Source organism: Scyliorhinus torazame, chromosome 6 (assembly GCF_047496885.1).
Source record: "Scyliorhinus torazame isolate Kashiwa2021f chromosome 6, sScyTor2.1, whole genome shotgun sequence".
Classification (NCBI taxonomy): Eukaryota; Metazoa; Chordata; class Chondrichthyes; order Carcharhiniformes; family Scyliorhinidae; genus Scyliorhinus; species Scyliorhinus torazame.
Window position 1 is genome coordinate 214,747,273 of NC_092712.1, and position 1,153,433 is coordinate 215,900,705.

At 48.3% G+C, this 1,153,433-nt stretch overlaps 2 protein-coding genes and 1 long non-coding RNA gene across 5 annotated transcripts in view; 2 read left to right on the plus strand and 1 right to left on the minus strand.

Annotated features, from left to right (window-relative positions):
- Nucleotides 1–54,852: 54,852 nt before the first annotated feature.
- creb5b (cAMP responsive element binding protein 5b) lies at nt 54,853–700,054 on the minus strand. Of its 3 annotated transcripts, XM_072509395.1 has the most exons (14): nt 699,956–700,026; nt 626,722–626,850; nt 611,262–611,333; nt 586,562–586,655; nt 573,941–574,062; nt 552,508–552,630; nt 538,144–538,316; nt 275,511–275,637; nt 219,435–219,545; nt 86,247–86,546; nt 81,722–81,949; nt 77,967–78,075; nt 67,758–67,891; nt 64,827–64,957 (listed from the first exon to the last, which is right to left on the minus strand). In XM_072509395.1, the coding sequence occupies exons 3-13, from the start codon at nt 611,313–611,315 to the stop codon at nt 67,806–67,808; spliced, it is 1,527 nt and encodes a 508-aa protein (XP_072365496.1). In that variant the 5' UTR covers nt 611,316–611,333; nt 626,722–626,850; nt 699,956–700,026; the 3' UTR covers nt 64,827–64,957; nt 67,758–67,805. The 3 variants fall into 3 exon arrangements, with proteins under 3 accessions (XP_072365495.1, XP_072365494.1, XP_072365496.1); XM_072509394.1 differs by lacking the exon at nt 67,758–67,891 and having other exon boundaries at nt 54,853–64,957; nt 626,722–626,831; nt 699,956–700,054; XM_072509393.1 differs by lacking the exon at nt 67,758–67,891 and having other exon boundaries at nt 54,853–64,957.
- Nucleotides 700,055–700,208: 154 nt separating this feature from the next.
- LOC140425268 (uncharacterized) lies at nt 700,209–731,018 on the plus strand. The gene is made up of 2 exons (XR_011947804.1): nt 700,209–700,290; nt 728,156–731,018. It is a non-coding gene; the product is annotated as an uncharacterized lncRNA (long non-coding RNA).
- Nucleotides 731,019–805,791: 74,773 nt separating this feature from the next.
- The window catches only part of jazf1b (JAZF zinc finger 1b), a 397,554-nt gene continuing 49,912 nt past the window's right edge, over nt 805,792–1,153,433 (plus strand). The window contains exons 1-3 of the mRNA XM_072509396.1: nt 805,792–805,958; nt 988,916–988,988; nt 1,107,978–1,108,174. Coding sequence (XP_072365497.1) covers nt 805,844–805,958; nt 988,916–988,988; nt 1,107,978–1,108,174 — 385 coding nt within the window. The 5' untranslated portion in view covers nt 805,792–805,843. The remainder of the gene's footprint in view (nt 805,959–988,915; nt 988,989–1,107,977; nt 1,108,175–1,153,433) is intronic.

Consider the following 1,153,433-nt stretch of genomic DNA (forward strand, 5'->3'; position numbering starts at 1 on the left):
GCAGCGGGTTTATTCAACGACATCCTCCAACGTGGATCTTCAAGCTGGCATTGACGACATCCTCACTCAGTATCCAGATGTGTTTGACGGGATGGGCACTTTGCCATCTCGGTACAAGATCCTACTGCGATCTGATGCCAAGTTAGTGGTCCATGCACCACGCCGGGTCCCGGCTCTGCTGAAGGAGCGCCTGAAGGAACAGCTCAAGGAGCTGCAGCAGCAGGGGATCATTTCCAGGGTAACCGAACCGACTGACTGGGTCAGCTCGATGGTGGTGGTTAAAAAGCCCTCTGGGGACCTGCACATCTGCATTGATCCCAAGGATCTCAACCAGAATATAATGCGTGAACACGACCCCATCTCGAAGCGGGAGGAACTCACCAGTGAGATGGCACATGCACGGTTTTTCACAAAGTTAGATGCGTCACATGGATTCTGGCAAATCCAGCTGGATGAGTCCAGCAGAAGACTCTGCACCTTCAACACACAGTTTGGCAGGTATTGCTATAACTGTATGCCGTTGGGCATCGTCTCGGCGTCGGAGATATTTCATCGCATCATGGAACAGATGATGGAGGACATTGAAGGGGTTCATGGGTACATGGACGATGTCATCATATGGTCCACACCCCTGAGATGTTTCCCATCTCCAGCAGGTATTCCGCCGTGTCCACGCCAATGGCCTAAAGCTGAACAGGGCCAAATGTTGCTTTGGCATGACGACACTCAAGTTCCTCGGAGACCAGATCTCTCAGCAGGGTGTGTGCCCCGACACAGACAAGGTCAAGGCCATCGCAGCCATGAAGGTCCTGGAAGACAAGAAGGCGGTATTGAGCTTCCTGGGCATGGTCAATTTTCTGGGCAAGTTCATCTCAAACACGGTCTCACACACCACAGCCCTACGAAACCGAGTGAAGAAGTCCACTGCCTTCGAGTGGAAGGCAGCCCATCAGGCAGAGTGGTTGGAGGTGAAAGCCAAGCTCACCACTGCACCCGTATTGGCATTTTTCAAACCAAACAGGGAAATGAAAATCTCGACAGATGTGAGCTAGGATGGCATCGGTGCGGTCCTGCTGCAACGCGATGACGCTCCATCCTGGGCACCGCTTGCCTAAGCATCAAGGGCAATGACGCCCACCGAACAAAGGTATGCACAAATCGAGAAGGAATGCCTGGGCCTTCTCACTGGCATTCTCAAGTTTCACGACTATGTCTACGGCCTGCCAACATTCACAGTCGAGACGGATCACAGGCCCCTGGTCCACATTATCCACAAGAACCTTAATGACATGATGCCTCGGTTGCAGCGCATCCTCCTCAAACTCAGAAGGTACGACTTTGACCTGGTCTACACGCCTGGCAAGGAGCTCATCATTGCCGATACACTGTCCCGCTCCATCTTCATCACCGTGCCTAGTGAACCACTGAACGTCATCCGGCAAATTGAGTCACAGGTCGAGTCACAGGTGCAGCTGTGTGCTAGCACCCTCCCGACATCTGATGAGAAGGTGATTTGTATCCGTGAGGAGACAGCCAAAGACCCCCTCTTGCAGCGTGTTATGCAACACCTAGCCAATGGCTGGCAAAAAGGGCAGTGCCCTCAATTTTTCAATGTAAAGTACGACCTGACGGTGGTTGACAGTCCCCTCCTCAAACTGGACGGGATTGCAATTCCACACAGTCTCCAGAGCTTGGTGCTCCGTCAAATCCATGAGGGCCACCTGGGTGTGGAAAAGTGCAGACGCAGAGCCAGGCAGGCTGTCTACTGGCCCGGGATCAGCCAGGACATCGCGAACATGGTCCTTAACTGTGCGACCTGTCAACGCTTCCAGCCAGCGCAGAGTAAGGAGACACTTCAGCAGCATGAAATCGAAACCTCTCCGTGGTCCAAGGTTGGCATCGACCTCTTTCATGCAGATGGTTGTGATTACATGTTAATCATTGATTACTTTTCCAATTACCCTGAAGTCGTGAAGCTCTCAGACCTCACATCTCGGACCGTCATCAAGGCCTGTAAGGAGACGTTCTCCAGGCATGATATCCCATTCACTGTCATGAGTGACAATGGCCCGTGCTTCAGCAGCCATGAATGGTCTCTGTTTGCCCAGTCGTATCAGTTCAAACACGTCACTTCCAGCCCACACTATCCGCAGTCAAACGGTAAAGTTGAGAAAGGGGTGCATATAGTGAAGCAGCTCATCTGCAAGGCCGCGGAATCTGCGTCTGACATTCACCTTGCGCTGCTCGCGTACACTGTCCACTGGCATGTCGCCGCTCAACTCCTGATGAACAGGGACCTGCGAACGACACTTCCAGCCATACACATGTCCAACCTGGATCACCTCCCGGTGCTGCAGAAGGTGCAGCATCTCCGAGACCGGCAAAAACAGGGCTATGGTGCTCATGCCACCAATTTGCCCATGTTATCCCCGTCAGACACTGTTCGGGTCAAGATCCCTGATGGAGGCTTGTCAGCTCCAGCTGTTGTTCGACAGGCTGCCCCCCGTTCGTATGTTGTGCGTCTGGCTGATGGTACTGTTGTGCGACAAAACAGATGGGCACTGCGCAAAGTTGCCTGCCCGCAACCACATTCTTCTCCGTTTCCTTCTGTTGTTTTGCCACCTCCTGATACCTTGATCACGAGGCCACCAGTCAGGCTTCAATCCCGCCCATCAAGGCACTGTCGTCCCCACCACCACCTCTCCGGCGGTCAACCAGGATCAGACGCAAGCCACAGAGACTGGACTTCTGAACATTTGTTCTGTTTGCTATGTTCTGTGTTCTCGCATTAAACAGCTGTTTTCACTTGTACGTATGTTCACATCCACTGCATGTATACATGTTAATATTGGTCTATTCTTGTAAATACGTTCACATATGTCATCCAAACATTAAAAAAAAAGGGGCGATGTCATGATATGCGGACACACACATAATAATATACAGACAAGCAGCTAATGGACCCAGAGAACAGGACATGACCAATAAGCAGGCAGGACATTCAGGGGTGGGATCTGACTATAAAAGACACGAGGCACTCACACTCCGCCTCTTTCCACTGATGAACATCTAGAGAGTCAGTCAAGGGTGTTGTTACAATCTCACACCTCCAGCACGTGGCTAAGAGCTAGTCTGGTTCAGTCAGACCAGTGTTAGACGAGTGCACCTAACACGACATACCCCAGGGGCTTGGGCCCCAGAGGATGCCCACAAGGGGCATCGAAGGCCATGGGACATAGTAGGCAGCAGGCTGCCTCCGCCTCTAATGTGCATCCTGGGGACACACCTAGACGCAGCAGTAGAGCACGGAAGGCTAAGCAAGTTGGGGATCGCTGAGAGGGCGCGGGGGGGAGGGGGTTGCTAAGGAGGGGAGGATGGGGTGGGGAGGGAGGAGTGGGGATGGTGGTTAGGGACAGTTGGGGACACATATGTACAGCCCTCAAAAACGTTGCAACTGAGAAATATAACTCCTCTGGCATTCCCTTCCGCATTTCAGGCCGATCACTAATTCCCTGCCCCAGCCTCCCAATATTGGAGATCCTGGACTCTCCGTGCTGGTGATGGGTGTGAGTGAGCACTCAACAGACAGGCAGGAGTCAGGGGGAGGGTGGGTGAAATGGGTGAGGGAAAAGAGGAGGGGAGTTGCAAGGGAGGGAAGCGAGCAGTGGAAGGGGGCTGAAATGGGTGCAGGGGAAGGAGGAGGTAGAAGGGGAGGGGGAACGGAAAGGGAGGGGGAAGGGGAAGGAGGATGAGGAGTAGGGGGTATGATGATGGGTAAGGCTGCGTCCGATGTGAAGCGGGCAAAGATGAGGGCTGCCCTGGCCATTGGGGCTTGCTGGACGCTTGCTGCTGCCGCCTATCCTCCAGCCCCTATTGGTCTGGTGCCTCCTTGCATTCCTCCTCGGAGGTGGCCCTTGTTCCTCCCCCTCCACCTCCAGCACGTTGTCCCACTGCTGTACCAGGTTATGGAGGGCGCAGCAGGCCACCACAAAGCTGGCAACTCTCTGTCAGGTGTACTGCAGGGCACCACCACAGGCATCAGAACCTCATCTTAAGGAGGCCGGTGCACCGCACAATGACCTCCCGGGCGGCAGCTTGGGCCTCGTTGTGTCTCGTTTCCACATTGGTCACCGGCGTCCACACCGGCATCATTTGGCAGGTCCTCAGACTGGTTCACGCCCAGTGAGAGTGTGGACCAGATCGTGTCGGGCAGAGCAGGTCGCCCGGCGCAAAATCCATTCAGGTGCTCTCCTGCTAGCAGGACTGGTGCTGGGTGCAACACAGCCAGAGAACTGTGCCCTTAGTGTTTCCAATTCACCCTAATGCAAATACGGTGCTACAAACCATACATTAAATTGAAGTAATTTAAGATCATTTATCTTTTTATTTTGATGTTAGCTGTTTTAGAACAGCTACCAAAACAGCATTGTGAAACAAATACTACAACTGATATATAAATGTGTGTCAGAAGATAGTATACAATTCTGAAAAGATTGGCAAGAAGTAGCACCATTTCAAAATTTAGTAGCTATGAAGATATTCACAGCTGTTTTTTGTGCATTACTGTTGGTTTCAAAAATATTTTTATTTGAAAGACAAGTGCAGACAATACTATCACAGATGCTGATTTAAAGGGGTTAACTGTTTCTGGAAGATATTGGAGTTAAATGAGCATATATGGGCAATACTGAATCATTCTGGTGTTGACTGTTGCTCCATTGATGCTAATTCAGTTCCTTTACAGTTTGAGTTAGTAATATTTTCCAAGCAGTACCAATGTGATGTCACAGTACTCAAAATGTCTCAAAATAAAATGAAAATTAACAACTGGACTGAAAAAAGGTCCATCATAATTCCTTAAAACAGATTGATTTTTTTTTAAGGACCCTCATGATGAGATTCACTTAACATTTAATATATTTCCTTTAAATATTCAGAATTGTTTTCCTGTTAATTACATTGGACTTTACATCCTCCAGTCCTTAATAAAAGGTTATTTACAACATCTCATATTTTACAAGTAACTACTACATGTTTCATTTTTGACTTACTACCAGTGCTATTATTTTTGTTGTATTTAATTTTTAAAAAATCAATATCCAGAGCTGGCAACCTTGGGACTTTCCATCAGTGGCATTTACGAGATCAAAGAGATGAATTACAAGCCCACTTAAATACAACACATATATATTTATCTCCAAACAATGAGTCATACACAAGCATGTTATATTTCTTGACAAAAATACTGCCACTATAAAAATCAGGAAGCCTGAATGACAAACTACAGCTACCAGCTGCTCAACAGATGAATAACATTTGCTTCTAAGAAAAGGACACTGACCCTCATGAACACTGCATACATACACTCAATCAACTTTTTCCCCCTCATAAGAACATAGAACATAGCGCAGTACAGGCCCTTCGGCCCTCGATGTTGCTCCGACCTGTGAAACCACTCTAAAGCCCATCTACACTATTCCCTTATCGTCCATATGTAAGTGTAAGTGTTAAAGTCTGGCTTTAAACCCCCCAATGTATGTTGATTCAGAACCAGAGTATGCCAATTAAGAGACAATCTTCAAACTAAAGAGGTAAAGCTGATTAATTACATGTCTTCATGACATGTCTGGTCTAGGGTAATGGATAAAGTATTCCTCCTTTAATCTATTAGCCTATCTTCAGTTCCTTTCAGACACATTCATAGATCATTATTCAAGTACAATGCGGGGTTTTGCTCCTCCTCTCTGTAGCTTACCCCACTACAAGTATGCCCTTTTTCTCCTACACACAAAGCCCATGAAAGTCAGATCACTTACCGGAAGTGGGCAACTCTATTCTGTTAAACTTGAGATAAACACGAGGGAATTATTTCAAGTTATTAAAGCTGTTTGTTTGTTTAACAATGCGGGGGGAGGGGGAACCTTTCACCTGGCAACCGCAATGCAAATATCACAGGTCATCATGATTGGGGGCGGGGGGGGGAGTGGAGGAAGATATCCACATATTCCAATCCTATACCATTTCACCACTTAATTGTAACAACAAATTTCTTGAAAGACTGTTGCAGCTGGCGCAGTCTTAGCTGAAAGCACCCACTTGTTCCCACAGCACAGTCTCCAATATGTGCCACAACCCATTGGGTGGAGCTGGAAAAACAAATGAGAAAAGAAACTCCATGGCAACATCACAAACTGACACTTTTCACATGCAAATGTTGGCTGCGCTGAAAAAGGATAACAAGGAATGATCCTCTGAGGTTAGCCCAAACCAAAACATTCCGAGAGAAAAGTTCTGGTTCCGATTCATTGGAGGGTTTCACACTGGCCTAAACGCATTGAAGTTCCAGTGTGCGGTACCAACTGATTGGAGAGAGGAATCTTCAAGGCATAATTCTGCTGGTTTAGGAATTTCAGCCATGCCACTGTCAAAAATGGAATGGGTACCTCTGCAGAAAGAGTGAAAATTAACAGAAAATAAGGCCAGGGAACTGTGGTGTTGGGTGCTCTGGTGCACAGATGAGCCAACACAGTTGTATGTGGTACAACTCTATTTTATTATAACTCTTATAATACAGTTCGTTCTGGATACTCTGCACGTGCTGTCTCCCTGAGTGTGTTTGGCAATAGATGTGTCCTGGTTCTCCTCTGCAGCTAATACTGACCACCGGGGGTCGTGTCTGTGCTTTTATATCTTTCTGTCATTGGTTGTGGTGTTGTGTGTTCTGATTTGTCTGTTGGTGTGTCTATCATGATGTGTGTGTTTGAATATCATGACATCCCCCCTTTTTACAAAGATATGTGCCTACGTGGTTATAAATATAATTGTGTCGTGAGTGCATCGAAGAGTGTGTGTGTGTGTTATGTACAGGGTGTGTATATGACGTAACTATTTACATGTGGCGATGTCGGGTGCGTCACACTAACAAGGTTGTACCATAACAAAACTTGGATGCGAGAGAAAAAAAAAACTTGAACATTGGTCTGGTCAGACGATATCTGGAACAATAAACAACAACAGGTTATAATACAGAAGTGTTTGACTTTTTGAACGTATGAACAGCGTTATAAGTCCAGTCTAATGGGTGACCGCCTCAAGAATGGGCTGGTCCTCAAGCCGGTTCAGCTGTGGAGATTTGGTTCTGGTGGCGATGGAAGGGGCATGATCCGTGGCATCTCCACGAAGTCATCCTTGGGAACCAGTGGAGGATCCGGCGTGTGCGTACGGTTCAGTTGCGAGCGTGGAAGGCGGCGCAAAGCTCGCTGATTGCGCCTACGCACCAATCCATCCGCCCTGCATGCCAGGAACAAGGTGGAGTCTTTTTCTTTTTATGTTTGTGGTGGACAGCATCTTGTAGCCGATGGGTCGTTGCCATCGAAGTAGCACCATCACTAATATCATGCAAGGCGATGACTGTGCCAGATGTGGAAGTTGGCCGAGACCGTGTACGCTGGTTCCGGCCACCTGCTGTGCCGGAAGGGCGACTCCGCAGAGAAACGTCGAAGCATGTCGCCTTGGAGAGAGAATTGTTGCTCGCATCAACGTCTGGCGATGGCGCGAATTGGTGTGTCCATCTTGGACCGCCGGTGCTGGTTGCCACTGCCGACCCAGTGGGACTGCCACGCGATCCATTCCCTGTCGCCGTGGCATCCGCCGTCACCCTGAGCGTGCCATCACCGAGGCCGCGACACCGCCCGTCCGGAGCAAGGTCTGGCGTGCGCGAATCAGAGTCGGCGCTTGGCTGCTCCCCATCTGGAGTCCGGTCTGCCTTCCGTCAATGCCCCCCGTCCGGAGTCCCAACAGGTTCACTGGAGGCAGCCGAGATTCCCTGAAGCTGCACTTCTGGAGTCGGAACATGCAGGAATGCACCAACCAGTGGAGAGGGTCGAGCCATCGAGGGTGGAAGCGGTGCGCTGCCACGGCAGTCGTCAGTGGTCCCACCGTGATCGTCGAGTGCCTCGGTACGCACTAGGCGAGGTCTGTCACCTTGCACCTTTTGCATGGGAAGTGGGATGCTGTCGTCACTCGTCTCACACCCCGTGGATAGATCCTCATTAGCAGCTTGCTGTTCACTAGGGTTGGGTAAATTGTCAGAGTTTTCATCTGGTGGTGCACACCATGTCGGTGGACTGTCATTGTCTTGCCGTTGTCCTTCATTTGGGCTTTTCTTCTTTGGAATTTTAAATCTTCCCCCAGACATTGCAGAACCTTGTTTATTACCCCCAAATTCTCCCATAGGTATGGTCTCGAATATAGGATCCAATGTTTCTATCGACATTGTACTATTTTCCAAAGAACATTCCGTTTCACTTTTCTTCTCAGGTGCCTCATGTGTATCTTTGTCTAATGTACATGCCTTCATGGTCTCTGGGTCTGATTTTGCTGGGACTGGCATGGTCACAGTCTCTCTTTTACTGTTCTCAATTGCCCACCTTATACTCCCCATACATAACTGCTTAATCACTGGGGTTAGTGTGGTACAATGGATAATCGGGTCGACCTTATCTGCATCTTCACCATTAGTGGAAAGCACACTTGGTTCACTTGACACTGCTGTGGGTTTTAAATTCGTTATCTGGCTACTCGATGTCGGTGTCCTCAGGATTCTTGCTCCAATGTTCTGCTCAATAATCAGTGGAGCGTGTATAGGTTCAATGCAATTAATGTTCCCCTCAAGGTTTGAAGAGTCATTACTGACTAACTGCTGGTCTCCGAAGTTGGGATTTTGCGGTGTTGTGTTGAAGGGAGACATTTGTCCCTGCTGTAGATATGATTCAGGTTGTGTTATTTCCATTACCTGAGGATCAATGTCTTGTCCATTTTTTCGATCCGTACTAAAACACTGGCAATTCTCAGTCTGCTCCTTGCAAGTTAAACATTCAATTAATTTCGTTAGCAAATCCTCAGCATCCTTCTGTGGCCGTGCAGCATTATTAATCTCTGTTCGGCTATAATGATCCTGAAGGTCAGCGCATAAACCTTTTTTCTTCGGGCTTGGACGAGGCGATTCCTTTGGCTTGTCTTCAGTTGGGCTTGAACAGTCTTCAGCGCTGTGCCCTTCATTGTAGCATGAGAGACCGTCATGTTCATGCTGCTGTGTAGTGGAGCATGGTAGGCTGTTATAGCCTTCTTGCTGTTCACGTGAGCATGGCAGACTTGCATCGTCTGCCGCTGGTTGGTCAGGAGAGGTTGCTAGACCCTCATGGTCTTGTTCCTGCAAGGACTGCGCTCTGGAGTCTTGCGTTCCTTCCATCGTGGAGTCCGTCCACGAGCTCTCTGTGGAGGCTTGTGACACTGGAGTCACTTCTTGTTCGTGCAAGGACTGCGCTCTGGAGTCTTGCGTTGCTTCTATCGTGGAGGCTGTCCACGAGCTCTCTGTGGAGGCTTGTGACACTGGAGTCACTTCTTGTTCGTGCAAGGACTGCGCTCTGGAGTCTTGCGTTGCTTCTATCGTGGAGGCTGTCCACGAGCTCTCTGTGGAGGCTTGTGACACTGGAGTCACTTCTTGTTCGTGCAAGGACTGCGCTCTGGAGTCTTGCATTTCTGCAATTGTGGAGTCTGTCCACGAGCTTGCTGTGGAAGCTTGTGACACTGGAGTCACTTCTGGTTCATGCGAGGACTGCACTCTGGAGTCTTGCATGTCTTCTTTCATAGAGTCGGGAACGTTGAGCGGGACGTGGACCACGCTCTGTGTGGCAGCAGGGCACTCTCCGTGTGCTTGCACCGCTCCCTGTCTGTTAATGTCAGGCTGCAGCATCATCCGGTACTGATAAGTTGGAACGTCATATCTGCTGGATTGAAGATCCTCAAATCCGAAAAATGAATCCGAATCTGCGTCGGATTCAATGTGGGGGCCGCCAATGTGCAACACGAAAGGTTCGTCCGAGTCATAGTCATATAGGACCACGGAGCTATCATTGGGCTCGCGAGGTCCGGAAACACTGTAAAGATCGTCATCGAAGTATTCAAGGTCAGAATCATCGGCTTGTGCGTAGGTAACTGCTTGTCGGAGGGTTCTTCGGAGGTCAAATTCATCTCCTGGGTCAATTTGCGGCACTGTGCTGTCATTCCAGGTGAGGGAAGGTTGTTTTACAGCTTTAACAGATTTTTGTTTTTTTGATTTGGGACGTTTCCCTTTTAAATTGGATTTGGGACATTTCCCTTTTAAATTGGTGCAGTCTGGGGCCTCTGACATCCTGACGCTCGGTATGTAGCACGTAGGAAGCGACTGCGCATGCTCAGATCGCTGTTCCTTTACCGATGGCCGTTTTCTTGACTGCGCATGCGCAGCATCTCGCGCATGCGCAAACGAACTTCCGGTTCTGCGCACTTCTCGCGCAACTGTGCTAGCGTTATACCTTTAGCAAGATGGCCGCCGACCTCGACCCAGCCTTCTCTCAGGCCCGGGATTTCGGCCTCTGGGAATTCGGGCTCCGGGATCCCAGCCACGAGGTGAGTACTGCAGCTTTTCTTACCTTTATGTGCCGATTGGATTGCGTTTCTTCACAGTACTTGGAGAATTTGCCCAGGACTGCCTGGTAATCGTACCTTTGCTGCCTCCTGAAGAACCTGAACCTTCTGAATATTTTTCTTGCCCTTGCACCGGCGATGGTGAGGAGAAATTCAATTTTTTCCCTATCATCCAGGTCTTTGAGTTCAGCTGCCACCAGGAACAATTCGAACATTTGCCGGAATCGCCGCCAGTTTTCGCGGAGGTCGCCGTGGCACTGGAGCGCCTGCGGAACCGGGAGCTCGTACATCATGCCTGGGCACTGCTGGTTGTCTGTGTACACGGAGGTATGCCGGCAGGTATCGATCCACTCCTGTACCATGTGGTGTTGGGTGCTCTGGTGCACAGATGAGCCAACACAGTTGTATGTGGTACAACTCTATTTTATTATAACTCTTATAATACAGTTCGTTCTGGATACTCTGCACGTGCTGTCTCCCTGAGTGTGTTTGGCAATAGATGTGTCCTGGTTCTCCTCTGCAGCTAATACTGACCACCGGGGGTCGTGTCTGTGCTTTTATATCTTTCTGTCATTGGTTGTGGTGTTGTGTGTTCTGATTTGTCTGTTGGTGTGTCTATCATGATGTGTGTGTTTGAATATCATGACAGGAACATTAATTAAAATTAGGAAAGAAAGAGAAATGCAAAACGAGAAAAAAAGAGAGATCCTGCATTCATATAGAAGTTGAATAATGTAGTAATGAGGTTCACATAACAATAGTATGCACTCAAACACAATTTATTGTATGTGAATTACAGTAGAAACTGGCAGGTTAATTGTCTCAGTATGTGGAAGCTGCATTGCATCGTTTTTTAATTTTTTAATTATTACCCATCTCTAATTGCCCTTGAGAAGGTGATGGTGAGCCATCTTCTTGGACCGCTGCAGGCCATGTTCTGTAGGTGCATCCACAGTGCTGTTAGGAAAGAAACTCCAGGATTTTGACCCAACGATAATGGAGGAACGGCAATAATAATCTTTATTAGAGTCACAAGTAGGCTTACATTACACTGCAATGAAGTTATTGTGAAAATCCCCTTGTCGCCACACTACGGCGCCTGTTCGGGTACACAGAGGGAGAATTCAGAATGTCAAATTCACTTAACAAGCACATATTTTGGGACTTGTGGGGGGAAGCCTGAGCACCCGGAGGAAACCCACGCAGACACAGGGCAAATGTATAGACTCCGCAGAGACAGTGACCCAAGCCAGGAATTGAACCTGGGACCCTGGTGCTGTGAAGCCATAGTGCTAACCACTGTGCTACCGTGCTGCCCATATCATTCCAAGTCAGGAAGGTTTCTGGCTTGGAATGGAATTTGCAGGTGGTGGTGTTTGCATGAAACTTATTACCCTTGACCTCTTAGATGGTAGAGATTGCAGGTTTGGAAGATACTGCTGAAGGAGTTTTAATAAGTTCTTGCAGTGCTTCTTGTAGATGACACACACTGCAGTGTTGGGTGTCGATGGTGGATGGAGTGAATGTTGAAATGTGGTGGATGGAGTACTAATCAAGCAAGCTGCTTTGTCTTGGATGGCATTAGGCTTATTAAGGGTTGTTGGAGCTGAAAACATCCAGGAAAGTGAAGAGTATTCCAGTATTCCATCACACTCCTCACTTGTGCCTTGTGGATGGTAGACAAGCATTGGGGAGTCAGGAGGCAAGTTATTCTCTTCAGAATTCCCAGCCTCTGACCTGCTCTTATAGTCACAGTATTTATATGGCTGTTCAATTCAGTTTCTGGTCAATGGTAAACCCCAGGATGTTGATAGTGAATAATTCAGCAATTGGATTGCCATTTAATGTCAAGGGAAGATGGATGGATTTCATTTTCTTGGAGATGTTCATAGTTTGGCACTTGTCTGACACAAATGCAATTTGCTACTTAAGGACCCATGCCTGAATGCTGCCCAGGTTTTCCTGCATATGGACACAAATTGCTTCAGCATTTGAGTCATTGCAAATGGTGTTGAACATAGTGCAATCATCGGCCAACATCCCTACATCTGACTTCTAGTGGCGGGTATGAGGGGAGCAATCGCATGCTTGGTGGCTCCCGCCTGGGGATTTGTTTTTCTGGCCCTTTCTGCCCAGTTAACGGGTGATGTTTGGGAAGAACTTGGTACAGTACGATAGAGTAGGATTCCCTCTTGCGAGTGATGTTTGGTGCTACAACACAAGGCACAAGTCAGGTAAGGGATCCTCATTGGATTCAGAAGGTCCTTGAGCCTTAGACGAGGAGAAAATGGCGGAGGTCTGGGTGGCGTTGATGCTTCCTCAATGGATGACCGAGAAGTTGCTGAACTGTTTAACAAGTGAATTTAAGAAGCAGCAACAGGCGGTCGCTGAGGATCTGCCGAAGATGATTGAGAGGGCTGCGGCACCTATTCGGGCATCCTTGGACAGGATGGATAGAGGTATAGGGGGCAATAATCAAGAAGGAAGAGGCACTCACTGACCACAGCTATCGGATTGTCTTGCTGGAGGCAGAGGTGGCGTTGCTGGTGGAGGAGCAGAAGATGTTAAACGCCAAGGTCGATGACCTGGAGAATCACTCAAAACGGCAGATGGTGTACCTCGTTCGTCTTTGGGTTATCTTCAAAGACTATTATTTGACTGCGCTGAAGGAAGTAAATTACTTTGTTAAGAGACGCAGATTGTGGCGGGGAAGGGGCAACTAAAGTGCTTGAGGACTATGGTCTTTGCTGTTTGCTCATTGTTAAGTTCTTCTGTATCTGTATTTTTGTGTGGGATTGTTGAAAGATGGCGGAGAGCACGGTTTTGTTGTGGGACTTGCTGGTGGGGGTTGGTGCGTACAGGAGGCTGCTAAATAAGATAAGAACTCATGGTGTTAGGAGCAAGGTACTGGCATGGATAGAGGATTGGCTGACTGGCAGAAGGCAGAGAGTGGGGATAAAAGTGTCCTTTTCAGGTTGGCAGCCAGTGACTAGTGGTGTGCCTCAGGGGTCGGTGTTGGGCCACAACTTTTCACAATACACATTAACGATCTGGAAGAAGGAACTGAGAGCATTGTTGCTAAGTTTGCAGATGATACAAAGATATGTAGAGGGATAGGGTGTGTTGATGAAGCAGAAAGGCTACTGAAGGACCTGGACAGGCTAGGAGATTGGGCAAAGAAGTGGCAGATGGTAGAAAAGTGTGAGGTTGTGCACTTTGGTAGGAGGAATAGAGGCATAAATTATTTTCGAAATGGGAACAGGCTTCGGAAATCAGAAGCACAAAGGAACTTAGGAGTCCTAGTTCAGGATTCCCTTCAGGTTATAATGCAGGTTCAGCCGGCAGTTAGGAAGGCAAATGCAATGTTTGCATTCATGTCGAGAGGGCTAGAATACAAGAGCAGGGATGTACTGTTGAGGCTGTATAAGTCTCTGGTCAGACCCCATTTGGAATATTGTGAGCAATTTTGGGCCTTGTATTGAAGGAAGGAAGTTCTGGCATTGGAGAGGGTCCAGAGGAGGTTCACAAGAATGATCCCGGAATGAAGGACTTGTCATATGAAGAATGGTTGAGGATTCTGGGACTGTACTCGATGGAGTTTATAAGGATATGGGGGGATCTTATTGAAACTTACAGAATACTGAGAGGCCTGGACAGAGTGGACGTGGAGAGGATGTTTCCACTAGTAGGAGAAACTAGAATCCGAGGAAGAGGCTGGTGGATTCCATCCTTGATGTGGACCGTCAATACTCAATTGCCCCAACACCGGCGCTTTGGCAGTGAGCCAGCTATGTCGCTCGAGGGGGACGTTTTATGAGTATAGGGAAAAATCCAGTTGTCTGTTAGCTCACCAGCTGAGGCGGCAGATTAGGGCCTCGGGTGGCAGGTTGGATTTTGCCCCAGAGAAGGTTAATGAGGTGCTTGAGGCCTTTTGTCGTGGGTTATATAAGTCGGAGCCTCAGGAGGAGGATTCGACAATGTTACAATTTTTGGATAGCTTGACATTTCCGAAAGTTGAACATGAGAGAAGGCAGGAGCTGGAGGCGCTGATTGAACAGGTGGAGATCATGAATTGTATTTGTTTAATGCAGATAGGCAAAACATCGGGTCCGGACGGATTTCCTATTAAATTTTATAAACAGTTTACTGGTCTATTGGTTCCACTTCTGCAGGATATGTTCAATGATTCTCTGTCCTTGAGAGGGGTGTTCCAGCCGTGCTGGTGCAGGCATCGATTTCCTTGATTCTGAAAAAAGACAAGGATCCCACAAAGTGTGGGTCGCACTGACCTATTTCTCTATTAAATGGTGGTGTGAGGTTGTTGGCTAAGGCGTTGGGAACTCATATGGAGCCGTGCCTGCGGCGGTGATTTCAGAGGACCAGACAGAATTTGTTGAGTCCTGCAGTTGTCGGCCAATATTAGGAGATTGGTGAGTGTGGTGTTGTCACCCTCCGCAGTGACCGAGCCAGAGGTCATTATTTCGATGGATGCGGAAAAGGTGTTTGACAGGGTTCAATGGGGTATCTCGGTTTGGCTATGGGCCAAAATTTATATCTTGGATTAGGCTTTTGTACAGGGCCCCTGCTACGAGAGTACTATTGCCCTGAGCTCGGGGTACTTTCAACTGAACAGGGGTATAAGGCAGGGGTACCCATTATCTCCATCGTTGTTTGCCTTAGCAATTGTGCCGCGAGCCATTGCGCTGAGGCCATCTATCAGTTGGAGGGGGATAGAGCGTGGAGGGAGGGAACAAGGGTTTCCCTCTATGTGGATGATTTGTGTTATACATCATGGACCCACTCTCCAATGTGGGGGTGATAATGGAGGGGCTCAGGGAGTTTGGCTACTTTTCAGGTATAAGCGAAACCTGGGGAAGAGTAACTTTTTTCCATTGAACCCCTCCGGGGAGGGGAACAGATCTGGGGAAGCTACCATTAGCCTGGTCAGAACTAATTTCCAGTATCTGGGAATTTGGGTAGCCCATGATTGAGCCACATTCTATAAACTTAACTTGGCCAGTTGGTGGATGGGTGAAGGCTGATTTGAAGAGGTGGGATGCCCTTCCTCTGACCTTGATAGGATGAGTACTGATGTGTTGGGTATGCTGGGTCTGCGAGGACTGCGTTTACCAGTTTAGCGGCACAATTGCTAAGGCAAACAACGATGGAGACAGGCTACCAACACTTGTAGAAGTACAACTCTATTTTATTTAGCTATGAGCTGTTAAACATACTTGCACTGTGGATTGATACTATGTTAGGTTGACTGGAGACCTGAGACTAACCTGACCAGACTATACTGCTAGCAAATGGTAGATGTTTGTGTTACTGACCACGGGCTCTGGCTGTCTCAGAGGCTGCATCCCGAATGAGCGGGACAACTCGTGCCCTCTAGCTATATAGTGACCGTGTCCTGTCTGGTGATTGGCTGCTGTGTTCTGTGTGTTGATTGGTCTTTCAGTGTGTCAGTCAGTGTCTGTCTCTGCACCATCATATACTTGTGTCTATATTATGACAAGTACAGATGGTGAAAATGAATATTCTCCCAAGGATTTTGTTTCTGTTCCAATTTCTCCCAATCTTCCTTTCTAAGGCTTTCTTTGGTGGTTAAAAAGTTAGTATCTACTTTTGTTTGGGTGGGTAAGGCCCTTCGGATTCGCAGGGCAGTTTTGCTAAACAATTGGGGTGGTTGGCACTACCTAATCTGCTATGTTATTACTGGGTGACAAATATTGAAAGATGCGGGGATGGTTTAAGGATCCAAATACTATATGGGGATGGATGGAGGAGGCTTCGTGCTTAGGATCAAGTCTGAGGGCCCTTGTTACTGCTCCACTCCAGTTTACTCCGGTAAAACATTTGGCGAGCCCAGTGGTAATAGCCTCTTTGAGGATTTGGAATCAAATTAGGCAGAATTTTAATGTCGCTGTTGCCGCCGATTTGCAGGGACCATAGGTTTGTACCGTCTGATTTAGATCCTAAGTTCAAGGCATGGGAGAGGGAGTGGTTGGAGAGATTTAGGGATATGTTTTAGGAGGGCAGGCTTGTCGGTCTCAATGAGATTTTGGAAAAGTTCCAGCTCCCGAGAGGGAATGTATTCAGACACTTTCAGGTGTGCAATTTTATACGTAAGGAGCTTTCTTCGTTTCCCCTGGTGCCAGTGCTCTCGCTTATTGATAGGGGCCTATCCTTGGATAAGCTTGGGGAGGGAAGGATCTCAGACATTTATGGGCGGATGTTGGTGACGGAGCCGGCATCACTGGAGGTAGTAAAGAGGAAGTGGGAGGGTGAGCTGGGTTTAGTCTTTGAGGGTGTGTGTGCAGTGAAGCACTTCATAGGGTTAACTCCACCTCCTCATGTGCAATGTTAAGTCTGATACGTTCAAGATGGTGCGCAGGGCACACCTGACCAGGACTCATATGAGTGGGTTTTTCTCGGGAGTGGAGGACAGGTGTGAGCGGTGCTTTAGGGGGTTGGTGAGTCACACACCCATCTTCTGGTTCTGCCCCAAGCTTGTTAATTTTTGGGTCTCCTTTTTTGAAACAATGCCAGGGATCTTGGGTGTTAAGCTGGAGTCGTGCCTGTTGGTGGCCATTTCTGGAGTTTCGGACTCACCGGCGTGGACAAAGGCGGATGTCTTGACCTTCACCTCGCTAAGAGCCCAGAAGTGAGTCTTGGTCAGGTGGAGATCTCCGGTGCCGTCTCAGGCTTCAGCCTGGTTTGGGAGCCTGATGGAATTTCTGTACCTTGAGAAGATCAAGTATGCCATGAGGGGGTCGGTGGATGGGTTTTACTCATGGTGCAGCCGTTCATTGTCTTTTTAAAGGGAGTTGGTTACTTCCAGCTGTTATGAGGGGGTGGGAGATTGGTCAGTCTATTTGGGTCTTCTTTGTCGGGGGGAGATCTTCGGGAGTGGGGAGGGGGGGCAGTCTTGGTATAAAACAAGGTTGGAATAGGTTACGTTGTATTGGGGATATTTTGGTAATGAAAATTTTGTTTGAATAAAAATATATATTTTTTAAAATCCCTACTTCTGACTTTATGATTGAGGGAAACAGCTGAAGATGATTGGGCCTTGGACACTGCCCTGAGAAACACCTGCGGTGATGTCCTGGGATTGAGATGATTGAGCTCCAACAACCATAGCAATCTTCCTTTGTGCCACATATGATTCGGGTCAGTTTTTCCCCTTGCTTTCCATCTACTCCAGCTTTGCTGGGGCTCCTTGATGCCACAATCAATCAAATGCTGTCTTGATGTCAAGGCAGTCACTTTGACCTCATCTCTTGAGTTCAGCTCTTTTGTCAATGTTTAGACTAAGGCTTTAATGAAGTCAGGAGCTGAGTGGCCCTGGTGGAACCCAAAATGTGTGAAAGTGAGCAAATTGTTGTTGAGTAAGTGCTACTTGATAGCTCTGTCAACAACACTTTCCATCACTTTGCTAATGATCGCCAGTAGACTGATGGGGTGGGAATTGGCTGGGTTGGATTTGTCCTGATTTTTGTGGACAGGGCATACCTGTGCAATTTCCCATATTGTTAGTTAGATGCCAGTGTTGCACTGAAACAGCTTGGCTAGGGGCGCGTCTAGTTCTGAAGCACAAGACTTCAGTGCTATAACTGGAATGTTGCCAGGAGTCATCGCCTTTGTAGTGTGCTGTACCTTCAGCCTGTTCCATATGGGAATGCCAGGACATTTCCAGTATCCTGGATAACCATTTGTGCAGGAAATGTTGTCAGTTTCAGCAGCTGGAGCTCCAGAATTCACAGATTGAGCAGTAACTGATGTCACTACAATGCATACAGGAGATTGAGAACTTTGTGGGTTGCACGTCTATAGATGTGGTCACCCTGCAGCTTAAGAGTGTGCAGGGGGTGAGGGAATGGGTGACAACCAGACAGTCAACAAAACATCAGCATGTAGTGCAGCAGTGCGCTGGGTGCATCTCACTTTCCAAACATACTCAGTTGCAAATAGTGATGGCTCATCTGGGGTGTGTAGCCAAAGCCAAGTCCACCATGGCTAGCTCAGATGTACAGGGGGACACAAAGTAGACTGGAAGAACAAGACTGATAGGATTTCAATAGTACCGGGCACAGCCAGGCTTTTCTGTGGCTGCAGATGTGAATCCAGGATTATATGTTTCCACCCTGAAGCTAGGGTCAAATCGTCACTAAATGGGTGCTGAGGGATTAGGGCTAAACAACCTGTGCTTGTGGCCCATGTTGGTACTGACGACATCGGTGGAAAGAGGGATGTGGTCCTGCACTTAGAAGTTCGGGAGACAGGTAGGAAATCAGCATCCAGAAACACAAAAGTAGTCATCTCCGGATTAATCCCAGGATAGATACTACACTCCTTACCTGGCACCCCAATATCCAGGAGGACCCGAAAACCGACTACACACGAAGTGGAAGCCCTGGGTAAAAATTTGAATAAAGCCCTTCTATTCTTTGGGGGCGATTTTATACCTGCATCCGTCGCTGGAAACAGATTCTCAATGGCAATGTAAACAGGGTTCACACCTACAAAACTTCATTTTAATAGATTTACATATATTTTAATCTCAAGACCAAGCCACATGATCCCTCTCACTAAATAAAGAGGTTTACAATAGGTTAGGGAAAATGGGAATCAGTCAAGGGATGCCCCGGTGGCACAGGGGAAGTGAGGGGGTGGGGGAGAGAAAGGGACATGCCTGTGCAGTTCCCTCGCACTTCCCCATGGCACAGGTTGGCACTGTCAGGTTGGCAGTGCCAATCTGGTGGTGCCAGCCTGGTAGTGCCAACACAGCAGTGCCAACCTGTGCCAGGGCAGTGCCAGAGTTGGGCCCTCTGGGGAGCCCCATTGGGATGTTATGTATATTGGGGGGAAGAACCCCCAATGCTGAAGCTTGTGGTTGGAGGGGGAAACACCTTGTCCATTGAGGGGCCACGGGGGCATTATTTTCTGTACTGATCGGGGGTCTTTATTTTCAGAAGGGCTCAAGATCTGAACTAAAAATGTGGCTGTGCAGCTGGAGTGCTAGACACTGGGATTCAGTCAGAGCCGGACACTCTGAAAAAATCCGGGAAGCTCCGTCCGTTATTTTTCAAACTTAATTTTATGTATTATAAGTACATGCTAGACCTAGGGCCCAAAATCCATAAAATTCCCAAATCTGGCATACATATGGTCCTGAGTTTCCTGGATGCAGAGGCCGGTACCTGCGCCACATGCAAATGAGTATAGAAATAGGAGAACAGAGCAGTTCAATGCGGGACTGGAGACTTGGTGTAGGACGGAGGGTTAAAGATTCCTGGGAATTTGGGATCAGATCTGGTGGAGATGGAGTGTATACAGGGTTGACAGTTTGTACCATCTTATATGGAGTTGGGTCCATTTTCCTCGTGGGGAGATTTGCTAGTGTTATTGGGAAGGTTTTAAACTAACATGGTGGGAACTAGTGAGTAAATCTAGAGAGGAATACCAAGGTGCATATTGAGAGATAGATAGTAGTAGAGTAAGAAATAGTATGGTATTAAGTGGATTCAATAAATAGATAGCCACATGGAAATATGGCCATAACAAAGACATAGCACAAAGAAGGGCAGGACTTGGTATTGAATACTCCTGGATGTAATGGGCTGGATTCACTGTTTTGAGACTAAGTGCGAAGGAACTGTGGCGTTTTATGTGAAACAAATCAGTGGCGCCCTCACCGATCCTCTGACCGGTAAAGGGCTAGGAGCCGTGCCGCATAAAATTCCCGGCTCCCACGATATAAATGGCGGGAGAATGGCAGGGTCTGTGGCTGCTCATGCGCACGGGAACGACCTGCAGCAGTCGCGCTGTAAAACATGGCGCTGGCCGTGCGCGGACCCGACCTGCCCGATAGTGGCCTCTTGGCCACCCCCTGGCCACCCCTCACAAGTCCCCTCAGCCCATTGCAGAAGCACTCCCCGGACAGCGGCATGGCTCCTGCCTGACTGTGGCGGCGCTGAGACCACACGTCAACCATGTGGTCGGGAACTCGGCCCATCGGTGGCGGAGCATTGGGAGAGGGACTTTAAGTGACGTGCTAAGGCCGTCCCAATGGAGCGCCGCATGCGACGCGTGATGCCATTTAGGAGGTGGTGGAGCATGCAAAACCTGCGTCAAACAGGCACCGCCCTGATTTTGCAGTCAATGGGGATTCTCCGCCCAATCGGTGATTACGACATCGACGTCGGGGAACGGTGAATCCCACCCAATGTATTCAAGGAAGATAGAAAAGTTCTGAAAGGAAGAGGGTTGATTAAGAAGAACGCTACAGTGCTGGGGAAAGAGGATGTCCCAGTAGGGTTAAGGACAGAATCTATTTGGTTAGAGCTAAGGAACAAAAAATGTACAATTACATTGTTCAGAGTGGTCGGGCCACCAATTAATGGGAAGAATGGAGAGAATCAAATTTAAAAGGAAATTATAGAGAAGTCCAAAAATTATAAAGTAGTTGTTATAGGGGGATGTAATTATCCAAATCTAGACTATGTCATGTGAGAGTACCTTTAAGAAATGGGTGTTTAAGAAATGTACCTTTAAGAAATGGGTGTTTATCAGTGATGTCAGAGTGTGGGTGGAGCTGGGCTATCTGTCAGCTTTTTACTTTCGTTTTAGGCTGTTTGCTGCAGGGTGTGTTTTAGTTTGTTTTCAGTGTTGGAGCTGAAGCCAGACCAAGCAGCTATACTGCTGTTCTCTCTGCCATAAAAAGACTATCTCTTGATCATTTGGTGAATTCAGAATTATAAATGTTCTCAGTAGTGAATGTAAACCTAATGTGCTTCTGTTAAAAGGTGTTTCTTTTGTCTTCTGGATGATGTTTGGGAAGTTATTAAGCATTACTTAATGTTTTATTCTTTGTGGGTTGTATTTGAATTAATGGTTGCTATGTTGTTCACTGTATGTTTTAAAAAGGTTAACTTGAGTTCATAGAATAAACATTGTTTTGCTTTAAAAAAATACTTTTCCATTTCTGCTCTACCATACCTGTAGAGTGGGCCGTGTGCTCCCCATACCACAATCTATTAAAAGTTGTGGGTCAGGTGAACTCCATGATACACTTTGGGGTTCTCTAAACCCTGGCCCATAACAACTGGGATGGTAGTAATGTAAAGAGTTTAGAGGGGCGAGATTTCCTAGAGCGTGTTCAGGAGAATTTTTTACAGCAGTATGTTTCCAATCCCATGGGAAAGGAGACATTGCTGAACATAGTTCTTGGGTGGCTCAAAGAAGACCTGCCCCCTGATTTCGGGAGTCCAAGGTGGACTCACTGCTTGATGCCAATGAGGAGAGCAGGGACATCTTCTTCCCCAGAGTAGGCCGCAAATTCAAGCCTGCTCTCCTGAACAGCCCCTGGGAGGTGGTGGCAGAGGCAGTCAGTGCTGCCAGTTTTACAGTAGTAGACAGCTCTTGATCCTGTGGGGTGGGGGTCTCTGGTGAGACCTCTGCCCTGAGTGGGGAAGTGTTCCAGTGAGGGTTTCAAAGGCCACGATGCAAGTGTCCTTTGTTTGGTTTGACCGTTGCTAATCCCCTGCTTCCTCTGCAGTCGCGCAGTGCTTCTGAGGAGTGCCAATACCTGGTGGGCCTCTGATTGAACTTGGCCACACCCATTCCCTTGCTGATATCGCTGGGCTATGAGGGTTTCCAGAGGGACGGCCTGGGTGGGCTCCTACATCACGAGAGGCTCTCTGAAAATCTACAGGATACAGTGAGCAATCAGCATGTGTGGGCAACCAGGAGCCTGTAAGTAGCACCAGAGGGGTGCATTTCAATCATATACTCCAGCAAAGGTGGTCTGAGCCACATCTCCCTGATCCCGAGGGGGGACACCCCGAGTCCACGGACATGACACCAAGTCATTTCCTGCTACTGCCCTGGCTCGGGCAACCACCCCCCAGCAAGCCTGATAATCTTTGAGATGTTCTGACAGTTTCTTTAGTCTCCCACTGCCCTCAACAGCCCTGGCGCCCAGGCCCGCTTGTAAATACTTACACCATTTCATGCCTGCGAGACTGCCGCCGAAGAGGGGGAAGCATCATGGAAGGGTCCAACTCGCTAATGATATTTAACTCCGTGCAAATGACTGTTTTGCATGGACCCGCTGACACAGGGCGCAAACTTTGATAACGGCGCCAGCGAGAGGCTGGAACACAGCAACGGAATCAATGCCAGGCACAAATCGTGATTTTTCCATTGTGTGCTATTCTCTGCCAGATCACAATTCTCTATGCCGATGGCAGAAAGCGGAGAATTCAGCCCAATATAAAATGAAGGTTATAATTCCACAAGGTGGGTGAACAGAAGGACCCAGGTGGAGATGTGCATAAATGATTGAAGGTGGCAGGACAATTTGAGAGAGCAGTTAATAAAGCATGTGGCATCATAAGAGCATAGAGTACAAATGCAAGGAACATAAGAACATAAGAATTAGGAGCATGAGTAGGCAATTCTGTCCCTTGAGGTTGCTCTGTCATTCAGTACGATCATGGCTGACCTCATCGTGGTCTCAACTCCACTTTCCTGCCTGTTCTCCATCACCCTTCAACCCATTACTGATTAAAAATCTGTTTATTGCCTCTTTAAATTTATTCAATGTCCTGGCATCCACCATACTCTGCACTAGTGAATTCCGCAGACTCACGACCCTTTGAAGGAACTAGGGCTGAATTCTGCGATTTTGAGACTAAGTTCTGACGCTGGCATGGGAACAGTGATGTTTTACTCCCGAAAAAACGTTGCAAAACCTCCATGGAGCCACGCAGCGTTAATCCCCCGGCTTTAGCTGCGGATATGGCCGGTGAATTACCGGGTCCATGTCCGTGGCCACGCAAGCGTACGGCAGTGGCCTGCAGCGGCAGCACCGTGCAACATGGCTCTGGCCGCGAGCGGACCGGCCCTGCTAAATAGTGCCCCTTTGGCCAGGCTCACCACCCCCGAGCCACCCCCTACCAGTGCCCCCAGACCCAACAAAGCCCCCCCTGCCTGCGGATCAGCTCCCCCCCCTGACTGTGGGGCCGCTGGACTCAGTCTGCAGTCGCCACACTGGGTTCCCGAAACAAAATAGCATGAGTGACCCACGCCGTCGGGAACTCGGCCGGTCGGGGGCGGAGTATTGGGGGGTGGGCCTCAGGTAATGTCCTGAGGTCGTCCCGACGGCGTGCGGCGTACTCTAGTTTTGGCGGGGGCTGTGCATCGCGAAAGCGGCGTCGCCCCCGACTTCGGGCCCAACGGGGATTCTCCGGCCGATTGCCGAACGCGATTTCGCCATCGGAGACCGGAGAATCCCACCCTTAATTTCGCCTCATCTCTGTTTTAAATCAGGGGCTGGTTTAGCTCACTGGGCTAAATAGCTGGCTTTTAAAGCAGACCAAGGCAGGCCAGCAGCACGGTTTAATTCCTGTACCAGCCTCCCCGAACAGGCGCCGGAATGTGGCGACTAGGGGCTTTTCACAGTAACTTCATTGAAGCCTACTCGTGACAATAAGCGATTTTCAATTCATTTTATTTTCAGTTGCCCCTTATCTTAAAACTGTGACCTCTCATTCTAGATTGCCCCACAAGGGGAAAAATCCACTCTACCTCTACCCTGTCAATCCCATTTAGCATTTTATATAGTTCAATTAGATCTCTTCTCATTCTTCTAAACTCCAGCTGTATCGGCCTAAACTGCTCAATCTTTCTTCATAAGATAAGTGCCTGATCTCCAGAACTGTCTCTAACGCAACAACATCCCTCCTCATGTCAGGGGGCCAAAACTATACACAGTACTCCCAGAGTGGTCTCATTAGTGCCTTGTACAGTTGCAGCAACACTTCCCTACTTTATTGTTCAATTCCTTTAGCAATAAATGCCAAAATTCCATTTGCCTTCCTTATTACCTGCAGCGCCTGCATACTAACTTTCTGCGATTCATGCACAAGGACACCCAGATCCCTCTGCACCAAAGCTCTCTGAAGTTTCTTTCCATTTCAATAATAAGTTGTCTTTCTATTTTTCCAACCAGAATAACCTCTTACTTATCCACGATAAACTCCATCTGCCAAATTTTGGCCCACTCACATAACCTAGTCATATCCATTTGTAAATTTCTTATTTCCTCATTGCAACTTGCTTTCCCACCTATTTTAGTGTCATTTACAAATTTGGCTGCAGTACCTTCTATCCCTGCATCCCAGTAATTATTATAGATTGTAAATAGGTGGGGCCAGAGGACTGAACCCTGTGGCACCCACTAGTTACATCTTGCCACCCAGAAAAAGACCCAATTATCCTGACTCTCTGCTTTCTGTTGGTTAGTCAGTCCTCTATCCAAGCTAATAAATTAACCCTAACTCCATGTGATCTGATCGTGTGTGCTCACCTTTTGTGCGGCACCTTATCAAATGCTTTCTGGAAGGCCTGATACACTACATCTACAGGATATCCATTATCCACTTGGCTTGTTACATCTTCAAAGAACTGTAGCAAATTAATCAAACACAATTTATCCTTCATAAAACCATGCTGACTCTGAAGAATTGTGTTTTCAAATGTCCTTTCTTACTTCCTTCATAATGGATTCTAACAATTTCCCATTGAAAAATTCCTACTTTCTACCTCCCATCTTTTTTGAATGAGGGCATTATATTCACATTTTTCCAATCACTGGAATCTTTCCCACATCCAGCGAATTTTGGAATATTATAACCAATGGATCTACTATCTCCACTGCCACTTCTTTTAAGACCCTAGGATGTAGGCCATCAGGTGCTGGGGACTCTTCTGCCTTCAATCCCAATAGTTTGCTCAGTACTTTTCCCCTATTCATGATGATAGCTCTCGGTTCCACCCTTTCTATTACCTCTGCATTACCTGTTACTATAGGGATGATACTAGTGTCCTCCACCATGAAAGCTGAGGCAAAATACTGATTTGGAATCTCCTCTATTTCTGTGTTCCGCACTATTAACTCCCCAGCCTCATCCTCCAAGGCCAACATTCACTTTAGCTACTCTCTTCCCTTTCATATACCGATAGAGGTTTTTGCTATCCTTTTCTCTATTTTACGTCAGGACTCTTCCATAATTTACCTTTGCTCTTTTTATTACTTGTTTAGTAACCTTTTGTTGACCCTTAAAATGTCCCAATCTTCCAGCCTGCCACTAGCCTTTGCAAAATGACATGCCTAAGTTTTGTCTTTACGCTATCTTTAACTTACTTGCTTAGCCATGTTAAACTACATAAAACTGGTTTGGCATCAATCAAAGTATTGTTTCCAGTTCTGAGCACCACACTACAGGGAGGATGTGAACATATTAGAGAGGGTGCAGAAAAGATTCACAAGAATGGTCCCAGAGATGTACAACTTCGCTTGCATAAAGAGATTGTGGAAAAGAAGGGTTTTTTTTAACAAACAATTTTATTGAGGTATTTTAGGCATAAAGAAAAAGTGACATTGTACAGTACAAAAAAAAGTCAAGACACAAATTAAACATAGTGCAAACCACGGCTCTGTTCACGCAAGGACCTGCCCCAATATCCCCGTGGAAAAGAAGGTTGAGAGACGATTTGATCAAGATATTTAAAATCATGAGGGGTTTGAGCAGAGCGCATAGGGAGAAATTCTTCCCAGTGATGGAAAAGTCAAGAACCAGAAGGTACAGATTTAAGGTAATTGGCAAAAAGAAACAAATGATTTGAGTAAAATTATTTTAACACAGTGATTGGTTAGGATCTGAAATGCACTGTCTGAGAGTCTGTTGGAGACAGGGTCAACTGAGGCTTTCAGACAGTAAATTGGATTATTATGTGAAGAAACAAATGACAGGGCTATTGGGAAAAGGCAAGGGAATGGCATTAGGTGAATGGCTCATTCATCGGGAAAGCACAGATGCAATAGGCTGAATAATAATCTCCTTCTGTGTCATGAGCCTCCTGCTCTGGGAATACAGAGCAGCTCTCCTCCCATCCAGTTCCTTCACCAAGACCTCCAATGCACAGGTTGAAAACCAAAGGCCCACACATTCTCATAATCAGCCATACTTCATTCTTTCTGAGGTCAGATTCATTTGTAGAACAGATTTGCATCAAGAACTTCATTCAACAGATCTGGTTTAGTTGCTTATTGTGACTCTCATGCCCATTTTGGGGGGCTAACCAAATGAATCCTCATTAGCATCAAATAATTGAATAATTGGAAACCTTTGGACTTGGGTTTACTAGTTACTGCATTGAGAATTCACCAGATTAATTTAATTCAAGGCACTTAGACACTTTAAAGATGTATTTAATCCTCTCAGACTGAATTGGATTCCAGTCCAAGTCCTTCTTGATACACAACTAGACCCTGAGAACCCACCCCAATACTGCCAGCTCACAGGATCCCTTCCCAGTCACCTTATTTCCAAGTATGCTTCCCCACTGCTGTTATGGGCAGCACGGTAGCACAGTGGTTGGCAATGTCACTTCACAGCACCAGGGATCCAGGTTCAATTCCCGGCTTGGGACACTGTCTGTGCGGAGTTTGCACGTTCTTCCCGTGTCTGCCTGCGTTTCATCCGGATGCTCCGGCCTCCTCCAACAAGTCCCGAAAGTCGTGCTGTTAGGTGAATTGGACATGCTGAATTCACCCTCTGTATACCCGGATAGGCGCCGTAGCGTGGCGACTAGGGGATTTTCACAGTAACTTCATTGCAGTGTAAATGTAAGCCTACTTGTGATGATAAAGATTATTATTATACCATTTGTGACATATTCATGGCTCATGGTGATTAACACCATGGGCTAGTATATTTTTAGGTATATGCTGTTTGATTAAATACTCTGATGAAAAGGCAGCATGGTGGCACAGCGGTTAGCACTGCTGCCTCATGATGCCGAGGTCCCAGGTTCGATCCTAGCCCTGGGTCACTGTCTGTGTGGAGTTTGTACATTCTCCATGTGTTTGCGTGAGTTTCGGCCCCACAACCCAAAGATGTGCAGGATAGGTGGATTGGCCACGCTAAATTGTCCCTTAATTGGGAAAAATGAATTGATACTCTAAATTTTTTTTTAAAGACTCTGATGAAACATTGGCATGAGCAAGGGCTGAGCGTAGTAAATTCAAAGAAGAGTGTGCATGCTAAAAATGTGTTGGAAGTTCAGGGAGCTCACATGAAGTCTTATTTGAATGATATGCCAAATAAGTAATATAGGACATGATTTAACCTCCCTGTTACGCCCAACGCAGATTTCAACACGTAGGTTAAATAGCGGGAAAGGCCAAAATCGAGATTCATGCTGGACGCAAATCAGTTTGCCATCTAACTGGCACGCTCCTGATGATGGGTTCTGGATCTCGCCCAAATATAGCGTGCATTTCATTGACCCCAATTAGCACCAATTTCCAGCTCATTAGTGAGATTCTAAGGTGGGGGTTGCTGCTGGGCTGGGGGTGTGGGGTGAGTGACTTCTCCTCTGTGAGGCCTAACAGCCATCTTTAAATAGTGTGAATAGTCATTACCAGGGGCAACTACAGCTGCTGCCTGACTGTCCTACCAAACACTTCAGAACAGAGCCCTGTTATTGGTACTATGCTGAAGATCGCATTCACTTCCTTTGACTGTGAGCAGCCTCAGGCTTCACAGCTTAAGGCTATTGCTAATAAGGAATTGGCCTTGTTAGTTGTAAGAGCACTTCACAAGCTGCAGGTTGTGTTTGCTGCTTGTTCCTGTTGGTGACTTGCAAATACCTGGAGGCTGCTGTAGCTGAGAGTGAGTTTGCTGCTTGTTGCTGCCTTTTCTGCTTACCTGCTGTCTCTTCCCCTTGGGTTTACTTGTTGCTTTCTGGATGAAGCGAAGGAAGAAAGAGGCTAGTTGCCTTTCAGTCTTTTTACCAGGACTACGGAGAGGGAGGGATTTTGGCAGGCCTACTGCCAGGCTGAGGATGCAGAAAGGTTTGCTCGAGCAGTCTGTGGATGTTTTTAATGGCCTGTTGGTGTTGACTGTGTATTCTGTTCTGGACCTCTGAGTCCCTGTTAATGCCTTCTGTGCTCCTGTGGCCCGGTCCTCGGACAGGGTGGTGATGGGAGATCAAACACTGATACTGCAGGAGAGGAGGGGTAGGGGTGACCGGGCTCGACTGCACAGCCCGGAGGTTGAGCTGGGACACTTTCATGGACTACTGGTGACTTTTTATGTTTAGTGGCCATCTGCTGCTCTTGTTATGGGTGGTGAGTGTGTGTTCTGGGTGCCAAATGATTGGTGTCCTCATTGCATTGTCTTTTGTATTTTGATACTGTCAGTAAACTAAAATATTTGCAGGTTGTGTTTGTTGCTTTCTTCTGCTGTTGGCTGCAGATGCCTGGAGGCTGCAGTTGCTGTTTCCTTCCTTTTCTGTAGCCAGAAAGAAGGACAATGTTTTCTAAGATACCTGGTTCCTGGAACAACGGGTTCAGGGGGACTTATGGGTCCAAAACGCAATCAGTTTGAAGCAAGAAGACACTGTGGGACCTGGTGAGTGCTATTGATCCAAATGGGCCACCTGATTACGACATTGAAGAAATGCTTTCCCAGATTGCTGATGCTTTTGTTGCTGGAGTGGTGAGTGCTGCCTGTAACTGGCACGGCACTGCGGGTTAAACACGCTGGAAGTCAAGAATGTTCAACTGCACCTTGAGCGCCAGTGGAATATGTGGATGCCAGGATTTGGTTCCAGTGAGATTGATCTGTGTGGGAGGGCCTGCACAGCTGCTGCTCCTGGATGGAAAATGGCACCGATACATGGGACAAGTAACATATTGATGGACAGATCATTTCTACGACTATGTTCTGGACATGATTACCCATTCTTAGGCTTGTCCTCCAATTCTGTTGGGTAACCTGTGAGCGTGCTTGTTTTCCTTTGTGAAAATGAGCTAATCTAGCTTTGTATTGGTACCAATATGGAACGGCAATGTCTCCTTGCTGTATAATGGTCAGTGTGATATGTGAAATGTTACGTCGTGGATTTTCATATCTTTGTTACTGTTGACCATTTAATTAATAAAATATTCCAAGTGCATTCTCATGGGTACACATGGCATGTCCCAAATGATGATAATTGCATTGCATTTCAATCAAACTTGAAAGCCTGAACAGTTTGCCTGACCTCTCGATGCGTCACGCCATAGAGGCAGCAGCCAACAATCAAACACCCAAGAGCTAGGCTTCAGCATTGGGGATATCCTCACAACCAAAGGGTGAGTGTGTGGATCAGGGGAGGGCACCTGAGCATGGTCTCCATAATATTTCCAGCAGGGGTCTGGGGTCCCAGGGCTGCTGCTGAGGCCGGGGGTGAACGAGGTTTTCCAGCACAACTGGCTCAGTGGATGGCACTCGGAGTGAAGGCAGTGTCATGATATTCAAACACACACATCATGATAGACACACCAACAGACAAATCAGAACACACAACACCACAACCAATGACAGAAAGATATAAAAGCACAGACACGACCCCCGGTGGTCAGTATTAGCTGCAGAGGAGAACCAGGACACATCTATTGCCAAACACACTCAGGGAGACAGCACGTGCAGAGTATCCAGAACGAACTGTATTATAAGAGTTATAATAAAATAGAGTTGTACCACATACAACTGTGTTGGCTCATCTGTGCACCAGAGCACCCAACACCACATGGTACAGGAGTGGATCGATACCTGCCGGCATACCTCAGTGTACACAGACAACCAGCAGTGCCCAGGCATGATGTACGAGCTCCCGGTTCCGCAGGCGCTCCAGTGCCACGGCGACCTCCGCGAAAACTGGCGGCGATTCCGGCAAATGTTCGAATTGTTCCTGGTGGCAGCTGAACTCAAAGACCTGGATGATAAGGAAAAAATTGAATTTCTCCTCACCATCGCCGGTGCAAGGGCAAGAGAAATATTCAGAAGGTTCAGGTTCTTCAGGAGGCAGCAAAGGTACGATTACCAGGCAGTCCTGGGCAAATTCTCCAAGTACTGTGAAGAAAACGCAATCCAATCGGCACATAAAGGTAAGAAAAGCTGCAGTACTCACCTCGTGGCTGGGATCCCGGAGCCCGAATTCCCAGAGGCCGAAATCCCGGGCCTGAGAGAGGGCTGGGTCGAGATCGGCGGCCATCTTGCTAAAGGTATCACGCTAGCACAGTTGCGCGAGCAGTGCGCAGAACCGGAAGTTCGTTTGCGCATGCGCGAGATGCTGCGCATGCGCAGTCAAGAAAACGGCCATCGGTAAAGGAACAGCGATCTGAGCATGCGCAGTCGCTTCCTACGTGCTACATACCGAGCGTCAGGATGTCAGAGGCCCCAGACTGCACCAATTTAAAAGGGAAATGTCCCAAATCCAATTTAAAAGGGAAACGTCCCAAATCAAAAAAACAAAAATCTGTTAAAGCTGTAAAACAACCTTCCCTCACCTGGAATGACAGCACAGTGCCGCAAATTGACCCAGGAGATGAATTTGACCTCCGAAGAACCCTCCGACAAGCAGTTACCTACGCACAAGCCGATGATTCCGACCTTGAATACTTCGATGACGATCTTTACAGTGTTTCCGGACCTCGCGAGCCCAATGATAGCTCCGTGGTCCTATATGACTATGACTCGGACGAACCTTTCGTGTTGCACATTGGCGGCCCCCACATTGAATCCGACCTTGAATACTTCGATGACGATCTTTACAGTGTTTCCGGACCTCGCGAGCCCAATGATAGCTCCGTGGTCCTATATGACTATGATTCGGAAGAACCTTTCGTGTTGCACATTGGCGGCCCCCACATTGAATCCGACGCAGATGCGGATTCATTTTTCGGATTTGAGGATCTTCAATCCAGCAGATATGACGTTCCAACTTATCAGTACCGGATGATGCTGCAGCCTGACATTAACAGACAGGGAGCGGTGCAAGCACACGGAGAGTGCCCTGCTGCCACACAGAGCGTGGTCCACGTCCCGCTCAACGTTCCCGACTCTATGAAAGAAGACATGCAAGACTCCAGAGTGCAGTCCTCGCATGAACCAGAAGTGACTCCAGTGTCACAAGCTTCCACAGCAAGCTCGTGGACAGACTCCACAATTGCAGAAATGCAAGACTCCAGAGCGCAGTCCTTGCATGAACAAGAAGTGACTCCAGTGTCACAAGCCTCCACAGAGAGCTCGTGGACAGCCTCCACGATAGAAGCAACGCAAGACTCCAGAGCGCAGTCCTTGCACGAACAAGAAGTGACTCCAGTGTCACAAGCCTCCACAGAGAGCTCGTGGACAGCCTCCACGATAGAAGCAACGCAAGACTCCAGAGCGCAGTCCTTGCACGAACAAGAAGTGACTCCAGTGTCACAAGCCTCCACAGAGAGCTCGTGGACGGACTCCACGATGGAAGGAACGCAAGACTCCAGAGCGCAGTCCTTGCAGGAACAAGACCATGAGGGTCTAGCAACCTCTCCTGACCAACCAGCGGCAGACGATGCAAGTCTACCATGCTCCACTACACAGCAGCATGAACATGACGGTCTCTCATGCTACAATGAAGGGCACAGCGCTGAAGACTGTTCAAGCCCAACTGAAGACAAGCCAAAGGAATCGCCTCGTCCAAGCCCGAAGAAAAAAGGTTTATGCGCTGACCTTCAGGATCATTATAGCCGAACAGAGATTAATAATGCTGCACGGCCACAGAAGGATGCTGAGGATTTGCTAACGAAATTAATTGAATGTTTAACTTGCAAGGAGCAGACTGAGAATTGCCAGTGTTTTAGTACGGATCGAAAAAATGGACAAGACATTGATCCTCAGGTAATGGAAATAACACAACCTGAATCATATCTACAGCAGGGACAAATGTCTCCCTTCAACACAACACCGCAAAATCCCAACTTCGGAGACCAGCAGTTAGTCAGTAATGACTCTTCAAACCTTGAGGGGAACATTAATTGCATTGAACCTATACACGCTCCACTGATTATTGAGCAGAACATTGGAGCAAGAATCCTGAGGACACCGACATCGAGTAGCCAGATAACGAATTTAAAACCCACAACAGTGTCAAGTGAACCAAGTGTGCTTTCCACTAATGGTGAAGATGCAGATAAGGTCGACCCGATTATCCATTGTACCACACTAACCCCAGTGATTAAGCAGTTATGTATGGGGAGTATAAGGTGGGCAATTGAGAACAGTAAAAGAGAGACTGTGACCATGCCAGTCCCAGCAAAATCAGACCCAGAGACCATGAAGGCATGTACATTAGACAAAGATACACATGAGGCACCTGAGAAGAAAAGTGAAACGGAATGTTCTTTGGAAAATAGTACAATGTCGATAGAAACATTGGATCCTATATTCGAGACCATACCTATGGGAGAATTTGGGGGTAATAAACAAGGTTCTGCAATGTCTGGGGGAAGATTTAAAATTCCAAAGAAGAAAAGCCCAAATGAAGGACAACGGCAAGACAATGACAGTCCACCGACATGGTGTGCACCACCAGATGAAAACTCTGACAATTTACCCAACCCTAGTGAACAGCAAGCTGCTAATGAGGATCTATCCACGGGATGTGAGACGAGTGACGACAGCATCCCACTTCCCATGCAAAAGGTGCAAGGTGACAGACCTCGCCTAGTGCGTACCGAGGCACTCGACGATCACGGTGGGACCACTGACGACTGCGGTGGCAGCGCACCGCTTCCACCCTCGATGGCTCGACCCTCTCCACTGGTTGGTGCATTCCTGCATGTTCCGACTCCAGAAGTGCAGCTTCAGGGAATCTCGGCTGCCTCCAGTGAACCTGTTGGGACTCCGGACGGGGGGCATCGACGGAAGGCAGACCGGACTCCAGATGGGGAGCAGCCAAGCGCCGACTCTGATTCGCGCACGCCAGACCTTGCTCCGGACGGGCGGTGTCGCAGCCTCGGTGATGACACGCTCAGGGTGACGGCGGATGCCACGGCGACAGGGAATGGATCGCGTGGCAGTCCCACTGGATCGGCAGTGGCAACCAGCACCGGCGGTCCAAGATGGACACACCAATTCGCGCCATCGCCAGACGTTGATGCGAGCAACAATTCTCTCTCCAAGGCGACATGCTTCGACGTTTCTCTGCGGAGTCGCCCTTCCGGCACAGCAGGTGGCCGGAACCAGCGTACACGGTCTCGGCCAACTTTCACATCTGGCACAGTCATCGCCTTGCATGATATTAGTGATGGTGCTACTTCGATGGCAACGACCCATCGGCTACAAGATGCCGTCCACCACAAACATAAAAAGAAAAAGACTCCACCTTGTTCCTGGCATGCAGGGCGGATGGATTGGTGCGTAGGCGCAATCAGCGAGCTTTGCGCCGCCTTCCACGCTCGCAACTGAACCGTACGCACACGCCGGATCCTCCACTGGTTTCCAAGGATGACTTCGTGGAGATGCCACGGATCATGCCCCTTCCATCGCCACCAGAACCAAATCTCCACAGCTGAACCGGCTTGAGGACCAGCCCATTCTTGAGGCGGTCACCCATTAGACTGGACTTATAACGCTGTTCATACGTTCAAAAAGTCAAACACTTCTGTATTATAACCTGTTGTTGTTTATTGTTCCAGATATCGTCTGACCAGACCAATGTTCAAGTTTTTTTTTTTTTTCTCTCGCATCCAAGTTTTGTTATGGTACAACCTTGTTAGTGTGACGCACCCGACATCGCCCCATGTAAATAGTTACGTCATATACACACGCTGTACATAACACACACACACACTCTTCGATGCACTCACGACACAATTATATTTATAACCACGTAGGCACATATCTTTGTAAAAAGGGGGGATGTCATGATATTCAAACACACACATCATGATAGACACACCAACAGACAAATCAGAACACACAACACCACAACCAATGACAGAAAGATATAAAAGCACAGACACGACCCCCGGTGGTCAGTATTAGCTGCAGAGGAGAACCAGGACACATCTATTGCCAAACACACTCAGGGAGACAGCACGTGCAGAGTATCCAGAACGAACTGTATTATAAGAGTTATAATAAAATAGAGTTGTACCACATACAACTGTGTTGGCTCATCTGTGCACCAGAGCACCCAACACCACAGGCAGGACCCGTAAGTGTGGGGGAGGCCTGGGGGATTTGAGGGTCCTGGGGTGGAAGCCCTAACTGATTGTCGGTCTCTATCGTTTTCCAATTCCTTACAGATACCAAAATGGATGACAGTATTAATCCCGCAGAGGATGCCCTCGCGATGCTGGTGGCAGCCCACGCGGCCAGATGCCAGAGAAGGCAGCAGCGTCAACGCAGGCTTGAGGCGGCACCCTATGTGCAGGGCGCCACCACATACCATGAAGACCCAGCCGCACATCAAGCCGAGGAGGAATCCAGAGCGGGACACAAGGTGTACATGCGTTGTTGGTCTTTTGAGGAGATGGCAGACTGCATGTGCCACAGGTGACTCCATCTCAACAAGGAGACAATGCGGCACTTGTGCCACACCCTCACAGCCTTTGACGCTGTGAAAGGGGACACCTGTTCCCAGTGGCTGTGAAGGTCACCGGAGCTCTGAACTTTTATGCAACGGGTTCATCCCAGGGCTCAAGTGGGACTTATGCGGCATTTCACAAGCTATAGCCCACAAGTGCCTCCAAGAGATCATGGATGCCCTGTGTGCCCCGCAGCTGACTACATCAACGTTGAGCTAGACCAAACCCACCGAAATGCCTGGGCATCAGGATTCTCCGCCATCGCGGGAATGCCCCAGGTCCAGGAGGTAATTGGTGGCATGCATGTTGACTTGCGCGCAGCAGGGTATCAGGTAGTGCCTTTCATTAACAGGAAGGGGTTCCACTCCCTGAATGTTCAACTCATGTGTGATCGCCACCTCCGGGTCATGCATGCTTCCCAGGAAGCGTGCATGACAGCTACATCCTGGGGAAGTCGGAGATCCCTGGAGTTTTTGAGGGACACCCCAGGATGATTAGTTGGCTCTTGGGGGGTAAGTGGTACCGCTGGAGGCCGTGGCTGAGACCCAATATAACGAGGCCCATGCTGCGATCTGTGCTGTAATTGACCGGTGCATCGGACTGCTGAAAATGCAGCTCTGGTGCCTGGACTGCTCTGGTGTGCACTGCAGTACACCTCCCTCAGAGGGCGTCGCACTTTGTGGTGGTCTGCTGTGCCCTCCACAACCTGACACAGCAGCAAGGCGACTTGCCTCCCGTCTTTCTGCTGACAGCACGCTCACACCCATTCTCTGAACGGAGTCTGCATCGGACGTTTGGTCTTGGACCACTGTGCCTGGGTAACAAGGGATGTCAGGGGAGCGGAGGGACGGTGGTGGAGGCAGACCCGCTGTGAATATTAATGTGACAGTGGCTTCACATGTATCAGCTTTAACATGTTTTAATTGTGAACATTTGTCATTTCTATTCCCCCAGCTACAGATAGTGAGACCCCCCTCCCCCCCAGTACCCACTCAGTGGTCCTCAATCTTCTTGATCTTACGTGCTACGCCTAGGTGTGTCTCCAGGATTCACACCAGAGGTGGAGGCAGTCTGCTGTTTTTCATGTCCTGTAGTCTTTGATGCCTTTGGCAGACATCCTCTGGAAGGCCTGGAGCGGGTGTCCTGGCCTGCGTACAGATGTCACTGGCATCGCCATGCCACCCTGTTCTATCCGCTGCCCCCGAGATGCGCCGGGAGCAGGAGGGGGGTAGCGTGAGAACTGGAGACTGCCATCATCTCCTTGGTGGCAGGGCACTGGTTGGCCTCCAGCGCTTCCTCCTCCATGATGGTGCCCATTGGACCCTGAGGGATTCCATGGGATGGAGGGGCAGCTGATATTTCGAATTCTTTTTGGAAGTTTTATAAAGGCTGAACCAATACTTGTTCTCATATGCAGCCAAACTTTAAAAATGTCCATATCCATTTAAATTTGATCAGCAGGATAGATTTTCCACACCCCTCATTAAGTCAGTTCCTTGCATAAGGCCAAAGCAGCTATGAATGATCATACAAATCAGCTGACAATGGGAAATTCAGTGCATTCAGCTCACTATCATACTGACAAACTTTGCATCAGCAACTAGGCAGAAATGTCCAAACTTGGTTTGGAACAGAAAATCAGCCTCTTAATTCTTAGAATTCTGGTTAGTGATTAGAAGCAGTGTTCTAGGATTGCATGGGTATTACAATGGACTTGTGCCCAAATAATCATTTCATTGTACAGCTTCACTGTGTTATTCTGTTCTTACATCAGTAAACCTGGTGTCAAACCACTTTTTAATGGATAAAATTAAATAAACGGCAAATCATGAAAATCTCAAATAAAAGCAGAAAATGCTGTAGATACATCAAGTATCCATCAATGGGTGAAAAAGAGAAAAGTTGGTTTAATATTTCACATTTGACCCTAGAATCTGTTGAAAATTCATCCGATATTTTTCCCCCAGGTGTTCATGCACCTGTCATATATTTCTATTATTTTCTGTTTCTTACCAGGGGATAAACTGATACCAAGCAAAAAATAACTGGGACATAGGTATACACTGCAATATTTTTTTTAATATGGTTCAAGACGTGACTGAGTTTTACAATTCACATGTCACTTCATATAGATACAGTCAATCACGTCAAGAATTACAGAATCAGTCTATAATTTGTTCACTACTGTTCGATCTGCCAGAACGTGTAACTGAGTAATCCTCCATTAGATGATTTAGGCTCAGAACTTGTACTGTACGTGTCATTAAACTAGTTGCAATGACTATTATGGTATTGCAGCAGACAGCCTCTGGGGGTCAGTGGCTGAATGTCAAGTGCTTGCACAAGAAAAGTATTTTTCCAGAATACATCTGATAATATGTGACCAAAATTTGCATGCAATGTTTCCTTTAGCAAGAAGATTCGGTATGGATAAATTTTCTGTGAACTTCTCAAAGGGGACTTCTTTTAAATGTGTCACCACATAGCAACGCACAAACATTCTTTAGAATCTAATTTGATTTGTAAAGCAATAACTCAACAAATACAAGGACAGGAATGTCATTTGAGCTGTGACTCCTATCAGTCAAATACTAAACAAGGCTAAAGAAAGTGAATTGAGGGTGGGGAACAAAAGCAGATACAAATTATTATTAAATGAGGGCTTAAATATAAGGAAAGGTAACACCTGAAGTCACCGTCAGTAAGGTAAGGTAAAGTCGCCATAGTCCCAGATGACCACAGGCTGCTTTCCCCTTTGAGGGAGAGAGCTGACTGGTGGTGATTTAACCTGAGGATCACCACACCTCAGGCGAGGGGTAAGGTTGAGAATGTGGGCCTTCATGAATAACCTCAGCCGGCATGGGGATTGAACCCGTGCTGTTGGCCTTGCTCTGCATCATGTCCAGCCCAAGTGAGCTAAACCAGCCCCCATATCCACAAATATGTAAAAAATATTAAAATCACATTTGCATTTGAATATTGCTCCTCCTCACCAAACCTCACCTCACACACCCCACCCCATCGATAAGTTGGATAAAATAAATAATCCTGTATAGGTGAAGAATTGGAATGGAGAAAAATCCTTTTTTCTATCAAGTACTGGAAGTTTAACTTAGGAGAAGAAAGCTAGGATACACAGAATTAGATAATGACACGAGCCCCTGAACTTGGAACGGGAATATGATGACACAGGACCTCAGCCATCTCCTCCACTAACTGTACATTATTATTATACAGCGTCATGTGTTTCAGTATTTTAAGAGATAGTGGGGTGAAGTTCAACTTGCTGCATGAGCATAAAACTGGTATCACTCAACACCCCCCTCAGCACATCACCCCCCTTCCCCCCACTACCCAACATCCCTCCCCCTCCTAGACACTTATAGAAGCCACCTCATTTAACTTCCAATAATTCCAATGGAAATGAAACTCAGCTGGTTTCTATAATGGACAACCACAAGATCAATTTTATACCCACTTGACAAATTGAAAATCTGCCCCAATATTGCAAGCAACCTGAAATCAGAGCAGTTAAAATGCCAAACAACAGTTTGGGGTTTGGAATCAGTGCTGCCGACACTCGTCTCAATCAACCACATACTTCCTCACAGAAACAGAACAACTCACCACAAGAGAATGTTGGAGATTGGAGGGAGAAAACACTTAACCTCTGGGAAATATGCAACTGCACTGGAGATATACACCCTTCAATAAGATCTAGCCCCATTAGGAATTATTGGTTTTACTCAAATGATTTCAGTGCAATGCTGAGTAGATTATAATTGAAAGCCTAATACAGTAATGATTAGTTCCAGCATAGTGCTTCTGACAACTAGCCAAATTGCACCACAGCTTTGTTCCTTTCTTCATAATAGGATAAAGCAAACTGAGGAGTGATGAATTACAAAAATCCAGTACTTTGTAACAGAATTTTCTCATGTTTGTCATATGTTACTGCCGTGGTTAATCATCTCATTGCTCCATCTGACTTTCATATCACAAATCTGAATCAAATAAAAACATAGTTAGTGTGCAGACACCTAACTGAAAATGATGAAAATGAAATGAAATGAAAATCGCTTATTGTCACAAGTAGGCTTCAAATGAAGTTACTGTGAAAAGCCCCTCGTCGCCACATTCCGGCACCTGTTTGGGGAAGCTGGTACGGGAATTGAATTGTGCTGCTGGCCTGCCTTGGTCTGCTTTCGATTTAGCCCTGTGCTAAACCAAATCCTGATAGAAGGCGAATGGATACAACTGGTTATTGTCATAATATACACCAGTATATCATGGTGCAGACACACACACACACTGATGGACATGCAGTGGGACCAATCAGCATACACAACACCGCAGCCAATCACCAGTGAGAGCACACGCACTATCATGACAGGGGACAGGAGAGTTCCCGCTCATTCTAGTAGCAGCCAGCTCGGAGCACAGAGCTCACAGCCTGCAACACAGACATTCACCATGTGCTGAGTGCATCACCTGGTTAGGACTAGGCAAGGGTCAACAGTTAAAGCTGGTATTGCATTTACCCACAGTTCAAGTATGTTAATATAGTTAACCGTATAATAAAATAGAGTTGCACCACTTCCAGTGTTGGTGACCTGTTTGTGATCCAGAACACCCAACACATCAGTTATGAGGGCTAAAAATAATTTGTGCGGGAGAGGAGGACAATATTCTTTTTGTCGATTTGTCTAGACTGGATTTTAAAACTGTCTGAATAATAGCTTTGTAGGATTTTTAAAAATACTTCGGGCAAACTTGTTAAAGAGATGATGTAGTTCTTCCAAATAAGGATACAAATGTTTCCACATGAGGCAACAGAGTCACATTTGGATGCTGGTGTTTGTAGATCTTTGCACTTGCAAATTTTTTTTAACGTTATTGTGTACTTTTTTAAAAACAGTACTGTGCTTTGGAACATGCCGGAAATTGGGATGTTTTTAAAAGATGTTGATGGGAAGCCCTAAATCCTAGCACTTTAAAAAATGTTTAAGCTGTTAAAACAGGTATTGTCCTTCTGATAATTAAAAAACTGCACAGAAATTACTAGAAGTATGTAACTCCTATAATGCTTCCTCCACGTGTCTGAAGATCGTGGACGTCATGTGATGTTTTAACAGTTGACTTGTAACTATTTATAAATCCGTGACCATCACCGCAGCAATTTGATGATTGTCACAATGCTTGTCAGGTTTGTATGGAGCGGGATTGGAAAAAGCAGCTTCTGGGGAAATCACTCACTCTACGTGGGACTTCATTGCACAGCAATTTGGTTGCCTCTTACCTGCCCTCTGAAATTACCTAGAAAGCCACTCAGTTGTTGGAAATCATTATGAAAAGTCAAATAAGAATAAAAGACGGAACAGCTGACATCGAACTACAAAGGCACATCCAGCCCAGTCGACACTGACAATAATAAAAATAATAAATAAATAAATAAATAATCTTTATTGTCACAAGTAGGCTTACATTAACACTGCAATGAAGTTACTGTGACAAGCCCCTAGTCGCCACATTCCGGCGCCTGTTCGGGTACACAAAGGGAGAATCTCCTTGCTAACAGCTATGGACTCATGTCAAAATTGGGAGAGCTACCCCACAGACTAGTCAAGCAACAGCCTGACATAGTCATACTCACTTAATCAGATCTTTCATCCAACATCCCAGACTCCTGCATCACCATCCATGTTTGTCCTGTTTCACCGACATTACAGACACACCAGAGGTGGTGGCAGAGTAGTTTATCATCAGGAGGAGGAGGTGGCCCTGAAATGCCACAACATTGACTCTCGATTCCATGAAGTCTCATAGAATGGTCAGATATGGACATGGAAACCTTCTGTTGATTACTACCTACCACTCTCCCTCTGCTAATGATTCAGTGTTCCTCCATGTTGAACACCAATCTGGAAAAGCACTGAGGGTACGAAAGGCACAGAATTTACTCGGTCCATCACCAAGAGTGACTGGAAAGCAGCATTATTGGCTATGCTGGTCGAGACCTTAAAGACAAATCTGCCAGACTGGGCCTGGGGAGGTGGTGGGAGAACCAGCAAGAGGGAAAAACCTACCTGACCTCTTCTTCACAAATCTAACTGTTGCAAATGCATCTATCCACGATACTTTCAGTCGGAGACAAAATCCTATCTTGACACTGAGGAGACACCATCCATGGTGTTGTGTGGAACTCCCATTGTGTTAAATTGGATGGATTCAAAACTGATGTAACCACTCAGAACTTGGCATCTGTGAGATGCTGTGGGCCATCAGCAGCAGCAGAATTTTACTCAATTAGAATCTGTAGCCTCATGGCCTGGCATATCCCTGATTCTAACCAGGAGATCAACCTTGGTTCAATGAAGAGTGCAGGAGGGCATGCCAGGGGCAGCACCAGGCATACCAAAAAATGAGGTGCCAACCTGGTCAAGCTGCAACACAAGACTACATGCATGTTAGACAGTGGACAGAACATGCTATAGATAAACCTAAACAATCCCACAACCAACTGAGCCAATCAGAAATGAACGGTCCATCTTGGCCACCTCCCGTGATCCCCACTACTACAGGTGTCAGTCTTCAGTCAATTTTATTCATCTCACATGGTACCAAGAAATGGTGGAATGTACTCTTGACCACATCCCGACTGTAGTGTTAAAGACCTGCGGCGAGATTCTCCGTTTCTGTGACTAAGGGCTGGCGTCTTCGATCGCTGACGCCAAAATTGTGTTCGGCGATTGGCCGGAGAATCCATTTTTAAGCCGGAATCGGGGACTGTGCCGTTTTCCGATGCTCCACCCCTCAAAAATGGTGTGCTTGAGCACGCTGTCGGGATGGCCTCAGGACGTCACCTGAGGCCCTCCCCGATGCTCCGCCCCCGATGGCGTGGGGCGCATGTCCTCTCACTTTTTGGGGACCTCGCGTGGCAGGTGCGGATTGTGTCCAGCACTTCCACAGTGGGGGGGGGGAGCCATTCTGCTGGCAGGGGGGCTTCGGTGGGGACTGGGGAGACTGGTGGGGGGTCATCTGGGGGTGGTGAGGGGGGATAACAGGGGGCAGTTGTTGGAAGGTCGGGTCCACGTGCGGCCGGCGCCATGTTGTACGGCGTGGCCGCCACAGTGTGCCGCCATGCGCATGCGCGGAAAAGGGCGTGGCTATTCTGCATCCGTATCGGCAGGTAAAGCCTACGTGGCGCGACTGTTAGCCCCCCCACCGGATGGAGCATTGGTGCGGGTGTGGCGCCGAACTTTTGGTCAATAGAACAGATGGATCCTGCAGACATAGCTGCAGAATCAGAGAACCCAGCCCTAAGTATTGACGCCAACACAGAATTTGTGGACTTTTATGACAGCAAAACTGGTGCCAAACCTGGATCGATTCCGCTACTGTTGAGGAGCTAACACTGGTGCCCCATGGAACACAATCGATTCTAATGGAAACGGTGCCGGATTCATTGGTTTTGCAATTGACACTCTGGAGGCTGACAAGTTGCAGCCACATATACATACTGCACTCCCCATACACACACCATCCCAGTCAACAAGATGGGAGTGCGGAGAGCAGCTTCAGGCTTCAACGATGCCGAGCTGGAGACCCTCCTGGACGTGGTGGAGGAGAGGCGGATTACCCTGTACCCCAGCCTGGAAGGGAAGCTGCCAACTGCCGGCATTCGTCGTGCCTGGGCACACGTAGCAATGCCGGTCAGTGCCACCAGCAACACCGTCCGGACCGGCCAGCAGTGCTGGAAGAAATTTCATGACCTCCTCAGGGTGGCCAGGGTGAGTAGGCAGCACTGTACTCCTGGAACTAACCCACGTCCCACACCCATAACCCTACTGCCCCCCCCCCCAACGAGGAGGACAGCTGAACCCCCACCCTGCCCCACATGCCGGTACCCAGACCGGCTGCCATGGCCGGGTGCCCTGGCCACTGAGGTCACCAGCTACCCACCCCCTGGGCTGCATGACTTGGACTGCCTAACACTGTTGTTTTCTGTTTCTGTTTCTCTCCGCTCCTCGCCCCCGGAGAAGGCTGGACACAACTGCCGGGAGCGGGCAAAGAGAGGGGGGGGGGACCGCTAGAGCTGCAGCCCCTCACCATGGCCAAGCAGAAGGCCCTGGATATGGTTAGTGGCCCGGAGGCAAAGGAGGTTGCCCAGGTGGAGCGGGAGTGAGAACCCGCTGAGTTGTGGTTTCCCACGACACATGTGCCAATCTCCACCCCCCCCCCCAACACCACCCTCACCCCCACACCACCACCCCTCACCCACACGCCCACCCCCACTCCCCCCCGGCCGTGGTCTAATCATATGCCTTGTCTTGTGTCTTACAGGACCTGCTGGGGATGGGGCGGGCCAGTGCCACAGCCAGAGGGCCCCCCCTCCCCCCCGCCGTGAGCTGGGCACCAATGCTGAGAGCAGCTCAGACACCAGCCCTTTGCCCGAGACTCAGCAGATCGCGGAGCTTGGGTCGAAGAATGCCAGTGATTTCCCATCACTGCCCTACCAAGGTGAATGTCTCCAACACTCTCCACCAGCCGAGACACTCACCTCGGTAGGGCATGTTAGCGAAGAGGCCCCCGGGACACTATCTGGTGCTCACCCAGTACAGCAAGTGGAGATGGGAACACCCGAGGGGGTGGACGGTCGGAGGGTGGGCTGACCCCAAGGACTAGTTGCCATCCAGACGGGTTTCGAACAAACAGTCCCATGCATAGTGGAGATGCAGTTGCAGAGCCAGGGGCTCCATGAGGGGTTGTCGGCGAGCATCCAGTACCTGCAAGCACAGATAGACGAGTCCAGCTGCGTGCAGGAGCAGGAGGTGGTGCCTGCCATGTGTGCCACCCAGGCCAACACCGCATGGGTGACTTCTGCGGTGGAGGCTTTGGGGATGATGGTTTGACCATGGATCAGCATATCGAAGGCCTGGAGCATTCTGTGCAGACGCTGGCCGAAGCTCAGGACAGGGTTGCCGCCTCACAGGTGACCATATCCCAGAGCCACCTGGAAATTGCAATGGCGCTCTTGAGAGTGGCCCACTCACAGCAGGCCATGGGAACATCAGTGGTATTGCTCAGGCGCTGGCTGACGTGGGCACAGACGCAGAGGGAGGTGGCGCAATCTCAGACGGAGATGGTCCACTCCCTATGCTCCATGGCCGCGAACGTGCAGAACATGGTCAAGCCCAGAGCTGGCCTCCAGAACTGGCAGCGCCAGGTGGTGGGGGAGCCTCAGGGGATGGCTCCGCTCACACCCCTGTCCCATGGAGTAGCCCGGGGCCATCAGGCACCCCGAAGGAGGAGGAGGTGATGGGGCCCGTGCCAGTGACTCCCGCAGGAGAGGTCCCGGAATACCGCAGCACCTCGGAGTCCCCCCCCCACTCCTGTCCCGGTGCGTCTGGTGGGCAGCGGGCAGAATGGGGCACCACCAGGGCACCTGGGACCCGAGCAGCAGCCAGGCCCATCCAGGTCGGGTCGCCCCAGAAGACGCCCGCCAACAGGAACCCAGGTCGCAGGGCTGGAGTCACAGCAGGCCGCCTCTACTCCTGATGTACTGTCTGAGGAACCATCTAGATGGAGTGTTAGGACCCGGACGTTAGATACCAGTTATTTTGCCATAGGTGCAGGGCACAGTTTATTTATAGGGGCTAGGTCACAAATCTGTATATACTCGTTCACATTAAACACCTGTTGACACCGTTACAACCTGCCTCGGTGCTCTGTCTGATGGGTGTGAGCGGTTGGCTGGTCTGGGCTTGCCAGATCTGTGTCCCCGAATCTTGGGGTTGGTCTTCCAGGTGGAATTATTGTGAGCTGGATGGGGTTGTCTGAGCAAGTGCAGCTCAAGTGCTGCTCGACCTTGTTAGCGGCGGGGGGGGGGGGGGGGGGGGGGGGGGGGGGGGGGGGGGCTGGCGAGCCTTAATTTGCAGCGAGAAGCCCATGAGGCCTCGTTAAGTGGACCAATAACATTGAATTGCGTTGCTGCCCTCGCTGGGCCGAGCACCGGGAAGCTCGCAGCAATTCCCGCTCGCTACCACACCTCGTAAGTTTTCTAGATAATCGCGCCCAGCATTTCAAGTCCATATGACTCTTCTATAGAACTTTTACTTTTCTGATGAGTGATAAGGACTCGAAACATTAGCTCTGTTTCTCTCTCCACAGAGGCTGCCTGACCTGCTGAGTTTATCCAACATTTTCTGTTTCTATGACATCAAGCAGATGTAGTGAAACTGAAGCCAATGGGAATCAGTGGAAAACTTTCCACAGGTTGGTGTCTTACCTAGCACGAAAGAAGATGGCTCTGGTTGTTTGCGGCTATTCAACTTGGTTGCAGGACATAATTTTGGGGGTTTCTCAGGGCAGTGTCGCAGTCCCAACCATCTTCATCTGTTTCATCAGTGTTATAATGTTAGAAATGGGGAAGTTTGCTGGTGATTGCAGTGTACAATTCCATTCACAGCTCAACCAAGTCAGTCCATGGCCACGTGCAGCTAGACTTGAATATCATTCAGGCTTGAGTTACTAAGTGGCAGGTAACATTGCACCACTCAAGTGTCAGGCACTGACCATCTCCAAGAGGAAAGGGTCTAACCATATCGTCTTTACATTCAGCGGCATTGTCATTGCCTAATCCCCCACTTTCAACATACTGACCAGAAACTTTCCTGGACCAGCTATATAAATACTCTGCTTTATTGTGAGGGGCAAGGATGAGAAGTCCGGGCCTTCATGGATCATCTCAGCCGGTACAGGGATTGATCTCTCGCTGTTGGCATCACTCTGCATCAAGAAGGTGTCTCGTCACCACCTCCTCAAGGGTAATTAGGCATGGGCAATAAATATTGGCATTTCTAGCAATTCCATCCCATTCCACAATGAATTTTTAAAAAGATGGCCTCAAGGTCGACTGATTGAACTGTCGCACACTTTCCTTCCAATTAAGTCACTTTTTAAACATTCTTTATACATTCAACTAAAATATTTAAACTCCTATAATTGATAAAATATATGGGATACTGATTAATCTTCTAATCTTCAGAAAATAACCCAGTCAAATATGATGGCTCCAGATGGGTTATTCTGATCTGGCACGAATGAAATTAATTGTGTACAATCAATGAAATACTCAGCAATGCTGCTTCTATAAAGGTGACTGGGCTGGATTTTACCGCCGGCCGGATGCTCCGTTTTGCCGGCAGCCTGGAGGTTTCTCAACGGCGTGGGGCTGCCCCACAATGGGAAATCCCATTGACCAGCCGGCGAAATGGAGCATCCCACCGGCGGGGTGAACCTGAAATTTGCCGCAGCGGGGCGGAGACTCCAGGCCACTATCTTTAAATTTGTTTTTCTACATCAATGTTGATCCTTAGTGGAAAATTACTACTTCCACAGAAATTCATACGATGAGCTCTGAACACATCTCTGTGTTATTCCACAGTTTTCACTGTAGTTTCCAGACAATGATGTGTTATGTACTCTGGGATAACACAGGCTGCAACTCGATGCAGCTTTGACCAAAAGATACTCCAGACTTTGAAGTCAGATCAATGTGATTTATTGAACCATTAGCACAGTTCTCTATGAGTTTGACTCTCCTGCTAATCTTGCTATAGTAACTCAGTCTAACTAACCAGTCTGCTCTAAGCCATGTGGTGGGTATGATGCTTCTGATCTGCCCCTGTCCTTCTCTCTAAGTGTCGCCTGTGGAAAGAGAAAGAGCATGTGTGCCCTGTCCTTTTATATGGGTTGCCCCCTTGTGGTAGTGTCACCTCTGGGTGTCTTGACTGCCCATTGGTCATGTCCTATTCTATGTGTTCATTAGCTGTACGTCTGCATATCATGACATCGCCGGTGCTCCCTTGAGTGTTTACTTAGTTGTCGTGTATTTACATTAACCCCTTGTGTATATACAATAATGCATATCACCACAGACAATACTCGAGATATGAATGGAGTGGCAGACAGTTAGCATGGGGGTGGCAGTCCTTTTTTTCCTGGTCCACAAGCGGTGCTGTAAAGTCACTTAACCGTCTCCCCGAAGCTTTCCTCAAATCCGTTGAGCTGCTGGATTTTCTGATGCCTGGAAAACCCGGTTTTTACGCAGTAAAATATAACTCAAGCAACGATGTTCCCTCAGATTATAAATGAAGTCAGAAAAACCATTAATTTGCATTTATGTAGCACCATTAATATAATGAAATACCCCAGGGTATTCACAGGAGCTTTATCAAACATAGGGTGGGATTCTCCGCTTCCCCAGCCGTGTGTTTCCCGGCAGCGCACCATTCGCTGGTGGCGCGATTCTATCCTCCCGCCCGCTTGTCATTGGCATTTCCCATTGGAATCACCCCAAGCAGCCGCTGGCGGGGGTGCGCTGCCCACGGGAAAATTGAATCCCGATGACCGGGTAATTCCAGACATACTATTACTCTGAGTCATGCAAGAAAATATTGGATCGGTGACAAAATACCTGATCAAAGGGGTAGGTTTTATGGAGAACCTAAAAGGAGGAGAGGTTTGGGCAGTGGGGGAGGGTGGGGAGGAGTTCCACAGTTTGAGGGCAATAGGCATGGCTGTCAATGGTAGAGCACATAAAATTGTGGAAGTGCAGGAGACTAGATTTGGAGGCACGCAGAGCTGGTGGGGTTTCAGAGACAGGGTGGAATGAGGCCATGAAGAGATTTGAGAACACGGGGACAATTTTAAGCAAGGCAGTGATACAATGTTGAAGTCAGATGTTTGCCAATAAAAGTTAAGTCATTTGTGCTATTCCTTAATGTTATGCAGATTTCGTCCCAATAAGATCACAACTTACAGGTCAATGTAATGAAATGGTATTCGTACAAAGTTTCAAAGAAAACTGTTGAACCAGTTTTAAATCACCAGGGATGCCAATCACTTGTCACCACTGCTCATGCTCCCTTCTCAGTTTTTCGTTGGTTTTACAACACGGATGTGAATCAGTAATTAATACTAGTTTTGGGCCTGCGGTTCCTCAACAAGTCGGCTCTGCAGGGAGCTCACTGTACCTTCTGCCCAGGCTGTTTCACAAGGATCTATATTTTTAGATGCAGCATAAATGTCACAGTTTGTTTGGTAAAACAAAACAGATCTAAATGCTCCCAGTATCCCACTAACGTGACAGTCAAAGACTGACTGAACTCCCTTGCAATTGCAAGGTGCTCCATTCCATTTATTAAAGAGGTGTTCCAATGCCTGCCGATTTTCCTGCCCAAGGCATTTTTTAGCGAGATTTAAGGGATGATCACCTCGTTCATATGGGGAGGGAAGGTGGCCAGTGTTAGAAAGGTGCTACTACGGAGAGGAAGGCAGGCAGGAGGTTTGTGTCTTCCGAACCTGATATATTATTCCTGGGCGGTGAATGTGGAGAAGGTACGGAGCTGGGTCAGAGAGGTTGACTCCCAATGGGTCAAAATGGAGGAGAGTTTGTGTAGGGGGTCGGGATTGAAGGCGCTTGCAACAGCGCCGCTCCCGGCGGCCCCGGGGGAAATACTCAGGGAGTCTGGTAGTAATAGCTTTGTTGAGAATTTGGAGGCAGTTTCGCCAACACTTTGGGTTGGGGGCAGGGTCAAGGGAAATGCCGATTCGGGAGAACCATAGATTTGAGCCAGGGAAGTGGGATGACATTTTTTGGTGATGGGAGAAGAAAGTAATGAGGACACAAAAAGATTTGTTTCTTGGGGGTCGGGTTGTGGGATTGAAGGAGCTGGGAGCGAAGTATGGGCTGGAGCAGGGGGAAATATTTAGATACATGCAGGTTTGAGGCTTTGCCAGATAGGAGATACAGAGCTTCCCAGTAGAGCCGGCTTCCACATTGCTGGAGGAGGTGCTGACGACAGGGGGACTGGAGAAGCAGATAGTGTTGGCTATTTTGGAAGAGGAGAAGGTACCGGTGGAAGGGATCTAGGCAAAATGGGAGGAAGAGTTGGGAGAGGGTATAGAGGAGGGGTTCTGGCGTGAATTGCTCCGGAGGGTGAACGCCTCCACCTCATGGGTGAAGTCGGGGCCGATACAGCTGAAGGTGGTATATAGAGCACACCTTACAAGGGCAAGGATGAGCCTGCTCTTTGAGGGGGTAGAAGATGTGTGTGAATGTTGCGGGCGGTGGGGGGGGGGGGGGGGGGGGGGGGGGCTCGCAAATCACGTTCAGATGTTTTGGATCTGTCCAAAGCTGGAGGACTACTGGAAGGAGGTTTTTAGGGTAATTTCTAAAGTGGTGCATGTGAAACTGGACCCGGGCCCCTGGGAGGCCATATTCGGGGTGTCGGACCAGCCGGGGTTGGAAACGGGTGCGGAGGCACCCTTCGTCTCATTGATCGCCCAAAGGCGTGGAGATCAACCTCTCCATCCTGTGCCTTGGCGTGGTGGGGGACCTGCTGGAATTCGTGACTCTTGAGAAGGTCAAATTTGAACTGAGAGGAAGGATGGAGAGGTTCTACAATTCATGGGCGTTATTCACTGTGCACTTTCAAGAATTGGATCACATCGAACATTAGGGGGGTTGGGGGCTGGGAGGGTTGGGGGGAGGGGGACTGCGTGTGTTAATGGTGGCTATTGGTGATTCCTGATTCCTTTTTGTTATTTATTTATGTCAACATACGGGATGCCGTTTGCGGATTTCGTGGAAGGATAGGATTGTTGTTATTGATATGGGGATTGACGTTACATTTGTTACTGATTATTGTTTATTGTTGGGTGTAAATTTAGGAGAAACTGTGAAAAAGGAGAATAAAAATATTTTTTTTAAAAATTAAATTAAGGGGACGATTTTGAGCCTGCACTAGCCTTGCGTGCGACCAGCAGCGCAGACTCAAGATGCGGAGAGAATCGGATAATGCGAATATATCCGGCGAGATCATGAATTCCGATTTTCAACTCCCCTGGGCTGGTGGAGTAACGCGAAACAGGTCGCGGGAGCCAGGAGTTGGGATTCTCCAAAAACGCGGCTAAGTGTCGACGCCGGCGTAAACACCGGAGTGTTTCACGCTGGCGTCAACGGGACTCTTGGCACAGCGATTCCGTGGCCCACAGGGGTCCAGCATGGCGCCGGAGTGCTCCGAGCTGCTCCAGCTGCTGTACGAGGCCCTGCACTGCCGGCCACGGGTCCGCACATGCACGCGGCGGCCGCTTCTGCGCCGGCACCGCGCAACATGGCAGAGCCACACAGCAGGCCGGTGCGAAAGAAGGTAGGCCCCCCTCCAGATCGCACGTGCCCGCCGATCGGTGGCCCCTAATGGCGGGCCTGGCCGTCGTGGAGGCCCTCCCCGGAGACTGATCCCCCTGTCCCCCACCAGGACGGCCACCACAGCCGCGACGCCGAGCTCCTGCCGGGTGAACCATAGGTGAACCAAGCTGGCAGGAACTCAGCTGGTCAACCATGGGGAATCGCCGCGGGGGCCTCTTTCAATGCCCCCCCCAACCAGCGCCACGTTGACCGATTCTCCGGTCGCCGGAGAATCGTGCCCTGGCATCGGACCCGATCGCGGGTCTGAGGCCCCATTCTCCACCACCGTGCCGAGCACCTTTTTGTTGCGGAGGCTCGGAGGATCCTGGCTCATTTTAGCGAGCATTCACTTTGCGCCCGCATAATGCCTCACTGGTGCCATTTAAAACAGCTTTACATAAACTTCAACCTGCCAACCTCACCTCAGAGGGGGATTTTGGAGGTGAGCACTCAGCCATTACCCTCCAGGGTGTTGAAAGCTCAGGGGGTACCGGAGGGGATGTGGGAGGCATAGATAAATTCAACTCAGGGCCTGGGGTGGGGCTCAGTATTGGAAACTCAGAGACAGAGATCATTTGCAGGCCTTCTCTACCATTCCTGTTGGGACGACCTTTGCTGGAAAGTGGTTTGAAGACTGGAATGCAGACAACGATCCTGTGTCCTCTTTGCTGAGCTTGTGTCCAAATCGCCACTGAGGGAATACCCTTCCATAGTGGGAGCTGGAAAGTGGGTGGACGGAGGTGAATACAGAGGGTCAGCATTGGGGGCGACTATGAGGTTCTTGGGTGGGGTTCCATGAGAGGCCAAGCTGCAAGGGCAAAGTGCGACACTCATGAGTGGGTTACATGCCTGCCTCATGAGGCACAAAGACCCTCTCACTGGACGGAACATGACCGCAGTGTGAATTGAACCCTGCACTCAGGCAGTTCTGTGAGGACAAAGGGGTAAGCTGCATGGACGTTTAAGCCCACTTGTCAATGACGTTTGACTCCCAGGAATTAGTGTTCGTGTAGATGGCTGTGGCTGATGGAAAGATTGTCAACTCGGCAGCCCTTGTGCCCTTGGAGAATAATGGTGCCCTCTTGGGATGTGCTTGTCATCCCACTCAGAGCTTCCCTTGATTCAGCTGTGCCTCATCAACACAAGAGGCAATTTTTGCCTGAAATGCTACCTCACCATTCCTTGACTAATCGATTGTGCCAATGCAATCTACAGAGCTAAACAGCACCACTGATTGGAACCAAGTTCTTGGCCCTTTGGAAGCTTTGGCCCCAAGCATTTAACTCCAATGCTCATACATGTGATAACATTACACATATAACATTGATGTGTACACTTATACAAGGTGATGTCTATCACCCCATCCAAGGTCAGGACAGAGGGTGTCTTTGAGGTCCCGGGTGAGGGTGCCTCCCACCGCCGAGAAACATGCTGCTGGGAGACCAGAAAATCTTGCCCGTTGAATTCAAATTGAGACATTTGCAAACGCTCATTATATGGAGGGGTTGCAGGGGCTGTTACAACTGGGTTCACACCAAATAGCAAGCGTTGTCACAATCTCTGTACCGGATTACCTTAAAAATAGTCTCATGTTAGTTCATCTGTTATTAATCATGAAACCAAATCTAACTTCAATACGGACTTAAGGCAATACAGTTCTTCTCTTTTCCTGGTGCCAGTTTACTGAATTAGCTATCCATGGACAGCAGACATTTCTCATCTTTATCAGTATTTTAACAGTTCATGGAAGTGAAGTTTTAACTTAGGAATTAAACGTAGCAGCAATATTAGGTTATTGTTATTTTGTGTAGCTTTCATGTTTGTATCCTGTTTGATTGCTGTATTTGAGGCTTGTTTATTCTTCCCTTCTTAAAACTATGCTAGCATTTATTTGATTTACTCTATTTTCAACAATGCTTGTTTGAATTTTGTTGCCTCTGGTTCTAATTGTAAACCAGCTGTTTTCAGCAAAGTTAAGCTAGCCTCCTTAAAGATTTCATAATAAATCCCAGATTTAATTATCAAGCAGAAAATAAGCAATTGCAAATAAACCACAATCCCACAGATCATAACCCACAGCACAATTTTAACATGGTGATAGTGTGAGTTGAGCTATGTGACCTTGTTCCATCCCTACCTCAGCTCATTTGCTGCTGAAACCCGTATCATTATTTGCTACCTCGATACTTGACTATTTCATTGTTCTCCTGGCTGACTGCCCAACTCCCACTTTCCATCAACTTAAACTTATCCAAAGCTTTGCTGCGCATATTCTAAATCGCACCAAAGCCTGAATTTTATGTTCGGGGTGCACCTGAAGTTGGTGTGAGTGGAAAGCTCCCAGCTGAGATCATGTTGTTCACGTGATGTTACATTGGCTGGCCAATTAACAGACATCCAACATAAGAGTATCATAGAATCCCTACTGTGCAGAAGGAGGCCATTCGGCCCATCGGGTCTGCACCACCCTTGGAAAGAGCACCCTACTGAAGCCCACGCCTCCATCCCGTACCTGCCTCCCTGAACAGGTGCCGGAATGTGGCGACTAGGGGCTTTTCACAGTAACTGCATTTGAAGCCTACTTGTGACAATAAGTGATTTTCATTTCATTTCATTTTCATCCTAACGCCATAACCCAGTAACCCTACCCTACCTTTTGGACACTAAGGGGCAATTTAACATGGCCAATCTACCTAACCTGCACATCTTTGAATTGTGGGAAGAAACAGGAGCACCTGGAGGAAACCCACGCAGACACGGGGAGAAAGTGCAAACTCCACACAGTCTCCCGAGGCCGAAATTGAACCCGGGTCCCTGGAGTTGTGAGGCAGAAGTGCTAACCACTGTACCGTCCTCGAAACGTGAAAGGTTGAGGGCTGATGGAAAGGGCAGGATCTGGGAAAAGAGAGCATGCAGGTTGGTGCTTCCAATGTGCTCCCTCAGGGAGGAAGCTGCTGCAGAGCTGTCTGAAGGAGCTGCTTACCTGTGAAAAATAAATATCAGCAGAACATCTATGCCATGAGTGTCTGGGCAGTATAATCATGTGCGGACATCAGTCTCCAGAAACCTTTGTTAATTTTATTTGAACGCTGACTTTCAGCCTGCCCTGGATTGAGGTTGCAACTATAAAGGCAGATGGGCAATGTAAAATCCCGGTCAATTGCTGTTTAATTAATTAAAATCAGCTTCTTGATTGTCAGCAAATGCACTTCCAAGTTGTGCCCATGCTCAACAACCAAAATATCGCGTGAGGGTGTAATGATGTTAGGACACATGCCAAAGTCTTCTCGCATGATTTTCTGCCCTTTCGGGTCAGGCACGCGCTTGCCTGACCAACGTTTGTATGTTAGAGTAGATTTTCTGATTGGTCATCCTAACTAACAGGCATCAAAGTGGCCCGAAACAATTGGAAAATTAGATAAAACTCACGAACTGGATTCCACCCATTTTGAGCCCATTCCCAATTCTTGCTCAGCATTTACATTAGCGGCTGAAGTGCCTGATCAAGTAATCTACCTTCCTATGTCTAATGAAATACTTGATAATTTCATTCTATCCTCATAATCGTCAATTTAATGCTCAGCCAGTTATTCATCCATCTCCTTTATGAAGATAGTAACTTAGAATTACTTCTTTTACTCATTTTGTGACTTTGCTGTTTCAAAGATCATTGGTTCTCAAGGCTATTTTTCAGCTTTTCATTCACAGACTCAAATGCCTTTCATGAATTTAGTATATTGGAATCATCCTTTTATTCATGCTGTTTCATCAGTAATCAGTTAGTCACTTTCTCCAAAAATGTCAAACAAAGCTGATACAGTTTTCTCCAAATTGTGTCTCTTAAATACTGAAGACAAACCAAAATATTCTGAAGCATGATTATTTGTATCTATTCAAGAAGTTGCCATTTAATGATATCCTGTTTCGAAGAATTGCTTACTGACAAAAAACTATTTAAAATTTAAAATCAAACTAAATATTTGTTTTGCATGTGGACCATCTCAACACAGATATAAATCTCATACAAAAAACTACTTACCCTGAAGACGTTTGTAAAAGTAGTCCTTTTTTGGCAGATTGCTTAGCTAGCTGCTCTATAGAGTGTTTATGTTGTGTGAAGGTTGACGAAGACAAGACAAAGAGATTTCAATTCTTCCGTTTAGCTTATGCCTCCATCAATGTGTTTTAGGGAAGCTGCCATTTAACTTGCCATCATTTTTGTGGCAATATCCGTGATGCTCTGATGTGCAAAATGAGCTGTTAGCCAACAATCAGGAGTGCGCAGATATACCACCATTACAAGAATGAACTTTACCAAGAATAAATTTCCTATCAACTGTAAGAAGCCACTGATGTGATGAGGTTCAAAGTTGGAGGGTAAAGTGAAGGCTTTACACTTGCAGCACTTAAAACTGACAAGAAGCAAAAATTACTGCTCACCTATTTCATTCTTTACCATCCAACAGAAAGAGCACAAGGATGCAGCTAAGAGCAATGCTGCCCCACAGATATCAAACCTTGCTAGCATTACAAATGATAAAAATAAATGTATGCAAAGAAATAGGATTCCAAAAATGGTGGGGCTGCATGAGTAGAGAATAAATAGGAACAATAACAGATACCCTGAATCATTAGAACTGCAATTGGGTACAAATAATCATTCTGAAGTAATTATTTATTGTATTATCTGCATTGCCAGAGTGCTTTATTAATTACATTGCAGTGATATTTAACATTTTTACAAATACACATCTTTTCTAACCGGATGAGGAAAAAAATGTAAAATTGTCTCTTGTTGGTAGTACAGAACTTGAATATTGCTAAAAAAAAGAGAGACATGTTGCCAAAGCTTTTTGCCTTGCATTCTTCAAGACAAAATCAAGAAAACTAAATTTCAAAAAATCGTGATAATTTATACTACAGTACGAAGCGGTGGTGATTGGTTGGCAAGTCAACTCTGATTAGCTGAGGTATTGCAATGGAGAAAGCAACAGGGTGCTATTGCATCCCCAAGCTCTTTGTAATTCAAAAAGGCTCAAGGTTTAAGCCGCTTCTTTTTGTTTGCAGAGAATGGGTCCCTCCCTTAGAACGTATGCCACTTCCAGCAAGTGTAAATGTATTGAGCTCGACTCATTATCTTAAATTAGTTGTTAGTGTAGATATTAGCACACTCAGGATTGTTCAGCAATTGCTACCCAATCGCAGAATCACATCTAACAGTGGACATTATATTTTGGATTTTGTAGATGTGGGTTGGTTGAGTACATTCTGTATTTTGTCTATTGCAAACACGCAAAGGAATGTGCTACTTGATTCGATTAGCCAATTGTTCGAACATATGGCCGACCTGCTTGGCATTGGACTGACATTGAAACTCATACACATCGTTGCTCAATTGTGTAATAGGCAGAATGAAGTTTTGAACTGACAGCAACTCCCTTTTAGTTGAAAATACCACTTCTACCCAACACTGCTGTTATGCAATGGCTATGCCAGTGGTATTTTCCTTGAACAGGATCTGCCATCAATCAAAAAAGACATTCTGCCATCTCACAGTTCTCATAGTGAATGCATTTACACATGTCCATATGGAAACAGGTATTGAGAAAAGAACAATCTCCCAGCTTTTGTGTGTGTGTTTATTGATAATTTGCCTGAAGTGCAGCTTCTTGCAGGGCCTGTCCAGGTCGTGGCCTATCATATATTCCAGCTTGGGCCGTGATCACAGAATTTCTAATGTTGTGTATTTATTTCAGTGTCGGTGCAATGCTGGGGAATGTAGGCCTTATGTCCCAATGATTGGCTGCTTGAATCTGGTTGTTCATAATAGGCACAGACAGTACACAATCTCATTTGCAAAATCCAAAACAAAGCATCCACTGTTAGATATGATTCTGCAATTGGGCAGCACTTGCTTAACATTTCTGAGCACGCTAATAGCGACACTAACACCAAATTAAGATCACCAGTCAAGCTCGTAACCTGGCTCATTTACACTTGCTAGAAGCGACAATCAAGCACAGGGATTCGTTCTCTGCAAACAAAAGGAATATGTTCAAGACTTGCACCTTTTTTGAAATGTGTAGGAGCAAGAGGAGCCTATAATTCTACATTGCTTTCTTCATAATAATGCCTTGGCTAATCAGAGCTGAATAATCAACCAATCAGCATTCTTGTAGAATAAATTGTTGTGGCTAATTGGGAAATTGTAATTCTTCTGTCTTTCCTGACGAGTGCAAGACAACATTTTGGCAACATACCTCTCTTTTCAGCATTATTGAAATATAAAATTTTAAAATAGCTCAACAGACTTAATGGTCATTACTCTCAAATATGAATATGCTCATGAAGCATAAGCTTAAAATACAATAACAAAAAAATAAGTGCTGCAAAACAAGTATTTACATGTATGTACCAAATATGTATTCCTTGTGCCAAGGAAAGTGGTTAACAAACATCTTCAGAAGGATACAAGATGAATGTTGTCCACACTGTGATACCAATGAGTACCAAAGCTTAAAGAGACAGAATGCAATTTGCTGGCATAGACAGAATGTATTTTGTCACAATGTTGATTTGGGTAGGATTTGAAGCAATTGAATTGAATTATTGAACAAACAGTATGGGAATTCTAACAAAGTGGAAGCAGCTTCAACAGCATGTGGATCCACATCTGTGCATTCGAAAATACATCCCAGATGGGTTAAAAGAAGGGAATACTGTCTCCATGATTAGCTGATGTGCTGGGAGATTAAACTATTATTTCACAACTTAGACTCCAAACACATGGCCCTGTTTAATTCTGTGATTTTTAAAGTGTATTCAGGTGCATTGACGTGACTTTAGAGAAATTAGGTTATGATGGATTTCCCTTTCAAACCACATTGCTATTATACATCATTGATTCCAATTAGCTGAGCTACAAGTGTGGGGTGGTCCACCTCTAACGGTGCTTTTTGACAAAGGCAAAGCACCATTTAAATTAACAACAAAAAGTAAGTTTCACCGCTCTCTTACTACCTACAATCTGCACTTTTAACAGTGGTGGTATTGTCTAACTACCTTCATTGCAGGATAGGGGAGCTTATATGTATAATTCAGGAAAGTGTCTCAAAAACCAAAATGTGTGGTGAAACCTCCATGCTCCCTAAAGTGCCCACATGCCTCTAATCATGTTGCTAATTTTCCATCGGCAAAGAAAATATATCACTTCTCCAATCTGATATATGTTTGTCAAGCTTTCTAGTCATAACCATTCCAAGGAAAAATGGAGAACTGATTGTGATTGTTCAACACAAAAAGAAAACACCCTTTCTATTTCTAAACAGCTTTATCTACATAACTGTGTTTATAGTGCTTTCCATGAAATGCTTTCCATACTAAAGGAACCTATTTGAAAACTTTTATTTCAGAATGTAAGAACTGGAGAAATTCTAAAATATGTGATTTGGATTTTTAACATTGCACTTAGAACAAAGATTCACTTGGATTGAAATTGATCCATTTTATGGCTGGTATTATATGTTAGTTAAAACATTTTTGAAAAGAAAATGGATAATCTTGCTCCAGAGAGTTAGCAAGAACGTCAAGTAATAATTTTCCCAACAACTTGCAGTTTAAAAACTTCAAGTTCAAAACTATTAAATCTATTTTCTCTGGAATGTTAACCACTTTACAAATTCAGATAGCATAAACTGTGCCTACCTTGACTACTTTTTATTTGGTCCCCAATAGTGAAAGACACAGTCCTCTATTTGTATTCCATGATGTGTTTTGCATAAACTGATGCTTTATCAAAAAGTAATGAAGATGCCAAGACTCCCAACCAATACTGGTGACACAATGGACAGTTAATCATAGATACATCTGAAGATTAGGAGCGGTGTGCATTAGTAATGGGGAGATAAAAATTATTACTGGATATTAATCAATACACACTTGTTAAGTTTTGAAATTTTGTACTGAACTAGGTGAAATATGATCTTACAGAAAATGTTTTATGTTATCCAGCACCTGCGCTCCAAAGTACAATGTGGTTTTGTGGTTTCAAAGCAGATTATACTCAAACTCAGGTAGATAAGAAATTGATTTTTTTACATGCTGCACTATATTGCGCTGAGGTATTATAAATAAACCAATTCTTGCAGCAAAATAATTAAAGTTTGATCTTGATGCAGTCTCGGTTTCAATAGAATATTTTTGTCCATACTTTTTGAATTCATTATAATCGGTGGTTGTGCTTGGTTTTAGAAATGCAGCCTCGGAGTGCACGATTCCTGTTCCATCTTCTCTTTTTAAAATTATATCCATAATTGCAGGGAAATCATTATTCTAGAATTGTGACCCTACAAACTAAGTTTTGCAGATGAAGGAATGTGTTCAGGGTTAATTTATGTAGTTGCAAGATTGCAGTGTAAAAGATTAATACAACATGAATTAAATGGGAGGCATTGTAAACACTGTTTCTGCAATGTAGATATACATGAGATAGTCTCATTTTGCTGAATACTGTGCAACTTAGTTTGGGTATTTTAGTGCAACCAAAATCGGGAAGGTTGAAGGCTCCACTGAAGCCCAGTGTATCAGTTGTAGATCCTTGTAGTCCAAGGCTACAGGTCCATCATTCACTATTATACAGGAAACTAACAAAGTGCACAAATACAATGCATGTCAAAGTTGAGCACAGTATGCTCTTTCTCTTAGCTTATTAGCAAACCGCTTCGTCCAATAATATTAAACATCAATAATGCATGCCTTCTCTTTCATTAGATTTAAATCTGTTACAGATTCAGAAGAACAATTGTCACATGTAACACTTAGAATGATGGACCCCAGCTAATCTAGACTGAAGAAGGTAACAGGAAAATTGTTAAACATGCTAACTATTAAAAGAAATAGTACAAAAGAAAAAAGTCAGGGGAAAAGTTCAACTCAGTAAAGTGCTGCTCAAGACATAAAGAAATGATTTCCCTTTGCATTCTTTTAAGTTGACAGGTTTTTTGAAACCTCGACAAATCCTTCAGGCAGTATTTGTAAAAGGAAGCAAGCAAATTTTGTTATAGTTTAATATACCACATGAAAATGGTTCATTTTTTGAAGGTAATGTGATGCAAAGAATCAACCATACGTGGGGTCAAATCCAATTAATGCAGCTTTGAAACTTAACAAAGACAAGATGTTATCAATAGCAAAATGAATTCAATGGCAAAAGTTACATTTAGAACCATTCTTAAATTTAACACATGTTTATTCTAATGTTGAAGATTTCTTCTGAAATGTGTGAGTTATATTTTTGTGATGTTTACAGACTGTTAATTAATGAACAGAATTATTTGCTGATTATATTAAAAGGGAATGGGAACAGTAAATGGGTACTATTTTCAATACAAGATCCTTTACTCCTTTTCTTTCACACAGTTATGTTTGACATTGCTTTCACAAGAACAGCAGTTGTTTTTAGTGAAACCTTACTCTATAGCCTTGAGTACATTTCCTTAATGCTGTGATTTGTCAAGATGGACATGACTCACATCAGCTACAAAGATCCTCAATGACGTTAATATAAATGATTTAGATATGAATGTAGAAGGGTTGATCAGTAAGTTTGCAGATGATAGGAAAATTGGCGGGGTGGTAAATAGTGAGAAGGATAGCCTTAGATTACAGGAGGATATAGACAGGCTCGTCAGATGGGCTGATCATTGGCAAATGGAATTCTATCTGGATGTGTGAAGTGATGCACTTGGGCAGGAAAACAAGGCAAGAGAATACATGATAAACAGCAGGACCGTGGGAAGCTCCGAGGATCAGAACACCTTGGTGTGCATGTACACTGGTCCTTTAAGGTAGTAGAGCAGGTGGATGCAATGATTAAGAAAGCATATGGTATACTTGCCTTTATTAGCTGAGGCAGAGAGTTTAAGAGTAGGGAGATTTTTTTGGAACTTGGTAAAATGTTGGTTAGGCCACAGCTGGAGTATTGTGTGCAGTTCTGGAATTCACATTATAGGAGGGATGTGATAGCAATGGAAAGGGTGCAGAGAAGATTTGCCAGGATGTTGCCTGGGCAGGAGAGAATGGATAGTCTTAGATTGTTTTCCTTGGAGCAGAGGTGACTGAGGGAGAGATGATTGAGATGTATAAAATTATGAGGGGCATAGATGGAGTAGGCAGGAACAAACCTTTCCCCATGGTGGACAAATCAATGACCAGAGGGCATAGATTTAAGAGGGGATGTGAGGTTTAGAGGGGATAGGAGGAAAAACCTTTTTACCCAGAGGGTGATGGGAGTTTGGAGCACGCCGCCTCAAAGGATGGTGGAGACAGAGACCCTCATAACATTTCAGAAGTATTTTGATGTGTACTTGCGATCCCAGGACATACAAAACTATGGGCCAAGTGTTGGAAAATGGGATTAGAATAGTTAGGTGGTTGTTTTTGACTGGTGAAGCCAAGATGGGCTGAAGGGCCTTTTCTGTTCTGTATACCTCTATGACCTTGTATGCTACACAGAATGGAGTTGGGCATAATTTCCTAAAGTGGCTTGGGCTGAAATTGCCTGCAAACATGAAAATAATTGTTCAAATGACTTTAGAAGACAAGTTATAACTCTTGATTGCTACCTAGTCATAAAACTGTGCAAATCTTCATTGATGTATTCACCAAAAATAACTTTAATTGGCTTCATCCTAAAACACATCCTTCGCTCCCTATAGGCTTAGTCATATTGGGGTAGAAATTGACATACATTGGGAAATTTGTGGGACCTTTGTTATAGACATCCAGCGGATACCTAAGAACAGGCTTTAGATCATTTAAAATGATAAGAACTCCATCAAGAAATTAATTGTTGATGAGTGGGGCAGGCATCGGGATCTTAACTGAGGGCTGCTACATATGAAGCATTGATGTTTTCCCTCGGGCAAACTGCCTGTGGAATCGTGACTAGTGCTGAGAACATTGATGAGGACCAAGGACCAAATTACATCGATCTTCAGATCTCACAGCTTGGGTATTCATTGGTTGAAAACAGGCCCAACCCAATTTCGTGGCCATTATTTTGTTTCAATTGATTTGCATTTTGGGTTACCGCAGGGAGAAACGTCATGTAACATTTCCTTAGGAGATTTAATGGAGCTGCACAGAGTCCCTGTCAAAGTGGATTGTTCATGGTCTGAGGAAGGAAGGGACTTTAGAGGGCAAATTACCTTTTCTCATTCCATACAATATACTGAGATAGCAATCTGCCCAGGGTGCAGAGTAGCCTTTCACTAAATGTTTCAGACTTACACATAAGCTAAAGACAAAACACAACCTTTAGGGTCATAAGTGGATATGTGATTCTATTGTAAGCATTCCTGCTGACATTTGACTCGCCCTTTTAAAAGGCATCTCAAACAACCTGGAGTTAAGTCCTGTGGAGTTTGCTCATGTAAAATATCTGCAACTTACAGATGACAAAGTTTCATTTCGAAGATATTGTTGTTGCCCTTGGTTGCCTCTAGCAATTGTGCACCGAGTGAGTCCCACATACCTTGCTCGTTCTCTGTTTGCCTGCTTGCTAATAAGTGTGGTTTCTTTACACACTTTGAAAACATAGTCAATAATTAATTGATGAAAATATGTTTTCTTTCTTTCATTGGCTAGTGAATTGGTCAAAGATGTGATATTATGGTCACCTATCCCCTGTATCCTTCACTCCAGTGTGATAATGGTTAAGTGATCTTTTCAAAATACCCCATTCCCCAAAGAGAAGAAATCTAATTTAAAGCAGCTAAGGATGACTCTAATCTGATTGGAAGGATCAATTACCAGCATGATCATTTGCAAAATTCTTTAACAGTGTCAGTGTTTTTGTTGAAGAATGAATATCAGATCAAGATTATAATATAGTACTTTGGGTAATTACTTTCCAGTGCGTCAGAGCTTCAAAATTCCTGACTAATATATCAAATTAAAACTAGGTTAATACTAAAACCTCCCCCCTCCCCCAAGAGGTTACATTGGATCAGGATCATTTAGACTGAATTCAATCCCAACGGGATTGCATTTAGGTTTAGCCTGATTCACTCCATGTGACAGATGGTATTAAATTACCAGTTCAGTGCATGTGCGGAGCTTTCCCCTGTAGGGAATGGGTGGAAATTTGCATCACGGCTGATGTGAGTCTCCTGGTTTGCAATGTCGTTTCAAATGCCACGAAGTGGACATTTTACTCTAGTCTGTTGACAATGCATTGCCTATACTTGAATATTTACTGTAAATTAGCTGGAGAGTCAAAAATGCAAATTTGTAGCTAGATTTTAACTTTGCAGACTTCTATTGACTAATTGGCACGGTAACAATTTTTAACAACCAAGGGAAAATATTTTGGTGAAGGAGGTCAATGGAAATATGCCAAAGAGCTCATGTGCATACTCCACGAGACACAGTACTCTCATCCAAATGTTATAGAGGGAAGTGTAAGACTCATTCAGTGGGGAAAATTTAACTTTCTCTGTTTTGTGGACTGGAGCAGGGGAAAAGTTAAAGTGGAGTAGTTCCATTTCATGCTTGTTTCCCTCCAATATCCAACTTTGATTCTGCCCCTTTTGGCGGTGGACAAGGCATTCGCTGAGCTCTGCAACAATTAGATAATCAGCATTCAAATGAGGCATGTGAGTTAAGATACCCTTGGTGTGAAACGTAGGCCAGTCATTACATTTCTCTTCTGCTTGCCCACCCACTCTTGGGTAAAATTGACCCCTGTGATTGGGGACTCACAGTAAGTCCAAACAAGGAGATTACACAATCACAGCCCAAGGCTATAGACACAATTTTCTGAACTGCACTACCTGCCATTGCAGTTGCTTGGCAGCAGTGCCAGACTGCAGGATCAGCCACTGTTTCTTCAATTTTGTGCTATAATTGGTCCACATCCCAATAGTATCCAAAATAGGCTTTACTAACTCACTTCCAACGTTGCTACAGGTTAGGCCATGGAAGGCGATTCCAACCTACAAGTCACAAAACCGACTATTACTGAGGCCACCAAGATAAATTAAACATCAGCGGGCTGGAATATCAAGCTGTGACTTGGAATCAAAAGTGCATTTTACAGTCCACTCACTAAGCCATACAGATTATTCAATTATTGTCTGTTCTCACTATGTTTCAACTATTATTAAAATGCCAAAATACTCAAACTACTTAAAAAATATTAATGATCAGCCTTTCGTCTCAAAGAGCAATAGTATTTGTCAAGACATTACAACTATTTTCAATTGTTTTGTGTTGCTTCAAATAAATAGGGCTGTCTGGTTCTTAAGAGGGATTATAACTAGTTCATAGAATTTACAGTGCAGAAGGAGGCCATTCGGCCCATCGAGTCTGCACCGGCTCTTGGAAAGAGCACCCTACCCAAGCCCATACCCCCACCCTATCCCCATAACCCAGTAACCCCACCTAACACGAAGGGCAATTTTGGACACTAAGGGCAATTTAGCATGGCCAATCCACCTAACCTGCACATCTTTGGACTGTGGGAGGAAACCGGAGCACCCGGAGGAAACCCACGCGCACACGGGGAGAACGTGCAGACTCCGCACAGACAGTGACCCAAGCCGGGAATCGAACCTGGGACCCTGGAACTGTGAAGCAATTGTGCTAACCACTATGCTACCGTACTGCCAGTTTTTCAGTTTGAAGGAAAAGCAGATGTACAACAGGCTCATATTTAGGTAACAGATTTTGCCCAGACAAATGTGTGTTTGTGTGAACACTACTGTTGTAGCCTGAACGTATGATTTACAGGGCAGATGTCACAACCTTGTGTCAATAGGATGTATCTAAGTACATTGCAGAGCTGTTTCGTAGATCATTCTTATTGTGAATCTTAAAAGGTGGTAGATAACCTAAAACTCATATAAATGGGGGAAGTGTGACTGAAAGATAGATTCTTAAGATGTGATACACACCATGAAAATTATAACCTATAATATATTCATCAAAATGGCTCATATTGAGAATGGAGTTCAAATGACAGCCTGTTTCTCAGATTGAAATAATGTAAATTTCAATATATTGTGTTGATCTTACTCTTCTTTAATTTCAATTCATAAAGTTTGATTTTCAGTGCAAATAAACAATTTTAAGAAATAGATGCTGCATTATGTGATATGTCGATAGTATAGGTGTGAGGCTTCCCTTTACTGATGGCCATACTGTTTGGTGCCTCAATTTAGTTGTTAATTTCCAGGTCATGTTAGATATCTAGATCTTGCCGGTGATAATAGATGGAGACTATATACAAATATATTGTAATAAAATTCAGAAAGTTCAAAAATTCTTAGCAGAACCTTCAAATTGGTACCAGCAAGTTATGAGAGAAGCAATAAAGCATTCCCAAGCTATTAGCACATTAATTGCATATTTCCCTTTTTTTCGTAACTAAAGTAAAAAAAAAACATAGCTTTTTGATAACTATTAAAATGAAAAGCAATTGTCTTTTTTTCCTGAAATTGTATCTAATTCCAGGGTCATGTTGACATTCCAAAAGTCCTGAATGGAGCAGAAGATTTGTTTCCCCTCTGCCAGCACAAGCCTGACGGAAGACGGTATTTAGAGGATAGGGTTCAGGTCTGTTCTTTGATTGGACAGCTGGGTGAGGGTGGAGCTTCCTACAACCTCATTGACGGCAGTCGAAGTGCTAATTGAATTGTGCTGGATGACCTGTTGTTGAGAGCAAGCAGGGATAGGACTTCCTGGCTGACTGTTCTCAGGACCTGAGGGGGAAAAAAATAACATTCAAAATTAATATTGTTCAAGTCGTGGTTTGAATGGTTTTCTAAAAAAACATTATTTTTCAAAAACATATTCCCAACTGGAAAGTTTGTAGTGTATGACACAAAATGGAATGTTTCAATATATTCCACCCATCTATTCTCTTAACGCTATTTTCTTTTCACAAAATGTTTTGTTTGCCTGTAGTGAATTTATTTCCTATTAAATTTGAAACAGCTATTATTTCCTATTTAATTTAAACAGCCATTAATTCAAGTGTGCAAATAGAAGGGAAAGAAAATGTCAAATACTGGAATATTAGAATAAAGCAAAGTGCTGGAAATACACAGCATGCTGATCAGCAGCTGAAAGAGAAATAGGTTCACATTTCTCATCCAAAATATTAACCTACTTCATCTTTTCATAGACACTTCGACCTGCTGTGCATTGTGGCTGCAATATTTGTTTGTGTAGTTCCCATATCTTTAGCGATACAGATGTTCTTTCCATTCAAAAACAAAGGGCAGAATCTTGTGGAGGTGATGGGCATCTTGGCTGCCAGCTGGAGAGCTGGCAAACTCCATGTCGTCTCCTCTTGAGAAGGTCCATCGCATTGTGTGTGACTCAGGCACTTAATAGGTCTTCCACTTGATCAAGGACCCCAGGACTAGAGGCCTCAATTGCCAAGTGCTATTGGTCAACCATCGGCAGCAGCTCTCCTGTATACTCATCAGCCCCTCCCAGGGAGGTAGTGCCTGCTGCTAGTCCTATACCTAACCAAGGCCTTGGATAAGGAAGGGACCTAGGCAAATGTGAGTGATGGTGGAAAGGGGGTTGTGGGATGGGGTTTGCAGAGGACAGGGTGGAAGGCAGTCGGCAAGAAGGGGAGTACCCTTCGAACAGACATACTCTCTGCATGGTGAAACCCCCTGCCCATTGCTGGGTTAATCCCAGCAGCAGCAGGGTGAGGTTCTGAAGTGGCCAGTAATTGTCAACCTAAGGGTCTCAATTGGTGGCAGGGTGGGACAGACTTAAATGAAATGGAAGCGGGAAGGTGCCACTCTCACCACTCTCCCATCTGATTAAATGCCACCTTACCATCAAAGGTGCCACAGGGGAAGGTGCAAGATTCACCCAGAAGTCAGTGGTGAGGACGCACACTTATGGTGCGAGCTGTGCTGGATGTTGTCTTGGGTCAAATGTTCGCACGGATGGAAGAAGCCAATTGATCTGATGGGGCATTGCCATTTTGGAGCTCAACGCTCCAGCCAGTGGGCCACCGCCCACAGCTGAACATGCATTCAGCAGCAGGATGGATCCACATCAGTTCTATTTGAAGGTATCAACTACTCTCGGGTTAACTGCTGTTTGAGTTCCATTGCTATTGCTAGCAGAAGTTTTTGGTGGCTCTAATGCTATTTAAAGTTACTGACGTTTACCAGCGGTGAAATCCAGGTTCTAAATTATTTGGGCCTCACTTCAAGGATTCTGCTCAGGCTACCTGTTTCATGCAACGATGCAGTAGTTTGTATCCCCCTTGGCCTGCAGTATGACAGGGAGAATAAGTAGTGGCAATACTGAGAAGGAGAGGTTGCTCAAAGTGGGTGGAGGAAAATGGGAAGATGGGATTTTACACATTGCTGCCCCAGTGCTGCTGCACGGCTGGTAGAAGGCTGCTGACTTTCAGTGGAGGAGATGGTACGTGGACAGCCAACAGCAAGGGCACTAGTAGAATGGGAATTGTGGGAGGATGAATGCTGTCATCCTGTGCTTCACAGTGCCAGGGTCCCAGGTTCGATTCCCTGCTGGGTCACTGTCTGTGCGGAGTCTGCACGTTCTCCCCGTGTGTGCGTGGGTTTCCTCCGGGTGCTCCGGTTTCCTCCCACAGTCCAAAGACTTGCAGGTTAGGTGGATTGGCCATGATAAATTGCCCTTAGTGACCAAAAAGGTTAGGAGGGGTTATTGGGTTACGGGGATAGGGTGGAAGGGAGGGCTTAAGTGGGGCGGTGCAGACTCGATGGGCCAAATGGCCTCCTTCTGCATTATATGTCCTATGTTCTCACAGTACAACTGCCTCTTCCCAGAGCAGCCTCTCAGTAATCCTCAGCAATCATTGGCTGCTGACGGCCACCGTCCACTGCGGGTGTCCCGGCGGTGGCGAACAAAGGGAAAACCTGTTGACAGCGGTGGGACTGGAAAAACCCACCCCAGCCAATGGCAGGCTGCCTCCACCGCTACAAACCATGCTGTGGGGGAGGGGGCTGGAAAATCCCATCTTCTGTGTTTGTATTAGCTTCAAACAACAGCAGGTAAGACTTCCACAGAGCGGTGCTGTCTGGATATTTCCATTCCAGGAGCAGATCTCCCATCCAGGTAAATTCAATTAGAACTTTCTGGAAGCTTGATAGTCCGTGTTGAATAAGCAAATGTCGCCTGATACCATGGCAGCCATTTTAACAGTTCAACATTTTAAATCAATAAAAGACAGTTTTAAAAGCTTTCATGTGAGCACAATTCATGTTTAAAGTTATGAATATGACATGCCTTTACTGGGCATGACCCTACAATTATTTAAATGAACAGGCAGCATAATGTTTGTGTTCTGCCTACATCAGAAGAACCTAGTGCAGGTTAATTGAGAATTGCAATTCCGGATTTGCCTCATTTGTTCCAATGAATTGTAATCTTGGCCAAGCGCCTAACACCGTCTTGTGTTTTTGGGGCTATCAAATTTAGCCCCAATATGTTTTTATATCAAGTAAAAATAGGCTTGATAATAAATACAAAGGGTGAAATTCCTACCTTCACCTCCCAAATTCACAGAACTGAACATTTATTGGGGTCCCAAATTCAACAAAGGATATGTTCCCTGGGAACCCCATCTTTATGTGCACCAGATTGAGTATTTCTTCCTTGTGCATGGATTTTTTTGTTTTCTTTAAGAAAAGAGAACACGTGCTTATATTTTGTGTAGTTAATGTACAGCTTTGCTACAAGGTACATACAAGAGAATACATTGGTATATGAAGAACTGTTGATAATTGTGCACATAATGGGATTTTCATATAACTTGGGGCTGGGGATAATTTGATGAGTTTCCCTGGAGTTCTGCTGAGTCAAGGGGACATCACACGTGCGATCTACCAGCTGCGTTGGGCTCGAAAGGCAGCGTGGCTGGTAGATGTCGTGAGATCCCTCTTTCGAGATCTAACCAGCTTGCCACACCTCACAAGATCTAAAGGGACCTAACAAGACGTCGCAACCTGAATCCCGCCCATTGTGGGTAGTTCGGGGGTTCGAAAGATCGATGGCATCCCGATCGCCTCCTGCAGAGGAGTTCCAGTGGGTGGACGAGGAAACGGACTAAGTGCGACCTCTTCGGGGAGTTCCTGCTGAGGCCCCGAATTGAATCAGAGTCCCAATGGAAAGCGGGGTGTTTCTTGGCGCTGCGAAACACCTGGCTAAATGTGCTCGTCAGGGGGCTCTGTTTCAATTTGGTTAGATCATGCCCCAAGGGTTTTGCCTACTTGTAGGGCAGCTTCCTGGCCTTTGAGAGGCACTGGCAGAGTAATGTTAGTTTATGGTTCCATTTAATCTGGAAAGTTGTTAACGTATTTGAGGGAGGTATCTGAATAATATGGTCTGCTGGAAAAGAGGACCATGCCATCTGACTACCCAGTAGAGTGTATGGAAGGAATTTTCTGGTCCTTCTTGCTGACAGGATCTTCCGGTCCCACTGAAGGTGACAGGTGAGCCATACAAATTGCCATTGGCTCCGGCAGGGCCAGAAGATCCTGGCAGTGGCCAATGGTGAGCCATCTCTTCCGCGGGAACATCGGCCGTGGGAGGACTGCTGGATAATTCTGCCTATGTATCTGACTAATATATGACCCACTGATGTTGTGGGGAGAATTGCATTTCATCACAGTGGGACAAATGTAGGGCGTGATTTAACCACCGCATTGCGCCCGGCAGGAATCTGAACACGTAGTTAAATAGCAGGAAAGGCTAAAATCAAGATTTGCGTCAGGTGCAAATCAGTTTGCCATCAAACCAGCGTTGGAGAAGGGGAAGGGAGCTCCTTCTCCCTTCTGATGTGTTCTGCATTGGTATGAGTTTTTACTTGTTGAGGTGTCTCGTGCTGGAAGCTGCAGGAGGGGGAAAGAGAGAGGCAGACCGGTTCAACTGAGGAACTTCAAAAATAATAAAAAATAAAATAAATTACGAGTACCCAATTCAAGGGCAATTTAGCATGGCCAATCCTCGTACCCTGCACATCTTTTTGAGTTGCGGGAGTGAGACCCTCGCAGACACAGGGAAAATGTGCAAACTCCACATGGACAGTGACCCGGGGCCAGTATCAAACCCGGGTCCTTGGCGCAGCCGTACAAACCACTGCGCCACCGTTCTGCCCTTTGACTGAGGAGCTTGATGAAGCTGTTGAAGAAATACTTTTGCAGTTTGCTGGCGACTTTATTGTACTGTTGGTTGTTTAATATTTAATGTCTGGAGGCTGTGTGTTTGTTTACTGCCACCCTTTTGCTTTTGTGGCCTGGAGAAAGGAAAGGGAGGATATCAGATTACCTGCTGCTAGTGCTGGACAAGGGGAGGAGCTCTTCCTCTCTTCTGGTGCGCTCTGCGTCGGTGTGATTTTCCAGTGTTAGTTACGCACCCCCAAGTGACTTTCCACTATTGTGAGTCTACTGCTGGGAGTTGCGGGAGGCGGACAAACAGGCAGTTTGATCTGAATGTGTAACTTGTTGCTGGTGTTGGATAAATGCTTTTGCAGATGGATGGTGATTTTATTGTGCTGTTGATTGTTTAATGTTTATATGAACTGCTGTATATTTGTGCTTGTACCAATATTCTGTAGCGAAAAGGTGCTTGTGTGCATGGCATGGTGCCTTTTCCCTGTTGGTTAATGGTTCATGTGATGTATGGACTGTTCAGTAGTTTGTTTTCATCTTTTTGTATAAAGGTACTGTTGACCATTTAAGAAACAAAATATTCTCAAGTGGATTCTCGTGGATACACGTGCCAAGTCTCAGACGATGATTATCGCATCATATTTAAATCAAACTTTGAAGCCTGAACAGTTTCCCTGACCTCTAGAAGCATCAGCACCATATTAGCAGTGGCCAACAATCAAACACCCAAGAGCTGGGCTTCAGCACTGGAGAAATCCTCACGACCAAAGGGTGAGTGTGTCGATCAGAGGATGGCACCTGAGCACGGTCTCCCTAATGTTCCCGGCAGGGGTCTGGGGTCTAGGGTCTCCGCTGTGGCCGGAAATGAGTGCGCTGAGCGAGGTTTTCCAGCATGACTGGCTCGCTGGATGGCACTCTGAGAGAAGGCGGGGCACATAAGGGTAGGGGCGACCTGGGAGCTTTGAGGGTGCCGGGGTGGAAGCACTAAATGATTGTCGGTTCCTTACAGATACCAAAATGGATGGTGGTGTTGATCCTGCAGAGGATGCCCTCGCAGTGCTGGTGGCAGCCCAGGCGGCCAGATGCCGGAGAAGGCAGTATAAGAACATAACATAAGAAGTAGGCCATCTGGCCCCTCAATGAGATTATGGCTGATCTTTTTTGGACTCAGCTCCACTTTCCGGCCCGAACACCATAATATGTGTCGATGCAAGCTGGAGGCGGCATCCCATGTGCAGGGACCACCGCACATCCCGAAGACCGAGGCAGCCATCAGTTTCATCAAAGAGAGTGCGGAACCTGCGTCATGTCCTCGCGGACTTGGCATTCCGTGGAGGAAGAGGATACCAGCTCCCAGTGGCCGTTAAGTTTACTGCAGCGCTGAACGTTTATACCACCAGTTCATTCCAGGGGGCTTGAGCAGCATTTCACAAGTTACAGACCACAAGTGCTTCCATGAGATCACGAATGCCCTGTATGTCCGGGCAGCTGACTATATCAATTTTGAGCTGGACCAAGCCCACCAAGATGCCTGGGCTGCAGTATTCTCCGCCATCGCCGAGATACGCCAGGACCATGGGGTAATTGATGGCCGCATGTTGCCTTGCGTGCACCGGGGCATCAGAGAGTACCCTTCATTGACAGGAAGGGGTTCCACTCCCTGAACATTCAAATAGTGTGCGACCACCAACTCCGGATCATGCATGTGTCTGCACGCTTCCATGGGGTTTGCGTGACAGCTACATCCTGGGACTCTCGGAGAACCCCGGCTTCTTCGAGGACCACCCCAGGATGATTTTAGAAAAGCGGTACCCACTGAGGTCCTGGCTGATGATGCCAGTGAGGAGGCCATAGACCCAATATAACTGTTGCCACCAGTACTGCCATTGAGTGCGGTTCATTGGAGTGCTCAAAATGCTGGTCTGATGCCTGGACCGCCCTGGTGGTGCACTGCAGTACACCCCACAGGGTGTATCACGCTTTGTGGTGGTCTGCCATACCCTCCATAACCTGGCACAGCAGCGGGGCAACATGCTGGAGGAGGAGGGACATGCGGCCTCACCCGAGGGGGAGGGGGAGGAGGTGGACCAGGAGGGGTGATGGTGGCAAGGGAGCAGAATATACTCTGGCTGGGGGACTTCAATGTCCATCACCAAGAGTGGCTCGGTAGTACCACCACAGACCGAGCTGGTGGGGTCCTAAAGGACATAGTTGCTAAACTGGGACTGCAGCACATGGTGAGAGAACCAACAAGAGGAAAAAACATCCTCACCAACTTGCCTGCTCCATGACAGTATCGGTAGAAATGACCAACTTCATATTAAGGATACCCTCCATCGTGCTAAGTGGCGCTATCTCCGTGCTAAATGGGATAGACTTTGAATAGATCTAGCAACTCAAGACTGGGCATCCATGAGGCGCTGTGGGTCATCAGCAGGCAAGTTCTGGAGCACAAGTCTTCAGTGCTATTCAACCACAATCTGCAACCTCATGGCCTGGCATATCCTCTACCATTACCATCAACCCAGAGGATCAATCCTGGTTCAATGAAGAGTGCAAGAGTGCATGCCAGGAGCAACATCAGGCATATTGAAAAATGAGGTGTCGACCTGGTGAAGCTACAACACAGGACTACTTGTGTGCCAAACAGCATAAGCAGCAAGTAATAGACAGAGCTAAGCAATTCCACAACGAATGAATCAGATCAAAGTTCTGCAGTCCTGCCACATCCAGCCGTGAATGGTGGTGGACAATTAAACAACTCACTGGAGGAGGAGGCTCCACAAATATCCCCATCCTCAATGATGGAAGGAGCCTAGCACATACGTGCAAAAGACAAGGCTGAGGATTCGCAACAATCTTCAGCCAGAAGTGCCGAGTGGACGATCTATCTCCGTCTCCTCCGGAGGTCCCCAGCATCACAGATTCACTCCACGTGATATCAAGAAATGGCTGAAGGCACTGGATACCGCAAAGATTATGGGCACTGACAATATCCCGGCAATAGTACTGAAGACTTGTGCTCCAAAACTTGCCGCACCCCTAGCCAAGCTGTTCCAGTACAGCTACAGCACTGGCATCTACCCAGAATGTGGAAAATTGCCCAGGTGTGTCCTGTACACAAGAAACAGGACAAATCCAACCTAGCTAATTACTGCCCTATCAGTCTACTCTCCATCAGCAAAGTGATGGACAGAGTCATCAACAGTGCTATCAAGTGGCACTTACTCAGCAATAACCTGCTCACGGACACTCAGCTTGATTCTGTCAGGGTCACTCAGCGCTGACCTCATTACAGCCTTAGTTCAAACATGGACTAAAGAGCTGAATGCCAGGGGTGAGGTGAGAGTGACTGCCCTTAACATCAAGGCAGTATTTGACTGATTCTGGCATCAAGGGGCCACAGCTAAACTGGAGTCAATGGGAATCAGGGGGAAAACTCTCCGCTGGTTGGAGTCATACCTACCACAAAGGAAGATGGTTGTGGTGGTAGGATCATCTCAGCACCAGGACATCACTGCAGGAGTTCCTCAGGGTAGTGTCCTAGGCCCTACCATCTTCAGCTGCTGCATCAATGACGTTCGTTCCATCATGAGGTCAGAAGTGGGGATGTTTGCGAATGACTGCACAATGTTCAGCACCATTCGCGACTCCTCAGATAATGAAACAGTCGATGTCCAAATGCAGCAAGACCTGGACAACATCCAGGTTTGGGCTGACAAGTGGCAAGTTATATTTGCGACACACAAGTGCCATGCAATGATTATCTCCTACAAGAGAGGATCGAACCACCGCCCCATGACATTCAATGGCATTACTATCGCAAAATCGCCCACAATCAACGTCCTGAGGGTTACCTTTGATCAGAAACTGAACTGAACTAGCTACATTAATACTGTGATTACCAGGGCAGGTGAAAGGCTAGGAATCCCACGGCGAGTAACCCACCTTCTGATGCCCCAAAGCCTGTCTACCATCTACATGGCACAAGTCAGGAGTGTAATAGAATAATCTTCACTTGTCTGAATGAGTGCAGCTCCAATAACACTCAAGCTCAACACCATCTAGGACAAAGCAGCCCACTTGATTGCTCGCCCTTCCACAAAAAAGATTCAAACCCTCCACCTCCGACGAACAGTGGCAGCCATGTGTATCATCTACAAGAAGCACATTAATAACTCACCAAGGTTCCATAGATAGCACCTTCCAAACCCACGACCACTACCATCTAGATTCTAGAAGGACACGAGCAGCAAATACCTGGGAACCCCATCACCCGGAGCTTTCCCTCCAAGTCATTCACCACCCTGACTTGAAATTATATCACCATTCCTGCACTGTCGTTGGGGAAAACATCCTTGAACTCCCTCCCTAATAGCACAGTGGGTGTACCTACACCTCAAGGACTGCAGCGGTTCAAGAATGGCAACCCCTCTCTCCATAAAGAGTTTTGGCCATTCCGAAACCCCAAAGACCGCCACTATTGGGCATCGCTCCACCTTCACCCCCACAACCTTGGACATAGCCTCAAAAAGGTGGTCCAATACCTGACTAGTATGGGACAGGACCAGAACATGTGGGTGTGGTTAGCTGGTCCTATTTTGCACCGTTCACAAAATTCTTCTATCCCTGGGAAGAACCCGCTCATTCATGTTCTGGTCAAGTGTGCCATCTGCACTACCTTTAGCTGCGTTAGACTCAGTCGTGCACATGAGGTGAAGTTCGCCCTATGCAGTGCTTCGATCTAGTGTCCTCCCCCTATCTCATGCCCAGTTCCCTCTCCCACTATTCCCATGTCTCGACCAGTGGGGTCCTTACCTCCTCTAGCAGTCGTCCGTACATATCAGCAGTTACTGTCCTCAGTTCGTCCGATGTTAGATATCTGTTCAGCAGGGCAGTGTTTTACGAACCTTTTTTCCGGGGACCCTTTTTTACCAATCAGTCAACCTTCGGGACCCATGCTGGCCGACTTTCGTGACTCACGCTGCCCAAACTTTTTCGCTCACCTTTAATGCGACAGGTGAGCCTGCTTGGTCCTCATGATCTCACTTACTTTATAATTCAATGTTACATTTCTGTATGGGTTGTTCATCAGAGATCTTGGAGCTCACACCAGCACTGCTTTGTCCTGTTGTGGATTCTCCTGAACAGCTCTCACCGCCACAGCTTTGTCCTGCTGTGGATTCTCCTGAGCCACCATCTCCAGCAGGGTTAGTTGTGATATTCTGGCCTGTTTGTGTCTCTTGCCCTTTCTTTCTTATTACAAAACAATCCATTTTAAATTTTTCAGTCCTGTTGCTTGTTTGCTGCTGACATAATGGAGGAATCCCAATTGCACCCATAGCACGTAACGTCCGTGTTTGCTCTCTGCCTCGCTTGAGGCAAGAAAATTGCATCGCATTTATAAAAAAATCTTCTCCTGGGTCAGCGTGCTGATGGCAGGAGGAGGCGGTGTTTCTTGCTAGGCTCTGGGCATTCGCACTGATGAGCGGGCATGCATGTGCAGCGCACCCGCATTCTGAAATTAATTTGCGCCTTCATTTATAAAAGCCGGCCGCTGCAGCCGTTGCACATCGTGGAGAAGATTTTGCTCTTGTTCAGGTTGAGGTTGTAACCTGAGAAGGCTACGACTCCCTTAGGAGTTCCATTATTCCCCCCATGCTGGCTACGGGGTTTGAGGCGTAGAAGAGCAGGTCATCCGTATAGAGTGAGACTCTATGCTCTATGTCTCCCCTTTGAAAGCCTCTCCACCCCAGAAGTATTCAGAGTTGGTGGTGTTTTTCCATATGCTCGCCATGGGAGCGCTGTAAAGTAGCTTCACCCAGGAGGTGAATCCTGGCCGAAACCCAAACGTTCCAGTAGGTCCATTCAACTCTGTCGAAGGCCTTCTCTGCATTTAGGGAGATGGTCACTTCTTGTGCCTCCTTCCCGGGTGGGGTAATAATCACGTTTAGCGATGTCTGATGTTCGCTATTAGCTGTCTGCCCTTGACAAAGTCCGTCTGATCTTCCGGGACTACCTCTGGCACGCAAGTCTCCAGTTGCCTCACCAGTGCCTTCACCAGGACTTTGGCGCCAGTGTTTAGGGGTTGGATAGTTCTGTATGACCCCACTCCTTCGGTTCATTATCTTTTTTAGGGATCAGCGATGTTGAAGCCTGTGCCAGTGTGGGTGGCAGGGTCCCTCTCGACAGCGAATCATTGAACATCTCTCGCAGGTGCAGGGCCAGTGCTGCCGTGTATTGCTTATAGAAGTCCACCGGGAATCCGTCTGGACCCGGTGCCCTCTCCGATTGCATGGAGTTGATGCTCTCCATGACTTCCCCAAGTTCTAGCGGTGCTTCCAGTCCCTGCCTCTTTTCCTTCCCCACAGCTGGTATGTTCAGCCAGTCTAGAAACTGCTTAATCTTCGAGTCCACCTCTGGGGGCTCAGAGGTGTACAGCTCCGGGTAGAAAGTCACAAAGGCTTCATTGATCTTGTCTGGCGCTGTGACTAGCTTACTGTTCTTGTGCATTGTCAACCCTCTTCGATCCGCCATGCTCCACACCTCGTGACCCCTTGGTCTAAGCTTGGGGGTCTTCCTCTTCCGGCTTTTACAATCTTTTCAGCTCCGTGGCTGGTCCGATGGAATTTATTTGGTTGGTTGTTAGTTTGGGGTGGAGGTGGGGGGGGGGGTTGTTACTTTTTGCATCCAATTGATGTTAAAAGGTTGAAGTTCCTAAGAGAGAGCCACCTTTCATACAACCGCTCAGCTGATGGCCACCAGGAGTCTCAGGACGTTCATTATTGAGATCTGTATGAAGTCGGCCGACAGAGCAAAGTCAGCTGTGATCTGACCTGCTTTGTAAATATAATTGCTTTACAATAAACCAAGTTTTCTTTTGACAATCTCGGTTCAGACTTGTTTGTGGCCTACTAAACAGTAGGACAACATCAGTCCCTCAGTCCTAGCAGTGCCAGAACTCAGTAGTGGCACTGTTGGGACTGCAAGGAGGCCCTGGAATGAAGACAACACCGGTCCCAGAGAAAGAATAAGTCCAGCAATATTGGATGGAGAGGGATTGGGAGCCAAGGGTGGGTGTAGAGGAGGTGGCAGTTTTTGTGACCAGGCAGGAAGTTACAGGGGGCGGGGATGTGGTTGACATCTTGGGGGGACTCCCCGCCCTTCCGCCTCCCAAATGCGCACAGAGTTGAAAACCTTTCTTCCTTCCTTTTAATCAGTTGGGTTTATAAAAACAGCCTACTCCCACCCACCTGCCCACACCAACCTTATTACAGTGTGAGTAGCATAATATTGGGGCAATTGGTTTGTTAACAAACTCAATTGCCTGTTAATTATTCATTTACAAATAGTGGGTAGTCTGCCCATTTCAGCACCCGCGTGCCTACTGTTCTATGGGGAATGGGCCAGGGTGGGTGGAAGGTATTGGGGCTCGCCTCCTGTCATTTATTACAGGTCCCTCACCCCCACGCTGCTGAAAATACACCCAGCAGAGTCCGTAAAATCCAGTCCATTATTACAGAGATTTGCCGACTTGTATTGTCACTTCAGTTCATGTATACTAGAATCTTGGAATGTAAAATTTACAAAACTGACAACCATACATTACAAAAATTACTGAATTGTCTTAAAAATTATACATTAGCAAAATTATAGACTATCTGGCTCATGTTGTAATAATCACATTATTTATAAGCACTCTAATCTATTATTAAAATATTCAAATATTTCACAAAGAACCCCCATTCAGAATCAATGGGGATAATTTTCAACTTAACACGTGAGCATGGACTAATATTGCAGGTCAGGTGCTCATCACAGACACCTCCCAATTTTCCTTTCCACTGATTTCAATGGAAAATTGGGGCATCAGAAATCTGGGGCTGGATTCTCCGCAGCCCCATGCCAAAATCACGTTTGGCACGGGGGCGGAGAATCAACGTTTGCTCCGGTGATTATCCGGGACCCGAGAATCGTCCGTTTCGCAAATTACTCTGCGCGGCTGTGGGGCCATTGCTAGAGGCCCGCCCAGCGATTCTCCACTCGCAGCTGGTCGAGTTCCTGACGGTGTGGTTCTAACCACCTATTGCCGTTCGGGAACCTTGCATGGCGGCTGCGGACTCAGTTCGCGGCCGCCCTGGTGGGGGCATCGGGTACCGGCCGGGGGGGGCTTATGGGCATCCGGTGGACATATCAGGCTGGTCCGATGCAAGGGCGCGCAGCCGATCGGGGGGCCCTACATTTCGGAGCTGCCTCCGTGGTCCGAGTCCGCCATGGCGCTCAGCGCGGTTGCTGGAGGCCACCGCTGTGCGCATGCGCGGACTCCAGACCGGATGTACAGGGGCCCGTATCCGCAGCTAAAGCTGCGTGAATCACTCCGAATCCCTGCTAGCCCCCTGCAGGGCATTGAATCGGTTTATCTTTTTTTGAGAAAACTCGGGAGTGCAACGCCAATGTTTTTACGCCGGCGTGGGGCCATAGCCCCATTTTGGGAGAATCCAGCCCCTGGTTTTGTGCTCCAGCAGTAAGGTGAAGATTTCTTTCAGTACATTTAATGTTGTATCTTTTTGGCTGAGGTACTTACTCAGGTAACTTTGTGACTCTTCTTGCAGTGTTGTGATTGGACAGTCTTTATGTGTCAACAACAGTTGCTTCAGCTGTGCCACCTCATTTTTCAAGAGGGAGACCTCATTCTGTGGACACATTTTACAAAGGTGAGAATCACTCAGACTTTTCCACTCCAAAAACATAGGGCACGGTTTAATGAAAAAAAAAAAGGTCCTGTTTTGGGTACATTTAACAAGGTGTTTCCCCGCTAAACAAGCTTAGCTCCTCAGTTCAGGAAGAGATCGGAGTGCTATTTTTAAATCTCTCAACCCTCCACCGAGGCCTTGGGACCCTCCCAACCTTTCCCAACCACAAAACAAAAATGCTACAAGAATGCATATGGAAGTACATATGGAGCCACCAGCTGTGGCTCAGTAGGTAGCACTCCTGTCTCGCCATCACAGGGTCCAATCCTGGACAGGAACACAAAACTCAAGACTGACCTTTTAATGCAGTACTCAGGGTACACTGGGGGTGCTGTTGTTTGATGAGGTTGTAAACAAGGGCCCATTTGCCTGCTCTGGTGGATTTAAAAGTTTCCATGGTACGATCTTAAGAAGAGCAGGGGAGTTACCCCTAGTGTCCTCACAAACATTGATCCTTCAATGAACATCATAAAAACAGATTATCTGGTCATTATCACATTGCTGTTCGTGGGACTACGCTTTGTGCAATATTGGCTGTTATGTTTTCTACATCACAACAGTGACTACACTTCAAAAGCACTTCACTTTGACATGCCTGATGGTTGTGAAGAACACTATATAAATTCAAGCCTTTCTTTCTTTTTACATATAAAAGGGCCTTGATTCGTGCAGAGTCATGGATACTCCACGGTCTGTCTAAATTAGCATTGGCAACCTGGATCTGGAAGTGTCAATTGTGATGGATCCTATTTTTGCCAGAAGGGGAATTGGGGATGGACATGACTCATAAATGGAGCCCTTAGCAGGGCCATGTGAACTCAGTGCTCAGTTCAAATAGGCCCCATTTTCACTACAGCAAGGGCTGTATCCTGCAGTGTGTGAGTTACCATTTTTAGAGTAGATGTCAATGCTTGTGAAGGGTGGATAAGGTCTGTGGAACTGTCAAGTTAACTCCCTTGCCTTTTAAATTTTGGGGAGGAGAAACAGCCTTCCTATGTCCCTCAGTTGAACAAAATCTCAACTTGCAGTTTTAATAGATGTTTGTTGATACAACTCTAAGTGCTATCGTTATAGAATTATTATTGCATGACTGCTTCCACAATTTATCATCATCATAGTGCAGAGCTGTAAGTTCACAGTTTCATTGACAGCTCCCAGTAATTATTAAAGGATTAGCTTTCTTAGAACACAAATGTTTGTTTTATAAGGGATTGAGTACTTGAGGGTATTTAAATGTATTGAATGGGCTTTTATGAATGGAAGTATTTTTTTATATTGTGAATTCTGTAGTAGATACTTAGAACTTTATTTTTTTCCATCTCTGTATGACTCCTACGTGAATACCATGAAAATTGGATGGGATGGCATGAAGGGAAAGAGGGTGGGTGGACAGATATGGGTTGGTATTAAGTTGATTTAGGGACGATGAGGAGCCATGGGGATGAGTGGGAGGTGTCATGGGCGGGATTCTCCGATGGCGAGTCAGAGTGTCCGCGCCGTCGTGAACGCCGAACGGGTCGCCGGCAACATCAATTCAGGCCCCGAAAAGGCAGCGGGGCCGCAAGAAATGCGGTGGGCATGGCACCAGAGCGGCGCCGTCATCGCGCGACGCCCGGATGACGCGGCCCCACATCATTTTATGTGCGCGATCCGCACACAGGTCCCAACACAGAGAGATGGCTGTGCCCCGCCGTGCCGCTCCCAGGTCCCGGGACAATGACCTGGAGACACTGCTGGACGCACTTGTTATTTTGTACTTAGGTTTTTCAGCCTTTTCTGCTTCACCACCCGGTACAGCTGTAGAGAGCATGAATGAATGACATATGTTCTGCTCAATTGTAATGCAAAATTGTTTCTAATACACGTCATAAGACATCAAGTTAGGTGTAGAGGTGCTCACTTGATTCAGCTGTGTTCTGGGCATGAGGCCTTGGTCAATCAAGCAGCAAGGAGCATCAGAACATGTACTGGGTGACATGTGCAGCACAGCTATTTTAAAGCTAATACTGCAGAGTTCTTGCCAGATGGCTGAGTTAAAATTGGCCCTCTAGATTTTACAGTCTCAATGTTGACAAGGTGCGTGGGAGGGAAGGGGAGCTGGGAAGACGTTAAGGACAGGAAATCCAGAAGTATGGTTTTCCCAAACATCCTAACTGCTCAAACTTTTTTCTCCAGGTTGCATGTCTGACAGCCAGCCTGATTGAATGTGTGGCTGTCTGTTGCCTGGGAAAACGTGCAACAGAAGGAAGCAGTGTAGAGCAGACAGGGAGGCAGGGAGAGATGATGGTTGGATAGTCAGGAGCTGGGGTGAAACAGATAGATTGTGGCAGGAGATTTACGGGTAGCTTGATGAGTTGGCAGAAATACTCCCGCCCAGCCTGGTCCAAAAGCAGTAATGTAAAGGCATTTAGCCCTTCTAATATCTCACCTGTCAAGTTTCCCAAAGGAGACCCAGACAGCATGGTTTAAAAATAAAGGTACTTACAATGAAGGCCGCAGTTGCCTTAAATGGTGTCGATTACTGACTCACCCTAACAGAAAATTGGTTGCTCAAATTTCCTTTCCAACCTTCGTTAAAATTGGAAGTGGGTGGATTCGAGATGAGTTGGGTTCTTGTTTCAGACTTATTATTTTTTAACCTCAACTGATCCAAATATACCAATTTTGAGGGTTTAAAATTACCTCATGTATATTCAGGTCAATATGACTAAACTGGCCTTTAGTTCTTTCACTTGAACGACTCCATTACTTATTACACCGTACCTCCTTTTTGAGTACATAAATAGAACCTACTCTGAAATCTAAGCTGACAAAACCAAACCTAAATGTTCTCTTTATCTCAGCCCCTGAATTTCAAGAGCAAGCAGCTATTTAATAAAAAAACTGTTATATTGTAGTGGTAAGAATCCACTTAATCAAGAGGGCACATTTAAATAAATACAATTCAGGTGATACACTGAACAAGATTAGAGGTTTTACATAGATGTTAACGTTGGTGGGTTTTTTTCCCTGAACGCCACTTGTGGCCTTGTGAAGCAGCAGAATACATTTTGAGTTAATTCAAGTGTCACCAAAAGATTCAGCAATATCTTTGCTCTCTCTTCAGCTAAAGCCGTGTCATATTATTAACAAATCTGTTGAGGCGTTTCTATGAAAATCTTCTGTCCACTACTTTCACAAAGGTGTCAATTCATCATTTGAAATCAGGTGATGTTTTCAGTAAATAGCAGGTGGAAGAATTTCATATGAATAGGATTGTTTGTAATATTGCACAGTGCAATTTTACCAATCGTGTGCAGTTTAGTAATTCAGTTTGGGAATGGAAGAAGTAACGAGAGATCTAAACTGTTTGTTTGGTAATAAAAAAGCGATAAATGCAGTAATGTTATGCTGTGTTTCCGGTGAATATATATATTTAAGTTATGTGCGATCATGGTGATAGATATATCTTGAGGAGCAATAAAGATTCATGCTATACCTGCCATATGTACGATTAGAAGAGAGCATGAAAGCTTTCAATTCAAATAATATGAAAAGTCTTTTTCAGGAAGATGCTGCCAATATGACTTCTAAGAAAACATCATACCTGAAGTTGCATATTGGTTTGTGTGAGTTCCTCTGCTTTCTTTTCCAGTGATATCACCCACACTTTTCTCTTCTGCCTGCAACGTGTTGCAGCTGCGCGATTTCTTTCCAGAAACTTCCTCCGTCTTTCATCAGGATCTTCATCCACAACCCTTCTCCTACGGCCCCCACTGGTTGGAGTTGGGTGCCCTGACTGAGGAGACTGCATCTGTTGTGTTCCAGGTGAGACCTGCAAGGGAACATCAAATATATTTTGCTTTATTTTTAAAAAGGCTCAGCATAAAGTTTCAGTCAAATAAAGTTTAACTAACCAGACCTACAGTTATCCTACAGGATTGAATTCTCAAACTTGGGAACTTCTATCTCATGTTCATGGTGGCCCCCTATTTTCTACAATATGCAACAGAACAGAAAAGGCCCCAACTGTAAAGATGCCAATCTGCACCTTCTGTGGGAAATCATCAGGACTTATAACATTCTTGGATTTTGGGACCATTTCCAGATCCTGACACCACTTGTGTCAGCAGTGTGGCCTCTGCCACGATCTCATGGAAGGGGGCACAATTAACATAATGCGTCCCCATTCACTGTTCAATTAGAGATGGCGAGTGGGAGACTGGACTGGGCAACGTGATTGAGAGCTTTGAATTTAAAGGGCCAGCCTATGGAGTAATAATTGATTCCCTCACAAATCAACATCAATGCTTCACATATCTGCTCCCTTGTCTGTCTCATTACTCCCTCAGAAATAACCTATTTATGGAGAATACATTGTTTTGAACCATTTTAGTCTGTCTCGGGCTTCCAACTGATTTATGTTGAAGTTAGTTCTACTTGGATTGTTGCTAGTGAGGGACAGCATGTGGGTGCTCATTATTTCCTCCGAGGTAAGGAATTATTGATTAGACTAATTATCTTGGGTTCATCTTCTTTGATTCTGCTTTGTTTATATCTCTTCATCTACCTTCTTATTGTTGTACCTCTAAAATATTAATTTACTGTTATGTTTTCTATCTCTAGTTCTAACTTTTTACAGGTCCTTTTTTTACTTTGTTTATTCTCTTCTCCTGTTTCTCCATGTCCTGTACAGAACCTATATATGTTATTATTTCCTCGGATTAATTTGTTAATTTATTTAAATTTGCCCTGAGCCTTATCGTTTTGCTCCTTTGCTGACCCGAATGCTTGTCAGTTGCAGGTAAAAATGACTCCCCTCTGAGATTTTGCCTCCATTGAGATGATGAGCTCCAGACACTGCATATGATCTGTGAAATATTTGGAAAATTCCTTTGCAGTGGTGAAATAGGGGCTAATTTTACACTTAATTACCTGAAGCTGCCAGGCAAGGTGCAGCACGGAGCGTGCCTCTGATAAAAGCACATTGAGATGGGAACATGTAGGGGATGTTGCCCAATGCTTCTCTTTTAGACTTTCCATGCACCTACCCCCAACTCCCCCTCATCACCCAGCCTCTACAGTGCAGGGGAAAATCCGGTTACATATGCCTGGATCCCACGGTTGGAGGTGCTCATGTAGTGAAACCGTTTCAAGAGACAGTTGGCACATTCCGTGTCTCTTTCACTAGCCCCCCCCCCCCCCCCCCCCCCCATCTAAATCCAGGAAACAATATCATTCGAATACTCCAAGCTCAATGGTTAGGGATTTCCACTTTATAATCTTCAACAATGTAAATACTGTTGGTAGATACACTACACATTCCCTCACCTCCCCTCCCACCCCTTCCCAGACAGTAACAAAAATTACAATAGAGGGGGCGTTGGGGATGGAGGACTTTTAAACTCTAGCGGATAGCTAGCAACAAATGTTTTTCTTTGGAAAGATAGCCCATTGCATTTTAATGTGTCTTCCCCATTGTCAAAGCAACCCTACATGTAATTTGCATTGAGTTTGAATATATCTGTTCATATTAAGATGGATATACTTTACATCCACATCGCTTCTGCTGGAAAAACCTACACTTGGTGGCGATCCAGTGGAGCTGCTCCCAGACACATTTCCTACCCTGTCTACTGGAGCTATGCCAGAGAGTTAGTGTAACTCCAAAAAAAATTATGCCCAATGTCTGTGTTTGTTTAAGGACCGTAGGAGGACCATGATTGCAGTAGAATGTCAACTCTTTTCCATCCTTTGAAACTAATAAGCATGAGTAGTGAAAGGTGAGAAATGTATGAATCATTTATTTCCTTCCAAGCTAGATTCAATCCTGGTATGGATCGGCTCTTTACATTTTAAGAGTAGCATGCCTGCAATGAAAGTCAAGCTGCATCAGGAGGAATGGTTGCAGACGTGCAAAATCATGCATTTATTTTTATTCTCTTTTGCTGACTCCATAATTGGACAAAATATATCTTTGTCAATTTTAAGTGCTGGAGAAGCTTGAAAACAGTATTATTTACCATGAGCCAAGACTGCTTGGTTTTCTGCCATTTCCACCATTAAATTTGTATTTCAGTAAATTCTTGGGTGGAAAATGGCTGTAAAATGCCATTTTGATTGGTGGATGTTAAAATACAAAATAATCATGTCAGGAAATTTATTTCTAAAACAGGAATATCGACCTATTGTTATAGACAGTTAAACTTCTCGGTGTATTGCTTGTACAAAAGCACAAAGTGATGAACACAAATCAAAATGGGAATACAGATGAGATAATGAGTTGTAATGTGTAGTCCTATCTTTGATTTTGCACTCACTTGCCTTGCTTCACCAAATCTTTGCTTCCAAAAGAATTAACTCCTGCATCAGCAGAAAGAGAAATTTCTCTGCATACTAAGGGCGAAATCAAATGCCCATGCCACGCCTGACTCAGGCCGCGATACGGCCGGTAAATCTCTGGAGAGGCCTCTTGCGAAATTTACCCTGCTCGCTATGCTTCGCGTGATCTAACGGGATTTTGTGTGATGTCAGGGTCTGGATCCCACCACAGTGGGTGGGACCTAAATTTACATATTTAAGTGTGCAGTTAGGAACACTTGACTATGCACTCACCAGATTTAGCCAACGCCTGGGATAGGATCCCCTTGCTGGGGAGAAACCAGCTGGGCACTATTTAGCACTGTTCTTCACAAACGGAGAAGTTGGAACAGCACTGGGGGGTTCTCCCAGGTGATCGGAGGCCCCCGGGTGATCGGCCTCCGGGGAGGGTGGCACCCTGGCACTGCTGATGCCACCCAGGCACCGTGGCACTGCCAGGCACCAGCCTGGAACTGCCAGGGTGCCCAGGTGGCATTTTGACTGCGTCGGGGATAAGGCCCGATGGTGCCCTGCCCTTATGAGGTAGGGTGCAGTTAATTGACAATTTTATTAAAGTATTAATAGATTTTTATTCATCAAGGTTATTAAGGGTAACAGAACCAATGATGATGGATGGAGTTAAGATACAAATCAACCATGATCCAACTGGATGGCTCAAGAACAGACTCAAGGGGTTGAATTGCTACCCCTGTTTCTAAACTAGACTGTATGTCCTGGAATGTATTAATTAATGGCTTAATACCCATTAGAGGACCCCAATGCAAAATTTGTTACTGATGAGTGGCAGGTGTTGGGCTTGCCCTGCTCAGGCTACTCCATTGGCTGCAGCAGCCACCAACTCTAGATAAGATTTTCCACTGTTTTCTGTGCAGACATGAGTAACAGGAATACGCCTCCTGACTCTACAGTCCTGGTAATTTTCTCCTTCCCGCCATGGATTGCTCCACCACCACCTCCCCCCACAAAAACATTCCTGAGGACTATTGTTGCTGATGCACACAGCCTAAATTTTTGCTGTTGGGTGACCTGTACAGGATCAATTTCTGATGCACCACTTGGTTCAAACACAGAGTCTGGAACCAGATATAAATCAGGGCAGCACAGTAGCATTGTGGATAGCACAATTGCTTCACAGCTCCAGGGTCCCAGGTTCGAGTCCGGCTTGGGTCACTGTCTGTGCGGACTCTGCACATCCTCCCAGTGTGTGCGTGGGTTTCCTCCGGGTGCTCCGGTTTCCTCCCACAGTCCAAAGATGTGCAGGTTAGGTGGATTGGCCATGATAAATTGCCCTTAGTGTCCAAAATTGCCCCTAGTGTTGGGTGGCGTTGCTGGGTTATGGGGATAGGGTGGAGGTGTTGACCTCTTTCCAAGAGCTGGTGCAGACTCGATGGGCCGAAAGGCCTCCTTCTGCACTGTAAATTCTATGACATTAATTCTACCCCATAAGTATCTTTAGAAAGCATGCTTTTAAAACTTTTCAAGAATCACTAACTACAGGAAATCTTCATGAACTTCCCTCTGGATTTATTAGGACATATCTCCATGTACAAAATTATTGATCAAGTGCACCACAAAATACATGTTATACTTTTCTTTCATTGCTAAAGATCATCCTAATTGCAATGCTACTGACATCAGTGATAGAAAATAGACAATATGATCATTATTTGTTTCTGCACCAGTTTCCATTTCACTCAGAGGCATGGCCATTTACCAGTAATACAGTCTCTAATTGTCCTTAATTGATTTACCTGTGCTCCTGTGGGGAGAGATTGCAGCGGAGGGGTCTGGTGTTGTGGTGGGTGTGTGTGTAGGTGTGGATGAGAATGGGGGTGGTTTTGCTGGTGATGGTGAGGATGATGTTGGTGTGGGTGCGGCTGATGTGTGAAAGGATGGTGAGGGGGATGATGGTGCTGATGTGAGTGCATGTGATGGTGTGGCTGTGGTGCCTGCTCCTGCCTCGATGTCATCATCTCCATTACTTGACCCATCATGTTCATATTTCCATTTGATAGAGCCGTAGGGTGCTGACTCAGTGCTGCTTTAAGCCTCTGAAAGGAAAACAAAGCAAAGAATGCTAATTAAAACCTCATTGCCGTCCAAATTTTCCATATTGAAGATGTTATACACATTCTCCCCTCAGTATCCAAAACCCCCAGATGTCAAAGTAAATGGTAGAAGTTATGCTGGTATTAAAACGTGTGTAATCATACTTCATCACAAGATTAATGTTCTGCATTTAATTGGCTGACATCTGCGGGTTTGTTTTTAAAATGCCCCTTCTCAAAGATTTTCTTTATTTTAAAGATACCGAGCCGAACATTTTCTTTTTAATGTCTCTACAGAAACGATCATTAGATTCTCTCAACAAAACAAAAATATAACCTTTCAAATGTATTCATATTGCCTTCTTGAGCATCAAATTATAAACAGGAACTATCCAAATGTATTCAAAATGGTTTGTGGTGATGAAAGCAAAGATAATAGCATCATTTTGAGTTTCGATATCTAATGCAAGGATACTGCTTTTAGAGGGCAATAAACCTATCTTCCTGCTGCTTGCTGCACTTTGGTTACCAGCACATTATTCAGATAACTGCCCAGCAGTGGTCTGGCATGGATTAGGTTATAACAGAACAAAGCTTTACTAAAGAGATGGCAGGAAGTGAATATTATCCAAGTTGAAACAAAGAAAATTACTTGGTTGCCATCCCTCTCCCCCAGGAAAGCAATTTGAATGCGCAGCTGGAATTAGGCCTCTTGAGGACAGAGCTCTAACTGAGGGGAAGAAATGACTAGGCTTATATCTAAGGTAGTTCAAGCTGGACTAACGATGGGAGTGTCACAACCAATGTGATACCACACTGAATAGTCTATTATAGATAAGAGGAAAAAACAGCAATCCAGTAAAGGGGTGAGGTTGGTATCCAAAACGCTCCAATAAAGGCGGGGAACAGAGGGAAGTAGATCCTTGGAAAATAGGTGACAGGTTTAGATAAAAGATCAGGGGCGAAATTCTCCAGAAACGGCGCGATGTCCGCCGACTGGCGCCCAAAACGGCGCAAATCAGACGGGCATCGCGCCGCCCCAAAGGTGCGGAATGCTCTGCATCTTTGGGGGCCGAGCCCCAACATTGAGGGGCTAGGTCGGCGCCGGACGAATTTCCGCCCCGCCAGCTGGCGGAAAAGGCCTTTGGTGCCCCGCCAGCTGGCGTGGAAATGACATCGCCGGGCGGCGCATGCGCAGGAGCGTCAGCGGCCGCTGACAGTTTCCCGCGCATACGCAGTGGAGGGAGTCTCTTCCGCCTCCGCCATCGTGGAGACCGTTGCGGAGGCGGAAGGGAAAGAGTGCCCCCACGGCACAGGCCCGCCCGCGGATCGGTGGGCCCCGATCGCGGGCCAGGCCACCGTGGGGGCACCCCCCGGGGCCAGATCGCCCCGCGCCCCCCCCAGGACCCCGGAGCCCACCTGCGCCGCCTTGTCCCGCCGGTAAGGTAGGTGGTTTAATTTACGCCGGCGGGACAGGCATTTTAGCGGCGGGACTTCGGTCCATCCGGGCTGGAGAATCAAGCGGGGGGGCCCGCCAACCGGTGCGCCGCGATTCCCGCCCCCGCCGAATATCCGGTGCCGGAGACTTCGGCAACCGGCGGGAGCGGGATTCACGCCAGCCCCCGGCGATTCTCCGACCCGGCGGGGCTGGGAGGGCCGAATGGCCTGTTCCTGTGCTGTAATTTTCTTTGTTTGTCCTAAAGACAGAAAGTCGAGAAAGAGAACAAAAACAGACAAAGAGGAAAAGAAACAGCAAAATTGTATATCTTAAAAACTAAAATGACAATGAGTGTAAATTTACTGGGGAATAATAATGAAAGACATCTTACTGAACAAAATTTTGCACATTTTCAATAATATGATGATATATGTACATCTATCCAAGAAACACAAGTGTAAGGTGAACAAACATTCACCAAAATGCTCATTCACAATTACTTAAAGTAGAACGATAAAAAGGGCATAAAATGTGTGCATGAACCAAAGAGAGAAAACTAGTGGGGGGAATGTAAACATTTGCCAAAACGAGAGAAAAACTTTATTGGAAATTCAACAAAAATTCTAGAAATCAGTTCAGAGCAATTAGTGAGAAAATGCAAAATATCAATTACAAAATGTAGTAGGAAAATTGAAGATAAAATAGTTAGAATATTAAATGAATGTATATTTTACAAGTATTCACTAGAGATGACAACACTTCTGTAACATTTTATTCAAGTACTGGAGTGTACCCTGCATCCCAGAGTATTTTGAAATCAGCATTGCAGGAGTGCTGCATTAAGTATGAGCATTTCAGCTCAATCATTGCGCCGGAGGCAACAATGGAACATTTTGTGGGATTGGCTATCATCCTGGGAGCTCCTTAAGTACCCATGAGACTGCAAAGGGCTGAAAGTAGACAAAGGTGACATCTGTATTCCAAAACGATGATTCAACTGTGTCAGGAATCTACAAGCTCATTAATTTAACATCAATAACAGATAAAATAATGGAATGTGCTCTAAGATGAAGACTTGTATATTGACACAATTGAATCATATTTTAAATATTCCCAATCAGCTGGCTGGGCGCCTCCTCAGCCAACCCAGCAAAATGGCCATGACCACCACAACATCAGCAGTGGGTTGTGAGTTCTTGAACTTTCAGGTTGCTACCATACTGTTTCAGCTGTGCAGGGATACTGAAAATTCAGCCCAACCTCTTCTTTTATACTCCATAGGTTTTACACTCCATATTATATAGCTGTTGCTACTTTCAGACTGAAAATTACACAGCATTTACTTCTAAAAATCTTATCACAGAGTCACCTACTAAAGTTACAGGTATTGCAATGAAATGTTAACATTTATATAATACTCGGGACACAACAAGGCCGGTAAATCTCACGAGAGGCCTTTTGCGAGATTTATCGGCCATGTCACGCCTCGTGGGTCATGATCTGCATCCCTCCCATTGATGTCAAGACCCAGGTTTGCATATTCAAGTGGGCAGTTAGTCTGACTTGAATATGGCTACACTGGATCTATCCAGCACAGTGGCCCTAACAGCCTTGCCTCAGAGACCTTGGGCGAAATTCTCCCCCAACGGCGGGATGTCCGCCGACTGGCGCCAAAGACGGCGCCAATCAGACGGGCATCGCGCCGGCCCAAAGGTGCGGAAGGCTCCGCATCTTTGGCGGCCTAGCCCCAACATTGAGGGGCGAGGCCGACGCCGGAGGGATTTCCGCCCCGCCAGCTGGCGGAAATGGCGTTTGTTTCCCTGCCAGCTGGCGCGGAAATGCGGCGCATGCGCGGGAGTGTCAGCGTCCGCTGTCAGTTTCCCAGCACATGCGCGGGAGCGTCAGCGGCCGCTGTCAGTTTCCCGCGCATGCGCAGTGGGGAGAGTCTCTTCCGCCTCCGCCATGGTGGAGGCCTTAGCGGAGGCGGAAGGGAAAGAGTGCCCCCACGGCACAGGCCCGCCTGCGGATCGGTGGGCCCCGATCGCGGCCCCCCGGGGTCAGATCGCCCCGCGCCCCCCCCAGGACCCCGGAGCCCGCCCACGCCGCCTGGTCCCGCCGGTAAATACCAGGTTTGATTTACGTCGGCGGGACAGGCAATTCCTGGGCGGGACTTCGGCCCATCCGGGCCGGAGAATCCAGCGGGGGGTCCCGCCAACCGGCGCGGCCGGATTCCCGCCCCCACCCAATCTCCGGGAGCGGAGACTTCGACGGGGGCGGGAGCGGGATTCACGGCGGCCAACGGCCATTCTCCGACCCGGCGGGGGGTCGGAGAATGACGCCCCTGGAGTGGGTGCCATTTAGCACTGGTTTCAACAAACATGGACTAGGCTTACCAGGTCTTTGTGGGGGGAGGGGGTCTCCCAGATGGTCAGGGACCCCCTATGTGGTCGGGCTTCAGATTGAGTGGTACCCTGGCACCACCGATGCCAAGAATGATCCAGGTTTTAAATGGGACTCTGCTTCATTTCTGGGCTTTGGCGAGGAACGCTCCGCAAGGCCACATTTATTCCAGGGTTCTACGACCAAGGTGCCTAGGTGGCATCATGCCAGTGCAGGGGTCAGGCCCTGGGGTGCCTTTCCCTTATGAGGTGGGGTGCAGGGGGTTCGATGACCACCTTATTGGTGAGTTGGGGCATTGGGGGGCTCTGGGGGCCACGGTGGGGGGGGGGGGGGGGGGGGGTCTAGAGATTGGGCCGCATTCTCTTCCTGCACTGGTGATCGGAGCTCAGTAGTGCAGGAAACAGAACCAAGTGTGGTCTTGGCAGAGCATTCCTCACCAAGGCCCAGAAATGAAGCAGAGTCCTGTTTAAAAGCTGGGTCATTCTTGGTGCTGTCAGTGCCGGGAAACACCCGGCTAAATGCGCTTGATACTTGACTCTGTTCCATGTCTGTTAAATCCCATCCAACATGTTACAGCCCAGTGAGTGATTTTAATAAACAATAAATATATAGAATATTTGTATGCAGCTGCTCTTCAATCAAGTAATTTCAAAAGATACACAAGATTTTGCAAGCTTTTCATTCATCAGGCCCCCATGTAAAAATCAAGCAGCTGCCCTGGCTCACTGTACTAACATAAAGCTAAGCGACCTGAAGCAGTATGATCCAAGCCATCATTGATCAGACTCTGGTGCCTCATTAATTTCTGCTGAAATGCTTGACGAGACTGAAAAACATGTTCTTGGCCAGCTTCATTGCTCATTAGAGCTGAAAGTCAGCTCTGTCTGCTCAGCTCACGTAGTTAACAGAAGTGCAACATTCATTATGTCAATCAACAATCATCCCCATCAAGCCCAGGTCAACACACACCTGACCAAGTAAAATTCTGGCCTGATACACAATACCCAATACAAGCCGTTTTTGAAAAAAATCCATTTCATGTGAAATAATGGTAAAATAATTAAAAGTATTTTCCAATAAATAAAGATGAAGAACATCTATTCCAAATATTTTTAAATGCCATTTTGACCAGGACTTAACCTTGGGATTCAAGCATAATGCCACCAGATGAATGGCATCGCTCAGCAGTTACCTAAAGGATAACCATATTATCTGTGAAACATTTACAGGTGTACCTGCAAATAATTTTCCGTCAGCACCAGGCTGCCAATTAAGGGGTAATTTTACCAGTTCCTTTCCCAATTTATAGCGTTAGACATTGGATTTCATTGTGGGGGTTGGGATAGAGAGCAGTGTGTTCCTATGGATTTTCTGTCTAATAAAATGAATAAACAGAAGATTCAGACTAACCTGGAAGGCCGAATTCCCAACATGTGACTCTGGAGATTGAAATGTACCCCCTAACACTGGTTAAGTCATGCAGATGTATGATGTTAACTCAGAAATATTTTTTCAAGATCCTTTTATTTAAATCATAAGCTGCTTAACAATCAAGGTGAAGTCTTTACAAATAACGCTATCAATGACCAACTCTAAATACTAAGCATCCAGGTCAACATTCTCTTACTCGGCAGCATTTTGTTGTTTCACGCAACTTTCTTTAACACATAGCTAAAATAAGGAGATTGGCCAAATGCCTTTCATTGGGATAAGGAGATAGCAAACAATAAATATTACTGAAAAGATTTTATCAAAGTTATTGGTCATTTCAAAAAAAAATTCACATCAGCTAACAATAACAAAATACTGAAAATGAAATTACATATTGGATTATTGTTTTCACTCTTCTACAATCCACATCAAAATCTATGCCAAGGAATTTAAGTAATGACAGCTATTCATGGTTTATAACTGTTAAGAGCCTCCAGAGAACCTAAATCACTGTATTCAAAGTCTTCTCTCAACTGACAAGGAATAGAAATGAAAAGGAATGGAAACAGAATAGGAATTTAACACAAAATCTACTTTACACAGGTCAATGGAATAATACCAGAATTACAGAATTTGATCAATATTCTTTGTTGGAAAATACTGAAACATGGTTATATTGCTGCCTAATACATTTAACAGACACTGGTCTCACTAAAAGCTCTTCACCTCTACCGACCCAGGATTGAGTTTGATCTACAACAGGGTGACTCAACACACATGTAATCTGTGTACGATGGTCTGCAGTTACAATGAGATAGGTTCAAACAGTAGGCTAATCTCCTTATACCCAGAGGACTCAACTGCATTTCATAAAAGTATCACAAATGTCAAAACGTCAAACTTGAATAACCCAGATTGGAAGCAGGCATAATTGAAGAATCGCATGATGCTTGTGAAGTTAGAATGGGATATGTTTCACAACAATCCAGTACACGTATGTGCATCAGAACTGCATATGGATGTGTAACATTTTGAAGTGCGCAGAATGTTATGAGTTTGTATGGGTTTTACATTTTACTCACAAAATACTTCATCACAATTTACTCCTGTGGGTGACAATTTGGATTGAAATAGACAAGCAAAATTATTGTCAGTAAGGTACAAATAATACTTCCACCACACTAGGTTAAGCTTTCAGAAGATAAGTTTTCTTTATCTTCACGACCACAATGAATAAACTTTCTCTTATTACAAATGGAAAAGATTTTTTAAACGCTTGAGAAATGCATCAGAACACAACTGCTGAGAGAAAGCCTTTCTATACTTTGAGGAATTGAGGCTTAAAAATGTATGTTTGGAAGCTTTATGATTGATTTTGAAGACATTTTAGTTTCTCCCCTGTAATTTTCTTTCCTGACTGGTGTAGCATGCATGAGGCATTGGAGTTGGCATCATTTTCTGTACTGTTCACGGGTACTTTTTTGCCGCTTGCAAATATTTCCTCATGGAGTAATCAGTTCTGAAGAGTGGAAATAAAGGGGTATTCCCCAAAACATTATATGGCAAATTTATTACTACTTTGAAGGAAGAAGAGGCAGAAAAGTCAAATGTTTGCTGGATTTTACACCCCCTCCACATTGGGTGTGTTTTCAGGGAGGGAGGTGGGGCACTACTGAGACTGTAAACAGGCCCACGCAGAACTTTGATGGATCCCAGAGCCAAGTTAAATCCCTTGCATTGAGAGAAGGGAGTGATAGGGCAGCTTAGGACGTTGGCGAGGGGCTAGGGGCACAGGCTATGGAGGCATCAATTTTGAAGCATCAAATGATCAAAATATAGGAATGTTTTTTTCTCAGCTTGGGGAGGGCATCCCCCGATGTGCACGGGCCAGCCCCGGAAGGATATTTCTCTTTTCCTTCCTGCTCTTTAAACATGAGTCTATAAGAATTGCCTGTCCACACCTGCCAACACCACCCGTGTTATGCCGTGGGCAGCATAATATTTGGGTCAATTGGCTTGGTAACAAGCTCAGTTGGCCATTAATTAATTATTTAAAATTGGCAGGTGGGCTACCAATTTCAGTGCTCAGTGTGTTATGGGGAACAGCTTAGGGGTGGATGGGAAGGTGTGTGAGCCCATCAGTTGGCATGATTGGCACTAAGTTGGCATAGGGGCTTTAAAGGGGTGTGGGGACTATGTGATATGAGAGCCAATGAAGGTGAGTAGCACGGCATATGTTGACATATTGGGTATGAGAGGATATGGGAGTAGATGGGGGAATGAGGTAGCATAGATTGGCATGGATGGGGCTTAAGGAGCGTGTGGGGGATAGAGGGAGGGACGAGACTGGAGGGATGATTTTCGTTCAATACTATGCCGGAACACAGAAGTAGGCCTCCACACTCATTCTGGGGCTTTGGGCCTGACTTCCAATCCAGCTCGCAGTTCGCAACCCCCCCCCCCCCCCCCCCCCCCCCCCGGAAGGAATATTCGACCATCAGACTGTGCACAGAACAATACTTTTCCCTGTACCTCAGTACATGTGACAACAAACCAAATCCAATCCAGGCAGTCATTTTTAAAGGCCGGGTTCATAGAATTCTCCTGGCTCTGTGCACCCAACCAGAGAGTGAAAATCTGAGCCAGAATTTCAGGTGAAGCTGCTGGTGTTTAAAGAGCTGTTTTTCAGATTTTCCCACTCCATCAGTTTAAATTAATTCCCCTCCACAGGCCATCAAGATAGAGGGGATGAATTTGAAGTCTCCTGTGCCTTTTCTGCACATTAGTCTACATGTGTTCTGAGGAGTTTGCATATCATGGCCAGATCAGGCAAGGTGCCCAATGGAGTTATTCTAACTGCTCAATGAGCAGGATGAGCCATGCAATAAAGACAGGAAGGATGCTCAGTACAGTAATATTTGCAAACTGTGAGCAAATGTCACATGGTCAAATGTCATGTGGTCAAACCTTCAGGAATATGTTTCACCAGAATTGACAATCCTGCATCATTTGTAAAGCAGCACTGAATCCTTTTTCATTCTTTTAAACGGAAGCACATGCAACCATGAACAGGGAACTGGGAGGCCTGGGGAGGATTGTCAACAGTTTCTGTTGTTCTAATGTTCCTACTCAAGGACCATTGGAATCCATGGGCGGGTTCTCCGCCTCGCGCCGCTGGTAGCGGGGTTACCGATCAGTAGGAGAATCCGGCGTCATGAAGAAAATAGGATCAGCACGCTTTCCGATGCTCTGAGCCCTCAATGGCGTTGGGATGGACGTTCACCCTCCCGTGTCAGTAGGGGGATGAAAAAAATGGGTCATAAGACCCATTTGCATCCACCTAATGTGCCGGGCACCATATTCCCTGGGCCCGCATGATTCTCTGGTCCTCTGATCCCCATACTGAAAGGGACCCAGAAAATCCAGGATGGGAGGCTGTATTGCGCTGCGGGTGGGAGGGTGGGGGCCGGCGACGACTGAATTGCATTATAGGGGAAAGGGAGTGACAGTAGGACCTCATTATTGGGCTGAGCAGGATTCCCTCGGAAATCCCTCGCAATCCTTGTCTTGCAAAATTTTGCATGGCTAAGGATTGGGAATGTCTTCCTGATTTTCACTCCCAGCAGGTGCAATCGAGCTTAGGCGGTATAACATAGTCTTCCAAATGGAGAATCCCGGCCCATATTCCCATAAATAAAATGGATAAAAATCTGGCTCGATGGATTTGCTTTCCAATAGTAATTCAGTAGCAGCTCAGGAAACATCAGCATCTGTTTGCATTGACATAGATGGCTTTAACCCATTACACTGCGGAGTGATTCAGTTGTGGCCATCCTGCATGCTTGCCTTTGGTGGCTCTTCCTCAATACAAAAGTGTTTTGGAATCTTTGCATGAGCTGAACTGATACAATAATGAACATTTAGACGAGAAATGCTAACTAAAAAGTCAGGCGATTGAAAAGGGTAGAGGATAAAACCATGAGTTATCCCTGAACATAGGAGCAGAAATGTGAGGAAATGAACGAAACATGACAGATGCTGAAGTAACAGGTTGTAAATGATAGAAAGCATCTGAAGACCAGCTAAAGAAAGGAATAGAGATAGTTTTAACAAGTGAGATATGTCATGACTGATTTATTTAAGAGTGCGCGAGCCATGATTAATTCTTTGTAAATAGCTGAATCATCTCTTCCTCATGTTCTCATACTCTGAAGTGTCAGTAACTATTCTTCAAGTGACTGAGTCATGATCTCATCATCCTTTATGGAGGAAAGTTGGAAATAGCAAAAAATGCACGTAGAAGGTAGCAAATGATACAAGAGAGAAATGATACAAAAGTATCAAATCGAAAAGAATAAAGAATCAAAACAGTATAACTTGCAATAAACTCAGCATATAAATGTGGGGAAACTGGTGCAAATATCAACATATACCCAGTCCAAATTTTTTTTAAATATCTGAAAAAGACAGTGCTAGAATTGCAGAAAGCACTTTTTGAAAACTCAGTAAACAGCAACTGAAATAATAACTAATGACTCAACAAATGCAGACAAAGGGTCTGCTGATGAAGGAGCAGATATTTTATGACTGACATCCTCCTGAGCTCTGAGATTGCAGTTTAAAAGCTGGAAAAGCAAAAACAATAAATGAAATGAAATGAAAATCGCTTATTGTCACAATTAGGCTTCAAATGAAGTTACTGTGAAAAGCCCCTAGTCACCACATCCGGCACCTGTTCGGGGAGGCTGGTGACCAAAAATGTAACAAAAAAATTAGAATTATAGAGGTAATGAATGATAAGGTAATTGAAGAAAGTTATAGGAAATTATGGTCTGGATTGAACCACCCCGGGAGTAAGTTGGAGGTTGCACTGTGGCTGGCGGGCTGCGGGGCAGCCTATGAGAGGAATAATTTTTCTTCCATTGGTCTCAGTTATGCCACTGTAAAGTTTAATCAATCACCGTGCAATCAGATCAACACCTTTCAGGAGATTTGAAAATGGCACATCATTGTTCACCATAGGCTGGACTTGACTCGGAAGTCCATTCAAAATGGTGGTTGGGTCCCAATTCCAGGATTCCCGACCTTATTCCTGGGCTGTCTGATTTTCAGGAGTTTCTTTATCGGGTGTGGGCAGGTCCCTGTCAAAGGCTTGCACCCAGCACTCTGCTCCATTGTGAAGAAAGGCATGTTCTACTCCCCTGCAATTTTCAAGGAGTCAGGCCAGGTTTTTAAATCGTCGTGGTTCATGGTCTCTCCAAAGATATGTGTAACCTAGCATGCATGAGGTGACCTTTTTTTTATTCTACATTTTCACATTTTCCTTCAAAAATTTACACCCCACCCACAAACAGTTAATGGTAACAAATACAAAATCAATCCCCTTAACAATACCAACGATCCCATCCTCCCACCACCCCAAACAACAGCCCACCTGTCAATATATGCATCCAATAAACCAAACCCTCCCACGGTGGAAACAGAAAACAAAAGAGAAAAAGAAAAAGGAGGAGTAGTCCGGGACCGCCCATGGTCACCATTTACCTATATAGTCCACTCCCCCTCCCCCCCCTACACTCAACGCCATCCAGCATCTGAAAGAGTACCGTACATGATACCCAAGAGTTGTACACCGCCGCCACCACCCCCTCCCCACCCCAAAGTCTCCAGCTCCTCCCGTCCACTGCCTCTTGTAAAACTCCTCCTCCCAACCTCTGTTCCTTCCCCCCAACTTTCCACCCCGGCTAGACCACTCGGACCCTGTTCTGTCAGGCTCCGATGGCCGCAGCCCCTCCCCCACCTCACTCCCATTCACTGGCCGGCTTAAACCGACCAGCGAGGAGGCCCCCGCCCGGGTCCCTTTCCCCCTTGCCCGGCCCTAGGAAAGCCCAAAGATCCCCTTTTAGCACACAAACCCCGCATATCCACCTACACCCCAAAGAGCCCTCCTTTCAAGTGAAAGTCCCGTCCCTTCCCTTGTCCAAATATATGCAACATTGGCTCCTTTAGCCTCTCCACCCGCGCGCAGTGATACAAAATAAAATAAGAAAATACAGTCATGAGGTTACATCGGCACATGGCCATTTCTCAATTTGTCAGTTCTGCCACAGTCCTTCTGCCTTCGCAAACTCCTCCGCTGCTTCCGCCGTTCCAAAATAAAAGTCCCTGAGCTTATAAGTCACTCTCAGCTTCGCTGGATATACAATGCTGCACTGCACCTTGCTAATGTACAGTGCCCTCTTCACCCGGTTGAAGGCAGCCCGCCTCCTCGCCAGCTCCACCGTAAAGTCCTGGTATACACATATACCAGCTGCAGCCCACTGCACCACCCGCTTCTGCTTGGCCCAGCTCAGGACCTTCTCATTCACCCTGTACCTACGGAAGCACAGAGTCACTGCCCTTGGCGGCTCACTCGCCTTTGGTACAGGCCTCCACGACCGATGAGCCCGATCCAGTTCATATCGGGAGGGATCCTCCCCCTCCCGCAATAGTTTTGCCAACATCGCGGCAAAATATTCAGTCAGCTTCGGTCCTTCAACTTCTTCAGGCAGCCCCACAATCATCAAATTCTGTCGCCTGGATCTGTTTTCCAGGTCTTCCATTTTTCCTCGCAGATCCTGGTTAATGTCCATCACTTTCCGCATTTCCTTCCCCATCGAGGCAAGTTGATCACCGTGCTGCAATAACGTCTCCTCCACTTCCTTCAGCGCCTCCCCTTGCTCTTGCACCTCCGCCACTGCGCTCGCCACCGCCGTCATCACCGGGGAAATCGCCTCCTCCACCAGCACATTCAAAACCTCCCTCATCTCCTTCCTCACCGTCTCCATGCATTTTGCAAACTGCGCAAACTGCTTTTCGAATTCCGCAGCCATCACCTTAGTTATTCCTTCAGCCGTAAGCACTGCGGCCTCCCCTGGTGCTCCAGCCTCCATTTTCTTTACTGACCCCACGGTGACCTTTCCATTCCCCAACGGACTTTCAGCCACTTTTTTCACGGCCGTTTTTTTGGTCTTCGACATTCGTCTCCTCTGTGCTGTCTCCCGACTTTTACTGCCTTCGCTGGCCCTAGGACCGGGCGTTAACCCCTGACAATGCCGTTCCCAAACGGGAGCCCTCCAACGCGCGGCTGCCTCCCGCCCGCCAGAAGTCGAGGTGACCTATTTAATGGTGAGTCCAAAAGGTCTTCCTCATGCCCCATACGCCAAGGTAAGGCCTCCTCTACCAAAACCCATCATGCCTCCTATGTCAGGCTATGGCACTTCCATGCCCATCGATCCACAATGCACTGTATACAACCAATGAACCCTGTAGTTTACTTTTTCTTTATTCTTTCACTGGACCTGGGCCAGCATTTGTTGCATATCCCTAATTGTCCTTGAACTCGACATTTCAGAGGACAGTTAAGGCCAACCACATTGCTGTGGGTCTGGAGTCATATGTAGGCCTGACCAGAGTAAAGAAGGCAGATTTCCTTCCCTAAAGGACATCAATGAACTAGATGAATCGTTAATGTCACAGTCGCTATTACTGCGACCAAGTTTAATGTTCCAGATTTATGAATTGAATTTATATCCCACCAGCTGCCATGGTGGGGTATGAACCCATGTCCCCAGACCATTTGCCTGGGCCTCTGGATTACTAGTCCAGTGACGTTACCATTATGTCACTGTCTCCTTGTGCAGGACAGCAGGATGTGTATAAAAATCTTTAAACAAATGTCATTCATTTATTCATTACCTTCCACAAAAAAAGCTATTTCACTACAAGGCAATAAAAGTGTCAATCATCCAGACCCTTTAATGTATCAATAATAGAAACTGTAAACCTTTTAAACCACTTAATCTTGTGTAAATAAACATTGTGGAATTGACCACAGAGATCAGGGTGCCAGAACTGTCAATCAAGCAATATTTTCTCTGGGGTACAGCTGTCACAACAAGAGTAATTGATGTCTGGGCTCTCAGCCAAGCATACATAATGAGGCTTGGCTTCCCACCTGATTAAATGCCGCCTGCTACCAAGCTGGTGGGCGGGGACGGACGTTAAATTCCACACTCACTGTGTCCCTCTCTTTTTGAACTCTAGATGTGGCCCACCAGTTCCTGTGATTGAGCAAGATTTTAGTCCCTTAAATGTATCCACTCCGTTTTCTCTGCTGATATTAATTACCTTAATTTCATCACTTACTAGTCACTGGGTTACCCTCAATTCTGGTGTGTAATCTGTGTCTTCAACTGCGAAGATAGACAGACGCAAAATATGTTTTCATTCCCCATATTTCTCAATTTTCTGCCTCTACGGGGCCAATGTTTACTTTAGCTACTCTCTACTCCATTCTATATACTTGCAGAAGATCTTGCTTTTTTAATATTCCTGGTTAGTTTTCTCATTCTGTCCATTTCCATTTTTAATCAACCTTTTGGTGGCACTTTGCTGGTTTCTAAACTCCCAATCCTCAGGCTTACTATCATTCTTTGCAATATTATACATCTCTTTTTTTAATCTAATACCATCCTTAACCTCATTAGTAAGCCACAAAGATCTCTTTTGCTGAGTTTTTGTTTTGCAATGATTGTATTTCTGTTGACCATTTTGAATATTTCCCAGTGTCACCACTATCCCTTTTTGTCTATTTCCAATCAACCTTAGTAGTTCTCCCCTCACATCTATGTAATGGCTTTGCATAAGGCTCAGATTCTTGCTTGTGACTGGAATATTTCACTTACACACTTAATATGTCATTCAATTGTATTATTATGGCAAATTCCCAGCAAATCTTTTACAATGAAATTACTAATTAACCCTGCCTCACTGCATAAAACCAGAACTAAGTGAGTTTTATCCCTCATTGGTACCAGAACATGTTATGCCAGGAAACAGTTACAAAAGCATTCTACAAACTCAACTTTCAGATCACCTTTACGATTTGTCCAATCCATATGAAGTATAAGTCCCCACAATTTATATTGCCTTGTCACAAAATTTAATAATTTGTTTCTTGCTCGAATGACTAGAGAAGGGGTCCCATGAACTACCCCTTCCACTTTATGATCCTTCTGAACCAGATTCTTTCTTACTAATTTCCTTATGGAGTCGTATACGATTAGGGCTATCACTCCTCATTTGCCATTCTGTATATTTTCAAAATGTTGTATACACTGCAATATTTATTTCCTAACCTTGGACATCTTGCAACCACACCTGTAATGGTGATTAGATCTAAACCATTTAACTCTGTGGCCGTGACTTTGAGCCCGCACTCGGCATCCGCCGGATTGGCGGTGCAGGTGGAAAATTGGGAAATGGAATTCTCGCTGGAGAGATTGTGTTTCCTGATTTTCTCTCCACCTCTCTGGCGATGTCACTAGGTTTGCGTCCACAACCTCATTTTAATGCATTTGCATGGATTTAAATATTCTTAGCAGCCTTGCCACAAAATGAATCCCCCACAGTAAATATTCGTACCTCACCATGCCAGGGATAGGCCCTCGTGGGAGCCCCATTGCAGGGAGTGTATTGATGTGTGGTCCGGGGGGGGGTGCTGGCTATACTTCCGCAGTATTGGTGGGGATAGGGGGTGGTTAAAGGCTGGCTGTGGACGAGTGGAGGGAGCGGTATGCCAATGAGGATTGTCAGGGAAGCACCTGATACCTCCACAATGGGGGCCATTCGCAACAGTGCTGATCGGTGTGCCAATAAAGATGCCGCCCAATCTCCTTGGAGCAGTTGCCGGCTCTATCAGGCCCGGCCCCACCATAGAGACGGCATAAACTACGCTATTTCATTTTATTGGCATAAAAGGTTCAAGATTTCAGGAGAAAACTGATCTGTGTAACTGGAGAGTTACACGCCAGTTTTCATTCTGAGGCTAACACTTTGCCAAATTCTGGTAAGATTCCGCCCTATTTGTGCCACTAGTTCATCCATTTTATTGCAGACGTTTTATGCATTCAAATCAAGAGCCTTTGGACGCGATCGGACCGATTTGGAACAGGGACACTTGTCGAGTGCGCTTAGCCAGTTGTTTCCTGGTGCTCACAGCACCAAGAAACACCATGATATCTTTCGGGACGCTGGGTCAATTTGGTCCTCAGCGAGGAACTCCCCGACAAGGCCATACTTAGTACTGTTTCCTGCACTGAGGAGCTCCACTTGCCAGAACTCCTCAGTGCAGGTGGAGATCAGGATGCCATTTTTAATTTAAATGGCGTCCCCGATCTCATGACCTCCTGACACAACCCCTGACCCCCCCCCCCCCGCCCCCCACCCAAAGCACCAACTCACCTAAAAGGGGGTCCTTGGGGCCCCACATCCCGTGCACAGGACCTGATCCCTGTGGAGGCTTGTATCGCTCTCTCTGTGGAGTCTGGCATCGTTCCCTGTGTGGAGTCGTGCAGTGGTCTCGCTGTGGAGTCGATCTGTGCGCTCTCAACAGAGTCGTGTAGTGGTCTCGCTGTGGAGTCTTCCATCGCTTTCTGAGCGGACTCTTTGTGGTGCGTGGACCACGCTCTGTGTGGAGTCGGGGGTGCTGGAGGTGTGATACTGTATATACACCCTGACTCACTCTGTAAATGTTCATCAGTGGAAAGTGACAGAGCATGCCCCATGGTTGGCTGGGGGGATTTTTAAAGCAAAAAGGGGGCGGCAGGCAGGAAAGGCAGCATCCACAGCCCCAACAATATCCCCAGCGTGGATCTCCTCCAGCACACTGCCCTTTACTATTCTTAAAGATATATTTTGCCTATCTTCTTTAGGCTGCATGGCCCTGCCTTCGTCAACAGTGGCTATCACTCCTGATAACTTTGCTGAGGCTGATGAACTGCCAGCTCTGATTAGGCCAGTAGCTCTTGGGAGCAAGCTGCCATCCTGAATAAGATGGTTACCCTAGCCGCAACTTAATTGGCTGCCACCCATACAATTCAGGCAAAGTCCTGCAGATTACACGTATTTCCTCCTGATAGTGGGCCAATTCAGTAAAATTTTGCCCCAAGGTTCAATTTCCCAATCTGTTATAATTTTCAATCTCAGGCATCCCCTGTGGCGGGAAACTGTGTTGAGGGCAGGTATCATAGATTATCATAGAAGTTACAGTGCAGAAGGAGGCCATTCGGCCCATCGAGTCTGCACCGGCTCTTGGAAAGAGCACCCTACCCAAGGTCAACACCTCCACCCTATCCCCATAACCCAGTAACCCCACCCAACACTAAGGGTAATTTTGGACACTAAGGGCAATTTATCATGGCCAATCCACCTAACCTGCACATCTTTGGACTACCAGAGCACCCGGAGGAAACCCACGCACACACGGGGAGGATGTGCAGGCTCCGCACAGACAGTGACCCAAGCTAGAATCGAACCTGGGACCCTGGAGCTGTGAAGCAATTGTCTATCCACAATGCTACCGTGCTGCCCACGTAGCATTCCCACGTGGTACCATGCTATCAAACGGAGAGAATGAAGAGAGAAAAGAGAAGTTATCACTCTTCTTGGCAGCTGAATAGAGCAGCCTGGTCTAAAACTCGCAGTAGGTAAGATCTGGTCCTATTGCCAAAAAAGAACTAGACAATAGATAACTTAACCAAACAGCCACAAATTTCATAAAGCAGAAATAAGAAAAAGGGGGCAATTTTTACCAAATGCTTCAGGTATTAAAGAGCCTCAAACGTGGCCAAGGTGGGGTCCTAAGCTGCCATGCTGGTTTAACTCAAGATTTGCCCAAGACACCGTTTTGGTAAATGAAAAAAGGAAACGAGCAAGAGGTGGTGTCCTTCCTCCCCTGCAGATAGTGAACATAACTCAGTGTTGAATCTGAGATCCTGCGTGCCCTCTCTCTCAATTCCTGAATCATTTGCCATGGTGTGCCAGCCAGAGCACTTATCATAGAATTTACAGTATCTGTTTCCATTCTTTGGCCCAAATTTTATTTTTTAATTAGAGAACCCAATTCATTTTTTCCAATTAAGGGGCAATTTAGTGTGACTAATCCACCTACCCTGCACATGTTGGGTTGTGGGGGCGAAACCCATGCAAGCACGGGGAGAATGTGCAAACTCCACACAGACAGTGACCCAGAGCCGGGATCGAACATGGGACCTCGGCACCATGAGGCAGCATTGCTAACCACTACGCCACAGTGCTGCCCTCCCCTTGACCAAAATAATCCCCAAAACCTTTTCAGGTATTCAGTGAAGCCAAACCTAAAATTTTCTAATAAGCTTTCATGAGAACACCTAGTGGTATTTAAATAGTTCACGTAAAATGTTGGACTGAAACATATATCCAAGTGTTTACAGTGCATGCAAATTCTATCTAATTCTGACCCCCCTCCCCCACCTTGGCCTTAAATACACTGTCCCTTTCTAGTTTCTTTTCCTTCTTAAGCTTTTTGAATTCATCTCATTCACTATCATCTCCCTTGACCCCATTTTCACCAAATTGCTGCTGACCACTCAACCTCCCTTCTTGGCCCCAGTGATAGCTGACACTGTAAATAGTTCTCCTGAACTTCTCATAAGCATTATTACTACTCCTTCCTCAAAAATCCCACCCTTGAGACTCTTCCCTTGCCAATTATCACCTCACCACCAATCTCCTTGTGCACTCCAAATCCTTGGGTGGGATTCTCCCATCCCGCGGCAGAGTGTTCACGCCGTTGTAAGCGCCGTCGCGTTTTACGACGGCGTGAACGGCCGCTCCCACGACTAATTCTGGCCCCTACAGGGGGCCAGCACGGCGCTGGAGCGGTTTGCGCCGCTCCAGCTGCAGATCCCGGCGTGGACTGTGCGCCGCGGGATCCACGCATGCGCAGTTGCGCCGGTGCCAACGAGGACATGCACAGTAGCGCTGGCACCAATGCGTGCATTCACAGTGGCCTCCTTCAGCGCGCCGGCCCCCGACGCAACATGGCGCAGGGCTACAGGAGGCGGCGTGTAGGAAAGGAGGCTCCCAGCCACAGAGGCCGGTCAGCCAATGGGTGGGTCCCGATCGCGGGCCAGGCCACATCGGAGGCCCCCCCCGGGGTCGGACCCCCCTCCCTCCCCAAAGGGAATCGCGCCGTGCCGGTCGGCGGCCGCTAGCAGTGGTCCCCCCGGCGATTCTCCGGCTCGCGATGGGCCGAGCAGCCGCCTGTTTTAGGCCGGTCCCAAAGGTTAGAATGGCGCCGGCGGGACTCGGCTCTTTTCGTACGGCCACTTGGCCCACCCGGGCCGGAGAATTGGCGGGCCAGCCGCGTAGAGCAGCCCACGACCGGCGCCGCACCAACCATACCGGTGGCAATGGCGCCGATTCTCCGCTCTGCAGAGAATCGCGTGCCGGTGTCGGGGCGGCGTGGCGCGATTCACGCGGCCCGCCGGCGATTCTCCGACCCGGCGCGGGGTCGGAGAATCCCGTCCATGGAATGTCCTTGAAACATCATCCATCGCTCCTACAATTTCTGCAACGAAGTTTCCACACTACCAAAATATCGAAGCCGGCCAAACCGGATACAAACAATATTCTCTATGACTGTGACCGTGGTGCAATACTCTTTATGCTCCGCAACTCTCTGCAGCCTTTGACACCTTTGACCACTTCATCCTCCAATGCCTCTCATCTGTTCTTAAGGTTAGTGGTGCTACCTTGCTTGATCTAACTCAGATCTATCCGATTGCTATTACAGCATCTCCAGCAATGACTTTTTTTCCATCCCTTGACTGTCAACTCCGTAATCTCCCAAGAATCCACCCGTGGACTTTCCTCTCTCTAATCTGCACACTGCTTTTGATGACATCATTCACAGACATAGGATTACCATTCCACATATACATAGATGCAAACCATCTCTACCTCTTTATCAAGTCCCTGAGCCCTTTCACTGTGTCTACTGTAATATTATATTGCTACACCTGGTAGCATGTTGTATTACTTGATTAAAGCAATATCTGTCGTTACTGCTTGCAGATGATCTTGAAGAATACACGAGTCTTTGATGTAAAGTAAACAAATTTATTAAGTAACGATAAAACTAATAAATGAGTTTGACACTCTACTGAACTAACTCCAGAAATAAAGTAATGAGATGTAACTGTACAAACTGTATCTGAACTACACGTGGTGGCTAGGCTGTGATCTAAATCTGCTACACTACTGCTGTCGAGCTATTCCTGCATGGAAAGAGACCAAAAGCCATTGGGAGCTCGGTTATATAGTGTGGTTTAGTGGTGCCCTCTAGTGGTAGTGTCACAGCTAAGTGTTGTGATTAACCCTTTAGTTAAACGTCTACTATCAGCCTACTTTCCAGAATCTGGGGTGAAATTCTCTGGTATCGGCGTGATGTCCGCCGACCGGCGCCAAAACCGGCGCAAATCAGTCGGGCATCGCGCCGCCCCAAAGGTGCGGAATCCTCCACATCTTGGGGGGCCGAGCCCTAACGTTGAGGGGCTAGGCCCACGCCGGACTGATTTCCGCCCCGCCAGCTGGCGGAAGTGCCTCGCCAGCTGGCGCGGGAATGACTGGGCGGCGCATGCGCAAGAGCGTTAGCGGCCGCTCATGGCATGCGCAGTGGAGGGAATCTCTTCTGCCTCCGCCATGGTGGAGACCGTGGCGAAGGCGGAAGAAAAAGAGTGCCCCCACGGCACAGGCCCGCCCGCGGATTGGTGGGCCCCGATCGCGGGCCAGGCCACCGTGGGGGCACCCCCCAGGGCCAGATCGCCCCGTGCCCCCCCCCAGGACCCCGGAGCCCGCCCGCGCCGCCTTGTCCTGCCGGTAAGAGAGGTGGTTTAATCCACGCCGGCGGGACAGGCATCCTAGCGGCGGGACTTCCGCCAATCCGGGCCGGAGAATCGGGGGGGGGGGGGGCGCCAACCGGCACGGCGCGATTCCCACCCCCACCGAATATCCGGTGCCGGAGAATTCGGCAACCGGCGGGGGCGGGATTCACACCAGCCCCCGGCGGGTCGGTGAATCTCGCCCAGGTCTTGGATAAGACAAATTCCTCAAGTTAAAAATTGAAAAATTCAATCCATTGGCTTTAGTCCCTGCCACACACTTTGTAGCCTAAGAATGACATTTTCCACTCCTTCATTACTATTCGAGCATTATGTTCAATCCCATGTTAGACTTCCATCCTATATCCTTGGCATCACAAAGACCGTCTACTTTCACCTTCATAACATAACCTGCCTTGGTCTGACACTATGTCAATCCTTCTTCTGCTGAAAATTTAATGCATGTCTTAATCAACTCCAGACTGGACTTTTCAGTGGTCTCCGGTCTCGTATCGGGGGCGGGATGCTCCAACCCCCCGCCGGGCCGGAGAATCGCCGAGGGGGGTGGTGTGAATCCCGCCCCTGCCGGCTGCCGAATTCTCTGCCGCCGGGGTTTTGGCAGGGGTGGGAATCGCGCCGGTCGGCGACTGCTGGCATCGGCCCCCCCGGCGATTCTCCGGCCCGCGATGGGCTGAGCGGCTGCCTGTTTTAGGCGGGTCCCGTCGGCGTAAAATAGACCTGGTACTTACCGGCGTGACCTGGCTCTGCAGGCGGTCTCCAGGGGGGCACGGGGGGATCTGGGGGTTGCCCTCCCGGTGCCTGCGATTGGGGCCCACCGATCCGTGGGCGGGCCTGTGCCGTGCGGGCATTCCTTCCCTCCACACTGGCTGCTGTGAACCTCCGTCATGGCCGGTGCAGAGACGAACCCCCCTGCACCTGCGCTGGGGTGACGCCAGCACACGCTGGTGCTCCCGCGCATGCACCAACTCGCGCCGGCCAGCGGAGGCCCTTCGGTGCCGGTTGGCGTGGCGCCAAGGCTTTCCGTGCTGGTTGGCGCGGTGCCAACCCCGCCGCTGCCGGCCTAGCCCCTGAAGCTACGGAGGATTCTGCACCTTCCGGGCGACCCGATGCTGGAGTAGTTCACGCCACTCCTCGGCGCTGGGACTGCCCGTCCCGCCGGGTAGGGGAGAATCCCGCCCCTTATCTCTACCTTCAATAAAATTCAACGCACACAAAATTCTGTTACTCATAACATATTCTGCACCAGTCCCAAACAAACACCCATCTTTCCTGCCAATACTGATAAATGTATGTCCTAAAGTTTACTTCCCCTCATGGCCTCTCTTAACGCTAACTTTAATCTGCTCAGTGGCAGCACAATGGCGCAGTGGTTCGCACTCCTGCCTCAGGCCACCAAGGTCCCAGGTTCAATCCCAGCTCTGGGTCACTGGCCGTGTGGAGTTTGCACATTCTCCCCGTGCTTGCGTGGGTTTTGCCCCCACAATTCAAAGGTGTGCAGGGTAGGTGGATTGGGCACAATGAATTGCCCCTTTTTTGGAAATTAGGTACTTCAAAATTTATTTGTTAGAAACTCTCATCTCCTCCACCCTGGCAATCTTCTGCCACCTCAACTGAATACTCTGAAATTTGTTCCCTGAACCTCTCTATCTTTCTCTGCTCCTTCAAGAACCTCCTTATAACCCAGCTTTTCATCGTCCCTCCTAATATCTCCTTCTTCAGCTTGGTGTCCATTTCTGTGTAAACATTTTTCTATACTAAAGGCATTGTATGACTGTGACTTGTTGTTTTTAAACAACTGCGTAACTAGTTAAAAATTTAGTTATACATAAATTTAGCTTTGAGGGATATCGGAGCATGCATATTCAGCTTTGTATTGATACTAATGTCAGGAAAAAGGATAGCTAAACACTCAGGGAATATATTCATTCCAACAACAGTCTCCAAGACGCAAACTGGCATGAGCATATAAATTCATGATAACAGTAAGCAATAACTAAAGTCCTTATGTTATCAGGTCAGGCTATAATAAAACCGCTCAACAAGTAACATGTCAATATATACAATTTACTGGCACATTCAGGATAGGACATGCTTCAGCAGCCAAACAGATTTTCCCTACAGAATGTTATGGAACTGCATGATCACTACAGTCTAGAAACTTAATAATACATTATCGAAATGGCAAATAAGACTGTCTCATGGCTGGTTAGTTGGAACATCTCCAAGAAAAAAAGAGGAGACACTTAATTTTTCCACTTGCAAGGTTACAACAGTGGGTGATAATTTATCGCACATTCTGATAGTGTGCCAGCTGGCCCCAGTCAAAGCTGTTTATTAATTGAATCATACAACTTGTTTATCAGCAGAGGCTACATTCTCCAGTCACAGGCCAAGCCCTGCTAGTTCCAGTCTGTCTGCTGCTGTGCTCTGATGATTTACATGAAAACTGTAAAGACCCCAGTCTACAGGCTGGATTCGATAAAACCTCATACATTTACCACCTTATCAGGTGCTATCAGAAAACACTGACATAGCTAGATATTTATATTGTGGACACTTACTGTGTGTATAAGGATGAATATCCAAAGTTCAGCTTTGACTTTTGAATACAATTTTGATGATCCAAAAATAAATTCCAACATACTACTGAGGTTTTAGTTATTCAAAGCTGAAAGCTTGTGTCATGAGGGAGGGTCAATTTCCTCAGAATATCTCTTGCCCTGCCTTCACAAGTTCAGCAAAGTTTCAGCAGAAACCTTGGGCGTCATTCTCCGACCCCCCCGCCGGGTCGGAGAATGGCCGTTGGCTGCCGTGAATCCCGCCCCCACCGAAGTCTCCGGTACCGGAGATTGGGCGGGGGTGGGAATCGGGCCACACCGGTTGGCGGGACCCCCCGCTCAATTCTCCGGCCCGGATGGGCCGAGGTCCCACCCAGAAATTGCCTGTCCCGCCGGCGTAAATCAAAGCTGGTATTTACCGGCGGGACCAGGCGGCATGGGCGGGCTCCGGGGTCCTGGGGGGGGCGCGGGGCGATCTGACCCCGGGGGGTGCCCCCACGGTGGCCTGGCCCGCGATCGGGGCCCACCGATCCTTGGGCTGGCCTGTGCCGTGGGGGCACTCTTTCCCTTCCGCCTCCGCCACGGCCCCCACCATGACGGAGGCGGAAGAGACTCTCCCTACTGCGCATGCGCGGGAAACTGTCGGCCGCCGCTGACGCTTCCGCACATGCGCCGCATTTCCGCGCCAGCTGGCGGGGCAACAAACGTCATTTCCGCCAGCTGACGGGGCGGAAATCCCTCCGGCGTCGGCCTAGCCCCTCAATGTTGGGGCTCGGCCCCCAAAGATGCGGAGCATTCCGCACCTTTGGGCCGGCGCGATGCCCGTCTGATTGGCGCCGTTTTTGGCGCCAGTCGGCGGACATCGCGCCGTTGGGGGAGAATTTCGCCCCTTGTTTCCGGGTGTCAGCTGCATCTTGCTGACCCCCTGGCAAAATTGCAGCAGGGTGATTCTAAGGAAATTCATCCACAAGGAGTCAGAATAATTTTACTTCAACAGCATGAGATAAAGAAGACGGATTCACATTGATTTTCTTATTTTTTCCAATGGGACAAATTGTTAGAATAATCCCTAATTCTGACAGAAATGAAGCATGATTGTTGATGATGGGTCATTTAATGAATTGTGTTAACCAGAATGCACAATGTTTTAATTGGTCACTGCTTGCAGTTTCTGTAGGTTCCAGAAAAATTTGTGACATAATTTCTTTCAGTTAATGATCTCTCCCTAAATGGTAACAGTGGGCTGGATTTTTCAGCTGCGTCCACCGCAAGATCACCATGGATGGGACAGGGACCATATAAAGGGCCGTTGACTCAGACGGGAATTTCCGGTTGTCAGGCAGGCATGGCCGAAAAATCCCGCCCACCATATTTTATTCAGATCACCTCGCAATCTTCTAAACCCAATTTACTCTGCCTCTCACCATTGGACAACTCTTCTTCCAGGAATTAATCTAATGAATTTAGTGATTAAAGATGCTGGTGTAGTGACAATGTCACTGGACTCCTGCTGACTGACTAACCGGGATTGGAGTTCTTCCCAAAGCTCCACATTTTCCTCACCCCCATTGCCATTCATACACCACTATTTGGGGTATGCAGTCACATGACCGATTTTAGGCATAACCATGGGATATATCTGTGCTGCGGAGGGCACATGAAATCCTAATACTCTATTCATGATTTTCTATCTCTACCCTATCTTGGTGGTGATGTTGGCGCTGCACTGTTATTATATTGCCAATGTAATTTTTTCTTTGATTCATTTGGTTATGCATAAACAGTTGTACCTGGAGTGAATTTCCATAAGGCTAATAAAAGCACATTGAGAGAGTGGAGTGTATTTGAATTATTCATTCTCTCCTTTCACGACCAGTGCACAGTGATGTACCATTTACATTGCAGAAAATTGTCAAGGTTCCTTTGACACCACTTTCCAAATCCTTGACCTCTACCATCAAAAAGGGCAAGGGCAGCAGGCACATGCAACCACCATCATCTCCAAATTTCCCTCCAAGTCACGAGCCATCCTGACTCTGAAATATGTCACTATTGCTTAATGGACTGGGAGACAAAATCCTGGAAATCCCTTCCTAACAGCACTGTGGTAGTACCTTCACCACATAGACTGCAGCAGTTCAAGAGGCAACTACCCACCATCTCCCCAAGGACAATTACTGATTGGCACCAAATGCTACCTTTGCCCCGTGGCCCATATCCTGTGAATGAATAAAAAAATACAAAAGTTGGAGCATGGCACAGATTTAGCTTAGTTTACAAAGGACGTGATACGCATCGATAAGTAACTGCATTGTCCTTGAATTGAGTGCTTGAAACTATTGAAGGGGCAGGTGCATTTATGTGGGACTGGGATCAAATATAGGTCCATTTAGGTAAACATAAAGGGTATCAAAAATCATAATTGGAATATATGACAATATAACAACTTCACAAATAAAATCAGAAAATACATTTCTCAAACTGCTGAAGTATGATTTAAACTCACATCATCTGCATTATTTGTTCAGGGCTCTGGATTAGTATCCAAAAAGATAATGACTGTGCTGCCGCATGCACTATTTAATCTTGTGCAGCACTGAATGAAGGTAATAATCTCTGTCAGTAGTAGGCACCAGGGACCAGTGTTTTCCTGGTAGTAGATGTTCACAAAAGAGTTAAAGGTCATGCCCTTTGCTCAACATGTGGCCTTGGATGAACAGAAACATTCATCAATAAATTCGGGGACTACTGAAGCTGTGTTTTCTGTCCCTGACACAAAGAGCTTTCCCTAGCCACTGATTCCATCCCTCTCCCTTGTCCTTGCCTTGGGTTAAACTATATTGTTTGCAATCCTGGCTTGATATTTGACTGTGACCAACGACATACCCACTCCAACAAGATCACTTACTTCTACCCCCATAATATTGCCGAACTCCACCCTTGCCTCAGCTCATCTGCAGTTTGAAAGCCTCAGCCATGTTGCGAGAAGAATGTCCAAAGACCACTGGTCACTGAATAATCGCCAAATGTGAGGGCATTAAATTCTGCCCAGTTTCTTTATTTGTTTCGCTTATAATCAACAGCAGGTTCCTGGTATAAACCAAACAGGCCAGGGTTTGTGCCTTTCCTCACTAACTGAACCCAGTTGTTTCACTACATTTTAGGCCATCTCCCCCCCCCCCCCACCCTCCCCCCACTCACCCAGACCCCGAGCCTCCTCCACGTCCCCCTGCCAATTTAATGCCAACCATATCCCACTCATTCCCATGCCGCCTTATAGCCTCATGCCAAATTAACGTCAATCAACCCTTGATCCTTAACACCCTCCATTCTAACTTACCCAGTATCCGCTAAGGGCCGGATAGCAGGAGCCATGCTGAGATGAGGTAAAATAAATACATATTACAGCATTCACTATATTAAAAAAACACTCCGATTCATGAAAGCCTATTCAAAATTTTAAAATCTACCAAGTTCTTTATCCCTTATCGAATCAAAAAAACCTCAATTCATAAATCAACATCAAAGATCAAAGATAACCTCCCAGGACTGTCAAACTGTGAACTTAGGACACCCTGCTGAGATAATTATATCTTATGGGAAATCAGTTAAGCATTCTTAATGATATGCGAATAGCCCTTGGGGAAATGTAATCAAACATTTGTAAGCTGCTAGAAAGGAGTCTTTTCAACTCTCACTGATGCAGGCAGCCTGATTTAATTTAATTTTTAAAGCGCTGGGGATTTAGTTAACTTCATAACAAGGCAGATCGACAGGCGTCATCTTCCCTTCAAAAGCATTTACATCTACTCTAAATATTTGTGACTTTAACACTCTTCTATTCGAGAGAGGGAGACAGAAGGTAGAAAACTACAGATCAGTTAGCTTAACAAACAAGGGAGTGAAAAGGTATTGGGGTAGGCAGGAAAGTGGCATTGAGGCCACAATCAGGTCAGCCATGATCTTATTGAATGGGGCAGCAAAGTGACACAGTGGTTAGCACTGCTGCATCATGGTGCTGATAGCCCCTGGTCATTCTCCGTGTGGTTTTCACAATCTCCCCGTGTCTGTATGGGCCTCAGTCCCATAATCCAAAGACATGTAGGGTATGTGGATTGGCCACGCTAAATTGCCCCCTTAATTGAAAAAAAAAAAATGAATTGGGTGCTTTAAATGTAATTTTTTTCAAAATTATCTTATCGAATGGCGCAGCAGGCAAAAGGGGCTGACTGGCGTATTGCTGCTCCTAATTCATATGTACATACATCTGTATTGCAGGTAAAGCCTCTTGCTACAATGAAAATGGTGTCTGTTTCAATTCAGCACTGAATTCAAATTGCCCTGCTGAGTTTCAGTTTTGCTCCCGTGTATGTCACATCCCAACCCCATTCCCCGACCGGTGAAATTGGGATTTTGGAAATGAGGGCTGCGCTTTCACATCAAGGTTCCACCCGCCATTTTAAAATGTTCATGGATTCTCCATAACTCTGTGAAAATCGGGGCCTTTGTTCAGCTTGGATTAATCAAGGAATGCAGCACAATCCAAGTGGAAACCTTCAGCCACTGTTTGAGCAATGACCTCTTCGATATTTAATAAATTAGTCTTGTGCTATACAGTTCAGCTACAGTCTGACAGGGTGGGGGTGGTTTCTAGCAACCCACAAAGATAAGGCAATTATGGTATTTATTAGTGAAAAATGTGTCTCTTTCACATTTAGGTCTTGATAGATTTACCTTGGTATTGGCTAAGTAAAGGCAAACTCTGGTTCACAGGAGTTTAAATATGAGAGTAGTTAGTGACAAAGAACCCAGGAAATGTCTCTTGTAAAATCTCAAAACTGTAATATAATCTATTTATGGATAGCGACCTGATGCCATAGCATATTGGTGCTGTGTCATGCACTGGAGGAATGCAGATTTGCATTTCCATTTCTCAACATAATCAAAACACTGATCTTGGCAATAATGTCAGAAGGATGAATAGAAATTTCTGTACTTCTACTGCCTCTTTATGCAGTGACATTACTTATGGAACCGTGTTGTCAAAGGTGTGGGTTGTGATGCTGCTGAAGGGCTGAGAAGGGGAGATAGACGTTATATTTATCAAAGCATACATGCAGAATTATAATACAACAATACATCTTCCATATTTATTACTTGTTGCCTGCAACAAATTGTTTTTATAGTGTTTTTATAGTTGTCTCTCCCAACATGTTGTTAACTAATCCACAATTGTTATAATTTAATAGAATGTTACAGCACAGAAATGGGCTTTTTGGTCCATCAAGTTTCTATGCCATGGAAAAATAATAATTAAAAAATAAATTGAATCCAACATATCTGAATGAGTAAGCTTTTGAAATGTGCCTGATGGGACATAATTCTCTTTAACGAACATATACAATTTTACGAAGACATTAATTAAAACTAATCAAAATCAAATCTCAAAACATATTTTTTGCATTAAAATTTGCAAAGCTTCCCTTCTTGTTTTTGTTTTAAGGACATAAAAGTGGATTTGTTTATCCACTCCTAAATCCACAAAATATAGTAGCAAAAAATGATGTACAGAAAGAAGTGTGACTATGGGAGCAGCATGAACCACTCCAATCATTTTTAGGTCAGCCACTGTAGCTTTGGGACATTGCCTCCATATCACTTCTTGGAGCCACCAACACCCACCTGCAGCCTCCTGGTACAGCCTGCAGTGTGTGTGGCTCACAATTCAGTTTTTGGTCTGGGTATCCCAGAACTCCCCAGTTTCCAGCTAGAGTTTGGTCTTTGTATATCGTAACTCCCCAAAGAACAAAGAACAAAGAACAAAGAAATGTACAGCACAGGAACAGGCCCTTCGGCCCTCCAAGCCCGTGCCGACCATACTGCCCGACTAAACTACAATCTTCTACACTTCCTGGGTCCGTATCCTTCTATTCCCATCCTATTCATATATTTGTCAAGATGCCCCTTAAATGTCCCTATCGTCCCTGCCTCCACTACCACCTCCGGTAGTGAGTTCCAGGCACCCACTACCCTCTGTGTAAAAAACTTGCCTCGTACATCTACTCTAAACTTTGCCCCTCTCACCTTAAACCTATGCCCCCTAGTAATTGACCCCTCTACCCTGGGGAAAAGCCTCTGACTATCCACTCTGTCTATGCCCCTCATAATTTTGTATACCTCTATCAGGTCGCCCCTCAACCTCCTTCGTTCCAGTGAGAACAAACCGAGTTTATTCAATCGCTCCTCATAGCTTATGCCCTCCATACCAGGCAACATTCTGGTAAATCTCTTCTGCACCCTCTCTAAAGCCTCCACATCCTTCTGGTAGTGTGGCGACCAGAATTGAACACTATACTCCAAGTGTGGCCTAACTAAGGTTCTATACAGCTGCAACATGACTTGCCAATTCTTATACTCAATGCCCCGGCCAATGAAGGCAAGCATGCCGTATGCCTTCTTGACTACCTTCTCCACCTGTGTAGCCCCTTTCAGTGATCTGTGGACCTGTACTCCTAGATCTCTTTGACTTTCAATACTCTTGAGGGTTCTACCATTCACTGTATATTCCCTACCTGCATTAGCCCTTCCAAAATGCATTACCTCACATTTGTCCAGGTTAAACTCCATCTGCCATCTCTCCGCCCAAGTCTCCAGACAATCTAAATCCTGCTGTATCCTCAGACAGTCCTCATCGCTATCCGCAATTCCACCAACCTTTGTGTCGTCTGCAAACTTACTAATCAGACCAGTTACATTTTCCTCCAAATCATTTATATATACTACAAAGAGCAAAGGTCCCAGCACTGATCCCTGTGGAACACCACTGGTCACAGCCCTCCAATTAGAAAAGCATCCCTCCATTGCTACCCTCTGCCTTCTATGGCCTAGCCAGTTCTGTATCCACCTTGCCAGTTCACCCCTGATCCCGTGTGACTTCACCTTTTGTACTAGTCTACCATGAGGGACCTTGTCAAAGGCCTTACTGAAGTCCATATAGACAACATCTACTGCCCTACCTGCATCAATCATCTTAGTGACCTCCTCGAAAAACTCTATCAAGTTAGTGAGACACGACCTCCCCTTCACAAAACCGTGCTGCCTCTCACTAATACGTCCATTTGCTTCCAAATGGGAGTAGATCCTGTCTCGAAGAATTCTCTCCAGTAATTTCCCTACCACTGAAGTAAGGCTCACCGGCCTGTAGTTCCCGGGATTATCCCTGCCACCCTTCTTAAACAGAGGAACAACATTGGCTATTCTCCAGTCCTCCGGGACATCCCCTGAAGACAGCGAGGATCCAAAGATTTCTGTCAAGGCCTCAGCAATTTCCTCTCCAGCCTCCTTCAGTATTCTGGGGTAGATCCCATCCGGCCCTGGGGACTTATCTACCTTAATATTTTTTAAGACACCCAACACCTCGTCTTTTTGGATCACAATGTGACCCAGGCTATCTACACCCCCTTCTCCAGACTCAACATCTACCAATTCCTTCTCTTTGGTGAATACTGATGCAAAGTATTCATTTAGTACCTCGCCCATTTCCTCTGGCTCCACACATAGATTCCCTTGCCTATCCTTCAGTGGGCCAACCCTTTCCCTGGCTACCCTCTTACTTTTTATGTAAGTGTAAAAAGCCTTGGGATTTTCCTTAACCCTATTTGCCAATGCCTTTTCATGACCCCTTCTAGCCCTCCTGACTCCTTGCTTAAGTTCCTTCCTACTTTCCTTATATGCCACACAGGCTTCGTCTGTTCCCAGCCTTTTAGCCCTGACAAATGCCTCCTTTTTCTTTTTGACGAGGCCTACAATATCACTCGTCATCCAAGGTTCCCGAAAATTGCCGTATTTATCTTTCTTCCTCACAGGAACATGCCTGTCCTGTATTCCTTTCAACTGACACTTGAAAGCCTCCCACATGTCAGATGTTGATTTGCCCTCAAACATCCGCCCCCAATCTATGTTCTTCAGTTCCCGCCTAATATTGTTATAATTAGCCTTCCCCCAATTTAGCACATTCATCCTCGGACCACTCTTATCCTTGTCCACCAGTACTTTAAAACTTACTGAATTGTGGTCACTGTTACCGAAATGCTCCCCTACTGAAACATCTACCACCTGGCCGGGCTCATTCCCCAATACCAGGTCCAGTACCGCCCCTTCCCTAGTTGGACTGTTTACATATTGTTTTAAGAAGCCCTCCTGGATGCTCCTTACAAACTCTGCCCCGTCTAAGCCCCTGGCACTAAGTGAGTCCCAGTCAATATTGGGGAAGTTGAAGTCTCCCATCACCACAACCCTGTTGTTTTTACTCTTTTCCAAAATCTGTCTACCTATCTGCTCCTCTATCTCCCGCTGGCTGTTGGGAGGCCTGTAGTATACCCCCAACATTGTGACTGCACCCTTCTTATTCCTGATCTCTACCCATATAGCCTCACTGCCCTCTGAGGTGTCCTCTCGCTGTATAGCTGTGATACTCTCCTGAACAAGTAGCGCAACTCCGCCTCCCCTTTTACATCCCCCTCTATCCCGCCTGAAACATCTAAATCCTGGAACGTTTAGCTGCCAATCCTGCCCTTCCCTCAACCAGGTCTCTGTAATGGCAACAACATCATAGTTCCAAGTAGTAATCCAAGCTCTAAGTTCATCTGCCTTACCCGTAATGCTCCTTGCATTAAAACATATGCACTTCAGGCCACCAGACCCGCTGTGTTCAGCAACTTCTCCCCGTCTGCGCTGCCTCAGAGCCACACTGTCCCTATTCCCTAGTTCTCCCTCAATGCTCTCACCTTCTGACCTATTGCTCCCATGCCCACCCCCCTGCCATACTAGTTTAAACCCTCCCGTGTGACACTAGCAAACCTCGCGGCCAGGATATTTATGCCTCTCCGGTTTAGATGCAACCCGTCCATCTTATACAGGTCACACCTGCCCCGGAAGAGCTCCCAGTGGTCCAGATAACAGAAACCCTCCCTCCTACACCAGCTGTTTAGCCACGTGTTTGTCTGCTCTATCTTCCTATTTCTAGCCTCACTGGCACGTGGCACAGGGAGTAATCCCGAGATTACAACCCTCGAGGTCCTGTCTTTTAACTTTCTGCCTAGCTCCCTGAACTCCTGCTGCAGGACCTCATGCCCCTTCCTGCCTATGTCGTTAGTACCAATATGTACAACAATAATCGCTTGTCACAAGTAGGCTTCAATGAAGGTACTGTGAGAAGCCCCTAGTCACCACATTCCGGCGCCTGATCGGGGAGGCCGGTATGGGAATTGAACCCACGCTGCTGGCATTGTTCTGCATTACAAGCCAGCTATTTAGCCCACTGTGCTAAACCAGCCATTATAATAATCGCTTATTGTCACAAATAGGCTTCAATGAAGTTACTGTGAAAAGCCCCTAGTCGCCACATTCCGGCGCCTGTTTGGGGAGGCCGTTACGGGAATTGAACCCGCACTGCTGGCATTGTTCTGCATTGCAAACCAGCTATTTAGCCCACTGTGCTAAACCAGCCCCTAAATAATAATCGCTTATTGTCACGAGTAGACTTCAGTGAAGTTACTGTGAAAAGCCCCTAGTCGCCACATTCCAGCGCCTGTTTGGGGAGGCTGGTACAGGAATTGAACCCATGCTGCTGGCATTGTTCTGTATTACAAGCCAGCGATTTAGCCCACTGTGCTAAACCAGCCCCAGTTCCCACTTCAGTCCTTGTTCTGCCAAGTCAACTAAATCTGCAATTTGCCCCATCCCTCGCTCCACTCTGCCACATTTTAGATGGCATATCATTTGCATTACTATTACAAAGATGCACATGCTTTTGGGCACACAATATAACCCTAAACCCTATTTAAGCTTATAATTATGAAAGAAATAGCATATTGCAAATTCTGCTTTTGACCAATATTAACATAAGAATTTACAGGACCTGAAAAGTCATTTCACTGCATCCGAATGATCCCAGATTTGAAAAACAGAGGGCGCTATTCCCCCCCCCCCCCCCCCCCACACACACCGGGTGAATCGCGAGGGCGCGAATCTCACCTTGCTGCCCCGACCCCGCACGCGATTCTCCCACCCCCCGGAAACCAGCGGCGCGCGATTCGCACCGGGCCGCTCGGAGAACCGGCGGGCGGCGATTCTCCGGCCGGATGGGCCGAGCGGCCGCTACGACGAGAAAGGTTCCCGCCAGCGCAGTCCACCCCTGGTCGTTGCCGGTGGGAATTCTGTGGGAACGCTGGGGGGGTGGCCTGTGGGGGGGGGGGTCTCCTTCACCGGGGTGGCCTCCGATGGGGTCTGGCCCACGATCGGGGCCCACCGATCGGCGGGCCGGCCTCTCTCCCCCTCCCTCCCCCCCCGGGCCTACCTCTTTCCGCGGCCCCAGAACACTGGCTCCATGTTGGTGAGGGGCCACGTGCGTAAGACGTTGCCCGCGCATGAGCAGGATTGGGCTGCCCCAACTGCGCATGCGCGGGTTGGCGCGGCGCCCATTTGGTGCCGCGTAAGGACGCTGGAGAGGCGTGAACCGCTCCATCGTCGTGCTGGCCCCCTGTGGAGGCCAGAATAGGTCATATCCGGGCCCTGTTTGCGCCATCGTGAAACGCGACGGCGCGAACACTTGGCCTCAATATCGGAGAATCGCCCCCACAGTGCATAGTTCAATCCGATATATCCTCAATTTATCTTCTCGTCAAATGCTTCTTCAACTCTCTTCAAATCAATGTTATCAACCTCAATCACCTTGTGGCAGTGCATTGCAATCATTTGTAACTCTCAGTGTTAAATTCTTACATGTGATCTTGTTTTTACCCATTCCTCTGATCTTCATCCCACAGACCCCGGCTATATTTGAGCAACCTTTGTATAGCGACGCATTTGTGGAGAAAAATCAATAACTTGCTGATGAACAGTGAACGAATGCAAACTCATTGGAATATGATGATAAAGAATCATTGCATTATTAATGACATGCCTCCATTATTGGCAGTAGTGTATCTTATGTATTCATTCCCCTTACACTACTTAATAAATATGATGTTGCTAATTCTACACCCTGTGGTTGAATTCTTACAATTAAAGGTGGCTAGCAGAGTGTGTGATGGGAATCAGAACAAATTGATTGGTGACATAAAAATATATGACACTGGAGTTTAAAAAAAATCTGTCAATCTCAAAGTCATATCCTACAGATTACCTTCATAAGATTTACTATTTTGCTTCAATTTAAATGATTTTGGAGCTTTGCTATATTCTATTCGGGGGCCTCTTTCCCAAGCTGCTAAAAATAGTTCAAAGAAATCTTATCAGGCCATGAATAACAAAGCTGGTTCCTTTTATACAAAAAAGAAAGAAGCTGCAGTTATATTCAAGGTTACAAGATGGGTATTTGGGTATGATAATGCACATATAATGATAAGGTGCACTGAAAATTTCAGTGAGTAGGAATAGGTCATTACCAGACGCGTAATTGAAATGAACATGAACTCCCCTGGATTACAATCCAAATTATTTATTTGAGAGTGCAGCCTTACTGTCTGGAAGAAGAACATTTTGAAAAAAAAATACAACGCAGAAACATATAATGAATTAAAAACAAAATGCTGCTTTTTATCAAGGAAGAATATTTTCACCTCGTCTAAATTTGTTGCAACAGCCAGTCTACAGTTTTCTTACTCAAAAATAAAACATAGATATTAAGTAAGCTTATGTAACTGGTCCTGAAATTGCGACAATAAATCAGTCTCATTGCTTTTCCCTGGTTGAGATTTTCATTGAAACAATCTCCTGAGTGTGGACATGCCATCTGCCGTGTTTCTACTATTCTCCACCCCGAGGCTAATTATAAGCATTAACTTTCAAATTCAATGCATTAATTACTCTTATCAGATCCTTTGCTGCTTTGGGTGAGGTGATATTTAGCTCCCCTGAGGCTATAATTTGGTTTACCAGAGACTGTAAATGTTATTAATTTTACTGTCAGGCAGATGCATTGACAGTGGTTTGTGGCAGTGCCTTGGTAGGATTAATAGAAAGAAGCACCTGCATTGCACTAAATAATACAGCAAGGCTAGTAAATATTCAAACTAGCCCCGTCTGGCTTTCAAACTGCTCAGAAACTTCAAGCTCCGGATTTTGGGTCATTCTATCCAAGATTTCTAATGCAACCTCCACTGCTGATTTTATTTCTACTGTTTATACTCCCTGTCCTGTATCCTTTTATTTGTAAAATGTCTATCTATAAAGCTAAAATAAGCCAAAGATAAAGAATAGGTCTTATATTGTTGATTTTTGAAGGGGAGATGCAGATGGCAACCACTGCAAAAAATTGGAAGAAGTGGGTTATTTTCCAAGAAGGATGTTTCCAATAGCACAAAAAATAACTTTGGGGTGAATCAGCAGCTGTATGATTAAAACCGTGCTGTACAGTGGAGCATTTTTAGTTCAACAAAAGCAGCTTTATACATTGCAGGCCATCACAAATAATTATTTTGCTTGATCTTGAGGTCTGATTGAGATTTTGTACCAACGGTAACTGGGGATGGTGAGTAGCCAGTCCTTAAATCATTGAATCAGCTGCCAGAAGGTTCATAAAACAGACAAATGACAACTCCCATTTGGGGTATTTTCTGCTCTCCATGGGGATGAATCGAGCCTCTAGTTGGAACCTCCTCATGGAAGAACTAAAAGCCGAAACTCAGTTATCATAGATCATAGAATTTACAGTGCAGAAGGAGGCCATTCGGCCCATCGAGTCTGTACCGGCTCTTGGGAAGAGCACCCCACCCAAGGTCAACACCTCCACCCTATCCCCATAACCCAGTAACCCCACCCAACACCAAGGGCAATTTTGGACACAAAGGGCAATTTATCATGGCCAATCCACCTAATCTGCACATCTTTGGACTGTGGGAGGAAACCGGAGCACCCGGAGGAAAGCCACGCACACGCGGGGAGGATGTGCAGACTCCGCACAGACAGTGACCCAAGCCGGAATTGAACCTGGGACCCTGGAGCTGTGAAGCAATTGTGCTATCCACAATGCTACCGTGCTACCGTTAGTTGCATGGAAGCTCAATGATGTAAATGCAAGCCCAACACACTGTGAAGTTGTGCATTATAGTTCCAATATACCCTCTACAGTGCTAAATATGTTTGATAGAGTATTTTAATCCTCAGTCACAAACAGAAGAGTTACATTTGTCTCATTGAATAGGCTTGAGGGTCTAAATGTCCTATTCTGGTTCCAACTTACTACTATTCATAGAATTTACAGTGCAGAAGGAGGCCACTCGGCCCATCGGGTCTGCACCGGCCCTTGGAAAGAGCACCGCACCCAAACCCACACTTCCACTCTAACCCCATAACCCAGTAACCCCACTTAACCTTTTTGGACACTAAGGGCAATTTAGCATGGCCAATCCACCTAACCCGCACATCTTTAGACTGTGGGAGGAAGCCGGGGCACCCGGAGGAAACCCACGCACACACGGGGAGAACGTGCAGGCTCCGCACAGACAGTGACCCAAGCCGGGAATTGAACCTGGGACCCTGGAGCTGTGAAGCAACTGTGCTAACCACTGTGCTACCGTGCTACCCATGCTATTGATGGCACCATTCACCAAATTAACTGCGGAGTTTTAATAAAACATCAATCTGGTCATTACATGGGTGGAAAACAACTATCCGCATTGTTGATCCATCTATGTCACTGATTATGCTCACTATGGATTAAAATACCTTTGCGTCAAGATAACAGTTAATCTGCTCCAAGAACTAGGGAATTCTAAAATTCCTGGCTTCTGGCTCAGGGTTACAAAACAATAAGTATCTGACAACCAATAAGCTGGACTAAAGCCAAACCACAGGGAGGCCTGTTATGAAGCGGCAATTATAGGTCTTTCCCGAATGCGAAGCTAATTTTCACATAAAAAGCTTGGTTTTTGAATCTCTAAACCAGTAACAAACAGACTAAGCACTAAAGTAAGTAAAACATCTTAATTCATTCACAGATCTTGGTTGCACAGCCCTGAACAGGCAGATAGCATAACACTGAGTCTTTTTGGTCTTGACTAAATATAATACAACTTTCTTTTAAACTGGCCAAATAACACTGATGGCAATAAGAGACCAAGGCAGCAATGCAAAGGAGAGGCATCAATATGAACAAAATGTTCACGATTTGAAACTGTAAAGCTGAATATAGTGTAAGTGCCTGAACCCTGCCTCTTCCGACTGCCCAAAGAAACACATGGGGCACCATTCGATTTACTGACCTCATCGTGCCCGACCTGATGACGCAACGTGAGAAGCTTCTTGTGCGATTCATGACAATCAAAAGATCTCGTGAGAGGGTGTGATCCAGATTAGCATATTTGAGTGAGCCATTAGCCTCATTTAAATGTGTGTGTGCCGGATTCTCCCAGCGGCCGGGACCTAACGGCCCCATATGGGAGACCTTGCCAGGGTGCCATTTAGCACTGGTCCACACAAACATGGACCAGGCGTAACGGCCCCTGGAGGGGTCTCCTAAGCCATTCTCCGGGTGGTCTGGCTCTGAACAGGGTGTCACCCTGGTATTCCTGCTGGCACCTTGGTACTTTGGCACTGCCAGCCTGGCACCTTGGTACTGCCACTGGACACTCTGGCAGTGCCACCCTGGCATTGCCAGTGTACCCGGGTGACACTGCCAGACTGAAATGGGCACTTCCAGGGTGCCAAGTTGCCAGTGCCAGGGGTTAGGTCCAGGATGCCTTGCTCATCAGAGTTGAGGTGAGGGGGAGATGGTGCTCGAGGACCCCATAAGAAGTATGGTGGATGTGGTGGGGGGAATCGGAGGCTGCGGTGGGGTAACTGAGGAGGGTCAAAAGATCAGGTTGGCCTTTAAAATTGGCACCCGATCCACGAGTACTTTTGAAATGATGAAAGTGCTGCCGTTGCACAGCAGGGTCCAATAGGCCCAAAATGGGACTCTGTTTTTGTCCGTTGAATCATGCCCATGTAGTGTTATACAGGAAATCCTAAATAGAAAGAGGGAAAACTGTTGACCTCGACTGAACTAAAGATGCAGCACAGCTATTTTACTAATGTGATATCATGAATAAAATATGAAGGCTATAAATTATAGTTTACGGAGGAAAAATAATCAAAATGTGCGTGTTTGGTTAATTATGGGAGGCCACAAAGATGTTCCATTTAATTCCTGGCATCATCCTTGGCAATCAAGTTGGGAGAGAATACCAAAGATCAGGTTTTGGGAGAAGGGGAACAGAGAAGCAATTGAGGAGGGAGAAGACCGGGTATTTGGATTTAGTGGTGGGAAGGTAGAAAAGAAAGATGCAATTATGACATGGAGAAAAGAGCAGTGGTTAGCACGGTTGCTTCACAGCGCCAGTGTCCCAGGTTCGATTCCCGCTTGGGTCACCGTGCTGAGTCTGTACTTTCTCTCCGTGTTTCCTCCGGGTGCTCTGGTTTCCCCCCACAAGTGCTTGTTAGGTGAATTGGACATTCTGAATTCTCCCTCAGTGTACCCGAACAGGCGCCGGAGTGTGGCGACTAGGGGATTTTTACAGTAACTTCATTGCAGTGTTTATGTAAGCCTACTTGTGACAATAATAAAGATTATTAGTACATGTCATCAGGCCTTCCTCGCCATGGAATATGCCGCAAAACCCCTGAGTGCATAATTAATTAGGTCAGGGATGAAGGATTTGACGTGTCTTCCCACCAGCCACTGCAATGGAAAACACACCATTTCCTCACCTGGTCCCAGGATGGAAGAATTCTGCCCTCACACTCCAGAATGAGTCATGCCCCTTGTCAACCTGTTCCAGTACAGCTACACCACATATATCTACCCGTCAATTACCAAGGTATATACTGTTCACAAAAAGCAGGACAAATCCATTCCAGCCGATTGCTGCCCCACCAGTCTACTTTTGATTATCAGCAAGGACGATGTCATTTGATAGTGGCAAGTAACAGTAAGATCAAGCGGCAGTAACTCAGCAATAACCCACTCAATGATGCTAAGTTTAGGTTCTTTCAGGGCCACTTGGCTCCATACCCCATTATAGCCTTGGTCCAAACATGGACAAGAGAGCTGAATTCAAATGTGGAGATAAAAGTGACTGCCCTTGACATCAAGGCACATTTGAGAAAGCGTGGCCCAGGCAAAATTAAAGTCAATGGGAATCAGGAAGAAAACTCTTCAAAAGTTGAAGGCATAACCAGCACAAAAGGAGATAGCTTATAGTGTTGACAAGAAGCGTATAAATCCTGAAATAAAATTAAAGAGGTAGGCTGTGTTGGAATTGTTAAGTCGAGAGATAACAAAAGCATGGATGAGGTTTTTGTAGAATCCATACAGTGCATAAGAAGGCCATTCGGCCCATCGAGTCTGCATTACCCCTTGGAAAGAGCACCTTACTCAAGCCCACGTCTCCACCCTATCCCCGTAACTCCACTCAACCTTTTGGACACTAAGGAACAATTTAACATAGCCAATCCACCCAACCTGCACACCTTGGACCATGGTGGGAAACCGGAGCACCCGGAAGAAACCCACACAGACACGGGAGAAAGTGCAAACTCCCCACAGAGAGGCCAGAATGACCTGAGGCAGGGGCAAAGTTGGTTAATGTTACAGTGATGTGTTCGGAAGCTCATCTTGGTTCAGCCTGAGCTCAGCTGTGTTATCCTTCACAAACTAGCACAGTATCAATTCTCTCTTCCAGTTTACCCACAAAGACTGACCATTTGGATAAGGGGCCACAGCAGTGTGTCTGTGAAAGTCTACCCTTGCAGGAGCCAGTCGCTTCAGAAGAGGGAAGGGAGAAAGATATTGGATAGCTGAAGAGAGAATTTTTGAAAAATTCTGATGTGAATTTGCTGCACTGCAACATGGTTGTTGGCATCGTGTTCTGTTTTAGGAAGCAAACTAATTGTGAAATTTAATAAAATGTTTCTACCACAATTAATCAAGTAGATTTCTAATTTAGATTTTGGCCAATAGAAAAAGATATTTTGTGCTTCCGTCTACTCTCATTCTGGTTTACTATATTCAGCATTTGTATACGTCTCTGTGCATTTGAAAGCTCTTGATGAAACACTGTTGAGATAAACAGCCCAACATTAATATAATGCCTCCGTCCTGCAGTTCCATCATTCATTTAAATGGTAATCACTGAATTGAAAAACATGCTTATTTTGCAGAAAACCTCCCCTGCCATCTTGAGACAATTAAGAGAGAAGTACTGTTACTGGCCTGAACCTACCTAATTCAATTGTGTCTTTAACCAGTGTAAACACCCAGTAATTACTACTGCCATCATTTTTCTGAAGGCTTATACTGTTGACAAGAAGCCATCAAATTCTGAAATCAAATCTTCCCAATAAAAAAGCACTCTTCCATTAAATCTGCCGTCGCTTTCAAAACGCGTTGTCCCATGAAATATGAATTCAGTCAGTGATATACAACTTACTTCATAACTAGAAGACAGAATTGTAAATTAATTGAAGACTATGGAAGCACTGAATAAAAGTAAAAATGATAACGTGATTAGAAAGTGAATTGCCAAATGATATTTAACTGACAGTTTTTCTTTTTGACGTTCTCAACTTAGTTTTGTATACAATCTTTCCTTTTTTAAAAAAAAATATACAAGTTTTACACACCAGGAGCAATCTTCCCTGTCCTGCAGAGGAAAGTCTGGAGGTAGTATTAGGAGCAAAATCAGAAACTAGAACTTCCGCTCAGTGGCATGACATGGTTCTGCCTCCTGATGCAGCCCCACAGCAATATGCAGCCACATAGGCCAATTAATTGCTGAATGAGGGGGATGATGATGACTCCGCTGGGATCTTCCTGGCACTGAACTGGACCCTCGCTGAGGTCGGAGCCCAGCAGTTCCATGAAGGCAGCCTCCCGGTGGCAGGTCATGGGGGCTGGAGGCTTCAGGTCACAACGACAGGCCCACAGAAATTAACAGTTGCGCGCCTCCACTCTGATGTCCCTACCGGTTTTGACATTTTCATTTTCAGAATTTGTTTCTCATTTCCAAGGGTCACACTCGCCTCCCTGCTTCAGTAGCACCCACCTTGCTATTTAGGTCTGACAGTTGTCCTAAGCTTCAAACCCTCTGATTGGGTCTGGAGCCCTTCCCGCAATCCTTCATTGGACAGCGGATGTAAAGGTGGCCAACGAGGAGGCAGTCTTCCACACAATCGAGCAATACAGCTGTGGGTGGTGTGGAGACGCAAAAATGGTCCACATCCTTGAGCAAACCTACCATCGTAAGATGTCACCCTTTTTGTTTCTCTCACTATTCTCCTTTCCTAGTTCTTTCTGTAACATGTAACTTCCCTCATAAATAGAATGGATATGCAGCCGTTGCCCAACCGTTCACTGATTGTACGCTAGTTGAAACTGGCCAACGAACACTGCATACAAGGATTCTAGGATAGTTCCTCCCATTTATTTTCTCCAAAATTTGCCATGACTTGTTCCTGGGATGTGGGGATTGTCCTAGAAAGAAAGATTGAGTCAACTTGGCCTATTTTCCATGGGGTTTAGATGAATGAAAGATGATCTAATTACAACGTAAGGGGTTTGACAGGGTAGATGCGGAGAAAATGTTTCCCTGGGTTGGGAAATCTAGAACATGGGGGGGTCAGAATAAGGAGTTGGCTCTTTAGGACTTATGTAAGGAGATATTTCTTGATTCAAAGGGTTGTGAATGTTTGGAATTTTGTACCCCAGAGGGTTGTGGATGCTCAGCTGTTGAGTAAATTCATGGCTGAGATTAATATATTTTTGGAAGGTGAAGGAGGGTGGATTGAGGTAGAAAACCAGTCATGATCGTATTGAATGGTAAACCAGACTCAAAGGGCCAAAGCCTAGTCCAGCTGCTATGATTTATATCTTTATGCTGTTTGAATCCATTTCTGACAGAGGAGAAACTGATTTTTGAATTCACACACTATACTCAGTATATTGTGAGCTTCAGTATTTTGAACTTGTGCACCGCCCTTGAACTGGTTATTTACAGAGAATATATATGCCCTGTGTGTGAAAGGATTCCCAATCAAGCCACAATTCGAGCCTCACACTATGCATATAGCACTTTTCTGTCAATATAACTGTTAGGTTTCCAGTTGCGAAAGCATCCCTGCTGTTAATTGTTGTCAAGAAATTAATTTATAAAGAAAGTGAATCATTTTCTGCCTCTCAGCCTTTTTCTGTTCTTTTTACAGATTGTAAACAACTTTTACTGGCATTTTGGCAACCTTTACCACAGTCTTAATTGTTGTGCAATAATTGCAAATTACATATGTGCATTTATCAGAACAACTATTCAAATAATAAATACTATTTTTTGTTATTCCTTTTCCTCATTTTAATCCCTTTGCACATGTCTCTGAAATAGGAGCTCAAGGAAGGATTAGGAAGTGCTGCAATCCAGAAATGCACGGTGAATTGCATGGTGGCACAGTGATTAACAATGCTGCCTCACAGCGCCAGGGACTTGGGTTCAATTCTGACCTTGGGTGACTGTGTGGAGTTTGCACATTATCCCAGTGTCTGTATGGGCTTCCGCCGGGTGCTCTGGTTTCCTCCCACATTCCAAAGATATGGTTAGGTAGATTGGCCTGATAAATTGTCCCTTAGTGTCCAAAGATGTGTAGATTAGGTGGGATTATGGAGATAGGGCGGGAGTGTGGGCCTAGAAAGGATGCTCTTTGGGAGGTGCAAACCCGATGGGCCGAATGGTCTCCTTCTGCACTGTAGGGATTCTATGGTAATTCTCTGGGGACCCAGGTTTGAATCCAACCATGGCAAATGGTGGATTTTGAACACAACTTTTAAAAAACATCTGGAATTAAAAGTCTAATGGTGACCATGAAACGATCATCATAAAAACCCAAGTCCACAAAAGCACAAAAAAGACAAACACTCCAGTGCATTATCGAGGGCATGCTACAATATCAGCCATGTTGGGCGGGATTCTTTGTTTCAACACTAAGTGCTGATGCCGGGACAAAATCGGTGGACTTCTATGACAGCAAAATTAGCGTCAGTCCTGGAGCAATTCTGGAACCGTTAATGGCCTCGGTGGGTGTGGAACACTAGTGACTCCAATGAAAAACAGTGTCCCATTGGCACTCAAGAGGCTGACAGGCTGCAGCCACGAATTAGCACTCCACTCCCCACACACACATTCCAACCAACAAGATAGCACTGGTTGCGCTGGAGCACACCTATCCCATTGATGGGTTGGCTGGAGCCAGAGGATACCTAGGGGTGTGGGGGTGGCTTGGGGAGGAAGCGGGTAACACCCATACGACCATGGCACTAAGTTCACAGTGGCAGTCAGCGGCGTGCGCAGTTGCAGGCTGCCTTGCAGGCTGCGCCAATAGTGTTCCATGCCCTTCCACCCCGACCCCATGGCCCACCTTCTGGCTGCCCCCGCTACTTCCCCTGGCCCTGGCAGAAGCCCCCGGCCAGCGGCACAATTGTCAACACACTATAGCGATATGGAAACGTTCCGTACCCCGTCTCTCTCCCTCAGCAGCTACGGAGCCTGTTTCCCAATTTCTAAAATCATAAGTGATATTCGTCGTTGGTAATTCCTCCTGGCACAGGTGAAGCATTGTGGGAGCCCTGGAGAATACCAGTGCAGGCCTGTTAATGGTATGCCAATGGCGTTTACTATATGTGCGGAGTAGAATGCATTGGTGCCGCAGTCGAGGCACCAGAGCGTGGCATTCTGTCGGGCGCCTGTAGCCGACCACGATTTTCAACTCACGCGCGATTCTCCACCTAATTGCATTTTGCTAAAACATTTAAAAGACATGAAACCGGACATATCATTTGGTATCGACCGAGCGCTGGAGACAACAATGGCAAACACAGCCCTGTCAACCCTTAAAAGTCCGCCTTACTAACATGTGGGGCTGTACCAAAATTGGGAGACACAAATCAAACAACAATCTGACATAGTCATACCTTACAGATAATGCCCTGGACACCACTATCACCATCCCTGGGCATGTCCTCTCCCACTGTCAGGCAGACCAGCAGAGGTGGCGGCACAGCGAGTCCTCAACATCGACTCCGAACCCCATGATGTCTCATGGCATCAGGGCAAGCATGGACAGGAAACTTTCTGCTGATTACCACGCACTGTCCCTCCTCAGCCAATGAATTAGTACTCCTCCATGTTGAACACCACTTGGAGGAAGCACTAAGGGTGACAAGTGCACAGAACGTACTCTAGGTGGGGAACTTCCATCAGCAGCAGCAGAATTGCACTCAACCATGATCTGTAACTCATGGGCAGGCATATACCCCAGTCTACCATTTACCACCAAGCCAGAGGATCAACCTAGGTTAAATGAAGAGTGGCAGGAGGGTATACCAGGAGCAGCACACCTAAAAATGAGGTGTCAACCTGGTGAAGCTACAAGAAAGGACTACTTGCATGCCAAGCAACTTAAGCAGATAGTGAAAGACAGGGATAAGCGATTCCACAAACAATGGATCAGACCTAAGATCAGCAGCACTGCCACATCCAGTTGCGAATGGTGGTGGACAATTAAACAACTCACTGGAGGAAGAGGCTCCACAAATATTCCCACTTCAGTGGTGTTGGAGCCCAGAACGTCAGTGCAAAACACACGTCTGAAGCATTTGGAACAATCGACCCTGACAATATTCCAGCAATAGTACTGAAGACTTGTCCTCCAGAATGCGCTGTGCATGCCCCTAGCCGAGCTGATTCAGTACAGCTACAACACTGGCATCTATCCAGCAGTATGGAAAATTGCCCAGGTATGTCCTGTACACAAAAAGCAGGACAAATCCAACCCGACCAATTATTCTCCCATCAGTCGACTCTTGTTCAGCAGTTAAGTGATGGAAGGGGTTATCAAGTGGCACTTGTTTAGCAATAACCTGTTCACGGACGCTCAGTTTGGGTTCTGCCAGGGTCACTCAGCTTCTGACCTCATTACAACCTTGGTTCCAACATGGGAAAAAAGAGCTGAACTCAAGGAGGTGAGGTGAGAGTGACTGCCCTTCACATCAAAGCAGAATTTGACTGTGTGGGGCATCATCAAGCCGTAGTAAAATTGAAGCTAATGGGAACGGAGGATATCTCTCTATCTGGTTGGAGTCACACCTGACACAAAGGAAGATGGTTGTGGTTATTGGGGGGTAAATCATCACAGTTCCAGGACATCACTGCAGGAGTTCCTCAGGGAGTGTCCTCGGCCCAACCTCTTCAGCTGTTTCATCAATGGCCTTCCTTCCATCATAAGGTCAGAAGTGGGAATGTTTGTTGATGATTGCACAATGTTCAGCACCATTTACAATTCTTCAGATTGTAAGCTGTCCATGTCCAACTGCAGCAAGACCTGGACAATATCCAGGCTTAGGCGGACAAGTGGCAAGTTACATTCGCGCCACACAGGTGCCAGGCAATGACTATCTCCTACAAGTGAGAATCCAACTTTCACCCCATGACATTCAATGGCATTACCATCACTGAATCCCCCACCACCAACATCCTGGGGATTACCATTGACAGAAACTGAACTGGACTAGCCATATAAATACTGTGGCCACAGTGCAAGTCAGAGGCTAGGAATCCTGTGGCGAGTAACTCACCTCCTGACTCCCAAAGCCTGTCCATCACCTACGAGGCGCAAGGTTTTTAAAAAAAAATTTAGACTACCCAATTATTTATTTTTCAAATTAAGGGGCAATTTAGCACAGCCAGTCCTCCTACACTGCACATCTTTGGATTATGGGGGTGAGACGCACGCAGACACGGGGAGAATGTGCAAACTCCACACGGACAGTGACCCGGGGCTGGGATCGGCCCCGGTTCCTCGGCGCCGTGAGGCAGCAATGCTAACTACTGTGCCACCGTGCCGCCCGCAAGTTAGGATTGCGATGGAATTCTCCCTACTTTCCTGGGTGAGTATAGCTCCAACAGCACTCAAGAAGCTTGACACCACCCAGAACAGAGCAGCCCGTTTGATTGGTATCCCTTCCACAAACATTCATTCCTTCCACCACCGACGCACAGTAGCAGCAGTGTGTACCATCTGCAAGATGCACTGCAGGAACTCACTGAGGTTCCTTCGACAGCACCATCAAAATCCATGACCTCTGCCATCTGGAAGGACAAGAGCAGCAGATACATATGAACACAACCACCTGCAGGTTCCCCTCCAAGACACTCACCATCCTGACTTGGAAACATACCACCGTTCTTTCACCATCACTGGGTTAAGATCCTGAAACTCCCTTGCTAACAGCTCTGTGGGACTGAAGAAGTGGTTGAAGAAGTCAGAATGCCGCCACTTTTTAAGGGCGATTAGGGACGGACATTGAATGCTGGTCAGCCAGGGCAGGCCACATCCGATAAATTTAAAAAATGGAATACAGAAATTCAAATTGAAACAGGAAATAAATTTAAGCAATTTAAATAGATTTTAATACAGTAAATAATAACACAACTTTAGGATTCTTAATTCGATATACAATTTGATATACACATTTGAAATTAATCACATCGCTAGGGGTAATTAATAACTTAATTCACTGCGCTAAGAAAACAGTCATTCATCAAATGGTAAACTCTCCCTTTTGCTAATTTTTATTTGATTTATTCATCTTTATATTTATTTCCGTATTAACAGATAATTAAGGATTAACGGCTATGTGCCAGTTTAATAATAAAATCTGTGCAATTAGTCCCTGTAACATTCGATATTCTGCCTATATTGTCAGAGAATATGCTTACAATTGAAAGCCGTTGTAGTTTACCAGTGAAAACAATCTTTGCAGTTCAGCCACAATACCTGAGTTAGAGATTACTGCAAAAAAGGATATTTCCACTCTGGCTCATACAATATAATGAGCAAAACAATTCTTTATATTTTCCTGTTGTAACACAGGACTGATTTCTGTGGATTCATCAACCAACCATCAACAGTGTGTAGTAGCACATCCGACCACTAGATGATGCTATTGGAGATAGTTAGAAAACTAAGCAACTTTTACTAAACTCCCTCAATATGAAACTAGTCAAATCATACAATATACATATATTGACGTCTTTGTTTCTCTTTGAGGATAATAGTTTACTATTATTTGATAAATCTATCCCTTTTATCTACGTCACTAATCATCTATGGCCAAGCAGGGCTAGAGTAAGGGCGCGGTCTACAGGACACGTTGCACCCCAAGGGAGCGTGGCATGGCCTGAAGATGCCAGGAGAAGTCTCCCGCGGGCTTTATGGCAGCCAGTACACCTTGCGAGATCTACCCGCACCTCGCAAGACGTTGCGATCAGGATCCTGTCCACAAGTGAGTGTGACCTAGCCTCGCACGCCTAAGTAGGGTTTAAACCTGCTTAGGCGTACTCACCCAGAATCTAAGGCCTCCTGACATCTACCGGCCCCCGCAGGGAGTCCCCAGCCGGTTCAGTACTGGTCCACACAAACGTGGCGGAACGGCACCTGGGAAGGTCCCGGGCCATTGGAAGACCCTGGGTGGTCAGAAACAGTGCATAGTGACCTCCTGGCCCTCTCCCTGGAATACCTTGGAACTGTCACCCTGGCAACTTGGCACTGCCCAGGTGGCACTGTAAAGCTGGCAGGAGCACTTCCAGGTTGACAGTGCCAGGTTGGCACTACCAAGAATCAGGGCCTGAGGGGAGCGATGCCCATGAAAAGAGGGTTGGGGAGGGGTATGAAGGGGTCTTGGAAGATTGAGGGAGTAGAAGGGTGGGTGTCCTGGAATGGGAGGGCCTAAAAGGGGGGCTGGGAAGCCTGCAAAGGGGGAACCCTCAGCAACCCCATAGTGTGGGGGGGGTAACATTGTCCATGGGTTGGGGGGATATGGGGGACCCCCAAGCTCACTTAGAGATCGAGAAACTCTTTCAAAATTGCAGCCTGATTGAGGAGTCGGTCTGGCCAGTGAGTTCAGCTCCCCAGTGATGAAAAGTGTGGGCTAGCCCGGTCAGAAACTCCCCAGGACCAAACAAAAGTGACTAAATGTGGTTAGATAGCGGTAGGAACTCACCGACAGAGCAGGCGGGAAACCCCCAACAAAATCCGTCACAAATGACGCTTAGAGGGCGCGAATTAACGGAAAACGTTCTGAATGTGTTAGCAAGGGGGAACTGCCGCAAGTTTCCCAATGTGCGACCTGGCGAGAACATCATCATTATCAAATGATAAATGTACCACTTAACAAGGCTCCACGGGCTTCACAACACAAATGATGGCACTGCTGATTTGCCAGAACCATGCCTGCTAACAAAGGGGAGCAGCACTTAAACCGATCCCCCACAGCAAGCCCCACGCAGCACACAGCCATGTCCCCGAGGAGACCAGCCCCACAATTCAGGGATGCTGACCTGACCAGAATGTTGGATGTGGTCGAGTCCAGACAGGACCAGCGACACCTTGGGCAATCACCATCCTCCCCCTCTGGCTCCCTGCCTGGCCTGCCGGCAGCCGACTCCCCAGGGTGTGGACAGGGCCGTGCACATGGGCCACCGCCCGCGCCTCTGTTGAAGCTGCTGCTGTTGCCTTCTGGCAGACTGGGCACTGGACAATATCCAGGCTTGGGCTGACAAGTGGCAAGTTACATTTGCGCCACACAAGTGCCTGGCAATGACCATCTCCTACAAGAAGGGATCTAACCAGCACCCGTTAACATTCAATGGCATTACCGTCGCTGAATCCCCCACAATCAATATCCTGGTGGTTACCATTGATCAGAAACTGAACTGGACTAGCCATATTAATACTGTGGCTACCAAGGCAGGTCAAAGGCTAGGAATCCTACGGTGTGTAATTCACCTCCTGACCCCCCAAAGCCTGCCCACCATCTACAAGGCACAAATACTCTCCACTTGCCTGGATGAGTGCAGCACCAACAACACTCAATAAGCTCAACACCATCCAGGACAAAGCAGCTCTTTTGATTGCTCCTCTTTCGACAAACATTCAAACCCTCCACCACCGACGAACAATGGAAGCCGTGTGTGCCATTTACAAGATAAACTACAGTAATGCACCAAGATTCCTTAGACAGCACCTTCCAAACCCACAACCACTACCATCTAGAAGGACAAGAGCAGCAGATACCTGCAAACCCCACCACTTGGAGGTTCCCCTCCAAGTCACTCTTCATCCTGACTTGGAAATATTTCACCGTTCCTATGCTGTCGCTGGGCCAAAACCCTGGACCTCCCTCCCTAACAGCACAGTGGGTGTAGCTACACCTCAAGGACTGCAGCAGTTCAAGGAGGCAACCACCATCTTCTGAAGGGCAACTAGGGATGGCCTAACCAGCGACACCCACATCCCGTAAATTAGTTCTTTTTAAAATTGGTGATTATTGGTTTCTCACCACAGCAGAATTCGGTACTTGCCTAAAGGGACGGGATGGTTAGATAGTAAACTGATCGCTGCCCAAAACGTTTCTCGATTTTGCAGTGGCAAAAATGTGTAGCTTTCACAAGCCAATCTGTCTTTCATCCACCAGTTTTAATTCAACCAAACTGCGTGTTCCAAACAATGAAAGGATAAAAAGGTGGGCTTTATTGACTCAAATATGTAAAGAGATTACAGATAGCTGCCGGAAAAATAGGGTGGTAATAGTTAAGGACTTTAACTTTCCCAACATTAACTGAGACAGCCATAGCACTAGGGTTTGGATGGAGAGAGATTTGTCGAGTGTAATCAGGAAGAATTCCTCATTCAATATGTGGATGGCCCGACCAGAGAGGCGGCAAAACCTGACCTCCTCTTGGGGAATAAGGAAGGGCAGATGAGGGCAGTGAGGGATCACTTTGGGGCCAATGACCATAATTCCATTAGTTTTAAGATCGCTATGGAGAATGATAGTTCTGGCCCAAAAGTTAAAATTCCAAATTGAAGCAAGGCCAATTTTGAGGGTATTTGGTGGGAAATTTCAAGCGTTGATTGGGGGTGCCTATTTGCAGGCAAGGGGACAGCTGGTAAGTGGGAGTCTTTCAAAAAGCTGTTAACTAAGATTCAGGATAGCACATTCCTCTTAGAGTGAAGGGTAAGGCTGGTAGCAGCAGGGAAACCTGGATGAATCGGGATATTGAGGCCATGGTCAAAAGGAAGAGGGAGGCATATGACATGCATAGGCAGCTGGGATCAAGTGGATCCCTTGAAGAGTATGGGGCTTGTCGGAGTAGAGTTAAGAAGGAAATCAGGAGGCCAAAAAGGGGACATGAGATTGTCTTGGTAGATAAGGCAAAGGAAAATCCAAAGAGCTTTTACAGATACATAAAGGGTAAAAAGGTGACTAGGGAGAGGGTAGGGCCTCTATGTGCAGATCCACAAGGTTTGGGATAGGTCCTAAATGAATATTTCTAGTCATTTACTGTTGAGAAAGGCACGAATGTTAGGGAAATTAGGGAAATAAAAAAATGATGTCTTGAGGAGTGTACATATTACAGAGAAGGAAGTGCTGGAGGTATTAAAGCGCATCAAGATGGATAAATCCCCGGGACCTGATGGAATGTATCCCAGGACATTGTGGGAGGCTAGGCATGAAATTGCCGGCCCCCTAGCTGAGATATTTGAATCATCAACAGCCACAGGAGAGGTGCCTGAAGATTGGAGGGTAGCAAAAGTTGTGTCCTTGTTTAAGAAGGGCTGTAGGGATAAGCCTGGGAACTCAGACCAGTTAACCTTACTTCTGTGGTGGGTAAGTTGTTAGAACGTATTCTGAGGGACAGGATCGATAGGCATTTAGTCAGGCAAGAGCTAATTAGGGAATGTCAGCATGGCTTTGTAAGGGGAAAGTCATGTCTCACGAATTTGATTGAGTTTTTTGAAGGGGTAACCAAGAAGGTAGATGAGGGCAGTGCAGTCGACGTTGTCTACATGGACTTTAGTGAGGCCTTTGACAAGGTACCACATGGTAGGTTGTTGCCAAATATCACGCAAGAGTGCCTTTAAGAACTGGATGTTTAAGCAATGTACCTTTAAGAAAACAGTGATGTCAGAGTGGGTGGAGCTCAGGTCAGCCATTTTGCAGTTTTGTTTTGTAGTTTAGTTTTGCAGTTTAGTTTTGCAGTTTGCAGGAAGAAAGCAAGGTGCTGGAGCTGAAGTCAACCAAGCATATATATCTCTGCCATTCTGCAGAAAATATATATATCCTTTAACCTGATGTGATACTGTTTAAAGGTGTTAAGTCTCTTGGAAGTTTGAAGGAACAGTTTAAGGAGTTATTTACTGTTGCAATATTTTCTGAGTTATCTTTGAAGTAAGGGGTGTTAAGAGATCCAATGTTTATTTAAGATGTTAAGTGGAGTTCATGGAATAAACAGTGTTTTGTGTTTAAAAACCCACGTGTCCATAATTGTAATCCCACACCTAGGGAAAAAGCCGGGTGCTAGGAAAAGCAACAAATACATTAAAGGGTGAAGTTGGTTGAACTCCAGGATACATTTTGGGGTTCTGAAAACGCCTCACCCATAACACCAAAAGGTTAAATCTCACAGAATCCAGGGTGAGGTACCAATTGGATACAAAATTGGCTTGGCAACTGAACCCAAAGGATGGTTGTGGAGGGTTGTTTTACAAACTGGAGGCCTGTGACCAGCGGTGTGCCTCAGGGATCCGTGCTGGATCCACTGTTATTTGTTATATATATTAGTGATTTGGATGAGAATGTAGGAGGCATGGTTAGTAAGTTTGCAGATGACACCAAGATTGGTGGCATAGTGGATAGTGAAGAAGGTTATATAAGATTGCAATAGGATCTTGACCAATTGGGCCAATGGGCCGATGAATGGCAGATGGAGTTTAATTTGGATAATTGTGAGGTGATGCATTTTGGTAGATCAAATCAGGACAGGGCCTACTCAGTTAATGGTAAGGAGTTGGGGACAGTTACAGAACAAAGTGATCTAGGAATACAGGTTCATAGCTCCTTGAAGGTGGAGTTGCAGGTGGACAGGGTGGTGAAGAAGGCATTCAGCATGCAAGGTTTTATTGGTCAGAATATTGAATACAGGAGTTGGGACGTCTTGTTGAAGTTGTACAAGACATTGGTAAGACCACACATGGAATACTGTGTTCAGTTCTGGTCACCCTATTATAGGAAGGATATTGTTAAACTAGAAAGAATGCAGAAGAGATTTCCAAGGATGCTACCAGGACTTGATGGTCTGAGCTATAAGGAGAGGCTGGGACTTTTTTTCCCTGGAACGTAGGAGGCTTAGGGGTGATCTTATAGAAGTCTATAAAATAATGAGGAGCATCGATTAGGTAGATAGTCAACATCTTTTTCCAAAAGTAGAGGAGTCTAGAACTAGAGGGTATAGGTTTAAGGTGAGAGGGGAGAGATACAAAAGAGAGCAGAGGGGAAATGTTTTCACACAGAGGGTGGTGAGCATCTGGAATGGGCTGCCAGAGGCAGTGATAGAGGCGGGTACAATTTTTTTCCTTTAAAAATCAGTTAGACAGTTACATGGGCAGGGTGGGTATAGAGGGATATGGGCCAAATGCGGGCAAGTGGGACTAGCTTAGTGGTAGAAACTGGGTGGCATGGACCAGCTGGGCCAAAGGGCCAGTTTCTATGCTGTAAACATCGATTACTCTGACTCAGAATCCTCCAATATCCTCGCTAATGCTATAATTCTCACTAAATTTGCTCATCGTAATTTAGCATTGAAAGAATTTTGGAGCATCCAAACAATAGTTCAACTCAGTTGTTCTACCTTCCATAAAATGAAAGTCGTCAACTCTGGTTGGGAAGTATTTCTGGAGGGCTGAGTGACATCTGACCATGTGACATTTATCCAGAGTTTGCAACGGTGATTATATTTTCCATATAAAGGCTGAATTTCCGATAGCTAAGAGACTTTGGAGAGGTGAAGAACTTTGCGCATGTTTTTTTCTTGACAATTGTCATATGAGACGTTCCAAAAGTCATGAGGCCACCCATGGAGACGGCACAGAAAATGTACTTGAACAAGCATAGGTGCAAACTGTGACTGTGAAATGTGAGCTCTACTTTTCTTCTGAGTTGTTAGATCTGGAAGATTAATCTACCATTTTTAAAAGTTCCCAGATAATCCGGGATGATCGGCAACCTGAACCAAACCTTAATCCTTACCCAAGAGAACATGAACCTGTGCTCCTGATCAATAACCAGTGTCCCTGAGATAGGAGGGAATACCATGCATGATTCCTGTTCTTTTTTAGTGATGATCAAGTCCAAAGCCATTTGTGGTGAAACACCCATGGTCGAATAGCTCACGTTGTGAGAACCTTCCTTTTTCTTGTCCCTGTGGTTCTTCTAGTAAGAATAATCAATCTCTGAATCCTTGTTCCTCATTCGCCCAACACTAGAAAAATTATTTTGTTATTCAACTAGGTAAGCTATCATGGGCCGGACTTTATGGTTCCCACCAACGTGTTTGAAGGCTGGGGGGGGATCTTGTAAACGTAGTGCGTGACCATCCCACTGCCTTCCTGCCTACCTCCAACCTGTCTCCTATTTTACAGTGGGCAGGGAGGCATCAGACAGCCCTCCCACCCTATGGGCCACTGAGGCCCTTAATGGCCACTTAAGTGCCTCATTCCGCCTCTGCCGCTACTTTACTTCCAGCAGGAAAAAGCCCATGCACCCGGCAGCTTTTACTGCACAGGCTAGTGTCGCAAAGGGGGAACCTCCTTTAGGGATCCACTGTGCCCCACAGAGGCACACTCCTCATTGTCATATCCCCGTAAACCCTCCGTCCCATGCTCTCAAACACAGCCCACCACATCCTCACCCCTGTTGCTGGGGTCTACCAGCTAGGCCCCGCCAATCCCCCCTGCCTGAGCCCAAATTCCCCTGATCTCAAGTCCCTAATTTTCTTCTCACCCCACTCCAAAACCCAATTCCTTTCCTTCATTTTCTGACAAAGTCATCCAGACTCGAAACATTAGCTCTGTTCTCGCCACAGATGCTGTCAGACCTGCTGAGATTTTCCAGCATTTTCTGGTTTTTGTATCAGATTCCAGCATCTGCTGTAATTTGGTTTTATCCTTTCCATCATTCCCCACTTCATTATTCCCCAGTCTTCCTCTCCCCAAGTCACCATTCCTCAGCTCAATTCGTCCACTTCTCTCCCAAGCTTCAAGTCTCTGACCTATGTCCCCATCACATTTTCCCTCTCTTGCCCCATCCCTAACCCCAACCAATACCCCCCCCCCCCACCCCACCCATCACCTACCTCCCTCTCCACTGTCTTCAACTTTTTCCTCAGAACAGAGGTTAAGAGGGGATTTGATAGAGGTGAACAGTGTTGAAGGAATAGCCAAGAAGACATTTCTTCCATTGGCAGAAGGGTCATTAACCAGGAGACACAGGGTGATAGGCAATCGAATTAGAGGTGAGATTAGGATTTCTCTTCTGCAGTGAGTTGTGATCTGGAAAACACTGTCTGGAAGAGTGACAGAAGCAGATTCATTGGAAACTTTCAAAAGAAAATTGGAGCAATACTGGAATTTGAGACATTTACAGGGTATTGGGTAAAGAGAAAGGAGTAGGATTAATTGGGTAGTTATTTCAAAGAACTGGCAAGGGTGTGACCGGCAAATGGCATTCTTTGTTGTTTTGTTTTAGATTTGTACAAATTACCCTACAGTGAGTTCCGAGCCACCCTCTGTCCTCCTGTCAGTTGTCCCAAATACATACACCCCCCCTCCAAGTTACCCTTTCTCCCCTCCTCCAAATCTTAATTGCCTGTTCCTTGCTCCTGTTTACTCCCCTCCCCGGTCCAGCGCTTCAGTCCACCTCCCTAGCCGACTCTCCACCCAGCAGTCCATTTCCAGAAGTTATCTCTACAAACCAGAAATAAGCTAATTAACCCCAACTCCCCCACCCCCGCCCCCTCCTCATTTGGGCCCTGGCAGAGTAACATCACCAAGTGACCCCTCCCCCACCCCGATTGCTGTGGTGGAAATTTAAAGGGTCCCATTATTTGGTGCATGGGTCACATTTGCAAGTAAGTTCTGTTTTTCTCTTGGGTTGTAAGCAGCATTGCCGGAGAGATTCCTCTTCCATTCGAGAGACTCAAGAGCATTCTAGCAATTGTAAATTAAACACATTAAATAGATAGCTTGATACTGGAGTAGCAATGTGCTAGTTACTGCATTACAACTGGAGGCCACATGAGGTGCAGTAATATCACCTCTGTGCCGGATCCAAGGGCTGGTGAATTTCTACTCTCCTGCCTAAGACAACCATTGCCATTCCTGACCTCCTAACATCCAAAGACATTCATTTATCTGTCAGAATACTGTTGCAACATGAAAATGGCAGCACGGTAGCATTGTGGATAGCACAATTGCTTCACAGCTCCAGGGTCCCAGGTTAGATTCTGGCTTGGGTCACTGTCTGTGCGGAGTTTGCACATCCTCCCAGTGTGTGCGTGGGTTTCCTCCGGGTGCTCCGGTTTCCTCCCACAGTCCAAAGATGTGCAGGTTAGGTGGATTGGCCATGATAAATTGCCCTTAGTGTCCAAAATTGCCCTTAGTGTTGGGTGGGGTTACTGGGGTAGGGGGATAGGGTGGAGGTGTTGACCTTGGGTAGGGTGCTCTTTCCAAGAGCCGGTGCAGACTCGATGGGCCGAATGGCCTCCTTCTGCACTGTAAATTCTATGAGTATGTCGTGCCCACAATAAGAATTTATAACACAGCTGAAATGACTGAATTTCAATCCTTGCTACTTCAATATTTAACATTTTCAACACTGCTTTTTAATCTGGGTAGAGTACTGCAGTGGTTCTGTTAATAGACTTGTAAATCAGAGGTCTGCACTAATTTATTGGAGTACAATTTCTAAATCCCATTTCAGCCTACTGAGAGTTTGAATTCTGTTTCAACCAAAAGGCTGGTATCATGAAAAATAACACACCCATGAAGCTACTGCATTGTGTTACAAAAAATCTTTCCACCACATTGCCTTTATCTGATTCCAGTCCTACAACTAGATGGCTGCCTTCTGAGCTGGTCTAGCAAGCCACTTATTTATTAGCAATGGATAAACAAACGCCAGCCGTATCAGTGTGGCCCATATCCAGGGAATGTCTTTTTGTAAAATCCCAACTCCTACAATTTACTCACTATTTTTCCTGTTAAACAACATTGCAAAATAGGAATAATTTGTTTGAAGTGCCATATTTATTTGAGCCTTTTATGCAACATTTATGCATGTCTGGAACTATCAAACAAAAATTATGAACATTTTCTTCTTATAATTTCCTGCGATACTAAAATCTATTTATGCAAATCATGACTAAAGTGTGAAAACAGCATCCTCAATTCAAGGTTGAGTGAACTGAAAAGTCTATGGTCTGTTCATAACTGTAATTTATTAACCCTCTCTCACCTATTGATTTTTCATGTATAATCTCACTAGTTGCAAGAATATTACATACAGTGAGCTCAACTCAGCCTCACTGCTAACTTCAATTAACAAGTGAAAACTCCAGAATTGTTTTATTTAGAAATCCCATTACATTGGTGAATCTTAGAAAGATGTGGGGATCTAAATTCAATATCTCTGAAAAGGAATGCAGAAATAGAGATGCGTGATTACCCTGCCTACTGACTGCTATGTAGGCAGCAAGCCAACGTCATGCTTCTTGTTCATCTCAATAATTTCAGCAGCATCCCAGCACTAACTGCACTGTTGATTGGCTGGGCATATCAGGAGGAGGTCAATATCTAATGGCTAGCACCACTTAAAACTAACCTGATTACTTCAACGTAACCTGCACCTCTGACAGCTGAGATACAGTATAGCTGAAGCACGTTCTGGCAGTCCCTCAGGAAGTGACTGATTTGGAAAACATTGAAGCCTCACACCCACACATCTTGCAGGTTGCACACCCTGCCAACTATTCAACCATGTCAGCCACATCACAGAAACAGATTGCACAACATTCACTGACCAACTTCCTTCTCTCTTGAAGGACGAGATGGCGCATAATCAAACAGAACAGGAGCTAAACAGTGACTGCCTTGGATAAATCAGTGTCAGCCATTATCAGGACAGCCATTTGTGAGGCTGTGGTCACATCAGAGGTAGGGATGAAACCATTGAATGGTGGAACGTACATACCTAATCCTTCTCACATCCCATCTTCTGCCCGTTCTTTACTCTCTTCTCATTTGCAAGCTGCCAATGGCATAAGCAAGCATCTCTTATTTTCCAACCCATCTCCCAACAACTTACTAATGTACCTTTTTCCTTACAGATATCAAGAACGTGCAACCCACCCAGGCAGAGGAGGATATTAATGCTGAAGACATTCCATCACTAGATTTCACATTTTCAGCCAGCAGCCCAGAAACTGACATTGCACTTAATATAAAGATAGTACAAAGCCAGGATCCACATATGGTGAGACTGGCTGGCAGCCAAGGCACACAGCAAGGATGGCGCAGGTGGCTGCTCACCAGAGGTTGAGATCCTTCATGAACACCACTGCAGAGGACTCAGATGAGCACCTTGATGGGGCAACCTATAGAACTACAGAACACTCCTGGGAGAGAAGTGGCAGTAACGGAAATCCTGTCGGAGAGAAGAGTACTACAACGACAGAATACCGATGGGTATACACAACAAAATACTTGATGCATTGGAAAACTTGCTGGAAAGCCTGCAGTCAATGTTAATGAGCAGGGAGGAGGGCAGCACCAACCTGGCACAGAGATTGGCACAGAGCTTGGACTTCATCCTTTCCAGCATGGAATTGGTGGCCAACTTGTGGACCCAATCAGGATTCAGCATCCAATGCTAATGTTGCAGCTTTCATTGCATGCAAGAGTAGCTTTCAGCCATAAAAACTCACACTGCTGCTATCATGGTTGTAGTTATTTGCATGATGTCACAGCAGTCTAGCAATCAATGTTCCAACAGATTACTAGGATTGCGGAGGCACCATCCTGGGGGAATGGTAGTGGCTCCATGAAGCACAAACCTGCAGTCTTCTTCAGGAAGACAGCATTTATCCTCCCACCTATGCCACTCTACCAGTGCCCTTGTTGTTGCCGTCAGCCAGCCCAGACTGCTGACGCCCATGCCAAGATCATGCAATCAGCAGGGTGACTTCTCGGCCTAGCGTTGGTCCAGGTTGTTCTTGGTCCAGGTTGTTCTGCAAGGCTATCTGCAAGTTTCCCGCACTGAAAGTCATCAGTCTTTCACCAGCCATGCTGCAACCACTGTTGGACTACTGCATCGGAGGACAAGGCCAAGCTGTACACAAATGATCGACTCAAGGCTTTAATTGTGTACGCAGTGTGGCATGAATTTATACACAACTTCTGTTCAATTTTTTTGTGGTAAATTCTACTTTTTCATTGTGGCCAAGAGGGCAATAAATTGATTATTGACAGAGGGAAGATCAGAAGTCTGGGACCATCGGTGAATGGGGAATTAAGGTTGCAATTACTAGTTCTTCATGGACAGTCTGGACAATCTGGTTTTCCCTCTCCCTTCCACCTCTGCAATATGTCCCTGCTGCTCAGTTATTTGTTTGGTGGCTCGTTGCAAGGGAATCCCCTCACAATGGTGAGGTTATGCCACGTGCCACAAATCTTGACACATGCTCAGCTGAGTTCTGCAGGGCTCCCCTACAGCAATCTAGGCAGAAGTGTTGGTTCAGCATGCCAATGGCCTGCTCTAATCACATTTAGTGTGGCAGCATGGCTTTCATTATATGCATGCTGAGCAAGTGTAATGGGAGTCATTAACCATGTCATCAGCAGATAACCCTCCTGCCAAGTAGCTACCCTTTATTTTGCTGTGATGGTTAGAATGCAGCTGGCACAGCAGATTGTCACAGAAGGAAGGCATGCCAACTGTAGCTGGGATACTCGGCGCTGACCCTCATGATTCACTGCTTAAGGTCACATCAGCTGGATGTTGAGGTTGTAAAATCCCTTTTAATTTCAGTACTGGGCAGAGATGACCTGCGACTCTGCAGTCAATGGCATCCTGCACCTTAGGGAACCAGTAAACCGTAACAACTGAAGCTGTGCTGCCTGATTCTTTCTGTCAAGAGAGGCTGATATGTAGTTCAGTTCTCACTAAGTAGAGAACCTCAGTGACCTCTCTTATTCGACATGGATGGCAAACTGGGATTTGCGGAAATATCTGCTGCCCCAGCCGAGAGGAGGTGCTAAGTGTTCAAGCCCATGGAGGGCCTTCATAGCCACTGGTAATGAGGGCCGTGCCCAATTCTGAGGTTGAGTTGTGGCTACAGCAGCTGGCTGTAAACAGTTTTTATTTATTTGTTCATGGGATTTGAGCATTGCTGGCAAGTCCATCATTTGTTGTCCATAACAAATTGTCGTTGAGGAGGTGAAGGTGAGTTGTCTTCTTGAACCGCTGTAGTCAGTCTGGTCTAGATACACCCATAGTGTGGTTAGGCAGGCAATTCCAGTTTTTTCACCCAGCGAGCATGAAGGAACAGAGATATAGCACAGTGGTTAGCACTGCTACCTCACAGTGCCAGAGATCCAGGTTCAATTCTGGCCTTGGGTGACTGTGTAGAGTTTGCACATTCTCCCTGTGTCTGCGTGGGTTTCCTCCGGGTGCTCCGGTTTCCTCCCACGGTCCAAAGATGTGCTGGTTAGGTAGATTACCCATGCTAAATTTGCCCCTTAGTGTCCAGGAATGTGCAGGTTAGGTTAAGGGGTTATTGAGATAGGGTGGGGAAGCGGTCTTGGGCTGAGTGTTCTTATCGAGAGTCGATACAGACTCAGTGGACCGAAGGCCTCCTTCTGGATTCTATGATTCTATGAATTTTTAATTCCGGGGAATTTTCTGGGCCCGTTTGCTGTAGGTGCAAATCCCATTCTGGTCGCTAACTCTCACAAGAGGGCCATAACAAGATTTGCGCCAGCGAGACCTCAGAATGAGATCTTCCCTGCCCTCCGCCGGTGATTACCATTCATTTGTGGTACTAAAGCCTGACAGCATTGGTGGCAGTAGGGTCTTTACTTCCATAGAAACACAGAATCATAGAATCCCTACAGTGCAGAAGGAGGCCATTCAGCCCATCGAGTTGAAAGTTAGAGAGATCTAGGAGTACAGGTCCACAGGTCACTGAAAGGGACAACACAGGTGGAGAAGGTAGTCAAGAAGGCATACGGCATATTTGCCTTCATTGGCCGGGGCATTGAGTATAAGAATTGGCAAGTCATGTTGCAGCTGTATAGAACCTTGGCTAGGCCACACTTGGAGTATAGTGTTTAATTCTGGTCGCCACACTACCAGAAGGATGTGGAAGCTTTAGAGAGGGTGCAGAAGAGATTTACCAGGATGTTGCCTGGTATGGAGGGCATTAGTTATGAGGAGCGGTTGAATAAACTCGGTTTGTTCTCACTGGAACGTCGGAGGTTGAGAGGCAACCCGATAGAGGTCTACAAAATTATGAGGGGCATAGACAGAGTGGATAATCAGAGGCTTTTCCCCAGGGTAGAGGGGTCAATTACTAGGGGGCATAGGTTTAAGGTGCGAGGGGCAAGCTTTAGAGTAGATGTACGAGGCAAGTTTTTTTTACACAGAGGGTAGTGGGTGCCTGGAACTCGCTGCCGGAAGAAGTGGTGGAAGCAGGGACGATAGTGACATTTAAGGGGCATCTTGACAAATATATGAATAGTATGGGGATAGAGGGATACGGACCCAGGAAGTGTAGAAGATTGTCGTTTAGTAGGGCAGCATGGTCGGCACGGGCTTGGAGGGCCGAAGGGCCTGTTCCGGTGCTGTACTTTTCTTTGTTCTTTGTTCTTTGAGTCTACACCTACCCTCCGAAAGAGCACTTATCTGGACACACGCCCCACCCTATCCCTGCAACACAGTAACCCCACCTAACCTTCTGGACACTAACGAGCAATTTATCATGGCCAATCAACCTAACCTGTAGATCTTTGGACTGTGGGAGGAAACCGGAGGACCAAGAGGAAACCCACGCAGAGATGGGAGAACGTATAAACTCCACACAGTCACCCAAGGCTGGAATTGAACCCAGTCCATGGCGCTGTGAGGCAGCAGTGCTAACCACAGAGATCGGGGCACCATTTCTGATCTCTGTAGGCTTACCGACTTGCTGCCCCTGCAAAATGACGGCGCAAAACACGCCCCTCTGCTTTTTTCTGACAAAAGTGTCTGAAGATCTAGAGAGAAAACCTCACTGTTTCCCTGGAGAGAAACAGGTCGGTTTTCATCAGGACCCGACACTGTGGGCGCGATTCTCTGGAAAGATTTCTAAGTATTGTGGTGAGCGGGTATTGCCGCGAGCTTCCCAGTGCGCGGCCCAGCGAGGCCAGTCAAGCTATTCAATGTTAGCTGGTCCACTTCACGAGGCCTCACGGGCTTCTCGCCTCAAATGAAGGCTCGCCAGCCCCCCCGCTAACAAGGCCGAGTAGCACTTGAGCTGCACTTGCTCAGCCAACCCCAGCCAGCTCGCAATAATGGCGTCGAGCAGACCAGACCAAGATTCAGGTACGCTGACCTGGGGAGGCTGCTGGGCTCTGTGGAGGCCAGGAGGAATGTCTTGTTCCCCCAGGGTCCAGGAGAGTTAGCCATAGGACAGCCATGGCTGCCTAGGATGAGGTGGTGGCAGCTGTGAGCCCAGGGAGTGTGACCAGAAGGATTGGCCTCCAGTGCAAGAAGAAGGTCAATGACCTACACCGGGCAGAACGAGTGTGTAGACATTAACGCTCTCCAAACCCCCCAGACCTGTCTGCCCCCACGGAAGCATCCACCCCCCAACTTTCCATGCGACCCCCCCCAACCCTCCCTCCACCCCCTACACCTTCAACCCCCCCTTCATAACTCCCCTCCCATCACTGTGAACCATGCGTGTGGATAACGATGCCTTCTCGGAGTCTCCTCAGGAAAAGCTCTCTCATAATTGCCGGGAGAGGGCTCAAACTGGCGGAGGGATGCCAGACATCAGGATCCTCAGGAGCGGGCCCTGGAGGTGACCGCTGTGGCCAAGGACAGAGCAGTCACCCACGTGGAGGCTGGCAGATGTCGCAGAGGTGAGGGACCACCGGGTTCCACCCGGGAGACCTGTCAAATGTGAGTTGTTAGTGCTTTACTGACTAGGACCCATCCTAATGCTGAACCTGTGAAACAGGGCTACTCAGAGCTGATGGAGACGTTAGGGAGCGGGCTGGACATTCAGAGGGAGCTGTCATCGACACTCCAGCAGATTCATAGCTGGTTGGAGGATTCTCAGAGGCTACGAATTCAGAAGATGTAGCCAACAATGCTTGGCACTGAGGCCAACACTGCTCGAGTGGTGACCACAGTGGAGAGCCTGGTGCACAACGTCGACACCATTAGTGAAGGTGTCCAAGGTGACGGCCATGGTTGAGGGTCTCGCAAAATGTTCGACTCGCTGGGGGATGTGACCCAGTGCCAGGATGACCTTGATGAGGTTCTGTGGGACATGTCCTGATCTCAGATGGGCATGGCCGTGGCGCTGTGGAGCTTGTCCCAGTCACAGGTGGGCATTGCCAAGGCACTGCAGAGCATATCTCAGTCACTGAGGAGCATCGCTGGGGGTGTCGACACGATGGGGAACCGCCAGGGCTGGCAGAGCCAGATGATGCAGTGACAGCCGGGACTCAAACCAGCTGCCCCTCCATCCCAAAGTGAACTCCAGGGCCCTATGGGCACCGAGCGAGAGGAGGCAGCGCTGAGTGCCAACCCGAACCTGTGCCATGGAGTGATGATGGTGGCCACTAACTCCCCAGAGTGCCACCCCTCTGATGGGGCTGCGTCTCGCAGCCAGCACACAGGACAGGGCGGCACCACTGGGCATGTGCCGCCAACAAGTGAACCGGGCCCTCCGGCCTCAGAGACCGCAGAAGACACCCACCAGGGACATCGAAGGCCACGGGACGAGGTAAGCAGCTGGCTGCCTCCACGTCAGATGTGCATCCTGGGGACACATCTAGACACAATGATAGCGCTAGGAGGGCCAAGCACACCGAGGATCACTGAGGGCACCGGCAAAGGGGAGTGGGGGAGAGGATGTGGGGGGGGGGGGGGGGGGGGGGGGGAGAGGGGGCAGCACTATCAAGAGGGTGGGGAATTGTCCAACACAATAAACACCTTGGTGCACAACCAGTATGATGCTTCTGTCACTTTCTTCTGCAATGCAGCTGACCTCTGAACCCTTGGCCCATCTCTCAAGGCATCTCCCCCTCCTCGTGGCATCCACACACCCTCCGGCCGTGAACATGTCCCTGGAGCTGTGTCCCATTCCCTGGGTGTTCGGATGCTGCCGGCTGCATGTGTGCTGTTGTCTTCTGCAGTGTTCAAGCAGTGTCCGGGCAACAAGGTGTGATTGGGGTGCTAGGCAATAACTCCCACATGCTACATGGCCCGCCCACCCAGGGAAATCCACTTGGGTTGTGTGAACTGCTCACTTATCCACGATTGCCAATTCCCTATTAGCAATAGCCTACAGCCGCACGTCCAGAGACCTCGGCAATCGGTAGGGGTTGTGTGGTCAGTGGGGCAGACAAGCAGGGACAAGGGCTGCCCTAGAGATGGGTATGCATTATCCAGGGGTTGGCATGATGGTGCCACGAGTGGTTGCCCCAACCCCATCCTCCCATGGTGGCCCACCCCTGCGGAGGGTCCCCCAGGGAGCACAGGGATGGAAAGCCCAGCACCCCAGGGCACTTTGCCTGTGAGCAAAGATTGCTACTCACCTCCTTGGCTCCCCACAGAAGCCCTTATGCCAAGTTCATATTTTTCAAAAGGAGTACTATTCAGCGCCAGTGTGACCACTTGCTGGGCAGGCCGCTGAATGCCATTGGATATGGGGTGGTTCTCGTTAATTGTATGGAAATGGGTCTCAAGTGGTGATAATTGGTTTCTCGCCACGCTACTGCGAGATCCTGATTTCGCCCACGGGAACGGGCCGGTTGCATTGCAAACTGTTTGGCGCCTGCCGCAGTTCTCGTTTACGGCCGCTATTCAATAGCCTCGTTTTGCTTGAGCGAGAGCGTAACAAGGTTGGAGAATCGCGTCCTTTGCCATTTTGGGGGCAAATCCCACCCATAATTCAAAGTCAGTCTGGTGTGGAGGGAAACAGAGGTGGTGATGTTCCCACAGGTCTGCTGCCCTTGTTCTTCTAGGTGGTAGAGGTCATGGGTTTGGAAGGTGCTGTCAAAGAGGTCTTGGCAAGTAGCCTTGTATATTGTACACACTGCTGACGCTATGTGTTAATGGTGGAGGGATTGTATGGGATGCCAATCAAGCAGGGTGCTTTATCCTGGATAGTATTAAGCTTCCTGAGTGCTGTTGGTGCCGCAATTATCCATGCAAATGGAGAGTATTCCATCACACTCCTGTCCTATGCCTTGTAGATGTTAGACAGGCTTCAGTGAGTCAGCAGGTGAGTTACCCGCCACCGAATTCCCACCTTCTGACCTGCTCTTGTAGCCCCAGTATTTATACTGTTGATCCAGTTAAGCTCCTGGTCAAAAGTAAGCCCTCGGATGTTGATGGTGGAGAATATAATGATCGTAATGACATTGGACATCAAGAGGATTACTAGCCCAGTAACATTACCATTATGCTACTGTATCCTATAAGTTGATTTAAATAGCACTTATAAGGAATCCTTCTGGAGCATCACAAAACAACATTACAGGGGTCAAATCAATGTTGCACTTTGAGTGATGTCATGATTTGATGGCTCCGCATACTTCCAGTGGACCTTCACTGCGCACATGCTAATAATCATATCAAAATGGTGTTCAGTGAGAGTCGTTCAGCGAGAGTCTCACCACAAGAGCAGACACGCATCTGCAGATGACATTTTGGAGCTCTAAGGGCACTCATGACGTCCAAGAAATGTGTGCAAACAATCACAGTTTCTCTGCTGCGGCGATCATGCTGAATATTAGACAAAAGCAAATTCCTGCGGATGCTGGATAGAGAAAATGCTGGAAAATCTCAGCAGGTCTGGCAGCATCGTTAGCTCTTTTCTCTCCCCACAGATGCTGCCAGACCTGCTGAGATTTTCCAGCATTTTCTCTTTCGATGCAGAATATTAGGATTTAAAAAAAACTTAATGTCATTTTTTTCCTGTTTTCAACAACCAAGCAGGCTGCTGGGAGCTGGAAACCATGTGTGGCTGCTTTGACGGATTTGTGTGTAAGGTTATATTTGGGTCACTTAAAGTCCAAGAGTATCTTTTTCAAAGTAATTTTACACCTACACAGAGTAAGTGGACCTTCTGATCCTAATTTCACTGATATGGAGCTTTGTAAAAACTGACAGAAGAACTTGGGGGGGGGGGGGGGGGGGGAAATCAAACCAGTTAGGTCTTTTTCAAAAGGAACACCGAATAAAGATGCAAGTGGAAAGGTGCATTTATATGTGAGAAAGGTATAAGTAATAAAGTAATATTAATTAGAAAACTGGCTCAGCCTGGGAAAAATACATTTGCACAGAATATCTACTAAACCTGAATCCTTGACCTCTATATTTTTTTATACTTTAGTCAAAGTGGAAAGTTGAAACAGAGTGCCCGTAATGTTGTGTAGCAGACATTTTGAATGTCATATAACCGAACTACGAATGAAATGTGTTATTACTGACCCATGCACTGAATATTCCCATTGAGTACAGTTGAGACTAAAAGACCATTAACAAGTTTCCGCCACAAAACGCAACATGCATCCAGCACAAGTCTATTAAATTGTGTGCTTTTGAGCTTGTTCTCAACAGGCACAGCGAGATATCACGGACTCAGAGCAGATGACAGTAATATGTTCGGAGATTTCCAAATAATCTCTTCAATAAGGCATTTCAATGTAACATTTGCACTGCGAATGCAGATATTAAGAAGTTATAATTGCCAGAGCTCACAAACAAAAGACTGTTTAAGACACAAGTTGTAGGGATCCAATTGAAATATAAAATTAAACACTATAAGTTATTTCACCAATTATTTTTTAAAACTATACTTTTCCAGTTGCTGGCTTCACATTTTAAACTGGAAACATCTTAAAGTAGTTAGTATAGTTACAGCCACTGAAAATCTATCTGAGATATTGTCTTATATAGAAAATCTCCTTGACCACTTGTTTGGGAGAGAACCTGAAAACTTTTGGGAGCAGTGAAGAATGAAAATGAAAATCGCTTATTGTCACAAGTAGGCTTCAATGAAGTTACTGTGAAAAGCCCCGATGCGGAATATTAGGATTTTAAAAATGAAACATCAATTAGTCAGTGAAGGTGCAACATAATTTCAATTTTTGTTACGTGGTAATGTTTTCATGATAGCTTTAACTAATTAAAGAGCACAATCACGATACACATATGAGAAATACTTTTAAATGTTCCAACGATACATCACACTGAGCTAATGTTTGGTTTGCAAATTTAATACACAACTTAATGCAGAGGCTGTTCTACCTGAATTATATTTTCAGTGAATGTCAGTGGTGAGACTGTCTTGCACTGTTTAAGAAACACCAGCTAGTTGTATTAATAAGCCCCTGCCTGTACTCTGTAGATTCAGCTGTGTGCAGTTACCTCACCTTCCTTCTCCAGTGACCTCACCCTCTGACAATGCTTCTATTCAGACAGATGTTGTGGAAAAATTTGCTTACAAAAGCTTCATTTTTTGCCAGATTAATGAGCAAGTTCTACCATTCTGATTCAGAAAAAATGAGATTAAATAAAATACATTTTATGCACATCTGTCAGAATTTACGAACTACATCCTAATGCGTACATTCATTCATCTTTTGAATAACAGAGTATTTAAATTCTTGCCAACACAAGGACCCAGGAAGTGTTTGGAGGGAGGACCCTGACCAACATTATAAACATTGGAGCAAAAAGTTAAATTTGGTCAGTATTGATAGGATTAGTCATTATATGTGCTCAAATCCTCTTGCTATTAATTTATAAATACATGTGTGTGATTTGTCCAAATGTATTAGCATTTAGCAATGCCATATTCTATGTAAATTTGCACTTGTAAAATTGATGTCATGGAAAATTACAGTGCAAATTTCATACATCCTTTTCATAATATAGTTAGAAAAACAAAAACCAGTTCAGAAATTACCTGATGTTTTCACTCTTGTGATTAATGAGTACGTCACGAGGGTCTACTGATTGAGATTTAAAATGCTAAGATTTCTCATGTAACACATGCCATTATTTGCCCAGAAAGTAAAATTACATTAGTCTCCGAGGTAATAATCCCCATAGGATGGCACACAAAGAATAAACTTCATTCCAATTAATACAAAAAACAAGGGAGTGAACAGTAGACAGTCAACTATTTGAGAGACACAAATAATTTGGGCGCGATTTACGGGAAAAGAGTCCCGTTTTGGGCGCGTTTAGTGGGGTGTTTCTCGGCACTGCGACCCCATTATCAAACGGAACTCTGTTTCTTTGGCCTTGAAGAGGAAGAGATTGGTGTGCCATTTTTAAATGCCGCCCCGATCTCTGCATCCCCCACCGCGGCCTCCATACCCCCACACAATGTCCCAACTTACTTGTTAGGGGGTCCTTGAGCCCCCCCTCATCCCAACCTATAAGGCCAGGGCATCCCTGGGCCCGATCCCTGGCAATGTCAACATGGTACCCGGGCACCTAGGCACTGCCAGCCTGACAGTGCCCATGCCAGTGCCAGGGTGACAGTGCCAATGATCCAGGCTGGCAGTTCCAAAGTGCCCGGGTGGCAGCGGGAGTTCCAGGGTACCATCCTGCCCACAGCCCGACCACCCTGGGGCCTCAGATGGCCTGGGAGACCTCCCTCCCCAGCTGTCGTTAATCCTGCTCCACTTTGGTGTGGATTAGTGCTAAATGGTGCCATGGCAATGTCTTCCAGGCCTGGGCGTTCGATCCTGGACCTTGGGAGAAACCGGCGCAGACATATTTAAGTGAGCCTAACTGCTCACTTAAATATGGAAATCTCGATCCCGCCCAGTAAGGGCGAGATATGGATTGCGCCGTCAGGCGTCTCACGAGATTTAACAGCCTCGTCGCGATCAGAGTCGGACGCGACCAAGCCGTTTGATCGGGCTCAATGTCATAAAGTTTAGGATCAAAGCTTGAATATTTTAGAACTGTTATCTGGAACAAATGTGATACATCTTATAATTCTCAAGGAATTAAAGGAGAAAATTAGTGAAACTTAGTTTGAAATTTTATTAAGAGTTCACTACTCTTGGAGAATTCCCAAGAAATTAAGATAGTAAATGTAATTCCAATATTCAACAATGAATGAGACATAAACCTCTAAATTTCAGAATCATTGGCCGAAGATCCATCATGGGAAACTGCTCAAGAGATTTCTACAAAATGCTCTCAAGAAGCATTCAGGGAACACATAGGGAGTAATAGCATAGTGTTAGAGATAATAGGCCACAGTATACAAAACTGTGACAATTCTAAGGGAATAAGCAAGCTAGTGGATGAGGCTATTCAAATAGATATTGTTTCCTTGGATATGACCAAAGTTCCTCATGTGAAGATGCTGATGGAATAGTTGAAAAATTCTCTAGGAAGATTGAGAACTGGTTTGCATAAAGAAAATAGAGGGTAAATGGAAACTGCTTAATCTTGGGATAATGTAACCAAGTGGGGTTCCAAGGAGAACTGCAGTGGGATTCTCCGCAATCGACGCAATGGCCCGACGCCGACGTCAAAAATGGCTCGAACCACTCCACCGTCGGGCCGACCGGAAGTAGCGAAATTTTCCACACTTCCGGGGGCTAGGTGGACAGCGGAGGGGTTGCCGCCGCACCAACATGCGAGTCCGCGCATGCGCTAATGTGTGGAACCGCCGGCGTATTCTGCACATGCGCGTGTCTTCTCCCCGCCGGCCATGGTTGATCCCTACAGGGGCCAGCACGGAAGGAAGAAGTGCCCCCACGGCACAGGCCCGCCTGCAGATCGGTGGGCCCCGATCGCGGGCCAGGCCACCGTAGCCTCCCCACCCCCTCCCGGGGTCAGATCCCCCCGCGCTCCCCGAGAACCGTCCCAGCCGACTTACCTGCCAGGTCCCGCCGTGTGGGACCATGTCTAATCCACGCCGGCAGGCCTGGCCAGAAACCGACGGCTGCTCAGGCCATCGGGGCTCAGAGAATTGCTGGGGTAGCTGCTGCCAACAGCCCTTGACCGGTGTGGCGTGAACCCCGCCCCCGACCGAAAACTGGCACTGGAGAATACGGCAGTCGGTGTCGGGGCGGGATTCGCGCCGCCCCCCCCGAGGATTCTCCGACACGGCGGGGGGGTCGGAGAATCCCGCCTCTGATCTGAGACTCTTGCTAGTTAACTGTGTGAATAATATGGAACAGTAGGTCTGTAGTAGCGTCTTTAAAATTTGCTGATGGGTAGCACGGTGGCGCCGTGGGTTAGCCCTGCAGCCTCACGGCGCAGAGGTCCCAGGTTCGATCCCGGCTCTGGGTCACTGTCCGTGTGGAGTTTGCACATTCTCCCGTGTTTGCGTGGGTTTCGCCCCCACCACCCAAAAGATGTGCAAGCTAGGTGGATTGGTCATGCTAAAATTGCCCCTTAATTGGAAAAAATGAATTGGGTACTGTAAATCTATATAAATTTAAAGATTTGCTGATGACACAAAACTCTTTGGCAGGTAATGATTAGAAAGGAGATTAATCATCCCCAGGGTGATTTTGAATCGATTCTGTAAGTATGCTGAAAAATGGCAAATATATATTAACGTGATTAAATATAAGGTAGCATTCTCACCTCTATGATAGAAGTTGGTGGGTTCAAGTCCCACTCCAGAGGTTTGACCCCCTAATCTCGGCTGGCATTCCAGTTTAGTACTGAAGGAGAGTTGCATTGTCTTTCGGATGAAATGTCAAACTGACCTATTGCTCTCTTGGGCAGATCTAAAAGATGCCATTCACTATTAAAAGAAGTGCAGGGAGGCTTTTTGCAGTGTCCTGGTCAACATTAACCCCTTCAATTAATACATAAAATAGATGATCCCGTTATTTATTTCAATGCTCTTCCTGGGACCTTATTGTTTGCAAGTTGACTGCTAGTAGAGCGACTATAATTCAAAAGTACTTCATTGGCTGTGAAGAGCTTTGGGACAGACTGAGGTCATGAAGGGCACTATATAAGTGCAAATTTTTTCTTAGCTTGGAAGATCTAGTGACACAGCCCAGCAATAGTGGGCTGAACTCCATGGGGTCATATTCAAGAATCCATCAAAATCATGACAAGCATGTTGCTGTGGTTCCATATCTACTGGAATCCATTGTATCGAGACTCACAAACTCATACATAGTTGGATCGGACTCAAACCAAAGTATAATTGTCCGAATGCATTACACTACAATAAACAGTTCCAGCCCTTTCCTTCACACAAATACCTTTCAGAACCTGTTTTTGTAAACCATGTTTCAAAATGTTGCTTCTCCATAATTCCACAAAATTACTGTTAAAAGTTTACATTCTTTCAAAACTTTGGAAGGCAACAACATGTTATGAGATCTGCAGCTGTTCTTAAAGGTGGAACAATCTACTAGACTTATTTTGGATGCAGTATGCTAACATGAGGTTTTATTACAAAGAATCATTAAATATGTACTAAAATCCTAACTACCTCATGAACTATTTAGCTGTATACTGCCAATGAGGGCTTTTACCACAGCTGATGCTCCCTGTGGGCTCAAGTAATCAATTACCTGTCATTAGATCCAATAGTAGTACACAGACAACATTATTGCACCCTTGGGTTGACATTTGGAAAGGTCACTGGCTGAAGTGTAGTTACATGAATTAGGACAATTTATACCACTGTCTGAAACTAATTTCCAGAGGGTAATATCCTCCAATGGTGACACCCAGGTCTGGAAAAAACAAAGGGCTGTTTGTTTTAACATTATACCTGCCAATCAATCAGTAATTTTCCTGAAGCCTCCAGTCATTTTTCCACAATATCTTTTCAAAAAGTACAATAAGTTTTCCCAAATGTTGTCCACAGCGTCCTAGCAAAGAAATCAGCATTTATTTTAATTACTCTTTTTTTGGGGATAAGGCCAGCACTTTTTGTCCACCCTTAATCACCCTTGAAATGAGCCTTGCGTAGTCATTTCAGGGGTCAGTTAAGAATCAACCAGTGATTGTGGATCTGGAGTCACATGTAGGCCCGACCAGGTAAGGACAGCAGAAAAGAAAAGACATGAGTGAACCAAATGGGTTTTTAAGACAATCAATAATAGTTTCACGGGCAGCACGGTGGCACAGTGGTTAGCATTGCTGCTCACTGCGCCGAGGTCCCAGGTTCGATCCCAGCTCTGGGTCACTGTCCGTGTGGAGTTTGCGCATTCTCCCCATGTTTGCGTGGGTTTTGCCCCCACAACCCAAATATGTGCAAGATAGGTGGATTGGCCATGCTAAATTGCCCCTTAATTGGAAAAAATGAATTGGGTACTCTAAATTTATAGTTTCACAGTCACCATTGGTCATTGAGACTAGCTTTTAATTCCAGGCATTTTTATTAATTTAATTTTAAATAATTGGTAATGGAAACAGGTTTGATCAAGGCATTCAGAAGGGAATTGGATCGCTATCTGAAAAGATAGAATGCACAAGGTTATGGGATAAGGCAGGGGAATGGGGTTACGTTGAATGTTCTTTCAGCAAGCCAGTACAGACTCGATGGGCGGAATCGCCTCTTTCTGCACTGTAAAGATCCTGAATTTAAATTCCACCATCTGCCATGGTGGGATTTGAACCTGTGGCTCCAGAGCATTAGCCTCGGCCTCTAGATTACTAACACAATGACCATACCACTACTCTACTATCCCTCCGGTCTCAAACTTATAGGTCCCATGTTTTCTTGAAGAAGCTTGTCAGGTGTCTAACATTACTGCATACTCATGTAATAGGTAGACAATCTTGTTAAAGTTATTAAGCCATTTGCTAACAGTAGAATACAACTGGAGTGAACTTGTCAATGCAATGGCCAAACATAAAAAATAATCACAAATTCAAAAAAGAACAGAAATGAACAATCTCGATTATATTAGTATGTCATACACTTCATTGAGAATTCTGAGGAAATTCTAATACAAAGTGTGGTGATGTGCATCAATGTAAATACATGTAGGCTAGCTAGACACTAGAGGGAGCACAAGAGACATCACACACACACACACTCAACCAATAGATCAAGTAGATAGGACACGACCAATAGACATTCACGATACAGAAGGAGGTGACACGACCACAGGGGGGCATTACACCAACCCATATATAAAGGACACCACACACATGATCTGCCTCTTTCCAGTGGAGACAGTCAGTGAGTACAGACACCGGGTTGATTCAATATTACACCCACCACATGGATTGCAGCAACTGGTTAGTCAGTCTGGGTAGCGAGAGTAGGATTAGCAGTAGTGTCGAACCAGAGTAATAGAAGTGTAAATAGTTTAATAAACGTGTTGATGTTATCTCCACGTCTGAACCTTCCTTTGTCAAGTGCATCACAAGGAAGCCGCTTATGTTACACCTACAACATAACAAATCACAAAGTTCCAGAATTCATCCTAATTATGGGAACAGTGTGAAATGATGTGTTTCTTTGTATTGGCTTTTCAGTATAAAAAGTGGGTATTCCCTTGTCATCCCTGCACTTTCAGAAAACACAATCCAGAAATTCCAGAGAATTTCTCCGCTCTCCTGCCATAACTTTGGTGGGAATTGGTGCAAGCCTATGAAATATCGCATAAATAACCGTTTATAACATGTCTACCTGCAATTTATTCCTTCCGCATCCTGATTAGTATTCAATATTCCAAGAGAACTAGGGATGAGCAATAAATGTTGGCTTAGCCAGCAACACCCACGTCTTGGAAATTAATTTTAAAAAGCCTTTTGACTCTGGCGTTTTCTATAGTTGAATAGATTGGTGATATTTAGAATCAAACATAAAAATAACCTTCATACCTGAAGTTTTACTATTGCTGTAACACTCTTCAAAACAAATGTCAATGTACTGTGCCGTTGTTTATATCCTCTGTTGCTCGTAGTGGCACCCGGTGAACTAAATGGGATGTTATCCAAACCTGGTCTTCTGCCAGCCTCACCTTCTCCTCCTTGTTTTGCCTTGTTGTCCTTTCTGCATCTGCCATTCATGGGCTCGATTTTAAGTCTACTTGGATTGGTTTTTAAGTGAGTTAAAATCTCACCTGAAATTTGACAAGCCACCCCTTTCTTCCTCGTCCTTGTATGCTATTACTTCTCCCAATCTCATCCTCAATGCCGCATAGTTTCCGCCATTCTTGTTGGTCAGGCTTACAGCTTCTCACTGCTTCAACCTAGGCATCCTTTGTTGCATCCACTGTGACTCCCACTTGCACCAGCAACCACTTGTGTTCCTCCTTTGTTCCATTTTCCCTTCCTAAAGCATTCTCTGAATTAGTTTCTTCAAGCTTGTCTCCATTCCCTGCCATTCAGTCTCTTAAGCTCCCTAATAAGTATCTGCATGCTTTTCCATCACACTCCTCTAGTTTTCATTTCCATTTTTCGGTGTCACTTTCATGGTTTCGCATTCCACCAGTCCCATAACCTACCTGCTGGTGGCAGCATAACATTCCTTCTTGAACAGTGTCCACTTTCACCTCTCCTGCACGATCCTGTATTGTCCCTCACTGAATTGTCTGTAAACTCTCATCCACCGTCTCCTCCATTTGACAGCTTCAGAGACTTGCTTAATAATCTGTGTAATAAAGCTGCAATGACCGTTGAAATGTGGATGCTTTCTTCAAGATCAGCTAAAGGGAGAATTCTAACACAAGCTGCAAAGCTGCCTGCTGCACATTCATTGCTCAATTTTGCGAGACTGTTTTTCTGGTGACTTCTAGGAACATGGTATTGGTATGAAGAGTGATTGTTACAGTCTGTGTTCCATCCAGACCGGTAAACCAAAATCCCAAAGCGGTCTGCCAATCGTTTTGAAGAACACCAACAAAAAAGCCTGCACGTGTTCTCTGAATATGTAGCTTGCTCACAAAATTCTTTGATTTTTATTGAACCTATTTAATTGATATTCCCTTAATGTTACCTGCTATGAACAAGCTGAGTGGCTACAATTTCCCCATTCATTGTTCCATCAATTTAATACTACCCTGTGAAACTTTAATAAGTGATTTTATAAGACCGTGTTGCCCGAAAGGATCCTTAGCCACCAAGAGCGTGATTTCATTTAGTGCCAGCTTAATTCAGTTGGTAGCATTCTTGCTTCTGATTTAGAAGTTACAAGCCCATTTTATAACAAGAGCACGTAATCTAGGATGACACTTACATGCCACACTGAGGACTTGCTCCTTCAGTCAACGCAACCAAAAACAGATTAACTGGTCATTGATCTCACTTGTTTGAGTGGAAATTGATTGTTATATTTACCTATATAATAGAGTCAGATCTTCAAAAGTAATTCACTGTTGGTAAAGTCCAGAGGGTGGGAAAAGTTACTTCTTTCTTCCTGCATTTCAATGCAAGTTGATGATGATAAATCTCATTCTTTTCATCTGTTTTAATGTTATCTGACAATTTCTGCATCATGGGGCGTGTAGTGCAGATGATTTTTTTTCAGCTCTAAGTGAATTCATACTTATCCTTTCTAGAAGCACAATCTCATAAAATTACCTATGAAAGTTCCACAGGGTGGTGTTAAATTGCTAATGATGCCAGAAAGAAAGCTTGATGTGGTATGGCAAAGTGACAGAAATTGAAAATGTGTTTTGCTGGTCTCGCTCTGTAAGAAACAGGATCCCCAGAAAAGGCCTCACTTTTCTGAAAAGGGCTGAAACTATTTCAATGAGGTGTTTGTTTTTCAATTCAGCAAATGTAGGTTGACAAAATAAACTGGCAGATTTAACTGTGCCCAAACATAAACGGATTTGCCTGGGCCACAATCAAGTGTCTGAAAACCAATCTGCACATGTAGAATTTGGTGAAATAAGGAGTGTACATTATCTACAGCAGTTAACAAAGGTGATAGTATAACTGCAAGACCCCATACAGCAGTTGATTTTTGTTGTCCTACAAGGAGTTCAGTGAAGTAGAAGCCAGGAGCACCAGCTAAATGGAAGTTCAGGTTCCTGATCTTCAGGTACGGCGAGACAAAGAGGAGGGAGATTTGACAGCTGCCATTGTTCAATGCAGCAGGGCATTGGTTGCGGTTGTAGATCAATTCCACACTTAATGGATTGGCTTGTATAGCTGAGCGGTTGATGCTTCCACCTTCCTGGCTGGCAGCACCATCCTGCACTTTAACCTTACAGTTTTGGGAACATTGCTAGCTGCATAACCAGGCTGCATGATGCAGCTGACCACCTCAATTCTACCAGCAACATTCCTGCTCTAGTAGTTAATGGTGGCAAGAGTCAGTGAAGCAGAGGACTATGGCTCATCAGACAGTCATCCTTCCACACATTTTGCGCCAATAACATTTAATGCCTTCTCCAGTTTACTCATGGAACCTTTGTAAGATGCAAATGTTCTTTGGCACCTCTGAACTCTGTTTTCAAATTCAACAGCTGAATAACCAAGGGCGGGGTTCCCCGGTCTGGCAGCCGCGTTTTCCTGGGCGGCGCACACTCCCCAGCAGGGGGGTTCTCCATTCCCGCTACCTGCCAATGGGATTTCCTATTGTAGCCACCCCACGCCACCGGGAAGTCCACGGACGTGGGTGCGCTGCTGGTGCAACAGAGAAACCCGCCAACAGAGAATCCAGCCCCATGTTTCCCACTTAGCTCACAATGCAAATTTTAGATCCAACCTATTTACTCTGTAACTCAAGCTCACCATAATGGATGGTGGGGGGGAAGAAACCAGGCTGCAGATGATATTGCTACCACTTGTTTGATAGTATTGGAATCAAGCTAGGACAGTTTATCTGAGCCAGTCACTGAAGGACAGGTCTTGAAGGTGGATGGTAACTGCAGAGGGAAGGGCGTGGCTGAAAAATGTACCACAGTCACAATCGCAAAAGATAGGCATGGATTTCAATGGTGTAAAATGTTCAAAAAAGCAGGGGCGCGATCTTACCAGAAAATCGAGTGAATCATGCCATGCTCTTGGTAGGCCCCCCCATTGATTTGTTCGCCCCGGAGAAACTTAATCACTACAATCACTGGAGAGCTCCATATAAACACCTTCCCAGCACTTATTCCATATACATTGGAGGTGAGTTGGCAGCCAAGACGTCTGCTCAAAGGTTCTCAGAGGGAGGCCTGGCCAGACTTTTGGATGGAGTCCAGCAGAGGAGGGATGTCCTGTACCCGCACTGCAGAAAGTGTCCCACCAGCAAGGTGACCACCCCTGCCTGGGAGACTTTCGCGGCATTAGTGAGTGCGAGCTCACTCCAGAAGAGGTCAGGACAGCAGTGCAGGAAGAAAATGAATGAACTTCTTCGCGTGGCCAGGGCTGCCCGTTCCAGTCTCTCGCTGCAACCCCTCATCCAGCCTCGCACCTCCAAGGTGATCGCTCACCCAGCCACCTCACAGGTTGCCCACCTGTCACAAGGCCCTCTTTCCCCAACCCCCGAATCCTCAGAGTGCCCCCCAATCTCAACTCAGCTCTTCACATCGCTGCTCCCACTCAAGTCTTTCGCATGCCACTCCTCAACTATCTGAACTGCTGGACTCCTCCTTACAATCTCTCCCACCTGTATCCACAAAGAAGAAAAATCGAGCACAACCTGAATGAGAAGGCACGGAGTCATGCGAGAGCTACCCAACCTCAACCCACATGAGGAAAGAGGCCTTGAGCTGGCCTGGTAGGAATATGATCGTATCTGTGCTGATGGCAAAGTGGGGTCAGTGAGCAAAAGTGGGAACACTAAGGGCACACAGTCTTTCCTCAAACCTCACGTGAGTAAACATCTCGTGCCATTTATTCCCCGTGATGGACTAACCCTTTCATCCTTTCCTTGCAGGGCAATCCAACATCCTTCCCTTGCAGGGCAATCCAATGAGCAGCCTGGACCATCCTCAAACCCCTCTCAAAACAATTGTTCAGAGCAACTCAAAGGGTGATTTCTCAGGCAACAGCATAGAACAGGCCTCACATCTGTCACCCGCACGCTCCACCAGCACAAATATTCGCAATCCGGTGGGATTTACTAGTAGGAAGGCTTCTAGGTCACTCACTGGTGAGCACCAGGTTCCAATGATCATGGCCCCTCCCCCCACCACACTCCCGTTCAGGAGCCAACCTTCGCCTGCTAGTGTGGAGACCCCTGGAACTGGACATTAAATTCTAAAAACCAGAGCCTTGAGCAGGAACCACCCAATGTGCAACTTCCACCTCCATGTCGCCACCATAAGTCCCAGATTCACGCTTATGTTAACCTGTTGTAAATGCCACCAGCGTGACGTCATGCTGGCACCTGGGTAATATTCCGTGATTGGGGGGGGGGGGGGGGGGGAGGGGGAGACAGAGAGAATTGCGTTTTTCAATTTTCTCCTCAACTTGAGCCCGTGCCACATTTCTCGGCACGGAGTGGGGGCTCAAAATCGCCCCCCAGGTGTTTAAAGGGACAATTTAAAGGGACAAGGTAAGTTTGAAAGATAAGTGGGGGTTAAGACATCAGGCGGGGGAGGGGGTGGGGAAGTGGAGTGTAATCAGACAGTGGGTGGAGACCCGGAGTGGCAGAGGGGGTGGGAGAATCAGACCGGGGGGTGGGTAGGGGAAGTGGGTCGGTGCCAGACTAGGAGATGGGATGTGTCAGGTTAGGACCAAGAGACTGGGGGGAAAGTGGTGGGGGTGAGTTGAGTCGGATCAGGAGAAGCGGCAGGGGCGTTCACTGCTGTGTCATGGCAGGGTGGGGTGTGTGTGTGTGAATGTGTGTGACAGTTACCCTGGGATGTCAGGACTGCGGGATTCACGGAGGGGTCGTGTGTGTGTTGGGGTGCCCCGCGTTGCTCAGTCTGAGCGTTTCAAATAGTTACTCTGGAGTTAGAAGTGCTTTTCTTTCTTGTAACCTTTTCAGAGCAGCTATGAGGGTAAAACTGCCAATTAAAATCACTTTATTGGATCATTCCCAGCCCAGCACAATTGTCCAGAGGAAATTAGCCCCAGAGGAAATTAGCCCTTCTGGAAAACTGCCTGGTAAACCCTTACATGGGAACTTCCTACAGGGATTCCCAGTGCATCATTAGGGTGCCCCCTAAACGTTCAGTGGAAAACCAGGATGTTATGGCCCATAATCTCCCTACTCAGCATGCATCCGGCACACACTCCTAATGCCCAGACAAACACTCAGCAAAACTATCCAGAGAAAGTCTGCACACGTGGCTTAGATACCATTTTGTACGCAAAACAGCACAGCACCCGGAGCACCAGAAATACAGGCGTTTCAGAGCCAGGTTTCTTTGGCCAGAATCAGTTATTACAAGCTTTGCAACTGCATATCGTCACATTAATCAGGTAAGACAGTCATCAGTTCTTCACATGCTGTTACCATTACCATCTCCTTTGTTTAACCCCTCTTGAAACTTGATCTTTCAGGCTGCTATCAGTCAATACACATTCAGATAGTGCCAACAGTGATTCAGAACAAATCCTTTAATCAAATTCATTCCTTTGTCTCATAGGTTTAAGAGGTTGCAAACAATTTTAATTAATGAAAGCACAGCACAGTCAAACATTTATAGCCACATTGTCCACATTGACTCTTACCAACTTTTACAGATGCACCATAGAAAGCATCCTATCGGGCTGCATCACAGCCTGGTATGGCAACTGCTCGGCCCAGGACCGCAAGAAACTTCAGAGTCGTGAACACCGCCCAGTCCATCACACGAACATGCCTCCCATCCATTGACTCCATCTACACCTCCCGCTGCCTGGGGAAAGCGGGAAGCATAATCAAAGATCCCTCCCACCCGGCTTACTCACTCTTCCAATTTCTTCCATCGGGCAGGAAATACAGAAGTCTGAGAACACGCACGAACAGACTCAAAAACAGCTTCTTCCCCACTGTCACCAGACTCCTAAATGACCCTCTTATGGACTGACTTCATTAACACTACACCCTGTATGCTTCATGCTTATGTAGTTACATTGTATATGTTGTGTTGCCCTATTATGTATTTTCTTTTATTCCCTCTTCTTCCCATGTACCTAATGATCTGTTGAGCTGCTCGCAGAAAAATACTTTTCACTGTACCTCGGTACACGTGACAATAAACCAATCCAATCCAATCCAATAGTTGCATTTATATGGTGCTTGATCACATCTTTAGAAACACCTCAAAGTTCTTCACATACAATGAATTACACTCAAATATAGTCATTGTTATATAAGTGAACAGGCTAGCCATTTGGTTACAAAGCATTTATCCCTCTAACAGCAATAAGGTGCCTGAGCACTATTGCACTAGTTTTGGTGGTGTTGGCCAGGATACCAGAAATATTTCCTGTAATTCTACAGCAACTTTAACTTCAGTTGAGCATGCAGACCGCATGTTGCTTTGACATTCGATCCGTAGGAGGAGACTTCTAGTGCTACATAACCTGAAGTCTTAGCTAGGCTCAACTCATGACCTGGAATGGGACTTGAAACCAAAGATTTCTGATTGAAGACAAGGGCATTACCACGGAACCAACCTTTTAATAGCAATTCCTTATAATTGTCACGGAGTAACTCATTCAGTATATTTTGACATTGGCTGGTCATTTGCCATAATCTCAACCCACTCTGTCAACAACAACTTGTATTCATACCGTAATTTTAACATAATAAAATATCCCATGGTGCTTCACAGGAATGTTAGGAAATAAAATTTGACACCAAGCCAAATGAGGAAATATTTGGTCAGATTGTCAAAAGCTTGGTCAAGGAGGGCATGGTCGAATGGCCTCACCCCGCCTTCTGCAATTGCATGGGAAGTTGCCATGGGGGGTGATGGAGGAGTGGACCAGGGTGTCCCGGATGGAATGGTCCCTGCGGAATGCTGACAGGGGGAGTGAGGGGAAGATGTGGTGGCATCATGCTGAAATTGGCAGAAGATGATTTTGAATGCGGATGTTGGTGGGGTGAAAAGTGATGACAAAGGGGACGCTATCCTGGTTCTGGGAAGGAGGGGAAGGGGTGCGGGCAGAGGTGCGGGTGACGGGTCGGGCACAGTTGTGTGCCCTGTCAACCACAGTGAGTGGGAAACCACAATTAAAGGAAAAATTAAGACAGGTCAGCAGCACCGTTTAGGGAAGTGGAATCATCTTTCAAAAGGTTCCCTCATGCAGACTATGGTCAATGACAACTGAGGCGCCATGAACCATGATTATTTGAAAAGCTGGCCTGACTCCATGAAAATTGAGGACTAGGACATGCCGATCCCCACAATGGAGTCAGTCAGGTTGGAAATACAGGTTGCCAGCTCACCACCCAAACAAACCTTCACCCTTAAAAGGCACTGTGAAAAATCAGAAACCCTGGGAATGGGTCAGGAATCCCAGAATTGGTTCCCAGGTGCCATTTTAAAAAATCTGCCATGTCTCCCTGACTCCATGAAAATCCAGCCCAATAATCTGGGACAAAGTTAAGTGGCACGTGGAAAATTTGTCTAATGAATGAAAGTCAGCATGTATTTTTGAAGGCAAATATGAGTTCTTTGATGCAATGAAATTTTGGATAATGTGACAGATGCTGTGTATTTGGACTTTCAAAAGGCATTTAATAAAATACCACATAATGGACTTGTTGGAAAATGAAAATTAATGGGATTAAAGGGACAGTGACAGTAGAGATACAAAATTGATTAAAAGACAGAAAACAGTAGGAATGAATGGTTATCACTTCCATTTCCCGCCACCTTTATTTATTTAATTTATCTTTGTCCCTCCTAGGTTCCTCCCAGTGTCATCAAACCTCCTTTCATCTCTACTCTCTTGGTGCTCCACCCCATGCAAATTTATACCCTAACTTTTTATGCTCTCTCCCAGTGTTCTTGGCTCAACTCCCTCATAGGTAAGCTTGCAGCTTCCCTCTCTTTGCATCCTCCTAAGGTATCAGTAAGATACTCGTTACTGCCTTATGAGCAGCAAGCCCAAATTAACCATTGAACTTGTGCAGTGCCCCTGCAAGAGGCTAATCTTGCCAATCTCCTTCCCATTCAACACACTGATCCTGGTGATGACCCTATGATTCGGCTAGGAGATCAGCTCTCGTCGTCCTCCCTGCATTTATTCCTTAGCTCATGAATAAAGCCCCCACCATCCATGAGCTTATTGTGAATTATTGCAACAACATTACAGACTTCATAGAAATCTGGCTGACTGATGATGGCACCTATAGTGATATGCATCACTGTATATACACAAGGGGTTAATCAAGGGGTTAATGTCAATACACTACAATTAAGTAACCACTAGAGGGAGCACCAGACATGCCATGACATGCAGACACGCAACCAATGGGTCATTAGAACAGGACACAACCAATGGGCAATCAGGACACCCAGAGGTGGCATTACCACAAGGGGGCACTACACGACCCATATAAAAAGGACAAGGCACACAGGCTCTGCCTCTTCCACCGGCAGAAACCAAGAGAGCAGGACAGGGTTGATTATCAGCAACATCACACCCTAGCACATGGTCGAGAGCAAGCTTGTATAGTTAGCAGAATAGACGGAGTTACTAGAGGCAGATTAGTAGAGTGTCGAACTCATTTAAGAGCATTGTTAATCGTTCAATAAATACGGTAAACTTATCTCCGAGTCTGGAACATCTTTCAACAGAGCCTACATCAAGTGGCAGCTTATGTTACGAGCAATGACATAACACAACATGGTACAGGAGTGACTGCTCAATTGCCCTAGTTCAACTCAGCAAAGTTAGAGAGAACCAGCAACCAAATCCAGGCACGATGAACAAGATTCAGGCTCCTCATCAACACAGGGCCATTGGTAATCTTAGTGCTAACTGGCATTCGTTCAAACAAAAATTGCAACTATACATGGTACATGGAAGCATCCGACCTGAATGGCGTGACCAATGCTCGGAAGATAGCTCTTCTACTCACCATTGTGGGTGAACATGCGATAGAGATCTTCAACTTGTTTCAATACTCAGAAGGGCAGGACAAAACAAAATACCAGACCATCCTGGACAAATTCGACAGCCACTGCAAGGTGGACACGAATGAAATTGGTACAAATGGCGCGAATACTCACCATGAGGCAGCGGTAGGGTTGAAACAGAAGAAGACGGCAGTTTTGAATGGCAGCCATCTTGCGTGTGTGCAGTCTGACTAGTCCGCACATGCGCACTTCCCTACAAGACGCAAACCGGTGTTTTGCGCTTGCGCGAGAAGCCGCGCATGCGCAGTTGTGAAAAGAGCACAGTAAAGGAACCTCGGCGTGCGCATGCGCAATTGAGTCCTACGCCTGACGTCACAAGCGTCATGATGTCAGAGGCCCTGGACCACGCCCACTTAAAGGGGAAATGTCTGAAAATTAAAAAGAGGAGTTTTAAAGCCGCAAAACACAATTCTTTCACCTCGAAAGTCAGAACAATGCCTGAACTTCTGTGGAAGGATGTAGCAGGTTACAGAGGGATATAGATAAGCTGCAGAGCTGGGTGAGAGGTGGCAAATGGAGTTTAATGTAGAGAAGTGTGAGGTGATTCACTTTGGAAGGAATAACAGGAATGCAGAATATTTGGCTAATGGTAAAGTTCTTGAAAGTGTGGATGAGCAGAGGGATCTAGGTGTCCATGTACATAGATCCCTGAAAGTTGCCACCCAGGTTGATAGGGTTGTGAAGAAGGCCTATGGAGTGTTGACCTTTATTGGTAGAGGGATTGAGTTCCGGAGTCAGGAGGTCATGTTGCAGCTGTACAGAACTCTGGTACGGCCGCATTTGGAGTATTGCGTACAGTTCTGGTCACCGCATTATAGGAAGGACGTGGAGGCTTTGGAACGGGTGCAGAGGAGATTTACCAGGATGTTGCCTGGTATGGAGGGAAAATCTTATGAGGAAAGGCTGATGGACTTGAGGTTGTTTTCGTTGGAGAGAAGAAGGTTAAGAGGAGACTTAATAGAGGCATACAAAATGATCAGGGGGTTGGATAGGATGGACAGTGAGAGCCTTCTCCCGCGGATGGAAATGGCTGGCACGAGGGGACATAACTTTAAACTGAGGGGTAATAGATATAGGACAGAGGTCAGAGGTAGGTTCTTTACGCAAAGAGTAGTGAGGCCGTGGAATGCCCTACCTGCTACAGTAGTGAACTCGCCAACATGGAGGGCATTTAAAAGTTTATTGGATAAACATATGGATGATAATGGCATAGTGTAGGTTAGATGGCTTTTGTTTTGGTGCAACATCGTGGGCCGAAGGGCCTGTACTGCGCTGTATTGTTCTATGTTCTATGTTCTATGTTCTACAAGATGTTGAAAATAACCTCTGCAGCACCCTGGAACAAGGAGTTTGCACTACCCGAAGTGAAGAGCACAATGACAAATCCGAAACTAAAGAAGATGATTTGTTCATTGAACAAGAAGAAAGTGATGTCACACAGCGAGTACTGAACGACTCCGTTGGCATCAGGAGTGTGCAACACCAAACGCATGATTCTGATCAAGGCAGTGCTACAGATCCAGACGATGACTACCTGGATAACGCATACCGAGTATGCACCATCACGAAGTGTGAATACGCCACACCGGGCACATTGCAAGTCCCGTCAATCCTTGCTGTGGATTTGGAGGATGAATGGAACGCAGTGATAGATGTCAACCAATGTCCCATCCAGTTCAAACTGCACACAGGTGCCTCTGCCAACCTGATCTCGCAGTCGGACTTCACGAGAATCAAGAAGGCTCCCAAGCTCCTTCCAGCGGCCTGCAAACTCCAGGACTACACTGGCAATGCAATTAAGGCACTGGGGTCCTGCCACCTGACAGTGTCCAACAGACACACACAGACATGCCTACGCTTCGAGATTGTTCAGCCAAACAGGGCGCCCCTGCTAGGTGCTCATGCCTGCAAGCAACTGAACCTCATCCGATGGGTCTACACCATGACGCCATCTCATCCGGATCTGCAGGCCAGTATCGACGACATCCTGAACCGGTACCCAGATGTCTTCAGTGGGATGGGAACACTTCCTTACGAGTACAGGATTCTACTGCAGCCTGACGCCAAGACAGTGGTCCACGCAGAACGAAGAGTCCCCGACTCCACACAGAGAGCAATACAAGCCTCCACAGAGAGCTCGTTGACAGACTCCACAGTGGAAGCAACTCAAGACTCCATAGTGAAGTCCATGCATGAACAAGACCATGAAAGTCTATCAACCTTATCTGAGCAACCAGCAGCAGACTATGAAAGTCTACCCAGCTCATTTAACCAACAAGAAGACACTGAATGTCTACCCACTGTATGTGAGACAAGTGACGAAGAAATCACAATTCCCATACAGGATGTGCAAGATCACAGCGAGACTAACAGATCTCAGCTCGTATGTACAGAGGCACTCAATATTCAAAGTGAATCTACTCGAGTCCAGTGAGACCACGTCAATTAAAACCTCATCCACGCAAGCCTATCCACAAGAAAATGAAATCTTGAAGATTTTGACTCCAGACGAGGAGCATCAAGAAACTAAAGATGATTCAGGTGAACCAGAAATGACTCCAGAAGAGGAGCACCAAGGAATCAAAGAGGAATCAACCACAAAGGAGTGATGTCACCATGATCAATGTAACATCCGGTCATTCTCGCAATCCTCAAGAAGAAACGCTCAATGAAGCATCAGATACCACAAAGGACACTGACACAAGTAACTTTGAGAATGACTCTAATTATCCACACGCAACAGTCATTGAGCGCGACAAGCATGACAAAAACAACAATAAAACAACAACTTGTACGACATGGTACAACTCTGCACATGAAGGACAATGTAACAGCACAGCTCAAAACAATGGCAAGAGTACAAACATACCATGGCATGACAACGAATCTCACCAATTCACGTTTGCTCCACTACAAACAAGCAAACCAGCTTTCAAGAAAGATGACATACAGAATCGCTACCACAAGCATAGAAAAAAAAAAGTCTAAATCAGACAACAAAGTGATTCGACCATTCGAACACCCCATGATGACTTCTTGGTTACTTAAACACAAGAACACTGACGACGTTCACAACGAAATGGCAACATCACATCACCACTTCAACAACAGAAGAAGAAAGCAACTCAACTGTACAAATTCATAAGATTGGACTCATAGATATTAATTGGCTTTGTATAATCATCAATATCATCACAACTTGTACATGTCATCATTCATCTACCTGTTTTCTACAATTTTCTTTCACGAAGTACAGAAAATATGTAACATGAAAAAAAGGGGGTGTAGTGATATGCATCACTGTATATACACAAGGGGTTAATGTAAATACACTACAACTAAGTAACAACTAGAAGGAGCACCAGAGATGTCATGACATGCAGACACGCAACCAATGGGTCATTAGAACAGGACACAACCAATGGGCAATCAGGACACCCAGAGGTGGCATTACCACAAGGGGGCACTACATGACCCATATAAAAAGGACAAGGCACATAGGCTCCGCCTCTTCCACCGGTAGAAACCAAGAGAGCAGGACAGGGTTGATTATCAGCAACATCACCCCCTAGCACATGGTCGAGAGCAAGCTTGTATAGTTAGCAGAATAGACGGAGTTACTAGAGGCAGATTAGCAGAGTGTCAAACTCATTTAAGAGCATTGTTAATCGTTCAATAAATACGTTAAACTTATCTCCGAGTCTGGAGCATCTTTCAGCAGAGCCTACATCAAGCGGCAACTTATCTTACTAGCAATAACATAACACAACAGCACCTTCCCCAAAATAAAGCCTTTCTTCCTGGTGATATCTTTTAACTTTGCCCCACTCAGCCGGTCACGGAGGGGTGACTTCTGTCACCAAACCCCATCTTGACCTGTCCCCTCACTCCTCCTTTGAGCAGCTCATATTGTTCCATCCCTCTTACCTCACATTCAATGTCCACATTCTCTACTGCCCACTCAAGTACTAAGTCAATTTCCTCACCGAGCTACCTTACCTGCTTTGCTTCTTCAGTCTACATATCTGCGGTCCTCTAGTTCTGGTCCCCTTGGCACCCCTGATTTGAACTGCTCCACCATTAAAGGCCATGCCTTCAGCAGCGTATGCCCTGACATTCCCTCCCTAGTGCTCTCAACCTCTCTACTTCACTTTCGTCCTTTATGGCACCCTTTAAAATCCATCTCTTTGATCAAACTTTTTGACACCTGTCCTAGTATTTCAGTATGCTGTTTTATATCATGATTTGTTTGATAACATTCCTGTCAAACACTTTGGGACATTTTATTATTTTAAAGGCATTATATAAACACAAGGTGGTGGTGTTGTTATGAGAGGTCCTGAAATTCTGTTCTTTTGTACAAATACTCATTTGAAAATTCTCCACTATTTTCTCGGAAGTTAATATGCATGGGTTAACATGGGACTGGAGAACAGTACCGCCCACAGTGTGATATAAATGGTCACATGGCAAGGGACCTGGGTCAGTCTAAGAGTAGTAGAGACCAGTGCATGCAGCTAGCTCATAGCTTGGGCAGGGCTTCAACATGTGTAAGCAGTTATGTGTTCCCAATAAACTCTACTGTTGAATCTTACAAGCCTCCGGACCTCTTTGTGAGGCCCACTGAACAAACCCAGAAGTGAAGAAGCTGGTGTAGGAGCCTAGAGCCTGAAAAGCTAAAGGAACAGTTTTTGAGGTCAGGTCCGCAATCACTGCAGGATCCCACCAAAAGGGAGAAGAAGCAGTGAAAAAACAGTTACTGCAGTGCCATCTTTGAAAGTGAAACAGCATTTAAAGCTGTACTCCCCGGAGCTGAAATGCAGCAATGGATAAGAAATCAACCCAACCAGATCAATTTGGCTGATACATGACTAGGTGCAGAATTGGGGGCTTTGGCGAAATAAGAAGACAGCGGCTGAACAAGTGAATACACTGCTGTAGAATCATAGAATTTACAGTGCATAAGGAGGCCATTCGGGCCATCGAGTCTGCACTGGCTCTTGGAAAGAGTACCCTACCTAAGGCCACACCTCCACCCTATCCCCGTAACCCAATAACCCCACTTTCCCTTTTTTTTGGACAGTAAGGGCAATTTAGCATGGCCAATCCACCTAACCTGCACATCTTTGGACTGGGAGAGGAAACCGGAGCTTCCGGAGGAAACCCACGCAGACATAGGGAGGGCGTGCAGACTCCGCACAGACAGTGACCCATCCTGGAGCTGTGAAGCAACTGTGCTAACCACGGTGTTACCTGCCTCCAACACATCAACTCAACAAACAACCACACCCTCCCTGTACTCAATAGATCCAATAGCAAATGACACAATTGTGAGGCAAGGAATAAATGAATCTTCAGATAAGTTTGAAGATGTTCTGCAATCTATGATACCTACTTTAATTTAAGAAGCAATAAAATTTTAGAGTGAACAAAGTTCAACAAGCGAGTCCAACAGTCTGGAGAACGTCGTGACTCAATCATATACAAATTATATAGGTTGGCAAAGGCTTTGGCTATGGCGATCTTAAAGCAGAGCTCATAAAAGACTGACTAGTCGTCAGAGTAGATGATGATGATGCCATTTTGGATATACTCCAGGCAAAAGAAGATCAGACTTAGAAAAGGCCATCTAAATAGGCAGTCTGAAATCTGCCAGTAACACTGGTTTATTTTATGCTGCCGGGGTTAAGACAGGGCATAGAGCAAATCCAACTGTCCAATTCATAAAGCAATAAATGCCAGGGAGACGCCACACCAAGAAAGACAATACCCAAACAGACCAGATGATGGTGGGAAACCATGTCAACCTGTGGAGCCAAAGACCTCACAGGCAAGAGCAATGTCCAGAAACCTTTTCCATGTTTCAACTGCAACCAGCAGGGACACTGTGGAAAGTTGTACATGTCCAAGGCATTAAGACATGAGAAGGATCCCAAAACAGTCCACTAGATTGAGGCACCACACCAGGAAGAAGTTCAACCGTACTTCTTGGGTAAGCTCAATGATCCTGGATCCTTTGGATTTCTGTAACAGTCACCGTACCAATTTCAAATTAAACATAAGAGCTAAGTTACCGGTCATCTTGGATCAGGAATCATGGCTGAAAGACCTCTGGCAATGAATGTTTTTTAAAATATTTTTGTTCAAGGCATTTTCACATATGTACACAAAATATTAGAAGAACACATCAACACAATGAACAACCACACCCTCCCTCCACTCTGACACCAACACCACGCCACATCCCGCCTTCCCCGTTTTCATAGAATCATAGAATTTACAGTGCCGAAGGAGGCCATTTGGCCCATCAAGTCTGCACGGGCCTTGGAAAGGGCACCCTACAGAAGCCCACACCCCACCCTATCCCTGTAACCCAGTAACTCCACCATTATCCTCCCCTCCCAACCCCCCCACCCCTTGCTGACCCCTTAATCCTCCTTAAAGAAATCGATAAATGGCTTCCACCTCTGGGTGAACCCCTCTACTGACCTGTTGTACAAATGTTAATCATTGTCGCTGCACTGCTGAAGTAAAGGGGGAGGGGTGCTGTCTATCAGAGAATAGGTTCCTACTGCATGCGTCACATGATGTGTAGCGATGTCAGCAGAATGTTTGCAAGGCCTTTGGGTAGATCACCATCTTTGATTGTGTTCGGATCCCAAAGAGACCCAATTATTTTCAATTTGGAAAACTGTGAGTAAATGTTACTGCACCACAGGAGTGATAACACTGACCAGTAGATATATTTTATGTTCAAACAAACTTTAATATTGATCACAGAATTATTCACATTAGCAACAAGGAAGTAGTTTTACAGTTAACAGTTACGACAGTTCTTAAGTAAAAGAAGAAACCCTAACTTACTTCCCACACCTGTCACTATATTCCAGCTAAGCAAACCAATATATATTAAATTCCACTGGTGAATAAAGTTAACAACCAGGTTTCTCCTTGCTTTTCTCTGTGCAGAATCTTTGGAGAGAGAACCTTTCAGGACCAAACTGAAATATCTCTGTTCAGAGGAGAGTTCTAGGACCTACTGACTCTTCAGACAGAACTGGCTCCTCTCATTAACTACATCATCTGTACCTAATTTTAAGGTATTCTTTTGTCTCTTCTTACAGGAGGTCCCTTGACTTGTCCAGTCAGGATCAAACACAATACCCCTCATAAATTATCTACACCCCAGGGGTCATTCAAACCTAAATAATATTCCATTAGCTAGCTATCTGTAAACAAGTAAATGGTTCGCAATATCCATTAGCAAAACACTTCACCTGCAAATCAATGATTATCTCACTTTTACAACACCTTAATCACCACTCGAGCAGTTATTCTGTCTGTACACATCTTAACTCAGGGTTTATTGATATTACTGCAAAAAAACATAAAATATGACAATTTCTTACATTCATTACAATTGTCTGTGAAACAGCTCTAAATAAACCTCTCATTCTGTTTTACAATAATCCAGAGTGTGGGCACCTCCATATATTTTCTTTTTGTGGCAACAAAGAAATGTAACAATCATGGCAACAAATCTGTAATTTCCAACAGAGCGCAGCAGTAAGGCATGTTGGAGTAGGAGAGTAGCAACCACCAACTCACCAGAGCACGCCTCATTGAGGTACAAGGGTGCAAGAAAGAACACAGTCTGTTGATGAAAGCCCAACTGCAAGTTGAGCTCATGGGTGAGGAACATTCAAATGGAATGGAGATACACCATCAACTCCAAAATAAGATTATGGCAGACCCCACGGAAAAAGAAAATCTGTCTTTATGCTATGAAGGAACAGAGTGAACACTCTCTCCAGAGGAACAGTACAAGCCTATGGTGTCCAAACAAAGCAGATGAGTGGTTGAGAAAGAAATGTTCACCTCCAAGGAGCGTAAAAAGTGAATAAAATGGAATAACCAAGTGCTGGAAGCACGGAATACTCAATCCAAAATCAACAAAGCTTTCCCAAAGCAACTGAGCCTACCACTCCTACAAATATGATCAGAATGCAATCTGGAAGAATTGTCAAGCCCCCAACCCCAAGCCATGGTGCCCAGTGCACATTTGTAAATACTTATAGTAATTCACGTCGCCGAGACTTCCACTGGAGAGGAGTGGAGCGTCGCAGAAGGGTGGAGCAAACTGTGTCCAACCCGCTAATCCCATTTAAATACATGCAAATACCAGTTATGCATGCCCCTGCCGGTGCGGGCGTAAACTTTGTTTTCGTTGCCAGGGAGGGACCGGAGCAAAGCACCCGAATCAGCGGGGGACACAAACCTCGATTTTGGCTGGGTGCCTGATTCCCGGCCCGATCGCGGTTCGTGTTTGCTGCGTCGCGAGGTGGGGAACTTATCCCATGGTGTTGAAAAGTAGAAACGCTCAAGTGAATATATATGATAATTTAAAAATCAAGTCACACTATTGCAGCTTTTACATCCATCAAGTATGTGAGAGTAACATGGCTTTTCTTTAAAGAGTAATCTTAAAGAAAACAAGATTGCACCCCAGTGCATTTTATAATTGGCATTTTGATTCTAAGTGGAAATGTTCCTCCTCCACCTTCTTCCAAAAATACTTGGCACTTTGTTTTGCAAATTTTCTGCACAGGGAACAAAAGTGCTATACTCTAACAGCAATCAAATCACAATTAATAACCATTGCTTTTTAATAACTTTGGGTTTTACAAGATCCACTGGGAGCCCACGCTTGCACGCAACCGGATCTAATGTGTATAAGCTTGGTGGATAGTCTAGGAATGCTTCAAGACTAGGACTGGGTGGAAGGTGGAAGATGTGCCAATTTCTATCCCCTTATCAGAATTGGTGGCTAGGGGTAAATGAGGTGTATCTAGATTTTCCCCCAATTATCGGACTTTGGCAGAGAAACCGATGATATCTACCCACCCACTGGGAGCACATGTCCAGAATTCAGGCATGCACTCACATAGTTTCCAAAATAAACGGGAGAGTTGAGGTGGGTGGGAGTTATGCACCTGAATTCCCGATAAATACTTCAGGCAGTTGCAATATTCCGTTTGTAATATTATTGGCATAGCATAAATTGAACATTATATCTGGTACACTTAGTAAGAAACAGACTATGCTATTCTCAAAATATTGACTATGGGGACACTCCACAAACATCTCAGCGAGTGAAGCCAGAGACGCTCTGAAATTTGAGCCTTGATTGCATTCAATTAGCTCTGACCAACTGTGGCAGTGGTGAGATACTAAATTGATTGCAGGTGGTGACACCACTAGTCGCAGCCAAAGTGGAGATGATTGGCTAATTCCTCCATCAATCATACCTGGAGTATCTGACTGGGTTTGATTTTATGCAACAACTCACATCTAACTATCTTCCACTCACTGCATTTTATTGGAGAAATCATCCTACTTTTATTGAGAAATCTGGGCCCTGATATTTATGTGAAGGTGATTTCCGGGTGGAGGTAGGATTGGAGATAAAATCCAAAAGTCAAATCAGCCCTGTTAGATTCTCTGATTTCAGCTTGATTGCGGGAATAAATCTTTACTTTTGGGTTTCATCATGTCTCCAAGCTACACAATCTCAACCCTATTTAAAGGAGCAGTGTAGAAATGGAATTTGGAGGAACAAGGAAGTGTTTGGGATGGAACCTCAGAGAGCAGTGCAAGCAGCACCCAGATTTAATATGTCTGGAATTACTGCTGGCTGGAGCTGACAGGATATAGTTTTCCCAGCATTGGGAGGAAGAAATCTGTGGTTTTCACCAATAAGTTGTGTTTAGAGGTAGTAGCAGGAGTAGTTAGTTTTGGATGTAATGTAGTAAGTGGTTTAATGTCCTAACCAGGTCAGAAAAAGTGAGTGCATTTGATAATTTACCTACAGTATGTAAGTACCAGCTCCAGGCTTTCCATTTCACTGTCTTACCAAGGGTCACATCACCCCTAACTCACTTAAATTTCTGCAACGCCCAGCCTTCACCATGCACTTCATCCCTTCCTAGTCACTCACTTTCACTGAAAGCACCATACGCATTGGACAGATGCCTCACCTACATTCAATCCTTCTGCACTGTAATTTCATAGAATTTACAGTGCAGAAGGAGGCCATTCGGCCCATCGAGTCTGCACTGGCTCTTGGAAAGAGCACCCTACCCAAGCCCACACCACCCTATCCCCATAACCCAGTAACCCCACCCAACACTAAGGGCAATTTTTGGACACTAAGGGCAATTTAGCATGGCCAATCCACCTAACCCGCACATCTTTGGACTGTGGGAGGAAACTGAAGCACCCGGAGGAAACCCACGCACACAGGGGGAGAACGTGCAGACTCCACACAGACAGTGACCCAGCCGGGAATCGAACCTGGGACCCTGGAGCTGTGAAGCAATTGCGCTATCCACTATGCTACCGTGCTGCCCCCGGTAGAGCACCCTACCCAAGGTCCATACCTCCACCCTATCCTCATAACCCAGTAACCCCACCCAACACTAAGGGCAATTTTGGACACTAAGGGCAATTTAGCATGGCCAATCCACCTAACCTGCACATCTTTGGACTGTGGGAGGAAACCGGAGCACCCAGAGGAAACCCACGCACACACGGGGGGGGGGGGGGGGGGGGATGTGCAGACTCCGCACAGACAGTGACCCAAGCCGGAATCGAACCTGGGACCCTGGAGCTGTGAAGCAATTATGCTATCCACAATGCTACCGTGCTGCCCTAAATGAAATGTTATGTTGTTAAGTTTCCTTTTCTTACAGCAGCACAATTAATAATAATAACTTATTGTCACAAGTAGGCTTCAATGAAGTTACTGTGAAAAGCCCCTAGTCGCCACATTCCGGCGCCTGTTCGGGGAGGCTGGTACGGGAATTGAACCCGCGCTGCTGGCATTACAAGCCAGCTGTTTAGCCAACCGTGCTAAACCAGCCCAATTAACTCATTGCTTCGCACTACCTCCGCATCTTGACCATTATTGTGTCCCAAGTGTCAACTCAACTTTAGAAATCCCTGATGGGACCACTGGGTCGATGTGCAGTGGGTGAATGCATGATTGTAGGACCTTTTAATGCAAAATGGTGGAGGAGGTCAGGGTGGTAGTTGTAGAAGCAAGTCAGGAAATTTCATTTGTGTTAATTTTCCTATGTGAGTCACCACTAGCTGAACTGTGGGCATCCGGAGCAACAGTTTATTTGGCTGGTCTGATAATAGGTGCCCGATATTCATATTCCTCCTCCTCCTCCTTTTTGTGTGCTCCCCATTTGAAGATACTTTCTGAGGTTGCAATCGTCCCAGTGCCACAATGTTGTGCAGCTGTCAGTCCATCACCAGTAGAGATTGCTGGTGAGCATTGAGGGACATCTCCATACCTATCTGGACACCTGAAGAGCATCTTCAACATTCCAACAGCTTGCTCGATGACATCCCTGGTGGTCAGGTGACCCTGGTTGTAGTGTTCCTGCTCCTCATTGGTGGTATTCCTCTCAGGTACCGTGAGCCAAATTTGAAGGGGGTCTCAGGTGTCTCCTACAGGAGAGCTTGGAAGTCTGCTTTCTAGGGAGGCAGGATCTTGAATATTGGACCCAGGAAATGTGGTACAAAACTGGATGAACCACCTGTTGTGGATGCACACCTGTTGAGTATTGATGGAATAATTTGTTACGGTTGATGCTCAGATTTCCACATGTGTACAACCAATGTTGCATTGCATCTGTGGGGAGCAAACCAGAGAGACAACTCCTAGTGCCCGCTCATTTCCACTATTGTCATCACAAGGGGATTTTACATAGTCCCCAGCTCTGGAAAACAATCCATCTGTCACTTACCTGATGCATTTTGTTCAGCAAACAGAGAAATCCTCAAGATATCTCAGGGAGGAGCCAGAGACAAATAAATTAAGTGGGATGGTGACTTTCACAGCCATTAGCCACCAGAGATCGGCAGTGCATATCTGCCAACACCTGGCATGAAAATCTCAGCCTGTGGGAACACTGAAGAAGCTGAGCATCTGCCTATACACCCTGTTATGTGGGTATGGTTATGCCCTTCAGCCTCCACACCTTCGTTGTGCACCTCTATACTGTGCACCTGCTGATCCCACCAATGCATCTTTTTGCAAGGTGTCTCCCACATCCTGCTGGTATTTTGTTTGAAAGTTTTTCAATCCCTCTCTACTAAACACTTACCAAAGAGAAACTAAAAATGCAGCTGTAAGAAATCAGTCAGGTTATCTAATGTTGGCAGATGCACCTACAGCTTGCTTCCCTTTTTTATCAGTCTGTGCTGGAGGTCATATCCAAAGGAAAGTTCAATTCCTGTGAAAAGGCCCAAATTTGCAACCCAATTATCATCTTAAATTATCTTCATTTCCCACTTGCTTGTGGTTATGATCATATCAGTTTCAATGAGCAGGTTACTCACACAGAAACTTGTTTTGCACTTGGAGCTGGGTTGTACTTACGATTTGCAAAAGAAGCAAATGTGATCTGAGAAAATACTTTTCCACAGTGAGTTGTTTGGGTCTGGAATGCACTGTTTGGAATTGTGGTGGAGGCAGAGTCAATCGAGGCATTCAACATGACATAGGTGATTATTTGAACAGAAACAATGTGCAGGGGTGCAGAGAAAAGACATGGAATGGCACTGAGTCATAATGTCCACTTGGTGAGCTGGCGCAGTCACCACGGGCTGAATGGCCTCCGACTGCACTGTAACAAATCTGCGTTTCTATGCTTTCTTTTTGCCAGATTTAACTACTCACCCACTCCCAAGTCATCTGTTCATCTCTGAAAATTCCCATTATCGTGGTTTTGATCATCAGTTCTGTTTTTAAAATAAATTTAGAGTGTCCAATTCTTTTTTTTCCCCAATTACGAGGTAATCTAGCATATCCATTCCGCCTACCCTGCATATCTGGTTGTGGAGGTGAGACCCACGCAGACACGGGGAGGATGTGCAAATTCCAGATGGACAGTAACCTGGCCGCGTCACCGGGGAACCCGGCGTAGGAAGGTCTCCTTCAGCGGGACCAGGAGATCCAGCTGGCAGGGAGGGCCGGAAAATGCCGGAACCAATTATACTTTTGTCTCCCCAGCTTTGTCTCTTTTTCTTATGAAGCCAATCGCTCACATCAAGGTATGATTCTACAAACAATGATGACCTCTGGTATCTTTCCCTCCCCAGCAGCTGGATCCTCTGGTCCCGCTGAAGGAGACCCTCCTAAGGCGGGTTCCCCGGTGACGCAGCTGGCGAGCGATATAAATGGCCATTGACTCCGGCAGGAACGTAAAATCCCACCAACGGCCAATGGAGTCATCTCTGCCGGTGATGGGGGCAGCCAGAGAATCCTGGCCTAGGACAATAAATTGAAGGCTGTGAAATGTGTTGCCAGAGGCCAGGGTGCTAGTGGGGCAAAAACATCATCAACTCTTCTGAAAGCAGTTGTTCTAAGTCGATGTTGTGCAAATGCATTTTGGGGCACATCACTTACATTAGAATTGAGAGCCTATGGGGTTTAGCACATTATGTGCAGTTTCCAGCCACCTGCGAACTTGCTACTCACACTGGCTTGTGTGGACATTTCAGACAAATTGTAAGCACCAGCCCTCCGTAACCCATGCACATCAGTGGCCACAAGCTGTACTCCTGGCTCATAGCTTTAAACCATAATAGAGGTTTAAATTCAAAGCAGTTCGTCAGACAAGCTGACACATCCCTTATTCTGAATTTAAACTGCTAAAGTACAAAAAGGAACAGCAGCTTGCAAGTCTGCACCAGTCATAGATTATCATAGAATTTACAGTGCAGAAGGAGGCCATTCGGCCCATCGAGTCTGCACCGGCTCTTGGAAAGAGCACCCTACCCAAGGTCAACACCTCCACCCTACCCCCATAACCCAGTAACTCCGCCCAACACTAAGGGCAATTTTGGACACTAAGGGCAATTTATCATGGCCAATCCACCTAACCTGCACATCTTTGGACTGTGGGAGGAAACCGGAGCACCCGGAGGAAACCCACGCACACACGGGGAGGATGTGTAGACTCCGCACAGACAGTGACCCAAGCAGGAATCGAACCCGGGACCCTGGTGCTGTGAAGCAATTGTGCTATCCACAATGCTACCGTGCTGCCCCAAAGTCATTGTATGCTAATTACACTGGTAGTTTCATAAAAGACAATGTGATAATCAAACTGAGCTTTAATAAGCCTAATAGTATCTTTAGAATATGTCTGTGTAGGTCTCACCTCCACAACCCAAAGATGTGCAGGGTAGGTGGATTGGCCATGTTAAATTGCCCCCGAGTTGGAATTTAAAAAAAAAAATTCTTTAGAATAAACATGTAAAACATACCTTTTGTTAAAGATGGGGGATAGTCATTAAAATGATAGTAAAAAAAAAAAAAGAAAGCGGACAAACATTCAAAACAACAAAACTAACCACAGCACTGCTGTGAACATTTTCCACACTGTAACCTTGGATTATTGCTTAATGAAAACAAGTTTCACTTTTTGGCTTTGGTTCAAGTGGTAGAAGTTAAAAAAGAAGTACTGTGGCCTGGTCAGTCTGTTTCCATGGAAATAAATAGTATCATTGGGTAGTGGGCACAGAAGACGATGAATCTTAATAAATAACAAAAACTATTTCCACCACTTACTAAGTATATGCACTGGCTTTATTGCACTGAACACTGTCACAGGTAATACGATTAAAATCTTCCCACTCAGACCATGCATATATTAAATTAAGCCAAGTTAAAGGTTTCAGTAAATGTTTCTACAGACTTTTATTTTCTTTGTATGCATGTCTGTAACACCAAATTGCCACAGAAATGACTAGAATTAGTCTACAAAATTATGAGGGGCATAGACAGAGTGGATAGTCAGAGACTTTTTCCCAGGGTAGAGGGGTCAATTACTAGGTGGCAGAGGCTTAAGGTGCGAGGGGCAAGGTTTAGAGATGTATGAGGGAAGTCTTTTACACAGAGGGTTATGGGTGCCTGAACAAAATGCCTGGAACTTGCTGCCGGAGGGGGTGGTGGAAGCAGGGACGATAGTACAATACATGAATAGGATCGGAATAGAGGGATACGCACCCCGGAAGTGTAGAAGATTTTAGTTTAGACGGGCAGCATGGTCGGCGCAGGCTTGGAGGGTCGAAGGGCCTGTTCCTGTGCTGTACTTTTCTTTGTTCTTTGTTCTAATCATAGAATTTACAGTGCAGGAGGCCATTAAGCCCATCGAGCTTGCACTGGCCCTTGAAAAGAGCATCCTACTTAAGCCCGCACTTCCACCCTATCCCCGTAATCCCACTGAACATTTTTGGACACTAAGAGCAATTTAGAATGGCCAATCTTTGGATTGTGGGAGAAAACCGGAGCACCCGGGGGAAACCCATGCAGACACAGGAAGAACGTGCAGACTCTGCACAGACAGTGACCCAAGCTGGGAATCGAACCCAGGTCCCTGGCACTGTGAAGCAACAGTGCTAACCACTGTGCTACCATGCCGCCTGTACAAATTTGCACATTCTTTTTGAAAATTACAGAATGTGGTTCAGTAAGTTTCCATTTTAAGTGGCCCGTCTTTAAATCGCTTTGCTTTAAAGCCATGCAGTATTTAGGGCTGCTATTCCAGTTTTGCATCTTCACTTTTGACTTGAGTGTCATTTTGTGTTTTTTGCGCCATTGCGTGTCATTTCACATTGTTGCACATTGTTGCCTTTCATTGATGTGACACTGGGTCCATGAACCCAACAGCATTCTGAAGTGAGTGTATCCAGAGGCGTTCGTTCACACATGAGAGGACCATGATTTGTTTTTTCGAAAAACAATTATTTTTTTTCGAAACAAAATTCTCAATGAAGTGTATCCAAACCAACAGGTTTTTTTTGTCACAAGGGTGAAGTTGAAGACTTGGGCTTCTCATTTCTGCACAAAAAAGGCCCATTTCATGTCACCGGGAGAGACATTTGCTGAAGGTGGCAAACAAACATGCCTGGCATCGAGACTATTAACTCAAAGTCACCTCGACTGAAACACTTTGATGTGAGGGTATCACAAAAGGAAGGTAACTTGGAATTCTGGTACAAACCAGGGAGGAACAGTCCAGTCGTTTTGTGATCAATTAATAAGGAATATTTATTAACTTAAAAGAAAACACACTGCAAGAAGGACTATAATACACCACACACACACACAATGTTGCCTTTTTCCCAACTACCTACGTATCCTGAACTCTGAAAAACGTCCTTTTTACCCCAAACAACATCCAATATTATATAACTATATGAGCTAAATCCAGCAGCTAGTTACCACACACAGGTTATTTGTCCAGGTTTAGGAAAGCCATCTTCAGTTTCAGCAAAGGAATAATCTTCTCTGTCCGAGTTTTGAAATTTTAAACAGCAGCCTCTTAACAATAACTTGTTTTTGGGAGGCTGCTCTCTGCAGCTGGGTGTGACTGTGATGGTGGCTGCTTCTACTGTGACTCTTCCTCCAGTTCTCTCTATGGATATATCATTTTTCCCTTCAATGTTACCCACCTGTGGATCCAGCTTTTAGCATACAAATGTCAATTCCCTTATATCTCCACTTTGAAGTCACTTCTTCTGTATCTCATTGTTTTTCCCCTAATCACATAGGTAAGTACTTATTTTCCCATTGGTATGCTAATTTGCATATCAAAACACCCCTTCAGACAGCTGAACTTATTATTCCTCTTTTATTTTATCCCAATTTCAGTTTTTAATCTTCATTTATTTTCATCAATTCTTAACATTAGGTGTGTCCTTAAAGCATCCACATAGAACTCAAATATCTCCGCTGATTAATCCCATGGCAACAGATGGGAGAAGGCTCAGTCGAGGAGGCACTGCAGACCGATAAACTTTGTTTGGAACATTTGGAAAGCGAAATCAAGACAGCGGAGACAGTGCAAAAATCTCCACATTACTCATCTAACTGCCCTCCAAGCAACACCCGCCCCACATGTGGCAGAGTCTGCAGATTTAGCATTGGAATTACTAGCTTCAAGAGCCCATTGAATTGGAGTGGAAGCAAGTCATCCCTGAACCCGAGGGACTGCCTAACAAGAAAGAGAGACTGGTGAACATAATCTAATTTGAATTTATACAGTATTTCTTTCATATTTAGTGATTTATTTTATGTTGCAAGTTGTTTCGGCAGGAATGCAGAGTGATAAATTCTCCCATTGCCTTGCTGGATGAGTGTTTAGCAAGTTTAAAAAAAGGGCAGTTTTCAGTCTATGTTCATGTTGTCTCATGTGTGGCTTTGGGCCAAGTCTCGATTTGCATAACCGACTGCAAATATTGCAGATGAGATCAGTGTTGGAGGGATCGATGGAGACATTGACTTTCCGCCATACTCGCTTACCCTGAAGACACTTGCCTCTGTTCTCCTCAAATGTCGAAATTACTTGAGAGCAAAACTTCTGCACTGAATCGAGTGGTGCGTTGTTGACTTTGGGGTCTTTGAACAAGTGGTCAGGGTGGGTAGATACAAGATCGCTATCTTTTTTAGACGTATTGAAAGGCCACAGAGTTAAGCTTGGGCAAAGCAATCAACAAGCAACTGAATGTCCTCCTGACTATGTGCTATGAACTGCAGTTGTCCATGAACAAGAGTTCAATTAGTAGCTGTTCAGTAACCTTTGTACAAGCCTTGAGCCGTTACAAGTTGAGCAGGTTGCCGTCAGTCCTGATATGAATCTGTTCTCCTGTGCCAAAGTTCTTGAGTGCATATTGGAACATGGCTGAGAAGTATATGGCAAACAGAGCTGGAGTCAACACACAGCCTTGCTGTGTGCCAAATACACAGAACTGCACAGGTATGGTAGTGTTTCAACTTGTACATTTTTCTGGGTGTGAAATGGGAACCTAACCCCAATTTTAGCATTGATTCTTAGGAGAACCTACCATTCACTTAAAGTTGTAGTGAGGGCTTACTGCACAAAAAGAATAAGTCAAGGTCCAAGGCGATACACATAAACATTCTGGTCTAGTAGTCTAACTGAACAGCTAAAACAGGATGATGAACAATTGGTCCAAATGTTAGCTTTAGTGAAATCTAATACATTAGCTTCAGAGCCTTTGAGCTTGACAACGAGAAGAGAGGTTGGAGGAGGATAGTATAGTTTATTGTGTTGAAGGTAGTAAAGAGGTCAAAGATGATGAGGAAGGTTAATGCGCCATGATCACAGTGACAGAGATTTTTCTTTATTTCAGTGCTGTGGCAAGGATGAAAGCCTGGAACGTCCGGTGGAGACTATGAGGGAGTAGGTCGCACATTTGGTGGCTCCCGCTCTGGCTAGACATTCGGACCTTTCCCCCCAACTTTTTTTTTTGCGTTTTTAAGCGCTGGATTTGAAGAAACAGTGAACAAGTGTCTGTTGTATATATTGGTTTATGGAACAGAGAGCCCGAAGGGAAGAAACAAAAAGTCAGGCTCGAGCTGGGTGTTGGCTGCAGCAGCGGACAAGATGGCCGGTGTCCAGACCCCTGGGGCTTCGGCCCAACCATCAACGGAGGAGCTGATGCAGATCATCCGGGAAGGCTTCGCCAGACAGAAACGGGAATGTCTGGACACGATTAAGGAAAGGGTGGAGAGGATGGAGCGGAGGCTAGATGCCCAGGGCTGGACGATCCAGAAACTGGAGAAGGCGCTAGCTGAACAGGAGGAACACCAGACGGCGGTGGGGATGCTGAGGGACCGGCAAAAAAGACCGCTGGAACAGGATTTGGAGAACAGGTCCCATAGGCAGAACCTAAGGATTGTTGGCCTCCTGGAGGGGCGAAGGGGGCTCATCCCGGGGAGTTTGTGGTGAACATGTTCCAGAAGCTGCTGGCAGATGGGGCTTTCCCCCGACCGTTGGAGGTGGATCGGGCATACAGAGCGCTGGCGAGGAAGCCACGACAGGGAGACCCCCCTCGGGCGATGGTGGTCAGGTTCCACAGGTACCTGGATCAGGAGCGCGTTCTCCAGTGGGCCAAGCGCACGCGGAGCTGTAAGTGGGACAACAGCATTTTGCGTGGGTACCAAGATTTAAGCGTGGAGGTGGCCAAGAGGAGGGCAAGCTTTAATCAAGTCAAGTCGATCCTGTTCAAGAAGCAGGTTAAGTTTAGACTGTTGTACCCAGCGCGACTTTGGGTTACGCATGAGGACCAACATCATTACTTTGAGTCGCCCGAGAACGCTATGGAGTTTGCCAGGAGGAAAGGGCTGGTGCCAACTCTGCTCTAAGTTTGAGAAACTGTTTTTCCTGTTTGTTTTAAATGCTGTTAGCACGGATTTACTCGTTCGTTCGTTGTCATTCTTGGCTTTTTCTCTTCGATAATTGAGTTCTGTTTAAGAAGGGGAAAGTAGGTTTTTTTTAATTATTCGATTTCGGTGGGTTTACTGTGTTGTGAGGGGGATGGTGGTGGGGACTTTTGACTATGTATTATTTTGAGTAGTATTACTTCAATCTGTATTATGGCGAGAGTTTGGCTTTGTTCTTCTTTATACTGACTTTGGTTGGCGTCTGTTTCTTAAAGTGGGCGGTTGTCGGGGCTGGGTTGATGAGGGCGATGGTTTCAATGGGCGGGGGTGGGCAGGTAGGTAACAATAGGTGGGAGACATGCTAGCGCCGGAGCCGTGGGCCACCAGGATAGCTGGGTGAGCTGGTCTGCAGAAGCACAGTGGGGGTGTGTATACAATCAGATTAGGGATGGGGTTAGGTTACAGAGTGTTGTTGCTGGGGGGGGGGGGGGGGGGGGGGGGGGAGGAGAGAGAGTGTTCGGCTGATGAGGGAGTAATTTGATTTAAGTGGAGAAGAGTCGGGGATGGGCGCTGCCAGGAGGCGGGGCTACAGAGGCGCGGGGCAGAGGCTGATGGTGGGGGGGGGGGGGGGGAGGAGGGGGGCACAGTGCCCCCCAACTAGGCTAGTCATGTGGAATGTTAGAGGGCTAAATGGGCCGGTGAAGAGGGCAAAAGTGTTAGCGCATCTTAGGGCTCTAAAGGCGGACGTGATAATGTTGCAGGAGACGGACCTGAAGGTAGTGGACCAGATTGGATTGAGGAAGAGCTGGGTTAGTCAGGTATTCCACTCAGGGCTAGATACTGAGACCAGGGGGGTCGCGATTCTGGTGAACCAGCGGCTGCAGTTTGAGGTGGGGAGTATTGTTTCGGACGGGGGAGGTCGCTACGTTATGGTTAGCAGTAAGCTGGAAGGGAGGAAGGTGATCCTGGTCAACATATACGCGCCAAACTGGGATGATGCGGATTTCATAAAGAGGGTGCTGGGGAAGATACCCGACCTGGATTCCCACAAGCTGGTTATGGGAGGGTACTTCAATACAGATATTGATCCAGGCCTGGACCGGTTGTGCTCAAAAACAGGCAGAGTGTCAGCAATGGGAAAAGAGCTGAGGGAGTTCATGGAGCAGATGGGGGGTGGGGGGGGGGGGGGGGGGGGGTGGGGGGGTCGACCCGTGGAGGTTTAGAAGGCCATTTGCTTCCTGCTCTGCCCAAGACCTCAGGATACCACCTTTTTCTCGCACGTCCATAGGGTCTACTCCCGGATCGATTTTTTAATACTGAGTAGGGATCTACTGACAGGGGTGGTGGATGCGCAGTATTCGGCAATCGCCATTTCCAACCATGCCCCGTACTGGGTCAAGCTACAGGTGAGTGAAGAGAGCTTCCAGCGCCCGCAGTGGAGGCTGGATGTGGGACTGCTGGTGGACGAAGAGGTGTGCGAGAAGGTGAGGAAGTGTTTACAAAACTATCTTCAGGTCAACGATACGGGGGAAGTCTCAGCAGCGGTGGTGTGGGAGGCGCTCAAGGCAGTGGTGAGAGGGGAGCGGATTTCACTCCGGGCTCATAGGGACAAGACGGACAGGGCAGAAACGGACTGACTGTTAGCGGAGAACCTGCAGATTGACAGGAGGTATGTGGGGACCCCAAGTGCGTAGCTCTTGAGGGATGGAGGAGGCTGCAGGCGGAGTTTGGGGTGGTGTCCACAGGTAAGGCAGTAGAGCAGCTCAGAAAAGCGAAGGGTGCAGTATATGAACATGGAGAGATGCTGGCTCAGCAGCTCAGAAAGAGGGAGGTGGCTAGGGCAATAGGTAAAGTGGTGGATGGAGGCGGTAACTTGGAAGGGGATGCGGCGGGTGTGAACAGGGCTTTCAAGGACTTTTATAGCAGACTCTATAGCTCGGAGTCCCCTGCGGGGCCGGAGGGGATAAGAGGCTTCTTAGACCGCCTGATATTCCCAAAAGTGGATAGGGAGCTAGTAGAAGGGCTGGGCGCCCCGATCAGAGTGGAGGAGATATTTGAGGGCTTAAAGGCCATGCAGTCAGGTAAAGCCCCAGGGCCGGATGGGTACCCGGTAGAATTGTATAAAACGTTCTCCGGGGACTTCCGGGTGCGGCGATGACCAGCTGAGTCGCACGTTTCGGCAGCTCCCTGTGAAACGGACTTTTGGGCTCTTGATAGGAGCCCCAACGGCAATTTTGACGGCTAAAAACACTGTGCGGTAAACCAGAAGGGAATCCCCCCTGGATACGGATGGAAAAAGGAGGAGAGAGTGGCCAGATTGCAGTGGATCCTTTAGAACAGCGGCAAGGAAGGCAAGCAAAAACCAAGATGGCGTCGGAAGGTGGCAGTTTAACATGGGGCCCTGAACAACAAGAGTTCTTGAAATGCTGTGTGGAAGAGATCAAAAAGGAAATGAAGAAAGAGCTGTTGGCCCCGATACTACAGGCGATCGAAGGGCTAAAGGAGGAACAAAAGACCCAGGAGCGGGAGCTTCGGGTCGTGAAGGCAAAGGCAGCCGAGAATGAGGACGATATACAGGGCCTGGTGGTGAAGACGGAGACGCAGGAGGCACATCAGAAACGATGTGTGGAAAGGTTGGAGGCACTGGAAAACAACGCAAGGAGGAACAACCTGAGGATTCTTGGTCTTCCTGAAGGTGTGGAGGGAGCGGACGTCGGGGCATATGTGAGCACGATGCTGCACTCGTTAATGGGAGCGGAGGCCCCGGCGGGTCCGTTGGAGGTGGAGGGAGCATACCGAGTGATGGCGCGAGGACCGAGAGCAGGAGAAATTCCCAGAGCCATAGTGGTGAGATTCCTCCGTTTTAAGGATAGAGAAATGGTCCTTAGATGGGCGAAGAAAACTCGGAGCAGTAAATGGGAGAACGCGGTGATCCGCGTTTATCAAGACTGGAGTGCGGAGGTGGCGAGAAGGAGGGCGAGCTTTAATCGGGCCAAGGCGGTGCTTCATAAAAAGAAGATAAAATTTGGAATGCTGCAACCGGCAAGACTGTGGGTCACATATCGAGGGAGGCACCACTACTTTGAGACGGCGGATGAAGCGTGGACTTTTATTGTGGAAGAAAAACTGGAATGAGCGGGTTATTAAAAAGAACGTTCAAACAAAGTGGTGGGGCGAATGTGGGGGGCAAAGAGGGGTTTTATGTACTAATCCTGCGATGTGGTAACTTTTCTCTCTCCCACAGGTGGTGATGGGGGGAGGAGGGGAGGTGGAGGAGATGGGGCATTGGCCATTGGGGGCGGGGCCAAGAGAGAAGCGCGGGCTTGGTTCCCGCGCTATGATAATCATGGCGGGAATAGAGAAGCAGGAAGGAGGGGGCGTCGCACGGTGCGTCGCACGGTGCGAGCCGAGGTCACGGGGGGAAGCCAAGGTCAGCCAGAGTTTGCTGACTTCTGGGAGCAACATGGGGGGAGTAATTACGCTAGCGGGGGATCTAGCGGGGGGGGTGGGAGGGGGGAATTACTGGGTTGCTGCTGCTGGGGAGAGGGGGGAGCTGGTATGGGAGAGGATGGGCGGGGGGGCACCGCCTGGGGGAGATACAGCTGCGTGGGAACCGGGTGAGGAGCTGGAAAAAGGTGATGGCTAATCGACAAGGGGGGGGGGGGGGGGTAGGAAGCCCCCCAACTCGGCTGATCACGTGGAACGTGAGAGGGCTGAACGGGCCGATAAAGAGGGCACGGGTACTCGCACACCTTAAGAAACTTAAGGCAGATGTGGTTATGTTACAGGAAACGCACCTGAAACTGATAGACCAGGTTAGGCTACGCAAAGGATGGGTGGGGCAGGTGTTCCATTCGGGGCTAGATGCGAAAAACAGGGGGGTGGCTATATTAGTGGGGAAGCGGGTAATGTTCGAGGCAAAGACTATAGTGGCGGATAACGGGGGCAGATACGTGATGGTGAGTGGCAAACTACAGGGGGAGACGGTGCTTTTGGTAAACGTATATGCCCCGAACTGGGATGATGCCAATTTTATGAGGCGGATGCTAGGACGCATTCCGGACCTAGAGATGGGAAAGCTGATAATGGGGGGAGATTTTAATACGGTGTTGGAACCAGGGCTGGATAGGTCGAAGTCCAGGACTGGAAGGAGGCCGGCAGCAGCCAAGGTACTTAAAGATTTTATGGAGCAGATGGGAGGTGTAGACCCGTGGAGATTTAGCAGACCTAGGAGTAAGGAGTTCTCGTTTTTCTCCTATGTCCATAAAGTCTACTCGCGAATAGACTTTTTTGTGCTGGGTAGGGCATTGATCCCGAAGGTGAGGGGAACGGAGTATACGGCTATAGCCATTTCGGATCACGCTCCACACTGGGTGGACTTGGAGATAGGGGAGGAAACAGGAGGGCGCCCACCCTGGAGAATGGACATGGGACTAATGGCAGATGAGGGTGTGTGTCTAAGGGTGAGGGGGTGCATTGAAAAGTACTTGGAACTCAATGATAATGGGGAGGTCCAGGTGGGAGTGGTCTGGGAGGCGTTGAAGGCGGTGGTTAGAGGGGAGCTGATATCAATAAGGGCACATAAAGGGAAGCAGGAGAGTAAGGAACGGGAGCGGTTGCTGCAAGAACTTTTGAGGGTGGACAGACAATATGCGGAAGCACCGGAGGAGGGACTGTACAGGGAAAGGCAAAGGCTACATGTAGAATTTGACTTGCTGACTACAGGCACTGCAGAGGCACAATGGAGGAAGGCACAGGGTGTACAGTACGAATATGGGGAGAAGGCGAGCAGGTTGCTGGCACACCAATTGAGGAAAAGGGGAGCAGCGAGGGAAATAGGGGGAGTGAGGGATGAGGAAGGCGAGATGGAGCGGGGAGCGGAGAGAGTGAATGGAGTGTTCAAGACATTTTATAAAAAATTATATGAAGCTCAACCCCCGGATGGGAGGGAGAGAATGATGGGCTTCTTGGATCGGCTGGAATTTCCCAAGGTGGAAGAGCAGGAAAGGGTGGGACTGGGAGCACAGATCGAGGTAGAAGAAGTGGTGAAAGGAATTAGGAGCATGCAGGCGGGAAAGGCCCCGGGACCGGATGGATTCCCAGTCGAATTCTAGAGAAAATATGTGGACTTGCTCGCCCCGGTACTGACGAGGACCTTTAATGAGGCCAAGGAAAGGGGACAACTGCCCCCGACTATGTCTGAAGCAACGATATCGCTTCTCTTAAAGAAGGAAAAGGACCCGCTACAATGCGGGTCCTATAGACCTATTTCCCTCCTAAATGTAGATGCCAAGGTCCTGGCCAAGGTAATGGCAATGAGAATAGAGGAATGTGTCCCGCGGTGGTCCACGAGGACCAAACTGGGTTTGTGAAGGGGAGACAGCTGAACACGAATATACGGAGGTTGTTAGGGGTAATGATAATGGCCCCACCAGAGGGAGAAACGGAGATATTAGTGGCGATGGATGCCGAGAAAGCATTTGATAGAGTGGAGTGGGATTATTTGTGGGAGGTGTTGAGGAGATTTGGTATTGGAGAGGGGTATGTTAGATGGGTGCAGCTGTTGTATAGGGCCCCAGTGGCGAGCGTGGTCACGAATGGACGGGGATCTGCATATTTTCGGCTCCATAGAGGGACAAGGCAGGGATGCCCTCTGTCCCCATTATTGTTTGCACTGGCGATTGAGCCCCTGCCGATAGCGTTGAGGGGTTCCAAGAAGTGGAGGGGAGTACTTAGGGGAGGAGAAGAGCACCGGGTATCTTTGTATGCGGACGATTTGCTACTATACGTGGCGGACCCGGCGGAGGGGATGCCAGAAATAATGCGGATACTTGGGGAGTTTGGGGATTTTTCAGGGTATAAATTGAACATGGGGAAAAGTGAGTTGTTTGTGGTGCATCCAGGGGAGCAGAGTAGAGAAATAGAGGACCTACCGTTGAGGAAGGTAACAAGGGACTTTCGTTACCTGGGGATCCAGATAGCTAAGAATTGGGGCACATTGCATAGGTTAAATTTAACGCGGTTGGTGGAACAGATGGAGGAGGATTTCAAGAGATGGGATATGGTATCCCTGTCAATGGCAGGGAGGGTGCAGGCGGTTAAGATGGTGGTCCTCCCGAGATTCCTCTTTGTGTTTCAGTGCCTCCCGGTGGTGATCACGAAGGCTTTTTTTAAAAGGATTGAAAAGAGCATCATGGGTTTTGTGTGGGCCGGGAAGACCCCGAGAGTGAGGAAGGGATTCTTACAGCGTAGCAGGGATAGGGGGGGGCTGGCACTTCCGAGCCTAAGTGAGTATTATTGGGCCGCTAATATTTCAATGGTGAGTAAGTGGATGGGAGAGGAGGAGGGAGCGGCGTGGAAGAGATTAGAGAGGGCGTCCTGTAGGGGGACTAGCCTACAGGCTATGGTGACAGCCCCATTGCCGTTCTCACCGAGGAACTACACCACAAGCCCGGTGGTGGTGGCTACACTGAAGATTTGGGGACAGTGGAGACGGCATAGGGGAAAGACTGGAGCCTTGGGGGGGTCCCCGATAAGAAACAACCATAGGTTTGCCCCGGGGGGAATGGATGGGGGATATGGAATGTGGCAAAGAGCAGGAATAACGCAACTGAAAGATCTGTTTGTGGATGGGAAGTTCGCGAGTCTGGGAGCGCTGACCGAGAAATATGGGTTGCCCCAAGGGAATGCATTCAGGTATATGCAACTGAGGGCTTTTGCGAGGCAACAGGTGAGGGAATTCCCGCAGCTCCCGACACAAGAGGTGCAGGACAGAGTGATCTCAAAGACATGGGTGGGGGATGGTAAGGTGTCAGATATATATAGGGAAATGAGGGACGAAGGGGAGACTATGGTAGATGAACTAAAAGGGAAATGGGAAGAAGAGCTGGGGGAGGAGATCGAGGAGGGGCTGTGGGCAGATGCCCTAAGCAGGGTAAACTCGTCGTCCTCGTGTGCCAGGCTAAGCCTGATTCAGTTTAAGGTATTACACAGGGCACATATGACTGGAGCACGGCTCAGTAAATTTTTTGGGGTGGAGGATAGGTGTGCGAGGTGCTCGAGAAGCCCAGCGAATCATACCCATATGTTTTGGTCATGCCCGGCACTACAGAGGTTTTGGATGGGGGTGACAAAGGTGCTTTCAAAAGTAGTAGGAGTCCGGGTCGAACCAAGCTGGGGGTTGGCTATATTTGGGGTTGCACAAGAGCCGGGAGTGCAGGAGGCGAGAGAGGCCGATGTTTTGGCCTTTGTGTCCCTAGTAGCCCGGCGCAGGATATTGCTAATGTGGAAAGAAGCCAAGCCCCCGGGGGTGGAGACCTGGATAAATGACATGGCGGGGTTTATAAAGCTAGAGCGGATTAAGTTCGTCCTAAGGGGGTCGGCTCAAGGGTTCACCAGGCGGTGGCAACCGTTCGTCGAATACCTCGCAGAAAGATAGACGGAATGGGAAAAAGAGGGCAGCAGCAGCAGCCCAGGATCGGGGGGGGGGGGGGGGGGGGGGGGGGGCGGAGGAGGAACCAGAAGGACTCTCAGGGTTGTTAATATATACTGTATAGTATGTATAGGTCGTTGCTACAGATAATTATATATTGGACTGTTAAATTATATTTTTGGAGAGGGTTACTTGTGACAAGGCAGTTGCCAATTAGGGCTAGTTTTCATTTTTGTTATTTATTATTTATTCATTTTTTGTTTATAAAATAGGTCATTGTTATTTGTGTTGTTATAATATTGTGTAAAGGATGCACAATGTACTGTGTTGGTTGACCAAAAATTTTCAATAAAATATTTAATAAAAAAAAAAAACGTTCTCCGGGATATTGGGGCATCTGCTGGTCAAGGTTTTTAATGAGGCAAGGGACAGAGGAGTGCTGCCCCAGACAATGTTGCAGGCTACCATCTCCTTTATTTTCAAACGGGACCAGAACCTGGAGTTGTGTGGTCTTATAGGCCGATCTCCCTTAACGTGGATGCTAAACTGCTGGCAAAGCTTTTGGCCACTAGGATTGAGGATTGTGTGCCGAGTGTTATTAGGGAGGACCAAACAGGGTTCGTTAAAGGTGGCGAATATAAGAAGATTGCTCAATGTGATCATGATGCCCCCAGAGGGAAAGGAGGTGGAGGTAGTGGTGGCAATGGACGCGGAGAAGGCGTTTGACCGGGTAGAGTGGGAATACTTATGGGAGGTGCTGTGACGGTTTGGATTTGGGATAGGTTTCATCGATTGGGTCAGGCTGCTATATCAGGCCCCGGAGGTGAGTTTGAGGACAAACAAGACGACTTCCGACTATTTTAGACTGCACCGTGGGGCAAGACCGGGGTGCCCCCTCTCCCCATTGCTGTTTGCGCTAGCTATAGAGCTGCTGGCAATTGCTCCGAGGGCTTCAGTGGGTTGGAAGGGGCTGGTTCGGGGGTGGGGGAGGGTGGAGCATAGAGTTTCATTGTGCGCAGATGACCTGCTCTAGTATGTTTCGGACCCGATGGCGGGGATGGACGGAATCATGGCGACCCTGGGGGAATTCGGCCGGTTTTCGGGGTACAAATTGAATATGACAAAAAGTGAAATGTTTGTAGTTCAGGAGAGGGGCCAAGGGGACCGGCTGAGGGAGCTGCCATTCCGGTTAGTTGGGGACAGTTTCATGTACCTGGGAATACAAGTGGCGCGGGATTGGGGTCGCCTACACAAGCTGAACCTGTCCCGGCTGGTAGATGAAGTGTGAGGGGAGTTCCAGAGGTGGCATGCGCTCCCGCTGTCGTTAGCTGGGAGAATACACAGTTAAAATGACGGTCCTCCCGAGGTTCTTATTCGTGTTCCAGTGTCTCCCCATTTTCATTCCACTTTCCTTTTTTAAGAGGGTAAGCAAGATCATTTGGGGCTTTGTATGGGCGGGCAGGTCCCCACGAGTGTAGAGGGTGATGCTCGAGCAGAATCGAGGGGAAGGGGGCTTGCACTGCCGAATTTCAGCAACTATTATTGGGCGGCTAACATAGCCATGATAAGGAAGTGGGTGGTGGGGGGAGGGTCGGCTTGGGAACGGGTTGAGGCAGCCTCATGTAGGGGTACCAGTCGGGGGTGTTGGTGACGGCACCACTGCCGTTCCCGCCGGCGCGCTTCTCCACCAGTCCTGTAGTGGTGACGGCCCTTCGGATCTGGGGACAGTGGAGGAGGCACATGGGAGCAACGGGAACATCGGTTTGGTTCCCGATATGTGATAATTATCGGTATGCCCCGGGGAGGTTGGACAGGGGGGGGGGGGTTTCGGGTATGGCGGAGGGCAGGGATTGAACGGATGGGAGATTTGTTTTTGGAAGGGAACTTCCCTAGCTTGAGGGCGCTGGAGGCCAAGTTTGGGTTGACGAGGGAGAATGAATTCCGGTATATTCAGGTACGGGACTTTTTGTGCAGGCAGGTGCCATCTTTTCCACTCTTGCCACTAAGGGGGACCCAAGATAGGATAGTGTCTCGAGGATGGGTGGGGGAGGGAAGTGTCTCGGATATTTACAAGGAGCTCATGGGGGCGGTGGAGACGCAGACCGAGGAGCTGAGGCATAAATGGGAGGAGGGTTAGGGGAATGCAGTATAGGGGGTCAATTAGGCAGATCTGGGTGGGACGGGCTACGGCAATTGCACCATGTACTTTGTTTACTGTACAGTCGTTTCATTTTCTCGTTCTGTAATTCTACTGTTTACAATGCCAAAAAGTACCTCATTAAAATTGTTTATTAAAAAAAAAGGATGGAAGCCTGATTAAAGAGATTGAAATAGGTGGACGACACTGGTGCAGTGGTTAGCACTGCTGCCTCACGGCGGCGAGGACCCGGGTTCGATCCCGGCGCCAGGTCACTGTCCGTGTGGAGTTTGCACATCCTCCCAGTGTCTGCGTGGGTCTCACCCCCAACCCCCACAACCCAAAGTTGTGCAGCACAGGTGGATTGGCCACGCTAAATTGCCCCTTAATTGGAAAACAAATGTATTTTTTAAACAGAGATTGAGTATGGAGTTGTGAGAAAGATGGATTTGGGAGGTGACAATATGATCGAGGAAAGGGAGACTGAAGGACAGAGTGATGAGGGCAGTGATCTCATGGGGAGGGATAGGTGGACTAGACAACTGGAATTTTAAAGAAGAGATGAAAAGACAAAACAAGGTAAGGCACGCAAAAGAGAAAGTGCCAAGGAACAGGAGTAGCCAAGGGCCATACAGTCACAGCAGAGGTATGGATGGGGCAAGTGGTTAAATGTATTGCTAGGTGGGGAGGTTTCAACAAGTTTACCGCTCACAAGCCAGATTTTAGTTAAAGCCAACATGTCAATGCAATCATCCACAATAAGTTCCCGGATGGCAAGAGAACTTGCGAGAGAATAGATATTCAGAGGGAAGTGCAGAGAGAGGTGCTGATTATTGATCCACCAGTGAAGTTCAAGCAGCTTGTGGTGGATGGGGTGAGTGGGAAGGGAAAGAAGCTTGCTGGGCTCGCACCCAGAAGGCACTTTGGACACGTAGGTCAACAAGAGAGGAGGATGGTGCATTGGCTTTGCTGTTCATACGAAGTTAGTGACAAGTGCTTGATGTGGCCTTCAGAAAATGCAAAGGCACAGATGGTGGCCATGGTTATACTCAAGGGGGAATTCAAAACTGAGATGGGAACATGGCAGTAGGAAAGCAGAGGAGTATTAATGGGCTGGGATTGAGATGGGAAGGACAGAATACCAGTTCTAAGCTTCATTAGTGACAAATGCAATTGGCAGCTGGAATCAACTCAATGAAAAGTTCCAATACATTTAATCATCTCCCTTTGTCACCACCACCATTACTCTATTGTTTTACACCTCCAGAGGAAAGGACTGTTTAAATGCCTTTAAGGGATATCACTGGAAGACTGAAAGTCGTCGTTTAACTCAGAGCACACAGCTCTGGGCCGGGATTCTCCGACCCCACACCGGGTCGGAGAATCACCGGGGGGGGGGCGCGAGAATCACGCCACGCTGCCCGACACCGGGCCGCCGATTCTCGGCCCCCCCGGCGATTCTCCGAGCCTCGACGGGCCGAGTGCCCACCGAGTTCTGCCGGCGTGGGTTACGTATGGTTCCACCCGGCGGGATCTCGGAGTTGTGGCTGCGGGGGCCGTCCTGGTGAGAGGACGGGGGATCCGACTCCAGGGGGGGGGTCTCCACGGTGGCCTCTACCGATCGGCAGGTGGGCTAGTTCCGTGGGGGGCCTATGTTCCTCTGCGCCGGGCCCCTTTAGGGCTCCGCCATATTGCCCGGGGGCGGCCGCGGAGATGGGAACCCACGCGCATGCATGGACTCGCGCCGGCCGTGGCGCGCATGCGTGGACTCACGCCGGCCGTGGCGCGCCGGCTTTCGGGCGCCGGAGCAGCGGACACCACTCCGGCGCCTAGGAAGGGGTGAATACTAGCCACTTGAGGCCGGTTGTTGCCGGAGTGACTTGCGCCGCTTTTCACGCCAGCGTCAGAACTTGGGTCGCGGGATTGGAGAATCCCAGGCCTGATGTCTTCACGATTTATAGCTATGTATAACTGTTCCCAAAAAGGTCTTGTGGAGCAGTCGGTAGTGTCCCTACCTCTGAGCTAGAAGCTCTGGGTTGGAGTCCCACCCTGGACTTGATGGCCAAGGAAGATGTGTTCATGACATGGTCAACAGGTTGAGTATTAACCTGGAAAATCCTTCCAATATGTCAATGGCAGGCAATAAGAATGGGAGAAACTCAAGCATCCCTTAAGCTATAAGCCTCTGGCAACAGGCTGGCAACCTGTTCCAGATAAAACTCGGGAACAGATGAAAGTCGGCCATGTGCACTATTAGATGTGGGAAGAGATACAACAATAGCTGTTCTCATGTGCCTAGTTTTAACAAATGACCCCACAGTGTGTTTCCCAAATCTCTTGTGAGAAATTGGTGCCATGTGTCTTGTATAGTAAGTAAGCCCAAGGTGTCATTATAATAACACGGCAAAGATATCTCCTTCAATGCAGAAAATATCAGACAACTGCTGACTTCTTTGCACCTGGAAGTAATTATAATTTCCATAAATAAGGCAGAGAGTGGCATAATGGTAATGTCACTGTGCTTGTAATCCAGAGGCCCAGTCTCTGGGGACATGGGTTCAAATCTTGCCACGGCAGCTGGTAGAATTTAAATTCAGTTAATAAAGGCCTGAAATTTTTGGATGGCGAGATCTCCTTTCCCGCCATCTGAAGAGTCGGCGCAGAACACATTCCAGCCGACTCTGAGTGCCCTCCTGCCACTTCACACCGAAAGGGCATTAAGTAGCTGGAGGCAGGACTTCCGCTCCTCACTTGGGAGCATCAGAGGCTGCATTGCACAGACGAGGGAGTTCTTGAAGATGCCTGAGTGAGCCAAAGTCCCAGGAATGGAGGACAAGATCAGTTTAAAGGATAACAGGGCAGGAAGGGTAGGGAAGGCCTCGCGTGATACAAAGGGTGTGTTTGAGATGTTGGCAGAAGGCTGGGGGAAGGAGGTGTGCGCCCAGAGTTAGAAGGGGGCTTCAGATGGAAGCATGCCCCAACCCACCCTTCCCACCCGAGACCTCGGCTGGTCTTTTACAGGCTTTCCTCATACTAGGTAAATCCTCCTGCCAGCCTAAAATTGATGCTTGGCAGGAAACAGCCATCAGGTGGCCATTAATTGGCCACGCAAAGGCCTCAACTGAGGAAAGGGTGGGCTGAGGCCTTACCCAATCAGAGTAAAATCACTGTGTTTTCAGGGGTGGCCAGGAACTCGTTGGGAATCCGGGGTGAAATTCTCCTACCCGCCCCGCCACATTTCTGCCCCGACCGGCTGGCGGGAGTCTCCGTAACACCGGCCGGTCAATGGGGTTTCCCATTGTGGGGCAGCCCCACGCCATCGGGAAACCCCCGGGCGCCGGCAAAACGGAGACTCCCGCCGGCGGAGAATGACGCCCCCGGTTCCTTCAATTTCATGCTCCCACCCCTGTCTCAGAACCCACCAGCAGGGGAATGTAAAATTCAGCCCAAAATCTGGAAAGGTGACCATGAACCTATCTTCCATTATCATAAAAACCCAAGTGGTTCACTAATGCCTTTAGGAAAAGAAGTCTGACACCTTACCTGGACCTACATGTGATTCTAGATCCACAGCAATGTGGTTGACTCTTAACTACCCTCTGAAATGTACCAGTAAGTCCCTCAATTCAAGGGAAATTGGGGATGGGCAACAAATGCTGGCCTTGCCAGAATGCCCAAATCTCACCAAAGATGAAAACAAAATACATGGGCATAAGCTCCTGTTGAACTACGTCACAGGTCAATCTCCAGGCTTCTACTCCTTTGCACTATGTTTGCTCACAGTGCCTTTCTATATTCTTTGTTAGTTATTCTCCTTGGTGAACAGTAAATGTCAGTATCACAAGAAGTGTTTAGCTGCTCTTCTGGTGTGAAACATTCATGGGGCTGCGGTGAGGTGCTTTCATAGCAGCTTGATCCTGGGTAAGATCTACAGCGAACCACATCTCTGAAGCATCTGTGTAGACAGCCTATTCTTGTTTGTTGCATCTGTATAATCCTCTGACTTAAAAAGAGGAGACAGGGCTGGAGTGGATTGGTGAGCACAAGTTTGGCTCAGCATCGCAATGCCAGGCCTTGTGGAACTCAGTGGTGTTTATAATTCACAACAAAAAATATGAACAGTGCTTAAATCTACAAATGCTGAAGGGAATCATACCTTTCAACCAATGTCCCAGGCTCCAGAAGCACCCTCTCGGTGTCCCGTCCCACCGGCAGGACGGAACCACCAGAGCTGATGGCACAGCCATAGGAGGAAGATTTCCCAGGATGTCCTCAACATTGGCTTCAGACTCAGAATGTCACATGGCATCAGGTCAAACACGAGCAAGGAAATCTCCTGCTGAATATCACTGACCACCCTCTGTCAGCTGATGAATCAGTGCTCATATTGAACACCACATGGAAGAAGCACTGCTGGTAACAAGGACATAGAATTTACTCTTGGTGGTGGGCATCAATGTCCAAGACCAAAATGGTTCGATAGCCAGGTTGGTCAGTAGTGGTGCTATGTCCTGAAGGGAATGGCTGCCAGACTGGGCCTGCAGAAGGTAGTGAGAGCACCAACAAGGGAGAAAAACCTACTTGGTCTTGCCTTACCAGCCTACTTGTCATTGATGAATCTATCCATGATATTTCAAACACAAAGCTGTGACCTCTATTGCCTAGTAGAACAAGGGCAACAGGCATATGGGAACACCACTACCTGCAGGCCACCTCCAACTCCTACACCATCCTGACTTGGAAATGTATTGGAACTTCTTCACTGTTGTTGGATCAAAATCCTGGAAATCCTCGCCTATACAGCACTGAGTATGGACTGCAGCTGTTCAAGAAGGCAGCTCACCACTGTCTTCTTAAGGGCAATTGGGGATGGGCAATACATGCTGGCCTTGTCTGGTGCAAGGTGACTAAGTTAACTTTTTTAAAAAACTTTGTTTCAGGCCATGAAAGATCTAAAAAATAACAATGTACATTAGTGAGGAGAAGAATAAAAGGAGAGATGCTGCACAGAGACTTTACTGCCTAAACAGTTAATGGATCTCTTTTCTGAGCATATGCATACTTACAACAAATGAAGTGATTATCGCATTCTTCGTATGTGAATTATGCCCAGAACAGCAACCTCAATATATTAATTTATAGATACTGTGCCCAACGACTTGTGTGTCATGCTTGCTTATAATGAACACCTCTAGTGGGAGAACTAAAGGGCAGTAATTTCCAAAATTTATAATAAAGTAAGAACACAAATTGTGCCTAGGAACTTCTATAGCAACTCTGTAACAAAAATACATTTACTAATATTTGCTTTTTAACTCACCAGTTAGCATAGTGAACTTTATTGGCAAATTATGCAGCTAGTTAGCTCTGTGCATCCTTAGCTAGGCAATTCCACACAGTAATTGAATGCATTCTTACAGATAGGTGGTATGAGCGAGGGTACACTTTTATATATGAGCTGAAATCTGATTATTATAATGAGGGAGGTTTATTTTTGAATAATTTTTAATTTTCTTTACCTTGCAGGCCAGTGTTCTCTACGCACAGATGCTGAAAAGATGAACTCCCCAAAAAGTGTAATTGATTTCAGACAGGGATTTTGATAATGAAGGGAGTCTGGAGTAAACAGATTCCTGGTTGTTAATTTGTTAGTGAGCCTCATTGTAGCACTTCTACTTGTTTACTTGGTTGTAGATTCAGTTTGCATCAGTATGATGCACATAAGACTAACAACTGAATGATAGTTTGGTGGCAGAGAGATTTTTTTTTTTTTTTTAAAGTAGGTAGACTGTCAGCTCAGAATCCAGGCAAAAGACTGGCCACATTGTGGGGTACATAATTTGACCCCCTAGCATTTAGTTACTTTATACAGCCATGAATCAACCAGATCTGCCACAGAGCAGGCCAAATCTTCACCCAAGGGGTGTGGTTCATTCTCCAACAAAAATCACCATTTGAGGTTGTCCTGGTTCGGAACATCTGCTCGGATGCTGCAAAAATTCAATGAGCAGTTTTCTTGTAAATTAGCTTCTTTTAAAAACTGAATTACATTCTGAAGAGTTTTTGCAGAGGCTTATCTATGGCAATGGTGCATTACAACGATGCTGAGGGACACCTCACCACTTTTACTGAAAGATGTGCAAAGGTGAATTCCATGCCTTCACGTATTATGGAACCTGGTGCAATGCGATTTGAAGGTAAATAGTTTCAGAATAAGAATTAATTACCTAATTTGACTTGGATTTCTCAGTGAATTCTAGAGGCAGTTGAAAAACAATACGCAGTACAATTTCCAAAGCTATTTCCAATTTTTGTTAAGAGAATTTCGACCCATATATTAATTATGGCTCAGATTTTGTTGTACTAACAACAGTGAGTCTGTCAGCATTTGCCATTATTACAGTGACAGAGTTCACACTTCTGGTGCCTACACATGCGCAGTTTAAAGGAGAAATCTGGTGACTTCCGGTGGCGGCTATGAAGGAGTAAGTCGCACATTTGGTGGCTCCCGCTCGGGTCAGACTTTTGGACCTTTTCCCCCCGATTTTCTTTTTTTTAAAAAAATATTTTTTTATTCCCCCGATTTTCTACCGGACTTGAACTGTAAAACTGAAGACAGAAGCAATTGTGTACTGAATTCCCACATCGGTGCATGGAGAGAAGGACTAGAAGTGTTCGTAAAGGCAGAAACAGAAAGACAGAGAAGGCTTGGGCTGAAGCTGCAGCGGGAGACAGCATGGCGGAGGACCGGACCTCTGGTTTGTCGACCCAGCGGTCAACGGAGCAGCCGATGCAAGTTATTCAGGAAGGCTTCGCTAATCAGAAACGGGACTGCTTGGACCCGATAAAAGAGTCAATTGAGCGGCTGAAGCTTAGATTGGGCACCCAAGATCGGGCGATCCAGAAGGTGGAGAAGGCGTTGGCTGAGCAGGAGGAACATCAAGCTGCGGTGGAGCTGGAGGTGGGGAGGCTGAGAGACCAGCAAAAGAAGCTCCTGGAGAAGGTGGAGGACCTGGAGAATAGGTCCCGCCGGCAGAACCTAAGAATCGTCGGGCTCCCGGAGGGGTCCGAAGGAACGGACGCTGGGGCATACATCGCAGGTATGTTTGAGAAGCTGCTGGGGGATGGGGCATTCTCCCGACCCTTGTAGGTGGACAAGGCTCACAGAGCACCCGTGAGGAAGCTGCGAACGGGAGACCCCCCGTCATGGGCAATGGTGGTGAGATTCCACAGGTACTTGGATAAGGAGCGCATTCTACAGTGGGCCAAACAGACAAGGAGCTCTAAGTGAGACAATAGTATCCTGCGGGTCTACCAAGACCTGAGTGTGGAGGTGGCCAGGAGAAGAGCAGGCTTCAACCAGATTAAGTCGATCCTTTTTAAGAAAAAGGTGAAGTTTGGACTGTTGTATCCGCCCCGTCTCTGGGTCACGTACGAGGAACAGCACTTTTATTTCGAGTTGCCTGAGGACGCGCTGGACCTCTTGAAAAGGAAGGGACTGGTGGTGGACTGAGAACTTTTGAACTTTGCTGCAACGTTCATGTTTTTAAAATTCTTTTTGTTTCTTTGTTCTTTAAAAAAAAGTTTCTCGTTTTTCGATTTGTGGAAGCTGTTTGTAATGCCTTTTGTATTGATTTGGGACCAGTGGCAGAGCTGAGTGAGTTAAGGTTTTCATTTGCACTGTTGGCGAATGGAGGTGTGCTCGTTTAGACTTTGGTGTTTTCTGTCGGGCAATTGTGTGGGGATTGTTTGATGTTGGAGTATGTTTGTATGAGCGGGGGGGGGGGGGGGGGGGGGGGGGAACAATAGGTGGGAGACTATCCGGCACCAGGGATGGGGGCCACCAAGCTAGCTGGGTGGGCTAGCTCACGGAAGCGCAGTGGGGGGTGTGAATATGTTCGGTTTATCAAAGGGGTTGTGTTACAGAGTGTTGTTACGGGGGGAAATGATCTGCTGACGAGGGAGGGACTTGGGCCAAGGGACAGAGAGGAGGTTGGGGGCGGAGGCTGCCTCAGGGCGGGCCGGTGGAGGCGCGGAGCATGGGCTCGAGGCAGGCCCAAAAAAGGGGGTGGCTGATCGGCGAAGGTGGGGGGGGGACAATGAGCCCCCCAACCAGGACCGATCACCTGGAATGTTCGAGGGTTAAATGGGCCGGTCAAGAGGGCACGTGTGTTCGCGCATCTTAGGGGACTGAAGGCTGACGTGATAATGTTGGAGGAGTCACACCTGAGAGTAACTGACCAGATTAGATTGAGGAAAGGCTGGGTCAGTCAGGTCTTTCACTCGGGACTGGATTCAAAGACTAGAGGGGTCGCGATCCTGGTCAATAAACGGGTGGTGTTTGAGGCGGGTAGAATAGTTTCGGATGTGGGAGGTCGGTACATTATGGTCAGTGGGAAACTGGAGGGGGTGCAGGTGGTATTAGTAAATGTGTATGTGCCAAATTGGGATGATGTGGAGTTTATAAAGAGGATGCTGGGGAAGATACCAGACCTGGACTCGCACAGGTTGGTCATGGGAGGGGACTTCAACACAGTTATGGACCCTGGCTTGGACCGGTCAAGCTCGAAAACGGGCAGGGTGCCAGCAATGACAAAAGAACTAAAAGGGTTCATGGAGCAGATGGGGGGGTCCATGGGGATTTGGGCAGCCGAGGGTGAAGGAGTTCTCCTTCTACTCACACGTGCATAAAGTGTACTCCCGGATCGATTTCTTCATTTTGATCAGGGCCTTACTGACAGGGGTGGTGGGCACGGGGTACTCGGCGATCACAATCTCAGACCATGCGCCGCACTGGGTTGACCTGCAGGTTAGTAAAGACAGTAACCAGTGCCCGCACTGGAGGTTGGATGTGGGACTTTTGGCAGATGAAGGGGTGTGCGAGCAGCTGAGGAAATGTATTCAGAACTACCTGCAGGTCAACGACACGGGGGAAATTTCAGCAGCGATGGTCTGGGTAGCACTGAAGGCGGTGTCAGAAGGGAGCGGATCTCGATACGGGCCCATAGGGAGAAGGTAGACAGGCAGAGACGGACCGATTGGTAAAGGAGCTACTACAGATCGATAGGAGGTATGCGGAGACACCAGAGGCAGGGCTTTTAAGGGAAAGGCGGAGACTGCAGGCCGAGTTCGGCTTGTTAACCACAGGGAAGGCGGTGGAGCAGCTGAGAAAGGCGAGGGGGGCGATCTATGAGTATGGAGAGAAGGCCAGCAGAATGCTTGCACAGCAGCTTAGAAAGAGGGAGGCAGCCAGGGAGACAGGGAAAGTAAATGACGGAGATGGGAACCTGGTTGGAGATTCAGCAGGGGTGAATAAGGTGTTTAGGGATTTCTACAATAGGCTGTATAGGGCGGAACCCCCTACGGGGCCGGGGTGGATGAGACACTTCATGGGGGCGTGAATTTCCCAAAAGGTGGACGTGGAGCTGGTAGAAGGGCTGGGGGCCCGGATCGGGTTGGAAGAGATAGTGGAGGGTCTGAAGGACATGCAGGCGGGTAAAGCCCCGGGGCCGGACGGGTACCCAGTGGAGTTTTATAAAAAGTTCTCTGGGATATTGGGGCCGGTGTTGATGAGAATGTTCAATGAGGCAAGAGAAAGAGGGGTGCTGCCCCCGACGATGTCACAGGCCACGATTTTGCGGATTCTGAAGCGGGACAAAAATACGGAGCTGTGTGGGCCCTACAGGCCGATATCACTGTTGAAAGTGGATGCCAAACTGCTGGCCAAAATTTTCTCCTCCAGGATTGTGGATCGAGTTCCGGACGTTATTGGGGAGGATCAGACGGGGTTTGTTAAGGGTAGGCAGTTGGTGGCCAATGTAAGAAGGTTGCTAAATGCGATCATGATGCCTCCGGAAGGTAGGGAGGTGGAGGTAGTGATCGCAATAGATGCAGATAAGGCTTTTGATCGGGTAGAATGGGAATATCTGTGGGAGATACTGGGACAGTTCTGATTTGGGCGGGGCTTTATTGACTGGGTCAGGTTGCTGTATCAGGCGAATCGGCGAATAGGACAACATTGGACTATTTTAGACTCCACACGGGGACGAGACAGGGATGCCCCATCTCCTCACTGTTGTTCACGCTAGCTATTGGCAATTGATCTGAGAGCCTCAAGGGGCTGGAAGGGGCTGGACAGAGTCTCGCTCTATGCAGATGACCTGCTTCTGTATGTATCGGACCCATTAGACGGGATGGGAGAAATCAAGAGGACTCTCGGGGAATTTGGCCGGTTTTCGGGGTATAAGCTAAATATGGGGAAAAGCGAGATGTTTGCGGTCCAGGCGAGGGGACAGGAGAGGCGATTGGGGGGAGCTGCCTTTTTGATTAGTAGGGGGAAGCTTTAGGTACCTAGGCAATCAAGTGGCGCGGGAATGGGACCGGCTGCACAAATTAAATCTGGCCCGGCTAGTAGACAAAATGAAGGACGATTTTCGGAGATGGGACGCGCTCCCGTTGTCATTAGCTGGGAGGGTGCAGACGGTGAAGATGACGGTCCTCCCGAGATTCCTGTTCGTGTTTCAATGTCTCCCCATCTTTATTCCGCGGTCCTTTTTTAAACGGGTCAACAAAGTGATCTCTAGCTTTGTTTGGGCAGGCAAGACCCCACGGGTAAGGAAGGTAATGCTTGAGTGGAGTCGGGAGAGGGCGGGCTGGCGCTGCCAAATTTTAGTAACTATTACTGGGCGACGAATATAGCCATGATCAGGAAGTGAGTGGTGGGGGAGGGGTCGGCATGGGAGCGTATGGAGGCGGCTTCATGCAAGGGCACCAGTTTGGGGGCATTGGTAACTGCACCTCTGCCGTTCCCGCCGGCACGGTACTCCGCCAGCCCTGTGGTGTTGGCAGCACAGAGTCTGGGGGCAATGGAGGAGACATGTGGGAGCAGAGGGAGCATCGGTCTGGTCCCCAATCTGTAATAATCACCGGTTTGCCCCAGGAAGAATGGATGGGGGGTTCCAGATATGGCAGAGAGCAGGGATTGAGAGGATGGGGGATATGTTTATAGAGGGGAGCTTTCCAAGTACGAGGGCACTGGAGGAGAAATTTGGGATGGCGAGGGGGAAATAAATTCAGGTATCTGCAGTTGCAGGACTTCCTACTTAAACAGGTGTCAACCTTCCCGCTCCTACTGCTAAGGGGGATTCAGGATTTGGTAGTTTCCAGAGGGTGGGTAGGAGAAGGGAGCGTCTCAGACATTTACAAGGAACCTATAGGGTCAGAGGAGACACAGACCGAGGAGCTGAAGCGTGAGTGGGGGGAGGAGCTGGGAGGATAGATAGAGGATGGTCTATGGGCGGACACGTTGAGTAGAGTCAACACGTCCGCAACATGTGCCAGGCTCAGCCTGATACAATATAAGATTGTTCACCGGGCTCACATGACAGTGGCCCAGATGAGCAGATTCTTTGGGGTGGAAGACAAGTGTGCAAAATGTGCGGGAGGACCAGCGAACCATTTCCACATGTTCTGGGCATGTCCGAAGCATAGCGGATTTTGGCAGGGGTTTGCAGATGTTATGTCCATGGTGTTAAAAACAAGGATGGCGCCGAGTCCAGAGGTGGCGATTTTCAGGATTCGGTAGACCCGGGAATCCAGGAGGAGAAAGAGGCAGACGTTCTGGCCTTTGCTTCCCTGGTAGCCCGGAGATGGATAATATTAGCTTGGAGGGACTCAAAGCCCCCGAAGTCGGAGACCTGGCTATCGGACATGGTTAGCTTTCTCTGTCAGGAGAAAATCAAGTTCGCCTTGAGAGGGTCACTGTTAGGGTTCGCCCGGAGGTAGCAACCGTTCGTCAACTTCTTCGTGGAAAATTAATCATCAGCAGAAGTGCGGGGGGGGGGGGGGGGGGTTAGTTTAGCTTAGAGTAGGGGGTTAATAAAGGTGGGACCTGTAAGGGAGGGAGACGGCTTTTACATTATGTTTGTAGCTTCATGTACATTGTTTATTGTGTTGCTGTTATAACACTAAAAAATATCTCAATAAAATGGAGATTTAAAAAAAAAAGTAGAAATCTGGAAGCTGTTGTCGGTAACACCCAGCCTCTCCACAGGCTGTGCAGTTGCAGTGTTTGTTAATGGAACCTTTCAGAAATCATTGTAATGGCATGAACATAGGCTGATTACCCATTACTATCACAGTAAAGACCAATAAAATACTTAGCCTTGTTCAACCAAGATTAGATAGGGTTTACTAGTGTATTAAGTCCCAATTAATTATAAACACCTTCTCTGGACCTATAACATTAGTTTCCCAGGAATGGGGCTGGATTCTCCGCATCCCGATGCCGAAATCGCATTCGGCGACGGGGCAGTGATTCCAGTTTCCCGCATGAAATCAGGACCGGCGCGGGTTCCGCGATTCTCCGCTCCCTGAAAAGCTGCATACTCGGGGAGTATGCCGTGCCGGGTATCCACCACCTGAGGCCATTGCCTGAGGCCCGCCCCGCTATTTTCCGTCCACGACCGGCCGAATACCCGATGGCGTATTTCTAATGTGATCCTGCCATTTGGGAAACTCGCGTGGCAGCTGCGGACTCAGTCCGCGACCACCACAGTCGGGGGCGTTTTTTTTTTGGGGGGGGGGGGGGTTTGGGGCGGGCGAGCGTCCGATTGGGGGCACTATTTCCATGGTCAAGGTCTGCAGACTGAGTCCACCATGGGGCATAGCGCGGTCGCTGGAGGCTGTCGCCGTGCGCATGTGCAGCCTCTGACCCGGAGGTTCGGGGGGCCATTTCAGCAGCTGGAACTGCGAGCCCCACGGCAACTGCCTGCTAGCCCCCTGCAAGGCTGTGAATCTGTGGCCTTTTGGCGCCAGTTTTCCTGGCGCAAAAGACCACAATTTTCACGACAGCGTGGGGACATAGTCCCGAAAACAGAGAATCCAGCCCATGGAGTTTGATTTCCTAAGAAGAAAGTTAATGTTGCAGCTTTTTTTAAAGTTTAAAAACTTGTATATTGTTTTTGTGTTTACTCCCATGTATATGAGCCAATCTTTATTTTGCTTCCTGGACATTGATTCACATATTATTTAAATTCCCTGCTTTTTAGTTTCTGGTGTTTCTTCAGTCTTACTGCTTGAACAGTTGCCCTCCTCACAGATGCTACCGATCTCTTATGCGTGCACCAAATTCAAACTGCCTCCGGAAGACTGGAAATCTACATTGACAAGCCTGCTAAACATCTGAAATCCTCATCACTCACAGCAAAATCTGGACCCATATATCTAATGATCTAGATCTTGCTGTGCAGGGAACAATTTTAAAGCTTGGGGATCACACAAAACTTGCAAGTATTGTAAACTCTGAAGAGGCCAGTGTAGAACCTCAAAAAGAGCATGGGGAGCGATCTAACGAAAATAAAATCAGAATCCGTTCTGCCAGGATTAGACAGGACGTTCTCGCCGCTGGTAGTGCCGGGGATAACACTGCTATCTAATGACACTCTGGTTCTTTTTTCCGGCCTCAACGGGGAATGCCGCACCGAGGTTGCACTCAGTCGCGTTTCCTGAACTGAGGTGCTCCGATGGGTGGAGTTCCTCAATGCAGGAAGAGATCTGGGTGCCATATGATCTCTCGACCTCCCAACGTGACCCCCAGACCCCCCAATGCTCCAACTCACCTGTTGGGGTGCCCTCAAACTCCCTGCACAGCACCTCATATGGGCAGTGCACCCCTGGGCCCAATCCGCAGTGTGAACAAAATGCCACCTGGGCACCTTGACACTGCCAGAATGGCACTCAGGCAGTGCCACCTAGACACCCAGGCAGTGCCAGGATGCAGTTGGCACGACCAGGGTTCCAGGCTGGCAGTGCCAAGGTGCCCTTGTGGCATCAGCAGTGCCATGATACCACCCTGCCCAGATACCAACCACCTGGGAGCCTCTGAAATCCTGGGAGATCCCCCAAGTGCTGTTCCGTCTGGTCCCAGTTTGTGGGGACCAGTGCTACATGGTGCCTGGCTGGGATCTCCTTGGTGAGTCCGGTCGATTCCAGGAGCCGGTTTGACCTGGCATCAGCAGAGTTTTAAAAAACAATAAATTTTAGAGTACCCAATCCGGGTTTTTTCCAATTAAGGGGCAATTTAGAGTGGCCAACTCACCCATCCTGCATATATGTTTGGGGTGTAGGGCTGAGGCACAGACAGACACTGGGAGAATGCGCAAACTTCACACGGACGGTGACCCGGGGCAGGGATCAAACCCAGGTCCTTGGCACCCTGAGGCAGCAGTGTAAGCTTTTAATCCCACTTAACTCTGCAAGTCTGGGTCTCGCCCATTGTGGATGGTATCCAGATCACGACATCTCCAAGATCTCATTAGATCTCACAAGGCATAACGACAGTCAGGGATTCCGGAAGAGGCCTCTCCTGAATCTACCGGCCACGTCCCCTTCCTATTCCGGCAGGACGCAGCCAGTAAATCAAGCCCATAGACAAGTTGGTGGAGTAGGCAGATAAGTGGCAGATGAAGTTCAATGCGGAGAAGTGAGAGGTGATGCATTTTGCTGGGAAGAACATGGAGAAACTATATAAAATAAGGCATAAAATTCTTAAAGGGGTGCAGGACAGTTGGAGAGAGCAGTTAATAAAGCATATAATATTCTGAGGTATAGTGTACAAGAGCAAGGAGGCTATGTGGAACTTATACAAGACACGAGTGTCGTGTTAGGTACACTGGTATAACACTGGCTGCAACTGGATGCAGCATAGATCAAAAAGATACTCCAGACCTTGAAGTTAGTTCAATCTGGTTTATTGAACTAATAGCACAGTTGGCAGAGTTCTCTGTGAGTTCGACTCTCTGCTAACTTAAGTGTTGTTACTCTGTCTGACTGAACCAGACTAGCTCTTAGCCACGTGGTGGGGTTGTGAGATTGTAACAACACCCTTGACTGACTCTCTAGATGTTCATCAGTGGAAAGAGGTGGAGTGTGAGTGCCCAGTGTCTTTTATAGTCAGATACCACCCCTGAGTGTCCTGCCTGCTTATTGGTCATGTCCTGTTCTCTGTTTCCATTAGCTGCTTGTCTGCATATCATTGTGTGTGTGTCCGCATATCATGACAACTAGCTAGACGTCAGCTGGAATACTGTGCACAGTTCTAGGCACCACACTGTAGGAAGGATGTGAGCACATTAGAGAGAGTGCTGGACAGGTTTACAAGAATGGTTCCAGGAACTTCAGTTGTAAGGATAGATTGGACTAAGAGGAGATTTGATTGATACGTTCATGATCATGAGGGGAATGGACAAAGTAGATAGGGAGAGACCGTTTCAGCTCGTAAAAGGATCAAGAACGAGAAGGCACACATTTAAAGTGATTTGTAAAAGAAGCAAATATGATGTGAGAAAAAACTTTCGGGTCTGGAACGCACTGCCTGAAATTGAACCCCCCCCATACACATGAGTCTAAAATGGCTATGAGGTGCAATGCACAGCGTACAGCATAAACAGGATCAGAACAGTAAGGGCTAAAATGTGTGCTGGGGCATTGCCACTGATGTAAAAGTTGTTGCGAGCCCTGCCCTACTTGGTTACATGACGCACAGCTATCAGCCTGTAAATTAGATCAGGGCAAGAGTCAGGCTGCTACAAAGAGGAAATCTTGCCTCCTAAAGGTGCAAGCTAATCAAATGGCCGGGAGCACTACTTGGAAGCAATGGACATTACAGGTACTGCAACAGTCCCGAAGAAAGAGACACCGATGGAACCTGGATGAAGGAAGGGAAGCCCAGGGGCTCACTGGGCTGGCAGGAGAAACCCTGGTCATCGACCGGTCTGCCAGGTTTCATCTGGCAGGCTTGACATTTAGCATCAGCTCATCCTCAGTGAGTGAAATCCCAGCAGTGGAGGAGAAGGCCCTTAAGTGAAAGGGCTTCAATTGGCCCATCGGCGAGCGGGCCGCCTGACACCTCTCAGGTGTGAATGAGCAGATAGCGCTCAACTGGCCACCCCCACCACTCCTGCCATCCCCGGGGGGGATAGAATTCTGGCTTAAATCATTCCCGATCACTTTCCATCTGAAATTAAGCCTCAGAAATCTCTCCCATTATCTTCTTCAAAAAACATCTTTCCTTCCTCGGAGTCCTCGGCAGGGTGCGGGGGGGATCTGGCCCTGGGGGGGCCCCATGGTGGCCTGGGCCGCGATCGAGGCCCACCGATCTGTGGGCGGGCCTGTGCCTTGGGGGGCACTCTTTCCCTCCGCACCGGCCGCTGTAAACTTCCACCATGGCCGGTGCGGAGAAGAACCCCCCTGTGCATGCACTGGGATCACGCCAGCACACGCTGGCGCTCCCACGCATGCACCAACTCGCGCCGGCCGGTGGAGGCCCTTCGGCGCCAGTTTGCGCGGCGCCAACCCCGCCGGCCTAGCCCCTGAAGGTGCGGAGGATTCTGCACCTTCCCGGCGGCCCGACGCCGGAGTGGTTCACGCCACTCCTCGGCGCCGGTACGGCCCACCCCACCAGTTAGGGGAGAATCCCGGCCATTGTCTTTCAACCACCATTCTTCAAACTGGTATGCTTAACATTCAAAGTAAATAGAAAACAAATTCCTTCAGAAAACAATAGACTCCATTTTAAACTCATGGTACCATGGCTGGGTACAGTAATATTTGCTGTGTCAAGTTACACTGACCATTTGCAGCACCGTATGAGATTCTAGAGCTTCATGCAGTATCACAAAGTATACATGATCAGATTACTATTCTTACAGCCATTATGCTTTGTTCTGATTAGAAAGGCTGTGCAGAAGAAGTTGATTTGGCATCTGCAGCAGTGCACTGAACCTTTGAAGCTGGCATAAGGAAAGCTGCAGTGTGGCCCCAGCATCATTGAACAGTAATGGCACTTTCGGACAGTTGAATAGTCCATTGTTGTAGCTATGAGACCGGTTGTAACAAGCTACCATTTAAAAATGAAAAATATTGCAGAGCTGGAAGGTTGAGCAGATACCGAAAATAAAGTCTAAATTTAATTTGCTATTTTAATGCTTACTCTATAATTCAAAACACAAAATACTCTTTTACTGAGTTTTACAGAACCTTAGTATTTGCTTTGTGGGAAATATAAATACACTCCCTAAATATCATTTAACAAATAAGTCACCTAGGCCCTGAAATCCACGTGATTGCCCCCACAGTTCTCTATAACACTCGACCCAATCACAATATTTGCATTGATGCACCTAATCTCCACTTCCTGCTTGTATTTGTGGAGTTGCCTCGTCAACCTTAAAAAAGAGCTGGGGCGAAATTCTCCCCCAACGGCGGGATGCCCGCCGACTGGCGCCAAAGCCGGCGCCAATCAGACGGGCATCGCGCCGGCCCAAAGGTGCGGAAGTCTCCGCATCTTTGGCGGCCTAGCCCCAACATTGAGGGGCTAGGCCGACGCCGGAGGGATTTCCGCCCCGCCAGCTGGCGGAAATGGCGTTTGTTGCCCCGCCAGCTGGCGCGGAAATGCGGCGCATGCGCGGGAGCGTCAGCGGCCGCTGTCAGTTTCCCAGCGCATGCACGGGAGCGTCAGCGGCCGCTGTCAGTTTCCCGCGCATGCGCAGTGGGGAGAGTCTCTTCCGCCTCCGCCATGGTGGAGGCCGTAGCGGAGGCGGAAGGGAAAGAGTGCCCCCACGGCACAGGCCCGCCCGCGAATCGGTGGGCCCCGATCGCGGGCCAGGCCACCGTGGGGGCACCCCCCAGGGTCAGATCGCCCCGCGCCCCCCCCCAGGACCCCGGAGCCCGCCCACGCCGCCTGGTCCCGCCGGTAAATACCAGGTTTGATTTACGTCGGCGGGACAGGCAATTCCTGGGCGGGACTTCGGCTCATCCGGGCCGGAGAATCCAGCGGGGGGTCCCGCCAACCGGCGCGGCCGGTTTCCCGGCCCCGCCCAATCTCCGGGAGCGGAGACTTCGGCGGGGCGGGATTCACGGCGGCCTACGGCCATTCTCCGACCCGGCGGGGGGTCGGAGAATGACGCCCCTGTTCTCTCCAGCTTTGACAATGATTCATCCAGACTCGAAACGTTAGCTCTCTTCTCTCTCCACAGATGCTGTCAGATCTTTGGGTTTCCTCCGGGTGCTCCGGTTTCCTCCCACAATCCAAAGATGTGCAGGTTAGGTGAATTGGCCAATGATAAATTGCCCTTAATGTCCAAATTGCCCTTGGTGTTGGGTGAAGGTGTTGAGTTTGGGTAGGGTGCTCTTTCCAGGGGCCGGTGCAGACTCGGGGGGCCGGGTGGCCTCCTTCTGCACTGTAGATTCAATGATAATCTATGATTAATCTAGGACAAAGGTTCGGCACAACATCGTGGGCCGAAGGGCCTGTTCTGTGCTGTATTTTCTATGTTCTATGTTCTATGATCTGCTGAGATTGTCCAGCATGTTGTATTACTCTTTGGTAATATATCGTTACACTTTGCTTCGTAATCCAGAATGGTCTGATGGTGTGATTATAAAGAAACCACCAATCTCTAACTTAAAGAAAAACTATTTGATTGAATAACGATTGATTAATATCGAGTTCGCACACTCCACAGAACTATAACTAGTAATCAAGTAATCTATATTCAAATAATAACTAATTTAAACTGCATGTGCTGCTTCTATCTAATCTTAACTATGCTGTGATCTATCTCTCTCTCTCTGCTTACACTCTACTGACAAGTATCCCAAGATTCCCTGAGTTATTGGGCAGGATTCTGCGCAAATCGTCGGGGCGGGAAAAAACAGCGCAACCCCTGATGGGAACCACTCCGGCATCGAGCCGCCCCAAAGGTGCAGAATCCTCCGGCCGGCGCGAGTGCGCCAGCGTCTGCTGGCGTCATCCCCGCGCATGCGCAGGGGGGTTCATCTCCGCGTCGGCCATCGCGGATCAGTACAAGGCTGACGCGGGGGAATAGAGTGCCCCCACGGCACAGGCCCGCCCGCGGATTGGTGGACCACGATCGCGGGCCAGGCCACCGTGGGGGCATCCCCCGGGGCCAGATTGCCCCGCGCCGCCCCCCTCCCCCCGAGGACCCCGGAGGCCGCCCACGGAGCTGGGTCCCGCCGGTAGGGACCAACATTGATTTACGCCGGCGGGACCCTCGCTAAACGGGCGGGACTTTGGCCCATCGCGGCCCGGAGAATTCGGGCGGTCCCGGGGCCCATTGCGTCGCACCAGTCCCCGCCATTCTCCGAGGCGGGCAGCGCAATTCACGCCGGGGCGATTTTTGGGGGGGCCGGAGAATTCGGAGGACGGCGGGGGCGGGATTCATGCCGACCCTGAGCGATTCTCCGACCCGGTGGGGGGTAATTACTGAGATGTAATAATTAACCCTTTGTATGTACATATACACATCATTACACAGTATTTTCTATTTTTGTTAAAAAAAAACACGTTGTTGCTTCCAGTTTCCCCCAACCACTTGGTAGCCAGCCTCCAGTCTCACATCATACCCTGATTGAGGCAGGGAAGCAGAACACCTGATGCAGTGACTTCCCATCAATGTGACGATCCTCTAACTCAAAGGATAGAGGACCCATTCCAGAAAGTTCTGGAATCATGCAGCAGCTGGTGCAACTGAGTCCCTGCCATTTCTAGTGTAAGATGTTATTGACCCAAAATCATTCTTGATACCCTGATAATATTTTGGAGGGCAAGATATGGGGGAGGAGGGAGGGGGAGAGGCGGGGGGGGGGGGGGGGGGAAGAGATGTGTTGTGAGGGAGAAACTCAGAAGAACAAGTTAAATGCAGTTATCACTTTCTGTCTGCGTATCTCAGCCACACCAAGCCACACAGAGAGACTAGCTATCTGTCGAGCACGCAAGTCTTTGACACCAGACCACAACTAGGAACGGGAGAGGAGGGAGGGAAGATCAGAAAGGCTGGAGAAGAGGGTGCATTGTGGGGAGAAAAGATTGGAGGCCAGAGGTGAGATCAGAGGCCAGGACGGAGTGATTGGAAAGGTTTGAGGTGGGGGTGCATGGGTTAATGGCAAGCAGAAAGGTCTGTGTGGGGAAATATTGAAATTCTAATTTTAATTTGTAGTACATGACCAAAATGAGGTGGTACCAGTGTCAAGATAGTTGTGCCGCCCTGATAATCCATTCACCTTGAACATGTCGCTATTGTCCTGAAAACGGGTTGCTAGAGTGCCCGCCTGTTCCAGGCTGTAGATCTTTTTAACATGCGAATCAGGGCCCTATGACATACATCAGACTCTAGTTGCTATTTCCAGACTCGGTTGTGCAGAATGTGAAGCTTTCACGTTTTGTCCTATTTTACATGCTGTACTGTTGCAGAGGGCTCAGAAAGATCAGTTTAAAACTAAAACTAAAAGCAGGGCGCTCTTTCAGGCCTCACAAACATAATCTGGAACAGTTGCTGCCCTCAGCTCCCACAGCGTCTACCCCTGCCTGGCCCCGGATTTTTACTGCACTGCCAACCAGACAGTTGGCTGTTTGATTACTTGCTGGCCCAATTCAGTGAGATCCATCAAGTTACCCATTTGATGCTCAGATGCCACAGTTCTACTTAAATGAGGACCAGGCCTCAAGATGAACTTTGCAAGCAGGTGGTTAGTCTATTGCACTGACTGTCCGAAAGTTAGAATCTAATCTGTAAAGTTTGTAAAGAGAACACAGACTAGGGGCTGGGGGAGCATGAATTCCCCAACAATGGCTCTGAGAGTCACGGTGAAAGGTTGCAGGTGATAAAAATAATAGTTAATCTGATACCGACCACTGCATCTGCGCCTACTGCCATTTTCACGATGGTGGATTTTGAGCTCTGACTGCATCCTTGAGAAGTAGGATACCTTATTTGAATATTTGAATGAGGCTCCTGGAATGCAGTTGGGAGTTTGATTTAAATTAAATGGTTGTGAGTTGGTTTTCCCAAGACTTAGAAAATAGGATAGTTAAAAGAAGGTGGCAGCAAGTGGATCAAGCAACTAAGTACTTTTTTGAGAATTCCAGATGAGGCAATAAGAGCAGGAATGCTCTGCCCAGCCACTCAAACAAATCTTCTGGCCTCCTCTACCCCCTCTCCAATCCCTAACCTGTACCTGGTCTATCATTTTTGTTGCTAATACGTTTCTGTCCCAAGATCTCTCCTGGTCCCCTTCCCTCCCGATTGATGGTCTGACCACCCCCCACCCGACCCCACCCCATCCCCACTTAATCTCTCTTGATACTCCCTGTCTATTCGATTTCTCCTGATGCGCCCCCCCCCCCACTACACACACACTTTGCTAATTGCAGCCTTCTACTGCTGACATTCTAACCTGACCAGTTTGTCAATTTGACCAGGTAGACAGTGGATTAAAAAATGGTGATCATATTCTGCCGTTAAATTCCAGCATTGCCAGGTTTCCCCGATATACGTCCCTGCCCCCTCCCCTCTATAAATATCGGGATTCAAATAAATGAACTGTTCTGTGCAATTTGCCTGCAGTAATACACTAACGTGGATTATACCAATTCACCTACATATAACTAAGGACATCGGCACCTTGTAAGGGAGTGTTCTTCATTGGAGCTGTAACATGCACAGCACAAAGACATATGAATACCTCAGTCTGTCCATGCAATGCTTTGAAACTGGATAATATAACAATACAATTATATATTCCTTCATCTTGCGTGATGTACTCTATCACGGCCTACATTAACAACAAAGTAATTCATGTTTGGAATTCAGCTTTGATTTTAAGTCAGTTAAATTTGAAGTCAATTTTCAAGTGCTCCTTTGCAATTATGGGACAGTTTTCTAAAAACATAAAGGCAAAAGTTAAATCTGAAAAATCCACTTGGTCCAAATGAAATCAAAGACCTCAATTGATCATTTGACAAGTAAAGAATCCTATAAGTGTCCGACTTCATAGATGGTAAAGTCAGAAATCACTCATCATTTTCAAGCCAGACATTAAACAATCATTTTAAAGAAGCTCTTGTAAAATAATGATAGCAGCCATTACTGACACTTTTAGATTATTTTTATAGTCCTGGAAACGGAGCAATACTTTTACAACAACATTAAGTGCTAAGGTTTAGTCATGACTATCAAAAACAAAAACCTTCAAGGAGCCCCAGAGACCACAGTAAACAAGTTGTTCAATAGATCCACTCTAGAAACATATTATGATACAAGATTTTATTTTACTTTTTTAATGTTCCATAAACATTAATTTTATAGGAAGTTAAATGGACTTAAAACCTTGAGGTTCATGGAAACTACAGATAATACCCCGCCCTTCCACCCACTTGTACATCCACACAGGCAAAGAATGTTTTGTTGTTTCTTACCATTTTGGCTTCTGAGTGCATTTGTTGAACTTGAGGAGGAGTGCATGGATTATTTAGAGGAGGGCCTGGCATTCCCATGATATTAGAACTCATGGATAATTGCCGATCCATCTTTAAAGAAGAAGAAAATGTTTCAGACGACAATTTTAAATAATGACATTTAACAGGTTAACGGTTGATTAAAAATACATAAAATCACATTTTGAAAGATATATTCTGAGCTGTATTTATTTGCCATTGAATATTAACTAAAGGCTAAATTAGGAACACTTAAATATTTACATTTTTTCATCCAAAGTGCTGAACTTGTTGTTGACAACCATTGAAGAATCAGCAATAATTATTCATTTTCAGAACTGCATTATTTGCTAATCCTTTAGCGTGCTTTAACAAAGGGAAATTAGTGTCTGTCTGTGTTATCTGATTTCAGTCGATGCAGTGGTAGAAAACAAGTCAGTATTAAATAATAATTCTGATAGCCAATGTTCCCTACCCTTGGCACCTTCCATTACAAGCACAATAATACCTCCTTTTATATCTCCTCATGCTCCAGCATTGAGGCCCCAAACATTCCTTTCAGGTGAAACAGTGATTTACCTGTAAAGTATTTCTCACCAAGAACAAGCATTTAACAAATGGAAGTGGCTCCAGCTGAGCATCAAAAAGGAGGGAAAGGACCTTCCATATGCAGTGTGCCTGCTCTTTGTAATACTATCGGTACCATGGGCTAGCAAGAGATTAATATACCCTGGATGCCCCCGGGGTACCACGATTCACTGAATTAATGTATTCACCTGTATTATTCAGCACTACCCATACATTTACGGAATGAAAGCCTTTCCAGTTCATCAGCAGAATTTAACGTCCTTCTCGGCAGTGTGCTTAGTGGCGGGGGTAATTAATAATGCAAATCCTGCCGCCTGCCCACCATTGTTCCTATTGAGTCCATCGAAAGAAGGCCTGTGGTCGACCTTCCCTCTCTGCTGCCAACTGAGGCCCTTAAGTGGGCAAACAATGGCCACTCAAGGGCCTCATCCGCCCATCGCTGGTATTCATCCAACAGTGACGGGGGACTCGCCATGCAGGAAACCCGAAAAACAAACCTTGGTGCATTTTCTTGGGGGCAACCAGAGCGGTCACTTGTTCAAAGTGCCTGGTCAAGGGTTCTGGGGCCGACTGAGAGCCAGGGTGGCTCCAAGGTTTGTTTTTCGCGTTTCCTGCATGGCGAGTCCCCTGTCACTGTTGGATGAATACCAGCGATTCCCGCCGAGCCCCCTCCCCCGTGACTCGCATCCCACAAGCCCCTCTCCTGCCATCGCTCACCTGTGCTTCGTCAATGCAATCACAGGCATCAGGTGGGTTAGTACTGTCATGATATCCACATCAGCATATCATGGTCCAATCACACACACACTGATGGACAGGTAGTTGGACCAACCAGCACACACAACATCGCAGCCAATCACCAGTGAGAGCACACGCACTATAAAACAGGGAACAGCACAGTTCCCGTTCATTCTACCAGGAGATAGCTCAGAGCACAGAGCTCACAGCGTGCCACTCAGACATAGACCATGTGCGGAGTGCCTCACTAAGATAGTGATAGGGCTGGGTCCACATGTTAGCTGGTGAAGCACATACCCAAACCAGCAGTTAGTAGTTGTCGTTGTTTAAGACAATAAAACAGAGTTGTACCATCTACAGCCGTGTTGGATCATTTGTGCATCGGAACACCCAACACGACAAGTACCAGCGGAATTCATTGCTTGTCTGGTGGCACTGCCAAGCAATGAAGAGTTGTCAGCCTTTAATTGGCTGGTACCCCTTGGTGGGCAAGACCTGCTTGATCCCAGGAAAGGCCCACTGCTGTCCAATTAAGTGCACGACTGGCACTTTGAAACAGGATTTCCTAAAGAAAGGTGTTGCAGGCTTTCCCCAGCTGTAACCTCAATACAACTACCACTGGATCACAATTAACTAGTCCACAAGCAATAGATTGAAACATATTTATTTATTTATGGGGTATGGGTGTTGCAGGCTCGGGCAGTATTTATCGCCCATCCAGAATTGCCCTTGTGAAGATAGTGGTGAGCTGGCTTCTTGAACCGCCGCAGCCCATGAGGCGTAGGTACATCCACAGTGCTGTTTGGCCCATCAACAAGTGAAGGAACGGCGATATATTTCCAAGTCAGGATGAGTGACTTGGAGGGGCACTATGAATGACTTGGAGGAGATCTTCCAGATGGTAGCAGTCGTTGGTTTGGATGGTGCTGCCCAAAAAGCCTTGGTGAGCTCCTGCAGTTCACCTAATAGATGATACAGACTGCTGCTACTGTGCGTTAGTGATGGAGGGATCATTTTTTGTGGAAGGGGTGCCAATCAAGTGGGTTGCTTTGTCCTGGATGGTGCCAAGCTTCTCGACTGTTGTTGGAGCGACTCTCATCCAGGCAAGTGGAGAGAATTCCATCACAGCCTTGTAGATGGCACACAGGCTTTGGCAAATCAGGAGGCGAGTTACTCACTACAGGATTCCTAGCCTCTGAACTGCTCTTGTAGCCACAGTATTTATATGGGTAGACCAGTTCAGTTTCTGGTCAATGGTAACCCCCCAGGATGTTGATAGTGGGGGATTTAGCAATCGTAATGCCATTGAATGTCAAGTGTGACCTTATATTTGACCTGCAGGTGGCAGAGGTTGAACAGATTCCCATTTGTCCTGTAGTTTAGCTCCACTACAGCGGTGGGCGTGCTGAGGGCGAGATGGAGCATTGCAGCAAGGAAGATTGAGAAGAACGTTGGAGTAATGACCCAGCCTTGCTTGACCCCAGTCTGAATGTGTCATTGTGGAGCAGACAGAGGATGGCGAGAAACCTTAGGGGGCAGCCAAAACGGAGGTTGAAACTTCATAATTCCTCGTGGTTAACAGTGTTGAAACTCTTTGTGAGGTCAAAGAAAGCCATACAAGGGTTGGTGCTGTTCATTGCATTTCCCTTGCAGTTGCTGCTCAATGAAGATCCATTGTGCCCCTTAGTGGGCAGAATCCACACTGGGATTCTGGGAGGAGGTCTTCAGCCCCTGGGAGAAGGCAATTAAGGAGGACTCTTGTGATGACCTTCCTGATGACAACAGGGAAGCTACTGCAATCAGACTTGTCACCTTTCTTGTAGATGGTCACGATTATGGCGTCTCCGCGATCTCCTGGCATATTCTCCTCCTTCCAGATAGGGAAATTAGGCCAATAGTGCTTCTCTGCCATGTTTCAGTACTTCGGCAGGGATTCCATCTACTACTGATGACTTGTTCTTTAGCTGTCAGGTGGCCTTTTCTACCTTGTGCCGGGGTGGGGTTGTGCTGAGATGGTGGCAGGTATCATCCTACGGGATGGATTTGAGGACACTGTCATTGAGATAGAGTCTTCGCGAAGGAGGCTTTAGAAGTGCTCCTTCCAGCGGGCACTGACTATCTCTCTGTTCTTGATGAGCACATCTTCGTTCTTGGCCAGAAGTGGGGAGGAGGTTTGGTTGCTTCGTCCATTGGTGGTCTTGACTGCGCTAAAGAAACCTCATGTATCATGGCTGTCTGTTAATTGCTGGATCTCCTGTGCTTTCACCTCCCACCATCTGTTCTTTATGTCATGGGATTTTTTGCTGGACATCAGCCTCCAGCCGTCTGTGGCATTGATTACTTGCTCTCGAGTTGTGTTGCCCTGTTAGGCTGAGAAAGGCCTTGCGCTTGAGACTGATCAGCTCCAGGATCTCCTGGTCATTCTCATCGTACCAGCCTTGGTGTTTCCTGGTAGAGTGACCAATCAGGTGTTGATTGTGGAGGCCCTGTGTGCAGATCAGGCATTGTAGACACTCTGTGTCTCTGGATCACTGGGAGTTGGCAGCATGGCAGTGAGGCACTGGCTGATAGGCCTCAGCATTGATTTCCCTCCGGTATTTCCGCTGCTTTGGGGCTACATTAGTGTCGATCACAGAGCGAATTAGGCTGTTGGCTGCAGCGCAGTCATCGGCTCCTGTCATAGCGTACACGGGTAATCGGACGGTGATGTAGTGAAGCAGGTGCTAGTGCTTGGAGCAAGGGTGTTGCCCTGAGGTCTTTCATATGTCTGTCTAATGGAACAAGGTGTTGGTTATGACAAGGCTGTGTTCTAGGAATTTTGTCGGCGGCAAGATACTGTTAGTGTTGGATATCCCTACCCCTGCCCGTCTGCCTATCACACCTCCCCAGAGGTCTGTGTCTTTTCCAACTCTGGCATTGAAGTCGCCAAGGAGGATCAGCTTATCATCCATTTGGTCTCCAGCCAAGGCTTGTTCAAGGCTGAGGCTGGGGTAAAATTCCTCTTTGGACTCATCCAGTGTTGGGGTGCAACCACTGAAGACTGTAGTGCACTGGTTCAGGGCTAGGGTGTGCCGAAGGGTCATGAGGCATTTGTTTATCCTGCAAGGGGTGTCTCTGAGATGGCCAAGTGGTTTGTTTTTAATGGCGAATCTAACTCCGGAATAATTTCACACAGATCTGACATTTTTACAAGTGAAGGTAATCAAACAAACAGAGCAGCTAGCACAGTAATTCCTCAAGATGTAGCAAACAGAATTTCCTTTATAAATATGACAATTAAAAAACAAATCTTTGCAGCAGTAAATCATATTTAACAAAGCTTGAGGTGTGGAAAAGACTTTACTCAAAAATATTTAGCCTATAATGTAACCAGAATTATCCAACTTCACTCGATGAAAATCTGGGGCGAAATTCTCCGGTATTGGCGCGATGTCCGCCGACTGGCGCCAAAAATGGCGCAAATCAGTCGGGCATTGTGCCGCCCCAAAGGTGCGGAATCCTCCGCATCTTGGGGAGCCGAGCCATAACCTTGAGGGGCTAGGCCCGCGCCGGACTGAGTTCCGCCCCGGCAGCTGGCGGAAAAGGCCTTTGGTGCCCCGCCAGCTGGCGCGGAAATGACATTGCCGGGCAGCGCATGTGCGGGAGCGTTAGCGGCCACTCACGGCATCCCCGCGCATGCGCTGTGGAGGGAGTCTCTTCCACCTCCGCCATGGTGGAGGCCGTAGCGGAGGCGGAAGGGAAAGAGTGCCCCCACGGCACAGGCCCGGCCGCGGATCGGTGGGCCCCGATCGCGGGCCAGGCCACCGTGGAGGCACCCCCCGGGGCCAGATCGCCCCGCGCTCCCCCCCCCCCCCCCCAGGACCCCAGAGCCCGCCCGCGCCGCCTTGTCCCGCCGGTAAGAGAGGTGGTTTAATCCACGCCGGCGGGACAGGTATCCTAGCAGCGGGACTTCGGCCCATCCGGGCCAGAGAATCGCCGGAGGGGGGGGGGGCAACCGGCGCGGCACGATTCCCGCCCCCGCCGAATCTCCGGTGCCGGAGAATTCGGCAACCAGCGGGGGCGGTATTCACGCCAGCCCCCGGCGATTCTCCGACCCGGCGGGGGGTCGGAGAATCTCGCCCCTGCTGTTTGAAAGATTAATTTCCGAAAGCAAGAGAAACAAAGTTCTAGATCAGAAATCTCTGAATTTGGGAAAGAATTTTTTTTGTAAATAAGACTTCTCTTCTTAGTCATCCTGAAACTAAGGCAGGAAACTGCATGGTAATGGAAACATCCACTGTGACCGCTTCACATCCGTTCATAGCAGTGTGCCCCTGCATAATTTATCTGAGAATGCAAATTGTTGGAATCATCAGATGAATTATATGACCTATGAGCACTGGATCTGCTACAGAAGTACAGTTCTTGTGCTTGATTTCAGTTTCCAAGTACAGCTTTGGGACTTTTCTGGGCATTTCAAATGTCGTACAATTACAGTCAAATCTTTCAGTTTTAACATATAGGCCTGGATATTGTGTGGGATTCTCCGGAAAGTTTTCGAAGTGTTGTAGTGAGCGGGAATTGCCACAAGCTTGCCGACGCTCGGCCCAGCGAGGTCAGCAACGCTGACAGTGTTAATTAGTCCATTTAACAAGGCCTGATGGGCTTCTCGCTGCTCGGCTCGGCAGCTAAACCGCCGGTACCATGCACGCCAGCCCCCCGCTAACAAAGCCGAGCAGCACTTAAGCTGCACTTGCTCACCAACCCCAGCCAGTTCACAATGGTGCTCAGGAGACCAGCCCCAAGATTCGGGGACGCTGACTTGGGGAGGCTGCTAGGCCAATGATTCCCCCCCCCCCCACCCCCGTCCCCTCCCCCCCCATCCCCGCGAGACCTTTCCGCCCCGCACGGGAGCATCAACCCCCCAACTCTCCATGCAACTCTAATCCTCCCCTCACCCCTCCAACCCGCCCAACCTTTCCTCCACCCCCTCCCCCTTCACCAACTCCCCCCAATCCTCCCTTCACCCCCTCCCCCTCCCCGCCCACCACTGTGAACCAAGGGTGTGGCTAACGATGCCCTCTGTGTCTCCTCAGGAAATGTTCTCCCACAATCGCCGGGAGAGGGTCCAGACTGGCTGTGGTGTGCCAGACATCGGAATCCTCACCACCTTGGAGGGGCGTGCCCTGGAGGTGACCGTTGTGGCCAAGGACAGGGAGGTCACCAACACAGAGGCTGGCGGATGCCGCAGAGGTGAGGAACCACTGGGCTCCACCCGGAGAACCTATCAAACACAAGTTGTTATTGCCTTACTGACTGACCCATCCCTCCCACTCACCACACGTCCAGTCTCCCGTCGTCCTCCAGCCGACGGCCCATCCCGAGGGGCACCCTCTCTAGTCTCCCATGAGACTACTTCAGAGGAGAGCTCCGAGGATGTCACCATAATAGTTACGTCACAGCTGTCATCCCCACCCTCCACCAGCGCAGATACACGCGCCTCGGTGGGAAATGTCAGTGGACAGGCATCCGGGGCACAATCTGATGAGCACCACACTCATCCGGGGCACCTTTGAGAGAGGGGGAAATTGTAAAACAATAAACACCCTTGTGCACAACCATGATGACGCTTCTGTCACCTTCTTTTGCAATGCAGGCCGACCTCCAAAACCATGGCCCATCTTCAGGCTTTCTCCCCTCCCTGGGTACACCGCGTGCAGGTGATGGGTGTGAGCAAGCACTCAGCAGACAGGCAGGGGGCAGTCTATGACATAGATCGAAGAGCACTGGCGCTCAGCTCTCTGCGGGTTATCGTCACTTCCTTGCCCTCAAAAAGTGACCCACTGATGGTGCTGACGCAGTCCAAGCACCCTGGAGTGATGTGACACACACCCTGGGAGGGTGGAAAGTGGGAGTGGGGGGAGGATGACGGATCAGGCCACGTCTTAAATGAAGAGGGCGAGTAGGAGGGCCTCCCTGGTCCTCCGTGCTTGTCGGGCCCTCGCCGCTGCCACTTGTCCTGCTGCCCTTGCTGGTCCGACGCCACCTCTTTGCCGTCCTCCTCCTCCTCGGTGGCCACATGTTCCTCATCACCAACCTCCAGCACATTGCCCCGCTGCTGTGCGGAGATTGTGGAGGGCACAACAGACCACCACAAAGCAGGCAATCCTTTGGCTGGTGTACCAGAGTGCACCACTGGAGTGGTCAAGGCATCGGAACCGAGTCTTGGGGAGTCCAATGCATCGCTCAATCGTAGCCCAGGTGGCAACATGGGCCTTGTTGTACTGGGTCTCCACTTCGGTCTCCATATGGTGGGATGTGGCCTGTGAGATACCACACACGTCCCCACTCGAGCCCTGGAATGATCCCGATGGGTAAAAGCTCAGGGCTGCGAGCAGGTGTTCTCCTCCATGTGGTGCCAAGTCTCCTTGTTGAGGCAGAGCCTCCTGTGGCACATGCTGTCTGTCATCTGCTCGAATGACCAGCGACACCTGTGCACCCTGGGCCATTTTGGGATACCCCCTCTGGGTCTCTCCCTGGCCTGATTGGCGGCCTGGTCCTCAGGGTGTGGGGCAGGGTCCGGCACATGGGCCACCGCCTCGAGCATCTGCTGCCATCTCCGGTGTCTGGCCACCCGAACTACCAGCAGCAAGTTCTGGGTCTAATAACCTTGCCATAGCATTCAATTTCTATAAGGAATTGGGAGAGGATGTTAGACTGACAAACAGCGGTGGCTCCCAGCCTGGACTTCCATTTCCCCATGGATACCCCCTCCCCTGCCGCCCCCACCCAGAACGCCCTGCCCATACACACCAGCCACAGCCCCACACCCCCTCACTGTACCCCAGACCCTGTACCCCAGACATCTGCTCACAACGTCACCTGGACCTGGCGCTGTTTCCCTATTCGTGGCACTGACGCACCCTCTGGCCATGGACATCTCCCCGGAGCTGTGCCCCATCCTCTGGGTGTTCGGATGTTGGCTGCTGCGTGTGTGGTGTTGCGTCCTGCAGTGTTCAGGCACAGGGTCACGATTTGATTGGGATGCTAGGCAATGACTCCCACATGCTTCATGACCCACCCACGTGGAAATCCACTTGGGTTTTATGAAGTGCTCACTTAACCACGATTGCCAATTCTCTATTAGCAATAGCCTTCAGCTGCAAGCCCAGAGGCCTCAGCAGTCAGTGGGTCAGACGGGCAGGAACAAGGGTTGCCCCTGGTATGTGTAAATATGATCTAGGGGTTGCCATGGTGGTGCCACGAACGATTGCTCCCCAGCGCCTCCCCCCTCCCATGGCGGCCCACCCCAGCCGGGGCTGTCTCTCCCCAACCTCCCAGCCGACGGTCCCCCACACCCCGTCGAGCAGCCCGTGGGCTCTTTGCCCGTGAGCAAAGATGGCTACTCACCTCCCCGGCTCTCCACAGAGGCTTCCGCCAGGTTCACGTTTTTAAAAAGGAATGCTAATCGCCTAAAAGTGACCACTTTCTGGGGAGGCCAATGAATGACAGGAGGCCGGTGTATAAGGGTAAAATTTATACCTTCATGAATGAGGTATAACTGAGTTTTTTTATGCACTACTGCATAATTCCACTTCGGCCATGCAAATCTGCATTTGTGGAATGTTAAAATTGTTCTTTTTAAAAAAAGCTTCCATAGATTTTAATTTTAAAAAGTTACTTTCTGATCTTTCAACTTCTATCTTAAAGTGTATGTTCCAATCCTTCTTTCTTTGTCTGCAAAGTTTACAAAGTGAAGGCTAATCAATGCTTTTTACTTTCTAATTCGTTGTAGGTGAGAAATCTTTTTTTTTTTTTAAATATAAATTTAGAGTACCCGATTCATTTTTTTTTTACAATTAAAGGCGCAATTTAGCGTGGCCAATCTACCTAGCCTGCACATCTTTGGGTTTTGGAGCGAGACCCACGCAAACACGGGGAGAATGTGCAAACTCCACACGGACAGTGACCCAGAGCCGGGGATCGAACCTGGGACCTTGGTGCCATGAAGCTGCTGGGCTAATCCACTGCGCCACAGTGCTGCCCCCATGTGAGAAATCTTGGGCGGGATTCTCCGACCCCCCGCCGGGGGGTGCCCCCATGGTGGCCTGGCCCGCGATCGCGGCCTACCGATCCGCGGGCGGGGCTGTGCCGTGGGGGCATTCTTTTCCTTCCGCCTTCGCCATGGTCTCCACTATGGCGGAGGTGGAAGAGACCCCCTCCACTGCGCATGCGCAGGGATGCAGTGAGTGGCTGCTGCCGCTCCCGCGCATGCGCCGCACTGCAAAGTGATTTCCGCGCCAGCTGGCGGGGCACCAAAGGCCTTTCCCACCAGCTGGCGGGGCGGAAATCAGTGCGGCGCGGGAGAATTCCGCACCTTTGGGGCGGCGCGATGCCAGACTGATTCGCGCCGTTTTTGGCGCCGGTCGGCAGACATCGCGCCGATTGCAGAGAATCCCGCCCCTTAAATGTAATTGGGTGTTTAGTCTATTTTATTAACAATAGCTTCTCAGATTGAGGTGGAGTGAATGTCATAACTGTGGAGGAAACACAAACAGAAGTTGAAAAGTCTTGGAAACAGCCACCAACAAGATCATGTTCCGTTACAAATCTGCAAAAATTGATGGCACTCCTTGTTAAATTCTCCTTAAACTTCATTCCAGGAATGATCAATCTAAAATGCCCCATGTTTCAGTGAGCTAGAACAGAATGTACTCACTGCCTTGCTGCACCTTGCTCAAACCAATCAATCGCTTCATCAGGCCAAGTTTCCGGATTCCCCTAACGATTTCCATTTCACTGCATCTTTGTTAATATGTTACATTTTCCTGTCCCTAACAAAAACTTGTCTACAGCCACTGGACTCAACCAGTCCAGGACAATCTAGTTTTGTTAAGGTTGTGATGGGTGTAGTGCGCCATCATGTACTATTTTGTTGTTAAATTATTTTTGTTGATGTGATTTAGATTGAAGTTAATTTAATTTAAAAGATTTGCTTCAGAAAGTTATATTTCTTTTAAAGAGTATCCTGCCCATGTGTGTGTGGGTTTCCTCCGGGTGCTCAGGTTTCCTCCCACAGTCCAAAGATGTGTAGGTTAGGAGGATTGGCCATGCTAAATTACCCTTATTGTCCAAAAGGTTAGGTGGGATAACTGGGTTATGGGGATAGGGTGGAGGTGTGGGCTTAAGTTGGGTGCTCTTTCCAAGGGCCAGTGCAGACTCGATGGGCCGAATGGCCTCCTTCTGCACTGTAAATTCTATGATCTATGATCTATGAAGTAAATAACACAGGAGACATTGGCAGTTTCATGAGTAGAGATGCAGTATCTCATTCAGCTAGTTTTCTTTATATGATTGTTGGCAGTATCCATAAGCTAGTTTCATCGGAAACTACCTCAGGCTTTTGAAATCCTAGTAGATACTGCGATTCCCAGCAGTTCAAAATAAACAGTTTTATACAGAAAATGCTGCAGTTTTCTCTGGGTTTATTACTTTGGATACTTATGTTGTTATGAGCCCCATGGGAATCCGTTATCCATAAGATTCAGATTGACCAATCAACACCTAAATGAAGGAGCTAGCAAACAAGATTTCACTTTTTGTAACTTTTACTTAAACATGAATCAAAATCAACATCAATTAAACATAAATTAACAGATAAATCACAGTTGGTAGAACTATAAATTACACATGGAATGTGCCACTGCACTTTATGAATGATCCGGGAGTGAGTTTCTGTGGGAAGGAAAAATGAGGACAGTAGGAGGGTGTGTGCTTGTGTGCCCTCGGCCCATACAGCGGAGTCTGGTCTCCAGTCGTCTTGCCCCCTTTGCCACTAGACCAAGACTCTGCTCTGTGAAGTCCTTGGGTAACTGGTGTGCAATGGCAACCCCATGTTAAAATAACTCACGCACAGGTACCTACCACTGCTTAGAATAAAGTTCCAGACCTGGAACCTCATGACAACTCAATCTGCAACAGACTAGAACGGAGTTCTGCTATCATTGCTTGGCAGCTCAGGCATTTCGGCATTGATATTGCCGGCCTAAGAGAGACCCATGGGCAGGGGAAGGCCTGCTCAAGGAACAAGTTAGTGGTTTCACCTTCTTCTGTAAATGTAAACCAGAAGAAGATCGTTGCCTCCAAGGGTTGACTTCGCCATGAAAAATGAACTAGTTGGCCATCTCCGAGACTTCCCTTGTGGATAAATGAATGCCTCATGACCGTTCAGCTCATCCTCACCCTCGAAGCTTTGACAAAGAGTCATCCAGATTCGAAGCATTAGCTCCCTTCTCTCTCCACAGATGCTGTCAGACCTGTTGAGATTGTCCAGCATTTTTTGTATTTGTTTGAGGCAATAATCTATTCCTCCATGGTGACTTCAACGCCAGTGTTGGAAAGGACACAGGGGAGGTCAACGCAAGAGTTCATCTTAAATGCCTTCCCCCTGTGGCTGAAGAGCTCGTCCCAGAGTCGCAATGCAGATTCCACCCACTAAGGGGGACAATGGACATGACCTTAACCACACAGCAACCAAAAGAGTAATGCAGGGTACAGCATCTACTCACATACATGACCTTCTTTGACCTCACAAAGGCCTTCAACACGGTCAACCACAAGCAATTGTGGAAAGTCCTCCTCCGTTTCGGCTGTCCAAGGTTGTCCCATCCTCTGTATTGGATCCAAGCCGTTTTCAATACCTTCAACGATGCGTACAGGAGCATGGGCCTTACACTAAATATCTATAAGACCGAGGCCCTCTGTGAAGCTGCCCCCACCACAGAGTACTGCCCATCCCCCTCCAGGTTATCAAAACCCATGATGAGGACTTGGATAATGTGGACCGCTTTCCATATGTTGGGAGCCTATTGTCAACAAGGGCAGTCATTGCCAAAGAGGTTTAACACCTCCTTCAGTGTGCCAGTGCAGCCTTCAGTCACCTGAAGAAAAGAGTGTTTGAAGGCCAAGACTTCAGACCCGGAACCAGGCTCATGGTCTACAGAGCAGTAGTGATGCCAACCCTCCTGTATGGCTCAGAGATATGGACTATGTACAGCAGGCACCTCAAAACCCTGGAGAAGTACCACCAGCACTATCTTCGCAAGATCCTGCAAGTCCATTAGCAGGATAGGCACCTCAATATCAGTGTCTCACTCAGGCCAACATCCCAGCATCAAAGCATTAACTATGCACCATCAGCTCTGCTGGATGGGCCACATAGTCTGCATGCTGACACGAGACTCCCAAAACAAGCGCTCTACTTGGAGCTTCAACAGGGCAAGAGAGTGTTGGAGGACAGAGGAAATACTTCAAGGGCACCCTCAAAGCCTCCTTGAAAAAGTGCAACATCCCCACCGACATGTGGGAATCCCTGGCCCAAGACCGCCCGAAGTGGAGAAAAGTCATTCGGGAAGGAACTGAACACCTTGAGTTTCATTTAAATAAGTTCCTTTTAAACATTTTTGAAACAATTAGATACCCCAAAATGCTTTAAGTAATTATAAATTTTCCTTATTGTTACTGCTTCCAGGTCAAAGGCCACTACAACATATACATGTACATGTAATTCCTTTTTTTCCCTAAATTTAGAGTACCCAATTGTTTTTTTTTTCCAATTAGGGGGTATTTTAGCATGGTCAATCCATCTACTCTACACTTCTTTTTTGGGTTGTGGGGGGAGACCCACGCAGACACGGGGACAATTTGCAAACTTCACACAGACAGTGACCCAGGGCCGGGATTGAAGCCGGGTCCTTGGCGCCATGAGGCAGCAGTGCTAATCACTGTGCCACCGTGCCGCCCATAAATATATTGGATCATTTAAATATGTTAGCTGGATCTCACCCAGCGAGGGTGAAATTCAGATCGCAACGTCTCACGAGGTCCCATTAGATCACACAAAGCGTTCCAAGCATTGCCAAGCTCAAGCGAGATTTAATGGCCCCATCGTGTCATCAAGTTGGGCATGACGAGGCCGTTCGATCGTGCCTAAATGTTTTGATTACAGAGACATCAACAAAATTTTAAGCCACTGATAATTCTAATCAGTGTTGTTTTATGTCCTGACCAAGCTACTTTGCACTTTTAATGTCACAAGATGTCTCAATCCATTTGACATAGGCTAACATAAGTAGAACCCTAAGAAGAAGGAAGGAAGGAAGTTTGGGACGATGACCAGAAGAAAGAATATGTTATCAGCTTAATGGCAGAAATTATAAATTTTCTGACAATTATTACAATACATTGCGATGGGTTTTAACTCTGGGGAGGCCCGTCAGCAAAACAGACCAATTGTCCAATCCTCTCCATGGCAGTCCTGGGGCGAAATTCTCCGTTATCGGCGGAAGGTCCGCCGATTGGCGCAAAAAACGGCGCAAATCCGACTTGCGTCACGTCGGAAAAATGGGTCGAAAGTCTCCGGCCCGAAATGGGCTAGCAGCGACGTAACGGGATCCGCGCTTGCGCAGTGGTTCACGCCGTGCAGCGTCATACGCGCCGCACGGCGTGACGGCTCATAAGGCCGCGCTGCTCCCCCCCACCCGACCGGAACACCCGACCAGATGGCTGGCCGCCGCTCAGCCCCAAGGTTCAAGTCACGGGATATGGAGGCGCTCCTGGACACGGTGGAGCAGAGGAGGGACGCCCTGTATCCCGGGCACGGCCGCAGAGTTGCCCCACGCCACAGCCGGCGTCTGTGGAGGGAAGTGGCAGAGGCCGTCACCGCTGCGGCCCTGACACCACGGACAGGCACCCAGTGCCACAAGAAGGTGGACGACCTCGTCAGAGCAGGCATGGTGAGTCCCCCCCCCCATATCCCCCCCCCATAATCCCCCCCCCATAATCCCCCCCCCATATATCCCCCCCCCCATATATCCCCCCCCACATCCCAAAGTGAGTCCAGCCCTAACCTTAACCTCTGCAATGCACGCGCAACCGATGGCGTGCATTCATATACCTGCCTAACAGTGTTGCCTTTTACCCCTGCCACACCCCCCCCCCCCCCCCCCCCCCCCACAGGAGAAGCGCGCACACAACAACAGGGAGCATGTGAGGACTGGAGGAGGCCCCGCTGATGAGAGGCCACTGACCGAACACGAGGAAAGGGCCCTGGAACTGGCTGGCGGACCTGAGGACCGGGAGGTTGCTGATGCAGAGGTCGGGGGCGTACTAGCAAGTGAGCCACCGACAGCCCGTCCCCATATCCCCCCTCCCCTATATCCCCCTCCCCCATATCACCTGATCACTGCCTGCGTGTCTAACCATGCATGCTTCATTGTGTATCGCAGGACCAAACGTCCAGGCACCCATCCCCGCAGATGCAGACCGCCCGCAGGATGCCCCTCGGAGGCCACGGGAGACAGAGACCCGGACCCTCCAGCATGCGACTCCCGCAGGATGCGACTCCCGCAGGATGCCCCTCGCACACCACGGGAGACGGAGAGACCCGGACCCTCCAGCATGCGACGCCCGCAGGATGCCCCACGGAGGCCACGGGAGACGGAGACCTGCGGACCCTCCAGCATGCGACGCCCGCAGGATGCCCCTCGGAGACCACGGGAGACGGAGACCCGCGGACCCTCCAGCATGCGACGCCCGCAGGATGCCCCTCGGAGACCACGGGAGACGGAGAGACCCGGACCCTCCAGCATGCGACGCCCGCAGGATGCCCCTCGGAGGCCACGGGAGACGGAGAGACCCGGACCCTCCAGCATGCGACGCCCGCAGAATGCCCCTCGGAGGCCACGGGAGATGGAGAGACCCGGTCCCTCCAGCATGCGACGCCCGCAGGATGCCCCTCGCACACCACGGGAGACGGAGAACCTGGAGCAACAGAGAGATGACACTCCCGTCACGTGCGGGAGCGACCACCCAGCGACGAGGGGGGCAGCCACAGGCCCCCGTCACATCCGAGCCGGGACAGCACTACCCGGGACACCACTACCCGGGACGACGAAATACCGGACAGTGACTCAGAGTGGATGGGTGGAGACGAACCCCCACCCCAAAGTGCCATGGACTCAGAGTGGGACGAAGAGCACGACACAAAGCCACTGCTGTCACCAACACCCTCCACCATCGCAGAAACACTCACCTCAGTTGGGCACTTTAGTGATGAGGCGTCTGCTACACTCACTGGTGCGCACAACACAGCCGTCCCGGTACAGCAGGTGGAGGTAGGAGCAGCAGAGGGGCTGGGCGGTCGGAGGGCAGCCCAGCCCAAGCGAACATCTGCCGCCCAGATGGATCCCGGGTTCCTGGAGTTACCACACCCACACATAGATCCGATGCAACCACTGACCCGGAGACGAGCGAAGAGGGTGACGGCCGGCTTGCGGCGGCTGCAGTCACAGGTGGAGAAGTCCACCCGCGTCCAGGAGCTGGGAGTGGTGCCGGTCATGCGTGCCACCCAGGCTGACACCACACGGGTGGCGTCCGCGGTGGAGGCAATGGGTGCCAGACGGTGTCAGACATGGGGAACGGTTTGCGAGGCCTGGGGCTTTCCGTGCAGGCAGCGCCTGTGGCCCAGGACATGGCTGCCCTCTCACAGGAGGCCATGAGCCAGTGCCAGCGCCAGATGGCAGAGGCGCTCAAAGCCACAGCCCAGTCTCTGCAGGCCATGGCCCAGTCTCTGCAGGCCATGGCCCAGTCTCTGCAGGCCATGGCTGAGGGCATCGGCGCCAGTGGCCATGTGCGAGCCGGCGTCGCACTGTCACAGACAGGGTTTGCCAACCCGCTGGGCTCCATGGCTGCAAACCCCTGTCGATACCAGCACGGGCCTCCAGGACTGGCAGCGCCAGATGTCGGGGGAGCGTCGGATGGCCAGTCCGTTCGCATCCCCTACCCATGTAGAGGCCTGGGGGCCATCGGGCACCCCGAGGGAGGAGGAGGTGGTGTGGTCCGTCCCGGCTCCCCCTCTAGGAGAGGTCCCGGTACACTGAGACACCTCAGACTCCCCCCCCCCCCCTTCCGTCCCAGGTGCATCGGGTGGGCAACGGGCAGAACAGGCTGGCAGCTCGCCATCCCAGTCGCCCGGGCCGCAGCCTGGCACATCTAGGCCAGGACGCCCCAGGAAACAGCCGCCAAAGGGATCCAGTATCAGAGGGCAGGAATCACAGGAGTCCACCTCCAGTTCTGCTGTACCGTTTGGGGAACCACGTAGACGTAGTCAAAGGGCCCGTAAGGCCAAACAATTAGACACCGAGTAAGTTGGCACGGGTGCAGGGCACAGATGAGTTTTAGGGGCTAGGGCACGTGCATGAACTCGTTTGGTTATTAAAGTCAATGTTACACCTACAGAAGCTGCCTTTGTGCTCTGTCCAAAGCGTGCGGGGGTGTCATGTACGTTGAGCGCAAGTGTGTGTGTGAGGGGTGGTCTTACCTCAGCCCCAGGTGAGTCTGCCCCCTTCCCCCTGGGCCGCCATCAACATCCCCCGGGCAGAGGACGTGACCGTGCGCTGCAGTGTCACAGCCGCATGCAGGGATGGTCCGGGTGGATGGTGGTACTGTGGCCATGGGTCAGACATAGTCCAACGATGTGGAGCCAGGAGCTCACCGCAGGGCAGGTTGTCATCATCCTCCATGGCCTGCAATAGACACGCGTCCACCCGCAACTGTGTGAGCCCGGCCCGTTGTGCCGCAGGTGGATCGGCAATGGGAGGGGGGGGGGGATGCGGTGGGTGGATGGGTGGGGGGTGTGGGTGGTCGGCTGTTGCCATGGTGTGCGGTCTGTGGCCATACTACCCGATTCCCACGCCCATCTAGTCAGTGAAGCGGGCGGCTATCAGTCTGTCCCGTGCCCCCTGGGCCAGCCGGTAACGGTGGACAGCCACCCGCCTGTGTCTACCCCGTCTGCCCTGACCATTACCCCTATCCCCCTCAGCCGGGGATGGCGTCCCTCGTACATGCCAGGGATGGATGACCGCGACAACACGTAGGAGTCGTGTACACTGCCTGGGTAACGGGCGCAGACGTGCAGGATCATCATGCGGTGGTCGCAGACCACCTGTATGTTCATCGAATAGGTCCCCTTCCTATTGGTGAACACGGCCCTGTGATCTGCAGGTGGCCGCACGGCGACGTGCATCCCATCAATCGCGCCCTGGACCATGGGGAACCCGGCAACGGCAGAGAAGCCCACGGCCCGGGCATCTTGGCTGGCCCGGTCCACAGGAAAGCGGATGTAGCGGTGCGCCATGGCATATAGGGCATCTGTCACTGCCCGGATGCACCGATGTCTGCGATATGCCGGACAGGTCCCCACTCGGTGCCTGGAATGAGCCCGTTGCATAAAAGTTCAGGGCCACCGTAACCTTGACGGACACGGGGAGCGGGTGTCCCCCGCCAGTGCCACGCGGTGACAGGTGTGCCAGCAGGTGGCAGATGTGTGCCACGGTTTCCCACCTCATCCGGAGTCTCCTCCTGCATTCCCGGTCCGTGAGGTCCTGGTATGACTGCTGGGGCCGGTACACACGGGGCGTCCTCGGGTGCCTCCGTTGCCATGGGGCCGCGACGTCCTCTTCCCCCTCCTTGTCCTGTCGGTCAGGTGTCCCTCCAGCCTGGGCGGCTGCCGCCTGTCCCTCTCGCATCCCGCGCACGCGCGCACACACGCACACAGCCAACCCCCAGGCCGTCACTCACCTCCACGCTGGTCGGCGTGAACCTGGAGCACAGGGTCACGCCAATGCAGAGGAGGTTTAACTTACGTCGACGTGAACGGTCATCACGTCGACGGGACTTCGGCCCATCCGGAAGGGAGAATATCGGCAGGCCGAAAATCGGCTGCCTTGCGCAGACCCGTGACATTCTCCGCAGCAGCGGCGACATTAACGTCCCGCCGACTTTTCTCCCTTCGGAGACTTCGGCAACCGGCGGGGGCGGGATTCACAGCGGCCAACGGCCATTCTCCGACCCGCTGGGGGGTCAGAGAATGACGCCCCTGGTCTGTTTCAAAAGTTGGGCCTGATTGTGTCCCGGTTCAATACAAGTACCTAATGGGTTTCCGGCCATAGCTCATTGACCCCTGACCACTGCAATACTGAAGAGAAAAGAGGCTGACTGGCCACAGGAAGGTGGATCAGTGGAGATGGGAGAGCAAAACCAAGGCTTAAGCCACTCACATCAGTCTGAAGGAGTTTGGACAAGCAGTCCTGCTCCTCTAGGATGCACAAAAATAACTTTCACTTCTATTTTGGAGGCCTCATCCTCTTTCTCACCAAATACAAATTGGGCTGGGTTTATGGTTGGGGTTTTTTTTCTCTTCAAGGGCAGGGTTTGTAAATGGTAATTCATTTGTGTGGATTTGTTTATTTTGTGTTTTATAAAATGAAAACTTCAATGAAAATATTTTTTGAAAAAAGAGATCGAGGATCAGCCATGATCATGTTGAATGGCAGAGCAGACTCGAGGGGCCGAATAACCTACTCCTATTTTCTATGTTTATTTATCCAATATACTTCCATAGAATTATATGTTCATTCAGCAAATTGTATGACTGAAAAAGGCTAAGAGTAGACCTAGCTAGCATAAAGGCAAAGTTAGAGAAGAGAGATCTTGAAGATACGACAGTTTGAAGCAAGTCACCAATTAACGTACAGTTTTACAAAAAGGAATGCCTGCTCCAAGAAATTGCTAGATGTGTTGGAAGAGCGGCATTTTATGTTATGATGACAAAACGGGAAGTCAGGCCGAATTCTCCGGCTGTTTGGATTCTCTTTTCCTGCCAGCACTGCATCCCAGCGGCATGGGGTGGCTACAATGGGAAATCCCATTGACAAGCACCTGATGAAGGAGCTACGCTCCGAAAGCTAGTGACTCCAAATAAACCTGTTGGACTTTAACCTGGTGTTGTAAGGCTTTTTACTGTGCCCACCCAAGTCCAGTGCCGGCATCGCCACATCATAGAAACATGTATACAGTGAAGAAAAATTTGCTTAAATAAGGGAAAAACGTCTTAGTAATTACATTGTTAAGGTCCAATGGCAATCACTTTGTTAAACAGATGATAGGTATTGGACCATCTATAAATGGGGCCAGTTTGTTTAAGTGGTTTAACCCCAAAATAGTATAAATGGGACAGCTGGAACACTGAGGGGTTTTGGAACTGGGAGAGCAGGCACAGGGGCAGGCACGGGCACGGGCACGCCTAGCTTTGGCTCAGTCTTCCTCAACATATTGTTATTGGACCTAGCACCCTGTGTGAAGCTGCTTAGAAGTCCTTCATTGACCCCATTCTTACTTTTTCTGCCCTTTTGCTATTTATATGCCTATAGAAAACTTTAGGATTCTCTTTTATGTTAGCTGCATTTTTTTTCATAGTCACTCATTGCGAAGGGGATCAGGGGTTATGGGGAGAAGGCAGGAGAATGGGGATGAGAAAAATATTAGGCATGATTGAACAGTGGAGCAGACTCGATGGGCCGAGTGGCCTAATTCTGCTCCTCTGTCTTATGGCCTTCTCTTATTCGTTTTTCATTTCACATTTGAACTTTCTATATTCAGCCTGGTTCTCAATTGTGCAATCCACCTGCCATTTTTAAACACATACTTTGTCTTCTTCATCTTAATATCTATCTATTTTGTCATTCAAGAAGCACTGGACTCGTTTGCCCTATCTTTGGCCTTCATGGAACTAGACCTTGACTAGGTGTGAGCTAGCTCTTATTTAAAGGTAGACCATTATTTAGGTATCATTTTTCCTGCCAACCTGATTACAATTTATGTGGCCCAAACCCATTTGTACCCCATTGAAGTTGGCTCTCCCTCAGTTAATTCTTCTTAATTTTGATTGTTCGGGGTGCTCTTCCAGAGCCTACCTCAACCAAAGCAGTGCATTTTTTGAATTTTTTAGATATGAGAGGTGAAAAACACTTACTGCCAAAACTAAAAAATATGTAGCAGTATGGAATCTGTGGGCTGTTGATCTCGGTCTGTGGTTGGTGAATGCATGAGATTATGTAGAATTACACAGAATATGCAGCAGTGAAATTGACAATTTGGCATAATTAATCCACGCAACTGTTTACCCTCAAATCCATCCTCCCCCCCCCCCCCCCACCTTACCCCAACTCCCTCCTCCCCTCCACCCTACCCCAACCCACTCCTCCCCCACCCTACCCCAACTCCCCCCACCCGACCTCAACTCCCCCCTCCCCCACCCTACCCCAACTCCCTCCTCCCCCCCCACCCTACCCCAACTCCCTCCTCCCCCCCCCACTCTACCCCAACTCCCTCCTCCCCCCACTCTACCCCAACCCACTCCTCCCCCCCACCCTACCCCAACTCCCCCCTCCCCCACCCTACCCCAATTCCCTCCTCCCCCCCACCCTACCCCAACTCCCCCCTCCCCACCCTACCCCAACTCCCCCTCCCCTACCCTACCCCAATTCCCTCCTCCCCCCACCCTACCCCAACTCCCTCCTCCCCCCCACCCTACCCCAACCCACTCCTCCCCCCACCCGACCCCAACTCCCCCCTCCCCCACACTACCCCAACACCCCCCTCCCCCACCCTACCCCAACTCCCTCCTCTCCCCACCCTACCCCAACTCCCCCCTCCCCAACTTCCTCCTCCCCTCCACCCTACCCCAACTTCCTCCTCCCCTCCACCCTACCCCAACTCCCTCCTCCACCCTACCCCAACTCCCTCCTCCCCCCCCACCCTACCCCAACTCCCTCCTCCCCCCACCCGACCCCAACTCCCTCCTCCCCCACCCCAACTTCCTCCTCCCCCCACCCTACCCCAACTCCCTCCTCCCCCACCCCAACTTCCTCCTCCCCTCCACCCTACCCCAACTCCCTCCCCCCCCACCCTACCCCAACTCCCTCCTCCCCCCACCCGACCCCAACTCCCTCCTCCACCCTACCCCAACTCCGTCCTCCACCCTACCCCAACTCCCTCCTCCTCCCCACCCTACCCAAACCCACTCCTCCCCCCCACCCTACCCCAACTCCGCCCACCCTACCCCAACTCCCTCCTCCCCCCACCCTACCCCAACTCCGCCCTCCCCACCCCAACTTCCTCCTCCCCTCCACCCTACCCCAACTTCCTCCTCCCCTCCACCCTACCCCAACTCCCTCCTCCCCCCCCACCCTACCCCAACTCCCTCCCCCCCCCAGCCTACCCCAACTCCCTCCTCCCCCCACCCTACCCCAACTCCCTCCTCCCCTCCACCCTACCCCAACTCCCTCCTCCACCCTACCCCAACTCCCTCCTCCCACCCCACCCTACCCCAACTCCCTCCTCCCACCCCACCCTACCCCAACTCCCTCCTCCCCCCCCACCCTACCCCCAACTCCCTCCTCCCCCCCACCCTACCCCAACTCCCTCCTCCCCCCCACCCTACCCCAACTCCCTCCTCCCCCCCACCCCACCCTACCCTACCCCAACTCCCTCCTCCCCTACCCCAACTCCCTCCACCCCCCCCACCCCACCCTACCCTACCCCAACTCCCTCCTCCCCCACCCCAACTTCCTCCTCCCCTCCACCCTACCCCAACTCCCTCCTCCCCCCACCCTACCCCAACTCCCTCCCCCCCTACCCCAACCCCCTCCTCCCCCCCAGCCTACCCCAACTCCCTCCTCCCCCCCACCCTACCCCAACTCCCTCCTCCCCCCCACCCTACCCGAACTCCCTCCTCCACCCTACCCCAACTCCCTCCTCCCCCCCACCCTACCCCAACTCCCTCCTCCCCCCCCACCCTACCCCAACTCCCTCTTACCCTCCACCCTACCCCAACTCCCTCACCCTACCCCAACTCCCTCCTCCCCCCCTCCCTACCCCAACTCCCTCCCCCCCCTACCCTACCCCAACTCCCTCCTCCCCCCCACCCTACCCCAACTCCCTCCTCCCCCCCCACCCTACCCCAACTCCCTCTTACCCTCCACCCTACCCCAACTCCCTCACCCTACCCCAACTCCCTCCTCCCCCCCTCCCTACCCCAACTCCCTCCCCCCCCTACCCTACCCCAACTCCCTCCTCCCCCCCGACCCTACCCCAACTCCCTCCTCCCCCACCCTACCCCAACTCCCTCCTCCCCCCCCACCCTATCCCAACTCCCTCCTCCCCCACCCTACCCCAACTCCCTCCTCCCCCCCACCCTACCCCAACTCCCTCCTCCCCCACACCCTACCCCAACTCCCTCCTCCCCCACACCCTACCCCAACTCCCTCCTCCCCCCCACCCTACCCCAACTCCCTCCTCCCCCCCACCCTACCCCAACTCCCTCCTCCCCCCCACCCTACCCCAACTCCCTCCTCCCCCCCACTCTACCCCAACTCCATCCTCCCCCCTCCCTCCTCCCGCCCTACCCTACCCCAACTCCCTCCTCCCCTACCCTACCCCAACTCCCTCCTCCCCCCCCACCCTACCCCAACTCCCTCCTCCCCCCCCCACCCTACCCCAACTCCCTCCTCCTCCCCCACCCTACCCCAACTCCCTCTTCCCCCCCACCCTACTCCAACTCCCTCCTCCCCCCCACCCTACCCCAACTCCCTCCTCCCCCCACCCTACCCCAACTCCCTCCTCCCCCCCCACCCTACCCCAACTCCCTCCTCCTCCCCACCCTACCCCAACTCCCTCCTCCTCCCCACCCTACCCCAACTCCCTCCTCCTCCCCACCCGACCCCAACTTCCTCCTCCCCTCCACCCTACCTCAACTTCCTCCTCCCCTCCACCCTACCTCAACTGCCTCCTCCCTCCACACTACCCCAACTCCCTCCTCCCCTCCACCCTACCTGAACTCCCTCCTCGCTACCCCAACTCCCTCCTCCCTACCCCAACTCCCTTCTCCCCTCCACCCTACCCCAACTCCCTCCTCCCCTCCACCCTACCCCATCTCCCTCCTCCCCTCCACCCTACCCCAACTCACTCCTCGCTACCCCAACTCCCTCCTCCCTACCCCAACTCCCTCCTCCCCTTCACCCTACCCCAACTCCCTCCTCCCCTCCACCCTACCCCAACTCCCTCCTCCCCTCCACCCTACCCCAACTCCCTCCTCAACTCCCCCCCACCCTACCCCAACTCCCTCCTCCCCTACACCAGCTCCCTCCACCCTACCCCAACTCCCTCCTCCCCCCACCCTACCCCAACTCCCTCCTCCCCCCACCCTACCCCAACTCCCTCCTCCCCCACCCTACCCCAACTCCCTCCTCCCCCACCCTACCCCAACTCCCTCTTACCCTCCACCCTACCCCAACTCCCTCACCCTACCCCAACTCCCTCCTCCCCCCCTCCCTACCCCAACTCCCTCCCCCCCCTACCCTACCCCAACTCCCTCCTCCCCCCCGACCCTACCCCAACTCCCTCCTCCCCCACCCTACCCCAACTCCCTCCTCCCCCCCACCCTATCCCAACTCCCTCCTCCCCCACCCTACCCCAACTCCCTCCTCCCCCCCACCCTACCCCAACTCCCTCCTCCCCCACACCCTACCCCAACTCCCTCCTCCCCCCCACCCTACCCCAACTCCCTCCTCCCCCCCACCCTACCCCAACTCCCTCCTCCCCCCCACCCTACCCCAACTCCCTCCTCCCCCCCACCCTACCCCAACTCCCTCCTCCCCCCCCACTCTACCCCAACTCCATCCTCCCCCCTCCCTCCTCCCGCCCTACCCTACCCCAACTCCCTCCTCCCCTACCCTACCCCAACTCCCTCCTCCCCCCCACCCTACCCCAACTCCCTCCTCCCCCCCCACCCTACCCCAACTCCCTCCTCCTCCCCCACCCTACCCCAACTCCCTCTTCCCCCCCACCCTACTCCAACTCCCTCCTCCCCCCCCACCCTACCCCAACTCCCTCCTCCCCCCACCCTACCCCAACTCCCTCCTCCCCCCCCACCCTACCCCAACTCCCTCCTCCTCCCCACCCTACCCCAACTCCCTCCTCCTCCCCACCCTACCCCAACTCCCTCCTCCTCCCCACCCGACCCCAACTTCCTCCTCCCCTCCACCCTACCTCAACTTCCTCCTCCCCTCCACCCTACCTCAACTGCCTCCTCCCTCCACACTACCCCAACTCCCTCCTCCCCTCCACCCTACCTGAACTCCCTCCTCGCTACCCCAACTCCCTCCTCCCTACCCCAACTCCCTTCTCCCCTCCACCCTACCCCAACTCCCTCCTCCCCTCCACCCTACACCATCTCCCTCCTCCCCTCCACCCTACCCCAACTCACTCCTCGCTACCCCAACTCCCTCCTCCCTACCCCAACTCCCTCCTCCCCTTCACCCTACCCCAACTCCCTCCTCCCCTCCACCCTACCCCAACTCCCTCCTCCCCTCCACCCTACCCCAACTCCCTCCTCAACTCCCCCCCACCCTACCCCAACTCCCTCCTCCCCTACACCAGCTCCCTCCACCCTACCCCAACTCCCTCCTCCCCCCACCCTACCCCAACTCCCTCCTCCCCCCACCCTACCCCAACTCCCTCCTCCCCCACCCTACCCCAACTCCCTCCTCCCCCACCCTACCCCAACTCCCTCCTCCCCCACCCTACCTCCTCCCCCCCCCACCCTACCTCCTCCCCCCCAACCTACCCCCTCCCCCACCACCTCCTCCCCCCACCCTACCCCCTCCCCCACCACCTCCTCCCCCCACCCTACCCCCTCCCCCACCACCTCCTCCCCCCACCCTACCCCCTCCCCCACCACCTCCTCCCCCCACCCTACCCCCTCCCCCACCACCTCCTCCCCCCACCCTACCCCCTCCCCCACCACCTCCTCCCCCCACCCTACCCCCTCCCCCACCACCTCCTCCCCCCACCCTACCCCCTACCCCACCACCTCCTCCCCCCACCCTACCCCCTCCCCCACCACCTCCTCCCCCCACACTACCCCCTCCCACACCCTACCCCAACTTCCTCCCCCCCTCCACCCTACCCCAACTCCCTCCCCACCCCAACTCCCTCCTCCCCCCCACCCTACCCCAACTTCCTCCTCCCCTCCACCCTACCCCAACTTCCTCCTCCCCTCCACCCTACCCCAACTCCCTCCCCACCCCAACTCCCTCCTCCCCCCCACCCTACCCCAACTTCCTCCTCCCCTCCACCCTACCCCAACTTCCTCCTCCCCTCCACCCTACCCCAACTCCCTCCACCCTACCGCAACTCCCCCCACCCTACCCCAACTCTCTCCTCCCCCCACCCTACCCCAACTCCCTCCTCCCCCCACCCTACCCTACCCTACCCCAACTCCTCCTTCCTCCCCCCACCCTACCCCAACTCCCTCCTCCCCCACCCTACCCCAACTCCCTCCTCCCCCCACCCTACCCCAACTCCCTCCTCCCCCCACCCTACCCCAACTCCCTCCTCCCCCCACCCTACCCAACTCCCTCCTCCCCCCACCCTACCCCAACTCCCTCCTCCCCCCCACCCTACCCCAACTCCCTCCTCCCCCCACCCTACCCTACCCCAACTCCCCCCTCCCTCCCCCCACCCTACCCCAACTCCCCCGTCCCTCCCCCCACCCTACCCCAACTCCCTCCTCCCTCCCCCCACCCTACCCCAACTCTCTCCTCCCCCCACCCTACCCCAACTCCCCTCCTCCCCCCACCCTACCCTACCCTACCCCAACTCCCTCCTTCCTCCCCCCACCCTACCCCAACTCCCTCCTCCCCCACCCCAACTCCCTCCTCCCCCCACCCTACCCCAACTCCCTCCTCCCCCCACCCTACCCCAACTCCCTCCTCCCCCCACCCTACCCCAACTCCCTCCTCCCCCCACCCTACCCCAACTCCCTCCTCCCCCCACCCTACCCTACCCCAACTCCCCCCTCCCTCCCCCCACCCTACCCCAACTCCCCCCTCCCTCCCCCCACCCTACCCCAACTCCCTCCTCCCCCCACCCTACCCCAACTCCCTCCTCCCCCCACCCTACCCCAACTCCCTCCTCCCCCCACCCTACCCTACCCCAACTCCCCCCTCCCTCCCCCCACCCTACCCCAACTCCCCCCTCCCTCCCCCCACCCTACCCCAACTCCCTCCTCCCTCCCCCCACCCTACCCCAACTCCCTCCTCCCTCCTCCCCCCACCCTACCCCAACTCCCTCCTCCCTCCTCCCCCCACCCTACCCCAACTCCCTCCTCCCCCCACCCTACCCCAACTCCCTCCTCCCCCCACCCTACCCCAACTCCCTCCTCCCCCCACCCTACCCCAACTCCCTCCTCCCCCCACCCTACCCCCTCCTCCCCCCACCCTGCCCCAACTCCCTCCTCCCCCCACCCTACCCCAACTCCCTCCTCCCCCCACCCTACCCCAACTCCCTCCTCCCCCCACCCTACCCCAACTCCCTCCTCCCCCCACCCTACCCCAACTCCCTCCTCCTCCCACCCTACCCCAACTCCCTCCTCCTCCCACCCTACCCCAACTCCCTCCTCCTCCCACCCTACCCCAACTCCCTCCTCCTCCCACCCTACCCCCCTCCTCCTCCCACCCTACCCCAACTCCCTCCTCCTCCTCCCACCCTACCCCAACTCCCTCCTCCTCCCACCCTACCCCAACTCCCTCCTCCTCCCACCCTACCCCAACTCCCTCCTCCTCCCACCCTACCCCAACTCCCTCCTCCTCCCACCCTACCCCAACTCCCTCCTCCTCCCACCCTACCCCAACTCCCTCCTCCTCCCACCCTGTCCGTAGCCATACGATTTTGCCATCCTGTTAGTAGTGTATCTTCCATATTCTGCCTTATTGCAGGCTGACCTATTTGGGTCATCGGAGCCATTGGAATCAAATGTTTCCCCAGAAACTTTTGTAAAGCTTTTGTCATCTGTTCGAATAAGGTATCCTTATCAGTAAACTGAACTCCTATCAAAACCAGGAGCCTATCCATGTTGCTCACTCTAACACAGTCAAGTAATTTAAAGGCCAACACAGACTATGGAAATTCCAGGTTGTGTTCTGCAGTCTGTTATATAGTCTGTCAAATTCCATTATATAGTCTTCCATGGAGATGTCCTCCATTTTCCAGAACTTATCAAAATCCGACCATGCTTCATACGCACTTAATAAGTCATCTTTCTTATAAATATAATGTAATAAAGTCTCCAGATCTTCTTCTGAGTCTAACTCTTCCAATTCCAGCTCAGAAAGCACTTTGTTTCGGATTTTACTGCCGTATGGTAGAGAAAGAGCCAATGCCATACCTTGTTTTCTCTTTCCCAAAGCAGTTACCTTAGTCCACATAACTAATGCACTTCTCCATTGGTCGTACGATTCCCTTTCAGAAAATAAGGGAGGATAGTCATATCCAGCCATCTTTATCCCCGGTTCAGCCATATATCACTTTTTTTTTCTCACTCACTCCTTGATTTGATCTCGAAAAGTTGTATCTTTTAACCCTTCACATTTACACAGCAACCATCCTCTGCTACCAATTGTTAGAAGTTTTAGTTGCTGTGATATGAAGAGTCTAAAGTTCTGTTATTTTTTCACAAACACACATTTATTTCCTTCCAACAGCCTTTGCACAAAACTCTCACTATACATCACCTGACAGAAGCCACCTGAAGCCCCTTTACATATCAGTGTCAATTAATGGATACTTAACATAAATGAGACAACTAATTGCAATGTCTCTTAACCCATTACTTAACAACCCCAACTCCCTTCCCTCCACCCTACCCCAACTCCCTTCCCCCCCCACCTTACCCCAACTCCCTCCTCCTCTCCACTATTTAGTTCACAATTTCTTTCTAAACTTTGGCTTTCTCTTAAATGTATCTGTACTATTCCTCTCAACTACTCACTGTGGTAGTGAATTCCACATTCTCACCAGTCTCTGGGTAAAGAAGATTCTTGTGTCTGAAATTCCTATTTGATTGACTGATGACTATTTTATATTGATGTTGTGTAGTTTTGTTCCAGCACAGATGTGAGAACACTGGGTGTTGAATTGCAAATCCCCCAAAAATTGGTGCAGCAAACATGATTCACAATTATCCCACATCAATGCAAGCAACATACCGCTTTCATGCCACTGCTCCTTTCCATCACTTCCATAACGGGTGCCGGACCTCATGTTCCTCACGCCCCATGAGGAATGGGCCCTGGAGGTCGCGGGAGGTGGCTGAAGACAGATCAGTCACTGACATCGAGCTTGGCCTGCACCGTAGAGGTGAGGGTCCATCGTCCACCAAACCAGATGACTTGTCACATGCCAGGATGATAATCCTTCCCTCCAACTCGTGTAGCAAGTTAAAATGGCTAACTCCCGATTAGAATGGCTAAACCCTGATTTAAAATGGCAAACGGAAGAGGCTGATGGGAAAATCAGCCAACAGGACTCAAACAGGCAGCTGCAGGCAAAATTGTGTATTCGCCTCTGGGGAGGCCAGACAGAATCGATACCTGCAGCCATCAACATAACACACTAGCCATCTGAATATAAATTAGCAATCCCCGGGAACAATGTGCAACAAATTAGACACACAAAGCCAACCCAGACTTTTCGGCGCCAGCAGGAGCCTACACAATGAGAGGTAAACGACCACCCCAAAACCACCCATCGATCAAGGAATCACTCCAGCATTAGAGAATATCGAACCAAGTGATTGGCACGAAGTCCAATCACTTGGAACCAGGTACAGGGTCCGCCCCGAAAGGCGGGAAGCCCCTGGGGACTATAAGAATAGAGTCCAAGGTCAAATCGATCTCTCCCTCTCCATCCTTCCACACCCTTCGAGACCCTTCTGCTGGCCTACTGCAACAGCCGCTGAAATCGTAAGTCTTACTCCAATGCTCGCTACGAGATAGGCACTCCTGACTATCGACCTATACCCGCTTTGAATCCCGCAGGTTCAGAACCCATTCGAAAGGCCATTCGTTTCCCTGACCTGGTGGGCCATTTCCAAAGTTAAGTATTGGCCTGTTAGTTGTAGGAAGTAGCTTAGAAGTAAAATTAATGTATAAGTATTGATTACTGTATATAATAAATGTGCGTTGATTTAACTCTTACTAAGCGGTGTGTTGGATTATTGATCATTACTCGGACTTGAACCACATGGCGGTATCAGAAAGATACCTGGCGACTCAAGAGCAAAGGTGATAGAACAAGAGCAATTAAACTAAGGCTAAAACGAGCAACACTTGCAACATGTCCATTATCCCGCAGGATCTCCATCTTATGGTGCCAGCCTATCTGGGGTAGCGTCCCCCCTGCCGTCCAAGAGAACAGCTCAGAGGATGCCACCGTGGGCGTATCACGGTTGTCATCACCACCTTCCACTAATGCAGAGACACACACCTCGGTGGGCGCAATATTTTTCTGGGGCACAATCTGATGAGCGCCACACAGTGGCACATGCACATCAGGTAGAGGCAGGAATGTCCAGGGCAGACAGCAGTCAGAGGTCTGCTGGATCCCAGGACCTAGGTGAGTCCCAGTCAGATGCCGAGCCTCTGGGCAAGGCGATCCCAGAGCTGATGCAGTCAATAGGGCGCGGCCATGAGATTCAGAGGGGGATGTCAGCGATACTGCAGCGGGAACATAGCTAATTGGAGGAGTCCCAAAGGTTATGCATGCAGGAGTTAGCGCCAGCAATGCGTGGCACTGAGACCAACACCGCTCGGGTGGCAGCCACAGTGGAGAGTCTGGAGCACAATGTCAGCACCATGAGTGGTGGTGTCCAAGGCGTTGCTCAGTCAGTGACGTCCATGGATGACTGCCTCAAAAGCATATCCAAGTCGTGGGGGGACGTGTCCCTGATGCAGGTGGACATTGGCGAGGCGCTGCAGAGCACGGCCACGCTAAATTGCCCCTTAATTGGAAAAAATGAATTGAGTACTCTAAATTTTAATCAAAAGGAACAGGGTGGCACGACAAGGCATATGTCACTGCCAAGTCGGACGGGACCCTCGAGCCCCAAACCCTTCAGAGAACTACTGCCAGGGGCATCAAATACCATGGGATGCGGTAAACGGAGGCTGTCCCCCCCCCCCCCCCCCCACCCCCCCGGTGTGCATCCTGGGGACACAGCTGGACGAAGCAGTAGAGCACGGAGGGCTAAACAGATGGAGTTTCACTGAAAAGGTATTGGGATGGGAGGGGGCCACGATTGTACACCATTAAATTGTACACCTGAGACATGTGAAGCTTTTGTGACATTATTCTGCACTATGGACTGTTCTACACCCCTCTCCCCCAGTAGCCCTGGGACATGCCGCACAAGTCCCTGCTCGAGCCCTGGAATGATCCTGAGGCATAAATGCTCAGGCGTGCGGTGACCTCGATGGGCACTTGCAGTAGGTATCCTCCTGCAAGGGTGGCTTCCGCGGGGTCCAAGGTATCATCCATAGTGTAATATCTGTTAAGAATTGGAGAGGGTGTGAGACTGACAATCAGCTACTGCTTCCACCCCGGTAACCTTGGATCCCCCAAGCATCCCCCACCCTCTTCCCCTGCCATCCCTCAGGGTGCCATCCAACATGCCCTGCACACGCACCCCAGCTGCAACGGTGGACCCTGGGTATCTGACCCCAGACCCTGTACCTCAGACACCCGCTGGAAATGTTACCTGGACAGGCACTGATTCCCTCCCCGGTCCACATACCCATCCTCTGGTCACAGGGATGTGTTTCCAGTGCTGAGGCCCAGCTCTTGGGTGTTCTAATGTTGCCTGATGCCTCTGTGGTGTTGATGCCTCCGGGGTTCAGGACAAGTGTCCAGGCCTCACAGCCTGATCGGGGTGCTAGACAGTAACAACTGCCTGCGACATGGCATGTGGATCCACGGGAATCCACTCGTGAGCTGTGAAGTGCTCGCATTACTAAAATTGCCAATTCCCCATTTACCATAGTCTTCAGCTGTGTGGCCAGCGGCCGACGCGGTCGGTGGGAGTTAAAGTGGCCATCACCATATTACCATGGACGGGGCTCTGTCACAGGCGTGTTTGGTGGGATGGACAGGCAGCAGCTGGAGCTGCCCCCGTTATGGGTATATGCGATCCGGGGATGGCATGGAGGACCCGCAGGTGCTGCACCCCCTCACCCCCCCAGACCAAGGGGGAATCCTCCCAACGATGGCGCCCCCCCCCCCCCCCTCCCAACCGAGCCCAACCCCCTTGGGTCTCCCCCACTCCCCTCTGAGCAATGGGCAGTGGCCCCAGTGCTCTAGGTGACTGGCCAAGACCTAAGATGGATACTCACCTCCTCAGATCCGTACAGCAGCCATTGCGCTAGTTTCACATTTTTAAGTAGGTGTACTGAACGGCATCCACATGACCGCACGCTGGAGAGGCGGTTCGATCACGTGAAGGCACTCGATAGGGAGTCCTTCCCGTTAATGGGGTTGAGATTGGTCTTAATTGGTGATTATTGGTTTCTCGCCACGTTGCGGCGGGATATGGATCTCGCCAATGGGAGCCGGCCAGTCAGAGAGGAAACTGATTGGCGGCCGGTGTGGTTCCCGATTTCGGTCTCTCCCGCTATCTAACCGGCCCGCTCGTTATCACGCCCAGAGCAAAGTAGCCGGTAGATCGTGCCCCGTAATGTGGAAGCAGGCGTATTGTGAACTGAATCTGAATCTGGGGAAAAGAGAAAAAAGATCAAACATGAGAGAGAAAGCAAACAGGTTTACCGACAATGGACTGGATATTTTGAGGCATTGGAAAGGAGGAGAGACATATCTGCAGGTGGCCAGGAGGGCCTTCAGATACATGCGAGAAGGCAGTGGGAGCAGATAGTCAGAGAGGACAATGTTAGGAATGTTGCTCCAAGAGCCTAACGATACCTGAAGTTCAATAACCTCACATGAGTGGTCAAGGTCAGTGAATCCTTCTTCAAATGTAATTTTCAATCATACCCCCATCACTCGCCTACCGACATTGCTTTTTTATTTGTTCACAGGACGAGGGCATCACTGGCTAGGCCAGCATTTATTGCCCACCCTTAATGACTCTTGAGAAGGTGGTGGTGAGCTGACGTTTTGACTGCTGCAGTCCAGATGGTGCAGGCACATCCACAGTGCTGGTAGGAATCCAGTGCTGGGCCTCAGCACTGGAAACACATCCCTGCGACCAGAGGGTGGGTATATGGACCGGGGAGGGAATCGGTGCCTGTCCAGGTAACATTTCCAGCGGGTGTCTGAGGTACCCAGTAACAATGTAGGAATGGTGCTATATTTCCAAGTCAGTGTGTGTGGATTGCAAATTGGATTCATGAGCCATTCCACCCTTATTGCCAAGTCAGCACCCTTTGATTTGCAGTGGTAGCTGAAATACATCTGGCACAGCAGACTGCACAGAGCTGGGTTAGCGATCTGTTGTGCCCAATGCTTGCATATTCAGAAGAGCCTAACACCTGATATAGACATGGGTCCTAGATTTCTCTGTTGATGCATTCAGCAAGATGACGGGTGGCACACTTACAACTCAGGGTATACTCGCCTGCCATTTTGGATGGTTTTTGCAGCCAATTTAAGCTGGTATTTAAGGCATCATCGAGTTTCAGGCTCATAACTTGCACCAGAAATGCATAATTAATGATGTTTTCTTCTCAAAATAGTGGACATGAAATACTTAGGGATATAGCTTCTCGTTTTTAGCCAGTTGGAAGCACGAGCTACCTAACCTACCGATCTCTGCCAGTTCAAATTCTCTCATCAGTAGGGATCTGCTAGTCAGAAAATCTGCATCGTAATGTGCCATTTGAAGCTTTGTTTTAAGTAATGATATAATTACTATAAGTGTTTTAAGTGTTAAAGTGGAACGATTACATCACTGGTTGTCCCAGTTACAGATTAATCATGAGAACCTGGCAAGCTGCCAGTCTACGTAACTTTCTAGGGAGCCTGTTTTTTTCAATGTTTAGAAAGCAACATTTTGGGAAGTACCTTTAGTGGACCACATCCCCCATTTCTGCAGGAAGGGAATTTTTGTTGTTATCGGAGGGCTTGGTTTAGATCTGATGCTGTAATATTCTTGATCTGCAAATGGACAAAGGTTTGCCAAGAGGAATATGGATAAACGTCCGCCGGACAGTTGATTATTTTCTCCATATGCTATCAAGGCATGACCCCCGGACTTCCGGTTGCGGCGATGCACTGCTAAGCCGCACGGTTTCGGCAGCTCCCGTTCTAACGGACTTTTGGGCTCTTTTCGGGAGCCCAACGGAATTTTTTTCAGACCAAACCCAGTGTGGGGTGACGAAGGAAGGTCCCCCCGCCCCCCCCCCCCCCCCCCCCCCCCCCCCCCCCCCCCCCGGGTATATGGAAAGGACCAGTGGCAGTGGCCAGATTGCGAAGGATCCTTTGGAGCAGGCAGCAGAGAAGAAGGGAGAAGCAAGATGACGGCGGATGGAGCCCAGACGACATGGGGCCCGGACCAGCAGGAATTCCTCCGACGGTGTGTGGAGGAACTAAAGAAGGAGGTGCTGGCGCCATGCTATTGGCAATCACTGGACAGAAGGAAACACAAAAGGTCCAGGCGATAGAGCTCCGTGTAGTGAAGGCAAAGGCAGCCGAAAATGAGGATGAGATACAGGGCCTGGTGGTAAAACGGAGACGCATGAGGCGCTACATAAGAGGTGTATCGAAAGGTTGGAAGCCCTGGAGAATAGCTCGAGGAGAAGAACCTACGGATTCTAGGTCTCCCCGAAGGAACAGAGGGAGCTGATGTTGGGGCTTATGTGAGCACGATGCTCCATACGCTAATGGGAGCTGAGGCCCCAACGGGCCCCCTGGAGGTGGAAGGAGCGCACCTGGTCCTTGTGAGAAGACCAAAGGCGGGTGAAATACCAAGGGCGATAGTGGTGAGATTTCACCCGCTTCATGGACAGAGAGACTGTTCTGAGCTGGGCCTAGAAGGTACGAGATAGCAAGTGGGAGAATGCGGTGATACGAGTGTATCAGGACTGGAGTGCGGAGGTGGCGAGAAGGAGTGCGAGCTTTAATCGGGCCAAGGCGGTGCTTCACAGGAAGAAAATAAAATTTGGGATGCTGCAGCCAGCGTGATTGTGGGCCACGCATCAGGGCAAGCACTACTACTTCGAAACGGCGGATGAGGCATGGACCTTCATCCAAGAAGAGAAACTGGACTAGAACTGAGAGTTTGATGTTGGGGGGAACAACGAGGTTGTGGTACAGAAATGTAAATTGGGAAATGGGACGTATTATTATATAGTACGTTGGATGGGGAATTTCTCTCCCCTTGATGGGGGGACACGAAGAAATGTGGGCGCCGGTGGAAAAAGGGACAGAGAGGGGGGATGGGGAATGAGGGAGCTGCGCCATAGGGGGGCGGGGCCGATAGGAAACGCAGGGTTTTTCCCACGCTATGGAGATGATGGCGGGAAGATAGGCGCAGGAAGGGAGCCCCACACGCAGGGGGGTACAAAGAGAGAACGGGGGAAGTCAGTGTCAGCTAGAGTTAGCTGACTTTCGGAAGCATTATGGGGGGGAGTAACCATGCTAGATGGGGATCTTGCGGGGGGGGGGGTGGGGACTAACTGGGTTGCTGCTGCTGAGTGCAAGGGGGAGCTGGCAAGAGAAGATGTGGTCGGGACGGGAAGGCGCCGCCTGGGGACAGGTGGGTGGGCGGGGACCTGGACGGAGGGCTGGCCCAGAAAAGGGGATGGCTAGTCGGCGGGTGGGGGGGGGGGGGGGGGGGGGGGGGGGGGCAGATCCGGCCGATCACGTGGAATGTGAGAAGCCTAAATGGGCCAATTAAGAGGGCCCCGGGTGTTCGTGCACTTAAAAAGACTGAAGGCGGACGTAGTCATGCTCCAGGAGACGCATCTGAAGGTGGCTGATCAGGTTAGGTTAAGGAAAGGATGGGTGGGACAGGTATTCCACTCAGGGCTGGACGCGAAAAACAGGGGGGCGGCGATACTGGTGGGAAACGGGTGTCGTTTGAGGCTAAGAATATAGTGGTGGATAACGGGGGCAGATATGTGATGGTGAATGGTAGATTGCAGGGAGCGGCGGTTGTGCTGGTAAATGTATATGCCCCGAACTGGGATGACGCGGGAGTTATGAAGCGGACGTATCCCTGACCTGGAGGTGGGAAGCCTGGTAATGGGGGGGGGGACTTTAATACTGTGCTGGATCCAGGGCTAGACCGGTCTAGATCCAGGACCGGAAGAAGGCCGGCAGCGGCCACGGTGCTTAGGGATTTATGGAACAAATGGGGGGAGGGGATCCGTGGAGGTTTGCTAGGCCGTTGGCCAAAGAGTTCTCCTTTTTCTCCCATGTCCACAAGGTATATTCCCGAATAGACTTCTTTGTTATGAGTAGGGCACTGATCTCGAAGGTGGCAGGAATGGAGTATTCGGTCATAGCCGTTTCAGACCATGCCCGCACTGGGTGGAATCTGGAACTAGGAGAGAGAGGGAGCAGCGCCTACTCTGGCGTCTGGATGTGGGATTATTGGCGGATGAAGGGGTCTGTGGAAAGGTGCGGGGATGCACTGAGAGATACCTGGAGGTCAATGACGATGGTGAGGTCCAGGTGGGGGTAGTATGGGAAGCGCTGAAGGCGGTGGTTAGAGGAGAGCTGATCTCCATTAGAGCCCACAAGGAGAAACAAGAGGGCAAAGAAAGGGAGAGATTAGTGGGGGAGATTTTGAGTGTGGATAAAAGATGTGCAGAGGCCCCAGACGAAAGGCGAAGACTTCAGAGGGAGTTTGACCTGCTGACCACAGGAAAGGCAGAGGCACAGTGGAGGAAGGCACAGGGGATGAGATATGAGTATGGGGAAAAGGCGAGCCGGCTGCTGGCCCACCAACTTCGTAAGAGGATAGCGGCGAGAGAGATTGGGGGAGTTAGGGATGAAACGGAAACTATGGAGCAGAGAGCAGGGAAGGTAAATGAGGTGTTTATGAGAGTCTATATAAGTCCCAACCCCGGAGGGAAAAGAGGGAATCCTACATTTTCTGGACCAACTAAGGTTCCCGAGGTGGAGGAGCAGGAGGGTGGCAGGTCTGGGGGCGCCAATCGAGGTGGACGAGGTGACTAAGGGACTGGGGAACATGCAGGCAGGGAAGGCCCCGGGACCAGGCGGGTTTCCGGTGGAATACTACAGGAAATATGTGGACCTGTTGGCCCCGCTGTTGGCGAGAACCTTTAACGAGGCCAGGGAAGGGGGGATACTACCCCCGACAATGTCGGAGGCGCCGATATCATTAATCCTGAAGCGGGATAAAGACCCGCTGCAATGCGGGTCATACAGGCCTATCTCACTCCTAAATGTAGACCGCCAAACTGCTGGCAAAAGTGCTGGCGACAAGGATAGAGGATTGCATCCCGGGGGTGGTGCATTGAAGATCAGACAGGCTTTGTAAAGGGGAGACAACTGAATGTCAACATTCGACGGCTGCTGGGGTGATGATGACGACCCCAGCGGAGGGGGAGGCAGAGATAGTGGCGGCGATGGATGTGGAGAAGGCATTCGACAGGGTGGAGTGGGAGTATTTGTGGGAGGTACTGAGGAGGTTTGGGTTCGGGGAGGGGTTTGTCAGATGGGTCAGACTCCTATATGGTGCCCCAGTGGCAAGTGTAGTCACAAACCGGCAAAGATCGGAATATTTTCGGCTACACAGGGGAACAAGACAGGGGTGTCCCCTGTCCCCATTACTGTTCGCAATTGGCACTTGAACCACTGGCCATAGTGTTGAGGGACTCTAAGAAATGGAGGGGGTGGTTAGAGGGGGAGAGGAGCATCGAGTGTCACTCTACGCCGATGACTTACTGCTATATGTTGCGGACCCGGTAGAGGGATGCCAGAGGTTATGCAGATATTGAGGGAGTTTGGAGATTTCTCGGGATACGGGCTAAATATGGGGATGAGCGAGCTTTTTGTTATACACCCCGGGGACCAGGGAAGAGAAATAGACGCTCTGCCGTTAAGGAGATTGGAAAGGAGCTTCCGATACTTGGGGATCCAGGTAGCTAGGAACTGGGAACTCTACACAGACTTAATCTGACGCGACTGGTGGAACAGATGGAGGAGGATTTCAAGAGGTGGGATATGCTGCCGCTCTCATTGGCGGGCAGAGTGCAGGCCGGGTAAAAATGATGGTCCTCCCGAGGTTTCTTTTCGTGTTTCAATGTCTCCCCATTCTGATCACAAAGGCCTTTTTCAAAAAAATAGACAGGAGCATTATGAGCTTTGTGTGGGCAGGGAAGACCCCGAGGGTAAAGAGGGGGTTCCTGCAGCGCAGTAGAGACAGAGGGGGACTGGCGCTGCCGAGCCTGAATGACTACTACTGGCCCACTTCATTCACACACACATTAACATACACACTACTAATGTGGCGATGGTTTGTAAGTGGATGAGGGAGGGAGAGGGGGCGCGTAGAAGAGGCTGGAGATGGCGTCCTGTAAAGGAACGAGCCTAAAGGCGCTGGTGACGGTGCCACTGCCGTTCTCCCCAAAAAGGTATCCCACAAACCCAGTGGTGGTGGCAACCTTGAGGATCTGGGGGCAGTGGAGGCGACACAGCGGGGTGATGGGTGCCTCGGTGTGGTCCCCGATCAGAAATAACCACAGGTTTGTCCCAGGAAGGATGGACGGGGGGTTCCAGAGTTGGCAACGAGCAGGATTTAGGAGACTGAGGGACCTGTTTATAGACGGGACGTTTGCGAGCCTGGGAGCGCTGGAGGAAAAATATGAGTTGCCTCCGGGTAATATCTTCAGATACATGCAAGTGAGGGCGTTTACGAGGCAACAGGTGAGGGAATTTCCGCAGCTCCCGGCACAGGGGATCCAGGATAGAGTGATTTTGGGGGTATGGGTCGGGGAGGGCAAAGTGTTCGAAATATATCAGGAGATGAGAGATGAGGGGGAGGCGCTGGTAGAGGAGCTGAAGGGAAAATGGGAAGAAGATCTGGGGGAGGAGATTGAGGAGGGGCTGTGGGCTGATGCCCCAAGTAGGGTAAATTCCTCGTCTCCGTGTGCCAGGCTTAGCCTGATTCAATTTAAGGTTCTACATAGAGCACATATGACAGGAGCAAGAATGATGCAGGTTCTTTGGAGTGGAGGACAGGTGCGGGAGGTGCTTGGGAAGCCCGGCGAACCACACACACATGTTCTGGTCGTGTCCGGCACTGGATGAGTACTGGACGGGAGTGGCAAAGGTGATCTCAAAGGTGGTGAAGGTCCGGGTCAAGCCAGGCTGGGGGTTAGCTATATTTGGGGTAGCGGAAGAGCCGGGAGTGCAGGAGGCGAAAGAGGCCGATACTCTGGCCTTTGCGTCCCTGATAGCCCGGCGAAGGATCCTACTTGTGTGGAAGGAAGCAAAACCCCTCGGCGTGGAGGCCTGGATAAACGACATGGTAGGGTTCATAAAGCTGGAACGAATGAAATTTGCGCTGAGAGGATCGGCTCAGAGGTTCTCCAGGTGGTGGCAACCGTTCCTTGAACTATCTCGCGGAACGTTAAGGGAAAATAGATTGACAGCAGCAGCTGGGGGGGGGGGGGGGGGGGGGGGAAAGGGGGGAGCACTATTTTTTGTCACTTTGATAGTTCACTATATTATTTAAATAATGTTATTTATCAGTTATTGTATTATTTTTACATTGATTTGTAAAAACGGAATCATTTTGTTTGAAAACTTTAATAAAATATATATTTTTTAAAAGGCATGACCCCCCTACAGGCTTAATTCCTATGTAGGCGCCAGGTTCAGAGGCTCCGCAAGAGATATCAGGACTCTTTGCTTTGTTGCTGTGTTTTCTTGGCAGTAATTTACTGGCAGAAAATGGTGGAAATTCTATACCATCATGGACAACATCAAGGACAATTAGGGATGAGCAATAAATGTTGGCCCAGCCATTGACGTCCATGTCCTGTAAATTAATTTAATAAATCACATGAATTGAGAAAGGGATCATGGTGTGTAAATCAAACCATCACGATAGGAATAAAACCAGCTTCTAAATGCACCTAGTTCATGAAAAAGGAATGTGAGATGCAAGGTTTGGGCAAATTCAGCCTGAGCCTGACTGCTTTTTCCTGATACTCTTGAGGAGTTAGTAAATTGGTAAACCTTTTCTTGTGCATATGTAAGACTATAGATTATTAGGTCACTGATGGTCATAACTCTCGATAACATTATTGAAAAATATCTCATGTTTATAGTGTTAAATTTATATTTGTTGGCAGATCCAAAGCCAGTTCAGACTGCCAAAATCTACATTTCATCCAAGGCTAATTCCCTAATCACTAGATCCGGACGGTGTTACTTACATGCCAAGCAAAGATCAGTTTATATCAGTGATTAAAATAATGAATTCAATTAGCAAGGAGTTTGAGAGAAAAAAATGTTCATTTTCTTCTTCATCAAGTTAAAAAAAAACCTCAAGGAGGTAAACTTATTGAAGGATCAAATTAAAACTCTTGATCCAGAATTTTGCCTTCCATACCAACACAAATCCCAGCAAATGCGGTATTTGAACTCACCAGTGTTCCACTGCATTAGTTCGAATAATGCTGCTAGTATTATGTATGAACAAACCATGCATTGAAATCACCAGAAAAATCACCAGAAATAAATGTAAATTAGAAGTCCTTGTCATTTAGTTTTAATGCCACAGAATGCTTTGTACAGAGAGAAATTCCCACACAAATGTAATCACGAAGTGGCATTCAGGGGAATATCCCTTTTGGGAATGTGTGCTGGCACAGTGAAAACATGCAATACCCAATATTGGTTCCTGTATTAGGTGCAAACAAGCTCATTTGGTAATCTTATTTCTGAGCTACAATGCTTTGTGTTTAACCCACACTGGGAAACTTAAAAGCAGTTGGAAATACTGGCTCAGAAATGCTGTAGTGATTTAAGGGGCGGGATTCTCCGACCCCCCCCGCCGGGTCGGAGAATCGCCGGGGGCTGGCGTGAATCCTGCCCCCGCCGGTTGCCGAATTCTCCGGCACCGGATATTCGGCGAGGGTGGGAATCGCGCCGCGCCGGTTGGCGGGCCCCCCCCCGGCACCGATGGGCCGAAGTCCCGCTGCTGGAATGCCTGTCCCGCCGGCGAGAATCAAACCACCTCTCTTACCGGTGGGACAAGGCGGCGCGGGCGGGCTCCGGGGTCCTGGGGGGGCGCGGGGCGATCTGGCCCCAGGGGGTGCCCCCACGATGGCCTGGCCCGCGATCGGGGCCCACCGATCCGCGGGCGGGCCTGTGCCGTGGGGGCACTCTTTTCCTTCCGCCTTCGCCATGGTCTCCACTATGGCGAAGGCGGAAGAGACCCCCTCCACTGCGCATGCGCAGGGATGCCGTGAGCGGCCGCTGACGCTCCCACACATGCGCCGCACGGCAAAGTCATTTCCGCGCCAGCTGGCGGGGCACCAAAGGCCTTTCCCGCCAGCTGGCGGGGCGGAAACCAGTCCGGTGCGGGCCTAGCCCCTCATGGTTAGGGCTCGGCCCCTCAAGATGCGGAGGATTCCGCACCTTTGGGGCGGCGTGATGCCGGACTGATTTGCGCCATTTTTGCGCCAGTCAGCGGACGTCGCGCCGATATCAGAGAATCCCGCCCCTGGTTTCCCATTGTGTCCTTGGGAGTGGGGGGAGTTCCACTAGCCTCCCATTTAGGTTATAGCAGAAAATGATGAGAACCTATGCAGAATTTAAGGGCCACCTTTATTGTGGTACCTAGCTATTCCTTTCTTACAACAACTTTCTTCCATCTGCATTAAACTACCTTCATTACCTCAAGATCATGGGATGTAGCCTTGAGCATAACTGGTGCACTACTAGTTTACTCATCTATTGACAAATCTGGTTATGTCTTACCAAACACTATTAGGTGTTACAGACAGGAGAGAGAAAGGCAAATGGTACTTATTTCCTCTCACCACTTGCCTGTAAGCAGATGGTGTTTTGATTTATTTTTAAATTATGCAGTTGAGTATTTTCCCAAATTCTTGACTTGTGTGATCCAATTTTCTTCTAAAGAGCAGCAAACACACAATATGATTAACTCAGAAGGTTAGAGTGCTCGAAACGTCCTGCTCCACTTCATTCACACACACATTAACATACACACTTAAACACACACCAAAGGAGGGGATAGGAATAGGAGTTTTACAACTATGGACTTTAACAGTAAAAGAACCACAGAAATGAACATTAGTTCATGTGATTTCAAGAGACCACAGTCAGTGTCCAATGAAGAATTATTTCACATTGGGCTTCAGGTTCAGCTGGCTGAAGACCAGAGTTATAGAATTCGCTTTATATTTGGTGCTCCTACCACAAGATGAGACTGGGCTGTTTCTGCAGGCAATGGTAGGAAATCTTGCAGCAGAGACAGGTGTGAAGAGCAGGCTGTTGTTCTGCCCAGAGGGCTGCTTCTCGGTTATTCACCAATTGGATCTTAAACAGTAAACTGCTTCTGAGGCTAAAGATTTAAGGTTAAAAATTGTCCCAAAAGGCTAGAGGCTTGGGTCATGTGACATATCGCAGTAATAGTTACTTGTAGCTGAACAATCAGGTCCTGTGCTTCTGGCCCGAATTCCTTTATTCTCCTTAGTAGGGATAAAGTGGTTATTAGCATCTCTTCCAGTATAAGCAGTTCCAATCTCTCTCTTGTGATAATTCCAGGAGAGGATTCTCCACCGCTAGGAGGGGAGTTCCTGTTGCGGCGGAGAATCCCGTGTGAGGGGGAAAAACAGGATCAGTGCCACCGTTTGTGATGCTCTGGTCCCCCGCTGGAGGCAACATCCGAGGTTCATACCCCACGCTAGCCCTAGCGGGAGGATGCAAATAGGACAAAATGACCCATTTGCATCCTATTAACGGGCGGAGCACCGTATTCTCCATACCTCTGTGATGCTCTAGCCCTCTGGGCCATGAGTGTGGATTGGTGCAAGTATTTTCCAGTGTGACCCTGATACGGTGGACCTCGCTGTGAGCCAAGGGGTACGTATTTAAGGTAGGTGCCCCCCAAAGTCCACTGGAGGACCCCCTCCTTCCAATAAATCCTGTAACCCCCCCCATATCAGAGAACCTCCCCCATAGCAGAGAGCATCCTTCCATAGCAGAGCCCACCCCCCTTTTCAGTCACCCCTGCCAGGAAGCTAAAGAGCAGTCCAGACAGAAACAGTGAAAAGCATCACTTTCCACTCGCCTGTGCCTTACACCGGCTGCCTCAGACAGATGTCTAGAAAGCAGCAGCTGTTACTTCATAGAAATCCAAACCACATCACAAGGCTTTAAACACAGATCCTTTCATCTGCAAGGTTTCTATTCATTTGTGTATAGACATCTAGGAATTACTTGTTTATAAACATCGAGGAGTTAAGTGCTTTCACTTCCTCTTTGTCTCAGCAGAAAGCATTTAACTGCTTTTGATGTGGTGATGACCTCTCTATAATATCTACATGTTTATAAACATCACGGTTAGGTTCAAAGCAGGCTGCTTGAGATGCATTCAAGCATGAAGTGAAATTAAAATAAACAATCCAGATATCTAGCTGAATGGAAGCTGTCAATTACAGCATACTAAAACCTGTTTCTCTTTGAAGTGAACAAAACATCCCAGACAACAGTTTAGTTGCAAAAACTATTCTGTCTTCACTATCTCTTTCCACATCAGGCCTAATATAAGGAAAATCTTCAGTCTAACTGACTTACTGTGATTAATTATTTTCCAAAATATAGTCCCCTGTTCATTGTAAGATTCCAGTGCAAGATTATTACAGGTGTGGCCTGACTCGAGGCATGATGAAGTTTCACCGAAGACCTATAGGGCAGGACTTTCCGAATGCCCCTGCAGCGTGTTTTGCAGTGGCAGAGGCAGCCCGCCATTGGCAGGTGGAGGGATGTCAATGGGAATTCCTGTTCTATGCATCTTCGCCCCGGAAAACCCGCGGCAGGGATTCAGTGTCGGCGGGACCACAAGATCTCACCAGCAAGAATGACCGAAAAATTCCGGCCATAGTCCATTATTCTGGCTATGAATCCTAATATCCTATTGGCTTTCTCATTTCAGAGCCAAGATGTCCAAACACTACACCCACTCTCAATTCCCACGTAACCTACCGACTTTTATGAAGTTTGATTGACTAATAGCAGTGATAATTCGTTGAGCAGCAAATACATCCTGAAATGTACCATAATAAGTTTATTAAAAACAGATTTGCCAGACCTGCAGAGTCTATCCAGCATTTTCTGTTTTTATTATTAATAAGTTTACTAATTGGTACAAAATTTATACATGTAAATGACAGTGAAAAACAAAATGGAAAATTCCGTATTGCTCAAAGCTCCAATGCTGCCTACACCCTAAGTTAGACAGAAAAATTAGATTGAGTTGATGTAAACAGCATTACTGGCTCCCTGAAAATTGCTATCCACATGGTGTCCTGCCAAGAGGTGGGAAGTGGCTGGAATACAGTTACAGTTTCTAATACTTTAGCTACTTGTTAGTACAGGGATGATTAAGATAGTGATTAAAGTAAAAACTGATCCACTATAGAAAACTTTCTTTTCTATAAAGCCTTCATATCAATACTTTTTTTTAATAACTTCCTATTCTTTCATTGACTTCTTACTGAAGTTCAGTCCCAAACACAGTTTACTACTTTGGCCAAACAAACATTCTTTATAAATCAGTCTTGCAAAGAGGTTATTCAACCATGATTCTTTCCCTCGCCACACATGCACACTGCAGTATGGGCCACAGAATAGTGATTAGGATTGAGAACCCTGGCCATTTTTTTCCATTCCTTATCCCAAGGACAGTGAAACTGATTATGGTGCCTCTTTGGCAATTCCGACTGATCCAAAGTAACTGAACAGAGATCAAGGTTGACCCTCTGAGTTTCTGTACACATCACAGGGGATGAAATTGGTCTCTGACCCCAGCACAATGGGCAATAACCAACCGGCAGCCCATTTGTACCACGCTTAATTTTGTTTTCCAACAACTTCAGTGGGTTGACAATTTTCCATCACTGATTTTCACTCCAAGCAATTTTGTTAATTCTCTGAAAACATTATCCTTAGCGGCTGACCCTCAACTTGGCTTCTTGTTAGTTATAAGGGGCGTCATTCTCCGACCCCCCAGAGGGTCGGAGAATGGCCGTTGGCCGCCGTGAATCCCACCCCCGCCGGTTGCCGAAGTCTCCGAAGGGAGAAAAGTCGGCGGGCCGTTAATGGCGCCGCTGCCGTCGGAGAATGGCACGGGTCTGCGCAAGGCAGCCGATTTTCGGCCTGCCGATATTCTCCCTTCCGGATGGGCCGAAGTCCCGTCGACGTGATGACCGTTCACGTCGACGTAAATTAAACCTCCTTTTCATCGCCGTGAGCCTGTGCTCCAGGTTCACGCCGACCAGCGTGGAGGTGAGTGACGGCCTGGGGGGTTGGCTCTGGGCAGGCGATGGCGTGGCCGCAGTCTGAATGTGTGAGGAGAGGTGGGTCTCGGGTTGTGTGTGTGTGTGTGTGTGTGCGGCGGGGGGTGGTTAGAGTGGGCTGGGCTCCGGTGGAGTGCCGGGAGGGGGGGTCCGTGCCGGGGAGGGGGATGGGGGGTCCGTGCCGGGGAGGAGGTTGGGGTCCGTGCCGGGGGGGAGGTTGGGGAGGTCCGGCCCGGGGAGGGGGATGGGGGGTCCGTGCCGGGGAGGAGGTTGGGGTCCGTGCCGGGGAGGAGGTTGGGGGGGGGGGTCCGTGCCGGGGAGGGGGATGAGTGGTCCGTGCCGGGGAGGAGGTTGGGGTCCGTGCCGGGGAGGAGGTTGGGGGGGTCCGTGCCGGGGAGCAGGTTGGGGGGGGGGGTCCGTGCCGGGGAGGGGGATGGGGGGTCCGTGCCAGGGAGGAGGTTGGGGTCCATGCCGGGGAGGAGGTTGGGGGGGTCCGTGCCGGGAAGGAGGTTGGGGGGGGGGGTCCGTGCCGGGGAGGGGGATGGGGGGTCCGTGCCGGGGAGGAGGTTGGGGTCCGTGCCGGGGAGGAGGTTGGGGGGGTCCGTCCTGGGGAGGGGGATGGGGTGTCCGTGCCGGGGAGGAGGATGGGGTCCGTGCCGGGGAGGGGGATGCGAGGGCAAGTGAGTTGGTCCACCTGGCCAGGTGCCAGCCTCCAACAGTTGGACCCATGCGGTCCATGCCACCTGGCTGGGGGAAGGAGGGGATATGGGCAATGATGACATGTCATCGTTCCCCTCCCCCCCACCAGGCCGTCATGTTTTCCGATCATCCAGCGATGTTGGCCGCCGTGGCGGCAGCCGCTAATGTCTATGTTGCCCTGGATGAGGAGGAGGAGCGTGCCAGAGAGGCGGCGCAGGCTGCCGCAGAGGGACAGGCGGCGGCCGCCCAGGCTGGAGGGACACCTGACCGACAGGACGAGGAGGGGGAGGAGTACGTTGCGGCCCCACGGCAACGGAGGCACCCGAGGGCGCCCCGTGTGTACCGGCCCCGGCAGTCATACCAGGACCTCACGGACATGGAATGCAGGAGGAGACTCCGGATGAGGCGGGAAACCGTGGCACACATCTGCCATCTGCTGGCACACCTGTCACCGCGTGGCACTGGCGGGGGACACCCTCTCCCGTGTCCGTTACGGTTACGGTGGCCCTGAACTTTTATGCAACGGGGTCATTCCAGGCACCGAGTCGGGACCTGTTCGGCATATCGCAGACATCGGTGCATCGGTGCATCCGGGCAGTGACAGATGCCCTATATGCCATGGCGCACCGCTACATCCGCTTTCCTGTGGACCGGGCCAGCCAAGATGCCCGGGCCGTGGGCTTCTCTGCCGTGGCCGGGTTCCCCATGGTCCAGGGCGCGATTGATGGGATGCACGTCGCCGTGCGGCCACCTGCAGATCACAGGGCCGTGTTCACCAATAGGAAGGGGACCTATTCGATGAACATACAGGTGGTCTGCGATCACCGCATGATGATCCTGCACGTCTGCGCCCGTTACCCAGGCAGTGTACACGACTCATACGTGTTGTCGCGGTCATCCATCCCCGGCATGTACGAGGGACGCCATCCCCGGCTGCGGGGCTGGTTGCTGGGCGACAGGGGCTACCCATTGCAATCGTGGCTGATGACGCCTATACGGAGGCCACGCAATGAGGCGGAGAACCACTACAATGATGCCCATGTAGAGACAAGGGGAGTGATAGAGAGGTGCTTTGGCGTGCTGAAGATGCGTTTCAGGTGCCTGGACCTCTCTGGAGGCGCCCTCCAGTATCGGTCAGATAGGGTCGGCCACATCATTGTGGTGTGCTGCGTCCTGCACAACATAGCCCAGCAGAGGGGCGATGTGCCGCAGGCAGAGGAGGGCGGGGTGGAGGAGCAGCAGGAAGAGGCGCAGTCCTCCCCAGATGAGGGGGATGGGGGTAATGGTCAGGGCAGACGGGGTAGACACAGGCGGGTGGCTGTCCACCGTTACAGGCTGGCCCAGCGGGCACGGGCCAGACTGATAGCCGCCCGCTTCACTGACTAGATGGGCGTGGGAATCGGGTAGTATGGCCACAGACCGCACACCATGGCAACAGCCGACCACCCACAACCCCCACTCATCCACCCACCCAGCACCCTCACCCCCCTCCCCAACCCCACCCACCCCACCCGCATGCACACCACCCCCCCCATTGCCGATCCACCTGCGGCACGGCTCACACAGTTGCGGGTGGACGCGTGTCTATTGCAGCCCACGGAGGATGATGACAACCCGCCCTGCGGTGAGCTCCTGGCTCCACATCGTTGGACTATGTCTGACCCATGGCCACAGTACCACCATCCACCCAGACCATCCCTGCATGCGGCTGTGACACTGCAGCGCACGGTCCCGCCCTCTGCCCGGGGGGATGTTGATGGTGGCCCAGGGGGAACGGGGCAGACTCACCTGGGGCTGAGGTAAGACCACCCCTCACACACACACTTGCGCTCAACGTACATGACACCCCCGCACGCTTTGGACAGAGCACAAAGGCAGCTTCTGTAGGTGTAACATTGACTTTAACAACCAAAGGAGTTCATGCACGTGCCCTAGCCCCTAAAACTCATCTGTTCTCTGCACCCGTGCCAACTTACTCAGTGTCTAATTGTTTGGCCTTACGGGCCCTTTGACTACGTCTACGTGGTTCCCCAGACGGTACAGCAGAACTGGAGGTGGACTCCTGTGATTCCTGCCCTCTGACACTGGATCCCTTTGGCGGCCGTTTCCTGGGGCGTCCTGGCCTAGATGGGCCAGGTTGCGGCCCGGGCGACTGGGATGGCGAGCTGCCAGCCTGTCCTGCCCGTTGCCCACCCGATGCACCTGGGACGGAAGGGGGGGAGTCCGAGGTGTTGCGGTGTTCCGGGACCTTCCCTACAGGGGGAGCCGGGACGGACCACATCACCTCCTCCTCCCTCGGGGTGCCCGATGGCCCCCAGGCCTCTACATGGGTGGGGGATGCGAACGGACTGGCCATCCGACGCTCCCCCGACATCTGGCACTGCCAGTCCTGGAAGCCCGTGATGGTATCGACAGGGGTCTGCAGGTTTGCAGCCATGGAGCCCAGGGGGTTGGCAAACCCTGTCTGTGACAGTGCGACGCCGGCTCGCACATGGCTACTGGCGCGGATGCCCTCAGCGATGGCCTGCAGAGACTGGGCCATGGCCTGCAGAGACTGGGCCATGGCCTGCTGAGACTGGGCTATGGTGTTGAGCGCCTCTGCCATCTGGCGCTGGCAATGGCTCATGGCCTCCTGTGAGAGGGCAGCCATGTCCTGGGCCACAGACGCCGCCTGCACGGAAAGCCCCAGGCCTCGCAAACCGTTCCCCATGTCTGACACCGTCGCACCCATTGCCTCCACCGCGGACGCCACCCGTGCGGTGTCGGCCTGGGTGGCACGTATGACCGGCACCACTTCCAGCTCCTGGACGCAGGTGGACTCCTCCACCTGCGACTGCAGCCGCCGCAAGCCGCCCGTCACCCTCTTCGCTCGTCTCCGGGTCGGTGGTTGCATTGGATCTATGTGTGGGTGTGGTAACTCCAGGAACCCGGGATCCATCTGGGCGGCAGATGTTCGCTTGGGCTGGGCTGCCCTCCGACCGCCCGGCCCCTCTGCTGCTCCTACCTCCACCTGCTGTACCGGGACGGCTGTGTTGTGCACACCAGTGAGTGTACCAGATGCCTCATCACTAAAGTGCCCAACCGAGGTGGAGGGTGTTGGTGACAGCAGTGGCGTTGTGTCGTGCTCTTCGTCCCACTCTGAGTCCATGGCACTTTGGGGTGGGGGTTCGTCTCCACCCATCCACTCTGAGTCACTGTCCGGTATTTCGTCTTCCTGGGTAGTGCTGTCCCGGGTAGGGGTGTCCTGGGTAGGGGTGCCCTGGGTAGTGGTGTCCTGGGTAGTGGTGTCCTGGGTAGTGGTGTCCTGGCTCGGATGTGACGGGGGCCTGTGGCTGTCCCCCTCGTCGCTGGGTGGTCGCTCCCGCAAGTGACGGGGGTGTCGTCTCCCTGTTGCTCCAGGTCTCTCCGTCTCCCGTGGTGTGCGAGGGGCATCCTGCGGGCGTCGCATGCTGGAGGGTCCGGGTCTCTCCGTCTCCCGTGGCCTCCGAGGGGCATCCTGCGGGCGTCGCATGCTGGAGGGCCCGGGTCTCTCTGTCTCCCATGGCCTCCGAGGGGCATCCTGCGGGCGTCGCATGCTGGAGGGCCCGGGTCTCTCTGTCTCCCATGGCCTCCGAGGGGCATCCTGCGGGCGTCGCATGCTGGAGGGTCCGGGTCTCTCCGTCTCCCGTGGCCTCCGAGGGGCATCCTGCGGGCGGTCTGCATCTGCGGGGATGGGTGCCTGGACGTTTGCTCCTGCGATACACAATGAAGCATGCATGGTTAGACACTCAGGCAGTGATCAGGTGATATGGGGGAGGGGGATATAGGGGAGGGGGGATATGGGGACGGGCTGTCGGTGGCTCACTTGCTAGTACGCCCCCGACCTCTGCATCAGCAACCTCCCGGTCCTCAGGTCTGCCAGCCAGTTCCAGGGCCCTTTCCTCGAGTTCGGTCAGTGGCCTCTCATCAGCGGGGCCTCCTCCAGCCCTCACATGCTCCCTATTGTTGTGTGCGCGCTTCTCCTGTGGGGGGGGGGGGGGGGGCGGTGGTGGCAGGGGTAAAAGGCAACACTGTTAGGCAGGTATATGAATGCATGCCATCGGTTGCGCGTGCATTGCAGAGGTTAAGGTTAGGGCTGGATTCACTTGGGGATATGGGGGAGGGGGGATATGGGGGAGGGGGGATATGGGGGAGGGGGGATATGGAGGAGGGGGGATATGGGGAGGGGGGAGATATGGGGGAGGGGGAATAGGGGGGATATGGGGGAGGGGAGATATGGGGGAGGGGGGATATTGGGGAGGGGGGATATTGGGGAGGGGGGATATGGGGAGGGGGGATATGGGGGAGGGGGATGTGGGGGAGGGGGGATATGGGGAGGGGGGATATGGGGGATATGGGGGAGGGGGGATATGGGGGAGGGGGGATATGGGGGAGGGGGGATATGGGGGAGGGGGGATATGGGGGAGGGGGGATGTGGGGGAGGGGGGATATGGGGGAGGGGGATATGGGGAAGGGGGGATATGGGGGAGGGGGGATATGGGGGATATGGGGCAGGGGGATATGGGGAGGCTCACCCTGCCTGCTCTGACGAGGTCGTTCACCTTCTTGTGGCACTGGGTGCCTGTCCGTGGTGTCAGGGCCGCAGCGGTGACGGCCTCTGCCACTTCCCTCCATAGACGCCGGCTGTGGCGTGGGGCAACTCTGCGGCCGTGCCCGGGATACAGGGTGTCCCTCCTCTGCTCCACTGCATCCAGGAGCGCCTCCACATCCCGTGACTCGAACCTCGGGGCTGAGCGGCGGCCAGCCATCCAGTCGGTTGTTCCGGTCGGTTGTTCCGGTTGGGTGGGGGGGGAGCAGCGCGGCCTTATGAGCCGTCACGCCGTGCGGCGCGTATGACGCACTAGCTGCTAGCCCATTTCGGCCCGGAGACTTTCGACCCATTTTTCCGACGTGACGCAAGTCGGATTTGCGCCGATCGGCGGACTTTGCGCCGATAACGGAGAATTTTGCCCAAGATGTTTGGCAGGCAGAAAATCAAATTATCAAACTGTTTTCAATCTCTCATCTCATCATTTTACATCATTTAACTATTTCCATTGAAATTGATTTTACTTTCTTTGGTGTTGAATCACGTATGCACTTGAATAGGAAGAAGAATTTACCAACAGCTGAAAACGTGTTGATGTGTTCTGAGACAATTGCAAATGTGACTCTAAAACAACTTGTGTGTACATTAATCTTGTGTATGAGTAATTAGTCCGAATTTGGGGGAATCTAAACAGAAACTTTCTCAAAGGTGGGAGAAGTTGCCTTCCAGCCAATATGGTCCAAAAAAACTTTCAAAATAAGGGTTGGGAGGCTAGCATTATATCAATCAGCTTAAAATCCAAACCCAGCGTCAAAAACACTGCCTGGAACATTCCAACTAGTTTTTACTCGTTACCCAGTGAGATCGCACAAGTGGAAGTTTTTGGTGCCTCTGACGTAATTCATGTCAAGTCCCTAAACTATCACAGTTGCCTCTTATGGCATTTGTGAAAGCAGAGGCATTCTGATCAAAAATTCCTAGATTCTTCAACCCTCCAGTTTTTCAGTTACTACACCATTTGAAAGTATTTTTAAAATGTGTGGAGAATAATCAGTCAACATGTAAAAGCCGGCCTTTGTTCTTTATAAATGCTGATTCACATACCAAGGCCAGGATTCTCCGAGCCCGCGGCGGCACGGAGAATCGGAGTTGACGCCGAGACGACCCGTGACACCGGTCCGATGCCGGGACGGGATTCTCCGGTGACCGGAGAATCGCCGACAGCCGCGCGCGCGCAGTTGATGCGCACCGGTCGGGGACGGTTGAAAGAGGCCCCTACGGCGATTCTCCGCGGTCGACCGGCCGAGTTCCCACCGGCGTGGTTCTAACATGGTTCCACCTGGCGGGAACTCGGACCCGCGGCCGCGATGGCCATCCTGGTGGGGGGGCAAGGGGATCAGACTGCTAGGGGGGCCTCCACGATGGGCAGGCCCGTGATCAGGGGCCACCGATCGGTGGGCGCGGGCGATCCGGGGGGGCCTACCCTCTTCCGCGCCCGCCCGCTGTGTGGCTCCGCCATGTTGCGCGGGCCAGGTGCAGAAGCAGCCGCCATCTATATGCGCGTCCCGCGGCCGGCAGTGCTGAGCCGCGTATCGGCGCTGGCGCTAGGTGCAGCACTCTAGCGCCGTGCTGGCCCCCTGTGGGCCATGGAATTGCCAGGCCAGGAGGCCTGTTGACACCGGCGTGAAACACTCAGGTGTTTAATCCGGCGTCAACACTTAGCGGCGATTTGAGAGAATCCCGGCCCATGTATTTCCAATACTTTTTATTTTTATTTTCAGATTTCCAGCATTTGCAGTTTTTCCTTTTTGTTTTAAAAATATTCTATTTGCATGTTACATTTCTTACAATTCCCGGAGTGATCAAGAACTTTTAAAAAGAGATTTGTACTTCCAGTTACTAGCTGAAACAATGACACAGCAAGATTTCACTTTTTAAAACTTTTGTTGTAACAAACAACAAAGAAACACTTGGCGAGCCACTATTTTTTTGTAGACATCTTATACGTTAAACTACAGAAAGTGATGTTTCCCTTATATATTTACCACCGATCACACTCCATGATACTACAGGCCTTTTAGCAAACAGCCCACAGTTGCTTCCAATGGGTTTCTGTGTGCCCACTGCATCAAGTGGTAACTTGTGACTGGCTCCAGGCTCTTTCTTCACCTTTGGAGAATCCCTTAAATCTACCACCAGGAGTAAAGCCTGCTCCGGTGATTCTTCTTTCCCCCAGCCAACCAGGATGAAACTCCGGGAATCTTTAGATGGTTGCAGGATGCATCGCTTTGACAGAGTGCACACTCCTGCCACATCTGGTTGTGGTAGTTCACAAAGTCAAGCATCCTTTTTCCTCTGCTAACCATGCAGGACCTCTACTGTCTGTGATATTCAATGATTTATAGAGAATCCTGTATCCTGATCTGAAAAATGGCTTCCTCTGCTCCCTTCCTCAATGAAACACATTACGTCCAGGTATAAATGCCAATTAACTATCTTTGATCTCAACTCCTTTTCATCATAGAAGTTAATGGAAAATTTAAAGCACAGCTGTTTATAACTCAATTCCAACAACACCTTTCTGGGACTTTGGGATTGTCTACTCATGGTAAGCTCAGAGACTGTTTGCATTGTCTCCAAGCGTAAACATCTTGCCTTCCTTCTCAGTAAAACAATTTAAGCCTTCCTTTGATCTCTAGCAATCAAACCAACAAGCTCACTGTTTGGAAGACTGCACAACAGGTCACATGACCCCCTACATTTCCTTAAATTTAAAGCTACAGTCGCAAAATGTAATAATATTATAAACCTCATTCTTGTAGCACACATTGTTGATCTGGTTTGTATTTAAGGCTGGATATTATTTTCAGCTGTTTCTTCAAGGATTCCACACATTTCTTTCTGCCAAAGTTACAACAGGGGATCACAAGAAATTCCAGAGAATTTCTGCGGCAACATGTTCAACATATGTTTTTGAAAATTGTCAGTTTGCAAAACCTTTTTTTGAAATCTCTTTAATTACTTTTAAACGATTAAGTAGAGTAATTTAGCAAATCCATCCTTGGCCAACATCTGCTTTCCAAAATGCATTAAAAAAAGTCCAGAACACCAGACAGAATTATTGAAATTAACGGACTCTATCATAAATAAAAGACCACAAGATCAAGTTTGAAGTAATCACTTCCATTGGGCAGGAGGCATTTTTTTTAGTTAAACCTCATCTGAACTCTGATGGCTGAGCTAGAGAGATTATTTAGAAATTATTTTGATTAAGAAACGCAACTCATTGATGACAGGAGGCACAGCACGTTCATTATTTTCTATTATTATACAACGACACATTAAGAACATAAGAACTAGGAGCAGGAGTAGGCCATCTGGCCCCTCAAGCCTGCTCCGCCATTCAATAAGATCATGGCTGATCGTTTGTGGACTCAGCTCCACTATCCGCCCGAACACCATAACCCTTTATTCTTCAAAAAACTATCTATCTTTATCTTGAAAACATTTAATGAAGGAACCTCAACTGCTTCACTGGGCAGGGAATTCCATAGATTCACAACCTTTTGGGTGAAGAGGTTCCTCCTAAACTCAATCCTAAATCTATTTCCCCTTATTTTGAGGCTATGCCCCCCTAGTTCTGCTTTCACCCGCCAGTGGAAACAACCTCCCGCATCTATCCTATCTATACCCTTCAAAATTTTATATGTTTCTATAAGATCCCCCCTCATCCTTCGAAATTCCAACGCGTACAGTCCCAGTCTACTCAACCTCTCCTCGTAATCCAACCCCTTCAGCTCTGGGATTAACCTAGTGAATCTCCTCTGCACACCCTCCAGTGCCAGTACGTCTTTTCTCAGAGAAGGAGACCAAAACTGAACATAATACTTCAGGTGTGGCCTCATTAACACTCACAGTTGCAGCATAACCTCCCGAGTCTTAAACTCCATCCCTCTAGCAATGAAGGACAAAACTCCATTCGCCATCTTAATCACCTGTTGTACCTGTAAACCAACTTTTAGCGACTCATGCACCAGCACACCCAGGTCTCTCTGCACAGCAGCATGTTTTAATATTTTATCATTTAAATAATAATCCCTTTTGCTGTTATTCCTACCAAAATGGATAACCTCACATTTGTCAACATTGTATTCCATCTGCCAGACCCTAGCCCATTCACTTAACCTATCCAAATCCCTCTGCAGACTTCCAGTATCCTCTGCACTTTTTGCTTTACCACTCGGGGCTGGTTTAGCACAGGGCTAAATCGCTGGCTTTGAAAGCAGACCAAGGCAGGCCAGCACGGTTCAATTCCAGTACCAGCCTCCCCGAACAGGCGCCGGAATGTGGTGACTAGCGGCTTTTCACAGTAACTTCATTTGAAGCCTACTTGTGACAATAAGCGATTTTCATTTCATTTCATTTTTCATCTTAGTGTCGTCTGCAAACTTGGACACATTGCACTTGGTCCCCGACTCTAAATCATCTATGTAAATTGTGAACAGTTGTGGGCCCAACACTGATCCCTGAGGGTCACCACTAGCTACTGATTGCCAACCAGAGAAACACCCATTGATCCCCACTATTTGCTTTCTATTAATTAACCAATCCTCTATCCATGCTACTACTTTATCCTTAACATCACGCATCATTATCTTATGCAGCAACCTTTTGTGTGGCACCTTGTCAAAAGCTTTCTGGAAATCCAGATATACCACATCCACCATTGGCTCCCCGTTGTCTACCGCACTGGTAATGTCCTCAAATCCAGATGCCGTGCTATTTCTTCCTGTTGATAGATTCCAGCATCTTACCTACTACAGAAGTTAAGCTAACTGGCCTATAATTACCCGCTTTCTGCCCACCTCCTTTTTTAAACAGTGGTGTCACGTTTGCTAATTTCCAATTCGCCGGGACCACTCTAGAGTCTGGTGAATTTTGGTAAATTATCACGAGTGCATTTGCAATTTCCCCAGCCATCTCTTTTAGTACCCTGGGATGCATTCCATCAGGGCCAAGAGACTTGTCTACCTTTAGCCCCATTAGCTTGCCCATCACTACCTCCTTAGTGATAACAATCGTCTCAAGGTCCTCACCTGTCATAGCCTCATTTCCATCAGTCACTGGCATGTTATTTGTGTCTTCCACTGTGAAGACCGACCCAAAAAACCTGTTCAGTTTCTCAGCCATTTCCTCATCTCTCATTATTAAATCTCCCTTCTCATCCTCTAAAGGACCAATATTTACCTGAGCCACTCTTTTTTTGTTTTATATATTGGTAGAAACTTTTACTATCTGTTTTTATATTCTGAGCAAGTTTACTCTCATAATCTATCTTACTCTTCTTTCTAGCTTTTTTAGTAGCTTTCTGTTGCCTCCTAAATATTTCCCAATCCTCTAGATTCCCACTAATCTTTGCCACTTTGTATGCTTTTTCCTTCAATTTGATACTCTCCCTTATTTCCTTAGATATCCACGGTCGATTTTCCCTCTTTCTACCATCCTTCCTTTTTGTTGGTATAAACCTTTGCTGAGCACTGTGAAAAATCGCTTGGAACGTTCTCCACTGTTCCTCAACTGTTTCACCATAAAGTCTTTGCTCCCAGTCTACCTTAGCCAGCTCTTCTCTCATCCCATTATAATCTCCTTTGTTTAAGCACAAAACATTAGTGTTTGATTTTACCTTCTCACCCTCCATCTGTATTTTAAATTCCATCATATTGTGATTGCTCCTTCCGAGAGGATCCCTAACTATGAGATCATTAATTAATCCTGTCTCATTCCACAGGACCAGATCTAGGATCATATTGTATGGATTGAACTAAATGAATCTACACTAACTGTTTCCTGATATATTCATTAGCTGTGAGTAAAGCAGCTTAAGGATTTGTATCAAGTCTTGTCTCATCAAATCTACCTTTGGAGAGATTGAAGAAACACCAAAGCAAAAACCATGAACAACTAATTCTAGTCATAAGCAGATACCATTGTTACCTACTTAATTACACTGCCGTATAAAGCAATGAAAGTAACTTCCAGAAAGGCTAAATTACTCACACTTGCAAGAGCTGCTGATGCCACTGAAATGAGAAGATAGCTCGGGAAGACTTAAATTTATAACAAACATTTGCCATGTTAGAATGACTTGAATTTACATTTGAATAGTCAGATGATGGAAAACTCAATGTTAAAGTCACAAAAATCACAGAGACTTACAGGCATCAATACTGCAGAAGATACTGGCATTGCTGAATTGGGAAGGTTGCCAGGCATGGACCCTGGCATGGGCTGCCTTTGTCTGTTGTGGAGATGCAGTAATGACGATAGAGACCCTGGGACAGGCCTGAGGGAATAAAAAGAGATAAAGGACATCAGAAAACAATTTTACATGTCAGGCTGGCAAGTGGAAAACATAAAATATTTTAACGAAAAGCACAGTGGCCTTAATATTCACCCTTTCACAATGATGGCAGGGGATTAACGACTTAAATATGTGACATGGATTTTGGGCACATTGCACAGGCGCCCCACCAGCATCATGGCTCCTGAGTGTCCTACTGATGGTTTGTTCCGTTTCCTGTGCAGCAGTGTGACAAATTGGCAGTTTGGCTCACAACCCAGAGGGCAGGGAGATGCCACAATCAGCCAGGAGAGGCTGAAGAGTCCCTTGATGAGCCAGAGAACGTACTCCTGCTCATTCCTGCCTCGCTTTCTTTTTTTTACATTTTTTATGCCTCTCTTTCACTGCTGGGTTTTGCAGCAGCAATTAATTTGAAATTGGGCTTCCAATTATATTGTGTGGGCCCTAATTAAACATATCAATTAAGGTTTGATGGCCTTTCATCAGAAATGGGTCCTCCACCTGAAATGTCAACTCTGTTTTTCTCTCCACAGATGCTGCCATATCTGTGATACATCCATTTTCTGTTTCGATTTCAGATTTCCAGCATCCACAGTATTTTGCTTTCGCACTAACATTGCCATGGGCAGGAATCGAGTGGTAAGCACACCGTTTCTATTTTAACTCCTGCTTTCAGTCATCTTTTGCTGGATAGAATAAAATTTCCTAATTTATGTTGGCTTTGTAACAATACCCTAAACTGCAATGTATACCACGAATAAATCTGTTAAATCTAACTGAAGAACAGTTAGAAAACTATGAAAAATCAAACCTTTTATTCATCACATCAAAGGTACATATCGCAATATAACATTGCCTTTCAAATACCATGGGCAACTTGAGCACCTGCTTCATTCCAGCACTGTACATTTTATAAGGCTTGAATTAAGCTTTAAATAAAATGAAGCTAAGATTTAAAACTGGAAGTTGTGAGTAAATCAAAGAAGGTGGACCTTTTATTTGATTATTTATTTGCAAATATCTCTCTCTCGCTCTCTCTCTCTCTCTCTCATACCTGCACACAATTCTAGTGCGGGGCTTGTTTAATCTTGATCTTGATCTCATTTCAGCCTTCTTGACAACTTTTTTTCTGCCTGTCCTGAGGATGTTGGGTGCGATAATAATAATAATCTTTGATTGTCACAAGTATGAAGTTACTGTGAAAAGCCCCTAGTCGCCACATTCCAGCGCCTGTTCAACCTAACCAAAATAAAATGTAGAATCCATTCTGGGCGGGATTAGCGAGGTTATTCCCAGCACTTATAGTGCCAGCAACGACCCCACTAATGTCTTGTGTTTGTGGCCCGGCGGGGAGGGTCCCCAAGGCCGCAGTTAGCTTCATTTCCTGCTTTGAGGAGCTCTGAAAGAGATCAGGGACGCCATTTTTAAATGCCTGACTCTGATCCACTCTCTGACCTTGACTGAAAATTCAGCTTAATTCCTTAACATCAAAGTCGTCTTCTATAAGTTGTTATCAAGGTTCACACGTGGATAATTGATAGTTGAATGAACATAGAACATACAGTGCAGAAGGAGGCCATTTGGCCCATCGCGTCTGCACCGACCCACTGAAGCCCTCACTTTCACCCTATCCCCGTAACAAAATAACCCCTCCTACCTTTTTTTGCTCATGAAGGACAATTTATCATGGCCAATCCACCTAACCTGCACACCTTTGGACTGTGGGAGGAAACCAGAGCACCCAGAGGAACCCCACGCAGACACAGGGAGAACGTGCAGACTCCGCACAGACAGTGACCCAGTGGGGAATCGAACCTGGGACCCTGGCGCTGTGAAGCCAAAGTGCTATCCACTTGTGCTACCATGCTGCCCTAGAAGATCTAGAGAGTAACCACTGCCATTACAACTGAAACTCAGTGAGGAAGTCAACACACCAAGGTAGGGAATGAAATTGAAGAGAAAAAGTGAGCAAAAAAAAAGTCTTTATGCACAGCATGCTTCATCTGCACATAAAAATGTAATGCCAAAATATTTACAATTATTACTTTTCCTTTTAAAAAAAAGTTTCTTATTTCCATTCATTAAGGTTTCAATTTTATTAGTTGATCTTTTTTCCTCCAAACTTTCTTTGTCCTTCTCGCCAAGAGATGACTCATCTTGGGGAGAGGGTCTAATAGGGAATGTGTCATTTCTTGTTTGCAGTTCTGGAGTAAGTTTTAGTGACCTGAGCAGTTTCCATGCAACTTCCAGTTTAGGTCAAATTTTATAAAGAGATTTCCCCTCCACCCATCTCCACCTTAGATAAAGAAAAATAAATTCTCCTTTGTGTCAAGCAGAGCCAGTGGCTCCGAGTGAGGGCCTTTCCAACTATTAAGAGACAAGTAAAACATACCCGCAGTGACTCATGCATTGAATTCTTTGTGGAAAAACATTCTGGATTACAAGTCAGAGATCATGAAGGTGCGATTCCCCCTGTGAGTTACAGCATAGTTGCCCAATTTCCACATTTGGAATGAATAGCTCCTGCTTCGGATTCCTCAAATCTGTTCATATAGAGGTTTCTCAAACACCCTTGATTTCTTCACTGATTTACCTCTTTTGTGGGGGAACTCCCGACTCAGCTTTGAATCCCTGAGAAGCAGCAGAAACGGTAGCAAATTCCCATCCTCTCACATGAGGTATGCCCCAACTTCAGATTCTGGAAATCCTCCAGCTGATCTTTACTGTGTTACAAGACCCTGGGTTAGTGCGCGGTCAATTCCAGCTCCACAGACCCCAGAATCCCAACACAAGTGAATTAACCAATCCACAGACCCCAGAATCCCAACACAAGTGAATTAACCAATAATTTCTATAAAGTTTCTGAGATCTTTGGCCCTTGACTGCTGTAATGACTTACATGCACCAGATTTGTACGTGAAACAGCACAATTGTTTATTTATCTATAAGAAAAATAGAGATCCACCACGCAATAATTATAATAGAATGATGGTCAGCCAATCTACTACACTGAGTGCTGAATTTGGTGCATTTGAATGCTATAGTAAGAGTTTGGTGACCGAGGGAGTTAGATGAGGAGGGAGTAAGGTGCTCCTTTCATTTTGTTTCCGACATTTCCGCAAAGAGCGCGAAGAGAGCCAGGAGTTTACAGAAAGTGTAGCTGACTGGGAGCAGAGTCGGAGGGCGGAGATCTAGTTAGTCCACAGAGCAGCTATATTCTGTAAGGTAAAAGGGGATGGAGGCTAGGCCAGTTGCATGCTCCTCCTGTAGGATGTGGGTGGTGAGGGATACCACTGGTGTCCCCGCTGACTATACCTGCGGGAAGTGCACCCTACTTCAGCTCCTCAAAGACCGTGTTAGGGAACTGGAGCTGAAGCTGGATGAACTTCGGATCATCCGGGAGGCAGAGGGGGTGATTGTAAAGAGTTACAGGGAGGTAACCACACCCAAGGTACAGGACAAGAATAGCTGGGTTACAGTCAGGGGGAAAAAAACAAACAGGCAGACAGTGCAGGGATCCCTCGTGGCCGTTCCCCTTCAAAACAAGTATACCGTTTTGGATGCTGTTGGGGGGGGATGACCTACCGGGGGAAGGCCCTAGCGGCCAGGTCTCTGGCACTGAGTCTGGCTCTGGGGCTCAGAAGGGAAGGGGGGAGAATAGAAAAGCAATAGTTGTAGAAGATTCAATGATTAGGGGAATAGATAGGAGATTCTGTGGTCGCGAGCGAGACTCCCGGAAGGTATGTTGCCTCCCGGGTGCCAGGGCCAGGGATGTCTCGGATCGGGTCTTCAGGATCCTTAAGGGGGAGGGTGAGCAGCCAGAAGTCGTGGTGCACATTGGTACCAACGACATAGGTAGGAAAAGGGGTGTGGAGGTAATAAACAAGTTTAGGGAGTTAGACTGGAAGTTAAAAGCCAGGACAGACAGAGTTGTCATCTCTGGTTTGTTGCCGGTGCCACGTGATAGCGAGGCTAAGAATAGGGAGAGAGTGCAGTTGAACACGTGGCTGCAGGAATGGTGTAGGAGGGAGGGCTCCAGGTATTTGGATAATTGGAGCGCATTCTGGGGAAGGTGGGACCTGTACAAGCAGGACGGGTTGCATCTGAACCAGAGGGGCACCAATATCCTGGGAGGGAGGTTTTCTAGTACTCTTCGGGAGGGTTTAAACTAATTTGGCAGGGGAATGGGAACCGGATTTGTAGTCCAGCAACTAAGGTAGCCGATATTCAGGACGCCAAAGCGTGTAGTGAGGCAGTGGGAAGGGAACACTGACAAAGGAGAGTACTTGCAGGCACGGAGATGGGTTGAAGTGTGTATACTTCAATGCAAGAAGCATCAGGAATAAGGTGGGTGAACTTAAGGCATGGATCGGTACTTGGGACTACGATGTGGTGGTCATCACGGAAACTTGGATAGGAGAGGGGCAGAAATGGTTGTTGGAGGTCCCTGGTTATAGATATTTCAATAAGATTAGGGAGGGTGGTAAAAGAGGTGGGGGGTGGCATTATTAATTAGAGATAGTATAACAGCTGCAGAAAGGCAGTTCGAGGAGTATCACCCTATTGAGGTAGTATGGGTTGAAGTCAGAAATAGGAAAGGAGCAGTCACCTTGTTAGGAGTTTTCTATAGGCCCCCCAATAGTAGCAGAGATGTGGAGGAACAGATTGGGAAACAGATTTTGGAAAGGTGCAGAAGTCATAGGGTAGTAGTCATGGGCGACTTTAACTTCCCAAATATTGAGTGGAAACTCTTTAGATCAAATAGTTTGGATGGGGTGGTGTTTGTGCAGTGTGTCCAGGAAGCTTTTCTTTTGTTTTTTAAATAATATTTTATTGAAAATTTTTGGTCAACCAACACAGTACATTGTGCATCCTTTACACAACATTGTAACAATACAGATAATGACCTTTTTTAAATTTAAACAAAAACAACAAATAAATAAATATTAAATAACAAAAAATAAAAACTAGCCCTAATTGGCAACTGCCTTGTCTCAGGCCACACCCCCCCCCCATCCCCCCCCATCCCTCCCCCCCCCCCCCCCCTCTCAAGTCCTGGGCCGCTGCTGCTGCCTTCTTTGTTCTCCCCTATCTATCTTTCCGCAAGATATTCGACGAACGGTTGCCACCGCCTAGTAAACCCTTGAGCCGACCCCCTTAGGACGAACTTAATCCGCTCTAACTTTATGAACCCCGCCATATCATTTATCCAGGTCTCCACCCCCGGGGGCTTGGCTTCTTTCCACATTAGCAATATTCTGCGCCGGGCTACTAGGGACGCAAAGGCCAAAACATCGGCCTCTTTCGCCTCCTGCACTCCCGGCTCTTGTGCAACCCCAAATATAGCCAACCCCCAGCTTGGTTCGACCCGGACTCCTACTACTTTCGAAAGCACCTTTGTCACCCCCATCCAAAACCCCTGTAGTGCCGGGCATGACCAAAACATATGGGTATGATTCGCTGGGCTTCTCGAGCACCTCGCACACCTATCCTCCACCCCAAAAAATTTACTGAGCCGTGTTCCAGTCATATGTGCCCTGTGTAATACCTTAAACTGAATCAGGCTTAGCCTGGCGCACGAGGACGACGAGTTTACCCTGTTTAGGGCATCAGCCCACATCCCCTCCTCAATCTCCTCCCCTAGCTCTTCTTCCCATTTCCCTTTTAGTTCGTCCATCATAGTCTCCCCTTCGTCTCTCATTTCCCTATATATATCCGACACCTTACCGTCCCCCACCCATTTCTTTGAGATGACTCTGTCCTGCACCTCTTGTGTCGGGAGCTGCGGGAATTCCCTCACCTGCTGCCTCGCAAAAGCCCTCAATTGCATGTACCTGAATGCATTCCCTTGGGGCAACCCATATTTCTCGGTCAGCGCTCCCAGACTCGCAAACTTCCCATCCACAAATAGATCTTTCAATTGCGTTATACCTGCTCTTTGCCACATTCCATATCCCCCATCCATTCCCCCCGGGGCAAACCTATGGTTGTTTCTTATCGGGGACCCCTCCAGTGCTCCGGTCTTTCCCCTATGTCGTCTCCACTGTCCCCAAATCTTCAGTGTAGCTACCACCACCGGACTCGTGGTATAGTTCCTTGGTGAGAACGGCAATGGGGCTGTCACCATAGCCTGCAGGCTGGTCCCCCTACAGGACGCCCTCTCTAATCTCTTCCACGCCGCTCCTTCCTCCTCTCCCATCCACTTACTCACCATTGAAATATTAGCGGCCCAATAATACTCACTTAGGCTCGGTAGTGCCAGCCCCCCCCTATCCCTACTACGCTGTAAAAATCCCTTCCTCACTCTCGGAGTCTTCCCGGCCCAAACAAAACCCATGATACTCTTTTCTATCCTTTTGAAAAAAGCCTTCGTGATCACCACCGGGAGACACTGAAACACAAAAAGGAATCTCGGGAGGACCACCATCTTAACTGCCTGCACCCTCCCTGCCATTGACAATGCTACCATATCCCATCTCTTGAAATCTTCCTCCATCTGTTCCACCAACCGCGTCAAATTTAGCCTGTGCAATGTGCCCCAATTCTTAGCTATCTGGATCCCCAGGTAACGAAAGTCTCCTGTTACCTTCCTCAACGGTAGGTCTTCTATTTCTCTACTCTGCTCCCCTGGATGCACCACAAACAGCTCACTCTTTCCCATGTTCAATTTATACCCTGAAAAATCCCCAAACTCCCCAAGTATCCGCATTATTTCTGGCATCCCCTCCGCTGGATCCGCCACATATAGTAGCAGATCATCCGCATATAAAGATACCCGGTGTTCTTCTCCTCCCCTAAGTATTCCCCTCCATCCCTTGGAACCTCTCAGCGCTATCGCCAGGGGCTCAATCGCCAGTGCAAACAGTAATGGGGACAGAGGACATCCCTGCCTTGTCCCTCTATGGAGCCGAAAATATGCCGATCCCCGTCCATTCGTGACCACACTCGCCACTGGGGCCCTATACAACAGCTGCACCCATCTAACATACCCCTCTCCGAGCCCAAATCTCCTCAACACCTCCCACAGATAATCCCACTCCACTCTATCAAATGCTTTCTCGGCATCCATCGCCACTACTATCTCCGTTTCACCCTCTGGTGGGGCCATCATCATTACCCCTAACAACCTCCGTATGTTCGTGTTCAGCTGTCTCCCCTTCACAAACCCAGTTTGGTCCTCATGAACCACCCCCGGGACACATTCCTCTATTCTCATTGCCATTACCTTGGCCAAGACCTTGGCATCTACATTGAGGAGGGAGATTGGTCTTTAGGACCCGCATTGTAGCGGATCCTTTTCCTTCTTTAAAAGAAGCGATATCGTTGCTTCTGACATAGTCGGGGGCAGTTGTCCCCTTTCCTTTGCCTCGTTGAAGGTCCTCGTCAGTAGCGGGGCGAGCAAGTCCAAATATTTTCTGTAAAATTCAACTGGGAATCCGTCCGGTCCCGGGGCCTTTCCCGTCTGCATGTTCCTAATTCCTTTCACCACTTCTTCTACCGTGATCTGTGCTCCCAATCCCATCCTTTCCTGCTCTTCCACCTTGGGAATTTCCAGCCGATCCAAAAACTCCATCATTCTCTCCCTCCCATCCGGGGGTTGAGCTTCATACAATTTTTTATAAAATGTCTTAAACACTTCATTCACTCTCTCCGCACCCCGCTCCGTCTCTCCATCTTCGTCTCTCACCCCCCCTATTTCCGTCGCTGCTCCCCTTTTCCTCAATTGGTGTGCCAGCAATCTGCTCGCCTTCTCTCCATATTCATACTGTACACCCTGCGCCTTCCTCCATTGTGCCTCTGCAGTGCCTGTGGTCAGCAAGTCAAATTCCACATGCAGCCTTTGCCTTTCCCTATACAGTCCCTCCTCCGGTGCTTCCGCATACTGTCTGTCCACCCTCAAAAGTTCTTGCAACAACCGCTCCCGTTCCTTACTCTCCTGCTTCCCTTTATGTGTCCTTATTGATATCAGCTCCCCCCTAACCACTGCCTTCAACGCCTCCCAGACCACTCCCACCTGAACCTCCCCATTGTCATTGAGTTCCAAGTACTTTTCAATGCATCCCCTCACCCTTAAGCACACCCCCTCATCCGCCATTAGTCCCATATCCATTCTCCAGGGTGGACGCCCTCTTGTTTCCTCCCCTATCTCCAAGTCTACCCAGTGTGGGGCATGATCCGAAATGGCTATAGCCGTATATTCCGTTCCCCTCACCCTTGGGATTAATGCCCTACCCAACACAAAAATGTCTATGCGTGAATAGACTTTATGGACATAGGAGAAAAACGAGAACTCCTTACTCCTAGGTCTACTGAATCTCCACGGGTCCACCCCTCCCATCTGCTCCATAAAATCCTTAAGCACCTTGGCTGCTGCCGGCCTCCTACCAGTCCTGGACTTCGACCTATCCAGCCTTGGTTCCAACACCGTGTTAAAGTCTCCCCCCATTATCAGCTTTCCGGTCTCTAGGTCTGGGATGCGTCCTAGCATTCGCCTCATAAAATTGGCATCGTCCCAATTCGGGGCATACACGTTTACCAACACCACCATCTCTCCCTGTAATTTGCCACTCACCATCACGTATCTGCCCCCGTTATCCGCCACTATAGTCTTTGCCTCGAACATTACCCGCTTCCCCACTAATATAGCCACCCCCCTGTTTTTCGCATCCAGCCCCGAATGGAACACCTGCCCTACCCATCCTTTGCGCAACCTAACCTGATCTATCAGTTTCAGGTGCGTTTCCTGTAACATGACCACATCTGCTTTAAGTTTCTTAAGGTGTGCGAGTACTCGTGCCCTCTTTATCGGCCCGTTAAGCCCCCTCACGTTCCATGTGATCAGCCGAGTTGGGGGGCTTCCCACCCCCCCCCCTTGCCGGTTAGCCATCATCTTTTTCCAGCTTCTCGCCCAGTTCCCACGCGGCTGTATTTCTCCCAGACGGTGCCCCCCCGCCCATCCTTTCCCGCACCCACTCCCCCCTTTCCCCAGCAGCAGCAACCCAGTAATTCCCCCCTCCCCCCCCCCCCCCACTAGACCCCCCGCTAGCGTAATTACTCCCCCCATGTTGCTCCCAGAAGTCAGCAAACTCTGGCTGACCTCGGCTTCCCCCCGTGATCACGGCTCGCCCCGTGCGGCGCCCCCTCCTTCCTGCTTCTCTATTCCCGCCATAATTATCATAGCGCGGGAACCAAGCCCGCGCCTCTCCCTCGGCCCCGCCTCCCATGGCCAACGCCCCATCTCCTCTCCCTCCCCACCTCCCCCCATCACCACCTGTGGGTGAAAGAAAAGTTACCATACCGCAGGATTAATCATACAATCCCTCTTCGCCCCCCCCCCACTCGTCCCACCATTTTGTCCAAACGTTCATTTTCGTAGTCCAATCGTTCCAATTTTTCTTCTACAATAAAAGTCCACGCTTCATCCGCCGTCTCAAAGTAGTGGTGCCTCCCTTGATATGTGACCCACAGTCTTGCCGGTTGCAGCATTCCAAACTTTATCTTTTTTTTGTGAAGTACCGCTTTGGCCCGATTAAAGCTCGCCCTCCTTCTCGCCACCTCCGCACTCCAATCTTGATAGACGCGGATCACCGCGTTCTCCCATTAACTACACCGAGTTTTCTTCGCCCATCTAAGGACCATTTCTCTATCCTTAAAACGGAGAAATCTCACCACTATGGCTCTGGGAGCTTCTCCTGCTCTCGGTCCTCGCACCATAACTCGGTATGCTCCCTCCACCTCCAACGGACCCGTCGGGGCCTCCACTCCCATTAACGAGTGCAGCATCGTGCTCACATATGCCCCGACGTCCGCCCCCTCCACACCTTCAGGAAGGCCAAGAATCCTCAAGTTGTTCCTCCTTGCGTTATTTTCCAGTGCCTCCAACCTCTCCACAGATCGTTTCTGGTGTGCCTCCTGCATCTCCGACTTCACCACCAGGCCCTGTATGTCGTTTTCATTCTCTGCTGCTTTCGCCTTCACGACCCGAAGCTCCTGCTCCTGGGTCTTTTGTTCCTCTTTCAGCCCTTCAATCGCCTGTAATATCGGGGCCAACAACTCTTTCTTCATTTCCTTTTTTATCTCCTCCACGCAGCGTTTCAAAACCTCTTGTTGTTCAGTGCCCCATATGAAACTGCCACCTTCCGACGCCATCTTGGTTTCTGCTTGCCTTCCTTGCCGTTGTTCCAAAGGATCCGCTGCAATCCGGCCACTTTCCTCTCCTTTTTCCATCCGTGTCCAGGGGGAACACCCTTCTGGTTTACCGCACGGTGTTTTCAGCCGTTAAAATTGCCGTTGGGGCTCCTATCAAGAGCCCAAAAGTCCGTTTCACAGGGAGCTGCCGAAACGTGCGACTCAGCTGGTCATCGCCGCACCCGGAACCAGGAAGCTTTTCTAACACAGTATGTAGATTGTCCGACCAGAGGAGGGGCAATATTGGATTTAGTACTTGGTAATGAACCAGGGCAAGTGATAGATTTGTTAGTGGGGGAGCATTTTGGAGATAGTGACCACAATTCTGTGACTTTCACTTTAGTAATGGAGAGGGATAGGTACGTGCAACAGGGCAAAGTTTACAATTGGGGGAAGGGTAAATACGATGTTGTCAGACAAGAATTGAAGTGCATAAGTTGGGAACATAGGCTGGCAGGGAAGGACACAAGTGAAATGTGGAACTTGTTCAAGGAACAGGTGCTACGTGTCCTTGATATGTATATCCCTGTCAGACAGGGAAGAGATGGTCGAGTGAGGGAACCATGGTTGACAAGAGAGGTTGAATGCCTTGTTAAGAGGAAAAAGGAGACTTATGTAAGGCTGAGGAAACAAGGTTCAGACAGGGCATTGGAGGGATACAAGGTAGCCAGGAGGGAACTGAAGAAAGGGATTAGGAGAGCTAAGAGAGGGCATGAACAATCTTTGGCGGGTAGGATCAAGGAAAACCCCAAGGCCTTTTACACATATGTGAGAAATATGAGAATGACGAGAGCGAGGGTAGGTCCGATCAAGGACAGTAGCGGGAGATTGTGTATTGAGTCTGAAGAGATAGGAGAGGTCTTGAACGAGTACTTTTCTTCTGTATTTACAAATGAGAGGGGCGATATTGTTGGAGAGGACAGTGTGAAACAGATTGTAAGCTCGAGGAAATACTTGTTGGGAAGGAAGATGTGTTGGGCATTTTGAAAAACTTGAGGATAGACAAGTCCCCCGGGCCTGACGGGATATATCCAAGGATTCTATGGGAAGCAAGAGATGAAATTGCAGAGCCGTTGGCAATGATCTTTTCATCCTCACTGTCAACAGGGGTGGTACCAGGGGATTGGAGAGTGGCGAATGTCGTGCCCCTGTTCAAAAAAGGGACTAGGGATAACCCTGGGAATTACAGGCCAGTTAGTCTTACTTCGGTGGTAGGCAAAGTAATGGAAAGGGTATTGAAGGATAGGATTTCTGAGCATCTGGAAAGACACTGCTTGATTAGGGATAGTCAGCACGGATTTGTGAGGGGTACGTCTTGCCTTACAAGTCTTATTGAATTCTTTGAGGAGGTGACCAAGCATGTGGATGAAGGTAAAGCAGTGGATGTAGTGTACATGGATTTTAGTAAGGCATTTGATAAGGTTCCCCATGGTAGGCTAATGCAGAAAGTAAGGAGGCATGGGATAGTGGGAAATTTGGCCAGTTGGATAACGAACTGGCTAACCGATAGAAGTCAGAGAGTGGTGGTGGATGGCAAATATTCAGCCTGGATCCCAGTTACCAGTGGCGTACCGCAGGGATCAGTTCTGGGTCCTCTGCTGTTTGTGATTTTCATTAATGACTTGGATGAGGGAGTTGAAGGGTGGGTCAGTAAATTTGCAGACGATACGAAGATTGGTGAAGTTGTGGATAGTAAGGAGGGCTGTTGTCGGCTGCAAAGAGACATAGATAGGATGCAGAGCTGGGCTGAGAAGTGGCAGATGGAGTTTAACCCTGAAAAGTGTGAGGTTGTCCATTTTGGAAGGACAAATATGAATGCGGAATACAGGGTTAACGGTAGAGTTCTTGGCAATGTGGAGGAGCAGAGAGATCTTGGGGTCTATGTTCATACATCTTTGAAAGTTGCCACTCAAGTGGATAGAGCTGTGAAGAAGGCCTATGGTGTGCTCGCGTTCATTAACAGAGGGATTGGATTTAAGAGCCGTGAGGTGATGATGCAGCTGTACAAAACTTTGGTAAGGCCACATTTGGAGTACTGTGTACAGTTCTGGTCGCCTCATTTTAGGAAGGATGTGGAAGCTTTGGAAAAGGTGCAAAGAAGATTTACCAGGATGTTGCCTGGAATGGAGAGTAGGTCTTACGAGGAAAGGTTGAGGGTGCTAGGCCTTTTCTCATTAGAACGGAGAAGGATGAGGGGCGACTTGATAGAGGTTTATAAAATGATCAGGGGAATAGATAGAGTAGACAGTCAGAGACTTTTTCCCCGGGTGGAACAAACCATTACAAGGGGCCATAAATTTAAGGTGAAAGGTGGAAGACATAGGAGGGATATCAGAGGTAGGTTCTTTACCCAGAGAGTATTGGGGGCATGGAATGCACTGCCTGTGGAAGTAGTTGAGTCGGAAACATTAGGGACCTTCAAGCAGCTATTGGATAGGTACATGGATTACGGTAAAATGATATAGTGTAGATTTATTTGTTCTTAAGGGCAGCACGGTAGCATTGTGGATAGCACAATTGCTTCACAGCTCCAGGGTCCCAGGTTCGATTCCGGCTTGGGTCACTGTCTGTGCGGAGTCTGCACGTCCTCCCCGTGTCTGCGTGGGTTTCCTCCGGGTGCTCCGGTTTCCTCCCACAGTCCAAAAGATGTGCAGGTTAGGTGAATTGGCCAATGATAAATTGCCCTTAATGTCCAAAATTGCCCTTGGTGTTGGGTGGAGGTGTTGAGTTTGGGTAGGGTGCTCTTTCCAAGAGCTGGTGCAGACTCAAAGGGCTGAATGGCCTCCTTCTGCACTGTAAATTCAATGATAATCTATGATTAATCTAGGACAAAGGTTCGGCACAACATCGTGGGCCGAAGGGCCTGTTCTTTGCTGTATTTTCTATGTTCTATGTTCTATGTATTCCCCCCCCCCCTTTTTTACCATCGCACCCTCTAGCCAAACACACACAAGACAGACACACAAACTGAAGGAGGGAAATGGATAAAAATAATAGGAATTAAAATATGCGATGGAAGATGAGTGTCCTTGCTTTTGATGTTGAAGTTATTGCAACAGCAGGCTGTCCTCCCCAGACTCTGAGTGATTGGAACCAGCGGTTGGATCGTTAACGAGGATCCTCTGGTAGAAGCATTCAGTCAGAACCCCCAGGCTGTAGGATTCACCCTGGGCTGTCACTTTAACTTTTATTAACCTTGGCCTTCGCTCCAAAAAAGCAGCATCAGGCCTGTTAATTGCTATTTGTGTCCAATTCCACTAGAATGTCTAACAGCCTTTCTGATAATAGCAGAGTTCTCCACCTGAGAATTCAAAAAAGGTTTTTAAACAGCCGACCCTGCCTGCAGCTGGTGCTGGACTGGATTTTCTTTGCAGCTCAAACTGGCTGTACAGAGAGAAAGGTCTTTACTCAGGACCTTCAGAAAGAATCCATCAGGTAAGAGCGAGAAATCAGAGCTGTAACCCTCCAGCTTCTTTTCAAAATGAAACTAAAAGCAAAACACAGTCCGCAGAGGAAGAAACATTCCGGAACAGTCAGCACTAATCAGCATTGAACAGCAGCTAGGGCCTGGTAATATTTTCACAGTATCTTCATTGCAGTGTTAATGTAAGCCTACTTGTGACACTAATAAAGATTATTATTATTGTGAAACAGCTCATTGGTCATCAGCCAAGTCCATCAAGAGGTGTCATCACTGATGTCAGACCAAATAGGACATCCTGCTGGAGTGCCAGTTTTTTTAAATTAAAGGGGAAGTCTATTTTACAGGCATAGGTCCCATTAATTGTCAGGTAGAAAAATTGAAATAGCAGAATAACAGAAATTAAAAGGAAAAACAAGGGACAGACAGGGATTAACAGTAGGATCCTTACAACTGACTCAGACTTCAAAGTAACTATTATAACAATACATATCTCTGACTGCTGCCACTCCCTGGTCTTACTACCTGATTATTGACAGTGAGAAAACACTGTTCAATTCTTGAAGTGTTTATAGTGCATACATTGGACTGGACTTTGAGTCTCTGCAGGCAGGAGCCTAGAATGGAGGCAAGAAGGCACAAACATTTGGTTTCTTGGCTCCAATGTTTCCCCATTCCCGAGTCATTTTCCTGGAGCCGGGAATATGGGGTACGGGGGTGGGTGGGGCATGCCTACCTGCCTGCTTGTGGCAGGTAGCCAATTGTCCCAATCACTGTTCTTTAAGGACTGTAAACAGAGGCTGCTGGGATTTTCCATTTGGCCTCCAGGTTCCCGCAGGTAACGAGGGCCACTTTAATTGCCTGGAGGTGGCCTCCCAGTGGCAGTGCTCCATATAGTCTTAAAGGCCTGCCTGCCTAGGTGTAGGAGCAGCCACAGGCCATTCTGTGGAATGATAAGCATCCACCACAGTGGTGGCCTGGTTCCAAAGGCCTTTTTTTATTTACATTTTTACAACATTGGAGAGAGGGCTCCTCCATTTTGGAGTGTCCTTTCCCTCACTTTCCTTCCATTGCCCCTTTCAAGCTGGAATTAATGGCCTTTGGTTGACCATTAGTCCTTAACTGGACAACAACCCTGAGACCTCTGGCCATTAATTGGCTGCTTCAGAGAAATTTACAATGTTTTCTACACAGTGCTGGCTTCTGACCCCATCTGAGCCTGAGAACAGAGTTGAGGAACAGACAGAGAAAATCCTGCCCAATATGTTTGCTGAGTAATCTTGAATCATCTGACACAAGTCTTATTTAAAAAGTGGATGACAGGTTTCCCAGCTGTCACCAGAGAATACAGGGGTAATATCCACAAGATGGAAGTTTGATGGGAGAGAGGGGAAAGCTGAGGGTAAGGTGCAAGGACAGGGTAGGAAGTAGGCTGAGAGGAGAGAGAGTTCCCACAGAGAATTTGAGACCCTCACTGAAAGTCACTAAATTTTTGCAGACAATTATTGGCAAAGCCCTGATTGAAAGACGCGGTGCGGAATTTTCCATTCTGGAGACCAAGTCCGATGACAGATGGGAAAGTCAGCGTGATTCCTGCTGCTGGTGGGAGTAGAAGATTCACCCTTCAGAAAATTTACTGACCTAATCCTGAGGGAGCAGCAGGTAGTGACATCCACAGCAACAGATACGTCTAGACCAGGGATGGGAGCGAGGGACAACCAGGGACAGGGATGTCAACAAGGAGGAGGGAGGGGGTTATGGTTAGAGAGTGGATCAGTGGGGGCTGATTGGGGGCAAGGGGTTTGATCAGGGGGGTACCGAGGGGAGGGTGGTTAATTGGGGGCATGATTAGGATATGGGGTTTCATTCAGAAGGGGTGCTCAATCAGGTTTTCGATAAGAGGGGAGGATCAGGGTCTTTGGGTGAGCGGGGTTCAAAAAAATGTGGGATCAATCAGGGGGGTTTAATCGGAAGCAGGGAGGAAGGGGAGGTCGATGGGGGAGGGGTTAATGGCCACGGTGGCAGGGATTGGAGGCCTGGGGATGGAAACGCATCAAGGCCTGGTGATGGTGGGTGGGTCAGGGCTTTATTGTGGTGAAGGGGTGCAGTGGAGAACTCGGAGCCTTCTGGTGGATTCGGAAGCCTTGGGTGAAGGTCGGGAGGTATAGGAGGAGCGATGGGTACTCGATCATAGAGACTTAAAACAGACAATAGGATCCAGAAGGTAGGGAAAAAGGGCCCTCAAAGTCCTTACTTAGATGAAGCTGCTGGGCTACCTGTCACCTAGGAAACCCAAATGACCAGTTGCAAAGTTTAATATTTGACCTGAAAGATAGCAATTGATGCATGCCTTCTACATTTTAATATATTGTATTCACAGTCAATGTAGAGCTTCCTCTAAATTGGGTGGATCAAAGGCAGGCTATACGTGACTATTTTTCCAAATCCATATTTTCTCCACAAGTATGATCTTGACGATCACGTGCCTCCTCTTTTAACCTCAAACTGAATTTTACACGGAGGTAATGGCCCAGAGCACCAGCTGAGGCGTGTCACAAACAAATGTTACCGTCATCCGGCAGGTAGCTGCCTGAGGTTATGGGTTCCAGCCCCATGTGGAAAGCTGACCTGCCTGCAAGAGCTGCCAGTCCGTCAGATGGCCAGCAGCTCTCAACACCCAGCAGCTCCACTTGGAGTGGCTATTTCCATTGGTAAGGGTCTCCATTGGGAACAGGATGCTTGAGCAGAGTATAAATCAGGAAATTAGAGGTGCATATAACAAGGCTAATACAGAAATTGGCAGTAAACTCATCATAAAGACTGGTTAAGATAGTTTTTGAGATCGGTATGTCAAGGAAACAACCAGGAAACAGGTTATTTTAGACCTAGCTTTATGCATTGAATCAGAGGTAATTAATAAGCTTGTACTAAAGGAACCTCTGAGGAACAGTAATCATAAAATAGTTGAACTATATATTTCAGACTTAGTTAAGTCTGAAACTAGGGTCTTGTGCCTACACAAAGCAAACTGCACAGAAATGAGGGGCAAGCTGGCTGTGTTAACTTGAAAAACTAGTTTAAAATATCTAGCAGTAGATAGGCAACGGTAAATGTTTAAATAATTAATCCATAATTTGCAATATTTATAATTCCCTTAGGGAATTAAGTTCCCAAAGGAAAGATGAAACAAATGTGGCTAAAAAGAGGAATTAAAGATCATGGGCGGGATTCTCCGACGCCCCCCGCCGGGTCGGATAATCGCCGGGGGGGGGGGGGGGGGGGAGGGGATTGCGCCGCGCCAGTCGGCGGCTGCTGGCAGCGGCTCCCCTGGCGATTCTCCGGCCCTCGATGGGCCGAGTGGCCGCCCGTTTTTTTTGCCGGTCCTGCTGGCGTAAATTAGAGTAGGTCCTTATCGGCTGGACCTGGCAGCGCGGGAGGCCTCCGGGGTCCTCAGTGGGATCTGGCCCCGGGAGGTGCCCCCACGGTGGCCAGGCCCACGATCGGGGCCAACCGATCCGCGGGCGGGCCTGTGCCGTGGGGGCACTCTATACTTCCGCGTCGGCTGCTGTGCTCCTCCGCTAGGGCCGATGCGGAGATGAACCCCCCTGCACATGCGCTGGGATGACGCCAGCACACGCTGGCGCTCCCGCGCATGCGCCAACTCACGCCGGCCGGCGGAGGCCCTTCGGCGGCGGTTGACATGGCGCCAAGACCCTTCCCCGCCGGCCGGCACGGCTCAAACCACTCCAGGGCCGGCCTAGTCCCTGAAGGTGTGGAGGATTCCGCACCTTTGAGGCGGCCCGACGCAGGAGTGGTTCACGCCACTCTTCGGCGCCGGGACCCCCCACCCCGCCGGGTCGGGGAGAATCCCGCCCCATATTAGAATGAGACCATGAACTGGAAATCAGTCAGGCTTCGAATTTAAAGGCCCTGTGCTCTCTCAATCTCTCTCTATTTCCCAGGCTCAAAACAGAAAATAAATGGAATCAAAAAACATACCTATGTTTACATCTTCAACAGAATCTGCTGCTAATTTTTTGTAATCCATCTATGGGAGGTGGACTTCGCTGACTAGGCCAGCATTTATTGCCCATCAGTAATTGCCCTCGTTCAGAAGGAACTTAAGAGTCAACCACATTGCTGTAGGTCTGGACTCACATGTAGGCCAGACCAGATGAGGACGGCAGATTTCCTTCCCTAAAGGACATTAGTGAACCAGATGGATTTTTACGACAACGGATACATGGTCATCATTAGGCTTTTAATTCAAGATATCTTTTTTCATTTAATTCAAATTTCACCATCAGCCGTGGTGGGATTTGAAACCGGGGTCCCCAGAGCAGTCCCCTGGGTTTTTGGATTACCGGTCTAGTGACAATACCACTATGCCACCATCTCCCATGTAGCCATGGTTACGATGGCCAGCCTTTTCCTCCGTTCCTTTGCCACCTTGTCATACCTGCCGTAAAGCATTTTGAGTGTTTACCCATCCGATACCTGTAAAATGTAGCAGGAAACAAACTATTGCATACAATTAGCTCTTTAAAAAGCTCACTTGATTGTTAATTCAATATTTCAAAATAGAGGGCGGGTTTCTGATTTTGGTGCCCGCTCTCCTTCCGTAACATCTGAGACCGGCATGATGATATATTGTCAACCCAGCGTTATCATGCCCTTTTTTACTGTTGCGTGGGGGGACGTCCAATTTGCTGCGATAAAATCTAGCCCACAGAATCACCATCATTCGAAGTACTCCTCTAAAACATCCTGAGTTGGAACTAAATCACCGTTCCTTCACTGTTGCCAGGTCAAAATCCTGGAACTACCTCCCTAACAGCATTGTGGGTGCATCAACACCATATGAACTGCAGCAGTTCAAGAAGGCAGCTCACCAACATCATCTCAAGGGCAAAGAGGGATGGGTAACAAAATGCTTTTATAAAGATGATCCAACGCGGTCTCCCACTATTTGCTGGGCTCCTAGCCTCCAAGCCTGTTTCTGAGTGGTGGGAAATATCCAGCCAATAATAATAATAATCGTTATTGTCACAAGTAAGCTTACATGAACACTGCAATGGTGTTACTGTGAAAAGCCCCTAGTCGCCACATTCCGGTGCCTATTTGGGTACACGGGGAGAATTCAAAATGTCCAAATTACCTAACAGCACGTCTTTCGGGACTTGTGGGAGGAAACTGGAGCACCCGGAGGAAACCCACGAAGACACTGGGAGAATGTGCAGACTCCACACAGACAGGGAATTGAACCTGGGACCCTGGAGCTGTGAAGCAACGGTTCTAACCACTGTGATATAAGCAGATGGTAACCACTTCTGCAAGTATGTGAAAAGGAAGAGTTTAGCAAGAGTATATCTCTTAGGGCCAGAGACATCAGAAATTATAATAGGGAATAAAGAAATGGAAAAGCATTAAATTAATACTTTGGGAAGATATTAACCCATTCAAAACCCACGCAATAACAGCATTAAAATTGGGCCCTCTTTATCTGTCTTCACAGTAAAAGACACAAAACACACTCAGGAGATAATTGGGAAACCAAGGGTCTTGTGAAACTGACTGACTTAATAATATTGGTGAAGAAATAGCACTGGAGAAAAAATAGGACTAAACGCTGACAAATCACATGTTCTTGACTGCCGTCAATCAGGGTTTTAGAGATGATTACACAGATAGGGGATGCATTTGTTTTGGTCTCCGAGAATTCCTTGGATCCTAGAACAGATCCTGTGGATTGGAAGATAGCAAACATAATCTTGCTATTGAAGAACGGAACAGGAGAGACAAAACAGAGAACTATAGACCAGTTAGCCTGACATCAGCAGCAAGGGAAATGCTAGAAACTATTGTTAGGAACGTGATTCACAATAATGGAAGTGAAATAACGTCAGACAAATCTATTTGAATTATTTGAAGGTGTAACTAGTAAACAGGATAAGATGAAACCAGTGGATATAGTGAGTGGGATTTTCCAGCCGGTCCCACCGAAGGTGATCCCCCGCGACAGGTACCCCAGGGGCCGGATGGGTGAGCAACGAAAAACGCTGTAGACATGGACAGGACCAGAAGATCCTGCCAACGGTCAATTGCAAGCCGCTTCTACTGCCAGAAAACACACTGCGTGGGGGGTGGAAAATCCTGCCCAGTGTGTTTGGATTTGCTAATAATCTAAAGTTAGGTGGGAAGGTAAGCAGTAAGAAAGATGCAAAGAAGTTGAAAAAAGATTTAGGCATGTTAAATGAATGGACAGGTAGGTGTTAAATGGAATATAAGAAGGATACGCCATCCGTGGTTAACTAATGAAGTTTAAGGATGGTATCAAATTGAAAGGTGTACAATGTTGATAGATTAGCAGGCTAAAAGACAGGGGAAGATTTAGAAACCTGGAAAAGATCACTAAAAAAACATAAAATTAGAGTATGAGAGAAAACTAGCAAGGAATATAAAAACAGGCAATAAAAGCTACAAACATGTAAAAAGAAAACAGTAGCTAATGTAAGCCTCAGTTCCATTAAGGATGCACTGGGAACTAATATAGAAAACAAGGAAATGGCAGAGATTAGGAAGAAGTATTTTGTATCTGTCTTCACAGAAGACCCAAAAAACAATCACAATAAAGTAAAAAATCAAGACGCAAAAGGGAGGGAGGAACTTAAAACAGTTACGATCATGAGACAAAAAGTACGACGAAAACTAATGGGACTGGAGGCTGACAAGTCCCCTAGACCTGATGGCAAGGAAGTAAAATAGCAGGATATTTAGAAAATCATAATGTAGTCAGGCAGGGTCAGTATGATTTTGTGGAGGTCCTTTGAGGCTGTAACCAGCAGTGTGGACCACAGAATTGATGCAGCACAGAACATGGCCATTCTGCCCGTCATGTAAGTTCTCTGAATGAACATTGCACATAGTGCCATTCCCCACCTTCTCCGTGTAATCCTGTATATTTTTCCTTTTCATATAATAATCCAGTTCCCTCTTGAGTGCCTCAATTGAACAGGCCTCAAGCACACTCTCACGCGGTGCATTCCAGATCTTAAGCACTCACTGCATGGAAAGGTTTCTCCTCAGGTCTCCATTGTTTCTTTTGCCAATTACCGTAAGTCTATGCCGTCTCGCTCTCAACCTTTCCACCAATGGGAACAGTTCACCCTAGCTACTCTGTCCAGATCCCATATGATTTTGAACACCACGATCAAGTCTCTTTTTAACCTTCCCTCTCCAAAGGAAAACAGTCCCAACGTCTCCTATCTAGCTACATAATCAAAGTTCTTCATCTATGGGCCATTCCTATGAATCTTTTCTGCACTCTCTCTAGCCTTCTCTTCATAAACTGTGGTGCCCAGACCTGGACGCAATACTCCAGCTGAGGCAGAACCAGTGCTTTCTACAGGTTTAACATTACCTCTTTGCTCTTGTACTCTACGCCCCTATTAGTAGAACCTAGTTTGCTTTATTACCCACTCTCTCATCCCGTCCTGCCACCTTCAATGCCTCATGTACATATACACTCAGGTATTCCTGCACACCCTTTAAATTGTATCCTTTATTTTATACTGTCTATCCATGTTCTTCCGACCAAAAAAAGAATCACTTCATACTTCTCTGCATTCTCTGCTTGTCCGCTTATTCCACCAACTTCTCTTGTCTTTTTGAAGTTCTACACTATCCCCCTTGTAGTTCACAACACGTCCATGTTTTTGAAATTTGAAATTGTGACCTGGAGACCAAGGTCTAAATCATTAATATATACCAGGAAAAGCTTCCATTAGAAATCTCCCTCCAGTCTGAAAAACAACTATTAACCACTATCCTGTGTTTCCCGTCACTTCGCCAATTTAACGTCCATGATGCTGCTGTCCTTTTTTATTCCATAAGTAATAACTTTGTTGTGCAAGAATGGACGCAATCGAATGGCTTCGTCATGCCCAACTCGGTACCCGACATGAATTTGCCTTAAGAAATCCATGTTGACTCTCTTTAATCAACTCAGTTTTGCCTTTGGCTATTAATTTTGTTGCAAATTATTAGTCTGAGTTTTTGGCTGCCCACCCGGTAGGTTTTGAAGCGGGGTAAGAGTATGAAATTGCATGGAAAGAATTCCATCCAGGATCCCACCTGCCCTGAATTGTAAGTCATTTTATGGGAGGGCGGCAGGGCCTTTGGACAGAAGCCCGCCTTTGCCCCAATTAAGGCCCTTAAGTGATCAGTTAATGGTTGAGCCCCGTCATCCTAAAAATTCAGTTTATTGTTTCTAGAAGTTAACTGACTGCCCAATAGTTGCTGGGCTTATCCTTACACCCTTTTTTGAACAAGAGTGTGCCATTTGCAATTCGCCAGTCCTCTGTCACCATCCCTGAGTTGAAGGTAGTCTGCAACTTTTGCCCAGTGCCTCCACAATTTCCATTCTCACTTCCCTCAGAATCCTTAGATGAATTTCAACTGGTCCTGGTGCCTTTGCAACTTTAAATGCAGACAGCCTATCCAATACCCCCTCTTTATCAATTTGAAACTCTACAAGTGTCTGAATTTCCTCCTCTTTCTCCATGAGTGGAGTGTAAAAATAATGTTTTATTGCATGTATATAGTGCGCAGATATGTGCTGGAATCTGGTGTACAATGTTCAGTTCTTTACCCAAGATAAAATATGCTTGTCTTGGAAGAAATGCCCAAAGGTTCACCAGTGACTAGATTTATTCCTGGGATGACTGGTTAGTCCTGTGAGGAGTGATCGACTGGACTAGGCCTATATTATTTAGAAGAATGAGAGATTATCTTAGTCATTGAGTTTTACAGCACACAATGAGACCCATCAGCCCATCATGTCTGCGCCAGCCATCAAACTCCCATCTATTCTAATCTCATTTTCCAACACTTGGTCCGTAGACCTGTATGCTAGGGCGTTTCACGTGCTCATGTAAATGCTACCTAAGTACTGTGAGAGTGCCTGTCTCTACCACTCTTCTGGGCAGTGAGTTCCTGATATCCACCACCCTTTGGGTGAAAAGGTTTTTCCTCAAATCCTCTCTAAATCTCCCTGTCCTTACCGTAAATCTATCCCCCGCCCCTCCCCCCAACCCCCGCCTGGTTATTAACCCCTCTACTATGGGGATAGATTTCTTCCCATCTATAACCCTCAGAATTTTGTACACCTCGATGAGGTCTCCCATCAGCCTTCTGTCCTCTAAGGAAAATCAACCCCAGTCTACTCAGCCCCTTTTCATAGCTGAGACGCTCTTACTGAAACGTAAGGGTTTGACGGGATAGATGTTTTATCTGACTGAGTTTAGAGCAAGGTTTCAAAGTTACAGAATAAAGGGTTGGGCATTTAGGATGGATAATAGACAGCGGGGTTCACAGTCAATGTGGATGCTAAGAAAACTGGATCTGGTTTCACTGCTGCCTTGCTGTGATGTCAAAGGGGATTAATTCCTCATGTCTCGTGTAAAATTCAATTTTCCTGATGGATGTACTCCTGCACTGAACCCTAGCTGATATTTCAATGATGACTTGTGGCTACCTGAAATGACATTGTCTGAAAGTAAAATGCGGTTATAAGCATCACAATTACAGAGTGGCAGCTGCAAAATCCTCCCTGGTGCTTATCTGGTGAAATGAATGTTTCTTGTACATATTTGAGCAAGGTCCTCATATTAACTGTGCTGTCTACATATGTTACAATTCCCTTGGGGGAATTATAAACCAAGATAATAAAATTTGAATATCGTTGAAAAGAGAGCCATGTTGCCAAAGTTATTTGTCTTGCACTCATGAGGACAAATGCAAGAATGCGCAGTTTCAAAAGATCGCAACAATTTATGCTACAGGGGAAAAAGGATACGGATTGGTTGGCAAGTTGATGCTGATTGTCAGAGGCTTGGCATTCTGGTGTTCGTCCTGGTAAGTGCCAGATGAAAAGCTTCAGCAACATGTCTCTCTTTTCAGCAATATGTTCTGTACGACAAAGTGAATATTTGATAATCAAATTTACTGAAAAAGCCCCAACAGAAAAAGAATTATCAACAAGGTTCCATTTTTCATTGCTTTTACTTTAACAAGAATCAGAAGCAATGCAAATTTACCTGCATTAAAAGACATATGATAATTCATATAAAAATGTAAATTCACTTTAAATAGTTGTACAATATGGATACATTATGGATACATCTTCATCAACTACAAGCAACCACATCACTCCTTTCAGACTACGGCACTACCTAGATATACGGTTCCAAAATATGCTGGTCTTTATTTATACAAGGTAGGACAGGTGTCCTGCCTGGCAACAGTTCCCAATTCCTGAGTTTCATGAATACAATATCTTCAGCAAGGCACAGTTCTAAAATAGTTTTCCAGAGTTTATTTTTTAACTGACCAACCAATAAAACGTTTGGCCACTTCTGGGAACACACCCGATTCTTTAGCAACTTTGAGCTGTTCACATCACAAGGATAACCCTAAAGCTTTCTATAGATATGTCAGGAATAAAAGAATGACTAGGGTAAGAGTAGGGCCAGTCAAGGACAGTAGTGGGAAGTTGTGCTTGGAGTCCAAGGAGATAGGAGAGGTGCTAAATGAATATTTTTCGTCAGTATTCACACAGGAAAAGACAATGTTGTCGAGGAGAATACTGAGATTCAGGCTACTAGACTAGAAGGGCTTGAGGTTCATAAGGAGAAGGTGTTACCAATTCTGGAAAGTGTGAAAATAGATAAGTCACCTGGGCCGGATGGGATTTATCCTAGGATTCTCTGGGAAGCTAGGGAGGAGATTGCTGAGCCTTTGGCCTTGATCTTTAAGTCATGTTTGTCTACAGGAATAGTGCCAGAAGACTGGAGGATAGCAAATGTTGTCCCCTTGTTCAAGAAGGGGAGTGGAGATAACCCCGGTAACTATAGACCAGTGAGCCTTACTTCTGTTGTGGGAAAAATCTTGGAAAGGTTTAAAAGAGATAGGATGTATAATCATCTGGAAAGGAATAATTGGATTAGAGATAGTCAACACGGTTTTGTGAAGGGTAGGTCGTGCCTCACAAACCTTATAGAGTTCTTTGAGAAGGTGACCAAACAGGTGGATGAGGGTAAAGCAGTTGATGTGGTGTATATGGATATCTGTAAAGCGTTTGATAAGGTTCCCCATGGTAGGCTACTGCAGAAAATACGGAGGCATGGGATTCAGGGTGATTTAGCAGTTTGGATCAGAAATTGGCTAGCTGGAAGAAGACAAAGGGTGGTGGTTGATGGGAAATGTTCAGACTGGAGTCCAGTTACTAGTGGTGTACCACAAGGATCTGTTTTGGGGCCACTGCTGTTTGTCATTTTTATAAATGACCTGGAGGAGGGCGTAGAAGGATGGGTGAGTAAATTTGCAGATGACACTAAAGTCGGTGGAGTTGTGGACAGTGCGGAAGGATGTCACAAGTTACAGAGGGACATAGATAAGCTGCAGCGCTGGGCTGAGAGTGGCAAATGGAGTTTAATGCAGAAAAGTGTGAGGTGATTCATTTTGGAAGGAATAACAGGAAGACTGAGTACTGGGCTAATGATAAGATTCTTGGCAGTGTGGATGAGCAGAGAGATCTCGGTGTCCATGTACATAGATCCCTGAAAGTTGCCACCCAGGTTGAGAGGGTTGTGAAGAAGGCGTACGGTGTGTTAGCTTTTTTGGTAGAGGGATTGAGTTTAGGAGCCATGAGGTCATGTTGCAGCTATACCACACTCTGGTGCGGCCGCATTTGGAGTATTGCGTGCAATTCTGGTCGCCGCATTATAGGAAGGATGTGGAAGCATTGGAAAGGGTGCAGAGGACATTTATCAGAATGTTGCCTGGTATGGAGGGAAGATCTTATGAGGAAAGGCTGAGGGACTTGAGGCTGTTTTCGTTAGAGAGAAGAAGATTAAGAGGTGACTTAATTGAGGCATACAAGATGATCAGTGGATGGGATAGGGTGGACAGTGAGAGCCTTTTTCCTCGGATGGTGATGTCTAGCACGAGGGGGCATACCTTTAAATTGAGGGGAGATAGATATAAGACAGATGTCAGAGGTAGGTTCTTTACTCAGAGAGTAGTAAGGGCGTGGAATGCCCTGCCTGCAACAGTAGTGGACTCGCCAACACTAAGGACATTCAAATGGTCATTGGATAGACATATGGACAATAAGGGAATAGTGTTGATGGGCTTTAGAGTGGTTTCACAGGTCGGCGCAACATCGAGGGCCGAAGGGCCTGTACTGCGCTGTAATGTTCTATGTTCTATGTTCTACATAACCTTTCAGATCTTAGACCTTTTTAGCCAGCTTGCATGACTTTTAAGGGGCATCTTGACAAATACATGAATAGGATGGGAATAGAGGGATACAGACCCCGGAAGTGTAGAAGATTTTAGTTTAGACGGGCAGCATGGTCAGCGCAGGCTTGGAGGGCCGAAGGGCCTGTTCCTGTGCTGTACTTTTCTTTGTTCTTTGTTCTTAGTACCTCCAAGAACTGGAGGTGATTTTAACATGCACATAGATGGGATTAATCAAATTGGCATGGGTAGCCTCGAGAGAGAGTTCATTAAATGTATTAGAGATTGTTTCTTGGAACAATATTTTGTGGAACCAACCAGGGATCAGGCTCCTTTGGATTTGGTATTGTATACTGAGGAGGGATTAATTGATAAAAGTAAATTACTGCGGATGCTGGAATCTGAAACCAAAAAGAAAATGCTGAAAAATCTCAGCAGGTCTGGATTAATTGATGACCTCATAGTTAAGGATCCTCCAGGGAATGGTGTTCTTAGTATGATAGAATTCAAAATTCAGTTTCATGGTGAGAAAGTGGAGTCCCACACTAGTGAATGGAATTAAACAAAGGTAGTTACGTAGGAATGAGGACAGATTTGGCCGGAGTGGAGTGAAGGCAAAAAGATAGGACAGCTGATGAGCTATTTAAGCACATACTCAATTCCTCACAAGTAAAATATATTCCAGAGATGAAGAAAGATGGTAAGAAGGGTAAACAAAACACAGATGGCTAAGCGAGGAGGTTAAGGACAACGTAAAGACTAAAACTAAGGTATACCATGTTGCAAAGGGCAGTGGCAGGCTGGAAGATTGGAAAAATTTCAAACATAAACAAAAGGTTACTAAAATCGTTGTCTCTTTATTTCTTACTCCAGGTATAATTCTGGAATTGTTGTTGGACTTTTTCCAATTTTAATAGATTCTTCCCACAGCATACATAGCATTCTCGAGTACAACTGTGTGAACTCAATGAGGCTGTATCCTTGTACAGAGCCTTGCTCAACGGGAGTGCAGACCAAAAAATCAGAACACTGAGGTGTAACCAATTTGCACCTTCCTAATTTCAGTCATTAATTCTCTGGGCCCAGTTCTCCGATCTGCACTTCTGTCAAGTTAGTCTCCATACCATGAATGTAGGCTCACCCAATTTAAATGTCATATTCCTTGCTTTATTCTCTTTCTTTTGTGATGAAGCCCAGTGTCCCATTATAAAGTCTATATTGGACAACAGATACTTTTCACAAGAGCATGCTGCCTCCCCCTATAACTTTACATCTTTTGCTTACTCTGTATGATAATGGGCACAAACAATTTTCCTGAAATTGCTGTTAAACTTACTCGCTTGTAGTTACTGGTTTGTCCCTTCCCCTTATTGAATAATTGTGTAACATTTGTCACTTTCAATTCTCCAATGTTTTGTTTTATTTTTTAATATGTTTATTAAGAATTTTTTAACAAAATTTTCAACCATACAAACAAATCCCCCCCCCCCCCCGTAACAAAAAGAAAAGAAAGCTTGCATAGCAAGACATAAACGTGGCAAGTCAATATGATACAGAACTTTGTACATTGGATTCCTCCCGTACATATCAGTTTTCCGGATCATTAATGTATTTTCTTGCTCAGATGCCCCCCAGAAAAAAAAACCTTCCCCATCCCTCCCTCTTCCCGCCCCCCCCAAAGAAAGATATCCGCCCCTCCCCTCCCCCTCCCCCCCCTGGGTTGCTGCTGCTGACCGAACTTCATTTAACACTCCACGAGATAGTCTAGGAACGGTTGCCACCGCCTGTACAACCTCAGCGCAGACCCTCTCAAGGCAAACTTTATCCTCTCCAACTTGATAAACCCTGCCATGTCGTTTATCAAGGCTTCCACACTGGGGGGCTTCGCATCTTTCCACACTAACAAGATCCTCCGCCGGGCTACCAGGGACGCAAAGGCCAGAATGCCGGCCTCTTACGCCTCCTGCATTCCCGGCTCGTCTGCTACTCCAAATAATGCTAGCCCCCAACTTGGCTTGACCTGGACTTTCACCACCTTAGATATAGTTCTCGCAACTCCCCTCCAGAACCCATCCAGTGCCGGGCACGACCAAAACATATGGACATGGTTCGCCGAGCTTCCTGAGCACCTCCCACATCTGTCCTCCACCCCAAAGAACCTACTCAACCCCGCCCCCGTCATGTGCGCTCTGTGAACCACCTTAAATTGTATCAGGCTAAGCCTGGCACACGAGGAGGAGGAATTAACCCTCCCTAGGGCATCAGCCCACAGACCTTCCTAAAATCTCCTCCCCAGCTCCACGTCCCATTTACCCTTCAGCTCCTCTACCAAAGCCTCCCCCTCTTCTTTCATCTCCTGGTATATCGCCGACACTTTGCCCTCTCCGACCCATATGCCCAAAATCACCCTGTCTTGAATCCCCTGTGCCGGGAGCAGCGGGAATTCCCTCACCTGCCACCTCACAAACGCCCTCACTTGCATGTACCGGAAAGCATTTCCCAGGGATAGTCCAAACTTCTCCTCCAGCGCCCCTAAGCTCGCAAATGTCCCATCGATGAACAGGTCCCCCATTCCTCTAATCCCTGCCCGATGCCAGCTCTGAAACTCCCCGTCCATCCTTCCTGGGATAAACCGATGGTTATCTCTGATCGGGGACCACACTGAGGCTCCCATCGCACCCCTGTGCCGTCTCCACTGCCCCCAGATCTTGAGCGTTGCCGCCACCACCGGATTTGTGGTGTACCTTGTCGGCGAGAGTGGCAGCGGTGCCATCACCAGTGCCCCCAGGCTCGTTCCTTTGCAGGATGCGATCTCCAACCTCTTCCATACCGCCCCTCTCCCTCCATCACCCACTTACGGATCATCGCCACATTGGCTGCCCAGTAGTAGCCACCCAGATTCGGCAACGCCAGCCCTCCTCTATCTCTACTATGCTCCAGGAACCCCCTCCTTACCCTCGGGGTCTTACTCGCCCACACAAAACCCATAATGCTCCTGCCTACCCTCTTAAAAAAGGCCTTGGGTGATCACAATTGGAAGGCATTGGAATACAAAATGAAACCTTGGGAGGACCGCCATTTTAATCGACTGTACCCTGCCCGCTAGCGAGAGTGGAAACATGTCCCACCGTTTAAAGTCCTCCTCCATCTGCTCCACCAGCCGTGTCAAATTAAGTTTGTGCAGGGTCGCCCAACTCCTAGCTACCTGGATCCCCAAGTATCGAAAACTTCTTTCCGCCCTCCTCAACGGTAGGTCATCTATCCCTCTTCCCTGATCCTCCGGATGCACCACAAAGAGCTCACTTTTCCCTACATTAAGCTTGTAGCCCGAGAAGTCCCCAAACTCCCTTAGGATCTGCATGACCTCTACCATCCCCTCCACTGGGTCCGCCACATACAGCAACAGGTCATCTGCGTACAGCGACACTTGATGCTCCTCTCCCCCTCGAACCACCCCCCTCCATTTCCTGGACTCCCTTAATGCCATGGCCAAAGGTTCAATTGCGAATGCAAACAACAGGGGGGACATGGGGCACCCCTGCCTCGTCCCTCGGTACAGCCGAAAATACTCCGACCTCCGCCGATTCGTAACCACACTCGCCACCGGGGCTCTATATAGGTTCTTAACCCAACTGATAAACCCCTCCCCAAACCCAAACCTCCGCAACACTTCCCAGAGATACTCCCACTCTACTCGGTCAAAGGCCTTCTCCGCGTCCATAGCTGCCACTATCTCCGCCTCTCCCTCCACCGATGGCATCATTATCACATTTAGGAGCCTTCGCACATTGGTATTTAGCTGCCTGCCCTTTACAAATCCCATCTGGTCCTCGTGAATCACCCCCGGGACACAGTCCTCAAACCTCGTAGCCAACATTTATGCCAGCAATTTAGCATCTACATTGAGGAGCGAGATCGGCCTATACGACCCGGATTGCAGTGTGTCCTTATCCCGCTTCAGGATCAAAGAGATCGTCGCCTCCGACATTGTCGGGGGCAGGGTCCTCCGCCCCAATTGGCGCCCCCAAACCAGCCACCTCCTGCTCCTCCACCCTCGGGGACATCAGTTGGTCCAAGAATCGTCGCATCCCCTCTTTTCCCCCTGTGGGCTGGGACCTATACAGCTCCTCGTAGAAGGCCTTGAATGCCTCATTCACTTTCACCGCACTCCGCACCGTAGTTCCCCTGCCATCCTTGACTGGGAGTAGGCTTTGTGTACATGGGAGAAAAAAGAAAATTCTCTGGCCAAAGGCCTGGCAAATCTCCACGGATCTACTCCCCCCATCTTATCAAAAAAAACCCTGAGCACCTTGGCCACAGCCGGCCTCTTTCCGGTCCTAGATCTGGAGAGATCCAGTGCTGGGTCCAACACCGTGTTGAAATCCCCACCCATTATCAAGCTACCTACCTCCAAGTCCGGAATACGCCCCAACATCCATTTCATGAATCCAGCATCGTCCCAATTCGGGGCGTATACATTTACCAATACCGCCCCCGTCCCTTGCAACCTACCGCTCACCATCACGTATCGGCCTCCATTGTCCGCTACTATGTTCTTGGCCTCAAACGACACCCGCTTCCCCACCAGTATTGCCACCCCTCTATTCTTCGCATCCAGCCCCGAATGGAACACCTGTCCTACCCATCCCTTCCTTAACCTGACCTGATCTGCCACCTTCAGATGTGTCTCCTGAAGCATGACCATGTCTGCCTTCAGTCCCTTTAAGTGCGCGAACACTCGGGCCCTCTTAAACGGCCCATTGAGGCCTCTCACATTCCACGTGATCAGCCGGATTGGGGGGCTTCCCCCCCCCCCCCCCCCCCCCCCCGCCGACTAGCCATCTCCTATCTTAGGCCAGTCCCGTGCCGCGTCTCCCGCACCCTCCAGTCCCCCAGACGGGGGACCCCCGCCCCGACCACCTCTTCCATTTTCAGTTCCCCCTCGGCCAGTGCAGCAGCAACCCAATTGTCCCCCCCCTCTCCCCCCTCCCCTCCCCCCCTCCCCGCTAGATCCAAATCTCGCTCTTTTGCTCCCCCCATAATACTTCCGTAAGTCAGCTGACTCCTGCTGACCCCGCCTTCCCGTTGACCCCCCCGTGTGGAAATACCTCCTCCTTGCGCTCCTCCATCCCCCCCCTCCCTAACGCGGGAAAAAGCCCGCGCTTTCCTGAGCCAGCCCCGCCCCCTGTGGCGCATCTCCTGTTGCGGCCTTATCCCAATTCCCCCATCCCCGAGTCTCACCTCCCTCCAGCACCGACGCCCACATTCCCCACTGTCCCATCAAAAAAAACTCTTCCCCCATCCCCATCCATCGTCCCACCCGTGAAACATTCTTTCCCCATATTTACAACCCTGAATACAGTCAACATCTCCCCCACAACCACAGTCCCTCAGTTCGAGTCCAATTTTTCCGTTTGGATAAAGGTCCAAACCTCTTCTGGCATTTCGAAATAGTGGTGTCGGTCCTGATAAGTGACCCACAGTCGCGCTGGCTGCAGCATTCCGAATCTCACCCTTTTTTTATGCAGCACCGCCTTGGCCCGGTTGAAGCCAGCTCTCCTCTTGCCAGCACACCCCCTCACTCACCCGTACACCCTCCATGCCCCACCCATGCCAATTCTTGCTGGCTCAGGTCTCCTACAGGCCATTCTGCTAACCTATTCCCATGCCCATCCTCAATGGCCCCTTATAGCCATTTATAGGACCCCTTATAGGACAGAGGATTTAAATCACTTGACACCTTGACAATTCCACAGACTTTATCCACATTTTAGACACATTCATGCCCAATCTTAACAATTCCAAAGGGGTATCTGACCTCTTAGAAGAACTCTGATAGGTTTAGATCTTTCCTCAAATTTGTAAAATATGCAAGTCGTGTTCCAGGAACCTTGGTGACAGAAATTGCTTATGATTGAAAGCAGTTGTTAGTTTATATATGACTTCAGTCAAAATGCACTGAAGAATCATAGAATTGTTATGGAGCAGAAGGAGGCTATTTGGCCCATTGTTTTTGCACTTGTTCTCCAAATGAGTATTGTGACCTAGTGCCAATCCCTGCCTTTTCCCAACATCCCTGCACATTGTTTCTATTGAAGTCATCATCTAATGCCCTCTTGGGTGCCTCGATTCAACCTGCCTCCACCACAATTCCAGACAGTGCGTTCCAGTTTTCCTCACATAACCTTTGCAAATCACTTTCAATCTGTGCCCTCTAACTCTTGATCCTTTTCAGAGCAGGAACAGTTTCTCTCTATCTACTCTGTCCAGCCTCCTCATGATTTGGAACATCAAATTTCCTCTTAGCCTTCTTCTCTCCAAGGAGAGCATTCCCCAACCTTCCCAATCTATCCTCATAACTGAAGTACTGAGCACAGTTCTAGTTTCCATACTGTAGCATAAAAAAGACATTGAAACACCGGAGAAAGCATAAAAAAGATTTTCAAAGATGGTATCAGAACTGGAGAGATTACAGCTATTTGGAAAAATTGAGCAGGCTGGGGCTTTCTTTCTTTTGGACAGAGAAGACTTGGAGATGACCGGCAAAAGGCTTTAAAATTATAAACAGCTTGGACTGGATAAATGTGGAGAGAAAGTTTCTGCTTGAGAGAGGATCCAAAACAAAGTGACACAAACACAAGATAATCTCTAATAAACCCAAGGAGAACTCTCTTTACTCAGAGAGTGGTTAGAATGTGAAGCTCTCCACCGCCGGATGTAATTGAGACAAATAGTTTAGATGCTGTGTCAAATCTGCTTCCCCTTAAATGGTGCACAATACCAATGTAAGAACATAAGAACCAGGATTGGGAGTAGCAGTCTAGTCTGCTCCACCATTCAATAATATCATGGCTGATCTTGGGCTTCAATTCCACCTTCTTGCAATCCTCATATCCTTGATTCCCTGAGAGACCAAAAATCTGTCTATCCCAGCTTTAAATGTATTCAATGATGGGGCATGCACAATCCTCTCAGATAGCGATTTCCAAAGACTCACAACCCTTTGAAAGCAGAAATCTCTCCATATCTCAGACCTAAATGCTCAGCCCATATCCTGCAACTGTGCACGTATGTTCCCCAACCAGCGAACACAACATCGCAATGTCGACCCTGTCAATTCCCTTCAGAATCTTACACATTTCAAAGAGATCGCCTCTCATTCTTGTAAACTCCAGAGAATATAAATGCACGATGTGATACCAAGGGTAATCCTAAAGTCACTAAGCTTGAGGGCCTGCTTATTTACAGCTCTTAATTTATTCAACTACTTTTGTAAGAATTGATCCTACATTTTTTGATAAATTATTGTCCAAATAAATTGTAACTTCCAGCTGTTGTTCTTGCCTTTCAATTAGTCATTCCATCTGCTTTGTTATATTCCTTACCCTGGGACCAAAAATGTAGCTCAATATTTTGAGTCTTAGCTGAAAAAACGGTTGACTTTTTAAAATATTCATTCATAAGATGTGGGTGTCGCTGGATCCATCAGTATTTATTGCTAATCCTTAATTGCCCTTGCGAAGATAGTGGTGTGCTGCTTTCTTGAAATGATACAGTACATGTGTACATGTGGTGTAGGAACACCCACGATACTGTTCCAGGATTTTGGGCCAGTGATATTAGTGGATGGGGTGCCAATTAAGTGGCTGCTATGTCCTGGATGGTGTTGAGCTTCTCGAGTCTTGTTGGAACTACATTCATCTCGGGAAGTGGAGAGTTTTCCATCACAATCCTGACTTGTGCCTTGTAGATGGTGGGCAAGCTTTGGGGAGTCTGGAGATGAGTTACTCTCCATAGAATTCCCAGCCTTTGACCTGCCCTTGTAGCCACAGCATTTATATGGCTAGTAGAATTGGTTCTGATCAATGGTAACTCATAGGGTGTTGATAGTGAGGGATTCAGCGATGGTAATGCCATTGAATGTCAAGAGAAGATGGTTAGATTCTCTCCTGTTGGAGATGGTCATTGCCTGGGACTTGTGTGGCACAAATGTTACTTGCCAGTAGCATTCAGAGGAAGGTAAACTCATAAAAGACTCCAAACAACCCAATCTTTCTAATTGGAGTGAGCACAGATGTGCCAACTCTTGTAAATTGTACAATGAGATTGGATTAATTAGTGACTGATCCTCTGGGAAAGAGTGATCGCAATATGATAGAAAATGCTGGATAAATTCGGCAGGCCGCATCTATGGAGAGAAGTAGAGTTATTCCTGATCAAAATGATTCTTCTACAGATCAGAAATCATGGGCGGGATTCTCCGATACCCCGCCGGGTCGGAGAATCGCCGGCGGGCCACGCGAATCGCGCCACGCCGCCCGATGCAGAGAAGCGATTCTCCACAGAGCGGAGAATTGGCGCCTTGGGGCTGGCGTGGTAGGCGCGGCGCCGGTTGGGGTATGCGATGACTCTCCGGCCCAGGCCGGCATGGACCGACACGCCGATTCTCCGGTCCAGATGGGCCGAGCGGCCGTCATCAAAAAGCCGAGACCCGCCGGCGCCATTCTAACATCCTCTGAGCTGGTGGGACCTCGGCGTTCAAGGGTCCAGGGGCGGCCTCCGTAGTGGCCTGGCCCGCGATCGAGGCCCACCGATCAGCGGGCCAGCCTTTCTGTCCCCCCGGCCTCCTTTCCTCCGCACCGGCTCCTGTCGCCCTGCGCCATCTGGCCTCGGGTCCGGAGGGAGGAAGGCCACTCCAGCGCCAAGCTAGCCCCCTGTGGGCCGCAGAATGGGGTCCCGGAACAGGAGCCAACACCGGCATAAAACATTCCTGTTTTTACGCCGACGTCGGCACTCTGCTGCCCGATGGGAGAATCCCGCCCATTAACTCTGTTTCTCTCTATAGATGCTAACCTGACTTGCTGAGTTTATCGAGCATTTTCTATTTTTATTTCAGATTTCCAGCATCCTCAGTATTTTTATTTTATTATTAGTATGACAGGATTTCACACTGACTTTGAAAGTACTGTACATAAATCTGAAATTAGAGCTCTGAATCTAAATAAAGCCAATTACAGTGGAATGAGGGGTGAATTGACTGAGGTATATTGGGAAATTGTGTGTGCAGACTCCACATGGACAATGACCCGGGGCAGGGATCGAACCCGGGTCTTCAGTGCCGCCACAAGAAGTTTAATTGGCCTGAAAATTGGTGCGGGCCAATTCCAAGGCAAACCCTTCCTGAAGAAAATAAAAGAGGGTGGGAAACAGTGGCAGGATGTTTGGCAGCACAAAAATGGCCAAGGCCATTTCTTTTACAGGCTGGCTTCTGTATGAGCCTGATTCATATCTGGAAACTCCAATCCAAGAACTCTGCAAAGGGATATCGGCAAGTTAAGTCTGCGTACGGAGTGATGGAAGGTCAAGAGGTCTGAGGTTATTCACTTTGGTAGGAAGAATAGAAAAATTGAATGAGCAAAAAATTGGTCAATGGCACTGTTTAATTAGACATGGGAGATGAGATTCATGACTACTTGTGCCATTGATTTGTAAGTAGGTAGCATGCAAATGTCATGTTGCCACCGCCTTTACCTGAGCACAGAGCCAAGCATACGTATGCTGCTGGCTGTTTTTTGCTCAGCACAGAGGCAAAGCGTGTGCAAATGGCATGTGGTGCAGCCAGTTTACTGTTCTGAAAGACAGTTCTCCTGAAAGGAAAGCTGCATTGAATTACAGGATGCTGCTGAATACTGTTGTTGCAATTGTTACAAAAATGGATCACAGAGAGGGGTCCAGGATCATAGATGCGGTGTCACAGACATCAGTGGTGGTAGTGAATAGGAGGAAAGATACTATGTCTCTGGAGGGAGCCAGGAGGCCATCAAGGACAACCTTCAGAAGACACTGAAAAGTAGTTGGCCAAGAAGATCAATTCCTGGTGTCTGACCTTGAGAAATTGTGCCACAAAATGTGTATTGACTTCACATGGATGGTGAAAGTAGGTGAAAGGAGCTATACATGACATCTTCCAATCATTGCTCCACCAGCCTCTCAACTCTTTAATGCACTACGTCACAATCACTCACCCTGCTTCAGTCCCTGGCAATCAGGACATAACATCCAGATACTCCATCTCACAAAGCTGCCAATCTCACACATACCTCTGGCTGCCTTCACATTCCTCCAGTTATTTGGTTATAGCAGGCATACCACTCAAATGCAGTGTAAACAATTCCCTCTTGGAGGACAGGTTAGTAAATAATAGAACAAGCAGAGCAGAACTATCAGGGGGCAAGGAATACCTGTAGCTCCCGAGCACTATGCAGGAGACGGTATGCAGAATCATGGGCCTGCACCCTGATTTCAAACACCAAAGAACTGCCAGCTGTCCTACTAATATAGAGGTCCAGCCACTTGATCCGAAATACTCAACCACTGGCTCAGATACTGGCACGGCATGTACCTTGGAAGATAGAGGTTTAGGATCAAAATACGATGAGCCACAAGCATGGGCTGGAGCCAGGCCAGGAAAAGAATGTTTTTTTCAATTTACCAGAGGGCAAGGTTTCAGAGGAGTTCTGCTACCGGGGACTCAGATGAGGATTTCAATGAGGCAGCATTGAGGAGAACGCTGATAAGGAGCATTGCGCTGGTCAAGGAGACACAGCCTGAGTGAGTAAAACACAGACAGAGTGAGAACTTGGTAACTTAGTGCAGTGAGGTAACCAGGAAAGGTAAGTGGTTAATCTAATTGTGCTGTTTTTCAGTTAAAAGTGCAGTGTAGATTAGTGTCTGATTGGCTGAAGCTGCCCCCACACTAATTGCTGAGAGGCAGTTATCTGGCAGTCACCTGAGGCCTGTTAAGAGGCACAAAGGTACACATTGTATTCTTCTCTTTGAAGTTTTAGTGTGAGTCATCCTAAAGTCTGTATGAAAGACAGACAGAAAGCGCACTTAGTAAGCATTGCACTGGTCAAGGAGACACAGCCTGAGTGAGTGAGACTCAGACAGAGTGAGAATTTGGTAATTTGGTGCAGTGAGGTGTAGCCACCTAAAATGGCTGATTCCCTATTAATTTGGCCAAAACCCGATATAAAATGGCTAACCGAAAAGGCTGATGGGAAAAGCAGCCAACAGGACACAAACGGACAGCTGCAGACAGAATAGCGTATTCGGCTCTGGGGAAGTCGGCCCAGATCGATACCTACGACTATTAGCAGCACATCAGCACAGACATCTGCAGTTTAATCGGCTATCCCCGGGAACAATTGCAACATATTAGCAATTGAATGCCGGGCCAGACCTCTCGGCGTCTGCAGTGGCCGAAACAAAGACAGGTGAACGACCACCCCCCGATCGAGGAATCGCCCCATTATTGGAGCATATCGAACCCAGTGATTGGGAACAAGTCCAATCACTTGGGACTCAGGGTCAACGGCCGCCCTGAGAGGCGGGAAGCCCCTGGGCCCTATAAATTGAGGGATCAAGTTCAGATCTCTATCTCTCTCCCTTCTTCTCCTGCTCGCAACCTTCGCAAGAACATCGACCAGAAACAGTAAGTTTGACTCCAGCGATCGCTACCTGATAGAGACTCCTAGCCATCGACCCGTATCAGCCTTTTGAATCCCGCAGGCCAGATCCAATTCGATAAACCATTCGTTTCCCTGACCTGGTGGGCCATCCCCAAAAGTTAAGTATTGGCCAGTAGTGGTAGGTTTTGATATAGATAGTAGGATTATTGTGTAAGTATTTGTTGCTGTACATAATAAATGACCGTTAATTTCAATCTTACTTAGCGGTGTGCTGACTTATTAATCATAACTCGAGCTTGAACCATGTGGCGGTATCAGAAAGGTACCTGGCGACTCGTGAGCAAAGGTGACATAATCAGAGCTAATAAAACTAAGGCTAAAAAGAGCAACAGAGGTAACCAGGAAAGGTAAGTGGTTAATCTAATTGTGCTGTTTTTTAGTTAAAAGTGCAGTGTAGATTAGTGTCTGACTGGCTGAAGCTGCCCCCACCCTAATTGCTGAGAGGCCGTTATCTGGCAGTCACCTGAGGCCTGTTAAGGGGCACAAAGGTACACATTGTATTCTTCTCTTTGAAGTTTTAGTGTGAGTCATCCTAAAGTCTGTATAAAAGACAGACAGAAAGCGCACTTAGTAAGCATTGCGCTGGTCAAGGAGACACAGCCTGAGTGAGAATTTGGTAATTTGGTGCAGTGAGGTAACCAGGAAAGGTAAGTGGTTAATCTAATTGTGCTGTTTTTCAGTTAAAAGTGCAGTGTAGATTAGTGTCTGATTGGCTGAAGCTGCCCCCACCCTAATTGCTGAGAGGCAGTTATCTGGCAGTCACCTGAGGCCTGTTGAGGGGCACAAAGGTACACATTGTATTTTTATCTTTGACGTTTTAGTGTGAGTCATCCTAAAGTCTGTATAAAAGACAGTCAGAAAGCGCACTTAGTAAGCATTGCACTGGTAAAGGAGACACAGCCTGAGTGAGTGAGACACAGACAGAGTGAGAATTTGGTAATTTGGTGCAGCGAGGTAATTCGGTGAAGAGTGGGAGAAGGTGCTTTTTCCCAACTGTTTTGTTCTCTCTCTTTCTTCAGGCCGAATTTTGGGAGCCGTTCGGAGGAGGAGGAGCAGTCTCTGAGAGTATAAAAACCTAACAGTAACTTCCTGTTTTCCAGTTTTTCCCCCCCAAAAGTGACGTCAGAGGGAAGCTGTGATCTGATTGGTTGATAGCAACTCTGCCCCAAATTTTTTTAAAAATACAGCTAAACTCGTAAACTTAAATTTAATTAATTAATTAGTGATGGCTGGTCAGGTGATGTGCTTGAGCTGCTTGATGTGGGAGCTGGCAGATCCCATTGCGAGCTGCAGCGACCACATCTGCAGTAAGTGTTGGCTGCTCGAAGAGCTCCGGCTCAGAGTTGATGAGCTGGAGTCTGAGCTTCAAACACTGAGGCACATCCGGGAGGGGGAGATTTACCTGGACACTGTGTTTCAGGAGGCAGTCACACCTGTCAGAGTAAGTAGTTTAAATCCTGCCAGTGGCCAGGGACAGCAGGGTGTGACTGCAAGTCAGGCAGGTAAAGGCAACCAGCAGTCAGGAACTCAGGAGCGTCAGCCCTTGACCCTGTCCAACAGGTATGAGGCACTTGCTCCCTGTGTGGGTGGCGAACAGGGCTGCAGGAAGGATGAGTCAGCTGACCAAGGCACCATGGTTCAGCAGGCCATTCAAGGGGAGGGAGTAAATAGGCAAGTTGTAGTTGTAGGGGATTCTATTATCAGGGGGATAGATAGTATCCTTTGTGAGCAGGATAAAGAGTCCCGCATGGTATGTTGCCTAGGATGCGCGACATCTCTGACCGGCTTGAAAGGATACTGGAGAGGGAGGGGGAGGATCCAGTTGTTGTGGTCCATGTCGGTACCAACAACATAGGCAAGTCTAGAAAAGAGGACCTGTTTAGAGATTATAAAGAGCCAGGATTCAAATTAAAAAACAGGTCCTCAAGGGTCATAATCTCCGGATTACTGCCGGAGCCACGTGCAAATTGGCATAGGGAGGCAAGAATAAGGGAAGTTAACATGTGGCTGAAAGAGTGGTGTGGGAAAGAGGAGTTCCTTTTCATGGGACACTGGCATCAGTTTTGGGACAGGGGGGACCTATACCGTTGGGATGGTCTCCACCTGAACCGAGCTGGGACCAGTATTCTGGCGAAAAGAGTAAATAGGGTGGTCAATAGGACTTTAAACTAGAGACTGGGGGAGAAGGGAAAGTCAGGGAACCAAGAGGTGAAGTAATCAGTGGGAAGCGTAGCTGCTTAGAAATACAAAAAAGCACGAAAAGACAGAACTCAGGAGAGGTTACGATAGTCCCCATCCCACAAAATATGACACAGTGTATGGAAAGGCTCAGTAAACCAAGGTCCACCACACTAAGAAAACAAAAAGGGGACTTCCGGGTGCGGCGATGACCAGCTGAGTCGCACGTTTCGGCAGCTCCCGGTGTAACGGACTTTTGGGCTCTTAATAAGAGCCCCAACGGCAATTTTAACGGCTAAAAGTACTGTGCGGTGAACCAGAAGGGAATCCCCCCTGGATACGGATGGAGAAAGGAGAGGAAGGTGGCCGGATTGCGGTGGATCCTTTAGAGCAGCGGCAAGGAAGGCAAGCAAAAACCAAGATGGCGTCGGAAGGTGGCAGTTTAATATGGGGCCCTGAACAACACGAGTTTTTGAAACGCTGCGTGGAAGAACTCAAAAAGGAAATGAAGAAGGAGCTGTTGGCCCCGATATTACAGGTGATCGAAGGGCTAAAGGAGGAGCAAAAGACCCAGGAGCAGGAGCTTCGGGTCGTGAAGGCAAAGGCTGCCGAGAATGAGGACGACATACAGGGCCTGGTGGTGAAGACGGAGATGCACGAGGCACACCATAAACGATGTGTGGAAAGGCTGGAGGCGCTGGAGAACAACGCGAGGAGGAACAACCTAAGGATTCTTGGCCTTCCTGAAGGTGCGGAGGGAGCGGACGTCGGGGCATATGTGAGCACAATGCTGCACTCGTTAATGGGAGCGGAGGCCCCGGCGGGTCCGCTGGAGGTGAAGGGAGCATACCGAGTGATGGCGCGAGGACCGAGAGCAGGAGAAATTCCTAGAGCCATAGTGGTGAGATTCCTCCGTTTTAAGGACAGAGAGATGGTCCTTAGATGGGCAAAGAAAACTCGGAGCAGTAAGTGGGAGAACGCGGTGATCCGCGTATACCAAGACTGGAGTGCGGAGGTGGCGAGAAGGAGGGCGAGCTTTAATCGGGCCAAGGCGGTGCTTCACAAAAAGAAGATAAAATTCGGAATGCTGCAACCGGCAAGACTGTGGGTCACATATCAAGGGAGGCACCACTACTTTGAGACGGCGGATGAGGCGTGGACTTTTATCGTGGAAGAAAAATTGGAATGAGCGGGTTATTAAAAAAAAGAACGTTTGAAACAAAGTGGTGGGGCGAGTATGGGGGGCGAAGAAGGGGGGAAAGAGGAGTTTTATGTTATTAATCCTGCGATGTGGTAACTTTTCTCTCTTCCACAGGAGGTGGTGGGGGGAGGAAAGGAGGTGGAAGAGATGGGGCGTTGGCCATTGGGTGCGGGGCCAAGGGGGAAGCGCACGCTCGGTTCCCGCGCTATGATAATCATGGCGGGAATAGGGAAGCAGGAAGGAGGGGGCATCGCACGGTGCGAGCCGAGGTCACGGGGGGAAGCCGAGGTCGGCCAGAGTTTGCTGACTTCTGGGAGCAACATGGGGGGTGTAACTACGCTAGTGGGGGATCTAGCGGGGGGGGGTGGGAGGGGGGAATTAATGGGCTGCTGCTGCTGGGGAGAGGGGGGAGCTGGTATGGGGTGGGATGGGCGTGGGGGCACCGCCTGGGGGGGACACAGCTGCGTGGGAACCGGGTGAGGAGCTGGAAAAAGGGGATGGCTAATCGACCGGGGGGGGGGGGTAAAAAGCCCCCCAACCCGGCTGATCACGTGGAACGTGAGAGGGCTGAACGGGCCGATAAAGAGGGCACGGGTACTCGCACACCTTAAGAAACTTAAGGCAGACGTGGTTATGTTACAGGAAACGCACTTGAAACTGATAGACCAGGTGAGACTACGCAAAGGTTGGGTGGGGCAGGTGTTCCATTCGGGGCTAGATGCGAAAAACAGGGGGGTGGCTATATTAGTGGAGAAGCGGGTAATGTTTGAGGCAAAGACTATAGTGGCGGATAGCGGGGGAAGATACGTGATGGTGAGTGGCAAACTACAGGGGGAGACGGTGGTTTTGGTAAACGTATATGCCCCGAACTGGGATGATGCCAATTTTATGAGGCGTATGCTAGGACGCATCCCGGACCTAGAGGTGGGAAAGTTGGTAATGGGGGGAGATTTCAATACGGTGTTGGAATCAGGGCTGGACAGGTCGAGGTCCAGGACTGGAAGGAGGCCGGCAGCAGCCAAGGTGCTTAAAGATTTTATGGAGCAGATGGGAGGAGTAGACCCGTGGAGATTTAGCAGACCTAGGAGTAAGGAGTTTTCGTTTTTCTCCTATGTCCACAAAGTCTATTCGCGAATAGACTTTTTTGTTTTGGGAAGGGCGTTGATCCCAAAGGTGAGGGGAACGGAGTATGCGGCTATAGCCATTTCGGATCACGCTCCACATTGGGTGGACTTAGAGATAGGGGAGGAAACAGAAGGGCGCCCACGCTGGAGAATGGACATGGGACTAATGGCAGATGAGGGGGTGTGTCTAAGGGTGAGGGGGTGCATTGAAAAGTACTTGGAGCTCAATGACAATGGGGAGGTCCAGGTGGGAGTGGTCTGGGAGGCGCTGAAGGCAGTGGTTAGAGGGGAGCTGATATCAATAAGGGCACATAAAGGAAAGCAGGAGAGTAGGGAACGGGAGCGGTTGCTGCAAGAACTTCTGAGGGTGGACAGGCAATATGCGGAGGCACCGGAGGAGGGACTGTACAGGGAAAGGCAAAGGCTACACGTAGAATTTGACTTGCTGACAACGGGTACTGCAGAGGCACAGTGGAGGAAGGCATAGGGTCTACAGTACGAATATGGGGAGAAGGCGAGCAGGTTGCTGGCCCACCAATTGAGGAAAAGGGGAGCAGCGAGGGAAATAGGGGGAGTGAGGGATGAGGAAGGAGAGATGGAGCGGGGAGCGGAGAGAGTGAATGGAGTGTTCAAGGCATTTTATAAAAAATTATACGAAGCTCAACCCCCGGATGGGAGGGAGAGAATGATGGGCTTTCTGGACCGGCTGGAATTTCCCACGGTGGAAGAGCAGGAAAGGGTGGGACTGGGAGCACAGATTGAAATAGAGGAAGTAGTGAAAGGAATTAGGAGCATGCAGGCGGGGAAGGCTCCGGGACCGGATGGATTCCCAGTTGAATTTTACAGGAAATATGTGGACTTGCTCGCCCCGCTACTGATGAGGACCTTTAATGAGGCAAAGGAAAGGGGACAGCTGCCCCCGACTATGTCTGAGGCAACGATATCGCTTCTCCTAAAGAAGGAAAAGGACCCGCTGCAATGCGGGTCCTATAGACCAATTTCCCTCCTAAATGTAGACGCTAAGATTCTGGCCAAGGTAATGGCAATGAGGATAGAGGATTGTGTCCCGAGGGTGGTCCATGAGGACCAAACTGGGTTTGTGAAGGGGAGACAGCTGAATATGAATATATGGAGGCTGCTAGGGGTAATGATGATGCCCCCACCAGAGGGGGAAGCGGAGATAGTGGTGGCGATGGATGCCGAGAAAGCATTTGATAGAGTGGAGTGGAATTATTTGTGGGAGGTGCTGAGGAGATTTGGTTTTGGAGATGAGTCTGTTGGATGGGTGCAGCTGTTGGATAGGGCCCCAGTGGCGAGTGTGGTCACGAATGGACGGGGATCTGCATACTTTCGGCTCCATAGAGGGACAAGGCAGGGATGCCCTCTGTCCCCATTACTGTTTGCACTGGCGATTGAGCCCCTGGCAATAGCATTGAGGGGTGCCAAGAAGTGGAGGGGAGTACTTAGAGGAGGAGAAGAACACCGGGTATCTCTGTATGCGGATGATTTGTTGTTATATGTAGCGGACCCGGCGGAGGGGATGCCAGAGATAATGCGGACACTTCGGGAGTTTGGAGAATTCTCAGGATATAAACTGAACATGGGGAAAAGTGAGTTGTTTGTGGTGCATCCAGGGGAGCAGAGCAGAGAAATAGAGGACTTTCCGCTGAGGAAGGTAACAAGGGGCTTTCGTTACTTGGGGATCCAGATAGCCAAGAATTGGGGTACATTGCAGAGGTTAAATTTAACGTGATTGGTGGAACAAATGGAGGAGGACTTCAAGAGATGGGACATGGTATCCCTGTCACTGGCAGGGAGGGTGCAGGCAGTTAAAATGGTAGTCCTCCCGAGATTCCGCTTTGTGTTTCAGTGCCTCCGGGTGGTGATCACGAAGGCTTTTTTCAAAAGGATCGAAAAGAGTATCATGAGTTTTGTGTGGGCCGGGAAGACCCCGAGAGTGAGGAAGGGATTCTTACAGCGTAGTAGGGATAGGGGGGGGCTGGCACTACCGAGCCTAAGTGAGTACTACTGGGCCGCCAATATCTCAATGGTGAGTAAGTGGATGGGGGAAGAGGAGGGAGCGGCGTGGAAGAGATTGGAGAGGGCGACCTGTAGGGGGACTAGCCTACAAGCTATGGTGACGGCCCCATTGCCGTTCTCACCGAAGAAATACACCACAAGCCCGGTGGTGGTGGCGAATTTGAAAATTTGGGGACAGTGGAGACGGCATAGGGGAAAGACGGGAGCCTTGGTGGGGTCCCCGATAAGAAACAACCATAGGTTTGCCCCGGGGAGAATGGATGGGGGATTTGGAACATGGCAAAGAGCAGGAGTAACGCAACTGAAAGATCTGTTTGTGGATGGGAATTTCGCAAGTCTGGGAGCGCTGACCGAGAAATATGGGTTGCCCCAAGGGAATGCATTCCGGTATATGCAACTGAGGGCTTTTGCGAGGCAGCAGATGAGGGAATTCCCGCAGCTCCCGATGCATGAGGTGCAGGACAGAGTAATCTCAAAGACATGGGTGGGGGACGGTAAGGTGTCAGATATATATAGGGAAATGAGGGACGAGGGGGAGATTATGGTAGATGAGCTGAAAGGGAAATGGGAAGAAGAGCTGGGGGAGGAGATTGAGGAGGAGCTGTGGGCGGATGCCCTAAGTAGGGTAAACTCATCGTCCTCGTGTGCCAGGCTAAGCCTGATTCAATTTAAGGTGTTACACAGGGCGCATATGACTGGAGCACGGCTCAGTAAATTTTTTGGGGTAGAGGATAGGTGTGCGAGATGGTCGAGAAGCCCAGCGAATCACACCCACATGTTCTGGTCATGTCCGGCACTACAGGGGTTCTGGGTGGGGGTGACAAAGGTGCTTTCGAAAGTAGTGGGGGTCCAGGTCGAACCAAGCTGGGGGTTGGCTATATTTGGGGTTGCACAAGAGCCGGGAGTGCAGGAGGCGAGAGAGGCCGATGTTTTGGCCTTTGCGTCCCTAGTAGCCCGGCGCAGGATACTGTTAATGTGGAAGGAAGCCAAGCCCCCGGGGGTGGAGACCTGGATAAATGACATGGCAGGGTTTATAAAGCTGGAACGGATTAAGTTCGTCCTAAGGGGATCGGCTCAAGGGTTCACCAGGCAGTGGCAACCGTTCGTCAAATACCTCACAGAAAGATAGAGGGAATGGAAAAGAAGAAGGCAGCAGCAGCAGCCCAGGGGGGAGGGGGGGGGGGGGGGGGGAGGAACCAGAAGGAGTCTCAGGGTTATTAATATATATGTATAATATGTATAGGTCGTTGCTATAAATAATTGTATATTGGATTGTTAAACCATATTTTTGGGAGTGTTTATCTGAGACAAGGCAATTGCCATTTAGTTTTAGTTTTCGTTTTTGTTATATATTATTTATTCTTTGTTTATAAAACGGGTCATTGTTATTTATACTGTTATATTATTGTGTAAAGGATACACAATGTACTGTGATGGTTGACCAAAAATTTTCAATAAAATATTCTTAAAAAAAAAGAAAACAAAAAGGGACGGTCAATAGAGAATTAAAGGTGCTATATTTAAATGCGCGTAGTGTACACAACAAGGTAGATGAGCTTGTGGCCCAGATTGTGACTGGGAGGTATGATGTGGTAGGCATCACAGAGACGTGGTTGCAGGGGGTTCAGGACTGGCATTTAAACTTCCAGGGATTCACAACCTATCGAAAAGACAGAGAGGTGGGCAGAGGGGGCGGGGTTGCCTTGTTAATTAGGAATGAAATTAAATCAATAGCACTAAACGGCACAGGGTCAGATGATGTGGAGTCTGTGTGGGTAGAGTTGAGGAACCACAAAGGCAAAAAAACCATAATGGGAGTTATGTACAGGCCTCCTAACAGTGGTCAGGACCAGGGGCACAAAATGCACCACAAAATAGAAAGTGCATGTCAGAAAGGCAAGGTCACATGGGGGATCATGGGGGACTTCAATATGCAGGTGGACTGGGTAAATAATGCTGCCAGTGGACCCAAGGAAAGGGAATTCATTGAATGTTTACAGGAGGGTTTTTTGGAACAGCTTGTGATGGAGCCCACGAGGGGACAGGCCATTCTGGACTTAGTGTTATGTAATGAGCCAGACTTAATTAAAGATCTTAAAGTAAGGGAACACTTAGGAGGCAGTGATCATAATATGGTAGAATTCAATCTCCAATTTGAAAGAAAGGTAGAATCAGATGTAAAGGTGTTACAGTTAAATAAAAGTAACTACAGGGGCATGAGGGGGGAACTGACGAAAATCGACTGGGAGCAGAGCCTAGTGGGAAAGACAGTAGAACAGCAATGGCAGGAGTTTCTGGGAGTAATTGAGGACACAGCACAGAGGTTCATCCCAAAGAAAAGAAAGGTTATCAGAGGGGGGATTAGGCAGCCATGGCTGACAAAGGAAGTTAGGGAATGCATCAAAGCAAAAGAGAAAGCCTATAATGTGGCAAAGAGTAGTGGGAAGTCAGAAGATTGGGAAGGCTACAAAAACACACAGAGGATAACAAAGAAAGAAATAAGGAAAGAGAGGATCAATTATGAAGGTAGGCTAGCCAGTAACATTAGGAATGATACTAAAAGTTTCTTTAAATACATTAAAAACAAACGGGAGGCAAAAATAGACATTGGGCCGCTCCAAAATGACGCTGGTAATCTAGTGATGGGAGACAAGGAAATAGCTGAGGAATTAAATAAGTACTTTGCGTCAGTCTTCACAGTAGAAGACATGAGTAATATCCCAACAATTCAGGAGAGTCAGGGGGCAGAATTGAATATGGTAGCCATCACAAAGGAGAAAGTGCTAGAGAAACTAAGAGGTCTAAAAATTGATAAATCTCCGGGCCCAGATGGGCTACATCCTAGAGTTCTAAAGGAGATAGCTAAAGAAATAGTGGAGGCGTTAGTTATGATCTTTCAAAAGTCACTGGAGTCAGGGAAAGTCCCAGAGGATTGGAAAATCGCTGTTGTAACCCCCCTGTTCAAGAAGGGAACAAGGAAAAAGATGGAAAATTATAGGCCAATTAGCCTAACCTCGGTTGTTGGCAAGATTCTAGAATTCATTGTTAAGGATGAGATTTCTAAATTCTTGGAAGTGCAGGGTCGGATTAGGAGAAGTCAGCATGGATTTAGTAAGGGGAGGTCGTGCCTGACAAACCTGTTAGAGTTCTTTGAAGAGATAACAAATAGGTTAGACCAAGGAGAGCCAATGGATGTTATCTATCTTGACTTCCAAAAGGCCTTTGATAAGGTGCCTCACGGGAGACTGCTGAGTAAAATAAGGGCCCATGGTATTCGAGGCAAGGTACTCACATGGATTGACGATTGGCTGTCAGGCAGAAGGCAGAGAGTTGGGATAAAAGGTTCTTTTTCGGAATGGCAACCGGTGACGAGTGGTGTCCCGCAGGGTTCAGTGTTGGGGCCACAGCTGTTCTCTTTATATATTAACGATCTAGATGACGGGACTGGGGGCATTCTGGCTAAGTTTGCCGATGATACAAAGATAGGTGGAGGGGCAGGTAGTATGGAGGAGGTGGGGAGGCTGCAGAAAGATTTAGACACGTTTCGGAGAGTGGTCCAAGAAATGGCTGATGAAATTCAACGTGGGCAAGTGCGAGGTCTTGCACTTTGGAAAAAAGAATAGAGGCATGGACTATTTTCTAAACGGTGACAAAATTCATAATGCTGAGGTGCCAAGGGACTTGGGAGTCCTAGTCCAGGATTCTCTAAAGGTAAACTTGCAGGTTGAGTCCGTAATTAAGAAAGCAAATGCAATGTTGTCATTTATCTCAAGAGGCTTGGAATATAAAAGCAGGGATGTACTTCTGTAGCTTTATAAAGCATTAGTTAGGCCCCATTTAGAATACTGTGAGCAATTTTGGGCCCCATACCTCAGGAAGGGCATACTGGCACTGGAGCGGGTCCAGCGGAGATTCACACGGATGATCCCAGGAATGGTAGGCCTAACATACGATGAACGTCTGAGTGTCCTGGATTATATTCATTGGAGTTTAGGCGGTTGAGGGGAGATCTAATAGAAACTTACAAGATAATGAATGGCTTAGATAGGGTGGACGAAGGGAAGTTGTTTCCATTAGCAGGGGAGACTAGGACCCGGGGGCACAGCCTTAGAATAAAAGGGAGTCACTTTAGAACAGAGATGAGGAGAACTTTCTTCAGCCAGAGAGTGGTGGGTCTGTGGAATTCATTGCCACAGAGGGCGGTGGAGGCCGGGACATTGAGTGTCTTTAAGACAGAAGTTGATAAATTCTTGATTTCTCGAGGAATTAAGGGCTATGGAGAGAGAGCGGGTAAATGGAGTTGAAATCAGCCATGATTGAATGGTGGAGTGGACTCGATGGGCCGAATGGCCTTACTTCCGCTCCTATGTCTTATGGTCTTAAGGGAGCACACCAGGATGCTGGGTACATTGGTTGACCTGCAAAACAGTCTCCTGTCACTGTCAAGGAGCATGGAGAAATCCAAAGTTGACAACGGGTATTTTATAGAGCTCCCCTCTCCATAGCCTCTTTTCCATCTCCCTGTCTTTTACAGCCCCAGAGGCACTGCCACTGATGCTCCCTGTCTGTTGCATCTTTTGCGTGATCATCAATAGAGCACCAGATCCTCTGCCTTCCTTGTGAGGATACAGTAGCACTCTCGGCTAAACTCACTCAGGAACTCACATAACACCTCCAAAAATACCCCGTAGTACTCCAGAGATCTTGCATTAGTAGAAGTTAACCTGAATTACCTTGCCAGCATGTTTGGTACCTGACCCTTTAAGTAACATTTGTTTGGGTTCCTCTTGTAGGAAATGCTTGTTCTTTGACGAGTTACAAGTGAATTTTTCTAATGAACCCACGTGGTCCAAATGGTCGGGCAGTCCATCAACTTGTAGATTTCATGACTCTTTGTAACTCTCTATCCCAGAGGTAAGAGGGTGCTCAGAAATTGAGTATGTTCAAGCTGACACTGATGGATTCTTTGACTCTCAGGCAGTCAAGGAAGATGGTGTTTGGGCAAGAAAGTTGAGTTCAGATCAAGGGTTAACCACAATGTCACAATGGTGGAAGAGGTTGAGGAGCTGTATGACTTACTCTTGGCCCTATTTATTATATTGTTATGAGGGATATGGAGTCCCGGGTTCATTCATAGAAAGATTCAGGGTAACTCTAGTAGTGAGTGACCATGTGCCGCTCTTTGTGGCCTGGGATTGAGAAAAGTGGGAGGGGATGAGGCACCCTGAGTAAGAAAGGGGGGACCCTATTCAAACGTCCCATTCATAGATCCCCACTCAAACTGACCTTGCTCATCGTGCCAAATTGCCAGCTTGCAATTCTGAAATCTGTAGCACAAATGTCAGACCCCAAACAAGTACCTCTGAAGTGCAATGTGTGAAGGCTAATTAAAAGTTTTGAGGCTCAAATACATTTTTTGAATAACTAAACAACATTTCTTGAACAAATTCTGTTGAGGCACTGGATTAGAACTGCTTGTTGTATTCAACTGCACATCATTGCAAAATGTCATGTTGGGGGTAAAAAACATTCAAAAAGGATTATGGGCTGGATTTAGTTGGCCTGAGGGAGGGTCTCACCCAACAGTCAGAAAATCAGTGGGGAACTCCATTTAGTTCAATGTGGTGACCCAGCCAGTGGCCATTGTTGGACCTTCCGAGAATTTAGACCACTGACGGTGGACGTCTTGCTGACCATGAGCTGCCAGATAACCAGAGACTGGCAACTCTTTATTACTCGTTCGTGCCACCAAGAATGGTGGCAACTATCGGCAATGTACCCACCAGAGGTCCAGTGTCATTGAGGGACCACAGACCAAAGATGAATGGAGGCCGGATTGGGATCACAAGGTAGTGGTTAGGGGAAAGTGGTCAGGGAGTCTGAGGCAACAGCAAATACTGAGTGCCTGATAATGAGGGATTCCCCACTCCCAACCCCTGGGAGACTGCTGGCAAATCCAATAGGGTTTTCTGTGTGGCTGTCGGGAATGTGGGAAAATCTTGCAGCTTCCATTTAATCCCTGAGCCACCACTGAATTACAGTGGGTTTAGAGATAATGGTGCTAATTAACTCTTTAATGAGCCTATTTGACATCCTGTCATTGGCAGACAGGAATCCCATATCAGCCCCTTCCACCCGCTGATTTATCATAGAATTTACAGCGCAGAAGGAGGCCATTCGGCCCATCGAGTCTGCACCGGCTCTTGGAAAGAGCACCCTACCCAAGGTCAACACCTCCACCCTATCCCGACAACCCAGCAACCCCACCCAACACTAAGGGCAATTTTGGACACTAAGGGCAATTTATCACGGCCAATCCACCTAACTTGCACATCTTTGGACTGTGGGAGGAAACCGGAGCACCCGGAGGAAACCCAAGCACACACGGGGAGGACATGCAGACTCCGCACAGACAGTGACCCAAGCCGGAATCGAACCTGGGACCCTGGAGCTGTGAAGCAATTGTGCTATCCACAATGCTACCGTGCTGCCCTCAGCATCAGGCAAATTATGTCCCCTCTGCGACCCTGATGTGGGACCTCTCCCATGAATAAGTGGGCCTGGCCACCATGATTCCCATTGTGACAGGCTGCATTAATCCAGCCCTATATTTTTGACGATGCCAAGTCCAGCTGATTACAAAAGTATTACTCAGAATGGAGTGGAATTGTGAATGTTGATAAGTAGTAATAATGCATTCATTCATTATTTCTGTGGTTGTCTCCGACAACCTAGGCAGATTGACAGAAACTGATATTATCTTTTTAACTATGTTGAATATTGACAAGTGTTTTGAATCTTATTCATAATTGCTGGTTTTAATTAAAGCTTTGCCATGTAACCTATGTTGTCAGAAAAGTAACTGGAACTCTTTATCAGCCCATTAAAACATGTTGTCTTACTGGAGGTTTTCTTTCACATAACTTCATCAATTTCATAGCATACAAACAAAACTAGACCCTACCTGTAAATATTGAGTAAGAAAGAGACGGGAATTTCTTTGAACCTCAACTGCCTTTGATCTGATCAGATTTTGATGACTCTCATAGTAAACACACTCTCAGGGCAACCAGGTTACGGAAAATGACTGGAATCCAAACCTGAATCTAAATTCCACCTTCGAGTTTGATTTAGATTTTATAAACATGGAACTTCAAATCTAAATCTCAGAATTGAATCTTCATCTGCACAGTTAAACAAGACAGATCATCTTCCCGCTGGCAGCCTGTGCAAAATAATCATTCTTACTTTGTCAACAGCTATTGTGTCGCTTTTAAACTTCCATTGGTCAGGCAGATCTGACTCTCGTCTCATTAAAGGGAAAAGCTTTCATTTACATAGCATCTTTCATGACCACCAGATGTCTGAAAGCAGTGACAGCCAATGGAGCCTTTTGACACATAGTCATTGTTGTAGTGTTGGAAATGCAGTAGTTAGTTTGTGCACAGCAAGCTCCTACAAACAGCCATATGATCATGACAAAATAATCTGTTTATGTAATGTTGATTGAGGAATAAATATTGGCCAGGACACCAGGATTAATTATGTCGCTCTTCTTTGAAATACTGCCATGGGATCTTGAATGTACACCTGAGAGGGTAGATGGGGCCTCAAATTAAAACCTGACCTGAAAGATGGCACCTCTGACAATGCAGCTCAGTATTGCACTGGAGTGTCAGCTTAGATCGTTGTGTTTAAGTCCTGCAGTGGAACTTGAAGCAAGAACCTTCAGGCTGAGAGGCGCGAGTGCTACCAACTGAGCTATGGCTGACACCAGAATTAGCGACTCTGTGACTGAATAACATGGCAAAAAATTAAAGTTCCATCTGCCTTTCAGTGCACACACGGTTGCTACACATATTGGCATTGCTAACAATACCAGAAATTGAATTTATAGAATAAAGATTATGGGTGGTTCTCCCATCTGGGACGAAGTCCCATGGGGGGAGTCGGGATGGAAATGTTTTCCGCTATGGAGGTTGACCGGAATCCACACCATATCTTGCAGCCCTGACCTCATTAATTATATATCAGGGGGTTTTGCACTGTCTTCTATGGCGGGGTGGATTTGATAGCTCGTTTATCATCATTGTATCTGGGCACCATATTTAAAAGGTGCCCGGAATCCTTATTGTCAGCAATTTCCCTTTGAGAGTCGTTGGAAAGGGGAGGTGAACGTCTGTCACACAAGTTTAGTGATGCCTCCTCGACCATGGTGAGTTCAGGAGGGATATTCTCTACCCGGCAGATGGTAGGAGGAGGCCCAGCAGGGAAACCAACGCGGTATATCGGTAGGTGGATGATGCTGTCAGTGTGCAGGGGTGCACAGGAGGTTGGCAACCAGTGCCGCAAGAGGATGGACAACCTTATTTGCTCAGCCAGGGTAAGTCTCATTGATGTTTGCAGAATCCAAAAAGACTCCTAAATGCCAGGGTACAAGCACCAGTGACAACGGTATGTCCTGCCACACAGCCCCATTTCAGTGCATCCACGCTGCAGTGGAGTGACCACTGTGCCTCCTTCATCCTTCAGCAGACATGGGACACTGCATGGAGTGGGGCTGGGGGGAGGAGGTGGTTCGACCTGCGTATGCACAATGGGAACTAGCAGCCTCCACAAAATACAAGCATGTATGAGCGTTTCCCTCGCATGTTGGTGTGCTCAGCACTCTGGAGGGAACTGGCCCACAACACCTCTGCCCAAGTCACACCAGTGACGACTTGTCGCACTGAAGTGGACAATCTTACAAGCAGAAGATTGAGGAATGAGCCAAATTCCAATGTTCCAACCAACGCAACATGCAACTCCTCTCAAGTGTTCTCTTCTTTGAACAAGAGAAGCTTCAACACAATTGTGCGGAATTGGGAGAAGACCGGAGTGTGAGAGGAGTGACTATCTGAAGGCTCTCACAGAGTTCGCGGACAGGGCACCAGAGTGCACAGGAGTTGAGCGGGAAAGAGCCAGTGGCAATGGGGAGCTCAGCCTTGGCCGTGGTAAGGATTCTCCATTCAATACAAAATATGTCAAATCGCAGCCCTAGCCCAGGATGGAGCCAAGAGGGAGCGGCAGAGGAGAGCTCCATATCATTCGAAGCATCAGAATGCTCACTTGCACCCTCCACCAGCTAAGGTACACAGATATCAGTGGGTATTCATGGTAGTTCTGGAAACGTCACACAATTTGGTGGTCACTGCATGGGCATGTGTCCGCAACTGGAGGAGGCTCAGCTGAACTCCCTGGCTCTTGGAGTACTTCTGGAAAAGAGGCACGAAGAGGCCCCAGTCTGGTGACAAGCCTTTAGAATCAGCCTTCCAACTCATGGTGGAGCGTCAGCAAGAAGAGGGAGAATATCAGGCAGAGCTGTTAGAAACCCGTGGCAGAATGGCACATGAGGGCGAGGAGTCCATTTGCCTGCTCTCTGATGAAATGGTGCCCACATGTGTGCACATTGAGATCTCCATGGGGAAGGTGGCAGGCACCATGGAGACCCTTGTCCAGCAGAACTCCCAGTTTCTGCCAGAGACATGCTCAGACCTGCACTCCATCACTGCTATCACGGGTGAGTTCATGGAGTGGCAACTCTTGAGGAGAAGGGGGTGCATCAACATCTCTCTGGGTGCCCCTTCACCTCAAGGAGTCAGGCTGAGGCCCTCGGGCACCCAATGGGATGCGGAGCAGAAACTACACATCGCTAGGTCATCCATTCAGGACTCTCAGGAGTTGGCCACTCCTTCAGAATCCCCTCAGCCTGTGGTCCCTTCAATCTTGTCCTCTGTCACCACAGAGGGAACAGCTGGCCCACCGGTGGAAAGCCAAAGTCAGCCAGGGTCCTGCAATCCTCCGCTCCCCAGAGGACGGCTACCAAAGTCATCAAAGGCAACAGGGCCGACAACTCCACACACTGCCTTCTCCCCTGCTGTGGATGTCCCGACAACACTTTGTAGTAGGCCGAGAAACGTTATGTAATTTTGATCACAAGTGGTTGTACAGATGAACATTGTCACTGTAAAATATGTAAATATATTCACTCTGTCGCTAAATAATCTGTCCAGTGTTTTCTTTCAGTGTCACTATATTAGCTTCACGAGGCCTCCCTCCGTCCCCCACCAACACTCACAGTTCAGCTACATGCAGCTGCACCATCAGTGATTCTGGAGGGAGAGGTGTGTGGCAGGGCCTTTCACAGCCTTGTGCAAGCACCCTGCCCCCCCTCCCCGCGCACGCAGATCCTCCAATCATCACGCTCATCCAACTGTCCCCGAGCTTTTCTAATGCTCTCTGCTGGGGTTTTCTTTCAGTTGTCCATCTAAACTGACAAGCGCCTCCAGCCACTCCCATGCAACACTTGTGTCCGTCCAATATGAGGCTCCGTTCACTTTCCATTTGCAACAATGATGACAATCAGCTTTGCTCTCAGCTCCCTCCTCCTTTCCCCTCGTCCCGTCTGCTCCCTGGTCCCCACCAACCACCCTTGCTGCCCCATCTACAAGTACAGACGCATCCCCACCCTCCCACTCTACTGGCTCCCTCTGCCCCCTCTCACACTCACCATTTCTTGCTTCCACGCCCACACTCAGGACGCTTCCAAAGAGGCAGTCATTTACTACACAAACCCCTCCCTTACCTATTCATCTGGACATTCCCCTCAAGGTGTCAAGGTTGGGGCCCTCGAGACTCTTACTATTTTCTCACACCCTTACTCCTTCACCCCTCTGAACTCCCTCCCTGAGTCACACATCCCCATTACCCCTTTGTCTCCCAAAACACTTTCAGCCCTCTGAACCCCCTCCCTTAACTCCTTCCTCTCCAGTACCACCAACCTCCCCACTTACATCTTTCTCGCACATTACCCCTTCAACCCCCCCATACACCTTCACTCCTCCAAACTCCTTGCTCCCCCCAACCAGCTTCACCCCACCTACACTTTCACTCCCTCCAGCCTCAGCCCCCTCCCTAAGACCTTCCTCTCCCATCCACACCTAATCTTCCACCCCCATCCCCTCGCTGCATCCTTACCAGCGCATTGCAAAGACCCCGAGGTTCTGAAGGAAGCCCGAGAAGTCAGCCAAGACATGCAAGATGCTGTCAGCGCATTGCAAAGACCCTGAAGTTCTAAAGCAAGTCCAACATCAGTGAAGCAAAGCTTCTGCATGGAGATGTCCCATCTTCTGAGAGCTGCTTCACAGCTGCACCATTCACATGATGATTCACCCACTATTCCAGACAATATCTTCCTCCAGCGTCTAGTAGCTATGACGAATGTGATATAAAATAGTTACTTTAGAGATATTAGTTACTGTAATGTAGAGATAGGCCAGTCTCATTCTGGTGAGTTCACAGACAAAGGATTTCAGACCGCATGGCAAAGCAAGGAGGAGGTGTGTCCACCAAAGGAGGAGAAAAGGATGCTGGGTAATAGGGGCCAGAGGAAGGGATTGGAAGTGAGCCAATCAGAATGTCTGACTAGGTCAGGAGGGGTATAGGATGACCTATGGGAATCGTGTATGTGAAACTTAATACCATTTGAATTGATTTGCAGAGATCCCTTTGTCTCTTTGTTCATTCGCTTTCCGGGGTGTAGGAGACTGGATGTGTCTTATGCCTCTGAGATGAATCAGGCTTGCAAGCCAAATAAAATAACTAATGCTGTATCTGCAAATCCATCTCGACTTTTATTGAGGCCAGACTGACGGGTAAAGAAATTTGGGATTTGTCAGCTACATGCCCTCAGAATCATCTTCTATTCGGATGTCCATGCTATGAGCAAGACAAGCCCTGACTTTTGCACTCCACCTTGGTCCAGGCATGTTCTGGACCGGTGTGTTTTCCTGCGGGTGTCAGAAAGAATTGGAGGGGGGTGGGGGGAGAGATTCTGGTTGGGCTATTAGTTGCATTCCATTAGCAGGATGCAAATCAGTTTCACGCTGGCCTACAGCAGGATTCCCGACTTGCTATGGGAGAAGGGCAGCACAATAGCATTGTGGATAGCACAAATGCTTCACAGCTCCAGGGTCCCAGGTTCGATTCCGGCTTGGGTCACTGTCTGTGCGGAGTCTGCACATCCTCCCCGTGTGTGTGTGGGTTTCCTCCGGGTGCTCCGGTTTCCTCCCACAGTCCAAAGATGTGCGGGTTAGGTGGATTGGCCATGCTAAATTGCCCATAGTGTCCAAAATTGCCCTTAGTGTTGGGTGGGGTTACTGGGTTATGGGGATAGGGTGGAGGTGTGGACCTTGGGTAGGGTGCTCTTTCCAAGAGCCGGTGCAGACACGATGGGCCGAATGGCCTCCTTCTGCACTGTAAATTCTATGAAAGCTATGAAACGAGTGGAAGATCCCATGGTAAAATTCCACCCCATGTTCTTGTTACCCACTAAGTGTCTTCCTTTTAACAGGCATATATTACAGGATTTTTGAATCTTTTAAGACACATTTATTTGTAAATCCTTTATAACCAATTTTGACCATTGATGAAATTAGAGACTTCAGGAAAATTTCAGATGTTAGTCTTATGATGGAATTTAAAGCGATCAACTCTCTCAGGGAGCAGGAATTTTTCACCATTAGGGAAAAATAAATGATGGCAATGCAAAGCACGTCTTCATTTTAATCAAATTCAAAAAATCTACAATTTTATGAATCTGTGGGAGCGTCGCTGGAGGAGGGATTGTGGTGGAAGGAGCTGTGGAGGGGTGAACATCTCGACGTTGTGTGCGAGGCTGGGGCTGATACAGCTGAAGGTAGTGTACAGGGCGCACCTCGCAAAGTCTAGGATGAGCCGGCTGTTCGAGGGGGTGGAGGATGCCTGTGAGCGATGTGGGAGGGGCCCTGCAAACCATATGTTTTGGGCCTGGACGAAGCTGGAAAGGTTTTGGAGGACAGTTTTCAGCACCATTTCAAGGGTTCTGAATGTCGATGTGGAGCCCGATCCCCTAGAAGCCACATTCGGGGTGTCGGACTGACCGTGGCTGCAGGCGGGAGGGGGGCCAGATGTCTTAACCTTAGACTCACTGATTGCCCTATGGCGGGTCTTGGTGGGGTGGAGGTCAGCTCCTCCACCCTGTGCCTCGGAGTGGCGAGGGGACCTGTTGGAGTTTTTGGCCCTGGAGAAAGTGAAATTTGCTCTAAGTGGGGGGTGAGTGATGAGTTTTACAATAGCTGGGGTTGTTCATTTTGCATTTTGGGGAGTTGGCTACCGTTGACTGCTGAGGGAGAGGCGGGGGGGCGGTGAGGGAGGTGCTTCTTGGGTTGGTGTTGTTCTGCGCTTGTTTTAAATTTGGAATAAAAATACTTTTTTTTAATAAAAACTTTATGAATCTTGATTTTCTTAAAAAAAATTAAAACATGCAAATGTATGCTGGATTGAAAATTTCTCTGAATTGCTCTGCTTAATTCATCTTGATAAACCTTCAGTAATAAATAGGACTACAGTAGCAATAACTCGCATTTACATAGCACCGTGAATATAGTCAATCATTCCAAGGTGCTACACAGGAGTCTCATCAAACAAAATTTGACACCAAGCTACATAAAGAGTTATTTGGACAGGTGAGTGCTAAATTAGAAGAAACATCGTAAATGTGGTGAGGGTGGGAAGCAAAAGGTAGAGAATTCCAGAACCTAGAGTCCCGGCAGCGAAGGATCTGCCGCCAATGATGGAGACTCTACAATCGGGCATGTAAATAAAAGCAAAATACTGCAAATACTGGAAATCTGAAATAAAAACAAAAAAACTCAGCAGGTCTGGCAATATCTGTGGAGAGATGCTGCCTGACAAGCTGAGCTTTTGCATAAATTTGTTTTTCATTAAACAATTACACTTCTCCCCGTGTCTGCGTGGGGTTCCTCTAGGTGCTCCGGTTTCCTCCCATAGCCCAAAGGTGTGCAGGTTAGGTGGATTGGCCATGCTAAATTGCCCCTTAGTGTCCAAAAGGTTAGGTGGGGTTACGAGGGATTGGGCATAGTTAGGGTGGGTGCTGACTTGATGGACCAAATGCATCCTTCTGCACCGTTGGGATTCTATGAGTCTTTGAAAATCAGGCATGCACTAGAGGCCACAGAAATTGGGAGGGTTGTAGACTTTTGAGGGGACCCCAGAGGTAATGGTAAATGAGCAGAAAGAGAAGACATTGCAGGCAATTACCAGCTATGACTAGATAGATAAACATGAAACGAGGTGAGGGAAGCCCCATCCAGTTGAATGACAGAAGGGAGGTGTTGTCGGAAACTGGTGTGCTCAACTCTGTCAAAGACAGCCGAAAGGTCAACAAAGATAAGGAGGAATAGTTTACATTGGTCACAGTCACAAAGGATACAATTCAGTGCATGTGATAGGGTCAAAAACCTGAGGAATTCAAAACGGAGTTAGAAGAAAGATGGGCACAAATTTGGGGAGCAACAATACTTTCAAGAACTTTGGAGAGGAAAGGAAGGTTGTGATAAGACATCGCTTTACAAGGACATAGGGATAAAGGATGGCTTTTTTGAAAGGGAGTTTGGTGACATAAGATCTGAAGGGGAGGGCTACAATATTGAAGGAGAGAAATAGTTAACACTATCAGCTACTATAGAAGTCAGGAAGTGAAGTTTGGTAGGTATAGAGTTGAAGAAGCAGAAGTGGGTATCGTGCAAATTTCACACTTTGGAGAGGATAAAAGTGGAACCCCAGTACTGGTGAGTTTAATAGTGTATTAATAATGAAGTTTTGTTTTAAAATACCAAATCCCTATTTCTTCATGCAATCACTCCTGGGGCGAAGTATTCTTACAAAATAAATCAAAAAAATTGGGGTTTCGATCCAATATCCTAGCCACGGTTGGGGTGTGGTCTGGCATCGTAATGCTGGTTTTCTATATTCCTATAATGTCTCTCTGAGTATCGTACACCAGCAATTCAGCCAGTGACTGGCTTTCATCCTCAACCATCTTCAGATGGTAGGTCCATTTTTAAAAACTCACAGGTCTTATTCAAAGGGTGAGATCTTCCTGCTCGTCACGCTGGCGGGATCGTCTGGTCCTGCCACGGGTTTCCTGGCGACATGGGGTGGATTCAATGGGAAATCCCATTGACATTGGTGGGACCAGAAGATCCCGCCACCAGCCAATGGCGGGCCTCCTCTTGCCGCTGAGAAACACGCCATGGGTAGGCCAGAGTATCGCACCCAAAGTTAATTATTTCCAGGTGTAATTCAGTGTTTTTCCTTCATTACTATGATGCAGTAAACTGACAATATTAGCTTAATCATTGTTCTCATTGTTTATAAATCTCTGCACTGATCAACTTTAAAGGAAATCCCAAGACATCATAGTGAGAGTGCTCAAAAGGACATTAATGAATTATGCCATGGATTATTTCCATCCCAGTTTTCATTGGATCGCCAGCTCCTGATTTATAGTGTCCATCTGAGTAGGCTAAACCTCTATATTTTAGTCTGCGGTGCACAATATTGTTATTATCTTGTGCTGCATCGATTTACTGCTTTGAAATCAATCTGTTCGGTTATCTGTTTCTTTCACTGTTGCTAATCATTTTGGTGCACCCTACATCAGGCACTTACAATAAGAATAGATGAAATGTACAACATTTATCACAGGAAAGCATTCCTTAATATGTCATGGTAGAAGAAAGTGGAATAATGCCTGAAAGACAGTGAGCAGGATTCTCCGGTCTCCCAGCCGCATCTTTCTCGATGGCATGCCATTCGCTAGTGGCAGGATTCTCTCTTCCCCCTGCTGGTCAATGGCATTTCCCATTGAAGCAGCCCTACGCCGCTGCCAGCGGGGAAAGAGAATCCCAACAGCTGGAAAATTCCAGCCAGTAAATCATAATACTGGCCTGGATTCTCTATTCTCGAGACTAAGTGCTCCAGCCAGCGGAAAATCGCGACTGGTCTCCGTTGGCGTTGGGAGTGGGACCCAGGTGCGAGTCTCTCTCCTTAACCATGCAAATATATGCATGGTGGAGACCTTGCCAGATTCCATCGGAATTCTGGTGTTGTGCCATCATTTTGGGCTGAGTTTATCCTGAGTTGTATACCCCGAGTCAGAAAATTTCCAGGCTCATTGTAAGTGCCTCAGGAAAATTTACCCAAGTGGTGTGATGTTTGCTCCAAGGAGGCGGGTGTGGGATAGTATCAAGCCTTCCACCTCAAACTTAGAAAGGAGGTGGCCACAGGTGCCAAGTGCCAAGATGGGTTGTATAAAAGGCCCACTTCGGTTCTCTGGTACTTTCTTCCAGTTATTTTGTTAAATATTAGACTCTCTAGCCCTCATTCCCCACCTCCCATCAACTCCACCCTATTCCCATGTCCGTTCATGTTTACCTATGCCATCCCACCCATCCCCAACGTCTCTCATACCCTCTCTGCCTCCCCACCCATCCTTCATGGGCCGTAACAGTCCCTATGCTAACCTAATGCCAACTAAGGACAACCCACATTCCTCCAACGCACCACCCTCTGCCCATACAACCTTCATGCCAACTCACCCATATCCGTGATCGGCAGTATCAAGAGCCTTGTTGAGATGAAATAAAATAAAGATGTAAATAGGTATTACAGCCCTTACATAGTAAATACAAACTCCAATTCATGAAAGCCCACAATTACTTGATCTCCAATCAAAACAAACAGGAGTGTATTCATAACCCCACATCAAAATCAGCTAACGCTTTAATAAGCTTTTTGAGCTGTCAATCAAACTGTGAATTTAGGACCCTTCCTGTGGGATAACTGTAGGTTATCTGCACTATGTTCCTATTGTGGTAATACCAGGTATTGCGGTACCTGAGAGGTGGATGACCATTGGCCAGACCCAGGAGTCTACCATTGGCTAACGTACATAGCTCCGCCCTGAGAGGCGGAGTATAAGAACCAATGCCAGTACACTGCCTTCGAAGCAGATGGGCGGCTCCATCACTTTTTAAGGGTTCCCTTCGGTGTCACAAATGGGGTCTCGGTCTCCCAGCGAGAGATGGACCGAATGGTTGACCGGTACGGCTTACGCGCAACGTTCCCGTATCTGGGTAACGTCACCATCTGCGGCCATGACCAGCAGGACCACGACACCAACCTCCGAAAATGTCTCCAGACCGCAAATATCCTTAATCTGACCTACAATAAGGATAAATGCATGTTTAGCACCGACCGTCTAGCCATCCTAGGCTACGTAGTGCGAAGTGGAGTCATAGGCCCCGACCCCGAACGCATGCGCCCCCTCATGGAGTTCCCCCTCCCTCACTGTCCCAAGGCCCTAAAGCACTGCCTCGGCTTCTTCAGCTATTATGCACAGTGGGTCCCCAATTACGCAGACAAGGCTCGACCACTAATCCAGTCCACAACCTTCCCCCTGTCGACGGAGGCCCGCCAGGCCTTTTGCCGCATCAAAGCAGACATTGCAAGAGCCACGATGCGTGCCATCGATGAATCCCTCCCCTTCCAGGTCGAGAGCAATGCGTCTGACGTAGCTCTGGCGGCCACCCTCAACCAAGTGGGCAGGCCCGTGGCTTTCTTCTCCCGCACTCTCCATGCTTCCGAAATTCGCCACTCCTCAGTCGAAAAGGAGGCCCAGGCCATAGTAGAAGCTGTGCGACACTGGAGGCATTACCTGGCTGGCAGGAGGTTCACTCTCCTCACGGACCAACGGTCGGTTGCTTTCATGTTCGATAATGCACAGCGGGGCAAGATTAAGAACGACAAGATCGTGCGGTGGAGGATAGAACTCTCCACCTACAATTATGAGATCTTGTACCGTCCCGGGAAGCTGAATGAGCCTCCTGATGCCCTGTCCCGCGGCACTTGTGCCACCGCACAAGTGGACCGCCTCCGAGCCCTCCACGAGGACCTCTGCCACCCGGGGGTCACTCGTTTCTATAATTTTATCAAGACCCGCAACCTGCCCTACTCCATCGAGGAGGTCAAGACAGTCACCAGGGACTGCCAAATCTGCGCGGAGTGCAAACTGCACTTCTACCGGCCAGAGAGGTCGCACCTGATAAAGGCTTCCCGTACCTTTGAACGCCTCAGCATGGATTTCAAGGGCCCCCTCCCCTCCACCGACCGCAACACGTACTTCCTGAACGTGATTGACGAGTACTCCCGGTTCCCATTCGCCATCCCCTGCCCAGACATGACCACAACTATGGTCATCAATGCCCTCCAGGGGATCTTTACATTGTTCAGTTTCCCCGCATACATCCACAGTGATAGGGGGTCCTCCTTTATGAGCGACGAACTGCGTCAATTCCTGCTGAGCAAAGGCATCGCCTCCAGCAGGACGACCAGTTACAACCCCCGGGGAAATGGGCAGGTTGAGAGGGAGAACCGTACGGTCTGGAAGACCGTCCTGCTGGCCCTACGGTCCAGGAATCTCCCAGTCTCCCGCTGGCAGGAAGTCCTCCCGGTCGCCCTCCACTCCATCCGGTCGCTGTTCTGTACTACCACAAATCAGACACCTCATGAACGTCTCCTTGTTTTCCCCAGGAAGTCCTCCTCCGGGGCCTCGCTCCCAATCTGGCTAGTGACACCCGGACCCATCCTGCTTCAGAGACATGTGAGGGCGCACAAGTCGGACCCGTTAGTCGAAAGGGTCCACCTGCTGCACGCCAACCCCCAATACGCCTATGTAGCGTTCCCTGATGGCTGCCAAGACACGGTCTCCCTTCGGGATCTGGCGCCCGCCAGAGCCCCACACGCACCCGCACCCCCACCCCCCACCCCCACTCTCCCCGCAGCACCTGACCGGAGGGTCAGTACTGCCGCTGCCCCTACCCAGGCCCGGACAAGCACCGACGCCCCCTGCAGGCGCCCCTCCCCCTGCCCACTTTTCGCTCCAACAGCGCCGCCTAGGGGTGACGAAGCTGCATTGGAGGACGACACCACGTTCCCGGAGTCGCAACCGCCGGGGCCCCCATCAGGATCAGCGCCGAAGCTCAGACGCTCCAGAAGGACGACCTGGCCACCCGATCGACTGATTGCTGCACCATGAACACTTTTCTATTACCCTCAACATCACGGTACCTCAATACCTGTTCCTACCATGTGAAAGGCGACATTTAGGCTGGCCATCACCCCGCCGGATTCCTTTTTAACAGGGGGTGAATGTGGTAATACCAGGTATTGCGGTACCTGAGAGGTGGATGACCATTGGCCAGACCCAAGAGTCTACCATTGGCTAACGTACATAGCTCCGCCCTGAGAGGAGGGGTATAAGAACCGATGCCGTCCCAGGGGCCTTCACGTTCTGTATCGAAGCTGCTGGGAACAGTTCTAGCTGATTAAAGCCTATTAGTTATGACTCACCTTGTCTCGAGAGTAATTGATTGCGCATCACCTATCGCCTCTCTACTTACTGACTTGCATTGAATTTATAATCATTCTCGCCTTTAAAATGAGATGTTGCTGTATCAGTAGCCAATGTAAGGCAGGGGTGATGGATGGATGATACTTGGTTCAAGTTAGTAAATGGAAGGTGCAAAGTTTATTTTATACCTTCACTGCTCCAGATGTGTTCTTCACCACTCTAAATCTCCATCCTGTGATTAGAGGATTTCCAATCAGAGGATCTGCCCTTTAATGATGACTGCCCCTACATTTACACAAGGCAGCATGTGTGCCATTCTGATCAGAGGAACTCAGTGCCCTGGCTCATTGATCAGCAGTATATTGTGGCAGAAGACTGTCGGGAGGAGCTGGAGGGAGCATGTTGATTAGTCTCTGGGTAGGGGGGGCAGGTTTCCTGAGGGGGAGTTTGAAATGTTGAGTGGAGATAGGTTTGCATGCAGGCCAGGGTGATCTAAAGCTCAAAAAGGTTGAGTCAGGTCAGCAACCCTACTTCTCGGTTTAAACCAGATGAACAGGAAACATATTTGGAGCTGTCAGTAAGTGATTTCAATATTTAAATCCACAATTAAATGAGGATTTAACTCAGCATTTTAGCTTTAATATCCATTGCTTGGGTTTCCCAAGCTGTGTGGTACTCACCAGGGTCAACCGGGTAAGAACACAAATAACAGAAGAGATAGGTGGAATAGGCCATTCAGCCCCTCGAGCCTGTTCCTCTGTTGAATAAAAGAATGGCTGAACTGTTTGTGATTTCAACTCCACTTTCCTGCCCGTCCCCGTTACATTCAACTCCCTTGTAAATAAAAAATCTGCCTCATTCAACCTTGAATATATTCAGTGTCAACCACTACTGCTCTCTAAGGTGGAGTATTCCGAAGATTAATTCCACTTCTGAGAGAAGAAATTCCTTCTCATATTCATCTTAGATACGAGGCCCCTTATTCTAAAGCTATGCCCCCTCATTCTAGATTCCCTGATGAGGGGAAACATTCTTTAGGCATCTACCCTGTCAAGCCTCCTCAGAATCATACACATTTCAACAAAGTCACTTCTCATTCTTCTAAACTTCAATAAATATAGATCCAACCTGCTTATCCTTTCCTCACAAGGCAACCCCTTCACCCCAGGAATAAACCTAGTAAAGTTTCTCTGTACTGCCTCTAATGGAAGTATATCCCTCCTTAAATAAGGAGACCTACGCTGAATGTAGTATCCTAGGTATGGTCTGACAAACATCCTGTACAAGTGTAACACAGTAAGGAGAGCTTTTTCAGTGAAATGGACAGGCTGGGAAGCCTACACAGAGTGAACTGAATAGCTGCAGCCCTGCCTAGATGTCAGGCTATTGGAGCAAATAGGAATAGGCAATAAATGCTGGCCTTGCTAGCAATGCAAGCATCCCATGAGTGAATAACAAAGAAATGGATTGTCTGGAGGGAAGAACAACTTTGTGGAGGGAGACTGGGAAGCACAGTTTTGGGAAGGTAATAAGACGAATAAGATGAGGTTGAGTGTAAGTGCTGTCTGCTCAACAGGGGATGAGAGGACATAGCTGGAGCGGGAGAAACAAATGTGTTATGCAAGTAAATGATGTGAAAGTCTGGGGGCTTGGCAACCGAGTGTATTATGTTACTCACCTTTCCTGTCCTCCTGAGGCCCCTGAACCTCTTGGACCACTGTAGCCAAGTTTAAGGAGCCACACACCCACTGCGCTCACTTTCTTAACCTTTCCCATCCATACCTGGATGGTTTGCAAGGCCCCTCTTTTGTAAACCTTACCTCACTCGTTCCCTCAGATTCCACAACAGGATCTCCGGGTACGAGTAGGCGTCTTGAAAAATATTAAGGTAGATAAGTCCCCAGGGCCTGATGGGATCTACCCCAGAATACTGAAGGAGGCTAGAGAGGAAATTGCTGAGGCCTTGACAGAAATCTTTGGAACCTCACTGTCTTCAGGTGATAGCCTGGAGGACTGGAGAATAGCCAATGTTGTTCCTTTGTTTAAGAAGGGTAGCAAGGATAATCCAGGGAACTACAGGCCGGTGAGCCTTACGTCAGTGGTAGGGAAATTACTGGAGAGAATTCTTCGAGACAGGATCTACTCCCATTTGGAAGCAAATGGACGTATTAGCGAGAGGCAGCACGGTTTTGTGAAGGGGAGGTCGTGTCTCACTAACTTGATAGAGTTTTTCGAAGAGGTCACAAAGATGATTGATGCAGGTAGGGCAGTGGATGTTGTCTACATGGACTTCAGTAAGGCCTTTGACAAGGTCCCTCATGGCAGACTTGTACAAAAGGTGAAGTCATACGGAATCAGGGGTGAGCTGGCAAGATGGATATAGAAATGGCTAGGTCATAGAAGGCAGAGAGTAGCAATGGAAGGGTGCTTTTCTGATTGGAGGGCTGTGACTAGTGGTGTTCCACAGGGATCAGTGCTGGGACCTTTGCTGTTCGTAGTATATATAAATGATTTGGAGGAAAATGTACCTGGTCTGATTAGTAAGTTTGCAGACGACACAAAGGTTGGTGGAATTGCAGATAGCGATGAGGACTGTCAGAGGGTACAGCAGGATTTTAATCGTTTGGAGACTTGGGCGGAGAGATGGCAGATGGAGTTTAATCCGGACAAATGTGAGGCAATGCATTTTGGGAGGTCTAATGCAGGTAGGGAATATACAGTGAATGGTAGAACCCTCAAGAGTATTGACAGTCAGAGAGATCTTGGTGTACAGGTCCACAGGTCACTGAAAGGGGCAAGACAGGTGGAGAAGGTAGACAAGAAGGCATACGGCATGCTTGCCTTCATTGGCCGGGACATTGAGTATAAGAATTGGCAAGTCATGTTGCAGCTGTATAGAACCTTAGTTAGGCCACACTTGGAGTATAGTGTTCAATTCTGGTCGCCACACTACCAGAAGGATGTGGAGGCTTTAGAGAGGGTGCAGAAGAGATTTACCAGGATGTTTACCTGATATGGAGGGCATTAGCTATGAGGAGAGGTTGAATAAACTTGGTTTGTTCTCACTGGAACGACGGACGTTGAGGGGCGACCTGATAGAGGTCTACAAAATTATGAGGGGCATAGACAGAGTGGATAGTCAGAGGCTTTTTCCCAGGGTAGAGGAGTCAATTACTAGGGGGCATAGGTTTAAGGTGCGAGGGGCAAGGTTTAGAGGAGATGTACAAGGCAAGTTTTTTTTACACAGAGGCTAGTGGGTGCCTGGAACTCGCTGCCGGAGGAGGTGGTGGAGCAGAGACGATAGTGACATTTAAGGGGCATCTTGAAAAATACATGAATAGGATGAGAATTGAGGGATACGGATCCAGGAAGTGCAGAAGATTTTAGTTTAGACGGGCAGCATGGTCGGCACAGGCTTGGAGGGCTGAAGGGCCTGTTCCTGTGCTGTACTTTTCTTTGTTCTTTATGGTAAGGGGGCAGAGGGCTGGAAACCATCCCAGGTTTTTCCATTCCTGTGATTGTTGAAGCTTTAGGAATCAATGTATAAGGTCAGCCAATCTGACTTCAGCCAGGATCTCTTTAACTAATCCTTCCTTTAACTGATTTGGTGTATCATTCCACTTGCGCTCCCTGATTTGTCGAGAATCCTGAAAGTGGGATGTTAATACTATGATGAGTTAACAGACAGTGCAAAGCTTGCTGACAGGATAAACAGGTTCCCGACCAGCCTCCCCTCTGCCTGAGGGTCTGTTAGGATATAATTCCAACCTGAGTGTGACCCTGACCAGAATATAAAACAATAAATGTCTACATGACTCACCTACCCCGCACCCACTACTACCCGTCAGCTCCTTCTATTTTGTTCTACTCATTTTCAATTTAAATTCACTCAGGCAATTTATTTAATGAAGGCAAACTAAGGGTTGAATGTTGGGGCCCAGCAGGAATACATTGCAGAAGGTAAATCTAAAGGTAACAAAAGCATCAATAAGGATTTCAGCATCAGATGAGCTCAGTCGGAGGCAAAGTTGGGTGACATTATAGAGGTGGAATAGACGGTCTTAGTTATGGCAAGAACATGAGGTTGGAAACTTATCTTGAGGTTAGATAACACCAAGGTGTGAACAGACTGGCTTAATTTCAAACTGTTACCAGGGAGAGGGCTGCAGTCAGCAAGTAGGGAAAGGATTTTTGAACAGAGACCAAAAATGATTGTTTCAATCTCCCCAATATTTAACTGGATGACATTTCTGCCTACTCAGTTCTGGATATCGAATAAGCACTCTGGTGCTGTACCTAATTTAGTTTCTCCCTAAGGAAAACTAATCACATTTACCTTTCTTCAGCATGTCTTTTACATTATTAGGAAAGCAAGTTATTGCTATTCGTTTTAGTGAATTTGATAAATAAATAACATTCTATGTATTATTCCTAATTATCTGCGGTAATTCTGTTACCGACTATAGCTCAATATTTTTCTTATTACCGAACAATTTATAGATATACATATATATATAAATAAAAGATATATTATGTATGTATTTATTGTGTGTTACCATGGTCTCACAGTTTAAGGTAGTTTTTGTCTTGACTGGGATTCCCTGCATGTTTTCTTTTCCAGAAATAATAAGGTGGTGCCTTTTAACTGGCTGGAAAGCAAACCTTTTTTTTCTGAGACACCCATAAAATGACTCTACCTCACAACGAGCTTTGAAACAAAGAACCAACAGTGTCTGTCCTGTGCAGACATGCAGTGTAATCAAGTGATTCATGAGAAAAGGAAGACTGAACCTCTTTTACAGAAACAATAATCTCCCCTTAGGCACAATTCCTACTCCAGGTGATGAGAGCGACCCAGTCAGTTTAGGTGTGTAAGCTAATGTGAGGCATCTTTGTTTTTCCTTATTTTCAGTAATATTGAATTAAAATGCATCTGTCAATTCAAAAGGAAGTCTGTATTGGTTCCACGCGGTTTGGACAATGTCAAAATTTTAACAAATTTGATCCAGTTTTGTGCAGAAGCTACACAGCCAGGTAATTCCAGTTCCAATTGATTCAGATTAGGTTTATTTTGAGCCCTGCAGCTCAGACAAATTAAATTCAGTCAATCAGTTCTGAAACAGCTGGATTTGATTGGCTAATAAACTAAGTTAAACTTGGGTGAATGATTAAATTTAAAAGAAATGACATTAAATAGATATTTTGTTCTTTGCCATTCCAGCTTTCCATGTTTACTGTTCTCAATTATTTTATTGGCATGGAACCTCCTAATTTTGGGTTAATTCTATATGTCTGTAAAAATATTACCACTGATTAAACCAAAAGTAAAACTTCATGCCTGCACTGAAAGCATTTTTTCTGATACATCTACCTCTATGAATGTGATTTTACATGATTGAGTAGCTTCTTTAGGTCTCAGTTGCTATGGGCTGTGTAAATGTGTACTAACCTACTGCTAAGATTGGCATAAGCACCAAAACCACAAAGATAGCAAGCCCTTCTTTTCAAAATCTGAATTATGATCAAAATAATTTCTGCCACCCAAAAGAGAACATGCAGTGTATCTGTTCCTGCTTGTACTGCCGAAGGAGAAAAAAACAGGTATGATTTTGTTCAGCCACATCTTTGACAATCACACCTATTAATGGGACAAATAGCCAGAAAAAAATAATGTAAAATACTGAAAAATATTCTGCAACTCCATGCTTTAACCACTTATTTGGCTCACAATTGAGCCACTCGGAGCAGGAAGGTTCCAAATTTGATTCTCTGTATGTGCTGAAACATCCAGGGCGAGTTCCTCTGGCTGTTTACGCCGGCAGAACCTTCTGGTCCCGCTGACGGAATCTTCCGGTCCCGTTGGCAGGATCTTCCACTCCCGCCGCAGCGCACTCCCGCCATGGATTTCCAGTGGCATGGGGTGGATTCAACGGGAAATTCCATTGACAGCAGCAGAACAGAACATCCCACCACCAGCCAACTGCGGGCTGCCGAAAAGCATGCTGGGCAGGGGGGGGGGGGGGGGGGGGTGGGGGGGTCAGAGAATCCCACCCCCAATCCCAGCAGGATGGGAGTTAAGGAATTACAATTGGCTGCAACAAAGCTAGGTTACGGAAGAAGATAAAATTAACACAGTCACCTGCTCCTGATAGTCATGGAGTGACCCCCATTGAAAGCACACACCTGGGAGTGCAGACAGCATTTGGTTCATCTTGGATGCACCCCCATCTCCTGTCACTCAGATTTCACATGAGAAGAATGGCTGTTTGGTCATGGTCAAACCCAGCTGGAAGTCAAAGCTTTAGGAGAAAAGAAAATAGACGCTTCCATCCATCTCAAGAGGTTAAAGCAGATAGCACTGTTAAAAATAAAGGAAGGCTTGATGCGTACATAATAGAGAAAATAGAGATAAGTGCAGCAGGGTGGGAAGACAAAATTAGAATTGGAGATAGCTCATTTGGATTATAAACATTCATATAGACCAGTTGGAATAAGTAGGCTGTTCTGCTCAACAGTGCAGCATGTAATATCAGTTTTATAGTATAATTGTGGGATACTGATTATGGTCCTGATGTGGTTCCAACCCTTGGTGGTCAACTGAATTTTCCTTTTTTCTAAATTTTTCCAATTAAGGGACAATTTAGCATGGCTAGTCCACCTACCTTACACATCTTTGGGTTGTGGGGGTGAGGCCCACGCAGCCACGGGTAAAATGAGCAAACTCCAGCACGGGAGCACAGCGGGCAACACGGTAGCACAGTGGTTAGCACCATGGCTTCACAGCGCCAGGGTCCCAGGTTCGGTTCCCTGCTGGGTCACTCTGCGGAGTCGGCACGTTCTCCCCGTGTCTGCGTGGGTTTCCTCCGGGTGCTCCGGTTTCTTCCCACAGTCCAAAGACGTGCAGGTTAGGTGGATTGGACATGGTGAATTGCCTTTAGTGTCCAAAAAGGTTGGGAGGGGTTATTGGTTTAGGGGGATAGGGTCGAAGTGAGGGCTTAAAATGGGTTGGTGCAGACTCGATGGGCCAAATGGCCTCCTTCTGCACTGTATGTTCTATGTTCCACACAGACAATGACCCGGGGTAGGGATGGAAGGCGCCATGAGGCAGCAGTGTCACCATGCCGCCCGGTCAACTGAATTTTCACTCCATTGTCCTGAACAAATGTTATGTTGTAGATTTACTGGGTAATTCCTGTTAAGTGCGTGTGTATTAAGATGCGGAAAGAAAGGAACAGTACACATGATAATGATCCAATTCATGTTTGTTGCACATTACAAGTCCAGATATATCACTGGCTGACAATCGATAACTGGTAAATTCTCAAGTCCCTTAAACATTGTGTCACTACCTGCCCCTGTCAAAATAGAAACATTTTGAGATATTCATATCCACCCTTTGAGTTCACTATATATTGTATATATCAATACACTCAAGGCTAGATTTTGCTAGTGATCAAAAGTCTGCTAATATCAGCTTTTAAAACAGCACATATATTATTCGGACAGCTATATTTTAAATTAATTGTAAATCACAAGAATTCCGGAAGCTACTTACATCATTCAAGCTGCCATCTAGGGTGTTAAAACAAGGTGAAAAAGCTGGCTTGGCAATATGCTTGGCTAGTGCACCAAAGCTCTGTGCCCCATCGTAGAAGGTACAGGGTCACCCTTAAAATTAAGTGCATGGCAATTTACGCAGTATATCAGGATGATGTACTTATATTTCTTCACAGGCGCAAAAGTAAATTGATCAGGGAAGCAGGCGTGAGGAGTGGGGGGGGGGGGCGGTTACTGGTGTCATCCCACTTATTTGGGCCTACTAAGAGAGTGCCATCACCAGAAGTGTAGCAACAAACTGTCTGCCTGAATCCCAAATAAAGAATAGGATGGTTGTCATTTCAAAGTTTATTTAAAAGATTAACTGCAAAATATAGTGCAAATTGGAAGTCTCACAAAACAGCTGGTTTCTAGTTTTACTGGAAACCAGCAATAGAATGCTTGGAATTTTTCCTTGCCGGCTGCCTTTTTATTTTGGAATTAAATTTCAGTTTCCTTCCTAGGTTGTTATTATCTCTGATTTTTGGTCGTCTTAATGAAAACAGGCCAAGAAAGAACTGAGAGTGTCTTGAGTTGTATAATAGTTTCTCACTCACTCTAACCCAAAGGTAAAGCATTGCAAAACAATAAGATGTGTGCAGAAGGGCCAGTAGTATTTAGATTAAGTCAGATGACAGCAAATTAACATTGTGGCATGTTGTACTTTGACTGTTTTCCAACAATGTTATAAAGAATTTCCAGAGCAAAACTGAATGAGGGAAAAGGACTAACAGAAATCAGAAATAAACTGTTCAAGTTGCTTTGCAATGGATAGAAATTGAAAAGCCTCTTTGTGTCTTACTGCTCGAGAATAACTTAAATAAAATTATGCTTCTTGTTGGGCTTGCCCCACTGAGACTTCTTAAGTAGGACGGCTCAGATCATTATCTTGGCAGTTCTCAAATTAAATTATTGCAGAATTGCTTCCAGCCACCTTGAACCAACAAGTTTTTCCTACAGTAAGCTTCATTTGCATTACTTCTAGTATGGGTGTATTTATGTCAGCAGTAAGTTGAAAAAAACTGCACAGCCCCAGTTTTTATCTTTTTTATGCAGTTCTACTTCAGAATAAGCATTTTAATTTCTGTGAACATTTGAACCAAATTAATCCCACATGTGCACTGAATGAGACAAAAAAATTGAACCATTTTAAAACGGTTAACAAACCAGATCAGTTTTCATCAGTTTACATTTTTTAATGCACTACAGTTTGTAAGGTCTTTTGTTACAAACAAGGCTGCCAAACTCCTCGATAAGTGCACTAACACTTTACGGCTAAAGAACTACAAAGATTGACTGACTCGGATAAGTGACTGGTCACAGCCAGCTGTTAGCCACTAACAAGTGTCAGGCTAATCCTCCAGAGACCAGGTGAATACTTTGAAACCCTACCCTTTACTCTTAGATTACTGAGCTAACTCAGAGTTTAGGCATTACATCATTGTATATAGGATTGTTCACCGGACCTTTACTCTGTCAACCCACATGCAGGCAAATCTCTAGTACTAACTTAGTCGAATACTAAGACAAACCCAAAACTCAATGCGTTGGGATAACCACAACAAAGTTACTACACCAAATTAAATTATCCAAAAGATGATATTTGTAAAGATTAAAAATCTGCTTAATAATTAACAAATAAAAGTTGAAAATTGATAACAAACCTCATGGACATCACTGAGCTTGAATTCCCTGCTGATATTCAGAACATGAGAGCACAGTGTACATGAAGGATAAGAGCCAAGGCTTAACTAGCCCGTGTGAGTCATATCCTTCCCATCTGACTCTCTGCCAGGCAATGATGTAATGCACTGGCCACTCTCCCCAGCTCAGCACTATGAAGTCACCACTATATCTGGCAAGCCCGAAGTAAACTTAATGTAACCAAAACAACCCCAGGCCAAGTTCCAGACATACAGAGACTTGGTGGTGCTATTACCATTGGAAACGGGATAAACAGACAGAGAAACAGTGCCGCCTCAAAGAAGCAGCAGCTGTTTAAAGTTCAGAATAAACACTTCGAGCAGCGCAAGTGATTTATTGGTTTTAATCAGAATCAAGATCGAGTGAACAGAAATGTAATGTGCGCAGTACCCCTATTTCACTTCAAGAAAATTCAGATAAAATAAATCATGACAAGCTTTAACAGCCAGTTTGAGGTTAAGTAGAATGTAGTGTTGCGAGTTTAGTTGCGTCAAGTTTGTTGTTATGAATTAAAGCTAGATTTTGTGCTGTGGAATTCATTACACAGTCACTGAAAAAGTTAACAGAAGAGAAATATAATGACTTAACCACTTCATCAAGGGAAAGAAAATAGCAATTTCAGTGTGATCCCCATCATAAATGGTCAAGCATTTTCATTTTTTTAAATAAACTGAGCTGATTTTATTTATTTACATAAAGTTACACAGACAGCCCTCTCAAAGGTTATTTACAATCCATACCTCTGTGCAATTAAGCATGCAATAAGAATTAAATAATAATTGGCTGCAACCTATTGTCAATATTAGCGATTAAATGCTTCATGTATTTATATAGTGTGGTAATACCAGGTATTGCAGTACCTGAGAGGTGGATGACCATTGGTTAGACCCAGGAGTCTACCATTGGCTGATGTACATAGCTCCGCCCTGAGAGGCGGGGTATAAGAACCAATGCCATCCCAGCAGCCTTCACTTTCTGTATCGAAGCAGCTGGGGAAGAGTTCTAGCAGATTAAAGCCTATTAGTTATGCCTCACCTTGTCTTGAGAGTAATTGATTGCGCATCAATTTAATCTGCTACAACTCCAGTTGAAAGGATGGATCTCTGTATCAAACCGGAGTGCCTTCAGCTCAGCCCCCACGCGGACAACTCTGCTGCTATTTTCAAACATTGGCTGGCGTGCTTTAAGGGCTACCTCGACATGGCCGCTGACACCCCCACGGAAGGATGAAAGATGCATCTCCTACACTCACGGGTCAGCCCTGGGATCTACTCTTTTATCAAGGAGGCGGCGAATTATGCTGCCACGATCGAGCTGCTAGAAGGACATTATATCCGCCCTGTGAACCAGGTCTACGCTCGTCACCTGCTGGCGACTAGGAGGCAAAGCCCCGAGGAAACATTGGAAGACTTCTGCCGGGCGCTGCTGGTGCTGGGCCGAAACTGTGGCTGCCCGCCAGTTTCGGGGAACGAGCACACGGAACATTTGACCAGGGATGCTTTCGTGGCAGGTATGATCTCCCCCGATATCCGCCGAAGGCTCCTAGAAATGGACACCCTGGGACTTGCAGAGGCATGGACCCTGGCAGATAAAAACGCGCTGTCCTTTGCTCCCGATCGCGCGGCGGCCCCCTGGGCTGCGTGGCACCCCAGAGCGGCAGCCCCTCAGACCTTTCCCCTGACCCCGCAAGCCTGCGCGGCGAGACAGCCTGCTAACGCCGCCGGACACCGCTGTTTCTTCTGCGGGCAGGTGAATCATTCCCGCCCGTGCTGCCCGGCCCGCACCGCCACCTGCAAAGGGTGCGGCAAGAAGGGCCACTTTGTGGGGGTCTGCCAGGCCCGCGCCGTGGCCGTGGTCTCCAGCGACATAGGATGGTCATTGACTACAGTCAGACCATCAACAGGTTTACGCAGCTGGATGCGTACCCTCTACCCCGTATAGCCGACCTGGTGAACAGGATCGCGCAACACAAGGTTTTCTCCACGGTGGATCTCAAGTCTGCCTACCACCAGCTACCCCTCCGTAATGGTGACCGCCAGTACACTACCTTCGAAGCAGACGGGCGGCTCTATCACTTTTTAAGGGTTCCCTTCGGTGTCACGAACGGGGTCTCGGTCTTCCAGCGAGAGATGGACTGAATGGTTGACCGGTACGGCTTACGCGCAACGTTCCCGTATCTGGATAACGTCACCATCTGCGGCCACGACCAGCAGGACCACGACACCAACCTCCGAAAATTTCTCCAGACCGTGAAAATCCTTAATCTGACCTACAATAAGGATAAATGCGTGTTTAGCACCGACCGTCTAGCCATTCTAGGCTATGTAGTGCGAAGTAGAGTCATAGGCCCCAACCCTGAGCAAATGCGCCCCCTCATGGAGTTCCCCCTCCCTCACTGCCCCAAGGCCCTAAAGCGCTGCCTCGGGTTCTTCAGCTATTATGCACAGTGGGTCCCCAATTACGCAAACAAGGCTCGACCCCTGATCCAATCCACAACCTTCCGCCTGTCGACGGAGGCCCGCCAGGCCTTCAGCCGCATCAAAGCAGACATTGCAAAAGCCACGATGTGCGCCATTGACGAGTCCCTCCCCTTCCAGGTCGAGAGCGATGCGTCCGACGTAGCTCTGGCAGCCACCCTCAACCAAGCGGGCAGGCCTGTGGCTTTCTTCTCCCGTACTCTCCATGATTCCGAAATCCGCCACTCCTCGGTCGAAAAGGAGGCCCAGGCCATAGTAGAAGCTGTGCGACACTGTAGGCATTACCTGGCCGGCAGGAGATTCACTCTCCTCACGGACCAACGGCCTTCATGTTCGATAATGCACAGCGGGGCAAGATTAAGAACGACAAGATCTTGCGGTGGAGGATAGAAATCTCCACCTACAATTACGAGATCTTGTACCGTCCCGGGAAGCTGAATGAGCCTCCTGATGCCCTGTCCCATGGCACTTGTGCCACTGCAAAAGTGGACCGCCTCTGATCCCTCCACGAGGACCTCTGCCACCCGGGGGTCACTCTTTTTAAAATTTTATCAAGACCCGCAACCTGCCCTACTCCATCGAGGTCAGGACCATCACCAGGGACTGCCAAATCTGCGCGGAGTGCAAACCGCACTTCTACCGGCCAGAGAGGGTGCACCTGATAAAGGCTTCCCGTCCCTTTGAACGCCTCAGCATGGATTTCAAAGGCCCCCTCCCCTCCACTGACCGCAACACATACTTCCTTAACGTGATTGACGAGTACTCCCGGTTCCCATTCGCCATCCCCTGCCCAGACATGACCACAACCACCGTCATCAAGGCCCTACAGGGTATCTTTACACTGTTCGGTTTCCCCGCATACATTCACAGTGATAGGGGGTCCTCCTTTATGAGCGACGAACTGCGTCAATTCCTGCTCAGCAAGGGCATCGCCTCGAGCAGGACGACCAGTTACAACCCCCGGGGAAACGGGCAGGTAGAGAGGGAGAACGGAATGGTCTGGAAGACTGTCCTGCTGGCCCTACGGTCCAGGAATCTCCCAGTCTCCCGCTGGCAGGAAGTCCTCCCGGTGGCCCTTCACTCCATCCGGTCGCTGCTCTGTACTACCACAAATCAGACACCTCACGAACGTCTCCTTGTTTTCCCCAGGAAGTCCTCCTCCGGGACCTCGCTCCCAACCTGGCTAGCGTCACCCGGACCCATCCTGCTTCGGAAACATGTGAGGGCGCACAAGTCGGACCCGTTGGTCGAGAGGGTCCACCTGCTGTACGCCAACCCCCAGTACGCGTGCGTAGCGTTCCCTAACGGCTGCCAAGACACGGTCTCCCTTCGGGACCTGGTGCCCGCCGGAGCCCCACGCACACCCACACCATTGCCCCCACCCCCACCCTCCCCACACACCTAATTGGAGGATCAGTACTCCCACCGCTCCTGCCGAGGCCCGAACACACACCGACGCCCCCTACAGGTGCCTTCCCCCCCGTCCACCTTTGCCCCAACAGCACCGCCTAGCGGTGAAGAAGCTGCCTGGGAGGACGACATCACGTTCCCGGAGTCGCAACCGCCGGGACCCCCATCAGAATCACCGCCGAAGCCCAGACGCTCCAGAAGGACGACCAGGCCACCTGATCCACTGATTGCTGCACTATGAACACTTTGTTATTACGCTCGACATCACTGTACCTCCATACCTGGTCATACCATGCGAAAGACGACTATTAACGCTGGCCAGCACCCCGCCGGGCTCTTTTTTAACAGGGGGTGAATGTGGTAATACCAGGTATTGCGGTACCTGAGAGGTGGATGACCATTGGTTAGACCCAGGAGTCTACCATTGGCTGATGTACATAGCTCCGCCCTGAGAGGCGGAGTATAAGAACCGATGCTGTCCCAGCAGCCTTCACTTTCTGTATCGAAGCAGCTGGGGAAGAGTTCTAGCAGATTAAAACCTATTAGTTATGCCTCACCTTGTCTTGAGAGTAATTGATTGCGCATCATCTCTTTATTATTTTAACCAAGGTGTGTTCTCATCTAAAATAAATGGGTAATAATCTCTGCTAAATTAATGGGAACAGAGTGCCATACAAATGCTTAAGATCGATAACAGTAACATCCAGCCATCCAATGTAAATACTGTGGGTGGGATTCTACCTCCCTGTTGGCGCCATTTCCAGAGAATAGCAGGAGAGTCCCTAAATGGGATGTGGGTCGCGGCGGGCGCTGAGCGGCACCCAATGCAATCTCATTCACGCCCTTGCTGGACGTGAACCAGACTTGCATATGTAAATCAGTCTTTACATCAATTTAAATATGCTCAGCCCATTCAAAGCCAGAGTTTCCTGACTTCCGGGATTTACCTCCCGCCCCCTCCCGGCACAGCCTGAGGCTGGCGGGAATCACTATTGTTTACCAAACATGATGGCCACACTGGGAGGCCCGCAAGCCATTGGAGCCCCCGGCTGGTCAGGGAGAGTGCAGGGCAGTGTCCTGGCATTGCCTGGGGGCACAGCCATGGGACAAGGCCTGCGATAGGTCATGGCCAAGAGGAGGGGGGGGGGGGGGGAGTGGGGGGGACATGAGGTGAGGGGCATAAAGGAGGGCATGAAGGGGGGAGAATGTGTAGGGGGAACTTGAGGGGAGATACGGAGAGAGGCCTGTAACGATGGGGTGTGCTGAAAGTGGGGGTGTCCTTAAAGGGGGTGCCCTCAGCGACCCCATAGCCTCAAGCCTGCATGGTGGGGGGAGGGGGGGGGGGGGTGACGTGAAAATTTAGTGATGGGGAGAGTTTGCCCCAAAGGTTGCTGATGTTTTCTCGCCTAAAATGACACTTGGGCCGGAATTCGCAGGCCGTTCACGCTTGCGGGATTCTCTGGTCCCACTGGCAGCGCATCTCCGATGCAGAGTGGCTTCAATGGGAACACTCACTGACGGCAGCGGGACCAGAGAATGCTGCCGCCAGCGAACAGCACGCTGCCTCCCATCGCGATAAACACCCGCTGGGAGGCCGCAGAGTCCTGCTCGTAGTCATTTATTGGCAGAATCGCTCCCTGTATTTTAAATTTATACAGTCCTTATCACTGTCAATGTAAATATGTTCATAAATAAATGAGTTTTGTGAAATAGCACAATTTTGGGGGGAAATTGCATAACTCTCCTGCCAATTCAGAGCATCACTAGATGCAAAAAAGAATCATAGAATAGAGGCTACCATCCTGCCACTCTATCTCAAACCCACTTTCAAATCTAGGGAAGCTGCAACTCAACAGCAGCTTTCCATTTTCTAATATTTATATCTAATCCTTCAAAAATTATAAAATGTGTGATGATCCTATTCAAAAACTATTTGCATTATTAATAGCCTCGTAGTGGGTGAACTTTATTAACATTTGGCTGTAACAAAAGCCGAGCTTACGAGTTGCATCTCTTGCCCTTTCACCAAAGCCTCTGCATCTAACTGTAGATTATATTATAATATATAATATGGTTACAGATTACATTGCTTGCTCCACCCAAATTGCTGGTTCAATTTTTATTGTCTAATCCAATTTGAGACTCTCCCCGTGTCACAACCCAAAGATGTGCAGGGTAGGTGGACTGACCATGCTAAATTGCCCCTTAATTGGAAATTTTAAAAAAAAATAATCCCATTTGAGTCTCTTCTCCAACTCATCTTGTACCTTCTCCTCCTCAAGTAATCACCCTGTTAGCTCTTCATATTTCAGTCAAAATCATCAAATGCCACCCTCCAAAACTCCTTCCTTACCCACTATACTGAGCAACTCTTCTTCAGCGATTCTAACCTAAATCTAAACTCCCCTAGCCTCTTCTTCTCTGACTTCCCAGACTCCTACTCTCACAAAATCTCACCCTTCACATAACATTAACCACTCACATCCGCAGCCCACTTTTTCACTCTCTCCATCCCTGCCAGCTCTCCACTGGCAAAATTGAAGTCAGTGAGAATCAGGGTGAAAACTCTCCACTGGCTGGAGTCATACCTAGCACAAAGAAAGATGGCTGTGGTTGTTGGAGGCCAATCATCTCAGTCCCAGGACATCACTGCAGGACTTTCTCAGGATGGTGTCCTATACCCAACCGTCTTCAGCAGCTTCATCAATGACCTCCCCTCTACCTAACAGTTAAAAGTGAGAATATTGTCTGATGATTGCACAATGTTCAACATCGTTTGAAAATAGAAGAGATGGTGGCACAATGGTAAGGTCTCTGGACTAGTAATCCAGAGGCCTGGGTTAACTCTCTGGAGGCACAGGTTCAAATCCGATCACGGGATTTAAATTAAATTAATAAATCTGGAAGTAAAAGATGGTTTCAGTAATGATGACCGTGAAACCATGTTGTAAAAACCCATCTGGTTGACTAATGGCTTTGGGAAAGGAAGTCTGCCATCCTTACCTCAGCTGGCCTATGTGCGAATCCAAACTCACGATAATGTGGGTCACTCTTAACTGCCTTCTGCAATCGCCTAGGAAACAACTCGGTTTAAGGGTGATTAGGGATGGGCAACAAATGCTGGCCTTTCTGGTGATGCCCACATTCCATGAAAAAAGAATAAAAGGAAAACTCCTCAGATACCGAAGCCGTCATGTCCATATGCAGCAAGACCTGGACAACATTCAGGCTTGGGCTAGTAACATTTCTGCTGCACAGGTGCCAGTCCACCTCCAACAAGAGAAAAACCAATCATCTCCCCATGACATTCAATGGCTCAATGGAGTTACCATTGTTGAATAGCCTTCTATCAACATCCATTGACCAGAAACTGAACTGGATCAGCCACATAAATACTTTGGGAAGTCTGAGGCAAGTAACTCTCCAAATACTGTCCACCTTCTACAAGGCACAAGTCAGGACTGCGACAGACTACTCTCCGTTTACCTGGCTGAGAGCAGCTCCAACAAGTTTCAAGATGCTCAACACCATACAGGACACAGTACACCAATTGCTGGCAGTCTTCCTACCAACTCAACCATTTACTTCCTTCACCACCACGTATGGCTGCAGTTGTGTGTACTATATATAAGATATATTGGAGCAACTCACCAAACTTCCTTCAATAGCACCTTTCAAACCAGCAACCTCTACCATCTAGAAGGACAAGGCCATCAGGCGCATGGGAACACCACCACCATTATGTCCCTCTCCAAGCCACACACTATCCTGATTTGGAACAATATCACTGTTCCTTCACTGTCGCTGGATCAAAATCCGAAAACTCCCTTCCTACCAGCATTCTAGGTGTACCTACAGCAGATGGGCAGCAGCAGTTCAAGAAAGGAGCTCACCAACATCTTCTCGAGGGCAATTAGGGATAGGCAACAGATAGGCCTTGTCAGCCACACCTGCATTCTATGGAAGAATTTTTAAAAATACTTCCACAATTTTGATCTCTGGTAGGCCTTTCCTCGACTTCTTTATCAGGCATTTGCATTTGACTTCCTCAACCACGGGTCTCGCAAATTTTACTCAAAACACCCTCTCTTGTAATATTGTGTTGACCTCCTCATCTCAGCTTTCCCAACCACACAGGACCTCTCATTCCTGCAAAGCTCCCACTTTAACACCCTTAAATCTGATTATACAAATTTGAAAGCAACTGGCAAGACCAGATCATTCATCACGAGAACTGATTGAACCATATTAAGATGGATCCTGAAGAATAAGGACAACAGCTCAAGATTTAGAAATGATTTGGGTTGCGTATCGTGAGCATGATATTAAATTTGTCAAAGACATAAGATAGGAGGTTTTGCAAAGAGTAAGGGTGACTTTAAAAGATCACCGGAGGACATTCACGGGTTATTAGAACTGGCAGATAGTGGACAGTTGCAATTTCATGCAGAATAATATGAGGTAATGTATTTTGTGAAGGAAATCAACAGCTTGATTTATATAGTGTCTTTAATGTAGTAAAATATTCCAAGGCGCTGCACAGGAATGTAATCCGCCAAAAATTAGCTCCTAGCAAAAGAAGGAAACATTAAGACAGCTTGGTCAAAGGCGTAGGATTTAAGAGCGAGGTGGAAAATTTTAAGGAATTCCAGAGTTTAGGCCCAAGACGGTTGGAGGCACATCTAGAAAAACAAAAATTGTGGGATATAGTCAAAGAGAAAGTGTTGAATATAATGAAGGAACACAGCGACCTCGAAATGCAAACACATAACTATTGAAAGTTTACACTATATAGGATAATAAGCACAGAAACTGGCCGTTTAGGCTAACCAGGACATGCTGGTATTTATGGTCCACTTGAGCCCCCGCCTTTTTTCTTCCTCATCTGTCAGCAATCCTCCAGTCCCTTTCCAGCTTCCACCTAAATGCATCTATGTTATTTACGTCAACTACTCCCGTTACATAGCCCGCATCCCGTCCGTGAAGATCTTGTGGTGGGCGGGGTGGAAGAATCCAGTCCTTTATATTCACATGTAAGAGTACCTTTAAGAAATGGGTGTTTATAAATGGGTATGTATATAAATATCTGCAGTGAGAGTACCTTTAAGAAATGGGTGTTTGCTACTGCAGTGATGTCAGAGAGTGGGTGGAGCTGGGCTGTCTGTCAGCTTTTTACTTTCGTTTTTGAGCAGGCTGCAGGGTGTGTTTTAGTTTTGTTTTCAGTGTTGGAGCTGAAGCCAGACCACGGAGGTGTACTGCTGTTCTCTCTGCCATCAAAAGACTATTTCTTGATCATTTGGTGAATTCAGAATTATAAACGAATAACAGTAGTGACTTTAACATGATGTGCTTCTGGTTTTAAGTCTTATGGATGTAAAAAGGAAAGCTTAAAGGATTACTTAGTGTTGTATTCTTTGGTGGTTATATTTGAATTGATGGTTGCTAAGATGTTTACTGTATATTTAAAAAGGTTAACTTGAGTTCATAGAATAAACATTGTTTTGCTTTAAAAAATACTTGACTATTTCTGCTGTACCACACCTGTAGAGTGGGCCGTGTGCTCCCAATACCACAATGCATTAAATGTTGTGGGTCAGGTGAACTCTATGATACACTTTGGGGTTCTCTAAACCCTGGCCCATAACAATATTGATAGCCTCCAGTTTTGGGTTGCAATTCTCCCAAAAAATGTTTAAGTGTGGTCTCCAGCAGGAAATTAGGTGCAATTCTCAATGGGTGGTTCGGTGCGATTCAGAATTTTTGGAGATTGGGATGAACTGCTCCCTGAATGAGGTGTGCGGGACCTAATGAAACCGGCAGGTTCGGCTTCTCTGAGATCGGGCACTGTTTTTAAAGGGTGTCCAGATCTCAGACTAATGCTCCAGCACATCCCTTCTCGCTGGCAAAGACCACCCCATCTCATTGGCATCAGGTCCCTCCCCCATCGCTGGCACAGGCCCCTCCCCTATCATTGGTACCAGCGGTTTCTCCCCACCGCCTAGGTGATCAACATCCTGCCAGGAGGCCACCAAATGCCCCCTTCCAGCCCCACCCCTGGGCAGTGCCAACATGGCAGTGTGATGGGTAATGCCAGGGCACTACCGTGCCATGCACCCGACCTATCAGGGTTGTAATGGCAGTATTGAAGGAGAGACCCAAATCAAGCCTCACACGAGTCACCCAACCCACAATGCCCGGTGCGATCTGGATCACGCCCTCGCTGGTAATGATATTTAAATAAGCCACTTGGCTCACTCGTTTGACTCTCATTTAAATATGCAAAGTGCCATTAAATAGCGGTGCCATTCTTGGCGCTGCAGGTGCCCGGAACTGGACTCTGTTTCTGTCCCATTAAATCACGCCCTTATTCATTTTTTGGGTGAATTGCACTCATCATGTCGGCTGTCTGTTTGTGGAGACTAGTAGAGATTAGCGCCGTCTTCACGTTGTGACGGTGGGTGGGAGGATTGCAGGAGCTGGGAAAATCCGTCTTAAAACCGATCCTGCATATTTAAATGATGATTTAAATATGCTGACCTGGTTCATGCCGATCACGCCTGCTGGAGCGGGCTGCAAGCATCGGAAACTGACCGGTGCCCTATGCAAATCACCTTTCGGTCCTCTCCTGGGATTCTCCTGCTATAGTGGTCCTTGTGCCAGGTGCAACACAGCTGGACATTCTCCCCCATACCCATAGAACATTGAAAATACAGCACAGAACAGGCCCTTCGGCCCACGATGTTGTGCCAAACGTTTGTCCTAGATTAAGAACAAATTAATCTACACCCCATCATTCTACCGTAATCCATGTACCTATCCAATAGCCGCTAAAATGTTTCCGACTCAACTACTTCCACAGGCAGTGCATTCCATGCCCCCACTACTCTCTGGGTAAAGAACCTACCTCTGACATCCCCCCTATATCTTCCACCATTCACCTTAAATTTATGTCCCCTTGTAATGGTTTGTTCTACCCGGGGGAAAAGTATCTGACTGTCTACTCTATCTATTCCCCTGATCATCTTGTAAATCTCTATCAAGTCTCCCCTCCCCTCATCCTTCTCCATTCTAATGAGAAAAGTTCATTCACCTGAGGAAGGAGCAGCACTCCGAAAGCTAGTGACATCGAAACAAACCTGTTGGACTTTAACCTGGTGTTGTAAGACTTCGTACTGTGCTCACCCCAGTCCAACGCCGGCATCTCCACATCATGGCTAATGAGAAAAGGCCTAGCACCCTCAACCTTTCCTCGTAAGACTTACTCTCCATTCCAGGCAACATCCTGGTAAATCTCCTTTGCACCTTTTCCAAAGCTTCCACATCCTTCCTAAAATGAGGCGACCACAAGTGGAAACAGTCTCTCCATGTTTACTCTACCAAACTATTTCACAAATTTAAGACTTCTGGAAATCACCCCTCAGCCAAAGAGATCCAGAGTATTCACCCTTTCCTAATAGGTATAAGCTTGCATTTCTGGTATCACCTTTATAGATCTTTTTTGAACACTCTCTAGTATCCAGAGCTGTAGACACGACAACAAGGACAGAATTGTAAGGGTTTGCAGGTCGGGGACCTGTAAGATTCCCTGGATGGTTTTCCTGCTGCCTTTCCACCCGCACCCAACAAAAGAACAAAGAAAAGTACAGCACAGGAACAGGCCCTCCAAGCCTGCGCCGACCATGCTGCCCGTCTAAACTAAAATCTTCTACACTTCCGGGGTCTGTATCCCTCTATTCCCATCCTATTCATGTATTTGTCAAGACGCCCTCGCTGGGCGAGATCCAGATCTGCATATTAAAATGATCCATTAAGCGCCTGTGAGTCAACGGCTGTGCCTGCAAGACCTCACCAGGGCAGAGTTTAGCACTAGTTTCCACAAACGTGGGCCATGCGGAATGGCACCTCGGGAGGGCCTCGCAGGCTGTTAAAGACACCCGGTTGCTCAGGGGCAGGGCAAGGCGGTACCCTGACGCTCCCCCTGGCACATTGGCAGTGCCATCCTGGTACCCTGGGAGGCTGGCACTGCCAGGGTGCCAGGGGCATTGCCATCGTGCCTGGGTGTCAAGTTGGTAGTGCTAGGAGGCCATACCCATCAGAGCCGGCAATTTGAGGACCCCAGAAAAGTTGGGGGGTGCAGGGGTTGTCCTGAAAGCTGCGGATGGGGTGGGGGCCTGAAAGAGGGGGGGTCTAGAGACCGGGGCAACCTTCCAAAATGGCGCCCCAATCTGCAAGTAGTCGGTCCTGCTGGCAAGATCAGCTCGCCAGTGCAGTTCGACTGCCGAAGTATGACCTCGATGACGAGGTCTAAAAAACAGGCAAAGTGCTGGTGTATAGCAGGGTGAATCTTGACACTACAGCCGCTGAGAAACACCCCGCCAAATGGGCCCAAAAGCAGACTTCAACCGTTGTACGCTGAATCGCGCCCAAACTTTCCAAATTGCTCTACGTTCTGCAACTTAACTATAAAGTATTATTTACCAGTTTAAAAAGCAAACTGAGTTAAATCAATGTGTACTGTTTCAAATACACACTGTTCTGCTGTAGTTGGCACTTGACCGTGATTCCTTGATATCACCACAGGTGACTGACTGGCTAATATCTGTATTAAAATCGAGGATGCCTTTTCTATGCGCATTCGTCTTATTTTTCATTTCACAATTCAAATATCAATATTTATAAAGTAACATTTAAACGGTGTTGATATTTTATCAGCACTTGGTGATTGACCGAAAGTAAATGATAACAAATCAGAACTCCAGTGAATATACAAAGCAAAAACAAGGTTAAAGGTTAGAAACTACTGAAGATTTATGAAAGCAACCAATTCTAAATGACCACTCAGAAGAATCTACTCATATTTTAAAATAATAGAAATATAAATCAATTGAATCAATAAATACATTTAAATAAAGTCTGATCCTTTTTCTCAGTAAGTAAAATAGGATTTTGAACAAATCGAAACATTCTATGGGTGTGATTCAGCCACCGCGTTGCGGTCGGTGCGGAGCCAGGTGTAACGCGTGAACCCCGTGGGATTCCCGTGAGAGCCCCAAATCAGACTCCGCAGGCCAATCGCCCGACTCACTCCGTCCGGCGCAATCTGGGTCTCGCCCTCGCTGGGAGTGATCCAGATACCTGGACGCTGCATTCTCCCAGCACCAGGGAGCCAATGGCCGCGCCTGCGAAACCTCAAGAGGGTCCCGTTCAGCATTAGTTTCCACAAACGTGGACCAGTGATGACACATTTCGGGGATTTTGCATGCCATTAGAGACCCAGGGACATTGGGGATAGGGCACGGTAGTACACTGGAATTCCCCAAGCACCTGGGCACCATGGTACTGTTAGGGTGCCTGGGGTACTGCCAGGGTGCCAGACTGGTAGTGCCAAGGTGCCCAGATGGCAGGGGTTGTGCGGTGGGGCATTGCCCATTAGAGGGCAGTGAGGGAGGGGGGGCGGGTTCTCGGGACCACTACAAGGTTGGGGGTGGGGTGAAGGGTGGGTTCCAGAGAGCGGGAGTGGGGGGCAGGGTTACAAAGATCAGGCTGCCGGCTCAAATGGTACCCCGGTCTGTGAGGAGCCGGTCCTGCCGGCGAGATCAGCTCGCCAGTGCAGGAAATCGACTCAAGTATTGCCTCGGTGGGGAGAAACTCCCCGAGGCCCAAAAAACCGTCCATGTGCCAGTGAATAGAGGGGTGAATCTCAGCACTGCAGCTGCAGAGAAATACCTGTCCGAACGCTGCTGAAACCGGATTAAGTTTCAAGTCCACTGAATCACGTCCTATATTTCATTATTATCTTGGTTAAATTTACTCACGAAATTTTGTCTCCATTAATGCCATTTAAAAGGCTTTTCTTGACTGCCTCAGCCTGTCTCAAAACCCCAGGGCTTTGACTGGAGACTTTTGGTGAATTGCCAATCATACCTGAATTTGTGAAGTTTGAAGAATTTCACAGCATGTAACAAAAGCTGTCTAAATTGGAGTAAAGAAATCCTCTATCCTCTGTGGATTTGTGAGTCTACCTGTCTTTCCAAAAGGACTTTGAATCATTAGGGGAGGCAGTGGTGTAGTAGTATTATCACTGGACTCATAATCCAGTGACCCAGGGCAAGACCCGGGGACCCGGCTCCAAATCCCACCATGGCAGCTAGTGAAAGTTGAATTCATTAAAAATCTGAAACCTATCTGTCTCACTAATGACCTCGAGGGAAGGAAACCTGCTGTCCTTACCTGGTACAGCCTACTGGTGATACCAGATCCTCAGCAATGTGGTTGACTCTCAAAAACCCTCTGAAATGGAGGGCAGTTAGGGATGGGCAATAAATGGTGGCCTAGCCATCAATGCCCGTAAACTTTAAAAATAAGATTGATGCCTCAAAGCTTTCTATCAGGCAAGTTTAAAAATTAAAATATTGACGACAGCAGTCCTTCACTTAAGCTATGCTCGTGATTAAGTACCTCTGATTTCTTTGTTGACAGTTGAAATGCAAACAAAGATTGTCTATTCTATTTCTCAGTGGGAAGGCTGGGAGGAGTTCAGTTTCTTAAATCAATTTGAATCATTGCATTTTTCGCCCCATCGACTACTTGGGTTGAAACTTCAATTCAGTTCAAAAATGTATTTCTTTTGAAGCATTTTTGGGGCTAAATGTCTCATATAAAAGCTTGATAATTGATTAACTTTTGAATGTTTTACAAGGATATTTTATTCGGTTATGAAAATGTATGTGTGTTAAAGATGCCTGAGGCAGGTCTAGGGGTGTTTAATATTTTCTGTAATGTCTTTGCGCTTCCTCTGTAATTGTCTTTCAGTATAGTTAAGGTAGCAGGATTTGTTGCTGCATAGTATTTTAGACAATTTAGATGATGTGGTAGAACGCTGAGTTCAGAGATCAAGTGATCAAGCTATTATACATTGGCTTTTCCTTTTAGCAATTAGCAGTGACACACTGTAGCAGTGGATCCTCTCCAGATGGAAGACAGATCAGGTCTTCAAACGTGACAATCAGAATGCCCAATTCATGAACCTCCTGATGCTTTGGTAATAAAAGTAAAATGAATATTTGGAAAATTGTGAACGTTGCAGAACTTGACATATTGTCCTCTGTGTCGATTGATCTGCCCGTCAGGCTTCACAGGGAAAGAGGCAACTTGTGACATTTTTTCCGTAAGTGGTGGGTCTGACAATACTGCGAAGAACTTACTGATTTCTTGCTAAGACATCGTTCTCGACATGATGCATAGAAATGTTTCCTCAGCAGTAGATCTGTTGACATCTGTGAAACATTTTAGTCATAGTTAAATCAACTATTAAGACGGTAGCTATTTATTAAGACCCAGAACAAATGAACTTTGGACCACGTAGATCCGATTAATCAATAATTGATATATTTTTCAAAAGAACACAAGTAACATTCTCTTGCTTACTTTTTCAGAACTCTTGTACTAGATCACTGTAGTAAATCTTTAACCTTTATGTTACCTCTTCAGCTTTCACAGGGTATACTATATAAAGTGTGAAAATCAATAATAGTGTTTTGTGCTGTTGTTATGCTGCCTGTAACTAACGGAATTAACAACAAGGTTAGGATGGTGCTTCTGTAGCCACCTAAAGTGGCCAACTCCCGATTTAAAATGGCGAACGGCAAAGGCTGATGGGAAAGTCAGCCAACAAGACAGAACCCAGCTGTGTATTTACCTCTACAAAAACCAGACAACATCGATACCAGCGACCATCAGCATAACAATGTAGCAGCCATCTGCATACTGATGAGCAATCCCCGGGAACAATAAGTAACATTTTGACACACAAAGCAAAGCCAGACTCCTCGGCGCCAGCAGGAGCCAAAACAAAGGAGGTGAACGAGCACCTCAAGACCGCCCATCGACCAGGGAACCGCTCCAGTATTGGAGAAAATCGAACCAAGCGATTGGGACCAAGCGATCACTTGGGATCAGGTACAGGGTCCGCCCGACAGGCGGGAAGCCCCTGGGGACTATAAGAGTTGAGCCCCAAGTTCAAATCGCTCTCTTCACCGTTCTCTTCTTCCTGCCCGGGTCACCCAGCAAAAGGAACCAACATTGACCGTGACCGGTGCAGTGACTCCAGTGATCATCGAAATCATAAGTCTTAATTCAACGCTCGCTACGAGATAGGCGCTCCTAGCTACCAATACGTACCAACTTCGAATCCCGCAGACTCAGAACCCGAACGAAAGGCCATTTGTTCCCTGACCTGGTGGGCCAGTTCCAAAGTTAAGTATAGGCCTGTTAGTTGTAGAAGTAGCTTAGACGTAGAATTTGTGCATGAGTAGCGATTACTGTGTATAATAAATGTGCTTTGATTTAAATCTTACTAATCGGTGTATTGGGTTATTGATCATTACTCGGACTTGAACCTCGTGGCGGTATCATAAAGATACCTGGCGACTTGAGAGCAAAGGTAATAAAACAGAGCAATTGAACCAAGGAGAAAATCAGCAACACTTCTTAGGAAATGGTTGTATTAATTTGATTGAAACACTAATTAAACTATAGCTTTCACAGTGGGCCCACCTGAAGTCCCTGTGACTAAATGTGATGGAGATAATATTTTTATCACAAAATATACCCCTGTGAGCCAAATAATATACCAAAGCTTCAGACCGCTCTCCCTCAGATCCCAGAGCACAGGAAATTACCTACATTCTCAGGACCTCTCTCTAAAGTGCTCCTTGGACTCTGGCACTTCCCTCCGAACTATTACTTTAGACCCTGAAACTCCAATCCTTCATTGTACTGTGGAATGGTAACAGCACATAAGGGCTTCCTGTTTCCTGCTGTCTCTCTGCAAGATCATCTCAGCTAGTCCTATTCCCCAGCCTTTTCCCCCAACCCTGCAATTTATTTCTCTTCAGGTACTTATCCAATGTCGTTTTGAAAGTCTGATTTGAATCTGCCTCCACCACATGCTCAGGCAGTGCTAGTCAGATCCTCGCCGCTCACTGTATGAAACCTTTTCCTCATGTCATCATTGGTTCTTTTGCTAATCAATCATTGTCCTCTGATTCTGGTCACTTCCACCAATGGGAACAATTTTTCTTGATCAACTCTATCTTATGATTTTGCACACTTCTCTCAAACCTCTTCTCAACCTTCCCTTTGCTAAGAAGAACATGCACAGCTTCTCCAATCTATCCATGTAACTGAAGTCCCTCATCCCTGGAACCATTCTTCTAAGTATTTTCAGCACTCTCTCTAAAGCCTTCACATCCTTCCAACAGTGAGGTGCCCAGAATTGGGCACAATGCTCAAGTTGAGGCTGAACCAGAGAAAGCCCAGGATCCCACACAGCCTTTTAACCACTTTCTCAACCTGCCTGCCGCATCAGCGATTTGTGCACATATACCCCTAAGCCACTCCATTCCTGCACTTACTTTAGAATTATGCCCAATATTTTATATTGCCGTTCCTTGTTTTCCTGCCAAAATGTACCATTTCCCATTTCTCCGCATTAAATTTCATCTGCCATGTGTTCACCTGTTCCACCAACTTGTCCTGGTCCTCTTGGAGTCACTATCCTGCTCACAGTTTACAAAACATAGCGACAAATTTTAAAATTGTGCCCTGTGCACTCACGTTTACTGCAGGTCAACAAAAGCAATGGTCTTAATACTGACCCGAGGAATGTCACTCTGGACCTTCCTCCAGTCCAGAAAATGACTGTTCATCAGTACTGTTTCTTGTCACTTCAGATCCAGGCTGTCACTTGGCTTCATTTTGTACACAAGTCTATTCAAACGTATCTTAGAAATCCATTCACATTAACTGCATTACTCCAATCAAACATTACTCTGTCAAAAAACTCAATCAAGTTAGTTAAACATAATTTGCCTTTAATTAATCTGTGCTGGCATTCCTTAATTAATCCGCACTTGTCCAAGTAACTGTTAATTTTGTTCCAGAGTATCGTCTCTGAAAGTTTTTTAACACCAAATTAAAACAGATGAGACTATACCTGCTGGATTTACCTTAACTTTGTTTTCTAAATGTGATGACTCTCACAAGGACCATGGGGATCACTAATCAATCTCCCCATGGGCCTCGTAGAGTACAAGTTCCCTTGGTAGCGGACAGAGGCCGTCCCACATGGGATTCGGTAGTGAGCCCTTTAAATGCTGCTCTCAGGCTTTTGAATGCCATGGCAGCAACTTTACTGTTTGAGTTAAAATAAGCCTGTTTAGCCTTCTTTTTGTATCTCCTGGATTATTATATAGGCGATGAGAATCAAGTACGAGATGCTGGACAGCTTTCCTTGAAACCCCAGGAAGGACCAAGGTGCGAGGATAACCCAGAAATACCTCTATTTGGAAAATTCGAGCCATATGATGCAGGCATAGAAGGCAGGCCTGAATATGCCGAAAGAATGTGCTATTGTTTTCAAGCCAACAGCATAAAAGGTGATGATCGACACCAGGTAATCCTTCTGACTACTTATGGAACCCTGGCGTTCGGCATTATTCAGAGTTTGGTCTACCAGCAGCCCTGGACTCAAGCACCTTTAACAAACTTTTTGAGTTAGTGGCAAACCACTATGACCCAAGACCATTGATAATTCTCCAGCATTACAGATTTAACACAACTGGAAGGACCCCTGGAGAATCCATGGCAAAATTCCTGACCAGGCTCAGGAAACTGGCGGAACACTGAGTATGGGCCACCCCTATTGGGATGCTACAGGACTAATTGGTATGCAGGATAAACAAAGTAGTGATGCAGGGAAAGCCAGGAGCAGAACCCACCCTAGACCTTAAAAGTGTCATAGAATTGGCATTGTCCCTGGAGAATGTGAAGAAAGGAGCCCAGGAACCTTAAGGGTCAATGGACGATAGCGTGCTCAGTGTAGGGTGAGCACCATATAGAACGATCAGTTTCCCCACCGAGAGCACTCATGTGCCCCATCCATCACCTGTTCGCCACTCAGTCACGGCACTCAAGAATATGGATGGATGGCTGAGAAATCCTAGAAATATTAGGGAACCTTCCTCCGAAGACTTCAGGGAACTGTCACAAGTCTGCTGTACCTGTGGTCGAAGGACACCCCCAAAGCAAAGCTACCAGAATCGACAGTATGCATGCTGCACAGACTGGAAGCCAAAGTGAACTCAGGCCAAGACCTTATAAATCCACCAGCTCAAACAGGATGAAATTATGCAGTTGAACTGTATTCCGCTCCCAACGTTTCCACAATTAAAATCAAACTCCAGGTCCACAGTCATTGTCTGTAAATGGAGATGGACACAGAAACCGCCAGCTCCATTATTGGGGAACAGACTTTTAGGCGCCTCCCCTGGGCACCGGGCACCATGCCCCAGGCCTGTGAGACACCAGGGCCAGGTTGGTTACGTATACACGGGAATTCTACCGACTGAAGGAATCACTGTGACCTCAGTTACCCATGGGGAGTAGACAGTACAACTCCCTCTGATAGTCGTACGAGGACCAGGGTCTTTTCTTCTGGGCAGAGACTGGTTCCAATGATCCGTTTGGACTGGCTGCAAATTTTCAAAATGGGAATTGGCAGTCTATACGACTATATGGAAAATACCCCGAGGTATTTCAGGATGGCCTCGATAAAATCAAAGGAGCAAGGGCAAAAATCTATGCAGACCCCGATGCCCTACATGAGTATTTCAGGGCATGACCGGTCCCCTCCAGGGATCCTCCCATTTGAGACCAGCTTTGGTCTCAAGCTGGAGACCAAACTTGAACAATTGGATAGTCTTAGCACCATTCTTAGCCTGGCGCAATTCGCAGAATGGGACACATCAGCAGTCCAGGTCCACAAGCCAGACAACTTGGTCCATCTTTGTGGGGACTATAAACAAAATGTGAACAGAGCCTCCTGTCTAGACCGGTACCCCATGCCACTCATCAAGGACCTCAATGCAAAACTGGCAGGAGGCCACTCTTTTACCAAGTTTGATATGAGAAACGCATACCTCCAGCTAGAGATCGATACAGCATCCAAAAAATACGTAACTATCAATACCGATGAGGGCTTGTATGGATATACCCACCTTGCCTTTTGGGAGTCTTGTTGGCATGTGCCATTTTCTAGCACATAATGGAAAATATTGTTCAAGGGTAGCCTAAGGTAGCCGTGTGCCCAGATCTGCCCAAAGAACATCTGGCAAACCTGGATATGTCCTACGTCGATTGTCTAGTTCAGGTGTCCGCCTCAAGCAATTAAAGTGCATGTTACAGGGCAAGGTAACATTCCTCAGGTACCACGTAGATGAAGACAGCCTGCACCCTGTAGTGGGCAAAAGGGGCAACGACACCGCGCAACATGACCAAAATTAAGTTATTCCTAGCCCACCTAAATTATTATGGGAAATTTACCCCCAACTTGGCTACTTTACTGGCACCCCTACATATACTGTTGAAGAAGCACCTCAAGAGGGCATGGCAGGCAACACAGGACGAAGCATTCACGGAAGTGAAACAATAGCGGCTGTCGTCCAACATCTTGGGACACTACGATCTCACAAGACAACTAGAACTAACATGTGCTGCCTCTCTGTACGGCGTAGGGGCAGTCCTATCCCATAGATGGGCCGATGGCACTGAGTAACCCATCGCATATGCATCATGAACCTTGGCAAATGCGGAACGACTCTATGCCCAAGTTGAAAAAGCGGAACTGTCCATGATATTTGGAGTAAAGAAATTCAATCCGTATGCCTACGGCCAGCACTTTACAATAATCATAGACCATAAACCCCTGCTAGACCTTTTAAGGAGAACAAAGCAATACCCCCATCACCTTGGCTCCAATCCAATGTTAGGCATTATTGCTGGCAGGCTGTGAGTACTCCTTTGAGCACTGCCCTGGCACACACATTGCCAATGCTGACATCCTGAGTCACTGACCACTGCCCACAAGCTTTGCCCCTCCACCAGTAATGGAAGAAGTCATAATACCATAGAATCCCCACATAGCAGAGCACCCTACCTAGGCCCACTCCCCCTCCCTATCCCCGTAACCCCATATCTTTGGACACTGAGGGGCAAATTTTTTAATTTTATTTAACAAACAATTTTATTGAGGTATTTTTTGGCATTGTAAACAGTTACAGATTACATAAATATGCAAACATCAACAGAAAACCACCATTTCAACCAAACCATAATGCACGTACCCGCTCCTCTCCCATAGACACTACCCACCTATTTATCCCTCCTACTCTACTCTAATATGCCCCCCACGCCCCCCCCCCCCCCCCCCCCCCTGCTGATGTTCACTCTCCCGCGAAGAAGTCGATGAATGGTTGCCACCTTCGGGCAAACCCCAATACAGAGCCCCTCAAGGCAAACTTGATTTTTTTTTCCATACCCAGAAAACGTGACATGTCCAAAAGCCATAGTTCGGTCTTCGGGGGTTTTGAGTCCCTCCATGCCAGCAGTATTTGCCGCCGGGCTATCAGGGAAGCAAAGGCCAGAACAGCGGCCTCTTTCTCCCCCTGGACTCCCGGGTCTCCCGAAACCCCGAAAATTGCCACCTCTGGACTCATCACCACCCTTGTTTTCAGCACCCGGGAGATGACCCCCACAAATCCCTCCCAGTACCCCCTAAGCTTAGGGCATGCCCAAAACACGTGAACGTGGTTCGCTGGTCCTCCCGCGCATCTAGCGCACTTGTTCTCTACCCCAAAGAATTTGCTCATCCGAGCCACCGTCATGTGGGCCCGGTGAACGACCTTAAACAGAATCAGGCTGAGCCTGGCACATGTTGCAGTTGAGTTTACCCTACTCAGGGCTTCCACCCATACCCCGTCCTCCATCTCCCCTCCGAGCTCCTCCTCCCATTTGAGTTTCAGTTCCTCCGTCTGGGACTCTTCTCCCTTCATGAGCACCTTGTAAATATCCGAGACTCTACCCTCTCCTCCTTCTCCTCTCGAGACTATTCTGCCTGGATCCCTATTGGCGGGAGGCGTGGGAAGGATGGGACCTGTCTGCGTACTAAGTCCCTGTAAGTACCTAAAATCATTTCCCCTTTCCAGCCCAGCTTTCTCCTCCAACTCCCTCAAACTCGCAAAGTTCACCTCCAGGAATATATTGCTCACCCTCCTCACCCCCACCTGCCGCCATGCTCAAAACCCTCCATCCATGTTCCCGGGGGCGAATTGATGGTTATCACAAATTGGAGCCCAGACCGATGCACCCACCACCCCTGCATGCTTTCTCCACTGGCCCCAAATCCGCAGGGCCGCCCCCACTACGGGGCTGGTGGAGTACCTGGCCGGTGACAGCGGTAGGGGAGCCGTGACCAGGGCTGCCAAACTGGTGCCCCTGCACGGAGCAGCCTCCACCCGCACCCAGATAGACCACGTACCCACCATCCACTTCCTTACCATGGCTATGTTAGCCGCATAGTATTTGTTCATCAGATTCGGCAATGACAGTCCCCCCTCGCTGCGGCTCCTTTCAAGCATCGCCTTCCTCGCCCGCGGGGATTTTCCAGCCCAGACAAAGCCCATGATGATTTTGCCGGTTCTTTTGAAGAAGGGCCGTAGGATAAAGATCGGGAGGCACTGGAAGATGAACAGGAATCTAGGGAGGATTGTCATCTTTACAGTCTGCACCCTCCCAGCAAGTGACAGCGGGAGTGCATCCCATCTCCAAAACTCCCGCTTCATTTGTTCCACCACTCTAGTCAAATTTAACTTATGCAACCTGCCCCAGTCTCGTGCCACCTGTATCCCCAAGTACCGGAAACTTTCCTCCACCAGCCTAAATGGCAGCTCCTTCAGTCTATTCTCCTGGCCCCTTGCCTGCACCACAAATATCTCATTCTTGGTCATATTTAATTTGTACCCTGAGAACCGGCCAAACTTCCTCAATGCTTTCAGTATATTTTCCATCCCGGCCAGTGGGTCCGACACGTACAGGAGCAGGTCATCCGCATAGAGAGAGAACCTGTGCTCCCCCCCCACCCCGAATCATTCCCTTTGCAGCTCTCAGCGCCATCGCCAACGGTTCTATGGCCATCGCGAACAGCAACGGGGAGAGTGGGCATCCCGGTCTGGTCCCGCGATGTAGTCTGAAGTAATCTGACATTATCCTGTTCATCCTTATGCTAGCCTTTGGGGCCTGGTACAATAGTCTGACCCAATTAACCAGTCCCTCCCCGAACCCAAACCATCCGAGTACCTCCCACAAATAGCCCCACTCCACCCGGTCAAAGGCCTTCTCAGCGTCCATTGCCACCACTACCTCCACCTCCTTGCCCGTCGGGGGCACCATAATCACATTAAGCAATCTTCTCAAGTTGGCTGTCAGCTGCCTGCCTTTCACAAACCCTGTCTGATCGTCCCCAATCACCTCCACAGTCCTCAATTCTAATCACCAGGACCTTGGCCAGGAGCCTGGCGTCCACATTAATCTGGGAGATTGGCCTGTATGACCCGCAGGATTCCGGGTCCTTGTCCCGCTTTAATATCATCGAGATGGTGGCTTGCGACATCGACGGAGGCAGGGTCCCTCTGTCCCTTGCCTTATTAAAAACCCTAGTCAGGACCAGTCCCACTATCTCCGAGAACCTTTTGTAAAACTCTACTGGGTATCCATCCGGTCCCGGGGCTTTCCCAGACTGCATGGCCTTTAGGCCCCCAGTACCTCCTCTGCTCTAATCGGGGCCCCCAGCCCGTCCACTAGTCCCCCGCCTACTTTTGGGAAGGTTAGTCCGTTCAGGAACCGTTTCATCTCCTCCGGCTCCTCCAGGGGTTCTGAAGTGTAAAGCTTATTATAAAAGTCCTGAAATACCTTATTCAGTCCTGACGGGTCCTCCACTCTGCTCCCCTTCCCGTCCACCAGTCTACTTATTTCCCTGGCCGCCTCCCTCTTCCTGAGTTGCTGTGCTAGCAATCTACTGGCTTTCTCCCCATGCTCATACACCACTCCACTTGCCTTCCTAAGTTGTTCCACGGCTCTACTCGTGGATAGCACCCCCAGTTCCGCCTGCAGTCTCCGTCTTTCCCTGAGTAGGTCCTCCCCCAGGGACCCCGCATGCTCCTCGTCTATCCGGTGAATCTCTTTAACCAATCTATCCATTTCTGCTCTGTCCGCCCTGACCCTGTGAGCCTGAATTGAGATCAGCTCCCCCCTCACTACTGCCTACAGCGCCTCCCACAGGGTCGCTGCTGAAACCTCCCCCATATCGTTCACCTGCAAGTAATTTTGCATACACCTCCGAAGTCTCTCACATATCCCCTCCTCCGACAACAGTCCTACGTCTAACCTCCATTGCGGGCATTGGTAATTCGCCCCACTGACCTGCAGGTCCACCCAATGTGGGGCATGGACCAAAATAGTGATTGCCAAGTATTCCGTATTCTTTACCTCCCCTACACAATCCCTGCTCAAGATAAAGAAATCAATCCTAGAGTATACTCTGTGAACATGCGAGTAGAATGAGTAGCCCCTTCCCATCGGCTATCTGGCTCTCCATAGGTCCACTGCCCCCATTTGCTCCATGAACCCTTTCAGCTCCCTTGCCATTGCTGGGAGTCTACCCGTTCTGGGACATGACCGGTCCAGCCCCAGGTCGACGACCGTATTAAAGTCCCCCCCATCATCAACTTGCGTGAGTCTAGGTCTGGGATCTTCCCCAGCACTATTTTAGTAAAGTCAGCGTCGTCCCAATTCGGCGCATATTTGTTCACCAGCACCACTCTTCTCCCCTCCAGCTTGCCCCTTACCATGAGGAATCTGCGATTGCGCCCTCCGCCTCAAATTGAACCCGCTTATTGATCATAATTGCTACCCCCCTGTAGTTAGAATCCAAGTCCGAGTGGAAGACCTGGCTAATCCAGCCCTTCCTTAGCCTAGTCTGGTCAGACACTTTCAAATGTGTCTCCTGCAACATGATTATGTCCGCCTTTAGAGCCCGCAAGTGCGCGAATACACGTGCCCTTTTGACTGGCCCATTTAGTCCTCTGACATTCCAGGTGATCAGCCTGGTTGGGGGGCACACCGCCCCCCCCCCCCCCCACCCCCCCCCCGCCCCCCACACCAGTCAGCTATAACCTTTCTTGGGCCCGCAGTAATTTGCGTTCATCTATCCTCCAATGGCCTGGCCGAATGGGTGGTCCGAACGTTTAAAAACGGCATAAAAAGAAACAGACCGCTGGTTCTCCAGGCACCAGATTGGCTCGGTTCCTTTTCAATTGCAGGACCATCCCACATTACATTGGGAGTCGCACTAATGGAGTTGATCATGGGCTGTCGACTCCAGACCAGATTATTGTTCCCCAATTATAGGGGGAAAGGTGGGATCAAGATAAGAAGCCCAGAAAATAGTTATTTATACCCGAGGCCCGACAGGACCTTCAAGACAGGAGACACAGTCTATGTACTTAACTTTGGAAACATATCTCCTTGGATCCCATGAGTCATAGTGGAAAAGACAGGCCAAGTTTCATACATGGTCAAGACTAAAGAGAACACCGTAAGGAAACACACAGACCATCTTAGGAGCAGGGAATCCTCCCCTTTTGAAAGGACTCCGGATTGGAATTGACCTCAACGTCCTTTGCGCTCACCTCCAGGCAGGGGATTCAGTCCATGGGAAACCCAAGAGTCATTCCTCTTGAGGACGGAGACTCAGGATCAGAAATGGAGACTGAGGCAACTGACCCTCAGCAGGAGTGCAGCGTTGAAGAGGGGCCCCCTTCTGTGGCCCTTCCATGCTCTGCCAGTAAGCGACGATCTCCTCTCTGCTTCAGACCCCTCGATCCGGCTCGACTGGTGGTTGACCAGAGGCTGTATGTGAAGAAACGAAGGGGTCCTCATTGTTGTGGTAGTGGGGATGATCTGGTCTTACTGGGGGAGGGATATGATAACCCTCAAGAGGACTATGGAGGATCACTAATCAAGGTCCCCATGGGGCTCGTCGAGTACGATTTCCCATGGTAAGGGCGAAGGCCAGCCCAGATAGGACTCTTTAATGAGCCCTTTAAATTCTGCTCCCAGACCCGAATCGGGAGTGACGACAGTCCAAGGCTGGGACATTTGTGTTGCATGCCGCAACAACGGCTTTATCTATTGAGTTAAAATAAATCTGTTTAGCTGCCTTCTTCAAGTCTCCTGAACAAGGGTGTAAGAATTGCAATTCTCCAGTCTTCTAGCATAAATCCTTACCTATGGAGAAATGGAAGGTAATGACCAATACCTCCGTCATTATAAATCTTAATATCCTCAGCATCCCCAGACCCATCTGGTCCTGGTGCGTTAATAGCAGAGATCTTTGTGGAATTGTGGAGACTCCATGGCTTATCCAAAATGGCACAGGGAACTCGGATCCAGAATTCCCATGCCCATTTTCAACTATTCGATTTTCACTAATAGGGGAATGGGGTTGGGATATGACCCAAGCTTGGGGAAACTCAGATGGGCCATTTGAAATTAGTGCTGAATTCAAACAGGCCCCTTTAGTGCAGGAGCGAGGGCTTTATCCCATAGTGCGTGAGTTACAATTTTTTTAGAGCAGACGGAAATGTTTGGAAAGGGTAGATGAGGTCTCTTGAACTGTCAAGCTGGCAAGTTATTTAAATCACCTGCCTGTTAAATTTTGAGGAAAAAAACAGTCTGCCCATGCCTTATTGAAAGAAAATGTGCTTGTCGTTTCAGTATGTATTTGTTGACATAACTAAGTGCTATCATTATAATCACTTGACTGTTTCCACAACCTGTCATCATTACTGTGGGAGACTGTAAGCATGACTGACAGCTCCAAGAAGCTATTAAACTATTAGCTGTCTTTGATGTGGGGTTATGGATACAAATGATGTTTTATAAGGACGTTGAGGGTATTTAAGTGTATTGAATGGGCTGCCATGAATGAGATGAGAGGTTTTATTTAACTGGGAGTGTAATAAATTACTAGAACTTTATTGTGTTTCATCATGGCTCCTCAGCTTTGCCCATGGTGTGAAACTGGTGAGTTGGCGAGGAGGGCGTAAGTGAAAAGGAGTTAGGTCGGGGTCGTGGGTCAGCATGAGTTGGCACGGAGTTGCTATAGGGGCTATTAACGAACATAGGGCGAACATGAGTAGGGTCTTATGTGTTGGTTCTAAGTTGGCATGAGGCTATAAGGAGCCTTGGAGCTGAATGGGGGGGGTCAAGATTTGGCATTAATTTGGTACAGAGACAGAAGGGGCTCCCATGGGGATCAATGGGAGTCATGGGTTTGAACCAAGTTGGGGGGTGGATGGAGGTGTGAGTGCTAGGGGTGTGAGTGCTAGAGAGCCCAAGATCACAACACAACTCAGAAGAAGTCCCAGAGATCCAAGTTAGGTTTTTAACTAGCCTGCCTCAGTACACACCAGCCGCTGTGGCCAGGGATCCCGGGCCAACTCCACCACGCACCCACCCCAGGAAAAAGATCCTGTAATTTCTGTAACTTTTTCCCAAGGGGGGCGCAACAAGCTGGAACATTTCGCGGCAATGACCACCTGCCTCAGGAGAGGTAACCCAGGCCATTCACCTTAAGTACAACCAGACTTTCCAATTTCATCCACCATGTAAATTTTTCACCCATCCAATATCTCAACTACTTCCTCTTTCAGTATGACAGGAGTTGGAAATCAATTTGCAAAGTTAAGTCATTTTTTAATGTATTTGCAATTCACGTACCCCATACAGTTTAAGTACCTCTGATTCGTAACTAGACATCCTCGGGGTTACCATTGTCTACAAACTGAACTGGACAAGCCATATAAATACTATGGCCACACGAAGCTGGGAATCCTATGGAGAGTAACTCGCCTCCTGACTCCCCATATCGGGCTGCTTTGGCCTGGATGGTGTTGAAAACCATCTACAAGGCACAAGTCAGGAGTGCGATGGAATACTCTCCATCTACCTGGAGGAGTACAGCTCCAACTGCATGTTAATATTAACGTTTAAATAACATTCGTCGAGCTAATGCTTTGATTAATTATTTCTTCTTCTCCTACAGAAACAGAGCTGGATTTGGGTAGAGTTTGATTTTCGCTAATTAATGAGCGTTTTCTGAGGGTTTGTCTCATTTATTAACTCTCACAGTTCTCCTCTTATCAGAAATGTGTTTATTAGTTTTGCTTGTCAAAACCCTAGCAATCTGGACATTTATCATTTTCAATCTTTAAATTTATCCTCCAGATGCAGGAGGATAGAAATCTTCTCACCTGACAATGCAGAGTTCTTTTTAATCCTTGTAGTAACAGGGCAGATTTTCTCATTAACGGCGGTTCGCTTTTTATTCAGTTTACTGGGGTGGAGGTGAACCTTATGTTGACTGAGGCCCCTCATGGTTTTGAGGCGTTTTTCATACAGATTACTGGAAACTCCATTAAGTCACACCAGCCGAGTCAGCCATATGGACTCTGCTACATTAAGCTCATTGGCACTCTGAGATGAAATTGGCCACTTTTTTCTGGTTTTCACCACCGTACAGGCCAAAGTAGCACATTTGATTGGCAACCCATCCACAAACATTCACTCCCTCCACCACCGAAGCACAGTAGCCGAAGAGTGTACTATCTATAAGGTGCACTGCAGGCACTCACTAAGGCTCATTAGGCAGCACCTTCCAAACCCAAGCCTGCAATCGTCTAGAAGGGCAAGGGCAGCAAATAAATGGGAACACCACCACCTGAAGTTCCCCTCCAAGCCTTACACCATCCTGACTTGGAAATACATCGTCGTTCCTTCACTAGCTTTGGGTCAAAATCCTGGAACTCCCTCCGCAACAGCACTGTGGTGTGCCTACACCGCATGGACTGCAGCAGTTCAAGAAGGCATCTCACTACCATCTTCTCAAGATTAATTTGGGATGGGAAATAAATGCTGGCCTAGGCAGCAATGCTCAATCCCACGAACGAATGTTTTTTAAAAAATCACATTTTCATGAAAGTAGTCTATATGTGTGGCAAAAATTTACAAGCTTCTATTGACAATGAATTGGTTCAGTTGGTTCAGGGGAGGTGGTGGTAATGTCACCAGACTAATAATCCAGAGACCCAGGCAAATGCTCTGGGGACATGGGTATAAATTCCACTATGGTAACTGGTGGAATTTAAATTAAATTAATAAATCTTGAATTAAAAGCTGGTCTCAGTACGGGTGACCATGAAACCATTGTTGATTGTTGTAAAACGCAAGTGGTTCAGTCGTGTCCTTCAGGGAAGTAAATCTGTCATCCCTACCTAGTCAGGCCTACATGTAACTCCAGACCCACAGCAATGTTGTTGACTCTTACCCGAACTCCAAAATGGTCAAGCAAGTCACTTAGTTGTATCAAACCGCTACAAAAAGGACATACTGGGTGGACCACCTGGGTGGACCTAGGCACTAGAAACAAAAAAGGCAAACCCAGCCCTGTCAACCCTGCAAAGCCCTCCTTATTAATATCTGGGGCTTATGCCAAAATTGGGAGAGATATCTCACTGCCTAATTAAGCAATAGCCAGACATAGTCATACTGATGGTACCATACCTTAGTGACAATGTTCCAGGCACCACCATTATCATCCCATCTTCAGGACAGACCCACCAAAGTTGGGGCACAGTGGTATTCCTTTGTCCCTTTGTGCTCTTTTCCTTTATCCACCTATCTATCCTGATCTTGAAAGCTGCATTTTGTGCAAATAAAATGTGCGATTTAAGTTCTCCACTCCCATGTGGAAGTTTGTTAGTTTGAATCTCACAAATACATAAATCAAAGTTTGCAGAATTCTAGGCTGCTGAACATTGGTTGGCAGGGATGTTAGATTGGAGGAAAGAAAGGCTTTCTTTTTGCAAAACAACAAATATTAATATCCATTATTTTAACTTCCAGAAAAAGCAAATACCTGAGTCTGCAAGTTAAATTTCTATGCTGCCTTATTAAAAATTATTTATTTTTTAAAGTCACTTGTAATCATTTTAGTCTATATTTAGTATTACTTATACTTCTGATTAATTGATGATGTAGTGTAATTTTACATCATGTGCAACATAATTGGATTCAGCTTAAATAAAATTATGAGCCTTCCAATTTTGAGTTTATCAAGATTATGTTAACATAGCTCAAAATTTACGAAACTAAACTTTGCACAAAGGACATTTAACTCCTTTTCACACAGAGCCTGTGAAGTAAACTGAGTCTGCCCATTGTGTATATTGAAATGGTTTTAGTACAAAACCAAAATCCTGAGCTGGGTGCTGCAGAGAAAATATGTGGCGGGTGTTACTGATTACATGCTCCCATTGAACCTCATAAGGTTCAATGTGCTTTTGTAAGGTCACATTGTTACAGGTCATATGCTCCCACAGTGCACATATTCTGTATAGTGAAAATCAACAAGTCTTCATTATGTTTGTTTGATTTGTGTATAATATACTGACTATGGAATGTTAAATTCAACATTACTGCAAATCTCTGTTATTAATAGTTAAAGAGACTTAGAAAGATAAATCTTAGATGAGTAAAGTTATTGTTGCTACATTTGAATCATTTACTGAAAAAGAAAACATATTGTTTCACTTAATCACAATGATCAAATTTTAAGTTCAAACCTGCATTATATCCCCTTTGATTTAATTGAGCAGTTATGAAATTCTAAGTGATCTGAAATGAAATTTAGAAATTCAGCAATTAGCTTTCATTGAATACGTTAAAAAAACTTTGCAATATTAAGACCACATTTAGAGCTCAGTACTATTTTCTTCTGGGAGCTGGAGTCTGGTCCTATATAAAGTAAGCTCTTTCCAAGTAAATAATGGTTAAAATTTATGAATGAGAAGCTGCCTAAATAAATTAACTATGAGGTAAAGTTCATCATCATTTTACAATCACAACTTTGACTACAAGGAAAAGTATTTGAAACGGCTGATGTAATCTGTGACTACAATGTGCTATAAACTACGATCTGAGGACATTTGTGCCTGGTTTCCCCACGACGGCGAGTTAGTAAAGAAAAGAGAAATACTTGAGAAAAAAAGTGGAATGAATCATGAGTGAATAAGAAGGGAGGTCTAGCAATAGCCAACCAATATATTTTTCAAATGTATTTTTTTTCTTTCTAAAGAGTACCCTGCCAAGTTTGAGTTGTTAACAATGCGAATTAGCGCTGAATCCAAATTGGTCTAAACTAGGAAATTTAGAAGTGGAGAAATTTGTCTGAATACATCAATAAAGAATCAGAATTTTGATCATAATCAGGCAACTGTGATTTGTGCATTTCAAAGACATGCAGTTTTCCTTTTGGTGTTGTCATGATATTCAAACACACACATCATGATAGACACACCAACAGACAAATCAGAACACACAACACCACAACCAATGACAGAAAGATATAAAAGCACAGACACGACCCCCGGTGGTCAGTATTAGCTGCAGAGGAGAACCAGGACACATCTATTGCCAAACACACTCAGGGAGACAGCACGTGCAGAGTATCCAGAACGAACTGTATTATAAGAGTTATAATAAAATAGAGTTGTACCACATACAACTGTGTTGGCTCATCTGTGCACCAGAGCACCCAACACCACATGGTACAGGAGTGGATCGATACCTGCCGGCATACCTCAGTGTACAGAGACAACCAGCAGTGCCCAGGCATGATGTACGAGCTCCCGGTTCTGCAGGCGCTCCAGTGCGACGGCGACCTCCACGAAAACTGGCGGCGATTCCGGCAAAATTTCGAATTGTTCCTGGTGGCAACTGAACTCAAAGACCTGGATGATAAGGAAAAAATTGAATTTCTCCTCACCGTCGCCGGTGCAAGGGCAAGAGAAATATTCAGAAGGTTCAGGTTCTTCAGGAGGCAGCAAAGGTACGATTACCAGGCAGTCCTGGACAAATTCTCCAAGTACTGTGAAGAATACGCAATCCAATGGGCACTTAAAGGTAAGAAAAGCTGCAGTACTCACCTCGTGGCTGGGATCCCGGAGCCCGAAATCCCGGGCCTGAGAAAAGGCTGGGTCGAGGTCGGCGGCCATCTTGCTAAAGGTATAACACTAGCACAGTTGCGCGAGAAGTGCGCAGAACCGGAAGTTTTGTTTGCGCATGCGCGAGATGCTGCGCATGCGCAGTCAAGAAAACAGACTCCACCTTGTTCCTGGCATGCAGGGCGGATGGATTGGTGCGTAGGCGCAATCAGCGGGCTTTGTGCCGCCTTCCACGCTCGCAACTGCACCGTACGCACACGCCGGATCCTCCACTGGTTCCCAAGGATGACTTTGTGGAGATGCCACGGATCATGCCCTTCCATCGCCACCAGAACCAAACCACAGCCAGGGCACCACTAACAAAGATGTTGAATGTTATATTTGCACGAATGAAAAAACCAAGCACTGCACGAAGTACAACAAATGGTAAAGTAGAGACTTCGGCAACAGCATCACCTCCAACAGTCCAAGGTGAACCAGTGTGACCCCAAATCTCCACAGCTGAACCGGCTTGAGGACCAGCCCATTCTTGAGGCGGTCACCCATTAGACTGGACTTATAACGCTGTTCATACGTTCAAAAAGTCAAACACTTCTGTATTATAACCTGTTGTTGTTTATTGTTCCAGATATCGTCTGACCGGACCAATGTTCAAGTTTTTTTTTTCTCTCGCATCCAAGTTTTGTTATGGTACAACCTTGTTAGTGTGACGCACCCGACATCGCCCCATGTAAATAGTTACGTCATAAACACACGCTGTACACAACACAAACACACACTCTTAGATGCACTCACGGCACAATTATATTTATAACCACGTAGGCACTTATCTTTGTAAAAAGGGGGGATGTCATGATATTCAAACACACACATCATGATAGACACACCAACAGACAAATCAGAACACACAACACCACAACCAATGACAGAAAGATATAAAAGCACAGACACGACCCCCGGTGGTCAGTATTAGCTGCAGAGGAGAACCAGGACACATCTATTGCCAAACACACTCAGGGAGACAGCACGTGCAGAGTATCCAGAACGAACTGTTTTATAAGAGTTATAATAAAATAGAGTTGTACCACATACAACTGTGTTGGCTCATCTGTGCACCAGAGCACCCAACACCACAGGTGTCACCTGTATCTTAGCAATATTACTATATCAATCTGGTATATTCGGCTGCCAACAAGTTTAGATATCATCCATTAAAAATAAGTCTCCCAAATGTTTTTTCCAATGTACTTGCTTCTTGAGTCCATTATTTGATTCTCTCATAGCTTAACAGCAGGAATGAAATTACTTGGTAATCCTGTTTTACTTATGTGCCTGGTTCCTGAGTGGCCTAATGACATAAATAATTATTTGATAATTTGGTGTGTAACAGCAGGCCAGCTTAACCTGCTGTCTAATTTTCCTCATCTAATGGGAACCATCTTACCTGCAATTTTTCCTTCCCTGAGAATTGACCCAGATCAGGACCTTATATGGTTAACACGAAGGATAAATGAATGTTTTCCTGCTCTAATGTCACAGAAACATGCTAATATCACATCATTGATAGCACTAATGTTTGGACAGCTGCAATTGCTCAAATGTTGGATTGCTTCGGACTAGCACAAAAATCAGTGGTAATGCCCACCGATTTGAGATTGCACCTTCGTAACTTATGGCAAATGAAGACATATTTTTATTTTTTGTCAATCATATTGGTGCAGGGGGCTGTTTAGCACAGGGCTAAATCGCTGGCTTTGAAAGCAGACCAAGGCAGGCCAGCAGCACGGTTCGATTCCCGTAATAGCCTCCCCGAACAGGCGCCGGAATGTGGCGACTAAGGGCTTTTCACAGTAACTTCATTTGAAGCCTGCTTGTGACAATAAGCGATTTTCATTTCATTTTCAGTTTCCTGTTCACAATACCTTGGGCGGGATTCTCCGAGCCTCCATGCCGAAATCATGATCGGCGTGGGGCCGGAGAATGGGCGTCAAACCCGAAGTCGGGTCCTACGCCACTCCCGCGACGCCGGTGAGGCCCCCGATGCGATTCACCGAGTGCAGCTGGCCGAGTTCCCGACGGCCTAGGTTCTCTCTGGTTCCACCCATCGGGAACTCGGCGTGGCAGCTGCGGACTCAGTCCATGGCCGTCCTGGTGTGGGGGGGGGGGGGGGGGGGGGGGGGGGGGCGATCATTCATGGGGGGGGGCGGGGGGTCCAGGATGACCAGGCTACCGATTGGGGGCGCGCAATCTGGGGGGGGGCTATGTTTTTGGTGCCGGTCCGCGGTGTGGGTCGCCCATGTCACGCAGGGCGGCCGACGCAGGCCGCCGCCATGCGCATGCGCGGACCCCTGACCGGAAATGCAGGGCCCCGTAGCTGCGAGGACTACTCTGGTGCCCTACTAGCCCCCTGCAAATCGGAGAATCACCCTGGACTTTCTCCAGGTAAGTCCAGAGTGATTTGTGCATGTTTTTTCGCGGCGTGGGGACATAGCCCCATCATTGGAGAATTCAACCCCCTATGTGCACCAAAGTGGTGTAACAGAAGGAAATAGGAATAGAGAATCATAAAACTAGGCACTGTTCCTTTTACACCTGATGTGCATTTTTCTGGGTGAAACAAGTGGAGATGTGAAAAGTATGCTGAGACATTTAAGTAAGGTTTAAATGTGTATTTAGACCATTTCTAACATTAAGATGGGTAAGGCAATTGTTTGCAGGTTTACTCATCTAAACTGGTTAGTAGAAGTTACTGACCTGCACCTTCAGATCAGAGGATTCTCAAAAGAGCAGTCAACCAAATAACATATACATTATTTACCTTGTCAAATGTTTTTTTTTAAATGATGCATTTTTTGCTGTGGGGAGAGCTGCATTGTCTGGGTCCTGTGCTTTCATTTATGGCACAAAACCTAACCACAATGGCCAAACAGCCTTTCCTTATTTGTCTATTCCCACTTTGGAATCTGAGGCTGAGCATTTACCCACAATTTGAAAAACAGCTGAATCCAAAATTTCAGATTGCCTTAGTGAAGTTCAAATTGGATCTATTGTAATGGGATCGACAGCAAGTGAGAAATGCCATTTATATTATGTCAATTAAGTTAAAAATCTGAAGAACTTTGCTAATAGTGGCAGCCTTCATAGAGGTCACAGCCAGACTCTGAGCTTAAACAATACATTGAGTACGTGCACATCTGAACCTTCACATCATTTATTCACACTTACAGAGGAGCTCAACAATAATATATTCATAATAGGTCAATTCTATGATTTGTTTTATCAACTGCTTCAGCTTGATCTTGTGGCCATGAATAGCAGATACTTCGATCCCGGCTCTGGGTCACTGTCCGTGTGGAGTTTGCACATTCTCCTCGTGTTTGCGTGGGTTTTGCCCCCCACAACCCAAAGATGTGCAGGGTAGGTGGATTGCTCCTTAATTGGAAAAAATTAACTGGGTACTCTAAATTTAAAAAAAAAGATTAATGTGCCATGTTCCATTATATTATGGACTTTCTAGTCCCACAGCCACCCAAAGTCAATGGGCATTTGCTGGCCGTCAGATATTCTGTCCTGTATGTGATGATTCCCGTGGTGGGTGGGACTGGAAAATCCCATCCAAAGATACTAGCTGTCTGAAATTCTCAAGGTGAAAGGTCATCCCACATGATGTAAAATCAACCCAGCTACCCACCTTATTTGGAAAAGGACTTTGAACTCATAATAGGTCACATGTAAGACAACCAAGTTTGTTGCCTGCATTTATGGAGAGTCAGACAGCCATCAAACCAGTTGTTTATCAACTAAGCAGCCTAGTTAATAAACAGCCATACCCTGAAAGTAGATATAGATATAGATATAGAACACACAGTGCAGAAGGAGGCCATTCAGCCCATCGAGTCTGCACCGACCCACTTAAGCCCTCATTTCCACCCTATCCCCGTAACCCAATAACTCCTCCTAACCTTTTTGGACACTATGGGCAATTTATCATGGCCAATCCACCTAACCTGCACGTCTTTGGACTGTGGGAGGAAACCGGAGCGCCCGGAGGAAACCCACGCAGACACGGGGAGAACGTGCAGACTCCGCACAGACAGTGACCCAGCGGGGAATCGAACCTGGGACCCTGGAGCTGTGAAGTCACAGTGCTATACACTTGTGCTACCGTGCTGCCCACAAAGTAGGAGAATGGATCTCCCCAATCGGTTCCAACTTCAAGTTCACTTGAGAACGAACTCCTGGAAAGACCTGGGGCAGGATTCTCCGATCCCCGCCGGGTCGGAGAATCACCTGGGGGGGGGGGGGGGGGGGGGGGCGTGAATCCTGCCCCCGCCGGCTGCCGAATTCTCCGGCACCGGGGATTTGGCGGGGGCAGGAATCGCGGCGCGCTGGTCGGCGGCCACTGGCAGCAGCCCCCCGGCCATTCTCCGGCCTGCAATGGGCCGAGTGGCCGCCCATTTTCGGCCGGTTCCGCCGGCGTAAATTAGAGTAGGTACTTACCGGCAGGACCTGGCTGCGCAGGCGGCCTCCCCCACGGTGGCCTGGCCCGCTATCGGGGCCCACCGATCCACGGGCGGGCCTGTGCAGTGGGGGCACTCTATTCCTCCGCGTCAGCTGCTGTGGTCCCCCGCGATGGCCGACGCGGAGATGATCCCGCCCTAAGCATGCGCTGGGATGACGCCAGCACACGCTGGCGCTCCCGCGCATGCGGCAACTCGCGCCGGCCGGCGGAGGCCCTTCGGCGCCGGTTGGCGTGGCGCCAAGCCCCTTCTGCGCCGGCCGGCCGGGGCGCAAACCACTCCGGGGCCAGCCTAGCCCCTGAAGGTGCGGAGGATTCCACACCTTCGGGGTGGCCCGGCGCCGGAGTGGTTCACACCGCTCCTTCGCGCCGGAGTTGCCCACCCTGCCGGTTCGCGGAGAATCCCGCCCCTTGATTTTAACCATAGCATCAACATTTAAAGACAGAATATATCTTGTAAAAGAAACAAAATACAGAAACTTCAGGAGGAAGTATTAGGGCAGAAGAGAAAGAAAGAACCATAGAACCCCTACAGTGCAGATGATACCGAAATATCCGTGTAGGCGTGTTATCAATGAGTACAACAGGCATGGTGCCTGCTATATTGAGGCACTTGTGTCATGCCTATGAAGTAAACACAGCGCCATTCAATTTCTTGACCACACTTTCCACTGGGGGGGTGGTGGTATGTGGTGGAGGTTGGGTCAATAAATAATGACCAGGCTAATTTTTCCTGCTGTGCCCTGGAATATTGAAGCCAGGACTGGAACCAAGATAAAAACAGAAAATGCTGGAAATACTCAGCAGATCAGTCAGCATCTGTCGAGAGAGAAACAAAGTTAACATTTCAGGTATGTGATTTTCTGTTTTTATTTCAGATCTGCAGTATTGTGCTTTTGCAGGTGTAGATGTCTCAAGGTTGCACTAACTCAGAAAAACTGGGAATAAAATCTGGTACTCCGCAAAATAAAACAGCAGCTTCAAAACCATAAAATGAACAGATTTTGGAGCTCATATAGTACATCACTGGTAAGGAATGGGCGGACATCTCAGGGATGCCTGGATCTGGCGGTAGCTCAGGATGAGTGAAAGCGAATTGTCAGTCCATCATTCTACTGTGTATCTAACTTCCAAACCCTTGGGTTTGAGGTGTTGAAAAAATAATATATGGTACACAAGTTCAGTATGGGAGGAGCAATTGAAGAGCATAGAACAGGAGCAATAGAACTGGAAAGATCACATCAAATTAGGAGAGATTAGCACTGAATAAAAAAAACGCAGCTGAAGTGTCAGCTCTCACCCACCAGTCACGGTCTGTCATTGAGATTTCTAGCAGCCCAACACTTAATATCCATGAAGCCATCAGCAGCAGCAGAATTATATTCTGTCGCAATCTGTAACCTCATGGCCTGGCATATCTCCCAGTCTAGCATTAACATCAAACCAGAGACCAAAGCTTCTTCAATGAAGAGTATGGGAGAGTATGCTAGAGAGAGCACCTAAAACCTGATGAAAATACAACACAGGAGTAAATACATACTGAACAGCAGAAGCAAGATGCTATAGACAGAGCTAAGCAATCCGACAACCAAAGGATAGATCAAAGCACTGCATCCTGCAACATCCAGTCATGAATGATGGTGGACAAATAAAAACTAACAGGAAGCGGAGGCTCCAAAAGCATCCCCATCCTCAATGATAGGAGATTCCATCACATCAGTGCAAAAGAGATGGATGAAGCATTTGCAACCACCTTCAGCCAGAAGTTCCAAGAAGATGGTCCATCTGGCCTCCTCCTGAAGTCCTCACTAGAGATTCCAGTCTTCAGGCATTTTTGCTTCACTCCACGAACTGTCATGACATGTTAGCCAATGCGCCCAGCTACTTGGTGAATCTGCCCATTCGGTTCCCTCCTATATGCTGCCCCATCATGACCTTAACTGAGTCCTCTGCAGCAGAACCCATTTGCGACCTCAACCTTCAGTGAGATAGTAAGAAGTCTTACAACACCAGGTTAAAGTCCAACAGGTTTGTTTCAAATCACTAGCTTTCGGAGCACTGCTCCTTCCTCAGGTGAATGAAGAGGTAGGCTCCAGAAACATTTATGTAGACAAAGTCAAAGATGCAAGACAATACTTTGAATGCGAGCATTTGCATGTAATTAAGTCTTTACAGAGCCAGAGAGAGGGGTTATCACAGGGTAAAGAGGTGTGAATTGTCTCAAGCCAGGACAACTCCTCGATTCCCTGAGCAGAAACTTATAACCAAGTTCCGCACACATGAGTACAGCCTCAACCGGGTCCTTGGATTCATGTCGCATTGCATTCACCCCCAACCATCTGGGCTTGTAAAATCCTACCACCTGTCCTGGCTTGTCACAATTCACACCTCTCTCTGGCTCTGGTGAGATAGCAAACAAAAAATATTTTTCCACGGAAATTAAACAAAACAGAAAATGCTGGAAAGGTCACAGACCTGAAACAATGGCTGGACTCCATCTGAGGGGTGATAAGTGCAGCAGGGCATAAATCGGATTAGATGGCAGGGATGGGGGTGCTGTGCCTGTGACCCTACCACCTACCAGTAGCCATTTGGTGGCCAATTAAGTACCTCTTCCTGCCACCCCTAGTATTTTACCAGCAGCATAGGCACATCACAACCTGTGAGGCCACCCAGAAAGGTCTGGTGGTCTCCAATGGGCTTGGTGGAGGCTCCTTCCGGAACAGACGCTCTGCAGCCCATGGGGGGTACTCTCATCTGCAAAGGCCATCTCTGCTGGAAGACACTCCCATCCTTATCATCGATTGGTAATGGCAAGCCCTGACCCCACTTGCCCTACTTTGTGGCAACTGGTCTAGAATCTGCTGCAGTCCCAACAGTGGCCACCACTCCCAGTGGCACTGCAGGGCCTTAAGAGCAGCTGGCCAATTTGATGGCAGCAGCCCCAGGATGTGGGACATCGTGCCTCAGAGGAGTGGAAGCCACGATCGCCTGCATCTAATTGCCTGTTCAATGTAAAATGGAGTCATGGCTTCCAGAACCAGTGGAGGCTGGCTCGACCCCGACTTTCCAGCTAGTGGACAGGGTGGGTCATTGCATTCAAGTAAAATCACGGTCAAAAACTCTGCTTATCTATTCACAAATCGTGGGCAAAACTCTGCTCATTATTCCACAAATGCTGCCAGTTATGCTGGGTGTTTTCAGCATTTTCCGTTTTTATTTCAGATTTCCAGCATCTGCAGTATTTTGCTTCTGTTTCCATTCCCCTGGCCTGGCCGCAGCTCTCTCATGTCTGGATAACTTAGCATATTCTGAGGTCCGTTTTACATTAATCTCCAAGACAGTATCTGAGCTGGCAGGTGAAAGTGCCAGACCCAGTAATGGGCAATCTTCATCAGTGCGTGTGCTGATATTCTCTCTCTTCCTCCTGAGACAGATGTGTAAGTACAGGTGGCAGCTCTGCGATGCCTGATAGCAGGAAATCAGAAGGGTGGTGTGAGTGATGGGATAGTTTTGGTGTTAAGCAAGAGGCCCCCAGTCATGCCATTTACAGCTTGTTCATCATGTCTGATAGCAAGATGAAGCTGGCTGGGAGTTGAGGTTGGTCACTCTTCAATGCTCTCGGTGACGCCAGATGCCACAGGCCTATCACAGTCAGCCCCATGAAGCTGAGAGCCATCCCCTCCAAAGGTCTAGGTATGCTTTTCACCAGCTTGTTCTATTCTGCTCACTTCCATTGTGTGTCACCTTACAAGAGAGAGGACAGAACGTCTGTGCTTGTGTAGCACTCTGATTGGGGAACATGCCTGCCACAGATGAAAAGTTGGGTGTACTGTAGGCAACAAGAGATGATGTGAGGCTAGAAACATAGAGAGACATGGAAAACCTGGATGTGAGCTTGAGTGCCAAGGACTGAATTGGGTGGGTTTTGTGGGTTTGCTGCATTGAGCAGAATTAGATGCTGGTATAGTGACAGGGAGAAGATATCATGTGAGATGCATTCACCTACATTGACCACCCTGTGATGACCTACCAGAGCCAGCTTTAAGGCCAATTAAATTGGATATCCTAAATGAAAGAATTGGGCAATTTAAAATTGTACTGCAGTCAAACCTCAGTCATTGACAGTGCAAATCCTGCAGCACAGTCTGATTGCAGATAGCTTCCAGGGGAGAGCATAACTTTGTCAGTGCTTCTAAAAAGAAGCACAGCCTGTAAAGATAATTTTCTGCAGCCACACCAAAGCCTTTAGAAAGGGGTCCATGGTGCAGACGCAGCTTGTCCATGTCAGGTGTATCCTTTCTTACCTTTCTCTCTCTAAAGCAGTGAAAAAGTGCAATTTATTTGAATGCCCAAAGTGTAAATTATAATTGGAGCAATTGAAAATATCCCAACCTGCAGGGTTGGGCAAAATGTTCAAAATAGCCTTGCAGAATAAAAAGCTGCAAAATGATCTGTGCCAAAAATATCTATTGAAGTAGTAGTTTCAGTATTCAGTTATAGAAAATCACCAGTATCCCTTTAAATACTGACTTCCTGTCAGTGCAGAATGGCCCTCCCTGCGACAACTGTTTCATCTTGCTACAGTATCCGGAGCATAGTACCAATGAAAATGAAGCTCTGGCCTATTTGCAATGAGACCTTCACCCACCCACCCACCTTACACCTTCCCAAGGGCCTCCGTGGGTTTTCCACCTGATTTCTTAACATGTCCACGGCACATTCATAGTTGGGTGAGAGATTTCCTTAACTGAAATTGTACGAATTCCCCACCCTCTCCTCAGCTGAAAGGATAATGGGAGCTGACATAGGTTAAATTTTAATGCTGTGGCGTTGTCAGGCTTGGTAAAGATTTTGTCCCTTTAGCATTATTCCTAAATTAAATGTGACAGATCAGCAAGCCCCTCAAGTTTACAGACTGAAATATGGTTCATTTACTTAAATATTCCCCTTTGTTAATGAGCTTCATTGAATTTTCTGACAGTTTTGGCAGCCTAAATACAGTGCCAGAAAGATGTGTAACCCCCATCCCAATGGATAAGCCCTATGTTGATCCAAGCAGTACAACAGTTTCCAGGTTCCATCTCACTATCAGAGAAAAAATATTATTATACGGAATCCCCCTCCCTGAATTAAAGCACACTTTGGAGCAATAAGAAAAAAAATCTAGAGATTATAGATTAGGAAGCAGAGCTAGAAACAGAATAAAACTGGATTTTGTTTTGCTACTTTTTAAGTTTTGAAAGGTGGTAAATCCCAAGAAGCAAAACAAAAATACTAAAACCACAACAACTCAGAGAGGAGGGCAAAAAAATCCAATTGTCTAAACATTATTTTAAAAAATTACAAGGGTGTGTTCGGCTGGGACCTGCTGACAAATAGGTGAATGACAGTGGCATCAACAGATAGGCCGAGGAAAGCATGATGGTAGATAATATTGCAGAGGTAGAAGTAGGCAGTCTTTGTGAGCAAGAGGGTATGGCAAATTCACCACAATTGTATTGGGGCTTCAAGGGTTAGACAGAATAGAATCCATAGACGGGCGGCACGGTGATGCAGTGGGTAGCACTGCTGCCTCACGGTGCTGAAGACCCGGGTTCAATTCCGGCACCAGGTCATTGTCTGTGTGGAGTTTGCACATTCTCCCCGTGTTTGCGTGGCTCTCACCCCCACAACCCAAAAGATGTGCAGTCGAGGTGGATTGGCCACATTAAATTGGCCCTTAATTGGAAAAAAAAATTATTGGGTACTCTAAATTAAAAGAATAGAATCCATAGAATCCCTACAGTGCAGAAGGAGGCCATTCGACCCATCGAGACTGCACCAACCCTTCAAAAGAGCACTCTACCTAGGCCCACTTCTCCTCTCTATCCCTATAATCCCACGTATTGATCATGCCTAATCCACCTACCCAGCACATCCAGCACTTCTTTGGACTGTGGGAGGAAATCGGAGCACCCAGAGGAAACCCACGCAGACAGGGGGAGAATGTACAAACTCCACGCAGGCAGTCACCCAAGGCCAGAATCGAACTTGGGTCCCTGGCGCGGTGAGGTAGCAGTGCTAACCACTACACCACCATGCTGTTGCATACATTTTGGTGACAGGTTGTGAAGGGCATTAACATCTAATTGAGATGTTAAAATGATAAATTAATTTTATAAGCTATTTTCTTGGTGGGGAATCCAGAATAACTAGACTGTCATGTGTAGTTTGCACTTTCTCCCGTGTCTGCGTGGGTTTCCTCCGGGTGGCACCAAGGCAGGGCAGTCTTGCTGATTTGAAAAAGGGAGGAACAACTTTGGAATAGTGCACCATGTTTACAGTCACGGAAGATGTAGGGCGGATTTAACCAAAAAGTATCATTTTGGACTTGTTTGGCGGGTGTTTCTCACCGGCTTTTTGGGTGAGATCCATAACGCTATTCAACCATTTTTGGGCCTTGGGGAGTTTCTACACAGTCAAGTCCATATTTAGTGTGCGATTTAACGGAAAAAAAGTCCAGTTGTGGGCGGGTTTAGCGGGGTGGTTAAAGCGGCGGGAATAACACCGCTATCGAACGGGACTCTTATTTTTTTGGGCTTCAGTGGGGAAGGCCCGCCGAGCTACCCTTACATTCGTTTCCTCGACTGAGGAGCTCAGCTTGACCAGTGTGACCAGTGTGACCGCTGGACCCCCCCCCCCCCCCAATACCCTAACTTACCATTGGGGAGGGTCCTCGAGGACCCTGCACCCCACTCATAAGGGCAGGGCATCTCTAGGCCCGATCCCCAGTGTGGGCAAAATGCCACATGGCACCTTGGCACTGCTAGCCTGACCTCTGGCATGGCTCCTGCCGCCCAGGCTGGCACCTCCTGCTGCCCAGGCTGGCACCCAGGTGGCACTGCCAAGGTGCCCAGGTGGCACAGCCCAGGTGCCAGCCTGACAATGCCAAAATGCGTGGGTTCCCAGCAGCCGACCACCCGTGGGCCTACAATCGCCTGGGAGAAACCCCCGTGCTGATCAGTACAGTCTGTATAGTCGGGCAAGTGCATATTCAACTGTGCCTAACTGCACACTTAAAATATGCAATTTTAGGTCCCGCCTCGTGAGATTCGATTGGATCTCGCGAGGCGCGGCGAGTTGGGTAAATTTCACAAGAGGCCTCTCACGAGATTTACCGGCTGCACAAATCCCGACCCGGGCACGATCCATCCGTTAGATTGAATCCTTAAAAATGTTTTCAATACTGGGGATCTGAACTTGCCGGAGAGACCGGCTCCTCAGAGATCAGGCCGCCATTTTGAAAGGGGGCCTCGATCTGTAAGTGAGCTTGAGGGCCCATAAAACCCACCACCCACAGGCAATGTCACCTCTTGCAAACGTGGACATTCCCCCCCCCCCCACCCCCCGCACCCCCCCCCCCCCCCCCCAAGTGAGGACACCCAGTTCTGAGGTCGCTGAGGGCCCCCCTTTTCAGGCATCCCCAGTCCCATTATGGCCCCCCCTCTCAGGACCCCCACCCTTAACCCCCCCCAATCTATATGAGGCCCCTTCATTCCGCCCATCCCCCACCCTTAATACAACCCCTCAACCCCCCTTTCATGGGCATGGCTCCCTCAAGCTTAGACCCTTGGCAGTGTCACCCTGGCACGTGGGCACTGTCACCTGGGAACCCTGCCAGTCTGGCAATGCCACCCGGACACCTTGGCAGTGCCAGGGTGGCCATGCCAAGGTGCCAGGCTGTCAGAGCCAAGGTGCCCAGATGCCAGCAGGAGTGCCAGGTGGCCATCCTGCCCTGGTCCCCAACTATCCAGGGTCTCCATTGGCCTGGGAAACTATGTTTATGTGGACCAGTACTAAACGGCCTGGCCTCGCTGAGGAGGTTATTACATCCCGGACACTGGGAGAATCCGGCACAGACATAATGGCTCATTAATATGCTAATCTGGAACTTGCCCAGTGAGGCAGTGATCTAGATCACAACAGTCTCGCAAGAAGCCTCTCATGAGATTCACCGGCCTTGTTACGTCACCAAGTCGGCCGCGACGAGACCGGTAAATCGCACCCATAACTTGTGATTTTAGTTAGTTAGTGACAGGGCCAGCAATCTGATAGCAGGTCTTACTGCATTTGGACATATACTGCTTCAGTATCTGAGGAGTCATGTGTGGTGCTGAACATTGTGCAGTCATGTCCAGTCATGGAAACAGAGAGTTGAGGTGGTTGGTTGATTCCCCCTTTGGCTTTACGTATCTTGGAAATTTTCCTGGCTTGGAATTACATTGCACTTCCTTCACTGTCGCTGGTCAAAATCCTGGAATTTCCTCTCTAACAGCATTGTGGCTGTACTTACCTCCCATGGACTGCAGTTGTTCAAGAAGCCAACTTATCACCACCTTCTCAAGGACAACTAGGGATGAGCAATAAATGCTGGCCTAACCAGCGACACCCACATCCGTAAGTTAATATAAGAAAAAATTAGGTAGTCCTCTATCTATGCTAATATATCACCCCCAACACAATAAGCTCTTGTCTTGTGTAATACCTTATCAAGTGACTTTTGGAAATCCAAATACACTACATCTACTGGTCCCCTTTATCTACCCTGCTTGTTACATCCTCAAAGAACTGTAAGAAATTTGTTAAACACATTTCCCTTTCACAAACCTTGTTGATTCTAGAAACAAAACTAGAACTTGAGGACACCATCATAGACTAAAGGGACGATCCTTTAAAACAGAGATGAGGAGGAATTTCTTCAGCCAGACGGTGGTGAATCTGTGGAACTCTTTGCCGCAGAAGGCTGTGGAGGCCAAATCACCGAGTGTCTTTAAGACAGAGATAGATAGGTTCTTGATTAATAAGCAGATCAGGGGTTATGGGGAGAAGGCAGGAGAATGGGATGAGAAAAATATCAGCCATGATTGAATGGCGGAGAAACTCGATGGGCTGAGTGGCCTAATTCTGCTCCTATGTATTCAGTCTTATGGATTTTTCTTGATAGCATTATGATTTTTTAACTGTCCTGATACTACCTCTTTAATAATGGATTCTCGTGTTTTCCCAAAGACAGATATTAGGCTAATTGGCCTATACGTTTCCTGCTTTCTGTCTCCCTCCTTTCTTGAATAAAGGTGTTACATTTGAGGTTTTCCAATCTGCTGGGATGTTTCATGAATAGAGTGAATTTTGGAAGATTATAATCAATGCCTCCATTATCTATGTCGCCACTTCTTTTAAGACCCTGGGATGCAAGCCGTTGTGTCCAGGGGACAAGCCTTTAGTCCCATTACTTTTCCCATTATTTTTTCTCTCCCGCTAGTGATTGTTTCAAGTTCCTCCCTCCTGATTTTCTACTATTCTTGCCATTATTCTGCATCTTCTACTATAAAAAGGGATACAAAATACTTGTTCAAAACCTCTGCCTTCTCCGTATTTCACATTATTAATTTCCCCAGTCTCACCCTCTAAGGGACCAACACTCATTTTAGCTATTCTTTTCCTTTTTATATACATGTAGCAGCTTTTGCTGTCTGTTTTTATACATCCTGCTAGTTTCCTCTCATACTCCAATTTCTGCCTCTTTATTTATTGTTAGTCATCCTTTGCTGGTTTCTAAAATATTCCTAATCTTCCAGCCTACCACTAATGTTTTACAACATTCTACATTTCTTTTTCAATTTGAAACCACCCTGTTATAACCTGCCTGCTTACCATTGGCTGGGGACTAATGACAATCCCACAATCCTGTGGGAGTATGAGCTTCCCCAATGAGGGGGGCGGAGAAACCATTAGTACACTCCAAGTATAAATAAAGCTGGCCAGTTGGAACCAGCAGGAAGGAGTGTGCAGCAAGGGAAGTTACTGCTACTGTTGTATATATATATATATATATATATATATGTTATTATAAATAAATGTTATTACTTTGTATCCTTAAAACTCGTGCTGGATTCTTCGTGGCCCTCACAAAACTGGCGACGAGGGTTAAAGTGAATAGCTGTCAACACTGCTGAAGCCACCTCCCTGGATTTTTGTTGGATACAGGTTGGAAGTTGTTTTCTATTAAAGCATGCCTCTGTACGGACATTTGGATGTTTTGATGCTGCGCTGGAAAGCTGGAACCAGTACATACAATGGATGCGTTACTATTTCCGGGCAAACAATATCACCGAAAACGAGCGCCAGGTGGTCATATTGCTCACCGCCTGCGGCCCGCATACGTTTGGGGTGTTTAGGAGCCTTACGTACCCAGCTGCGCCGGACACCAAAACGTTTGATGAACTTGTGAATATAGTGGGGCAACATTTTAACCCAACCCCATCCACGATAGTCCAGCGTTACCGGTTTAATACCGCTAAGAGGACCCCTGGAGAATCCCTTGCCGATTTTCGATCCAGGCTACGCAGGATTGCGGAGTACTGTGACTATGGTGAGACCATGTCAGAAATGTTATGCAACCATTTGGTTTGCGGTATTAACAATGCGGCCACCCAGAGAAAGTTGTTAGCTGAGCCAACATTGACTTTTCAACAGGCCATTCAAATAGTATTGTCCCGAGAGAGCGCAGAACGAGGAGTGCAGGAGCTACAGGGAATGGAAACGCATGCCTTGGGGCGCAACCCCTTCCGTCCGAAAATGTCCCCCCGCACTCCTGCGGTACCTTGGGCGAGGCGACGTCCGGACTGACGCCAGTGGCCGTCGGACATTCCTCCCCGAAGGGAGCCTACTCCAGAACCAATGGATGAGGAGCCATGTCCGTGTCAGACTTGTAGGCGCCGACCCCGTCGCGGACGCCGGTCCTGGGGGCGCCAGAGGCGCCGTCGTTCCGACCGAAACTGGGACCAGCCCAGGGGTCGTACCTTCCAGGTGGATGAACCTGCGGCGACGACTCCTGAGGACATGGAGACGGAGGACGACTGCCTGCAGCTGCATTGTGTGGCAGCTCCCCGTGTGGCCCCCATTAGGTGACAGTACGGGTCAATGGGCACCCGCTTGAGATGGAGTTGGACACTGGCGCAGCGGTCTCCGTGATCGCCCAGAGGACATTCGACCGCATCAAGCAGGGTATACAGACCCTTACATTAACTGACTCACAGGCCAGGTTGGCCACCTACACGGGTGAACCACTGGACATTGCAGGAACTACAATGACCCCTGTTGTTTATGGACGCCAGGAGGGGCGTTTCCCACTTATCGTGGTGCGCGGCCATGGGCCCAGCCTGTTGGGTCGGGACTGGTTGCGCCATTTGCGGTTGCAATGGCAGCACATCCTCCAAACAGTTTCTGAAGGGTTGACTGAGGTGCTAGGACGATACCCAGATGTATTCCAGCCTGGTTTGGGGAAAATAAAGGGGCCATAACCCGTATCCAAGTCGAACCAGGAGCCACGCCGCGCTATTTCCGGGCGAGCCCGGTGCCTTACGCCTTGCTCGAGAAGGTAGAAGGGGAGCTTACTCGTTTGGAGAGTTTGGGTATTATCAGGCCCGTCCGTTTTGCTGACTGGGCAGCACCAATTGTACCTGTAATGAAGCCAGATGCCACAGTGTGCTTGTGTGGCGACTAAACTTTACAGTGAATACGGCTTCCCGACTCGACCGATATCCAATGCCTCGCATAGAGGATCTCTATGCGAAGCTTGCAGGTGGTCTCTCGTTCACAAAATTAGATATGAGTCACGCCTACCTGCAGTTGGAGCTGGACCCTGCCTCCCGACCATATGTAATGATTAATACACACCGGGGCCTGTATGAATATACACGGTTGCCCTTTGGAGTATCCTCTGCCGCGCAATTTTTCAACGTGTTATGGAGGGCATTTTGAGAGGTTTACCACGTGTTGCTGTCTACTTAGATGACGTTTTGATTACAGGGACGTCGGAGCAGGAACATTTGGAAAATCTGGAGGCGGTCCTTAGACGCTTTTCGGAGGCTGGAGTCCGTTTACGTCGCACAAAGTGCACATTTCAGGCTAAGGAAGTAGTCTACCTAGGTTATCGGGTGGACCACAAAGGTTTGCACCCCGTCGCAGAGAAGGTGCGTGCGATTCAAAAGGCCCTCGCCCCGACTGACACTTCGCATCTTCGTTCTTTTCTCGGTCTCGTAAACTATTCCGGGAAGTTCCTCCCCAATCTGGCAACTACGCTGATCCCGTTGCACTTTCTGCTCAAGAAAAATCACACCTGGGTTTGGGGTCAGCCGCAAGAAACCGCTTTCCGGCGGGTAAAGCAACAATTGTCGTCGTCTGGGTTACTAACCCACTATGATCCTGGAAAGACTTTGCTCGTCACATGTGATGCATCCCCGTATGGTATTGGGGCCATCCTGTCCCACAAGATGGAGAACGGGGCCGAGCGCCCGATAGCTTTCACCTCCCGCACATTGACTGCAGCGGAGAAAAAGTACGCGCAGATCGAGAAGGAGGGCCTGGCAGTGGTTTTTACGGTGAAAAGCTTCCACCAGTACGTGTATGGCCACCATTTCACTATTGTGACTGATCATAAGCCTCTGCTGGGACTTTTCAGAGCAGATAAGCCAATACCGCCCATTGCTTCCGCACGGATCCAGCGCTGGGCTCTGTTGCTTGCTGCATACGAGTATTCTCTGGAGCACAAACCAGGAACGCAGATAGCAAATGCCGACGCGCTGAGCCGATTGCCTTTATCGACCGGCCCCATGTCGACCCCCACGACCGGTGAGGTGGTTGCAACCCTAAATTTTATGGACACCTTGTCTGTCATGGCATCACAGATCCGTGAGTGGACCCAGACGGAGCCAGTCCTGTCAAAGGTTCGGCACATAGTCCTGTATGGTGGGCAGCATAGACAGCTCCCAGGCGAGTTGAGGGCATTTTCCTCCAAGCTGTCAGAATTCAGCATGGAAGACGGCATCCTCTTGTGGGGGACGCGTGTGATTTAACCGGAAAAAGGCCAGGAGCTGATACTAAGAGACTTGCACAATGGGCATCCAGGTGTGACCAAAATGAAAATGTTGGCCCGGAGTTATGTCTGGTGGCCAGGCCTCGACACTGACATTGAGAAGGTGGCCCAAAACTGCTCCATTTGCCAGGAGCATCAGAAGCTTCCGCCGGCCGCGCCCCTACATCACTGGGAATGGCCAGGACGGCCTTGGGCACGCTTGCATGCAGATTTCGCAGGCCCTTTTCAAGGATCCATGTTCCTTATATTAATTGACGCCCATTCTAAATGGCTCGAGGTGCATAGGATGCAGGGGACAACGTCCTGCGCAACAATTGAAAAAATGCGTTTATCATTTAGCACGCATGGCCTCCCCGAGGTGCTGGTCACGGATAATGGCACTCCATTCACGAGTGAGGAGTTTGCGAGGTTCACGAAGATGAACGGCATACGCCATATCCGCACTGCCCCTTACCACCCGGCTTCAAATGGGTTGGCAGAGCGCGCAGTGCAGACATTCAAAAGAGGCCTAAAGAAGCAGTCTTCCGGATCAATGGACACGAGACTAGCTCGCTTTTTGTTTACGTATAGGACCACCCCCCATGCGGTGACTGGGTTAGCTCCTGCAGAACTCCAAATGGCCGGAGACTTCGCACCCGCCTTAGTATGGTTTTCCCGGACATTGGCACAAAAGTACGCCACACACAAGAACGGCAGGGACAGGGATTTTCTCGGCATCGGCCGATTCGGCAGTTTGCGCCCGGTGACCCAGTGTTCGTTCGGAATTTTGCTGGTGGTGCCCAGTGGGTTCCTGGCGTAATCTTTCGCCAAACGGGCCCTATATCTTACCAGGTGCAAGCCCAGGGTCGTCTCCAGCGCAAACATGTAGACCACGTTCAGTCCAGAAGACTACCCCCTCAAAAGATTCCCCGCCCCCGGAGCTCATTTCTACAGCCGCAGAGACCAGAGACAAGGGAAGGTAGTCCTCACAATCTTCCACTGGTGCCTCACTTGAAGCCTGCGCAGGTCGTTACAGAACCGATTGGAGATAGAGACGCTGACATGACGGAGGCAGCAGACTCTGACTCCGAGAAGGAGACACAGGACGCATCAGAGGGGGAATCCTCGGGTCCACGGGCCGTGGATGTACAACCGTTGCGCCGTTCATCACGGAATCGCCGGTCTCCGTCTCGTTACACGCCACCTGATCCAGCGCCGCGTGCAAATGGTGTCCGGCCTGCGGCAAAACGAGTCTGACGCCCTCCTTCGCCAGGGTCTTCGATGGATTCCTTGGACTTTGGGGAGGAGGGATGTTATAACCTGCCTGCTTACCATTGGCTGGGGACTAATGACAATCCCACAATCCTGTGGGAGTATGAGCTTCCCCAATGAGGGGGACGGAGAAACCATTAGTAAACTCCAAGTATAAATAAAGCCGGCCAGTTGGAACCAGCAGGAAGGAGTGTGCAGCAAGGGAAGTTGCTGCTGCTGCTGTTTTATATATATTTATACATATATATATATATATATATATATATATATATATATGTTATTGTAAATAAATGTTATTACTTTGTATCCTTAAAACTCGTGCTGGATTCTTCGTGGCCCTCACAAAACACCTCTAACTTTCTTAATTAGCCAGGATTGATGCATCCTTCTAGGATATTCTATCTTCCTCAATTTAATATATCTTTGTTGAGAGTTATGAAATAACTCCTTAAATGTATGCCACTACATCTCTACCATATTTCTTAACCTAGTTTCCTGATCCACTTTTGCCAGCTCTGTCTTCTTACATTTATTTAAATTTAAATTTAAGCCATGGACCCACATTTTTCACTCAAACTGAATGTGAAATTGTATCATGTTCATAAACAGAAGGCCTCAGCTGAGCTCTGGGTCTTCAGTGTGGAAATTAACACATTAATACAATTCTGACCATTAACCAATAATCTTTGCCTGGAACATGAGTCTTTGCTGATGAAAACAACTTTCAGCTTTGTTGTGACAGACCCTTTATAGACCCTTGCTAGACCTATGGTCAAAATCCATTCACACCTGGGAGTCAATTTTAACTGGACTCCCCTCCCCCTATGCCCTGGAAACCAGGCAAGTGGATAGTTAAAATTACCTAGATTAGTTACGCAACCTTGAGATGCTACTGATCTGAGTCCAGCAAGGATGCAGTACACATTTTGGATCCCAATGATATAATTGGGACTTAATTTCAATTTTAACTCAGTGACCGGAGCAAGGTGCCGAAATGAGCTATTCACAAGGCCAAGATAGCTGCAAAGTGAATTGGTGTCAGAAGCTCCTTTAAAAAAAATCTTGCCTTGTAATGAAATGGATATGAAGCAGGCTTTGTAAATTCCCTCTTACGGATTAGGGAAAAGTCAGAAACCTACTTCAGCATAAATCCATGACAACCTCCTGCAACCTAAACATTGAAGGCATGGTTCTCCACAAACCCAACTCGATGTGGTTTGATTTGGAGATTCAACTCTTAAGGTGAATACAAGGGAACGCCTGTGACCAATCACTGAATCCGCCCCATCGTAAGAAAAGGCAATATCAAAGCTTCTTGTAACAAGAATCAATAAAGCATCAAGATGAATAACAACTAGTTATCCATAATAATGTTCCGAGCCAGCCTGTTCACCAGATACAGGAACCAAGTTCATGACAGCAACAGCCGAGGGCCTCCCCAGTAAATCACCTCTGCCAGAACCAGCCCTTTATATTGCATGGAAATAACTGCCAAAGCCAATCAAAAGGAAACGATGTGAGGCATCCCCCTCCATGGAGTTTCACACTTTTCTCTGGATTCCTGATTTACTCTAGTAACTTTCGTATTAGGTGTGAGCTTCACAACAATAACAGCATTTTATCGTAAATGTACTTAGATTCATAGAATAGTATCCATAGAATCCCTATAGTGCAGAAGGAGGTCATTCGACCCATCGAGTCTGCACCGACCCTTCGAAAGAACACTCTATCCATGCCCACTCCCCCGTCCCCGTCCCCCCCCACCTTATCCACGTAGCTCCATTACCTAACCTGCACATCCCTGGACACTAAGGGGCAATTTATCATGACCAATCCACCTAACCCGCACATCTTTGGACTGTGGGAGGAAAACAAGAGCACCCAGAGGAAACCCACACAGACACGGGGAGAATGTACAAACTCCACACAGACAGTGACCCAAGGCCGTAATTGAACCCGGGTCCCCGGCGCCGTGAGGCAGCAGTGCTAGCCACCGTGCTGCCCCTTAAGTGTACAATTTAAGTGTACAAAACTCAAATTAAGCGGACGATCAGGAGAATGCCCTAGAAATGCAAAGCTCAGAATCAAAATCATCCTTAAACCAGGATAATCATTTGTGTTTATCATTAGAACTAATGTTGGTTGTCCCAAGCCATCCACCTCCTCATAAAGCAGGTTTGTTGCAGCTGCTTTTTCTTCAGCAGCGATGAGCTGGGATTGCCTTTTCTAGGTTAAATTCTGGGTTCTCTTCTTGTTTCTGCAGACTCTCACATCGGTTTTGCACCTGTGCATGTGACACTGATCATTCTACTACCCACTTCCTCCCAGCAGTGCTTTTCTCGGATTAATTAGAACCTTTTTCTAAGGTTTAAGGTTTTTTTTACCCACTTTGAATTTGAAGAGCTCATTAGCCCATCCTCTACATCAGTAAATGGTTTACTTTTGTCATTCTGCCTTCTTTCCATTTTGACTTTTTTTCTGGCTACTATTTTTCCAGTCTGAAGAGCACAAGTACGACCACTAACATTTTGGTTCTATTTTCTGACTGGCAAAGGTAGCGTTGCGACATGAGAATTTATAACAATACCTACAGCACTTTAGTAGGCCAAGCCAGTATAAAGTTGGCCAACTTTACAAATGCGTCAGTTAAATGGAGTTTGCTATACCTTCAAAGTTGGAAATTACATATTATTACTATCATAATGTTGAGATTTATTTTAATTGTACAAAAGAATGCCAGCAATATCAAATCAAGCCTAGATATCAAGGTACACTTTTACAGTGAAACATTCTGATACAATTTACCAAACCTCAAAGGAAAATCCATTTACATGATTTAAGTGTTTATTATTATGCAGTGTAGCTGTATTTTCAACGCCCTACTTCTTTGACCTACAATCTATGTCATTCTAAGCCTGGCATTTTTGTCATTGAATTTTTTGAGATAATTAAGTGTAAATGCATAACCTCAAAGGATAAGAAAGTTACACATGTGTGATATGGCTTCAAAACACACAGGCATCGAATTACATACACAGTTTCCTTCTATTCAATAGCCAAAAAGCCAGTATATTGAAATTTATTGTTCACTTTTTCAGATTGAGCAACTTTCCCAAGTACTCAAGGGTGGAGCTAGTTTGGTGCAAACTGTAGCGAGAAAGTAATGAGCTGGAGCGATGCTTTACTGACTTTTTCCAGGGCTAGAAAATGTGTTTTAAACATCACTCAGCACTTTACAATCATTTGCATTTCAGCAATATGATTCATTTACATGTTTTGGATTCACATTCAGTCATTGCCACCTGCTACCTTGTTATAACCTGCCTGCTTACCATTGGCTGGGGACTAATGACAATCCCACAATCCTGTGGGAGTATGAGCTTCCCCAATGAGGGGGGCGGAGAAACCATTAGTAAACTCCAAGTATAAATAAAGCTGGCCAGTTTGGAACCAGCAGGAAATGGTGTGCAGCAAGGGAAGTTGCTGCTGCTGTTATATATATGTTATTGTAAATAAATGTTATTACTTTGTATCCTTAAAACTCATGCTGGATTCTTCGTGGCCCTCACAAAATACCTAAACTTTAAGAGAAAAAAAAATTCTAAAAATAATAAAATGAATCTTGAGTATTGATGAGGAATTCTTTCTTGAGGTATGAAACATGTCATGATTAATCCAAAAATGATATATTAAGGCTGATAAGGCGGGATATATACACTGGGGAGAAAAATCATCAATGCTTTAATCATAAATTAGGTCAAGACTGGGAAAAAGACCGACTCTCATATCGCTGGGGAGACAGTGAGAATGCAGAGGAACAGGGAAATACGCGGTAAACACAGCAAGGATGGGGGCACAAAAGGTGCCGATGCAACCCCCAAACCCCAACTCACCTATAAGGGCCCCTGCACCACACCACACAGGCACAAGGCACCACCAGGCATGATCCCTGTTGCGGGGAAAATGCCAACCTAGCACTTTGGCACTGCAGTCTGGCACCCTGGCAGTGTCCCTGCCAGCTGGCAGTGCCACCCAGGCACCTTGGCAGTGCAAGGCTGACAGCCAGGTGGCACTGCCAGGCTGGTAGTGCAAAGGTGGCACCAGCAGTGCCAGGGTGTCACTCTGACCAGGGGGCAAGCAACTCGGAGTCTCAGATCCGTGGGAGACCCCCACAAGTGCCGTTCCATCTGGTCCCTGCTTGTGGAGACCAGCATGGAACAGTACTCGTCTGAGGTCTCTGAGGCAAAGGGAATAGATCCCAAATCATTGGATAGATTAGGGCAGTCCATATTAGAATGAGACTAGCTGTCTCAGTCTAATATGCAGATTTGCCAAATACTGATCTCGCTGATAATGGGCGGGATTCAGATCACGAGATCGTGTTAAATCTCACAAGGCATGGCAAGCCGGGTAGATCCCGGAAGGGAGATCTCCCGGCCACGCCACCGTTCGGGGCAACGCGGCTGGTAGATCATGTCCAACATGTGTGTAATTAATAATCTCCCGCATGAGGGTGCAGTTAGTCATTGCTGCAAATCAGTGAGCTCTTGCTAGCTGACTGTAAAGGAAAATGAGGACAGTGATGTATTGGTCAACCAAGGTGTGGTGGTATGTATTAGGGGTAGTACGGTACCTGTGATACCGAGAGGCTATTGGTAGACAGACACTGGGTCCTGATTGGATCTGCCGTCTGCTGGCTCCACCCAGTAAGGCGGTGTATAAGAACCCGGGTTCTCCCAGCAGCCGCATTCTGTAACTGAGCTGCTGGGGAACAAGTCTGCTTAATAAAGCCTTTGATTGACCTCATCTCTTCTCGTCTCGTGAGTAATTAATTGTGCTACAATTTATTAAGCAGACTTAAAAAGACTATGGAGCTCCGGATCGCCCCGGAGTGTCTGCGAATCAGCCCCCATGCTGCAAACTCAGCAGCCGTATTTAAACACTGGCTAGCGTGCTTCGAGGGATACCTCCGAACGGCCCCCGGCCGGATCACAGAAGACCAGAAAATGCAGGTCCTGCATTCCAGGGTGAGTCCGGTGATCTACACGCTCATCGAAGACGCGGAGGATTTCCCGACGGCGCTCACCATGCTGAAAGGAGTCTACATTCGGCCCGTAAACCAAGTCTACGCACGCCACCAACTCGCAATGAGACGGCAAATCCCCGGAGAATCGCTGGACGAGTTCTACAGCGCGCTGCTAATATTGGGAAGGAACTGCAACTGCCCATCGGTGACGGCTAACGAACATACAGAGCTCCTAATCAGGGATGCTTTTGTGGCAGGTATGACCTCATCCCAAATCCGCCAGCGACTGCTGGAGAGAGACTCACTAGGGCTCACAGAGGCACGGGCCCTTGCGGCCTCCCTTGATGTGGCCTCACAAAATACCTGCGCTTATGGCCCCGACCGCGTGGCAGCCCCTTGGGCTCCGTGGACCCCCGCTGCAACCGACTCCCCGGCACCTCCCATCCCCCCGCAAGCCTGCGCGACCAGAACACCAGACCATCCGGGGGGGCCCCGCTGCTATTTTTGCTGGCAGTCGAAACACCCCCGGCAGCGCTGCCCGGCCCGCTCGGCCATCTGTAAAAGTTGCGGCAAGAAGGGGCACTTTTCTGCATGTGCCAGTCCCGGGGGGTCGCTGCAATCGCCGGGGGAGAACGGGGACAGCAGACTCAACTCCCACAACAATCCATGTGCGGCCAACGGGCGCCGCCATTTTGGGTCCCGGACTCCACGCGGGGAGGATGGGCGCCGCCATCTTGTGACCCTCCAGACACATGCGATCCATGGGCGCGACCATTTTGTCCGCCCCCGACCGCGTGCGATCCATGGACGCCGCCATCTTGGCTGATAGCCAAGGACCCCAGCATGGACGGCTCCACGGGGTCTGAAGAAAACGCCCCGATGCAGCAACCACGACTGGCGTCAGTGACCCTGGACCAGTCGCGGCCTCGGACGCTCCAAACGGCAACAACGACGGTGCTGGTCAACGGGTACGAAACGCCATGCCTGATCGACTCTGGGAGCACGGAAAGTTTTATCCATCTGGATACGGTAAGACGCTGTTTTCTTTCAGTCCATCCAAGGACCCAAAAGATTTTCCTGGCAGCGGGATCCCATTCCGCAGAAATCAAAGAGTTCTGCATCGCGAACCTCACAGTGCAAGGGAGAGAGTTTAAGAATTATCGGCTTTATGTCCTCCCCCACCTCTGTGCTCCCACTCTCCTTGGGTTAGATTTCCAATGTAACCTCCAGAGCTTAACGTTCCAATTCGGCGGCCCTATACTCCCACTCACTATCTGCAGCCTCGCAACCCTCAAGGTTGAACCGCCTTCCTTGTTTGTGAACTCACCCCGGATTGAAAACCCGTCGCTACTAGGAGCAGACGGTACAGCGCCCAGGACAGAACGTTTATCCGGTCTGAAGTCCAGCGGCTGCTGAAGGAAGGCATAATCCAGGCCAGCAATAGTCCCTGGAGAGCCCAGGTGGTAGTTGTAAAGACCGGGGAGAAGCAGAGGATGGTCGTAGACTATAGTCAAACCATCAATAGGTACACGCAGCTAGATGCGTACCCTCTACCCCGCATATCCGACATGGTCAATCGGATTGCACAATACAAGGTCTTTTCCACCGTGGACCTTAAGTCCGCATACCATCAGCTCCCCATCCGCCCGAGTAACCACAAGTACACTGCCTTCGAGGCAGACGGGCGGCTCTACCACTTTTTAAAGGTCCCATTTGGCGTCACTAACGAAGTCTCGGTCTTCCAACGGGAGATGGACCAAATGGTTGACCTGCACGGTTTGCGGGCCACGTTCCCATACCTCGACAATGTAACCATCTGCGGCCATGACCAGCAGGACCACGATGCCAACCTCCGCACATTCCTCCAGACCGCTAACGCACTGAACCTCACCTATAACGAGGAAAAATGCGTGTTTAGCACCGACCGTCTAGCCATCCTGGGCTACGTGGTGCGTAATGGAGTGATAGGCCCCGACCCTGAACGCATGCGCCCCCTTATGGAGTTCCCCCTCCCTCACTGCTCCAAAGCCCTGAAATGCTGCCTGGGCTTCTTCTCTTATTACGCCCAGTGGGTCCCCCACTACGCGGACAAGGCCCGCCCGTTAATTCAGTACACTACCTTCCCCCTGTCGACAGAGGCCCGCCAGGCCTTCAGCCGCATCAAAGCGGATATCGCAAAGGCCACGATGCACGCAATCGACGAGTCCCTCCCCTTCCAAGTCGATAGCGACGCATCCGACGTAGCTCTGGCGGCCACTCTCAACCAAGCGGGCAGACCCGTGGACTTTTCTCCCGGACCCTCCGCGCTTCAGAGATCCGCCACTCCTCAGTGGAAAAGGAAGCCCAAGCCATAGTGGAAGCTGTGCGACATTGGAGGCATTACCTGGCCGGTAGGAGATTCACTCTCCTCATGACCAACGGTCGGTAGCCTTTATGTTCGATAATGCACAGCGGGGCAAAATCAAGAACGACAAGATCTTGAGGTGGAAGATTGAGCTCTCCACCTATAACTATGAGATCTTGTACCGTCCGGGAAAGCTGAACGAACCGTCCGATGCCCTATCCCGCGGCACATGTGCAAACGCACAAGTAGACCGCCTCCAAGCCCTCCACGAGGACCTCTGCCACCCGGGGGTCACTCGGTTCTACCACTTTGTGACGACCCGCAACCTCCCCTACTCTGTTGAGGAGGTCTGAACAGCCACCAGCAGCTGCCAAATCTGCGCAGTGTGCAAGCAGCACTTTTTCAGGCCAGATAGAGCGCACCTGATAAAGGCTTCCCGACCCTTTGAGCGCCTCAGTCTGGATTTCAAAGGCCCCCTCCCCTCCACCGACCGCAACACGTACTTCCTAAACGTGGTGGATGAATACTCCCATTTCCCTTTCGCCATCCCCTGTCCTGACATGACTGCGGCCACGGTCATTAAAGCCCTCTGCACCATCTTTACACTGTTCGGTTTCCCACATACATCCATAGCGATAGGGGGTCCTCCTTCATGAGTGACGAACTGCGTCAGTTCCTGCTCAGCAAGGGCATTGCCTCGAGCAGGACGACCAGTTACAACCCCCGGGGAAACGGTCAGGTAGAGAGGGAGAACGGTACGGTCTGGAAGACCGTCCTACTGGCCCTACGGTCCAGAAGTCTCCCAGTTTCCCGTTGGCAGGAAGTCCTCCCGGATGCCCTCCACCCCATCCGGTTGCTGCTGTGTACCACAACTAACCAAACGCCTCACGAGCGCCTCGTTGTCTTCCCTAGGAAGTCCTTCTCCGGAACGTCACTTCCGACCTGGCTGGCACCCCAGGACCCATCTTGCTCCGAAAGCATGTGCGGGCGCACAAATCGGACCCGTTGGTCGAGAGGGTTCATCTTCTCCATGCAAACCCCCAATACGCCTACGTGGCATACCCAGATGGCCGACAGGGCACGGTCTCCCTGCGGGACCTGGCGCCCACCGGAACCACACCCCCCCCCCCAACACCAATCACCCCCTCCCTCCCGCCGGCGCACCCCACGGCCGCTCCCTTCCCGAATGCCCGCCCAGGAGTAGTGAAACAGCTCCCAGAGACGACAGTGCCCGAGCCAGCACCTGCACCACCACCGGGGCTGAGACGATCGACAAGGACGACCAGGGCACCCACTCGACTCGTGGAATCCGCGTGACAAAGCAAAACCTGTAAATAATTCAATAGCCCAGTAAAGCGGCAGTGTAAATAGTTCCCCGTTGAGATCGATGCACAGCACTGTGTTAAGATAATTCCAGTACCAGCTTTGTAAACCCCTACCACCATGCGACCCACCACCCCGCCGTGTTCTTTTTTAACAAGGGGTGAATGTGGTGGTATGTATTAGGGGTAGTACGGTACCTGTGATGCCGAGAGGCTATTGGTAGACAGACACTGGGTCCTGATTGGATCTGCCGCCTGCTGGCTCCACCCAGTAAGGTGGAGTATAAGAACCCGGGTTCTCCCAGCAGCCGCATTCTGTAACTGAGCTGCTGGGGAACAAGTCTGCTTCATAAAACCTTTGATTGACCTCATCTCTTCTCGTCGCGTGAGTAATTAATTGTGCTACACAAGGCAAAGAGTGCAATGGCTACCTGTTTAGTACAGCTGCACACTGCAGACAGAAAAATGAAAACAATGTCCCTTGGAGCAGAGTGGAAAGAGCTATTGGTGAAAGGGTTGAGTGTGTGTTGACTTTGAGAACCATTGGCAAAGCACAGTCCCAGGTACGTTAGTCCGAAGAGCCAATATCTTACTGTACTGCAGCTTTGTGCCCATTTTTAAAATAAATGTTTTCATTGGGTTTTTGAACAAAGTATATTTACCGTTATGTACACAGATTAAGAAATATATAAAGAAGAGAAGGGCACACCCAAACATACAAAAAAAAAGTAATAATAAAAAATAAAATAAAAAATAAAATTGAATAACTGGTAGGGTATTGTGCACCAGCTCAACAGCAGCAACTCTGTACAACTGGCAAAATTATTTACAACACATAAATAGGCGACTGTGGGGAGTGAGAGAGGCGGGGGGTGGAGACTGGGAGGTAAATATACATTTGGGTGCCGGAGAAACAATTACAGAGGCCAATACGCAAATCGGTTTGGTGTTGGTGTTGTCACTTGCTTCTCCCGGACGGATCTCGCTGCCGTTGTCTCGCGTTCACCTCCGTTTCAGCCGTTCGTCCCGTCTTTCGCCTGTATTCTCCTTGTTCTCTGTTCCTGGAGATGCCAAGTTTATTATCGTATCCCGTGCCCTCCTTCCAGCTGTCATTTCCCTGCCTTCCACCCACCTCCCTGGTTCTCCTCTCTTGTTCCGTCCCTTCCCTCTCCCCCCCACTCCCCCCCCCTCCTGTGGTTCGCCTTTCTTTCCTCTAAGGTTTAGCTGTCCCCCCCACACCCCCACCCCCCACCCCCGGTCTATCTCTCCCTCTCATGCTTTGGCTACTTTCCCCTGATTCTTGGCTACCTGGGTATTCTTCTGCTTGTTTGTTGGCCACAAACAGGTCCCGGAACAATTGAGTGAATGGCTCCCACGTTCTGTGGAAGCCGTCGTCTGACCCTCGGGTGGTGAATTTGGAGAGATTCTGAGAGGTCGGACAGCCAGTCTGCAGCTTTGGGTGGTGCTGCTGACCACCAGCCGAACAGGATTCTACGGCAGGCGATCAGGGAGGCAAAGGCAAAGGCACCTGCCCTCCTCCCCAGGAATAGATCTGGCTGATCTGAAACCCCGAAGACCGCCACTTTCGGGCATGGCTCCACCCTCATCCCCACCACTTTGAACATTGCCTCGAAGAAGGCTGTCCAGTACCCCGCAAGTCAGGGGCAAGACCAGAATATGTGGGCGTGTTTGGCCGGGCCTCCTTGGCACCGTTCACATCTATCCTCCACCTCCGGGAAGAACCTACTCATACGGGTTCTTGTTAAGTGGGCTCTATGTACCACTTCTAGGTGCGTCAGGCTGAGCCTTGCGCACGTGGAGGTGGTGTTGACCCTGTGCAGTGCTTCGCTCCAGAGTCCCCACTCTATTTCAATCCCCAGGTCCTCCTCCCATTTCTTTCTTGTTGCGTCCAGTATCAGCCCCTTCTACCAGTCGGTCATACATGTCGCTACAGTTTCCTTTATCTAGTATGGTTACGTCTAGTAACACTTCCAGTAGTGTCTGTCGTGGTGGTTGTGGGTATGTCCCTGTCTCCTTTCGTAGGACGTTTTTGAGTTGTAGATACCTTAGCTCGTTCCCCCTGGCTAGCTGGAATTTCTCTGTCAGTTCGTCCAGTGTTGCGAACCTGCCGTCCGTGTATAGGTCCCTGACTGTCAGTGTCCCTCCGTCCTACCCCCACCTTTTGAAGGTGGCGTCAGTCAGTGCTGGTGTGAACCTATGGTTGTTGCAGATGGGAGCTTTGTCCGACATTTTGCTCAGGCCAAATTGCTGCCGTAGTTGGTTCCAGGATTGGAGGGTGGCCATCACCACCGGGCTGCTGGAGTGTTTTTTGTGTGGGGATGGGAGTGCTGCCGTGGCGGGGGCCCGGAGGGAGGTCCCCATGCAGGAGGCCTCTTCCGCGTGCACCCACTCGGCTTCTGGCTCCTTGATCCATCCCCTTATTCGCTCGGCCGTCGCTGCCTAGTGGTATAATTGTAGGTTTGGGAGGGCTAGTCCCCCCTGGATTTTGTTTTTTGTAGGACCTTCTTTGGGATCCGAGCATTCTTCCCCCCACCATACAAACACCATGATTAGTTTGTCCAGTGCTTTAAAAAAGGTCTTGGGGATGTAGATCGGAATGGATCTAAGCAGGAAGAGGTACCTGGGCAGTACGTTCATTTTAATCGTCTGGACTCTCCCCGCGAGGGAGAGTGGGAGTGTGTTCCATCTTTGCAGGTCCATTTTTACTTCCTCCGTCAGACTGGTGAGGTTCCAGTTGTGGATCCCTTTCCAGTCATGGGCTATTTGGATCCCCAGGTAGCGGAATTTGTGTCGGGCTTGTTTAAATGGCAGTCCCGTTAGTGCTGCCCCCCCCCCCCCTCCTTGTGGGTGTACCGGGAAGATCTCATTTTGCTCATGTTGGGTTTGTAGCCCGAGAAGGCGCCAAACTCTTTCAGGAGCGCGATGATTCCATCCATGCTGCTTTGTGGATCCGAAATGTAGAGGAGCAGGTCATCTGCATAGAGTGAGACTCTGTGCTCTCTGCCTCCCCTTCGGATCCCCCTCCAGCTTTTTGATGCTCTGAGCGCGATTGCTAATGGCTCGATCGCTTGAGCGAACAGCAGCGGGGACAGTGGGAATCCTTGTCTGGTGCCCCTGTGCAGCTGGAAGTATCGGGAGTTGGTGTTGTTGGTCTGTACGCTCGTCATGGGAGGGTTGTATAGGAGCTTTACCCAGGAGGTGAACCCTGTTCCAAGCCCGAACCGCTCCAGTACCTCTATGAGGTATTTCCATTCGACTCTGTCGAAGGCCTTTTCTGCTTCTAGGGAGACGATCACCTCTGGTATTCTCTCCCCGGAGGGGGTCATTATCACGATCAGCAGGCGCCTGATGTTCGAGGTAAGCTATCTACCTTTGACAAAGCCCATCTGGTCCTCTGCGACCACCTCAGGTACACAGTCTTCTAACCTTTTGGCTAGGATTTTGACCAGTATTTTGGCATCTGCGATCTGTAATGAGATGGGTCTGTTTGACCCACATTCCGTTGGGTCTTTGTCTTTCTTAGGTATCAGCGAGATTGAGGCCTGTGCTAGCGTGGGCGGCAGTGTGCCCCTCGCTAGCGAGTCTGTGAACATCTCCCGCAGGTGCGGGGCCAGTGCTGTTGCAAATTCTTTGTAGAAGTCCGCTGGGAACCCGTCTGGTCCCGGCGCCTTCCCCACCTGCATGGAGCTAATGCTGTCCATGATTTCTCCCAGTGCTAGTGGTGCTTCCAGGTCCCGTTTTCTACCCTCCCCCACAACTGGAATGTCCAGTCCATCAAGGAACCATTTCATCCTGGACTCCCCCATTGGGGGCTCTGAGGTGTACAGCCCTTGGTAGAAGGCCTTGAAGGTTTTGTTGATCTTTTCTGGTTCTGCTTCTAATGCGCCTCTGGTATCCCTGATTTGTGCAATTTCTCTGGTGGCTGCCAGTTTTCTCAGCTTTATCTCTGTGTTCGTATAGGGTCCCACGTGCCTGGCGGAGTTGGTGCACTGCTTTCCTGGTGGAGAGCAGATCAAAGTTCCTTTGTACCTCTTTCCTCTCCGCGAGGAGCTCTACGGTCGGGGCCTTGGAGTATTTACGGTCTACCTCCAGTATGGAGTCGCCCAGCTGCAGTCTAGCCGCCCTTTCCTCCCTATCTCTTTGTGCTTTGAAAGCGACGGTTTTCCGTCTTAGTACGGCCTTTAGCGCTTCCCAGAACGTGGAGGGTGGACCTCCCCATTCTGGTTGTTCTCCGTGTATTCTGCTATGGCCCGCGATATCTTTTCATTGAAGGCCTTGTCAGCTAGTAGGGCAACGCCCAACCTCCATGTGGGGCGTTGGGCCCTGTCCGTCTCCAGCCTCACGTCCATGTAGTGTGGAGCGTGGTTTGATATCACAATTGCGGAGTATTCCACTTTGTCTATCCCCAGAAGCACCGTTTTCCCTACCACAAGAAGTCAATTCTGGTGTATATGTTGTGTATTGGGAGAAGAAGGAGAACTCCTTCTCCCCTTGGTGGGTGAACCTCCAGGGGTCCACAGCCCCCATCTGTTCCATAAAGTGACTGAGTTCCCTTGCCATGTTTGAGGTTTTCCCCGTTTTGGGGTTTGATATGTCAGTCGTTGGATCCTGTACACAGTTGAAGTCCCCCCCATGATTAGTCGGTGCGTCGCTGTGTCGGGGATTTCTGCCATGGTCTTCTTGATGAAGCTCGTGTCGTCCCAGTTGGGTGCGTACACATAACTAGTACCACCGGTGCCCATCCAGGGCCCTGCTGCCCATGACGTACCGTCCCCCTGGGTCCGTAACCATCTTTGTTGCCCTAAACAACGTCCTCTTTCTGATCAGTATTGCCACCCCCCTGGCCCTTGTCCCATAGCAGGAATGGTAAGTCTGTCCCACCCAGCCCTTTCTTACCCGCAGTCGGTCCTGCTCTCTCAGGTGTGTCTCTTGGAGGAAGACTATGTCGGTCCTCATATTTCTTAGGTGGGTGAGGACTTTGGATCTTTTCACTGGGCCGTTGAGTCCCCTTACGTTTCAGGTGACTATCCTGGTGGGGGGCTTCTGGCCCCTCGCTCCTGTGGGATTAACCATACTTACCTGGTGGACACGCCCCTGCCCTCCGGGGTTTCCCTTTGTCAGGGGGCCGACCAGGATGGCCGCTGTCACTGCTCTCTCCCTGCGCTCCGGGGTTTCCCTTTGTCTAGGGGGCACCCGATATGGCCGCACACTGTGCGTCCACCACGCGGGTAGACCCCTGCACTCTGGGGTCTCCCTTCGCCCAGAGACCGTACTGGGTGGATGCTCGCAGCGATTCCTTGTTTCAAGCCCTTGGTTGTGGCACTTTGTAGCCCTATTGCTATTCCTTTTCTAGCCTTGTTTGTCCCTCCTTCTCTGTCTCCCCCCCCCCCGCCCCCGTCTCTCCCTCCCTGTGTCTCCCCCCCCCCAGTCTCTCCCTTTCCCCCCCTTTTTCTCCCTTCTCCCGTACACCCCGCCTTTGTCCCTCTTTCCCCTGTTCTTACCCCCCGTTTGCTTCTCCGCTACTGTTCTTCCCTTGTGCTGGGGCCTGGTCTCCCACCTGAAGCTGTCCCTTGGGTAGTGGTTTGCTTTTAATTCAGGGTGTGCTCGCCGTGGCGGGGGCGGGGGTGGGGGTGGGCTGGCATTGCCTCACCCCTCCCCCCGTCGGCTTGTTGGTGCCCCTTGCCAGGGGCCCCTTATTTCTACCCTAGCTGCTGGTTTTCCAGCCCGTGTTCCTCGACAAACTTGTTTGCTTCGCCGGGGGCTCTGAAGAAGTATTCTCTCTCTTGGTATGGGACCCAGAGATTCGCTGGGTACAGCATACCAAAACGCACGTCGTTCTTGTGAAGAGCTGCTTTCGCTCTATTGTATTCAGCCCGTCTCCTGGCTAGGTCTGTCCCAATGTCCTCGTAAATTCTAATGAAGTGTCCTTCCCATTTGCAGGTTCTGTTTTTCCTGGCCCAGCGCAGGATTGTTTCCCTATCTTGGTACCGGTGCAGTTTAGCTATAACTGCTCTCGGGGGCCCCTGCTTTGGGCTTTGGGCGCAGCGACCGGTGTGCTCTGTCCATTTCTGGTGGGTTGGGAAACGTTTTCCTCCCCACTAAGTTGCCCAGCATCTCGGCCACGTATGTCGTGGGGTTTCTACCCTCGATCACCTCTGGTAGGCCCACTATCCTGACATTTTGCCGACTCGAGCAGTTTTCCTGATCGTCCACTCTGCCCTTCAGGCTCCCCTGTGTTGTGCCCAGTCTCGCCACCTCCTTCTCCAGGGCTGTGATCTGGTCGCTCATGTCAGTCGCGGCTTTCTCCAGCTCCTTAACAGTCGCTTCTTGGGCTTCCAGTTTCTCCTCTTGGGCTTCCAGTTTCTCCTCTGCTCTGCCCAGGGCATGCTGCACCTCCGCCAGGGCCTTGGCCATTGCTGCCTGCACTGCGGCCTCTATGTCTGCCCTCGCCTCTGCCTTGTTTTCCTGCTGATGTTCCCTCAGCGCCTCGGCAAAGGCTGCCTTCCAGTATCTGTTCCCCCCTCGCCCAGGGGGAAAATGCTCCTGTCCGCCGCTTTGTGCGCTGATTAGCTCATCTGAACTGGCTCGCCCATTGCCCCGTCTGCTTTTGGTGCCCCTTCTCCCTCTGCTTTGGCACCCTTCTGGCATTTTTTCATCCCCTTTATTTTCCCCTCCCTTTTTTCTCCCCTTTCTTTTCCCCCTTTTTTCCCCGGTGGGGGGTGCCGCCCCATCGCTCCACTCCTGAGCGCCCAGTTCTCCCGCTCTACTGAGCTTTGGAGTCCGGGTTTTTCTTCGTCCCCACTCTCTTGTTGCAGGGAGGCCCAAAAGGGTGAATTTGCACGCTTGGCTGCAAGTTCTCGGTAAGGAGCGGGAAGCAACTTTGTTCCCCTCCAGCAGCTCCTCCACCTGCGACCGCTCTCTTCGCCCGCCGGAAGCCGAATCTTGCTTTGTGCCCTTTAGATACAGATCAGTGCGCCTGTGAGCCATTCGTTTTGCCACATTTTTCTTTAAAGTTGGGGAAGTCTTGTATTCAGTTAAACTCACATTGCTGTGCCAATCACATTGTCGCAACAAAGCATTTATATGTAAAGGATGAAGCTGCTTGCCTGGCCATCGTGGAGGCCCCCCCCCCCCCCCCCCCCCGCCCCCGGAGACTGCCCCCCCTGCCCCCCACCAGGACGGCCACTGCAACCACGACGCCGAGCTCCCGCCGGGTGGAACCATATGGGAACCACGCCGGCGGGAACGCGGCTGGTCGACCGTGGAGAATCGCCGCGGGGGCCTCTTTCAACAGCCCCCAAACGGCTCCGTGTCGACCGCGCGCGTGCGACTGGCACCAATTCTCCGGTCGCCGCAGGTTCCCGTCCCGGCGTCAGATCCGATCATGGGTCTGACGTCCCATTCTCCGCCCCCGCACCGAGCACGATTTCGGCGCGGAGGCTCGGACAATCCCGGCCTTGCTATTTGACTCTTTCTATTGTCTCAATTGTCTCTTATTCTCCCGCCTTGTCTCTACCTTCTCTCTGGCTCTTGCTCTCCAGCTGCACTCCTTTCCTATCCTTCTGTTATATAGATATTTTGGTTCATACTGAATGTTGCAGTACCTCAGGACCAGTATGTTCATAATTTCATCATTGTCATCCTTAAGGGTCCTGGGATTCTTTGCAATAAAGGAATTTTGGCAAAGCCAGAAAAACATTCTATGTGACACCACTGTATTGGCAGAGATTTGGTGTGGGATTTCTGCATGCCTATCTGAGGATATAGGTTTATTTTATTATTAGGGATCAATGCCCACGGGCAGCACGGTGGCAAAGTGGGTTAGCCCTGCTGCCTCACGGCGCCAAGGTCCCAGGTTCAATCCCGTCTCTGGGTCACTGTCCGTGTGGAGTTTGCACATTCTCCCCCTGTTTGCGTGGGTTTCGCCCCCACAACCCAAAGATGGTGGATTGGCCACGCTAAATTGCCCCTTAATTGGAAAAAATGAGTTGGGCACTCTAAATTTATTTTTTTTAAATATGGATCAATGCCCATAACATTAGCAATGCTCCTGATTCCTCTGCAATCCTCCCATGGAGCAAGTAGAACTGCAGAACAGCAACTTGCCATTCAGGGTGGAGAATGCGGCCCTTAGACCAATCTGATCAACGGGTTAAGGCACTTCAATCTCCTCTCTGATGCCCCCTGATGACAAGCTTGATATTCAAATGTCAATCAATCTGCATTTGTACAATTGCCATTTCAATCTGACACTGCCTTGCACAGCAATATTAGCACCTTAATGCAATCTTATTTAACAGTCACCGTACAGATTGTGTAACTGGCTGAATTTCTGACAGGATCCCACCCATTCTGCCCTCAAAAGTGACATGAGGCAGGTGGAATAGATGAAATGAATGAAAATGAAAATCGCTTATTGTCACAAGTAGGCTTCAATGAAGTTACTGTGAAAATCCCCTAGTCGCCACATTCCGGCTCCTGTTCGGGGAGGCTGGTACGGGAATTGAAACGTACTGCTGGCCTGCCTTGGTCTGCTTTCAAAGCCAGCGATTTAGCCCTGTGCTAAACAGCCCCTCTTTCCAGCCGCCTCCTCCCCTCTCACCCATCAATGTCAGCACTGGAATTCTCTTTTTTGAGCCACAGGAGCAGAAACTCAGTGAAAAGGGATTTTTCTCTAATTTCTTTCCCCGTTGCTCCCAGCAAGACAAATCATTGCTACCCACTCCCCACCACCACCACCACCACTCTGCCCCTCAACAATTTCTAAGCTATGGTATATTAATACATCATTAAAATGTTCTTTGTGTTTTCTATCTTTAATCTTTCTTCAGAATAACACAATATCGCGGTGATAAGATCAATTCTGTCTGCCAAAGGAAAATTTGATGTTAACTACTGCCCTTAAATCAGAGGCTCTTGAAGCCATGTGGCACCAATTTACATGAAACCAAATTAATATAAAAGTTACGTCTATGGCCTTCTCCGTGTCAGGGGATGGATTGATGTCCACTTTCCAACTCTTAAGTTGGAACACTGAGAAATATGAGATGCAGTTTTTGAATCAAGCTGTACTTTTAAAACCATTTAAATGCTTGGATTCTGTGCACCCCTTGTTCTGGGGAAGTTTGTAAAGAGGTTGGCACCACACAAGATTTTATCCTGACTATTGTAAGTAATTATGTAATAAAATCCTTACATAACTATCAGGTATGTTTTAAAATAAACAATTCACAGGAATTGTTTTCAAATAAACCAGTGTTCTGCTAAAATTCATGGCAATTTCAGTGGACACAGCAGGGTCAAATTGCACTGAAAGCATAAAATAGGATGTGGGATTTGAGTACAGTGCAGCACCTGTCTGAAGGAGTGAGTGGTGGGTCTGAACCATTTTCAGAGGTATTTTGTGGCTCCAGGTTGTCAACGTGCTCTTCTGATATTGATGCTGAGGAACTTTCATTTAGGAAGCATATACTTTTTAAAAACAAATTTAGAGTACCCAACTCATTTTTTCCAATTAAATGGCAATTTTAGCGTGGCCAATCCACCTAACCTGAAGGGCTCTTTGGCACATCTTTGGGTTGTGGGGGCGAAACCCACGCAAACACGGGAAGAATGTGCAAACTCCGCACAGATAGTGACCCAGAGCCGGAATCGAACCTGGGACCTTGGCGCCGTGAGGCAGCAGCGCTAACCACTGCGCCATCGTGCTGCCCCTGAAAGCAGATACTTTTAAGGATAAAGTGAAGGGCAGTCATGTAAATTTCCCAAGGGAACAAAGGAGATAGGGAGCCTAGCAAGAAGATTTTTTTTTAAAGGTGTATGAACAAGAGCAGCTGAAAAGTTTTTAACCTTTATTTTCCGGTTGTGGGAAAACCTAACAAGGCCGGCACTTATTTCCGATCTCTAGTTGTCCTTGTGAATGTGGCGACGAGCTTCATTCTTGAACCGTTCCAATCCTGATGATGTCATGATATTCAAACACACATCACAACACACACATCATGATAGACAGACCAACAGACCAATTAGCACACATAACACGACAGCCAATCACAGACAAGAGCAGACACAGTATAAGACAAGAAACACGACACCTCCTAGTCAGTCCATCTGGAGACAGGACAAGGCCAGGACCTCATTAACAAGACACTCACACAGTCACCATGTGCTGAGTACCAAGTCAGATGTGTAGATAACTAGTTGGAATAAAACTGCGTTGTACCAATCGCAACCATGTTGGTTCGTCTGTACCTCAGAGCACCCAACACCACAGATGTGTGTGCATGAAGATGTCCAAACTGGAACGAGAATTAGCTGTGAACTCATTAGGGAGGGACAGGTGTCTGGGGAGGTGGAAAGGAAAATATAAAGGAGCGATTGCAGCTGGAGTCCAGATGAGATTTTAGAGAACGAACAGGAGAAGAGGAGTATAACAGGAGAATGAAGAGGAAGGTCAGAAGGAAGGGAATAGCAGATCAGGGGAGCAGTTTACATATTGAGGTGGAACAGGAGTAAATAAGTTAAATTAGACCCTGGGACAAAAAATGAAAAGGCTGGACAAAACCAGTGGGGGGGGAATCTTATCGGAATTTGGCAAAGCATCAAGTTCAGAGAGAAAACTGGCGTGGAACTCTCCAGTTGCACAGACCAGTTTCTCACAGAATCTTGAGCCTCTTTGCCAAAACAAAAGAATGGGCGTGTGTTACGGTATCACACTGGTGGGGCAGGGCCTGTTAGAGCCAGGAACTAACTCCAAACAACCACGACCAGCACTGCAGCTGAACGGCCCCCATCCCCTCTCACCACACATCAATGCACAACTCCCCTCCCCATGGGGCTCCCACTTAAGTTCACCCTGGCACAGCCAAGCTGGCAGTGCTAACCTGTGCCTCAGATGCCTCGGCACTGCTCGAGCATGTCCTTCTACCGCACTGAGGGCTCTCCTTACCTCTGCGTTCCTGGAGGGATCCCCTCGAATGCATAAAACCTGGCCCGACCTGTTGTGAACGCGACATCACTTCTGCGAAGTATGAATATTTAAGTTGTGGGGGGGGTCATTTGCCAGAGAGGCAGCATTTAAACAGAGAGCAGGGTTTAAAATTCAAAAATCAATACTGACTGCATCTTGTCCCTTGCACACACATTTCTGGTTTTAAAAGAGGGGGCTGAGAGGCAGGCAACTAACCTGCTCTCCAGATGGTGGTTCTCCAACTAAATATTTTAATGAGGCTTCACATTTAACCGTAGTTTTACTTTTAACACCTGCGAGCCAGATTTCCCAGCGCTCAGGAAACCCAGCAGTTTAAAGGAGAGAAGGGTGGGGTCACCACCTTAATGTCTTTCCAGCACATCTTGTGAGCTAGGAAGAGGAGTGCTAGCTCCCTGCAAGCAAACCTGTATCCTTCCTCACAATCCACTAAACACCCCACACCCTCAACCCCTGTGACCATACACTGACAATCTACTTACAGGCTGCAAACTCCTCGCCACTCTCTCAAAGAAAACCCTGCCCCGGAAGGGCTTTTTGGCACACTTGATTTCCTTACCAACCCCCACCCTGCCCCCATTATGATGAACCCCACTCCTGATCTCTTCCTTCTTCCTTTCTCCTCTCTGCACCTCAGCTGCCACCTGGCACCGAGGCCTTCATGCCCAAGAAAAGCCTATCACTCAATCTGGCTGGCTGCCACCCATAAAATAAAGTCGACGGCGTCAACATGGCCTCAGGATCAGCAATTCTGTCCCCTACAGGGGGCCAGCACATGAGCAGTGGCACCAGCGCCAAGGCGCACATGGGCAGTGGCTCCCTTCTCCGCGCCGGCCCCGACGCAACATGGCAAAGGGCTACAGGAGCCGGCACGGAAGAAAGGAGGCCCCTAGCCCGAGAGGCTGCCCCGCCGATCGGTGGGCCCCGATCGTGGGCCAGGCCACAACGGAGGACCCCCCCCCCCCCAGGTCGGACCCCCCTCCCTCCCCACAGGCCGCCCCCGGACCCCTCCACGCCGAGGTCCTGCCGGCTAGGAGCAGGTTAGAACGGCGCCGGCGGTACTCGGGTTTTGTGGTACGGCCACTCAGACCATCCCGGGCGGAGAATCGCCGGGGGGGGCCCCGTAGAGCGGCCCCCGGCCGGCGCTCTGTGGAGAGTCGCGTCCCGGCTTTGTGGCGGCGTGGCGCGATTCACGCCAGTCGCAGCGATTCTCCGGCCCGGCCCAGGGCTGGGAGAATCCCGCCCCACATTCCCAGGTTTCGCAGCTGCTAAACCTTGCACCTTTCCTTTCTCGTAAATATTGAGGCTCATGTATCAGCAGAGCTGGTCATATAAAATTCAGCTGAGATCAATGAGGTTGAAGAAAATTGAGTTGTTTTTTCAAATGAATATGTTTCCCGGGATGGCATGGTAGCACAGTGGTTAGCACTGTTGTTTCACAGCACCAGGGACCCGGGTTAGATTCCCGGCTTGGGTCACTGTCTGTGCGGAGTTTGCACGTTCTCCCCAGGCCTGCTTGGGTTTCCTCCCCAGTTTCCTCCCACAGTCCAAAGATCTGCAGGTTAGGTGGATTGGCAACGCTAAATTACCCATAGAGTCCAAAGGATAGTTGGGGTTACTGGGTTACGGGGATAGGGTGGAGGTGTGGACTTAAGTAGGTTGCTCTTTCCAGGGCTGGTGTAGACTCGATGGGCCAAAGGGCCTTCTTCTGCACTGTAAAGTCTATGATTCTATGAGTTTTAACCCAAATGTGCTTTTCTATTCTGGATGCCATGCCTATAAATAATTTACACAGCACCAAAACAGAAAAATATAAGAATGTGCATACTCAGTTTTTGATCTGTGTTTGAAGTGGCCAGAAATCCACTGCTTGGAATTCTCCCATGGTAACTCAGGCAGGAATGTGCTGGAACAGCTCCAAATATCTTGGATGGTGTGTTGGCAGAAGGAAAATCTTCCTGCACCAAACAAAGCCATCAATATGTGAAAGGTGTGGAGCGTGCAGCTGAGAGTCTCTATACAGAAATTTAGATGTCTCAGGCCCTCAGAGGGAAATACTGTGTGTAGTAAGACCTTGTGCACTAGACCAATAAATGGCGGTAGTGGGCTCCACCTAGGGTTTGTGGCTTGGATGCCCAAAGATTGAGGAACACATTTATTTTTTGAGTGGCTTCAGGAATTACTTGTCTCTCCTTTTAGAGGAGGAATGTCTCCTTCAAACATTGCAACTAGTGTTGGACATCAAAGCTTTTCCACCACTGTGGGTACCCCATATTTGTCCAATGTGCATACAACGTTTGCCAAGGGCCCCCCCTCCCAACCTTAGAACTTTGCAGGGTCAACAAAGGAAGTCTCTGGTAAGCTCATCGCAACTCTTATGGGGGAGCCCCACCCACAATCAATTTTTCAGCCCCTAAAAAAGTCAAAATGTACACTGAATTAATTTTAATATATTTATATAGGGCACCAGCTGTAACGTCTGAGCTCCCCAACGTTGGATTTGGGAGGTATTTGGGGAATCCCTGGCAGAACATCCCAGCTATTTGCACAGCAATTGTCCAGAAGCTTTAACTTCCCCAGGGCAATTGTGCTGCACTGAGAAATGCAATTTAAATCGTTATCTTCAGATAGTACCACCAGGGTTATGCTAATAGTTACTCAGAAAAGGTTAAAAGAATGAAATCTTCGTCTAACTTCCACATAACTATTTTAAACACCTAGACTGATCCCAGCATGGGACTCCCTCCTCATAGAACTTTCCCAACCCCCAACGAACCCCACCCCACGGTATTCCCAACCCCCGTATGGGATTCCACGCGGGCGGGACTGCGACACCCCGCCACCCCCCCCCCCCGCCATGGTATTCCAGCTGAATGGGTCTCCTTCATGCGTTGCACAAGGCGTGGATCTAGACGCACCTGTTAAATAGTGAGAAAGGCCCAGGGCGGCACGTGGCGCAGTGGTTAGCACTGGGACTGTGGCGCTGAGGACCCGGGTTCAAATCCCGGCCCTGGGTCACTGGCCGCGTGGAGTTTGCACATTCTGCCCATGTCTGCATGAGTTTCACCCCCACAACCCAAAAGATGTGCCGGTTAGGTGGATTGGCCACACTAAATTGCCCCTTAATTGGGGGGGGAAAAAAATTGGGTACTCTAAATTTGAAAAAAGAATAGTGAGAAAAGCCCAAATCGAGATTTGTGCCAGGCACAAATCAGTTTGCCATCTAACTGGCCCGCACCTGATGGCAAATTCTGAATGAAACCCAAACATGGCGAGCATATAATTAACCCCAATTAGCACCAATTTCCATCTCATAGGGTGGCACGGTGGCACAGTGGTTAGCACTTCTGCATCATAGCTCCAGGATCCCGGGTACAATTCTGGCCTTGGGTCACTATCTGTGTGGAGTCTCCATGTTCTCCCCATGTCTGCGTGGGTTTCCTCCGGGAGCAGCAGTTTCCTCCCACAGTCTAAAGATGTGCGGGTTAGGTGGATTGGCCATGCTAAATTGCCCCATAGTGTCAAAAAAAAAGTTGGCTGGGATAGGGTGGAGGTGTACGCTTAAGTAGGGTGCTCTTTCCAAGGGCCGGTGCAGACTCGATTTACATGAATGGCCTCCTTCTGCACTGCAAATTCTATGCTTCTATGAGTAGCGAGATTGAGGTTGAAGTTAACAGTCTCCTGGGAATCAACCGGCTCCCCAGCAAGAGTTAAAGTGACGTTCAACATATAACCAAGAACAGGCTGCGGAATTCTCCCCCCCCCCCACGCTGGTTGGGAGAATCGCCGGGGCAGCGCGCGTGTCCCGCCATGCCACCCCGACACCCGCACGCGATTCTCCCCCCCCCCCCCAAACCGGCGCGGCGAGAATCACAGCTGGCCGCTCGGATAATCGGCGTTTGCAACGGGCGAGCGGCGATTCTCCGGCGGCCTGCCCAACACGATGGGTTCCCGCTGGCGCCGTCCACACCTGGTCGCTGCCGGCGGGAACAGCGTGGGAACGCTGGGGGGGCGGCCTGTGGGGGGGGGAGGGGGGTTCCTGCACTGGGGGGGGGGGGCTCAAATGGGGTCTGACGCGTGATCGGTGGCCACCGATCGGCAGGCCGGCATCTCTGAAGGAGGACCTCCTTTCCTCCGCCGCCCCGCAAGATCCATCCGACGCCTTCTTGCAGGGCGACCTCGGGGAGGACGGCAACCGCGCATGCGCAGGTGACGTCATTTACGCAGCGCCGGCCGCATCATTTACGCGGCGCCAAGGTCCGGCGTGCATAAATGACACGATGCCGCCCTAGCCCCCTGGGGGCGGGAGAATAGGGGGCTGGGAGCGGGCTCCGACGCCTGAGTGAAACACTCCAGTTTTCACTCCGGTGTCGGCACTTAAGACTCCCGATGGGAGAATTGCACCCAGGGTACTGCCCTGATGGTTTTTGGTAGGACGCGGAAGACATTTAGTACTCCTTTTCAAAAACATGAGGCTGGCGCAAGGGCTGCTGAGGGGATCTACGGAGGTGAGTAGCCATTTCCATTTTCTGATATGCACTGCCAGGCACTTCTAAGGAGTCTGCTGCTGGGAGAGAGGGAGGCAGATTGATCCGAATAAATGGTGTTTGCTGCTCATTGCTGCTTGCAGCTGCAGCTGCCTGGAGGCTGTGTGTTTGTTTGCTTTCGCTGCTTTGCTTTTGTGGCCTGAAGTAAGGAAAGGGAGGATGGGAAAATGGCCTGCTGCCTGGGCTGGAGATGGGTAAGGGGAGCTCTTTCTCTCTTCTGGTACGCTCTGCGTCGGTGTGACTGCCCTGCTGAAGAGTCGACAGCTGGAGCTGTAGGAGGAAGCGAGAGAAGTGGATTGATCTCAATGAGCAACTTGATGAAGGTGTTGAAGAAATGCTTTTGCAGATTGCTGGTGCATTTATTGTAAGTGTGGCGAGTGCTGCATATTGACTGGCACATCGCTGTGAGTCAAACAGGCTGGACGTCGAGGCTGTTTTATTGCACCTGAATACCAGTGGAACATGTGCATCCAGAACTTTGTTCCCATGAAATTAGGCCGTATAGGAAGAGCTGTACAACAGAGACTCATGGACAGAGGAACCCCCCTCCCCCCCCACAGGCCGCCCCCCCAGTGTTCCCACGCTGTTCCCGCCGGCAGCGACCAGGTGTGGACGGCGCCAGCGGGAACCCGTTGTGTTGGGCAGGCCGCCAGAGAATCGCCGCTCGCCCGTTGCAAACGCCGATTCTCCGAGCGGCCAGCTGTGATTCACGCCGCGCCGGTTTGGTGGGGGGGGGGGGGGAGAATCGCGTGCGGGTGTCGGGGTGGCGTGGCGGGACACGCGCGCTGCCCCGGCGATTCTCCCAACCAGCGTGGGGGGGGAGAATTCCGCCCCCTGTTCTTGGTTATAGAAGTAAAACAACTGTACAGCAACAGCAAGTGTCCTCCATTCTGCTGAGGAGCTTCAAGGGGTGATACATTGGGCAGGATTCTCCGACTCCCTGATGGGCCGGAGAATTGGCGGGGGATGGCATGAATCCCGGCCCGCCGCCCTGCGCCAGCTGCCGAATTCTCTGGCACCGTTTTTTTGGCGGGACGGGAGTAGCGACGCGCTGGTCGGGGGCCGTTGGCAGCGGCCCCCACGGCGATTCTCCGCTCCGCGAAGGGCCGAGTGGCCGCCCGTTTTCGGCCAGTCCCGCCCGCGTAAATTACATAAGGTTTGTATCGTGGGACCTGGCTCTGCGGGCGGCCTGCGGTGTCCTCAGGGGGGCGGGGGGGGGGATCTGGCCCTGAGGGGGTGCCCCCACGGTGGCCTGGCCTGCGATCGGGACCCACTGATCTGCGGGTGGGCCTGTGCCATGGGGGCATTCTTTCCCTCCGCTCCGGCCTCTATAAAGCTCCACCATGGCCGGCGCGGAGAAGAAACACCCTGCGCTAGGCCGGCGCAAATCACTCCAGCGCCGGCCTAGCCTCCGGAGGTGTGGAGGATTCCGCACTTTCCGGGCGGCCCGACGCCGGAGTGCTTCACGCCACTCATTCGGTGAATCATGCCCATTGTGTTTGGTTTTCTTTGTAAAAATGTAGTTTTGCATTTTTACTCATATTCTGTTGCGAAAAGTACTTGCGTGTGTATGGTACGGTGGCTTTTCCTTGTTGATTAATGTTGGTGTGATATTATTATGTTTCTTATAAATTTACAGTACCCAATTATTTTTTCCCAATTAATCAATTTAACGTGGCCAATCCTCCTAACCTGCACATCTTTGGGTTGTGGGGATGAAACCCCCACGCAGACACAGAGAGAATCGTGCCATGTTGGTGTGATTATATGGACTGTTAAACAGTTGTTTGTTGTCTTTTTGTACATAGGTATTGTTGACCATTGAATAAATAAGATATTCTGATGTGCATTCTCAAACCATGCCTCAGATGATGATTACTGCATCGCATTGCAATCAAAATTTGAGGCCTGACCAGTTTGCCTGATGCCTAGGAGCGTCAATACCATCAAGGCAGCAGCCAATAATCAAACACTCAAGAGCTGAGCTTCAGCACTGGGAATATCCTCGCGACCAAAGGGTGAGTGTGCGGATCAGGGGAGGGTACCTGAGCACGGTCTCCCTAATGTTCCGGGCAGGGGTCTGGAGTCTCGGGTCTCCTGCCGGGGGTGAGTATGCTGAGCGAGGTTTTCCAGCACAACTGGCTTGGTGGATGGCACTCTGCGAGAGGACGGGACATGTAACGGTGGGGGTGGCTTGGGGGATTTGAGGTCTGATTGCCGGCCTCTATCCTTCTCCAATTCCTTACAGATACCAAAATCGATGGCAATATCGATCCCACTGAAAGTGCCCTTGCTGGTGGCAGCCCAGGCGGCCAGACGCCGGAAATGGCAGCAGCATCGACACAGGCTGGAGGGAGCACCCCATGTGCAGGGGACTGCTGCACACCTTGAAGATCCGGGCACCTATCAGGCCGAGGAGGAACCCAGAAGGGGACGCAGGCGTTGTTGGTCTTTCAAGGGGATTACAGAGAGCATGTGCCGCAGGAGGCTCCATCTCAACAAAGAGACAGTGCAACACTTCTGCCATGTCATAGAGGACTTGACACCCATTCCCGGTGGCCCTGAAGCTTTATGCAAGAGTTCCTTCCAGGGCTCGTGCGGGAACTTGTGCGACATTTCACAAGCTGCAGCCCACAAATGCATCTGTGATGTCAGCAGCCTATATCAACTTTGAGCCAGAACAAGCCCACCAAATTGCCGGGCTGCAAGATTCTCTGCCATGGCTGGGATGCCCCAGGCCTGGGTTAATTGATGGCACGCATGTCGCCTGTATGCACCGGAGCGTCAGGAAGTGTCCGTGCAGTAACAGGAAGGGGTTCCACTCCATGAATGTTCAACTTGTGTGCGACCACCATCTTCGGATCATGCACGTGTGTGAACATTTCCCAGGGAATGTGCATGGCAGCTACATCGTGGGGCACTCGGGAACCACCTCAGGATGACGTCTTGACTCTTAGGGAATGAAGTGTTACTCCTGAGGTCCTGTTGATGACTCCAATGCGGAGGCCGGAGACCAAGGCAGAGACCCCATCTGATGAGACCCATGTTGTTGTCCCCCCTGCCCCCTGCCCCCCCCCCCCCCCCCCCCCCCAGTTCCGATGCCTGGACCTGATGCACTGCAGTAAACCCCTCCCCAGGGGGTCTAATGCTTTGTGGTCGTCTGCTGTGCCCTCTACACATGCTGGCAGAGGAGGAGGAGGGACATGTGGCCTCCTCTGAGACGGTAGGCAGACCAGGAGGGGATAGTGCACGAGCCCGAGGAGGACCCAGAGAAAACGGTGGCACCGGCAAGGGTCTGGCATGCTCAGAGGACCTGGGAAGCCCTCGTCAACACACGATTCTCATAGAACAAGGCTTTGTCCGTCAGCTCACCCTCTTGCCTTGCCCTCCTTGACTCTCCCCCCATTCCCTGACCCTCCGCACATCCAACCCCCCTCCTCCGAGCCCCAACTACCATGTTCCACCCTCCAAGGGTCTGTATAACGTCACCTCAGGGTGATAGGCCTGTGTTGGCACTCTCAGCGGGTCAATAGACAAGGCAGGAGAGTGATGATCACTCGCTGTGAGGTAAGCTCTGCTGCTCCTCAATTTAGGCCATAGTCTGACTCCTGTCTTTCTGCTGACAACACGCTCACACACATCCTTGAATGGGGTTTGCATCGGTGGCGTTTGATCTTGGAGACTGTGCCCAAGGCCCGGGGGTTGGGGGGAGCAGAGGGCAATAGGGGTGGGGATGCAGGCAGGCTTGCTGTAAAGAAGCTTCATGTAATTGTGAACATTTGTAATTTCCATTCGCCCTAGCTATAGATAATGACCACCCCGCCCCTCCAAAAGTCCCGAAAGACGTGCTTGTTAAGTGAATTGGACATTCTGAATTCTCCCTCAGTGTACCCAAACAGGCGCCGTAGTGCGGTGACTAAGAGATTTTCATAGTAACTTTATTGCAGTGTTAATGTGAGCCTACTTGTGACAATAATAAAGATTATTATGTCGAGGCCCTCAGCCATGCCTTGGACACTACCACTAAAGGCGCTGACCTCGTGCTGCAGCTTTCCACTATGGTCGCCACCCTAACAGTGTTGGCCTCAGTGCATCTCCTGCATCTGCCCCATCCATTCAGATGGAGATCCTGCGAGACAATGGACGCGTGGTCAGCAAGAGAGAAGGATAATTTTGTTTAACTTGAGCAAGTCACTTGAGACAGATCATCTGGGTGAAGGTATAGTGGATCCTCACCTCTGTGACGCAGGCCAACCTCATTGTTGGTGACTGCTCTCGCCTCTGTCAACCCCGCAAGCTCCGGGTCCCGATCCTCAATGTGGGTGAGAACCCTGCTTTGGCCCTTTCATGCCTATTATGGGCTATTTCTCCTGCAGGAACATAGGGAGGGCTTTGTGAGCCACACACATGATGGCTCGGGGGGGGAGGGGGGTCAATGGCAGGTAGCATGTGTGGGCATCGCTAGTGGGTATTAAGCAGTCGTGGCGGTGGGTGCGCCGGGGATGCTGACAAAGAAACGTGAAGATCGGGTGTGGGGAGGGCGTGAGGTGTCAGCTAGTGATTTGGGACGGTTGGGAATCTGGGGGGGGGGGGGGGTGGCAGGTGGAACAGAGGCCAGAAGAGAGGTGGTAACCTACCCTTTTAGCTCCGTGGAGGTCATTGGTCTTGTTCCGACTTTGTACGGCGGTCCTCCGTGCTGCTTGAACTGACAGTGCCTCCCAGGCGCCATTGGTGGGCCTCCAATACCTTTGGGGCAACAAGATGCCCAATCTCGCTTCCGCGGCATCCAGAAGCCTGCCAGGTTGGTATCGCCAAAGCGAGGAGCAGGTCTGTGCACTGCTATGCTTGTGTGTTGACTCAGTGAGTGCTGAGGGAGCGCTTAAAAGCAGGTCCCCCTTGTTAGCGGCGTGAAGCTGAGGCGCGAGTCTGGCGAACCAGGCGGCGCGACAGCCAGTAATGGCAAGAAGCTTGTGGGGGCTAAATTCCGGCACTAAGTGCCATTAAATACAGACCACGATCTCGCCAAGGCGACCACTCCCTGCCAATCGTGTCCAAATTGACACTTAGAAATATTTCTGTTAAATCGCGCCCATAGTCCTCATTCATTGTTAATTCTAGATAAATGAAGAAATAGCGATAATCACCATAATTAAGCAAATAAGCAGGTCATAATTTTATGAAAATGAACACCAGCGTAAAAGCTAATTTTATCAGAATGACTACATTTGCTCACTGAAATCAGTATCAGGAAAATGCCACAAACAGTTCTGTTTTACACTTCCTTCCCATTCCAAGAGATGAGTTGCCGAGTCCAACCGCAGAAGAAAATAGCTTGAAATCATGTTTGAGGTTTTTGTAACGTAGTAAAACATGGTTACTTCCTGGCAAAATATTGCTGTAACTACGAACAAATGGCCACGGAGTTGTCAGAGACAGCCTCCTCACACACAGCAACATAAGAAGGCTTTCATTGTTACACTATGCAACCAGATTATTGCATTATTTTTCCAATATATTTCTTGTACTCCTGTGATGTTATCTCTGCACTCCATGGAGGAGGAATTGAAGCAAACTCTGCCTTTCTTTGCTAAAAAGTCAGTGTTGGGAGAAAGACTTTGTGTTGTGATAGTCTAGGCATGACTCACCTATAAGGGAACAAAGTCCCATAGCGAGCGTGTTTAGCCACGTGTTTCCCGGCGCTCACAGTGCTAAGAAACACAAGGGTATTCAGTGCCACTCACGTTAAATAAGGGGCCGCAGCGAGGAACGCGCGGCCGAGGCCACACATAGCCCCATTTTCTTCACCGAGGACTTCTGCTCGACAGAACTCCTCAGTATAGCAAGAGATCGGGATGCCATTTTTAAATCGACGGACCGACCCGGCAATCCACGGCTGGGGAGCTGGCTGGGCGTCTGAGGGCCCAAGGCTCAGAAACCGAGAGTGCGAGGTCACAAAGCGGGCAGCGAGAGAGTGAGTGTGACAGAGACAGAAATGGGAGGATGGGTGGCAGGGAGAGGAAGAGGTGTGAGTGTGTTTGGGGGAAGGGTGAGGGAGAAAGAGGTGGTTGTGTGTGTGTGTGAAAGAGGTGTGTCACTGAGAGAGTGAGGTGGTACGTGTACGTGTGAGAGAGTGTGGCGAGAATGTGTGCTTGAGAGAGACAGGAATGTCAGTCAGAATGTCAGAGAGAGAGACAGAAAGAGAGAGGTGTGTTTATGAGAGTGAGAGGTAGATATGTGGGTGAGAGAGAGTGGTGGGAAATAGTGTGTGAGAGAGAGGTGGGAGTGTTGGTGAGAGAGTCAGAGAAAGAGAATGTGTTAGAGCGCTGGGAGTGTGGGTGTGTATGTGTGTGGTTATGTGTGAGAGAGAGGGGGATGCCTGCGTGTGAGAGAGAGAGTGGAATATGTGTGTGCCTCTTTTGGGTGCAAGTTTGTGAGCTTGCGCATGTCTGACATCAAAATCCAGCTCTCCAGCAAACATTCTTAATATTAAACAAATTTATGAGCAAAAGAATCACCATCACTTCTCCCTTTATATGACAAAAATAAGATTTAAGTATTCGTTGAATAAGAACACATTTTAATTATAATAAATGTACACTAAAAATAAATAGAAATTGTTCATTTTTTTATATTTGTACCTCTGCAACATAATAAGAATGTTCCTTTGAGGTTCTGTCAGTACTCTTGGGATGTCAAAAGGGTTCCGTGGCTGGAAAAGTTTGGGAAACTGCTCCAGGCAATGAAAAGACGTGCTGTTAGATGAATTTGACATTCTGAATTCTCCCTCTGTGTGCCCGAACAGGGGCCGGAATGTGGCGACTAGGGGCTTTTCACAGTCACTTCATTGCAGTGTTAATGTAAGCCTACTTGTGACAATAAAGATTATTATTATTAAGTGAGTGCAGGAAGATAAGTCATTGCTGGATGCGTGCTGGCTGTTTTAGAGAGGTAGGAATGAGCACACACAAGAACAGTCCCAAAGAACATACCTGGCACATGTGTTGCCTGCAGTGACAAATGCTGCGAAACATTCATTGTTAAATGAATGCATCAGCAACCCAATGCTTTCTCTGGGAGGGAAGCAGAGTTTCCGCAACTCTTGTAGATGCGAGTATATGGTCATCAGCACTTTCCATATCAACCCGTTATTGTGGCCTGCCTCCACGACTGCTGAATGTACATCCTAGTAGAAAGTAGCACTTCAGCCATTTTGATACCAGCTCCATAAAAAGGTTGCCATGTGTCACAATGAAAGGACAGGTGAATATCACAATAATAAGTACAGTGCTTCAAATGATATCACCAAATGGAAGCAGATATGGTTGACTTCGGTTCATATCATAATTAATGGAACTCACAAAAAACATTTGCAAAATTAAAGAGTGCAAGTATCTTTATCTTCCTCTTGTTACAGAACAACTTCTGTCGTGTTTGCAGCCAGGTACAAGCGGCCTTGGTGACTGCATTGAGTCGATCAGTGAAATGTAGTTATTAGAAGGGTAGCTTCAGCATGAAACAGTGCCACCTTCCTCCTGCACTGTGCTACAGAACCCCCAAACCTTAAGCATCAGAAGGTAACAATACACGTATCTCCATAATATTAATGCAAACAAGTAGTCTAATCTTATCAATATAACTTAGCCCTTAATCATAATTGGGGGGAGAATTTCAGAGTCCTTGAATATGGATGGGTACCTCACACCTTTCTATTTATCATAATACCTGGCGTTTAAAGCATGTGATTTTCAGATGCATGCTCATTGCTTGCAAGGTGCTTGGGCATATATGAGGATATCAATATTGATTATGTCTCCTTTCAACACTCCATATTTTTCATCAACATTTATAGCCAGCAAGCCAGTGACGTGTGTGTCTGAAGTTCATACTTTTGTAAAATTGGCATGAGTTAATGGCCTCGCCGCACCAACTTGGTGATGCGACGAGGCTGTTGAATCTTGCGAGAGGCCTCTCATGAGATTTGCTCAAAAGGCCTTGCAAGATTTAACACAATTTTGCGAGATGTCACGATCTGTATCTTACTGTCATGATCCAGATTAACATATTTAATTGAGCCATTAAGCTCATTTAAATATTTCTGCACCATATTCTTCTGGCGCCTGGGAACTAATGGCCTCATCAGGGCGCCATTTCGGACTGGTTTCCACAAACATGGATCAGGTGTAACGGCACCTGAGGGCATCTCCCAGGTCATTAGAGACCCCTGGGTGGTCAGGCTCTGGGCAGGGTGGTACGCTGGCATTCCCACTGACACCTGGGCAGCTTGGCACTTGCCAGGGTGCCCAGGTGGCACTGCCAGACTGGCAGTGCCGAGGTGCCCAGGTGCTAGGTTCCCCGTGCCAAAGATCGGGCCTGGGGGTACCTTGCACTTAAGAGGTGGGGTGAAGGAGGGCTTGAGGACCCCCTAACAGGCAAGTTGGGTGGTGTGGGGGCGGGAGGGGGGGGGGGTCCAGAGGCAGTGGTGGGGTGGCTGAGGGGGACGGTGAGGGGTGGGTGGGGGGGGGGGGGGGTTGAAAGATCAGGGCGGCATTTAAAAATACCTCCTGGGGAGCTACTCCAGCATTCGTTACTATAGGTATTGGGAAGTCCTCAGAAACAGGATCTGAACTTGTCTCTGTCCGTGGTCTCTGTTCAGAAGTATCGCTGTTTCGATTTTCCACTGGAAATACTTCTTGAGAATTTTAGTTAATAGTTGGTCAGAGCTAATAGTTGGTCAGTCTGACATCGCCAAACTCTTTCATTGTCCGTCTGTACTGTATTGGACCTGTTTTTGCTTGAATCACAGCAGGTACCCATGTCTCATTGGTAATGCAGCTCATAATTTATAATAATCTTTATTAATGTCACAAGTAGGATTACATTAACAGTGCAATGACGTTACTGTAAAAATCCCCCAGTCGCCACATTCCAGCGCCTGTTCGGTACACTGAGGGAGAATTCAGAATGTCCAAATTACCTAACAAGCACGCCTTATAATAATAATAATCACTTATTGTCACAAGTAGGCTTCAATTAAGTTACTGTGAAAAGCCCCTAGTCGCCACATTCCGGCGCCTGTTCGGGGAGGCCGGTACGGGAATTGAACCCGCACTGCTGGCCTTGTTCTGCATTACAAGCCAGCTGTTTAGCCCACTGTGCTAAACCAGCCCCTCTTTCAGGATTTTCAACCAGTCTTTCGGGGATTGTGGGAGGAAATCGGAGCACCCGGAGGAAACCCACACAGACACGGGGAGAACGTGCAGACTCCGCACAGACAGTGTCCCAAGCCGGGGATCGAACCTGCGACCCTGACGCTGTGAAGTAACAGTGCTAACCACTGAGCTACCGTGCTTCTGGCTAGTACTCACTCGCCTTGAATGAGTACTCGTTTTTCGAGTTTTGTTCCTTCCTAGCAATCTGTGATTCTTGTTGTTCTTTGACAATCTCTGAAGTAGTAGGTGATAACAAAACATCAAACTTTGTTCTTAACTTTCTTTTGAACAGCAGCACTGCTGGTGAACTCTGAGTCATTGCTTGTGCGGTGTTCCAGTAAGACATCAAGAATTTCTCTTCTTGCCAATGCACCTTGGTCCTTCGATGGAATGTTTAAGTTACTGTACAAATCGGCAAATCCATTTAGAATTCCTACAGTGTACAAGGAGGCCATTCGGCCCATCGGGTCTGCACCAGCCCTCTGAAAGAGCACCATACCTAGGCCCACTCCCCCACCCTATCTCCATAACCCTACCTAACCTGCACATCTTTGGACTGTGGGTGGAAACCGAAGCACCCGGAGGAAACCTACGCAGATACTGGAAGAAAGTGCAAACTCCACTTGAACCCAGGTCCCTGGCATTGTGAGGCATCAGTGCTAATCACTGTGCCACCATGCCACCCTTTGTTGCAGTATGGTACAGAGCTGCACACCATTTCCTTTTAAATAGTCTTCAAACTCCTTAGAAGTGAACTGAGTACCATAGTCACTTACGACCTGCTCTAGTCTACCACAACTTACAAATAATTCATCCGGCTAGTTGGTTCTGTCGTCGTGGATTTCATAATCACTACCTCCGGCCATTTAGATAGTGCATCCACAATCACTAGGAACATGTGTCCCTCCACTGGACCATCTAATCCTGACCAACAAAAATAACTGCGAGTCAGTTCCTTCATGCTTACCACACCAGGATGTCCCTCGTGCAGTTGGTCCAGGATTTTACCACAAGCATGGAGGAATAATGACTCGGATTTCCCACAATAAAACTGCATTCTGCACTGTCAACTCAAGTCTTCTTGTGATGTAGAGCTTGAGATCTGGATTTTTTTATGATGCATGTCTGACATTGTTCCTTTTTAGACCATGCCCATCACTGAACCAGTTCTTGTATATCTCTGATGGTCACACACCAGCTGCACGTTCATCAAGTGAAACCCCTTTCAATTTTTGAAGAGGGGCCTACCATGTGCTGGTGCTCCAAGCGTGGCATGTGTTCCATCAATTACCCTCTAGACCTGGGGCATCTCGGCGATGGCAACGAACCCCACTGCCCGGGCATCCTGGTGGGCTTGGTCCACATCGAAATGGATGTATTGTGTCAATTAGGCATAAAAGGCCTCCGTGACAGCGAGGATACATCTGTTCACCGAGCTCAGTGAGATTCCAGGCAGGTCCCTGCTCGGTGCCTGAAAGGACCGCTTGGCGTAGAAATTCAGGGTAACCGTCACCTTGATGGCCACTAGGAGCAGATGACCTCCCCATTTATCCGCGGTACCAGATGTGCCATGATCTGGCAAATATCTCGCAATGTCCCCTGCTCAGCCGGAGTCTTCAATGCAAGCCAAGGTCCGTCAGGTCCTTGGAAGACAGGCACTGCTGGTGCACACAAGGCTTCATGCAGCGCCTCCTTGCACCTCCTCCTCCTCGCCTGTTGGGTGGCTGGCTCTCCAACCTCATCGGCTGCTTCCTGTTCCTTTGGGGCAGATTCCGCTGGTGCAGCCTCCTCGTCCTTGAGCATCTCCAGCTCGTACAGCCGCAGTGCATCCCCCAGGGCTGCGGTGGCTAGGAAGACGGTCATCATTGCTGGTTGAATTCCAATATCCATTGTCTGCAGGGTGTGAAAGGCCGGCATGTTAGCATGGTGCGTACCCCCATGCCCAACGGGCTAAATGGTGACCCTGGTTGCCACTGTGGAACCTGCCCACGCATGTCTCCTCCCCCCATTTCCGCACCCGGGCCCCGTTGCTACCCGGCACTGTGGAGGCCTCTGACCCTGGCCCATACCTGCTGCCAGGCGTACCATCGGCTGGCATTGCCCTTGCCAGTGGTCTGTTCCGCTGCCCCCCCCGGAGGGGCTACTATGGGCGTTACCCTTGAGTTGGCCGTGTGCTGCTCAGCCGGCGGTGGCTGCCGGTTTGGGGTGGTATGGCAGAGGGTGCAGTGAGATGGAAGATTGGTGGCTGGGGTACGGGTGATGGTGGGGTGGGGGCACACATAAGGCTAGCATCACTCTGCAGAAACACGGGTCATGGTGGGTGGACAGTGGGATGTGCAGCAAGATGGCTGTCTTGCAGGCTGTGGCAATGGCTTTCCATGCCTGGACACTGCCCCAGTCCTGTGGGGGGCCACCCTAGCTCCAAGGCCCAGCCCCTGGTCACCCCTTATCAGCCCCCCAACCCACGGTCGCGCCTTCACATGTCCTACCTCTTCTCTCTCCCACATCAGCCACGGCACCTGTTTTCCGATTTTTAAAAGCACAAGTGAACCTCGGCGTCAGGTGGAGGCAGAGGTTCGCGGAGGCCCGAAGAATACTTGGTCAGGCCCACTAATGATATGCAAATGCCGTTTATTGAAAGTGTGGGGCAGAATGCATTGACGCCGCAGTTGAGGCACCGGAGAATTGCGATTTGGTGGGAACCCGGCGCTCGTCACGATTTTGGTGTCAAGCCCCATTCCCCGCCCAATCACGTTTCAGGCGTCGGCAGATAGAGAATCCCACCCAGGATGTTAACAAAATTGTCTGCAGGTCCTTGTTTGACTTTTCACGGCAATCTTGACAAAGCATCAGCATTGCATGTTGCTTCGATTTATGAATATTGTATGGATGTATGCCGATAATATCAAAGACCAGCTCAGTAAGCTACTAGCTGCTAAAGAAGGAATATGTCTATACGGTCCAAAGGTTGTCATCAAGGATCGGTGATCAGTCAAACAAGTAAAATGACATCCATAAAGCTACTGGTGAAACCTTCTTATCCTGAAAATGACACTCAAAGCCCCTTTTTCTAACAGTGTAATTTGTTTCTGCATGTGTAAGAGTTTGTGAAGCAAATGCTATCAGTTGTTTCTCGTCTAAAGACATATTGTGCATGACAAGTGCACAACCCCATAGGGTGACTCATCTCAAGCAAGTTGTAACTTCAGCTAGAGATTGTAGTGAACCAATAGATCTGACTTCTTGAAGGCATCTTTACCTTGTTCTATGCACTTTTGCATTCTTCTGACCAGTGCCATAGCTTTTTGGCACATAACAAAGTGTGTAAAGGCTTCAATCGTGTTGCTAAATTCAGCACAAATTTACTACAATAATTGATCAATCCGAAGAACAACCCTAAGTTGTGTCACATTTTGAGGACGTGCTGCTTCTAAGATATCTGTCGTCTTTCTCAGCTCCTTACGTAAGCCATCTTTATCGATGATGTGACCCAGGCCATTTATGGTTGTCTTGAAAAAATCTCACTTTTCCTTTTTAACTCTGAGATATTGGTTTTATAGACGTTTCAGAGCAGCTTCCAAGTTCTTCACGTGTTCCTGTTTACTTGACTTTGATAATGTCATCTAAATAACATTGCATCCCATTTATCCCACTCAAAACTTGATTCACGGCCTCGGAATACGAGCAGGTGCAGATGTTATTCCAAAAGTAAGTCTTCTGAAATGGAGTAGACCTTTGTGTGTCACGATAGTGAGTAGTGGCTGTGATTTTGCAGCCACATTCATTTGTAAATACACCCATGACAGGTCAATTCAACTGAATTTCTGCCCTCCAGAAAGTCCAGAAAACAAGTCTTCAATCAGCGGCAGTGGACAGAGATCTGCGCACAATACCAAGTTTATGGTGGTCTTAAAATCTCTACATATTCTCACAGAGAATTCTCACAGCAACTGATTCAATTACTCCTGTTTGGACTAGCCTTTCTAGTTGTTCTTCACCTTTTGGCCTGATGGCGTATGGTATGGTTCTAGTTTTGAGACATTTTGGTATTCTGTTTTGCTTGATTTTGAGTTGCACTTCAACTCCTATCATTGAGCCCAGTGAATCTTCAAATACTTTCCATACTTCTTCAAAAGTTGTTGCAGGTCATTCTTTTAATCCATTAGTTGATTCACTGCTCCCCAACCATGCTCTATCAAATAAATCAGGAACATTTCCACGGACATCTTAGAGAGGCAACTCTGTTGTTTGTCCATTTACTTCTACTTTTACCATAATGTAATCTTTTAGTGGTACAACCTTTTCTGTGTACATTCTTAGGATAACATTTGATGGTTTTGAAGGCTGCTGTTTCAGCTCGTGATTCTAAGTTGTTTCAGGTGCCAATGATACAGCTGCACCACTGTATCCACTTTCATTTTGACCTGGTTATCATCAAGTTTTGGGAATGACCGGAAACATTGTTGATCGCCCCGCACCAACAAGACGCCTAGTTTCAGCTCCTGACGTTGTTCAGGTGCGTGTCTCCTGAGGGGTCTTTATTTTCCTCTACTAACTGCTTAGATGTGTTTTTTTCCCGCACATCTTTGGTGTTGGTGAAGTTTGCCGAGCCCAGCATGCTCCATCGCCCTTTTTGCACAGTTCTTACACTTACTTTCTCTACTCCAGCATTTTGCCACTGAGTGTCCAGCCTGTGTACATCGGTGACATGGTTGCCCCATTGCAGCCTTGTTTCTGGCAGTCTCCACCTTCGCTCCAGCCCCTATCTGTGAAACCTCTTTTGTTGCTAGCTCCACAGGCGTGGCAAATTCCACAGCAGCATTGAGTTAAATCACTTACAGTAAGCAGCTTCCTCTGAATAGCTTTACTGCAGAGACTAGGATATCACCAAGGGTGTCATCTACTGTTGCACCAAACTTGCTGTATTTCGCTAACCTTTTTAAGGCTACTATGATTTGTAAAATGCTTTCACCTTCTGACTGACTACGGCGGTGGAACCAAACCCTTTCTGCAATTAACAATGGTCTAGGTGAGAAATATCCTTCTAAAATCTTCATTAGTTCGTTAATAGATCTCATCTCCTGGTTTTGTAGCAGCATACAAGTTTTATGCCCTACTGAACTGAGAAATGGTGCAACCTTCAGCTGCTCTGGTGTTTGATTCACTGTGAAATAAAGTTGAATTCTCTCTTCATATCAGTTCCAAGTCTCAAAGTCTTCATCAAATCCATCCATGGCACCTGTTTTTCCTACCATTCTGGATACCGGCTCCCAGGGCTTGTACTTCAACCAAATTCCTCCCTTCGATTATTTTTGATGTATGGAACAAGAAATCTCCTTCCCAACAAATGCAACTTAGAAATTATTCTTTTTGCCTGACTGTGGTTTGACCTTTTTCCCGAGTAGTGGCCTGTACAGAGTCGGAAGGCTTTTGGGTCCCCGTTCCGCAGTCCATTTAACTTTGCCACGTGCGTGGTCCCTGCAGCCCAGACTCTATTCTCGTCAACAGCAAGCAAGCTTTTGAACTGCAGTTCTTGTTACTCACAGTTGTGTTCCGTTTTTTTAAGCATCGGCGGCTTTGTTTCGCCTGATCTGCGAGTCCGGTCCGGAGAATCTTTTCTCCACTCTCGATGCCGTCTTCACTTATTTTATCGATGATTTTTGCTTCAGCAATTTTGTTTTCTTGCCTCAATCCTCATCGCCAGTTTTCTATTTTTATATCTCTGAGTGCAGGAAAGAGAAAAGATATGGAGGTGCCACACACTTGGGTTTCTTACAAACACGACGAGAGGTTTATTAGGCAATGTTGCTCATAAAATCTAAGATGGTGAACTAAAGCCCCCACAAGCATTCACTGCTGATGTCACTACAAATACACCAGCAGGGATATATTCTCTGATACATAACAATAGCTAAATTCTGGAATCAAGGTGATTGTTACTGTTTCTTTCCATAAAATAATTTTTATACCTGTTTTAGAGAGAACCCTGTAAATTGGTCAATATGGATTGAAACATAAAGCTTCTGGAAAATCAATTCTGCAGCGTTTTACAGTTACCTGTGCTTTTAATTATCTGCAGGTTAAATCAACTCTGTGACTTCCTCTTGGGAATGATCTAATTACTCTTGCTCTATGTAAGCTTTTCCACTTTCTCCAGGCTTTTAGTACCAATGGAAGATTTATGTTTAGGTTATACAACATATTCTTGATGAGCGACAAATCATGCTCACATAAGCTTCTCACTTACATGGACAAGGCACCTACAGAGATATCTGCCAGTAACACTGACAGAAAACCTGCAATGCGACACATCAGATGGTTATCTCTGCCAAAGTCGAATTAATTCAACTGAAGATTACAAACTATATTCAGCCAGCTACTATCAGACTCAGGATATATGTCATGTGATTGACACATGGTGGTGGTAATGTTACCTCAAGGGCACATTGAAAACCTTTTCACAGAATGTGTGAATGTCCCCTCCTCTTCGGCAATGGTAAGACCTTACTTGTATTATTTTTGTCAAGTCCCAACTTCCTCCCATCTTATCTGAGTGACCTCCTCTTTTATTCAATGGCCCACATCACAAAATTACACTGGTTCTTGCCTTTATTTGTAAAGCTTGGTCTGTAATCATGCAAAAGCTGAACCGCTAATAGTACCCTAGAGTTCTGAGTTGGGAGAGGCATCCAAGTATAAGCATCCGTTCCTTCAACTCAGACAGGGAACAGACTTCACCAGGTGCATTAAGAATCTAAACTGGGCTATTTAGGTCCGCTCAAATATTTCCCCAAGCCTCATTTTACTGTAAATATTCTTGCTATAATTTGCTGTTCTCTAGAGTGCTTTTTGCATCCTATCGTTTGCCTTCTTTACTTTCGTTGATGTTAATTTTCTTACTACCTTCTCTCCTTCACTGTGATCCACTGCTTCCCACCCAGTTCTCTGGTAGACCCTGATCATACAACAGCAATAACAAATTGCACTTACGTAACACTCCTCACAAATATTTTACACAGCAGTTACAAATGTGAAGAGGTGGACACCACACAGGAAAACATAGGGGTTGCAAGGTGGGGGATGAGTGAGGAAAGGTCACAATTCAAATGAAAGAGATTTTATTTTTTATTTCTTTCATTTAAAAAAAAATCCAATTAAGGAGCAATTTAGCGTGCCCAATCCACCTACCCTGCAAATTTTTGGGTTGTGCGGGTGAGATGCATGCAGACACAGGGAGAATGTGCAAACTCCACAAAGACAGTGACCCAGGGCTGGGATCGAACCTAGGCCCTCAACGCCGTGTGGCAGCAGTGCTAACCACTGCGCCACCGTGCCACCCATGAAAGAGATTTTAGGAGGCTTCTCAAAGCAGAGAGAAAGACAAGCAATTCAATACCTAGAGGAGCACAATACATACAAGATAGTGCAATAGGAACAAGCATTAGATACTACATAGGGTGGGATTTTCCGGCCAGGATTTTCCAGCCTCGACACCGGCAGGACTGGAAATGCCCACCCAAAGTCAATGGATTTTTGACTGTTCTCCAGATTTTCCAGTCCTGCTCCAATTCCCACCGCTGGCAGGACCAGAAAATCCTGATCATTGTCCTTGTACCAAATTTTGTCAACACATGGAGTGTTGGTAACCGGGGATACAGATTTAAGGCAACTGGCAAAAGAGCCAGAGGCAAGATGAGAGAAAAGAAATTACACAAGTTATGATTCAGCATGTACTGCCTGAAAGAGTTGTGGAAGCACAGATTGCAGTAACCTTCAAAGAGAATTAAATAAATACTTGGAAGGAGAAAGAAGATATAGGACTATGTGGATAGAGCAGGAGAGTAGGTCTATTGAGGTATCTTTACCAAAGTGCAGGCAGGCACAATGAGCTAAATAGTCTGCTGTGCTGTATAATTTTATGATTCTATGCTCAGCGTTGATGTTTTTTTGCCTGCTTAGTTTCCTATACAAGGAATGTCTCAGTGAAAGGCAAATTAATGGAGGGAGAACAAAGCAGCAATAATGGATAGTAATTTGGAGATGCAGGTCGGCCACCTGCATGATCCTTTTCAATAAGCTCTCTGGTGTGAAGATCCATCATCTGCAGGGTCATTTCCTCCAGATGCGTTAGGTGATTCAGATAGGCAGGGAGCCACAGTTGACTGCTCATCCTTTCCCTGTGCTGTGATCTTCCCTTTCCTAGAATCCAAAACAGCTTGGTGAATGTCTCATGGGCCTCGTCATTACGACATATTGGTCAATCTGCCTCCCAAAACAAAGTTCAAGTCTCTCCCTACTCTGCTGCAGCAAAATAGGCAATCTGTAACCAGGGGCGAAATTCTCCCGAAACGGCGCAATGTCCGCCGACTGGCGCCCAAAACGGCACCAATCAGATGGGCATCACGCCGCCCCAAAGGTGCGGAATGCTCCGCATCTTTGGGGGCCGAGCCCCAACATTGAGGGGTGAGGCCGACGCCGGAGGAATTTCCGCCCCGCCAGCTGGCGGAACCGGCCTTTGTTGCCCCGCCAGCTAGCGCGGAAATGACATCTCAGGGCGGCGCATGCGCGGGAGCGTCAGCGGCCGCTGACAGTTTCCGGCGCATGCACAGTGGAGGGAGTCTCTTCCGCCTCCGCCATGGTGGAGACCGTGGCGGAGGCGGAAGGGAAAGAGTGCCCCCACGGCACAGGCCCACCCGCGGATCGGTGGACCCCGATCGAGGGCCAGGCCAACGTGGGGGCACCCCCCGGGGTCAGATCGCCCCGCGCCCCCCCCAGGACCCTGGAGCCCGTCCACACCGCCTTGTCCCGCCGGTAAATAGGAGCTTTAATTTACGCCGGCGGGACAGGCAATTTATCGGCGGGACTTCGGCCCATCCGGGCCGGAGAATCGAGCGGGGGGGGGCCCGCCAACCGGCGCGGCCCGATTCCCGCCCCCGCCGAATATCCGGTACCGGAGACTTCGGCAACCGGCAGGGGCGGGATTCACGGCGGGGGGGTTGGAGAATGACGCCCCAGAGCACTGCACATAAATGATGGTGAGGACTGGGAGTACATTGGATCATCCTTGCTTCCATTGCTGCTACTGTCAACCTCAGACACTTCTGGGAAAGTGGTAAGAATAACCAGTGCAGGCAGAAGACCTGACATGTTTCTCGCCAGTGGGAGGCGCTCACCATTGGTCAGCGGTGGGATCTTCTGGTTCCGCCACTTGAATCCAACCCTGCCTCTGGGAAACCTAAGACGGGGGTTCGCCATCGACGGAACTGGAAGATCCCATTGGCGAGAATGGCCAAAGGTCCTCGCCGCCCACCCCTACCCCCCTCTTTCATTGATTGAAGTGTTGCAGTCTAATAGTGGTCAATTATATCTTCACTGAAGACTCTGGTTGTCTGAGACACATATTCAGAATTATTTCCATCTTTGGGAAGCTTCTGCTTCCTTTAAATCATTTCCTTTTGCCCCATCAGCAGTGGTGGCAATCCTGCCACGTGCAAGCCTGGTGCACTTAGTCAACCATGGGAAAGGGAGATAGGTCGGTGTCAAGGATAGGTGGAATTTTGCCTAAACTTGCCTCTGAAAGCAAACCAATCCCTCATATTAATAATAAATTAGCAGCTGTGAAAATCTAATTTTTCCTTTTGTTCTTCCAATGATAGTCCCGAGTTTTTGTCTACTTGCTATTTATATGCTAACCAATAAAAACAGTTTTTCAATAGCTACACTCTCAAAGCCTTTCATAATCCTGAAAGCATCTATTAGATAATGCTTAACCTGTATGTGCCAATAAAAAGGCCCTAATTTCTCTGCTCTGTTCTTTTCAACTAAAGCCTCTCAGCGCTGGTTCATCTCAGTGAATTATTTCAGAGAGTCATCACGGAAACAATGGGCATTATGTAGCACGAAAATCCATAATTTTATATTCTCCCATCTTGCAATTGTTTATGTGTCCTGCTTTGTCACCCAGAATGAGGTCCAGGACTGAATCCTCTTATTCCAGATTGAATTCACATTTATTTGTGCTCTTATAATTGAAACACTATTTGCTATTCTTGTTAATCCTGAGACTAGTAGAATTAATGTTTCATAATGAATCCATAATTATTTTACAGTAGCAAAGCTCACAAACAATGTATATTCTAATTGCCATGTATTTTTTAATGTTTTAGCAGGTTACAAGCTGATTTTGCAAATTTGCATGGCGTCACTTATAAGCAATAATATGTACCAGAATATATACATCTTTCAATGTGACAAAGGGAATGCAGTATGCAAAAATGGTACAGGCTTCTGAGCTCCACGACAATGAATCTAAGTTATTATTTTCAGCACTTAAAGAAAGTTGATGTTTATTGTATGTCAAGCTCACAACCACCATTGCTCACATTAAGAACTGCAGATTCCAGCCCTTTTTTGACTAGGATTTTTATGTAGCCCCTGGGTATTCCTTACTGTAACTTCAATACAGATTGATTTCTGGGGTTTTTAGTGTTAACAGTAATATATCATATGAAGTCTTAAGCTAATGGTACCCTTACAGTCCTCTTCTCAACATAAATTGTCTGGATTAAAGCATAAAACTGTTATCACAAAATACAAATAGATTACATGAAGCATTTAAATATATGGCTGGGTTCCAGCTACTGGAGAGGGGCAGCTAAATTACAATGGTGTGAATGATTTTAACTCTTCACCTTCTTCTAAAGGAACAGGAAAATAACTTTGGATATCAAGGGTAAAATGTTTCTCTTTCACTTTCCAACTGCTTCAACATTATTCTGCTTTCTTCTGAAAGCATCGGATTACAATGGAGTGCATCCACAGCCCCCTGGTAGCTTACCAAATTGATTCTTGATTTGCAATATTTATATAAGCAAATATCCATCTCAAGATGATACCTGCAATATAACACCTTCAAATCAGAAAACAGTGGGCGCGATCTAACGGCCTCGTTGTGCCCAATACTCTTGTGAGACTAATGACACTCGATACGACTTGCGTGATCTGTATTCTGCCCACCATAGGTGGGATCCAGATTTGCATATTTAAGTGTGCAGTTAAGCTCACTTAAATATGTTTACGCCGGAGTTACCCAAGGTGTGGGACCTAACAGTCTTGTCTCAGAGACCCCAAGCGGGTGCCGTTTAGCACATCACCTGAACTTACAAACAAGCACCAAGACCTAGCTTGGCTGGTGGTGAGAAGGGCCCTCCCCGTCAGAGTCCTCATGTACACCCGAAGGCTCAGCGCCGTTGCAAGCTGCCCTCGGAGTGGCTGTGGGGGAAATGAGATGGTCACCCACCTCCTTGTGGAATGTGCCTTTGCAAAGAAGGTCTGGAGAGAGATGCAGAGGTATTTGTCAAGGTTCATCTCGAGCAGCTCTGTGTCACAGGACTCTGTGCTCTACAGACTGTTTCCAGGGGGACACGCTCTTTGGTCTGCCTGAAACTTGCTGATCTTCCAGTGCAAAGAGCTGTCCTCGACCGTGTGTTGCAGACTGGCACATTCCAAGGTCCAGGACTACATGCTGAGGGATGCACTCAAGCTTGGGGCAGCTGCCGCCAAGGCACAATGGGGAAAGACCACTGTGTAAGGTCTTACCAGCAAATGTACACCGAGGGGCGGGTAACAGTGTAAACCCCCCTCGGTCTGGGTCATTAATACTCCAATGTATAAAAGAAACATGACAATGTAAATGTTTAAGAAGGAATTGTAACATAAAGAGCGATATGTGTGTAATGTTATCAAAATTGAATGGAAGAAAGTCAAGGGAATGTGTACCTCTGATGGAAATGTACAGTCAAGACAATTCGAAATGTTCTGTAATGTTTAGTAGAGATTTTATGAATAAAGTATATTTTTTTGAAAAAAAACTGGGGCGAAATTCTCCACAATCGGCACGATGTCCGCCGACCGGCGCCAAAAACGGCACGAATCAGTCCGGCATCACGCTGCCCCAAAGGTGCGGAATCCTCCGCGTCTTGGGGTGCCGAGCCCTAACCTTGAGGGGCTAGGCCCGCGCCGGACTGATTGCCGCCCCGCCAGCTAGCGGGAAAGGCTTTTGGTGCCCCGCCAGCTGGTGCGGAAATGACATTTCCGGGCAGCGCATGGGCAGGAGCGTCAGCGGCAGCTCACGGCATCCCCGCGCATGCGCAGTGGAGGGGGTCTCTTCTGCCTCCACCTTGGTGGAGACCGTGGCGAAGGCGGAAGGAAAAGAGTGCCCCCACGGCACAGGCCCACCCACGGGTCGGTGGGCCCTGATCACGGGCCAGTCCACCGTGGGGGCACTCCCCGGGGCCAGATCGCCCAGGACCCCGGAGCCCGCCCGCGCCGCCTTGTCCCCCCGGTCAGAGAGGTGGTTTAATCCACGCCGGCGGGACAGGCATTCCAGCAGTGGGACTTCGGCCCATCCGGGCCGGAGAATCGCCGGGGGGGTGCCCGCCAACCGGCGCGGCGCGATTCCCGCCCCCACCGAACATCCGGTGCCAGAGAATTCGGCAACCGGCGAGGGCGGGATTCACGCCAGCCCCCGGCGATTCTCCGACCCAGCGGGAAGGGGGGGGGGTTGGAGAATCCCACCCCAGGTTTCCCCAAACTTGGATTAAGTGTACCGACACTTGGGAAGGGGGGTCTCCCAGGCGATCAGGGTGTTGGGCTCTGGGCAGCGTGGTACCCTGGCACTCCCAATGCCACCCAGGCACCATGGCACTGCCAGCCTGGTGCCCTGGCAGTGCCACCCTGGTCAGGGTGCCCAGGTAGCACTGTTAGCCTGGCAGAGCACTGTCAAGGTGCCAGGCTGGCGTGCCCAGGTGCCATCTTGCCCATGTCGGAGATCGGGCTCAGGGGTGCCCTGCCCTCCTGGTGGGATGCGGGGGGTTTGAGGACCCCCAATTAATACGTTGGTGCTTTGGGGGTGGTCCGGTGGTCATGGTAGGGGGTGGGGGGTGTCCAGAGATCGGTGTGTCATTTAAAAATGGTGCCCTGGTCTCTTCCTGCACTGGCGAGCTTGCTCGTTAGTACTGGAAATTAGCCTAATTGCAGCCTCAGTGGAGTGTTCCTCGCCGAGGCCCAAAAATGAAGCAGAGTCCTGTTTAATAGTGGGGTCATTTGCGGCGCTGCAAGCGCCCAAATGCACCCAAAATGGGACTCTATCACAGAGTGCGATTTAATAGAAATGAAACAAAGGAACACTGGATACTAGATTAGTCTAAAATTCTCCCAAATCTCAGTAATGACCCAAACACAGATAAAATCTTGGTGGACTAATGTAACTCTCTTTTTCTTGGCAATCCTTTTGTGCTTAAACTTCTCTTTATTTCAGTCATTTGGAATCCTTAGTAGAACTTTGATTTTTCTCAGCTGAGCACCATGCAATTATTAATCCACAACATTTATCTACTTCCACAATATTGTAATAACAGAATGACTTTACAATGAAAAACAGAATAACATAATTTTACACGGACTGAGCATGGTCAAATTTTAAATATTCAAAAATAAATGGTACTTACTGAATTTATTTTATTGCTAAATTTGCTTAAACGCATACTTGGTTCCATCATTTTGGATTTCTACAGACATGTAGAAAATTTATACAAAAAGGTTTGTAGGTACCTTGAATTTGAAGAATATTCTGCCAACTCCCTGTGACACAGATTTTTCAAACTAATTAGCAACCACTTACTCTCTGTGCGTGTAAGCCAGTTGCCCTATTCTGCCAAGGCAATGGTTAACATATAAATAATATGGCAAAGAACGTCACAGAATGTAGCACCCTAAAATTATCACTTACTTGACTGTAGGCATTACTCAGAGACATGGTATACGTTTAACTTACTAGAAAGCCACCCGAGACAGCATACAGTAGTTGACAGGTTGAGCTATAGCATTTTCAAAATTAATGAGGGTGGAAAAAAAAACTTTAAAAGTTCAGCTTGAAGAACTTTTGGAGCTTTTCCAAACAAATGTTGGACAATGATGACTTTTAGCCTTTCTAATGAATGTTGTCTGTCACTTAAAGAGATTCCTGGGGTATTACAAACCTTTCCTGGATTTGGCAAATGCTTTAGCAATCTGCTGCCTGGGTTGGGGCTGATGTCAGACCAAGCTAATTCTAACTCCAAGCCAACATACATAACAATTATGGGACTGTGCCAGAATACACAAAATTTATAACAAAATATTCAAGAGCTGCTTAAAGGTATTAAAATATGACTAACACAACTCATCCCTGGGTACTTAACAGCTCACGTGCAATTGAGAGTCTCTGCAGGAAATAAACGTTAATGAAGAGCATAGTATAACATAAATCATGTTCAGCTAAAATAAAGGTTACGGGGACATCAAGCACTCTGGTGCCACAACTGGGAGATCCTTGTATTACAGGCAAACAAGAGAGAATGGATGATATCTGATGCAAGAAGGTGAAATAATGCTCAAATGTTATGATTACTTCAAAATTCAATTTTTGTGGAAAAGCATTACATAAGGAACAAAAGTAATTTCATCAGGACTAAGTTGTCTATTTGCAAGTACCAACTAAATATATGCCTGAAATTTGCGCTGTTAGGTTGCGCTCATTTGGTGGGCCTGGAAGTGGGCATGAAAGTCTTTTCTGGCTATGATCAGTCGCAGAATGTAATTTCATGCTGACTGGCCAGTTAACAGGCAGCCAGCGTGAAACACGCACTGAGAAAGGTTCAAGCTGCCAGGGAAGGAAAGCATCGCAAAAAAAGAGGATGCGGACTGGCGTTTCTATTGGGCTCCCTTGGTGGATCAGGGAGCTGCAGACCTCTGCAAATTAACGCCGATGAAAAAAAAGGCAGCAAATTGTGTCCCAGGTATCTTTCTTTTTTAATTCAGCTGCAACCCAGACATTTCATCCCAACCTGGATCGAGATTGAAACAAAAACATAAAGGGCAACTACAAACGTGGATGGGCCACATAAAAACAATTTTATTTGATTCTTTAATGGGCTTAATTGCTTCTTAATTGTTGGCGGGCTCACTTCCGACTACTGGGTGCACCCACTGAGCGAAATATCGCGCGAGTGCACGATGATGTCAGGATGCGTGCTCGACATCTTCGCATACAATTTCACACGCTGTCAGGTCGGGCGTGTGTGAGCTCGCGCCAAGTAAAATCCTGGCCATAATATTCTATTCTGAATGTATAAATGGGAAATAATGTATGCATTATTCTCTGGTGTTGAGGAACTTTGCCTGCTGCCAACATATAGAGTAATTTCAAATAGTACATAGTTTTCTGATATGCCGTTGTGGTATCCAAAGTTTTTCACCAACAATGCATACCCAAAACGACAGAGATATTTGAATCATCGGCAGCCACAGGTGAGGTGCCTGAAGATTGGAGAGTGGCGAATGTTGTGCCCTTGTTTAAGAAGGGCAGCAGGGAAAAGCCTGGGAACTACAGACCGGTGAGCCTAACGTCTGTAGTAGGTAAGTTGCTAGAAGGTATTCTGAGAGACAGGATCTACAAGCATTTAGAGAGGCAAGGACTGATTCGGGGCAGTCAGCATGGCTTTGTGCGTGGAAAATCGTGGGCGTCATTCTCCGACCCCCCGCCGGGTCGGAGAATGGCCGTTGGCCGCCGTGAATCCTGCCCCCGCCCCCGCCGAAGTCTCCGCTCCCGGAGATTGGGCGGGGGCGGGAATCGGGCTGCGCCGGTTGGCGGGACCCCCCGCTGGATTCTCCGGCCCGGATGGGCCGAAGTCCCGCCCAGGAATTGCCTGTCCCGCCGACGTAAATCAAACCTGGTATTTACCGGCGGGACCAGGCGGCGTCGGCGGGCTCCGGGGTCCTGGGGCGATCTGACCCCGGGGGGTGCCCCCACGGTGGCCTGGCCCGCGACCGGGGCCCACCGATCCGCGGGCGGGCCTGTGCCGTGGGGGCACTCTTTCCCTTCCGCCTCCACTACGGCCTCCACCATGGCGGAGGCGGAAGAGACTCTCCCCACTGCGCATGCGCGGGAAACTGACAGCGGCCGCTGATGCTCCCGCGCATGCGCTGGGAAACTGACAGCGGGCACTGACGCTCCCGCGCATGCGCTGGGAAACTGACAGCGGCCGCTGACGCTCCCGCGCATGCGCCGCATTTCCGCGCCAGCTGGCGGGGAAACAAACGCCATGTCCGCCAGCAGGCGGGGCGGAAATCCCTCCGGCATCAGCCTAGCCCCTCAATGTTGGGGCTAGGCCGCCAAAGATGCGGAGCCTTCCGCACCTTTGGGCCGGCGCGATGCCCGTCTGATTGGCGCCGGCTTTGGCGCCAGTCGGCGGACATCCCGCCGTTGGGGGAGAATTTCGCCCCTTGTCTCACAAATTTGATTGAGTTTTTTGAGGGGGTGACCAAGAAGGTAGATGAGGGCAGTGCAGTAGACGTTGTCTACATGGACTTTAGCAAAGCCTTTGACAAGGTACCGCATGGTAGGTTGTTGCAGAAGGTTAAAGCTCACGGGATCCAGGGTGAGGTTGCCAATTGGATTCAAAATTGGCTGGATGACAGAAGACAGAGGGTGGTTGTAGAGGGTTGTTTTTCAAACTAGAGGCCTGTGACCAGTGGTGTGCCTCAGGGATCGGTGCTGGGTCCACTGTTATTTGTGATTTATATTAATGATTTGGATGAGAATTTAGGAGGCATGGTTAGTAAGTGGATAGTGAAGAAGGTTATCTAGGATTGCAACGGGATCTTGATCAATTAGGCCAGTGGGCCGACGAACGGCAGATGGAGTTTAATTTAGATAAATGTGAGGTGATGCATTTTGGCAGATCGAATCAGGCCAGGACCTACTCAGTTAATGGTATGGCGTTGGGGAGAGTTATAGAACAAAGAGATCTAGGAGTACAGGTTTATAGCTCCTTGAAGGTGGAGTCGCAGGTGGACAGGGTGGTGAAGAAGGCATTCGGCATGCTTGGTTTCATTGGTCAGAACATTGAATACAGGAGTTGGGACGTCTTGTTGAAGTTGTACAAGACATTGGTACGGCCACACTTGGAATACTGTGTGCAGTTCTGGTCACCCTATTATAGAAAGGATATTATTAAACTAGAAAGAGTGCAGAAAAGATTTACTAGGATGTTGCCGGGACTTGATGGTTTGAGTTATAAGGAGAGGCTGGATAGACTGGGACTTTTTTCCCTGGAGCGTAGGAGGCTTAGGGGTGATCTTATAGAGGTCTATAAATAATGAGGGGCATAGATAAGGTAGAGAGTCAACATGTTTTCCCAAAGGTAGGGGCGTCTAAAACTAGAGGGCATAGGTTTAAGGTGAGAGGGGAGAGATTCAGAAGGGCCCAGAGGGGCAATTTCTTCACTCAGAGGGTAGTGAGTGTCTGGAATGTGCTGCCAGAGGTAGTAGTAGAGGCGGGTACAATTGTGTCTTTTAAAAAGCATTTAGATAGTTACATGGGTAAGATGGGTATAGAGGGTTATGGGCCAAGTGCGGGCAACTGGGACTAGCTCAATGGTAAAAACTGGGCGGCATGGACTGGTTGGGCCAAAGGGCCTGTTTCCATGCTGTAAACTTCTATGATTCTATGATTCTATGACCCCTTAACGTCTGTTTAAAAATATATTTTATCATATTCCAGACTAATTCCAAACATGTAGGGTGGAAATCTCTGAGCCTCCGTGCCAAAATCGCGATCGGCGCAGGGGCTGAGAATGGGCGTTGACGGCGAAAACCAGTCCCTGGAGAATCGCTGTGAATCGCGCACGCGTGGTCTACGCGGCTCGGGTAGGGGGCCATTGACAGAGGGCCCACCCCCCGCGATTCACCGACGAGAACTGGTCGAGTGCCGACGGCGTGGTTCTAATCACATTCTGCCTGTCTGGGACGGTCAGGCAGCTGGTGTGATCCACTCCCCTGCTTCCCACCCGAGAGTTACAATACACATTTATAATTTTACAAGCTCTCGCTCAACTGCAAACAATTTTTGGAAACAAACTTTATTGCCTAGTTTTACTGTTTAGTTGACTTGTATTGACTCAAGTAACAATTTTATTGCCAACAAACCTGCCTGTGCTATAGCACAACAAAATTAGGGACTTTCAAAATTGAAGCAGAGAAATTACTGAACAGCAGGTTAGTTTCCAGAATTACACATTCATGTAAATCAAGTTACCATTTACAAGTCACTGTACAGTGCCAAATATTCTTTGTTGACCAACTTAATGACCAGTTTTCATCTTGCAGCTTGTATGTTTCATATTATGATGCAGCATTCCTACTTTCGTTCTAAGAGCAATAATTCAAATCGCTACCTAATATTCTGATTTTTAAAATTTGTTGTTTGCCTGCATGTGAAGGATAACTTGCTGACTTTGCACTCCAGTGGGCAGGTTTGCCCGTTTAATAGGTATGTCAGATCTTTCAATGTACTTTGCACAATATTTACCAACCATTTCATAGAACCTTCAGCTACCTGATAGAGGTCTACAAAATTATGAGGGGCATAGACAGAGTTGATAGTCAGAGGCTTTTCCCCAGGGTAGAGGGGTCAATTACTAGGGGGCATAGGTTTAAGGTGCGAGGGGCAAGGTTTAGAGTAGATGTACAAGGCAAGTTTTTTACACAGAGGGTAGTGGGTGCCTGGAACCCGCTGCCGGAGGAGGGGGGTGGAAGCAGGGACGGTAGTGACATTTAAGGGGCATCTTGACAAATACATGAATAGGATGGGAATAGAGGGATACGGACCCAGGAAGTGTAGAAGATTGTAGTTTAGTCGGGCAGCATGGTCGGCACGGACTTGGAGGGACGAAGGGCCTGTTCCTGTGCTGTACTTTTCTTTGTTCTTTGTTCTACATTGAACCGGTTGGAATAGCAGTTTTTCATATTACTAATTAAGACTTCTCAACTTAAGTAACAGACCAATATTATTTATCATGTTAACAGACCATTTTAATCAACTGTTTATTTCTGTACAGAACTGATATAGCTCCCTTCAAAAAATTCATTGGGAGTGCAGGTGCCCTTTCTCAATACCTCCTTTACCACACCTGGCTAAGAGAGGTGTTGTAGTATGTTGTATGTGCCTGCATGTCATTGCAATATAAAAGATGCTCGGCAGTGCAAGGGTCAACGTGGGACTGGAGAATAGCATCCCCCACAGTATGAGATATAGAGTGACACTGTAATAGACTCAGAGAGAACACTTGGGAAGTAGCCTGCATGGCAGCCACTGCATCATGCATGACAATATCTGGGACATGGGCATAGTTGCAAATTAACAATAAATGGTTCATGTTTTAACAATGAATGGTCATGTTTAAACATACAAGTTTCATGATCTCATCATTGAGACATCTAAAGAACCTTTAATACAACATGGTGCTCAGCCGTAGCACCCGAATACAAAAGGGGGGGAACCAAGCAACTTGCGTCCAACTCTTTGCCAATATTATTTTTACCGAATTAACTGTAGTGTGAAAGAAGTGGCTCAATCATTTTTTAGCAGGTAGGCTTTCAAATTGGCTGTCTCCTAGATTGCTGTCCAATGAAAGACAGTTGGCAGGCTCCTAATGTTGCAGATCTGAAGCCTTAACTGCACCAGTGGGAAGGGAAGCCAATGCTGAGACAGATCAGAGTCTTTGAGGTGCTTCAAATCAGATGCGTTCTCAGCAGAGAACTACAAATTAAATTTAAGGGTTGAGGGCAGAAGGCCTTGAAGAGACAGAGGGAAAATCACACCTTGGGGATAGTTCAGGGCCACAGCTTATTTTCTGCCACGAGGGGACAGGTAAATACAGTACATGACTATGAACTTGACAATGGATGTATGCAATGGTAGGTATCCAGAATGTTAGTGGATCTGCAACACCCTGACAATTTAAGTATTTGAAGTGGATTCCTTGTCTTTTTGGAATATTGTCCCATAATGAGCAAAATCCCTTTCTTGATTAAATATTTAAAATGAAATAAAACTAGCGGGGATGTTTCTGCTTTGTTAACACATCAAGTTGTCAGTGGCTGAAGCAATCTCAGTGGATGGCCTGTCTGCTGACCCAAGAGAGATGCCTGCACACATTAAAGGGGAGGTGCATTGAGGCTGGAACAAGATGATGGAAATCATTGTGGAACTCATTCTGATGTAGAAAATGACGTAATAATCAACAAATCATGGAATAGTTAGTGCACAAAAGGTGGCTGATAGTCAACCTGTTTGGCCACATTATGAACGCTTCCATCTCCATCTCCAGTGCCTTCACATCTTTCTGAAAGTGTGGTGCCCATAATTGAGCACAATACTCCAGTTGAGGTTGAACTGGTATTTTATAAAGGATCATCATAAAACCCTTGCTTTTGTACTCTATGCCTCTCTTTCTAAAGTCCAGGATACCATATGCCTTATTATCCACTTCCTCAACCTGCCCTGCCATCTTCAAAGACTTGTTGAGGAAATAATGAAGAGGAATACCATCATTTGAATTAACACTCACAGCCACCAGCTCAAAAAAGCGACGTTGCCCTCGGGGATAGTTTCAATGTCGGGTTAGTACTTCCTCATACACCAGGCAAGAGTGGCCTGCACAGGTGTCTGCTCCCTGAAGAACATGGTCACATAGATGTTCAGCTGCAGAGGACTCGCAGCATGTTGATGGGATGGGCTACAGAAGCGGTCTGGTGGGTGTAAACAATTAAAGGCCCAATATATTGATTGGCCTAGCAGAACGCCGACATGCAACATCAAGGAGCACAGAAATGCCCGGAAACAACTTTTCACTGAGCTTTGCTCAAAGTTTGCAACCATCATGAAAATGGTGGCCAAATACATTTGTACAATTTATGGGCCCCAAACATGATGCAGCAGCTGATGGCTGTTGTGTCACCTTCCATTGCAGCACAAGCAGAAACCATCCTATGTCTGGGTGCTGGGTAGCTCATCTCTGCCATGTAAGGTCAGCTTGTTGTCATGCAGGCCCAGATAGTTGTCATATTGGCTGTGGATACCAGTGTTCAAAAGGTCTTGCAGGCCGTCATAGCAGTTCAGCAGTCTATTCTTCCTACATACTAGGATTCCTGAGGCAAGGCCCAGAGGAGTGTCAATAGTTCCATGGAACATGAACTAGCTATCCTCATGCAGGGAGACTTCATTTGTCATCTTTTCAAAGCCATTTCCCCTGTATCTTTGCTGTCACCAGTCCGTCAGTCTGTCCACACTGCTGCCACCCTTGGAATGATTCATTATGCGAAATGGACTAAATAAACAAAAAATGTTGTTGGTGTTGCCGAGATGGTGTATCCAAAACCAGGCCTTCAAGGCAGAGAGTTGTTTGACTTTGTCCAGCAAGACCATTTATAGTTACCCCCACTGGAATTCAGCAGCCTTCCACTAGTCATGCTACAGCCTTTGAGGCAGCATTACATAGGAGCCTTAGGACAGACAAAGGCAAGGAGAAGAAGAGCATGAGCACATTTCTTTAGGGTGATTAGTTCATGTTTTTGTGCATTATGGCATCCTTTGATTTATTACTCAAATCTGGGGTGAAATTCTCCGGAAACGGCGCGATGTCCGCCGACTGGCGCCCAAAACGCCGCAAATCAGACGGGCATTGCGCCGCCCCAAAGGTGCGGAATGCGCCGCATCTTTGGGGGCCGAGCCCCAACCTTAAGGGGCTAGGTCGGCGTCGGACGAATTTCCGCTCCACCAGCTGGCGGAAAAGGCCTTTGGTGCCCCGCCAGCTGGCGTGGAAATGATATCTCCGGGCGGCGCATGCGCGGGAGCATCAGCGGCCGCTGACGGCATTCCCGCGCATGCGCAGTGGAGGGAGTCTCTTCTGCCTCCGCCATGGTGGAGACCGTGGCGGAGGCGGAAGGGAAAGAGTGCCCCCACGGCACAGGCCCGCCCGCGGATCGGTGGGCCCCGATCGCGGGCCAGGCCACCGTTGGGGCACCCCCCGAGGCCAGATCGCCCCGCGCCCCCCCCCCCAGGACCCCGGAGCCCGCCCGCGCCGCCTTGTCCCGCCGGTAAGGTAGGTGGTTTAATTTACGCCGGCAGGACAGGCATTTTAGCAGCGGGACTTCGGCCCATCCGGGCCGGAGAATCGCGCGCGGGGGCCCGCCAACCGGCGCGGCGCGACTCCCGCCCCCGCCGAATCTCCGGTGCCGGAGACTTCGGCAACCGGCGGGGGCGGGATTCACGCCAGCCCCCGGCGATTCTCCGACCCGGCGGGGGGTCGGAGAATCTCGTCCCTGATTTGGAATGTTTTTTTGTGGTGGTTTGTATTTTTGCACGTGGTCAAAATGGTCAGTTACAGAGAGAAGATAAAGTGTAGGACTGTTGACAAATGGGAACTGGGGTTTTAAATGACTGATTATCACAATCAAATAAGTTGTTGATAGTCAGCCCAGCCAGAAAGGGGCATTCTAGGTTGCCACCTGCCTTCCATTTCCTCCTCCTCCTCCTGTTTCTCAGCTGCTCATTGTATTGCTGGTGGCAAAGTCTGTGCCCTCATGAAGGTAAGGTTGTGCAGTATGCAGCAGACCACCAGGAATTCCAACACTTGATCTGCTGAGTAATCCTCCTCCAGAGTGGTCCAGGCAGCAGAAACATTGTTGTAACATGCCATGGTGGCAAAGGCTTTCATTATATATATGTTGCAATGTGTGCATGGTTTTTACAACGTGACATGGCTTTGTTGCCCAGTAGCCAACCTTTGGTTTGTGATATGGTGGCTCAAATTCCGATGGAACAGCGGACTGCCACAGAATGAAAGCAACATGATTGCTGCAGGATATTGGGCACTGACCTGCATTATTTGCTGCATCACAAGCCAGCTGGATGTTGAGGGAGTGGAATCCCATTCAGTTCCAGTTTAGGCCAGAGTTAATAGGTGGCACCCAAAAGGTGATGTGTGTGCAGTCAACTGCGCCACGGACCTTGGGGGTGACTAAAATCCTCCCAAAGCCGCGTGCTCACTCTGGCTGTTGCTTTCTGGAAAGAGAGAATGAATGTAGTCAAATCTGTTTGAAAAGAGCCTCAGTGACCTCCCTTATACAGTAGTAGAAGGCAAACTATGAGATATTACAAATATCTCCAGCTAAGCCTGGCAGGAATTTAAAGCATCAAGGCTCAAGGTCACAGTCACCTTAAACACCAGTGGCAGTGCCATCCTAGCCTCTAAGAGGTTGCAGTTGTGACTGCCTGTCCTCACTGATGCATAAATACTGACACACTTTTCCTCACTGCAGTTCTGGTAGGTGGATTAGCCCCTGAACAGCATGGATGGAACGGTAACGTCATAGTCCCAGATGACCATAGACTTCCCCTTTGAGGGGGAGAGCTGACTGGTGGTGATTTAACCTGACAATCATCACACCTCAGGCGAGGGGCAAGGTTGAGAAAGCAGGGCTTTCATTAATAATTTCATCCGGCATGGGAATTGAACCCATGCTTCTGACCTCGCTCTGCATCACATCCCAGCTGTCTAGCCAACTGAGCAAAACCAGCTCCCAAGAGCACATCTCCTGCCTCTTCAATAGCAGCTTGCCCAGCTCTCTGTCAGCTCTGCTCATTCCCCCAGTGATGCTGTATTCTAAAGTGAATGTCTACTCATGTCTGGATCACGCCCGTCAAAATCTGCCACACCACTCTCTGTTGACTTTAGCAATTGTAATGAATTCTAGAAGGCACCAAACACTTGGTGTGTTTGTGGGGGGAACAGTGCACTTCAAAATGGCATCTCTGGCATTGAATCAGTATTGCATGCTGACTGACATCATGATCTGTCTACTCCACATACTTCCAGTGGACACTCATTACATGAACAATATGCTCACCAATACGATATTCAGCATCACTTGAACCAGAAGTGTACATATGCTGTGGTCACCCTACAGCTTTAAGGGCATTTATAGTATCCAAAAACAGGTACTATAAATCCTAATGTTGTACCCGATGTGTAATAATTTATAATCCAGTACCTGTCGATATAATGTACATTCTGGGTTACTTAGTAGTTGCTATTTATCATGTTTCCTTCAAAATAACCAGCCATAAATTCCTAATATTGGTAATAAAACACTGTTTACAGCAGGCATTTTTTTACATGGTTGCCAAACCTTATTTATCTCATCATGCACAATCCAAAATCATTCTAACATACAATTTATATAACTAGGTTTACAGCCTTATTAAGGTTTCTGTTTAAAATCAAAATATAGTCTAGCATGTACAAATTACTAAAAAAAAAAAAATGTTTTGACAAAAATAAATCATGTTAACCAGAATGGATATATTTGAGCGGACATTGGAAATAAATGAAAATGAGTAGTTTAATTAATTATGAACAGATTTTTTAAATACTTCTAATTCCATATTCTTGAGGAGATAGATATAGTGTGATCGAACGGCCACACTGCACCCAAAAAGCAGCACGCGTGGCACAACGGTGGCCAATCGGAGCCGGAAGCCGGGTGATCGGGGGATCCCACTCCCGGAATCTACCCGGTTCGCAGCGCCTTGCAAGATCTAACGTGATCCCGCAATATGTTCCAATGTGAATCCCGGCCACTGTGGGCGGGATCACTTTTTGGCAAATCAGCATATTAGAGTCAGACAGCTAATCTCACTGTAATATGCAGTTTCATGAGGAACCAAAGGCATTGGGATCCATCCCTTTCTCATGGGAGACCTTGGGAGAGTGTCGTTCAGTACTGGATTTCACAAACGGGGACCAGACGGAATGGCACTCGTGGAGGTCTCCCAGGGGATTAGAGGCGACCAGGTGCTTGCACTTTGTGCAGGGTGGTTCCTGATGCAAGAGCTCAGCCCTCTTTCTACCTATGTCATTGGTACCAACATGTACAATGACCTCGTCCTTATCACCCTCCACCTTCAGGATGCTCTGCAGCTGTTCAGTTACATACCGGACCCTGGCACTAGGAGGCAACACATCATCCTGGAGTCACATTGACAGCCATATCCTATGATCATAAACCAATTGCAGATCAATGGGGTGGAACTCTTTTCAGTTGATTATAACTACACGCTGGTCCCACCATGCTCTGATCGCCACATGTATAGTCAATAAACCACTGACTTGCAATGGCCCCAAAATCCCACATTTCATAGTCACATTGTCCTCTGACTAAATAAACGTGCAGTAATTTCACTAGCCATGTCTCAAAGACAAATGAAGTTAAAATGTTATGACTGCAACAAATTGGATGACAAAGGGAGGAATTTAATGTTGGCCGAGAGAGTGGAGAACAAAGCCAGTGGTTGGGAGCAGCGTTACATTTTGTGGTAAGAGCTATTTCAGTTCACCGATGTTGGATTACTGGGGCTGGTTTAGCACACTGGGCTAAATCGCTGGCTTTTAAAGCAGACCAAGCAGGCCAGCAGCACGGTTCAATTCCTGTACCAGCCTCCCCGAACAGGCGCCGGAATGTGGAAATGCTTTTCACAGTAACTTCATTGAAGCCTACTTGTGACAATAAGCGATTTTCATTTTCATTTCCATTTCCACCTGTGCTGCCTCTGGGCTGGAATTCATGTCGTTGAGAATTGAAATGAAATGAAAAATGAAAATCGCTTATTGTCACAAGTAGGCTTCAAATGAAGTTACTGTGAAAAGCCCCTAGTCGCCATATTCCGGCGCCTGTTAGGGGAGGCTGGAACGGAATTGGTGCAGGTATTTCCTAATGTCGTCCTGGCGCGGTGGAACTCATGGTGGAGAATTGCCTCCAAGTTTATCGGAGGGTCACCCTCTTCCCCCACAATGGGGGCCTTCCAGGCAGGGGTTTCTCTTATGGAGGGCTTCCAGGCAGGGATCTCTGTAATGGGGGGCTTCCAGGCAGGGGTTTCTCTTATGGAGGGCTTCCAGGCAGGGATCTCTGTAATGGGGGGCTTCCAGGCAGGGGTCTCTCTTATGGGGTATCCCAACTTCACACCCAAAAAGAACAGCTTTTAATTACCCCTTAACAGAACTATACAATTTCCCATTAAACAACAAGCAAATAAACCTACAGTTCTTAACCCATATAAAATTAGCAGTCATAGAATAATGCTTGCAGTCCAATCTGAATCTGGCTCTGATTAGAACCTCTTCATACTCTAGCTGAATGTTTTCAAATTGCTGCTTCAACTGGGCTGTTTCTGCCTTTCCTTGCCTTCAGACAAGACTGCTCTGCTTTAAAATAGTATTACTCTTTTTTTAAAAACTATCCGACCTGAAAACAATTGTGGACTCAGAGTCAGGCAGATCAGGATTCAGCTCCTCTCTCAAAGCTTCGCCTAATTCTCTGCCTTTCTGGGCTCCACACAGCAATGACCTTATCTTCCCAAGCTAAAAACAATCTTTGCAGGCTGCAAAAAGCACATTAACTCCCCAGGGACCTTCCTAGTCAAAACACAATCCATTAGTCTAGACTGAAATACACATTCCTTCATCAATTTCACCTGTTCTTCCCCGGAAGCAAAACAGAATCCTTTTTAAAACTATGATCACTGCAGCCAAAAACCAAACCCCCGGCTTTTAACACTTAACTTGACCTAATATTCAGAAGCCAATATTCCTAAGAAACCTCCTATCGTCAGAGAGGGCAGGTGACCTGCCCACACAGTGGCTACAATTTCTGAGTTTGCACCATGACAGGGTTTGCAGAGTGGGAAATCTCAGCACGATTCCCTCTGCTAAATTTAAGCCGGACTCCTCCATGCTCCTTAACAGTGACAGCAGGCCATCTGGCAGGCCAGCCAACGCATCCAGCATCTAGGTACACGTGCCTATTCAATACTTTCATGTATGTTGCCCCATCAAGGTCCCACTAAGTCCTCTGTAACAGAATTCTTCTGCAGCCTTGCCCGCCAGTAAGCTGGCAAATAAAACATCCTTCCCCCAAAATAAAAAAAAAAGGGAAAGGTCACAGACTTACTTATCCCATCCAGGGGTGGGCTAGGCAGAGGGGCAGGGTATAAAACTGCATGAGATAGCAGGGGGTACCATGCCCATTGCCTCCCCGCAATCTTGTATGTGTGGGGCAGGCATGTTCGCACCAGGAAGAGTGTATTATTGGTGTTTAAACAGACAGCAGCCATGAAAATCAGAATTAGGCCACATCAGACTGATGGCAGAAGAATGGACAGGAAAATCTAATCTGGTGTGTTGATAACTCAAGGCTGGAAGAGTTTCACTGAGGCCTATCAAAGGTAGATTGGGTAGTGGAAATCGTAAGTCATATCTCCACACTTCTAAGAATTTTGTGGGTCTTACTGAATCTTACTTTCCATTCTCCAGTCAGGTTATCTACCTGATTTCTGCCCAGGTGCGGTCAGAAATTTTGGCCCAGTATATTTTAAGGAACTGTTTCTATGCCTGTTTGAATTTCTATCTCAGATATCTCTCATTAAGCAATATCAATTAATCCAAACTAGTTACATATTGTATCCAGATGTTCATGATATAAGGGCAAATTTGACCAGTTTGTGTATCTGGCATGGATCACTTGATGGAACCTACTAAGAGTCCACTAGTCATTGTGGCCAATTTCTCAACATGTGCACCCGGCAGGCAAAGCTCTGCATTCAAAGCATAAATTTCTAAAATTATCTTTATCGGTTTGGAACAGAAACAGCATAATTGTTATCCACTGCTTTATTGTGTAGACTAAAATAGGTTGACGATGTTAAACACATACTGTAACTCTATAAGTGTGTGCTACAGTCATTCTTTGTTAGGCTAAATCTAGTTTAGGTCGTAAACATGTAACTCCAAAATGAACTGTATTCTGTTGTGATGATTGCACTGTTTTCCATGGCTATGTAGAAGTCATACTGCTCTTAGTTCTTGTTGGTGACTGATCTGTAGCTGTGTCTTTTTAATTGAGCTGGTTTATGTGGAATGATTCAAGATCCAAATTAGGCATCACTTAAAACTCAGAAACAAACCCTACATCTGATCCTTTATCCCTCAATGTGATTGGTCAGCACTTACCTCACATCCTGCTTTCTTACTAGTTTTCCATCTGAATCCATCTGAAATGCACCCTGCAGAATCTAGAGATAATCCACAATTCTTTGGCCAAAATCCTCTTACATCCAATCAGCTGAGACACACCCACCAGTTCTCTGACTCAACATTGTTGTTTATCCTCCAACCCTTCTGTTCCACATCAGATGGGAATCTATTAGCCACTACACAAAAGCAAAATATAGCGGGTGCTGAAAATCTGAAATAAAGCAGGAAATGTTGGAAATAAATGAAAGATCACAGATGTGAAAGGTTAACTCTGTTTCTCTCTCTCCACAGATGCTGCCAGACCTTACTGAATACTTCCAGCATCTTTTATTTTTATTTTGTATTAACCACTGCATCCCTCCTTCTTGAATTCACTTTCAAAAACGCTCTCTCATTCTAGTCTTCAAAAGCCTCCTGAAGGTCTATCTTTGGTGATGCCTTTCACAGTCCTTTCTTTCTTGACAGGTGTCCACTTTTCCTTTTTGTATGATCTTTTGAAATATTATTTTCAGTGAGAATTGTAGGTGGTGTATTGGCTTGGATGGAAAAATTGTTTCGGAATTAGGAGTCAAAGAATGGAGAAAATTATTCTGTGACCACATCTGTTCAGACGCATTGGCTTTTCATTATATTTATAGGTGACTTTGATGAAGGAATAGAGAGCCGTATATCTAACTTTACTGTCAACACTAAGTTAGGCATCACATTAAATAGTGTAGATGGATGCAGAAATTTACAAAGGAACGTTGGTGGGTACCGTGAGTGGACAAAACTGTGGACGATGGAGTTCAACTTAGGGAAGTGCGAAATCATCCACTTTGGACCTAAGAAAGATAGATCTGAGATCTTTTTAAATGCTTGGAAGCTAGGAACAGTGGATTAACAGATTTGGCAGTCGAAGTAAAGTACACTAAAATCTAGTGGAAACTGTAAAAATTAAAAAGGCTAATGGAACGTTGATAATTTATCTCAAGAGGACTGGAATTCAAAGGGGTAGAAATTTGTTACAGGCATACACAGCTCTGGTTAGACCACATCTTGAGTACTGCCATCAGTTCCGAGCCTCGCAAAGGATAAAATAGCCTTGAAGGGGGTGCAGCTTAATACAATCAGTATAATCACTAACGTTATACTGGTTCTAAATGGGTTAGATCATGACACAGGTTGCACAGATTAGGCTTTCATTTCCTCAAATATAGAAGATTAAAGTAGTGATCTAATTGAAAAGGTCAGTAGCTGGCAAGTGCTAGACTCTATTAAGTGGTAAAAATCATAATATGATAAAGCAGAGCCAACATGGATTTATGAAAAAGAAATCGTGTTTGATAATTCTGTTAGAGTTTCTGAGGCTGTAACGAGTAGGGGAATTGGATTTTCAAAAAGCATTCAATTAGGTCTCAGACAGGAGATTATTACACAAAATTAGGACTCATGGGATTGGTAGTATAGAATAACATGGATTGAGGATAGGTGAATGGGCAGGAAACAAAGTCTAGGAATAAACTGATATTTTGGGGTTGGCAGCCTGTAACTAACAGGGTACTGCAAATATTAGTACTTATAGTTGAAATTATTCCTAAGCTATATCATTGACTGAGGCAGGAAGCCGTGTGTAATCTATCCAAGTCTGCCGTCAAACAAAGTTAAGTGGGAAAATAAGTGGTGAGGAGGGTGCAAAGAGGTTACAGAGAAATGTAGCCAGATTGGGTGAGTGGGCAAGAACATAGCAGATGGAAAGCAATGTGGTGCAATGAGAAGTTATGCATTTTGGTCGGAAAAATGAAGAAAATATTTTTCTATGGTGAGAGATTGGGAATTCTGTATGTTCAGAGGGACCTGGGTTCCTTTTTACATGATTTTCAGAAAGTTAACCTAAAGGAGGGCAAAAATATGTTAGCTGTAATTAAAGCTTTCAATAGGGCAAAGACGTTTTGTGACTATTGTTCAAGGCATTGGTGAAGCTATACATGGCATACGGTCTGAATATTGGTCTCCTTACAGAAGGAGGGATATACTTGCACGAGAGGAAATGCAAAAAAGGTTCACTAGACTGATTCCAGAGATGAGGGGATTGTCCGAAGAGGAGAGATTGAGTCGACTAAGTTGATACTTCTTGGGGTTTAAAATAGTGAGACGTGATTGAAACATGTAGGGCAGAATCTTCTCAAAAATGCAGAGTGTTTGCTCAGGCGGGAAAATGGGTGTGAAGCTCGCAGTCTTTACAGCTGTCTTTTCTCACTGTATTGAGCCACACTCTGCATTTTAAAAGGGGAAGCAAGATTTACACTGTTAGCTGTAGAAGCGAGGCAAGGTTGGAATCTCAAGTTGGGAGCGCTCTTTTTAAAGAGCACTCCAATCTCCGACTTAAATTATAGGCCCCCTTCTCCTCCCACAAGGAAATCGAGACTGTCGCCCAAGCATCGGGGTACCCAACATCGGGGCATCTCCCCCCACCCCCCACCACAATGCCAACAGTGAGGCATTCCCCCATCACAACATTAGTATCCCCCCAACAGGACTCGCCAGAGGGCCCACAACTGTCTGTACCAACCTGACATTGTCAACCTGGCACTGCCAGAGCTCCAGGGGGTGGGCAGTGCCAGGGCACCGCCTGACCATGTCTCTCACCATCCAGGGCTATATTTACCTTCCCGCTCCTGGCAAGGTCATCACAACTGGTTTTTGTTTTTGTAACGCAATCATAATTTTCACCATGCGTAATGTTACGCCGATTGAGTGGGAGAATAAGGTTTGGGCGGATGTCACGTTGTACATGTTAATTTATTAAAATTTATGGAAATCAAGTTCATGTCCTTTCTGGCTGTGGATCTGATCACATCACAGGTGAGTTGGTGGGGAAGATTCCAAACTGAGATCTCACCGACAAAAAGTGGCCCTCTTTGGCCCTCTCACGAGATTTAGATTTAGATTTATTGTCACGTGTACCGAGGTACAGTGAAAAGTATTGTTTCACGTACAGTCCAGGCAATCGTTCCATACATGAAAAACATAGGACATACGATAAATACACAATGTAAAATGTAATGTAGCGGCCATTACAGGATTTGCACCCGCCATCAAATCGTGGCCAAAAAATTCTGAAGGGTTTGACAGGGTCAATACTGGAAGGATGTTTCTCTGTAGGGAATGTAGAACACTGCACCATTGTCTCAGAGTAGAGGTTGGCTATTTAGGAGTGAGATAACAAGAAACGTCTTCACTCAAAGAGTTATGAATCTTTGCAATTTTCTATCCCATAAAGCTGTGGATGCTCAGTTGTGGAATATATTCAAGGTAAAGGCCAAAAGATTATTGGGCATGAAGGTAATGGTCGAGTTGAGGTTGAAGATCAGTCACTATCTTACTGAATGGCAGGGTAGGCTTAAAAGGTCAGGTGGCCTACTCCAGCTCCTAATTCTTATGTTCTCAATTCTTAGAATGGTCAGAGCTGTTGATTGGGTAGATAGAGAGAAACTATTTTCTCTGGTGGGAGAATTCAGAACAAGAGGTCATAACATTAAAATGAAAGCGAAGCCTTTCAGATTGGGCGGGATTCTCCGACCCCCCGCCGGGTCGGGGAATCGCCGGGGGCTGGCGTGAATCCCGCCCCCGCCTGCCGCCGAATTCTCCGGCACCAGATATTCGGCGGGGGCGGGAATCGCACCGTGCCGGCTGGCGGGCCCCCCCGGCGATTCTCCGGCGGGCGATGGGCCGACGTCCCGCTGCTGACATGCCAGTCCCACTGGCGTGAATCAAACCATCTACCTTCCCGGCGGGACTGGCGGCGCGGGCAGGCTCTGGGGTCCTGGGGGGGGGGGGGGGGATCTGGCCCCGGGGGATGCCCCCACGGTGGCCAGGCCTGCGATCAGGGCCCACCGATTCGCAGGCGGGCTTGTGCCTTGGGGGCACTCTTTTCCCACCGCCTCGGCCACAGCCTTCGCGATGACCGACGCGCAAGAGACATCCCCCCACGCATGCGCAGGGATGACGTCAGTGAGCGCTGAAGCTCCCGCGCATGCGCGGACTTCCAGCGCCCGTCGAAGTCCTTTTGGCCCCGGCCTTTCCCGCCAGCCAGTGGAGCAGAACTCACTCCGGCGCGGGCCGAGCCCCTCACGGTGAGTGCTTGGCCCCTTAAAATTTGGAGAAATCCGCACCTTTGGGGCGACCCGACGCCGGAGTGGTTCCCGCCACTCCATCCCACCGGGACCCCCCGCCCCGCCGGGTAGGGCAGAATCCCGGCCAGTGTCAGGAAACATGGGCGGGATTCTCCGCTTGCCGATGTCAACTTTGTAATCGGTGATCGGGCGGACAATTCATTTTTACGACCGAATCAGGGGCGGTGCCGGATTTTGGAGCGCCGCCTCCTCCAAAAGAACGCCATCGGGGACAACACCACACGCCGTTGCGACAGCCTCACAACGTTACCTGAATGCCCTCCCCCGATGCTCCGTCCGCGATGGGCGGAGTTCACGATGGCGCGGTGCGCTTGTGTTCTCAGTTTCCGTAAACCTGGTGTGGCGGCTGCGGACTGTGTCCAGCGCCGCCACAGTCGTTGGGGGCGGAGGGAGGGGAGCCATGCCACTGACCGGCGGGGCTTCGGCGAGGGCTGGGGGGACTGGTGGGGGTGGTGGTCTGGGTGTGGCGAGGAGGTGTCCAGGGGGGCACTAGTTGGCAGGTCGGGACCGCGCACGGCCGGAGCCATGTTGTACTGTGCGGCCGTTGCAGGTCATCGCCGTGCGCATGCACGACCACGGATCCAGCAATTCGCGAGCCATTTATTTTGTAAAGGCCGTGTGTTTTACGTGGCGCGACCGGTCAGCGGGTTAGTGCTGGGTCCTCGCCGTTTTCTTCATCGTAGAACTAAACACTTCCTGCAGACATAACTCAAAATCAGTGAATCCTGCCCCATACGTTCATCCAGCAGAGGGCAGTAGAGTGGAGATGCTGATTGGCTGTTGCGGGGAATATTTGCATACGTCTGTTGCGGTCACCCTAACTTGAAGGTGGTTTGTGGAGGAGCTGTTCTCAAGTGACACTTAAACCTGAAACACTTCTTCAGTGTTTCCCTCCTACCCCCTCCTCTAACCAAAAAAACCAACCGCTGTAAAGATCAAGAGGAAGGCTCGAGGGCAGGTAGATGGAGAAAGAAGTTGAACCGTGATGTCACAACCTGCAGGTAGGGGATTGGCTGGTGACTGGTAAGTAGTTTTTCTTTTATTTTCCCTCAGGTGTTATCGTGCAGGACGCAGAGGTTGCTGAGTGAGTGCTTGCTGACAAGGGGAGTGAATAACAGGTCAGCTCTTTCTTTCTTTTTCTTTTTTTATCCAGAGGGGATGGCAGGAAAGGTAGTGCAATGTTCCTCCTGCAGAATGTTTGAGGTGAGGGATGCCGTCAGTGTCCCTGCTGATTTCATCTGTGGGAAGTGCACCCATCTCCAGCTCCTCAGAAACCGCATTAGGGAACTGGAGCTGGAGCTGGATGAACTTTGGATAATTCGGGAGGCAGAGGTGGTCATAGATAGAAGCTTCAGGGATGCAGTTACTCCGAAGAATAAAGATAGATGGGTGACGGTGAGAGGTGCTGGGAGGAAGCAGTCAGTACAGGGATCCCCTGTGGTTGTTCCCCTTAGTAACAAGTATACCGCTTTGGATACTGTTGGGGGGGGGGGAGACTTACCAGGGGTAAGCCATGGGGTACAGGTCTCTGGCACAGAGTCTGTCCCTGTTGCTCAGAAGGGAAGGGGGGAGAAGTGTAGAGCATTAGTCATTGGAGTCTCCATAGTTCGGGGGATAGATAGGAAATTATGTGGGAACGAGAGAGACTCGCGGTTGGTGTGTTGCCTCCCAGGTGCCAGGGTGTGTGATGTCTCGGATCGTGTTTTCCGGGTTCTTAAGGGGGAGGGGGAGCAGCCCCAAGTCGTGGTCCACATAGGTACCAATGACATAGGTAGGAAAAGGGATAGGGATGTAAGGCAGGAATTCAGGGAGCTAGGGTGGAAACATAGATCTAGAACAAACAGAGTTATTATCTCTGGGATGTTACCCGTGCCATGTGCTAGCGAGACGAGGAATAGGGAGAGAGAGGAGTTGAACACGTGGATACAGGGATGGTGCAAGAGGGAGGGTTTCAGATTTCTGGATAATTGGGGCTCATTCTGGGGTCGGTGGGACCTCTACAAACGGGATGGTCTACACCTGGACCAGAGGGGTACCAATATCCTGGAGGGGAAATTTGCTAATGCTCTTCGGGAGGGTTTAAACTAGTTCAGCAGGGACTTGGGAACCTGAATTGTAGCTCCAGTATACAGGAGGTTGAGAGTAGTGAGGTCATGAGTAAGATTTCAAAGTTGCAGGACTGTACCGGCAGGCAGGAAGGTGGTTTAAAGTGTGTTTTCTTCAATGCCAGGCGCATCCGGAATAAGCTGGGTGAATTTGCGGCATGGGTTGGTACCTGGGACTTCGATGTTGTGGCCATTTCGGAGACATGGATAGAGCAGGGACAGGAATGGTTGTTGCAGGTGCCGGGGTTTAGATATTTCAGTAAGCTCAGGGAAGGTGGTAAAAGAGGGGGAGGTGTGGCATTGTTAGTCAAGGACAGTATTACGGTGGCAGAAAGGACATTTGAAGAGGACTCGTCTACTGAGGTAGTATGGGCTGAGGTTAGAAACAGGAAAGGAGAGGTCACCCTGTTAGGGGTTTTCTATAGGCCTCCGAAAAGTTTCAGAGATGTAGAGGAAAGGATTACAAAGATTATTCTGTATAGGAGCGAAAGCAACAGGGTAGTTGTTATGGGGGACTTTAACTTTCCAAATATTGATTGGAAACGCTATAGTTCGAGCACTTTAGATGGGTCAGTTTTTGTCCAATGTGTGCAGGAGGGTTTCCTGACACAGTATGTAGATAGGCCATATTGCAACTAGAGTGGCGAGGCCATATTGGATTTGGTACTGGGTAATGAACCAGGACAGGTGTTAGATTTGGAGGTAGGTGAGCACTTTGGTGATAGTGACCACAATTCGATTACGTTTACTTTAGTGATGGAAAGGGATAGGTGTATACCGCAGGGCAAGAGTTATATCTGGGGGAAAGGCAATTATGATGCGATGAGGCAAGACTTAGGATGCATCGATGGAGAGGGAAACTGCAGGGGATGGGCACAATGGAAATGTGGAGCTTGTTCAAGGAACAGCGACTGCGTGTCCTTGATAAGTATGTACCGGTCAGGCAGGGAGGAAGTGGTCGAGCAAGGGAACCGTGATTTACTAAAGCAGTCGAAACACTTGTCAAGAGGAAGAAGGAGGCTTATGTAAAGATGAGACATGAAGGTTCAGTTAGGGCGCTCGAGAGTTACAAGTTAGCTAGGAAGGACCTGAAGAGAGAGCTAAGAAGAGCCAGGAGGGGACATGAGAAGTCTTTGGCAGGTAGGATCAAGGATAATCCTAAAGCTTTCTATAGATATGTCAGGAATAAAAGAATGACGAGGGTAAGAGTAGGGCCAGTCAAGGACAGTAGTGGGAAGCTGTGCGTGGAGTCTGAGGAGATAGGAGAGGTGCTTCATGAATATTTTTCGTCAACATTCACACAGGAAAAAGACAATGTTGTCGAGGAGAATACTGAGATTCAGGCTACTAGACTAGAAGGGCTTGATGTTCATCAGAAGGAGCTGATAGCAATTCTGGAAAGTGTGAAAATAGATAAGTCCCCTGGGCCGGATGGGATTTATCCTAGGATTCTCTGGGAAGCTAGGGAGGAGACTGCTGAGCCTTTGGCTTTGATCTTTAAATCATCTTTGTCTACAGGAATAGTACGAGAAGACTGGAGGATAGCAAATGTTGTCCCCTTGTTCAAGAAGGGGAGTAGAGACAACCCCGGTAACTATAGACCAGTGAGCCTTACTTCTATTGTGGGCAAAATCTTGGAAAGGTTTATAAGAGATAGGATGTATAATCATCTGGAAAGGAATAATTTAATTAGAGATAGTCAACACGGTTTTGTGAAGGGTAGGTTGTGCCTCACAAACCTTATTGAGTTCTTTGAGAAGGTGACTAAACAGGTGGATGAGGGTAAAGCAGTTGATGTGGTGAATATGGATTTCAGTAAAGCGTTTGATAAGGTTCCCCACGGTAGGCTACTACAGAAAATACGGAGGCATGGGATTCAGAGTGATTTAGCAGTTTGGATCAGAAATTGGCTAGCTGGAAGAAGTCAAAGGGTGGTGGTTGATGGGAAATGTTCAGACTGGAGTCCAGTTACTAGTGGTGTACCACAAGGATCTGTTTTGGGGCCACTGCTGTTTGTCATTTTTATAAATGACCTGGAGGAGGGTTAGAAGAATGGGTGAGTAAATTTGCAGATGACACTAAAGTCGGTGGAGTTGTGGACAGTGCGGAAGGATGTTACAAGTTACAGAGGGACATAGATAAGCTGCAGCGCTAGGCTGAGAGGTGGCAAATGGAGTTTAATGCAGAAAAGTGTGAGGTGATTCATTTTGGAAGGAATAACAGGAAGGCAGAGTACTGGGCTAATGGTAAGATTATTGGCAGTGTGGATGAGCAGAGAGATCTCGGTGTCCATGTACATAGATCCCTGAAAGTTGCCACCCAGGTTGAGAGGGTTGTTAAGAAGGCGTATGGTGTGTTAGCTTTTATTGGTAGAGGGATTGAGTTTCGGAGCCATGAGGTCATGTACAAAAGCTGTACAAAACTCTGGTGCGGCCACATTTGGAGTCTTGTGCGCAATTCTGGTCGCCGGATTATAGGAAGGATGTGGAAGCATTGGAAAGGGTGCAGATGAGATTTACCAGAATGTTGCCTGGTATGGAGGGAAGATCTTAAGAGGAAAGACTGAGGGACTCAAGGCTGTTTTCGTTAGAGAGAAGAAGGTTAAGAGGTGACTTAATTGAGGCATACAAGATGATCAGAGGATTGGATAGGGTGGACAGTGAGAGCCTTTTTCCTCGGATGGTGATGTCTAGCACGAGGGGACATAGCTTTAAATTGAGGGGAGGTAGATATAGGACAGATGTCAGAGGTAGGTTCTTTACTCAGAGAGTAGTAAGGGCGTGGAATGCCCTGCCTGCAACAGTAGTGGACTCGCCAACACTAAGGGCATTCAAATGGTCATTGGATAGACATATGGACGATAAGGGAATAGTGTAGATGGGCTTCAGAGTGGTTTCACAGGTCGGCGCAACATCGAGGGCCGAAGGGCCTGTACTGCGCTGTAATGTTCTATGTTCTATATCTTCAGGCAAGGGACAGTGATAATCTGGAATCTCTCCGCCATAAAGACGTTGAGCCTGGGCCAATGGAAAATTTCAAAACCAAGACTGCTCAGATTCTTTTGTTAACGCAAGCTGTAAATAGTGGAGGCTGAATTAAAACTCTCTGCACCTCCTCCTACCTCCCCCAGTCCATCATCCCATCTACGAGCATCAAGCCATCATTTCCAAGACTGTCACTGTTTAGCACAGGGCTAATTCGCTGGCTTTGAAAGCAGACCACGGCAGGCCAGCAGCACGGTTCAATTCCCGTATCAGCCTCCCCGAACAGGCGCCGGAATGTGGCGACTAGGGGCTTTTCACAGTAACTTCATTTGAAGCCTGCTTGTGACAATAAGCGATTTTCATTTCTCATCTCCTCTGGAGATCACAGCCTCCAACCACATCGACCCCAATCCCACACAGCCCGATTCAAATTCCTTCCCAAGATCCACAAGCTACTCAACGTAAAGCCATAATTTTAGCTTGTTCCTGCCTGACAAAACTGATGTTTCCTATCTTGATTTTTTTTTTTCCTTTTCCAGTCTCTTCCCAACTACATCCGAGACTCATCCAGCGTCTGACAGAATGAACAGTTTTGTTTTCTGGTCCTGACCATCTTGTTTTTGTCATGGAGAGGTAACATCTCCATCTCCCAGCAGAAGGGCTAAGGGCCCTCCATTTCTTCATTGAACCAAGGCACCACTCATCTCCTCTGCCTGCTGAACTTGTTCTCTCATTGAACCACTTCTCCTTAGACTCCACTCGCTTCCCCCAAATAAAAGATAAAAAGATTTTATTTATATAACATATTCCAGCAGATGTTGGTGGAAATGACATCAAAGCAACCAGTGATGTGGCATGGGAAGGTTCTAAGGGAGCGTGAGAGAGGAAAGCAAGCCAACTTTAATTAGGCACACAAGAAATTTGCAGCAATGGTGAAGTTTAGATCAAAGTTCAGAGGGATGAAAGCTTCATTCAATGCTCAACGCAAGATCCAGCACCATGGTTTCAATCAGAGATATTAAACGCTGTTAAAACGGAGGAAAGAATAATTTTTTTTCTCTCTCCAGTGCTGTCTGGAATCAATCTAGCCAGGTGTCATCCAGCAGGCTGGGCAATAGGTGCTACACCCATTATTTTGATTAAGTTCCTTTGAGTCCTCACTGCACTGAAGAATCCCAATTTGCGTCACATTATTGAGGTTCCCTCCTGCCTGTAACCAGAGCCTTGAATGGCTATGAAATGCATGTAGGTAAAACGGCAGTGGGTACTGGGCAGGAAGTACATGGTAATGGGCTGGTAAGTATACTAGTCTGATTTTCATCCCTCAAATAGCATCACAGTTATATCCAAGTGGAAGCATCACAGTTAAATCCGATCATGGCCTCATCAGATCTCTACAGGGCTACATTATTACCAGCAAAAGGCGTGCAACTTCTTCTTGAATCTCCCCCTAGCCTAAGGAGCACTAAAACCATGAGTACCACCTCCTCTGCTACCCCTGATGAAATCAACTAATTTACTGGAAGGATTTTAGATCTAATCTGTCGCATTTCTTCCTGTTGACTTCATTTGTAGAAATTCTTCAGTCAACTGACTTATCAGGGCAGCTTTTAAGGTAGAGTTGCGTAAGAATCTTTGGTCACCACCCAAACAAGGACAATGCAGTAGATCAAAGATATTACCTGTATCTAAATTACCAGGAGTCTCCATATCTGTATTTTTTATGAAATGCAGACATCGAATTTCCATCCATGCCAATCACCCTTGGACTGATGCTCACTGCTCACGCCCGATCCCTCAATTAAATTCAAGCCAACCTCATTGCAGCCCATCAAAATCCAAGCCAATCAGAGTCCTCCTGGCTTTTTCTTTTCGGTTTAACATTTGAATTTGGTTGGATGGCGCAGTGCCGGATGTGATGTCACCACATGACAATGCCTCATGATGGAGCTTGTATTTTCTTCCCCTTTTAGTGTTTACTGATGATGAATCATGGAACTAATTTGTTTAAAATATTGTTTGAAAATCCCTGGAATGCTGTCTTTGGCCATCGGAAGATTGATGGCAATTCTGGTAGACTCCCAGCCATTCCCAGAGTGTTGGCAACACTAATATAGTGCGTTTCATGACAACAACAAAATCCAAAAACAATCAACAGGATCAACAATGATATATATATATTTGGTGTCTTTAACACAATGAAACACCCCAAATCATCATACCATATAAGGAGATATTTTGTTAGATGAACAAAAGCTTGGCCAAAGAGGTAGGTTTTAAGGAATGTCTTCATAGAATTTCATAGAATTTACAGTGCAGAAGGAGGCCATTTGGCCCATCGAGTCTGCACCGGCCCTTGGAAAGAGCACCCTACCCAAGTCCTCACCCCCACTCTCCCTGTAGCCCAGATACCCCATTCAACCTTTTTGAACACTAAGGGCAATTTAGCATGGCCACTCATGGGGGGGGGGGGGACTTGGAGATTTTCGCAGTAACTTCAGTGCAGTGTTAATGTAAACCTATTTGTGACACGAATAAAGATTATTATTATGACACGTTTAAAGGAGAGACAGCAACAAAGCGGTAGAACCACTTATAATATCATCTAACATGGGAACCAGGAGGAGAAGTCGGATGATCTGCAGTTTAGTGGAAATAGGACCAAGGGACCAAGAGGTGGGTCTCATGGATGAGATGAGCTCATAAAGTGCTGGAGGATAAATAGGAGCGAAACTAGAGAAAGATGTGAGTTCACACGGCAACTGGATGTCCCAAAGTGTTTTACTGTCAATGTAGTAAACATGTCAGCCAATTTGCAGACAGCTAGCTCTTACAAACAATAATGGGATAATCTCTTTCTGTGATGTTGGTTGAAGAATTGATCAGGGTACCTGGGATAAGTCTCCTGCTCTTCCAAACAATGTCATGGGATATTTTACATTCCCCTGAGAGGGCAGAAGGTGTCTCAGTTTAACATCTCAGCCGGATACAGCACCTGCAAAACACTCTCAGTCCTGCACTACAGTACCTGCCTTTTGCTTAAGTTCTGGAGTACGACTTCAATCCACAACCTTGTGATTCAGATGTGAAGGGACATCGACAGAGCTGCAGCTGATAAAATAATACAATGAAATGAATAATAAAATTAATGGTTTTGCTATGGGAACCGGTATGGGTCCTAGCTCTACCTGCCTTTTCATGTGATGAGCCAAACATTCTTGGTTCCAGTCCGACTCAAATATCCTCATTCACTTCTTTTTCTAATACATTGAAGGCTGTATTGTTAGCATTCCCTGTTCTTATTACAAACCTGAAAATTTCATCAAGTTTGCTTCCAATTTCCAACCATCCCTTCACATGGTCCATCTCTGATTCTTCTTCCCTTCTTCAACATCTCTCTGTTTCGGGAATAAGCTATCAACCAACATGCACTCTAAGCTGACTGACTCCCATCACCACTACACTTCCTTCCACCCCGCTTCTGTAAGAGCTCTATTCCATGCTCATAGTTTTTCTGTCTCCATCATATTTGTTACCACTTCCATACCAAAACTTCCAATATGTCTTCCTTGTTTTGCTACAGTCCTCCACCTCAGTGTAATTGACAGGGCCCTTGACTATGTTCATCCAATTGACTGCACTTCTGATCTCAACAATCCTCCCCTTCCTTCCATAACTATGCACAGGTTCCCATTAGCGTCACTTTCCACCCCACCATTTCTGCCACCTTCCAGTGTGATGCCACCACGAAACACATTTTTCCCTCCCCACATTTTGGACATTTCGAAGGACCATTCCCTCTGTAACCCTCTGGTCCGCTATTCGATCACTCCCAAATTCCCACAGCAACTTCCCAAGCGAGCACAGGAGATGCAACATCTGCCCTTTTACCTCCATCCTTCCCATTCAAGGCCCCAAACACTTCTTCAAGATTCACTTGACCTTCTTTCCATTTAATATACTGTATTTACTGCTCACAGTGTGGTCTCCTCTACATTTGGGAAACCAAACTCTTGTAATTTTAATTCTGCACTCCATTCCCACTCTGGTCTGTCTGGCCCCAACTTCCTACACTGTCCCAAGGATGCTCAATGTAGCCCGTGGCTCTTTAACTCAGTCAGTGCATTTGCATCCAGCTTCTCGGTTTCCAACCAGAGAGTGCGGACGTGATGATAACTTGCAATCTGTCAAATGAAGGATCAATACCTTAAAGGGACCCCAACAAGGGTCAGAATGGCTGAACTTGACATTGCTTCTTATGTTTTCAGCAACACCGGGAATGGAAAGGAGACATAGGAAGGCTTTCCTTAGATCTCTCACTCTTCCCTGGAGGTCCCTTTGGAGAATCTGAGAGACTGCATAACTTTGCTTGTAGAGAGGAAGAGGGTAGCCTCTCAAACCAAGCAGACATGGCTGGAACAGCCAAGCAAGTGAGCAGCAGGAACATTATCCACTGAACCTGGATACAGTAGCCCAAGAAGCCCAGTGACATAAGGACAGGAAAATGGGTGGCATAACACTTTCAGCTGCCAAACCTCACACTCTGATCTCCCAGCATTCTCCTGCACAGCACTTTCCAAAGCAAAATACCTTGCAGCTCCACTCATTCCTCTCACTCCAGGCACCTCGCCACATCCTTATCCCACCATCTGAATCAACTCACCCAAATGTTATTGACCTCACAGCCTCCACAAAATGTGTGTGTGTGCGGTGGTGGTGGTGGGGGGGGGCGGGGGGGGGGACTGACACTGCATGATCACCATATAGACAGTGAAGGAGTTCTTGTTGCAGGAAGCTGCAGATGTCAGCAAATACCTGTTGTGAATGCCTGAGCCTCCTTCAGTATTGGTGCTCAGACATGAAGAGAAGGCTGAATATCTGTGTCCATTCCCTCTGGTCTGTGGAATAGCATTTGGCTGAGAGAAAGCTGCTGATGCTGATGTTGCTGGTGTTGATGTTGCTGCTCCTCTTGTTCATCAAGATGGAGCTGCTTCCATGCTGTAGAGAAGGTAGACAGCAGCGAAGTGCAGGTCAAAGTGAGTAACATCCATGGTAGATGAAGTGACCTGTGAAGCAGTGGAATCTGGCTACCTGAACAAGTGTTGTGGCTATAGGTCTTCCCCCATTGGCAGTTCAGCAGCAATGCATCTTCCAGAACTGTCAGCTTCTCTGAACAATGGCTCCCCACTGTGTTATTATCTTGTTGACTGGGATGAGTTTCCCACAGCTCAGGAAACCTAGGAGTTGACTGTTGCCAGCCAAAATCCTGGGGTTAGGTTCAGAGTTAACTGCCCATTCTAATACTGAGGTTACTCACCCAACAGCTCCACAGGAGTTTTATGCTTGCCAGTTAAACCCTGAAGTGGGACCATGTTGGGTTTTCAACCCAGTGGCATCTTCCAGTGTTTTAACCACTGCACTGCAACCCCCCCCCGCCGAACACACACACACACACCATCCACTGCTCCCACAATCGAACCCCCTGCCCATTAACTTTGTTACTCTCTCCACAGATTCTGCCTGACCTGCTGAGTGCTTTCAATATCTTCAGCCTTTATTTCAGATTCCAGCATCTGCAGCATTTTGCTTTTGATGGATTTATGTTAGGCAGGATTCTTGAGGGTTACGAAACTAAGATGGGTTGTAGGTGAGGTTAAGATATACATCAATCATAATCTAATCGAATTGTAGAACGGGCCCATAGGGCTGAATTGGTTTACTCCTGTTCCATTGTTCCAGAAGCATTGCACGAAGTAAGTTATCATTGTCTAAAAGTAGGTCAAAACAGAAATTCCCTATTAGATTATAAATTCTAAAGCTTGAATGTACGGTATTAAAACGAGCCTACAATAACAGAGTCTTGGTGTAAGATGCTAGTTACATCTGAACTGAATGATCCATCATTCACAAACTTAAATTAATCTACAATTTTGAACTGACCTGGGGTATGTGATTAGGCAAGATTATTCAAAAAGGATGTGAAAGAGGGATGATAGAAAGCCACTGGAATTGGTGGGGACTGAGGTGAGTGGTATGTTGAACTAAAGGAGGAACCTTTAGTCCCAGGCAGGTCCAGTTAACAGCCAGGGCTCATTAATTTGGACACAATGAACTACCTGGTTGAAACAGGTATCCAGAGGCAGTTCATCTTGTCACAGGTAAATCATTAGGAGGAGCTCTGGAAGGATTTTCAAATGCAAGCAGAGCAGTGACCCAAACTTTCCTTGTGAGGCCTGAGGAGCACTCTTATTCCTTCAAGCCGTATAAAAATAAGTTTTATGTTTACCTGTAAAGTGGTTCACCTCTTGATGACTAGACTTCCATGAGCAGAGTCCCCACAGTAGACTCTCCCACTTATAGGCTGCTTCCACCAGGTGGAGGAAGTTAAAATCACCAATTTTGCTGGTGAGAAAATTAATATTGATCCTCAAACTGGTTATCCAGAAAAAGAACAGAGGAAAAGAGGCACAGACTTGACTCCACAGACTTACACCATGGGAGCTACCATTGCCCAGAACCTGAGCTAGACTACCCATATAAATACTGTGGCTACAAGGGCAGGTCAGAAGCAAGGAATCCTGTAGCGAGTAACTCACCTCCTGACTCCATAAGTCCATAAGACATATGAGCAGAAATAGGCCACTCGGTCCATCGAGTCTGTTCTGCCATTCAATGGGATCATGGCTGATATAATCCTCAACTTCACTTTCCCGCCTTATCTCCATAACCCTTGATTCCTTGACTAATGAAAAAATATCTGTCTATCTAAGCCTTGAACACGCTTAACAACCCAACCTCGACAGCTCGCTACGGTAAAGAATTCCACAGATCCAGTCCCTCTGGGAGAAGAAATTCCTCCTCATCTCTCTTAAATGGATGGCCCCTTAGTCATAATTATGCCCTCTGGCCCGAACTCTCCCACAAGAGGAAACATCCTCTCACTATCTACCCTGTCAACCCCGCTGAGAATCCTGTGTGTCAATAAGGTCACCTCTCATCCTTCTAAACTCTAATTAGTACAGGCCCAACATATCCAACCTCCATACCCGGGATCAACCGAACAAACCTTCTCAGACTGCCTCCAATGCCAGAATATCTTTCCTTAGGTAAGGGGACCAAAACCATTCACATTCCAGGGTGTGGTCTAAATTAGTGTCTTGTATAGTTTGAGCAGAACATCCCTATTTATATACTCCATTCCCTTTATAAAAAAAAGGGCCAATGTTACATTTTCCTTCCCTATTACCTGCTGAACTTCATGTTAGTCTGTTGTGATTTATGCAAGAGGACCCCCCCCAAATCCCTCCGTGCTTCAGCTTTCTGCAGTCTCTCTTCATTTAAATAATATTCAGCTCCTTTATTCTTCCTACCAAAGTGCATTTTCCTACATTACATTCCATCTGCCAAGCTTTTGCCCCACTCACCTAACCTGTCTATATTGCTGTGTAGACTCTTTGTGATATCCTCACCACTTTCCTTTCCACCTCCCGAAGCCTGTCCACCATCTGGAGAATCGAGTAGCTGCAGCTTTTCCTGATTGATTGATTTATATGGAGTCACAGTGATTATAACTAAGCCAGAGGAGAGTGTTTGTATCTGTCATCATCCGTGAGCATTATATTGTACATTTATTGATGGGAACAATTTAGCAAAATTGTTTATGCCTAGGATATAATTGACCTTATTTTCAGTATTATTATTCATCTCCATTCCATGTGTGCTCTTCCCAAAGGCAGGTCCTTGGCTCATAGTCTGCTGATGCTTCAATTATTCATCGATGACTTGGCATAAATAACTCCCTGTATAAGATCTCTTATTAATATCTGACTATGAAATATTTGAAAAAGCTATTAAAATTAATTACAAAAAGGGTCACATGCTTCAAAACAAATGCAAACAGAATGGAAATTATGAGAACAAACCTCTACAATGGACAGAGTGAGGATTGTTTGAAAGGTTGAGGTTAAGTGCTTTGTTCTGACTTTTCTTGTAAAGTGCCACTCGTTAGATTTTGGCTTGTTATCACAATTTAAGCATTGTCAACAGCTACAGGCGTACAAAACAAATAATGATGTGAAGCATTGTCACATGTTGTGTAGGGTTACAAATGTTGTAAACTTTGAAGAGGATCCAAATGGTAATTTGTCTGACATCACTGTGCATGACAGCTAACCACACACCAACTCTACTGTATAAATTCTACTGATTTATGGAGTTTAACATTAATGAGTGAGAAATCCTGCACTGGGGTCCACACCTGAATCCTTATTCCCCTTCCTGGTGCACATCACTCTCGGGGCACAAATTTACAAAACAGACAAAAAAATAAGTTACCTTCCCATTCTTATTTGGAGACAAAACCACTGATAACCAGGCACACTTATAATCAGGCATCCTTATGGTTGGTTACATTAAAAATTACAAGCAAACATTGTTTTGTACATCATCCAATAAATATTTATATGTGTAACTGAATCTTGCAAAAGTACAAAGGGGTAGTCAATAATTAATAAATCACGATATTAAGAGATTCATCTGTACTCTTTCAGATATTTAATTGTCATTACCAGGTTCTATTAAAGGTTTTTTATAAAACACATTACAATGGGAAAATATCCGTTTACATTTAATTGCCTATGAATGAATTGCTAATCATTTCAAGAAAAACTGGTGAAACAGAGGACCACCATTAGTCCTCCTGAGTGGACATCACTATGAAGCAGACAAACCAGCATTAGCTCAGAAAAACATGACCTTGACTGGGCAATTTCCTCAACTTTTTCATCGTAGTGGACTACAACCGACTGTACCTAGACATCCCGCAGGTATTTGGTAAAGTCCTGCTCAGAACATACTATTCAAACCGAAACCTTGGGAGATTGAGGAGACTTTGAAGATTTTATTCTCCGAGGTACAAGGAGGCCATTGGAAACACTGGCGGCAGCAGCTAAAACAACCACAGGGAATGATTCCCTTTGCCAGAGATTGCAGTTGTAAAGCAAATTTACGACTGGCATCAGGAAATTCTTCTTCACACAAAGAGCGATCAAACACATGAAATGGACTTTCATATAGAACAATGAGTTTAAAAGTCTTGAATTAGGACTTAAGAACACAAGAAATAGGAGCAGCGGTGGACCATACTGCCCCCCGTGCCTGCTCCAAATTTTTAAAGATCGTGGCTGATCTGATCTTGGCCTCCTCAACTATTTTCTGTTTGTTCCCCATAACCCTCGACTCCCCTATGGTTCAAAATTCTGTCTTACTCAGCCTTGAATCTCTGGTGTAGACAACACCTTTGGAGGGAAGAGATTTCTTCCCATCTCTGGCATAAAGTAGCGACACCTTGGGGCGAAATTCTCCGTTATCGGCGGAAAGTCCGCCGATCGGCGCAAAAAACGGGGCAAATCCGACTTGCGTCACGTCGGGAAAAATGGGTCGATAAGTCTCTGGCCCGAAATGGGGCTAGCAGCGACGTAACGGGATCCGCGCTTGCGCAGTGGTTCACGCCGTGCAGCGTCATACGCGCTGCACGGCGTCACGGCTCATAAGGCCGCCGCTGCTCCCCCCCACCCGACCGCAACACCCGACCGCAACACCCGACTGGATGGCTGGCCGTCGCTCAGCCCCGAGGTCGAGTCACGCGATGTGGAGGCGTTCCTGGACGCGGTGGAGCAGAGGAGGGACGCCCTGTATCCCGGGGCACCGCCGCAGAGTTGCCCCACGCCACAGCCGGCGTCTGTGGAGGGAAGTGGCAGAGGCCGTCACCACTGTGGCCCTGACACCACGGACAGGCACCCAGTGCCACAAGAAGGTGAACGACCTCGTCAGAGCAAGCAGGGTGAGCCTCCCCATATCCCCCTCCCCATATCCCCCCCTCCCCCATATCCCCCTCCCACATATCCCCCATATCCCCCCCCCCCCATATCCCCCCCTCCCCCATATCCCCCCTCCCCCCATCCCCATATCCCCCCTCCCCATAATCCCCCTCCCCCATATCCCCCCTCCCCCCTATCCCCCATATCCCCAAGTGAATCCAGCCCTAACCTTAACCTCTGCAATGCACGCGCAACCGATGGCGTGCATTCATATACCTGCCTAACACTGTTGCCTTTTACCCCTGCCCCCCCCCCCCCCCACAGGAGAAGCGCGCACCACAACAGATAGGGAGCATGTGAGGACTGGAGGAGGGCCCGCTGATGAGAGGCCACTGACCGAACACCAGGAAAGGGCCCTGGAACTGGCTGGCGGATCTGAGGACCGGGAGGTTGCTGATGCAGAGGTCGGGGGGCGTACTAGCAAGTGAGCCACCGACAGCCCGTTCCCCATATCCCCCCTCCCCTATATCCCCCCTCCCCGTATCACCTGATCACTGCCTGATGTCTAACCATGCATGCTTCATTGTGTATCGCAGGACCAAACGTCCAGGCACCCATCCCCGCAGATGCAGACCGCCCGCAGGATGCCCCTCGGAGACCACAGGAGACGGAGAGACCCGCACCCTCCAGCATGCGACGCCCGCAGGATGCCCCCTCGGAGACCACAGGAGACGGAGAGACCCGGACCCTCCAGCATGCGACGCCCGCAGGATGCCCCTCGGAGACCACGGGAGACAGAGAGACCCGGACCCTCCAGCATGCGACGCCCGCAGGATGCCCCTCGCACACCACGGGAGACGGAGAGACCTGGAGCAACAGGGAGACGACACCCCCGTCATGTGCGGGAGCGACCCACCCAGCGACAAGGGGGGCAGCCACAGGCCCCCGTCACATCCGAGCCAGGACACCACTACCCAGGACACCACTACCCAGGACACCACTACCCAGGACACCCCTACCCGGGACAGCACTACCCAGGAAGACGAAATACCGGACAGTGACTCAGAGTGGATGGGTGGAGACGAACCCCCACCCCAAAGTGCCATGGACTCAGAGTGGGACGAAGAGCACGACACAACGCCACTGCTGTCACCAACACGCTCCACCATCGCAGAAACACTCACCACGGTTGGGCACTTTAGTGATGAGGCGTCTGGTACACTCACTGGTGCGCACAACACAGCCATCCCGGGCGGTTGGAGGGCAGCCCAGCCCAAGCGAACATCTGCCGCCCAGATGGATCCCGGGTTCCTGCAGTTACCACACCCACACATAGATCCGATGCAACCACCGACACGGAGACGAGCGAAGAGGGTGACGGGCGGCTTGCGGCGGCTGCGGTCGCAGGTGGAGGAGTCCACCCGCGTCCAGGAGCTGGGTGTGGTGCCGGTCATGCGCGCCACCCAGGCCGACACCGCACGGGTGGCGTCCGCGGTGGAGGCAATGGGTGCGACGGTGTCAGACATGGGGAACGGTTTGCGAGGCCTGGGGCCTTCCGTGCAGGCGGCGTCTGTGGGGCCCAGGAAATGGCTGCCCTCTCACAGGAGGCCATGAGCCAGTGCCAGCGCCAGATGGCAGAGACGCTCAACGCCATAGCCCAGTCTCAGCAGGCCATGGCCCAGTCTCTGCAGGCCATGGCCCAGTCTCTGCAGGCCATCGCTGAGGGCATCGGCGCCAGTGGCCATGTGCGAGCCGGCGTCACACTGTCACAGACAGGGTTTGCCAACCCCCTGGGCTCCATGGCTGCAAACCTGCAGATCCCTGTCGATACCAGCACGGGCCTCCAGGAGTGGCAGTGCCAGATGTCGGGGGGGCGTCGGATGGCCAGTCCGTTCGCATCCCCCACCCATGTAGAGGCCTGGGGGCCATCGGGCACCCCGAGGGAGGAGGAGGTGGTTGTGGTCCGTCCCGGCTCCCTCTGTAGGGGAGGTCCCGGTACACCGCGACACCTCGGACTCCCCCCCCCTTCCGTCCCAGGTGCATCGGGTGGGGCAACGGGCAGGACAGGCTGGCAGCTCGCCATCCCAGTCGCCCGGGCCCGCAGCCTGGCCCATCTAGGCCAGGATGCCCCAGGAAACGGCCGCCAAAGGGATCCAGTGTCAGAGGGCAGGAATCACAGGAGTCCACCTCCAGTTCTGTTGTACCGTCTGGGGAACCACGTAGACGTAGTCAAAGGGCCCGTAAGGCCAAACAATTAGACACTGAGTAAGTTGGCACGGGTGCAGGGCACAGATGAGTTTTAGGGGCTAGGGCACGTGCATGAACTCCTTTGGTTATTAAAGTCAATGTTACACCTACCAAAGCTGCCTTTGTGCTCTGTCCAAAGTGTGCGGGGGTGTCATGTACGTTGAGCGCAAGTGTGTGTGTGAGGGGTGGTCTTACCTCAGCCCAGGTGAGTCTGCCCCCTTCCCCCTGGACCGCCATCAACATCCCCCGGGCAGAGGACGGGACCGTGCGCTGCAGTGTCACAGCCGCATGCAGGGATGGTCCGAGTGGATGGTGGTACTGTGGCCATGGGTCAGACATAGTCCAACGATGTAGAGCCAGGAGCTCATCGCAGAGCGGGTTGTCATCATCCTCCATGGCCTGCGATAGACACGCGCCGCAGGTGGATCGACAATGGGGGGGGGGGGGGGTGTGCATGCGGGTGGGGTGGGTGGGGTTGGGGAGGGGGGTGAGGGTGCTGGGTGGGTGGATGGGTGGGGGGGGTGGGTGGTCGGCTGTTGCCATGGTGTGCGGTCTGTGGCCATACTACCCGATTCCCACGCCCATCTAGTCAGTGAAGCGGGCGTCTATCAGTCTGTCCCGTGCCCGCTGGGCCAGCCGGTAACGGTGGACAGCCACCCGCCTGTGTCTACCCCGTCTGCCCTGACCATTGCCCCCATCCCCCTCATCTGGGGAGGACTGGGCCTCTTCCTGCTGCTCCTCCACCCCGCCCTCCTCTGCCTGCGGCACATCGCCCCTCTGCTGGGCTATGTTGTGCAGGACGCAGCACACCACAATGATGCGGCCGACCCTATCTGACCGATACTGGAGGGCGCCCCCAGAGAGGTCCAGGCACCTGAATCGCATCTTCAGCACGCCAAAGCACCTCTCGATCACTCCCCTTGTCGCTACATGGGCATCATTGTAGCGGTTCTCCACCTCATTGCGTGGCCTCCGTATAGGCGTCATCAGCCACGATCGCAATGGGTAGCCCCTGTCGCCCAGCAACCAGCCCCTCAGCCGGGGATGGCGTCCCTCGTACATGCCGGGGATGGATGACCGCGACAACACGAATGAGTCGTGTACACTGCCTGGGTGACGGGCGCAGACGTGCAGGATCATCATGCGGTGGTCGCAGACCACCTGTACGTTCATCGAATAGGTCCCCTTCCTATTAGTGAACACGGCCCTGGTATCTGCAGGTGGCCGCACGGCGACGTGCATCCCATCAATCGCGCCCTGGACCATGGAGAACCCGGCCACGGCAGAGAAGCCCACGGCCCGGGTTCCTTGGCTGGCCCGGTCCACGGGGAAGCGGGTGTAGCGGTGCGCCATGGCATATAGGGCATCTGTCACTGCCCGGATGCACCGGTGCACCGATGTCTGCGATATGCCGGACAGGTCCCCACTCGGTGCCTGGAATGACCCCGTTGCATAAAAGTTCAGGGTCACCGTAACCTTGACGGACACGGGGAGAGAGTGTCCCCCGCCAGTGCCGCGCGGTGACAGGTGTGCCAGCAGGTGGCAGATATGTGCCACGGTTTCCCGGCTCATCCGGAGTCTCCTCCTGCATTCCCGGTCCGTGAGGTCCTGGTATGACTGCCGGGGCCGGTACACACGGGGCGCCCTCGGGTGCCTCCGTTGCCGTGGGGCCGCGACGTCCTCCCCCCCCTCCTCGTCCTGTCGGTCAGGTGTCCCTCCAGCCTGGGCGGCTGCCGCCTGCCCCTCTGCGGCAGCCTGCGCCGCCTCTCTGGCACGCTCCTCCTCCTCCTCCTGATCCAGGGCAACATAGACATGAGCGGCTGCCGCCACGGCGGCCAACATCGCTGGATGATCTGAAAACATGACGGCCTGGTGGGGGGGAGGGGAACGACGACATGTCATCATTGCCCATATCCCCTCCTCCCCCCAGCCAGGTGGCATGGACCGCATGGGTCCAACTGTTGGAGGCTGGCACCTGGCCAGGTGGACCAACTCACTTGCCCTCCCATCCCCCTCCTCGGCACGGACCCCCCCCCCAACCTCCACCCCGGCACGGACCCCCCCCCCAACCTCCACCCCGGCACGGACCCCCCCCCCAACCTCCACGCCGGCACGGACCCCCCCCCCAACCTCCACCCCGGCACGGACCCCCCCCCCAACCTCCACCCCGGCACGGACCCCCCCCCCAACCTCCACCCCGGCACGGACCCCCCCCCCAACCTCCACCCCGGCACGGACCCCCCCCCCCCCCAACCTCCACCCCAGCACGGACCCCCACCCCCAACCTCCACCCCGGCACGGACACCCCCCAACCTCCACCCCGGCACGGACCCCCCCCAACCTCCACCCCGGCAAGGACCCCCCCCAACCTCCACCCCGGCACGGACCCCCCCCCAACCTCCACCCCGGCACGGACCCCCCCCCCCCAACCCGGCACGGACCACCCCCCAACCTCCACCCCGGCACGGACCCCCCCCAAACCTCCACCCCGTCACGGACCCCCCCCCAACCTCCACCCTGGCACGAACCCCCCCCAACCTCCACCCCGGCACGGACCCCCCCCCCAACCTCCACCCCGGCACGGACCCCCCCCCCCCCCCAACCTCCACCTCGGCACGGACCCCCGCCAACCTCCACCCCGGCACGGACCCCCCATCCACCTCCCCGGCACGGACCCCCTCCCGACACTCCCCCGGAGCCCAGCCTACTCTAACCACGCCCCCCCCCACCCCCCCCCGCCGCACACACACACAACCCGAGACACACCTCTCCTCACGCATTCAGACTGCGGCCACGTCATTGCCTGCCCAGAGCCAACCCCCCAGGCCGTCACTCACCTCCTCGCTGGTCGGCGTGAGCCTGGAGCACCGGGTCACGCCGATGAAAAGGAGGTTTGATTCACGTCGACGTGAACGGTCATCACGTCGACGGGACTTCGGCCCATCCGGAAGGGAGAATATCGGCAGGCCGAAAATCGGCTGCCTTGCGCAGACCCATGACATTCTCCGCAGCAGCGGCGACATTAACGCCCCGCCGACTTTTTCTCCCTTCGGAGACTTCGGCAACCGGCGGGGGCGGGATTCACGGCGGCCAACGGCCATTCTCCGACCCTCTGGGGGGTCGGAGAATGACGCCCCTTATTCTGAAATTATGGCCAGAATTTTCTGCTCCCCAACCAGCGGGTTTTTGGGAAGGGGATAGCATGAAATTGAAAGGTGTGTGATTCCCTCTGGGTACTCTCTCCAACCACACAGTGATTTTACACTGTGGTGGGCAAGGCCCCAGACAGGAAGCCCGCACTTGGCCCAAATGAGGGGCGAAATTCTCCTCGGCGGAAAATCCGCCGATCGGCGCAAAAAACGGCGCAAATCCCACTTGCGTCACGTCATAAAAATGGGCCGATAGTCTGCGGCCCGAAATGGGCTAGCAGCGACGTAACGGGATCCGCGCTTGCGCAGTGGTTCACGCCGTGCAGCGTCATACGCGCTGCACGGCGTGACGGCTCATAAGGCCGCGCAGCTCCCCCCCACCCGACCGGAACAGCCGACCGCAACACCCGACTTGATGGCTGGCCGTCGCTCAGCCCCGAGGTTCGAGTCACGCGATGTGGAGGCGCTCCTGGATGCGGTGGAGCAGAGGAGGGACGCCCTGTATCCCGGGCACGGCCGCAGAGTTGCCCCACGCCACAGCCGGCGTCTGTGGAGGGAGGTGGCAGAGGCCGTCACCGCTGTGGCCCTGACACCACGGACAGGCACCCAGTGCCACAAGAAGGTGAACGACCTCGTCAGAGCAGGCAGGGTGAGCGTCCCCCATATCCCCCATATCCCCTCTCCCCCAAATCCCCCCCTCCCCCATATCCCCCCTCCCCCATATCCCCCATATCCCCCATATCCCCCCTCCCCCATATCCCCCCCTCCCCCATATCCCCCCCTCCCCCATATCCCCCATATCCCCCCTCCCCCATATACCCCCTCCCCCATATCCCCCCTCCCCCATATCCCCCCTCCCACATATCCCCCCTCCCCCATATCCCCCATATCCCCCCTCCCCCATATCCCCCCCTCCCCCATATCCCCCATATCCCCCCTCCCCCATATCCCCCCTCCCCCATATTCCCCATATCCCCCCCTCCCCCATATCCCCCCTCCCCCATATCCCCCATATCCCCCCTCCCCCATATCCCCCCTCCCACATATCCCCCATATTCCCCCCTCCCCCATATCCCCCTCCCCCATATCCCCCATATCCCCCCTCCCCCATATCCCCCCTCCCCCATATTCCCCATATCCCCCCCTCCCCCAAATCCCCCCTCCCCCATATCCCCCATATCCCCCTCCCCCATATCCCCCTCCCACATATCCCCCATATTCCCCCCTCCCCCATATCCCCCATATCCCCCTCCCCCATATCCCCCATATCCCCCCTCCCCCATATCCCCCATATCCCCCCTCCCCCATATCCCCCATATCCCTCCTCCCCCATATCCCCCCTCCCCCATATCCCCAAGTGAATCCAGCCCTAACCTTAACCTCTGCAATGCACGCGCAACCGATGGCGTGCATTCATATACCTGCCTAACACTGTTGCCTTTTACCCCTGACACCACCCCCCCCCCCCCCCAGGAGAAGCGCGCACACAACAATAGGGAGCATGTGAGGACTGGAGGAGGGCACGCTGATGAGAGGCCACTGACCGTACACGAGGAAAGGGCCCTGGAACTGGCTGGCGGACCTGACGACCGGGAGGTTGCTGATGCAGAGGTCGGGGCCCCACGAGCAAGTGAGCCACCAACAGCCCGTCCCCATATCCCCCCTCCCCTATATCCCCCTCTCCCGTATCACCTGATCACTGCCTGATGTCTAACCATGCATGCTTCATTGTGTATCGCAGGACCAAACGTCCAGGCACCCATCCCCGCAGATGCAGACCGCCCGCAGGATGCCCCTCGGAGACCACGGAGACGGAGAGACCCGAACCCTCCAGCATGCGACGCCCGCAGGATGCCCCTCGGAGACCACGGGAGACGGAGAGACCCGAACCCTCCAGCATGCGACGCCCGCAGGATGCCCCTCGGAGACCACGGGAGACGGAGAGACCCGAACCCTCCAGCATGCGACGCCCGCAGGATGCCCCTCGGAGACCACGGGAGACGGAGAGACCTGGAGCAACAGGGAGACGACACCCCCGTCACGTGCGGGAGCGACCACCCAGCGATGAGGGGGGCAGCCACAGGCCCCCGTCACATCCGAGCCAGGACACCACTACCCAGGACACCACTATCCAGGACACCCCTACCCGGGAAGACGAAATACCGGACAGTGACTCAGAGTGGATGGGTGGAGACGAACCCCCACCCCAAAGTGCCATGGACTCAGAGTGGGACGAAGAGCACGACACAACGCCACTGCTGTCACCAACACCCTCCACCATCGCAGAAACACTCACCACGGTTGGGCACTTTAGTGATGAGGCGTCTGGTACACTCACTGGTGCGCACAACACAGCCGTCCCGGTACAGCAGGTGGAGGTAGGAGCAGCAGAGGGACCGGGCGGTCGGAGGGCAGCCCAGGCCAAGCGAACATCTGCCGCCCAGATGGATCCCGGGTTCCTGCAGTTACCACACCCACACATAGATCCGATGCAACCACCGACACGGAGACGAGCGAATAGGGTGACGGGTGGCTTGCGGCGGCTGCGGTCGCAGGTGGAGGAGTCCACCCGCGTCCAGGAGCTGGGAGTGGTCCCGGTCATGCGTGCCACCCAGGCTGACACCGCACGGGTGGCGTCCGCGGTGGAGGCAATGGGTGCGACGGTGTCAGACATGGGGAACGGTTTGCGAGGCCTGGGGCCTTCCGTGCAGGCGGCGTCTGTGGCCCAGGAAATGGCTGCCCTCTCACAGGAGGCCATGAGCCAGTGCCAGCGCCAGATGGCAGAGCCGCTCAACGCCATAGCCCAGTCTCAGCAGGCCATGGCCCAGTCTCAGCAGGCCATAGCCCAGTCTCTGCAGGCCATGGCCCAGTCTCTGCAGGCCATGGCCCAGTCTCAGCAGGCCATCGCTGAGGGCATCGGCGCCAGTGGCCATGTGCGAGCTGGCGTCGCACTGTCGCAGACAGGGTTCGACAACCCCCTGGGCTCCATGGCTGCAAGCCTGCAGACCCCTGTCGATACCAGCACGGGCCTCCAGGACTGGCAGCGCCAGATGTCGGGGGCGCGTCGGATGGCCAGTCCGTTCGCATCCCCCACCCATGTAGAGGCCTGGGGGCCATCGGGCACCCCGAGGGAGGAGGAGGTGGTGTGGTCCGTCCCGGCTCCCTCTGTAGGGGAGGTCCCGGTACACCGCGACACCTCGGACTCCCCCCCTTCCGTCCCAGGTGCATCGGGTGGGCAACGGGCAGGACAGGCTGGCAGCTCGCCATCCCAGTCGCCCGGGCCGCAGCCTGGCCCATCTAGGCCAGGACGCCCCAGGAAACGTCCGCCAAAGGGATCCAGTGTCAGAGGGCAGGAATCACAGGAGTCCACCTCCAGTGCTGCTGTACCGTCTGGGGAACCACGTAGACGTAGTCAAAGGGCCCGTAAGGCCAAACAATTAGACACTGAGTAAGTTGGCACGGGTGCAGGGCACAGATGAGTTTTAGGCGCTAGGGCACGTGCATGAACTCCTTTGGTTATTAAAGTCAATGTTACACCTACCGAAGCTGCCTTTGTGCTCTGTCCAAAGTGTGCGGGGGTGTCATGTACGTTGAGCGCAAGTGTGTGTGTGAGGGGTGGTCTTACCTCAACCCCAGGTGAGTCTGCCCCCTTCCCCCTGGGCCGCCATCAACATCCCCCGGGCAGAGGACGGGACCGTGCGCTGCAGTGTCACAGCCGCATGCAGGGATGGTCCGGGTGGATGGTGGTACTGTGGCCATGGGTCAGACATAGTCCAACGATGTAGAGCCAGGAGCTCATCGGAGGCGGGCTGTCATCATTCTCCATGGCCTGCGATAGACACGCGTCCACCCGCAACTGGGTGAGCCCGGCCCGTTGTGCCGCCGGTGGATCGGCAATTGGGAGTGGGGGGGTGGTGTGCATGCGGGTGGGGTGTGTGGGGTTGGGGAGGGGGGTGATGGTGCTGGGTGGATGGATGGGTAGGGGGTGTGGGTGGTCGGCTGTTGTCATGGTGTGCAGTCTGTGGCCATACTACCCGATTCCCACGCCCATCTAGTCAGTGAAGCGGGCGTCTATCAGTCTGTCCCGTGCCCGCTGGGCCAGCCGGTAACGGTGGACAGCCACCAGTCTGTGTCTACCCCGTCTGCCCTGACCATTGCCCCCATCCCCCTCATCTGGGGAGGACTGGGCCTCTTCCTGCTGCTCCTCCACTCCGCCCTCCTCTGCCTGCGGCACATCGCCCCTCTGCTGGGCTATGTTGTGCAGGACGCAGCACACCACAATGATGCGGCCGACCCTATCTGACCGATACTGGAGGGCGCCCCCAGAGAGGTCCAGGCACGTGAAACGCATCTTCAGCACGCCAAAGCACCTCTCGATCACTCCCCTTGTCGCTACATGGGCATCATTGTAGCGGTTCTCCGCCTCATTGCGTGGCCTCCGTATAGGCGTCATCAGCCACGATCGCAATGGGTAGCCCCTGTCGCCCAGCAACCAGCCCCTCAGCCGGGGATGGCGTCCCTCGTACATGCCGGGGATGGATGACCGCGACAACACGAATGAGTCGTGTACACTGCCTGGGTAACGGGCGCAGACGTGCAGGATCATCATGCGGTGGTCGCAGACCACCTGTACGTTCATCGAATAGGTCCCCTTCCTATTAGTGAACACGGCCCTGTTATCTGCAGGTGGCCGCACGGCGACGTGCATCCCATCGATCGCGCCCTGGACCATGGGGAACCCGGCAATGGCAGAGAAGCCCACGGCCCGGGCATCTTGGCTGGCCCGGTCCACGGGGAAGCGGATGTAGCGGTGCGCCATGGCATAAAGGGCATCTGTCACTGCCCGGATGCACCGATGCACCGATGTCTGCGATATGCCGGACAGGTCCCCACTCGGTGCCTGGAATGACCCCGTTGCATAAAAGTTCAGGGCCACCGTAACCTTGACGGACACGGGGAGAGGGTGTCCCCCGCCAGTGCCACGCGGTGACAGGTGTGCCAGCAGGTGGCAGATGTGTGCCACGGTTTCCCGGCTCATCCGGAGTCTCCTCCTGCATTCCCGGTCCGTGAGGTCCTGGTATGACTGCCGGGGCCGGTACACACGGGGCGCCCTCGGGTGCCTCCGTTGCCGTGGGGCCGCGACGTCCTCCTCCCCCTCCTCGTCCTGTCGGTCAGGTGTCCCTCCAGCCTGGGCGGCTGCCGCCTGCCCCTCTGCGGCAGCCTGCGCCGCCTCTCTGGCACGCTCCTCCTCCTCCTCCTCCTCCTCCTCCTCCTCCTCATCCAGGGCAACATAGACATGAGCGGCTGCCACCACGGCGGCCAACATCGCTGGATGATCTGAAAACATGACGACCCGGTGGGGGGGAGGGGAACGACGACATGTCATCATTGCCCATATCCCCTCCTCCCCCCAGCCAGGTGGCATGGACCGCATGGGTCCAACTGTTGGAGGCTGGCACCTGGCCAGGTGGACCCACTCATTTGCCCTCCCATCACCCACCCCGGCACGGACCCCCCCCCCGCCCCAACCTCCACCCCGGCACGGACCCCCTCCCCAACCCCCAACCTCCACCCCGGCACGGACCCCCTCCCCAACCCCCAACCTCCACCCCGGCACGGACCCCCTCCCCAACCCCCAACCTCCACCCCGGCACGGACCCCCTCCCCAACCCCCAACCTCCACCCCGGCACGGACCCCCCCCCCAACCTCCACCCCGGCACGGACCCCCTCCCCAACCTCCACCCCGGCACGGACCCCCTCCACAACCCCCAACCTCCACCCCGGCACGGACCCCCTCCCCAACCTCCACCCCGGCACGGACCCCCTCCACAACCCTCAACCTCCACCCCGGCACGGACCCCCTCCCCAACCTCCACCCCGGCACGGACCCCCTCCCCAACCTCCACCCCGGCACAGACCCCCTCCCCAACCTCCACCCCGGCACGGACCCCCTCCCCAACCCCCAACCTCCACCCCGGCACGGACCCCCTCCCCAACCCCCAACCTCCACCCCGGCACGGACCCCCTCCCCAACCCCCAAACTCCACCCCGGCACGGACCCCCTCCACAACCCCCAACCTCCACCCCGGCACGGACCCCCGCCCCAACCTCCACCCCGGCACGGACCCCCTCCACAACCCCCAACCTCCACCCCGGCACGGACCCCCTCCCCAACCTCCACCCCGGCACGAACCCCCTCCCCAACCTCCACCCCGGCACGGACCCCCTCCCCAACCTCCACCCCGGCACGGACCCCCTCCCCAACCCCCAACCTCCACCCCGGCACGGACCCCCTCCCCAACCCCCAACCTCCACCCCGGCACGGACCCCCTCCCCAACCCCCAACCTCCACCCCGGCACGGACCCCCCTCCCCAACCTCCACCCCGGCACGGACCCCCTCCCCAACCTCCACCCCGGCACGGACCCCCTCCACAACCCCCAACCCGGCACGGACCCCCTCCCCAACCCCCAACCACCACCCCGGCACGGACCCCCTCCCCAACCCCCAACCTCCACCCCGGCACGGACCCCCTCCCCAACCTCCACCCCGGCACGGACCCCCTCCACAACCCCCAACCTCCACCCCGGCACGGACCCCCTCCCCAACCTCCACCCCGGCACGGACCACATCCCCAACCTCCACCCCGGCACGGACCCCCTCCCCAACCTCCACCCCGGCACGGACCCCCTCCCCAACGCCCAACCTCCACCCCGGCACGGACCCCCTCCCCAACCCCCAACCTCCACCCCGGCACGGACCCCCTCCCCAACCCCCAACCTCCACCCCGGCACGGACCCCCTCCCCAACCTCCACCCCGGCACGGAACCCCTCCACAACCCCCAACCTCCACCCCGGCACGGACCCCCTCCCCAACCTCCACCCCGGCACGGACCCCCTCCCCAACCTCCACCCCGGCACGGACCCCCTCCCCAACCTCCACCCCGGCACGGACCCCCTCCCCAACCCCCAACCTCCACCCCGGCACGGACCCCCCCCCCCAACATCCACCCCGGCACGGACCCCCTCCCCAACCTCTACCCCGGCACGGACCCCCTCCACAACCCCCAACCTCCACCCCGGCACGGACCCCCTCCCGGCACTCCCCCGGAGCCCAGCCTACTCTAACCACCCCCCCCCCCCCCCCCCCCCCCCCCGCCGCACACACACACAAGCCGAGACACACCTCTCCTCAGGCAATCAGTCTGCGGCCACGCCATTTCCTGCCCAGAGCCAACCCCCCAGGCCGTCACTCACCTCCTCGCTGGTCGGCGTGAGCCTGGAGCACCGGGTCACGCCGATGAAAAGGAGGTTTGATTCACGTCGACGTGAACGGTCATCACGTCGACGGGACTTCGGCCCATCCGGAAGGGAGAATATCGGCAGGCCGAAAATCGGCTGCCTTGCGCAGGCCCGTGACATTCTCCGCGGCAGCGGCGCCATTAACGCCCCGCCGACTTTTCTCCCTTCGGAGACTTCGGCGGGGGCGGGGGCGGGATTCACGGCGGCCAACGGCCATTCTCCGACCCGGCGGGGGGTCGGAGAATGACGCCCGAGGCTCTTAAGAAGCCAATTAATGTTTCCTGCCTGGCCTCAGATTTTAGGCTGGTGGGAAGATTGAACATCCATGGGGGGAGGTTGAAAACGAACAGAAACCAACTTGGGCAGGAAGGGGGAGTGGGTCCATCTCCTGAAGTTGGGTACACCCTGCTGCCCTCTCAAGGTTCAGTTGCCTCTGGTCCTCCCTCCCTCATCAGCATCTCCCCGAGACCCTAATCACTCCCTACGCGCATGTTGGCATATCGTCTCTCCAACCCCGGCCAATAGGCTTTCCCAATCCTCCCCATCCTGAGTCCTTTTGAACTTACCTGGGCCTCTGATTCGACTTAGGCTCAGGGTCTTCCCGCACTTCTTCTGTCCACTGCAGCACTCTCGATACAGGGACTGGAGTGCTGCCGGCCAACCAGACTGGCACACAGAGTTGGTGGGGTGTATCCCCCCCCCCCCCCCCCACCCACCCTCCCCCAGTCTCTTCAGATGGTAGGAAACGAGACCGCGCCATCTGAAAAGTTCAGGCCCATGTCCCTTAGTTCTAGATGTCCTCATGAGGGGGACATCCTTTCAGCACCTACCCTGTCAAGCCCTGTCAAAATCACAAATGTTGCTTTAAGATCACCTTTCATTCTTCTGAACTCCCATTGAGTGTTGGTCTCACATTTTCAACCTTTCCTCATAAGATAACCCCGTCATCCAAGGAACCAACTTTGTGAATCTTCTCTGAACCACCTCCAATGCAAGTATATCCCCCTTAAATAAGGGGATGAAAAAACTGTATGGGTATGGTCTCATCAACACTATATACAGTTGCAATAAGACTTGCCTGTTTTTATACTCCATGTCCCTTGCACTTTTTAAAAACATTTGTTTCTGCGATACGGGAGTCACAGGTTGTGTCAGTATTTATTGCCCATTCCTAATTGCCCTTGAAGGGGCAGTTAAGAATCAACCACATTGTTGTGGGTCTGGAGTCACATGTAGGCCAGACCAGGTAAGGATGGCAGATTTCCTTCCCTAAAGGACATTAGTGAACCAGATGGGTTTTTATGACAATCAACAATGGTTTCATGGTCATCATTAGACTTTTAATTCCAGATTTTAATTGAATTCAAATTTCACCATTTGCAGTGGTGGGATTTGACTCTGGGTCTCTGGTTTACTCGTCAAGTGACAATACCACTACGCCACCACCTCCCATTTGTCTTCCAAATCACTTACTGTCTGCGCATGCTTACTTTTTATTATCCACTTGTAAGGACACCCCAGGCCCTCTATATCAAAGTATTATGCAATGTCTCAATTTAAATAATAATTTGTGCTGGATTCTCCGGCCCCCCCAGCCATGTGTTTCTCAGCAGCGCGCTATTTGCTGTTGGCGAGATTTACTGTTCCTGCCGCTTGTCAATGGGATTTCCCATTGTAGCCACCCCATGCCGCCGGGAAACCCGCTGGTGGGAGTATGCTGCCGGCGGCAACAGAAAATCCCAATGGTGGAGAATTCCCGCGTTTGTGCTTCTTTTCTTCCTACCAAAGTGGATGGGTGGGATTCTCCAACCCTCTGCGCCAGGATTGCGCCTGGCGCGGGGGTAGACAATAGCCGTTCACGCTGGAAATCCGGTGCAACGGCGTTTCCGTGATTCTCCGTGGACCCGCCAGTCCAGTACATGCGGTATCGGACTCCGGGGTGGGGCCTCAGCGGTGGCCAGGCCCGCGATTGGTGGCCACCGATTGGTGGGCCACCGTGATCTGGGAGGGACCTACCTTCCTCCGCGCAGGCCTACTGTGTGGCTCCGCCACGTCGGCGGCACCCGCACTGAGGTGGGCCGCCGCGCACATGCACGGCCACGCGATCTGGACAGCAGGGCCCCGCCGGCAGCCAGAGTTGCGGGACGCATGCCTGGGCTCTGCTGGTCCCCTGGAAAACGGAGAATCACCCCGGACCTTCAAGGAAAAAGTCCCCAGAAGGGAGAATCCCGCCCGATGTCTTTACAACAAAGGACAAGGTTAAAACATTGACAGCCATCTTGAACCAGAAGTGTCGAGTGGATGATCCATCTCAGCCTCATCCTAAGGCCTGTGACATCGCAGGTGTCAATCTTCAGCCAACTCAATTCACTCCACTTGATACTAAGAAACGGCTGGAGGCACTGGATACTACGGGCCCTGACAATATTTTTGCAATAGTACTGAAGACTTGCACTCCAGAACTAGTCTTGCCCCTAGCCAAGCAGTTCCAGTACAGCTACAAACCTGGAATCAACCCAAGAATGGAAAATTGCTCAGGTATGTCCTGTACACAAAAATCAGGAAAAATACAACCCAAATGCTGGAAATCTGAAATAAAAGCATAAAGTACTAGAAATATTCAGCGGGTCTGGTAGCATTTGTGGCAAGAGAAACTGATTTATTGGGAGCGATTCTCCAGACGTGTTGTGTCTGGTATAAATCCCACTATGTTGGGAAAATAGCTGGAAAGCCCCTTAACGGGGTTTGCGATGGTCCCGGCCCACAGCACCTGACGTAATCTGTGTCACACCCAGCAGGAGTGTGAACCAGATTAGCATATTTAATTTCCATTTAAATATCACTACCTGTCTCCGCCACCGGAGACAAGACATGATGATAGTGCCCGGGGGTTCTGAGGACATTGGAGCCCCTGGGTGATCGGGCACATAGCAGAACAATGCCTTGGCACTGCCTGCTGGCAGGTCGGCTCTGCCGGGGGGAACTGCCAGGTTGACACTAACAAGAGGTGGGGCCTGAAGGGGGGTGGGTCATGAAGGCCGGGCATTTAGTGATCCCATAGTGGGGTGGGCCACTTGACTGGCGACTTTGGGGGGCAGGGGGAGGGGGGGTGGTCTGAAGGGAGGTCCACTCTGCGAGCCGTGCTGTGGCCGGGAGGGGGGTTCTTTTCTGTCACCTCTGTTTTTATCACACAAGAAATATGTTTATGTTGTCTGAAACAGGGGAGATTGCTCTATAGCATTGAACTGCTTGAAACGTTTCACAAAAGACGAGTAAATTGACAACCTCTGTCAGGGATCACAAGGAAGGCTGATGTGAGAAGTAGAACAAGTCACACTGATACAAATAATAGTGTTGCTGTGAGGCTTGGATTGTGTACCACTGAGTTGATTAGTGGGAGATTTGCTGTGAACTTAGCTACATTAGATACAGAAAATAGCTTTACCAGCTTAATGATAGAAAATTTGACATCATTATTTTTGAAAAAAGTTTAAACATGTACAGGCACAAAGTGGAAACTAAGATGTGGCTATTAGAAGCTATATATTCCGGGTGGGATTCTCCGACCCCCCCGCCGGGCCGGAGAATCGCCAGGGGGGGGGGGCAGCGTGAATCCTGCCCCGCCGCCAGCTGGCGGATTCTCCGGCGCCGGTTTATCGGCGAGGGCGGGAATCGTGTCGCGCCGGTCGGGGGCCGTTGGCAGCGGCCCCCCCGGCGATTCTCCACCCCACAATGGGCCGAGTGGCCACCTGTTTTCGGCCGGTCCCGCCCACGTTAATCTAACCAGGTCCGTCCCGACGGGACCTGGCTCTGCGGGCGGCCTGCGGAGTCCTCGGGGGGGGGTGCGGGGTGATCTGGCCCCGGGGGGGGCCCCCACGGTAGCCTGGCCCGTGATTGGTGCCCACTGATCCGCAGGCGGGCCTGTGCCATGGGGGCACTCTTTCCCTCCGCGCCGGCTGCTGTAACAGTCCGCCATGGCCGGTGCGGCGAAGAACCCCCCCTGTGCATGCCCTGGGATGATGCCAGCACAAGCTGGCACTCCCGCGCATGCGGCAACTCGCTCCAGCCAGCGGAGGCTCTTTGCAGCGCCAACCCCGCCGGCACCAGCCTAGCCCCTGAAGGTGCAGAGGATTCCGCATCTTCCGGGGGGGCAGACGCCGGAGTGGTTCACGCCACTCCTCAGCGCCGGTACGGCCCTCCCCGCCGGTTAGGGGAGAATCCATATTCACACTGCAACAGTTAACGTCGCCTGGATCAAACATCACAACTGCATCTCCACAATTTCCTCGTATATCTTGTTGAGAGGCAAAATTTCCAATGGCATTACAACTCAGAAAAGTACCCCCTTACATGTCAAAAACAGAAAGAGCCTAAAAGGAGCTGGTTTAGCACACTGGGCTAAATAGCTGGCTTTTAAAGCAGACCAAGGCAGGCCAGTAGCACGGTTCAATTCCTGTACCAGCCTCCCCGAGCAGGCGCCGGAATTTGGCGACTAGGGGCTTTTCACAGTAACTTCGTTTGAAGCCTACTTGTGACAATAAGTGATTTTCATTTTCATTTTCAATTCTCCACCTGTGATATATATCATGATGATCAGCATTTTCACCAAAGAAGTATAAAACTCCACGTCAGCTTTATCTACCTGGCTTGTGTGATCTGAGCTTTTTTGGATAGGTCATTGTCTATTAATCATTTTCTTTTTTTTTTTGAAATTTTTTATTTAAAACAAATTTGTAACATTTCCAGAGAGAAAACAGGCCCGATGCAAGGAGCCTTAACATAGTGAAAACAAACAGTGGGAAAGAATAAACATGTTAATCAAGCACTTCCCCTGTCAGCTCTGTTTGCCCATGCCCCACGTGTTCAACTAAACTAACGTGGCTCTAGCCCCCCTCCCCCCCTCGGGTGCTGCTGCTGTCGGCTTCCTGCGCTGTTCCCTGAGAGTCTGCAAGCGACTTTCTCCCCCAGGGGATCCCTAGACAACCCCCCCCCCTCTCTCCCCCCCCCCCCACCCACTTAAGTCTCCTCTGCTCTCCTTCCCGGCTGCACCCCCCCCCCCCCCCAACCTTCCCTACCCCCCTACCACCACCCCGAGGCCTGACCTGCCAGGCCAGCCCTGCACTTGGCCCTAGCCCGCCCCTCCTCCTACTCTCCCTGACCTACACTAGCTACGCTGACTCCTGCCCGTGGCGCCTGTCTGTCTCCTGCCTGAGCGCTCGGGCCGTCCCCCCACACACCAAGGACCCATTAACCTGATAGTATCTCCCCGGGCCCTTTTAAGTCCCTTAACCAGCCCCTAGCCCATCCCCCTATCAAAGGCCCCGATCTCCCGCCAAAAGGTACCAAGCGCAGGGCCCCCTTTGCTGGGCCCTCTCTCTACACCCCCCCCGCCCCCCCCCCCCCCCCCCCTCGATGCTATCCCCCAAAAACACCCTACACAATGCGCACTCCAGCCCCCGCTCTCTGTCCCAGCTGGGAACAATCTTGGATAAAACATAACAGACCGCTGCCACACAAAAGCTCTGAGAGCCCAGAGTCCTTTAGTTCAAGTCCAGTTTCTTCTTTTAATAAAAGTCCACACCTAGTCAGAGCAAGTTAAGTTGACAGACCGCCGTCACTGTACAGCACTGAAAAAACTAAGTGCCCATTAGTTCAAGTCCAGCTTCTTTTCTTTAATAAACGTCCAAATCTGTTCTGGTGTCTCAAAGTAGTAGTGGAGTTCCTCAAACGTAACCCAAAGCTTCGCAGGATACAGCATTCCAAACCTCACCTCCTTTTTGTAGAGGGCTGCCTTTACCTTGATGAATCCTGCACGCCTCTTGGCCAGCTCCGTTCCCAAGTCCTGGTAGATGCGCACCTCACAATTCTCCCATCTGCTGCTCCTCTCCGCCTTGGCTCATCGCAGCACACGTTCCCTGTCAGCAAGCCGGTGAAAACGGACCACCAAGGCCCTCGGTCGGTCGCCCGTCCTGGGCTTCCTTGCGGGGGCTCTATTCGCCCCATCCAACTCCAGGGGTTGGGGGAAGGCCTCTGTCCCCATCAGCGCCTCAAGCATACCTTTCACGTATGCACCCACATCCGACCCCTCGCAGCCCTTGGGGAGGCCAACGATCCTCAAATTCTGCCTCCTGGCGCTGTTCCCCAGCTCTTTAAGCTGCTCCTGCATCCTCCTCTGGCGGGCGTTCAGCTCTTACACCTCGTGCTCCAGCTCCGCCACCATGTCCGCCTGGCTGGAGAGCTTCACCTCAACCTCCCTGAGCGCCTTCTCCTGGACCGCCTGCGCCTCGACCATTCGGTCCATTACCGCACTCACCGGGTCCAACGTGTCCCTCTTCAATTCGGCGAGGCAGTTCTTAAAAAACTCCATCTGCTGCTCCCTTGGCCAGTGAGCCTCCGCTCCCTGGTCCCTGCCGTCCGCCATGTTTCGCCGCCTGGTCTGGGGTCCCCGCTGCTCCCGCTTCGAGCCCTGCCGCTCCACTCGACCACTTCTGGTCCAGCTGCTCATACCCTGGGGGGGGGGGGAAGCCTCCTCCCCATCGTCTCCTCAACCTAACCAGGTCGCCAGGTCCCAGAAAAGTCCGTTTACAAGGTCCGTTTGCCCATCGCGGGCGGCAGCGATCCGACTTGCGACTTGCTTCCTCAAGGGCGCCACCGGAAGCCATCTATTAATCATTTTCATATAGCTATCGCACTTATAACATATTATTCAAATTTTTGTACAGGACTTTCTCTCCCTTCCTCCAGATGTGAGGTAGTCAAAATGGGAAATGAAAGGAAAAGCTGATCATACAATTTCTTGGGTTGGATTCTCCGCACCCTGAGGCCGAAATCGCGTCTGGCGCCAGGGCGGAGAATCCATTTCCACGCACAGAATAGGGACCAGTGCCGGTTCCCCGATTCTCTGGCCCTCGGAGAGTACGTCGTGCCGCGTATCCCCTCACCTACAGACATTGCCAGAGGCCCGCCCCGGACCGGCCGAAGTCCCGACGGCGTGGATCTAACATGGTCCTGCCATTCAGGATACTTGCGTGATGGCTGCGGGCCCAGCCTGCGGCCGCCATGGACGGGGGCAGGACGATCAGAGGGCGGGGGGAGCCTCATATGGGACTGGGCTAATTTTGGGCGGGTGGTCCAGGTCGGGTGCGTGGCCGATTGGGGGCACTATTTGGGAGGTCCAGCTCCGCGGTCTGAGTCCGCCATGGAGCACAGCACGGCCGCTGGAGGGCGCCGCTGTGCGCATGCGCGGCCTCTGACCCGGAAGTGCGGGGGCCCGTATCTGCAGCTACAGCTGCTAGATTCATGATGGGTCCCTGTTATCCCTCTGCAGGGCCATGAATATGGGGCCTATTGACGCCAGTCTTTCTGGCATAAAAGGCCGTAGTTTTTATGACGGCGTGGGGACATAGTACCCACAACAGAGAATGCAGCCCCTTGTTTTTCCACAGAAATGGTGGTGGACATTAAATACGCTTGTCCAAAATAGAGGCAAATAATGGCTTGAAGTGATATATTGCATTCTACGTCTTTACTGTCGTAACTATTTAGGAGCTCCAGCATGACCTTCGCAACTATAGCACTGGATTGAAAAAAATAAAAGGTTGCCTAAATAAGTGTTCAGCGTTCAAACCTTTTGTTTGAAGGACAATTTTCAAAGGGATTAGTAATCACAGAACCCATATCTAAATTATAATACAATATAATACTCATAATATGAAACTGCTGCAGCTGAAGAGTGTTTTTATAATGCTTTTAAGCACAGGTATTCAGATGTATCAGTGAAATGGGTGTGTCTACTTCTCAACATAGAGCTTGTCTACCCTTGGCAGGAGCACAGCGAGAGCACAGTACAGAGCATAGGGCATAAGGAGAGGACCACGAGGACAGCAGAGCATAGAGAAAAAGAACAAGAGGACAAAAAGAGCAGGTGCACCGGTGGGACAGAGCACACCTCTGGCCGCTGCTCATTCACATTACTTTGCGACCATTGCTCTAAATCGTTGGTTGATTGATTGTTAAGTGTAAGGCTTTTTTCACACAAAAAAACTGCCCCTTTCTCTTTAGTGATGACTCCTCTCCAATGCATTGGCTGCAAATCCACAGGCAAACCTAGCAAACTTATGAAAATTATGTTTACCCCGTCAAATTTGCCATGGTTAGAATCAGGGAAACTGGGTTATCTCAGAGTCCACTGCAGTGATTTCATGTCATGTTCCCGCAAGGTGGAATATCCTGTTTTTTGTGTATACAAAAATGGAGGAATCACAAAAATTTCAATACAAATATATTACTTGTGGTGATATGCATCACTGTATATACACAAGGGGTTAATGTTAATACACTACAACTAAGTAAACAAAGGAGGGCGCACCGGAGATGTCATGATATGCAAACATGCAGCTAATGAACACTTAGAATAGGACACAACCAATGAGCAGTCATGACACCCAGAGGTGGCATTACCACAAGGAGACATTACACAACCCATATAAAAGGACAGGACACACATGCTCTGCCTCTTTCCACAGACCCACAACTAGAGAGTACATCAGGGTTGATCAGAAGCATCACACCCAGCTTAGAGCAGACTGGTTTAGTTAGACTGAGTTACTACAGTTAGATTAGCAGGAGAGTCGAACTCATTTAAGAACTGTGTTAATAGTTCAATAAACATATTGAACTCATTACAAAGTCTGGACCTTCCTTTGTCAAAGCATACAACAAGGAAGCAGCTTATGCTACACGAAGAAGCATAACACAACAGTACTAATCTAAATTCATGCTTCCTCCTTTCTAATTTGCCAACCAATGGAAATAATCTATCTCTCCCAACTTGTTTATGCCTCCAGTTCCCTGGCCTCCCAAACACCCTCCCTTAAACTGTGCTGAGTGCCAGGGACCGTTCCCTAATACCCAACTTTACTCTTCTGGTTGCTGGTCAGCTCCTGCCTCTCAACTGCCATGGAATCTTAACCCCTGCTGTGTCAATATGATCTAAAATCAATTGCCCTGTTTAACTGTTTTTGACACCTGAATGGACGGTCAGAATTTTCCCGTGTTTTGTAAAATGTCCTTACTTGACTAATTTCAGGATGTAGTTGTGAGTGGTTAGTCCTACTGCACATATTCTGCAGCTAACCCTTTGGACTGCCCTCACAGAGCAGTGGCAATAGAAGGAAGAACACACACCAATCTGAACAGCAAACATGAGAGGAAACCACATTTACAAATTCTCAAATTAGAGACTGGTCATTCTAACACTGGCGGGAGACCAGAAGAAATCCCGGAGAAATGGTACCATCAGCAGTTTACACTGTTTCAGCAGGAGACAAGAGGTAGCTAGCTCACTGAAATTTTAGAACCAGCGTGTTTATTTCAGATGGAACAAATAAAATATGTTTACGGATTTTAAAAGAATACTCTTACCTTTTGTAAATGCAACACAGGATTTAATTAAATACATTTTCACACTGTTCCTTTTCCACATGTTAAGTGGTGGCTGGGAATTCTCTTGTTTCACTGAACATAATCATTATCTGATATAATTTAGACAAAGAATTTTATATTCATGTCAAAACCCTCTTCTATTCTTCCATACTTCATTGTTATTATTATTGTTACTTCTAACATTATTATTGTATTCTGAGTAATTTTTAGTTTTTGGCAGAAGGAACATTAAATATTCGGCTCCAAAGGTTAAGATAACATAATACTTCATTGATCTGAAAAGACAAATGTTATTACAAACAATTTACTAGCATGGCTTTTATAAGGCTGGCAAAGTCAGTTATGAACGTTCTATTCTATTAAATGTTAATCATGATGTAGTTCTCCATCAGAAAATAGCCAAAAGCTTATTACATTGCTTAATGGGCAGAGCTGAACTCATTGGATTGGATTGGATTGGCCGTAATTGTAGTCTAGTAGTTTAGACCGACATCATGATCGCGAAGGCTTGGAGGGCCAAAGGGCCTGTTCCTGTGCTGTCCTGTTCTTTGTTCGTGGTAGACATATTTTTTCCTCAGAAACTTCAAATTGCACTTTGATAACATGAACAAAAGTTAGCTGATGAAGAATCAGTCCTCCAACAAAAAGGAGGCAGAAACTCTGTTCTCAGCACCATGTACACATGAATGGAAAACCAAGGGCAATGGCCCAAGGGCAATGGCCATGTGTCCAGTTCGTGTTGTAAATGCACTGCCACAGTTTTTCTCCAAGGCCTATGCTGAAGGAACAGGAGGTTTCAGAATGTATACCTTAGTGTGATTAATGTTATGTTGAAGGTGCCTCTATACTGCTCTGTCAATTCCAACCTACCATGATTCTGGCACAGCAGCATTGTTCTGTGCTTTTAAAATTGAACAACCACCTGAAATATTGTAGGCTGTTTTTTTAAAGCTGTGTTGTCAGGATTTATAAGGCTATTTACGGACTATTTTTTGGGTTTACTTTCTTTGCATTACATTAGCAGTGTTATTTGTTCACCTTTCATCTTTAATTTATCAGAGCATTTTTCTCCCTTTGTCTCCTTTTAAAATCCAATCAGATAAAAACGGTTGCGTGTGCGTGCAAAAAGTGGCACAAACAGTCCAAAGACGTGCAGGTTAGGTGGATTGACCATGCTAAATTGCCCTGAGCGTGCAAAAGGTTAGGAGGGGTTATCAGGTTACGGGGATAGGGTGGAAGTGAGAGCTTAAGTGGGTCGGTGCAGACTCGATGGGCCGAATGGCCTCCTTCGGCACTGTATGTTCTATGTTCTATGTAAACTTGCTATTACCCAAGTAGACAGGGTCACAAATCAGAATGATTCGATTGAACATGATCTCAGAGTAGGAAATACCCAAGATCAGAAGCTAGGTATTTAATTTTACATGGGCCTAATTCAGAAAATGAGAACACAATAGAAAGTTTGAGGTTTGGAGATTGTTTCACAACAATTCAGTAGATAACAAATGGATCATGACTATAGGTACAGTATTGAACATGTAGAATCATAGAATAGAATCACAGAATCCCTACAGTGCAGAGGGGCGCCATTCGGCCCATCAAGTCTGCACCGACCCATCGAAGAGCATTTTACACGTGTCCACTCCACCGGGCAGCACGGTAGCACAAGTGATTAGCACTGTGGCTTCACAGCGCCAGGGTCCCAGGTTCGATTCCCTGCTGGGCCACTGTCTGTGCAGAGTCTGCACGTTCTCCCCATGTGTGTGTGGGTTTCCTCCGGGTGCTCCGGTTTCCTCCCACAGTCCACAGGTAGGTAGATTGGCCATGATAAATTGCCCTTAGTGACCTAAAAAGGTTAGGAGGGGTTATTGGGTTACAGGGATAGGGTGGAAGTGAGGGCCTAAGTGGGTTGGTGCAGACTCGATGGGCCGAATGGCCTCCTCTGCACTGTATGTATCTATGTATCCCCATACCCCAACCTGCATATTCCAGGACACCAAGGGGCAATTTAGCAAGGCCAATCCACCTAACCCGCACACCTTTGGACTGTTGGGGGAAACAGGAGTACCTGAAGTAACCCACGCAGGCACGGGAGAACATACAAACTCCACACAGACAATTATCATAGAATTTACAGTGCAGAAGGAGGCCATTCGTCCCATCGAGTCTGCACCGGCTCTTGGAAAGAGCACGCTAGGAAGAGTCATGCAAAATGTCCTAACGATTTTTGGAATCAAGCAAAAATTTCACATTGCATATCACCCCCAATCCAGCGGCATTGTTGAACGAATGAATCGCACCTTGAAAGCGACCATTAGAAAAATGGTGCAGCAGCATAACACCACATGGGACACAGTCCTCCCATCCGCCCTTATGTTTATTAGGAAGACAGTATCCAGTTCCACAGGTTTCACTCCCCACACTCTCATGACCGGACAGCCCATGAAAGGAACTGAATATTTATTAGGTCTCGATTTGACAAGCCCCACAGTCACCGCCCTCACCCATGAAAAAGCAGTCCAATAAGTCACGGAAAATATTAAAGCGGCATAGCTCACTGCAGCTGTCAGACTAGGTGCTAGGAAAAAGCAGAGTAAGGCAACAGTCCACCCCGTAGAGTATACAGTCGGTCAGCAAGTGATGGTTCCCTGTACAATCAGTTTGTTCCTCTCCCCTAAATTTGCAGAACCTACTCCATTTCGGACAAAGTGAGCCCCTATGGTAAACGTACCCCAATGGTAAAATTGGTTGGTTCCACATCAACCAGTTCAAAGTCTATGGAACCCACCACATCTCCCTGGCAATAGCAGAGCATTCCACCCCACCCATCGACAAGCTAGTCCAACCCTCCCCCAGCCATGACAGCACGTCCACGCACACAGACCCGACCGTGTCTGCAGCCACAAGTACGACTTTCCACCTTGAGCTTGATTCAGACAATAGCGCCAGTCTCCCCGAATTGACCACGATCACTGACCACTGGTATAACCTCCCCGGCTCCAGTCAGTCCAGCCCCTGGAACCACGACCAGGACATGTTTGGCCCCCAATACCTCTTCCACAGCCAGAGCCACCGCCTGACAACAGTAATTTACCCTTCACTGCCACCGCCCCTACGCCTCATGACAAACTAACCCCTTTTTGGCACCGTGACAACTCTTGTAGCTTGGTAAGACATGACGATTCGAACTCCGCGACGGCCCACGCAGCCACGAGTTTGGCAACCGGGAGATGGTGACGATTCAGAGTCTGACTCCCATTACGGTAACCCTTTTACAACACTTTTCGATACAGAACCCGGAGGTGTCCAGATGAGGAGAAAAAGGAGCCGCATAAGAATTACGGTGTCCTATTTACTGATGTCGCCTGCCCGCCTTCTTTCTTTCTTATTACTACATGGTTTTAATTAATGTCGGCCTGACACCCAATTTCTTGATAGTCATAGTTACTCTTCCGACACCATTTACTGACCAATGGCCGTTAAAGGAACAATTGTTGGATCTCACATGTGTTACAAATTCTTTCCACAAGTTATGTTTACCCAGGTAGAGAGCAACGGCACTAATCCCCACCCTGCCGGAGGACCCCAAATGCATCCGGTCAGCTAAGCTCGGGTAGTGGAGCAACGGCACTGATCACCCCCCTACCCAGGAATCCCACCCATTCTTGCCCTGCCGCGGCCCATACGCACCTCATATTCCGTCACTTTGAGTACTCTGGAATGGTTCTTTACACTTTTCACTGTCTTTGGCAGGTCTTAGCTTTCCCTTCTCTGCTTTTCACTGTGGTTTAAAGAATGCCCTTTGTCACAGTCTGTACACTCAACTCTTTACCTTCCGCGACTCTTTGGTCGCTTCCCCACCTGCTATTTACATGTTTGACACACTTGGTTGTCACATATATGCTGCTATACGCGAACTACCTCTGGACCCTGGGACGAAGAAACTTTATAAAACCGGCCGCCCTAAAATTCGGCTGGTTAAGATAAGCCTCAACCTCCCATGGTTGTGATTTTAAAAAGACTGCACGGTGACATTGTCTGCCCACTCTCCGCATCGACCACAAGCTGCAAGTCTCTGTGCTTTAAAAATTTGCATGTCTTGTCTCTCCAAATGGTATTTCAAAAAAGAAAATGAGGGAGTCACACATGGTGACGATCCTAATGGGTAATTGAAGTTAACGAGAGAAAGCCAAACAAAACGAGATGTCAACCAATGATAATAACAGATATAATGCTTGCACCCCCAGGAATATACGAAGAACAGAAGACAAGATGAAGACAGGACTGATGACCTACATTGTGATCATTGCTGGACTCGTACAATTGCGCACGTTACAAGCTTTTGTACCCCACACCACACCAGCCCCGAACATAACCACACAATATGATACCACTAGCCCGGACACCACACCACACAGAAATAAACACTGATGTCGGAATTGAACCTGGGTCCCTGGCACTGTGAAGCAGAAGTGCTAACCACTGTGCCACAATGCCACCGTGCCATAGGATAAATACATTCTGAGAATTAACAAGCAGATGCCAAATAAACATAGCCTGAAATGCATTAGCAAACATTACGAGCAAAGTTTTGCTGATAAAATATGGAGAAGCTAATGATGCTTGGTTTTATTTGTGCGTAAATGGCACTTCAGGAAAGGAACTAAGGCAAGGTTCAATGCGAATACCCAATCCGGTTGCTGACCGAGTTGCTCTACTCCAGCATTAGCTTCACAGAAATCGCATCGCACCGGCTGGCTCAGCATTGGAATGACATTAAGTTACCGTATTTGCACAATAGACATAAACTGATCTCACCACAAAGTTAATTCTTATCATTTCAGTTTTAAGTACCTGTTACCCACATAATCAGTGTTAATAAATGTTGACTTGCGTTGGTGACTATGGACTTCTGGTGGCAGCTATGAGCTGAGCGGTCGCATGAAAGGTGGCTCTCTCATGGGAACTTCAACTTCGGCCCTTTAACTCATCAATTGGATACAAAATGTCACCCCGCCCCCCAAAACTAACAACCAACCAAAGGAATGCTGTTGAACGAGACACTAGGCAGGAAAAATATTAAAAGTCAGGAGAGGAGGGCCCCAACTTCAGAGCAGGGGAATACATGGAACGAGGCGAGGCGGAGCAGAGCATGGCGGACCTGGCAGGATCACCAACGCAAATGCTGTCCCACCCATCAGTGAAGCAGCTGATGGAGCTCCATTCGCTCTGTTCCCCATTAAAGTAAGAAGTTTTACAACACCAGGTTAAAGTCCAACAGGTTTGTTTCGATGTCACTAGCTTTCGGAGCGCTGCTCATGGCCCCCCATTAAAGATACATTGGACAGAATGGAAAGGAGACTGGAGACCCAGGCAGCGACGGTGCGGGGCCTGGAGAAAGCAGCCACCGACCAGAGTGAGTGGATCGCCTGGGTCTCCAGTCTCCTTTCCATTCTGTCCAATGTCAACCCAGAGAGCACTCAAGATGGAGGTTGATGATCAGGAGGACAGGCGATGCTCGGGAAGCTGGTTGGATGGGAAGGCTTTGCCAAATCCACAGAGGTAGACCAGGCCCACAGGTCGCTCCGGTAAAGGCCCAAATCAGGAGAACTGCTGCGGGCGAAAATAACCAAACTACATACGTTTCAGGATAAAGAGCGAGCCCTGAACTGGACAAGGAGCACGTGGTCGTGTAGCTGGCAGGGGCAAACAAACCAGGGCATCTACCAGGACATTGGAACCGACTTGGCCAAGCGGCGGGTGGAATTTAATGTTGGTAAAAGTGGCTTTATTTAAGAACAAGGTGCAGTTTGGCATGTTGTACCTGCGACACTTTGGGTAAACTACGACAACAGAGAACATTACTTTAACATGCTGGATAAGTGAATGGGTTCACCTGGAAAAACGGGCTGGGAAGATGGCAATAATGGACAATCAAGAACTTATAAACAAAACTTTATTTTGTTTCGGAACGCTTACCTGATCTTGGGTGTGGGCGGGCGGGGGGGGGGGGGGGGGGCGGGGAGCAGGCAGAGGTACGCTGAAACAAGAAGAGTGAGTGGGGGGGGAGGGGGGGGGGTGCGGTGGCAGAGAACGAAACAGACCAAGGGCAAAAAGAGCTGCTCCCAGGGGGGAGTCACCGTGTTGGTGAGTATCTTAGTATACGTGGGTAAAAAGAGTTGTGGGGCTACGGCACAGCTCCCGAAAGGGAGGGAGTACTTGGCAGAAGGGGCAGGGGGAGACAAAATAATGAACCGGGGGGAGGGGGAGGCAAGGGATAAAGGGGATGCAGTTTGGGGAGCACATTAGGGGTACATGAAAAAGGAAGAAGGAATGGCAAGGGCAGACGGACCTGGGGGCTGGGGGCGGTGGGGGGGGGGGGGGGGGGGGGGGGCGGTGGGGGGGGCACAGTCAGGGATTAGGTGGGAGGGGGGGGTAAGGGTAGAAAACTGGTAACAATAGATGGCATATGGGGACGGCTGGAACAAAGAAGAAAACGGCGGCCAGCGTGGTGCCCCGCAAGCAAAGGGAAACCTTGGCATGCAGGGGCCCGTCCATGTGGTAAGTATGGCTGACCCCACAGGACGGGGGGGGAGGGGGGGGGGGGATGCAGGAGACAGAATCTCTACATCAGAATAGTCACCTGGAATGTCAGGGGACTCACTGGCTTGTTGAAAAGATCCAGAGTCAGGACTTCCGGTTGCGGCTATGCCGAGGTAGGTCGCACGTTCGGCAGCTCCCGCCGAGAACGGACTTTTGGGCTCTCTAGAGGGCTTCCAGTGTGGGAAGGTGACAGCAAGGTCCCCCCGACAGTATATGGATTGGACCAGGAGTGGAGCGGTGAAAAAAGGGATCTTGGAGCAGCAAAAAGTGAGAGGGAGAAAAAGCAAGATGGCGGCGGGGGGAGACCAAGCAGCATGGGCGCAGTGGTCGCAGGAGCAGCAGGGGTTTCTTAAACGCTGCTTTCAGGAGCTGAAAAGCGAAATGCTGCCGCCAATGAAGGCGGCGATTGAGAAGCTAGTGGAGACCCAGAAGGCCCAAGGGGCAGCGATCCGAGAGGTGCGGCAAAAAGCCTCGGAGAACAAGGATGGGATCTTGGGCCTGGCGGTGAAGGTGGAGGCACATGAGGCGCTGCACAAGAGGTGGGCGGAAAGATTTGAGGACCTGGAGAATAGGTCGAGGAGGAAGAATCTTCGGATTCTGGGTCTCCCTGAAGGAGTGGAGGGGCCCAATGCCGGGGCATATGTGAGCACGATGCTCAATTCGCTGATGGGCGCGGGAGCCTTCCCGAGCCCCCTGGAGCTAGATGGGGCTCATCGGGTCATTGGGTCATTGGAGACCCAAGGCCAACGAGCTGTGGTGGTGCAGTTTCATCGCTTTATGGACAGAGAGTGCGTCTTGAGATGGGCCAAGAAAGAGCGGAGCAGCAGGTGGGAGAACACGGAGATCCGAATCTACCAGGACTGGAGTGCAGAGGTGGCCAAGAAGAGAGCGGGTTTTAATCGGGCTAAGGCGGTGCACCATCGGAAGGGGGTGAAGTTCGGTATGCTGCAGCCAGCACGATTGTGGGTCACATTCCAGGATCGGCACCACTATTTCGAAATGCCTGAGGAGGCTTGGAGCTTTAGACAGACTGAAAAGTTGGACTCAAATTGAGGGTTTGTTGTTGTGGGTGGGATGTTTGCTGTATATATGGTTTTAACTACGTGTAGGGAATGTTCCCTTGGTTGGGTGCTGGATGGGGATGGGTGAAGGGATTTGATGGGGAGACTGTGGGAGAGTGTGGGCGTCGGTGTTGGAGGGAGGGAAGGCCCGGGGATGGGGAATTGAGATAAGGCCGTAAAAGGAGCTGCGCCAGTGAGGGCGGGGCCGGCTCAGGACAGCGCGGGCTTTTTCCCGCGCTAGGGAAGGACGGAGGTGGGCATCGGAGGGGGGGGCGGTACTGTAAAAGAGCGCACACTGACTGCTAGGGGAGGGGGGATTCCCACACTGGGGGGGGGTAGATGGGAAGGCGGGAGAGGCTGGGGTCAGCAGGAGTCAGCTGACTTACGGGGGTGTTATGGGGGGGAGCAAAAGAGCTTGATATGGATCTAGCGGGGGGAGGGGGGGGAAAGAGGGGGTATAGGGTTGCTGCAGCATTGGCCAAAGGGGCGGGGGTCCGCCGTCTGGTGGACTGGAGGGTGCGGGAGGTGCGGGCACGTGACTGGCCTAGAAAAGGAGATGGCTAGTCGGCGGGGGCGGGGGGGGGGGGGTGGGGGGGGGGTTGGGGGGGCGGGGGGGGGGAGCGAGCAGCCCCCCAATCCAGCTGATAACGTGGAATGTGAGGGGCCTGAACGGGCCGGTTAAAAGGGCCCGAGTGTTCACACACTTAAAGGGACTGAAGGCAGACGTGGTCATGCTTCAGGAGCCACATTTGAAGGTGGCAGACCAGGTCAGGCTGAGAAAGGGATGGGTAGGACAGGTATTCCATTTGGGGCTGGATGCGAAGAACAGAGGAGTGGCAATACTGGTGGGGAAGCGGGTGTCGTTTGAGGTCCAGAATATTGTAGTGGATAATGGAGGTCGATACGTGATGGTGAGCGGTAGGTTGCAGGGGGTGCGGGTGGTAGTGGTAAACGTATACGCCCCGAACTGGGATGATGCCGGATTTATGAAGCGCATGCTGGGTCGGATTCCGGACCTGGAGGTAGGAAGCTTGATAATGGGGGGGATTTCAACACGGTGCTGGATCCAGCATTGGATCGCTCTAGGTCCAAGACGGGGAAGAGGCCGGCTGCGGCCAAGGTGCTTAGGGGGTTTATGGACCAGATGGGGGGAGTGGATCCATGGAGGTTTGCCAGGCCCCTGGCCAGGGAATTCTCATTCTTTTCCCACGTCCATAGAGCCTACTCCTGGATAGATTTTTTTGTTTTGAGTAGGGCGCTAATCCCGAAAGTGGAGGGAACGGAGTATTCGGCCATAGCCATCTCAGACCACGCCCCGCACTGGGTGGAGCTGGAGTTAGGAGAGGAGAGGGATCAGCGCCCGCTGTGGCGTCTTGATGTGGGATTACTGGCGGATGAGGAGGTGTGCGGAAGGGTGCGGGGGTGCATTGAGAGATACTTGGAGGCCAATGATAACGGAGAGGTGCAGGTGGGGGTAGTCTGGGAGGCGTTGAAGGCGGTGGTCAGGGGAGAGTTAATCTCCATCAGGGCCCACAGGGAGAAGAGAGAGGGCAGGGAGAGGAAGAGGTTGGTGGGGTAGATCTTAAGGGTGGACATGAGATATGCAGAGGCCCCCGAGGAGGGACTACTTAGGGAGCGGCAAAGCCTCCAGATGGAGTTTGACTTGTTGACCACAGGGAAAGCAGAGGCACAGTGGAGGAAAGCACAGGGGGCGACGTACGGGTATGGGGAGAAGGCGAGCCGAATGCTGGCACACCAGCCTCGTAAGAGGGTGGCAGCGAGGGAGATAGGTGGAGTTAAGGATAGCGGGGGGAATACGGTGCGGAGTGCGGTGAGAGTAAATGAGGTATTCAAGGACTTCTATGAGGAGCTGTACAGATCTGAGCCCCCAGCGGGGGAAGACGGGATGCGATGATTTTTGGATCAACTGAGGTTCCCGAGGGTGGAGGAGCAGGAGGTGGCTGGTTAAGGGGCGCCAATTGGGTTGGAGGAGCTGGTTAAAGGATTGGGGAACATGCAGGCGGGGAAGGTCCCGGGGCCAGATGGGTTCCCGGTCGAATTTTATAGGAAATATGTGGACCTGCTAGATCCGTTGTTCGTGATCGATGTTGTTAGCACTGGATGGGTTCTGGAGGGGTTTCGCGAGGACTATGTCCAAGGTGGTGAAAGTCCAGGTCAAGCCAAGTTGGGGGCTCGCACTATTTGGGGTAACGGATGAGCCGGGAGTGCAGGAGGTGAAAGAGGCCGGTATCCTGGCCTTTGCGTCCCTGGTAGCCCGGCGGAGGATCTTGCTATTATGGAAGGACGCGAAGCCCCCCAGTGTGGAAGCCTGGATAAATGACATGGCAGGGTTCATTAAGCTGGAGACGATAAAGTTTGCCTTGAGAGGGTCTGTGCAGGGGTTCTTCAGGCGGTGGCAACCGTTCCTAGACTATCTCGCAGAGCGTTAGGAGGAGGTCAGCAGCAGCAGCAACCCAAGGGTGGGTCTCTTTCGGGGGAGGCTTCCCCAAGGGTACTTTTGAATGTCATATGGGGGGGTTACTATATACGGGGGAAACCCAATGTATAAGTTTTGTATTATTTTTGTATTATTTTTGATTGGTGTGTTTGTGTTCTTTTTTCTTTTTGTTATGGGGGGGGCGGCGTTTGTTTGTTAAAAATTTTGTTGGAAAAACCTGAATAAACATATTTTTTTTAAAAAGAAAAGATCCAGAGTCTTCGCCCATCTAAAAAGCCTGAGGGCAAACATAGTCTTCCTTTGATAGACACACATGAGGGAGAAGGACCGACTGAAGGTTAGGAAGAGGGGGACAGGACAGACATACCAAGCGTGCTTCGGTACAAAGGGGATGGGGGTGGCCATACTGTTTAGCAAAAAGATGACCTTCACAGCGACAAACACGGTGATAGACCTGGGGGGACGGATGTAACGGTTAACGATATCCCGGAAGGGGTAACGGTGGTGCTTGTTAAAAGATACATCCCTAACTGGGACGACACTGACTTCATTAAGAAAACAATAGTGGAGATCCCTGACCTAAGCTCTCACCAACTCATCATGGGGGGAGACTTCAAATGTGTTTAGGACATAACGCCGGAAAAATACTGTCCCAAATCAGGGAAACAATCAGCAATGTCAAAGGAACTGAACACCTTCATGGAGCAGATTGGTGATGGTGGTGGTGGATTCACCTCATGGATGAAGCTACTGGACAGCGCTCCCATGGTGAGTGTACGGACAAACACCACCAGCTCTGAATACTTACGGCTGCGCAGAGACACGAGGCAGGGATGCCCTTTATCCCCACTGCTATTTGTGCTGGCAATCGAGATACAGTTCAGATGCCTCACAATCTCCATCCAAAGCCACTTCATCAAAATAGATAAATTAATCATCGTGTTTGTGTGTGTGTTGGGGGAACTCTAGGTTCTGTAAAACCGTCCAACAAAGAAGGAGGAATATGGGAGACCTGGCCCTTCCAACCCTCCTATTATATCACTGGGAAGCCAATGCAGAAAGAGTTCCGGGGCTGGATCAACGAGCAGGAGGCGGAATGAGTGAGAATGTAGGAAGCCTCCTGCACAGGGACATCCCTCCGGGCACTTACCACTGCCCACTCCCATTTCCCGCAACTAAGTACTCAAGAAGCCCGGTGGTGGTGGCCATACTGAGGATGTGGAACTAACTCTGGCACCACTTCAATCTCGGTGCAATGTCCACTATGGGCCCCATTAGCAAAAAGCATGAATTCTCCCATGCAACAATGGACACTGCCTTTAAAAGGTGGAGACAGGAGAAAGGGGTACTGATGGTAGGGGACCTACACATAGACAGCAGAGTAGCGACCCTGGGTGAACTGACGAACAAGTTCCAGCTCCCGAAAGGAAATGAGCTCCGATACATGCAACGAAGGAATTCCTCTGCAAGGAGACTGCAACGTTCCCCAAGCTATCTGGACATACATTATTGGCCAGACTTCTAATATCGGATGAACTAGGGGACAGTAGTTGCACTGACTTGTACGGACCACTGCCAGAGGAGGTAAGGGCCCCCTGGACAAGACAGAGCAAAATTGGGAGGAGGAGCTGAGCATGGAGATAGGGGGACAAATCTGGATCGAAGCACTGCATAGGGCGAACTTCACCTCATGCGCAGGGCTGAGCCTAATGCAGCTAAAGGTAGTGCACAGGGCACACTTGACCAGAACATGAATGAGCAGGTTCTTCCCAGGAGTGCAAAATTATGCGAACGGTGCCAGGAAGGACCAGCTAACCACACCCACATGTTCTGGTCCTGTCTCAGTCTTGTCGGGTATTGGGCCACCTTTTTGAGGCCAGGTCCAAGATTGTGGGGGTGAAGGTGGAGCGATGCCCATTAGTAGGGGCCTTCGGGGTTTCGGAATAGCCAGAGCTCTTTGCTGGTAGAGGGGCAGACACCCTGGCCGGGATACTCCGAGCCCCGTGCCGAAATAGCGCTCAGCGCGGGGCCAGAGAATGCGGCGTCAGACCCGCGATCGGACCGGAGAATCGCCGCCAGTCGTGCAAACGCGGTCGACGCGCCGCTGGTCGGGGGCCATTGAAAGAGGCCTCAGCAGTGATTCTCCGCTGGCGTGGTTCTAACATGGTTCCACCCGGCGGGCACTCGGAGTGGCGGCTGCCACGACCGCCCTGGTGGGGGGGGGGGGAGGGGAGATCCGTCACAGGGGGGTTCTAATCAGGGGCCACCGATCAGCGCACGCGCGCGATCTGGGGGGGGGGGGCTATTTTGTGGGGTCCGCCATGTTGCGCGGAGCCGCTGCTGCATGCGGCCGCCACGCGCATACATGGACCCGCGGCCGGAAGTGCAGGGCCCCGCCTCGGCTGCCGAAGCTGCGCGGAGCACTCCAGCGCCCTGCTGGACCCCTTCAGGTAAGTGAATCGCTGGGCCAAGGGGCCCGTTGACACCAGCGTGAAACGCCCCGATGTTTACGCCGGCGTCAACACTTAGAGAATCCCGGCCCCTAGCTTCTGCCTCCCTGATCACCCTCTGGAGACTTCTGTTTGGCTGGTGATCAGCAGCACCACACAAGGCTGCAGACTGGATGTCCGACCTAGCAGAATTCCTCAAATTGGAAAAGATAAAATTTGCCATCAGAGGATCGGAGGAAGGTTTTTGCAGTACATGGAAGCAATTTACTAACCTGTTCGAGAATCTGTTCGTAACCAGAAACCAATAAGGGAGCAGACGGAAGCGGAGGGGGGGTGCGATAGGAATAAGGGGGAAGAGAAGACACCACCCAAAGTACAGAGGAAGTAGAGTAGAGGAACCAAAGGGTATCGAGGGAAAGAAGAAGCCATGGGTGCGACCAAGGCAACCAACAGGTGACCTTGATGACCTCAGACATGCCCCTGGTTTAATTCCATGGGCCAACATGCAGAGAGTTAAACAGTACGGTTGTGGGAACTGATTACTGGGAGCCCAATGTTAATACACAGTATCTGTTGTATTATTTACATTATTGTACATTTACTTATGTATTCCTTCTCTTTATCACTTTCTTCTGTATATATGTGTCCGATGTGCTCATACGTGTTTCTTTTCTTTCTGCCAATATTGTTCCAAATATATGCAAAACCAATTTAAAAAAAAAAAATGTTCAAGTGTTAATAAATGCCAATCAACCTCTCTGCCACTGACAACAAACAATTTCAAGTGTGGAGTCTCATTCTTTCATCTTGTGACTTGTTTTTAAAAGTGTAACATTTGATATTATTGCATATTTACTTATGTATTCTTTCTCTTTATCGCTTTCTACTAATCAAACCTTTCTTTCTCTATTTTAATTTCTCTTCCTGCATCTGATTTGACATTGAAATCACCCACTCAACTTTAAACTTCCGCCTCGGTCCTTCTGCAATTAATTTCACATTCTCTCAATCTGATTGGTTAAAGAGAAACCCAGTTACATGTCCTGTTCAGTCAGGTTCCATTTTTCCTCACTGTGTAAGTTGGTGATGTCACATTTAGCAACTTGCCATGCAAAAAACTAAATAACTTGTCTAATTTATGGCAGATGCCATGAGATGCCACAGCAAATTATAGGCCTATAAAAAGGAAATAAAGAAGAACATTTAACTCTACAGATGCTGCAGAGAGAAAGAGGAACAAACAGGTCCACTGGGATAAATATAAGAAAATGCAGCAACACATGAAAAGAGCAATCAGAGGACCAAAGAGGGGCCTAGAAAGAAAATATAGCAGGTGAGCCAAGCATCGTAGTTTTAAAACAAATAGGAAATACTTGGAGAAAGGTAAGAAGTTAATGCCCCAGATGTTGCAGTCAGTGGCGAAGGAATGGCACACACTATTCATTAGACTCACAGCTGCCAGAGAGTTTTCATGTGCTAGTGTGTGTCAACATGCAGAATTTAGAGATCCTCTCTGCATGTCGCCCTCTACAGGGGATCTGAGGTCTATCTGGACAGAACTAACAAAAGCAAATCTTTTCAACCAATCTGTTTGCAGAATCGTCACTGAGACACGCAGTGTGGAATTTTATCAACTTAGTACTTGCCGAAACGGTGCGACCATTTATGGGTCAGGTTTTCATTCAATTCATTAGCCAGCTTTGGTGAGGCTCTTTCATTCAGCCATGACATTATTATCCAGCCTCTGCGATTCCTAACCAATCAAAAGTGGAAGATGGGATGATGTGCCTAAATAAGCAATGAAGAATCTTTATTTAAAATGACCCTGCAGGGCTCACAACTGCAGCCACGAGTGAAGCATTGGATATAACGGTGGGAAGCAGGAACCTTCTGCAGGATTGTTGCAAAACGTGGGAAGGTTACCTTCCCTGGTTCTCAGACTCATTCCTGGAGGTCATGTTGAATGCAGTCAGGGCCAGATGAGAAGTTCTCTTCCCTGAGCACAGGCGGGGGCAGCCGGCCAGCCTGACCAAGCTGGCATGGCTACAAGTAGCAGATGGGGTGGGCAACAGAAGTGCCGTATCCAAGATCTGGAACCAGCGTTGGAAAAGGTTTAATTACCGCATGGGATCCAGCAACACGATTGTGTCCTACGACCCTCAGCTGACAGCTATCACTCTCTCAGCTACCTAGCATTCTCCAGCATAGCATTCCTCTGACTGAGACACTTTGCTGTCACACACATTCCTTTCCCTCCTGCCTTAATGTCACATTTCCATCTCAGCAAGCAATATTCATACCCAACCACATCCTCTTGCTCTCTCACATTTAATCCTCATGTTCACCCTTCTCAAACTGTCACCATCCCTCCTCAATCAGTTCACTTGCCACACTCCTAACTCTGTTTGCAGAAGAGAGACCATGGGCGAGATTATCCATTTCCCGACGACGATTTCGTATTCGGCGATCGGACGGAGGATCCATTTTTAAGACGGAATCGGGGACGGTGCCTGCATTACACAGGATTCGCATGCTCCGCCCCCTCTGAAAAGGCATCATCGTGGCATGCGCCGCATGCCGTTAGGATGGCCTCAGGACATCCCCTGAAGGCCCTCCCCCAATGCCCTGCCCCCAATGGGCCGAGCACACGACGGCGCGGGGCATGTGTCGTCCCAACCGTGCGGGAATCTGGCGTGACTGCTGCTGTCCAGCACCGCCACAGTCCGGCGGGAGCCGTGCTGCTGGTCTGGGAGGGGGACTTCCGCGAGGGCTGGGGGAACTGATGGGGGGGTGGCGAGGGGGCCACTATCTGGCAGGTCAGGTCCACGCACGGCCGGCACCATGTTGTACAGCAGGACCGCTGCAGGTCGTCGCCGTGCGCATGCGCGGCCACAGACCCGGCAATTTTCCGGCCGTTTATTTTGTGGAGGCCGAGCGTTTTACATCTCACGGCTGCTAGCCCCTCACCGGTCGCAGCATTGCTGGGGGGCGGCACCGATTTGTTCCGCGTAAACGCCACGGATCCTCCACACTTAGCCTCAGCATTGGAGATTCTGGCCCTACAACTCCAGGGAGAGGCAGGAATTCAGGGCTGGAGCCACAGCGAACACCAAGCTGGCCACAATGGGTTGAGGATCCAGTGAGATTGGCAGGGTGGCACTGATCTTGGCCATTGGCAATAGAGAGAGATAGGGATAGCCCAGAGACGTGGTGGCAATATTTGAAATTACATTGTGTATTTTATGTTTACCCTATTATGTATTTTCTTTTTATGTACGGAATAATCTGTCTGAACTGCACGCAGAACAATACTTTTCACTGTACCAAAGAACTAAGAAAAATACAGCACAGGAACAGGCCCTTCGGCCCTCTAAGCCTGTACTGGTGATGATACCAACCTTGACCAAAACCCTCAGCACTTCCTTGTGTCATATTCCTCTATATCCATCCTATCCATGTATTTGTCAAAATGCCTTTTGAATGCCGTTAATGTATCTGCTTCCACAACCTCTGCTGGCAACGCGTTCCAGGCACTTGTGTAAAAAACCTGCCTTTCACATCTCCTCTAAACTTTGCACCACGAATCTTAAACTTATGCCCCCTGGTGACTGACCCCTCCACCCTGAGAAAGAATGCTTTCCCATCCACTCTATCCATGCCCTTCATAATCTTGTAGATCTCTATCTCTAGAATTCAACCTCCGTCGTTCTAATGAAAACAGTCCAAGTCTATTCAGACTGTCCGCATAGCTAATACCCTCCAGACCAGGCAACATCCTGGCAAACCTCCTCTGCACCCTCTCCAAAGCCCCCACATCGTTTTGGTAGTGTGGCAACCAGAATTGTGCACAATATTCTAAGGGTGGCCCTACCAAGATTCTATACCACTGTATCATGACTTGCCAGTTTTTATACTCGATGCCCCATCCAATGAAGGCAAGCATCCCATATGCTTTCTTCACTACCTTGTCCACTTGTGTTGCCACTTTCAAAAATCTGTGGACTTACATGCCCAGATCTCTCTGACTACCCTTTGCCTTCTGTGCCCAAGCCAATTCTGTATCCATCTTGCCACTTCACCTCTGATCCCGTATGACTTCACCAGTCTGCCATGAAGCACCTTGTCAAAGGCTTTACTGAAGTCCATGTAAACAACATCCACCGCCCTCCCCATCAATCATCTTTGTCACCTCCTCAAAAAACTCGATCAAGTTAGTGAGACACGACCTCCCCATCACAAAACCCTGCTATCTATCGCTAATGGGTTTCCAAATGCGTTTAAATCCTGTTCCTGAGAATTCTTTCCAATAATTTACCTGTTACCGACATGAGGCTCACCGGTCTATAGTTTCCAGGTTTGTCCCTGCTACCTTTCTTAAACAGCGGTACCACATTAGCTATTTTACTGTCCTCTGGGATCTCACTTGCAGCCAATGAGGATACAAAGTTGTCAGTTAAGGCTCCAGCAATTTTCTCCCTTTCTTCCCTCAGTATTCTGGGGCAAATCCCATTTGGCCCAGGAGACTTATCTACCTTAATGTCTTTTAAAAGGCCCAATATCTCCTTATTTTCGATGTCAACACGATCCAGACTGTCCACATATCTTACCAAAGAATCATCTTCCACAAAGTCCTTTTCTTTGGTGAACACTGATGCAAAGTGAGCATTTAGTACCTCGCCCATTTCCTCTGGCTCAACACGTAGATTCCCCCCACTGTCCTTAACTGGTCCAATCCTTTCCCTGGCCATCCTCTTGCTTTTTACATATAAATAAAAAGCTTTGGGATTCACCTTAATCATACTTGCCAAGGACATTTCATGACCCCTCCTAGCACTTCTAGTTTCCCGCTTAAGTACCTTCCTACTTTCTTTATACACCACAAAGGTTTTGACTGCCCCACCCTTCTAGACCATACAAATGCTTCCTTTTTCTTTTTGACGAAGTTCACAATATCCCTCGTTATCCAAGTCTCCCTAAAGTTCCCATACTTATCCTTCGTTCTCTCAGGAACATGACTTTTCTGAATCCTAATCAACTGTCGCTTGAAAGACTCCCACATGTCCGACGTTGATTTACCCTCCAACAGCTAGACCCAATCCAAATTCTTCAATTCCTGACTCATGTTATCGTAATTTGCCTTCCCCAGTTTAGCACCTTAACGCTCATCCCTGTCCAAACGTTGCTCCTGTCCTGTAAATCAGGGAAATCATTCTCCAAAAGAAGAACAGAGAATCACAGAATTTACAATGCAGAAGGAGGCCATTCAGCCCATCAAGTCTGCACCAGCCCTTGGAAAGAGCACCCCATTTAAGCCCACACTTGCAACCTATCCCCATAACCCAGTAAACCCACCTAACCTTTTTGGACACTAAAGGCAATTTAGCTTGGCCAATCCACCTAACCTGCACATCTTTGGAGTGTCCAAGCGTTTCCCACAGACTTGGTTGCAGTTGTTCTGTTTCACTAAAACATTTCCTAGCATATCAGTTTCACTGGTCAATGACTTCACAGAATCACAGAATAGTACAGTGCAGAAGAGGCCCTCCGGCCCATCGAGTCTGCACCGATGTATGAAAGACACCTAACCTGCCTACCTAATTTGCCAGTCCTTGGCCCACAGCCAATGAATGTTATGACGTGCACTCATCCAAGTACTTTTTAAGGGATGAGAGACAACCCGCCTCTGCCACCCTCGCAGGCAGTGCATTTCAGACCGTCGATCAGGTCACCCCTCAATCTTCTCTGCTCCAGCGAAAACAACCCAAGCCTATCCAACCTCTCTTCAATACTTAAATGTTCCATCCCAGGCAATGTCCTGGTGAATCGCCTCTGCAGCTCCGCCAGTGCAATCACATCCTTCCTATAATGTGGCGACCAGAATTACACACACTACTCCAGCTGTAGCCTCACCAAAGTTTGATACAACACCAACATGACCTCCCTGCTTTTGTAATCTATGCCTCGATTGATAAAGGCAAGTGTCCCATATGCTTTTTTCACCATCCTATTAACCTGCCCTTCTGCCTTCAGAGAACTATGGACAAACACACCAAGGTCCCTTTGTTCCTCGGAACTTCCCAATGTCAGGCCATTCATTGAATACTTCCTTATCACATTACTCCTTCCAAAGTGTATAACCTCTCACACGTTTTAGGGTTAACTTCTATCTGCCACCTTTCTGCCCATTTAACCATCCTGTCTATATCTTCATGTAACCCAAGACATTCAACCTCACTGTTAACCACCCGACCAATTTTTGTGTCATCCGCCAACTTTCTGATCCTACCCCCCTTAGTCATCTATATTGTTTATATAAATGACAAATAACAGGGAACCCAGCACAGATCCCTGAGGCACGCACTGAACACTGGCTTCCAGTCACTAAAGCAGCCGTCTGTCACCACCCCTCGTCTCCTACAATTAAGCCAGTTTTGAATCCACCTTATCAAATTACCCTGTACCCCATGTGCATTTGCCTTCTTTATACAAAGGCTTTGCTGAAATCCATGTAAACTACATCAACTACACTACCCTCATCTGCACATCTTGTCATCTCCTCAAAAAATTCAATCAAATTGGTTCGGCATGGCCTCCCTCTGACAAATCCATGCTGACTATTTCTGATCAAACCTTGCCTCTTCGATTCTCTCCTTCAGAATTTTCTTCAATACTTTCCCTACCACTGATGTGAGACTCACTGGTCTGTAGTTCCCTTGTTTAGCTCTGCAACTTTTCTTAAATATTGGGACCACATTCGCTGTTCTCCAGTCCTCTGGCACCTCCCCCGTGGCCAGAGAGTAATTAAAAATTTGGCTCAAAGCTCCTGCAATCTCTTCCCTCACCTCCGACAGCATGCTGGGATACTGGAGATTTGTCCAATATTAAGTCTGCCAACACCTTCAATACTTTGATACGCCCTATATCAATTTGTTCAAGAACCTCAAAGTCACTCTCTGAGTTCCATATCATCTTCTCATTCTCTTCGGTGAAGACAAATGCAAAGTATTCATTCAACACCCTACCAATGTCCCCTGGCTCCACCCACAGAATTCCCCCTTGGTCCCTAATGGGCCCTATTCTTTCCCTAGTTATCCACTTCCCATTGAAATACTTATAGAATATCTTGGGATTTACCCTACTGAATAACCACAGACGGTACGGGAATTGAACCCAGACTGCTGGGGTCACTCCAACCAGCCGTTCAAAGCTTAAACAAATATTTCGTCAACATTAATTCAATTTTAAAGGAATGAGACTATGATTATAAAATGAAATTTTCAGTACCTGCAAAGTTGTTTGGTCGCAATTAATTACCACACAGTTAAAAATTCACTTCCATCAGAATACACCAGCTCTAACTTTATCTGGTACGTGTAGTACATAACCAGTGGATAAGTACCAAAACTTCATGGTTTTATGCATTTCAATGCCAAATCTTTCTGGTGTACTGCAGCAGTGATGCTTCTGGAAGGGCAGGCAAATTGGTCAGCAACTTCCAAATTCCCATGGTCAATGCAGTTTTATGGGTCCCAGAAGTTGCTTTTCGAATTTCTCCACGGTAACGGTGAATGCTGATCATCTCATCAATATTCCTTTTGTTAAATTCGGCCAATAACTGCAGACAGCTTAAAACCCAGGATCAGTAAGTACTATAAATGATTAACTCCTTTAAATATTTGTAAGGAGGGAAGCAATTTGTCTTCCTGAAAGAGTGGACAACTTAAGTAAAATAAATTATCTTGCTATAAATGAGATGGAAGCCTTGAAAGGCCAAGTACTCAAAACAAATAAATATCCAGGAATAATTGGTATTTCTCCTTGAGTAAAAAGAGATTGGTTGGGCTGGATTCTCCAGTCCCTAAGCCATGTGTTTCTCTGCTGCGCACCATTCGCTGTCAGCAGGTTCTATCTTCCCGTCGCTTGTCAATGGGATTTCCCATTGTAATCACCCCATGCCACCAGGAAACCCATGGGTGGGGATGCGTTGCCGGAGGGAAAAGTAAATTGCAATGACCGGAGAATTCAGGCCATTGATAATCTTGTTAAGGGGCTAATGAATTAAGGAGCTACCAATAAACTGGAAACAAGGTAATATGGTGCTATATTCAAGAGTAGAACAAAACGTAAGCAGGCAATTAGGGACCTATTGCTCTTAGTTCCATTCCATGTAAAACAATTGTGTCAATTTACAGAAATAAACTTGAGCTTTGTCTGTACAACATTAGCCTATTAAATGGCAGTCAACACAAATACAGACCAGTAAGGTCATGCCTGATCAGCCTTCTCAATTTGTTCAGGAAAGTGGCATGTACAAAAAACAACAATATAATGAAACTGAAGTTTAGCCTCCTTCTGCACTGTAGGAATTGTATGATTCTATTCTAATATGGGGAGATAGTAGAGAGTCAGTAGAGAAACAAATATCTGTCCAAACTCAGTTTTGATGATTTTTCACAGTTACCCGCATACTGGGTATTTGATTTGGTCTGGAACAGGTAACTAAACTCCATTTTAAAACATTGAGGAGCTTCAATAATATATTTTAAAAGGTGCAAGTTAGGTGCATTCTAATCACCCCCTTTACGCTTGAGTGATTTTGAAGTGCTGAGATAGAAATTGACAGCACCTAACTCTCTTTGAAGTGGTTGATGTTTGTAAACATTGTGGTTAGAACACTTAGAGTTAGTTATCCATGAAGGAAGATGAATGAAGCAAGGCCGCCACCTGTGTTTGTGGAAGCTGTCAAACAAAGCCCACTAAGAGAAATGAATGAATGGCTCATGGTTAAAGGATCTGAGAGCTTAACTACAGGTCAATGCTTTTCTCTTTCCAGAAGCACATGGTGTTTCCTCTGTCTGAGCTAGCAGGTGTCTTTCCATGTGAGTGTTAGAACAGTAGTTTTTTTCACTGCTCCTGTCTGGGCTGTCTGGTCTGTCTCTAGCTTCCAGACAGTGGTCTTTTTTCTGGGGAGGGGGTCTGTGGGGTATTCCTTTGATTAGGGGGTTTTTGGGGGTGGTCCCTATTCAGTGAGTCTTTGTGGGGGGGGGTCCCCCTATCTTGGGGGTCTCTGTAGGGTGTCCTCCTATTCAGTGGGTCTCTGTGGAGGGGGGCTATCTTGGGGGTCTCTGTAGGGTGTCCTCCTATTCAGTGGGTCTCTGTGGAGGGGGGCTATCTTGGGGCTCTCTGTAGGGTGTCTTCCTATTCAGTGGGTCTCTGTGGAGGGGGGCTATCTTGGGGGTCTCTGTAGGGTGTCCTACTATTCAGAGGGTCCCTGTGGGAGGTCCCTTTAGTTAGGGGTCTCTGGGGATGGTCCCCTTATCCAGGTCTCTGGGGGGTGGGCGGGTCGGGACCCCTGTACTGGGGGGAGGACGACCCAGAAAATCGTCGGCGTGGTTCACTCATGGTTCCACCTGGCGGGAGCTCAGATCAGCGGCTGCGGACCCTGGCCGGGGGTGGGGGGGGGGGGGTGGGGGGAATCCATCACCGAGGGGCCTCCAGGACGGCCAGGCTCGTGATCGGGGGTCACCGATCGGCAGGCACACGCATTTTCGAGGAGACCTATATTGTGGGGGCGGGTCCATGGTGTGGGTCGGCCATGTCGCACGGGCTGCTGCCGCGCACATGCGTGGACCCCCGGCCGGAAGTGCAGGGCCCCGTATCGGCAGCCTGAACTGCGCGGAGCACTCCGGGGCCCTGCTGGCCCCCTTCAGGTCAGTAAATCGCTCTGGACTTTCTTCAGGAAAGTCCAGAGTGATTTGTGCCTGCGTTCCCGCAGGCGTGGGGACATAGCCCCATGATCGGAGAATCCCGGCCATGGTCTCTCGCTGGAGCTGAATTGCTTGTGATTTGTTCAGGAAGCAATTCTCTATCCCTCACCATGCAAATTAATGCATGGCGAAAAATATGAGCAGGCAGCCCAATAGCAAAATCCCGCTGCCGGTCACCACCCCACCACCCCACACTCGGCATCGCAAAGCATCCCTTCACATCCCACTTCCTAATTTCATGACAAAGTTAACATTTTGAGCAAGTTTTTCAGGTCCGTTAGCCGAGAACATAAATCCCGTTATGGCCACTAAATCTCGTTGGAGGGCCACAACGGGATTTACGCTGGCGAGATCTCGGTTTGGGATCTTCCCCGCACCATCGCCCAGATTCACGCCCTGATAACCATGAATTTAAAATGCATTTAAACATAATTGAATGGTTTCACGTCGTACCGTCCAGCCCTGTGGAATGCTCCTCCCCATCCAGACAGCATGAAGTCACACCGGTGCGATTCACAACTGTGATGACCATACCTGGGGTGCAGAGGTGCCTGGAGGCCCTGGGGTTGAGCGTCGAGGCTGGGTCTTGCCCACTGGCACTCTGACAATGCCTCCTGGCAGCACCAGGGGATACTGAGATGGGCAATAAGGTGGGTACTGCTGGGGGCATTGCCAGGTGGGATAACCCTCCATTAGGGGAGGGGGGCTTCTCCTTATGTCTGTTGGGGGGGAGGAGTGTGCACTGACGAACACATGGGGCAGGTGGTGGAGAAGGGGCAGAATGCCTCCGATGCTTGTGGTGGTGGAGGTCGCACCAAGATTTGTTGCGGGGGCAGGGGAAGGCCTCTATGGCCCTGTGCGGGTGGGAGGGAGGTTATTTTTCTCGCAGATGAGGGCGTCCTTTAAAGATGGCATCCCGATCTCTGTGTAGCTGGTCTTGTCAGCTCTCAGACCACGCCCCGCCAGATTGACAGTACAAACCGCGCCCCCGCACCCCCCCCCCGATTATTTCTGACAGGAGGTGAGATTCACTGTCCTCTTCGCAGCATGTAAAGTTGGGTCTTCTGGTCTTGCTGCTGTCAATGTCCTTGGCCCCTATAGCCCTTGGCCCCTATTGCCCTTGGCTGTTCCTGGGGTTGGGTTAGCACAGTGGGTTAAACAGCTGGCTTGCAATGCAGAACAATGCCAGCAGCACAGGTTCAATTCACGTACCAGCCTCCCCGAACAGGCGCCGGAATGTGGTGACTAGGGTCTTTTCACAGTAACTTCATTGAAGCCTACTTGTGACAATAAACGATTATAACGGGTGTCATAATATACACCAGTATATCATGGTGCAGATACACACACACTGATGGACACACAGCAAGACCAATCAACACACACAACACCGCAGCCAATCACAAGTTAGAGCACACTCACCATAAAGACAGGGGGCATCAGAGTTCCCGCTCATTCGGGATGCAGTCTCTCAGAAGGACAGAGCTTACAGCTTACAGAACAGATCCTCACCATGTGCTGAGTGCATAGACTGGTTCGGACAGGCATAGGTCTTTAGTTTAATCTAACATCGTGTTAACCCACAGTGAAAGTATGTTCAACAGTTTCTAACTTAATAAAATAGTGTTGTACTATTTTAAGTGTTGGTGGCCTGTATGTGTTCCACGGATCCAGAGCACCCAACACATCATGATACCAGGAGTTGAGGGATATTAGAACTTCTTAGACCTACCTGCAAGTGATCTGCCTTCCACCAGCATACAGTCATCCTGCAAAATGGACAGCGTCCGCCCGCCGCCGCCGCTCCGCATCACTGGTAACCTGGGGGCCAACTGGAAGATAGTCAAACAAGGCTTCCAGCTCTACCTTGAAGCCACAGACCGGGAAGATGCCTCGGACACCTGGAAGATTGGTCTCTTCCTATCCACGGCCGGGGAACATGCCATCCACATTTTCAATTCTCTCACCTTTGCTGATGATGAAGATAAATCAAAATTCAAGACAGTCCTCCTCAAGTTTGACACTCACTGCAACATAGAGGTGAATGAAAGTTTCGAGCGCTATGTATTCCAACAGCGTTTGCAGGGTAAGGATGAACCCTTCCAGCCCTTTCTCACCCACCTCCACATCCTTGCACAGTCCTGAAATTACGGGCCCACCTCCGACTCCATGATACGCGACCAGATCGTTTTTGGTGTTCAGTCAGACCCCCTACGCCAGCAGCTCCTCAAGGTAAAGCAGCTCACCCTAGCGACTGCCATCGAGACCTGCGTGCTACACAAACTAGCCACTAGTCGGTATTCCCACATCCAAGCGGCTGAAACGGCGCAGCAAGGTCCCCACGAGGCACAACAGGTCCAAGCAATCGAGCAACTCCAGGGCCTCAGCCTGGATGAGAGCGGCCATTTCGCGCGCTTTTCGTGGACTCCCGCGCTTGTGCGCACCGAACGAGGGGACGGCGACGAACGTACTGCGCAGGCACGCACCATGTACGACCGCACCGTGCATGCGCAGTGGCGCAGCGAACGTACTGACGCTACAACGGGCGGCAACTGTGGCTCCGCCCACTTAAAGCGGCAATGCCCTGCCAAATCCCGACAATGCCTGAGATGTGGCAAACTTGGCCACTATGCTGCTTTATGCAGATCAGCTCAGCGTGCCAATTCGTATCGCTCCGGCCAGCCTCGCAGGAATGTCCGGGCCATTCAATCCACCGTCACCAAGTCCGATGCGGACCTACTACCCGATATTGACACCGAGGACCCGAAGGCACCTTTTCGAGTCGGCATCGTTACAAAAAACAGGGTGGCCCCGAAGCAAAGAATCCAGCCGCTATCGGTATACAGCATCGATTCAGACGATGAGTGATGTGCCACCCTTACGGTTAAACTGTCCCAAATACGATTCCGCTTGGACACTGGTGCCTCCGCCAATCTCATTGCGCGGTCTGACCTCCAAAGCCTTTGTGTCAAACCAGCCATCCTCCCATCAGCCTGCCAGCTATTAGATAATAATGGCAATGCCATTGCTGCCAGCAGCTCGTGTCAACTTGAAGTTATGCACAAGTCACGCAAAGCCATCCTTCCCTTTGAAATAGTGGGCTCCTCGAAAGCCTCCCTGCTTGGCGCGCAGGCATGCAAGCTGTTGAACCTAGTTCAGAGAGTTCACTCTCTCTCTCCTGCTGACGCGTCTGCCTTTCAGGACACCGACTTCAGGGCGCAGCTCGACGCCATTATCAACCAGTACCACAATGTCTTCGAGGGCATGGGCACGCTCCCGTACACCTACAAGATTTTATTAAAACCGAATGCCACGCCTATGGTGCACGCACCTCACAGGGTCCCAGCACCCCTTAAGGACTGCCTCAAGGAGCAGCTGCAGGAACTCCAGAACCAAGGAGTGATTTCCAAAGTCACGGAACCAACCAACTGGGTCAGTTCCATGGTATGTGTAAAAAAGCCTTCCGGCGAATTGAGAATTTGCATTGATCCCAAGGATCTAAATCGCAATATCGTGAGGGAGTATTATCCAATTCCCAAGCGGGAAGAGCTCACATGTGAGATGGCTCACGCCAAGCTCTTCACCAAACTCGACGCCTCAAAAGGATTCTGGCAAATCCAGCTTGATAAATCCAACAGGAAACTTTGCACATTTAATACCCCCTTTGGCAGATATTGTTACAACAGGATACCATTCAGGATCATGGGCGGGATTCTCCGACCCGCTGGGTCGGAGAATCGCTGGGGGCTGGCATGAATCCCGCCCCCGCCGGTTGCCGAATTCTCCGGCACTGGATATCCGGCGGGGGTGAGAATCGCGCCACGCCGGTTGGCGGGCCCCCCCCCGGAGATTCTCCGGACGGCGATGGGCCGAAGCCCCGCTGCTGGAATGCCTGTCCCGCCGGCGAGAATCAAACCACCTTTTGAACGGCGGGACAAGGCGGCGTGGGCGGGCTCCGGGGTCCTGGGGGGGGGGGGGGGGCGATCTGGCCCCGGGGGGTGCCCCCACGCAAGCCTGGCCCATGATCGTGGCCCACCGATCTGTGGGCGGGACTGTGCCGTGGGGGCACTCTTTTCCTTCCGCCTTCGCCATGGTCTCCACTATGGCGGAGGCGGAAGAGACCCCCTCCACTGCGCATGCGCGGGGATGCCGTGAGCGGCCGCTGACGCTCCCGCGCATGCGCCGCACGGCAAAGTCATTTCCGTGCCAGTTGGCGGGGCACCAAAGGCCTTTCCCGCCAGCTGGCGGGGCGGAAATCACTCCGGCGCGGGCCTAGCCCCTCAAGGTGAGGGCTCGGCCCCTCAAGATGCGGAGAATTCCGCACCTTTGGGGCGGCGCGATGCCGGACTGATTTGCGCCGTTTTTGGCGCCGGTCGGCGGATGTCGCGCCGATATCGGAGAATACCGGCCCACATCTGCATCAGAAGTGTTCCATAGGATTATGGAACAAATGATGGAAGGCATTGAAGGTGTTCGCGTCTATGTCGATGACATAATCATTTGGTCCACCGCCCCGCAGGAGCATGTTAGTCGCCTCCAGCGCATTTTCAGACGTATACATGAGCATGGCCTACGCCTCAACAGGGCCAAATACCCTTTTGGTCAGACGGAACTCAAGTTCCTCGGGGACCACATCTCCCAATTGGGTGTGCAGCCGGATGCGGACAAGATAGTTGCCATCACAGCTATGAAAACACCAGAGGACAAGAAGGCGGTCCTCCGATTTCTGGGCATGGCCAATTTTTTAGGGAAATTTACCCCTAACCTCGCCTCTCATACCACGGCTCTCAGGAACCTGGTCAGGAAGACGACAGACTTCCAATGACTCCCTGCCCACGAGCGCGAATGGAGAGAACTCAAAGCAAAACTGACCACGGCCCCGGTCTTAGCTTTCTTTGATCCAGCAAAGGAGACCAAAATTTTGACCGATGCCAGTCAATCGGCATTGGGGCAGTGCTCCTTCAATGTGATGAGGCCTCATCATGGGCCCCCGTTGCATATGCGTCACGTGCGATGACCCCCACGGAGCAGCACTACGCGCAGATAGAAAAGGAGTGCCAGGGCCTTCTGACCGGTGTGGTCAAGTTTCACGATTATGCCTACGGACTTCCTCAATTCACTGTCGAGACCGACCATCGCCCGCTGGTCAATATAATCCAGAAAGACTTGAACGACATGATGCCTCGCCTCCAGTGTATTCTTCTCAAACTCCGGCGATATGACTTCCAGCTGGTATACACCCCAGGCAAAGACCTCATCGTTGCTGACGCTCTCTCCAGGGCAGTCAACACTCCATGTGACCCAGCGGGATTTGTCTGCCAGGTTGACGCCCATGTGGCATTCGCGGCCTCCAATCTACCTGCCACGGATTAACGCCTCGTCCAAATTCGCCATGAGACGGCGGCTGACCCCTTGCGTGTCATGCGCCACCTAACGGACGGGTGGCTCAAGGGCCAATGCCCTCAGTTCTATAATGTCAAAGATGATCTGGCGGTAGTAGATGGGGTTCTTCTAAAATTCTTCCTGATCGTGGACTTCTTTTCGAATTACCGCATTGTCATCCCACATAGCAGGTGCCAACTTGTCCTGGAACAACTACATGAGGGCCACCTTGGCGTGGAAAAGTGCCGCCGACGGGCCCAAGAGGCAGTGTACTGGCCCGGCATTATAGCCACACAGTGCTCAACTGCCCCACTTGTCAGCGCTTCCAGCCGGCCCAACCACGTGAGTCCCTGCAGCCCCATGAGTTGGTCACGTCACCATGGACCAAGGTGGGCATCGACCTGTTCCACGCGCTGGGTAGAGACTATGTCCTGATCGTGGACTACTTTTCGAATTACCCGGAGGTGATACAGTTGCACGACATGACCTCGTCTGCAGTCATTCGTGCATGTAAAGAAACATTTGCTCAACGCGGCATCCCGCTCACGGTTATGTCGGACAATGGCCCCTGCTTCGCCAGCCAGGAATGGTTCAACTTTGCCAGGCGGTACAATTTTGCCCATGTGACATCCCGTCCCCTGTACCCCTAATCCAAGGGCAAAGCGGAGAAGGGTGTACATATAGTCAAACGGCTCCTGTGCAAGGCTGCCAATGCTGGGTTTGATTTCTACCTTACCTTGCTGGCCTATCGCTCCACCCCACTGTCCACTGGCCTGTCGCCAGCCCAATTACTCATGAGTCGCACCCTGAGGACGACGGTGCCGTCCATCCATGTCCCAGACCTCGACCACATTCCGGTCCTACGCCGGATGCAGCTGTCTCGTGCACAGCACAAAGCGGCTCATGACTCCCGTGCAGCTGATCTCCCTGCTCTGGCTCCAGATGACAACATCCGCGTCCATCTTCCAGATGGGGGCTGGTCTGCAACCGCTGTTGTCCTTCGGCAGGTGGCCCCCCCGCTCGTTCCTGGTTCGTCTACCGGATGGCTCTTTTCTGCGCCGCAATTGACGCGCCCTTCGTCTCGTTCCACGCTCGCCACGTGATCCTCCACTGTCGCCTCGCCCTCCTGCTGATCCTGCCACGGACTATGCAGAGCTCCCTGTCACTCTGCATCCCCCTGACTCTGATGCAGTCCAGCCCGCTCCTGAACCAGCGGCTCTTGACCCACCTTGAGGTGGTCAACCAGAATTTGTCGCCCACCTCAGAGACTTAATTTATGAACTTTGCGGACTTATAGACTCTCTGAATTGTTTTGTTGCTTTGTTTGATCGTTTCCCTGGTTTGTGTATAGTGTTGATCTCGTTATTCTTATTGCATACTGCTTCTCTGCACCAGGCACCTTCCCATGTAAATAGCTTAGTTCTCATGTACGTAGTCAAAGAACAAAGAACAAAGAAAAGTACAGCACAGTAACAGGCCCTTCGGCCCTCCAAGCCCATGCCGACCATGCTGCCCGTCTAAACTACAATCTTCTACACTTCCTGGGTCCGTATCCCTCTATTCCCATCCTATTCATGTATTTGTCAAGATGCCCCTTAAATGTCACTCTCGTCCCTGCTTCCACCACCTCCTCCGGTAGCGAGTTCCAGGCACCCACTACCCTCTGTGTAAAAAACTTGCCTCGTACATCTACTCTAAACCTTGCCCCTCGCACCTTAAACGTATGCCCCCTAGTAATTGACCCCTCTACCCTGGGGAAAAGCCTCTGACTATCCACTCTATCTATGCCCCTCATAATTTTGTAGACCTCTATCAGGTCACCCCTCAACCTCCGTCGTTCCAGTGAGAACAAACCGAGTTTATTCAACCACTCCTCATAGCTAATGCCCTCCATACCAGGCAACATTCTGGTAAATCTCTTCTGCGCCCTCTCTAAAGCCTCCACATCCTTCTGGTAGTGTGGCGACCAGAATTGAACACGATACTCCAAGTGTGGCCTAACTAAGGTTCTATACAGCTGCAACATGACTTGCCAATTCTTATACTCAATGCCTGGGCCAATGAAGGCAAGCATGCCGTATGCCTTCTTGACTACCTTCTCAACCTGTGTTGCCCCTTTCAGTGACCTGTGGACCTGTACACCTAGATCTCTCTGGCTTTCAATACTCTTGAGGGTTCTACCATTCACTGTATATTCCCGACCTGCATTAGACCTCACATTTGTCCGGATTAAACTCCATCTGCCATCTCTCCGCCCAAGTCTCCAAACAATCTAAATCCTGCTGTATCCTCTGACAGTCCTCATCGCTATCCGCAATTCCACCAACCTTGGTGTCGTCTGCCAACTTACTAATCAGACCAGTTACATTTTCCTCCAAATCATTTATATATACTACAAACAGCAAAGGTCCCAGAACTGATCCCTGCGGAACACCACTAGTCACAGCCCTCCAATTAGAAAAGCATCCTTCCATTGCTACTCTCTGCCTTCTATGACCTAGCCAGTCCTGTATCCATCTTGCCAGCTCACCCCTGATCCCGTGTGACTTCACCTTTTGTACTAGTCTACCATGAGGGGCCTTGTCAAAGGCCTTACTGAAGTCCAGATAGACAACATCCACTGCCCTACCTGCATCAATCATCTTTGTGACCTCTTCGAAAAACTCTAGTCCTGTAAATATGTCTTTGCACCCGTAGTTGGGAACATATATTATTTATTGCCACACACATACATTCTTTTATAAAAGGGGGGATGTCATAATATACACCAGTATATCATGGTGCAGATACACACACACTGATGGACACACAGCAAGACCAATCAACACACACAACACCGCAGCCAATCAGCAGTTAGAGCACACTCACCATAAAGACAGGGGGCATCAGAGTTCCCGCTCATTCGGGTGCAGCCTCTCAGAAGGAAAGAGCTTACAGCTTACAGCACAGATCTTCACCATGTGCTGAGTGCATAGAATGGTTTGGACAGGCATAGGTCTTTAGTTTAATCTAACATCGTGTTAACCCACAGTGAAAGTATGTTCAACAGTTTCTAACTTAATAAAATAGTGTTGCACTATATTAAGTGTTGGTGACCTGTATGTGTTCCACGGATCCAGAGCACCCAACACATCAACGGGGGCAGCACCGTAACACAGTGGTTAGCACAGTTGCTTCACAGCTCCAGGGTCCCAGGTTCGATTCCCTGCTGGGTCACTGTCTGTGCGGAGTCTGCAGGTTCTCCCCGTGTCTGCATGGGTTTCCTCTGGGTGCTCCGGTTTCCTCCCACAGTCCAAAGATGTGCAGGCTAGGTGGATTGGCCATGCTAAATTGCCCTTAGTCTCCAAGAAGGTTAGGAAGGGTTATTGGGTTAGGGGGAGAGAGTGGAAGTGAGGTGTAAAGTGGGTCGGTGCAGACTTGATGGGCCGAATGGCCTCCATCTGCACTGTATGTTCTATGTTCAATGGGATATCCCATTGAATCCACACCACGCCACAGGGAAACCCACGGCAGGAGTGCACTGACAGGAGGATCTCACCCAGAGTGACAGAAGATCTGGTCAGAAATCGTGGCTGTGTTTCTGGAGAGGAATACACCAGTTTTCAGTCAGAACCTGACACTTGGCCATTTCTTTTTGAAAACTCCACCCTTTATCTTTTTGACAGCTCCAGCAGGATATTTATTACACACCAAGCACAGAGCAACCCTTTTTATTTGCTAGGTTACTTTGTAACAGTCCTAAGTAAGCATGATGTTCTAGAAAATAAACTCATTCTCAATAGATTAGATTTTATTAAGGAATATATTTCTGGTATGCCAGACTAATAATTGAAACCAAAGTTGATGCAAAGAAAAAATTATGAAATAAAGTCCAATAGTTGGCTGTTGTCGTAGGAACTAGCTGGCCAATTTTCAAGTTTTATTCATAATAGACTCTTTGTTTTTCAGAAGTTCATTTAACTCAATGCATTCTATGTTCGGTTCGAGCAGGAAACCATCAATCCGCTGTCAAGTGCCCCAGCAGCCCAAAACACACCCATGCCCTCCGTCACAGCTTCCAAAGTCAGATCGGCCTTCCTGAAAGTGAACCCTCGGAAGGCGACGGGTCCGGAAGGGGCCCCTGGTCATGCACTCAGAGCCTGCGCAGACCAGCTGACAGATGTGTTCGCGGACATCTTTAACCTGTCCCTACTCCGCTCCGAGGTCCCCACATGCAGCAGGAAGACCACCATCATACCAGTGCCAAAGAAGAACCAGGCAACGTGCCTCAATGACTACCGTCAGGTGGCCCTGACATCAATTGTAATGAAGTGCTTCGAGAGGTTGATCATGAAGCGCATCACCTCCATACTCCCAGAACGCCTTGATCCACTGCAATTCGCATACCGCCGCAACCGGTCCACAGCAGACGCCATCTCCCTGACCCTACACTCATCCCTAGAGCATCTCGGCAATAAGGACTCCTGCACCAGACTCCTATTTATTGACTAAATCTCCGCCTTCAACACCATAATACCAGCGAAGCTCATAGCAAAGCTCCAAAACCTAGGACTTGGTTCCTCACTCTGCAATGGGATCCTTGACTTTCTGACCAACAGACCACAATCAGTAAGGGTAAACAACGACACCTCCTCCATGATAGTCCTCAATACCAGGGCCTCGCAAGGCTGCATACGTAGCCCCCTACTATACTCCCTGTACACACACGACTGCGCGGCAAAATTTGGTTCCAACTCCATCTACAAGTTTGCTGACAACACAACCATAGTGGGCTGGATCTCGAATAACGATGAGTCAGAATACAGGAGGGAGATAGTGGACCTAGTGGCATGGTGCAATGACAACAATCTCTCCCTCAATGCCAGCAAAACTAAAGAGCTGGTCATTGACTTCAGGAAGCAAAGTATCACACACACTCCTGTCAGCATCAACGGGGCCGAGGTGGAGATGGCTGACAGCTTCAAATTCCAAGGGGTGCACATCACCAAAAATCTGTCCCCGTCCACCCACGTCGACACTACCACCAAGAAATCACAACAGCGCCTATACTTCTTCATGAAACTAAGGAAATTCGGCATGCCCACACAGACTCTTACCAACTTTTACAGATGCACCACAGAAAGTATCCTATCTGGCTGCATCACAGCCTGGTATGGCAACTGCTCGGCCCAAGACCGCAAGAAACTTCAGAGAGTTGTGAACACAGCCCTGTCCATTACACAAACTTGCCTCCCATCCATTGACTCTATTTAGACCTCCCGCTGCCTGGGGAACCGCAGCATAATCAAAGACCCCTCCCACCCGGCTTACTCACTCTTCCAACTTCTTCCATCGGGCAGGAGATACAAAAGTCTGAGAACACGCACGAACAGACTCAAAAACAGCTTCTTCCCCGCTGTTACCAGACTCCTAAACGCCCCTCTTATGGACTGACCTCATAGAATAGAATCATAGAAGTTTACAGCATGGAAACAGGCCCTTCGGCCCAACCAGTCCATGCCGCCCAGTTTTTACCATTAATCAGGTTTTTACCATTTACCTGATTAATACTACACTCCTGTATGCTTCACCCGATGCCAGTGTCTATGTACTTACATTGTGTACCTTGTGTTGCTCTATTATGTATTTTTCCCCAATTTTTTTCATGTATTAAATGATCTGTTTGAGCTGCTCACAGAAAAATACTTTTCACTGTACCTCGATACACGTGACAATAAACAAATCCAATCCAATCCAACTTGTAATCCTATAATAAGGATCATTGCATTTACTATATCAGTTAAAGTATTTGCACTTAAATAGTAGCGTAGAAATATTTCAAAGCACACAGTGAATGATTTTAATGGAGGGCCCAAAGGGTGTGTCTTGGTGCTATTATCTATATGTTTGTTATCAGACACATATAAACCTGCAGGGAAGCACTAGCAAGTTGGACTGAGATTTTGGGTGTCAGGAAGGTGCAGTCCTGGAGCCAAAGGAATTGTCCCCAGTACCAAGTTAAGTGCTTGGGTTGGACATGTCTTGGGGGAGAGAAGGCAAGAGAGGGCCAACATTTTCTTGTGGGTCCTGGAAAAGCCGCCCCTGCTGCTCCTAGCCCACAATAAAACAAAAGAATTGAAAGAACCTTGGTGGGCCTCTTCAAGTCCTGGCTCCTCTTCCTGAGAGGTTCGGCCTGGTTAAGTATGCAGACGAGCTATGGTGATATTCCTGGAGCCTGTTTGATATAATTAGCAGGACCACAATACCTTCAGCTCAAAAGTGCAGGTTAATATCACAAGAAGGCAGCGGGATCAAAATGGAATGAATTGCATGAGGCATTTTAACTGGCCGTGTATCTAGTGCCTGCTAGATGGAGAGAGTTAAAAAGAACTGCCCAATTAGTTACTTTTGAATTGCAGTGACAATTTGTACCAAAAACATACTACTAAAAGTCAGGCTGAAAACTCCTACAGCAACTGTTAAAAAGTAAAAATTAAACACACAATGCATTATATATGCAGAACTCACATAAAGCAGTTTGGTGCATTTAAGACTTTTGCACTCAATGGTTAAGGACTTCATAACATAATATACCAGATGATGCAGCCAGTGAGAAATGGAAGCTGAACATAGATTCACTAATTTAGTAAAGAACGGTACTAAAATTGCATATTTTACGGACACCAATAATGTTTCAGAGCATACTTTTACAGATGTGCATTATCAATGTGCCAGCCACTCCATCTGGCCTTGCACATCAGGATAGCACAGAGATACTGATGAAGACTTTCTATTAACTGCACAGCATGGAGCACAACAGGCAACATATATGCTTTGAAATTACTGTGAGCGAAACTATCATGTACAGGGCAGAATTTTACAGACCACGCTAGAGGGTTTGCAGGCAGGTGGCAAGTAAAATTCCTTGGATGGCCTTCCTTCTGCCCACCATGAGCTGTTCACAATTTTACACGGGGTGGGTGAGGACTTGAGCCATGCCTGTTACCTTCTCGAGTGAGGTCCTTAAGTGAGCAATTAACAACCACTTAAGAGCCGCTTCTCAGCTGGCTTCAAATTTGAAGCTGATGCGAGGAGTTCAAGCGAAGGGGGAAGCCCGGAGTGTTATCCTGCTCAGGCTTTAGCGGGAAGGGGCATCACCTCCCTCAAAACCCCCTTTTCTACACCTGGGGACTGCTTGTTGTCCCTGTCCTAACCACTGCTGCTATTGGCACTGCTAGGATAACACACCCACCACCACCCCATCAAGATCTGGCTTTCTCCTCCGGCCGTCATCAAGACTCCAAACCCCACCCCCTCACCCTCCTCCTCATCCTCACCTCACATCTCCTCCTAGCATGAGACCTCTTGCACTTACCGGCTCCTGGACTTAGAATCTGGGGACTGTTTGTTGTCCCAGTTTTGGCCATCGCGGTCACTGGCACTGCTGAGGCTATAGAGCTGCTGGCTAATCTGATTGGCCGGCAGTTCTCTGAGATAATATCTGCCTGAGTGAGGGGCGGAAGTCCTCTCTTCAACCAATTAATGCTCCGTGGAGTGTTAAATGACTGTGGGACTGCTGTGATCGACAGGAATATGTTCCTTGCCAACTCTTTGGATGGCAGGATGAGTAACCCTGCCATCTGAAAAAATCATACCTGTAAGATTTAGTGCAAGTATTAGTCTATTTTAAATGTGTTAATGTGTCTCAAAAATAGTAGAGAGAGACATTTAATAAGAGCATTTGTGCAAAACCAGCAGTAAATTCTAACCAATGAGCTTTTACACTGCAGAATATAAAATCTAAGAAATACTTTAGAAACTGGAACTTTCAATTATTAGAAAAACAAACTTTGAAAATTATATCGATTACTTTTAAACTATTATTATTATTTTTATACTATTGACTGGTTAGTGTCCCATCCAAAGAAAGTGAGAGTCCTACTGCAACAATTAAATCGGCATCCTATTCTGCTTGTTTGACCAGCTGAAATTTGTGGGTGGAGTATGCACCATGCAGCTCAACTGTGTAAGAGTTTAGTCCCCATTTATTCTGTGGGATAAGGAAGAGTATAAGTGCAATTTGTGGCCCAACAACTTTTTCAAGTCATTGTCCACTCATTAGTCACTGTCCCCTATTCCTCACTGATTGTTTCCCCTACCCCAGGTCAATATTCTAGCTCGGTTCCACAGAGGAATTCCCCTCTCCTCCCACCCTCACCCTGCAGTGGCAAGCTGACTGCATGTGCTCACTGGGTGTCGACAGTGCACCACCCAAAATATTTGAATGAAACCCGATCATGAAAATACTTAAGACCTCTCATTGGTGATGCAATTGTTCTGTACTCTGCCCATCCAATTGCCCCTTGTGTATCCAGCATGAATTGGTTTACTGTAATATTACGGGAGGCAGGGATAGATTCACCTCTGAGATTTGGAGTATTGCTTCTCAGTAATACATATGTCTCCCTGACAGTTAAACATGTCATGATTCTACTTTTTTTTTTTTTTAAAGTATTTTTATTAAGGTTTTGCAGAATTTTTCATAATAAAACAGCAGTAACAATGATAACAAAATGATTCTACTTTTAACTAATTCAGACCACCTTCATTTACTTTCCCAGCATTGCAACGAAAACTGTACATTTTAGTTCTCCAGATACCCGTGCCATTATAAGTTAAATATTATGAGTCAGCTATTACTAATTCTTCCTATTTGCAAATTCTATGAGTAACTTCCCTTTGTTTACTTAAACTCCAAAACCTCCACAAGAAAAAAATGTAGCAGTGTACTCTGCTGGCTGTGCTGTAATACTCAAGACTGCCTGCTTCGACAATCATTTGTATAGGGGTGAGGTCAAAAGGATATTAAAGGAGGGTCAGCCTCCGCAATGTTCGCCATTCAATATATAGTTCTAAATGAGATTGTTACGTTGAATTTATTTTTCCATAATGCCAGTGTCACATTCTCTTTTTTGTACAAATGAAAGTGGGAGGTTAGATACCAATAATTGGACTAATCACTTACCCTATTTGCCTGTTGGTAGAAGGTGCTTGTGTAATGACTGAACTTGAAGTTGGCGAAGGCATGGCTTGCTGAATTACTACACTGCTGTCATGGTTTGACATCCTCGCGGAAGCAAGCTGATGAGGTGCTGGTCCGGACATAGGCCCTTGCACTGACCCATGAACTGATATGTTCTTTTACAGAAGAAATAAAATAAATGTTAACTTTAAGATAGAAATTTTAAATATAAAGATTGACATATGTATATTTTACAATATATGAAAAAATACCCAATCATTACATACTTGATAGAATCTTTTTTAAATGTTTTTAACGCATTCTCTTCTTTTTAGTCCATCTGCTTTCAGCGGTGACTGAGAAGACAGGAAGGTGATTGGCTCCTTAACCTCTATTAACAATGCACTGTAAATGAAAACTGTGCCTAATTTGTAGCTGACCAAATTGATTCTTGATTTCAGTTTTCATCACTTTTCTGTAGGTTTGTATCAATCCGAGACTTTTACCTACTTCTAATAACACAACCACAAGGCATGCGAATCCACATTTAACTACACAAGGACAAATCCCTTGAACCACCAATGCATGATATTCTATTGTGAGGAGGAGCAGGGGGGGAGGAGCAGGGGGGAGAAGCAGGGGGGGGAGCTGGGGGGAGGAGCAGGGGGAGAGTAGGGGGGCAGCAGGGGGGAAGGAGTGATGCACGATCATTTGCACAAAGACTAAAGTTGGGTACAACTATGGCTTTATTACAGTCAGATGCATGGCCTCTTGCTGCAGCTGGCGAAATGGTAGGGCACTGGAGGTCATGCATATTTATACAGTTCTCCGTGGCCGGTGCCAGCCGGCAGGAGCTACCGGCGAACCTATAGTGCAGGTCCTACCTTACATCTCCTATTACAGTGGTATACCACATTCACCCCCTGTTAAAAATGAGTCCGGCGGGGGTGACGTGAAACTATATACAATTAGTGCAATTATATACAGTGGTAGGGAAAGAAAAGTCCATGTTGACGGTCCGGAGTCCATCAAAGGTTCAGCCGGTCCGGTGCTTTGGTGCTTCGTTGGGAGCGGCGTAACGGTGGTGGCGAAGTCGGTGCTGGTGGTGGTGTAGGTGGCACCGATGGTGGTGGTGCTGATGCTGGCCAGTCATCGGGGAACTCCGGGAGCGTGCAGAAGTCCTCTTCATCCTCTTGTGCAGAAAAGGGGAGGGGGGGTGGTCTGGTGGGGTCAATATTGGCGGCGCGGGGGAGGTGGGGGCGCATAGGTGGGGGTGTGTGTTGGGGTGGAACCTGACGGTGCCAGGTCCCTGAGTGAGACTGTATCTTGGCGGCCGTCGGGGAACTCAACGTAGGCATATTGAGGGATGGCGTGGAGCAGGTGAACCCTGTCCACCAAGGGGTCCGCCTTGTGGAATCGGACGTGCCTACGGAGAAGGACCGGTCAGGGAGCAGCGAGCCAAGTCGGGAGCGACACCCTGGATGTGGACTTCCTGGGAAAGGTAAAAACACGTTCATGGGGTGTGTTATTAGTGGTGGTGCACAATAGTGACCGGATGGAGTGCAGAGCGTCATGGAGGTCCTCCTGCCAGTGAGAGGCTGGGAGGTTCCTGGACCGTAGGGCCAGCTGGACGGCCCTCCAAAGCGTCCCATTCTCCCGTTCTACTTGCCCGTTTCCCCGGGGGTTGCAGCTGGTCATCCTGCTGGAGGCTATACCCCTGCTGAGCAGGAACTGACGCAGGTCATCGCTCATGAATGAGGATCCCCTGTCACTGTGGATGTAGGCGGGGAAACCGAACAGAGCGAAGATGGTGCTGAGGGCCTTGATGACGGTGGCAGACGTCATATTGGGCATGGGATGGCGAAGGGGAATATGGAGTACTCATCCACCACACTGAGAATGTACGTGTTACGGTCGGTGGAGGGGAGGGGCCCTTTGAAATCCACGCTGAGGCGTTGAAAGGGGCGGGAAGCCTTCACCAGGTGCGCACAGTCCGGCCGGTAGAAGTGCGGCTTGCACTCCGCACAGACCTGGCAGTCCCTGGTGACTGTTCTTACTTCCTCGACGGAGTAGGGCAGATTGCGAGCTTTGACCAGATGGTACAATCGAGTGACCCCCGGGTGACAAAGGCTGTCGTGTAGGGCCCGGAGCTGGTCCACTTGTGCGCTGGCACATGTACCTCGGGAGAGGGCGTCTGGGGGCGCGTTGAGTTTACCGGGGCGATACAAGATCTCGTAAATATAGGTGGAGAGCTCGATTCTCCACCGCAAGATTTTATCATTTTTGATCTTGCCCCGCTGTGTGTTATTGAACATGAAGGTTACCGACCGTTGGTCCGTAAGGAGTGAATCTCTTACCGGCCAGGTAATGCCTCCAATGCCGCACAGCTTCAACGATAGCTTGGGCCTCCTTTTCGACGGATGAGTGTCGAATTTCCGAGGCATGAAGGGTGCGGGAAAAGAATGTCACGGGTCTGCCTGCCTGGTTTAGAGTGGCAGCAAGGGCGACGTCTGAAGCATCGCTTTCTACTTGGAATGGCAGTGACTCGTCCACTGCGCGCATCCCGGCCTTGGCGATGTCTGCTCTGATGCGGGCGAAAGCATGTTGTGCCTCGGCCGCAAGGGGGAATTGGGTGGACTGAATGAGTGGGTGGACCTTGTCCGCATAGTTTGGGACCCACTGAGCGCAGTAGGAAAAGAACCCCAGGCAGCGTTTGAGGGCAGTGGGGGAGGGGATGTTCCATGAGGGGGCGCATGCGGTCGGGGTCGGGCCCGAGAAGCCCGTCTGATTTGCGCCGTTGTGGGCGCCAGTCGGCGGACATCGCGCCGTTTCCGGAGAATTTCGCCCCCGGTACTGCGCAATTTGATTGACCATATCAGATATGCGTGGGAGGGGGTACGTGTCGAGCTGCGTATACCGATTGATGGTCTGGCTGTAGTCCACAACCATCCTGTGTTTCTCCCCAGTTTTAACCACTACCACTTGGGCTCTCCAGGGCCTGTTGCTGGCCTCGATAATACCCTCCTTAAGCAGCCGCTGGACTTCGGACCTGATGAAGGTCTTGTCCTGGGTGCTGTACCATCTGCTCCTCGTGGCAACGGGCTTGCAATCTGCAGTTAGATTGGCAAAAAGTGAGGGGGGATCGATCTTGAGGGTCGCGAGGCCGCAAACGGTAAGGGGGGGGGTAATGGCCTGCCGAATTTGAGGGTGAGGCTCTGGAGGTTGCACTGGAAGTCCAGGCCCAACAGGAGGGCAGAGCAGAGATTAGGAAGGACACAGAGACGGAAGTTACTAAATTCTTCGCCCTGGACCGTGAGGGTGACTGTACAAAAGCTTTGGATCGGGATGGAGTGGGATCCGGAGGCTAGGGAGATCCTTTGACTGGCAGGGTGGACCGCGAGGGAGCAGCGCCTTACCGTATCTGGGTGAACGAAGCTTTCGGTGCTCCCGGAGTCCAGCAGGCACGAGGTCGCGTGGCCGTTGATTTTAACCGGCGTTGACGCGGTGGCCAGGTTGGCGGGCTAGATTGGTCCAGCGTCATCGAAGCGAGCTGCGGCTAGCCATCAGGCGCTTCAGGTGGCGAGCGTGTGCGGTTCCAATGTCGGGATGTCCGTAGACCCTGTGGGGGACAAGATGGCGGCGCCCATGGTGTGCACATTGCGGGGTCGGGACAAGATGGCGGCGCCCATGGTGCACACATTGCGGGGTCGGGACAAGATGGCGGCGCCCATGGGGCTCACGTGGCCGAAGGGGGACAAGATGGCGCGCCCATGGGTCGCACATGGACCCGGGAGGAGAAGATGGCGGCTCCCATTATGCATCTGGCGTGGGGGAGGGGGCGCTAGCAGCGACTTCGCAGGCCTGGCACAGAGCCGCAAAGTGGCCCTTTTTACTGCAGGCTTTACAAACGGCAGTGTGGGCCGTGCAGTGTTGGTGGGAGTGCTTCTGCTGACCGCAGAAGTAGCAGCGGGGACCCCCGGGGTGCGCGGATCAGCATGCGACGCAGGCGTATTGGGAAGGCAGGACCCCAGCTGAGGAGGTCGTTGGCGGGGTCCAGGAGGGGTAGGAAGGAGTAGAAGGGTGGGCAGCGCGGCGAGAGGGGTACGATTGTACGTTACGGGATGCGACCGTCATGGGGAGCGCCAAGGTTTTCGTCTCCGCCAGTTCGAGCGTGGCCCCTTTCAGTAATCGTTCTCGGATGCGGTCCGATGCAATTCCTGTCACGAAGGCATCACGCATGAGGAGATTCGCGTGTTCAGCGGCCGTAATGGCCTGACAGTCACAGTCCCGGACGATTGGAATTCGGGCCCGCCAGAAGTCTTCGATGGACTCACCAGATAGTTGCGAGCGGGTGGCGAGTACATGCCTGGCGAAGAGCGTGATCGCCTTCTGCGGTAGTGTTCCTTAAGGAGTTCCATTGCTTTTGTGTAATTTGTGGCGTCTTGGATCAACGGGAACACGCTGGAGCTCAGTCTGGAGTACAGGACGTTTATCTTCTGAGCCTCCGTTGGCTCGGGGTCCGCAGCCTTGATGTAGGCCTCAAAACATGCTAGCCAGTGAGTAAAGTCTTCTCTGGCGTCGGGCGAGTGCGGATCCAGCTGCAGGCGATCGGGCTTAATTCTGATATCCATTCTGTGGAAAATCTGACTGTAATAAATTGATGCACGATCAATTGCACAAAGCCTAAAGTTGGGTACAACTGTGGCTTTATTACAGTCAGATGCGTGGCCTCCTGCTGCAGCTGGCGAAATGGCAGGGCACTGGAGGTCATGCATATTTATACAGTTCTCCGTGGGCGGAGCCAGTCGGCGAACCTGTAGTGCAGGTCCTACCTTACATCTCCTATTACAGTGGTTCACCACAAGGAGCGGGGGAGAGGAGGAACAGGGGGGGGAAGAGCGGGCGGGGGCGGGGGGAGCGGGGAGGTGGAGTGGGGCGAGGAGCGGGGGGGGGGGGAGCTGGGGGGTAGCTGGGGAAGGAGTGGGAGGGAGCTGGGGGAGGAGTGGGGGAGGAGCGAGGGATGAGGAGCGGGGTCGGAGGAGGAACGGGGGGAGGAGCTGGGAGGGGAGGAACTGGGGGAGGAGTGGGGGGAAGAGCAGGGGGAGGAGCGAGGGGTGAGGGGCGGGGGGAGGTGCGGGGGGAGGAGCGGGGCGGGAGAAGATGGGAAGGAGCGAGGGGTGGGGTGGAAGGAGCGGGGAGGAGTGGGGAGGAACGGGGGGGAGGAGCCGGGGGAGGAGCGGGGCGGGGGAGGAGCGGGGGAAGGAGCGGGGAGGAGTGGGGGGAGCGGGGGGAGGAGTGGGGGAGGAGCGGGGTGGAGGGGCGGAGGGAGCAGCGGGGGGAGGAGCGGGGAGGAGGAGCGGGGGGGAAGAGCGAAGTGGGGAAGAGCGGGGGGTATGAGCGGGGGGAGGAGCGGGGGGAAGGAGGAAAAGGGGGAGGAGTGGGGGAGGTGGGGGAGGAGCGGGGGGGAGGAGCGGGGGGAGGAGGAAAAGGGGGTGAGGAGCGGGGGGAGGAGTGGGGGAGAGTGGGGGGGGAGGAGCAAGGGGTGAGGAGCGGGGGGAGGAGTGGGAGAGGAGCGGGGGGCGGAGCGGGGGGAGGTGCGGGGGTGGGATTGTGGTATTGGAGGTATTACGGTACCTGATAGGCTGGAGCACCATTGGTGGAAACTGTATACTTTCTATTGGTTAGGATGTATGGTAGCTCCGCCCTACTGGGCGGGGTATAAGAGCCCGTGCTGTCCCAGCAGCCTTCATTCTGTACCTGAGCTGCTGGGGGAAACATCTAGCTTATTAAAGCCTTCAGTTGGACTACAACCTCGCTTTAGTGGTCATTGATCGTGCATCAATTTAATAAGCTAGTTTTTTAAGACGAAAGGATGGAGCTCCGAATCAAGCCGGAGTGTCTGCGGGGGGGAGGAGTGGGGGGGAGGAGGAGCTGGGCTGAGGAGCGAGGGGTGAGGAGCGGGGCGGAGGAGGAGCGGGGGGAAGGGGGGAGTGGGGGGGAAGTTGGGGGGAGGAGCGGGGGGGGGGGCGATTGTGGTATTCGAGGTATTACGGTACCTGATAGGCTGGAGCACCATTGGTGGAAACTGTATGCTTTCTATTGGTTAGGATGTATGGTAGCTCCGCCCTACTGGGCGGGGTATAAGAGCCCATGCTGTCCCAGCAGCCTTCATTCTGTACCTGAGCTGCTGGGGGAAACATCAAGCTTATTAAAGTCTTCAGTTGGACTACAACCTCGCTTTAGTGGTCATTGGTCGTGCATCAATTTAATAAGCTAGTTTTTTAAGAAGAAAGGAGGGAGATCTGAATCAAACCGGAGTGTCTGCAACTTAGCCCCTACGCGGCGAACTCAGTGGCAATCTTTAAGCACTGGCTCGCGTGCTTTAAAGGGTATCTCGGGATGGCCAAAAACACACCCACGGGAGAGCAGAAACTGCACGTCCTGCACTCAAGGGTGAGCCCGGAGATTTACACCCTCATCGAGGAAGCGGAAGACTTCGATGCAGCAATAGAGCTGCTAAAAGGACACTATATTAACCCGGTAAACCAGGTCTACGCCCGGCACCTGCTTGCAACAAGGCGACAAACCCCATGGGAATCGCTGGAGGAGTTCTACCGTGCCCTCCTGGTGTTGGGGAGAGACTGCAGCTGCCCGCAGGTTTCGGCGAGCGAACACACTGAACTCTTGGTCCGGGACGCTTTCGTGGCAGGTATGCTACTCTCACAAATCCACCAGCGACTGTTAGAAAAAGACACTCTGGGTCTCAGGGAGGCACGGGCCCTTGCAGGCTCCCTGGACGTGGCCTCCAGGAACGCCCGCGCTTACATTCCCGACCGCACAGCAGCCCCCTGGGCAGCGTGGAACCCCTCCGCGATCGACCCCGAGACTTCCCCCATCCCCACACAGGCCTGCGCTGCAAGGCGGCCTGGAAATCCCCTGGCCCCGCTGCTACTTTTGCGGGCAGGCCAAGCACCCCCGCCAGCGCTGCCCGGCCCGCGCATCCACCTGCAAGGGATGCGGCAAAAAGGGCCATTTCGTGGGGGTATGTCAGGCCAGTGCGGTTGCCGCGGTCTCCGGCGGCGAATGCGGACCGCAACCACAAACTTCGCCACGGTCCCCATGCGGCCAGCAGTCACCGCCACCTTCCTATTCCAGTGGAAACTGTATGCTTTCTACTGGTTAGGATGTGTGGTAGCTCTGCCCTGCTGGGCGGGCTATAAGAGCCTGTGCCGTCCCAGCAGCCTTCATTCTGTACCTGAGCTGCTGGGGGAATCATCTAGCTTATTAAAGCCTTCAGTTGGACTACAACCTCGCTTTAGTGGTTGTTGATCGTGCATCAGGGATGAGCGGGGCGGGGGGAGGAGCGGTGGGGGAAGAGCGGGGGGAGAGGAGCTAGGGGGATGAGCGAGGGGTGAGGAGCAGGGGAGAGGAGTGGGAGGGAGGAGCGGGAGGGAGGAGTGGGGTAGGAGCAGGGGGAGGAGCGGGGGGAAGGAGCGTGGGGGGGAGCAAAGGGGAGGAGCGGGAGGGAGGAGCTGTGGGGGGAGCTGGGAGGAGTGGGGGGTGAGCAGGGGGGGAACTGGGGGAGGAGTGGGGAGAGGAGCGAGGATTGAGGAGCGTGGAGGGAGGAGGAACAGGGGTGGAGGAGCTGGGAGGAGAGGAGCTGGGGAGGAGTGGGGGGGAGGAGCGAGGGGGGAGGTGCTGGAGGGGAGTAGCTGGGGCGAAGAGCGAGGGGTGAGGCGCGGGGAGGGGGAGGAGCGGGGAGGAGGAACAGGGGGGGAGGAGCGGGGAGGTGCAGGGAGAGGAGCAGGGGTGAGGAGCGGGGGGAGGTGCGGTGGAGGGAGCGGGGGAGGAGGAACAGGGGGGAGGAGCGGGGGGAGGTGCGGGGAGGAGTGGCGGGAGGAGTAACAGGGGAGGAGTGGGGGGTGAGTGGGGAGGAGCGGGGGGAGGAGCGGGGGAGGAGCGGGGGGAGGAGCAGGGGGGAGGAGCGGGGGGAGGAGCTGGGGAGGACGACTGGGGGAGGGGAGCGGGGTTGGGGTTTGGGGATGGTGCGTGCTGGGAAGGGTGGGGGGGTATGGGCAATGATGACATGTCATCTATCCCCCCCACCGTTATGTTTGGTCATCACCCAGCGATGTTGGCCACCGTGGCGGGAGCCGCCCTTCTACATGTTGCCCTGGGAGCTGGAGCAGGAGCGTGCCAGGGAGGCAGCGGAGGCTGCCGCAGAGGAGCGTGCCGCAGGGAGGCAGGTGGCAGCTGCCCAGGCTTGAGGGCCGCCCGCACGACAGGACGAGGAGGAGGAGGAGGAGGAGGTGGTGGTGTTGCAATGGCGATGGAGACACCCGATGAGGCCCCTTGTGTACCGTCCCCGCTCGTTGTACCAGGACCTCACGGATCGGGCATGCAGGAGGAGACTCCGGATGAGCCGGGAAACCGTCACCCATATCTGCCACCTGATGGCACACCTGGCACCGCGTGGCACTGGAGGAGGACACCCTCTCCCTGTGGCCTCAAGGTTACGGTGACCCTGAGCTTTTGTGCCACGGGTCATTCCAGGCGCCGAGTGGGGACCTGTCCGGCATCTCGCAGGCATTGGTGCACCGGTGCATCTGTGTAGTGACGGACGCCCTGTATGCCATTGAGAATCCCTACATCCGGTTCCCTCTGCACCGGGCCAGCCAGGATGCCCGGGCAGCGGGCTTTGCTGCGGCGACCAGGATGCCCATGGTCCAGGGGGCGATTGATGGGATGCACGTCGCCGTGCGGCCACCTGCGGATAACAGGGCTATGTTCACGAATAGGAAGAGGACCTATTCCATGAACATACAGGTGGTCTGTGACCACCACATGAGAATCCTGCACGTCTGCGCCCGGTACCCGGGCAGTGTACATGACTCATTCGTATTGGCGCAATCTTTCATCCCCACCATGTTCGAGGGCCCCCCCCCCGCGGCTGAGGGGCTGGTTGCTGGGCGACAGGGGTTACCCATTGCGTTCGTGGCTGATGATGCCTATACGGAGGCCACAGACTGACGTGGAGAACCGCTACAACGATGCCTATGCAGCGACCAGGGGTGTGATAGAGAGGTGCTTTGGGCTGCTGGAGATGCGCTTCAGGTGGCTGGACCATTCTGGAGGGGCCCTCCAGTAACCGTCAGATAGGGTCGGCCGCATCGTTGTGGTCTGCTGCGAACTGCACAACATAGCCCAGCAGAGGGGCGATGTGCTGCAGGCAGAGGAGGGGGAAGTGGAGGCGCAGACCTCCCAGATGAGGAGGATGGGGGCAATGGTCAGGACAGACGGGCTGGATTTGGACGGGAGGCTGTCCACCGTTACCGGCTGGGCCAGCGGGCTCGGGACAGGCTGATAGCCGCCTGATTCACGGGCTAGGGGGGCGTGGGAATCGCCGAGTATGGGCACAGACTGCACACTATGGCACCAGCCAACCACCCTCACCCACCCACCCACCACCTACCACCCTCACCCCCCCCACATGCACTCCACCCCTCCATTGCTCATCCATCTGCCGCACAACGGGCCGGGCTCACACAGTTGCCGGTGGAAGCATGTCTATTGCAGGCCATGGAGGATGATGACAACCCGCCCTGCGATGAGCTCTGGGCTCTACATCGCTGGGCAATGTCTGACCCATGGCCACAGTACCACCCTCCACCCAAAGGGGGATATGGGAGAAGGGGGTTATGGGGAAGGGGGGATATGGGGGAAGGGGGATATGGGGGCTATGGGGGAAGGGGAGATTTGGGGGATGTGGATATGGGGGCAAGGAGGATATGGGGGAAGGGAGGATATGGGGAAGGATGAATATGGGGATATGGGGGAAGGGGGGATATGGGGGATACAGGGGACATGGGGGAAGGGGGTTATGACAGAAGTGGGGATATCGGGGAAGGGTATATGAGGGAAGGGGGATATGGGGATGTGGGGAAAGGGGGGATAAGTGGATATGGGGAAGGGGATATGGGGGAAGGGGGATATGGGGAGGTGGGTATGGGGAAGGGGATATGGGGGAAGGGGATATGGGGAAGGGGATATGGGGAAGGGGAAAGGGGGGATATGGGGGCATATGGTGGGAGGGGGATATGGGGGAAATGGGGGAAGGGGATATGGGGAAGGGAGGATATGGGGAAGGGAGGATATGGGGAAGGTGATTTGGGGAAGGGGGTTACGGGGAAGGGGGATATGGGGGAAGGGGATATGGGGGAAGGGGAATATGGGGAAGGGAGGATATGGGGAAGGGGATATGGGGAAGGGGGATATGGTGAAGGGGGGATATGGGGCATATGGGGGGATATGGGGGAAATAGGAAAGGGGATATGGGGAAGGGGGGATATGGGGGACAGGGATATGGGGGAATGGGGATATGGGGGAAGGGAGGCTATGTGGGAAGAGGGATAGGGGGAAGGGGAGATATGGGGAATGGGGGAAGGGGGATATGGGGTAAGGGGGAATTTGGGGGGGGTGGATATGGGGGAAAGGAGGATATTGGAGAAGGGGGATATGGGGAAGGGAGGATATGGGGAAGGATAAAAATGGGGATATGGGGGAAGGGGGATAAGGGGGAAGGGAGGTTTGGGGGAAGGGAGATATGGGGGAAGAGGGATATCAGGGAAGGGGGATATGGCGGCAGGGGGGATATGGGGAAGGGGTTATGGGGAAGGGATATGGAGAAGAGGATATGGGTGAAGGGGGAATATGGGGGCATATGGGGAGGGGGATATGGGGGAAATGTGGGAAGGGGATATGGGGGACATGGGGAAGGGGGAATATGGGGAAAGGGGGCTATGGCAGAAGGGGGATATGGGGGAAGGGAGGATTTGGGGACGAGGGATATGGGGGAAGGGGATATGGGGAAGGGGGATATGAGGGAAGGGGGGATATGGGGGCATATGGGGAGGGAGGATATGGGGGAAATGGGCAAGGGGGATATGGGGATATGGGGGAAGGGGGGTATGGGGGAAGGGGGGATATGGGGGAAGGGGGGTATGGGGGAAGGGGGGATATGGGGGATGTGCGGATATGGGGAAAGGGGGGATATGGTGGAAGGGAATATGGGGGAAGGGAGGGTATGGAGGAAGGGAGGATATGGGGATACGGGTGTAGGAGGATGTGGGGGAAGGGGGGGATCCGGGGGATATGCGGAAGGGGTGATATGGGGGAAAGGGGATATGGGGGAAGGGGGGATGGGGTAAGGGGGCATATGGGGATGGGGTATTGGGGAAGGGCAGATATGGGGGAAGGGGGATATGGAGGAAGGGAGGATAGGGGAAGGGGGATATGGGGAAATGGGGATATGGGGAAAGGAGGGTTGGGGAGGGGGAAAGGGGGATATGAGGGAAGAGGAGATGGAGGAAGGGAGATATGGGGGAAGGGGGATATAGGGGAAGGAGGGATATGGGGAGGGGAAATGGGGAAGGGGCATATGGGGGAAGGGGATATGGGAGAAGGTGGTTATGGGGAAAGGGATGATGTGAGGGGATATGGGGGAAGAAGGGAGATGGGGGAATGGGGATATGGGGAAGGGGATATGGGGGAAGGGGGGATATGGGGGAAGGGGATATGGGGAAGGGGATATGGGGAAGTGGATATGGGGAAGGGGATATGGGGGAAGGCGGATGTGGGGGAAGGGGGGGATGTGGGGGAAGGGGGGATAGTGGATATGGGGGAAGGGGGGATATGGGGGAAGGGGTGATATGGGGATATGGGGAAGGGGGTATGGGGGAAGGTGATATGGGGGAAGGGGGATATGGGGAAGGGGAAAGGGGGTTATGGGAGCATATGGGGAGGGGGATATGGGGGAAATGGGGGAAGACAGATATGGAGAACATGGGGGAAGGGGGATATGGGGAAAGGGATATGGGGGATATGGAGGAAGGGGATATGGGGCAGGGGATATGGGATAAGGGGGATATGGGGGATGGGGGATATGGGGGAAGGGGGCTATGGGGCGATATGGGGGAAGGGAGATATGGGGGAAGGGGATATGGGGAAGGGGGGATATGGGGGAAGGGGGATATGGGGGAAGGGGGGATATGGTGGAAGCGGTATATGGCAGAAGGGGGATATGGGGAAGGGGGAATATGTGGGAAGGGGGACATGGGTGAATAGGGTGAAACGGGATATGTGGGAAGAGGATATGGGGGAATGGGGAAGGGGGATATGGGGAGCGGGGTTATGGGGGATATGGGGGAAGGGGGATATGGGAGAAGGGATATGGGGGAAGGGGGGATATGGGGAAGGGTGATACGGGGGCTACGGGGGAAAGGGGATATGGGGAGGGGGGATATGGGGCAAAGGGGGATATGGGGGAAGGGGGATATGGGGAGCGGGGTTATGGGGGATATGGGGGAAGGGGGACATGGGAGAAGGGGATATGGGGGAAGGGGGGATATGGGGAAGGGGGGATACGGGGGCTACGGGGGAAAGGGGATATGGGGAGGGGGGATATGGGGCAAAGGGGGATATGGGGGAAGGGGGATATGTGGGAAGGGGGGATATGGGGGAAGGGGGATATGTGGTTATGGGGGAAGGGGGGATATGGGGAAGGTGGGATATGGGGAAGGGGATATGGGAGAAGGGAGATAAGGGGGACTGGGACACCCTCCCCTCAAAGACCAGACACCTCCGCATTCCATGTCTCTCTGGCAGCAGGGAAAGCAGGATCTTCCAAAGCAGAAGCGTCTGCCCCGCTCCTCCCTGAAACTATAGGATTGTCTCCAGATGACGGAGGCTTTGTCCCAAGGTCAATTCCCATTTTGGACTAGGACCCAATGGACTTTATAGAAATGAGAACGAGGAGAGATATAAAATGAACAGCCGATTGGCTATCACCCGTTTTACACTGTCAAAATCCAACTTCTAAAATATATAAAGGACAACAAGAATGTGCAAATAAGTGAAGGTGAAAAGGCCCAGATGGAATCCAGGCAAAAGCTTTCCAACTTTTAGAAAAATAAAGAAAGAGAAAAAAACTCAAGGTGCATTGGTGAATCTTTGGCTGCTCGACCACAGTCCTCTCTGCTCCCTTCTCTCTCACCCCAGTAATCCCTCAATTTTTCAACCTTACAAAAATGTCTGTCTTTCAATCTTAATTTCTGATAAATGGCAGAAAATGTACCAGAAATGGCATAGCCCATTTTTGTCCTAACAGATGCAGACCTGCTGCATTTTGATTTGATTTGATTTCTTGTCACATGTACCGAAGTACAGTGAAAAGTATTTTTCTGCAACCGAGGGAACCTACACAGTACGTACATAGTAGGCAAAAGAATAATCAACAGAGAACATTGATAAATGGTACATCGACAAACAGTGATTGGTTACAGTGCGGAACAAGGGACCAAACAAAGCAAATACATGAGCAAGAGCAGCATAGGGCGTCGTGAATAGTTTTCTTACAGGGAACAGATCAGTCCGAGGGGTAGTCGTTGAGGAGTCTTGTAGCTGTGGGGAAGAAGTTGTTCCTATGTCTGGATGTGCGGGTCTTCAGACTTCTGTACCTTCTGCCTGATGGAAGGGTATAGAAGAAGGCAATCCCTGGGTGGGAGAAGTCTCTGATAATGCTGTCTGCCTTCCTGAGGCAGCGGGAGGTGTGTACAGAATCAATGTGGGGGTGGCAAGTTTGTGTGATGCGTTGGGCTGAGTTCATCACACTCTGCAGTTTTGCAAATAAAATGCATATTTCTTGCATTTTATGCTCTCCTTGAAAGCTGAGTTATGATTACCTGTTGACTAACTAAAAGTTTTATTCAAGTTCTGTTATTAGCTCATCTTACATTCATAAAGTTGCGTGGCCTTCAGGACGCACAACAACGCAGAATCGTCGAGCAGAAACTTATAGCCAAGTGCCGCACACATGAGTGCGGCCTCAACCGGGACCTGGGATTCATGTCGCATTACATTCATCCCCCACCATCTGGCCTGTGAAATCCTACCAACTGTCCTGGCTTGATACAATTCACACCTCTTTAACCTGGGGTTACCCCATCTCTGGATTTGTAAAGATTTAATCACCTGCTAATGCTCGTATCCCAAGCATTGTCTGGTATCTTTGAATCTGTCTATATATATGTTTCTGGAACATACCTCTTCATTCACCTGAGGAAGGAGCAGCGCTCCGAAAGCTAGTGACATTGAAACAAACCCGTTGGACTTTAACCTGGTGTTATAAGACTTCTTACTGTCCATTCATAAAGTAATTGAAACAGATCCTTTGAAGTGACGTTCAGAGGACAATCATATGATTTGCCTGAAGCAGTGGAGCAGTACCCTTCTGGATATTTAATGCTCAGCTCAGTGTAAACTTAAAACTAGTAGTTTGGTAGTGGATAACCTGATCTGTTACATGCTTACCTTATCAGGTCGGGTTGCAGTGACTGTCCGGGATAGAGTGGATGCTTGTGTCGGACTATCAGTAATTGATGCCTCTTTTCCCTGCACCTCAGTGAGGTTGGAAATGCTCAAACCCACCGAAGCCTACAAAACAAAGCAAAATAAATTAAAGCATAAATGAAATGCTATTTTAATTATTGCATGTTGGTCTTTAAGGAGAGGACCACTCTCCCCACACAATGCAAATCCTGTTCACCCCACCCCCACCAAACACCCTCCACCAGCGATCTTTGAACTGCAACATTTCATTTATATATATGGTCTTACTAGGCTGTGATTGACAGCTTACCCACAGCCAGCTGTCTGGATTGTTTAATTTCAAATACAGAAGATATATCTTAGATCAACAAGTTGGCTTCATTAACATCAAACTTGAAGATGATTTCCAAATTGATCTGGCACATTTTGTGCAGTGCAAATGCCGGCAGCTACAAGAAGAAAGGACAAAATAATCTATGCTAAGAAACTGTGGAAAACCATCATCGAAGGATGGCCTGATTCAATTCTGCATGTCCATGAACACATGGCATCATTTTGGCATCATCTGGACAAGCTAGGCATCTCCAGAGAGTCATCTTTAAAGGCAAGCAGGTCATCATACCAGAATCTTTACAACCTCATATTCTTCAACAATTTCATCACTCAGACATAGGCATGGATCAGACAAGAAGACTTGCAAGAGAAACAGTTTATTGGCCAAGTATTAACAATGGCAGTGAAGTCACGTTCAAGAAATGTGAGACATGTTAAGAGCAAATGGCAAGTCAGCACAAAGCACCATTGATTACACATGAAGTTCCGACCCATACTTGGCCAAAATCACACACGACCTCTCACATCTATGGCACCGACTTCCTCGTACTACACCAAGGACCCCACTATTCGATAATAACACATACAGCAAGCACAAGAGTCACGCGCACTCTAAGAGCTATTTTCAGTTTATTTGGTGTGTCCAGAGAGATAATTATGGAAAACAGTCTGCAATTTGTTGCTAAGCTATTTCAGGACATGTAAGAGAAAGAGAATATCGATCACACTATTTCGTTGTCTCATTACTCCATATCTAACGACCGAGATGAATGAATGATTTACACTAATTCTCAAATGTAGAAAGACTAAGCAACATTGCAATGCTGCATCTGGGTGTGACACCTTTAAGTGCAACTATTTCGTCATCAGCAGTGCTCATGTCTGACAGGCCTGTGCTTATCAATTTACATACTCTTACCAATTCTATTCTCTCAGAAACTAGGGGCGACATTCTCCGACCCCCCACCGGGTCGGAGAATCGGCGGGGGCTGGCGTGAATCCTGCCCCCGCCGGTTGCCGAAGTCTCCGGCACCGAATATTCGGCGGGGGCGGGAATCGCGCCACGCCGGTTGGCGGGCCTCCCCGCTCGATTCTCCGGCCCGAATGGGCCGAAGTCCCGCCGATAAATTGCCTGTCCCGCCGGCGTAAATTAAATCACCTACCTTACCGGCGAGACAAGGCGGCGTGGACGGGCTCCGGGGTCCTGGGGGGGGCGTGGGGCGATCTGACCCCGGGGGGTGCCCCCACGGTGGCCTGGCCCGCGATCGGGGCCCACCGATCCACGGGCGGGCCTGTGCCGTTGGGGCACTCTTTCCCTTCCGCCTCCACCACGGTCTCCACCATGGCGGAGGTGGAAGAGACTCCCTCCACTGCGCATGCGTGGGAAACTGTCAGCGGCTGCTGACGCTCCCGCGCATGCGCCGCCCGGAGATGTCATTTCCGCGCCAGCTGGCGGGGCAACAAAGGCCTTTTCCGCCAGCTGGCGGGGCGGAAATTCCTCTGGCGTCGGCCTAGCCACTCAATGCTGGAGCTCGGCCCCCAAAGATGCGGAGCATTCCGCACCTTTGGGGCGGCGCGATGCCCATCTGATTGGCGCCGTTTTGGGCGCCAGTCGGTGGACATCGCGCCGTTTCCGGAGAACTCCGCCCTAGAAAACAACTTTTAAAACTGCAAGAAACGATGAGCAACATATATGATAAAAACGCAAGAGCAGAATTGCCAACTTTACAGTTGGGACAACGAGTTGCATTCAGGAACCCACAGAAGGTACATCACAACCAGCCAAGGTGACAAGGATTTGTTCAGGACCATGGTCCTATGAAGTCATTCTACACAAAAGTGTGGCAGTAAGGTGTAACTGAGGACAAATCCATTCCATTCCAGCTCCACAACCACGATACAGTCTGATTGCATCAAGTGGAGATCCAAATGCAACCAGGAACAACATTCAAGAATGACTCTCACAGATCACTGTGACCAATTACAGAAATCTCCAGGCAAAGTTACCATCACAGGATCTGGGCATATTAGTAGATTTCCTCTACACTTTACAGACTCAGAAATTCATCAGGTCTATGCTCTTACCTAATGGTAACTAAACAGGAACATGTGTTGTAAATAGTTTTGCTTCTTTGGAAGAGGGAAAGTATCTTTGAAAGGAGGGAATGTTGTAATATATCTTTAGGAGTGATCAGTATGATATCACTCGAAGGGAAATGTGTCATGTGATCATCTTAGTTTCACTTTTGCTTTGAGCAGAGAACACACACATCTCGGATGGGTTCAAGATTTACACCTATGTATATCTGTTCTCATATGCCTAGTTTTATTATATGAACACATAATATTTTTACCCAATCCGTCATGAGCGATTGGTGCCTTGTATTTTGCACAATAAATAAGCCCATATCATTTTAAAAACATGGGGCGAAATTCTCCGTTATCGGCGGAAAGTCCGCCGATCGGCGCAAAAAACGGCGCAAATCCCACTTGCGTCACGTCATAAAAATGGGACGATAGTCTCCGGCCCGAAATGGGCTAGCAGCGACGTAACGGGATCCGCGCTTGCGCAGTGGTTCACGCCGTGCAGCGTCATACACGCTGCACGGCGTGACGGCTCATAAGGCCGCGCAGCCCCCCCCCCAACCGACCGGAACACCCGACCGCAACACCCGACTGGATGGCTGGCCGTCGCTCAGCCCCGAGGTTCGAGTCACGCGATGTGGAAGCGCTCCTGGACGCGGTGGAGCAGAGGAGGGACGCCCTGTATCCTGGGCACGGCCGCAGAGTTGCCCCACGCCACAGCCGGCGTCTGTGGAGGGAAGTGGCAGAGGCCGTCACCGCTGTGGCCCTGACACCACGGACAGGCACCGGGTGCCAGAAGAAGGTGAACGACCTCGTCAGAGCAGGCAGGGTGAGCCTCCCCATATCCCCCCTCCCACATATCCCCCCTTCCCCATATCCCCCATATCCCCCCTCTCCATATCCCCCCTCCCCCATATCCCCCCTCCCCATATCCCCCCCTCCCCATATCCCCCATATCCCCCCTCCCCATATCCCCCCTCCCCCATATCCCCCATATCCCCCCTCCCCCATATCCCCCTCCCCCATATCCCCCCTCCCCCATATCCCCCCCCCCATATCCCCCCTCCCCCATATCCCCCCTCCCCCATATCCCCCATATACCCCACTCCCCCATGTCCCCAATATCCCCCCTCCCCCATATCCCCCCTCCCCATATCCCCCATATCCCCCCTCCCCATATCCCCCATATCCCCCCTCCCCCATATCCCCCCTCCCCCATATCCCCCATATCCCCCCTCCCCCCCCTCCCCCATATCCCCCCTCCCCCATATCCCCCATATCCCCCCTCCCCCATATCCCCCCTCCCCCATATCCCCCCTCCCCCATATCCCCCATATCCCCCTCCCTCATATCCCCAAGTGAATCCAGCCCTAACCTTAACCTCTGCAATGCACGCGCAACCGATGGCGTGCATTCATATACCTGCCTAACACTGTTGCCTTTTACCCCTGCCACCCACCCCCCCCCCCCCCCACACAGGAGAAGCGCGCACACAACAATAGGGAGCATGTGAGGACTGGAGGAGGGCCCGCTGATGAGAGGCCACTGACCGTACACGAGGAAAGGGCCCTGGAACTGGCTGGCGGACCTGAGGACCGGGAGGTTGCTGATGCAGAGGTCGGGGGCCCATGCGCAAGTGAGCCACCAACAGCCCGTCCCCATATCCCCCCTCACCTATAGCCCCCTCCCACATATCACCTGATCACTGCCTGATGTCTAACCATGCATGCTTCATTGTGTAACGCAGGACCATACGTCCAGGCACCCATCCCCGCAGATGCAGACCGCCCGCAGGATGCCCCTCGGAGACCACAGGAGACGGAGAGATCCGCACCTTCCAGCATGCGACGCCCGCAGGATGCCCCTCGGAGACCACGGGAGACGGAGAGTCCCGGACCCTCCAGCATGCGACGCCCGCAGGATGCCCCTTGGAGACCACGGGAGACGGAGAGACCCGGACCCTCCAGCATGCGACGCCCGCAGGATGCCCCTCGGAGACCACGGGAGACGGAGAGACCCGGACCCTCCAGCATGCGACGCCCGCAGGATGCCCCTCGGAGACCACGGGAGACGGAGAGACCCGGACCCTCCAGCATGCGACGCCTGCAGGATGCCCCTCGCACACCACGGGAGACGGAGAGACCTGGAGCAACAGGGAGACGACACCCCAGTCACGTGCGGGAGCGACCACCCAGCGATGAGGGGGGCAGCCACAGGCCCCGTCACATCCGAGCCAGGACACCACTACCCAGGACACCACTATCCAGGACACCCCTACCCGGGACACCACTACCCAGGACACCCCTACCCGGGACAGCACTACCCGGGACAGCACTACCCAGGACACCCCTACCCGGGACAGCACTACCCGGGACAGCACTACCCAGGACACCCCTACCCGGGAAGACGAAATACCGGACAGTGACTCAGAGTGGATGGGTGGAGACGAACCCCCACCCCAAAGTGCCATGGAGTCAGAGTGGGACGAAGAGCACGACACAACGCCACTGCTGTCACCAACACCCTCCACCATCGCAGAAACACTCACCAAGGTTGGGCACTTTAGTGATGAGGCGTCTGGTACACTCACTGGTGCGCACAACACAGCCGTCCCGGTACAGCAGGTGGAGGTAGGAGCAGCAGAGGGACCGGGCTGTCGGAGGGCAGCCCAGGCCAAGCGAACATCTGCCGCCCAGATGGATCCCGGGTTCCTGCAGTTACCACACCCACATAGATCCGATGCAACCACCGACACGGAGACGAGCGAATAGGGTGACGGGTGGCTTGCGGCGGCTGCGGTCGCAGGTGGAGGAGTCCACCCGCGTCCAGGAGCTGGGAGTGGTCCCGGTCATGCGTGCCACCCAGGCTGACACCGCACGGGTGGCGTCTGCGGTGGAGGCAATGGGTGCGACGGTGTCAGACATGGGGAACGGTTTGCGAGGCCTGGGGCCTTCCGTGCAGGCGGCGTCTGTGGCCCAGGAAATGGCTGCCCTCTCACAGGAGGCCATGAGCCAGTGCCAGCGCCAGATGGCAGAGGCGCTCAACGCCATAGCCCAGTCTCAGCAGGCCATGGCCCAGTCTCAGCAGGCCATAGCCCAGTCGCTGCAGGCCATGGCCCAGTCTCTGCAGGCCATGGCCCAGTCTCTGCAGGCCATGGCCCAGTCTCAGCAGGCCATCGCTGAGGGCATCGGCGCCAGTGGCCATGTGCGAGCCGGCGTCGCACTGTCACAGACAGGGTTTGACAACACCCTGGGCTCCATGGCTGCAAACCTGCAGACCCCTGTCGATACCAGCACGGGCCTCCAGGACTGGCAGCGCCAGATGTCGGGGGGGCGTCGGATGGCCAGTCCGTTCGCATCCCCTACCCATGTAGAGGCCTGGGGGCCATCGGGCACCCCGAGGGAGGAGGAGGTGGTGTGGTCCGTCCCGGCTCCCTCTGTAGGGGAGGTCCCGGTACACCGCGACACTTAGGACTCCCCCCCTTCCGTCCCAGGTGCATCGGGTGGGCAACGGGCAGGACAGGCTGGCAGCTCGCCATCCCAGTCGCCCGGGACGCATCCTGGCCCATCTAGGCCAGGACGCCCCAGGAAACGGCCGCCAAAGGGATCCAGTGTCAGAGGGCAGGAATCACAGGAGTCCACCTCCAGTTCTGCTGTACCGTCTGGGGAACCACGTAGACGTAGTCAAAGGGCCCGTAAGGCCAAACAATTAGACACTGAGTAAGTTGGCACGGGTGCAGGGCACAGATGAGTTTTAGGGGCTAGGGCACGTGCATGAACTCCTTTGGTTATTAAAGTCAATGTTACACCTACCGAAGCTGCCTTTGTGCTCTGTCCAAAGTGTGCGGGCGTGTCATGTACGTTGAGCGCAAGTGTGTGTGTGAGGGCTGGTCTTACCTCAGCCCCAGGTGAGTCTGCCCCCTTCCCCCTGGGCTGCCATCAACATCCCCCGGGCAGAGGACGGGACCGTGCGCTGCAGTGTCACAGCCGCAGGCAGGGATGGTCCGGGTGGATGGTGGTACTGTGGCCATGGGTCAGACATCGTCCAACGATGTAGAGCCAGGAGCTCATCGCAGGGCGGGTTGTCATCATCCTCCATGGCCTGCGATAGACACGCGTCCACCCGCAACTGGGTGAGCCCGGCCCGTTGTGCCGCCGGTGGATCGGCAATTGGGGGGGGGGGGGTGTGTGCATGCGGGTGGGGTGTGTGGGGTTGGGGAGGGGGGTGAGGGTGCTGGGTGGGTGGATGGGTGGGGGGTGTGGGTGGTCGGCTGTTGCCATGGTGTGTGGTCTGTGGCCATACTACCCGATTCCCACGCCCATCTAGTCAGTGAAGCGGGCGGCTATCAGTATGTCCCGTGCCCGCTGGTCCAGCCGGTAACGGTGGACAGCCACCCGCCTGTGTCTACCCCGTCTGCCCTGACCATTGCCCCCATCCCCCTCATCTGGGGAGGACTGGGCCTCTTCCTGCTGCTCCTCCACCCCGCCCTCCTCTGCCTGCGGCACATCGCCCCGCTGCTGGGCTATGTTGTGCAGGACGCAGCACACCACAATGATGCGGCCGACCCTATCTGACCGATACTGGAGGGCGCCCCAGGAGAGGTCCAGGCACCTGAATCGCATCTTCAGCACGCCAAAGCACCTCTCGATCACTCCCCTTGTCGCTACATGGGCATCATTGTAGCGGTTCTCCGCCTCATTGCGTGGCCTCCGTATAGGCGTCATCAGCCACGATCGCAATGGGTAGCCCCTGTCGCCCAGCAACCAGCCCCTCAGCCGGGGATGGCGTCCCTCGTACATGCCGGGGATGGATGACCGCGACAACACGAATGAGTCGTGTACACTGCCTGGGTGATGGGCGCAGACGTGCAGGATCATCATGCGGTGGTCGCAGACCACCTGTACGTTCATCGAATAGGTCCCCTTCCTATTAGTGAACACGGCCCTGGTATCCGCAGGTGGCCGCACGGCGACGTGCATCCCATCGATCGCGCCCTGGACCATGGGGAACCCGGCAACGGCAGAGAAGCCCACGGCCCGGGCATCTTGGCTGGCCCGGTCCACGGGGAAGCGGATGTAGCGGTGCGCCATGGCATAAAGGGCATCTGTCACTGCCCGGATGCACCGGTGCACCGATGTCTGCGATATGCCGGACAGGTCCTCACTCGGTGCATGGAATGACCCCGTTGCATAAAAGTTCAGGGCCACCGTAACCTTGACGGACATGGGGAGAGGGTGTCCCCCGCCAGTGCCACGCAGTGACAGGTGTGCCAGCAGGTGGCAGATGTGTGCCACGGTTTCCCGGCTCATCCGGCGTCTCCTCCTGCATTCCCGGTCCGTGAGGTCCTGGTATGACTGCCGGGGCCGGTACACACGGGGCGCCCTCGGGTGCCTCCGTTGCCGTGGGGCCGCGACGTCCTCCTCCCCCTCCTCGTCCTGTCGGTCAGGTGTCCCTCCAGCCTGGGCGGCTGCCGCCTGCCCCTCTGCGGCAGCCTGCGCCGCCTCTCTGGCACGCTCCTCCTCCTCCTCCTCCTCCTCATCCAGGGCAACATAGACATGAGCGGCTGCCACCACGGCGGCCAACATCGCTGGATGGTCTGAAAACATGACGGCCTGGTGGGGGGGGAGGGGAACGACGACATGTCATCATTGCCCATATCCCCTCCTCCCCCCAGCCAGGTGGCATGGACCGCATGGGTCCAACTGTTGGAGGCTGGCACCTGGCCAGGTGGACCAACTCATTTGCCCTCCCATCACCCTCCTCGGCACGGACCCCCTCCCCAACGTCCACCCCAGCACGGACCCCCTCCCCAACCTCCACGCCGGCACGGACCCCCCCCAACCCCCAACCTCCACCCCGGCACGGACCCCCTCCCCAACCTCCACCCCAGCACGGACCCCATCCCCAACCTCCACCCCGGCACGGACCCCCCCCAACCCCCAACCTCCACCCCGGCACGGACCCCCTCCCCAACCTCCACCCCAGCACGGACCCCCTCCCCAACCTCCACCCCGGCACGGACCCCCTCCCCAACCTCCACCCCGGCACGGACCCCCTCCCCAACCTCCACCCCGGCACGGACCCCCTCCCCAACCTCCACCCCGGCACGGACCTCCTCCAAACCCCAACCTCCACCCCAGCACGGACCCCCTCCCCAACCTCCACCCCGGCACGGACCCCCTCCCCAACCTCCACCCCAGCACGGACCCCCTCCCCAACCTCCACCCCGGCATGGACCCCCTCCCCAACCTCCACCCCGGCACGGACCCCCTCCCCAACCTCCACCCCGGCACGGACCCCCTCTATCCCCCAACCTCCACCCCAGCACGGACCCCCTCCCCAACCTCCACCCCAGCACGGACCCGCTCCCCAACCTCCACCCCAGCACGGACCCCCTCCCCAGCCTCCACCCCGGCACGGACCCCCTCCCCAACCTCCACCCCGGCACGGAGCCCCTCCCCAACCTCCACCCCAGCACGGACCCCCTCCAACCCCCAACCTCCACCCCAGCACGGACCCCCTCCAACCCCCAACCTCCACCCCAGCACGGACCCCCTCCCCAACCTCCACCCCAGCACGGACCCCCCCCCCCAACCTCCACCCCGGCACGGACCCCCTCCCCAACCTCCACCCCGGCACGGACCCCCTCCAACCCCCAACCTCCACCCCGGCACGGACCCCCTCCCCAACCTCCACCCCAGCACGGACCCCCTCCCCAACCTCCACCCCAGCACGGACCCCCTCCCCAACCTCCACCCCGGCACGGACCCCCCCCAACCCACACCCTCCACCCCGGCACAGACTCCCTCCCCAACCTCCACCCCAGCACGGACCCCCTCCCCAACCTCCACCCTGGCACGGACCCCCTGCCCAACCTCCACCCCGGCACGGACCCCCTCCAACCCCCAACCTCCACCCCAGCACGGACCCCCTCCCCAACCTCCACCCCGGCACGGACCCCCCCCCCCCCCACCTCCACCCCGGCACGGACCCTCTCCCCAACCTCCACCCCGTCATGGACCCCCTCCAACCCCCAACCTCCACCCCAGCACGGACCCCCTCCCCAACCTCCACCCCGGCACGGACCCCCCCCCCCCAACCTCCACCCCGGCACGGACCCCCTCCCCAACCTCCACCCCGGCACGGACCCCCTCCAACCCCCAAACTCCACCCCAGCACGGACCCCCTCTCCAACCTCCACCCCGGCACGGACCCCCTCCCCAACCTACACCCCAGCACGGACCCCCTCCCCAACCTCCACCCCGGCACGGACCCCCTCCCCAACCTCCACCCCGGCACGGACCCCCTCCCCAACCTCCACCCCAGCACGGACCCCCTCCCCAACCTCCACCCCAGCATGGACCCCCCCCCAACCTCCACCCCGGCACGGACCCCCTCCCCAACCTCCGCCCCAGCACGGACCCCCTCCAACCCCCAACCTCCACCCCGGCACGGACCCCCTCCAACCCCCAACCTCCACCCCAGCACGGACCCCCTCCCGGCACTCCCCCGGAGCCCAGCCTACTCTAACCACCCCCCCCCCCCCGCCGCACACACACACACACAAGCCGAGACACACCTCTCCTCACGCAATCAGTCTGCGGCCACGCCATTTCCTGCCCAGAGCCAACCCCCCAGGCCGTCACTCACCTCCTCGCTGGTCGGCGTGAGCCTGGAGCACCGGGTCACGCCGATGAAAAGGAGGTATGATTCACGTCGACGTGAACGGTCATCACGTCGACGGGACTTCGGCCCATCCGGAAGGGAGAATATCGGCAGGCCGAAAATCGGCTGCCTTGCGCAGACCCGTGCCATTCTCCATGGCAGCGGCGCCATTAACGCCCCGCCGACTTTTCTCCTTTCGGAGACTACGGCGGGGGCGGGGGCGGGATTCACGGCGGCCAACGGCTATTCTCCGACCCGGCGGGGGGTCGGAGAATGACGCCCATGATACCTGACAGATGGCCAACCTTTTAAATTGGTTCACTGCCTAGTGGGAAACCATAATGAGCAATTAATAAAGTCCCCTCAGATACTGAGGCTAAATTATCTGTTAACATTTCACCAAAGAGCATGATTTTGTTTTTTTCTGTCTGTAATTTCCTTCCCTACGCCCATTCATCCATTCCGTCAATCCATACTCAGACTACAAGATAGACTAGCTATACAGACGTCTTAATTCTATGTAATGCTCAGCCTGTTGGGAGATTCATTGGGAAAAAGATACGGGAACTTTCAGGTTAACCTGGCAGAGACTTGTGAAGGGTAGCTAAAGCCCAAATGTTGATTGTGATTCAGATTCAACTTAGATTTCCCATTCAAGAGTCCAACATTTTAATATTCCTCTTTTTGGGCCTCATCCTTCTACATCATTGCTACACTTCTTTCTCACACTTGTAGCCACCTGGGTTGGCCACTTCCCGACTTAAAATGGAGAACCGCAAAGGCTGAAGGGAAATTCAGCCAACACAGGCAAAGACTAGCAAGTACAGAAATCATGTGTATTGAAACCTGTAATAAACCAGACAGCACTGAAACCAGCAGCCATCTGCATAGTAATGAGCGATTCCAAGGCACAATAGCAACAGTTGAGGTGAATAAAGCCGAGTGGCCGCCCGTTTTCGGCCAGTCCCGCCGGCGTAAATCAAACAAGTTCCTTACCGACGGGACCTGGCTCTGCGGGCTGCCTGTGGAGTCCTCGGTGGGGCACGGGGGTATCTGGCCCCGGGGGGGGGCACGGTGGCCTGGCCCGCGATCGGGTCCCACCGATCTGCGGGCGGGCCTGTGCCGTTGGGACACTCTTTCCCTTTGCACCGGCCACTGTAATGGTCCGCCAAGGCCGGCGCGGAAAAGAACACCCCTGAGCATGCGCTGGGATCACGCCAGAACACGCTGCGCTCTTGCGCATGCGCCAACTTGCGCTGGCCAGCGGAGGCCCTTCGGCGCCGGTTGGTGCGGCACCAACTTAGCCGGCGCCGGCCTAGCCCCTGAAGGTGCGGAGGATTCCGCAACTTCCGGGTGGCCCGATGCCAGAGTGGTTCACGCCACTCCTCCGCGCCGGTACGGCCCACCCCACCGGATAGCGGAGAATCCCGGCCCAGGACTGCCCTATCAATGAACAGCATCAACCCTCCACCACCCACCCCCCCTCCCCACCCCCTCCCCCCACCCAAGGATCTCTATCATCAATTCCCAAACCAAGAACGCTGGCATCGGGTCCCTCCCAGTGGGTCTCACTTTAGGTTGTGTCCCTGGCCTCACCCTCTTCTAGCTCACCCCTTCAGGCCTGGTCCTTGGCCCAGGGGCTACACTGACCTCAGACCCTCGGTGTGGTCGTTGCCTCTGTTCTCCATTTTTGGAGACCAGTAGTGATTCCTGCCAGCATTATGTCAAGCTGGCAGGTGGGAACATCTGGGGCGAAATTCTCCCCCAACGGCGGGATGTCCGACGACTGGCGCCAAAGCCGGCGCCAATCAGACGGGCATCGCGCCGGCACAAAAGTGCGGAAGGCTCCGCATCTTTGGCGGCCTAGCCCCAACATTGAGGGGCTAGGCCGACGCCGGAGGGATTTCCGCCCCGCCAGCTGGCGGAAATGGCGTTTGTTTCCCCGCCAGCTGGCGCGGAAATGCGGCGCATGCGCGGGAGCGTCAGCGGCCGCTGTCAGTTTCCCAGCGCATGCGCGGGAGCGTCAGCGGCCGCTGTCAGTTTCCCGTGCATGCGCAGTGGGGAGAGTCTCTTCCGCCTCCGCCATGGTGGAGGCCGTAGCGGAGGCGGGCCAGGCCACCGTGGGGGCACCCCCTGGGGTCAGATCGCCCCGCGCCCCCCCCCAGGACCCCGGAGCCCGCCCACGCCGCCTGGTCCCGCCGGTAAATACCAGGTTTGATTTACGTCGGCGGGACAGGCAATTCCTGGGCGGGACTTCGGCCCATCCGGGCCGGAGAATCCAGCAGGGGGTCCCGCCAACCGGCGCGGCCGGATTCCCGCCCCCGCCCAATCTCCGGGAGCGGAGACTTCGGCGGGGGCGGGGGCGGGATTCACGGCGGCCAACGGCCATTCTCCGACCCGGCGGGGGGTCGGAGAATGACGCCCCTGATGTTCCTGAAAGATTCGGCTTTAACCCAATTTTGAATATTTAAATATATTAAAATATGTGGTAATCAGGTTCATGCCCTTACGTTGCAAGCGTGGCGGCAGAGATGATCTAATTCTGAGACATGTAATGGCATGGTGGTTAGTACTGCTGTCTCGCAGCACCAGGGACCTGGGTTCAATTCAGCCTTGGGTGACTGTCTGTGTGGAGTTTGCACATTCTTCCGCCTCTGCATAGGTTTCCTCCGGATGCTCCGTTTTCCTCCCACAGTCCAAAGTTGTCCAGGTTAGCTGGATTGGCCATGATAAGTTGCACCTTAGTGTCCAAAGATGTCCAGATTAGGTGGAATTATGGGGATCGGGTGAGAGTGGGCCTAGGTAGGGTGTTCTTTCAGAGGGTTGGTGCAGACTCAAGGGCTGAATGGCCTCCTTCGACACTGGAGAAATTCTAGGATTCTATGGTTGAAATAGCCTGGACCTGTCAATCAAGAGGCTTGTAAAAGGAAATGGACCGTGAAATTGAATGTGAACAACATAGCTCAAAGCTTTTAAGATTCTCAGCAAGCCCAGAGGCTTGAAAAAATTAAAGGAAAATGAAATTTGAGTGTGGAAAAAAACTTCAAAGACATTTACCTTCACCTGTCAGATCTTTTAATTTGACATCCTGGGAGAACATCAAAGTTTTTCAAGGCTACTGAGGTAAGACTTCTGCCTTCATCTGACAGAGATTTGATATTTTTATGTTCGCTCCTTTCTTCAAGATGGTGCCGATGACAGAATCCTTGAGGTTGGCAGGAATTTCTTCTCTGCCTGAGATTTTCAGGAACAGCTGATGGAGCTGTGATGGGTGATCTCTTCTCCTCCAAGTTTGAAAATCTTCACTGGAATCCCATCCACTCCTGCAGCTTTTCCATTCTCCAAGTGTTTAATGGCAGTTATGACTTCATCCACTCTCCATCACCGGGACGATCATCACCCAAATCCTTGCTAGCCGCTTTTTCCCAATCTCTTAGGAATCCTTCTGAAAGGCCAGTGTGGCTTCCAAACAAACCGAAGAACAGTGGACATAATTTTCACTGCTCAGCAACTTCAAGACAAATGCCAGGAGTAACATCAACCACTCGACACGAAATTTAACGGTCTGGCCAAGGCTTTTGCCTCAGTCAAACAGGAAGTGCTATGGAAGACCTTGTCCAAGGCCACTTTCCAGAGAAATTCATCAACATCCTCCAACTCCTCGACAACAAGATGTCAGCGGCAGTCCTCACTGACGGAACTAAAACATAAACCTTCAAGGTCAAGACTGGATTCAAACAGAGATGTGTCATCAGCTCCAACATTTTCTCCATCTGCACTGCCACCATCCTGCCAAGAGTAAGCTTCCTAGTGGCGTGGACACCATTTACAGGATGGACGATTTCAACCGGTTGGAATCCAAGAAGAAACTGATACTGACATCAGTTGCAGAACTTCATTATGCGGATGCTTGCTTGACATCTGACAGATATTTGATATTTTTATGTTCGCTCCTTTCTTCAAGATGGTGCCGATGACAGAATCCTTGAGGTTGGCAGGAATTTCATCTCTGCCTCAGATTTTCAGGAAAACTGATGGAGCTGTGATGGGTGATCTCTTCTCCTGCAAGTTGGAGTGGGCAGCACGGTAGCACAAGTGGATAGCACTGTGGCTTCACAGCACCAGGGTCGATTCCCCACTGGGTCACTGTCTATGAGGAATCTGCACGTTCTCCCCGTAGGTTTCCTCCGGGTGCTCCGGTTTCCTCCCACAGTCCAAAGATGTGCAGGTTAGGTGGATTGGCCATGATAAATTGCCCTTCATGACCAAAAAGGTTAGGAGGGGTTATTGAGTTAGGGGGGTAGGGTGGAAGTGAGGGCTTAAGTAGGTCGGTGTAAACTCGATGAGCCGAATGGCCTCCTTCTCCACTGTATGTTCTATGTTCTATGACACCTTTGCGGAAGCATACTGAAAAATCGGTCTCAGTCTTAACCTCAAGAAGTCTCAAGTCCTTTACCAATCCGCCTCAGGAAAATTCTGGGACAGGATTCTCCGACCCCCCGCTGGGTCGGAGAATCGCCGGGTGGCGGCGATAATCCTGCCCCCACCAGCTGCCGAATACTCCAGCGCTGGGGTTTTGGCGGGGCGGTAATCGCGGTGCGCCGGTCGGCAGCCGCTAGCAGCGGCCCCCCCAGCAATTCTCCGGCCCGCGATGGGCCGTGTGGCCGCCCGTTTTCGGCGGGTCCCACCGGCGTAAATCACAACAGGTCCTTACCGGCGTGACCTGGCTCCACGGGCGCCTGCAGAGTCCGCGGGGGGGCGCAGGGGGATATGGCCCCGGGGGGTGCACCCACGATGGCCTGGCCCGCGATCGGGGCCCACCAATCCGCGGGCGGGCCTGTGCCATGGGGGCACTCTTTCCCTCCGCGCCAGCTGGTGTAGCGGTCCGCCATGGCCGGTGCGGCGAAAAACCCCTCTGCGCATGCGCTGGGATGATGCCAGCACAAGCTGGCGCTCCCGCGCGTGTGCCAACTCACGGCAGCCGACGGAGACCCTTCGGCACTGGTTGGCATGGCGCCAGGCCCTTGCGCGCCAGTTGGCGCGGCGCCAAACACTCTGGCGCCAGCCTAGCCCCTGAAGGTGTGGAGGATTCCGCAACTTCGGGGCAGCCCGACGCCGGAGTGGTTCACGCCACTCTTCGGCACTGGAGTGGCCCGCCCCGCCGGTTCGCGGAGAATCCCGCCCCTGGTCTCTCGCTCTATCAAGATCAATGGAGAAACCCTACCAAATATGAAACATTTCTACTATCTGGGGAGGCACCTCTCATCTAAGGCTCACATCGATGCAGAGATCCAATATCATATCCAATCCGCATGCGTCTTCTTCGGATGCCTATGGACAAAAGTCTTTGATGAATGCGACATCCGTGCTGACACCAAGATCCTTGGGCGAAATTCTCCCCCAACGGCGGGATGCCCGCCGACTGGCGCCAAAGCCGGCGCAAATCAGACGGGCATCGCGCCGGCAAAAAGGTGCAGAAGTCTCCGCATCTTTGGCGGCCTAGCCCCAACATTGAGGGGCTAGGCCGACGCCGGAGGGATTTCCGCCCCGCCAGCTGGCGGAAATGGCGTTTGTTGCCCCGCCAGCTGGCGCGGAAATGCGGCGCATGCGCGGGAGCGTCAGCGGCCGCTGTCAGTTTCCCCGCGCATGCGCGGGAGCGTCAGCAGCCGCTGAAAGTTTCCCGCGCATGCGCAGTGGGGAGAGTCTCTTCCGCCTCCGCCATGGTGGAGGCCGTAGCGGAGGCGGAAGGGAAAGAGTGCCCCCACGGCACAGGCCCGCCCGCGGACCGGTGGGCCCCGATCGCGGGCCAGGCCACCGTGGGGGCACCCCCCGGGGTCAGATCGCCCCGCGCCCCCCCCCAGGACCCCGGAGCCCGCCCACGCTGCCTGGTCCCGCCGGTAAATACCAGGTTTGATTTACGTCGGCGGGACAGGCAATTCCTGGGCGGGACTTCGGCCCATCCGGGCCGGAGAATCCAGCGGGGGGTCCCGCCAACCGGCGCGGCTGGATTCCCGCCCCCGCCCAATCTCCGGGAGCGGAGACTTCGGCGGGGGCGGGGGCGGGATTCACGGCGGCCAACGGCCATTCTCCGACCCGGCGGGGGGTCGGAGAATGACGCCCCTTGTGTGCAAGGCAGTCACTCTTTCTGAGACGGATTCTCTATATCAGCTGACAGGACAGCGTACTAACATCAATTTCCTTGAAGGAGCCAAGAGCACCAGCATCGAGGCCATTATCATCCAAAACCAACTCTGCTGGGCCAGCCATGTGCTCAGGATGTTAGAGTCCTGACTGCCAAAGCAAACCTTCTTCGCCCAGCTCAAGGAAGATTCCCGAACAAGAGGCGGACAAAGGAAACTCTTCAAAGACACCTCGAAGGCTTATCTCAAGAAATGCAACATAAAAGTGCCTTGCTCAGAAGTGACCTAGTTGGAGGAACCACCTGATTAAAGGGGCACAATTGTTTGAGGACACCTGACAGCAATACCAGTGATCTAGAGTCCAAGGAGCAATCCCACCTCACAGAAACACCTACCAAATGTGCAATCAAAGATGTGGCTCTAGGATCAGGCTCATCAGTCATGCAATGACCAACAGAACTCGTAACCAGTAACATGGAGTTTCTTAGGTGGACAATCATACCCATTAGTGAGTGATCGCTGAAGACTGACATGCTGAGTGTTTAAAAGTTTTCAAGGCTACAGACCCCCCACGCACCCCCATCCCAGAAAAGACCCCAGACTTGAGTCCCTCCAGACTAGCCCAAGCCCCGTTCGACCCCCACCTCCCCTGAAGCACCCCCCTTGGCAACCTGAAGGTAAGTGTATATACATAGATACATAGAGGATAGGAGCAGGAGGAGGCCTTTTGGCCCTTCGAGCCTGCTCCGCCATTCATCACAATCATGGCTCAATAGCCTAATCCTGCTTTCTCCCCATAGCCTTTGATCCCATTCTCCCCAAGTGCTATATCCAGCCGCCTCTTGAATATATTCAAAGTTTTAGCATCAACTACTTCCTTTGGAAATGAATTCCATAGGTTCACCACTCTTAGTGTGAAGAAATGTCTCCTTATCTCTGTCCGAAATGGTTTACCCTGAATCCTCAGACTGTGACCCCTGGTTCTGGACACACCCATCATTGGTAACATCTACCCTGCATCTACCCTCTCTAGTCCTGTTAGAATTTTATAAGTCTCGATGCGATCCTCCCTCATTCTTCTGAACTTCAGCGAGAACAATCTCAACCTAGTCAATCTCTCCTCAAACGACAGTCCCGCCATCCCTGGAATCAGTCTGGTAAACCTTCGCTGCACTCCCTCGAGAGCAAGAACATCCTTCCTCAGAGAAGGAGACCAAAACTGCACACAATATTCCATGTGTGGCCTCACCAACGCCCTGTACAATTGCAGCAACACATCCCTGCTTCTATACTCGAAATCTCTCGCAATGAAGGCCAACATACCATTAGCCTTCTTTACCGCCTGCTGCACCTGCATGCTTACCTTCAGCGAATGGTGCACAAGGACACCCAGGTCCCGCTGCACACTCCCCTCTCCCAATTTACAACCATTCAGGTAGTAATCTGCCTTCCTGTTTTGCATCCAAAGTGAACAACCTCACACTTATCTAAATTATACTGCACCTGCCATTGATTGGCTCACTCGCCCAACCTGTCCAGATCATGCTGTAGGATCCCTGCATCATCGTCACAATTCACCCTCCAACCTAACTTGGTATCATCTGCAAACTTTGAGATATTACATTTTGTTCCCTCATCCAAATCATTAATATATATTGTGAATAGCTAGCGTCCTAGCACCGATCCCTGTGGTACCCCACTAGTTACTGCCTGCCAATTTGAAAAGGACCCATTAATCCCTACTCTTTGTTTCCTCTCTGCCAACCAGTTTTCTATCCACCTCAGTACATTTCCCCCAAACCCATGTGCTTTAATTTTGCACAATAATCTCTTACGCGGGACTTTGTCAAACGCCTTCTGAAAGTCCAAATACTTTTTTTTTTAAACATTTAACTTAACGTTTAACTTTATCAGCTGAATAATGACATAAAATGACCTCAACTTTTACAAAGTTCTTGCAATAAAATGTATTTTCTCCCTTAAACACAACGGTCAATAAAATCTATGTTTCCACATATACTTAACGGTTCTGTCTATTTGTAATGGGGAGGGGAAGGAACAGGGGTCACGGGGAGGAAACGCAGGAAGGGAGGGTTTTGATATATCAATTGTTAATTTCGGCGTGAACACGATTTCAGCGCGGGGCTGCGGAGAATCCTGCCCCTTATTTTTTAACAGTGAGACACCCAGTTCTAGATTCTCCCACAAGAGGAAACAACCTTTCCACATCCACACTGTCAAGAACCCTCAGGATCCTATATGCTTCAATCAAATTGCTTCTTACTCTTTGAAACTCCAGCGGATACAACTTCAGCCTGTCTAACCTTTCCTCATAAAATAATCCACCCATTCCAGGTATTAGTCTAGTAAACCTTCTCTGAACTGCTTGCAATTTTTCCTTCCTGAAATAAGGGGACATATACTGCACACAGCACTTCAGATATCGTCTCACCAATGCCCTGTACAATTGAACCATATCCTCTCTATTTTTGTATTGAATTCCCCCCGCAATAAACTATAACATTTGATTAGGTTTCCTAATTACTGGATTGAACCAAGAGAAATCTGCTACTGCAAACAATAAACAACAGCGAATCCGTCTTCCCAAAAGCTCCAGGCTCTTTCTGGAAGGAAGGATTAGAGGCCTGCATCGTTTTCAAGTGTGACTCTTGAACTTCTAAGATCTAAGTGCATGCTACCTTTTATAATCACAATCTTGAGTCTATGTGTGTCTGAGTGTGCTTATATTCAGATACGGAATAATAAATATTTATCTTTCTTTTAAGACTTACAAGAAAACCTGTTATTTGTCTGTTCCTGACAGTTCCAGCATTCAGGGTTTAACCATTTACCTTTTTTTTTAATATGTGCTGCGTCCGGTCACGCGAGAGGTGACAAAGGGGGAACCATTCTGATCATCTCTCTCCTGTCCATAACAGGGACCAAAACTGCCCAGAATATTCCAGGTGCCGTCTCACCAAAGCACAATTGAAGCAAAACTTCTTTATTGCTGTTCTCCAATCCCTTGGCAATAAAGTTCAACATGCGATCTGCTTTCCTAATTGCTTTCAGTACCTGCATGTTAACGTTCTGAGTTTGTATGAACACACCTAGGTCTCACTGAACATTAGCATTTACCAGTTTCACGCCATTTAGGAAAGTTCATTCATTTTGCTCGTAAGAATAAAAGAAGGGGCATCACAGTGGCACAGTTGTTATCACTGGGACTGCGCCACTGTGATGCCCCTTCTTTTATTCTTACGAGCAAAATGAATAACCTCATGCTTCCTCACAATATACTGCGTCTCACATCCTGTTCCCCAGTCACTTCACCTGTCTATATCTCTTGGCAACCTTGCTGTGATCCCGCAGCCTACATTTCCACTTAGCTTTGTATCATTAGCAAACTTAGATACATTACTTTCTGTCTCTTTGTTCAAATCATTAATATAGATTGGAAATTGGAAATAGATGAGGTCCCAGCACTGATCGTTGCAGAACTCCATTAAACACATCCTGTCAACTTGAAAATGCCCCATTTATGCCTACCCTTTGCTTCCTGTCCATTCCTCAACTCCATGAACCCTTATCTGGCCCATTACCCTTATGTGTGGCACCTTATTAAACTACATCTACTGGTTCTCCTTTATTTACCCTACTAGTTACATGCTCAATAAACTCTGAACAATTTGTCAAACATAAGCTTCCTCTCAGAAAACCATTCCAGACTTTGTCTTAATCATTCTAAGATTTTCTGAATACAATAAGACTTCCTTAATAATAGATACCAGCATTTATTTGATGACTGATGTCAGGCTAACTGGTTGTAGTTCCCTGTTTTCCTTCTTCCCTCTTCACTTGAATTTGCTAATGTCTAATCTGCTGGGATTGTTCCAGAATCTAGGAATTTTGGAACATTTTTGCCCAAGCATTCACCATCTCTGCATTTGCTATCTCTGCAGCACCCTCTTTAGAATCCTAAAATGTAGACCATTAGATCTCGGGGATTAATCAGATTTTAATCCCTCAATTTCTCCAGTACGTTTTCTCTGGTGATATTAATTACCTCCTTTGTATCACCTTAGTTTCTTCTATTTATGGCATATGTACCTTGTGTCTTCCATTGTGAAGATAGACACAAATTCAATGTCTTTGCAATTTTCTCATTCCCCATAATACTTTCTCCTGTTTCTGCTTCTAAGGGACCAATGCTTATTGTAGCTACTCACTTCCTTTTTATGTGCTGGTAAAAGGTGTTGCAATCTGTTTTTATATTCCTGGCTAGTTTACTCAATTATTCTATTTCTTTTTACTAATGTTTTGGTGGTCACTTGCTGGTTTCTATTTAAATATGTTGCAACTTAAATTGCACTTTAGTGTGGTTCCATGCGCAGAGCAATTGTCCGGGGGAAGTTGCACTTCCAAGGCAATTTCCGTGTAAACCCTACCTGGGAATTTTAGGGGTGTGGAGCAGTTCCTCATCTTTGGGATACCCCCCAGTTACACTGTCCCCGGAGCATGCAAGTTATGGCCCAATATAATTATAATAATTCCAGTAGTGAAATAAAGAGAAATGTTTTAGTCAGAGAGTGGAACTTGCTGCCACAGGAAATGATCAAGGCAAATAGTTTAGATGCTTTCAAAAATAAATTAGATGATGACATAAGAGAAAAGGGAATAGAAAGATACACTGAAATTCTGAGATGATGGGATGGGAAGCTACTCATGTGGAGCACAAACACACATTCAACTGAATGGCCTGGGTTTCTAAGTAATATATTCTAATCATAGAATTTACAGTGCAGAAGGCCATTTTAATCAAATCTGCGCAAATATCTATGTAATTTCCGATCTTATCTATTCTATCAGAGAGAGAAAAACCTTCAATCCATCGGTTTGAAGTAAATTGTGCCACAGCTGGAAGAACACAGGGTTACACCTTAAAGTTTGGTCTATTATTGAGACTCGTAAATATTTAATTATCAGTTTAGTAGTTTTTGTCAGCAGAGCACCAAAGAGTAAATTGAAAAATTAATCAATGCACCAACTTTCTCTTCGAACAAATATTTGTAGAAACAGCATATAATGAAGTTGAAGAAAAAGTGTTAATTGGACACTCCAAACAATTCCCTCTGAACGAATAGGAGGCCCTGGAGAGGGATTATGCTCATCCACGCAGTATATTCACATACCCTTTTATTGTCTTCCTCTTCCTGTGCTTTTCTAAACTCCTGCTCTAAGGAACATGCAAGTTCATTGAACAGTCCAACCTCTTCACAGTTCTTCAGAAATCGAGTAGGGGTCGGAGTCTGATCTGCAAAGAAATTTATTAGAATCATTAGTCTGAAATAATTAATGAAAGGTGTTTTCTTCCTCATTCTATGTCTCCTATCAATCTAGCTCCATTTGGATGGGCATCAGAGCTGTAGAGCGGCAAATTGAACTCATTAGCATCCTATTTCGTAGCCGCTACAAGTGTCCTTAGAACTGCAAGATGGTATCAGCAGTATGTGCACACATTTGTGGGTGCAGCAGTTAGCACATGCGCAGTGAATATTCAGCGGAGGTATGCACAGCAGAAAGATCATGGTGTCAGTCAGTGTGTGCCATTTTTGAGCTCAATGCTCCAGCTAACAATTTATCTTAACCACAGAAGATACCCCACCAGCCCTATTTAAAGGGATCATCAATAACTTTCAGGTTCAATGTTAGTTGATTTCTTCCGATGTTTGCTGCATTTCTATAAGTGTTTGGTGCTTCTTGTAATTGCTTCGAGTTGCTAATGTCTACCGAGAGTTATGTGGCAGATGCTGAAGGAGTTTTTGATGACTTTAAGGCTTGTTTATGAAATTGTTGCTCCTCAACATGCCCCAAATTCTAATCTCGCCCACAGGTAGAAGCATGAAATGTGAAATTTGGATTAGTCGTGTTGCTCAAGGTATTTCACCTCAGGGATTCTAGTAATCTGTTGAAGGGCATATTTCTGAACAACTGTGAGTTCCTGAAAACTGCTTTCAGCACTGAGATTCATGGATACAATGGCAGCAATCTGAGACTGCATGGCACACACAAAAAAGGGATAACAAGACATATATCTGAGCTTCAAGACATCAGGAGGCTTCCGTCTGTGTTGCAGTGGAAAATGAGACAGCAGTCACCAGACATTCCATCATGGCTGTGTCTGCTTGTGCACTCATGGTGGAAAAGGTGAGCTCCAAGCTATATACGATGGCCTGTGTCACATTGCAGCTGGACTTCTCTATTCTCCATGACAGGGAAAGGCGGTTCTTTGGAAGGCCTGCCTATGTCCCAAGCATCTCAATGTGTGAGTTCATCAGCCTTCTACTGTAAGCAGCACCATCACAGCTTTCATTGGAGTCTTCTGCAGCAGAACATATTTCATTCTTCGATGAGCTGGCACACAAATTATTTTTTCCCACTTTCCTGGCTACAGCCCACTCATGCCCAGAGACGCACTACAAGCAGATACTGACTATATTGGACTCTGTAAGACCATGAGATGTGGGAACAGAAGTAGGCCATTAGGCCCATCGAGTCTGCTCTGCCATTCAATAAGATCATGACTGATTTGATGTGATAATCCTCAACCACAATTTCCCACATTATCCCCATAACTCTTGATTCCTTTACTAATCTGTCTATTTTAGTCTTGAACAGCCAGGGAGGCATGGCCAAACATGCCCACATGTTCTGAGCCTGCCCCATACTTGTCGGGTTCTGGACAGCCTTCTTTGAGGCGATGTTCAAGGTTGTGGGACTGAGGGCAAGACGGAGAATCCTGCTCGGCCTGCAATCAGGAAGTCCATAATCAAAACTTTTGTAGTTTTCACTTTATGCCAGAGTTTAGGAAATTAGGAAGTTGACACAGAGCATATTGCAATAACGTACTGCCATTACCAGTGACACTTGATGTCACAGGCTCTTTGCAGTAAGCCTAAGACTTGGAGTAACAGTTTCTCCTTCGAGATAAGTGGATGGAATGTTGGAGTTGAATTATATCACACCTAGGGGCCATGTTGGTGGTGATTGTGGTTGGGAGGGGCTGGGGCAGTAAAATTGGGTGCCGTGCCAGCAGTGCTTACCCCACACTTGCCCATCGCCACGCACCCTGCCCATGCTTCAATTTTGCCAGCAGTGGGGTGAGGGTTTTGGGAGGTCCAATCGTCTGTAGGCTAATTAAGCCCTTAAATGGGCAATTAATGGTCACTTAACAGCCTTATGCAGCTGCCTCTGAGATGAGAGGGTAGCACCAACAGGCCAACCTGCTCAGTGAAACCTGGTGAATGGGGCTTTGGCAAGTTGAGCTGGTCATGGGGGTTACCTCCATTTACCCCTCTGCCAATTAGATGCCCCCCGAGGTGTCCAGACTCCTGTCCAACTTTGTCCCAGGTCCCCTCACAGCCAAACAACATCCCACAGAAAGATCAACAAAATATGTTTAAAATATCTACTCCTTTAGGAAGATATGGTCTAATTTTCTGGACCAAACAACAGCTTGCAGAGGATATACCATGCAAAATTTTCTCACTCAGTAGAGATCCACTTGCAGTACAGGGGTCAATTTAGACAGGGGTCAATATTATGATGGGTTTATAAATCCTCACCACATCAAAAGCAGTTAAGTGCTTTCTGCAGAGAAAAGAGGAAGTGAAAGCATTTATCTCCTAGGTATTTATAAACATTGTGATTAGCTTCACAGCAGGATACTTGAGAAGCATTCCAGCGTGAAGGGAAATGACAGTAAACAATCCAGACACCTGGCTGTCTGGAAGCTATAACCCTGTCAATTACAGCCTACAAAAAGCTATTTCTCTTTGAAAGTGAGATCAAAGGATCTGAGGCGGTATAAAGTCTTGTGATGTGTTTTGGCTTTCTATGAAGTAACAGCCGCTGCTTTCAACACTTCTGCCGGAAGCAGCAGGTGTAAGGGGCTAGTCAACAGAAAAGCGGTGATTTTTCACCATTTCTGCCTAGACTTCTCTTTAGCTTCGGGGGGGGGGGGTTCTCTAATGTAGGGGTCTCTGATATGGGGAGTCTCTGATTTAGGTCTCTAATATGGGGGTTCTCAGATATGGGGAGTTCTGATATGGGAGACTCTGATGGGGGTCCTATATGGGGGACTGATGGGGGGTCTGATATGGGGGTTTGATGTGGGTTTAGTGGGGAGGGGGTTAGGTCACCCTCATGCTTGTGTGCTGTGGGGGAGGGTGACCCATTATTCCTGTGGTAGTGGGGGATAGGATGCCCCTACTTGTCAGCCGAGAGAGCCAGGATTTGAGTTGTGGGGAAGGGGGGTCTAGTCACCGGACATTAGTATCCGGCCGCCCACACAAAATGGCGGCCGTATACTGGGATTCCAAACTGAATCCCATGAGCTACCCACCATGCATATGTTATCATGGCAAGGGAGAGTGAGTCACTCCTGGGCGCCATTCCTAGCACCAGTGCAGACTAGAAACAATTCTACTCCAGTGAGAGAACTTAGTCTCCCAAAAAGAGAATCCTGCCCGATGATTTCTCTGTGACCCAACTCCATATATCTATCATTGCCCCATATTCCTTTATACCTTTGGTTAACAAAAATTGATCAATCACAGATTAAAATTAACAACTGACCTAACCGAAACAGCTGTTTGCAGAAGAGAATTCCAAACTTCAAACACTCGTTCTGACTTTCCTAACTTCGCTCCTGAAAGATTCAGCTCTAATTTTTAGGCTATTGCCCCTAGTCGTCGACCCCCCAACTAGCAGAATGAGGGTAGATCAAGAGAAACTACCAGTTCTTAATGTCTTGAAAACTTTGATCAACTCACTCCTTAACTTTCTAAATTCCATGGAAAACAACCCTCGTTTGTGTAATTTCTCCTCGTAATTTATGCATGGAATCCACCTACCATTCTGATAAATCTAAGTGGCTCTCGTTTTAAGGCTTCCTAAGGTACAGCATCTCGCATTGAATACACTATTCTTGGTGTGTTCTAACCAGGGCTCTGCATAGATGTAGCATGATTTCTATCACCTCGTAATAGAGACCTCAGGAAATACAGGCCGGCATTCCTTTAGCCTTTTTGATTATTTTCCACACCTGTTTCTGACAATTTAATAATCTGTGCACATGGACTACTGAGCCTCCTTGGGCCTCCAGTGTTTCTAGCTTTCCAACATTTAGTTTTCTGGGAAATCTGGGCCAATATCTGGGTCAGAGCTAGTGTACTGAGGGCAGTTTTGGTCACCATATAACTTGGAAGGATGTGATTGTGCGCAAGAGGGTACAAAGGAGATTTGCAATAATTTTTCCAGGGTATTGAGAATTTTAGCCAAGAGGAAAGATTGGATGGGCTGTGATTGTTTACTTTGGAATAGATGTGGCCATGGAGAGATTGAATCGAGATGTACAAAATAAAATTATGAGAGGGTAAGATGGAGTGAATTAGAAGGACTTATTTCTCTTAACACAGAGGCCATTAACCATAGATTTAAATAGTAATAAGATTGGAGGGAAGTTGTGGAGAATTTTTTACACCCAGAGGGAGTGTAGAACTCACTGCCTGGAAGAGTAGTAGAGGTAGAAATACTCATTGCATTTAAGAAGTACTCAAAGTATCATATTCTACAGGTACATCGGTCATGACCTACCAAGACACAAAGACTCAAGTCCTTCCCAGTACTGTAAGTTGTGTCACACACTGCAGAATAACTGGAACGTTCAGTACCAGAGGAGGATTCAGGTCACAAATGGTACATAAGATTTAAATTGTGCTGGAGTACCAGGATCGATACCCAGGTTCAGAACAGATCTCATTTGTCACTCAATAGAACTGACAGCTGCGAACTGAAACTCTGCCTATTATTATCATTTCCGTTTAGCAGACTCTTGGCGTCATATTGTGATAGAGCATTGGCAATGAATTATAATGAAGTGCTTACTGAAGACTCCAGTGCTCCAGTACCTATTGCATATCAAATGTTAGGAAATATTTATCGTAATAGTGAAATTTGGCATTTCATTAAAGATAATTCTTCAGGGCCAGAGAGGCTGTTCAGAAGTAATTAAGAACTTAATATGTTGCTAAAAATCCAGTTGCACATCATTCAACAATATGCAACTTTTCAAAAGGACTTTACAGTGAGACTAATAGCGTAAAAGTGGAAGTTCACATCAATTCAAGTGATTTCTAAAAAATTCCAGCTTTAGGGTCTTAAGCAGTGTACCCCATGAAGGAACAAGGCAATTTCTGGATTTCCACATTCATCTGAGCATGTGCAAACACCAGAAGTTGCTGTTAGTTTCATATTCGTAACAATGGTGAATGTTGATGGTTTGCCATTGACACAACCATAAAGTTCAGGCTGTAATGCGCTACAGAGATTAATACCAAAACCTTTGCACCAAGTAAATGCTTACTCTGTTTATGCAAATGAAATTTTGTTGATATGACACATTTGAATGATTTATGTAGTAAAATCTAATGAAGTTGTTTATTTTCTCGAAAGCCATTGATAAACAAAATCTTATTTAATAATGGTCCAGATTATTCACTCAGCGGAAACGCTGGCACCTTTTTGCTTCTAAACTCTAAGAAAGTGGATTCTGTCTTGCCGCTCAAGGATATTCCCTCTCCACAACACAACAATGTTTTCCCTAATCAGTACTGCCGCCCAACCTCCCTTTTTTCCTTCTCTATCTTTTCTGAACACTTTCTATTCTTGTCTGCTAAGCCCCATTGCTCACCACTTTTAAGCCAAGTTTCCATTGTTGCCATTACATCATATTCCCACAAGACCTGAAGCTCACCAACTTTATTCACCGCACTTAGTGGGTTTACAAAAATTACTTGTAATCCTTTTTTGCAGCTGCTATCTAATATGGATCTATTCTCTTTTCTATTTGAAGTCTCTGACGTCCTTCAGGAGCTCCTCATTTGGAGACCCCGCATATCTCCTATCCACACGCAAGATTTCTCCCAGTAGCCTGTCGAGCTCCGCCCATTCAGCCCTCTCCCTATTGGCCTGAATCAAAATATATTCCCCTCTGATGACCACTTTCAATGCCTCCCACACCACCCCAGCCGCGGTGTCTCCCATGTCGTTGGTTTTTATATATCCCCGAATTGCTTCCCTCACTCGCTCACATATCTTATCGTCTGCTAACAGCCCTGCATCTAGCCTCCACTGTGGGCGCTGAGAATTTCCCATGTTCACCTGTAAGTCTAGCCAATGTGGCGCATGGTCCAATACTACGATTGCTGAATATTCTGTGTCCACCACCCCTGCTAACAATGTTTTGTCCAATATTAAAAAATCGATCCTGGAGTACACCTTGTGCACATGAGAGTAGAATGAATATTCCTTGCTCCTTGGCTTCTCAAATCTCCACAGATCAACACCTCCCATGTGCTCCATGAACCCCCGCAGCTCTTTCGCCATTGCTGATACTTTCCTCGACCTAGAACTCGACCGGTCAATCCTAGGATCTAAGACCATGTTAAAATCACCCTCCATAATCAACCAGTGCGAGTCGAGGTCCGGGATTCTTCCCAGTATCTTCCTAACAAACGCAACGTCGTCCCAGTTTGGGGCATATATATTCACCAGCATCACTGCCATTCCCTCCAGTTTCCTGCTCAGCATAATAAATCTGCCCCCCGGGTCTGTCTCCATTTACGCAACCTCAAACGCCACCCTTTTGTTAATCAGCATAGCCACCCCCCTTGTTTTAAAGTCCAATCCTGAATGAAACACCTGTCCGACCCATCCCTTCTTCAGCCTATATTGATCCCCCAGCCTCAAGTGTATCTCCTGTAACATGGCCACGACCGCCTTTAACTGTCTCAAGTGTGCGAACACACGGGTCCTCTTGACCGGCCCATTCAGGCCACGCACGTTCCACGTAACCAGTATGGTCGGGGGGGGGGGGCTCTTGCCCCCCCTCCCCTGTCGATCAGCCACAACCTTTCCTAGGCCAGCCCTTAGCCCATGGCCCGCACCTCCCCAGATCCACCCCTCGGCAGCAACCGCCATCTAGTCTCCGTCTCCAGCCTCCTAATTGTCAGCAGTAACCCCCCCACCACCCCTCCCCCTACCTCCCCCCACCACCCCTCCCCCTACCCCCCCCCCCCCCCCACCTCGTCACTTTTCAGCTCACCCCCCACTTCACGTCCGTGAGCTAGCCTTACCAGCTAGCCTAGCAGCTCCACTCCTGATCCCTAAAAGTCTACCGGCTGCTGGATCTTTACCCCCCAACTCTTAACAAAAGTTTTCAAAACAATAGCACCAATCACAAAAGCAAACACACCATCCACTTAAGGTCTGAGCTCAACGGCCCACCCCTCCCCCTTTACAACATCTTATCAATCCCATCACCTTCAAACAGAGCCCCAAACAATGGAAGTGTAATGGAAGGATAAATGGAGAGACAGAAAACATTATGCATGCAAAACCTCAAACAGACGTCTTTCCTTCCTAGCCTATCTCAATTTGAGAACTTTTCTTCACCCCCCCTCCATTTTTTATTTTTTTTAATTTTCCCTTTTTTTCCTTTTTTACAAACACAAAAAAAAGGAAGAAACTGTACCTTAGTATCTACACCGAAAGGTCAAAATTAGATAACTCAAAAAAAAACTTCTCTTCTCGGTCATCGCAACTCAAGTTACAGTGCACCACAGAACGTTTTGATTTAAATCGCTACCGACCAGTTTTCTCTTTTTATTAAGTCCTTATGGGTCCCCCACTTCTTCCGGCGAGCCAAAATATTGTTCCTATTCCTCGTAAGTTACCCAAAGACGGGCCGGGTAGAGCAGTCCAAATTTTATTCCCTTCGCATACAGGGCAGCTTTAACTTTATTAAAACTCGCCCTCCTCTCAGCAAGTTCTGCTCCCAAGTCTCGGTAGACCCGGATCTCGGCTTCTTTCCATATGAACCGTTTAGTCTCCCGAGCCCATCTCATGATGCATTCCTTGTCCAGGAATCGGTGTAGCCTCACCACCAACACCCTCGGGGGCTCACGACCCTGGGGTTTGCGCATAAGTGCCCTGTGAGCCCGGTCCACCACCAACAGCCTGTCGAACGCCTCTGCCCCCATCATTTTCTCAAACATCTTCACAACATACGCACCAGCATCCGATCCTTCCTTTCCCTCTGGGAGACCGACGATCCGAACATTCTGCCTGCGGGAACGTTTCTCCAGGTCTTCCACCTTTTCCAGCAGCCGCTTTTGCCGATCCTGTAAAATGCCAATTTGCAGTGCCATCCCAGTGGACTGTTCCTCTTGTTCCGTCGCCTGTTCCTGTAGCTTTTGGATCGACTGTCCCTGGGCCATCACTGTCACCTCCATCGGGTCGACAGCCTCCTTAATCGAGGCTACCACCTTGGTGAGGTCCTCCGCACACTCCTTACAGTGCCGGGCGATCTTATTGTCCAGGTATGTAACCAACTGATCCATCGACCATTGAGCTGACAGGGGGGGGCCAGGTCTCGCTTCTCTGCCATTGCAGCCACCAAGCTCAGATCCTCACTTCCAACCAACTTTTGATTCCTTCTTTTGCGGTTATTTTTCGAGCGTAATTCCAAAGGATAGGGGTCGCCTTCTCCTCCTCTCACTTTTATCCACTTACGTTAGAAAAAAGTTCCGCAAAAATACAGCTTAAAAGCCGTTAAAAAACCATCAAGAGCGGAAGCTGCTAAATGCGTGACTGTTTACAGCATAGTCGCCACCGGGCATCCCCCATCTTCCTATTTTAACACTGGATAGCGCATGGCACTGGGAGTAATCCAGCGATTACTACCATCAAGGTCCTAATTATTATCACTTTCTCGAGCTCCAGGAAATATGATCTTATGACCTCAATACCCCCCTTTTCACTGTCACTGGTACTAATATGTACCACAACTTTTGGTTAACTCCCTTCACCTTGCAGAATATTCTGCCTCCTTCCTGCGATGCCTTTACTCTGGCATCAGGGAGGGAATTTAACATGCGTAATCCACAGTGATGGTTACTGAAATGCCTATCTGTCTCCCAATTATAACACTTGGGTCACTCTGTGTTCCGCTCTTTACAATGCTGTCACACTGTGTTCCTGTTCTTTACACTGGGGTCACTCTACGTTCCGCTCTTTATGCTGCCATCACTCTGTGTTCCTGCTCTACTGCCATCATTCTGGATTCCTGCACTTTACCCTGCCATCACTCTGTCTTCCTGCTCTTTACACTGTTGTCACTCTGTGCTCCTGTTCTTTATCCTGCTGTCTCTCTGTGTTCAAGCTCTTTACTCTGCCGTCACTCTGCGTTCCTGCTCTTTAACTTGCCATCGCTCTGCGTTCCAGTTCTTCAACCTGCTGTCGTTCTATGTTCCTGCTCTTTACACTGCCATCACTCTGCTTTCCTGCTCTTTATCCTGCCGTCTCTGTGTGTTCCTGTTCTTTACCCTGCCGTCACTCTGTGTTCCTGCTGTGCTAATGCTGGCACTTTGTGTTCCTGCTCTTTACACTGCTGTCATTCTGTATTCCTGCTCTTTTACTGCCGGCACATTGTGTTCCTGCTCCTTCCCCTGCTGTCACTCTGTGTTCCTGCTCTGTACACTGGGGCACTCTGTGTTCCTGCTCTGTACATTGCGGTCAGTCTGTGTTCCTGCTCTTTACACTGCCGTCACTCTGTGTTCCTGCTCTTTTACTACCGGCACTTTGTGTTCCTGCTCTTTACACTGGGGTCACTCTGTGTTCCTGCTCTGTACACTGGGGTGACTCTGTGTTCCTGCTCTTTACACTGCTATCACTCTGTGTTCCTGCTCTGTACACTGGGGTCACTGTGTTCCTGCTCTTTATCCTGCCGTCACTCTGTGTTCTGCTCTTTATACTGCTTTCGCTCTGTGTTCCTGCTCTGTACACTGGGGTCACTGTGTTCCTGCTCTTTATCCTGCCGTCATTGTGTGTTCTGCTCTTTACACTGCTTTCGCTCTGTGTTCCTGCTCTGTACACTGGGGTCACTGTGTTCCTGCTCTTTATCCTGCCGTCACTCTGTGTTCTGCTCTTTATACTGCTTTCGCTCTGCGTTCCTGCTCTGTACACTGGTGTCACTGTGTTCCTGCTCTTTATCCTGCCTTTACTCTGCGTTCCTGCTCTTTACACTGCCGTCACTCTGCGTTCCTGCTCTTTACACTGCTGTCACTCAAGGTTCCTGCTTTTTACACAGCCAGCACTCTGTGTTCCTGCTCTTTACACTGCTGGCACTCTGTGTTGCTGCTCTTTACCCTGGCGCTCCTCTGTGTTCCTGCTCTTCACACTGTCGTTACTCTGTGTTCCTGCTCTTTACACTGCCGTCACTCTGTGTTGCTGATCTTTATCCTGCTGTCGCTCTGTGTTCCTGCTCTGTACACTGGGGTCACTGTGTTCCTGCTCTTTATCCTGCCGCCACTCTGTGTTCTGCTCTTTATACTGCTTTCGCTCTGTGTTCCTGCTCTGTACACTGGGGTCACTGTGTTCCTGCTCTTTATCCTGCTGTCACTCTGTGTTCTACTCTTTACACTGCTTTCGCTCTGCGTTCCTGCTCTGTACACTGGGGTCACTGTGTTCCTGCTCTTTATCCTGCCGTTACTCTGCGTTCCTGCTCTTTACACTGCCGTCACTCTGCGTTCCTGCTCTTTACACTGCTGCCACTCAAGGTTCCTGCTTTTTACACAGCCAGCACTCTGTGTTCCTGCTCTTTACACTGCCGTCACTCTGCGTTCCTGCTCTTTACACAGCCGTCACTCTGTGTTCCTGCTCCTTACACTGGGGTCACTGTTTTCCTGCTCTTTATCCTGCCGTCACTCTGCTTCCTGCTCTTTACGCAGACGTCACTCTGTGTTCCTGCTCTTTATCCTGCCATCACTCAGCGTTCCTGCTCTTTATCCTGCCGTCACTCTGAGTTCCTGTTCTTTACCCTGCCATTACTCTGTGTTCCTGCTCTTTACACTGCTGTCACTCTGTGTTGCTGCTCTTTATCCTGCCGCTCCTCTGTGTTGCTGCTCTTTACACTGTCGTTACTCTGCGTTCCTGCTCTTTACACTGCCGTCACTCTGTGTTGCTGCTCTTTATACTGCCGTCACTGTGTGTTGCTGCTCTTTACACTGCTGGCACTCTGTGTTGCTGCTCTTTACCCTGCCGCTCCTCTGTGTTCCTGCTCTTTACACTGTCGTTACTCTCTGTTCCTGCTCTTTACACTGTCGTTACTCTGTGTTCCTGCTCTTTACACTGTCATTACTCTGTGTTCCTGCTCTTTACACTGCTGGCACTCTGTGTTGCTGCTCTTTACACTGCCGCTCCTCTGTGTTGCTGCTCTTTACACTGTCGTTACTCTGTGTTCCTGCTCTTTACACTGCCGTCACTCTGTGTTGCTGCTCTTTATCCTGCTGTCGCTCTGTGTTGCTACTCTTTACACTGGGGTCACTGTGTTCCTGCTCTTAATCCTGCCATCATTCTGTGTTCCTGCTCTTTACACTGTCGTTACTCTGTGTTGCTGCTCTTTACACTGCCTTCACTCTGTGTTGCTGCTCTTTACACTGGGGTCACTCTGTGTTCCTTCTCTTAACCCTGCCATCATTCTGTGTTCCTGCTCTTTACACTGTCGTTACTCTGTGTTGCTGCTCTTTACACTGGGGTCACTGTGTTCCTGCTCTTTACATTGCCGTCACTCCGTATTCCTGCTCTTTACACTGCCGTTACTCTGTGTTGCTGCTCTTTACACTACCGGCACTCTGTGTAGCTGCTCTTTATCCTTCTGTCGCTCTGTGTTGCTACTCTTTACACTGCTGGCACTCTGTGTTCCTGCTCTTTATCCTACCGGCACTCTGTGTTCCTGCTCTTTACACTGGGATCACTCTCTGTTCCTGCTCTTTACCCTGCCGCCACTCTGTGTTCCTGGTCTTTACCCTGCCATCACACTGTGTTCCTGCTCTTTACACTGCTGGCGCTCTCTGTTTCTGCGCTTTACACTGGGACTACTCTGTATTCCTGCTATTTGCCCTGACATCACTCTGTGTTCCCGTTGTTTAGACTGTCACTGCTCTGTGTTCCTGCTGTTTATCACTATTGTATTATGTCATTAGAGTCTTGCTGCGTGTTTAAGAGAGCAGGTTCAAAGCACAAACAGCAAGCTTTTATCTGGGTTACCAACCTAAACAATTTTCATAGCCCACCCTGTAGTCCATTCTCTAAATGGGAACGTTTACCATATTGTAATGAAACTTCTTCAGAAAACATTTTAGTCTAGCAATTGTGGCCTCATTGCATCTTTTGCTTGGCTGCAACAAGAGCCAATATCAGAGAGCAATGTCCGACACTAATAACCGCTGCAGTATGGGTACTATTTAGATAGATGATTGCCCTGGCACCTGGGTGGCTCAGGCTTTATACTTAAATGCCACTGTCTTCTGTGTTGTTACCCCTGCACTAAATTGATCATTAATTAGTGGAAGTTTCCAGGCTCTGGGCTTCATCTTGCCCAAATTATAACAGTGGTGCCTCAAGCTCAATTTTTGCCAATGCTTGAGGCCTCCTCATTGGAGCATGGATCGTCTCCATGGTGTTTGCCAGTGTACTTGAAAATAAGTTACAAACAATTTGTACCTATTAATGATTTTGTAGCCTATGAACATCAGTCAAAATTACTTTCTGGTGTTGTACAGAGGATTTTTAAATCTTTACTGTTAATTTTTTCTGCAGGAAGTATCACTTAAATATTTTAAATTAAGTAAAGTACATGCTTTATAACCTAATGTTTTTGTAAGGACTCTAAAACAGTATTGTGCTCTTACCTGATAAAATATTGTCTGTTTTTATTGCTGGAAACTTCAAAGTCATTTCATGTTTATGCCTATGAATCATGAGGTGATCCTCAGTTGGAAATCTCTGTCAAGCAAACAAGAGTATATCATTTTACAGGCATTGAATACATGTTAGAAGAATCCGAACAGTTCATCTCATTTGAATCAGTAATGAATGTGTTTCAACTTGAGCCGAACACAAAAACATATTTATTAGAAAAAGAATGTTGTGGTCATTGGCCACCTTTTATACTAACTTAAATATGCTTAACTTGAAAACTAAGAAAGATTTCTGGAGTGAATAATGAAGTATTCTAAGTAAATAACATACTTCAACAGGGTGCCTTCTACAAGTATTACTGTATTAGTTCAGTGTAAATTTGAATTGCATTTGCCACAATGCAATTTATCGTTTCCAGAATCATTTCCACACACATCTACACATACTCTCTTTAACTGGAACAGTAACCAAACAGGTCAAAGTCTGCTGCTTCTTTAGTTCAGTTAGCAAAGACAAAGGGTAGAAGAGTATTGTAGCCTGGGCACGATTCAGTCAAAAAATGACCGAGTGTTTCCCACAGGCTTTTTGGGTGAGATCTGGACCTGGATTCACCCACACTTAGTCGATTGTTGGGGGGCCTGGGGAATTTCTCACCGGTACAGCCACACTTAGAACTTCTTTCAGCAGTGGGGCACTAAACTCGGCGGCAAGACCCGCTCCTCAGAGATTGGAGCACCATTTTGAGAGCTCCGATATCTAATTGAGCTTGAGGGTCCCTCACACCCCCAACCCCAGGCAATGCCACCCCGCAGCCAATCATAGAATCATAGAATTTACAGTGCAGGAGAAGGCCAATCAGCCCATCGAGTCCACACTGGCCCTAGGAAAGAGCACTCCACTTAAGCCCACGTCTCCACCCTATCCCCATAACCCAGTAACCTCACCTATCCTTTTTCAGACACGAAGGACAATTTAGCATGGCCAATCCACCTAACCTGCACAACTTTGGACTGTGGGAGGAAACCGGAGCACCCGGAGGAAAACCATGCAGACATGGGGAGAAAGTGCAAACCTCACACAGTCACCTGAGGCTGGAATTGAACCCGGGTCCTTGGAGCTGTGAGGCAGCAGTGCCAACCAGTGTGCCACCGTGCCGCCAATCCCGCTGAGGTGCCCCACCACATTTTAGGCCCCCCACATACCCACTATCAGGATCCCCCCCCCCCTTCAACTCCCTCCCAACCTTTATGAGGCCCTTTGATACTGCCATTCACCACTAGCCCCCCCCCCCCCCACACACACACACACACACACACACCCTTCTTACAGCCCTCACCTCCCTTTCATGGGCATGGTCCTCTATCTGGAACCTAGGCACTCTGCCAGTGCCACTGGCACCATGGCTCTGCCAACTGGGCACTGCCTGGGTGCCCAGGTGCCAGGAGGAGTGCCAGAGTACTGGCCTGCCCTGTCCTTGACCCCCCCTGGAGGACTCTAATGGCCTTTGAGACCCCAGGAATGGCCAGAACGTCTGGTCCTTGCTCATTTAAAGACGATTATCTGGATCACACCCAGCAATGGCATGATCTAGGTTACGCGGATGCTGTGGGTCGGGTGACGCGTGAGGTTTTATCCCCAGTGCGAAGCCTGATTTGGGCCTCCCCCATGAATTTCCACATGAAGGGTTCCTATCACCCATTTTGGGTGTTTGCCAGGAATTCCTTAAGAAATTGACCTGGTGAATTTAGCAGTGTTTTGAACATACATAAGATTTTTGGGCCATCTCGATGATGACCCAGCCATCATTGGGCCCTTTTGTAGCCAAATTGTAGGTGCAGTGCATACTAGTTTTCACCCCTTGATCTGTTCTAGGCTATTCATGGTGATGTTAGGCTTTCTTCAGGGGGGGGGGGGGGACACAATAAGCGAGGTAAAGTAAATGATAGGCAAGGAAATTCTACAAATTAACAATTCAACATGATTGATCCTCAGAATTCCAGATAAATTTGTGAAGATTACAAGTCAGGTGACAGCTAGTTCTTCAAATGCAACCCTTTCCTCCTTCATTAATTGAGAATCCAGTACCATACCACAAGTGGCCGAGATATCACAAGATGGAAAATCCACTTAATAACTTTAGCAATCTTGGATGGGCAAGAAGACAGATAGGTGGCTTCGTTCAAGAGCAGAAGTTCAGGAATCAAAAGAGTTGCTAAGTACAGGTAAAGAGAGAAAGATAGCCAAGTATGAAGATCTGACAGCCTTGTCATGACAGCAATTGAAGGAGAAAACCAGAAGAGGAAAAGAAAAATCTGATAAGTGGATAACATTAAGAGGTGAACTGCAGGAGACTTGAAGAAAGCTAGAGACGTAGCGAGAACCTCTTCTAGGGAACTAGAGTAAAAGTCAACAGCCCCACAAAGACGATGGTGAAAGTAAATGATCAAACCTCAGCAACCAAGGCCAGAAATATTTGGTCAGGAACAATGAAAAGGCGCTCGCCATTCACTGCACTGACAGCAAACAAAGTTTACATGGGCCAGAAGTTTACACTTTTTACACTCAATGGGTTCTGAGGCGGGTGGGGTGCATGGAATTACCTCTATGATCCCAGCCCGACCTGGTTGCAATTTTATGCCATGGTGGACAGGGCCCCAATTAAGGCTCTTCCCCTTCAGGGCCTTTTCCCGCCCAGCTTCAATTTTCAGGCTGGCGGCAGAAGATAGATTGGCGAGGAGGGGGGACTTTTTTTAATTCGTTCATGGAACATGGGCACAGTTAAGAGTCAACGACATTGGAGTCACATGTAGGCCAGACATGGACAGCAGATTGCCTTCTCTAAGGCCAGATGAGTTTTTACAACAATCAATAATGATTTCATGGCCACCATTAGACTTTAAATTTCAAATTTTTATTGAATTCAACTTTCACCATCTGGTGGGATTTGAACCTGGTTCCCCAGAGCATTACTCTGGGTCTCTGGTTTACTAGTTCAGTGACAATACCCCTGTGCCACCACCTCCCCATAAATTGGGATGCTGAAATTGAAGAGTTTGACCTTGGGCAGTGTTGAATCTGTGATAAGTAGAACACATAGATTATAGTAGAAATGACGTACAAGGTTTATTTCAATACCATTCTAATACTCCTCCACTCTCTTAAGGATCTCCATCCCTGACCTGCACCTAGGCAGGGGTTTTTATACAGCTGGGCACTCCTTGTCGAGGAGAAGTCTGGCCCCCTTAAAAGGGGAAGTCGCCCGCATCCCCTCCCCCACCACCCCATCCCACCCAGTTCATATTCCGGGGAGGTCATGGGAAATTGTATTGTTCTGGCCCTGGGACCTCCATTGGGGTTACAACAGACAGGAAATTGGGAGGGGAATCACTCCATCAGAATCAATCTTCTGACTTGGGGCGCCCTTCCCTTAAGGCCCGGTGACCTCCGGACTTCCCTCCCCCACGACCTATCCATCCAAAACTCCTACCACCCCATTGTGACACTCTAGGCCTTCCGTAGCCACTATACCTTGCCCCCCTTTCAGTTCCCTTTCCTCCAGTTCCTGGCACTTAGTTCCAGGCAGCTCATTGCTGTGCCCCTTCCGCCACCACAACGCTGTTCCTCGAATGGCCAGCAGCTCTCCAAGGCAGGACTTCCTCCCGGTGATAGGCAGAAGTCCTGCCTTCAGCCAATTAAAACCATTTCACACTCTAACAAGCCTCCGCCATCCTGAAAATTCAGATCACAGCTTACTGTGCAGAGACTTGCAGTCATCAGGGGCGGGATTCTCCATCCCGGTGCCCCCGGTATTCTCCGTTTCACCAGACAATGGGGTTTCCCATTGTGGGCAGCCCCACGCCGTCGGCACTGGCTCGCTGATGGTGCCGACACAGTCCCAGCTCCCTGGAGTGATGCGACACTTACCTTGGGAGGTTGGGAAATGGAAATGGGAGGTGACAGACCAGGCCACGTCCTAAGTGAAATGGGCGAGTATGAGGGCTTCCCTGGCCCTCGGAGCCTGTCGGGCCCTCACCGCTGCTGCCTGTCCTGCTGCCTCCGGCTGGTCCTTTGGTTCCTCTCAGCCTCATCCTCCAGACCTGTTGGTCCGGCACCACCTCATTATCCTCGTCCACCTCCTCTTTGGGGATGGCCACATGTTCTGTGGGCTGGGGCCTGCGAAATGCCACTTAGTCCTCACTCGAGCCCTGGAATGATCCCAAGGCTTAAAGGTTCAGAGCTGCGGTGACCTTGACCGTCACTGGGAGCAGGTGTCCTCCTCCTCCACATGGTGCCAAGTCCGCGAGGACATGGCACAGGTGCCGCACCGTCTCCTGGTTGAGGCGACGCCTACTGTTGCATGCGCTGTACATCATCTGTTCAAACGACCATCGTTGCCTGTTCACCCTGGGCAGTCGCATGACTCCCCCTCTGGGTCCCACCCTGGCCTAATGGGCGGCTGGATCCTCACGGTGTGGGGTGAGGTCCAGCACATGGGCCGCCACTTTGAGCATCTGCTGATGCTGCTGTAGCTGCCGCCTCTCCGGCATCTAGCCCCCCGGACTACCAGCAGCACCACTAGGGCAAATTCTGCATCCAAAATCCCCGCCATAGTGTTCAATATCTGTAAGGAATAGGGAGAAGGTATTAGACTGACAAACAGTGATGGATCCTACCCCGGACCCTCCATTCCTCCAACCGGGAAGGCTCTGCCCATGCACACCTGGCTGCAGCGGGGCCCCCTCACTTGATCCCAGACCCTGTACCCCAGACACCCGCTCGTAACGTCACCTGGACCGGGTGATGGTTCCCTCCCCGTGGCGCTCACCCACCTTCCGGCAGTGGACATGTCTCCTGAGATACCCATCCCCTGGGTATTCGGATGTAGGCTGCTGCGTGTGTGGTGTTACCTCCCGCAGTGTTCAGGCACAGTGTCCAGGCATCACAGTCTGATTGGGATGCTAGGCAATGACTCCCACATGCTACATGGCCCGCCCACCCACGGGAACCCACTTGGATTGTGTAAAGGGCTCACCTAACCACGATTGCCAATTCCCTATTGGCAATAGCCTTCAGCAGCACGGCCAGTGGCCTCGGCAGTCAATGGGGGTTATGGGTGGTCATTGGGGCAATCGGACAGGGATAAGGGTTTCCCCTGGAATAGGTAAACACGATCCAGGGATTGGCATGGTGGTGCCGTGCGTGGTTGCCCTCCCCCCCGGTTGGCACCCCCCAGCAACCCCCCCTTCCATGGTGGCCACTCCTGCAGAGGGTTACCCCCACCCCCATCTCCAACCTAGGGTCTCCCACCCCCCGCCGAGCACTGGGGCAGCAAGCCCAGCACCCCCGGGCTCTTTACCTGTGAGAGAAGATGGCTGCTCTCACATCCTCCACTCCCCGCAGAAGCCCTTCCGCCAGGTTCATGTTTTTAAAAAGGAGTACTAATCGGTGCCAGCGTGACCACTTGCTGGGGAGGGCAATAAATGATGGAAGTTCAAAGGATACGGGCGGCTCGTGTTAATTGTATGGAAATGGGGCTCAAGTGTTGATAACTGGTTTCTCGCCACACTCCGGCGACATTCCGATTTCACCGACGGAAGCGGGCCGGTCGCATCACAAACTGTGTGGCGTTTGGCGCGGTTCTGGTTTTCACCGGCCACATTTCACTTGAGGGAGAGCATAGCGAATCGTGCCCGCAGCACGCTCGCAACCATTCAGATTGAACACTCTTCATTGAGAGGGGACAACATTTCATAGGCCCCAAAAAAGGGCAGGAAGATCACGATGTACGATTAACCCGTGTTTGTTGCTTTCAATGTAGGCAATAAGCGAACTTCCTGTTACCCGCATATTTGCATGATTGCTCCCTGTAGCCAGGACTAACATGTTGTTGCGTAGCTTCACGTCTCAGTAGAGAGCAAATTTGTGTGAGGCTGCCACCACTTAAAGTGGACTTGTACTGCTAATTGTTGGCCTGCACCTTTAAAAAATGGATCCATTCTGGTTCAGACAGATGCTGGAAATGTTTGTGGCCGTGAATGTGAGAATGAAGAACAATGAATTATGTCACAGAGGCAAGAGGGAGTATCTCTCTCATGATGTTCTCTCATGTTGCACTGCATGCTTTTCTGAAAAAAACCTTTGTGAAGGCAATGGGACCAGGTAGCCTTGGCAGGAAATGTGGACTAGGATGTGATGCTGCAAAAGTTCAATGACTTCAGATGAGTGAATGTATCTTCAAATGCCATATCCCACCAACTACACCATTACCCCTACACACTTCTCAATCCACAACACCCAACACTCACCTGTCAACAATCTCGATCAATCATGAGTCACACCTAACATTCATAGCTTCATCTTACTCTCACAAAGTTAGCACCGCTTCAAGCCTCACACTTGTATCTTACAGCTTGCACACATTGCCTGCTATTGAATCACGACAGCCACCATATTCACGGACATAATTTCCTCTCTCTTACGGGGAAAGGTGGCTCTTAACTGGAAGCAGCAGAACCTAACCAAAGGGGGACAGGTGCAGCAGTGTGTCCTTACCCCATACATTAGAGTACCCATTGCGGAGGTCATGTCCAACAATGGGCCTGAAACCATAGAACATGGCGGTATCCTCGAACCTAATCCCACTTCTCCCATATCTTAGTACATCTTCTAATTTACAAGCTATAGATCGTGTAAGCATGTAACTCTTACTTTCTAAAACTCCCAGCATCACAACCCTATCCTTTAGCCTTTCCCCTTTCAAAAACCCAAGAACAGCCACTTGATCAAGCAGTGATGGATGAGCAACAAGTGGAAGAGCAAGAAGATCAACACGAGGAGCCAACAATATCACTTGATTTCACACTCGCAGATACTGACACTGTGTATAACATAGAGGATAACACTGACGCAGGATCTCCATGTGCAGAGGCATTGGGAATGAATGGCCTGCAACCAGGAAAGGAGGTGAGGCAGCACATGAGTTTTGACGCAGAACTCTCATGTGAGCATTTTGATGGGGCAGCCAACAGAAAACAGCTGGTGGCTATATATAATGAAATGCTTGGTGCATTGGCAGGCCTGCCAGAAAACGCACTTGCCATGTCAAGCAGCATGAAGATACACGTCACTAACTTTGCATAGGGCTTTGCGCAGCATTTAGATTGTATACTTGAGCATGGAAGTTACGGCCAACTCCATTGACAGAATTGTACGGGTACGAAGACCCTAAAGTGGAATGGGAAAATAAGTTAAAAGATAAGATGGTAGAGAAGCAGTGGCAGAAATTTAAGGAAATGTTTCCTGACTCTCACCAAAGATATATTCTGCTGAGAAAGAAAGGCTCTATGAGAAGGAAACCCCATGCATAGTGAGCTAAGGAAGTTAAGGATGGCATCAAATTGACAGAGAATTGACAATGCTGCAAGATTAGTGGCAGGTCAGAAGATTGGGACAATTTTAGAGACTAGCAACGGATGACTTTAAAAAATAAAGAGAGAGAAATTGGAATATGAGGGAAAACTACCAAGAAATATAAAAATGGAGCATAACAACTTCTTTAAAAAGGAAGAGAGTAGCTATAGTAAGTGTTAGAGGATCAGCCTGGGGAATTAACAATGGGAAATTAGGAAATGACAGAGAGATTGAACACATGCTTTGTAGCTTCACAGTATAAGACACAAAAATCATCCCAAAAATAGTGGGAAAGCACAGATAAAAAGAAAAGATGAACTTAAAACATCGTTGATCACAAGAAAAATGTACCAGGAATACTACTGAGGTCAAAGTACAGTTCTGGTCACCGCATTATAGGAAGGACGTGGAGGCTTTGGAGCGGGTGCAGAGGAGATTTACCAGGATGTTGCCTGGTATGGAGGGAAAATCTTATGAGGAAAGGCTGATGGACTTGAGGTTGTTTTCGTTGGAGAGAAGAAGGTTAAGAGGAGACTTAATAGAGGCATACAAAATGATCAGGGGGTTGGATAGGGTGGACAGTGAGAGCCTTCTCCCGCGGATGGATATGGCTGGCACGAGGGGACATAACTTTAAACTGAGGGGTAATAGATATAGGACAGAGGTCAGAGGTAGGTTCTTTACGCAAAGAGTAGTGAGGCCGTGGAATGCCCTACCTGCTACAGTAGTGAACTCGCCAACATTGAGGGCATTTAAAAGTTTATTGGATAAACATATGGATGATAATGGCATAGTGTAGGTTAGATGGCTTTTGTTTCGGTGCGCTGTATTGTTCTATGTTCTATGTTCTATAAAGGCTGATAAGAACCATGGACCTGATGACCTGCATCATGGGGTTTTCAAAGAAGTGGCTGCAGAGATAGTGAATGCACTGGTTGTAATCTTCCAAAATTCCCAATATTCTGGAAAGGCCCCAGCAGATTGGAAATCCACAAATGTAACGCCTCTATTTCAGAAAGAAGGGTTACAGAAAGCAGGAAACTATAAACCAGCTAACATCATATCTGCCATTGGGAAAATGCTAGAATCCATTATTTAGGAAATAGTAGCACAACATTTATAAAATCTGAACACAATCAGGCAGAGTTTTATGAAAGGAAAATCATGTTTGACAAATTAATTGAAGCTCTTTGAGGGTGTAAAAGAGGAACCAGCAGATGTAGTGTGGTGATATATCCAACAGGCGTCCAATAAGGTGCCATATAAAAGGTTACAGCACAAAATATGAGCTCACAATGTTGGGGATGATATATTAGCATGGATAGAGGACTGGATAAGCATCAGGAATCGGAGAGTCTGGATAAGTGATTCATTTTCAGGTTGGCAAACAATAACGAGTAGAGTGCTCGGGGCCCAGTCATAAAGGAGCAGTCTTGGTTGCCTCTATCTCCTCTTACTCATAGGTATATCATCATATAGCTGGTGGCAAGGTTATGCAGCAGGTCAGTAAGCCACGAAGAACCTTGATACCCACTATGCTGAGTATTGCAGGGCACCTCCGAGTGAAAACGCCAGACTGAATTTTATGGGCCACCCACAGGCAGGAAAACAGGAGGGGGGCCTGTAAATTACAGCGCTGTGCAACATGCCCTTCTACTCCCTCACCAGGGCCTTCCCACACAGCCACATTGCGATCCTTACCTGGGTTTGGGGACCATGATGTGGAGATGCCGGCGTTGGACTGGGGTGAGCACAGTAAGAAGTCTTACAACACCAGGTTAAAGTCCAACAGGTTTGTTTCGATGTCACTAGCTTTCGGAGTGCTGCTCCTTCCTCAGGTGAGGAAGGTCCTTCACCTGAGGAAGGAGCAGCACTCCGAAAGCTAGTGACATCGAAACAAACCTGTTGGACTTTAACCTGGTGTTGTAAGACTTCTTACTGGGTTTGGGGACATCCATGGTTCCTCTTCCTCCAAGACATTCTGCAATACTGGCAGTGACCACCAATCCTGGTATGATGTGAAGATACTGGCCTCCAAATGGTCTCCTCCTGGAGACAGGCAGAAGTCCCACCTCATACTAGCTAATGGGCTGTCACCCAAAAAATTAAAATGCAATGAGTCGGCCAGGCAGAGGTGGAGAGTTCACCCTCAGTATACAGTTCATCCCACTTTTTTTTGTTATGGTCCACTCTGTCACATTTTTTGGCAGCTTTTATTGTACATTTGTTGCTCCCCCATGCATGGGTTTCACACTGGAGTAATGAACCATTTCGTCAGCAAATAGCCCTAGTTACCCAGAACCTTTGGTCTGTTGAGATAGCTCAAATGCAGATGACACAGTAAACAGCCACAGAATGAAAATATCATGAATATTGCCACCACGACTGCTAGTGACCTGCACGATCCCCTGCACAGGATCACATATCATCTGGAGGTTGAGGGAGTGGGAACACTTTGTATCTGATATATGAGAGTTGACATGTGACACCCATAGAACGAAGTCCATGTAGTCAATGGCATCCTGTGACCTTGCAAAGACATGTGCTCACTCCACCTGCTTCTGGCAAGAGAGAATGAAACATCTTCAGCTGTCTTTGGATACACAGCCTCAGGGGATGACAAATTGGAAGGAGCCTGACACATGGGCACTGTCAGCTTCACAGTCACTGGCAATGCTGTCCCCACCATCCTCTGAGGTTCCAGTTATGGCTGGAGCAATGGCAGATATCAGTGAGCACAGCTCCAACAACACTCAAGAAGCTTGACACCATCCAGGACAAAGCAGCCCGCTTGATTGGCACACCAGCCACAAACATTCACTTCCCCCCATCACCGATGCACAGTAGCAGCAGCGTGTACCATCTACAAGATGCACTGCAGGAACTCACCAAGGATCCTCTGACAGTACATTCCAAACCCACAACTGTCATCATCTGGAAGGACAATGGCTGTAGACACATGGGAAAACCACCGTCTTCAAATTCCCCTCCAAGCCACTCACCATCCTGACCTAGAAATGTATCGTCGTTCATTCACTCTTGCTGAGTCAAAGCCCTGGAACTGCTTCCCTAACAGAACCGTGGGTGTACCTACACCACATAGACTGCAGCGGTTCAAGATGGCAGCTCATCACCACATTCCCAAAGACAAATAGGGATGGGCAACAAATGCTGGCCTAGCCAAAAACGTCCACATCCTATGGCTGAATTTAAAAAACATTCTTACCAAAGCACAGTTGTCTGCACATTGTTCTTTGCCAAGATTCAGGTTGGAGATTTGAGCTGATATGGATGGTCACCTGTTTAGAACCCTTCTCCACCTTCGCCTCCTCTTCTGACTCTGCGTTACCTCTAATCATTCTTCTCATCACGCTTGGTCCACCAGGGAATGAATACTACTGCATCCATGTCTGGGAGCAAGCGGTTTGTGCAGAATCCTTGAAGTCAGGAAAATGTCCTTCAGCACATTGCACACCACTGCCTATGGACTTTAACAACTTCAAAGAACACCAGAAACCCCCACCAAACATATATACAATTACAACAACAGCCAGCAAAAATCTAACAACTAGTAACTAATTTGTAAGCAGTTGATTATCCCTTTATATAGCGCTGGTGGGGATTCCATCCCACTGCTGAACGCATGTTCAACTATGTGAGGCTACAAGATATGGTTAGCTTAAAAACGATAGGGCTGGTGTCAGATCAGTGTCATGCCATTTATGTCACAATCTGCCTATTTTAATTACTTCCAGTGGACTCTGCCCGCTAACAGCTTCACCAAAATGGTATCCGGTGGGTGTATTTAAAAGGGACAGCCTCAGATCAGGCATTACAAGAAGCACATTATACCACCTGCCGTTATTAACCCAACACAACACACTGACCGAGACTCGGCTACCTCCAGTTGACTCATGAGTAGTGCTTGTGGAGACTCCACTTCACAAGGGAAACCAGAAGTGAGTTGATCTGTATGTTGCTACCTGACCTGGAAGCCAAGTAGACAATGCACTGCCACTGGCTGCAAAAGTTTCAATCATCCTGCATTTCTAACCACAGTGTCATGCAAAGCTACTTCTGAGTGAAGGAACACTTACAGTTGAAGGTTGGGGGTTAAAGGGTGAATGGTTCCTCTGGTCATTGATGATAATCTAGTTCAACACTTTAACATTGTGAGGTCAAGACTGGCAAATAAGTGGCAAATATGCTTCATTCAATGTATTACTGATGTGCAGCCCTTACCTTGCCTATGTTGTCTTGTGCTACATCTAGTTACATCACCGATATCTTCTACTTCTAGTAACAATCTCATTATGCAAAACCTCTCTCCCTAATTTCAATTTCCTCTGTATCAAAATATTCTCCAAAACACTGCCACTATCCTACTTTTTCAATCACCCTTAAAATAAATGTAATCATATAACAAACTGATTAAAAAAAGAATCAATGTTACAGAAAAACATAATGGACTCAAAATGTGCAGCTCTTTCAGTGTCCTCCCACCTTAACTCCAGGTCCTGATTTGACATTAGTGATTCCACAGGCCTGACAGGGGAAAAGCTTACACCCATCCCTTACGGGACCAACAGCATGAGAGGAAGCAGGTGTAGGGACTCCTAATGGCAGGCAAGGACAGGAGGCACTTGTAAGCTGGGTGAAACAAGATATACCAGGCGACTGATTAATTTACGCAAATCCCAACTGAGAATTCGTCCAGGGATCATGGCCTGGATCCCGAAGGAAAAGTTTGGGCATGTTGTACCGTCAATATGACGCAAGGCAGGTTGAGGTAACGTCAATTAATGGCTTTATTAAGCAGAACTTGATCCCCAGCAGTTTGGTTACAGAATGCAGCTGCTGAGGGAAATGGAGGGAAATGCCTGGTTCTTATACCGGCATTTCTGGGTGGAGTCCAGTAGGCAGCAGATCCTATCAGGACCCAGCATCCCTCCACCAATAGCCTGTCGGCACGTGGTGTACCGTATTACCCCTAATACATAACACCACATTCACCCCTTGTTGAAAAAGAACCCGGCGGGATGGTGGTTTGCATGGTGGTAGGGGTTTACAGAGTCGGTACTGTGCCGTAACTTTGAACAAGAAACAAAATTGTCGCTTTAACTGGGCCAACGGGCCAAACAGGGTCGGCATGATGCCATAACTATAACAAGACACAATAACTGAAAACGTTGAGAATTAAAGTGATTCGATGAGCCGGATGGGTGCCCTGGTCGTCCTTTCTGATCCTCTCGGGCGTGGTGGTGATGGCGCTGGCTCGAGTTCCCTCGACTCTGGGAGCGTAGCGCTGACCCCTGTGTCCTTACTCCTGGGCGGGTCAGGGAGGAGAACCGAACCCCCCCGGGAAGGGGGTGGCTGCGGGATGAACCGGCGGGAGTGAGGAGGTGGTGATTGGCGTGGGGGGGGTGGGTAGCTCCGGCGGGTGCCAGGTCTCGCAGGGAGACCGTGTCCTGTCGGCCATCGGGGTACTCCACATAGGCGTATTGCGGGTTCGCGTGAAGGAGATGCACCTGTTCCACCAACGGATCTGACTTGTGCGCCCGCACATGTTTCCGGAGCAGAATGGGTCCCAGAGCTGCTAGCCAGGTCGGAAGTGGCGTTCCAGAGGAGGACTTCCTAGGAAAGAGGAGGAGGCGCTCGTGAGGCGTTTGATTCGTGGTGGTGCACAGCAGGGACCGGATAGAGTGAAGGGCATCCGGGAGGACTTCCTGCCAGCGGGAAATTGGGAGACTCCTAGACCGGAGGGCCGGCAGGACGGCCTTCCAGACCATTCCATTCTCCCTTTCTTCCTGCCCGTTCCCCCGGGGGTTGTAACTGGTCATCCTGCTCAAGGCTATGCCCTTGCTGAGCAGGAATTGACGCAGTTCGTCACTCATAAAGGAAGACCCCCTGTCGCTATGGATATAGTCGGGGAAACCGAACAGTGTAAAAATGGTACCGAGGGCCTTAATGACTATGGACGCTGTCATGTCGGGGCAGTGGATGGCGAAAGGGAAACGGGAGTATTCGTCAATGACGTTCAGGAAGTACGCGTTGCCATCGATGGAGGGGAGGGGGCCTTTGAAATCCAAACTGAGGAGTTCAAAGGGTCGAGAGGCCTTAATCAGGTGCGCTCCATCTGGCCTGAAAAAGTGCGGTTTGCACTCAGCGCAGATCTGGCAGTTCCTGGTGACTGTTCGGACGTCCTCGACGGAGTAAGGGAGGTTGCGGGCCTTGAGGAAGTGGTAGAAACGAGTGACCCCCGGGTGGCAGGGGTCCTCGTGGAGGGCTTGTAGACGGTCCACTTGTACGTTGGCACATGTGCCGCGAGACAGGGCATCAGATGGCTCGTTCAGCTTTCCGGGACGGTACAAGATCTCATAATTGACGGTGGAGAGTTCAATCCTCCACCGCAAGATCTTGTCGTTCTTGATCTTGCCCCGCTGTGCATTATCGAACATGAAGGCAACCGACCGTTGGTCAGTGAGGAGAGTGAATCTCCTACCAGCCAGGTAATGCCTCCAGTGTCGCACAGCTTCCACTATTGCTTGTGCCTCCTTTTCCACTGAGGAGTGGCGGATTTATGAAGCACGGAGGGTTCGGGAGAAGAATGCCACGGGTCTGCCTGCTTGGTTGAGGGTGGCCGCCAGAGCTACATCTGATGCGTCGCTCTCAACCTGGAAGGGGAGGGACTCGTCGATGGCGCGCATCGTGGCCTTTTCGATATCGGCTTTGATGCGGCTAAAGGCCTGGCATGCCTCTGTCGACAGGGGAAAATTAGTGGACTGGATTAGTGCACGGGCCTTGTCGGCGTATTGTGGAACCCATTGGGCGTAATAAGAAAAGAAGCCCAGGCAGCGTTTCAGGACTTTGGCACAGTGGGGGAGAGGGAACTCCATGAGGGGGCGCATGCATTCAGGGTCGGGGCCGATCACTCCATTACGCACTACATAGCCCAGGATGGCTAGACGGTCGGTGCGGAACACGCATTTTTCCTTGTTGTAAGTGAGGTTCAGGGCGTTAGCGGTCTGGAGGAATTTTTGGAGGTTGGCGTCGTGGTCCTGCTGGTAGTGGCCACAGATGGTGACGTTGTCGAGATACGGGAACGTGGCCCGCAAACCGTGCTGGTCAACCATTCGGTCCATCTCTCGTTGGAAGACCGAGACTCCGTTCGTGACGCCGAATGGAACCCTTAAAAAGTGGTATAGCCGCCCGTCTGCTTCGAAAGCAGTATAGTTGCGGTCACCGGGGCGGATGGGGAGCTGGTGGTAGGCGGATTTGAGGTCCATGGTGGAAAAAACCTTGTACTGTGTAATCCGATTGACCATGTCGGATATGCGGGGGAGAGGGTACGCATCTAGCTGAGTGTACCTATTGATGGTCTGAATATAGTCGATGACCATCCTCTGTTTCTCCCCGGTCTTAACGACTACCACCTGGGCTCTCCAGGGACTGTTGCTAGCCGGGATGATGCCTTCCTTCAGCTTCGGACCGGATGAATGCTCGGTCCTGGGCGCTGTACCGTCTGCTCCTAGTGGCGACGGGTTTGCAATCCGGGGTGAGGTTCGCAAACAAGGAAGGCGGTTCAACCTTGAGGGTCGCGAGGCCACAGACAGTCAGTGGGGGTATAGGGCCGCCAAATTTAAAAGTTAAACTCTGGAGGTTGCATTGGAAATCCAACCCGAGGAGAGTGGGCGCACAGAGATGGGGGAGGACATACAGCCGGTAATTTTGTAACTCCCTCCCCTGCACCGTTAGGTTAGCGATGCAGAACCCTTTGATCTGAACGGAGTGGGATCCCGCCGCCAGGAACATTTTCTGGGTGCTTGCCCGAATTACGAGGGAACAGCGCCTTACCGTGTCCGGATGGATGAAACTTTCCGTGCTCCCAGAGTCGATAAGACACGGCGTCTCGTAGCCATTCACCAGGACTGTAGTGGTTGCAGTCTGGAACGTCCGAGGTCGCGACTGGTCGAGGGTCATCGAAGCCAAACGTGGTTGACGAAGTTGGTCATCGTAGTCAGGCAGTATAGGGCCGTCTGTTTCGGGGTCCTTTCCTGACAGCCAAGATGGCGGCGTCCACGGATCGCACGCGGTGGGAGGTGGACAAAATGGCGGCGCCCATCTCTCCCTCGTGGCGACCGGGGTCCAAAATGGTGGCGTCCGTTGGTCGCACGTGGGCTGGGGGGGCTGGGTCTGTGGTCCCGTTTCTTCCCCGGAGATAGCTGCGACGCCGCGGGACTTGCACACCATGGCGTAGTGGCCCTTCTTTCCGCAGCTTTTGCAGGTAGCCGCGCGGGCCGGGCAGCGCTGCCGAGGGTGTTTCGGCTGGCCGCAAAAATAGCAGCGGGGCCCCTCCGGTTGGTCTGATGTTTTGGCCGCTGAGGTTTGCGGGGGTGGGGGGGGGGGTGCCGGAGCATTAGTCGCAGCGGGGGTCCACGAAGCCCAAGGGGCTGCAGTGCGGTCGGGGGCGTAGGCGCGGGCGTTACGCGAGGCCACATCAAGGGATGCCGCCAGGGCCCGAGCTTCTGAGAGACCCAGAGATTCTTTCTCCAGAAGCCTCTGGCGGATCTGGGAAGGAGCCAAACCTGTCACATACGCATCGCGGACCAGGAGCTCTGTGTGTTCATTCGCTGTTACCGCCGAGCAGTTGCAGTTTCGACCCAGGATCTGCATGGCGTTATAAAACCCGCCCAGCGATTCCCCTGGAAATTGCCGTTGTGTGGCGAGCTGGTAGTGAGCAAAAACCTGGTTGGCGGGCCGGATGTAGATATCCTTCAGCGCGGCGATGGCACCAATGAAACCGTCCTCGTCCTCGATAAGGGAGTAGACATCGGGACTCACCCTGGAATAGAGGACCTGCATTTTTTGTTCGTCTGTCGGTTTGCCGGGGGCCGTTCGGAGGTAGCCCTCAAAGCATGCCAGCCAGTGCTTGAAGATAGAGGCCGAGTTAGCTGCTTGGGGTGCGATGCGCAGGCACTCCGGGGTGATGCGGAGCTCCATATTCCTACGTCATTTATCTTCTATTTAAGTCTGCTTAATAAATTGTAGTACCGTCAATATGACGCAAGGCAGGTTGAGGTAATGTCAATTAAAGGCTTTATTAAGCAGAACTTTATCCCCAGCAGCGTGGTTACAGAATGCAGCTGCTGAGGGAAATGGAGGGAAATGCCTGGTTCTTATACCGGCATTTCTGGGTGGAGTCCAGTAGGCGGCAGATCCTATCAGGACCCGGCATCCCTCCACCAATAGCCTGTCGGCACGTGGTGTACCGTATTACCCCTAATACATACCACCACAGGGCACTACAATGTTAATTCTTTGGAGGCACCTAGCACCACACCCACCTCCTCCCCACCCCACTCCCTTCCCCAGAACCAGTAACCTGCACCAGAATATAAAGCATTTTTGGGAGCCAGATGCCCCAGATGTACCGAAAGTCACTCAGCCATTGCAAACCTCTTCAGCATTTGCAAAGTGGAGCACAGGTGGAGCAGCTGAGAATTCAAATTAAGCAGTTAGGAATAATGCAGTTAATCACAGAGAAAACTATATCATAGGTTGGTAAGTCAGAAATTAGTAAATGGCCAAAATTTTACAACATCATCAAAAGAGTAAAATCAGAGGGTGGAAGAATAGTTTTTCCGTGCAGAGTTGTTGTGACATGGATTGCCCTACTAGGAACAAAGTGAAATAGCTTTTAAAAGCGTAAATAAATATTTGAAAAATAAAATTTTGGATCAGAAATGGCAGAGAACTGGGAATAAATAAATAGCTATTTCAGACTGACAACATAAGCACATTTCCACACTGTACATGGTGAGTAAGAACCATTGTGTCATGTTCATTTGAACAAGGATCCAGGGCAGAAGAAAAATGGACCAGGGCACACAGAGCGAGATAGTAAAACTGGAGGAGATTTTGGATGGATGAGGAGGACAGTATATCAAGTGGAAACTTATTCACCAACCTAAATTTCAGGCTCAAGCTACTTAACTCCTAGACCTTATTCAAATGCTAAACATGTATTTTTCGCCATGAACAGCTTCCAGATCAGGGGTTCCCAACTGTGGTTGGGGACCCCCAGTGGGGCTGTGGATAAAAATTTGGGGTCACAAGATCTAAACCTGGCAGACATGGCGCGGACTAATGGAATTCTTGCAATCAGCCACTGATAGAATTACAAGTCCACAGAGTGTTCTACAGCAAGAGTTAGGCTGGTTATTGCGAGATCTACTGGAGACAGCACCCATTTTGCTCCCTGGAGTTTGATCCAATGGTATTCACTATGCTGCTCTCGGGAGGGATGCTTCGAGCAGCAGGATTGGGGAAGAAAGCAGCAAGTGGCAATGTTGAGGAGGCAAGGAGGTGGCAGTGTTTCTGTCACAGGTACCTCTAGTATACATTGTAGCCTGAATTTTAGCTTTCTGTTCTTTGGGACAATCAATTTACTGTGCACTTGGACATGGAGCAAGACAGCATGCATGCTGTGAGGTACAGTCCTTTGTCAAATATATCAACTCAATGTTTTAATTAATATCCAAAACTTGCTGTGCCACTAGAGCAGAAATGATCTTAACACTATTGCTTTATACCAACCCTTGTGTATGGTGGGAAAATCATGATTGTTTGAGCATCTTTGCTGTAAGTATCAGTGCGACTGTAGTTAGACTGCTGACACCACCCCCACACCTCAGAACCCTCACCACCCCCACCCCCCACAACTCTCACCCCCACAACTCTCAGCACCACCCCCACAACTGTCAGCACCACCCCCACCCCCCACAACTCTCAGCACCACCCCCACCCCTCACACCTCTCAGCACTATCCTCACCCCTCACATTTCTCACCACCCCCACCCCTCACCACCCCCACAACTCTCAGCACCACCCCTCACAATGCTTAGCACCATCCTCACCCCTCACAACTCTCAACCCCCAAGAACCCTCACCACCCCCACCCCTCACAGCTCTGAGCACCACCCCCACCCCCACAACTCTCAGCACCACCCCCACCCTCACAACTCTCACCACCCCTCACAACACTCAGCACCACCCCCACCCCCTACAACTCTCAGCACCACCCCCACCCCTCACAACTCTCATCATCCCCAACCCTGTGGTGAACATATTACTGCTACCATTCACCATTGTGTTGCATTACATTGTATTGTATTATGTTGATGCCCTTGTGGGCTCCGCCTATGGCTCCGCCCCCCTCGGGGGAGGTATATAGATCTGCAGCCTGTAGGCGGCACTCAGTACAGAGCAGTTGCAGGCAGGCACAGATCTAGCTGATTAAAACCACTGTTCACTTCTACTCATCGTCCCGTGTGAATTGATGGTCGCATCAATTTAATCAGCTAAGATATCGCTATGGAAGCCGCCCTCAAACCTGATCGACTGGAACTCGACCCACAGGCAGCTGAAGCCAAAAGAATCTTTTCGCACTGGCTCCGTTGCTTTGAGCCTACCTCGCCGCCTCCTCCTCGCCCGCCGTCACCGAGGCACAGAAGCTGAGTCTCCTCCACGCCCGGGTGAGCCACAGAATCTCCGTACTAATCGAGGAAGCGACCACGTACGCAGACACGGTCACGATCCTGAAAAGACCTTACGTGAGGCCGGTGAACGAAGTGTTCGCGCAGCATCTCCTCACCACTCGTCATCAACGCCCCGGGGAATCGCTGGAGGAATACCTACGCGACCTGAGGATACTCACTCGAAACTGCAATTACAAGGACGTCACGGCCTCGCAGCACATGGAACTCACCATCCGGGACACCTATGTGGCTGGAGTCCGGTCCAGCTATGTCAGACAGCGCCTGCTCGAAAAGGGCGCCCTCGACCTAGAAGAGACGGTAAAACTATCCACCTCCTCAGAAGTAGCTTTCCAGAGCCTAAATGCTTTCCCCTCCGTCCACTCGATTCCCTCGTGGTCACCCGACCCGAGGGTGTCCCATGCATGTGCCGCGCAGCTGCCCGCCCGCCCTGCTATTTCTGCGGTCAGAACCAGCACCTCAGACAGCGTTGCCCAACTCAGAACTTCGGAACGCGACCTGCAGCGACTGCGGCAAGAAAGGACATTTTGCCAAAGTCTGCTTGGCCCGACCCAAAGCTCCAAAATCGCAGGCCGAATCTCAGACTCACAGGCCCGCAGACCCCGCAGCGTGGCTGTGTGCCTGCCGGTACCGCCCCCTTCTGACGCGTAATCCGCCTCATGTTATCCATGGGGGCCACCATCTTTAACCCTACCCGACACGTGCGACTCATGGGGGCCGCCATCTTGGCCGCCACCTTCAACGCCGGCTCGACACGTGCGACCGATGGGGGCCGCCATCTTGGGACCACCCCGCTACCTCCGACCACGTCGGCTACCCGCAGCTCGGCGCTGTCACCCTCGACCAGTCACGGCCCAAACACCTCAAGAACTCGATGATGACCGTCCGGGTCAATGGGCACGAAACGCCCTGTCTGTTTGATTCTGGGAGCACGGAGAGCTTCATACATCCGGACACGGTAAGGCGCTGTTCTCTCCAGATTTCTCCCGCATTCCAAACAATCTCCCTTGCTTCCCGATCACATTCAGTGCAGATCTGGGGGTACTGTGTCGCGAACCTCGTGATACAGGGCGCAGAGTACGCCAATTTTAAACTCTATGTTCTTCCCCATCTCTGCGCTCCTCTCCTGTTAGGACTGGACTTCCAGTGCAACCTGAGGAGCCTGACCCTGAAGTTCGGCGGGCCCCTACCACTCTCACCGCATGTAGCCTCGCGGCCCTTAAGGTCGCCCCTCCCCCCCGCTCTTTGCGAACCTCACTGCCGACTGTAAACCCGTCGCCACCAGGAGCAGGCGGTACAGCGTCCAGGACAGGACTTTTATCAAGTCAGAGGTCCAGCGGCTCTTGAGGGAGGGGATCATCGAGGCCAGTAATAGCCCCTGGAGAGCCCAAGTGGTGGTCGTCAGGACCGGGGAAAAGAACCAGATGGTTATAAACTACAGCCAAACCATAAATCGGTACACGCAACTCGATGCGTACCCCCTTCCCCGGTTAGCGGACATGGTGAATCAGATTGCACACTACCGGGTTTTCTCCACGGTAGATCTGAAGTCCGCTTACCACCAGCTTCCAATCCGCCCGGAACACCGCCACTACACAGCCTTTGAGGCAGACGGCCGCCTCTTCCATTTCCTCAGAGTCCCCTTCGGCGTCACTAACGGGGTCTTGGTCTTCCAAAGAACGATGGACCGAATGGTGGACCAGTAGGGGTTCCCGTACTTGGATAATGTCACCGTCTGTGGCCATGATCAGCAGGACCACGACACTAACCTTCAGAAGTTCCTCCAAACCACCCAAGTCCTCAATCTCACCTACAACAAGGAGAAATGAGTTTTCGGCACAACCCGACTAGCCATCCTCAGCTATGTCATGGAAAACGGAGTCCTAGGGCCCGACCCCGACCGTATGCGCCCCCTACTGCAACTACCCCTCTCCCACTGCCCCAAGGCCCTGAAAAGATGCCTTGGGTTCTTTTCATATTATGCCCAGTGGGTCCCCAACTATGCGGCCAAAGCCCGCCCACTTATCAAAGCCACCATCTTCCCACTGACGACTGAGGCCCGCCAGGCCTTCAGCTGCATCAAACAGACATTACCAAAGCCGTGATGCACGTGGTGAACAAGTCCATCCCCTTCCAGGTGGAGAGCGACGCATCAGATGTCGCCCTGGCCACTACCCTTAACCAGGCAGGCAGGCCCATGGCCTTTTTTCCCCGTACCCTCAACGCCTCCGAGATTCGACACTCCTCGATCGAAAAGGAAGCTCAAGCCATTATGGAAGTTGTGCGGCATTGGAGGCACTACCTGGCACACCCTCATCACCGATCAACGGTCGGTAGCCTTTATGTTCAACAACACACAGCGGGGCAAGATCAAGAATTATAAAATCTTGAGGTGGAGGATCGAACTCTCCACCTATAATCACGATATTGTGTATCGTCCGGGGAAGCTCAATGAGCCCCTAGATGCCCTGTCCCGCAGCACATGCGCCAGCGCGCAAGATGACCGACTCCGGGTCATCCACAATGACCTCTGTCACCCGGCTTCTCCATTTCATCAAGGCCCGCAACCAGCCCTACACCACCAAGGAGGTCAGGGTCATGACCAGGGACTGCCAAGTCTGCGCGGAGTGCAAGCCGCACTTCTATCGGCCAGACAAGGCCCACCTGGTGAAGGCATCCCGCCCCTTTGAGCACCTCAGCGTCGATTTCAAAGGGCCCCTCCCTCCACTGACCGCAACGTTTATTTAACGTCGTTGACGAGTACTCCTGTTTCCCCTTTGCCATCCCATGCCCCGACATGACCGCGCCCATTGTCATTAAGGCCCTGCATAACATCTTCACCCTGTTCGATTTCCCCACTTACGTCCACAATGACCGGGGCTCCTCATTTATGAGCGACGAGCTGCATCAGTACCTGCTCGGTAAGGGCATCGCCTCGAGCAGGACTACCAGCTACAACCCCCGGGGAAATGGACAGGTGGAGAGGGAGAACGCGACGGTATGGAAGTCCGTTCTTCTGGCCCTACGGTCTAGAAGTCTCCCAGTTTCCCGCTGGCAGGAGGTCCTCCCCAACGCGCTCCACTGAATTAGGTCGCTCCTCTGCACAGCCACGAACGAGACCCCTCATGACCGCCTATTTATCTTCCCCAGGAAATCCACCTCCGGGGCCTCGCTTCCGTCTTGGCTGACAACACCGGGGCCTGTCCTCCTCTGAAAGCACGTGAGGAGCCATAAGTCTGACCCCCTGATCAAGAGGGTCCAGCTCCTTCACGCCAACCCCCAGTATGCCTACGTGGCTCACCACGACGGACGACAGGATACAGTCTCCCTCCGGGATCTGGCACCCGCCGGTTTCCCTGCGACCACCACCTAACCCCACCCTACACCGAGCACCGCCCCAGCCCCTACATGGCCTACAGCCCCCCTCCCCCTATCGCCAACCTACAGGGATGAAGCTCCAGACGACACGCTCCCGGAGTCAACAAGCCCAACACCCGTGCCCGCAGCGACGAGTTCAACACCCGTGCCCGCAGCGAAGCCAGAGCTCAGGCGATCGCAGCGAACGATCAAGGCGCCAGACAGACTCGATTAGTGAGCCCACTTCACCCCCGCTGGACTTCAATTTTTAACAGGGGGTGAATGTGGTGAACATATTACTACTACCATTCACCATTGTATTGCATTGCATTGTATTGTATTATGTTGATGCCCTTGCGGGCTCCGCCTATGGCTCCGCCCCCCCTCGGGGGAGGTATATAGATCTGCAGCCTGTAGGCGGCACTCAGTACAGAGCAGTCGCAGGCAGGCACAGACCTAGCTGATTAAAACCACTGTTCATTTCTACTCATCGTCTCGTGTGAATTGATGGTCGCATCATCCCCACAACTCTCAACACCACCCCCACCCCTCACAACTCTCAGCACCACCCCCACCCCTCACAACTCTCAACACCCCACCCCTCATACCTCTCAGAATCCCATCCCCTGTTCCCAAACTCCACCCATTCCACCCCACATCACCCTGGGGGTTACATCAACTTAAAAGCATTGAAATGGGGAGGAAGTAAGCGAAAGCTTGATAGGCTCTGTAATAAGCAGGGTGCCTCAGGAGGGTGTCATCAGAGAAGAGCAGTGAAAAGATACATGGACAGGGGAAGTGACACCTTCTGGGAGCCTGGAGGAGCACTATAACTGCTCCAGACTCCAAGGCGATTTTTAGACATCAGAAGTGTCTCTTTTCTGTTCGACGAGCTGTAAACCTGCTTCTGCCTAGTGGGAAAACTGCAGCAATTTCCCCTCTCAGTTCCAAGATAACATTTTATTAGCATTCTGCTGGCATAACACGACCCTGATTTACACGTATTAATGAAACTTTGATCTGTTTTTGGCCTCCTGCTGGAACAAGGGCACAATGAAGCAGCTTCTATCCTTTAATCCTACATCCACAACGCCATCTATTGGAGTACTACCCTTAGTTATCCTGAGACCCCCCTCACCATTTTTAACGTACAGTAGATTTAAAGTTTGGAAATGTCACCACAGTCTCATTGGGCCACAGGCTGCTCTCCCCTTTGAGAGCTGATTGGTGGTGATTTAACCTGAGGGTCACCACACTTCAGGCAAGGGGCAAGGTTGAGAAGGTGGGGCCTTCGTGAATAACCACGGCCAGTACGGGAATTGAAGCCGCGCTGTTGCCATCGCTTTGCATCACAAACCAGCCTGGTTCGTGATGCGGATCGACGCCAACAAAGACGTTTTGTCAGCAAGTTATCTATTGAGTTATGAAATTCTGATCGGTGTTTGATGAGTGCATGACAATTAGTGCATTATTCCTCACATGGGTACAAGAAACAAAGCCCAATACTGCAGCTTCATCACTCTGCAGACATGTTCTCACTCTCCAGCTGTCTCCCTACTTCAACCTATATCTGCAAATGTCTGAGACACTCTTCCCACAGTCCCAATAGTCCCAACACACCCCAGACTCCAGTTCTCTGTTCACTCCCTTCACAAAAGAAACACTCCCCAACAACCAACTTCCCTAGAAATTAAACAAAAAATTTGAGTTATCTAAGATTTGGAGCACCTCCATCTAAGGTGAGAGTAGAAGTTTAACACATGCTAATGAAGACAACAAGGCCAATGGTAGATTTAAGATTTGTAAATGTCGCCACAGTCCCAGAGGGCCATAGGCTGCTCTTCCCTTTGAGGAAGAAAATGAGTGTGAAGAAAGAATGTAGGAGAAAGATTCAGATTTACTCAAAGAGAGAGTGAACTGAGCCTTTAACAAACACAGAAGCAAATTTCTTCTGCTTTGCCACCATACATCATTGGTAGTACATGGGACGTTCATTTGTGTGCATAAATAGGCTTTCCACTGCACTTCTGTCAAAGCTACAGTGGCAAAGCAGGGGCAGGGGCTCTGAGAAAAGGCAAGAATTACAGACATAGCTACAAAAGATGTTCTGTGATTCACATAAGAAGAGAGCAGGAGAGGAAGATTAGAAAACAGGTTTAGAGGAAAAAGCTTCAGTTGAAGAGCAAATACCAGAACAGGGATAAGTGAATTGAAGGGTCTCAGTGCTAAAATTTCTATGATTGGACTTAGAAAATGAGGCAATACAGAGAAATATTGTAATTTTATATTATGCCAAACAATGTACTACTATTAGCTAATTATAATAAAACATTGTTTCCAAGTATACTTATCAGACTATAATACTCACCTGTGCACAACCTGGAGCATTACAAATGAATGGCCGGTCTTGCTCCAAATTCATAACTGTCTTTGAATGAATCTGACAACCAAATACACAACAACAAAGGAATGAATTACATCTGCATTTAACATTTGAACAAGCTAGCCTATAATTAATCAAGAAATGCAGTTACATTATTCTCTCAATTATCATAACGATTCAAAGTTCTAAAACAAACATTCAATTTTTCATTTAATCCCTAAATAAACCCACTTGAATTGTATTGAAGAAAGACAACAAAGTATTAAAAAATATATATAATTTCAATGCAAATAACAATGGTCACTGCTTAATGCTTGCAGTTGTGACTCCCTCAGTCTGCACACACCTGTAGGGACAGTGTTTATTTTCAGAGGCTTTGAGCTGTATTTTTCTGTGGGCTCGGGGAAACCTGACTTTGCCTGGAATTTTTGTCTTTCACACACAATGCGGGTTTGCGGTACCTTTGCGAGTTGCGATGGAATGTATGACGAACGTGGGTCAGAAGGTCAGCCAATTAAAAAGCACGCCTCGGTTCTCCAACACAGCAGCTCAGCTCCCAACAATATTCAAAGGCCTCCTGAACCTCACCTGTCAACTCCTCATCTGCCCCATGCCACCCCAAGCTTTCTCACACCACTCATGCTGCCCCATGCTCCTCATTCCCCCATGCCTCATGTCACTCCATGCCCCCTCAGAGTATCCATTGCAACTTCCACCATGACCGACTCCATGTCCTCTCAGTTTACCTATGTCACCTACATGCCATCCCCATTCTTCCTATGTACCCTCCATAGTCACTCATCCAGTATGCACTATGTACATTTCTCAGGAGTGAAGCAATAGAAATAGGAATTATTTTAAAATCATTGGGAAAAAAAAAAATCTCTAATGATCCAATGAAACCCTGAATTCAGGCCCACTATCATTGATGCTGGAAAAATTAAACCTACTCCAGTAGGTTTTGTATGACATTTAACATTGTATGACTTTAAGTGCCGATGAAGTTTATAAACTTACAAAAAACCCATCAAAGACATATTTTGTCATTAGGTTTCTTAGAAGTGCCAGCCATACTTAGATAAATGGACCACCTGTTGAGTTGAAGCCATTGTCAATTTTTGAAACCAATCCAAATATTCATCATAGCTACAGTGTCCTCACCATAACTTCCAGTTACATTGTCTGAAACTGACAGAATAGAATGTTGGCCGATTTCATTTTTAAAACAGGGTGCTTGTCGGTCAATGGAGGAAGCAGGTGCAGAAATAGTCTCAACTTTCAAAAGGAGCTTGTTTTAAAATAACTAGAGCTGCAAGTTATAAAATGAACACAGAAAATGATGGAAAAACTCAGCAGATCTGGCAGCATCTGTGGTGAAAGAAACAGAGTTAATGTTTTGAGTCCATATGACTCTTCTTCAGAGATGTCAGTAGATTTAAATCCCAGCACAGAACTTGACAGCAGAGGCTTTTATCCCATTTTAATGCATTATGGCACTTTTTTCACTGGAAAAAGTAATGGAATGCATCTCAGCAATGGTGGTCAATGCAAGAGCCAACTTATATTTGCAGGACAGATACCTATGCAGAATCACTGCATTAAAACACATCAACATTACAATATAACATATAATTATAACTTTTAAAGTTGCCAAAACATTTTACATTAACTTTTCAGAATTCTCCAAAGAGGTGCTTTATGTTTAGGGATTACCCACACAAGCACATGAAACTTTTGTGGAGGAAATGTAATTTTCCTGTGGTGCTCACAAAGTGGATCCGACCTCAGAAAAGGTGCGTTTGCAATTTTAATCCAAGGCCTTCTTGATCTGTGAAAAGGCCACATGGAAATGGTGTGGGGTCAGCAATCAGAAGGAAATTGATTGGCCAGCACAAAAAGCTAAGTTCAACCTTTTTCAACCCGATTCATACCTGCATTGGAGACGAAAGTCCGGCCTTAATTGTCATGTGTGCAATAGCAATTAGACTAGAATTTGGAACAAGGCTCTATTGTCCGATATATCATTCCCAGAGGTAGAATGCAATCAACACCGCTCATGTCTCATAAGTTTATTTATCGTTTGTCCATGTATTACTTGCAGCAATCAAATATCGAAGTGCTAAGCATAATTTATTTCATGTTTGATACAAAAGTGCCTTTATTCCCCTTTTCATTTCTGTGCTCAATTCAACTATGTCACTGCCATTGAAAATTCAGGTTTAAACAGAATTTTAACTTTTTAATCTGCCATCTAGTGTTAGTCTGCTTTATTCTCCACATATGCTGGACAGCATTTCTGAATGGCATTAGAGTTAACAAAGAAATAAGAACAAATCTATTGCAAGTTAAATGGTCAACTAAAAACACATATACAAAATTAGATCCAGGAATTGTCAATCGTTTTATTGGACAGTTATAGAAAACTGACTTAGTATAGGATATGAGATATCCAATTTCCTTTCACTTGAACCACTAGCTGGGAATGTTACAACTATCTTGAAAGAGCACTTCCATATTGCTCCACATTCAGGTAGCAGTATCTCACGGCTGCGGCAGAAAGTTACGAACAGTTGTATGTCCCAGAGGGATTAAGGGCTGATTTCACAAATATGCATTTCAGAACAGAACTTTTCCCAACACAACGCCATGTTGAGAATTCGATATGAAAAATGAGTGCAGCATATTCCCATTGTGTTCACTGCATACAAAGGCCTACACTACAAACAGAAACTTGGAAAAATAAGCTCTTTAGCCATTATTTATTTCTCTTTCTCACTATTTTTCTTCATTAACTCCTAATTTAGGTGTTGACTTCATGCTGGAGTATTGATGTGATAACCTGCCGGTTGGTATTGGTAGATCGGATGTGGGCAACAGCAGCCTACAGTCTTCTCTGCTTTGGTGCATTCAACGTGCTATCGAATAGCTGGAAGTGTGCATCTGGCTTCCACTAGGTTCTCGAAGCTCCCAAAAATATTTTAATTAGCTGCTGGCCCAAGAATGCTGTTGAAGTACTTGGTACTCAGTCAGCACTCATATAAAATGGGCACCCACAGGCAGATCCATTCATTATTGTTAGGCCCTCTTTGCTGAACGGCAGTCTCACTTAGGGTGACCAGCTGTCCCAGTTTAGCCAGGACAGACCAGGATTTTCATTCAAGGTCCTGGACAATTTTCTCTAAATGCATTAAATGTCCTGGTTTTCGGATTTCTTGTAATTCTGCAGGAGCAGAGGGAATTCATATTGAATAGCTCGATTTAGGTTTGTGCATGAGTTCCAGATCTGTTGCTTTGCCCCATAGTCAGTTAATGCACCACTTTACGTGCTGTCGTTGCATTGTGCCAATTTACCACACTGTTAGCCCAGTGTGCCAATTTGTTACTCAATCACTGCAGTCTGCTGTTTTGCCCCACTGTATAACATTGCATTTTAGAATAACACATGGAAAGCATTTTAAGGTGAGGAAGGTAGAAAATGGTTGAAAAGAAGGTGGGAAGCAATGTCTGAGTTCTTCACATCTACAAAGTTGGTTCCCTCGGGACTTGGTGGGGAATCAAACCTGAAAAGAAAAAAGGGCACTGAATGTTTCCAATAGCAAAAGGATAATCTTAAATTGGTTGTTATTCTTAGCACACGAGGGATTGTTCAGTAAGTGCTGCCCAATCACAGAATTATATCTATCAGACAATATATCTATGATTGTCTTGACGCATTGTGCTCAAGAAAGAGCACAACGTGGCTGGAGAATCCTGGGAGAGCCCTCCCGACAGCCTCCGCGTCTCGCCAGATTTACCCAAATCCCTCGAGACGTCGGAGTCAGAATTCTGCCGAAAAGGGGCGGGACCAAACGGCGCTCCCGGAAGTTGGTTGAAAACAACGTAAGACCTACTAGCCCGATATCCACCGGCACCCCTCAATTCCCCAGCCTCCCCAAGGCTGCAGCCAGGCACCATTCAGCATTGGTCTACGCAAATGTGGACCAGGTGGAACAGCACCCAGGGAGTCTCTCGGGTCATCGTATACCCCTGGGTGGCAAGGGTCAGTAGATTCTGGTCCCCTGGCCCTCCCCCTGGAACGCAAACACCTTGGCACTGCCCAGATGGCACCTTGGCACTGTGACCCTTGCATTGCCAAGGTGCCTGGGTGGCACTGCCAAGCTGGCAGGAGCACTGCCTGGGTGCCAGAGTGGCAGTGTAAGGGTGCCCGTGTGGCACTGCCAAAGGACAGGGGCCAAGGGAGAGCCATTCACATGAAAGAAAGATGGAGGGGGCTTTGAAGGGTGGGGTTGTGCAGGGCAGGTAAGTAGGGGCATCAGGGAGGTTGGGGGTGACAGGTGGGGGTCCTGGAAGGGATAGAGGTGCTGTATGGGACTTGGGGGCACCTAAAGGGGGGGGGGATCCCAGGGGCTCCATGGCAGGGTGTCCTCAGTTGGGGGCTGTGGGGTAGTGCCCATATATATGGGGGGTGGCAATGCCCATGGGTGGGGGGTGTGGGGGACCCACAAGCTCACTTAGAGATTGGGGCACCTTTTCAAAATGGTGGCCTGATCTCTGAGTTCAGGTCACCAGTGGTAAAAAAAATTCTAAGGGCTCGATCTTCCGGCCTCGTTACGCTCTCGCTCAAGCAAAACGAGGCCGGTGAAAAGCGGGAGAGGCCAATAACGAGAACTGCGCCAGGCGCCAAACAGTCTGCGGTGCAAATCGGGATCTCGACGATTAATAACGTGAACCTGGCGTAAGATCTTCTGTGAGGAGCCGTGGAGGTGAGTAGTCATCATTGCTGATAGGGAAAGAGCCTTGGGCTGCTGGGCTTGCCACCCAGTTATCGGTGGGGACCCACGGTTGGGGGTGGGGACCCTCGGCTGGGGGTGGGGTCCCTCTGCGGGGTGGGTCGCCAGAGGAGGGTGGGGGGGGAGGTGCGTGGGGGAGTCTAACCTTGGGGCAACAGCTTGTGGTACCATAATGCCAACCCCTGGATCGTGTGTACCCGTTCCGAGGCAACACTTGTCTCTGTCCGTCTGCCCCACTGACCACCCATTCCCCCACCGACTGCCGAGGCCTCTGGCTGTGTCACTGAAGGCTATTGCTAATAGGGAATTGCCAATCGTGGTTAAGTGAGCACTTCACACAACCCAAGTGGATTCCCGTGGGCGGGCCATGTAGCATGTGGGAGTCAATGCTTAGAATCCAATCACACCCTGATGCATGGACACTGTGCTTGAACACTGCGGGAGAAAAGACCACACATACAACATCAGGGATGGGGCACAGCTCCAGAGACATGCTCATGGCCAGAGGGTGGGTGCGCCATGGGGGGGTAGGTAGGGAATACCTGGAGAGATGGGCAAAGAGTCCAGAGGTCAGCCCGCATTGCGGAAGGAAGTTACAGGCATCATCATGGTTGTGCAAAAAGGTTTTTTAAGGCGTTGTAAATACCCCACTCCTGATGGTGCCGCTCCCCCACCTCCCAACCCCCAACCCCACCCTCCCCGCCCCTACCTACCCCCACCCCCTCCGCCTCCCCCTGTGCCCTCAGTGGTCGTCAATCAGCCTGGCCCTCCTAGCTCTACCTTTACGGCTAGGTGTCTCCCCAGGCTGCACATCTGAGGTGGAGGCAGCCAGCTGCTTACCTCATCCCGTGGCCTTTGATGGCCCTGGCGGGCATCCTCTGGGAGCTCTGGGGCCAGAGGACCCCGGCTCACTTGTCGGCAGCACACACACAGCTGGCTGTGAAATGCAACCTGATCAGAGGGATGGAACTCGGGGGAGCTGTCGCACTCCATGGGACGGGTCCGGTTTGGCACTCAGCACCCCCTTCTCCTGGTTGGTGCCCATAGGGCCCTGGGGATCACCTTGGGTTGGAGGAGCAGCTGGTTCGAGCCGCCGCTGCCCCTGCATCATCTGGTTCGGCCAGCCCTGCCGGTTCCCCATAGTCTGCACCAGCGTGTCGAAGCCCTCGGTGATGTTCCTCATCTCTGCGGTGCCTCGGCAAAGGCCATCTGCCACTGGGACAAGCTCCGAAGCGCTGCGGATATGCCCATCTGAGAGCGGGACATGTCTCGCACAACCTCATTAAGGTAGGCCTGGTACTGGGTGACATCCCACAGCGCGTCGGACATTCTGCCGAGACCCTCAGTCATGGTCATCACCGAGGCCTTGGACACCCTCACTCATTGTGCCGACGTCGTACACCAGGCTCTCCACTGCAGTCGCCACCCTAGCAGTGTTGCCCTAGTGCCACGCACTGCCGGTGCCATTTCCTGCACTTCTAGCCTCTGGGACTCCTCCAAGCAGCTATAGATCTGCTGGAGAGACACTGACATCTCTCCCTGAATGTCCTGGCCGCACCATATCGTCTCCATCAGCTCCAAATACCTCTGCACCACAGGCACAGCATCAGTCTGGGACCCAGCTGGGTCCTGGGATCTAGCAGCCCACCGACTGCTGTCTCACCTGGGGTTCCTGCCTCCACCTGATGTTTTTCTTTAAAACATATTTTATGACAAACGTGTGTCATAGCAGGTTACAGCAAATAAACTCACCGGGAAACATACTTCCTAACCACCAACATTACAGTCTGTTACAGATTTTTCCCCTTTTTCACCCTCGTCCCTCCCCTCCTACCCCCCCCCCCCCTACCCCCCCTGCAACGAACAGCTCCTCAAACACGGTCACAAACATCCCCCACCTTTTCTCAAAGCCCCTGCTGAGCCCCTTAACTCACACTGTATCTTCTTCAGTCTTACAGGTCACCCAACCACAACGCAATCCTCGGTGGTGATGCCGATTGCCACTCCAGCAAAATTCGTCGCCGTGCAATCAGAGAGGCGAAGGCCACGACATCGGCCTTCCTCCTCTCCATGAGCTCCGGCTTCTCTGAAACCCCAAATATCATCACCAAAGGGTCCGGGTCCACCTCCTCCTACACTATCCTAGCTAAGACCCTGAACACTCCCGCCCAGAATCTTCCTACTTTTTCACAACCCCAAAACATGTGCGCATGATTCGCTGGCCCCCGCCCACACCTCTCACACTCATTTGCTACCCCCTGAAAGAACCCATTCATTCTCGCCCGAGTCATATGCACCCTGTGCACCACCTTAAACTGTATCAGGCTCATCCTTACACAAGAGGAGGTCCCGTTTATCCTTCGCAGTGCCTCACTCTATACTCCCCAATTTATCTACCCTCCCAACTCCACTTCCCATTTCTCCTTGATCTTCATCACCCGCTCATCTCCCTGCTCCCCCAGCCACTTATATATATCCTCAATTCTTCCCTTCCACATCCAGAAGCAGCAGTCGCTCCAGCATGGTGTATCCCGGCAACCTAGGGAACCCCCTTCGCGCAAAGTCCCTAACCTGCAGATACCTGAACTCACTCCCCCTCGGCAGCTCCACCTTCTCCCTTAGCTCTTCCAGACTGGCAAACCCTTCCTCCAAATACAAATTCCTCACCTTGACCAGCCCCACTTCCCTCCACCTCCTATATACACTGCCCATCCCCCCCCCCCCCCCCCCCCGGCTCAAACCCATGATTCTCGCACAGCGGTGTTAGCACCGACATCCCTTCCATCCTAAAATGCCTCCTCAGCTGATTCCACATCTTCACCGAAGACTGCACCACTGGGCTCCCTGAATACCTACTCAGAGCCATTGGCAATGCTGCCATCACCATAGCCCTCAAACTAGACCCCTTACAAGATTCCTCCTACATCCTAACCCACTCTACCTCTTCTCCTTCCCACCACCGCCGCAGCTTGTCCACATTCGGTATCCAATAATAATGAAGCAAGTTCGGCAATGCCAACCCTCCCCTGATGCCTCTGCCTCTGTAGCAGTGTCCTCACCACCCGCGGCACCTTTCCCACCCATACAAAGTCAGAGATGATCGTGTCCACTTTCCGAAAAAGGCCTTTAGTATAAAGATCGGGAGAGCCTGAAAGATAAACAAGAACCTCAGCAGAATATTCATTTTCGCCACTTGGACCCTCCCCGCCAACGTCAATTGCAGTGTATCCCACCTCCTAAGACCCTCCCTGGCCTCCTCCACCAGTTTAGATAAGTTCCACTTATGGGATCCTGTCGATCCCTCGCTACCTGAATCCCCAAATATCTAAACCTATCCCTCGCTACCATAAATGGCATCCTCTCTAAATTAGCCCGTTGTCCCAGCTCATTCACCGAGAATACTTCTCTTTTCCCTACATTCAGTTTGTATCCCGAGAACCCTCCAAACCTCCCCAACAGGCCCAATATCCTTCCCAAACTCTCCACTGGATCCGAAACATACAGCAAGAGGTCATCGGCATAGAGCGACACCCGATGTTCCTTCTGTCCCGTCATTATCCCCTGCCGACCCCCTAAGAGCCATCGCCAATGGCTCTATGGCCAGCACAAACAGCAACGGCGACAGTTGGCACTCCTGCCTCGTACCCCTTTGTAAATCAAAGCTTTGTGAGCTCATATCATTCGTCCTCACCCAAGGGAGGTGCCACATACAGCAACTGCACCCATGCCACAAATCTCAGCCCAAACCTTCCCAAAGCTTTGAACAAGTACCACCACTCCACCCGGTCAAATGCCTTCTCTGCGTCCATGGACACCACCACCTCCGGTACCAGAGCCCTCGATGGATTCATCACCACATTCAACAGCCGTCTTATATTACTCGCGAGCTGCCTGCCCTTCATGAAGCCGGTCTGATCTTCTGCAACCACCCCCAGGACACAGGCCTCCATCCTCCCTGCCAACAACTTAGCCAATACTTTCACATCCGTGTTCAATAGTGATAGGGGCCTATACAACCCACATTCCACTGGATCCTTCCCTTTTTGGGGGATTAGTGTGATACTGCCTGCGTAATCGGCTCCGGCAACTCCCCCTTCTCCAGTGCTTCATTAAACGTCCCCAACAGAAGTGGTGCCAGGGCCATCGCAAATTCCTTTTAAAATTCCACCGGTACCCATCCGGCCCGGGGCCCTTCCCCGACTTCATACCCTTGATACTATCCAGCACCTCCCTCAGCCCCAGGGGCTCCTCCAACACCTGCCTCTTTGCTTCCTCCACCTAGGGAAATTCCAGCTCATCCAGAAACAGCCCCATGTCCTTCTCCTCTCCCCCCGGGTCTGCCTTATAAAATCCCTGGTAGCGCTTCCTAAACACCTCATTTATCTTCCCCGGCTCCGCACCATATCCTCAGCCCCAGCCTGTATCTTCAATATTTCCCTGGACTCAGCCTGCCTCTGCAGCTGGTGCACCAGCATGCAGCTCGCCTACTCCCCATACTCGTACTGCACCCCTCTTGCCCGACGCAGTTGCCCTACCGCCCTACCCGATGTCAGCCTGTCAAACTGCCCCTGCAACTTTTTCCTCCGCGCCAATCCCTCCACAATGAGCACCCTAGAATATTCCCTGTCCAACTCCACTATCTCGCTAACTACACGGTCATGTTATGCCTTCCTTTCCTTATCTGCACGAGCCGTAAACAAAATAATTTCTCCTTGGACCACTGCCTTCAGTGCTTCCCAAAAAATTCCCGCCGCCACCTCCCCATTCTGATTCAACTCCACGTAATCCTTAATCGCCACCCGCACCTTATCACAAAAACCTCCATCTGCCAACAACCTCGAATCAAACCACCACCCCGGCCTCTGCTCTCGTCCCGTTCTAAACCAAATCTCCAGCCAGTCGGGTGCATGGTCCGGGATAACTATCCCCGTATACTCTGCCCCCTTCACCCCAACCAAAATCTCCCGGCTCACTACAAAGTAATCAATCCTCTAATACACCTTATGGACGTGTGAATAGAAGGAATACTCCCTTCCCCCAGGTTCTGAAAATGCCATGGGTCCACCATACCCATCCTCTCCATAAACCCCCCAGCTCCCTCCCATTGACCTGGGGCTCGACCTATCCACCCTTGGCTCCAGGACACAGTTAAAATCTCCTCCCATGATCAACTGGGTGTGGCTAAATCCGGGATCGCTGCCGCCAGCAAGCCTCTCATAAAACCAACATCGACCCAATTTGGGGCAAACACATTTACCAACATCACCGGTGCCCCTTCCAATATCCCACTCACTATCACATATCTCCCACCCGGATCCCTCACCTCCTTCGCACTCACAAATCCCATTATTTTGCTCATTAAAATCGCCACTCTCCTCGATTTCAAATCAAACCCTGAGTGAAAAACCTGCTCCCACCCCTTCTTTAGCCTAACCTGGTCCTTCGCATGGAGGTGCGTCTCCTACAGAAACACCACCCCTGCTTTCAGGCTCCTGAGGTGCGCAAACACCCGCAACCTTTTAACCGGCCCATTCAGTCCACGGACATTCCACGTTACCAGCTTTAACGGAGACTTACGCCTCCAATCCCCTCTACCGTCTGTCATATTCCCTACTTAACTCCCGCCTTCTTAATTCCACCCTATACCTAGACCATCCCAGATTGTCCCTTTCTCCGTCCCTGACCATGTCATCTCACCCCCTGTCACATCACAGAAACCTCCCCCCCACCCCCGCCCCCCCCCCCCCCCCCCCCACTTCCCCCCGGCCACCCCTCTTGGCCTTCTCCCCCAGCGCCTCAATACCGTTCACCAGCATAACCTGCTGGCCGCTCTTGCCCAAAGTCACCTCCCAATGATCTCACCCTCCCTCCCCCACACCCCACACTCCTCAGCCCAAGGAAGAAGGCTCCCTGCTGACCTTACCCTTCCCAACCCACACAAGGTCTTCTCCTGAACTCCAGGCAGCCTTCTCCAAAAGCAAATAAACAAATGTTAAAGACAAACAGCTCCATAAAACAGGAGGTGGGTTGAGAACATCCATCCCCACATAAACTTTCCACCCCTACAACTCCTTACAGTCTCAACATAAAATAGCAAAACCCCCCTCAAAAAAAAAACCTGAAAATCCCCCAATCCCTACACCCACTTCAAAATGCTCCCGACCATTAGAAAGTGCCAGCACCCCGAATCCCAAGCATTGTCCGCTCACTTCTCCCCCAGTTTATGCTCCTTAATGAAGTCTTCAGCCGCTTCTAGGGTCTCAAAATAATACTACTGGCCTGCGAACCCATAATTTCGCCATGTAGAGCATCCCAAACATGATCGTTGTGGTCCGAGATCACTCCTTCGATCTCACAAATCTGTGACCCCTGCACCTCCAAACATCTCTACACCCGTTCCAGAGAACTCTTCAGGGGTGCCACATTTCCTTCGATGGCCTTTGCGCGATCCTCACGCATATCGTTCCTCTGTTGATGGAATTCTGCCTTGATAAAAGCCATCAGCTGGTCCATCTGGGGCCTTCCAGCTTGCATTAGCCCTTCCCCCGCCTGCATGTTTACTGTGGCTGCTGCAGTACAAGCTTGTTCCAACTTTTCAGCCAAATCTTTCACTGTTCTCTGCCAGGCCTGGTAATCAGCAGACATACCACTCCCGGGGGAAATTACTCCTCCAACATTCACCTACGCCTTTTCATCAAAATTCCACCCAGTATTGGGTAAAAAGAGCTTGTTTCTGTGACTTTAAGCAGGAGCTGCCCTGTATGCGACCACTCACTACATGGTCACACCCGGAAGTCCTGCCTCCACCTGATGTGCATCATCAGCAGTGTGATGCTCACCAGATTGTGCCCTCGAAGCCTGTCCACTAGCATGTCCCACCGTTGTGTGTGTATCTGACAGCTGTGCCGCGACTATAACGGTTGGCATTCTCGGAGCTCTACTCCAAGGTGTTCTCCTTGGAGTCAGGAGAGGGTGCTGCCTGGGATAGGCCGGTACCATTAGCTGGTGGACCTGCAGGAGAATGGACATGTGGTCAGTGAGAGGATGAGTCAGTCAGCAAGGCAATAACAACTCGCATTCGACAAGTCCTCCAGGTGGAGCCTGGTGGTTCCTCACCTCTACGGTGTCCGCCAGCTTCCGCATGGTTGACCAATCTATCCTCGGCCACCCCAGTCACCTCCAAGAGGTGATGATTCTTAAGTCCGGCACCCCTCCACCAGTCTGGGCCCCTTTCCCTCTCCCGATAATTATGGGAGAACCTTTCCTGAGGAGACACTGAGGAGCATCGTTAGCCGCATGTGTGGTCCACGGTGGTGAAGGGGATGTGAAGGCAGGGTTAGGGGGGTTGAGGGGAGGGGTGAAGGAACGGTTGAGGGTCGCATGGGGAGTTGGGGGGTGGATGCTCCCTTTAGGGAGGGGGGGGGGGGAAGAGGTGGGGGGCGTGCATGGTGCCCAGTGCAGGTCATCGACATTCTTCCTGGACTGGAGGCCAGTCCTCCTCATCACACTCCCCGAGCTGACAGCTGCCGCCACTTCATCCCAGGCAGCACTGGCTATCTTGTGGCTGACTCTCCAGGACCCTCGGGGGGCATAGGACATCCCTCCTGGTCTCCACGGCATCTAGCAGCCCCCTCCCCAGATCTGCATCCCCAAATCTTGGGGCCGGTCTCCTCGGCAACATTGCTGCGAGCTGGCTGGGGTTGGCTGAGCAAGTGCAGCTTAAGTGCTGCTCAACCCTGTTAGCGGGGGGCTGGCGAACGCGCTGCCGGCGAATTAGCTGGCGAGCTGTAATTTGTGGCAAGAAGCCGATAAGGCCTCGCTAAGTGCACCAATTAACGTTGAATTGCATTGCCAGCCTCACTGGGCCGAGCGCCGGGAAGTTCGCGGCAATTCCCGCTCGCTACCACACTTGGAAAATTTTTCAGGAGAATTGCACTGTAAGTGTGGGCTAAACTGGTGAGAATCTCCCAGGGCCAAAAAAAGTGACTCGTGGGCTGGATTCTTCCACCCTGCCCGCTGCAAGATTGCCACAGGAGTGACACGGACAATGGAAAAGTCCATTGACCTCGGGTGCGATTCTCCAGTCGCCGGACGGGCGCGACTGGAGAATCCCGCCCTCAGTGTCATTGAACGGTGGTGGGGAAGCCGCCACCAGAGCAGGCGGGAAACTCCCTGAAGAACCCGCCACAAATGAACTTTGAAATTTTTGTAAGAATCGCACCTGTTACCTATTGTGAACAACCTAAGCATATTCTGTTTGAGATTATAAATCAGGCTTGCAATGCAGCTCATTTAACGCTTGCTAGAAGCTACATACATTCAAACACATGGAGCTGTTCTCTGCAAGCTAAAATAATTTGCCCAGGTTTTGTATTTTACGAATTAAATAATAGTTCCCTTGTGCATTCTCCATGGTAATGTCAGGACCAATCAGTCGACTTGCCAAACAGTCAGCACCCTTTTTTCGTGCAGTGTATATTGTTCCTCCTTTTGAAATTTGGTATTCTTGCATTTGTCCTGGTAAGTGCAAGATGAAAATTTTCAATAGCATGACCCCTTTTTCAGCAATACTTAAATACTTTTTTAAAAAGAGATATGGGAACACTTCAGGCCTCAATTGGCCAAAGGGCAGGAAAGCCAGCTGGCACCTACCTGGCTGCAAGTAAGTTTCCAGCAGTGGTGAGAAGGCACAGGCACACCTGACATCTCACTTCCTTTTACCCTCCCAGTCCACTGATGAGAGGAGGGGGGACACAGGGAGGCCAAATGTCCCAGCCAATGAAGCAGCATCGGAATGCAATGGGTCAAATTTCTCAGAAATAGTGACGGTGGGGTAAACAACGCAAAGCAGACAGCAAGTGAGTGCACATGCATAGTTAAATGCAAAAAAATCCAAGTTGCAATCCAGGATGGGCCATATTTCTGTAAGATGCATGAAAAAGGCATCTCTTTCCCTGACTGACTCCCCATCCAAATATATTGAACACTGAACTACGTTCCTGCACTGATACCAATACAGATTAAACTCACTAAAATGTGATGGCTGGTCGATTTCACTCTTCAGCCAGTTTGATACCGCATTCGGATACTGCAAAGGCTACAGGACCCAACAACATCCCAACTGCAATGAGGAAGATTAGTGCTTCAAAATGTGGTATCACTCTGTTCAAGTTGTTCCATTGCAGCTACAGTACTGGCATCTACCCAATGAAGTGGAAACTCACCTCAATGAGTGCAGCTCCATCAACTTGCCAGAAGCTGGACTCTATCCAAGAGAAAGCAGTCCATTTGATTGGCACACCATCCCACAGGTTTGTCCTGTCCACCAGCTGGATAAATTCAAGCTGGCCAATTACTGCCCCATCAGTCAAGCTTCGATCATCAGCAAAGAGGTGGAAGATGTTGCTGACAACAGCACTAACTCACCAATAAGCTGCTCACGGATGCTCAGTTAGGTTCCACAAGAATTAGCCCAGCTCCAGCCCTCACTACAGCATTGTTCCAAACATAGACAGAAGAGCTAAATTCTCACAGACCAGGTGAGAATGACTGAACTTGACACTGAGGTAGCATTTGACCAAGTGGACAATTAAGGAATACTTTTAAAATTGGAGTCAAAGTGAATCAATGGAGACATTCTCCACAAGTTGGGAGTCATATCTAGCACAAAGGAAGTTGGTAATGATTCTGGAGATCAATCACCTCAAACCCAGGGCATCACTCCAGAGTTCCTCAGGGTAGTGTCCTCGGCCCGGCCCAATCATCTTCAGCTGCTTCATCAATAACCTTCCCTTCACCATAATGTCAGAAGTTGGGTGATTGGACAATGTTCAGTACCATTCCCAACTCCACATAATGAAACAGTCCCAAAGAACAAGCAGCAAGACTTGGGTCAAAATCCTGGAATTCCTTCCCTACCAGCAGTGTAGGTGTACCTACACCTCAGGGACTGCAGAGGTTCAAGAAGGCAACTCACCACCACCACCTTCTGAAGGGGAACTAAGGATGGGCAATAAATGCTGGCCGAACCAGCAATACCCACATCGTGTAAATGAATAAGAAAAAAATACTATGGCTACAAAAACAGGTCAGAGGCTGGGAATTCTGCAGTGTGACTAACCTCCTGTCTCCCAAAAGCTTGTTCACCATCTACAAGACAAGTCAGGAGAATGATGGAATGCTCTCCACTTGCCTCAGTGAGTGCAGCTCCATCAACATGACAGAAGCTGGACACTAACCAGGAGAAAGCAGTCAACTTGATTGACACACCATCCCCCACATTGAACATTCACTTCCTCCACCATTGGCACACAGTGGTGGCAATGTGTACTAGCTGCAGGATCACTGGCAACCCAGCAATGCTCCTTTGACAGCACCTTCCAAGTCCGCAACCTCTACCACTTAGAAAGACAAGGGCAGCAGATGCATTGGAACACCACCACCTGCAAGTTATCCTAGAAGTCATACAATATCCTGACTTTGAAATATGTTGCTGTACCTTCATTTTACTCAGAATATTCAGTCAGGAGTAAGAGTTCTACCATAGAGTCAAGTGGAAAGTATGCAAAAGTCCGCGAAAGAGCAACCTTTGGATAGGTCCAAGGATCTTTTGGGCTCTGCACTGAATATTGCCTCCTACAAGTAGTATTCCTCACCTGCTGTTTTAGCTGCTCCTGATGCCAGATATTGAGCTTGTTGAGGCAGTTGTAGTTGTTCCTTTTCCTCCAACTATTTCTCCATCCAAATTAAACGAACGAACGAGCACCTGCGATAAGCAGAAAAACCTTAATGAGGGCAAGGAAAAGTAAAAAAAAACATTAGGAAACAGCAATTAGGAAGCTCTGCTAGCATCTAAAAAAAATAACAGCACAACAATCTGATGATCCCCTCATCTGCAGGTGAATGCCCCTTTAAATATGACGTCAGTGGCTCGGAGACCAATCACACCAGATATTACTGACTGGTTGGACACTTGGCGGGAATTGCACAATTTGATATAAATGGCATTAAGATCCTAATTGCATTGTGGGAACAATGATTTACATGAGGCCCCTGCTAACATGGACTACAGCTGACTCAGAAGGTTTTGTGGTGAAGCTGGCAGCAGGCAGGAGCACATCACAAACACCACATTATAGCTGGGTGGGCTGGTTTAAAATCTGTCCCAAAGTAAAATGCATCTATTAATTCATTGCTTAGGCAACGTCAGTACCCCATTCCCATTAAAATAATATTGAACTACTTTGAAAATGTTAACACCACTGTTATAATGAAGATTCAAGTAATTTTCTTGTAAGTATTTGCATTATCTTGCACCAAAATGTGTTTTGTGCCAGTTCAGTCAGTCAGTCTTCCTCTCTGAGCACTTGGTGCATCACTGTCAGCATAATAATATCAAAGCACAAATAAAACAAGGATGTGTCTCAGCACAATTTTGATATTCTCTCTCCATGCATTGATCTTTCATTCTGTCCTGAAGTCTAAGGGCACAAACGTCATCTGCATGAAGGGCAAGCTGATACTTTACAATGGCCTCTTCCCACATGACATACATGGGGCGGGATTCTCTAATAATGGGGCTATGTCCCCACGCCAGCGTGAAAACCGACGCCAATGACTTCGGCGTCAACGCTTCCTGAAAGTGAGGAATTCTCCCCTTCCTAGGGGACTAGGTTGGTGCCGGAGTGATCCCCGCAACTCCAGCCGGCGCCGGACGGCCGCGCGAGTTCACGCATGCGCACTATGACCAGCGTATTTCCGCGCTTGCGCGGGGCCTCCCTTATCCGCGCCAGTCCCCGGGCAATATGGCAGATCCCTACAGGGGCCCAGCACGAAGTAAAGTAGGCCACCACGGTACCAGCCCGCCTGCCGATTGGTAGGCCCCGATCATGGGCCAGGCCATCGTGGGGGTCCCCCCACTCCCGGGGTCGGATCCCCCTGCCCCCCTCCAGGACAGCCCCCGCAGAGACACCTTCCAGGTCCCGCCGTGTGGGATCTGAGTAATCCACGCCGGCGGGACTCGGCCGAACCCGCTGGCCACTCAGCCCATCGGGGCCGGGAGAATCGGCGTGGGGGGCCGCTGTCAATGGCCCCCGACCGGCGCGGCGGAAATCACGCGGGCGCCCGAGAATCGGCGCCAGAGAATGGGGAAGTCACCATCGGGGCCCGATTCTCACGTCCCCCCCCCCGGGGATTCTCCGATCAGGTGCGGGGTCGGAGAATCCCGGCCATGAACTGGAGTGGTGCACAGGAGTGTGGCCTCTGCATTCGCCCAGACACACTGAACATGTGTGATCATGATGTTATTACATCAACAAATTGATCAAACATCAGGTTCAAAGATTGGTCAAAAAATGTTTGACAATACCATTCTTATTCATTCCTGAAACAAGAAGCATTAAGAAGCAAAGTGGGCTCCAACCCAGGCATTTTCAAAGTGAGGGTCGAGAACAAGGCTGGGTCATGGGTGGGTGTCGGGAGCCAGCCACTGCAGCGTTCCCGATAGCAGGAATTCACGTGCAACAGACGGCTGCCAGCAGCTTTAAAAATGGCGGCCGTGGCCAGCTAAAGAAATGCAGTCACATTGCGCATGCATGCCCGCTCATCAGTGCGCGGGAGCGTTGGGATCTGAACCCGGGGTCAAAGTGTGATCGCGGCATGGTGGTGGCTGACTGCGTGGTGAGCACCGATGATGAACAAAGCTACGACCTCGATCTGTTTTGCATCCCATAACATTACTCAAATGGGCTGGAGAGAGTATATATTCTTCATGGTTTAATCATGGGCAGAACTGAACGTTTGGCAAGGGATATAATGAAAACCATGGGAAATCATCACATCGTCGCCCCCTGTGTACTGAAGGGTGGCTATATGTTTTTTGCTGACCTTTTAGACTACATTAAAGCATTGAATCAAAACAGTGATCAGTCAATCCCAATGACGGTGGACTTCACCCGCTTGAAGAGTTAATGTAATGATCAGTCAACAGGGGAGCTACTCAGAGTTTACCAACTGAGGTACGAAATCCACGCTTTCCTCCTCGAGAAATTGTCCTCTCTGTCTGATTTGTTTGCTGATGAAACTTGGATGCTAATTATGTCTTACCTTGCCAGACATCTTCTCAATTCTAAATGACCTGAACCTCAAATTGCAAGGGAAGGAAGATGATTGCTTTTGGCATTGTGAAGAAATCGCAGCTTTCCAAAACTCATTGAAATTTTGGCAATTGCAAGTGCAAAGCCAAAATTACTACATGTTTCACACATTGCTACGACACATTGCAGAAAACAGCATTAGTAAGGAAACTGTCAATGGACTGGCAAGTCTGACTCCAAATGAAGCTGACTGAACTGCTGCGCCTCAGCTTTGACAGCACATTAAAAATACGGCACAAATCAATGACACTGTCAGCATTCCAAAGTAGCATCTCCAACGAGTATCCGGAGCTGACTAAAACAAGCATTTTGTTGCTTTTGTCCTTCACAATGACCTACATACGTGAGATTGGATTTTCCGTCTTCACAAAGATGAAGACGGCACAAAGGAGCCGGCTGAATCCTGCACCTGATATGTGCATAGCCCGCTCATCCTGTGAACCTGATTAGAGTGAGATCATGAGGACCAAACAGGCTCACCTCTCGCATTAAACGTAAGAGAAAATGGTGGGTCACAAATGTCGGTCGGCGTGGGTCGTGAACGTCGACCGGCGTGGGTCGCGAAGGTCGACCGGCGTGGGTCGTGAATGTCGACTGGCATGGGTTGCGAAGGTCGGCCAGCGTGGGCCGCAAAGGTTGGCCGTTGGTAGAAATGGATCCCCGGGAGAAAAGTTTGAAAAACGCTGCTCTAATCTGAGGCTGAGGCTATCTAAAGGTCCACTCAACAAGTCAAAACAGAGGTTCTTCTGAGGTGAAGCTAGTGAAAGCACTTTGACAAATTGCTGGAGAAATCTGGAGGTTTTTGTTTACCACAGGATGGCAGAAAAGCCTTGCAGAGGTTTGGGGTATTAGTTGCAAAGTCATTTGCTTTGCAACACGAGCAGAAGAGGAGAAGACAGAGAGGGGAATCTCTATGAAAAGGAAGCAGATGAAGGGATTGGCATTGCAGGCTTCCCCAGAAAGGAATGAGCCAGGAGAGAGCCTCAGGAGGCTTTGTTTTGCAAAGGAGGCTATAACAAAGTTGTGCTACCTCCTTCACAGTGACTTGAGACTCTAACCATTGTGGGGACGTCCTTCCCAGCAGACACGAGGATCATTGTGACCCTTACAATGGGATCCTCGCAGGCTGGAGCAGGTGACAGCATCGCCACAGATTGGTAACAGAGATGCTGTACAGAAGGAGAAGAGACTTCAACCGCTTCTTCCTGAAGAGAGAAGACCAGCGTGAAGGTTACTTTGACCCGTACTTGTCGAAGTACTTCCACTAGGTTTGCCATGATAGTGGATTTGTTGATCATGCCGGGCACCTTCAAAGGCACACATGCAGCTCTGCAGGCCCCCACATCAGCAGGGAGCGATAGCACAACCACAAGGGCAGCCTATCTGTTAATGTGCAGTTTTCATGAAATTACACCAAGAAATTCATTGGTGAAAGGCCCACGATCCTAGTAGTACCCAAGATGCTTTTATTCAACAGCAATGCAACAGTCCCAAGGCACCCAAAGGGAGAGCTGCTCCTGAGCAACGGCTACTCCCACCGTACATGGCTCATGGCCCCCTTCAGGCATTCCACCTCACAATGCCTGAGGGCCTTCGATGGAAGCCATCGAGCCACCTACAATACGAGGGCCGAAGGGCCTGTTCTGTGCTGTGCTGTTCTAATACGTCGGGCCAGCTGTTTTCTAAAGCAAAGGTTTTGTTGCTTTGATCGCTTGATTGGATCTTTGGAGTACAAAGAGGGTTTCCATGTTTTTGATTGTGTGCTGCATCCTCCAGAACCATTATCTCCTGGGATCCGGAGGCCACCTTTGCAGGAGAACTGAGCAGAGTAAGAGGGACTACATTGTGAGGTTCACTTCAATTGAAATAAAGTACCCTACAATGCTTTAATGGAACATCAATTTCAGAGTCTTCATCACAAAGTCCCCACAACAAGCATCATTCAATAAAGACCAACAGCCCTTAACCTTCCAGATCCAAAAACCTTCATTCAACAATTTTTTATCAATAATATAGTTTTAAAAAACTAATTATCCTTCTTTGAGCTGGTATTGCAGGTGCCCTTGCCTAGTCTAATGCTTCACTACAGTGCTGCTCAAGTGGCTGCTGGAAGGCCATTGATTTTGGGGGGGCAGGATGCAGATGGCCTTGCAGGATGCCCCAAACTCTGGGTGTTGAGGGTCTGGCTTTGGAGTGCACTGCCTTGGCATGTGAGGCAACAGCCTGGGCTGTCCGGCAGAGAAGCAGCACCAATGGCATTGGCAGAATGGCAGAGGTGGGCGCATGAATGCTATCATCCAGACAGAGGACAGAAGATTTGTGTTCCAGTGTGCCACTACCACACCCACAGGAGGTAGGACAACTTTGTCATAGCCTCCTTTGCAAAACAAAGCCTCCTGAGGCTTCACCTCAGCAGTCCTAGTTATCTACTAGAGTACAGATTGCTGGAATACTGAGGGACTGTATGCTCCATAGAGCACTGAGATCCATATCCACATGCAGCTGTTGGTACCTGTTTGTGGCAGCACTCTTAGCCTGTATGCCTCTGTATGAGCTTCCAATGCAACATGGATACTTGAGGAGGCCTCCTCCACCTGTACTGCTGTGGAATTTGAGACAGCGGCCAGGAGACAGTCCATCATTGCTCAGTTGAACAGTGCTGCATGAAGGTTCCCATCTCTTCCACAGTGGAAGAGCTTCCAAGCTCTGTGCGATGCCATGTGGGATGGTGGAGCAGATTCCCCAATGCTCCTAGCCAGTGACTGTAGGGTATCTTGCAGGCTTGCCAATGTCTCAAGCACCTTGGTCTGCAACATCATCAGAATTTTCCTGTCGTCTGCCCCAACAAATTCCTCATCTGTCTGCAACCTCACTGTCCAGGAGGCTTGAACATGAGCTAGTCGGACTTCCGGCGGCGGCCATGACCTGCTAGGTCACGCGTTCACGGCAGCTCCCGCCGAGGTCGGTATTTCGGGCCGCTGAACGGGACGGCGGTGGCATTTGGAGGCTGAGACCGGTGTGGGAACGGGTGAGGGAGAGGTTCCCCCGGGGGCTGCATGGAGAGAACGAGGAGTGAGACCGGCAGACGTGCAAACGCAGGGAAGAAGGTAGAGAAGGTCCTGGAAAACAAAATGGTGGCCGGAAAAGATCAGGAGGTGTGGGCCCAGTGGGCCAAAGAACAACATGAATTCTTAAAAAGTTGCTTTGTGGAGCTTATAATGGGGATGTTGGCTCCATGGAGAAGATTGTGGTAGCCCAGAAGGCGCAGGGGATGGAGATCAAGGAGGTGAGAAGGAAGGTGGCAGAGAATGAGGACGAGATCCTGGGCCTGGCGGTGAAGGTGCACGAGGTGCTACAGAAGAGATGGCAAGATAGGCTAGATGACCTTGAGTACAGGTCTCGGAGCCATAATCTGCGGACCCTGGGCCTTCCTGAAGGAGCGGAGGGGTCGGATGCGAACACGTACGTGACCACGATGTTGGGGACGCTAATTGGCGTGGAGGCCTTCCCACGGCCCTTGGAGTTGGATGGAGCGCACAGGGTCCTGGCCAGAAAGCCGAGGGTGAACGAGCCACCGAGGGCGATGGTGATACGGTTCCATCGTTTGACAGACCGGTAGCGAGTCTTGCGGTGGGCGAAGAAAGAGCGGAGCAGTAGGTACGAGAACGGCGAGATCCGCCTCTAACAGGACTTGGGAGCTGAGTTGGCGAGGCAGTCCTCCACAGCAAAGGGGTGAAGTTTGGGCTCCTTCATCCGGCGAGACTCTGGGTAACATACCAGTACAGGCACCATTACTATGATACGCCGGATGAGGCGTGGTCGTTCATCAGGCACGAGAAGCTGGACCTGAACAAAGGGACAGTTGTATGGGGGTGAAATGTGCGGGTGGGGGTGGACCGGGGGTAAGATGGCGGGTAAAGCATAAGATTATTTGCTTGTCTGCTCCAGCTTGGTCGGTGGTTTTGTTGTTTATTTTGTTTTTCAGGGGTTTGGTTTTAGGGGGCGGGAAACACCCGGGACGGGTAGTCCGGCGCACGGGAAGGTCCCGGTTGGCGCTTGCCCCCTCTACCCTGTGGGGGAGGGGGGGGTTGGGTGGCCTGAAGGAGGTAACATGTTTAGGATCGGCATATAGGGGCGGGAGCGGCCGGGGTCAGCATGGGTGAACTGACTCACGGAAGTATAGTGGGGGGGAAGTCAGAGCTAAGCAGATGTTTGGCAGAGGGGGGGGGTCTCGGGGGGGGGGGGGGGGAGAGGTGCTGCTGTGCTGACTGAAGGAAGGCAGGTGAGGGGAATGGATGGAGAGTCAGGCTGGGAGGCGCCGAGGGGAGGGCTGGAATCGGGAGGCGGGGGCACGTGGCTGGCCGAAAAAGGGAGATGGTTAGTCGGCAGGATGGGGGGGGGGGGGGGGGGGGGGGGTGGCCAACCCCCCCGACCAGGCTGATCACGTGGTCAAGAGGTCCCGCGTGTTCTCGCATTTGAAGGGGTTGAAGGCGGACGAGGCCATGTTGCAAGAGACGCACTTAAAGCTCGCGGACCAGACGAGGCTGAGGAAAGGATGGGTGGGACAGGTGGTTCACTCGGGGTTAGACTCAAAGACCAGAGGGGTGGCAATTTTGGTTAGTAAACGAGTGGCATTTGAGGCGGGGAGCATCGTGGAGGACAAGGGGGCAGGTACATAATGGTGAGTGGCAAGCTGCAGTGGGCCCGGGTGGTGCTAGTGAATGCATATGCCCCAAACTGGGACAATGCGGACTTCATGAGCCGGGTGTTGGGTAGGATCCCGGACTTGGAGTCAAGTAACCTGATTATGGGAGGGGACTTTAATACGGACTTGGACCCGATTTTGGACCATTCCAAATCCAGGTCGGGAATTGGCCGGCGGCGGCCAGGGCCCTGTGGGAGTTCATGGGCCAGATGGGGGGTGTGGACCCGTGGAGGTTTGCGCGGCAAGGGCGAAGGAGTTCTCCTTTTCCTCCCACGTCCATAAAGTCTATTCGCGGATAGACTTCTTTGTGTTGAGTAGGGCGCTGATCCCGAGGATGGAGGGGGTTGAATACTCGGCTATTGCGGTCTCGGACCATGCCCCGCACTGGGTGGACCTGTGGCTGGGGGCGGAGCGGGGTCAGCGCTCTCTCTGGAGACTGGATGTGGGGCTGCTGGCGGACGAAGAGGTGTGTGGGCGGATAGGGAGGAGCATTGAGAACTATGTGGGAGCGAATGACACACGGGAGGTAACGCTGGCAGTAGTGTGGGAGGCTTTGAAGGCGGTCGTTAGGGGAGAGTTAATCTCCATCAGGTCCCGCAGAGAGGAGAGGGCGGCGAGGGAGAGGCTGGTGGGAGAGATACTCTGGGTAGACAGGAGATACGCGGAGGCCCCAGAGGGGGGGCTGCTGAACGAACGCCGGAAACTTCAGGCGGAGTTTGATTTGCTGACCACAGGGAAGGCGGAGGCGCAGTTAAGGAAAGTGAAAGGGGCAGTCTACGAGTATGGGGAGAAGGCAAGTAGGATGCTGGTGCAACAACTGCGCAAGAGGGGGGTGGCTAGAGGGATTGGGGGAGTGCGGGATAAGGAGGGCAACATGGTGCTGAGCCCAGAGAGGGTCAATGAAGTCTTCAGGGAGTTCCACGGGAAGTTATACGAGTCGGAACCCCCTGGAGAGGGGGAAGGGATGAGGCAGTTTATGGACCGGTTGAGGTTCCCGAGGGTGGAAGTGGAGCGGGTGGAGTGATTGGGGGCCCCAATTGAATTGGAAGAGGTAGTCAGGGGGCTAGCAAACATGCAGTCGGGCAAGGCCCCGGGTCCGGACGGCTTCCCTGCAGAATTCTATAAGAAGTTCTCGGAGCTACTGAGCCCGTTCCTGCTAAGAACCTTCAATGAGGCAAAGGAGAAAGGGATCCTCCCTCCGACGATGTCGCAGGCATTGATTTCGTTTATCTTGAAGGAGGAGAAGGACCCGCTTCAGTGTGGGTCCTTGTGGTAGTATGCATTAGGGGTCATGTGGGACTGTGAAGCCGTGATGTCATTGGCTGACAGATCCCGGGTCCTGGTTGGCTGTTGTCCTCTAGCTCCGCCCTGAAGGCAGAGTATAAGAACCTGGAGTCCTCCCCCGCAGGCCAGTCAGCTACTGAACTGCGGGGAACAAGTCACGCTTAATAAAGCCTCATCGACTTCATCTCTATTCGTCTCTCGTGAGTCTTTGTGCGCTACAATTTATTAAGCGTGCTTAAAAGAACTAGGGAGCTCAGAATCATCCCGGAATGCCTGATGATCAGCCCCAACGCAGTGAACTCAGCAGCAGTTTTCAAACACTGGCAGACTTGTTTCGAGGCCTACCTCAGAACGGTCCCCGGCCGGGTCACAGAAGACCAGAAACTACAGGTCCTGCACTCGAGGGTAAGCCCGGAAATTTTCCGCTCATCGAAGACGCAGAGGATTACCAGACGGCGTTCGCAGCACTAAAAAGCATCTATGTTCGCCCAGTGAACCAGATCTACGCTCGCTACCAACTCGCAACGAGACGGCAAAGTCCCGGAGAATCGATAGATGATTTCTACGCCGCGCTACTAATTTTGGGACGGGCCTGCAGCTGCCCGCCAGTAAACGCGATGGAACACACGGACATGTTGATGCGTGATGCTTTTGTGGCTGGTATGAACTCTTCCCAAATCCGCCAAAGACTTTTAGAAAAAGAGTCGCTAGGACTCTCAGAGGCACGGGCCCTTGCAGCCTCACTAGATGTGGCCGCGTGAAACGCCCGCGCCTACGGCCCCGACCGCGCGGCAGCCCCTTGGGCTCCGTGGACCCCCGTCGCGACAAACCCCCCCCCCCTCCCCCACACCCCACAGGCTTGCGCGGTTCAGACGCCAAGTCGTCCCGGGGGAGCCCGCTACTATTTCTGCGGCCAGGCGAAACACCCCCGGCAGCGCTGCCCGGCCCGCGCAGCGATTTGTAAGAGCTGCGGGAAAAAGGGCCATTTCGCAGCTGTGTGCCGGTCCCGGGAGGTCGCCGCGGTCCCCGGCGAACAAGGATTCCTGCACGCTTCTAACGCTCCCCAACCCCCCCAGCGCCCCATGTACGACCCGCAGGCGCAACCAGTTTGGGTCCCGGCCACCGCTGTCCAGCGCCCCATGTACGACCCACAGGCGCAACCAGTTTGGGTCCCGACTACCGCTGTCCCCGGAGAACAAGGCGATCTGCGCGTTTCTGACGCTCCCCAACCCCCCCAGCGCCCCATGTGCGACCCGCAGGCGCCGCCATTTTGGGTCCCGGCCACCACGAGGGGAGGAGGGGCGCCGCCATCTTGGGATCCCCCAGACCTGTGCGACGCATGGGGACGGCCATTTCGTCCACCCCCGCCACCATCTTGTGACCCCCCAGCCATGTGCAATGCATGGGGGTGGCCATTTTGTTCACTCCCGCCGCCATCTTGGACGGCAACAACGGACCCCAGTGTCGACGGCTCCACGGGGTTCGAGGAAGACGCTCAAACACTACGATCACGTCTGGCCTCAATGACGCTGGACCAAGCACGGCCCCGGACGCTCCAGACGACGACAACAACGGTGCTGATAAACGGGCACGAGACACCATGCCTGGTCGACTCCGGGAGCACGGAAAGCTTCATCCACCCCGACACGGTAAGACGCTGTTTTTTGACCATCCGTCCCAGTGCGGAAAAGATTTCCCTAGCTGCAGGATCCCACTCCGTACAGATTAAAGGCTTATGCATAGTGACCCTAACGGTGCAAGGGAGGGAGTTTAAAAACTACAGGCTCTACGTCCTTCCCCAACTCTGCGCGCCCACATTACTGGGATTAGATTTCCAGTGCAACCTGCAGAGCCTAACGTTTCAATTCGGCGGCCCAATACCCCCACTCACTATCTGCGGCCTCGCAACCCTCAAGATTGAGCCCCCATCCTTGTTTGCAAACCTCACCCCGGATTGCAAACCCGTCGCCACTAGGAGCAGACGGCACAGCGCCCAGGACCGGACATTCATTCGGTCCGAAGTCCAGCGGCTACTGAAGGAAGGCATAATCCAGGCCAGCAACAGTCCCTGGAGAGCACAAGTGGTAGTAGTAAAGACAGGGGAGAAGCAAAGGATGGTCATAGACTATAGCCAGACCATCAACAGGTACACACAACTAGATGCGTACCCTCTCCCCCGCATATCCGGCATGGTCAATCGGATTGCCCAATATAAGGTCTTCTCCACCGTGGACCTCAAGTCCGCCTACCATCAGTTCCCCATCCGCCCAAGTGACCGCAAGTACACAGCCTTCGAGGCAGACGGGCGATTATACCACTTCCTAAGGGTCCCATTTGGCGTCACAAACGGGGTCTCGGTCTTCCAACGAGAGATGGACCGAATGGTTGATCAACATGGGTTGCAGGCCACGTTCCCGTACCTCGACAACGTGACCATCTGCGGCCACGATCAGCAGGACCACGACGCCAACCTCCAAACATTCCTCCAGACCGCTAAAGCCTTGAACCTCACATACAACGAGGACAAGTGCGTGTTTAGCATAAACCGGCTAGCCATCTTGGGATATGTAGTGCGCAATGGGTTAATAGGCCCCGACCCCGAACGCATGCGCCCCCTCATGGAATTTCCCCTCCCGCACTGCTCAAAAGCCCTAAAACGCTGCCTGGGGTTTTTTTCATATTACGCCCACTGGGTCCCCCAGTACGCAGACAAGGCCTGCCCCCTAATACAGACCACGACCTTCCCTCTGTCGACAGAGGCTTGCCAGGCCTTCAGCCGCATCAAAGCGGATATCGCAAAGGCCACGATGCGCGCCATTGACGAGTCCCTCCCCTTCCAGGTCGAGAGCGACGCCTCCGATGTAGCTCTAGCGGCCACCCTTAACCAAGCGGGCAGGCCCGTGGCCTTTTTCTCCCGAACCCTCCACGCTTCAGAAATCCGCCACTCCTCAGTGGAAAAGGAAGCCCAAGACAGAGTGGAAGCTGTGCGACATTGGAGGCATTACCTGGCCGGCAGGAGATTCACTCTCCTCACGGACCAACGGTCGGTAGCCTTCATTTTCGATAATGCACAGCGGGGCAAAATTAAGAGCGACAAGATCTTAAGGTGGAGGATCGAGCTCTCCACCTTCAACTATGAGATCATGTACCGTCCCGGAAAGCTGAACGAGCCGTCCGACGCCCTATCCCGCGGCACATGTGCCAACGCACAAATTAACCGCCTCCAAACCCTCCACGAGGACCTCTGCCACCCGGGGGTCACTCGGTTCTACCACTTTATAAAGTCCCGCAACCTCCCCTACTCTGTGGAGGAGGTCCGTACAGTCACAAGGAACTGCCACATCTGCGCAGAGTGCAAACCGCACTTTTTCAGGCCGGATGGTGCGCACCTGATCAAGGCTTCCCGTCCCTTTGAACGCCTTGGTCTGGATTTCAAAGGGCCCCTCCCCTCCACCGACCGCAACATATACTTCCTGAACGTGGTGGACGAGTACTCCCGTTTCTCCTTCACCATCCACTGCCCTGACATGACAGCGGCCAGTCATTAAAGCCCTTAACACCATATTCACACTGTTCGGTTGCCCCGCATACGTCCATAGCGACAGGGGGTCCTCCTTTATGAGTGACGAGCTGCGCCAGTTCCTGCTCAGCAACGGTATAGCCTCGAGCAGGACGACCAGCTACAACCCCCGGGGGAACGGGCAAGTAGAGAGGGAGAACAGCATGGTCTGGAAGACCGTCCTACTGGCCCTACGGTCCAGGGACCTCCCAGTTTCACGGTGGCAGGAGGTCCTCCCGGACGCTCTCCACTCCATCCGGTCGCTACTGTGTACTAGCACTAACCAAACGCCTCATGAGCGACTCCTTGTCTTCCCCAGGAAGTCCTCCTCTGGAACGTCGCTGCCGACCTGGCTGGCGGTCCCAGGATCCATCCTGCTCCGAAAACATGTGCAGGCGCACAAGTCGGACCCGTTGGTCGAGAGGGTTCGCCTCCTCCACGCGAATCCGCAGTACGCTTACGTGGAGTACCCCGACGGCCGACAGGACACGGTCTCCCTGCGAGATCTGGCGCCCGCCGGCAACACGCACACCCCCCCCGACACCAATCACCCCCTCCCTGCCACCGGCGCACCCCGCGAGCGCCCCCTTCCTGGGGGGATCAGTCCTCCTCCCAGGTCCGACCAGAAGTGAAGCGGAAGCAGAAACCGTAAGGCTCCCGGAGACGACAACACAGGAACAAGCACCACCACCGGGGCCGAGGCGATCGACGAGGACGACCAGACTGCCCGACCGACTTGTGGCATCAATGTAACACTACTATATTGTGGACTGTAACGAGAACGTTTTCCCCCTTTTACTCTAAATAGTTCAAAACAAAAAAAAACCTCTGTACATGCTGTGATGACATGCAAAAGTTTTCCTCCCAGGACCAGCCTTGTAAACCCTTACCACCATACGAAGCACCACCCCGCCGGGTTCATTTTTAACAAGGGATGAATGTGGTAGTATGCATTAGGGGTCATGTGGGACTGTGAAGCCGTGATGTCATTGGCTGACAGATCCCGGGTCCTGGTTGGCTGTTGACCTCTAGCTCCGCCCTGAAGGCGGAGTATAAGAACCTGGAGTCCTCCCCCGCAGGCCAGTCAGCTACTGAACTGCGGGGAACAAGTCACGCTTAATAAAGCCTCATCGACTTCATCTCTATTCGTCTCTCGTGAGTCTTTGTGCGCTACAGTCCTACAGGCCGATATCGCTCCTGAATGTAGACGCCAAACTGTTGGCAAAAATTCTGGTCACCAGAATAGAGGACTGTGTCCCGGGAGTGATTGGGGAGGACCAGACGGGTTTCGTTAAGGGCAGGCAACTGAACACGAATGTGAGGAGGCTCCTGAACATTATTATGATGCCCTCGGAGGGGGGGGATGCGGAAGTGGTGGCTGCAATGGACACGGAGAAGGCCTTTGACAGGGTAGAGTAGGAGTATTTGTGGGAGGAGGTAGGCAGGTTTGGATTCGGGGAGGGATTCATAGGGTGGGTCAAGCTGCTGTATCAGGCCCCTGTAGCGAGTGTGTCCACGAACTGGCTACGGTCAGAGTATTTCAGGCTGCACCGGGGGACGAGGTAGGGGTGTCCCCTGTCCCCGTTGCTGTTTGCCCTGGCAATTGAGCCGTTGGCCATTGCGCTCAGGGCTTCAAGGGACTGGAGGGGGCTGGTGCGCGGAGGGGAGGAACACCGGGTCTCCCTCTACGTGGATGACATGTTGTTGTACATTTCGGACACGCTAGAGGGGATGGGGGAGGTCATGCAGATCTTGAGGGACTTTGGGAGCTTCTCGGGGTATAAATTGAACGTGGGGAAGAGTGAGCTGTTCGTGGTCCACGCTAGGGGCCATGAGGAGAGACTGAGGGAGCTCCTGCTCAAGATAGTGGAGAGGAGCTTTCGGTACTTGGGTATACAAGCGGCCAAGAACTGGGATGCCCTGCACAGGCTCAACTTGGATTGGATTTGTTTATTGTCATGTGTACCGAAGTACAGTGAAAAGTATTTTTCTGCGAGCAGCTCAACAGATCATTAAGTACATGAGAAGAAAAGGGAATAAAAGAAAATACATAATAGGGCAACACAACATATACAATGTAAATACATAAGCACCGGCATCGGGTGAAGCATACAGGGTGTAGTGTTAATGAGGTCAGTCCATAAGAGGGTCATTTAGGAGTCTGGTGACAGTGGGGAAGAAGCTCTTTTTGAGTCTGTTCGTGCGTGTTCTCAGACTTCTGTATTTCCTGCCCGATGGAAGAAGTTGGAAGAGTTGGAACTTAACCCGGCTAGTAGAGCAGATGGAGGGAGAGTTTAAAAGGTGGGATATACTCCCGCTTTCCCTGGCGGGGCGGGTGCAGACTGTGAAGATGACAGTTCTCCCAGGTTCCTCTTCGTCTTTCAGTGCCTCCCCATTTTCATCCCCAAGTCCTTTTTTAAGCGGGTGAATAGGATTGTGACGGGGTTTTCATGGGCGAATAAAACCCCGTGAGTTAAAAGGGCATTCTTGGAGCGTAGCCGGGAGGGGGGGAGGATTGGCTCTGCCGAACTTCTGCAGCTATTACTGGGCGGCCAATGTGGCCATGATTAGGAAGTGGATGATGGAGGAGGGGGCGGCATGGGGGCGGCTGGAGGCAGCGTCATGCAACGGCACCAGCCTAGGGGTACTAGTCACGGCTCCGCTGCCGTTCTCGCCGCCGCGATACACCTCAAGTCCGGTGGTGGCGGCGGCACTGAGGATTTGGAGGCAGTGGAGGAGACACAGGCAGGAGGAGGGGGACTCTGTGTGGACCCCGATACAGAATAACCATAGATTTGCTCCAGGTAGGATGAATGGGGGTTCCAAGGCTGGTATAGTGCAGGTATTAGGAGGATGGGGGACCTGTTTATAGATGGGACTTTCCCTAGCATGCAGGCGCTGGAGGAGAAGTTCAGCTTGCCCCCGGAGAATGCGTTCAGGTACCTCCAGGTTCGGGACTTTCTGAGAAAACAGGTGGGGACATTTCCGCTGCTGCCCCCGCGTAGGATCCAGGACAGGGTGGTGTCTGGCATCTGGGTAGGTGAGGGGAAGGTGTCGGACATATATCAGGAGCTGCAGGAGGTGGAGGAAGCCTCGGTGGAGGAGTTGAAGGGCAAGTGGGAGGAGGATCTGGGTGAGGAGCTGGATGAGGGCCTGTGGGCCGGCTCCCTGGGCAGGGTGAACTCCTCCTCATCATGTGCCAGGCTCAGCTTAATTCAGTTTAAGGTGGTGCATCGGGCGCACATAATGGCGGCAAGGATGAGTACGTTTTTTGGGGTGGAGGACAGGTGCCCGAGATGTGCAGGGAGTTCAGCGAACCATGCCCATTATTTTGGGCATGCCCGGCGCTTAAAGAATTCTGGCAGGGGCTTTGCGAGGGTGATGTCTAGGACTTTGGACACGCGGGTGAAGTTGAGTCCAACAGTCGCGATATTTGGGGTATCGGAGGATCCGGGAGTGCAGGAAGCGAAAGAGGCCGAGGTACTGGCCTTTGCCTTCCTGGTAGGCCGGAGACAGATCTTGTTAATGTGGAGGGACTCGAAACCACCGAGTGTGGAGACCTGGGTTAGCAATATGGCAGGGTTCCTCAGCCTGGAGCGAATAAAGTTTGTCTTGAGAGGGTCCTTGATGGGGTTCTCCCGGCGGTGGCAACCTTTCCTTGACTTTCTAGGGGAGCAGTAATTGTCAGCAGCAGCATCCTGGGCGGGGGGGGGGGGGGGGGGGGGGGGGCTCAGGTGGGGGGGCTGTTGATATAATGTAAGTTTTATAGGGAGACAACACCCACCTTGTTTTGTTTAATAATTCTTGTTCATTTTTATTCTTATTATTATTTGTACTTCTATTTTTGTTATGTAAAAACGTTGGTTGGAAAAGCTTTAATAAAACATTTGTTAAAAAAAAAGAACATGAGCTAGTCTGCTCTCTGTCCTGGCTGCAGCCCAATCATGCCCGGTGACTCACCAAATGCAAACCCCAACCTTAAACTGGCCTGAAGTACACAAAATGCCAGTATCTGAACGGGTAGCAGCGTGTAAAGTCATGTGACTGTGTCTCTTCCTCAGTGGTCTTCCTCTTGCCCCACCGACTGGTGCTGCATTAGATGGCTAGGAGTTCTTGTTCATTGAAAAGCATAAGAAGGTTGGCCAGGGTAACAGAAGGATGGCCAGGGCAAGGGAAGTAGAAGGTCCATGGTCACTCCATCTCCTGCTTCCATTTCATGACACTTATCAGAATAAGGATGAGGTGTGAGTGGAGAAGGTGCATAAGGCAGAAACTTACCATCTTTTTTCCAAGGACTTAAGAAGATAAGGCTATCTACAGCACATGATTTCTTCCCAACGCTACTCAGCCCCTTTGATTTACCTGAAGTACAATGGAGTCCATGAGGCAATAGGGAAATTAGGTTGGTACACAACTTTCATAAAATGCCCACCTTGTTTCTAATGGGCACATTCAGGTCATGAATGGTGGCCCTCGCTTGCAAAAAGCAGTGCAAACAAATATCTACCCCTAATTCTTTCTGTGTCACTCTTGATTTTCTTCCAGTCTTTTCCTCCCTACCTCATATATATTTCTCATTCTGTCTTTGTTCCGATAGTCATCGGCTCTTTTGCTTGTTCTTCTTGTCAATTTTTGTTTTAATCTCAGTTTCACTGCATTCTTTCCTGTGTACTGTCAAAAATCTCTCAATAGCCTTCACGTATATTCCTTTGTCAATCCACTCAGTTTCTGACTACTTCTTCTGCCCTGCTAATCTTATAATAATAATCTTTATTAGTGTCACAAGTAGGCTTACATTAACACTGCAATGAAGTTACTGTGAAAAGCCCCTAGTCGCCACACTCCCGGCACCTGTTTGCGTACACAGAGGGAGAATTCAGAATGTCCAAATTACCTAACAGCACGTCTTTCGGGACTTGTGGGAGGAAATCGGAGCACCCGGAGGAAACCCACGCAGCCACAGGGAGAACGTGCAGACTCCGCACAGACAGTGACCCAAGCCGGGAATCGAACATGGGACCCTGGTGCTGTGAAGCAATAATGCTAACTACTGTGCTACCTGTGGTGAATGTAAATACTGTTAATTCACCAGTTATGTTCTATGTTTGTAAATACAGTTAATTCACCAGTTATGTTCTATGTTATTAACCCTGTGGGTTTTATCTGTGGGCCATTGTATGGCTCGATCCACAGGCCGCAGAGGCGAAGGACATTTTTTCACACAGGCTGCGGTGTTTCAAGGCCTACCTTGCCGCGTCGTCGACGCCATCCGTCATGGACGAACAAAAATTGAGTCTCCTCCACCCACGGGTGAGTCACCGCATTTCTGTGCAGCTCGAAGAGGCCACCTCATATACCTCCGCTCTCGCAATCCTCGAGCGCATCTACGTGCGACCTGTGAAAGAGGTCTATGCGCGACATATTCTCACTACTCGACGCCAGCGCCCCAGGGAGTCACTCGACGTCTATCTGCGCGACCTCAGCACATGGAGCTCGCCGTCCGAGACGTCGACATTGCGGGGGTCAGATCAAATTACGTGCATCAGCGACTGCTCGAGAAAGGGGCCCAGGACCTGGATGAGACGGTGAAACTGCCGACTTCACTGGAGGTCGCTTTCCAGAGCCTCACTGCATTTCCGGCCCCCTCGTGTCCTCCCGACCAGAGACTACCCCAGGCCTGTGCTGCGCGCCCACCCGCTCATCATGGGAGATTGCCTTGTTATTTTTGCAGCCAGCCTCAACACCCTTGACAGCACTGCCCGGCCCGCAACGCGCACTGCAACAGTTGCGGCCTGAAAAGGGCACTTCGCTAAGGACTGCCTCGCCAAGCCTAAGCACGCAAACTCTCAGACCAGGACTACCAACTCTCAGGCCCGCAGACCTCGCAATGTGGCAGTGTGCCTGACGACTCCGACTCCGCACAGCACGTGTGACGCACGGGGGCCGCCATTTTTGCCATCCTCCCCCACGCGACCGGACGCGTGTGATTCATGGGGGCCGCCATCTTGGACGCCATCTTCCTCGACGCCCGCCACGATTGATCAATGAGGGCCGCCATCTTGGGCGCCATCTGCTACGGCGCACGACCCGTACGACCTGCTCGGACAGTCACCGGGGGGGCCGCCGCAGCACAGCCGACCACAGCGCCGGTTACCCTCAACTCAGCGCAGTCACCTTGGACCAGTCGCGACCCAAGCACCTCAAGAGTTCAATGATGGCCGTCCAGGTTAACGGGTATGAGACACCTTGCCCGTTCGACTCCGGGAGCACTGAGAGTTTCATCCACCCGGATCTGGTAAGCCGCTGCTCGCTCCCGATATTCCCGGCACAACAAACAATTTCCCTCGCCTCCGGGTCGCACTCGGTACAAATCCGAGGGTGCACGACGGTAACCTTAGCGGTACAGGGAGCTGAGTACACTAATTTCCAGCTGTACGTGTTCCCAGACCTCTGCGCTCCCCTCCTTTTAGGGCTCGATTTTCAATGTAATCTCAAGAGCCTGACGCTTAGCTTTGGCGGACCCCTGCCCCCACTCACTGTGTGCAGCCTAGCCACTCTGAAAGTCGACTCTCCTTCCCTCTTCGCTAATGTCACCGCTGATTGCAAACTAGTAGCCACTCGCAGCAGGCGATATAGCATGCAGGACAGAATATTTATTAGGTCTGAGGTCCTGCATCTCTTGCAGGAAGGAGTCATAGAGTCCAGCAGTAGCCCCTGGAGAGCTCAGGTGGTGGTCGTCAAGACCAGGGAGAAGCTCCGGATGGTGGTTGATTACAGCCAGGCCATTAACCGGTTTACGCAACTTGATGAGTACCTCCTTCCCCGGATTGCAGACATGGTCAATCAGATCGCTCACTACCACGTGTTCTCCACAGTGGATCTGAAGTCTGCATACCACCAGCTCCTAATCCGTCCGGAGGATCGCCACTAAACGGCGTTTGAGGCAGACGGGCCGCCTTTTTCATTTCCTCCGGGTCCCTTTTGGCGCCACAAACAGGGTTTCGGTGTTCCAATGAGCAATGGACCGAATGGTGGACCAGTACCAGCTGCAGGCCACGTTTCCGTACTTGGACAATGTCACCATCTGCGGCCATGATCAGCAGAACCACGACGCCAACTTCCACCGATTTCTCCAAACCGCCCAAAAACGTAATCTCACCTATAATAAGGAGAAATGCGTTTTCCGCACCACCAGGCTAGCCATCCTCAGCTACGTTGTGGAAAACGGAGTCCTCGGGCCCGACCCTGACCATCTGCACACCCTCCTGCACTCCCTCTCCCTCACTGTCCCATGGCCCTCAAGAGGTGCCTTGGATTTTTTTCCTACTACGCCCAGTGGGTCCCCCAGTATGCGGACAAAGCCCGCCCACTATTTAAGGCCACCCTTTTCCCTCTGGCAGCCAAGGCCCAACTGCATCAAGGCGGACATCGCCAAAGCCGCGATGCGCGCGGTGGACGAGTCCGTCCCCTTTCAGGTGGAGAGTGACGCATCAGAGGTCTCTCTCGCCGCCACTCTCAATCAAGCAGGCAGACTGGGTGCGTTTTTTTCACGCACCCTCGCCACCTCTGAACTTCGACACTCCTCGGTCGAAAAAGAGGCTCAAGCCATCGTGGAAGCCGTGCGGCACTGGAGGCACTACCTCGCTGGTAGGAGGTTTACCCTCGTCACCGACCAACGATCGGTAGCCTTCATGTTCGACAATACGCAGCGGGGCAAAATCAAGAACGATAAGATCTTGAGGTGGAGAATCAAACTCTCCACCTATAATTACGAGATAGTATATCGTCCTGGGAAGCTCAACGAGTCCCCAGATGCCCTGTCCCGCGGCACATGTGCCAGTGTGCAAGAGGACCGACTACGGGCTATCCATGACGACCTCTGCCACCCGGGGGTCACCCGGCTCGCCCATTATATCAAGGCCCGCAACCTGCCCTACTCCACCGAGGAGGTCAAAGCTGTAACCAGGGACTGCCAAATCTGTGCGGAGTGTAAACCACACTTCTATCGACCAGATAAGGCCCACCTGGTGAAGGCGTCCCGGCCCTTTGAACGCCTCAGTATTGACATCAAAGGGCCCCTCCGCACCCGCATCATCATCCAGAACCTCAGCAGGTATCCCTTATCCCGCAAGAACCATGTCCCCATACTGGGGTGGTCCTCGAAGATGCCGGGGATCTCCGTCGTAGGATGTAGCTGTCATGTACTTTCCTGGGGTAGTATACATACACTGCATGATACAGAGCCGGTGGCCGCACATACTCTGAACATTCAGCGAGTGGAACCCCCTTCCTGTTAATAAAGGGCACACCCTGATGCCCCAGTGCATGCAAGGCAACATGTGTTCCTGGATGTGGGGCATCCCGGCAATGGCAGAGAATCCTGCAGCCCGGACACCTTGGTGGGCAAGGTCCAGGTTAAAGGTGATGTAGTTGGATGCCCAGGCATATAGGGTATCCGTGATCTCCCGGATCCACCTGTGGGCTGTACCTTGTGAAATGCCGCCCAGGGCCCCGCTTGAGCCCTGGAATGAACCGGCTGCATAAAAGTGATGGGTTGCGATGACCTTCATGGCCACCAGAGCGGGTGTCCTCCTTCTCTACGGGGTGCCACGTCCTCCGCACTATCACTTTGTTGAGACGGAGTCTCCTACGGCACGTGCTGATGTCATCTCATCGAAAGACCAATGACGCCTGTATACCTTGTGCCATCGCTGGCCTCCCCCTCTGGGTTCCTCCTCGGCCTGATGGGCAGCCGGATCTTCAAGGTGTGCAGCAGCCCCCTGCACATCGGGTGCCGCCTCCAGCCTGCGCGTTGTTGCTGCCTGCCTTCTCCACTTGGGCTTCCATCAGCAACGCGATGGCAGCCACTGCGGGACCCACACATCACTATCCATTTTGGTATCTGTAAGGAATTAGAAGGAAGGAGATAGACCAACAATTGGTTAGGACTTCTATCCCGGGACCCTCAAATCCCCCAAGTCTCCTCCACCCTCACGTCTCACTCGTTCTCGCAGAGTGCCATCCACCGAGCCAGTTGTGCTGGCAAACTTTGCTCTTAACACTCACTCCCGGCCACATCAGGAGCCCCTCGACCCCAGACCTCTGCCAGGACCATTAGACAAGCCTTTAGGATAGTGTTTTCCAAACTTTTTTCCCCAGGACCCACTTTTACCAACCGGCCGAACTTCGTGACCCACGCCGGCCGACTTTCGCGACAAACGCCAGGTTTACTTATCTTTAATGCAAAAGGGGAGCCTGTTTGGTCCTCATGATCTCACTTGAATAAGGTTCACAGGAGGAGAGGACAATGCACATATCAGGTGCAGACTTCAGCCAATTCTTTTGTGCCATCTTCATCTTTCGCCAACCTGGCACATGTGGGTCCTCATGAAGGACAAAACCATACCTCAAGAAATCATTTATACTGCTTTGTTCTCGAGTTAAGTTTCTTCTTTGCAGGCTATTAACCAGAGGCCCTGGAGCTCTGCACAGAGCTAACACTAACACTGCTTTGTCCTGCCTTGGACTCTCCTCAGCAGCTCTTCGAGCAGATTCTGTTGTGAAATCCTGTCCAATAGGTAAACTGCCTATTTGAGTTTCTGGCCATCTCTTACTTTTAAGAAAACCATTCATCTTCACAGTTCACTTGCCTTGCTTACCAGCAGCTGGAAAATGGAAGCAACCCTGCTCCGTGATTTGGTGCTAAAAGCACAGACCTGGAGGGCGCTTAACATCAAGTGTGTGTGTGCAGGGCACGCACCTGCTCTCTGCTGCTGCTTCTTTCTGGAAAATTTCGCACAGCCTAATTTATTTTCATTTAAAAGACGTCAGCGGCCTCCATTCTCTTTTTCATTTGTTTGCAATAAGTATTTTATTTTGGACAGGTAGGCACTAGAGATCACAACATAACCAATCGTAAAGAGCATCATTTCAGCTGATATCACAAACTAGCTTCAAAAATCCATCATTTTTCCAGAATGCATTATAATTCAAGTCCAAATGCAAAAATTTGTCAAGATCGCAATTTCGAGTCGTGTCACATAAGTTTCATTCTCGAGGACACTGAAGCCAGCATTCTCCAAACATTACGCTCTCCTGCGCCAATACCAGAATAAGTGATACGATTATCAGGGTTCATGTCATTTCATACCAAAGTTTGGTTTATATAACAATATAATATAATAATCGCTTATTGTCACAAGCAGGCTTCAGTGATGTTACTGTGTAAAGCCCCTAGTCGCCACATTCCGGTGCCTGTTCAGGGAGACCGGTACGGGAAGAGGGAAGTCCTTCTCGGTAGATTCAGGGAATTATTTTCAAAATGCAACCACAGATATAAAATAAAATGTAAAAAGTCATGAACACAACTCCTGAGGATAACCATGTTGACTGTCGTTTCTTAGCCCAGCACTCAGTGCGGCCCAGAGCTTTACCAATTATTGTCCCCCATCCGGTCCCCAAAAAAAGAAACCCCAGACCAGTAACCCCTGTAATCAAATCACAAACCAGGAGCTGGGTCTCACTACAAACAGGGGTTGGGGGGCTCAGTCACCAGGGCTTGTCCCAGCAGATGAAGGACTGGGCCCGCACAAGCTTAGTTTCCCCAGATAAATCACCGAGAGGAGCTGCGCTAGAGGGGTGGAGGGGGAGCAGCACACCGAGCCTCGGGTGCAGGTGCACCAGGAATTGGCTCAAAATACTCAAAAGGGGGAGATCTAGCTCCTGACCATGGGGTTGGAGCGGCCTCATCTCCCCCTCAAGCACCGAGTCTCACTCACCCCGAATGCGGGGCACAAGACCTCCCAGACACCAGCCAACACTCAGACATCTCCACATAAACTGGGGTGAGCCCCGAGCCGCAGACATTTATGTTTCTCCCTCCACCCTGCTGAGCACTAACCATCCAACCATTGCTGACTCTCTGCCGGATTTTCCAACTTGGCCGTCATTCTCAAAGTAAAAGACGGGCTCTCCTCCCGTGATCGGGACCACTGCAGGAACGGCGCGCCCAATCGATCCACGACCCTACTGTCACCCACCCGCGACCCAACTGCATGTTGTGACTCTGACTTTGAAAAACCCTGCATTAGGGTGCCATCCCCTGTTCCACGCACTGTCCTTTTGGTCACGAGAAGATCCCCAGTGCTGAAGCCCTCCTCTTCAGTGTTTGTTCGTTGGCAGCTGCCTCTATGGTGCTGATACTGCGAGAGTTCAGGCACACTGTTTTGGCATCAAACTTTGATTGAAATGCGATGCACTAATCATCCTCTGAGACATGGCAGTGTGCCCTCGAGAAGCCACTTGAGAGTTGAGGAGTGTGAAGTCCTCTCACAACTAACGAGGCCAATTCCTCATTTGCAGTAGCCTTCAGCTGTGAAGCTAGAGGCTGCTCACAGTCACAGGGAGTTAAAGTGACTTTCAGCTGTTAGAACACCCTGGGCAAGTGCGCAGTCAATTGCAGCAACACCTGACCCAGAATCACAACACAAGTGAATTAACCAATTTTTTTCTGGAAAAATTTTTATTGAAACTTTTAAACAATTTTAGTACAAAATACACAAAATTACAGAATAATAATTAAACAGTAAGAGCCCCCTCCCCAAACCCCCCTTTCCTTACAACAGTAAAACTTAGTTACTAAGTCCTCCCCACCCACCCTGTTCCCCCACCCCCAAAAGCTAACAGTGACCAGCTCTTTAAAGTACAATATAAACGGCCGCCATCTGCGGTAAAACCCTCCCACTGACCCTCTCACGGTAAACTTAACCTTCTCAAGATATAAAAACTTCATCAAGTCACCCAGCCATGCCCAGGCACTTGGCGGTGTAAATGACCTCCATCTCATGAGGATCCACCTCCTTGCCATCAGTGAGGCAAAGGCCAGGACGTCTGCTCCCATCTGGCATTCTCGCACAACCGAAATCTCAAAAATCATCACCAATGGGCAAGGCTCCATCCCAATGCCCAGGATTGTCAACATAGTATCAAAAAAGGACCTCCAAAAGTCTGCAGCTTTGAGCATGACCAGAACATGTACGAATGAGGTGCCAGACCCCCCCAGACATCGATCGCATCTGTCATTCACCCCTTTAAAAAATCGACTCATTCTAGCCTTCGCAAGGTAAGCTCGGAACACTACTTTTATCTGGATGAGACTCACCTCACACAGGACGAAGTCGAGTTCCTCAATGCCTCACTCTTGGCACCTCCTCTTCCAAGAGTGGACCCAGCTCTTCCATCCACTTTGCCTTCACATCCTCGACAGAGCCTGTCTCCTCCCCATCATCAGCTGATATACTCAATGTGCTGGTCACCTCTGAACTAGAGCAAGATTAGACCCTCTCGAGCATGGTAGAAGGCTGCTTCATCGGAAAGACTGAAAAGCACTTTTTGACCCAGCTACGCACCTGGAGACACCTGAATCCAATCAGCATCTGTGAAGGGCAGCACAGTAGCATAGTGATTAGCACAGTTGCTTCACAGCTCCAGGGTCCCAGGTTCGATTCCCGGATGGGTCACTGTCTGTGTGGAATCTGCACGTTCTCTCCATGTCTGCGTGGGTTTCCTCCGCATGCTCCGGTTTCCTCCCACAGTCCAAAGATGTGCGGGTTAGGTGAATTGGCCTTGCTAAATTGTCCTTAGTGTCCAAAACGTGTAAGTGGGGGTTATGGGTTACAGGGATGGGTACATACGTGGGCTTGAGTAGGGTGCTCTTTGTAAGGCCCGGTGCAGACTCGATGGGCCGCATGGCCTCCTTCTGCACTGTAAATTCTATGACTAAATTCTATGACTAACCCATATTTTTCTTTCAGGTCCCCAAGCTAGCGAACAACCTCCTGAAAATAAGTCTTCCACTTTCTCTAAACCTTTATCCCTCCATTCCCTAAATTTCACATCTGAACGAGTAGGATCGAATCAGTGATTGGCACAGATAGGGTTCAGCCTAGAGGCCGCCCTCAAATTAAAATGATGTTGGAGTAGGCTCCAAATTTTTAACGTGGCTACAACTACCGAAGTTAGACGAGTGTTTCTTTGGTACCACCGGTAACGGAGCTGATTCCAGCGCCACTAGGCTTACTCCCCTCACAGACTCTGCTTCCATCCGAACTCATAGCTCATCCGAATCTCCAAACCACACTAGCTGCCCAATAATAATATTGAAAGTTGGCAAAGCCAAGCAACATCCTCCTGATCCCTGGGCTCGTACCTGTCCAAATAAACCCAGTCACCAGATGGTAAATCTCTCTGAAAAAAACCTTGGGTAAGAATATCGGAAGGCACTGGAATGAGAATAAAATTCTAATCAAGATATTTATTTTAATCGATTGCACTCGGCCCACCAGTTCCATCTTTACAAGTCCACTTTGACCTTTGCCACCAGATTTGTATAATTCAACCACCAAGGTTTCATCAGTCCCTTGCTATCTGGACACCCAAATACCAAAACCAACTTGCAGGTAGCCGGAACGGAACTCACCTAAACCCCGCCCTCCCCCCATCCCCCGCCCCATCAACTCCTCCACAAAGTATTCACTTTTTCCTATATTTATCTTGTAACCAGAAAAGTCCCCAAAACACTGAAAGATTCCCATAATATTATCTATTAACACCCCCACCCCCGGATCCCTCACATATAATAGTAAGTCGTTGGCATACAGCAAGACCCGATGTTCCATCCCACCTTTAACTATTCCCCTCCCATCTATTCAAGGACCTCAGGACCATGGCTAACCAATAATTCTTATAAAAATTCCCGAAGTCTTTGACCCTTAGCTGCCCAATAATTACTGTCACTAGATTTGTAAGGTGAGTGGCAGCACACTAGCTCAGTGGTTAGCACAGTTGTTTCACAGCTCCAGGGTCCCAGGTTCGATTCCCAGCTTGGGTCACTGGCTGTGTGGAGTCTGCACGTTCTCCCCGTGTCTGTGTAGGTTTCCTCCAGGTGCTCCTGTTTCCTCCCACAGTCCAAAGATGTGAAGATTAGGTGGATTGGCCATAATAAATGGTCCTTTGTCCAAAAAAGGTTCAGTGGGATTACTTAGCTATGAGGAGAGGTTGAATAAACTCGGTTTGTTTTCACTGGAACGACAGAGGTTGAGAGACGACCTGATAGAGGTTTACAAAATTAAAAGGGCATAGACAGGGTGGATAGTCAGAGACTTTTTCCCAGGGTAGAGGGGTCGATTACTCGGGGGCATAGGTTTAAGGTGCGAGGGGCAAGGTTTAGAGATGTACGAGGCAAGTTTTTTACACAGAAGTAGTGAGTGCCTGGAACTCGCTGCCGGAGGAGGTGGTGGAAGCAGGGACGATAGTGACGTTTAAGGGGCATCTTGACAAATATATGAACAGGATGGGAATAGAGGGATACGGACCCCAGAAGTGTAGAAGATTTTAGTTTAGACAGGCAGCATGGTCAGCGCAGGCTTGGAGGGCCGAAGGGCCTGTTCCTGTGCTGTACTTTTCTTTATTCTTTGTTCTTTGTACTGGGTACGGGGATAGGATGGAGGTGTGGGGGTTTGAGTAGGGTGCTCTTTCCAAGGGCTGGTGCAGACTCGATGGGCCGAATGGCCTCCTTCTGCACTGTAAATTCTATGATTCTATGATTTTATTTATAACAAGAACAGTGATGAGACATGCAGTAAATACAACAGATAACAAGCTAACCTACAATCCCCTTTTACTGTCCCACTCTCTACCCATACACACACGACAGACAAACAGAGAGGGTGAAGGATGAAACTAATAAGGATAACGGTCAAAGGATAAGAGTGTTGCTTCAAATGGTGGTTCCTTAGTACACTTTCTTCACAGCACACTAGTTGATCAAAGTCTCTGGTTTATCGCTGGTAATGGTCTTCCTTGCTGAGTTATTCACTCAGGTTAGAAAATCTCGTACTCTTTGGCAGCAAGCTTTCTGAAGAGATGCTTTATTTCTTATCAAACTGCGCCTTCAGCTCAAGGTTCACACCCATGCCTATCGTTTTCTTTTTTTTAAAATAATTTTTATTAAAGGTTTTCATAAAATATCAATAACAAAATGAGAAAGAAAAAAGAACCCAACAGGGTTAAGTACAAAACACAACCTAAAAAAAAGCAACCCCCCAAACCCCTCCCCCCCGTACATAAATAATAAATTAACGTTAACACCCCGACTTAACACAACAGGTGTATACGCCCCCTCAGACCCTCCAGTGTAAATAACATAAACAAAGTAAAGTAAACCCACCCCCCCCCGAGCTGCTGCTGCCATTGACCAATGTCTATCGTTCTGCCAGGAAGTCTAAGAACGGTTGCCACCGCCTAAAGAACCCTTGTACCGACCCTCTCAAGGCAAATTTCACCCTCTCCAATTTAATGAACCCTGCCATATCGCTGATCCAGGATTCCACGTTTGGGGGCCTCGCATCTTTCCACTGAAGGAAAATCCTTCGCCGGGCTACCAGGGACGCAAAGGCCAGAATTCCAGGCCTCTTTCGCCTCCTGCACTCCCGGCTCCTCTGCCACCCCAAATATTGCGAGCCCCCAGACCGGTTTGACCCTGGATCCTACCACCATCGACACCGTCCTCGCTACGCCCTTCCAAAGTTCCTCCAGCGCTGGGCATGCCCAGAACATATGGGTGTAATTTGCTGGGCTCCCTTAGCACCTAACACACCTGTCCTCACCCGCAAAGAACCGGCTCATCCTTGTCCCGGTCATGTGTGCCCTGTGCAGCACCTTAAACTGTATGAGGCTGAGCCTCGCGCACGAATAGGAAGAGTTCACCCTCCCTAGTGCATCTGCCCACATCCCCTCCTCGATCTCCTCTCCCAACTCCTCCTCCCACTTACCTTTCAACTCCACCACCGAGGCCTCCTCCTCCTCCTGCATCACCTGGTAAGTTTCCGAGATCTTCCCCACTCCCACCCGAGAGCACCCTGTCCTGTACTATGTGTGGCAGTAGATGCAGGAATTCCACCACCTGCCGTCTGGCAAACGCCCTTACCTGTAAGTACCTGAAGGTGTTCCCCGGGGGGGAGCCCGTACTTCTCCTCCAGCTCACCCAAGCTCGCGAACTTCCCGTCCACAAACAGGTCCCCCAACTTTCGTATCCCTGCCCTGTGCCACCCCGAAAACCCTCCACCTGTTCTTCCAGTGGTTCAGTGGTTCTACCAGTGGTTCCCCCGTAATGGGGTCCACGCCGAGAGCCCAACTTCCCCCCTATGCCGCCGCCACTGTCCCCAAATTTTGAGGGCCGCCACCACGATCGGGCTCGTGGTATACCTCCTTGGAGGGAGCGGCAGCGGCGCCGTTGCCAGCACTCCCAGACTCGTACCCACACAGGACGCCGTCTCCAGCTTCTTCCATGCAGCCCCCTCCCCTCCATCACCCACTTGCGCACCATCATCGCATTGGCAGCCCAGTAGTACCCACAGAGGTTGGGCAGCGCCAGCCCGCCCCTATCTCTACTCCGCTCCAGGAACACCCTTCTCACCCTCGGAGTCCCTCGCGCCCACACAAACCCCATTATACTCCTGTTAACCCGCCTGAAAAAAGCCTTCGGGATAAACACGGGGAGGCACTGGAACAGGAACAAAAATCTTGGGAGCACCATAATTTTGATTGACTGCACCCTACCCGCCAAGGACAGCGGCAACGCGTCCCACCTCTTGAACTCCTCCTCCATTTGCTCCACCAGCCTTGTAAAGTTAAGCCTATGCAGGGCCCCCCAGCTCCTGGCCACCCCAAATATCTGAAGCTCCTCTCCGCCCTTTTTAGTGGGAGCTCGCCAATCCCCCTCTCCTGGTCCCCTAGCTGAACTACGAACAGCTCGCTCTTCCCCATATTGAGCTTGTACCCCGAAAAGTCCCCGAATTCTCTAAGGATCCTCATTACCTCCGGCATTCCTCCCACCGGGTCCGCCACATACAGCAGCAGGTCGTCCGCATAAAGTGACACCCTATGCTCCTCCCCACCCCGCGCCAACCCCCTCCAGTTCCAGTGCCATAGCCAGGGGTTCAATCGCCAGTGCGAAGAGCAGGGGGGACAGGGGACACCACTGTCTCGTCCCTCGGTGCAACCGAAAGTACTCGGACCTCCTCCTATTTGTGGCCACACTCGCCATCGGAACCTCATACAACAGCCTAACCCACCTGACAAACCCCTCCCCAAACCCGAACCTCTTCAGCACCTCCCACAGGTACCCCCACTCTACCCTATCGAAGGCTTTCCCAGCGTCCATCACCACCACTATCTCCGCCTCCCCCTCCCTCGCCGGCATCGTAATAACGTTCAAAAGGCTCCGCACATTTGCTTCAACTGTCTCCCCTTCACAAGCCCCGTCTGGTCTTCACGGATGATCTGCGGCACACAATCCTCAATCCTCGTGGCTAAGACCTTCGGCAGCACCTTGGCGTCTACATTTAGCAAGGAAATCGGTCTGTAGGACCCACATTGCAGGGGATCCTTGTCCCGCTTCAGGATCAAGGAGATCAGTGCCCGGGACATCGTAGGGGGTAAAGCCCCCCCCCCTCCCTTGCCTTATTAAAGGTCGTAACTAACAGCGGGCCCAACAGGTCCATATATCTTTTATAGAATTCGACCGGGAAACCATCCGGCCCCGGTGCCCTCCCCGCCTGCATGCTTCCTATCCCTTTGATCAGCTCCTCCTGCCCAATCAGGGCCCCCAGTCCCGCCACCAGTCCCTCTTCCACCTTTGGAAACCTCAATTGGTCCAGGAAGTGGCCCATCCCTCCCTCCTCCAGTGGGGGCTCGGACCGTGTACAATTCCTCGTAGAAGTCCCAGAAGACCCCATTGATGCCAACCCCACTCCACACCATGCTCCCTCCCCTGTCCTTAACTCCCCCGATCTCCCTAGCTGCGTCCCGCTTCCGAAGCTGATGCGCCAGCATCCGGCTTGCCTTTTCCCCATACTCGTAGACTGCCCCCTGGGCCTTCCTCCACTGTACCTCCGCCTTCCTGGTGGTCACCAGGTCGAATTTGGCCTGGAGGCTGCGCCTCTTCCTCAACAATCCTTCCTCAGGCTCTTCCGCATACCTCCTGTCTACCCTCACCATCTCCCCCACCAGCCTCTCCCTCTCCCCCCGCTCCCTGTGGGCCCTAATGGAGATCAGCTCTCCCCTCACCACCGCTTTCAGTGCCTCCCATACCATCCCCACTCGGACCTCCCCGTTGTCATTGGTCTCCAAGTACCTCTCTATACTTCCTCGGACCCGCTCGCTCACCTCCTCATCCGCCAACAGCCCCGCCTCCAAGCGCCACAGCGGGCGCTGGTCCTGCTCCTCCCCCATCTCCAAGTCCACCCAATGCGGGGCGTGGTCCGAAATGGCTATTGCCGAATACTCGGTATCCTCTACTCTCGCTATCAGCACCCCACTCAAAATGAAAAAGTCGATTTGAGAATAAACCTTATGGACATGTGAGAAGAATGAAAATTCCCTCGCCCCCGGCCTTGCAAATCTCCAAGGGTCCACCCCTCCCATTTGGTCCATAAATCCCCTCAGCACTCTAGCCGCTGCCGGCTTCCTACCTGTCCTAGACCTGGAGCGATCCAGTGCCGGATCCAACACCATGTTAAAGTCTCCCCCCATTATCAGGCCCCCCACTTCCAAGTCTGGGATCCGACCCAACATACGCCACATAAAACCCGCATCGTCCCAGTTCGGAGCATACACATTGACCAGTACCACCCTCTCTCCCTGCAACTTACCACTTACCATTATGTACCGACCGCCATTATCTGCCACAATGCTCAACGCCTCAAATGACACCTTCTTTCCCACCAAGATCGCCACCCCTCGATTTTTGGCATCTAGCCCCGAGTGAAACAGCTGACCTCCCCACCCTTTCCTCAGTCTTACCTGGTCTGCAACCTTCAGGTGTGTCTCCTGGAGCATAACCACATTCGCCTTGAGCCCCTTCAGGTGCGCGAACACGCGGGCCCGCTTAACCGGCCCATTCAGTCCCCTTACATTCCAGGTTATCAGCCGGATCAGGGGGCTACCCGCCCCCCTCCCCCACCGACTAGCCATGACCCCTCCTCGGCCAGCCACGCGCCCGCACCCCACACCCGGCCCGTTCCCCATAGCGGCATACCCCCATCTCAAACCCCCCCCACTCGCTCCAGCTCCTCGTTGACCTTAGCAGCAGCAACTCGATTCCCCCCCCCCCCCCGCCCCCCCAGGCTAGGACCCATCCTAGCTGGTTTACTGCCCCCATTGCACTTCCACAAGTCAGCTGACTCCTGCTGACCCTGGCCACTCCCGCCTCCCCTTCGACTCCTCCCATTGTGTGGCACACCCTCCTCTCCCGCTCCTCATCCACAGGCTCTCCCCCTCCCCACTCCGTTCTAAGAGCGGGAAACAATCCTCGCTTCCCCACCCCGCCCCCCCACCCCCAGTCTTCGGCGCGGGAAAAACAGCCCGCGCTCTCCACCTACCAGGCGCCGCCACCAACCAAAACAGTGCCCAACCCGCCCCATCCACCCTCCCCAACCCGAAAGAGAAAAACACAGAGAAAAAGAAACCCAAAACAATGCAAAGGCCCCCCCCCCCACACAAACAAAAAATTGGCATAACATATCCACCACAGTCCCCAATCGCCCATCCCGACCCTCAGTCTGTGTCCAGCTTCTCGGCCTGAACAAAGGCCCACGCCTCCTCCGGAGACTCAAAATAATGGTGCCGGTCCTTGTAGGTAACCCACAGTCGCGCCGGCTGCAACATGCCAAACTTCACCCACTTCCTGTGCAGCACCGCCTTCGCTCGATTGTACCCAGCCCTCCTCTTCGCCACCTCCGCACTCCAGTCCTGATATATCCGAACCTCCGTGTTCTCCACCTGCTGCTCCTCTCCTTCTTGGCCCACCTGAGCACACACTCCCGATCGACGAACCGATGGAACCGCACCAGCACTGCCCGCGGAGGCTCGTTAGCCTTGGGCCTCCTCGCCAACACTCTATGGGCCCCTTCCAGATCCAGGGGCCGCTGGAAGGACCCCGCTCCCATCAGCGAGTTCAACATGGTGACCACATAGGCCCCCACGTCCGGCCCCTCCCGGAGGCCCAGAATCCGCAGATTCTTCCGCCTCGACCGATTCTCCATCTCCTCGAACCGCTCCTGCCATTTCTTGTGGAGCGCCTCGTGCGCCTCCACCTTTACCACCAGGGCTGAGATCTCGTCCTCATTGTCAGAGATCTTTTGTTGAGCCTCTCGGATCACCACCCCCTGGGCCGTCTGTGTCTCCAGCAGCTTATCAATAGAAACCTTCATCAGCTCTAGCAGGTCCGTTTTAATCTCTCTGAGGCAGCGCTGGATACCCTCCTGTTGCTCCTCCGCCCACTGCCTCCACGCTGCCTGGTCTCTGCCCGCCGCCATTTTGTCCTTCTTTCCTCCCTTCTTCGGTCCACCACCACCTTTTTTGTCGCCCCGCTCCTAGTTAAAGCCATATACTTTCGGGGAGTTGTTATTAACTCCTTCCCACACCGGGAAACGTCGGAAAAGTGCCGTTGGGGGCCCTGAAAAGAGCCCAAAAGTCCATTTTTACGGGAGGTGCCGAATGTGCGACTTAGCCCCGCATAGCCGCAACCGGAAGTCTCGAGAGGGAATCCTTTTGGCAGTGTTTGCTTCACCAATCTGCCCCAAAAAGTCTGTGGAAACTCCTGAAAAAGGTCTGAGAGTCCGTTCCAGACGGGAGCTGCGAATGCTCGACCTACTCCTCCATGGCCGCCCACGGAAGCCTCGTCCCCACTTCTTCAATGGCCTTGGTGAGATCTTTTCACAGTTGTTCCCTCTGCTGCTAGAATTCACCTTTAATAAAGGCCCTCAAGTCAGCTTGAAGCCTTTAAGCTTGCCCTTCCCCCGCCGGCATGCTGGAAGAGGCTTTTGTCTATTCCTGCAGCTCCAGCCAAATCTTTTACTGTTTTTGCCAGGTCTGGTAACCAAGGGACATACCATTCCTGGGGAACACTGTCGGGGGAATGTTGCAGTCTTCTTCCCACACCAGGAAATGTCAAAAAAATTCCGTTGGGGGCCCTGTAAAGAGCCCAAAAGTCCGTTCCAAGTGGGAGCTGCCGAACATGCGACTTAGCTCTGCATAGCCGCACCCGGAAGTGCCTATAGTTTTCTTGATAGACAATTTGTTTCACATAAAACCTTGCTTTCAGCTCATGATTTGACTTCAAGCCTCTGCAGTCTCAAGAGAATGGCACCTAGCCTATCTGGAGAGAGTCATACCTCACAGTGGCCTTACAGAGAGTTTAGCTGGATCTTTTGGGAGACATTTAATTGGAGCCCTCCATCCATGCTTCAAAATCAAAAGTGAAACCAAACTGGAACCGCGAGACTCTAGAACCATTCCAGTGGGATCAGATCCAATCACCACCTGTTACCAGGCGGAAAACATCCCTTTGGACCAATTCATTGGTCCCCAAGCCAAGTCAGTCAAACAGAGTAATCACTGGTGTCAGCCAGTCTGAAATCACCAGCTTAAAACAGCAGAGCCTTCTGGATCCTTCTGTTTGAATTAAAGGCACAGACTGCTTTGTCTTAAAGTCACAGGTCCATTAAACATCCATGGATCAAAAGTGTAACGGCAAAATAAAAGATAGGGGAAATAAAGAAAAAAATAGGAAGGACCCTTACACAGCATAGAACCAAGAGCAGGCTCTGTCCTGGAAGTGTTTGGTAGGACTGACAGGCTGCAGCTGTGGTTGCCCCTGTTCTGGGTCTCCACAATATTTAAACATGGCTTGAAGGCCTCACAGATGCAAAGCCCCTCAGCCCCCCCCCCCCGGCCTAGGGGCTACCCCTAAACTAAAACACTTCAACCCTCCCCCCCAGCAAGTCCAACCACCATCCCCCCGAACACTGGAGCAGCAGCATGCTGGAAAATGGAGACGGCTCCTCACCTCCTTACTGCACCTCAGTTGCCATTGTGCCAGCTTCACGTTTTTAAAAAGTACTAAACAATGCCCGCGTGATTTCTCACTGGGAAGTTGGTTAATTCCCAGGAGACCGCTGCATTCAACTTCAATCTCACCAACGAGATTGAAATCAATGCAAATGAGAGTTCATGATATGCTCGCCATTTGTGGGCGATATCCAGAACTCGCCATCAGCAGCAGGCTGGGTAAATTGCAAACTGGTTTGCGCCCGGCACAAATCTTGACTTTGGCCTTTCTCGCTATTTACCTGCCGCTCCCAAATCCGCGGCGGGCACAACGCGGTGGCTAAATTGCGCCCTAAGAAAATCAATGAAATCTCAAACCTCCAATGCTTTGTTACACACCTGATTTGCTTGGACAGCCATTTCAGTGGCAAGTAGGTTACCGAGACATAACAATCTAGGAAATCTTAGAATAGGGCCACAAATCAGAGAATATGTGTCAAGTTGTAACAATGAATTACATGATGGAACACTGCTGAAGTATTAAATATAATGCAATTGCAACATCAACCCAAACAGAGCTGGAAAATGCCACTTTCCAACAGTTACCAAGGTGAAATAAAAGCAACTGGCTTGTTACAAGATTTATCAGCTGAGGTTTTTTAAAAATATAAATTTAGAGTTCCCAATTATTTTTTTAACAATTAAGGGGCAATTTAGCATGGCTAAACCACCTATCCTGCACCTCTTTTGGGTCGTGGAGGTGAGATTCACGCAAACACGGGGAGAAAGTATAAACTCCACACGGACAGTGACCCGGAGCCGGGATCGAACCCTGGGTCTTCAGCTCCGAAGCTGAGGTTATTCATGAAGGTCCCACTTTCTCAACCTTGCCCCTCGCCTGAGGCCTGGTGACCCTCAGGTTAAATCACCACCAGTTAGCTCTCAAAGGGGAGAGTAGTCTATAGTTCTTTAGGTCTGTGAGGACATTTACAATTTTGGAGATCCGTTGGCTGAACGTTTCGTTGGTGAGGTGGAGGGACACCAATGTGGTGGTATGCCTGTAAGCAATATCATAGATGGAGGGTGTGCGACCTCCAACCAGTAAGTGGCAATGCAGACACACCATGCGGTCTCAAGACGGTGGTCATATGACCAGGAACTCCCATATAAGTGGAGACCTATCCGGCCATCGGCCACTGGTTGTAGGAGATGGTAGTAAGACATGCAGGTGAACAGTCGTGCTAGGTGTAGTTCCAGAGGAGTACAAAGATACCCCATGATAACGTGCTTTGTAACAGATCGCAATCTTACCAATTCAATAAAGATCCTGCTTTGGACAAGCCTAGATTTGGTGGAGACCTTTGCAATGTATAAAAGACCAAACACAATATCCAATAGCCCAGATTCAATTCTCGTACCGACTGAGGTGATCCACAGTTGCCCCTCACAGAATCAAAGAATCCATACAGTGCAGAAGGAGGCCATTTGGCCCATCGTATCTGCACCAACACTCTGAAAGAGCACCCTAACCCCGCCCTAGCCTTGCAACCCTGTAACCCTTCCTAACCTGCACAATCCTGGACACTAAGTGACAACTTAGCATGGCCAACCTTCCTATAATGCACATCATTGGACTGTGAGAGGAAACCGGAGCACCCGGAGGAAACCCACACAGACATGGGGAGAACATGCAAACTCCACACAGTCAACCAAGACCAGAATTGAATTTGGATCCCTGGTGCTGTGAGACATCAGTCCTAACCACTGTGTCACCCACCTTGCCTGAGGTGGTCACCACAAGTCAGCTCTCTCTCAAAAAGGGAGAGCAACCTATGGTCCTCGGGGACTATGGTGACTTTCATTTCATTTCATCGAAAAAGAACAAGTGAATTTCAAAATGGTTTCTAATTCTTGATTTACTCTTTGATTAACTACCAAATTCACATTATGCCCATGAATACCGTATTATTTTAATAAATGTAGGTATTAATTATAAATTTCTAGCAATTCATCATAGGGAGAAACGAAACAAGGGGCGGGATTCTCTGACCCCCCGCCAGGCCGGAGAATCGCCGGGGGGCTGCGTGAATCCCGCCCCTGCCAGTTACCAAATTCTCCGGCGCCGGGGATTTGGCGGGGGCAGGAATCGAGCCGCGCCGGTCGACGGCCGCTGGCAGCGCCCCCCGGCGATTCTCCGGCCCGCGATGGGCCGAGTGGCCGCCCGATTTCGGCCGGTCCCGCCGACGTGTTATGACAGGTACTTACCGGCGGGACCTGGCTCCGCGGGCGGCCTCCGAGTCCTCGGGGGGGCGCAGGGGGATCTGGCCCCGGGGGGTGCCCCCATGGTAGCCTGGCCCACGATCAGAGCCCACCGATCCGCGGGCGGGCCTCTGCCGTGGGGACACTCTATTCCTCCGCGCCGGCTGGTGTAACAGTCCACGATGGCCGACGCGGAGTTGAACCCCCCCTGCGCATGCGCTGGGATGCCGCCAGCACACGCTGGCACTCCCGCGCATGCGCCAACTCGCACCAGCCGGTGGAGGCCCTTCGGCGCCGGTTGGCATGGCACCAAGCCCCTTCCGCGCCGGCCAGCGTGGCGCAAACCACTCCAGCGCCGTTCTAGCCCCTGAAGGTGCGGAGGATTCTGCACCTGCGGGTGGCCTGACACCGGAGTGGTTCACACCATTCCTTCGCACCAGAGTTGCCGCCCCGCCGATTCCCGCAGAATCCTGCCCCAGGTTTATGATTTACTTCCACAACAAAAACAAAAAATACTGGACAATTGCAGCAGGTCTGACAGCATCAGTGGAAAGAGAAAGGAGCCAACGTTTCGAGCCTGGATGACTCTTTGTCAAAGCTCATGATTTACTTGACTAATGATACTTATTTTGAGTAGTAGTTGGCAGGTAAGTATATGGTAGCATTCTGTATCAAATGCCCTGCCCAGTTGAGTACTTAATGACTTGTTTACTTATTTGAAAAGTTAAAAATAAAAAAGTAGATAGGCTCCATTATTAGAAGCATGAATTCAGTAATCTCATAACATTCCAATTCTTCCTTTGTAAAACAGCCATCTTCTTGACACAGGAAGTGATCTTCAACCATCACCCAAAGTAGATGCAAAGCTAGCGGAGCAGCGTGCCGACCAATCAAAGGCTGCTTTGGGAGACATAAACTATTTTCGGAAACAGCCGCAGCTAAACGACACTGGGTGTCCTGCTCCAGTTTGATGGTTCTGCTGATGCCGGAAAATCACCTGGCTCCCACAATGAGTCAATGGAACAGGGGTCAGGAGGTAGTGCATGGAATTCTGGAATGAGATGTCAGTAAGGGTCAAAGGTGGGCTTCTCCTGTCAGCTGTGATGCAGTGGCAACGCTCTTTCCTCGGAGGTAGGAAAGTTACGGGTTCCAATCCCACACCAGAGACTTCAACACATAATCTAATAGGGCACACTAGTGCAGTACTGAGGGAGTTAATGCATGAACTTTCAGTTGAGATGTATTACGATCCCAGGCCAGACCCCAACAGTGGCTACGATACTGGACCGAAACCCCAATATGTTTGCTTATTTTCAGACTGTGTGGAAAGAATGATTCGCTCCAGGAGTGATTGAATGAAAAAATAGGGATTTGGTATTTCTAAAGCAAAACCTTATTAGGAATACAATATTAAACCTTTTAACTTCACACCCAAAAAGAACAGCTTACCCTTCACACTACTACTCAATTTCCCATTAAACAACAAAAATGGAAACATACAGGTCTCAATCTATCTTAAAAGTAGCAGGGCATAGAATAATACTTGCTTTAAACAAATAAAATAGATTTGGGCCCCATTTATAATAATCTTTATTATTATCACAAGTAGCTAACACTCATTGAAGTTACTGTGAAAATCCCCTAGTCACCACACTCCGGCGTCTGTTCGGGTACACTGAGGGAGAATTCAGAATGTCCAATTCGCCGAACAAGCACATCTTTCGGGACTTGTGGGAGGAAACAGGAGGAAACTCACGCAGACAAGGGGAGAACGTGCAGACTCCACACAGACAGGGACCCAAGTGGGAATCGAACCCGGGTCCCTGCCGCTGTGAAGCAACAGTGCTAACCACTGTTAAAGGTTAGAACTCCTACAGATTCTGGCTGAATATCTTCAAATTGCTGCTTTAACTAGATTGTTTCAGCCTCTTCCTTATCTTCAGACAAGACTGCTCTGCTGTAAAATATTGTTACTCTTTCTTAAAGTATCATACTGGGAAAGAAAACAGCCGTTACAGTGGACTCTGTGGTAGCCGGATCAGAATTCAGCTCCTCTCTCTCCCATAGCTTCTCTTAAACTCCGCTGTCTTCCTGCATCCCTGAGCTCCACCCAACAGTGACGTGGGGCGAGATTCTCCGACCCCCCGCCGGGTCGGAGAATCGCCGGGGGCTGGCGTGAATCCCGCCCCCGCCGGTTGCCGAATTCTCCGGCACCGGAGTGGGGGCATTCTTTTTTTTTTAATAAATATTTTATTGATAATTTTTGGTCAACCAACACAGTACATTGTGCATCCCTTACACAATATTATAACAACACAAATAACAATGACCTATTTTATAAACAAAAAATGAATAAATAATAAATAACAAAAATGAAAACTAACCCTAATTGGCAACTGCCTTATCACAAGTAACACTCTCCAAAAATATAATTTAACAGGCCAATATATAATTATCTGTCGCAACGACCTATACATATTATACAGTATATATCAACAACCCTGAGAGTCCTTCTGGTTCCTCCTCCCCCCCCCCACCCCCCCCACCCACCCCCCCACCCCCCCCACCCCCCCACCTCCCCCCCCCCCCACCCCCCCCACCCACCCCCCCACCCCCCCCACCCCCCCACCTCCCCCCCCCCCACCCCCCCACCCCCACCCCACCCCCCACCCCCGATCCTGGGCTGCTGCTGCTGCCTTCTTTTTTCCATTCCATCTATCTTTCTGCGAGGTATTCGACGAACGGTTGCCACCGCCTGGTGAACCCTTGAGCCGACCCCCTTAGAACGAACTTAATCCGCTCTAGCTTTATAAACCCTGCCATGTCATTTATCCAGGTCTCCATCCCCGGGGGCTTGGCTTCTTTCCACATTAACAATATCCTGCGCCGGGCTACTAGGGACGCAAAGGCCAAAACATCGGCCTCTCTCGCCTCCTGCACTCCCGGCTCTTGTGCAACCCCAAATATAGCCAACACCCAGCTTGGTTCGACCCGGACCCCCACTACTTTTGAAAGCACCTTTGTCACCCCCATCCAAAACCCCTGTAGTGCCGGGCATGACCAAAACATATGGGTATGATTCGCTGGGCTTCTCGAGCACCTCGCACACCTATCCTCCACCCCAAAAAATTTTCTGAGCCGTGCTCCAGTCATATGCGCCCTGTGTAATACCTTAAACTGAATCAGGCTTAGCCTGGCACACGAGGACGACGAGTTTACCCTGCTTAGGGCATCTGCCCACAGCCCCTCCTCGATCTCCTCCCCCAGCTCTTCTTCCCATTTCCCTTTTAGTTCATCTACCATAGTCTCCCCTTCGTCCCTCATTTCCCTATATATATCTGACACCTTACCATCCCCCACCCATGTCTTTGAGATCACTCTGTCCTGCACCTCTTGTGTCGGGAGCTGCGGGAATTCCCTCACCTGTTGCCTCGCAAAAGCCCTCAGTTGCATATACCTGAATGCATTCCCTTGGGGCAACCCATATTTCTCGGTCAGCGCTCCCAGACTCGCGAACTTCCCATCCACAAACAGATCTTTCAGTTGCGTTATTCCTGCTCTTTGCCACATTCCATATCCCCCATCCATTCCCCCCGGGGCAAACCTATGGTTGTTTCTTATCGGGGACCCCCCCAAGGCTCCAGTCTTTCCCCTATGCCGTCTCCACTGTCCCCAAATCTTCAGTGTAGCTGGAGTGGGGGCATTCTTTTCCTTCCGCCTTCGCCATGGTCTCCACCATGGCGGAGGTGGAAGAGACTCCCTCCACAGTGCATGCGCGGGGATGCCGTGAGCGGCCGCTAACGCTCCCGCACATGCGCCGCCCGGCAATGTCATTTCCGCGCCAGCTGGCGGGGCACCAAAGGCCTTTTCCGCTCGCTGGCGGGGCGGAAATCAGTCCAGCGCAGGCCTAGCCCCTCAAGGTTAGGGCTGGGCTGCTCAAGATGTGGAGGATTCCGCACCTTTGGGGCGGCGCGATGCCGGACTGATTAGCGCCGTTTTTGGCGCCGGTCGGCGGACATCGCGCCGATACCGGAGGATTTCGCCCCTCATCTCCCAAAGCTTAAAAACAAACGATCTCTGCAGGCTGAAAAAGCACATTAACTCCCCAGGGACTTCCCCAGTCAATCCACATTCCTCTGGTCAATTTCACCTACTCTATCCCAGAAGCAAAACGCATGCAGACACAGGGAGAACATGCAAACTCTGCACAGACAGTGACCCAAGTCAGGAATCAATCCCAGGTCCGTGACACAATGAAGCAACAGTGCTAACCACTGGGCTAGTTGACGAGAGGAATGGTTATATTTGGTGGATCAAGGGTGATGCGTGACGTTGGTGGGTGGCAGGGGTGGATAGAAGGTGGTGGAGCAAGTTTCAAATGTGGCATGCGCCATTTTGGTATTCTGTCACTTTGAAACAGCAATCCCTCGAAGGGGAAGGAGGGTCTTTTCAAGTGGGTGGAGTTCAAGGTGAGCAGAGGTCAAAGTGAGCACAATTGGCTGACTAAAGGGACACCCTAAGAATCATGAGGTAACTGGATGAGAACCACGCTCAGTTATGTTCTCCTCTCTATGGTGAAGACCACACGGCAGCAGGTTTGCTCCCTGATTCATGTGTCTCATAACATCGAGATCCCAGCAAGGTTTGAAATGAAATGAAAATGAAATGAAAATTGCTTATTGTCACGAGTAGGCCTCAATGAAGTTACTGTGAAAAGCCCCTAGTCGCCACATTCCGGCGACTGTTCGGGGAGGCTGGTACGGGAATTGAACCGTGCTGCTGGCCTGCCTTGGTCTGCTTTAAAAGCCAGCGATTTAGCTGCAAACCAGCGGTTTGGAGCTGTCATTGGCTGATCCCGGACAAGATACCGGACAAGATCCCGGACAAGATCCCAACACTTGTTAGGATACTGGACAAGAGCCCCAAACACTTTTTAAAATTTTGAAAATCGTGAGGAAAGGATACATTGCTCCAAGAGTGATTCAACTAATAGGATATAGATAGTTAATAGAATTTACAGTGCAGAAGGAGGTCATTCAACCCACCGAGTCTGCACCGGCCCTGGGACAGAGCACCCTACCTAAGCTCAAACCTCCATCCTATCCCTACACCTCCCCTATCCCCGTAACTCCACTTAACCATATTTTTGGACACTAAGGGCAATTTATCATGGCCAATCCACCTAACCTGCACACCTTTGGACTGTGGGAGGAAACCGGAGCACCCGGAGGAAACCCACGCGCACACGGGGAGAACGTGCAGACTCCACACAGACAGTGACCCAAGCCGAAAATCGAACCCTGGACCCTGGAGCTGCGAAGGATTAAACGGCATTAACATCCCAGAAAATATATTAATAGTCAAATAATTCTTAACAATAAATGGATACATTTTAACTTCTATATTGCTTAACCTGACAGCCTTTTGCAAAAGCTGCTGCACAACTCAAAGCTCCCAGCAAAAATAAAAAACGAAACTGCCTGCTGTAGACCTGACTCTTCCCATTAATGACAGCATCTTTATCCCACTCCGATCCTCTGACTAATTTATCTAAGTCTAAACACAATGGGCGGTATTCTCCCCCGCCACGCCGCCCCGACATCCGCACGCGATTCTCCCACCACCCCAAACCAGCGCCGCGAGAATCGCGCCGGGCCACTCGGAGAATCGCTGCACGTCGTTTGCAAAAGGCCGCTCCGACACGACAGGTTCCCGCCGGCGCCGTCCACACCTGGTCGCTGCCGGCGAGAACTGTGCGGGAACGCTGGGGGTGAGGCCTGTGGGGGGGGAGGGGGGTTCCTTCACCGGGGGGGGGGGGGGGGTCCTCCAATGGGGTCTGGCCCGTGATCGGGGCCCACTCTAAAGGAGGACCTCCTTTCCTCCGCCGCCCCGCAAGATCCATCCGCCATCTTCTTGCGGGGCAGCCTCGGAAAGGACGGCAACCGCGCATGCGCGGGTGACGTCATTTACGCCATGCCGGCCGCGTCATTTACGCGACGCCACTTTTTACACGGCGCCAAGGCCCGGGGGCGGGAGAATAGGGGGCTGGGAGCGGGCTCCGACGCCGGAGTGAAACACTCTGGTTTTCACTCCGGCGTCGACACCTTGTCTCCCTTTGGGAAAATCGTGCCCATTGGGTGCGATTCACCCAAAAGATTACTACGGGCACAATTCTCCGGACTCATTTTGCTTGAGCGGGAGCACAACTAGGCCGGTGAATAGTGGGAGAGGCCAAAAACAAGAACTACGCCAGGCGCCAAACAGTTTGCCATTCAACCGGCTCACTCCCGTAGGCGAAATCGGGATCCAGCCGTAGCGTGGCAAGAAACACAGTCCACAGGTGTGTAGGTTAGGCGGATTGGCCATGCTAAATTGCCCCTTAGTGTCCAAAAGGTTGGGTGGGGATACAGGGCTAGAGCGGAGATTGGACCTACGTAGGATGCTGTTTTGAAGGGTCAGTGCAGACTTGAAGGGCCAAATGGCCTCCTTCTGCACTGTAGGGATTTTATAAACCAATTATCACCAATTAAGCCCCATTTCCATACAATTAACAGGAGTGACCCCATATCGAATGGCCTCCCGTGATTCAGTGGCCTCCCCAGCAAGTGGTCATGCTGGCGACGATTAGACTCCTTTTTGAAAACGTGAACCTGGCGGAAGGGCTTTTGCGAGGAGTCGAGGAGGTAAGGAGCAATCTTTGCTGGCAGGCGAAGAGTCCGGGAGTGCTGGGCTTGCTGCCCCAGTGCTCGGTGGGGGTGGGGCACCCTCGCCTGGGGGGGCACCCTTGGCAGGGGTGGGCTGTCATGGGAGGATTGTGGGAGGGGGGGCCGCTGGGGGGGACAACCCGTTGCGGCTCCACTATGCCAACCGCTGGATCGTGTGTACTCATTCCGGGGCAACTCTAGTCCCTGCTTGTATGCCGCACCGACACCCACAACTGTCGAGGCCTCTGGCCATGCGGCTCAAGGCTATTACTAATAGGGAATTGGCAATCGTAGTTAAGTGAGTACTTCACACAATCCAAGTGGATTCCCATGGATGGGCAGGCCATGTGGCAAGTGGGAATCATTGTCTAGCATCCCAACCACACCTTGATGCCTGGGCCCTGTGCTTGAACACTGTTGGAGGAAACACCACACACAAAGCAGCCAACATTCAAACACCCAGGGGATGGGACACAGCTCCAGGGACATGTCCTTGACCAGAGGGTGGATGAGTGCAACAGGGACGGACCAGCACCCGATCCAGGTGACGTTATGAGCGAGTGTCCGGGATACAGGATCTGGGGTCCGGTGAGGAGGGCCCGCTGCGGCTGGAATGCCTGGGCAGTGTGTTTCAGGTGTGGGAGGGGGGTCAATGGGGAAATGGAGTATCCTGGGTGGGAGCCACTGCTGTTTGTCAGTCTAACACCCTCTCCCAATTCCTTACAGATATTGAATGCTATAAAGGTTATTTTGGACCCCACAGAACAGGCCCTCATGATGCTGCTGGTAGTTCGGGCTGCCAGATTCTGAAGACTGCTGCAGCAGCAGCGTCGGCAGAGGCTTGAGGCGACGGCCCATGTGCAGGGACCTGTCCCACACCCTGAGGACCCAGAGGGGTAGTCCCTCAATGGTCCAGGCTGTACTGGCATCACTAGTCCTTTGAACAAATGACGGACAGCTCGAGCCGCAGTAGGCTCCGCCTCAACAAGGGGATGGTACGGCACATGTGCTATGTCCTTGCAGATTTGACACCCACACTCGGTGGCCGTCAAGGTCACTGCAGCTCTGAACCTTTACACCGTAGGATCATTCCAGGGCTCGAGCGGGAACCTGTGCTCACAGGCCATAGTCCAAAGGTGCATCCGACAGGTCACGGATGCCCTGTTGCCTGGGCGGAGGAATATATGTATACTTTGACGAGGCCCAGGGGCTGAAGGACTGCACGCATGTCGCCTTGCGCTCATCGGGCCATCTGGGAGTGCCCTACTTTAACAGGAAGGGGTCCCACTCCCTGAACATACAGTTAGTGTGCAACCACCGCATGAAAATCATGCACATGTGTGCACGCTTCTCAGGGAGTGTCCCTGAGTGACCCAGTTACATCCTGGGTCTGTCAGACATCCCCGGCCTCTTTGAGGACCACCCCAGGATGGGCGGCTGGCTCTTGGGGAATAAGGGGTACCCGTTGAGGATTTGGCTAATGGTGCCAGTATGGAGACCAGAGACCGGAGTCGAGACCCGATACAACATTGCCCATGTGGCCACTCGGGCTGTCATTGAGCGGTGCATCAAACTGCTCAAAATACAGTTCCGATGCCTCGACCACTCCGATGGTGCCCTGCAGTACACTTCCCAGAGGGTCGCTCGCCCGCATACTTGCCCGCTTCACTTAGGATGTAGCCTGGTCCGTATTCGCTACACACACACACACCACCCCCCCCCCCCCCCCCCTGCCAGATTCTGGGCATGTGTAACATCAATCCAGGGTTCTGGGACAGTGTCAGCACCGTCAGCGGGTCACTGTCGAGAGTAGGAGAATGATGTTAACCCGTTAAGAGCTGAGTGCCGGTGCTCCTCAATCTAGGCCATAGTCTGACCTCTCCCTGTCTGCTTAGTGCGCACTCACACCCATGCGGTGTGCCCAGAGAGGTGGTGGTGCCTAGAGAGATGGGCCAAGTGTTCAGAGGTCTGCCCGCATTGTGGAAGAAAGTGACAGAGGCATCATACTGTTTGTGGTGAAGGGTTTTTAATGTTTCACAGGTATCCAACAATGACTCACTCTCCCAATAATTCCGCCCGCACTCTCCCAACCACCCACTCACTCCCCTCACCCGTTACCTAACTTCACCCCGTCCATTCTACCCCCTCTCTCCTTGTGCCCTCAGTGATCCTCAATGTGTTTAGCCTTCCTTGCTCTACCGCTAAATATATGTGTGTCCTTTATTACAAGATCACTTGTAGTTAAAGTTATGAACGATTTATTAACATTAACTGTGAGTAAACTATATACAAGACAACAGATGAACAACAGCAAAATCATGCACATGCAAGCTCCCTCTTTTACTTCCTCCAGCCAGTGTCTGGTCAGCTGACTTTACATTCACTTATATACTAGTGAGACTCCTAGTGGTCAGTTCAGTGAATTACAACACAACAATGTTATCACGACAGCAGCCAGCTGCTTACCACATCCCCTGGCCTTCGATGCCCTTGGTGGGCATGCTCTGATGGCTCTGGGGCCAGAGCACTTCTCGGCGGCAAATGCACAGCTGTGCCGTCCTGCCCCTTGTGCTGTGAGACGCGGCCTCATCAGAGGGATGGAATACGGGGAGGTGATGACCATCATTCCCACTCCATAGTACGGGTCTGGGTTGCCAACTAGCGCCCTCGCCTCCCGCTCGGTGCCCATAGGGCCCGAGAATTCACCTCGGGACAATAGGGCAGCTGGTTCGAGCCCCAGAGAATCGCACCCTAAGTGTCATTTTGGGTGAGTTTGGCGGGGTTATTTGAGCCAGCGCTTTTGGTGAAATTCAGATTTGTATTCGCCCATGCGTAATCATTTTTGTGAGCTTGGGAGGTGTCTACACACTGGACATAATTCTCCCGAAAGCTTTCTAAGTGTGATAGTGAGCGGGAATTGCCGCAAGCTCCCCAGCACTCGGCCGGCAACACAATTCAACGTTAATTGGTCCACTTAACAAGACCTCACGGGCTTCTCGTCGGCAAATGAAGGCTCGCTAGCCGATTCGCCTAGACCGTGCTCGCGAGCCCCCGCTAACAAGGTCGAGCAGCACTTAAGCTGCACTTACTCCTCCAACCCCAGCCAGCTTGTAATAATGGCGCCCAGGAGACTGCCCCCAAGATTCGGGGATGCTGACTTGGGGAGGCTCCTAGAAGCAGTGGTGGCCATAATGGATGTCCAGTTCCCCAATAGTCCCGGAAAGTGATGCCTGGGATAAGGTGGCGGAAGCTGTCAGCTCAGGGTGTGTGACCAGTACTGTAAGAATGTCAATGACCTACATCGGGTAGCATGAATGAGTGGACACCATCGCCCCTTCTCCCTCCCAAAGTGAGCATCCACCCCCCAACTCCCCATGCGACCCCTACCCATCCTCCAGCCCCTCCCACTTCAACCCCCCTATCCTCTCCTTCACTCCCCCCTCCCAATAGCTATTCAACGGCCTTGTTTTGCTTGAGCGAGAGCATAATGAGGCCGGAGAATCGCGCCCTTAGAATTTTGTTCTGTAGCGTGGAACTAAACTTGGTGGCAAGACCAGCTGATCAGAGATCAGGGTACCATTTTGAAAGGATGCCCTGATCTGAAAGTGAGGTTGAAGTCCCCCATCCCACCCCGTCCCTCTCCCCACCCATGGACAATGCAACCCCCCATAGATATGGGCAACACCCCCAACCCTCAAGGGGGAACCTCCCCCATCACTAAAAGGTAACGTGAGCTCCAAGCACCCAGGTATGAGGAGGACCCTGCCTCGTCCATCCTTGCGGTCATAGCCCGTGCAAGGCCTTTCCGGTGCGGCTGGTGACTCCCGGGAGTCGAGTGATTTATATCAGCCTAATAGGAGGAACACTCATTTCTTCCTCCAGGTTGTTCTTCACCTGAAAGGGGTAGAATGAGGATGCCATGTCTAGGTGGAAGCCAGGCACAGGGGTCATACTTGAAGTGGGGTCATACTTGAAAAGAATATGCTCACCAGCTTGATTATTGCATTTCACTCACAAATTCACTGAGGCCTAGATGATTCAGATGCAAGGATCTTTCTCACACAGATCCTCTTCCTACATCTCTTACAACCATGCTCTATTTATTTACATTATGTATTTATGTATGCACCAAGTATTCTTTTCTCATGTATGGAATGATCTGTCTGCACTGTACACAGAACAATACTATTCACTGTACCTCGGTACACGAGATAATAAAACAAATCCAATCCAATGCAATGCTGGCTCCAGGCAACCCTGCCTTTCTACTGGATCTGGTACAGTTGAGGAGGAGAAAAGACCAGTGCAGGTTGGCAGAGGGCCAGGAGTAACAATGACCTGAGCAGCAAGAGACAGTGAGGCGGCAAGGCCTCAAGAGGGTCAGGATGCTGGTGATCAAGGACCAGTGCGACAGCAAGCATTGGCCAGACCATGCATATACCGCAGACGGTACAGCCATCTGCAGATGATAGAAAGGCAACTCTAAAGGCACCAGAATATTTATCAGAATATGGTTGCTCACATTTGCCAGCTTGTCTGCGATGACCTACATCTGCAAGGACTTGGGAGCAATCCCTTGCTGGTAACATTAAGGTCACGACCACCTTAAACTTTTTTGCTAGTGGCTCCTTTCAGGGCTTCACAGGTGGATCTGTGTGGCATCTCCCAGTCAACCACACACAAGTGCATCCAGGAAGTGACAGCTGCCCAATCCAGGAGAGACCACAGATTTGTCCAATTCTGTCTGGATCCCGAAAGTCAGGCTGCAAGAATATTGGGTTTTGCAGCAATTGCAGGTTTCCTGCAAGTGCAAGGGGCTACTGACTGCACACATCAGGTATTGAAAGCTCCTTGGCAACGGCCAGTCACATTCATCAGGAAAGGCTTAGACTCTTTGAAAGTGCAGCTCATATGTGATCATAGAAGGCAAATCCTGCATGTTTGTGCTCAGTTCCCAGGGAACTCTGACAATGCCTACATTCTGGCCTACTCCCAGGTTTTTGAAAGAACTCAAGGATTGCAGGGCTGGCTCCTTGAGGGCAAGGAATGTTCCCAGAAGACCTGGCTGATTACACCATTTCACTGTCCGCACAGTGCTGTTGAGGAGATGTACGATGTTACAGTCCCGCCACAAGATCCATGATTGAGTGAACAACAAGACTGCTGAAGGAGAGGTTCAGATGCTTAGACCGCTTAAGTGGAGCTCTCCAATCAATACTCACCGCAGAGAGTCCCAGATCATTGTTATCTTCTGCAGCCTGCACAACCTTGGGCTACAATGGAAGATGTCTTGACTGAGGGAGACATGGAGGACCAAGATATATCCTCCAATGATGAAGACAGTGAAGGGGATGGTGATGACCAGGATGTCATGCAGGAACATGTAGAGACCATTCTAATAAATGATGCGGCAGAGAAGCCTGCGATAATCAAATAGCTAACATATTCCAGGCAGAGTAAACTGCCAAGACATTTCCTTTACTATTTGTTTTTTTATCCTCTGCTGACTGGGAGGCCCCAGTTCCTTTTTGCAAACAGACTTGCATTTTGCTCTAATGCACCTTGATTTATGATAGCTGAATTAAATTCACCACTTAATGTCTGCCCTCATGGTGGTTTGATCCTTTGCATGTGCCAAACTGTGCTGATATACAGAGCCCTGGAACTAAATGTGCGCATTAGAACCCACAAAACATTCCATTCTTCCAGGATCTTAGGGATCTGCAAATAGAGATTAGGGCCTAAATCCTCCTGTCCCACCTGCCGTGGGAATCGTCGCAGGACGGCAAATATGACAGATAAGCCAAAGGCCTGTTGACCTTGGGCAGGAATTTCTGGTCCTGAGGCGGATGGGACCAGAGTATCCCACCCTAGATTTTTTTTTTGTATCCTCACAAAGTCCACACGCACGGCGGCTTGGAAGCTACATGAAATCTCACCTTAGAAGGGATGCACTCATGTCACATTTATACCTGCTCCCAATGGGAGACAGACCTTGCAGAGAGCTCTTTCAGGTTGAACAAGGTATATGAATGTACAGCGAGGAGCAGCACAAGAACAGCTTTTGGCCCCTAGAGATTTCTCTTCCATGCAAATTGATTGGGAAGATCATATCGGTGTTTCCTGATTTTCACTCTCACATGGTAAACCGATACCTCTCTGGACCCTCCATTTGGAAAGACCCCTTTTAGTGTTATTCCTAAATGTCTTATTGTATTAATGCAAGACTGTGAACTGTCATTGCAGACACCCTAGCCAAGGGAAATATCTTTTTTGCATGCAGCCTGCAGATCCCTGTTAGGGCTTTTGATCCTTCACATGGTTAAGACCATAAGATTATAAGAAATAGGAGCAGAATTAGGTTGTTCAGCCCATCGAGTCTGCTCCGCCATTCAATCATGGCTGATATGTTTCCCTCCCCATTACCCTGCCTCCTCCCATAAACCTGATCCCTTATAAATCAAGAACATATCTACCTCTGTCTTAAAGACACTCAGTGATTTGGCCTCCACAGCCTTCTGTGGCAAAGAGTTCCACAGATTCACCACCCTCTGGCTGTAGAAACAAGGTGATCTGCAAGTAATGGATTGCATGATGTGTGCTCAGGCCGCCCACTCACAAAAGAAGGCCAGTGCTTAAGATTGTACACGTGGGTTTATTGAGCAATGCTGTTAATGTGAGAGAAGTGAATCTATAAGAGCTTATTATTGGACTCTGATGGGGCCCAAATGCCAAACTCTTAAATGCCTGTGACCGTTGAAGTAACTTACAGCAAGATGGAATGCAGGATGTTTCCAAACTGTGCAAGTGACCATATATATATATGTACACTAGTGCAAAAAGTACATACCATGGTTGTACACTTGTGTCACCTGTGTGTCTTCAAAATTTCTTTCTTTTTCTTTTTCTATTATTACGTCGAAGTATAACCCTGACATTCACAGATGAGGTGGTAGCAGCCTTCTGACTGCCCTGCCCTGTTGACTGTGATAACTTTGGCAGGTGTCCTCTGGTGGCTTGAGGTCTACAGGGCCACGACCTGATCTGTGGTGGGCACTGGGTTCTGTGGCAAAAGATAGATGGGGTGTTGTGGGATGCAATGTCTGGTGCTCCTATTCCCCGTGGCTGCCTGGTACCTCTTTAACTCTTTGAAGGGGTACCTGGAGGGAGGTTGCCGTATCCCCCATCCCCCGCTCGTCTAGCAATTGCTGCACTGCACTCATGGCTAGAATGATAGAGTGCAGGTCTGGGCAAATATCTGATAGTCATTGTGCTTTCTGATGGACCTGGTCACCAAGGCGAATGCCACCGTTTCCACGGAGGCAGCTTAGCGCTTGCATACGAGAGCCACAACAGCAGAAAGAACACGTATGGACTCCTTCGGTCTTCGATCCAGTCAGCGCATGACCTCTGACATCTCTGCCTGATGATCCCCTGTCTGTCTCTGTCTCGCCATCAGGTCTCTTATGGTCATGTCCAGAGGCTTATCATCTGCATGGGTCTGGGTAGAAGCCTGGCCTTCAGCAGTTCTCTGAGTATCTGAGATCTCGGATGTCACTTCCTCCACCAGCTATGAACCTGTGTCAGTGATGTGCTCACTCGACCCTGAGCCTACTCTAGAACGTGGACCCACTGAGGTGAATGTTTCTGTGCGGATGGACGGTGCAGGTGAACGTTGTGATAGTGCACCCTCTGAAGCTTCTGAGGCATTCTCCTCAGAGGTTGGGTTGAAGATGTAGCTGTGTCTGCTCTCCAATGTGGGCCTCCCCCTTTTCTTGCTGGTACCTGGAATAGAAAAAAATGAAGATTTAGTGGATGCCTAAGCAGGCTCCTTAATTAAGGCAATGTGTTACTCTGTGAGTGCAGCTGACAACTGCAGACAAGTTCTGGAGCACAAGTCTTCAGCACTATTGCCAGAATATTGTCAGGATCAATAGCCTTTGTCATATCCAGTGCCCTCATCCATTTTTTGATAACCTGTGGAATGAATCTAATTGGATGAAGACTGGCATCTGTGATGTTGGGGACCTCTGGAGGAGGCAATATGAATCATCCATTAGGCACTTCTGTCTGCAGTTTGTTGCGAATGCTTCAGCGTTATTTTTTGCACTGATATGCTGGGCTCCCCATCGAGAGATTAGTTGAAGAAATTTCAAGGTATTGAATTTTTTTTAAACAATGAGAAGTGTTTTTTTAAATAGTGACATCACCAATAGTTACACTATTTTGTGTTAGCATGGTTTTTGAGATTTGCCCGTGGTGGTTATTGTGTGAATTGGCATGGAGGGAGTAAGGGCAACTGTTTGGGGGCAGGGGCCAGTGGTTGACGCAAGTTAGCATTAAGTTGGCATAAAGATCCATGAGGATGAATGTGGGGGCCTGGCTTAGCAGCGGAGGTTTGCGGGGGTGGGTAAAGTGGCATAGGGTGGCATTAGGGGTATGAGGGGCTGTGGGAGGTGGGTGGAAAGCATGAGGATATGGATACAAGACAGGGAGTGTGTGAGTTGTGGGGGGGGGGGGGGGGGTTGGAAGGATGTTTTCTGCTTTGTTAATTTTTAAAATAATTTAAAACAAAGTGCCCCACACAGAGGCAGGCCTTCCAGCTAGCCTGTCTCTGCACCCAGCTTCTTCCACACTTATTCTGAGGGCAGCAGGTCCAACTTATAATACAGCCTGCCCCTAGAATGAAAATCCAATCTTCCCAGCCTGTTTCCAGGGTGGGTTCATGGAACCAGGAAATGTCCTGCCTCGGGAGTGAAAATCCGGCCATGGACCATTATAGCTGCTCAGTACATTACAGTGCTCAAGGCTGTTTACCCAATTTATTCAATGACAAAACATTCTTTCAAGCATTGGATCTATATCAATTTCTACTTACTCATATTGTTTTTGTGTATGAATTTAAATAAGTTGGTGGAGCAGTAAGGGCATTTTGTGATAAACGCAGAGGAATTTAATTTTGTTTTAACCAATGAAATGCTTTGGTGCATTTTCTCTGTTGGATTGAGTGCAGGCTCTGATCAGTTCCACGTGCATGGAACCGAAGAGGGCTACTGCTAAAAATAGGTGTTGATTTATATTTGTGGATCCAAAGGATTTATATTACCATATATAAACATAAATAGATATTGGGGAGTGTGAATTAACTCTAGCATGGAGAATGACTGTCACCATTGAATCTGAGAAGGTATCTAAGTCAAGGCCAAAATGTGGAACATAGACAAACAATAAATAAACAAACCTTTAACTGTGACTCTCAAAAACAATGATCACCAAATCTTTCTGCCTCAGGTCTGTGTCCAACCAACAACTGAGAACATAATGAGGAAGCAATTTACTCACATGGCACCGCTTCTATCGGCACGACAAACACTTGTCGCGATTCACCAGGACCAGCAATGCTGCAAGCCACTACTTACGTGGCTGGTGCAGCATTCTCCAATGAAATCAATGGAGCAAGCCACGATGCTGTCTGCCCTGAGGAAATCTTTGCAGGTCTGTGTAATGCTGCTGGAAATGGCGCTATGTGAAAGAATTTCTCCTCCAGTGGGTTCAAATGTTACCTACCGACTGACAGATCGGATTGATGCTGACAGACTCAAATTTCTCTTTCCAACCAATTCAACTGGTTGGTACTGACAATTGCAATCTCACTGACAAAAGTTCATTTTTCTTGTGACATACTCACAAGCTGAGACTTGCGTTAAAAGTTGACAGCATGAATTCCAGCACCGCATTTATCTGAAGGATTCTGGGTGACCTCATGGTCTTCTCAAGTCCTTCCAATTGAAAACAATTAAGAGTATTATTCTGCTGTGTCTCAGTGCCACATTAATAGAACATAGAACATACAGTGCAGAAGGAGGCCATTCGGCCCATCAAGTCTGCACCGACCCACTTAAGCCCTCACTTGCATCCTAGCCCCATAACCCAATAAACCCTCCTAACCTTTTTTGGTCACTAAGGGCAATTTATCATGGCCAATCCACCTAACCTGCACGTCTTTGGACTGTGGGAGGAAACTGGAGCACCCGGAGGAAACCCACGCAGACACGGGGAGAACGTGCAGACTCCGCACAGACAGTGACCCAGCGGGGAATCAAACCTGGGACCCTGGAGCTGTGAAGCCACAGTGCTATCCACTTGTGCTACTGTGCTGCCCTAAATAATGACCCCACAACTTCCTTCATATCCATCTAAATACAAATGTACATGTGTCCTTAGATTTGTTCTACAACGGACTTCCAGTGGCAGCCATAGAACATAGAACATACAGTGCAGAAGGAGGCCATTCGGCCCATCGAGTCTGCACCGACCCACTTAAACCCTCACTTCCACCCTATCCCCAGAACCCAATAGCCCCTCCTAACCTTTTTGGACACTAAGGGCAATTTACCATGGCCAATCCACCTAACCTGCACGTCTTTGGACTGTGGGAGGAAACCGGAGCACCCGGAGGAAACCCACGCAGACACGGAGAGAACGTGCAGACTCCGCACAGACAGTGACCCAGCAGGGAATCGAACCTGGGACCCTGGCGCTGTGAAGCCACAGTGCTAGCCATGTGTGCTACCGTGCTGCCCATGTAGTGAGTGGTCGCACATTTGGCATGTTCCCACTTGAGGCGGCTTTTTTGGTGCTTCTCCCTATTTTCTGGGCGGGTGCTTTGGTGAAAAAAGGTGACTGAGGAAAGTTAAGCTGGTTCACTGGTGGATGGATCCACGGACCAGATGTCGATCGAGAAGATGGCAGCAGTTGGAGAAAGAAATTCTTTGTGCGCCACAGGTGAAGATGGTGGAGGGTAAAGTGTCAACCCTCCCTGCCCAGTGGTCAACGGAGCGGCTGGTGGACTTCTTAGACAAGAAGTTCAGCCGGCTAAGGAGGGAAGCCCAGGAAAACCTAGCCAAGGCAGTGGAACCACTAAAAGCGGGAATCAATCATGTGGAACAGAGGCTGGAGTCCCAGGGCCAGGTCATTCGGAAAGTTGGGCAGCATGGTAGCATAGTGGTTAGCACTTTGGCTTCACAGTGCCAGGGTCCCAGGTTCGGTTCCCTGCTGGGCCACTGTCTGTGCGGAGTCTGCACGTTCTCCCGTGTCTGCGTGGGTTTCCTCCGGGTGCTCCGGTTTCCTCCCACAGTCCAAAGACGTGCATGTTAGGTGGTTTGGCCATGCTAAATTGCCCTTAGTGTCCAAAAAGGTTAGGAGGGGTTATTGGGTTAGGTGGATATGGTGGAAGTGAACTCGATGGGCCGAATGGCCTCCTTCTGCACTGTATGTTCTATGTTCTTATGTGGTGGAGATGGTGGGGGAGCACGAGGAGCAGCTTACCTCGTTGACGGCCGAGATTGGAATGATGCGGGCAAACCCAGAAGCGGCTAAAGGAGAAGGTAGAGGACCTGGAGAATCGCTCCTGGAGACAAAACCTAAGAATCGTGGGAATGCCTGAAGGCATCGAGGGAGTGGACGCTGGCTCATACATAGCCAAGATGCTGGAGAAGCTGAGTTGGGGTGGGGGGGGCTTTCGACCGACCCCTGGAGGCCGACCGATCGCATTGGGCGCTGATGAGGAAGACGCAGGCGAACGAGCCGCCAAGGGCGATTCCTCAATAAGGAGAATATATTGAGGAGGGCAAGGCAGACGAGGAGGTGTACCTGGGAAGGCAATGAGCTTGTACCAGGATCTGGGCACGGATGTGACGAAGAAGAGAGCCGGGTTCAATCAAGTGAAGGCTGCCCTCTTTAAGAAGGGGTGAAGTTTGGGATGTTGTACCTGGCCAGCCTCTGGGTGACTTATAACGGCCAAGAACATTATTGTGGGACACCAGAAGATGTGATGGAGTTTTTAAGAGAGAATGGACCGGCAAGAGAAAGTGGACATTGAACTGTGGAGGATAAGTGAGGAGATGTTTGTTTTTACTGTCTTGTGTGCTTTTTGTTTGTTGGAGAACTTCTCTCCTTTGAGATGTTTTGTTGGGTTCGATGGCGGGATGTTTGGGGGGAGCATTGAGGGTGAGTGCACTTTTTTCTTGTTCCATTGTTGTTTGTTCTATGGAGGTATGCGAGTCGGGGGGGGGGGGGGGGGTGTGGAGTGGAATCAGGGAATCGACCTTGGGCGGGGTCTGCCAGGCTAGCTGGGCAGGCTACTTTATGGCAGGGCAGTGGGGTGTGGTCAGGTGGTTAGCGCAGTAGAGGGGAATGGGATTGTTCTTTGTTTCAGGGGAGGGGCCTATCAAGGTGGCAGGAGGATGGGAACAGCTGCACAAGTTGAATCTGGTGCGGTTGGTGGAACAGATGAGGGGGGATTTCAAGAGATGGGATGTGCTGCTGCTATCACTGGCGGGGCGGGTGCAAACAGTGAAAATGACAGCGCTGCTGAGGCTCTTATTTGTCTTTCAGAACCTCCCGATCTTCGTCCCAAAATCATTCTTTAAGAAAGTCAATACTTTGATCTCGGGGTTTGTGTGGGTGGGGAAACCCCATGGGTCAAGAAGGTGCTGTTAGTCCAGAGACAGGTGGGGGGGTTTGGCCTTGCCAAACATAATGAGTTATTATTGGGCAGCAAATATTGCTCTGGTGAGGAACTGAGTAGTGGGGGAGGGGTCGGCATGGGGGCGGATGGAGGCAGCCTCTTGCAGGGGTACGGGTTTAGGGGCAATGCTGATGGCGCCTCCGCCGTTCTCGCTGGCCAAGTACTCCATGAGCCCTGTGGTGGTGGCGGCCCTGCAGGTGCGGGGACACTGGCGACAGCATTTGAGGTTGGAAGGTGCCACGTGAGCACCGATCTGCGGCAATCACAGCTTTGCACCGGTGAGGGGGTTTGGACGTGAGGTTTCCGGGGTGGCGACAGGCAGGAATCGAGCAGTTTGGGGACCTGTTTGTGGGGTGCAGCTTGGCGAGTTTATATGCTTTGGAGGAGGAGGATGAGCTGCCCAGTGGGAATGGGTTCAGATACTTAGAAGGCTGGAACTTTGTGAGGAAGCCTGTGCCATCCTTTCCCGATTTGCCGCCTTTGGACTACAGGATTAGGTGTTATTGAGGGAAGGAGAGGGGGAGGGCAAGGTGTCCAAGATCTACAAGGAGCTAATGAGTGGCTGGGAGGGAGCCCCAAGGGGAAGTCTAGCAGAAATGGGAGGAGGAATTGGGTGGGGGAGGGGGGGGAATGGAGGCAGGGTTGTGAAAGGAGGCTCTGGGGAGGGTGAATGCATTCTCGTCTGCGAGAGGCTCAGCCTTATTCAGTTTAAGATAGTTCAGAGGTGCACATGACGGCGGCTAGGATGAGCAGGTTCTTTGAGGGGATTGAGGACAGGAGTGGGCGGTGCGCGGGGGAGGCCCACGAACCATGTTCACATGTTTTGGGCTTGTCAGAAACTGAAGGGGTTCTGGCATGGATTCGCTGCTGTAATGTCCAAGGTGCTGAGGGTGAAGGTGGCCCAGAGTCTAGAAGTGCTGATATTTTGTGTGTCGGAAGACCCCAGGGTTCAGGAGGCAAGAGAGGCTGGTGTTCTGGCCTTTGCCTCCCTAGTAGCCCGGACACGCATTTTGCTGGAGTGGAGAGACTCGGAGCCGCCGAAGCCGGGGGTGTGGGTGAGTGACCTGGCGGAGTTCCTAAGGTTGGAGAAAATCAAGTTTGTTGTAAGAGGGTCAGTTGATGAGTTTGCCCGGAGATGGAAGCCGGTCATCGACTTCTTCAAGGAGAATTGAGGCGTCAGCTGGGGGGGGGGGCTAAAATGGGGAAGGCAGGATGGGAGGACGGGGTTGGGGTGTTGGTTAATTATTTATTTATTCTGAGGTTCCTGCTTGTTCTCGCTCTTGTGTTGATTTGTATTTACTGTTCATATAAATGCCTTAATAAAAATATTTTTAAAAAGTGATTTGTTCAACAGCAAAATGTATCTGTCATATTAAAAAAATACATTTTTTGCTATGAGGCAAACTGTATCAAACCCCTGTGTTGCACATAGTTAAATATCCATTCCAGTAACGTGATTATGTGCTTACACTTTATAATTACACTGAAATGTTATTTTATTAGTTTAGGCCTTCTCATCTTTGTGCATTTGCACCAAATTTCTATCAAAGAAATCCTATTTACAGAAAAGACTTTGTAAATGTTTTTGTAAAACTTAACTAAAATACAACTGCTAAACAACTGAAAATTCCACTCTGTTTTGTTCACATCTTTTAAACTAAAACGCCTCTCTTTTTTATTTCAAGATGTCGCAAATACACATCAACAGCTTATATTAGCATTAATTGGCATTCTGAAAATAGTCCACAAATATAAAAAGTATAGATCTTTTTTACATATTTACATAAAAAGAGAAAGTCAACTTTTGGTGTAAAACTTTTTTACAGGGCTGGATTCTCCGCTGTCGGGATTCTCTGTTGCGCTGGCAGCCCGGGGGTTTCCCGACGGTGTGGGGCTGCCACAATGGGAAACCGCGTTGGCCAGCTGGCGGCTCGGAGAATCCCGCCACAGTCTTTAATTTTCTTTTTTTTTTTTAAATATTTTTATCCTCCTCCTTTTTCACATTTTCATCAAATTTATACCCACCAACAAATAATCAACAGTAACAAAGACAATGGCAATCCCCTGACCAACAATCCCTTTATCACTCACCCCCAAACAGCCCCCAACATTTTAACTACAAACACCAAAGAAAAGGAATCAGGGGCGGGATTCTCTGCAATCGGCGCGATGTCTGTCGACCAGCGCCAAAAACGGCGCGAATCAGTCCGGCATCGCACCGCCCCAAAGGTGCGGAATTCTCCGCATCTTGAGGGGCCGAGCCCTCACCTTGAGGGGCTAGGCCCGCACTGGACTGATTCCCGCCCGCCAGCTGGCGGGAAAGACCTTTGGGGCCCTGCCAGCTGGCGCGGAAATGACTTTGCCGGGCGGCGCATGCGCGGGAGTGTTAGCGGCCGCTCACGGCATCCCCGCGCATGCGCAGTGGAGGGGGTCTCTTCCGCTTCCGCCATAGTGGAGACCATGGCGAAGGGGGAAGGAAAAGAGTGCCCCCACGGCACAGGCCCACCCGTGGATCGGTGGGCCCTGATCGCGGGCCAGGCCACCGTGGGGAACACCCCCCGGGGCCAGATCGCCCCGCGCGTCCCCAGGATCCCGGAGCCTGCCCGCGCCGCCTTGTCCCGCCGGTAAGAGAGGTGGTTTGATTCTCGCCGGCGGGATAGGCATTCCAGCAGTGGGACTTCGGCCCATCACGGGCCGGAGAATCGCAGGGGGGGGGCCCGCCAACCGGCGCGGCGCGATTCCCACCCCCGCCGAATATCCGGTGCAAGAGAATTCGGCAACCGGCGGGGGAAGGATTCAAGCCAGCCCCCGGCGATTCTCCGACCTGGCGGGGGTTCGGAGAATCCCGCCCCAGGAGTCCACAATCAACCCTTACATAATCACCAATAACTTATACATTCCAAACCACCCACCCCGTAATGTTCAATGTCATCCAATTCTTGCAAATGCATGAGAAACAAAGCTCATGAGTTGTAGAACCCTTCCATCCTTCCCCTCAACTCGAACTTCACTTTCTCAAGTGTTAAGAACTCCAGCAGGTCCCCCTGTCATGCCGAGGCACAGGGCGGAGAAGCTGACCTCCACCTCAACAGGACCTGCCTTTGGGCGATCAACGAGGCGAAGGCTAAGACATATGCCTCTGCACCCGCTTCCAACCCCGGCCAATTTGACACGCCGAATATGGCTTCGAGGGGACCTGGTTCGAATCTCACGTGCCCCACCTTCGAGATTTACCATAGTCATGGAGAGGTATAGGAACAGACAGTATGGGAAGGTATTTAATTGTGGGAGGGGAAATTGTACTGCTATTAGGCAAGAGCTGAGGAGCATAAATTGGGAACAGATGCTCTCAGGAAAATGCACAACAGTAATGTGGCGGTTGTTTAAGGAGCACCTGCTGTGAGTGCTGGATAGTTTTGTCCCACTGAGACAAGGAAGGAGTGATAAGGTGAAGAAGCCTTGGATGACAAGAGAAGTGGAGCTTCTAGTCAAGAGGAAGAAGGAAGCTTACTGAAGGTTGAGGAAGCAAGGATCTGGCACGGCTCTAGAGGGTTACAGGTTAGCCAGGAAGAAACTCAAAAAATGATAGGAGAGCTGGAAGGGTGCATGAAAAAGCCCTGGCGGGAAGGATTAGGGAAAACCCCAAGGCGTTCTACACTTATGTGCGAAATTAGAGGATGATCAGAGTGAGAGTAGGGCCGATCAGGAATAGTGTAAGGAACCTGTGCCTAGAGTTTGAGGACGTAGGGAAGGCCCTAAATGAATATTTTGCTTCAGTATTTACTAGAGACAGGGACCTTGTTGCTCATGAGAACAGTGTGAACCAGGTTAATAGGCTCGAACAGGTTGATATTAAGAAGGAGGATGTGCTGGAAATTTTGTGAAGCATCAGGATATATAAGTCTCCTGGGCCAGATGGGATATACCCAACGTTACTACAGGAAGCGAGGGAGGAGATTGCTGCGTCATTGGCGATGATCTTTGTGTTCTCACTCTCCACTGGAGTAGTACCAGATGATTGGAGGGAGGCGAATGTTGTTCCCCTGTTCAAGAAAGGGAATAGGGAAATCCCTGGGAATTACAGACAGTCAGTCTTACGTCTGTGGTGAGCAAAATACTGGAAAGGATTCTGAGAGATAGGATTTATGGTTATTTAGAAAAACATAGTTTGATTAAAGATAGTCAGCATGGCTTTGTTTGGGTCAGGTCATGCCTCACAAGCCTCATTGAATTCTTTGAGGTTGTGACGAGACACATTGATGAAGGTCGGGCAGTGGATGTGGTGTATGTGGATTTCAGTAATGACTTGGATGAGGAAGTGGAAGGGTGGGTTAGTAAGTTTGCCGATGGCACAAAGGTTGGTGGAGTTGTAGATAGTGTTGAGGGCTGTTGCAGGTTACAACAGGACATTGACGGGATGCAGAGCTGGGCTGAGAAGTAGCAGATGGAGTTCAACCTAGATAAATGTGAAGTGATTCATTTTGGAAGGTCGAATTTGAATGCTGAATACAGAGTTAAAGGCAGGATTCTTGGAAGTGTGGACGAATAGAGGGATCTCGGGGACCACGTACATAGATCCCTCAAAGTTGCCACCCAGGTTGATAGGGTTGTTAAGAAGGCGTATGGCGCGTTGGCTTTCATTAACAGGGGGATTGCATTTAAGAGCCGCGATGTTTTGCTGCAGCTTTATAAGACCACACTTGGAATCTTGTGTCCAGTTCTAGTCGTCTCATTAAAGGAAAAATGTGGATGCTCTGGAAAGGGTGCAGAGGAGATTTACCAGGATGCTGCCTGGATTGGAGGGCATGTCTTATGAAGAAAGGTTGAGGGAGCTAGGGCTTTTCTAACTGGAGCGAATAAGGAAGAGAGGTGACTTGATAGAGGTGTACAAGGTGATGAGAGGCATGGATAGATTGGATAGCCAGAGACTTTTCCCCAGGGTGGAAATGGCTGTCACGAGGGGATATAATTTCAAGGTGATTGGAGGAAGGTATAGGGGAGATGTCAGAGGTAGGTTCTTTACACAGAGAGTGGTGGGTGCGTTGAATGCACTACCAACGGAAGTGGTGGAGTCAGAGCCATTACGGACATTTAAGCGACTCTTGGACAGGCACATGGACAGCAGTAAATTCAAGGGGTGTAGGTTAGGTTGATCTTAGAACAGTACAGCACAGTACAGGTCCTTCGGCCCACAATGTTGTGCCGATTTATCCCAATCTCTATTACCCTGAATACCACCCTCCAATACCCCTCCAGTTTCGGACAGGACCAAAACATATGAATGTGATTTGCGGCCGCCAACCCCCCCCCCCCCCCCCCCCCCCCCACCAGCGTTCACAAACATCCTCCACACCCTCAAAGAGTCAGCTCATCCTTGTCCTTGTGAAGTATGCCCTATTCACCACCTTCAGCTGTGTCAGCCCCAACCTCGTGCATGTAGTTGAAGCATTCACCCACTGGAGCACCTCACACCACAACCCCTCCTCCATACCCTCCCCCAACTCTTCCTCCCACTTTGCCTTAATCCCCTCCAGCAACACATTATCTTCTCCCAGAATCACTCCATAAATCGCCGACACCACCCCCTTCTCCATTCCCCCTATCATCAGTACCTCTTCCAACAGTGTGGGGGCCGGCACCACCGGAAAGCTCTGTACCTCCTTCCTAACGAAATCTCAGACCTGCAAATATCTCAACATTTCCCCCTGCCCCAACCCATATTTGTCCCCCAGCTCCTCCAGTCTCACAAACCGGCCCCCAGAAACAAATCCTTGAACACTCGAACTCCCCTCCCCTCTCATCTCCGAAAACTCCCATCCCGCTTCCCTGGCTCAAATCTATGATTCCCCCGAATCGGCATTTCCCTTGACCCCACCCATAACCAAAAGTGCTGTCGCACCTGCCTCCAGATCTTCAACGTCGCAACTACCACCAGACCCCTCAAAAATATTTCTCCGGAGCCATCGGACGTGGCGCTGTTGTCAACGCCCTCAGTCCCGACCCCCTGCACAAACTCTCCTCCTTCTAACCCACTGGGAGTCCCCCCCCCTCTAACCCAGCTCCTGACCTTTTCAGCATTCGTCACCCAGTAATAATACAGTAAATTCAGGAGACCTAACCCCCTGACTGCCGTCCTCTCTGCAACAGCACCTTCCTAATCCTGGCCACCTTCCCCCACCCCCCCCCCCACCAAATAAATGAGGTAATCATCTTTTCTACTTCCTTAAAAAACGTGTTTGGCAGAAAGATCAGCAGGCACTGAAAAATAAACAAAAACTGCAGCAAAACATTAGTTTTAATTTAAAAAAATTTAGAGTGGCCAATTCATTTTTCCAATTAAGGGGCAATTTAGCGTGGCCAATTCACCTAGCCTGCACATCTTTTAGGTTGTGGGGGCAAAACCCACGCAAACACGGGGAGAATGTGCAAACTCCACACGGACAGTGACCCAGAGGCGGGATTGAACCTGGGACCTCGGCGCCGTGAGGTAGCAGGGCAGCAACACATTAATTTTAATCGGCTGCACCCGACCTGCCAGCGACAGAGGAAGACCATCCCACCGTGCCAAATCCGCTTTCACCCTCCCCACCAAACTAGTAACATTATACGTACAGAGCCCCCCCCCAATCCCATGCCACCTGCACCCCCAGGTATCTAAAGTGGGTTGCCACCCAGCAGAATGGCAGCCCCTCCACCCCTGCCCCCACCCCGGTCGGGACAACACAAAATATTCACATTTGTCCAAATTTAGTTTCAACCCCAAAAAAGATCCTAACACTCGGAGCAGCTTCAGTTTACCCCCCATCGACGCAGTCGGCTCCGACACATACAATAGCAAGTCGCCTGCGTACAAAGATCCCCTATGTCCCACCCCCGCTCTATCCCTCTCCACACCTCCGAACTCCTCAACGCAATGGCCAAAGGTTCAATCGCAGGCGCAAACAACAGCGGGGACATAGGGGATCCCTGTCTGGTCCCTCGGTGCAGAGCAAAATATCCCGAATTCATGTTATTCCTGCGGAATCTCGCCCTCGGCTCCCTGTATAGCAATCTTACCCACCCTACAAATCGTGGCCCAATCCCAAACTGCTCCAAAACTGCCATCAAATACCCCCACTCTACCTGGTCAAACACCTTCTCAGCATCCAATGCCACAACCACCACTGTCTCCCTCCCTTCCGCCGGTACCATAACTACATTCAATACCCTCCTAATGTTCGCAAAGAGCTGCTTCCCCTTCACAAACTCTGTCTGATCTTCCCCTATCACCTTCAGGAGGCACTCCTCCAACCTACCCGTCAACACCTTCGCCAACACCGTTGCATTCTACATTCAAGAGTGATATGGGTTTAACACAGTCTTTAATTTTCAGGCACCAGTTCAAAAATATCAATTTTAAAATGTTTTCAGTTTTCTTTAACTGTCTTACACGTGCTTTGAAATGTATCAACATTGAGTTAGAGAGGATAGGCAGGAAAGCGAACTTAAGGTAACAATCAGATTAGCCAAGTTCACATTGAATGATGGAACAGACTCGAATGGCTAAATGGTCTATTCAAATGGCTCCTATTTCTTCTGTTCTTACGAGTATCTATTCAGTAAACTAGAAACATTTAAAGAAAGAAAACAGGTTGTACCAAGTTATTTTTAATTTTGGTATTGAAGAAGAGCAACACGTAAATAGGCAAATATTGGGCGCGATCTAACGGCCTGACTCGGCACGCAGCCGCGATGCGACCGGTAAATCCCGTGACAGGCCTCGCGAGCAGCTAGTCTCAATTTAATATGAACACACCAGATCAACCCAAGGTTGGGGTCTATTCCCTTTGCCTCTGTGACACCAGGCGTGCGCCGTTTAGCACTGGTCTCCACAAACGGGGACCAGGTGGAACAGCACTTGGAGGGTTCTCCCAGGGAATTGGGAGCCCCTGAGGTGGTCGGGCTCTGGGCAGGGTGGTACCCTGGCACCCCCTGATGCTACCTGGTACTGCCAGCCTGCCAGTGCTACCTGGTTTCCACTGTGGAACTACAAGGATGCCCAGGTGGCACTGTCAGCCTGTCAGGGGCACTGCCAAGGTGCCAGGCTGGCAGTGCCAAGGTGCCTGGGTGGCATTTTGCCCATGCCAGGGATCTGGCTCAGGGGTGCCCCGTCCTTTGTACGTGGCATGTGGGGTACTCGTGACCCCCTTATAGATGAGTTGGAGGGGTCTTGAGATCGGGGTGCCATTTACAAGTGGTGCCCCGATCTCTTCCTTGTCCCCGTTTGTGGAGACCAGTGAGCGGAGCTCCTCCGTGCAGGGAATAAGACTAAGTGTGGCCTTGATGGGGCATTCCCCACCCGAAATAAAGCAGAGTCCTGTTAGATACTGGGGTCTTTCTCAGCGCTGCGAGTGCTAGGAAACACCCGGCTAAATGTGCTCGACATGGGACTGTTTCATTTCCATTGTATCGCGCCCATTGTCAGCGATACAACCAAGGGGAGTTGCCAAAGTGGGGAAAGTAGGACATTGAGAAAAGCTGTCATGTGAAAAGCAGAAGATTGAAGATAACAAGGATGTAAGCCTCTGTAGGATTTGGGAACACTGCAGCAAGGAGAACTTTAACTCAAATTATACAAGGCAGTATGACATGCCATCACTTTCAAAGAAACTCACCAAATCTATTAGCTACTTTTTTATTCGAGTGGAGCCGGAATCAATCAAAATTTCCCACTCGCTCGTCTCTTTATCTAAGTCAGTTTGTGTACACTATTCACCACTTTTATGCATACCCGTGTGACTTATTTCCTTCACCTTGTTATTTAGTCATGGGCCTATCATTAAATTTTAGTCTGTAGGAAAGAAAATCAGAACATTGTTATTTTTGAAGGGTGCAGTAATTTGATCCAACTAAATTTTGGGAGTGACATTCAAAGCAACAATATTACTTCCCTCAATGTTAAGTTTGTAACAGAAATCTCAAATTTATTTTATACACAGGGAGAATGGACTTACGATAAACAGCGGGTCTATAATCATGAAGCCAGGGTGTGGATGTGTGTGTTGTTGAAAGGGTGGGGGGGAGATAATCAGTGATTACTGCAAGGAATATCTGAAAAAATAGAGCTTTTACTTAGTATTATATTTTTAGGGGAAAAATTGTTGTTGAAGCGCATGTTAATACATGCACACATTACATTTCAACAGAGAACCAATTAGATGCAGAAGTTGGGATCAGAAGGATAAATGATTAAATAATTGGAATGAAGCATTCCCTTTGGAATCCAACCCAAACTGACATCACTCTCTGATACCCAAAAGAATTCTAAGTGAAATGAGATGAGGTAGTCTCAACTCAGTCTCTGGTAAATACAGACCCACAGTACAAAACTGCCCATATTTTGCCGAGGATTTCATGAAGTTGGAAATTTCACTTTGAGGCAGTAGGAATGGTTGGTGTTGCAAATTATGTAAACTTATCATGCAACTGGATAATCATTTTAAAAGGAAGAGTTTTTAAGAATCCGAGGATAAGGAAGGGAGATGTTGTTACAGTGGGTGCAATTGAAGATTTAGCACCAGCATAGTTACAACAGACAGAATAACGTAAATAAGAGAAGGGACTTCCGGAAATATTCAGTATGTCAGGCAGCATCTGTGGAAGGGAACAGTGTTAACATTTCAGGTCGATGATGTCCTTCATAAGAACTGAGGAAATATTGAAATGTAATAGATTTTGAACAAGCTGAAGAGGGGATGGGGTAGGAAGAACAAATGAGGAAGCCTGTGATAGGGTGGGGGCAGGAAAAAAATTAAAAGATTTTGTGGTAATGGAGAAACAAACAATGTGCCCAAATGAGGTTTGAATATTTGGATGGCAGCTGTCTAAATGCAGAGTGAATAAAGAAATTAGAAAAACTAATCCAGCAAATAAAAAAAATGAAGACAGCGATTAGGATCTAAAATAGTTGACCTCAATGTTGAGTCCAGATGGCTGTAGAGTTCTGAGTCAAAAGATGGAGTGCTGTTCCTCGAGTTTGCGTTGAGCTTTATTGGAACACTGTAGCAGGCCAAGGACAGAAAGGTCAGAATGGAAACAAGGTGGAGAATTGAATAGCAAGGGACAGGAAGCTCAGCGTCATGCTTGAAGACTGAAAAGAAATGTTCCTCTGCATTTGGCTTCCTCAATGTAAGGGAGACTACATTTTGAGCAGCAAATATAATATACTTGGATGTAAAAGATAATCTTTATTGTCACAAGGAGGCTTACACTAACACTGCAATGAAATTATTGTGAAAAGCCCATAGTCGCCACATTCCGGCGCCTGTTCGGGTACACTGAGGGAGAATTCAGAATGTCCAAATTAGCTAACGGCATGTCTTTCGGGGCTTGCGGGAGGAAACCAGAGCGGTGGTTAGCGCCAGGGACCTGGGTTCAATTCCGGCCTTGTGACCCGGGTTCAATTCCGGCCTTGTGTTAATGTCAGTGTGGAGCGTGCACGTTCTCCCCATGTCTGCGTGGGTTTCCTCCGGATGCTGGCCTTTGCCTCCCTGATAGCCCGGAGATGGATTTTGTGGGTTGGCGGGACTCCAGAGTCGCTAAAAGAGGGGGGGTGGCTGAGTGACCTGGCAGAATTCCTGAGGTTGGAAAAGGTTAAGTTTGCTCTGCAGGGGTTGGTAGAGGGGTTCGACCGGAAGTGGAAACCGTTCAGCGATTTCTTCAAGGAGAATTGAGGGCTCATGAAGGGGGAGAGGGTTTGGGGGGGGGAGGGGTAAGGGGGTTAAAATGGTGAAGGTGGGATGTGGTTTCAGGTGGTTGGAGGGTTGTGGTTTATTAGGTTGATGTGTTGTTCTTCTGGTATTCTGTGTATATTTGTTAAATGCCTTGAATAAAAATATTTGTTTTAAAAACAGAGAAACTTTGCAAGTTGGATGCAGGAAAGAGACAGTCTCTTGTTGAAGAAATGCATCCTGCAGCCTTCTACAGATTCCAGACGATATATTCTGACATGATCAGTGGGATGAAGAATCATCAGAACAGACTTTACTGCTGGTGGTGGATTTAAGAAACTTTGAAAACTGAGGAAAGAACCTGGAGACGGTCAAAGTTAGTACTCAGTGAAGTGGAAATAAAGGAACCCATTGGAAACTGGGAGCAACTGTATAGATTGTTTGCTGTAAGGACTGTACTTTTGTGGAGAATAAAATGTATGCTAAGTATAAAAGTGAAACGTTTCTCTGTAGTTTAACTATGTTACCTATAAAAAGAAAATAGTGTTTAGTCAATATTCCTTTTAGTAATTTGTTCCATTAAGTTTCAAAACGTGAAATCTTGTTGTGTCATTCTTTTAGCTATCAGCTGGAAGTCAAATCATTCTTTAAAACTTTTAGATCTCTATGTAAAATACAAAGGAGACCTGTAGCACAGGGAGAACAGTGAAGGCATGTTATAAGAATCCATGTGTATGTATGACACAGTTAAACAGGACAAAATGATGATTGTGAATTGGACAATTTTACAGCTATGCTTCAGTTTTACTCGGGCTGGCCAGACTTTTTGAGGTTTACTAAAGGGGTCTCTTGGCAATCTGTGCCATCAAAACTGTCATGAACTTAGCTAAAGAGTTTCTGCAGTACACTACTGTTTGGGTGATGACCACCTCTGGGGACTCAGATGAAGTAGAGGAACTGTTGCAAATGACTCAATGACCAATGGCAAGTCCACCACCTTCCCATTCACCCCCGAGCTGTCCCACATAACATGGTAGGTGTCAAAACGACAGCCCACCCACTATATTTAAATAAATAAATAATTAGCTTGTTGACCTGAATTATATGCTGCCCATGTCATAAACAGTTGAAATGGACGGGAGTGGGCAAGCTTTTGTAAAGCTTTTTTGGAACGGTGGGAAGGAAGGGAGGAGCAGATAATTCGGACAGTGGGGGGAGGGGGATAGATAGACCATTTCAGGGGGTGCCCTTTGCGCAATGGAGCATCCCATAAGATGTTACCCTCTCCTTTGTTCTTCCCCACCTGCACCCACCCTCCTTCAGCAACCCGATCCCTCTCAGTCCAAGACCTCTGACCTACTCGGTTCTGGATACCTTGGCTGCCTTCTTTGCGGGCCTGCTTACAGTCCCAGCAGTGCCCAGTACTCAGTTCTGAACTAGCTGGGACAGCTAGAGCTGCTGGCCAATCAGACTGACCGGCAGCTCTTGAGAGTGGGACTTCCTCCCAGCCCTCTGCTCTGAAACCTTGTTGAGGGCAAGCAATCCACACACACACACACACACACCATAAAATCCAGCCCTTTTTGTAAGTTATAGTTCATATTGGCTATAACCTGCCTGTTAATTCACATTTAATTTACATAGATTCTGATTTATGTACAGTATAAACTAGAATAAGAGGAACCGTTTCTTCTGCTGGGGATCATGCAATAAATTTGGTTATACCTGTATACGAACGAGGAGCAAGAGTAGGCCATTCAGGCCCTTAAGCCTGCTCCACCATTTAATAAGATAATTGACTGATCTGATAGCAACCACAAATCTACATCACACCTACACTTGATAAAACTATCACCCCCTTGCTTACCAAGAATCCATCCATTTCTGCCATAAAAATATTCAAAGACTCTGCTTCCACCGCCTTTTCAGGAAGAGAGTTCCGAAGACACACGACCCTCTGAGAGAAATAATTTCACTTCTTCTCTGCTTCAAATGGGTGACCCCTTATTTTTAAAAAGTGACCCGAGTTCTAGATTCTCTCATATGAAGAAGCATCCTCTCCACATCCACCCTGTCGAGACCCCTCAGGATCATATATGTTTCAATTAATTCGCCTCTCACTTTTCTAAACTCCAGCAGATACATGCCTAGCCTGTCCAACCTTTCGTCATAAGACAACCCACCCATTCCAGGTTTTAGACTGGTAAATCTTCCCTTAACTGATGCTAATGCATTTACATCCTTCCTTAAATAAGGTGACCAATATTGTACACAGTCATCCAAATGTGGTCACACTAGTGCTCGGTGCAGCTGAAGCATAACCTCATTACTTTTGTATGCCCCTTGCAATAAAAAGTTCAGATTATATGATCTAAAACAAGAATAAAAAGTGTTAATTTGATGGACATAAAGATTTTTAAAAATACACCTGACCAAAACTAGAAAATGACTTTCGCATTTTTGCTGCTTTCCATGCCAATTATAGACCATTAAACCTATTTGCCATCCACACAAAACTCTTTGCGCTACAGTGATTCTTAGTGAACAGAGTGGGAGAACCAACAAAGTACAGGAGTAGGTCATTCTAGGAATGATAACAAAAGGAAAACTTTTGTTCTTTGGTAAGGAAATCAATTCAACAAGTGTTATCATTGCAGGAGATATATAATTGACTACGCTACAACCTCACTTTGACAGCAGAGTACAATTACGATATATAATATATATTTAAAATTGAGACTACAGACTGTCAACTCTGATTGCTCATAAGCACCATCCTCTGATTGGCTTTTGCTAAATAAAACAATGCATAGCTGAGACAGAGTAATGCTGAGATGCAGGCTCCATCAAAATCCTGTTTGTTCATGAGATTGGCACTTTGCCCTTCCCAGTCACCCACCATTCTACTTGATATCTTCCTCTTGACAGCAACTCCAAGCCCTTCTCCCCACTGCATCCCAAGTTTAAATATGGGGATTACTGCTCTCTCAGCCTTGATGCCTGGACTGCCACTCTCTTTGGTGCTCCTCTTCTACTTAAACCCAGTTGGGCCTGCATGAGAATTCCAGCTCTGTTCTTGGACCAGGTAGGCCTAAACCAGGTACGGGAGCTTTACTGCAAGCAAGCCAGGTCTAAGACTTGATAACTCCTTGGCTTACCACGCCTGTACAATATTCCTTGTATTACCAAGTTAGTAATAGAGTGAGATCATATTCTTAAAATAAGATAAGGGCAAGAAGATAAGCTCTGGTGAGATGAAAGGGGTTAGAGGCCTTATCTGGGGAAAGTGTTTTTGTTATGGTATGGGAATTTAAATGCTACCATCATTTGCTAGCTTCAAATCAGCAACTTAGCAATAAAATTATGACTTGCAAATTATAACAAAGGCCTTACCCATCCCAACTAAAATTTGTAAATACACTCCCCTTCACCCCTGAGCATCTTGTACACAGGACATTATTCACATTTATGGTTCAGAAAAGCTCACTCAGTAATCACTAAATCTCACTAGGTCCCTTCCCAGAAGGATTCAATCAATCTTGTAAGCAAAAATACTGGAGAAAATCAATTGCTAGAATTGTAAATTTTAATTAGGGGCTGGTTTAGCACACTGGGCTAAATCGCTGGCTTTTAAAGCAGATCAAGCAGGCCAGCAGCACGGTTCAATTCCCGTACCAGCCTCCCCGAACAGGTGCCGGAATGTGGCGACTAGGGGCTTTTCACAGTAACTTCATTGAAGCCTACTTGTGACAATAAGCGATTTCTTCTTCTTTCCTTAACAATTGTTTTTTTCACTACCTAAATTAGCCAGGAGCAATACAGAATACAGACCCAGCCACAGATTAACCATTTGGTGGCACAAATGTGTATGATACTTTACCTATCAGAAATTACAATGTAATTTAATTGAGTCCATGTTTGCTGTAATTACTTTTTGGAAGTTTAATTGCACCCATTTTTTCATGTAATATAAACATATTCCCTTTAATATATTGTTATTTAGTAATAACAGCAGGAAGTAATATGCAACAAGCTTCCAAAAAACTAAGTCTTTAGCTTCTCAACACACTTATACAGTATGATGATTATATTTATAAATAGCACCTCCCACATTCTCAGGACAAGTGCTTCACAGCCAATGAATTAATGTTGATGTGTTATGCAGGCAAATTGCAATGATTTACACACAGAACCCACAAACAGCAATGGTGAGATGAACAACCAGTTAACCTGTTATTGGACAAGACATCAAATCGGGCTGAGATTTTAAAGCATCCAGTTGAACAGTACCTCATCACCTCTGCATCTGGAGGACGGACTCCAACATTCCCTAATTACTGTATTTACTAAACCTCACTCTGAAAGGCTGCGTTAAAGCGCAGCTTACTCTGAATCCCGGAATACAGGTATATGTATCAAGGCTCGCTCATCGTATGCATTGGAAGGCAAGGGGTTTCCTATAGCTGTATTTCATGTGTTCAGACTTGAATTTCAAGGTTAACGCCCGTATGGAAATCAGTCGAGTGTCTCTAAACCTTGAATATTTACGTGAACCTATATTACAAACTATGTATTACACAACCTAAGGGTGAATCATATTGCAAATAGCCATCCATTTTTTTCCTTGAATTGTGCCTGAAAACGTTAGAAGGATGTGACCTCACTGTCATTTAGTGTCCCAAATTGTGGAGTATTAGTTACTGCTCAGTGGGAGATCCACAGTACTTTTCGATCCAGCGAGCTCAACAATTTGTTCCTGCTGGGGTCTGCACGGCAGAACACCAGCTCGAATACAGTAGTGGCCTGTGTGTGTATAGTAAATACTGCGCTATCCAGTTCTCTTGATCGCGCTGCCTTCGGCAACAGCTCAGTAAGTGCAGACGCTGTAAACTTCCATTTAGGTATTTATCCATCTGTCTGGAACCCTTAGCGTGCCACACTGATTCTGTGAAACATTTTGCGGTGCATAACTGGCGGCTGGTGCAATTTGTTGATGAGTGCGCTCGCTTCAAAGAAGTCTGCACGACGTTGCTGAAGACTCGTCAAATGCAACGTCCTTGAATGACCGGGCAACTTCAATATCTTTTAGCTTAATTAAAGTTGCCATTGTCTCGATCGGCTCGCCCCGAGTGATTGTGAAGTGAACTATCTCTTCCTGGTTTATGTGCCGCTCTGGGTGCCAGGCTGAAGGGCGGGGGGGGGGGGGGGGGAGTGTTTGGCGCGCGTCTCACTCAGACTTTGGGCAACTGTGCGCGCGCGGTCCCGAGCGATGCTTCCGGACACAGGAACTCAAGTTACTTTCAATGCAACCCTTAAAGTCAATCGTGCCGTTTAAACGTTTAAGTTGCAACTTTCGCAGGACAGGGGGTAAATATTGCATATAATAGACTTGGTGAAGGGGGGGGGGGGGGGCGCGAGTGGTATAGTCCAACTTTTCCGCCAATTTCTCCACAGGATTGAGTCTCATTCAAGGCGAAAGCCCCCCCGCGCTCCCCCCCCTCCGAAGGCACCGCGCGAAACTCTTCCCAACCCGGGGGGGGGGGGGGGGGGGGTTGCTGAGTTTGTCCAGGTGGCCAACCTGAACTCAGTAATATGCCCGCAGTCTGGAGGAATTCCTCGGCAATCTGGCATTCAGAAACCGCTGCGAATAATCAACACTGCAAGTGCAACAGTCCCTGCCTCACAAGTTTCAACATTGGTTGTTCTGGTAGAAGTGAGGGTTCTGCTGTTAAGGTGTGGACTTGTACAGGTCGGCAGGAACGCTCAGATTCCAGACTGGAAACCCTTGCTTACCCCCCCCCCCCCCCCCCCCCCCCCCCCCCCCCCCCCCCCCCACCACACACACACACATTATATCAAAGTAATATACACGTTAAAGTAAAGCAAAAACAGAATTTAAAACAGAAATTCATGCATAAATTCATTCTTCCCCATTCCTTGCCTCAGAAAGATGCTTAAAAAATGTATCGCTGGGGGGCGGCGGGGGTGACGGATGCTGCAAACTCCAGAATAAATGACTCGGATGAACTGGTTCATCAATAATAAAGAATAAGTTTCAAGTCTGAATGTATCGCTTTACAGACAAGTACAATCGCTATTGAAGGATGTCGGGGAAAGACAATTATGTGTACATTGAAAGTGAGAATAACTCGGAAAAACCCACTTGCTGAGCTTATTGCAACATTGTATCTTTAGATTTTTAATGGATAGGCTTTAAAAGGAGAGCGCTTTGTCAGCAGATCTGGCCCCCTGAACCCTCAATATCGCAGACTGTTAATCAAACATACTTAATAGGCTGCGGAATGACGTAATGGCCAACTATAACCCGGTTCTCATATAAATTAACAAAATACACTTAGTGTTAACAATTTGAATTGAACAAAACTAAATATATAGTGCTCTATGGACCCCAGCAACAAAGGACAAAGTCAATCAGAATTTTTTTTAAATGTTCTTATGTAGCCGCAGGAAAACTAAATTCAGCAACTTTAGACTAGGACAGTCTTTTACTAATCTGAACACGTGTACAAATGTACACTTTGTTGTATTCAAAACCCACTTAGCATCTAAGCAAAAGTGCTACCATTGCTATATGTATAACAGGTCCATTATTTGGGGGACTTGACAGTAAAAAAAAAAACTAGCCCTTAACTGTTGCAAACTGAAGATCCGCGGTAATGTAAAACTAAAAGTTTTAATTTTCATCACTTTCACACGAGTTAGTTTTTTTTCACACCAGTTCTGAAAATTCCCATTCGTCGTCCCTGTTCTGTGAAGGAGACGATATCACAAGCCAGGATGCCAGACAAAAACAGCGCAAGAATACTAATGACTTTCCTCAGAAGAACTTTCATCTAAACACACTTTTTTCATGAAAAGGCTCGTCCTACCTGACAGTTGCTCGCAGTTTTTAAACTTATGAACAGTAACCATCAACAGTTTAGAAACCCTAACACACCCCCCAGTGCCCGTACCAATACAGATATGTTTACTATTTAACATCAGCAAAAAAAGGAAAAAAAATGCAAACAGATGCAAATCAACAATGTTTTACAGAAACAACTCAGTTGGGAAAGTGCACAAAAGGGGTCAAAATACCTGAGAGGTTGTCGTCCTTGTGCCTTTTGTATTTTCCCAATAACTTGCCGAAACTCTAATAGAAGAAGCGGTCTGTGAGGAACCACGTTGGACTGGGAGAAGATTACAATACATTCTATTTAGAGAAGCATTACATCACCCCCCCCGGTGACGTCACGTGGATTCCTGAACTTCTAAATCATTGGCAGTCGGAGGGCTGGAGCGTCAGCACGCACAGCGACCGGACGGGCGACGTGATAGCGTTTGCACGTAAAGGGGAACGGCGCTCGTACGCAACAAAGGGGGCAAGTCGACGACCGTCGAGCGGTGTTCCTGTCCTGAGCCGGAACGATATGGTATAACGGGGAGGATGGGGACCAGGTTGGTGGTGGGAAATGGCACTGAAGTTTCAGCCAGAACCGAAAATAGCAGACTGTCTTGTAATTTGAAAGTTTTGCCGACTTTATGTGGGGATACGAAGATTGCTGAGAGAGTAGCACCCTCCAGTACACATTTTTCAGATTGGATGGAAGTGTAATAATAATAATCCTTATTGTCACAAGTAGGCTTACATGAACACTACAATGAAGTTACTGTGAAAAGCCCTAGGCACCACACTCCCGGCGCCTGTTTGGGGTACACAGAGGGAGAATTCAGATTGTCAAATTACCTAACAGCACGTCTTTCGGGACTTGTGGGAGGAAACCGGAGCACCCGGCGAAACCCACACACGCAGGGAGAACGTGCAGACTCCGCACAGATAGTGACCCAAGCCGGGAATCAAACTTGGTGCAACAGTATGTGACACATGTCAGGTATCGATATTCGGGCTACTGCTCTTTTTGATATATGTTAGCTGAATTTTGCCAAAGAGGGCATAATTTTAAAGTTTGCAGATAATACAAAACTAAGAGATAAAATAAGCAGGGGTTTAGTTACATACTTCAGGAGACTTTTGAAAGGGACAGACACATGGTTGATGTAATTGAATGTAGGTTACTGAAGTTATTTATTTTATAGTAAGAATTAACATAGGTTAATAACTTAAATGGTACAGTTGTACAAGCTGTGGCTATTTGGTGGTGAATGTATGGAAATCCACAAAAATGGCAGGACAGTTAAGATTTAATTAAGGGATGACAAGGAGCCCTCCTGTTCCTTCTGGCCCACAGGATGTGCTCTAAAACACAATCCTCTGCGGCTGGTTGCTCCTGTATCCACATAACTGTAGAGCCCTAGGAACCCCATCCAGCAATTGTTATTTTATTTCGTGCTCCCGCTCTACAGAAGCCTAATTTGGGGTCCTACCTCTCCTAAGATGTGACATCGGCACGGCATGCAACCCACCCCAGTAAAAATGGCAACAGATTAAATTTTCCGTGATGGATTTGAGGGGGGGGGGGGGGTGTCAAGTTTCGAGTTTTTTATTTTTAACCCCCTCCAACCCTTTACCACTTTCTTAGGGGTTAATGTTGATCCCTAAATGTTTGTCAGCTGATTTTGTGCTGACTGGTCTATAGTTACCTGTCCAGGACAACACTGCTGTCGTTCGTTGAACTGGAGGCTGAATGACAACTTTTTGACACTTTGTCCGATCTGGTTCATGACCCCACTACTGAACATCAAACTTATCATTTCCAAAACTGACACTGATATCATCGCATTTAGAGATCTTTCCTCCAAGGCTTCCAACCTCACAGTCCCCAACTCCCACATAGCTCTTTCTGCCTCCTTCCCAAGGTCCAAAAGTAGGTCTTCCCTGGAGGATCCATTGTTTCAGTCTGTTTTTACCCCACAGAAATTATTTCTTCCTATCTTACCTACATTTTTTCTCCACTGTCTATTGTCTTCCCACATGTTCTGCCACTTTGACATATTAGAGTTCTAGCTCTAAACACTTCCTTTTCATCATGGACGTCCAATCTCTTTACACCTCCATGTTTAACCAGGATGGTCTGAAGGCTTTTTGCTTGACATGAATTACAGAAGCTGTTGACAGGGACAGGTGGTGAGGATAGAGGATCCCCACATCACAGGCCAGGTGCCACTCACTGATGGGGACAGAGATGCAGTGTTGTCAACAACATATCAAGGGGCCGGATATTACAATCCCAATCCTGACCCAGCAGTGGCTAGGATATTTGACTGAAATCTCAATATTTTATCTTATTTTAAGTGTGGAAAAAATGATTTGCTTCAGGAGTGATTGCATGAAAAAGTAAGGCTTTGGCATTTCTAAAACAAAATTTTATTATGGATATAATATTAAACTTTTTTACTTCACACCTGAAAAGAACAGCTTACAAATACCCGTTAACAATACTATACAATTTCCCATTAAATAACAAGAAATGAAACAGCTCTTCATCCAGTTTAAAATTTGCAGGACACAGAGTATTACTTGCTTGATAAAACAGATTTGGCTACAGTTGGAACCCCTTCAGACTCTGGCTGAGTATCTTCAAATAGCTGCTTCAACTAGGTTGTTTCAGCATCTTCCTTGTCTTCAGACAAGATTGCTCTGCTTTGAAAAACTATCTTACATGGAAAGAATTGTGGACTCTAGTCAGGCAGATCAGAATTCAGCTCCTCTCCCTCTGAAAGCTTTTCCAACTCACTGCCTCTGCCTCACTGCACCACCCAACAATGACCTAATCCCTCCAAGCTGGCAACCTTGGTGGAGGGGATTAGGGGGGATTTTAAGAGATGGGATATATTACACCTGATGTTGACATGTAGGGTGCAGGTGGTAAAGATGAATGTGCTGCTCAGGTTTGTGTTTGTTTTCCGGACCCTCCTGACCTTTGTCCCTAAGACCTTCTTCCGGAAGTTGGAGACAGTGATTTCAGAGTTTGTATGGGCAGGGAAGGTGCCAAAGGTAAAGGAGGCTCTGTTGCAGAGACAGAAAGAGGGGTTGGTGTTACCGGACCTGCTGCACTATTATTGGGCGGAGAACGTGAGGCGATGGTGGGCTGGGGAGAGGGCGGAGTGAGTCAGGATGGAGGAGGAATCTTGTAGGGGATCCAGTCTGAGGGCTATGGTGACAGCTCCGCTGCCATTAGCTCTGGGAAAGTATGAGAAAGTCCAGTGGCACAGTCAGCGATTAGAGTGTGGAATCAGCTGACGAGACATTTTAAGTTGGAGGGAATGTTGGTGTTGATGCTACTGTGTGGGAATTGCAGGTTTAAGCCGGGGAGATGGATGGGATGGATGGAAGTGGAGGGAGGAGGGGCTGGAGAGGGTGAGGGACTTTTAATTGGAAGGGAAGTTTGCAGGTCTGGAGGAATTGCGGGAGAGGTTTGAGTTGTCGAGGGGGAGTGAATTTAGATATATGCAGATGAGGGACTTTGTTGGAAAAGAGTGGAGGGCATTTCCCAGGTTGCCGGAATACACTTTATTGGAGAAGCTGCTGCTCCCGGATGAGTTGGGGTAGGATTTGGGATACATATGGGTGGTTAGGGGGAAAAGGTGGTGTGGATCAAGAACAAATGGGAAGAGGAGTTGTGAGGGGGATTAGGCTGGGCACAGTGGTGCAAGGTGATGCGGAGGGTGAACTCCACCTCCTCCTGTGCAAAGATGAGCTTGATCCAGTTAAGCTGCCACATAGGGTACATATGACTCTGGTGAGGATGAGTGGCTTCTTCCAGGGGTGACCGATGAGTGCAAGAAGTGTGCGCACATGTTTTGGGATTGCAAGAAGCTGGAGAGATACAGGGAAGCGGTGTTTGGGACGCTATCCAAGATTGTAGGGGTGGAGGTTAGGCCGGACCCAATGGTAGCGATGTTTGGGGTATCGGAAGACTGGAGGGGAAGGGGGACTGATGATGTGGCCTTCGCTTCTCTAATTGCCCGGCGAAGGATCTTACTAAATGGGAGGTTGGATTCGCCAGCAGGGGTGGCAGGCTGGCCGGGGGACCTGTACGACTTTCTCTGGTTGAAAAATATTATGTTTGAGTTGATGGGGTCAGCGGAGGGCTTTGCGATGTGGTGGGGGCTCTCTATGACCATGTTTGAGGAACTGTTCATCGCATGGGGGTGGGGGGGGAGGGGGTAAGAAGGGGAAAAATTGTACAAACTGTGGATGATAATTTTATGGAGTGTGTATTTTATATGTTGCTGTTTTTTTTACACGTTTGGAATAAAGTACATTTTTTTGAAAAATAATCTCCAAGCCGCAAATCAAACCATCTCTGCAGCCTGCAAAAGCACATTAACTCCCCAGGGACTTCCCCAGTCAGAACACATTCCTCTGGTTAATTTCACCTGCTGTTTCTTTGCAGAACAAAATCCTTTTTAAAACCACTGCAGCCAAACACACTCCACCCCCAGGCTTTTAACTCTTAACATGTCCAACATTTAGTAGCCAATATTCCTAGAATCCTCCAATCATCACACGGGTGGGGGTGAGGGGGGAACATATTGAGGTTGGCACTGCAGTACAACTCAGGGTGACCATGTAACCTGGTGGTTTTGGACAGCCAAGGAAATCTTCACCTTGCTAACATTCTCTGTCTCTTCCCCAACCCGCCCGCAGAGAATGAATTTCAGAGTCCAGCCAGCTATGCTTGCTATCTACCTGGCCATTGCTGCCATTGCAAGGGCTGTCTCAGGGAGGACCCTGCACAAGAGGAGCCTGCTCCAGAAGGTTTTGGAATGCCATTGGGTCTCCGTACTGAACATACAGGTCTGTTACAGGAATGATATGTTTTTACTGGCACACCTTGCCAGCAATTGATGTTGGCTGATGGGGGACCATTTGGTGCACAGTGATACAATCCAAGTAAATGATGGCGGTTCCATCTGGAGTAGGCGCAATCATTCTTATCTTTGGCGCATATTGGGTGCTCTTCCAACTCCTCCTTCTTTAAGCTTCTGATAGCCCATGTTCCCTGGCCACCTTCAAAATGCAACAAGGAGTTCAATTGAGTCAGGATATCCATGCCCAGGTTCAACAGGCCTAGGAGGAGGTGCGAAGGAGGCACCATATCAGGCATGCATATACCATCGGCGCTAGTTCTATGAGGAGCTACTGGACCCCCTGTGCTGCCGCCCACTTCAGCTAACCAGGGAGACCGTGCACCACCTGTGCCAGATGGTGGCACACCTGGCACCATGTTGATTTGGAGAAAGCCACCCGCTCACAGTAGCTGTCAAGGTGATAGTCACCCTGCATATTTATGCCTCTGGCTCATTCCAGGGCTCTAGCGGGAACCTGTGTGGATTTTGCAAATGCCCGATCGCAGGTGCCTCTGTGCTGTGGGCATCGAACTATATCACCTTTAATCTGGACCAGGCCTACCAAGATGCTGGGCAGCAGCTTTCGCCAACATCACTGGCATGCCCCAGATCAAGGGGGTGATCACTATACGCATGTCCCCCTCCGAACACCGGTTCGACAGGGGGTACCCTTCATCAATAGGCAGTGGTTCGACTTCCTGAATGTGCAGATGGTGTGTGACCACCAGCTGCACTTCATACATGTCTCTACCTGATACCCAGGCAACATGCACGATGCTTACATCCTGGCGGATTTTTAAGGTTCGAGGTGCTCTTTCGAATGAAATGGCTCTTGGGCAACAAGTGTTACCCACTGTAGACATGGCTGATGACATCTGTGTGGAGACCCCAGACCATGCGGAGACCCGTTGTAACAACGGCCATGCAGCAACCAGGAGCGTCATGGAGTGATGCATCGGCAATGGTTATGGGAGATGATGAATGGTTAGTGCTCACTGGGTAAGCTATCATACAAGGGGGCTTCACACCTGGCACTGTGCCCTGCCACCTCTCTCGGAGAGTGACACCATGTGGCACTTTCATGTGCCACGAGGGCCATGACCCGCCCCATCCTCCAGCCCCACCCCTAACACCATTCAGACAGAGGTTAGAGGCAGGTCGGACTGTTGGTGAAAAAGTGTTTAACAGTAAGTTTATACATTGTGCCCTAACCCCTAGCTATCTGTGCTGCACCTGTGCAAACTCAAGTGTTAACTAACTTTCTTATCTCACATGCTCTCCCGTTCCTTTTAGGTGTAACCCCAGACAGCACATCAGAAGTGGAGGCAGCCTGCTGCGTGTTTCGCCCTCTGACCTGTGATGCCCTTGGCGGCCGTCTGTGGAGGGCTTGGGCTTGAATGGGCCTGGCTGTCTTTCAGGTGCCACAGGTGATGATATGTCAGCCTGTTCTGCCCGCTGCCCATGAGATGCGGCAGTGTCAGGTGGGAGGCATGCGGTAGGACTGAGGTGTTCCAGCACCCCCCCCTGCGGGAGGCACCGGCATGAGCCCCATCACTTCCTCCTCCCACCCGGTGGCTCGCTGGCCAACAGGCTACTCCATTGGAGGGAGACGAGGCCAGAGTGAGCTCCAGAGGCTCCACCGTCACCTGACGCTGCCAGTCCTACACGAGGGAACCATTTGCCAAAGCTGGGACCATGATGATCCCGGTGATTTATGGGCAGTAATCTGTAAGGTTATCGTTGATTGTCGTAAAAGGACACGGCCCATGTCTGTTAAGACAAGATTGGCTGCAACACCTTCACCTAGGTTGGCAGCGAATGTTTCAGATGAATGCTGGAGGCACCTATGAGGTGTTTAGGGAAATACCCTGAAGTTTTCCAAACTTCGGCTGGGAAAAATCAAGGGAGCCATAGCAAAAAGTCATGTCGACCCTAAGGCACAACCTAAATATTTTCAGGCCCACCAGGTCCCCAATGCACTACTGGCAAAGGTTGAGGCTGAGTTCAGCTGACCAGAGGGCCTCGAATCATAAGAACAGAAGAACTAGGAGCAGAAGTAGGCCATCTGGCCCTTCGGGCCTGCTCCGCCATTCAGTGAGATCATGGCTGATCTTTTGTGGACTCAGCTCCACTTTCCCGCCCAAACACCATTACCCTTTATTCCTATATTCTTCAAAAAACTATCTATCTTTATCTTGAAAACATTTAATGAAGGAGCCTCAACTGCTTCACTGGGCAGGGAATTCCGTAGATTCACAACCCTTTGGGTGAAGGAGTTCCTCCTAAACTCAGTCCTAAATCTACTTCCCCTTATTTTGAGGCTATGCCCCCTAGTTCTGCTTTCACCCACCAGTGGAAACAACCTGCCCGCATCTATTTTATCTATTCCCTTCATAATTTTATATGTTTCCATAAGATCCCCCACCCCCCCCCCCCCCACATACTTCTAAATTCCAACGAGTACAGTCCCAGTCTACTCAACCTCTCCTCGTAATCCAACCCTTCAGCTCTGGGATTAACCGAGTGAATCTTCTCTGCACATCCTCCAGCGCCAATACGTCCTTTCTCAGGTAAGGAGACCAAAACTGAACACAATACTCCAGGTGTGGCCTCACTAACACCTTATACAGTTGCAGCATAACCTCCTAGTCTTAAACTCCATCCCTCTATCAATAAAGGACAAAACTCCATTCGCCTTTTTAAAAATATATATTTTTATTCGGGTATTTGCAAGTTTTTATAATAATAACATTGACAATGACATAAACATGGTATAATAAATATTTCCACCCCCGTCCCAATCTTCACACATCCCAACCATAAAACAAATATCCGCCCCCCCACCCCACTTTGGAATACTGCATCTGCTGACATTTTAATTTTCCCCGAGAAAGTCGACGAATCGCTGCCACTCCGGACGAACCCTAACATTGACCCTCTTAAGGCGAACTTTATTTTCTCGAGACTGAGAAACCCAGCCATGTCACTAACCCAGGTCTCTACACTCGGGGGCTTCGAGTCCCTCCACATTAACAAGATCCGTCTCCGGGCTACCAGGAGGCAAAGGCCAGGACGTCGGCCTCTTTCGCCCCCTGAACTCCTGGATCTTCGACACTCTAAGATCGCCACCTCCAGACTTGGCACCACCCGTGTTTTTAGTACCGTGGACATTGCCTAGCAAAACCCTGCCAAAACGCTCTAAGCTTCGGCCATGCCCAAAACATGTGGACATGATTTGCTGGGCTTCCCGCACACCTAAGCTCCACCTCGAAACACTGCTCATCCGAGCCGCTGTCATGTGTGCCCGGTGGACTACCTTGAACTGTATCAGGCTAAGCCTGGCACATGATGAGGATGTGTTAACCCTGCTTAGGGCACCCCGCCACAGACCCGCCTCTGTCTCTCTCCTAGCTCGTCCTCCCACTTGACCATCAGCTCCTCCACTGGAGTTTCCTCCGCCTCCGAAAGCTCTGGTAAATATCTGATACCTTCCCCTCTCCCACCCAGGTACTGGAGACTACTCTATCCTGTATCCCCTGTGGCGGCAGTAGCGGAAGGCCGGACCTGCTTTCTCAAGAAGTCTCGCACCTGCAAATACCTAAACCCATTCCCTGCTGGCAATTCAAATTTATCCTCCAATGCTTTCAAGCTGTGAAAGCTCCCGTCTATAAATAGATCCCCCATCCTTCTAATTCCTGCCGTTTGCATCTCCTGAAACCCACCATCTAGCTTACCCGGTACAAACCGATGATTATTATAAATCGGGGTCCAAACAAATGCTCCCTCCACTCTCTTATCTCTCCTCCATTGCCCCCAGATTCTCAGGAGCCACCACCACTACCGGACTTGTGGAGTATCGGACCGGCGAGAACAGAAGTAGGTGCCATTATCAGTGCTCCCAAACTGGTGTCTTTGCATGTGGCCACCTTCATCTGCTCCCACACCGACCCCTCCCCCACTACCCACTTCCTAATCATGGCTATATTAGCCGCCCAGTAGTAGTTGCAGAAGTTCACAGTGCCAACCCACCCTCCCCCCGACTGCGCTCCAGCAACACTTTCTTCACTCGCGGGGTTTTACCCGCCCACACAAAGCCCGAAATAACCTTATTCACCCGCTTGAAAAAGGCCCTTGGATGAAGATGGGGATGCACTGAAAGACAAACAGAAATCTGGGAGGACCGTCATTTTCACGGTCTGTACCCTCCCCGCCAGTGATAGCGGGAGCATGTCCCATCTCTTAAAGTTCCCTTTGATTTGTTCTACCAGCCGGGATACGTTTAACTGTGCAGTGCCTCCCACTCCCGGGCTACCTGGATTCCCAAATACCGAAAGCTCTTCCCTCCCATTCTAAGCGGCAGCTCTTCTTCTCTCTTCTCCTGTCCTCTTGCCTGGATCGCGAACCTCTCGCTTTTCCCCATGTTCAACTTATACCCGAAAAATTGCCAAATTCCCCCAGGATTTGCATAACTCCCTCCATCCCCTCCAACAGGTCTGAAATATCAAGAGCAGGTCATCTGCGTAAAGCAAGACCCTGTGCTCCCCCCCCCCCCCCCCGACCCGAACCAGCCCTTTCCAGTTCCTAGAGGCTCTTTTTAAAAAAAATTATATTTATTCAAAATTTTTTGGCCAAAACAATACAAAGGTTTTCCTTTTACAACAGTAAAACAGTATAAATAACTGGCCGTTTTTAACAAATAAATAAATAATATATAAACTAAATGGCAACTGCCCTATCAAAATAATAACTCTCCAAAAATAAAATCAAACAATCCAATATACATAGCCTAATACAAATATTTATTCAAAAACACCCCTGAGGACCCGCCCCCCCCCCCCCTCCCCCCTGGGTTGCTGCTGTTACCTTCCCATTTCCTTTATCGTTCTGCGAGGTAGTCAATGAACGGTTGCCACTGCCTGGTGAACCCTTGAGCCGAACCCCTTAGTGCGAACTTTATCCGTTCTAGTTTTATAACCCTGCCATGTCATTTATCCAGGTCTCCACGCCGGCGGTTTGGCTTCCTTCCACATAAGCAATATCCTTCGCCGGGCTACTAGGGACACAAAGGCCAATACATCAGCCTCTTTCGCCTCCTGCACTCCCGGCTCTTCTGCAACCCCGAATATAGCCAACCACCAGCTTGGCCTGACCCGGACCCCCACCACCTTCGAAAGCACCTTTGCCACCCCCACCCAGAACCCCTGTAGTGCCGGACATGACCAAAACATGTGGGTGTGGTTTGCTGGGCTTCTCGAGCATCTCCCACACCTATCCTCTACCTCGAAAAATTTACTGAGCTGTGCTCCGGTCATATGCGCCCTGTGTAAAACCTTGAATTGTATCAGGCTTAGCCTGGCGCACGAGGACGACGAGTTTACCCTACGTAGGGCATCAGCCCACAGCCCCTCCTCAATCTCTTCCCCCAGCTCTTCTTCCCATTTCCCCTTCAGCTCATCCACCATGATCTCCCCCTCGTCCCTCATTTCCCTGTATATATCCAACACCCTACCATCCCCCACCCATGTCCCTGAGATCACTCAATCCTGAACCTCCTGCGTCGGGAGCTGCGGAATTCCCTCACCTGTTGCCTCTCAAAAGCCCTCCGTTGCATGTACCGAAATGCATTCCCTTGGGGCAACCCATATTTTTCCGTCAGCGCTCCCAGACTCGCAAACGTCCCGTCTACGAACAGATCTCTCAGTTGCACAACCCCAGCTCTTTGCCATGCTCCAAATCCCCCATCATTCTCCCCGGGACAAACCTATGGTTATTTCTTATCGGGGACCGCACCGAGGCTCCCGTCCTTCCCCTATGTCGTCTCCACTGCCCCAAAATTTTTAGTGTTGCCACCACCACTGGACTTGTGGTGTATTTCTTTGGGGAGAACGGCAACGGCGCCGTCACCATTGCTTGTAGCCTGGTTCCCTTGCAGGACGCCATCTCCAATCTCTTCCACGCCGCTCCCTCCCCATCTCCCATCCACTTACACACCATTGAGATATTGGCGGCCCAGTAGTATTCACTTAGGCTCGGTAATGCCAGCTGCCCCCTATCCCTGCTACGCTGCAAGAACCCCCTCCTCACTCTTGGAGTCTTCCCGGCCCACACAAAACTCATGACACTTTTCTCAATTCTCTTGAAAAAAGCCTTCGTGACCATCACCGGAAGGCACTGAAACACAAAGAGGAATCTCGGGAGGACTACCATTTTAACCGCCTGCACCCTACCCACCAATGTCAGGGGCACCATGTCCCATCTCTTAAAATCCTCCTCCATCTGTTCCACCAATCTTGTTAGATTAAGCCGGTGTAAGGTTCCCCAACTCCTGCTATCTGAATCACTAAGTACCAGAAATCTCTTGTCACCTTCCTCAGCGGTAAGTCATCTATTCCCCTGCTCTGCTCCCCAGATGCACCACAAACAGCTCACTCTTACCCATATTCAATTTGTACCCCGAAAATTCCCCAAACTCCCTGAGTGTCTGCATTATCTCAGGCATCCCCTCCACTGGGTCCGCAACATACAGCAATAAATCATCTGCATACAAGGATACCTGGTGTTCTTCTCCTCCCCTGAGCACTCCCCTCCACTTCCTGGAGCCCCTCAGCGCTATGGCCAGGGGCTCAATCGCCAATGCAAACAGTAACGGAGACAGGGGACACCCCTGCCTCGTCCCTCTATGAAGACGGAAGTAATCAGACCTCTGTCTGTTCGTGACCACGCTCGCCACTGGGGCCCTATACAGCAGCTGTACCCATCCGATATACCCTTCTCCAAAACCAAATCTCCTCAGCACCTCCCACAGATAATCCCACTCCACTCTGTCGAATGCTTTCTCGGCGTCCATCGCCACCACTATCTCCGCCTCCCCCTCTGGTGGGGGCATCATCATTACCCCTAGCAACCTCTGTATGTTCGTGTTCAGCTGTCTCCCCTTAACGAACCCAGTTTGATCCTCGTGGACCACCCCGGGGACACAGTCCTCTATCCTCATCGCCATCACCTTGGCCAAGAGCTTAGCATCTACATTTAAAAGGGAAATGGGCCTGTAGGACCCACACTGCAGCGGGTCTTTTTCCTTCTTCAAAAGGAGCGATATCGTTGCCTCCGACATAGTCGGGGGCAGCTGCCCCCTTTCCCTAGCCTCATTAAAGGTTCTCGTCAGAAGTGGGGCCAGTAAGTCCATATACTTCCTATAAAATTCCACCGGGAATCCGTCCCGTCCCGGGGCCTTCCCCGCCTGCATGCTCCCTATCCCTTTTACCACCTCCTCCATCTCAATCTGTGCTCCCAGTCCCGCCTTCTCCTGCTGCTCCACCTTAGGGAATTCCAGCTGATCCAAGAAACACATCATTCCCTCCTTCCCTTCCGGGGGCTGAGCCTTATATAACCTCTCATAAAATGCCTTGAATACCCCGTTCACTCTCTCCGCTCCCCGTTCCATCTCTCCCTCCTCATCTCTCACCCCACCTATCTCCCTCGCTGCTCCCCTCTTCCTCAATTGGTGGGCCAGTAGCCGACTCGCCTTCTCTCCATACTCATACTGTACACCCTGTGCCCTCCTCCACTGTGCCTCTGCCTTACCCGTGGTCAGCAGGTCAAATTCCACATGTAGCCTTTGTCTTTCCCTGTACAGTCCCTCCTCCGGTGCCTCCGCATATTGCCTGTCCACCCTCAAAAGTTCTTTCAGCAATCGCTCCCTTTCTTTACCCTCTTGCTTCCCTTTATGTGCCCTTATGGATATCAGTTCCCCTCTAACCATCGCCTTCAACGCCTCCCAGACCACTCCCACCTGAACCTCTCCATTGTCATTAAGCTCCAAGTACCTTTCGATGCACCCCCCTCACCCTTAAACATACCCCCTCATCCGCCAATAAGCCCATATCCATTCTCCAGAGTGGGTGCTGTTCTTTTTCCTCTCCTACCTCCAGGTCTACCCAATGTGGAGCGTGGTCCGAAATAGCTATGGCCGTATATTCCGTCCCTGTCACCTTCGGAATCAGTGCCCTTCCCAAGACAAAAAAGTCTATCCGTGAGTATACTTTGTGGACATGGGAGAAAAATGAGAATTCCTTACTCCTAGGCCTACTAAATCTCCAGGGGTCTACCCCTTCCATCTGCTCCATGAAGTCCTTGAGCACCCTGGCCGCATCCGGCCTCCTCCCGGTCCTGGACCTCGATCGGTCCAGCCCTGGATCAAGCACCGTATTGAAATCTCCCCCCATTACCAACTTTCCCGCCTCCAGGTCCGGGATACGTCCCAACATACGTCTCATAAAATTTGCATCATCCCAGTTCGGGGCATATACGTTCACCAGAACCACCGCCTCCCCTTGCAATCTGCCACTCACCATCACATATCTACCCCCACTGTCCACCACTATGGTCTTTGCCTCAAACAGTACCCGTTTCCCCACTAAGATAGCCACCCCCCTGTTCTTCGCATCCAAACCCGAATGAAACACCTGCCCCACCCATCCTTTACGTAGTCTGACCTGGTCTATCAGTTTCAGATGCGTCTCCTGCAACATAACCACATCTGCCTTTAATTTCTTTAGGTGTGCGAGTACCCGTGCCCTTTTAATCGGCCCGTTCAGCCCTCTCACGTTCCATGTGATCAGCCGGGTTGGGGGGCTCTTTACCCCCCCCCCCCGCCCCTTGTCGACTAGCCATCCCCTTTTTTAACCCAGCTCCTCACCCGGTTCCCACGTATCCGTATATCCCCCCGACGGCGCCCTCCCGCCTCGACCACCCCATTCCATAACAGCTCCCCCTTCTCCTTAGCAGCAGCAACCCAGTTAACCCCCCCTCCCCCCCCACCCTCCGCTAGATCCCTTCCTAGCGTAGTTGCACCCCCATGTTGCTCCCAGAAGTCAGCGAACTCAGGCTGACCTCGGCTTCCCCCCTTGTCCTCGGCCCCCGCTGTGCGAAGCCCCCTCCTTCCTGCGTCCCTGCTCCCGCCATAATTACCATAGCGCGGGAAGAAAGCCCGCGTTTCCCACTCGGCCCCGCCCCTAATGACCGGCGCCCACAGTTCCTCATACTCCCTCCCCCTCCCCCCAACATGGGGAAGAGAGAAAAGTTACAGGATCGCAAGATTAACAAACTGAAAAATCATCCCCCCCCCCCCTTTTTCCTCGCCCCACATAATCACCCCACCACTTTGTCCCCAAAGTTCTTTCTCTCGCCAGACTATTCCAGCTTCTCGTCCACAATGAATGTCCACGTCTCTTCTGCCGTCTCAAAGTAGTGGTGCTTCCCTTGGTGTGTGACCCACAATCTCGCCGGTTGTAACATTCCAAACTGGATCTTTTTGTGAAGCACCGCCTTAGCCCGATTAAAACTTGCCCTCCTTCTCGCCACCTCCGCACTCCAATCCTGGTATACGAGGATCACCGCGTTCTCCCACCTACAGCTCCGAGTTTTCTTCGCCCATCTGAGGACCGTCTCTCTGTCATTATAGCGGAGAAACCTCACCACTATAGCTCGAGGTATTTCTCCAGCCCTCGGTCTTCGCGCCAAAACTCGATAGGCTCCCTCCACCTCCAAAGGGCCCGTCGGGGCCTCCGATCCCATTAGCGAGTGAAGCATCGTGCTCACATATGTCCCGACGTCCGCCCCTTCTACGCCTTCGGGAAGACCCAGAACCCTTAAATTCTTCCTCCTCGAATTATTCTCCAGGACTTCCAGCCTTTCCACACACCTTTTGTGCTGCACCTCGTGCGTCTCTGTCTTCACCACCAGGCCCTGTATTTCGTCTTCATTTTCAGCAGCCTTTGCCTTCACGACCCGAAGCTCCTGCTCTTGGGTCTTCTGCTCCTCCTTTAGCCCTTCAATCGCCTGTAATATCGGGGCCAACAGCTCCTTCTTCAATTCCTTTTTCAGCTCTTCCACACAGCGCCGCAGGAACTCTTGTTGGTCTGGGCCCCATAACAAATGGCCACCTTCCGACGCCATCTTGCTTTGAGCTTGCCTTCCTTGCCGCTGCTCCAGAGGATCCTCCGCAATCCGGCTGCTATCCTCTCCTTTATCCATGCGTGTCCGGGGGGGATTCCCTTCTAGTTTACCGCACAGTGTTTTTGGCCGTTTAAATTGCCGTTGGGGCTCCTATTAAGAGCCCAAAAGTCCGTTCCACCGGGAGCTGCCGAAACGTGCGACTTAGCTGGTCATCGCCGCACCCGGAAGTCGGCGTTCCTAGAGGCTCTTAACGACATGGAATGGCTCTCTGGTCTGGCCCTCGATGGCCAGAGCAAACAGTAACTGGGAGAGGGGGCACCCTTGCCTCATCCCTCGGTGTAGTTCAAAATACCCCGACCTCAGCCGGCTCATACGCACACTCGCTACTGGTGCCTGATAGAGCAACCGCACCGAGTCAATGAAGCCCTCCCCAAACCCAAACCTTCCCAGCGCCTCCCACAGGTAATCCCACTCCACCTGATCAAAAGCCTTCACCGCATCCATCGCTTCCACCACCTCCACCTTCCTTCCGAGGGCATCATAATAACATTTAACAGCCTTCGAACATTGGCCTTGAGTTGCCTGCCCTTTACAAATCCCGTCTGGTCTTCCCCTATCACCCCCGGGACACAATCCTCTATCCGTGTGGCCAGTATCTTAGCCAGCAGTTTGGCGTCCACATTCAGTAGAGAAATTGGCCTGTATGACCCGCATTGCTCCGGATCCTTCTCCCGTTTCAGGATCAGTGAATTCGGGGCCTACGACATTGTTGGGGGGAGGATTCCCGTCTCTCTTGCTTCATTAAATGTCCTCACCAGCAGTGGGCTCAATATCTCTGAAAACGTCTTATAGAATTCCACCGGGTAACCTTCCGGCCCCGGGGCCTTGCCCGACTGCATGCCCTCCAGCCCCTCGATTATTTCCTCAATCTCAGTTGGGGCTCCCAGCCCTTCCACTAGGTCCTCATCAGCCCTCGGGAACCTCAACTGATCCAAAAACTGCCTCATCCCCTCCACCCCCGCTAGGGGTTCCGACTCATATCATTTACTGTAAAAGTCCTTAAACACCTCATTCACCCCCACTGGATCCAGGACAGTATTCCCACCTCTACTCTTCGCTCCCTATCTCCCTGGCCGCCTCCCTTTTTCTGAGCTGGTGCGTTAACATTCTGCTTGCCTTTTCCCCGTACTCAAAATCGCCCTCCTTGTCTTCCTCAACTGTTCCACCGCTTTCCCTGTAGACAACAGCCCAAACTCCGTCTGCAACCTCCGCCGCTCCCTCAGTAGCCCCGCGTCCGGGGCCTCCAAGTATCTCCTGTCCACCTGGAGTAACTCCTCAACTAATCTATCCCTCTCAGCCCGTTCCGCCTTTTCTCTGTGGACCCGTATTGAGATTAATTCCCCTCTGACCACTGCCTTCAAAGCTTCCCAAACCGTTGCTGCAGAGACCTCCCCCATATAATTTGTTTCCAGGAAGTTCTGGATGGACTTGTTCACCCCCCCACAGATCACTTTGTCTGCTAACAACCCCTGGTCCAGCCTCCACAGCAGGCATTGTTCTCTCTCCACACTAACCCGTAGATCCATCCAGTGTGGGGCATGATCCAACACTGTGATTGCCGAGAACTCAGTATCCACCACCCCTGGTATTAGCGCCCTGCTCAGAACAAAAAAGTCAATGCGAGAATATACCTTGTGGACATGGGGAAAAAAAAGAAAACTCCTTCGCCCTTGGCCGTGCAAACCTCCATGGGTCTACTCCCCCCATCTGTTCCATAAACCCCTTCAATTCCTTTGAAGGCAGGCATCCTTGCTGTTTTGGATTTTGACTGGTCCAATTCCGGATCAATGACTGCACCCGCCTCATAAATTCTACATCGTCCCAATTCGGAGCATATATGTTCACGAGTACCACCCGCACCCCCTCCAGCTTCCCTCTCACCAATATGTACCCACCCCCCTTGTCTGATACGATTCTCCCTTCCTTGAATGGCACTCGTTTATTGATCAAGATCGCTACCCCCCTGGTCTTTGAGTCCAGCCCTGAGTGGAGCACTTGGCCAACCCACCCCTTTCTCAGTCTAGTCTTGTCTGTAACCTTTAGGTGTGTCTCTTGTAGCATTGCCACGTCAGCCTTCAGCCCCCTCAAATGCGCATACATGCGAGCCCTCTTGACCGGCCCATTAAACCCTCTAACATTCCATGTAATCAGCCTGGTCGGGAGGCATCATGCCATCCACGCCCCCCCCCCCCCCCCCCCCCCAGCCGCCGTCTACCCATCACCCTCTTTAGGCCAGCCTCCAGCTCGTGCCCACGGCCTCCTCGAGCCCCCCCTCAGGCATTTGCCGTCCCCGACCTCCCTTTTGTCCCCTCTTAACAGTTCCTCCCCTGTCAGCAAAGCAGCCACCCCCCCTCCCTTGTAGCAACAGCACTAGAAACTCAATTCCCCATATCAAACTCCGGGATAACACCTGCTCACCCCCCACTGTGCTTCCGTGAGTCAGCTGACCCAAGCTGACTTGATAGCGCGTGCCCATGGCACCAAGCAGTCTGTCTCCCCATTGTTCTCTCCCCTTTCCCCCCACTTAGACAAATATTTTCAATAGCATCACATTCCCCAGTAAACAAACATCAGAAAAAACAGTGCAAAAACAACCACAGAAGAAGAAGAAAAAACAGCCCCAGAAACCATCCCCCCTCTAACCAGCTCCCTGTAAGACAAAGTTAACTTTCGCCATCAAAACAGCCCCTTATTGCGCATAACACTACTTATACAACCCAACACAACAAATCACCACTACAGTACTCTCCAAGGCTTCAGTGTCTTTTAGTTCACCACCAGTCTTTTTTCTTTGATGAAAGTCCATACATCGTCCGGTGTTTCAAAGTAGAAATCCCGTTCCTCATGTGTGACCCACAGGCGGACTGGGTACAACATCCCAAACTTCACCCCCTTCTTAAAGAGAACCGTTTTTGCCCGATTAAACCCAGCTCTTGGCCAAATCCACGCCCAGGTCCTGATAAATGCGCAGCTCACAATTCTCCCACTTGCTGCTCCCGTCTTTCTGGGCCCATCACAGAACTTGTTCCTTGTCCAGGAATCGGTGTAAACGTACCACCATCGCCTTCGGTGGCTCGTTCGCTCGAGGCTTCTTCGTGAGGGCTCTGTGCGCTCTGTCCACTTCCAGGAGCCAAGGGAACGCCTCAGCCCCCATCAACTTCTCCAGCATGTTCGTCACATAGGCACTCTCATCCAATTCCTCACTGCCTTCAGGGAGGCCAACGATTCTCAGATTCTGCCTCCTGGACCTGTTCTCCAGGTGCTCCAGCTTCTCCTACATACTTTTCTGGCGGTCATTCATCAACTCCACCTTGGTCTCCAGCACGGTTATGTATTCCTCATGCTCGGACATCTTTTTCTCCACCTCCTGGATCGCTCGTCCGTGGGTTTCCTGATTCTGAGCAATCGAAGCCTTGATCGGATCCAGCGTGTCCCTCTTCAACTTGGCGAAGCAATCTTCAAAAAACTTCAACAGCTGCTACGTCGACCACTGTGCCGTCTCCCCGCGGCCCTTACTCTCCGCCATGCTTTCCCGCGTTACCAGCCCCACTCGGGTCTTCCTTGTAGGACTTTGTCTTCTCACGCAGCCACTTGTGGTCCAATTCTCCATACACTGGAGGGGAATTTTTCCTCACTGCCTCACTCTTCACCGATTTATCCCATAAAATCTGGGGGAAAAGGTCCAAACATCCGTCACAGGTGGGAGCTATCAAATGTGCGACCTACTCCTCCATGGCCGCCACTGGAAGTCTCTATTTGCCTTCTTAATCATCTGTTGCACCTGTAAACCAACTTTTTGCGACTCATGCACTAGCACACCCAGGTCCCTCTGCACAGCAGCATGTTTTAATATTTTATCATTTAAATAATAATCCCTTTTGCTGCTATTCCTACCAAAATGGATAACCTCACGTTTGGCCAGTACAATTGGCCGATTGGGCAGCCCTTAATAGCCCAAAGACTCTGGTCAAGCCTCAGCCTCACGTTCCCAGACATTGGCACGAAAGTACACTGCAGTCAGGAGCAGCAGGGGCATTGTCCAGACAGTTTGGACCAGGTGACGCAGATTACATTCGAAACTTCGGGACCGCGCCAAGTGGGTCCCAGGAACAGTAGTTTGTCAGACTTGGCCAGTTTGATACCAGATTCAAGCTCGGGATCGAATGATGAAGAAACACGTAGACTACCTCGGACGCAGGAGACCAGCTCTACTGAAACCCCTCCAGGGGTACCAGTTTCAAGTCAGACAGCCACGGCACCAGTGATTCCAAAGGTGTTGCCCCTTGGAGTCCCGACGCCGAGATGCGGGAGGTCGAATCCACTAGGGAGACCCAGGCATCGGAGGTTTCTGACGGTGAACCAGCTGGAGAGGAGCCGCCAGTGTTGGCCCTTCCCCCGCCCCCATGGTGATCAGCAAGGAAACACTGTTCGCTGTTCAGATATACACTTCCTGATCCGGCCCGGCAGGCGTAAGTGGCGCAATCATGGGCAACAAAGAGCAGGTGTCCTTCCGATGGGTTTTCAGACTTTGCGGGGGGTGGGGGGGATGTGCTAACTCGCACGAGAACTACCAATGAGCCTTGGAGAATATGAGCTTCCCTGCCGGAGGGGGGAGGAGAAAGAGCCCTTCAGCAGAGTAAATGCACTCTACCATAAAAGCCGGTCCAGATGAGAGCCGAACATGAGTAGTCCCGACGAGGTCCCGGTGTTTACTGTGCATATAGTTTATAATTATTCTCCCTACAAGAGAGGATGTAACCACTGCTCCTTGACATTCAATGGCATTACCATCACTGAATCCCTGAAAATCAACATCCTGGGGGTTATCATTGATCAGAAACTGAATTGGACTAGCCATATTAATACTATAGCTACCAGGGCAGGTCAAAGGCTAGGAAACCTACGGCGAGTAACTTGCCTCCTGACCCCCCCCCCCCCACCACCACCACCACCCCAAAGCCTGTCCACCATCTACAAGGCACAAGTCAGGAGTGTAATGGAATACTCACCTCCTGCCTGGATGAGTGCAGCTCCAACAATACTCCAGCTCGACACCATCCAGGACAAAGCAGCCCGCTTGATTGCTCCCCCTTCCACAAACATTCAAACCCCCCACCACTGACGAACCGTGGCAGCCATCTGTACCATCTACAAGATGCTCTGCAGTAACTCACCAAGGTTCCTTAGACAGCACCTTCTAAACCCACGAGCACTACCATCTGAAGGATTAGAGCAGCAGATACCTGGGAACCCCACCACCTGGAGGTTCCACTCCAAGTCACTCACCACCCTGACTTCAAAATATTTTGCCGTTCCTTCACTGTCGCTGGGGCAAAATCCTGGAACTCCCTCCCTAACAGCACAGGGGGTGTACCTACACCTCAAGGACTGCAGCAGCTCAAGAAGACAGCTCACCATCACCTTCTGACGGCAACTAGAGTTGGGCAATAAATGCTGGCCGAACCTGCGATGTCCACTTCCCATAAATTACACTTTTTACGCCTCTGTGGCCACAAAACACTTCTACCACTCTTTCAGCAAGTGAGTTCCCGATTCCCGCCACCCTCTGGTTGGAAAAAGTTTAACCTCAAATCGCTCTAGCTGTATCCCTCATAGTTTTGTGCACCTCAATCAGGTCTCCCCGCCCCCCCCCCCCCCTCGGCCTCCTCTGCTCTAAGGAAAACAACTGCAGCCTAACCAGCTTCTCTTCATAGCTGAAACACTCCAGCCCTGGCAGCATTCTGGTGAATCTCCTCTGCATCCTTTGTAGTGCAATTCTAGTCATTTGTGCACATTGCAAACGTAAAACAATGGATTATTTCAAGATGTACTCTTCTTATTTCAGAACTAGACAAATGTCTTATTCATTCGGTCTGCCACTGGGCTTGTCAAGGACAGTGTGTTATGATAAAAGCCTCGACTGGACATTGTAGATTCTTTTCTCACAGCTGTTGTTACATAATTTTTAAGTTTAAGACTTTTAGTATAAACTTAAGAATATTAGTAGAAAATGCAAAATTAAATATAATACAACTCTTTTTAAGTATTTGATTTATCGTTCAATTAGAGGGTAGTTGTACTTTTTTCTAAGACAATCATCTGTTGCTGGTCAGTGACTACTTCACGTCATGAAAAGGCGACATTCGCTTCACGGTACTATATCAAGTTACCTTGTTGTAAAAGGTTAGCAACATCAACATGGCTCTTTCTCTATTCAAGTATTATTACAAAATGGAGACTTGACCTAGTTGGTTTGTTGCAGAATACATGTTTGTAAAATGCCCTTAAAATAAAATGATCAATTTAAGCAAGCACACTAAATCCTATTAAAATAAGATCTAACATCTTGGCCAGTTTACAAGTCTCCCCCACTCTGTGCCTTCAGCATTCCAAACAAACCATTCCCTCCCCTGGTCCATTCTTTAATCGCCTCCAATACCCTTTCCCATGCATATGCAGGAGAGGCAACAGCTGCTTTTTCACTTCCTCCCTCCTCAGCATCCAGGGCCCCAAACACTCCTTCCAGGTGAAACAATGATTAGCTTGTACTTTTAATTTAGAATGCTGTATGAGCTGTTCCTTGCCTCCTCCCTCTGCAACTGGATCCTCGACTTCCTGGCCCATAGAGCGCAGTCAGTAAGGACAACAACAACACCTCCTCCACGATAGTCCTCAATACCGAGGCCCCGCAAGGCTGCGTACTTAGCCCCCTACAATACTCCCTATACACACACGACTGTGTGGCAAAATTCAGCTCCAACTCCATCTACAAGTTTGCTGATGACACGATCGTAGTGGGTTGGATCGCCAAACAACGGTGAGTCAGAGTACAGGAGGGAGATAGGCAACCTAGTCGCATGGTGCAACAACAACAATCTCTCCTTCAACATCAGCAAAACGAAAGAACTGGTCATTGACTTCAAGAAGCAAAGTATCGTACACATCCCTGTCTGCATCAACGGATCGAGGTGGAGATGGTTGACAGCTTTAAATTCCTAGGTGTGCACATCACCAGCAATCTATACTGGTCCACCCAGGATGACCCTACGACCAAGAAAACACAACAGTGCCTCTACTTTCTCAGGAAACTAAGGAAATTCGGCATGTCCACATTGACTCTTGCTAATGTTTACAGATGCACCATAGAAAGCATCCTATCTGGCTGTATCACAGCCTGGAATGGCAACTGCTCGGCCCAAAACGTAAGAAATTACAGAGAGTCGTGAGCGCAGCCCAGTCTCCCATCCATTGACTCTGTCTACACCTCCCACTGCCTTGGGAAAGCAGGCAGCATAATCAAAATCCTCTCCCACCCGAGTTATTCTCTCTTACATCGGGCAGAAGATACAAAAGTCTGAGAATACCCACTTCCTCGCTGTTACCAGACTCCTGTTTGACCTGCCTATGGACTGAACTGATGTCTCTACTCATCTTCTCTACTGTTGTAGCACTATATTCTGTATCATTCACCCAATGTCTATGTCAATGTATTTACATTGTGTATCTATCATACCTCTGATGTTTTTTTTCATGTATGGAACAATCTGGCTGGACTGTACACAGAACAATACTTTTCACTGTACCTCGTTCCATGTAACAGTAAATCTAAATCTAAAAAAAAATCAAATGATACGGTCTCCTCTACATTGTGGAGAAGACAAAATGCAGACAAGGTGACCACAGTTGATTCTGCAAGTGCGACTCAAACTTCCAGACACCTATCATGTTATTTCTCTGCCCCACTCGAGAACCTGCGACTGACATGTAGGTGGAGATCGTATGTTTGGTAGCTCCTGTTTTTTTAGGCCCTTTACACCCAGTTTTGGGAAAAATTATTTTGTGAGAAGCTGTGGGAAGGTCTGGTGTATTTATAGAATGTCAAAAACCGCAAAGAAGAATCCAGGGAAAAAGGGAGTGAGCAAATTTCCGCCGCCGAGCGTGGTGAGGGGTGCAGTGGGAGGAAATATGGCGGGTAGAGGGTTGCTGGTATGGGGGGTGGGGGATAGGCACGGGTATGACGATAATTAGGGCCGGGGCTGGGTCTTGCCTGCTAGGCGGGGCCTGGGAGGAGGTCATGGCGGGTAGGAAGGGCGGTGGGGGGTGAGCGACCCCCGGTCCGAGTGGTGACCCCGATCTGAGAGTAAAGGACCAGATGTGGCCGAGGATGGGCTGGATGAGCCAGGTGTTCCATTTGGGCTTCAACAGTGGGGCCGGGGTGGGAGGGATACTGGTGGGTAAATGAGTGAGGTTCCAAATGGAGAAGGTGTTGGTTGGGTTCATGAAGGAGATGAGAAGCGTGGACCCGTGGAGGTTTTTACATCTGCAGGATAGGGAGTATTTGTTCTTTTCACAGGTGCATATGGTGTACTCAAGGATTGACTTTTTGGTTCTGGGGAAGGAGCTGGGGTGGGGAAGGCAGAGTATTTGGTGACCTTGATATCAGACCATGCTCTGCACTGGATGGATGTGGTCTTGGAGAAGGATCCGGCCCAGAGGCCGGCGTGGAGGCTAGATGTGGGTGTTATGGGCGAGGCGTTTTCAGAACCCCAAAATGTATCCTGGAGTTCAACCAACCTCTCTCTTTAATGGATTGTTGCTTTTGAAGCACGCGGCTTTTTCCCTAGGTGTGGGATTACAATTATGGACACGTGGGTTTTAAGCACAAAACACTGTTTATTCCATGAACTCAACTTAACATATTAAATAAACATTGGATCTCTTAACACCCCTTACTTCAAAGATAACATAGAAAATATTGCAACAGTAAATAATTCCCTAAAATGTTCCTTCAAAATTCCAAGAGACTGAACACCTTTAAACAAAATCACATGAGGATAAAGGCTTCACTATTCTAAGTTTAAATCACCCAAATGATCCAGAGATAGTTTTTCATGGGAGAGATCCAGCTCACTGCAAAACACAGACACCCCCACAGCTCTTTTCAAAACTGAAACTAAAAACCTGCAAAACTAAACTGCAAAATGGCTGACCTGACCTCAGCCCCACCCACTCTCTGACATCACTGTTTTCTTAAAGGTACATTGCTTAAACATCCATGTCTTAAAAGTACTCTCACATGAGATGGGGTTGTTGGTGAACCCGAATTTCTGCATTAGGATGGCGAAGGTGATTGGGGAGTATGTGGAGTTTAGTTGAAATGTGGAGGTTTCACCATTGGAGGTTTGGAAGGCGTTGAAGGCGGTAGTGAGGGGTGAGGTCATCACATTCAAGGCAAAGGTGGATAGGGAGGCGCGGGAGGAGGGGTAGGACTGATAGAGGAGAATTTGGAGGTTGAGGAAAGATCTGTGGAGGACCCCGAGCCAGGGCTTTTGGTAAGGAGGAAGGAGTTGCAGGCGAAGTTTGATCTTCCGTCCATGGGGAGAGGGGTTCAGCAGTTGAGGCGAGCACGAGGGGTTGGTTATGAGGCTGGTGAGAAGACCAGTCGATTACTGGTGGGCCAGCTCCGTCAGCAGGCAACAGCAAGGGAGATTGTACGAATTAGGGATGGAACGGGTGGGTTGTTGGTGGTGCCATAGGTGAATATGGTGTTTGAGGACTTTTATAGGGGCTTGTATAAGTCGGAGCCGCCAGTGGATGAGTCTGAAATTGGGGAATTTCTGGAGCGACTGGAGTGTCCGAAGGTGAGAGAGGAGGATGGTTCCACATTGGAGGAACCATTGGGGGTGGAGGAAGTGCAGGCAGCGACAGGGAAGATGCAGTCGGGCAATGTGCCGAATGTGGTGCTTTCTCCGGCAGAGGGAAAGGGGTTCGAAGTGGTGGTGACGTTAAATGCGGTGAAGGCTTTTGACAGACGTGATTGGAGTTATTTGTTTGCGGTGTTGGAGACGTTTGGGATTGAGCCTAGGTTTGTGGCATGGGTAAAAGTGTGGGGACGAATTATACGAATTTGGGGTACTTTCCACTATTTCCGGGAATGAGACAGGGATACCCCATGTCCCCCGTTCTGTTCGCATTGGCAATTGAGCACTTGGCTATTGCGCTGAGGGGTTCGGACTTATGGAAGGGGATAATGAGAGCGGGGGGTTGGAGCATAGGCTATCTCTGTACGTGAATGACCTGCTGCTATACGTTTTGGACCTGGGCTCATGGTAAGGGACATAATGCAGTGGCTAAGGAAATTTGGGGCGTTTTCGAGGTACAAATTAAATTTAAGGCAGAGTAAATATTTTGTGGTGTCTTCTCCAAGGGGAGGAGTGGGAGGGTTGCCATTTCGGATAGGGACAACTCATTTTAGGTATCTGGAGGTGCAGGTGGCACGGGACTGGACATGACTTTGTAAGCTAAATTTCAAAAGCGAAATGCCTGGTGGGGAGGGTGAATAAGGACTTGGTGAGATGGGACAGTCTCCCCTTGTCGCTGGCAGGTTGGGTACATGCAGTATAAATGAACATTTTGCCATGGTTTCTGTTTCTGTTCCACTGTCTGCCGGTCTTTTTGCCAAAGTCATTCTTTCGAAGAGTGCTGGTCTCGTCATTTGTGTGGGCAGGGAAGGTAGCTAGGATAAGGACAGTGGTGCTTCAAAGGGGGCGGCAGTCGGGGGGGCTTAGCCCTTCTGAACCTATTGCACTATTACTGGGTGGCAAATGCGGAGAAGGTGTGGGGCTGAAGTAAGGAGATGGAGGCTTTGTGGGTGCTGATGGAGGCAGGGTCGCTGGCACTGACAACAGCTCAACTACCGTTCACCCCGGGGAAATATTAGGGTAGTCCTGTAGTGGATGCCACGCTTAAGATTTGGGGAAATTTCAACAGCACTTCAAGTTGAGGGCAGGTTCGAGGGTGATGCCGATAATGAAAAATGAAATGAAAATCGCTTATTGTCACAAGTAGGCTTCAAATGAAGTTACTGTGAAAAGCCCCTAGTCGCCACATTCCGGCGCCTGTTCGGGGAGGCTGTTATGGGATAAGAGGGAATCACGGGTTTGAGCCAGTGAGACCAAAGAGAAAATTCTGGAAAATCTCAGCAGGTCTGGCAGCATCTGTAGGGAGAGAAAAGAGCTAACGTTTCGAGTCCAGATGACCCGTTGTCAAAGCTAAAAGACTTAGAAAATGGGAATTATTTATACTTCGGCGTGAGAGAATGAAAGATGAGTCATATCCACAGAAACCAAGGGAACAGAGTGCTAATAGCCACAGAAACCAAGGGGAAAGAGTGCTAATGGGGGTGGGTGTATAATACAAATTTGAAAATATGAATAAAAATATTTTTCAAAAACAAAATTATCTGCCCCATCCAAACTCTGACCTCTCTGTTTTCGGCATCCAGCATTATTCCAATAAAGCTCAATGTAAGCTTGTGGAACAGTACCTCGTCTTTCAATTAGGCACTTTGCAGCCTTCCAGATTCAACACTTGAGTTCATAAATTTCAGATCATAATTTCTTCCCTTTGAATTTGGATGGCAGCCGTTGATAATTCTGTGATTCTCATTTACCTCCTCGAGACCCATCTTTTGTTTATTTTATTGTCTCCTTTTGTCGTTCACCATTATATCTTTTTAAATGTAACCTCTTCTGCTTCCTGCCTTCGACTCTATCACAGACCTTCCCGTTGGTTCTTCCCACCCGCCCTTGCCTCTCCTTTCCTTGCCCCTGAATTTGCCTAAAACCTGTCACATTTCCAACTTGTTGCGGCTCTGATAGAGAGGGTCATTAACCTGATAGGTAAGCTCTGATCATCTCTCCACGGTCCTGCTGAGAATTTCCTGCTTTTTTTGTTATTATCCACATGGTTAGCTGGTTTATTCTCTCATCTGTCTTGAATAGAGGTGTTAGATTGACCACTTTATATTCTATGGCACAATTTGCACTTCTAAGAGTTGAAAAACAATGGTCAGAGTCATTGCTATATCCTCTGCAACCTCTTCAACAAGTAGGTTATATGCTTTCAAAATCCAGCGACTTAATTACTTTGAATGCTATTTATTTTCAAAACTGATCCCGTTCCTAATTATTTCTGACCGTATTCCCATATTTGCTCTCTGTACTTTGACTCCCATCATTATATCTATAAACCAATGCAAAGTATTTAATTTCTCTATGGCAGTTTCATTCTCCACAAGTGGATTCCCTCTTCCATCTGTGAACTTTCAACCTGTTTATAAATATGTATTTTAATCTTAATTTTACATCTTTTTATAACACAGTATCTTGATTTTTAGGGTGGCACGTCAACAGAGTAGTTAGAACTGCTGCCTCACAACGCCAGGGCCCGGGTTAAATTTCAGTCTTGGGTGATTGTGTGGAGTTTGCACTTTTTCTCCTTGTCTGCATGGGCTTCCTCCAGGTGCTCCGGTATCCTCCCACAGTCCAAAGATGTATAGGTTAGGTGGATATAGGCATGTTAAATTATCCCTTAGTGTCCAAAGATGTGCAGGCTTGTTGGGGTTACAGGGATGGGGTTGGGGGAGTGTGTCTAGATGGGGTGCTCTTTCAAAGGGTCGGTGCAGACGAGCTTTGACAAAGAGTCATTGGACTCGAAACGTTAGCTCTTTTCTCTCCCTACAGATGCTGCCAGACTTGCTGAGATTTTCTAGCATTTTCTCTTTCGTCCAGATTCAATGGGCCGAATGGCCTCCTGCACTGTAGGAATTCTATGGTTCTATTTCTCATAATTCATTTAGTATCGTTAGCCCTAGTTTTATCATATGCCAACGTGTTGCGTTTCAATTTAATTTTTAACCTCTTTATTTATCCACAGAATTGTACCCCTTTGTGCATATGTGTGTCACTGACTATTCATTTCTTATAATTTTGAAACTGCCAGAACCGCTCTGCTTGCTGAACAGTAATACACAAAAAAGGTCATTTCCTAACTTTAAAAAAAATAAATTTAGTGTACCCAATTCATTTTTTCCAATTAAGGGGCAATTTAGCGTGGCCAATCCACCTACCCTGCACATATTTGGGTTGTGGGGGAGAAACCCACGCAAACACGGGGAGAATGTGCAAACTCCACACGGACAGTGACCCAGAGCCGGGATCGAACCTGGGACCTCAGTGCCGTGAGGCAGCAATGCTAACCACTGCGCCACCATGCTGCCCGGAATTTCCTAACTTTAAGCTCTCAGGAGGGAAATCTGTTGGGAACAAAAAGTAAAATGAATCTCTATAATATAGAAAGAGGACAAACTCAATTTGCAGAACGGCTCAGAAATCAGAAACCCTTGACCAATTGAAGAGGTTACTCAGGATTTATATTGTATAGATATTATTTGTAAGTATAAATGGTATATACACCATTTTGCTTTAAGTATATGGAGGTTGTAAAGCAAAGTTAAATCTTCAAGTTTAGAGCTAGTACAATGTACCCCACGTTCTAAACATTGCTACATAGCCTGCATATCACAACATAATCACAAAGTACAATTTGGACCATATATATTTTGCTTGAAGGTATCTCATGTAGTCAGTCAGCATTTTAACAATTGTTCCTTTTCTGCCATTACAGACTTGGAGGTGCAGCCTTCCAGCATTGCCAGCAGCCCTGAGCAAGCCAATAGCAGATAGCTCCTTGAAGCTCTCTTAACAATATACACAAAAAACAGCATAGCTATACAAATCCTTGAGAATGCAGTTAATGAGAATGCGAAGGCATAATGGTGAGAAATAGTGTAGAAATGAGGCCGACAGGAGGAGCAGGAACCTGCGGGCTGGAAGACCACACAGTTATCAATGACCTTCTGTACTTTCTTAAATACAGCAGTTAACCTGAATTTGGCAGTCAACTCATACTCCTCTTGCCCTTCAGAAAGCTACTAAAAAAGCTATAAAGAAGAGTAAGATAGATTATGAGAGTAAACTTGCTCAGAATATAAAAACAGATAGTAAAAGTTTCTACAAATACATAAAACAAAAAAGAGTGGCTAAGGTAAATATTGGTCCTTTAGAGGATGAGAAGGGAGATTTAATAATGGGAGATGAGGAAATGGCTGAGGAACTGAACAGGTTTTTTGGGTCGGTCTTCACAGTGGAAGACACAAATAACATGCCAGTGACTGATGGAAATGAGGCTATGACAGGTGAGGACCTTGAGAGGATTGTTATCACCAAGGAGGTAGTGATGGGCAAGCTAATGGGGCTAAAGGTAGACAAGTCTCCTGGACCTGATGGAATGCATCCCAGAGTGCTAAAAGAGATGGCTAGGGAAATTGCAAATGCATTAGTGATAATTTACCAAAATTCACTAGACTCTGGGGGGGGTCCAGGCGGATTGGAAATTAGCAAAGGTGACACCACTGTTTAAAAAAGGAGGTAGGCAGAAAGCGGGTAATTATAGGCCAGTGAGCTTAACTTCGGTAGTAGGGAAGATGCTGGAATCTATCATCAAGGAAGAAATAGCGAGGCATCTGGATGGAAATTGTCCCATTGGGCAGACGCAGCATGGGTTCATAAAGGGCAGGTCGTGCCTAACTAGTGGAATTTTTTGAGGACATTAACAGTGCGGTAGATAACGGGGAGCCAATGGATGTGGTATATCTGGATTTCCAGAAAGCCTTTGACAAGGTGCCACACAAAAGGTTGTTGCATAAGATAAAGATGCATGGCATTAAGGGGAAAGTAGTAGCATGGATAGAGGATTGGTTAATTAATAGAAAGCAAAGAGTGGGGATTAATGGGTGTTTCTCTGGTTGGCAATCAGTAGCTCGTGGTGTCCCTCGGGGATCAGTGTTGGGCCCACAACTGTTCACAATTTACATAGATGATTTGGAGTTGGGGACCAAGGGCAATGTGTCCAAGTTTGCAGACGACACTAAGATAAGTGGTAAAGCAAAAAGTGCAGAGGATACTGGAAGTCTGCAGAGGGATTTGGATAGGCTAAGTGAATGGGCTAGGGTCTGGCAGATGGAATACAATGTTGACAAATGTGAGGTTATCCATTTTGGTAGGAATAACAGCAAAAGGGATTATTATTTAAATGATAAAATATTAAAACATGCTGCTGTGCAGAGAGACCCGGGTGTGCTTGTGCATGAGTCGCAAAAAGTTGGTTTACAGGTGCAACAGGTGATTAAGAAGGCAAATGGAATTTTGTCCTTCATTACTAGAGGGATGGAGTTTAAGACTAGGGAGGTTCTGCTGCAATTGTATAAGGTGTTAGTGAGGCCACACCTGGAGTACTGTGTTCAGTTTTGGTCTCCTTGAGAAAGGACGTACTGGCACTGGAGGGTGTGCAGAGGAGATTCACTAGGTTAATCCCAGAGCTGAAGGGGTTGGATTACGAGGAGAGGTTGAGTAGACTGGGACTGTACTCGTTGGAATTTAGAAGGATGAGGGGGGATCTTATAGAAACATACAAGATTATGAAGGGAATAGATAGGATAGATGCGGGCAGGTTGTTTCCACTGGCAGGTGAAAGCAGAACTAGGGGGCATAGCCTCAAAATAAGGGGAAGTAGATTTAGGACTGAGTTTAGGAGGAACTTCTTCACCCAAAGTGTTGTGAATCTATGGAATTCCTTGCCCAGTGAAGCAGTGGAGGCTCCTTCATTAAATGTTTTTAAGATAAAGATAGATAGTTTTTTGACCCTTCTTGCTCCGGAAACATGTGCGGGCGCACAAATCGGACCCGTTGGTCGAGAGGGTTCACCTTCTCCACGCGAACCCGCAGTACGCCTGCGTACCCCGACGGCCAACAGGACACGGTCTCCCTGCGGGACCTGGCGCCCGCCGGCAACACACACTCACCCCCAACACTGATCACCCCCTCCCTGCCACCGGCGCACCCCACGACCGCCCCCTTCCCGGGGGGATCGGTCCTCCTCCCATGCCCGCCCAGGAGTAAAACAGGAACAAACAGCGCAACGCTCCCGGAGACAACAGCGCCCGAGTCAGCACCTGCACCACCACCGGGGCTGAGGCGATCGACGAGGAAGACCAGACCGCCCGCTCGACTCGTGGAATCCACGTGACACCAAGAAAGCAAGAATTTTGTTGTAAAATAATTTTTTTTTCCCTTATTGTAAATAGTTCTGACAAACTTGTACAGAGCTAAATGTTGGGCTAAATATGTATAGCCACAGTTCGAAATTTGTTCCAGGGCCAGCCTTGTAAACCCCTACCACCATGCGAACCACCACCCCGCCGGGTTCCTTTTTAACAAGGGGTGAATGTGGTGGTATGTATTAGGGGTAATATGGTACCTGTGAAGCCGAGAGGCTCTTGGCTGACAGGTCCCGGGTCCTGGTTGGATCTGCCGACTTCTGGCTCCGCCCTGAAGGCGGAGTATAAGAGCTCGAGTTCTCCCCGCAGCCTCATTCTGTTACTGAGCTGCTGGGGAACAAGTCTCGCTCAATAAAGCCTAGATAGACTTCATCGCTTCTCGTCTCGCGTAAGTCATTGTGCGCTACAAGGACATATTGAGAGAGTAATTAACACTTAACTTGCAGGGCTACAGCGATAGAATGCAGGAATGGGACTGATTAGATTGTACTACAGAGGGCCAACATGGACACGTGCTAAAGGAACATTGGTAATTATGGCTGATTTTAATCTAGGGCAGCATGATGGCACAGTGGTTATGAGATACCCTCAATTACGACTCAGGAGGAGTTTGATAATACAAAGGCTTTTATAACCAGAGAATTATAATCACGGAGGATAGTCGGTGGCCCACCCGGGCATGTAGTAAGCTCAGCTTGCGAGGTCCATCAACTTCAGTCTCTGAGGAATTCAGATAGGCCTCAAAGCACCGGAGCCAGTATTTAAAAATTTCAGTGGCTTGCGGCAACCGAGCGTCCAAATTGAGCTTCTCCGGCTTTAGACCGCTGTCCATCATGATGTAGTCTGGTTATTAAATTGAGATACCCTCAATTACGACTTCGGAGAGGAGTTTGATAATACAAAGGCTTTAATAACCAGAGAACCAGACAGCTGCCGAGAAGTGTGCTCACTGCACGCTGCCTACTGAACGTAACCTTATATACAACTTCCTGGGGGCGGTGCCACAGGCGGAGACCCCAGGGTTCTAAGCCCGGTCTTAAAGGGGCCTACGCATTAAAGGTACATATGTATACAGATATTCATCACATTCACCCCCTGTTTAAAAAACGCCTGGTCAGTTGGGGGTGAAGTGGAATTACAAGTTCAGTCTTTTGGGTGGTCTGATTGCCCGTGTCGACCTTCTCAGCTCCGGCGGTGGTGCGGCGGATACGGTCGCCCTCGGTGGTGGTATATCCGGGAGCACGGTTGTCTGAGCCTTTGCCCGCGTTGGAGCAGGGGGGGTATCCGGGGTGACTAGGGTGATTGGTGCCGGCTGGGGGGAGGGGGCGCTATGGGGGGGGGGGCGCTGTCGGAGTTGACCGCCGGTGCGGGAGGAGAGCGTCGGTGGAAGGGGGGGCGTCGGTGGGCGAGCCAGCGGGCGCCAGGTCTCGCAGGGAAATGGTGTCCTGCCTGCCATCGGGGTGCTCGACGTAGGTGTATTGAGGGTTTGCGTGTAATATTTGGACCCTCTCGACCAGTAGAACTGGTCCCGGAGTCGTCAGCCATCGTGGAAGCGAGACCCCAGAGGTGGAATTCCTGGGGAAGACAAACAAACGGTTGTGAGGGGTCTCGTTCGTGGCCGTACAGAGGAGCGACCTAATGGCGTATAGGGCATCGGGTAGGACCTCCTGCCAGTGGGCAATTGGGAGACTTCTTGACCGTAGGACTAGAAGAACAGCCTTCCAAACTGTTGCGTTCTCCCTCTCCACCTGCCCGTTTCCCCGCGGGTTATCGCTGGTTGTTCTGCTCAAGACGATGCCCTTGTTGAGCAGATATCGACGCAGGTCATCGCTCATGAACGATGTACCCTGGTCGCTGTGGATATAAGCGGGGAAACCAAACAGCGTGAAGATGCTGTGCAGTGCCTTGATTACGGAGGCCGAGGTCCTTTCGGGGCAGGGGACAGCGAAGGGGAAGCGGGAGAATTCATCGATGACAGTGAGGAAATAACTGGTCCGGTTGGTGGACGGGAGGGGCCCTTTGAAGTCCACGCTTAGTCGCTCAAAGGGCCCAGAGGCCTTTACCAGGCAAGCCTTGTCTGGTCGATAGAAGTGCGGTTTGCACTCCGCACAGATCTGTCAAGCCTTGGTCATGGCCTTGACCTCGGTGGAGTAAGGTAGGTTGCGTGACTTGATGAAATGGGTGACCCCCGGTGGCAGAGGTCATCGTGGATGGCCCGCAGACGGTCTTTCTGCACGTTGGCGCACGTGCCGCTCGACAGGGCATCTGGGGACTCGTTGAGCTTCCCCGGACGATATGTAATATCGTACGTGTAGGTGGAAAGTTCGATCCTCCACCTCAGAATTTTATCATTCTTTATTTTGCCCCGTTGTGCGTTATTGAACATAAAGGTGACCAACCGTTGGTCGGTGACGAGGGCAAACCTCCTACCGGCTAGGTAGTGCCTCCAGTGCCGCACAGCCTCCACTATAGCTTGCGCCTCCTTCTCGACTGCAGAGTGTCGAATATCCGAGGCGGTGAGGGTTCGGGAGAAGAACGCTACCGGTCTGCCCGCCTGGTTGAGGGTAGCAGCCAGGGCGACGTCTGATGCGTCGCTTTTTACCTGGCAGGGAATGATTTCGCCCACCGCGTGTATGGCGGCCTTGATGATATTGGCCTTGATACGACTGAAGGCTGACAGCCTCAGCCGTCAGGGGGAAAACCGTGGTCTTAATGAGTGGACGGGCTTTGTCCGCATATCTGGGAACCCACTGGGCATAATAGGAAAAGAGCCCCAGGCACCGTTTGAGTGCCTTGAGGCTACGGGGGAGGGGAAGTTCCTTAAGGTGGCGCATGCGGTCGGGGTCTGGCCCTAGGACCCCGTTTTCCACGACGTAGCCGAGGATGGCTAGCCGGGTTGTGTGGAACACGCATTTCTCTTTATTGTATGTCAGATTGAGGGCCCGGGCGATCTGGAGGAACTTCCTCTGGTTTTCGTCATGGTCCTGCTGGTCATGGCCACAGATGGTGACGTTGTCCAAGTACAGGTATGTAGCCCGTAAGCCGTACTAGTCCACCATTTGATCTATTGCCCTTTGGAAAACGGAGACTCCGTTTGTGACACCGAAAGGGACCCTGAGGAAGTGGAAGAGCCGACCGGCTGCTTCGAAGGCTGTATAGGGGCGGTCCTCTGGGCGGTTAGGGAGTTGATGATAGGCCGATTTTAGTTCGACCGTGGAGAATACTCGATACTGGGCGATTTGGTTCACCATTTCTGCTATGCGGGGAAGGGCGTTCGCATCGAGTTGCGTAAAGCTGTTAACGGTCTGGCTATAGTCCACCACCATACGTTGTTTTTCTCCGGAGCAGACTACCAGTACTTGTGCCCTCCAAGGGCTGTTGCTAGCCTCTATGACCCCTTTTAGTAGCCGCTGAACCTCTGACTTGATGAAAGTCATGTCTTGGGCACTGTACCGCCGGCTCCTGGTGGCGACGGGCTTACAGTCGGGGGTGAGGTTCGCGAAGAGGGGAGGTGGTGCACCTTTGAGTGTCGCCAGGCTACATACCATGAGCGGGGGCAGGGGTCCGCCGAACTTCAGGGTCAGGCTTCGGTGGCTGCACTGAAAGTCCAGACCGAACAGCACGGGGGAGCAGAGGTGAGGGAGGACATAAAGTTTAAAACGGGCATATTTGGCGCCTTGGATAGCGAGGTTCGCGACACAATACCCCGTGATTTGGACCGAATGAGACCCAGATGTGAGGGCGATAGTTTGGGAGGCGGGATAAGTTCGCAGGGAGCAGCGTCCTACCATGTCTGGATGGATAAAACTCCCTGTGCTCCCGGAGTCAAAAAGGCAAGGGGTGTCGCAGCCATTGATTTGAACCTGCATCATTGAGTTTCGCAGGTGCTTCGGCCGAGATTGATCGAGCGTGATCGCTCCTAATTGCGGGCAGTCAGAGTCCTCGGTTGAATCGGACTCGCAAAATGGCCGCCGCCGTCGGTCGCACGTTTTGAGTTTTCAAGATGGCCGCCCCCATGACTCGCACGAGGCCGATGACGCGTTGGAAGTAGGCGTGTCTGGCCGCCGCACGACCGCGTTGCGGGGCCTGTGGTCCGGGGAGTTCGATTTCTGGGCCCGATGAGACTTTTGCTTCTGGCCTTTGGGCCCAGCCAGGCAGACCTTCGCGAAGTGCCCTTTCTTTCCGCATTCGCCGTAGATAGCGGAGCGGGCCAGGCAACGCTGGCGTGAGTCCTGGCCTTGCCCACAGAAATAGCATTGGAGGCCCCCGGTGTGAGCGGGTCGCGGCGCAGGCCTGAAGCGTGGCCGAGTTTGGAGGGGTTCGCAAGGTCCGCGGAGTACGTGCGGAGATTATGGTGGGCTGCTTCCAGGGAAGAGGCGAGCGTTACTGTGCCTTGGAGGTCCTTCGCTCTGTCTTCTAGGAGCCGCTGCCGGATGTACGTGGATCGGATACCGGACACGAAAGCATCACGAATATGTAAGTTCATGTGGACTTCTGCCGTCGCCTCTTTATGGTCGCAGTTCCTGTCGAGCGCGGTGAGTCTCTCCAAGTACTCATCTAGCGTTTCCCCGGAGCGCTGATGGCAGGTCGAGAGCAAATGTCTGGCGTGTACCTCGTTTATCGGCTTTACGAAGCGTTTCTGTAGGATTTCGACCGCCGTTTCGTACGTCATAGCTTTCTCGGTCACGGAGGATAGTCGGTGGCCCACCCGGGCATGTAGTAAGCTCAGCTTGCGAGGTCCGTCAACTTCAGTCTCTGAGGAATTCAGATAGGCCTCAAAGCACCGGAGCCAGTATTTAATAATTTCAGTGGCTTGCGGCAACCGAGCGTCCAAATTGAGCTTCTCCGGCTTTAGACCGCTGTCCATCATGATGTAGTCTGGTTATTAAATTGAGATACCCTCAATTACGACTTCTGAGAGGAGTTTGATAATACAAAGGCTTTAATAATCAGAGAACCAGACAGCTGCCGAGAAGTGTGCTCACTGCACGCTGCCTACTGAACGTAACCTTATATACAGCTTCCTGGGGGCGAAGGCGGAGTCCCCCAGGGTTCCAAGCCCGGTCTTAAAGGGGCCTACGCATTAAAGGTACATATGTATACAGATATAATTCATCACAGGTTAGCACTACTGCCTCATGGCGCTGAGGTCCCAGGTTCGATCCCGGCCCTGGGTCACTGTCCATGTGGAGTTTGCACATTCTCCCCGTGTTTGCATGGGTTTTGCCCCACAATCCAAAGATGTGCAGGGTAGATGGATTGGCCATGCTATATTGTCCCTTAATTGAAAAAAATGAACTGGGTACTCTAAATTCTTTTTTTTAAAATGGATGATTTTAATCTGCATATAGATTGGATCAATCAAATTAGTCAGAATACCATAGAGGAGAAATTCCTGGAGGGTGGGTTCATGGACCAATACGTTGAGGAATCAATTAGAGAACAGGCCACCCGAGACTTGGTATTGTGTAATGTGAAAGGAATCATTGGCAATCCAGGTGAGAGGCCCTTTGGCGATGAGCAACCATAATATGGTTGAATTCTTCCATCAAGATAGAGAGTGATGTAGTTGATTCTGATACTCGGGTCCTGAATCTAAATAAAGGAAACTACGATGATATGAGGCGCGAGTTGCCGATTATGAATTAGAAAATGTTAATTAAAGGGATGACAGTGGATAGGCAATGGTAAACATTCAAGGATGAACTGCAACAATTGTTTATTCCAAAAATAAAATGAGAAAGTTGGCCAAACCATGGCTTACAAGGAACATTTGAGATAGTATTAATTCCAAGGAAGAGGCATAAAAATTGGTCAAGAGAAACAACAGACCTGAGGATATGGAGCGGATTAAGCGTACGGAGTAAGCTTGCAGGGAATTAAAAAACTGATTGTAAATGCTTCTGTAGGAAGGTGAAGAGAAAAAATGATTGGTGAAGACAAATGTATGTCACTTACAGTCAGAAACAGGGTAATTTATAATACAGAACAAAGAAATAGCTGACCAACTAAATACAGACTTTGATTCTGTCTTCACAAAGGAGGGCACAAACACCATACCATAAATGTTGGGGAAGACAGTTTAGTGAGAGGGAGAAACTGAAGAAGATCAGTATTAGTAGGGAAATGGTCTTTAGGAAATTGATGGGATTGAAGGCTGATAAATCCCCAAGACCTGATAATTTACATACCAGGGTACATCTGGAAATGGCCCTAGAAATAGTGGACACATTACTGGTCATCTTCCAAGATTCTATAGACTCTGGAACAATTTCTACAGATTGGAACGTAGTTAATGTAACCCCAATATTTCAAAAGGGAGGTAGAGAGAAAACAGAGGGCTAGGCTCTCCGCGGGTGGGATGCTCCATTTTCCCGGCAGCCCGGGGGTTTCCCGATGGCATGGGATGCCCCACAATGGGAAACCCTATTGACTGGCCAGCATAACGGAGCAACCCGCCGGTGGGGTGAACAGGAAATGTGGCGCGTAGGGGAGGGGAATCCAGTCCAGGGAATTTAGACCAGTAACCTGACGTCAGTAGTCGGGAAAATTCTAGAATCCATTATCAAAGATTTTTTAGCAGAGCATTTGGAAATCAGTGGCAGGATCAGACAGAGGCAGCATGGATTTATGAAAGGAAAATCATGCTTGGCAAATCTACTGGAATTCATCAAGGATATAACGAGTAGAGTTGACGAGGGACACCAGTGGATGTGATTTGTTTGGACTTTCAGAAGGCCTTCCACAAAGTCCCACATAAGAGATTAGTGTATAAAATTAAAGTGCATGGGATTAGGGGTAGTGTATTGAGATGGCTAGAAAACTGGTTGGCAGACAGGAATCAAAGAGCAGGAATAAACTGTTATTTTTCCAAATGGCAGGCAGTGACTAGTGGGATACCGCAGGGATTGGTGTTGGGACCCCAGCTACTCACAATATATATTAATGATTTAGATGAGGGAACTAAATATAATATTTCGAAATTTGCAGATGACACAAAGCTGGGTGGGAGGGTGAGCTGTGAGGAGGATGCAAAGATGCTTCAGTGCGATTTGGACAAGTTGAGTGAGTGGGTAAATGTATGGCAGGTGCAGTACAATGTGGATAAATGTGAGGTTATCCACTTTGGTAGCAAAAACAGGAAAGCAGATTATTATCTAAATCGCTATAAATTAGGAGAGGGGAATGTGCAATGAGACCTAGGTGCCCTCATTCTCCAATCGCTGAAGGTAAGCATGTATGTGCAGCAGGCGGTGAAGGAGGTAAATGATATGTTGGCTTTCATAGCGAGAGGATTCGAGTACAGGAGAGGGATGTCAAAGAACAAAGAAAAATTACACCACAGGAACAGGCCCTTCGGTCCTCCAAGCCTGCGCCGATCCAGATCCTCTAAAACTGTCATCTATTTTCTAAGGATCTGTATCCTTCTGCTCCCTGCCCATTCATGTATCTGTCTAGATAGATCTTAAATGACGCTATCGTGCCCGCCTCTACCACCTCAGCCGGCAATGCGTTCCAGGCACCCACCACCCTCTGCGTAAAGAACTTTCCACGCATATCTCCCTTAAACTTTTCCCCTCTCACCTTGAACTCGTGGCTTCTAGTAATTGAGTCCCCCACTCTGGGGAAAAAGTTTCTTGCTATCCACCCTGTCTATATCTCTCATGATTTTGTAGACCTCAATGAGGTCCCCCCTCAACCTCCGTCTTTCTAATGAACATAATCCTAATCTACTCAGCCTCTCTTCATAGCTAGCGCCCTCCATACCAGGCAACATCCTGGTGAACCTCCTCTGCACCTTCTCCAAAGCATCCACATCCTTTTGGTAATGTGGTGACCAGAACTGTACACAGTATTCCAAATGTGGCCGAACCAAATCTTATACAACTGTAACATGACCTGCCAACTCTTGTACTCAATACTCCTTCCGATGAAGGAAAGCATGCCATATGCCTTCTTGACCACTCTATCGACCTGCGCGCCACCTTTAGGGTACAATGGACATGAACACCCAGATCTCTCTGCACATCAATTTTCCCCAGGGCTTTTTCATTTACCGTATAGTTCGCTCTTGAATTGGATCTTCCAAAATGCATCACCTCGCATTTGCCCGGATTGAACTCCATCTGCCATTTCTCCGCCCAACTCTCCAATCTATCTATATTCTGCTGTATTCTCTGACAGTCCCCTTCACTATCTGCTACTCCACCAATCTTAGTGTCATCTGCAAACTTGCTAATAAGACCACCTTTACCTTCTCCCAGATCATTTATGTATATCACAAACAACAGTGGTCCCAGCACGGATCCCTATGGAACACCACTGGTCACAGTTCTCCATTTTGAGAAACTCCCACTACTACTCTCTGTCTCCTGATGCCTAGCCAGTTCTTTATCCATCTAGCTAGTACACCCTGGACCCTATGAGACTTCACTTTCTCCATCAGCCTACCATGGGGAACCTTATCAAATGCCTTACTGAAGTCCATGTATATGACATCTAGAGCCCTTCCCTCATCAATCAACTTTGTCACTTCCTCAAAGAATTCTATTAAGTTGGTAAGACATGACCTTCCCTGCACAAAACCATGTTGCCTATCACTGATAAGCCCATTTTCTTCCAAATGGGAATAGATCCTATCCCTCAGTATCTTCTCCAGCAGCTTCCCTACCACTGACGTCAGGCTCACCAGTCTATAATTACCTAGATTATCCCTGCTACCCTTCTTAAACAAGGGGACAACATTAGCAATTCTCCAGTCCTCCGGTACCTCACCCGTGTTCAAGGATGCTGCAAAGATATCTGTTAAGGCCCCAGCTATTTCCTCTCTCACTTCCCTCAGTAACCTGGGATAGATCCCATCCGGACCTGGGGACTTGTCCACCTTAATGCCTTTTAGAATACCCAACACATTCTCCCTCCTTATGCCGACTTGACCTCGAGTAATCAAACATCTATCCCTAATCTCAACATCCATCGTGTCCTCTCCTCGGTGAATACCGATGCAAAGTACTCGTTAAGAATCTCACCCATTTTCTCTGACTCCACACATAACTTTCCTCCTTTGTCCTTGAGTGGGCCAACCCTTTCTCTCGTTACCCTCTTGCTCCTTATATATGAATAAAAGGCTTTGGGATTTTCCTTAACCCTGTTTGCTAAAGATATTTCATGAACCCTTTTAGCCCTCTTGATTCCTCGTTTCAGATTGGTCCTACATTCCTGATATTCTTCCAAAGCTTTGTCTGTCTTCAGTCGCCTAGACCTTACAGATGCTTCCTTTTTCCTCTTAGCTAGTCTCACAATTTCACCTGTCATCCATGGTTCCCTAATCTTGCCATTTCTATCCCTCATTTTCACAGGGACATGTCTGTCCTGCACTCTAATCAACCTCTCTTTAAAAGCCTCCCACATATCAAATGTGGATTTACCTTCAAACAGCTGCTCCCAATCCACATTTCCCAGCTCCTGCCGTATTTTGGTATAGTTGGCCTTCCCCCAATTTAGCACTCTTCCTTTAGGACCACTCTCGTCTTTGTCCATGAGTATTCTAAAACTTACGGAATTGTGATCACTATTCCCAAAGTAATCCCCGACTGAAACTTCAACCACTTGGCCGGGCTCGTTCCCCAACACCAGGTCCAGTATGGCTCCTTCCCGAGTTGGACTATTTACATACTGCTCTAGAAAACCCTCCTGGATGCTCCTTACAAATTCTGCTCCATCTAGATCTCTGACACTAAGTGTATCCCAGTCAATGTTGGGAAAATTAAAATCTCCTATCACCACCACCCTGTGGTTCCTACATCTTTCCATAATCTGTTTACATATTTGTACCTCTATCTCACGCTTGCTGTTGGGAGGTCTGTCATACAGCCCCAACATTGTTACCGCACCCTTCCCATTTCTCAGCTCTGCCCATATCGCCTCACTGCTCGAGTCCTCCATAGTGCCCTCCTTCAGCACAGCTGTGATATCCTCTCTGACCAGTAATGCAACTCCTCCACCCCTTTTACCTCCCTCTCTATCACGCCTGAAGCATCAATATCCTGGGATATTTAGTTGCCAATCATGCCCTTCCCTCAGCCAAGTCTCAGTAATAGCAATAACATCATACTCCCAGGTACTAATCCAAGCCCTAAGTTCATCTGCCTTACCTACTACACTTCTTGCATTAAAACAAATGCACCTCAGACCACCAGTCCCTTTGCGTTCATCATCTGCTCCCTGCCTACTCTTCCCCTTAGTCACGCTGACCTCATGATCTCGTCCCTTACAGGCTATAGTTACTACCTCCTTACTGTCCACTAACCTCCTCATTTGGTTCCCATCCCCCTGCCAGATTAGTTTAAACCCTCCCCAACAGCGTTAGCAAAAGCACCCCCAAGGACATTGGTTCCAGTCTGGCCCAGGTGTCGACCGTCCTATTTGTAGTAGTCCCACCTCCCTCAGAACCGGTCCCAATGTCCCAAAAATCTGAACCCTCCCTTCTGCACCATCTCTCAAGCCACGCATTCATCCTGCCTATTCTTTCATTTCTACTCTGACTACCACGTGGCACTGGTAGCAATCCTGAGATTACTACCTCTGAGGTCCGACTTTTTAACTTGGCTCCCAACTCCCTAAATTCTGCTTGTAGGGCCTCATCCCATTTTTTACCTATATCATTGGTGCCTATATGCACCACGACAACTGGCTGTTCACCCTCCCCCTTCAGAATGTTCTGCAGCCGATCTGAGACATCCCTGACCCGTGCACCTGGGAGGCAACATACCATTCGGGAGTCTCGTTTTCGACCACAGAACCGCCTATCCAGTCCCCTTACAATTGGATGCCCTATGACTATAGCCCTTCCACTCTTTTTCCCGCCCTTCTGTACAGCTCAGCCAGCCACGGTGCCATGAACCTGGCTACTACTGTCTTCCCCTAATAAGCCATCTCCCCCAACAGTATCCAAAACGGGTATACCTGTTTAGGAGCGACATGACCGCAGGGGACACCTGCACTGCCTTCCTGCTTTTTCTCTGCCTTTTGGTCACCCATTCCCTTTCTCCCTCAGCAATCCTAATCTGTGGTGTGACCAATTCGCTAAACGTGCTATCCACGACCTCAGCATCGCGGATGCTCCAAAGTGAGTCCATTCGCAGCTCCAGAGCCGTCATGCGGTCTAACAAGAGCTGCAGCTGGACACACTTCCCGCACGTGAAGGAGCCAGGGATATCAGCCACGTCCCTGAGCTCTCACATTGAGCAAGAGGAGCATTACACGGGTCTGAGATCTCCTGCCATTCTTAATCTTAAGCTTAACAAAGTCCAACTATAATATCAAATAATAGATAAATGAAAAAGGAAAAAAAAAAGAAAAATTGTTACCAATCACACAAAAAAAAATAGAAATAGAAAAACCCTACCTTATCAACACACCTCAGGGAAAAGAAAACTATTTACCAATCACCAGCCAATCACTTACCTGCTTGCTGTGATGTCATGGTTCAACTTATTTCTACTCCTACCTGCCCTCGAGTCTCCCTCTTGATCTTTACTGGGCTGAGATCTTTACAGTGATTGTTTTTTTTTTTGGTTAGAGGAGGAGGTAGGGAGGGAAACACTGAAGAAGTGTTTGGGGTTTAACTGTCACTTGACAACAGCTCCTCCATAAACCACCTTCTGGATACAGTGACAGCACGCAATGCACTGATGCAAATTTTACCCGCAACAGCCAATCAGCGGCTCTGCTCTGCCTGCCCTCTGCTGGATGCTTGCCTTCACTTGAACACGGAGGGTGTCTTGCTGAGGTACACCTTCTGGATACAATGACCGCAATGCACTGATGCAAATTTTCCCCGCAACAACCAATCAGCATCTCCGCTCTGCTGCCCTCTGTTGTCTTACTGCAATTATACAGAGCCTCGGTGAGGCGACACCCGGAATATTGTGTGTAGTTTTGGTCTCCTTATCTGTTCTTGCTATCAAAGGGGGGTTGAGAAAGTTTATAGACTGATTCCTGGGATGGCAGGACTGACATATGAGGAGAGATTGAGTCGGTTAGGATTTTACTCGTGGGAGTTGAAAAGAATGAGGGGGGATCTCAGAAACATATAAAATTCTAACATGACTAGACAGGGTAGATGCAAGAAGGATGTTCCTGAGAGTGTTCCTTCTTCCAGAGAGTGGTGGACCTGTTGAATTTTCTACCACAGAAAGCATTCGAGGCCAAAACATTTTATGTTTTCAAGAAGCAGTTAGATAAAGCTCTTGGGGCGACAAGGATCAAAGGATATGGGGCAGGCAGGCGGGCAGGGAAAATCAGGCTATTGAGTTGGATGATCAGCCATGATCATAATGAATGGTGGAGCAGGCTTACGGCCGAATGGTCTCATCCTGCTCCTATTGTCTATGTTTCAATGGGTCAACTGGCTTCCTGTATCATAATGGCTCTATGGCCTGGATTTTTGCAGTGGAGGCAGGAAATGAGCCAGGTTTGTTTTGGCATCAGGAGCTCACCTCCAGTGGGAAACTGATTAAGGCCCTATGGGGACAAGTCCTTAATTAACATGGAGATGGGTCCCCTATGCATTTAGAGGCAGTGGGGATGCAAATAGTAAGATGAAGTGGGGACTGATTTATGGTTTCCATGCTAACCAGTACAGAGGTTGCAGATAAAGGTTTGCTGATTGTCCCAAAAATCTGCAGAGCATCAGAGGAAAGCGAGCTGCCCAGGGGAACTAGTAGCTTGGCACCCAAGTCAAAGCTGTCCCTTTCTTCATTGATTGGAACTTGGATTCAATGGTGAAGGGTCGGAGGGAGAGGAGGGAGGTCCTCTTCCCAGAGCATGGCAGGAAGAGACCACGTCATTGTGCAGCAGGATCGCCTCTCCATTAAGCATCATCTCATTGTCCTCTCTCATCTCCTGCCCTTTTCCTGAATGAGCTGTTTCCTTGAAAGCCTCAGCCTCCTCAAGGTCCACATGTCTCTGGAAGGCCATGTTATGGAGAGCAAAGCAGAACACCACAGCATTTAAGATATTTGTGGGGGGGTATTGCAGGATGTCACCCGACTCCTCCAGGCACCAGAATTGAAGAAACCATAAAATCCTGCTGCTGGGGGATCTTGTATGTTTCAGTGAGATCAGTGAGATCATAGGCCCGATTTAATCAGCCTTGCATCATAGGACAGCCCTGTCATCCTGGCGCAATTCTCCCATCGGGAGACTAAGTGCCGACGCCGGAGTGAAAACCGGAGTGTTTCACTCTGGAGTCGGAGGCCATTCCCAGCCCCCTATTCTCCCGCCCCCGGGGGGCTAGGAGCAGAGCCGCGTCATTTACGCACGCCGGGCCTTGGCGCGGCGTAAAAGCGGTGCCGTGTAAATGACGTCGCATGCGCAGGTTGACCGGCGCCAACCCGCGCATACGTGGTTGCCGTCCTCCCCGTAAGATGTCGGACGGATGACGTCACCTGCGCATGCATGGGTTGGCCGGCGCCAAATGAGTTTCCTTCATCTACACATCTGGTCACCTCTTTGAAAAATGTAATCAAGTTGGTCAGACATGACCTCCCCTGAACAAAACCATGCTCACGGTTCTTGATTAATCCCTGCCTCTCCAAATGCAGATTAATTCTGTCTCTCACATTTGCTTCCAATGGTTTCCCTACCACTGAAGTTAAACTAACTGGCCTGTAGTTTCCTGGTTTATCCCTTCCTCCCCTCTTGAATAATGGTGCCACATTTGCTATCCGCCAGTCCTCTGGCACCTCCCCTGTGGCCAGAGAGGAATTGAAAATTATTGCCAGCATCCCTGCTATTTCCTCCCTTGCCTCACTCAACAGCCTGGGATACATTTCATCTGGCCCTGGAAATTTATCTATGTTTAAGCCTACGAGGTCACTCAGAACCTCCTCTCTGTCTATGTTAATCTATTTAATTTTATTACAGTCCTTCTGCCTAATTTGATACCCACACTGTCACTTTCATGAGTGAACACTGACACAAAGTATTCATTTAGACCCCTAGCTACATCCTCCAGCTTCACACACAAATGACCACTGTGATCCTTACTGGGCCCTACTCCTTTCTGAGTTATTGTTTCACCCTTAATGTAGTTGTAAAACAACTTAGATTTTCCTTTATTTGACCTGCCAGTATCCTTTCATGTCCTCTTTTTGTTCTCCTAATTTCCCTTTTTGGTTCCCTCTTGCACATTCTGTATGCCTCCAGGGCTTCTGCTGTTTTGAGTCCTCGATATCTGCCATAAGACTCCCTTTTTCTCCTGATCCAATACTGTCTATACCTCTATATCCAGGGTTCACTTGATTTGTTGGTCCCACGCTTTTTCTTGATTGAAACATGTTGGCCTTGTACTCTCCCTATTTCCTTCTTGAATGCACCCCACTGTTCTGTCATAGATTTACCTAAAAGGATCTGCTCCCAGTCTACTCTGGCCAAATCATATCGGATCTTATTAAAATCGGCCCTCCCCCAGTTTAGAACTTTGATCTCAGCTCATCCTTATCATTTTCCATAATAATATTGAATCTAACGGAGTTATGATCACTGTCTGCAAAATGCTCCCCAACTGACATTTCAATCACTTGCCCAGCTTTATTACTGAAAATCAAGTTCAGTACCACCACCTCTCTTGGGGTCCTGCATACTAGCTGAAAAAGTTCTCCTGAATGCATTTTAAGAATTCTAATCCCTTCACACTGTAGCTACCCCAGTTAATATCCCTCACTACCACTGCCCTATTACTTTTACACTTCTCTGAAATTTGACTTCTATTTCTCTTGGATTGTTAGGGGACCTATAGAACATTCCGAGCAATGTGCTTGCTCCTTTTTGGTTTTTAAGTCCGACCCATATGGCTTCTGTTGAAAAGCCTAAGATGTCGTCCCTCCTTATTGCTGTACTTGATACTCTGGTCAAAACTGTGAGACCCTCTTCTTTTACCTCCTTCTCCCTTCCTTGGGGAGGAAACATCATCTCCATATCGACCCTTTCAAGATCTCTCAGGATCTTATATGCTTCAATTAAGTCACCTCTTACTCTTCTAAACTCCAGCAGATACAAACCTAGCCTATCCAACCTCTCCTCATAAGACAAGCCACCCATTCCAGGTGCTAGTCACACCTCACACCCGTTACAAACAGCGAGCGGCGATTCTCCAAGCAGCCAGCCGTGATTCTCGCCGTGCCGGTTTGGGGGGAGTGGGAGAATCGCATGCGGGCGCAGGGGCGACGTGGCGGGACTCGCGCGGCGCCCCGTCGATTCTCCCACCCGGCGTGGGCGGGGGGGGGGGGAGAATTCCGCCCCCTATGTTTCAATCTAGTGAACTTTTGCTCTACTGCCTCCAAGGCGATATGGCCTGGATTTTCAGAGCCCGGGTCGGAGAATCGGCGGGGGCGCAGGAAATTCCCGCCTCGCCGCTCCGACGCCGGGCCGCTGATTCTCCGGCGACCGGATGGCTGCACAGTCTGGACAGCAGGGCCCCGCCGCAAGCCAGAGCTGCAGGACGCACACCGGGTCCCTGCTAGCCCCCTGGAAAACTGAGAATCATCCCGGACTTTAGAGGAAAAAATCCGGAGTGATTCTCGCCCATCTTCTGGTGAGCCTGGGGACTTAACCCCAAAAGGGAGAATCCCGGCGTTTCTGAAAAATGAAAATTTGTCGGGTAGATGCAAGTTTGCCAGTATTGGAACAGATTGGAAATAGGCATGCCCCTAGACAGAGAACTTCAGTACTACAGCCATGAAGTGGTCGAGCCCTTAGCTTTTCCTGTATCCAGTGGGCTGAGCCATCTCTTGATATCACATGGAATGAAGCAAATTGGCATCTGTGTTGGTGGGGACCACAGGAAGTGGCTGAGATGGAATTTTTTTATTTGTCCACAGAATGTGGGCATCGCTGGCTAGGCCAGAAATATTGCTCATCCTTAATTGTCTTTGAGCAGGTGGTGGTAGGCCACCGTCTTGAACGCCTGCAGTCCATATGGTGTAGATACACCCACAGTGCTGTTAGGAAGGGAGTTCCAGCATTTTGACTCAACGACAGTGAAGTTCCAAATCAGGATGGTCCGTGGCTTGGAGAGGAACTTGCAGGTGATGGCATTCCCATACATATGCAGCCCTTGCTCGTCTAGCTGATTGAGATCATGATTTTGGAAGTGATGTTGAAGGAGCTTTGGTGAGTTGCTGCAGTGCATCTTGTAGATGGTATTGTTTCCACTATGTGTCAATGTTGGAAGGACTGAGTGTTTAAAGTGGTGGACAGTGAGCTGCTTTGTCCTGGATGGTGGATTATTCACTTGGCACTTCTGAGTGAAGATGGTTGCGAGCACTTCTCTTTTGGTTTTTGCACTGACAAGCTGGGCGTCGTCATCAATGAGAGTAGAAATATTTGTTGCACCTCCTCCTCCACATTGTTATTTAATTATCCACCATCATACGGGACTGAATGTGGTTGAACTGCAATGCTTTGATCCAATCCGTCGGTGTGGGGTGGCTTAATTCCATCTATGACATGCTACTTCCACTGTTCAGCATGCATGCAGTGATAGAGTCATAGAATTGTTACAGCCCAGAAGGATGCCATTTAACCATTGTGTCTCTTCTTGCCATCTGAAGGAACAACTCACCTAATGCCACTTCCCTGCCTTTTCCCCATAGCACTGCAAATGTTTCCTTTTCAAATAATGATCCAATTCCCTTTTGAATGCCTCGATTGACCCTGACTCCACCACACTCTCAGACAGTGCATTCCAGAACTTAACTGCTGGCTGCTTGAAAATTGCTTCTTTTGACAGTTACCTTAAATCTGTCTCCTCTGGTTCTCAATCATTCCACCAATAGCAATAGTTTTGCCCTATCACTCTACCCAGACCCCGCATGATTTGAATACCTCTATGAAATCTCTCAACATTCTCTTCACCAAGCAGAACAGCCCCAGGGCAGGATTCACAATCTCACCAGCCCTGTTTTCCTGAGTGACATGCCCCAGACAGCAGCAGAATGGTCCATTCCAGCAGCCGGCCAATGGGGTTTCCCATTGTGGCCATCTCATGCCATCGGGAAACCTGTGGGCGAGGGTGTGCTGCCGGCTAAGCGGAGGATCCCGCAGACGGAGAATCCCGCAACCAATTTCTCCAAATATTCTACGCAACTGAAATTCCTCATCCCTGGAACCATCTAGTAAATCTTTACTGCACTCTCTGTAATGCCTTAACAGGCTTCCTAAAGTGTGCTGCCCAGAACTGGATCAATGCTCACCTGTCACATTAAAGGTGCGTGAAAATGGTGGGTCGCGAAGGTCGGCCGGTGTGGGTCACAAAGGTCGGCCAGCGAAGTTCGCGAAGGTCGGCCGGCTTGAATCCTGAAGGATGGACCGGTTGGTAAAAATGGGTCCCGGGCAAAAATGTTTGAAAAACACTGGTCTAGGTTATTAATATATATGAAGAAGGGCAGGAGTCCTAACACCGTTCCCCAGTAAACTTAACTCTAAACCACTACTCTTTGTTTCCAGTCACTCAGTTGATTTCCGGACCATATTTCTCTTTTTTAAAGTACTTTTATTCCAAATTTTCAACTTTTCACATTTTACAACAATAACAAATCAACCCAACACGTTAGACCCACCACCCACCTATCCCTCCCCGCACCCCTCCCTCACCAGTCAATGGTAACCAACTCACCAAAATGCAGAATAACCAAACCCCAACTTTTGTGGAACCCATCACTCATCCGCCTTAGAGCAAATTTCACCATCTCCAAGGCTAAGAACTCTAGCAGGTCTGAGGCACAGGGTGGAGAAGCTGACCTTCACCCAAAAAGACCGCCTGTGAGCAATCAGCAAGGCGAAGGCTAAGACAACTGCCCTCGCTCCCGCCTGCAACTCCTGCCGGCCCGACACCACGAATATGGGACTGGATTCTCCGTTTGGGAGACTAAGTCCCCAGGCCGGCGTGAAAACCGTGGTCTTTTACGCCAGGAAAACTGGTGCCAAAAGGCCACCGATTCCCCGTTTTGCTGGGGGCGAGCAGGGAGGCAGCATTGAGCTCGCAGCTCCAGCTGCCAATAGGGCCCCCAACACTTCCAGTTCAGAGGTCGCGCATGTGCACGGCGGCGGCCTGCAGCGGCCACGCCCTGCTCCGTGGCGGACTCAGCCCGCAGACCTGGACCGCCAAAGTAGTGCCTCCCCATCGGCTGCTCGCGCACCTCGGACCGCCTGCCCACAGAGCCAACATCCCCGTATGAAGCCCCTCCTGCCCGCAGATTGGCCCCAGACTGTGGCGGCCCCGGACTGAGTCCGCAGCCACCACGCGAGGTTCCCGAACGGCTGGGACCATGAGAGTCCCATGCCACCGGGAATTCGGCCGGTCGGGGACGGAGCATCGCGGGTCGGGTCCCAGACAATGGCCTGAGGCGGTGGATAATCGGTGCAGCGTACTCCTAGAGTACGCTGCTTTTCAGGGGATGGAGAATTTAAAATCCGGCGCCGCTCCCGATTTTGGCGGCAAAACAGATTCGCCACCTCGTCGCCAAAAGCGGTTTTGGCGTCGGGGAGCGGAGAATCCAGCCCATGGTTTCCAGTGGACTGGGCTCCACATCTACATGTCAAACCCCGAAATGGTGCTGAAAACCGCCCTCCAAAAGCTTTCCAGCTTCAGTCAGGACCAAATCATATACATGTGATTCGCAGGACCCTTCCCATATCGCTCACAGACATACTCCACCCCTCAAACTGCCAGCTCATCCTTGACTTTGTGAGGTGCGCCCTATACACCACCTTCAGCTGTATCAGCCCCAGCCTCGCACACCCGAGTCGAGGCATTTACCCTCCGCAGCACAACACACCACAATCCCTCCTCCAATGCCGCTCCCAGCTATTCCTCTCACTTAGCCTTAACCCCCTCCATGGACTCCTTATCCTCCTCAAAATCCTCCCATAAATCACCGTTAGAGCCACCCTCTCCAACCCTCCTGTCTCCCCTCTAACAGCACTCCCTCCAACAATCCAGTTCATATTTCTACTGTCCCTTTTATTCAATAGCTGTAATTTTGCCCAGTGGCATAGTGGTATTGTCACTAGTCTAGTAATCTAAAGACCGAGGGAATGCTCTGGAGACCTGGGATCGAATCCCACCTGGGCAGTTGGTGGAATTTGAATTCAATTTTTAAAAAATCTGGAAATGAAATCATTGTCGATTGTCAGAAAAACCCAAATGGTTCACTAATGTCCTTTCGGGAAGGAAGTCTGCTGTCCTTACCTGGTCTGACCTACATGTGACTCCAGGCCTCCAGCAGCGGTTGACTCTTGAAGGCCCTCCGGGATGGGCAACAAATGCTGACCCAGTCAGCGACGCCCTCATCCCATGGAAGAATAAACAAAAATAATCAGATGCTTTTTGAAAGTTTATGAACCATATTAATAGCATTATCTTCATCAGCCCCCTCTGTTACCTCATAGAAAAACTCAAGCAAGTTAATCACAATCTCCCCTTATCAAATCCATGCTGGTTTTCCTTAATTAACCCACATTTGCCCAAATGACTTAATTTTGCCCGAATAATCAGTTGGAATTTAAACCTGCGACGGGGCAGGTGAGCCATTGAAATCTCCATTCACAGCAGCAGGACTGGAAGGTCCTGCCAGCGTTAAAGGCTGGAAAATTCCAGCCTTCATCTCTCAGGCCTTTCCCACCACTGAGGTTTAATTGGCTAGCCTGTTGTGGTTGGGCTTATTTTTACAACCTTTTTAGAATAAGGGTTTAAGATTTGCGCATTGTCCAGTTCTTTGGGAGTAGCTCTGAATCTGAGGAAGATTAGAAAATTATGGCCAGTGCGTCCACAATTTCCACTCTCCCTCCCTTCAGTATCCTGGATGCATCTCATCCATTTCTGGTGCCTTGTCAACTTTAAATACAGCCAACCTATCCAATACCAATTCCTTATCATTTTTAAACCCTTTAAGTGACTGAATGAGCTCCTCTTTCACCATTACCTGAGTAGTATCCTCTTCCTTGGTAAAGTCAGATGCAAAGTATTTCTTAAAACCTCAAACATACCCTCTGCCTCCATGTGTACACCCCCTTTTTGGTCCTTAATAGGCTCTCCTCTTCATCTAACCACCTTTTTACTATTTCTATGCCAGTAGAAGAGTTTTTGATTCCATTTTGTGTTAGTTGCCCGTTTCTCCTCATACTCTGTTTGCTTTCTTGTTTCTTCAATTCCGCTTTGAACCTTCTTTCTCCAACCTTGGGCGGAATTCTCCGAAAATGGGGCTATGTCCCGATGCAGGTGGGAAAACCGGCGGTAACCACTCCGACGTCAACAGGCCCCGAAAGTGAGGAACAGCCGGCGTATTTCCGCGCATGTGCGGAACGGCCGGCGTATTTCCGCGCATGCACGGAACGCCCGGCGTATTTCCGTGCATGTGCGGAACGGCCGGCGTATTTCCGCGCATGCGCGGACAGGTTGCCGTATTTCCACGCATGCGCAGGGGTTCCCTTCTCCATGCCGGCCCCCGGGCAATATGGCGGAGCCCTACAGGGGCCCGGCGCGAAGGAAAAAAGGCCCCCCACGGAACCAGCCCGCCCACAGGTCGGTAGGCCCCGATCGTGGGCCAGGCCACCGTGGGGGCCCCCCCCCCCCCCGGGTCGGATCCCCCCGCGCCACCCCCAGGACCGCACACGCACACTTACCTGCCAGGTCCCGCCGTGCGTGAGGTGAGTAATTCACGCCGGCGGGACTTGGCAAAATTTTACAGCCACTCGGCCCATCGGGGCCCAGAGAATTGCCGGGGGGCCGCTGTCAACTGCCCCGACCAGCGTGGCGGGAGTCCCGCCGGACCTCGAAAAATGGCGCCAGAGAGTAGGGCAGCCGGCGTCGGGGTGGCGGGGCAGGATTCGGGCCTCCCCCTGGGATTCTCCGACCTGGCGCAGGGTCGGAGAATCCCGGCACTTGTTCTCAGTTATAATATCCACCTGACATCTGTTATGCACACTTTCTATGTTTCATCTTAATCTCCATCTCTTCCATCATCCAGGGCTCTCTGAATTTGTTTGTCTTCCCTTTCACTTGGTGGAAATATACTTCAACTCTACTTGAACTAACTCTCCTATAAAGGCAGCCCATTGTTCATTTGCAGTTTTGCCTGCTAATCTTTGTTTCCAATTTATCTGGGCCAGATCGGTTCTTACCCCATTGAAGTTGACTTTCCTCCAATTAATTATTCTTACTCTGTATTGCTTTGGTCCTATTCCATAGCCAATCTAAATATATATATGATACAAGGACTCACTGTCCCCTAAGTGTTCCATTGCTGACACTTAATCCACTTGGCCCATCTCATTCCCAAGAACCAGGACCAGCAATGCCTCTTTTCGCATTGACATGGAAGCATAATGGTCTGGGCCAGGGTTTAGAGAACCCCAGAGTGTATCATGGAGTTTACCTGACCCACAACTTTTAATAGATTGTGGTATGGGGAGCACACAGCCCACTCTACAGGTGTGGCGCAGCAGAAATGGAAAAGTATTTTTAAAGCAAAACAATGTTTATTCTATGAACTCAAGTTAACCTTTTTTAAAACATACACTAGCAACCATTAATTCAAATACAACCCCCAAAGAATACAACACTAAGTAATCCTTTAAGCTTTCCTTTTAACATCCATAAGACTTAAAACACCTTTTACCAGAAGCACATCAGGTTAAAGTCACTACTGTTATTAGTTTTAAATCACCAGGATCGATTTACAGTCTTTAGATTACAGAGGGAGACTCTAATACACCTTCTGGCTGTGGCTACAGCTATCCAGCTCTGAAAACCAAACTAAAACACACCCTGCAGCCTGCTCAAAAACGAAAGTAAAAAGCTGACAGACAGCCCAGCTCCACCCACTCTCTGACATCACTGCAGTAGTAAACACCCATTTCTTAAAGGTACTCTCACATGACAATAATGCTGAAGAAATTTCTCTGGATCACACTGTACGAACTCTTAGTAACTCGTAGCATTTACACCACCACTATCCCAGTCTAGATTTACATAATTATAGTCCCCTATTATAACTGGTCTTGAACGACTTCCGGGTGTGGCGATGACCAGCTGAGTCTCACGTTTCGGCAGCTCCCGGTGAAACGGACTTTTGGGCTCTTGATAGGAGCCCCAACAGCAATTTTGACGGCTAAAAACACTGTGCGGTAAACCAGAAGGGAATCCCCCCTGGATACGGATGAAAAAAGGAGGAGAAAGTGGCCGGATTGCAGTGGATCCTTTAGAACAGTGGCAAGGAAGGCAAGCAAAAACCAAGATGGCGTCGGAAGGTGGCAGTTTAACATGGGGCCCTGAACAACAAGAGTTCTTGAAATGCTGTGTGGAAGAGCTCAAAAAGGAAATGAAGAAAGAGCTGTTGGCCCCGATACTACAGGCGATCGAAGGGCTAAAGGAGGAACAAAAGACCCAGGAGCGGGAGCTTCGGGTCGTGAAGGCAAAGGCAGCCGAGAATGAGGACGACATACAGGGCCTAGTGGTGAAGACGGATACGCATGAGGCACATCAGAAACGATGTGTGGAAAGGTTGGAGGCACTGGAGAACAACGCAAGGAGGAACAACCTGAGGATTCTTGGTCTTCCTGAAGGTGCGGAGGGAGCGGACGTCGGGGCATATGTGAGCACGATGCTGCACTCGTTAATGGGAGCGGAGGCCCCGGCGGGTCCGTTGGAGGTGGAGGGAGCATACCGAGTGATGGCGCGAGGACCGAGAGCAGGAGAAATTCCCAGAGCCATAATGGTGAGATTCCTCCGTTTTAAGGACAGAGAAATGGTCCTTAGATGGGCAAAGAAAACTCGGAGCAGTAAATGGGAGAACGCGGTGATCCGCGTTTATTAAGACTGGAGTGCGGAGGTGGCGAGAAGGAGGGCGAGCTTTAATCGGGCCAAGGCGGTGCTTCATAAAAAGAAGATAAAATTTGGAATGCTGCAACCGGCAAGACTGTGGGTCACATATCGAGGGAGGCACAATTACTTTGAGACGGCGGATGAAGCGTGGACTTTTATTGTGGAAGAAAAACTGGAATGAGCGGGTTATTAAAAAGAACGTTTGAACAAAGTGGTGGGGCGAATGTGGGGGGCGAAGAGGGGGGTTAAAAAGGGGGGAAAGAGGAGTTTTATGTACTAATATTGCGATGTGGTAACTTTTCTCTCTTCCACAGGTGGTGATGGGGGGAGGAGGGGAGGTGGAGGAGATGGGGCGTTGTCCATTGGGGGCGGGGCCAAGGGAGAAGCGCGGGCTTGGTTCCCGCGCTATGATAATCATGGCGGGAATAGAGAAGCAGGAAGGAGGGGGCGTCGCACGGTGCGAGCCGAGGTCACGGGGGGAAGCCGAGGTCGGCCAGAGTTTGCTGACTTCTGGGAGCAACATGGGGGGAGTAATTACGCTAGCGGGGGATCTAGCGGGGGGGGGGGGGAGGGGGGAATTACTGGGTTGCTGCTGCTGGGGAGAGGGGGGAGCTGGTATGGGAGAGGATGGGCGGGGGGGCACCGCCTGGGGGAGATACAGCTGCGTGGGAACCGGGTGAGGAGCTGGAAAAAGGGGATGGCTAATCGACAAGGGGGGGGGTAGGAAGCCCCCCAACCCGGCTGATCACGTGGAACGTGAGAGGGCTGAACGGGCCGATAAAGAGGGCATGGGTACTCGCACACCTTAGGAAACTTAAGGCAGATGTGGTTATGTTACAGGAAACGCACTTGAAACTGATAGACCAGGTTAGGCTACGCAAAGGATGGGTGGGGCAGGTGTTCCATTCGGGGCTAGATGCGAAAAACAGGGGGGTGGCTATATTAGTGGGGAAGCGGGTAATGTTCGAGGCAAAGTCTATAGTGGCGGATAACGGGGGCAGATACGTGATGGTGAGTGGCAAACTACAGGGGGAGACGGTGGTTTCGGTAAACGTATATGCCCCGAACTGGGATGATGCCAATTTTATGAGGCGGATGCTAGGATGCATTCCGGACCTAGAGATGGGAAAGCTGATAATGGGGGGAGGTTTTAATACGGTGTTGCAACCAGGGCTGGATAGGTCGAAGTCCAGGACTGGAAGGAGGCCGGCAGCAGCCAAGGTACTTAAAGATTTTATGGAGCAGATGGGAGGTGTAGACCCGTGGAGATTTAGCAAACCTAGGAGTAAGGAGTTCTCGTTTTTCTCCTATGTCCATAAAGTCTACTCGCGAATAGACTTTTTTGTGCTGGGTAGGGCGTTGATCCCGAAGGTGAGGGGAACGGAGTATACGGCTATAGCCATTTCGGATCACGCTCCACACTGGGTAGACTTGGAGATAGGGGAGGAAACAGGAGGGCGCCCACCCTGGAGAATGGACATGGGACTAATGGCAGATGAGGGGGTGTGTCTAAGGGTGAGGGGGTGCATTGAAAAGTACTTGGAACTCAATGATAATGGGGAGGTCCAGGTGGGAGTGGTCTGGGAGGCGTTGAAGGCGGTGGTTAGAGGGGAGCTGATATCAATAAGGGCCCATAAAGGGAAGCAGGAGAGTAAGGAACGGGAGCGGTTGCTGCAAGAACTTTTGAGGGTGGACAGACAATATGCGGAAGCACCGGAGGAGGGACTGTACAGGGAAAGGCAAAGGCTACATGTAGAATTTGACTTGCTGACTACGGGCACTGCAGAGGCACAATGGAGGAAGGCACAGGGTGTACAGTACGAATATGGGGAGAAGGCGAGCAGGTTGCTGGCACACCAATTGAGGAAAAGGGGAGCAGCGAGGGAAATAGGGGGAGTGAGGGATGAGGAAGGAGAGATGGAGCGGGGAGCGGAGAGAGTGAATGGAGTGTTCAAGACATTTTATAAAAAATTATATGAAGCTCAACCCCCGGATGGGAGGGAGAGAATGATGGGCTTCTTGGATCGGCTGGAATTTCCCAAGGTGGAAGAGCAGGAAAGGGTGGGACTGGGAGCACAGATCGAGGTAGAAGAAGTGGTGAAAGGAATTAGGAGCATGCAGGCGGGAAAGGCCCCGGGACCGGATGGATTCCCAGTCGAATTCTATAGAAAATATGTGGACTTGCTCGCCCCGGTATTGACGAGGACCTTTAATGAGGCAAAGGAAAGGGGACAACTGCCCCCGACTATGTCTGAAGCAACGATATCGCTTCTCTTAAAGAAGGAAAAGGACCCGCTACAATGCGGGTCCTATAGACCTATTTCCCTCCTAAATGTAGATGCCAAGATCCTGGCCAAGGTAATGGAAATGGGAATAGAGGAATGTGTCCCGGGGGTGGTCCACGAGGACCAAACTGGGTTTGTGAAGGGGAGACAGCTGAACACGAATATACGGAGGCTGTTAGGGGTAATGATGATGGCCCCACCAGAGGGGGAAACGGAGATAGTAGTGGCGATGGATGCCGAGAAAGCATTTGATAGAGTGGAGTGGGATTATTTGTGGGAGGTGTTGAGGAGATTTGGTTTTGGAGAGGGGTATGTTAGATGGGTGCAGCTGTTGTATAGGGCCCCGATGGCGAGCGTGGTCACGAATGGACGGGGATCTGCATATTTTCGGCTCCATAGAGGGACAAGGCAGGGATGCCCTCTGTCCCCATTATTGTTTGCACTGGCGATTGAGCCCCTGGCGATAGCGTTGAGGGGTTCCAAGAAGTGGAGGGGAGTACTTAGAGGAGGAGAAGAGCACCGGGTATCTTTGTATGCGGACGATTTGCTACTATACGTGGCAGACCCGGCGGAGGGGATGCCAGAAATAATGCGGATACTTGGGGAGTTTGGGGATTTTTCAGGGTATAAATTGAACATGGGGAAAAGTAAGTTGTTTGTGGTGCATCCAGGGGAGCAGAGTAGAGAATTAGAGGACCTACCGTTGAGGAAGGTAACAAGGGACTTTCGTTACCTGGGGATCCAGATAGCCAAAAATTGGGGCACATTGCATAGGTTAAATTTAACGCGGTTGGTGGAACAAATGGAGGAGGATTTCAAGAGATGGGATATGGTATCCCTGTCACTGGCAGGGAGGGTGCAGGCGGTTAAGATGGTGGTCCTCCCGAGATTCCTCTTTGTGTTTCAGTGCCTCCCGGTGGTGATCACGAAGGCTTTTTTTAAAAGGATTGAAAAGAGCATCATGGGTTTTGTGTGGGCCGGGAAGACCCCGAGAGTGAGGAAGGCATTCTTACAGCGTAGCAGGGATAGGGGGGTGCTGGCACTACCGAGCCTAAGTGAGTATTATTGGGCCGCTAATATTTCAATGGTGAGTAAGTGGATGGGAGAGGAGGAGGGAGCGGCGTGGAAGAGATTAGAGAGGGCGTCCTGTAGGGGGACTAGCCTACAGGCTATGGTGACAGCCCCATTGCCGTTCTCACCGAGGAACTACACCACAAGCCCGGTGGTGGTGGCTACACTGAAGATTTGGGGACAGTGGAGACGGCATAGGGGAAAGACTGGAGCCTTGGGGGGGTCCCCGATAAGAAACAACCATAGGTTTGCCCCGGGGGGAATGGATGGGGGATATGGAATGTGGCAAAGAGCAGGAATAACGCAACTGAAAGATCTGTTTGTGGATGGGAAGTTCGCGAGTCTGGGAGCGCTGACCGAGAAATATGGGTTGCCCCAAGGGAATGCATTCAGGTATATGCAACTGAGGGCTTTTGCGAGGCAACAGGTGAGGGAATTCCCCCAGCTCCCGACACAAGAGGTGCAGGACAGAGTGATCTCAAAGACATGGGTGGGGGATGGTAAGGTGTCAGATATATATAGGGAAATGAGGGACGAAGGGGAGACTATGGTAGATGAACTAAAAGGGAAATGGGAAGAAGAGCTGGGGGAGGAGATCGAGGAGGGGCTGTGGGCAGATGCCCTAAGCAGGGTAAACTCGTCATCCTCATGTGCCAGGCTAAGCCTGATTCAGTTTAAGGTATTACACAGGGCGCATATGACTGGTGCACGGCTCAGTACATTTTTTGGGGTGGAGGATAGGTGTGCGAGGTGCTCGAAAAGCCCAGCGAATCATACCCATATGTTTTGGTCATGCCCGGCACTACAGGGGTTTTGGATGGGGGTGACAAAGGTGCTTTCAAAAGTAGTGGGGGTCCGGGTCGAACCAAGCTGGTGGTTGGCTATATTTGGGATTGCACAAGAGCCGGGAGTGCAGGAGGCGAGAGAGGCCGATGTTTTGGCCTTTGCGTCCCTAGTAGCCCGCGCAGGATATTGTTAATGTGGAAAGAAGCCAAGCCCCCGGGGGTGGAGACCTGGATAAATGACATGGCAGGGTTTATAAAGCTAGAGCGGATTAAGTTCGTTCTAAGGGGGTCGGCTCAAGGGTTCACTAGGCGGAGGCAACCGTTCGTCGAATACCTCGCAGAAAGATAGATGGAATGGAAAAAAGAAGGCAGCAGCAGCAGCCCAGGATCGGGGGGTGGGGGGGGGTGGGGGGGGCGGGGGGAGGAGGAACCAGAAGGACTCTCAGGGTTGTTAATATATACTGTATAATATGTATAGGTCGTTGCGACAGATAATTATATATTGGACTGTTAAATTATATTTTTGGAGAGTGTTACTTGTGATAAGGCAGTTGTCAATTAGGGTTAGTTTTCATTTTTGTTATTTATTATTTATTCATTTTTTGTTTATAAAATAGGTCATTGTTATTTGTGTTGTTATAATATTGTGTAAAGGATGCACAATGTACTGTGTTGGTTGACCAAAAATTTTCAATAAAATATTTATTAAAAAAAAAACTGGTCTTGCACTTTGATTTGATTTGATTTATTGTCACATGTACCGAAGTACAGTGAAAAGTATTTTTCTGCGGCCAAGGGAACGTACACAGTACGTACATAGTAGACAAAAAAAGAATAATCGGAATAATCATTAAAGAAAAAAAGAGTACATTGACAAATGGTACATCGACAAACAGTGATTGGTTACAGTGCGGAACAAGGGACCAAACAAAGCAAATACATGAGCAAGAGCAGCATAGGGCGTTGTGAATAGTGTTCTTACAGGAAACAGATCAGTCCGAGGGAGAGTCGTTGAGGAGTCTAGTAGCTGTGGGGAAGAAGTTGTTCCTATGTCTGGATGTGCGAGTCTTCAGACTTCTGTATCTTCTGCCTGCCTTCTCTGTAATGTCCTTGTAAATTTGTTCCACTACATCTTTCTCACTAGTCGGAAGCTTGTAGGCTACACTGAGCAATGTAATTGCACATTGTTTGTTCCTTAGCACTAGCCAAATAGATTTTGTCCTTTCATTCCCTCCAGAACTGTAAAGTTATTTTTAATCAATACTGTCACCCCTCTTCCTTTCCTTCCTTTTCTATCTTCCCTGAACACCTAGTATCCAGGAACATTCACCCAGTCTTGCCCTTTTTGAGGCAGGTCTCTGTTATCGGCATCTATTATTACCATATTTCCATGTGCCTAACTGCATCTGCAATTCACCAATCTTATTTACCAGATATATGTATTCTTGCATTCACATACATGCACTGTAACTCTAATTTAGACTTATTACTTTCCCTCTTATACCTTACTATTTCCTACTCCAGCACTACCTGTCTTTCCAAATATTCTATACATCTTGGCATCTCTCTGGTATTATCTCCTGATTCCCTCACCCATGCCAAATTAGTTAAAACCCTACCCAGTAGCACTACCATATTTTCCCACAAGGAAATTGGTCCCAGCTCTGTTTAGCTGCAACCCTTTTGAGCTGTGTGGGTCTCATCTCCTCCAGAATTAATTCCAATGTGCCAGGGATCTAAAGCCCTCCATCCTGCACCAGCACCCGGCCACTCATTCATCTGCTCTACTTCTATTTCTACACTTGTTTGCCCGTGTCACTAGAAGTAATCCAGAGATTACTGCTTTTGAGGTCCTGCCTGCTAATTGCTTACCAAGTTCCATACATTCTCTCTGTAGATCTACATCTCCTTCTACCTATGGCATTGCACCAATGTGGACACAACTGCTGGCTGTTCACCCTCCTCTTACGGGGTAATCTGCAGCTGTTCAGTGACATTCTTGACTCTGGTGCCAGGGAGGCAACATACCATCCAGGATTCATGGCTGCAGGAATGCCTGCCTATTTCCCTAACTATGTAATCCTCTATCATTATTGCTCTTCCAGTCTTATTCACCCTTCCTTTTCCAAGCTAAGCCGGCCATGGTGACCTGGACTTGGCTATGTCTGCACTTCTCAGATTAAACATCACTTTACTCGGTGTTCAGAGTTGAATACTGGTGGAGAGTGAGATGCACTTAGGGCACCCCTGCATCACCTAACTGGTCCGTCTTGACTGCCTGACTGTCACCCATTCCCTCGCTTCCTGCATTCCCTTATCTATAAAAATGTTATCCACAAAGCTTTAAACATCACAGAAATGTCACAGCGAGCCAACTGTTGCTGAAGCTTCAGAACCCATATTGCGAACTACTGCAGCTGACAACATTTCCTGCACATGTAGTTATACAGGACACAGGAAATGTCCTGGAGTTTCCACATAGAACAGGATACATTGGATTGGATTGGATTTGTTTATTGTCATGTGTACCAAGGTACAGTGAAAAGTATTTTTCTGAGAGCAGCTCAACAGATCGTTAAGTACATGAAAAGAAAAGGAAATGAAGGCAAATACATAATAGGCTACACAACAAGGTACACAATGTAACTACATAGACACCGGCATCGGGTGAAGCATACAGGGGTGTAGTGTAAATCAGGTCAATCCATAGTAGGGTCGTTTAGGAGACTGGTAACAGTGGGGAAGAAGTTATTTTTGAGTCTGTTCGTGCGTGTTCTCAGACTTTTGTATCTCCTGCCCGATGGGAGAAGTTGGAAGAGTGAGGAAGCCGGGTGGGAGGGGTCTTTGAGTATGCTGCCCGCATTCCCCAGGCAGCGGGAGGTGTAGATGGGGTCACTGGATGGGAGGCAGGTTCGTGTGATGGACTCTCTGAAGTTTGTTGCGGTCTTGGGCCGAGCAGTTGCCATACCAGGCTGTGATGCAGCCAGATAGGATGCTTTCTATGGTGCATCTGTAAAAGTTGGTAAGAGTTATTGTGGATATGCTGAATTTCCTTAGTTTCCTGAGGAAGTATAGGCGCTGTTGTGGTTTCTTGGTGGGAGCGCCGAAGTGGGTGGACCAGGACAGATTTTTGGAGATGTGTACCTCTAGGAATTACTGCTAACCATCTCCATCTCGGCCCCGTTGATGCTGACAGGGGTGTATACAGTTGTTTGCTTTCTGAAGTCAATGACCAGCTCTTTAGTTTTGCTGGCATTGAGGGATAGATTGTTGTCCCTGCACCACTCCATTAGGTTCTCAATCTCCCTCCTATATTCTGCCTCGTCATTATTCGAGATCCAGCCCACTATGGTCATATCGTCAGCAAACTTGCAGATGGAGTTGGAACCAAATTTTGCCACGCAGTCGTGTGTGTAAAGGGAGTAGAGTAGGGGGCTAAGTACGCTGCCTTCCGGGTCCCCGGTATTGAGTACTATTGTGGAGGAGGTGTTGTTGTTTATTCTTACTGATTGTGGTCTGTGGGTTAGAAAGTTGAGGGTCCAGTTGCAGAGTGAGTTGCCAAGTCCTAGGTTTTGGAGCTTTGATATGAGCTTGGCTGGGATTATGGTGTTGAAGGCGGAGCTGTAGTCAATAAACAGGAGTCTGATGTAGGAGTCCTTGTTGAGATGATCTAGGGATGAGTGTAGGGCCAGGGAGATGGCGTCTGCTATGGACCGGTTGCGGCGGTATGCGAATTGTGGTGGATCAAGGCGTTCTGGGAGTATTGAGGTGATGCGCTTCATGGCCAACCTCTCGAAGCACTTCATTACGACTGAAGTCAGGGCCACCGGATGATAGTCATTGTGGCACGTTGTCTGGTTTTTCTTTGGCACCAGTATGATGGTGGTCTTCTTGAAGCAGGTCGGGACGTCGGAGCAGAGTAAGGACAGGTTAAAGATGTCCCCGATCACATCTGGTCTGTGCAGGCTCTTAGTGCACGACCAGGGATCCCGTCCGGACCTGTTGCCTTCCGAGGGTTCACTTTCAGGAAAGCCGATCTGACTTCGGAAGCTGTGATGGTGGGTATGGGTGTGTTATGGGCTGCTTGGGCAATCAAAAGTGGATCGTTGGTTTCCTGCTCGAACCGAGCATAGAATGCATTGAGTTCATCGGGCAGGGGTGTGCTGCTGCCGGAGAAACTGCTCGGCTTCGCTTTGTAGCCCGTTATGTTGATTAGGCCTTGCCGCAACCGCCGAGAGTCTGTCTGTGACTAGCTTGGTTTGATATTCTCTCTTGGCATCTCGGATGGCTTTACGGAGGTCGGACCTGGATTTCTTGCATAGGTCAGGGTCGTCTGACTTGAATGCCTCAGATCTGTCCTTCAGTAGGGAATCAATCCACACATTTGCTGATGAAGTCTGTGACGGTGGTGGCATACTCATTTACGTTGGTCGCTGAGTTCTTAAATATGGAACAGTCCACTGTCTCCAAGCAATCACGTAGGAGCTCTTCTGTTTCCTTGGACCAGCACTGCAAGACCATCTTAGCTGGATTCTCCCGCTTGAGTTTCTGCTTGTATGCCGGGAGAAGGAGCACCGTCTTATGGTCCGATTCCCCAAAGTACGGTCGGGGGATGGGACGGTAGGCGCCCTTGATTTCTCTTGAGCAGCGGTCAAAAGTGTTGTCGCCCCTGGTGGGACAGGAGATTTGCTGGTGGAATTTTGGGGTTGTAATATAGGGGTTGGAGCTGCCCTGCTATTCCTCCATCAGATAATAAAACTTACTACTTAATAAAAATAAAGAATGCATTCGGGAAATTAAAGTCCGCTGAACAGCGCGTATAGTGGGGTGTTTCCGGACGGGCACAGTGCGGCGAAACACCCTGCTATCCAACGGTGTGTTGCTTTTTTTGGGCCTCGGGGAGGTTCTTCCCACCGAGGCCACACAAGCTCGCAGGCATGATAGGCTCCTCACAGACCGCCATTTTTTCCGGCAGCCCCGATCTTCCCCCCCCCCCGCCCCCACTTCCAGGCCTTCCCTGCTTTCTTGACCCCTCACTCTCAACCCCAAACATTGGTAGGCCCATGGTAACCAGTCCTCACCCTGCATACTCTCTACTTGGCAAGGCCCCCCCCCCCTGGCCCAACCCCGGGCAGTGCCAACCTGGTACCCAGGCACCCTGCTACTGCCATCTTGGAACCCTGGCAGTGCCTGGGTGCCAGAGGGAGTGCCAGGGTACCACCCTGTCCTGTTCCCGACCACCCGGGGGTCTCCAGTGGCCTGGGAGACCCCTCCAGGTGTTGTTACGACTGGTCCACGTGTGTGTGGACCAGTACTAAATGGCACCATGGCGAGGTCTCCCAGGAACGCTCTATGAGTCCCGGGTACCAGATGAATCCGGCATTTAAATGAGCAGGTTTACTCATTTAAATATTTAAATCTGGATCGCAGCCAGCAAGGACGAGAGCCAGATCGTGCTGAGGGGAGTGAATCGGGTAACTCGTGATCGACCCATGCCGGGCCACTTTTGGCACTCGCACGCGATTCACCCGTTGTGCATGGATCCAACATGGGCACAACAGGGTGGCTGAATCGTGCCCAAAGACTCACTAGCTACTCACATTTCCTCAGTTGGCACTTAAATATTCGGAAGTTAATTGAAATGTTTAATTTAGTCATTATTTTTTTTTTAATTGTGGTTTCCAACTTTCGAGAAAGGGAAACAGCTGTAATATTCACCAGCCAATCAAACTGTAGTCCTCCTGAGAACCCATGATTTATTTTTTTCTATTTCACTTCAGTGATCCTGACCCCTTCACAGTGATCCCAGTCTGCTCCACAATGGCCTAAACCCCTTCACACTGATCCCAGTGATGCGCAATCAATTACACTCAAGACGAAGTGATTTCATAACTGAAGGCTTTAATCTACTAGAACCTTTTCACCAGCAGCTTCGATATAGAAAGTGAAGGCTGCTGGGACGGCACCATCTCTTATACCCCGCCTTCAGGGCGGAGCTACATAATACAGCCAATGGTAGACTTCTGGGTCTAACCAATGGTCATCAGCCTCTCAGGTACCGCAATACCTGGTACTACCACATTCACCCCCTGTTAAAAAGAGCCCGGCAGGGGTGGTGGCCAGCGTTAATAGTCGCCTTTAGCATGGTATGACCAGGTATGGAGGTACCGTGATGTCGAGGATATTTACAAAGTGTTCATAGTGCAGCAATCAGTCGATTGGGTGGTCTGGTTGTCCTTCTGGAGCGTCTGGGCTTCGGCGGTGATTCTGATGAGGGTCCCGGCGGTTGCGACTCCAGGAGCGTGGTGTCGTCCTCCCTGGCAGCTTCGTCACCCCTAGGCGGCGCTTTGGGGGCAAAAGGTTGTCAGGGTGGTCGGGCCTAGGCAGGAGCGGCGGGAGTACTGACCCTCCAGTGAGGTGCTGTGGGGGAGGTGGGGGTGGGGGCAATGGTTCGGGTGCGCGTGGGGTTCCGGCGGGCGGCAGGTCCCGAAGGGAGACTGTGTCTTGTCGGCCGTCAGGTATCACCACATAGGCGTACTGGGGGTTAGCGTACAGCAGGTGGACCCTCTCGACCAACGGGTCCGACTTGTGCGCCTGCACGTGCTTCCAAAGCAGGATGGGTCCGGGTGTCGCTAGCCAGGTTGGGAGCAAGGTCCCGGAGGAGGACTTCCTGGGGCAAACAAGGAGACTGACCTGACCTCCTCGATGGAGTAGGGCAGGTTGCGGGTCTTGACAAAATGGAAAAAACGAGTGACCCCCGGGTGGCAGAGGTCCTCGTGGAGGGATCGGAGACGGTCCACTTGTGCAGTGGCACAAGTGCCGCGGGACAGGGCATCAGGAGACTCATTTAGCTTCCCCGGACGGCACAAGATCTCATAGTTGAAGGTGGAGAGTTCTATCCTCCACCGCAAGATCTTGTCATTTTTAATCTTGCCCCGCTGTGCATTATCGAACATGAAGGCCACCGACCGTTGGTCCGTGAGGAGAGTGAACCTCCTGCCAGCCAGGTAATGCCTCCAATGCCTCACAGCTTCAACTATAGCTTGTGTCTCTTTTTTGACCGAGGAATGGCGAATTTCGGAAGCATGGAGGGTACGGGAGAAGAAAGCCACGGGTCTGTCCGCTTGGTTGAGGGTGGCCGCCAGAGTGACGTCGGACGCATCGCTCTCGACCTGGAAGGGGAGGGACTCATCGATGGCGCGCATCGTGGCCATTGCAATGTCTGCTTTGATGCGGCTGAAGGCCTGGTGGGCCTCCATCGACAGGGGGAAGGTTGTGGACTGGATCAGGGGTCGGGCTTTGTCTGCGTAATTGGGGACCCACTGTACATAATAGCTGAAGAACCCGAGGCAGCGCTTCAGGGCCTTGGGGTAGTGAGGGAGGGGGAAATCCATAAGGGGGCGCATGCACTCAGGGTCGGGGCCTATGACTCCACTTCGCACTACGTAGCCTAGAATGGCTAGACGGTCGGTGCTAATCACGCATTTATCCTTATTGTATGTCAGATTAAGGATTTTCACGGTCTGGAGGAATTTGCGGAGGTTGGTGTCGTGGTCCTGCTGGTCATGGCCGCAGATGGTGACGTTATCCAGATATGGGAACGTTGCGCGTAAGCCGTACCGGTCAACCATTCGGTCCATCTCTCGCTGGAAGACAGAGACCCCATTAGTGACACCAAAGGGGACTCTTAAAAATTGATGACTCGAAGGCAGTGTACTTGCGGTCACTAGTACAGAGGGGTAGCTGGTGGTAGGCGGACTTGAGCTCCACCGTGGAGAAGACCTTGTATTGTGCGATCCTGTTTACCAGGTCGGAAATACGGAGGAGAGGGTACGCATCCAGCTGCGTAAACCTGTTGATGGTCTGGCTGTAGTCTATCCTATGTCCTTCCTATGTTTCTCCCCGGTCTTTACCACCACTACTTGAGCTCTCCAGGGTCTGTTGCTCGCTTCGATGACCCCTTCTCCCAGCAGCCTTTGGACTTCTGACCGGATGAAGGTCCGGTCCTGGGCACTGTACCGTCTGCTCCTGGTGGCGACGGGTTTGCAATCCGGGGTGAGGTTCGCAAACAGGGAAGGCGGGTCGATCTTGAGGGTCGCGAGGCCGCAGACAGTAAGGGGAGGTATAGGGCCGCCAAATTTAAAGGTCAGGTTTTGCAAATTGCATTGGAAGTCCAGCCCCAGGAGTGTAGCCGCGCAGAGGTGCGGCAGGACGTACAGGCAGAAATTGTTGAATTTCCTGCCTTGGACAGTGAGGTTCGCTAGGCAGAACCCCTTTATCTCCACCGAGTGTGACCCGGAGGCCAGGGAGATCCTTTGATTTACAGGGTGGGTTACAAGTGAACAGCGCCTTACCGTGTCGGGGTGAACAAAGCTTTCCGTGCTCCCAGAGTCAATCAGGCAAGACGTCTCGTGGCCGTTGACGAAGACCGTCGTTGTAGCCGTTGCGAGTGTCCAGGGTCGACTTTGGTCCAGTGTCACCGAGGCCAGATGAAGCAATTGCCAGTTCTGATCGGGCAGCGTGTAGTCAGCCGTGCTGGGGGCCTGGGGCCCCATCCAAGATGGCGTCACCCATGCGTTGCACATGGTGTCCGGGGATGAACAAGATGGCGGTGGCGATGGACAAAATGGCGGCGCCCACCCGTCCAGCGTGGGGTCCGGGGGGCAAGATGGCCGTGCCCGTGGGTCGCACGTGACCCTAGGATATGGGGGTGGCAGTGAGCACTGGCCGGTCGGGGCCTGAAGGGGGGTTTGCCGCGGTGGTCCATAGTCGCTGGAGACCGCAGCCACGGCGCAGGCTTGGCAGATCCCCACAAAGTGGCCCTTCTTGCCGCACCCTTTGCAGGCGGCGGTGCGGGCCGGGCAGCGGGGGTGGGGATGGTACGCCTGCCCGCAGAAGCAACAGCGGGGCCCGGCGGCATTCGCGGGCCGTCTCACCGCGCAGGCCTGCGTGGTCAGGGGGAAGGTCTGAGGGGCTGCCGCTGTGGGGGTGCCACGCAGCCCAGGGGGCCGCCGCCCGATCGGGTGCAAAGGACTGCGCGTTTTTGTAGGCAACGTCCATGGACTCTGCCAGGGCTCGTGCCTCTCTAAGTCCCAGAGTGTCCCTTTCTAGGAGTCTTCGGCGGATATCGGGGGAGCTCATACCTGCTATGAAAGCATCCCTGATTAAAAGTTCCGTGTGCTCGCTCCCCGAAACTTGCGGGCAGCCACAGTTTTGGCCCAGCACCAGTAGCGCCCGGTAGAAATCTTCCAACGTTTCCTCGGGGCTTTGCCGCCTAGTCGCAAGCAGGTGACGAGCGTAGACCTGGTTTACAGGTTGGATATAATGTCCTTCTAGCAGTTCATTAGCGGCAGCATAGTTCTACACCTCCTTGATAAGGGGGTAGATCCCAGGGCTGACCCAGGAGCGCAGGAGATGCATCTTCTGTCCTTCCGTGGGGGTGCCTACGGCCGTGTCGAGGTAGCCCTTAAAGCACGCCAGCCAGTGTTTAGAAATAGCAACAGAGTTCTCCGCGTGGGGCTGAGCTGGAGGCACTCCGGTTTGATTCAGAGATCCATCCTTCAAACTTAAGTTGTAGTAGATTAAATTTATGCGCAATCAATTACACTCAAGACGAAGTGATTTCATAACTGAAGGCTTTAATCTACTAGAACCTTTTCCCCAGCAGCTTCGATACAGAAAGTGAAGGCTGCTGGGACGGCACCACCTCTTATACCCCCCTTCAGGGCGGAGCTATGTAATACAGCCAATGGTAGACTCCTAGGTCTAACCAATGGTCATCAACCTCTCAGGTACCGCAATACCTGGTACTACCACACCCAGTCTGCTCCACAATGGTTTAAACCCCTTCACACTGATCCCAGTCTTCTCCACAATAGTCTAAACCCCTTCGCACTGATCCCAGTCTGCTCCACAATGATCTTCGTCCCTTCACACTGATCCCAGTCTGCTCCACAATGGTCTAAACCCCTTCACACTGATCCCAGTCTGCTCCACAATGATCTTGACCCCTTCACACTGATCCCAGTCTGTTCCACAATGATCCTGACCCCTTCACACTGATCCCAGTCTGCTCCACAATGATCTTGACCCCTTCACACTGATCCCAGTCTGCTCCACAATGATCTTGACCCCTTCACACTGATCCCAGTCTGTTCCACAATGATCCTGACCCCTTCACACTGATCCCAGTCTGTTCCACAATGATCCTGACCCCTTCACACTGTTCCCTGTCTGCTCCACAATGGTCTAAACCCCTTCACACTGATCCCAGTCTGTTCCACAATGATCCTGATCCCTTCACACTGATCCCTGTCTGCTCCACAATGATCTTCGTCCCTTCACACTGATTCCAGTCTGCTCCACAATGATCTTGACCCCTTCACACTGATCCCAGTCTGCTCCACAATGGTCTAAACCCCTTCACACTGATCCCAGTCTGTTCCACAATGGTCTAAACCCCTTCACACTGATCTCGCTCTGCTCCACAATGATCCTGACCCCTTCACACTGATCCCAGTCTGCTCCACAATGATCTTAGTGCCTTCACACTGATCCCAGTCTGCTCCACAATGGTCTAAACCCCTTCATACTGATCTCGCTCTGCTCCACAATGATCCTGATCCCTTCACACTGATCCCAGTCTGCTGCACAATGATCCTGATCCCTTCACACTGATCCAAGTCTGTTCCACAATGATCTTGACCCCCCCGATTCTTCCGGGTGCGGCGATGACCAGCTGAGTCGCACGTTTCGGCAGCTCCCTGTGAAACGGACTTTTGGGCTCTTGATAGGAGCCCCAACGGCAATTTTGACGGCTAAAAACACTGTGCGGTAAACCAGAAGGGAATCCCCCCTGGATACGGATGGAAAAAGGAGGAGAGAGTGGCCAGATTGCAGTGGATCCTTTAGAACAGCGGCAAGGAAGGCAAGCAAAAATCAAGATGGCGTCGGAAGGTGGCAGTTTAACATGGGGCCCTGAACAACAAGAGTTCTTGAAATGCTGTGTGGAAGAGATCAAAAAGGAAATGAAGAAAGAGCTGTTGGCCCCGATACTACAGGCGATCGAAGGGCTAAAGGAGGAACAAAAAACCCAGGAGCGGGAGCTTCGGGTCGTGAAGGCAAAGGCAGCCGAGAATGAGGACGATATACAGGGCCTGGTGGTGAAGACGGAGACGCAGGAGGCACATCAGAAACGATGTGTGGAAAGGTTGGAGGCACTGGAAAACAACGCAAGGAGGAACAACCTGAGGATTCTTGGTCTTCCTGAAGGTGTGGAGGGAGCGGACGTCGGGGCATATGTGAGCACGATGCTGCACTCGTTAATGGGAGCGGAGGCCCCGGCGGGTCCGTTGGAGGTGGAGGGAGCATACCGAGTGATGGCGCGAGGACCGAGAGCAGGAGAAATTCCCAGAGCCATAGTGGTGAGATTCCTCCGTTTTAAGGATAGAGAAATGGTCCTTAGATGGGCGAAGAAAACTCGGAGCAGTAAATGGGAGAACGCGGTGATCCGCGTTTATCAAGACTGGAGTGCGGAGGTGGCGAGAAGGAGGGCGAGCTTTAATCGGGCCAAGGCGGTACTTCATAAAAAGAAGATAACATTTGGAATGCTGCAACCGGCAAGACTGTGGGTCACATATCGAGGGAGGCACCACTACTTTGAGACGGCGGATGAAGCGTGGACTTTTATTGCGGAAGAAAAACTGGAATGAGCAGGTTATTAAAAAGAACGTTCGAACAAAGTGGTGGGGCGAATGTGGGGGGCAAAGAGGGGTTTTATGTACTAATCCTGCGATGTGGTAACTTTTCTCTCTCCCACAGGTGGTGATGGGGGGAGGAGGGGAGGTGGAGGAGATGGGGCGTTGGCCATTGGGGGCGGGGCCAAGGGAGAAGCGCGGGCTTGGTTCCCGCGCTATGATAATCATGGCGGGAATAGAGAAGCAGGAAGGAGGGGGCGTCGCACGGTGCGAGCCGAGGTCACGGGGGGAAGCCGAGGTCAGCCAGAGTTTGCTGACTTCTGGGAGCAACATGGGGGGAGTAATTACGCTAGTGGGGGATCTAGCGGGGGGGGTGGGAGGGGGGAATTACTGGGTTGCTGCTGCTGGGGAGAGGGGGGAGCTGGTATGGGAGAGGATGGGCGGGGGGGGCACCGCCTGGGGGAGATACAGCTGCGTGGGAACTGGGTGAGGAGCTGGAAAAAGGTGATGGCTAATCGACAAGGGGGGGGGGGGGGTAGGAAGCCCCCCAACTCGGCTGATCACGTGGAACGTGAGAGGGCTGAACGGGCCGATAAAGAGGGCACGGGTACTCGCACACCTTAAGAAACTTAAGGCAGATGTGGTTATGTTACAGGAAACGCACCTGAAACTGATAGACCAGGTTAGGCTACGCAAAGGATGGGTGGGGCAGGTGTTCCATTCGGGGCTAGATGCGAAAAACAGGGGGGTGGCTATATTAGTGGGGAAGCGGGTAATGTTCGAGGCAAAGGCTATAGTGGCGGATAACGGGGGCAGATACGTGATGGTGAGTGGCAAACTACAGGGGGAGACGGTGGTTTTGGTAAACGTATATGCCCCGAACTGGGATGATGCCAATTTTATGAGGCGGATGCTAGGACGCATTCCGGACCTAGAGATGGGAAAGCTGATAATGGGGGGAGATTTTAATACGGTGTTGGAACCAGGGCTGGATAGGTCGAAGTCCAGGACTGGAAGGAGGCCGGCAGCAGCCAAGGTGCTTAAAGATTTTATGGAGCAGATGGGAGGTGTAGACCCGTGGAGATTTAGCAGACCTAGGAGTAAGGAGTTCTCGTTTTTCTCCTATGTCCATAAAGTCTACTCGCTAATAGACTTTTTTGTGCTGGGTAGGGCATTGATCCCGAAGGTGAGGGGAACGGAGTATACGGCTATAGCCATTTCGGATCACGCTCCACACTGGGTGGACTTGGAGATAGGGGAGGAAACAGGAGGGCGCCCACCCTGGAGAATGGACATGGGACTAATGGCAGATGAGGGGGTGTGTCTAAGGGTGAGGGGGTGCATTGAAAATTACTTGGAACTCAATGATAATGGGGAGGTCCAGGTGGGAGTGGTCTGGGAGGCGTTGAAGGCGGTGGTTAGAGGGGAGCTGATATCAATAAGGGCACATAAAGGGAAGCAGGAGAGTAAGGAACGGGAGCGGTTGCTGCAAGAACTTTTGAGGGTGGACAGACAATATGCGGAAGCACCGGAGGAGGGACTGTACAGGGAAAGGCAAAGGCTACATGTAGAATTTGACTTGCTGACTACGGGCACTGCAGAGGCACAATGGAGGAAGGCACAGGGTGTACAGTACGAATATGGGGAGAAGGCGAGCAGGTTGCTGGCACACCAATTGAGGAAAAGGGGAGCAGCGAGGGAAATAGGGGGAGTGAGGGATGAGGAAGGAGAGATGGAGCGGGGAGCGGAGAGAGTGAATGGAGTGTTCAAGACATTTTATAAAAAATTATATGAAGCTCAACCCCCGGATGGGAGGGAGAGAATGATGGGCTTCTTGGATCGGCTGGAATTTCCCAAGGTGGAAGAGCAGGAAAGGGTGGGACTGGGAGCACAGATCGAGGTAGAAGAAGTGGTGAAAGGAATTAGGAGCATGCAGGCGGGAAAGGCCCCGGGACCGGATGGATTCCCAGTCGAATTCTATAGAAAATATGTGGACTTGCTCGCCCCGGTACTGACGAGGACTTTAATGAGGCAAAGGAAAGGGGACAACTGCCCCCGACTATGTCTGAAGCAACGATATCGCTTCTCTTAAAGAAGGAAAAGGACCCGCTACAATGCGGGTCCTATAGACCTATTTCCCTCCTAAATGTAGATGCCAAGGTCCTGGCCAAGGTAATGGCAATGAGAATAGAGGAATGTGTCCCGGGGGTGGTCCACGAGGACCAAACTGGGTTTGTGAAGGGGAGACAGCTGAACACGAATATACGGAGGTTGTTAGGGGTAATGATGATGGCCCCACCAGAGGGAGAAACGGAGATAGTAGTGGCGATGGATGCCGAGAAAGCATTTGATAGAGTGGAGTGGGATTATTTGTGGGAGGTGTTGAGGAGATTTGGTTTTGGAGAGGGGTATGTTAGATGGGTGCAGCTGTTGTATAGGGCCCCAGTGGCGAGCGTGGTCACGAATGGACGGGGATCTGCATATTTTCGGCTCCATAGAGGGACAAGGCAGGGATGCCCTCTGTCCCCATTATTGTTTGCACTGGCGATTGAGCCCCTGGCGATAGCGTTGAGGGGTTCCAAGAAGTGGAGGGGAGTACTTAGGGGAGGAGAAGAGCACCGGGTATCTTTGTATGCGGACGATTTGCTACTATACGTGGCGGACCCGGCGGAGGGGATGCCAGAAATAATGCGGATACTTGGGGAGTTTGGGGATTTTTCAGGGTATAAATTGAACATGGGGAAAAGTGAGTTGTTTGTGGTGCATCCAGGGGAGCAGAGTAGAGAAATAGAGGACCTACCGCTGAGGAAGGTAACAAGGGACTTTCGTTACCTGGGGATCCAGATAGCTAAGAATTGGGGCACATTGCATAGGTTAAATTTAACGCGGTTGGTGGAACAGATGGAGGAGGATTTCAAGAGATGGGATATGGTATCCCTGTCAATGGCAGGGAGGGTGCAGGCGGTTAAGATGGTGGTCCTCCCGAGATTCCTCTTTGTGTTTCAGTGCCTCCCGGTGGTGATCACGAAGGCTTTTTTTAAAAGGATTGAAAAGAGCATCATGGGTTTTGTTTGGGCCGGGAAGACCCCGAGAGTGAGGAAGGGATTCTTACAGCGTAGCAGGGATAGGGGGGGGCTGGCACTACCGAGCCTAAGTGAGTATTATTGGGCCGCTAATATTTCAATGGTGAGTAAGTGGATGGGAGAGGAGGAGGGAGCGGCGTGGAAGAGATTAGAGAGGGCGTCCTGTAGGGGGACTAGCCTACAGGCTATGGTGACAGCCCCATTGCCGTTCTCACCGAGGAACTACACCACAAGCCCGGTGGTGGTGGCTACACTGAAGATTTGGGGACAGTGGAGACGGCATAGGGGAAAGACTGGAGCCTTGGGGGGGTCCCCGATAAGAAACAACCATAGGTTTGCCCCGGGGGGAATGGATGGGGGATATGGAATGTGGCAAAGAGCAGGAATAACGCAACTGAAAGATCTGTTTGTGGATGGGAAGTTCGCGAGTCTGGGAGCGCTGACCGAGAAATATGGGTTGCCCCAAGGGAATGCATTCAGGTATATGCAACTGAGGGCTTTTGCGAGGCAACAGGTGAGGGAATTCCCGCAGCTCCCGACACAAGAGGTGCAGGACAGAGTGATCTCAAAGACATGGGTGGGGGATGGTAAGGTGTCAGATATATATAGGGAAATGAGGGACGAAGGGGAGACTATGGTAGATGAACTAAAAGGGAAATGGGAAGAAGAGCTGGGGGAGGAGATCGAGGAGGGGCTGTGGGCAGATGCCCTAAGCAGGGTAAACTCGTCGTCCTCGTGTGCCAGGCTAAGCCTGATTCAGTTTAAGGTATTACACAGGGCACATATGACTGGAGCACGGCTCAGTAAATTTTTTGGGGTGGAGGATAGGTGTGCGAGGTGCTCGAGAAGCCCAGCGAATCATACCCATATGTTTTGGTCATGCCCGGCACTACAGAGGTTTTGGATGGGGGTGACAAAGGTGCTTTCAAAAGTAGTAGGAGTCCGGGTCGAACCAAGCTGGGGGTTGGCTATATTTGGGGTTGCACAAGAGCCGGGAGTGCAGGAGGCGAGAGAGGCCGATGTTTTGGCCTTTGCGTCCCTAGTAGCCCGGCGCAGGATATTGCTAATGTGGAAAGAAGCCAAGCCCCCGGGGGTGGAGACCTGGATAAATGACATGGCGGGGTTTATAAAGCTAGAGCGGATTAAGTTCGTCCTAAGGGGGTCGGCTCAAGGGTTCACCAGGCGGTGGCAACCGTTCGTCGAATACCTCGCAGAAAGATAGATGGAATGGGAAAAAGAAGGCAGCAGCAGCAGCCCAGGATCGGGGGGTGGGGGGGGGAGGAGGAACCAGAAGGACTCTCAGGGTTGTTAATATATACTGTATAGTATGTATAGGTCGTTGCTACAGATAATTATATATTGGACTGTTAAATTATATTTTTGGAGAGTGTTACTTGTGACAAGGCAGTTGCCAATTAGGGCTAGTTTTCATTTTTGTTATTTATTATTGATTCATTTTTTGTTTATAAAATAGGTCATTGTTATTTGTGTTGTTATAATATTGTGTAAAGGATGCACAATGTACTGTGTTGGTTGACCAAAAATTTTCAATAAAATATTTAATTTAAAAAAAATGATCTTGACCCCTTCACACTGATCCCAGTCTGTTCCGCAATGATCCTGACCCCTTCACACTGATCCCAGTCTGCTCCACAATGATCTTAGTCCCTTCACACTGATCCCAGTCTGCTCCACAATGATCTTAGTCCCTTCACACTGATCCCAGTCTGCTCCACAATGATCCTGACCCCTTCAAACTGATCCCAGTCTGATCCACAATGATCCTGACCCCTTCACACTGATCTCGCTCTGCTCCACAATGGTCTAAACCCCTTCACACTGATCCCAGTCTGCTCCACAATGGTCTAAACCCCTTCACACTGATCCCAGTCTGCTCCACAATGGTCTAAACCCATTCACACTGATCCCAGTCTGCTCCACAATGATCTTGACCCCTTCACACTGATCCCAGTCTGCTCCACAATGATCTTAACCCCTTTACACTGATCCCAGTCTGTTCCACAATGATCTTCGTCCCTTCACACGGATTCCAGTCTGCTCCACAATAATCTTGACCCCTTCACACTGATCCCAGTCTGTTCCACAATGATCTTAACCCCTTTACACTGATCCCAGTCTGTTCCACAATGATCTTCGTCCCTTCACACTGATTCCAGTCTGCTCCACAATAATCTTGACCCCTTCACACTGATCCCAGTCTGTTCCACAATGATCTTAACACCTTTACACTGATCCCAGTCTGTTCCACAATGATCTTCGTCCCCTCACACTGATCCCAGTCTGCTCCACAATAATCTTGACTCCTTCACACTGATCCCAGTCTGCTCCACAATGATCTTGACCCCTTCACACTGATCCCAGTCTGTTCCACAATGATCTTTGTCCCTTCACACTGATCCCAGTCCGCTCCACAATAATCTTGACCCCTTCACACTGATCCCAGTCTGCTCCACAATGATCTTGACTCCTTCACACTGGTCCCAGTCTGTTCCACAATGATCTTCATCCCTTCACATTGATTCCAGTCTGCTCCACAATAATCTTTTTAAAAAATAAATTTAGAGTACCCAATTCATTTTTTCCATTTAAGGGGCAATTTAGCTTGGTCAATCCATCTAGCCTGCACATCTTTGGGTTGTGGAGGCGAAACCCACGCAAACACAGGAGAATGTGCAAACTCCACACGGACAGTGACCCAGAGCCGGGATCGAACCTGGGACCTCAGTGCCATGAGGCAGCAATGCTAACCACTGCGCCACCGTGCTGCCTGTGCTCCACAATAATCTTGACCCCTTCACACTGATCCCAGTCTGCTCCACAATGATCCTGACCCCTTCACACTGATCCCAGTCTGTTCCACAATAACCCTGACCACTTCACACTGATCCCAGTCTGCTCCACAATGATCCTGACCCCTTCACTCTGACCCCAGTCTCTTCCACAATAACCCTGACCACTTCACACTGATCCCTGTCTGCTCCACAATGATCCTGACCCCTTCACTCTGACCCCAGTCTGTTCCATAATAACCCTGACCACTTCACACTGATCCCAGTCTGCTCCACAATGATCTTCGTCCCTTCACACTGATCCCAGTCTGCTCCACAATGATCCTGACCCCTTCACACTGATCCCAGTCTGTTCCACAATGATCTTCGTCCCTTCACACTGATCCCAGTCTGCTCCACAATGATCCTGACCCCTTCACACTGATCCCAGTCTGCTCCACAATGATCCTGACCCTTTCACACTGATCCCAGTCTGCTCCATAATGAGCCTGATCCCTTCGCACTGTTCCCAGTCTGCTCCACAATGATCTTCGTCCCTTCACACTGGTCCCAGTCTGTTCCACAATGATCTTCGTCCCTTCACACTGATTCCAGTCTGTTCCACAATGATATTGACCCCTTGACACTGATCCCAGTCTGTTCCACAATAATCTTAACCCCTTCACACTGATCCCAATCTGCTCCACAATGATCCTGATCCCTTCACACTGATCCCAGTCTGCTCCACAATGATCTTGATCCCTTCACACTGATCCCAATCTGCTCCACAATGATCCTGGCCCCTTCACGCTGATCCCAATCTGCTCCACAATGATCCTGATCCCTTCACACTGATCCCTGTCTGCTCCACAATGATCTTCGTCCCTTAACACTGATCCAAGTCTGTTCCACAATGATCCTGATCCCTTCACACTGATCCAAGTCTGTTCCACAATGATCCTGATCCCTTCGCACTGATCCCAGTCTGCTCCATAATGAGCCTGATCCCTTCGCACTGATCCCAGTCTGCTCCACAATGATCTTCGTCCCTTCACACGGATCCCAGTCTGTTCCACAATGATTCTGACCCCTTCACACTGATCCCAGTCTGTTCCACAATGATCTTCGTCCCTTCACACTGATTCCAGTCTGCTCCACAATGATCCTGACCCCTTCACACTGATCCCAGACTGCTCCACAATGATCCTGACTCCTTCACACTGATCCCAGTCTGCTCCATAATGAGCCTGATCCCTTTGCACTGATCCCAGTCTGCTCCACAATGATCTTCGTCCCTTCACACGGATCCCAGTCTGTTCCACAATGATCCTGATCCCTTCACACTGATCCCAGTCTTCTCCACAATGATCCTGATCCCTTCACACTGATCCCTGTCTGCTCCACAATGATCTTCGTCCCTTAACACTGATCTACGTCTGTTCCACAATGATCCTGATCCCTTCGCACTGATCCCAGTCTGCTCCATAATGTGCCTGATCCCTTCGCACTGATCCCAGTCTGCTCCACAATGATCTTCGTCCCTTCACACGGATCCCAGTCTGTTCCACAATGATCCTGACCCTTTCACACTGATCCCAGTCTGTTCCACAATGACCTTCGGCCCTTCCCACTGATTCCAGTCTGCTCCACAATGATCCTGATCCCTTCACACTGATCCCAGTCTGCTCCACAATGATCCTGATCCCTTCACACTGATCCCTGTCTGCCCAACAATGATCCTGACCCCTTCACACTGATCCCAGTCAGTTCCACAATAAGCCTGGCCCTTCACACTGATCCCAGTCTGTTCCACAATAATCCTGACCACTTCAGACTGATCCCAGTCTGCTCCACAATGATCTTCGTCCCTTCACACTGATCCCTGTCTGTTCCACAATGATCCTGATCCCTTCACACTGATCCCAGTCTGCTCCACAATGATCCTGATCCCTTCACACTGATCCCTGTCTGCCCAACAATGATCCTGACCCCTTCACACTGATCCCAGTCTGTTCCACAATAATCCTGGCCCTTCACACTGATCCCAGTCTGTTCCACAATAATCCTGACCACTTCAGACTGATCCCAGTCTGTTCCACAATGATCTTCGTCCCTTCACACTGATTCCAGTCTGTTCCACAATGATCTTCGTCCCTTCACACTGATTCCAGCCTGCTCCACAATGATCTTCGTCCCTTGTGGTGGTATGTAGTAAGGGTAATACGGTACACCATGAATGCCGAGGAGCTATTGGAGGACAGATGGTGGATCCCGATTGGATCCGCCGCCTACTGGGCTCCACCCAGATAGGCGGGGTATAAGAACCTGGGTTTAATCCCCGCAGCTGCATTCTGTGACTGAGCTGCTGGGGGAACGAGTATGAACAAGTCTGCTCAATAAAGCCTCGATTGAAGTTCTTTACGTCTCGCCTCGTGTGTGATCGATGGTGCTACATCCCTTCACACTGATTCCAGTCTGTTCCACAATGATCTTCGTCCCCTCACACTGATCCCAGTCCGCTCCACAATAATCTTGACCCCTTCACACTGATCCCAGTCTGCTCCACAATGATCTTGACTCCTTCACACTGGTCCCAGTCTGTTCCACAATGATCTTCGTCCCTTCACACTGATTCCAGTCTGCTCCACAATAATCTTTTTAAAAAATAAATTTAGAGTACCCAATTCATTTTTTCCATTTAAGGGGCAATTTAGCTTGGCCAATCCATCTAGCCTGCACATCTTTGGGTTGTGAAGGCGAAACCCACGCAAACACGGGAGAATGTGCAAACTCCACACGGACAGTGACCCAGAGCCGGGATCGAACCTGGGACCTCAGTGCCATGAGGCAGCAATGCTAACCACTGCACCACCGTGCTGCCTGTGCTCCACAATAATCTTGACCCCTTCACACTGATCCCAGTCTGCTCCACAATGATCCTGACCCCTTCACACTGATCCCAGTCTGTTCCACAATAACCCTGACCACTTCACACTGATCCCAGTCTGCTCCACAATGATCCTGACCCCTTCACTCTGATCCCAGTCTGTTCCACAATCACCCTGACCACTTCACACTGATCCCAGTGTGCTCCACAATGATCTTCGTCCCTTCACACTGATCCCAGTCTGCTCCACAATGGTCTTGACCCTTCACACTGTTCCCAGTCTGCTCCACAATGATCCTGATGCCTTCAGACTGATCCCAGTCTGCTCCATAATGAGCTTGATCCCTTCGCACTGATCCCAGTCTGCTCCACAATGATCCTGACACCTTCACACTGATTCCAGTCTGCTCCACAATGATCCTGACCCCTTCACACTGATCCCAGACTGCTCCACAATGATCCTGACCCCTTCACACTGATCCCAGTCTGCTCCATAATGAGCTTGATCCCTTCGCACTGATCCCAGTCTGCTGCACAATGATCTTCGTCCCTTCACACGGATCCCAGTCTGTTCCACAACGATCCTGATCCCTTCACACTGATCCCAGTCTGCTCCACAATGGTCCTGATCCCTTCACACTGATCCCTGTCTGCTCCACAATGATCTTCGTCCCTTAACACTGATCTACGTCTGTTCCACAATGATCCTGATCCCTTCGCACTGATCCCAGTCTGCGCCATAATGTGCCTGATCCCTTCGCACTGATCCCAGTCTGCTCCACAATGATCTTCGTCCCTTCACACGGATCCCAGTCTGTTCCACAATGATCCTGACCCTTTCACACTGATCCCAGTCTGTTCCACAATGACCTTCGGCCCTTCCCACTGATCCCAGTCTGCTCCACAATGATCCTGATCCCTTCACACTGATCCCAGTCTGCTCCACAATGATCCTGATCCCTTCACACTGATCCCTGTCTGCCCAACAATGATCCTGACCCCTTCACACTGATCCCAGTCTGTTCCACAATACTCCTGGCCCTTCACACTGATTCCAGTCTGCTCCACAATGATCTTCGTCCCTTGTGGTGGTATGTAGTAAGGGTAATACGGTACACCATGAATGCCGAGGAGCTATTGGAGGACAGATGGTGGATCCCGATTGGATCCGCCGCCTACTGGGCTCCACCCAGATAGGCGGGGTATAAGAACCTGGGTTTAATCCCCGCAGCTGCATTCTGTGACTGAGCTGCTGGGGGAACGAGTACAAAGAACAAAGAACAAAGAAATGTACAGCACAGGAACAGGCCCTTCGGCCCTCCAAGCCCGTGCCGACCATACTGCCCGACTAAACTACAATCTTCTACACTTCCTGGGTCCGTATCCTTCTATTCCCATCCTATTCATATATTTGTCAAGATGCCCCTTAAATGTCCCTATCGTCCCTGCCTCCACTACCTCCTCCGGTAGTGAGTTCCAGGCACCCACTACCCTCTGCGTAAAAAACTTGCCTCGTACATCTACTCTAAACTTTGCCCCTCTCACCTTAAACCTATGCCCCCTAGTAATTGACCCCTCTACCCTGGGGAAAAGCCTCTGACTATCCACTCTGTCTATGCCCCTCATAATTTTGTATACCTCTATCAGGTCGCCCCTCAACCTCCTTCGTTCCAGTGAGAACAAACCGAGTTTATTCAATCGCTCCTCATAGCTTATGCCCTCCATACCAGGCAACATTCTGGTAAATCTCTTCTGCACCCTCTCTAAAGCCTCCACATCCTTCTGGTAGTGTGGCGACCAGAATTGAACACTATACTCCAAGTGTGGCCTAACTAAAGTTCTATACAGCTGCAACATGACTTGCCAATTCTTATACTCAATGCCCCGGCCAATGAAGGCAAGCATGCCGTATGCCTTCTTGACTACCTTCTCCACCTGTGTAGCCCCTTTCAGTGATCTGTGGACCTGTACTCCTAGATCTCTTTGACTTTCAATACTCTTGAGGGTTCTACCATTCACTGTATATTCCCTACCTGCATTAGCCCTTCCAAAATGCATTACCTCACATTTGTCCAGGTTAAACTCCATCTGCCATCTCTCCGCCCAAGTCTCCAGACAATCTAAATCCTGCTGTATCCTCAGACAGTCCTCATCGCTATCCGCAATTCCACCAACCTTTGTGTCGTCTGCAAACTTACTAATCAGACCAGTTACATTTTCCTCCAAATCATTTATATATACTACAAAGAGCAAAGGTCCCAGCACTGATCCCTGTGGAACACCACTGGTCACAGCCCTCCAATTAGAAAAGCATCCCTCCATTGCTACCCTCTGCCTTCTATGGCCTAGCCAGTTCTGTATCCACCTTGCCAGTTCACCCCTGATCCCGTGTGACTTCACCTTTTGTACTAGTCTACCATGAGGGACCTTGTCAAAGGCCTTACTGAAGTCCATATAGACAACATCTACTGCCCTACCTGCATCAATCATCTTAGTGACCTCCTCGAAAAACTCTATCAAGTTAGTGAGACACGACCTCCCCTTCACAAAACCGTGCTGCCTCTCACTAATACGTCCATTTGCTTCCAAATGGGAGTAGATCCTGTCTCGAAGAATTCTCTCCAGTAATTTCCCTACCACTGAAGTAAGGCTCACCGGCCTGTAGTTCCCGGGATTATCCCTGCCACCCTTCTTAAACAGAGGAACAACATTGGCTATTCTCCAGTCCTCCGGGACATCCCCTGAAGACAGCGAGGATCCAAAGATTTCTGTCAAGGCCTCAGCAATTTCCTCTCCAGCCTCCTTCAGTATTCTGGGGTAGATCCCATCCGGCCCTGGGGACTTATCTACCTTAATATTTTTTAAGACACCCAACACCTCGTCTTTTTGGATCACAATGTGACCCAGGCTATCTACACCCCCTTCTCCAGACTCAACATCTACCAATTCCTTCTCTTTGGTGAATACTGATGCAAAGTATTCATTTAGTACCTCGCCCATTTCCTCTGGCTCCACACATAGATTCCCTTGCCTATCCTTCAGTGGGCCAACCCTTTCCCTGGCTACCCTCTTACTTTTTATGTAAGTGTAAAAAGCCTTGGGATTTTCCTTAACCCTATTTGCCAATGCCTTTTCATGACCCCTTCTAGCCCTCCTGACTCCTTGCTTAAGTTCCTTCCTACTTTCCTTATATGCCACACAGGCTTCGTCTGTTCCCAGCCTTTTAGCCCTGACAAATGCCTCCTTTTTCTTTTTGACGAGGCCTACAATATCACTCGTCATCCAAGGTATGAACAAGTCTGCTCAATAAAGCCTCGATTGAAGTTCTTTACGTCTCGCCTCGTGTGTGATCGATGGTGCTACATCCCTTCACACTGATTCCAGTCTGCTCCACAATAATCCTGACCCCTTCACACTGATCCCAGTCTGTTCCACAATGATCTTAACCCCTGTACACTGATCCCAGTCTGTTCCACAATGATCTTCGTCCCTTCACACTGATTCCAGTCTGCTCCACAATAATCTTGACCCCTTCACACTGATCCCAGTCTGCTCCACAGTGATCTTGACCCCTTCACACTGGTCCCAGTCTGTTCCACAATGATCTTCGTCCCTTCTCACTGATCCCAGTCTGCTCTACAATAATCTTGACCCCTTCACACTGATCCCAGTCTGCTCCACAGTGATCTTGACCCCTTCACACTGGTCCCAGTCTGTTCCACAATGATCTTCGTCCCTTCTCACTGATCCCAGTCTGCTCTACAATGATCTTGACCCCTTCACACTGATCCCAGTCTGCTCCACAATAATCTTTAAAATAAATAAATTTAGAGTACCCAATTCATTTTTTCCAATTAAGGAGCAATTTAGCGAGGCCAATCCATCAAGCCTGCACATCTTTGGGTTGTGGGGGCAAAACCCACACAAACACGGGAGAATGTGCAAACTCCACACGGACAGTGACCCAGCGCCGGGATCGAACCTGGGACCTCAGTGCAATGAGGCAGCAATGCTAACCACTGCGCCACCATGCTGCCTGTGCTCCACAATAATCTTGACCCCTTCACACTGATCCCAGTCTGCTCCACAATGATCTTGACCCCTTCATTATACCATGAGACATAGGAGCCGAATTTGGCCACTCGGCCCATCAAGGCTGCTCCGTCATTCAATCATGGCTGATATTTTTCTCATCCCCATCTCCTGCCTTCTCCCCATAACCCCTGGTCCCCTTATTAATCAAGAACCTATCTATCACTCTCTGAAAGACACTCAGTGATTTGGACTCCACAGCCTTCTGCGGCAAAGAGTTCCACAGATTCACCACTCTCTGGCTGAAGAAATTCCTCCTCATCTGTTTTGTCGGATCATCCCTTTAGTCTGAGATTGTGTCCTCTGGTTCTTCTTTTTCCTATAAGTGGAAACATGCTCTCCACATCCACTCTATCCAAGCCTCACAGTATCCTGTAAGTTTCAATAAATTTCCCCCCGTCACCCTTCTAAACTCCAATGGATCTGTTTCACAGTGATGCTGACATGCTTCTTTCTCTTCCGTGTGACCCTGCTGTGTTGCATCCTGGTCCCAGTCTGTTTGACAGTGACCCTTGACCTTCTGCACTCTCCTCCTGGTCTGCTCCCAGTGATTCTGATCTGCTTCACACTTCTCCCAGCTAGTTTCCCTGGGTTGACACATCATTTTTTAGACACGCCTATTGTTCCTCCTGACATGCTCTCCCAGACTCCTCATTGGAACAGAATAGACCCCCCGTCTTCATGGTAACGGTAGAGTGAGAGATGTACTGGAACTTGAAGTTACAGAATGTTGAGAAATGCAATTAAACTGCTGATGATTGACCATCATTGATATCCTGTTTGCACTGCTAGATCTGTTCTGAATCCATCCCATTTGTCATAGTGGTCAAGCCACCACACCATGACAGATAGTGTCCTGAGTGCGTAGGTGGAACTTGTCTTCACAAACAATGTGTGGTTGTCATTCCTACCAGTACTGTCACAGACTGGCACATCGGTGAAGATTGAGGTTAAGTAGATTTTTCCTTTGTGTTAGTTCTCTCACCAGAGGCTCAGACTGGTCTATTTGTTCCTCCAGGACTCAGCCAACTGTTGGATCAGTAAATCAGAATCTTATAAATACGTCCATCCCCTAAATTCCAAATCATCCAAAATATCAACAGTTGGGATGAACGTTTACTTTCAGCACTCCTGGCACAGAGCTTTACACACCAGAGCACATCTCAGCAATCACATTGAGGTGGAATTTCTGTCAATGTGGTGGAGGTTAAAAACCTGGAATCATTTCGGGAACAATTGGATGGATCATCGGGGCGGGCAGAAGGGAGTCTGGGATTATTCCGGATTGATGAATTAAGGTTGGCTAAATATCCTTTCTCATCTACAAACATCCTGTGACCAATGACAATGATAGCTTACATGACAATGTGGCCTCAGATGCTGAGATTCACTGAAGCTGCGAGTGAGTGTGAAGAAAAAGTATGGAAGGATGGGTCTTAGTCCACGTTTCTATTCTCTATCCTGAAAAGCCTTGTTTTCTAATGAATGCCAGTAGCTCTTCAAAATAAATCAGTGCATATATGTCCCAGGGACTTCCACCAGTCTGGATTTGTTCTTAACTGTTATGTGTTGTGTATCGCTGCAAACAGACTATAAAATGAGAAGTTATAGTTCTCTGAAGTAGGGCGTGATGTACCAGCCTCATCTGCCGGAATCAGAGCGGGGTAGATCATATCATAGAATTTACAGTGCAGAAGGAGGCCATTCGGCCCATCGAGTCTGCACCGGCTCTTGGAAAGAGCACCCCACCCAAGGTCAACACCTCCACCCTATCCCCACAATCCAGCAACCCCACCCAACACAATAAGGGCAAATTTGGACACTAAGGGCAATTTATCACGGCCAATCCACCTAACCTGCACATCTTTGGACTGTGGGAGGAAACCGGAGCACCCGGAGGAAACCCACGCACACACGGGGAGGATGTGCAGACTCCGCACAGACAGTGACCCAAGCCGGAATCGAACCTGGGACCCTGGAGCTATGAAACAATTGTGCTATCCACAATGCTACCGTGCTGCCCACTGATCTCGTGAGAGGAACTCTCCCAGGATTCCCGACGGCTGCTATGGGTTGTGAGTTCTAACCAGATCTCGTGAGACGTCGCGGTCTGTAGTCTAGCACGGCTAAGTGAGTTTAAAAACACACTTAACCGTGCTGACGCTGGATAAAAAGGCCACCTGGCATCTATCGGCCTCGCCATAACCGAGCGCTGATTAGTACTGGTCCCCACAAACGAGGACGAGGCGTACCTGCACTCGGGGAGGTCTCCTAGGCGACTGGATGCTCCCGGGTGGTCAACCTCCGGCCAGGCTGGTACCCTGGCACTGGTGGTGGCACCTGGACACCTTGGCATTTAAAAATGGCGTCCCGATCTCTTCTTGCATTGAGCACCTCCGCTTGTCGGAGCTCCTCAGTGCAGGGAATGACGCTAAAGTGTGGCCGGGGGGGGCAGGGGGGGACAGAAAAAAGCAATACTGTTCGTTAGCGAGGTTGTTCCCAGGAACGACCTTGCGAATCGTGCCCAGAACAGACCCTATTTTCTTTTAGTTAAATCGCACCCAAGGGCAGGGAAGTGCCGCATTGGTGTCCTTACCTGTCCAAGCAGGCTTCAGCCCACATCCAGATGAAAGGACTATTTCATCTCAACCGAGGAAGATCTGAATGAGAGAGGTTCTGCTGGGAATGTGAAATCATAACATTTATCCCGTAGCAGCACCTTTGAAGAGAGAAACAGAGGGTGGGATTTTCGGCCCAGCCGCAGAGGTCTCATCGTGGCGGATACGGCAAACCAGCCGTCAGTGGGAGCAGAAGATCCCACCGGAAAATCCCACCGATTATTTTTCATCTTCTTCAAAGAGTCTCATTTGACACAAAACATTAACTCTCTCCACAGATGTGCCAGACCTCTGAGTATTTTCAGCACTTTCTGTTTTTATTTCAAATTTGCAACATCTGCGGTATTCTGTTTTAGTTTACAACAAAATAGGATCTATTAAAACTAAATAAATGGTTAAAGTGCCTCCTAAATGTCAATTAGAACATTTGGATTTCTTATCTTGGCAGTAGCGATAGTCAAATGAAGGAAGAAACTGTTGAAAACTGATTGACTGCTGCATTTACAAATGATGACTGTAATTGAAGTGTCACATTGATCAATGGCTGGGAGTAAGCCTCCATAGAACATAGAACATACAGTGCAGAAGGCGGCCATTCGGCCCATCGAGTCTGCACCACTTAAGCCCTCACTTCCACCCTATCCCTGTAACTCAATAACCCCTCCTTCCCTTTTTGGTAACTAAGGGTAATTTATCATGGCCAATCCACCTAACCTGCACATCTTTGGACCGTGGGAGGAAACCGGAGCACCCGGAGGATACCCACGCAGACACGGGGAGAACGTGCAGACTCCGCACAGACAGTGGCCCAGCGGGGAATCAAACCTGGGACCCTGGCGCTGTGAAGCTCAGTGCTGTCCACTTGTGCTACCGTGCTCCCCCTTGTTGAAACTTTAAAAACAAAAGAAACAAACTAATACTGTTCTTGAGCTTAACATGCAGTAAACACATTTTGACAAAAATATCAAATTGCAACTGGCAGCTGTGAAATTCAGTACAAATATATGTATACAATTGTTCCATTCAAATAATACTTTGCATATTTGCTCATACTGTATTCAATCTGAGTTCCTGTTAGGTACTGAGCATTGTATGAAATGCAGTAAATAATTAATGTTTTTTTCTGCTGTATTTGTTTTGCTTTGAAACTGGAAGTATATTCATCAATTTTCACTCCAGTTCTGTTCTAAATGCGAAGTATTTAGCAATGTTATTGAAATACAAAAATTCAAGTATTGTGGACAACAATTGTTTTTCACAAATCATTTCATACCAGCCTGGGCTAGGGGGAACAGTTGCAATCCATATGGATTTGTTGATAAAGTCAGTCTGTCTGATGCTTAGATTTTACAGTATGTTACACAACCTCCAGCTGGTTAAAATTAGTGTTTATAAAGGCCTTTCTTATAATTAGTGACATTCGCCCAAATAAGGAACCTCTATTTCATTCCTTCTGTAGCTGTTAGATTTTTCCCGATGCATTTTATTCATAATCTAATTTTAATCACTGTTTCCTTCGACTATAATTCGAACTATCATATGTACTGATCTAGTATAACTGGGCAGTCAATTTTGTAATTTTTATTTAAGTTGTTTCAAACCATAACAGCATGCAAAATATATATCACATCAGGGTGGACAAGGAAGAAAAAACAGCAAGACTACAGGGAAGTTTCACTGGATTGTACTGAGTAAACTGTTCACCACACTGAGAACTACACTGCTCCAATATGAGCAAATCTTTCAACCAAAAACCTGATTCCTTCCCTGACTCCCTGTGGTAGTCTGTGTTAGGAGGATTACGGTACCTAGTAATGCCGGAATACCATTGGTGGAGAATGTACTTGTTCCCATTGGATAAGCTTGCATGCTAGCTCCGCCTTGCAAGGCGGGGTATAAGAGTCCGTGCCGCCCCAGCAGCTTTCTTCTGTACCTGCGCTGCTGAGGGAAACGTCTAGGGTATTAAAGCCTTCAATTGTCTCCAATCTCGTTTCTGAGGTTATTGATTGTGCATCAATTAAATACGTTAGATTTAAAAGAATGGAGCTCTGAATCAAGCTGGAGTGTCTGCAACTCAGCCCCCACGCGGCAAACTCAGCGGCAACCTTCAAGCACTGGCTGGCGTGTTTCAACGGATATATCGGAACGGCCGAAAACACACCCATGGGAGAACAGAAACTGCAAGTCCTGCACTCGAGGGTGAGCCCAGAAATCTACACCCTCATCGAGGACGTGGACGAATTCAATGCCGCAATGGAGCTGCTGAAAGGACATTATATTCGCCTGGTACACCAGGTCTACGCTCCACATCTGCTAGCGACAAGGCGACAAATCCCTGGGGAATCGCTGGAAGAATTCTACCATGCGCTCCTGGTGTTGGGGAGAAACTGCAGCTGCCCACAAGTTTCAACGAGCGACCACACAGAACATTTTGATCCGGGACGCTTTTGTTGCAGGTATGCTGTCCTCCCAAATCCGCCAGCGATTGCTGGAGAAAGACACACTAGGCCTCAAGGAGGCACGGGCCCTTGCCGGCTCCCTGGATGTGGCATGAAACGCCAGCGCTTACGTACCCGACCGCGTGGCAGCCCCCTGGGCAGCGTGGAACCCCCCCCCCGCGGCCGACTCCGAGGCATCTCCCATCCCCCCACAAGCTTGCTGCAAGACGGCCTGGCAACCCCGGGGGGCCCCGCTGCTATTTTTGAGAGCAGGCCAAGCACCCCCGACAGCGCTGTCCGGCCCGCGCATCCACTTGCAAGGGATGTGGTAAAAAGGGCCACTTCGTGGGGGTATGCCAGGCCTGGGCGGTCGCTGTGGTCTCCGTGTGGTGAATGCGGACCGCCACCACAATCCTCTCCGCGGTCCCCGTGTGGCCAGCGGGTGCCGCCATCTTCCTCCTCCAGGGCCACGTGCGTCCTCCGGGTGCCGCCACCTTGTCCCGCAGACGCACGTGCGATGAATGGGCGCCGCCATTTTGTGCACCCCCAGCCATGTGCGACCAATGGGCGCCGCCATCCTGGATGGGCTCCCAGGACCCCAACTCGGCTGACTACACACCGCCGAAGAGAACATTCAACTGCTGCCACAAGTAGCCTCGGTGACCGTGGACCAGACTCGGCCGCGAACACTATCGACTGCTACGACGACGGTGCTTATCAACGGGCATGAAACGTCCTGCCTAATCGATTCTGGGAGCACGGAGAGCTTCATACACCCTGACACGGTAAGATGCTGTTCTCTCCCTGTCCACCCCGTTAATCAAAAAATCTCCCTGGCCTCCGGATCTCACTCAGTAGAGATCAAGGGGTTTTGTATAGCTAACCTCACAGTCCAAGGAAGGGAGTTCAAAAACTACCGACTCTACGTCCTACCCCACCTCTGTGCGGCAAACCCCTAGGATTGGATTTTCAGTGTAACCTCCAAAGTCTAACGTTCAAATTTGGCAGCCCTATACCCCCCCTCACTGTCTGCAGCCTCGCGACCCTCAAGGTCGGTCCGCCTTCCCTGTTTGCGAACCTCACCCCGGATTTCAAACCCGTCGCCACCAGGAGCAGACGGTATAGCACAGGGGGGCACCCCTGCCTCGTCTCTCGGTATAGCCGAAAGTACTCCGACCTCCGCTGATTCGTAGCCACACTCACCACCGGGGCTCTATATAGGAGCCTGACCCACCTGATAAACCCCTCCCCGAACCCAAACCTCCGCATCACTTCCCACAGATACTCCCACTCCACCCGGTCGAAGGCCTTCTCCGCGTCCATAGCTGCTACTATCTCCGCCTCTCCCTCCACCGATGGCATCATAATCACGTTGAGGAGCCTCCGCACATTGGTGTTTAGCTGCCTGCCCTTTACAAATCCTGTCTGGTCCTCATGGATCACCCCAGAGACACAGTCCTCAATTCTCGTGGCCAGCACTTTTGCCAGCAACTTACCATCCACATTGAGGAGCGAGATCGGTCTATACGACCCACATTGCAGTGGGTCCTTCTCCCTCTTCAGAATCAGCGAGCTCAGCGCCTCGGACATTGTCAGGGGCAGGGTCCCCCCCTCCCTTGCCTCATTGAAAGTCCTTACGAACAACGGGCCTAGCAGGTCCACATACTTCCTATAAAACTCAACCGGGAACCCATCAGGCCCCGGGGCCTTCCCCGCCTGCATGTTCCCCAATCCTTTAATCAGCTCCTCCAACCCAATTGCCGCCCCTAAACCAGCCACCTCCTGCTCCTCCACCTTCGGGAACTCAGTTGATCCAAAAATCGTCGCATCCCCTCTTCCCCCACTGGGGGCTCAGATCTATACAGCTCCTCATAGAAGTCCTTAAATACCTCATTCACTCTCGCCGCACTCCGCACTGTATTTCCCCTGCTATCCTTAACTCCGCCTATCTCCCTCGCTGCCACCCTCTTACGAAGCTGGTGTGCCAGCATCCGGCTCGCCTTCTCCCCATACTCGTACGTCGCCCCCTGTGCTTTCCTCCACTGTGCCTCTGCTTTCCCTGTGGTCAACAGATCAAATTCCGTCTGGAGGCTTCGCCGCTCCCTAAGTAGCCCCTCCTCGGGGGCCTCTCCATATCTTCTGTCCACTCTTAAGATCTCCCCCACCAGCCTCTCCCTCTCCCTGCCCTCTCTCTTCTCTCTGTGGGCCCTAATGGAGATTAACTCCCCACTGACCACCGCTTTCAACGCCTCCCAGACGACCCCCACTTGCACATCTCCATTGTCATTGGCCTCCAAGTATCTCTCAATGAACCTCCACACCCTTCCGCACACCTCCTCATCCGCCAATAATCCCACATCAAGACGCCACAATAGGCGCTGGTTCCTCTCCTCTCCTAACTCTAGCTACACCCAGTACGGGGCATGGTCCGAGATGGCTATGGCCGAATACTCCGTTCCTTCCACTTTCGGGATTAGCGCTCTACTCAAAACAAAAAAGTCTATTCGGGAGTAAGCTCTATGTACATGGGAAAAGAATGAGAATTCCCTGGCCAGGGGTCTAGCAAACCTCCATGGATCCACTCCCCCCATCTGGTCCATAAACTCTCTAAGCACCTTGGCCGCAGCCGGCCTCTTCCCCATCCTAGATCTGGAGCAATCTAATGCTGGATCCAGCACCGTGTTGAAATCCCCCCCCATTATCAAGCTTCCTGCCTCCAGGTCCGGAATCTGACCCAGCATACGCTTCATAAATCCGGCATCATCCCAGTTCGGGGCATATACATTTACTAGTACCACCCACACCCCCTGAAACCTACCGCTCACCATCACGTATCGACCTCCATTATCCACTACAATATTCTTGGCCTCAAACGACACCCGCTTCCCCACCAGTATTGCAACCCCTCTGTACTTCGCGTCCAGCCCCGAGTGGAATACCTGTCCTACCCATCCCTTTCTCAACCTAACCTGGTCTGCCACCTTCAAATGTGTCTCCTGAAGCATAACCACGTCTGCCTTCAGTCCTTTTAAGTGGGCGAACACCGGGCCCTCTTGATCGGCCCATTCAGGCCCCTCACAGTCCAAGTTATCAGCCGGATTGGGGAGCTTCTCACCCCCCACCTTCTGCCGACTAGCCATCTCCATTTTTAGGCCAGTCACGTGCCCGCGCCTCCCGCACCCTCCAGAACCCCAGACGGCGGACCCCCGCCCCGACCACCTCTCCTATTTCCAGTTCCCCATTGGCCAATGCAGCAGCAACCCTATAGCCCCCTCCTCCTCCCCCACCCCCCCCACCCGCTAGATCAGTATCTAGCTCTTTTGCTCCCCCCATAACACTCCCGTAAGTCAGCTGACTCCTGCTGACCCCGGCCTCTCCCGCCTTCCCATCGACCCCCCAGTGTGGGAATCCCCCCTCCCCCTCAGTCAGTGTGTGCTCCTCCACCCCCCCACCGCCTTCCTTCCCTAGCGCGGGAAAAAGCCCGCGCTTTTCTGAGTGGCCCCGCCCCCTCTGGCGCAGCTCTTTTTGCGGCCTTATCGCCATTACCCTTCCCCCGAGCCTCCCCTCCCTCCACCACCGGCGCCCACACTCTCTCACAGCCTCTCCATCAAATCCCTTCACCCGTCCCCATCCAGCACCCAACCAACCGAACATTCCCACACGCAGTTAAAACCATATATATATATATACAGCAGACATCCCCCCCCCACAACCCCAGTCTCTCAATTTGAGTCCAACTTTTCTGCCTGTCTGAAGCTCCAAGCCTCCTCGGGCGTTTCAAAATAGTGGTGCCGATCTTGGAACGTGACCCACAATCGCGCTGGCTGCAGCATACCAAACTTCACCCCCTTCCGGTGTAGCACCGCTTTAGCCCGGTTAAAACCAGCTCTCTTCTTGGCCACCTCCGCACTCCAGTCCTGGTAAATTCGGATCTCCGTGTTCTCCCACCTGCTGCTCCGCTCTTTCTTGGCCCATCTCAAGACACACTCTATCCATAAAGCGGTGAAACCTCACCACTACAGCCCTTGGCGGCTCGTTGGCCTCGGGTCTCCTCGCCAGGACCCGATGAGCCCCATCTAGCTCCAGGGGGCTCGGGAAGGCTCCCGCACCCATCAGTGAATTGAGCATCGTGCTCACATATGTCCCAGTATCGGACCCCTCAACTCCTTCAGGGAGACCCAGAATCATAAGATTCTTCCTCCTCGACCTATTCTCCAGGTCCTCAAATCTTTCCGCCCACCTCTTGTGCAGCGCCTCGTGTGCCTCCACCTTCACCGCCAGGCCTAAGATCTTGTCCTCGTTCTCCGAGGCTTTTTGCCGCACCTCCCGGATCGCCGCCCCCTGGGCCTTCTGGGTCTCCACTAGTTTCTCAATCGCAGCCTTCATTGGAGCCAGCATTTCAGTTTTCAGCTCCTCAAAGCAGCGTCTGAGAAACCCCTGCTGCTCCTGCGACCACAACGCCCATGCTGCTTGGTCTCCACCCACCGCCATCTTGCTTTTTCTCCCTCGCACTTTCCACTGCTCCAAGATCACTTTTTTCACCGCTCCACTCCTGGTCCAATCCATATACTGCCGGGAGGGACCTTGCTGTCACCTTCCCACACTGGAAGCCGTCGAACAATTGCCGTTGGGGCCCCTCTAGTGAGCCCAAAAGTCTGTTCTCGGCGGGAGCTGCCGAACGTGCGATCTTCCTCGGCATAGCCGCAACCGGAAATGAGTTGAACATATTTATTGAGCAATTAACAAAGCTTCTAAATGAGGTCTACACTCGAGGCTGGATGTGGGACTGTTGGCGGACGAAGGGGTGTGCGAGAGGGTGAGGAAGTGTATACAAAGCTACCTGCAGGTCAACGATACGGGGGAAATCTCAGCAGCGGTGGTGTGGGAGGCGCTCAAGGCAGTGGTGAGAGGGGAGCTGATTTCAATCCGGGCTCACAGAGACAAGACGGACAGGGCAGAAATGGACCGACTGTTAGCGGAGAACCTGCAGATTGACAGGTGGTATGCGGGGACCCCGAGTGCGGAGCTCTTGAGGGAACGGAGGAGGCTGCAGGCGGAGTTTGGGGTGGTGTCTACGGGTAAGGCAGTGGAGCAGCTCAGAAAAGCGAAGGGTGCAGTATATGAACATGGAGAGATGCTGGCTCAGCAGCTCAGAAAGAGGGAGGTGGCTAGGGCAATAGGTAAAGTGGTGGATGGAGGCGGTAACTTGGAAGGGGATGCGGCGGGTGTGAACAGGGCTTTCAGGGACTTTTTTAGCAGACTCTATAGCTCGGAGTCCCCTGCGGGGCCAGAGGGGATGAGACGCTTCTTAGACGGCCTGATATTCCCAAAAGTAGATAGGGAGCTAGTAGAAGGGCTGGGCACCCCGATCAGAGCGGAGGAGATATTTGAGGGCTTAAAGGCCATGCAGTCAGGTAAAGCCCCAGGGCCGGATGGGTAGAATTTTATAAAAAGTCCTCCGGGATATTGGGGCCGCTGCTGGTCAAGGTTTTTAATGAGGCAAGGGACAGAGGGGTGCTGCCCCAGACAATGTCACAGGCTACCATCTCCTTGATTCTAAAACGGGACCAGAACCCAGAGTCGTGTGGGTCTTATAGACCGATCTCCCTTCTTAACGTGGATGCTAAACTGCTGGCAAAGCTTTTGGCCACTAGGATGGAGGATTGTGTGCCGAGTGTTATTAGGGAGGACCAAACAGGGTTCGTTAAAGGTAAGCAACTGTTGGCGAATATAAGAAGATTGCTCAATGTGATCATGATGCCTCCAGAGGGACAGGAGGTGGAGGTAATGGTGGCAATGGACGTGGAGAAGGTGTTTGACCGGGTAGAGTGGGAATACTTATGGGAGGTGCTGTGACGGTTTGGATTTGGGGTGGGTTTCATCGACTGGGTCAGGCTGCTATATCAGGCCCGGAGGCGAGTGTGAGGACAAACAGGACGACTTCCGACTACTTTAGACTGCACCGCGGGGTGAGACAGGGGTGCCCCCTCTCCCCACTGCTGTTTGCGCTAGCTATAGAGCCGCTGGCAATTGCTCTGAGGGCTTCAGAGGATTGGAAGGGGCTGGTGCGGGGGGGGGGGGGGGGGGGGGGGGGTGGAAGGGTGGGGGGGCGCGTGGTGGAGCATAGAGTTTCATTGTATGCAGATGACCTGCTCTAGTATGTTTCGGACCCGATGGCGGGGATGGACGGAATCATGGCGACCCTGGGGGAATTCGGCCAGTTTTCGGGGTACAAATTGAATATGACAAAAAGTGAAATGTTTGTAGTTCAGTAGAGGGTCCAAGGGGACCGGCTGAGTGTCTCGGATATTTACAAGGAGCTCATGGGGGTGGAGGAGACGCAGACCGAGGAGCTGAGGCATAAATGGGAGGAGGAGTTGAGAGGGGAGATTGAGGAAGGCCTGTGGGCGGATGCACTGAGCAGGGTCAATGGGACTGCAACATGTGCCAGGCTTGGCCTGATTCAATTTAAGGTTGTCCACCAGGCCCACATGACAGTGTCCCGGATGAGCAGATTCTTCGGCGTAGAGGACAGGTGTGTAAAGTGTCTGAGAGGACCGGCAGACCATGTCCACATGTTTTGGGCTTGTCCAAAACTCAGGAGGTACTGGCAGGGGTTTGAGGACGTCATGTCTTGAGTACTGAACACGAGGGTGGCAATGAGTCCAGAGGTGGCGATTTTGGGGGTTTCAGAGGCCCCGGAAGTCCAGGGGGAGAAAGAGGCCGACGTCTTGGCCTTTGCTTCCCTGGTAGCCCGGAGACGGATACTTTTAGCTCGGAGGGACTCAAAGCCCCCGAAGTCGGAAGCCTGGCGGTCAGACATGGCGAGTTTCCTGGGCTTAGAGAAAATCAAGTTCGCCTTGAGAGGGTCGTTGTTAGGGTTCGCCCAGAGGTGGCAACCATTCATTGACTTCTTCGCGGAGAATTAATCGTCAGCAGGGGAGGGTTAGGGGAATGTCGTATAGGGGGTTAATTAGGCAGATCTGGGTGGGACGGGCTACGGCAATTGCACCATGTACTTTGTTTACTGTACAGTCCTTTTGTTTTCTCGTTCTGTAATTCTACTGTTTACAATGCCAAGAAATACCTCATTAAAATTGTTTATTAAAAAATAAATGAGTTCTACACTCTACTGATCTGACTCTAGTAACACAGTACACTCTACTAACTATATGAACTTACTCTAGACCACATGTGGTGTGACGGTGCTGCTTACTTCACACGTCTTGTCTTTTATAGTGGTCGTGTGATGCCCTCTTGTGGTGATGCCACCGCTGGGTGTTCTTATTACCCATTGGTTGTGTCTTGTTCTGATTACCCATTGGTTACATGTCTGCATATCATTACACACAGCACACACACTCAGCTCTAAAGATATGAATTTGCTCATTCCATTCCACAGTGAAGTCCAACTGAACTTTATGTTCCACGCACTGTGCCCCTCAAATTCCTCACACTTTTTCTCGTTACAGGAGAAGAGAGCAGATCATTTTCATGGCTGGCATTGAACTGCATATAGAATGCCATTACTGATAATCATGACAGTAATTGACCAGGAGGATCTGGCGATGGGTAGGATGGCAGCTGATGGGGGTGCAACAAATAGCTGGTGAAAGCATTATGTTAAAATCATGCAATTAGATCTGAGCCACTTCTTCAATGCTGTATTCATGGTGGTTGTTGCTCTGTTCCTCGGGTTCTAAATATGGTGGTCAACATGGCCGCCTTTCTTAATTCTAATTACATTTGCTTTAGAGTCGCCAGGTATCTTTCGATACCGCCACAAGGTTCAAACCCGAATATTGATCAAAGAGCCGGTACACCAGTTAGTTAGTTCAAAGTCAATACTATTTATTTACACACACCGCCATGTCTACTCATGCATGAAATACTACAGACTAAACTATCAGTACTGCTAAAGCCTAATACTTAGCTTCAGGCGCCCACTCAGTCAGAGGAACAATGGCCGTTGTTTGGATCTGAGGCTGCTGGGTTCGAAGTGGTACAGGAGAACAGCTAAGGTCGTCCGTCTGGTAGCGAGCGTTGACCTTGGACTTGCTTGCTTCTGGTGCAGCTGGTGGACGGGTCTCTCCGCTTTGAGAGCCGAGTCCAAGAGAGCAATTCTCTCTTGGGGCCTTCTTATACCCGAAGGGGCTTCGCGCGCTTTTGGGCGGGCCTTGAACTTGGCCCCAATCAATTGGGCCGTATCTTGATCACTTGTATTGATCTTGACCAATAAAGAGATGGGTGCCCTGATGGCTGGGCATGTCCTAGGTGGCCATTGGCCTGGCTTTGTTTGTGCTTTCGGTTTGGGAAACTGGCGCCATGAGGTCTGGAGCCAGATCGGTTACTTGAGTATCTCCCTTTGTTCCCGGAGATGGGCCATCAATATGCTAATGGACCTACAGTTTCAGTCTCGTCTGGGAGCTGTGGTTCCAATACACGTACATGCTCTGTGCCTGCCTGCTTTCTTAGCATTGTCCATAGTTCCCTGCAATCTTTGCAAACATCCATTTTGTATTCTGGAAGTGGCCATCCCAGATGGCTAGTTGGTGCAAAAGGATTAGAGCAGAGGAGCTTAGCTAACTGAGGTCTTCTCTCTCCTGCAGGGGCAATGTTGGCGGTGCAGCTGCAGTGGCATGAGGAGGCAGAGCAGACGTCAAAGGAAGATCGACACACGTGTCATGCACACCCCCCACTAGTGCGGAGGCATTCACCTTAGTAGGGCCTCAGTTGCAGATAAAACAGGTGGCACAAGGAGAGTAACACATAAGAGTGTCACATAAGCAGGAGCAGCTAATGGAGGGCAAGATAGCTGTAGGCAGTTACCATTGAAGGCCATTTCATGACCCACGGCAGGGCACCCAGGTAGCAATGACAACTCCCACTCGGCGGGCATGGTGCAGGGCAAGGAATCAAGGTGGCGCCACAAACAGCCACTCGGGAGGGCTTCAGGGCGAAGGGAGACCCCGGAGTGCAGGGGCGCAGCCATGTGGCGTACACATAGCTGGCAGCCATGTTGGGTGCCCCCTCTGTCAAAGGGAAACCCTGGAGCGCTGGGGCCCGACCTCATGGTGAGAGCAGAGACCGCGGCCATTTTGGATGTCCCCCTAACAAAGGGAACCCCCGGCATGCGGGGGCGCGTCCACCAGGTAAGTATGGGTGATCGCGCAGGACCGGGGGGTCGAAAACCCCCCACCAGAATTGTTACCTGGAACGTAATGGAACTCAACGGCCCAGTGTATGCTCCCAACTGGGATGACTCAGAATTCATAAAGAAGACCATGGCAGAAATCCCCGACCTTGACACACACCGACTGATTATGGGGAGCGACTTTAACTGCGTGCTGGACCCACTGACAGACCGATCAAACCCCAGAGCAGGGAAAAAGACTGGCATGGATAGGGAACTAGGAGCATTTATGGAGCAGATGGGGGCAGTGGGCCAATGGAGGTTCCTGCACCCGGGAGAGAAGGAATTCTCATACTTTTCGCAGGTGCACAAGGTATACACCCCTATCGACTTCTTTGCAGTGGGGAAATTGGCGCTTCCACGGATCACGGGAACGGAATACTCCGCGACCGTTATCTCCGACCACGCTCCACACTACATGGATGTGAGGTTGGAGACAGGCCGAGCCCAGCGCGCCACGTGGAAGCTGGACACGGACCTCTTGGCCGACAAGGTCTTCTGTCAAAAAACATCGCAGGCCATAGGCGACTACGTTCGTAACAACCAAAACTGGAGGTCTTGCCCTCCACCTTTTGGGAGGCACTGAAGGCCATGATCAGAGGAGAGACCATAGCCTACAAGGCAAGTAGAGATCGGGATGAGAGGGTGGCCAGGCAACAACTGGTGGACTCCATTCTGGAAGTCGACAAAAAATACTCCGAGGCCCCGACCGTAGAGCTACTGGTGGAGAGGAAAAAGCTGCAATGGATTTTAACCTGCTATCCACTAGGAAAGCAGTGTACCAACTCCGTCAGACACGGGGGACCTTCTATGAACACGGAGACAAGGCTGGCCGCCTATTGGCTCACCAGCTGAGAAAGCAAGCAGTCACAAGGGAAATAGCGCAGGTAAAGGACAGCAGAGGCAGACTGGTAACAGAACCAAAGGAGGTCAATCGGGCATTCGAGACCTTTTACCGGGGACTATACACCTCCAAGCCCCCCAACGGGGATGAAACAGTTCCTAGACGGACTGGAACTACCAGTTGTGGGGGAAGACAAAAGGGGGGAGCTGGAAGCACCAATAGACCTGGGCACAATCATGGAGAGGATGAGCTCCATCCAGGCGGGAAAGGCACCAGGACCCGATGGGTTCCCGACGGACTTCGACAAAACATTTGCACCAGTCCTGGCCCCACACCTAAGGGACATGTTCGCGGATTCACTGGCAAGGGGCACCCTGCCCCCCCACGCTAGTGCAGGCCATAATCTCACTGATACCCAAAAAAGATAAAGACCTGACGGCATGTGGATCATATAGACCCATTTCACTGCTGAAAGTGGATGTGAAAATACTCGCAAAGGTTCTGGCCAAAAGGCTGGAGGGCTGCGTACCAGTGGTGGTCGCAGAGGACCAAATGGGCTGTGTCAAGGGTAGGCAGCTCACAGCGAAAATCAGGCGGCTGCTGAATGTGATAATGACCCCTCCCAGGGAGAGAAGACCAGAGGTGATCGTCTCCCTGGACGCAGAAAAGGCCTTCGACAGAGTCGAATGGAGCTACCTTCTCGAGATACTGGAACGGTTTGGGCTAGGAGCGGGGTTCACCGCCTGGGTGAGGCTCCTGTACAACTCTCCCAAAGCAAGTGTTCGAACTAACACCATCAGCTCTGAATACTTCCAGCTATAGAGAGGAACAAGACAGGGCTGCCCCCTGTCCCCACTCTTGTTCGCGCCAGCGATCAAACCCCCTGGCGATAGCCCTGCGGGACGCAAAAAGCTGGAAGGGAATCCGGAGAGGAGACAGAGAGCACAGAGTCTCACTCTATGCAGATGACCTGCTCCTCTATGTCTCAAAGCCACAGGAGGGACTGAAGGCAATACTGCAAATACTGAAAGAGTTTGGAACCTTCTCGGGCTACAAACTTAACCTGGGCAAAAGCAAGACATTCCCAGTGAACCCAAATGGGAGAGGGACAGAGCTGAAGGGGCTCCCATTCATAATGGCCCAGAACAGATTCCGTTACCTGGGGATCCAGATAGCCAGAGACTGGACACAGATCCACAAGTGGAACCCGACCAGCCTGGTGGAGGAAGTAAGAAAAGAACTTCAAAGGTGCGGCTCACTCCCACTCTTCCTGGCGGGGAGAGTGCAGACGATCAAGATGAACGTACTGCCAAGGACCTGCCCGGGGGTGAAAAGAGAAAGTCAAAGGGGGCTTGGCTTTACCGAACCTACAATACTGCCACTGGGCAGCAACGGCAGAAAGAGTGAGGGGATGGGTACAAGAACCCGACACAGATTGGGTACAAATGGAGGAGGCATCCTGCAAAGGAACGACTCTCCAGGCCCTGGCCACAGCAGCACTCCCATCCAGTGGTAGCGGCTACGCTGAGAACGTGGACCCAGCTGAGACAACACTTTGGGATAACCAAAATGTGCCCCATGGCTCCCATATGCGGCAATCACAGATTTCCCCCCAGCCATGTTGGATACCATCTTCAAAAGATGGAGGCAGGATGGGGGACACACTGACGGTTGGGGACTCCTACGTAGGGCACAGACTGGCGACACTGGACGAACTGATGAGGAAGTGGAAACTAGCAAAAGGACAGAAAATAAGACACCACCAAATAAAACACTTCCTCCGCAAAGAGACAGTAGGGTACCCCGGGGACCCAGAAACCACACTACTAGAGGACCTGATAGGCACAAGCAATGAGAAGGGGGAGCTATGTGGGAAAATATACGGACAGCTACTGGACAGAGCTCAAACACCACTGGACGAGACCAGACAAAAATGGGAGGACGAACTGGGGACAGAGGTAGGATGGGGACTCTGGAGTGAAGCCCTGAGCAGGGTGAACTCCACCTCCTCCTGCGCAAGGCTGAGCCTAATGCAGCTCAAAGTGGTGCACCGGACCAGAACCCGAATGAGCAGGTTCTCCCCAGAGTTAGAGGACAAATGTGAGAGGTGCCAGAAGGGCCCAGCCAACCACACCCACATGTTTTGGGCTTGTCCCAAACTTGCTGGGTTCTGGGCAGCCTTTTCCGAGACAATGTCCAAGATTGTGGGGGTGAGGGTGAAGCCATGCCCAATAGTGGCAATCTTCGGGGTATCGGAGCAGCCAAAGTTCCCTAATCGCACGCCGGAGAATCCTGCTCAGCTGGCGATCGGCAGCACCGCCCACAGCTGCAGACTGGCTCGCTGACCTTTCGGAATTTCTCCACCTGGGGAAGGCTTCCTGGATACTTGGGGGCAGTTTGTCGGTCTGTTCCAAAACGCGTTCAAGGTCAGCAACGAGGAGTAAGCTGATGAGAATTTTTTTAAAAACACCTAGATGAGGAACCAAAAGACTGCGCAACCCAGGGGCTGGCGGGGGGGGGGGCCTTTTTTTTTCATTCTTTCCGGAAAATAAAAGAAAAGCACAGCCGAAGCCGGTTGGGGGGGGGGGGGAGGAGAGAGAGAGAGAGAGAGAGATAGGAGGGGGACAACGGGGAAGGGGGAGGAACCACAGACCGATCCAGAGGGCAGCGAAATGTACATAGGGTCAGTTAAACGAAGGACAAAATAAACCTCTCTGTATAATAAAGGAAATTAGCGCGGGCAAGAAAAATGTGATGTGTATATGTACAACTGTTTATAAATATGAGAAATGCCAATAAAAAGATTTTTTAAAAAAAGCAATGACCTCTCCCAGAGCTTTGGCAGTGCAACTTGAAGGTACCCTATCACCCCGGCTTTCTTTTTAAAACCTAAGGGCCCTTTGGCATGGAGGTATCCTCTTCTTTATCCTGCAGCCTTAACAGTAGCCACCTCTAATGGTGGCAGAGCTAAACAGCCAGACCTCTGATTGACCCAGCAGTTTTGAGACGCAGGTTGCCATCTTTAATTGGACAGCAGTCTCAGCAGTGGCCATTTAAGAGACCACAGCCGGAGAAAAGCCGCACCAGGGTCTCGAAAAGAAAACCTGCTTGCACAGAGTCAGAAAGATGCATCCATACCAGCCCGAGTTATATTGTCCCAGTCAGACATAACCTCATTAGTGGGAATACACAGGATGCCCCAGATCCATTATTCTTCGGGACACTCCTGTCTGATCAGCTATTAATCTATTACAGGGTCTGATGGCCTCTTTTTCCGTCAATGGAGCTCAGAGAGAGATGGAATGCTGTTTTGAACAGGTACAAGAGAAGGCTTTGGATATCACCCAAGGTCATGAACATTGCCACTGAGGTAGGCTTTGGAAAAAGGGTTCAGAATGAATGTCTCTACCAGAAGAAAAATTGCTTTGTCAATGCAAAAATAGCCTTTGTCTGTGTGCGAAAGTGGCCTGAGAGCTAGAAGTTCTGTTACAGTTTTGTTTAATGGGAACTAGTGTCTTTAGGTTAAGGAACTGCATGTAATCTGTTGTTGTTCGGGTTGAAGTTTAAAAGTATAAATGTTGTTTTATTTTCTTTTAATAAAGTTTGTTTATAAAATAACCAGAGCCCTATTTCTTATATTATCACTCCTGGAATGAATTGATCTTCTGCACTGTCTTGAAACTTAAAAAAGTTAGGGCGGCATGTGGCACAGTGGTTAGCACTGGGACTGCGGGTGCTGAGGACCCGGGTTCGAATCCCGGCCCTGGGTCACTGTCCGTGTGGAGTTTGCACATTCTCCCCATGTCTGCATGGGTTTCATCCCCACAACCCAAAGGTGTGCTGGTTAGGTGGATTGGCCATGCTAAATTGCCCCTTAATTGGAAAAGAAAAATAATTGGATACCCTAAATTTATATTTTAAAAAAAGAAACTTAAAAAAGTTTTTGCTCTGGTTTAGCCACTTAGCCTCTGTTGAGAGTTGACCATGCGTCTATAACACTACTGACAACTGGGATCTTTTATATTAAAACAAACTTTTTAACATAGGATTAACATCCAAGGAAAAATACAGCTTTTCAATTAACAGTTAAGCAGTTCTAAAAATATAAAGGTCTTTGAGTTTACTTTCCCATCTACTTCTAAATTTTCAATGAAGCAAAATCCACACACACAGGTCAAATGCCACTTATTAATAAAGTTAACACTCAGTGGTTCACAGATTTATTCATAAAGTCTTTGGGAGAGAAGCTTTCAGAAGTCAGTCTCAGAAACACACCTCCTTTCCTCAGAATCCAGAGCAGAACTCTAAAATAGAAACTAAAAACAGATAAAGGCACTACTGAAAATGAAACTAAAAACAGACACAGCCCCTCTCATTTTAAAAATTGTTTTTTTCTTTTTTCAAATAAATTTAGAGTACCAAATTATTTTTTTCCAATTGAAGAGCAATTTAGCGTGGCCAATCCACCTAACCTGCACATCTTTGGGTTGTGGGGGTGAAACCCACGCAGACACGGGGAGAATGTGAAAACTCCGCAGAGACAGTGACCCGGGTCAGGATCAAACCCGGGTCCTCAGTGCCGTAGGCAACAGTGCTAACCACTGGGCCACCGTGCCGCCCACACAGCCTGCCTAGCTGTTAACCCCTTCATCACAGCATTAATAGACACATGGGGCAGGATCCACAGGTTGCATTGCACCCAAAAAGCAGTGAGATGCAGTACAATGTGATTGGTAGATCCCACTTCTGGGATCTACCTGGCTCGCTACGCCTCGCGAGATCTAGCCAGATATCGCGATATGAATCCTGCACATTGTGGACGGGATCACTTTCTGGCTCAGGATATTGAGGCCATGGTCAAAAGAAAGGAGGCATATGACATGCATAGGCAGCTGGAATCAAATGGATCCCTTGAAGAGTATAGGGCTTGTCAGAGTAGAGTTAAGAGAAATCAGGAGGGCGAAAAGGGGACATGAGATTGTCTTGGCAAATAAAGCAAAGGAAAATCCAAAGAGCTTTTACAGATATATAAAGAGTAAAACGGTGACAAAGGAGAGGGTAGGGCGTCTATGTGCAGATCCACAACGGATGGGAGAGGTCCTAAACAAATATTTCTCATCAGTATTTACTATTGAGAAAGGCACAAATGATGGGGAAATTGGGGAAATAAAAAGTGATGTCTTGAGGAGTGTACATTTTATAGAGAAGGAGGTCCTGGAGGTATTAAAGCGTATCAAGATAGATAAATCCCCGGGACCTGATGAAATGTAACCCAGGACGTTGTGGGAGGCTCGGGAGGAAATTGCCGGCCCCCTAGCTGAGATATCATAATCATCAACAGCCACAGGAGAGGTCCCTGAAGATTGGAGGGTAGCAAATGTTGTGCCCTTGTTTAAGAAGAGCTGTAGGGATAAGCCTGGGAACTACAGACCGGTTAGCCTTACTTCTGTAGTGGGTACTGTTAGAAGGTATACTGCGGGACATGATCTACAGGCATTTAGAAAGGCAAGGGCTAATTAGGGAAAGTCAGCATGGCTTTGTAAGGAAAAAGCCATGTCTCACCAATTTGATTGAGTTTTTTGAAGGGGTATCCAAGAAGGTAGATGTGGGCAGTGCAGTCGACGTTGTCTACATAGACTTTAGCAAGGCCTTTGACAAGGTACTGCATGGTAGGTTGTTGCAAAAGGTTAAATCTCACGGAATCTAGGGTGAGGTAGCCAATTGTATACAAAATTGGCTTGGCGACTGAAGCCAAAGGATTGTGGAGGGTTGTTTTTCAAACTGGAGGCCTGTGACCTGCAGTGTGCCTCAGGGATCGGTGCTGGTCCACTGTTATTTGTTATATATATTAATGATTTGGAGGCATGGTTAGTAATTTTACAGATGATACCAAGATTGGTGGCATAGTGGATCGTGGAGAAGGTTATATAAGATTGCAACAGGATCTTGACCAATTGGGCCAGTGAGCTGATGAATGGCAGATGGAGTTTAATTTGGATAAATGTGAGGTGATGCATTTTGGTAGATCAAATCAGGGAAGGACCTACTCAGTTAATGGTAAGGAGTTGGGGAGAGTTACAGAACAAAGAGATCTAGGGGTACAGTTTCTTAGCCCCTTGAAGGTGGAGTCGCAGGTGGACAGGGTGGTGAAGAAGGCATCCAGCATGCTTGGTTTTATTGGTCAGAATATTGAATACAGGAGTTGGGACGTCTTGTTGAAGTTGTACAAGACATTAGTAAGGCCACACATAGAATACTGTGTTCAGTTCTGGTTACCCTATTACAGGAAGGATATTGTTAAACTAGAAAGAGTGCAGAAGAGATTTACGAGGATGCTACGAGGATGGTCTGAGCTATAAGGAGAGGCTGGATAGGCTGGAACTTTTTTCCCTGGCGCTCAGGAGGCTTTGGGGTGATGTTATCAAGGTCTATAAAATAATGAGGGGCATAGATAAGGTAAATCGTCAACATCTTTTCCCAAAGGTAGAGGAGTCTAGAACTAGAGGGCATAGGTTTAAAGTGAGAGAGAAAAGATACAAAAGAGACCACAGGGTAGTGAGCATCTGAAACGAGCTGCCAGAGACAGTGGTAGAGGCGGGTACAATTTTTTCCTTTAAAAAAGTTAAGACAGTTACATGGGCAGGGTGGGTATCGAGGGATATGGGCCAAATGCGGGCAAATGGGACTAGCTTAGTGATAGAACCTGGGCGGCATAGACAAGCTGGGCCAAAGGGCCTGTTTCTATGCTGTAAACATCTATGACAAATCAGCATATTAGAGTGAGACAGCAAGTCTCATTCTAATATGCATTCCCAAGATCTAACCAAGGCGCGGGATCTAACTCCCTCGTCTTGGAGAACTTGGGCGAGCGCCATTCAGTACTGGTCTACATAAATGGGGACCAGATGGCATAGCACTCGTGGGGGACGCCCATGGGATTGGAGGCCCCCAGGTGTATGCCCTCTGGGCAGGGTGGTACCCTGGCACTGCCAAGGTGCCACTTCCAGCTGGCACTGCCAAGGTGCCAAGTTGGAATTTTTGTGCAGCAACGATCAGGCCAGGATGTGTCCTGCATGGGTGTGGCTCGATGGTGGAATTCTGCACTGGCGTCATCAGCCATGTTTTCAGCTGATAGGCCATGTCTTCCGGAGCCATCCACGGATGCTGACCAGTGGCCTGAAGTGTTGAAGAATCTGAGACTGCCTAAGTATGAACGCACCATGCCAGTTAGCTGGGAAACTTGCACACACTTGCAAAATTATTTTGCAGTTGAAATAGTGGAATTCACTTCTATTTGCAAATGCATCTGGCTGGTCTGATGGGACCATTACCATATGGATACACCTGATCAAACCCTGTAGTTGCGGGAATCCTTCCTTGGATGTGAATTTGTGTCTCTCAAAAAAATGAACACTTCATAGAATCCCTACAGTGCAGAAGGAGGCCATTCGGCCCATCGAGTCTGCACCGACCTTTTGAAAGAGCATCCTAACCTCAACCTACTCCCTGCAGTATCCCCATCATCTCACCTAACCTACAGGGTCAATTTTAACATGGCCCATCCAAACCTACACATCTTTGGACAGTGAGAGGAAACCAGAGCACCAGAGGAAACTCATGCAAATGTGCAAACACCACACAGCCACCCACGGTCAGAGTTGAACCTGAGTCCTTGGCTCTGTGAGACAGCAGTGCTAACCGCTGTGCCACCATTTTGTTAGATATTCTGAATTGATGACACGGGAGCAATTCCAATGGATAAACCAAAATGATCATGAACGTTAATGGAATGATTTTGTTTTACAACTGACACTTTGTTTTATTGGAAGGTGCATTTTATGTTTAAGTTCTTTGATTTTGTTCCTCCCCTTTTAAAAAAGGCACCTGTAAATTTACCATTTGGATTGTTTAAAAGGGTATCCATGAAGAGAACAGTTAAATTAACATTTCAGATTCAGACCTCGCATTACTAGAGATGATAATATTTCAAAGTTAGATTTCCAGAAACTGCAGGTTTTATGATTAACTCTGTGCTCCGTTGGGCTCTTCTCCAGCCAGAGTAAGCAATAGAAAACACTTGCAAGTTTCATTACCAGGTGGATTCGGTGAAGTGAAAAGTGCAAAGCATTGGAAAGGAGGACACGAGATTAATACCAACTGTGATTTATGTTTATACTTTTGGAATGGATCAAAATCTTGTAGACAGATACAGCTCACAAATAGATCTTCTTGAAGATTTTGCATCTTTGGTGTACGCTTTGAAATAAGCAAATCCAATTGCACATTACTTTTATTGCAATATATTATAGAGGGCTTGACAAAACTAGTAATTTAATTTGGGATTTTTTTAAAATTAAGAAAATGCTGCCTTTACTTGCATGCAGGTGGAATGAGAGATAGATGGTTTGTCAGTGAGTGAGTGGGTGGGTGAGTGCCCCGGCCCCGCTCTCACTCACAGTGTCCCCGCCCCACTCCTTTCCCCTCCCCTCCCCTCCCCTCCCTCCTGCCGCCTGGACCCATGTAGCACCATGACAGGGATCGCGGCTGCCTCCTTCTTCTCCAATACCTGCCGCTTCGGGGGCTGCGGGCTGCACTTCCAGACCCTCGGGGAACTCATCGAACACATTGAAGACAACCACATCGGTAGGCGGGGAGCAGGAGGGAGGGAGGCAGCGCCCCGCTGCCAGCAGCGTGGAGCGGTGACCGGCCGGGACGCTGCACGGCTCTCCAGAGCCCTCCGGACATGGCTTTGGGCCGAGGCTCCGCGGGGCCCCTGGCCACAGGCCGCGTGGGGAAGGCAGACCCGTTCACCACCGCCCCCGACCCTGGGTGTGGTTTAGGGGGAATCCGCTCGGTGCGAAGGGCGGACGGAGTCAGTGTGAGGCCTGGGGCCGAGTGGGGCCATTTAGTTGCTGCCATGGCAACGCCTGTCCGGGCCTGGCGAGTGGCCGCTACGAGGGCGGGGCGGCGCCCAAGGGTGGGGTGGAGCTTGGGGGAGGGCGAAATATTAAGGGTCGTTATGTGTGGAGCAAGGTGGGGTTGAGGGGAGGAGTGGGAGGGTGGAGATATCGGTGGTGGGGTGGAGATATCGGGAGGGTGGTGGGGTGGAGATATCGGGAGGGTGGTGGGGTGGAGACATGGGGAGGGGGTGGGGTGGAGACATGGGGAGGGGGTGGGGTGGAGACATGGGGAGGGGGTGGGGTGGAGACATGGGGAGGGGGTGGGGTGGAGACATGGGGAGGGGGTGGGGTGGAGACATGGGGAGGGGGTGGGGTGGAGACATGGGGAGGGGGTGGGGTGGAGACATGGGGAGGGGGTGGGGTGGAGACATGGGGAGGGGGTGGGGTGGAGACATGGGGAGGGGGTGGGGTGGAGACATGGGGAGGGGGTGGGGTGGAGACATGGGGAGGGGGTGGGGTGGAGACATGGGGAGGGGGTGGGGTGGAGACATGGGGAGGGGGTGGGGTGGAGACATGGGGAGGGGGTGGGGTGGAGACATGGGGAGGGGGTGGGGTGGAGACATGGGGAGGGGGTGGGGTGGAGACATGGGGAGAGGGGTGGAGGGGGGGAGATATGGGGAGGGGGGAGATATGGGGAGGGGGGTGGAGGGGGGGAGATATGGGGAGGGGGGTGGAGGGGGGGAGATATGGGGAGGGGGGTGGGGGGGAGATATGGGGAGGGGGGTGGGGGGGAGATATGGGGAGGGGGGTGGGGTGGGGGGGAGATATGGGGAGGGGGGTGGGGTGGAGATATCGGGAGGGGGGTGGGGTGGAGATATCGGGAGGGGGGTGGGGTGGAGATATCGGGAGGGGGGTGGGGTGGAGATATCGGGAGGGGGGTGGGGTGGAGATATCGGGAGGGGGTGGGGTGGAGATATCGGGAGGGGGGTGGGGTGGAGACATGGGGAGGGGGTGGAGTGGAGACATGGGGAGGGGGTGGAGTGGAGATATGGGTGTGTGTGGGTGGCGATATTGGGGGTGGCTGTGGGTGGAGCTATTGTGGGGGTGTGGGTGGAGATATTGGGGGGGTGTGGGTGGAGATATCGGGAGGGGGTGGAGTGGAGACATGGGGAGGGGGTGGAGTGGAGATATGGGGGGGTGGAGATATTGGGGGGTGGGTGGAGATATGGGGGGATGGAGGGTGGAGATATGGGGGTGGGGAGTGGAGATATGGGGGGTGGGGAGTGGAGATATGGGGGGTGGAGGGTGGAGATATGGGGGGGTGGAGGGGGTGGAGATATGGGGGGGTGGAGGGGGTGGAGATATGGGGGAGGGGGTGGAGATATGGGGGTGGAGTGGAGATATGGGGGAGTGGAGACATGGGTGTGTGTGTGGGTGGAGATATTGGGGGGTGGATATATGGGGAGGGTGGAGATATGGGGAGGGTGGTGATATGGAGAGGGTGGAGATATGGGGAGGGTGGAGTTATGGGGAGGGTGGAGTTATGGGGAGGGTGGAGTTATGGGGAGGGTGGAGTTATGGGGAGGGTGGAGATATGGGGAGGGTGGAGATATGGGGAGGGTGGAGAAATGGGGAGGGTGGAGAAATGGGGAGGGTGGAGAAATGGGGAGGGTGGAGAAATGGGGAGGGTGGAGAAATGGGGAGGGTGGAGATATGGGGAGGGTGGAGATATGGGGAGGGTGGAGATATGGGGGGTGGGTGGAGATATGGGGGGGTGGAGGTATTGGGGGGGTGGGAATGGGGTGGAGATATGGGGAGGGGGGTGGAGTGGAGATATGGGGAGGGGGGTGGAGTGGAGACATGGGGAGGGGGTGGAGTGGAGATATGGGGGGGTGGAGATATGGGTGTGTGTGGGTGGAGATATTGGGGGGGTGGAGATATTGGGGGGTGGGTGGAGATACGGGGGGTGGAGGGTGGAGATATGGGGTGTGGAGATATGGGGGATGGAGATATGGGGGTGGGGGTGGAGATATGGGGGTGGGGGTGGAGATATGGGGGGTGGAGATATGGGGAGGGTGGAGATATGGGGAGGGTGGAGATATGGGGAGGGTGGAGCTATGGGTAGGGTGGAGATATGGGGAGGGTGGAGATATGGGGGGTGGAGATATGGGGAGGGTGGAGATATGGGGAGGGTGGAGATATGGGGAGGGTGGAGATATGGGGAGGGTGGAGACATGGGGGGGTGGGGTGGAGTGGAGACATGGGGGGGTGGAGTGGAGATATGGGGAGGGGGTGGAGTGGAGTCATGGGGAGGGGGTGGAGTGGAGACATGGGGAGTGGGTGGAGTGGAGGAGTGGAGATATCGGGAGGGGGTGGGGTGGAGATATCGGGAGGGGGGTGGGGTGGAGATATCGGGAGGGAGATATCGGGAGGGGGTGGGGTGGAGATACCGGGAGGGGGTGGGGTGGAGATATCGGGAGGGGGGTGGGGTGGAGATATCGAGAGGGGGTGGGGTGGAGATATCGAGAGGGGGTGGGGTGGAGACATGGGGAGGGGGTGGAGTGGAGACACGGGGAGGGGGTGGGGTGGAGTGGGGACATGGGGAGGGGGTGGAGTGGAGATATGGGTGTGTGTGGGTGGCGATATTGGGGGTGGCTGTGGGTGGAGCTATTGTGGGGGTGTGGGTGGAGATATTGGGGGGGTGTGGGTGGAGATATTGGGTGGGGTGGGGTGGAGATATCGGGAGGGGGTGGAGTGGAGACATGGGGAGGGGGTGGAGTGGAGATATGGGGGGGTGGAGACATGGGTGTGTGTGTGGGTGGAGATATTGGGGGGGTGGAGATATTGGGGGGTGGAGATATTGGGGGGGTGGAGATATTGGGGGGTGGGTGGAGATATGGAGGGGTGGAGGGTGGAGATATGGGGGATGGAGATATGGGGGTGGGGAGTGGAGATATGGGGGTGGGGAGTGGAGATATGGGGGGTGGAGGGTGGAGATATGGGGGGTGGGGGGTGGAGATATGGGGGGGTGGAGATATGGGGGAGGGGGTGGAGTGGAGATATGGGGGAGTGGAGACATGGGTGTGTGTGTGGGTGGAGATATTGGGGAGGGTGGAGAAATGGGGAGGGTGGAGAAATATGGAGGGTGGAGATATGGGGAGGGTGGAGTTATGGCGAGGGTGGAGATATGGGGAGGGTGGAGATATGGGGAGGGTGGAGATATGGGGAGGGTGGAGATATGGGGAGGGTGGAGTTATGGGGAGGGTGGAGTTATGGGGAGGGTGGAGTTATGGGGAGGGTGGAGATATGGGGAGGGTGGAGATATGGGGAGGGTGGAGATATGGGGAGGGTGGAGATATGGGGAGGGTGGAGATATGGGGAGGGTGGAGATATGGGGGGTGGGTGGAGATATGGGGGGGTGGAGGTATTGGGGGGGTGGGGATGGGGTGGAGATATGGGGAGGGGGGGTGGAGTGGAGATATGGGGAGGGGGTGGAGTGGAGACATGGGGAGGGGGTGGAGTGGAGATATGGGGGGGTGGAGATATTGGGGGGTGGGTGGAGATATGGGGGGTGGAGGGTGGAGATATGGGGTGTGGAGATATGGGGTGTGGAGATATGGGGGATGGAGATATGGGGGATGGAGATATGGGGGTGGGGGTGGAGATATGGGGGTGGGGGTGGAGATATGGGGGGCGGAGATATGGGGGAGGGTGGAGATATGGAGAGGGTGGAGATGTGGAGAGGGTGGAGATGTGGAGAGGGTGGAGATGTGGGGAGGGTGGAGCTATGGGGAGGGTGGAGATATGGGGAGGGTGGAGATATGGGGAGGGTGGAGATATGGGGAGGGTGGAGATATGGGGAGGGTGGAGATATGGGGGGGGGTGGAGATATGGGGAGGGTGGAGATATGGGGAGGGTGGAGATATGGGGAGGGTGGAGACATGGGGGGGTGGGGTGGAGTGGAGACATGGGGGGGGTGGAGTGGAGATATGGGGAGGGGGTGGGGTGGAGTGGAGTCATGGGGAGGGGGTGGAGTGGAGACATGGGGAGTGGGTGGAGTGGAGGAGTGGAGATATCGGGAGGGGGTGGGGTGGGGATATCGGGAGGGGGGTGGGGTGGAGATATCGGGAGGGGGTGGGGTGGAGATATCGGGAGGGGGGTGGGGTGGAGATATCGAGAGGGGGTGGGGTGGAGATATCGAGAGGGGGTGGGGTGGAGACATGGGGAGGGGTGGAGTGGAGACATGGGGAGGGGGTGGGGTGGAGTGGGGACATGGGGAGGGGGTGGAGTGGAGATATGGGTGTGTGTGGGTGGCGATATTGGGGGTGGCTGTGGGTGGAGCTATTGTGGGGGTGTGGGTGGAGATATTGGGTGGGGTGGGGTGGAGATATCGGGAGGGGGTGGAGTGGAGACATGGGGAGGGGGTGGAGTGGAGATATGGGGGGGTGGAGACATGGGTGTGTGTGTGGGTGGAGATATTGGGGGGTGGATATATGGGGAGGGTGGCGATATGGGGAGGGTGGTGATATGGAGAGGGTGGAGATATGGGGAGGGTGGAGATATGGGGAGGGTGGAGTTATGGGGAGGGTGGAGTTATGGGGAGGGTGGAGTTATGGGGAGGGTGGAGATATGGGGAGGGTGGAGATATGGGGAGGGTGGAGAAATGGGGAGGGTGGAGAAATGGGGAGGGTGGAGAAATGGGGAGGGTGGAGAAATGGGGAGGGTGGAGAAATGGGGAGGGTGGAGAAATGGGGAGGGTGGAGAAATGGGGAGGGTGGAGAAATGGGGAGGGTGGAGATATGGGGGGTGGGTGGAGATATGGGGGGGTGGAGGTATTGGGGGGGGTGGGAATGGGGTGGAGATATGGGGAGGGGGGTGGAGTGGAGATATGGGGAGGGGGGTGGAGTGGAGACATGGGGAGGGGGTGGAGTGGAGATATGGGGGGGTGGAGATATGGGTGTGTGTGGGTGGAGATATTGGGGGGGTGGAGATATTGGGGGGTGGGTGGAGATACGGGGGGTGGAGGGTGTAGATATGGGGTGTGGAGATATGGGGTGTGGAGATATGGGGGATGGAGATATGGGGGTGGGGGTGGAGATATGGGGGTGGGGGTGGAGATATGGGGGGTGGAGATATGGAGAGGGTGGAGATATGGGGAGGGTGGAGATATGGGGAGGGTGGAGCTATGGGTAGGGTGGAGATATGGGGAGGGTGGAGATATGGGGAGGGTGGAGATATGGGGAGGGTGGAGATATGGGGAGGGTGGAGATATGGGGAGGGTGGAGACATGGGGGGGTGGGGTGGAGTGGAGACATGGGGGGTGGAGTGGAGATATGGGGAGGGGGTGGAGTGGAGTCATGGGGAGGGGGTGGAGTGGAGACATGGGGAGTGGGTGGAGTGGAGGAGTGGAGATATCGGGAGGGGGTGGGGTGGAGATATCGGGAGGGGGGTGGGGTGGAGATATCGGGAGGGAGATATCGGGAGGGGGTGGGGTGGAGATATCGGGAGGGGGTGGGGTGGAGATATCGGGAGGGGGGTGGGGTGGAGATATCGAGAGGGGGTGGGGTGGAGATATCGAGAGGGGGTGGGGTGGAGACATGGGGAGGGGGTGGAGTGGAGACACGGGGAGGGGGTGGGGGTGGAGTGGGGACATGGGGAGGGGGTGGAGTGGAGATATGGGTGTGTGTGGGTGGCGATATTGGGGGTGGCTGTGGGTGGAGCTATTGTGGGGGTGTGGGTGGAGATATTGGGGGGGTGTGGGTGGAGATATTGGGTGGGGTGGGGTGGAGATATCGGGAGGGGGTGGAGTGGAGACATGGGGAGGGGGTGGAGTGGAGATATGGGGGGGTGGAGACATGGGTGTGTGTGTGGGTGGAGATATTGGGGGGGTGGAGATATTGGGGGGGTGGAGATATTGGGGGGTGGGTGGAGATATGGAGGGGTGGAGGGTGGAGATATGGGGGATGGAGATATGGGGGTGGGGAGTGGAGATATGGGGGGTGGAGGGTGGAGATATGGGGGTGGGGGGTGGAGATATGGGGGGTGGAGATATGGGGGAGGGGGTGGAGTGGAGATATGGGGGAGTGGAGACATGGGTGTGTGTGTGGGTGGAGATATTGGGGAGGGTGGAGAAATGGGGAGGGTGGAGAAATGGGGAGGGTGGAGATATGGGGAGGGTGGAGATATGGGGAGGGTGGAGATATGGGGAGGGTGGAGTTATGGCGAGGGTGGAGTTATGGCGAGGGTGGAGTTATGGCGAGGGTGGAGATATGGGGAGGGTGGAGATATGGGGAGGGTGGAGATATGGGGAGGGTGGAGATATGGGGAGGGTTGAGTTATGGGGAGGGTGGAGTTATGGGGAGGGTGGAGTTATGGGGAGGGTGGAGTTATGGGGAGGGTGGAGATATGGGGAGGGTGGAGATATGGGGAGGGTGGAGATATGGGGAGGGTGGAGATATGGGGAGGGTGGAGATATGGGGGGTGGGTGGAGATATGGGGGGGTGGAGGTATTGGGGGGGTGGGGATGGGGTGGAGATATGGGGAGGGGGGGTGGAGTGGAGATATGGGGAGGGGGTGGAGTGGAGACATGGGGAGGGGGGTGGAGTGGAGATATTGGGGGGGTGGAGATATTGGGGGGTGGGTGGAGATATGGGGGGTGGAGGGTGGAGATATGGGGTGTGGAGATATGGGGTGTGGAGATATGGGGTGTGGAGATATGGGGGATGGAGATATGGGGGATGGAGATATGGGGGTGGGGGTGGAGATATGGGGGTGGGGGTGGAGATATGGGGGGCGGAGATATGGGGGAGGGTGGAGATATGGAGAGGGGTGGAGATATGGAGGGGGTGGAGATGTGGAGAGGGTGGAGATGTGGAGAGGGTGGAGATGTGGAGAGGGTGGAGATGTGGGGAGGGTGGAGATGTGGGGAGGGTGGAGATATGGGGAGGGTGGAGATATGGGGAGGGTGGAGATATGGGGAGGGTGGAGATATGGGGGGGTGGAGATATGGGGAGGGTGGAGATATGGGGAGGGTGGAGATATGGGGAGGGTGGAGATATGGGGAGGGTGGAGACATGGGGGGGTGGGGTGGAGTGGAGACATGGGGGGGGTGGGAGTGGAGATATGGGGAGGAGGTGGGGTGGAGTGGAGTCATGGGGAGGGGGTGGAGTGGAGACATGGGGAGTGGGTGGAGTGGAGGAGTGGAGATATCGGGAGGGGGTGGGGTGGGGATATCGGGAGGGGGTGGGGTGGAGATATCGGGAGGGGGTGGGGTGGAGATATCGGGAGGGGGGGTGGGGTGGAGATATCGAGAGGGGGTGGGGTGGAGATATCGAGAGGGGGTGGGCGGTGGAGACATGGGGAGGGGTGGAGTGGAGACACGGGGGAGGGGGTGGGGTGGAGTGGGGACATGGGGAGGGGGGTGGAGTGGAGATATGGGTGTGTGTGGGTGGCGATATTGGGGGTGGCTGTGGGTGGGAGCTATTGTGGGGGTGTGGGTGGAGATATTGGGTGGGGTGGGGTGGAGATATCGGGAGGGGGCGGGAGTGGGAGACATGGGGAGGGGGTGGAGTGGAGATATGGGGGGGTGGAGACATGGGTGTGTGTTGTGGGTGGAGATATTGGGGGGGGTGGAGATATTGGGGGGTGGGAGATATGGGGGATGGAGATATGGGGGTGGGGGTGGAGATATGGGGGGTGGGGTGGAGATATGGGGGGCGGAGATATGGGGGAGGGTGGAGATATGGAGAGGGGTGGAGAGGGTGGAGATGTGGAGAGGGTGGAGAGTGTGGAGAGGGTGGAGATGTGGAGAGGGTGGAGATGTGGGGGAGGGTGGAGATGTGGGGAGGGTGGAGCTCTGGGGAGGGTGGAGCTCTGGGGAGGGTGGAGCTCTGGGGAGGGGTGGAGATATGGGGAGGGTGGAGATATGGGGAGGGTGGAGATATGGGGAGGGTGGAGATATGGGAGGGTGGAGATATGGGGAGGGTGGAGATATGGGGAGGGTGGAGATATGGGGAGGGTGGAGATATGGGGAGGGTGGAGATATGGGGAGGGTGGAGATATGGGGAGGGTGGAGATATGGGGAGGGGTGGAGATATGGGGAGGGTGGAGATATGGGGAGGGTGGGGTGGAGTGGAGACATGGGGAGGGGGTGGGGTGGAGTGGAGTCATGGGGAGGGGGTGGAGTGGAGACATGGGGAGTGGGTGGAGTGGAGGAGTGGAGATATCGGGAGGTGGTGGGGTGGAGATACCGGGAGGGGGTGGGGTGGAGATATCGGGAGGGGGGTGGGGTGGAGATATCGAGAGGGGGGTGGGGTGGAGATATCGAGAGGGGGTGGGGTGGAGACATGGGGAGGGGGTGGAGTGGAGACACGGGGAGGGGGTGGGGTGGAGTGGGGACATGGAGAGGGGGTGGAGTGGAGATATGGATGTGTGTGGGGTGGCGATATTGGGGGTGGCTGTGGGTGGAGCTATTGTGGGGGGTGTGGGTGGAGATATTGGGTGGGGTGGGGTGGAGATATCGGGAGGGGGGTGGAGTGGAGACATGGGGAGGGGGTGGAGTGGAGATATGGGGGGGTGGAGACATGGGTGCTGTGTGTGTGGGTGGAGATATTGGGGGGTGGAGATATGGGGGGGGTGGAGATATTGGGGGGTGGGTGGGAGATATGGGGTGGTGGTGGAGTGTGGAGATATGGGGGATGGAAATATGGGGGGTGGGGGAGTGGAGATATGGGGGGTGGAGGGTGGAGATATGAGGGGGGTGGGGGGTGGAGATATGGGGGGGGTGGAGGGGGTGGAGATATAGGGGAGGGGGTGGAGCGGAGATATGGGGGAGTGGAGACATGGGTGTGTGTGTGGGTGGAGATATTGGGGAGGGTGGAGAAATGGGGAGGATGGTGATATGGGGAGGGTGGAGTTATGGGAGGGTGGAGTTATGGGGGAGGGTGGAGTTATGGGGAGGGTGGAGATATGGGGAGGGTGGAGATATGGGGAGGGTGGAGATATGGGGAGGGTGGAGATATGGGGAGGGTGGAGAAATGGGGAGGGTGGAGAAATGGGGAGGGTGGAGAAATGGGGAGGGTGGAGAAATGGGTAGGGTGTAAAATGGGGAGGGTGGAGAAAATGGGGAGGGTGGAGAAATGGGGAGGGTGGAGAAATGGGGAGGGTGGAGAAATGGGGAGGGTGGAGAAATGGGGGAGGGTGGAGAAATGGGGAGGGCGGAGATATGGGGGGGGTGAAGGGTGGAGATATGTGGGGAGTGGTGGAGATATTGGGGGAGGGTGGAGATATGGGGGGGAGGAGGGTGGAGATATGGGGGGTAGAGGGTGGAGATGGGGTGGAGGATGGAGATGGGGGGATGTCGGGTGGAGATGGGGGTTTGGAGGTGGGGTTGAAGGAATCTTTAATTTATAGGGATCTTAACCTGTCGAACTACACCAAGTTTGGGGGAAGCTTAGTTGATTAATCAAGTCCTGGCGCAATACGACAAGTTGTAAGATTTATAATATTTGTAGACTCTGTTAAGTTGTTCAATTCCTTGTATTATTCGACTGTGTATAGTTGAAGGAATTTATATAATCTCGGCTATTCGGTTATCAGTAGCACTTTGCGAATACTGGAACTCAGCAGAAATTTGCAGTATAAACTCCTCAGGTGCCAAAAGGAATTGTTTTATTTGTAGTCGCTTGATTACAATTTGAAAGTCATTTAAAAGGCAATTCGTAGACAATTCAAAGCTTTCAGAGAATTACAGACATTATCTTTCTTTGCTTAGGCAGACAGCTCGAAAGTAACTTTTAAAAGGTCAAAGTCTGGCAATGAAACATGAAGAGAGAGAGAGAGCTAATCTTCAGCTAAACTCAAACTCAAAGTCAAAAGTGGACTAACATCACTTACACAGACTGTTAAACTGACAACCCCCAAAAGACCAACTAAAATGGAGACTAGAATCAAAGGCAAAAAACACCAAACTAACAGAAAGACAACACAGCACAACACACCCCCAAAGACATTACACCACAGACAACACACTAAAAACTAAACTAAAATGGCGGGGGAAACTTTTCAGTTATACACTTTCATATCTGTCTTTAGTCATCTAATCACACCCCAATATAATCCTAATTGGTTTGGGTTAGACTCAAACACATTTGATTTGATGGCAAGCCGTCCATCTTCAATGTGCAACATCAGCTTTTCTGACCTAGCTGTTATCTGCATTGTGAACAATGGTGCCTTCATGTTGCCGTGTAGTCAGTCCCTGTCCTTGACAATTAGCACAAGCAGTGTCAAATTATCTTGAAAATATGCATTTGCCAGAACAACGGACTTCAGTAAAAGTGAATTATGCTGTATAAATGGGTATTTAAAACTGGGGCTCAACATTTATGCTTAAACAGCTATCTTTTACCTATACTAGTTGTATTTGAAATACTTGGCTTCTACAGTCGGCCCTTTGATAAATCGAAAAATTGAGATATATCAGAAAAGATTAAAATACATCATTAATGCGATAGGATAGGTAAAAGCGCAAAGAATCATTGCAGTTTTAAACAATAAAATGGAATTAACATTGCAACAGGCATTTCAAAATAATTATTATAATTAATAAATTAATCAAATTTGATCACATTGGTAATTAATAATAACTTCATGTAAAATTATTATACAATAAAAGTTGAACATATGATCTAGTAATAAATGGTAAAATGATTATCAAAATGGACATCCTCTGGATTATGCACAAAAGCTTGTTGAAAGGGTTAATTTTCTTACAGAGACAAAAAGAGGCGTATAGCTTGGAATGATGCCATTCGCATCTTTAAACTTTTTTTTTGTCACTCAAATGGACTGGGAGTAAAAGTTGGATTGCTGCCAAATTCCCGTTATCAAATTTCTTTGAACAACCTGTTCTTTTGGCTTTTAATCAAAGATTGTTGGTTTTTTTTAAAACCGGCTTCCACATTGTTTGAAGTTTTAATTTCCAGGCTAATTTTAAACATTTATTTTAAAATATCAAATACAATAACTTATTAAATATATAACTGAACCAATCTTGTGCTTTATCTTGATTTTCTGTAGATGAATTTGTCGATTCTGTTAAAGGAAACACAGCTAACAAGATATGTTAATTTCTTTAAATTAATAAAGCAACGTTCAGAATAATGACAGTTTTCTTAAGTTGACAGTTCTTGGCAACTTTTTAGCGATACATTGAGGGTTCTTTAGCTGCTTTGATGGCAGCCGTTCTCTTCTGAGTAAGTTCCCTTTCTCGTTTGGAAATTTTCTGTCCCAAGTAAACATCTTTCTGGGCAATTTGTGCTTTGTGAAAGCTAGCTTTGTGACTGTTAGTACTGAGATGGTTCAAGACCACCCGTAAGTCTTTGTCATGATCATCTTTATTGATGGAGGTTATCAGAACATCATCTTCATATTGGATAATGGTGGAAGGCCGAACAGGCAGTTGCCTGAGATGATTCTGTAAAGCCATGTGGTAAACAGTTGGGCTATTATGATACTGTTGTTGATTAACTGTAAAAGCAAACCATGGTTGTAGTTGCTTAGCCAGTGTTGCTGACCAGAAGCCATACTGGGTGTGTCTTGTTGGTACGTGTTACATGGTTGACCACGAGGTGGAGATGTATTGTAGTGAACATTGTCTACTTCATTATCAACTCTTGAATCTATCCGTTGTTTTTGATAGCATTTTGCCATCCAGTGTCCTACTCTACCACAGGAAAGACATTGTGGTATTTTCTTACGTGATTTTAATGGAGCAAGGGTACATGTTTGTTCTAGCGCTGGTGGTGAAATTGTAGTTACTGCTGATATTCCTGCAGGTGCTGCAACAGCCGCCGCTGGAGCAGCAGGTAACATGGGCTGGATTTGAGCAATAGGCTGCATTTGAGCAGCTGCAGTGTTAAAAGTTGCCTCATTGTACAAACCACGATCTATCTGAATGCATCGGTCAACTATGTCTCGGTATGTGCCAGCTGTGGCCCAAGCTGGTAAAACCAAATTCAAGGCAGCAGAAACTCCAGGTTTAACACCGGCTATAAAAGCCGTTTTTAATGGACTTAAAGTGCTTGCATCCCATGTGTCATTTTCCTGGTCGAGTGTCATCCCTGAATATTCCATCCAAGTATGTAAAAATCTTTCCTCAAAATCCTGAATATCTTCATCATTTTTTTGAAAGCAAGCTGTGATCTTAGACCAATTGGTCCTCGGGGGGCTAAATTGTAATAGCCAATTCTTGATTGTTAGCCAACCAGCTTCTAAATTTTGCAAATCGTCTCCAAGGGCAACTTCTACTTAATTTCTAAGGGTTGAACTTGTACGAGTACCTAGCATGATAGTCAGAATTTGTACTCCATCAAATGGGTGGAGACTGTAAATGGCTTGTAATCTGTGAATTCCATCCCATGTGATCTTACCACCCTTTTTAGGGTGTGGAAGACCCTTGGACCATTCGTCAATTTTAGAAGGATCAATTTGTTCATGAACCCATTGGTGGTCAAATATGTTTCTAGTGATAGGTTCACCATCTTCCTCTATTTTTTTGCTTCCAACTCTAACCCGTTTGTGTTTTAAAGGGGCTAGTCGAATTGCTTTAGTATTTTGTATTGTAGGAACACTATCTTCGTCTGATTCATCCGACAGAGAAAATGATTTATGTTTAACAATTGATCTTGGCTGTGCAATTGCCGATTGTGCCACTAGGTGGGTGGCTTGGACTGCTTTCTGAGTTTGTTCAATCTTTTGTACAGAAAGCATGTTTGTCAAAGAATTGCAATGTTCAGTCACGCTGGTTATATTTCTTTCTAAAACACATCTTTCTTTCACTAACTTGCAATTTTCAAGTTCAATTCGCTCAGTTTTTAATTGCAATTGTCGGTATTTTGACTCCACTTCAAAGACTTGATTTTGGAATTCTGTTATTTGAAAAGATAACTGCTGGAGTTCAGAGGTTTTGTTTCGCAAATCTGTTTTAATTTCATCAGAATGCTCAAGTTTGGATTTTGCATCTTGCAAATCTGTTTCAAGTTTGGATTTTGCATCTTGCAATTCTGTTTTAATTTCATCATAATGCTCAAGTTTGGATTTTGCAACTTGCAAATCTGTTTTAATTTCATCATAATGCTCAAGTTTGGATTTTGCATCTTGCAAATCTGTTTCAAGTTTGGATTTTGCATCTTGCAAATCTGTTTCAAGTTTGGATTTTGCATCTTGCAATTCTTCAACAACTGCAATTAGTTGGCTTTTAGTAGACCTATACTCATCATCACTTCGTTCAGTATTTAATTGCAGCTGTTGGTATTTTGACTCCATTTTAAAAACTTGATTTTGGAATTCTGACTCCACTTTAAAAACTTGATTTTGAAATTCTGCGATTTGAACATTTAACTGCTGGAGTTCAGAGGTTTTATTTTGCAAATCTGTTCTAATTTCATCATAATGCTCAAGTTTGGATTTTGCATCTTGCAAATCTTCAAGAACTGCATTTAGTTGGTCTTTAGTGGACTGAAGCTGATGATCACTTTTATTTTTAACAATGATCTCTTGCTGACTGTGTATCTGTCCCGTAATTACCAGGGACCATTTTACACGTTCTGCACCGTGTAATCGTGTGCATTTTCCCCATGCTCTCTTGATATTATTGAAGGACCACTGTCCTCTGGGGATATCATACTTTGATTCAATTTTTTTTGAGGTTTCACATAGGTTAAAATGTCTACGAGTGAAAGATCTACAATCCCCCAACATATCTTCAACAGAAACATCTGGTATTCCAGCACCCCCCTTGGATGTAGTGGGGAGTAATTTTCTGTCTGCTAAAGGCTCTGAATCTACACTTTGATTTGGATCAGCCATAACTTTTCTTGATCGCTGACTGCCGTTTTATTTAAGTTACTGCAGTGACTAATCTTCCAGTCACGTCTGATAGTCTGACCGACTGGCACTTGATTTATTTAACACAGTCTATAAAAAATGTTCTTTTCAAGGGTCGAAGTACTGATTGATGCGGCTTTAAGACTTTTAATGGGTGAAAAAGATATTTCTTACCCCAGTCTAGCCGTGGTTTCCGGCTGTCTTCTGGGCTCCTCCGATTATCTCCGAAGCTTCCCGAAGGTTCCCGACCTCCTCCGATTATCTTCGAAGCTTTCCGTCGTCACTTGGGCCTCTGAAGGTCGTTCAGTACTCCCCCCATCCTGCCGACTACGCCAAAATGAAGGAATCTTTAATTTATAGGGATCTTAACCTGTCGAACTACACCAAGTTTGGGGGAAGCTTAGTTGATTAATCAAGTCCTGGCGCAATACGACAAGTTGTAAGATTTATAATATTTGTAGACTGTGTTAAGTTGATCGATTCCTTGTATTATTCAACTGTGTATAGTTGAAGGAATTTATATAATCTCGGCTATTCGGTTATCAGTAGCACTTTGCGAATACTGGAACTCAGCAGAAATTTGCAGTATAAACTCCTCAGGTGCCAAAAGGAATTGTTTTATTTGTAGTCGCTTGATTACAATTTGAAAGTCATTTAAAAGGCAATTCGTAGACAATTCAAAGCTTTCAGAAAATTACAGACATTATCTTTCTTTGCTTAGGCAGACAGCTCGAAAGTAACTTTTAAAAGGTCAAAGTCTGGCAATGAAACATGAAGAGAGAGAGAGAGCTAATCTTCAGCTAAACTCAAACTCAAAAGTCAAAAGTGGACTAACATCACTGACACAGACTGTTAAACTGACAACCCCCAAAAGACCAACTAAAATGGAGACTAGAATCAAAGGCAAAAAACACTAAACTAACAGAAAGACAACACAGCACAACACACCCCCAAAGACAATACACCACAGACAACACACTAAAAACTAAACTAAAATGGCGGGGGAAACTTTTCAGTTATACACTTTCATATCTGTCTTAAGTCATCTAATCACACCCCAATATAATCCTAATTAGTTTGGGTTAGACTCAAACACATTTGATTTGATGGCAAGCCGTCCATCTTCAAAGTGCAACATCAGCTTTTCTGACCTAGCTGTTATCTGCATTGTGAACAATGGTGCCTTCATGTTGCCGTGTAGTCAGTCCCTGTCCTTGACAATTAGCACAAGCAGTGTCAAATTATCTTGAAAATATGCATTTGCCAGAACAACGGACTTCAGTAAAAGTGAATTATGCTGTATAAATGGGTATTTAAAACTGGGGCTCAACATTTATGCTTAAACAGCTATCTTTTACCTATACTAGTTGTATTTGAAATACTTGGCTTCTACAGGGGTGGAGGGTGGAGATGGAGGGGGTGGAGATGGGGGGTGGAGGGTGGAGATGGGGGGGTGGAGGGTGGAGATGGGGGGGTGGAGGGTGGAGATGGGGGGGTGGAGGGTGGAGATGGGGGGGTGGAGGGTGGAGATGGGGGGGTGGAGGGTGGAGATGGGGGGGTGGAGGGTGGAGATGGGGGGGTGGAGGGTGGAGATGGGGGGGTGGAGGGTGGAGATGGGGGGGTGGAGGGTGGAGATGGGGGGGTGGAGGGTGGAGATGGGGGGGTGGAGGGTGGAGATGGGAGGAGTGGAGGGTGGAGATGGGGGTGGAGGGTGTAGATGGGGGGGGTGGAAGGTGGAGATGGGGGGTGGAGGGTGGAGATGGGGGGTGGAGGTGGGAGGGGTGGAGATGGGGGGGATGGAGGGTGGAGATGGGGGGATGGAGGGTGGAGATGGGGGGATGGAGGGTGGAGATGGGGGGATGGAGGGTGGAGATGGGGGGATGGAGGGTGGAGATGGGGAGGGTGGAGATGGGGAGGGTGGAGATGGGGAGGGTGGAGATGGGGAGGGTGGAGATGGGGAGGGTGGAGATGGGGAGGGTGGAGATGGGGAGGGTGGAGATGGGGAGGGTGGAGATGGGGAGGGTGGAGATGGGGAGGGTGGAGATGGGGAGGGTGGAGATGGGGGGGTGGAGGGTGGAGATGGGGGGGTGGAGGGTGGAGATGGGGGGGTGGAGGGTGGAGATGGGGGGGTGGAGGGTGGAGATGGGGGTTGGAGGGTGGAGATGGGGGGGGTGGAGGGTGGAGATGGGGGGGTGGAGGGTGGAGATGGGGGGGTGGAGGGTGGAGATGGGGGGGCGGGTGGGTGGAGATGGGAGGGCGGGTGGGTGGAGATGGGGAGGCGGGTGGGTGGAGATGGGGGGGCGGGTGGGTGGAGATGGGGGGGCGGGTGGGTGGAGGGTGGAGATGGGGGGGCGGGTGGGTGGAGGATGGAGATGGGGGGGATTGAGGGTGGGGATGGGGGGGTGGAGATGGGAGTCATTGAGCCGAGGGTGGAGATTGTGTGGGGGGTGCGTGAGTGGGTTGAAGGGGGAGGTTTGGTGGGTGGGTCAAAAATAGGGATGGGGGGGTGGGTGGGTCGAGGGTGAAGATGTGGGTTGAGGGTAGAGATGGGGGGTGGGTGGGTCGAGGGAAGAGATGGGGGGTGGGTGGGTCGAGGGTGAAGATGGGTGGGTGGGGTGTGAGTGAGGGTTGGTGGGTCAAGGGTGAAGATGGGCGTGGGTCAAGGGTGAAGATGGGGGGCGTGGGTCGAGGGTGGAGATGGGGGCGTTGGTTGAGGGTGGAGATTGGGGCGTGGGTCGAGGTTGGAGATGGGGGCGTGGGTCGAGGGAGGGGGTTGGGTTGGACGAGGATAGAGAGTATGAGGGGGTGTGGGTGGGTTGAGGGTAGAAGAGGGTGGAGTGGGTTGACTGGAGGGGGGCGGTTGGGTTGACGGTGGAGGGGGGTGGGTCGGTTGACGGTGAAAGGGGTGGGTTGGTGGGTTGAGAGTAGAGAGAGGGGTGGGTGGGATGAGGGTAGAGAGGGGTGGGTGGGTTGAAGATAGAGGGGGGGGGTTGAGGGCAGAGAGAAGGGGGGTGCTGAGGGTAGGATGGGGGGGCTCAGGGTAGGGGAGAGGGGGGTGATGGAGTGGGGCCGGGTGGGATGAGGGTAGGGTGCAGGGGGAGTTGGGTGAAGGAGTGAAGCTGAGTGGGGTGGGGTCCGGGGGGAGAGTGGAGCCAGGTGGGGTAGGGTCCGGGGGAGTGGGGAGTGGAGCCAGGTGGGGTGGGGGCCGGGGGTAAGGGGGTGGGGTGGGGTGGGGTGAGGTCCAGGGGGAGAGTGGAGAAGGGTGAAGTCCAGGGGGAGAGTGGAGCCAGGTGGGGTGGGGTACAGGGGGGGGGGGGCGAGGGAAGGTAGTAGGGTGGGGTGGGGTCTGGGGGGAAGGGAGTAGGGTGGGGTGGGGTGGGGTGGGAGCCGGGGGGAGAGTGGAGCCAGGTTGGGAGGGGTGGGAGCCGGGGGGCGGGGGGAAGAGTGGGGCAGGGTGGGGTGGGGTCTGGGGGGAATGGAGTAGGATGGGGTGGGGGCCTGGGGGAGAGTAGAGCTGAGTGGGGGGGCGGGAGAAAGTGGGGACAGGGGGGCAAGTGGAGCTGGGTAAGGTGGAGGCCGGAGGAAGGGAGGTAGGGTGGGGCATGGGTGAAGGGAGTAGGGTGGGGTGGGAGCCTCAGGGAGAGTGGAGCCGAGTTTGGTTGGGGACCAGGGGGATAGTGGAGCCGGTGGAGTGGGTAGGGTGTGGAGAGAGAGTGGGGCTGGGTGGGATGAGGGTAGTGTAGGGGGGGGGGTGTGAAGATTGATGCCTGGGATGTGTAGGGTAGGGCTGGATGGGTTGAGGCCGGGGGGTGGGGGTGGGTGGGGGGGGGAGAGAGTGGGGCCGGGTGGGGCGAGGGGAGGGGGAGAAAGCGGGGCTGGGCTGAGGGCAACGGCAGGAGGGAACGAATGGGGCCAGGTTGTGGGCGAGTAGAAGGGGCAGGAGAGCAGGACCAGACTGAAGGCGATGGGAGGGAGAGTGGGTTGGTGTGTGGCGCTGGTCTGAGGTTGGGGAGGTGTGAGTGTGGAGTGCTTGGTCGAAAGTTATTGTGGGGGAGGGGGAGGGAGGGGGACCAATGGGACGGAAGGGCGGGGCTGGGTTGAGGCTGTGTTTCGGGGAGGGTAAAAGAGGGCGGCTGAGTAGATGGTGAAGGGTCGAGAGGGGAACGGGTCGAGCAGGGAGGGGAGGGTTGATAGCGAGGCCGAACTGAGCGCGAGTGAGCAGGCCGGGTGAGGGAGGGTTGAGATAGCGGGGCCGAGCTGAGGTGGAGAGAGCAGGCAACGGCCGGGCGAGGAAAGTCGGGCTGGACAGATGGCGCAGGGTGGGGGGGAGAAGGTACGCTGGCTGAGGGTAACGGGGGAGAAAGCAGGATGGAAATGAGAGGTGGGTGGGAGAGAAAGCGGGGCTGGCGAGGGGGTGGGGGATGTGGAGGGCAGGGATGAGGCATGGGTCCATGCCGCGGCCGTTGTATGTGAAATGGGGACAAGGGGGAGAGGGAGAGAGTGGGGCTGGGCATTGATGGCGGGTAGGAGTGGTGGGTGGGGGGCGTAGTGGAACACGTGAGAATGTGCGAGGGGCAGAGAAGGCTGCGTTGGGTGAGGGCCGGGGGGGGAGGTGGCTGCGTGGAATGAGGGGGAAGGGGAGAGTGCTGGGTGGGCTGAGGGAGGCTGGTGGGTGATGGCGAGAGAGGGTGTGTGTGACAGCGATGGGTGGAGATGGGTGAGGGGGCAGGTGGGTGAATGCGATGGGCGGAGGGCGAGTGGGGCAGACAGGTGGCTCAAACGGCTGGGTGAGGGTGGGAGGTTGAGGGCGAGGGGAGGGTGATTGCAGTAGGGGTAATTGGTGATGGGGAGAATGGGTGTGGATGAGAGTGGGGTTAAGGATGTGGGGGTGGGTCAGGGTAGGCAGGGGATGGGTTGGAGAGTGGGGTGTAGTTAGTGAGTAGGGGGATATGTGTGGAGGAGAGTGGGGTTGTGGAGAGAATGGTGAGAGGCAAGGGTTGCTGGCGGTTGGGATAAATAGGGTTGGATGATGTGGGGATGGGGTGAATGGGGTTAGGGTGGAGAGTATGGGTTTGGGGAAGAATATGGAATGGGGGTTGAATGGGGTGGGGATCGCTGGTCTGTAGCCCTAGGTGCAGCAGGAAACTGAGATGGTGGGGGTTGGGGTTTACAAGGATGAGGGTGAATCTCATTGAAACTTACAGAATACCGAGAGGCTTAGACAGAATGAATGCGGAGAGGATGTTTCCACCATTAGGAGAAGCTAGAACCTGAGGGCACAGCATCGGACTGAAGGGATGATCCTTTACAACAGAGATGAGGAGGAATTTCTTCAGCCAGAGGCTGGTGAAACTGTGGAACTAATTGCCGCAGAAGGCTGTGGAGTCCACGTCACTGAGTGTCTTTAACACAGATAGATAGATTCTTGATTAGTAAGGGAATCAAGGGTTAAGGGGAGAAGGCAGGAGAATAGTGGTGAGAAACATATCAACCATGATTGAATGATGGACAGGTTTGATGGCACCAATGGCCTAATTCTGGTTCTATGTCTTGTGGTCTTGTGGGATGTGGCATCTATTGGGTGGGGGGTTTGCATTTTTCATAAATTGAGTTGAGTTGGAATGCAATCGCCTCCTTGTCTGCTTGGGGTCAAACGGTTTTGAAACAATTTTCATGCCATTTTAACCAAATTCCTTGATCTCAAGACAACTTGATAACTATTTAGATCAGGAGTGTCAACTCAATTTACACCATGCGCCTGAGTGATCATTTTGACACCTGGTTGGGCCATAATGTGCAAAGTTATTTGATGTGTGGTTTGCCCAGTTTGGGGTGTGAATATCAAATTCTGGGCATGAATTCCTAGTTGCTGCCCAATACTCCTTACTATTTTAAGATCCACATGGCCTGAAATCATGCACTGTGCAAGCTCCAATTCGTTTTTTCCAGTTCTTGAAGGGTTAAGTTTGGAGTACTTCTCTCAGTTTCATTTACTGTGAACTGCTGCTGGCCTATGTCAGCCCTCCTGTAGCTTGCTGGTCCTTATATGTAAAAATTAGACGTTCGGTTTCTTGCACGCAGTGTGAATCTTTCAATTTCTGTTTCTATTCACCCACCAGTGGAATCAGCTTCACATGCCCCTTAACTGGCTGTTTTTCTATCAGCTCTATTCCCACTCAGTGGGGGAATTTAGCGTGGTTGATCCACCTACCCTGCACATCTTTGGGTTGTGGGGGTGAGACTGACGCAGACACGGGGAGAATGTGCAAACTCCACATGGTGCAACTGCTACTCTTAACTCTGCACAAAATGTTGCATCCACCCCATTTGGAGGCCTTTCTTGTCCCAAATCCTCCCCGCCACAAGTCTAATCCCATCCATCCGTCTCCAGTTTCTCCTCTCCATCACTCAAGCCTCAGTCTCGCCAATGCCTATTTTAAAACTTCTGCCCATCCTAAGTCACAATTCCACCAAACTCTAGTTTTCGCCCACCCCTTGCCTAAATCTCAAACTCCCAGCCTCTAATTCACAATCTGACCATTGAGCTATTTCACAACCATGTTTGCTACTCTCCTATTCTCACCGAGATCCTATCCCTTGACTCCTAGTCACCTTTTCCCACTGTCCCAAACTATAATCTTTCTCCTGTCCCTTTCCCCAGGCTGTCTCCGTGGACTACTGCCTCTCTCCCCCTGGGTCCCAGCCTTCCACCACCCTCCCCTGAGGTCCCAGTGATAGAATTGGGAGCTGTGCTTTGCTGCAAAATTTAAAATATGCAGTTATCTTGGCTTCAAAGATGTTTGCTTGGAGACTTAGCAACTACGTTTCAACTAGACTGAACTGCGGTCCTGGATGAAACTTCATGTGTGCATGTTTGATATCCCTTGTTTAGACATTACATGAAAACACACTCCTGAAAATTATTACAGGTTAAATCCTGGTGTAGTGGACTCTGATATAAGGGTGATTACAGTTGAACGTTCTAACTTCTGAGAATTTTTCAAGCATGAAAATTGTACTCTGAAACATGAGGTCCTGAGCAAGCTGTGCACAATTTGGTATTTTTAAGTCCCCAAAAAGTTTGGTAAATATGACAATCTCCTAATGTAGATACTAGAAACCCAAGATATGAAGTGTACACATTCTCCTGCGTAAAAAAGATTGATTAATATGTAATGAATCTGACCACATTTGGGAACATACTCACACTGTAGCTACTGTACTGGCAAACATGCACAGAGCTACTAGCTACTCATTTTTTAAATAAATGTGAAATATGGAAGTCAGCATCGGCATTCTTAAACTGTTTAAACAAACTTTCCATAAAATGTCTAGATGGTCAATGGGAGGTCCACCCAGTTTTACACTTGACAGCCCACTGCAGTGTGCAGTGGTCACAGATCTGAATTATTATACAGAACATAACTACAGCAGTAATTGTAGCATTTTGTAAGTTAAGTCCACTTAAAATGTTTTTTTGTAAGAAACCAACTATTAGTCGTTGCAAACAGTTGTTTTGTGACTTTAGATCCTGCTTTTAACTTTAAATAATTTGGCTGGAATAAATCTGTGTCTTTGCACTTTATCAATGAGTAGCAGTAACATGGGGCTGAATGAAATTTAAATCTGTAGGAGTTGCTAGATTGTGAAAGGCTTATCCACAAGTGATGCTGTAAGTGGTTTCTCAGTGACTGACAATGTCATAAAACAAAGTCTCTGCAAGCATGATATATATACCTGATTGGATTGGATTGGATTTGTTTATTGTCACGTGTACCGAGGTACAGTGAAAAGTATTTTTCTGCGAGCAGCTCAACAGATCATTAGGTACATGGGAAGAAGAGGGAATAAAAGAAAATACATAATAGGGCAACACAAGGTATACAATGTAACTACACAAGCACTGGCATCGGATGAAGCATACAGGTTGTAGTGTTAATGAGGTCAGTCCATAAGAGGGCCATTTAGGAGTCTGGTAACCGGGGAAGAAGCTGTTTTTGAGTCTGTTCGTGCGTGTTCTCAGACTTCTGTATCTCCTGCCCGATGGAAGAAGTTGGAAGAGTGAGTAAGCCGGTGGGAGGGGTATTTGATTATGCTACCCGCTTCCCCCAGGCAGCGGGAGGTGTAAATGGAGTCAATGGATGGGAGGCAGGTTTGTGTGATGGACTGGGCGGTGTTCACGACTCTCTGAAGTTTCTTGCGGTCCTGGGCCGAGTAGTTGCCATACCAAGCTGTGATGCAGCCAGATAGAAATTACTGGTTACCTGCTCGAACTGAGTATAGAATACATTGAGTTCATCGGGGAGGGGTGTGCTGCTGCCGGAGATACTGCTTGGCTTCGCTTTGTAGCCCGTTATGTTGTTTAGTCCTTGCCACACTCGCCGAGAGTCTATCTGTGACTCTAGCTTGGTTTGGTATTCTCTCTTTGCATCTCGGACGGCTTTGCAGAGGTCGGACCTGGATTTCTTGTATAGGTCAGGGTCGTCTGACTTGAATGCCTCAGATCTGTCCTTCAGTAGGGAGTCAATCTCGTGATTGAGCCATGGTTTCCAGTTGGGGAACGTACGTACTGCTTTCTTTGGCACGCAGTCGTCCACACATTTGCTGATGAAATCTGTGATGGTGGTGGCATACTCATTTAAGTTGGTCGCTGAGTTCTTAAATATGGACCAGTCCACTGTCTCTAAGCAGTCACGTAAGAGCTCTTCTGTTTCCTCGGACCAGCACTGCACAACCTTCTTAGCTGGATTCTCCCGCTTAAGTTTCTGCTTGTATACCGGGAGACGGAAAACCGTCTTATGGTCCGATTCCCCAAAGTACGGTCGGGGGATGGAACGGTAGGCGCCCTTGATTCTTGAGTAGCAGTGATCAAGAGTGTTGTCACCCCTGGTGGGACAGGAGATGTGCTGGTGGAATTTTGGCAGTACACTCTTGAGGTTGGCCTTGTTGAAGTCTCCGGCCACGATGAACAAGACCTCCGGGTGTTCTGTCTCGTAGTTGTTTATAACAGTGTACAGTTCGTCCAGGACCTTCCTCACTTCTGCCTGGGGTGGGATGCAGACCGCTGTGATAATGGCTGAAGTGAACTCATTTGTTTCTCATATATGCAAACTATAATGTTCCCTTATATGAAGTAAAGTAAATACAACTTCTGGTCATGTGAAATGTAATCGCTTCTGTTTCAATCATGTGGCTCTGGTGCATACTGAGTCTGTTTACTGGTGCCCATCACATTGAAATGTAGAAAGAAACTGAACAAAAGTAAACAGTCCCTGTCCTGACATTAACCCTACTTCCTAATAAATGTCTCTAAGAAATTAGAAATCCTATGTCTGTGCATACTTACTGTCCACTAAACATTACTTTCTGTTTTCACATTGTTGTCATACTTGTCAATATTTCTATTATGAATTCCAATGTCTATAATGAAAACCACCCATGAAAGCCTGTCACCGTGATTACACACTCCTCCAATGAGTGGAATTGACCGAGTTTTGCATCTCCTAGCTCTTCAACCTATAATGCAAAGAAACCGCTCCATTCCAACCAAGTTTTTGAATGTGCTTCCCAAATTCCTGTAAGTCCTGCTGTTTATATATGAATAATAAAATAATTCGGTACAAATAGGGCCGAAGATGTGACTTTAAAGGTGCCCTGAATTATGGTTGGACACCTTGGCTTAATTATTCCTATCCCCTGAACCTGCTTTACCCGAAGGGTAGCCTTGACCTTGATTCCCAATGCTATAGGAGATTGACTGGTATTATTCAATACATTTATAAAGGAGATTTGAAATTTCTAAATACCTGAATTTTTGAAACTTGGAATGATTATTATATACATAGACAGTTATTAAAACATTGTTACATGGGGGTGACTAATGTGATCATCTCAACTTGGACTGTTGGGTTCGGATGATTGCCACACTCTTAACTTCACCATACCTAGACGAGAAATTTATTGTGTGAATGCATTCCCCAATGTGGTACAAAATCATACAGAGGCATACTTTTTCATTGTTGATCTACATTGAGTTAACTGGACTTGAAGTTCCACAGTGAGCATCAGGCCGTCTAGTCGAGGGAGTAGAAAACTTAGCTCCACATTGCTATCTGTTAGTCCCTGCTATGTGTATAGACATTGGATGAGGACAGGATTAGGCTAGGCCATGATGCCTTGTGTTGTTAAATAGTCCAGAAACGCATTATTTCCCTGAATACACACTAAGAATGAGCACGTGAGTGAGATACTGGAAGTGTTCCTGTTGATTCCTTTATTTTCCATTTCTTTCTTTGTGCTGTTATCATTTTGATCCATGGATGCTTAATGGACATATACCTTTTAAGTCGAGCAAAAGAAGTGGGGAACTAAAGAGTACACCGTGCTAGCATTTGGACAGCAGAACCCAGATTTTTTGGCACCTGAGAGGTTGGTGGGACTTGGTTCGATTGGTTGAATGATGGCCAATGAATTGGCCCAAAAGCTGTAATCTGCTCAATAACAGGCGGTGATTGGATCTTCCCTATGTGAGATTATTTTTCACACACACATACACACTCTCTCTCTCTCTCTCTCGCTAGCGCATGCTCTCTCTCCCTCTCTCTTGCGCTCTCTCCTGTTGTATTTCTCCTGCTGTATTTATGAAACTCCAGAGACCTGATCACATCTACAGTGAACATCATTACAAACTGAAAGCAGAAACTTTGAACTGAAAGCCTAGATTGAAGGAATGTGTGCTAGAAGACAACAATCTGAAAAAGTTATCTTTTTTGCTTAATATTTTTGCATCCTGTTTTTCCTTCTGTGTTTGTTTGTCAGGTGTCTGTGTGGAGGGTTGAGGTGAGTTAAAGGGGGAATAGGAATTAAATAACAGTTAACCTGTTGTATTTGCTGCATGCTTAATTATAGTCATTGTTATTTAAAAAAATTAATTGTTTAAATTTACAAACCTGGTGACTGTAGTTATTGGGCAGCCAAGGGTCAAAGACTGAACTATTTGTTAATTTCAATTAGGTTGAGGCTCCGGGTCAGGTTGGGCTGGAATTGACCACGCACTAGCCCAGGGGGGTTGTCTGGGATCTTTGGAATGGTAGATGGCGACGTTAGAGTTACAGTATCAATTGAAAAGAGACATCAGGTTTGTAGTGGTACAACAGCTGAATGGCCTCCTTCTGCACTGTAAATTCTATGACAACAGGATGGCTATGGTGGCTGCTAACATTTTTATTCAGGTGAACAAACTGTCTTTGGTTTATTTAATAGAGATTCAAAGAGACAAGCTAACCAAAATGGCAGGTGAATTGAAAATAGAGGTGCCAGCTAAAGCGAGGAAGGTAGAGATAACTGGACTCATTGCTCAGCATTTAAATTTGAAAGAAGTGCCAGAAACGCAGCCTGGGTCATGGCAACAATCAGGAGAATTAGCTAAAATCCAGTTATAAATGAAACAAATGGAAATGCAACAAAAAGAATGAACTATTCAAATAGAAATTGAAATGAGGAGGTTGGACAGAGGAAAAAAGCATTAGAGAGAGAGGAAATAACAAAAGAGAGTTCCAACTTGAGGCAATGGGAATTAAAAACGAGCTGCCAGGAGCTAGAGGGGAGCTTAATCCTAGAACGGAACCCAGTGGTGATATGTTTAAGTTTACACAGGCCATCCCAAAATTTGAAGAAAAAGAAGTAGAAATCTTTTTTAGGGCATTTGAGAAAATGGCAACCCAAATGGAGTGCTTGAAAAAAAACAGATATTACCCATGCAAAGTAAATTGACAGGGCGGGCACAGGAGGTTGATGCTTCCCTGTCAGAGGGGGTGTCTGACAATTATGATGCGGTAAAAAGGGCTATTCTGGGTGCATATGAATTAGTTCCCAAGACACACAGGCAAAAGTTTTGGAATTTAAGGACGCTTGCCGAATTTGAAAGGGTTAAGCAGAACAAGTTTAAGAGATGGGTACGAGCATTGGGAGTTGAAACTACCTATGAGACTCTGAGAGAGATCATTCTCTTAGAATAATTTAAGAATTCCCTACCTTCTGTGATAAGAACCCACGTTGGAGACCAAAGGATGATGACTGCTAGACAAGCACCAATAATGGCTGACAATTATGAGCTGATCGATGAATTTAAACCTTTGTTCCATCACTCCCATAATTTTGAAAATTATAGGAAGTAATAATAATAATCATTTATTGTCACAAGTAGGCTTCAATGAAGTTGCTGTGAAAGCCCCTTAAGTCGCCACATTCCAGCGCCTGTTCAGGGAGGCCGGTACGGGAATTGAACCCGCGTTGCTGGCCTTGTTCTGCATTACAGGAAGGCAGGTCGCCGAGGTAAGGAATGGATAAATGGGAATGCTCCGAGCTCTCCTTCTCAGACCAGGAAGGAAGGTACTGAGGGTGAAGGTGAGACTCGGAAGGCCTAGATGTTACCATTGCAATAAAATGGGATACATCGTTCAGCATGTTGGAAGTTGCGAGGAAAAGCGATGGGACTTGTTGGAGCTCATAAGGAGGATTCTGAAAAGGGAACAAAGGTGGAGAACACGACATGGCAGACTAGCTTTAACTGGACTACTGTGGTAGCAGGTGTGATGAATGAGGCCGATGAGAGATATACAGAGTTTTTGTCTAAGGGAAAGACCACCCCTTTTTCATCGACTGTTGTAGCCAAACCCATAACTATTTTAAGGGACACAGTGCTACGAACTCTTAATGGAGAAAGATTTGGTTTTCCTTCCAGAAAGTTCCATGAAAGCTAAGATGAATCGGATAAATGGAGATTATATCCAAGTTCCATTGTTTTTTAATTTTAATCGTTCATGGGACATGGGCATCGCTGGCTGTGCCAGCATTTATTGTCCATCCCTAATTGCCCTTGAGATGGCAGTTAAGAGTAAATCACACTGTTGTGGGTCTGGAGTTACATGTCGGCCAGACCAGATAAGGATGACAGATTTCCTTCTCTAAAGAACATTTTAATGACAATCAACAATGGTTTCATGGTCATCTGGGGCTGTTTAGCACACTGGGCTAAATCGCTGGCTTTTAAAGCAGACCAAGGCAGGCCAGCAGCACGGTTCAATTCCCGTAACAGCCTCCCCGAACAAGCGCCGGAATGTGGCGACTAGGGGCTTTTCACAGTAACTTCATTGAAGCCTACTTGTGACAATAAGCGATTTTCATTTTTTTCATTTCATTTCATTAGACTTTTATTTCCAGATTTTTATTGAATTCCAATTTAACCATCTGCAGTGGCGAGATTTGAACCTGGGTCTCCAAAGTATTACTCTGGGTCTCTGATTTACTAATCCAGTGATAATGCCACTGAGCCGCCGCCTACTATAAAGTACAATTGGAGTGTTTTAGTGTCAGGTCCAGTAGTTGTCAGAGTGGTTCGGATGTTCCCAGTGGACGGAGTCGACTTACCTTTGGGGAATGATTTGGCAGGAGTGAAGGTTGTAGTTTCACCCACAATTACACATTGTGAGGAAAGTACTGCAGATAGCGCATGAGGTACCAATGGCAGGATATGTGGGAATTCTGACAATCTATTGGGCTTTAAATGACTCCAAGAAATGTTGAAAAAAGTTAATCACACAGTAAATGACAATGTTAGTTAATCTGATTCTGCAGATACTAATGAAATTAACTCAACGAGAATGGTTTCTCACAGAACTTTGTCAAAGATAACATCTAATAGAAAAGCAGATTCTGAGAACTCCAAACTGAAGGTGATCCTAAGAAAGAGGAGTCCGAATATATTAGTAATAACAGTGATGAAGAGTCAGACAAGTGTTCTGATTGTGAAGAAATGTTAAACAACTGCTACCAAATAGACCTGTCACTAACTAATCTTGAACAGATGTCAAGGAATTCTTCCAAAGCTAAGGAAGAGAACAGCAAATTGGAAGGGGAAAGTGAATTGGACTTTCCTAAAAGTAACTTGTTATAAACCTATTGCCATCCACTTCAGGTGCAAATGTTTCCCAGAGCATGTCTGTCTTGAAGGAAAATAAACATAATAGCATGCCTTCAGCTCTTCATTCACCTGAGGAAGGAGCAGCGCTCCGAAAGCTAGTGACATCGAAACAAACCTGTTGGACTTTAACCTGGTGTTGTAAGACTTCGTACTGTGCTCACCCCAGTCCAACGCCGGCATCTCCACATCATTTCAGCTATTCAGGATGAGGACAGCAATGACTGTGAAATCACACCAAGCAAACAGCTGATTAACCCAACTCCATTTAAAGGCACACAGTGCCTCTTCAAGGTAAAGGAAGCAAATAGCAAAGGAGATTAATTAATTAGTGATCAGTGTCTTTTGAAAATGAAGAAGAAGGTGGATGAAGACCCATGCAATGATCCTGCAACCACATCTGTTAACAAAAACCAGAAAGTTTATGGAACCAACAAGTGCTATCCACTGATTCCGATAATGATGTGAAAAGTAGTTGCAGGCCACCACCATTTAAAGGAGTAATGTGTCTTCAATTCAACACACCCACCATGGACAATCCTAGCCACAGGCTTCACCTTGGTATATCTGAAAGTAAAGAAGAAAAGTTGAAATCTGGAAGGCCCAATTTGTATAAGTCCATATCACTAAAGTAAGAAAAAAAGCTGTGATTATGACGACTCCGACGAAGAGATAAACGCTTTAAAATAAAGGTGCGAAGATTAAACCCTTTACTTGTCACTGAAAGTAACCATGAGAAGGAAAGGAGAGAATGTAAAGTGGGAGGGGTTGAAAAGTGTTTATTGATTTAAAAATGAACCAAATCTTGCCCTCAGCATTAACAATACAGCTTGTAGTTTGGCAGCAGAAGATCCTTGAAATTTGTATAAATATTTATTGGACAATCAGAAAAGACTGGCTGCATTACATTGGAAACAGAAAGAGACAGAAATGCAAAAGAAACCATTCAGGGGGCTCCCCACATCAGAAACCTGACAAAGGGAAGCACGTTTTCTTTGATTTTGTACATTCTCCACGTGTCTGTGTGGCTCTCACACCTGTTGCTCTTTTTAGCCTTAGTTTTATTAGCTCTGATAATGTCACCTTTGCTCACGAGTCGCCAGGTATCTTTCTGATACCGCCACGTGGTTCAAGCTCGAGTTATGATTAATAAGTCAGCACACCGCTTAGTAAGATTGAAATCAACGGTCATTTATTATGTACAGCAATAGATACTTACACAATAATCCTACTATCTATATCAAAACCTACCACTACTGGCCAATACTTAACTTTTGGGGATGGCCCACCAGGTCAGGGAAACGAATGGTTTATCGAATTGGATCTGGCCTGCGGGATTCAAAAGGCTGATACGGGTCGATGGCTAGGAGTCTCTATCGGGTAGCGATTGCTGGAGTCAAACTTACTGTTTCTGGTCGATGTTCTTGCGAAGGTTGCGAGCAGGAGAAGAAGGGAGAGAGAGAGATCTGAACTTGGCCCCTCAATTTATAGGGCCCAGGGGCTTACCGCCTCTCGGGACGGCCCTTGACCCTGAGTCCCAAGTGATTGGACTTGTTCCCAATCACTGGGTTCGATATGCTCCAATAATGGGGTGATTCCTCGATCGGGGGGTGGTCGTTCACCTGTCTTTGTTTCGGCCACTGCAGGCGCCGAGAGGTTTGGCCCGGCATTCAATTGCTAATATGTTGCAATTGCTCCCAGGGATAGCCGATTAAACTGCAGATGTCTGTGTTGATGTGCTGCTAATCGTCGTAGGTATCGTTCTGGGCCGACTTCCCAGAGCCAAATACGCTATTCTGTCTGCAGCTGTCCGTTTGTGTCCAGTTGGCTGCTTTTCCCATCAGCCTTTTCGGTTAGCCATTTTATATCTGGTTTTGGCCAAATTAATAGGGAATCAGCCATTTTAGGTGGCTACACCCCCACAATCCAAAGATGTGCAGGCTAGGTGGATTGCCCATGCTAAATTGGCCCTTAATTGGAAAACAAATAATTAGATACTCTAAATTTATTTTTGAAAAAGTAAATAAAAATGCTAGCAATAACCTATAATTATTACATAGTGTTACAAGCATAGAAACAGGCCATTTAACCCAAAAGATCCAAGCAGTTTTTATTCTCCACAGGACCCTCCTGCCACCCTTCTTCATTTAACCTCATCTACTAAATTGATTCCAAGCCAGATGGTGAAGTATGAATCTAGACACATATCTTTTCATAATAGTTTTGTTTGCAGACTGCAGCATAACATATCTCTGTTTCTTAATTACCAATCAACAAGTGTCCCAGAAGCCCCTTTTTATGTGCACTTTTGAAAAGACCAAATGATCAATAACATAAGATGGGGGTGGGTACTGTAATAAAAAAAAAAATCAAAACTTCAAAGGAAACTTAAGTGCAGTTCAGCTGCTTCATCAATGACTTTCCCTCCATCGTTGGGTCAGAAATGGGGATCTTCAATTCCATTCACAATTCCTCAAATAATTAGTTATAAACTGAAAATACTCAGCAGGTCGGGCAGCATGCCTAGATAGGCTTTTTGGTTTGCATGGTCGAGTTTGGGCCGAAGGGCTGTCTCCGTGCTGTAGATTCTATGATCTAAACCAAAATGTAATTTCTGGGGTGATGGTGCACCCCTGAAACACCCACCGGTCATGAATGGAGACCCTTTTTTTCATAATATTGCTGCGGGGTTTCAAACCTGGGTCCAATCGCGTGTGAAGTAAACATGTTGACACCATCAACTTTTTCTCTCGCGTTTATTTAGCTTCCACTTAAATGCATACCTGCTAGTTATCTCAGTACTCCTTGAGACAGCGAATTGCATATTTTACACACTCGCGGGGTCGCAAAGTCCCTCTTGAATTTCCTATTTGATTTGTTATTGACTGCATAAATCGATGGCCCTCAAGTCCTGGTGGTTCCTCACAAGTGGAAACATTTTATCTGTGTTTACCCTGTCAGACATTTCATAATATTTAAGATTGCTATCTCGTCATACCTCATCAATCTTCTCTTTACCTGTTCATTTTCTTTCATGGGTATAAACCTGCCAGTTCTGGGATCATTCTAGTAATTCTTTTCTTTTACACCTCCTCACGAGCCTCAATATCCTGTCTGTAATAGGGCAACCAGGACTATTCACCGTATTCTCCTGTGGTCTGACAGGGTTTTATAAAAGATTAACATAGCTTCTTTACTTTTTAAATTCTGTTCCTCTACAAAAGAACCCCTGTGGTATTTTTTATAGCTTCATTAACCAACATTGCTACTTTTAGTGATTTCTATTTCTGTACTCCCAGACCCCATTGCTCCTCTTCCTCATTTTCACGCTTATTCTCCAAGGAGAATGTAGCCTCTTTGTCCAATCAAAAGGTCCCACTTTATTCTTAAATATATTACAGTTATTGTTTCAATTACATATCCATTTTGCATGTTTATTAATGTCATCTTGTATTTGATCATAGTCCTTGTCTGCATTAACTACAAACTACAATTTGATGTCATTAGCAAATTTTGAAATTTGTGCTTCCGCTTCCCATGCCCAAATAGGTTGTGTGGTGAACGACAGTGGCTCCAGCACCGATCCATGTGAATACCACTTCTCTTTTCTTTTTGTTTTGTAGAAGGCTTGCTATCTATTCTGTAAATTGTCTACTGATTAATCATGAGCTTACTATGTAATAACCTTCTCAAAGACCTTCGTGAAAATACAAATATATTATGTTGACTGCATTAACCCATCTACCTTTTCTGTTACTTCTTTAAAGAATTCAGTAGCGTTGTTCAAACATGACTATCTTTTGAAATCTCTGATGACTTGCTCTTAATTGTATTCCCAGCTTCAAGATATTTTTCTGTAACACCTTTGAGTAAGGATGCCATTTTCTTTCTTATCACTGATGTGGAGATGCCGGCGTTGGACTGGGGTGGACCCAGTAAGAAGTCTTACAACACCAGGTTGAAGTCCAACAGTTTGTTTGGAATCACTAGCTTTCGGAGCACAGCTCCTTCTTCAGTTGATGAAGGAGCTGCGCTCCGAAAGCTAGTAATTCCAAACAAACCTGTTGGACTTTAACCTGGTTTCTTATCACTGATATTATGCTAATTGGTCCGTAATTCCCTAGACTTGCTGTATCTCACTTTTAAATGTAGGAATAATAATAAAACATAAGCCAATACACTCTCTTGGTTCATTTTTCTAATTTAATAAAATATATGTCTAATCTCTGCTGATTCTTTTTTGAAAATATGTTTATAAAACATTTTCCATATTAAACAAAACCATCCAAAACGATTAACCAAAATTACACAGTAGAAGAGATAAATGATCAGAAACACATATTAACTTTAACCCCAAAATCTAAACTAAACCCCCGAACAGCTGACGGTGGCTAGCTCCTTACAGAATGAAATGAATGGCTGCCACCTGAGGTAGAACCTTTCCACCGACCCTCGGTGTACTTAACCTTCTCCAAATGTAGAAAAACCATGAGGTCATCCAACCAAGCTGATGTACTAGGCGGAGTAGAAGACCTACAAACGGGCTATCAATGAGTCGAAGAAAAGACATCCGCCTTCACCCTCCACTGAAGCACCAGCAAGTCTGATACCCCAAATATGGCCACCAGCGGACATGGATCCAAATCAACATTGAGTATCTTCAATATGGTGTTAAAGAAAGGGGCCCAGAGCGTCCCAACTTGTTTAGAGTCATAGAGTCACAGAGGTCAACAGCACAGAAAAGGCCCTTTGGCCCACTGCGTCTGAGCGATCAAAAACAACCACCTAACTATTCTAATCCCATTTTCCAGCACTCTCCTCATAGCTAAAACTCTCCAGCCCAGGCAACGTCCTAATAAATCTTCTCTGCACCCTTTCAAGTGCTATCACATTCCTCCTATAATGTGGATTCCAGAGCTGCACACGATACTCTAGTTATGCCCTAACCAATCTCCACATGGTGTTGAAGAAAAGGCCCAGAAACTTAACCAACTTGAACCAGAACATGCATGTGTGGTTAGCTGACCCCTGGGAGCAGTGCTCATACTTGTCCCCCACCCCAGAGAAAAATCTGCTCATCCTGTCTTTAGTCAGATGAGTTCTATACACCACCTTGAAATGGATCAAAGTTATCAGAGCACACAAAGATGTACGATTGACGCTGTGAAGGGCATCACTCCACACCTTACCATCCAGAATGGGATCCAATTCACTCTCCCATTTCACCCTAACCTCTCTCAATGGGGCTGATTCTGCTGAGAGGATATGGCGATTATATGCCCGAAATAGTCCCCTCATCATACCCAGCCAAAGACAAAATCCTCTTCAACAGGGAAGAAGGTGGGTCCAAGGGAAAGGAGGGAAAGCCTTGCACGAAAAATTGTGAATCTGACTACCTGAAAAGACTGGAACCAGGCAGTTGGAATTTCTCCACCAACTCGTTAAAACTGACAAACCTCCCCTCCACAAGTAGGTCTCCAAACCCTTCCCTCTCATGACTTAAATGTCCAGTCAAAACCCGTTGGCAGAAAAAGGTGGTTGTTGCAGATGGGGGCTAGTGAAGACAGGGAACAGAGCTTGAAATGCTGCCTGAACTGCTTCCAGATTCTCAGAGTGGACACCACCACTGGATTCAGGGAAAAGCTCACTGCAGAGAAAGACAACGATGCAGTAACTATTGCGTCAAGGCTCGAAACAGTGGAGGAGCTCGCTTCCATTTGTCCTCCAATGGAACCAGGATCATTGAACCACAACAATATCTTATGAGTATTGGCTGCCCAAAGGTAAAACATTAAATTGGGTAGATACAAGCCCCCTGATTGTCTTATCTCTTTGGATCAAAGCCCCAGGGATTCTTGGAGTCTTACCCACCCAAATAAAGGAGGACATTAATTTATTGATTTTGACACAAAAGGATTTGGGTTGGGGAGGGAGGAAAATAGAGAGAATTGAAAAAGAAATAAAAATCTTGGGGCAAGTTCATTTTAATAGCCTGAAACCTGCCCTCCAAAGACAGGGAGGTTATGCCACCTCTGCACGTTTGCTTGACACTATGAACTAGATTAGTGTCATTTAATTTCTGAAGCGAGGCAAAATTGTGGACCATCCGGATCTCCAGATAGGGCAGCATGGGAGCACAGTGGTTAGCACAGTTGCTTCACAGCTCCAGGGTCCCAGGTTCGATTCCCATCTTGGGTCACTGTCTGTGTGGAGTCTGCACGTTCTCCCAGTGTCTGCGTGGGTTTCCTCCGGGTGCTCCGGTTTCCTCACACAGTCCAAAGATGTGCAGGTTAGGTGGATTGGCCACGATAAATTGCCCTTAGTATCCAAAAAAAAGGTGAGGTGGGGTTAGGGTGGAGGCGTGGGCTTAAGTAGGGTGCTCTTTCCAAGAGCCGGTGCAGACTCGATTGGCCGAATGGCCTCCTTCTGCACTGTAAAGTCTATAATGAAAGCTAGTCTTGACAAGTTGAAAAGGTAATGTCACCAGTTGGGTTCTCCTCCAGGGCGTTGACCGCAAAACATTCACTCTTGTCCAAGTTTAACTTGTGACCAGAGAAGGAGCCAAAAATCCTCAGCAGCTTCATTATCTCGTCCATAGAGGATACTGGGTCCGTAATATAGAGACATAGTTCATCCGTGTAAAGGTCACTCATTGCTCCATCCCTCACTGCTTTATCCCATTCCATCTAATAAAGGATCTCAGTGCTATAGCGAGCGGTTCTATTGCCAAAACAAGCAGTAGTGGAGACTGTGGACACCCTTGTCTCATACCCCTATTCAAAATAAGTAACCAGAGTTCTGGGCCTTGTATGAACACTAGCAGTGGGGGTCCTCTAGAGTAGCCGAATCCAGAAAATAAACGTGTGGCCAAACCCAAACCTCCCAAGAATCTCGAACAGATATTCCCACTCCACTCTCCAATGCTTTTTCCACATCCAGGGAAATAATGACCTGCAATTCGGGCGCCGAGGAGGGGAAAAGGGCAACATTTAGCAGGCAACATATATTGGCCGACAATTATTGACCCTGAGCGAAGCCTGTGGGATCCTCCGAGATCACCTCTGGGAGGTAGGACTCCAGCCACAGCGCCAGCACTGTGGCAAGTAACTTACCATCCTCATTTAAGAGCGAGAAAGGTCGATTCGACCCACACTGTGTTGGGTCCTTTGTCTTTCTTGAGAATCAAAGAGATAGAGACTGGTAGTGCCAAATCAACAACGTTTTTAAAAATTCATTCGTGAGATGTAGCCGTTACAGGCTGAGCCAATATTTATTGGCCATCCCTAATTGCCCTTGAGGGAGCATTTAAGAGTCAACCACATTCCTGTAGGTCTGGGGCCACATGTAGGCTAGACCAGGTAAGGATTTCCTTTCCTGAAGGGCATCAGTGAGCCAGATGGGTTTTTATGGCAATCAACATCACTAACTTTTAATTCCAGATTTTATTCAATTCAAATTTTATTATCTGCCATGGTGGGATTCGAACTTGGTTCCCAGAGCATTATACTGCATCTCTGAATTACTAGCCCAGTGACAATACCATTAGACCACTGCCATCCCCAGTGGTCCAAATTCACAATCGCTGAGTACTCAGCAGCTACCACAGAAGGGAACAGAGACCTGTCTACCACACAAAAATTGATCTGTGAGTATACCTGATGCACATGCGAGAAAAATGAAAACCTTTGTCCCCTGGGTGCCAAAAGCGTAAAGGATCTGCCGACCTCATCTGCTCCATGAACAGCAACAAAGCTCTGGCCAACCCTGATGGAACAGCGATTTGGGCTTGGATCGATGCAAACTAGGATTCAGAATACAAATTCCAATTAAGGGGCAATTTAATGTGGCCAATCCACCGACTCTGCACATCTTTGGGTTGTGGGGAGTCAGCTATTTCCATCAAAAGAGATTACCCAAAAGATACTTTTAAGGTATAGCAACCAGGCCCACCTAAGATGGCCACCAAACCAAATCACGGGAGTAAGAAAAAAACTGTAGGCACCGTCAGCCAACTATCCTCCCCCTCGAATACCATCACACCCAAATATGCATACAAATAGAGGCAAGGCAAACTCAAACAACTAAAATCTACTTCTCACAAACCTAACAAAACAAGAATTTGACGTTCATTATTTTAAAAAACTACTATAATGAGCTGTATCCACCCCTTCAAAACCTCTCCCGTTAGCTAACTCTTAGGTTAGCAGGCAGCCTCCCAACTCGAGTTAAGAAAAATGGTTGCAAACAACAAAATACTAAAATCCCATGAACTATTGCGCTCCGACAGGGAGCTATTTATTGTCATAACAAACAACAGAAGCCCACACGAAACTGAACCCCAAACCTAACCCCAAAGTGTGAAATTCAACCCCAACAAGAACAGGAAAATGCAAATATAAACATGGAATCCCAACAATGCAACAATTCAACATGCCCGCCCCCAACATCGAAAAACCTCAATCGCTTTGTGCCAAACCTGTGTTTCTTAACAAAGGAGTCCGCATCTCCCAGCGCATCAAATAAATAGTCCTTTCCACTCTCAGCCAAGCTGGAACACCGCACCGAATCGGACTCCACTTATGTACAGGACAGCCTTGTTGAATGCGCTAGCTATGCTCCCATGCCTTGCTAAAACCTGATGGTGTGGCCTTCTCATTTGAAGTCTCTGCTCCTTTGCCCATCTCAGAACCCGCTCTTTCTCTTTGAAACTATGGAACTTCACAATTACTGCACGTGGTGGATCCTCAGGACGAGGCCTCTGCCGGAGTGTATAGCGGGCTCAGTCCAACTGAGGAGGGGACGTGAATCCACCCCCTCCATCTTACTGAACATCTCTGCAAAGTTCTCCGTGGGCATTGGGCCTACCATACCTCTGGCAGTTCCACAATTCGAATATTTTGCCTCCTGGACTGATTCTGTAGATCATTTACCTTGGCCTTCAATGCTTTATTTGCTTCCAATGAGGCACTCTGATCACTGTCTCGAAGGGCCACTTCCACATCTTCTATCGTGACTCCATGGGCGTTCACTGTTTTGTTGGCCTTCTCCAGAGCTGCTTGGATGGTCGACAGCCATGGGCAGCACAGCAGCACAGTGGTAGCACTCTTGCTTCACAGCTCCAGGGTCCCAGGTTCGATTCCTGGCTTGGGTCACTGTCTGTTTGGAGTCTGCACGTTCTCCCCGTGTCTGCGTGGGCTTCCTCCGGGTGCTCCGGTTTCCTCCCACTAGCCAAAGATGTGCAGGTTAGGTGGATTGTCCATAGTGTCCAAAAGAGTTGGGTGGGGTTGTTTGGTTATGGGTGTGGGGCGGAGGTATGGGCTTAAGTGGGGTGCTCTTTCCAAGGGTCGGTGCAGACTCGATGGGCCGAATGGCCTCCTTCTGCAATGTAGTTTCTATGTCTATGTCTAAGACAAGGCGGCCTCCATTGATTTCAGGAGGCCCTCCGACGTAACCTGCCAGTGTTTATTAAATTCCTTAGGCAAGGTACTTGAAAGCACGTCAGCGTATGGGGCTGGTTTAGCACAGGGCTAAATTGCTGGCTTTGAAAGCAGATCAAGGCAGGTCAGCAGCACGGTTCAATTCCTGTACCAGCCTCCCCGAACAGGCGCCGGAATGTGGCGACTAGGGGCTTTTCACAGTAACTTCATTTGAAGCCTACTTGTGACAATAAGCGATTTTCATTTCATTTCATTTCATTAGTGGGGAGCTCCAGAGGCTGCCTCCACCATTTTATCTACTGACGAGCTCTGAGAGGCCTCCGATTCCGTCAATGAGCTTCTGCTATCCACCTTACTTTTTTGGGCATTTCAATCCCATTAATTATGTTGGTTTTCAAAAGAAAATACTCTCAAACTGAGAGAAAAGGGCAAAAAGTGCAGTACTCGAGTGGGAGCCACCTCGTGTACATCTTCCCCCTACATTACGCCACCAGAATTCTCTTTAAATCCTTTTACTATCGACAGATGCAATCCTTTCAGGCTAGTGGTGTTATCCTTTTTGAATAGTTTATCAGTTACCTCACACCTTTCCATTCTGAATGCCTTTTAAAGAGAAATCAAAAATTATATTGATTGTTATGCCTAACTTAATGGTCTGTTTGGTAAATATTGAAGCAATGTATTGTTAGTAACTCCATCCATATTCTGACTTTTCTTTTGTTATTTATGTCTCTGTGGAGTACTTTACAATTTATTTTTATATTCCTTGCTAATTTAATTTTGTAATTTCTCTTTGCCATCCTAACTTTGGACTTCATTCCTGACCCTTTCATTTTCTGTTGTGTTATTCTCTCCTTTGTTATCTTCAGCACTGGAGGCATGCACTTTTAAAAATTCATCCATGGTGTGTCATTACTGACTAGTTTGTTCTTGCTTTTTGTGGGATATATTTCTCCAGGACTCTGTTCTATGACAGGACACTGATTTCCGAGTTAGGGGGCAGAAAATGTAGGAGTGTTTGGTGTGTGCGCCACTCTCAAACCAGTATTCAGCTTTAGAGACTGCTGAGGGTGCTGTTCATAATGTGATGTCAGAGGCCAAGTGACTGAATAGGAAGGAACAACAAAGAGTAAATATGCAGTCATTACAGAATATTCCATAGTTAGGGGAACAGACAGCCATTTTGGTGAACCTTCTGTCTGCAAACAGTTTCTTGCTGATTTTAAAAACAGAAAGCATAAATGGTTTGTTCCCTCAGCATGTGACTTCCACAAGTTCAAAGTCCTTTTCCCAAACAAAGCATGGTGTAGTTGATTCCAAACATAATTAAGATCAGGGGAGCCATCATAATACACTATGGAATGATGATATTGGGGGATTTTAATTGCCCAAATATTGATTGGGATTAATGTTGGAGAAAGAATTTCAGAAATGGGTTCAGGAGAACGTCTTTGTCAAGTATGTTCTCGGTCCAACGAGAAATGAGGCGTTGCCAGATCTGGTGCTGGGGGTGAAGTGTGCAAAGTGGAACAAATGTCTGTGGGGGAATATCTGGATAAGAGTGAACATCATATCATAAGATTTCGACTGGTAATGGAGAAGAGCAAGGAGCAATCGAAAGCAGAACCTGTAAATTGGAAACAGGCTAACGTCAATAGGATGAGAGAGGATCTAGCTGCTGTAAAATGAAGCCAAAGATGACATGGAAAACTGTAACAGAACAATGGGTGGTCTTTAAGAAGGAGATTCTTCAGGTACATTCGATCAAAGATAAGAAATAGAAGAACCCAAACCAGGGCTCCCTGGATGACGAAGGAACAGAGAATGTGAGGAAACTAAAAAGCTGTGAGGCAGCAGTGCTAACCACTGCACCACCGTGCCACCTCAATTATGATAATTTTATATTAAAGTGAAACATTTATTAAAATAAATTTTTTAAAATTACACTTAAAGCACTTGCACTTAAAACACAAGAGCAGTGTAACACCATTAACAATACTTTTCAACCCTTTCCAAACGCACCTTGGCTTAATAATTCAGCGCTAAATCTCCTTTCGATGGCAACAGTTTTTCTAGATTTTAAATGTATAAAATGCCAGTAACTGATGGATTTCTTGAACGAGAGGCTCACACGGCAGAGGAGGGAAGCCCAGAAATATCTAACCAAGGCGCTGGAACCACTAAAAGCTGGAATTTATTGGGTGGAACAGAGGCTGGAGTCCCAGGGCCAGGGTATTCGGAAAGTGGAGGCGACGGTTGGGGAGCACAAGGAGCATCTTACCTCGTTGGTGGCCAAGATCGGAATGATGCGGGAGACCCAGAAGCGGCTAAAGGAGAAGGTGGAGGATCTGGAGAACAGTACCGGAGGCAAAACTTAAGAATCGTGGGGAGGGCATCAAGGGAGCAGATGCTGGCTCATATGTAGCCAAGATGTTGGAGAAGCTGATGGTGGAGGGGGCCTTCAATGGGCCCCTGGAGGTCGACCGGGCGCATAAGGCGCTGATGAGGATGTGAGGAGATGTTGCTTATGGGAGAATCTCTTCTTTGAGAGGTCTTGTTGGTTCTGTGGTAGGATGTTTGGGACGCGTAGAGGGTGAGTGCACCTTTTTATTTCACTGCTGTTTATGCTATGGAGGTATGCGGGAGTGGGGGCGGGGGGTGGGGGGGGAGATGGAATCAGTGGGTGTAGGAAGTTTGGCGCCATGGACGGGGGCTGCCAGGCTAGCTGGGTGGGCTAATGAATGGGAGCACAGTGGGGAGGGGTTAAAGTAGCAGAGGAGGATGGGATTGTTGTTTTGCTTAGAGGAGGGGGGGTCTGCTGACAAAGGTCTGGTTGCTGTTTCACAGCAAGAAAGGAGGTGGTGACGGTGGACATCCGAGGGTGGGCCTGGAGGGTTGCGTGACACAGAGCGGGGGCTGGCCCAGGAGGGATATGGTTGATTGGTAGGGGAGGGCGACGGCGTGCCCCCGACCAGGTTGATCACATGGAATGTGAGAGGGCTGAATGGGCCAGTCAAAGTGTTCATGCACTTGAGGAGCTTGAAGGCGGACATGGCCTTTTTACAAGAAACACACTTGAAGATGAGGGGACCAGGCTAGGCTAAGGAAAGGGTGGGTAGGGCAAGTCTTTCATTCTGGATTAGATATGAAGATGCGGGGGGTGGCAGTGCTGATAAACAAATGGGTGGCATTTGAGGTGGGGAATATTGTGGCAGATTCAGGAGGGAGGTTCATGATGGTGAGTGGAAAGCTGGAGGGGATGCCAGTAGCCTTGGTGAATGTCTATGCCCCAAACTGGGACAATGTGGAGTTCATGAGGCGGGTGGTAGGGAAGATCCCGATCCTGGACTTGCACTGGTTGATCATGGGAGGGGATTTTAATATGGTCATTGAACCAGGTTTGGACCACGCACCGCACTGTGTGGACTTGAAAGTGGACTGGCGGGGCGGCGCAGCGCCCTCAGTGGAGACTGGATGTAGGGCTGTTAATTGATGAGGAAGTTGGGTGAGGGCCGCCATTCGGGGGTACGTGGAACTGAACGATACAGGTGAGCTTTTTGTCGGGGTAGTTCAAATCGATCTGGGCGCATAGGGAAACGGTGGAACGGGCAGAGGTGGCAAGGTCGGTGGACTTGATTTTGTGGGTGGATAGGAGGTACTCCGAGGCCCCGGAGGCAGGATTGTTGAAGGAGAGGTACAAGCTCCAGGTGGAATTTTGGTTGGTGTCCACTGGTAAGGCAGGGGGGCAGGTGCGGAGTGTCAGAGGGGCAATGTATGAGTGAAGGGAGAGGGCGAGAAGGATGCTGGCCCAGGTGGCGAGGGAGATCGGAAGGGTGAAGGATGGGAGGGGAAGAGTGGTGCTGGACCCGGAGGTAGTGAATGGGGTTTCGAGAGGTTTTATAGGAGGCTCTACGAATTGGAGACCCCGGCCGAGGGGGAGGGAATGCAGCGGTTCCTGGATGGGTTGGAGTTCCCCACAGTGGAGGAGGACCTGCTGGAGGGAATGGGGCCCCCCCATTGGGCTTGTGGAGGTGATGGAGGGCATGGGGGTGATGCAGGCAGGGAAGGCCCCGGGCCTGGATTGCTTCCCTGTAGAATTTTATAAGATGTTTGCTGGGGACCTGGGGCTCCTGCTGGTGAGGGCATACAATGAGGTAAGGGAAAAGGTGGAGCTCCCCCCTACATTATCACAGGCTTCCATATCCTTAATATTAAAAGAGGATAAAGACCCTGAGCAGTATGGGTCCTACCGCCCAATATTGTTGCTAAATGTGAAGATCTTGGCCTCACGGATTGAGGGCTGTGTGCCAGGGGTGATAGGGGAAGACCAGACGTCTTAAAGGGGAGACAATTGTCGGCGAGTGTCAGATTACTGAACGTGATAATGATGCCCCCAGAGGGACAGGATGTGGAATTGGTGGTTGCTATGGACATGGAGAAGGCGTATGGGAGTACTTGTGGGATGTATTAGGACAGTTTGGGTTTGGGAAGGGGTTTGTTGACTGGGTCCGATTTTTGTATAGGGTGCCAGTAGCAAACGTAGGACGAATCGGGTGAGCTGGGGGTACTTTGGGCTATACCGTGGGACAAGGCAGGGGTGCGCACTCTCTCTGTTGCTTGCCTTAACAATACAGCCCTTGGCAATGGCGCTTAGAGCATCAAAGCGTTGGAGAGGGATTGTGCAGGGGCGGGGCTGTGCACAGGGTCTCACTATATGCGGATGACTTGTTGCTTTTTTTCTCGGACCCACTGGGAGGCATCGGGGGAATTATGAGTCTTTTAGAGGAGTTGGGCCGGTTTTCCTGATATAAGCTAAACATGGGGAAGAGTGAGGTCTTCCTGATCTAGGCCAGAGGGCAGGAGAGGAGGCGGTGTGAGCTGTTGTTTAAGGCGGTGGGGGCACGTTTCAGATATTTGGGCATCCAGGTGGCGTGGGGATGGGAACAACTTCACAAATTGAATCTGGTGCAGTTGGTGGAACAGATGAGAGGCGATTTCAAGAGGTGGGATGTGCTGCTGCTATCACTGATGGGGCGGGTGCAGACAGTGAAAATAACGGTACTCCTGAGGCTTTTTTTTTGCTTTTTAGATCTCGGGGTTTGTGTGGTTGGGCAAAACCCCACGGGTTAAGAAGGTGCTGTTGCAGCGGGGTGGGTGGGGGGGGGGGGGCGATGCGGACTGGCCTTGCCAAACATATTATTATTGGGCAGCAAACATCGCTAAGTTAAGGAAGTGGGTAGTGGGGGAGAGGTCGGTGTGGGGGTGGAGGGAGGCAGCCTCTTGCAGTGGTACAAGTCTGGGGACATTGTTGACGGCGTGTGTGCTGTCCTCGCCGGCCAAGAACTCCACGAGCCCTGTGGTGGTGGCAGCCCTGCAGGTGTGGGGACAATGGCAGCAGCATTTGAGGTTGGAAGGTGCCTCGGTGTGGGCACCGATTTGCGGTAATCATTTGCACCGGGGGGGGGGAGAATAAATGTGGAGTTTCGGGGGTGGCAACGGGCAGAGATCGAGCGGTTTGGGGATCTGTTTGTGGGGGGGCAGCTTTTCGATTTTAGAGGTATGGGCGGAGGAATATGAGCTGCCCAGTGGGAACGGGTTCTGTTACTTACATGTGCGGGACTATGTGAGGGAGCAGGTGCCGTCTTTTCCTGATCTTTTCCCCAGAACTATCCCCAGAACTACAGGATAAGGTGGGGTCGAAAGAGGGTGTGGAGGGGGGATGCAAGATGTCTGAGATTTACAAGGAGTTAATGGACTGGGAGGGAGCCCTGATAGGAAAAGTCAAGCAGAAATGAGAGGAGGAACTGGGGGGGGGGCGGAATGGAGGCTGGGTTGTGGGAGAAGGCTCTGAGGAGGGTGAATGCATCTTCGTTGTGCGTTTTATCCAATTTAAGAGAGTTCACAGGCTGCTTATAACAATGGCCAGGATGAGTAGTTCTTTGAAGGGGTGGAGGACAGGTGTAGATGGTGCGCGGGGAGGCCCGCGAACCATGTCCACATGTTTTGGACATCTGGAATGGAGGGATTCGGTGCCACCGAAGCCGTGGTGCGCGACCTGGCGGAGTTCCTAAGGTTGGAGAAAATCAAGTTCACCTTCAGAGGGTCAGTTGATGAGTTTGCCTGAAGATGGAAGCTGTTCATTGACTTCTTCAAGGAGAATTGAGGTGCCGGGGGGTGGGTGGGTGGGGGGGGGGTTGGGGGGGGGGACTTCATGGGCTTGGTTCATAACCTCTCAATGCAGCAAGCATGCTTTTACTGCAAGTCTCAAATAATGTCACCTCTTTTTTGGTACATGTTATGCAGTATTACCTTTCAACTGTTCCACACCAAAGGGAATATGTTACCTATCTCATGTGAGTGTCCCTTTAAGAAAGGTTTTTATCTTGTCACATGGCTTCAGTGATGTCATTTTGTGGTGGAGCTGGGCTGTGGCTCTGAGATGTTTGGGTTTCAGTTTCATTTTTGACTGTTTTGAACTGCAGTGGAAGAAAAGTGTTTTTCCCTGTCTTTTTCCATTTCCATTTTAAAAGCTGCTCCAGAAGTAAAAAAACATTGGTCGTGGCTAACTGCTTTGGTAACTTAAAAGATATAGTGTGCATTCCGGAAGGCTTTTGAATCTGCTGGTTGAGCCTGGATCAAAATTTTAGGGAAAGGACGAGTCCCATTCAAGTGATGATACAGTGCGCTGGGCCACGCCCTTGAAGAGGGGTTTGGTTTATTGGATTTTGTTATTGAATTGGAACAGTTAAGGGGGAATTCATTAAATGTTATACATAGATTACAGTAGCTGAGTGGGGTCTTTATGTTTGTAATTGATAAGAATTCTCGCTGCGTATGTTAACTATGTTCTTGAATAAACCTTGTTTTGATTAAAGTGTCTAGGGAGTCTGATGAATCACACCTGACGTGAAGGCTCTTGTGCTCATCCTAGCCAAATTCAACATAAAGGTTGTCGGTCAGGTGAACTTCATAATACGCTTTGGAGTGTCTAAGCCTTGGCCCATAACAAAATTGGGGGCTTGTGGGATAAAAGTCTATCTTTCGTGATTGGGTTGGCTTAGTGAACTTATAGACAGTGAGGGGTGAGCATATTTGTGTTTGCTTTTCAGGTGTTGTATTCAAGTTTAAATAGGGAGTGTGCTGTGGACAATGGCTCTTTTCAGAGGCTCAGAAGTTTTTTGGGGTGGAGAAGGCCACACGCAGTGCCTTACAAATGGAGACTAAAACATTGCCTGACAAAGTACGGAAAGAAGGGGTAATTGCAGCAGTAGCTGAGCATTTACCTTGCTTGAGACACAGTCAAAAATGAAACTGAAACCCAAATACCTCAGCCACAGCCCAGCTCCACCCACAAAATGACATCACTGAAGCCTTGTAATAAGACAAAAACCTTTCTTTTAAAAAAATAATAATTAATTGAGGTATTTGAGTTTTTTTTATAACAGTAACATAAACAATGACATCAACATGGTAAAATAAATATTTTCCCCCCAGCCCAATCTTCATGCACCTTAACCATGCAACAACAATCTCCCCCCCCCCCCCCCCCTTGGAATACTGCATCTGCTGACATTTTAATTTTCCCCGAGAAAGTCGACGAACGGCTGCCACCTCCAGGTGAACCCGACCATTGACCCTCTTAAGGCGAACTTTATTTTCTCAAGATTGAGAAACGCAGCCATGTCACTAACCCAGGTCTCTACACTCGGGGGCTTCGAGTCCCTCCACAGTAACAAGATCCGTCTCTGGGCTACGAGGGAGGCAAAGGCCAAGACGTCGGCCTCTTTCGCCCCCTGAACTCACGGCTCTTCCGACACTCCAAAGATCGCTACCTCCGGACTCGGCACCACCTGTGTTTTTAGCACCATGGACATTGCCTTAGCAAAATCCTGCCAAAACCCTCTAAGCTTCGGGCATGCCCAAAACATGTGGACATGATTTGCTGGGCTTCCTGCGCACCTCGCACATCTGTCCTCTACCCCAAAACACCTGCTCATCCGAGCCGCTGTCATGTGTGCCCGGTGGACAACCTTAAATTGTGTCAGGCTAAGCCTGGCACATGATGAGGAGGTATTAATTCTGCCTAGGGCATCCGCCCATAGACCCGCCTCTATCTCTCCTCCTAGCTCGTCCTCCCACTTGCCCTTAAGCTCCTTCACCGGGGATTCCTCCGCCTCCGAAAGCTCCTGGTAAACATCCGATACCTACCCCTCCCCCACCCAGGCACTGGAAACTACTCTGTCCTGTATCCCCCGTGGCGGCAACAGCGGAAAGGCCGGCACCTGTTTTCTCAGGAAGTCGCGCACCTGTAAATACCTAAAACCATTCATTCCCTGCTGGCAATTTAAATTTATCCTCCAAGGCTTTCAAGCTGGGAAAGCTCCCATCTATAAATCGATCCCCCATCCTTCTAATTCCTGCCCTCTGCCAACTCCGGAACCCGCCATCTAGCCTACCCAGTACAAACCTATGGTTATTATAAATCGGGGTCCAAATCGATGCTCCCTCCACTCTCTAATGTCTCCCCCATTGCCCCCAGCTTCTCAGAGCCACCACCACCACCGGACTTGTGGGGTATCGGGCCGGCGAGAACGGAAAAGGTGCCGTTACCAATGTTCCCAAATTGGTGTCTTTACATGACGCCGTCTCCATCCGCTTCCATGCGGAACCCTCCCCCACTACCCACTTCCTAATCATGGCTATATTAGCCGCCCAGTAGTAATTACAGAAGTTCAGCAGCGCAAACCTACCCTCCCCCCGACTGCGCTCCAGCAACACTTTCTTCACTCGCGGGGTTTTACCCGCCCACACAAAGCCCAAAATAATCTTATCCACCCGCTTGAAAAAGGCCCTTGGGATGAAGATGGGGAGGCACTGAAAGACAAACAGAAATCTGGGGAGGACCGTCATTTTCACGGTCTGTACCCTCCCCGCCAGTGATAGCGGGAGCATGTCCCATCTCTTAAAGTCCCCTTCCATTTGTTCTTATCAACCGGGATAGGTTTACCTTGTGCAGTACCTCCCATTCTCGGGCCACCTGGATTCCCAGATATCGAAAGCTCTTCCCTACCATTCTAAGCGGCAGCTCTTCTACTCTCTTCTCCTGTCCTGGATCACAAACATCTCGCTTTTCCCCATGTTCAATTTATACCCTGAAAAATTGCCAAATTCCCCCAAGATTCACATTACTTCCCCCATCACTTCCAGCGGGTCCGAAATGTACAAAAGCAGGACATCTGTGTAGAGCGAGACCCGGTGCCCCTCCTGTGGCTCTCTTTGGTTGGCTCTTAATTTGGCTCTGTTTAATTACGTTTGCTCAAGAGTCGCCAGGTATCTTTCGACACCGCCACAAGGTTCAGAACCTAATACTGATCAATGACTCGATACACCAGTTAGTAAGTTCAAAAGCAATGCTCATTTATTTACATACAGTCAAATCTACTCATGCATAAACTCTACAAACTAAACTACCACTATTACTAAAGGCCGATACTTAACTTCGGGTGCCCACTCAGTCAGAGGAACAATGGCCGTTGCTCAGTTCTGAGGCTGCTGGGTTGAACTGTTTACAGGATAGCAATTAGGAGCGTCTATTTCGTAGCGTGCGTTGACTTGGAACTTACTTGGTCTGGTGCAGCTGTTAGGCTGGTCTCTCTCTTCGATGAGAGCCAAAGCCAAAGAAGGAAGATTCTCCCTTGGGGAATACCTTTTATACTAAAAAGGGCTTTGCGTGCTTTTGGGCGGGCCTTGAACTTGGCCTCAACTAATTGGGTCTTTCACAATCAGTCGTATCGATCTTCCTCCAATAGAGGGGTGGTTCCCTGATCGCTGGGCGTGTCCTGGTGACTGTTGGTCTGCTTTGTCTTAGTCTCTTCTGGCGCCGGGGTGTCTGCCTTAACATTGTGTCTCGAAATGTTTCCCTTTTGCCCCTGGAGATGGCTCATTAGTATGTAGATTGCTTGATAGTTTCTGTCCTGTCTGAGAGTTTAAGGTTCTAATCAACAGACAGAACTTGCACCTGCTTGTTTCTTAGCATTGTCCAATTTTCCCTGCATTCTTTGCAAGTGTCCATTTTGTAATCGGGACCCCCCCCCCCCCCCCCCCCCCCCCCCCCCCACCAGCCCTTTCCAGTTCCTAGAGGCTCTTAACGCCTTGGCCAATGGCACTATGGCCAGAGCAAACAGTAACGGGGAGAGGGGGCACCCTTGCCTCGTCCCTCGGTGTAATTTAAAGTACCCCCACCTCAGCCGGTTCATATGCACACTAGCTACTGGTGCCTGGTAGAGCAATTGCACCCAGTCAATAAAGCCCTTAGCAAACGCAAGCCTTCCCAGCACCTCCCACAGGTAATTCCACTCCACCCGATCAAAAGCCTTCTCAGCATCCATCGCTACCACCACCTCTGCCTCCCCTCCTTCTGAGGGCATCATAATAACATTGAGCAGCCTTCGAACATTGGCCTTGAGTTGCCTGCCCTTAACAAATCCCGTCTGGTCTTCCCCTATCACCCCCGGGACACAGTCCTCTATCCTTGTGGTCAGTATCTTAGACAGCAGTTTGGCGTCCACATTCAGTAGAGAAATCTGTATGACCCGCATTGCTCCGGATCCTTCTCCCGTTTCAGGATCAATGAAATCGGGGCCTGCGACATTGTTGGGGGGAGGACTCCCTTCTCTCTTGCTTTGTTAAATGTCCTCATCAGCAGTGGGCTCACTATCTCTGAAAACATCTTATAGAATTCCACCGGGTAGCCGTCAGGCCCTGGGCCTTGCCCGACTCCATGCCCTCCAGCCCCTTGATTATTTCCTCAGTCTCAATTGGGGCTCCCAGCCACTCCACCAGGTCCTCCTCCACCCTCGGGAACCTCAACTGATCCAAAAACTGCCTCATCCCCTCCACCCCAGCTGGGGATTTCAACTCATATAATTTACTATCGAAGTCCTTAAACACCTTGTTTACCCCGCTGGGTCCAGACAGTATTACCGTCTCTACTCTTTACTTTACCTATCTCCCTAGCCGCCTCTCTTTTTCTGAGCTGGTGCGCCAACATTCGGCTTGCCTTTTCCCCGTACTCGTAGATCGCCCCCTTGCCTTCCTCAACTGTTCCCCTGCTTTCCAACAAAAACCTTTCTTAAAGGAACACTCACATGACGCCTCCATATTTTTGTTCTGCTGTTATCAATTAATTTTCTGTCACCATCACAACCTTTCTTTAATGCCTAGTTGCAGCACTTTAAAAGTTACTGGGTAACTGGAGTTTCCGAACGCCAGCAATGTGTGTCATATATTCTATATCACGCTCTCAGGCAAGTTTTACCTATCTGCGGCGCCGGAATGTGGCTACTAGGGGCTTTTCACAGTAACTTCATTGCAGTGTTAATGTAAGCCTACATCTGACAATAACTTTGTGTAAAGTTTAATTGTAATTACCACCCTTCTACCAATGGTGGTGCTGTATCATTCAGTTTTCCTTACATTTTCGGTTTATACTCCTAAGAAGAGTCTCGGCGAGATTCTCCGTTTCTGAGACTGGTTGACGCCAACGCAGAATTTGTGGACTTTCACAACACCAAACCTGGCGCCGCACCTGGACCGATTCCGCTACTGTTAAGGGGCTAGCACCGGCGCCACATGGAACATAATCGATTCCAATGAGAAACGGTGCTGAAACGGTGCCGGGTTCACCAGTTTTGTGATTGACACTCAGGAGGCTGACAAGCTGCAGCCGCATATACTCATTCCACCCCCACGTACACCATTCCAGCCAACAAGATGGCAGCAGGGAGAGCAGCCCCGAGGTTTGCCGATGCTGAATTGGAAACCCTCTTGGACACGGTGGAGGAGAGGAGGATGACCTTGTACCCCGGCCAGAGAAGGAAGCTGCCGTATGCCACAGTTCGTCATGTCTGGGCACAGGTGGCAGAGGTGGTCAGCACAACTGGCCAGTAGTGCCGGAAGAAACTGCACGAGCTCCTCCGGGCGGCCAGGGTGAGTAGGCAGCACTGTGCCCCTTGCACTAACCCACATCCCATGCACCTGCAACCCTACCCCACCCAACCAGGAGGGCAGCCGAATCCCCACCCTTCCCCATATGCTGGTACCCATACCGGCTGCAATAGCCGGGTGCCCTGGCCACTGAGGCCACTAGCTGCGCAGCCCCTGGGCTGCAGGCGTCGGCCTATATAACTGTCATTTTCTGTTCCCCACCCCACCCAGGAGAAGGCCATGCACAACAGGTGGGAGAAGACAGGGGGGAACCGCCGGACCTGCGGACCCTCACCATGGCAGAGCAGAGGGTCCTGGACATGGTCGGCCGCCCGGAGGAACGGAAGGTCAATGAGGTGGAGCAAGGAAGTGAGACCCTGCTGAATTGCAGTTCCCTGTGACATGTGTGCCCAACCCCCCCCTCACCACTGTCCACCCCCCCCCCCTCCCCCCCCCCCCCCCCACACAACGCTCACCACCACCTCCCAGACTACCCCCACACCACCCTCAGCCCCCCCCCCCCCACACACACCCCCGGCCCGCGGTCTAATCATGTAATCATGCGAAGGTGGTGGCGCAGTTGCAGCATGATATGGCGCAATCTCTGATGGAGGTGGTCCACTCCCTGTGCTCCATGGCCACGAGTGTGCAGACCCTGGTCGAGATTGGAGCAGGCCTCCAGGACTGACTGCACCAGGTAACAGGGGAGCCTCAGAGTATAGCTCTCCTCGCACTCCCACCCTACGGAGTAGCCCGGGGGTCATCAGGCGGTGATGCAGGGGAGGTGCTGGAATACCGCAGCACCTCGGACTCTCCCCACCCTCATTGCTGGCACATCTGGTGGGCAGCGGGCAGAACGGGGTGGTATCACCGTTCGATCACGCTGCTGGAGGCTGCATGGGCTTCGATGTAGAGAGCCTCCGCATTGGTTTGTGGCCTCCGGATAAGCGTCACAGCCACAGTGATAACCCCTGTCACCCAGGAGCCAACCTCCCAGCCAGGGGAGTGGGTGGGGGGGGGGGGGGGGGGGGGGGGCGTGAGATGAGGTTGGGGAGCTGTGGTGGCACCCATATGACATGTCATTCTGCAGAACCAGGGGCCAAGGTAGGTGGTCAGTGGGTGCGCAGCAAGATGGGGCACAGTAATGGCAGTCCAGCCTGGTACTGCCTCAGTCCTGTGGATGGTCACCCGGGCCCTGGCAGGCTCCCACTACCACCCCAGCCAGCCCGGCCTGGCAGCCTGCAGTCGCTCCTCTCTGTGTCTTACTTCCTCTCTCTCTCTCTCTCTCTCCCTCAGCAGCCACCACGCCGGTTTCACGATTTTTGAAAACACAAGTGAACCGCGCCCATCGCAGGAGAATCGTGGAGGCCCCAGCGAATACCGGGTCAGGCCCACTAATGATATGCAAACATTGTTTACTGTACGTGCGTTCCTTACGCATCGACGCCGCTGTCGAGGTGGCGAAGAATCGCAGTTTGCCATCTGACCCTATTCTCCACCTGATCGCATTTCACGATTTCGCTGTCGGCAAACGGAGAATCCCGTCCTCTGTGTTCCACCCAGATCTATTTCTCTGCATCCAGACTTGTCGAGCCTTTTCTCGTTATTAAAATGAAGACTGAATTATATGCGCACTATTCCTATTTATTAACGCTGCTTCACTTACATGCTGCAGGAGAATACTGTTGGGAAAGAACAAAAGTTCTGCTGTTGGCTTTTATTCAACATGTTTGAGGTTTTGTTTTAAAATTATATGTTAGTTCATGAAGTTGAAACATGAATTTAATTTTGACAGCTGCTGTTTGACTGTGGGTTCTGGGTTTGTACTTCTTGGTCACCAATTGCTGAATTGTTGAGTTAATTGACGTACATGAAGGAACCTCTCTACACTGGGTCACTATTTTGAAAATTTGAATGTTTTCCTCATAACCCATAGTGCTCAGAAAAATAGTTTTAGTAGGTGGGTTTTCTTAGCTTCTCTCTTGTCTGTATTGGAATTGTAGAATGATATAGCACAGAAGGCCATTAAGCTCTTCAGAACTATGTCAGCTCTTTGGAAGAGTTATCCAATTGGCTGCACTCAACTATTTCACCATAGCCCTCCAATTTTTTTACCCTTCAAGTACTTATCCAATTGCACTTTTAAAGTTCTTAATCAATTTGATTCCATCACCCTTTTGGGTAATTTATTCAAATAATAGTGACTTTCTGTGTTTGAGAAAATTCTCCTCATCGTGCCTCTAGTACATTTGCCCCTCTGATACATTTGCCAATTATCTTCAATCCAGGGTCCCAGGTTTGATTCCTGGCTTGGGTCATTGTCTGTGCGGAGCCTGCACGTTCTCCCCGTGTCTGCGTGGGTTTCTTCCGGGTGCTCCCACAGCCCAAAGACGTGCAAGTTAGGTTGATTGGCCATGCTAAATTGCCCTTAGTTGTCCAAAAAGGTTAGATGGGGTTACTGGGTTACGAGGATAGGGTGGAGGTGTGGGCTTAAGTAGGGCTGCTCTTTCCCAGTGCCGGTGCAGACTCGATGGGCCGAATGGCCTCCTTCTGCACTGTAAATTCTATTATTCTATGTATGCTGGCACCCACCTGTCTACATATATTGACTGGCTCCACCAAATCTCTCCTTAATCTTTCCTACTCTGAGGAGAATACGAGTGTCTCTTATCTGTGGTAACATTTTAATAAATGCTGTCTCTTTAGGGCCAAGACATCCTTCCTAATAGTGGCCAGTATTAGCTACAGTACTCCAGTTGGGGCCCAACTAGTGTTTTCTAAAAGTTTACCATAACTTCCTTGCTTTTGCATTCTTTGTCTGAAAAATTCAGTTCTGTAGTGGCAGTCATTTCAACAAAAAGATGGTGATTTAGGAGAAAAATGGTGTTTGCGCCCTTCCCACCCATTTCTGGCTTGGGTCAGGCTAAACACCAGTTTGTTGAGGGTGTTAAAGTGGGCGTAACATGCACACTGTAAGTATGCAGAATTGGTTCCCTGATTACCATTTTGGACCTCACTGATTGCAGTTGACACCCGCTTTTAAAAACATGCATAGCTGAACACGAATCAGCCACCAATGCTATTTAAAGCTTCTTCAACTTTCAGGTTAGTTGACTATTACTTTCTGCTGCGTTTGTGGAAGCACCAGATTTCAGAGATGCTGGTGAAGTTTGGAGGTAGTGATGCTAGATGTTGGGGAGCCATTTGTTGCTTCAGCAAGGCTGTTGGGTACATCATTTTCTTCCAGTCATGGGGTCTGTAGCTGCAGTATCAGAGTGAGTGTAAAAGAGGCAGGTAAAAAAAAGCAGCTGCCTGCACATGGAAGGAAGAGGACGATTCTCAGCCAGAGGCCTTAGCTGCCTGTGGTCTTCAGGTGCACTTCTATCTGCACCCAAGTCAAGAACAATATGTTCAATGGATGCGCTTCACCAATAGTTGCAGAACTATGCCACTTCTTGGAATTAGTACTTCAGCGTTAAAGCAGGGCGAGGATGGTGTTGCCATTGGCTGTCGTGGTGATTGTTGCCCTCAATCATTCTTGGTAGTGAATCTTTTCAGGTTGGAACAGGTGGCAAAGCAAATATTTCCTGGTGCACTGTCCATTGCTACATCCAGGAGGTCATGCGCATGGACTTCATTGTCTTCTCTTTAATCTGAAAGAAGCAGGAGGTAAGTGCATGTGGCTTTGCCAGGATAGTGAGCTTCTACATGATGCAGGGAACCATGAACTGCACACACATTGCTTTGCAAGCACCGCATCTCAATGCTGATATGTACAGAAATCCTAAAGGGACCACTAACTCTGTGTGCAGGTGGTGTGTGGCCATGCCAAGTACATCATGCTGGTGAATGTCTGGTATCCTGGAAGCAACCAGACAACATGATTCGTTCACCCTGTGCCGGTACACTTTTCCAGCAATCTTTCATCCACTATATCAGGACAGTGACTGGAATTACCCACTGTATACCTGACTGATGACGTCCTCTCTGACCCCTTCACAAATGGCCCGCATCCATATAACTAGAGCTACGGTGAGGAATGTTGGCAAACAGACCATGGGCATGCTGAAGCAACAGTCTTGCTGCATGGGCCGCTCAGGAGACCGCTCCAGTACTTGCAGGAGTGGATGTCCTGGTGTGCATCCTCCATAATCTAGCCATAATCAGCACTTGCCACCAAGTATTCGATGACCAACTCAGAAGGAGCAAGAGGAGGAACAGGAGCAGATGGCAGAGGCAGTGGAACATCCTTGTTCTGGATGGCTGTCTTTAAGCACATTGTCAGATTCTGGTCACACTGAATGAAACACCAGGGATGGGATTCTCCAGCCTCGCTCACCCGACGACCGGAGAATCTCGCCCGAGGTCAATGGACTTTCCCATTGCCGGCGTCTCACCTGTGGCGTTCTTGCGATGGGCGGGGTGGGAGAATCCAGCCCCAGGTCCCTGTCAATTTTTTAAAAATGTACTTTTATTCAAATGTTTCCATTTTATACATAATACAAAACAATACAAAGCAACAAACAGAATAGAACACCAGTACACCCATACATCCCCCAAAACACAACCTAACCCTTACAAAACTTAACCCCACCCCCCAAATCCCCCAACCCTTATCAACAAACGGTGACCAGCTCCTTGAAATACACAATAAACAGTTGCCATCTCCAGTAAACCCCTCAATAGCTCCGCTCAAGGTGTACTTGACTTTCTCGAGATATAGGAAACCCATCAGATGTCCCAGCCACACTGAGGCACTGGGTGGAGAAGCAGACCTGCACCCCAGCAGTACTCGCCTCTGGGCAACCACTGAAGCCAGGACATCGGCCCCCGTGCCCATCTGCAGCTCCAATGAGTCTTAACACCCCAAATATGACCACTTAAGGGCCAGGCCTCAGTTCAATTTTCAGAATCACCGACATGGTGCGGCAGAAGGAGACCCAAAAGTCCACAGTGTGTGCACATGGTTGGCCTGACCCCCTGAACAGCGGCGGACCCTCTGAACAGCGCTCACACTTATCTTCCACCCCTGCAAAGAAACAACTCATTCTGGACCTAGTCAGGTGCGCCCTATGAACTTTTCTGAGTTGGATTAAACCAAGCCTCATGCACAATGATGTAGAGTTCATCCACCGCAGTGCCTCGCTTCACACCTCATCATCCAAAATGGACCCTAATTCCTCCTCCCACCTGGCCTTGACCCCCTCCACTGACACTGAATCCTCCAATATAATCCGTTGATAAATAGCAGAGGTGCTTCCTTCCTGTGATCTTGTGAGCGAAAGAACCCGCTCCATTAGAGAGATTGGCGGCGTCCTGGGGAATGTCGGGAAAATCTATTACAATAATCTTTATTGTCACAAGTAAGCTTACATTAACACTGCAATGAAGTTACTGTGAAAAGCCCCTAGTCGCCACATTCTGGCGCCCGAACGGGTACACAGAGGGAGAATTCAGAATGTCCAAATTACCTAACAGCACGTCTTTCGGGAGTTGTGGGAGGAAACCGGCGCATCCGGAGGAAACCCACACAGACATGGGGAGGACGTGCAGACTCTGCACAGACAGTGACCCAAGCCAGGAATCAAACTTAGGACCTTGGCACTGTGAAGCAACACTATGCTACCGTGCTGCCCAAACTTGTAGATATGAAAATAAGTCAACTGCGACAGCCCAAACTTCTCCGACAGTTCCTCTAATCTGGCAGACCACACCTCCAGGCTGCTGGCATTGCCTGTTATGGCCCCCTGCTGCCACTGTCATCTCAGCACTTGTGTGGGAGCCTCATGGCCTGTGAGGGAAGAGAGCCTTTCTCCTGCATCAAGGCTACCAGTATGGTATCCACAAACTGTGGAGCATACCCTAAGGCTGTTGCGCCTGTTCTATTGCTTCCTTCAGATCTTCCACTCATGTCCAAGTTGTTCCAGCCCTTGGTGCATCTTGGCATTAAGTCTAGCTTTAAATAGTGCAGGCTAACTTTAAATCGTGTCTGAGTCTCACAGACTTGTGTCCTGGCTGGGACATGCAGCCATTCAGCAGTTTCCTCTGTGCTGGGCTGCATGCTGCAACTGTTACAATTACCGTGCTGCCTGCATCACTTTGAATAGGTGTTGTGTTTGTTTTTGGGGTCTTTCTAATTTTGGCCCCTGTGCTTCTATTTATAAAGCTGTGGATCCTATTTGACTTTTCAGCCGTTTGCTCAACTTGTGCTGGCACAAGACTTTGTGCACATGTACATTGTCTTGTGTACATACATTCCCAGGTGCCTCTGTTCCTACACATCCTTACCTTTATTATTGTTGGAGGGATAAATCACAGTCCATTATTATATTACAGCTTAAATCAAAGTGTAGATCAAGCATATCGATGAATGAAGGCACTGCATTTCTTTAGGCAGTTATTTTTCATGAAAAATTATACATTTTTGCAGAATCAATTCACTTTTTTGCTGTGCTGTTGGGGAGGGACTGAGCAGAGAAAGGAATGGGTTTGGAAGAGTGAACCGCTGGAACTTGCTAGCAGCCAAATACAAAATGCCATTGTGAAGGTAAATAGCTGTATGCCAATTGAACAAAAACGTGTACTGGTGGGAAAAGCATTATATTAATGCTTGCCTACTTAATTCAGGATTGTTCCAGCACTAAAAGTTGAAAGTTTCATGATTACAATATTAAATCAGCTTGCGCTTGCTTTCAGAAAGTAAGTAAAGCCGTTTAAACTGTACATGGAGAAATTTGCCCAGATTAAATGACTGGAATAAATTTGAGTCTTTAAAAAAAAAAAATTCTATACATCTCTTAATCCCATCTTTCTTTCCCTCTCCTTTGTAAACTCTATGTGAGTTTACATTGAATTGTATTATAATTATTACTTTCTGGTAGAGATTTTCTGTGGCACAATTAAGTTTCACAGTCAGATTTGTGAAGAGCTATGCTTTGCTTGCCCTATGCATGCAAAACCTGACATTCCCTATAGAGGGTACTGCACAGAAAAGGATCTCTAATTGCAGCACCAAAGTCGACAGAAGTCTGTCGCAGTGGTAAGTGTAACGAATGGTGAACATTGTTCCTTCGCCACCAACTGTAAAATTTTGGGCCAATTAGTGTTCTTAGTTACGAAATATCTCCTTCATTACAAAGTGTTTATCAACCACCTTTGAGCAGAAGCAAATCTTTGCTTTCATGAGATGTTTAAATTTTGTTATGTCAATACGTGGTTTGTAGTTGGTTTATCAATTGTCTTCATGTAAGACGATGAACATTTTGGGATCGTTTTCAGCATCCTTCCTCAGTGCAGAACCATGCCACCATCAGTACTGACCTGAATAATAGTGAGCACAATCTCTATAATTGTCCATTGAAATCAATAGGTAGAAAATTGCAGATAACATCCCTGCGCTGGTCTAATATACACTGACACCAAGCATCATTTCCTGCCACCAATGCATTCAGAAAATTCCCCTAACAGTAATAGTAGCTCCCTTAGAGTGAGTCTTAACATCAGGGCAGCATTTGAACCTGTGTGGCATCAAAGAGTCCCAGTACAATTGAAATCAATTGGAATCTGGAGAGGAGTGGGGAGCTATCCACTGCTTGGAGTCATACCAAGATCAAAAGAAGATGGTTGTTAGAAGCCAATCATCTGAGCCCCAGGACATTGCAGTGGGAGTTCTTTAGGGAAGTATCCTAGGCCCAACAGTCTTCAGCTGCTTCATCACTGACTGTCGCTCCATCATAAAGTGAGAGGTGGGGATGTTTGCCGATTATCGTGCTGTGCTCAGCCCCATTTGTAACTTCAAATAATGAAGTAGTCCATTCCTGCATGCAGAATTCAGTCCTGTGCTGATGTGGCAAGTAACATTTGTTCCCGGCAATCTCCAACAAGAGAGAATCTGCAGGAAAATCCCATTTTTATGTAATGGGTCAGGGCCGAGTTCATTCGTAACATGGATTTTCCTTAAAGCCAGTATTGTGAGTTCACCCTGCGAATTTATAGTAAAATAATTAGAGAACAGCAATACAGTCAGACAAAATGATGGATTTATTTCACAGAGCAGGACCATACACAACAAGGAATCAGCAAACGATTAAGTAAAATTATTTCCGCAGGGGAATGTTTCAGCCTGTTCGACCAAAATAATAAATCAAAATAACACTCACTTTCATTCCGTAAAACCGGCATTTCCAGTAAATTGGTATCGCGTAAATTTGGCATTTACCTGTAACTATTTCCCCTTGATGTTCAATGGGATCACCATCAATATCCCGGGAGTTAGCACTGCCGATAGACTAGCTGGGAATTCTGCAGCGTGATACTCATCTCCTGCCTCCCCAAAGCCTGTCCACTATTTACAAGTATCAGGAGTGTGATACATAGAATCCCTAGATGGAATACTCCCCACTTGCTTGGATAATTGCAGCTCCAACAACACTCGACAAAGCAGCCCACTTGATGGGTACCACTCTGCTACCGTCAACATTCAGTCCCTCCACCACCAGCACACCATAGCTACATTGTGTACCATCTACAAGATCCAATGCAGTAACCCATCAAGTCTTTGCATTTTCCAAACTCTCAACCTTCATCATTCAGTAGAGGGCAGCAGATGCATATTTTCCACCACCCTGACACAGAATCATGTTGTCATGAGTCTTCATCACTGGGTCGAGATTCCTGACCTTCCACCACATGCAGAGCAGCAGATCTTTTAAAAATATATTTTTATTCAAGGCATTTTAACATACATACACAAAATATCAGAAGAACAACACATCAAGTCAATAAAAATCACAATCCTCCTGCCCCCTGACATCAACACCCAGCCACTTCCCGCCGTACCCCATTTTAACCCCCTTACCTGCCCCCTCCCCACTGACCCCTCAATACTTCTTAAAGAAATCGAGGAATGGTTTCCACCTCCAGGTGAACACCTCTACCGACCCCGCAATGCAAAATTGACCTTCTCCAGCCTCAGAAACTGCCAGGTCGCTCACCCACACCCCCGCCTTTGCCGGTTCTGTGTCCTGCCACCCCAACAAAATCCATCTCCGGGCTCTCAGGGACGCACAGGCCAAAGCCCCCTGGACTCCCGGGTCTTCGCTATCTTCGGACTCGGAACCACCCATATATCCAACACCTCAGGCATAACGTCCGAAAACCCCTACCAGAACCCCCTCAGTCTTGGACACCCCCAGAACATGTGGACGTGATTTGCGGGCCTCACGCACACAGTCCACACCTATCCTCTACCCCCACGAAGAACCTATTCATCTTTGCCACTGTCATATGGGTCCAATGCACCACCTTAAACTGGATAAGGCTTAACCTTGCACTCAACAAGATCGCGTTCACACTCTGCAAGGCCTCTGCCCAGGTCCCAGCCCCCACCTCCCGTCCCAGCTCCTCCTCCCACTTACGCTTAGTATCCCCCACTGGGGAACCCTCCCACTCCATCAATTCCTTATAGATATCTGACACCTTCCCCTTCCCTGTTTTGTCTTTCGACAGCAACTTGTCCTGGAGTTCAGAAGAATGAGGGGGGATCTCATAGAGATTTATAACATTTTAACGGGTCTAGACAGGGTAGATGCAGGGAAGATGTTACCAATGATGGGTGTGTCCAGAACCAGGGGTCACAGCCTGAGGATTCAGGTAAACCATTTCAGACAGAGATAAGGAGACATTTCTTCACCAAAGAGTGGTGAGCCTGTGGAATTCATTACCCGAGGAAGTAGTTGATGCTAAAACATTAAATATATTCAAGAAGCGGTTAGGTATAGCACTGGGGGAGAATGGGATCAAAAGCTGTGGGGAGAAAGCAAGATTAGGCTATTGAGTTGGATGATCAGCCATGATCGTGATAAATGGCGGAGCAGGCTCAAAGAGCCAAACAGGCCTCATCCTGCTCCTATCTTCTGTGTATATATCTATGTAACCCCTGGGCGACAGCCCCGGAAAGGACGGCACCTCTCTCGTCATGAAAGCCCAAACCTGCAGGTGCCAAAAGTCATTCCCCCTGGGCAACACGTACTCTTCCTTCAAGTCCTCCAGACCTGCAAATTTGCCCCGTATAAACAAGTCCCCGAAGTGCTCAATCCCCACATGCCACCAACCCCCTGAACCTCACATCCAACCGCGCCAGTGCAAACGTATGGTTGTCGCAGATCGGTGCCCACACCAACGCTCCCTCTAGCCCGAAATGGTGAGACTGCCCCACATCCTTAAGGCCGACACCACCACTGGGTTCGTGGAGTACTTGGCCGGCGAGAACGGTAAAGGTGCCAACAACAAAGCCTTCAAACTTGTTCCCCTACATGACGCTGCCTCCAACCGACCCCTCCTCCACCATCCACTTTTGCACATTGCAATATTTGCTGCCCAGTAATAATTTATCATATTCAGCAACGCCAGCCTCTCCCCCGTTCCAGAAAAGCCCACCGCACCCGCGGGGCTTTCCCCGCCGACACAAACCTGGAAATTAGCCCATTGACTTTCCTGAAGAATGACTTGGGGACAAAGATAGGAAGGTTGTTCTGAAACACGAACAGAAACCTAGGCAGCACCGTTTTTTCACTGTCGCTACCTGCCCAGCCAGCTACAGCGGCAAAACATTCCACCTCTTAAAATCTGCCTTTATCCCCTCCACCAATCGAGCCAAGTTCAGTTTTTGCAGCTGGGCCCAGCTCTGCAGGTGTGTCTCCTGCATAAATGCCACAACTGCCTTTAGACTCCTCGGGTGCGTGAACACCCAACTGTTTAACCGGCCCATTCAGCCGTCTCACATTCCATGTGATCAGGCTGGTCGGGAGGCTCCCTGCCCCCTTCCCTTGCCGATCAGCTATATCCCTTTTTGAGCCAACCCCTGGCCTGGGTCACATGCCCTCCAGGCCCGCACTCTGATGTCCGCCGCCATCGATCCCTTCCCAACTGTGCCACACCAACCACACCCTTGTAAGCAGCCCCCCCCCCCCCCCCCCCCCACACACCCATCTTCAAACCAACCCCATTTCATCAACCCCCCCCCCCCACGCACACACCTTCCTCCTGGCAACCCCCCACTTCACTCCCGTTAACTAGCCCACCCAGCTAGTATGCCCAAGGCCTCCAACTTCTCCTCCTCCCTCCAGTTCTGCCCCCACCGATCCTCCCAAACCCCAACACACAAAGAGTAACAAAAGGCACACTCATCATCACTGCTCTCCTGCTAAGACCTGCCTTGAGCCCCAAGCACTTTACAAAGCACACAAATCTCCTCCAAAGTTCAATGTCCTCACACTCCTCCCAGTCCATTGTCCCTCATAAAGTCCATCACCTCTGGCGTGTCAAAATAGAGCTCCTGTATCTGGAATGTCACCCACGGGCGGGCCGGATACAAAACTCCAAACTTCACCCCCTTCTTAAAAAGGGCAGCCATTATCCGGTTGAACCCAGCCCTCCTCTTCGCCAACTCCGCACCCAGGTGCTGGTGACCTGCAGCTCACTCCCTTCCCAGGTACACTTCTTGATCTGCCTTGCCCATCGTAGGATCTTCTCCTTATCCAAAAAGTGATGCAGCTGCTCCACCATCGCTGCTGAAGGCCCCCGAACATGCAGCCTCCTCCTCAGTGCTCTGTGCTCTCGGTCCACCTGAGAGGTCAGTCAAAGGTCTCCTCCCCCATCAACATCTCCAGCATCCTCACCACATACTCAGCGGCCTCCGTGCCTTCAGGCATCCCAACTAACCTCATGTTTGCCTCCTGGAGCAGTTCTCCAGGTCCTTCAGCCTATTCTGGCTTTCCCGCATCACCCCAATTGCGCCACCAACGAGGTCATCTGCTCCTCATGCTCCCCATCGCCTCCTCCGCTTTCTGAATCGTCCGGCCCTGGGACTCCAGCCTCTGCTCGGCACGCTCAGTCGCAGTTGTTGGCGGCTCCACCACCTTGTCCAGGTCCTCCAGGGCCTCTTTCTTCTGCTGCTGAAATTTATTTAAGAACTCCACCAGCTGCTCTGTCGACCAGGGGGCAGGGAGCGCACAACCCCTTGCCCTCTACCATCTTACCCTCTGGCGCACTACAAAGACTCTCCTGCTCCAACTGCTCTTTCTTCCCCATGGCGCTCCTCGTCCGCTGATCCATGCACCAGTCACACCAGAGCAGTATTACCTTCCCTGGACACTCCTGAACCTTTTGCTCTCAAATACCATACCCTTCGGGCGGGGATAGAGCAAGAAAAATCCACCCTGAACGGGAGCCACCAAATATGTGAACACCCCACGATGGCCACCGGAGGCGGCAGATAGCAGCAGATCTAGTAAGCAGCTCAGCATGTTCTTCTCGAGGGTAATTAGGAATGGGCATTGCATGCAAGCCTTTGTCACAATGTCCACATTCCAGACTGGATTTTAAAAAACTGTCCCTGCTTCTGGTAATGGTCAGAAATAAGGCCGAAAACCCAATGTGGCAAAGTGAGTTTTGGTGGGTTCATAATCATGTCACTATATTTTGTCTCCCATGACCTGAATGCTATAGTTTAAATGAACTGTTCTTTCTCCAAATTGTGACTTGCAAATTATGTAGACCTGTCTCAGTTTTTATATCACCTTGGTACCTGGTCTATCAAAACAGTGCCAAACTATTATATTAAACAAATTGGGTATTTATTACGAGTTAAACAACAGACAGTATCAGAATGAGACTACCCTGGTGCACAACGGCACTAGTAAGTGTCGTAAACATAGAACTGAAAGTCCATTGGAAAATTAATTGCTCTCCAATGCCTTTAGATTTTGGGTCTATTTTGGTTAAGCAGCAGAAGCTGTAGCTAATGTAGAATTTATGCAGATAGTATTTTGAATAAGTTCTGATAGCAGGAAAGCTTTCTTGCTGCCATTGCTGATCATAAATATAGTTTGAGTTCCTGGAAGTGAATATCATTCTGAACATTGGCATTGCAAAGCTGAAGTAGTTCCTCAAAATGTTGTCTTCATTGTATTCAAACCTTGTTGATAAACTCCGCCTCTGAATTACAAATCTCAGATCTCTTTTATAAACAGCAGAAGTTTCTAGTTTATAAAACCAGTGTCTCTTTGAACTTTACATTTATGACATTAGATAAATAGGTGCTGTAATTCTTCCAACAATTAACAATTAAGTTAGATGTTCAGAATAAGACTTGCTTTAAGTGCATCCAGATAAATAAAAATACTTGATATATACTGTGAAATATACTTCAAAAAAGAATATGCATTCCACGTTGCCATATCTCCGTTCTAAGATTCTCAGTTGAAGAAGTAGCATTATTCAGATTGTTCAAAACCCCAGTTACTGACCCCAAGATTTGTTAATCAGAACAAGATGTCTGCTTCATTATTTTGAGGATAGGATTACTGCAGATGTTTGAGATTTGGAAGGTACCATATATAACATAATTCACATAAACATCATGAGACCTATTTTCAACTTTTGTCACACAAAATTGAAATGGAAAGATTGCCAAGTGGAAGAAATGGAAGATTCAATTCAAGGACATACATACGAACATACAAACTTACAAATTTGGAGCAGGAGTAGACCACTTGGCCCCTTTAGCCGGCTCCTCCATTTGATAAGATTGTGGCTGGTCTGATTGTAACCTCAACTCCACATTCCTGCCTACCCTGGTAACATTTCACCCCCTTGTTTATCAAGAACCTATCTCACAGCGTCAGGGACCCGGGTTTGATTCCCGGCTCGGGTCACTGTCTGTGCGGAGTCTGCATGTTCTACCCGTGTCTGCGTGGGTTTCTTCCGGGTGCTCCAGTTTCCTCCCACAAGTCACGAAAGACGTGCTTGTTTGGACATTCTGAATTCTCCCTCTGTGTACCCGAACAGGCGCCGCAATGTGGCGGCTAGGGGAGTTTCACAGTAACTCATTGCAGTGTTAATGTAAGCCTACTTGTGACAATAATAAAGATTATTATTATTATAAAAATATTCAAAGACTCTGCTTCCACCACCTTTTGAGGAAGAGAGTTCCAAAGATTCTTGACTCTTTGAAAGAAAACAATTCTCTTTATCTCTGTCTTAAGTGGCGACCCCTCATTTATAAACAGTGACCTCTAGCTCTAGATTCTCCTGCAAGGAGTGCATGGTAGCACAGTGGTTAGTACAGGTGCTTCACAGTTCCAGGGTCCCAGCTTCGATTCCCAGCTTGGGTCACTGTCTGTGCAGAGTCTGCACATCCTCCCCGTGTGTGCGTGGGTTTCCTCCGGGTGCTCCGGTTTCCTCCCACAGTCCAAAGATGTGCAGGTTAGGTGGATTGGCCATGATAAATTGCCCTTAGTATCCAAAAAAGGTTAGGTTGGGTTAAGGGGATAGGGTGAAGGTGTGGGCTTAGGTAGGGTGATCTTTCCAAGGGCCGGTGCAGACACGATGGGCCGAATGGTCTCCTACACTGTAAATTCTATAAGAGGAAACATCCTCTCCCCATCAACCTTGTCAAGACCCCTCAGGACCATGCATGTTTCAATCAAGTCGCCTTTTACTCTTCTAAACTCCAGTGAGTACAAGACCAGTCTATCCAACCTTTCCTCATGAGACAACCTGCCCATTCCGGGTATTAGTCTTGTACACCTTCTCTGAACTGCTTCCACTGCATTTACATTCTTCCTTAAATAAGGAGACCAATACTGTACACAGTATTCCAGTTGTGGTCTTGCCAATGCCCTGTATAACTGAAGCATAACCTCCTTACTTTTATACTCAATTCCCTTTGCAATAAACAACAGTATTCTATTAGCATTCTATTTATTTGCTGTCCCTGCACATTAATCTTTTGTGATTCATGCACCCAGATCCCTCTGCATCTCAGAGCTCTGCAATCTCTTACCATTTAATCAATATGCTTTTTTTATTCTTCCCAAAATGGACAATTTCACATTTTCCCACGGTATACGCCTTTTTGCAGGACCTTGGCCCACTTATTTAACCTATCTATCCCTTTGTAGCTTCCAAATGTCTTCTGCGCAGGTATCTACCTTTGTAGCATTATCAAATTTAGCAACCATATCTTCGGTCCCTTTAACCAAATCATTTGTATGAATTGTAAAAAGTTGAGGCCCCAGCACTAAGCCCTGTCATACACCACTCATTACAGTCAATCCTCGATTTTACGACGTTTGAGTTACGAGAAATGGCACTTTAAACATTCATATAATTGACACCCCATTTCGACTTTACAGTGCCACGGCAACACTATCATAAGTGCACATTGGTGTTCTTTGCCGCATCTGTTTGACTGGACAGTTCAAACCGTTTTTATTGGCTTGGAAACAAGTGTTTTACCCTGTTAAAATTTTTGTCGCAGTTGTCACAATTTTAATGCATTTATAAATCTATGTTTTACTTAATATGCGCTCAGACTCGCAGAAGTTCAAGGTTAAACCAGCAACTAACAGCGATCAAATGGCTTCATTATATCCCCCACACTAACTGAGGAACTTGTGCCAAGGCGTGCAGATATCAGTTCATACAACAACTTGAAAGAGAAAAAGTTGCGAGCATTTTATACCACCGGGTGCCCCATGAGTGATTTCTGGGCTTGGTTCAGGAATCAATCCCCCATTTATACCTTGTTCCTATGGAAAAATCAGTTCTAACTGATGACATTTTGACTTGGCACGTAGTTTTCTGGAACCAACTGTGTCGCAAGTCAGAGGACAGCCTATAATCTTGCCAACCAGAAAATGACACGTTTGTGCCTACTGTTTCCTGTTAGCTAACCAATCTTCTATCCATACCAATATGTTACCCGCTATACCATGAGCTTTGATTTTTGCGCAGCATTCTTTGATGTGGCACTATCAAATGTCTTGCAGCAATCTAAGTACACTACATCCACCGGTTCTCTTTTGTCAACAACACACGTTACTTCTTCAAAGAAGTACAATAAATTGGTTAAACATGGTTTCCCTTTCACAAGACCATGTTGACTCTGTCTGATTACTGTAAATTATCTAAGTGCCCTGCTATCAGGTCTTTAATAATAATAATAATAATAATCACTTATTGTCACAAATAGGCTTCAATGAAGTTACTGTGAAAAGCCCCGAGTCGCCACATTCCGGCGCCTGTTCGGGGAGGCCGGTGCGGGAATTGAACCCGCGCTGCTGGCTTTGTTCTGCATTACAAGCCAGCTGTTTAGCCCACTGTGCTAAACCAGCCCCGACCTGTTATTCACCTATTATTCACCAGCCTACCCCATTAATACTGAATCCTGTCATTGTGGACATTGACACACTCCCCGCACCCAGCCCATTGCCTTTGAGGCACCCATGTGGACCTGTACCCACCCCATTTGGAGGCTGTGTGTACCGTCACTTACTGGAGTTCCCCCACACCTCCATGAGACCATCACATACCGCCCCATGCCCGCTCCCCTCCCTCTTATTAGATGTTCCCTATCTACAGGTGGCAAATGCCCCTGAACCATCACCTCTGCAGCCCAGTACGAGCCCCCCATATCCTGAGATACCAACTGTAAGTCAGGCCTGCACATCAAGCTGTGCATTTTTCCTTTTGAACACACAGTCATTTCCCCTCCCTGCATATGGGATACGCCATTCTTTCAATGACTACCCCCGCTACAAGGCTGCTGCTCATCTCCGTGTCTGTTTTCTCTGACTGAGGTCCTCATATCTCTTGGACTGCCTGTCATCTATGACTTCTTTCCATAATAGCTTTTAACAGTTTTCTTACGACAAATGTTAAAACTGGCTTATGGTTTTCTTCTTTCTGTCTCCTGTCGTTTTGAATAAAGGAGTTATATTTGCTAATTTCCAATCTAATGAACAGTTTCCAAATTTAGGGAATTTTGAAAAATTAAAAGCAACACCAAATGTCTCATTAGCCGCTTCTTCTGCGATTCTACGATGAAGTCCATCAGGACCTAGGAACTTGTCAGCCCGCAGTTCCAACAATCTGCCCAGTATCACCTCCCTGGTGATTATAATTTTGGAGGGTTCCTCCCTCCAATTCCTGATTTACAGCTCGTTCTGGGATGTTACTTGTATCATCTATAATTTAGACCGATGCAAAATACTTGCTCAATTTTTTAAATAAAAAGACACTTCAGGGTACCCAATTATTTTTTTTCCAATTAAGGGCTAATTTGCCATGGCCTGTCCACCTAACCTGCACATCTTTGGGTTGTGGGGGTGAGACCGACGCAGACACGGGGAGAATGTGCAAACTCCACACGGCCTGTGACTCGGGGCTGGGATCGACCCTGGGTCCTCGTGCCGTGAGGCAGCAGTGCTAACCACTGCGCCGCCTTACTTGACCTGCCATCTTCTTATTTTCCATTATTAATTCTCCAGACTCCCTTTCGCCAGGACCGATGCTCACTTTAACTTTTCTTTTTAAATATCTACAACACTATTACTATCTGTCTTTATATTTCTAGCTAGCTTTCTCTAGCACTCTAATTTTTCCCTCATCGCTAATCATTTAGTCATTCTTTACTTTTTTTTAAATAGTCTGACCAATCTTCTGACTGCCACCCATTTTCATGCAATGATATGACTTTTCAATAATTTGACATTATCTTTTAACTTTTTTAGTTAACTATGGATGTCGGGTCCTCCACTTGGAATTTTTATTTCTCATTGGAATGTATCAATTCTGTGTATTTTAAGATATCTCCTTACATTTCTACCACTGCATCTTAACCTAATTTTCCAGTTAACTTTAGCTAGCTCTATCATGCCCTCAAAATTGGCCACATTTAAGTTAAAAATACCAGTCTTAGACCAACTCTTCTGTCCCTGAAACAATGTATTATGATTGCCGCTACCTAAGGCTGCCTTCACAATGAGGTCATTAATTAATCCTATCTTATTGCACAATACCAGGTCCAGTATAGACTGATTGGTGCCAAAATGTGCTGGTCGAAGAAGCTATCTTGAAAACATTCTATGAACTCTCATCTAGGCGACCATTACCCATCTAATTTTCCCAGTCTATATGTAAGTTAAAACCCTGCATGATTATCGCCGTACCTTTCTGACAAGCTCCCATTCTTCCTTTATAACCCTGTCCTACCATGTTGTATTGTTAGGGGGCAGGTACACCATTCCCACAAGTGAACTTCTTGCCTTTAACATTTCTCTTCTTTACCTAAACTGTTTCTACATCCTGGTATCCGGAACTTAGATGATCTCTCTCTATTATGCTGATACCACCATTAATTACCAGGGCGACTTCTCCACCTTTTCCTGGCTTCCTGTCCTCCTTAAACATCAAGTACCCTTCAACATTCATTCTTCCATCCGTTGACTCTGTCTACACCTCCCGCTGCCTTGGAAAAGCGAGCAGCATAATCAAAGACCCACCCTCTTATGGACTGAACTGATCTCTTCACATATCTTCTCTACTGAGTAGTACTGCACTCTGTATGCTCACCCGTTGTCTGTGCCTGTGTATTTACATTGTGTATTTATGTATGTCCTATGCTATTTTTCATGTACGGAATGATCTGTCTGGACTGGACGCAGAACAATACTTTTCACTGTACCTCAGTACACGTGGCAATAAAACAAATACAATCCAACATTCAAGTTCCAATCTGTGCCATCCTGTAGCCATGTCTTTGTAATGGCTATCAGACTGCACTTATATTTTCTATTTGCGCCATCAGCAGCTGTTCCCCTTGGTTGAAGGGTTAATAATGAGGGGACATAATTTCAAGGTGAGGGGCAGGAGGTTTAGAGGGGTTGTCTGGAATGCACTGTTTGGGAGGGTAGTAGAGGCGGGAAATCTCATAATCTTTTAAAATATGGATGAGCACTTGAATTATCATAATATTCTGGGCTATGGGTCAAGTGCTGGAAAGTGAGATTGATGGAGATTGTGTAGTTTTGTTGGTATACTCTCAATGGGTCGAAGGACGTTTTCTGTATTGAATAACCCGATGGCTCCATCAGTTAGCCTGTTTTGATAATCTGCTATTCATACTCGGATACAGAGCCCTTAGTTTTGCCCCTTTAAAAAAATTATGTTTGTAACCTCTAGCCTAATCCGCCGATTTACCCTTAGATTTGTACTCTCTGTCCCTTCCTGTCACGGTCTGTTTATCCTTTCCATTAGTAATATGTGTCTCTCTTGTCTCTACTCTTAGATTCACCACATCTTCCCAAATATGATTCCTCGTCCCCATTATTTATTTTAAAAACCCTCCATTTCCCTAGTTATGCGGCTCGCTAAAACACTGGCCCCAGCACAGTGAAGGTGCCCCAAAGGTACAGACCCCACTCTCCCCAGTACTGGCGCAAGTAATTCTCCCACACCAGCCTTTGAGACACACATGGCTTTGAAAGCAGACCAAGGCAGGCCAGCAGCACGGTTCAATTCCCGTAATAGCCTCCCCGAACAGGCGCGGATTGTGGCGACTAGGGGCTTTTCACAGTAACTTCATTGAAGCCTACTTGTGACAATAAGCGATTTTCATTTCATTTCATTTCATCTCTCTAATTCCACTCACCCTATACCAAATTTGCATTTGGCTCGAGTAATAATCTAGAAATTACTAACTTTGAGGTTCTGTATTGTAATTTAGTGCCTAGGTCCTCCTAGTTTCTATGCAGAATCTCTTTGCTAGTCTTACCTATGTCGTTGGTAGATATATGAGCCATATGCAATGTATTATCCCATTCCGGGTTCGTCTCCAGCCCTGAGCGGATATCCCAAACCCTGGCATTGGGCAGGCAACATGGCCATCTGGACTCATGCTATCAACTGTAGAGAGGATGTAGATGGGAAGGACCGTCCCCTTATTAAAGGGGTTAATAACCAGGGGGCAGAGATTTCAGGTAAGGGGCAGGAGATTTAGAAGGGATTTGAGGGAAAACAAATTCAGCCAGAGTGTGGTAGGAATCTAGAACTCACTGCCTGGTGGAGGTGAGAATCGTCACAACATTTAGGAAGCATTTAGATGAGCACTTGAATCACCATAGCCTACAAGGCTTTGGACCAAGTGCTGGATAGAATAGTTAGGTGCTTGATGGCTGCACAGACACAATGGGCTGAATGGCCTTTTTTGTGCAATAAAGCTGTATGAGCTGTATTGCTGTATGTGGTTAGCACTGCTGCCTCACAGCTCCAGAGATCTGGGTTCGATACTGACCTCGGGTCACTGTCTGTGTGGGGTTTGCACATTCTCCCCGTGTCTGCGTGGATTCCCTCCGGGTGCTCCGGTTTCCTCCCACAGTCTAAAGATGTGCAATTTAGATGGATTGTATATGCTAAATAGCCCCTAGATGGGGTTACGGGGATAGGGCATAGGTATGTTACTCTTTCAGAGGGTTGGTGCAGACCTAATGAGCCAAATGGTCTCCTTCTGCACTGTAGGAACTCTATGACTGTGACTCTATAACAGTATCTCCCTCTAACAATGCTATCCCCCATCACTAACGTATTCTCTTTGCTACCCCCAGTTTAATGGCATCCTTTACCATGGTGCCATGATAAGCCCACTCACTTATCTTGCAGTCCTTCTCCTCATTCATACATGTAGCAAGTACCTCATACCAGTTGGATAAAGTTAGGGGCTGACATTCCTCCATCACTACAAGCTAGTTTGTGTTACCTGCCTGACTTGCAGCCACATCCTCCTGTCCCTGACCATTGACCAATTCTAAAGTTTTGCCTAACCTAAGGAGAGTGACATCCTCCTGAACAAAATACCCAGGTAGCTCTCCTCCTCCCTGATGCCCCGCAATGTGTGCAACTTGGACTCCAGCTCAACAACTCTGGGATGAACCTGCTAAGCTGCAGCCATTTTCTGCAGATATTTTCATCTGGGTTTGCAGTGCCTTCCACAGATTCCCAGATACTTCAGTTACAGCTCAACATGAGCCCTGCCATTTCTATCCAAACGTATTTATTTAATTAGTCTATTAGTCACTTGAACATGCAATGCGATTTCAACATGAAAGTTATTGCAAATATTCGCTACTTTGGTTTATTTTTATTGCTAACTGCAGGTGGTGGTAAGAATATTTGTTTTGAGAACGTGATTTTATATTAAAAGCTCATGGTTTTGACGTATGTTGGAAATCATCAGCAACAAGAACCCTTACAACAGAATTGTCTCGAACAAATTTTTTAAAGTCAAGGTAATGACACATGCAAAATTATTGTCTGTGGAATTGTCTGTGAAATGAAGTTGGTTAAAGCAAAACATTTGAGACCAATAGATGTGATTTAAAACAACTGTTCTCATATATTCAGAAATGTTGGTCTTCCCTTTGAAGTGTGATTAAAGTTTCCGGTTGTAAGGTCAATGTTTAATGTGAATGTAACTGCCACATTAGTAGGAAATAAAATAAACAGATATTGCATATAAAGTTGTAAGTTCTCTGGTGTGAGGGATTTTTATTATTGGCGGCTTTCACTGTGATAGTTGAGTGGTGAACAACGCTTAATTGTCAGGAAATGGTGGACTCGATAGACTCTCGAAAGACTAAAATCTATTGATACCTGTGGAAATTTTTAAGGTTGCAAACTGATCTCATAACGTCTGGAAATCACTTTTGAGTTAATCTCGGTGCAACTTGATGCTTCTGAATTGGATTGCTGGCTTTTGATGCTGAAAATTTTCATTGCTTTTTATAATATGAAGAAAACTTCATTCAAATGATAGACACTGTCTCGGTAGCGAGAGAAATTGTGCAAAGGATTTACAGATTACAGCAATGAAAAGTGCCATAATGGGAGATAAAATGTCAGGAAATCTTTCAAAAACTCTTGTCTATTTTATTACTATATAAGGGCTATCAAAATTAGTTCTGAAATCAGAGCACTTAAGTCACAGTGAATTTCTAATCGTGTGTCCAACAATAGGAGAAAGGTCATTTTTCTGGAGGGGAGAAGAGAAAAAGAAATTTTTGATGGCAATTAAATTTACTGAGACTCAATTCCTACAAATTCGATTATCAACAAGTAATTTCAATGAGCCACTATTTTCTACTCGCCAATATTATCATATAACATGGTTTGAATAGATCCTTCACAACACAAGAAGATACATTTTTCTAGCTGATATTGAACTTTGTGTCATCAGTGGTGTCTTGGTTGAAAACATTTGGTGGGAGCCACATTCGCCTCCAAGGCTGCTGATTATTGAAACAAATAGATGCGCAGTTTGAACACTTTCACATTTGAAATTTATCTGACCGTGAAATCTCAATAAATGGACTGGAAATCCTTGTGTAGACTTGAAAGGATGGGTAATATTGCTGAAGAAAAGAGACATGCTTTTCATCTGGCACTTATCAGGACAGATCGCAAGATTACAAATAGTAAAGGGAACAATTCTTCCTGTATGGGAAAGGAATACTGGAAGGTGGACTTGGTTGGAAACTTCAGCAGGGAACATTGAAGTGCTAAACTTTTGTTCAAATTCATACCAGGAAGGCTGACTGTGATTGGTCAAGACATTGGTTTGGAATGGCTGTCCCACAACCTTCAGTTCACAACAGACAAAGTACTGACTGTACTCAACCAGCCCGTGCTTGCAAAATTCAAAACAGGGCGGGATTATCTGGCCTCCCCCGCGGCGTGTTTATCGGCGGCGGGAGGCGGCCCACCGTTGGCCAACGGCAGGATATTCTGATCCTGCCGCTATCAATGGGATTTCCCACTAATTCCACCCCAAACTGCCGGGAGATTCTGCCGGCGTGAAGAGCCAGAAGATCTCACCCATCGTGTCCAACATTTGATGTGATTCCACAATTGGACAGCACTTGCCAAACAATCCTGACAGTGCTGAGAATTACACTGAAAACCAATTTAGGATTGCCAGTCAAGCACCGAATAAACTTTGTTAATTGTTTTTTACCTGCTGGTTCATGCTTGCTACTTTGGCGGATTCTACACCAACTAAACAACAACTTGGGGGATGGCAAATCCCTGTTCATTCGCTTGACCAATTAATCTTGACCTGTCTGGTTTGAATTTGAACAAAAGCTTGGCAGTTAATTTGGCATTCTCCATGGCAATGCCTCCAGCAATCAGAGTCCACGTGCCAATCAGTCAGCATTCTCTTTTCATGCAGTGAAAATTGATGTTCTCTTTACTGTTGGTAATCTTACGATCCGTCCTGATGAGTGCAAGACAAAAATTTAAGACAACATGTCCCTTTTTTCAGCAATATACAATTCCGCACTATCAAAGGATAGGGAGCATTGTGGAACCTCCCACTCTGGTTAGTTGTTTAATTGTCAAGAACTGTGCAGGGCTATAAACTTTGATCAGATCCAGATATTTAGGGGCGGCACAGTGGTTAGCACTGCTGCCTCACAGCTCCAGGGTCCTGGGTTCAATTCTGGCCTCGGGTGACTGTGAAGTTTGCACTCTCCCCCCCCCCCCGTCTGTGTGGGTTTCCTCCGTGTGCTCCGTTCCTCCCACAATCCAAAGATGTGCAGGTTAGTTGGATTGGCCATGCTAAATTGCCCTTGGTGTCCAAAAAGGTTAGGTGGGGTTACTGAGTTATGGGGATACAATGGAGGTATGGGATTAAGTAGGGTGTTCTAGTCTTGATGGGCCGAATGGCGTCCTGCACTGTAAATTCTATGATTCTACGATATTCACTCTTTTCTATAACATGCTGCTTCTGCTAGGTTGCATGCACATTGCCCTGCATTGTAGCCTCACCGGTTGGTACCTAATTATTATGTATGCTTTTGCTGCTGTTTGAATGCTCTCCTACTCTGCTTACTGAACCAGGATTGGTCAACTGGCTTAATGCTGATGGTAAAGTGAGGAATTTGCCAGGCCACATGGTTAGATTGTGGAGGAATACAATTCTGTTGATGGTAATGATTTCACACTGCCTGGTGGATGTCCGGTTTTGATCTGCTATATATGTTCTGAATCTATCCCATTCAGCAAGTTGTAGCGTCCGTCGTGAACCACGCAGATGGAACTTGTGAGGGTATCCCAACTTGGAATACTGGTTAATGGGGGTGTATTGTTTTGTTTTGTTTTGGAATCTTATGAGGATTCAAGTGAAGTCCCAGTGAGATCAACCAGCCCAGTTGTCGTGTAACAATTACTAAAGACTGTTTATTAAATTAAAGAGAAGACAAATAAACACAAATAGGACTACAATCGAACAGGACTACAATACTCTGGGGCAACACTAAACACGCACACAGTTTATTTGGAATGTACTCCTTTTCCAAACTATATCCACAATCCCCGAACTCCTTAAGACTTTCCCTTTCCCCAAACAAAATCCAAATTAAGTAAATCTTCAACTCAAATGCAGCTTACAGTTACCACACAATACAGTGTGGATAGTCGAGTTTGGGGAACATCTTTTCCTGGTTCAGTGAAGATATTTAATCTGCCTTTACATAGGTTTATGCATGACCTTAGCTCTAAGACCTAGATTCTAGCCTAATCTCCCGGCTGTTAGATATCAAATTCGCCTGTCTGGTGTGGGGTGTAAACTGCCTCTCTGCTTCTGAGAGTGGTGACAACTATGTATCATTTGTCTAGGCACCTGAATTTCATTCCTTATTAAAATTGCATCTCACAGGGCAGCATGGTGGTGCAGTGATTAGCACTGCTGCCTAACGGCGCCGAGGTTCCAGGTTCGATCCCAGCTCTGGTCACTGTCCATGTGGAGTTTGTACATTCTCCCCGTGTTTGCGTGGGTTTCCCTCCACAACGCAAAAAAATGTGCAGATTGGCCACGCTAAATTGGAAAAAAATGAACTGGTTACTCAAAATTTATTTTTTGTCTTAAATTACATCTTATTATGCCGTTTGAGCTGGCTAGTGCTGTCGTAAGGCAGATTTCTACCCATTGCTGGGAAGACCCATGACACCAGTTGATGGTAGATTGCAACCCATCATGTCTTGTTACATTTGTGTTACTGCTGTTGCTAGGCAGATCTTCACCTGTTGCTGGGCGGATCCATGACAGTTGTGTCACACAACACAATGTGGTTCCACAAAGATTGTACAGTGGTCAATCCTACAATACTATGGACAGATTAGTGTGAAGAAGATCAAGTAGGTTTTTCCTTCCTTTTGCTTCTCTCACAGGCTGAAGGCCTGTCTGGCAGGTTTGTTGTTGAGGACTGGGACTCCTCGCTCAGTAGTGCTGTTCATCAGCCACTGTTGGTGATAGCCATTGATGTCCCCCATTCAGAGTACATTCTATGCCTTTGCTACCCTCAGTGCGTCTTCCAAAAGGAGTTCAATGTGAATTAACACGACGTCATCAGTTGAGGGAGAGTGGTAATTGGCAAGCAACCGGAGCTTTCTTTATCTATGTTTGATCTGATGCCATGAGACTTCATAGGATCCAAAGTCAATGTTGCGGGCTCCTAGGGCCACTCCCTCCTGACTGTAACCTGTAGTGGGTCTGTCCTGCCGGTGTGACAGGATATACTCCGGAATGGTGATAGAGGAATCTTGGACATTGCTGTAAGTTGAGTATGATCATTGTGGCTATTGTTTGATTAGTCTATGTGACTGGCTCCCCAATTTTGGCATAGTTTACTTTTGTCATGTCCTGCACCTCGATTGATGCTGGGTGTTAATGTCCAGTATTATTCTTTTATCGTGGTGGTTCTTTGATCCTAGAAATAATAAGGGGACCATAAACTAATCCCCACCTTCCATTCATTGTAACTCATGGGACAATGATGTTCTTCAAGAAAAATGTTTCACCTGACTTACCATGATCAGTACCATGGGAAATGTTTTAGTTTGTTAAAAGTCATATGATTGCATGTACTTCATGTGCGTTATACTCTAGCACGGTGGCACAGTGGTTAGCAGTGCTGCCTCTCAGCGCCATGGACCTGGGTTCAATTCCAGCCTTGGGTCACTGTCTGTGTGGAGTTTGTGCACTCTCCCAGTGTCTGCATGGGTTTCTTTCAGGTGCTCCGTTTTCCTTCCACAGTCCAAAGATGTGCACATTAAATGGTTTAGTCATGACAAATTTCCCCTAGTGTCCAAAAGGTTAGGTGGGGTTTACTGGGTTCTGGGGGCTCTTTCAGAGGGTTGGTGCAGTCTCAATGGGCTGAATAGCCTCCTCCTACACTGTAATGATTCTATGATTACATTTTGCTGTTGCATCTAAATTTTATATTTATCAAATAGCATGAATCAGAAATGCTGAATATCGACCAATGAAAGGAGGAATTGAGTGAAACAAATTACTTAAGTCGTTTTAATCCCTTTTGGCTGCAACAAATTAGAAATCTGTAAATATGTAGGGTAATTTCAATCTACCAAATTGTTCAGAGTATCTTTTCAGTACTGTTTTCTTTCCTCCAAGGAAAGCAGGCTCAACTCCTTCAATCTATCTATGTAATTGAAGTTTCTTATCCTTGGAACCATTCTTGTGAATTTTTATACATTCTCTGTAATGCCTTCATATCTTAAAGTATGATGCACATAACTGACACAGTACTCCAGCTCAGGCCAAACCATTGTTCTGTACAAATCTAACATTGTTTTCTTGCTTTTACATTCTATGCCCCTATTAATAAAGCCTTGGATAACTGCTTTTTCAACTTGTCCTGCCACCTTCAATGTTTTATGCACATATGCACCAAGGTCTGTTTGTTCCTGCACCCCTTTAGAATTGTACCCTTTATTTTATCTTGTCTCTCTGTGCTCTTCCTACTAAGATGAATCACTATACATTTCTCTGCAGTAAGTTTCATCTGTCACTTGTTCGCCTATTCCAACATCTTGTCTATACCCTTTTGAAGTGCTACTCTATTCTCAATACAGTTCACAATGCTTCCAAGTTTTGTATTGTCTGCAAATTTTGAAATTGTACCCTATAGTCCAAGGTCTAGATCATTAATTATATCAGAAGATCAAGGATTGCCAAATAAATCCCTGGGGAATTCCACTACAAGCCTTTCAGTCCAAAAAGCATCCATTAACCACTACTTTCTGTTTCCTGTCCCTCAGCCAATCTCGTATCCATGTTAAAGATGATTTGCCCAGATCAAATCCTAGCTGGCTTTCCTTAATTAGAGGTTTGTAACTTGACTAATAATTTACTTAAATTAGTAACTTCACCAGTGTTGCCAAATACAGAACAACCTGCCAGTGTTTCCAGTTTTCGAGAAGGCAGCCTGGTAGAGCTTGCTTACTATTGTTCTGTGTAATAGTGGCTTTAAAAAAAAGTCAAATGACTATTCATGTAAAGGAACAAATTAAGGCTTGATTCACAGTTTTTATGGAAAATGGTTGCTATCACAGAATTCAATTAGTTAATTGGTAAATATTTCAGGGCAACATCAAATATAAAATAATTAAGTAACTTACTATTCTCAATTATAAATCAGTGGTCCTGTTATTGCATTACAGTTTAATACGTAGCATCCCTGTTATAAAAGAGCATTCCTCCATTGTTATAACCCACATGAGCCTTACAGGGTAGGGATGGTACTGTGGAGCTCACAGAATACCAGCTTCCCCGATAAGGGGGTGGGCACTCTTAACTAAGTTCATGTGCTTTTGTATAATTAGAGTCGGCCAGTCAGGCACCGACTGGAGAAGACCCAGTAGGGAACTACTGGAGCTGTATATGATAGTTAACGTGTCAAATAAGATTTTTTTGTTATTTCTCTACAACTTGGTGTGAAAAAAAAAAATGAAAATCGCTTATTGTCACAAGTAGGCTTCAATGAAGTTACTGTGAAAAGCCCCTAGTCGCCACATTCCGGCGCCTGTTCGGGGAGGCTGTTACGGGAATTGAACCGTGCTGCTGGCCTGCCTTGGTCTCCTTTCAAAGCCAGCGATTTAGCCCTGTGCTAAACAGCCCCTTGGGCTTTTTTCATTGCCCCTTACAAAATCCAACTTACTAAAAGCAATGCCATGGGAGATCTACTATTAATACTTCAGAACTCATCACCTATCTGTCTTATATTTTTTCTGTCAAAGTCAAAAAACAACGCTGAGGATATCATGGGTACACAAATAAATTAGCGAGAAAAGCAGCTAAAAAACTACGAATAAGAAGTGAAGAGCTAATGATAGCAAGGAGGAAAATGTATGAATAAAAGGAAAAAGTGAATGAATAAAATTGGCCAAAAACCTAACTTGAAAATACTTTAAATGTTTTTTTTTCATTTGAAGTGTGCTGACTATATGCAGAAGGTAAGGACCCAGATCCTCTGATCCCCAGATGTTCAAAGACCAGAGGATGTGCCATGTGACCCCTCAGAAGGCCCAACACAAGGGTTCCACAGGAATTGCCCTGGATGTTTCAACTTCCAATTGGCAATTGCTCATCACCCTCTTGAAAAAGTCTCCAACTCTGAGTTAGACTCAGAGATTTTGGAGGGTTCGGACTCAGTTACCTGGATAGTTACCCAGGAAATATTAGACTGCAAAGAAATAGGACTAACTCTGGGTAATGATTCCACCTCCCCACTAACCCCTTTCCGACAACTCCCCACCCTCTTCTGACCTCCCTGGCCCTCTGACACTCCTCCCCCCCCCCCCCCCCCCCCCCCCCCGCTGATTCAACCTCACCACCGTAACCAGCTGCTTAACCTACCCTCCCTGCCACCTTAGTTAACCTACCACCCCAATGCACCTTACCCACTTGCCTCAATCACACTCATTCATTGGCACATTCAAAAACTATTTGTGTCCCAAAGCTTTATAGTGCATTAGTAATGAAGACATACCAAAATACAGCAGCTAGTGCTGTAGAAAGGGGGCGTGGCTTTGTTTACCTCAATGATCCTCGCCTACTAGGAAAGACTCAGAACAGATGGCCTCTGCATTTCTGAAGATGTGGAGCTCCAATGTTGGGTGAGAAAATAGGAGCTAAGTGACGAGCTAATATTGATTTCCACTCCTTAAAAGATTTGGTCAGAGGTTTCTGACATTTTAACGTTAATATCAGAATAATATAATTAACCATACCAATAACATACTGGCGGGTAGGCTGGAGGAGTGCCTCCCGAAGGTGATAGGTGAAGATCAGTGGGTTTGTGAGAGGGAGGCAGCTCTTTTCAAACGTTAGAATGGTATTGAATGTCGTTATGGCACCGGCGGAGGGGAAGGAAACAGAGGTGGTTGTGGCATTGGACGCTGAGAAGGCATTTGACCGGGTACTTGATGGCAGTTCTGGAGGGGTTTGGGTTTGGACCAAGATTTGTGAACTGGGTAAAGCTACTATAATAAGGAGCCGAATGCGAGTATCCGCACAAATAACATCAGCTCGAGATACTTTTCTCGCCACCGTGGGACTAGGCAAGGATGTCCTATGCCCCCCCTGCTGTTTGTACTCTCGATTGAGCCGTTCGCCATCGTATTAAGAAGTTCGGGGGTATGGAAAGGAATAGTGCGAGGGAGGATAGAGCATAGGGTGTCCTTATGTGCCGATGACTTGCTGTTATACGTGTCGGAACCGAGTGTGTCGATAGGGGGAATATTGGAGCTGCTTCGAGTGTTTGGGTCTTTCTCGTGGTACAAACTAAACCTAGACAAGAGTGAGTATTTTGTGGTGTCTCGGCCGGGGGTGGGGGGGCTGCCATTCTGTAGGGCAGGGACTCACTTTAGGTACCTGGGGGTACACGTTGCCTGGGAGTGGGGGGGGGGGGGGGGGGGGGGGGGGGGGCTCCGCAGGTACAACATTTCTAGTTTGGTGGGGAGAGTGAAAGCTGATCTGGTAAGGTGGGATGGTCTCCCTATCACTGGCGGGTCGGGTACAGGCGGTTAAAATGAACTTGTTGCCACGATTTCTGTTTATTTTTCAATGCCTGCCGATTTTCCTGCTAAAGGCTTTTTTCAGAGAGATTGAGGGAAGGATTACTTTGTTCATATGGGGAGGGACGGTGGCCAGAGCCAGAAAAGTGTTGCTACAGAGGGGAAGGCAGGCAGAGGGTTTGGGTCTTCCGAGCCTGATGTATTACTACTGGGCGGCGAATGTGGAGAAGGTGCGGAGCTGGGTCAGAGGGGTTGATTCCCAGTGGGTCAGAATGGAGGAGAGTTTGCGCAGAGGGTCGGGATTGAAAGCACGAGCAACAGCGCCCGCTCCCGATAGCCATGGGGAAATACTCAGGGAGTCCGGTAATAATAGCTTCATTGAGAATTTGGAGGCAGTTTCGCCAACACTTTAGGTTGGGGGCAGGGTCAAGGGAAGTGCCGATTCGGGGGAACCACAGATTTGAGCCAGGGAGGTGGGATGGAAATTTTCGGAAATGGGAGGAGAAGGGGATTAAGACACTAAAAGATTTGTTTCTTTGGGGTCGGTTTGCAGGATTGAAGGAGCTGGAAGCGAAGTATGGGCTGGAGCAGGAGGAAATGTTTAGATTGGCAGGTTTGAGATTTTGCCAGAAAAGAGATACAGAGCTTCCCGGTAGAGCCGGCCTCCACATTGCTGGAGGAGGTGCTGACGACAGGGGGACTGGAGTGACTGGAGAAGGGGGTAGTGTCAGCAGTTTATGGAGCTATTTTGGAAGAGGAGAAGGCACCACTGGAAGGGATTAAAGCAAAATGGGAGGAAGAGTTGGGAGACAATATGGAGGAGGGGTTCTGGTGTGAAGTGCTCCGGAGAATGAATGCCTCCACCTCGTGCGCGAGGTTCAAGCTGATACAGCTGAAGGGCGAGGATGAGCCGATTCTTTGAAGGAGTAAAAGATGTGTGTGAACATTGTGGGGGGGGGGGGGGGGGGGGGGTAATCACATTCCTATGTTTTGGTCCTGTCCAAAGCTGGAGGATTACTTTAAGGAGGTTTTTAGGATAATCTCTAAAGTGGTGCACTTGAAACTGGACCCGGGCCCTCGGGAGGCCATATTCGGGGTGGTTGGAAACGAGTGCGGAGGTAGATGTTGTAGCCTTCGCCTCGTTGATCGCTCTTAAGGCGGATCCTGATAGGATGAGAGCAACCTCTCCACCCTGTGCCCTGGCATGGCGGGGGGACCTGTTGGAATTCTTTACTCTTGAGAAAATATGTGCTTTCCATTTGCATGTTAATTGCACTCAGGCCGCACATAGCCCGTTTTCTGCACTGAAGAGCTCCGCTCGCTGGAACTCCTCGGTGTAGCAAGATTTGAAAATGGCGTCCTGATCCCTGGCACCCCCAGCCCGATCGCCGCAGCATGAAAAATGCCAGCTTGGCAAAGCTAACCTGGTACTCTGGCAGTGCCCATGCCAGCTAACAATGCCGCCTGGGTGGTACCACTGCCAGGGTGCTAGACTGGACAATACCACTTGTGCCATCTGGAGATCCTGTGGGAGAATGGACATGTGGTCAGTGAGAGGTGTCGTGTTATTCACCCTGGGGTAACACGGACTGCAACTGGACGAAGGGCCTATTCCTGTGCTGTAAAAAAAAATGCTGCTCTTATCCTTCTACGTAATAGAAGTCATGGATTTGGAAGGTGGTATTGAAGTAGGCTTGGCATGTTATTGCACAAGTTGTAGATGGTACACACTGCTGTCACTATCTGCCAGTGATGGAGGGAATGAATGTTTAAGGTAGTGGAAGGGGTGCCGATCATGCACGTTGCTTTGGGCTGGGTGATGTTAAGCTTCTTGAGTGAGCGAGTGGCGCAGTGGGTTAGCCCTGGTGCCTCACGGCGCCGAGGTCCCAGGTTAGATCCCGGCTCTGGGTCACTGTCTCTGTGGAGTTTGCACATTCTCCCGGTGTTTGCGTGGGTTTCGCCCCCACAACCCAAAGATGTGCAGGCTAGGTGGATTGGCCACACTAAATTGCCCCTTAATTGGAAAAAATGAATTGGGTACTCTAAATTTTTTAAAAAAGAAGCTTCTTGAGTGTTCAAGCAAGTGGTGAGCAATCCATCACACTCCTGACTTTTAGCTTGTGGGTGATGGAGAGGCTTTGGGGAGTCAGGAGGCGAGTTACTTGCCACAGAATTCCTAATCTCTAACCTGGTCTTGTAGCCACAGGCATAAGATGTTCACGTGCTTAGAAATTTCAGCTGGCGACCTCTTAGATAATCAAGTAGATTATTCCAAATTGGATGTCATAGCGGGATATCGACTCTTGCAGTGAATCATTAACTAATCTAGATGAGTTCTCAACACAGAATACCAAATAATTATTGAAAGAGAACCTGGTTATATACCTAGATGGGCAATGTCAGATGGCGTACTCTAAATTCATCAACTCTGAGAATGTCATGTAACCGTTGTGTCATATGACAAAGTTCCGTTTGTCGTGCTCTTGCCTGAGACACAACGTTGTGCATTCAGTCCCCACTCTTGAGACTTGAGCACAAAATACAAACTGACATATAAGGAGCGCCACACAGTCTTTTGATGGGACTTTAAACTGAGCCATGTTGGGTGTAATGATCCTAGGTACAATTTCTAAGGAGAGCAGGGAAGCTATCCCTGGTGTCTAGAACAATATCTATCCCTCGGTCAACTCCACTTCCAAACACATGACCTGCTCATTATCACATTGCTGTATGTGCGACCTTGCTGGGTACAATCCAGGTGCTGTGTTTCAACTAAATAATTGTGACTCCCCTGCAAAAGTATTTAATTGGTTGTAAAGTGCATTGAGATGTTCTGAAGTTGTGAAAATTGCTCCATAAATGCAAGTTGTTTCTTTGACACCAGTTGATGGCACGTTCACATCATCTGCACTTCATTCTTACTAGAGTCTATGTGTCACTTAATGTAGAAAATAACACAATTCTGCATGGTTATAAACATCACTTCCAACCAGTATAATAACGCCTGAAATCTCGACATGTTATCTCCAAACTAACAATAATTCTTCTGCAGCTCATTTGATTTTTTCACCTGCTGCTTACTTAACGTACCCAAATGAAATCCTAACAGCTTATCTAAACCACGTGTTAGCCTGCATTACACAGTCTACATTCTCATAATACATAGATATTAACACAGGCTTCTGTATTGCTATGCTATTTGTCGGCACAGTGGTTAGCACTGCTGCCTCACAGCTCCAGGGATGCGGGTTCAATTCCAGCCTCAGGTGACTAAGTGGAGTTGGCACTTTCTCCCTTGTCTGCGTGGGTTTTGTCAGTCCAAAGATGTGCAGGCTATGTGGATTGGCCATGCTAAATTGCCCCTTAGTGTGCAAAAGGTGAGGTGGGGGTCACTGGGTTACGGTAATAGGATGTAGGCATTGGCTTATGTAGGGTGCTCTTTCCAAGGGCCAGTGCAGACTCAATGGGCTGAATGGGCTCTTTCTGCACAGTAGGGATTCTATCATTCTATCCTATTATGTTATATATACTGGATGCCTTTTAGATATTCAGATTTCTCACCTGAAAAAGGCACTGGCTGCATGCAAAGCGGGGTCCTAATGCTACTTGTACGGTCCTGATGCAAAATCTGGGTCCAATTTGCAGGGCTTGTGCTGCACGAGCTTTGCCTAGTTGTGTCAGGTCTTGATGGCCTAATCATTCCTATAAACGGTTGGAGGCTGCTCAAGGAAAAGGCGTAAAACTTTTTAAAGATTACACCTTTGTGGAATAGGAGGACAAGGAACAAGAACTCCCTCTAGCGGGTGCAGCTGGCTGGAATTTATCAGGTCTTTGCCAGCGAGCTTCACTGGGTTGTCATGTTAATGCTTATGTGTTTCATTCAAATCAGACCCAAATTTTGCTCAGGACTCTCATCGTTATTATTAGGAGTACATTTGACTCACACTGGCCATTTCGCAGCATTAACTCAAACTTGCTCTAGTTTACAGCTCCCGGTTTATATAACTTCTAGGAAGAGTTATTATTGATCATAAAGCACAGTCACAGAGGCTGCTAGGCTTTGACCTGTCCCTTCCCCCATTATATTTAAAAATAAATACATTTACAGTACCCAATTCTTCTTTTTTCCAATTTAGGGGCAATTTAGCGTGGCCAATTCACCTACTCTGCAGAGTGAGACCCACGCAGACATGGGGAGAATGTGCAAACTCCACACGGACAGGGACATAACATCAAAAACAAAGAATAGCAGGAACTCTTCAAATTTAACCTGGTGAAAGTACATGGGTCACTTAGGTTCACATTTCAAATTGTGACACATCCAGTTAAATATTCCTGATCCTGCTGCTTGAATTCTAGTCAAAGTAGAGGTCCCAGGTTCGATTCCCCGCTGGGACACTGTCTGTGCGGAGTCTGCGCGTTCTCCCTGTGTCTGCGTGGGTTTCTTCCGGGTGCTCCGGTTTCCTCCCACAGTCCAAAGACGTGCAGCTTAGGTGGATTGGCCATGATAAATGACCCTTCGTGTCCAAAAGGCTAGGAGGGGGTCACTGGGTTGCGGGGATGGGATGGAAGTGAGGCCTTGGATGGGTCGGTGCAGACTCGATGGGCCGAATGGCCTCCTGCACTGTATGTTCTATGTTTTATGTTCACTGTTATATAAGCACAGTGGCAAACAATCTGCACAGTCAGGTCCCACAGATAGCAAAAAGATAAATGAGTAGTTAACCTTCTTGTTTGCCTTGAGGGAGGCCTGCTGTGCAGGACACTAGGACACCTCCCTGTTGTTCTGTGCATAATTATGTGGGATTTTTGCTTTTAGTCCACTTCAATGGGTAGAGAGGGCCCCATCTGAATGTAGGTACTGCTACTAATGCAACCCATTGTACCGAAGCCTTAGCCTAGTCCTGGAATGAGACTTGAACCCTTCAAATGTTGTGACAGAGGTTGAGGTTCCTATCAAAGTACTATTATTCAACCAAGCAGGCGCACTGAATATATTCCACATTTTTATGGTAACTGGCATTTTGATTATTTGTACATTCTGAGAACTCAAAATCACTGTTGCAAGTTATTTGTATCATTATTCCAGTTTCGTGGAACTTATGAATAAAAGTCCTCCGTTTCAAATGCTCAATGGTTTGCTTAAATGCACAGTTACACTGAGGAAGATACAAATAAGACAAGATTATAGTCTGCATCTTCCTTGACCTCTTTTATAAAAAAAGCTTATGACGATTTTAATGATAATTACAGATGTTTCCCTAAATTTGCTGTGCAAAAATAAAAATGTTTTCCTTATGGTATTTCTGAATACCACTAAAGCCATTGTCTCACTTGTAACAACTCTTTTAAAATGCATCATTATAACTCAAAAGATTAGTTGGTCAATAATTCTAATCTTACAATTGCAATAGTTACTTTGGTTACTTGGAGAATGGTGACACCTGCTGGTAGAATAACAAGGATAAAGTGTCTATGTATTAATCAAATTGGTCTTAATGTTACCTGCAGGAGGAACTAACTTTGGGATTATTGAAGAATCCTTGGATTTCTCAATAAATGTTTTGAAGTGAATGAATGGATGGCATAGTAGAATCAGAGAATTTTACAATATAGAAGGATATTATTGGCACATTGCGACTGTGCCAGCTTTCTGAGAGTCTTTTTCCTCCATTTTCTTTTGACTTTTGCTTTTTCAAATATTTATCCACTTCACTTTTAAAAGCTGTGGTGGATTCTGCTTCTTCCATTGCCTCTGCAGGATATTCCTTGTGTAAAAACAAATCTTCTCTTTGTTCATTTGGTGGTGATCTTAAATGTATCCAATTATCAAATCACTGAAAGTCTTTTTGGATGAAAAGAACCCCAGTTTCTCCAATCTGTTTGCATAACAAAGTCCCTCAGTCCTGATATAATCTGTGACTATTTCCTGTGTCCTATCTATAGCCTTGACATTCTTTCAAAGTAAGGCACCCCAAACTGTTCATAATTTCTAACTACGGCCGAACGAATGATTTGATTTGTAAAGGTTATAAATATGAACTGTCTATTCTCTGTGCATCTACTTATAAAACCCAGCCTCTATCTAAGTCTTCATTTTCTTTTGAGATTTCAAAGAAAACATTTGTTGTATTTTGAATCCAACAAATTATTTTATCTGTATTTTGTTAACTTTTAGAAAGCATAACATGACTGTTTGTTTCTATGAGACAGTGGGCGGAATTTAATGTAGGCCTCTGAAGCAGGAACAATGGTAGAGCAGGAACCGTGGCGGGGCCATAGAAACACCCGGGAGGCCAAGTTGGAGGCCCTGATATCAGTAACTTGGGGCCAAATCACACGGGCAGTAGGGAGGCAGTGAGGCTGTAATGCCACATGCAAGTGGCAGGAAGGTAATTGAGATTGTGGAAGAAGGCATTAAGTTGAATTAACATACTTCTGAATGGAATCGAATTACATTCTGGGATTGTGGTCTGTCAGATCTCTGACCATTAAAAGCTAGTGGTTTTCAGGCAAGGTTTTCGATTCTGAGAAGGTCAGCCATTCTGGAACTGCCTTCCTTGGAGTGTAAACTTTAGTTGGAAGGAGAGACGAAGCAAGCGAACGTGTGAATGGGAAGGGCAGTTCTGAGAGGTTAAGGGACAGCAGCTGCATCCAAAGGCAGCAACCAGTTAAGGAGGTGTCATCCAAGGATAAGTCTTCCTGGCCCATGTATGGTGGAGGAAAGGCTCTGAGGGGTGCACCAGACCACCAAGCCTCTATTACCAGGACAAGAGGCGTAGCAAGTGGTGCTGCCCGTGGCTGGGCAGCTGCATGAGTGCGCCATGAGAATTGATAGAAGGCAAGAGAGGCCGAAGATGGTTCCTGCTCCATTCCAGGCTATTCGGAAGTCACATGAATTATCTTCGGTTGTTAGAGCAACGGTGCATGGGAAAATTGTGCCTTTCATGGGAGTCTGTCACCGATGCTGCAGGATCCCTCATGAGATAGGGTGGGGGAATGGGCCCAGGGTGCTCTTTCAGAGGGCTGGTGCAGACCCGAAGGGCCAAAAGACCTTCTTCTGCACTGTAGGGATTCAGTGGATTCTATGGCAGCTGCTACTAGGACACATTATTCTTTTACTTGCCTGGCTTCTGAAACTTGAGACCTGTTGCATATTGCCCACCGAATGTGCCCATTCAGACTCATCCTGGCATTGAAGAGAAGGTCATTATTCCGGCTTAGGATCCACTTCCACTGCTGGACCCTCATGGCTGCTAACCGCCGCAGCTACCTCCATCCTAGCTTCACTGGTGAGGCGGGAGGGCTTCCTTTTTCCGTTCATTGAGAACAAGACAACCTGCTGTTTCTGAGCTCCCTGGAGGAGAACCTTAGGGAGGCATCACTGAGCCATGGGGCAATGCTCTGTTTGAGTTGTGCTATTCCACTGCTGTATAGCTCTTGCCTTGCTTTCTTCATTGAAGGCTGCTGACATTGGCAGGATTTTGTTGTGGCCACTAATGGTCCAGATCTTACTGTTCAATTTTTTCTGGCTTGGAGCTGTAGGCCGGCGTTTTGAGCTGCATAGCATCTCTTTTCAGCTGCAGATTCAAAAATAGTCAAAAATCTTGGAACCATTACAGACAGCTCTGGCTGACGTTTAAAAATGTCGCCACGTGGCACAGTGGTTAGCACTGCTGCCTACGGCGCTGAGGACCTGGGTTCGAATCCCGGCCCTGGGTTTACTGTCTGTGTGGAGTTTGCGCAGTCTCCCCGTGTCTGCGTGGGTTTCACCCCCACAACCCAAAAGATGTGCAGGTTAGGTGGATTGGCCACGCTAAATTGCCCCTTAACTGGATAAAAAATAATTGAGTACTCTAAATTTATTAACAAAAAATAAAGAATAAAAAAATGTCGGCAGCATCTGCGCTACCATCACCTGACAACAGGATTCCAGCTTTCCTGCCCGCCTCCCTCTGTCACATGATTGGATGGGCACTGCACCTCTGTCTGATTTATTGGCTGGCAACTGTGTGATCACATTTAACTGGTTGCTTTGCCCCAGGTGACAATGCCACCAATTTATGGGTCCACCACCATGACAGAATTACAGAGGAGCAAGTGTAACCCTGGTAGTAAAGGATGACATAAGGACATTATGAGTAATATCTGGCCTCAGAAGATCATGAAGTAGCATCAGTATGTGTGGAACTTAGGAATGGCGAGAGTCAGAATACGCTGGTGGGAATAGCTTATAGGCCCCCTAACAATAGTTCTGCTGTTGGATTAAACGTTAAATTATTAGAGCTTTTAACCAAGGCAATGCGGGGTTTTGACACTTCATATAGACTTGGACAATCACTTTGGCAAGAGTGATCTAGAAGATGGGTTTATAGACACTTTCTTTGGAGCAATATGTTATGGGACTGACCAGGGCAGTGCTTCCCAACTGGCATACTGGTGTGCCGCAAAATACGATTCAAGATTAATGTAACTGAACTAAAACTAATCTTCGTTTTCAGTTCTGTGGACGGCATCTCCAAGTCCTGACAAACTTTGGACCTCCCGCACATGCACCGGGTGCTGGGAAAGGGCTGCACATGCACGATTCTAATTTTTTCCCCTCCTCTAGCGTGCCCAATTATTTTTTTTCCACTTAAGGGGCAAATTAGCATGGCCAATCCACCTACCCTGCACATCTTTGGGCTGTGCGGGTGAGACCCACGTAAACTGGTTCGAATTTTTTACGTTGGTAGATATGCACATGGGCCTGATTACCATAAAGATTTCAAATACGTCATGCTACTTTAGAGCAATAGCATTCTGGCTGGCACGCCAAAGAGTTGTGCTTGTGAGTTGACACTTGAAGCAATTTATTGTGTAGTTTGACCATAGTTTGCCATGGATAAACTCTTGAAGAGAAGTGAAGAATCCCGCTCTGATTCAGATGAAACCGAAAGAACAGAACATCAGGAGAAAAAAAGCGAGGTTTGTACACAGACAGCACGGCAACAGTTGCTTGGCCGTTGGATTTTCATGGACTGATGATACTTCTTCCCCTGTCCCAGAATGCCTAATTTACAGGGAGGAGATCTCAAATGCTGTAATGGTACCAAGAAGGCTAAAGCGCCATTTCAATACAAAACACCATTTACTCTCAAGCACTTGAAAGAACAAAACTTAAAGCAAAATTAACATATGTCGTAGTGTGTGTGGGTTTCAGATGATGCGCAGAAGGTGAGTTACCTGGTGGCTGAACTCATAGTGAAATCGAAGACCCTGCACACCATTGCCAAAACCTTAATTCTGTCAGCCTGCAAAAGCATTGTGAGTAATGTTGGGACCTGATGCTGTGAAAGAAATCAGAAAAGCTCCTCTTTCTGATAATACAATCAAACAGCATATTCACAACATGTCAGTTGATTTTGAGCAGGCACTTCAGGAGAAATAAGAAATGTGTGGAAAATTTTTCCCTGTAGATTAATGATTCCACAAATATTAGCAGACACCGCAGCTCTTGGCCGATGTCAGATATGCTGACAGCGAATTTTTTCTTTTGCAAACAATCATATGACCGGAGAGGATTGATGGAGCAGCTTTCATGACCAGAAAGGTGAAAGGATTTGTGAGTAAGGCGAAAGAACAGAATCCTGACATTCTTATCAGCCACTGTTCTGCACTGTAAGGTGCTGGCAGGCTTAAAAGTGGAAACATCTCCAGGTCCGGATGAATTGTGTCCCAGGATGCTGTGGGAAGCAAGGTTGCATGGGCTTTGACCCAAATTTTTACTTCCTCTCTGGCCACGGGGAAGGTGCCAGAGGACTGGAGAATAGCTAGTGTGGTCCCACTATTTAAGAAAGGTTGTAGAGGTAAGCCAGGGAACTACAGACTAGTGAGTCCACGTCAGTGGTAGGGGAACTATGGGAGACTTATAAAGAAGACAAATTAACATGGGATACAGGGTAACTTGATAAATTGGATTCAAAATTGGCATGGCTGTAGGAGCCGAGGGGTGGTGACAGACGGCTGCTTTAGTGACTGGAAGCCAGTGTCCAGTGGCGGACAACAGGGATCTGTGCTGGGTCCCCTATTTGTCATTTATATAAACAACATAGATGACTATGTGGGAGGTAGAAACAGTAAGTTTGCGAATGATGCAAAGATTGGCCGGGTGGTTAGCAGTGAGGTTGAGTTTCTTGGGTTACAGGAAGATACAGATGGGATGATCAAATAGGCAGATAAGTGGCAGATGGAATTTAACCTTGAAAGGTGTGAGGTGATACACTTCAGAAGGAGTAATTTAACAAGGAAGTATTCATTGAATGGCCTGACACTGGGAAGTTCTGAGGAACAAAGGGACATAGATTTCTGAAGCCCAGTTAATAGGGTGGTGGGAAAGGCATATGGGACACTTGCCTTTATCAACCGATGTGATTGCACTGGAGTGGGGGCAGAGGCGATTCACCAGGACATCGCCTGGGATGGAACATTTAAGTCATGAAGAGAGGTTGGATAGGCTTGGGTTGTTTTCGCTGGGACAGAGAAGACAGAGGGGTGATCTGACCAAGCTGTACACGATTATGAGGGACGTGGATAGGAAGCAGCTGTTCCCTTTAGTTGAAGGGTCAGTAACGAGAGGACACATGTTGAGGTTCGGGGCAGGAGGTTTAGGGGGGATTTGAGGAAAAACATTTTAACCATTTTAAGAGGGTGGTGACGGTCTGGAATAAACTGCCTGGGAGGGTGGTGGAGGTGGATTGCCTCAAATCCTTTAAAAAGTACCTGGATGAGCACTTGGCACGTCATAACATTCAAGGCTATTGGCCAAGTGCTGACAAATGGGATTAGGTCGGCAGGTCGGGGATTTTCATGCGTCGGTGCAGACTCGATGGGCCAAAGGGCCTCTTCTGCACTATTATTCTGTGATTCTGTGTGAACCTTCTCTGGGGCGGACCCCCCCCCCCCCCCCCCCCCCCCCCCTCCGAGCCCTTGATTAGCACTATCTCCCGGGAGACAGCCTCATGTCTCAGCTGGTGTGCTAACAGAGGGATGTCCTTCTCCCCTTACTTATAAAAGGTCCCCCCTCGAACATCGCAGCTGGATCACCGCCTTGATTGTTGGCAACAACTCTAATTCCATCTGCAATTTATTTCTATCTCCGGTGTTGGGCAATTGAGTACTGGCGGTCCACCTCGAGAATAGATTCCACCAGCCTCTGCCTCTCCACCCTTCCAGATTTATCGCTATGCGCCTTGTAAGAGATTATCTACCCCCTAATGACAGCCTTCAGGGCTTCCCAGAGCGTGGAAGGGTGAGACCACCTCATTCATTTTAAATTCTACATACTCCCCAATGGCAGAGTACATACGCTCACAAATCTTTTGTCCGCGACCAACTCCGTGTCTAATCTCCACGGGGGTCGCTGAGAGTGGCCCAGCTCCAACATCAGGTCCACAAAATGCGAAGCATGATCCGAGATAACGATTGCTGAGCACCCTGCCTCCCTCACCCCAGGAAGAAGAGACCTACTCACCACAAAGAAGAAGTCCATCCGGGACTGGGTCTGATGGACGTGGGCCGGGGGGGGGGGGGGGGGGGGAAGAAAACCCCTTATGCCTTGCACACCCAAATCTCCACAAAGAAAAAGACAACCTCTTACTAATCAACATGCAGTCTCCTGCATCCTACAATCGAAACCTGAATGACATACCTGCCCCACCCAGCATTTTTGCAATCTTGTCTGATCCATCAGCCTTCAAACTTCTGAGTGTACAAAGCCAAGATCTTTTTACCGGTCCGTTTAACTCCCTTACATTCCAAGTTATCAACCGGAGAGGGGGCCTCTGACTCTTCCAAACCCAGGATCAGCCATATCCATCCTGTGAGGCAATCCAGCCGTGCCTCAGCCTGCGCCAGCTCTGGGCCCACCGACGATGGTTGCCAAAACCCCAATGAAGCCCGCACAAAAACAAAGAATCTGTCACAGTCAGCAGTCTACCCCTCCCCAGCCAAACCACGCCGCACCCTGCAAACCAAACAAACAACCAACAGAAGAACAAAAGGCCCGCTCCCCTGTCTCCAATCCCAGCCAAAACAGAAATACAAAAACCTAAGATCATTACCTTAAACAGAACACCCTAATGGTCACAAGCTGCAGATATCCCCCCTTCTCCGCTCCCAATAACTAGCTATACTGCTAGCAGGGTGAACCCCACAAAGGGTAAAAACAGTTTACCAGCATTCAGCCCCCGCCCATACCAAACTTTATTACAGAATAGAGGAAAATAAACTCCCATCCCCCAAACAACTCCAACAGTACAATATACAAACCCCCAAATCACCCAGAAAAAAACACCTACCAACAACAACCCTTGCACTCCCCCACTGTACACAAAGATCCCAGATAAACCTAACAGTGAACAAATATCTAACTTCTTAGTCTTAGTCCTTGAGCATTTTAGTTCACCCCCAGTCTGTGCTTTTTGACAAACTCCTTCACATCCTCTGGAGCATCAAAATAATAATCTCTCTCCTTAAAGGTCACTCGAAGATGAGCTGGGTACACCACACCAAATCTCACATTGTTCTTATACAGCGCAGCCTTACTGAACACCGCACATCTTACTGACAGCTCTGTCCCAACGTCCTGCTATATTCTGATGGCGTGGCCTTCCCATCTCTAGTCCCGATGGTCCTTTGCCCACCTCCGGACCCATTCCCGGTCTAGGTATCTATAAAACCTGACGATGATCACCCGTGGTGGCTCCCCAGATCTAGGCTTCTGGTCCAATTCAGGAGGGGACGGCAAAACCCCCTCCCTCACCAACTTTCCAAACATCTAAGACATATGGTCCGTAGAGTTTGAGCCCTTCAGACCCTCCGGTAGCCCCAGGATTCTTAGGTTTTGCCGTCTGGAGTGGTTCTCCAGATCATCAACCTTGGCCTTCAATGCTTTATGCTCTTCAGCCAACAGCGGCATCTCTGCCTCCAGGGAGACAATCGATCACTATGGTCTGAGAGTGTCATCTCCACCTTCTGTATCGCTGCATCTTGTATCTATACCCAGGTCCATTTTCTCCAAGGTCGCCCAAAGAGGGGCTAAAGCCCTCTCCATTGCCTTCTTGGGGTCCTCAACGGCCGCCTGCCACTACTTCTTAAATTCATCCATCAAGTAGCTCGCCAACGTCTCGGTCGACCAAAGAAAGGTCAATGATGCAGCGGAATATTCCGCCATGTTCCCCTCCATTGAGGCTCAAGGAACCTCTGAATCTGACGGTGATCCCTTGCCCGACTTATGCCTTGAATTGTATTTGTCGGACATTACTTTTATGAGGGAACCCTATTCCATCACACTAAACTAATTTCTCCCCAAATATCACCCATAAACCGGGCAAAAAGGGCCAAAATCGAAGTACCTTGGCGGGAGCCACCACGCGTGCGACTGCTCACCACATAGCCACCACCAGAAATCGCCCCAATTCAAAGAAAGTTGAAAGAACATTTGTGTTTAGTTTACGGTAACAATTTCTGTGCTGGCCCTAATTTGGTCCTGGGAACGGTCAGTATCAAAACAGGTACAGTGTCATATGAGATAGAAGTACAAGGGAGAAAGTTTAAAAAAAACACTTGGACCACTTAAGGAAAAGAGAACTACATGCTAAACTAGTGGGCAACCAGGCCCTAGTAGACTTGTCAGTGAGATGGATGCGGATGAAATTAATGCCACAGCAAGTTGCCCAGAGGATGAATCCAGTATGGTACCAAGGGGCACTGAGGAAACTACCTGTGTGGATACACCTTCATCTATGGGGAGTCAACCCATTGTGGGCCCAACACCAGTCACCTCTACTGCTGAAGTACCCATCAGTGAATTGCGTTGTTCTCAAAGAATTAACAAATTCCCTGACTGACTGACGCTATTTAGAAAAACGCATGTTGTTCATTTTTGTAAATGTACATAGTTCCGTTGTTATTTGAGAATGTTCATCAGGGACTTAAAAGATGAGGGATGCCGTAGCGTGCCCCTTTAAGTGGGGGAGGGTGGGGCCGGGGGCCAATGGGGGCTAGAGCACGCGGACCTTGGGAGCAGAAGCGGGTTCCCAGCCAGTTAGGAATTTGGAGTCTTGGAACATGGTAGCTTTTATCACACTTCCTGTACATAGTTTCTTACTTTAATAAATTGTTCATTTGTTCGTCCAGTAGTTACCCGTCTGTCAGGATGTTACAGTTTTATTTTTGAAAAAGCTTAAACTTTAAAGTACATAAAGGTTGTTTGTAGTGAAACAGAGAAGATAATAGGTTGGGAGGGGGAAGGAAAACCAGTTGAGTGAGGATGTTTCTGAATTGTTGCCACTTGGCTTTTTAAGGAATAAGTGAAAATGAGATAGCTAATGGGAAGTTAAGGATGAGGTGGTTGACAGTAGAACAAGGAAGTGGTAGAGGGTAAAGGGGTTGAATGGATAGTTCAAAAGTAGAGGATGGAAATGAGGATATGTTTGAAAGGGGAAGTGAGACACCATGGGAACAAGGGGGAGGATATATGCATGAGTGATTGGGGTGGGGGAGAGGATAGAATGGGATTTGAGCTACAGGAGGCCACATTTTCCCCTTGATCCTCACACCAAACGGTGGCAACTTTTCCTTCCACGTAAAAAGAGAGAAAACAGAAGGGACAGCAGCTGAAGAGAAATAAACAAGGCAGATTCAGAGGAGGAGAGACAGTGAGAGAAACAGAAGCATGCGGACAGCAGTGACTGGCAATATGGGCACCATATTTTTATGGGCAACAGTACAAGAGATGGACTAATAACATCTTATCAAAATTATTATGTCTACTTATTTACTGTTTATAAACTGTACTTCCTCTTATTGTATATCTTGGTCACACTTTTGCGTCAAACTATTGTTATTATGAGTCCCTTATCACACTCATTTCATTATCAAATGTTTTGTACCACTATTTAATTGTAATATATTGTTCTCTCACAAATCGCTTAGATTGCTTCTGGGGGAAAAATAAAGCCTCACCTTTTTTTAACATGCATCCAATGTCAAGTACAACTTGTATTTCTTTGCACTTTTAGCCTTGAAGCATTCTGAGATACTTTGTAGAAGCATTATTTGACACAAATGGATGCTGAGCGAAAAGATATTAGAAGAGGGAAATGAAAGTTTGCTGAAAGACATGGGTTTTAACCAGCATCTTAAAGGGGAAGAGGGAGGTGAAGAGAGTTTCAGAAGGGATTTCAGAGTCATGGGGTTGAATCTTCGCTACTGAGGTGGGTAGATTAAATCAGAAAAAATTCCAGGTTTGCGACACCCTTGCAAAACAGACCTTGAGTGTGACGATCTTAGATCCAAGGGGATGGGTGTAGGATTGAGTCAGGCGTGCCACCCCCAGAAGCACAGCATAGGGCCATAGGAGAAGGCGTGTGATGAGACAGGCTGGTAGAACTCCCATCTCGGTTCTCTGAGATTTCATGCCGGTTGCGTTATAAGATTTTAGGTTCTCTAGCTTTCATCCCTCACACTCCCATTGCTCTTTATATCCTCTATCCCAGCGCATGCCCCCCACCAACCCTCTGGTCCCATTTACCAATATGCCAACTCACCTAATATCCACTCGTGACAGATCTAAGGAGCCATGTGAAGACTTAGATTTCACTTATACAGACTTGATAGTAAACAATTCCCATTCATGAAAGTCCGTTCAAATATTCTTAAAATCTCAAGTGCTTATATAAACAAGCCTCACATCAAAGACAGCACATCATTTAATAGTCTCTCTAAGTTGTCAATCAAACTCTGCACCCCACCCAACACAGGAACTGAGGTATTTAAATTGACGGTATTATGAGGGTCATGGACCCAATTTAAGTCGGCAAGCACTGTGGTGATGAGTGAGTGGCACTTAGTGCAGGATAGTGCACAGACACCAGAGGTTTGGATGAGCTGATGTTTATAGAAGATGAAAGATAGGGAACTGCCTCGGAAAGCATCGGAATATTTGCACCTGGAAGAGGCAAAGGCAGGGATGAGAGTTTCAGCAGCAGTTGTGCTGAGATAGGAATAGACAGGCGATGTTCTGGAGGTGGGAGTCAGTGATCTTTTTGATGGGGTGGATAGGGGTTCAAAATCTCAGCATGGCTTCAAGTAACATGTCAAGGTTGCAAATATGGTCTGGCCAGGGCGGGGGTTAGATTCTGTGGCGAAGGTACAAATTTGTGTGGTGGCCAAAGAAGTTGGCTTTGGTCTTCCCAATATTCAGTTGGAGGAAACAATGGTTGCCAGACACACAGTTTGACAACATAGAGACAAGGGGTAACATCGTCCATTTGTGCTTGATGTGGTCCACCCTTATCTGGTAAAGCATGGTGTGCACCAAATGTGCACAGACCTACACTTAGATTTGAGGCAGCAAAGATGGATACCAAGCCAGAGGGACAACTGGGATTGGAGAGCGAGAAAAGATTTTCCTGGAGGTGAGGATGCGAGGTAGTGATTGAACAGATGAATAGCTGCAGAAAGAGCCTGGTGAATGAAGGCCAAATACTAAGTAGTTGGGAACTTGAAATTGAAGTTGCATAAGAAATAGGAGCAGGAGTCGAGTATCCAGCCCTTCGAGCTTGTTCTGTCAGTCAGAGCCTCTCTTCCCCTCTGTCCTGTAGCTGGCAGCCTCCCTTCTCTCCCAGCCCCTGGCAGGCAGCCTCTCATTCCTCTTAGCTGCTGGCACTCCCTCTTCCTCCCAGCCCCCAAAAGGCAGCCTCTCCCTCGCAGCCCCTCTTCTGGCCTGCAGGCTCACCACTGCAGCTTCCGGCCTTCAGGCTCACCACTGCAGCTTCCGGCCTGCAGGCTCACCACTGCAGCTTCCAGCCTGCAGGCTCACCACTGCAGCTTCCGGCCTGCAGGCTCACCACTGCAGCTTCCGGCCTGCAGGCTCACCACTGCAGCTTCCGTCCTGCAGGCTCACCACTGCAGCTTCCGGCCTGGAGGCTCACCATGGCAGCTTCCGGCCTGCAGGCTCACCACGGCAGCTTCCAGCAGGCTCACCACGGTGGCTTCTGGCCTGCAGGCTCACCGCTGCAGCTTCCGGCCTGCAGGCACTCCTGCTGCCACCTAGGCACTTTGGCACTGCCAGCCTGGCACCTCAGCAGTGCCACCTGGGCAGCACCCTGGCACTGCCTGGCGAGTAGTGTCACTGCCAGGGTGGCCAGTGCCAAGGTGCCTGGGTGCTAGGCTGCCCATTGCCCATGCCAGGGATTGGGCAGGGGTGCCATGCCCGTGTGTGGTGAGGGGGTGCTCGAGAACCCCCCTAGGAGGTAGTTTGAGGGGGTCTGGCAGTTGCGGTGGGGTGGCTGTCGGGTCAGAGATCGGGCGGTTTTTCAAAATGGTGCCCGATCTCTTCCTGCACTGATGTGCTGAACGTGTCAGTGCAGAAAATGAGGTAAGTGTGGCCTCGGCGCGAAGTTCCTCACTGAGGCCAAAACACCCCCCGTTTGATAGCAGGTTCGTTCTCGGTGCTGCAGGCGCCGAGTAACACTCCCAAAACAGACTCTTTTTCTGTGAAATTGTTCCCTGAATTAATAAGAATCAAGTGCAGTGGCTAAGGAAGAAAGGAGGGAAGGTGGACATTTGGGTTCAGTATACAATCAAGATTTTAAAGGAGCTAGAATTAGATAAGATTTTCAAAGATGGGGAAGGTACTATGATTATAATTGGAACAGCACTGCGAGAAGTTTAATGCCCTGTTGCCTCAAGAGTGGTCGGAGAGAGAATCTCTGCAAATTGGTAGGTTGTCTGCATACCAAACACCGAGTTTGCAATCAAAGATCAAATGTTTAAATTGTAAGGAGGGGCTTCCTGTAAGCTAATAAATATTTGAAAAACCCTTAATTTTTATAAATTAAAACCGCATTCTGTTTCAACACAAGTGCATAACGTTGTATGACACCGTATATAAAAAGCTGCAGGCTTCCTGTTAAAATGTAAATAAAGTGCACTGATCTCAATCTTTGGAGGCTACAATCAATTTTCAGCTTTCCCGTTTCCTCTCAAACTCCCAAAGTAGCCTGCCAGTGCCTTTATTTAATCTCCTACTTATTTTCACTACTGGGGCTTCATGTTTGGAAACTAATTGAATTTGAGCTCTAGTAAGGAGATAAAACCCAAGTCTCCTCTAGAAAGTCCTTCCATGATGTGACTGTACAATTTCACTTTGTTGAAGAAGTAATAACAAAGGTAAACTCTGTCACTGGATTGTTATTTTGAAGCAGATAATTCAGAGCAGACAAAAAGCACTGCCTGATTTTCAGTAGAGTTAAGTGCTGATGTGGTTGTTTTACTGTTCTATCACAGAGGTATTTTGTAGGAGACACCAAGTACTGCTGATGTCTATAATCACACCCTCCCAGGTATTGTTGTTTGCATGAAAACTACAAGAGCCCACTAAATCCATTTCTTCCGAAAACTATGCAATTTGCGCTCTCAAACTTATTCAATCTTATGAACAATGTGAATGCCATAGGTGAAACTCTTCGAAGTGACAATCAATATTATCTTGCTGTTAATGACTGTTTTCTGTGTAGTAGAGCTCAGGGAAATTGATGGTATAACTCATTGTCAATATTTGAAAAGTTATAGAAACATTGAAAATAAGAACAGGAGTAGGCCATTCGGCCCTTTGAGCCTGCCCTGCCATTCATTATGATCATGGCTGATCATCCAACACAGCAACCTGTTCCTGCTTTTCCCCCCCTCCCACATTCTTTGACCTCTTCAGGCCCAAGAACTAAATCTAACTCCTTCTTGAAAACATACAATGTTTTAACCTCAACTGCTTTCTGTGGTAGCGAATTCCCCAGGCTCACCACCCTCTGGGTGAAGAAATTACTCCTCAGCTCAGTACTAAATGATTTATTCCGCATCCTTAGACTGTGACCCCTAGTTCTGGACTCCTCAGCCATCGGGAACATCCTTCCTGCATCTACTCTGTTTAGTCCAGTTAGAATTTTATACGTGTCTATGAGATCCCCCCTCATTCTTTTGAACTCCAACGAATATAATCCTAACAGACTCTATCTCTCCTCATATAATAGTCCCGCTGCCCCAGGAATCAGTCTGATAAACCTTCACTACACTCCTCGATAACAAGAACATCCTTCCTCAAATAAGGAGACCAAAAGTGCACGTAATATTCCAGGTGTGGTCTCACCATGGCCCTGTACAATTGCAGCAAGGCACCTCTACTCCTGTACTTGAATCCTCTTGGTATGAAGGCCAACATACCATTTCCCTTCTTTACCGCCTGCTGCACCTGAATGTTTACTTTCAGCGACTGGAATACAGCGACACCCAGGCCTCATTGCACATTCCCCTCTCTCAATCTATAACCGCTCAGATAATCTGTATTCCTATTTTTGCTACCAAAGTGGATAAACGCATATTTGTCCACATTATACTGCATTGGCCATGCATTTGCCCACTCATTCATTGTCCATACATTTGCCCACTCACTCACCCAAATCACACTGAAGCAACTCTGCATCCTCCTCACAGCTCATCCTTCCACCCAACTTTGTGTCATCTGCAAATTTGGAAATATTAAATTACGTTCCTTCATCTAAATCATTAATATATATTGTGGTGAATGTCTGGAGTCCTAGCACCAATCCCTGCAGTACCCCACTAGTCACAGCCTGCCAATTGGAAAAATACCTGTTTATTCCTACTCTTTGTTTCTGTTATATTCTCAATATGCTGCAAAGAGAAAAGGTATGGAGATGCCACACAGTTATATTTCTTACAAACACGATGTGAGGTTTATTAGGAGATGTTGTTCATCCAATCTAAGATAAAGAACTGAAGACCGCACAAACATCCTGCTAACGTCACTACAGTTCATGTAGGGATGTATTCCTTCATACAATACACCCCCTTTATTTCTTGGGTACAGTGACAACTTTTCTCAATGTTAAAACAACAGACCCAGTTATACATTAAATACATGACTTGCACCATTCATTATCTTTTTACATGCATACAACTTGATAAGAGTCTCTCAGGTGGGCATCTATTACTTTTAGCTGTACTCGACTTTCTGGAACCTGGCTACTCGAGATCCTGGAAGTGTCTTTTACTTCTGTTGGTGGTACTTCCTGTGAAGTTGCTTCAGTGTCCGTCTCCATTGATGTTGGAGATTCATCAGAAACAGTCTCTGTCTTGGTCTCTGTTCAGAAGTATTGCTGCTTAGGTTTTCCAATGAAAATACTTCTTGGGAAGCTTCAGCAATTTCACTTTGTGAAGCTAGTAGTTGGACATTATGGCAGCGCCAAACTTTCTTCCTTTGTCTGCATGGTGTATGATATTGGACCTGTCTTTGCTCGGATCACAGCAAACACGCATTTCTCATTGGTAATGTAGCTTCTTACCAGCACTCGGTCTCCTTAAATAAATACTCTCTTTTAGAGTTTAGTTCCCTCCTACCAATCTGTGCTTGTTGTTGTCGTTTGACAATCTCTGAAGTCTCAGGTGGTATCAAAAGATAAACTTTGTTCTTCACTTGCTTTTGAAAAGCAGCATTGCTGCTGAACTCTATGTCACTGTGTGTGCGGTGTTTCGGTATGATTTCAAGATGTTATTTACTCATCTTGACAATGTACCGTGGTCCTTTGATGCCTTGATTGAGTGTTTAAATGACTGTACAAATCGCTTGACCAAACCATTTGTTGCAGTTGGTATGGAGCTTTATACCATTTTCTTTTTAAGTAGTCTTCAGACTCCCTAGAAGTGAACTGTGTTCCATTGTCACTTACGACCCGCTCCGGTCTACAAAGTCATGTAAATATTTCATCCAACTTCTCAATAGTCTGTTCAGTCGTTGTAGATTTCAATATCACTACTTCCAGACACGTAGAGCGTGCATCAACAATAGCTAGGAACATGTATCTCTCAACTGGACCAACGTAGTCTATGCATATTCTCTGCCATGGCTGTGTCGGCCATTCCCACAGATGTAAGGACATTGTCCTACCTTCTCTTCGATTTGAGCATCTAATCCTGGCCACCAAAAATAGTTGCGTGACAATTCAGTGCTTACTGCACCAGGATGTCTCTCATGCAGTTGATCAAGGATTTTATTACGCGAGCACAAAGCAATAATCACGTGGATTCCCCAAAATAAAACTCCACTCTGGACTGTCAACTCAGGTCTTATTGTGATGTCTGGGTTTTTAATGATGTACGTCCGTCATGATTTTATTTTAACCTTGTCCATCACCGTCCCCATCTCTGGCTTTTGAGATGAAGTCACAGGTACATTATGCACGTGTGAGAAATATTGGATGTTGACAAAATTGTCTTCAGGTTCTTGGTTGATTTGTAACAGCAATTTTGACAAACCATCAGTATTCGCATGTTGCTCCAATTTACAATATTGAACATCGTAAGTGTGCGCCGATAGTAATAAAGACCATTTCTGTAACCTACTAGCTGCAAAAGAAGGAAAACCTTTATATGGCCTGAAGATTGATGTCAAGGATTGGTGATTTGTCAAGAGTAAAATGACGCCCATAAAAATGATGCTTAAAGCTTCTTTTTCTAGCTGAGCATAATTTGTTCTGCGGTAGTAAGAGTTCGTGAAGCGAATGCTATCGGTCATCCCTCTCCTGATGGCATTATGTATGGGACAACTGTGCCAACCCTATAGGGTGACTCATCACAAGCAAATTGTAACTTCAGCTTGGGGCTTTGGTGAACCAATAGCTCTGACTTCTCTAAGGCTTCTTTTACATCTTTATACGCACTTTCGCATTCTTCTGTTCAGTGCCTTACGCGACCCCCAATCCCATATGCTTTAATTTTACATGCTATTCTCTTACGATGGACCTTGTTGAAAGCCTTCTGATAGTCCACATAAACCACATCACTGGCTTCCCCTCATCAACTCTATTAGTTGCATCCTCGAAGAATTCCAGTAGATTTTTTAAGCATTATTTCCCTTTTGTAAATCCATGTCCGATCCTGTCACTGTTTTCCAATTGCTCTGCTATTAAATCTTTTGATGTGGAGATGCCGGCGTTGGACTGGGGTGAGCACAGTAAGAAGTCTTACAACACCAGGTTAAAGTCCAACAGATTTGTTTCGATGTCACTAGCTTTCGGAGCGCTGCTCCTTCCTCAGGTGAATGAAGAGGTATGTTCCAGAAACACATATATAGACAAATTCAAAGATGCCAAACAATGCTTGGAATGCGACCATTAGCAGGTGATTAAATCTTTACAGATCCAGAGATGGGGTGACCCCAGGTTAAAGAGGTGTGAATTGCATCAAGCCAGGACAGTTGGTAGGATTTCTCAGACCAGATGGTGGGGGATGAATGTAATGCGACATGAATCCCAGGTCCCGGTTGAGGCCGCACTCATGTGTGCGGAACTTGGCTATAAGTTTCTGCTCGGCGATTCTGCGTTGTCGCGCGTCCTGAAGGCCGCCTTGGAGAACGCTTACCCGGAGATCAGAGGCTGAATGCCCTTGACTGCTGAAGTGTTCCCCGACTGGAAGGGAACATTCCTGCCTGGTGATTGTTGCGCGATGTCCGTTCATTCGTTGTCGCAGCGTCTGCATGGTCTCGCCAATGTACCACGCTTCGGGACATCCTTTCCTGCAGCGTATGAGGTAGACAACGTTGGCCGAGTCGCACGAGTATGTACCGCGTACCTGGTGGGTGGTGTTCTCACGTGTAATAGTGGTATCCATGTCGATGATCTGGCACGTCTTGCAGAGATTGCCATGGCAGGGTTGTGTGGTGTCGTGGTCACTGTTCTGAAGACTGGGTAGTTTGCTGCAAACAATGGTTCGTTTGAGGTTGCGCGGTTGTTTGAAGGCAAGTAGTGGGGGTGCGGGGATGACCTTGGCAAGATGTTCATCATCATCAATGACGTGTTGAAGGCTGTGAAGAAGATGACGTAGTATTAAATCTTTTATAATGGACCCTAGCATTTTCTCCACTACTGATGTTGAGGCTGACTGGTCTATAATTCCCTATTTTCCCTCTACCTCCCTTACTCTTGCACTCTATTTTCCCCAACTTAATCAATCCCTTTGTCCTTTTCTGAATTCTATTCTGCTCCCAATCCTCATGTTTGATGTTATTTCTGGCCAATTTGTACGTTTCTTCCTTCGACCTAAGACCATCTCTAATTTTCCTTGTAACTCGTGGTTTGGCCACCTTTCCCGTTTAATTTTTGAGCCAGACAGAATGAACAATTGTTGCAGTTCACCCATGTGCTCTTTGAATGTTTGCCATTGCCTGTCCACCATCATCGCTGTAAGTAACGCTTCCCAATCCATCGCCTACAACTCGCGCCTCAAACGATATGTTGAAATGTCAGGATATTAAACATATGTTACGTGTTTGGCTCTGTCTAAAATATGAGTAGCTAATGAAACAATAGGTTTCGTCATGTTGCATTAAGAAAATTGCAAAGAAAAATTTGGATATGATTAATAAACTTTGTGTGCAATTGCTGTGGACAGTGGCAATCAAGTAGCATGTGTTCTCTCAAGGGGATTTAACAAGTTACTGCAATTTTATATGGGTGGCTGGTGAGGCCATATTTTCTAATTTTGTAATTACAGTTTTGGGCATTCTTCAAGAGGTTTGTTAGTGAAATCTAATCGTAAAATAAGCAGAGCATATCAGTGAGCACTGAAACCCACGGAGCTCTTATAAAGTGCACCAGTCATTGACTTGTCATTTGGACTTTATGATTGCAGGACTGTTATTGAAGCAGCTGAAAATAATTGTATGTAGGATATTCTGCTGTTAACTAGAAAGTATTTTTGTGTTTTTTAACAGGATTATAAGTCATAAATTTTTCATCATTTGCAATTTGCTTGGTGAATGGAATTTCATTACAGATTTGGAAGTAGTTATCCAAATTGAAAACTTATGTGCAGTTTTTGTCAAATTGAAGGAAGAATATATCGACAATGGAATGGTTTTCTACCTTTGAAACCCACTGGTGATATTGAGCACTCTGCCATGAAGAGTGTAGCATGGAACAGTTAACTGACGAGCTTTGTCCAAATTCAAACTAGGCAGGTCGACTATGGTCAAGGCAATGCCCTGGGGAATGAACCAGGGAATGACTGATCCTTAAACGTTTGCTTAGTTGAAAAAGTGTGGACATGTTCCTTCTGTCTGCAAAGGGCAGAGCTCTCTATGTGAATATCTGTAACTTCCAGCGTGTATAAGTGAGCCATGCTGCTCGACTGATAATCTTAAATTGTTTTTTGGTGTAATTCTTAGTATAATCAGGATTGCTTAGGAGGTGTTGCCCAATCAAGGAATAATGTTAGACACTATGTTTTGGTTTTGCAAGCACAGGCTTGTTGGCTACAGTCAGTACTTTATCTACTGCGAACAACCAAAGGGGCGTGGTGTTTGATACGATCCACCAATAGTTGGGACATACTGCCTATATATCTGACATAACCGACACTGAAATTCATATACCATATATCCTGATGAGTGAAAAACGTAAAGCTTTGACAGCATGTCTCCTTTTTTTCAGAAACACTCGAGTCCTGTTTTGTTTCACAGGACTGACATGTCCCGATTTCAGCTCGTCTCTTAATAGAGCCCTGTGGACTTTTGAAAGAGTGAGACCACCAATTTAGTGCTGAATTGCAGGCAGTTCAGGGTTATGAATGTCTTTGTGCAATCTTAATTCAGTGACAGTGGCTTTAATCCACCTGTCTGCTTAATTTAATTTACAAATAAGAAAAGGTTGTACTTTAAACTACTGCAATCTTCCTTTAACGATTTAAAAAATTCATCAAAATATTTACAACCAGAAAAGAAAAATACTCTTCAAGTTACTATCAATATAAATTCCAGTGCTTTTAGCTTTTTTCTACAAATCTATAAGGCTAATGAGTAGAAATTTTCCCCAAAATAAATACTGGAAGGACAGAAGTGTTATCTTCAGTCTCTATGCCAAACTCTGTTCGCTAGCCATGAACTCCAATCCTCCATCCCTCTCCTTGGCAAATGTCTGAGGCTGAACCAAACTTTGAACTTTGATGACATATTTGACCTTAAGATGAGCTGTCAATATCAGTGTCATAGGGCAGCATAGTGGCACATGGTTAGCCTGCTGCCTCACGGCGCCGAGGTCCCAGGTTCGATCCCGGCTCTGAGTCACTGTCTGTATGGAGTTTGCACATTCTCCCCGTTTCACCCCCACAACCCAAAGATGTGCAGGCTAGGTGGATTGGCCACGCTAAGTTGTCCCTTAATTGGGAAAAATTGAATTGGATACTCTAAATTTATAAAAGAAATATCAGCGTCATCACTAAAACCATCTATTTCACTTCTATTACATAAGACCATAAGACATGGGAGCAGAATTAGGCCACTTGGCCCATCGAATCTGCTCCGCCATTCAATCATGGCTAATATTTTCTCATCCCCATTCACCTGCCTTCTCCCCATAACCCCTGATCCCCTTATTGATCAAGAACCTACCTATCTCTGTCTTAAAGACACTCAGTGATTTGGCCTCCACAGCTTTCTGTGGCAAAGAGTTCCACAGATTCACCACCCTCTGGCTGTAGAAATTCCACCTTATCTCTGTTTTAAAGGATCGTCCCTTTAGTCTGAGATGGTGTCCTCTGGTTCTAATTTTTCCTACAAGTGGAAACATCCTCTCCACGTCCACTCTATGCAGGCCTCGCACTATCTTGTAAGTTTCAATAAGATCCCCTCTCATCCTTCTAAACTCCAACAGGTACAGACCCAGAGTCCTCAACCGTTCCTCATATGACAAGTTTGCCTAACTCTGTCTCAGCCCATCTGCTGCTGAAACTCTCATCTGTGCCTTTGTTACTTGCAGACTTGGCTATTACAATGTGCTCCTGACCAGCCGGAATTGGGAAACGCGATTGGGTGTAAATCAGTTCTGACGCTAAAATCGGGGCGGACAAATCGTAATTCTCCGTTGCCTCGACAACAGTGTCAACGCGTTCCAGAACGCGCGTACAGTAAACACCGTTGGCATATCATTAGCGGGCCCGACCCGGTATTCTCCCGGGCTTCTGCGATTCTCCGTCTCCAATGGGCTGAGTTCCTGACAGTGAGGTTCACTCGCGCTTTTAAAAATTCTGAAACAGGCGCCGTGGCTGCTGAGGGAGAGAGAGGGGGTGAAAGTGTCCCACATCGTCATAGTTTGCTGACAGTTGTGCTGCTAGCCGGGAGGAGTTGTGGAGATGGCCAGGAGGTGGGCTCTGGGGTCGGGGTCGATGGGCACAGAGCACCATTGCCGCAGCCTGGAAGGCAGCCATGCAGCTGCGCACGCCACTGACTGCCCACTGTGAACTTAAGGCTGCCTCCCCAAGGTGCCCTCTGGCCCTGGCCGATCCATCAGAGGTATGAGCATGCTCCAGTGCCATCTTGTTGGCTGGGATGAGTGTGTGTGGGGAGTGAAGTGTGTATATGCGGCTGCACCGTATCAGCTTCCTGAGTGTCAATTGCGAATCTGGCACGTTTCTCTTTGGAATTGATTTGTGTTCCACGTGGCACCGGTGCTAGCCCCTTAATATTTGCTGTATTGGTCCAGGTGCGGCACCAGTTTTGCTGTCGTGGAAGTCCAAGAATCCTGCCTTGGCGTCAACGCTTAGTCTCAGGAACGGAGAATTCTGTTGAAGAGACTTTGCTTCCAATGGCAGTTCTATAGCATGTTTTCTCGCAGCAGTTGCTGGTTAAAGCATCTGGTTTACAGCTGGTAATGGCCTTCTCAGAGTCATTCATTCACTTACAGGCAGCAGGCTTTCTGGAGAAGCACTTTATTTCTTATCAGAGGTTCAAATTCAGATCTATATCTTTCGATATAGATACTTTATTTCGATTAAAACCTTGCTTCAGCTCGTGGTTTGACTTTGAACCTCTGCAGTCTCAAGAAAATGACATCCAGACTTGCTGAAGAGCGAGTCAGTCCTCAGTGGCCTTCCGAAGAGGATTAGTTTGATCTTTTTGGAGAGAGTTAGTGGGAACCCTCCATACAGGCTGCAGAATCAAAAGTGAAACCAAAATGGAACCTCATGACTCTTTAAAAGCATTCCAGTGCGATCAGATTCAATCACCACCAGTTACCGGGCAGAGTACATCACTTTGGGCCAGTTCATTAGTATCATGAGAATGTCATTTTAAGAAATGTCTGTCTGCTCATGTTACTGCAGTGATGTCAGAGTGTGGGTAGAGCTGAGCTCTGGCACTGCTTTTTAGTTTCACTTTGAGAAAAGCTTGGGTGTGTCTGTTTCTTTGATTTTGTTTTCAGTGTTGGAGCTGAAGCCAGACAAAGCAGGTGTACTGCTGTTGTTAGCAGTGGTAGGTGAACCTTTAAAAGCAAGGTTTTGTGGACCTTATCAGATTGAAAGGAAATTAAGTGAGGTGAATTATGTAGAAAAAACACCAGATAGAAGGATGACTCACCGTGTGTGTCATGTGAATATGCTTAAAAGGTACTTTGAACGGGAAGGAGAGAAAAAGGAGGAGGTTTTAATGATTCCAACTCAAAGTGACGAATCAAATCCAGATGACTGTGAATTTGACATACCTCAAATTAAATTATGAAATGAGGTTGTTTTTAAAAATTGGGATTAATTGTTGAGTAATCTTCCAGAGGAAAAATGGACTGACCTGAAAGGGTTATTGATATCACATGGGCAAGTTTGTGGAGATAAATTGGGAAGTACTAAAATGGCTATACATGATGTAGATGTGGGAAATGCTGTTCCAATCAAACAACATCCATACAGACTTAACCCGTTAAAGTTGGCACAGGTTAACAAAGAGATTGAGAGTAAGCTTAAAAATGGCATAATTGAAGTGGGTTGCAGCCATTGGAGCTCACCAATAGTGATGGTACCTAAACCAGACGGTACCCAATGGTTGTGTGTGAACTATAGAAAGGTTAATGCAGTTACAAGAACGGACTCTTATCCTACCCCACGTTTGGAGGATTGCATTGAGAAAGTGGGACAATCAGCTTTTATTTCCAAACTGGATTAATTTAAAGGTTACTGGCAGGTACCTTTATCCGAAAGGGCGAAGGAGATTTTAGCTTTTGTGACTCCAGATGGTGTATACCAATTCAAACTTATGCCATTTGGCATGAAATACACCCCAGCCATATTTCAACGGTTAACTAACAAAGTCGTTTCAGGATTACCCAATTGTGCGGTATACATCGACGATCTGGTAATTTTCAGCCAGACATGGAAAGAACATTTAAAACATCTGATGGAGTTATTCGATCGACTTCAGGAGGCTGGTTTAGTGATAAACCTAGCCAAAAGTGAATTTGGAAAAGTCCACATCACTTTCTTTGGCCATACAATCGAACAGGGTTGAATGGTCACACGGGATGTGAAACCAACAGTTATTGAGGAGTTTTCAATATCCTCAAGACGAAGAGAAATAATGCGATTTCTTGGCATGAGTGGAATTGATCGAACATTTGTGCAAAAGTTTTGTGGCGTGGTTGCTCCACTGATAGACTTGCTGAAGAAACGTCGAAGATTTCAGTGGACAGCGGACTTTCAACAGGCATTTGACCACCTGAAAGCTGTGGTAACCAATGCTCCTGTGTTGGAGATTTACAAGGGGCTCTGTCATCAGATTGAACTAAAGTATCTGACTTTAAAGGGACATGCCGAGGCATAGAGAAATGGATGGATTGTGCAGAGACCTTCTTGTTCAAAGAAACTGTCAATCGAGAAGGATTTTAGTTGGAGGAAAAAGACAAAAAAAATGGACTATATTATTATACCTGTTTACGTGTGATTTTGAAACGAGAAATTATAGCTACTGTGTACATTTCTTAAAGGATAGTGAGAATGTGAAAAATGAAACCATCTTGAAGTTGATGGGGTTTTTTTCTTGGGGGGAGGTGTGAGGAGAATGTCACTTTAAGAAATGTCTGTCTGCTCATGTTGCTGCAGTGATGTCAGAGTGTGGGTGGAGCTGAGCTCTGGCTCTGCTTTTTAATTTCACTTTGAGAAAAGTTTGGGTGTGCCTGTGTTTTTTTGGTTTCGATAAAGCAGGTGTACTGCTGTTCCCTCTGCCATGGAAAGACTATCTCTTGATCATTTGGTGAATTCAGAATTATAAATGTTTTCAGTAGTGAATGTAAAACTGATGTGCTTCTGTTAAAAGGTGTTTCTTTTGTCTTATGGATGTTGTTTGGGAAGTTATTAAGGATTACTTAGTGTTGTATTCTTTGGGGGTTGTATTTGAATTAATCGTTGCTAAGATGTTCACTATGTTTTAAAAAGGTTAACATGAATTCATAGAATAAACATTGTTTTGCTTTAAAAAATACTTTTCCATTTCTGCTGTACCACACCTGTAGAGTGGGCCGTGTGCTCCCCATACCACAATCTATTAAAAGTTGTGGGTCAGGTGAACTCCATGATACACTTTGGGGTTCTCTAAACTCTGGCCCATAACATTAGATACCAGCCAAATCAATCAATCCAAGTTGTCACTCATGTCAGCCAATCTCCAATCGCCCAGTCTAAAACAGCACAGCCTTCTAGAAACCTTTGTTTGAATTAAAGGTACAGGCTGCTTATAGGCTGTTTGCCTTAAGTCACAGATCCATTAAACATTCATGGATCAATATGTAACGGCAAAAATAAAAGAAAGGGGAAATAAGGGGATGAACCGGGAATAAATGGGAACATACTTACAGTTGGTAGCACATTCACTTCTGAGTCACCAGGCTCTGAGTTCAAGTCTCATTACAGGACGTGAGAACAAAAATCAAGACCAACACCTCTGTGCGCTACAGAGGGAACATTGCATCTTTTGGGTAAGATGTTAAACCAAAACCTTCACGGGTGGATGTAAAAGATCTTGTGGCACTATTTTAAGAACAACGGGGGAGTTATCCCTGATGTTTTGAACAATATTTATCCCTCACTCAACAACACTAAAAATAGATTATCTGATCATTATCATGTTGTCTGTGGAAGTTTGAAGAGTGAAATCGCTTCTGCATTTCTTCCATCAGCGACTATGCTTCAAATAGTATTCAATTGGTCGTGAAAAACACTACATAAGAACAAAGAAAACTACAACACAGGAACAGGCCCTTCAGCCGTCCAAAACTGTGCCGACCATGCTGCCCGTCTAACCTAAAACCATCTGCAATTCAGGGATCCTTATCCCTCTATTCCCATCCCATTCATGTATTTGTCAAGACCCCCCTTAAACGTCACTATTGTACCTGCTTCTACCATCTCCCCCAGCAGTTCCAGGCACCCACTACCCACTACCCTCTGTGTAAAAAAACATCCCTCACTCATCTCCTTGAAACTTTGCCCCTCACACCTTTGACCTATGTCCCCTAGTAAATTGGCTCATTCACCCTGGAAAAAAAAACTATCCGCTTTGTCCGTGCCCCTCATAATTTTGTAGACTTCTATCAGGTCACCCCTCAACCTCCGTCATTCCAGTGAGAACAAACCAAGTTTATCCAACCTCTCCTCATAGCTAATGCCCTCCATAGCAGGCAACATCCTGGTAAACCTCTTTTGTACTCTCTCCAAAACCTCCACACCCTTCTGGTAGTGTGGTGATCAGAATTGAACGCTGTATTCCAAGTGTGGCCTATTTAACTGCAGAACGAGACAAAATATGAAGGTTTGATCTGGATTTGAGCATGACTTCCTCTGATTTATATTTTATTCTGTTTATTATATATTTTTCCATTCTGTTTACTTTGCTGATTTCTACTCAACGGTGGTTGGGCATGTCAAACATCTGCTGCTGTGATTATTCACCTTCCTCTCCAAGGCATTAACCCATCCCTTAACCTTTTTAATCAGCAGGCAACTTTTGGATCTCTTCCCTTACTGATATTTTTCCGAGCCCAGTGACACTGTAGTATCCAAGCCAAGATTATATAGGGCACTTTGCAACCTGGGACTTTCTTCATCCGTATGGCTCACTGCCCACTGAATAAACCCCACTATGCTATCAAGGAAACTCAAGGTTACATTTTTACTTGCATTGGTGACCCCCATCTTGTAATTATGAATCCAAAATGTTTGCAACATCAATTAGAGTAGCCATTTTTTTCAATCTTCAGTTTCTATTAATTATGCCTGCATTCTAATGCATGACTGCCCACATACAGTTTAACAGGGTAATCACGTTAAGTGTTACTTTGTATAAATGTTGAATAATTACATGTGTTGATCATGTGGCGAACATAGAACATTACAGCGCAGTACAGGCCCTTCGGCCCTCATAGAATTACATAGAACATACAGTGCAGAAGGAGGCCATTCGGCCCATCGAGTCTGCACCGACCCACATTAATCCCTCACTTCCACCTTATCCCCGCAACCCAATAACCCCTCCCAACCCTTATGGACACTACGGGTAATTTATCATGGCCAATCCACCTAACCTGCACGTCTTTGGACTGTGGGAGGAAACCGGAGCACCCGGAGGAAACCCACGCGGACACGGGGAGAACGTGCAAACTCCGCACAGACAGTGACCCAGCGGGGAATCGAACCTGGGACCCTGGCGCTGTGAAGCCACAGTGCTAATCACTTGTGCTACCGTGCTGCTCGATGTTGCGCCGACCTGTGAAACCACTCTAAAGCCCATCTACACTATTCCCTTATCGTCCATATGTCCATCCAATGACCATTTGAATGCCCTTAGTGTTGGCGAGTCCACTACTGTTGCAGGCAGGGCATTCCACGTCCTTACTACTCTCTGAGTAAAGAACCTACCTCTGACATCTGTCTCATATCTATCTCCCCTCAATTTAAAGCTATGTCCCCTCGTGGTAGACATCACCATCCGAGGAAAAAGGCTCTCACTGTCCACCCTATCCAATCCTCTGATCATCTTGTATGCCTCAATTAAGTCACCTTTTAACCTTCTTCTCTCTAACGAAAACAGCCTCAAGTCCCTCAGCCTTTCCTCATAAGATCTTCCCTCCATACCAAGCAACATTCTGGTAAATCTCCTCTGCACCCTTTCCAATGCTTCTACATCCTTCCTATAATGTGGCAAACAGAATTGCACGCAATACTCCAAATGCGGCCGCACCAGAGTTTTGTACAGCTGCAACATGACCTCATGGCTCCGAAACTCAATCCCTCTACCAATAAAAGCTAACACACCGTACGCCTTCTTAACAACCCTCTCAACCTGGGTGGCAACTTTCAGGGATCTATGTACATGGACACCGAGATCTCTCTGCTCATCCACACTGTCAAGAATCTTACCATTACCCCAGTACTCTGTCTTCCTGTTATTCCTTCCAAAATGAATCACCTCACACTTTTCTGCATTAAACTCCATTTGCCACCTCTCAGCCCAGCGCTGCAGCTTATCTATGTCCCTCTGTAACTTTTAACATCCTTCCGCACTGTCCACAACTCCATCGACTTTCGTGTCATCTGAAAATTTACTCACCCATTCTTCTAACCGTCCTCCAGGTCATTTATAAAAATGACAAACAGCAGTGGCCCCAAAACAGATCCTTGTGGTACACCACTAGTAACTGGACTCCAGTCTGAACATTTCCCATCAACCACCACCCTTTGTCTTCTTCCAGCTAGCCAATTTCTGATCCAAACTGCTAAATCACCCTGAATCCCATGCCTCTGTATTTTTAGCCATAGCCTACCGTGGGGAACCTAATCAAACGCTTACTGAAATCCATGTACACCACATCAACTGCTTTACCCTCATCCACCTGTTTGGTCACCTTCTCAAAGAACTCAATAACTTTACATAAGCCTCCTTCTTCCTCTTGACAAGTGTTTCGACTGCTTTAGTAAACCACGGTTCCCTTGCTCGACCACTTCCTCCCTGCCTGACAGGTACATACTTATCAAGGACACGCAGTAGCTGTTCCTTGAAGAAGCTCCACAGTTGCATTGTGCCCATCCCCTGCAGTTTTCTTCTCCATCCGATGCATCCTAAGTCATGCCTCATCGCATCATAATTGTCTTTTCCCCAGATATAACTCTTGCCCTGCGGTATATACCTATCCCTTTCCATCACTAAAGTAAACGTAATCGAATTGTGGTCACTATCACCAAAGTGCTCACCTACCTCCAAATCTAACACCTGCCCTGGTTCATTACCCAGTACCAAATCCAATATGGCCTCTCCTCTCGTTGGCCTATCTACATACTGTGTCAGGAACCCTCCTGCACACATTGGACAAAATCGGACCATCTAAAGTACTCGAACTATAGCGTTTCCAGTCAATATTTGGAAAGTTAAAGTCCCCCATCACAACTACCCTGTTGCTTTCGCTCCTATCCGGAATCATCTTTGCAATGCTTTCCTCTACATCTCTGGAACTTTTCGGAGGCCTATAGAAAACCCCTAACAGGGTGACCTCTCCTTTCCTGTTTCTAACCTCAGCCCATACTACCTCAGTAGACGAGTCCTCATCAAACGTCCTTTCTGCCATCGTAATACTGTCCTTGACTAACAATGCCACCCCTCCCCCTCTTTTACCACCTTCCCTGAGCTTACTGAAATATCTAAACCCCGGCACCTGCAACAACCATTCCTGTCCCTGCTCGATCCATGTCTCCAATATGGCCACAACATCGAAGTCCCAGGTACCAACCCATGCTGCAAGTTCACCCACTTTATTTTGGATGCTCCTGGCATTGAAGAAGACACACTTTAAACCACCTTCCTGCCTGCCGGTATACTCCTGCAACTTTGAAACCTTACTCATGACCTCACTACTCTCAACTTCCTGTATACTGGAGCTACAATTCATGTTCCCAAGCCCCTGCTGAACTAATTTAAACCCTCCCGAAGAGCATTAGCAAATTTCCCCCCCAGGATATTGGTAACCCTCTGGTCCAGGTGTAGACCATCCCGTTTGTAGAGGTCCCACCAACCCCAGAATGAGCCCCAATTATCCAGAAATCTGAAACCCTCCCTCCTGCACCATCCCTGTAGCCACTTGTTCAACTCCTCTCTCTCCCTATTCCTCGTCTCGCTATCACGTGGCACGGGTAACAACCCAGAGATAATAACTCTGTTTGTCATAGATCTAAGTTTCCACCCTAGCTCCCTGAATTCTTGCCTTACATGCCTATCCCTTTTCCTACCTATGTCGTTGGTACCGAAGTGGACCACGACTTGGGGCTGCTCCCCCTCCCCCTTAAGGATCCCGAAAACATGATCCGAGACATCACGCACCCTGGCACCTGGGAGGCAACACACCAACCGCGGGTCTCTCTCGTTCCCACAGAATCTCCTATCTATCCCACTAACTATGGAGTCTCCAATGACTAATGCTCTACTCCTCTCCCCCCTTCCCTTCTGAGCAACAGGGACAGACTCTGTGCCAGAGACCTGCACCCCATGGCTTATCCCTGGTAACGACCCCCCCCCCCCCCCCCCCCCCGCCCCCAACAGTATCCAAAGCGGTATACTTGTTACTCAGGGGAACGACCACAGGGGATTCCTGTACTGACTGCTTCCTCTCAGCCCCTCTCACCGTCACCCATCTATCTTTATTCTTTGGAGTAACTACATCCCTGAAGCTTCTATCTATGACCACCTCTGCCTCCTGAGTGATCCGAAGTTCATCCAGCTCCAGTTCCCTAACACGGTTTCTGAGGAGCTGGAGATGGGTGCACTTCCCACAGGTGAAATCAGCAGGGAAACTGACGGCGTTCCTCACCTCAAACATTCTGCAGGAGGAACATTGCACTACCTTCCCTGCCATCCCCTCTAGATAAAAAAAGAAAAAGAAAGAAAGAGCTTACCTGTTATTCACTCCCCTTCTCAGCAAGCACTCACTCAGCAACCTCTGCGCCCCGAAGCTGTGTGGAGTTGTGTTTTATGGGATGAGAATCCATTATGCACTACCAAATGGGTGTCCAAATGTTAGTGTTCTTTACGGGCAGGGATCTGCAGGAAAGTTAAACTTCATCTATTTATAGACACAAGCTAGAAGGGCTTATGTACCAATCTGTAATTTTAATAAACAATTCAAAATTGTAAAGCACATTAAAAATGCATGTCTTTTTAAATTGTACCACCATTGATGATCATGCCTTTAACTGCCTGGACAATAATCTCTGGAAATCCCTCCCCAAACCTCTCTGCCTCTCTACCTTTCTTTCCCCCTTTTAGATGTTCCTTAAAAACTGCCACTTTTATCAAGCCTTTGGCCATCTTCCCTAATATCTCCTTTTGTGGCTCAGTGTCAAAATTTGCTCTATAACACTCCTATGAAGTGCCCTGGGATCTTTTATTACAATAAAGGCACAACATAAATACACATTCTTTTTGTTGTTGGTTATATTATTTGTTACAAATATAGCTTGGGATAAAGAAGGTCCAATATTTGATCCACAGTCTGTGCCAAGTTATGTGATCTCAACTGGGATAACAGTAAGCTTTCTTAAGTTTGCCTCGGCTCTGTGGGGTACTTGGGGACTGGGGCAGAGAGGAAACCAGCCATGGTTCCTGTTCAGTTACAGTTTTAAAGTACTCGTTAAATACTACTTTCTCACTTTTTTTGCTCATGGAAATGATTCTTGATATATTGTTCACTCCCAACAAGGTGATGTGTAATTTTATAATGCACCATATCTGATAACGTATTGCTGTCCAGAGTCGAATGGAGCACCGGTATAATCATCTAGCTGGCAATGACACAAGTTCCATGTCCTTACAGTTTTCAGATAATAGAAGAATAATCATTCTGTCAGACCTTGTACTTTACAATCGATGAATCATTAGAAGTAATAAACAGTAGCAAAAGATTAATGCAACCTATTATACTGGATTTCAGTAACTTCACTTACAACTCCTCAGTTTACAAAATAGTAAAACATTCAATGCTTTACTGTCACTCCTAACAACACTGAATTTACACCATAATTAAGGGTGGCCATACAATGGAATAATAAAAGCCACTGAGCAGAGATTCCCTTTTGCGTAATAAAAGGGCAATCTTACAAAGATGGAAGTAGGCTGTCTTGGTGATGGAGAGTTTATGGGGTTGGAAGTTAAGCTCAGGGTCAAACGGGATGGAAAGGTTGCGAATAGATTGGTTCAGCCTCAGTCAGTGACCAGGGAGGGGGTGATGTGGGTGCTGTGGAATGGGGTTTGGGACGAGGCCTGAAAATAATGATTTTGGTCTTCCCACTTTGGCATGATGGGAGACAAACCAGAGGAAAATGTGGGTTCAGGGGAAGGGCTGGTGGAAGTTTGACTTTGTTGGCTTGTGGAAGTGTGGACACTGGCGAAGGCAGCTGAAAGGATGGCACTCATCCAAAGATTAATGGCAAGCTCAGTTTTTTGTAAGGCTCATGATGGAGCAGCACAAGCTGTCGACCTATTTATGCCGATTTTGGAGCTCGGCCAATATCTTGCCCTCATCGTTAACTTGCAGCAAATTTTGGCTTAGATGTACCAATATATGTACATCGTTATGACTAGAAGGAGTGTTCGCAGCCACCATATATAAACCTCCAAAAAGCTTAAAAATAATGAGAAAGGTTTTATTCTTGACATTTCTGCAGTCCTCTATCCTGTGTCTATTGTTTTGGCATAGTTTCAGACTGCTGATTTCCTGTGACATTCCTAATTAAATCGAGGGTAAGAACTCCAGGAGACACATCTTTGGCTGGTTTAGTTTGGAATTTGACTTGCTTATGCTGTGGTAACCACGTGCTTTGTTTTTTACGGACATGTCATTTTATGCATTTTCTTTTTGTACTTTCAGTCCAAGATAGAGGTATTTTAAAATATTGCTTTGGAACTATATTTCCCGATTAAATTGCTTAAATTGATGAATGATGAAAAACAAACACGAGCTGCAATTTATAAATTTATAAATTGTGATCAATGTGTATTTGAGGTGTTCTCCCAAAATCTTATCTATCCCGAACCATATTCCTGACAATGGTATTGGTCAGTGGACAAAGTTTGGCTGTCATAACACACGTTTCAATTAAGCAATAAAATTAAAGATTTTAGTGAAGTTTCTAGAACAAGGCAGTAAAATTGTTGCCCGTGAGGATTCCTTTAAGGGTGGAGACGGCGTTAAATTTTAATTTGATTTTCAACAAACTTCTTCCTCAATGTGTAGTGATAGAGCTGGTGTGTGTGAGTGACCCCTGGGAACAGCTGTCTCCATTTTATATATGCCTGCTAAAGATTGTGATCCAAATTCCATTATGTTAAATCTAACAGCTATCCTTGTATTGACCAGCTACTGAACAATTGAATACTTTGCTGATTTTGAATACTATTGCATATCGGTCTCAGTGACAGCATGATCAAAGTAGTGACAACTTAGCACATTTGTCACTGTTGATACTGAGAGGGAGCGAGCCATTTTAACTGTGAGGAGTTCTACAAAGTCGTGTGAAAGTCCTAATAAACTATATGTGGCACACGTTATGACACTTATCACTTGCATCACGATTTCCTGGAATTGCTACGCCATAATAATGGGTACTCCATATACGTTTCAGGAAGGCAGTTAAATTAAAAAGAGAAAAAGGTGTATTGACGTCTGATCTGTTAGAGTGCACGTGTGGAGGGAGGTCAGCTGAGTAAGGGCTCAGTTGTCATGCTTAAGTTGTTTGCTGACATTCATAGACAGCACAGGAGGAGACCAGCTGCCCCATTTTGTCGTTGCTAGTTAATTGATAGACCTGTTAACTAGTCCCATTCCCCATCTCTTTTCTCTACAGCCCAGCATTTTTTCCCCTTTTCATTCCCTTTTGAAAGTCACCGTTGAATCTGTTTCCAACATATTCATCAATCTTACAATCACCTTAAATCTGTGTTCTTTGGCTGCTGACCCTACTGATACTTACGTTCCTCTTTATTTACTCCAACAAAACTATTAATGATTTTGAACACATCAATCAAATCTCCTTTAAAACCTCTCTGCTCTAAGAACAATGACTCCAGCCTCTCCGTGTAGTTGGTTGAAATATTCAAGTGAGAATAAGTAAACAAATGAAACAACATTTAGGCAGTGAAATTGGAGGGCAGGAGAATTACAGCAGCACCGCATTCAGGGTAACCTATGAAACGTTTGGGGAGAAGTGCTCGATTTGTATTTGAGCAAGTTTAAATCTTGTGCCAGTGTATAGAGGGGTTGCTTCAGGGCTTGCAATCCAATCCATATGCTTTCCCCCTTTTTTGTGTTATTTTGAAATAATTTTGACTAATGTGGTTTTTAGTTTTGCAGCATCATTCTCTTCCTATTTTCACATTTTTATTTTTTTAATGCAGAGAGCTGAATGTTAAGTAGTGACATTTATTGCAGTGTCTTAATAGTAAGAAACAGAGGAAGAACTTGCATTTCTAAAGCACTTCTTAGACACTTGAATCCACAATCCAGGCTGGCACGTCTGTGCAACACTCGGGAGTGCGGCATTGCTGGAGGTGTTGTCCTTTCAATGAAACCCTATATGCCCCCTCAGCTGGACATAAAAGTTTTTTTTAAAAATGTGTTTATTCAAATTTTCCAACAACATTTTTAACAACCCCCCCCCATAACAAAAAGAAAGAAACGCAAACACAACAGTCAAAAATTATACAAAACTTTTACATTGGGTTTCCCCATAGACAGTAACCCCCCCCCATATGACATTCAAAGGTACCCGTAGGGAAGACCCCCCCCATCCACCCGAATTCGCCCCCGAAAGAGACCCCCCCTCCCCCCCCCCCCCCACCCTTAGGTTGCTGCTGCTGCTGACCTCCTCCTAACACTCCGCGAGATAGTCTTGGAACGGTTGCCACCGCCTGAAGAACCCTTGCACAGACCCTCGTAAGGCAAACTTTATCCTCTCCAGCTTAATGAACCCTGCCATGTCATTTATCCAGGCTTCCACACTGGTGGGCTTTGTGTCCTTCCATAATAGCAAGATCCTCCGCCAGGCTACCAGGGACGCAAAGGCCAGGATGCTGGCCTCTTTCGCCTCCTGCACTCCCGGCTCGTCCGTTACCCCAAATAGTGCCAACCCCCAACTCGGCTTGACCTGGACTTTCACCACCTTGGACATAGTCCTTGCGAAACCCCTCCAAAACCCATCCAATGCCGGGCACACCCAGAACATGTGGACGTGATTCGCCGGGCTTCCCGAGCACCTCCCACATCTATCCTCCACCCCAAAGAACCTACTCAACCTCGCCCCTGTCATATGCGCTCTGTGAATAACCTTGAATTGTATCAGGCTGAGCCTGGCGCAAGAGGAGGAAGAATTAACCCTACTCAGGGCATCAGCCCACAGACCCTCATCTATCTCCTCCCCAAGCTCCTCCTCCCACTTGCCCTTTAACTCCTCTACCGAGGCCTCCTCCTCTTCTTTCAGCTCCTGGTAGATTGTCGAAACCCTGCCTTTCCCAACCCATACACCCAAAATCGCCCTGTCCTGAGTCCCCTGTGCTGGGAGCAGTGGGAATTCCCTCACCTGCAGCCTCACAAACGCCCTCACTTGCATATACCTGAAAGCATCCCGGGGGTAACCCAAACTTCTCCAGCGCCCCCAGGCTCGCAAACGTCCCATCTATAAACAGGTCCCCCATCCTTCTAATCCCTGCCCGATGCCAGCTCCGAAATCCCCCATCCATCCTTCCCGGGACGAACCAATGGTTCTCCCGAATTGGGGACCAAACCGAGGCTCCCACCTCGCCCCGTGTCGTCTCCACTGCCCCCAGATCTTCAGCGTCGCCGCCACCACCGGACTTGTGGTGTACCTTGTCAGGACAGCGGCAGCGGTGCCGTCACCAGTGCCCTCATGCTCGTGCCCACACAGGACGCCATTTCCAACCTCTTCCACGCCGCCCCCTCTCCCTCCATTACCCACTTACGGATCATCGCCACATTGGCAGCCCAATAATAGTCGCACAAATTCGGCAGAGCCAGCCCTCCCTGTCCCTACTACGCTCCAGAAACACCCTCTTTACCCTCAGGGCCTTATTTGCCCACACGAAACCCATGATATTCCTACCAACCCGTTTGAAAAAGGCCTTGGGAATCATAATGGGAAGGCACTGGAACACAAAGAGAAGCCTCGGGAGGACCATCATTTTAACCGACTGCACCCTGCCCGCTAGCGAGAGTGGCAGCATATCCCATCTTTTGAAATCCTCCTCCATCTGCTCCACCAACTGCGTCAAATTGAGTTTGTGCAGGACCCCCCAACTACCAGCCACCTGGATCCCTAAGTACCGAAAGCTCCTTTCCGCCCTCTTCAACGGCAGGTCGTCTATCCCCCTTCCCTGGTCCCCTGGATGCACCACAAAGAGCTCACTTTTCCCTACATTAAGCTTATACCCCGAGAAGTCCCCAAACTCCCTGAGGATCCGCATGACCTCCGCCATCCCCTCCACTGGATCTGCCACAGACAGCAACAGGTCGTCCGCATACAGCGACACCCGATGTTCCTCTCCCCCTCGGACCAGTCCCCTCCATTTCCTGGACTCCCTTAGTGCCATGGCCAGAGGCTCAATTGCCAAATCAAACAGCAAGGGGGACAGGGGGCACCCCTGCCTCGTCCCTCGGTACAGCCAAAAGTACTCCGACCTCTGCCGATTCGTAGCCACACTCGCCACCGGGGTTCTATGTAGCAATCTGACCCAGCTGATGAACCCCTCCCCGAACCCAAACCTCCGCAACACTTCCCAAAGATACTCCCACTCCACCCGGTCGAAGGCCTTCTCCCGTCCATAGCTGCCACTACCTCCGCTTCTCCCTCCACCTAGGGCATCATCATCACATTGAGGAGCCTCCGCACATTAGTGTTTAGCTGCCTGCCCTTTACAAATCCCGTCTGGTCCTCATGAATCACCCCTGGGACACAGTCCTCAATTCTCATAGCCAGCACTTTTGCCAGCAACTTAGCATCCACATTGAAGAGTGAGATCAGTCCATACGACCCACACTGCAGTGGGTCCTTGTCCCGCTTCAGGATCAGAGAGATCAGCGCCCCGGACATTGTTTTTTGAAAGTCCTCACTAGCAACGGGCCTAGCAGGTCCACGTATTTCCTGTAAAACTCGACCGGGAACCCATCTGGCCCCGGGGCCTTCCCCGCCTGCATGCTCCCCAATCCTTTCACCAGCTCCTCCAGCCCAATTGGCGCCCCTAAACCAGCCACCTCCTGCTCCTCCACCCTCGGGAACCTCAGCTGATCCAAAAATCGTCGCATCCCCTCTTCCCCCGCTGGGGGCTCAGATCTGTACAGATCCCCATAGAAGTCCCTAAATACCTCATTTATTCTCACCGCACTCCGCACCGTATTCCCCCGCTATCCTTAACTCCACCTATCTCCCTCGCTGCCTCCCTCTTACGAAGCTGGTGTGCCAGCATCCGACTCGCCTTCTCCCCATACTCCTACGTCGCCCCCTGCGCTTTCCTCTACTGTGCCTCTGCTTTCCCTGTGGTCAACAGGTCGAACTCCGTCAGTAGGTTCCGCCGCTCCCTGAGTAGTCCCTCCTCGGGGTCCTCTACATATCACCTGTCCACCCTTAAGATCTCCCCCACCAACCTCTCCTTCTCCCTCCTCTCTCTCTTCTCCCTGTGGGCCCTGATGGAGATTAACTCTCCCCTGACCACCGCCTTCAGCGCCTCCCAGACTACCCCCACCTGCACCTCCCCGTTGTCATTGGCCTCCAAATATCTTTCAATGCACCCCCGCACCCGCCCGCACACTTCCTCATCCGCCAATAATCCCACATCTAGATGCCACAGCGGGCGCTGGTCCCTCTCCTCTCCTAACTCCAACTCCACCCAGTGCGGGGCGTGGTGTGAGATGGCTATGGCCGAATACTCCGTTCCCTCCACTTTCAGGATTAGCGCCCTACTCAAAATAAAAAAATCTATCCGGGTGTAGACTCTGTGGACGTGGGAAAAGAATGAAAATTCCCTGGCCTGGGGCCTGACAAACCTCCATGGATCCACTCCCCTCATCTGGTCCATAATCCCCCTAAGCACCTTGGCCGCAGCCGGCCTCTTACCCGTCCTGGACCTAGAGCGATCCAGTGCTGGGTCCAGCACCGTGTTGAACACCCGTTTCCCCACCACTATTGCAACCCCTCTGTTCTTCGCATCCAGCCCTGAATGGATTACCTGTCCTACCCATCCCTTTCTCAGCCTAACCTGATCTGCCACCTTCAAACGTGTCTCCTGGAGCATAACCACGTCTGCCTTCAGTCCCTTTAAGTGCACGAACACCCAGGCCCTCTTGACCAGCCCGTTCAGGCCCCTCACATTCCAAGTTATCAGCCGGATTGGGGGGCTGCCCCCCTCCCCCCCCCCCCGCCGACTAGCCATCTCCTTTTCTAGGCCAGCCACGTGCCCGCGCCTCCCGCACCCTCCAGTCCCCAGGACGGCGGACCCCCGCCCCGACCACCTCCCCTACTTCCAGCTCCCCTTTGGCCAATGCAGCAGCAACCCTATACTCCCCCCACCCCTCCCCCCGCTAGATCCACATCTAGCCCTTTTGCTCCCCCCATAACACTCCCGTAAGTTAGCTGACTATTGCTGACCCCGGCCTCTCCCGCCATTCCATCGACCCCCTCCAGTGTGAGAATCCCCCCTCCCCCTCCTGGCAGCCAGTGTGCGCTCCTCTCCAGCACCCCCCCCCCTCCCCATTCCCTAGCGTGGGAAAAAGCCCGCGCTTTCCTGAGCCAGCCCCGCCCCCTCTGGCGCAGCTCCTTTTGCGACCTTACCCCAATTCCCCATCCCCGGGCCTCCACTCCCCCTCTTCCTTCGTGGGTGCCTGCCCCTCCAACACCGACGCCCACACTCTCCCACAGTCTCCCCATCAAATCCCTTCACCCATCCCCATCCAGCACCCAAACCAGAGGAACATTCCCTAAACATAATAAACACCATATACACAGGAAATATCCCCCCACAACAAACCCTCAATTTGAGTCCAACTTTTCAGTCCGTATAAAGCTCCAAGCCTCATCAGGTGTTTCGAAATAGTGGTGCCGATCCTGGAACGTGACCCACAATCGCGCTGGTTGCAGCATACCGAACTTCATCCCCTTTCGATGGAGCACCGCCTTAGCCCGATTAAAACCAGCTCTCTTCTTAGCCACCTCTGCACTCCAGTCCTGGTATATTCGGATCTCCGTGTTCTCCCACCTGCTGCTCCGCACTTTCTTGGCCCATCTCAGTACACACTCTCTGACAATAAAGCGGTGAAACCTCACCACTACAGCCCTTGGCAGCTCGTTGGCCTTGGGTCTCCTTGCTAGGACCCAGTGAGCCCCATCTAGCTCCAGAGGCCTCGGGAAGGCTCCCACGCCCATCAGCGAATTGAGCATCGTGCTCACATATGCCCCAGCATCGGGCCCCTCCACTCCTTCGGGAAGACCCAGAATCCGAAGATTCTTCCTCCTCGACCTATTCTCCAGGTCCTCAAATCTTTCCGCCCACCTCTTGTGCAGCGCCTCGTGTGCCTCCACCTCCACCGCCAGGCCCAAGATCTCGTCCTCGTTCTCCAAGGCTTTTTGCCGCACCTCCCGGATCGCCGCCCCTTGGGCCTTTTGGGTCTCCACTAGCTTCTCAATCCCTGCCTTCATTGGCGCCAGCATTTCGGTTTTCAGCTCCTCAAAGCAGCGTCCAAGAAACCCCTGCTGCTCCTGTGACCACTGCGCCCATGCTGCTTGGTCTCCACCCGCCGCCATCTTGCTTTTTCTCCCTCTCACTTTTCGCTGCCCCAAGATCACTTTTTTCACCGCTCCACTCCTGGCCCAATCCATATAATGTCGGGGAGACCTTGCTGTCACCTTCCCACACTGGAAGCCGTCGAACAATTGCCGTTGGGGCCCCTCTAGAGAGCCCAAAAGTCCGTTCCCGGCGGGAGCTGCCGAACGTGCAACCTACCTAGGCATAGCCGCAACCGGAAGCCAGCTGGACATAAAAGTTAATTAGCTGTAAAGCACTACAGGCCATCCAAGAGTCATGAGAGGTGCTATAGAAATGCATTATCTTTTTGGTCACGTCTTTGGGATGTCCTAAAACACTTCAAAGACAATAAATTACTTTTGAACTGTAGTCATTAACGTACTGAATGTTAATGTAGCAACCAATTTGCACACAGCAATGTCTCACAAGCATTAATGAAATAATTAACCAGTTAATTTGTTTTTAGCGCTATCAGTTGAAGGCTAACTGTTGTCCAGGCTACCTTTGAATAATACTATGGGAAGTTTTCTGTCATCTGAGAGGGCCTCAGTTTAGCCTTACAGCTGAAAGGCTGCCTCTCTGGCAGTGCGGCATTCGGACAGTACAGGTTGAAAATCCCATATCCGAAATGCTTGGGGCCAAGTGTGTATCGGATTTCGGAATTTTTCGGATTTCGGAATATACTGTGCAGGTGTGGCGCATATTGGGAACTGCGCATGTACAGTGCGCGTTGGGAATTGCACATTTGCGGAACATTGGGAACTGCGCATGTGTGGAACGTTGGGAACTGTGTGTGTGCAGAACATTGGGAACTGCGCATGTGTGGAATGTTGGGAATGGCGTATGTGCGGTACGTTGGGAACTGTGCATATGCCGTGCCCTCGAAAAATGTGTGGATTTCGGAATTTTTCGGTTTTCGGAATTTGGGATAAGGGATGCTCAACCTGTACTGCATTGAATTATAATTAAAATGCTTCCTTTAAAGAGAAGCAAAGTTCAATGAGAATACTTCATTCCAGTGGCTTCCCCCATCAGTTTTACCAACTGACCAGAGATATAAAATAATATAGTAAGCAAACTTAGTAATGCCATTGACATTGTTAGAAAGAGTAAAGTAATGGTGTCACACAGTAACACTAATAGTATGACTGCGATCACTAAACATGCACAGTCTGTTGCATTGTAACTGCACGATGCTACTATTGGTAATGTCATCAAAGTGGTTCAATAAAGCAGATTGCCACTTCCGAGTAACCTGCAGACTGCTCCAGATCTGTAGACTGTAGGAAACTATATTATTGGTTGACAATCCAGTCCATCATTAAGTCGATTTTCAGCTTTGTCCCTAACTTATTACCACAATTGGTGAAATCCTTACTGCACCGTTGCTATCTTCGGTCTCAGCTTTCAAACCGTGTACCAGCCTTCGTGTGTGTTCCGATTATATCTACAATGACCGTATCATTCTGGTTGGATGCCCATTTTCTGTCTCTCTATCAAGATGAGAAACAATGTGAGTTAAATTGAATAGTTCCTGAAAACGAGTGTGGGGAATTGCAGCTTCGTGCCTAGTGTTCATGATCATGATTCTTGTGTGCAGCCAGCTTCATTGATAGATTATGTGCATGCAGGAGTCCAAAATCAATACTTGGTAGTGCTACCCGAGCTTAAAGCTAACCTGCACCACTGAACGAGGAAGTGCTTTGCTGCAAAAGCAGTTGCTGGGATGCCTTTGGGGGCTGAATGTAACCTGAGAAAATGCCGAGTGGGTGGGAAAGAGCAAGCAATCGACTTTTCTGACATTGCACTTGTGAAAGAGGAGGAAAGGAAAAGAATCATCCTGTAACTGCTCCTGCGCCACGAACCTTGGCAACTGCTCAAATTGCCACAGCCCATCACTCAGCTACCAACAATCTCTTATCGATGGAGAGAGAGAGGAAAAAAGACATCACCCTTTAAATGTGACGTCACTGACAGGCAGATGATTGGAGGATGATGAGCGTTTATTAGCCCCGTCCTCCAGCAAAGCCTCGTCATCAGTCGCCTCGGATTTCCCTGCCACTGGACCAAGACCTCGCTCTGCTGGGACCGTGTGGTGGGTGGTGTTGAAAGAATCCACAGGGCGGCATGTGGCGCAGTGGTTAACACTGGGACTGCGGTGCTGAGGACCTGGGTTCGAATCCCGGTCCTGGGTCACTGTCCGTGTGGAGTTTGCACATTCTCCCCGTGTCTGGGTGCGTTTCACCCCCACAACCCACAATCCAACGCTAAATTGCCCCTTAATTGGAAAAGAAAAATAATTAGCACTCTAAACTTAAAAAAAAAGAATCCACACACAGGCATCTTCCCACCCAAATGAATTCCGGGACCTGGAATGCCAGGACCATTATGCACAACACCAACAGCAACAAACCCGAACACCGCACCGCCATCATAGCCCGGTAATGCCTCATGCGCCTACGGCTCACCCTGGCCCAGAAGCAGCACATCACAGCCATCAGTGCCTATGGCCCAACCTTAGATGCAACGGATGAGGCATTCCACTCCCGCCTCAACCAATTGCTGTCCCACATCCCTAAGCGAGAGAAGCTGATTCTCGTTGGCGACTTCAATGCTAAAGTCAAGAAGGGCGCAAACCTTTGGAAAGGCATATTAGGCAGGGAAGGCGTGGGGAAAACAACAGAGTCCTCCTCCTGACAAAATGTTTAGAACATGACCTGGTCACCATAAACACCCTATTCCGCCAGAGGGACAAACAGAAGACCCCATGGCAACACCCACACTCCAAGCACTGGTACCTAATAGACTATACCAACATCTGGGCAAGGGACTGCAAAGACGTCCGGGACTGATGACTGCTGGACTGACCACTGACTAATCCGCTCTACCATCTCCATCACCCTTGCCCAAATCGGCCTAGGCAGAAGAAACTCTGCCACAGGAGATTCAATATCACTGGACTCAAAAGACCGGGAGAAGGAACAGCTACTCAGTCAGCGCCTCACAGGTAACCTGGCGACAACTAACGAGCCATCGCCACAGAATGCCCACCGTGCCTGGTCTGCCTTAAAAGCCACGATAGTCAGCATCTTTAGAGGAGACTCTCGAGCTCTTAACCAGGAAACATCAAGACTGGTTCGATGAGAACGATAAAAAGATCCAGGATCTCCTTTACCGTAAACGTAAGGTGATCCTGAACTGGCAGCTCCATCAAAACCCGAGTGAGAGGAAACAAGCTTGAGGCAACAAAGAACTCTTGACCTGAAGAACAAATGGTGACTCAGCAACAATGTGCGCCGCTTCGTCAGCACAATTAAAATCATCTACAGTCCGAGTACCCATAGACCCACCTTTAGAGCCATCAAAGACAGAGAGGCAGCCTGCCGGAGAGAGCACTTTGAGGATCTCCTTAATCATGACACAACCTTCGACGCAAGTGCCCTCGACACCATCCCACAACACGCTACCCGTTACCATCTCAGGGCAACCCCAGCTCGCTGTGAGATCAAAGAAGCCATCCCACAGCTGAAAAACAACAATCCTCTGGCAGAACCCCCGCAGAAATATTAAAATGCGAAGGAGAGGCACTCTTGCCTGGAAGGAAGGGAACCGGCTGGGTGATCTCAGAGACACCTTAATTGTGACCATCTCAAGAAAGGAGACAAGTCCGACTGCGGAAATTACAGAGGGATTTCCCTACTCTCCGCCACGGAAAAAGTCATCGCGAGAATCCTCCTCAACTGCCTCCAACCACTGGCTGGAGAGCTCCTCTCTGAGTCTCAGTGCGGCTTCTGCCCATCAGGTGGCATAACGGGCATGATCTTCACGTGACAAATCCAGAAAAAGTGCAGGGAGCAGCAAAAATCATAGGCTCGATTTCGCAAAGGCCTTTGACTCTGTCAACCACGAAGAATTGTGGCACATCCTCAAATCTGTCACCGTTCTCCGCCTGTTCCACAGTGCCATGCAAGCCATGATCCTCACCAACGGAACCACCACAGACCCAATACATGGGCAAACTGAGGTCAAACAGGGCTGTATCATTGCACCAACACTACTCTCCATCTTCATCGCAACACTCCACCCCATCACCCTGAAGCTCCCTACCGGACAAGCGGGAAATTGTTCAACCTTCGACACCTACAGCCCAGAACCAAGACCACCCCAACTTCTGTCATAGAGCCGCAGTATGCAGACGACGCATTTGTGTGCGCACACTAGAGGCCGAGCTACAAACCATCGTTGACTCATTCTCCGAGGCATATGAGAGAATGGGCCTCAGAAAGATGTTCACTCTCCAGGCTTTTCGGATAGGCTGTCCATTTGCCCGTGCAACGGCCAATTACATCATCAATCAGTCACGTGATCGGACTCTTAAAGTGACCTTTTTCCAATGAGGAACAAACATGGATGCACAACACTTTCCTCCCCCTTTACATTAAAGGTTCCTGCAATGAAATACAAAATAACGTTAACAATCAGAATTTACAATATGAAAAATTAGTAAACTCAACAGTAAATATGTCAGATGTTTCTGAAGACGTTGATTTCTTGTCACAAACCTCAGCCGTCTGCTTTTTTGTGTTGACTGTAACCTCTGGTGTTTTTGGCTTAGTTTGGATCTCCTCTGTAGTTGTCTCACCGGAGACAACATTGTGTTCAGAGGTGGACTCGCTGTTGAAGTGTCCTCAACTGGGGTACTGCCTTTCACAGTTGTTTCTGTTATTGTCAGGTTCTCAGGAATGCCTAGGTCTTCATTTGGCATAGTTTGTTACGGACTCTTGGCTGACTTTGTCTCTGGTTCTAGTTGGTAAAAGTTGATCAGTGTGTCTCCTCCACAGGGGAGGTGGGAATCAAAGCAAAGGTGAATTAACTGAAGTGGAACTAGGGAGTAGGGCCAATAAGACACCGAGGAAGAGCAGGCAGGGTGTGGTTGCTGATCAAAAGAGGGTCTGATAGATTGATGTGCATTTGTTTCAATGCGAGAAGTGTAACCGGTAAGGCACATGAACTTGCTTGGATTAGTACTTGGAACTAAGATGTTGTTGCCATTACAGAGACTTGGTTAAGCGAAGGACAGGATTGGCAGCTTATAGTTCCAGAATACAGATGTTTCAGGTGGGATAGAGGAGGATGTAAAAGGGGTGAGGGAGTTGCACTACTGGTTAAGGAGAATATCACAGCTGTACTGTGGGAGGATACGTCGGAGGGCTTACACAATGAGGCAATATGGGTGGAGCTCAGGAATAGAAATAGTGTAGTCACAATGTTGGGGGTTTATGATAGGCCTCCCAACAGACAGCGGGAGATAGAGGAACAAATATGTAGGCAGATTTTGGCAAGGTGTAAAAGTAACAGGGTTGTTGTGGTAGATGATTTTAACGTCCCCTATATTGACTGGGACTCACTTAGTGCTAGGGGCGTGGATGGGACAGAGTTTATAAGGAGCATCCAGGAGGGCTTCTTGAAACAGTCTGTAGATAGTCCAACTAGGGAAGGGGCCGTAGTGGATCTGGTATTGGGGAATGAACCCGGCCAGGTGGTCGACGTTTCAGCAGGGGAGCAGTTCGGGAACAGTAACCACAATTAAGTAAGCGTTAAGGTACTGATAGATAAAGATATGTGTAGTCCTCAGGTGAAGGTGCTAAATTGGGGGAAGGCTAATTACAACAATATTAGGCAGGAACTGAAGAATAGATTGGGGGCAAAAATTTGAGGGCAAATCAACATCTGTCATGTGGGAGGCTTTCAGGTGTAGGTTAATAGGAATTCAGAACTGGCATGTTCCTGTAAGGATGAAGGATAAGTATGGCAAGTTTTGGGAACCTTGAATAACAAAATATATTGTGAGCCTAGTCAAAAAGGAAGCATTTGTCAAGACGAGGAGGCTGGGAACACACAAAGCAAGTGTGGAATATAAGGAAAGTAGAAAGAAACTTAAGCAAAGAATCAGGAGGGCTAAAAGGGGTCACGAAAAGTCATTGGCCAGCAGGATTTAGGAAAATACAAGGCTTTTTATACGTATATAAAGAACAAGAGGGTAGCCATGGAGAGGGTTGGCCGACTCAAATACAGGGGTGGGAATCTATGCGTGGAGCCAGAGGAAATGGACGAGGTATTAAATGAGTACTTTGCATCAGTATTCACCAAAGAGAAAGCCTTGGTGGATGATGAGACTGGAGAAGGCTGTGTAGATAGTTTGAGGTCATGTTGAAATCAAAAAGGAGCAGGTATTGGGGATCTTGAAAAACATTAAGATAGAAAAGTCCACAGGGCCTGATGGGATACACCCAGAATACTGAGAGAGACAAGGGAGGAAATTGCCGGGGCTTTGTGAGAAATCTTTGTATCCTCACTGGCGACAGGGGAGGTCCCAGAGGATTGGAGAAGAGCCAATGTTGTTCCTTTGTTGAAGAAAGGTAGCAAGGACAATCCAGGTAATTACAGGCCGGTGAGCCTTACATCGGTGGTAGGGAAATTATTGGAGAGGATTCTTCGAGTCAGGATTCACTCTCACTTGGAAATCAGTGGATGTATTAGCGAGAGGCAACATGGTTTTGTGAAAGGGAGGTCATGTTTCACTAACTTGATTGAATTTTTCCCGGAAGTGACGAAGATGATTGATGAGGATAGGGCAGTGGATGTTGTCTACATGGACTTCAGTAAGGCCTTAGACAAGATCCCTCATGGCAGATTGGTACAGAAGGTGAAGTCGCATGGGATTCGCAGGAAGTCGATGGATACAGAACTGGCTAGGTCATAGAAGACAGAGGGTAGCAGTGGAAGGGTTCATTTCTGAATGGAGGGCTGTGACTAGTGGCGTTCCTCAGGGATCAGTACTGGGATCATTGCTGTTTGTAATATATATATAAATGATTTGGAGGAAAATGTAACTGGGTTGATCAGTAAGTTTGCGGATGACACAAAGGTTTGCGGAGTTGTGGATATGGGCGGCATGGTAGCACAGTGGTTAGCACTGTTGCTTCACAGCGTCCGAGGTTCGAATCCCGGCTTGGGTCATTCTCTGTGTGGAGTCTGCATGTTCTTCCCGTGCCTACACGGGTTTCCTCCGGGTGCTCCGGTTTCCTACCACATGTCCCAAAAGATGTGCTGTTAGATGAATTGGACATTCTGAATTCTCCTTCAGTGTACCCGAACAAGCGCTGGAATCTGGCGACTAGGGGATTTTCACAGTAACTTCATTGCAGTGTTAATGTAAGCCTGCTTCTGACAATAATAAAAAAGGTTAAGGATAGCGATGAGGACCGTCAGAAGATACAGCAGGATATAGGTCGGTTGGAGACTTGGGCGGAGAGTTGGCAGATTGGGGTTAATCCGGACAAATTTGAGGTAATGCATTTTGGAAGGTTTAATACAGATGGGAAATATACAGTAAAGGGCAGAACCCTTAAGGGTATTGATAGGCAGAGGGATCTGTGTATACAGGTACACAGGTCACTGAAAGTGGCAACGCAGGTGGAGAAGGTAGTCATGAAAGCACATGGCATGTTTGCCGTCATCTGCCGGAGCATTGAGTTTAATAATTGGCAAGTCATGTTGCAGCTTTATAGAACCTTTGTTAGGGCGCACTTGGAATATACTGTTCAATTCTGGTCGCCACACTACCTGAAGGATGTGGATGTGAGATGCATTGCAAGCCAGTTGCAAGGGTAACTTTGGATCAAAATGTGTCAGGACTTCTCACTTCTGTAGTACCTCTTTAGCTTGTACGAAGGCCTTATCGCACTGATCCACCCATTTCCTGTTTTGACTCAAGTTGTATAAAGGCATAACAATAGTTGCTAGATTAGGGACAAACCTTCCATAATAGTTCAATAAGCCCAAAAATGATTGAAGTTGATACCGTTTTTGCAGTCCCTTGGCATCTATGATGTGCCTTGATATTCAATAGAAGATTTGAAGAATTCCGATTTGTCCTTCCATACTCTTAGTATGTAATCTTCTAGTCTCTGAAGTGTAGCATCTAAATTTCGAAGATGCGTTTCTTCATTCTTTCCAGTAGCCGAGATACCGTCTAAGTAACACTGGACTCCTTCTAGTCTGTTTAGAATTTGATCCATGATACGTTGGAACAACACAGGTGCAGATGTGATGCCAAATGGAACTCTTTTATATTTGAATAGCTCTTTGTGTGTCATGATTGCCAAATATTGTTGTGAATCTGGATTGACATTTATGTGGAGATAAGCTTGACTAAGGTCAACTTTACTGAAATGCTAGCCTTCAGCCTACCCAGCAAATACGTAATCAATTAAAGACAGAGGCTACTGCTCTGCACACAAAACCGGATTGATAGCGACTTTAAAATCGCCACATATGTGTATTGAACCATCTTTCTTTATCACGGGTACGATCGCTGTGGCACAATCACTTATATTAATGGGTTTGAGGGCCCCTGCCTTGACTAGCCTCACTAATTCTGCCTCGACCTTAGGCCTGATGGCATACAGTACTGACCTAGCCTTAAAGCATCTTGCTTGGCTGAGACTGAGATCTCTTTCATGCTTCTCAGCTCTCCATTGAAGACAATGGCATATTTCTTTAAAATCTTCAGTATTTGGAGGATTTGCACCCCAACATGAGATTCACCTCTGTCCAGTTTAGCTTGATTCTCTCCAGCCAGGCTCTCCCCATTAGGGCTGGATCATTACCTTACAACGTGCTGGGACAAATCTGCGGTCTGTCCGTTTAGCTGGACATTTACATCGTTCCCTCCCCTCAATAGAACCACTTCCCCAGGATAGGTTTTTAGTATTACCTTTGAGGGTTTTAAGGCAATATGTTGTGGTTTTTCTTGGTGAACATTTTTTGGTATCAACGAAACTGCTGCTCTGATGTCCACCTCCATTTTCACTGGTTGTCCATTCAGTAAAGGAGTGACCCAGTAACTGTTTGTTACACCTGCAATGGCCGGTACATTCAATGACAATTCGTTAACTGACTGTGACTCTTGTCCTTTTTCGTGCCCTTTTTGTATCACATGGATCCTTTTCACTCCATTCATTTTTCCATTTGATACACTTAGCTCTTGCTTTTTTATAGCCCTTGTTTAGAACTTGTTGCTTCTTTTCCCAGCATGCATGTTTGGTGTCTCCTTTTTACCACAATTCCTGCATTTTGCTTCTTTGCACCAGGAGTCTTGCTGCATGCCCAGTTTTTTGCACATCAGTGGCAATTTTGAAACTGTCTATTTTCGTGAGTTAGCTGATATTTTATGGATTCTAGTGCTCAAACTTAATTGTTGGCCTTCCTTAGCTGCTAATTCCATAAAGATTGTGATTTCTAAAGCCTTGTTTAGGTTTAAGTTGCTTTCTGTTAACGGTGTATTTTGGATAGTTCACTTCTCAACCCACACACTAGTCTGTCTCTAATGGTGTCATTCAGCACATTTCCAAATTCACAGCATTCAACTAATTTCTTCAAAGTAGCTACGAACTGTGTGATTGATTCACCTTCTTGTTGGTTATGTTCAAGGAATCTGAATGTCCTGGCGATGGCCAATGGTTTCCAAGCCTTGTTTTTCTTGCTGCACCAGACTTCGCAGGAGATTGCATGTTCTAAACCTCTTGTCTCTCCCCCACCCCCCATCCCATGTTTATTCACTTGGACAAAATAATGGAATCTCTTTCAGTATATGAGCTCCACTGCTCCGTGTTTTCATCATATGGTTAAATCGCTGGCTTTGAAAGCAGACCAAGGCAGGCCAGCAGCATGGTTCAATTCTCGTACCAGCCTCCCCGAACTGGCGCCGGAATGTGGCGACTAGGGGCTTTTCACAGTAACTTTATTTGAAGCCTACTTGTGACAAGCGATTTTCATTTTCATTTGGTCATTTTTACTCTGGAAAGGGCATGCATAAGCACAATGTGACACAGAAATTTTAGCACTTCTTCATTGTTTTCAAACAAGGTATCCCTGAGCTCAGCCTATTTCCTGCCAAGCTTTGGAACGCCCCCAGTTCTAAATTATTGTTGCAGGGTACTTGCTACTCACAGTGGTCCCTGCACTGTTCCAGATCTTTCCGGGCAGAGCACGTGGTGACCTTTTCAATAAAAATCAATGTTTAAATTTCAGTTCCTTCAATGGCTGCTATCGATATTTGCCACCCCTCCTTGGCAGCTTTGGTTTAGCAAAGCTTTTAGCTCCTTAATCCTTTTCGGATGTCTCCGTGACGATTTTTCTACATTTTCTTTCTACTCTGAGAATCTGTCAGCTTGCTTCCGACCTCACCGTTGCCAGTTTTCTTTGTGGAATTTTTAAAGTAGGCTTGCAGACCACAAAGGTACAAACAAACAAGCTTTATTGGAAAGGTGTTTACTCTACAGGCTGTTGGGCCGGTGCAAATGCCCGATGATGTCATCAATATGTTATGTGATTAGACTCTTAAAGTGACCATGTTCCAACTAGGAGCAAACATGAATACACAACAGCTGTCGCGTTCTGTTTTCTAAGGCCCTGTGAAGCGCCTTGGGATGTTTCATTATATTTAAACACTGTATAAATATAAATTGTTTGCTGCCTCTCTTCCCCTTTTGCCCATTCCTCATCCTTGCCCTCCTGCTCCCAACCCAGATGGTTGGTGGCAGAGGTAGTTCTTCAGGATGGCATTTTTGTGCTACATGTATTATAAAACTATGACCATTGAGAGCCACTCAGCTGAATACTGCAGTGCTTTGCTTAAAACTATTGTACGATAACTTACGTTGTAATCTGCCTGCTCTGCCCATTTCTGACGAACGGTAACTGCATGCTACACCTTTGCTAAAATGGCATCCAACATACTTTGTGTCACAAGTGTGTGAAGTGGATGCCATTTTGAAACCCTAAGGGCATTCATAACACCCAAACAACAACATTAGCAAGCAATTTCTCACCTCAAGTGTTGTAATTCATTCGCTGGTATGATATTTATGGCAGCCTTTTCTCTGCTGATTGCATGTGTAAGAAATACCCTACTAAATTGTCTGTAGAGGGCGACATAGTTCAATGAAATAGAGTATTTTACATCCAAAAAATTAAATGTTGAAAAGGGCATTGGTTTCCTTTAGCTATTGTTAGTTGTGCAGGAGATTTTTCTTTGCGTAAATAAATACCAAGATAAAAATATTGTTTTGTGAAAAAAAGTTTGTCTTTGTTAAACTTTTTGAATTATTGTGCTGCTGTTTGCTTCAGGGCTGCAATAGATTCAACAGCATTGACTTATGTAGATGTGGATTTACTGTTAGTGGGGCCCTCTGCTCACCTTCATTCCAGGGCGGGGGGGGGGGAGGCCTCACCCCATCCACTCACACTTTCCCTCTCCTCGACCCTCGCACTCTTCCCACATCCCCTCACACTCTTCCCATATCCCTCGCATTCTTTTCCCAGCCCCCTCGCACTCTTTCCTCAGCCCTTCACACACTTCGCACATCCCTTCACAATCTTCCCCACCCTCCCTCTTAGCACACCTGGAGTCCTCCGTCCGCTTCGCTGCCTCGCCTCTGTGGCCCCCCTGCCCACTCTGTTACCTCAGCTGGGGTTTCTAGCCTCGGTCGCCAATAGCTCAGGTTTGACCCACCTCCCTTTCAAAACTTGTTGTCATCCTTGAAAAACAGACACTTTTGATCCTTCTGTCTTTGCAAATTGTCACCTTATTATCAGAGTTTTCAGTCTTCATCTCGAATCATCTTGCCCCTCTTTGTTTTTTGCAGCGCTCCTGACCTCCCTTAATATCTTTCTTCACATGAACTCCCCTTGCCATAGTCACAACTATTCTAGCTCCTGCTGCTTCCTAAATTCCCTACTTTGTTCTATGTCTGCCTCTGGAAAAGCCATTCAGAACTTTAAGTTCACAATACGCTACCATTCGATTGTCTCTTCAGTGTCACCAGGATTCATTTGTTCAGCTGCCTCTTGTTAGGATACCGGACCAGATCCCAACTTTTGTTTGGATACTGAATGGGAACCCCAAATAATCTTTCTATTTGTAAAACTGAGGAAAGGATACTTCATCCCATGAGTGATGACTCTGACCAATAGGGATCTTTTATGTAAACATTAATTTAAACACAGAATTAACCACATTCACATCAAAGAAATAGCTTTACAATGATCAGTTAAACAGTTCTTAAATAAAAGGAAAAACATGAACTTACTATCTGTACCTGTCACTAATTCCAATTAAGCGACCCGATACAATTAAAATGGCACTTATAAATAATGGTAACAAAACAGGCTACTTGCTTATCTGTGTAAAGACTTTTGGTGAGAGATCCTTTTGTTCTGGGCCAGGGTTTAGAGAATCCAAAAGTGTATCATGGAGTTCACCTGACCCACAACTTTTAATAGATTGTGGTATGGGGAGTACACAGCCCACTCTACAGGTGTGGTACAGCAGAAAATGGACCAGTGTTTTTTTAAAACAAAACAATGTTTATTCTATGAACTCAAGTTAACCTTTTAAAACAAACAGTGAATATCTTAGCAACCAGTAAATCAAATACACCCCCCAAAGAATACAACACTAAATAACCTGTATGCTGTCCTTTTTACCATCCAAAAGACTTAACAAACCTTCAAACAGGAGCACATTAGATTTATATTCAATACTGAGACCATTTTACAATTCTGAGTTCTCCAAATGATAGTCTTTGGATGGCTTAGATCAACAGCAGTGCAGCTCCCTTTTAACTTCAGATTCAGCTCCCTGAAAAACACAGACACACCCAAGCTCTCCTCAAACTGAAACTAAAAAAAAAGCAGAAGTGGAGCTCGGCTCCACCCACACTCAACATCACTCCAGTAACATGAGCAGCTCCATTTCTTAAAGGTACATTTCTTAAACACCCATTTCTTAAAGGGTACTCTCACATGACACTTTCAAGACCAGATCCAACTTAACAGCATTTGACAAAACTGCTGTTCAACTTAAAATACTATAACAGACTGCAAAACTACAGACAGACCTGGCTCCTTCCATAACTTCCATCATCTGTATCCAACTAAGTTCTATCTATGACCTGCTTAGCTTGGACTAAATACAATCCCTCATAAATTATCTGCACTCCAGGGAACCATCCAAAATTTAAACATTTCATTAGCCCTTTATCTGTAACCAAGTAAATGGTTGAAATGAATGAATACCTCACTCTTATACAACACCTAAATTACAGCTTTAACAGACATACTGCCTGTATGTATTTTAAACGGGGATTTTTAATAACATTACTGACACTGAAATATAATATATATCAACTTCTTACATTCATCACACTTTGATACATGTCCCCTTTCCCCTTGTCGATCAACATTTCTCCCCACTCTAGCCCTGAAGCCACATCTTTTTCTAACTTCTCTTCTATCCTTCCTTATGCCTTCACTGTCGCACCTTGTCTGAGATTAACCTCATTTCTCACATTTGCATTCACCTTATCCTTAGCTGCCCCATCCAGCTGACGGGCACTGTCCAACCTCTCTTTTAAATCTGCCATTATCCCCACCCAGTTCAAAAACAAACTTATGGTTGTGCCGTCTGTCCTCGCAAACTGCTTCCCCATCTCCAGACCTTGAAAGTATTGTCACCTGCCACCAAATCTGTGCATAATTTTTCTACAAGTTCATTTTAAAATTTATCCAGTGAGATTTCTTCCCCTGCCATAGCGCTGAAACAGTCCTAATGGATGTCATAACAGGCATTCCCTTTGACAATTTTTGTGGTATACTTATTTCTCTTCATCCCTCTCGATTTCTTTGTGGCCCTCTCCTCCCTTGTCTTGCTGAATGGGATTGCCCATCCTTGGTTACATTCTTCCCTATCCACTCAAAGTCAGAGCACCTCCAGTACTGGCTTCCCTTCCTACCTGCACCGTCACTTCTGGAGTTCCCAAGGATCTATCCTTTATTTTCTCCTTTCCCTCACGTATATATTACCTCTCGGTGACATCATCCAAATACTTGGAATCAAGTTCGACGTGTATGCACCTTGCTTTATCTCTCCACATCCTCTCACATTTTTGTTGTTTCTTTGTTGTGAGGCTGAAAATCTGACATCTAGTCCTGGAAAAGCTGCAGTTTCTTCCAGTTAAACATTCTGAAAACTGAAGCCATCATCTTTGGCCTCTATTATAAACTTCATATCCTCAGAATCAGTTCCACCTCCCTCTCTGACCAGTGCCTCATATTGAAACCGACTATTTGCAAATTCATCAACGTATTTGGTTCCAAGTTCAACCTCGAGCACAACAATCATCTTCTCCCAGCTCTGTAACATTGCCTGTTCCATCTTTCCCTCAGCCAATCTGCGTCTCTTCCATGCCTCTGTCTCCTTAGATTTGGTACTTCAACATTTGTCTGGTCTACACTCTATCCTCTACCCTCCATACCTCTGTTGCTTTATTGTAACCTGAACCATGGTCTGCTCATCCCCATCTCTCCTGCCTGCTGGTCTTCACCGACTCCAAAGCTCCCATTGTCTCCATTTAGAAACTCTGGTTCACATGTTCAGATCTCTTTGCCACATGGATTCATCCTAGCTTGTAATCTCCTCGATCCCGATGAACCTCTGAATGTTTTGCACTACAGAGTCTCATGCCTGCAACCATTGACATGGTTGACCACACCATCATCCTCTCACACCTCTTCACTCTTGTCCAACTGGGTGGGACTGCTCTCACTTGGATTCATTCTTATCTATATAATCGTAGAATCATTTTTATCTCTAGTGCCATCCAAGAATCAATCCTTGGGGCCCCTCCTATTTCTCATTTAATTGCTGACCCTTGACGATGACATCCCAAGGCATGCTATTCGTTTTCACACATGCACTGACAACACCCAGCTCTACCTCACCATTGTTGCCTCACCATCGGCAATCAGGCCTTCAGTTTTCTAGGCTGCAAGCTCTGGTCATTTCAGCCTCAACACCTTTTGCTCTTCTCATTTCCAACTTACAGTCATCTCTTCTTCTTTGGTTGGGTGTCATTGTTTAGCTGATTATTCCTATATGAAGTGTCTTGATACGTTTTTTGTACAGATACCATCTGATATATGCTTCTCAGCCTTGTCATTAGACTTAGTTTAGCATATTGATAACAATGTGCATTTAAAAAAACACGCTAAAACCAATGCTCTCTAATGGTGCACGGCATATTTCTTATAATATATCACTCTTAATTCATCATCTCATTACTTCTAATCTGAGTGACACACCTGTAACTACCAATATGTTAACCTTGCCCCTGAAATTCCACGGGCCACAATCCAGGCACAATTGGGGTCCTGGTGATTTATGTTGCTCAGAAAGCCTTCCATATTTGGCAGGATAAAATCCATAATTGTACTACTGAGTCTTTTTCAATGCTTCACTGAACAACGTTTAAAAACTTAAGGTGTTCACCATTATGTTTTTCTAAAATTTGTGGATAATATTTCCTTTGAAATCTTTTGTGTTTCTCAGCTCTCTTAAGCATTTAAGAATACTTGCCTCGATCATGACCCAATTTTAAATTAAAGAGGCTATAGTTTAAAATGCACGTACTCATTTTGACTTTAAGTAAAACAAGATGCCCCAAATCAGGATGGTTATGACATTTTTGAGAATTTTCTAAAAAACAAAATTAAAGTGAAACCTTGACAAGAGTGCCGGACTGAATTTTATAACTTTTCTGAAAAAAACTTGTGACGTAAACATGCCTATTCTAATTTACAATATTGATGCCATCAATCTTTTCAGTTGCATTGGATTTTGCTATGTAAAGTTGCTAGTTTTAGTTGAGTGAGCTGGTGAACTGAACTAATTGATGGACAAAAGTAATTTTCATCCTGTTTTCTTGTAGACTAACATCACATGGCAGGAATGAAAAATAATCCCAGAGAAATAACTAGATGCATGGTAGCAGATTTTAAAAATGAGATGTGTATCTTAAATAAGTTATGTAATTTTTGTTCCACAGTTAAATACGTCGTGAACAGTTTTGTGTTTAAAAAAATAAAATGGTATGTTAATAAAGGTGCTATTCCATTTTTGAAAATTGGTATACTTTTATTATTTTATTACTTTGAGGTTGGGTGAAGGCATATATTTCAGCTTTAAAGCTTCGTTCTAATTACAGGAGCTATGTCTTATACATTTGGTTGTAGTAGTCCAAAACATTGCTTAAAACAATAGTCAGTAATATTTCCCTGGTTAAAAATATTGTACCATTCAAAAGTTGTGATAATGATTGACTATTTAAAAATAATTAAAATCCTTACATGGAATTTGTGGAAATTAATGATAATGACGGATAGTTGCGAAAATGGCTGCTTATACTTTATAGATTGTTTAAGAAATTAAATTGAAACATAATAGAAATTCATATATTCCAGGACATTTTTAGAAATTCATATATCCCAGGACATGTTTAGGATTTTACCTGGATGAAAATTGTGTCAGCAGATTTGTGTTCAAAACTTTATAGTCACAAAGTCAGTTTGTGTTCCATGGGTTACTTAAACATTGTGTGTGGTATTAATGTGCAGCATGAGTGAAAAAGTATATTAAATACACAACTGACAAGTATTAAGAACGTATTTTGGAAACAAAATCAATTTGTATGTGAAATTCTGCTCTTCAGGTCTTTCTTAAATATTTGTGAGGCAATCACTTTATTGGCTTTGCCGTAAAATGTTCTGGCCCTTCAGGCTTTAGAGGCCCCATTTCGCAATCGTGAACACAATATTGTGCCAAATAAAGAGCTTGTTTTGCATATTGCCATTGCTAAGGCAGAGTAGAGTTAGTCTGCATTTTTCCTTGTGTTATAATGCACACCTATATTAGCTGTAAAGGGATGGATAAAGATACTATATGAACTGTTGTGAGAGGAAAAGACTTTTAATAACTGGATAATTTCTCTCACAATGTTGCCCTGGATATTTCTGAAGGAGTACTTCATTCTTATGTTCACATTTTATGAAAGCCTCATTCCAATTCCATGCTGAAAGTTGAGTGTAACCTAGGTAGCTTACTCTTGTAAAGACCTCACAGGTAAGTGGTATTGCAGTATTTTTCACATTGAGGACACATTTATATTGGTTGACTGTGGCGGCTGTAAATGTGGAAACAATTTCCTCACTAATTTGGGACAATTGGTATGTTTTCCTTAATCAGAACGGAAATAATAAAATTTAAAAACATTTAGAAGTGCCCACCACTAGTTCAACTGCACCTGGCGCTCCTAATTACATTTGTTTCGATCATCACTCAAAACTGGGGGGCTAAATAGCCACCATCAATACTTATGAATGTATATTGGGTATTAACTTGTAAAACAAAATTATGGGAATTGTGTGATATTGTAAAATCTGAGGTGATGACATTTTTGATTGTCTGAATAGTTAGCTTTGTTATAATTTCAAGGTCAGAAACCATTTTGGCTACATAATTTAGTTTATGCCAATTTTAAATACCTCATCTTTGCCCTCAAGCTTTGATATTTGTTGTTGTGGTTAATTTTAGCTGCCCATTCTTTGGTAAAGAGAGGAACTTCAATAAAATGTAAGTTAGGGTTGCAGGGTCTCCTGTGGCAGTTTCAGTGCTTATCTGATAAGAAAGCTTTCTGCTTAGTACTATAAAATTATCAAAGAGAGGCTCTGTTCAATGCAAGAGGTTGTTGGTTTATTTTTTTTATCTCAAAAGAGAGCTTGGGCAATGTAGACTTTCCATTTGTACATTTGCCCTTAAGGCAAGAATAACGCCTCATAAAGTTTGCTATTTCTTACCACAATACTGCAGTGGCTGCAGCCTGCAGCCAATTTTACTTATTCCAGTCTCTCTTAGGTCTGGAATGTCTTGCCTGGCAGCCTTTAAACTAGGTCAACAGATTTCAAATGTTAAATTTAGTAGCTGCATGCAAATATTAATTGTTAACAGAATCATTATTACCAACAGTAAAATGGTTGGCATAAGCAATGTCTCCTAGGAAATGACTACTACAAGTTTCCGCACAAGTAGATGAAATACAGTGCGTCGTTATACATGCGCACTTGAATGTAAAAAGGTTTCATTGATTAAAATAAGTAAAAGGTTTTTGTTAAAATTGTCATAACTACTTATAAGTGCAAATAGGTGCCATAAATGTACAAGAAAAAATTCATTTCTGTAATACCTTAAGTCATTTTGTAATATTGAATCAAATGACATGTCTCCAACCATTTAAAAATAAATTATTACAAATTGTGTAGCAGTTTTAAAATACGATAGCACATTGTCTTCCTTTGGTTTGTGTTTCAGCGATTTCTGAATCATTTTCACTCGAGCATGCTGGTGCTTCATAAAAATGTCACCAATCACATTCTACATTAAGCACCTACCCGTTCAGCTCTGGGCTGTTGAAATAAATTCGGACCAGGTGTTCCTCTCATAATATAACTCTCTGATGTGTTTTGATAATGAGCTTGAAAACGGAAACTGTCATTTTTCAAGTGGCTTGAAGAATGCAATTAGAGCAGTTTTAAAAGTACCATGGGACAGTATTCATCAACGAAGCATTAGTTTCATTCACAGACATTTTTTTACCCAGAGAATGTTTTCTGAAACATAAGCTTGTGTGTTTTTGTTTTGTGGCTGTTGACAGATGGTAGATGATCAAAACTAGATCAGCGTTTACCTGTTTTCAAAGAATACCCGGACAATCCATAGGTGAACCGAAATAAATAAAAATATGTAATTAGCCTTTATGATAAACCTTTTAATGTGCTGTAGTAATGATAATATTTGCTATTTCAGTCAAAGCAACTGTGTTGTCTGAGGAGAAGACATTCCCAGTGATTAGTTAGGAATAAAGTTCACCAGTGTATTGAGATGAAGAGATGAAAAGCCTTTCACAACAGTCAATGTCTCAAAGCATTTTACAGCCAAAGATGTACTTTTTGAAAAGTAGTCATTGTTGGCATACAGGAAATGGAGCAACGAGTTTGCACACAGCGAACTCCCACTAACAACAATGTGATAATTGCCAGATAATTTGATTCTGTGATGTTGATTGACAGATAGATAATGTCTTGGATGTTGGAGATGACTCTCCTACTCTTCTTCGAAAGAGTGCTGTGGGATCTTTCATGTCCACCTGAGAGGTCGACAAGGCCTTGGCTTAACAATTCATTCGAAAGGTAGCACCTCCAGTTGTTCAGCATTCTTTCACTACTGTACAGGCGTGTCAGCCTAAGTTGTTGTGTCAATTCCTGGAGCAGAGCTTGAAGCCACTGCTTTCTGACTCCGAGGCAAGAGTGCTACCAGCTGAGCCACGGATAACATTTGCTCCTCTTGATTCTTAATTTTCTCCCATGGTGAGTTCCTGATCAAAAACACTTGTCCAGTAAGGGCAGAATGGCAACCAGACATTTCTCTGAAGAAGAGGGTAATATGTGTTTTAATGAAGGAAGAAGTAATTTATCTTGCTCATATGTCCCCTTCTGCTTTGCCAAAAGAAAAATGACCTCAAACAGGATCTAATCAAGGCGATGATCTTTCTTTCTGAAGCAAAACTACATGTAGACTTATTCTAAGGGAGTAATTTACTATCTTGGTTCTTCAAAGTGCTGGTTCTGGTGAAGCGGTATGTAGTCTGCCGAATGCACTGCCAGCTTTACCCACCAAAAACCTGCCCCAGTGGCAACGTCGGCCTTCTGGAGATCAGGGTGCCATTGTGAAGGGCATCCTGATCTAACAAGACTGAAAATAAAACCTAAGAACTCTCTCTTCCCCCCCCCCCCACACACACCCACACACACAAACACACTCGGGGAACCCCTCCCCCAACAAACACAGCTGGCGGAATTTACATTCCATTAATTAAAAAAATCTGGAACTAAAGTATAGCCTCAAATAATGGTGATCATTATCAATTGTTGTTAAAACCCACCTGGTTTGATAATGCCCTTTTTGGGAAAGAAATCTGCCCTCCTTACCTGGGCTGGTCTACACGTGACTGCAGGCCCACAGCAACATGGTTGAAATGCCACTCAGTTGTATCAAACCATTACAAAGTCTAACAGGAATGAAACCGGACAAATCAACCATCATCTACTTAGACGCTGGAAATGACACCAGTACATCTTGCCGATCCAGCAAAGTTCTCCTTCGTAACAGCTGGGGCCTTGTGGCAAAATTGGGAGAGCTGTCTCACTGACTAGTCAAGCAATTGCCTGACATAGTCATACTCACTGAATCATACCTTAAAGACAATATCCCAGACACCAGCAACACCATCCCAGGTGTGTCCTGTCCCATAGACAGGACAGAGCCACCAGCGATGGCGGCACAGTGGTAAACAGTCGCAAGGGATTTACCTTCAACATTGACTCTGGACCCCATAAAGTCTCATGGCATCAGGCCAAACATGAACAAGGAAACTTCCTGCAGATTACCACCTCCCACTCTCTCTCGTCTGATGAACTCCTCCAATTGGAGAAAATGCTGATGGTGGAAAGAAAGGGCACAAAATGTACCCTGGGTGGAGGACTTCAATGTCCATCATGATGGGTGGCTCAATAGCACACTACTGACCGAGCTGGCTGAGTTCTGAAGAACATAGCTGCAAGACTGGACCTGCGGCAGGTGGTGAGAGAACCAACAAAAAGAGAAAAACCTATTTGACCTCGTCCTCACCAATCTTTCTGTCAGGGATGCATCTGACCATGACTGTATTGGTAGGAGTGACAACCATATATATAGTCCTTGTGGAGATGAAAGCCTGTCTTCACATTGTACTCTCCATCGTGTTGTGTGGCACTGCCACAGTGCTAAATGGGAGAGATTGAAGAGACATAATGACTCAAAGCTGGCCATTTATGGGGTGCTGTGAGCCTCCACAGAATTGTTTTCAACCACAATCTGTAACCTCATGGGGCTCCCATATCCTCCACTCCTCTGTTGCCCATCATGCTCGGGATCAACCCTGGTTCAATGAAGAGTGCATGCCAGGAGAAACACCAGGCATACCTAAAAATGAGGTTGCAGCCTAGTGAAATTACAGCACAGGGCTACTTGGCGCTAAACAGCAAAAGCAGCATGTAACTGGCGAAGCTAAGCAGTACTGCGATCAACGGATCAGATCTAAGCTCTGCAGTCTTGCCACATACTGTCATGAATGGCGGTGTACAATTAAACAGCACGGTAGCATAGTGGTTAGCACAATTGCTTCACAGCTCCAGGGTCCCAGGTTCGATTCCCGGCTTGGGTCACTGTCTGTGCGGAATCTGCACGTTCTCCCAGTGTGTGCATGGGTTTCCTCTGGGTGCTCCGGTTTCCTCCCACAGTCCAAAGATGTGCAGGTTAGGTGGATTGGCCCTTAGTGTCTAAAATTGCCCTTAGTGTTGGGTGGGCTTACTGGGTTATGGGGATAGGGTTGAGGTGTGGGCTTGGGTAGGGTGCTCTTTCCAAGAGCCGGTGCAGACTCGACAGGCCGAATGTCCTCCTTCTGCACTGTAAATTCTATGAAACTCACTGGAGGAGAAAGCTCCACGAATATCCCAATCCTCAATGATGGGAAAGCCCAGCACATCAGTGCAAAAGACAAGTCTGAAGCATGTGAAACAATCTTCAGCCTGAAGTACTGAATGGATGTTCTGTTTTGGCGGCCTCCTGAGGTCCCCAACATCACAAATACCAGTCTTTAGCCATTCAATTCACTCCGCGTGATATCCACTCCGCATGATATCAGTAAACAGCTGATGGTACTGGATATTGCGAAGGCTATGGGACCTGACAACATTGCAACAATAATAATGAAGACTTGCTCCAGAACTAGCTGCACCCCAAGCCAAGCTTCAGACCAGCCAATTATTGCCCCATCAGTCTACTCTCAATCATCAGCAAAGTGATGGTGTGTCACCGACTGCGCTATTTCAGTTTGGGTTCTGCCAGGGCCACTCAGCACCTGACTTCATTAGAGTCTTGGTTCAAACATGGACAGAAAGGATGGGGTGAGAGTGACTGCCCTTGATATCAGGGCAGCATTTGACCAAATGGCATTAAGCAGCTGGAGCAAAACTGAAGTCAGTGGCAATCAGGGGAAAATTCTTCAACTCTCCACTGGTTGGAATCATACCTGGCACAAAGAAGATGGCTGTGGTTGTTGAAGATCAATCTCAATCCCAAGACATCACTGCAGGCGTTCCACAGGTTAGTTTCCTTTCCTATACATTTTTAGCTACTTCATCAATGACTTTCGCTACTTTATCAATTACCTTCTCTCCACCACGAGGTCAGAAGTGAGGATGTTCGCTGATAGTACAATGTGCAGCACCGTTTGCGACTCCCCAGATACTGATGCAGCTTGTGTCCTTGTGCAGCAACACTTGCCACTTATCAGCCATGTTGTCCAAGAAAAATCCACATCACACATGCAATGACTGTCTCCAACAAGAGAGAAAATTTAACTTTCCCCTTTTGATGTTCAATGATATTACCATCGCTGAATCTTGCCCCACCCCCACCCGCACTATCAACATGTTGGGTGTTATCATTGACCAAAAGCTGAATTGAACCACCAAACTAAATGTTATGGCTGCAAGAGCAGGTCAGAGGCTGAGAATTCAGCAGCGGGTGACTCACGTCCTAACTCCCCAAAGCCAGTTCTCCATCTCCATCAGGAATGTGATGTAATATTCTCCACTTGACTGATATGTACAGCTCGAACGACACTCAAACTTTACATCATCCAAGACAAAATAGCCTACTTGTTTGCACCCTATCCACCAAGTTAAACATTCACTCCCTCACACCTGATGCACAATGGCAGCAGTGTGTACCATTCACAAGATACACTACAGCAACTCACCAAGGCTTCTTCGACAGCACCTTCCAGACCCGTGACCTCTACCACCTAGAAGGTCGAGGGCAGCAGATACATGGGAACACCACCACCTGTAGGTTCCCCTCCAAGCCACACACCATCCTGACTTGGAACTTGAACTTGGTGGGTCAAAATCCTGGAATTCTCTTAACACAACACTGTGGACGTCCCATGCACTGCAGTTTTTCAAGAAGATAGATACCACCATTTTCTGAAGGACAATTGGGGATGGACAATAAATGCTGGTGTGATGACCACGTCCCATGTAAGAATAAATTTAAAAAGAATAGTTGAATAAGTTCAAAAGGCTACAGGAGTTTAGGAAGAGACAGAATGGCAGTGTTGTCATTGAAAGTCAGAGGTATATGTGTTGCTATGGAGTGACGTACAGTGGGAAAGCGGTAGAGATGGAGATGAGGGACTGGAAAGCAAGCAGTTGGAGTGCTGTCTTTTACAAGTCCTTACCACTGGAAACTCAAGTGGAATTCACCTGTCATGTTATACTATATTACCTACCATCTCAGGCCTGAGTAGAGTAAACATCAAAGAATCAGAAACAATAGGAACAGAAACAAAAAGCTAGTTGGAGAGACAGAAGTACAGAGGAAAGAGGGACAAGTGGAGCAGAACAGGGGAGAAAGAAAAATGGTAGTAAAAAGACAAAAGTTAGAAAGAGTTACCATGTGTAAAAACATCAAATATTAAAATTATTGAAAGAACTTGTACTTCTGTTTGTCACGCTTAGTTCTTGTGCCATTTTCATGTTTGAGCAATGCTTAACTGTAAGATGTATATTCTTTTAGCCACTCTAATGCTTGTTGCATATGTTTTAAGTCCGTCACCTAATTCTTAGGCAGCACTTCAAAAACGCATGAGCATCTAGCTTCCAACTACCCTCTCTCCTTCTAAGGTACTTGCTCCCATTGTAATCATTCTATATTCCATTTGTTAGCAAATCCTCCGTGTCATTGCACATGATGTCAGATGTTTTGTAAGGAACATTGCTGAGTTCTGTCAAGTGATATTATCAGATATATTGATTTATCAGCAGTGAGAGCAACTTGAGAGCACTGAGAAGGGGATCCAGGGTCTTGCACTACTGGGGAATGGGGTCTTCCAATATTGGCATGTGCAATGTCTGACCGCCTTGTGGGGATTGAGGTGAAGGAGAATGAGATCATACTGCTCTTGTTCACATTTGAACCATCAGGTTACAAAACCTCAAAACAAGTTTCCACCAGTCCATCTCCTACCCTCAATAGTCAACAGCCACTTTTGTACACTCTGGTTCATTTGTGATAAACCATCTCTGTTTCATTTTATAACAATCAACAAGGAAAGCATAAAAAAACTGTGTTGCTGTTAACAGATGCATTGTCTCAGAGGTATTATCTGTCTGTAAGGTATTTTCAAAAGAAAAAAAAACAATTGTTACATAGATTGAACAATTGACTGAATGATAATCATTGAACATTTGTTCTCTTGTTTCTTGAAAATTTTCTCTAAAAGGTAAATAAACGTGGACATTTTCTCGGGAATAGACAATACACCCTTCCGAGCTTCGTAATTGTTGAAATTCAATGTCAAAAGTCCAGATTTTTTTAAGCATAAGCTGAGGCTTGAACTAAAAGCTTTAATGAAGATATTAAAAGACATACAAGCAATTTAGTGCAGTTATCACAAAATATATCAATTTATTTATTTTTAGCTGCTGCTATGCCACAAAATAGCCTTTGATTGTTGATTGTAAATCAAGTATAAACCACTTAAATTAGACTGGTTCTGAAGATAATCAATTGAAGGCTAAGAGGTTGGCAATGTGCAGGTGGGCTTGCATCTGGTATCTAAAATGGAGTTCAGTGAATCACTTAAATTTCATTAACTTTTTAAGTAATGAAAGATACTTTCTGGGTGTTCTGAACCCCTTTTGAACTTTTAGAGTAAGAGGTATATAAGATGGCGGCCTGCTATAACCCCCTCAGTTTTTCTTGTACCAAAGGCCTGCAGCCCTTTATTGCTGACTCAAGGAGACAGACGGTTAGCTACATTTTCATGCATTACATTTTATGATATTAATGCTGGTCTAGGGTTAGCAGAGGTTTGCAATTTTTTGAATACCTGCGGAGTGTAGTTTATACTTTTTGTAATCAAGTGAAACCATTGATTTTATGCTACCGTCTACTTTTCATTGTTTATGTACCTGATTTGTAATTTATAAACCTGAATCACATGGTCTGATGATTATCTGAAGACTAGGAGAACACAAAGGGAATTGTGTCAATTCCAGTAAGTAGACAGGATATTAAACACACTATTGGATGAGTTCGTAGGGAGCAAATACTAATTTTCAGGACTAGTCTTTGATACGTAACATTTTTTTAAAATTTAGAGTACCCAATTCATTTTTATTTCTTTTTCAAAAAAGGGACAATTTAGCGTGGCCAATCCACCTAGCCTGCACATCTTTTGGGTTGTAGGGGTGAAACCCACGCAATCACTGGGAGAATGTGCAAACTCCACACAGACAGTGACCCAGAGCCGGGATCGAACGTGGGACCTTGGCGCTGTGAGGCCGCAGTGCTAACCCACTGCGCCCATTTGATACTTAACATGAGAGAAATATGGGTAAAGTCTATAAAAGTGGCTGTTAATCTTTATTGTTAGGTTCATACCCATGCAAGTAAGGAGCCTATTCTCCTGAAACCCTTTTGGCCATTTCACATCTTAATTTATCAACTGTAAATGGCTGGTGGTGAAAAGCAAATAGATCGAGCTAAGAAAATAATATTTTCCTGTTGGATACATCACTGACAAAAGCTAGACAAGATAATAGCCAAGGCGCCATGGTTAGCACTGCTGCCTCATGGCGCTAAGGACCCAGGTTCAATCCTGGCCCCGGGTCACTGTCACTGTCACTGTGTGAGGTTTGCACATTCTCCCCGTGTCTATGTGGGTTTCACTCCCACAACCCAAAGATGTGCAGGGTAGGTGGATTGGCCACACTAAATTGCTCCTTAATTGGAAAAAAATAATAATTGGGTACTCTAAATTTAAAAAAAAGATAATAGCCAAGATTCGTCTTGGGTGAGTAAATATTATTTGTCATAGGATGCAGAATCTGGCTTAGCGGTTTTAATCTGATTGGCCACTTCTTCAATAGAATCTTTAAATTTAGTGCACCAGGTGTAATAATGTTTTGATCCACTTGCTTCTGTGAGGTGTAAGATCCTCTGTCCCACATGCCTGTGTGCCAGGCTGTGCCCGTCAAATCAACCCACTAACCAATCCGAAGAGTGGGCACAGACAAAAGCTGTGTGGCGTTATTATAGATTTTGGGGATGAAATGAAAACCTGAACAGCATTGCTGAGAGAACACTTTATACTTCTTGCCGATATGTTAGTCATTGGCCTCTTGATTTCTCTCTTGCATCTGTCAAACTATCTCAAATGCATTCAATTTGAAGATAACAATAGGTTTTATGAGGAATAATAACTGTCAGGCAGAGAGCCCAAAATAGTATTCAATCTCAGGACTCTGTTGAGCTGAAAAAAAACACTCCAGTTTTGATCTTGTTGATTGACTTCAAAACTATGAGCGAAGTAAAAGGCATGAACTTGTATAAATCAGAACTGGGATAAATACCTGAAAAGGTACAAGACAAGAAGATATGCTATAAGCTCTTTTCGAAAAATATATAAACACAGCAACTATATCCCTCTCTTCAACAGTGTTTTTTAAGGCTTCGCAGGATGCCATCAAGTTAAAGGTATCGCAATATATATCTATCTGGTAGTAATGTGGATTCAGGCTGTAAATTATTGATGAATTAACGTTCACCTTTCTCATAATTTTGCAGCTTCACAACATTTTTCCTGTAATTGTTTCCTTTTTCTGGCACAGTCTGTAGTATTAAATATAATGTGGTTAGTCCAGCATTCCGGTGATCTAGACTGGATATTTACAATGTGTGAGTCATTTGAAATGTGATGCATTTGTCTTTGTAAAGATGAGAGGAAACAGATGTAAACACTAAACTATCGTGAGGCTTGAATTAATGCGTAGAAGTACATGCAAAGGCATAAAGTTCTTTTGCAAAAGCAGAAGAATTGCATCCTCTGCGTGAATTGTGGTACCTTGGATACAGAACAGCTCTTACTTTAAAAAAAAATCTGTACTCTTTCTTGACAGGTTGGTAGCCCAGGGCAGTCTGTTCATTTGTATTTTGGCACATATCAATAAACAGATCGCCCATGATGTTTCCTTTCCTCCAACAGTTAAGTGTCATTATAAAGAGAAAGGCGATAGGACAGGAAATGACCATATGTAGAGAACCAGGGACTACCCTGGTGGCCAGTGCATAATAGCATAATAACTTTGTTTGAGAAAAAAAACAATGTCTCCATTAATAATGTTTTTGAAATCCAAGTAAAAGCTGTCGGGTATGATTGGATAAATGTGCCAAGCTAGTCCACAGTACATTGAAGCGACTGCCCAATTTTGCATGTTAAGTGTTGTGAAGTATCAAAGTAAAAGCACTCAATGCCTCGCTGTAAGTAAATCAGGAGCATTTTATTACCAGTGGGCATGCAGGGGAGATCATTCTCTGTGAAGCAGGGAGGCAACTCGACCTAAAATCATTCAGATAATTCATTTATTGTCTCATTCGTTTAGCCAGCTGCCTGTTTCAGCATAAAATCCCATGGTTCCCCATATTGTCAAGTATCCCATGATTCCCCAGTTCAGTGAACTATTTTCAGTAGGGATAAAATACTGCAGATGTTGGAAATCTAAAAAAGAAAATGTTAACCATGCAGAGTAGGCTAGCCAGCATCGTGATGAGCAGACAGGTTCTGACAAGGGGTGTACGTGAAATGTAAAATTAGCTGTTCATTGTACAGATGCTAAATGATCTGCTGCATGGGTTTGCTTTTGTCCCAGTGTAACTTGCTTTGTGCTGGTAGCTAACCTGTTATAGGATGCGCAGGGGGTTAATAACGGAAAGCCTAGGTTGTAAGCTCTCGAATTCCCTTCCTTAACTTCCTCTTTTTATCTTCCTCTTTTTGTCTTTCTGGTCCATAAAATGTACCTTTTCGATTAAACTATCTGTCATCTGTCGCAATACCTCCTAATATAATTGCTGTCAAATTTTGTTTGATAACACTACTGTGAAGAGCCTTGTGACATTTTGCTGTGGTGATGATGCTATCTAAATGTAAATTGTTGCTGTGCCTGTATTTTTTTATTCATTCACGGGATATGGGCATCACTGCGTTTATTGACCATCCTTAATTGCCCTTGAGAAGGCGTTGGTGAGCTGCGCTTTGTTGAACAGCTGCACCCCATGTTGTGTAGGTACTGTTAGGGAGGGAAGTCCAAGGTTTTGGCCCAGTGACAGTGAAGGAATGGTGATATACTTTCAAGTCAGAATGGTGAGTGGCTTGGAGGGGTACTTGCCAGCTGGTGGTGTTCCTATGCATCTGCTGCCCTTGTCCTGGAACTCGCAGATTTGGAAGGTGCTGTGGAAGGAGCATTGGTGAGTTGCTGCAGTACTTCTTGTAGATGGTCCACATGGTTGCCATTGTGCATTGGTGGTGGAGAGAGTAGATGTTTAAGGTGAGAATGGGCTTCCAATCAAGCAAGCTGCTTTGACCTGGAGCTGGTTGAGTGTTGGTTGGAGCTGCACTCATCCAGGCAAGGGGAGAGTATTGCACCACACATCTGACTTGTGCCCTGTAGATAGAGGACAGGCTTTCGGAATTCAGGAGGTGAGTTACTCGCCACAGAATTCTCAGCCTCTGATCTGCCCTTGTAGCCACAGTATTTATATGGCTACTCCAGTTCAGTTTGTGGTCAATGGTAAACCCCAGGATGTTGAGAGTGGGGGGTTCAGCAATGGTAATGTAATTGAATGTCAAGGAGAGATGGTTAAATTCTCTCCTGTTAGAGATGATCATTGACTGGGACTTATGTGGCAAGATTGATCAGGCTAGGGTGCCCTGTAGTGTCCAAGGATTAGTTGGGGTTGCTGGGATGGGGCAGGGGAGATAGCCTGGGTTGAGGGCCGGTGCAGACATGATGGGCTGAATGGCCTCCTGCACTGTATGGATTCTGTGATTCTGTGAATGTTACTTGTCATTTATCAGCAAGCCTGAATATTATCCAAGTTTTGTTGCATATTGATATGGACTGCTTCGGTGTCTGAGAAATCATGAATATTATTGATTATTGTGCAATCATCAGCGAACATCCCCCCCCCCCCACTTCTGACTTTATGATGGAGATAAGGTCACTGCTGAAGCAGCTGGAGATAGTTGGAGCTAGGATACTGCCTTTTTTTTTTGATGAACTAAAAGGAAAAGAGTAAATGAGCCCTTTCACAATCCCAAACATACACCACATCCTCCCACGCCGCCTGCTGCGGTTGTGTGTTACGTGATATAGAAACATAATGCACTAATTTGAGTTTCACTGGATGTTAAGAGAAATTAATATTTTTCTGATTATGATTTTTGTGCCGTTGAAGAAAAATGAGATACCAGGGTTAATTGAACATGGAGAAATTTACTAGAGACTTGTTGTCTGTGAGGTCTAAGCGATAAACATATTACGGTTTGTGTTTTTGGAATAAGGAGTTAAAACAAATTCAGGTAGGTTACGTACAAGGGCAAGATGCAAAGCACTTGAGGATTTACGGTGCCATTCAATCCCAGGACACATATAGCACAGGGTTAGATACAGAGTAAAGCTCCCTCTACACTGTCCCCATCAAACACATCCAGGACACGTACAGCACGGTGTTCGATACAAAGTAAAGCTCCCTCTACACTGTCCCTATCAAACACACCCAGGACAGGTACAGCACAGGGTTGGGTACAGAGTAAAGTTCCCCCTACACAGCCACCCCCCTCTCAAACATTCCCAGGGCAGGAACAGCACGGGTATAGCTGCAGAGTAAAGCTCCTCACTACCCTGCCCCTATCAAATCCTCCCAAGGCAGGTGCAGCACAGGATTAGGTACTGAGTAAAGCTCCCCCGACACACTACCCTCCGTCAAACATTCTCAGAGCAGGAACAGCATGGGCATAGCCGCAGAGTAAAGATCCCTGCTACACTGGCCCTATCAGACACTCCCAGGGCAGGAACTGCATGAGGTGGGACAGGGAGCAAAGCTCCCTCTATACTGTCCCTTTCAAACATTCCCAGGAAATATTTAGCACAGGTTTGATACAGAGTAATGCTGCCCGCTACACTGCCCCATCAAACATTCCCAGGACAGAGCAGCACAGGGTTGAACACAGGGCTCCCTCTATTCTTTTCCAGCATACTTCATTGCCAAATTAGTATACGATAGCACAGTGGTTAGCACTGTTGCTTCACAGCACCAGGGTCCCAGGTTTGATTCCCGGCTTAGGTCATTGTCTGTGCGGAGTCTGCAAGTTCTACCCGTGTCTGCGTGGGTTTCCTCCGGGTGCTCCGGTTTCTCCCACAAGAAAGACGTGCTGTTAGGTGAATTGGACATTCTGAATTCTCCCTCAGTGTATCCAAACAGGTGCCGGAGTGTGGCGACTAGGGGATTTTCACAGTAACTTCATTGCAGTGTTAATGTAAACCTACTTTTGACAATAAAGGTTATTATTATTACATCAGACTACCCTATGACAGTGCAAGACTTACTTTCCTGTATCAATGGTGCTATAGTCTCTAGATACCTCTTTTCTGACCGTCTATGCAGTTGGTTGGTCAATGGGTATTGAGAGATTTGATCACTATTCCAGAACTTGAATCTCTTGGATCGAGAGCTTGATTTCTTGGATTCAGACTGTCTCTGATCCCCACATCCCAGCAGACAGAATTGAATTTAAACCCAGCTCTTACAGCTGATGCCACTGACCAACAAACTACAAAGCCAGGTCCCTGCTGCTGTAATTGGTTCATGTTGAGGTCAGACTCTTGATGGGAGAATCTTCATTCTCAGCCTCCCATTGGATTACAGACGCCAGGAGGTTCAAAATGCCATCAGCTTTAAACAGATTCAATAGCTGGTCAAACATTATCAGGAGCATACTCCCGCCATTTTACCCTCACTGTTGACAGTGATGCACAGGGGGCAGTAAGTATCCTCCCTGCTGACTACAAACCATGACCTACAATTACAGAGCAAAGTTCAGAACTTGTCACAGTTACTTTTGGCACAGTAGGGCCATAGGTCATATACCGGCTGTTTCCTTAACTGGGCCTCTGTGTTAGGCTGAGCCTCATTCTGGCCGTAGGATTCTACCCTGAGGAACTCCTGAAGTGATGTCCTGGGGTTGAGATGATTGACCTCCAATAACCACAGCTGTCTTCCTCTGTGCCTGGTATAACACAACTAATGGAGAGTTCTCCCTCTGATTCCCATTGACTTCAATTTTGCTAGAGCTCCTTGATGCCACACTGAGGCAAATGCTGTTTCGATTTCAAGGGCAGCTTATTTATTTTTTAGGAGTGCTGTATATGGGATTGGGGGTGTGGAAGGAGGCAAGAGTGAGGACAGCAGTGCAACTTATCTGTCTGGATACAGAAGCCAGAATAAAAACCTCCATGTTACAGGGATACCATCAATAATGCTCTGAACAGAAAATAAAGGCAAACTGTATCAGAATTGAAGGGCAACCGAACTCAAAATGAAAGGGCAGACATGAAAATAATAAAAAAAGTAAATAAAAGGCAAACCTGTAAAGTAATACTTGCCTTTGAGAACACGCCTCCCACAGGCCCTCCCAGCCACATGCTAGCCCCACTGAAATGGGTAAACAGTGGGCAGAATTCTCCATTTGGAAGACTAAGTATTCCTGTCAGAACTGAATAGCACGCTATTCGCGTTCTCGTTGGGCGCTATTCGTTCCGCGATTCAGGACATACAAATGGGCCAGTACTCTGCCGGTGTGAATTGGAAGCAATTCACGGCCCAGTGGGCAGTGTAACTGCTGGGGCCAGAATTAGGGCTAAAGAGCCTGACAGGTGTTTTTAAATGTTCCACTCACCACACACTGATTGCAGCCACAAAGATGGCTCAGAGAGGACCAGACGGGGGCCGTTGAAAGCGGCCCCCACGGCGATTCTCCGTGCTCCATGGGTCGAGTGCCCGCCGTGTTCCGCCGGCTTGGTTCACATGCAGTCCCACCCGGCGGGACCGTGGCGTTCTGGCTGCGGAGGCTGTCCTGGTGGGGAGATCCAACTCCGGAGGGACCTCCGCGGTGGCCAGGCCCCCCGATTGGTGGCTATCAATCAGCGGGTGCGCTCATTCCGGGGGGGGGGGGGGCGCCTATGTTCCTCTGCGCCGGGCCCCTGTAGGGCGCCGCCATGTTGCGTGGGGGTTGGCGCGAAGACAGCCACTGCGCGCATGCGCGGACCTGCGGCAGCGCGGGGGTAACTGCAGGGCCCTGTTGGCAGGCAGAGCTGCGGGACGCAATCCAGGGCCCTGCTAACCCCCTTGAAGATGGAGAATCACCCCGGACTTTCTAGGAAAAGGTCCGGAGTGATTCCTGCCCATTTTCCGGCGGGCGTTGGGACTTAGTCTCCAGAAGGGAGAATCCCGCCCATGATTTTTCACTTGTGCACTATTCTCAACCCAAATGCATTTCTTGCTGCTGGCGGCTGGAAGCAGAGAATTCATTTCATTGTTTCCAGGTGGGAGGCACAATGATTCGGTAACGAACCAATTTGCATCAAATTTGGACGTAAATCTGCAAGTGGTCAGCAAGTGTCTGCATTACAGTTTGCAGTGAATTGGGCATGCTACCCAGTGTGCCCAATTTTATGTCATTTCTTTCCAGGAAGGTTCAACACCACTCAGAGCCTTGGAAATCAGGGTTAATGTACTCATGTCAAGACAATAGAAATTATTTGTGAGAATAATTAAAAACTTCACTCTGCAATGTAGAGATTGAAGACAACCTACTAATGTTTCCAGAAAAAAAAATCAAAAGTTAGACAGTGAGACTTCTGTGTTATAGACTTAATGAATAACTTTTCAATAATTGGAACACACTGTCCAAATTAATTAGTAAATTGAATCAGTTTAGGTAGCTAGAAAAATGACCCAAGGCTATTCTGCAATTCTCAGGAAAGTACAGTAAGTCACTTAGTGTTGTCACAAGATTATAAAGTCTGTGACCCTCATGCCTCCTACTAAGCATTCGAAATTAAGAAGGACGGAGTTATTCTCCTAATTATGCCGACTCCATGAAGGCAAGGAATTTTACATTAAAGATTTGGTTGCAGAATTTGTTAGAATTCAAGCACTATTGTCTGTATAACATTATGAGAACAAAAAATAGTTTGAATGATAAAAATACTATTTGATTTAACATTGAAATGTTTTGAGGAGAATTGTCAGACCATGAACCTCCTCCTAATGAACAAAATTTGGGTTCTTGCAAGTTTGAGAATTCTGGTTTAAAAAAAGGACAGGTTAGAATCTATACAGTCTTTCATGGCCACCAGACACCTGTGATTTTCAGGGCGGCATGGTGGCACAGTGGTTAGCATTGGTGCCTCACGGCACCGAGGACCCTGGTTCAATCCCGGCCCCAGTTCACTGTCCGTGTGGAGTTTGCACATTCTCCCTGTGCCTGCGTAGGTCCCACTCCCATAATCCAAAGATGTGCAGGGTAGGTGGATTGGCCATGCTAAATTGCCCCTTAATTGGAAAAATTAATTAAAAATTTTTTTTTGAAAAGTCACCTGTGATTTTCAGCCCATGAAGAACTTTTAAAGTGTAGTTTCTGCTGTAATGTAAGAAACACAGCCGCCAATTTGTGCACAGCAAGCTTCCATAGTCATTTCTGTGAAAATGACCAGATAGTCTGTTTTTGTGATGTTGATTGAGGGAGAAATATTGGCTGGGCCACAGGGGATAACTGCACCATCTCTTTGAAGTAATGTTTTGGGATCTTTTACATCCACCTGAGAAGTCAGGCGGGGCCTCGAATGACATGTCATCCAAAAACACCATCTCCAACAGTGCAACATTCACTTAGAACTGCATTGGACTGTTGATTTTACGTCCTGGAGAGGGACCTGAACCTAGAACTTTCTGATTCAGATCCAAAAGTGCTACCAACTGAGCCATGGCTAACGCAGCCAGTAAAAAAAGTCAGTACAAAAATGGTATTGTTTGCAGTAGGAAAACTAACTATGATCAAATGTCAACAATGAACTCTTAACGCCGCCTTTGAACTGTCTTCAGCTAGTACATTAGGATTTGTTTACGGATGGAGGATTTCAGGACTAAAGTGAACCCAGCCTGATCATGTTCTGAAAGAAACGCAAATGTTTTCTGGAAGGGTCACATACAAGGTTACTTATAATGTAAGGAAGCTTCTTTTATATTCTAGTATAGAATTAATATTCCCTGATGTATGCACAAATCCTGTATTTGTCCCAATATTCCCATTTATGAAGGAAATACGGTTACAAAGCATGGAGCATATTTACCCCAACTCCGAATCTGTTGCTTGGAAACTGCTTGGGTCTCATTTAACCTGTTGCTATGCCTGCATATCAGAGGGTAAAACTTTTCCCTTGAATTTGAAATTAAAATTAAAATATTGCAAATGTCCAAACTGTTCCATTAATTTAATTTAATTTAGAAACATGAATTTAGCTTAATTTCTATCCAGCTTTGTTTTGAGCAATTTTGAGCGACATGTTAATAAGATCCTTTTGTCATATACTGATACTAAAGATCAATGGTTGGTGATACTAAAGATCAATGGTTGGTTATTTTATTTTCCCAATTACTTGCTGACTTGCTGTGCCATTGTTCATTAAATGTCTGTCTGACGTCTAGAACTTGAGCATGATTCCATTTGAATTGGTGACTGGATGTTGAATCACAGCAGAAAGATAATTGCTTTTACAATATTATTAGGTATAATAGATTAACTTCTTAAAAATGTAATGAATCTGTTGAGGCATTTTCATAGTTAGCTACATTGGACTCTGGTTATATTTGAAAGACTCTCAAGTGGCCTGTGCTTTCCAGTCTCTTCAAAACACGAGGGATGGGATTCTCCGACCCTGCGGCGGGTCGGAGAATCGCCGGTGGGGGGGGGGAGACACACACCGAATCACGGGACGCCGCTCTGACGCTAGTCCAGCGACCCCCCCCCCCGGCCGATTCTCCACACTCGACGGGCCGAATGCCCGCCGAGTTCGGGCGAGTCCCGCCAGCGCCGTTCGCGTGTGGTCCTACTCGGTGGGACCTCGTCGTTCATGCTGCGGGGGCCATCCTGGTGTGGGGGAGGGGGGTTCCGACTCCGTGGGGGGCGGCCTCCACGGTGGCCAGGCCCACGATTGGGGCCTACCGATCGGCGATCTGGGCCTACCGATCGGCGGGCGGGCTTATCCCGGGGGGCGGGGGCTATGTTCCTTCCTGCCGGGCTCCTGTAGGGCTCCGCCATCTTGCCCGGGGGCCGGCAAGGAGAAGGCAACCCACACGCTTGCGCGAACTCGCGCCGGCCGTGCTGGGACCCGTATCGGCAGCTGGAACTGCGTGAAGTGTTTCAGTGCCGTGCTGCCCCCTGTGCGGTGCTGGATCGCTGCTCCTAGGGGCCAGATGACGCCGACGTAAAACGCTCCGGCGTTTACGACGGCATCTACACATAGCCCAAGGATCAGAGAATCCCGCCCCTGGAGTCTACAACAGAGAAAGGGTTTAAATGATGCTTCTGCAATTGAGCAATTTTATTTGATGCCGTTAAATTGAGCTGGATGTGAGCAGTATTGCTAGTGTGCTACTGCAAACACTGGGCATGAACTGCTATGATCTGGCAGACAAAATGATCAGGTGAATTCCTTCAGTCAAGACAAGATGAGTTGTATTGCCTCTATGGCTTCCTTTTTGCTTAAACAACATATCGGCAACTGTAGTGGCAAATAGGATGTGCCTTAGATATAAGCTCATATCCGTTATTTCCACACTGAAATGCTATTTTTGGGTTGGTTTCCATCAGGATCACCAAGCTGAGAGTGATTGTCCTTGACATTGAGGCAGCATTCTACCAAATGTGGCATCAAGGAACTGTAATAACGTTGAAGTCGAGGGGAACCAGGAAAAACTCTCCCCTGACCACAGCACAAAGGAAAATGGTTGTGATTGTTTAAGGCCTGTCATTTCAGCCCCAGAACATCACTGCAGGAATTAATCACTGTCGTGCCCCAGCCCAACAATTTTCAGCTGCTTCAACAACCTTGGAATTAGCAGATAGCAAAGGAAGCCAGCATGTTGCTGCGTGCCGAAACCCAGGATTGAATCAGGGACCTTTACATCTTCAGTCTAAAGCTCTCCCAACTGAACTATTTCAGCTGAGGGCTGCATGGTGTTTAGTTCCATTTGCAACACCTCATAACGAGGCAGCCCATGCCCAAGACCTGGGTAACATTCAGGCTTGGCCTGATAAGTGGTAAGTAACATTAACGCAATACAAGTACCATCTCTAACAAGAATCTAACCGCCTCCTCTTTACATGAATTTTTTAAAAAATTCCAATTAGAATTTGGAAAAGGAGCAAGAGAAAGTTAAGCAAAGTCAGGCAGAGAATCATCCAGATGTAAGTCTGAAAGCACAATACCTACTTTTTCAGCCGTACCACATGATTAACATATAGGTCTTGACTTATCTCTCTATTTTAGTTCCATTCCACAAAATCAAGGAGACAGGTTATGGCATTTCTGTTTCTACCTGTCACCTAAGAAATGCTACTTGAACCAAAACCAATATAGCTCTAAGATAAATTTTAATTCACGTACACAAACACTTGCAAGTTTAAGGAAAATAATCACGCAGTCATCACACGAGGGCATGGAGACCATGTTTATAGCTATTTGATGATGTGCCTGAGTTCAAAATCTTGTCTCTTGCTTTACAAATCCATTCATGGCTCATTCTGCTCATCTTCTTCCGTTTTCAGCTGTATGTACCCGTTATGCACCCTCTTCTTATCTGGGGCGGGATTCTTTGACCCCCCGCCGGGTTGGAGAATCGCCGGGGTGCGGCGTGAATCCCGCCCCCGCCGGCTGCCGAATTCTGCGGCACTGAAAATTCTGCGGGGGCGGGAATCGCGGCGTGCCGGTTGGCGGCCCCCCCCCCCCCCCCCCCCCCCCCCCGGCGATTCTCCGGCCCGCTGCTGTCATGCCAGTCCCGCCGGCGTGAATCAAACCACCTCACTTACTGGCGGTGCGGGCGGGCTCCGGGGTCCTGAGGGTGGCGCGGGACGATCTGGCCTGGGATGCCCCCACGGTGGCCTGGCCCGTGATCGGGGCCCAAAGATCCGCGGGCAGGCCTGTGCCTTGGGGGCACTCTTTTCCTTCCGCCTCGGTCATAGCCTCCGCGATGGCCGATGCGCAGGAGACCCCCACTGCTATTGCGCGGGGATGACGTCAGCAGCCGTTGATGCTGCTGCGCATGCGCGGACTTCCGTCGGCCGGCGAAGTCCTTTCGGCCCTGGCTGGCATGGCGCCAAAGGCCTTTCCCGCCAGCCGGCGGCGCGCCCACCACTCCGGCGCGGGCCTAGCCCCTCAAGATGAGGGCTTGGCCCCTAAATGTGCAGAGAAATCCGCACCTTTGGGGCGGCCCGACGCCGGAGTGGTTACCCCCACTCCACCCCGCCGGGACCCCCCGCCCCGCCGGGTAGGGGAGAATCCCAGCCCTGATTTTTTTTCTGCCTCTTTTCTGTCTGTATCACTGCTCCTCCCAACATCAGATGCAGAGCTCAGTAATACTTTTAAAATTATTTCATGGGATGTGGACATTGCTGGCCAGACCAGCATTAATTACCCATCCTTAAGAAGGTGGTGGTGAGCCGTCACCTTGAACCGCTGCAGTCCAGGTTGTACAGGTACAACCATAGTGCTGTTAGGAAGGAATCCCAGGATTCTGACCCAGTGACAGTGAAGGATTAACAATGAACCAAGTCAAGATGGCGAGTGGCTTGGAGGGAACTTGCAGGCGGTCGTGTTCCCAGGTATCTGCTGGTCTTGGGGTGGGGGTGGGGGCAGCAACTTCAGGAGGATAGAGAATTGTCTAACACAATAAACACCTTAGTGCACAACCAGTATGATGCTTCTGTCGCCTTCTTCCTCAATGTGGGCCGACCTCCGAACCCTTGCCCCATCTCTCCAGGCGCCCCCCCTCCCCATGGCACTCACTCAGCCTCCGGCGTGGACATGTCCCCCGAGCTTTGCCCCACCCCCTGGGTGTTCGGATATTGGCTGCCATGTCCGTGGTGTTGCCTCCCGCAGTGTTCAGGCACAGTGTCCAAGCATCAAGGCGTGATTGGGATGCTAGGTAATTACTCCCACATGCTACAAGGCCCGTCCACCCACAGGGATCCACTTGGGTTGTGTGAAGTGCTCACTTAGCCACGATTGCCAATTCCCTATTAGCGATAGCCTTTAGCCACATGGCCAGAGGCGTCGGCAGTCGGTAGGGGTTATGTATGGTTTGTGGGGCAGACAGGCAGGGACAAGGGTTTCTCCAGGAATGGGTACACACGATCCAGAGGTTAGCATGGTGATGTCGCATGCTGTGGCCCTCCCCCACTGTCCCATGGCGGCCCACCCCTGCGTTGTGTCTCCCCTCACCCGACCCAGTCGAGGGTCCCCCACCCACTGCCGAGCACTAGGGGGCAAGCCCAGCACCTCCGGGCTCTTTACCTGTGAACAAAGATGGCTACTCGGGTCCCCACAGAAGCCTTTTCAGCAGGTTCACATTTTTCAAAAGGAGTACTAATCGGCACCAGCATGATCAGTTGCTGGGGAGGCCGCTGAATAATGGCACACCGTTGGATGTGAGGTGTCTCTCATTCATTTTTAAAAAAATTTAGAGTGCCCAATTCATTTTTTTTCCAATTAACGGGCAATTTAGCGTGGCCAATCCACCTACCCTGCACATCTTTGGGTTGTGGGAGTGAAACCCACGCAGCCACAGGGAGAATGTGCAAACTCTACACGGACAATGACCCGGGGCCGGGATCGGATCCGGGTCCTTGGAGCCATGGGCTCTCGATAATTGTATGGAAATGGGGCTTAATTGGTGATAATTGGTTTCTCGCCGCGCTACGGCGAGATCATGATTTCGCCTACGAAAGTGGACCGATTGCATCGCAAACTGTTTGACGCCTGGTGCAATTCTCATTTTTGGCCTCTCCCGCTATTCACCGGCCTCATTTCACTTGAGTGAGAGTGCAACAAGGCCGGAGAATCACACCCACAGTCTGTGAACTGCTTATAGCCACAGTATTTATTGGGCTGGCCCAGTTTGGTTTCTGGTGAATAGTGACCCGAGAAGGTTGATATGTGAGGGATTCAGTGATGGTAATGCCATTGTATGCCAAGGGGAGATGGCTGGATTCGCTATTGTTGGGGATGGCAACTTGTGCGTATGTTACCCCAGTCTGACTGTTGTCCAGGTCTTGCTGCATATGGATATTGACTGCTTCAGCACCTGAAGAGTCATGAATGGTACTGCACATTGTGCAGTCAAACACAAACATCCCCAGTTATGATCTAATGAGGGAAGGTTATTAATGAAGCAGATGAAGATATCTGGGCCTCGGGCATTATCCTGAAAAACACCTGCAGAGTTTACCTGGGATTGTGATGATTAATATCAAACAACCACCACCATCTTCCTTTGTACCAGCCAGTGGAGAGTGTTCCCCCTTTCCAACCCCTTCCCATTTTGAGGGAATTGAGGGTTTGGAGCAGTAGCCAGCAAGAGCAGGGCAACTCGACCAGAGGCTAGCCAGGCAGCAGCACTGAGAGTGAGCACTGGGCAACAACTGGACTGGGCAGCGAAGGCAGGGTTTGGGGTTTCTGTGCCTTGCATTGTGTGAGCTGAGGGTGGACAGCGTCAGGAAGGCATTGACATAATTCAGGGTGGGGCTTGACATTGTCAGTGGAGCTCAGTGGGGCCGGGACTCTGTTATTGGGGGCAGGGTTTGACTTCATTGGGGCGTGAGTGGGGCCCCAGCAAAGGGAGAGCACGGGGCCCCCAAAAGCGCTGCCTCTGGGCATGGGCAGTGTAAGTAGTCTAAATCTGGGTCCATCTCAGGCTGATGGCTGACAGAGTCCTTACAGGGCTTTGAGTTAACGAACAACATTTCAATTGTCCCCACTGAGATAGTTCTAGGAGAGGCAGGGGGAAAGTAGCAAGAGAGCAGAAGTGGAGCTGTCCTGCTGTGGGGAACAGCGTCTACTGACAAAAGTCTGTCCTTGAACTCTGGGATATTGAGGTGTAGGTCTGGAACTGTTGGGGCTAGGAAAATGGCAGAATTGGGGAGGTCTGAGATCTAATATTTTTGAGAAAGGGGCAAGATTATTGGGGGCTTTAAGTTTTCATGAATTGTCCTTGTAGCTGTTCCACTAATTTTGCTGCAAGCGTAGTATAGGCGCACTAAAGTCTCTGAAATATAGCTCAGTGCCAAGAAAGCTATTAGTCTAACCTTTCCTGCTGTGAGAAATGGCTGATTGTTGCATCCCTGTTTACTATCTCAGTAAAGCCACAATAATACTTTTAAATCTTAAAACTAGTTAACAGGTCACCATCAGAAATATGGCAGTTGGCTTTTTCTCGAGCTGGTTTGCAGGGGGGAAAGATATGGGCCTTCAAGATAAGAGATGTGGTCGCATGAAGATAGAAGGGAGAAAAAGAACACCTCTAACTCACATAGACGTCGAGAATTGGAGAGGCAAGAAGACAGATTTTTTAAAAAGGTCTCAGGCAAGATGCACTGTAAGAACAGTATCACAGTGGTGCTGGAAGGACATAATCAGAGATAAGTAGAAGTGTATCAGAGAGGCATTATAGGATGTAAGTATTACTCCTACATTGGTAGTTCCTCAAAAGACTGAATGTTACCAGCAGGTTTTTTTGTGATGTTGCTTAACTGATTCAGATCTGTTTTATGAGACATGGATATTATTGCCATCTGACAGACAAAGTATTGTTAGGACCATTGATTTATGACTACAAAATATGTAATTGTGTTCTTATAACAAAGTATTGTGGGACTGTTAAGTGGTTTATGTATCAAATTTAGAAACTGACCATATGTTGGTGAAAACTAAAGAACTCTTGCATGACAGAGCATGATGCTGAAATAAACATGTCAGGAGGCAGTGGGTACAGTTGGAAGACTTCAGATATGTCATAATCAGTTGTGTATATTTATAAAAGTTGTCTTGTGCTGGGATTTGTAACAAGTGCTTTTAGGCTACAAATTCTTTTTAATGCTTTGACAAAGTTTTGTCAAAGAGTCATCCAGACTTGAAAAGTTAGCTCCCTTCTCTCTCCACAGATGCTGTCAGACCTGCTGAGATTGCCCAGTATTCTCTGTTTTTGTTTCAGATTCCAGCATTCGCCGGAATTTGCTTTTATCTTTGTGTTCAATTCTTTTTAATGTTTCAGCCAAAATCTCAATAGGAGGAAATACATATGTTAGAATATTCTCTTAAAGGGAAAACGTTGGATTTTTTCCCCAAAAAATCTTTTGGATGAACCACAGAAGTAAAAAAAAAGGAAGGATATATTGCTTTGCTAAACAATCACTAATATACGGTCAATAAAACTCAGTCGTACCAGCACGACTAATGTAAACATTTCATACATCTTTATGTTCAAGTTAGTTTCCAGTGGACATTTAAAAAAATAATTACTGTGATGATGCTATCATTAAAGGCTGATTGCATAAGAAAGAAAGATTTGCATTTACTAAGCTCCATTCACAACCTCCAAACAGCCCAAAGTGCTTCACAGCCAATGAAATACTTTTGATGCGTAGTCACTGTTGTACATGAAAATGTTCAAAATTAACAGGCAGGAAAAGATTAGTTGGTCCACCAAGCTTGCCCCACTATGTACTTTTGTGAACATGCACATAACAAGGTCCCAGAATATCAATGAAATAAATGACCAGATCATCTGTTTTAGGTGTTAGTTGAGGGCTTAATGTTGCTCTTCTTTGAAGGCTATTGTGGAATTGTTAATACTTACCTGAGAGGGCAGATGGGACCTCACCTCGAACATTGTAGTACTTGTCAGTAGAGTACAGAGGTGCCCGCCTAGATTATGTTCTTGGGTCTCTGATGTGATACTTGAACTCTCAACTCTCACCGTTCTTGCTCAGAGGTGAGATTGCTACCTCTGAATCAAGGCTAGACTAGATCTTGAAGAGTACACAGAGTATAAAATCATTTGTTCAGTTTATAGGCACTGCCTGAGTGTTCTGGCTTCAGTCTGGGCTACAGTTTGGAGCAAGACAATTGACCTCCGTACTGACTAGGAAGTGAATTCATCTCGGCTTCCAACTTCTGATCACCATCCAGTAACTTATTTTTTAAAAAAATTTATGAAGGCATTTATGGTTTTATAGCAATAAAAGATACAAATACAAATGTAAACCTAGTTCAGTGCTTAACACATCCCTCCATCTCCCACTGTTCCCGCCTAATCTAGACAAAAAATAGCCTAACCACCCGCCCCCCCCCCGTTGAATCTGCTGACAGTTTAGATTTCTCCGAAGAAGTCGATAAATGGCTGCCATCTCCAAATGAACCCTAACATGGATCCTCTCAAGGCGAAGTTAATTTTCTCAAGTCTGAGAAAACCAGCCATGTCGCTAACCCATACCCCTGATATTGGGGGCATCAAGTCCCTCCACGCTAGCAATATTCGTCTCCGGCTACCAAGGAGGCACAGGCCAAAATGTCAGCATCTCTCGTCCCCAGGACTCCTGGGTCTTCCGACACTCCAAACATTGCCACCTCTGGACTCAGCGCCACCCTTGTTTTTAGTACCGTGGACACGGCATCCGCAAATCCCTGCCAGAATCCCCTAAGCTTCAGGCATGCCCAAAACATGTGGACATAGTTTGCGCCCCCCTGCACACCTCACACACCTGTCCTCCATCCCAAAGAACCTGCTCATCTGGGCCATATCACATGTGCCCGGTGAACCACCTTGAATTGTATCAGGCTGAGCCTGGCACATAATGAGGACATATTCACTCTGCCCAGAGCATCCTCCCACAGACCCGCCTCTAACTCCTTACCCAATTCATCTTCCCATTTACGCTTTAGCTCACCTAGCTGGGTTTCCTCCCACTCCATAAGTTCTTTATAGATTTCCAATACCCTCCCCTCCCCCACTCCCGTTCTAGAGACTACCTTGTCCTGTGGCGGCAGAAGCTGAAAGGTCGAAACGTGCCTTTGCACAAAATCCCTTACCTGCAGATAGCGAAACCCATTCCCTCCTGGCAATTCAAACCCTTGCTCCAAATCCTCAAAATGGGGCAAGCTCCCACCAATAAATAGATCCCCCAGCCTCTCACTCCCCGCTCTCTGCCACCTCCAAAACCCTCCATCCAATCTCCCCGGGACAAACCGGTGATTGCCACAAATTGCGTCCTGTCCACCTCCAAGGGTCGTGAAAACACACCTTCCCCCAGCAGCTTCTTGAACATACGTGCCACGTTTGCCCCTGTGTCCAATATCTCAATGCCCTCCGGGAGGCCAACAATCCTCAGGTTCTGCTTGCGCGACCTGTTCTCCTGATCCTCCATCTTCTCCTGCAGCCTTTTCTGGTGGTCCCTCATCAGCTCCATCTCTGCCGCCGTCGCGATTAGCTGGTCCTCGTGCTCAGCCACCTTGTCTTCCACCTTCTGGATCGCCTGTCCCTGGGCTTCCAATCTTTGCTCCACCCGGTCAATCTCCATCTTAATCGGGTCCAGGTACTCTTGTCTTTGCTTGGCGAAGCTCTCCTGAAGGAATTCTACCAGCTGCTCCGTTGACCACGAGGCCGGCAATCCCAGTCCCTGAGCCTCCGCCATGTTTTCCTGACTTCACTCCCTTCTTTGCCCAACAATCTCTCCTTTGTAGACCACTTTTGGTCCACGACTCCACAAACTGGTTGGAGATTCTTCTCCTCTACCTCACCAGTCTCCAATTTTACCGATCAAATCCCCCATAAGTCGGGGGAATGGTCCCAAAGGTCCACCACGGGCAGGAGCTACCGAATAAGCAACCTCTCGCTCCATGCCCGCCACTGGAAGTCACTCCAGTAGCTTCTGATCACAATCCAGTGACTCCTGCTGGAAAGTACACATGTATGAATGTCAGGTGAGAAGGAGATCAGGCTTTACAGACATAGATAGGATTTACAAAACAGCAACTTCTTATCTTGCCCACTACCTAAAGGTATCATTTTATTTGAATTATAGCAAAGTTAGTTTTAATAATTAAACTGCACTGTATTCTTTTACAGTGGTAGGAGAGATTTTCATTTTCCGTGGGAATCATTTGTCTGCTTTGATTAAATTGAAATCAACAACATTTTGTACTTATAAAGCACCTTTAATATATTAAAATGTACCAAGGTGCTTCACAGGAGCATGATAAAGAAAAATAAGACACTGAGCAACATACGATATTGGGGAAGGCGGCCAAAAGGTTGGTCAAAAGAGGTAGGTTTTAAGGAACATCTTAAAGGAAGAAAAAGTAGAGAGGCAGATGGCTTTAGGGTGAAATTCCAGAGTACAGTGCTGAGATAGCTGAAAGCATGGCCAGCAATGGTAGTGATTAAATGAAAGAAGGAAAGGTTGTAGGGATAGCCCTACAAATCCTCACATGCGTTGAGGAATATCCTCTCAGAATTAGTGTTGTCGCAAATCCTTTGTATTTGTATTCTAAAGAAGAGTTAAAAATTAAAAATTTGCTCTTAGAATGTACGGGGAAAGCATCATCCTATTAAGAAAATAAATATTTTTTAATTAAAAAGGAAAGAGTCGACATAGCTTCGTTGCAGGAAACTCATTTAGCTGATGAGCACTTCAAGTTGAGATGGAGCTGGGTGAGGCCATTTTTTTTCACCTTATTCTTGACCAGTAATCGGGGATTAGCAGTATTAGTCAACAAAAATGTGCCTTTCAAAATAGGGAACTGGGTGAAAGACAAGAGGGGGTGGGGGGGTGGCGTAGATACATGATTGTCAAGGGCCTTTTATATAGGGAGTTTGTCTTGCTAATGAATGTGTATGGTCCTCCAAATTATTCCCCTGATTTTGTTACTAAAGTCTTCATGGACCTTTGCTGACCTGGTGTTGGCTAATCCCTTTGTAGGTTGGGACTTCAATTGTCACTGTAACTCCTCAATGGACAAGCTCCAGAAACCACCCCCGATCTAACAGGTCAGGGTGCTAGTGTCGGTTTGCAAGGAGATGGGTACTTAGATATGTGGAGAACACTTCATCCTAGGGATAAGGAAATCACTATTTTTTCTGCATCTCATTAATGTCATATTACAATGAACTATTTCTTCATGTCAGGAGCAATGCTGCATTTGGTGCTTCCTGTTCTATAGGCAGTACAGTGAATTCTGATCATGGTCTCATTTTTCTAGAGTTTTTGCTTGAGGGACGTGGAGATCTGATGCGCCATTCTCAGGGATAATTCATTTACCACATCTTTTAAGATGGAATTTGACTTCTACTCAGTCAATTCCATCTATCCCCTCTATCCTGTGGGAAACTTGTAAGGCTTATGCTTGAGGGCTAGTCATTTCATACACCGCTGACAAAAGGCATAAAATGCTGGAGAACAGCTCCGGTTGGAAGTTAAATTGGCCAAATCAGAAAGAGCGTATGAGGCATCCTAGCCGTTTATTGTTGAAAGATATTCGCGCAACTTGCGCAGCACTGGATTCCTTGCTGACTCAGTAGGCTGAGAGGAGTTTAAAGTTTGCAAAACAGAAGTTATATGTATTTAGAAACAAACCAAGCAGATTTCTGGCCTTTCTGATGAGAAAGAAGGCTGCCTCCCAGGTAATTCCTTGTGAGCTAGATTCCAAGTGTAATAGACTGATCAAAGTTGAGGATATCAACAACTAATTGAAGGGTTTTTAGACCATCCAGTCTGAGGGTGCACTGACACTGATTGAGCATTTTTTCTCTTCTCTTAATCTCCCAGCGATCTCTGAGGACCAAAGGTTGGTCCTGAATGCTCCTGTTTCTAAAGGGGAAGTGGCTCTTGCATTGAAGGAGCTTCAATCTGGCAAGGCCCCAGGGCCTGATAGTTTTGGGTTTGAGTATTACAAGGAATTTAAAGACTTGCTATTAGATCCACTGATTGGCATATATAGTTAACTAATTTGAAGCAGGTCTGTTGCCACAAACCCTCGGGAGGTGAATATTTCTTTCATTCTGAAGGCAGACAAGAATCTTGAGGAGTCCGCAGCCTATAGGCCTATTTTACTCCTGAATGTAGATTTGAAGTTGTTGTCAGTGTGGCGCCGGAGGGAATTCTCTCATCCTTTATCCCTGGATAAGCGATAATAATAATAATCGCTTATTGTCACAAGTAGGCTTCAATGAAGTTACTGTGAAAAGCCCCTAGTCGCCACATTTCGGCACCTGTTCAGGGAGGCTGGAACGGGAATTGAACCCACGCTGCTGGTCTTATTCTGCATTACAAGAAGGATAAGTATCCTTCAATTCAAAATAAGCATAACATTATTGGGAAATATACCCCTATGGGGTTCCTAACTTGCATACTCCATTCTAAATCGGATGTATTCCGAAATTTATGAGATCCCTATCTCAAATTTATAGTTTCCGCTATGTCTGACTTGCTCCTGCAAGGTTTCCCATAAGTTATGTAGCACCGTTTTGAATTGGTTGTGCGTGAAGGTGTGCATCATATTGTCATGTTTACATGGCCTTATCCTCTTCTCGCCTATTCCTTAGCTTATCCGTTTTTTGCCAATTGCATGGTTGGAGGCCATACGTTTAAGAACCTACTGTGATGGCGTTCTCCTGTCCTTTTCTGTACTCGTGTATGCAGACAAATGGCAGCACGGTGGTGCAGTGGTTAGCACTGTAGCCTCACGGTGCCAAGGTCCCAGGTTCGATCCCAGCTCTGGGTCACTGTCTGTGTGGAGTTTGCACATTCTTCCCGTGTTTGCATAGATTTCACCCCCACAACCCAAAGATGTGCAGGTTAGGTGGATTGGCCACGCTAAAATTGCCCCTTAATTGGAAAAAATGAATTGGTACTCTAAATTTATTTTAAAAATATATATGTAGAAACATTTTAACTGTACTGCATCAGTTGTAAGGGTTTGTTGCATTATTGGTAAAAATAAAAAACTAATAAAAATGTATATAAAAATTTCATTTAGACATTTGCAATTGGTTTTTGCTGTTTCATATGGCCAATAGACATGAGCTTGTGCTTTTTTTATCCCTTTCGTTGGAAAGTATCGGTAACACATTTCAGTTGATAAATTGAATGTGCTGCAGTATTAAATCATTTGTTAATCATGGCCCTCACAGGACTTAAAGGTGAAAGTACTAGCCCAAACCACATCATATGCTTACTTTGTAAAGTGCATATGAACGGACAATTTCCCTAAAATAAGTAATCCTTTATAAGAAGCCTTTTGAAAATTCTACAACATGAATTACTGCAATGCATCGCGGGTTCTCGCTGCATCAAACTATTGGAATTTTCCCTGTAGAAAATAGTCACAGACCTTTTTATTTTTGTTGCGTGTAATTTTTAGAAATCAGATTAATTTTCAGAACGAATTAATTATGGCAATTTACGACCTATAGTTTGTCATAATATTACTTTGTAGTTGGAACTGGAAATTATTTTCAATTCCCTGTATGTTGGGGCACCAAAGTGCTTTATGACCACTAACTACTGGGAGGTGAAGATGGAATGCAGGAAAGTTCTTTATTTTAAAAAATATATATTTTTATTCTCCTCCTTTTTCACATTTTCTCCCACATTTACACCCACCAACAATAATCAGTAACAAATATGTCAATCCCCATATCAATAACAACGATCCCACCCTCCGACCAAACCCCAAACATTAGCCCGCATGTTCACACAAACAAATGACAAAAAGGAATTAGGGATCACCCATAGTCATCATCAACACACACAGCCCCCCTCCCCCAACCCTCCCACCCACACGCCCCAACTAATGTTCGATGTTATCCAGTACTTGAAAGTGCATAATGAATAATGCCCATGAATTGTAGAACCCCTCCATCCTTCCCCTCAGTTCAAACTTAACCTTCTCAAGAGTCAAGAATTCCAACAGGTCCCCAGGCAACGCCAGGGCACAGGGTGGAGAGATTGCTCTCCAACCTATCAGGATCCGTCTTCGGGCTATCAACGAGGAGAAGGCTACAACATCTGCCCCCGCACCAGTTTCCAACTCTGGTTGGGCCGACACCCCGAATATGGTCTCCCGGGGGCCCGGGTCCAGTTTCATGTGCACCACTTTAGAAATTACCCTTAAAAACCTCCTTCCAGTAATCCTCTAGCTTTGGACAGGACCAAAACATATGAACATGATTAGCGGGGCTCCCCCCGCAACGTTCACACCCATCTTCAACTCCTTCAAAGAATCGGCTCATCCTCGCCCTCGTGAGGTGTGCTCTGTATACCACCTTCAGCTGTGTCAGCCCCAACCTCGCGCACGAGGTGAAGGTATTCACTCTCCGGAGCACCTCACACCAGAACCCCTCCTCCATATCTTCTCCCAACTCTTCCTCCCACTTTACTTTGATCCCTTCCAGTGGTGCCTTCTCCTCTTCCAAAATAGCTCCGTAAACCGCTGACACTACCCCCTTCTCCAGTCCCCCTGTCGTCAGCACCTCCTCCAGCAATGCGGAGGCCGGCTCCACCGGGAAGCTCTGTATCTCCTTTCTGGCAAAATCTCAAACCTGCATGTATCTAAACATTTCCCCCTGCTCCAACCCATACTTCACTTCCAGCTCCGTCAATCCTGCAAACCGACCCCGAAGAAACAAATCTTTTAGTGTCTTAATCCCCTTCTCCTCCCATTTCCAAAAAATTTCCATCCCACCTCCCTGGCTCAAATCTGTGGTTCCTCCAAATCGGCATTTCCCTTGACCCTGCCCCCAACCCGTAATGTCGGCGAAACTGCCTCCAAATTCTCAATGAAGCTATTATTACTGGACTCCCTGAATATTTCCCCTGAGTATTACCCCAGGGTTATCGGGAGCGGGCGTTGTTGCTAGTGCTTTCAATCCCGACCCATTGCACAAATTCTCGTCCATTCTGACTCACTGGGAATCAACCCCTCTGACCCAGCTCCGCACCTTTTCCACATTCGCCGCCCAGTAGTAATACATCAGGTTCGGAAGACCCAAACCCCCTGCCTGCCTTCCCCTCTGTAGCAACACTTTTCTGGCTCTGGACACCTTCCCTCCCCATATGAACGAAGTAATCCTTCCCTCAACCTCTCTGAAAAAAGCCTTTGGCAGGAAAATCGGCAGGCATTGAAAAATAACAGAAATCGCAGCAACATGTTCATTTTTACCCCCTGTACCTGACCCGCCAGTGACAGAGGGAGACCATCCCCCCTTGCCAGATCAGCTTTCACTCTCCCCACCAAACTAGAAATGTTGTACCTGCAGAGCCGGGCAACCTGCACCCCCAGGTTCCTAAAGTGAGTCCCTGCCCTGCGGAATGGCAGCCCCCCCCCCAACACCCCTGCCCCCACCCCCGGCCGAGACACCACAAAATACTCACTCTTGTCTAGATTTAGTTTGTACCACGAGAAAGACCCAAACACTCGGAGCAGCTCCGATATTCGCCCTATCGACACACTCGATTCCGACACGTTTAACAGCAAGTCATCGGCATATAAGGACACCCTATGCTCTATTCCTTTCCATACTCCCGAACTTCTTAATGCGATGGCCAATGGCTCATTTGCGAGTATAAACAGCAGGGGGGGACATAGGACATCCTTGCCTCGTCCCACGTTGGAGAGTAAAGTATCTCGAGCTGATGTTGTTTGTGCGGACACTCTCCCTCGGCTCCTTATATAGTAGCTTTACCCAGTTCACATATCTTTGTCCAATCCCAAACCGCTCCAGAACTGCCATCAAGTACCCCCATTCTACCCTGTCAAACGCCTTCTCAGCGTCCAGTGCTACAACCACCTGTTTCCTTCCCCTCTGCCGGTGCCATAACGAGGTTCAATACCCTTCTAACGTTTGAAAAGAGCTGCCTCCCTCTCACAAACCCGTCTGATCTTCACCTATCACCTTCAGGAGGCACTCCTCCAGCCTACCCGCCAGTACCTTCGCCAATACTTTTGCGTCCACATTCAGAAGTGATATGGGCCTATATGAACCACACTCTGTCGGATCCTTATCTTTTTTTAGCAACAGGGAAATCGATGCCTGCCCCAACGTTTGTGGCAACACCCCCTTCCCTATCGCCTCTTCAAACATCCCCACCATCAGGGGTGCCAGCTTATCCTTTAATTTTTTATAATATTTCACCGGAAACCCATCCGGCCCTGCCACCTTCCCCAACTGCATCCTCCCAATTGCATCCTTTATCTCCTGCTTCACCATCGCTCCTTCTAATGTAGCCCTGTCCCCCTCCCCAAACCTCGGGTACTCCAACCCATCTAGAAATTCCTGCATCTCACGGTCTCCCCCAGGTGGCTCTGACCTGTACAACCTCTCATAAAATTCCTCAAAAACCTTGTTAATCAGATCCGGAGCCACCACCAACTTCCCTGCCCTATCCCTCACCTGAACAATTTCCCTTACAGCTGCCTCCCTCCGGAGCTGACCTGCTAACATACATGTTGTAACATGTTGTAACATACCTGCCTTATCTCCATGTTCGTAAACTGCACCCCTTGCTCGTCTCAGTTGGCGCACCGCCTTCCTAGATAGTCGGTCAAAGCTCGCCTGTAGTTCCTTCTTCTTTTCCAGCTTCGCTGGGTCCCCATCTTCTGCATAACTCATATCTACCTCCAACATCTCATCTATTACCCTCTGCCGCTCCAACCTCTCCTCATTGTCCACCCTGGCCTGAAACAAAATCACCTCACCACCGCCTTTAGAGCCTCCCAAGCAACTGCCTTCGACACGTCACCGTACAGTTGAAACCTACATATTCCTCAATTACCTTTTCAATTTTGTCACAGAACCCTTGGTCCCCCAAAAGTCCCACATCTAATTTCCACCCCGGCCTCTGCGCTACTCCCTTCTCCGGTACCATATCCACCCAATGCAGAGCATGATCTGACACTGCAATTGCCGAGTATTCCGACCCCTTAACCCCAGCCAGCAAAGCCTTTCCCACCACGAAAAAGTCGATCCGTGAGTAAACCTTATGGACTGCTGAGAAAAACGAATACTCCCGTTCACTCAGGTGCAGAAACCTCCAAGGGTCCACCCCTCCCATTTCCACCATTAGCCTTGCTAACCCCTGATGGGATCATTTCGTGTGTGTCCAAGTCAGGGATGGCCCCAAACTCCTTTGCGAATCCCACATCATCCCAATTGGGACCTTATACACTTAACAGCTCCACTAACCTCCCCTCCAGCGCCCCTGTCACAATCACATATCTACCCCCGATAGGAAAGTTCTTTATTATATGTTTTTAAATCTCTTGCTATTTTGTTGTTGCTATGCTCTCGTTGATTGATGCTGCATTGGAAATTATAAGAATTTTGTTTTTATTGCCAATCTTAAATTAACCTGAGCCTTCCTCTAGCTACTCCGTGGGTCAAATTTAATCCCGGTGATAAGTTTGAAGGCATGGGGAGAATTTAATTGAGTGGGAGAATGTGACGAGGGGTCCGCTGACTTCCCATCTGAATGCTAATTGAGGCCCTCAAGGGCCACATAAGGATCTCATCCCTGTGCTGCTGATATTCAACCTGCATAGAGTTTCCATGCAGGAAGTACGCAAAGCAAACCCTGTGGGGTTTCTTGTGGGCCCCTGTTGGGGAAAGATGGGACCCTCATTCAAAGGCACTCAGTGCTTGATTGAGAGACCAGGCATTAGGAGCTGATTGAAATGTAATTTTCCCAAACTTTCTGGAAGTGACGCAATCTACTACCGACCTTTCCACAAAACAAATTTTCACAGTTTTTTAGGTAAGTAAGCAGAATATTTCACGAAGTAGTAGATGGTAGTGAAACCAGTTTGTGTTGTATTAACAATGAGGCATCGAAGAGGAATTAAAAATGTCTCCATGAAAATAGCTTGAATGAATTGGCTTATGTAAAAGAAGGGAGAAACCTGCTGATACATTTTCATGTAGGATCTAGAAAATATTAGTGCATAGATAGATCAGGAAGTTTAGAGCTGCTTCCATTTTGCTGCTGTAACTTACCAGAACTACAGAGGAAAGAGTTTTATGACGCACTTTCAATGAAGATATGACAGTGGACAGGAGCCTGTAGTCCAGCCTAGAACTTGCTTAAATGGTAAGAGATTCAAAAGTGTGGATGCATAAAGGGACCTGGATGTCCTCTTCAATAAATGACTAAAGGTTAACACGCAGGCGGCGCAAGCAATTAAGAAGGCTAATGGTATGTTACCCTTTCTCACAAGAGACTTTGAACATAGGAATAGTAAAGTTTTGCTTCAATTGTATAGAAGCTTGGTGAGACTGCACCTGGAGTACTGTGTGCAGTTTCCATCCTCATACCGTAGGAAGGATATTATTGACATAGAGGGAATGCAATGAAGGTTCACCAGACTTGTTCCCAGGATTGGGGAACGTGGATCTTTATTCTGTAGGGTTTTGAAGAATGAGAGGTGATCTCATTGAAACTTATAAGGGATAGACAGGGTAGGTGCAGGTAAGATGCTTCCCCTGTTAGGGTGTCTGGAACCAGGGGACACAATTTCAAAATAAGGGGGAAACCACGCAGGATTGAGATGAGGTGAATTTTTTTTACCCAGAGATTTGTGAATTTTTGGAATTCTCGACGGCAGGGCTGTGGAAGCTCAGTCATTGAGTAAATTTAAAGTAGAGATGGACAGATTTCTAAATACCAGTGACGTAAAGTGATATAAGGATAGTGTGAGGAAAAGGTCATTGAAGTGGATGGTCAAACATGATCTTACTGAATGGCGGAGCAAGTTTGATGGGCTGAATGTCCTACTACCCCTAAATTCCTATGAACTGCAATTCACAAGACATTTGGATTAAATTCAGCCTACCATTGTTTTATTCTGCCCTTTTTGCACAGTTAATAATTCCAAATGTTGAATGTACCATTGATTTTCAATGTAAATTGTCATAATCCCCTCTCCCCTGTCTTCTACCAGCCCCCTCACCTCCAATGATGTGCAAAGAACTCATGGATTTCTTTGTCACTAAGATTGAGGCCATCTTCCTCTACCAATTCCTTCCCTAAGCCATGGGGTGAAACCACCTCAAAGGTTTCCCCCTGCCCTAGCCCTGAAGTTGCATCATTCTTAATTTTCCCCTAAACCTTCTCATTTCCTCTCTCAGCTCGGCATGTACATAAGGTCTACCTCTTGGTCTCTAAACTCAGCATATCCATAAGGTCCACCTCTTGCTCCCTAACTCTTCCCACTAAGTTGCTGACCACCCAACTTCTCTTCCAGGCTCCCATGGCTAGCTGATATTGTTAAATTTTCAGTCGGGATTACAATTAGGATATGCCAAGGAAAACCTCTTTTTTGAATTTCACACCTGCTGATGTCATTAATTGCTTTAAAGAAAGTTTGTGGCTGGCTGTCCCCATTTGAATTTCTATAAAACTATGTTCCAGGCCATCAGACAGGGGCAAAGTCTACGAAAACAATGACTATATTGAAGGTGTTTATATATTCTTCCTAGCTCATTGCAGGGGAGAATGGACAAATTAAGTGACGGCTGGGACATTGACAAAATAATCACCTAGGCCGTAACACAATAGCCAAGGTCTGTCCAGTTGTGCACTCATCAGTTAACTTCTGTGGAATACTCAAATCATTATGGCTAGAGAGAGATCATGTGGCTAGAGTCATGATTTTGAAATATGTTTTATTACAGTGCCCTGGGTGCTTTTGAAGGAGTCTAGAGAAGAAACGGCTGAAAACAGCAACATGTCACATACCTCTCTCTTTCAGACTTTCTTTGAGGAGTTTGCACATTCTCCTGATGTCTGTGTGGGTTTTCTCCGGATGCTTCGGTTTCCTCCCACAGTCCAAAGATGTGCAGATTAGGTTAAGGGGTTATTGGGATAGGGCGCGGGAATGGGCATGAATGGTGTGCTCGTTCAGAAGGTCAGTGCACACTCGATGGGCCGAATGGCCTTCTTCTGCACGGTAGGGATTCTGTGATGTAAAGAGACTAAAACTGCATACACTACTCCAGATGTGGTCTCACCAAGGTCCTGTACAGCTGAAGTAAAATTTCTCTACTTTTATTTTCCATTTCTCTTGCAATAAGCATCATCATTCCATTTGTCTTCCTATCATTTGCTGTACCTGCATACTAACTTTGTGATTCATGTACCAGGACCCCCAGATTCCTCTATCACTGAGTTCTGCAATCTTTCACCATTTTAAATAGTATACTGCTTTCCTATTCTTCCTGCCAAAGTGAACAAGTTCAGGTTTACCCACATTATACTCCAGCTGCAAAATTTCTGCCCTCTCACTTAACCTGTCTACATCCCTTTGCATTCTCTACCTCCTCTTGACAACTTACTCTCTTACATATCTTAGTGTCATTAGCAAATTTAGCTACCGTACTTTCAGTCCCTTCATCCAAGTTATTCATATAAATTGTAAGTAGTTGAGGACTCAGCTTTGGTCCCTTTTGGCACTGCATTAATTACAGCTTGCTAATCCCCCAAAAAACATTTACCCCTACTGTCTACTTCCTGTTAGCCAACCAATCTTTTGGCCATGCTAATTTGTTACCCCTTACACCATGTGCTCTTATCTTGCGTAGTAACCTTTACCGTGGCACCTTATCATATGCCTTTGGAAATCCAAATTTACTACATCTACCAATCCCCCATTATCCATCTTGAATGTTAATTTGTTTAAAAAGCTAACATTAGTTAAACTTGCCTTCCGTTCGCAAAGCCTTGTTGGCTGTCCCTGATCAAATTGTGATTATCTAAGTACCCTGCTATAACCTCCTTAATAATGGATTCTAGCACTTTCCCTATGATTTTGGGCTAATTGGCCTGTAGTTTGCTGTTTTTTGCCTCCCTCCTTTTGCCTCCATTCATTGCTGATGAGCAGAAATTTCAATACTGGGAAGACCATAACCATTGGCCGCATTATCTTCTCTGTTCTGTAGCTGCCTGTTCATCCGTCTCAACTATCTAATGCTAAACAGGCTGCAACCAACCTTGGTATCACATTTGACCCGAGAATGAGTTTCAGTCCGCATTTCATTAACATTGCCCGACTCCATCCCTGCTTCAGCTGATCCATACCTTAATTATCTCAAGACTTCCTGTTACATTTCACTCCTGGGCTGGACTCCCATCTTCTAGCCCCATAACCTTGAGGTCATTCAAAAGTGTACTGCTCTTGCTGTAACTCACACCAAGTCTTATTCACCCATCACCCTGTGCTCAATGACTTGCATTGGCTCCTCTTTGAGAGAAAACTTGATTTTAACATTTTTAGCCTTGTTTTCAAATACCTTCCTAATACTTCATGGCAGTGTGAGATATATTTATGCTTTTGCAATTCTGGCCTTTTGAACAACATGATTCGAATCATGGGCGCGATTCTCTGACCCCCCCCACCGGGTCGGAGAATCGCCGGGAGCTGGCGTAAATCCCGCCTCCGCCGTGTCCCGAATTCTCCCTCACCAGAGATTCGGCGGGGGCGGGAATCGCGCCGCCCCGGTCGGCGGACCTCGCGCCGGTCGGCGGGCCCACCCCCGGTGATTCTCCGGTCCGTGATGGGCTGAAGTCCCGCCGCTGTCAACCCACGCCAGCCGGCGTGGATTGAACCACCTTTCGAACGGCGGGACAAGGCTGTGTGGGCGGGCTCCGGGGTCCTGAGGGGGGTGCGGGGCTATCTGGCCCCGGGGGGGTGCCCCCACGGTGGCCTGGCCCGCGATCAGGGCCCACCGATCCGCGGGCGGGCCTGTGCCGTGGGGGCACTCTTTTCCTTCCGCCTTCGCCACGGTCTCCACAATGGCGGAGGCGGAAGAGACCCCCTCCACTGCGCATGCGCGGGGATGCCGTGAGCGGCCGCTGACGCTCCCGCGCATGCATCGCATGGCAAAGTCATTTCCGCGCCAGCTGGCGGGGCACCAAAGGCCTTTCCCGCCAGCCGGCGGGGCGGAAATCACTCCGGCGCGGGCCTAGCCCCTCAAGGTGAGGGCTCGGCCCCCCAAGATGCAGAGCATTCCGCATCTTTGGGGCGGCGCGATGCCGGACTGATTCGCGCCGTTTTTGGCGCCGGTCGACATCGCGCCGCATACCACTATTGATTGGTGTGCCTTAAGCTACTAAAGTCCTAATCTCTGGAATTCCCTCTGTAAACCTCTCTGCCTCCCCAACTCTCTTTCCTCCTTTTACCTCTTTGACCAAGTTTCAGTTGACAATGGTGTTGGGTTTTTCAAGGGCTATATTTTTAGTACACTTTTGTCATTTTATACCAAAAAATACAACAAGAAGAAAAAAATCCAAACAACAACAATAAACTAAAAAAAAAAGCAATAATCTAGTAAACTAACCCACACCCGCATTGCTCCCTATCCCCCTCTAACCTCTAACAGTGACCAATTCCTTGAAATACAATCTAAATGGTTTCCATCTCCAGTAGAACCCTTCAATTGACCCCCCTCACTGTGCATTTGACCTTCTTGAGATGCAAAAACTCCATTAAATCACCTAGCTACGCAGAGACAGTAGATGGCGGCACCAGCCTCCAACGCACCAGGATTCACCTCCCAGGAACCAACGAGAGGCATCGGTCAGGTCATCTGCCCACATCCCCATCGACAGCTCCGGCAGGACCGATACCCCTTTGCTGTTTGTGGATTAAAGAAATGATGTAGATATGAATGTAGGAGGGCTGATCAGTAAGTTTGCGGATGATATAAAAATTGGTGGGGTGGTAAATAGTGAGAAGGATAGCCTTCTGTTACAGGAGGATCATGGAATTTTTACAGTGCCATTTGGCCCATCGAGTCTGCACCAGCTCTTGGAAAGAGCACCCTACCCAAGCTCATACCCCCACCCTATCCCCAATAACCCAGTAACCCCACCCCAACACTAAGGGCAATTTTGGACACTAAGGGCAATTTTTTAGCATGGCCAATCCACCTAACCCGCACATCTTTGGACTGTGGGAGGAAACCGGAGCACCCGGAGGAAACCCACGCACACACGGGGAGAACGTGCAGACAGCGACCCAAGCCGGGAATCGAACCTGGGACCCTGGAGCTGTGAAGCAATTGTGCTAACCACTATGCTACCGTGCTGCCATATTGACAGGCTGGTCAGATGGGCTGATTAGTGGCAAATGGAATTCACCACGTAAATGTGTGGGGTGATGCACTTGGGCAGGAAAACAAAGCAAGGGAATACATGATGAACAGCAGGATCCTGAGGGATCTTAGTGTGCAGGTGGATACAGTGGTTAAGAAGGTATATGGTATACTTGCCCTCATTAGCCGAGGCATAGGGTTTAAGAACAGGGAGGTTTTTCTGGAACTGTATAAAATGTTGGTTAGGCCACAGCTGGAGTATTGTGTGCAGTTCTGGAATTCACATTATAGTAGGGATGGGATAGCACTGGAAAGGGTGCAGAGGAGATTTATCAGGATGTTGCCTGGGCTGGAGAGTGTTAGTTATAAAGAGAGATTGGATAGACGCATTGTTTTGCTTGGAGCACAGGAGACTTGGAGGACATGATTGAGATGTATAACATTATGAGGGGCACAGATAAGAGTCGACGGGAACAAATCTTTCCCCTTGGTGGAGGAGTCAATGACCGGGGGCATATATTTAAGGTAAGGGGGGGGGGGCTTATAGGGGATGTGAGGAAAAACCCAGAGGGTTGTTTGGAATTTTCTGCCTGAAAGGTGGTGAAAACAGACCTTCATAACATTTAAGAAGTATTTAGATGTCCACTTGCAATCCCAGGACATGCAAGGCTATGGGCCAAGTGCTGGAAAATGGGATTAGAATAGTTAGGTGGTTGTTTTTGACTGGCGCAGATAAGATGGGCCGGAGGGCCTTTTCTGTGCTGTATGATTCTATGACTCTATGACCCCAGATATAGCCACTAAAGGACAGGGCTCCAGCTCAATGTTCAGAATTGCTGAAAAAAGAGACCCCAAAACGCTCACACTTACGACAGGACCAGGGCATGTGCGTGTGATTCGCGGGCCCTCTGAAACAGCGTTCGCACTTATCTTCAACCCCTGCAAAAAAACAACTCAGTCTGATTTTAGTGAGGTGCGCCCTGCCAGCTCAGTACCTTGAGCTGGATTAGGCTCAGCCTCGCACAGGATGACGTGGCATTCACCCTACAAAGGGCCTCACTCCACACCGCTTCCTCCATTATAGGCCACAGCGTCACCTCCCGTTTGGTCTTCACCCCTTCCAACAAGACCAGATCCTCTCCCAAAATCCGTCCATATATGTCAGACATATTACCCTCTTCCGACCCTGCACAGGATAAAATCCTCTCCGTAAGGTTGATGGCGGCGCCACTGGGAATGTCGGGAATATCATACTGAACACAAAATTCCATATCCAAAGGTTTCTAATCGCATCCGAGCACGAGAGCCCGACTTTCTCTTTCAACTCCTCCAGGCTGGCCAACTGCCCCTTCAGGAATAAATCACTCACTCTCTCTCCAGCCCCTCCCACCCTCCAAATGTGGCATCCAACTTCGCAAGCTCGAACAAGTGGTTCTTACAAATGGAGCCAGCCTTGACACTGACCCCAACTTGAAGTGCTGTCGGAATTGCTCCATATTTTTAAAGTGGAGACAACTACCGGAGCAAATGGCAGAGACACAGTCACCAGTGCCCCCAAACTAAACCCTCTCCATGACCCAGACTCCATCCATACCCAGGTAGACCCCTGGTCTCCACACCACCCCAACACTCCTCCGAATTGACGGCCCAGTTATAAAACATCAAATTTGGCAGCGCAAGCCTCCACGACAATCTATCCCTCTGCAGGACCTTCTCCGAATCCTTAGGGGGGGGGGGGGGGGTGTAATACTCGGAAGACACTTAAATAAGAACAAGAGTCTTGGTTAAATGTTCATCTTAATGGATTGAACCGGCCAGCCAAGGACAGCAGGAGGCTGTCCCACCTTTGCAGGTCAGCCTTGACCCTACTCATTAGGCTGGTATAATTCAATTTACTGAGCCGTGCCCAATCCCATACACCAGTACCCCCAAATACCGAAAGCTAGTCCCGGCCTGACTGAAAGGTAGCCCCACCGCCCCCGGACTGACATCCTTCCCCGAATTGTTGACCACAAAATACCTAAATTTAACTTGTATCCAGAGAAGCAGCCAAAGTTCTTCAATATACTCATTATGTCTCTCGTAACATTCCCCGGGTCCCTCACGTATAGCAGAAGGTCACCTGCATAGAAGGACGCCCTATGTTCCACCCCACCCCTAACAATCGCTCTCCACTTATTGAGGCCCTCAGAGCAATAGCCAGTGGCTCATTCACCAACGTGAACAAAAGGGACCCGCCTGCCTCGTCCCCCCCCTTGCAGCCAAAAAGACCCCAAACTCATTATGTTGGTACGAATGCTGGCAGAAGGAGCCTTGGACAACAACCACATCCATGACGCAAACCCAGGGCCCAACCCAAACTTCTCCAAAACTACAAAGAGGTAGCTCCACTCGACCCTAACGAATGCTTTTTCTGCATCCAGCGACACGATTACATCAGGAGCCCAACCGCTGGAGTGAGAATCACATAAGCAGTTGCCTCACATTGGATGGCCCTTCACAAATCCCGTCTGGCCCTCCCCAACTAGAGACTGAGTTCCAACCTCAATGCCAGGATCTTGACGAAAAGAAGAGCTATATTTTAATGAAACAATACATCACTATTGCCAAAATTAGATCGTAAAGTTTTTATTATTTATTATTTATTTTAATATCCCGGGCCGTTTGTGTTGGAGTAAAATTACATTATTTAAAAACTGACCATTTTTATCTGATCACACAGTAATTTGTTTTCTTTATACTTGAGAAGTCTATTCGTGAGATAATGTGAACCTGTCTGAAGTTTTGGTAATTATTAATAATTCTGTTTTCTTCCCTGCAGACACAGACCCACGAGTGTTAGAGAAACAAGAGCTACAACAGCCAACATATGTAGCTCTAAGTTATGTTAACAGGTAAGAAGACTTTTCATACAAACACCTAAATGAACGCTTTGTTATTTCTTGTGGAGATTTCTTTCAAAAAAGGGAGCAGAACAATGTAAAACCAATTTTTTGGGATGCAGTATATGCAATGTACTTTGTACTTTCAAGATTTTGAAGGTGACAATCTATTTATCAACTATGTAAGCTAGTGTCACCCCACAAAATAATGTTTTATATTTATTATATTTATAGTTATTAATAATAGCTGTAATACAATTTCCCTTTCTTGACTCTTCCCTGTTCTGTCCATGAGTCATTGAGAGTGAAATTTGAGTTGGGTGATGGTGCAAAATACATGATAGTGAGTCAGCATCCTGCTTTGCATTCTTACCTTTTTTTGTTTTAGATTAAGTCAATGCATTTCAAAAGTAATTTACTGTACTTGAAACATTTTGATATGTTTGCGATAAGGTATGATATAAGCTTGTTTTTCTTGATCACCTCCCCTCAAGTGCTCCTTAAGCAATGGTTTTTGATTAATTTAGCTCCAATAGCTGCAAAAGTCAAGGGCGGGATTCTCCCATCGGACAGCTAAGTGCCGACGCCGGAGTAAAACGGGAGTGTTTTATTCCGGCATCGGCGCCCGTTCCGGGGCCCCATTCTGCGGCCCACAGGGGGCTAGGACGGCGCTGGAGGGGCCTACGCCCCTCCAGCTGCCGATCCTGACCTGAACCCGGCACCGCGGGGTCCGCATATGCGCAATTGGTCCGGCGCCAACTCGTGCATGCGCAGTGGCCTTATTCCCCGCACCGGCCCCAATGCCAAATGACGCAGGGCTACAGGAGCCGGCGCGGAGGAAAGGAGGCCGGGGGGGGGGCAGAGAGGCCGGCCCGCCGATCGGTGGGCACCGATCGCGGGCCAGGCCACTACGGAGTTCCCCCCGGGGTCAGACCCCCCTCCCCACCCACAGGCCGCCCCCGGACCCTTCAACGGCGAGGTCCCGCCATCTCAGAGGATGTTAGAACGGCACCGGTGGATCTCAGCTTTTTGATGACGGCTGCTCGGCCCATCCGGGCCGGAGAATAGATGAGTTGTCGCATACCCCGACCGGTGCCACGCCGGCGCTGATGGCGGCGATTCTCCGCATCGGGGCGGAGTGGCGCGATTCGCATCGCGCCGCTTCTCCGACCCGGTAGGGGGTCGGAGAATTCTGCCCATATGCACACTGCAAGATGCAACATTTTGCCTTAAATGTATCCTTATAAGTACAGATTATATATATATATATATATATATAATCTTTGTTGCTTTATTCCGATCTGCTCATGGTTAGCCAGCAGCCTTCCAACTGCAATCTTCATCTTGTGGTCAAGCCATCTTAATATGGAACCATGCACCTTCCCCAATTCTGATCGAATCATTAAAATGTTAGATGAGAGGGCAGCACGGTGGCGCAGTGGTAGCACTGCAGCCTCACGGCGCCGAGGTCCCAGGTTCGATCCCGGCTCTGGGTCACTGTCCGTGTTGAGTTTGCACATTCTCCCCGTGTTTGCGTGGATTTCGCCTCCACAACCCAAAAGATGTGCAGGGGAGGTGGATTGGCCAAGCAAAATTGCCCCTTAATTGGAAAAATGAATTGGGTACTCTAAAATTTTTTTTTTAATGTTGGATGAGAAAATGTTTAGCTTTTCCATCAGTTGTCTGCACTGTTGAATAGCCTACCAAGTACTGTCAGACTAGGTTCACATGAGAAAAGCCAGTTGGACAAGATCATTTGATTATATTGGTAAACAAAACACATACTGGTATCTGCTGTGTAGGTTTTTATGGAACACACATCCTGAAGTATTATTGGCCTGCTTATAGTAAAAAAAAGGTGCAAATGTGGGATAGGTTTTGTTCCAGTATAATTACAGATGAAGTAAAAAGTTTGTGAAAGAAAATTAATTTTAGTTGTGTGCCATCTTTTGCGACCTCGCACAACCTAGAGTGCTTCACTGGAATAAAGCAAATTACTGCGGATTCTGGAATCTGAAACAAAAGAGAAAATGCTAGAAAATCTCAGCAAGTCTGGCAGCATCTGTAGGGAGAGAAAAGAGCTAACGTTTCGAGTCCAATGACTCTTTGTCATGGAAGCTTATGGAATGAAAATAAATGTAAAAAGATGAAAGTTATTAAGATTGAAATAATGGTGGAAAAGTAGAGGTCAAGGTAAATGGTCGACAGCCGGAACAGTTATTACTTTTTTACTCTTTCGTGGGATATGGGCGTCACATGCAAGGCCAGCATTTGTTGCCCATCCCTAATTGCTCTTGAACTGAGTGACTTGCAAGACTATTTCAGAGGACAGTTAGAGTCGATCATATTTTTGTGGCTCCAGAGACACATGTCGGCCAGACTGGATAACGGCAGTAGATTTCCTTCCCTTAAGGACATTAGTGAGCTGGAGGGGTTTGTACAGCAATCAATGATAGTTTTATGGTCACAATTATTGAGACTGGCTTTCAATTCCAGACTTAATTGGAACCATCCATCTCCTTCATTTTGATTATGTGTGAAGCACTGTCAGAAGGTGTTATTGTGATTTAAAAAAATCAGAGCTATAATTGCTCTGCCTAAGAATGAGAAAAGATCTTAAGAAAAAATTTAGCAAGACTTATTTGGAGTATCTTGTTGTACAAGACTGAAGCATGGACCTCGCACAAAGCAGACATCCAATGATTAGAAAGTTGTGAAATGTGTTTCTGGAGAAGGATGGAGTGGGTCAGTTTGAGAACAGTGAGGAAGTTCTCAGACTGGTGAAGAAGAAAACATCATCAGTGATTATCTTCAGGAAAAAGCAACCAAGTTGGATTGGCCATATTCTATGGAATAAATGCTTTCCGAAGGATGTGATGTAAGGAAGATTAGAGGGGTATAGACCCAGAGGGAGAAAGAATGATGATGTTAGACAACTTGAAATTGAAAATGGGGTGCTCCCATGAGCAACTGATCAGGAAAGAGCATGATGCGTGGCATGGAGAAATGAGCAGAGGACATATAATTTTGCAGATCGCTACTACTTTAGGCTTTGCCTAGTCCTATTCAATCAAAAGATGACATTCCCAGTGGGGGGAACCACACCACCTGTTGATCACCTGTCTTTCCCAGTGGGGGGAACCCTTCTTTGCAAAATTGTTCTGGCTCCTTTATTACAGGTGTCAATGACCTAGAATCATCTACAGTGCTGTTACAAAAATGTATCTCCTAATCTCTAATTTCTCTATTAGCTTCCAAATTCTATAATTGTATTCTCTATTTCTATATTCGAGATATCCATGATAACAGGTTCCTTTAGTTCCGCCGTATACCTTTTTAAACTAATTTTTATCATGCCTCCCTTGTATTTTCCTTTATACTTCATAATTTATTTCTTCAAGGCCAGGAATTATCCTCGCTTCCCTTTTCTGAGTTCTTCCTAAAACATCTATCTGTTTTTTGAGGTAAGGTTATCAAACTGCACACCGTAATTCAGAATTAGCCTCATCTGTACAATGGCAATTCCATTCTCTGGTTTCCAATCCTGTGCCCGATGGATACAGGTCAGTCAGTACCTGCTTAACTTGAATTAATCTCTCAAATTGTATGAAGTATGAACACAAGGTAGTACAAAACCCAAGATTTCACATCGGGTATGGTAATTGCAGGCCCAATTCAAATATGGATGAAGGCAGGTCTCATTATATGTACATCAGGAGAAATTTTAGATGCATTTAGGCATAACTAGAGCTAAAGGCCTGGCCACAGACGTGTAGTTTGCACAAAGAAATCGAAAAAGAAAGCTAGATTCCAGAAATCAAAATATCCCAGAATTGCACACATTTGGAAGCCAGAAACGCGCACACAAGCAAAATTTGTCATTCTCACCCAAAGTAAATGAGTGGCCCAAGCTATTGGGTATCTTTGCCTTTCATTGAACTCCTTCAATAACTGCCAGGTAAAAGCCCCTCCAAGAAAAATGAGAGCGGAAGCAATATGCATTCAAATTTCAAATCTGTGACTTTATAGAATATTTGAATACTTTTGCACCTTCACCAACACATACCATTAAGATTTTAATTGCTTAATGAGACTGGAAGTGATTTTAGTTTCCATGTATTTATATTAAAAAAAAGAGCTATTCTGGTTTGCACTGTTTTAAGACCCGTCAGAATCCCCAGTGCAAATAGCAACACATAGCATGTCAGCCCATAATTGGATAAAGATCATAACTTCAGCTGCAAATGGAACTGGTTCTCTGTTTATTCTTTATTTTAAGAAGCTTTTACGTCCCCAAATAACTTGATATATTGTCCGTGAGTCCACATTATTAGTTTAAAATGACCTCAAATCCAAATAATAAAAGCAAATTATTGCGGATGCTGGAATCTGAAACGAAAGAGAAAATGCTGGAAAATCTCAGCAGGTTTGGCAGCATCTGTAGGGAGAGAAAAGAGCTAACGTTTCGAGTCCAATGACTCTTTGTCAAAGCTTTGACAAAGAGTCATCGGACTCGGACTTCCAGTGGCGACTATGAAGGAGTAAGTCGCACATTTGGTGGCTCCCGCTCTGGTCGGACGTTTGGACCTTTCCCCGTTTTTATACCGGACTTGAATTGTAAAACGGTTGTTAGCGACAATTGTTTACTGAATTCCCACTTCTGTGCATGGAGAGAAGGACTAGAAGTGTTCATAAGGCAGAAACAAAGAGATAGAGAAGGCTTGGGCTTTAGCTGCAACAGAAGACAGCATGGCGGAGGTTCGGACCTCTGGCTTGTCGACCCAGCAGTCTATGGAGCCGCTGATGCACGTCATTCAGGAAGGCTTTGCTACCCAGAAAAGGGACTGCTTGGACCCGATAAAAGAGTCAATTGAGCGGTTGGAACATGGATTGGACGCCAAGGATCGGGCGATCCAGAAGGTGGAGAAGGCGCTGGCTGAGCAGGAGGAGGATCAGACTGCGGTGGAGCTGGATGTGGGGATGCTGATGGACCAGCAGAAGAAGCTCCTGGAGAAGGTGGAGGACCTAGAAAATAGGTCCCGCCGACAACCTAATAATCGTCGTGCTCCCGGAGGGGTCCGAAGGAACGGACACTGGGGCATACATCGTAGAAATGTTTGTGAAGCTGCTGGGGAATGGGGCATTCTCCCGTCCCTTGGAGGTGGCTAGGGCTCACAGAGCACTCGCGAGGAAGCCACGAATGGGAGACCCCTTCTCCCCCCCCCCCCCCCCCCCCGAGGTCAGTGGTGGTGAGATTCCACAAGTTCGCGTATAAGGAGCGCATTCTACAGTGGGCCAAGCACACAGAGCTGTAAATGGGACAATAGCATCCTGCGGGTTTACCAGGACCTGAGTGTAGAGGTGGCCAGGAGAAGAGCAGGCTTCAACTAGATCGGGTCAATCCTTTTTAAGAAAAAGGTAAAGTTTGGACTGTTATACCTAGCCCGTCTGGGTCACGCATGGGGATCAGCACTTCTACTTCGAGTCGCCTGAGGACGCGTTGGACTTTGCGAAAAAGAAAGGGCTGGTGATGGATTGAGAACTTTTGAACTTGGCTGCAACGTTCATGTTTTTGTTTCTCTGTTTTTGTAAAAAGTTTCTCATTTTGCGGTTTCATGGAAGATGTTTGTGATGCCGTTTGCATTAATTTGGAACCAGCAGTAGAGCTGAGTGAGTTAAGGTTTTCATTTGCACTGTTGGGGGATGGAGGGGTGCTTGTTTTGATCATGTTTTTTTTTTCTGTTGGGCAATTGTGTGGGGATTGTTTGATGTTGGAGTTTGTTTGTATAAGCGGGGGGTGAGGGTGGGGAGGGAACAATAGGTTGGAGACTACCTGGGGGTGGGGGCCACCGAGCTAGCTCTCGGAAGCGCAGTGGGGGGGTATGCATATGTTTGGCTTAGTAAAGGGGTTGAGTTACAGGGTGTTGTTACTAGGGGGGGCGGGGGGGGTGAATGTTCTGCTGACAAGGGAGGGACTTGGGCTGAGGGACAGAGAGGAGGTTGGGGGTGGGGATGACTGGGGATGGACCGATGGAGGTGCGGAGCACGGGCTGGAGGCGGGCCTAAAAAAGGAGATGGCTGATCGGCTGGGGGGGGGGGGGGGGGGTGAGCCCCCCAACTAGGCTGATCACCTGGAATGTTCAAGGGTTAAATGGGCCGGTCAAAAGGGCACGTGTTTTCGCCATTTTAGGGGATTCAAGGCGTGGTAATGTTGCAGGAGACGCACCTTAGAGTAACGGACCAGGTTAGACTGAGGAAAGGCTGGGTCAGTCAGGTCTTTCACTCGGGACTAGATTCAAAGACTAGAGGGGTCGCGATCCTGATCAATAAGCGGGTGGTGTTTGAGGCGGGAAGAATAGTCTCAGACATGGGAGGTCGGTACATTATGGTCAGTGGGAAGCTAGAGGGATTGCGCCAAATTGGGATGATGTGGAGTTTATAAAGAGGATGCTGGGGAAGATACCAGACCTGGACTCGCACAGGTTGGTCATGGGAGGGGACTTCAACACAGTTATTGACTGGGTCAGGTTACTGTATCAGGCTCCTGTGGCAAGTGTACGGACGAATAGGACAACATTGGACTATTTTAGACTGCACCGGGGGACGAGGCAGGGATGCCCCCTCCCCCACTGTTGTTTGCGCTGGCTATAGAGCCGTTGGCAATTGCTCTGAGAGCCTCGAGGGGCTGGAGAGGACTGGTATGGGGGGGAGGTTTCGCTCTATGCGGATGAGCTGCTTCTGTACGTTTCGGACCCAATAGAGGGGATGGAAGAAATCATGAGGGTTCTAGGGGAATTTGGCCTGTTTTCGGGGTATAAGCTTAATATGGGAAAGAGTGAGATGTTTGTGGTCCAGGTGAGGGGACAGGAGAGGCGACTGGGAGAGCTGCTGTTTAGGTTAGTAGAGGGAAGCTTCAGGTACCTAGGCATCCAAGTGGCGTGGGAATTGGACCGGCTGCATAAATTGAATCTGGCCCGGCTGGTGGACCAAATGAAGGACGATTTTCGGAGATGCGTCCGTTGTCTCTGTCTGGGAGGGGCAAACGGTGAAGATGACGGTCCTCCCGAGATTCCTATTTGTATTTCAGTGTCTACCCATCTTTATTCCGCAGTCCTTTTTTAAGCAGGTCAACAGAGTGATCACGGGCAAGACCCCGCGAGTAAGGAAGGTATTGCTTGAGCGGAGTCGGGGAGAGGGCGGGCTGGTGCTGCCAAATTTTAGTAACTATTACTGGGTGGCTAATAGAGCCATGATCAGGAAGTGGGTGGTGGGGGAGGGGTCGGCATGGGTGCGTATGGAGGCGGCATCATGTAAGGGCACCAGTTTGGGGGCGTTGTTAACTGCGCTTCTGCCGTTCCCGCCGGCACGGTACTCTACCAGTGCAGTGGTGGTGGCGGCCCTGAGAGTTTGGGGCCAGTGGAGGCGGCATGTGGGAGCAATGGGAGCATCTGTCTGGGCCCCAATCTGTGATAATCACCGGTATGCCCCGGGGAGTATGGACGGGGGGTTCCGGTTATGGTGGAGAGCGGGGATTGAGATTATGGGGGATATGTTCATAGAGGGGAGCTTTCCAAGTATGAGGGCGTTGGAGGAAAAGTTTGGGTTGGCAAGGGGAAACAAATTCAGGTATCTGCAGGTGCGGGACTTCCTTCGTAAACAGGTGTTAACCTTCCCGCTCCTACCGCTAAGGGAGATTCAGGACAGGGTAGTTTCCAGAGGGTGGGTAGGAGAAGGGAGCGTCTCGGACATTTATAAGGAACTTATGGGGTCGGAGGACACGGAGATGGAGGAGCTAAAGCGCAAGTGGGAGGAGGAGCTGGGAGGTGAGATAGAGGATGGTCTATGGGCAGACACGTTGAGTAGAGTCAACACGTCCGCAACATGTGCCAGGCTCAGCCTGATACAATTTAAGGTTGTTCACCGGGCTCACACGACAATGGCCCGGATGAGCAGATTCTTTGGGGTGGAGGACAGGTGCGCAAAATGTGCGGGAGGACCACATGTTTTGGACAGGTCCAAAGCTTAGGGGTTTTGGCATGGGTTTGCGGACGTCATGTCAGCAGTGTTAAAAACAAGGGTGGTGATTTTTGGGGTGTCAGAAGACCTGGGAATCCAGGAGGAGAAAGAGGCAGACATTCTGGTCTTTGCTCCCCTGGTAGCCCGGAGACGGATACTATTAGCTTGGAGCGACTCAAAACCCCCGAAGTCGGAGACCTGGCTATCGTACATGGCTAGCTTTCTCTGTTTGGAGAAAATCAAGTTCGCCTTGAGAGGGTCACTGTTGGGGTTCACCTGGAGGTGGCAACCGTTCGTCGACTTCTTTGCGGGAAATTAATCGTCAGCAGACGGGGGTGGGGGTGGGGGGTGGTGGGGGGAGTAGTTTAGATTAGATTAGAGTAGGGTGTCAATAAGAGTGGGACCTGAACGAGAGGTAAATGGCTTTTGCACTATGTTTATGGTTTCATGTATATTGTTTATTTTGTTGTTGTTACAATACCAAAAATACCTCAATAAAATGTTTATTTAAAAAAAATGTCATTGGACTGGAAACGTTAGCTCTTTTCTCTCCCTACAGAGGCTGCCACACCTCCTGGGATTTTCCAGCATTTTCCCTTTCGCCCCAAATCCAAATAATGCTTTTGGTGGACTGACAGTTTTCTTAAAGACTTCTCTGTTACGGAGCATTAAGCAGGACCATCTAAACTAATTTCAATCAGTTTACTTTGCTATGACCAGGTGAGAAGAAGTGAACTGGCTCCTCTTTATTCACCCTCTTTGGACAGTCGCAACAAAGGTTCAAGTTTTGTTTTCACAAGGATATGTCTTTTCCAAATTGGAGCAATAAGGAGCCAATCAAACAAAGTTTAATTGAGTCAAAGAAAGAGCAAATTAATTTGCCTCTAAACCCAACACACACACGCACGCACTCACGCACACACGCACACACACACACACACACACACACACACACAGACACACACGTATCAGAAATAAGAGGAATTAGAGTCCAAATAAAAGAGTTTGGTTAAGTGAACGTTGATTGTCCTTGAGATGTAGATTTTAGATGCTGCAGCCAATTTGGGTTAGTTGGTTTCTTGGATGCGGTCTGGCGCAGAGGATGTTACAATTATTATGAGAACTTGGTTTGCTGGTTGGCTTCTGCTAGAGTTGATTCCCGAAGCAGGTGAAACTCTTATGCCTCTGTTTCCTCTGCTGAAGACTTTCTTGATACCGCCTGTGTCATTTGAAATCCATACCGCCCAACCCGCCCAGACAAATTCTGAGATCACCGTCTCCAGTTTACGGAAAAAGGCCTTCGGGAGAAAGATCAGGTGAGCCTGGAAGACAAACCGGAATCTTGGTAGCATATTTATTTTCACGACCTGCACCCTCCCTGCCAGCGTCAGGTGTAGTGTGTCCCATTTCTTGAAATCACCCCTAATCTCCTCCACTAATGTTGTCAAATTCCACCTGTGCATCGTAGCCCTTTCTCTCGTCACCTGGATTTCCACATACCTGAACCTTTCCCAAGCCATCTTAAATGGCAGCGCCCCCAAGTTGATCCCGAGCTCCGCCGTATCCTCACTCTTCCCAACGTTCAACTTCTACCCTGAGGAGGCCCCAAACCACTCCAGTATTTCCATGATCCTACCCATACTCTCCAGCGGGTCTGACACAAACAATAACAGATCGTCCACGTACAGCGTTATCCGGTGCTCCCTGCTCCCCCCTCACAATCCCCTGAAACTCTTATTCCTCTCTTTCCTCTGCTGAAGACTTTCTTGATGCTGCCTGTGTATTTTGAAATCTTTCTCAAGTGGCTTCACATTGTGTATTTCAAAGAAGTTTGAGTGAGTCTGTCTGTGGCAACCATTGTTTCAGTATCCTATACTTTGCATTTTTTATGTCTATTCCTTAGACTGTGACAGGTTTTGATAGGTGTCCAAATTATAGGAAATGTCTCTCTCTCTCTCTCCACGCTCCCCTAAGAGTGATTTGTCCGTTTCTCACCTTCACCTTGGAATGTGGCCTTGCATTTTTAAGCACTTTGTTCCGTCTCCATTCAAATTGCAAAATTTCCAGTCAGTTGAAAAACCATATTTTCAAAACTAAAGGAGCATAACCTTTGTGACAATTTCAATGAAAATTTAATGTCTCCTTAAACAGTAGATTCATTTTCCCTTCAAATGCTTGAAATAATAACTCCACATTCATTTATCTTTATAAATCCTAATTTCAGAAGAAAATGATGAAAGGTTAGGTCTGAACATTTAAAAAAAATGTATTTTATTACAAACATGTGTAAAAAGAACTGTAACGCACACAGCAACAGCTCGACCTGTCCATCCTCGGTTCCATCAAGCAATTAAAATCTCCACCCATAATCAATTGGTGCGTATAAACCTCTCTCAGACCCACATTATCCCAATTCGCCGTACATACATTAACTAGCATCCCTTCCAACACCCCACTTACAATCACATACCTCCCCCCCCCTGCCCCGTACTTCCTTGGCCCCCACAAACCCCATTCTCTTGTTCAACAAAATGGCCACCCCACGAGATGTTGAATCAAACCCCGCATTGATTACCTGTCCCACCCATCCTTTCCTCAGCCTAACCTGGTCCTTCGCTTGGGTGCGGTTTCTGTAAAAAGATCATCTGCGCCTTCAAACTTCTCAAGTGTGCAAAGACCCGGGACCTCTTAATCGGTCTGTTTAGCCCCCGAACGTTCTACGTTACAATTCTTATTGGAGGCTTACGTTTTCACTCCCTTCTACCGTCCGCCATCATCCCCCTCCCGCCCTGCCTCCTCTAATACCAGCCTATATCGGGCCCATCCAAGATGCCCCCCCCCTGACCACACTCAGTCTCCAACTCTGCTGCGTCATAATTTCCCATCCCCGTCCCTCCTCCCCAGCCTCGTCCTTTCCACACCTGGCAGCCCCACAATCCGTGGGTTCTGCTGCCTGGACCTGTTTTCTTGCTCTTCCACCTTCACCCTCAGCTACTTACACAGGGCCCCCACCTCCGCCTCCAGGAACACAATCTGGTCCCTCTGGTCAGATACAATCATCTCCGTCTCCCATAACTTCACCCCTTGTGCCTCAAGGCACTTTTCCAATCGCTCCATCGACTGTCGCAAAGACGCTACTGCTCCCTTGATGACAAGTCTCTGTGCACCTCCTTCCCCTGCTGTCGAAATTCATTTCTGATGAAGGCCATCAACTGCTCTATCTGGGCCTTTCCCACTGGCATAGAACCCTCCCCCCCCCCCCCCCCCTAACCCGGCCATTTTCTCGATTATTGCTGTGCCACGATCTCCACCAATTCCTTAGCCAGGTTTTTGACCATTTTTCGCCGGGTCTGGTAGCTAGCAGACATAGCAATCTTGGGGAGAACCTCTCCCTCTCCATCTTCTGCACCACTTTCTTACCGGAGCTACCCCACTAATGGGTAATAATAATAATAATCTTTATTAATGTCCCAAGTAGGCTTACATTAACACTGCAATGAGGCTACTGTGAAAATCCCCTATTTGTCACACTACGGCGCCTGTTCGGGTACACTGAGGAAGAATTCAGAATATGCAATTCACCTAACAGCATGTCTTTCGGGATTTGTGGGAGGAAACCAGAGCACCTGGAGGACTCCCATGCAGACACGGGGAGAACGTGCAGACTCCACAGTGACCCAAGCTAGGAATCGAACCCGGGTCCCTGATGCTGTGAAGGAACAGTGTTAACCACTGTGCTACCGTGCCACCCTCAAACCCAAACCAATGCCTTTGAGCTGGAGCTGCCCTGTGTGCAATCACTCACTCCACGGCCACCACTGGAAGCTCAAGGTCTGAATTTTTAAAGGTGAACTTTTAAACCATATCGTCACCATGCCATATTTGATGCCTCCTATTGTCTGCAGATAAATTCTATCAGTATTCATGTGGCGACCACTTATTCAATAGGGAACAAAATTTATTGTGGTAAGAACACAAGGGGTCAATGCATAAATTCCTTCTGTCGCCAAGGGGAAATTTCCCCCTTACATTTAAGGAAATTAAATTTAATAATGTCCTGGACATAACTTTACATTCCATGAAAGAAAAATTATGGGGTGAATTTTAAAACCGTTCCTGTTGCATGTTTATAAATAGAGCGTTACTGTTAGACTCATCTGCTTATGTCACTTCACGCACTTTAAAACAAAACATTGCCCAAAGGAGAAAGAAACAAACTCCACTGTTTAAAGTTTTCATAGCAATAAAACTTGCACAAAGATGCTAATATAATTAAATTTTGGATTAATTTTAAACACATTATTGTCAGGTCAGACAACATTTTTCAGATTAAACACCCAATTGTTTTAACTTTTTAGCAAATTCAAATAATTAAACATTTAAGGAATTCAAAATTGTCAACTTTTTATGTAATAGTCTGACTTTGGCATTAGAGACCTTCAATAATTAAAAAGAATAACCAACTAGGGTGTTTATCTTGGAGAAGAGAATGTTGAAAGGATATTTGATAGAGATGTTCAAAATCATAAAGGGTCAAGATAGAGTAGATCAGAAAAAACTTTCCATTGGTGGACAGTTAAGATACCAGAGGATGCCAATTTCAACAACCTTATGAGGTGACTGTAATAATATGTATAATCTAAGGAGAGTAAAGGGTTAACAAGACGATGATCATGTATATCAACACTAGATGGCATCACTGAGTCTTATAAAAGGCTGCGTCTCTTAGCATTCTGGGAGAAGCTGATCTAGAAGGTTAGTGCGAGGTTGAGTTCGAGTGTTGGTTGTATGAGAGAGAAAATTAATTACTGTAACATAGATTCAATACTATTATTTTGTTAGCTGTTACTCAGTCGAGTGCGCGAACCATTTCAAGCAGTGTAAAATAAACTAGTTTTGGTTTAAATATATAGCTCAATGTTCTTTGTAAACACTACGGGTGCGATTCTCTGAAATGGGGACAGAGTGTTCGCACCATCATGAATGCCGTTGAGGTTCACAACGGCGCGAAACGGCCCCTATCCCGACCGATTCAGGGCCCGAAAATGGACTAGGAGCGGCGCAGCATCATTTACGCGCGCCAGGCCTTGGCGCCGCGTAAAGGTGGCGCCGCATACATGACGCGGCCGGCGCCGCAAAACTAGCGTCACCCGCGCATGCGTGGTTGCCGTCCTCCCCGAGTGCGCCCCGCAAGAAGATGTCCGACGGATCTTGTGGGGCTGTGGAAGAAAGGAGGTCCTCCTTCAGAGAAGCCGGCCCGACGATCGGTGGGCACCGAACACGGGCCAAACCCCATTTGAGGCCCCCCCCCCAGCATTCCCGCGCTGTTCCCACCGGCAGCGACCAGGTGTGGACGGCGCCGGGGGGAACCCGCCGTTTTGGGCAGGCTGCTCGGCCCATCCGGCACTGAGAATCGCGGGGGTACCGGTGAATCGCCATTTTGGCTGTCTCGGGCGATTCACTGGACCGCGCCGTGAATCGCGGGAGGGCATTGGACCGGCGTCGCGGGAAAATTTGGCGACCCAGGCGATTCTCTGAAACGGCAGAGAATCGCGCCCGACGACTTTGACTATCTTGGCGAACAATACAAGGAACATTACAGTGACCTTAATTCACAGCAAATTGATCTCATCCCATTCGCAACCTTGCCAAGACTTGAAAAGTAGGATGGAAGGAAAGGCGCCCCTGCCCTGGGTGCAGGCAGCTGGCTACAGACAAGTGGCAGTTAAGCCCAACACTCGACCTTTTTGATGGTTACTCAAGCACAGGTTGTGCTGTTTCAGATGTTTGTGATATTGATTTTTCTCTTTCACCTGTGGGGGGCAGTTTCAGCATACATGCAAGAAGACAGTCACGTTTCAGACGAAAATCAGACATTATCGTGGCTACATATTGCAAGTGCTGGGCTCCATGTTAAACCCTGGTATAGCATACCCAGAGTCTTAAAAGGTAGGTTATCACAGTCATTTCCAGGTGGATTTTCTAGGGGCTTTGCAACTGGTTGATGGGTGCAGATTTTCTGTTGCCAAGAAATGGAGCTTGGGGCAAACTTAAACAATTGCACCTGGCACAAACTCCAGCTGAAAGCCAAAAAAGCAAAAAACAAGGACTTTTAAAAGAGTTAGTGCATCTACCTTTAAAGTACATCATCCTTTTGAATGCCACCCCGCCTGCAGGTTCACCGTGGCTTCTATCAGGATGCCCTGGTATACAGGGTCTTGACATCCAGCATGCCCCTTGGCCAAAGCTGGTGTAGAATCCTTTTCCACCCTCTTCTGCAGGTAACACAGAAGCTCCCACCCTCAGACAGTATTGGACTGGTATTCGCCCCACCCCAGACTTGAAATAGGTAGGTAGGTTCCGCACACTATGTTGTGAGAATTACACATGTGCACATTTGATTTTCCGTCTAAAATGATTTAACCTCACTCCATTCATCATATTTCCCACCTTCTGGACAAAATATTTAGATTCCTTATTGTTTTTAGTTTCATGCTCAAGTTAATCCATTCTCCTTTGATCATTTACTTCAGCTACAGACTTCTCGTAGTGAACAGTTTATCTTCACATTTTAAAAAATGATTAAGGAAATTGAATGCTCAGCCTGCCTTCGATTTTCCATTGCGGTGTTTTACCCTGTGGTTGAAAGAACTGACGATGGCCACATGAGGGAGCACTCTGACAGAGCACAGAAGAGTAAAAATCAACTGGATGTGCCTGAATATTGCTCAGTGGAACAGGCTAACTGTCTGGTGTTCTGTGTACATGGCTCGCCATGGAATATTCCTATTTTAGTTTTAATCTTTAAGTTATGTATAACTTTGAATACAGTTTTGTGCTAATGTTTGTTTTCGCATTTTGTATTTTTTAATGCAGTGTTTTCTGGCAGAATGGCATCACTGTCATCTCAAATATCTTTTGTTTTCAATATTGGTAACTTTATCTTTCTGGTGTTGGTAGGTGTGTTGAATGTGTGATGAAGATGAAGTATTTAGGTCAAAGCTGTCATTTAACAGGAAGCTGATTGAGACAAATCCTAAATGCTATTACGCATATAGCAGCCAGTGACACAGATGGTTTTATTTATGCAAAAGTATTTTCACAGCCTAGATTTTGAGTATATTTGGAGATGGGACCTAAAGAAAAGAGAATCTTAATGAGAAGTAATAGATCCAAACAATTGATTTCTTTTCTAATTAACTTTTAATGCAAAACAGTATAATAATGACTATTTTAACTGTACTTAATCAGCCTTCAGCTGAAGAAAAGTGAAAGCACATTTCCTTTGCTACTAAGGCACTGGTCTATTGCCAAAAAATAAAACCTAGACAACCTATTGTATTTTTATGAGCAATGCTTAGGAGACCATAACTATAGACAGACACAACATACAACAAAGCGTATACTGCGCCTAGCAACACATTTTTTTCAAGTGCTTATTGTGTTTTTATTATCTTGGTCAGTGCTTTAAAGATGTTAAGGCCAATTCCAGAATCCCGACTGAATGAGCCAGTGCCCCATTTCTGGGTACAGGATGGGGGGAAGAGACAGCAGCAGTAGGTGGGGGGCAGGATGCGAAGGGAACCACAAGTCCCTGGGTCGGGTAGTGAGAGCAGTGGTGGAAAGAAGCAAGGAAGGAGGACAAAGCAACCTAGGCACAAATAAAGTTAGAGGTGGGAGCCTTTGTTTTGGGGCAAAGGCCCAATTTTTACAAAGCTCAGCTAACCTATTTTGGATACATAATTTTGGAGCTGGGAGGGGTCAGAGTTGACATCGGTTGTGTTGGGCGATTGTCAATCAGAAGTAACTATAGCATAAGCTGAGGTTTCAGTGTGATGGGAAAAGCCTGATGGGGGAAGTGTTGCAGTTACCACAACTGCTCATTCTCTATAAAATCTAATGAATAACCTACGAGTTGATATCCCATGCAATTTCTGATTGGAAGTTGGAAGGCAACACTTTTTTTAATGATTCATTTGTGCAATTACTCCTTAGGCAGTAAACCTATTGATGTTTTGCAAGATAAATAGGTGAAATTGATCTTTGGTGACAGTAATGAAGCAGGAGACTTTTTTTAATATTGTGACCAATTTTCTTTTCAGTGACAGCAATCTCCAATAAATAATAGTTAACTTAGTTATTCACTACAAAGTATATGAAGCACTTTGAGATTTAAATAGGCAGTGGAAAGGTATTTTAAGAATGCAATGCTTCTTTGGGTCACATGCTGTGTCTGTAACTCAGCAGTTTGGCGAAGCTCAGGGTACAACAGGAAGTAATTGAAGACTGAAACTGACCTGAAATTAGGACAGTAAAGAGTGAACCACCTAGCCTGAGGCCTGCCAGAGTCAGAGGTCTGGACTGAAGAAGTTCCCTCAGGATTAAGTAAGTGATTTTGTGTTGGATCAGGACATTGGTGGAAAATCTCAAGTACCTTGGACACCTTTGAAGGGCAAATTCCACTATTGCCTGTGACATTGCACGGTGCCATAGAATACATAATCAGAAGTTGGCTGAGCCACTGAAGAGGAGATGCAGCATTTTCCAGCTCAGCAACAATGGAAACAACTTCCAAAACAAGTAGCAGCAGCATTCTTCAGTAACATGCAACTGGCCAAATCAGACAGGATGGCCAGAGGGCAGCACATGGAATATCCTGAGCACAGGATCTATAGGCCAAGGGTCAGTTTCCTAGACCCATTTGAACAGTATTGTCTCAGAATCCTGCGGTTAACAGGCCAGGTGTGGTTGCGGACCTATGCACCTTCCTGGAGGAAAACCTAAGGTCAACAGGAGCAAGTGGCTGCCTATTTCCCAGGTTGGTCAAGGTGACCGCAGCCCTCAATTTGTACCTGTAGGATCTCGCAATGTGCCTTCCACCACTGAATCAGCCAGCTCACTAATCATTCTTTTGCAAGAGGATCCATCTACATTAACTTTGAACAATACAACACAGGAACGGACACTTCTGCCCTCCAAGCCTGCACCGATCATGGTACTTGCCTAAACTAAAAACGTATGCACTTAGGGAGTCCGTATCCTTCCATTCCCATCCTATTCATATATTTGTCTAGATGCCCCTTAAATGCCACTGTCGTACCTGCTCCCACCACCTCCCCAGGCAGTGCGTTCCATATATTTATTACACACTGTGTAAAAAGCTTGCTTCGCACATCAGTTCCAAACTTTTCCCCACGCACCTTAAACCTGTGTCCTCTAGTACTTGACTCTCCTACCCTAGGAAAGGGCATCTGACTATCCACTCTGTCTATGCCACTCATGATCTTGGAGACCTCTATCAGGTCACCCCACAGCCTCCGTCGTTCCAGCGAGAACAGACCGAGTTTATCTAACCTCTCCTCATAGCTAATGTTCTCCATACCAGGCACCATCCTAGCAAACCGCTTCTGTACCCTCTCCAAAGCATCCACATCCTTCTGTTAGTGTGGCGAGCAGAAGAGTACGCAATATTCCAAATGAGGCCTAACTAAGGTCCTGTACAGCTGTAACACGACTTGCCAATTTTTATATTCAATGCCCTGACCGATGAAGGCCATCATGCCGTATTCCTTCTTGACCACCTTATCCACATGAGTTGCCATTTTCAATGATCGGTGGATATGCACGCCCAGATCTCTCTGCCTGTCAGAATTCACAAGAGTTCTACCATTTATAGATTCAGCCTGTGAAGCTGGGGTCTATGAGATTCACTCCCTCACGGGATTTCCATCGATCTAGGGCATGACTGCACCTAGGCACCATTAGAGCAACCAGATATTTTAATCAATCAGAATAGAATCCGCTTCAATATGCAGCTGATGTGAGACGTTTGCAAGAGGATACACCAAGTTTGTGCCAAGTATCCAGGAAGTTGCCATGAAATATTCATCCTTAGCAGTCTCTTGTGCCACAGATCTTTGCACCACACAGCCTCAGTGGATGGCTCCTGGGGGACAAGGGCCCATGTGATTCGTTTTGTACAGTTAAGACTGTATTCATGTCCCCTTTCTCTTATTTTAACATGGCTTCAGCAGAGTTGGAGACTGGTTGCTTGTTCCCCTGCTCTAACATTTGATTTGCCCATGGCAACAGCTTCTAGGCTCTAGAGCCTGTGAAGCGCCCACCAAAATCTGCCCAAAATTGCATATATGCGGGATCAGATTTGGTCGTGGAGGTAGGGCGCAGTGTGTGGCTCAATCAGAGGGCCCGAGGGCAAAAATCGTGAACTGGAGACACCTTGAGAAGAGCCCCACTGCCATGATCCCCCTCCGGTCTGGCTGCAGTTGATTGTAGCTCTCTGCCATTAAGGTGGCTTATCGATCAATGCTTTGCAAGGTCACCTCCATAGTGTGAAACCATTGGTGTGGGCCAGCATCCACTCATTGGTTTGTTGGATCTGACTCTCCATGAGGTTGGCCATTCATTCAGTGGAACTGGCCATGGGCACAAGTGCTGGAAACATCACAACGCTCAAGGACTCCTCTACCTTCTGCACAGGGGTGTGCACCGTCTCCAGAAATTCTGATGTCCACACATTTCCCTTTACTGCTCTACACGTACCTTAAGTCCCGAATCTCAACATTGGTGTTCAGCTGTGCAGAACTTGAGGCGTTCCTAGCCAGCTAATGGAGATTCTCGACAGTTGTCTTTGCTGTCGTACCTGCCCTTACTCTTAAATGAAGTGCTTCTGATCATATACCACTCTGTCTGCCTGTGAGGCTGGACTCATCCAGGTGTCTGTTTCTGCCCTGGTGGAGATTGCTCATGGATCATTGGTGCTTGCCTGAGTCGTGTTCCTCCTTTCAGGATTCCACTCCCTCCTCCCCCATCTGTTGCATCCGGGAATGTACTCGTGGAAGGTGAAAGAATAACATCCGTGCTGCACGAAGGAGAAATAGCGTTCCAGTTTAGCATTTCACTGATTATAGTTTATTTACTAACAGCATTAATTCACCATAAGTGACAGGACTGTGCCAAATAGCGATGTGAACTCTAATGCTTTCACCAGGTTTCATTGGCACCCCCCATCTCCATTGGTAACCACTTGCACTGCAACCAACCTGCCGATCTCCAAGGCTTCTCCAGGGCTTCTTCCTCCATCAATGTTAGGATGACCTGTGACTGTCATTTAAGCCCCACTTTACTGCCCCTCCCATCAGTTGTGAACTCTCACCTCCTGCAATGAAAAAGGCAGACAATTAGGATTGTAAGGGGTTACGTGATTTCTAAGGATGAAGGTAAGACATTGGGGGATTGGCTGTGGGATTGAGGTGGAGAGAGCAGCAGTTGCAGGTAAATATTAGTACTGTTTGCTGATGTGGAGACTTGAGGAGCAACCTGGGGCAAAATTAATATTAGTGGCAGCAGTGTTTGGCTGAGATAATAGTTGTGCAGAAATGTATTCGGGAGGTGAGAGAGTGATTACTGTAAGCTGAGAACTGCAGAGCATTCAACCAGACCTCATTGCTGACCTCCTCTGAAATCTCAAATCATGTCTGTTCAGGGAGGCTGCCAGGCTTCCTACTGCCATTCTCTGAAAAGAGTACTTCTCTGACCTGTCTGCTTCCAGTATTACCTCCAGGCAGCCATCCAGGAGCTTTCAATCCATGTTCTTCCTCTTTTCTGCCTCTTTACTCAGTGAATGACATCAGACATCCTGGATCTCTGTAAATAGAGATCCTTCATTTCTGGTTAATTGGTTTGCTTTGGCAAATACCAATTCAAGGCCTACTACTTGGCGGTTAGGTTTGTGACCCAGAAATAGATCCACTGTTGCCCAGAGACCAAGATGATAAGGCTCCACCCAGTGTTCGACTATTATTTTTGAGTGGAGAAATGCAATGCACACCTCCCATTTTCTAATGAAACTTTGGCTTCCAAATTTTGCATTACAGTCTTCTGGACCCGAGCTTTTCCGGGGTTATGTCAGTTGTCATGTTGAAACAGGGGACCTTCAGTCAACTCAGCCCAGCAGCAAAGCCGTAAAATATATGTAAATTAGGTTCCTCTGCCTTGCTGGTGATGATTGTGCCACATTGAACTGCTGACAGTTTTTCATTTGAAATCCACCCACAAATCCTTGATGGTTACAGGCAGGAAAAACTCTGCACCAGAATATTTAAAGGGCATATATGACTGCACTCTCAAAGCAATGCATGTTCCATATCAAGGACCATACAATGTCTGTCAACAGGATGGGCTTTCAATCACTTAACATTCAGCTGGTGTGTGCATCTTGCAAGTTTGTATCTGATTTCCTGGCAGTTCTCATGATGCCTTTATCGTTCTGTGCTCAATCCCCATTCCACTGCACCAAGATCAAACTAATTGCTGAGGCGTAATATGTACTCCTGAGCATGCAACTCATAAAATCAGTTAGGGTTCCAACCACAGAAGCAGAGGAGTGTTCCAATGACAGTCATGCCTCTAACAGAGCTCTGATTGAACAAGCAACTTGCATTCTCAAACAGCTTCTCTTGCCTAGATAAGACTGGAGTTGTTCTGTCAAGAAGCCCCGAGAGGATCTCTTGATTAGTTGACTTTCAGTTCATGTTCCATGAATGTGCAATCTTGAGAGCCACCTGGGGAAGTAGAAATGGAAGCACATGAGTGGGAAGAACAGCAGAATGGGAAGAAAGAACAAGATTCATCGATCTTGCCTGCAGCCAGAGCTTTGCAGCAGCAGATCCTTGAGAAATACTTTGTTACTTAATCAACTGTGCCACCCTTGCACTATATAATCCTTTTGCCATCAGACACCAAACCGTACATCTTCAAGATTAATGCCCTCAACTTCAACACCAGCATGGCCATTGCTATCACTTCATTAGGTACTGCCAAACAAAATCAATCGAAAGAAACAGTGCACTTCGAATTCCAAAGCATTAGTTTTTCGGTTGTGAACAAACAATTTTCAGACTAAATGCTATCGTTCTGCAAATCCTTATTTGCCGGTCTTTAGTTCTTTTGCCAAATCAGGTGTGGTGATGCACTCTAGCAGCAATTACATTGTATAGTCTCATTTATTGTTTTCTTCCAGAAATGTATAACACCAAACTTATTGAATTACATCTGTCACCTCTGCCCATTCTACTAACTTATTTATTTCTTCCCAAAGTCTTTTACAGTTCTTCTTCATTTTCAAAACTGCCTACTTTATGTCGCCAACATAGTTTGAAATTGTGTACCCAAGCACAAATCAACTAAATAAACCAAGAACAAAAGTGAAATTTACACAGACATTGGAGATACACTACTGCCAAATCTTCTCCAGTCTGGGCATTTATTCTAACTTATTGGTTTCTGTTACATTAACTGAAGCTTTGTATGCTACTGAAAGCAACTTATAAGTGCTAGCATGGTCCTGACACCCGCGGTGTACCAGTGGGTTCCTTTGCTACAAAATCATCTTTATAGTGTGGAACAGATGTAAAAAACTTAAAAGAATTACAGCTGTTGGATTACTTACACGGTCTGGTGCAATTTTCTGGAGTCCCTTCTGTTTTTGTCCTGCAACTGGCATTCCTATCGGGGATTTATTGAACACTAATTATATTAAATATACTAAATACTATAATTTGTTCTCTGTCTTTATATCCACAGTTAGTTCAGAGATCAAAATAGCAAAAGAGTCATATTCGACTCAAAGCATTAATCCTGGCCTGAATTTTGCTCCGAACAAAAGGCACCCAGTCAAAGCGGAAATGGGTCCTGAAGCATGAGTCCAGAAACTGGCCAAACCCAGGGGAGCAGGGAGGGGTTGAACATTTCCAGTCTGTGGTTCATGGAGGCAACTGCACATGTTAAAGAGAAGCTGTCTTCAGTCAGATCCAATTTTGGCTAGTGGACTCTCTGAAATGTGACTTATGCACATTAGACCTTTCCGGTCTAAAGTTAACTGAGTTCTTTGAAGAGGTAAGGTATCCTTTTCAATTGGACCAGGGACACCCATGGGTGAGATAAGGTGCTCTTTGGGATTGTTAAAAGTAGACATGAATGTGCTTAAAAATTAAATAAGCTCATTGAACTGTCAAGGGAACTGTTAAAGCTCATTGAAACTGTTAAGCTGTTGAGAGATTAAAATTTCCTGACCTAAAATTAAAAAAAGTTGCCAGGTTAAAAAAAATCAGTATTTGCTATTTAATTATTTTTGTTGACATTAGGGTTATCATTATAGGATTTGTACTGCATGACTTATTTAAGGGGTGCTATTGGTTCTCAGTTTAATTGACAGCTCCAAGTGCTGATGAAGTCTTTGAAGACTATGAATATAAATGCTTGTTTTTAAAAATGATTGAGAGAATGCCGAGAATGGGTTTTTATCAGTGAGATTTTTTTTTTTAAATTGTGAATTCTCAATAGACATTTAGAACTGGGGTCTGCCCATGGTGAAGACTGGGATCTGCACAGGCCCATGGAAAGATCACCCTATCTAAGCTCACACCTTCATCCGATCCCTGTAAAGCAGTAACCCCCATCTAACCTTTTTGGACACTAAGGGCAATTTAGCATGGCCAATCCACCTAACCTGCACATCTTTGGGCTGTGAGAGGAAACCGGAGCACCCGGAGGAAACCCACACAGACACGGGGAGAACGTGCAGACTCCGCACAGACAATGACCCAAGCCGGGAATCGAACCTGAGACTCTGGAGCTGTGAAGCAACTGTACTAACCACTGTGCTACCGTGCCGCCCTATGTAAGGGCAAAAGGTGGTGGATTGGCATGGGTAGGCTCGGATTTGGAATAGGGGCTACAAAGGGCCGTGGGGTAGTTGGAGGAGCTTGGGCAGGGCTTTGGATTGCAGCTGTTGAGGGTGCCTCCTTATGATTTCATATGGATATTTTGACAGTGGTGGAGAACAGGGCCACATGCAAGGTGTTGGGTTAGTGGGGATAGTATGGTCGTCGCTTTGGTGGGTTGTTTGGAAGAGAGGAGGTTGCGACTCAATTACTGAGGCCCAGAATTTTCATCACAGATATTCTGTATTATGAGCCACCGCTGACAAAAATTGGCCAAGAAAAACAGCTTGGTACGAAGCACCAGCAAACAATGAGAAAGGGCCTGCTTTGAGTCGAGCGTACGTACCATACTTGGCCAAGCAATAACCTGTTCACTGACACTCAGTTTGGGTTCCATCAGGGCCACTCCGCTCCTGACTTAAAGCCTTTGTCCGAAAAGGGATAAATGAACTGAACTTGAGGTGAGGTGAGAGTGACTGCTCTTGACAACAAAGCCTCAATTGACCAAGCATGGCATCAAGGAACCCTGACAGAACTGGACTCAACAAGTATAAAGGCAAAAACTCTCCACTGGCTGGAGTCATACGGAGCACAAAGGAAGATGGTGGTTGGAGGTCTATCATCCCAGTCCCAGGACGTTACTTCAAGGGTTCGTAGGCCCAACTATCTTCAGCTGCTGCATCAATGATCTTTCTTCCACCATCAGGTCAAAAGTGAGAATGTTCGTTGATGATCGCATCTTTTGTAACTCCATAGATACAGAAGCGGACCATGCCCATATGCAGCAAGACCTGGGAAACATTCAGGCATGGATGAGAAGTGGCAACTAACCTTTGTGCTGCACGAGTGCCAGGCATTTACCATCTTCTACAAGAGAGAACCCAGCCTTCAACCCATGACATTCAATGACATTGCCATTGTTGCATCCCCCATTATCAACATGCTGAGGTTTACCATCGACCAGAAACTGAACTGGACCAGCCGTATAAATACTGTGGCTACAAAAACAGGTCAGAAACTGGAAATCCTGTGGCGAGTAACTCACCTCTTGACTCCCCATAACCTGTCTACCACATACAAGACACAAGTCAGCAGTGTGATGGAATACCCTCCAATCTCTTGGATGAGTACAGCTCTAACAATTCTCAAGAAGCTTGACACCATCCAGGAAAAAGCAGCCCGCTTGATTAGCACCCCATCCACCCCCCCCCCCCCCCCCCCCCCCCCCAACTCCCTCCCACCACTGATACACAGCAACAGCAATGTTTATCATCTCCAAAATACATTGCAGCAACTCGGTGAGACTTCTTCTACAGCATCTTCTAAACCGGCAACCCCTGTCACCTCGAAGGACTGTGGAAGCAGATAAAAAAACAGAATTTGCTGGACAATCTCAGCAGGTTTGACAACATCTGTGGAGAGAGAAGGGAGCTCACTTTTCGAGCCTGGATGATTTTTCATCAATGTTCTTGCAGAGAGTCATTCAGACTCTAAATGTTAGCTCTGTTCTCTCTCCACAGATGCTGTCAGACCTGCAGAGATTATCCAGCATCTGTTTTTGTTTCAGCTTCCAGCATCTGGCTTTCACCTAAGGGAAGCAGATACATGGGAGCACCACTACCTACAAAGTTCCTTCCAAGCCACACACTATCTTGACTTGGAACTATACTGCTGTTCCTTCACTGCCACTGGGTCAACATCCTCTCATTTCCTTCCTAACAGCACTGTGGGTGTACTTACATCACATGGAGTGCAGCGGTTCAAGAAGGCATTTCATCAGCACATTCTCAAAGCAATTAGGGATTGGCAATAAATGCTGGCCCAGGCAGCGACACCCACATCCCATGAAAGAATTTTAAAAAAACCATGCCTTGATGTGTTTATTATGTGTTGATCTATAATATGTGGACTTTAATAATTATGTACTGAATATTGCAATGCTACTTTATTGCTATTGTGATTTTGTTGGTGTCTGGGGTCATGTTTATTTTCAAGTGTTGAAAAGCGGTCATTGGAAAATAGTTCAGGAAGCACTGCCACAAGCTTTTTTTAGTAGTTTTATCAGATTGGCCTGCCACCTTCAATGTTATGTGTATGGAACCACCAGATCTCTCTCTTCCTGCATCTCCTTTTAAATTTGATGATTATAGCCCGGTGACTCTGCATTATACCTGCATCTTAGTAACACAGTTCCAATTGTGATAAATCCTCAGTATTATGTTACTACGTAGAGCTAATATATTTGAACAGCAGCTAGCATATTTCCAATATAATTTCTTTTTAGCTAGTAGTCTCACTATTATTCGCTATTAACCTACATTGTGCTGATTCTTTCATGCAGTCTAGTATAGTGGCAAAAAAAGCTTCATTGTAAATAAACTAGCAACTGTTGACAAATTGAAGGCTGCTATTAATGTTGATATTCTCTGATGTTAAACTTCTCAAAAGACAGGTTTGTGGTTTTTGGTTTAAAGTTCCCCACAGCTTTCTGACACTTATATTTATCTTACTGCAAAAAACGGATTGGTGTGGATATACAGAAAGGTATGTTACTGCGCGCACTGGAATAATGTACAAATATTTTTACAGTTATGTTATAGTCAGCCTCGGGAGTTAAAATGTTTATCTTTTCACAGTAGCGCCTCTGACCCAGTTTATGAATAACACATTGCTGTTTTTTCAATTAGAAGATGTGGGCAGAGCAGGGATGATAAAAACACATTGGAGGTTTGTCGCTGCAATAAAATCTGAGAACTCTCCCAATAATGTGGCTTTCTTGTTATGTTAATATACCAGTGAGCTTTTTCCTCCTTGCCTCTGACCTCAGTTCCTGGTATTACAAAATTAATTCTTCATGTTAATTTAATCAGGAGACACATATTAGATTTAATTATGTAATTGGACCAGAACTTCAGTTTTATGGTTGGAAATGTTGTTTAAACAAATAGCGGGGAAGGGCAAATGAAAACCAAAGATTGCACTTTCCTCCGACTGTGATTCTCTGTTGAATCAGCAAATATGTGCAGCATTTTTGCATGCTGCATATGTTGTCTTTGATTATGCGAGACAAGGTCTTTAACACTGCTGGAACTATGGATTGTGTCAGCTTGAAGTCTTTCATGCTTGGAAGATGCTCATTTAAGATACAGCGAGCGGATTGTGGAATGGTGGATGTAGTTTGCCTATTTAAAAGTCTTGCACCGTGCATTTAATCTTAAAGATTGCTGTGTGGATTTTTGTTTAAAAGAGTGTCTCAAGCTAATTATTACCTTTGTGTCATAGAATTATTCACTATTGGACTATTTAATCCTTTTTGACTTTGACGGTGGTTGGAAGCAAGTTGCAGGCCTCTCTAAAAGAAAACAAATAATGACAGGTTATTAATGTTAAGTAGCTGTATATTTAGGCTTCTGCTTTAGTTGTGTTGGCATCAGAGTCTAATATCCATATTCCGCCAACATTTATATTGCTTCTGTGAGACCCCTTTAATCTTCTGTCATTTCATATTTGAATTAATGGTCCTGTCTACTAGACACAAACATTCAACTCTTGAAGGTTTCAAATGCATTTTTGTCACTTTTTAATGAAAAGCAAGTTAAAATGCAAGTACCTTTTATCTGAACTGCAGTGATTGGAGAGATGAAACATGAAGGGAGAGATTGTCCTTCCAAGTGGTGTTTGGAGCATGCCAGCTGGACACCCAGTAATCCTTTAAAAAAAAAAAAATGTTTCAGAATACCCAATTCTTTTTTTCTATTTAAGGAGCAATTTATTGTGGCCAATCCTCCTACCCTGCACATCTTTGGGTTGCGGGGATCAGACCCGGGGAGAATGTGCAAACTCCACACGGACAGTGATCCGGGGCTGGGATCAAACCGGGGTCCTGGGTGCCGTGAGGCAGCAGGGCTAACCACTACCCACTGCGCCGCCCCAACACCCAGTAATCCTGATAGGAGAGATGGTCCAATGAGGGCTGGGTAGGGTGACCAATAGCAATTAAATATATTAATTTTCCCCCACGTTCCAGGCATTAGTCACCCAACACATTCATCCTGTGCCACACTGCATTTCCATGCCACTTGGAAAGCAAAGACTCATTACCTCACTGGATGATGCTTGGCTGTCAGGCAAACAGCCTTTTTGCCCCATTTTCAGTATTTTTATATCTGGTAAAGGGAAAAGCTTAAAGAAAATGACAAAGCGAAACAATCTTTATAATGTCCTGATGATTTTTCTCCAAAATTGCACACATCAGTGTCCTGGAGATTGATCGTCAATTCCTGGAGACTCCAGGTCAATCCAGGAGGGTTGGCAACCCGAGGGCTAAGCCTCAATAATATATAGCTATGAGTAGAAAACTGGATGTAATAATGTTGGTCCTGGGAGTGGTGGGGGGAGAAATGTCGTACCTTCTGGGCCCCTTTTCAACCAGACCAGTTGAGCTTTATAGAGACAGTCGTATGTCACAGGACCACAATTTCAATATTAACAGGGAAATTTAGAGAACAAAGTGGCGAAACAATTCTCTGATATATTCCTGTTTCCTTGCAATTTTTCCTGAGCTGGTTTCGGGGAAATGACAGCTACCCATCTGGCATAGACAGAAAACTAATGGAGGTAACAATTGAGCCAATTTGCAGCCATTTTTTGAAGGGATTGAATTTTAAAGGCGTTGCATAGAATCCTGTCTGCAGCTTGACTGCTCACAGGGCGCAAGAGCACAGAAGGAGGTGTTTATTATTGAACTTCCTTGTTCTCAGTTCCTGAATCTCCTTTCCCTGTGTGCCTGAAAATCTGTATCACTCTGAACTTGTGTTAGTAGCTCCCTCTGTGTCTGAATGTATTCCCTCTCTAGTCCATTGAATAACTGAATTCTCTCTCTCATCCTGCCCTTAAAACACCTCAACAGGACAAGCAGTGTGATAAAGTACAATTGGCTTTTTTCCCCATCCCAAATAGAAAGAGATCCAGGCAAACTGAGAAAGTATAGGACAATAAAACCAACAGCAGGTCAGAAGGTCTGAATGTACATTGTTCTGGGCCCAAATATATTTACCATGTAACACATGATAATTCATCCATGTCTTATAATCTTAACTTAATTCGGAATGATAATAGCATAAAGTGTGAAATTCTAAAGGGTATTTAACTCAAGAGTACACTCATTCTGCCAGTCATAAATAATCTGTTATATCTTTGACTTTACCCTGCCTGTGAGATAAGATTCTTCTCTGTGATATGTGTGCTTAATGAGCTAAGTTCAGTGTAAAAATATGAACTCCATTTACACATTCATTACTTAAATTGACTGACAACTGCATTTAAAGAACCCACAGAAGGATTCATGCTGTTGCGTTCATCACAGATCTTGCAGATAGAAATTCCACCTCATTAGTTTTCCAATTAAAAGTCTTCAAAGTTATCATTCATCTCCTCCATCCCCATTGGAAGTAGGTGGTCTCTTTGATGGGGGAAGTTCGGAGACTGGAATCTCTACACAACCCTAGGATGAACTGCCACAACAACATGTATTTATATTGTGCCTTTAGCGTAGTTAAATATTGCGAGGTGCTTTACAAAAGGTTAGCAAATAAAATTTGATGCTGCAACATATATTGTGACGGATCGAATTATAAAGTCCAGAGGTAACAACAGGCTTCAGGAGCAGATCAGCTGAGGCAGATGCAAAGTCTGGCCATATAATGAAGGTAGAAATAGCTGTGTTAATAACGATTTTGGCATGTGAGGTGAAGCAATTTTCAGGGTTGAGTTCAGTCTCAGATGATTGCCAGGGCAAGGAACTTGGAGCTGAATATCACACCAAGAGTGTGAACTGTCAAGCCTGAGGTGGTGGCCAGGAAAGGTGATAGAGTCCGTAGCGAGGGTATGCTGTATAGTGGTGACTGAAAAATGTCTAATGTTTAGCAATGTTTTCCAATGAGGCTTATTTGTGACTGGATGTTTGAGGAAAAATCCAACACCACTGAGGCAGTGGAAGGATCAAAATAAGTGCTGGAGAGAAAGAACTGGATGTAATCAGAACATGTGTGCAAGTTGACTCTGCTCATAATGATGTCAGTGAGGGAAGCACCTAGAGGAAGAAGGGGGGGAACCAACATTAGCTCTCTGGAGCAAATCCAGAGGTTACAGTGTGTGGAGAGAATCTGTTCAAAATTCTCCAGATATGATTGGTTTGATAAGAATGGAATAAGACGATTATCCCAATCTGCTATAAACAACTGCAGAAAAGTGTTGAAAGAGAATGATGCAGTCAGTCCTACTGAAAGCTGCAGAGGAGGAATATTGTCCCATAACTGCAGTCATGTAGCTGTAGCATGTCATTCACGACTTTGATTTGGACTGTTTCAGTACTGAAGGGAGGTGATAGGAACTGGATTGAAGATTAAATGATAGGAACTGGATTGAAGATTGAATTGGTTAGTTGTGAGAGACTCCGAGCTAGGGGATAACTATACGTTTGATGACCTTGGATAGGAGAGACTAATTGAAGCTGGACAGTAGTACCAAGGACAGCAGAATTGTATTGATGACAATACATTTGAAAGGGGAGCACCCTGAACCCAAGAGGAAAGCAATTTACAATATCCATGAACAGGGCGAGGAGGCAAAGAGGTTGAACGGTCAGTAGTTGAGTGAGAATGGGCTTAAATAACGTGGTAGCTATGGACGTGAGGAGTTTGGAGAGAATAGGGGCAAGAAAGCAGAATGAGTCAGACAATCAAAGTTTGGGGTAACAGGAGGACTTGGGAGAGGGTAAGCTAAAGGTAGGCAGCTAAATGTATGTGCTTGATCTTGTTGCTAAAGACATTCAATGAATATACAAAGAAAGGAGAATAAGGAGATTGATAGTAATAGGAAAGAGGACCCTGATATCTTAAAATTAAAATACGGTGGATGCTGGAGATCTGAAATAAAAACAAAGTGGTGGAGAAACTCAGCCAGTCTGGCAACATCTGTGGAGATAAACAGAGTTAACGTTTTGAGGCGAACATGACTCTTTGGAACTGAAGAGAGGTAGAAATTGAAGGGTTTTATGTTGGTGAAAAAGGGGAGGGTCAGGTACAACAAAGGGGAAAGTCAGGCATAGGTTAGAGGGTGGGGAGACTAAATACCAAAAATGTCATGGAACAAAAAGAAAAGTGTGTCGTAATGGTAATAATTAAGAAACAAAAAGTTGGTCCAGAGTAGGTATTAATAGGACAATAAAGGCCAGCTCTGTCTCTGTTCAAAACATGAAAACAAGGTACAAACTGGCATTGGAGGGGGCGGGGAGGATTCAAAACCAAGGACAAAGTTAATGGTCTGAAGTTATTGAACTCTGGCTTTAAAGTGCCGTATCAGAAGATGAGGTGCTGTTCCTCCCAGTTTGTATTGAGCTTCACTAGAACATTGCAGCATGCCAAGGAAAAAAAATGTGAGCACGACAGCATGATGGTGAATTAAAATGGTAAGAGGCCAGAAGTTCAGGGTCATGTTTGCGGTGGAGCGGAGGGAATGGTCCCTTCAAAACGTTGACAGGGAAAGATGTGTTTATTGTGGCATTATGTTGGAGGCAGCAGAAATGGTCGCGAATGTGGAAGGAGAGAGGGCAGCAGTGCAGGAAATGGGTCAGACACAGTTGAAGGCCCTGTCAACCATTGCGTGAGAGGGCAGCAGAATCCTCATTTCAGGGAAAAAGGAAGACATGTCGGAATTGCCAATGTGGAAGGTAGCATCATCATAATAGATGCAACTGGGAGAATGAATGGAATCTTTAGAAGAAGCAGGGTGTGAGGTTATGTAGTTCAGGTAGCTGTTGCAGATGGTGGACTTGTACTGAATATTAATAGCCATCCTCAACCATAGATTTGAGTCGGGGAAGAGGAATGGAAATTTTCGGAGATGGGAGGAGAAAGGAATTAGGACACTGAAAGATTTGTTCCTTGGGTGTCGGTTTGCAGGATTGAAGGAGCTGGGAGCGAGGTATGGGCTGGAGCAGTGGGAAATATTTAGATCCATGCAAGGTCGAGACTTTGCCAGAAAGGAGATACAGAGCTTCCCGGTAGAGCCGGCCTCGACATTGCTGGAGGAGGTGCTGATGACAGGGGGACTGGAGAAGGGGGTAATGTTGACGGTTTACGGGGCTATTTTGGAAGAAGAGAAAGCACCGCAGGATGGGATAAAGGCAAAGTGGGAGGAAGAGTTGGGAGAGGGTATGGAGGAGGGGTTCTGGTGTGAGGTGCTCCGGGGTGAACGCCTCCATCTCGTGCGCGATGTTGGGGCTGATACAGCTGAAGGTGGTATATCGAGCGCACCTCACAAGGGTGAGGATGAGCTGGCTCTTTGAGAGGGTATAAGATGTGTGTGAACATGTGGGCTGGGGCCCGCGAATCACATTCATATGTTTTGGTCCTGTCCAAAGCTGGAGGATTACTGGAAGGAGGTGTTTAGGGCAATCTCTAAAATGGTGCACGTGAAACTGGACCCGGGCCATCAGGAGGCCACATTTGGGGTGACGGACCAGCCGGGGTTGAAAACGGGTGCGAAGGCAGATGTTGTAGCCTTCGCCTCGTTGATCTCTCGAAGGCGGATCCTGTTGGGATGGAGATCAACCTCTCCACCCTGTGCGCTGGCGTGGCGGGGGAACCTGCTGGAATTCTTGACTCTTGAGAAGGTCAAATTTGAACTGAGGGGAAGGATGAAGGGGTTCTACAATTCGTGGGCGTTATTCATTATGCACTTTCGAGAATTGGACTACATCGAACATTAGGTGTTGGGGGTGGGGAGGTGGAGGGGGAGGATTTGGGGAGGGGGACTGTATTTGTTCATGGCGACTATGGGTGATTCCTGATTCCTTTTTGTTATTTGTTTATGTTAACATGCGGGCTGCTGTTTGGGGGTTTGGTGGGAGGATGGGATTGTTGTTATTTTTATTTTTTTATTTAAAATTTTTTTTTAGAGTACCCAATCAATTTTTTCTAATTAAGGGACAATATAGCATGGCCAATCCACGTACCCTGCACATCTTTGGGTTGTGGGGGCGAAACCCACGCAAACACGGGGAGAATGTGCAAACTCCACACGGACAGTGACCCAGAGCCGGGATCGAAATTGGAACCTCGGCGCCGTGAGGCAGCAGGGCTAACCCACTGCGCCACCGTGCTGCCCTAGGATTGTTGCTATTGATATGGGGATTGACTTTGCATTCGTTACTGATTATTGTTTATTGTTGGTGGATATAAATTTGGAAGAAAATGTGAAAGAGGAGGAGAATTTAAATTTTTTTTAAAAAAATAGTCAATCCTCAGAAGTCAAGGAAGGGAAGTGTCGCAGATGGACCATGTGGAGGTGATAGAAGGGTGGAAATTAAAAGCAAAAGTTGTTAATTATTTCCACTTCAGCCAAGACCACAAGCAGCACTGATATAGTCAGCAATTTATTGGAAAATAGAGTTGTGGGAGGAGGCCTAAGTACAACTGGAACAAGGAATGTTCCACATACCTTTCTTCCCTACAATCCAGAATAGTGGAAGTTTCGGTCGCAGAGAATCATCGTTACCATTGTCTATCCCTCTCTTCAAGGATGATGTTTACCCAGAGACATGAATTTCTGCCAGGGATCTTCATGTGGTTGAACTGGCCAGTTCTTCACCTACAGATCTTTAGGCACAAGGGCCAGGATGACCCACGAGCTTGTGGGATTTAGGATGCAGGATTTGCTTCCTTTTCTTTTCTCTGTGGTGTCGTGACTCAAACACGATGCCGCTTGATAAGAAAGTTGCTGCCATTTTGAACAGTTGTTAGCATGTTCCTTCCTGTCATTAATGTCAATTCTACCAAGCTTCAAAGAGAGCTTCAGAGTATCTTTGAAGCATTTTCCTTATCTTCCCTGGAACACTGGCATTTGAAAGTTTTTTTTAAAAGGATCTGACAGGGCAGATGCATTTTGGTCATCCAGACACCTTGTCCAGACCATCAAAATTAATTTTGTTGGCGGTTTGCCTGAATGCTTGTGGAGTTGGCTTCAAGAAGGACACTAGTGTTTGGTCTACTGACCTCTCATTGAATCTGGAGGATGTGGTAGATGCATTGCTGATGGATTTATCTACCGTTCTGTGTTGGTGATGCACAGTCCAGACCTCACTGGCGTACAGGAGTGCGGTGATTTCACGTCAACTGCTCTGTACACTAGGACTTTGTTGTCAAGATCATTCATGTGATCCGATTGCAGCAGTTCTTTCTGGACAGTCACTCTTGACATTACCCATGAATGTTTTAACATTCCAAGATGCCAATAACCACAAATATGGTGATCCCACAGGGTACTGTTCCCTAGCCTGGAAAAAGTGGACAGCCTATTTTTAGGGCACCTTTAGCCCCCTCCCCATTTGGGGTGAGCGGAGGGTACCTTGAAGAGGACCTCTCAGCCACAGACGCTTCTGCCCAACGACACCTCTGTCCCAACACAGATGCCCAGCGACCTCCATACATCTGTCGCCTGTGTGCAAATTCTTGACAAGGGACTCCCAGGTACTCAACACTGTCCCCTTCGCCAATTGACCATCGCCACAGAACGTGACAAATGGACAGTGGTAGCAGCCTGTGCATGACTTTGTTTAACATGGGGACCTTGAGGCGACATCATTGTTTACGCGATCTTGGCGGGTTGGTGGTCAGACTTCGGTGACCATGTGGAACTGTGATGACCACCATAAGACCATAAGACATAGGAGCAGAATTAGGCCACTTGGCCCATCGAGTCTGCCCCACCATTCAATCATGGCTGATATTTTCTCATCCCCATTCTCCTGCCTTCTCCCCATAACCCCTGATCCCCTTATTAATCAAGAACCTATCTATCTCTGTCTTAAAGACACTCAGTGATTTGGCCTCCACAGCCTTCTGTGGCAAAGAGTTCCACAGATTCACCACCCTCTGGCTGAAAAGATTCCACCATATCTCTGTTTTAAAGGATCATCCCTTTAATCTGAGATGGTGTCCTCTGGTTCTAGTTTTTCCTACAAGTGGAAACATCCTCTCCACATCCACTCTATCCAGGCCTCGCAGTATCTTGTACGTTTCAATAAGATCCCCTCTCGTCCTTCTAAACTCCAACAAGTACAGACCCAGAGTCCTCAACCGTTCCTCATATGACAAGTTCTTCATTCCAGGGATCATTCTTGTGAACCTCCTCTGGGCCCTTTCCAAGGCCCGCACATCCTTCCTTAGATATGGGGCCCAAAACTGCTCACGATACTCCAAACGGGGTCTGACCAGAGCCTTATACAGCCTCAGAAGTACATCCCTGGTTTTGTATTCTAGCCCTCTTGACATGAATGCTAACATTGCATTTGCCTTCTTAACTGCCGACTGAACCTGCACATTAACCTTAAGAGAATCGTGAACAAGGACTCCCAAGTCCCTTTGTGCTTCTGCTTTCCGAAGCATTTCACCATTTAGAAAATAATCTATGCCTAGATTCCTCCTTCCAAAGTGCATAACCTCACACTTTTCCACATTGTATTTCATTTGCCACTTCATTTCCCACTCCCCTAGCTTGTCCAAGTCCTTCTGCAGCCCCCTTGCTTCCTCAATACTACCTGTCCATCTACAGATCTTTGTATCATCTGCAAACTTAGCATCAGTGCCTTCAGTACCTCCTTCCAGATCATTAATGTATATTGTAAAAGGTTGTGGTCCCAGCACAGACCCATGAGGCACACCACTAGTCACCGGCTGCCATCCTGAAAAAGACCCCTTTATCCCCACTCTTTGCCTTCTGCCAGTCAGCCAATCCTCTATCCATGCCAAGGTCTTACCCTTAACACCATGGGCTTTTAACTTATTTAACAGTTTCCTATGCGGCACCTTGTCAAAGGCCTACTGGAAATCTAGATAAATCACATCCACTGATTCTCCTTTGTCTAACTTGCTTGTTACCTCCTCAAAGAACTCTAACAGATTTGTTCGACACGACCTCCCTTTGACAAAGCCGTGCTGACTCAGTCCTATTTTACCATGCACTTCCAAGTGCTTCGCGATCTCATCTTTAATAACAGACTCTAAAATCTTACCAATGACCGAAGTCAGGCTAACTGGCCTATAATTTCCTGTCTTCTGCCTCCCTCCATTCTTAAACAGTGGTGTTACATTAGCCACCTTCCAGTCCTCTGGGACCTTTCCTGCCTCCAGTGGTTCCTGAAAGATCATCACCAATGCCTCCACAATTTCCTCAGCTATCTCTTTTAGGACCCTGGGATGTAGTCCATCCGGTCCAAGTGACTTATCCACCTTCAGACCTTTCAGCTTCCCCAGAACCTTCTCCTTAGTAATGGTCACTGCACTCATCTCTGCCCCCTGGTTCTCCTGGAGCTCTGGCATCCCACTGGTGTCTTCCACCATGAAGACTGACACAAAGTAACTATTCAGTTCATTTGCCATTTCTTTGTTTCCCATTATTACTTCTCCAGCCACATTTTCTAGTGGTCCAATGTCTATTTTTGCCTCTCTCTTACCTTTTATATATTGAAAAAAATCTCTTCCTATCTTCCTTTATATTACTAGCTGGCTTGCACTCGTACTTCATCTTCTCCCCCTTATTGCTTTTTTAGTTGTCCTCTGCTCGCTTTTTAAAGGCTTCCCAATCCTCTGGTTTCCCACCAATCCTCGCCACATTGTATGCTTTTTCCTTCGCCTTTGTGCTGTCCTTGACATCCCTCGTCAGCCATGGATGCCTTGTCCTCCCCTTAGCATGTTTCCTCCTCCTTGGGATGCATTTCTGTTTTGCCTCCCTAATAACCCTCAAAAACTCATGCCATTGCTGTTCCACTATCTTCCCTGCTAGGCTCCTTCTCTAATCAACTTTGGCCAGCTCCTCCCTCATGTCTTTGTAGTTACCCTTATTTAATTGTAATATTGTTACATCTGATTGCAGCTTCTCCCGCTCAAACTGCAGGGACTACATTGCCACTGCAGCCACCATCTGCTTTCACAGGCAGTGAGATGCACAGTCTTCTTTTGCCTATTTTACCTTTGAAGACTAGCAGAGTATGAAGCCACAGTCAAGTCGTATCTGGCGTTGGCTAAACCTCTTGTGATCAGACTTGCTGGTTTGTACCCCACTGATTTGAAAAAAGATGGATAATGAATAATAAATAACCTTTATTGTCACAAGTTGGCTTACATTAATACTGCAATGAAGTTACTGTGAAAGACCCCAAGAATAGGGGTTTTGCTGGGGAACTAACATGGAACATACAGTGCAGAAGGAGGCCATTCGGCCCATCGAGTCTGCACCGACCCACTTAAGCCCTCACTTCCACCCCATCCCCATAACCCAATAAACCCATCTAACCTTTTTTGGACACTAAGGGCAATTTAGAATGGCCAAACCATCTAATCTGCACGTCTTTGGACTGTGGGAGGAAACCAGAAAACCTGGAGGAAACCCACACAGACACGGGAAGAACATGCAGTCTCCACACAGACAGTGGCCCAGTAGGGAATCGAACCTGGGACCCTGGCGCTGTGAAGTCACAGTGCTATTCACTGTGCTACCGTGCTGCCCTCCTGATGGGGGTTATGAAAGTCCTAGTGTACAAAGTACTAGACGTGACGTCACCACACTCCTGTACGCCAGTGCGGCCTGGACTGTGCATCACCAATTGATGGGGGTTATGCTGGGGAACTAAAAAGGATAGAAGAGAGCGAAGACGTGACATGTAGACGTGACAAGACATTTTAATAATCAACAACCAGTAACGAAAACAAATAGAAGGCAAAGCATAGGCAAATGGGAGCTTGAACGTGTTAGACAACTTGCGAAGAATTTCACCCATGGTGGATCAGAAGAGCAAGTGGGACTGAAAGAAGATAGGGACATGGGTGGTGAAGGATGTGAGAGTTGGAGATGGCCTTGTCGAGACTTTGGGAGTCGGTTAACGCAGGGATCTAAAGATCAAAGAAATGGTTGTCAATATGGGAGAAAGAGTTAATCGATTGAAATTTAGGACTGATGTAAGGGAAACTAAGGTGAAGACTGAATTCACGGAGAACAAGCAGTCAATCGGTATAAAGGAAAAAACAAAGGTTAGTTTTGGGAGAAACTCAAAGTGGTGCTTGAGAAGGGCAGTCAGCAACAAGGATTTTAAAAGAACAGTGAGGGGGGGTGAAAAACAATGAGGTGCTCCAAGAAAAGAAAGATGCCTCAGGAGCAAGAGATAGGGCTAAGTAATAGGAATTAATGAAAAATTCAATCAAGTGTGGAGGTTTTCTTGAGGGATAAGGATATGCCACCCATGAATCAAGATTTGCTGAAGGCTTTGACGCTAGTCGTATCTCATGCTCTTGAGGCTTCTTTGTTTCCTCTGTGCACCTCATTGTGTTCCACCCTCTCCCTGCTCTTTAGAAGAGTAAGAGGCAACTTGATTGAAACATATAAGATCCGAGGGATCTTGACGAGGTGCATGTGGACAGGTTTTTTTTCTTGTTGGAGAATCTAGAACTAGGGATCACTGTTTAAAAATAAGGGGGTCACACATTTAAGATAGAGATGAGAAGAAATATTTTCTCTGATGTTACGACACCCGGGGCAAGTGCACAGTCAATTCCAGCCCCACGTACCCAGAAGTCACAACACAAGTGAATTAACTAATAATTCTTATAAAAATAAAAGTCTTTGGTCCTTGGCTGCCCAATGATTACAGTCACCAGGTTTGTAAGTCAAAACACAATTACTGTTCATTTATACCAGAAACTTTCAGAAAATATACAGTAAATACAACTTGATAACAACAAGCTAACACCTACTACCCCCTTTACCTGTCCCACCCTCTACCCACACACAGACAGAGGGGTGGAAAGGGGTAAAAATAATAAGGATGAGGGTCAAAAAGTAAGAGTGTTTACTTCAAATGGTGGTTCTTTAGCTCGCTTTCCTCACAGCACACTGGTTGATCAAAGCCTCTGATTCACAGCTAGTAATGGTCTTCTTTGCAGTGTCATTTCATTCAGGGTCCCCGCAGGCTCATAAATACAGTACTTACAGGCAGCAGACTTTCTGGAGAGAAGGTTTCTTTCTTATCAAACTGTGCCTTCAGCTCAAGCTTCACATTCCGACCTATATCTTTCTGTAGAGACATTTTATTTCACATCAAGCCTTGCTTTCAGATCGCGGTTTGATTTCAGGCTTTTGCAGCCTCAAGCGAATGACACCCAGACTTACTGGAGAGAGAGTCAACCCTCACAGTGACCTTCTGTAGAGGTTTAGTCAGATCTTTTCTGGGGAGATTAGTTAGATCCCTTCATCCAGGCTGCAGAATCAAAAGTGAAACCAAAATGGAACCTTGTGGCTCTGAAAAACATTCCAGAGGGATAATATCCAAATACCACCTGTTACCAGGCAGGGCACTTTTGGGCCAATTCATTGGCCATCAGCCAAATCAATCAAACCGCGTCATCCCTGGTGCCGGCCAGTCGGCAATCGCCAGTCTGAAACAGCACAGCTTTCTGTGTGAATTAAAGGCACCGGCACGGTTTCCTTCTGCTTGAATTAAAGCGACAGGCCACCTTAAAGACACATGTCCATAAATCATCCATCGATCAAAAATGCAATGGAAAAAATAAAAGAAAGGGGAAATAAAGGAATAGACAGGGAATAAACAAGAAGGACCCTTACACTGAGAGTAGTGAGTATTTTGAACTCTCTTCCTCAAAGGGCAGTGGAAGCGGAGCCGTTGAAAGTTTTCAAGGCAGAGGTAGATAGATTCTTGATAAACAAAAGGTGGAAGATTATTAGGGGTAGGCAGGAGGTTATGGTCAGATCAGCCATGATCTTATTCAATGGTGGAGCAGGCTCGAAGGGCTGAGTGGCCTACTCCTATTCCTAAATCATATGTTCATAAATTAAAATGAGTATCTAAAATAAGCTCATGAATGGCAGTACCTTTAATAGAAAGTCAACAGACGTATTTGAGGGAAGTATGGAGAGAGGAAGTGATTACGGATCACCTTGTAGTGAATGGAATGAAAAGAAAGTTGGTGAGGTTAGCCCTTAATGACTGTGCGTGGCAATGTGGTTGACTCTTAATAGCCCCTTCAAGGGCAATTAGGGATGGGCAATCAATGCTGGCACAGCCTGTGACTCCCACGTCCCATGAGCAAATAAAAAAAGAACGTTGATCAGACCGAGTTAACGTTCTCTGTAGTCCCTCGTAAATCCTATTTTCCATCCTCCACTTATCTCATATCCTTATCTTGCCTTTCCTCTTGCTTTTTTACTTCCCCATCCCTTCTTGGCTACTCTTCAATGGGAATCCAGCAGCCAAGTCTTTTAAGGAACCATCGAGCAGCCAGTAAGTCAAGGAGTGGGTGAGGTTAAACTAACAAGAGCAAATCTGGAAGCAACCAAAGAACGAACAGATGGTGCTTGGACAGCTGCCTGCAGCAGGGACTTTGGGAGACAATTGCTTTTTTCCTGATTGCAACTGACTACAGTCAGGCATCTAGGTGTTTCGGGACAAATATCACCCCTCTAGATAGTACTCCCATTCTCCCCGATACTGCTGTAGTATTAACTTGCTGTCTCATGATGTTGGTTGGTGCCTGTTCCCTGTTCCATCGATTTGACCTGTTTGAATTCCCATCACTTCAGATCTGAAATTGCTTTGCGATTGTCAACTTTAGGCTATTTCTCAATCCATTATTAGCAGCACAGAAACAATCTCCAAATCTCAAAGTCTGAATGGATAAAACTTGCAGAGTAACAAGTAACATCCAACATCCTGAGACAATTGAGAAAACCTGTGTTTTAAATTTACAAAAGAAGGTGCCCATTAGAATGACCAGAGTTTCTGTTTATTAAAAAAAAATTATGTTCAGAAAAATGTTGTTATTCCTTTTGTTACTGTTCCAAGTAGTGTCGTTATGAAAAGAATCTCTAACGCTCAAATGATTTTCTTTTTTCCAATTGTGAGGGAGCCAGTTGCTGAGGGAAGAAAATGAGTTTCAGTGCTGCGTGGAATGTTTTGTTTTGCAAACTTGACAAAGGAGGATTGCAGCTGACTTTGTTGTTAGTAGACTTATAATTCAGAAGCTTTTTCTAAAGTATACTTTAAACAATTGGAACCTGTAAATGATTGAAAACCATATTTTTGAGCCAAATTTTAGATAATAGTTTTCATATGCTCATATCACACAGAATTGTCTAGCAACTCTATTATCTTGCCTACGGCAAATGAAGTACAGAATGTTAGGCCTCTGTATTCATTTCTGTCATTTTTTTCCAATGTGCATTCTCACTTATGAGATGGTACTTGAGGTTTGTCCACATTGTTTCACGTAGTGGGGGGGAGGGAGGACCTTTGTACATTTTGGGATTGCCTCTTCACAGATCTCTCCCACAGAAAAGATGGGAGGTCAGAGACCAGTAGCCAGGGAACAGAGTCATTGGAAAACCTCAAAGATGAAGTTGAGTGATTCAGCCTAATGTCAGCAATGTGGCATCTCTTAAGGTAATTCCAGCGAAGTATTTATATATTTAAAGGCTTTTAAAATACAAAACTGTTTGTGCCCATGGTTGCACACAAATAAACAAACGGTCAATGACCGCCAAAACTGATCTTTTCCATTAATCATTTCTACCAGAGCTGAACTTGAATAGTGTGCCTATTTTAGTCAATCACCATCTGTGGGTGTGATTTCTTTACGTCAAATAAATAAGATGACTACTGCCAGCCTTTATGGTGTTTGAATCACTTTTTGTTGATCTGATAGGAATTTAAAGAGAATTTTGGGGTAAATGACTGCTAGTTGAACCTAAATATTTAACTTATCCATAATATACACCCCTGTCAAAGTCCTGAAATGCCTCTTCTGAAATTTACATATGAGATCCTGTGGGACAGAGGTAAACTATCCCTCCCCATCCTTCTCGACCTGTTAGCAACTTTTGACACGGTTAATCATACCATCCTCCTCCAATAATAATATAATAATAATCTTTATTGTCACAAGTAGGCTTACATTAACCCTGCAATGAAGTTACTGTGAAAAGCCCCTTGTCGCCACATTCCGGCACCTGTTCGGGTACACAGAGGGAGAATTCAGAATGTCCAAATTACCTAATAGCACGTCTTTTGGGACTTGTGGGAGGAAACCAGAGAACCCGGAGGAAACCCACGCAGACACAGGGAGAACGTGCAGACTCCACACAGACAGTGACCCAACCCGGGAATCGAACCTAGGACCCTGGAGCTGTGAAGCAACAGTACTAACCACTAATACCTCTTCCCCTATCATTCAGCTGAGTGAGCTTTTTGCACGATTTTGTGAAGCAAACATGATAACCACTACACTACAGAAACAGGCCAAAGGGAATGGAACTGAACACAACAAGCATCACGATTGATTTGAGACAAGTTGATGTTATTGGCCAGTATGGGGATCAAACCTTGCCGTTATTAGCACCATGCTCCTACTAGCTGAGCTAAGTGTGACTGCTCTCACCTGGTTCCATTTTAATCCATCTAATCGTTACCAGGATTTTTTGTGGCTTCTCTTCCTGTTCCTGCACTGTTACCTCTGCTGTCCCCCAAGAATCTATCCATGGTGCCTCTTATTTCTTATCTATATGCTTTCCATTAATTGTATCAGCCAAAAGCATAGCATTAGTTTTTATTAGTTTTCACATGTATGCTTAATGACTTCCAGTTGTGCTTCATCGACACCTCTCAGCTTCTCTGCCAAAGCTAAATTATCAGACTGCTTATCCAATATCCATACTGGATGAGTTGATATTTCCTCTAATTAAACATTGGGAAGATTGAAACCATTTTTTGCAATACCTACTCCAAACTCTGTTCCCTAGCTATTGATTCCATCAATTGCCCTGACAACAGTCTGAGATTAAGCAAGTCTGCAAACTTGGTGTCACGTTTGATCCTGAGATGAGTTTCCAATCTTCTATTTGTGCCATCTCCACGACCTCCTGTTTCCTGTCCGTAACATTGCTCAGCATTTGTTCCCAGTCTCAGCTCACCTGCTGTTGAAACCCCCATCCATGCCATTTTACCTCTGGACTTGACGATTTCAAACTTCTGTTTGGTCTCCCATATACTACTCTTAACATTTCGTAAACCTGGTGCCTTCCAAAACTCTGCAATCCACGTCTTAACGCGCAGCATGTCTTGTTCCCAATCACCCCGTGCTTGCTGACATACATTGACTCCTGGTCAAGCCGTGTCTTGATTTTAAAATCTCGGGCGCGATTCTCCGACCCCCCACCAGGTCGGAGAATCGCTGGGGGCCGGCGTGAATCCCGCCCTCGCCGTGTCCCGAATTCTCCGCCGGTCGGCGGGCCCACCCCGGTCCGCGATTCTCCGGTCCGCGATGGGCCGAAGTCCCGCCGCTGTCAACCCACGCCAGCGTGGATTGAACCACCTTTCGAACGGCGGGACAAGGCGGCGCGGGCGGGTTCCGGGGTCCTGAGGGGGGGCGCGGGGCGATCTGACTCCGGGGGATGCCCCCACGGTGGCCTGGCCCGCGATCGGGGCCCACCGATCCGTGGGCGGGCCTGTGCCGTGGGGGCACTCTTTGCCTTCGCCGTGGTCTTTACTATGGCGGAGGCGGAAGAGACCCCCTCCACTGCGCATGCCCAGGGATGCCGTGATCGGCCGCTGACGCTCCCGTGCATGCGTCGCACGGCAAAGCCATTTCCGCGCCAGCTGGCGGGGCGCCAAAGGCCTTTCCCGTCAGCCAGTGGGGCGGAAATCACTCCGGTGCGGGCCTAGCCCCTCAAGGTGAGGGCTCGACCCCTCAAGATGCGGAGAATTCCGCACCTTTGGGGCGGCGCGATGCCGGATTGATTCGCGCCGTTTTTGGCGCTGGTCGGCGGACATCGCGCCGATTGCAGAGAATCCCGCCCCTCATCTTTCTTTCAAAGCCTTCCTTTCTTTCCCCTCATTTTGTCTATAATTTCCTCAAACTCCGCAACCCCCTGAGATAGCTGCGCTCCTCTAATTCTGACTTCTTGTGCTTTTCCAATCATAGTTCCACTATTAGTGACCATGCCAGTTCTCTACACTCCAAGCTCTGGAATTCTCTCCCTCCACCTTTCTGCCTCACTACCCCATTTTACTCCTTTAAGGCATTTTGGCCAAGCTTTTGGTCATCTGACCTAATATCTCCTTTGTGGCTCGGTGTCGTAATTTGTTTTACAATGCTCCTGTGAAATCTTGGAGCACTTCACTTTGTTAAAGGCGCCATGTAAGTTGTTGTTATAAATGTTTTGTTGGTACAGCATTAAAATTGGACTGCAGCTCTAGCATGAATTTTCTAATATGATTTGCCAGTGCATTGCATTTTACAAGCCTGCTGCACAGTATTTTATAGTGTTCCTTGGAGATTGTTTTATAGCTGCAGCCAAACCCTGCTGTTGAGGTTCAAAATAACCTAATTTGAACTTCCTGTTCATAAAAAAGTATCAGTGGAAAAATTAATTATTTTATTACAATGAAGACACCTATTCAAATAAATATTTGTGGAGCATGTTACTTTGCTTCCAATTTAATAGATTTCCTTTGGCAAAAAGTTAGCCATAACTACAGAATATGATTGTACATTAGAGGTTTCTGAAGAAGATGAATCTTATTATATGTGAAAACAAATCTTCATCAGAATAAAAACAATTTGCTGCTAAAAGCTGTTTTGTATCGAGACCATGCTGAAACAATCACGTAAAATATGTATTCTAAGCGCAACTGTAATTGAAATATGATATAAATCAAAGTGTAAAAAGGGAAAGGAAATAGCAAACAAGAACATAGAACATTAAAATGTAAACTAGAAATATTTCAAGCCAAGGTCAGTTCCACAGGATATTCAAATGGTAGCAATATGGTGTAATAAAAAACAAAAATCAAAGCTTTTTTCTGGAAACAATGAAATAGCTCCCGTTTTAAACTATTGAAAGAAGCTAATTTCATGTTTGATCAATTACTCTGCAATGATTGAGAAAAATCTAAAAATGATTCTTATATTCAGTGCTTGAACATTGCACTGATGGAAACAATACTGCTGTCAACTTATAATCATTAAACATTATCATAGATCATAGAATTTACAGTGCAGAAGGAGGCCATTCGGCCCATCGAGTCTGCACCGGCTCTTGGAAAGAGCACCCTACCCAAGTTCAGCACCTCCACCCTATCCCCATAACCCAGTAACCCCACCCAACACTAAGGGCAATTTTGGACACTAAGGGCAATTTATCATGACCAATCCACCTAACCCGCACATCTTTGGACTGTGGGAGGAAACCGGAGCACCCGGAGGAAACCCATGCACACACGGGGAGGATGTGCAGACTCCGCACAGACAGTGACCCAAGCCGGAATCGAACCTGGGACCCTGGAGCTGTGAAGCAATTGTGCTATCCACAATGCTACCGTGTTGCCAAAAATATGGATTGATATGTTTCTTGAAAGCATTAGAGGAAGTAGTTTAAAGACCTGTACAATGCAATATTGCCTTGCCTGAAAGAAGAAAATCCACAAATCTGGCAGCACAGTTTCACAGGGTAGTAGGTGTGGGGTTGGGGGTGAGTCAGGATTGGGAAATGCTGACGTAAATCTGTCAGTGGTTTGTAACTTGGCCACTGCGTTATTAAATAATTTCCACGTTACATGATCAATTAGCATGAGTGTTCATGATAATGACCCAGGTGATGCAGTTTCAACTATATAAGGGACACTCCAAACCCAACACAACAGAAGAAATTAGCAGAATGGAGGCCAGACATATAAAAGGCTGTGCTGTGATTTAGTGTGGTATGTACAGCTGGGGCTGTAAGGGCCCATGGCAAGGTATGGTTCTCTAGACACCTGGAGGTGAAACAAAGAAGGTGTGGCTGGAGGTCAGCCCCAGGAATGTGGTGCCATGCCCAGGATTCTAAGCTGAAATTGATTTTTGTGACGTAAGCAGAGCAAGAAAGGCGAGGACAATAGCAGCTCCAACGCTATTCTGAAATACACACATTTTTGAGCTTAATCTAGCACAGTGATGTGCAACATAGGCTAGTGAGTGGGCTGCACGAGTGGCCCTCCTTCATCTCAGTGGGCTGCAAGATTGAAGTCAGGCTTATTCACTAACCATGATCCTATGAATAAGATTAAATACATAATGAGTTATAGAAAATACGTAACTATTTATTAATAGCAGAATTCGTAGAATTTCTACAGTGCAGAAGGACGCCATTCGGCCTATCGAGTTATCACCAACTTCAAAAAATAGAAACAAAATAATTTGCACTTTGGACGCAGGTGAAGTGTACTTCTCGCTAAGTCAACGTTGTGTGCAATCAGCACGCACCGTGCTTCATTTACCTTTGCTTTACGTGCACATCACTTCAGTCATATCGGTAGGATAAAAACTATGCAGACAGAAATCAGCGGAATGTGACACCCTACATATGGATAATAGGCAACAAAAATTCTCGTGGGCTGCATTCAGAACCCAGATGAGCCGCATGTGGCCCCCAGGCAGCCGGTTGCCCACCACTGATCTAGCACATCTTCTCCCACAGCAATTTACCTTGGATTGCACCCACCCCTCTCTGCCAGTGCACTTGCTCACATCTCCATCTGTCCATCCACCACCAACACTTGCCTTCATCCTCTTGAATGTTATGCCTCTACCTGATAGTCAACCTCAAAGAATGTGCGACTTCCTGTGGTGATATACATCACTGTAAATACACAAGGGGTTAATGTAGATACACTTAGACTCGATAAACACTAGAGGGAACACCAGAGACATCATGACACACAGACATTCAACCAATAGGTCAGTAAGATAGGACACGGCCAATGGGCAGTCAAGACACACCCAGAGGTGACACTACCACAAGGGGACTACCCATATAAAAGGACAGGGCACATATGCTCTTTTCTCTTTCCATAGGCGACACTCAGAGAGACCGGAGCAGATCAGGGAAGCATCACACCCACCGCATGGATTAGAGCAGACTGGTTAGTTAGATATAGTTATTATAGTTAGATTAGCAAGAGAGTCGAACTCAAGTAGGAGAATTGTTAACGGTTCAATAAATCTTATATTGAACCAATGCCTTCGTTTGGTGTATACTTGATCAGTTAATTGCATCGTGTGCAATCCGTGTTACCCCAGGGTGAACAACACAACATGATACCAGGAGTGCTTGTTAATCCCTATAGTTCAACTAAACAAATCCGTGACAACCAGCAACAGCACCCAGGCAAGATGTTCGCGATTCCGGTTCCACAGCAGCTCAGGTACCAAAGCAGTCTCAGTGAAAACTGGCGTGCGTTCAGGCAGAGATTCGAGATCTACCTGGTAGCGTCCGACCTAGATGGCGTGGCGGATGCAGAGAAAATAAAGCTTCTACTCACCATCGCGGGTGAAAAAACAGCAGAAATCTTCGAGACCTTCACATACTCGAAGCGGCAAAACAAGAGCAACGTCCAGGCAGTCATGGACAAATTTCAACAATTCTGCGAGGAAGACACAAGAAAAAACAGTGAAAGAGGCACCAATCCAGACCACGAGGCGAAGGTAGGCCTGCAAATGCAAGAAAAAACAGTTTTGATTTGCAGCCATCATGGAAAAGGAGCCGCACATGCACTGTTGCGCAAAGAGCACACAGAACAGAAAGGTCCGTTTGCGCATGCGCGAGAAGCCGCGCATGCGCAGTTGCAAAAAGGGCACCAAGTAAAGGAAGTGATCTGTGCATGCGCAATCATTTCCTACGCTCTACGTCACTCGCGTTGTGTTGTCAGAGGCCCCAGACCACGCCCACTTAAAGGGGAAATGTCCCAAAACAAGAAAAATAAATTTTAAAACCAACCAACACAACACAACCTATGAAAACCACATCAAAGACAGTAACAAGAAGCGTACCAAAGGCAACAACGTCGACAACAAACACAACAAAACCTACAAATCCAACGACAAAAACATCAACAATGGAACTACGACTGGTACGACATGGTACAACTCTGCCAGTGCGGGACACTGTTACTGCTCAGCTCAGTACAATGACATACCATGGCAGGACGACACAGGTTGCATACATCGCTGCCACAAGCATCGAAAGAAAAACATAGTCCAAATCAGACAACAAAGTGATTTGACCACTTCTTGGTTCCTTACACACAGGGACACTGACGGCGTTTACAAAGCAATACCGCCATCAACATCACCACCTCACCAACCAAACAAGAAAGCCACTCGACCATAATAATTAATGAATTTTGGACTCATCCATATTATTTGGACTTATTGTATGATAATCAATCTCATCATGATTTGTACATATCGTTATTTATCTATCCATGTTCAATTTTCTTTCATCATGTGCAGAAAATATGTAACACGAAAAAAGGGAGGATGTGGTGATATACATCACTGTAAATACACAAGGGGTTAATGTAGATACACTAGGACACTAAATACACAAGGGGTTAATGTAAATACACTTAGACTAGATAAACACTAGAGGGAGCACCAGAGACATCATGACAGACAGACATTCAACCAATAGGTCAGTAAGATAGGACACGGCCAATGGGCAGTCAAGACACCCAGAGGTGACACTACCACATGGGGGCTACCCATATAAAAGGACAGGACACACATGCTCTTTCTATTTCCATAGGTGACAGTCAGCGAGACAGGAGCAGATCAGGGAAATATCACACCCACCGCATGGATTAGAGCAGACTGGTTAGTTAGATATAGTTACTATAGTTAGATTAGCAAGAGAGTTGAACTCAAGTAGGAGAATTGTTAACGGTTCTATAAATCTTATATTGAATTAACGTCTTTGTTTGGTGTATACTTGAATCGTGTGCAATCCGTGTTACCCCAGGGTGAACAACACGACACTTCCCTCTATTCAACATGTGACATTACTCTCATCTTGGGTCTCCTTCACTTCTTGCAGATGAGAAATGGAAGTGGTCCTTTAAAATTTCAAAACTGAAATCTGCAGTGGAGTTGGTACTGAATAGCAGTGGATTTTAACATACCTGGATGATCAATTTAAATATTGTTCCCTTGACCATTCCAATCCATGGGTGCGATTCTCCGATCTGGAGACTAAGTGCCGACGCCGGAGTGAAAACCGGAGTGTTTTACTCCGGCATCGGAGGCCATTCCCAGACCCCAATTCACACTCCCCCGGGGGGCTAGGAGCGGTGCCGCATCAATTACGCGCGCCAGGCCTTGGCGCCGCGTAAAAGCGGCGCCGCGTAAATGACAGGGCCAGCGCCGCGTAAATGTCGTAAACCGCGCATGCGCGGGATAACCGACGCCAACCCGCGCATGCGCGGTTGACGTCCTCCCCGCGGCCGCGCCGCAAGAAGATGTCGGGTGGATCTTGCGGGGCAGTGGAGGAAAGGAGGTCCTCCTTCAGAGAGGCCGGTGCGCCAATCGGTGGGCACCGATTGCGGGCCAGACCCCTTTTGAGCACCCCCCCCCCCCCAGTGCAGGAACCCCCCTCGCCCCCCCACAGGCCTCCCCCCCCCCTCCCCCAGCGTTCCCGCGGTGTTCACGCCGGCAGCGACCTGTTCTGGATGGCGCCGCCGTTTTGGGCAGGCCGCTCGGCCCATCCGGGCCAGAGAATATCGGGAGAGCGGAGAATCGCCATTTTGGGGGTCCCATGCGATTCTCTAGCCTGCACCGCGCAGACCTCGACGAGGCCGTTCTCGCCGCTGGGTGAATCGCGGGAGGGCATCGGACCGGCGTCGCAGGTGAAAATGGTGCCCCAGGCGATTCCCTGAAATGGCGCGGGAGCAGAGAATCGCGCCCCATGTCTTTAATCTCCCTTAGGGCCTTCAAGTGCCCTTCAGGAGATAGTGCAACGGGCAACAAAGTCTCCTCAGTGAGGAAATTCTCACTCAGTGGATACTCTGTCATAGGAATCATGCAGTCTGTGCAATAACTCCAATGCTGAAATTGACAAACCTCTCTCCTGGGAGCATTGTATGTGTGCAGGCTGATGCCTTGGAGTTAAACATGGAAATTGATGGTTTGGAGCCTGCTTCCTAATGCGTTTGCAATTTTCCAGAATTTAACCCTGTAGCCAAACACAGTCAAATAATGGATTAGTAATTGCTTTGTTTGGGTGGGGTGAGGAGAAGCAGAGGGAGGAATTATTGAATGAAAGAGAACAATGCAAATCAATTTTCCAACTTTCTCAAAAGAAAGGCTGCTGTTTTCAGGCCCCTCACCTGATGAAGAGGGGGTGGCAGAGGCCTTAAAGTAGAGTGAGAGGACACAATGCTGGTTGACACTGCTGCCTTGAGAGTGTGTTCAGCTGATTGAAAATTTAAATCAGGTCCTATGACATCAATAGAACCCAATACCATTTTTGGGCTGAACTGGGCAGAATATGAGCTGTGCTCACTACACCTAGTGTCAGCTATCGACATGACCTTGGAGGAACAGCAAAGTAAATTAGAGTTAATAAATGCTGGCCTTGTCCCAATCCCATGCCCATATCCTTTGACAACAAATTGAATTGTTTTAGTCATGCATTTGATACTAGAATGGTGGAGGAAAAAAGGATGGAAACAGCACAAGTGGAGAGCTTTAGTATATTTGCAGGTTGGGTTAATGATGTTGGGACTCAATTTTGCTCCAGTGACTCCACCATTGTTCCTAGCATACAGAGTTCACAATCTCTAACCCTGCTGCCACTAAAAACACTGTGAATGATTTCAGTGCCCCTTTAATGAGAGAGGGCGAGCCATCATGTATTCCTGCCCCTGATGTAAATTCCAACCGTGTGGATGTCAGTTGAGAAATAGTATCCAAACTCTGATTGTTGAACTTTTCATTTAAAAAAAATTGCAATGGTAGGTAACAACAACAACGAATGTTCTCTCGGTGGGGGACTTTAAAATCCATTGGCAGCACTACTATTGAGTAAGCTGACTTAAGTCCTGAAAAACATAGCTGTCAGACTTGGTCTGCGGCAAGTAGTGAGAGAAGCAACATGAGGGTGTCATAATATACACCAGTATATCATGGTGCAGACACACACTGATGGACACACAGTGGGACCAATCAACACAAACAACACCACAGCCAATCACCAGTGAGAGCACATGCACTATCAAGACAGGGGGCATCAGAGTTCCCGATCATTCAAGTAGCAGCCAGCTCGGAACACAGAGCTCACAGCCTGCAATACAGACATTTACCATGTGCTGAGTGCATCAACTGGTTAGGACAAGGCAAAGGTCTTTAGTTAAAGCTAGTATCGTATTTACCCACAGTTCAAGTATGTTTAAATAGTTAACCTCTTAATAAAATAGTGTTGCACTACTTCAAGTGTTGGTGACCTGTATGTGATCCAGAACACCCAACACATCATGATACCAGGAGTGGTTGCATACTAGCACTTCTTAGACCTACCAGCAAGTGATCTGCCTTCCGCCAGCATTCCGTCATCCTGCAACATGGACAACATCAGCCCGCTGCCGCCGCTCCGCATCGCCGGCAACCTCGGGGCCAACTGGAAGATTTTCAAACAGTGCTTCCATCTCTTCCTCAAAGCCATGGACAGGGAGGGTGCCTCGGATACCAGAAAGATTGCTTTTCTCCTCTCCACGGCCGGGGACCATGCCATCCACATTTTCAACTCTCTCACCTTTGCAGATGACGAAGACAAGACGAAGTTCAAGATGGTTCTCCTCAAATTTGACACTCACTGCAACGTAGAGGTAAATGAAAGTTTTGAACGCTACGTGGTCCAGCAACGTTTGCAGGGTAAGGACGAATCTTTCCAAACCTTTCTAACACACCTCCGCATCCTTGCGCAATCTTGCAGCTACGGGCCCACCTCCGACTCCATGATACGTGACCAGATCGTTTTCGGTGTTCAGTCGGACCCCCTACGTCAGCAGCTCCTCAAAGTAAAGCAACTCACCCTAGCGACCGCCATCGAGACCTGTGTCCTACATGAAAATGCCACCAGTCGGTATTCCCATATACAAGCGGCTGAAACGGCGCGGCAAGGTCCCCACGAGGCGGAACGTGTCCAAGTGATTGAGCACCTCCAGGGCCTCAGCCTGGATGAGGGCGGCCATCTTGCGCGCTTTTCGCGGACTCCCGCACTTGTACGCACCAAACGAGGGGACGGCGACGTGGAGGAACGTAATGCGCAGGCGTGCACCATGCATGACCGCACCGCGCATGCGCGGTGGCGCAGCGAACGTGCTGACGTCACGACATGCGGCAACTGTGGCTCCGCCCATTTAAAGCGGTAATGCCCCGCAAAATCTCGACAATGCCTACGATGTGGAAGACTTGGCCACTATACTGCCTGCTGTCGAGCAGCTCAGCTTTCCAATCCATATTGCTTCAGCCAGCCTCGCAGGAATGTTCGGGCAATTCAACCCACGATCACCGAGCCCGATTCCAACACAGCAGTGACACCAAGGACCCGAAGGCGCCTTTTCGAGTCGGTGATGTAACGAAAAGCAGGCTGTCCCCGAAGCAAAGACACCAGCCGCTGTTGGTATACAGCATCGATCCAGACGATGAGTGGTGTGCCACCCTGACGGTCAACCAGAATTCGTCGCCCACCTCAGAGACTCAATTTGTGAACTTTGTGCACTAATGGACTCTCTGGTCTGTTCTGTTCTTCTGTTTAATCGTTCAAGTGGTTTGTATATAGTGTTCATCTCGTTATTTGTGTGACACATTGTTTTTCCTGCACCAGACACCTTCCCATGTAAATAGCTTAGTTTTATGTACATAGTCCTATAAATATTTCCACATGTAGTCAAGAACATTCACTGTACACTATTTATTGTCACGCAGGCACATTTTTTTTTATATAAAAGGGGGGATGTCATAATATACACCAGTATATCATGGTGCAGATACACACTGATGGGGACACAGTGGGACCAATCAACATACACAACACCGCAGCCAATCACCAGTGAGAGCACACGCACTATAAAGACAGGGGGCATCAGAGTTCCCGCTCATTCAAGTAGCAGCTAGCTCGGAGCACAGAGCTCACAGCCCGCAACACACATTCAACATGTGCTGAGTGCAACAACTGGTTAGGACAAGGCAAAGGTCTTTAGGTCCTGAGGAAGTGCAACACTGTTGCAGGTGCCATCTTTCGGATGAGATGTGGCCCCATCTATTTGCTCGGGTGAATGTAAAAGATCTCACAGCACTATTTGAAGAAGAACAGAGGAGTTATCCCTGGTATCCTAGCCAATATTTACCCCTCAATCAACATTACAAAAACAGATTATTTGGTCGTTATCATGTTACTATTTGTGAGAGTTTGCTGTGCACAAATGAATTGCTGCATTTCCTACATTACAATAGTGACCACACTCAAAAATGATTTAATTGGCTGGAAAGCATTTTGAGATTTGTTGGTCATCAAAAGTGCTTGCAAAGAAGACCAAGGTAGCCTGCCCTGATGTTTGTTATCATGAAATGCTTTGAGCGGCTAGTCATGAGAAGGATCACTGCCAGCCTCCGAGACAGTCTCGATCCACTGCAGTTTGCCTATCACCACAATCGGTCCACAGCAGATGCTATCTCCCTGGCTCTACAATCAACACTCGAACACCTCGACAACAAGGACCCCTATGTAAGACTGCTGTTCATCGACTACAGCTCCGCCTTCAACACCATTATCCGACGAGACCAATAACCAAATTCTGCAATCTTGGACTTGACCCCTCCCTGTGCAGCTGGATCCTTGACTTCCTCATCAACAGACCGCAATCTGTCAGGATCGGCAACAGCACCTCCTCCACATAGTCCTCAACAACAGGGCCCGGCAAGGATGTGTGCTCAGTCCTCTACTGTACTCCCTATACGCACATGACTGTGTGGCAAGATTTAACTCCAACTCAATCTATAAGTTTGCGGATGATACGACTGGTGGGCCGTATCTCAAACAACGACGAATCAGACTACAGGAGGGAGATGAATCACTTGGTTGCAAGGTGTACCAAAAACAACCTCTCTCTAAATGTCGGAAAGACCAAGGAACTGATCATCGACTTCAGGAAGCGTAGCACGACACACACTCCCATCTGCATCAATGGCTCCGAAGTGGAGATGGTCGATAGCTTTAAGTTCCTGGGGGTCACCATCACTAACAGTCTGTCCTGGTCCACTCACGTTGATGCAACAGTCAAGAAAGCCCAACAACGTCTCTTCTTCCTACGGAAGCTAAAGAAATTTGGCATGTCTGCATCGACTCTCACAAACTTCTACAGATGTGCGATAGAGAGCATCCTATCCTATTCAGCTGCATCACAGCCTAGAATGGCAACTGCTCGGTCCAAGCTCGCAAGAAACTGCAGAGCGTGGTGAACACAGCCCAACGCATCACACAAGCTTGCTACCCTCCCAATGATTCTGTATACACCTTCCGCTGCCTCAGGAAGGCAGACAGCATTGTCAGAGACCCCTCCCACCCAGGCATTGCCTTCTTCCAGACCTTACCATCAGGCAGAATGTATAGAAGTCTGAAGACCCACACATCCAGACATATGAACAGCTTCTTCCCCACAGCTACAAGATTCCTCAATGACCTCCCATCAAACTGATCTGTTCCCTGTAAGAACACTATTTAAGAACACTATGAGCTCTTGCTCATATATTTGCTTTGTTTGGCCCCTTGTTCCGCCCTGTAACCAATCACTGTTGTCGATGTACCATTTGGCAATGTTCTCTGTTGATTATTCTCTTTGTCTACTTGTAAGTACTGTGTACGTTCCCTCGGCCACAGAAAAATACTTTTCACTGTACTTCGGTGCATGTGACAATAAATCAAATCAAAATCAAATCAAATCAATAAATGCAAGTTGCTTTTTTTAACATTGAGGACACCCTCCATCATGCTGTGTGACATTACCACTGTGCTAAGTGGGAATGATTCAGAACAGATCTAACAACTCAAAATCTAGACATCCACTGAATACTTGTGGACCACCAGCAACAACACAATTATATTCCTTCAGGATCTGTAACTTCCTGGTCTGGTATTTCCCTCATGCTACAGTCAACATCAATCCAGAGAATCAGCCCTGGTTTAATGAGGGGTGTAGGAAAGCATGCCACGAGCAGCATCAAGCATACCTAAAAATGAGGTGTCAGCCTGGTTTAACGATAACACAGAACTGCGTGCATGCTAAACACCAGAAGCAGCATACTATAGACAGAGCTAAGTGATTGGACAACTAAGGGATGAAATCAAAGCTCTGCACTACTGCCACGTCGAACTGCGAATAATAGTGGGACCTCTGAGGTTACCACCAACACAGAACCCAATATTCAGCTAATTCGATTCACTCCACCAGTCATTTTCAAACCCAGGGTCACGACCCGCGCTTACCTGAGGTGTGGGTTATTAATTGTGCCACTGCAAATAAGGATTCAAAGTTCATGTGTGTTTTATGCAGGAAAGCACTGACAAATGAAGTTTAAAACCCTCAAACTTCAAAGGCATTTGAAGACTAAGCATAGCGAGTTCAAGGACAAATTTCTTTTGAATGGATGCAATGAGATCTTATCAGCTGAAGTCATTATCTGAAACGTAACATTGAAAGCAAGTGAGATCGTGAGGACCAAGCAGGCTCACCTGTCACATTAAAGATAAGTGAAAATGGTGGGTTGTGAAGTTCAGCTGGCGTGGGTCACTAAGTTCATCTGGCGTGCATCGCGAAGCTCGGCCGGCGAAGGTCAACCAGCGTGGGTCGCTAAGGTCGGCAGACATGGGTCCCGAAGGATGGCCGGTTGGTAAAAATGGGCCCCGGCAAATAGGTTTGAACACAGTAATCACTACTCATGTACAAATTCTACGTCTAAGCTACTTCTACAGCTAACAGGCCAATACTTAACTTGGAACTGGCCCACCAGGTCAGGGAAACGAATGGCCTTTCGTTCGGGTTCTGAGCCTGAGGGATTCGAAGTTGGTACAGATTGGTAGCTAGGAGCGCCTATCTCGTAGCGAGCGTTGAAGTAAGACTTACTGGATATCGGCGGCGGCTGAACCGGTCACTGTCAAGGGTTGGTTCGCGTTGCTGAGTGACCCGGTCAAGAAGAACGATTTGAACTTGGGCTTAATTCTTATAGTCCCCAGGGGCTTCCCGCCTTTCGGGGCGGACCCTGTACCTGGTTCCAAGTGATTGGACTTTGTCCCAATTACTTGGTTCGATTTTCTCCAATGCTGGAGCGGTTCCTTGATCGATGGGCGGTCCTGAGGTGGTCGTTCACCTCCTTTTGTGTAGGCTTCTGCTGGCGCCGAAGAGTCTGGTTTTGCTTTATGTTTCTAAATGTTGCTCATTGTTCCCGGGGATTGCTCATTAGTATGCAGATGGCTGGTATTTTGTTATGCTGATGGTTGCTGGTATCGATCTTGTCTGGCCTTTCCTGAGGTAAATACACACTCAACCTGCAGCTGCTCGTTTGTGTCCTGTTGGCTGACTTTCCCATCAGTCTTTGCCGTTCGCCATTTTAAATCGGGAGTTAGCCATTTTAAATCGGGAGTTAGCCATTTTAACTGGCTACAAGATACAGCAAAGACTGTGGGTTCTGAGAAAATTCCAGCTATTGAGTTGAAGACCTGTGCTCCAAAACTCATCATGCCTCTAGCCGAACTGTTCAAGTAAAGCTACAATATTAGCATCTACCAACAAAGTGGAAAATTACCTAGGTATGCCCTGTCTGCAAGATGCAAGAAAACCCCAGTCCAGTTAAATACTGTCCAATTAGATTACTCTCAATAATCAGCAAAATGATGGAAATTGTCGACATTACCTACCTGTTGGACTTTAACCTGGTGTTGTAAGACTTCTTACTGTGCTTCCATCAAGTGTCACTTACTCAGCAATAGTCTACTCACTGATGTTCAGCAGGAACCACTTTGTCCAAACATGGACAAAACAGCTCAATTCTAGAGGAGCAAAGAGAGTGACTGCTCATAACATTAAAGCCGCATTTGATCAAATAAGAGACGTATAAAATTCAAACAGGACTAGACAGGGTAGATGCAGGGAAGATGTTCCCAATGGTGGATGTGTCCAGAACCAAGGGTCACAGTCTGAGGATTCAGGGTAAACCATTTTGGACAGAGTTAAGGCGACATTTCTTCACCCCAAAGAGTGGTGAGCCTGTGGAATTCATTACCACAGGAAGTAGCTTATGCTAAAACATTGAATATATTCAAGAGGCGGCTAGATATAGCACTTGGGCAGAATGGGATCAAAGGCTATGGGGAGAAAGCAGGATTAGGCTATTGAGTTGGATGATCAGCCATGATCGTGATACATGGCGGAGCAGGCTCGAAGGGCCTCAAGGCCTCCTCCTGCTTCTATGTTCTATGTATCTATGAAGGAGCCCTAGTAAAATTGAAGTCAATGAGAAACATAGGGAAACACTCCACTGACTGGAATCCTACCCAGCACAAAAGAAGATTCTTCCATTTGTTAAAGACCAATCATCTAATCCAAGGACATCACAGCAGGGGATCCTCGGGGCAGTGTCCAAGGTTCAACCATCTTTAGCTGCTTCAGCAGTGACCTTCTCTCCATTGTAAGGTCAGAAATAACAATGTTTGCTAGTTCGACAGACAGTCTGTTCCATTCAGAACTCCTCATATAATGAAGCCGTCCATGCCCGCATGCAGCAAGACCTGGACAACATTCAGGCTAAGTCTGATAAATGGCAAGTAGCATTCACACCTCACAAGTACTGGATATTGACCATCTTTGACAAACGGAAGTCTAATGACCTAGCCTTGACATTCAATGACATTACCATTGCTGAATCCCACAACACCAACATCCTGGGGCTGACCATTGACCAGAATCTTTACTGGAATAGCCGCATAAATACTGTGGCTACAAGATTAAGTAAGAAGCTGGGTAATCTGCAGAGAGTAACTCATCTGACTCCTTTTCATCTATAAGGCAGGAGTGCGACTGAACCTCTCCTCTTGTCTGGATGAGTCCAGATTCAAAACGCTTGAGAAACACACCATCTAGTAAAAAGCAGCCCATTTGATATCACATCTATATTCACTCTCTCCACCACCGGTGTCTGCAGTGTTTGCTAACAACAGGATGTGTTGCAACAAATTCCTATAGCTCCATTGACATCACCAAATTCACACCTCTACTGCCTAAAACAAAGAGGGCAGCAGACAGATGGGACTATCACCACCTGCAAGTTCCTCTTCACGGCACACACTATCCTGACTTGGAAATAACTAGCCATTCTTTCATCATCGCTGGGTTAGAATCCTAAAACTCCTTGCCTAACAGCAGTGTGGGAGTACTTTCCCCAGACACACTGCAGTGGTTCAAGAAGACGATTCATACCCATCTTCTCAAGGGCAATTAAGAATGGACAATGAATGCTGGCCTTGCCCCAATCCTATACCTGCCTTCCGTGAACACATCTGATTGTTTTTGGCATGCATTTCCGGCTAGAATGGTTAGAGGGTGGGACAACTTTGCTCCAGTGATTCCCCAACTCTTCCCACCATGTAGAGTTCGCAATCTCATCTGGACCATCTGGAAGAAGACTACTTCCAGATGAAAGGATTAAGAAAACTGGACTGAATTAAATCTTGCTGCCCTTGTGCAATCCTTAGCAATTGATTTGAGGCACTCTGTAGCCTCCCTGCTGTTCTGGTTTGAAAAAATCAGATTGTGTGCTGTTGCCGCAGCTGGGTGTTAGATTTTGCTGTGGTTTTGGAATATAAATAATAAGGAAAACCATAAAGTAAGAAAGAAGCAATAAGTGAAGAATGCACAACAGGCATTCAAGCAAACATTTACACTTAGACGCCAACGACCTGCAGCATTAGCTATCCTTTACTGTGCATTAGAGAACTGGATTGCTACTGATCAAGGATAATTCAGGATGGCCTTGTACTTGGAGATGGCTGTACTAATGTTCCTAATTAACAATGAACATTGGTTCACTGAAAAAATAAAGTGCCACGTGATTCTGTGCAAAGATTTATTTCTTGATTGTACATCAATACATGTGTATTTACACAATACTGTGAAGTTAAAATCATGGCCCTGGATTTTAGTGTGGAGGTGTGTTGGGGGTGGGGAGTAGCTGTTGTGAGGTTGGGAAGCCCAGAAGAACCGGTTTCTTAAATATACACCAGAGTTTAATTGTAGGGCTCTTTAAGTGGGGTTCCCACCTACAAGTCCTGATTGATAGGATGCAGGCTGCTTCACAGGGCTGTAAGAAGGTTAATGTATTGAGAGAGATTGGGGAGTTAGAGAGATTGTGGGGAGAGGATTCAGATTGTTGGTTGTTGTGGGGGGTGGTGCAGCATCTGGATCGAGAGGGACCAGATTTTGGGGGGGGGGGTTCCAGAATACGGAGTGTGGCTCCAATCGTGTTGGGGTGGAGGTGGGATGTCAGTTGGATGGTGGTCAGGGGAGGAGCAGATCAAGAAAGAACTAACTCCTGCACTCCCTTATTTCTTCCCATAAACTATCAAATCTTTCCTTTCCGTGTACATATCCAACCTGCTTCCACCACCATTTCAGGTATTGTACTTTGGATTGTAACCACTGTGTAAACATTTTAAAAATATTTCCCTGGTCCTTTTGTCTTTACTGTGTTGTCTGGTTACTGTGACCCTCTTGCAAGTCAAAGTCAATTTTCTCGATTTCCTATGTGAAAACCTTTATATTTAATTGACTTTTTTTAAAAAGAAAGTTTGGGACTGCATTGTAGCCTTGTTGAGAGAGTTAGTATTTGCAGAACTCTCTGTATTGTGATGCAAAGATGCTGCACTGGAGTTGTTTCACACATGATATGATTTGCCAAATTATAATAAATAGATGTAACAATACAAGCAATTGTAGCATACAAACTGACTATGTGATTGAAAACAGTGCCGCACTTATTATAATTCTGTCTTGTCATATTTATTATTCAGCAAGTATGAGGCTGGTTTAGTTCAGCTGGCTGGACAGCTGGTTTGTGATGTAGAACGTGGCCAGCAGCACGGGTTCAATTCCCACACCGGCTGAGGCCTTCTCAACCTTGCCCCTCGCCTGAGGTGTGGTGATCCTCAGGTTAAATCAACACCAGCCAGCTCTCCCTCTCAAAGGGGAAAGCAGCCTTTGGTCATCTGGGACTATAGTGACTTTACCTACTTACTTTACATTTCAAAAATAATGCATTGCAAGTATGCCATCAATATTGAGTTTTTGTTGTGTGTTCTCAGTATCAATATTGGTCTGATTGTTCCAGCCCAGTTTTTGAAATTTTATAATAAAAAAATCGTAACACCCATTCCTTCAACTGACTCACTTATGATGGAATAACTAATTATTGGTATTCTCAAAGCATTTATTTATTTGTTGTTTAAATTTGGTCTCCTTATTTGAAAAAGGATATAATTGTGTTAGAAGTAGTAGAGAGGAAGTTCACTGCATTTTGCTTTTCCTTCTCCTCTGCACCAGAGTACTTTTATCTCCATAGATATATGGAAGAGAACCATATATATCATAGATATATAGCTTTTGAGAAATGGAAATAGCAATAAATCCCACAAATCTACTTACGGTAGAGGGGTTTGTGTTTTTGTGCAGTACTGCATTTCTACCTATAGATGCCACTTATGCACTTCACAAAGCACAGTGTTACGCATGTTGGTAAAAATGTGTTTATAATCTGGGCTCAAACGGTTCATATTGCAACTATATTATTAAAATGTAATGGTGAACACATCTACATGGGTGGTTTGTACTCCTGTGCTCCATTATTACAATTTTGCTGGGCAGCTTTAGTCTGATTATTTTGCCTTCATTGTCACATTATACTATTTGATTGGAGAGAGATTACAGAATTCGTAGGTACAGCGGAATCTGGGTGTCCTGGAATGTGAATCATAAAAGATTAGTGTGCAGGTACAGCAAGTGATTAAGAAGGCAAATGGAATGTTGGTGTTTATTGCAAGGGGGATGGAATATAAAAGTAGAGGTTTGACTGCAGCTGTACAGGGTATTGGTGAGATCACATCTGGAATACTGTTTTGGTCTCCTTATTTGAAAAAGGATATAATTGTGTTAGAAGTAGTAGAGAGGAAGTTCACTCAACTCATTCCTGGGGTGAAGGGCTTATTCTATGGAGATTATTTTATGGAGAAAGATTGAACAGGTTGACCTATACTCATTGGAGTTTAGAAAAATGAGAGATCTTATTGAAACATTTAGATTCCTGAGGGGACGACAGGACAGATACTGGGAGAATGTTTCCAATTGTGGGGCAGACTTGAACAAGGGCACAAAATTTCAGGATAAGTCTCCCTTATAAGCCTTAAATGAGAATATTTTTCTGTCAGAGGGTTGGTAGTATGGGGAATTATGTTCCCTAGACAATAGTGGAGGCTGTGTCATTGAATTTATTCAAGGCAGAATTGAACATTTAAAAAATATAGTTGATGAAAAATTTTCATAATAAACAAAATCATACAAAAGAATTAACCAAAGTTACACAAGAGCGGGATAAACAAGAAAAAGCACATATTAGCTGAACCCAAAACACTAAACGAAACCCCCTTAAAGCTGATTGTGACTAGCTCCTTAAAAAAGGAGATGAATGGCTGCCATCTTGGGTAGAACCCTTCTGCCACCCTCACTCAGGGAACGACCCTCCCCTGGAAATTTACCCTCCCCTGAAGATTGACCCTCCCCTGGTGATCGACTCTCTCCTGGAGATTGACTCTCTCCTGGAGATTGATCCTCCGCTGGAGATTGACCCTCCCCTGGAGATTGACCCTCCCCTGGAGATTGACCCTCCCCTGGAGATTGACCCTCCCCTGGAAATTGACTCTCCCCTGGAGATTGACTCTCCCCTGGAGATTGATTCTCCCCTGGAGATTGACCCGCCCCTGGAGACCAACCCTCCTCCAGAGACCGCCCCTCCAATGGTGTACTCAACCTTCTCCAAATGTAAGAAAGACATGAGGTCACCCAACCAAATTGAGGCACTGAGGAGTCAAAGACCTCCACCCAAGCAGAACACGTGTCCAGACTATCAACGAGGCGAAGGTGAGGACCTCCGCGTTCACCCCCGTTTGAAGCACCAGCAAGCCTGATACCACAAAACTGCCAGCAGCGACATGGATCCAAATCAACATTGAATATCTCTGACATGGTATTGAAGAAAGAGACCCAAAAGCTTAGCAACTTGGGGAAAGACCAGTGCACATGAGTGTGGTTAGCTGGCCCCCAAGAACAGCACTAACACTTGTCCTCCACCCCAGCGAAAAATCCACTCATCCTCTCTGGTCGGATACACCATGTGCACCACCTTGAATTGGACGAGACTTAGCCGAGCACATAAAGACATGAAGTTGACCCTCATCAGCCCCATAGCTCATCAGCCAGATTAGGACCCAACTCACCCTTCCATTTCGCCCTCACCTCACTCAACAGAGTTGACCCCGCTGAGAGGAAATGGCCAATTCCCCCCTGAAATAGTCCCCCCACCAGACCGGCCAAAGACAAAGTCCTCCTCAACAGGGAAGAGAGTGGTGCCAAGGGAAAGGAGGGAAAGCCTTGCACAAAAAATCACGAATCTGAAAGTATCTGAAAAAACTGGAACCAGGCAGTTGGAATTTCTCCATCTGCTCCTTAAAACTGGCAAATCTCCCCTCCACAAACAGATCTTAAAACCCTTCCCCTCCCATGACTTAAACGTCCAGACCAAATACACTGGTAGGAAAAGGTAGTTATTGCAGATGGGAGCCAGCGAAGACGGAACAGAGCTTAAAATGCTGCCTGAACTGCTTCCAGATTCTCGGCGTGGTCACCACCACTGGATTCGGGGAAAATCTTGTTGGAGAGAAATGCAACAATGCAGTTACCATTGAACCAAGGCTAGAACCCTTGCAGGAGCTCACTTCCATTTGTCCCCATATGGAGCCAGAATCAATGAACCACAACAAAATCTTCTGAATATTGGCTGCCAAAAGTAAAACAATAAATTGGGTAGAGCCACATTTTGACAGATTTTTTGATAGACAGGCGAGTCAAGGGTTCGGGGGGCAGACAGGACAGTGGAGCTGAAACCACAACCAGATCAGCCATGACCTCATTAAATAGCGTGCCAGCTCAAAGGGCTGAATGGTCTTCTTCCAAATCCTATGTTTGGACATTTGTCAAAATTATTTGTTTATTTTAATAATTTGATTGGAAACTTTAATTTAGTTGGAAGTCTCTTAATATTCCAAATTTTACTAGAAGCTAAATGAAAAAACCATTGACAGTGCTTCTTTGATAAAGAAAATAATTTTCAAATGCCTGGTTGGAGGCAAAAGATCTCTTCCAGTTTATCAGCATTGCGCTACATGGTGCAAATATCAAAACCATTGAGGGTGAAGATCAACTTTGGCTGGAGCACAAAACCGACAAGTGGTGAATTAACCGCCTGTGATAATCTCACCCGATTTTCCTTTCCACTGACTTCTTCAATTGCAGCACAAAAATTTACATATTTTGCATTTCTTTTACAGCACCTATTTCTTTTATCATCTAAAGTGTATGGGTTTTGGGCATTTTTTTCTCCAGTGCACTGAATGGGAAATGGAGCAGGGTGTATAATGGGTTCCAAATTCTTTGGCAACGGCATGAAGTGGTTGGTAATGTGGCATTTCACCCTGATTTTCTGTAAGTTACAAGGGATGAGTAATGACCAGGAATTTAAAATATTTTACCCGACCAGAAAAATGCTTTGTAATTTGGTTAAATTGCCTATTTAATAAAAGTAATTCAGTTATTTTAAAACTCTTAGTGATGTCCCACGGTGCTAATTCATTTTTGTAATTTGTTTTTCCTAATGTACAAGACATTTTTGGTGACCGATTATCTAACACTGCACCTTTCAGTAGCGCCTTTATTGTGCTCTATATCCCATGGCATTTCACAGGTGAGTTATACAGCAGAGTTTGGCACTGAGCCACATATTAGGGCAGATGAACAAAAGTTTGATCACAGAAGTAGGGTGGGGACCTGAAATTCCGCCCAAAGTCAACGGACCTTTGGCTGCTCTCCAAATTGTCCGGTCTCACCCGTACCAATTTTTGCCACAGGCGACACCGGAAAATTCCTGCTGTGGCATCTTAATGGAGGAAGAAGAGATAGAGCAATGAAGACATTTAGGGAGGAAATTCCAGAGCTGAGAGCTTGATGGCTGAAGGCATAGTCACCAATGGTGAAATGATTCAAATTGGAGTTGTTGAATAGGCTAGAATTAGAAGAGTATAGATGTCTCGGAGGGTTGTGGGGCTTGAGATTACCAAAATAGGGAGTAGTGTGGCATTTGAAAACTGGATTATCTGGATTTGAAAACCAGGATGGGAATTTTAAAACTGAAGCATTGTTTAACTGGGATTCAATAAAGGTCATTGAGAACAGGGGTAATAGATGAACCAGATTTGGTCCAAGCAAGGACACAGGCAACCTCCAAGTTTATGGGGGGTGAAAAGGAGTAAAATGTTTTTCTGCTTGAATGAATTTAGCTGAAAAGTATAATACAATCATTCACTTCAAGTTGAAGTCTAAAGCTGGGAAAACAGTACCCCTGGGGTTAAGTGAAGGACATTTTCTTCATGGTAGTTACTTCTGTAATGACTTTACCATTGTATCTACGTCATATAGCTGGAACATACCAGCTACACTTAGTTTACAAATGAAAATGTCTATCTGTTTTTACTGATTAATTTGGGAAGCTCTGATGAATAAACAAAACTGGATATCACTACATAATTTATTTGAAAGTAAAATTGTGCAAGCACTGCAATTTAATTAGTTTTGCCACAACACAACATTGTTCCAAAAAGTTCTGTATCGTTTTAACTTGTTGGCTATTTTGTTAATGTGGTAGCTTTAACCGTCAACAACTGTATATCATTCAATGCTTCGAGGCCCTTCCCAATTTTCACATCTACCCTCGGAAAGGTCACTAATACCACTGCTGGTTGCTGTAGGAATTTCGGAATCTCTGATGACTGCCACGGTTGATCTATCTATCCTGTTAAACTTACATGTAAAACTCAGTCCAAAAGGATTAAATAGAGTTTTACCATGCAATAAACACATTCCAGCTCCATAGGCTGGCTTGCTCCCTTCGGTGTGAAGTTGTTTTTGGAAAGGGATTCGCGTTTGCTATCTCCTTTTGTAATTAAATATAACGGCAATAGAAATGTGTCAAATGTTGTTTTGTTTACACTTTTAAAGCTTAATATCTGAACAGCTTTTAAACAACAGCTCTAGTAATTTTGATATGATCTCTATTTTTAGGTTTGACAGAATAACTTGTTTTTTTAAGTTGCTCACTCATTTTCGAGCACTTTATTGTGGGAATTAATTCATAGCAAGAGAACCCATCCTGTGCACATCTCTACATAAACTTTGAATGTTGCTCCTTAATTAAGAACATTATACACCAATCGCTTCTCCTTTTCCTCCTGCCCAGTACGAGAAGTCTGAGTCTGAATGTGAATATGATGCACTGGAGGACTGGAATGCCACCCTAATGTCTTTTTGGAGACTTCTATGTTTTAATTTTATAGTTGTTAGACAGTTTATATTTTAGTAATGAAACTTCAAACTTGTACTGTTAGAATGTTAGCACCTTGCACTTTGATAAATAGGAGACCCTCTTACCATGATTGGGAAGAATTGTCATTTCAAAAGCATAAATATTTACAAGCCATAACCAGTATGTTTAAATGTAATTAATGACGTGAGGGATTTATTCTTATTCCATCCTTATTAATCTTTTTAAGATGATAGTTTTTAACAAATTATTCTTTCATGCAATGTGGGCATGGCTGGCAAGGCCAGCATTTGTTACCCATCCCTAATTACCCTTGAACTAGTGGCATGTGTGACCATTTCAGAGGGCAGTTAAGGGTCAACCACGTGGCTGTGGGTCTGGAATCACATGTAGGCCAGACCAGGCAAGGACCGCAATTTCCTTCCCTAAAGGACATTAGTGAACCTGATGGGTTCTTATGACAATCGATGATGGTTTAATGGGTGACCATTACTGAGACTACCTTGTTTTTAATTCCAGATTTATTAATTGAATTCAAATTTCACCAGCTGACATGGTGGGATTTGAACCCATGTCCCCAGAGTATTAGCCAGGTCCTCTGCTTTTAGTCCAGAAATATTACCACTATGCAGCCATCTCCTCCTAAACATACTTTACTTATCCATAAAGTCAATTCAAATGCAGAAAACTGATATGATTGATATATGTGATGTAGTTCAAATTATTGGTTTGCGGTATCCTCTTCAACAGTTTAACAATATGGTTTCTGGTGCAGTAATACCTAAGTAATGATGTGGTGAAGCATGCTTTTATTTTTTGAACAGCAGTGCAAGAAAGCATTGATGACTATTTCAAGATCTACTTAAATGCCAACTAGGTGATAAGAATTCATTGAAAAGAAATGTGCATCATTGTATCCTCGTGTACTTGCTAGCATTGTGATTTCCTTCTCTGTGAAGGACTGTTCTGACCTAAGGATTGGGTATTCATGTAAGATATGGTGGCTATTATGGGATGGCATTGGAAAAATCTAGACATCTGTTTCTAGTTTCACCAGAGTATAGCACAGTATGCACTGTGATGCATCGTGTAGAAAACTAAAGTGAAGAGTTCTTAGTACATTAAAAATATGTGTCTTAACTATGCTTTGCAGGCTTCTACACAAGGGAAAGGGTAGTTTTGAACTTAGCACTTTAGAGAATGAAGCTGGGCAGGTCGAGTAGTTTGGTGGGAGTGATCATAATTCAGTTAGATATAATGCAGTTCTGGGAGAAGAAAAAGATAGGCCAGGTGTAAAATTCTTGTGACGGAAGGTCAATTTTATTAATCTGAGATGTGATTTGCCAAAAGTGAACTGGAAACCGTTATGTGAAGGTAAATGTGCATCACAGCAGTAGGTGGCAGTCAAAGAGGAAATAGTGGGGGTTCAAAACAAATATGTTCTGACACACTAAAGGAATGGAACTCTCAAATCTAGAGCCCCTGGATGTTGAGGAGCACATAAAGTAAGATGAGGCAAAACAATCTTATGCTTCGCCCTTCATTAAAGAGGGAAACAATGTAGACATTGTGGTTAAGGAGTAGGAGTCTGAAATATTGGATGGGATAAACACAGTGAAAGATGAAACATGAAGGAGTTTAGCTTCTTTGAAATTAGATATGTTGTTGGCTCCTGATTAAATTGTTCCTGGCTGTTCAGAGACGCAAGGAAGGAAATAGTGGAGGCTCTGACCATTGTTTTCCAATCCCCTCTAGTTACAGGTCATCATCCTATCCTCAGCGGTGGACAAAGTTTTGGAAAAACGTCTGATGGTCAATATTAATTGCCATTTAGAAAGGCACAGATTAATCAAGAACAGTCAGTGGTGATTGTGAGGGGAAATTCATGTCTGACTAATTTAATTGAATTTTGTGAGAGGTAACAAAGAGGGTCAATGAAGAGAGTGCATTTGATGTAATCAACATGGATTTTAGCAAGGTTTTACAAGGTCACGTATGATAGGCTGGTCAGAAAGTTAAGGTCTGTGGGATCCAAGGCAAGTGGGCAATTAGGATCCAAAATTTGCTCAGTGGCAGGAAGCAAAGTATGAGCATCGGGTGTTTTTGTGATTGGAAAGCGGGTTTAAAATGGGATTCCGCAGGGGTCTCCAATAGGCACCTTGCTTTTTGTGGTTGTTTTATTTTATTTTATATTTAAACATTGATAATATGATTTACAGATGATATGAAAATTGATCATATTAATTGATAGTGAGGAAGAAATCTGTAGACTGCAGGAAGATATCAATGGAGCTGAATTATACAAGGTGCCAGATACCCTGACCCACTAAAACGTTATAGGGCCAGCCTACCAAGGAGAAGCTAGGCAGCCATTCGATGGTCAATTGTCCATTAATAGACTGGATGTGAGATTCCTGAGCTGCAAGCGCATGATGTTCTGCCTCAGAGAACTGCCGACCAATCAGAGGCTGGATGCTCTCGGGTGTGTCTCACTAGATCATTTAGGTATGTTTGGGGGATCTTGCCGGGTGCCAAGCTAGCAGGCTGGGGTTTGAAAGGCCATTGGGGTGAGGGCACCCTGCGATGGGTAAAACTGTTGAGAAGACCCTCTGATGATCTCAGGGGGTCCATTAAGGAGGAGCACCCTCTGTCCACCAGCACCATATGCAGAAAAACCTGTCACGCTGACTGCTTGGCATGAGCTTCCAGATAAATCCTGGCAGCAGCGGAAAGAGGCCCTTAAGTGGACATTAATTCCCAACTTAAGGGCCTAAATTGACCCACGTGAATGAGCCGCCCAACGCCACCCCCACCATTGGTGTAAGGGTAGGTGAATATGGGCCAGGGACAGGCTGAAAGGCCGCCTGCGGATTTAACAAGTCCTCCCCCTTTCAAACTTGCTGACAAGGATCATTAAATCCAGCCCAGTGTACTAATCATGTGGGCAGAAAATGGGCAAATGGAATTCAATCTGGAGGTAATATATTTGAGAATGGAAAATAAGGGATGGAATGCACAATAAATGGCAGGGTTATGAGAAGTGTAAAGAAGCAGGGGGATCTTGGAACGAATGTCTAAAGACCTTGAAGGACAGGTGGACAAGGTGGTTAGGATGGAATATGGAATACTTTCCTTTTTAACTGAGGCATGGAATCTAAGTGCAGGGAGGTTAGACTCCTCCTTCAGGTACCATGCTCTGAGAGGGTGTTAATGACCATGGACCTCCATTGGATTGATTCAAGATTATGCTTTGCAAAGTACTGCAGTGGTTTGTCATTGCCTCTGCAATATGGCTGACAGGAAACTCTCCTGCTCTTACTGCCTGCCATCAAGTGTATTGGAAGGATTACAGGCTGATAAATCAACCTGTTAGGCTACATCATGAACACCCATTCCATGGCTATCAAGTCTTGAAGTGGGGCTATATCCCAGAGTTTCTGGCCCAAAGGTAGGTACAGTACTACTGTGCCAGACAACCTCCTTCTGAGGTTATACTAAAATGGCATAAAATTCTAATTTTGCTAAAGCTGGAGCACTGTGGACAGTTCTGGTCACCACATTACAGAAAGGATGTCATTGCACTAGAGAAGGTGAGAGGAGATTTACAAAGATGTTTCCAGGTCGAGCGAGTTTTAGCTGTGATGAAAGATTGATAGGCTGGACTTGTTTTCTTTTGAACAGAGGAGGCTAAAGGAAGATGTAACTGAGGTGTGTACAATTATAATGGGCCTAAATGAGTCGATATGAAGGACCTATTTCTGTAAGTAAAGTGTCAATAACCAGGGAGCATGGGCTTGAAGTAGTTGGCAGAAGGATTAAATCTTAGTTGAGAAATATTTTCACTCCGAAGCTGGTGAGACTTGGAACACACCGCTTGAAAAGGTGGTAGAGGCACAAACCCTCACTGAATTCAAATAGTACTTTGGTATACACTTAAAGGGTGGGATTTTCAAGTCGCCAAGTCTCTCGCAGAGGGTCCTGCCACTACAGGGCTGGAAGATCCCTGTCAAAGAGCCGTAACCTACAAGGGATTAGGCCGGACAGCTGTTTCTCAGTTTGCACAAACAACAACTGGGTGAATGGACTCTTCTGAAAATATCTGTGATTCTGTTTATATTGAATACAAAGGTTCGCGCATCAGCAAATTGTACCGAACTACTGCTGTCCTTTTTAGTGGCCTTGTGGGAACATCAGATATTTCCCACATAAACACGTTGCTCCTTTCCTAAACTCTCATATAGAGGAAAAATTTACTAGCCACAGATCATAATCTGGTTGACACCCTGTGACCTCTTATGTTATTAACGTAGGTTGATGAGATCAGAATAGAAACCGCAAACTTGCTCAGTGTCACGGAGACCTGTACAGATCAGCTGATAGGGTTATACATAGTTGGGTGGGAGGAGGCTCATGTGGAGCATAAACAGTGGCATGAACTGTTGGGTTGAATTACGTATTTCTGTGCTATATAGTCTATATACTTCCATTAGAATTGTATCAAATATCAACAGACATGAAAACGTACCACCCATATGTCTGAAAAGAATTTAAAAGGGAACAAAATGCAGGACTGTTGGAAATCCCTGTTTTTTTTAACAATTGTTACGGCAGGAGGGGGATTATCTTAAACAGCCCTGATTTCTTCTCACAGTACCCTCCAATAAACAGAAAGGTATTTTTTATTTTCCCCTTTATAAGTGGTGGCAAACTTTCCCCAACACTTAAATTTGGAGTGTTCCAATTCTCTGTGGATAACTCGCACAGGAAACTTGAGGTAAGATAAAGTAAACGGGTTGGTTTATTTCTCACACACACACTCAAAATGCAGGAAAAGGGTTTCACACTCATACAATAAAAGAGGGATGAGGGAAAGAAAGGGGTACGGGGCCAGATCATAATTAAATACAAGTTATGGTTCTACATGAGACCAGAATCAAAAGTTTAATGGAGTGTTTATTCAAAAGGTAGGTTGGGCGACTGTCACAAGATGATCCGTCTTTCCAGAAGTGAGGCTTCCACGAGGGGAGAAGGCACGTAGAATTGAATTAGCCTTGAATGCACCAGTTTCATTGTTGCAGTAGCTCACAGTGTAGGTGAGGGCCAGGCAATTGCACCTTTATGCTGCTACCTGTTCGATGGTAAGATGGTAGACAGCTATAGGTTGTCTGTGTGGAGTTACTGTTCTCTTCGTAGGTCAAACAGTCACTGATTATAAGATCAGCAGCTTAGTACTTCAAGGAATTCAGGCAGCTGAAGTCCTGATTGGGCCATAGTGTGGTTTTGAGTTGAATAATGAGGCTCCTGGTTGAAACCCATTGTGTTTTGGAGCAGGTAATGTTTGGGCCATTAACACCTTGTTGGATATTAGGAGTCACAAGCAGCTGCCTTCGTCCATAGCTAGCTGGGCCAGATATCCCATCTGCTAACCCATAGTGTTCTCTTGGCTGTAACGCTTATTCAATGCAAGGAGTGTTACATTGGAGAAGGTGTGAGGTGTTAAGCTTTGTTCGCTTCCAAACTGTTCAGGACCTTCCAAAAGCTGTCATATGATCAGCTGGTACCATTTTATCAGCCCAGCATTTGTCAGTTTTGAAAACCAGAAAAATAATTTTATAAAGTAGCCAGGTTAGGGTGGTGCAGTGGTTAGCACTGCTGCCTCAAACGTCGAGTGCCCGGGTTCAATCCCAGCTCCGGGTCCCTGTCCGTGTGGAGTTTGCACATTCTCGCCGTGTCTGCGTGGGTCTCATCCCCATAACCCAAAATATGTGCGGGGTAGGTGGATTGGCCACGCTAAATTGCCCCTTAATTGGAAAACAAATGCACTGGATACTCTAAATTTAAGAAAAGTAGCCAGGTTGACGGAAATACATATTAATTTTTTTCTTCCCATCTTAACTGGGACACCATTCTATTGGACCTCGGCGGGAGTGCCAATAGGTGTGTTATAATTGGACCTAGTGCCCTTGGCTTGAGAATGAAAAATCAGTCCGGGTTTAACTCTTCATTGCTTCATCGTCAGCATTTAATATGGTATTTTGCCATTTGTTGTTCCGATGAGAAAACAACCACCCAACACTTAACCCTAGAGCCACAATCTTCCGAGGTATCTGCACTCCTCCAATTCTGCCTTTCATCCCTCCACAATTGACGGCTGTGACCCCAGCGGCCTGGGCCCTAAACTCGGGAATTCCCTCCTTAAACGTTGTTGCTTCTCCACCTCCATTTCCTCCTTTAAGACACTCCTCAAAACCTAAAACCTATCTCTTTCACCTGCTTTATGTGGCTTGTTTCAAATTTTGTCTGAATGCTCTTGTGAAGATCCTTGGGACATTTTACTAGGTTAAAGGCACAATATAAATATAAGTTGTTGTTGTCGAGGTTCACAGATACTCCTCCGTGAGGTTGAGTAATATTTCTTGTGTGTGACTTGTGGTTCTTGTCACACTATTTTTAAATCACTATTAATCAAAAGTTTAACATCTTTCTGGTTTCTTGTAAATTTCTTTTTTTAACTCATTATTGCTTTATAGAATAGTTACACAGTGGAATTTTAACCCACAAAGACAGATTTGTTTGGTTGATGTGGGATGTAAAGATTCCTAGATTCCCTAAATACAACCGTGAACATACCCACTTCCAGTTGCAGCGGCAGTGTAACAGGATGTGGGTAACCATATATTTTTATTGGGCTATGTGCCTCAGAATTTGTCTCCATTTTAAATTTAATTCTGTCCTGTCAGATTTCACAGGCTCAAGAAAGTGAGAACTGCTGCATGTAAGATTTTAATTCTCTCCAGCCACTCGATGCAACCGAGGCCCCCACCCCATGAACTCTGCCAGAATTCAAATCTCACCTGTTCCTAGCCTGCATAACATTCCCCACCTGACAGAGAGCCAAACCAGTCAACCAGTGGTCATCGGGGTCGGGGTCTTGTTATACAAAACATGCACACAGCAAACTCATCTTTGGGGACCAGAATTCTGCTACTCCTCACACCATCCCCACCCCACTTCTATTCAGTAAAGAGGCCCCAATAAATGTTGGGAGTCAAAATGAGGTCTGCAGCACAGTGGCGGTGCGGAGCCTGCACGTTCTTCCCCTGCCTGCGTCCAAAGATGTGCGGGTTAGGTGGATTGACAACCCTAAATTGCCCTGTAGTGTCCAAAGGTTAGTTGGGGTTACTGTGTTACATGGACAGGATAGAGGTGTGGGCTTAGGTGGGGTGCTCTTTCAAGGGCCGGTGTAGACCCGATGGGCTGAATGGCCTTCTGCATTGTAAATTCTCTGATTCTACATATGAGGCAAACCCTGAACTCAGTACTGAGTTGAAACAGTCCCAATTTTCACTGTGGCAAGGGCCTTAACCCAGAGTGTGGGAGTCATGAACTTTTACGGTATACTTAAATGCTCATGAAAGGCAGATAAAGTCAGTAGAATGGTGAAGCTGGTAGGTTATTCCCTTTAAAAATGAAGAAAACAGCTTGCCTAAGTAAGTGGTAAAAGAAATCTGAGTTGTAAAGTTACTTAAATCCCCAGCCCTTTAAAACATTTAAAAATACGCTGCATGTCTGCATGTGTCAGTGAGGGTTGAAAAAAATGTTCTGGTATTTATAATAGTTGTTTGTTCACATTACCCTAAGATAGTTATCACAGCATGGGACTCTAAATTCACAGTTTTTTATTTATTTATTTATTTTTAAAATAAATTTAGAGTACCCAATTCATTTTTTCCAATTAAGGGGCAATTTAGCATGGCCATCCACCTAGCCTGCACATCTTTGGGTTGTGGGGGCGAAACCCACGCAAACACGGGGAGAATATGCAAACTCCCCACTGACAGTGACCCAGAGTCAGGATCGAACCTGGGACCTCAGCGCCATGAGGCAGCAGGGCTAATCCACTGCGCCACCGTGCTGCCCTTAAATTCAAAGTTTTATTGCCAGCTGGAAAAGGATATTAAAGGATTTAGCTGTCTTTGACGGGGAATTATGAATCCCAGTCTTTGTTTTATAAGGGATTAAGTAATTGAGGGGATTTAAATGTTTTGAATGGGCATTCATGAATGGGAGATTTTTTACTACAGTGAAGGGCTGGTGATTTAAATTCACAACTTGATAGTTCTACTGACCTTAATGAAAGATATATAGCCCTGTATTTTAATTGATCTCAGCATGGCTCCTGAGGTCTGTCCATGGTGGATGCAAAGTTACTTGGTATGGTGGGTGTAAAGACAAAGGCTGCGTCGGCACGAGTTGCGATTAAGTTGACATGGGGGCTATAAGGGACTTTGGATAAGGTGGGGGCAGAGGTTGGCATGAAGGTCATGGGGCGATTGGTGCTGGGTGGGGTGTGCATGAGTTAGTATTTATGGTGCATGGGGAGGGATGTGGAGGTGAAGGTTAGAGGGCAGAAATATTTAAGAGAACAACTGGTATAAAGTCTCCGACAACTGAGAAGGGCCGTTCAAACAGCCCACCTCAGCAGTCAGTGCACTTAGGCAACTACAACCCACACCCTGGCAATGCTAGGGTGCCAGGCTGGCAGTGCCAGTGTGCCCAAAGGGCATGCACCTGGAAGCCTCTGATGCCCTGGGAGAGCCTCGCTTGTGGAGACCAGTACTGAACGGCAATTGCCCAAGGTCTCTGAGGTGAAGGAGATAGATCCCACGACTTAGATACCTCGGGAATCTGCACATTAAAGTGAGACGAGCTGTCTCTAACCATCTCACTTTAATATGCAGATTTTCTAAACAGGGATCCCGCCCACACTGGGTGGGATTTCGTGAAACGTTGCGGGCTGGGTAGATCCCGGGAGCGGGTTCTCCCAGCTTCTATCGGCCATGCTGCGCCGCGGCGAGCTGCATTTCGGGTGCAGCGTGGCCTTAAAACCGTGCCTCAACTTTCAACAGTGCGGACTGTTGAATAAAAATTACTAAATATCTGAACACATTGTTGGGGATTATCAGTGACTCTCCCATTTACTGGATTAAATAGTGGGCCAGTTAGATTTTTAACTTCCTGCTTAGACATCATATAGTTCCAGAACGGTTTACTGTCCCCCACGTTCTGCAACTGTAAGTTCAAGATTCAGCACCGCTTGTCGCACTACAGATTTAAGATTGTTAGCTTTGTTTCTCATACTTGCTCTATTTCCCAGAGTGGTTTTAATTTGTGACACCATTTTTCATTGAAACATTTTGTCCAAGGGCCTCACGTATCACTAATGAATATTGTGCCCAGGCATCATGGATGGCATCACACTAGAAAACTACAGTCCAATCTTTCTCTTGCAAGGGTTCCTGATTTTTGGTTTTGAAGATTTAACACTTTCTTGCCTTCACTCCAAGTTAAGGTCAGTTGATACAGTGTTGCGATCTGAGTTTCCAAGCGGTTCAAGAATTTCAAACAACAAAAACCTATGTTTTGAAAGATAATCACCAAGGCATCCACTTGGCGCAATCTTACCAAATGTTTTCAAAGTGTCAGGCTCAAATTGAAAACGGGCATGTAGCTCTCCTGTTGCACAGACCAGTTTTCACTCCAGATCATGAGCCTCGTTATGGAAAAGAAAATAAATGAATGGGCGTGGTTTACTCCCTTACTCTGGTGGGGCGGGGCCTGATAGAGCCGGGATCCAACTCCACAGAGATTGGGGCGCCATCTTTAAAAGGTACCCTGGTCAGAACTGGTGTAACTCCTGCCCCCCCCCCCCCTCAACCCGGACAATCATTGGGTGTTTCCCTCCCCCCCCCCCAATGACCTTTCTGTGCCAACCTGTGCCAGGGCACTGCCCAGGCATGTCCCTCTCCCCCGGGAGCTATACTTGGTTTTGGGTCCCGGATGGAGATCCCCTTGACTGAATCCTGTTTTTAAAAGCTGTTGAATGTTGTATGAGTATTTAGTGAGGGTGGAATCTTGTGGAAGGGAGGCATGTTAATACACTTAATTATAATCCTTTTAAATGAGGCTTGCACCCTTTGTGGGTGTAAACCTCGTGGCGTCGCTGGCAAGGGTTGGGGAAAATCGGGAAACGTGATTTCTCTGGAGAGAATCCAGTTTCCTGAATCTCTATTGACTTACTACCCGCGTCACCTTTCTCTATGAAAATCGCCCCACTATCTCTCTAGCCACCTCCTTCAAAACTCTGGGATGAAATTCATCTGATCCAGGGAATTTATCAACCTTCAATCCTGTTATCTTTTTAACTAGCGGGGTCTGTGGAGGGCTGGCCAATAGGAGAAACGGAGAGGGTAGGGTGCTCTGTTTCGGTCATGTCACGGAGGTGCTGGTTTGTGCTCAAGCTGCGGTGAAGGAGGGGGACAAAGGGCAGGAAGGAAGGGACTCTCAAAAATGTCCCTTGCCGATGGTCTGTGATTTCTCCATAGTTATCATTTTGGTTCCCGGCTAACAACCTTTTTTTTTTAAGCATGTGTAGATTTTGCAACCACTCTTCCTCGTCCTTAAACAAAAATGGTGTATGGACATCGGGATATTTTTTAAGCAATTCAGGCGAAACACAAGTAGGTTCGTCAGAATATGATGTGAAATTCTATTCATGTGTCCCCAAAAAAATGTTTTAATTTAAAATCTTTTCAACTACCCCTTTATTAATAATAATTGCTTCTGGTGCTCCTGAGATTTCTGCTTTTCAATCTCCTTTCTAGCTCCCTGAAAGCTGCGTTCAGAACTTCATCCCCTTCCTGCCGAAGTCATTGGTAACAAATGGACCACAACTTCTACAGCTGCTCCGTGACATCCTTGACCCTGGCATCACCAATTCACCTTATTCCTACTGATAAATCTGACTTAATACTTAACACACTTTACGAGTTACAATAAACCCTACTTAAAGCATCTCATTTCCCTGAGCACAGAATTCCCATATAAACCTAATTTGTTACTCACTCGATCTCCGTCTCACTCAGGTGTAGTCATCTGTCTCCTCGTGCATGTTACTACTGTCTTATTAAAATTTCTTCAAGCATTTAGATAAATAACCTTTTTTTCACCCCTTCTCTTTGCTTGATGCTTATTCACTGAAGCACTATTACTGTTAGACTCTCTGTCCCTTCCTGTCCCACTCTGCTCGTGTTTACCCAAATCACTATGCTGCTCTGTTCTCAAAATCTTTCTCTACAGGTTTCTATATTTCCCTTCATCTGACCCCTCCCTTTTTTAAAATTAAAGTGCTATCCACAGCCTTGGTTATGCAGTTCACCAGGGCGCTGATCCAAACCTTGCTTAAGTCGCTCCAGTCCTAATGGAATACCCCCTTCCCCATGAATTGAAATCCCTTCTTCTCACACATCTCTTTAGAATCATAGAATTTACAGTGCTGAAGGAGGCCATTCGGCCCATCGGGTGTGCACTGGCCCTTGGAAAGAGCACCGTGCCCGAGTCCACACCTCCACCTACCCCCGGAAGCCAGTAACCCCTCCTAATCTTTTTGGACACAAAGGACAATTTAGCATGGCCAATCCACCTAACCTGCACATCTTTGGATTGTGGGAGGAAACCGGAACACCCGGAGGAAACCCAAGCAGACACGGGGAGAATGTGCAAACTCCGCACAGACAGTGACCCAAGCTGGGAATCGAACCTGGGACCCTGGAGCTGTGGAGCAACAGTGCTAACCACTGTGCTCCGGTGCTGCCCACTTTGAGCCACATTTTTAATTTTCTAATCTACCTGACCCAATGGTCAAATAGCAATCCCTAGATTATTTCATTGAATTTCTGTGCTTTAATTTAGATCCTCAAACTCCCTTTGCCAAACAGGTTCTACATATGTCTGCTTAGAGCAGACCATTGGATCCTTCCCTACCCACCATGTCTTTCTTCAGCCGTGTGAAGATGACTCAAACCCTGGCAATGCAACCTTCACAGCTTTGCTACAGTTGTACAGGGCTTTGTTGGGACTACACATGGTGCATTGTGTGCAGTTTTGGTCTTCATATTTAAGGAAGAGGATGTATTTGCATTGGAACCAGTGAGAGTTTACGAGATTGGTTCCTGGGGTAAGAAGATTGTCCTATGATGAGAGGCTAAATAAATTGTCCTGTACTCTCTGAAGTTTAGGTGAATGATGTTAGACGTTTAGCTGCTGTTGTATAAAGAGCCAAAGGTACTGCTCCTTTTACAAACACCTTTATTCCACTTTAACAGACTCTGCCCAAAACTCTATCACAAAAAGGCCACCTGAAGCCCCTTTACATATCAGTGTCAATTATTGGATACTTAACATAAATGAGACAACTAATTGGAACGTCTCTTAACCCATTACTTAACAGTCTCCACTTCCTTGGAGAAAAAAAATTATTAGGTGAAAACAAAATTACAAGAAACTCAAAAATGCACCCGCAATTTCCCCCCTTCTTTTTTTTTCCAGAAACAGGCGCCCTTCATTAACAATATCCAAAAGTTTCTGTGAACTAGTCCCTTTTTTTGTAAAACAGTCTGACAATTGATAGCTACTGTCGACCCATTTAATTTTTGCTATTTCCCCTCTGTCCAACATCTGCTTCAAACTTGCGATGTCTATCCTTAACCTTTTTTCATTGACACTTTTTGTAGAGTGCACATTTTCCCACAGGGATTTATTGTCAATGTGACAGTCAATAGGTATTTTACCCAAATCCCCTAATCCCAAAATTTCTGTCAATATCTGAGATATATAAACGGCCATATCCACCGCCTCTGCAAGACTTAACGTCTCAGCAGACAAAGTGCTTTTGACCACTCTCCTTATTTTCTTTGTTTCCTACACAAGAGGGCAACATTTACCATTGTTCCCCAAATGGAAAATTATAAAATCTCCTGCGCTTGAAACCCCATCACATAAATTTGCATAGGACGCATCACTATAAACTATGAGTTTCAAGTGCCTACGGTCACCTAAAACCGGGAACCTCAAAACACACTCCTGCATTTTTAGTTTGGCCAACGCTTTATTTGCTCTTGTTATGTCTTCCACTTTGGGATCATTCATTTTTGTACTCAACTCTAAGACATCAAAACCCGCGTCCGGTCTAGTCTGTCTACCTAACCAATTCAGTTGCCCAATTAAACTTCGCAGTTGCTCTTTTTCCAACTTTGAAACCATTGCGTCTTTTTGTGAAACACGGCCACGACTAATTGCTTTTGGGCTGATGTTTTCCAAATAAGATTGCAGATGTAAAGTTGCCCCTAACATAGTCTGCCCGATTTCCAGTCTAACATATTTAAATGCACCGGAAGCCTGACTTCGAACCCTGAATTCTTTTCTCAAACCAGAGATTACAATAGTTTTGAAATCACTAGTCCCACCCCACAAAAAATCATCGACATGCATCATAAAGATGCCAGAAAGGTTTCCTTTATAGTGCCAGTAAAACATTGCCAGATCTGCTTTCAACTGGCAACAGCCTAACTTTAACAAAACTGACCTTACCGAAAAATACCAGACTCTAGACGTATCATTTAATCCATATACACATTTGTTCAACTTCCAGAGTACCCCTTCTGTGTTAGCTGCCTCTTTAGGAGGACAGATAAAAATGTCTCTCTGAAGCTGATGCCTCTTCAAAGAGGCAGCTTTTATATCTATAGATTTGCATCCCCATGCCTTTGTGGCTAATAGAGCCAAGAAGATCTTTAAAATAACCTTTCCTGCCGTAGGTGAATCTACCCTTAAATCCTGATTTTCTAAGTGTTCTTCAAATCCCCTTGCCACAAGCCTGGCCTTTTCCTTATAAGTTCCTTCCAGAAGAATCTTTTCCGTGCAAATCCATCTGTGGGATAGAGCTCTTTGTCCCCTATCCGGTACTTCCGTGTATACACCAAATTCACTCCAACTATGCAGTTCTTGCTGTTTGGCATCTTTGATAACTTTTTCATCTAATTTGTTGTAAGCCACCAAAATCTCACGTGCATGTGGGCTTCTACTCCTATTCGTAGCCTTACTCATGTTCCAAGATCTTGATAAATTACGCCCCCTCTCCCGCCTGGTATCTCGTTCAGTACTGCTACTGCTTGATCTTTCCCTCCTGCTGTGGGATGTCCTTTTAGTAGTTCTCGACCTTTTCCTGCAGACCTGTTCACTATCCGATGTACTATCTGAACTGGCACTGCGTTTCTGTGCCCTCCATTTTTGAACTTTGTGTTCCCAATCCATTGTCTTGACTCCTTCCCCTGAATGCTGTACATTCAACCAATGTTTATACTTTCCAGTGGCCTTCCCTGCTCTACTAATAACAGTTGCATCCTTCCATTGACTAGTCCCTTCAGGCAAGTATGTCACTTTCATACCAACTTGTGGCAGTTGTCCTTTTGGAAAAATGGCCTGTTCTAATTCATCAGAAGTGTTGTGTTCCTCTACAGAAACCCTGTCTATATCAGTTAACTGGCCCTCATAGTTCTGTAACACGTGCGTACCAGATGACTCTGGTTCCTTGTCATGTCTGTCTGCCCTGTCTAAATTTGAACATTTGTAATCTGTACCCATTATCCTTGATGAATGTACCCTAACAGTTTGATTGCCATGTTGCAAAATAATTGTTTTGCCATCTATGCCTATGATCTTCCCTGGGCCTTGCCATTCATTAAAATTGTCTCTCTTATAGTATACTATGTCTCCTTGCTGAAAAACGGTATTTGATGGCCGTACATTATGTCTTAAAGCTCTGCGAATTCTTTCAGAGACTTCTGCTTTCAAAAGAATGTTTCTACTGCTATGTAATGCATTTAAATGCTCAGCAGAGGCAGAGCTAATTGTAGTCCCTTCCCAAGCTGGGGGCTGGTCATCTAAAATGGACGGAATTTTAGGATTTCTACCAAACACTAATTGATAGGGACTATAGCCCCCAACCATCTGCAATGAATTATTTGCATGCATTTTCCATGCTAAAGGTGAACTTAGCTTGCAGTTTGGTCTATCTGACAAAGTTTTCCGGAGCATGTCATCTATTACCGCATGGTTTCTTTCACACACAACATTACGAAATGGGCTTTCCGCATCCGTGTTCATAACTGTGATATTCACTTTTTCACACATATCCCAAAACTCATCAGTAGCAAATTCTCCCCCATTGTCCGTAAGGAATTTTGCCGGTGGGCCCATTCCTGTCCCAATCCATTTTTCCACGATTTGATCCAGAATTACTCTCTTTTCTTTACTTCGTACAATCGTTGATTGACTAAATCTGGTTGCTATATCTACAAAATGCAAAATAAATATATTATTGGCTTTATCCCAGATCTTAAGGTCCATGGCCACAATGTTGTTAAAATCTCTGGCCAAAGATGGGGTTACAATCGGTCGTGCTGGTGTCCTTCTGTACTTCCTACAAACTTCACAGCAATCACTAACCTGTTCTATCAGCTTAATATAGTCTTCATCCCTTACCCCTGCATCCTTTGATAGATTTTTCAGCCTCCGAGGATGTGCAAATTGCCTATGCAGTTTTAATACAACAAGCTTTTTATCAGCTAAAGTCCCATTTTCAACTGCCATTAACACATCCTTAACAACTGTACTTGAAATATTATTTGTCTGTAATGGAATACAATAGTGTCCCGACTGTGTAAATTGTAAGTCCACTTTCTTTCCAAAAACTGTCACCTTATCCTGTTCCATATCCAGTTTCTGCTTTCTTCATCGACCGTCTGCTCAGAAGCAAAGGTATCTCACTTGATACAACATCCGTGCTAATGAAATGATTCACTCCGGCAATATTGCAAGGGATCACTACTCTTTTCAGCGACTTCAGAGTATTATCGTTCCCAAACCTGAAACTTGTGGAACTTTCAAATTCCTTAACCTTGTTACGATTTTCAGCATTCAAGGAGTCCAGGTAACATTTTAACCAGTCAATTCCACACACAATAGATGTGCAGCCACTGTCCAATACAGCACAATTGAAGGATTCTGCAACCAACACCCTCATTACCGGCGTAACACTACTTGTTAATAGGACAATGCCTTCTTTCTGGTCACTATCTTTTTCCTCTTCTGACTCTTCCGTGTCATGTGTCGCTTCAAACACTCTATTATAACGTGTGGGACAGTTGAAAGCATAATGGTATTGAGAGTCACATCGAAAACATCGATTTATCATACCTCGGGCATTTCTGGGGTTCATCTTCCTATTGTAGGTTCTAACTGGGTTTCTGTCTTCATAATTTCTGGGTCCCGATCTCCTTCTATAGTCTTGGAACTGGTTTGTAGCCATGCGATTTCGCCATCCTGTTAGTAGTGTATCTTCTATATTCTGCTTTATTGCAGACAGACCTATTTGGGTCATCAGAGCCATCGGAATCGAATGTTTCCCCAGAAACATTTTTTAAAGCTTCTGTCATCTGATCGAATAAGGTATCCTTATCAGTAAACTGAACTCCTGTCAAAACCAGGAGCCTATCCATGTTGCTCAGTCTAGCACAGTCAAGTAATTTAAAGGCCAACGCAGACTGTGGAAATTCCAGGTTGTGTTTCTGCAGCCTTTTATATAGTCTGCCAAATTCCATTATATAGTCTTCCATGGAGAAATCCTCTATTTTCTGGAACCTATCAAAATCCGACCATGCTTCATATGCACATAACAAGTCATCCTTTTTATAAATCTTATCCATATAACGTAATAGAGTCTGCAGACCTTCTTCTGAGTCTAACTCTTCCAATTCCAGCTCAGAAAACACTTTGCTTCGGATTTTACTGTCATAAGGTAGAGAAAGAGCCAATGCCACACCTTGTTTTCTCTTTCCCAAGGCAGTTACTTTAGTCCACATAACTACTGCACTTCTCCATTGGTCATACGATCCCCTTTCAGAAAATAAGGGGGGGGGGGAGTCAAATCTGGCCATCTTCATCCTAGGTTCAGCCATATAGCTTCTTTTTTTTCTTCTCTACCCTTCACATTTGCACAGCAACCATCCTCTGCTACCATTTGTTTGACGTTTAGCTGCTGTTGTATAAAGAGTCAATGGTACTGCTCCTTTTACAAACACCTTTATTCCACTTTAACACTCTGCCCAAAACTCTATCGTCACATCACCTCACACAAAGGCCACCTGAAGTCCCTTTACATATCAGTGTCAATTATTGGATACTTAACATAAATGAGACAACTAATTGGAATGTCTCTTAACCAATTACTTAACAAATGAGAGGTGATCTCATTGAAACATACTAGATTCAGAAGGGGCTCAATTGGGTGGATACTGAGTGGTCATTTCCCTTGGCTGGGGAACCTGGAACAGTGAAGGATAATGGGCCAATCATTTAAGACTAGATACTCCATCATTGAATAAATTAAAACTGGGATTAACAGATTTTTGATCTCTTGGGGAATCCAGTGAAATGGGAAGCAGGCAGAAATATAGAGTTAAAACTGAAGAAAAGTACCCAATTATTTTTTTCCAATTAAGGGGCAATTTAGCGTGGCCAATTCACCTACCCTGCATATCTCTTGGTTGTGGGGGTAAGACCCACGCAGACACAGGGAGAATGTGCAAACTCCCCACGGACAGTGACAAGAACAAAGAAAAGTACAGCACAGGAACAGGCCCTTCGGCCCTCCAAGCCCGTGCCGTGATCGAACCCGGGTCCTTGGCGCCTCTGTGTTGAAGCTGCAGATGTATTGAATGGCAGATCAGGCTCGAGGGGCCATATAGTCCATTCCTGCTTCTTATGTTCTGAACATTTAACAGTTTCTTTAACTATTCCAGGGTTTGTCTTACTTACTCAAAACTTTGTGTGGAGGTTTATTCACATTAATATCACACTGATATCAGTCTGAAATTTACCGTTTACTTGTTAGAACTTGTGCTCCTTTGTCCTTCTCTCATAAGTAATCTTCTGGTGTGCATTTTCTACATCTTTTTTAAATCTTATATACGCAGAATCACAGAATAATACAGCGCAGAAGAGACCCTTTGGCCCATCGAGTCTGCACCAATGCATGTAAAACGCCTGACTTGTCTACCTAATCCCATTTGCCAGCACTTGGCCAAGCCTTGAATGTTATGATGTGCCAAGAGCTACTTTTTAAAGAATGTGAGATAGCCCGCCTTTACCACACTCCCAGGCAGTGCATTCCAGATCGTCACCACCCTCTGGGTAAAAATGCTTTCCCTCAAATTTCTCCCCTAAACCTGCCCCTCACCTTGAACTTGTGTCCCCTCGTAACTGACCCTTCAACTAAGGGGAACAGCTGCTCTCTAACCACCCAGCCCATGCCCCTCATAATATGCCTACAAATTGTCTCAATTGTAGGTTGACTGGCCCAAATTTTTACAATCCTTCCTTGTATTTCAGCCCTTCACTCTTAAGAAATAACTTTGTTGCTGTTCGCAGCACTGATTTCAATACTTGAAATATTTTGTTTCTTGTTGACAACAGCTGACAATAGCTGGATGCAGCATTTAAGCTGCAGTCTGCTCAGAGCACAATATAACTTAACCATCAACTCTTCAAATTTTACATTTTACTGTTTTGGCGATAGACGGTTCTTCACTGTTCTTCATGGGTTAGAAATATTTATAGTTGAGTTCACAAAGGCACCTAGATCTCATTCACCTTCATCCAACACCATTCATTGAGTAATATGGTGTCGACATTTTCCTGTGTGTAGTCACAGTAGCACAGTGGTTAGCACTGTTGCTTCACAGCGCCAGGGTCCCAGGTTCGATTCCCGGCTTGGGTCATTGTCTGTGCGGAGTCTGCACGTTCTCCCCGTGTGTGCGTGGGTTTCCTCCGGGCACCCTGGGTTCCTCCCACAAGTCCCGAAAGACGTGCTTGTTAGGTGAATTGGACATTCTGGAATCTCCCTCAGTGTACCCGGACAGGCGCCGGAATGTGGTGACTAGGGGTTTTTTGCAGTAACGTCAATGCAGTGTTAATGTAAGCCTACTTGTGACACTAATAAAGATTATTATAATTTTACACTTCTGATGCACTGACCCCTTAAATATTTTGTCCCATTCTGTAATTTGTGACCTCCCTTTTGCAATTGCACCCATCTGACCTCGTTTGGTAATATCTGCAAATGTAACCAATTTATTGAGTTTCTGAATTCAGGTCATTTATGTAAATTAGAAACAGTAGTGAGCCCTGAGGCAGCCCAGGCAGTCCATTCACCTGGCTGCTCTTTCCCCCCCCCCCCCCCCCCCCCCCCCCCCCCCCGCCACCCCAGCCCCATTCTGACATGGCTCCTCGAACAAGTATTTGTTTCCAGCCTTCAGCCAGTTTCCTAACTATTCCCAGGGTTTACTGTGAATCCCTACAGCTTTGAATTTAATTCATAACTTTTTATTGGCATTTTATCAAAGTACACCACGTCATAGGGATTACCAAAGTCCACTTGCGTTGAGATTTCCTGAAAGCAGTCAAGAAGGTTGGTCAGGCAGGATTTTCCCCTTTTGGATCCATGCCGACTGCTGCTAACAACTAATTTGATAAATCACAAAAGCAGAGCTGAAACAGTTTATGAATGCCAGGGTAACTGAGGTTGGGCTGCTGCTTTAAATTCAATGTTGAACTTGCCTTTCAGTTTCCTAAATGCCTAAGTGGAGTGCTCGCTGTAGAAGTGGACACTGATGGAAAAAAAGAGAAGCAGAATACGGGGTGGAGAGCCAAACGCCCGATCAAAGAGGAGCGTTTGTGTTCGGGTGACTAGATTTTCAAAAGTCAAAACAAGGGCACACTGACCAGCTCCTGATAATATTGACTTTCACGTCAAGGAGCTCAGAGTCTACAATTGCAGCCTATTCCAGTGTAGCACTGAGCAGTTACTTCACCAGTCACCTCATTGAGTGCTTTTACCTGGAGCTGCACCATATGCCCTGATGTCAGCATGCTGAAGAGGCGTTGTCAGCACCACATTGGAAGAGTGGCCTGGATAGATCTCGCGAGCACGCTTGGAACATAGGTTCAGCTGGGGGTGCCTCCCTGGGATCAGCTGTCAATCATCCCAGGATGCCCCTCCCAGCTCCTTTATTGCTTCTCTGTTTACAGTCGCCATTCGTATTTTGCCGCTGTTTTTCTATTAAGAGACATTCTGGAAACCGGACGTTTGAACGATTTTGAGGATATTGTCAGGACACCGAGATGCTTCTGACAATCTGGGACTGCCCTGGCAGAACCAGGATATCTGGTTGAGGAGGTTTTGAAAGGGAAGGAGAGAATTGGCAAATACAGGGATTTGGGGAGAGAATTCCAAAAGGCAGAAGAATAGTTTAGGAATGCACAGTTCTGCAGGGACATAAGGAGATCACAAAAGCTTAGGCCCAAATTTTTGGCCCCAGGTCAGATGCGCAGAGTCAAGAGATCTCCCAACTTCGTGAACCAAACTTTTTAAATGTCCATCTGCACACTCTGGGTTTCACATCCTAGCCTACTTCCGTGGAGATAGCTGACGATTTAAATAGCCAGCCAGCTCTGTGAATAGCGCAGACCCGAATCCTGGCCTGACTCCAGTACTACCCCACAATGGGCAATGCTTCACCATTGTGGCGAAAAACTGGGACAAAATCTTGGTGTAATAAGAATGGGAAATTTGAATTTGATATGCCAATATCGAGGCAGTGTACATCAGTGATCCCAAGACTACAGTGCTAATGGCAGTGTGGATATGGTACAGGTGTGTGCAAAGCCTGCAACATTGGATTGATGTTAAACTGATAGAGGTTTGATGTTGGGAGGCCAGATCGGATACATTAAAATGTAGATTTTATAAAGAAGCTTGCAATTGAGCTGCAGACAATGGGGCTATGGGCATATTTTGTGGTGTTTTGGAAACAACTTTGGTGACAATACAGATATGGAGAGAGAAAGCTGAGCTAGAAGTCAAGTAGGACATCAAGATTACACAAATCCTGACTCGGCTTGAGATGGCAGCTAGGGAGTTTGATGGGATTGAAGCCAGAGGCACATCAATACTGAAGAATCCAAAAAGAATGGCTTCAGATTTTCCGACATTAAGTTGGAGTAAAGTTTTGCTATTTCATGTACGATAGCAGATTGGCAATAACCGTTGGGTAAATGGAAAAGACAGAGGTAGAACTGATGGCATCAGTTGATCCCATGCCTCCAGCAATATTTTGAAGTGATAATACAGATACTGAATTAGAAGTGACCATAGATGACCATAGATGCACAGGTAGAAACATACTAGATGATAGTGACCAAAGTAGTCTTATTATTGTGAGTGAGATGGAAGATCAGGTTAGAAAAAATCAAATGAGAAGTGATGAGAGATGTTGTGAGTTCAGTTGCAAACCAATAATGCATTGCAACATTTTGGAAGGATCACATATCCAAGCCATCATAAAACTGTCAGTTTCCGCTTCTGTATCAGTTGACTGCCTCCCCCCTGCATGAGCTCATCTACTACTGAAGCCCTCATTCATTCCTTTGTTACCTCTAGGCCTGGCTATTTCAATGCGCTTCTGGCTGGCTTTCTATGTTCAAACCTTTATAGTTAATCCAAAACTCTACAACCTTGTCCTATTTCATACCAAGTGCCATTCACCCATCACCGCTGGCTTATATTGGTATTTGGTTAGGCAACATCCCAATTGTAAAATTACTACCCTTGTATTAAATCCCTGCAGGGTTCCCTACCTCTGTAACCTCTTCCAGACCCATATTGCTCTCAAATATCTGTGCTAGTCTATTTCTAGCCTCTTGAGCATCCCCAATTTTGATTACACATCACTCAGCTGCCAAGGCCCTAAGCTCTAGAATTTGTCTCCTAAATTACTCTGATTCTTTACCTCACTTCCCTCCTACAAGATGATTTTTAAAACTTACCTCTTTGGCCAAACCTTTGCTCATCTGCTCTAATATCTACTTCTGTCGCTTTGTGTGAAATGTTGCTTTATAACACTCTTGTGAAGCAGCGGAGGATGTTTTACTACCTAAAGGTACTGTAGGAATGCAAACTGTTATTTGAGAGTTTGAAACAGGATGGAGTTAGTGAAGAAATTCATTTTGTGTTTCTTGAGGAGGGAGGTGATGATGGCAATTTTGATGCAGGTGGAGTCAATGCTAGATGATTCTATTGGCTAAATAGGAAAAGGGCGTGATCTACCGGCCACATTGCCCACAAACAGAAGCGCGGCGCAGCATGGCTGGTAAATGCCGGGAGATCCCTCTTTTGGGATCTACCTTGCTCGTCACGCCTCGCAAAATCTAACAGGATCTCGCAAGATGTCGCAATTTGAATCCTGGCTGTTGTGGCCAGGATCAGAATTTGCCAAATCTGTATATTAGAGTGAGACAGCTTGTCTCACTGTAAAATGCAGCTCACCTGATCTACCAAGGCCCTGGGATTTAACCCTTTGCCTCAGAGAACTCAGGCGAGCGCTGTTCAGTCCTGGTCCCCACCACGGAATGGCACTCGGGGGGGGGGGGGGGGGGGGGGGGAGAGAATCGGAGGTCCCCAGGTGATTGCCCTCTGGTTGTCAGAGTTCCAGGCTGGCAGTGCCGAAGTGCCAGGCTGGCATTTTTCCCGTGCCGGGGATCGGGTCCAGGAGTGCTCTCCCCATGTGAGGTGGGGTACAGCCGTTCCCAAGGACCCCCTTATAGGTAAGTTGGGCTTTGGGGAGGTCTGGGGTAAATGTCGGTGTGTCAAAGAGATCAGGGCATCATTTAAAAATGGAGTGGTGGCCAGAGCCAGTCAGGTAGGCCACAGGCGTGGCAGTGAGGCATGTGGTTGATGAGGGCTATGGGGACTGTTTCTCCAGGAGAAGCACTTGCCACGGCTAGTGGTGTGGCCTTGGAATGGAATGCTCAATTAGGAGCCCCAGCCAGCCATCCATCCATCCATCCAATGGAGGTTTAACTTTGGATGCCCTTCCTTTTCCTCAAGTGGACATGTGCTTGGCCTGTGCCTGAACTATCTTGCCTTTTGAAGGCGTACTGTTGTTAATTTACTGTTTTACCTGCTAATCTTTGATTCCAGTCCACCTGGCCAGTTTTTTTTCAACTCATTGGAATTAGCTCTCTTTCAGTTGCGTACTTTAACAATTTATTTTTCTTCTTTTCTCTAACTACTCTTAACCTAATATTGTGAACACTTTCCCCAACTGCTCTCCCGCTGCAACATGCTTAACCTGCCCCATTTCATTCCCCAGAGCTAGTACGAGCACTTTTTTTTTTCTTCCTTGCCAAGCCAACACTTTTCTATACACTTCAGGAATCTCTTCCCCCTTTTTGTCCTTTACACCGATATCGAACCTGCTGAGATTTATCAGCGCTCTGTTTTTGTTTCAGATTCCCGCATCCGCAACATTTTGCCTATTATTGTCAGTCACCTTTCTACGAGTATGTGACAGTATGATTTCACATTAACGTTCTAAATATTCTTCAGGTTATTCCAGAGAGCAGAGGTTCACGTCCCATGGAGGCAGTTTGAAAATATGAATTCAGTTTTTAAAAGAAATGTAATTCCAACTTGTCTGGGTTCAGTAAAAGTGGCCATGAAGGTGTCAAGTTTCCGTACAAACCCGTCTGGGAAGGAAGCCAGCCGCCCTTACCAGGTCTGGGCTTTTCTGTGACTCCAGGCCCCCCAGCAACATGGTCGACTCTTAACTGCCCCTTGAAGTGGACAGTGACTTACAACGTAGTGTCAAAAACTGCCGCCAGTTGTTCAAGAAGGTGGCTCACCACCAACTTCTCAGGAGGAGATGGGCAACAAACTAATAATAAAAGCAAAAGAGCTGCAGATGCTGGAAATCACAAATTAAAAAAGAAAATGCTGGAAAAACTCAGCAGGTCTAGAAGCATCCGTGGAGTGACAAACAGATTTAACATTTCAAGTTCAGTATGACTCTTCTTTGGAATCCCGATGAGTGTAAATGCCGACATTGTAATTGACAAGAATGAAATTTAAAAAAATATTTTGACATGGGAAATAATGCAACCCAGTCCAAACAAAAAACACTCCAGCTGCTCCCTCTTCTTTGCTGATCACTCGCTATGAGTATGGTTGTCCACGTAAGAAACTCCTGTTACTGGTCATGGATTCTGTGGGTTCTTGCATTGCTGAAGATCCCGACTCCAGAGCTGCATCGTTGACTGCACATTTGACAGGTTTCCGGGAGATGAGATTGGTCCTTGGACTCTAGACCGCAAGTATTCCTTCCTCAGGCTCCTTTTCCAAGCCTCCTCTTGCCATCGGTGTTCTCGAAGAATTATGTTCCTTCAATCAGGACGTTCCTCCAAGTAGGTTTCTTCTGAGCAAGGATCTCCCAGGCGTTGATGTCTATGTTGCATTTCTTGAGGTCGGCCTTTGGGGTGTCTTTGAAGCGCTTCCTTTGTCCTCTTGTCTTCCTTGAGTTAGGAAAAGAAGATTTGCTTTGACAGTCAGGGCGTTGCTGACATCCTAAGTAATGGTCGGCCCACTGAAGTTGGTTTCAATGATCATGGCCTCAATGCTGGTGCTCTTGACTCCTTCAAGGACACTGATATTAGTACGCCTGTCCTCCCAGCTGATGCACAGAAACTGTCTCAGACAGACTTATGGGCAGCACGGTGGCACAGTGGTTAGCACTGCTGCCTCACAGCACCAGGGACCCGGGTTCGATTCACCTCGGGAGACTGTCTATGTGGAGTTTACACATTCTTTCCGCATCTGAGTGCATTTCCTCCGGGTGCTCTGGATTCCTCCCACAGTCCAGGTCAGGTAGATTGGCCATGCTAAATTGGCAATAAATGTCCGAAGGTTAGGTGAGGTGACAGGGATAGGGCAGCGATTGGATCCGTGATCTTTCAAATGGTCGGTGCAGACTCGATGGGCCGAATGGCCTCCTTCTGCACTGTAGGGATTGAAGTTGGTCTATCCAGGCAGGTGAAACAGGTTTGTTCTGCATCTGAAGCCAATTTTTCACAGCCCTAATTTATTTCCCATTGATATTAGGAAGAAATATCAAATGTATTAATTTCAAATCCAGTAAACGCGAAGTGAGATTAGGAAATGAGTCTCCAGTAGAATGTGAATGTCAGCGGATAGGTCAGACACAGTAAAATTCAGCAACTACCAATTTGCTGTGAGCATGTTGGATGCTGATAGTAAAGACCACATTTACCCTCATATTGTTTAATAATTTATTTCCTACTTATGCATGAAGCATAGCTGAACCAAGAAAACTTTTACTCAATTCACTTTACGAAAAACTTCAGCAGTACTGTGATAAAGAAAATAAGGTCAATTGCTATCTCTATTGAGTTCTAAACACACTTAAAACAAACATTGCTGTTGGGAGTGGGCTATGCTTATTTTTGACTGCTTCCAGCAACATTTCCAATGGAAGGGGGAAGGCGGTGGCATAGTGGCATTGTCACTGGATGAGTAATCCAGAGACCCATAAGACCATAAAACAAAGGTGCAGAATTTGGCCACTCATAGAACATAGAACATAGAACAATACAGCGCAGTACAGGCCCTTCGGCCCACGATGTTGCACCGAAACAAAAGCCATCTAACCTACACTATGCCATTATCATCCATATGTTTATCCAATAAACTTTTAAATGCCCTCAATGTTGGCGAGTTCACTACTGTAGCAGGTAGGGCATTCCACGGCCTCACTACTCTTTGCGTAAAGAACCTACCTCTGACCTCTGTCCTATATCTATTACCCCTCAGTTTAAAGTTATGTCCCCTCGTGCCAGCCATATCCATCCGCGGGAGAAGGCTCTCACTGTCCACCCTATCCAACCCCCTGATCATTTTGTATGCCTCTATTAAGTCTCCTCTTAACCTTCTTCTCTCCAACGAAATCAACCTCAAGTCCATCAGCCTTTCCTCATAAGATTTTCCCTCCATACCAGGCAACATCCTGGTAAATCTCCTCTGCACCCGCTCCAAAGCCTCCACGTCCTTCCTATAATGCGGTGACCAGAACTGTACGCAATACTCCAAATGCGGCCGTACCAGAGTTCTGTACAGCTGCAACATGACCTCCCGACTCCGGAACTCAATCCCTCTACCAATAAAGGCCAACACTCCATAGGCCTTCTTCACAACCCTATCAACCTGGGTGGCAACTTTCAGGGATCTATGTACATGGACACCTAGATCCCTCTGCTCATCCACACTTTCAAGAACTTTACCATTAGCCAAATATTCCGCATTCCTGTTATTCCTTCCAAAGTGAATCACCTCACACTTCTCTACATTAAACTCCATTTGCCACCTCTCAGCCCAGCTCTGCAGCTTATCTATATCCCTCTGTATCCTGCTACATCCTTCCACACTATCGACAACACCACCGACTTTAGTATCGTCTGCAAATTTACTCACCCACCCTTCTGCGCCTTCCTCTAGGTCATTGATAAAAATGACAAACAGCAACGGCCCCAGAACAGATCCTTGTGGTACTCCACTTGTGACTGTACTCCATTCTGAACATTTCCCATCAACCACCACCCTCTGTCTTCTTTCAGCTAGCCAATTTCTGATCCACATCTCTAAATCACCCTCAATCCCCAGCCTCCGTATTTTTTGCAATAGCCTACCGTGGGGAACCTTATCAAACGCTTTGCTGAAATCCATATACACCACATCAACTGCTCTACCCTCGTCTACCTGTTCAGTCACCTTCTCAAAGAACTCAATAAGGTTTGTGAGGCATGACCTACCCTTCACAAAGCCATGCTGACTATCCCTGATCATATTATTCCTATCTAGATGATTATAAATCTTGTCTCTTATAATCCCCTCCAAGACTTTACCCACTACAGACGTGAGGCTCACCGGTCTATAGTTGCCGGGGTTGTCTCTGCTCCCCTTTTTGAACAAAGGGACCACATTTGCTGTCCTCCAGTCCTCTGGCACTATTCCTGTAGCCAATGATGACATAAAAATCAAAGCCAAAGGTCCAGCAATCTCTTCCCTGGCCTCCCATAGAATCCTAGGATAAATCCCATCAGGTCCCGGGGACTTATCTATTTTCAGCCTGTCCAGAATTGCCAACACCTCTTCCCTACGTACCTCAATGCCATCTATTCTATTAGCCTGGGTCTCAGCATTCTCCTCCACAACATTATCTTTTTCCTGAGTGAATACTGACGAAAAATATTCATTTAGTATCTCGCCTATCTCTTCAGACTCCACACACAATTTCCCATCCCTGTCCTTGACTGGTCCTACTCTTTCCCTAGTCATTCGCTTATTCCTGACATACCTATAGAAAGCTTTTGGGTTTTCCTTGATCCTTCCTGCCAAATACTTCTCATGTCCCCTCCTTGCTCGTCTTAGCTCTCTCTTTAGATCCTTCCTCGCTACCTTGTAACTATCCATCGCCCCAACCGAAACTTCACACTTCATCTTCACATAGGCCTCCTTCTTCCTCTTAACAAGAGATTCCACTTCCTTGGTAAACCACGGTTCCCTCGCTCGACGCCTTCCTCCCTGTCTGACCGGTACATACTTATCAAGAACACGCAGTAGCTGATCCTTGAACAAGCCCCACTTATCCAGTGTGCCCAACACTTGCAGCCTACTTCTCCACCTTATCCCCCCCAAGTCACGTCTAATGGCATCATAATTGCCCTTCCCCCAGCTATAACTCTTGCCCAGCGGTGTATACTTATCCCTTTCCATCATTAACGTAAACGTCACCGAATTGTGGTCACTGTCCCCAAAGTGCTCTCCTACCTCCAAATCCAACACCTGGCCTGGTTCATTACCCAAAACCAAATCCAACGTGGCCTCGCCTCTTGTTGGCCTGTCAACATATTGTTTCAGGAAACCCTCCTGCACACACTGTACAAAAAACGACCCATCTATTGTACTCGAACTATATCTTTTCCAGTCAATATTTGGAAAGTTAAAGTCTCCCATAATAACTACCCTGTTACTTTCGCTCATATCCAGAATCATCTTCGCCATCCTTTCCTCTACATCCCTAGAACTATTAGGAGGCCTATAAAAAACTCCCAACAGGGTGACCTCTCCTTTCCTGTTTCTAACTTCAGCCCATACTACCTCAGAAGAAGAGTCTCCATCTAGCATCCTCTCCGCCACCGTAATACTGCTCTTGACTAGCAGCGCCACACCTCCCCCTCTTTTGCCTCCTTCTCTGAGCTTACTAAAACACCTAAACCCCGGAACCTGCAACATCCATTCCTGTCCCTGCTCTATCCATGTCTCCGAAATGGCCACAACATCGAAGTCCCAGGTACCAACCCACGCTGCCAGTTCCCCTACCTTGTTTCGTATACTCCTGGCATTGAAGTAGACACACTTCAAACCACCTACCTGAACACTGGCCCCCTCCTGCGACGTCAAATCTGTGCTCCTGACCTCTATACTCTCATTCTCCCTTACCCTAAAACTACAATCCAGGTTCCCATGCCCCTGCTGCATTAGTTTAAACCCCCCCAAAGAGCACTAACAAATCTCCCCCCCAGGATATTTGTGCCCCTCAGGTTCAGATGTAGACCATCCTGTCTGTAGAGGTCCCACCTTCCCCAGAAAGAGCCCCAGTTATCCAAAAATCTGAATCCCTCCCGCCTGCACCATCCCTGTAGCCACGTGTTTAAATGCTCTCTCTCCCTATTCCTCATCTCACTATCACGTGGCACGGGCAACAACCCAGAGATAACAACTCTGTTTGTTCTAGTTCTGAGCTTCCATCCTAGCTCCCTGAAAGCCTGCCTGACATCCTTGTCCCCTTTCCTACCTATGTCGTTGGTGCCAATGTGGACCACGACTTGGGGCTGCTCCCCCTCCCCCTAAGGACCCGGAAAACACGATCCGAGACATCACGTACCCTTGCACCTGGGAGGCAACATACCAAACGTGAGTCTCTCACGCTCCCACAAAATCTCCTATCTGTGCCCCTGACTATAGAGTCCCCAATTACTAATGCTCTGCTCCTCTCCCCCCTTCCCTTCTGAGCAACAGGGACAGACTCCGTGCCAGAGGCCCGTACCCCATGGCTTACCCCTGGTAAGTCGTCCCCCCCACAAGTATCCAAAGCGGTATACTTGTTTCTCAGGGGAACGACCGCAGGGGATCCCTGCATTGACTGTTTTTTCCCAGTCCCTCTTACAGTTACCCACCTATCTCCAATCTTTGGTGTAACTAATTCCCTGAAGCTGCTATCTATGACCCCTTCTGCCTCCCGAATGATCCAAAGTTCTTCCAACTCCAGCTCCAGTTCCCTAACTCGGTCTTGGAGGAGCTGGAGATGGCAGCACTTCCTGCAGGTAAAATCAGCAGGGACACTAACTGCATCCCTCACCTCAAACATCCTGCAGGAGGAACATTGCACTCCCTTCCCTGCCATTCCTCTAACTTTCTACCAAGATCTGGCTAACAACTAAATTAAATTTTTATAAAAAATAATAATAATATAATAAAATATGGTACTTACCTCAGACCAATGGGTTTTATTATTAGGTTAGAGGAGGAGGGCGGGTGGGAGACACTACACGTGTAGTGTCTCAGGTTTCCTCTCCACCAGAATTTATTGGTGAGGGTCTTCCCAGACGTCCGCGGGTCGACTTCCTGTTCCCGCCTAAAAAACTAATTTAAAAAAAAAAAGAAAAATTCTCAGCTCCTGCTGAAATTGACTAACCAGCCAGCTGTTCTCACGCCGCCGAAATCGACTGGCCTGCCCCTGCAAAGACAAGTGCTTTTAAAGGTTGACTTACCTCCCAGCAACCTCCTTCCGCAATGCTCCCGCTGAAACTGACTCACCAGCTGTTCTCCCGCCGAAATCGACTGGCCTGCCCCTGCAAAGACAAGTGCTTTTAAAGGTTGACTTACCTCCCAGCAACCTCCTTCCGCAGTGCTCCCGCTGAAACTGACTCACCAGCTGTTCTCACGCCGCCGAAATCGACTGGCCTGCCCCTGCAAAGACAAGTGCTTTTAAAGGTTGACTTACCTCCCAGCAACCTCCTTCCGCAATGCTCCCGCTGAAACTGACTCACCAGCTGTTCTCACGCCGCCGAAATCGACTGGCCTGCCCCTGCAAAGACAAGTGCTTTTAAAGGTTGACTTACCTCCCAGCAACCTCCTTCCGCAATGCTCCCGCTGAAACTGACTCACCAGCTGTTCTCCCGCCGAAATCGACTGGCCTGCCCCTGCAAAGACAAGTGCTTTTAAAGGTTGACTTACCTCCCAGCAACCTCCTTCCGCAATGCTCCCGCTGAAACTGACTCACCAGCTGTTCTCCCGCCGAAATCGACTGGCCTGCCCCTGCAAAGACAAGTGCTTTTAAAGGTTGACTTACCTCCCAGCAACCTCCTTCCGCAATGCTCCCGCTGAAACTGACTCACCAGTTGTTCTCCCGCCAAAATCGACTGGCCTGCCCCTGCAAAGACAAGTGCTTTTAAAGGTTGACTTACCTCCCAGCAACCTCCTTCCGCAGTGCTCCCGCTGAAACTGACTCACCAGCTGTTCTCACGCCGCCGAACTCGACCCAATGAGTCTGCTCCGCCATTCAATCATGGCTGATATTTTTCTCATCCCCATTCTTCTGCCTTCTCCCCACGACCCCTGATTCCCTTATTAATCAAGAACCTATCTATCTCTGTCTTAAAGACACTCAGTGATTTGGCCTCCACAGCTTTCTGCGTCAAAGAGTTCCACAGATTCACCACCATCTGGCTGAAGAAATTCCTCCTCATCTCTGTTTTAAAGGATCGTCCCTTTAGTCTGAGATGGTGTCCTCTGGTTCTAGTTTTTCCTACAAGTGGAAATATCCACTCCACGTCCACTCTATACAGGCCTCGCAGTATCTTGTAAGTTTCAATAAGATCCTCCTTCATCGTTCTAAACTCCCAACGAGTACAGACCCAGAGTCCTCAACTGTTCCTCATACGACAAGTTCATCTAACTCTGTCTCAGCCCATCTGCTGCTGAAACTCTCATCTGTGCCTTTGTTACTTGCAGACTTGGCGATTACAATGTGCTCCTGACCAGCCGGAATTGGGAAACGCGATTGGGTGTAGAATCAGTTCTGACGCTGAAATCGCGGCGGACACTGATTTCACGCCAAATCGTAATTCTCCGATGCCTCGACAACAGTGTCAACGCGTTCCAGAACGCGCGTACAGTAAACACCGTTGGCATATCATTAGCGGGCCCGGCCCGGTATTCTCCCGGGCTTCTGCGATTCTCCGTCTCCAATGGGCCGAGTTCCCGACAGTGAGGTTCACTCGTGCTTTTAAAAATTCTGAAACAGGCGCCGTGGCTGCTGAGGGAGAGAGAGGGGGTGAAAGTGTCCCACATCGTCATAGTTTGCTGACAGTTGTGCTGCTAGCCGGGAGGAGTTGTGGCGATGGCCAGGAGGTGGGCTCTGGGGTCGGGGTCGATGGGCACAGAGCAGCATTGCCGCAGCCTGGAAGGCAGCCATGCAGCTGCGCACGCCACTGACTGCCCACTGTGAACTTAAGGCTGCCTCCCCAAGGTGCCCTCTGGCCCTGGCCGATCCATCAGCAGTATGAGCATGCTCCAGTGCCATCTTGTTGGCTGGGATGAGTGTGTGGGGAGTGAAGTGAGTATATGCGGCTGCACTGTATCATCTTCCTGAGTGTCAATTGCAAATCTGGCACGTTTCTCTTTGGAATTGATTGTGTTGCCTTCTCCCCACGAGCCCTGATCCTCTTATTAATCAAGAACCTATCTATCTCTGTCTTAAAGACACTCAGTGATTTGGCCTCCACAGCCTTCTGCGGCAAAGAGTTCCACAGATTCACCACCCAATGGCTGAAGAAATTCCTCCTCATCTCTGTTTTAAAGGATCGTCCCTTTAGTCTGAGATGGTGTCCTCTGGTTCTAATTTTTCCTACAAGTGGAAACATCCTCTCCACGTCCACTCTATCCAGGCCTTGCAGTATCCTGTAAGTTTCAATAAAATCCCCCCTCATCCTTCTAAACTCCAACGAGTACAGACCCAGAGTCCACAAACGTTCCTCATACGCCAAGTTCTTCATTCCTAGGATCATTCTTGTGAACCTCCTCTGGACCCTTTCCAAGGCCAACACATCCTTCCTTAGATATGGGGCCCAGGGTAATGCTCTCTGGGGACCTGGGTTTGAACCCCACCTCGGCAGCTGGGGAAATTTAAATTTGATTACAAGTCTAACGATGACCGTGAAACCATTGTCAATTGTCATAGAAATCCATCTGGTTTACTAATGCCCTTTTTCCTTTAGGAAAGGACCCTTACCTTGTCTGGCATACATATGATTCCAGACCCACAGCAATGTGGTTGACTCTTAAATGCTCTCTGAAATGGCCTAACCAGCCACCCAATAAATGCTGGCCCAGTCAGCGACGCCCACATTCCCACAAATGAATTTAAACGAAGTTCCCAGAGGGACATTGCTGGTATATTTGTATTTATATTAGCAGCAACCTTTGGCAGTAAACTATCACTACTTTTTAAAAAATTGGCACCTGTTACAATCCTATCAATTGCGGCTATATTGCACTGCTGACTGATGACATTGGGGGCGATTCTCCGAGCCCCGTGCTGGGCCAGAGAATCACCACAACCGCGCCCCGACGCCGGCGCGCGATTCTCCGAGGTGGGGAGAATCGGTGCCATATACGCCGGTGCGTTTGGCGCGCCGCGGGCCGCTGGAATCAGCGGGGCCACCGATTCTCCGGCCCAGATGGGCCGAGCGGCCGTGCCGATACAACAGAGTCCCGCCGGCGCCGTTCACCCCTGGTCGCTGCCGGCGGGAACTCTGCGGGAACGGTCGGGTGGTGGCCTGTGGGGGGGGGGGGGGGCTGCTTCACCGGGGGACCTCCGACGGGGTCTGGCCCGCGATCGGGGCCCACCGATCGGCAGGCCGGCCTCTCCCTCCCCGGGCCTACTTTCTGGCGCGACCGGCCCCTGGAACACCGACTCCATCTTGAGTCGGGGCCGGCGCGCTAAAGAAGTCCCCCGCGCATGCGCAGGATGGCGCGGCCCAACTGCACATGTGCAGGATTGAGCTGGCCCAACTGCGCATGCGCGGGTTGGCGCGGCGCACATTTGGCGCCGCGAAAGGAGGCTGGAACGGCGTGAACCGCTCCAGCGCCGTGCTGGTCCCCTGTGGGGGCCAGAATCGTACGTAACCGGGCCCGGTTCGCGCCGTTGTAAAATGCGACGGCGCGAACCCTTGGGCCCAATATTGGAGAATCGCCCCATTGTTTTTACATTACCAAAAATATGCAGCATTTGACTTAAATACTATTACATGCTCAGCTATAATAAAGTTTGTTAAAGGATGACTAATAGCAAAACAATAACATATGATTTCCCAACAAACTCCCTTAACTATACCACTCTTGAAGCTATAGATCCCCATCTATAGATATGGCTGAAGAAATTCAGGACCCATTTGCAATTTAAGTCAAGTTGCTGGGCAAGTCCAAATCAGAAGAGACCCAGGAGTACTCATCTGGGCATCGTTAGGAAGTAAAAACATTAAGTGCTGAAAAAACTCAGCAGTTCTGGCAGTATCTATGGAGAGAGAAACATAATTAACATTCGAAATGCAAATGTGGCTCTTCTTCGTAATTCTCCTTCTCTTCTGAAGCGATGTTGTTTTGGACTTGAACCTCCGTTTCCCTTTCCACAGATGCTGCCAGGCCGGCTGAATTTGTAAAGCACTTCCTGTTTTTATTTCAGAGTTCCAGCACCTGCGCTATTTTGCTTTTATCATTGTCAGAAAATCTTGACCATCCCTTTACCAGGCTCACTCCCTCCTCACGGATCACAGCCAAAGATGACCTCACCACTTAGCTTGGTAACTGGCTGGAGCTTACTGCTGCCGATTTTCCACAACTGTCTACCAGCCATCTGTTGGATCTAGTCAGCTTCAGCATATCTCTGAGAACATCTATGGAAATGAGTCCAGGACATTAAGATTGGCCTGCCTCCATCTCCCTGATGTGGAGATGCCGGCGTTGGACTGGGATGAGCACAGTAAGAAGTCTTACAATACCAGGTTAAAGTCCAACAGGTTTGTTTCAAATCACTAGCTTTCGGAGCACTGCTCCTTCCTCAGGCTAGTGATTTGAAACAAACCTATTGGATTTTAACCTGGTGTTGTAAGACTTCTTACTGTCCATCTTCCTGGTATGCCAACAACTTTAGAACTCATGCTCTCCCTTTAACATCTGATATTTTTCTGAATGCCCAGCTATGGCAACTGGAAAGTATGATCATCTTCATCATTATAGTTTGTTTAATGTTGCCAGTAAACCTGGTTTCCCTCTGAGTAGATCAGCAAAAATGTCCTTCATAACCTTTTAAAAAAATAAATTTAGAGTACCCAATTGTTTTTTTCCAATTAACTGTGGCCTATCCACCTACCCTACACATCTTTGGGTTCTGGGGATGAAACCCACGCAGACACAGGGAGAATGTGCAAACTCCACACAGGCAATGAGATGTCCTTCATAACCTGAAAGGAATTTATGACCCTTCAACTGGGGTGACATATAAAGACAACTATCATAGTTTGTCGGGTAAAAATACAGAACTAATAACTGTTATGTTGATTTCAAACTGACTAAAAATGTGGTGCACAATTGTGTTGTGGTGGAGGTTTTGCTGTGCTTAACTTTATCATTTTGTTAGCTCACTAATAAAAGGTCGCAGAAAATACAGAAACCCTCAGTTTTACATATGGTGGATAAGAGAATGATGGGAATCTTGTCTCTGTGGTAGGATTGCATATTCTTTACAAATGACACCCATGCTGTGATGCGATAATTGACAAGGAATCCTGTTATTAAGAAGGTCTGTAGAGGTAATTAGCACTCAAGGTTGCATTTTTTAATCGGACTTGAGTCAGATAATTTATCACAGCAGTAGCAAGCTGTCAGGGTCACATTATAAGTGCTTGTTAATAATGAATAGAGATTAAACACAGACTGAATAGAAATTAGGCCAAGGAGAAGTTATCAAAGGTCTGATTTTGATATTTACAGTGCTAATTTCACATTTTGGCAAACAGATTGAGTCGCAAAGCATTATTTGTAGCTGGAAAGTACTGAAGAATTGAAGAAAGGATTGTGTTATAAACATTGAGAAAATAATTCTCCTCTTGCTCCTAATTGATTTGAATAAATTTATTCTGTTTTTTGAGGAGCTGAATTAGCACAACACCGCTGACAGAACCAGGCTCTTCAGAGTAATTAACCGACCTTAAGATTATGAATAGAAATTTTGCATATTGAGTGAGATCTAATTTGTTAGCATTAGTAAACTACAGCACATTCAATTTAATCTAACCAATTTGTCTCTGACCCAGTTAAAGATAAGCATTTGGTTTGTGTTATAACCAGGCGACTTTAATGTGGAAACACTCTTAAGCAGAAGGAATGAGAGTATGTTATTTGAATTATTCGTTCATTCTCTTTTCATATGAGACTAGTTATTTTACATGGTTCTTACTATTTTTCCTGTATTTTCTAAAGCCAGAGGACAAAATGTTAATAATAAATCATTGATGATTTCTGGGGTTTCTAACCTGCATATTTAGGTTCATATGTTTATGCATTACAAAAATCTTAACAGTCAACAGTATTAACCACACATTTATGTTATGTAACATCAGCAGCTCACAGCGTAAAAGCTTGTCATCTAACCTGCTTTTTGTGTATGTGAGACTTTCATATTATATCCTGCAAGTGCCAACTCGCAGTGTGAAGTATTTTGGATCAGCTTTCAGTTTCCTTCTGCTGTTAGAAGAATGTCCATTGGAGACTTTTTTCCACTTCAATCCCTGTTCCATTGTGTACCACAGTCTGCCAAGCTTGCCAAACACAGCAGGGCTGCTGTGGTGTATGTATGTGTCTGCATGTGACAGCTCCCCTGATGTGGAAAGACATTGGCTGTAAAACAGCTACTGTAGAAACATGTAAGAATTTGGATTATCATCCAGGACCTGAACAGCCATGCTGTGTTGCTTGCTGTAGTCTGATCAAAGTCCACCTTTGTTGACCTTTTGGGCTCAGTTTTATATTTACACAGACTTTAAACTCTTTGCACCTAGTAAAAGCAACTATAAGTTACTACTGCTGTAGAAGTGTAATTTTTAAAAAATAAGGTCTATTTCATTTATGTTAAAAATAGGTGACGGTATCTATTTAAATTTGGGAATAGATTACCAGAGTTCTATTTATTTTAAGACTGGTATTTGAAAAAATGAAAATCGCTTATTGTCACAAGTAGGCTTCAAATGAAGTTACTGTGAAAAGCCCCTAGTCGCCACATTCCGGCGCCTGTTCAGGGAGGCTGTTACGGGAATCGAACCGTGCTGGCCTGCCTTGGTCTGCTTTCAAAGCCAGCGATTTAGCCCTGTGCTAAACAGCCCCTATTTAGTTATCATTTCTGTGTATTAAGCTTGCTATAGCATGTCTGTCCATCCAGAGCCACTAATTACTCAAATTGATGCTTAACATTGTCATGAAGGGCAGCAAGAATATTTGAAAACCCAGGAGCAGTGAGACACCAATAACACTCATGTCAGAAAGGTATTTAAATATTTCAGAGTTGTGAGGTTCCTGAGAGCCAGCCCTCATTTTGCATTTGCCTGTTTGAACGGGGTAACCACAGCAAACCGTGGAATGAGCTGGTAATAGCACAGAGTGAAAACAGTAATTCCCGTGGGAATTCGACAAAAGTGAGAATCTGGAGCAGAGAGAAAGGAGGAACGGAATAGTTTTTCCATGGAAATAGTTAAGGATATAAATTTAACAGTGGGTTGATTTTAATACCACTCAGTGAGAACAGTACGGGTAAGGTGATTCAGATGGCAGTGAGGTTGGTCGGACCATCTTCCCAACAAGTTCCCACACAATCTAGTAACCTGATTTTTTTTTTTATTGCCTGCCAGCACTGACATCGGTGTTTCCAACTGAGATTACTTGAGCTCAAGACCTTAGAACTTCAGGCAGAGTTGGAAACAATTTGACTCGGATAGAGGGAAGAAAGTTTCAGAAAGTTGTCACCCTGGGGAGATATGGAAATCTGGCAGTGACAGAGAATGACAAACTGACTGTTCACAGCTCTGGGAAATTGAAGATTAACAATCCTGAGTAGGAACACCGAGAACAAATTATCCTCTCAAACAAGTTTGGATGCACTGGATTTTTGTGTGAAGGATGAGGACTCCAGGTAGAACCACCAAAAACAAGAAAGTGACTCACGTTGAGCAGTGGAAAAATTGGCATTTTAGTTGGAAATCAGTCGGAATAAGAGACTGAATATTTAGAAAGGTACAGGCTAAATTTTGCAGTCCAGACGGAGTGTCTCAGATGCTATGTTGCTTTCCAGAGGCTAGAGCAAGAGTCATTCGGAAAGACTGGAAACAATTAAGCAAAGGGAGAGAAAGCATCCAATCATCATGGTCCATGCAGGAAAAACAATATAGGAATAGGAATGCCTGAAATACTGAAAAACAAGAGTTCAGGTGATGGACTTTAGCTGAATGAGCAAGCAGTTGAATAATTGGTAGTCTGGCCAAGAAGCACAATGCTATCTAACGCCCCTGCGAGGAACGTGGCCGAGGCCACATACAGCCCTTCCCCTGCACTGAGGGGCTACGCTCATCAGTCTCTGGAGTCCCCAATGTGACCACTGACACCCCCCCCTCAACCCCAACTCACTATGAGGGGGTCCCCCACCCCGGCACCTCCACAACATCCGCGCAGGGCACCCCAGGCCCGATCGCTGCCACGTGAAAAATGCCAGATCGGCACCTTGTCAGTGCCAACCTGGTACCCTGACAGTGCCCCTGCTAGCTGGTAGTGCTGCATTGGCACCCTGGCAGTGCCAGGCTTGCAAATCCAGGGTGCCACCCTGTCCAGAGGGCATGCACCTGAGGGCCTCCAGTCACCTGGGAGACCCCCACAATTCCGCCTGGTCCCCGTTTGTGGAGACCACTACTGAACGGCATTCGCCCGAGGTCTCCGTGGCTAAGGGGATTAATTCCCACAGCCTCGATTGCCTCAGGAAACTGCATATTACAGTGAGACTAGCTGTCCTGCTCTAATATGCAGATTTGCCAAACTTGATCACAATGTCTAGCGAGATCGCATTAGATCTCGTGAGACGTTGCGAGCTGGGTAGTTTCCAAGAGTGGGGTCTCCCGGCTTCTTTCGGCCACATTGCGCCGTGTCTCACTGGTTTTTGGACGCAGCATGGCCTTTCGACCATGCCCACCACCAATGGGTGGAGCAGTTAAAATTGAGGATGTTCAAAAAGCCAGAATTAGATGAACCCGCAGATATTTCAGAGGATTGTGGAGGTTACAGAGATAGCGAGGGGCAAAACCATGAAGGGATTTGAAAACGTGGTTGAGAATTTAAAAATCAAGGTTTTGCTTGAACGCGAGTCAGCATGGTCAGGTGCACAGGCATAAAGGGTGAATGGGACTTGGTGTAAGTAAGTACACAAGCAGTAGACTTTGGGCGCGATCCACCAGACATGTTGCGCTCTCGCTTGAGCGCGGTGCGGCGGGTGAATGCCGGGAGAGCCCTCTCGCCGACAGTCTTCGCGCCTCGGGGGATTCGCCCAAGTCCTGCGAAGGTGTTGGAATCTGAAACATGCCCACAAAGGGTGTGACCAAAGAAGCAGGAGGAGAAGCCAAGTAATGATTATATGGATAAGAATGAAACAGAGCGAGAGCAGTCCCGCCCAGCTGGACAACAGTGGAAAGGCCTTGGTGGAGAATAGTCTGGTCAACTGTGCAGGAGCCTCTGAATAGTTCGAGAAGGATGAGGAGGGATAGTTTACCTTTGTCACAGTGACATGGGATACAATTTATAACTTTGATAAGAACCATTTCAGGACCTTGGCAGAGACAGAATCCTGTTGGAGAGATTCAAACATGTGGCAGAAATTTCAAGGCCCCAAGTTGGTAGAGTGGGGGAACAGAAAATAGCGGAGAGCCGAACAGAGATGGAAACCAATTTAAATAATTAACGACCCACTTGAGTTGATCCTTAAGGGCCATCGGTATTTTGATTCAGGGAGGCAGTCTCCCTGCAGCAGCCCAGTGTTGACACAACGGACCAAGGGCCCCATCATGCAAAGTGTGCCGCAGGGATCTGTCTGCCTGGCTCCTCTGAACTTTGCTTTATAACTCTTTTTGCGATACCTGTCCTGTCTCATCAATGCCCACCTCTCCTGGTGTAGCAGTAGCCATTGTTCGGGGGGGGCACTGCTGGAACTGGATTGACTGACAGCTCTCTAAGATGGGACCTCCTCACAGATAGGTGCACAACTCCCTCCTCAGGCCAATTAAGAGCTGTAAAGTAACTGCAGGGTAAACCCAGCCTGGTGGAGGCAGACGCACATCTGACTTTTCAGCTGGTGTTGGTCCCGAGGCCACTGTTTCCACATAAAATTCTCACCAGTGGTATCAGCATGGAATATGGCAGGTGAGCAATACGATTTTTAAAATAAATTACAGAATTGAAAAGTAAATAATGGGAAACGACATTAAATTTGGAGACGGAGGGCAGCACGGTGGCGCAGTGGGTTAGCACAGTTGCCTCACGGCACCGAGGTCCCAGATTCGATCCCGGCCCTGGGTCACTGTCTGTGTGGAGTTTGCACATTCTTCCCGTGTTTGCGAGGGTTTCGTCCCCAACCCCGCTAAATTGCCCCTTAATTGGAAAAAATGAATTGGGTACTCTAAATTTAAAAATTTTTTTAATTTGGAGACGAATGTCAAACACCTCTGACCTGAACTGCCTTGGAGCCTCCTTGCCGTTTCAGGCATGCATACTATCAGTATTTGGGTGTAGTTTGTTTTTTCTTCATCCATGATAGAGGAACCTCTTGAGCCTGATAAGCACTGAGGAATGTCAGTGACACTTCCACTAATTCTTACAGCTATTACAAGTATGTTAATTCTCATTTGCTGCAAAATGGTTGCTATGGCACCAAAATGGTAACATAACCACCATTGACTCAAAACTAGGTTTAGCAATGCCTCCCGTCTTACAGACATACAGACAAATGGCTTGAGAAAGGGGGTTATCTATCCCCGCCTCAAACTCCAGAATAGGAACAAAATTCAAGTTGCAGGCTTCTAAGCTAGCATTCATTTTAGGGATATTAGTTAACTGACTGCGGGAGCCTGCTACTGAGAGCTGTCGTGGTATATGCTCTGGGAAACACAGGCTGCAACTAGATGCAGCTTTAACCAAAAGATACTCCAGACCTTGAAGTTAGTTCAGTCTGATTTATTGAACCAGTAGCACAGTTGCACAGTTCTCTATGAGTTCGACTTTCTGCTAACCTAAGTGTGGTTACTCTGTCTGACTGAACCAGACTAGCTCTTAGCCACGTGCTGGAGGTGTGATACTGTATATACACCCTGACTCACTCTGTAGATGATCAGTGGAAAGAGGCGGAGTGTGAGTGCCTCGTGCCTTTTATAGTGAGATACCACCCCTGAGTGTCCTGCCTGCTCATTGGTCATGTCCTGTTCTCTGTGTTCATTAGTTGCCTGTCTGTGCCTGTCTGTATATCATCATCTGCATATCTGCATATCATGACAAGAGCAATACAGAAAGATTGTATAGGCAGTTGCATTTGTTTTGTAGTAGTTGCTTGCCCGAGACAGCTCTGTGAAAATTAATGGAACCATTTAATTTGCCCAGTCTTTCCGACCTCTAGGTTGTGCAACTTCAATATCCAACATTAACTTGTCCATCCCGAGTCATTCACTGTAGCCCTCATATGGAGGTCAATGCAGCCATATTTTCGACTGTGGCCAACCCTTGAGAGAAACGCCACAGGAGATCTGGTTTTCCATGTGTTTGAGATCATGTATAAGCACTATCAGTGAGTGATTTAAAGGCTGTTGAATGGTCTTGGGGCTGTTGCAATTTATGATGCTTTCCAAGTTTCATGATCAGATTACGGCTATACAACAACTCTCCTGTGTTTGTTATTCCCTATCTAAACCGTCTGCAGATTCCTGTTCCTGAATTTATTTCAGAGAAATGAAGTAATAGCGGAGCATTTTTACTGTACCGAGAGATTACTGTATAAACATGGAGCACCTCCAGCCCTGCAACACTCCGCTATCTCCTTCAATTCTGGCCTCTTGTACATTTCCAATTTCCTTGGCCCCGCCATTGGTGGATGTGCCTTAAGTTGGCTCGGCTCCTGGGCAGCACGGTGGAGCAGTGGTTAGCACTGCTGCCTCACGGTGCCAGATTCAACCCGGCCCCGGGTCACTGTCCCTGTGGAGTTTGCATATTCTCCCCGTACCTGCATTGGTCTCACCCCCACAACCCAAAGATTTGCAGGGTAGGTGGATTGGCCGCACTAAATTGCCCCTAAATTGGGGGGGGGGGGGGGGGGGGGGAAGAATTTGGTACTCTAAATTTATAAGAAAAACAAGTTGTCTCAGTTCCGAGCTCTGGAAACTTCTCACTAAAGCTCTCTGCCTCTCTATCCCCTGCCCTTCTTTAAAATGTTCCTTACAATCTACCTCTCCCAAATGTCAGGGTATCTGCCCAAATATCATGTGACTTGCTGTCAAATTTTGTCCCATAACTCTCCTGTGCCATGCCTCATGACAATTTACTGTATTAAAAACATGATATGAATGTAAGATATTGGGTGCAATTCTCTGGCAGTGTTACGCTCTCGCTCAAGCAAAACGAGGCCGGTATATAGCAGGTGAGAGGGAAAACGCGAACCGCGCCAGGCGTCAGAGAGTTTATGATGCAATTGGCCCACTCCGGTAGGGAAAATCGGGATCTCGGCGTAGCGAGGCGATAAACCAATTATCACCACTTTGAGACGCAATTATCACTTTGAGACGCAGCCCCATCAGAGGGGTGGAACTGTGGGGGGCTGGTGGCCGCCATGCCCACTCCATGGGATGGGTCCGGGTTGACCCTCAGCACCTCCTCCTGCTTGGTGCCCATAGGGCCCTGGTGTTCACCTTGTGATGGAGGGGCAGCTGGTTTGAGCCCTGGCTGCCCCTGCATCATTTGACTCTGCCAGCCCTGGCGGCCCCCCATAGTCCGCACTATCGTGTCAACGCCCTCGGCAATGCTCCTCAGTGACTGGGACAAGCTCCACAGCGCCTCGGCCATGCCCATCGGAGAGCAGGACATGTCCCGTAGAACCTCATCAAGGTCGGCCTGGTACTGAGTGACATCCCCCAGCGAGTCAGGCATTCTGCCGAGACCCTCAGCCATGGCCATCGCAGATTGCACAACGCCTTGGACACCACTCATGCTGCTGACGTCGTGCCCCAGGCTCTCCACTGCGGTCGCCACCCTAGCAGTGTTGGCCTTGGTGCCATGCATTGCCGGTGCCATCTCCTGCACCCGCAGCCTCTGGGACTCCGCCAAGCGGCTATGGATCTGCTGGAGTGACACTGACATCTCCCCCTGAATGTCCCAGCTGCACCCTATTGTCTCCACCTTCTCCGGGTACCTCTTTACCACAGTCTCTGCATCAGGCCCAGATTGTGCCCCAGAAGCCTGTCCACCTACACATCCCTTCCGAGATGTGTGCATCTGCACTGATGGAGGGTGGGAATGATAGCTGTGGCACGACTATAACAGTTGCATCCTCGGAGCTCTCCTCCAATGTGTTCTCCATGGAGTCAGGAAAGGGTGCAGCCCGGGATGGGCTGCCGGCGTCGGCTGGAGGACCTGTGGGAGAATGGACATGTGGTCAGTGAGAGGGATGGGTCAGTCAGTAAGGCAATAACAACTCACGTTTGACAGGTCCCTTGATGGAGCCTGGTGGTTCCTCATCTCTGCGGCGTCCACCAGCCTCCACATGGGTGACTGATCTGTCCTCGGTCACCTCCAGGGCACGCTCCTCGAAGGAGGTGAGGATTCTTAATACAGCACCCCTCCCCCAGTCTGGGCCCTCTCCCGACAATTATGTGAGAGCTTTTCCTGAGGGGACACAGAGAGGGCATTGTTAGCCACATGCATGGTTCAAAGTGGTGGAGGGGGGGGGGGGGGGGGTGAAGAGGGAGGGAGTGGAGGAAGGATTGGGGGGGTCACATGGGGAGTTGTTGTGTAGAGCTCCCTGAGGGGGGCGGGGGGCATTGATGTCTACTCACTCGTGCTGCCCGGTTTAGGTAATTGATTTTCATACAATTTACTGTTCAGAAGGAGGCCCTTGTAAAGAACACCCTACTTAAGCCCACGCCTCCACCCTATCCCAGTAACCCCACTTAACCTTTTTGGACACTAAGGGCAATTTAGCATGGCCAATCCACCTAACCTGCACATCTTTAGACTGTGGGAGGAAACCGGAGCACCCGGAGGATACCCACGCAGACATGGGGAGAAAGTGCAAACTCCACACAGACAGTGGCCCAAGTCGGGAATTGAACCTGGGACCCTGTAGCTTTGAAGCAACAGCGCTAACCACCTTCCTGCACTGGAGACCAGTCCTCGTGGCCACACTCCCGAGCTGACTGCTACCGCCACCTCATCCCAGGCAGCACTGGCTGCCTTTTGGCTGACTCTCCGGGACCCTTGGGGCAACGGGACATCCCTCCTGGCCTTCACTGCGTCTAGCAGCCACCTCAGGTCAGCAGCCACGAATCTTGGAGCTGATCTCCTCAGCGCCATTGCTGCGAACTGGCTGGAGTTGGCTGAGCAAGTGCAGCTTAAGTGCTGCCCGACCTTGTTAGCGAGCGCAGTCTCGGCGAATCAGCTGGCGAGCCTTCATTTGCGGCGGGAAGTCTGTGAGGCCTCGATAAGTGGACCAATTCACGTTGAATTGTGTTGGCGGCCTCACTGGGCTGAGCGCTGGGAAGCATGTGGCAATTCCCGCTCGCTACCTTACTTAGAGGTATTCCCGGAGAATGGCGCCCATTGTTGTTTCAAGAACCTGCAGCTTATTAGATATAGAAACACCTTTATCTCTGCTGCACTGAGTTACTAGTTTAGTGCCACATTTGACCTCAATTCCCTCAGACCAGAGATAAAACTTGACCGGCACGGCTAACCCTGATCACTACTGGTGGTGTCAATATCAGTTAAAGGTGTATTAGGCCTGCTAAAGTCTGGATTTACACATGGAACATAACTGCTTGGATAAAATACCACAGAACAATGGGCATGATGAAACCGCATTCCAGGAAAGCAGCAAAGGAAGGAGGAGAGAATGTTTCTGGGGGATTAAAAGCAAATGCTGTTATAAAATAAATATTTTGCTCATCAAGATGAGGGTTCAGGTACTCAGGGCAGATGCAGTATAGCTCAACACAGAGTAAAGCTCCCTCTATTCTGCATCTACTTTAACAAAATGCCCCAACAACTTGCCTTTAATGCAGAAAGATAGCATAAAACAGAGGGAAAAAATGGATGCCTAACCAAAGGAGACATTGGGAGGATTAACCAAAGGTTTGATCAAATTGGGGTGAAGGAGTCTGAGGGATTTACAGAGTATTGGCTCTAGATACAGCAGTCTAGAGGGGTGAAGGAAGGATGTGATGTATACGGGGTCAGGAGAAAGACGTGGAGTTGTGACGCTGGAGTAAATTGCAGAGATTGGCACTCTGAGATAAATTGTCGATGATTTAATATATTTATCTGTGATAAACATATTTCTTTCGTCAAGAAAATATATGGCTGCTGTGTGATTGTCAAGTTCTATTGCTAATTGCTAGGGATAGTCTCGATAACAATTAGGTTAACAACTGATGATTTTGAAATTTTATTTTAATGTGAGTGATTTGCTGGGATGGAAAGAGAATTTTGTTTTCCTCTTCCTTTTCTCTGAATCATACATGTTATCAAAATAGAGTCCAACCATTGTCAATTAAATCTTGTATTGGCCATGTGAGATATCAAATACGTGGAGAGTGCCCAAATAAGCTGTTTTAAGGAATGTGGTAAGGCTTGAGTTACGGCCCTCAGCTGTGCTGTTATAAAGAAGTACAGAGTAGAGATTAAAAAATGTCCACACAGGAAAGCATGAAAAATGGCATGTAAAATCACTGTTTTTTATTCATATTGACAAAGTCCTGACAGCAATTCATCAGTTGACCGTCTTGGCTTTGGTGTGGTGGTACATTTATGTCCTGTGATTTTATGTGTGTAACTGTAGTTCCCAAGTGAGCAGAAATAGGTTCACAATTTGTAAAATGGAACACAAAATAATTTTACATCACAGCAGGAAACAATGGAAATTAAATTGACTCAAGCTTGCCCACAGGAATGGTTCATCATTTAATTTCTTCACAAATAATGTTAGTTCCATGAGACATCGCTTAACGTTGTAACTTAATTAATGTAAGGTTGCTGCTAAATTACCAATGATTTAATATAAGTATCGCTCCAGCTGCTGTATTCTGGCTATGGGAAGTTTATAAACCGTGGCACTTTCAGGTCATTTCTGCTGGCAACATGAGACACTACAGGTTCATTCATTTCACTAAATTACATTTATAAAGAGAAATGTGGCTTGTTGTAAGACATCATTATAGTTTAAAATGCTACCGTAGCATGTTAACTTGAGGATATGGACGAGAAATCGAATTGGCTGGAGCTATCCAGTAATTCTCTTGAAAGTTTAAACTAAAAATCGGCCCTTTATGAAAGACATTGAAAAAGATAATGGAGGACTGATGGAATATAAATTTTATTTTTGTTGTGTTGGGTGCTCTGCTACACCGACGAACCAACACGGTTGCAGATGGTACAACTCAGTTTTATTACTAACATATATTTACAATGGTAAACTGGTTATTGTGGTTCGACCATAACCCTTGAATCTGTGGAGCTATTCCTAACACTATCTTGGAGTTGCACTCAGCACATGGTGGATGTCTGAGTGGCTTGTTGTGAGCTCTGTGCCCGGAGCTGTCTCCTGCTGGAATGCCCGGGAAGTGTCGTGTTCCCCGTTTTATAGTGTGTATGCTCTTGCCTGTGATTGGCTGTGGTGTGTGTGTATTGATTGGTCCGTTGATCTGTCCATCAGTATGTATGTGTGTTTGCACCATGATGTTTACCTGAATACATGGCAATTTTGTTGCACTGTTTTTGAAGTATTCAGTACTCTACTTTCCATTATTTCCCCCGAAGAACCTCCCTCCCCCATTAGCAATGGCATTATACCTCACCTTTGTGCATTTGACAGCTGCCTGCCCCCTACTTTGTTCTTCACTATGTCTTTAAAACATTGTTCCCAGGGCAGCACGGTGGCGCAGTGGTAGCACTGCAGTCTCACGGCGCCGAGGTCCCAGGTTCGATCCTGGCTCTGGGTCACTGTCCGTGTGGAGTTTGCACATTCTCCCCGTGTTTGCGTGGGTTTCGCCCCCACAACCCAAAGATGTGCAAGCGAGGTGGATTGAACATGCTAAAATTGCCCCTTAATTGGAAAAAATGAATTGGGTACTCTAAATTTATTTTTAAAAACACTGTTCCCTCTAATATTTTGTTTGTTAATTTCAGTTCTGATTTCTGCCACTTCCTTTTCCATCCTTGGACCAAATAAGTTAATGACCTAACTAAGTAATTGATCCCATTCATTTCTATGCCAGCTCTTTGCGAGAATAAACCAAAACCAATCCCACTGTCCTTCTCACTCCTGGTAACCCTGGATCTTCCTCTGCTTCAAATATTAGTTAAATTTCCCCTTAAAAGCTGCAGTAATTTCTGCCCCATCATTCTCTGTGGCAATACATTCCTTGCTACAGCATAGGAAAACACTTCAGTCTCTCTCCTTCACTCTGTTAACGCAGTGTGAGGTTGATTACCACTTATCACTGACCAGAAAAGATATTGGTCGAGATTCTCCCTTCTGGGGACTAAGTCCCCACGCCGGCGGGAGAACCGGCGGCAACCATTCTCTGCACTTTCGGGGCTAGGTGAATGCCGGAGGGGTTGGCGCCGCTCTAGCCAGCGGCGAAGGGATGGCGTGAGGTTGCGCATGTGCCGAAGGGCCGGCGTGATCTCGCACATGTGTGAACGGCCGGCGAATTTTGGCGCATGCGCGGGGGGTTCTTTTCTCTGCACCGGCCATGGCGGAGCCCTACAGGGGCCAGCGCGGAAGGAAGAGGTGCCCTCACGGAACAAGCCCGCCCGCAGATCAGTGGGCCCTGAGGGGGGGAGGGGGGCCGGGGTCGGATCCCCCCCGCACCCACCCGAGGACCGCCCCAGCCGACTTACCTGTCAGGTCCCGCCGGTATGAGAGTTGAGTGATTCACGCCAACGGGACTGGCCAAAAATGGACGGCCGCTTGGCCCATCGGGGCCTAGAGAATCGCCGGGGGGGACCGCTGCCAACGGCCCCCGACCAGCGTGCCGTGAATCCCGCCCCGCCTGAAAAACGGCGATGGAGAATACGGCAGTCGGCGGCGGAGTGCGATTCGCGCCACCCCCCAGGTATTCTCCGACCCAGCGGGGGGTCGGAGAATCCCACCCATTGTTTCCGTAGTCACCCGATCAAAACTGTGGGTGGGATTTTTCAGATGGTGGGGTTTCCTTCCCACCACCATAGAATCATGGGGGAACATATCCCCACTAATCACAATAGCCCCACAGCCCCTGAGGAGCATTAATTGGCTGGAGACAGGGCTTCAGCCTTCGGTGGGGCACAAGTCCCTCCTCAGGGAACTGCCAGCCAATCTGATGGGTCAACAGCCCTGTAATCCCAGCAGCACTAGTGGTAAGAACCAGAACCCTGGTCCTAGGTCTGGAGACCAGGTGCAGGTAAGTGCGTGGTCTCACAGTGTGGGAGGAATTTCAGGCCTGGGTGGTGGCAAAAGGTGGTGTGGGTGGGAGTGTTGACCAAGAGGTAGGGGAGTGTATCCACGGATGGCGCACCTTTCATGGGAGGATTGCCCAGTGTGGCGGGGAGGGGGTCCCTTGACGGAGGCACTTCCCATCTCTCACCTGAGTCCTGAGCAGGGTGACCTGTCGAGCCTCCCCTGCCCCTGAAGTCCTCCCACCGGCCTCAACATTGATTATTTAGTGATTCCTCCAATTTGTTTGGCTGATTTTTGGATGCAAACAGGCTGAGGACAACAACTGCTGCACCAAAACTCAAGGTGATGGGAGTGTGCCATATTGATCCTCTTGCTTCACCAGGAGATGTACCAGTAGGCACTAGGTGCACTCCAAGAGGCAGTTCAGCATTCAGGGGAGATTCAAAATCAGCTGGCTGAGAAGTTCAGGATGGAGGGAGGCAATTGGAAGGGATGTGAATGGAGACCACCAGCAGTTGTCTGTTTTAATGTGGAGTCCGGAAGCACACTTCAATGCAATGCAAACTCCAGTGGACTTTTTCCCATTATGGCAGAAGGGCCCTGCAAGATGCTGAGCACCTTTCTTTGCAAATTTATATCAGGTTAGTGGTGCTTTCTGGTGGCCAGAAAGGCCAATGTGGCACCAGCTATGCTATCACATATCAGACCCAAAATCCCAGCAACATAATCCCTAAAACTAAAGCGAAATACTTTGGATGTTGGAAATCTGAAATAAAAACCACAAATGCTGGAAATATTCATTAGGTTTGGAAAATCTGTGGAAAGTTAACGATTCAGGTCAAAAGAAAGATAATTGGCCTGAAATATGCACTCTGTGTTTCTCTCTGCAGATGCTGTCAGATCTGTGGAATATTTCTCGTGTTTTCTATTTTTGCTCCAACATATAATATCGCACCCATCATGCCCATTTTATGCCTGATATTCAACTCCAAGTAATCAAATTTCTAATGCACTGCAGCATTGAATCTAATTCCTGTCATTCCAAGGTGCCAATGCATTACACCATTTTAGATAGCTTTGCCCAGCCTATCATTGCTGAAAGCTTAAAATTAAGTTTAGTGAATTCACGTTTGTTACCACTCACTCCAATGTTTTATATTGATTCTTAGCACAGTAAATTTGCAGAGTTGTAATTTTACAAATACTTGAGGGCAGATTTATTTCACTTACCACGTTGTTAATTTAAAAATCTTTCAGATAGTTGATTTACTGCTGGTGTGCTTACTTTATACATATAAATGACAGAGCTACATTTTTACAGTCATTATGACACTCATAAATCATTACATCACTTCCGTTCACTTAAAAGCAAAACACAGCATAAATCCTATTTACACTAGCAGATCTCCCTTGCTGTTGCTTACAGATTTTATGCTCCCTCGTCAGTGGGTTTAAAGGCAGGAAGGCATGTAAATTCCAGTAGATGGCCTTCCCAATGCCTTCGTGCTTCCCCCCCACCTGTCTGAAATTTTACAGGACGTTGGCTGGTGTCGGGCAAGTACAGAATGGAACCTCCTTAATCAGTCCCCTGGACCCCCCAGAGGCCCCCCCGATCAACCCTCACCAACCACGTTAGTACCACCTTTAACCCTCTTCCCCCCCTTCCCGACCCATTGAGCTAGCTCCCCCCTCATCAAGACCCTCAATCCCGGATCTACCCGAGTTCCTCGGCCTGCCTGTACCCTAGCAGTAACCAATGCTCCGGTGGAATTAATTGGTTTACTTAACTATAGTTTATACTGAAGTTGTACGAGACCACAAATTCTTATGACCGTAGAACTAAAAATAAATTGTGTTTGATCAAATCAGATCCTGGACAGACTAGCCTATGTTGAGAGCAACATGTGGGGTGAAAAACTGCTCTGTACATCTTCACTGTGAAAGATAAACACTTTCAATTCACAGTTCTGGCATCAGTTAGTTTGTACAGTATGTATCTTCCGAACTTCCCAAGATACTCAGTAACTCAATATCAATTCTTGCCTAATTGCCATAATATTGTCTGCATGAGCATCTCCGCAAACTATCAGATTACACAATGCAATGCAAAGCTTAATTTTATAAACAATTAATGTCAGTGTGGTAAACAATTAATGTCAGTGTACAGATGCTTTATTCTTTATGCATTTGGAAGGTGCAAATGAACCAATGGTCAAAAGACAGTGGCCTCATAGAGGTTATGCAGATTGCAGTGGCAATCTGTCTAATCTTGCAGTGAAGTGTTGCCATCAACATATCACTAACTGGTCAAAAGGGGCAGTCTGTACAGATCAGTTAGGAATCCACTCAGATATCCCTCAATGTATATCATCCAGTCTGAAATAGTAAAATTATATTGCTAATAGTTGGTGCCACCCCAGCAGAACTATTATAAGGTCTAATTCCATAATCTTAGCCTGGAATGTAAGCTCCAACAAAGTTGCCCCAATTCCCGCTCACTGGGCTAAATCGCTGGCTTTTAAAGCAGACCAAGGCAGGCCAGCAGCACGGTTCAATTCCCGTACCAGCCTCCCCGAACAGGTGCCGGAATGTGGCGACTAGGGGCTTTTCACAGTAACTTCATTGAAGCCTACTCGTGACAAGCGATTTTCATTTCATTTCATTTCATGCTCCTTCCTTGTATGGCTCCCCACTCAGATCGTGGGATCTCAGAATTTCCTGTATACCTTTTTTTCTTTTCAGTGTCTTGTAAAGCTGGAAAAGGCAAGTAATATAAATGTTTGGTTTACTATAGATAAATATTTAAATATTTTGCCTTTTACATCACAATGGAAAAAGAGATCAAGATTTATAGGAGTGTTGATCTCAAAATCTGATTTGTTCCCATAATGCTATGGAGATGTGCGCAGTTCTACCTATTGGCCTCTGGGAGGCTCTCTAATACCATGTTTTTTAATATGCATTGAAGTCCAGTCCATGTTCTATGGATGTGTTTGGGGGGTGGGGAAAAAAGTTTATATATGCCTTCCCTCACACAAATCTGGCAAACAGATTGAAATGTGGGCGGCCATTCTTTGTGGTCTTTCCAGTCTGGATTCATTATTTTAATAGTTTACAGCAAGCTTACGTAGCAGCAAGAGTCCAGAATTTACAGGGTAAGAAAATACGCTTTTCAGTCAACGTTCTTACTGTAGAATGAAGGATGCATTTTATTCAGTTTTTCGTTTCATGAGAATAACAATTACGCAGATTTCAGCATCTTCTCATCTCAAAATGGTGGCCTATCTAATTAAAATGGAATTTTGAACGATACTTGTGAAGTGTCAGTAGATGCCACTACATTTAGAAAGCTTGTTGAACCCCTAGTAATTAGAGAAAAATAATTATGGGCATTGAAATGCAGGTTTATTTTATAGTTTTTACCACGTTGTTTTAAGTTGACTTTCTGGAGGGCCGTTTTCCCAGAATGCACCACAGTTTTGATCTCTGGCCCTCCTTGGCCATTAGATATGGCTGCTGTTTATTAAAGTTTCTTTATTTTCATGTTTGTAATGATACTTCAATAGTGGCCATCCCTTTTTAACAACTTTTTTCTACTTAATGAAAACCCTATTATTTTGCAATAACTGTGCTTATGAAATGGATCAAACACAGAGGAAGGAAACTCCTGCTGCACGTTGCCTTAGAGGCTTTTGCATTCTTATGCACTCAGATGCTAAACCATTTCCATCCTAGCGGGGTTTCGACTTCATTTCTACTAGACCAGCAAATTATGCCACTTTGGTTTCACAGAATCTCTACCTTTCACCAGCAAAATGTAACATTATTTATGTTTAGTTTCTGCATTGTGATATTTTCTCTTTGTCATAATAAGACAAATGCCCAGTATTTTTGACTGCACAGAAAACTTTATTTGACAGTTCATAAAGACAGCTTTGCTCAAAAACTCAGCAGTTTTGCTAGTCCACCATTATGCAGCCAGTGCTTTAATCCCTTTCATGACTCCAATCTCGATTGTTTCATTTTCAAATTTGTAGATTTTAAGAAAAATAAACTTTAAAATTGCTAAAATAAAGTTGATATGTAGATTTGCTTGCAAGAAATGATGCCATTGGATTTCAGTAAAATGCAGTGAAGGCTGTGCAAATAAACTTACCTGCAACACTGAATGGATTTTTAATGTCTTTTTGCTAATGGATCTCACTTTACCATTTATGTTCCTGGTTGGCTCTTTAGCACGTTGCATATCTCTGCAGATTGCCTCGTGGGATTTTGCGGCAACTGCCGTTTATACAATGGGTTGAGGTAGAAAGAATATTTGCTCATTTAATTACATGAAGTGTGATGTTGACATAATTTCTTAGATATTCCTCCCCCCCCCCCCCCCTTCCTTTCGCTCTAAAACAAACCAGTACAAGTCAGATGAAGTCATGCTCAAATTGTGTAGTGCACTGGTCAGACCACACCTTGAGTATAGTGTGTAGTTCTGGTTGCTGAAACCATTATATGAGGGAGGCATTCAGGCCTTGAAGAGTAAAGCCGCAGATCTAGCCATTAGTGTTAGAGGACTGTGTTACGAAGCTGGAAAGAAATCTGGGATTTCAATCTTTAAGCAGCAAACGAGAGTTGGAAGCATATCCTCAGCTGCACTAAACCTGACATCAGTGAATGGCAGGTAAAAATGAAATAGAGGGTAAGGAGGAAATCCGCTTCTTTGCCCACTCAAAGCATCACCTGAAAAACTAGGTTAGAAAGAGCAAGACTGAGGAGGATCAATTCATGTGATTAGCACTTGAATTCACAGACTAGTTACTTGTTCCACTCAGCTATACACATAGCTATGCTGAACCTTTGTATTTGAGATAGCAAAGTGGTCCTGAAATTAGTTGGAATTTCCTTCAGTCTTGATGTAATTCCGATGGAAATCCTGAAGAAATACCAGTTACAATAGGCGATAGGAGTCCTCATATAGAATTTTGTTAGATAAGTGTTAATATGTCCTGTGGTTAATTCACAGTTTTCACTGTTGTATGTGTTTAAACATGCGCGGGAACAGAGTAGTGGGCCAGCACTCTTACCATCAAGCCGGAAAGCAGATTGTTGCTCAGCACAACTACTGCTGTTGCTTTCTGAAATTGACAAAGTAAACTAACCAATCATAGTATGGCGTCTGCAATATGACAACACTTCACCAAACCAGCAAGTCTAAACCACTGGCTTCCCCTTAATCATGAAAGAAAGAAATTAAATGATGGAATGTGAATGCCAATAAAAATCCCAAGTACTGCAAATGGTGTTTGATTTAGACAGTGAGAGTAAGCAGTTGGTCCTGAATGGGCTCTGATAGTTTGAGCGGCTAGAAGGACAACTAAAAGCATGTTATTGACTAATAAGATATCAAGAGGCAGTTATGTTTCTCTATGTTTGCCAGTGTAAAATATTATAGTTTTTTTTTGTAGCTGTTTAAGGACCTGCCAACACTCACTAGAGTCCCACTGTTCTAAGTTCCAACATTGGACATGAACATGATCATTTCCAGCATGGAATGGAGAAAGAATCCTGTCTAGGATTGCATATTTGCAGTGCAATATCTATTAGTTCCCGAGCCAAGAACAGCCAGCCCTTTCAGGAAATAACATGTTATCTGGCATAGGGCTGACCTTAGAAATTGTTGCTGTTTTTTCAATGAGCAGAACTTTTCATGCAAACTGTTCATTTTTAAGAGAATCGATTTGGAGACTTGAACAATGGTCCTGAGACAGTGCATGAAAAGTGGCCAAGTAATAAGTGTTAAGGGTAATTATAAAAGGCCCATAAACCTGTGTTCATCTCAGGCATCAACAAGTATAGATTATTTGCAAGTACTTTTAGAACGCAATAACTAAATGTGTAGCACACTTGAGGAAAGGGAAGAGGTTGTTTTGATGAAAAGGCAACAATGAAGATATAACTGGCAGGCATTTAATCTAGAACAGAGATTATTGGAAGAAATTATTGTTGTGCAGCATCGTTCATATCCTCAAGATATCCCATGGCACTTCACAGCGAATTATTCTTTTGTAGACAAATGCAGCAGCCAATTTCTGTGTGATAAAAGTGCCATAAATAGTCAATGAGTTAACTTGTTTTGGCAGTGTTGAGTTAAGAAGTAAATGTTGAACAGGATACTGGGAAAAATCCTTGCTTTTCTTAGAATCATACCATGAGAATTTTCTTATTGTCTACATAAGAAGGCTGATGAGGCCTCTGCTTATTGTCTCATCCAAAATGTGCACCTCTACCAATCTATCCCTCATCAACATGGTAGCACAGTGCTTAGTACTGTTGCTTCACAGCGCCAGGGACTGGGGTTCAATTCCTGGCTTGGGTCACTGTCTGTGTCGGAGTCTGCACGTTCTTCCCGTGACTGCGCAGGTTTCCTCCAGGTGCTCCGGTTTCCTCCCACAAATCCCGAAAGAAGTGCTTGTTAGGTGAATTGGACATTCTGAATTCTCCTTCTGTACCTGAACAGGTGCCGGAATATGGCGACTAGGGGCTTTTCACAGTAACTCCATTGCAGTGTTAATGTAAGTCTACTTGTGACAATAATAAAGATTTTTATTATTATCAGTAGTGCACTGAAGTGCCAATCTAGGTTGTACTCGAGCCCTGGAGTGGGACTCAAACCAGATTCTTCTGACTCTGGAAGTAAGAGTGCAACCCAGAACCAAGCTGTGAGTAAATATATCATTTCACATATAATGCTTATTCAATAGCTTAATACCACTGTATATTGCCATAGAGGTGCACACCCACCTTGCTCACCACTGAATCTTTAAAAATCTGAAATGCTACCAAATTCATATTTCTGTCACCTCACCCATATATGCTTTTCACTTGCCCTAAAAACATTTTGCACGGTAAAGATGATCACCTAAAATATTATTCCCTGCTAGAAAGCCACAGATTACCTGTGTGTTTTTGTCATTGCAGATTTATGACTGATGCTGCTCGCCGGGAACAGGAATCCCTGAAGAAAAAGATTCAGCCTAAGCTATCTTTATCGATATCGAGTACTATTCCACGAGGAAGTATTTCTACGCCACAACGTCACAACAGCGGTAGCCTTACTCCACCAGTCACCCCACCTGTTACACCATCGTCATCATTCCGAAGCATTACTCCCACAGGTACAAAAACAAATAACCCCATAAATTAGTCGAAATCCAAATCTGCAAATGTTTTTTATCAGTCGTGAGTTAATTGATCTCCGTTGACATGGCAACTATGACTGTTGTAATTAACCATGGTGCTTGTGATCTGAGGAGTGGGGGAGAGTCAGGCCAAGTTCCTTCTTCTGATTACTACTTCATGATCCCCTGCTAGATGGTGCACATATGTGAATGATGGCCCCTCACAGCTGGAGACCCTGGTAATATTCAATTAGTTACTTGCGCAAAGTATCCAAGTGTTTCCAGTACCCTTGGAATCATAATTTAATTCAGGAGCTGAACATCAGGTGGGGAGAGGGGGGGAATTGAGATTTAAAAAAAAAAGAATTAGAGTTAATTAGGTACATTTAAAAAGTACGGATTTGAGAAATTAAGATTAAGGAGGTGTGGTGGAAAGGAACTAAAATGGAAGATCACCTACGGGAAGTAGATGGCAAAGGGAAGTAAGGGGTAGATTAACTGAGGGATGTTTAATTTAAATAGGAATAAACTCTAAAGGAAACACAGGATGACATAAATTTTTTAACTAACAGGGGACAACAGGAGAAGTAAGAAAAAAGCAATCAGCAGAAAGAAGTATAACTAAGGTGAACACTATGAGGTGTGTTTGCTGTGGAATGTTCACAAACAAGAAAGCCAGTCACAATAGAGGTGAAAAGTTGCAAAATCAGTCTGTTAAGCATAATCTTAAATAATGAAATATAATCTAAGAAAGCAAAGTGCAAAAAATTCACAAGTCCAGAGAGTAAGTTAGAGATCTGGAATTGGATTGCAGATCGGTGGTGTCAAATGGAAAACCGGTGTGACGGGTCAAATATGCGTCGTGAGCATGGCCATCACCACATTGAATCCTACTGCTTTAAGATGTGCTTAGAATGGCTGGTGAACCTGACACTGGGAAACTTGAGAGGAGACAAATCCATTGGAAGACATTATGATAATGATAATTGCTTATTGTCATAAGTAGGCTTCAATGAAGTTACTGTGAAAAGCCCCTAGTCGCCACATTCCGGCGCCTGTCCGGGGAGGCCGGTACGGGAATTGAACCCGCGCTGCTGACATTGTTCTGCATTACAAGCCAGCTGTTTAGCCACTGTGCTAAACCGGCCCTTATGAGCTGGAAAATTTCAATGTAAACTGCTCTGGTTAGACATTACTAATGCCAATGCGTTTTTGGGTGCTGCCACCAAATAGCAGCCTATTAATGAAAAATGGAAGGCAGCCAAGGATAGATTCTTGTGGGGACTCCAGAGATAATGTGCGTGAACTGGAGGAGAAACACTGCGATTGATTCTTTGGGTATTATGGGACAGAAAGGAATGGAATCAGGCAACGGAAGCCCCATCCAGCTGGACGATGAAGGAGAGGGGTTGGAGGAGAGTCAGCTGTGTCAACAGCTGAAAACAGGTCAAGAAGGTGAGGTGAAGGTATAGTTTACCATTGCCACTGTTACGCAGGATAGTATTTCTGACTTCGAAAATTGTGTTTCAGTATTGTGGCAGGGTTAAAAACCTGATTGAAGGTATTCCAACATGGAATTCCAGAAAAGATGGGCACAGCTTTGGGAAGTGACAACAAATTGAACAACATTTTGAAGGGAAAAAGACGTTGAGGATAGGGTGATAGTTTGCAAGGACAGAGGGGTCAAACAGAATGCTGAAAAAGACGAGGGAAGAAATTTGCAAGGGACTACGTTTCATTGACGGTGTCAGTGAACTCTGAAAGGGCACCTGTAGATTGGAAATAGATGAAGCTTGATCCAAAAAGTTCACAAAACAAACTCGGACTACTACAGATACATTTGTCTGTCTTCCATTCAATGTAAGATATTGGAATTGATTACCAGAAGTAAATTTGAGGACCATGTGTACATTAATAACCTAGTTAAAACTATTCAGTATGGATTCAAAAAGGGAAGGTCCTGCCTGACCAACCTCCACGACTATTTGACTCCTTTGAATGATGCCACATTAAAACCTGTTAATTAAACTGAAAGGTGTGGGGATTCAGGGTAAACCCAGTGAATGGATCAGAAACTGAAAGGTAGGAAACTCATAATTACTTGATGGAAGAGTTTTGTTCAAGCTGGGGGGTGGGGGCGGGGGGGGGGTGGTAAAGCATGCAGTGTGATATCACTGGGCTTGCTGCTGGGCCATTACTGCTGCTACTTCACATAAAAGACCCAGACACAGAAATTCAGGACAAAGTGGGAACATTTTGCAGATGATTTGTTAAAAATTTACTTTAAATTAAACTGGCAGTAGAATTATGAGATCCAGGTTGAAAATCGTTAGAAGTAAATTTAAGACTGATATCAGAAAAAGGGGATGATCGACTTGGAATGGATGTCCAATGAGATTAGTTGAAACAAAATTCTAAGATGGTGTGGCATTAGAATCGCTAGGATTAGATAAAATACAGTGGTCTTTCTCATCTGTAATCCTGTGATTGACTGGTTTCAAAATGTCATGTTCTATCCTGTTGAAATGCAATTTATATTTGGTGCCTATAAGACACAAACCAGGTATTCAAGTATGGCTCTAGTTGAAAGCAGAACCAGCAGCTTTTCTTCTTCTCCCTGCCCCCACCACCCCCCACCTTCCGTCCAGGGTTGATTAGTCACATCTGTAGTACATAATGCAATGATATGACAAATTACAGCAGGCTTTAACCTATACTTAATGATACAGTACAAACGTGGCAGAAATGATGGTGTTGATGTGAGTCAGAGTCGTGGCAAGTAAAGGTAATAAACCTTTCTCCACTATGTGCTAAAGAAATGTTTCTTTATTTCAGGACAATAATGTAAAAAAGGATAAATAGGCATTCAACTTGAGGGGTGGCTATTTACTGATATCAGCTGTTGTTGAAGTGGTATTTGTGTTCCAAGGAAGTATTGCTCACCACAGAATTAGGTTGCATTCGAGTTGCTGTGTTCCCTTGCATTTCTAGAGTAGGACTGATAATGAATGCCACAATACACACAGCAATTACACTTTTGAAAATCTGGGGGGCAATTCTCCAAAATGGAGACCAAGTGCCCGCGCCGTCGTGAACGCCGTCGCGTTTCACGACGATGCGAAACGGGCCCGGGTGCGACTGATTCTGTCCCCCACAGGGGGCCAGCACGGCGCTGGAGTGGTTCATGCTCCAGCCTCCCTTCCCGGCGCCAAATGGGCACCGCGCCAACCCGCGCATGCGTAGTTGGGCTGCGCCAACCTACACATGCGTGGGGGACTTCTTCAGCGCGCCGGCCCCAACTCAACATGGCGTTGGTGTTCAGGGGCCAGCCTCGCAACAAAGTAGACCCCGAGGGGCGAGAGGCCAGCCCGCCGATCGGTGGGCCAGACCCCATCGGAGGCCCCCCCCCCGGTGAAGGATCGCTTTTCCCCGCCCCACAGGCCGCCCCCCCGACCCTTCGCACACAGAGTTCCTGCTGCAGCGACCAGGGTGAACGGCGCCGGCGGGACTTTGTCGTATCCGGGCGGCCGCTCGGCCCCTGCAGGCCGTAGAATCGGCGGCCCCACCGATTCCAACGGCCGGCGCCGCGTCAAACGCGCCGGAGCAAATGGCGCCGATTCTCTGCACCTCGGAGAATCGTGCGCTGGCGCGGTTGCGCCGATTCTCTGGCCCGGCGCGGGGCTCGGAGAATTGCCCCCCTGATATTTATTCAGAACACAGCATAAGTTTAATTCACAAATCTTGGCACTACTTTCTCTTATTAGCCATAGAAATTTTACTCTAAAACATGGAGAACTTTTTTTTAAAATACCGTTAGAAGCCTGCTGAAAGTAATTTGCTAAAGTCACTGAACTATGGCTTTGCAACAGAGATGCCAGCATCATGTCAAAAACATAAAAATACATTTTTACGAGACTCGAACTGCGCATCATAAAAAAAAAACATTGATTGAGAGCTGTAATGTGTCTCTTTCTAGCTAAGAATTATGTAACTTGACAAAGCCCTTTGCTTAACCGACGATGTACATTAGTTTGGACTATATTGGATAAGAAGGAGCTCTACCCTACTCAATGAAAGTATGTATGGTAGCCAATTCATAGTTGTACTTTGGGCCAAAGAGAAGATACAATTTGTCTGTGTATTTTAAAACTGCACTATGTAATTAGTATAAATAATAGTGGATAAAAACTAAGAAATAATAAAGATACCATTACATTTCTGTAAGTATTCTCACATCATCATCAACATTCTTCCATCAACGTAAGATAATAGACTTGCGGCAAATCTGCTAGGGTTGAGAGAGTTTCTTTTGGTGCACTTTTGCCATAAACCACCAGCCAGTGAGAAAGACACAGAGAAACAAATTTGCAAGGAAGGCGCAGAGGTGCAACCTCAGCTCTTTTTCTGGTACGTTGATGAGTGTATCAGTGCCAGTTCCTGCTCTTGATTTTTTTCTGGCTCGATTGGAGAGACTCAAAAAGGTACTTCCTATTTCCTGCTTTTTTACGCAGCATAAAAAATACTTTACCCAAGAAGGTGACTGGAGAGAGAGAGTTGAGCTGGAGCTTGTCCAAGACCACAGTTTTATTATTTTTGTTTATGCAGCTGAATAAATATCAGTTGGAGCAGCAGTAGTACCGGTGTGAAATTCCCCAATCCTCAGTCATAAATTGCTGTACTCTCACTCGCAGGAGGAGCAACCCATGCCTATCAACAAAAATGAACTACTTCCATGAACTAAAATTTAAACGGTATATATTATTAAAGGCCACGTCAATTTCAAACATTTGAAATAAGCTACACCCTAAAGTTGTAAAAAATATATACATCTTGTATCTGCAAGTCCAACCAAGCTAGAGCAGCTATACTTCTGCCATATGCATCAAACTATCCCAACTCCATGAGACTGCGGGACATGAATGTACATGAAACATGTATCATTCTCAGTGGAGACAGCCAAAGCAGGAGTGCCAGAGGGCTAATCTTAACTTTGGGTAGTCAGTTTTACATCTCTCCTGATTTTTATTGTAGTCGCTGCTGGTTCACGGTGAGCTATTTTACATTATCACATAAGTCAAAATTATGTCCCCACTCCCCCTTAATAGATTCAAAACAGGCCCCTGCGGTGCCTATTTTCATCAAAGACATCACAATAGATTCAGGTAACTCACTGATCTTTCTTCAATCCCACACAAAATAATGGAATACATTGTTGGGAGTAAACCTGAAGCACATTTGTATAAGACACGAGTAAGTAGTGGTCAATGTAGATTGAGAAAAACTAAACACTTGTGTCACATTTCAGGATGTTTGACTGTGCGCCACAATGAAGGCCTTGGTGTAACACTTAAAAATGCTACAGATTTAAACTTGATTCTCATGTGTTTAACTGGATGTTGGGTCTGAAAATGTAGATTACGATTTAAATGGATGTCTGGACCAGCATGTTTTGAACAATACAAATTAGTTTGGGTATTTCAGTGATTGTACACACTTATTCTGGGTGTGATAACTTGATTTATTTGAGCTCAGCAGGATGCATTTGTCAGGGTAGTCAGACAAAATATCAAGTCAGCATTAACAAAAAGGAACATAAGCCTTTATTCAAGGTCAGATGGTAAGAAAGCATTCCTTGACCTGAAATGGCAACAAAGATTTTTTCCCCAGCTAGAACGTTTTCTTTAATAAATTTAGAGTACCCACTACTTTTTTTTCCAATTAAGGGGCAATTTAGCATGGCCAATTCACCTACCCTGCGCATCTTTTTGGGTTGTGGGGGCAAACTGCACACAGACAGTGATCCGGGACTGGGATCGACCTGGGTCGTCGGCGTAGTGAGGCAGCAACCCCAGCTGGAATTAACCAAAACAAAATTGACCTAAAAAGTGACTACTCCATGGTCTTTTTGATTGAATCACCCTCACATGGTGCCATGAAGCACTGTTTTAATATTTTGCTACGTTGTGGATCAAGCCTCATGGTTGAGTTGATATTTAGGTTCGGTGTCCCACTGTTCTCACTTTTTTCATGGGATGAGGGCGTTGATGCAAAGGGCAATGCTTCATGCTCATCCTTAATTACCTTGGTGGTGAGCCACCTTCTTCAACCGCTGCAGTCCATCTCCTGTACGCACAGAGTGCTGTTACAACAGGAAGGGAATTCCAGAGTTTAGACCTAGCAACACTGAAGGAACAATAATGTAGTTCCGAGTTAAGATGTTTTGAGGCTTGATGGGGAACTTGCAATTGGTGGTGTTCCTATTGTTGTGTTATGCTGCTTCGGATAACACAGGTTGTTACTTGATGCAGTCTTAATTAAAGGATGCTCCAGACTCTGAAATGAGTTCAATGTGTTTATTGAACTATTAACACAGTTCTCAAATGAGTTCGACTCTCTGCTAATCTAACTGTAGTAACTCAGTCTAACTGTACCAGCTTGCTGTAAGCCACGTGCTGGGGTGTGATGCTGCTGATCAACCCTGTCTAACTCGCTAGATGCCTTGTCTGTGGAAAGAGGCAGGGTGTGTGTCTCATCCTTTTTATAGTGTTTATGTCATGCCCCCTTGTGGTGATGCCACCTCTGAGTGTCCTGACTGCCCATTGGTTGTGTCCTATTCTGAGTGTTCATTGGTTGCATGTTTGCATATCATGACATCTACCCCTTTTTTATTGTTTTTTTTTAGATGTATACACATGTGAATGTGTCTGTCTAATGTGACTGACTGAGGAATACAGAACAAACAAAACAAATGCTCATAAGTCCAGTCTCTGAGGCTTGTGTCTGATCCTCGTCGACCGCCGGAGAGGTGGTGGAGGGGATGACAGTGTCTTGACAGGCGCGTGGGAGGCACGACTGGTGGCCTTGTGGTTCGAGGTGTCTGGAGGTGGCAATTCGACATGTGGAAATGGAGGGGAAAGTGGTTGTGGGCAAACAACTTTTCACAGTGCCCTTCGATTCCTTCGCACAATGGAGCCATCAGCCATACGTATGATATAGGATCTGGGTACGGCATGTTGAACAACGACAGCCGGAGCAGACCACCCACCATCCGGTATCTTGATCCTGACCGTGTCTGCCGGGGATAGCACGTCCAGATCAGTAGCATGTGCGTCATAGCCCTGCTTCTGGCTGTCGCGAAGCTGCTGCATCTTCTGCAGCACCGGGAGGTGATCAAGGTTGGGCAGGTGTGTGGCTGGAAGCATCGTCCGCAGGTCCCTGTTCATCAGTAGTTGAGCTGGCGACATGCCAGTGGACAAGGGAGTTGCCCGGTGTGCAAGGTGTATGTCGGAAGCGGAGTCCGAGGCCTTGCAGATGAGCTGCTTAACAATGTGCACTCCTTTTTTGATTTTGCCATTGGACTACGGATAGTGCAGACTGGAGGTGACATGCCTGAAATTGTAGCTCTTGGCAAACGTGGACAATTCTCGACTGTGGAAACACGGGCCATTGTCGCTCATGACGGTGTTCGGGATGCCATGCCGTGAGAATGTCTCTTTACACGCTTTGATGACTGTCCGTGAGGTGAGGTCTGGCAGCTTCAACACCTCAGGATAGTTCGAAAAGTAATCGATGATTAAGATATAGTCGCAACCATTCGCGTGGAATAGGTCAATGCCACCCTCGGACCACGGAGAGGTCTTTAGGTCATGTGGTTGGAGTGTCTCCTTGCTCTGCCCTGGTTGGAACCTCTGACAGGTTTCGCAGTTCAGGACCATGTCCGTGATGTCCTGGTTGATGCCGGGCCAGTAGACAGCTTGCCGGGCCCTGCGTCTGCACTTTTCTACGCCCAGGTGTCCCTCATGAATCTACCGCAGCACCAGGCTCTGGAGACGTAGCGGGATGTCTATCCTGTCCAGCTTGAGCAGGATGCCGTCGATCAGCGTCAGGTCGTCCTTGATGTTGTAGAATTGAGGGCATTGCCCTTCCTGCCAGCCATTGCTGAGGTTGTGGATGACTCGCTGCAACACGGGATCTTTGGCCGTCTCGTCTCGGATGAGAACCATCTTCTCATCTGTTGCCGGGAGAGTGCTTGCACACAGTTGTACCAAGTGCTGGATGATCTCCAGTGGTTTACTGGGTGAGTTGACGGAGCGGGACAATGCATCGGCAATGATGAGCTCCTTGCCAGGTGTGTACACCAAACTGAAATCATACCTCCGGAGTTTGAGCAGAATTCTCTGCAAACGAGGCGTCATGTCGTTCAAGTCCTTTTGGATGATGTGGACCAGAGGCCTATGATCCTTGGTACTGTTGTCTCAACAGTAAATGTTGGCAAGCCGTAGACATAATCATGAAATTTGAGGATGCTGGTGAGAAGACCTAAATACTCTCTTCTCAATCTGCGCATATCTGGTCTCAGTGGGTGTCATTGCCCGTGACGCGTATGCTACTGGTACCCAGGATGACATGTCGTCTCTTTGAAGCAACACCGCCCCAATGCCATCCTGACTCGCACCTGTGGATATCTTGGTCTCTCGGTCTGGGTCAAATAATGCAAGGACGGGTGCAGTGGTGAGCTTGGCTTTCAGCTCCAGCCACTCTGTTCAGTGCTCCGCCTTCCACTCAAAGGCGGTTGATTTATTCACCAGGTTGCGTAGGGCCGTGGTGTGTGTAGCCAAATTCGGGATGAACTTGCCAAGGAAATTGACCATTCCCAGGAAGCGCAGTACTGTCTTGTCCTCGGGGACTTTAATTGCCTCAATGGCTTTAATTTTGTCCGTGTTCGGGCGCACACCGTGTTGCAAAATCTGATCGCCCAGGAACTTCAGCGTGGATGTCCCAAAACAGCACTTGGACCTGTTTAGCTTGAGGCCATGTTCATGTATGTGTCAGAATACTTTCTTGAGTCGCGACACATGTTCCTCTGGGGTTGTGGATCAGATTATGATAGTGTCAACGGAGACACGAACCCCTTCTGTTCCCTCCATCATCTGTTCCATGATGCGATGGAAAATCTCTGATGCCGAGATAATGCCAAATGGCATTCGGTTGTAGCAGAATCTGCCAAAAGGCGTGTTGAAGGTGCAGAGCCTTCTGCTGGATTCTACAAGTTGGATTTGCCAAAATCCTTGGGATGCGTCCAATTTTGTGAAGGAGCGCGCGTGTGCCATCTCACTCGTGATTTCTTCCCTCTTCGGGATGGGGTAATGTTCCCGCATAATGTTTTTGTGTAGATCTTTGGGGTCAATGCAGATGCGTAAGTCCCCCGAAGGCTTCTTTACGCACACCATCGAGCTGACCCAGTCGGTTGGTTCAGTGAGCTTGGAGATGATGCCTTTTTGTTGTGGACTCATGAGCTCAGCCTTCAGGTGCTCTCTCAGTGGAGCAGGGACACGTCGTGGTGCGAGGACCACTGGCTTGGCATCAGGCCGCAGTAGAATCTTGTACTCGTATGGCAGCGTGCCCATCCCGCTAAATACGTCGTCAATGCTGGCCTGAAGATCCGAATCGTACGCCGTTGTGGTGTAGACCCTTTGAATGAGGTTCAGTTGCTTGCAGGTGTGCGCACCTAGCAGGGATGCCCTGTCTGGTTTAACAATCTAGAAACGTAAGCTTGCTTGTGTGTGTCGGCTGGACACCTGCAGATGGCAGGACCCCAGTGCCTTGATTGTGTTTCCATTGTAGTCCAGGAGTTTGCAGGCAGCTGGAAGGATTGCGGGGGGGCTTCTTGATTCTCCTGAAGTCCACCTGCGAAATCAGGTTGGCAGAGGCACCTGTGTCCAGTTTGACCTGGATGGGGCAGTGGTTGACCTTCATCACTGCATGACATTCGTCCTCGGAATCCACGGCCAGGATTGATTGGACTCGCAATGTGTCCGGTGTGGCGTATTCGCACTTCGTAATAATGCCCACACGGTAAGTGTTGTCCAGGTATTGATCATCTGGATCCGTCGCACTGCCTGGATCAGAGTCATGCATTCGGTGTTGCACACTTCTGATGCGCCGCTGTCGGAATTGGGAGCACTGGCTCCTGACTGGAGGTGCAGATCTGCACAGGGCTGCATAGTGGTTTGGTTTCCCACAGTTTAAACAGCGTTTGCGACTTGCAGGGCAGCTTTTTTTAAAATGGGCGATGCCGCAGTTCGCACACATCATGACGCTCAGTGCGTCGTTGCGCATGCGCGGTGCGTTTCTCGGATGTCTGCACCTGCGCAGTGCGGTTTTCGGCCGCTTCATGTTCCCAATCGCATTGCGCATGTGTCGGGCCCCAGGAAGCGCGCGCAAAATTGCCAGTTTCGGCAAAGTGGAGGCGCTGCATCCGGGAAATGACCTGAACATTCTCCACTTCGTGGGAGGCTTGTTTTTCACTTTCTGCCGTTTTGTACTGTGAATAGCGATTTTTAGAGTGCTCATGCACAGTACAGATTTCAATCGCGACTGGCAGGGTCATGTGCTTGATTTTCAACAATTGCTCTCGCAGAGGATCAGAGTGGACTCCAAAAACGATTTGGTCTCTGATCATGGAGTCAGTGATATCACCGAACTGTGGGAAGTTGCAGGATTGCGCCAGCAATCTAAGGTTAGTTAGGAGTTGAAGGATTCGTCTTTACCTTGCATCCTCTGCTTGAAGATGTAGCGCTCGAAGAATTCGTTGGTGTCCACCTTGCAGTGGCTGTCGAATTGCTGTCGAATTTGTCCAGGATGATTTGGTACTTTGTTTTGTCCTGCCCTTCGGAAAAGTGAAAGGAGTTGAAGATCTCTATCGCATGGTCACCCGCAGTGTTGAGTAGAAGAGCTATCTTCCAAGCATCGGTCGTGCCATTGAGGTTGGATGCTTCCACGTATAGTTGAAATTTATGCTTGAATGATCGCCAGTTGGCACTAAGATTACCGGTGGTCCTGAGCTGATGAGGAGCATGAATCTTGTCCATTGTGCCTGTATTCAGTAGCTGGTTGTCACGGATCTTGTTAAATTGAACTAAATAGATTGAACAGTCACTACTGGTATCATGTTGTGTTATGCTGCTCGGATAACACAGGCTGCTACTTAATGCAGTCTTAATTAAAGGATGCTTCAGACTCTGAAATGAGTTCAACGTGTTTATTGAACTATTAACACAGTTCTCAAATGAGTTTGACTCTCTGCTAATCTAACTGTAGTAACTCAGTCTAACTGTACCAGCTTGCTCTAAGCCACGTGCTGGGGTGTGATTCTGCTGATCAACCATGTCTAGCTCTCTAGATGTCTGTCTGTGGAAAGAGGCAGGGTGTGAGTGCCTCATCCATTTTATAGTGTTTATGTCATGCCCCCTTGTGGTGATGTCACCTCTGAGTGTCCTGACTGCCCATTGGTTGTGTCCTATTCTGAGTGTTCATTGGTTGCATGGCATATCATGACACCTGTGAGTCTGCTGTCCTCATTCTTCCAGGTGGTAGAGGTTGTGGGTTTGGAAGGCTTTGGTGAAGGAGGCTTGGCGAGTTGCTTCTGTCCATCTTGTATATGGTACATGCTGCTGACATTATGTGCTGATGATAGAGGGACTGAATGCTTAAAGTGGTAAACGGAGTGCCAATCAAGCTGGCTGCTTATTCCTGGATATTTTTAAAAATGTTCTTTGAACTTCACTCATTCAGGGAAGTGGAAAGTATTCCTGACTTGTGCCTTACAGATGATGGACAGGCTTTTAAGAGTCAGGACTGAATTACTTGAACAGCCTCTAACCTGTTCTTGTTACCATAGTTTTATTATGGCTGGGCCATTTCTGGTCAATGGTGAACGCCAGGTATTGATGGTGGGGGATTTCACAATGTAAATACTGCTGAATACTCAGGGCAATTGGTTAGATTCTTTCTCTCTCTCACTGAGATAGTTATTGCTGGGCAAGTTTTTTTAAAATAAATTTAGAGTATCCAATTAAGGAGCAATTTAGCATGGCCAATCCACCTACCTTGCACATTTTTTGGGTTGTGGGGATGAGACCCACGCAAACACAGTGAGAATGTGCAAACTGCACACGGACAGTGACCCAGAGCCGGGATTAAACCCGGGTCCTCGGCGCTGTGAGGCAGCAGTGCTAACCATTGCACCACTGTGCTACCCTCATTGCCTGGCAGTTGTGTGGCATAAATGATGCTTGCAGGCTTGGACTGCTTCAGTATCTGAGGAGTATTACAATCCCAGACCACAAGTGTTGCTGGGATACTGGACAGAAACCCCAATATTTTATTTAATTTGTAATACTGGACAGAATTTAACAGAAAACTTTCTAAATTCATTTGTGGTGAGTTTTTCAGGGAGTTTCCGCTGGCTCTGCCAGTGAGTTCTCCACTGCTAGCAAATGACAGTCACTTTTTGGGCCCTGGGGAGTCTCTCACCGGTTTAGCCCCTAGTCACCGTCTGCCACCCCCCCTCTTCCCAGAAGTCGCCCAGCCACAATCCCACCATTCCCACCTCCCAGGCCTCTCGAAACCTGTCCATACAAGTTCCAGTGATTGCGGCTCATCCACCCATTTGCTCCCGTTCACTAGCTAACTTACGTTGGTTAGCGTGGCAACCCCTGTCAGAGCTCCCACCCCACATAGAGAAAACCAAGAGAAAGGCCCCCCCACACCCAAACCTTCCAAACTCCCACACCGTAATCCCTCAAACCAAAACAACAAATCCCAACAACTCACCACAAATCCCTCACCATCCCTTCCCAACACAACCTACCAAGGGGAAAAAAGGGTGAAACAAGAAAAAAGTAAAACAGATTAACCCAATCAAAGTCCAAACTCATTTCGGTCCCAGTCCCTCAGCTTTAACGAATGCTTCCGCCTCCTCCACTGTCTCAAAGTATTGGTCTTTGCAGTTATGCGTGACCCCCAGCTTCGCTTGGTAGACCAGCCCAACCTTGTGTTACTTTTATACAGCGCGACCAAAGGCCGCCAGTTGCGCCATGAGATCCTGGTATATATGAATACCACCGCCTTCCCACCTAACCTCTCGGTTCAACTTCACCCATCTCAACACCTTTTCCTTTACCTGGTAGCTGTGGAAGCATACTAGCTCAGCTCTTGGTGGCTCATCCGCCTTTGGTTTTGGCCAGAGTGACCGGTGAGCCCTGTCCAGTTTGTAGACGGACGGGATTCTCCTCCCCCAACAACTTGGCGAACATCTCCTCAAAATACTCGTTTGGCCTCCAGTCCCTCAGGCAGTCCCATGATCCTTAGATTCTGCCTTTGTGACCTGTTCTCCAGGTTCTCTACTTTGGCTCTCAGCCCTTTGTTACTCTCCACCATCCTCCGCAGCTCCTCAACCATCGAGGTGAACTGGTCGCTCCATCCCCTTCAACGCCACCTCTCCTTGTTCCTGCACTGCCATTGCCAGAGCCTCCTTCTTCGGGGCAAGAGTCACGTCCACCCACTGCTTGAGCGAGGCCATCATCTCCTTGCGATGCCTGTCAAAGTGCTTGGAAAACAGCCGCTCAAATGCCCCCGCTATCACCTCAGCCAGCTTATCCACTGTAGTGGGCAGGGCCCCACTCGGTGAGCCTACTCCAGCCATCTTTCCTCCCGCTGAACTCCCCACCAAACCCACCGGCAGACTTTCGCTTGCGCCCTTTTTTTCCCGGATTTTTTCTGGGGTTTTGACATCCTTTGATTGCCTTAGACGTTCCTCCAAATAATCGTACAAAATTCTCCCCAGAACCTGGGTGCGAAGGGCCAAAAAATAAAAGCCACCCAACCTGCGACCTTCACCTACATGTCGCCACCAGAAGTCCCCCAACCTCCTGTAGTCATACATACATAGAAACATACACAGAAAATAGAAGCAGAAAGAGACCATTCGGCCTTTCGAGCCTGCTTCGCCATTCATTATGATCATGGCTGATCAGGTTCAGTATCCTAATCCAGCCTTCCCCCATATCCCTTGATCCCTTTAACCCCAAGAGCCATATCTAATTCCTTCTTGAAATTATACAAGGTTTTGGCCTCAACTACGTTCTGTGGTAGCGAATTCCACAGATTCACCACTCTGAGGGAAGAAATTTCTTCTCACCTCAGTTCTAAAAGGTTTGCCCTTTTCTATGAGTTTCTATGAGATCCCCTCTCACTCTCCTAAACACCAATGAATATAATCCTAACCAACTTAGTCTCTCCTCGTATGACAACCCTGCCATCCCAGGAATCAACCTGGTAAACCTTTGCTGCACTCCCTCCATAACAAGAACATCCTTCCTAAGATAAAGACACGAAAACCGCACACAATGCTGTGTGGCCTCACCAATGCCCTATACAATTGCAGTAAAACATCCCTAATCCTATACTCAAATCCTCTCGCTATGAAGACCAACATACCATTTGTCTTCTTTACTGCCTGCTGTACCTGCGCACTTACTTTCAGCGACATGCACGAGAACACCAAGATCTTGCTGAGTATCCACCTCTCTCAATTTACACCCATTCAAATAAAATTCTGCCTTCCTATTTTTGCTACCGAAGCGGATAACCTCACATTTATCCACGTTATACTGCATCTGCCATGCATATGCCCACTCAAATTCCAACCATGCCAATCGAATTGACCATCCCGGCAAAAAACTGCCTTGTATGCAATGTTCTGCTTCTCTTCCTCCCACACCCCTCCCTCCCATTTATTCTTCCCATTTCTGACTGACATTGGGCAAAATCTCTCTCTCAAAAAGACATAGTTCAAGAAGATAGATTTCAAACTCTAGTGAGGAAGATTAAAATGGAGGATGGAGAATAAATAGTTAATATGAGACACATGTGGATTACTTAAAGTGTGCTGTTATTTAGTTTACAAGCCTCATACCTTTCCACATCGTCATTTTGTCCTATTAAGGGCATAAAATCTGTGAGGCTGGCAAGAACTCTTTGGGGATATACGGATATCCAACGGCACAAGGTCTCAGCCCAATTAAAATTGCGTTCTCAAGCCTCATGCTGAAATACAAACTGTAGGATGAAAGTCATTTGTTTTTGCAGTGATCCAGACTTCTGATTGTTCCCCAGGTAAAGTAAGCTTTTGCCTTGGCACATGTAGTGTTGCGTTGTACAGTATTTTACAGTGGATTTAACATTAACATGATACCTAAATCATAGCTGTCATTCTTCAATTTACTGTGGCAACCGCAATCACCTGTATTCACTGGAGAGTGTGTGTTCGGCAATTTGTTTTCTGCTGTGCTATCATCCATTTTGTTTAGCAAATATTGGTACCAGTGCATTGTAGGAAATGTCGCACACGAGTCGATGTGGATTTTGAAGATTAACTGACGTTTGCCGGGAAATTGATTAGATAACAATTAGTGTTGTATGTTTTGGCTACTTGTAAATGAAGCTGATGAGATAATTAGCATGTAACTGTCATGAGAAAGTTGTGGTCATTCTCCCATACAGAGATAAGTGTATATCATGCTGGGTGTGACATGTTTTGTCTGAACGCTTGTAATAAAAATACAGATAATGCTTGCATTTATAACATGCCTTGTCATTTGGAAACGCCTTAGAACGCTTAACATGATTGGTCCATTTTTTAAACCTTGTGATCCGTCATTTTATAATTACATCAGAACAATAAAGTATTGTATGATAGAAAACTGCAAAAGGTCTCAGTTTCTGATGCCACTCTTGTTGACAGTAAATGGAGTTGCATTTTACTGGTCTTTGCCTGCGTAAGTATTTACTGTACAGAATATAACAGAATATATGGGGAAATAAGTCAATCGCCCAGAGAATGAGTGAATCAGGTTAAAATTTGGGTCCTGATGAAGAATTGTGTCCAAACCTTTATTCCAAATACAAATGAACATGGCAATTCCTTTATTCTTAACTAGTTATTCAAAGTTCCAGTGGCGATACTTTATTTCGTCTTTGGTTTTATGGGGGCGTTTATAATTTTATCAGGTATTTTTACAACTGTTCTGTAACAAACATATTTTATGAGGCTAACCATGCCCCACTTCGGAGTTATCCAGTCATAGGATCCTCACAGTGCCGAAGGAGGCCCATTTGGCCCATCGAGTTTGCTCCGATCTTTCGAATAAGCACTCTACCCATTTACGCACCTCTGTCTGCCCAACCCATCCGCGTAACACCCTAACCTAACCTGTATATCCCTGGACATTAAGGGGCAATTTAGCATTGCCAATCCATCTAATCCGCACATCTTTGGACTGTGGGAGGAAACCGGAGCACCCAGAGGAAACCCACACCGACCCATGCAGATACTGGGAAAATGTACACTTCACTCAACGGTCACCCAAGGCCGGAATTGAACCCAGGTCATTGGCGCTGTGACGCAGCAGTGCTAGCCACCATGCCAATGATTGTGAATCTTAAGAATTTTCTATTCCAGAAGTTTGTAGATACTCCGCTGTTGAGTATATTTAAATCTGAGAGAGGCAGGTTTCAGTCTCTCAGGGAATCAAGGAATGTAGGGAGCAAGTGGGAAAGTAGAGTTAAGACAGAAGATTTACTAGTTTGGCCTCCTGAAAGTGGTAACCCATTCTCACCTAATTCCTGCCTGCAGCACCAGTTCATGTTTTAGCACTATCTTATATGTCTATTTCCATTGAATACTATCAGCCAATTATTTGCCACGTTGCCTTCTAAAATCCCTCCAGAATTTTCATCTGATTAATTATTGGTGAAATTACATAATTTTGTATCACCCACAAGTATAGATTCTTGCTCATAAATGTCTCCAATTAAGTTAATGAACAACAGGAATGCAAGGTTATGTCTCCATGAAACCCCATCAAGTCAATACTGTCTACCATTGAGCACAAAGCTTACAGTATGAATACATCTTGCAAACTGATAACTCCATTTAGTCTAATGTAATTAATAACATTCATCATTTTTTACTCAATTTTATCAGATAGTTTGATTCAGTATAAATGTATTGTTCACTGCAGCGCTCACAGTTATTATGAGTAGAACGGAATTTAAATAAGTGAATGAGGGCATAAGAAATAGGAGCCAAACAAGTAAAAGATTTATCAAAGAGATAGAATTTTAGAATTAAAGATGTGAAACTGAATGATGAGCTGTAGAAAATTTGATGGAAAGCTTGGGCACCTAAGCAATTTTCCGGCAGACCTTTAAGTGGTGCTCAGCCCAAAAAGGCTATTTAAATAGCAAAATCATAGTCCTACAATTGCTTGTAAAGCGAAACGTTCAATTATGTCACATATTTCATGATCTCAGGATGCCCAGAAGCGCTTTACAGCCAACAAAGCACAGTTGAGGTGTGCTAACTGTTGTAATGTCAGGAAATGCTTGAGCATACAGGCATATGAATTAGGAACAGGAGTAAGCCATTCAGCCTGTTCTGACATTTGATAAGATTGTGTTTAATCTAATTGTGGCCTCTACCTTCCTGTCTACCCCCCATACCCGTTGAGCCTCTTGTCAGTCAAGAATCTACCTAACTCAGCCTTATGGTAGCACAGTGTTTAGCACAATTGCTTCACAGCTCCAGGGTCCCAGGTTTGATTCCCGGCTTGAGTCACTGTCTGTGCGGAGCCTGCACATTCCCCCCGTGTCTGCGTGGGTTTCCTCCTGTTAGGTAATTTGGACATTCTGAATTCTCCCTCTGTGTACCCGATCAGGCGCCAGAATTTGGCGACGAGGGGATTTTCACAGTAACTTAATTGCAGTGTTAATGTAAGCCTACTTGTGACACTAATAAAAATAAAGATAATTAAAAATATCCAATGACCCAGGCTCCATTGTTTGTTGCGAAAGAGAATTACACAGACTCTTCTCTGAGTGAAAAAGGATCATCCTCATCTTCATCTTAAATGGGAAACCTGTTATTTTTAAACAGTCCCCGATTGAGAGGCAACACCCTTTCAGCATCCACCCTGCTAAATCCCTTCAGGATCTTCATGAATGGGATCACCTTTCATTCTTCTAAACCAAAATGGGTCTGGCCAAACCATGACTCAGGAGTAGGTACATCTTTGGGGCTTTTGTACGATATGGAACCAATATCCTCACTTGGTAACAATGTGGGAGAGGGGAATGGAATCAGGATTTTAAAAAAATATTTGTTCAGGGGATGTGGGCATCACTGGCTAAGCCAGCATTCTTTTCCCACTCCTACTTTCTCTTGGGAAGGTGGTGTTCAGCCACTTTCTTGAACTACTACAGTCCATGTGGTGTTACACCCACAATGCTCTTAGGAAGGGAGTCCCAAGAGTTTGACTCAGCGACAACGTAGGAATGGTGATGTGGTTCCAATTCAGAATGATGTGTGCTTTGAGGGGACCCTGCAGATGGTGGTGTTCCCATGCTTCTGTTGCCCTTGTCCGAGGTGATAGAAGTTGACATTTGGAAAATACAGTCAAGGGAGCCTTGGAGTTGCTGCAGTGCATCTTGATGAGGGTACACCCAGTTGCCATTGTCATGGTGGAGTAAAAGTTTAAGGTGGTGTCAGTCAAGGTCGTTGATGGTGTGGTGCCTTTTGAGTGTGGTGGACCTGCACTCATCCAAGCAAGCGGAGAGTATTCCATCACAGTCCTGACTTTTGTCTTGTAGATAGTGGACAGGTTTTGAGGAGGCAGGAGGTGAGTTACTCCCCACAGAATTCCCAGCCTCTGTTGTGCTTTTGCAGCCACAGTATTTATATGGCTAGTCCAGTTCAGCTTCAGGTCAGTGATAACTCAGGATGTTGATAGTGAGGGATTCGACCGTGTCAAAGGAGGTGGTCAGTTTCTCTCTTGTTGGAGATGATTACTGCCTGGCAATTTTGTGGCACAGATGTTACTTGTCACTCATCAGCCCAAGCCTGAATATTGTCCATGTTTTGCTGCATATGGACATAGGCTGATTCAATATTTGAGGAGTTGGAAATACTACTGAATATTGTGCAATCATCAGTGAACTTCCCCATTTCTGACCTTCGGATGGAGGTAAGGTGAGTGATGAAGCACCCGAAGATGGTTGGCTTAGGAACTCCTGCAGTGATGTCCTGGGACTGAGATGATTGATCTTCAACAACCACAACTATCTTCCTTTGTGCTGGGTAGGACTCCATCCAATGGGAAGCTGCTAACTCATTTAGCATGGTGGTAGGGCCACACAACACAATGGAGATTATCCTTAATGCAATGACATGACGTGTCTCCACAAGGGCTGAGCGGTGGTCACCTCTTTCAGTACTTTCATGTACAGATGCATGTGCAACAGGTGGATTGGTGTGGATGAGGTCAAGTAGGTTTTTCCCTATTATTGGTCCCCTCGCCACCCTCTGCAGAGCCAGTCTACCAGCTCCGTCCTTCAAACTTGATCAGTTGTGGTGCTACGATCAACAATGTTTTCTCAGTCACCATTTCTGAGACTAGCTTTTAATTCCAGATTTATTAATTGAATTGAAATTCCAGTAGCTGCCATGGTGGGATTTTAACCTGTCTCCCCAGAGCATTAGCCCAGGCCTCTGGATTACTCCTCCAGTGACAATACCACTATGCCACTGCCTCACCGTACAGCATTAGAAAGGAGAAATATGGTGCACAAAGCATTGGGAGGGTCAGATAGTACCAGTATACGAAATAGGAAGACAAAGAAGGTATACAGTCTGATCCATTAAGAGCAAATAGTGGTTCCAAGCCTGCACTTGCCAGCAACAGTCTGAGCAGTCTTCCAGGAGCTGATTTTGCTGAGCTTCACAGCAGTGCAGAACTGGACAATATCTAGGCTAGCACATCCATGGGGATGGGAGGGTGACTGCACCACTGAATTGGGTTTGATTGTGACTGTGACCTTTCATACTTGGGCCCTGTCAATGGGGCATTGTCTGTTGACCCTTGATTTGAGGATGACACCTACTCAGAGTTGCGGGTTTCTGACATACGTCTTCATGTGATTGAAGAGGTTGATTATCGACCCCAAAACCTTTGGGTACATGGGGACAAATGACCGACAAAGTAGTGGGATACAGAGAGCAGGATTTTCCTCCTTTCCTTTTCTTCTTTTTTCTCTGCCGCCTCTCTGCCTCACCATTAAGGCATTTGAACTCTCAACACATGATGCAGCTTGATGGACAAGTTGTTGTCACTTTGAACGATTGGCAGAAAGCTCCACCCAGGCCTTAAATGTCGATGCTGCCCGACTTCAAAGAGAGCTTCAGAGTGCCTTTGCAGCATTTGCTTTGTACTCCTCTGAAACGATGGCCACTTGAGAGTTGAGAAAACAGGACCTGGCGGGGAGATGCATTTCAGTTATCCAGACAATCTCCAGACCATCAAAGTTGATTTTGTATGAATTTTGTCTGAATGTTTGTGGAGCTGGCTTCAAGAAGGACGCCAATGTTTTGACAGTACTCCCAGTGAATCCAGAGGATGTACTGGAGGCATTACTGATGGAATTTTGCTGGTACTCTAACATCGCAGGAGTGTGGTGACGTCAACTGCTCTTTACACTGGGACTTTTGTTGACTTGCAGAGGTCATCATTGTCAAACACTCACTGCCGTAGTTTGTAGAAGACTGAGCCGGCTCAGCTGATTTGTTATTGGATCTCCTCGTCAATGGTGGCCATTTGAGAGAGTTGGTTGCCAAGATCTGGGAGGTGTTCAACATATTCCAGAGTCACTCCTTCAACATATTCCAGAGTCACCCCTACAACGTATTCCAGAGTCACCCCTTCAACGTATTCCAGAGTCACCCCTTCAACATATTCCAGAGTCACTCCTTCAACATATTCCAGAGTCACTCCTTCAACATATTCCAGAGTCACCCCTTCAACGTATTCCAGAGTCACCCCTTCAACATATTCCAGAGTCACTCCTTCAACATATTCCAGAGACACTCCTTCAACATATTCCAGAGTCACCCCTTCAACATATTCCAGAGTCACTCCTTCAACATATTCCAGTCAACCCTTCAACATATTCCAGAGTCACTCCTTCAACATATTCGAGTCACCCCTTCAACATATTCCAGAGTCACTCCTTCAACATATTCCAGAGTCACCCCTTCAACATATTCCAGAGTCACTCCTTCAACATATTCCAGAGTCACCCCTACAACATATTCCAGAGTCACTCCTTCAACATATTCCAGAGTCACGCCTTCAACATATTCCAGAGTCACTCCTTCAACATATTCCAGAGTCACCCCTTCAACGTATTCCAGAGTCACCCCTTCAACATATTCCAGAGTCACTCCTTCAACATATTCCAGAGTCACTCCTTCAACATATTCCAGAGTCACCCCTTCAACATATTCCAGAGTCACTCCTTCAACATATTCCAGAGTCACTCCTTCAACATATTCCAGAGTCACCCCTTCAACGTATTCCAGAGTCACCCCTTCAACACATTCCAGAGTCACTCCTTCAACATATTCCAGAGTCACTCCTTCAACATATTCCAGAGTCACTCCTTAAACATATTCCAGAGTCACCCCTTCACCGTATTCCAGAGTCACCCCTTCAACATATTCCAGAGTCACCCCTTCAACATATTCCAGAGTCACTCCTTCAACATATTCCAGAGTCACTCCTTCAACGTATTCCAGAGTCACCCCTTCAACGTATTCCAGAGTCACCCCTTCAACATATTCCAGAGTCACTCCTTCAACATATTCCAGAGACACTCCTTCAACATATTCCAGAGTCACCCCTTCAACATATTCCAGAGTCACCGCTTCAACATATTCCAGAGTCACTCCTTCAACATATTCCAGAGTCACTCCTTCAACATATTCCAGTCAACCCTTCAACATATTCCAGAGTCACTCCTTCAACATATTCCAGAGTCACTCCTTCAACATATTCCAGAGTAACCCCTTCAACATATTCCAGAGTCACCCCTTCAACATATTCCAGAGCCACTCCTTCAACATATTCCAGTCAACCCTTCAACATATTCCAGAGTCACTCCTTCAACATATTCGAGTCACCACTTCAACATATTCCAGAGTCACTCCTTCAACATATTCCAGAGTCACCCCTTCAACATATTCCAGAGTCACTCCTTCAACATATTCCAGAGTCACTCCTTCAATATATTCCAGAGTCACTCCTTCAACATATTCCAGAGTCACCCCTTCAACATATTCCAGAGTCACCCCTTCAACATATTCCAGAGTCACTCCTTCAACATATTCCAGTCAACCCTTCAACATATTCCAGAGTCACTCCTTCAACATATTCGAGTCACCCCTTCAACATATTCCAGAGTCACTCCTTCAACATATTCCAGAGTCACCCCTTCAACATATTCCAGAGTCACTCCTTCAACATATTCCAGAGCCACTCCTTCAATATATTCCAGAGTCACTCCTTCAACATATTCCAGAGTCACTCCTTCAACATATTCCAGAGTCACTCCTTCAACATATTCCAGAGTCACCCCTTCAACATATTCCAGAGTCACTCCTTTAACATATTCCAGAGTCACTCCTTCAACATATTCCAGAGTCACTCCTTCAACATATTCCAGAGTCACTCCTTTAACATTTCCAGAGTCACTCCTTCAACATATTCCAGAGTCACCCCTTCAACATATTCCAGAGTCACTCCTTCAACATATTCCAGAGCCACTCCTTCAATATATTCCAGAGTCACTCCTTCAACATATTCCAGAGTCACTCCTTCAACATATTCCAGAGTCACCCCTTCAACATATTCCAGAGTCACTCCTTTAACATATTCCAGAGTCACTCCTTCAACATATTCCAGAGTCACTCCTTCAACATATTCCAGAGTCACTCCTTTAACATTTCCAGAGTCACTCCTTCAACATATTCCAGAGTCACTCCTTCAACATATTCCAGAGTCACTCCTTCAACATATTCCAGAGTCACTCCATCAACATATTCCAGAGTCACCCCTTCAACATATTCCAGAGTCACTCCTTCAACATATTCAGGAGTCACTCCTTCAACATATCCCAGAGTCACTCATTACATATTCCAGAGTCACTCCTTCAACATATTCCAGAGTCACTCCTTCAACATATTCCAGTCAACCCTTCAACATATTCCAGAGTCACTCCTTCAACATATTCGAGTCACCCCTTCAACATATTCCAGAGTCACTCCTTCAACATATTCCAGAGTCAGCCCTTCAACATATTCCAGAGTCACTCCTTCAACATATTCCAGAGTCACTCCTTCAATATATTCCAGAGTCACTCCTTCAACATATTCCAGAGTCACCCCTTCAACATATTCCAGAGTCACTCCTTTAACATATTCCAGAGTCACTCCTTCAACATATTCCAGAGTCACTCCTTCAACATATTCCAGAGTCACTCCTTTAACATTTCCAGAGTCACTCCTTCAACATATTCCAGAGTCACTCCTTCAACATATTCCAGAGTCACTCCTTCAACATATTCCAGAGTCACTCCATCAACATATTCCAGAGTCACTCCTTCAACATATTCCACAGTCACTCCTTCAACATATTCCAGGGTCACCCCTTCAACATATCCCAGAGTCACTCCTTAAACATATTCCAGAGTCACTCCTTCAACATATTCCAGAGTCACCCCTTCAACATATTCCAGAGTCACTCCTTCAACATATTCCAGAGTCACCCCTTCAACGTATTCCAGACTCACTCCATCAACATATTCCAGTCCTTCCTTCAACATATTCCAGAGTCACTCCTTCAACATATTCCAGAGTCACCCCTTCAACGTATTCCAGACTCACTCCATCAACATATTCCAGTCCTTCCTTCAACATATTCCAGAGTCACTCCTTCAACATATTCAGAGTCACCCCTTCAACATATTCCAGTCACCCCTTCAACATATTCCAGAGTCACCCCTTCAACATATTCCAGTCACCCCTTCAACATATTCCAGAGTCACTCCTTTAACATTTTCAGAGTCACTCCTTCAACATATTCCAGAGTCACTCCTTCAACATATTCCAGAGTCACCCCTTCAACATATTCCAGTCACCCCTTCAACATATTCCAGAGTCACTCCTTCAACATATTCCAGAGTCCTTCCTTCAACACTTTCCAGAATCACTCATTTAACATTTCCAGAGTCACTCCTTCAACATATTCCAGTCCTTCCTTCAACATATTCCAGAGTCACTCCTTCAACATATTCCAGAGTCACTCCTTCAACATATTCCAGAGTCACTCCTTCAACATGTTCCAGAGTCACCCTTTCAACATATTCCAGTCACCCCTTCAACATATTCCAGAGTCACTCGTTCAACATATTCCAGTCCTTCCTTCAACATATTCCAGAGTCACTCCTTCAACATATTCCAGTGTCACTCCTTTAACATTTCCAGAGTCACTCCTTCAACATATTCCAGAGTCACTCCTTCAACATATTCCAGTCACCCCTTCAACATATTCCAGTCACCCCTTCAACATATTCCAGAGTCACCCCTTCAACATATTCCAGTCACCCCTTCAACATATTCCAGAGTCACTCCTTCAACATATTCCAGTCCTTCCTTCAACATATTCCAGAGTCACTCCTTCAACATATTCCAGAGTCACTCCTTCAACATATTCCAGAGTCACTCCTTCAACATATTCCAGAGTCACTCCTTCAACATGTTCCAGAGTCACCCTTTCAACATATTCCAGTCACCCCTTCAACATATTCCAGAGTCACTCGTTCAACATATTCCAGTCCTTCCTTCAACATATTCCAGAGTCACTCCTTCAACATATTCCAGAGTCACTCCTTTAACATTTCCAGAGTCACTCCTTCAACATATTCCAGAGTCACTCCTTCAACATATTCCAGTCACCCCTTCAACATATTCCAGTCACCCCTTCAACATATTCCAGAGTCACCCCTTCAACATATTCCAGTCACCCCTTCAACATATTCCAGAGTCACTCCTTCAACATATTCCAGTCCTTCCTTCAACATATTCCAGATTCACTCCTTCAACATACTCCAGAGTCACCCCTTCAACATATTCCAGTCACCCTTTCAACATATTCCAGAGTCACCCCTTCAACATATTCCAGTCACCCCTTCAACATATTCCAGAGTCACTCGTTCAACATATTCCAGTCCTTTCTTCAACATATTCCAGAGTCACTCCTTCAACATATTCCAGAGTCACTCCTTTAACATTTCCACAGTCACTCCTTCAACATATTCCAGAGTCACTCCTTCAACATATTCCAGAGTCACCCGTTCAACATATTCCAGAGTCACTCCTTCAACATATTCCAGAGTCACCCCTTCAACATATTCCAGAGTCACTCCTTCAACATATTCCAGAGTCACTCCTTCAACATATTCCAGAGTCACTCCTTCAACATATTCCAGAGTCACTCCTTAAACATATTCCAGAGTCACTCCTTCAACATATTCCAGAGTCACTCCTTCAACATCTTCCAGAGTCACTCCTTCAAATACTCCAGGGTCACCCCTTCAACGCATTCCAGACTCACTCCTTCAACATATTCCAGTCCTTCCTTCAACATATTCCAGGGTCACTCCTTCAACATATTCCAGAGTTACTCCTTCAACATATTCCAGAGTCACCCCTTCAACATATTCCAGTCAGCCCTTCAACATTTTCCAGAGTCACCCCTTCAACATATTCCAATCACCCCTTCAACATATTCCAGTCACCCCTTCAACATATTCCAGAGTCACCCCTTCAACATATTCCAGTCACCCCTTCAACATATTCCAGAGTCACCCCTTCAACATATTCCAGAGTCACCCCTTCAACATATTCCAGTCACCCCTTCAACATATTCCAGAGTCACCCCTTCAACATATTCCAGAGTCACTCATTCAACATATTCCAGAGTCACTCCTTCAACATATTCCCGAGTCACTCCTTCAACATATTCCAGAGTCACTCCTTCAACATATTCCAGAGTCACCCCTTCAACATATTCCAGAGTCACTCCTTCAACATATGCCAGAGTCACTCCTTCAACATATTCCAGTCCTTCCTTCAGCATATTCCAGAGTCACTCCTTCAACATATTCCAGAGTTACTCCTTCAACATATTCCAGAATCACCCCTTCAACATATTCCAGTCACCCCTTCAACATCTTCCAGAGTCACCCCTTCAACATATTCCAATCACCCCTTCAACATATTCCAGAGTCACTCCTTCAACATATTCCAGAGTGACTCCTTTAACATATTCCAGTCACCCCTTCAACATATTCAAGAGTCACTCGTTCAACATATTCCAGTCCTTCCTTCAACATATTCCAGAGTCACTCCTTTAACATTTCCAGAGTCACTCCTTCAACATATTCCAGAGTCACTCCTTCAACATATTCCAGAGTCACCCCTTCAACATATTCCAGTCACCCCTTCAACATATTCCAGAGTCACCCCTTCAACATATTCCAGAGTCACTCCTTCAACATATTCCAGAGTCACTCCTTCAACATATTCCAGAGTCACCCCTTCAACATATTCCAGAGTCACCCCTTCAACATATTCCAGTCACCCCTTCAACATATTCCAGAGTCACTCCTTCAACATATTCCAGAGTCACTCCTTCAACATATTCCAGAGTCACCCCTTCAACATATTCCAGTCACCCCTTCAACATATTCCAGAGTCACCCCTTCAACATATTCCAGAGTCACCCCTTCAACATATTCCAGTCACCCCTTCAACATATTCCAGAGTCACTCCTTCAACATATTCCAGAGTCAGTCCTTTAACATATTCCAGAGTCACTCCTTCAACATATTCCAGAGTCACCCCTTCAACATATTCCAGAGTCACTCCTTCAACATATTCCAGAGTCAGTCCTTCAACATATTCCAGAGTCACTCCTTCAACATATTCCAGAGTCACTCCTTCAACATATTCCAGAGTCACTCCTTCAACATATTCCAGAGTCACTCCTTCAACATATTCCAGTCACCCCTTCAACATATTCCAGAGTCACTACTTCAACATATTCCAGAGTCACTCCTTCAACATATTCCAGAGTCCTTCCTTTAACATTTCCAGAGTCTCTCCTCCAACATTTCCAGAGTCTCTCCTCCAACATTTCCAGAGTCTCTCCTCCAACATTTCCAGAGTCTCTCCTCCAACATTTCCAGAGTCTCCTACAACACTTCCAATCTCTCTTCAACATATATGGGAGGTGGAATGTTTAGCTGACAAGGTGCAGGTTCATAGAATCATAGAATCTCTGCAGTGCAGAAAGACGCTATTTGGCCCATTGTGCCTTCACCGATCCATCGTGTCTGCAGCAGGATGCCAGGAAAGTAGCAAAATCACCCGTAACGGGGGCCTTAACCAGCCTAATTGTAACCCATCTCCGCTGTCGGGAGCATTTAGCCCATTGATTCAACTCATGTCCCTTCTGGCTCTGTAAATATCTGCCAGCCTGCTGCTGGCCTGTTTCTGTCTTCTCCAGATCTCTTCTTGCCGCCATGCCCTATTTGCTGTCTGGCTCTGTGTTAAAAAAAAGCTGGCCGATTTTCCAAAACTGGAAAGCTCTAGCCTCAGTTCACTGGTAAAATTCAGATAAGTCTTGCATTTGAAAATGATTTGGTCATCCTAACTGGCCTTTGACAGAAGCCAATTTGCTCCCCTATTACGTCAAAGGTGAAAATTTCCCCACCCCACCCCACACCCTCAACAGAATTTGGCTTCAGTATAATTTGAATTATCAAAAATGTTTTACCACTTAATAAAGAGTGTCATTAACTAAAACTTAAATGCTGCCTAACACAAAAGTTGCCAATGTTTGTTTAGTTTTGTTTGTTTCCATTTTCTATTATCAAACTTGGGTACGTTTTTTCTGAGTATAAAATAGTTTTAGGGTGCTCTTTTTTCATAATTCCACTTCACAAGGACTTGACAATTAGGATATATGACAATATTGATTTTGTTGCAAATGTTTGAAGTGTGTGTCTCACTGCGTAATATTAATAGCAAAATAAATTAAGGATCTTGATCTAACTTGCCGTGTGCTATCTCCATAGATGCTGAAGAACTCTTGAGAATTGTAAAATTGAATTTTAGAAAATTTGAAAGAGTTAAAGATGATTTATTTGCTTTCGATTTTGATTTGATTTATTTGAATTTGATTTGATTTATTGTCATATGTACCGAAGTACAGTGAAAAGTATTTTTATGCGGCCGAGGGAACGTACACAGTACGTACATAGTATACTTCTATCTCACCTTTAATATCTTGGATCATTCAGACCAACAAAATGGAATGTCAGAGGTGGATGGATCTCAACTTTGAATGTTAAGAACATAATTTCCCTGACTCCTTGGGGATGGGCTGGAATATGGGAAAGCTGGGAAAATGCACAGAAAAGTGTTGGGTGGCTGGCCATTTTGCCAGCAGCGGGAAAGGGAAGGAAAGGTGTGCTCACGTGGAGCCCAGTTGAGTCACTTCAGTGGTCCCATCTCTTTTGCCTGAGCCCGGAGGGCCCAACATCATGTCGGGATATCACTCAGTCAAACCCCAACAGTCTCCCAGCATACTCCAGAGCATGGCTTCTTCTGTGGGCACTCTAGCCCACAGAGTGGTCCCTAGGTGACAGCAGCTGGCCTCACAGCAACAGCACCTCCTATCTTCAGTGATCTCAACCACCACACCACTCCCCCCCCCCCCCCCCCTCCCAAAAAAAAGCTGGGGGCTGCTTCCTGACCCCTGCATCCCCAAACCTCGCTTACATGTCCTTACCCATCTTCGGGGGTGCACAGCCATCAGTACATGCCACCGTGCCATCTGTGGCGTCGAGGTTAGAAGGAGAATTGAAATATATGTATCCTTAAAGTAATTCTTACATTTCTTTGAAGCAAGTTAATTCAGTTTCTAATTCTCCCAACATGGGGACCTCACATTAGCAGTGCTGCTTTGGGAAATTGAGAGTAAGTGTTTGTTAAACACAGGTTGATAGAATTGGTGGCCTGTTTTAATCTTATTTTCATTAACTTCAACGAAAATAATTGGGACATGTGAAGCAAGCTGCCAATTTGCTGTCTCCGATTTTAAACAATTGCACAAAATCAAAATTCCCTCTGCCACCACACACCTCCACCACCCACTCCCCAGTGAAACAGATGGGTGGCCAATTGTTCCTCTGATCTGCAGCCCAAATATATAGGTGCACATTGGACTTGAAACTGAGGAATATTGAAGCAAAGGGGGGGAAAAAGGCAGAGGTAAAACATTTTAGTTGATTAAAAGAAACAGATCCCTTCTGTGTTATAAATGAATTGAGCAGCTATTTATAATGGCTTATAGGCATCAAACCCTGGTCCTTTTCATCTAAAATGGGATACGGTTGCTTATGATCCATTAATGAAAACCATTTTTACACCTTTTGATTTCAATCATAACTAGCTAGCTGAAAACCTGCTGTGGTTGGGCAGCTCATATGTTAAACATTTGGCAGCCTTTCTTGCCCTAAAGGAATAAAGATCAGTAGGAGGTAGCTCCTGGCGACTTCACCAACTGACTTTTATTTTAAGTATATGCTTTAAACCAGTCACTCTAATATTTCTTTATGCATGGGGCTGAATCACGCACACAAGTTTATGTTGTTTGATATATAAATATCACCAAAAAACTTGGTAAACAGCACGTTTTTGTAAATGTTCGATTTCAAAGCTGTAAATAATTTAAATTCTCCAGCCCTTGACTTTAGTGCTGCAAATCCCTTCTTGCCCAATGGAATGCACATGCTTTTTAATGTTGTATAGACAGCAAGGGGTAAAATATATGCATCATACTAATCAGTTTAATCAGTTCCCTCATTTTCCAGCATCAACATACATATAGGACAATCTGCCATCGCGGGAAGGGAAAAAAATCAGACCACTATATAGACAATAAAATTTGACCACTTTACACTTTTGAGGCATGCCTTTAGTCCTTTCTCTCCTGCTGTCAACAGCAGATGTTTGTTAGTTAGCACAGCAGAAAAATATTCAAAAAACTTGATTGTTTTGTTTAGTCTACAGTCATTTATATAATGCCCAATAGATGATTGATAAGACTAGAGCAAGTATGCATAGATATAAGGTTTAAAATAAAAACAGAAAGCAGGATTTCTTTTGCACACACTAGGTTGTGAAACTGCGAAATTCACAGCCAAAGTTAATGATTGAAGCAGAGACCCTGTCTGGAATTTTCCTGTCCCTTTGGGGAGTTGCCAGGAGATAGGAAAACCAGCAAATTGGCAGGGAAAAATGGCTAACATCTTCCCATGATCATGCCAGTTTGCCAGTGGCGGGAAATCTGGCAGAGCAGCCAGACACCAAGAGACCAATTGATCCACTTAGGTGGCTTGCTAAAAGCCTCTTCCCGCCTCAGCCCCTATTTTTTGTCATCGGGGAACGGACTGCGCTGCCCGAGTCACCCTTTCAACCACCCAGCAGACTCCGGGTCTTTATCCGTTGTGGACACAGTGGCCCACAGAGTGCCCATGCCCTAAGCGGCAGTGGTCACCCTTCCAGTTTGGACACACTGGCCACAGAGCGCACACACCCCCTGCCTCCAGTGGCAATGACTACTCCAACAGAAACAGCAGCACTTGCTCACGGCAACAGCACCACCTGCTCACGGCAGCAGCACTGCCTGCTCACGGCAACAACATCGCCTAACACAGCCTCTATCACCAGGGCCTGCTTGCCTTTCCTCAGCATTTCTAGACCCCACAACCCTCTTTACTGGCGCAGGGCTGTTGGTGTGCCTTCATCATCGAGTTGCAGTCCCAGCAATGGTTACTGCTGAGGTATCAGCCCTTTGATTGGGACAGCACCTCTTGGGCAGGGCACAGTTCTATGCCAACCACAATCGCAGCTGATGCCTCATCTACAAGGCTGGGGGCAGTCCTGTGTCAAGAGCAACTGAATGGGTGCCATGGACCAGTTTATTGCACGTCTCAGGCACAATCTGACACAGAAACTAGGTGCGCAGTTATAGAGAAGGAGGCTCTCGCAGTCAATATGGGCTTGAGAAATTATCTGACCATATCATTGGGCTGAAAGTAGTCATGAAGACAAACTACAAACCATTAGTCTCATTGCTGAATGAAAAGGAACCCACCAGAATGCCCTCAAAAATCCAGAGATTCCACTTTTGACTAGTGCACTTCACTGAAAGACAACAAATATATGTCCCAGGCAAGCTGCAACTGACTGCAGACATATTGTTTAGGTCCACAGTCAACCATCCAGCAACACAGGATATTAATCAGGCCAACAAGATCAAGTCCTATTCCGAGTTTGTGGCAACACAATTGCCAGAAAGCTAAAAAAAAACAACAAATATGCCAAGAGATTCTCCCGTGTCTGTGTGGGTTTCTTTCGGGTGCTCCGGTTTCCTCCCACAGTTCAAAATGTGCAGGTTAGGTGGACCATTCTAAATTGTCCTTCACTGTCTATAGGTCAGATGGGGTTCTGGGGATAGGAGGGGGGAGTAGGTCCAGGTTGGTGCAGAATTGACGGGCTGAATGGTCTCCTGCACTGTAGGGATTCTGTGATGCAAGATAAGGACTGCATCTGCATCCATCAATACAGCATGCAAGGTTGGCACTATAGTCCACGTGGAATGGTCATGAAAAAATACTTTAAACAATGGAAACGCTTTATGAGCGGTTGGTAATTCCCATCTCACTCCAACTGGAGATTCAACCAGGAGCATACAGGCATCACAAAATACCGAGCATGAGCACAGTGTGCTACGCAGTGGTTGGAAATATCACGAGCGATCAAAGAGATTGTTTCACAGTGCCAGGCACGGAGCATAAACCAGACCAACAAGGGTCCCTTATCCCCACTCCGTCAACCTGCCCAGGCTTAACAAAGGACACAAGGTATGGATAAGCGATCTCAGCAGTGTAGGTGTCCCCATCCAAAGAGATGAAGATCAAGGATGATCTTATTTAATACATACCCAGAAGGCACAATAAGAAAGAACAGGAGAAAGGTTATCCTCGTTCCTCAAAGCGAACAATCCATTATATATTTGAACCAGATATTGGGAGTCAAACTGACACACACTAGATACTGCAACTCTTACCGTCACCAAGTCAAACCAAATAAGTCCAAAGGGAGACTAGCGAGCATCCCAGCCTGGGAGAGCTGTAAAAAAACCCAGATCAATTAAACCTATGAAGTTAGAGACATGGGGGGAGATGAGGTAGTAATAAAAAATAAATGTAAAATATATTTGGACAAAGACTTGGGGTTAGATATAGTATTAAGGTGTTCAGGGCTGGAAGCGTTAATATGTGGGACTGGGGAAAACTGCCACCCACATGATGATATAAGACAGAGTCATATGACAAGGAGAGTAGAAGGTACAAGGTCATGGCTTAGACTGAGTGACCACTGTTGTCTTGTATATCTGTCAATAATTATATTCATCCAAGAAACCAATTATTGTTCAGACATATCCATGGACTGGGACTACAACAGTCGGGTGGCACAGTGATTAGCACTGCGCCAGGGACTCGGGTTCGATTACGGCCTTGGCGACTGTGTGGAGTTTGCATATTTTCCTCATACCTGCCTGGGTTTCCTCCGGTACTCCGGTCCCTCCCACAGTTCAAAGCTGTGCAGATTAGATGGATTGGCCGCACTAAATTGCCCCTTGGTTAGGGGGATTACAGAGTTGTGGGGGTAGGCTGCTCTCAGAGGGTGGGTACTGACCCGATGGGCCAAATGGCTTCCTTCTGCACTTCAATTGCGATTCAATATTTATTTGAACAGTCCTCTGAGGTCCAGGACCAGCCAAGTGCATGTACCGAGGAACAGTGAAAAGTATTGTTCTGCGTACAGTCCAGGCAGATCATTCCATGCATGTAAAGTATAGGACATACGACAAATACTCAGACATAGACATCGAATGAATGAAGCATATGGAGTGTTGTGCTACATCAGCAGCGAAGATGCGTAGAGAGATCAGCTCAGTCCATAAGAGGGTCATTCAGGAGTCAGGTAACAGCGGGGTAGAAGCTGTTTTTGAACCTGTTAGTGCGTGTTCTCAGACCTCTTCTGCCCGATGGAACAGAGAATTAGATGGGTGGGAGGGGTTTTTGAATTTGCTGCCCGCTTTCCCAAGGCAGTGGGAGGTGTAGACAGAATCAATTGATGGGAGACGGGTTAGCATGATGGACTGGGCTGTGTTCGCGACTCCCTGTAGTTTCTGAGGAAGTATAAGCGTTGTTGTGCTTTCTTGGTCATAGCGCCGACATCGACAGATTGTTGGTGATGTGTACAACTCGGAATTTGAAGCTGTTAACCATCTACCTTGGCATCATTGATGCAGACCATTGGGGAGTATATTAAAGGGGGGGGGATAATTTCCTACAAAGCACACATGGAAAGAACTGCAAAGGTGGAGCAGCAGCTGCTGGTGGACTCCAGCCTTGAGGTAGACCATTTCATAGATTATCATAGAATTTACAGTGCAGAAGGAGGCCATTCGGCCCATCGAGTCTGCACCGGCTCTTGGAAAGAGCACCCTACCCAAGGTCAACACCTCCACCCTATCCCCATAACCCAGTAACCCCACCCAACACTAAGGGCAATTTTGGACACTAAGGGCAATTTATCATGGCCAATCCACCTAACCTGCACATCTTTGGACTGTGGGAGGAAACCGGAGCACCCGGAGGAAACCCACGCACACACGGGGAGGATGTGCAGACTCCGCACAGACAGTGACCCAAGCCGGAATCGAACCTGGGACCCTGGAGCTGTGAAGCAATTGTGCTATCCACAATGCTACCGTGCTGCCCATTTAAAAAAAAAATTACAGTTGATCTCACTTGCCCCTACCCCGGAGTTGCTTGCAAGTAGGAAAAAGCTGCAGACACAATTTGAATTCACGACTTTGGGCAGGAGGAGTTGGAATCCGCTTTGGAACCAGAGGAAATTATGAAATACTTTGGGTTGACGCAGATGGGTAATGCTCCTGGCTCTGATGGATTCCCCACTGAGTTTTACAAGAAGTTTGCAGGACAATTGCTCCCTCTAATCTTAGATATGTTTAATGACTCCATGTCCTGAGGTTCGTTGCCCGTTACAATTGTACAGGCCTCTATCTCCCTGATCCTTAAGAAGGACAAGGGCCCTACAGAATGTGGTTGTTTAGACCTATTTTGCTTTTGAACGCAGACGCTAAATTACTCTCAATTGCTGGCACTGCGGTTGGAGCCCTGCCTCCCAGAGGTGATGTCAGAAGACCAGACTGGCTTCGTCAAGGGTTGGCAATTGTCGGCCAATATACGTTGACTATTGAGTATTGTCCTTTCCCCCTCTCCAGTGTCCAAGCTGGAGGTGATTGGTTCCATGGATGCTGGAAAAATGTTTGATCGGGTGGAATGGGGGTATCTCTTTGGATTCTTGGGATGTTTATGTTTGGGCAAAAGTTTATATCCTAGAGTTATTTGCGGTACAGGTCTTCCACTGCTAGTGTTCGCACAAATGCCTTGAGCTCGGGTATTTTCTACTGAATAGGCAAACGAGGCAGGAATACCCATTGTCTCCGCTTCTATTTGCTTTAGCAATTGAACCGAATAAAACATTTCTATTAGTGGAAAGGGATAAATTGGGGAGGGTGGAATGCCAGATCTAGCTTTTGTTTTCTGGGAATCCGGAGGTGGCTCATGATTGGGCCTCGCTCCATAAACTGAACTAAATTATGCTTGTCTGGTTAATAGGGTCAAATCTGACTTGCAGAAGTGGGATAAACACCCCTGTCCTTGTTAGGCAGGGTTTACATTATTAAAAGGCATGTCCTTCTGAGGTTTGTTTTTCTTTTTCAATGTCTCCCCACTTTTCTCCCCAAATTCTTCTTTGTTAGAGTTAACAAATTAGTGTCCTCGTTCATTTGGTCGGGTAAGATCCCCGAGGATCCATCGGGCGTTCTTCCAGAGAGATAGGCAGTCAGGTGATCTAGCTTTACCCAATTTGTTATTTTATCATTGGGCAGCGAATATGGAGAAGGTACTAGGATGGTTTAACGACCCGAGTTCCATATAGGGGCAAATGGAGACAAGTTCTTGGAGAGAGTCTCGCTTAGGGACTTTAGTAACTGCCTCGCTGCCGTTCTCTCCTACAAGATTTTCTTCAAATCCGGTAGTGGTATCTACCCTGAGAACCTGGAAGCAGTTCAGGCAGCATTTTTAATTTAGTTCCATGTCTTTGCTGGCCCCTATCTGTAATAATCACCTCTTTTTGCTAGCGGGTTTAGACTCTACGTTTAGGTCATGGAGGAGCAGGCCTTGGTGAGGTTTGGGGACTTGTTCATGGAAGGAAGGTTCGCCAGTTTTGAGGAGCTGTCGGAAAAATTCCAACTTCCTGGGTCCCATCTGTTTGGATATTTTCAGATTCCCGATTTTTTGCTTAAAGCTTTTACCTCTTTATCCTTGGCACCACCATCCTCCCTGTCGAAGAGGATTTTGTCTCTGGCCAAGCCTGGTGGTGGAGCGTTTTGTGTATTTATGGCCAGATCCTATCAGCGGAGTTGCCTCCACTGAATGAGGTAACGGTTGAATGGGAGGGTGAATTGGGTCCTATTCTGGATGATGAGGTGTGGAGCGAGGCTCTCATGGGTTCAATTCCACGTCCTTTTGTGCGAGGCTCAGTTTGACCCAATTCAAGGTGGTGGACAGAGCTCATCTGACCAAGGCGAGGATCAGTGTTTTTTTCAGGAGTGGAGGACAGGTGTGAGCGTTGTTCTCGGGGGGGGCCGGCTAACCATACTCATATGTTCTGGTCATGTCCCAAGTTAAAAAGCTTTTGGGTCTCTTTTCTTCAACACCATGTCAGAGATACTTAATGTCGAACTGGAGACATGTCCACTGGTGGCCATTTTCAGGGTGTTGGACTCGCCGGTGCTTTGCATTTGCCTTGTTAATAGCCTGGAGGCGAGTTCTGCATGGGTGGAGTTCTCCTACTCAGCCCAGTGCCTCAGCCTGGTTGGGTGACCTAGTGGCATTCCTACATTTGGAGAGAATCTAGTACACCATTAGGGGGTCAGTTGAAGGGTTCTACCTAAGATGGCAGCCATTTATTCATTTTTCAGAATTGGTCCACCGTACTTGTTAAGGGGGTTTTAGTTTAATGTTGTGGGTTTAAGATTGGGCATGTTCCTGATTTATGATTGGGTTCTTTTTACATTGTAACTTGAAGTATTTGTTTCATGTTATCATGTTTATAACGGAAAAGTTTTAATAAACATATTTGTTTTAAATAAAGGATATGGAGGGTCTATTGGGATGCAGCAGCTCGGTGTTTATTATGGCACTGGATTAGCAGCCCAGAAGTAGAGTTCAAATCCTGCCGTGTGAATTTATTGCAATATCTCAACTATTAACTAATATCCTTTAAGGAAAGGATGCTGTCACCTGCCCCAGTTTGGCCTATATATGACCCTTGTCCCAGGCAACTAAGAATAGGAATGAAATATTGTCTTGCCGTTCCAAGAGCAATTTTTTAAAATCTGCAACTGGGTACAGGAGAGGTAAATACTAATTTAAACCAATCTTAGTCTTGCTCGGTTATAGTGTTTTTAATAGGGTGTATTTTCCCCTTTTTCTATTCACATCCCTTACCCACCACTTCCTCAGTTCATAAGCTGCCTGAAAAATGCTTTTTAATTCTATTAATTTTTAGAATTACAAAAAATAATTTAAAATTGCAACCATGCTTTCCATGTGTTTGTATTAGGTCTATACAATTGTTAATAATGAGTGTGTTGTATTACTAGTTTTGCATAACTGACATGGGAATGATGTCTTTGTAGTAAACTGTCACCTGTGATAGACAGCCAACCATACATGACGCCCTGAAAACAGATGGAGAACATCTTTGTTTACTAACATTGAATCTTCAATGTGTTGTAGCTTCAACATAGAACAGATTTGACTCTTCTTTTTCCCAAAAGAATCTTATATCTGCAAGTATTGTTCGTTTTACCACTGGGAAATGAATATAAAACTAGCCCAAACAGATGGTATGAGAGTCATCCCTGGTCTATCATTGTAAAGTCTCATGAATAGGCTTTTATTTATCTCCAATACATCAAAGCTGCTTGCCCGCAATCCTAATGGACTCCTTCCACTAATGAGAAAAAAAATCTCTACACGTTTTAGCCCTTCCTTTCATGGTAAGATGGGTATTTTGGTAAGAAATGGATGTCTTGAAAAGGGTTTTCCTGAGGCTGGTTAAAGGACCTGTTCTTGACAGTTTTTTGTTAAACCTTACCTGAGTGCACATAATGCTGACACTGGATGCAAAACTGTTAAATATTCTCAATATTAATATCAATGAGCACAAAAATTCAACTGAAATAGGTGGAGAGACGATAAAATTGAATTAATAATAGTGTAGTACTCTTGAAGTATTTTGAAAAGAAAACTACATTACTTTCACATTATGGATACAGTAGCTGTGTACACTGAAACACAGCTGTTTCTTTCACTTTTGATGCATTGCATAGTCTTCAGTTGTAAACTTATCTTTAAACATGGGCCGCACGGTAGCATTGTGGATAGCACAATTGCTTCACAGCTCCAGGGTCCCAGGTTCAATTCCGGCTTGAGTCACTGTCTGTGCGGAGTCTGCACATCCTCCCCGTGTGTGCGTGGGTTTCCTCCGGGTGCTCCGGTTTCCTCCCACAGTCCAAAGATGTGCAGGTTAGGTGGATTGGCCATGATAAATTGCCCTTAGTCCAAAATTGCCCTTAGTGTTGGGTGGGGTTTACTGGGTTATGGGGATCGGGTGGAGGTGTTGACCTTGGGTGGGGTGCTCTTTCCAAGAGCCGGTGCAGACTCGATGGGCCGAATAGCCTCCTTCTGCACTGTAAATTCTATGATAATCTATGATTTGCCAGGGTTCAATTTATTGCCAATGATTGAATGATTGAAGATGGAAATATTTCCTTTGTGACTGGTGAGTTTAATGAGTATTTACTGTTTTTATTCTGAGCCCAATAGTCCGGACAAATGGATGCCAATAATTGGCGTTTCATGCTGACATTTAGATTGAGGCCCTGTTAATTTTTTAAAAATCATTCATGGGATGCAAGGATTAGTGACAAGGCCAGCATTTGTTGCCTATCGTGGTTGCTCCCAGTTGAACCTCTGCAATCCATGCTGTGTTAGTACACCCACAGTCATGTTAGAGTGGGAGTTCCATGATCTTTACCGAGCAACAATGAAGGAACAGCAACATAGTTCTAGGTCAAGATGGTTTGTGGCTGGAGGGGAACTTGCAGGTGGTGATTCCTCCATGTATCTGCTGCTTTTGTACTTCTGAGTGGCAGAGATTGTGGGTTTGGAAGCTGCTGTTGCAGACATTTAAGCTATTAAGATAAATTGACATCACTGAGGCTGTTCTTTCAAGAGAATAGAAGATTGATAAAGGTGTTCTAAACAATGAGGAGTCCAGACGGAGATGACAGAGAGAGATTATCTCATTGGCGAAAGGGTTGAGAAGACGCCGATTTAAGATGATTGGTAATGTGAGGAAAACCAATTTAGCTACCTAGTGGTTAGGATCTGTAATGCACTGCCTGAAGGTGGGGTGGAGGTAGACACAATCATGGCTTTCAAAAGGGAAATGGATAGTTATCTGAAGAGAAAAAAATCTGTCGAGAGGAGTGGGAGAATGGCCTCTTTGTTCTGTAAATATTCAATGAAAGGAATCCCAGCCATTGCATACTCTAAGCAATAATTCACACGACAGATGTTTCTGCCCATGGTATGTGGCAGGTGGGACCCCTTCCATTAATGAGAGGACTTGACTATGACTGTTGGGGGCAAAACGGATATTGATAGGGAAAATGAGTGGAAACAAACAGAAGAGAGAATAAAAAAGTAAAGGGATAGGAAAATATATATATCAATGAAGAGAGAAGGGAATTGGCTACAATGAAGAGAGATGGAAATGTATGGCATTGAAAGGGGCAAAAGATGGGACCAGGAGCAGAGTGATAGACTGCCAGCATAAACTCAGAAGAGAAAGTTCAAGATTTAACCGAGGGGATTGGGCAGGGGGTGGGGAACGGTGCAAGTGGTATCATGTCACCTTCAACTGGGTTGACAATACTGTGGCCCTGAATGAGGGTTCGAAGAAAGTTACCAGTTCCAACTGGATTGGAAGGAACATGAAATACCATAATGAACTAAGGTCAAAGGAGTGCATCAGTTTCCACAAGGGTAGTAAAATACCAAGCTTGAATTGCAGGGAGAAAATTGCTGGGATGAACTCCTGAGATCGGAGAGTGTGCGTTTGTGTATGAGTTGATCTTTAATGTGGATGCGAGGCCGCATTTGGAGAAGTGAAAACAAAATACTGCGGATGCTGCAAGCCTGAAATAAAAAACGAAAACCTATCCCTGACTGTTGTTTGTTCCACCTGCCCCTCCCCACATTTCAATATAAAATTCATCTCATTTCTACCTTTTCCCAGTTCCAAAGAAGAGTCATATTGGACTCAAAATTTTCACTGACTCTCTCCACGAATGCTGCAAGACCTGCTGAGTTATTCCAGCGTTTTTACTTATTTTATTCGGAGAAGTGATATCTGTTGAAAATCAAAATCTTGCATGTTTTGCATTAAAAACCTATCAATGTAAAGTATAAAAGATGTTTAAATCAGCTAGAATAAATCAATTTTCATGAAAGTTCAACATTCCTGCTGGAAATAGTCCCAAACACCCCTAAAAATGTATGACCAATTTTGCCTGTCCAACAACAATTGAATCCTCGCATTAGCGTTTTATGAGCTCAAGTTAGATAATTAATACTCCAGTTTAAGTTACCAAGCCTATTTAAATGCTGTTTTCACAGATCAATTTTCAAAATATTATGTGAGCATTCTAATTTAAGGTAGATACATTTCTAATTTAAGAACATGAAAACTTGGTGGAAGGAGACATGTTCTTGATTCTTCACCTTGTTGGGATTGTACCAGCTAGCTCTGTTAAAACTGTATCCTTGTGCTAGGTTTATGGATTGCCATGTTGCAGTTATTATGGAAAGATAGCAGGCTCTTCAATTGTATGTTTCATTTTCACAGCTGTCCAAACAGTATTAAGGAAAATGGTCAAAATATTGTTGGACCATGTACCATTTCAGCAAGTTGATACAATAGACTGGATTTGAAAATTGGGCTCCTGGATGGCACCACTTCCTCTTGGACACTTGCAATATTCAAAGGGAGTGCATGGGGAGGAGATGGGAAACCAACTCTTCGTCAATTAACAGCCTCTTAAGCTCCTTTAAAACAATGTTAAGGGGCCTGTCTTGATTGGAATGGGATTTTTGTTCTTTTTTATACATGAAGCTGAGCACTTTGGTGCACATTAGGGTACAACTGTTAGGGGTCAGCACAGGGCAGAAGAAAGTTTGCTTCTATCTATGTTTTATTTTGTACTTCACCTTGGCGACCATGGCTACTTTGCATTTTCTTTATCCTTCTAATCCTTTAATGAGCTGCCTCTCCTCGACAAGACATAAAGAAGTAGCCCCTGTCATGACAAGCGGACACACACATAATGATATACAGACAAGCAGCTAATGGACACAAAGAACAGGACATGACCAATAAGCAGGCAGGACACTCGGGTGGTATCCGACTATAAAAGACACTGGGCACTCACACTCCGCCTCTTTCCACGGATGAACATCTAGAGAGTCAGTCAAGGGTGTTGTTACAATCTCACACATCCACCACGTGGCTAAGAGCTAGTCTGTTTCAGTCAGACAGAGACACCACACTTAAGTTAGCAGAGAGTCGAACTAACAGAGAACTGTGCTATTAGTTCAATAAACCTGATTGAACTAACTTCAAGGTCTGGAGTATCTTTCTGATCTAAGCTGCATCCAGTTGCAGCCATTGTTAGCCCAGTGTACCTAACACAACATGATACCAGGAGACTACTGATTTAAGGTGGCTTACCTCAGTCCGTTCCGTGGCGACCAGCAAATGTATCCCGGCACCATGGAGAAGATTCAGGCTCCTCACCAGCTCAGGACCTCCAGCAATCTCAGTGCCAACTGATGTACATTAAAGCAAAAGTTTCTGCTGTACATCGCAGCCTCAGACCTCGAGGGTGCTTCTGATGCAAGAAAGATCGCGCTTCTCCTCTCAACAGCAGGTGATCAAGCCATCGAACTCTTCAACTCGTTTAACTTCACCGAAGGCCAGGACAAGACAAAGTTTCAGACCATCCTGGACAAGTTCGATAGTCACTGTGAAGTGGACACCAATGAAATCTTCGAGCGCTACATATTCAAACAACGCCTTCACGGTAAAGATGAATCTTTCAAAGCCTTCTTAACTAGCCCCCGCTTGCTAGCGCTGTCCTGCAACTTTGGTGATATTGCTAACTTCATGATTAGAGACCAAATCGTGTTTGGAGTTCACTCTGATCCTCTGAGAGAGCAGCTCTTAAAAATCAAGCATATGACCCTGCCAGTCGCGATTGAAACATGTACAGTGCATGAGCACGCAAAAAATCGGTATTCCCAATACAAATTGGCTGAAAATGAGGAACTTGCCTCCCACGAGGCAGTGAGTGTGCAGGCCATCTCCCGGATGCTGCGCCTCAGCATTGAAGACAGCGGCCATCTCGCGCGCTATTCCCGGAGCCCCACGCATGCGCGATGCGAACGGGATAACGAAGCAGCCGACATCCACACTGCGCAGGTGCAGACGTCTGCCGACCGCACTGCGCATGTGCGACAACGTACACTGCGTCACGACGCCGACGTCATGACGTGCCCGAACTGTGGCAACGCCCACTTAAAGGGACACTACCCTGCAAGAGGCTGGCGATGTTTAAACTGCGGGAAGCCTGGACACTATGCAGCCTTGTGCAGGTCTGCACCACCAGTCAGAGGCCAGCGCTCCCAATTCCGACGACGGTGCCTCCAGAATGTGCAACGACGATTACAGGATTCTGATCCCGGCAGTACAACGGATCCAGAGGACGAGTGCCTGGAGTCCGCCTACCGAGTGGGCATCATTACCACACGTGAACATGCCACACCTAACTCATCGCGCATTCAGTCCATCCTCGCTGTGGATTCGGAGGACGAATGGCGTGCGGTGATGCAGGTCAACAGCTGCTCCATCCAGTTCAAGCTGGACACAGGTGCTTCTGCCAACCTCCTCTCACAGGCAGACTTCAAACGCATCAAGAAGCCCCCCAAGGTCCTTCCAGCAGCCTGCCAGCTCCTGGACTATAACAGTAATGCCATCACGGCACTGGGGTCCTGCCATCTACTCGTCTCCAACCGGAGTACCCATGCACGGCTAAGGTTTGAAATTGTCAAGCCAGACAGGGCATCCCTACTGGGCCGCATGCCTGCAAAAAGCTAAACCTGGTGCAGCGGGTTTTTCAACGACATCCCCCAACGTGGATCTTCAGGCCGGCATTGACAACATCCTCACTCAGTATCCAGATGTGTTTGATGGGATGGGCACTTTGCCATATCAGTACAAGATCCTACTGCGACCTGATGCCAAGCTAGTGGTCCATGCACCACGCCGGGTCCCGGCTCTGCTGAAGGAGCGCCTGAAGGAACAGCTCAAGGAGCTGCAGCAGCAGGGGATCATTTCCAGGGTAACCGAACCGACTGACTGGGTCAGCTCGATGGTGGTGGTTAAAAAACCCTCTGGAAACCTGTGCATCTGCATTGATCCCAAGGACCTCAACCAGAATATCATGCGTGAACACGACCCCATCTCGAAGCGGCTGGAACTCACCCGTGAGATCGCACATGCACGGTTTTTCACAAGTTAGATGCGTCACATGGATTCTGGCAAATCCAGCTGGATGAGATCAGCAGAAGGCTCTGCACCTTCAACACACCATTTGGCAGGTATTGCTATAACTGTATGCCGTTCGGCATCGTCTCGGCATCGGAGATATTTCATCGCATCATGGAGCAGATGATGGAGGGCATCGAAGGGGTTCGTGTGTACGTGGACGACGTCATCATATGGTCCTTGACCCCTGAGGAGCATTTTTCCCGTCTCCAGCAGGTATTCCGCCGTGTCCACGCCAATGGCCTGAAGCTGAACAGGGCCAAATGTTGCTTTGACATGTCGACACTCAAGTTCCTCGGGGACCAGATCTCTCAGCAGGGCGTGCGCCCCGACACAGACAAGGTCAAGGCCATCGCAGCCATGAAGGTCCCGGAAGACAGGAAGGCGGTATTGAGCTTCCTGGGCATGGTCAATTTTCTGGGCAAGTTCATCCCAAACATGGCCTCACACATCATGGCCCTACGAAACCGAGTGAAGAAGTCCACTGCTTTCGAGTGGAAGGCAGCCCATCAGGCAGAGTGGTTGGAGGTGAAAGCCAAGCTCACCACTGCACCCGTATTGGCATTTTTCGACCCAGACAGGGAAACGAAAATCTCGACAGATGCGAGCCAGGATGGCATCGGTGCGGTCCTGCTGCAACGCGATGACACTTCATCCTGGGCACCGGCCTACGCATCAAGGGCAATGACGCCCACCGAACAAACGTATGCACAAATCGAGAAGGAATGCCTGGGCCTTCTCACTGGCATTCTCAAGTTTCATGACTATGTCTACGGCCTGCCGACATTCACAGTCGAGACGGATCACAGGCCCCTGGTCCAAATTATCCACAAAGACCTTAATGACATGATGCCTCGGTTGCAGCGCATCCTCCTCAAACTCAGAAGGTACGACTTTTTTTTTTAAATTTATAAATTTAGTGAACCCAATTAATTTTTTTCCAATTAAGGGGCAATTTAGCGTGTTCAATCCACCTATCCTGCACATCATTGGGTTGTGGGGGTGAAACCCACGCAAACACGGGGAGAATGTGCAAACTCCATACGAACAGTGACCCAGAGCCGGGATCGAACCTGGGACCTCGGCGCCCTGAGGCATCAGGGCTAACCCACTGCGCCACCGTGCTGCCCTCCAAGGTACGACCTTGACCTGGTCTACACGCCTGGCAAGGAGCTCATCATTGCCGATACACTGTCCCACTCCATCACCGTGCCTAGTGAACCACTGAACGTCATCCGGCAAATTGAGTCACAGGTTGAGTCACAGGTGCAGCTGTGTGCTAGCACCCTCCCGGCATCTGATGAGAAAGTGATTCCTATCTGTAGATAGCCAGTGACCCCCCTCTTGCAGCGTGTTATGCAACACCTAGCCAATGGCTGGCAAAAAGGGCAGTGCCCTCAATTTTTCAATGTAAAGGACGACCTGACAGTGGTTGATAGTATCCTCCTCAAACTGGACCGGATTGTAATTCCACACAGTCGACAGAGCTTGGTGCTCCGTCAAATCCATGAGGGCCACCTGGGTGTGGAAAAGTGCAGACACAGAGCCAGGCAGGCTGTCTACTGGCCCGGGATCAGCCAGGACATCACGAACATGGTACTCAACTGTGCGACTTGTCAACGCTTCCAGCAAGCGCAGAGTAAGGAGACACTTCAGCAGCATGAAATCGAAACCTCTCCGCGGTCCAAGTTTGGCATCGAACTCTTTCATGCAAATGGTTGTGATTACGTGTTAATCATTGATTATTTTTCCAATTACCCTGAAGTCGTGAAGCTCTCAGACCTCACATCTCGGACCATCATCAAGGCCTATAAGGAGACGTTCTCCAGGCATAGTATCCCACTCACTGCCATGAGTGACTGGCCTGTGCTTCAGCAGCCATGAATGGTCTCTGTTTGCCCAGCCATGTCAGTTTAAACACGTCACTTCCAGCCCACACTATCCGCAGTCAAACGGAAAAGTTGAGAAAGGGGTGCACATAGTGAAGCAGCTCATCTGCAAGGCCGCGGACTCTGCATCTGACATTCACCTCGCGCTGCTGCGTACAGGGCGACCCCACTGTCCACTGGCATGTCGTCGCTCAACTCCTGATGAGCAGGGACCTGCGAACGACACTTCCAGCCATACACATGTCCAACCTGGATCACCTCCCGGTGCTGCAGAAGGTGCAGCAACTCCAGACCGGCAAAAACAGGGCTATGATGCTCATGCCACCGATTTGCCCATGTTATCCCCGTCAGACACTGTTTGGGTCAAGATCCCTGATGGAGGCTGGTCAGCTCCAGCTGTCATTGTTCGACAGGCTGCATCCCACTCGTATGTTGATCGTCTGGCTGATGGTTCTGTTGTGCGACGAAACAGACGGGCACTGCACAAAGTTGCCTGCCTGCAACCACATTCTTCTCCATTTCCTTCTGTTGTTTTGCCACCTCCTGATACCTCGACTCACGAGGCCACCAGTCAGGCTTCAATCCCGGCCATCAAAGCGCTGTCGTCCCCACCACCACCTCTCCGGCGGTCGACCAGGATCAGACGCAAGCCACAGAGACTGGA

Coding starts and splice junctions, on each gene's coding strand:
- creb5b (XM_072509394.1), bottom strand. CDS start 611,315: ATGAATTTGGAGCAAGACCGGCCATTCATTTGTAATGCTCCAGGTTGT. Junction 275,638..538,143: donor TCTACCAACAGGCAAATAGG/GTAAGTGATTAG, acceptor TTATTCCCTCAG/GCCTGTCCCAGGGTCTCTAT. Junction 81,950..86,246: donor CTCTCCCCACAGGAGCACAG/GTAAATCAATTA, acceptor GTTCCCTTGCAG/GTCTCACCTGGAACACAACA.